The sequence below is a fragment of the Oryzias latipes genome, chromosome 18 (genome assembly GCF_053564925.1).
Source record: "Oryzias latipes strain Hd-rR chromosome 18, Olatipes_Hd-rR_3.1".
NCBI lineage: Eukaryota > Metazoa > Chordata > Actinopteri > Beloniformes > Adrianichthyidae > Oryzias > Oryzias latipes.
In genome coordinates this window covers 23,575,777-24,548,264 of record NC_136254.1, presented here as the reverse complement: position 1 = coordinate 24,548,264, position 972,488 = coordinate 23,575,777, and the positions used below count along the sequence as shown (strand labels likewise).

The 972,488-nt window shown below is 40.3% G+C and overlaps 26 protein-coding genes, 3 long non-coding RNA genes and 3 other non-coding genes across 85 annotated transcripts; 15 read left to right on the top strand and 17 right to left on the bottom strand.

Moving 5' to 3' along the window:
* Window positions 1-5,268: 5,268 nt before the first annotated feature.
* Window positions 5,269-23,351, bottom strand: ccdc149a (coiled-coil domain containing 149a). Of its 3 annotated transcripts, XM_004079751.5 has the most exons (13): window positions 23,130-23,306; window positions 21,859-22,020; window positions 18,854-18,892; window positions 18,560-18,667; window positions 18,357-18,473; window positions 17,486-17,658; window positions 15,633-15,705; window positions 15,420-15,504; window positions 14,770-14,914; window positions 14,534-14,610; window positions 12,864-12,896; window positions 8,098-8,196; window positions 5,269-6,378 (listed from the first exon to the last, which is right to left on the bottom strand). In XM_004079751.5, the coding sequence occupies exons 1-13, from the start codon at window positions 23,178-23,180 to the stop codon at window positions 5,873-5,875; spliced, it is 1,668 nt and encodes a 555-aa protein (XP_004079799.2). In that variant the 5' UTR covers window positions 23,181-23,306; the 3' UTR covers window positions 5,269-5,872. The 3 variants fall into 3 exon arrangements, with proteins under 3 accessions (XP_004079799.2, XP_011485677.1, XP_020567251.1); XM_011487375.4 differs by lacking the exon at window positions 12,864-12,896 and having other exon boundaries at window positions 23,130-23,351; XM_020711592.3 differs by lacking the exons at window positions 18,357-18,473; window positions 18,560-18,667.
* A 316-nt stretch (window positions 23,352-23,667) lies between these two features.
* Window positions 23,668-33,960, bottom strand: LOC111949269 (uncharacterized). The gene is made up of 7 exons (XM_023966123.2): window positions 33,820-33,960; window positions 26,846-28,794; window positions 26,440-26,603; window positions 26,141-26,361; window positions 25,921-26,050; window positions 25,747-25,847; window positions 23,668-25,649 (listed from the first exon to the last, which is right to left on the bottom strand). The coding sequence occupies exons 2-7, from the start codon at window positions 28,773-28,775 to the stop codon at window positions 25,412-25,414; spliced, it is 2,784 nt and encodes a 927-aa protein (XP_023821891.1). The 5' UTR covers window positions 28,776-28,794; window positions 33,820-33,960; the 3' UTR covers window positions 23,668-25,411.
* Window positions 33,961-34,846: 886 nt separating this feature from the next.
* lgi2a (leucine-rich repeat LGI family, member 2a) lies at window positions 34,847-41,569 on the bottom strand. The gene is made up of 8 exons (XM_004079671.5): window positions 41,252-41,569; window positions 41,046-41,117; window positions 40,429-40,500; window positions 39,665-39,736; window positions 39,504-39,575; window positions 39,226-39,395; window positions 38,943-39,107; window positions 34,847-36,853 (listed from the first exon to the last, which is right to left on the bottom strand). Exons 1-8 carry the CDS (start codon window positions 41,533-41,535, stop codon window positions 36,036-36,038), a joined length of 1,725 nt encoding a protein of 574 aa, XP_004079719.3. The 5' UTR covers window positions 41,536-41,569; the 3' UTR covers window positions 34,847-36,035.
* Window positions 41,570-42,458: 889 nt separating this feature from the next.
* On the bottom strand, window positions 42,459-56,767 carry sepsecs (Sep (O-phosphoserine) tRNA:Sec (selenocysteine) tRNA synthase). Of its 4 annotated transcripts, XM_023966254.2 has the most exons (13): window positions 55,092-55,251; window positions 54,247-54,293; window positions 54,028-54,143; window positions 53,790-53,944; window positions 52,366-52,484; window positions 51,194-51,352; window positions 50,914-51,067; window positions 50,710-50,812; window positions 50,477-50,606; window positions 47,835-47,926; window positions 45,107-45,200; window positions 44,922-45,012; window positions 42,459-43,668 (listed from the first exon to the last, which is right to left on the bottom strand). In XM_023966254.2, the coding sequence occupies exons 3-13, from the start codon at window positions 54,139-54,141 to the stop codon at window positions 43,440-43,442; spliced, it is 1,440 nt and encodes a 479-aa protein (XP_023822022.1). In that variant the 5' UTR covers window positions 54,142-54,143; window positions 54,247-54,293; window positions 55,092-55,251; the 3' UTR covers window positions 42,459-43,439. The 4 variants fall into 4 exon arrangements, with proteins under 4 accessions (XP_023822022.1, XP_023822023.1, XP_023822021.1 ...); XM_023966255.2 differs by lacking the exons at window positions 54,247-54,293; window positions 55,092-55,251 and adding an exon at window positions 56,656-56,767; XM_023966253.1 differs by lacking the exon at window positions 54,247-54,293 and having other exon boundaries at window positions 55,092-55,250.
* Window positions 56,711-56,818, bottom strand: mir31 (microRNA mir-31). Its single transcript, NR_107194.1, has one exon. It is a non-coding gene; the product is annotated as a microRNA mir-31 (primary transcript).
* Window positions 56,819-64,756: 7,938 nt separating this feature from the next.
* LOC101167489 (sodium/potassium/calcium exchanger 2) lies at window positions 64,757-143,958 on the bottom strand. Of its 14 annotated transcripts, none has more exons than XM_078936409.1 (12): window positions 143,808-143,958; window positions 129,910-130,972; window positions 99,768-99,816; window positions 97,975-98,083; window positions 94,611-94,625; window positions 86,051-86,101; window positions 81,337-81,435; window positions 77,471-77,553; window positions 71,021-71,155; window positions 70,844-70,933; window positions 70,470-70,636; window positions 64,757-68,124 (listed from the first exon to the last, which is right to left on the bottom strand). In XM_078936409.1, exons 2-12 carry the CDS (start codon window positions 130,812-130,814, stop codon window positions 67,875-67,877), a joined length of 1,953 nt encoding a protein of 650 aa, XP_078792535.1. In that variant the 5' UTR covers window positions 130,815-130,972; window positions 143,808-143,958; the 3' UTR covers window positions 64,757-67,874. The 14 variants fall into 14 exon arrangements, with proteins under 14 accessions (XP_078792535.1, XP_020567256.1, XP_078792533.1 ...); XM_020711597.3 differs by lacking the exon at window positions 143,808-143,958 and adding an exon at window positions 131,611-131,812 and having other exon boundaries at window positions 99,768-99,806; window positions 129,909-130,972; XM_078936407.1 differs by lacking the exon at window positions 143,808-143,958 and adding an exon at window positions 131,611-131,812.
* A 610-nt stretch (window positions 143,959-144,568) lies between these two features.
* rpl34 (ribosomal protein L34) lies at window positions 144,569-147,751 on the top strand. 2 transcript variants are annotated; one of them, XM_020711601.3, is made up of 5 exons: window positions 144,569-144,688; window positions 145,086-145,157; window positions 145,285-145,384; window positions 147,319-147,422; window positions 147,626-147,751. In XM_020711601.3, exons 2-5 carry the CDS (start codon window positions 145,093-145,095, stop codon window positions 147,708-147,710), a joined length of 354 nt encoding a protein of 117 aa, XP_020567260.1. In that variant the 5' UTR covers window positions 144,569-144,688; window positions 145,086-145,092; the 3' UTR covers window positions 147,711-147,751. The 2 variants fall into 2 exon arrangements, with proteins under 2 accessions (XP_020567260.1, XP_023821551.1); XM_023965783.1 differs by lacking the exon at window positions 144,569-144,688 and adding an exon at window positions 144,694-144,754.
* Window positions 147,752-148,891: 1,140 nt separating this feature from the next.
* On the top strand, window positions 148,892-151,134 carry ostc (oligosaccharyltransferase complex subunit). The gene is made up of 4 exons (XM_004079675.5): window positions 148,892-149,107; window positions 149,360-149,453; window positions 149,543-149,740; window positions 150,653-151,134. The coding sequence occupies exons 1-4, from the start codon at window positions 148,969-148,971 to the stop codon at window positions 150,669-150,671; spliced, it is 450 nt and encodes a 149-aa protein (XP_004079723.1). The 5' UTR covers window positions 148,892-148,968; the 3' UTR covers window positions 150,672-151,134.
* Window positions 151,135-152,527: 1,393 nt separating this feature from the next.
* etnppl (ethanolamine-phosphate phospho-lyase) lies at window positions 152,528-163,324 on the bottom strand. 2 transcript variants are annotated; one of them, XM_004079676.4, is made up of 13 exons: window positions 163,167-163,324; window positions 162,732-162,850; window positions 162,483-162,642; window positions 161,667-161,741; window positions 161,476-161,569; window positions 159,779-159,895; window positions 159,466-159,548; window positions 158,012-158,237; window positions 157,285-157,439; window positions 155,977-156,066; window positions 153,303-153,433; window positions 153,145-153,209; window positions 152,528-152,947 (listed from the first exon to the last, which is right to left on the bottom strand). In XM_004079676.4, exons 1-13 carry the CDS (start codon window positions 163,223-163,225, stop codon window positions 152,852-152,854), a joined length of 1,470 nt encoding a protein of 489 aa, XP_004079724.1. In that variant the 5' UTR covers window positions 163,226-163,324; the 3' UTR covers window positions 152,528-152,851. The 2 variants fall into 2 exon arrangements, with proteins under 2 accessions (XP_004079724.1, XP_011485682.1); XM_011487380.3 differs by having other exon boundaries at window positions 152,528-152,944.
* A 3,825-nt stretch (window positions 163,325-167,149) lies between these two features.
* col25a1 (collagen type XXV alpha 1 chain) lies at window positions 167,150-368,454 on the bottom strand. Its single transcript, XM_020711604.3, has 38 exons — window positions 367,788-368,454; window positions 367,618-367,687; window positions 267,923-267,967; window positions 262,302-262,309; window positions 244,681-244,707; window positions 239,616-239,642; window positions 230,553-230,624; window positions 229,857-229,973; window positions 226,537-226,572; window positions 217,992-218,018; window positions 215,732-215,776; window positions 212,403-212,438; window positions 210,981-211,007; window positions 206,203-206,247; window positions 198,521-198,553; window positions 197,181-197,216; window positions 195,731-195,775; window positions 193,509-193,571; window positions 192,099-192,167; window positions 191,398-191,442; window positions 190,611-190,655; window positions 187,923-188,000; window positions 187,465-187,488; window positions 186,280-186,324; window positions 186,084-186,128; window positions 184,604-184,684; window positions 184,466-184,528; window positions 184,303-184,353; window positions 182,908-182,934; window positions 181,757-181,837; window positions 181,410-181,445; window positions 180,222-180,275; window positions 180,050-180,103; window positions 178,503-178,529; window positions 178,182-178,235; window positions 174,652-174,729; window positions 171,904-171,942; window positions 167,150-170,690 (listed from the first exon to the last, which is right to left on the bottom strand). The coding sequence occupies exons 1-38, from the start codon at window positions 368,037-368,039 to the stop codon at window positions 170,664-170,666; spliced, it is 2,034 nt and encodes a 677-aa protein (XP_020567263.1). The 5' UTR covers window positions 368,040-368,454; the 3' UTR covers window positions 167,150-170,663.
* Window positions 368,455-375,159: 6,705 nt separating this feature from the next.
* Window positions 375,160-377,714, top strand: LOC101168076 (uncharacterized). The gene is made up of 4 exons (XM_023966272.2): window positions 375,160-375,449; window positions 376,727-376,795; window positions 376,905-377,026; window positions 377,110-377,714. Exons 1-4 carry the CDS (start codon window positions 375,385-375,387, stop codon window positions 377,676-377,678), a joined length of 825 nt encoding a protein of 274 aa, XP_023822040.1. The 5' UTR covers window positions 375,160-375,384; the 3' UTR covers window positions 377,679-377,714.
* Window positions 377,715-378,146: 432 nt separating this feature from the next.
* On the bottom strand, window positions 378,147-386,605 carry larp7 (La ribonucleoprotein 7, transcriptional regulator). The gene is made up of 13 exons (XM_023966270.2): window positions 386,461-386,605; window positions 385,853-386,061; window positions 385,673-385,773; window positions 384,508-384,591; window positions 384,249-384,413; window positions 384,083-384,167; window positions 381,749-382,045; window positions 381,457-381,598; window positions 381,241-381,362; window positions 380,434-380,534; window positions 380,145-380,304; window positions 379,971-380,062; window positions 378,147-378,489 (listed from the first exon to the last, which is right to left on the bottom strand). The coding sequence occupies exons 2-13, from the start codon at window positions 386,058-386,060 to the stop codon at window positions 378,412-378,414; spliced, it is 1,635 nt and encodes a 544-aa protein (XP_023822038.1). The 5' UTR covers window position 386,061; window positions 386,461-386,605; the 3' UTR covers window positions 378,147-378,411.
* Window positions 386,606-387,051: 446 nt separating this feature from the next.
* trnai-aau (transfer RNA isoleucine (anticodon AAU)) lies at window positions 387,052-387,125 on the top strand. The gene has a single exon. It is a non-coding gene; the product is annotated as a tRNA-Ile (tRNA).
* Window positions 387,126-390,738: 3,613 nt separating this feature from the next.
* Window positions 390,739-393,887, bottom strand: LOC105356403 (NACHT, LRR and PYD domains-containing protein 3-like). The gene is made up of 2 exons (XM_078936017.1): window positions 393,590-393,887; window positions 390,739-392,600 (listed from the first exon to the last, which is right to left on the bottom strand). The coding sequence occupies exons 1-2, from the start codon at window positions 393,885-393,887 to the stop codon at window positions 390,871-390,873; spliced, it is 2,028 nt and encodes a 675-aa protein (XP_078792143.1). The 3' UTR covers window positions 390,739-390,870.
* A 307-nt stretch (window positions 393,888-394,194) lies between these two features.
* adamtsl3 (ADAMTS-like 3) lies at window positions 394,195-520,941 on the bottom strand. Of its 6 annotated transcripts, none has more exons than XM_023965892.2 (26): window positions 520,557-520,941; window positions 473,614-473,721; window positions 435,203-435,330; window positions 428,519-428,564; window positions 427,981-428,217; window positions 426,408-426,534; window positions 422,892-422,966; window positions 421,703-421,860; window positions 419,874-419,985; window positions 418,628-418,766; window positions 418,486-418,536; window positions 418,175-418,379; window positions 417,540-417,687; window positions 417,373-417,457; window positions 412,382-412,692; window positions 409,757-409,886; window positions 406,403-406,613; window positions 406,149-406,328; window positions 402,750-402,903; window positions 401,689-402,676; window positions 401,483-401,610; window positions 400,118-400,238; window positions 399,833-400,028; window positions 399,468-399,577; window positions 399,158-399,378; window positions 394,195-396,377 (listed from the first exon to the last, which is right to left on the bottom strand). In XM_023965892.2, exons 1-26 carry the CDS (start codon window positions 520,611-520,613, stop codon window positions 396,268-396,270), a joined length of 4,536 nt encoding a protein of 1,511 aa, XP_023821660.1. In that variant the 5' UTR covers window positions 520,614-520,941; the 3' UTR covers window positions 394,195-396,267. The 6 variants fall into 6 exon arrangements, with proteins under 6 accessions (XP_023821660.1, XP_023821661.1, XP_023821662.1 ...); XM_023965893.2 differs by having other exon boundaries at window positions 394,195-396,374; XM_023965894.2 differs by lacking the exons at window positions 473,614-473,721; window positions 520,557-520,941 and adding an exon at window positions 439,720-439,884.
* LOC110017070 (uncharacterized) lies at window positions 480,617-483,488 on the top strand. Its single transcript, XR_002292382.3, has 2 exons — window positions 480,617-480,930; window positions 481,558-483,488. It is a non-coding gene; the product is annotated as an uncharacterized LOC110017070 (long non-coding RNA).
* Window positions 520,942-537,754: 16,813 nt separating the features above from the next.
* On the top strand, window positions 537,755-541,222 carry plin2 (perilipin 2). The gene is made up of 8 exons (XM_011487384.4): window positions 537,755-537,892; window positions 538,060-538,103; window positions 538,337-538,532; window positions 538,744-538,826; window positions 538,916-539,201; window positions 539,759-539,934; window positions 540,030-540,131; window positions 540,209-541,222. Exons 2-8 carry the CDS (start codon window positions 538,074-538,076, stop codon window positions 540,659-540,661), a joined length of 1,326 nt encoding a protein of 441 aa, XP_011485686.1. The 5' UTR covers window positions 537,755-537,892; window positions 538,060-538,073; the 3' UTR covers window positions 540,662-541,222.
* On the bottom strand, window positions 540,857-543,607 carry cdca9 (cell division cycle associated 9). The gene is made up of 10 exons (XM_004079677.5): window positions 543,388-543,607; window positions 543,169-543,300; window positions 543,056-543,096; window positions 542,932-542,983; window positions 542,321-542,385; window positions 542,184-542,245; window positions 542,018-542,113; window positions 541,869-541,950; window positions 541,107-541,193; window positions 540,857-541,011 (listed from the first exon to the last, which is right to left on the bottom strand). The coding sequence occupies exons 1-10, from the start codon at window positions 543,497-543,499 to the stop codon at window positions 540,967-540,969; spliced, it is 774 nt and encodes a 257-aa protein (XP_004079725.1). The 5' UTR covers window positions 543,500-543,607; the 3' UTR covers window positions 540,857-540,966.
* Window positions 543,608-545,533: 1,926 nt separating this feature from the next.
* On the bottom strand, window positions 545,534-593,878 carry dennd4c (DENN/MADD domain containing 4C). Of its 8 annotated transcripts, none has more exons than XM_078936370.1 (34): window positions 593,537-593,878; window positions 576,465-576,777; window positions 570,617-570,863; window positions 570,463-570,532; window positions 567,273-567,442; window positions 566,959-567,200; window positions 566,804-566,870; window positions 563,270-563,328; window positions 561,605-561,749; window positions 560,112-560,287; window positions 559,907-560,007; window positions 557,721-557,945; window positions 557,272-557,417; window positions 557,043-557,081; window positions 556,682-556,812; window positions 555,851-555,983; window positions 555,109-555,315; window positions 554,897-555,025; window positions 554,673-554,820; window positions 553,823-553,969; window positions 553,479-553,595; window positions 552,689-552,820; window positions 551,552-552,603; window positions 551,249-551,453; window positions 550,190-550,287; window positions 549,918-550,093; window positions 549,696-549,848; window positions 549,414-549,609; window positions 549,211-549,324; window positions 548,995-549,132; window positions 548,763-548,880; window positions 547,583-547,736; window positions 547,431-547,495; window positions 545,534-547,179 (listed from the first exon to the last, which is right to left on the bottom strand). In XM_078936370.1, exons 2-34 carry the CDS (start codon window positions 576,761-576,763, stop codon window positions 547,043-547,045), a joined length of 5,736 nt encoding a protein of 1,911 aa, XP_078792496.1. In that variant the 5' UTR covers window positions 576,764-576,777; window positions 593,537-593,878; the 3' UTR covers window positions 545,534-547,042. The 8 variants fall into 8 exon arrangements, with proteins under 8 accessions (XP_078792496.1, XP_020567266.1, XP_078792498.1 ...); XM_020711607.3 differs by having other exon boundaries at window positions 549,211-549,321; XM_078936372.1 differs by having other exon boundaries at window positions 551,261-551,453.
* LOC144987229 (uncharacterized) lies at window positions 593,783-598,675 on the top strand. Its single transcript, XR_013651105.1, has 3 exons — window positions 593,783-593,920; window positions 594,288-594,338; window positions 598,569-598,675. It is a non-coding gene; the product is annotated as an uncharacterized LOC144987229 (long non-coding RNA).
* On the bottom strand, window positions 596,096-606,665 carry haus6 (HAUS augmin-like complex, subunit 6). The gene is made up of 16 exons (XM_011487388.4): window positions 606,252-606,665; window positions 605,991-606,086; window positions 605,832-605,910; window positions 605,198-605,330; window positions 604,938-605,082; window positions 602,717-602,776; window positions 602,572-602,617; window positions 602,256-602,429; window positions 600,801-600,997; window positions 599,091-599,220; window positions 598,909-599,011; window positions 598,767-598,827; window positions 597,628-597,754; window positions 597,440-597,532; window positions 597,026-597,161; window positions 596,096-596,927 (listed from the first exon to the last, which is right to left on the bottom strand). Exons 1-16 carry the CDS (start codon window positions 606,386-606,388, stop codon window positions 596,254-596,256), a joined length of 2,391 nt encoding a protein of 796 aa, XP_011485690.1. The 5' UTR covers window positions 606,389-606,665; the 3' UTR covers window positions 596,096-596,253.
* Window positions 598,578-598,708, bottom strand: LOC111946363 (small Cajal body-specific RNA 8). Its single transcript, XR_002872043.1, has one exon.
* A 960-nt stretch (window positions 606,666-607,625) lies between the features above and the next one.
* Window positions 607,626-615,180, bottom strand: plaa (phospholipase A2-activating protein). Its single transcript, XM_004079678.5, has 14 exons — window positions 614,929-615,180; window positions 614,376-614,569; window positions 614,173-614,273; window positions 613,601-613,721; window positions 611,510-611,677; window positions 611,244-611,379; window positions 610,882-611,051; window positions 610,404-610,555; window positions 610,109-610,328; window positions 609,953-610,018; window positions 609,797-609,868; window positions 609,069-609,176; window positions 608,383-608,550; window positions 607,626-608,307 (listed from the first exon to the last, which is right to left on the bottom strand). Exons 1-14 carry the CDS (start codon window positions 615,075-615,077, stop codon window positions 607,739-607,741), a joined length of 2,394 nt encoding a protein of 797 aa, XP_004079726.1. The 5' UTR covers window positions 615,078-615,180; the 3' UTR covers window positions 607,626-607,738.
* Window positions 615,181-615,355: 175 nt separating this feature from the next.
* On the top strand, window positions 615,356-622,961 carry zdhhc21 (zDHHC palmitoyltransferase 21). The gene is made up of 8 exons (XM_004079760.5): window positions 615,356-615,582; window positions 617,994-618,159; window positions 618,282-618,380; window positions 618,487-618,598; window positions 619,676-619,814; window positions 620,093-620,209; window positions 620,800-620,843; window positions 621,110-622,961. Exons 2-8 carry the CDS (start codon window positions 618,006-618,008, stop codon window positions 621,240-621,242), a joined length of 798 nt encoding a protein of 265 aa, XP_004079808.1. The 5' UTR covers window positions 615,356-615,582; window positions 617,994-618,005; the 3' UTR covers window positions 621,243-622,961.
* A 12,496-nt stretch (window positions 622,962-635,457) lies between these two features.
* LOC101169147 (nuclear factor 1 B-type) lies at window positions 635,458-699,639 on the top strand. Of its 6 annotated transcripts, XM_078936367.1 has the most exons (13): window positions 635,473-635,619; window positions 635,761-635,868; window positions 639,087-639,618; window positions 673,019-673,075; window positions 676,217-676,285; window positions 680,033-680,153; window positions 681,486-681,607; window positions 685,170-685,295; window positions 685,710-685,894; window positions 688,278-688,416; window positions 689,812-689,894; window positions 693,474-693,562; window positions 697,912-699,460. In XM_078936367.1, the coding sequence occupies exons 2-13, from the start codon at window positions 635,851-635,853 to the stop codon at window positions 698,042-698,044; spliced, it is 1,674 nt and encodes a 557-aa protein (XP_078792493.1). In that variant the 5' UTR covers window positions 635,473-635,619; window positions 635,761-635,850; the 3' UTR covers window positions 698,045-699,460. The 6 variants fall into 6 exon arrangements, with proteins under 6 accessions (XP_011485692.2, XP_078792494.1, XP_078792493.1 ...); XM_011487390.4 differs by having other exon boundaries at window positions 635,458-635,868; XM_078936369.1 differs by lacking the exon at window positions 693,474-693,562 and having other exon boundaries at window positions 635,480-635,619; window positions 697,912-699,639.
* Window positions 699,640-707,234: 7,595 nt separating this feature from the next.
* On the top strand, window positions 707,235-888,654 carry LOC101169815 (protein phosphatase 3 catalytic subunit alpha). 10 transcript variants are annotated; one of them, XM_078936360.1, is made up of 17 exons: window positions 707,235-707,381; window positions 721,126-721,217; window positions 754,297-754,477; window positions 831,999-832,199; window positions 848,561-848,685; window positions 849,194-849,305; window positions 852,620-852,765; window positions 853,156-853,295; window positions 858,901-858,978; window positions 861,768-861,862; window positions 870,696-870,821; window positions 872,817-872,888; window positions 874,096-874,122; window positions 877,380-877,464; window positions 879,110-879,207; window positions 882,002-882,031; window positions 886,823-888,654. In XM_078936360.1, exons 3-17 carry the CDS (start codon window positions 754,297-754,299, stop codon window positions 887,032-887,034), a joined length of 1,728 nt encoding a protein of 575 aa, XP_078792486.1. In that variant the 5' UTR covers window positions 707,235-707,381; window positions 721,126-721,217; the 3' UTR covers window positions 887,035-888,654. The 10 variants fall into 10 exon arrangements, 9 of the variants coding, with proteins under 9 accessions (XP_078792486.1, XP_078792488.1, XP_078792489.1 ...); XM_078936362.1 differs by lacking the exon at window positions 874,096-874,122; XM_078936363.1 differs by lacking the exons at window positions 874,096-874,122; window positions 882,002-882,031.
* Window positions 751,500-773,940, bottom strand: LOC105356386 (B-cell scaffold protein with ankyrin repeats). Of its 3 annotated transcripts, none has more exons than XM_078936365.1 (15): window positions 773,885-773,940; window positions 773,410-773,805; window positions 770,424-770,566; window positions 770,190-770,328; window positions 769,963-770,105; window positions 766,716-766,830; window positions 765,377-765,576; window positions 758,525-758,588; window positions 758,179-758,370; window positions 755,661-755,729; window positions 754,449-754,528; window positions 752,199-752,256; window positions 752,065-752,094; window positions 751,873-751,946; window positions 751,500-751,766 (listed from the first exon to the last, which is right to left on the bottom strand). In XM_078936365.1, exons 1-14 carry the CDS (start codon window positions 773,895-773,897, stop codon window positions 751,897-751,899), a joined length of 1,692 nt encoding a protein of 563 aa, XP_078792491.1. In that variant the 5' UTR covers window positions 773,898-773,940; the 3' UTR covers window positions 751,500-751,766; window positions 751,873-751,896. The 3 variants fall into 3 exon arrangements, with proteins under 3 accessions (XP_078792491.1, XP_078792492.1, XP_023822149.1); XM_078936366.1 differs by having other exon boundaries at window positions 752,199-752,253; XM_023966381.2 differs by having other exon boundaries at window positions 765,377-765,573.
* On the top strand, window positions 773,625-775,218 carry LOC144987227 (uncharacterized). The gene is made up of 3 exons (XR_013651104.1): window positions 773,625-773,752; window positions 773,922-774,002; window positions 775,084-775,218. It is a non-coding gene; the product is annotated as an uncharacterized LOC144987227 (long non-coding RNA).
* A 3,628-nt stretch (window positions 888,655-892,282) lies between the features above and the next one.
* LOC101169814 (uncharacterized) lies at window positions 892,283-900,717 on the top strand. The gene is made up of 11 exons (XM_004079681.5): window positions 892,283-892,540; window positions 893,573-893,617; window positions 895,889-896,005; window positions 896,990-897,079; window positions 897,272-897,358; window positions 897,552-897,569; window positions 897,759-897,836; window positions 899,243-899,341; window positions 899,427-899,451; window positions 899,537-899,619; window positions 900,151-900,717. The coding sequence occupies exons 1-11, from the start codon at window positions 892,483-892,485 to the stop codon at window positions 900,162-900,164; spliced, it is 714 nt and encodes a 237-aa protein (XP_004079729.1). The 5' UTR covers window positions 892,283-892,482; the 3' UTR covers window positions 900,165-900,717.
* Window positions 900,718-907,830: 7,113 nt separating this feature from the next.
* Window positions 907,831-909,638, top strand: LOC101170054 (DNA damage-inducible transcript 4-like protein). 2 transcript variants are annotated; one of them, XM_004079682.5, is made up of 3 exons: window positions 907,831-907,969; window positions 908,146-908,290; window positions 908,583-909,638. In XM_004079682.5, the coding sequence occupies exons 2-3, from the start codon at window positions 908,200-908,202 to the stop codon at window positions 909,071-909,073; spliced, it is 582 nt and encodes a 193-aa protein (XP_004079730.1). In that variant the 5' UTR covers window positions 907,831-907,969; window positions 908,146-908,199; the 3' UTR covers window positions 909,074-909,638. The 2 variants fall into 2 exon arrangements, with proteins under 2 accessions (XP_004079730.1, XP_020567271.1); XM_020711612.3 differs by having other exon boundaries at window positions 907,842-907,969; window positions 908,150-908,290.
* A 10,768-nt stretch (window positions 909,639-920,406) lies between these two features.
* On the top strand, window positions 920,407-946,991 carry spag17 (sperm associated antigen 17). Of its 4 annotated transcripts, none has more exons than XM_020711617.3 (47): window positions 920,407-920,627; window positions 920,917-921,057; window positions 921,496-921,555; window positions 921,817-921,945; window positions 923,059-923,221; window positions 923,719-923,931; window positions 924,123-924,271; window positions 924,380-924,526; window positions 925,542-925,617; window positions 925,719-925,807; window positions 925,909-926,103; window positions 928,624-928,728; window positions 929,365-929,515; window positions 929,597-929,809; window positions 929,980-930,086; window positions 930,173-930,327; window positions 930,529-930,638; window positions 931,891-931,961; window positions 932,413-932,634; window positions 932,753-932,867; window positions 934,765-934,902; window positions 935,022-935,132; window positions 935,221-935,303; window positions 935,383-935,488; window positions 935,627-935,790; window positions 936,450-936,558; window positions 936,656-936,789; window positions 936,870-936,990; window positions 938,386-938,714; window positions 938,803-938,988; window positions 939,067-939,188; window positions 939,766-939,896; window positions 939,968-940,101; window positions 940,176-940,364; window positions 940,499-940,612; window positions 941,393-941,444; window positions 941,569-941,656; window positions 941,738-941,788; window positions 943,013-943,106; window positions 943,201-943,312; window positions 943,431-943,470; window positions 943,569-943,633; window positions 943,715-943,851; window positions 944,510-944,688; window positions 944,807-944,867; window positions 944,962-945,106; window positions 946,386-946,991. In XM_020711617.3, exons 1-47 carry the CDS (start codon window positions 920,529-920,531, stop codon window positions 946,478-946,480), a joined length of 6,000 nt encoding a protein of 1,999 aa, XP_020567276.1. In that variant the 5' UTR covers window positions 920,407-920,528; the 3' UTR covers window positions 946,481-946,991. The 4 variants fall into 4 exon arrangements, 2 of the variants coding, with proteins under 2 accessions (XP_020567276.1, XP_020567275.1); XM_020711616.3 differs by having other exon boundaries at window positions 936,450-936,573; XR_013650981.1 differs by lacking the exon at window positions 943,715-943,851 and having other exon boundaries at window positions 946,386-946,525.
* A 503-nt stretch (window positions 946,992-947,494) lies between these two features.
* LOC101170305 (transmembrane protein 151A) lies at window positions 947,495-971,691 on the top strand. Of its 2 annotated transcripts, none has more exons than XM_011487393.4 (6): window positions 947,495-947,936; window positions 963,536-963,874; window positions 965,261-965,395; window positions 965,476-965,615; window positions 965,701-965,740; window positions 967,015-971,691. In XM_011487393.4, exons 1-6 carry the CDS (start codon window positions 947,868-947,870, stop codon window positions 968,215-968,217), a joined length of 1,926 nt encoding a protein of 641 aa, XP_011485695.3. In that variant the 5' UTR covers window positions 947,495-947,867; the 3' UTR covers window positions 968,218-971,691. The 2 variants fall into 2 exon arrangements, with proteins under 2 accessions (XP_011485695.3, XP_023821659.1); XM_023965891.2 differs by lacking the exon at window positions 947,495-947,936 and adding an exon at window positions 962,264-962,403.
* The last annotated feature ends 797 nt before the right edge of the window (window positions 971,692-972,488 follow it).

Sequence of the window (972,488 nt, the reverse complement as noted above, 5' to 3'; positions counted from 1 at the left end):
TATATTAGAATTTAAGATTAAAACGGCATTTCTGAGTATTTCTGTATTCAAATTGTGGTAAATCAGGAGCAGATGTTTTTTGTTTTGAGGAGATATAGCCTATATATGTCATTTGTCTAAATAATTTTTCCTTGTTTTTATTTGTTTGAATGAATGAACACCTAATCTCTCCCTCAAACCCTTGTTCTAATCCAGTTTCAGCAGGCTATTCTAATTGTTCGAAGAACAATGCATAATGCAAATGCGTACAAATTATGGGAATTACCAGAAGCTTTTTTCAGAGTAAGTTTCCTTGTTTTACTCGGATGTCTTTGATGATTCTAAAAATTCTTCCTGCAGACTAGCAAATCTTTGATGCATTGGTGCAAAAAGACGATTATTATTGCTGAAACAATTATTTACCTAGAGAAATGCTTAAAATGTGTTGAGCTTCTCAGATGATAAAGGTATAAATAAAAAAACGAATGATCTTTTAGAGCAGTGTTTTTCAACCTTTTTTGAGCCACGGCACACTTTAACCTTGACAAAAATCCCGCGGCACACCAGCATCCCAAAAAAAAAAAAAAAAGCAGAAACTCATAGTCTGTTTTGATCTACAGCCCCCCCCCCCCCCCCCCCCCCCCCCGGCAATCTGACGTGCATTTTTGTGATAATTGTGGCAGAAAAAGCAGGAAGTTGCAGATGTTTTTCTAAAAGATGTAATAAAAGTTAAGTTACATACAAACTGTATGTTCGTTGTGTTTTCAAGACGCTGTCCCTTTAAGCCAATGCATCATGGGAGATGTAGTGTGAAAACTGCGAGAAAACGGCAGAAAGACTCGCATCTCTGAGCTTCATGGTTTTGTTCACTTGTTCCACGGTCTGATACCGGATTCTGTGGAAAGCTACACCGCTAAAGACGAGCTTTAGCTGGTGTTTTTGTCGGAACTGACTGAGTTATGAGCTAAATTGGAACAAGGAAGTGGAGACTTTAACCACTTCTTATTGGTCAGACTGATGACATGTGATTAAGCCTTCAAGAATGATTGGTGGAGTCGTGGAGACAGTAAAAGCTGCGGGACTTTTCCCTTACACAGTTATAGCTGCAGCTATTTCGCGTTACCGTCATTCTTATCAAAATGTCTTTAATAGAATCAAATAAACACAAAGAAAAAAGTATTTTATGATCGTTTATATTCCTAACTACTCAGTGTTTTATCAGGACCTGTTTGGATGAACAAAGAGCTGATTTCCTGATGGGAAATGTTTTTAGATCAGTGAATGAGGGCAATTCTCCACGGCACACTTGACCATCTCCCACGGCACACTAGTGTGCCGCGGCACACTGGTTGAAAAACACTGTTTTAGAGCACACAACAATTACTGTAATCACAGGTAATCACACCACACAGCCAAGACACTGATAACAACCTGCTCATAGCTGGTTAGTTGCTTATAGTTAGTTGAGATTTTCTGCCAGATTTTTTGGGATTTAGTAAAATCAGAAATTGCTTTTGGAATTGTTCTATTGTATTGCAGATTGGGGTAAAACTTAGAGTGAAGAATTAAAAGTCATATTAATGAAATGTTTAAAGATGTGTGACTTAACCCTAAAGAAACTCATAAAAATGTTCTCTTTTGTTGCTACAAGATATAAATGCAACGTGCAAGTCTTTCAGTCAAAAAACACACAAACGTCTGCATTACCTTTTTGCAGGTCACTTGTTTGCATTTAAATGGATCAAAATCCTGTTGATAGAGCGGTTTGAGCGAAATTAGGTACAAAAGGATGTTTTCACACCACATCTAGGCAAAGTCACTAGTTGCTTGTATCCCCAGTTTCATCAACCACGGCTAAATTTAATAAATGTTTATAAATTGTTGAGGAGACTGTGCTGGGGGGAATCTTAAAGAGTGACATGTTCTTCATTGTTTTCATTATTGAATAGAATTGTACCTTCAGGGTATTTCTTTATTTATTTTTTTTACTGTATCCTTCAGAATTCAAGTGGCTGTGTTTGACATAGTTTCGCTGGGGGTGCAACTTATATGCGATTAAAAAAAAACAGGGTCGTATCTTCATTATTTTCCCATTAAGAACCGTTAGAGGGCGCTGTAGGTGTGTGTGTATCAGAATTTGCTACTGGCAGCAATGCAGAAGAAGCGCCAGCCTCAGCAGAGTTCTCCAAAAGTGACGAATATTGAAAAATTCAACGGATTTATTGATTTAAAGTTATATAAAGAGTTTGACTTGTTTGCATAATGATATGGTTATCTAAATAATTGTTCCTATATTGTGTTAATAAGCTAGACACGTATTCAATTCCTCCTACGTATTCATAAGCTAAATAATCATCAATGCGGTGGAGAAGCGTGAATATTATCCATTACTGTTATTTATTTGGTTAATATAATTTGCTTTTCAAGATGAAATGTCCAGTCTTGGTCCCACATTTTGTTAAACAACTTTCCCCCAAAAGTGCGACTTATATTTGATTTTTTTTTCTTTATTATGCATTTTTTGGCTGTTATGATTTATAGTCCAGTACATGCATGAATTAAATAATTTATATTAATTAAACTATGGGGGAAAAACGTAAATTACATTTCATCAATGGTGAGTGTAGATAGTAAAAAGCAATACTTTTAAAAATAAACGCTATAACAGGCTTTTCTAAGAGTAAGTGCAAAAGATAATATTTAAGAACAACTACTAAAGGGAGTAACTTTAAAGGAGTTACTCAAAAGATTAGTATCTCAATGGCAGACTTGTCCAGTTCATCTCTGATTCCCCTGCTGGTTAAGGACTGTGGCATCTGCAGCTTGTTCTCCATCACTGATTATCACATCACAGAGTCCTGTCACCTCTTATCACGCTGGCCCACCATTCCTATCTAAATAGAGATCTGTCTATTTGGCATGGCTGTGCTGACCCCCAGAGTGGACTCTCTGCTTATCGGCTGTTCACAAGATCATGCTCCACCAGCATCCTGCACAAGTTAGCCTGCTCTGCTGTATACAGGACTTGGGAAGTCGTCACTGTTGGCGTCAGATTCAGTTTTGTGACAAAAAGCAATAAAAGCCATTGTGATTGTTTGCATTCAATACAGCATAACAGACTAAAAGCGGAGCTTCACACTTACATGAGATTTTCTAGATTATAACTGAGCCTGTTTAACATTTACTGTCGGGTTATCCATTTACTTACATATAAAAATGTCAGGCACTAACTTTAATGTTTGTTTTATTGGATTCTTGTAGTTTAACTCATTATCCAAGTGTTAGAGCTCAACTAAAAGCTGGTTTGCTCATAAAATAGAAAAAAATTGCATTGTTGCTAGTTGTGGTGTAAGGATTTTAGGGCAGACTGGCGACCTGTCCAGGATGTTCCCTGCCTTCGCCCACAAGTAGCCAGGATAGGCTCCAGCAGCCCCGTGACCCCGAAAGGGGAAAAAAAACGGTTTAGAAGATGAAAATGAAAAAAATAAAAAAAGATTTTAGGGCTTGTGATGCTGAGGGGGCAGTGTGAGACAGGTGGAGGGAAGTGAGGCCCATGACATTTGCAGTAGGATCATTTCAGATTTCTTTAGAATTTCTTTTTTTTCTTAACTGAGAGTCAACGTCTTTAAAGTTCATACCTAAAGTCAAAAACATGAAAAATCAAATGCTTGCTACAATTTGTCCAATCAGCTGCCTGGGATAGGACCAACATTAGGTCCCAAGCTTGATTTTTCATTTTTTTTTGGTCTTTCTCTTCCTCTCCTAGATTTTAAAATAGCATCTAGCCTTCTGCAGAATTAGCAGTGCGTGCATTTTGGCTTTGATGCTGTGCTTGCCGGGAGAGGCCAGCTGTCACCTGCATGTAGAAAGAGTGAACTGCACCAACAATTTCCAGCACGCACTAGGATTTGTGCGGAGCGCCGGGCTTGACATTAAAAAAATAGGATTCTAATTGAACATTTGTGGCCGCAAATTAGTATTTTTTTGTGCACAAATGAGCATTTTGTGTGAACCAATTAGCATTTTTGTTGCATTTTCTGTGCATGAATCAATACGTTGCCCCAAATGAGTATTTTGTAGATAGAATTGAGCATTTTGTGGGCAAAATTTAGTATATTGTGTGCACACATTACCATTTTACTAGCATTCTGTGGGCACAAGTTTGCATTTTGTGTGCAACAGTTAGCATTTAGTATTGGTTACAAATTAATATTTTTTGGAAAAAAGTTTGAAGTTCTTGTTTGCATAAATTCACATTTTATTGCCACAAATTAGCATTTTGTGGGCAAAAATTAATATTTTGTGGACAAAAATTTGCAATATGTGTGCATAAATCAGCATTTTATGGGCACTAATTAGCATATTGTAGGCAAAAATTAATATTTTATGGACAAAAATTAATATTTTGTGGACAAAATAATCATCTTGTGAGCCTAAATTAGCATTTTGTTGCAACAAATTAGCATTTTGTGGGCAAAAATAAGTATTTTGTGGACAAAAATTAGCAACTTGTGTGCATAAATGAGCAAATTAGTAGATACTGATGATACTAATTTGTGAGCATTACTTGCTAATTGGTTGACTTTAATTTGAGAGAACTTTTCATTTATAATTTAATATAAATACCAAGGTCCAATTTCAAACTCAGATAATAAATATTGTCTTAAATTCAATGTTCTGCTCCAGGAACAGCTTTAGAGTGCGTCTCATGTTCGATAAGGCAAAACAAAGAAAAGAACTGCACACATTGATCGACAAAAGGGTTCGATTTCAAATATCGGTGGATTCTAACCTTTTATCTAATCCACAAGAAATGCCTTGTCAGACAAGCACCTGGGCTCGTACTTTCACACCAGCTTCAAACGTTTCAATCAATAATAAACTGGATGCTGCCCAAAAATGTACAAAGGTTAGATTTGCTACAGCTGTCTCCCAAAAGGGAGGTAAAGTTCAGAAGACTGCATTTCTACACAGATATCATTACTTTGCTAGTTTATAACATGACAGTTTACCCAACCTTTTTATTCGTTGAAAGAACCAACAACTATGACGTCATCATCTGTCAGTATTTGGACTAAAGACGTAAATTAAACGTATTTCCAAAGTTAATGTCTTTTTCTTAAAAGTTTATACTTCTATATTTTATTTTAACCAAGCTTTCCAGAAAAAAAAAGGCTTTACGCCGAGATCGACACAAAAAAAAAAAATCAAATACCTTTGTGTGTGTATATCAAGCATGAATCAAATGATCAATATTATCTCTAAAAGAGAAATGAAGACCTGCAATGGTCAAGGTTTATGCATCTATATTTACACATAACATCAGATATTTGACATTTAAGGCACACGTAGTTGCATCCAAAACTAGAAAATATACATTTTTGACCAATTTTTAGGACCTAATCCTGTAAATGAACCGCCATTAATAGTCAAAAGAGAGATTTTTCATAAACAAATATGTACAACACATTCATTAAAGGATCTGGCACACCAATTTGAAATTCCTAATGGAGCCTCGCCAAAATAGATCATCACTACTCTGGTAGCCTTAAAGAACAAGAAGTAAGCAAACAATGGGGATTATTTTTTTCACAAGGGAAAGAAAAAGGAAACATAAGACGCAGAAGTTGATGATGCTGTTTTTCCAGCTAAATTCCTCCTCGAGGGCATGCGGTTTACAACTTCATTGATTTGAAGATGCTCTGCTCCCACACAGCAACAAGCCCACCTCAGTAAAAGGCATATTATTCCAGCTTTGGCTAAAAAAAAATGGGTTTTTTTTGACCGAAAAGAGACATAGCTGATATGAAAACGCAAAAGTTAGAGTGTTCAAGTGCAAGGTGGAAATGAAAATGTCAGCAGCTGTAGCTGCAATAAGGATCTATATACATTTTTACAATGTGACATTGCATTGTGCTAATGTGGCATCGTCATCATGCCCTGTTCTGCTCGACTCTTCCACAACGTCCCTCTTTGAAGTCAATGCGGAGACTTCTTGCACATCAGTCGACACATGGTGCAGGTTGGACGGGTGACTGTCTTTTGACTGTCGGATGGAGGCTTGTTCCATCGAAAGCCACTGAGGTTCAGACTCAGATGTTGGAGCGTCCAGCGCCTCCGCCGCTTCTTCTCCTTCCTCCACGGTTGAACACAGGTCTTCATCCTCCGACAGCTCCACCTCATGCCCCGCTTCTTCCACTGGACTCTGCCCATCCTCCAGCTCAGGACCCCCGGTCAGGGTCGCGGTTTCCTCCCTTCTCCCGTCAGTCGATTCCACCCCGGCGAGAGGATCCAGGATGTTCAGGAGCTCAGGTGCGTCTCCCCTGCTGACACCATCTGTGCTAAGCTCAGTGCCAGCGGCGAGGCATTCCCAAGAGGATTCACAGGAACTTCTATTATCTGACATCAGTATAAAGAAGAAAAAAAAGGGGCCTGTTTTAACAGTTTACTTTGTGGACAGTGGCCCCTTGCTATACAGCAGTCCACCTTTTGTAGTCTCACTTCTTCGCGGATTTTCACTGCAATATGTTCTTTTTTTTTTTTTTTTTACAAGGCGCTGTTTTCTGCATCCTTATTGGCTGTTGACTTAATCACTCAATCTCTGTGCCGTTTCTCCAATGTGTTTGCCAAATCTTCATAAATCTTCAACCCTGATCAGATCTTTGTTTTTTTATTTGAAAAAACTGGACTTATTTTCTATGAAGGTTTAAGAGTTTAAATGAGAAAAGTGAAACTGTTCAAGTCTGTCTTAGAAAAGTGTATATAAAGCGTGTAGTGAAGGGTTTTACAGCCTTATAACTTCTATAATCCTATGTGGCAGATTTCACTCATTGGGACTTCTTTTTAGAACATAACCCCCGTGATAACTGTAAATGGAAAACCTCATCAGAACACTAAAAAAACAAGTTTGGGACAGGAGCACATCCAAGGCAACAGGCTAAATATAAAGATGCACACACACGGCGTTTGATGTGCGTTCAAGAAAAACGCTAAAAGCTGGTTCTTGAATGCGCGTTGAGCCTAGGGGTAAACTTTGAGGGCTGCGTTCCGTCTTTCTCTCAAACATACCCTGGTGTGCAATCACCCAATTGGCCGGACACACCTGGTCCAGGTAACCAGGCATGGGTAGGGTACGGATATCTGGAAACCCACCCAGTTGCCCATCCCTGGTTTAGCCCGTGGTGTTCACACTGGACAAGCAGGGAGGGGCTTCTTCTTCTTTTTCTACTGTTTACTAGAGCATGCCCGCCACCTACAGCTGGAAGAGGCTTGGCGTGAAATGTCGAAGCGGGGGAAATCTAGTAAATCTTGCTCCTGACTGTCTTTCGCAGCTCGATTCCAATATATGAAACACTCGTTGTCATAATTCCAGCCGGGCACAAACAGCAATAGTAAATTTCAGCTCCATAATCAAATTTCAAATGGTTGGCACTTCCATGAATTAAATGGTCCACCATCAATACGTCACTACCAAATCCAAGTCTATAAGTGGTCAAAATTTGGCGCATTTTGCACGTAGAGCCCGAAATCAGTTGTAAAAACTGGCGTAGCCACGGATGAACGTGAGAGTTTGGAACACGGAGACCCAAAATGCACATTTATGCGCGTTCACATCAACTTTTCATTGAATTTCATTTAAAGTGGCCGCTGGAATAAACGTTGTCAAGGCCGGTGTGAGTGCAGCTTAAGAAGAACAGACATTCGTGATGGCCTTCATCTCATCACAGAAAAAGCCCAGCTCTACTCTCTCTCTCTCTCTCTGTGGGCTTACCGACTCACATTTGTGGAAGTGTCGGCAAAAGAAGGTTAAAAACTGCCAACATTAGCTCAAGTGGCATCCATATTTATGGCAACCCCCCACCCCCCCACCCCATTCACAGAACTAGTTTGTGAATGTCAGTGGGCCAGAATTTGCTTCACATTTCCAAAATGCCATGGCATTTGGACAGACTGCACCAGTGAGAAGCAGAGAGTAGTCGAGGCGGGAAGACGGAGGGGCTTGGGTTAAAAGTAAAGGGGACATTGAGAAGAGTGCTGTACACACAGTGGCTAATTGCGGTAATTATTACACACAAAAGTTTGGGAGTTTTCCACCCCCGCCCTCGCCTTCACACGCACCTTTGGGCATCTGCCCTTGAGCCTGGGCGTTTGGTTGGGACGGAGTCGGATGCAGCTCAAGTTGAAGGTTTTCGTTCAGCGTGATGCTGTCCCGTGTTCCTGTAAGTTCAAATGGAAAAAAACGACAAAACTTGATTTTTTTTTTACATCTTCACGTTTCACTTATGACAATAAAAGACAAATTGTATAAAAATGAGATGAAGGAAATGGATGAGGAGCACCTTGAGTGTTTCACACAGCATACAAAAGACACTCATGTATGCACTGCAGTGCTCACAGGAAGAGGATCCGGCCCCCTATCATCTGTCTTCATTAGCAATGGCTGTACGCCTCTCAGGCTGACGCCATATGCTACTCATACGAGACTGGTGCACCATAAACCAGACGCCACAAATATACGCACCACAGTAAATGCACATTGAAAAACACAGAGGCATGTAAATGAGCGGCACTTGCTTTCACAGAAACTCTGAATAGGCAGATTATTTCTCTGACTTTTCAAGCGTTTGGCACAAAAATAAATGGTAAATGGTGGTGGTGGTGGTGGGGGATGACTTGATGATATGATGCATGAAAATCATGAATGGGGAACAGAAGCCATCATGCTGTAAAAAGTCAGTGCATATCATAAAAGTTGCCCAACACATACTGTTGTACGGTTGTCTTTTCAGAGGCTGTAGAAACTCAGACTATGAAGAGTAAATAAATCCTTTACAAATAATCGTATTATGATTGGATCTTAAGTTTGAGGTTTTCTGCATTTTTTCTTTATTCTTAAACTGCCTCAGAATTGTTCATTATTTGCCTAAACTAGCCACCAGGCAAGCATTATGTTAATGTCTGCCTGGTGGTGAAGAAGAGGCTGGGATGGTAACAAGACATTTCAGGCAGTTCTGCACCTATGAAAGACAAACGGCATTGAAAACTTCATTTTCGTGTCAGTGTTGGGCTTTATTCTAACAGATATTTTACTCGATCGGTCCAAAAATGACTGTTCCTACAACAGCAAGTTGCTCCAATAACGAAGTTATCATGATAACATGTAATGTTGGCGCTTTCACTGCCCTAAACAAACACTAGCTTTTTTAAGGCTAACTTGCACACGTAACCCTTGTGCTATCCTAGGCACTTTAACGTTGGGAGTTGGGTCATCTAGACCCACTAGACAGTGCTCTGAACCTTGTTTCTTCAATGATTTGTGATCTTCACTGGTGTCCATGGATTACATGAAATCTTTCCACCTTTATCCACCTTTGTATTGGTAGGGACAACACGTCAATGTAAGGGTGGGGTCATCTAAGATAGCACAAGGGTTAAAATGTCACATGACAAAAAAACTTTAGTTCTCCAGCAAAAACTATCTGTAAAGTCAACAGAAACTCACCTCAAACACAGACTAGCACGAGCTCAGTGAAGTTCAGAACCTGCTTTAAAAACGGAAATTCGTTTATTTTTTTATCTTTTCTTTCATTGCAAAAGATTGAAGGGATTTGATGGCGGAGACTTTATATGACAGCTGGACCAAGGGAGCGGGACGTCATCCATCGAAAATGGCTCACTTCCTGCTCCGACCTAGTGAAGTAAATTCAGATGCCATTTTTTCACGATACAGATGCCGCCATGTTGGAACCAGACAAAGTTAGTAAGAAATGAGTCGGTCTGAGTCAACATTTCTACAGCAACCACTCTCACCAATCAGGAGTGAGAGTGTTGGAAGTCTACACCCCTACCAATTGAAGGGTGGGCTCGGGTGAATCTGTCAAATGTTTTGAACGTTCGACATGAGACCACGTGCTTAAATTGAAGCATGCGATTGGTCAGTTTATAACTAGAACAACTTTTCCTACAGTAAAAAAATAGCATGACAAAAATCTGGATTATTGAATCCAGATTTGACTTGTACAGTCAATGGTGGAGACACGAGACTAACAGGAAGATGCCCATGTTCAGATTTATTCTCTTCAAACTTCACTTCTTTTCAACATTCAGTAAATCTTTTGCCACTAAAGATGACTTTGTTAGGAATAGAACTGCAAAAGTGATTGGTGCAAACTCATCAACAGAATGCTGGAAAGACGTAAAGCAGGGATGTCAGAATCCAGGCCCTGAGGGCCGGTGTCCAACATGTTTTCCAACCAACCTGCTACTGAAGCTTCTTATTGGCTAAACACACCCCTGATCCATGTAATCAGCAGCAGAAAAGGCAGGATTTCTGAAAAAAACAGCAGGAGGCCAATCCTCGAGGCCTGGAGTTTGACACCCTTGACTTAAGCCTTACTGAGGCACTGAATCAAACAGATTAGATCGGGGTCTTCTGTGGCTTTCAAAGACATTAAAGTCTCACTCTGCATTTGCAATGTTGATTTCTGAAATAGTTATTTTTACATAATAATTTAAGTAATTCATCTTTGTCATGTGCTTTATTGATACTTTACGATTCTTAATTCTGTCTGATAAAAGTTATGAACCGGATATTGATAAATCATGTTATAAAATGGTTATCGTATAACGGGGTGGGATTATATAAGTTCGCTTCCTTCCACTCCCTTTCAAGCAATATTTATTAAGATGCCTAATTATCCTAAGTTTGATTAGTTACTGTATGAATGTATAACTGATGATTGTATTGCTTTTGTGTATCATTTCTATTTGATTGCTTGAAATAAACCATTTCAAATCAAATCAATAAGATCACTCCGATCATATTTTGATTTATTCTAAAAGCATTCCCAGTGGTCTTTTATTATGATTCTGCCTTTGTTTTTTTTCTATCAAAAACCTGTTTATACATTTACATGCTCTCTCACTAGCTTACAACGCCTCACACCCAAAACCTAACATTACAGATGCAACAAAAACGGTGAGCAATATCTGAGCCATCCAGCTGTTCAGTTTCGAGCCAGATGTCAGCTCAGACGAGGAAAACAAAGACACACACGGATCCATTTGTCTGCAAGTGAATGCATCAGAATGGAGCGGAGCAATGAGCTTTGTTGCCTGCCTGACCTATTTTTCTATCTGCTACAGCAATTTGAATAAAGAAATACTCAGAAATGCAAACTTAAGCTTAATTGTCCTCCATCATCTGAAAAGTCCCAGAAGGAAATATTATATATAACTAAAAACACAATTTTCATCTGAGTGGGTCTTAAAGTTCCAAGCCATCTTACTCTAAACTTATTGTAAAGCACTGAAAACATGATGTGACACCACAATACACCAGATCATTGACACCATCACAGCTATGTACATATGTGTCTAATATGTCAAACCCAAACATACACTGGAACGTGTTCCTGTTTAGCTTTAGGGCGAAAAGTCTTCTTCTGAACTGGGAAATGTCAGTCACTGGACCAGAATCCCACCCTCAGAGGCTGATGCACCCTGACAGCCTTTCAACTGCAAAGTCACATCACTCAGCATGGAGGTTAGAGGATCTTAAAGCTCAAAACAGTCGAATTTCTCTTAGATTATTGCTTTTCCTAGGCTCCTTAATACCCATAGACAATGCAGTCACCCCAGTTGTCAAGTCCTTCCATTCTGTTTCCCTTTTTATCTCCATCAGATCAACTGCCTATCACATCGGGGCTGCATGCTTAGATCTCTCCCTTTCTGTCCAACTGTGGTGGACAGCGTGGTCGTCAGGCACTCTGGGCCCCTCGCCTACAAATTCTCTAATAACGGCACATTCCCCTAAATGTGTTTGTAATGTGGGTAATCATTTTCAGTAATGGATGCTTGTCAGTTTTATGGCACAGAGAATGACGCTCTCGTGACAGGACACCTCCATCCAGCAGCACCCCCCTCTATTTTCCAGTAGGGTTCGTGCATGGCACATCGGCTCCCTCTAGTGGATAACAAATGTATTTATGGTTTAGATTTTTTTCTTTGTTGCCAGCTTTTAAGACTCACTCTAATCAAAACTGTGTCTTTGCTGTTTCTAACATGTTCTTGTGGCATCTTTCTGATGATGGAGGACATATACGAAGACAATTAGGCTCAAAATAGGATTTCTGTGCATCCTTTAGTCACGTTTTTGAAAAACAGCTCATTTGTGTCTTCGAAAATACGCTGAGCAGGTCACAAGCTCCGGGGTCGGGTGGGAATGCTCCACGCCATCAGTCCCACACATGCCCCATAACAAGTTTCTAATGAACTACCGCCACTCTGCAGAAAGTATGTCCCAGAAAACGCCAAAAAAAAATTATTTCGGCTACAAGCCGGATAATTATAAATAAAAGATCACTAGGAACGCTTTTAGGACAGCTCAAAAGATGATCGGAGAGGGTCTTTGAAAGGTTTCAAACAATAAGTCCTAATGTTTTAAATAAATCTATATGAAGCTTTTTTGGACAACTACAAGGAGACATTAGTTTTTAATATATAGGCAGGAACGTTTTTAAATCAAAAGCAGTTGTGCTTTCCACATCACTCATTTTAATTTTAAGAAAAACAACAAAACTTGTCAACAGCTGTCTATTATCTCACAAACATTCTGATTTAAATCCTGATTATTTTAAGAAATCTGTCAGAATATTTGTTGATTTTTTTTTGTTTTTAAACAGAAGCACTGGGATGGTGGTGAGCAGGCATGACGCTCTGATGGTATCATGAACAGACACATAAGCGGCTGGCTGGTCATGGAGTCGACACGCTGTAAAAGGTGGGCATGAGGTGGCCTGCGATCTGGGCTTCTGCCCAAATTTGTGTCTGCATAACATAGTGGAGGACATGGACGGGTGAAGTGGGGCAGAAGGCATACATACTCCCAATTCCCACAGATACGTGGTAGGTCAAGCCTGAGACGCAGTAAGAGAAAAGAAAGAGAGACACGTTTTTATAAATGAAAAAACAACTCTACTTAAAAAAAGACATCAGGGAATTCTTTAAATTAGAAATGAAATAACTTTTTTTTCACTGTAAAGACAATAAAACAAGAAATGTCCTTTCAAATGCATTTTGTGCATTTCATATTCAAGAGTTATTGTATACATGTGCACTCTCCAGACCAGGAACTCAATCCCATAATTCATTATGGGATTTGTAAACCTGTAATCTGAACTTCCATAGGATTCTGAACAGAGAAAAGGAAGTGGGGGAGGCTCATGGACCCACAATGACATTCAGAAAAAGGCCAATAGGGCAGGATGAAGTAACAAAAACAAAAATATGCCCCTAAATTTAAACTTTATTGAAATCAAAGGAACTGACAAAATCACGCCCACCCTCACACACACAGTTGTCATCAATAGTAACTTAAGCATTAAAAAGCTAAAAGGATGACCCTGACTGCAGAAGTTACAACTTTTTAACACTTTTTTTAACACCGGAGATGTCATCGGTGACACCTAAATACCATAACCCTAGCTCTTCGACAATTTATGCGTTCAACGTGAATCCGCCCATTCTGCCGTAGAGAAAAGCAACTTTTTATGTCGGCTTTGCAAAGCCTCTTCCGAATCCGCCGGAATAACATTGATTGTGTAAACGGTTGAAGAGTTATGGTTATGGTAGTCAAAATAATGCAAATACTGGAACCAAAATATCTGGTGTTAAAGAGTTAACTAATTTGAAAAAAAAATGAAAGAAAGTCAGCCTCTAGTGGTTAATTGAGGTACTGCACTCCTTTTGGTTTGTTTCATGTTTTGGAACAAAATGTGAAAACTTGATTTTGACCTTTATTGTTGCATCTTAAACATACACAGCAGAGCGGTTATGTGGTTGCTTGTAAAATACTGAAGCACGCTTCCTTGCACGCACTCAGAGCAGTGTTTACATACGGTGTGGCCCAGGCTACACTCTCACTCACTCTCACACTCTCTGTGGCTTTAAACAGCCATCTTGTTGAAAAATAAACTTACTTTAGATAAACAGGGAAAATGATTGGAGTAACTAATGTTAATGAAGGCTGAAGCTGTAAAACTAATCATTGTTTGCAACATTTGTACTGCAATAAGACTCAAAATCTGTACAGTGCTTGAAGATACGGAACACCAAAGCCGGATTTACTCTGGTCAGTCTGCAGTGCGTCTGCGGTGCGTCTCCATTACGTCGCGTGGGGAGTCCGTCTCATGACCGTCAGGTATTTTACATTGACTACGCTGCGTCTCCGGTCTGTGCCCACTCCCCCTGGCCACCTCCGTGTCACCGGCATCCAAAGCTTTGTCAATCAGGCCCTAATTATGTCAGGCTTCTTTCGTCATCCATTGATAGAAATCCTGTGTGAAGCTTGCATTGCGTTCCAGAGGGACGGACGTCAGACGCAGACATGACGGAGGAATCTAAACATTTTGACCGATTAATGAACCGATTTTTTTGTGTCGACGCAACAGAGCCGCACTACAGACGGACCGGTGGGAATCAGGCGTAATGGGAGATCATGTCAGGATAATGTTAAAGACAATTTAAAGTCCACATGCTTGGCCCATTGGCTCACCTGGAAGACTCCATAAACCGGAAACCTCTAAGGTTCTGAGCTTCCTTTCCAAATCCGACACTCTGTTACCCAGAATCCTGCAGACCAGTTTAAAGACATAAAGGTCAAACTTCTTTAAAAAAAACGGTGTAGTGGATGTTTGCCTTCAAGGAGGAGTTTTGTTTTTCCTCAACAAACATTGGAAGTAAGAGAAAACAGAGGCCGATAGAGGAGCCTCACCCCTCAGGACCGCCTACCTGTTCGTATGCCTTTGGTGCTGGATGACCAGGTTCTTCTCATGGATCGTCTCCAGCAGAGCCGTGGCCAAAGACTTGAGGTCTGAGATGGACTGAGGAGTGAGGGGTAAACTGCAGCCCTGCTCCTCCAGGAGCATCTCCTGGACTGAGAAGTGGAAAAGAAATTAATGCAAAGGATAATAAAAGGCAAGTTTTGACAAACCCCTGACATAAACGGAAAAGAAAATGAAAATGCAAACTGCAATAAAAAAGTCAAAAATAGATCCCAGAGAGAGCAACGTGATGTAGCCAACAATGGGGAGGAACAGCATGACGGAGACAAAGCACAGCTGGACTGTGAGGAACAGGCGTCTGCGAGTTGACGCTCCCCTAACTTTAACTCCAGAGCCTACTGTGCTGCTTCTGCAAGCAGCTGTCAGTCATGGTGGCGGGCTCATCTCGCTGCCCGTGGTGCTCTCTAGTACTCAGAATACAATTAAAAACCTGGCTGCTGTCCAGGTGATGACTCAAAGAGACAAGATTTGAAAGATCAAAAGGCATTTGTGAAGTAAAAACTGAAACGAAGGGCTCTTTCTCTGCAGCGTCTTGATAAGCGGTTCTGGATCAGAATTGGAAGACATTTTTAAAAAGAAGTGGGTTATTTTTTTCACCTTGTTTGGCTGAGAGCACACCAGTGAGGGGGGTGTTACTTGATCTTCCATGTGGGCTGGAGTTTTTTCTTCTCTCAAGGGCCGTCTGCAGGGAGAGAAATGAATTTAAAAAAAGGAGAATTTAACCCTGCAGAGTTAGGTGTATTAACACAAAAAAAAGCTTCTAGAAATCTTAAAACACAATGAAATAAAGCAGAAGAATTCAGTCTCTACCTTGTACTTCATAATGTTGGATTTCAACAGGGTGACCTCCTCCTGCAGCTGAGTGAAACGCTCATGCAGATACCTACAATATAACACGGAACAATAACACTTTGAGTGGAGTAGTGCCCTGTACCGGACCCTTCCTTTGCCCAACAGTGGATAGGCTCCAGCATCCCCCAAATGGCAGAACAGCGGGTTTGGAAAATGGATGGAATAGCAGCACAGATGACAAACTGCTAATTCACACATTTAGTTAACCATTTAACACCAAACATGTCACCAGGAACACCCGAGTAAAACGTGCTCTTTGACTTACTGCAAGTCTTTACACGGCCAACGTGAATCAGCTAATTCTGATGCAGAGAAAAGCGGTTTTTCATGTAAACTTTGCGCCGATATGCATCGTAACATAAATTGTTGCATAACAGCGCCACGCCCCTTTTTTCTGTAACAGACACAGCTGATCTGCGGTGCGAAAACTTCACTGTAAAGTGTTACATATCAGCATAAGGCTGCTTTTCTCTGCTTCAGAAGCCATTGAAATTTACGTTAATTGCGTAAACGCTTCAAGAGTTACGGAAGTTCAAAGAATGTTAACACTTGAGCTGAAGCTCCGGTATAAAAGGGTTGATTCAACCGAAGCTTCAAATTTGCACACTAAATTTCTATTTACTAACTTCTATCGGTGTAAAAGGAAAGAAGGATTTTTTTGGTTGGTTTTGTCTGAGATGCCTTCTTTTTGCACACTACAGGCTATGTAATGTAACTATCAAGTGTTTTGAGCATTTTAAACAAGCCGACAGTACGTACACTTTACTAACAATTTTAAAATGTTCTCAACTGTGGTAGGAAATCATAATAGATTTCTCCAAAAGTGATTTCATGTTGACAGTGTGATCAAAATGCTTGTTTGTTTTTTTTACATGAAAAGACTGAAGAAATCAATGTGGCTTAGCTAAACTGAAAGCAGGGCTTTATCTTTCGTTTTAGCGAGTTAACTCAGAGACTTTTCACAGTCTTGCAATCCTAATTTTATTTCACAGTATTATTTCTGTAATATGCTATTCAAGTTATGAAGTGACCAATCAGATGCCTTAATGAAAGAACGAGTCTCATGCCGAACATTCATAACAGCTGATTGACAGATTTTGTGTAGCCTGCTTTCAAGTGGAAGGGGTGTGGTCTTTCAACAGGCTCACTTCTGATTGGTGAGAGTGGTTGCCATAGAAACAGTGACTCAGACCGACTCAGACCAATCGCTGCTTACTGCCGTTGTCTGGTTCCAACATGGCTGTGTCTGTTTGGAAAAAAAATGGCAACTGAATTGACTTAATTCGGTTAAAGCCAGAAATAAACCGTTTTCTATGGAAGACGTCACGCTCTGTCCATCCAATTCCCTCAAACGATCAATGATTTGAACCCAAAACTCACTAAAAAAGTTTGCACTACGTGGGAACCGAAGGAGAGTTGATGAAGAAGCTTTTTTTTCTACAAACAATAAATAAAACCTCAACAAAACACAGAAAACAAAGAAACGATCCTATGATTTTGTGCCATAGGGTCTTAAAACTGAACTGAAAATTACAATAACTAAACTGCAGAACAGAACGGCTAAAAATGTACTTTGTTCAACTATCAGATCAAGCTGTCTGAAATCAAGTGGTCATTACCAGCAGAATAACAGTTTTAGTGGATACCCTAAATATAAAGAAATTAGGATTGATCTGCACGGGGAAACAAAAACAAACTGAACCTGAACATTTTCATGATTCAAACATGAGCTCAAAGACCAAATTCATGCTGAATGGGATAAAGATCAACACGTCCAGGTAGCTGAGCTGCACGGAGAACTGTCCATTTACCGGTTTTCCATGCAAAGAGCGTCCACGTCGATGATGCGCGACTCGTGGTTCCCCAGAATGTGGTTGAGTTCAACGTTTAGCCGGTCAGCCTTCTCCTTAAACACACTGCGTTCTGCCTTCACGTCCTGGAGCTCATCTGTCAAGGCCTTGATGGAGTTTTCCATTTCTTCCATCTAGGAACAAGAACAGAGAAAAGGTCAAATAAAGGGGAGGAAATAAGTATTTGATCCCTGATTTTGTAGGTTTGCCCACCTAAAAAGAAATAGACAATCTGTCATCTTAATGGTCGATTCATTGTGAGAATCGATGCACACTGGCTTTTTGCAGAGACTTAAGGAAATTTCTAGGGCTGTCGATTTTGGAATTGTAGATTCGGTCAGCTCTACATAATGGCAAAGGCCCTATATAGTGCACTATGTAGTGAGTAGTGAAGCCATTCGGACATGGCCTAAATTTATGGGTAGGGACAAGCCATAGGGGTAGGGTTAAGAAATCGTATGTGGCTCAAGATTCAAACTTCAGAGCTCTAAACAAGTCTCAAAAATGTTTTATTAGAGTAATCTTTTCTAAACCAAAGCAGCTTTTATTAGATTCAACATCATCTTAGAACCAACCAGGAGTGCAGCCGGTATGACATTTAAAGACCAACTTGGATGAAAATTGTGTGAGAGAGTTTAATCAAAGGCATGATGGGAAATGAGCGCAAGTTTACTTCCCACCCATAACTCCTGCCGCACTGCAGAAGCTATGTCCTAGAAAATGACACAGGGTTTTTGATTCTGACTAATAACAGCATAATCATCAACAAAAGACCACTTGGAATGATTTGAAATAGATCAAAAGACGATTGAAGTGATTGAAATCTGTTAACCTGCAGGCCAGCTCTCTCCAGCTGGCTAACCAGGTCTTCCCGCTCATGGGCAGGAAAGTGACGCACCCCAACTTCATCGTCCCCCAGCCTCTGTTTAGTAATAGTCATCCTCAGAAGCTGGATAAAGGGATAAAAATGTTAAACTCGCTACATAAATTGTTTTTACATGTTGTACATGTCTATGCTTGTGTTTCTGATTGCACCTTGTTGTCTCCTTGAGCCTCTGCAAGCCTCTGGGTGAGGTCCTTGACCTCCTCAGAGAGCTGCTTCACTCGCTCTCTGGAGTCCCTCAGCAGCTGAGCCAGGTTCACCTACGGAGGAGAAACAATCTACAGACCTCATGATCTGGATCCTTCATTCCTCCATCGGTTCAGCAACACACATGTAAAGGTTGTTATCCAACATTACGCCAAGCATGTTTCAGTTTCATCCTTTACGTTGTAATGTCTTTAAGGAAGCAGCGGCTGCTTATGTCATCACATGACGACATAACTTACTTGATTGCGTTTTTCTGGTGGCAGAGACGGGTCACCATCCTGAAAACAAATCAAATGACACATGCATGATAGAGCAACAGATTTAAACAGTAGCTTGTGCAGCATGGGTGAATTTTTCTTGTTTGTTTTTTTTACTCCCAAAAAAATATTATTATTGTTTCTCAATCTTTTTTTGAGCCAAGGTTTTCCTTGACAAAATTCACAAGGAACCAACAGCCAAAAGTGTAAAAACAGAGGTGGTGTTTATTAATGATAAACCAGTAATAGGAATGTTATAGTTCCGGTGCAAAAAGGTGTTTTTCTTAAAAGTTGTGATAGTTTTCAATAATAAATGTCCACTGAATGCTCTAGGGTCAAATTTTAAAGCAGTTGGTTTTCCCTCTGGTTTAGTAAAATGTAGTTTTATGTAACATGTATCATCATATGGAAGCCCAAAACGGACTGCCGTATTTCTTTATTTTATTACCGTTTTCTCATGATAAAAAGTTCTGCAGAATATATATACTGTAGTGTCACTCTCTCCCTTTTCTGCATGGACACATCAAGACTTTATCTGTTTTAAGTTTCTTTATTTTGTGGTCAACAAGACAGCAGAAGAAAACTCTCCCTGAAATTTTTTTTTTTTTTTACATAACAGTAGATTTACGCTCCTCAAACGTCTTCATTTCGTCTCATGCAGCAGCCCCCTCCCTCTATTTCCCTTGAACCCCCGACAAGATTTTTGAATGACAGAACCCAGGGCTGACGAGCGTCTCCTTGCGTGGTGCGTTCACTGAGCTCCGGACATAGGCGGACCCACACATCCCAACTCAGTCCTATACAACATACTTTTGTTATTTTGCTACAATCCGCAGCAAACCAAAGCAGTTTGTCAGAGAAAATGTCGAACACAATAAAATGTAATCAACTATAAGTTGATAAGTTTAACTAATAATGTTTCAGAGACGCCGGTGGATCTCGTTATGACGAGAAAACCTTCAACGAATAAAAAGTAGAAGAACGGCAGGCCAATTTACGGCTTCCATAAACAACACAAAAACAAGTTAAATATATATTCCTTTTTAGGAAGTAGTTTATTTTATTTTTTGTTTTTTGTCATATTTGTAAATAGCAACTGCAAAATTTGGATCAATTATGTAATTGCAGCAAATTTGATACATTTTACATGAAAAAAACAACCAACAATATATTAATTTTTTTAAGAGAAATTGTAAGGAAAGATGTGAACACATACAGATTTTACCAGTTGTTGTTTTTTTCTAAATGAAAAATTTTACTTAAAAAAGAAAACGTTTCATTTGTTTTTGGGGAAAACTAATTATTCAATTTAGTTTGAGTGAAATGTGGCCACTTGCCCTTAATTCTGTTTCTTTTATTTTGTTATTACTTCTAACTATTCAGTGTGAATCCTGGACCTGTTGGGATGAACACAGAACTTATGTCCTCATAATTCTTCTTTCTCTTTCGGCTTTTCCCATCAGGGGTCGCCACAGCGAATCATCCTTTTCCACCTCACTCTATCATGGACATCTTCTACCCTAACATTAGCCAACTTCATGTCCTCTGTTAAGACATCCATGTATCTCCTCTTTGGCCGTCCTCTTGCCCTCCTGCCAGGCAGCTCCATCTCCAACATCCTTCTACCAATATATCCACTATCCCTCCTCTGAACATGTCCAAACCATCTCAGTCTGGCTTCTCTGACTTTGTCGCTAACACAGGCAACATGAGCCGTCCCTCTGATGTACTCGTTCCTTATCCTGTCTAACCTGGTCACTCCTAAGGAGAACCTCAACATCTTCATCTCCGCTACCTCCATCTCAGCCTCTTGTCTCTGTCTCACTGCTACCGTCTCTAACCCATAGAGCAGAGCTGGTCTCACCACTGTCTTGTACACCTTTCCTTTGAGTCTTGCTGACACTCTTCTGTCACACAACACTCCTGACACTTTCCTCCACCCGCTCCAACCTGCCTGCACTCGCTTCTTCACCTCTTTTCCACACTCCCCATCACACTGAACTGTTGACCCCAAGTACTTAAACTCCTGCACCTTCTTCACCTCAGCCCCCTGTAACCTAACGCTTCTACCTTGATCCCTCTCGTTCAGACACATGTATTCTGTCTTACTACGACTGACCTTCATGCCTCTTCTTTCCAGAGCAAACCTCCACCTCTCTAGCTGTTCCTCCACCTGCTCTCTACTCTCACTGCAAGTTACAATGTCATCCGCAAACATCATTGTCCAGGGAGATTCCTGTCTTACCTCGTCTGTCAGCCTGTCCATCAGCATAGCAAACAAAAAAGGACTCAAAGCTGATCCTTGGTGTAGTCCCACCTCCACCTTGAACTCCTCTGTCTGACCTACAGCACATCTCACCACCGTCATACTTCTCTCATACATGTCCTGAACTACTCTGACATACTTCTCTGCCACTCCAGACGACCTCATACAGTACCACAGCTCCTCCCTCGGCACCCTGTCATACGCCTTCTCTAAATCTACGAACACACAATGCAGCTCCTTCTGACCTTCTCTGTACTTTTCCATCAACATTCTCAAAGCAAAAATGGCATCAGTGGTGCTCTTACGGGGCATGAAACCATACTGCTGCTCACAGATCTCCACCTTCTTCCTAAGCCTGGCTTCCACTACTCTTTCCCACAGCTTCATTGTGTGGCTCATCAACTTTATTCCTCTATAGTTGCTGCAGTTCTGCGTGTCACCCTTGTTCTTAAAGATCGGAACCAGAACGCTTCTCCTCCATTCTTCAGGCATCTTCTCACTCTCTAAAATCCTATTGAACAACCTTGTAGAAATTCCACTGCTGTCTCTCCTAGGCACTTCCATACCTCCACAGGTAGGTCATCAGGACCAACGGCCTTTCCGCTCTTCATCACTTTTCACTGAACTTATGTCCTCATAATGATAAATGTTTTTCAGACCAATTTGGTGAAATTGAGTGATCTCTCACGGCACACTTCTTATCGAAAGAACACTGACTTACAATGAGTTCCCTGTACTTCTTCTTGAGGCCTTGGTGGCGTTCCCGCAGCTGGTTGGCCATCAGCTTGTACTGGTCTCTCTCCTGCTGACAAGTGTCCAACTCCTTTGAGAGGATGAGCAGAGCTTCCTTCTTACTGTCCAACTTGCGCTTACACACCAGGAACTATGCCAAACAATAAACAGAGGACTAATTATAAAAGGAAAAGGCTCTTTGCTGATTATTTGTTATGTAGATTGCTGTACTAGAATTTCTTTTTGTTTGGCAGGTTAAATCCACCAACATATAAGACGGATAGCCAATGTGCATTTATGTACCAACAGAAAAACACAGCAGCAAGTCTTAAAAAATGCTTGTTCTTTACATACATTATGATTACATTCTTAATATACAAATTACGCCCTTTTATCACCTTATTTTTTATCAAAGAATGGGTCTTATTAAAAATGGCAGTTTTAGCCGCTACCGATAGGGGGAGAAAGTTGCTAAATAGCATTCAGTCCAAATACAAAATACAATGAAGAAGAAAGTTTTACAAAAAAAAATATTTTGTTTTTCCTCGTTTTTTAAAATTCAGTCATGACTAATTTGATCTTAAGTCACTTGCTAAAACCTCATAAAAATTAAAGAAAAACATTTCTAGACAAAAAAGAAAAAAAAATAATTTTGTTTTTATTATCTTGTCATGGACATTTTTTTCCAAACTAATTTCAATTTCTTATAAATGTCTTCCCAAATTAGTTGAATTTTTTTAAGTGTAGAAATAGCGAACCTAAAAGTGATTGGAAACTGTCGTGTTTTTTTTTTATTGTTACATTTTAAGAATATATCTTGGTATTTGTATTAACTTTTTAAAACACAGAATTCCTCAACGAATTGCTTAGGTCGGATAAAATAGAAACAAAAATATTTAATTTTTATTGGTGTACCTTGAAGTACACGGTTTTAATTAAAAGCTAAATTAAATTGTTATGATCCTAGTATTAATTGTCCTATAATAAGCAGGTTCATTTTGGGCCCACAGGTGGGTTATATCTCCACAGTAAAGCCACCAGGGTCGATCTAAGCGTGGGCAGATATGCGCCAATATATTGTCGGATGCTACATGATGTTTTAAAAAAACGACTCTATTTGCCATAAACTAAGGGGTCGCGGGGATGAGCAGCGCGGTTTAGTTTGAATAAACAGCTGCCAGAGCAGCAGCAAGCAGCACTCGGACGCTGGCGGCATATGGACCAGCAACGGTTCGGTCCGCGTCGTCTTCTTCCACTTACCTCACTGACGAGTCCCTGCCAGTCACTCTCACTCCTCTTGGAAGACTGCATGACTATAAAAAATAAACTAAATAATTATTTTTATATTTGGGGCACTACCTGAACGAGACTGCCTCGCCTTCTCTGTTTATCAAGCAACGTCACTTTGTATAGCCTCGACTGTCAAAATAAAACAACTTCCGGTAAACCAATAAAAAAACATTTCATATTAAAAGCACAAAATGTCCGTTTTCTTTTAGTGTTTCTGTTCGTCTGCTGATGTTAAATGTTACAGATCGAGTAGTGACGGACACTTCTACCTTGCAAAACAAGAAAGGTGAAGCGCGACATAGACAACTTCCGGGGAAACAGTGGCTAGTTCTAAAAAAAAAAAAACAATTTCACAGTAAAAGCACAAAATATCTGCTTTGGTTCAGTAACAAGAATCTAAAAAGTATTTTCTCTCTCTTGTCTTTCGCATAGTGCATGATATTTAATCTTTAAATAATATTATAGTACTTAGTTCAATTTAAATAAAAATGAGAGGCAACAAAGTGTATTCTTTTTTTTACTTTATTAAAAAAGGACAAAAAAATCCACTCTGTAATAACTTGCAGTGCTGCTTTCTTCCTTACAAGTTAATGAATTTTACAATTCCTTTATTCCTTTAAAATCTCACAATTGTAGTATTTCTTTCTAGGATGAATGTAAGAGTGACTTAAAACAGTGATATATTTTTAAAATCTAAAACTTTAAACAGGTATAACTAAAATTAAGCAAAAAAAAAAAAAAAACTTAGGTGACATTTTTTTCTGTGTTGTGCAAGTTTCCTTACAAAAATGCTTTCATGCACTGAATACTTTCAAAAATCTACTAACATTACATTCAGCTCAAATATTCCTGATGTGACAGTGCAACTTAACATTTTAAAGCACCTTTAGGCACCACATACAGGAGTTTTCTCCATCATATACTATAAATGATTTGTAAAGAGAAATTGATCTTAAAAAAGAAAAGTTTAGGAAGTAAACATTGGATGTATTTTTTGTTTTTTCTTAGAAAAGCTTGCTTCCTAAAAACAGTTTTAAAACCTGATATTTTACATTTTTTACAAGCTACTTTCTGTGCATAACAGCTTTTTCCACAAACCATCATTTATGGGGAAAAGCAAAAACTGCAGTAAACTGATTTATTTACCAAAATAAAAGAGGATTGCGGAGGAAGATTCACTTTAACAGTTTAAAAAAACAAAAACAAAAAACAAACGAAGGCACAAAGAAATCCCATAGACACCTGATAACTACCATTAACCTTTTAAGGCACTATTAATGTGCATCCTTGCTTGACGTCACAGTGAGTGCGATAAATAAAACAATTCCTAAAACAGTGTTCCCTCGTTTATCACGCAAAATAACGATAGTTGAAAACCTTAGAGGGATTATAGATGGTTAAAGACTGCAAAACCCCTCACTACACACTTTTCTCAGTATGCAGTGATCATTTTCACAATTTTCTCCTTTGTTAAGTCTCCAATTTAAAAGCTTCACAGAAAAATAAACCAGTATTACAGAATGAAAACAAAGATCTACTCGCAACCAAAGATTTAAGTAAATGTGAAAAACTGAACACATTCTGCAAAGTATAAGATACTTGGTTCAGGTTTAAGGATGTTATGTTAAAGTTCAGTAAAGGTTTACAAGTTAGACTGGCAATCACTGTCATTATTTTGTATTTTAGAAACAAAAAAGTTTATCTAAGTTCATATAAGTTCTTGTTTTAGATTTTATTAGGATTTGTTAAGATGGACTAGCTAGTACTCAGGGACTCATTTTGTTCTAAAATGAGTCATTTCCACTTTTGTGTCACTGTATTTAAAATTAATTACGATCAGATACATAAAAACGTGAAAAATAAACAATTTTTTTGGGTTGTATAACTTTCAATTTCTATTTAACAGTTAGCTTTTAAAACTTATTTTTCTCTTTTTGAATGCTTATGTGAAACTCCTAGTTTCTAGATTTTAACATTTTATAAGTTTTCCTGTTAAGTAAAAATGACTTGTTGTTCGGACAAATCCTTTTACTACTTTGTAGTGATTTTCTTCTTAAGATTAGTGTTTTTTTCCTACTTTTAGGCCAAAGGAGATACGGCACGGAGGACATCGACAATGGTCACAACAGCCAATCAGCACTCAGAACACAATGTGTTAAAAAAAACAAAAACAGGCAAAGTTGCACTGAAAAAACTGTGACAAAGCGAGTAAACATTGTTCTACATTTCTTTCCAATCAATCCTCAAGAGAATCAACTCTGAAGCTTTTTGTCCCTCAAGTCCTCTGGCTGAGACTCTTGAACGGGAACATTTGGATGGTCCTCAGGGCTTGTGGGCGGAGTCAAATAGGCAGATCTGGAGTCCTCTCTCTGAAACATCTGCTTTAAGGGAGTTTCTTCATTCCATCCTTGGGCTTTGGAGAACTTGTAAATACACCCGAACAGATCAGGAAACAGCGTCAGGACATCGATGTCAGCTGCATCCTCAGCACTGTTTAAAAAAAAGGGACATTTTTAGACATGTTCAACTGTTGCTATTTACAGAATATGCTATTTTTATTTCAAAGCAGTTAATCCATTTTTCTTACTAGTGCTCATGGAGGTTGCGTATGAAGCGCAGTAATCCAAGTGCAGTTTCTGGGTAAGCTTTGCCTTTGCCATCTATTTTTCCAACCAGATCCTCTGGAAACTGTTTGAAGGAAAGAAAGAATGGATCTAAACTTCTCAAAGAACAAAAAGTAAAGGTGTCATGTTGTGCTCACCTTCTGTTTCCATTGTGTGAAGGATCTGTTAGCGGCAAATCTTTCCAGGGAGTCGATCAGTTCCTGGTCTGCTTTCCGACAGTTTGAAGCCTCTTTCCTATTACCGATGCGCTTCAAGTATTCCAGTTTCCTTGAACAAATAATACTCATTAAAGTTACAGGTCACAGGATTTTTGATGTTGAATAACGTATTAATTTAGAATTTGGGTTGAATTCTTACATCCTAGATGACCAGAAAAAAGGATGACTCAGACACTTTTCCATATTTGGTCGTTTTGCTGGATCTTTATCTATCATCTGCTCAATGAGATCCTTAGCCAGCAGATCTTCAACATCATCCAAACTGTAGTTGCCCTTGTATATGTTGAACTCACATTCAAATGATTTGCCAAATGGATGGTGTCCACTTGAGAGGATGTAATAAATCAGCATCCCCGCCACCTTAAACAGACTCAAAGCAGTATTTATCCATGCATTCAGGAGTTTCCCCAAACCAGTTTATGGGTTAGAAATGCTCACCTGCACATCGGTGTTTGACTTGTAAGGGATTTCACATTCTTGTCCTAATGTCTCTGTGGCCATCCAGCACTTGGTTCCTGCGCTCACCGTCCGGAGAGTCGTTTCATCTTTACGCAGGCGTCTGCTGATGCCAAAGTCAGCCAGCCGCGCATTACCTTTGACATCTGCGGGAAGAAAAACTTAAAAGATTAACCTCAGAATGTTTAAAAAGTTGATATTTAGGATACACTTGCATTGTCTGAATACATATTCAAAATAACATTGCATTTGAAAAACTAATGAGAAAAAAAGACATTGAATAAAAGGAAGAAGTTAGAAGTACTACTCAGCTTTAGCTATTACAAATTTTTTTCAATAATTGGGCTCAGGTGCATAAAAGATAATAGATGTGAATAGAATTTCTTACCAATCAAAACATTCTGCGGTTTGAGATCTCTGTGAAGAACTTGAGGATTTTGACAGTGAAGAACTTTTAAACTGTGGAGAAAGTCACCAACAAGTTTCTCCTTCATCTGTAGACTGCTGACGTGGTCTCTGATGTATTCCTCCAGGGTGTACTCGCAAAGTTGGAGGGCGAGATAACCGAAGTTTTGGTCTTCCGCTGCGTCGATGTACCTCACAATTAATGGGTGATCGAGCTCTGGCAGCCGCAGGATTCCTTCCTCGTTCTTCAGCACTTCATAGTTACTCTTAGACATCCTCTTGATCGCAACCTCTGTCCCATCGTTTCTCAGCCCCAAGAAAACCTCGGTGCCGTCGCTCCCCTTAGAGATGCGGAATTCAGCCTTATTCACGTAAGTGATGCTCCCAATCCTGCAGACGTTGCTCTCCTCTGCGAGCCGTTTTAGTTTTTCATTCCACCTCTTACTGATGGGCAGCCATTTTTTGACCTGGGAAGGTTTGACATGCGTTTCCTGGACAGGTGGTCCAGTCAAACTTGTTTGCACCAGGGATGTTGTTACCTGATTAGCTAAAGACGCGTTGGTTTCATCGTTGGGGTCCTCTTGCTTCTCTGATTTTTTAGACTTGCTTTTCTTTTTCTTCTTTTTTTTCTTGTGTACAGCCGGACTGGCCAACTCTGCAGAGTTTGGCTCAAGAAAATTCTTCAGGCGTCTCAGCGCTTCTTTCAGTTTGTCGTTCAGTGTTATATCTGCAGATATCAGTATGTTTTCAGGCACGGAGGAAATCCCAACCGAGTGAAACATCTGAGCAGGGTTGTCCACTGAAAGCAAGTTTGCAAAAATGCCATAGGCATAAGCCCTGGTTGTGGAGGGGTGATGCTCTTTTAAAAATGGGGCAACCTTCTCACTCAGACTTTTCAAAAACGAAAAATCCCAAGAGCTGATGCCTTTGGATTTTTGCGTTACCACATACAGTGTTTGTAGGACTGTTTCAAAGTTTACAGGTATGTCTTGCATCTGCAGGCCAACTATCATGCCATCAGCTCTTCTTTTTGTGCAAAGTTCATCAAGCAGTTCAGGAATAATGGCCAAAGCTTCCTCATTTGGTATCTCATCCATTGTGCAGAAAACTGCATGCAAACTAGAAGTTGCCCTACATTTGTGTAAATGTGGGATTTTTCCAAAACGACTGACAGCACTTGTGATGTAGGCATTCAATTTTCTAGTTTCTTTCAACCATTTGATGCTTCCTTGGCTATATTTTTCCCGATCTCGCCCAGAAAGTGTGAAAAGAATTTCAATCATGGTCAAATGAGTCGTAGGATCCTCCCAAAACATGAAGGGATCAAAGTCTTTTATGACTGTTTCAGGAGAGTTTTGTTTGAGTGAAATCTCCAAATCCCAAAAGGGCTTTATTTGGGAGCACAGTTCGTGTCCTTGAGAGGCCAAGTCAGAAATCTTCTGAACAAACGTTTTTAAGTTATTACTGTCGATGAGCAACAAAGTTGCTTGTGCACCAGCTGAGAGGAGACATTTCATAACATCCTCCCTGTTGTTGACAGCAGCAAACTCCAGTGGTGTTGGGAGGCTCACGTTTGGATTTGCACCAACATCTAATAGTTCTTTCACAAAACAGAGAGGTGCATTAAATTTCGACACAAAGTGCAAAGCAGTAAAGCCTGAGGTGGAAGCTATATTTGGATTTGCTCCTTGACGTAGCAGATAAGAGAAAATATCCTTGTTATGTTTATAAGCTGCTGCAATCAGAGGAGTTACATAATCTTTAAGTTGTCTGCATGGATATATCCCATCCATATCGTTGTCCCTCAGTAACTTTTTGAGCTTTTTCAGATTGTTGCTCAGTATGCACTCAATGACAGGATGCGTCTCTGTCGGCGGTTGGACTGACAGTTGGACTTGTGTGAAGATATTCATGTTTCTGGGTTTAGATAACCTGAAGAGAGACAAAGTTTTGGGTCTTATAAACTATTTTAAATGTCAAACAAAAAGAAAGACAGCCACCAGATGTACAACTATTTAGCCTAAAGACGGCTTTAATCGTTATATTTGTAGTTTTAAATGTAAGGGCTAATGGCCGACAAAGCGTGCATTATCAGAAATTAACGCACAACGTGGAAGCCTAAACCGACATCAGCGAAGAGCGTTAATATCTGATAATTCACACTTCAAAGGCCATTAACCCGCTTATACCATGGTCACTAACAAAATAAATAAATATAAAATCAGTTTTTTGTACTTTGTTGTTATTTTTTCGGTTTGGATCGATTTTTCCACAAAAAGCAGACTATTTGTTAAATGGTGCAGCCGCAAAGGAAAGTGATATATATGCTGAACATCACCATATAAATAAAGCATCATTTCAGACAGAAAGTTCACCTCTTAAGGCTTGTTTTTGTCCAGATGATGAAGCAAAAGTTGGTTTCAAAGAAGCCAGCGCAGTGATACAGAAAATTTAAGCTATGTGACATGAGGCTGAAATTGGCTTCCTATTCACAGCTTCCGACTGGCGAGGGCACTAAAGGAACATTCCACTGCATTTTTCACACTAAAGGCCCGTACACATTGGGACGAATATTCGCCAGGCGTTATTCGCCAGCGTTTTTGGTGTTCACACCCAGGCGATTTTCGCTGACGATGAGCCGAGCGAACACGCAATTTCATTCCCTGACATTAGATGGCGCTTAATGTAAAACAGAAATACTCCTGTACACAAGGTGGCGCTGCGCAACTTTACGCTTCTTAAAGTCGCTTTTCACTCAGAAGAAGAGAGCAAGTATTTACGCGCTTGTCAGAATCATACAAAGAAAACATGAATATTTCAAGCACCAGTTGCTCCAAATGGTGCTTGGTTCGGGGATATTTTAGAATGTCCGTCATTATTTCTTCGCGGCTGTGTAGATGCAACTCCGCATCTATCTTCTTCGCTGGTATGTGTGCTCAGCAAGGCAGTTTTGTGTTTGAGCGCCCCCAAGTTGTATTTTACTGTATCTTCAGAGGCTCCAGACACGTGTGCAAAAGCGCCGGTCTCATTGGTCGAATAGATTTCGACGCGACGCGTCAAAAAAAAAAAAACGAACCCGAGGCGCTTTTTTTTTTGACGCGTGGCGTTTTTTCGCGTCGGTGTGCACACTCTCATTGGTGCCCTTTGTCTAGTCACGAGGCGTTAAACGTCGGCGAAAATCGAGCGCGAAATTCGTCCCGGTGTGTACGGGCCTTTAGACCACCTAGGACCTGGTCCTGGTCCAACATGTAATTATGCATTACATTGTAAAGAATACATTAAACACACTCTCTGATTTGTAAAACCTTTATCCAATTTGTGAAAATGTAAAATATCATTTTAATTTTATCGCATTTTACGCACCAAGTCCACCTAAGACCAGGTCCTGTTCAAAAACCGCTGGACCTGGACTGCTCAAACCAGGATAAAATCATAATTTAGATAGTAAAGTAGGGTTGGGCGATGTCCCGTAAATTGGCCGTTGACAATGTTTGCTGTCAACCATCGGGATGGACGATGACATTGTGGGGGGGGGGGGGGGGGGTATTTTTTTACATGTTTCGTTCTTATATAACTGCTATTCGTTTTTTTGCTTTTTTCATTTTATTTCCCAACTAATGACTAATCCGCGATGATCCAGTACAAACTGAGGGAAGTGACTTTAACAAAAAAAGTAACAAACAAAATAGAAAAGAAGTAGTCCGCTCCCGCACTTCACTAGTGAAGTGGACCGGCGGAGCGCGGACTTACAGCTTTGTGTTTGAGGGGAAGGGGGGGGGGGGGGTGCTTTGTTACATGAGCGCTATGTGTGGGAGATTTAAGACTGCGATCCGTCCCGCAGCTCTAGGGGTACAAGCAACCGAACTCAGAACCGGGTCTAAAAGTGTGTGTCTGAGCACAGCTCGGATCGTCAGCACACACAGCGGTTTGAGCTTCAAAGCAGAAATGTCGCTCAGTCCTTAGAAAACATTCAAACAATCACGCGGTTTTGTGTTTTCAGTCGTGTCCCGACTAAATAAAGGCTGATGTTATTCTTACATGTTTACGTGCAGCCAGCAAGCAGCACCACCCAAAGCTAATGTTGTTAGCCCGTGTTAGCATACTGCTAATCCTGGCTTCGTTCAGAAAAAGCACTGACCACACGGATTAAAATTCAAATGATGAGCGAACAGGTGTTTCATAATAACCGTAACATTATTAAAAGCACGTTTAGAAGATCATCTCGTATTTTACCGAGCTGACATGTCAATGTATATAGCCGCTCGGCGCTGTTTAACATTGTTTTGTATTGAATTGTTACATTCAATAAAGTTTGAAAAAAAAAGCCGCTCGGCGGAATTCATATCCTTCCGGTTTTCAAACCCTACTGCGCATGTGCGAATGATTTATTCCGACGGAAAGTGTGACCTTAGTGAACGTTTTTATATTCTGAAAACATTTTTCTGGGCCCATGTACACGGTTGGATTCTAATCCGACCATTGATCCCATCAAGATATTTTGTAAATGTAACCGCGGCTTATGGTGTCGACGCGCAACGTGGCGGGGGCATGGCATCACGATGGTGGTCTCTCCATCGGGATGTCAGTCACCCATCACGATGGACGATGATATCGTCAATCGGCACAACCCTATAGTAAAGAATACATTAAAATTTGATTTCTGAAACCTTTTTTTTCCCTGAAATTGAGGAAGGGAGATATGCGAACAAGGGAGGAGAGGAGAGGTACGGACAACAGAGAAAAGCGTGGGTGAAACTGAAAAAATAAGAGATAAACATTAAAATGTCAGGGTCCAAAAAGAGAATGGTAAAAGTTGGTTTGGTCACGTTTACTTTATGATAGGGTTATGTTTTTGTGGTTTTCCTGCTCGCAGCGCTTTGTGTTTTAAAATAAATATATGTTGTTTAGAACTCTGCTGCCTTTATTTTTGTGAATTTGCGTCGTCTGACTTCAATACAACTCACCCCACAACAATGGGCAGACTGATGCACAAAAAATAAACATACAGTGGTGGACAAAATTGTTGGTACCCCTCAGTTAAAGAAAGAAAGTCCACAATGCTCACTGAAACGACTTGAAACGTTCAAAAGTAACAATAAATTAAAATTTCTTGAAAATTAAATAATCAAAATCAGCCATTACTTTTGAGTTGTTGATTAACAGAATTATTTTAAAAAACAAGCTAATGAAATAGTGCTGGACAAAAATGATGGTACCTCCATAAAAGATTGAGAACTAATTGCCCAGGGGGTCATGATGAACCCAGGTATGTCCTTTAATTGACATCACAGCTGTTTTCAAACCCATAATCAGTCAGTCTGACTATTTAAAGGGAGACAAATAGTCATGTTGCTGTTTGGTGAAAAGGTGTGTACCACACTGAACATGGACAATAGAAAGTGAAGGAGAGAATTGCCCCAGGACATTAGAAACAAAATTATAGACAAACATCGTAAAGGTAAAGGCTATAAAACCATCTCTAAGCAGCTTGAAGTTCCTCTGACGACAGTGGCACATATTATTCAGAAGTTTAAGACCCACAGGACAGTAGCCAACCTCCCTGGATGTGGCCGGAAGAGGATAATTGATGACAAATTGAGGAGACGGATAGTTGGAACTGTATCTAAAGAGCCCAGAACAACCTCCAAAGACATTAAAGGTGATCTACTAGTTCAAGGTACATCAGTGTCAGATCGCATCATTCGTCCTTGTTTAAGCCAGAGTGGACTTCATGGGAGACGACCAAGGAGGACACCACTGTTGAAAGGAAATCATAAAAAAAAAGCCAGACTGGAATTTGCAAAAATGCATGTTGACAAGCCACAAAGTGGCCTGCTATGAGCCCAGATCTGAATCCCATTGAACATCTGTGGAAGGAGCTGAAACATGCCATTTGGAGAAGACACTCGTCAAACCTGAGACAACTGGAGCAGTTTGCTCATGAGGAGTGGGCCAAAATACCTGTGGACAGGTGCAGAAGGCTCATTGACAAATACAGAAACCGGTTAATTGTAGTGATTGCCTCAAAAGGTTGTGCAACAAAATATTAAGTTATGGGTACCATCATTATGTCCAGCCCTATTTCATTAGTTTTTTTTTAATATTTCTGTTAATCAACAACTCAAAAGTAATGGCTGATTTTGATTATTTAAATTTCAATACATTTTAATTTATTGTTACTTTTGAACGTTTCAAGTCATTTCAGTGAGCATTGTGGACTTTCTTTAGCTGAGGGGTAACAACAATTTTGTCCACCACTGTAATTTTAAATATATCAACTACGTTGAATCATCCTATTTGTAATTTTCACAAAACAGAAACTGTGTTTAATGTATTATTTACTATCTAAATCATGATTTGATCCTGGTTTGAGCAGTCCAGGTCCAGCGGTTTTTGAACAGGACCTGGTCTTAGGTGGACTTGGTGCGTAAAATGCAATAAAATTATCCTATTTTAAATTTTCACAAATCAGAGACTGTGTTTAATGTATTGTTTACTATCTAAATAATAATTTAATCCACATTTGAGCGGTCCAGGTCCTGTGGTTTTTGAACAGGACCCGGTGTTAGTGTGGAAAATGTAGTGGAATGGTATGAACGCTTCGCGTCGGACGGTTCAAGCTCCACGGCGTGCGATAAAAAGTGATAATGCACACTTCATAGGCCATTAACCCTTACTTTATGCACTCCCAGCAGCCAATCAGAATCGAGAATTTACCCGGACCATCCATGGTATAAGTAATATTAATATATGTTGTCCCTGTCTTAAACAAACAACTTAGCTTACATGTTTTCAGTCGATAACCCCAGCAGTTTTGGACAAAAACACAATTTATTTGAGCCCTAAATACGGGTGTGGTTCCTAAGCAGTAAAACTATGCGAAAAAATATCATCCAAAAACATACCAGCAAACTTAACTTTCTCTAAAATACAATTCAATGAACAATATGGACTCACCGTTGTAACTTAGCGTTCTTATTTTAATCATTTCTTGAAGAACAATTAAAACGCTACCTTTAGTTTCACTTTACAGCCGTTTACTGGGCGGCAAAAAAAAGTATCTTCTTCGAACCGATGTAGTTATGAAACAGTTGTGGGCGCTACTGCCATCTACAGGCTGGTGGTGTATGGACGCCGATAAATGATAGAACATTTCTACTAAATCTTCAAATACTTCTCATGGCTTTTTGCTCTCATACAAACACACGCACACACATCAAAAGGAAAACACATGTAGCCTGGTTTCGATTTCTTTTTCACAAAATATACACTGATACAAATCCTAAAAGTTATTTTGGATGGGTAGATGCCATTTAGTTTTTTAAATGAGTTTCTTTAACTATAGGAAAAGTGGGGTCTTTTAAAAATAGTTCTTAATTTGTTCCTAATTTTAATTAAGTTTTCATACATAACTATAGCAGTTTAATGTCGTTCTTATTAATTGATTGTTACAACATTAAATCGAACAATGGGATTTCTTGTTTTAATAATAACAGTAATTGTGGTGTCATGAGTTAATATAATAGTGCTCCTTTTTATTAAGTTCAAATCTCACATACTGTCAATTTTGTTGATTAGGTGAAAAAGTAAAGTATGTCAGAACCCCTTCACTACTCACTAATTTGTGACCCTGTGTGTATTGTTAGGCAGTCACTTTTGACCAGGAACACTAAAAGTGCCACAGCATTGATTAAAACACTCCAAATGCAATAAAAAAAAGGTGATCATCTCTTTTTTTGTTCAAGGATGTGGCGCCTATCATAATGCCTTGATGCAATCACACCTAAAACACAATATGTGTTAAGTTGTAAATCAGTCAGATTTGACCTGAACATGACCGTAGGGTCAAAAAATGTTTATCATCTTCAGTAATTTTGGAGCTACTTGTCAAGTAAAGTATTAGGATGTTCATGTCTACATTTAATCTCAAATCTAGAATGTTCCCCTCAAAAAGTTTTTTGTCTGTAAAACGAAAACAGCACAGTTGCATTTTTACTCCTTTATTTGAATATTCAACTGAATAAACTTACAGTAATTTTCAGAATAAGTGACATTCAATACCGAATTCATACAAAATCAGTTTAAAACTTGCATATTTTTCTAAATCCGCAATGCCATTCCTCTTGTTAATAAAGCACTAGAAGACATCAAGTTTCTCTAGAAATAGTTTTTTTGTTTTGTTTTAATGTCATGCCCTTGCAAGCTGCAGTAACTTTTTTTTTCATTTTGAAGTTAAGTGCAAAGATCTGTAGTGACATTGCCAAAAATCTTTTCAGAATTTTCTGTTCATTTTATGAGTCATCCAGATTCAGGTTTCTGAAAAAAAGCAGACGTGACAGATTTGTTTCCAGTGGATCTATTTACAGAGTTTCACACAAGGCCTCTGACGTCAATGGTGAAGGTTTATTTAAGAAAGAAAGACCAAAACTGGATACCCTTAGACGTCCCTGATCAACAACAATTTTACAGACTGCTGCAACATCAAGTTTCAAAGATGCAAAAGTTGTAAAACTAAAAATACTCACCTTCTGTAGGTTTGCATCGACTTAGTCTCTCCTAAAAAGAGCAAATTGTTGACTTTTTTTAATAAGCTGCATGTAACACAGCGTTTAGCACCTACACTTAATTCAACAGCTAAACAACTACAGTCAAGAAGAATTTTTTAAATAAAGGTTTGTGCTTTCAAACTTTTCTTCCTTGGAAGATTTGGGTGCGATGCTTCATCACGGCCAGAGGGAGGCACTGTTGAGCCATGAGAACACAGAGCTCCTGTGGGGCAAAGATCTGTACAGTAATTACCACAGGCTGTTAGGAGCATGGATGGACAAGCAAAGGGATTTTAGTTTTTTTCAGGTGGTTTCTATTTTTGGAGGGGAAGTGTCAATGTTTTTGCACGTAAAAGATGAACTAAAAAACAACCTTGAACAAAAACTGACTTCAAAATTCTTATTATCCATGCAATTTGGATTTCTTTCTTTTCTAGTTTTGTAAACTCTTAAAGTTTGGAAATTTACAAGAACAAAATGATAAAAAAAATTTGAAAAAGAAGTTAAGATGCTACCTGACCTAGCTCTTCTGTTAGCGTATGTATTTGTATTGGCTAGTTCATAATGGCTAGTCCCTTTTTTTGTGGAAGACATTTGATTCCAGAAGGGACAATAAGGCACGGCCCCTCACAAGCTCAGATCAATGGAGATGTGTTCAAAGATCTTTGTGTTTCCCTTGAAGCTGGAGGAAAAGACGAAGTCCCTGCGGTCGGTGGAAACCACCGTAAAGGAGCGCGGCGCTTGGATGTACACCTCCTTGAAGCGCTCAAAGAGTTTCTTGTCCTCGTCCCAAAGGTAAATCTGCGAAAAGGTGTAGTCGCTTCCCAGAGCCAGGTAGTACCGTTCTTTGAAGGAGAACGGCTGCAGCGTCATGGAACCTCGGGAAGGAACTGCCTGGATCTCGGCAAACTGTTTGGGGCTCCACCGCAGAACTTTGGAGTCGCCGATGTATCGCGTCAAAGCCAGGTACAGCTCCTCTTTGATCCGGAAGTGCTTGACAGCCACTACATCTTCCATGTTTGGAATTTCTCCCTGCTGGACGAACTTCTGGCTGCTCCGAATCCACTGGTAAATCACAGGAACCTGAGAGCGGCTCGCCAAAATCAGATGGGCCTTTCCATCCAAGTTTAGGAACTCTGCATCGGTGTCGCGGAACCACTCGTGAAGAGACTGATACGAGTAAAAGCCGTTGTCGTTCCACTTGTAGAGGGTGGACAGGCCGGCTTTGGAGCTGTCTGCAACCACAAAGAACCAATCGGTGCCAATCTGGAACACCTCAATGTCGTTGGGCTTGGAGATCTTAGTCACTTCAATGTCCTGGAACTTGTTGAAGCGGCTTTGATCATCGTCAAACTTGTAAATGTGAGAACCTCCGAAGAGCTGAGCCACGATGACAAACACCTCATCCTGGATGACAACCGACTTGCAGCTCACAATAGACTGACCTGAAAGGCACAGGAACCATTTCAAGAAGAGGGACACTCAACCAAAGCATCTTTGTAAATCAATCACCCAGCAGGGTGGTACTTAGGACGGAAGTGGGTTGAAATTGGGTAAAAACGTGGCTCCTAAGCATTAACTGTATCTAAGAACTGGGCTGAGTGATTCTGACATCATCCATAGAAAATAGTTCCAACAAAATGAAATCAATTCAGTCACCAGTTTTTCACAATATTGACGTCGCCATGTTGTAACTAGTAGTCGTCAATAAGCAGGGATTGGTTCGAGTCGGTCTGAGTAATTGTTTCTATGGAAACCACTCTCGCAAATCAGGGGTGAGCTTGTTGGAAATCTACACCCCTTCCACTGAAAGCAGGCTTTAGTGAATCTTTTAAACATTTCGAACATTCAACCATAGTTTTATTGAGGCATTCGATTGGTCATTTTTTAAGATGAGTAACTTGTAATCTAGAAAAAATATCATGACAAGTAACAGCTGTTTATTTCTCAATCAAAGTCTATGGGATTTTTGGCTTCTTGGAGCCAGCAGGTACTTCCTGTTCCAGTTCTTTTGTCCAGTTAATGGTCCTAAGTCACTTCCATAACATGGCCACCCTATGTGAGCAAAGAGTAGAAGACCCATTATTGGATATGAAAAGGTACAATGGCTACATGGACGGATGCAAGCACCCCAGCTGGGCTAAAACCCTAAATTACAGGAGATCAAATAGAGAACACACATGGGAATTTACAGGTAGGGAACCTGCAATCCCACCTACATGGGTCCTATTCCTTAAACGCACAGTTTAACTATTTGGGGCCCGTATTATAATGCCGACTGGGCAGTAGGGACAAAATACTAGTCCTTTATGGCATCTGTTTAGGCACAAACATAACACAACAGCAGCAACACAGGAAACAGACCTTTTTGGTTTGATGGTAGTAATGATAAACAAGAAAAAGTACCAAACCCTTAAAGTGGAGTCTTATATCCATCATCCGATAATAATGGTGTTTTTTTATTATTATTGTTATGTTCTTGTAGCATTTTTCTTTTGATAGAGGACAAATAAAAGAAATCTTAAATTTGAATTTCTGAGTATTTTATTTTTTATTAAAATCCTTAATATGGTTGGATAGCTACAATATTGCTCGCCCTTTTTTGTTGTACCACTAATGTTAGATTAGGGGTGTGAGGGGCTGTAAGCTAGCATGTAAACAGATGGATGACGCTGTAAGTACCATGTCCATTCGGCCTGAAACAACCATTTGGGTCCTTCAACTAATGCAGACGTCACATTATGTGTTTGGCCGTCCGTTGGTCCGATGACGTATCAGATAGTGATTGGTCTGGACAAGTGTTGATACTACCATAGAAGAAGAAATTATGCGGTCCGTTGTAAACAAACAGAGCTCCGACAAAGAGCGAGATTATCTTCTAAACGTGCTTTTATTTTGTTATGATTATTATTAAGTGCATTTGGAGCCAAACGCACTGCGAACCCTTCTCCGAACCGCACACCATAACAAAACACCTTCCGCGAACATGAAACTACGCGACTCCAGCTGCTCTAATCAGAGACACGGTTCACTTGTGTAGAGCAGCGGGTTCATTCTAACAGCCATGGATATTTTTACAAAGTGGGTGTTGGCAAAATCTCTCTATAAACACTACAAAGAATAATGTCAGACACAACTTATGAAGGAAAAGAACTTTGGGTTACAAAAGGAAACGTGACATGAAAATATGTAGAGCCCAAGCAGATCTCCACGCTACGTAATTTGTCCAAGTTGGGTCACCGTAGTGTGAAGTAATCCTCAATCGAAAGGACCCAGAGCGGTTATTGCAGGCCGAATGGTCATCGTGCCCACAACGGAAAGTAGGGGCGGGCTTACTCTTTGCCAACGATCCCGCCCATAACTCAGTGGCAAACTTCTAATGAACTACTGCTGCTCTGCTGAAACTATGTCCTAGAAAATGACCCAGGTTTTTAATTTTTGCCAATAATGACATAATCGTAATTAAAAGACCACTGGGAACACTTTGAAAATGGATCAAAAGATGATCGGAGTGGGGCTTTAAGTGGAGCTTACCTGTAATATTATCGTATGTCCTGAAGTTCATTTCAATGTGGTCCCACTGGAAAACCATACAACTCTCTGTGGTTGGAGCAGCAATGGTCACGTAGACGTCATTCTTGTAACTGAACGTGTCGACAGACAGAGACTCTGCATCCAAGGACTGATGGAGGACGAAATCTGTAAAACAAGTTCTGCTTTTTTACAAACAGCCAGAGGTGATCACGTCACAAGAGCCTCTCGCTGGGAGGATCTGAGGTGCAGCCAGATAGACTGGAGTCTGACATGAGTCTCTCACCCGTGGAAACGCACTCGTTGTGCAGGCTGTTCATGTCGTTAAGGCGCTTGTCCTTCAGGTCCTCCGGTGCGGCACAAAAGACATCGGATACGGTGGCGTTGGTGCTCTTCAGCCACGTCATGAGCCATTTTACCCGGCAGTCGCACTCAAAGGCATTACCTCGCAAGTCCCTGTGAAACAGAACGACTGTCTGTCACTGCAGAAAAGCGTGCTGAGAGGCTGCAACTTCAGAGTTCATAAAACAACAGACAGGGAAGGTTCTAACACGGAGAACTCACAGCTCTATTAGTGAGTCCAGGTCAGCAAAGAGGTCCCGAGGCAGAGCTTTAATGTTGTTGTTCGCCAAAGACCTGGAAGCAGCAAATGAAAAAGAAAATGGAATCAGGAAGTGTTTAAACGGGTTTCATAAACAACGTCTAGATCACAATTCTAAACATACAAGTGAGTCAAATCCCTGAGTCCTCTGAAGGAAAACCTGGACGTAGTCTCCAGCTTATTGCTCTCAATGAACCTGAGGGTTTAAAACAAAGGAAATGAGAAAATTACTTTTCTTTATGTGAAGTTTGCCAAAAGCAAAAACTCTACAAACATTTGGGCTTTTCAAAGTAAGAGAAATTCCTAATTTGTTGAAGTGATTTCATTTGAAATCATTATTATACTTTTATTAATCTTGTGTTTTTCTGTAGTTTGAACTAATATGATGATAGATATGGAGGTTAGAAAAACTGGATTAAAACGGGAAACCATTTAATTATACTTTCATCTTATGCTATGATGTAGTTTCATAATTGGAGTCAAACCAGGTACTGTAGGGCGAAGGCATTCACACACACATGTACATTCACACCTATGGACAATTTAGATTAAGTAACCTATGAAGCATGTTTTTGGAGAAAACACACGCATGCACAGGGAGAACATGCAAACTCCACACAATTTTTGGGGTCACAGTTTTATTTTTATATATGATTTGCTAAGAAGCAATGAAAAAACAACAACTTTCAATTGGCTCATTTTAAGCCTGCTGTATTGTAATCTAACAATATTAAAATTCCTGAGTTTAGCACAACTCATGTGTTTGACATTTTCAACGTAAACATAACAGTACGCAACACAAATGCAACGATTCACTTTCCCCACAATTCGGTTCAACGGTCAAATTTAAGTCATCATCAACCAAAGTTCTCCAAATATAACACTTACAGGTACTCCAGATGTGGTAGACCTGAGAAAGCATCATCCCGTATGGTTGTTAGAGAATTGGAATTCAGAAGTCTGCAACAAGAACAAAAAAGGCATAAAAGTTAGTATTAGTTTACTGTTTTACTTATTATAAACTCTACTGTTCTTTGTATCATCTAATAGCATATGTACATTCTGTAAAATCAGGGGCTGAATTGTTTAATATTTGTTAAGCTAAAACCGGAAACAGTTGAAAATGGAAGACTTATACTTTTGGGGGGGAACCCATTTACACATAATTTCAAAACAACATAGGTCAATTCCCTGTCTCTAACCCGGCTGGTTTTGCTGACACCAAAGCCGTCACATCAGTGGAGACAAATTATTAATGGACTCCAGTAAATACAGTATGGATCTGCGCTGAAAGCTCCTGATCACACTTAACTCGTTCATCTTCAGAAGACTAATCATTATTAAAAAAAGAGCCTCCTTTATTAAGTAACTTCTATAGGGATGACTGCATCCCTGATAGTTGCTGAGCATCCTTTTAGTGTGCACAGGCTGCATGATTTGTCCTTAAAGTTGGGATTTGCTGCAGAGCATCAGTGCAAAGAGAAGAAGAAAGCAGCTGTTCTCACAGCAGCTGGAGGGATGGCATGTGAGAAAACACCCCTTCCTTGAGCTCAGTGAAAGTCCCATTGACGATGCTCCTGAGAAACCAGAGAAAGAAAAAAAGAGGGGTTGAACTTAAACGATGGAAGAAAAAACAAGAATCCAGAACAGTTTAAGTGCGCAGCGTCTATTGCTGCGCATGTCTGTCACCAGAGATTTAGAACATACTCACAAGGACAGAATTTCGCTGGGAGAGCTTCTCAGGACATGGGAGGACCCGACGCAGATGATGGACTCCTTGGAGCAGCTGCATGTTGAGGGGCATCGGAAAGCCCGCTTTGGGTGAGCCGGTTCCGACAGGTTGCACAGCCACAAACACAGCAGGGTCCAAATCTTGAGAGCTGGCGGCATGATTCTAGGCGGGTTCGCATGTGTGATGATGAGGGTGAGGACGCGAGGAAGGCAGCGCGCGCGTGCGTTTCTACCCTGCGCCGCCGTGAAATGCTGCACTGACATCAGCAAATCAGCTGCAGCTCCTCTGTGGACGCCTTCGCCGTTTAGCAAGGCAGTTGCAGCAGCAAATGAAAACAGGGGATGCATCATTTTATTTTTCATCATTTGAGATGAATCCATAATTGGACTATTTTAGTAGCATTGAGGAAAATATAGTTTTTTGGCATTATTTTTGCTGTAATAATCAAATTATTAATAAAATTAATGCATAATCTATTTAACAGTATTAAGGAATATAGTTTAAAATAGTGTGTGTGTGTGTGTGGGGGGGGGGGGGGGGGGGGGGGGGGGGGGTTAAGGAAAACGTATGTTCACTGCATCGTTTTTATGGTAGTAAATTGAGATTAATTCATGATCTATTAAATTCGATTAAGGAAAACAGGCTAAAACTGGTTTACTTGCGTCATTTTATTATTCAGAACCTGAGATTGTACCAAAATCCAACTAATTGGAATACGAGAAAATGGGTTAAAGTATTTTTGCATCATTTTATTTTTTAATAATTTGAGATGAATCTATAATCTGACTATTTAAGGATAAGAGGTATAGGTTTCTGTATCTGAGAACTAGAATGAATGAGTTTCTCAATGAAAACAGGGGTTTTCACTTCATTTTTCATAGTTTCATTTTTCAGTTTTTAACATGGTTTTCAGTTTCAAACATTCAATTATTTAAAATCTGTGGGCAAACGCATCATAAGAAGGTTCTACTCAAATAGTATTTGAATGAAACTGTATAAGTCATATAAGGTTACACTGCACTTTTTTTGTATGGATTTCCCCTCCCTCTTAGGATCTAAACGGCGCATATCTGCAGCACCACGGACAGCGCCTCCGTGGCCACACACGAGATTTCTTTGACAATATTGCAGATTTACTGTTGGAAACATGCTGATCTTACATTAAAAAAATAGAAAAACACATTGATTGCGCTTATATACATATATTTTCCATTTCTGCACATAAAAACACAGATTTCAGATCATTAAAGCTCACATTCATTTTGACTGATCATCATTGACATGCATTGCTGCATAGTGACAGCAGCATCAGAGGCAGTAGGGTTTTTTCTCCCTCTCTTCTCTCAGTGCCTCAGTACAGCTCTGGAACAGTGGAATGTGCTGATACAACGGCATAACTATCAGAGAGCAGCCCCCCTTTCTGAAGGCTGCCGGCTGAGGCGGCTCTGCCGCTACACAGCATCTGTGACCTGCATTACTAATAGCAAGACGAAGAGCAACATCTGCACAGACGCGGCTGCTTCTGAGCACAGAGGAGACGTGGAATATCCCAACATGATCAGATTTTTTTTACCTGAGCCTCTTGCATACGGTGTTGATTCAAACTCTGAACATACGCACTTCCTTGTCTGGTCACAGATGATTCTTTGGTCTACTTAGCTGTTAATTCATTTAAAATGATTCGTTATATAACCTAAAAACATAACAGACAGTCCATTACAGAGTTCAGATGGAGTTAATGGATCAGCAATTAGATTGTTTGGTATATCAGTCAGAGAAGGGGGGCTAATTTATGCCAAAAAGAGAACATAAATTCATTATGCACCATCTGTCTGCCTAATGCTACGACAATATTACATGCTAAGACTCCCCGCTCAATTATGAGACGCTTTTAATTCAGAGAAATTGCTACATGAAGCTCAATCTTTTAATCTTCTTTTTTTAATAAAACATGATCTAAAAATGAAAAAAAAAAAACAGAAAACAGTTTGACAGTTTATTAAATTATAGCTATAGAGGCAAAAGGCCATTTTGCTCCTTAGAGATTTAAAGGCAGGTGTTGTGCAATCAAAGGCAGCGAACCTGTCCAGGTTTATTAATAAATATCTGAATTCCTATGCTTGAACAAACAAGCTGCTGATAGTTTCATCTCTGGATGTCACCACGTTCAGAGATTCTGTGAGGCTAATGGAGAAGGGCTCCTCGCTGCTTTTCCCTCCTTCTTCAGAGCCTTCAGGCTTTTATCCAGCCTTTTGATGCACAGCGCCACATCTTCCCGAGTGATGCCGATGGCCGAGGCCGCGTTGAGGTAGGGGCAGGGGTAGGACTCGGAGTGCGACATAAACCCACGAAATGTATATCCATTTATGGTCTGCTCCTTACCAAGTGGTATGACCCTAAAAAATGGAGGGGAGGGGGGGGGACAAGAAAGTAGTGCTGCAGTTTATTTAAAACAGAAACCAGGGATAAAACACAAATTAGGTGAAGAGAATCAGGAAATGTATCAAGTCAGCAGTAAATATGAATGAAAATGGTTAAAGACCCACTACAGTCATCTTCTGATACATTTTGAAAGTGTTCCCGGTGGTCTTTTAATACTTAAAAACCTCCTCTTTGGTCTTCATCTAGACCTCTTTCCTGGTAGGTTTCAACAAGTCCAAACCATCTGAATTCATCTCTACAACATCTAACATGAGCTGTTCCTCTGATGGATTCATCATGGACCCATCCTTGTGACTCTGAAACCTCCTCAGCTCTGTCTCCTGTGTCTTTCACACCCATGTACTCCTTGGTTCCACCAACAAGTCTCCTTATCTGCTTTCAAAAATCGAATGACACACCAAGTCCTCCCTGTATCCCCGATTACTTATCTGTTACAGAATTTTATCTGCGCTCCAATCGTATTTTGATCTATTTTAAAAGCATTCCCTATGGTTGTTGAATTATATTTATGCTGTTTTTAAAATTAAAATAAAAAAACTGTCATTTTCTAGAGAATAGTTTCTGCAGAGTGACAGGAGTTCATTCGAAATTCTCTTATAAGTTGTCGAAGGGACCCTTGAGGGAAATCAACCCCGCCCCCTTCCTCTCCTCTAAGCTGAGAGCTCTCTGTTTCCACGCTTTACCACTAGCTTACAGTCCCTCATATCCTCAACTTAAAACACAAATGGCCAGCAATTTTGGAGCTATCCAGCTGTTCAGTTTTGAGTCAGATGTCAGCTGGGATGAGGACAACCAAGATGTACATGTGTCTAGTTGGAGGAGGGAACCTATCATACTCTAGCAAACTTTCTACGTCACAACTACAATCTTTTTCAAACAGCATTTTTTCTTTTTTGTTCACTCCTAATTCACGATTTGAATTTAAAAAAAATGCAAATTTGGGCTTAATTTTCTTAACATATGTCCTCCATCATCAAAAATTAGTTCCACAAGAACATGTTAAAATCACCAAAAACACCATTTTTATTGGAATGGGTCTATAAGGGTCACGAGTAAAAGATACTTTACTTCCAAAAGGAAAACATGCTCTTAAATTAGTTTCCCTGACAGAACAGGCCGCCTAATATTCTTAAGTAGTTTCCCTCTCATCCATTTGCCTGATTACCAGCGTCCCCTGGCCGTCTTCATTTAAGGTGACCCTGCATACCTGGCTCCAGAAACTTGTCGGGTAAACAGCATGGAGCCCAGCTGAGTCACTGCTTTGTCGCTGGTGGCTTGAAGGCCATCTAGAGACATTGCTGGAGGAGGGACACACAGGTGCAAAGACTGGGTTAAAGAAAAAAGAAAAAAGTAAAGTTGACCTTCTGGTCAGTAATAACTCATTAAGCTCACCCAGAGAAATGGGGTTATGAGGCGTGTGCAGCAATCTTTCCCCGTGTGCAGACGCCAGTCTTTTCAATTCCTCAGCCAGAATGGAGTAGATCTCCTGTAGATCATGCAAACGTTCGTGAGAAAATACAAAGACAGAGGTAGAGGCCACAAGACAACACTGCAAGACTCTTAGCAGTCGGGTTTTTACTGCAAACCCAACAAATACTCCACCTGCCTGACGGTGGCGTTTTGTTTCTTTTCCTACTTCCTGTACTACCACTTCCCTTCCCCAGAATTTCTGAGGACGGCTACCTCTGAGATCAATTAGAGAAGCAGAGCATTATGCACGCTTTCTAACGGGGAACTGAACGGCTTTAAAAGACGCTGACGAGATGCTTAGCCCAAAACCTCCAGCCGTGTGTGACCGACGGAATCAGAACGACAAGACGCGAGATGTTCTGTGTGGCTGAGCGGGGAAGCTGTAACCCAACCAAAACGATGGCTTTTAGTGTTTTTCTGGTTCAGATTCCCCCTGTGAGGCATCACACATTAGAGGTTCCTGCACTCTGCAAAAGAAGGAGTGTGTCGGCAGACTCTGCTGACTCACACCCCCAACACACACACCCACACACACACACCACACCACTCCACACCACTGTTCTGAAAGCGTCGGGAATATTTTCTGTCAAGCGTCTTAAAGTGTCCCTTGTTCTTCGGCTACAAAGAGCAACTTTATCCCAGAGGAATGATGGCAGATGTTGGGGGAGAGTGCATGGTGACAACTGTGCAGACAATGCCTTTGTGTGTGTGTGTGTGTGTGTGTGTGTGTGTGTGTGTGTGTGTGCAAACACATTCTCATCAGCTATTGTTTGTTTTTGTAAATATGATCAACAACAGACTTTTTTAATGTCCTGCCGCGGTCCAGGACAGCTCGTTTTTGCAATTTTTCTTTCTGACTGCATGTTTCCCTTGCCACATACTCAAAAACTTACCAAAGTTTGCACGCACTTAATACCCGAAGAAAAGGAATTTTGGGCAAAATGAATACCCCCCCACCCCCCCCCCCCCACCCACCCACACACACACACACAAAAAAAAAGATATGATGACATCACAGCGGGCGCAACCGCCTAAAAAAAACAAACAAACCATGAATTGGGCCAAAATCTCTTATGGGGCTCAAACGCATTTCAAGATCCACTAACCCAAACAGACATGTCGAGGGCATCCGAGAGAAGTTTTATAATTATTATGGGATGGCCACAGAACCTACGGCTTGGCGGCCATTTTATGGCAAAGTGTGAAATTCTGGGATTTTCACATTTTCATATGAGAAAAGTCAACTTTAGTTCGAGGAATCTTCATGAATTTCACACACGTGCCGCCAGCTTAACTCAACAACATCTACTGAAGTTTTTATTGACCTTTGATCTCTGAAGGAGGCTGCCATCTTGAGTAAAAAAAACAAAACAAATTTAAACTTTTCCAAGGGATCAATCCATCGCCTCCCAACTCCCCGAGCGTCATTGGAAAGCTACTTAGGAAAAATTGTTGATATTAGAAGTTGCAGACTTAACCGTGTTAGAGTGGCGAGCTCGCAAAAGTGGCGTTCCTCTGTTGTTGGCACATTTTTTATTGCAAAAGTATAGTGCGTGAATCTTCGGCTCAAACTGAACAAAACAACATGACATATCATATAAACATAAAAGGAAGGTGGCTGTGGTGAACAAAAAACATCCGTTGCCAAGGAAATCCAAAAGTTTACTTTTGCCAAATCTTCTAAAATTTACGCGAACATGTTTATCACCCCCAGATAACAAAAACATTAAATAGTTGCTATGGAGATAAAACAGATAAAAGAACTGCCATTTACAAAAAAAAAAGAGGTTTTTCATGAATTTGCAGTTGTGACCAGGGTGGCAGGGGTGGAGGGTGGAGGGTGAGAGTGAAGGGCATATATCAACTGCTCAGTCAGTGGGGGCAGGTAAAAGGGGGGTAATGGGTTGGGGCAAGGGCGGGGAGCACCTGCAGGCCATAGAACACAGCATTCACTTTTGCAAAGGAGCCTCCGTGGTCGACGTCTAAATTATTTACAGCTGGTGACCTCAGGAGAGATGTGAACAACCCGCGTGGATCTGCAGACGCGATGGAAAAACAGATTCTGAACATTAATTATGCATATAGTGGACCAAAGGAAATCAATAGGGCTTTATGATGTCAGGTCATAAAAAAAAGGCCAGGTGAAATTCCTCCTGCAGAGAGGGGCTTTACACTAAAAGTATTGTGGGTAATTAATGGCTTCTCAGGTGTTTTTCTTTTTTGACAGATCTTTAGTAGGTGTAGAGTCAGTTTCATTTTTACTGTGTTTCACTAAAAACACGTCGTCGATGGAAAATCTGGGTTTGTGCTTTTTCTTTTTCTTCTAGAGAAGCGGATAAAGTTGTGATACAGGACGTCGACGCTACAGCAGTGGAGGTTTGCTGCAGAGGAAAATGCTGCATCGGCAGAAAATCTGCAATTTACAGCAAGGAACCACCAGGGGAGGTGTTTAAAAAACTTCTAGAGTGCCCCCCACCCCACCCTTCATTTTGCAAAATTCACTTTGGAGTCACAGCAAAGAGCACACAAACAGGAGTGAACTGATCGATTCATCCATGTTTTCTGCACGTCTACACACCCAGCTTGAGTTTAGGACGAGTTATTTTTAGCCTGTGAGAGCTGATCTGTGCATCTGCCCCCCATTCCTCACCTTCCTCTCTGACAGATACTTCTTGTAGCCGTTTGCTCCCGTGGTGAGGAGGGTGATGAGGACGTCCAGTGAAGGTGAAGCGGAGGCTCGACCTGGACGGAGAAAGACACTGTAGTTCAGCTGAAACAAGAAGGTGATTCAACATTTACACAAACAAATAAACAACTATTGGGCCTTTTAGATTTCATCGTAATACCTCTACATTAGGGATGTAAAATATACAGATACATCAAAAAAATCAGTAAGAAAAACAGCAGAATCCACACATGAATGAAATTATGCTGGTAAAAAAATATATAAAATCGATCAGGAAGTAAATGATCTATTTCTGGTATCGGTTTCTCTTCCTGTTGTGTCTCTACTGTCTGCCTTTTTATGTACATGTGATGCAAACAACGTCCAATCACAAGCTTGCTTTTATCAATTCCAATGGGCTGAAGGTCAACCATTTTTTAGGGATGTGTGTTGTCTTCACTAAACATATGATAAGCCTTTGTTTTCTTTACACCACTGCAAACCATAACTGAATAAAAAAAGAAAAGAAAAAAAAACGTCTGAAAGGACCCAAAATGTCAGGTTTTCATGTTTAAAGCTGTTGTGTCAAAGACATTTTGTTTCTGTTGCTTAAAAATAAAAAGTGCCACTAAAAAAAACAATAGTTTTGCTGTTAAAAGATGTTTATAATTTTAAATGCCAAATGAATAAATATATAGACTGCATCCATTTAGGTAAAAGAATTGGACTGTATCGACAAAGTTGGTTGAGTCTTTAAATAAATCGATTTGTGGACCATGTTTGAGGATCGTGTGAGAGGAAAGGATACACAGACCTGCGCTACATGCTTTTATTTTGATATCTGCAGTGATTATTAACAACACTGGGGCCCAGTAAGCCATGAAGAAAAACTTTTAAGGAGAAATATGAATTAAAAAAGCCTTAGAAGTGGAGGGATTAAAAGGATCCACCAGGTACCATCAAGTTATCAAGGCTACATTTACGTAACATTTTGAATAAAATATTGAAATAAACTGCAGCAACAAGTACAGTCAATAGGATGCAACACCAAAAATCAACATAACGCAGTATTTGTAATCAATAATTCTCACACAGAAGGGGAAGGGTCCACCCTTTGATTTATAAAAAGCCTAAAATATTTAGATCCATTCCAATGAAATGTGTTTTTTTTTTAACATGTTCTTGTTGATTTTTACTCATGATTGAGGACCATAAGTATAAAGAACATTCATCTTAAAATTCCATTTCTCCGTATTGCTTTATTTTCCAATTATTGTGAATCAGAAGAAAAAAGGCTGTTGGAAAAAGTTGTAGTTGTGACGTAGCTGCTACAGTCAGCGGGCCAAAAGCTCCCCGCTCCACCTCCATCTGATGCATCCACTTGCAGAAAAAACAAAAAGGACGTCTGAGTTTCCCTCATCTGAGCTGACATCTCGCTCAAAACTGTACGGCTGCATAGGTCCAATATTGCTCACTATTTTTGTTGAACCGCTAATGTTAGGGTGTGATGGGCTGTAAGCTAGTGGGAGAGAGTGTAAACAATGGGATGACTGGAAGTCAGGGAAGGCTTCCTTCACATTCACAACCCAAGAGGGGAATTTCTGATGAACTACTGCAGAAACCATGTCCTACAGAACGACACAGGTTTTTTATATTATTTAGGCTGAACATGGCTTCATCGTCACTAAAAGACCACTGGGAAAGCCTTAAAAATAGATCAAAAGATGAGAGATTGAGAGATTAATTTAAGAGCAAAACAAACAAAAAAAATACTGATTTTTGTTCAACAAACTTTGTCAGGTGGGAAAAAAAGAGAATCAAACCATCAGATTTGTACTACCATGTTTTCTGTCATAAACATAAAACAAAGTGATTCTATCATGTCAATAATATAGCCAAATCCAACACATTCTATGCAGAGTATAATATAATCCAGCCGAACTAATCAGAAAAATGCGTTAACATGGGATCGCTTTTTTAGAATAGATATGCATATTATCCTGCATGTAAACAGTCACTGCTAGAAAAATCCTTACAAATAAAATTCCTGTTTCTTCCTTTAGTGGGAAGTCCTTACAGCATGTGTTGCATCTGCATCTTATTGGTTCCTTCACTCTTTTACGTGCCAAATTACAAACCTCTCTTCTCTAAGTCTGTAGGTGGCGCTGTGAACTTATTAAGGTATAATCTTTTAGTAAAATCTAGACTTTGTTCATGACGCAAACAGAAAGAAAGAAAATATTGGATCTGTTAAATACTGGATTTTTTTCTCTAATCATGGGTGGTCTTTTAACCCTTGTGCTATCCTAGGCACTTTACCATTGGGAGTTGGGTCATCTAGACCCACTAGACAGTGTACTGAACCTTTTTTCTTCAATGATTTGTGATCTTCACTGGTGTCCATGGATTACATGAAATCCTCTTCACCTCTATCCACCTTTGTCATGGTAGGAAGAACACGTCAATGCAAGGGTGGGGTCATAGGATAGCACAAGGGTTAAAACAATTATTTAATTTTAAAAAGATTTTAGGAACAATACGTCCAAAAGACTCCACATCTGAAAAACCCCTGCAAAAATAAAAAAACATGCTTAGTTAAATATTAAAAATGCACATATACCACTCACCTGGATACATCTTGCTAATCTCCTCTATGAAAGCTGCATCAAAACCAGCAATTATGGCGCCACCTACTGGAACCATAAAGTTCTTGTCCAAACTCTGAACGAAGGCATCAATTCTTCCCACACGAGCCCCCTCATAGAAGAAAAATAGGAGTTAATTTTAACACATAAATCTTTAAACATTCAGTTCCTCTGAGTCCACCTGCAGGCGATGAAGATGGAGGAGTAGTAAATACCTGTTGTATCAGATGCATGCATTTGGACGACTGCACTCCGTATGCATTGTTGACGACGTGAGGAATGTTGTGTTTGGCACACATAGCAGCCAGCTCTTCCAGGCTACATGACAGTTAGGCAAACGAGAGGTTCAAATCGGGCCTCATTGATGCGTTTCAAGGAGAAACAGATGCCAATAAAGACACACCAGACCCCCTTATCACCTGTCAGGGACTCGCGGTGCAAAACAAGACGTTGTGGAGTGAACACACAGAATGTTCTCGGCGCCGAGCTCTTCCACTTTCCGCTCCACCGCCTCCAAGTCTGTTCGCAATTCGTCGCCATCGAGGACATTCTCCACGACGACGGGTTCAAAGCCTGATAAGACAGGGGGTGGGATTCTATGAGGTGGAAACATACCGGCGCCGCAAAAAGATTCAGGTCAATCGGTTCATTTCTGCTTGGAAGGATTCATTTACGAATCCAGACGGGAATCATCTTCACCTGCCGTGATCATCGACTTGAAACAGGACTTCTGGTCGATGCGAGGCCAAATGATGTAGCGTGCTTTGGGTCTCCTGTGACGAAGGGTGAGGAAGCAAAGAGCCAAGCTCATCCCTGTTGCCATGGGAACAACAAAGCAACTTGCCACACTCCGGACACCTAAATCACAAAGAAACTAAAGGTAAAACTTTCAAACTTTGAGATAACTATAATGATAAAACAACAGAATTTTACTCATTTACATCATAACCACTTTTTTTTTTTACTATTTTAATAATTCTCTTCCAATGTTTACTCTGCAAACTTGTATCCTAACTTGCAGTGAGGCTCAAATGTTGGAGTTTAATAGTAAAAAAAATACTGGACAGATGGAAAACTGTCAAGTTTTCACAATAAAAGCAGAAAAAAGAGGAAAGGTGCCATTTTTATTTAAAAAAACGACAAATTCAAAAACTAAAACCTAAAAAGTAAAGCAGTATTTTAATGAAACTACAACTAGCATTAAACTAGAAACTACTTTGAAGCAGAATCCATCAATTTATTTGTTAATCTTGAAATTTCTACGTGAAGGTTTAAATGAATAGATTACCAGATTTTTTTTAAAACCCAAACCTACATGAAAAAAAACATAGTTTAGGATATTCCCCCATAAAAAAAGAAAAGTAATTAAGTGATACATGTTTCTTCTTAGAATGGTGGAAGATTGGATGTCACCTCACTTTGCTTTTGTTTACAATAACTATTTGAAAACCTTCTTCAACTATTATAAGATTAAAAAGATATTACAAATTAATATAGCTTTAGGAGTTGTATGATGTTAAAAAATAACATTATTCAACCCTTTAAAACAAGTAAGGGTTCAAAAATAAAGTTCAGTTTAAAAAAATAAATGTATATTTTTTCTGTAAATATCAGTTTTTTACTATTTAAAACAATAATATCGTTTTAATTTCTTCAGCAGCCTCAAGTGTGATTCATACATTGATCGAAAAGGTGTCATCAGCAGATTTAATGCATACAGAATTGTGTTGACGATCTCTGTAGTTAAATTATGAAAGTTTTATCACTAATTCTACAAGAACACAACAAATGTTTCTCTGGCAGAAATGTACCAAAACATACAAGAAAAAAAGCGTTTTTTAAAACCGAAGGGGAAAAAAAAATTCACAAACCTGAAAGCTTTAAGATGTCAAGCACAACAGAATTGGTGAGTTTGTTGAGCAGGCTGGAGCCCGCAGCCTTAGGCTGAATAGCAGCAATGTCTCCTGAACGACCAATGCCATGGATTAACCTTTGTGGGAGAGGAGAAGATCAACCTTCCAAAACGTCTATACCGTTCATTTGCCTTGTTCGGCAGTTGGGACATGCATGGAAAATACCAAAAATAAAAAGACATTCCTAACATAAAGCAGAGAGCCAGGGGGTATTCCAGAAAGCACGTTTAAACTACCCTGACTTTAACCCAGAACTTGCTTACTCTGGGTATGTCGGTTCCAAAATCCGGATATGAGTTAGCATAATTACGCTCGACCCTGGGTTAATGCACGTGAACAGCAAGTACACAAAGACATTCTCAATGGATCGCACATTTCCGGAGTCACCATGGAAATGCATGGATAAAAAAAGAGAGCGTTATACTTCAGTGAGACGGAGTTGCAGATTTTAATGAGGGCATTTGAAGATTACAAGCCCATCAAAAAAGTAATACGGCTGCATCATCAAAAAGAAAGAGATTTTTGCTTGGAGAAAAATAACAGACAAAGTAAACGCACAAGTTTATGATCTTATTTCCAATTACATTGTGATGCATATATATACAACTTATAAAATTTAAATGAATTGATTCAATTGGTGACAAGTAATTGAGTTAAATGTATTCAACGTAATTTCTTATGTTTATCCAACTCAATAGTTGTTTATACAACTGAAATTTACATATATATCTAACTAAATGTCATATTACTCCAATTCATTTTTTCATTCATTTTCTATTCCGTTTTATCCCTTTCAGGGTCACGGGGCTTATCCCAGCTACTTATGGACGAAGGCAGGGGACAGCCTGGACAGGTCGCCAGTCTGTCGCAGGGTAGAATGTCCTCAATCACACATCCATCCACTCTCACACTCACACCTAGGGACAATTTAGAGTTGCCAATCAACCTATGAAGCATGTTTTGGACGGTGGGAGGAAGCCAGAGATGCCGGAGAAAACCCACGCATGCACGGGGAAAACGTGCAAACTCCACACAGAAAGGTCCCCCATTGATGTTCTGGGGGCCTTCTTGCTGTGAGGCAAGAGTGCTAACCACTGCGCAACCGTGCAGCCAACCTACAACTCAGAGGCGAATTTCTGATGAACTATTGCAGCTCTGCAGAAACTATGTCCTAGAAAGTGACACAGGCTTTTTTTTATTTAGACTAAAAACTGCAAATTTATGATTAAAAGACCTCTGGGAACAGGACTTTAAAGGTGTTTACCTAATGGGATTCCACAAAGCTCTATACTAGGATACATAAGAATTTGAATGTATAGAAAAATTGTAGGTGACTGTTGCTTTCTTTTTTACACACTGTTTTCCGCCTGACATGCTTGCACCTGTAATGTCGGCGTGCCACGAGGCCGGACGCCACCCTGCCCTCTCTCTCGCCTACGCCACAGTTCCCCAGGAAGTTGTTGCTGTCCATCACGGCCAGCTCGTTCAGGAAAAGCTCTACTGTGCTTTCGCTCCATCCCTCTTCGGGGCATTTACCCTAAAACAAGCAAAATGTGAATGAAGATATGGCAACACCTGCGGGGGGGAAAAAAAACCCCAATGAGGAGAAACGCTCCTTACCTGTTCCAATAATTGTCTGATGAGTTGCTCATGGCCACGTCGGGCCTGTGACCCCTGCCGAACATAGGAGGGCGACACTATTTTCTCACTCAGGAGGAAGTTTTCACTGTTCATTTCTGGAAAAACATAAGAGAGAGAGGGACACAAAAACAGTATAATTTTCTTAAATTTCCAATTCTCTTTGACCAGAAAATCGTTTATTGCTTTATTAGAGAATACCTTCATATATTTGCAATGCTGTACTGCCCTTTTTTGAGTATTTTATTCTGAAATACAACTTAACAGTTAGTATTACTTGATTTATATCCAATGTGCAATAAATCCACACTAAACAAAAAATTTAAATTGACAACAACTAACATCTGCTTGCAAAAGTCATGACTGCAGATGTGCAGCAAATCTTGGGGGGGGGGGAAAATAACACAATTTTCAAATATCAAAAGCAAAAGTTCCGGTACTACATCATTTTTTCCCCAAGTTTGTACTTATTTTGTTTCTCATTTCAACCGACTTTAGCATAATGTTGTTTTGCAATCTTTTATTGTTATTCTCAACACATTTGGACTCAAATACACTGGCAAATTTTGTAGATCCTTTCAACTTAAAAGCCCTTGGTTTGTCTTTCTGCTCAACAGGACTTTTCTTACCCAAATAAGCCTTTCTGGACTCAATTTAAAATGTTATTTATTTATAAATTTATAACATTAGGTTGTTCTGTCTTGCAGGACAAGGACAGCTGAGTAACTGAGAATATGAGCCGAGAATAACAATAAATAATCACAAAACTAGGACATTTTTGTATTTCCAAATAAAAGTAAGAGCAGCTAATTAACGGATATTTTGAATGAACCAAACAATAACGTTACTTAGTGCAAATTCCAGAACGAATAACAGTAGAAAAATACTGCCAGTCAGTGGAGATATGATAAGAAGAGGCTGCTGCAACTGCACACAGTCAACACATGTTGTTGCTATGCTAAGCTAGGCTAAGCTAAGGTTTTAGCCAGATTCGCTGACGTCTCTTTTTAAGCAAAAAGAAGTTTTTTTAAAAAACGTCTCCATACCCAGAACACCTTTGTCTCAAGTCTGTTTCGCATTTACCACTGAGGCAGATGAAGCAAAAGTGACAACTACTGTAGGGAGAACGAGGAAACGAGGAAAAGTGTCAGTCAGAAACAGAAGGACAACAGTTGCTGCTGTCACGTGACATTTTTAGATCACGTGATCAGCGCAGAGTTTTTAGTTCATTTTATAACATTTTGGAAAGGTATACCGAGGTATTCTTTCCAATACCAATAATATTTGTCCAAACTTAAATGTAAAAAAAGATTTTCAAAAAATTATAGATGGAGGATGAAGAAAACACTTAAAATTTATATTTGTGTGATAGAAAACTTTTAATGAAAAAGCGTTGGTTTGTCAGATATATAAATAAAGATTCTGCTTTATTTAGACAGTGCAGTATCGATTATTCAAGTCCCTTCATTGATTTTACTTCAAAACAAAAGATATAATAAGTAAAAGTTATAGATTAAACGTGTGTAAAAATCATAAAAATGTAGATTGTTGGGTAATTAATATCATTCCACCCAAAACCAGATCTGGTTTCTTATCCATCCAGACAAAAACGTGTTTTTGAGCTTAAAAAGCTTACAAGATTTACTCAAACATTTTGTTTTTTACAAACTAACCGGCTACCAAATAATATAAAAAAAAAATCCAAAAACCAAATCTTAGTTTCTTTAAAAGAATTCAATAATTTACTTCAAAAATATCACTTAGCAAAAGTAGTCTATTTAAGTGTACAAGTCTACTTGGTTTATAGTACAAAACGTGAGGCAGTGTACTTGAAGTTTACTTTTTAGATACCATCATAAACTTTAAATGTTCCTGCCATAGTATTAATAAGTTAAGTCACTTAAAATGTAAATAGAGGCCATAGATGTTGTCAGTGAAAACACTTTTCTTAAAGTTCCACTCTACTTCCTACAGTACATGTACATGATGCATTCATGGCCTCTGCACCCTTTACCAATAAAAGACCGATTTGGTCCAGTTTCTTATTGACCAAAACCCAACAAGAGCCACAAAGTCCCACCTCAACAATTAGAATTTGTGGCAATTAAGTCATTCGTTTACAACATGCAGCTTGTAAATATTACAAGAATTGTGTTATATTATTTTATTTTTAATCATTTTACCTTCCTTTACTTTTTGTCTGCAGCACATGCAAGTTCCTTTCAAAATAAAATACTTCATTAAAATTGTTAACACAGAAAACTCCTCATAATTCAATTCTAGAACATTTTTAAATGTTAGATTTGAGAAAATACATAGATTAATGGGTACAAAAACACAAATGAAATGTGTTTAGGCAATAGACTACTATTTGCTAAGGGATTATTACTATAAAGATTTTTATTTGTAGTAGTAAAGTCTGACATTTTCTTTTGATTTATTCTATCAGTCAGACAGTAAAGTTAAGAAAAATTATGTTTGATGTCCAAAAACAACAACTTCCTGCACAGTTTCCTCCTCTAAAAAACATAAAGCAGCACAAAATGAAAGCAAAGGGTAACAAGTTCACAAAAATATAGCCAGAAGTGTTGCTACTAAATTGCTGGTTACCTTTGAATAATTACAGAATCTAGGCGGGAAATGAAAGCAGAATCTCTCCGAGGCTTGGCTGCAACAGGGAAGTGAAGGATGGCAAGTCACTGGCATAGCAGAGCCTTCACTTCAACAGCTATGCCAACATCTTGCCCTCATTCAGGACCCAATATGAAAATCAGTGGTGATGCTTTCACGGTCCTCCCCCGTGTTCGGGTAAAAAGTTTCTTGTTTTCAGAGGCGAGCAAAGGAAAAAAAATCTGTTGAAAGTAAGAAAGTTTTAAACAACAATACGAATAACAAATAAAGAATAGAAAGAAAAACACACATCCACGTTGATCTAATTTAACCCCGATTTTAAAATACGTTTTTTCAGCTAACAAAAAGACACGCATCGTGAAAATATTTTCGTAAAAAGCAATAAAAATACATATATATCAATATAGCCTTTCTCCATCAGTGCAAAACATTATCTAAAAAAAACAGACGTTTTCCGTGAAGAGTTGGTTCAATAAATATTTATCCTTCCCGCTTGCATGGTGTTTCATCTTTGCAGCGCTTGGAAAATCTAAGAATTCCTACTTTTCCTTCGGCCTTGAACGTATCTTTTCTGAAACCCGTCCCTTGTCTATCGTGCAGAAAACCCAAAGAGAGTTTCTCCTTCACCTCTTTTAAATCCCAGAGGGGGGCAGATAGCGTCGGTGGGCGTGGTTTCTTGGGTGCTGGCAGGTCACTTCATTGGCTGAGAGGAATCGGAAAATCAAATCAGTTTCAACCTGTCTGGGTTGAAAAACTCTCCCATGCACACCTATGCATTGAATGAAAACTCAAAAAGAAAATAGTCCACCAGAACTGCAATTTTAATTCCTGGGAAATCTGGCGCAGAAAGTGCGCCACACCGCCGTTCAGGTTCTTACAAAGTCCTGACCCAGATTTTGATAAATGAAATTCATTAGTATTAGAATTCACCACAATCTATTGTGTTTGTTGCTTTTTCCCACTAAAATATCAAAAATTCCCAAAAGCAGAATTGCTATTTAACTTTGAAATAATTTGAGTTTTCTCTAAAAAGATCTTTATTTAGACATAAATATTACTCTGGCTTTCAATACAAATGCACACAAAAGGTTTGTTAGTTAAGTTAGTTTGGTCTTTAATTTTTAGATTTTTAAACGATGATGATCATACATGAGTGAAAAAATTTCATTTTTTATTTTAACCACTGCTGGGATTAAACTAAATCAAGAGGTAGCTTTAACATTCCTGCCAAATGCACATGTCAGACATCTAAGCAAAATGATAGTAAAAGGCTTAATCTGTTGTCACAGTGGTTTAGTATTAGAATAAGTTTGAATTTCTTATTTTATATATTGTTGCTTTTCAGAGACAACATGTTTAAATGGCAAATCAACAGCAGCCGGTGATCTTATTTGTCACAGGATGTATTTTATTCTGAAAGGAACTTATGTGTGCTGCTGTCAATAGTAACATAAAAGCAATCAAACACAAATTATAGTTTGATTTGATTTGATTTATTTATTTCAATCATTGTAGTCAAAGCAATAAAGAATTTTCACATATTTATCAAACTCATTACAGAAATGATGAAATGCATAGAAAAAAAAGACAGAAAACAAAGCAAAAAAGTCACTTACAGGCTCTGAGTAGGATGTAAACTGACTGAATACTACTTAAAGTGGAACATTTTAAGTTGACATAGATAGTATATTGAAAGTAAACTTCAGGTATACTGCCTCACTTTCAGTGTAAGTACTTGCAGTCCACCTAAATAGACAGATTTTTGCTGAGAGATCACATGTAATAAGACACTAGCATGAGTTTCACATTGACATTAGTATGTAAATCTTGTAGAATTTGCTTCCAGCGTTGCTCTTTCTCTCTCTTTTACCCTTCTTTCTGTAATTCATGCAGACTCTCTCTTTCCTGCAGGAACACAGCCTGAAGGCTGGGCCGTGTCTGATACTTCATTACCCGCCCTTGACATCCAGAACACGGGCTCCTCAGGGTTGCCAATCATTTCTTTTTTATGAACATTTTCAGTGTACGTTTGTCCCATCAACTCTGTAGGACAGGATTAACCCTTGTGCTATCCTACGCACTTGAACATTGGGAGTTGGGTCATATAGACCCACTAGACAGTGCTCTGAACCTTTTTTCTTCAATGATTTGTGATCTTCACTGGTGTCCATGGATTATATGAAATCTTTCCACCTTTATCCACCTTTGTCACGGTAGGAATAACACGTCAATGTAAGGGTGGGGTCATCTAAGATAGCACAAGGGTTAAAGATTGCCACTTATTAAAGTCCCGCTGTAATCTTTATTTGATCTATTTTCAAAGCAGTGATCTTTTCTTAAGCCATTTTTAGCCCATACAAAAAAAAAAACGTGTCGTTTTCCAGGACTTCGGTTCTGCAGAGCGGCAGTAGATCATAAGAAATCAGTGCTGAGAACCCGGTCTACACGCTCTCCTGCTAGTTTACACCCCCAGCTTAACATTAAATTAAAAATGGCGAGCAATACAGGAGCTATCCAGTTTGGAGCCAGATGCCAGCTTAGACTTACGTGGATCTAGTCGTCTACAAGTTGATGCATCAGAATGGAGGAGACCAGGAAGCTCATGACCCATCCAGTATATTTTCTGCATCACAAATACGAGCCTTTCTTTACTTCTGCTCCTGATTCAAAACAATTTGAATAAAGAAATACTTAGAAATGCAATTTTGAAAGGCATTTTTTAATATGTCCTCTGTCATCAGAAAAATACAGCAAAACATGTTAAAAACCCTACTTCTATTGGAGTGGTCTTATAAACAGCAACACTAAAACTGGCACCTGAGTTGACATTACAAAGGATTGGGGGTTATTCCAATAAGGCAAGTTCAATCCAGATTTCGGAAATGGGGATTTTTTTTTGTTTTGTTTAAAGTCTTTACCCAGAAGTCTCTATTTACATGTATTTAGTTAGTCATTTTCATTGGAGCGTCCATTACTTCAGAAAACATTTTCTCAATTACTTCCCCACAGAATCTAGGTTTCTGTTAGCTTTTCTTTTCGGGAAAGGAGACTGTATTCTCACCAATCCATCACTGTCTGTCAGCCAGAAGTGCAGCATGAAAGAGTAACTCTGAAATAATGTCGCTTTGATCAACTGCCAAAGGCTGAGGTGAGTTCTTTGAACACACCCTCTGCTGTTTTTGTACCTGGTGTTTGAGTCATATTCCAAACCGCTTCATGCCTGAATTTATTTCCAATAACATAAAAATAAAATAAAATCTTCAGTGTTTTTTTTCCGTTCAAGATGATGCTTTTATAGAGACCAACTAATGTTTTTGGTGTTTTTAACATGTTCTTGTTGCATTTTTCCTGATGATGAAAGATTTCTGTGAAGAAAATGTTGATAAAAATCGCATATCTGAATCAGACAAATTGTTGTGAATCAGACTAAAAGAAAATGCAGTTTGAAAAAGATTGTATTTGTGAAGTAGAAAATATACAGGGCTCCCTGCTCCACTCCATTCTGATGCATCCACTTGTAGACAAATAGATCCACGTACGTCTGTGTTTTCCTCGTCTGAGCTGGAATCTGGATCTAAACTGTACGGCTGGATAGCTCCGATATTGCTCGCCATTTTTGTTGCAGAGATAATGTTGTTGTTTTTTTTTTGAAGGGGGGGGGCTGTGCTATCCTATGTCCCCACCCTTACATTGACGTGTTCTCCCTACCATGACAAAGGTGGATAAAGGTGGAAAGATTTCATGTAATCCATGGACACCAGTGAAGATCACAAATCATTGAAGAAGAATGGTTCAGAGCACTGTCTAGTGGGTCTAGATGACCCAACTCCCAATGGTAAAGTGTCTAGGATAGCACAATGGATAAACAGAGAGCTCTCATCAACGGGGAGGTTAGGGGGCGGGGTTACTTCACGTCAACAGTGAACAACTGCCCCTCTGCAGAAACTATTTACTAGAAAACATTAAAACAAAAAAGAAGGCGTCATCATAATAGAAGACAACTGGGAACGCTTTTAGATTGGATCAAATGATTATTTTGGTGGGACTTTATTTAAGTGGAGTCCAGAATTTGACGGTAGGGGTTAGCATTTTACATTAATCATGTGGTGAGATACATCGACAGTCCTGTCCAGTGAAGGCCCTGCCCTGTGTGCCATCACACACCAAATAAGAGACTTCACAACTCCTCTCTCTAAACCCTTTCTGCACTTTTGAGTAACAAGTTCTTAAAATTCAGAAAAAACAAGGAGAATAAATTCAAAAATGTTGGGTCAAGCAGTTTTGTAACAGTTTATGTTCTTACAGAATGTTGAATAAATTGAGTTCCGTGGTCTCTGATGTTGAGTGTTTGATGATGAGGTCATCTGTGGAATAAATTCTGTCTCATCTCAGCAGATGTGGACTGTTTTCCTTTTTTTTCTTTTTAAAGGGTAAAGTTGAAAATCCTGAGTCAGAATGTCTTTTTATACCTCCCTTTCTGTGTTTTTGCCTCACTAAAGCCCTCTGTCAGATGTTTCTCATGCCGAATCATGAGCCCACATGTGTAAAAAACACATGATTCAAAGGAAGGCCGGCTCACTGGGGAATCATCAAGCGGCCTCATCATTGTTTTCAGGAAACCTGAAGCGAGCTTTTTTACGGTGTGTGACTTTAGGGAATTTTAGGATGATTTTGATTCGCTCCAGCTCCTCTGCTGCTGGAAAGAAAGCGAGGGCAAAATGTGGCCTGTGAGACTTCTGTGCTGAGTCAAAGAGCAGCTGGCAGCAGTTTGCAGATGAGGGCAAGAAACAAATATAGCAGTGGGGGGGTGGAAAAAGTACTTTGTGTCCTCCACCTTTTCTTCAGAAGCACATGGAGTTTTTTCATCACTGCTGAATGACAAAAAACAACAACAAATAAACTCAAAATCGACCAATAAGTAGCTTCTCAGTGATGCTCGAGGAGTTTGGAGGCGGTTAAATCTTGCGGCTGGCGCTAAAGGAGATTTTTTTTTTTAATTTAAGATGGGTGCCATTCTTTTTTTAGTTTTATTTTGACGGCTTCGACCCATTGCGATGTCGCCATTTTTTTCATGGGGTGGGGTCCTCGAAACTCCTTTTTTTTGTTACCAGGTACTAGGTAAATTTTGTTGAGTCTTTGAGTAAGTAGCGAGGTTGAAATTTTCCCTCAAAGGCAAAGTAATAAATAAGAATTGCAAAAAACGACACGGTCCATGATGGCTGCCGGCCATAAGAAAGTGCTGCTTCAAACGTCATTTGTCACATTCACTCTGAAAAAAACTAAGAATAATAAAGTTCAACTTAACCTTATAGGTTTTTCTCCCAACCCTTGCGGTCTTCCAACCTAATCCCTGTCCTCAGACCCTCCTTCTCGGTAAGGAAAAACTCTTAAAACAAAAAAAATAAAAAACGAATTCTGCAACAAAAAGAAGAAATCTGTCCACAGAGATCCTCCCCCCAGAGAAGAGCTAACTGATCTAACTCTACAACTACATCTCTCAATTCACGCCGTTGCTCTTCGTTTTTGGAACTCCCTCCCATTTTCGTTGCGTCAGATTGACTCCGTTGAATGTTTCAAACCTCAGGTTAAGACGTTTTTATTCAGGAGAGCTTTTAGTTGATTTTAGTCCTTTACCACGTTTTACTGGGTTTTGTTTTATTTTATTACTATTGTATTTTATCACCTCTCTGTGTTTTGATTTGAATTTATGCTCCTTTTGTACAGCGCTTTGTGATTCTTTCTGGGAAAAGTGCTGTATTAACAAAGATATTCTATTCTATTCTCCAAATGAAAACAAGTCTACATGATCCATCCTGCTGTGACAATGATTTTGTGTTTCTTTAAGAAGGGAAACCCCCATTTTTTTCCGTTTCCATCCTCTGTTCACAGCTCCTCTCATTCACTGCTGTTGTCTGAGACCCAGGAAACTGTTTCCAATGAAAAGTGCTGGGAAGATCTCATTGGTGTTACCAGGAAAAAAGAAAAAAAAAATCTGGGACTTCCTCCAAAAGGGAAGAAATAATCTTCTAGGGAAAGATCTGAGATCGGGGTTCTGGAAGGGTCCGACTTCATGTGAATTTCTAATTGTCTATTAGTTTAATAGTTCCTGAGGAATGAGATTTAATTTTGCTAGGCAGAAAAAAAAGAGGTTGTCCCAAGTCGGTTTGTGGAGACTAACATGCATGTCCTGTCAAGTTAGGAAACCAAAAGGCCAATTCCTTCCCATTTCCCACATGGAATCCAAGAAACCTGAATGTCATCCAATAAACTGACGTTACCAAAGTTTTTACGAAAAACTCCAAATATTTATAAAATCCGTCACATAGTTTTACTAAAAAAGAAGTTCAGATCCAGGCTGTAATGCTCGTCATGTAATACCTGAAGCAGGGGAAATACAATTAGTAATTTACTTGGAAACCCTCAAGACAGACGTTCTGTGGAAAAACAAAGGCGAAGGAAATTCTGCAGAAGGTTTCCAAAAAAGCTGGAAGACAGTTTGGAGTGGGTGGAAAGTTGGAAATAAAGGCAGGGTTGCGTCATCAAGTTGTAAAGACTGCAGTTTGAAAATCCGGCCACAAGAGGGCGACAAACACCATAAGTTCTCTTAAGAAAATCCTGCTGGACATTGACAGTCAGTGACTCACCGTTTTACCAAAAACTTTTTTGCAGACTTTAGAAGTATTTAGGAGTATTTTTTTTTTTGTTAAAAAAGATTTTAGCATCCAGTTTGAACCCACTATTTAGGGATGAATGACTGAGCTGAAGGTTATTATGTTATGTTATCTCGTTTTTCTGTTGTCGGGAGCAGAAAATGTAAAAATGTACTTTTTGGAAAGAAAAAAAACCAAGACAAGTTATTTAAAAATGCTTAAAGTATCAGAAAAACACTGCGAGCTGGAATATGGCATATTTTAATCTACATATTGTGCACAAGTAACTGTAACCCTTCACTTCAAAACTAGGCCCCTTAGAAATTAGTCACAAATTCCTGCTGGAAAATCAGCCAAAGGGGTCAATAAATAATGCACCTACCATGAATTCTTTTTTTCAGGAAATTCTTTTAGAAACATTTTCTCAAACTAGGATCATTATGCTATTAAAAATACTTATTGACACAATTATTTTTCTTGCAAGACAAAAAATAAAACATTTTTGCTTGAAACAGGGGTCTTTTATTTACTTAAGATTCAGTTTTTGCAGTATTAATTAAACAAAGTGAAAAAAGCTGAAAATTTCAATGAACTTAATAATTTTTTTTTTATTTAGCAATAAATCTACAATAGTTTTTAAAGTTGTTCAAAAATAATATAGCATTTTCAAAGTGACAACTTCTTGTTAAAGCTTACTTTCTTGTTTTGGGGAATTAAAAAGAGAAACAATATATTATTTATTTCTTTTTTACATCCGTACTGCTAGATAGCTAAATTGAAAAATATTCCGTTTCTTTTGCTTGTGTCAAACCTCAGACTTGAAATCTACTGAAAGGCAGAAAAAATGGGTTTAAACTCATGTAAATATATACAAGATATTTAATAAATCATGCAGGAAAATCAGTTGCTGCTCCGAAAGCATGTCATTAATAATTATTCGTTAGTAAATTGCAACATAAGAAGAAAAATAATGTTATTGTGAGGGTGTGTACAAAAATACACACTTATAGGGTTATTTATGGTGTGTATTTCCTGGAAAAATGAAGAATCAACACACAGTGAGCCAAAGTTATACATCTTATTTCTTCTATACAGACACAAAGTCTTTTTCATGTCAGGGTCAGAACATAAAGATTTTATAAATTGGGGGAAGGAGGGCAAAAGGGTGGAAAAATACCAGAGTGGAGGGCCATCAAAAAACAAAAGCATTGAAAATACCCCATTTCTAACAGCTTTATTATTATTGATTTTATTTTATATAAAAAAATATTGCTTTTGGTATTTTTGCAATCCTTAAAAAAGATTGTATTGATGATTTCTTCATCTTTTTCATTAATGATACCAATATTGACATAAAATTGTAGCTCCGCCCCTGTTTCATGTTATATTTCAGATTAAATGTCACCGATTAATTTGAATGAAATACTCACTTGTGTAGTTGATTTATCATCTTTATTTATTCATATTATATACTTTATGTTTTTACATAGAGACATATTTCTTTTAAACATATATAGATTATATATGGTTAATTTGTATCTGTATACAGCATATGTACATCTCAAATAAATCTTACATTAACACCAAGAAAAAAAAAGAACATTTACAGTGCAAGAATGTTCATCAGTGGTTCACTTTCACAGTCTCTTACCCTGGTAAAACTACGTTTTTGTGCCGCGCCCTTGTGCTGAAGCGACTTGATATTTTTTCTTTGCCCTCCTCTGCATTCCTGGTCTCACTCAAATAGAGAAATGGGAGGGGTTGGGAACCTGATGTTTGGACTAGAGCAGCTTTAGAAACAGGAAAAAATAAAAAGGTACAGAGAAGACATAGTTTGGGATTTTCTTTTTCTTTTTTACCCATTATCACATTCAAATTGTTGAAAATTAGGCTCATCTGCTTTGTGATGTAATGTGTGAATAAGTGAACAAAATATTGATGCCATATTACTCAGATCTGATACTAAATTTGACTTTTGGAGTTTTGTAAACAAAACGGCAACAAAAAAAAAAGCATTTCTGAAGCCCAAATTGCCCTTTTTGTCCTCATAAAACGTCACAGTATTCTTTGAAAGGAGGGGAGGGGAGATGAAACTGTGGGTGAGGTGGGATCACATTAGCCAGAATGTGTGGGCCTTACAGTACATGAGTCATCACAGAGACCATAAACTGACTCCTCGATACATGGAAACACACTTCTTTATAAGTTGCTGTATTATTTGGAGAATTGGTGAATCAGAAGGGGCAATATGGTATTTGAAGATCTCATGGTCCTAAAAAAACAAACGAAACAAAAAAAGGCTGGGGTTTTTTTTGGGGTAATGCGCGTGTCTAAAAACATTGATGATACTAAAGGGCCATCTGCATACAATACTAATGTCCCCCCCCCCATTTAATAGAGCAAAACAATGTTAATAAAAAGGCATAAAGAATACATGTGAAGCATTTAGACTGCAAAAGAAGAAAAGATAAACAGTGGGGTTTGTATTTACAACGGTAAAATAACCAACAAGTACTTGGCGTTTTTCTCTGAACGGATGCATAAAAAGTCAACATACAGTACGCGGTTGGTCTAAGCTCTGCTGTACAGTCTGTGGGTAACCAGCCCAGAATCCTCGCATGCATTTGACCTTACACATTCAGAGAACTCACTATTATTTTACAGAGAACTCCTATGAAGCTGCTGTACAGAGGCTGTGTTGAGGTAAAGCAGGTATTTCAGGCCAGCTCTAGGAGGAAAGGGTTATTTTTGAAGAACTGGCGCCCACTTTAAAATGTGGGACTTAAGACAAAGAGGACAGCTGGGGGTGGGAACAGACGACACATGTTATATTGCCGTAAAGTCTGTGATTTTCCACATTCTATGTAGCTTAAAGAGGTTGTGATTATGAATTGTATGCAGTATAAAACACAGATGTCTTCTTTGAAATTTATATGTATATAGATATATATATATATCTCTCTCTATATATATAGAGAGATAAATATATATATATCTATATAGACATATATATAGATATATATATATATATATATATATCTATATATATGTATAGAGAGAGAGAGAGAGAGAGAGAGAGAGAGAGAGAGAGAGAGAGATCAATCTGTCACATCTCTACTTATGGATAGGTTGAAGGAGCAGTTTTCATGTGGTGACTCCAAATGCCGATTGCACACATGCACACCAAAGCACCTTTGATTAGAAAAGAAATTGCACAAATTTTTATAGATATCATTGACCATACATGTTAACAGCTTCTACCTAGAGATCAAGCACTGTTTTGCATTAAGTAGTCATGAAACATTGTTGGAAAAGTTTACATTTTGGTATACGACTTCTTAAATGTAATTTGATAGGCTAATATTCACCTTCAAATGTCCTTTTATGTTTTTTTCCTCTTCATGCAGTTAACACCTGAACCTTCTACCTCCAGCAGCTTGACTAGCTGGTGATTTGAGCCAAGTTCTACAGTGAACAAAGCACTAAACATTGACTAATCTAAGTCAACCATGATGCCTAAACACTGTAAAGTTCTCTTCAGATGGATTTTTTTTACACTGATTTAACTATGGAGCACTAATGAGCCTAGTAGTACTCATGCATTTTTCCCCAACTAGCACAACACATTGTAGGCTAGCATATTTCAGAGAATCAAGAACTTTAATTTGGCTTTTTTTCTTTTTTTTAAATGTATCTTTATTTTTTTTTTAAATTAGTGCATGTGACGCGTGATCAGTTCTGTTAAATCAGAACGTGTGTGCTTAGTTAAAAACATAACAAACCAAAAAAACAGCAGATTGTCAAGATGGCTTCGTGTTAGCTAATACTGCTAATGCTACAGTATGCTATTGCTAGTAATGGTGAAGCCAAAATAGAAATTCACTTAAGGAAACATTCGATGGTGGCTGATAGGGGAAGATAGGAACTGAAGCGTAGATGTGCAAAAAACAAACAAAACAAGACACTAAAAGTAAGAAGTTCATGTATTTTCAGAGAAATCCAGAGAAAAAAAAATCAGCTCAATCAGGCGTTTAAAACAAAACACCCGTTCGTTATCCATGTATTCACCCACATCCCTGTGCTGCTGGTGAAGCCTCAGTGTGTGCTTTCACCTTCTCAGCTCAGTCACTACATTTGCAGATTGCAGGAGTTTTGCAGAATGCAGCTCCACATCACTGGTTGCAGTCTGGATTCTAGAGAACCTAATGGCATGCATAATACTTCTATATTTGGCATACGTCCCCCCATTTTACCTGCCAGTGGAATAGTAATAATAATAATAAACAAAATTCACTTTGTGAACTGGTCAAGACAAGCTTTTGTCTTTGTTGGTTTACCCACCTCCTGGTGCCACCTACAATAATCAATAAAAATGCAGGAAAATGTCACTTTTTAAAATATTTCTATGCTATTCTCATGTACGATTTGTATAATTGTTATTTTTTATATTATTCCTGGTACAAAGAGTTAGTTGGGAGCGACAGCAGACAAAACGGATGGTTGTTGGAGTGGTAGAGAAGGAGAGCGGGGTAGCTCCATGACAGGCGCTCAGATCGATACCGGGCAGGTGATCACCCTGTCCTCCAGCATGACGCTGACCACCAGGAAGACGAAGTACAACATGAACATGATGAAGCCCAGGAGCTTGCTCATGCGCCACTTGCAGGCGGCGATGGAGATGATGACAAAGAGGAGCATGAGGAAGAGGAGCACGATGGCACAAAACAGTCCGTTGGAGCTGACTTGTACCGGCTTCAGGCCGTTGAAGAAGGACCAGAAGAGCCAGGGGAACGGCAATCTGCAAACAAACAGACACAGCGTCCTGAAGGTCGTGGCGATTTGAGGAAAGTCATTGGTGGTTTTTCCTTCACTGTGCCATATTGACATTCAGACCTACTCCCATCACCGTTAGAGCTATTTTATAAGCCAAATCAACAAACCTATGTCATTTTCTAGGACATACCTTATTTTCCGCGCTAGAGAGCGCACAGGATTATAGGGTGCATTGTCAATAAATGGTCGATTTCTTAACTTATGTCACATATGAGGGGCAATAAGGGAGACAAAAGTCAGAAATAAGTTTGTCACTCAGTAAGACATTACTGCGTTGACAGACAGACAGACAGACAGACAGACAGACAGACAGACAGATAGATAAATGACTTTATTAATCCCACAATGGGGAAATTTCATTTATCTTTCATGATTATTATTATTATTATTATATGAATATTTAATTCATGATAACTAGTTTGTCTTAGCAATTGTTTGTAACACGTTAGCCACTTTACCGTTTTCACAATACCTGTAACTCCAAGCCTTGTTTGGAACACGTAAAATAAAATACTTCTTCTTTCACTTTCGGCTTGTCCCATCAGGGGTCGCCACAGCGTATCAGCCACTTTACAGCGGAAGATTTGCATGGTAATCTTGGCAATGTTTTATGCCAGATGCCCTTCCTGACGCAACCCTCTCAAATCAACCGGGCTTGGGACCGGCACAGGAGTAGAGAAGGGAACAGGGAGCAGCCCGGATTCGAACCCAGGTTTCATGGACGGAAGGCGCCGCAAACCAGCACGAGCTACGTAAAATAAAAGACTGATAACGCTAAAACAAATGTTATGTATGACTACGGACGCTGGGACACGCTAGTAAAGTTACCATATTAACAATACCTGTAACTCCCAGCCTTGTTTGGAACACGTAAAACAACAGACTGATACCACAACACAATTGTTACTATGACTATGCTAACTTACGACGTTGTTGATAACACGTAAAAAAAAAAACAGTTGGACGCCGCTACACGTTAGCCACTTTACCATATTAGGAATACCTGTGACTTCCACCCTTGTTTGCAACACGTAAAACAAAACGGACCGATACTGGTAAAACAAATGTTACTATGACTAGCTATGCTAACTTCTTATCATTGTTAGTAACACCTAAAAAAACCAGTCTGACGCCGCTGCACTTTAGCTTCGTTAGCATATTCACAATAACACCCAACTTAACTTTTTGACAGAGTGCCGTGTACCTCTCAGAATCGCGTCAACATCAGTTAACAGAACCAGAATTGTCTAAATAAACTGGGCTCCGGATTACAAGGTAAACTGATGCTTTTTGAAAAACATTAAGGCTTTTACTGACACACTTTAGTGGGGAAAATACAGCAGTTCCTGCAGTAGTTCATTAGAAATTCACCCCTGAGTTGTGGGCAGGACCATTGGCACTGAGCAACCCCCTTTGCCTCCCCACTGCTGAGAGCTCAGAGCAGGGATCATGTAGCCCATCCAGCATATTTTCTACATCATAAATACAATATTTTTCAAACTTCAATTTTTGTTAGAAACACCAACAACACATTTTTACTTTAGAGTGGCTCTGTAAGAACTCAACACAGGATTAAAACTGAACTGCATCTGAGACAGGTTGTAGTTGTCCTCCAGTTTTCCTGCTTGAAGTGATTGGCTAAAGTAAAAAACAGAGCAAATAAGGATTAAAAAGACAGGGGCCATCATTTCCTATTTTATTATGGAGTAAAAACAACTATAAAAACCACCTAAAACTAGATGAAGTGTGAAACACCAAAAAGTGCATTAATCTCACTTTATTTCCTTTACATTTTGACTCAAAACTGTCAAAAACAACATCTTATAGTCCTGTAATTACTAAACTGTGCTCATTTGGCGTCTTTTGAATGCACTTGAAACATCTGCCTTTCTTTTAATATTATTAAATAATTATGCACTCATAAAAACATATACAGAAAGCCTGATTAAATATAAATCCTACAGATTTAGAGTTGGACTAAAAATGATCTTAACATCCACGATAACCATAATAGTGGAGGAGAAGAGGCCTCATATTCTCTTTCTTTTTTTTCCTTTTTATGTAAGATGTTTCCCATTTGGTAGATTTGTATTGCAGTTTTAGGGCAGGAAACCAAACTTAAGAAGAAGACAGTCAGAATTAAATTAAATTAAAAACAGAATTAATAAGCTAACGTTTTTTTTTTCTAACCCTTTCTAGTGAGATACAGAATAAATCAAACAAGTTGCACTGATAACAGCAATAAAGGCTTTAACTTTGGAGGCAAAAACAGAGTTAGGATGTAAAGGGTGCTGATGTCGGATGACATACCCAACAGTGATGTCAAAGATGTTGGAGCCCACAGAGCTGGAAACAGCCATGTCACCCAAACCCTTGCGTGCCACAATGACGCTGGTGATTAAGTCTGGGATGGAGGTACCAGCTGCTAAAATAGTCAGACCCATGATCTCTTCCGTGATCCCAATAGTCTCTCCGACCTGCAATATGAAATAAAGAAAAAAAACATGTTTGTTGTGTTTCTCATATGATGACTGAGGTATGAATGCAGAGTTTTGTCTTGAGTGAGACGGCTGCTATTCTGTCTGAGTGAGAAATTGTCAGATTCTTTTGCATATTCCAGGTATAAAAGACACGATCAGATTTTTCTGTGTTATATAAACAAGTGAGATGTTTTGTTTGTGTACCTGGTGAGCCCACCAGACCATAAGGTAGGAGAATACTGCAATCCAGGTGATGGAACCCAAGAACGTGACTGGGAAGAACTTCTTGGATGACTGGAAGTTGAAAAGGATCATCAGGGGATTGTTGCACAATCATATCACGCTGATGAGATTTGGTTTTCAGAAACCAGCCCAACCCACCGTCTTTCTGACATCAGGCAATGTTATCCACAAAGGGAGGACTATAGGCATGATGAGGAGGTAAGTAAAGCGCTTGCGGTTGGATTCCGGCCATGACAGGCTCAGAGGCTGGTCCTCTTCCTCCTCATCTTCAGCCTGAAAACAAACAGTAGAGGGGTTCAAAAAGACAGACAGGAGAAGAACATAGGTTTTAAGTACCGGATTTTCTGCACTATATGGCACACTTAAAAGCCTTTGATTAAAAAAACAACAAAAGAAAAAAGAATAGTCTGGATTTATCTCTGTCTCTTTTGTCTAGCTCATTGCGCCTTATATTTTGATGCGCCTTATACATAAGTTTTGAAAATAGACCGTTCAATGAGGATGCGTCTTACTGTGTGCCCCTTAGTGCAAAAAATACGGTAATTCCAACAATGGAAGAGTCAGTGGCCTTTTTATTTTGCCATCTATTCAGGTACAGCAGAGTTCTAATTCCCATTGAACACGATTTGTGCGTCAAATTAGTGTCAGCCACCTCAGTTCTGACGCATGTCAGACTTGTCGGTCGGCTCCCGTCCAAAAATGCGTTCAGTGTCTTAACCGTCCTGCCGTGTGTGGGAGAAGTTACTGTTCATAGTTTTCCGCCTGATTGCTACATGATAGCATGGAGTGTATACTTGTTTATCTTAAATACAGTCAAAGCATTCACAGTCCCATTCACCCAAGCACACACACATTCACAGTCCCATTCACCCAGGCACACACACATTCACTGCTGCCTAACAGTGGTGCCAACCTTAAACCATCAGGAGCAATGTGGGGTTCAGGGTCTCCCCCAAGGGCACTTGGACACATGAACCTTACAATCTTCCAATCAGAGGTTGAATTTTCTACCTCTGCACCTTGGCTGCCATATAGCAGCCATGTAGCTACTATAAATGGTCTAAATAAGTTAATGACCACTTGTTGTTACACATAAATATCATTGAGAATTCCTCACAGCCACTCAGCTTTACCAATGGTCTCACTATGACCTTTCCATACTGACCAACCAGCAGGCAGGACTTCAAAGGGGATAACGCGGCACATAGAGGTCTGCAGAAGTGGGATGGCAGGGCCTGAAAGCGTGCGTGGCCTTTGCTCTGTGGTGACCTTAAGACAGACACGCAGGAGGACGGTTGTGGCTCCAGGCTTCAGAGGCTCAGCCTCACCAGTGGGGCTCCGGGGCTCATCACTGTAGACTGCTGATGTGAGCTGCACAGGCTGTGGTCTGACTCAACCTGCTATTGGAGTGGCTAAAGAGCCAGAGACTTTCAAAACCAGAGACTTTAAAAAAAAAAAAAACACTCTTCATGTTATGCAATATTCTAATAATCTTTAATGAATGTTTTACAAAGCACCAAAAATGTTTCAGAAGGGGTTTTTGATGAGTAAGGATCACTGACGGACATTCTTCTGCCGCAGGGGTTAGGGGGTGTTCTCCGTATTCTGTGGATGTTTCTGGTCCCTAACCTCCTCGAATACGGTTGGGAATACTGTATTTGGGCTTTGACATAGGCTTAAAGGTTACTACAGCAGGTCCCTCTGTGAGCAGAAATGTGCCCTGGTCCCTTTGAATCCAATTATTCGGGATGATAAGGACTCATGAGAGCCGGCAGAGAGCAGGCACATGCACGCATGTCTGAATAGACACATGGGTGACCCAGAATTAGTGTTTTGCCCTTGAGAGAAGGATGTTAGCATGGTGCAAAAAACAACAGGGAGGACGTACTGTAAAAAAAAAGCTGCTGAGAAGCGATGTTGCACCAGAACTGTCAGAACCTGTAACTCGATTCAATAAAACCTGTAAAGCAAACCCAGGAGAGAACCAGAAATCTTTAAAGATGGCCTCTGCACGAATCATAGATCATATGGAGCTTATCCTGCTGTGACAGCGGCTGCTGCTCAGCATTGCTGGTAACCTTGGTAATCAGAGCTGCCAAACAAAAGGCAGCGCGTGCATCACTTATGCTTAGCATTTGGATGTCTCCTCCTCTCCATATCCAGATGGCTGCATTGTTGTCTGTTAAAAGGGTTTGGTGAAAAACCAAAAAACACCAAAGCTTTGTGAAGATCAGTCCTGGGTTGAATTCAGTGCTTTTCTTTTTTTTGAAGATGTAAGGGGGATGGGGGGGGGGTTGTCATTAACATTTAGTACCCAAGGCAGAATCTTGCTCAAATGTGCTCTTAAATGAAGACAATAATACTGGAATTTGTCTTGAGGCTTCTTGGTGGACATTTTGCTGTACATTTTCAACAATCTACTGATTTGTGTCTCATGTGTCCCATGTGGCTAATGCTCCCCACACTGACGTGATTCCAAAATGCCAGCCCCCTGGGGGCCTTTCCTGCCCTGTGGTGCCTCAGTTGGTTGCATTGCCAACTCTGAGCTTAAAGGCACTGACTTTTATCAGACTCCACCGAGCTGCGAGGGGACCAACATGGCATTTGGCAATTTGTTTTCCTTCCGTGGGGGGAGTGTTTAGCCCTTGTTCTCAGTGATACTACAAGGGTTAAAAGGGGTGTGGGCCCAGGTTTAGATGCAAACAGTTTTCATCTGTAGAATTGGTTAATAAGGAAATCCTACCCTCTTTTTGTTGCAAACAAATAGTTATGCTCCAATTTAAAGTTGCACTGAAAGACAGTTATAAATGCTGCCATTTTAAGGCCGACCCCTAGTGGACGTTTGGGAAACTGCAATATGGGTTTGCATAAAATATCACCAGCAGTTCTAGAACCAAAATAAAACTATCAAACTGCATTTCAAAAATCCACAATGAGTCACATCGTCTCCCACTTTGAGTATTTCCTTAGTCAAATCAGTGTAACTGACTAGATCCATGTATCTGGCTCAAAACTATAAATGAAACTGTAAATAGCGCCAGTATTGTTCCCCTATTTTGTTGCACCACTAATGTTAGGTTGGGGGTGTGAGGGGCTGTAAGCTAGAGGTAGAGCGTGTAAACAGAGGGCTCTCAGCAACAGGGAGGGGGTGTGGCTTTAGGCCAATAGTTATGCCCACAACTCAGAAGTGAACTACAGCCGCTCTGCAGAATCTATGTCCTAGAAAATGATTTTTTTTTTATTTAGACTAAAAACGGCATAATCAAAATTAAAAGACTAGAGGTGTCAATTTATTGTGTCAATTGCAATTAATTCGTTACAGATAAATGAGTGCAATTTTCATTTTTAAAGCGTCAATCTCATGTATCACTACTGTCATGTTGTGAAATATAAAAAAAGGTTTCCCGGCATGAACGTTTTAGTTGAACTCGGCTCAAAATGCGTCTTACATTGCCCTTGGTGTCTCAAGCATCTGCCCCTCAGTGTTGTGATGTCATCAATGTGCGACTTTGTAGTTGTTAGCCGATTTAATCCAAAATGCCATAGCCCCCATCTTTTATCCATAATGTAAGGGAAAAAGCCTGACGGGATGTTTGTTATAGATTAATGAGGCACATAGAGACCTGATTGGATAAGACGGTAAACTGTGGAAGAAGGTAAGGAAAGATGTATTATGGCATTAATAAGAAGTTTGTGGTCAAGATTCTTAGGAGAAAAAAGCGCTTTTTTCTTTTTGAAGTGTTGAATTAGAGAGCCTGATGGTCCCCCCCCCCCGTAAAGTATGGCATTGAAAATAATCCCCCTTAGTCGTGTAAAATAAAAGTTGCTGGACTACTATAGGAAAACGTCATAAATCTTCTTTTTAAATTGTATTTTTGATCTTTTACTGCACCACATTGTCAGACATTTAAATGAAAATACCTCAAAATAAGGCTTTTCACGGCAATATTAGGTTAGATTCAAACTTGATCATATAGATTCATTAATTACAAGTAAAGATTAATTACATGCACACACAGTACTATCAAAGAACCACTGGGAACACTTTGAAAATGGATCAAAATATGATCAAAGTGGGATATAAAGGTTTGTGTTGCATCCTCTTACACCAAAAATATAAAATACACCAAATAGTTGTATTTTAGACCAAACCATTGATTTCTCCTTAAAAAAAAGAAAAAAAAATGGCAGTTTTTTTATTATTGTTTTGGAAATTGTACAAGAAGCGTGCTTTGGTTTTTCATTTGGATTTAAATAGCCCCCTTGCTGCCCGCTCATGGTTGCCAGGGCACCAAAAAATAGGTGGAGGGGGCTCAACAGTTACCATGATGGAGCCTCTGGTGGCATACGAAGGCGTAAGCTGTTTCCAGCAACTTCTTGGCTGACACAGACAGGTGCGCAGTTGGACACTTTTCTAAAAATAGCAGCCTATAGGAATTCGGCTTGTCAATAAGCATCCAGGCCTCTGAAAGTCAGCCAGCCTGAGAAAGCTGCTCCTTTGAGTGAATGTTCTCAGGTTTTCTGTTTTTTCAGTTTGAAAGAGTTGGTTTTGTTGAATTTTATTCAAAACCTGACCATATTGCAATATGGTTGATTGTTAAAGACATTTTCTTTACCCGTTTTTATGCATAACTAAATATGAAGGGAAGAATAACAATCCTTGAACAAGAAATGCCTTTTCCTGTTATGAAAAGAAAATCTTCCTGAACTTAGTGAAGTTTGTTAAATGCAAAGCTGCAGATTAATAAGTTTTTTGTGCATGAAATGATCATCCTGCAAAGATTTTTAGATTGTAATACTAGTCAGTGTCGGTAGTTTAGACTCAGGTAAATTGAACCAGATTAAAATGAGATGGATGATTGTGATAGTAGTTTACTGACAATAACAATGGACATTTTTGACATAAAATGTTCAAAGGATATGAATTTTTAATCAGGTTTTCCAGAATTTATAGCAAGCATTTATGCTTCTATAAATCTATCTGCTGTGTTTGAAAATCCTGCAAGACTTTAATGTTGTTGTTTTTTTTACAACATAAGCTTTTTCATGTTAAACTATATTTTCACAGATGGAAACAACAGCATTAAGGGAACACATTGGACAAATACATCCATATTTACATTAGTATTCAGTCATTTATTGTAATATCCCCACCCACCCCAGGGATTCAGTTGATGAAGTGCATTGTGGGAGTCCTTTCCGTCTGTCTTTACAGACAGGTGCTCTTAAGCAGTTTAAAGTCCCACTCCGATCATCTTTTGATCCATTTTTAAAGCGCTCCCAGTGGTCTTTTAATTATGATTATGCAACCCCGCCCCCACTTCCCCTCCCCGTTGCTGAGAGCTAAAAGCAGGTAGCTTGTGGCCTGCCCACCATATTTTGTACGTCACATAAATGTTTTGAAATGCCATTTCAAGCTAATTTTCTTAATCTATGTCCTCCATCATCAGGACAAAGACACGTTAAAAACACCAAAATTACACAATTTTCATCACAGTCTTGATACAGTTAGCCTAATTATGTTATGTTTAGGGGGGTTTTCCCCTTTGTTTCTGTTTCTTTTGTTATTTGATCATGTATTAAGCAATTTCCCATCAACCCCCATGCTAAAAAAGTCAGTATGCATAGTAAATAAACCTATTTACAGCCTGGGGTTAAAAACTCTGTTGATGTTAATTGCTAGATATTCATTTAACTTAGCCTTTTTCCAGTTCCTTATTTTGACTTTATTTAAGCTCATTTTCAACATTATTTTGTGTATTTTTGATTGACAGGTGAATGTTAAAGGAGCTGGAGAAAACTCCCATCAATACGCCCGTCTTACTTCAGGTTCTTTGGTGGAAATTGATGCTTGTATTTGTTTGCAGCTACGATTTAAAAAAATGTTACAAATATTTTTGCTTAATTGAGGTAATTTTGGAGCCTAAGTGGTTTGATGCATATTTGCCTCATTTGTTGTAAATTGTCAGAAATGCAATTATCCTACTTAAATATAAGAAACTCCAATAGTCTTTCATTAAAGCTGTGACTTTAAGGATTAGTTTGAAACATGATGTGAAGTGTGACATTCCAGCAGGACGAACGCCACAGCCAGCACATCCTGTGCCATCGCCTCCCCTCCCCTCCCTCCCTCCCTCGCTGTAACCACGCCCGTGCCAGGACCGTCTGGCAGGCCGCTGCGTCCCGCCGTTGCCGTTAATACCAGCACAGCTGCTGCAGGTGCCGCTCTAAGCCTCTCTGAGCGTGTCCGAACGTCAGCGGCAGAGTTCTGTGTGCGGGTGCTCGATTCAAGCACCCAGCGGTGGGCAGCAGCAGGTGAACGAGGAGTGTGATTACAGAACTCGCTGGGATTAGGCGGGTCTTTGGCAGGCCTGGCTGAAGACGGAGGAACTTGTCTGGGTGCATGCAGGGACGTGATTAGCAGTAGTGGCCTGAGCCACAGTCACACTCGCAGACGTTGATGAGGGCCATAAAATATTCATAAATGCCTCAAGAACCCGCAGATCAAGCTCAGATGTTGATCCAGTTGTAGAAAATGCAGACGGTTTCAGGAAATTTGACTTTGGTTAGCATGACAGGACGCCTTACCGCTTCCCCCTCCTGTCCAGCTGTCCCGTTCATGGGTGGTGGCACTTCTTCTTCCACGCTGGAGCTGTTTGGTAGATTCTTATCTGTGGGCGGCACGAAGACAATTTAATCAGGCAAAAGGTTCGCAATGTTACAATAAATGATAATTAACGACATTTTTTTCCCCTTTTCCTCATAACAAATAAGATCAACTTTTCTTCTGTAAGTAAACGCTGCAGAATCACAAAATCTCACCAAGTATTTTTGTCTAGTTTCAGTATCAGACAAAACTAACCAGTAACTTTTGAGTAAGATGTAATGACTTAAATCAATCAATCTGCAATATTTTCAGTCATTTGATCTTGAAACGTGCCTCACAGCAAGAAGGCCTGGTTCAAATCTGGGGGAGCTGAACCAGAACACCAATAGGGGACCTTTCTGTGTGGAGTTTGCATGTCCTCCCTGTGCATGCGTGGATTTTCTCTGGGTACCTCGGCTTCCTCCCACCATCCAAAAACATGCTTCACAGGCTAATTGGTTACTCTAAATTGTCCCCCTAGGTGTGACTGTGACTGGCCACCTGTCCAGGGTGTCTCCTGCCTTTGCCCACGAGTGGTCGGGATAGGCTCCAGCAGCCCCCGTGACCCCGAAAGGGACAAGATGGGTTTAGATGAATGAATGAATGATCTTGAAACACTTTTTTTTAAACATAATATTTAATATCAACCAGTGGGCTGCCAGTTACCACAGCTCTGTGTTAGCTTTTGTGTTTTTGTTTTTGCTGCTGCTTTTTTGGACTGTTTTTCCATCTCTTGTGGGTCTGAAGCGGTTTACAGTTGCCTCGTTTACACGATCAGCTGTTGCCGCTTGGCAAAAAAAAGAAAAAGAAAATGCCGCCGGAGATCGCAGGAGAGGAGAATGAGGTCATCTGAGTTTGCAGGACTCTGTTGAAGCCTTTTTATGATACATCTTTTGTTGCATCTGCCCTCTTCTACGGAACAGGATCAACAAACCGGTGTGGAGATCCAGCACCGTTCTGGGATGTCCTGTAGAGTCTGTGACTGTGGTGAGTGAGAGGAGGATGTCAGAGAAACTAAAATCTTCATCCTCTGCATGAGGTATACTTATCATCTATCTGCTATTTTAACAAGGTTATTTCCCTTTTGTGGGATCCATAAAGTTTTATTCTATTCTATTCTAATATTTTTGAGCCGAATTTTTTATTTGTGATGGTAGGTGTGTCTTGTTACAAGAAAGCTGGACAGAAGACCAATTTATCCAAAGATGTATAATTATAGTAAAGACATAATGATAGTTGGACTGTTGCTTAAAATTTAACATACTTGGGGGATAAAGTGTATACTGAAAGATATAAAACTATTTTTTTTAGGTTATAATAGCAATAGGTCTAAATATGAGTGTTAATAAATAGTTTTAGGATTTTATTTTGTCCTAAAAGTGCAGGACATAACTTGTTTTAAGAATTTTTACAAAGACAAATTCTACTAGTTTCATTGGTAGACATTTCCACGTATACTAAGGGGAAAAACATGCTGTATTCTATATTTTTAAACTTTTTTTAAGGACATTTTATCCAGTGAAGCAGATGACATAACACTAACAACGTACACAAAGGCACATTAAACAGAAACAGGATTCTAGTTACGAGTTGTTTAACCAAAGAAATGCTTATAAAAGGACAAAAATATTTATTTGACAGCATTTCTGGGGGAAAATAAAAAAATGAACGAACTTGTCTGCTTTTGGTAAACAAAATTATTTATTTTCCCCCCACAATGTTTTCACGTCTCCATTTCCACTGGTGTAAGTATTCCACGCAAAAGCACACAAGAGCACTGATGACCACTAGTCATGTGCTATGATGAAGAGGATAACACGTTAATGTGCCACCATTAGCATCATTTTGCCTTTCTGATCAACATCTCCGTCTTGCTTTGATTGTCCGACTCTGACAGCGCTGACGGCGGCCGTGAAAGCCGGTTAGTCTTTATTCTTGGCACTTTGAAGTGAGAAAAAAGAGGCGGCCGTAAATTACCCTCCGCAGATTGATTTAAACACCGCTACAAGACGACAGTCTCATTCAGATTGGTAACGCTTGCTTAGCATCAAATGGTGACCTTTAAATTCTTCTCTAAATTATAACAACAATTAATGTAATATAATGTAATATAATATAATTATTTGCTAGTTGATCAATAAAAAAGTTTGCAGATCTTTTAAGTTCCATGAATGGACAACAACACTGAAGATTTCAGATGTTTTCATAAAGTCTATTAAAAATTAAACAGATTAGTGATACAAAAAAAAGATGCACAGAAGCATGAAAACATATTTTATATTTATACATTGAGTTGTTGAGTTTTTGGAGCGCTTTCTAAGGTTGCAAGTCAGCTTTTCTTTGCAGAATGGTTGCAGCAGGACACCTTTGGAACTGTTTACTGCTGCTGTGCAAGGGTTTACACGGCTAAAACGCAGCTAAACGTGGACTCCCAGAACAACAGACCGAGAGCCTGTAGATGATTCAGAAGATAAGCGATTCACAAATTGAATCATCATTAATAAAGTTGCATTCTGTTTGTCTTTTAACTGGATGTAAAGAAATAAAATAGTATGTATTAAATTATCGTTTATACTTTTATTTAGAACAGGAGATCAGAATCAACAAAACTGATAAAAACACAAAGATTTAGATGTAAAAGAAATGATGTTTGTTACTTTAAACAAGATTTTTTTTCCTTCAACCTTCTGGTTCAGCAGTAACATAAAAAAATTAAAACATATTTATCACCGTTGTTTTGGATCATTTAAAAATAAATCCTGAAATGTTCCGTTCAGTTTTTTCATCATCAATGATCTGCAAGACTTTACGCTGTAAAACATTGCATATCAGTGCAAACCCGCTAAGAAAAGCTGCTTTTCTCTGCTGCAGAATCCGCTGGAATTACGTTAATTGTGTCATTGGATCACATGTTTACAGTTGATCACCTGTTTGCAGTGGATCACATGTCACTTTTGCCGCTGAATTTCTTTTATTTAATTTGAATATCATTTTTGATGTCCTTTTTGCAGTCATTTCTGAATGTACTTGCTGCTGCAGATGAGTGAATTTCCCCATCGTGGGAAAATAAAGTTTTCTAATCTAATTTATTTTGAAAATGGAGAGCTTCACCTACACTTTATTTTGAAGATCTGTTTACCTCCAGTGAAAGTAGCACTGCACATTCAGCTTTTTTTTAGTTTATAAACTTAAAATCCAACATTATTTTGCATTTCAGAGAAATAAATACATCGTTCCCGAATTGCGTTTTTACTACACTCTACTATATTTATAGTGATCACAAGTTAGTGATCTTGGACGTCGCAAATATTCGTACCCGGGAGCAGATTGCGGGTATCAGAGTACTCGGGCTTTGGCCAACGGGTCTTTATGTAAATTCAATTTTGAGCTGTACAAAAGTAGTTTATATGCAATTATTACGTCAATCTAACACAATTGTGCGTGATTTTTGTGAGATACATACGCAAATTTCTGGCTTTCCAAAACTGTTGCACTACTGTTCCAAAATACGCTTGCACTACCGATGTATGACTTTAATATCACATATACGGCGCACAAATCACGTTCAAATTACAAAAAACAGAACAATAATCAGGCATGTTCTACGCTGATTTACGAGTTCTTTGCGTGGTTTCTTCATACTTCTTCATACTTACCGTATATCTGTGAAAAGTTCATGTAAAACACCACAACCTTTCTCACTTTTCCTCACTTACATTCACGTATGACCAATTTTCATCCGTGCACTCTGTACGTAGTGGCTGTGTGACACGGTCTTTAGATGTGGAGATTTTGGAAGTCATTTTACCTGCGCGGCTTGAAACGCCATTGGCCTTCTCGCTGTCCTCCACTTGGCATTTCTTCTTAGCAATCTTGTGCAGAATCGAGGCCTTCTCTCGAAATTTACCTGCAGAGGGGAAAATATAAACAAAACAGAGGGAGCCGCGGCCGTTAATCGTCGACCCAAGCAATACCTCTGTTGACCTGTTTGACCCGTGATGGGTCACATTTCAACAGATCTTATCCTGATGAGCCTGTAATGTCCTGTTCAGTTGGCAAAAAAGTAAAATAAAACCTCTGCCAAAAACATCTGGAGCTCACATTCGGCCCCTCAGATTAGAAATGTGCTGCCAGATGTTAAAAGGTCACACGTCTAAATTTATAAATCATGGACTTGAAGGAGGTGTGATGCACCCATGAGCTAAATGCTTTAAAGACCCACTGCGGTCATCTTTTGATCAGTTTTAAACTCGGAGGTCTTTTAATTACGATTATCCCGTTTTTAGCCAACATCCTGTGTTGTTTGTAGGACGTAGTTTCTGCAGATCGGCAGGAGTTCATCAGAAATTCACCTCTTAGAGGAGCAGTGAAGTTATGAGCTGCCTAGCGTATTTTTCGACTCATTTTCAAACACCATTTTTCTCGTCTGCTCCTGATTCACAATGATTGGAATAAAGAAATACTCAGATATGCCATATTTCTTTATGTTTTCCAAAATGAGAAAAATGCCACAACAACATGTTAAAACCACTGTTTTCATCGAACTGAGTATTTAAGAGGAATTTTACTTTTTATTATTTTATTCACCGACAGCCTTTTTAGAGATCCTGTATATCCAGATGGTTTGGGGAGAGACTCTGAGGTTAATTATTGACCATCTTATCAGCACAAAATCAACTAAGAGTACAGAAATGGGAGGATGGCTAATTTCAGGTGCAAGAAAATTATGTTAGGCTGTCCTTTGTGCAAAGATTAAAAATCTCCTCTGCATATTAACTGCACATTTATTTATGTCCCAACTCCTGAAACACTTGTATATTATATGAGCTGTTATTTTCTTCAGCCTTTAAAAATCTGCATCTACTTTAAATACAATTTTTGCCTGCTTCTAATAACCAACTGGAATTGATGCAACTTTTCCACTTTGTCATTTTTTCCTCTCTAATTTCAAAAAGACTCTGCTTGAAGCAGTAGTCCGTCTAGATCTGCTCCACCCAGCCGTGTCGACACCGACTGTGACCTTCTGCGGAATCATTAACATTCCCAAGTCACGCTTTAGCCACCTCCCATCTCCAACTGCTTCTGCTTCTCCCCTAATCCATCCAATCTTTTCATCTTCTTTTTTTTTTTTTTTTTTCGTCTTGGCAGGACCCGAGATCTCCTCACCCACGTCATATTCCACGTTTTCCTACCCTCCCGGTAATTTCCCCACTCATGCAAACACACAAACAATCACGCTGCACATTTTCGCAGGAAAGGGCCACGTCTTCCAGCGGATCGGCGTCACTCGACAAGCGTTTGTTTGAGCACGTGTGGGATCATCTGAAGGTCTCCGCCTGGACGAACCTTTTTGCTCTGAGGGATCTGTGGCAAGTTTTTTCTATGCTGACGAAAGCCACGGTGGCATGGAGGGTGGATGGAGGGGGGAGGTTAGTGATTCTGAAAAGACTGGGACAAATTGTCTGGACAGATTATTAAAAAAGAGGACAGATGTTCTATCTTTTTTTAAGCTCAAAGTAATAAAAAAAAAAAGAAGAACAAGAAGAAGACGGGAAAAGAAGATAAAATATGTCACTTTTTAAAATCCGGATTTAATGTTACAGAAATATCCCTAAACAAAATAAAAGGCCAAAATAATGAGCAGAGTAGGTAAAAGATTCGGCCCCTCTTGTTTCATTATTAGCATTTAGTTATCTGTCTGACATTATTGTCATAAAGTGAAGTATTAAAACACTATAGGTTGTCACTTTTTCCATTTCTTTTTTTTTTAAATATTGTTAATGTTTATATCACGGTTTAGCTTTAGTCACTTTTGCAGATTTTCATTACTCTGAAGAATACTTCGAGAGTTAAATTTAAAAAAACAACAACTCATTTTTGACTTAGTGAGCGTAACAAACCAAGTTTATTATGGCTTAAAAACAACACCATTAAAGCTCCACCTCTGTGTCTTGTTGGATTGTTTTTCCCCCCGACTTTTTTGTGATATTTGTTGTATTTAGTTTTTTTTTTATCTCAATTGTTAAGTCAGATCCTTTCAACTAAAGTCACTTTTTTTTAACTTGTCCTGTCCAACAGCTGGGCAGACAGATCAGAGCTGAAAGCCTCTTGTGTTGGACATATTTTACTGTTACAACAGGGGGTTTTGGAACTTCTGACACACAAGGTGTTTATTTATATAAACCCCTTTTGTAATTTGGGCTAAACTTTATTCATATTGATAACATGGTCCACCAAAAAAAAAGGGTAAAAATTTCAAAAATGGTTAATTTTGTTTAGATTTTTATTTTTTAATAAGTTAGACTATTAGAGTTTGCTTTAGACCCTTAGACTTTTGGACATCTTTTAATCTGCTGTTTGGAGTCGTTTTTTTGTCTCTCTGTCTAAGTCCAAGAAGGGTTAGTTGGTTTTCACTTAATTTCAACAGCGGTTTTGGATGACTTTATAGTTGACCAGTGATCTCAAAATCCTTTAAGCTTTGAAAAAGCATCCCTAATTATCAAAGGAGAAATGGAAAAAATTAAGGATCAAGAGAGAAAAAAAAATTCTGGTTTCTATTCTGAGTTCTCGGTTGGTCTGAGGAGCTGAAAAAACACAAAAACACTAACAACTGAAGTGACAGCACTAACATTTCCTGCTATTGAGACATCTTAGCCTGAAAATAAAAAGATGATTATAAAGTGAACATAAAGTACAAATCACATCACAACAGCAACAAAAAAAGGCTCATGCTTAAAGCATTTACAACATTTATTGCCTGAATGATGTTCATTTGTGAAGTAATGGGGGGGGGCACAATTTGAGCTGCACAATTGATCAAAACCCCATCATTTGCGCCATAATGAAGCCAGTGTGTTTCTTTAGAGGATGGCACCGCCTCACGCAGTCTGCTCTGTTTCCCTGTCAGCTCTGCCTGTTACGTAAGCGCTGGGTGGATGAGTCACTCTGGTTTGCCAAATTCAGCAACGTACGTCTCAGGTGTGCGCACCCGCTGCTGGTGTAAGTGAGCACTGAGGTGTGGATGATGTATATTTCAGCACCACAGATGGGGAACCAGAATAAATAAAAGAGAGAGAATGGTGGAGAATAACCAAAAAAAAAAAAAGATTCTTTTTTTACACGCTCTGAATGTGGAGCACAGTTCATTCTTCAAAGAAATGTTGTACACTTGCATGATAAATATAAGGACGGGTAATATACAAAAGCAAAAAAAATAATATATAATAATGAACCACTACACACATTGGCACACCATGTTAAAAAAAATGTAAAATAAGATTTACAAAAGTAAATAAGTAAATACTTTCGTCTGAAGCTGCGTTCACACCGGCCTCGGCAACAGGCGTTTAAGGGACCACTTCCAATGAAAACTCTGTGTAAATGTGTGTATAAGTGTGTTACTGGCTTCAAAACTCTTGCATTCACACATAGCTACACAAAGTTTTATGACTGTTTTTAGGCTTCCACCGTCAAAATGTATGCGTTCACGCATAGCTACGCACATTTTTACGACTATTTTTAAGCTTTCGCGTGCACGCATAGCTGCACGAGATTTCACTACTTTTTTTGGACTTCTGTGTTCAAAAGTCACGCGTTCACACATAGCTATGCAAAATTTTACTACTGTTTTTGGGCTTCTGCGTTCAGAACACTCGCGTTGAAGCATAGCTAAGCAAGGCTTCCGTGTTCAAAACTCTTAAGTTCATGCATAGCTACACAAATTGTTATGACTGTTTCAGGCTTTCGTATTCGAGACTCATGTGTTTATGCATAGCTACGCAAATTTGTATGACTGTTATTGGGCGTGTCCATTTAAATCTCTCAAAATCTACAAAAGTTTTTACGAATGTCTTAGGACTTCTGTGTTTAAATCTCTCGCATGGATGCGTCACTACACAAGTTTTTACAACCATTTTCTGGCTCTACAAACAAAACGCGCAGCCATTGAACGCGTCTTGTAAGTTGAACAGGTCAACTTAAACCAACCAGGGACTCAAATACAATGGTGCCTTATGGATGATGACCCTTTTAATTCCAGGAATTACTACCCATTTGAAAATAGATCATGGAAGAGAAATTAATAATCGTTGTTTTCGCCCGGCCGTAGTTATATGACACAAAGTCTTTCATACGTTGGAATAAATCAGTGCAAAAAAAGTCTGGAGCATGATTTGCAACATTTACACGGCTTGGACATTTCGTACCAAGCTTCTTCCAATTGTAGGTGGCGGGAATTTGCTAATAAACAGTAGTAAAATAACGAATAGCCCCTCCCTGCTTGTCCAGTGTGAACACCATGGGCTATACTCACATTCAAAAATTGTGTGTTTAGCACAGTCTTGAACGCGCGTCACATACCTGATGTGTACGTAGCTTCAGAGGAACACTGAAACGTAAAAGTTTGTGCCACAAGCAAACAAAAAAGGGTCCAAAAATGAATATACCAAAAAAATAACTTAAAAATCAACAGGGATGGAAGAGGTCGCATCAAACAGTCAAGTAATGAAAACGTTGGCGCTTACCTTCCTCAGTCATTGAGTGATAATATTTTAGTTTCCCATAAGTTCCAAGCTCTACAACATCACAGCAAAAGACATGGGTAAGGCAACGGACACACAGAGAAAAGGGAAAGAGTGAACATGACAGAACAAGACACCTCTGCTGCTGAAATCACTGCATGAGGAGTGACATGTAGAAAGACTCTCGAGGTCAAAACTGAATGAAATCGTTGAAAATAAACGTCTCACAGCAAAGCTAATTGATGATAAGCCTGTAGATGGCAGAGGTTAAGAAAAAGGTTAAAAAAAATAAAGATTTGTTGATTAAAAAACAAACTAAACAGAGAGAAGAAAAACTGGGTCAAACATGCAACAAAAAAGATGAGTCCTCCTCTCCTCTGTTTTTTCAACCCTGTAAACTTTCTGATTCAGCATTCTCTTCCTCCACAATGAGACCCCAACAATTAATTTCATTCCCTTACTGAAGCAGTTCTTTGTGTTTGGGTAAATAGACAGTCAGCACATCTGCATGATAAATTAGCTGGGAAATCAAATCTGCAGCAACAGCTGAAAGTGAAGCAGCCGAACACACACTTCCGCCTCCCACACCACACTTGGCTTTAAAAAACAAAACTCACAACTTAAAGCCATTCTGCTATTTCAACACATATAAATGCATTTGTAAGGAAACAAAAAGGGTTTTTAGCTGACTTTTACATTGCAAAACTCTAAATCTTTTTATTTGTGTCAATTCTTTTTTATTGTATTAGCTCATCTTATGTAAGACACAATGACTTCAGAACTGAGATAGGATGACTAGCTTACAATCTGGAGCATCTTATATATGAATTAATGTGGGTTGGACTTATCGATGTCAAAGGGTTTTTGAGAGGTACACACACCATTTTAAAATGTAGTCGGTTCTTTTCAGGGATAGCTGACAAGGTTGGGTAATATTGTAAATATGCTAATATGATAACATTTAGCGTTGTTGAACTGTTTTTGTTTTAAATGTTACTAGCACGGTTGGTAGTTGGCGTAGTCACAGTAACATTTGTTTTAGTGCGATCAGTGTGTTTTTTCACGTGTCGCTAAAAAAGGTTGGTTGGTATTGTAAATAGGCTAATGAGGCTAACGTGTAGCGGCCTTGGACTGCGTCACTAGACTAGAATAGAATACCTTTATTTCTATAGAACTTTTCCCAGGACGAATCACAAAGTGCTTTACAAAAAGAGCATAAAATTATATCAAAACACAAAAAAGTAATAAAATACAATAATAATAAAACAAAACACAGTATAACGTAGTAAAACAAGGAATAAAACCAACTAAAAGCTTTCCTGAATAGAATGCTTAAAAGATTCTGGTTGGAAGACCTCAACGATCGGGCCGAGGAGTATGTAGTTAAAAAGTCAGATAAGTACGTCGGAGCTTGACCATGCAAGGCTCTAAAAACTACAAGAAGAATTTTAAAATCAATTTGAAATTTGACAGGTAACCAATGTAAAGCAGACAACAGAGGAGTGATGTGTGTCCGTTTACCGATTCCTGTTAAAAGCCTTGCTACCAATTTTTGGACAAGCTGAAGACGGTTTAGGGAAAGAAAGCAAATTGCAGTAATCTAAACAAGAAGAAATAAAGGCGTGGATAATTGTTTCCAGGTCAAATCGAACCAAAATACTTTTTAATTTCGCCACATTCCTCAGATGATAAAACGTATTTTACTATCTGTTTTGAGTGACCTTCCAGGGACATAGACCTGTCAAACAACACCCCAATCTTGGGGTGTTGCTAACTCCCGACTTTGCAAGGTCGAGAGTTCACAAAATCAAAGCAGTATTTGTTTTAGTGGTATTAATCTATTATTTTATGTGTCGGGTGTTATTGTAAATACTCTAACTTGGCTAAGGTGTAGCGTTGTCAGTCTGTGTGTTTGTTTATGCGCTACGAACAAGTTTGGGAGTTAGCATAGTAACGTTTGTTTTAGCAGAATCAGTCTGGGGGTTTTCTACGTGTTGCTAACAAAGTTGGATGTTATTGTTAATAACGGGGCTAACATGTAGCATTGTCCGACTGTTTTTTTTTTACATGTTACTTTAAGGTTGGGTGTTAGCGTAGTCACAGTTTTTTTTAGGGGTCTCAGTCTGTTTTTTTACATGTACATGTTGTACATGAGTATTAGCACGCTAACGTGGCTACTGTGTAGCAATGAGTAGCAATAAGTTCTTGAGTTACTGTTAATGCAGTTAAAAAGTCGGACTGACTGATGGATTTTTCTCTGACTGGTTTGAACGCCTAAGTTTTTCAATATTTAGGATAAATTTAGCAAAACCCAATGTACATTTCTAAGACATTGTGGGTTTTTTCCTGAAGAAAAATAAGTTTAAATGTAACTTTAAATAAGAAAAATATGCTTAAAAGATATCAAGTTTTTGCTGAGTATGTCTGTTGTCTAAAGACCGGCTAAGAGCAACACATTACAAGCAGGTTATTAGAACCAGCCTAATGCAGTGATAAGGGCCCATACTCAACAGTATAGCATGGTTAAAGTGAACTGACCTCAATGGCCACACACAGACAGACTAATATGTATCCTTGCGTCAAAGGCATTCCTGGAAACCTTGCTTTGCTCTGCAGTGAAATGCTTTCTGGTGGTCCAGACATAAGACCGCATCATCAAGGTCGATGGTCCGGTTGATGGAGTTCACTCCATCTTACTTCAAGGAAGCTGCTTTGTTCTTTAGAAGGACAACACTGTTTACAGACAGCTGCCAAAGAGCCCTGACGATGATCTCATTATAAAACTTTTAGGTGAATTAAACTTATGGAGGAGGAGGGAGAGGCCTTATTTATGGTTTTACATAAGGCCAGCTTGTTATTTTTGCCTGTTATTATTTCAAAGTCCTTTAACATTTGGAAACAAAGATATTAACGATTTAAGATTTTGTTTTACATCCGGGAATGGTTTTTACATGTTCTAAGATTACTGTTTAAAACCCTTTAATGTTTTGCATGGGCCTGCACAATAAATCGCAAATTTATCGTTATCTCGATATCAAGTTGAGAAAATATGTTTACCGTAAAAGTCGTCAAAAATTGCAATAAATGGTTATCTTAAAAATGCTACAACAATCCAATGGCAGCTTGAATTATTTAACAAATCAAATACATCTCTTTGTGGATGGAGACCTGTTTTTGTTAGATGTCCGCCTCCTGTATATAAAGTTGATTTATTTTTGGCCTTTTTTGGCATGCTCCTAGTGCAACAAAAGCAGCGAGCGATATTGGAGCTATCAAGCCGTTTGGTTTATATACGTCCTCCATCAGCAGAAAAATGCTACAAGAACATGATAAAACACCATTTTCATCAGAGTGGGTCTTATTATCTATTTAAAGAGAGTGTTTTAGATACATTTTCTCAAATATCCAAAATGTCCAGACTTCAACTTTAGTGCATTAAACGATTTAGAGCATTTAATGGTTTGATCGATTGTTACTTGAGCCATGGCTGCAGTCACTGATACAGAAAGCATTTCTTTAGAAGGATTCGTTAAATTATTTATTGAGCATTCAATTTGTGAAAAACAAGAAGAGTTGAATAAATTTGTTCCTTAATGCACATGAAAATTCCTAAACTTCCAAATAAAAGCATAAATTAAGTGGTCTAACTTATTATAAGTCAGACTTTTGGCCAGGAAATGATGTGGTAGAGATCGTAGGTTTGGCAGAAAAAAGCTGCATTTTAGCAGCTATCAGTTATATTATCGTGTGTATGAATAAAATATAGGAAAAAAAGATATCGAAGTTCTAAAATTGTAATCAACACTTTGCTTGTTGCAAAAATGCTGATAGGAGTGCAAACTCTACTTAGAGAAGGCCCAACTGAGAGACTTTTGAGCATCTCAGTCTTTGCTGTTCACATGGAGAAGGCTTACAGTAAACCCAGAAGCATCATCCTTCACGCTGGTATCTGACTCTGCCCGCCAGTCGTCGACCACTTTGGTCTGGCGCGCGCAGGATTACGGTACAAATCTCACACCAGATGCGAGACCTGGCAGCGCTGCGGACCCCGTCTAATGAGATGAAATGCATCTCATTGCAGAAAGCCGAACTCCTGTGCAGCGCCCTCAGACAAGGGCCTCAATCCAGCCTGATTAGGTGATTGAGATTTGAAGTGCAAAAACGGGCTGGAAGGTAAGCCTCCAACTCAGGTTTGTTTGAGGGCAATTATGCCAAGATGCAATCACTGCCTGCGTGCACTTTGGAGTTTGCCCCGTGCTGCTGCAGAGAAAGAGGCTTGTTGTTGTTTACCAGAGAACCTCTTGTCCTTGTGGAGTGACCTCGAAACCCTCTGGTGAGCCATGTGTAAGAGTTGCATGTGTGTGCATGCCTGCTCTGTCTGCTGGGGGTTGGGGAGTGTGCAAATTTGCAGCCTGTGCAAAAAAAAAAAAAAAAGGCTTTTAACATTGATTATTTCAATCAAGCCATGTGGGGTAGCACAGAGGGCGAGACAGGAGGTCTGGCGTGTGGGTGCGTCGGGAGTGTGTATTAGAGCATGATCCTGGTGCGGTTAGAGGGATGATGGACTGACAGATGCTTGTTGGCTGGTCACAGTTACATAACATACTGGAAAGGTGATTATCTATCCAAACAAAATTAAGGCGTGCAAAGCTTTAAGGGCTTATCTGCTTGATAGGAAAGGGTCAAAAAGCCCATTTAACCTGTAAAGAAAGATGTTTAGGGGAAACACGCTGATTTGCCGGGAACAGGACAAACCCAGGAAACAGCTGCCCGGGTAGCACCTCTGCCAAGGCGTTTCTATTTAATGAATACAGAACCATTTGTTCATCCAATTTGTAGTTAAGAGCATTTTTTGTTCCAATGGCAGCTTCAAACTGTGACCGACAGTTTTATATTTTACTTTGAAGGTATTTAACCCTTCAAATAAAACAAAAAAATGTCAAAATAAAATATTAATATAAAAAAAGAACATTTAAGTTTTTAATTTACACTTGGACTAGCGGTTTTGATCGTATAGGTTTTTTAGCAAGCAGTCTCTGGACCAAGCGATGGAGTACCAGTTGGGCAAAACAATTCCTTTCTTTGATATATCAAAGAAAATATATCAGAAACCCACTTTCCCATGTCCTCTCCCTTCTGGTTTATAATTAAATTGTGGGCTGTCTGTGTTTGCCAACTGATGAATCTGTTGTCATCTGGGGTTTAAATCTCCCGAACAGAGGATTTTTTTCGTCTGAAGCAGCAGTTGTGTTGATGTAGTGATGTGATTCAGCCAGTTAAAACGTCTGCTAGATTCATGCAGACGTCATTGAAATGTCAACGTGATTATCATTTGGGCTTTACGTCCTTATCGACTGGTCCAAAACAGGAAGGGGAATGCTATCGGCTGGAAAACCAGCTGAAGACTGGCTTGGGTAGACATCTCGAAATTGGACGTTTAACCCCCAGATGGACTCATCCTGGCTCTGTAGACTAGATCTGCACCAAAATGATAGCAAATTTCAAACTACTTCACATAAAATAAGTTCAGAACACACAAAAAAACTATTATATTATAACTATTATATTACTACTATTATAACTATTGATGAGAATTTTTGGCAAAAAAGTTAAACACAAGATGAAAGTAGGTTTCCATTAAAGGAAAATAAGGGACGACAATCTTGTAGTTACTGTTTTTTTTGCCGTCTTTGTGACCTTAAGTTACGTTTAATTGAATGCTTAATGCATCTAATGCAGTGCTACCCTTGTTAACTTTTAAGTTGGCTCACTACTTAACTTCTGGGACTCGTAAGGTGTTTTCACACTGCACCATAACCGTGAAGAAGACCTGTGTCCACAGTGCCTCTCTACATGCGTAGCAAACTTTTCAAAATCCATAAGGTCTTTCGAACCAAACGCCATAAGCCTTCAGCCAAGGTTTATTTCATATTTCATGCTGCGTTTACTGATGCCACTTCTCCATACAGCTTATTAATGACAGCCGCACATTTTTTACATTCTCCACCTGCACATGACTTACCGGTACTACTTTATGACAACAAATATTTTAACCTGTGAAATTGTGCCTGATAAAGGACATCTCTCCTCTGTGGACATATGACATATGGCAAAAAAGATGCTTGGTTAAATAAAAAAATAATCTGGAATGATCTGGATTTTGATCAGATACAACACAGCCATGATAGATGAACCTTTGCTAAAAAGTGTGAATTACACCAGCTACAGGACCAAGATACAATTGGACAACTTCTCAATAAAAATCGTCAAACACTGGAAAAAGATTTACTTTAGACAGCAAATGTGACATCCTCACAGAAAGTAATCTTATTTGGTATGTACTGCAGGTATGTAGACAAAATGTTGATGGAAATATTGATATTAAATTAGTTGGCAGGCTTTCAGCTTCAGTATATTTTTTATACCACTGTTAGCTTTAATTTGGAACATTGTGAGAACAGTTAACAATCCTCTACATAATGAAGTTAACATGGCCTGACTGTCAACAGCCTCTAAGGTTAAGCAAAAACTTGTCAATTAATTCAATTTCCAGAAAAGTAAAATATATTTCCATTTTCCAGCAGTCAATAACAGTGAGTACATTATTGAACTGTGGGATCAATGCATCTCTAGGTCACCATCCAGACAGGACTGTTACATCACAGTATGGCAAATTTCAAATACAGACGTAATGAAAAGAATTTTCATTCATGAAATGACCTCTTTTTTTGTCATGATTTTTCTTGCATAATTTCATTGGTAAATATACCAAAACTTTCTAAAAATGCTATGCCATAATTAGCACCCAAACGTTGTTTTGCTTATAGATACAGGCACATTAGAATTTATGTGCCTGGATGACCTCCTTTCGTTGCAGGATCAACATCAACTTCCATTTCCACACAGCAACGAGAGCCATTTCTGGAACAATCTTACTTCTTCACTCAAATACATAACTTAAACTGTAGAGGTGCCAAACACAAGATATTGTCAGATACTTGAAAGGAATAACAACTTAATCCACAATGCGGTCAACTACAAATGTGAATGGAGAACCAACCCAGCAGAGTTGGGTCTTTGAGAGTACAAATCTTCAGCCGTAGTCACACGCACCGGCATGGCGCTAACTTGTATGCCGGTTTTTGGATTGTTTGGAAGGTCGTAAAAGAGGTGTGCTTGCATTTTAAGGGGAGTGCAGGTGGGTCTTCCGGTTTTCCTTGTACGGCCGCCTTAAGGGACATCGTGAAAAAGGAACGTACGATTGTTGTGCGTGTGGCGAGTGTATTGTGACGTGTTTGTGAGGCTAATGTAAGTTGTACACATATGTGACACTGTTGTATGGTGTCTTGACCCTCTAGTCGTTGGTAAGGTGCAAGTACTGACAAAAGTCCAAAGCTTACTGATGAAAGCCTATGCATAAAAGCCGCACGCAAAAGTGTGCACGTGATACATGAGTGCCCCTAGGGTGTGCACACAAGCTAGCCTCTGATTGTTTCATTAACTAACAATCAGGCTGCAAGCAAGTAGCCTAGCAGCGCACACTTATCACATGAAAAGCACTAACGGGTGCCTTGCATAATCTGCGATATTTTAAAAATCTGCACAACACACCTGCGTGTCACCTACTCTCCCCTTACTTACGATACTTTATGCGGGCCACCTTGTACTAGTCTTTTTCTCACAGATAGCTTGTATCCACCCACAATGGTAGTTGTGACTAAGACTTTAATGTAGCACTCCAGCCAATGACACCAGGCCTCTAAAAGCAAAAAGAGCCCCGTCTGACCAGTTTCCTTCCAATCTCCCATCACAGCCTAATATTTGGATATGCCACCCCCTCGTGATCTTGTCTCTACCTTTCTTTCTCCCTCTGGCATGGACTGTTCCACATTTGTCATCACATTACCCCAGTTAAATAAAATAAAAAACAAACAAAACAACAGCTCGGGGTAATTTTTCAAAAAAACAAACAAAAAAAACCCTGCAAATTGACTCTCAAATTGAATCTCAATGGTGAACAAACAGTAAATTTAAGGAAAAGGCAAACACTTTAGTCAATAACACTTTGGTGCAAACAGCTAATTATAAAAGACCATTTCGTCAAGCCGTTATTGACTGCAAGTTCTTTCGAAGATAATTTAAATAGAGCTGGAGAAAAAACAGTTCATGAACCCAGTTCAAACTTTATCATTTGATAATCCTGACAAACCTGGAGTTAAGGAAAACCCAATCCCGATACATTTAGCTTGTTTTTTGTGAAAAAATAAGATTACAGTAACTCCAAAGAGGAGAGAAAGGATTAGAGACAATGAGGAAAATAATATAAAAAAAATAGTCACAGAGTGTTTTTCCAGGGAGAACACATCCATAGAAGAAGAAAATGGGATATTTTAAGGAAAGAGTCTGCAAGGATGGACAAGACAGAGCCGACACACAGCACGACAGCGCTCAGGAAATGTAGACAAAAGGGACACATTGGGTACAAGTTGCCTCCAGGCTGTTGCAATGAGAACAGATATATTTTGGGGGGAATTATGTGAAGGAAATTAGAGAAGTAACTCACCAGAATCTGCAAATTCTGAAGGGATAGTAATTGAAAGAGACATAAGAAGACAGAAACAGAGACAAGATAAATCCAAGGGAAAAATAGCGTGGCTGTGAACATTTCGGTATTGAAAGGAACTTCCAGAGATGAGAAACCAAAAAAAAATGTAATAAATAAATGAAATTCTCTTGCTTATAATTCACTTAAATGAACTAAAATTCACTTGCAGGCAAACATTTCATTCTAAAAACAGGTCAAAATGTGGGACGTTTGTGAGCTATCGGTCAACAAAGAACAAAAACTGAATTTGTTAGCTTAACTTAACCCGTCTTTGAGGGCAAAGTGCCTAATTATTCATCAAATGAACCCAATACTGCTTTGATTCTTCAAATACTCTTGGTCAAACACAAATAATATCCATTCTCACAGTTAAATACTGCTACATACGCTACACGCTCACACAAACAGAAACACAGGCTTAGCTAATGATAACAGTTGAAGTATTTTTATCCCAAAACAATTACAAAGTTTTATTCAACCGGCCGCAAAAATTTTTTAAATAAATAAAACAAAAATATGAATAAAAAGGGTCTTAAAGGTTTAGTGGATAGCCATACAACAATGAAAAAGGCTGATCAATTTATTCAAAAAGATGAAAATATGATTTTTTTTAAAAAGAGACATAACAAATATTCACTTATCCTATTCTGAAAGTCAAATAAATATGGCTTTCAAGTACATGCAAAACAACTCAGACCATCTCTCAGCATGGAGGAGCAGACAGCTTATTTTGAGAAACGCCTATAAAAAATGTATGGATTGAGTCTTGCAGGCTCCCTGCGGCCCTGACGAACTCCTCTTTAAGGCTGAGTGCGCACTAAAACAAACCGTCTCCATCCTTGAAGACTGAACCGTTTGTCTTTCTCTATGCTGTAAGCTCCCCAAACAAAACAAGCACCAACATTTACACATTAAAAAAAAATATATTCTTTTTACTTTTTCAAGCTAAAGAAAATGTAGCCATGAAGAAATCAGCAAAAACAAATGTGCCTAAGTGTGCGTTTTTTTCACCTCCTGTTTTAAAATGGTTGGGCTTGTTTGCAAGGTGTTGCATGTAAATCTTACAATAATATATTCAGAATAGCAAAGAAAAAACCCCCCCAAAAAACCAAACAACTGAAGTGTTGCTTTTGTTCTCAGCAGTAATGAATTCCGTCCTCACATTATGCCACACTGTACTTGTTGTTTCGGTGAATTCATTTCCAGTTTGTGGCTTGCTAAAGGATTCATGAGTCAAATGTGTCCCAACATCCTCACATTTGTTCCACAGTCACAATGAGTTTGTCCGTTTGGTCATTTCAATTCACATCAGTGATCAGGAAGGTAATATGGACTTTGAAGTCTTGCATAGGAAACAAAAAAGTTTGTTCTCATGGGTACATAAGGAAGTTGAAGAATTGCAATGTGTTGATTTGATCTGAATGACAGTTGCCATGCCCACAAGAATGCCCCCTCAGGCTATGATTTTAATACCAATACTGAACGACGAAGTATATTTAGAGGTGATTTAGGGTATTTTGATACATCTTAAAGCATAATCTAATGCCTTAGTCACAACTGCCCCTGTGGGTGAACATGGGTAAAAAATGGGCAAACCTTTAAGTGGCCACGCATGAAATATTAAGATCACAGACCACTTGGTGAGCCCGTTGGGCAAAGTTGTTCATGCACATTTTTTTCTACGGTCAAGTGCGTGCTTCATGGTTGTAGCCTGAGGCTACGCACACACAGAGCATTTGACACGCTATTGAAGTCACATTAAACCAATGGTGTGGTTAACACTGGACAAGCAGGGAGGGGATTCTATTTCTTACTTTTTACTGTTAGTTGATGTCCACCACCTACAGGTGGAAGAGGCTTGGAGCGAAAAGTTGAAGTGGTGCAAATCGAAACCAAACTGAAATGGTTCGGTTCATTGCTAGCATCCTTGCAATTGCGGATTTGCGTTACCATTATGTCAGGAGAGTGGCCTTGGTTTATCTATATTTGAAAAACAAACACAGACACCATCTGGCTCGTCTGTCTTGGTAAACTAAATCCATAAGTCACTACCCAATCAGAGTCCCTGATTGGTCAAAATTTTACCTGGTTTAACTGGCATTCAATGAGTACGCTTTTTGTATGTAAAGCCTGAAAAACGATCGTTTAAAACTTGCGTAGCTATGCATGAATGCAGAAGCCCACAATGCGCTTTTAAATAGACTTTTCATTGGAAGAGGCCACTTGAACGCGAGTTGCTGATTGCGATGTGAATCTAGCTCGACAGTAAGAAATGAGGAGATTAAATATCCTATGGGCGTCCTATAGGACTTACATATCACCTTCACACCCTCTGCGTGAAGGTGCATCACTGTTGCGTTGGGGCATCGTACGACAGTATCACCCGTACGTCATAAATGCGTGCAACTTGCATTATCCTTAAAAATACTTCACAATACCCTTAGTATGCGCACAACAATGGTACTTTTCATTCTCATGAGCTGGTCGCATGAGGAAAGGAACTGCAAAACTCGCCTGCGCTCGCTTTAAGATGCGGCCGCACCTGTTTACAACCCTCCAGGGGTCCGGACAACCCTCGTATGGGTTCATGTGACTAAGGCATAAGATTCATCTTGTTGCGACTTGTTAGTCACTCAGTCAGGGTTTTGGCTTTCTGAAAGGACAGTCATCACAGAAAAAACTGAAAAGAGTCTCACCACTCGGCAGACATCTGCTCATATAATTCAAGTCACCCAGTGCAGTGTTAAGGTTACAAATGACTCTAGGACTTTTGCCTCTTGGATCGCAGTGCTGACATTCATGCTTTTCATGAGTAACAACATGAACTGAGAAAGGGAAGTATAACATCCCATCAACATGGATGAAAAGTCGTTGCATTACAACCTGTGCTGCCTGTTTGTTCTCAGTGAACACAGATTTCTAATTCTCTATCACCTTTTTGTGCTGGGATGAGAATGAAATAACACTTCTTGGAAAATTAGCATATTCATTTTATCCACTAAGTGCTGAAGCTGCAGTTTTACATTTTTCTTTAGTTTAGCTAATAGGCCATCATCTTGGATTAGAGGGAAATAATCTGCTGTGTGCATCACATGGAGAATTCTTAAGAGGAGATGAATTGGTCTCAGCCCACAACAAAATATTTCTATATGTTAAGGGTCTTGTGTTGGATTTGTACATTATCTGTTTGGAGATAAACTTCAGTCTTGAAAAAACCCAAGGCTTTGTGCAACTTGACGTCATTTTTATTTTAAAAGACATTTATGACAATCAAAGTCAGTGAAGTCTGGAAATGTACTTTTCCTTATGCAATTGGTCTTACCTTCACTTAAAGGGTCTAGTGTATGAATCATCAGCTGGAAAATGCTGTTCCTCATCAAGCTGTTGTGGAGGGAGGCGGAACTACCCCCCCTTTGGAGGCGGGGCCTTGCCTGGAAGGGAAGAGTAAGAGTGTCGGTCAAATTATCCTCTGACAGAGATGGAAGCCTTCATGCTATGTACACCCCAGACAGATGTCAAGAAGGGCATTCATAAATGCGCTTTTAGCATACGGTGTTCACACTGGACGGTCGCTAACCAACATGTACCTAGAAGAAGCTTGGTGCAAAATATCCAATGCTCCATGCTCTTTTCTTTCACAGCTCTATTCCGATACATGAAAGACTTTGTGTTTGGTTTAATTCTGTCTGGGCACAATGGTTCTGTGTTTAGAAAAAAGGCGCCACCCATTCGTCATTACCTGATTAGTCAAAGTTCGACCTGTTTAACTAAACTCCAAAACGGTCTTAGAAACGTGCGTAGCAAAGTGTGAACGCGACGGTTTTGAAAGCGGAAGCCCGAAACATGCTGATACATAAGCTTTTTAGTGCGTTGCCAAGCCCGGTGTGAACATACGTTGAGTTGTGGGGGAGACTATTAGCATAGGCAACCCCGCTCCCCCTTCCCCTTCCTGGGCGACTTGCCAGCCTAGCGTATTTTCTTCGCCAGAAATAAACTTTTTTAAGCTTTAACATTCAATTTCGTATGTAGAGCCCATCTTAAAAATTTGTGTTGCGAGAAGTGAACACGACAGCTTGAATGCGGAAGCCCGCCGCGCATATACGTACGTATACATAGACTTCTACATAGAGTTTTCATTGAAAATGGTCGCTTGAACGAGTTTTTCTGACCCCGTTGTGAACGTAGCATTAAACATAGTATGTTATCTACAATTTAAAAGCTCAGTTATGCATAAGCTGCTTCTAAAAATCCTTTTCAACCAACAGCTGTGCTGTTAGTCTCCTTATTTTTTTTTACATTATAGGTAGTAAAAGGCTTTCTGTGCTTAATTTAAGCACAGAAATTAAAGTGTTACATTTAGAAAATGAACACAAGATGCTCTACAGCCTTCACTTTTGAAATATGACTCCCTAATCCTCTTTTTCATTAAACCCCAAAGCGGAAACCTGAAACCAAATCTTAAAAAAAAAAACAGTTAAGTATTCCAGCTTCTTAGAAAAATAAGCCCTGTTGGTTGAGGCAGGCGTGCTCAGTCAGGGTGACATTAGGGTTCAAAACAATCTTCTCCAAGGTCAGCCCAGCAGTTGACGGGGAAAGCAAGAGCTGTGGAAACAAAATCAGACACCGTCGCAGGTGACAGCTGCTGGGAGTGGATTCTCACAGGTGATGCGTAGGCACAGGAGGTGTCAGGTGCTAATTCACAAGCCCATATGGGTGTGAGCAGGAGGAAAGGAAGACACTCAGAATGGCAGAGCAGGTGCAATTTCTCCAAGACGTGGCTGCTCAGCAAGAAATTCAAAGAACTGCCTGTTAATTGCTTTTTCTTACAGTCAGGACGAAATCCTTTATTTTTTTTTGGTTTCATAAAAATGCAATATGAGGCTTATGTTTAGGCAAATACATACACTTTGTCTGGATTGGGTTTTCTATGCTGTGTGGAACAACTTTACCAAAGAAAGGACTTCAGAACGGATCCACTAATTAATGGTCAGAGAAAGAAGCGCACTTCTTATTTGCAGTAAAAGGAGGAGGAATCAGGGTTACACCAATACAGCTACACAGAAACAGGCAAAGACACAGAAACGTATGAAGAGGTGTCAATCAGACAAGACCTACCGACAATTTGCCATCATCCTCTGGCGCCCCGGGACTCGCCTTCTCATCCAACACAAAGAGAAGAAGAAGTAAAAGAGGGGAGAGAAAAACAGGACATAGATGTGAAGCATGCCTCACACAACCACACGGACAAGGTGAGGAGACAGTAGAGAAAGACGTTACAGTGACGGTGATGAATGTGATGCGAGCGGACAGGACATGAGAGACAGATTCCTTCCCACTGCTGTGCCTGCCTGCTGGGTCGGAGGACAGATTTGCAGGATTAAACTGCGTCTACTTGAATTTCCCTAACATTCCTTTAAAAATGTCACCATGATTTGTTATTTCCATCAAGGGTGTCGACTCAGATCAGAACTTCTAGCATTTTCTTGCTCCAGCTGTGGAAGTACAGTTATGATGAAGCCTTTCTGGGCTTGTGTTTCACACTCATATTGAAATGCACACAGCCAAAAATGCATGTTTCGCATTGAATTTGTCGAAGTGACTCTCCCATCATCTTTCAGTCTCTTGTAAAAGCATTCCCAGTGGTCTCTTATCTAGGATTATTCAATTTTTAGGCAACATCCAAAAACGTATGTTGTTTTTTTTTTTTTTTAGGACATCCAGTAGTTTCTGCAGAGCTACAGGAGTCTATTAGAAAATCACATCCAAGTTGTGGGCAGGACTGTTGGCATGGAGCACACCCCTCCCTTTCCCTTCCCGTTTCTGAGAGCTTTCCGTTTACACTCTCTCCCGCTAGCTTACAGCCCCTCACACCCTCAACTTAACAGCAACAAAAATGGTGAGCAAAATTGGACGAGAATAACGAAGATTGATTCACAACAGGGACGATGCATGTGGTAAACTGCAATGTCACTAAGTCATTTAAAGTCCCACTCCAACTATATTTTTCTATTGTAAAATCCTTCCCAGGGGTCTTTTAAGTGCAGTTTTTGGCTAAAATGAAAACGCCAGTGTTGTTTAGAAGATGTGTTTTCTGCAGAGCTGCAGTCGCTCCTTAGAAATACGCCTTTGGGTTGTGGGGGGACTTTTACAATTCAATTGAACTTTATTTATATAACCCAATAATACAACAATCGTCATCTCAATGGGCTTCATACTGGTAATAGTATACAAAGCCCATTGAGACGACTGTTATGATTTTGGGCTATAATAAATTAAATTGAATTGACTTAAATTGAATTTTATAAGAACAGGAGATCAGTCCTAAAATTCAATAGGTAATTGCTAAACTAAACAGACTATGCTAAACTGCCCTTAGACCCTCCTTCTATTAGCGCCAAAGGTAGCCTAGCTAATTTCCCAGCATGCATTTTGTTTAAGCTCGCCCCCCACTACCAACAAGCGCCTCACAAGCTCAAGCTAATGCAAAAAAAAGGTTATCTAGCCGCACAGTTTAAAACCTCAGAAGAGGAAAATGAAAACGTACACGGATACATTTGTCTACAAGATGGAGGATTTAAAATTGGAGCGGTAAAAGCGAGACTTTAGCTCGCACATGGCAGTAGCTGCATCATGAGTCAGCGCTTTTACAAACATTATGTTTTCATCTGCTCCTGATCCAACGCAATTTTAATAAAGTAATATTTAGAAAGGCAGTTTTAATATTAAAATATTCTATACATGTCTTCCATTATAAGAAGAAAATGAACAAGAACATGTTAAAACCAACAAAAAACACTATTTCCATCAAAGTGGGTCTTTAAAGAGCGACATTATAGTTTAAAGGGTGTATTTTTCTAGACACAGAGGCAGATAAAACATTTTTTGGTTAGGCTGGTTAACAAAATGTATGCCTTTGTTCGAGAGTTGTGCCAGTTTTTATTACTTTGTTTGTGTAAGAACGTTCTGGTTTCTTTTGGCGATCTCACCTGACTGAAAGTCAAAGAGTTAGTTATTGATCCTTCAAGTGTCAACACTTTTGTGTCTTATTGATTTAGTCAGATTACAGTCTTTTTTTGTCCACGATTTTACCATTTCAGCGACACTTTCAGAGCTGTACGACAACTCTGTAAAGGCACAAATCTGAAGAAGATGATCTCTGTGGGTCTGTGTTTGGCTCCCATGGGCAGAGTCTTCATTTTAATCAGAAAACATGCAAACTTCCTTAATTTACCAAACGGAATTGTGAATCATTAACTGACAGACCTTTTCATTTGATGCATTTAATGAGTTCCATAAAATGCATCCATTTAATGAGATTCAATGTTCTGAAAAAAAAGAAAGAAATCTTTTTAGAAAGGTTGGTATTCATGCTGCAATAAATCCATTGTGGGTTTATAGTGAAAAATAGGCTTTTCCCTCGATGCAATTACTAAATAAAATATTCAGATATATTTTTGTGTTTAATCAAACAGGACATTAATAAAAGCCCAGTAAGAGACAACACTCTGGAGGGGTTTTCCTTTGCAAATGAAACAAAAGATTTGCGCAGAAAGAGAGACAGATGTCTTCTGCTATGGAAAAGGGATCAGACTGAGGCAAAAGTTTACTTCCTGACGGGAAAATGGTCAAAAGCCAAGAAAAAAACGCTTCACAGCATTGCTGCAAAGACTTTCAAAAGGGTTGCCTTGTTTTTGATTGAACTGAACGTCGTTAAAGCTTTCGGTGTCACTTAAAGGCATGCAGAAATATCAAAAAAGCACTTTGAAAACAACATTTTGGGGGTAAATTAGAATAGATGAAAAACATTTAAAGCTCAATGACCCACTCCGATCAGCTTTTGATCCATTTTCAAAGCATTCCCAGTAGTCTTTCAATACCAATTATGCCATTTTGTTTTTGTTTTTTTTTGTTGCTAAAAATTGAAAAGCGTGTTGTTTTCTAGGACATATTTTCTGCAGAGCTGCAGTAGTTCATTCCAAATTTGCTAGTGGTGCAACAAAAATGGCGAGCAATATTCGCACTGCACCTGTCCATGCAAGCTCAAGCATGGAAAACAAAGACAAACATGGATCAGGTCCGGGGGTGTGCAAACTACGGCTATTTCATCCGGCCCGCCAAACTGGAATAAATGATATCAATAACCCTTATTAATGGTCTATTTTTTGGTGTACCCCCATAGGTAGTGCACCACAAATAAATTGAGCTTTGTTTAGGTGCAGAAAGTTATTTTGCATTCATGTGGTGTTGGAAGATATTTGTTTTTTTGTTTGTTTTTAACATTCATGTGTGTTTTTCCGAGTGGGACAGTCATTTTTCCGATCATTCCAACACCAACTGAAAGCAGCATTTCTCCAATCTGCAGTTTTTCCTGAAGAACATTAACCTATCCGTTTAATAGACACTGAAATGAGAACAAAAGCCACTGTTTTGGGTTAAACAACCCAAAATGTTCTGTTTTAAAAAATAAATATTACTTTTCAATCAAAATGAAAGAAAGTTTTTTGTCCAGATTCCATTCATTTTGGTTTGGGTGGATTACAAAAACACAATCTGCTCTTGGTGGCTCCCTTTTCCAACCCTCGAATCAAAAAGCTTCCTCACTCCTGATCTAGTCGTAGCAGGGAGCTAGATGCCCCCACCCACCCAGCGTACCTTCTACATCCCAACTACAACAGCATTTTTTGTCTGCTCCAGATTCACAATAATTTGAATATAGAAATACCCAGAAATGCAATTTTAAGCTTAATTTTCTTTATATTTGTCCTCCATAACCAGAAAAAAAAGACACAAGAGCATTATAAAAACTCCAAAAAAGACCATTTTCATCGTGTCCGAAGAGGCGACAGCTTGTGGCTCCGTCCAGAATTAAGAGAAGAAACAATTTCTCTCTGTTCTTCACACCTCTGAAGGTTTCCAACTCACATGTCAGGGATTGTTCAATTTGTACAACAAGTGAACCATTAAGTTGACAACTCAGCGAACCATTTCCTGGATAAAGCCTCATATTTACAGCTCAGACATGAGTGCAACATTCTGACTCCTTCATCCAGCTCTCAGCGTGATAGCAAATGAGAGCGTCGTGCCAGTGTCGGCGCGATAACTTTGTTGCAGAAAATGTGCCACATCATGCCAAAGACACTCTTGTCTTTTAACAATCAGTCAATTCCTTTCTTTTTTTCTTTCCTTTCCTTTTCCCTCCATCGTTCCCAGCAGGCCGGTTTGGCACGTATGATAGTGTAACAGTTTATTTTTGAAACAAAAGCCTTTCTCCAACCGCCTGACTGAAGTGTGCTCACTTCATCTCCAGAACAAGTGTGAAACAGCAGTCGCTCAAGGCCTCCGCTTCGAACCGCAGAAGAAAGGGGAGCAGGAAGGAAAAAAAAAAGAAATGAAAAAACACAACACAAAGCTTTTGTTCGGATCTCAGAATACCAAGGCTTTGTTTGACTGCCTACGCAGTTTCAAAGAGAAATGTGTAGAATGTGAAGGCACTGGTGTGCGCCGATAAGGCGCCCCAACGCCGAATGAACTCAGAAGCCGATCCGGTTGATCGTGCGAGTGTTTTCAGGGCAAAGGCAAACATTTTATGACGACGTCTGAAGGTTTGAGTGCATGGTAAACAACAGACTGGGGACGTGTGGAGTGAACCCAAGTTCACACGACAAAAGTTATCGCGTGTCACCAGACGAACGGTAGAAAGAAGCAACGTTTCATTTTAACGATTCATATCATCATTTGTGGTTGACGATGTGACTCCGAGTGGATATTGATTCAATTCAATCTGATGTAATGACACAAAAATGATCTTTGGCCCAAAGAAATACCTGGGTACTGAACAGTTCAGGTGAAGTTTTCCAGATTCCTGGGATTTCTTGCCAGATTGTCAAGTGTCAATAAATATGTGTACAAACAAGCAAACAAGTATTAATGGAAAATCCATTCACATTTCAGTTTCAAAAACTGAACCACTGCGGTTTTTCCACATGAAAATAATAAAAATTATTAGAACATTCGAGCACACTGTCTGGTCACATGTCTTTGCAAACTTCAAAGTGTTTCCACAATTTTTTGCTGTCATCACATGTGTGTTGTACACCCCCCCCCCCCCCCCCCCACGTTGAGAAGTTGATCCAAATTTTTCCTCGCTGAGTCCTTATGTCGTAAATTATGTCTTTGTACTTTCAAAATTAGACTTTCATCATCCGTGGCAAATACGGACGACAATCCATGGTGTTAACGTGCGTCATCACTTGGACACTAGGCATCCCCTTAAATATAAAACAATGTAAATTTTTTTTATTGTGAAAGTACAACAGAAGTTTTTAACTCGAAACCTGTTTCCTGTTTTTCCGACTTTTTGCAAAATCGATGAGTCGATGAACCAGAAATAGAACTTACATTGCGGAGGGACGAACATGAAACACTGACATGACAGAGACGATGTCAACATTCCGACTGATTATTGAATGCTTTTTTTTCATTTTTTATCAATGCAACAGAGATGGTTGTTTATACGCTATAGTAATATAAACCTACTGTGCCTCAGTCCAAATGGTATTTTCCAATCTTGATATAATCGGTTCATTTCATTTGGAAACGATTATTTAGTGGCATTGGTAGATTCCATTACATACTTTCCTCAGATCAATCTAGTTGGATCGTAGGAATAAAAACTGGTTCATGGATTAAGTAGATGTAGTCGTTACATCCCTGGTAGACAATGTTTCTCTGACTTCAAGTTTCCTCCAACTCCTTCCTGTATGAGGACTTTCGGCTCTGGACGTTAGCAACCACTGCTTCCCACTGTTTCTATTTCATTCAATTCAATTTTATTTGTATAGCCCAAATTCACAGCAACAGTCGTATCGATGGGCTTCGTATAGGTTATTGAAAAAGTTAAACATAAAATCAAAAGGATCATGAATACATAGAATTCAATGGGAAACTAAACTACTAAATTGAACTAACTAAACAGACTAAACTAAACTGGCATTCCTGCCCTTATTAGACCCCCCTTCACGGTAAGGAAAAACTCCTAAAAAAAAACTCGGGGGTGCCCACATGAAGGAGGGATCCTCCCCCAGGACGGACAGGCGATTTACCAGAACTCATAGAGAAGAATTAACTTATTTAACAGCCCATAATTTACCATGTATCCACTTGGTCTGGGTTAGTCTAAACTTTAATTACAGAAATGAAAGGCCAGCAATGCAGATCTGCCAGAAAAAATGGGCAGAACTTGAGCTAATCCCTGGATTTTAGGGTTTTGTTTTTCTTCTTACTGAGCTATTCCACCACGACCCTTCACGCTCCCAGTCCCCATCTGTAGGTCAATTCCCTGCACACTCGGGAATAATTATACGCTAACATCCAACACAAAGGCATGTCAGGAAGTTTGGCGTAAGGCAGGTGAATGTGCCGGATGGAGTTTATGCCATGAGTCTCTTATTAAGCCGGCATTAAATATTATGACTAATAATCACATAGGGAGATTAGCATGTTTTCTGAATTTTTTTCTTTTTTTTTTGCGTTTTCTAATACCAGCAGCTCTGCCATCTAAGTCTTACATAATGTCACGTCAGGACTTTTCTGGGAAGTGGATCAGCGGCGGGAGATGAGGAAATAAGCACACGCAACACTTCATGTTTTATGGAGACCTATTGATGAAGGGTGGAACATCAGGCAAAATTAGACCCAGTAATTTGCAGCTTTTTTTTTCTTTTTTGGAAGAATATGTATATAAGTTATCTCATATTTGCTTGTATGCATTACCTAGCTATATAGGTGATATAATCATGTTTGCAGAAGTGTTTGTGTCCAACTCTTTCACAGGAAGGTGGAGGTGAAACTCTCGGAGGGAAAACGACTATCTTAGCGTCTTCAGCATGAGAACTACGTCTTAGCTGTGTCTAAACCTGAAAGTGTTAGTTATCCGTGAGAAAAAGCTTTGCAGGTCCGAACATTGATGTGGGAAGACTGTAATAGATAGACATGTCGCAATTAATGTTTTCTGATCGCACTGCAGCTGTGCTTTTCTGTTTCTCCCTCCCTTTAGAGTTCACCGCATGTGTACTTTAGGGAAAATCCAACAAACTTAATAAAAGAGGAGGCGACAGAATATGCGCCAGAGCGGAGAGAGATTGTTGCTGGGTATTATCTCTGTCTGTTCTCCTCATAGAAGGGTACCTCTGGTCTGTTGCCTTTCTTTCCTTATTTTGTTATTCTGATGTTGCAGGTTGTTTTAACCCAACAGACACTGAGGAAAAGCTGGAAACCCTGGGTGTTGAATTACTGCGGCGGATTACGGGTCCTCACATTTGAAATTGGAAAACAACAAAACCAGTCTATTTGTAGAGAAATTAGTTGTGCATTTTTCGTTTGGTCTTCCATCTGGGCCACAATTATGCAGGAGAATGATGCTTTTAACATATTTTATACTTTGCAAAGGAAGATGTCTGGTTAAATCCATTGCAGCCTTGTTCATAAAAATATCGTTTTTGTCTTTTATCTAGTTTAGACTCCAATTGGACCATTTAAAAAAATAAAAAATCTTTCTCCAACAGAATAAACTACTAAATCTAATTAAATCTTGCAAAAATCTGTGAAGCAATTACTATTATGGGCCATCACGGGCTCTAATTTACAAGCTAATAAATGAAACCTCTAAACCTTAAATTACTTTTAATCATTTTGTTTTATAATTTTTATAATTGCTGGAATGAATTCATCTTTTTAGAAACTGAGTGAAGTTGCTGCTCACAATTTTTTTTTATGAGTCTGGGACAGAAACAGAGTTTTACTCATTCAAAAGAAAGATTCTTGGTCAATGCAAAGTCTGTTGTTGCTATAAGTCAGTCTCATTTTTAAATGAGACAATAAACAGAGAAATGTGATTTCTAAAATCCGATTTACAAACAAAAAGATTCCTGACCTGGTCACTTCACAGTCATTTCACAAAAGCTAAAGTACAGTTTTTGGGATTGATGACCTGTTTGCAGAAATGAAGTCAGCTGTTCCTTCCAAGCAGCATCACTCTGTTATTTGCCTTTAAATCAGGGTCTGGGTGAATACTCAAATCTGATTGGCCGCAGGGTTTCCATTAAAAATTGACAATGAAAAGGCCTAAAAAGATTCTTCTAAAGTTAGGGTTAGGTTAGGGTTTTCTAAAGTAGCCTAAGGTCTGTTTTATGCTTCAAAACAATTTGTAATCGCTCGGGTCGCATTGGTCGCAGGACCATCGGAGCGGAATCGTCCCGATTGCTGGGAAATGTGACACCTGCTCATGATGTCATCCGCAACTGGAATTTTTCACCCGTCACGCGTCATTTGACTAGAATTTATTTCGAGCGATTTGAAGCAAACTCTGTCCAGAAAAATGTCTTTTGAACACAGAAAATGATGACACCTTCACTGAAGAAGTTAGGAAATGCCTAACTTCCCCCCACCTTCACTCTGTATTATTATTGCCTGCCTCTGTTTAGTGGACGACCAATTCCTCCTCTGTCTCATCGTTTAGTTGCGCGTTTGCCAACGTGGCAAGTGTACGATTGAGACGTCCTCCACGTTAAAAATAAACGCTGGAGACAATCGGGTCACTTGAAAAGTCTCAACGCCCCTCAGAATTTCATTTCATTTTTCGCTGACATTCGCAAGCAAAACCAGCTTACAGTAGTATGAACCAGACTGCGCGTGATTCTGGACACAATTGATGCGATGGCTAATCGCTGGGAAGTATAAACCAGGCTTAGGCTATGTTCGGATTCCCTCCCTAGTCCCTAACTACAAAAAAAACTATACAGTGAGGGACTATCGAGAGCTCTGGATTTGTAAAGCAACACTACTTTTTTTCTTTTTTAAACGACAAATATGACCAACTTCCCCCACGTGAAAACCTATAAAGGTACAAAGATTATTTATGAATCCACTGTGTTCTGATGACTGGAGCTCCGTAACTTAGATGATTTATAAAAAGTACATTTTAATATATCATGTTTTAATATAAAAAAACATTCAAAAGCAATGCATTGTGGTCTATATTCCCCAATCGAGTGAGCATTGATACGCACTCGTTTTTCGCAGAGACCTCTGGGAAATTTCTAGTCACCAGATTCAGATAGCTCTACAAAATGACGATAGCACCATATAGTGAGTAGGTAAGGAATTCGGACTCAGTCGACATCTATGTTATCGCGCTGGTCTAAACGCCAGGTGGTAACCAGAAACTTGGCACAAAGGTGGACAGATATTATTCTACAGTTTATCACAGCGACAAGACGGTAGAAAAGATCTCTGACCATTAAATGTCTCTATGATGGACATACCAGTCTCTGAATCAAATCTGAACACTAGCGGTAACATTTCTTTTAGTAATACCACTCGTGAATTTGTTTCTTTGAAAAAAGCAAACTTTAGCTTCATTGTCTGGTCAAAAACAAGCAGTAAGAGGTGAACTTTCCTTCTTAAATGAGGTTTTGTATCACTTCTGACATTTAACATATATCCCACTATTCCCTCCGCTACAACAGAGTGAGGTCGGTGTGGGCTCAGTAGTATCACAGTGTGTAGCAAATAGTCTGCTTAGTGTGAAAAAACTATTTAAACAAAAAAACCAACAAGATTAAAGCAGGAATATTTGATTTAATATTCATTTCTTTTGTAAGTGACCATAGTTTAAGCGGGATAATGGCCTTTGTTGTGTCCATTATCAGAAACGAGTGGATCGACCGACACAAACGCCTCAGCTTTGTCAATTATTTTCTGATAATGGACATCTCATCAGGCATTATCCTTTACTCATCTCATAATCACAGTAACCTCAAATCAGCCACCAGTTGCAACCGTTTCAAACTTTTCTCAACGGGAAAAAGGAGCAAAATACGATCAAATGTGGAGAATGGACGGTGAAATCGGCTGCATCCCAACTCACGAAGCTCTGCAGCACTGTATTGTCAACCTCTGAGTTTACACAAAGATGCTGTGTGAAGATCTTGCGGTTTTCTTTTTACATTTATTTGAATGAATCTTATTTCTTTCGCCCCATTCACCTGCAGCAGTGAAGCAGCACAACGGCCCTGCTTCTAGGATGCTTCGAAAACAAGATGCCATCCTTCTATGATGCCACCACTTTCATCAAGTACAGTGAGTTTCAGTACCGCTTTCATCACGTGCTGCGATGACACCCGTTTGTCCGGCCTTTAAGGGGCCACGTCAGGCCTGAATGGCTCTAATGGCGGTGCTATTGATGGCTGTTTGCCCCCGCCAATCACTCATCCTCCTTGACAAGAGTCTAATTCTCTAATGAAATACATTAATCCAATAAATTATTCTCGGCCGTGATCCATTATGATGCTATTGACTAAATCCAGTCTTTTTGATGACTGAAACTCTGACAAATGTTCCATCATTAAATGGACATTAGACATGGCAGCCCAAGGGAGCGACTGACCTCATTTCAGATCGCCAAAGAACAGACGACTCGTGCATTAGTTACCTTTAGCGTTCAGTTGACCACTGACCTTACGATCATTTGCCTTTGATCGAGGCAGCACTGGTTTCTGGTGGCAATTCCAAGCCTTTTTTTAAAGTTATTTCAACCTATTAATGGCTCGTTCATGGTCAGATTGGAAGAAAATAGGCTGCAGGTTGTGTGGAAAAAAATAATAAAAAATCACCAAAGACTACGAGGTAAGTCTGCCGTTTTATGATTTCCAAACACGGCCGTCTGTGTCACGTTGGCCAACACATCATGCCATGCAACGTTGACATTGATTGGATACTCAAAGAACCAATCATGCTGAAAGGTTGCTGGCGGGTTTGGTGCTTTAGATCGAAAAACAAACGAGCGGTTTGACTGTACTGAAACTCCAAAGGGTAAGTGCAAACACCAACAAAAAGATTACACAATCACAACGTACATTTTGTAAATGTTCCTTGAATGAAATACTGGTCTTTCGTGATACATGCGTAATATACGTAAGCGTTTCTTCCGTTCGTCAATGTGCGTCGAGGATTTCGGTCGACGGGTCTTTACCTGAATTTGGTTTGGAGCTGTTTAAAATTTTGGATCGGTTGAGAATTACGCAATTTATGCGTATTGCGTAAATCTTGTGCAATTGGGCGTGATTTGAGTGAGATGCGTGCGCAAATTTGTGGCTTTCCTTGACTGTTCCACATACGGACTTTTCACGCATGTATCACCGATGTATAACTTTTACGGCACATATGTAAAAATTATCTAACCAACGCCAGATTTGGCTTTTAAGTTGATTTTCGTGTTCTTGGTGTGGTTTATTCATACTTGTTCGGTGGTTTTAACGTGGTTCATTCCTGATACATCTGTGAAAATTTCACGTAAAGACCACAACTTTTTTCATTTATTCCACGTATGACCACATTTATTCCGTGCTCAATGCACAAAACGTATGTAGTGGCTGTGTGACACGGCCTTTAACTCTTAATGTTAGAGGAGGATTATAACGTACTTCTTTCTTAGCACACCAATGCTAAAAAAGTTAAATCAAATGATTTTTGAAAGTATTTACAATTTGCAGCTGAAATATTTAACTATATTTTCCTTGAATTATTGCTTAAAGTCCCACCCCAATCGTCTTTTGAGCGATTTTAAAAGCAGTGGTCTTTTAATTTCATGCCTGTTCTTTTTGTGCTAAAATCGAAAAACTTTTCTAGGACAGTTTCGGCAGAGCACAGAGTAAGCCCGCCCACACTTCCCATCATCCATATCTTTACACATTGGAGACATCAGAATGGGGTGTAGCAGGGAGCTTGTGGGCTGCTGATTGTATTTATCACGTCACAAATAAGGTCCATTTCCTGATTCCCAACGATTTGAATAAAATAAAATAAAAATGCAATTTTGAGCTAAATTTTCATTAAGTCCTCCATCTTCAGAAAAATGCCACAAGAATATGTTAAAAACACCATTTTTATCTAAGTGGGTCTTTAATTCTGACTGAAAAAAACAGATATAACCATAATATAAATAAAGCATGTGGCTTCTCCAATTGTCCACATAGAGGTCCTTGAAAACTTTTGCTCTGCTTCACTTTAAGAAAACTTGAAGGGGGACATTTTTTTCACAGCTCTCGGCATTTGCCTGTACAAGCTTCCTGCAGCCAGCCTGTCAGTCTGTCTGCCTGTCAGAGCATGACAGAAAATCCTGTGAGATTTGTCCATTTTGATTCATCGTGCCCGAGCTAAACTGTCGAGCAGCACCACGGCGCGCCCTCCTCCCCGCCTCGCCCACTTTTGCCTGCAGACGATAATGATGATCATCAAGGAAAGAGGGGAAAAGATGTACAACAAGTCAAGAAGCCATCCACTCGCTAATTAGTAACCCCTTCATTTTTTTTTTAACAAGCAGAACTAATTACAGGAGCTGCCACGACACTGATTTCCCACAAGGCCTTGCCCACCCGAACTAAGCCAAAATTGCTTTCGCTTACTCATCCCTCCAATTAGCCAAGGAGCTATATCTTTTCAAATGAAATGCCGTCTATAAAAACAAATTAATAAATAAAGTTGTTTCATTTTTGCAAAATAAAAAAGACACATACCCCCTAAACTCTTCTTTTTGGTCATTTTCCTGAGAGTGCACTCAGCGCTTGTAAGTGTTTTGTAAAAGCAGTTCTGCGTTCCCCTAATACAGCACTTATTCAAAGTGGGGATGTCATACTTTAGTTAATAAACCAGAGGTAAAAACATACAATAAAAAATCTTTAGTGCTACGTATTTTTAGAGCCAAAAGAAGCTAAAAGAAAGATTTAAAGTTTGTATTTATCACATTACCCCTAATTTACTTCTGTTCATAGCAGTAATGTAACATTTCTGCGTAAAGAACATCCTTTATTGTTATTATGACACGCCTGTACTCCCTTCACGATGCCGCCGCTCCGGTCTATGACCCTGTGCGAGTCTGGACAACCCTAAAACCAGCATGGCGCTAAGGCCTCTGGGAACATAGCTGACACCTCATACTGTACTTTAAAACAAATGCATTTATGAATCGTGGTTTGGTCTACAGATGCCTTTATTCAAAGGAACCCACATAAATAATGGCTGCAAAAGTGTTCAAAACTATCCCACCTAAAAGAGTTTATGAGTTTCAAATGGTACATGGCGGGTTCTACCTTCCTCGAAGACCCAAACCGCCTTACAGTCACAAACCCATTCACACATTCACATGCTGGTGGCGGCTCCGCTGCCAAACACTGGCGCCAACCTTCCACCAGAGGCAAGGTGGGGTTCAGTGTCTTGCCTAAGGACACTTTGACGTATGGGCGGGCAAGGCGGGAATCGAACCTGCAACATGGGATAATGGGTCTTTAATCTTCAGATCAGAGGTCAACTGCCCTACCCCTGCGCCACGGCCGCCCAGTTTTAGTATTGCACTTGTTTTTCTGGAGAGCACCCATTCTGAAAGGCATCCAAGACACGCCTCAAGATGGCAAACTCTGAATCCTCCATCCATCCATTACTTATTCAGTTTTGGACTATTGTGAAAGCCGTCTTAGGGAGGATGCCCAGATATCTATCCCTCATCCAGCTCTTCTCGTAGCATGACGAAGCTCTCCCTGTCCCGCCGTGACACTGAATCTCTCCAGCATGCATGATGTGTGCCTCAGCACCTCCTCTAGGTTGAACAGCCTCCTGACCAGATAAAAGTTAAAGTCTCATTGTTGGCAGCCGTCCAAACCCCTCTAACATCTCTTGAAAAGGAGGAGTACAGGCTCGTTTAAGAGGTCTTCCCGGTTACTAAAGCTGTGTGCCTTTCCCATAAGGGAATTCTATTGAAGCCTACAAAGAAATGTAATTTTTGCCGCCGGCATTTGTGACCTCTACTGTTCACATCTACAGCGTATGGCTGTAGGTGAGGAATGGAGCAGAAACGGAGATCTTGGCTTTCTGACTCGTGCCTTTTCACAGCCAAGGACTAAAAATAAGAGTGGCTCATTCGTTTGTATCAATGTTCTTTCTAGCTTACAGAGTGGTGTGAAATGATTGTAAATCTGACCATTTCATGTCCCCAGAGTACCTCTTCAATGCCAACAATGTGCTAGTTTTTCTGATGTTCTTGGCTTGTTCACATCAAAAATGATCTCATAATCATAAACATGTATTTAAGTCCTGCTCTGATCCTCTTTTGATCTATGTTCAAAGCGTTCCTAGTGGTCTTTTATTTAGGGTTATGCTGGTTTTTTTTAGCCAAAATCAATGTCATTTTCTAGGACACAGTTTCTCCAGGGCGGCAAAAGTTCTTCAGAAATACACCTCTGAGTTGTGGGCGGGGCCATTGATGTGAAGCACCCCCTCCCCCCTTCCCTTACCCTCCCTGTTGCTGTTTATGCTGTCCTGTTAACTTGCAGCCCCTCACACCCCTAATGTAACATTACCGGTGCAAGATACATGGAGCGGAGTAGGAAGTGGCCCGCCCAGTTTATTTTAACATCACAAATACTAATTTTTATAACTGATTTTTTACGTCTGCTTCTGATTCAAGACAATTCGAATAAAAAAGATACCTATAATTGCAAGTTTGAGCTTATTTTATCCTAATATCTGTTCTTCATCATGAGAAAAGAAGTCACAAGATAGTGTTAAAAACACCATTTTGTTTGGAACGGATCTTTGAAACAACTAGGAAGTGCTAGTTTTTTTTTTACGTGTAATTTTCCCTTTCAGACTACACTTAGCTGCAGATTACAATAGTGGTGATATTACCGGCAAGACAGTGTGTTTGTGGGATTCAATTCAATTTTATTTCTGTAGCCCAATATTACAACAATAGTTGTCTCAGTGGGCTTTCTAATAAACATGAAATCATCAGTAAACTTGCGACATACAGAATGTGGTGAAATACTTGGAGCATTGTGCGTCCTTAATGCTTCTGGAATATTCCAACAGCAAGTGGCTAATGTTACTTCAGTACTTTGACTCCGTGCTGACCACGCCCTTTGTCTTTGTTACTCATCATCATTATCATCATCATCATCATCATCCACATGCAGCAGTTCTGACCATGGACTTCCTTTGTTGTCCCGTCAGCAGTCGATTCCTATTTAAGCCAAAGTGCTAATGCGAAATACAATTACCTTGCAGAGGAGAATGGAAGTATGAAGATTTAGTTTCATGTCGGTCTCTCGCTTTAAATGAGAGCAGACGATTGAATAAAAACAGAGGCCTTTAACCCTTGTGCTATCTTAGATGACTCCACCCTTACATTGACGTGTTCTCCCTACCATGACAAAGGTGGATAAAGGTGGAAAGATTTCATGTAATCCATGGACACCAGTGAAGATCACAAATCATTGAAGAAAAAAGGTTCAGAGCACTGTCTAGTGGGTATAGATGACCCAATTCCCAATGTTAAAGTGCCTAGGATAGCACAAGGGTTACCTTATACACCCTCACATCCCCAGCCTTACGTTGCATTTACTACGATTTGAATAGAGAAATACTCAGAAATGCAACTCTTGAGCTTAATTTTCCAACTATATGTCCTCCATATAATGGACATTACTTCAGCAAAGTAAAAACTTTCTGATTGTGACATTTTAGATATTTTAATTCGCATTTTTTCCCAGATTTTGAATGGGTAAATAAAGGGATAATTAAAATTAATTTGCATATTTACTCAGCAGACCAGCAGTAGAACATTTGAAACCACAGAGAGTTTCTTTTTCTCTTCCTCAGTAAGACCCTGAAGGTGAAAAACGGAGGCTTGCAAGAAACTGAAACCCTTATTGATCAAAGGCTATTTTTGAAACTGACATTGTAGCTGCACTGTAAGAGCATCATTTGAAGGGCACAGCGAACCCTGTCTTATCAAATGATAACGCAGAGCGTGGAAAAATGTGCTAATGGTTGGAGTTGACCAACAACTGGTGGGTCTTAAATGCTCAACTCATCCTTTTTCAGGAGGAATTTTTTTTTTGTGACCCTCATCATAAGGCACACTAATCTGCAGCAGCTGAGCATTAAATCAGCTCAGAGTTGGGGTAATAAAAGTTATTTCTGGACTCCTGGGAGCTGATGTCTGGATCATGCGGCATGCATATGTATAGATCCCAGAGATTGCTTGATGCTGCACAGACAACCTTTAGAAACTTAAAGCCTAATGTAAGATTGCAGACCCTCAGGAGGAAGAGCAGAGGTCAAATAGGTGACCTCAACCCTTGTGCTATCTTAGGCACTTTAACATTGGGAGTTGGGTCATGTAGACCCACTAGACAGTGCTCTGAACCTTTTTTCTTCAATGATTTGTGAACCTCACTGGTGTCCATGGATTCCATGAAATCCTCTCCACTTTTATACTCCACCACCTGGGGAGTGGGAAAGAGGGAGAGTACATGAGTGCCCTCCAGATCCCAGTTGGGTCATCCGTGCTCCTGTACCTGACCGTGTACCTCGTCTCTGCTCCTGCTCCTACACCTGGCTGTAGATCCTGTCTCCGGCTCGTCTTGCGCCCCCAGCCGTCCCCCAACTTCATCTGGATGAAGATCATTTGCTGGACTTTAAATATGTAGTTGTAGAGTTAGATAAGTCCCAAGTTAGACAAGTCTTCTCTATGAGTTCTGGTACATCGCCTGTCTGGCTGTCACGTCAAGCCACTCGGTCACGTTTTAAAAATCCATCCACTACTTTCATAAAATGGCAGCGCCGACCGCTAATTTGAAACATCCACACTAGCAAAGTTAACAAAAAAACAAACGCATTTGGAAAGTTTCTTTTCACAGAAAAGAGCCCATGAGAAAGCAGAAGAAGAGCCTTTGACTTCAAAATAAAATAAATCAGCATTAAACGGACAAAAAACCAGGAGTCTTTACTCCAAATATGGATTTATTGTGACTGTTGTTGATATAATAATAATACAGAATATTCAGCAACCAACTGTGTAACGTAATGAGGATGCTACTAATAAAGTCGCTCAAATGGTGGATTCACGTTTAATAATGTATTTAGAAAATACCAGTCTTTTTTTTATTTAACAGTCGCACCTTAAAGTTTGACGAGGCTGAAGCTGGCATCTGATTTTTTTAGCTTCCAGTTTGACAGCTATGGGTTAAGAGAAAGTTTACATCACATTTTCATGGTTCATACATAAAATCTAGTGAAGTTTAAAGTACGGTTGGGCGATGTCCCCATAAATTGGCAGTTGACGATGTTTGCATTCAACTATCGGGATGGACGATGATATCGTCGAGGGGGGGCTATTTTTAATTTTTCGTTCTTATATAATTGCTATTTGTCATTTTACTTTATTACTTTATTTGTTTTATTTCCCAAATAATGACTCATCTGCGATGATCCAGTCTAAACTGAGGGAAGTGACTTTAAAAAAAATCACATAAACAAAATAGAAAAGATGGTCTGGTCCTGCGTTTGATTAGACCGGTGGAGCGAGCGACCGTGTTTCTAGCAGAGCAGACGGACTTACAGTTTTGTGTTTTAGGGGAAGTAAGGATGCTTTGTTACGTGTGGGAGATTTAGGACTGTGATCCGTCCCGCAGCTCTACGTGAACGAGCAACCGGAATTTAGGAGAAGCAGGTCTCCCTGTAAAAGTGTGTCGGGGCAGAGCTCGGAGTGCTAGCTCACGCAGTGTGTAAGCTTCGAAGCAGAAAGGCCGCTCAGTCCTTAGAAACCATTCAAACAATCACGTGGATTTGTGTTTCCAGTCGTGTCCCGACAAAATAAAGGCTGATGTTATTCCCACATATTTACGTGCAGCCAAGATGCAGATTGCAGTGTTTCACGCATGGATTTATGTTCATGCTAATGTTGTTAGCCCGTGTTAGCATACTGCTAATCCTGGCTTCCGGCTCCGTTTTTCAACAGAAAAAGCACTGACCACACGGATTAAAATTAAAATGATGAGCGAACAGGCGCTTCATAATAACCGTAACATTAATGAAAGAATGTTTAGGAGATCATCATCTCTATAATACCGTGCTGACGTATCTGTATGTAGCCGCTCGGCGGAAGTAAGTTTCGCTTCCGGTTTTTAAAAACACTACTGTGCATGTGCGAATGATTTATTCCGACCGAAAGTGTGACCCATGTGAATGTCTTTTATAATCTGAAAAAGTTTTTCTGGGCCCATCTACATGGTTGGATTCTAATCCGAGCATTGATCCCATCAAGATATTTTGCACATGTAACCGCGGCTTACAGGGTCGACTCGCAGCGTGGCGGGGGCGTGGCATCACGATGGTGTCTCTCCATCGGAATGTCAGTCAACCATCACGATGGACGATGGTATCGGCACAACCCTAGTTTAAAGCAGCTGTAGATACTTTCCAGAGGGATTAAGATAAACCTTCCCCTAAAAAGTTAAGAGAAAATGGAAAGTTTTGTCTGGCAGTAATCCTTGTGCTATCCTAGGCACTTTGACATTGGGAGTTGGGTCATCTAGACCCACTAGACAGTGCTCTGAACCTTTTTTCTTCAATGATTTGTGATCTTCACTGGTGTCCATGGATTTCATGAAATCTTTCTACCTTTATCCACCTTTGTCATGGTAGGGAGAACACGTCAATGCAAGGGTGGGGTCATCTAAGATAGCACAAGGGTTAAATTGGTCGGTGGGCTAAAAAAAGGTCGGAGACCGCTGGGCTACAGTAACTTTGCGCTACAAACTAATATTTTAGCACACGCATCAACAAATGCCGAACAATAATTCTGGTTAACAGTGAATGATGTCCCATCAGAGTAGCAGGCTTTTCACATTTAAACCAGAAAAGACGGAGTCAGTGATGAGCGACTGTTGATAAAAATGTACAGAAGAGCAGTATTATAATTTAGAACAACATGCAAAGCAGCCATCAGCACCTGTGTTGCTAATGAGAACTTTCACAATTATCATCACTGAATGGAATTAAATTGAATTTGGATGAAAGCAGGGCGCCTGCAAGGAAGAGCAGACTGCTGGGAGAGAGCTGGCTGAATAATTGCAGACAATAAGAACAACGCAAGGAGAGAAGAAATTCAAATAGCTGTCGCATCTGCCCCCCCCCCACATACCGATGCTGCGTGTTTTGATCCGTCGTTATTTTCCTGTAACCTTTTCTCAACCGACTTGTCCAGGCTGAAAACAAGGTAAAGCCTCAAAGACAGAAAAGTTAATTATGAGCTTGACGGCACTGCTCATTCCTCTTCTCGTCCTCAGGCGAGGCGCCACAGCTGGAATGGATGATAAAATGGGTAGTTCTCATCGTCATGGTGAGATAAAAGTTCTAGGCTTTTGTTTTTTTTTTAAGTACCAGTATAGCAAAGCATTAAAACTGCTTTTGTTTCACATGATTTCAGAGCAGTCTGACTAGTATGCTTTAGCTGAATTACAAAATGCATTTTAACCCTTGGGCTATCCAGGCACTTTAACATTGGGAGTTGGGTCATCTAGACCCACTAGACAGTGCGCTGAACCTTTTTTCTTCAACGATTTGTGATCTTCACTGGTGTCCATGGATTACAGGAAATCTTTCCACTAAGGCTACACGATATGAGGAAAACTCACGATATGCGATATTGGTGATTAATAATGCGATAAAGACAGAATTTACGGTATATAAACATACAGCAAAACAACCAAAAACATAATTCCCATTTCATTGCAAAAGTTTAAAAATTATACTCCAAATGATCCTCGTTGTCATAGGACGCGAACATCTAACATAATAGGGCTCCATCTGATTGGTCAACAACGTGAAAGGGTCCATCCTAATGGTCAAATGCATAAAGGGATTTATTTGATTTGTTAAAAGCTTCAAGTTCACATAAGATTATTTTAGCATATTTAAGGTAACCATTTATTGCAATTTTCTCTGTCTTTTGCGATATGCATATTGATGTCGCAATAACGATAAATTTGCGGTATATTGTGCAGGCCTACTTTCCACCTTTATCCACCTTTGTCATGGTAGGAAGAACACGTCAGTGCAAGGGTGGGGTCATCTAAGACAGCACAAGGGTTAAACATGTTCTTCTTATTTTTTTGCCTGTATCTAATGATCAGTTGTAAAAGTGTTCCCAGGGGTCTTTAAATTAGGGTTATGCCGTTTTTAGCTAAAATCAAATGTTAGTTTTTAGCAGGAGTTAATCAGAAATTCACCTCGGAGTTATGGGCGAGACCGTTGGCGGAGAGTAAGCCTGCGCTCATTACCCATCATCCCTTCGTTTACACTCTCTCCAGGTAGCTTACAGCCTCTCAAAAGCCCAACCTAACACTAGCTGTGCAATAAAAATGGCGAGTAATATTGGAGCTATCCACCCAGACAGTTTTAAACCAGATGCCAGGTCAGACGAGGAAAAACAAAGACTTACGGGGGTCTATATGTCTGCAAGTGGATGCATCAGAATGGAGGGGAGCTTGTGGCTTGCAGTTGTACATTGGTCTTCGTCTAGGCCTCTTTCCAAGTAGTTTCAAGATCATCATCAGTTTACTGACATAAGTCTGAAAAAGTCCAAATCATTTTAATCCGGTAAATCTCGTGAATCTCGCTCCAGGCTTTTTTTCTTTCACAGTTCTATTCTGAAACACACACCTAGGTGTGTGAAATTTGTTCTCCGCATCCCCTGGGGGAGCGGTGAGCAGCAGACACAGCTGCGCTCGGGAACCATTTGGTGGATTAACCCCCCAATCTACCCCTTAATGCTGAGTGTCAAGCAGGGAGGCATTGGGTCCCATTTTTAGAGTCTTTGGTATGACTCGGTCTGGATTTGAACACCCGACCTTCCAGTCACAGGGCGGACACTCCACCACAAGGCCACTGAGCTGGTTGCTGGTTGATATTCTAGCTGGTTTTGGAATGAACTTTTTTGGTTCTGCTGAGGAGGCTGAGAGCCTGAGGGGTCTTTTAAACAAGTCCACATTCACACCACTTTAAGTAGAACCACAAATTGAACACAATACCTAAAGAAAATAACACAAATAGCTCCTAGAAGAAGTGTTCTGTAACCAGAACCAGCACAGAACCCTTTTAGTATACAAGTCCCACATGTGAAAGGGCGAGCTTTGAAAGCGTTGAAGCTTGAGCAATCTCTCAAAATTTTTCAATCTTACATCCTTGCATCTTAAAAGCTACCTGCCACAATCATGCAAATAAAAACATAAAATAGCTTGCAGATTTCAGGGAAGAAAAACAAAAACCTTAAATTACAGAAACAATGTATAGTGCTTTGGAGTCATCAAATCCAAAACAGCATATCTGCTGCCAAAGATGAGGATGAATATGAGGAAAAGAAACAATTTGAGTGATTAATAGGTGCATTTCTTGGATTTCAACAAAAAAAATATGTAATCGTGGATGAGAAAAAAAATCTACTTCAGTTTAAACACCTTTCACGTAGCTGCTTTAACCTTTGCTACGTTAACCAGAGGCATAAATTCAACATAAAGCTACCAAGGCCACTTCTACAACTTTCTTTTCAATAGTATCGTAAATGCTTTCACAGAATTGATGGTTTGAAACTGAAGGACAGTGGCATGCAGTGAAGAAATGTAGAAAAAATAAAGAAAAAGCAATTTATCTGAGTTTAATCACAAAAGTCATTTTGATTCATCTGAGTGAAATTGTGAAAATCCAAAGCTTTTCTGTAATTAAAAAGCCATTTTTAGAGCTGTGTTTACATGAAATTACCGCAACACCTGCTTTTATTACCCAAACAGATGTAGTTTATATTTTTGGTTCAGGCTGACAGAGCCCATCTGGACTTAGCCGAAAATTAGCCCGTCATTTGTCATAATGGAAAATAATCCGCCGCACACGTCACACACGACCAAGATAAACAGCCGGAGCCTTGTGCTGCAGTGGGCCGGGATGGACACTCATTTCCACGGACTGGATAAAAATGCTGGAAGGACAGTGTGTGAGAAAGCAAACAAGGCCTGTGTTTTAAGCAGGTAGCAGGTGAGGCATCATTGGCATGCACGGCACTGCTGCACCAATGTCCTAAATCTTCAGAGCAGAAACAGCCCCGCTCCCTGCGCAGAATCTGCTTTGTAGCCAATCTTTGAAGCACATCCTGATGGAAGATCTCGCCTCCATGACACTATTTATAGCTTGGTAATGCATCAGAGGTCGCGTCTTTCTATCTCAGCAGAACCAACATCTGCTTCCACACACGCCGGCTTATCAAAAACCGACGACAACAGGTATCCAATAGCACGGCTGGTTGCAGAATCCGTCTTCAATTTGCAGCAACGGATCGTTCCATATATAATTTCTGATGCTGTGCTTTTATAATCTCATGACACCGCCACACCTTGATGATATTTTCCTGCACATAATCAAAATGTAGGTATCATTACAGCATGTCCTCTTTAGCCCCTGGTGTTCACCCTGGCTTCTTCTTCTTCTTGTAAAAAGTTTGGTGTGAAATGAAAAGCAGTGCAGATCTTGCAAATCTTGCTCCAGGCTTTTTCTTTTACAGCTCTATTCCCATATATGACAGACTTGGTGTCATAGGATTCCAGCCGAGCACAAACTGCAAGTTTTAATTTCTCCCTTATGATCTATTTTCATACCGTTGGCATGTCCATGAATTTAAGGAGTCGCCATACGCACATCACTACCAAATCAGAGTCCTTAACTGGTCAAAGTTTAGCTGTTTGACATTCAAGTAGTAGAAAGTTAAGCTGGTTGGACTCTTAGCGTGTTCGATAATGCCCAGTTTGTACGTAATGCCAGAGACTGGACTTATGTGAAGGTTTTGAACATGGAAGCCTGAAACGCAAGTTTACGGGTGTTCATGTTGACCTTTCATTGCAATTGGCTGCTTGTCACGGATTAGTCAAAGTTTGACCTGGTTTGAACCATCAATTTGCGTACAATAGCCACAGGTTTTGGACGTAGAGCTTGAAAACCGTCTTAAAACGATTCTTAGAGGAGAGTTTTAAGCGTAGAAGCCCAAAATGTGCATTATTCAAGTTTAAATAGACTTCATTGAAAACTGACGATGTGTATGTAGCTTAAAAAATCCCCCTAGATCAAGGGTGCCCAATAAATCAATCGAAGGAAGTGTGGGTGGACTCTGGGCCATCAAAGATAAATGAAAATTTAAAAAACAACGACACATATATATTTATATATTGAAATAAATCGCCATCACCGTAAAGTACATCTCTTGATCGTCATCCTCTGACTCATGCGTCACCCCACATGCATTTTTAACTACACCACTGGCACATATAGAGTTTTTCTTCCTCCAACACTTCAGGAATGTGTGAGTTCAGCGTCAGACTCCCAACTGTGGATTCAGCAGCTAATGTGCCCTAACTGTGGGCAACACTTGCCTTAGATCGTACCATTGGCTTGTGACTCCATTATCCTTTGTAAAATCATCATGCACAATTTGAAAAGGGTTGGCTAATCTGATCTGACTGAGCCAGTATTTTTCAAAAGCATTCGGCCAGTCTATGAGAAAGAGGCCACAAGATAACAAGATAAACCTGGACCAGCTTAGGGATGTGCTTCTGAGGACGTACAGATGATGAAAGACCTTTCTTATGTCGTGTACAGGAAGATGGCACTGCCTCTGCTAATGAAGCCGACTCTATTCTGGGCCTAAACTAACCTCTTCAAAAAGGAGCTTGAAATGGCAAAAATCCCTATAATAGCCGCTGAAAGAAAAGCTGTAACGGATTGCCTCACTGGGCTGCTGCTTTTTTACGAAAGCAAATGAAAAGCGTCAGTGAAACGAATATTTCAGCAGGACATCGTCAGCATGCAAAGCTTGCACATGCTGTTGCACTTCCAGTGAAAAAAAAATGGCTGGAGCAGAGAAAGGCACGCATCCATCTTGCACGGGAATGATCATGGAATTCTCATCCAAGTTTGTGGGGCTACAGAAGGAGTCATACCTTTGGCTGTGACCTCGAACTGTCGCCGGAGTCTGCACACGGAAGATTTACTGTATGTATGAATGTGAGATGCATTCAGATGAGGCAGCATGAAATAAGTGACCTTCCTGGGCAATCTACTGCACATGATGAGTGTGATTGGACCTTTGTCCATGGGAACAAATTGTTTCATGTTACGTCACCGACCACAGCAAGGAGCTTACCAGTAAAAGAACATGCAACAGTCTGCAAAAAACGACGCAGTAAAATCCTGCTATTCTTCGACAATTAAATGCACAAAACAGCAAAGACCGATGAAATTGCAGGGAGCAAAAACTGATAACGTGTAGTGTCAAACTCGAATGCAAGCTATATATTCACAGCTTTGGAAGAAGCAGCGTTCTGTCTACCGACAGCTTACTGGCAGGCTTAGAAGGTCTTCACATCTGACATCATCCTGAATTCTGCTCTTTACAGTTGGGATTCATCCGAACATACATTCCCCATCATGGTATGGTTAAGATTGCTCCAAAACAACACTTCTCTTTTTTTTTTAAAGGCAGAGGCAGGTATAGCAAAGCCTCCTGACAGATGTGTGCATCAGATATTGCAGCTTCAAGAGGGAAAAATCTACAAGACTCACTCTGATGAAAATGGTATTTTTGGTGTTTTTAACATGTTGTTGTTGCATTTTTGTGATGATGGAGGATATATATTAAGAAAATTAAGCCTTAAACTTCTTATTTCTTTCTCGTATTTCTTTATTCAAATCATTGTGAATCAGGAGCAGACGGAAAAATGCTGTTTGTTAAGATCTTATTTATAACGTAGGAAATACGCCGGGCCACAAGCTAAATGTTCTGCTCCATTCCGATGGATCCACTTGAAGATGGCTAGATTGGGGGTGTGAGGGGCTGCAAGCTAACTAAACAACACGTAAACAACTTTCAGTTATGAATGACGGGAAGGGGGGATGGGGTTGCTCCACGCTCCAGTGGTTTCACCCCAAATTCAGAGGCAAACTTCTAATGAACTATTGCCGCTCTGCAGAAACTACTGTATGTCCTAGAAAACACTATAGACATTGTGACTGTGGCTAAAAATGGCATAATCAGAAACAAAAGACCACGGGGTACACTTGAAAAATTGATCGAAAGATGATCGGAGTGTTCTTTTAAAAATAAATTTGGGAAAAGAAAAGAGTAAGCGTTGATCCCATGTTTTCTCTACTTTCCTAATTTTGTTTTTGACCGCATTACTTCACTTTATCTTTTAGGAATTTAGCTTTTCACTATGATATACCAGCGCTAAATGTGCATTAGCATTCAGTAAAAGGCGTTAGCATCTTGCTAGTTGTGCATTAGCAGGATATAATATTGTTAAATATTGTTTAATTGTGAAAAAGCTTCATTGTCGCAAAATTAATGGCAGTCTAAACAAAAACCGGCAGATGTGCGTAGATGCGGGACCCTAACGTTATTTACAGAACACTAATACCATATGAACTCTTCTGTGTAAAATAAGCTTTCTTTTCCGATACTTTTTGAAGTATTTCAATATTTTGGATACATGTTTTATTCTATTATTCGTTTTTTTGTCCGCTGTAGACGAGGAACCAAATGCAGAAAATAGATCGGTATCCTGAAACAAAGGAAACTGCTTCAGATGTCTTTGCATTTAGCTCAACTGGGCATGCACCGATGGCCTTTTTTTCTCACTTTAGAACAAGCAGAGCTCATTTTCCAGCCCCAATTGATCGAGCCATTGACTATTGGCTATAGAAAACGTAGAGTGCATTTCTTTAGCTGCGATAAGCCTAATGAAGACCGAGTGTGAAAGAGTCCATATGTTGTCTTCTCCTCCAACAACTTCACCTTTCTGAAAACAGAATCCACGACTTTTAGCTTTTCTCTAGACTGTAGTTTACAGACTGCAGTGTAGCAGAAATTATTGTTGATTGATTGTGATGATAGCGCTGAGCTTGATGTAGCAGCTGCTGCAGGGAAGTGAGATCTGACAGTTCTGTTAGTGTTCTATTGATGATGCTAGACATCAGCCCTGAGGAGAAAAAGAAAAGAAAAAAAAAGAGAAAAAAAAGACATCCCTGATATGTTCAGTGATGGAAAAGTGCATCTCGCTTTTGCTATTGAACTTTCTGCCTGCGAGCCACATTATTCTGGAAAATAAAAGACACAAAGTAATCTATTTTTGTGATATGAGGATCAACACGCTGACAACAAACATGAAGAGTTAAAAAAAAAGGGGAAGAAAGAGAGAAAGCAACACAAGGGGTTTACGTAATGAGATTAAAGGCAGTACTCGTGGAGTTTGGAACGGACTAATGTGAAACATCACACGGCAGTCCATATTTACCTCTTAATCTGATTTTTTTCTGTAGCGAGCTGCAATAAACAGCATTTTTCCTGTTTTGCAGCATTCATACATGTAGCTGTCCCATCATTTCTTTTTAGGTCACTGCCTTCATTTCTGCCTTGTAAAACCGTGTGGGAGCATCCTAATATCTGGAAAGCACATTTTAATCATCGTTTTTGCTCAAGGGCATCATGTAAAACGACACCCTTGTGTCCTGACAGAGCAAGACTTCCCACCTGAGCTCCACTGGATGGGCAACAGAGAACACCCTTGAAATGATTAACTAACGCTGACTCACTTTTAAAAGTACCGTACTTTCACTGTAAGGTGCACATAAAAGCCCTAATGGTGTGCTTTATAATTCAGTGGACATTATGTATGGATTAATTCTGGTTGGGTTTACTAATGTTGAAGAGATTTTGAGGGGTACACAATTCTTTCTCAAAATGCCAGTCGGTTTTTAAAGGGCCTATATCACGCATAATCCATTTTTTGAGTTTTTAAGAATATTATAATGTTTATTCCTCACTATAAATGACCCCAAAGGGATATTTTGATCCGTTCACGCATCTGAGTATTCCTCTAAAAACCTGCGTTCTGAGCACCAGCCCCTCCCAACCCACGAAAACGAGCAAGTTCTCACATTGTGACATCACAAAGTGAAGAACAGCCCCTTCCAGGAAGAGCCTGCACTGCCAGCACCACCCCAGGCTAACACAAACACCCGTTTTCTCCGCAGAGCTAGCAGTGTTTGTCAAAAATGCTTTCATTTTATATGCACATTACAATCTATATTTACATAACTTTGGATGTCGTTTGCTTTCTAGGGCAAGACGCAGACCACGCACACAGAGCGAAAGGCGGTGCCTTAGAGATCATGTAGTCTTACTTCTGAGTTGGAAAAGAGCTCGGGTTTAATAACCAATACTACTTTTTAAAAACTGTTCTTTTGTGTGCCACAGGTAATATATTATTATATACATGGTTATTGTTTACTATAAATGGCTTAAAAATAGTATGATATAGGCCCTTTAAAAGATACAAAATAAGGGTGGGCGTTAGCCGTGCTACCGCAGCTAACATGTACGCAAGAACTTTTATTATCATTCAGTCATTCATTCATCTTCTTCCGTTTGTCCCTTTCGGGGTCATGGGGCTGCCGCAGCCTATCCCGGCCACTTACAGGCTTTTATTATGCATTACTAAAAAGGCAGTAGTAACGTTTGTTTTATTGGCATCAGTCTTTTTGTGTGTGTGTGTGTTAGAAGTCAAAGGCAGTATGCTAATGTGGCTAACGCTTCTAACATGGCTAGCATGTCGAACATCACAAACAAGTTCTAAAGTTACTGTTAACACGGTTAAGTAGGGGGTTAATGGCCGACGAAGTGTGCATTATCACTTTTTAACGCATGCTTCCACGAAGTGCGTTAGAAAGTGATAATGCAAGATTCAAAGGACCTTAACCCGCTCATACTATGGTCACTTACAAAAGCAATAAATATTAACCAGTTTTTAGTCCTTAATTCTTGTTTTCTTCCCGATAACAAAAAGCGGACTATTTGTTACATTATCATGACAAGGCAGTCAAGATTGAGCTATATAAAGCAATATATATATATATATATATATATATATATATATATATATATATATATATATGCTGATCGTCCCAATGGGTTGAATAAAGCATCAGTTCAGAGAGAAAGTTCATCTCTTGCAGCTTGTTTTTGTCCAGATGATGAAGCTAAAGGTTGTTTTAAAGAAGCCGGCGCAGTGATACAGAAGATTTGAGATGGGTGACCAGAACTTCTTTTTTGGGGGGTGCGGTTTTCACTTTTTAAACGCACACCTAGCAGCCAATCAGAATCGAGTATTCACCCGGACCATGGTATAGATATGAATTAATTCTGGTTAAATGATTACTGATTTTTAAGCAATTTTGAGAGGTAAAGAGCACTCTGTCTAAATGTCAGGCCGTTTTCTGCTAACAAGGTTGGGTGTTATCATAAATACGCTAACGCAGCAAGGTTGGGAGTTACTGTCAATATGCAAATGTGGCTAATGTGTGGCGATGTCGAACTGCATTTTATTTACGTGTCAATAACAAGGTTGGGAGTTACTGTCAATATGCTAATGTGGCTAATGTGTGGCGATGTCGAACAGCATTTTGTTTACTTGTCAATAACAAGGTTGGGAGTTAGCATAGTCACAGCAACGTTTAGTTTATTGTTATCAGTCTGGTTTTTTTTTATGTTGCAAACAAGGTTAGGAGTTACAGGTATTGTGAATATGCCAAAGCCAACGCTTCTAAAAGTAGCTTGCGTGTCTCAAACAAGTTTTAGGGTTACCGTGAACATAGTTCCTAAAGTCTGACTGACTGAGACTTATCGCTGATTATTTTATTTGGCTTAAACCAGCTTATTTATTACCTTAAAATGAGGTGCACCCTTTAGTGTGGAAAATACAGTAATTCAAAATACTAAAGAAAGAAAAAGGGGCATTTTACAAGTAACCTTAGTCATTTTTGTCCTTGCCATCCTATATTACACTCCATCACTACTGCATGAATTAACACACGCACACACCCGACTGGTGTTATAAATTAAATCTCAAAATAACACTTGCGTCTTGAAATACACGTCCCAGAAGTGTCAAACCTTGATTAAAACGGGTGTTTAGATGATTATGTTTTAATGATATCGCTTCTCTGTAGTTCTATTAACCCTGGAGATAGAAAAATAAAAGGTTGGCTGACTATAAACGTCAAGTAAATTCATATTTAAACAATTTCTTTTTCTCTAAATAATTTTTTTATTTATTTTTATACTTCAGCAGATGACGCTAAAAGAAGATGATTTGCTTTTTTCACAATCTAAATCAGTTGTGCACGATCCGAGATGAGGATTAATACCCAAGCTCGATCATTATGTGTGTCTTGTGCTATTTTTTTCAAGTTGTTTTTCAGCAGAAAATGATGGACATGAACGCCACTCTTGGCCAAAATACCCACAATCCATAGCAGCTAAAGGTCACCCTGGTCTTCTCTGGCTCTCAGCCAATGCACCTCTACTCCGAGTTAAAATATAGCACAAGTGTGGTTGAATCGTACAAAAAAGAGCTGCTTTGATGTTTAGATTTTTTGTTCCAAATATTGTGCAACCTGCTGTTTAAATACTCTTTAAGTACTTGAATGAAATCCAAATTTAATGAGAGCTTTAGAGTTCAACTTTGTGCGAATTTCATTTCCACCTCGTGTTACAAAGAGAGCTAAATCTGGCTGGATAATCTCTACACGGCTATCAAATTACACCGCAGTATCTTTTGCCCTCCGGTGTCATTGAGTGGGTCAGTGTCAGGTGAAAAAACACAAAGGGTTCCTACTAGTTCTGCTCCCTCTGTAGTCTCTCTGCGTGAGTAAATAGGGAAACACTGCAAAGGTTGACAGATAGGGAAAACAAAAACTGAAGTTGTTTCCTGAATGTGTCTGGATCGAGTTAATAACGTGGTCTTTCACAGGAAAGAGGGGGGAAAATAGTTCTTGAGATTTTCCAAGGGATTTGTTTCTCAGACTGGGACACAATTTGTAGAGCTTAACCCAGAATTACACATTTGTCTGTGTTTTATTAATCCCACTGAGGAATACAGTATGCCAGTTCTGCACAGCAGCGTAGAGTGAATCATATGAATGCAAAATGGTCAGTTTTAGTTGTTGACAGCTCTCTGTTCTTAAACGCCCACTGGGTTTTCTGTTATTTTTAAGAGTAATGAGGAATAAGCCAGTTCGGCATATGGTTGGCAGCTGCTGTCACATACTGAGTGATCCAAGACAGCAGAGATTTGAGACTCTTATTTGCAAATAGTGAAGATGATGAAGGGAGGGGATGTCATTTGGAGGATGTCTCCAGTGAAAAAAACTGATTCAAATCAGCCACAAGTGGTAGGAAAATATCAATGGACCTTCCTAGAAGAAGATCCATGAAATGTTTAAATGGGGATGAGAGTGGGCATGGGGTAAACATGATGAACTCACCTTGGGCTGCACCTCCACTTCCACCACCTGGTTCCTGTGCATGCAGCTTTTGACGAAGCCCTCCATTTTGCTGTTGAACTTCATGAAGATCACATAGGCGGCGTAGGCGGAGAGCAGTGTGACGCTTTCCCACACCAAGATGATGTTATCCAGGAAGAAGATGATGAGCATGATCAGATCCAGGATATAGAAGGATACGTCGCGAAAGAGCGGCCACCACGTCAAGTTTAGGATCTCCTTGGAGAAGATGGCGCACATCCCGATGACGAAGAGGATGTTGAAGACGGCCGAGCCCACGATGGTCCCAATGCCCACGTTGCTGTGCGAGATGAAGACGCCGATGATGGAGGTGAACAGCTCCGGGGCGGAGCCGCCTGCCGCCATGAAGGTGGCGCCTGCCACATCATCCGAGATGTTCAGTTTCTCTGTGATTACCGTCAAGGCTGGGACGAAGAACTCGTCGCACACAATGGCTAAGGCGATGAACATGTAGATCATGCCGAACATGTGCAGGACCACGGCTCCTTGACGTCTTTCACTGAGGGTGAAGAGGTCTGGCGGGTACTCGCCTTGGCTCTCATTGTCGCCCGCCGTGGACCTCATTGCTATGGGCATGTCAGCTGACACATTCGGGTCCCTCTGGTTTGGGGTGAAAAGTAGGGTCCTGTGAGGGGCCGTCTGGTGGTGCTCCTCCCTAGGAAGCGCTGGCTCACTAACCCCCCATGAGCTCCAGGTCAAGGCACTGACAGAGACAACACTTAAGGCCACCAAGCTGAAGACAAACCCCAAGATTCGAACAGGCCTTAGCTTTTTCCGCAGACACTTCTGGCCAAGCTGTGCTTTTTGATCCGGAGCCAGAATGGGTCTCCGCTCTAGGGAGTCCGTGCAGGGTTGGTCTGTGCCCATATTTGTGCCGCGTCTGGCTTCCTCACTCTTAAAGTCAGAACAGAAGGGAGCAAGTTCTACCGGCCGCGATGCATGATTCGGTCCACTTCAAATGAGTTCTGAAGAATTGGATTGCTTTCCAGGGTCTGGTTTGCCAGATGGTCTCCTCATAGTAGCCTCTGTTAGAAGAATAAAGAACCATTACATCAGACAGCAATCAAATAATCAAGTAAATCCTGAATTCTGGGTGCTTTGAAGATGGAAAGGAAAATGGAGACAAGGGAGAGCTAAACAATTAGTTTGACCTTTAAACAAACAAGTGCTAAATGAGTGTTGCCATGGAAGATTCAACCTGGATCCAGCCTTCCATAAAAACATGGCTTTCACGAGATCTGAGTGATGTCTACTGAACTTTATCCTTTTTAAAACAGCCTGTCATTTTCCGAAATCCACATTTAAAGGTTGAAGCACGTGATCAAACTTATCAAATCGGATTTCGATCGATCATTTTGCATCAGCCTTGAAGTCAGAGAAAGCTTTTTACCTGTGAAAAACGTGAAGGCCAGCTGTTTACGAGCAGCCGCTCTGGTACAAAGCAGAAGAACAACAAGCTGACATCCTTTGACTTTTCCCTGATGGTGCGTTTAAAGCCTGATCGCCTCCCTCTGTGACACCAGAGGGCAACTATCCTATCACGCACACTCCCACCCCGCGTCTGCCCTTCAATGACGCCCTTTCGGCACCATCACCAACACCATCATCACCAGTTTCTCCGCGAGCGCGCGCGGCGCTCCGGAGGCTGCAACCCGCGTCTTACCTTTGGCTGAGGCGAGAAAACAGGCGCGCGGCGCGGCGGCACGTTCAGATCAGGAAATCCTTTCCGGTGCGCTCCTGCTCTCATTGAGCGAAAATGTGACCGCTAACTGACGACAGAGGAGGAGCTTTTTAGTGGAGGGGGGTGGGGGGGGGGGGGGGGGACTGCACTCCCAAGTGCGCTCAGCCTCTCTCTCCCCCAGCAGGAGTAGCAGCATCCCTCCCGTCTCGGATGAGACACAGGGAGGAGGAGGATGGAGAGGCTGGATGGGTGTATATAAATCACCCAGTGAGAATCGCCTTGATAATGAGGCAGAATTTGGTGCTGGGGTGGGTTTACCGCGTGAACTGGGCGTTAATCGCAGGTGAGCAGCAATATGGCAAGCCAAAGAGATCATAAACCGCCAGGGACAAACGCTGTTTTTTTTTAAATGCACGCTGTTTTTTTTAAATGCACGTTTTAAAAGTAAAGCTTGCCATAACCTCGCCACATTCCTTCCCTGCTGGTCCCCCGTGGTGTTGCTTGTGTTTGTGTGTGTGTGTGTGTGTGTATGTGTGTTTAGGGGGGCTTTTGCGATGTTACAGTTGGAGGGAGGAGTTGCTGTGGTTACACAGCAATGGCTGAATGTCCACAGACCTCCTTGTTTTTGTTCCTTTTCCTGATGGCAGAACAGGTGGGAACGCTCCAACCTTGGGTCGTTTCAAGGTTACCACGAAGCAGCCCCGAACCCCCCTTCCCCAATCCCACCTAAATTAAATTATTAAAATGTTAACAGTTGGAATGTTTGTTTGCTTTCTTACTCTAACAGCTGCACATTTCCTCATCCCAGGCTGCTCAGAAACCTCACAGCATCAGTAACCTATCAGGATCTCTGCACTTGTTTCACAAGGAGTCAAGGTTGTGTTTTGTATATTCATGAACACCACTTCAGCTTTTAAATGTACGGTTTCTTCATGCAACTTTCCCATTTTTAAACTTTTTTTTTACATCCAAAAGAAAGTTTTCAAGCAATATTCAATGTTGACCCCCTCTCTTTCCATCGCCCATAGCTGAGCGCTCTGTTTACATGCTCTCCCGCTGGCTTACAGCCCTTCACAACCCAAATCCTAACATTACCGATTCAACAAAAATGGCGAGCAATATTGGAGCTATCCAGCCATACAGTTTGGAGCCATGTGCCAGGTCAGACAAGGAAAACAAAGACGTACATGGATCTAGTCGTCTACAATGGATGCATTGGACTGGAACGGAGCAGGGAGCTTGTGACCAGTTCAGCCTATTTTCTACATCACAGATAATCTTCTTTAAACTGCAATTTCTTTCGGCTGCTCCTGATTTACAATAATTTGAACAAAAAATTACCCACAAATGCAATGTTGAGCTTTTTTTTTTTGTTTCGATACGTCCTCAATCATGAGAAAAATGCTACAAAAATGTGTAAAAAAAACACCTAAGAAAAACCCACAGTTTTTATTGGAATGGGTCTTTACCATAAATCCTACTCACGCTAGATGTTTTGCTCCAATGCAGAAAGTTGATGCCTGATAATAATAATAAACTTTATTTATATAGCACTTTTCGAAATCCAGATTGCTAATCTCTTATTCTGGTTCCGGTTATGAGTCTGGCGGCAGCATTTTGGACTAACTGGAGTTGACACACACTCTGCTCTGAAAGGCATGTGTAGAGGGCGTTACAATAGTCCAAACGGGGAAAAAATAAAAGCATGAATCACCATCTCAAGACATTTTTTGATAGGAGAGGGGTTATCATGTATAACCTATGTAGGTACCAGAAACAAGATTTGACCACCGATTTAACATGCGTCTCCAAATTCAAATCGGTATCAAATATCACCCCCAGATTTCTGCAGCTTGAAGAAACATTGTTAAACAGAGACTCCAATTTCTGAGCGACACCATTTCGGGCCTCAACTGAACCAAAACTAATTACATCAGTTTTGTCCACATTCAACTGCAGAAACTTTTGGGCCATCCAGGTTTTAATATCAGCAATGCAGCTATTGAGATTCTTTAAAAGACCATGGTCACCAGGTTTAAAGGATAAGTTAAGTTGAGTATCATCGGCATAAAAATGAAAATTAAGGTTATGTCGGCGTATCATCTCCCCCAGTGGTAACATGTAAATTGAAAATAACAGAGGTCCCAGTACTGATCCCTGGGGTACGCCACATGTCAATTTCACCTTAGATGAGCAAGAATTGCAGATGAAAACATTAAAAAACCTGTCCGATAAATAAGAATAAAACCAGTTAAGAACTGTGCCAGAAAAACCAACCGTCGTTGGTTTATTAAAATAGAGTGGTCAACTGTATCAAATGCTGCACTGAGATCTAAAAGAACTAAAAAAAAAAAAAAAAAAAAAAAAAAAAAAAAAAAAAAAAATCGATATTTTTCCTGAGTCTGCAGCCATTAAAAGGTCATTCATTACTCTCAGCAAGGCAGTCTCTGTGCTGTGGTTGGCCTTAAAACCAGATTTAAGGGTCTCAAATAGTTTATTTTTATTTAAAAAGGAAATTACCTGCTCAGCCACTAGCGTTTCCTGGATCTTAGCCAAAAAGGGCAGTTTTGATAGATGCTTATCAGGACGAACGGACTATTTGGAGGTCCAATCTGAAAGCATCTCTGCACACAAACAAATTTGTGCTTTGGAATTCCAAAAATAAGGATGTAGTCCAACCATCATCAAAAAATAACTAATAGGACATCTTACATGTTGAAAGTGTTGCACACAAGTTTAGAAAATAGTCTTAGATAGTTTCTAGCAGTCTAAACGGAAACGTTGTCCTGACATGTCCCCTAATGTGGGTTGATTTGTTATTTGCTCCCAATTTTATGTCTTCCACACGTCCCATCATAGGACAATAGCAAACTTCCTTTTTATCCCAAACATGAAAATAAATTCAAATCAGAAGGATTACACAACGTTTTGGAGATCCTGGACATTTGGTAGGATTGGAGAGTGACTTTCTGCTGTTTTCAGCACACGACTTCAGTCAATCAGTGTTGCAGGATAGACTTTTTTTTAACTTAAATTTCATTGATTTAAAAAATAGAAATAAGTCCACAAAACAAAATAAGTCTTACAAACAAAGAAAAAAGAAAAGAATACATGACAGCAGCCATTCCTTAAGTTTAAACAGAAAGATAAGTTGGATCATGCAGTGACCAGAGAGTTCTTCCATACAATCCATTTGTCCCATTTTTTCTTGAAATTGCCTTCTTTCGATCTCAAAGTGAAAGTCATCTTTTCCATGATGTAGATCTCCTCTATTTCAGTCCAGTCTGTGACAGTTGGTGGTTCTGGCTTAACCCTTGTGCTATCTTAGATGACCCCACCCTTACTTTGACATGTTCTCCCTACCATGACAAAGGTGGATAAAGGTGGAAAGATTTCATGTAATCCATGGACACCAGTGAAGATCACAAATCATTGAAGAAAAAAGGTTCAGAGCACTGTCTAGTGGGTCTAGATGACCCAACTCCCAATGTTAAAGTGGCTAGGATAGCACAAGGGTTACGCCATCGTCTAGTTTTTGCCTTCCTTGCTGCAGTCAACAATATTTTCACCAGATACTGATCTTTGACCGTTTCAGAAATTGGGGATTGTGTAGCACAGATATTTGTTGAAACAAGATGGATGGAATGTCTAAATGACCCCATTTACTGTTTCACATTGTCTCCAGGATAAACATTTTCATTTGGAATATTCCTCATAAAAAGTCTATTATTGACTTTCACTATTCTTTTGAGGCATAAATTTACTCTGGACAATAGAAAACTCATCTTTTGTTGACATCAAATGCAAACCAATTCAAATATTGAACTTAAAGGATTTGGATTTGACCCCTTTTACCCATTTGTTATTAGAAAACGCACAAGTAGAACAATTAAAAAAAAAGACAACCTTTTGGACACCATCACATTCTTTTTTAAACGGTCCCTCAGCTCGTCATGTTTCACCCTCCTGTCGAATAATGATAAAACCCATGAAAACGCAGCTGCGAATGAATTCAATCTCGATGCACGAACAGAAATCTTTACGCAGTGTGAAATCCGTGTGACATTGATGGCCTGGATCTGTATATTACATCATGGGTCTGTGAACTCATTGATTGCCTCTTCTCTGCTGCTCTCCTCTGCATTAGGTTGTCTGACATCCAGCATGGAGACCAAAAGTGTTGCTTCACTTTGCATCGCGCTGATCGTGTATCTTTATCATCCATGTTTGCACTGGGATTTCAGGCTAAATTAAAACAGATCTTCAATTGTGCTGTATGCTCAGGCCGCTTTTGTCTTCTAATTAATAGTTACATTCTTTTTGTAGCAGACAGACATGACAGTGCTCTTGTTCATCTAGCTATCAGCGCTTTCCGAAGTTCACAAAATGTCAGTTTTTGTCTTGCTGCGAGATGCCCAAGCAAGTTCCTCAATAGCTGTCAAACTTTGAAGCCCAGAAGACTAATCCCCGTTTGGCTAAATAATTGAGTTTGATTGCTTCACTGCTCCTTCTGCACAGAGCATCGGTTTTCCTCCTGGAACCATCGCCGCCGGGCGTCCTCACCAGCTCCGACTGTCACCACCATTTTCTGTAAGAACAAACTGCTGCCTGAGCCGTCGAACGGATTCAAACTGGGGTTTGATTTCAGGACAACCGCATGAGAAAGAGGCAGCATCCATCACATGGTTGCAGATGATACAAGAGGGCTGTGTGCAAAGCTTTTTTGGGAACAAAATGAAGAATCAGGTTTTTGCACTCGTTTAGAGTGTTTTTATGCAACTATCAATTGGGTAAAATGTATTCTGGTGAACAAATGATCAAAGATTTACAATATTGGTACGTGAAGACATTTTAGAACAATGAGGTGCAGATTTATTGAGTCAGACACAAAAAAAATGGTAAAATAAAAAAAGTAGTTACTGCTTTGTCGTAAAAAGAGTGTCATGAATTGGTCAAACTTTATCATTATTAAATGTAGTGGCTACAACTTCTACTTCCTTCCATGAAAGATCTTTTCTTCAAACCACACATTTTTTCTGTTTTTCCTTTTTTAATTTTTAGGCAAAAAATTTAAATTACACTTTTTAATTGTACTTAATTGTATTGTTCATTGAAACGTGTTGGGATGAATGCAGGCTCATTCAAACAACTTTTAACGTGACACACATTGCTTTTCACTGTTTTTCCTAAAGTCTATATGTCATAAACACTCATCAGTGTCTCTTCTTAGCTGTCTTCTTGTTGGTAACCGCCCTGCAGCAGGCCTGTACCGGACCAAAGCAGCAGTAGAAAGTGTTGAGTTTGACGTTGATACAAACGTTTAGAATTGGTCTGCGAAATGTAAAGTCTGAATGGACTACACCAACAAGGACGGCAATTCTACCATAACTTCTGCCTCTAGTATCACAAAACAATAGCAACTGAAGAGACTTCAGTTGTCGGAACCAAAGTGAATTTTTTCTATGGGTGATATCACACTCACTCAATAATCTTGACCTGGAAAAGTGAAGAATTTGTACTTTAAAATATCAAATTCACACTTTCACCATGCAGGTCTGACACTTTAAAATAGCCAAAAATAAAGTTGTCAGTTACCCCTTTAAGAACATAACTCTTCAACAATTGTAATTCTAGTGGATTCTGAAGCAGAGATAAGCAGCTTTGTGCCGATATTCACTTTACAGTAGAGAAGTGGTTACGCAAACAACGTAAATCAGCTGGTTCTGTCGTGGAGAAAAGCTGCTTTGCAGCGATATCTACATAAAATCTGCTTATCCGGACGCAACAAATAGAAAAATTTGCTTTTTTTACCTCAGAAATCAGCCTGATCGCATGGATGGGCAAAGAGTTACAGTACGAGTTTGTTGCTTTGGTGTTGCCGCTGACATCTGCAGTGGTAAAGAGCTAACACAGAAAGCAAGAGTTTTGTTAGGTTAGCAACTATCCGACCCTAACCCAAAATGATCATCCACTACAAATGAATCGGTTAGTTCAAAAGGGGCCCAAGTCCACAATTTCTCAAATTAGAGATTATATGTTTATGGTCTTCAAGGGAAAAAAAATATCTGACTATGTGCAAAAAAGTCCCAAGTCTGTTGTAATGTATTGACTATGCTTGACATTTAAAATGCATTAACCCTTGTGCTATCCTAGGCACTTAGGGAGTTGGGTCATCTAGACCCACTAGACAGTGCACTGAACCTTTTTTCTTCAATGATTTGTGATCTTCACTGGTGTCCATGGATTACATGAAATCTTTCCACCTTTATCCACCTTTGTCATGGTAGGACGAAGACGTCAATGTAAGGGTGGGGTCATCTAAGATAGAACAAGGGTTAAGTGCAAAATTCCTGGACTTGGGCCTCTCTTGCATGGGTTTAGCTTTATCCCATAGATGGCAGCACTAGTTATTCAATATGGCAGCGCCCCTGTTTAATTCAAGAAGGGCCCAAGTCCAGAGACTTTAGTTTGCTAGTCCTCTGAAATAATCAAAGTGAGGTGCTTCATATTATAGCATTTGTAAGCTATGAACTGGTGGTAAATCTGGGTAAAGTATTAATCATTTTGTGTAGCCTCCCTTTAAGCTATGCGATTAAAATCATTCCCTGGATAAACAAACCTCTTGGACTTGGGCCCCTTTTGAACTAACCGATTCAATTTAGACAGCAGGGATGTCAGAATCCAACATATTTTCCAACCAGACTAACACTGAAGCTCCTTATTGGCTAAACACACCTGATCCAGGTAACCAGCAGCAGATAAGGAAGTTTTATCTAAAAAACAGCAGGAGGCCGGCTCTGGAGGTCTGAAGTTTGATGCCCCAGCTCTACAGAAACCTGCAAAGATGGACGCTGAGGTTAAATATGACTGTATTTGTTGATATTTAAACATTAATTTGATTTTATTTTTTAGTTCAGTGCACATCACCTTCCTAAAGCAGACCTCAGCTCTTCCAAATTAGACCTGCCAATACATTTGCCTATCAAAAGGAGATGGCACTCAGGAGGTCAGCTCTTTTTCTCCCCCAACAATGGTGGAACAGTGCACATGCATTCCATCGCATCACTAGCCGCTCTGGATCCGGCTGCATTTCCAGTAAAACTGATGACTGCTCACGGGGTGGCAAAAAAACAACAGAAATTTCAGTGTAGGCCAGGCCCACCCAGCCCTTCCTCGCTTTTGGCCCGGCAGCTAAATCCGAGCCTTTGTGCCCCACATAGTTGTATGGATTTGTCAATGAGGCACACACAATGAGGCAGGGGTGTGTGTGTGTGTGTGTGGGGGGGGGGGGGGGGGGTCGTGTGATGATGAGCTAAGCTAAGCGAATCATTTTCCGGTAAAGAGGAACAAACAAACGTCTAAAGTGTGAAATTATAACTGAAATGGGGTGACAGACATAAAGCTTTTTCGCTCTGTCAGAGGAAGAGGCCGGTCAAACTGGAAATCTGAGATTTTCTAGAAGTCTTGCTCAGGATTATGGGTTGTAAACCACTGCAAGTCTTTGCAAATGGGCTTGGATCAAACACTTTGTAAATGAACAAGTAAAAACTATTCCTGCAGTGTCCGTTTCTACTCTACTTCTGCTGTAACAGAAATCCAATCCAATAACAATACTAATACCAAAATGTGCAGTTCCTCAAAGGACCACTAGAGGCAGGCTGCAAAAGGGAGCAAATTCGAATTGACTTTCGTGAATGTTTATGCTAAAAATAAACATATTTACATATACAATAAATACACAGAAACACAGATACTCAGCTGCAGGCTGTAAAATTACCCAAAGATGCACTGCCATGCTGTGATCCAAACTGCAAAAATGCTCCTCAGTGCAATGAGTTGTGTGAGCTCTATGAAAATATAGTCAAAGCTGTAAAAAAATAAAAATAAATAATAATAATAAAAATAACAAAATTGTAGTCTCTGCCTACGAAGCAGGAGTCATAAAAGCTGGACTATTAACCCAGGCTGGAATGGCTTTGTAGCTGAACATCAAGCTGCAGCCAGGGATGCTTTCACACTCTGGCATGAAGCAGGGAAACCTCGACAAGGTGCATTGTTTGAGAGCAAGAAAGTGACTACTGCTAGATTTAGAAATACACTTCGCTTTATTAAAAGGCAAGAAAACATGATGAGAGCAGACTCTCAGGCCAGAGGTCTACAAAGTAATGGTTACCATAAATTCTGGAAGGAGGTTAATATCATGAATAATTGTAAAACTTCATTGCCATCCAACATTGAAGGCGTATGTGGTGCTGATAACATTGCTGATTTATGGTGTAAGCATCATTCTGACCTGCTTAATTCTGTAAAAACCCATGCAGTTTCTCAGAATCAGAAGCTTTTATTGTCATATGTACAGCTTTTACACAGACATGCGAAATTACATTCCAGTACAACCCAAACAAGATGAGATATGCAGCAGAGATGCACATATACAGCTCAAAGTTGACTGAGGAACAGCAGTGATGCACACCTTGCTTAGGGTGGGTGTAGATGGGTTACGAATGGGTGGGGGGGGGGGATGTTGGTGACTAAAAAAAAAACAAAGTCGTATCTCGACACCGTCTGATACAAGGTGTAGATACAAGAAAAAACCCACACCATTTAAACACACAAAAAAAAAAAAAAAATCACATTCACACGACAACACGGTACATGAGGTTCAGTGGGGGGGGGGGGGGGTCCCCCCTGTGGCACACTCCGAGCGCAGCTGCAGAGGAGCGCGTCTCCAGGCAGTGCTCACTGGGGGGGGGGGGGGGGTTGTAGGAATGCCGAGGTATCCACTATTGACAATGTGGATATCCCTGACACAGTGGTGATTCGTGCAAGTGAGATTTTTGATGCAATTTCTACGATAAAAGAAAACAAAGCATGTGGTCTAGACAACATCACAGTCGAGCATTTAAAATATTCAAGTTTTAAAGTACTGCCCCTGTTGGCAATGTGTTTCACTTTTTAATCCATGGAGTCCTACCTGATTCAGTTCTCTCGGTTGTATTGATTCCTGTCATTAAAGTCAAGGCTGCAAGTTTAAATAGTCTGTTGAAACACCGACCGATTGGCCTTGCCAGCAACATCTCAAAAATGTTAGAATAGGTTTTATTGACTAGACTCAAAGTGCATCTTTTAACAAGTGAAAATCAATTTTTTTTTCTTTATTTAAAAAAAAAAAAAAAGCCTTGGCACTGATATGTGTATTTACGCATTGCAGGAAATAGTTGGGAAACACCTGAATATGAATACATCTGTATTTTTGTGTTGATTGATGCCACTAAGGCATTTGACAGGGTGAACCACCACAAACTATTTCAAAAGCTAATTTATTGAGGTGTGCCGAAATATCTGGTACCATTCCTGGCTTTCTGATATGCCATTTAAACAATGGTTGTCAAATGGGGCAATGTTTTATCTCATCGGATCCTGTCTCCATTTTTATTCAATGTCTACATTGATGATCTATCTACCAAGTTAAATCTGTGCAAACCTGGGTGTGTTGTTGGATGTCAGATGTTTAACCATCTTATGTATGCTGATGACAGTGCTGGGATACAAACACTTTTAAAAGATTGCTCTGAGTATGGCAGAGACTTTGATATTAACTACAACCCTTCTAAAAGCAAAATAATGATCGTCAGGACCAAAGGCGACTAAAATGTAAACTTTCTGTTTTTAAACTTTGTGGAAAGCCTCTGGAACAAACCTCAATTATCAAATATCTTGGACATTTCATTACTGATGATTGGATCAGAGACAATACTGTAAACTCTATGCTTAGGCAAATATGCTGATGAGAAAATTCAGTGTGTGTTTTCTTCAAGTGAAGCTTACTGCACTCCTCTGTATACGGCTCCTCTGTGGTGGAATTATGGACGTGGGACATTCCGTAGATTTATAGTGGCCTATAACGATGCCTTTAGGCTTCTGCTACAGGTGCCCAGGTGGTTCAGAGCCAGTCAGCTGTTCGTGGATGCTCACAACCTGTGAAGCACTACAACATACAGCCTCATGGAACGCCTGGACAAGTCTAAAAATGTAATTATCATGTCTTTGACTGATCCCAAAAGTAGCTCATGCCGCTACACCTGTCCATACGGGGCCCATTTGCCCTGCTGGCTGTAAACCCCAAAAACAGGCCCCTTGGGAATTCTGACCCCTATTGCAGATTTTCTGTAATAGTAATGTCATCTATTAAAAGAAACACTGACTAACTCCCACCAAGTGAAGTCAATTCAGTCGCCAAAGGTACCATAGTAAAAATTATTACTCTGACAAATAGAATGACTAAGTAACAGCTGTTTATTTCTCTATAGAAGTCTATGGGATTTAGGCTTCCTGGGGTCGGCTGGTACTTCCTGTTTGAAACATGAAGGGGGAGGAGTCACTCACTCCAGTTCAGAATTAAAAAGGACGGAGATCACATCGAAAGCCAGGTTGCAGTGTGGAATCTCTTCTGAAAACACTATCATTTTAAATTAGCTTTCTGTAGTGAGGTTATGCTGAGTCAGCATCCAGGTTGGAGTTTCACTGAATCAGGCGTGTGCACGTTTACAATTTTCAGTGGGTTTCCTCAGTAGTGACAGCTGCTGATGTTTTCCGTCTGTTTGTGCTAAAACAACAACCAATGCTGACTATTAAAAATGGCCAAACGTACTGAATTTTCCCAGCATGCATTTAAACCCATGACTGCTAACTATTGGGTATCATTGGAAAGGTCACAAATAATCTTGTAGTACTTCCAGGATGCCTCTGAATGAGGGCAGCGTAGGATTTGCATTAATCAAATACCCCCTCCCCTTAAGAAAAATAACATTAATTCTCACAGATTAACCCTTAGAACTGGACTCTAAGGCTTAAAAGAATATGGACAAGTATATATTTTCTATTAGATAGTATACATTTTCCATTATATGAATCTGTTCACTGGAGTCATGGGAAAAGCTCAACTGTGGGATTCAGAGCGTGTCGACTTTATGCTATGTCCATACCGCGCTCTTAAATGCGCTTTTATCATGTGGTGTTCACACTGGACAGGGCAGGGAGGGGCTCCTTCTGACGTTTCCATTTCTACTGTTTTTGTAGTGCTTGTCTGCCGACCAGTGTCAAAGCCGTGTAGATCTGGCGCATCTCGCTCCAGGCTTTTTCTTTCCCAGCTCTATTCCAACAAATGAAAGACTTGGTGACACAAACGGCAATTATCAATCAACGGTTGGTCCTCGCTACCACATCCGAGTCCTGATTGGTCAAAGTTCAACCTGGTTTAACGTTGAACATACGTTTTCAATGGAAGCACGGTTTTTACGCAAGACCCCAAAAACGGTAACAGAAACGTGCAAATGTGAGAGTTTTAAATGAAAACCTAAAACATCCACTTAAATCGACTTTTCATCGGAAGCGGCTACTTGTTGCAGAGGGCGATGAGTACATAGCTTTACAGTTTAACTGGGTCTTGATTCAATCTGCCATTTTGGGGCATTTGGGGCAAATATTCGTGCTTCTATGGTGGGACTCTCCAGTGAAGGGGAGCAGCTCTGGTGTGGGATGTGATCTGATTTTATAAAACGTAATCCTCATGCAGCCAAGCCCCACAGATGGACTGTCCTGCTCCAGGGATGAGGTTTTTTTTTTTGGTGGGTGGGGTGGGGGGGTGGAGTGGACAATGAGATTCATCCTCGTCTGTCCGGTTAATAAGATAAAGAAAAAAATGAGTCTGGGCAAAAGAAAAAAACAATAAAAAAACAACAAACAGGAAGAAAAAAAACAAAGAGTGAAGTCTTTTGCGATGATGACATTGGGAAGGCAAAAGCAGAGCTGTAATCCTATTTTAATCGCAGTGGATTTATTAAACAGGAGCAGCAGGTTTAAATCTCAGCAGATTACACAGAAGGTCCAAGGAGACGTGGTGAGGGGACAGAAGGGGGGGACAGGTTGCATAATCAAGAGCACTCCAGGTGAGACCACTTCAGGTGATCCCTCAGCACAGAGTTGATGGTGTGGAGATGAGCAAAGCCCTTCATAATTATGCAAAACCATCAAGGGTTTATTGATATTTCCTTGGATTAACTTCTCAATTTAACACCAAGATGTGGCCTTTTAGAATAATTACTTTGGGCAAAAAAAGTAAGCCGGCCCGCAGATGTTCCTAATTATTGCGGTGTGTGTTTGGGTTGAATCTCATTTACCTTAGAAGGCGGCAACAAATCATCTTGGCACTCTCTGTGAAAGACTTTGATTTTCCAGGAGAATGAATTAATCCCAGGTCACCTCACATCTGGATTTAATCAGATCAGTCGGATGGTGTAGTTCATCCTTTTTACCCTCAAGGGTCAGCGTCTAGATTGGAAAAAAAAAAAAAAAAAAAAAAAAAAAAAGCACATTGATATGTTTCTCAATTTAGGACGGAAAAATTATTTTAATATGAGGATATGTCTCTGAAAAATATATAAATAAAGAAACGATTACACCGATCTTTTTTTTACCCTGTGCCTAAACTAAGATTTAGCTTATTTTTTTTAAAGAAAATAAATAAAAATAAAAATCACACTTTCAGTATTCTAAATGATTCAGGTGAAACACAAAAGACAAGGTCGCCCTCTGGTGGTCGATTTTGGTAAGTGAATGTGCATGAATGACGTGGAGTCATTTTGACTAATTGTCCTAATAAATATTCCATGTTTGGCGCTCATTCTCCTAAGTTATTAAAGTTTTACTATAAAATAAATCAAAATGACTTGACTTTTTAACCATTGTAAATTTTTAAAGGATGTTTTTTTTTACACCTTCAGCAAAGTTGTCTGCAAGAACTGGCCCACACGTAGAAATAAAGACCACTTGAAAAACCATTATTCACTCTATACAATCATCTCATGTCTTAGGATAATTAAAATGACAGTTTACACTCTAAATTATCCAAAATATTGTTTTCGATTCGGTGTAAATCACTCAAAGCATGTAATAAACGTTTGTGTCCAGCAGGGGGCAGCCGTTTAATTGAGCCGCACGTAGAGGCTGTAAACTTTGACATCGGGCTTCCTCCTTCCTTTTCCGGTTACGGCTAAAACAGGTATGGCGGCCCCTGCTTTCCTCAATACAATTATTTTATATCGACTGTAATCCTCTGTTTAAAGAGGTGATCTGCTCGATTTGACCAAAATACTCGATTTATAACACGTCAGAGAGTATATTATCGCTATAATTTCGAGTGTTATCTTGTTTGGAATACCATTTTTAGGCTTACTCCGAGTCACGATAAGGCCGCTTTAACTTTCCTTAATGGAGTCACGAAAAATGTTAAATGTTGTTAAACTGCTCTTGTAAGAATAGTAAATGCCATTAGTGTGTCGCAGAAGATTAATTTAGTTGCTGTTTTTGTATCAGCGTTTGTATTTACATGGAACATGACGCGGTCTAACGGTTAAACGGTGCTAGCATGCTAATGGTAGACTATTATTTTCTTGCAGCTCCAAGATGGTGCAGCGCCTGACATACCGCCGTAGGTTGTCCTACAACACCGCGTCTAACAAAACCAGACTGTAAGTCAGAATTATAACAAGTGTCTGTGCCATGTTTAAGGAAAAGTACTGGCAGCATCCTCAGTAAAGAAACCCACCTGACTTCCTACGACCATAACGTTGACCCCCCCCCCCCCCATGCCTGCAGCTCCCGAACACCTGGTAACCGCATCGTCTACCTGTATACTAAGAAGGTTGGCAAAGCCCCCAAGTCAGCGTGTGGCATCTGCCCAGGAAGACTGCGTGGGGTAAGAAGATCGATTGCAATCCTCATGGTGGTCCCCTTTGAAGCAGGAGTAGTGATCTTTTATTTTGAAAATCAAACGATTACACCGCAGTCCTGGCATTTAAAATGGCTTTAATTAGTTAATTGATTGGTGGTTATTGTGGTGAGTGGTTTCAAGCTCTTTCTCATGTGGATCTGTGGTGATCCAACTTTATTAATCATTCTACAATCCCACATTTAGTACTAATGTTTGAATGTGAGGTTGGAATAATAAAGAAATCTATTCTTAGCTGTTGCATTGATTAACTTTTAAAATACAGTGGTGGGTCACCCTGAGAGTCTCATTGAAGACCTGATAACAATAAACAAAAAGTGTTTTTAAATTGTTATATCAGTCTTTGTTTTATAAATCAAAGTCAGATGTTTGCAAGTAAAAACAACATTTTGCAATTTGAGACATTAAATGGAGAAATTGATTGAGAAACCTTAAGATTCTATTAAATTGTATATAAGTTTAAATACAGTTCTGACGGCAGAATAGAAGGCAATGATTTACAGGTCATTCCTAATAAATGGCTTCTTAACGTTTGTAGTTTTATTTTTTTGTAGAAATTCTGCCAAACTAAGATAATTGAATACATTTAAAATTTAATTTGGCTCTACGTATGTTTAGTCTTCAGCAAGATTTGCCTTTTTCTTTACCATTTTGACTGCTTTCATACATTCGTAAGTGATAATATTGGTTAAAAAAATAGTGAAAGATGTAACACTCGTAAGGTTTATCACTGATGGACAGTTCACTGGAATACTGTTCTATACATTGTAAATGTAATGTAATCCCTGAATGTCATCTTTCATTGAACTAAGTTTTAACATTTAAAAGCAGCAGATACACATCATTTGTTGCTCTTTGTAACAGTAAAAGTTTTACATAGTTTGCACTTTCTTTGTTTGTAAAATTAAAATCAAAACGTAGCTTGCACTTTAAATAATAAATACTACTAATACTGAGATTAGAGTTTGTTGCTCCGTTACTTCCTGGTATATTTGGGGGGCTTTAAATGAGAGTACCACCACATAAACAGGAGAGCAGATGCACAGCTGTTTTAGTTATTTAGTTATTTGTTTTTATTGTAGACTTGTCTCTTTTCTTGTTTCTATTGTAAGCATACATAATAAAGCCATTATTATGGGTTAAAACCTTTTTATATTACTAGTGATTTAAGGTGAACAGTAAGTAATGGGAACTTCAAATACAATTTAAGCACAAAGAAAATGGCAAATTGGTTTTATTTGTCAAAACACTTAAATGTCTTGAATTGATTTCTGTATTTCATGCAATAGAATTGCACTAAATAAAGCTTTTAGTGAGTCAGATTTTCTTTTTTTTTTTTTTTTGGGATTCTAGTAGAAAAATCTTTTGAACTGACTTGAAGAGTTTGTAATCCACTTTTTCATATCTACTCTGCATTATGTCTGCTGGAAGTGGGAGCTTATATTAAATCATTTGTGTGGTTAATCAGCTAATATTACATTTGCTTATACAGGTTTCCCTCGTTTATCAGGGTTAGGTTCTACCCATAACCCAGAATGAAATGTGTGAAACAGGATTTCAGATGTTTTAAGGCTGTGAATCTCCTCACTGCACACTTTCTACACTTTTCTCATGTTTGTCTTATTTCAACTCTCAAAGTTCAAATAAGTCCATTTTTCTAGAATGAAAACAGAAGATTTGTGTAAATGTGGCAAACTGAACATGACTGATGAGGTCTCCAGCCAATCAGGATGCAGAACAGACCACGCTGTTTAAAAATCAAAAATAGCAAGAGATTGCAAAAGGTTAAAAATTATGAGGGAACAATGGTCAGCATTTTGTTTAACAAGCTCATCGTGATGAAAAGCTAATTATTCATTTGCTTGTGTTAACATTGTTGTTATCTTCCTGTTGTGTTACAGATCCGGGCTGTTAGACCTCAGGTTCTGATGAGGCTCTCCAAGACCAAGAAGCACGTTAGCAGGGCTTATGGGGGATCCATGTGCGCCAAGTGTGTGCGTGACAGGTAAGAGGTGTCTGCAGCCGTCCCCTGTAAACTGAGGAGATTTAGCAAGAAATTAATGTGATTATTAGTCAATTGTGTGTGAAATGGGGAGGTTTTGTGCCGGCTTTTTTAGTTAGCCGTGTAAATGTGCTTTTTTGATGTGGTAAATCTCTATTGCTGAAAAAGACGGCATATTAATGAATGTGGGTTTGTTGTCTTGATAGGATCAAGCGTGCGTTCCTGATTGAAGAGCAGAAGATTGTCGTGAAGGTGCTGAAGGCACAGGCACAGAGCCAAAAGCTGAAATAAAGTGTATTTGTACTGCCACAATAAAACAACCTGAAATGAGATTCTCTGTGTGACTGATATGTTCATGTTTTTACTTCATGATGCGATACATCTGCTACTTAAAACAAGCATTTATCATTTTAAGATGTGGTACAATTGATTGTGTTTGAAGCTGAGTTTTATGTATTTATTCAGGATATTTATTCTAAAATGTTATCTTTGGAACAAAGTCATGTTTTAGCAGCAAAGACATTTCTATACAGAGGCTTTGTTCTTGAAAATGGTTATGAGAGAAATAAGAGGAAATGCAGGTGAGCAGACCTCTTAAAAAATGGTGACACTCATTTTAAACGGTGTTGAATGAGATGTCACAAAAAGATGTCTAGCTAATCTAAAGCTTAAGTAGACGTATTAGAAATCATGAGTGATTTAAATTGAGAAAAGGCTAAAGTACTGATCAGTAACCCTTGTGCTATCCTTGGCACTTTAACATTGGGAGTTGGGTCATCTAGACCCACTACACAGTGCGCTGAACCTTTTTTCTTCAATGATTTGTGATCTTCACTGGTGTCCATGGATTACATGAAATCTTTCCACCTTTATCCACCTTTGTCATGGTAGGGAGAACACGTCAATGTAAAGGTGGGGTCATCTAAGATAGCACAAGGATTAATACTGTATAATACAATTAAAGGTAGAATTCATCTTTTATACCAAATTAATGCTGTTTAAAGACATGCTCATTTAAAGTGAACACAAGAAGCTTGTGGGTTTCTTTGTTTTTTGCCACAAAGAAAAGGTACAGTATTATTTTTTTTAAATGTTTTATCATTCGATGTACACACAAAAAATTGGTCTGATTTGAAAATATTTATAATCACAAAATTGTAAATATTCCAAAATAACTTTTTGGATTTTTGATTACATGGTTTGTCCGAAAGGTTTTTTTTATTATTCGATTTTTGGGGGTGAAATCCATTTTTACAATTGTAAACGGTTTTGCCCATTGTATTGTATTAAGTTAGCAATAAAGTTTGCTGGAGGAGAAAAAAAGAGTAATAAATGTAGAATAAAATATCTAAAATATTTTTTATACTGACTTTTTGAAACAAAACCCCGACATAGTTTTAATTCTTAGCAATAATTAAAAATAAAAAAGTGAAAATAAACCTGTATAAAGTGTACTTCCGGGACACGTCAACTAAGTCATCGCGTAGATCGACGTCAGCGTACGTGTCCGTTTGCGCCGCTGTGGCAGGAAATTTCTTGTGAAAGTATTATGGAGACTTTATTCAGTGTTCCGTTTGCTGTGCTGGAGTGTCCGAACGTTAAGCTGAAGAAGCCGTCATGGCTGCACATGCCGTCGGCCATGACCGTGTACGCGGTGGTCATCGTGTCCTACTTTCTCATAACGGGAGGTTGGTGCTCTGTTTTTAAGCTAACGTCGAAGCTAAGCGGCTAACTCGTCTGTTTAGCGTGAACGCTCACTGTCGCTAAATTAAAGTAGTTTTGTTTTACTGCTCCGGTCCAGTTACAAATAAAAAGCACAAATGCAGATATTTTGACTGCGTTCTGTTCATTAAGAAAGTGTTAAATTATTTAGAGATTAATTCCATTTGCTTAATTCTTAATGACGTCTGTTTCTTAAATTTCTTCTTCTCATTCAACAGGAATAATCTATGACGTCATTGTAGAACCACCAAGTGTAGGTTCAATGACTGATGAACATGGACACCAGCGGCCAGTCGCCTTTTTGGCATACAGGTTTGATTTCTCCGAGTCCAGCCAAAAACATATGAGCGAGGGGAGTAGGCAGTGAAAAGCTAACTTATTGTTGTTGTTTTCGTTCTCAGAGTGAATGGGCAGTACATTATGGAAGGACTGGCTTCCAGTTTCCTCTTCACAATGGGAGGTCTGGGATTTATAATCCTGGATCGCTCCAACGCACCCAACATTCCCAAACTGAACCGCTTCCTGCTGCTCTTCATCGGGTTCGTCAGTGTCCTCCTCAGCTTCTTCATGGCCAGAGTGTTCATGCGCATGAAGCTGCCGTGAGTTTTTTCCTGTTGAATTTTGAAAGACCCACTCTGGTGAAAATCGTGTTTTGAAACGTGCCCTTGTGGCATTTTTGTGATGTGTAAAGAAAATTTAGCTCAAAACTGCATTTTTAAGAATTTCTTTACCTAAATCGCTGTGATTCAGGAGCAGACGGAAAAATGTCGTTTGTAGAAGAGCGTGTTTGTGATGTAAAGAATAGGGGCCGGCCACAAGCTGCTCCACTCCATTCTGATGCATCCACTGGTAGACAAATAGATCCATGTGGTTTTCCTCCACCGAGCTGGCATCTTGCAAATTCTGTAATGTTGCTCACCATTTTTGTTGTTGGGCTGTGAGGGGCTGTAAGCTAGCGGTAGTGAGCATAAACGAAGGGATGATGGGAATTGAAGGCAGGTTTACGCCATGCCGACAGTCCCGCCCACAACTCAGGTGAATTTCCAATGAACTACTGCTGCTCTCCAGAAACTCTGTTCTAGAAAAACCACACCGGTTTTTGATTTTTGGCTAAAAGCGGCATCATCAAAATGAAAAGAGCGCTGGGAACGCTTTGAAAATCCAGCTTGCTGTTGCTGGGAGCTCAGACCAGGCAGCTTGTGGCCCACCCAGCAAATACACTCTTCAAATGGCTTTTTTATTTTCGTCTGCTTCGGATTCACAACAATTTGGATAAGGAAATACTCAGATATGCAATTTAAAGCTTAATTTTTTTTTACACATGTCCTCCATCAGAAAAATTTCACAAAACAATTTAAAAACACCATTTTCATTGTAGTAGGTCTTTAGAGTTTTGCATTTATAAAATAAAAACATGTTGGAATTTGTAGTTTTTCTCTCCTGTCGACAGTTTAATTCTTCTGCTTTAATCAATCGCTCAAGTTTGATAAAGAAATGTTTTGTTTTTTCAGAGGATACCTCATGGGCTAAGACCACAAACAGAAGCGATGAAGAAGTTGGCGTCCTACATGTAACGTGTTTCCAAATCAGAAATAATGGAAGGAACCGCCAGCACTGAGCCCGGTCTAGAAACTGGACTGAACTACAGCGACCGCGCTGACTTCCTCTCTGTTAGTGTTGTTAGGCTGTGCAGAAATCTATAACCCTCACCGTTTGTTCATGCTGATTTGTGTTACCACTTGTCGTATGTTTTGACCAACCTAAAGCGTTAACTGCAAATGAAAAATGCAGAATAAGGAACGGAAAAGTAAGTTACATTAATTCTAAGGAGTCTTTAACGCAAAATGAGGCATCTACAGATCATCCAGATTCACATTTAGCAGTAAAGTTTAGGTCCACAGATTTTGTATGGAACAAATTGAGTTAACGGAGTCCTTGAACCTTTCGCAATTTGTTTTCTACTAGATTGTGAAATAAAATTCTTTTCACAAAATGTTTTTTTTGCAATAAGGTAATTCTCTGCATTACCTTATTACCTGCATTATCTTCACAGCAGTTACTGTTTCTAATTGAAAATAGGACATTACCGAACAAGGACTTTATTGCTTTAAGCGTTGTAATGATGTTTTATTTCCACAAGGTGGTGCTGTTGGTCTACAAAAGGAACTGATTCTGCACTTTAGAGTTTGAAAAGCAAATCAAATCTAATCGTTAACATCTTCCTCATGGATCCTGATTGAAGTATTGGGGCCACCATAAAAGAAAAAAAAAACGGTCAAAATTTTTCAGGAATAAAGTAACACAATAATGAGAAAATGTTGACATTTTTCTGAGAATGGGGTCAAGGTGATCATTGACGTGTTATTCCTACCATGACAAAGGTGGAAAGATTTCATGTAATCCATGGACACCAGTGAAGATCACAAATCATTGAAGAAAAAAGGTTCAGAGCACTGTCTAGTGGGTCTAGATGACCCAACTCCCAATGTTAAAGTGCCTGGGATAGCACAAGGGCTACTAGAAAAATTTACAATAAAATTAAAAAATAAAATTTCTTAATTTATGATTTATGAGTAAAGTTTTTGGAAAGTAAAGATGTAAGTTAATGAAAATAAAGTTGTAACATTTAGAGAGAAAAAACAGATTCAATGAATTTTCTAACATTACATAAAAAGCTAAATGTAACATTTTATTTTAGAAAAAGTATGAGTTTTATCTTGTGAAATTACAACTTTTTGAAGCATAAAGTGACAACTTTAGTCCCATAAATTCTTTAGTTTTCTTTTTTTTTTTCAAAGTTTTGGGCTACGACTTAATCCTCCTAATTCTCATGATTCTCTTGATGGTAACTTTTCTCATAATTCTGTCACTTTGTTCTTACTTTCCAGTGCTGGTTACTGCTGTAAACTGAGCATCTCTCTGGTCCCACTGGATGTTTTTTTTTTCCAACATGTTCCGACGTAATACAAAGTTCTAATATCCCTCCAAACTTCTTCACGATGAAAGCACTAGACCCTTGTGCTATCCTAGGCACTATTACCATTGGGAGTTGGGTCATCTAGACCCACTAGACAGTGCTCTGAACCTTTTTTCTTCAATGATTTGTGATCTTCACTGGTGTCCATGGATTACATGAAATCTTTCCACCTTTATCCACCTTTGTCATGGTAGGAAGAACACGTCAATGGTGATCTTGACCCCATAGGATAACTCAAGGGTTAAGTATGTTTACATTTCTTGAACATAAAATGCCATTATGTGGCATGATGTAACGCACAGAGAGCCAGCTTGAGTTTGCATGCAAAAAAAACAACCAGGAGTCATGAAGTGGTGAGTTTTCAGAGACATTTCAAGAACATTGTACGAAGTCAAAAACACCTCAGTGCTAACCTTGCATTATAACCCATTTTTATTCATAAAATCCTGTCAATTCTTGGATAATTTAAGTTCATCTCCAATTTGGGGACAACATTTGAGAAGAAATAAAATGCAAACATTTTTTCTTTGAAAAAGGGGGGTAAATCCATAACACTTTACTTGTTCATGTAGTAAAATACAAATATATGATCATAGTGTTTCAGGCTAATTATTGCATAATATTGCTGTAAACATAGTAATGTAGTTCAAAGTTTAAAGTGTCTGCAAAAGCCCCTTCTCTCCATGGGTTTTAAATGATTCATGTCATAATAGTTAGCATCTCTTCACAGGCATCAGTGTGTTTTGAGTCGTTTGCTGGGATGTGGAGTTCCTTGATTTGTTTTTATGACATCACTACGATGCTGACCGTTTTCATCAGCTGATACCTGCTGAAAGCAAGAAAAAGAAAAGAAAAAACCCAAAACATTTAACGGAATATTCAGCATCTGAGATGCAGCAAAGTTTGATTTGATTTGATTTTTGATTTATAATGGTTTATTTCAAGCAATCAAAACAGGAATAATGCACAAAACAATACAATCAGAGACATATCAAACTTAGGATACTTAGAGAAAGTCAAACCTACCTTTGGTTTTGGATTTCCTCCATTCACTGTGTTGTTTATCTTTAAACCCAATGCGTTTTCCAGCTCTGAAAGGCAAACACGCAACAAAACACAGAGCTCACAAGACGAAAACCAGAGCAACACAACCGCATCTGGAACCCACCGACACCGACTGATACCTGTCAGAATGAGGTCCATCTTCTCCACCACCAGGTCTGCGTCCTCGGTGGTGAAGCACAGGGGGGGCTTGAACTTTAACACGTTACGGTGCGGCCCGTCTGCACTGAGGAGGATGAACTGCTCCTTCAGCCTGAGACGGTAAAGGAACAAATAAAAGTTCAGAACTCGTGTTCCAAAATGAAGGACGAAAAATGCCCTTCTGGAGAAAAAAAGGGGGTTTTAACGTGTTCTTGTAGAATTTTTCTCATGATGAAGGACATCTATAAAATAAACTAAGCTCAAAAGTGCATTTCTTAGTATTTCTTTAAATCCTTGTCAATCAGGAGCAGATCAAAACATGCTGGAAGAAACATATTTTTATGGAACAGACTAAAGAATCATTTCCACTAGACTGGTCATCTGGGACGTCACTGGGTTTTGCACAGTAAAAAATAAAGTCTGTAGTCTATTGACCAGAGTTTACTTTGTTCAACTCAACAACATCCCTAAAGAGCAATTATGGGAGACAAAGTAATGCTACAAGCACTGTTGAACAACCACAAAGCAAAACAAGAGCCTAAACGTGGGCGGCTTTGAGCTCTAATCAAATCTAAAATTGCTGTTTAAAAAAACAAACAAACTCATCAGCGCCTTCAGAGTTTTCCTGAATTCCACAAGAACAGTGACAGATGTGAAAATGGTTCACAACCCAGAATGTATATCCATGATTTTAGGAGTTAAGTTGCACTTTTGACATTGCTTCCTTCTGCAACCTGCCTCCAGTAGTCTTTGCAGTAGTTTGTTAGTTTTTATTTATTTATGTGATGGTTTAATACTTCAAACATGTCCTTTTACCTTCTTAATGACACAGTGGCTTTTACTCTCTTATTTATTTATTTAAACTTAAATCTACATTTTTTACTAAAGTATCTTGTGCAAATAACTGACCTTTTTATTATGTATATATAGTTTTTTGCACTGACATTGTGAGAGCTTTTTATCTCTTTGTACGTGTGGAGAGTGACAATCATGGCATTCTATCCTATTCTATTCTATTCTAGAAGGTGTCATGCTGAAGATATTCCTTCAAACTTTAACGAAGTCAAAAGTTAGTCTTTACTTTAAGAACGACCTTTTTAATAAACAGAAAATTTGTTATTTCATATATAAGCCTCTAACAAAGAAAAATAAAGGAAAACTGTTTGTAGTAAGAAGACTTTTGGCGCACCTGGGGCCTGTTTCAGAAAGGAGGTTCAACCAACTCTGAGGTTAAACTTGAACTTAAACTTGAGAGATTAACAATTCTGAGTTTTCTGTTTCAGAGAAGCTGATCGGAGTTAGGTCAATCAATTCTGAGTGGACTGATTCGGAGTTAAGCGTGCGCACCGCGACTATAACAAGCCATTATCAATGGAGCGCAGATATTACGAGTCACCATGGCAACCGTGGAAAAAAAGGGGTCTGCATATTTTTCGCCAGCTGAACTTGACGTGCTGCTGCAGAGTTACAGTGAATATGAGCACATATTCCGGAAGAAAAGCAACACCGCTGCATCTGCAAAACAGAGACAGTTAGCGTGGGAAAACATAGCTGCTCAAGTTAATGCCTAAGTTTGCATTTAAATCATTGTCATAAAATATTGGCTGTAATAACTTTTTAAATAGCGTACGGTGTGAAATAAAAAATGGCGATATTTAGGTGTACTTTTGAAGTGTTTTTCCTGGTGTAATTGCATGAAATGCTGCACAGTGTGGGGGAAAACCTGGGGGAAAAATGCATTTAACGTCGGTAATGTTTAGAGGAATTTTTTGTTAACCTTCCCCTCTTGCAAACGTTGGTCAGTTTAATATTAATACATTCAATTGTGTTTTTAAAAGTGACCTTATGTCTACCCTTGTATTGATCAAGTGGTATATATGGGATTAAGAAAGTAAGCAGTGCTAGCAAATTGTGTTTCCAAAAAGTAATTGTTACATTAATCTAATTCAATGTCCCTGATTTCATTTTCATGTAGATGCAATAATCCTGCAGGAATTAAAAGAACATGGCAGCAGCTAAAAATGAAGTATAAAAACATAATTCAATCAGGTCAAATTTGAGCATGTCATGGAGGTAGGCTTTGTTGACAATATTTGACATATGAAACATCTACATAGCAATGCATATCTAATGTTGTTTTCATTGTATGTATGTAATTGACTGCAACGAAAAACGGTAACGCTCAAACAAAAACGTATGGGGAAATGCCAAAAAATCGAGTCTAGGTCTCAAAATCCTCGCACGACGTAAATGTAATTCTCTACGAATTAATGCAGCCTCCTCGTCTATTGGGTCCTCCAAAAAAGGACAAGCCATTCTTGTCACTTGTCTCTGTGCGACTGAAATTTGGGCAATGAAGGTTAAAGCGAAAAATACCGCTTCGTCTTTAAAAAGGGGAGGGGACCGGCAGAAACCTTGAGTTTAAAGAATAAAACCTGCTCCTGACCAGGTTAGGTTCACAGCATAAGTAACCATGGATACAGACTCCGAGTAGAAGTTACCTCTCTTTCAGAAACGGGTTTGACTTACTCTGCTTTCTCCGGTTTAACAAACCTCCCATTTTGAAACGGAAAACCCAGGGTTTCCCTGATTTCAGGGTTAACGCACTCAGAGTTTACACTTAACCTCCTTTCTGAAACAGGCCCCTGAACTCACCTGTAGATGACTTCCTGTGCCTCTGCTGTAGCTGGACTGAGCGTCAGCCTGTCCGTCACAAGCTCCACCCCAATGAAGAGACCATGCCCCCTGCAGAACAATGTTTAATCACTGTCACAAGCATTTCTAAACATTTCTAAACCATTATTTGTACCAACTCTATTTATATTCTTCTTCGTCATTTCTCAGGCAAACCTTGAAAAAAAACTAGAATTAGATTTTATTTTCTGTGTTTAAAAAGATGTTATCTAGGAATAACTTTGACGGTCAAAAATGCATCTTAATAATTTTCAGTTTAACAAAAAAATGATGTGCGAACATAAGTCATGTTGAGTGTATATAAACAATGTATGGTGATAGAGAGCGAGGGCTCCCTCTAGTGGACACAGAGGAGCAATTCACAAAAATGAGGCTTCTTAGCTACAGCAGCAAGCTCTGTATGCTGTGTTCTCTGCTGTTTTTTATTTATTTACCAGAAAACATCAAACCTTAAAGAGTGAAACTGCGTTTTTCTATTGTTGTCAGAAGAAAAACAAATCATTCCTGTAACTAAACATGCTTAAGTTACAAGAAATATTTTGTAAAATATTGATGCTAATTTTTAAGAAGAAACAGGAGTTTCAAAGAGTCACACTTTTATTTTTGGAAAATCCTTGGAATGATAAAAAAAAAACAATTTCAGACAGATTTAGACAGCATGGCACTAATTTAGACTGATTTCAAACTAATTTTAGACCAATTTTGTACGAATCCATGACATCAAATTAGACTGGTTTCAATCAGATCCATGACACAAATTTAGACCGATTTCAGACTAATTTTTAGACCAGTTTTAGAAAAATCCATGGCAAAAAATTGTATCTGACTCCAGACTGATTTTAGACTGGTTTCAGACAGATGCATGACATAAGTTTATACTGATTTTAGACTAATTCTTGACCAGTTTTAGCCAGTTTGTGGCATACATTTGGATTCAGATTGATTTTAGGTCAGATTTAAATAGAAGTGTGACAAATTTTGTCAGATTTTATGCCGTCTTCAGAATAGTTTTAGACGGATCCATGACAGAACTTTTGATCAGTTCGAAATCAGTCCAAATTTGTGTCATGGATCTGCCAAAAACAGGTCTAAAATCAGTCAAAAAACGTTTTTATTACAACGCTTACGTTCCAAACTTACAAATCACACAAAACAAAACGGATCATCTCCATGAAACCCACTGCAAATGCTTCCCTTTCATCACTCAGCTCCATGTAAATCTGCCTGGCCCTCAACAGTCTGGATGAAATGCTCGGTCCCTGTTCTTACCTGATATCCCCAATCAGTGGGTGCTCGTCTTTCAGCTTCCACAGCAGATTGCAGAGATACTGACCCACTCGAAGAGCTTTCTCCTGCAGATTCTCTTTTTCAATCACGTCCAGCACGGCCAGACCGATGGCGCAGGACACCGGGTTCCCGCCAAACTGAAAATAGCATTTTCAGCACACATGGGTGAGGACTCTTATTTTTTTAACCCTTGTGCTATCCTAGGCACTTTAACATTGGGGGTTGGGTCATCTAGACCCACTAGACAGTGCTCTGAACCTTTGTTCTTCAATGATTTGTGATCTTCACTGGTGTCCATGGATTACCTGAAATCTTTCCACCTTTATCCACCTTTGTCATGGTAGGGAGAACACGTCAAAGTAAGGGTGGGGTCATAGGATAGCTCAAGGGTTAACCCATCTCTGTGGCAAAGCCTTCTGCATTGAGGCTTGATTCATTATCTTAGTATCTCTTAACTCTCATGTAAATCTATTATTTGTTGTAAAAAAAATCTACAAAAAACAAAACTAAAATCATCTCCTAAAGATGTGAAAAACTGTTCTACAAATATAGACGACGACATTGTGTCTGGGATAAATTTAGGTTAAGTGACTTCAGGGGACGAGATGACACGCCTCCTGCAGGTTTCCATGGAAACATCCTTTTAATCTTAATAGCTATTACAAAATCTCTTTGTTTCATGTTTCTTACTCGAGAACCGCAGACTCACTGTATTGAAATACTCCATTCCAGAAGACATGAAGGCCTCCGCCACCGCTCTGGTTGTGACCACACACGACATGGGGTGCCCGTTGCCGATGGGCTTTCCCATGGTGACGATGTCTGGCACAAAGTCTTCTCCCTGAAGCTGGAAGGCCCAGAAGTGAGATCCGACGCGGCCAAAGCCCACCTGAACCTCATCGGCAATAAAAACGCCTCCCGCTTTGCGGACGTGCCTGTCGAAGGTAGATACGTGAGAATTCAGTCGCAAACACAAGAGGACTCTGGTGATGGCCCATAATCCTTGTGGTTTTCTTTCACACTGAGCTCTTGAGACTGGGACAAAAGACCCAAAGCATCCCATAGTTCCAGCTGCTCGGTAGGGTTTAAAAAAACCTCTAACCAGAAGAAGAGAAATATGAATCTTCTTGCTTTTGTATTATGGATTCATTCTGGCAGCTTTTTTTGTAACAAAATGAACTTTTTTCTTGATCTTCTAAATTTATTTTGACTTTTCAAGACAGAAAAATCAGTGTGAGAAGTTATGCTGTGCTTAGAGAAGATGCCTACAAAGGAAATTTGATCCTGTTTTTGTAGATTGATTTAAAGGTCAGTAAGACCAAACAGAACCAGTTAGCTGGTCTGCTAAGTGCAGCTACTCTCTGTTAAGGCACATCCATGAGCTGCTGTCATCATTCTGAGCAATTCAAAGGGGACCAACACATAGTTTTACACTCAAGTGACCAACAATTCACTGGTTTTCTCACTGCATAAAGGTCATGCTGGAGTCTTTACAGAGCAGTTGCTTTACAGCACTGTAAAAAAAGATGTTATTTAGTTTTGCAATTGATAAGTTAAAAGAAAAACACCCAAAAGCAAAACTGTCTGCCAAACCAAACAGTAGATCACATTTAGAAAAAAAATTAATAAAAAAAACATTGATACTTCCCCAATGCAATAAGAAGCAGGAAAAAAAACATTTTTAGTTTATTTAGTCTTGGATGGGATTGTTAAAGGGTAGTTTCTAATCCTGTGTACGGTGTTCCCTTGTTTAGCACAGGAGTTTTGTTCTGATAATAATCTGCGATAGGTGAAATCTGTGAAGTAGGATTACAGATTATTTAAGGCTGTAAAATTCCTCACAACACACTTTCTACACTTCTCTCAGACAAACATCAACATTTTCACATTTTTCTCTCTCGTTTAAAAGTTTGTAGAAATATAAGTCCAGTTTTATAGAACGAAGACAAAATTCTGATTGCGTTTGCAGATTTACGTAGATTTGGCCAACTGAACGCATTCTGGCACTGCCGGTCTACAGCCAATCAGGATGCAGAACACATTACACTGTTAGGAAAAAGGAAAATTCACGAGACAGTAAACGATGAACCACGACACAATGCGGACACGTTGCACTTCTGTTGTGATTTTCAGTGCTAGCAGCAGAGGATCTTGGGTACGTACTCGGCCACTTGCTGGAAGTAACCCACGGGGGGGATGACCTGACCCCCACAGCTCTGCAATGACTCAGCAATAAAAGCAGCAATCTGCACAACAGAACACACAACATCAGGTCAATGAATTGGAAACACAACAAATGTCACAGCAATTTTCCTCAACTACAAAAACCTTTCTTTTATTTAAAAATGTGTATTATAAATATGATAATAGTGCATGATTTTTAAGTCATTTGAATCCAGATGAATGTGTACCTAAACCTAATATTTTCATTTCTTTGTGATCATCACAAAGGACAGCAATCCCACACATTGTGTACCTTGCCTCCTTTCTTGTGGACTTGCTCTATAATGTCTTTGACTTCGTCTGCATACGCTCTGGCTGGGTCAGCGTGGTCTGCCCGGTATTTGCCCCTGTACACATCAGGGCTGGGGGCCTGCAGGGAATCCAAATCAACGATCAAAATCCAAATCATGTGAAAAAGAGAGATTATCACCTTTCTTTTACATTTCAGGAAAGAAAAAAAAACATTTGGTTGTTATACTTAAAAACAGAAGCACTTACATGTCTGTGATGAAATAACTTGTTTCACTCAACTATTTTACACAGGAAGATACATTTGAGAGGTTTTACTGCAGGGTCACACAGTGTGATGTGGGCTTGAATAAAACATCAGTAAATCTCAGACTCTATGGGCTTCAGGATGATCAAGTTCAGAACTTTTGAATCTTTAGTGAGACAAAGATTGAGGTTTGGATAGATGACCAGGTAAAATTGTTTGTCTAAAAACAACCAAAAGTTAATAAACTGTATCTGATCAAACCACAACATGTTCTTAAAGATCAACTTCCGATGGAAAATTGTGTTTTTACTGTTTTTAACATGTTCTTGAAGCATTTTTCTCACGACGGAGGAAATTTACAAAGAAAATTGAGCTCAAAGTTGCATTTCTCCGTATTTCTATTATTCAAGTCGATGAAAAACTGCAGTATTTGGGAGGCCGAAATATGGGCAGGTCACCAACTTCCTGCTCTGCTCCATTCTGATGCATCCACTTGCAGACAAATGATTCCATTTCAGTCTTTGTTCTCCCCGTTTGAATCTGGCTCAAAACTGTTCACTGTTTTTGCTGCACCAGTAATGTCAGTTTGGGGTTGTGAGGGGCTGTAAGCCAGCAGGAGAGAATGTAAACAGAGAGCTCTCAGTTACGGGTGACAAGTAGGGTGGGGGCAGGGTTGCTCCACGCCAACAGTCACGCCCACAATTGAAATGTGAATTTTTATTTTTTATTTTGGCTAAACAGGCCACAATAATAATTAAAGGACCTCTGGGAACACGTTTAAAATACATCAGAACATGATCAGAGTGGTAACTCATTCGTACAGACAAACATTAAATTTCAATTTACTTTTTATCTTTTTTTATACATCTACAGCGGAACCTTGAAAGTACTGTCAAAGTATTAGGGGATCCAATAACTTCAGTTTGGCAGCTGAAATTACAAGACAAAAATCCACCAAACTGCAACTAATTTGAAGAAAAGGCCAAATTGAGGAATATAAAAGCGATAAGCTGCTTAATTTCAGAGTCATCAACGTTTTTCTGTTTTGGTTAAGTGATTCTGCACTTAGATTAACATTTTATTGAAGCATTAAAATCAGGAACATTCAGTTTCACATAGTTACAAACCCATAAATGTTTCAAAATATAGATAATTATTGCTGTTCTATATACAGTAACATGCATTTAGCTGCTCTTTCAGTTTGGAATTTGTTTTTTGTTGGGAGATTTAGGAGCTTTATTGTCTCACGAACATTTAAATTTCTGTCTCTATTTTTCTTTTGTTCAGTTAATTAAAAAAGAAAAAAACAGGCATCATTCATTTCTCCATCTCTATTTGCTGTAGTCGTGTGCTGTTCACTCACCAACCTGCCTAAAACCCAGCAGAGCAAAGTTGAGTCATGGTGTTATGATAGTGTGCACACAGGTGGACTGGGGGAGAAAAAACACACTTACCACGTGGACAAATTGACTCTGCTCTGTGCCTGACAGCTGCTGGAACTTATAGGGACTGATGTTGATGAGGGACGATACGTGACCGTGGTATGCGCTGCCAACACAAAATTCCCCGATAACCTTTATGTAGCAAATTCAACATTGGAGCGACAGATTTTGCCGTATCAGTTTGTAAAGTCGTCATATCCTACTTTTCCAAAGTGATAATATCTTTGTGTCCTGTGTGCTGCCACGCCAGTCGGAGGGCCAGGTCATTGGCTTCGGAGCTGGAAGGGTAAGGGTTACCGCGAGTTACTCAGTCACCACAAAACACACATGTGAAGCCAAATCACTTGTACGTCAGACTTTGTTTTTTTTGTGCCAAAAAGACTTACTTATAATTCTTAAAAATATGCAGATGAAATTGACTGGTTACTTTATGAATGAGGAGTCCTCAGTTCCTTTGCACAGTGTGGTTTTAACAATCTCCTGGTGTACTTTTGCAAAAGATTTTTTTTGAGCTTTACAGAAACCAATCTTGATAATAACAGCATGGAGTAAAGTGTGTATGGATCCTTATCATAATTGCCCCGAACCGGGTAACTTCTGTTCAACTGCAATACTGTAACAAGTCAATAAGTAACTGGGTAAAAGGGACAGTAGGTAAATAGAGCTTTTAGGAAGCTGCTATTGCAAGTTTTTATCTGCAGGTTTTTACTCTACCCAGGAACTATGATCTACAATTAACTGTCAGTCAGTAAGTTTCCTGTATTTTGAGATTGATGGCTTGCCATAGTTTTGTACCAGATCACAATTGTTTTTTTTTGGTGGAAAGTTGTCTTCTAAGCTCCGTAAAAAGACACTGAGATTTATTAAGATGTGAAACTTTTACCTTTGGTACATATACACGTTATTCTTTTCTAAGATGCTTGCAAAAACAGACTGGTGTGAAATAAAAACAGGGAATATTTTCACGACCTGTTTTTCTAGTTTTCTAGTGAGAAGTGCTCAGTAAGTTGTCTTTGTACCCTGAATTGACGAAGTAGCAGACGGAGAGCTTGTCTGGCAGCGTCGCCTGCAGCTTTTTTGCATAAAGTACCAGGTTGTCATGTAAGAATCGCGTGTTGGTGTTAAGGAGTTCCATCTGCTGAGAAGCGGCTTTCACCACCTCTGGGTGACAGTGGCCCACTGAGGAATCCAAAGACAGACAAATCATGACACATTCTCTGTCCTTTATACCTTTAAATTTAGGAAAGTTCTTGCCTCCAAATACCTACCATGGGCGACATTGTTGATGCAGTCCAAATACCGCTGCCCTTTTTCATTAAACATGTATTGGCCTTTTGCTCGGACAATCTTAAGAGGGTCATGGCTGAAGAAAATCTTACAGGAAGGTCTGAGGAGAAATTGAATTAAAAATAAAACATTTCTTTTGTTGAATTGCCCACATTTAGCACTCTGTCATTGAAGACATAAAATGTGAATCCTAAACATGTTAAACTGTAATCTTAAGAAATTATTGTTTTTTTTTATACTGGGTCACAAATAAAACTGTAGCTAAATCAAGTGCATGTAAAGTTACACATAAAGTACAAAGTGTCAGAGTCAGTCTGAGGGAGAAGGTTGTGGATGCAATAATTAAGAAATAGTCACAAGAATTTGTGATCAGATTTAATTTGGATTAGACTCCAAGGCTTAATTTGTTTCCTTACCCAATGTGCTTCTTCCTCAGGTCGATGGTGCTGTTCTTGTCCAATTCTCCTGCAGACATGTTGTCTCACAGCTGAAAACTTTACCCCATCAGCTGCTGCAGCGCGAGTCTGACTTTATACGCGCGTGCGAGGGCGCGACAGGCGCGCGGCTCACCGGAGCTGTCACTTTGTATGGAAAGCCGGACATGCCCAAAAAAATAAAATAAAAGGATAATTACATAACAAAGAATAAAAACAAATAAACAAAATATATCTTAGACATACCCCGACCCCAAAAAAGTATGAATTAATCACAGGTATTAAAAAAAATCATAACATGCATATGAAACAAAATAAAAAAGAATATTTTACAATAAATGAATAAAAAAATAAAAATCTTTGTGCAGTAAAAAAAAGAAAGAACACATTTAAGATTTAAATGTAATAACATGTTAGCTATTGGTATATTATTGTGAAGGCAAAGTATTTCTATAATATCATAATATCATATTCTATTTAAAATCAAATCAAATATTTATAAACTGATTTTAATATATTTATAACACAAAGTGCTTTACATAATAAAACAAATACCCCCCCCCCCCCACTTAAGTACACTGTAAGTACTGTACTGTAAAAGAAAGCGTTACCATAAAAGGGTAAAACCCAACACACACTACATAATGAAACATAAATCATGCATGAAACGCAAAGTAGATTTCTGACTTCATACTGAAGTGGGGAAGCGATATTTTGGGGACCTGTCCACACCAGTCACCACCACACTCATGCTCACAGAGGGAACACCCCCCCCCCCCCCCCCCGATCAATTCAAGGAGTGAAAGATCCCACTGCAACAACCCTGTTTACTGGGGAGGCTTAATCACAGGTGTGGACAATATATCATGATCAATTTTAATTTGGATTAGACTCCAAGGCTTAATCCGTTTCCTTACCCAATGAGCTTCTTCTTCCTCAGGCCGACAGCGTTCTTGTCTAATTATCCTGCAGAGGATCCACATATATCAGAATTGATAGCTCAGTACTCAAATGCATTCATGAAAATCTGCTTTTTTTAGGTAAAATTGAAAATAATTAGCCTATAGTAGCACCTAGATCAGTGTTTTTCAACCAGTGTGCCGTGGGATATTACCCATTTTCACTGATCTAAAAACATTTACCATCTCCAGGATATCAAAGAGGCCCTGAAAAAACACTGAATTGTTAGGAATATGAAAGATCATAAAATACTTTTTTCTTTGTGTTTATTTGATTCTATTAAAGACATTTGATAAGAAAAGACAGTACAGCTACTTAGCTGCAGCTACAGCTGTTTTCTCAAAAGTTCCGCCCCTTTAACTGTCTTCACCAATCATTCTTGGAGGCTTAATCACACGTCATCAGTCTGACCAATCAGAGGTGGAAGTCTTAACTTCCTTGTTCTGATTCTACTACCGGTAATAAAGTCTCTCAGTTCCAACGAAAATACCAGCGAAAGCTCATCTGTAGTGGTGTAGCTTTCCACAGAATCCGGTGTCAGACCGTGGAAAAAGTGAACAAAACAATGAAGCTCAGAGACGCGAGTCTGTCTGCGATCGCGACAGTTTCGCACTACATCTCCCATGATGCATAAAGCTAAAGTGACAGCGTCTCAGCGTACAATGAGTCTTCCCTGTTAAACGTCTTGAAACCACAACGAACACACATCAAACAGTTTTTGACCCATAACTGTAGTTACTACCATATCTCTAACATGTAAAAATAAAAATGTAATAATATTTTTTTTTGTATTTGCCTCTGTATTTACCTTTGCAAAACCCAAGGATACTGTGCGGAATAAAAGTAAAACAAGCAGATAAAGCAAAAAGCATTGATAAACATTGGTTATACTATGGTCCGGGTGAATACTTGATTCTGATTGGCTGCTGGGTTTGCATTAAAAAAGGATAACACACAGGATAACCGCATGCCTAAAAAGATGTTTCAGCCACATAGCTTAATTGTTTTGTATCACTGCGCCGGCTTCTTTAAAACAACCTTTTGCCTCATCATGTGGACAAAAACAAACAGTAAGAGATTAACTTTCTCTCTGAACTGATGCTTTACTTAACCCATCGGAACGATCAGCATATATCGCTTTATATCGCTTCGCGTCGGATGGTTTAGGCTTCCACGTTATGCGTTAATTTCTGATAATGCACACTTGGTTGGCCTTTAACCCTTACTTAATTAAAATAGCAGAGCAGTAAAAGTTAATCATAATGAGACAACTGAAATCAGTTTTAATTTTTTTTTAGTTTTTTAAAATAAACAAAAATATACAATATCTTTTTTTTTATTAATACAAGTATAAAATATTACATAACTAAATCTTGAAACTGACCCTGCTCTTAACTGGGAACCAGTGGACTTCCTAAAGGATGGAGGTAATGTAATGCGTAGAAGAGGTTTTGGTTGTGATGTAAGCGCCTGACTCATGAACAAGTTGAAGCTTATTGAGGATTTTCTGAGGGAAACCTAAGAGTAGAAAATTACAATAATGGATGCAGAATGTGACAAAACTGTTGTCCAGAACAGAGGCAGTATGTGAGGTAAAGGACAGGTGGAGATGACCGATGTATATGATCATATAGAAATATGCAGACTGGTTGAGGTCACTGATGTGAAAGTAGAATCACGGACAGCTGTTCGGAATGACAGTCAGACTCATTACCATGGGGGAGGAAAGAACTATGGATAGTGAACTTTAAACAACTTTGTGGCTTATCATTTTTTATGAAATTTTGCATCATTTTTTATTTGTATTTTACAGCGCGTCTTGTTCTGCGACCTGATTGTCTGTACAGCATCGTCAATCAATCTTCTCCATGCCGTGTCGTGTTCAGCTTAAAAAATGAACATACATTTTCAATCACAAATTTTTCTTTTGATTCTATACGACTGGAGCTATGTTTCTACGAAGGTTTGAACCTTGATAGTTTAAACAAGAGAGAAATATGTTCATGCCGGTCTGAGAAGAGTGTAAAAAGTGTGTAGTGAGGAGTTTTTAGCCTTAAAACATCTGTATGTATTATTGTATAAAATAAAGATGACTACTGCACGGATTTCGCCGATCACAGGTTATTTCAAGAATGTAATCCCAGCACTACAGTAATGTATTTACAAAATAGGCCAAAGGCGAGGAAGTAAGTAATAAAGAATAAAGGTCCCAGGACAGACTCCTGAGGCACGCCTGGTGTGACAGGGCAGGTTTTTGGAATCAGAGGGGATGGAGCTCAGTGAACCGAGTGTGGCCTGTCAGAGCGAGTGTGTGATGTCAACAAAAAGACTTCCGAGCAGGTAAATGGGTGAGATTGTGTCAAAAGTGGTACTCAGAACGAGAAGGATGACGATGGTGAATAAATTGGAGTCTGCAACCATGAGGAGGTCATTGGGTTTTTCATTAAGTGTTTGTCGGCTTCTCCTCCTACAACCGTCACTAATTTAGCTGCTTTGTCTTCTTCCAATTTAGAGGAAGACTAGTTTTCACTATTGCTATTTGCTCAGAATAAGGATTATGGGGGAAACACTTCAATGTACTCTCTTGTTTATTGCTGTATTTTCCGCACGGTATGAATGGTTTACTCTCAAACTTACAGTATGTAAGTTTATTAAATGTATGTTATTTTTTGTAAAAAATTAAGGCTTTTAGTGTGGAAAATACCGTAATATAGACTAAAATTAAAATACAATCAAAACAAGCTTTTTTTGAAATACTGAAGATGGTTTACATGATAATCTCTGGATTTTGTGCTTCTCTTTTTTGTGTGGCACCTTGTGGACAACTTTGAATGGGCACTTAAAACTGGATTGAATAATTTTAAGTTTAACTTTCACTTTTTAACACAAAAAAAATAATTAAGTCATAATTCCTCCCAATTTGCAGCCGATAATTGTTATCTTAAAAATTCCTTTATTACACAAACTTAATTCTTGACAGTGAACAACATCAACACACAAAGTCAAATTCAAAGACTGTTTATTTGGCTCCAACTTTAGACAGAGTGTGAACCCAATGGTAGTAGGGGGCAGAACAAGAAATAAAACAAATGCACAGCAGAAAATAAATGAAAATCATGAACAAAAACTTAATTCTAAGAGATCAGAGAGAACATTTGTTAGGACAGGGGTTTTACAGAAAGTCTACAGCAAATCTCAGTCCTCTGATAACAGACCTGGGCCCTTCAATTTATGCAGAAAATTGTAGATTTGACCCTTTATTGGGACTAAACTTGTGCTTTTACTCGAATGCTTCTGTTACCTTAGAGAAACCCCCAGAACTTTCCTGTAACAGGGAAAAACTGACTGAGGACACACATCTCATTGCACCTTGCTGTGTGGCGCTTCAGCAGCACTTCCAACACCTTCATGGAAATCAAGAAACGGTCTCTACCTCCAGCTTCATTCACCTCTATTTGAACCTTAAACAAGTAAAAGATTAATGAAATACAAAAAAGTTCTATAAAAAAATAGCTGCACATGCTTAAGATACAGCACCGTGTGAAAACAAATACTGTAAGAAAGGCTGAAAATAAAAAAAAACACTTGCAAACACTAAACACTTGCAAAAACTTATCAGACTACATTTTACAAAGAAAACAAATAAACAAAAAAAAGATACTTGAGTCAGAGGTCCATGTTTACAATAAAAACCCTTTTTTTCCAGGTAGTGGTATAACGAGTAGCCTTACTGAACAAATGAAGCTGCAGAATTCACTTTAATGTGATACTTAAGCTGCATCTGATGCTACACGCATGAACCAAAGTATGAATTGCACTTTATGTCAAAAAAGCACACGTCAACAGTACATTAATAATCTACTTTACAAATATCAATCTACATTCAATGCAAAGAGGCGCAAAGAGCAAAGAGAAGAAACAAGGCTGATCTGTTTAACTGTAATTGCATCTGTCAGGAGTCGGGTTTCTGACAGACGTTTCAAAATAAAAGCATGGTAAGGTCTTGCAGATCAAAGGGGACGCACGGCGAGAGCGTGCTGGTCAACGGTTTGACCAACTGAAGCCTCAGCGTGACCCAAAGTTCTTCATTTCAACAAAAGCTGAAAGGAATGCTGCTCCGAACCAAAATGCCTTTACAACATAAAACAACGATAGAAAAATAAATAATGTACCACTTGAAGAAAAATACACAAAAAAAGACCATTAATTTGACAAATGCAAGATGGAGCACATCGACTGGGCTGTATTGTGAAAGAGCAGCATTACAGTCTGAACAGAAGTGCATCCACTAATTCAAACATGACTAACCAAACAGAAACCTCACTGACGGAAAACCTGCCAGATTCATCTGCGGCCGCTGCTGCATTACAGCAAAGCGATCCACGTTTACTCATATTAATGCCTTTCCAACAACTCAGTCATGCATGTTTGCAAAAAAGAAAAAGAAACTGCCTTTTATAGCAAACACCATGTCAAGATGCATTGTGAGTACTAGAAACATAAAACTGTGGTGGAACAATAGACTGTATAAGAGAACTGGACTGAGGGAGTGTGGATTCACCTGGCTCTAACCTAATCTGGTCAATTCAGACGCCATTTTTTGTGTGATACAAACGTCACCATGTTGGAACCAAAAATCATCAATAAGCATTGATTGGCCTGAGTCAGTTTGAGTCATCGTTTCTATGGCAATCGCTCCTGTCAATCAGGAGTGAACTTGGTGGAAGTCAGTTGAAAGTGGGCTTGACAGAATACGTCAAACGTTTCAAACAATTTATATAAAGCTACGTTAACAGCGCCCTTGACAACTTGCATTCAAGCAACCCCCCCCCCCAAAAAAAAAGTTTATTTATACACACACTTGTGGGAGTCTTGGGCTTCTGCATTCAAAACTATCCTGTTCATGTGTTGCTATGCAAGTTTCTAACCCTTACCCTAACCCAAATTTTTGGGCTCTCCATAAAAAATACATGGCTATTGAACGCACGTTAAAACTTAAACCAGGATGACCTTTGACCCTTAGGGACTTGGTGACGCATAGATGGCGTCCCTTTTAATTCACAGAAATACTAACCATTTAAAATGTCATCATGGAAGAGAATTTAATAATGATGATTTGGCCGGAATCCTATGACACCAAGTCTTTCATGTATCAAAATAGAGCTGTGATAGAAAAGCCTGGAGCGAGATTCACCAGATTTACACTGATTTGACATTTAGGCCCAACCCGAAACAAACAACGGTCCAGTGTGATCACTAAACACGTATCATGCTAAACACATGTTCAAGAACAACTTTAACATGCTTTGTGTGAATATAGCTTTAGACCACATCCTTTTATCGAGGCATCTGATTCATCAGATTATAGTTTGAATAACTGGCACTACAGACAAAATATCATGAAAAAAAATTGAATTAGAAAGAACACGGTAAAAAAAAAAAGTATCAGAGCAAGATTCTGACTAATAGAATGACTGATTAATAGCTGTTTATTTCTCTATTTTAGTCTATGGGATTTTGGCTTCTGGGAACCAGCAGGTACTTCCTGTTTGGAATGTGAGGGGGGAGGGGCCACTCCGTCCAGTTCTCATATACAGTCAACAGGTGAAACTGGAGTTGCACCGTTCCATCTAATATGGAATGTGACATGACTGGCCTTTAGTGATGAATTTATTGAGTTGAACCCTTTTTCATTTGCTTTAAGACCATCGATGATGCGTAAGAGAATAGACGGCATCGCTACGTCAATCTTAATTGGTTGTTGCATCTTCTTTTGAAACAGATTATCCTGAAACTGAAGTTCAAACACTTTTGACTAACACTACTTAAAAAAAACAGTAGAACTCTTGTTTTACCATTCTAAAATGTGCTAAACTGTGTTCATGCAGCAGTCTGGCTACACTTTATAAACAAACAGGTGGAGGATAAAAGCAGGGCATGTTTGCAACTGTTCAGGTTATTTCTTTTAACAAACTTTTTCTTTTCTTATGCAAGACATCAAAATGTGTGATCAAGCAAAGCTACTTTTGTGAAAACACTTCATAAAAAGTCTGTTCATCCCCTCCAAGTAAAAACACATTATTCAAATGGTTCAAAATCTCACAAAAGTTTGTACATTTTCAGTAAAGGAATGAATAAAAGCTCGAGGCACCAAAGGCTATTATACACAAAATACAAATGAATACGAATGAGAGTAAAAAACAAAACAGAAAAGTGAAAACAGAAAAGAACGTGTTTGCCTGCTGCCAACGCTCTCGCCATTAACCTCGCAAACGTTCCCGACTTTCCCGCTGAATCTCTCAGCATCGATTTCCCGCCTCGCTCGGATTTCGAGGCTCAAATCTCGTCCCGTCACCTGCAGAGCTCTCGTCCAGGGATGTGTGGCTCCCTAAGGCGCCACGACCACAAAACTGGGCTTCATGAGAGCAACAGTGAGTGAGAGCCGGCTGAGGCTGCAACGAGGCGCCACAATAAAGAAAATAAAAATAAAAAAATGATCACCGGTTTTTGCAGGGAGACTCAGGCCACCAGCCATGGCGTGACTCCCTTTGAAAAGATTGAGGGAAAAGAAAAACCAAAAAAATCATTTCTGAATTCTTCTTCCTGTCTTTTTGTTGTTAGTGTTTTGTAAGCCATGACACGAACCACACAACAGTCACACGTATGTACAGTACATTTAGATATAGTACAATACTCATGCTTTTTAAAGGAGCAAAGCTCACTCAGTCTTTTTTCCTTTTTTTGTTTTTGTTTTAGTCTTTGAGAAACACGGTGCCGCATGAACGAGCGATGAGTTTGTTGAGACGAAACGACACAGACACGAAGCGTTTGGAGGAAGCCGGTCCAGATCCCCTTTTCCTCCCCTCCCCGTGAATCTGGTCAGGCAGCGAAGCTCCAGCTTGAGCCATGCAAAGACTAAAAAAACCACAAGCTCTGCTGCTGCTGCTGGAGGATCTGAGCTCCGCCACACTGCAGCCGTGACACAGCGGACGCACGTCTGTTCTTTCCTCGCCGCGATGTGTGGAGCAGAAGCAGCATAGAACGGTCATCTGTCTTTTTCTTTTTTCTTGTTTTTTTTTTTTAGACATTGTACACGTATACTTTTATCTTTTTATATTTGCTTTGTTGCATTAAAAAACTATAAATACCGTAAAAGAAGCATTATTTACAAACTCCATGCGTTTGGGGTTAGAGAGATCACTGCAAAAGAACACAGAAGAGACACGGTTGGTTTCACACAGTTTCAGACGGTGCAGGATTGACAGGTTTATGCCTTAGTCACATGGGGGGGTTTGACCCGTACGGTTGGTGCGGGTCGTGCGTCCACTTTAAAGGACGCCATGAATATGGACCATATAATTGTGGGTGTGATTACGTAAAGTATTTGTAAGGATAATGCATTTACAGGTATGTCACCTGACTGCGTTCAAATGCTGCTAACATTAAGTGTGCTCATGATATGTAGGATGTCCTCACCTACTTGCATGTTATTGAAGTGTTACATACGACACTTAGCATGCCCGCACTATTTTCGCTCTTCAGGCTGACAATAAAAGGGCTACGATCTTAAAATTTCGTGTGTCCTGTTAGGACAGTTGTGACTAAGGCATGACCAAAGAACTTATCCATGATTACTGTTAACCCAAATAGTTCCATGCAGACTAACAACACCACTAAAGCTTTTAGTATTGTTTCTTATTTTAATCACTCGATGCAAAAACTTGTGTTTTCTGAGTACAAAGTCTGGCAGGATTCTTACCTTCTGCCAGCAGCCAGGCATCGGTAATCCATCCGGACCCTGTCCACAGAAGAGGGGGAAACTCAATCGACAACTCTAGGATCACTGTCAAAAGTGTTCTTACTAAAGATTAGGCTTATAAAACAAAAGTTAAGTTCATGAAGATAAACGTAAAGATACATCCAATCACAAAATTCCACATCAGATGCTCAGAAACTCTATTCTGGACAAATTAGGTTCAAGCAGCAAGTTTCAAACATGCTAATTAGTTTAGTTCTTCAAATAAGTTTTAAAACATATCTAAGCACACATCATGTATGACTGCATACACATCAGCAGGTTAGAGCTCATCTAGGAGCTTGACTTTAGGGAACTTTAAGCTAGCTGTGGATTATTTTGGCTAACACTGGACACTAGTGGAAAAAAAGTTTGAATTATAAAAGTCTTTACAAGGTGCTTGCATGGTTTTTTTTTTACAGCTCATGGTTCATACATGCTTTGGAGATCCTCTGGGTCAAAAATAACTCATCATGTTCCATATTGAGTTTTGAGATCAAATATTTTTATGTTATATTTTTTAGGCCAATTTACACGTTTTATCCACAAAAACCCACATCGGATTAAAAACTAATTAATTTGAATCTAAAATGGCATCAAATCCAATTTTCACCCAGGGGAGTAAAGAGTGGCCGTGGCTCCAATAGCATCAGTGTTTGTGACAACTCAAAAAGCAAAAATCACAAATGTAACAATTTTATTGGATTTGAGTTTTGAGTAGATGACAAATGTTAACCTACACAGAGTTGAAGAAATTGTTTTCTTATTATGCTCAAAGCTTCAAAACGAACTACCTTACATTTAAAAGTCTATGCTTTGCAGCTTTTTCTTTTTTTTACATTTTTATTGACTTTATCACATCTTTAGCAGCTTTTTTGATGACCTATAAGTCATTCTGAGTCTGAGATCTACTCTGTGGTTAAGCACACAAAAAAGCAATCCCAGCATGCAGCAGCATGCACTTACAACCCTTCGCTCTTTACCTCTTAGATCTTCCTAAAGACGAGTGTGAATATTTGACTCCAAGTAATAAAATCCTACATGATGCAATTTTATTTTCATTCTGGTCAACACGTTTCCACCACTAGAGTTTGGCTGTCTCCCTACATTCTATTTTTAACAAGTTCTTGTGGAATTTTTCTGATAACAGAGGACATATTTAAGGAAAATTAAAATTAAAATTAAAATTGCATTTCTGTTTCTTCTTTCAAATCACTGTGAATCAGGGGCAAACGAAAAGAATCCCGTTTAAAAAAGAAACCATTTGTTATGTAGAAAATTTTCTGGGCGAGCCACAAGCACGAACCACGTGCATCTTCGTTTTCTTCATCTAAACCGGCTCCAGACTGTACGGCTGGACAGCTCCAGTAATGCCTATTGCACTGCTAAACAAAGAGCTCTTAGTTATTGGTGAAGGGAAGAGGGGGCGTGTTTCACCGTGCCGACAGAGGCAAATTTCTAATAAACTGCTGCCGTTTTGCAAAAAATGACACAGGTTGTTTGATTTTGGCTAAAAACGGCATAATCATAATGAAAAGGGCACTGGGACCACTTTTAAAACAGATCAAAAGATGATCAGTGTGGGATTTAGACAGATGTTTGAAAACATATAACATGGCGTTTTGCTTCAACTTGTTGCAATTTTAACCTCTGAAAAGCCTATACATTTTTCTCATGTCAGTGGTTACCATTTTTTTGAACAGCAACTAGAGCTTTAAGAAAAAAATATTTTTGTGGCATTTCATAAAGTTTGTAAGAGTTCAGCAAATATTGTTGAAGTACTTATTTTAGCATCATAGTAACAAAATGTTAGAGTGATATATATTTTTTCTAAATCTCACTCAAATTTTCAGGAAATATAATCTTTGCAAAATACTTGACTCGACTCGACTCTAGATTATAACTTAAACTGTTTAACTCATAACTGTTATTCTAAAACAATGCATATTAAATATGATGACAAAGATGGAGAATGATCCTAAACATGCACAAATCACACAGGAAAACCTTAATCATGCACATTATGATGACATCACTGAATAAGTCTTCAGCTAGGATAAAACGTTGGATTTTACGTAGTTTTTTTATTTGAATCAAACGGGTTTTGTCCCGAGTTAAACTAAACAGTAAATCCCAATTGCATCTTGAATGAAGTCTAAGGAAAAACAAAAATCAACATTTCTGATCATAACAGTAATGACTATGCATCACACAAGTGTTTGATTAACAGAAACGATCATAAATGCTGTAGATCTGCTGTGTCACCCTTTCCTTTTCTAAACATGGTCTGGCCCAATTGGTACAAAAACAGGAAGGGAAAAGACAGTTAAGAGTTTGAGGAGGGGGGGTCCATGCTAATACAGCATGGTTAACTCTCCAGCACAGGGATCTGTTAGCATCCAGTTAAAAGGTAGCTGGTCCAACCAGGATCAGTAGGAAGGATGCGGGATTGAACTTTATTTTCCAGTTTTAATCAAGAGAATGACAGGATTCAGTTAAAGGGGAAAGGTAAGGATCAATGATCAATGTCCTCTACTTTGTAGGTGTTAGTGACATTTATACTTGTGCCTTTTTTTTTTATGAGCAGAAACGGTGATTGGAATAACAGGTGCTTCTCCAGTCTTTTAATTCATGCATAGGTTTGTTTTAGTGATGGCTAAAGGTGGAAAGCATGCATAGGTGAGAGGATTAGGAAAAAGAGAAATACTGTACCAATTGGCATGGGGCATCCAGCCCATCCAGACCTGGCTGCCCTGGTTCCCCCTTTTCACCCTTAAATCCCCGGAAACCCTGTTTGCAAAGATGACCTAGGAGTGTTACTGACAGGGCGGTGGACGCCTCTAAACCGTCTGCATCTGCCTCTCATGACAGACGCACAGGAAAGGAAGGAGCTCCCCGGTGAGGAAGCTGAATCCACGATCCAACCCAGAATTTTATTTTAGGGTTTTTTGTGTCTGAACATTTGGGTTTTTATAGAAGCGTATTGTATACAAGAAAAAAAAAGTGTTTTTGTGCAATTTTTTTCTCTGTATTCAGATAAAAAAAAATAAAAAAATGGTGTTTTCGTTTTTAATTTTTTTGTGTCTTTCTAGTCTTTTTTGTTACATTTTGCCCGTTACTTTCTTTTAATCAAATAAAGTACGCTTCCATAAGTTTTTATGAAAAATCAGGGATTAAATTTATTTTTTTCTTCATCGTTAGTCTTTCTGGGACAGGAAGTTGGGACTCAGTGTGGTCTTGGGGAGCTCCCCCTAGTGTGGGGTCGCTGCTTCACAGCCTTTACGAAACCTCCGGCTCACAGTTGAGACATACCAATGGGCAGGGTGCATCTAATCCTGGGGCACCCTGTTCTCCTTTCTCGCCCTTAGGCCCTTTTTTGCCTTTCTTTCCCTTCTCCCCCTGTGGATACAATCAAGTTTAATTCATTTTTTCCACAATGAGGACAACTACAAGGAGGGATTAAAGAATAGAGGCCATGGCCACAAAGAAGTCATGGTCAAAAAGGTTAGATAGGAGAGGGCACCAGGCAGTTTGGGGGGGTTTCTAAGCACAACCCTTGGGACAGGGAGAGGACAAAAATAGGGATAGCAATGTAGGAAGGAGTAGAAAACACTTCATTGCCAAGGTGGTGTCAAAGGGCACAAAGGAGGAGAAAGACTAGCAGGAAAAACTCTCCAGAAAAGCAAAGTCACATCCATTGAAAAATTCTTCATTTAAATCTTTTTATTATTCAAATCAAACAGGATTGAAGGAAATGAAAATAAGTTATGTCAAAAGATAAGTCATATAGTTAAAATATAGCATACACAATGAGAGTCAGATACAATCAGCTACAATGTTTTGTTGTAGCTGGAGCTTGTGTAGCTTGCTAATGTTAGAGACTAGAGTGCAAAAGCATTATATATGTAGTTCATCGTGATTTTTTAGAATGATTGAAACAAATGAATTGAACTAAACAGAACTCTAGGATTTCAATTAGGGATGTCCCGATCCGATCACGTGATCGGAAATCTGGCCCAATCAGGTAGTGTCAGAATCAATTCGATTTGGATGTTGCATCCTGATCAGGAATCGGATATAAGTTTATCCTTATTACGATCCGCGATATATATTTAAGCTTATTTTTACAGAATAACACTCTACTAGACGTCCGCACATTATTAACAGATTGCTAAATTTTATTGCCATTAAGCAGAATGCGGCACCAGTTTAAGCATGAGGCGCACAAAAACAGATCAGTAAATTCAAAGATTCGGACTTCCAGGCTGAAAAACTCTTAATATAACTGACAGCAAGTGTCTCTATTGGTTTGTCTTCATGCAAACGACCTTCAAAGGCATGTCAAAATGTATATGTTATTCTTTTCAATGAAAATTAAGAGAGAATAAGAGAGAAATGACTGCCAAGGGACCGTCTACAAAGTTCAAGCTTTGGAAAAAAATCATAAAAAAATGAAAAATCTCTCAAAAACAGTGCAAAACTACTAAAACGGTTACTCTGATTTAAGCTAGTTATGAATACTTTTATTCATGCTACAACAATAATTTGGGAAGAAAGTCATTGTTTCGTATTTTTAAGAGTTTTTAATGGAGATATGACTCACATATAATCAAAAATGTTCTGAAGATCCTAAAATTACAGTCACCAAACATTCTCACGTGACTAACTATCAACTATTTTACTACTAGGTATTAAATATTTTTTCTAGTTTCTGGCTAGTTGAATTATTACATACTAAATTGTGGAAGCTACTTCACAGAAGTGTTTAAGTGTTAAATGATAAAAGAAGGTCAATAATATAAAACGAGGGGAAAACGTGATTCTGTTTATTAATTGTTTTTGTTTTTTTGGTATTAAAAAGTATCGGATGAGGACTCAGTATCGGCATACACTCAAAATCAAATGAATTGAATCAAAACCAAGAAAAAGACAGATCGGGACATCCCTAATTTGAATCATTTCTTACTTGTATCTCATTGAAAGTACTTCAACTATGATTAATGCCGACTTAAAGGACAGATAAAGAAACTTTTTTTTAGATCAATCAGTTCCTCCATAGAAAACAAATTAATATTAAGGTTTATTATCCTTTTTTATAGTTGCACACCATTTTATTTGAATTTTTCCTTTTCTAGAAATACAGTGTTCCCCCTGTTTTCATGAGGGGTTAGGGACCAGAAACAGCTGCGAATCCTGGATTACAGAGAACCACTCGCCCCCGCGGCCCTAGAATGTCCGTCACAGATCCTTCTTCAAACCCTTCTGAAACATTTCTGAGTGATTATTGCAAAATATTCTTTAGCAGCCGGCAAGGAAGCCGACAGTCCGGCGTGCTCTTCATCTCTGCTCCCCTACTTTGCCACAGTACCTCCTTTGGACGTAAAAGTCTCACACAAGCGTCTTGAGTTGTCTGAGCTTTTGTGATAAACCGGAGGAGCCACATGACTAAATGAAAATCTGCGAACATGCATAATTCAAATTTGAATAAGCAGGGGAACACTGTACTACGTTATTTATAAAGGTAACAAGCCCACAACGAGTAGATGCCACCATTTTTTTCTAGTTGTAAATGCCTAATTGAGAAACTGTTTATGGGATTTGTTCTCTTTCACAGAAATATTGGTCGTCACAGATGAAAGTCTGGAGTGGAGGAATATGATTAATTCTTAAAGCCATTGATCTGCCCAGAAAATTCATAATACCTTCAACACAGTAAACATTAAAGACATAAAGCTTTTGTTAATATGAGCAAAAATCAGGTTAGCGACAGACTCGTGAACTGAGGGAGGAGAAATACATCAGGTTTGAGTTTGTGCATGGAAAACACAGAAAAACTACCAAGGAGGATGTTAAAAGCAACTGTTGTCAATGGACGTGTTTGGGCTAAAATGTTGAAATCGTTTTGGATGTCTCAAAATGGGACTGGACTTGAAAGAATGAGATGGTAAACCATTGATGGGTGGAGAACAAAAGCTGCTTTGGGAGACTTTGGAATGGCATTTAATGCAAAGTATGGATACCCTGGTGTGACACTTATGAATCGAGGATTCAATGAAGTTCCAAACACATCAAATTTTCAAAATAAAAGAACATCTCTAGGTTGGTAATGCCTAAAATAGGGTAAAATGTCTCTAGCTACTCTGTGATTTCCTACTAAAAGAAGATATCTCTGCTGTCCATTGACATCAGTCCTCTGCAGTGTTAGGGGAAGAAATAAGCCATCAAAGCACATCTACTTCTACCTTTTCTCCTCTATCCCCAACGTCGCCTTTCTCTCCCCTTAAGCCTGGCAACCCCTGCAAAAGCACAACTAAACTTTATTACTTGGGTTTCACTGCTCACACTCAGCAGCGCGTTTCCAGTTTTCTCAGAGCTAAACACATGAAAGGAAAGAAAACATGGAATGAAAGACGATGAAAGAAACTCATAAGTATTGGTGAAAAACAATCAGAGGAAGTGGTGGGCAATGTTGCGGCTTAAGCTAGGCTCATGGGTTCCTCATTTGTGAGGGATGCTTACACAGTGTTGACACACGGAAAATTAAAAGATGTTGCTGAACTCACATCCAATCCTGGTGTTCCAGCAGCTCCCTGAAAAAAAGGAAATGGTGTGGATTTAGTTAACGCTAACAACTAAATCTGCAACCCCAGTTTAAGTTTTGTTTTTGGTTCTTAAACACATGTAATACACTGACCAAGGTCACACAGTGGGACATACTGTCTGTTCCTTCTTAGAGACTCAAGCCTTAGAATTTGTCAAATTTGACAAAAAATTGTTGCTTTAGGCTACGTTCACACTGCAGGGCTTAATACTCAATTCTGATTTTTTTTGCAAGGCCGTTCACATTTCCATTTAAATGCGAATTTTTGTGATCTCCTGTGTGACCATGAAATAACCCAGAAGAATAACGCAGAAGAGTACTCAACGGTGAACGACGTCACTCGTTGTTTGCTGAAGTAGCTAACGTTAACAATGGATGTCAACAACAGTGTTGTCAACAGCTGAGCTCTTTTTGCATTATTAAATTTATTTTCACAAAGGAGCCAGCACAATTACAATCTTCTCATTTTAAGAAGGAATTGCAGCCGGGATCGTCTGTACCCTCTGTTGTGGAATGGGGATATGTGTGTGTTGGGGCCGCGCTTGCGCGTGTGTGTGTGTGTGTGTGTAAGAAAGAGGAGAGAGCATGTGCAGCGAGGTAGAGAATGAGGGGGGCAGTGGGGGCGCACATTCATGTTGTGTGTTAAGGAAGAAGGAGAACGATAAAAAAAGAAGGCTTCCCCCAGAATAAATGCTATGGACTCTTTATTAACCCGTTCTGGAGAATCTGAGGGTTTGAACGGGGAAGTGAACACCGAAGGAGGATCCACCTTCAGTCCCCCGCGCTTCTGACCACGGTCGGAAAGGGAGAGAAAAAAAAAGTAATTGCGGGAAATGTTCAACCCCACGTTCGGCCATTTCGCTGGAATTTTATTGAAAAACCGCCCGGTTGCGATAAGAGCCCTTGAGTTTAGCCTGAATAGAGCTGTCACCTCAAATATGAATCCAATCGGGGACCTTGCTTCTCTTCCACTGACTGGTCTCAGCAGCATTGCCCGCCATGGTTGGTGTTTATGTTTTAGTTCCCGCCTACTTCAACGCAGAATTATGAGGTTTGTGGCGTCTCAATGTCGTACGGGTGGATACATGTGGCCTGGCCGTTCAGACAGAGGTCACATTTGAAAAGATCGGATACGTATCGGATTCATGACCACATACCCAAGTGGCCTGGGTCGCATTTGAAAAGATAGGATCTGTGTCGTTCAGACTGTCATGAAAAGATCAGATACAGGTCGCATAGGGGCAAAAAAATCGGAATTGGGTAATTTCAGCCTGGATTGTGAACGTATAGCCTCAGTTTTCATTCTACAATACTGGACCCTTTTTTCCTACGACGGTCTGAACTTTAAGGTTTTAACAAACAAGAGAAAAGTGTGAAAAAGTTCATGTCTGTCTGAAAAAAGTATATAAACATCCGTAATCCTTCTTCACTGAGTTTATCTGTTGCAGGTTATTTTTAGAACATAACTTCCACAATAAACGAGAGAAAGCTGCAAATACTAAGACTTACTGGTAGACCGTAGGGTCCTCGAGGTCCTGGCTCACCTGGAGATCCTTTTTCACCCTAATGAACATCAACAAACCTCATTAACATGAGTTTTATCTTTGAAGCAGAACAAAAAAAATAGAACAAAGGTAACAACTTTGTTGGATTTAAGAAACTACCAAAACATCTGTCCTACCATGTCCCCCTTTGGTCCGGCTGGACCAGCAGGACCCGGAGGCCCGTCCGTGCCCTGCAAAAAAAATTGCATCCACCATGAATTTCCATTTTCCATTTTCCACACACCTCATCAAGTAAAGTTTCCCTCCTAATGCACAGAATCTGGCCTGAACTGCACCCGGCACACAGAGTAGTAGACGTACACTGGCCACAAAGGACATCTACACAGCACTGCTGACACAGTTAATGTATGCGTGCGTGTTAATGCTGAGTTAATGCAACACAGGACGGAACACGAGCCGTAAAACAACTTCTGCACGGTCATTGAACTCTGAGTGGCTCAAAAAATGTACAAGGATGTAAAACGGGCTCCTCGAAATCTCCCACTCTACTTGCTTTTCAGTTATCCTGGATAAAGACCCACTCCTGTTTTTGATGCATGACTGAGGACATACATTACAATCATTAAGCTCTAAATTGGATTATTGAGTATTTCTTTATTCAAATCATTGTGAATCATTAGCAGACAAAAAAATGCTGCAATTTTTGATGTACAATATAATATGGGTAAGCCACAAGCTCTCTGCTCCATCCAATTCTGATGTATCAACTTGTAGACGATTAGATCCATGAACGTCTTTGTTTTCCACGTCTGAGCTAACATCCGGCTCAAAACTGTACGGCTGGATTTTTGTTGCATTGGGAATGTTAGGTTAGAGAGGGGGAGGGGCTGTGCGGTAGCACAAGAGCCTGTAAACAGAGGGCTCTCAGCAACGAGGAGGAGAAGAGGGGGCGGGGTTATTCTGCACCAATTTCAAATGTACTACTGCTGCTCTGCAGAAACTATGTCCTAGAAAATGGCAAGTTTTTCTATTTTGGCTAAAATTAAAATAATCATAGCCAAAAGACAACTGGAAACACTTTTACAATAGATCAAAAGATGATCGGAGTGGGACTTTAACCTGATAAGGTAAATCGTGACTTGGAATCACCTGATCACCCTGGGAGACCAGAATACCTGAAAACAAACAGGGTTGTGGGATCCTGAGGACCAAAGTTGGGCAGCCATGCGATGTAAACAAAATGAGTGCTTCCTCTTTGAGCATCAATAAAGGATGAGGTGACATGGAATAAAGAAAAACTGAGCTAACAGGGAGAAGAAGACACCAGTTGGAGTGGTGAAGCCTCTTGGTCACATGACACTCACCCTAATTCCAGGCTTGCCGTCCAAGCCGGAGGCTCCCTGTGCGGTTATGGAGGTATGAGTGACATGAACAAGGCGGGATTAGTACCAGATGAACACTGTTATTAGGACAGCTTGATGGCAGCAACGTCAACTTAATTACACCATGTGTGTTACAAGGAGAGCCTGGCAAAGCAGTCCAAACGGGCAAATGAAAATGAAGACAGGAGGTGCAGCAGGTACTGTAGACACACGCACACACACATAAACATACACACACTCTTTATGCACACTTATGCAGGACAAGGAGTCTGGCAGCAGCTGGATGGCAGGGGTTTCTATGAATGATTATGGTTTGTTGGGCAACTTACAGGGAGACCCAGAGGTCCACGGTCCCCTTTGTGTCCCGGTTCTCCTCTCATGCCCTTCAAACCGTGCAAACCAGGATCCCCCTAAAACGATACAGGCAAAGGTGTAAAACTTTCTTTTAAGTTACTTTTACACCACCTTCGGCAGCGCATGTTCAAGCGACCACTTTAATGAGAAGCCCATGTGCGTAAATGCGCGTTTTGGGCTTTCAACTCTTGCGTTTACACGTCGCTACACAAGTTTCCACGACCATTTCTGGGCTCCAACTGAACACGTTAAAAGTTGATAAAAAGATTATCAAAACCTTAAAAAGTAACACAACTTAAGTAATGTTCTGAAATAAATAAACGAATGCTACATTCACAGTTTATCATTCATCTCTAAAAACAGCTATAAAACACATTTCTTGTGACTTATTAACCTTTTTTATAAATTAATTTAAAATATGTAAAATTTCTCACATTAAAATGGGTAACTTTTTATATAATACATTTCGGCAGGTACGGGACTGTGTTAAATAAATGCGTATAATGTGTTCACAGTTAGAATCAGAACTAATTGCAATATATATAAAAATGTAATTATGTTATTTAAATGCCCTTTTTATACTTTAAAGACCCTCTCCAAAAGTCTGTTGATCTATTCTAAAAGCATTCCTGGTGGTCTTTTAATTATGAATATGCCATTTTCAGACAAAACAAAAACAGAGTGTAGTTTTCTAGGACATTATTTCTGCAGAGTGGCAGGAAATTCCCCTCTGAGTTGTGGGCAGAACTGTTGAAGTGGAGTAAGGCCGCCCCTAATTCCCATCATCCATCCATTTACATGCTCCCCAATTAGCTTACAGCCCCTTACAACTCCAATATGGATCTAGTCGTCAACAGGTGGAAGCACCAGAATGGAGCAGAGCAGGGAGCTTGTGGCTCGCCGACTGTAGCTTCTATGTCACTGCTACAAGCTTTTGCCAACTGCATTTTTTGGCTGCTTCTGATTCAATTTCAATACAGCAATTCTCAGAGATGAAAACTCTTTTTCTTTTTGTATATATGTCCTCCATCATCAGAAAAATGCCACAAGAACACGTTAAAAACATGTTGATATTGGAGTGGGTCTTTGAACATAAATTATAGTTTACTTTCATGGTGACATTTACCTTTGGTCCAGGGAAGCCATGGGGTCCCTAAAATGTAAAACAAGAAGGATGAGTAGATTAGTATAGTTCAGGTTTACATCTGGGTTTTTTTTCTTTCTTTTTTTTAAAAAAAAGGGATTTTCTTTAAACAAACAAAACTACTCTATGAAAATGAAAAGAAGAGGTGAAAGGGTTTTCCAACTGTTCCAGGCTGCATTTTCCTTACATATGTGTTCTCGGCGTGACCTTAAACGAGTGAATTCATATCATGTGTAATAATGAAACTGCAACTGTTTGTGCTACATATGTAGTGATTAAGTGATTAGCACTTCAAACTTGTTGAAACATGACTCAAAACTCTTAACTGAGCAAATGTTGTTGCATTGTGTTACTGTGTCACAATGCTCTGGCGGCATAATAAAGCAGGTATGTACTCCTGCAAGGTATGCTGTGCCACGGCACACTTTAACCTTGACAAAAATCCTGCGGCACACCAGCATCCAAAAAAAAAAAAAAGCAGAAACTCATAGTCTGTATTGATCTGCAATCCCCCCCCCCCCCCCCCCCCCCCCCCGCAATCTCACATGCATTTTTGTGATAATTGTGGCAGAAAAAGCAGGAAGCTGCAGCTGTTTATTTCTAAAAGATGTAATAAAAGTTAAGTTAAAAAATTTAAAAACTGTTTGATGTGTGTTCGTTGTGGTTTCAAGACGTTTAAGCGGTCCCTTTAACTCATTGCATTATGGGAGATGTGTCAAAACTGCCGCGAAAGGGCAGAAAGATTAGCGTCTCTGAGCTTCATTGTTTTGTTCACTTTTTCCACGAATTGATACCGGATTCTGTGGAAAGCTACACCGCCAAAGACGAGCTTTAGCTGGTATTTTTGTTAGAACTGAGTGACTTTTGGAGCTAAATTGGAACAAGAAAGTTAAGACTTTAACCACTTCTGATTGGTCAGACTGCTGACATGTGATTAAGCCTTCAAGAATGATTGGCGGAGACAGTTAAAGGGGCGGGACTTTTCCGCAAACTGCTTTCTTTGCAGCTAAATCGCGGTACCATCATTCTTATCAAAATGTCTTTAATAGAATCAAATAAACACAAAGAAAAAATAATTTTATGATCTTTTATATTCCTAACTACTCAGTGTTTTATCAGGGCCTGTTTGGATGAACAAAGAGCTGATTTCCTGGAGATGGAAAATGTTTTTAGATCAGTTAATGAGGGTAATTTCCTACGGCACACTTGACCATCTCCCAAGGCACACTAGTGTGCCGCGGCACACTAGCACACTGGTTGAAAAACACTGGTCTATCTGACAAGTAATTACTGAAACTACCTGTCTAACATGGCAGAATTTATGGCTCCTTTCACGTTTAGAGACAGATTTTGAAATTATTTTCACTAAACACTTACCATAGGTCCCGGGGGCCCGTGGGGTCCTGGTGGCCCTGGAGGGCCACTGATCTAAAACACAAAAGTACATCATAAAATTAACAAGCATTGTTTTGTGACTGCATTAAAACTCCTTTGTTGTATATCTTGTTTTTTACAGCATGTTCAAATTGCTTTTCCTTACAGATGGACCCTGAGAACCAGGAAGTCCTGAGTCTCCTTTGTCTCCTTTTGCCCCATTGACACCCTGTTGATGAAAATCTTTATGAATGTAATTTCATTTAAGGTCAGATGAACTCCTCGGTTGGACCTCAATTCTTACAGGTAAGCCTGGCAAACCAGTTGCTCCTTTTTCCCCGGAGGCTCCTGGCATTCCCATGTCTCCTTTGGAACCTTTATAGCCCTAAATGAGTTGGATATAAAAATTAAAAATGGAAAATAAGTTATATAAGTCCATCCATCCATCCATCCATCCATCCATCCATCCATCCATCCATCCATCCATCCATCCATCCATCCATCCATCCATCCAATATCCATCCATCCATCCATCCATCCATCCATCCATCCAATATCCATCCATCCATCCATCCATCCATCCATCCATCCATCCATCCATCCATCCATCCATCCATCCATCCATCCATCCATCCTCTTCCGCTCATCTGGGACTGGGTTACAGGGGCAGCATTTTAAGCAAAGATGCCCAGACTTCCCTCTCCCCAGCCACTTCCTCCAGCTCCTCTGGGGGGACTGCCGAGACATTCCCAGCCTAGTCGAGAGACATAGTCTCTCCAGCGTGTCCTTAGTCTTCCTTTTAGTAGGACATGCCCGAAGCACCTCACCAAAAAGGTATCCAGGAGGCATCAGGACCAAATGCCTGAATCACCTCAACTGGCTCCTCCCGATGTGGAAAAGCAGTGGCTCTACTCTGAGCTGTCTTCGGGTGACCGAGCTTCACACCCTATCTCTATGGGAGCTCCCAGCCACCCTACGGAGGAGCTCATTACAGCTGCTTGTAGCCAGGAACTCATTCTTTCGGTTATCACCCAGACCTCATGACAATAGGCGAGTATTGGAATGAAGATCGACAGGTAAATTGAGAGCTTTGCTTTCTGACTCAGCTCTCTCTTCACCACCATGGACCGGTAGAACAAACCGCATAACAGAGGATGCTGCTCCGATCCGCCTGTCAATCTTACACTCCAATCTTCGCTCACTCGTGAACAAGAACTCAAGATATTTTAACACTCTGCCGCAAACCGCCCCAATGCACACTGGAGGTCTTGGCCCGATGAAGCCAACAGGACAACATCATCTGCAAAGAGCAGAAAAGAAATCCTGTGTTCCCCAAACTAGACCTGCAATGGCCCCTGGTTGTGCCTAGAAACCAAGCTTCTGCGCCGGTTATACAAACACCGGACAGCCCTCAGTAAGGCTTCCCGACCCCACACTCCCAGAGCACCCTCCACAGAGAGAGAGCTCGTCTGCTGTTCCATGACCAGGACGGAAACCACATCATTGTTCCTGGATCTGAGATTTAACTCTCCTCTCCAGTACCTTGGCAAAGACTTTTCCAGGGAGGCTGAAGAGTGTGATTCCCCGGTAGTTAGAAAAACATTCTCTGGTCCACCTTCTTAAAAAGTGGAACCATCACCCCTGTCTGCCACTCCAGTGGTACAGTGTCCGACTGCCACGTGATGCTGCAGAGACGTGTTAGCCAAGATACTCCCACAGCATCCAGAGACTTGGAGTCATCAAGTGATATAAGTCGCTTTTTGAAAAGCCATTGCTGAACTCACTCTTTCTCCATCAAGTCCAGGGAGACCAGGCATACCACGATCCCCCTAAGATCACATAATTACAAATGTAAAGAAAATGTGTTTTTAAAAGGATGGTGATCGTCATTAATATATTAATCAAATGAAGGGAAATTCCCCCAAACATGAACATTCTGTTTAAATTTTAACAGGGTTTGTGAAAAATAAATTATTTTACCTTCATGCCCGGTGGTCCAATTGGTCCAGCTGGGCCAGGAGGACCCTGAACAAAGACAGTGATGATAGATTTCAATCATAATTCAAATCAATTTAGAATGCACATTTCTTCCTAAATTGATTTATGGATTATGGCAATGAAATGAATAGCAAACAATCACTTTATGAGAACAAGATGCTCAACTAAAAGACACAATCTTATGGACACACGTATATATATTTTACCAACTGAATTTATCACAAACGAAACATCTTCAGTGTTCAGTTCACACCAAAAACCTCAAATACTACAATTGACTGTACATGAGAACTGGACTGAGTGACTTCATTCCTGGAAAACCATATTAAGTAAATTCAGTTGCCATTTTTTTGCAACGGAGATGCCGGCAATGTTGGAGCCAGAAGTCATCAGTGAGCAGCGATTGGTCCAAATCAGTCAGTCATTATTTCTATGGCAACTACTGTCACCAGTCAGGAGTGAGCTTGTTGGAAGGCCACACCCCTTCACTTGAAAGTGGGCTTGGGAGAACCCGTCAATCAAAAGATTCAAACTTTTAGCATAAGACCACATACTTTTATTGAGGCATCCAATTGGTGAGTTTATAACTTGAATAACTAGTCATAAAGGGAAAAAAAGTGTTTTCTAGGACATAGTTTCTGCAGGGAAGTTCCTGCAAAATTTGTACAGAGCAACTCACCCCCTTTCCCCCTTCCACTGCTGAGAGCTCTCTGTTTACAGGCACTCTCACTAGCTAACACCCTCTCACAACCGGAACCTAAGATTATCTGTACAACAAAAATGGCCAGAAATATCAGTGCTATCCAGCTGTACAGATTTGAGCCAAATGCCAGCTCAGACCAGGAAAACGAAGACGTACACAGATTTATTAAAAGCAGGGAGCTTGTGGCTTCTATGTCACAAATATGCTCTTTTTCGAACTGCATTTTTATGTGACTGTTCTTGATTCACAACAATTTGAATAACGAAACAATGCAATTTTGATCTTAATTATTTTTAATATATGTCCTCCATCATCAGAAAAAGAGCACGTTAAAACACCAAAAAACACAATAAACACAGCAAAACGCAAACAAAATGCAGGTGGACACCAGTTTGGGCGTCGGGTTTAGCTCATGCTGCCACCTCAGAAGATGAAACACAGAAGAACACACAAAACCAATTTACCGTGACTGTAATAGTGGTAATCTTCTGCAGAAGGCCAAAGGAGAGGAAATAAGGAATAAGATTGCAGAGGTCAGATAGGAGAAACCTTTGTGTGTGCAGTTTCTGCAGTTACATAAGGCATGCCTTTATCAGGACAAAAAGGCCTCATACTATAGAACATCAGATAATCTTTGACAGTTTAAACACAGATTCTCTGATGATGAGGTTAAACTAAATAAATCGTATTCTGAGCATTTGTTTTATTAAAAAGAACATTTGTCATTAATCCATTACCTAAAAGATTTTTTATTCTTTACTATGACATCAATTCCTCTTTTATCAAGATATGGATGAAAATCTTTATTAGTCTTAACGAACAGCGGCTACATCAAACAGAACCGATGCTGCGATTCTCTGACAGATATGAAAGCAGTAAAACTGTAAGGAAATGTGCTGAGTGAGAAAAGAGATCGTCCAACCTGTAAAGCCTCTTGAATGTTTCCATTGTAGTCGATGATTTCAGTCGTTCCCTGGTCACCTTTCTGTCCAGGAGGTCCCTAAATAACACAAGAAACACACAGAAAAAGGCTTTTATTTATTATACAAAAAGCATCATCCCCATAAAAAGGTGTGTTGAGGTTCAAACATTGACTGTGTGTGAGAAGGAAGTATCTGCTGGGTCCAAGAAGCCAAAATCCCAAAGACTGCTATTGAGTGATAAACAACTATTTGTCAGAATAACCATTCTTTTCTGATACCCCTCTTTAACACGTTGTTGCTAAATCTTATTTTGTGTTATTTTCATCTGTACAAGTCATTCAACTTGCCTCCAGTGTGGCTCCACTGGTGTGTGAATGTGCATGAATGATCCCGGTGGCGGTCAGAGGGGCCGTAGGCGCGAACTGGCAGCCACACCTCTGTCAGTCTGCCCCAGGGCAGCTGTGGCTACATCAGTAGCTTACCATCACCAAGTATGAGAGAGGAGTGAATGAATAATGGACACAATGTAAGCGCTTTGAGTGTCTTGAAAAGCGCAGATAAATCCAATCCATTATTATTATTATTATTATTAAGTTATAAACTGGCCAGTCAAATGCCTCAATAGAAGTAGGTGGTCTCACGTCAAACTTTCAAAATGTTGGATTGACAGATTGTCCTGAGCCCACTTTCAAGTGGTAGGGGTGTGAACTTCCATCAAGAATACTCCTGATTGGCGAGAGTGGTTGCTATAAAAATAGTGACTCACACCGATTTGGACTAATCACTGCTTACTGATAATTTGTAGTTCCAACACGGCGAAAAACGGCAGCTGAACTGACTTCATTTCATAGCAGGCCATTTTCTACGGTGGACGACACACACCAGGTTTAATTCTCAAAGGCCGAATCTGAATTGCTTCCCTACTCCTCTGGCTCCTCCCTATTGCTCCAGTTGAAGGGGCATTTGAAGCTGTTGTGATGTTTTTTTTTTATGAGGAGCTGTAGCGTTATGTGTTTTGTGTTATGTGTTTTCAGAGCGCTGGCAGCCACACGCTAACGTAGATGACTGGCAGCTGTTGATGATGTCATCAAGAGGTAGTAACGTCTGAATTTGAAGACTATTTTTTCCATATCTCTCCGTTTAGGGGGGTAAATGTAGGGGTATGGCGAAGCCATAGGGGTAGGGAAGCAATTAGGATTTAGCCAAACACAGTCAATGAGTGAATATGAAACCCATATTATTTGCTGATGACACAAATATATTCTATTCTACAGACAATCATAGGGAACTTATCAATGTGGTAAACACAGAGTTAAACAAAATAAAATTATGGATGGATTACAACAAATTATCTTTGAACCTAGATAAAACCAAAGTGATGTCTTTTGGAAACTACAACGCAAATAATGAGCTCTCAATTGAAATAAATAATGTCTTAATCGAAAGTGTTACAGAAATCAAATTCTTAGGGGTTTTCATCGATGACAAACTAAGTTGGAAGCCACACATCAGACACATACAAACTAAAGTCTCAAAAAGTATTTCAATCGTAAATAAATCTAAACATATATTAGGATACAACAGTAGATATTTAATGTACTGCTCCTTAATACTACCATATTTCATCTACTATATAGACATTTGGGGGAATAATTGTAAGAGCTCACTACATCCTCTCTTTTTACTTAAAAAACGAGACGTCAGAATTGTACATAAAGCCGGATATCACAGTTCTTAGAAAATAAAGGAGGCTACAAACTGAGGGGATGTAGAAAATTTAAGATCAAACTGATAAGAACCACAAAGAAAAGTTTCTGTGTGTCGGTGTGTGGCTCTAAACTTTGGACCGGTTTAAGTGATGTGCTCAAAAAATGTTCAAATATTCAAGAAAAGGTATAAAGAAACGCATATCTTAGGATATGAAGAAAAGAGGGTTTAAGGATCAACAGGTGTTTGAATAATTCCAAATACATGTGTGAACTTGATTGTGGTGAAATAATCAAAGCTCTTTTAATTACAACTAATGAGTATTTAATCGTAATGTGCATTAATGATTACTGAAAGGTTTGAATTACAACCAATAAGCTTTGATTTTGTTTACTTGATCTGCAATGTGTAGCAATAATTACTGCTTTAATGTGATCATGTGTTCTAATGATAATTATAATTACATATCGGTACCGTTACTGTTTACTGAAATCATGAATGAATGTTTTCTGAAGATCATCAATCATTACTAGGCACTGAATTTTGTTACTTGTAGATAATCTTATCTGATCAGAACCGGATTCAAAACACTGTAAAACTATCAAATGAATGAACTCAGCAGGGGTGGGATTATATAAACTTGCTTCTTCCCACTCCTTTTCAAGCAATAAATCAAGCTCTACTTATACTTTAGTTAATGATCACTGTATTTAATTAAGCAAATGTGATGTAAGTGACGTTTTTGTTTTGTTTTATATTCTGTCTTTTTAATCTATGCATTTCATCATTTCTGTAATGAGTTTGATAAATATGTGTAAATTCTTTATTGCTTTGACTACAATGCTTGAAATAAATCAATAAATAAAATCAAATAAATAAATCAAATCAATGAGTCCAACTGAGTCCAACCCAAATGAAATATCTTAAAAATATTAACTAAAATGCTTGTAAAGTCGTGAAAATGTCTTTCAGTCGCGTACCTTTGGGCCAGCTGACCCCAGCTCTCCTTTATCTCCAGTTTCTCCCTAAAGACAAAGCAAACAAAACTTTTATTAACATCCTGAGACCAGTTGGAAGGTAAGTTGGTCAGAATAGCATACGACCAATTTTTCAAGAAAATTTGGGTAAAAACATTTGACAAAGAGGGGATAAAATATATTTATATGTACTTGTACTTTTTACAGGTGTTGTTAAATTTTGGCTTAGAGAATACAGCAAAGTGCTTTTTAATGGAAAACAACTAAAGACCCATTAAAAAAATCTGTTTATGGTGTGTTAAGCACTTTTCTCATGATAGAAGACATTAGGAAAAGTAAGTTTAAAATGTTTTTTCTGAGTATTTCTTTATTCAAACTGTTTAATCAGGAGGAGAAAAAAACAACAACAACACACTATTTGACAAGACTATAAGACTAAAATGCCACACAGCAACAAGGGGAAGGGGGTGAGGTTGTTCAGCGCCAATAGTCCCGCCCACGACTCAGAGGTGAATTTCTAATGAACTCGCTGCCGCTTTCCATAAACTATGTCCTAGAAAATGACACGTTTTTGGGATTTGGGCAGAAAAATTGCATAATCATAATTAAAAGACTACTGGAAATGCTTTTAAACCGGATCAAAAGATGATTGGAAGGGGTCTTTCAGTAACTACAAAATGTGTAGTGGTAATCCAGGTTCATTGCAAACATCTATTTGGTCGGTATAACCAGACTTGAGCTCATTTCGTCAGTATTTGCTTAAATAAGGCAATATGAGAAGTATGCTCACCTTTGACCCTTTCAAGCCAGGTGTACCCGGCTCTCCCTGGGAACCCTGCATGAATCAGCAAAAAACAAAACAAAAAAACAAAACAGAAAAACTATAAAAAAGCTTGTCTACAGTACATGAGTGAGCATGGCATGAAAGAAATTTAAAAAATAACTCATAGCCTGCGTTTAATCCAATTTCATCATTTAACTTCAGCACATTTCCAATGCAGCGTAAAAACATCGACCTCCCACATGTGTTGATGCTCCAACGGGATCAAAACACGTGACGTAGAGCTGCCAGGCACTGGAGAAAGTGTTTATTTGAATTATGTCTCCAACAAAGGCAGGGTTTCCCTTGTGGAGCCTCTAATAGGATGTGAACCAGCTCTCCAAGTTTAGACTGGAGCTTAAGCTACCTGCAGGATCAGCAGCAGACATAAACACAGGCAATTTATTTTTATTTGGTTTACTTTACCCTGACTCTGGAGAAAACCTGGACCTCATTCCTGACTTTAATGATTTATCCAAGTTTCTATGGTCAACATGTAATGTGATTCATTTATCAAGGAATGCATTTTTCTTTCTCAAATCCATGATTCCACTGTGTGTATTTTAGGCTAATAAGCTCTAGATGGCAGCAAAACAATGTGGAGGAAGCTTTAAGACAAATTTAACTCAGGTTCTTATTGTAAAGCTTGGCCAGGTTTCAAATTCACTGACCTTTGGTCCAACAGGTCCCAGTTCTCCTCGTTCACCCTTTCCTGGAGGTCCATGGTCACCTCTCTCACCCTGCGCAGACAGAAGGAAAAACAAAAAGCAGTTCCATAACACAGATGACTTAGCGCTGCTGTCATGCAGCCTGCAGAAAACTGCTGATCAAGGCTTGTTTTTCGCTTTTCCGTCAGCATAAAAGTTGGAGTCCATCTTCAAAACATCAGGCAGAGCCTTCAGTTCTTTCAAGGATCTGTGATATGTACATGACAGAGGAGTAGGAAGTGTGCTGACTCAGCAGATTTACGTGGTGGACTGTAGGTATTCATAAAGAATCTGCACAGCGTGTCCTTGCTTTGATGGGTCCTTTAGGAAAGTTTAGGAATATTTCATACAAAACCTTTTGCTTCATTTTTTTTGTCAACAAAAAATTACTCAAGGTCAGAAATGTGTTAGAATTCTGTTTTTGTGTTGAGAGTAGTTACTGGATTTTACAAAAAACAGCTTTTACCAATGTGGTTTTAAGGGATTGTATTAAACATTTTACAAATTTTTTACTTTTTTCTAGTCATGTTCTCGACTGTGTGGGTCGGGCCTGGGTCGTAAATCTGTATAATCTGTTTTTATCTATTTTCTATGTAATCGCTTCATGCTCTTTCATCATGTATGTGATGTGTGAATGTTGAAGTATGTGGTAACAGTTTGCAGCTCTGTGGCCCAGAAAAAATTTCCTCTTTGAAGACAATAAAGTTTACCTTTACCTTTACCTTTTACCTTTAAGGGTCTATAAAATCAAAAATCAAAAAATCAAATCAACTTTTTGAGCTTTTAAGCGTACGATAATATTGATTCTTCACAAAAACCCCAAAGCGGTATTTTTGATCCATTCAGCATTACTCAATATTCCTCTAAAAACCTGCTCTCTGACCACCAGCCCCTCCGAACCGACAAAAACAAGCAGGTTCTCACATTGTGACATCACAAAGTGAGGAACAGCCGCTTCCAGGAATAGTCTGTGCTTCCAGCTCCGCCCCCAGACTAACATAAACACAAACTTTCTCCATGGAGCTAGCGGTGATTGGCTAAACATTTTCCTTCATATGCACATCCCTTTTTGTTGGGATGTTCCGAATTTCAGGTGTTGTCAGTTTTTGTGGTTGAAACGCAGACACAATGCAGAGGCCGACTCAAGATTGACGTCATGAAGCAAGAAGCAAAAACCAGTGCCTCAGAGATCGAGCCGTCTTACTTCCGGGTAGAAAAAACTGTTGTTAAATGAACTACTACTTCATTAAAACAATCGTTCCTTGGTGTGCCAAAGGTATTATCATATGTATGGATATAGATTACTCTGAAATACTCTCAAATATTTAAGAAAAGCACGACATAGGCCCTGTAAAGAGAGGCTAAAGAACTCACTTTAGTTCCTGGGAGTCCTGGAAGCCCTGGCTCTCCTTGGGGGCCGAGGAATCCAGGTTCCCCCTGAAAGAAGCAAAAAAAGTGAGGAGCTGTTACTTTTCCACTGGGTATCTCTGGCATAATGAGCACTAAATGCATTTACAAGATGCATGGCCAGATATAGTCATAGTGTCAGGCATGCACTCAACTGCTGGTACACTCTTACATGCACATGACCACACAGTGGGATGCATGCATACAGTTAAATCAAACACGCTAGCAGCAGTGTGTTGGTTTATCCCTTAGTTGTGTATGTTAACATCTTTCTCTCATGAGCCTTAATAGTCGACACAACAAACCTTATTAGAAAACTCCCCAGAAAAACCAAGGTGCATGCCACATGAGAAGAAGCTATGACATTTCTGGATTTCTTTCTTCCACTGATGAGGAGTGACCTTCCAGTTTATATGTTGGGTTGAAGCTGTCCGCCATTTGCATTACATCTGAGTGTGTTACCATCCGCAGCCACAGTTGCCTGCAGCAACACTGCAGGTGTGATGTACTTTTGATGTCGTAAACCTCTAAACTTGAAATCAGACTCACAGCAAACAATGCAAGAAAGAACAAAGAGCCAGCCAAGCTTGGGAGCAGGAAGTGCTACGTTAGCAAAAATGTTAGAATCCATACAGGCCTCTTAACTGAAAACAGGAGTGTATAAAGTGTATACAATTTAAAATAAAACGTTGTTTTTTTTACAAGGCCATGAAGTTTTCAGGAATGAGAAGCAAAAAAACAAATCAGTAACAAGCATCCACAACATGCCAGGTGGAACATTCTAGATTGATTAGTTATTTTCAAGCTTTTTGGTCCTAAAATATGTCATTCTGAATTCTTTCCATTATAAATATATGGCAGAATTGCTGCCAGAATCATTTTGCCTTATCAAGCTTTAGTAAAATTATTTTGTCATATTTCGCACTTGAGGTCGTGTCTGAATTCCCTCACTATATAGTGCATTTGAATCTACAATTCCTAAATCCAGTGCCCTCAAAATGACCAGAAGTCTGCCAAACAGATGCTAACTAGCTTTATCCATGTTTGGTGTTTTTTTTTAAACATCAAACATGACATTACCAATTTGCTGAAGTAAAAACCTAATAAAGATGAACATTTTACGAAGATTATTTATGAATCCACTGAGTTCTGATGATGAAAACTTAAAGGATTTATAAAAAATGAATTTAAATAATTTTTTTTCAAATACAAAATTGTTCAAATGCAGTGCATTGTAGTCTATATTTGCCAAGCTAGTACATCGATGCACACTAGTTTTTTGCAGAAGCTTCTGGGAAATTTCCAGGAATTGTAGATTCTGACACCCCGACAAAATGGTAAATGCTTAATATAGTCCCCTGAGTAGTGAGTGGTTGGGGACTTTGAACACCAAAATGCATTGTCTTTGAATGATTCGTCATGAGATAAAAGGTAAATACCGCATTTTCCGCACTATAAGGCGCTCTTTAAAGCATTGATAGTTTTGATGGCTTATGTAAGGATTAATTCTGGTTGTGTTTACTGATGTCGAGGCGATTTTGAGATTTAAATGGTGCTCTATCAAAATGTCTGTCTGTTTTTTAACGCCGCTAACGTGTGGTGAGTTACTGTAACACAGTTACTACAGTCTACCGACAGTGCAACTTATCTTTGTCGTAAAACCAAAAACAGAGCATTCATTGACGGTGTGCCTTATGCTGCGGAATACATTGAAAATTAATACTTTTAAAAATCATTCAAGTTTTCATCTTCAGAACACACTGGATTCATAAAAAGGCTTCTTAAATTTTCATATTTGTTAGGTTTTTACTTCGGCAAATGGGTTACGTCATATTTGGTGTCAAAAAAAAGGAGTGAGGACGTGTTTCTTACAATTCAGGGCACCGGATAGTCCTACACTAGATTTAGTCTTTTAGGGCTTAGGGACTAGTGAGGGACATCAGAGTCTCATTTTAGTGACATAACCTAGCTAAAGGTGTTTACAAAAGACAGCTGATCTTAATCTCAGAATACGTGGATCACCAAAGATACAGCTAAGCCCTGGCCCTTGCTTCAGATGGAAAGCGTGAGTAAGGTTATAAGGCCTTAAATGAGTCATGACAAATGTCAGCACTCGGATGGGCTGAAGCAAATGGACGGGGACAACACCGGGGGGGAACGACTGGGGACAACAACAACAAATCAGTTACCTTTATCCCTGGGAGTCCAGGCAGCCCTGGAAGTCCTGGCTCTCCCTACACAGAAGGAGTATGAAACGTTACAGCCAAGCCAGGCTAAGCTGAGTCGAGCCTCTTTCGGAGGCCGATCGGGGGGTATTTTCTGACTCTAAACGGCAGCCTTAGGTCTAAGGGGGGATTTTGTTGACTGCCATTTGTCGATGGTGAGCATTAGCAGAAGAGACTGCACATGCACGTTCATACCAACTCATGCAGCCATGGCTCAACAGCGTGATTAGTGCTGGTTATAACACCCAAGCCTCCGCAAAGAGCAATGAAGTTTTAGTTCGATGATTTCAACGGTTCAAGTAAGTGTACGGCCCTTATTTTGATGAAGCTACAATGGCACTGAGATCATTAGAGTTTGGCAACATTTGAAGTCCAACAGTCGTTGGACTACTTCACTGTTACCGAACACAGGACACTGTCAAGTTGAAAACTCCATGTTCCTATTACCATAAAAAGGTCAGGCCCTTCCTTAAAGTCTGTATGGGACCTCTAAAATAAAAATGACTTGGAATAATTTAATGCTCAATTAAGATGATTATATTTATGGCTTTTTAAAAAAAACTGATTTGTGCTGCACCAGTGTGATCAACTTTTACGGCACTCCGAGGATCAGAGAGGAGGCTGTAAATTTACGTTGTGGCTTTTGAGAGCATTGTAAAATAATGAACTAAAGTCTTTCTTGTGGGCTACGACTTTACCAACACTTATTGAACACGGTCCAAGGGTAAAATTTCTGACGAGGAACAACAAAATCTTGCAGGGCCCCAAGTCCCATCAGGACCAGAAAGACAATTTGGAAGCGTATCAGCATAAGCAGGATGGATGTGAAAAGAAAAAGTTGATTAAGCAGTCACAGAATTAGAGGCCACGTGTGTTTTCCTTGCAGCAAAGGCAGAAGGAGAAAAAACACATTTCCAAAAAAAATACAAAAATTAAAGCCTGTCTGAAACTGGTTCATCTGAATGGAGAAAAAGGAAGCCAAATTAATGAGGTGCAACACTATGGTCTGAAAATTGGACTGCAGCCTCTGCAAGACTCTGAGTAATTAATGGTGTTCACTTTGAGGAATAAAATCAGCTGCTGTGATTGTTTCAGGAGTTTGTACAGCAGGTTGTGGGATTGACCATATCTGCTGCGATGTAACGACACAGTCTAGTAGAATTTGATATTTATAAAATGGTCTATTATTAAAGAAAAGCAGCAGTTCGACGCCTAACCTTTGTGTAAAAACAGAGTTGGACAAAAAATGGTAAGTTGGTGTATGATGGCCAAGGAAAGTGTCAGATTCCACTGAGCTCTCCTCTCTGGCCACTTTGCTTCATTTGCCAACAGTGTTGTGTTTTTTTTAATCTTAGAACACACTCTTAGCTTCGTTATTTGGCTATTTTCCTTTATTGCTGAACGCAGCTATTACCTTCTGTCCACTTCTTCCAGGTTCTCCAGGTTCCCCCTGAAACACATGCGGAAGGATATTAAGCATCAGTTATTTTTAGTACTTTGCAATACTATTATTATTTCACATTAATTGTCTAGTTTTATTTCCTTCCAGTTTATTGTTGCTCGTTTGTTTTTCAACACCCTTTTTTGCATGGCATCCTTGTAATAAATAGCCTAAAATCTTCCTCCTGATTTATCCAAGACTTGACTATTTCAAGTTAGTTTATTTTGTTTCATATTACATAGTAGAGTTTTGACTTCCGGATTGAAGTCCTATTGAAAAGAAAAGTATTGTTTGCCAGGTGCAGTTCCCCCAGCGATCACTAGGGGCTAGTTGGTCCATGTTTACTTTAATAGAATAAAAAGGTTCAATTTAACAACATAAATAAGTGTTATCGGATTAAATCGACATTTTGGTTGCGATTTTTAAAATTTATTCTTTAAGGTTTATGAAAATTGGATCTTTATTTTGCAATTGCAAAAAAGTACAAGTTTCTGTCTTATGAATCCTTTGATGCTACATTCACTGTGGGCATGTGACCCACGTTCAAGACCGCGCATTTAGCCTATGCTGTTTACAATGGACAAACAGGGAGGGGCTTTTTCTTCTTCTTCTTTTGCTACTGTTTACCAGCACATCTCATCCATATACAGTTGGAAGAGGCTTGGTGCAAATCTCGTAAATCTTGCTCCACACTTTTTCTTTGACAGTTCTATTGGATAAATGAAAGAATTAGTGTTGTATATTTTTGACTGGGCACAAACCGCAATTATTAATTTCTCCTTCATGATACATTTTAAAAAGAGTTGGCACTTCTGTGAATTAAAAGGGACGCCATCCATATGTCACTACCAAATCAGAGTCCTTGATTAATCAAAGTTTAACCTGGTTTAACTTTGAACACCCGCTGTGCGTACACACAGTCAAAAGTGGTCTTGGCTACGCGTGAATGCGAGCGTTTTGAACGCACAAGCCTGAAACATGCATGAACGCAGGTTTGCCTAGAATTTTATTTGGAAGGACAAACCTTCCTATTTCTGAAAAGGGGAAAAAAAATGGGAGGACAAGGTAGTCTGATGAATTGTGCATCATTTTTTTAAACAACAATGACATACGTACATAAATATTTGTCATCACAAATTCAAAATCTTGCCACAGAAGTTTTTAAAACCAACCAGAAGCTTATTTCTGTTGGAACGTTTGACCATTTCACATTCGAAATGAATGAATAGGAACTGACATGTTTTACTGTATTCCCACCATCAGATCATTGACGGGGATCAAAAACTAACAAAACTGTGAAATTTAACACTCACCTTAATGCCTGCAGCAGAGGAGCCTGCGTCTCCCTAAGGTGGAAAAAAAACAATTAAAAAAACCCAATAAATGACAGACTTTAATTCAAAATCTACAAGGGCTTTCTGTAAAATTCAAACAGCAACGAACACGCCATGGCGCTTGAAGTTACAACATGAGTTCCAGAAAGAAGCCAATTTACTAAACACACTTTCACAAGAGAACTTTTGCATTTTTGTGGCTAAAGCTGAGGCAATGCGTTTAGAAAGGAGGTTTGTTTGCTATTCTAAACAGTGTGAACACTGAATGTACCTTCTCACCAGAGTCTGAGACCGCAGTGCTTGGAATCATTTGTTTTTACAGTGTCGGAGTGCAGCTGTGCAGCCGTGGTGACATGAGGAGTGAAATCTTACACTATAATAGAAGAAATCCAGGACAGTAAAGCAGCTAACATGCTTGATAGATGGACTGTAACCATTCAAAGTTTTTCTTCATCCCAACTGTTCAGGTAACTTATTGGCCTAGACGGAGACATGGCTACTTGTATCGAATTCTCAAGCGAAGCTATGCAGACATCAAGGCCCTCTGCGATGCATCGCATTACTAGTGCAGTGTACAGTAAAAACAGACATAAAACAAGAGGCCAATAAGTGTAATTATGGGCGGTTGGTGGGAAAAAGGAGCAGGGAGGAGGAGAGTGGGTCTTTTGCTCTGGTGTGGACTCTGTGGTTACACTACACATACGCCCCACGCTCAGAAGTCGCTCAAGGAATGCCTCTCGCCCTCAGCTTTTTATGGGAATCATTATGATGCATAGCACACAAGGCAATGCTTAATTGCACTTTTTTTTTTTTGTGGCACACAAACTAAGAGCCTGAGCTTCGTCGCAACACCCAAAGGTGCCTTTCACCTCATCTCCAAACATCCACATTTATAAGGGTATTTACTTTCACGAGTGATCGTATACTTTACTGAGCCTCCGTGATCTAAGTGGATGAACTTATGCAATTTGCTTCTCAAAGAGGCTGCTTACATTAGAGTTTATGAGGAACAAACAGCTTCCACATCATTTTTGAATGATGAAACTGAAATATTATGTCCAGATGTTCCGTAGATGCACTGCAGAATGCATCACAAAGATTAAACTTTATGGAGAGAACAATTTTCCTTTCTTTTTATGTACCAGTAAGTAGAAACATCCAAACAGAGCTTTTTGTACACCTGCGTTCTGGTACAGATGGGTCTATTAGAATGTCTCACATGTGGACTTCATTGTTACCTTAAGTGTGGAAAAAAAAAAAATCAGCCAGTTAAACTTGTGGCTAAACTCCAAGTAAACAGTAGTTGAGTTTTTTTCCATAGTTAAAGCTTTGGTCACATGCACCCGAACTGAAGGTTGGCCGCTGGTTTTTGGGTAGACCCGTGGAGGGTCACAGAGAGAAAGGACCCCATCTTAAGGCTTTTGCAGTTCCCTTGAGGCTCTCGTGACCTTAAGGAATGCCAAGAAAAATGGAACGTACATTTGCCACGCATGTGGTAAGTTTATCATGAAGAACTTGTAAGGAAAATGTAAGTTTTACTATCTTATACTCAAAATTAAGGGGCACACACACTGGCTCCTTACTGACCGCATGCAAATGCTGGACAGCACGGGGCAGCAAGTGCTCGTAGGAAGCCGTAATATGTAGGCACAAACTATATTTCCTAGTTTCTAACAGTCATAATGTGTTAACTAAAAAAATATAAATGAGTGAAGGTATGTATAAATATATAGTGAAAATTGGACAAGCAGTTGTCTTCTCTGTGTCTTCCTAGTAATATATTTTAGGGGTAGATAGTTACTGCTCCCTAATGAGCAGCTGAAGTAACTCTCCTAGCAATCTTGGTCTGCTCTCAAAATGGAAGCATTGTGCAAAAAAAGCCTAATTAATCAATTAGAGGAATTGTTGATTTTCTATAACCAAATCATGGTAAAATCTTTAAATTTAGGCGCAAGAACATGGGCATTATGAGCAGATAATATGCATTAACTCAAAGGTACTTCCTGATTGCTTGTATATAATTTAAATTTCTTTGTGTGCAATCAAACAACTGTCACACATTAAATATTCAATGCCAACTAATAATAAACAAATATGCCAAAAGTAGTAAACTGTTCTTATGCATCACAATGTAAAGTACATTATCAGACCAATGATTTATTAGCTCTTGAATCGTATTATTGTATAATTATTACATTTATTATTGGGTCTCCTATACAAAACAGACTAAAGACTCACTCCAATCATCTTTTTTTAAACTGTTCCTAGTGGTCATTATTATGATTTTTCGTCCAGAATCAAAAAGCTTGTGTCTTCTACAACACAGTTTCTCCAGAACAGCAGTAGTTCATTCGAAATTCACCTCTGAGTTGTGGGCGGGACATTTGGCGCAGAGCAAGCCCATCCCACTTTCCCAACAACCATCTATTCACACGGTCTCCCACTAGCTAACAGCCCCTTACAATCTCAACATAACATTAACAACAAAAACGGTGAGCGACATTGGAGCTATCCAGCCGTGCACTTTTGAGCCAGACGAAGTAAAATGACGCACATGGATCTATTTGTCTAAAAGTAGATGCATCAGAATGGAGCAGAGAGCTTATGGCCCGCCAATCGTATTTTCTGTGTCACAAATAAGCTCTTTCACAAACTGCCTTTTTTTGTCTGCTCCTGAGTCTCAAGAATTTAGAAAAGAAATACTCAAATGCTTGTTTAGTCTTAATTTTCTTTTTATATGTCATCCATGATGAGAAAAATGCGAAAAAAACTAAAACATCTGATTTCCATTGGAGTGGGTCTCTAATGAATTAATCAAACTGAGCAAGTATTTCTGTATCTCACGACAATTTACTAACTGTGTTTCCTTAAAAACAAGTTTTTGCACTGTTTTTATTAAAGATATGTCAGCAGAAACTGGAATGTGAGGCTGCAGCGAAGAAAATTAGCGTTTAACTGCCATGTGCCATAAGTGACAAACCCCACCGACGCCTTCTGTCTGACATGAGCGACACAGAGATCCAGGCCTGAGCCCGAGCTCTGACCATGGTTTAATCTCTTCCAAATGTAGACGTATGAAATGGAAAAGAGGTGGAGCTGGGAGGTGAGCTGAGGTGGGGCGGAGAGTACTGAAATGTCCCCATCTGGGCCAATCACCATGGTAATTGTGCAGACTGTGATTTAACCACAAAGCAGAGAGAGACGGAGAGCTGTCACCACAACTCCAATTCTCTGTAGGCGCCCAGACCTGTCGCTGCATATCGGTATTTAAGGATAATGGCCTGAAGCTCTTGTTATTTACGTCTGGTAAATCAGCCTGTTTCCCAGTTGTTTGCTTGGGAGTGGGATGTGCAAATAACACGGAGGGAATGAAGCTGGAGAACTGTGACGCCAGTGCAAGAGTTGAGACATGTGTCAGCGTTTAATACCAATGCAGCGTTCAAAATATGGCCCATATTCAACACTTTGGCCATTAGCAGAGGTGACCAAATTTAGAGGCGTCAGCTAAATATCGACCTTAGTCACCGAGTGAGAATATATGGCAAATCATGACTGGCCAACAGAGCAGAAAAGCTCTGCCAGCAGTTGAAATATATCCAATTCACATGAGTTTGGACCGGATCTCATAACTCAAAAATCATACCAACCGCTGCGCCTCACTGGCCTGAGCCAAAAACTGGAACTTCCCAAAACCAAAGTTTAATTGGTCTTTGATATAAATCTGTGAGTTTCAACTTTTTCAATAAGATGAGTCACAGTTAATTTCACACCTAGTTAAATGCTTAGGCAGTAAATGGTTCAGAACTAAAGCTTCAGCTGTGGGAATGACTTGTGTGAAAGGAGTCCAGTGACTGACATGAAGGCTCAGGTGGAAACAGCTCATCCACAGTTGATAATAACCTCAAAACACACTCAGCAGGTAATCGCAAACGCAAAAATGTAAACAAAATGAAATGATTAAAGATCGGATGCTTCTAAAACTATTTAAAAAAAATATCAAACTAAAACAAAACCTCATTCCAAAGACATTTCAGTAAACTTTATAGTGATTTGGGATGTGTGGATGAGGGTTTCTGACTGGCGACCTGTCCGGGGTGTACCCTACTTTTGCCCAACAGTAGTTTGGATAGGATCCAGGAACCTTATGACCCTAAAAGGGATTCAGCAGGTTCCGAAAAACTGTAAAATCCACTTTATTTCTGTTCAGGGTCTCAGGGTTGCTGCACATTGCCAACATCCTGTAAATCTATTCTTCTTTAAAGACCCACTCACATAAAAACTGTGTTTTTGGTGTTTTTACATTCTCTTTTTGTAATAAATGGAGGACATTTATAAATACACGTGTGCTCGAGAATTACATTTCTGAGTATTTATTTAATCAAATTGTTGTGAATCAGGAGCAGATGAAAAAATGCAGTTTGAAAAAGAGCGTATTTGTGACGTAGAAAATGCATTGGGCGGGACACAAGCACCCTGCTCCGCTCTATTCTGACGCATCCACTTGTAGACGTCTAGATCCATGTACGCCTTCATTTTCCTCGTCTGATCGGTGTGTGACTCAAAACTGGACGACTGGAAAGCTCCAATATTGCTCGCCATTTTTGTTGCATGTTAGGTTCGGGGTTGCAAGCTAGCAGGAGAGTGCCTGAACAGATGGACGATGGGAAATGGGGGTGGGCTTGCTTTGCAACAACGGTCCCACCCACAACACAGAGTGGAGTTTGCTGATAAACTACTGCCGCTCTGCAGAAACTATGTCCTAGAAAACCACAAAAGATTTTTTTTTTAGAAAAATTGCACGGTTATAATTAAGGCACCACTAGGAACACTTTGAAACAGGATGAAAAGATGATCGGAGTGGGACTTCAAGATTTCTTTTTACTTTTAAAACGTTTGTTTAATCAATTATGATTTATCGTTTTAATTTCTTAACAGAAACCTTTATGGATGGTGAGGGCACCTGTTTTCTTAAGTGACTTTTTTTTGGTAAAAAAAAACAACTGTGAACAGACTTCATCATGACCAACTGCTAAATCTGTTGTTCCTTTCCCTAGTCCAAAAGGACTCTGCCATTTTAAAAGCTTTCACTGCCGCGTCTCTCACCTCCACTTACCACATTTTCCCCAGGAATGCCTGCTGTTTATTGTTACCCCACCCCCAACTCACTTCACTCTCTTTTTTTTTCCACAAGGAAAACAATGAGATATAGAAGGATAGCTATTAACAAGACCCACAGCTCTGTGTTAAAGCACATTTTCCTCTCCAGCACTGAACAGCAAAGCGCTCTTGGTGTGTGAGTGTGCGAGACACATGTTAAACCCATCCCAAGGAGTCCTGATTGAAATTATTCCTTCCATATGCTGCTCTCCATGTTAAATTAAACACTAATTCTGAGCTGAAGCTGACAGTCTGAAGTAATCTTATTCATCTTGACTTAGAACACTGAGGACTCTTTACCTTCTGACTCTCTTCATTACTGAATGAATGAGTCTGCGCTTAAGCCGTGAAGTGATCACCCGGATTCCAGTCGCCCTTGGTCGTCTCACTCTCGCAGCTACATTCTATCCCCTTTTCTCTTTTATTGTATTAAGGTGGACTACATCAAAGCGCTGCTGGAGCCTGGAGTGTTCTATCTACGAACCCTGGACCAACGCTTCCACCTTTTGTTCGCTCATTTCTCACAGATGGTTTCTCGCATGTGTTTCCTTTGCATCGCCTTGGCTGCTGAGTCCGGCAGCCTTTTAAAAACCGCAACACCCATAAAGTGAGAGGTTATCAAAGTTGTTCTCCACTCAACTGCAATAAATCGGCTGTGGCATTTTGAGTACACCGCTTCCACGCAGCTCCTGGTCAATGAATTACTTTTTGTTTTCATTTCCAGCTCGGGATTGCTAACAAAACGAAACATCACTGCTGTAGAATGCATTGCAGGATTTTAGTTTGGCTGTCGGTTGTTGGCAATTGTGTTACCACAGTTGCCATGAACCTTCATGTTTTCCCAGAAGCGTGAGGATGGGTTAATTCGGACTCGACGGCTTGCTTTTGAACGCTTTCCGAGGGCTTTGAAGCGTGAAGATCTCCACTTTCTGTTGTGAGGTCACCAGGCTGGAGTCTATTTTCATGAATTAAAACAGCACAGCTTTGGATGGGAAGCACATTCATACAAAACAAACGGAACAGGAAAGAGGATCTGCTCTTTCAGAAAAAACAAATCCAACAAAGCACTAAGATGAATTTGAAATAGTCAGCCACCTGACAACCATCTCTTTTCGCCTCTAGCTGACATCATTTCTCTTTCATTTGCCTTACCATCTTAAATTTAAATGACATCCCCTTACTGGTATCCTCCTATCATACTTTCATTGCTTACTTTTTATGCTCTGTTTTTCCTGCTCTTCCCATCTGTTTATGCCTTACAATACTCCTTACAGCTTAGTCACATGCACCCGTACGGGGGGTTGACCCACACGGGTTTGTGCAGGTTTTTAGGTTGTCGGGGTCCGTGGAGGGTTGTAGAGAGGAGGGGGCTGCATTTGAAAAGAAGCACGCAGAAGCACAGGTCTGTCTTGCACGCAGTTCCTTTGAGGCTTGTACAGCCAGGTCAAGGGACATCAAGAAAATGGAACGTTCCATTCCCGTGCGTGAGGTAGGTGCATTGTGATGTATTAATGAAGCTATGTTCCCACCGGCTTCAGCAACACACACTCAAATGACCATCGGGTGACGTTTGTTGGGCTTCTAGGTTCAAAACTCTCGTGTTCACAAAGTTTCTACAAGTGTTTTCGGGCTCTACCTACAGAACGTGCAGCCATCAAACACACAATGAAAGTTAAACCAGGGACTCCGATTTGATGGTGGCGTACAGATGGCGCCCCTTTTAATTCATGGAATTCCCAATCAACGGGCACGCAAAGAGCACGCACTTATCAGTGGAAAAAAAAGAAAAATCTGCATTACGTGCCTACGTCTCTCCTGCTTCACTTTTACGTTTAGTTCAAGTCTTCACCACAACCCTAGGTCACATACTGCGACCTGTCGCATACCGGTTTACGAACTTAGAATTTCGTGCCCACAGGTTTGCCCATTAGTTCCTAACCCAACCTACTTCCCGAGCCTTTCAACTGTCCATTCTTCCTTTTTTGTAAAATATACTTATTTATTCATCTGTTTCTTTCTTCATTTCCATACAAACTTTAATCTTTCCACTTATCCTTTCTGCTTACTCTCACTTCACCGATTTCACCCCAAATTTCTCCAACTTGTACACTATCATCATCCATGGATTCCATAGTTCATCTCTCTCATTAAGGACTTTCTGGGGTATTTAGTCAGAGCACTTCCATAATGTTGCAACATACACCAAACCTTCGCTGGTTTCCCATTTATTGTTTACATCAGGAAAAAGTCTGCATGAAATCTTTCAACTCTTTAAACTATCGCTGTGGTGTGAATCCCTGCTGGTGACGCTAGGTTTATACAAGAAGCAAAAGGACACATCAAGTGCTAGAAATGTTTGACCCAACCTGTTTTCACCAGCACTCTCGTCTCACATGTTTAGCATTAACTTGTTAATGTTTTTCGGGCCTCTGCTGTTCCTGTGTGGAGCCTCCAAGACATAAACAAGAAGAGAAGATCCAAAAATACACCAAAAATGCACGTACCTTCTCCCCCATGTCACCTTTTGGTCCCTCCTCGCCCAGATCGCCCTACAAGGAGATCACACGTGGTTACATTCAGCCTGCAGGAATCAGTCAGAGCTGGAAGAAAAGCTGAGATAAGACTCCTGATTGTTTTAGCAGACAGCTCTCTCCCTGACTGTGAAACACATAAATGTGATGAATGCTTGCAGAAAAGGCTGAGCCAGAAATTAAGCAGCATTAATGCACAGTGTACATTTTCACGGATGGTTTTTCATCTTCATATCGGTCACCAAGTCATGACATTTGGTTCAAGTATGATTTCCAGTGACGGAATGCACTTTTGGGGTGTTGCAAAGGTCCTGAACTCCTTGCATCAACAATTGCAACACAACTGGAGTAAATACACTTCTTTTTTTTTTCTCCCCCTGAAAACTATTTCAACTATGAAATAGTTCACACTAAATGGTCAGGGCTCCTTCTGTCCATGATACCAGACTGGATTGATGACCAGCAGCTCTGTCATTTACCTGATCTTCCTTAGTTTCTAATCAGGAGGGGAATATTTTGAGGAATCGGATATTTGCTCGGCGGTTAGGAAGGACATTTTTGGAGAAGAATTTATGCTTCTCAATAGACTCATTTGATTGAATCTAGTGATTCCCTGAATTTTCTTTTATGGACACCATAAAGCTTCCATTTGTGGTGGAGACCACTGACAGCATGACTTTTGTAAAACTGCCCGTGTGCCTCAGAAATGAACTCTCTTTGAAAGTGCCTCTCACCCTGCATTCTACCAGATTTGCAGCAGGGGGCAACTGCATCATTTGAACTTCATTCTAAGAGGTTCCTTGTGAGTGTGCCCAATTTTTTATGTTTTGTGTATCATGTGCACGACAAACTATTTGATGCTTGCAAAGATTTCTAAACCTTTTTTTAGGCTTAATAAATAAAACAAACAAACATAGAGAGACTTGTTTTTTAAATACGAAAAGTGTACAACCTTTGACAGAGGTTTACTTCCTTCCTTTCAAAATAAAAGATGCTATGTACCGGTACAAATTAGAATCATCTCACTGCAGCAAACGTAGTGGTAGGTAGTGTGATGTCGGAAGTGATAAAAAAACAACAACTATACACTGTTTATTTTATTGTTGTTGGTGCATCTCAGCCAGAAATTCGGAAACTGTGTTGACAGACCTCAAATTGATTTGAATTGACGTAATAATTTGTCAAAATGTTTGACTTTGCTAAACTACTAATCTGCACCGCTTGATGGACTGTTGGAGCATTATGGGCACTATAGTCAGAAGCCTGGTTTAGTAAGAAGTACTGTTGGTGAACAGGTTGAATAAAGTTGGACTTTTCTGAATGTTTTTTTTACATGACGCGCTCCACAGTCTGCAGATCCCTGGGTTAGACTGATATTCATTGACATTATTTTGAAACAAAACTTTAGATTCATGTTCTAAAGATATGTGCTAGTTATTGATTTTATAAGGATTTATTAAGATGAACCAACTTGTACTAAGATAGTATCCTCAGTTTGTTCACATTGTTCTAAAATAAGTCATTTCCACTAATTACATTAGTTTTGTCACTATAAACTAAATGAACTAAAATTTGGTGCATAAAAATAAAAAAGTACAAACCATTTAATCAGAACTAGCACAAAAAAGATTATTGGAATGATTAAACAATTTTAAGTCATTCTATGTAACAGTTAGCTTTTTAAACGTATCTTTCCCTTTTTTAATGCTCGTATGGAACTCCTTGTTTCTAGATTTTCACATCTTATAAGATATTTTGTTGTGTAAAAATGACTTACTGCATTGACAGATCTTTTTACTACTTACTAGTGAATCACTTCTTAGGATTAGTGTTCTTTTCTTAGTTTTAGGTTCCCTCTTTTTGCAGTGTATGTGCTCTTTTTTCCCTAATCTATGGTCCATTCCAACCCAATCTCCAAGAAAACGGGTTGTGGGATTTGTTTTTATTTACTGTACAGATAGATTTTTTTGTGCGTATACTTTAGTATGCAGACAAACTGTAATAGAAAAAAACAGTATCACTACAAACAACTTTCAAGTTATGGATGTTTGGTGTACTTCACAAGATCTTGACTGAAGTCAGGAAGATACACATGAATGAAGAATAAAACTATGGTTACTGCTGAAGCAGAGAGATCCCTGAGCATAAAGAGAGGCCGACAGATGAAAAATAAATTATCCTGTTCAGACTTTGTGTGGGACCTGGTTATGAATTTTTTTGTGTCTTTACAAGTTCTGTTTATCATCCGCAGTGAGAAGGCAGAGCAACTTTAAGTCTAAATCTTTACAGTGCCAAGTTCAGCATTCTCCAAACTACGCTTTATCCAAAAGTCATTTGCTCGTCCTGCAATGCAGATTCAGATGGATCCAGTCTTCTATTTTTAATGGCTAGGTGGCTAGCTCTTAAAGAGACAGCACTGAAATGATACAGAATGTAACGGCCAATTTTAATTGTATGTGAGAACTGGACCCAGTGTCTTGCTTCTAGTTCCAATGTAATGAAATCAATTCAGTTGCCATCATTTTCCGATACGGATGTCGCCATGTTAGAGCCAGACAACAGCAGTAAGCAGCGATTGTTCGGAATAAGTCATCGTTTCTATGGCAACTCCACTCTCCACTCAGGAGTGAGCTTGTTGAAATTTTACACCCCTATCACTTGAAAGCAGACTCAGGAGAATCTATCAAACTTTTCAAACGTTTGACGTGAGACCACATACTTTTATCGAGGCATCTGATTGGCCAGTCTATAACTCGAATAACTTGCAATGTATAAAAAATGTCCAGCAAAAAATGAGGATTAACGAGAAACCTGTTAAAAAATGCGAGCAAGAATGGTTATTCTTGGAACCAGCGGGTACTCTCTAGGGAGTCACTCAATCCTGTTCTCATTTACAGTCATTGGTAACAGCGTACCACAACAGCAGAACATCAGCATAAAAAAACACCATGGTAGGACAAGTAGAAGTAACGTTTTTCTTTCATTTTTTGTCTGCTGGTTAAGTGGTTTTGAGTAAAACAAAGACATCTTTTATTTAGAGCTCCTCCTAAGGTAAAGTTTGTCAAACATGTGGACTTGTTCAGCAAAAAATTATGTTTAAATATTCAATAAAGCTACATATTGCAGAAACTGTACTGCAAAACACACAAAGATGACCAACCTTTGTATTCACCTAAAGAGAATTTGAGAAAAGTTTTTAACCCCGGAAAAATAAGATTATTGTACGAAAATGTTTTTTTACTTGTTATCAGTCTTTTTTTCCTCCATTAACCCTTTAACACCTGAGATGTCACTGTACACCTAAGTAACACACGCTCTTTGACTTACTGTAACTCTTCAACCATTTACGCGACCATCGTAAATCAGCCGATTCTGACATGGAGAAAAGTAGCTTTTTGCATCAATTTTGGCACTGTCATGTAACACATTACTAATCAAAAGTGTTGCATAACAGTGCAAGGCCGCTTTTCTCCACTTAAGAAAATTCTCTGGAATTACGTTTATTGCGATCAACGGTTGAAGAGTTATGTAGTCAAGAGAATCTCCAGACTGGAGTTCTTCCTCTTTCGGCTTCTCCCATCAGGGGTCGCCACAGCGAACAAGTCGCATGGTAAACTTGGCAATGTTTTTACGCCGGATGCCCTTCCTGACGCAACCTTCTCAAACCAGGCTTGGAACCGGCACAGGGGTAGAGAAGGGAACAGGGAGCAGCCTGGAGTCGAACCCTGGTTTCACGGACGGAAGGCGCCGCGAACCAGCACGAGCTAAACCGGCTCCAGACTGGAGTTAAAGGGTTAAATAAAGAAAGTTACACAGGCTAGCTATACAAAGTCAGCGTAAAAAACTTCTGCTTTCTTGAAGTTTCTTGCAGATCCTTTACCAGACAAGTCAAGCTATTAACGAAACATTGACCTCAACAATTCTGGCCATACCTTAGAGAGGAAATTCTCCAGCTTAGGTTTTGGGATCATTCAAGAGTGTCTGACAGTTAACCAAAATTACAATTTGATGGAATTTGACCCTCTGGTTGTTTCCCATTTATTGTATTCAATTTTTGCTTCATCTGACCTCCAAACGTTTGAACCAAAAAGTCTCAGTGAAAGCTGTATTCATGTTTTATATCATCCGCCTGTCATTAGAATTTCTAAAAAGTTGATTTTAATTTACAGCTTCCTAGAACTAATACATCACAGCATTGAAAGCACCTGCGAGCTGAGCTGATCGCATTGGGCTACTTGTCCGTCTGACTCCCACGGTGCTGCAAGAATGGCGATAAAGGAGGTTCTTTAGGGGGCAGTCTCATTAAAACAGACCACCAGGTATGTTGAGGAGAAAGCACACGCCCGATTCGACTGAAAATAACAGCCTCAACAGCAATTTTGTGGTCAGTGAAGCAGAATGAATCATCGCTTCCCTCCCCAGCTCTGACGGGTCGGTCAGTGCTCACACCTCCCATCCACTGCTCGTCAACAAGAAAAGGCACCGTTAGAATTAAGGTACGGAGCGAATACAAAGCTCTTCTGGGAGGTCAATGTATAAAAATAAAAAACAACTAATGAGACTTTATTTTCTGTCCTTTCTTCTGTGATTCATCTAATTGCTGACTAACCGATAGTCAGACCGACCTTTTTGAAATAATGAGGCACAGTTGCGGCACGCAAAAACCGAAAGTGCTGATTTTTCACAAGACATGCTCTAAAACGCGGTGGGATGCTTGGAATAATGTTTGGAGATCTGAATTAGCACTTTACCTTTTCACCTCGTTCTCCCATTTCACCCTGTTGAGAAAGAAAGCACAGTATTAAACACAGGACAGATCTGGGGCCAGGTTTCAAAATAACTGAAAGCCACCAAGGGTCAGATTATATCTCAGGTTAAATTTATGTTAGATTATGGGAATACGTTTGTTCAATGACGTTTTTTTAATTTCTCCTCTTAAATCAGACCCTTGATTGTAAGCTTTCTGCCCCTGCTTGATCACAAGTCATCCATAGTCCCAGTTGGATGTGACATCAAAATGATACCAATACAATAAACTCATGCTTGCAGATAAAAACAAAAGGCTAAACAACAAAACAAACACACAAGTGTCCCACAATATGTAAGTGAGGGGTGTTCAAACCTTTTACTCTGAATGCTACTTCTATCAAATTACTTAACTAACTAATGTTTATATATTGTTTTTGTCCTAATGAAGCAAATTATGCCTTTTTTGGGTAGATTTTGTAACCTCCACCGCATGGACCATTTTAGTGTTGGTGTCAAAGTTCAGATTTTAAAAGTTGGCGGAGAAAAATAAATAAATAAATTTTTGCCTTCCAAAATAACTGCAATAAAAAAATACAACTCTAATACACACCGTTAGTCACACTAGATACTGAGTGAGTTTAAATGTGTATACTTTCTCATTTTTATATATATATCTATTTCTTTGGTCAATTGTGAGAAAAGGCCACATACAAAACTGTCAAAGGAAAAGTGATACCATAAGTTTACGCAGAGCAAGTCCATCCTCACTTCCCATCATCCTTCTGTTTACAGTACCGCTAGCTTACAGCCCCTCACAGCCAAACCTAACATTACCGGTGCAACAAAAATATCGAGCAATATCAGAGCAATCCAGCCGTAGAGTTTGGAGCCAGATTCCAACTCCAACGAGGAAAAACAAAGACGTCCGTGGATCTATTCGTCTGCAAGTGGATGCATCAGAATGGAGCAGAGCAGATAGTTTCTACGTCACAAATAAGATCTTTTTTCCAAATGGCATTTTTTTTTATTTGTCTGTTCCTGATTTACAACAATTTAACTAAAGAAATACTCAGAGATGCAATTTTGAGTTTTTTTTTCTTACAAAATATGTTCATCAACAGACAAATGACCCAAGAACATGTTCAAAGCACAATTTTTTAGTGGTGTGGGTTCGTAAACCATACTTTGATTTATTTAAATGCTAAATAGAATCTCTGGCTTCAGTTGACCCTGAATACATAGTTTGGACACCCCTGATAAAAAGCAAATACAACACCTACTGATGGTAAAAATAAATAAATAAATAAAAGACAGTGAAGATGGGAGGAGAGGAAGGATCAAACAGGATTTTGGACAAGAATTACACAGTGACGGGCACACATATAAGAGAGCTACAGCACACAGAAAGAATGTGTGCACCAGACCTTGGCCCCTGGGATACCGTCCCGTCCAACATCCCCCTACAGACAGTACAACACACACACACACACACACAGTGGCTGCATTCAGTGTGATGCCAATCAAGCTAAAACTTCAAGTCGAAGATCCCAAAAAACTTGAAAAAGAATATAAACGTCGATCAGATCAGAAGCTGCTGTGGTTGATGTACAGGTGTTTAACATTTGGACGACAGTCGATAATGGAGCTGGAGACAGGAGATTGTGTATCTAACTCGCTGTGTGTGTTATTGCAGCCCTACTAATAAATTACACCCCAAAAAAAAATCTCCCAAAAAGCTCAGATGTATGAAATTGTTAAAACCACAAAACTAAATATGAAAGTAGAGAGGATAAACAAGCTGATTAAAAGCTTAATTTTGCTGCGTTGGTTCTGCAGAAGTGTGACACAGGAAAGCCAAGTCCATCTGGCGAGCGCCAGTTTGCTGTTGCTGTGAGGCTCCGTCTTTCTTCAGCTCGAAAAGAGAAACCAACCTCAGTCCCATCCGCTGCCAAAAACAATTAACCCCCTGACCTGCACAAACCTACCACATCATTACCCCTTTTAAAAGAAAAGGGGCTATTACTCATCCCATCCAGACATCTCTAACCAGATGAAGCTGATTAGTCTTGGTAAAGTGAAAAATACAACGATTAATTACTCTGATTAAAAAGTCTGTCCAAAAAGTAGATTTCTTTTTAGGATTCATTTATAGGAGGAAAAAAAAGGCATCACACTTTATGTCCCAGGTTTTGTTCCAGTATCGTCGTTTCTCTTCACGAAAACTTGTTGGGAAAATGATCCTCCAACCACACGAGTGATGAAACGTCATAAATGCTGGGACTTTGGATCATTCATCAGTTCACATATGGGAGTCATTGTCTGATGAAGGAGTCTGATTAAAAAAAAAGAATTCCCTTAAATTTGGCTAAGAAAGGTTTGCATTAGCAATCATCCCACACTTGGTGGATATCTGTGTCATGATCAATACAATGTCTGTTGGTCGAGCGACCACTGCAGCATTAACTCCTTCGCAGTCCAACTTTCTGCATGGATGGGACTTACATACCATACCAGGCTGCTTTATGATGAGATTGCACAGCAGTGGATTTATATTTCATAGGTGCTGGCAATCCCTTCTTTTTTGACAAGACTTCTGAATGGAATAAATCCATTTTACCACAGCTTCTGTTACAGTTACATGCCTCTGCCGACATGCAATCAGTTAATGATGGACAAGAATGAGAAAAGTGCCAGTCCTGGCTAACATTACGGTGGTTTATTCTTGTCACCTATATTATATTTCATTGTCTTTATCAGGAGTTTAATCCTTTATGTTTATGCAATTAACTTATTTCCAGCGGATTCTGAAGTGGAGAAAAGCAGCTTTGCACTGATATGCAACACTTTACAGTCGTGATGTGTTGCATATCGATTCAAAGTGGATCTGAAAAGCTGCGTTTCTTTGTGACAAAATCCGCTGATTTATGCTGGTGACATAAATTGACAAAGAGTTCCGGCTAAAGATTTATAACAGCGTTTTGAAAATAACGTCACTTGGATCAGCTGGATTGAGTGAGTGAGCCCAGGTTCTGACTGACTGAACACACCTGATCCAGGTGATCAGTAAATACGGAAGCAGGGTTAACTGCAAAACCAGCAGGGCAGCAGCCCCCGGTTACTTCTAGGGTTACTGTGAACACAGTTAAAGAGTCTGACTGACGGAATTATCTCTAACTCTTTGGTCTCGCTTTATGTGTCTAATAGCTCGGTGCGTCTTGAATTTGACAAAAGTTCAAAAATCGAGCATTCATTGAGGGTGTGCCTTATATAACGTGGTGCCGAAAATACGGTATTTTTTATAAATCATCCAAGTTGTCATCATTAGAACACAGTGGATTCATAAACAGCCTTTGCAAACTGCTCATATTCATTAGGTTTGTACTTGGGCAAATAGGTGACGTCCTAATGGGGGTTAAAAATAAAATAAAAAAGTCGTGAGCCTGTGTCTGAATTCCGTTTAAATCCAGAGCACTGGATAGTGAGTGAATCTAACCACTTTATTTGTTTTATCAGAGACATTTTTCTATCAGAAGTGAAGCTAGTGTCTGTTTTTCTAGGCACTGCAAGTCTGCAGCTGCAGTTTCGCCCCCCGTGTGTTTCCAGCGCATTCAAGGCAGAGACTGGAAAATGTACAGGAGGGGACCAACCTCCAGCATCTTCACACGGCAGAACATAACCGAGTCAGAGCAGATGATTCGTCCTCTGCGTCCAGTTTTGGAGTCCAGTGTAAACCTGACATGAATTGGAAGTGCATGCAAGCTGCTTCTGGCTGGTAGCAATTAAAGCCAATCTTTATGCAAAGAAGATGCACCGTTTTATTGACCTGGAAAATGAACAGCAAAAAATCCAAATGCAGGCCAGGATTTAGAAGAGAATCTACCTTTTTAAAGTTGATTGAAAACAAACTACATTCACTAAATTAAAAAAAGCGATTTAATTTATCGTTTCATTTAGAGTTCTTTCTCTCCCACAGCTTTACTTATTTGTCCTAAAGCATTCATTAAACTTACAAGCACGCTATTTCATTGAGACATTTTGGTGAGAGGATTAAGCACTCCAATTTTGAGCTGTGTTCTTTCCGCTTTATTATGGAAGTAAAACGAGTCCTTCATCTTTGTGCGTGCTGTCATTTATAGTTGTTAAAAAAACAAAAAGAACCAAAAATCTGTTGTAATGTGACAAAGCTTTGACATTTTCACAGATTCCTCTTCAGACTAACAGTTTAAATGCATATTTTTGCAGAAATAAAATATGTTCAATAAAATTCTTACAGTGCCCACAAAAAAGTTATAACGTTTGGGCAAAAAAGTGTTCAGGCACCTGTATGAATCAACTGTGAGCGTTTTGCTGAAATCAGCTCGGCGTGTGAAAAGATTCCCGAGCAGCCAAATGCATATTTGCGGTTAGGGTTCGAGGATCCAGCCTTTAGTGGTTTCTATTTAATGAAATATGATTTCAAACAGGGAAAAAAAAGCCTTTAGAAGTATTTCAATAAGAGAGGTGCCACACAGAGCCCGAGAGATCAAATGAAACTGATATTGGTATTTTAGGATCAAATGCTATCAGCTGTCCTTTAGAATATGATTTCCAAAATCTGTGTGCGTAAAAAGGGGAAGAAAACATTTTAAAGTATATATTTATGTTTTTTAAAAATGAAGGGTCGAAAGAAAGTCGGAAATAACTAGAAAACTAAAAAGGATCAGCAACTTCAAAAAGTGAATTCATTAATAAATCTTAAAAAATATGATCTTACCTTCTGTCCATCAACACCGGGAATTCCGGGAGGTCCTAAAGATCCCTGGGGAAAAAAATAAATGTGTTTATATATTGAACCAAACAAACATTTAGTTAAGGCTGGGAAGTTTTTACATGTTACTTTTCACTCATATAGTAACTTAAAGTGACCTCTCTATTTATTTATTAATGAAATGAATATGAAATTAAAACCGTGAGTGGTGTTGAAGGGCCCCCCTTTCACACGGCTTCACTGGCTGAGTGGCTGCTACAGACCCCTCACTCTCCCCCTGTGTCCCTGCCACCCTGGTCATAGCTGCATGATACATGTTCATGCAAAACAAAAAATATTTTTTTCAAAAAGGCAACTTTTCTGTTTGCTTTATTAACATATCGACCATTCTTTGTTTTGGTCATCTGGGGGGGTTATGGAGTTTAAATTTGGAGAAAGTACTAAAGGTGATTTTTTTTTTTTAACTCCAAGATGGCGGTGTATTCCCAAGTTCAAAGGTCAACAAAACATTGATTGTGGTTGTAGACCTAATCTTGTGGCATGTGTGTGATATTTCATGTTTTCATTGTGCGAAAATGGAAAAATCGGCAAATTTGATACTTTGCCACAAAATGTGGCCATCCCATAATAATTTCACATTTTCTTGGGATGTGTTTTGGTTACTTTGTTTTTAACCTTTAAGGAATTTTGACCCACACTCTGTGAGGTCATCATTAACTTGCAATGTGTGAACTTGAACACGAGAGTTTTGAACATGGAAGCCCATATACTGCACGCATGTTTCCATGGACTTTTCATTGAGAAAGGTCGCTTGAACGTTCGTTTCCAAAGCCCATTGTGAATGCAGCCGATTTATTTATTTACTCATTTTAGCATTCATTTATTGTTTATAGAATTTCAAATTTCTCTACACTATTTCTGTTTACAACATATCTGAGGACCCAAAACTGAAATTTGCTCAATTGTGGTGAAATTCTGCAAATTGCTGTCAATTAAAAATTCTGTCGCTGATGATTTCAAGTCTGTCTGAGGTAACAAAACAGTTAAACTTGCATAAATCTATACTGATCAAAGTAGTTTTACACTGACGTGAAAAAAAAGTTTATTCGTTTGGTTGGAGCAGCCAAGTCAGGCCTCAGATTTCAACCCAAGCTAGATGCTGACATGAAACTCAATCAATCCACTCGAGTGAGATAAAAACTTTGGACCATTTGTATGAAGAAGAGTTGTCCAAAATTCCTCAGAATTGTGTAAGACTCATCAGTGGTAACAGCACACCTCTCTTGGAGTTTCCAGTAAAGTTAAATGTCTTTTCCAAGCCTCTGCGTGTGAGTCGTTACTGAATTCATTTGAGCAAACTCTCAAAAGCTTTAACTGGGAGTCGTTTTGTTCGATTGCTTTGGACTGCGAATCACGGCTTCACATGCGCTTTAGCTTTCATTACTTCTGCTCTCATATTAGCGGTTTGCTTACGCTCGTCTGTGGGGTTTGGTTACATCCAGTGCAGATGTGTGAGAACGCGGCGCACAGTAGCAACAAAGAGGGTCCTCTATGTCTGAGTGTGAGCCTGTTTTGAAAAGACGGACTGATCAACGCTCTGTTCTTTATCACAAAACGGCAACCGATGAGTCACCGAGGTGATGAAACCTGAAGGGCTCCCGAAGTGGCCCCCCAGGGCCGAACCCAGCAGTCGACCAGCGGCAGATCTAATTGATCAGCCTCAGGGCCTGGTTTATGAGTCATTAACACTGCGGTATGTCATCGTTGACCCCTCCACATGCTCTCCCTTCCCTCACCCCGCCCCGCCTGCCGACAGATGACAGCAGACAGGAAATGTCTGATTGGGTTACGCTGAACAAACACTGGCAGCTACCTGACGGCTGGATATGGCTTACATCTGTTCTCCACATCAGCCCGCGTCGCAGCACTTAACTTGGGGTTCTCTGCTCTCCGTCTCCGGCCCTGTCGCTCCTTCGCTTTCCTCCCCGTGTTTATCTGCCCTGACTGTGGCTCTCCTTCTCTAATCTCCAGGTAAACACATTTAACACCCTAAATATTTTCACAACCACCTGCGTGACCCGACTCCGGTTCCCATCGAAGCCAAACAAATATCCAAATGCTAAGGACATTTCTGATTTGTATCAGAGCCCTAATTATTCAAAGAAAAAGAGGACTGGATTAAATAAATAAAAAAGGGATAAAGATGTTAACCAAAGCTGGGGAAGAGGTCATTTCATAGAAAAAAGTTTAGTTTTCTGTAACTCACCTTTGGCCCTTGTGGCCCCTGGGGTCCCTGTAAATTAGAGGGGAGAGAAAAGCAGAAAAATTTTATATCGCACGAAATAATATCACAGTCTCCAAAGCTGGGAAATGGGCAAAGCTGTGGAAGGATTTCACACAGCAAGTGAAGACCTTTCCAGGCAGGAATGAATCACAGTCATTCCTTTGTGTTTTTCTGCAGCAAACACTGGAAATCCTCCTTTTCTCTGAGCCGTAAACTCCCTGAACAGTACAGTTGTGCCTATTTTCTTTGGTTTGTTTTTAATTGCAGAGCACTGTGAGCTGGTCATAGCATGAAAGCACTTTTTTTTTTTAAATCAAAGTTTGATTCGATTTGAGAAGTGATTTAATTTCTCTGGGTAATCCTTACCTGTAAAAACGGGTCGGATTCGGTAAAAGGTATAACCTTAAAAGTGGTTAAAATTTGGGGAAAGTGTTTGTAGCCATAATGATTAGGATAAGGAAAAGAATATTCAAATCTTGATGAACACGACTTGGATCTAAGTTTATCCTCTTTGAGATGGATCCATCTATTACCCATCCTCACTTTCCTATGGAACCGAAGGATGGTTCCAAATTCTTTAAAAATCATTTTTCTTGTCTCTTTTCCTTTACCCTGTCATAAAATGTCAAAAGGAATCAGAATTCAATTACATATGTGACTAAGCTTTTCCGGCAGTAACATATAGTTAAGCGCATAAAGCTGGGCTACAACAAAATGCACTTACAACATCATTCAAAGCAGGTATAATCCCACAGAAACTGCAAAAAAGGTTTTTTTTTTTTTTTTTAAAAAAAGAGTTATTAAAGAGCCATTCTAATAAAAATGTTTTTGGTGTTAACATTTTCTTGTAGAATTTTCTAATAATGGAGTATATATGTAAAAAAAAATTTAGCTGAAAATTGCATTTCTGAGTTTTTCTATACTCAACTAAGAGACGCATTTCTAATGAACTCCTGCCACCCTGCAGATACTATGTTCTAGAAAACAATGCAGGTTTCTTTAATTTTGGCTTAAAATGGCATAATCGTAATTAAAAGACCACTGGAAACGCTTTTGAAATAAATTAAAAGATGATCAGAAAGGTCTTTGGAAAAAGGCAATAAAGCAATCTTTGGATTTTTTTTGCAAGTTTGCTAGATTTGAAATCTGTTCAATCCTATTAAGGTCATTTCCTTCATTACATAATCATTTTTTTCAAAAAAGATCTTTTAGTCTTTTGTAAAATCCAGGTTACATGCTGGACGTGTCACTGGTCCATCATGAGCTAAACTGAAATCCCTTCATTGACACCTTCACACTCCCTTTGGACTCAGGATCTTTAGGGAATCAAGCCATTTGGCTCCTCATTTGCATTTGAGTGGAGGCCAGGTGGACCTCATGCCCTTCAGGCCTTCTGCAACAGGAGCATCCAGGTTTAACTCATTCCAATGTAACTGTCAGAAAACACGAACCCTGTTGACTGTAAAAGCGTAAAAAAAATATCCTGGGGAGGAGGAATTAACGTTTAAAAATGTAGACAGTCAGCAGAAATTTCTCTGCACAAGCAGCAAAGTTTGGCCAACATATGACTTCATAACGATTTGTTGAATCAAATCATTCGTTTTTGAAACGAGGCAACCGCCCGATAATTCTAACTAAAAAAAAAACTTTCCTCTTTTTTTTGTTGTTGTTGTTTTTTTATTTCCCAAAGGCCTTTAAAAAATCCCCGCTGCAGATAGTTCTCACATTTACAAACATGGCCCACACAGTTGCAGCTCATTTATGGTGCATTCCTTCTGTGCTTCTAACAAAACCTCAAGGATGAACTTTCAGCATCCAACCAGCCAAAAGAAAAGGTTTCCTCCCGCTTGACTTTAAAAGCCTTTGTTAGCTCTCCTCAGTAGGGTTTGGTAAACATCTTTATAACCCATGAGGTATGTGCAAGCATGTGCCGCTCGCCTGAGTGCTAATTAACTTGGCTACATCTGAGAGCACTCAATAGCTACTTGCTGAAAAAGATTTAAAAAAAAAAAAATTCAAGAAGTCTTGAGGAAGTCTAAACTCTCTTGGACCATTTGTATGAAGAAGAGTGCCTAAAGGAGATTACAACTTGTATATTTGTTAATATCTGAATTCATCCAAGGCTTATTTTGACACAAAATATGTATTTCTAAGGGATATTTTAAAAACTTGGACTATCCCAGCGCCGGATGGGCTGCCCATCTGCACCTGGGGCTGGGATCGGCCCTTCCCTGGCTCTGGGACGGGACGGGACAACCCTCTCGGGGCCCCCGGTCGCTCTGGGTGTCACCCGCTTCGGCTGCGGGGTCTGGGGTGGGGTGGGGGGCTTGTCGGCCCTGTCCTGTGGGGGGGCGTTCTGGGGGGGAGGGGGGGCCCATTATTAGTACGGGTCGGGGGGGCTAGCGGGTCGGGGTCTCCGCTGAGGCAATCAGTGGTTGCCTCGGCCGGTTGGCCTCCTCGGTCCCGTCGAGGCCTGACCAGAGCTCTTCTAGGGCCGGCGTCTGGGGGTGGGGGCCTGGGCTTGCTCCGGGGGGGGGCGACGCTTTCTGGCTCCTCTCTCTCTGTGTGGGGTGGGTGGTGCCGGGCCTGGGGTGTCGGCGCCTCCGGGGGTGGGCCCCTGGGCTGGGTGGCCCTGGCCCCTTTGCTGGGGGTGGGCTGGGGGACGGCTGTTTGACCACCGGGGGACAGTCTACCAGCTGTCCCCAACTTACCCCCTTCCTTATATAACCTCATATTAGGGTGAGGGGGTGGGGGGTCTAGCCTGCGATGCGCCTTGGGGGGGGGGCTACTTGGGAGTGGCCCCCCTCCTATGGTTGCCGTATGGAGTGGGCCCCCCCTCTTTCGGTTTTATTTGCACCTTAGACATGTAGGGTCCTTGGTAGGGGGGGTGCTTGGACATCACTGCAAGCAAGCAGCAGATGTCCTCCTGGCACCCTACCCGCCAATTTTAACCGCACCTTAGACATTTAGGGCCCCTTGGTGTGGAGGGTGAGGGGACATCACTGTGAGTAATCAGGAGATGTCCCCTTAGTGCCCTACTCGCCAATTTTAACACACACACATGCACACAAACACCCTCTCAAACACCCATACACGCACACACATTTTACAAGGAAGGTGGGACCTGGGTCCATCTGTCCCCTACCCCTTCCCTGGTGGGGGGTGCGGGCCCCTTGGCGATGGCGGCTGTGTCCCTTGGGTGCCGGCTCCCTGGGCCCGGCGGTGCTCTCTCCGCACGGTGGGGGGGTTCATATTACACCTGAGCCGGGGGTGTTCGTGTCCCTGGGGGGTGGGTCCTGGTCCTTGCCCCTGGGCGCTGGGCCCCGCCAAACTTCCAACATGGCCGAGCCTGGTCGGGCCATATTTATAACATCCCTTGTGGGCCGCCCTTTTTTCCCCGGGGTTCCCCCCTCCTGGGCGGGGGCGGCGGGCCCCTGCTTTGCTCCTACCTGGACCAACCGTGGGCCGGGTGGGTGGCTGCCTGGAGTGCGGAGCGGGTCTCCCTTGGGGGGGTCCTGGCTCGTACCTGGGGTCGGGGCGGGGGGATGCCCGGAACTCCTGGGTGGTGGTGGGGTGCTCGTCTGGGGCTGTGGGCGTCCCTCTCCGGTGGGGCCCTGCGTTGGGCTCTTCCGGCGCGGCGGGGGGCTGCTTTCCTGGCTGGGCTGGGGCGGCGCTCTCTTTCCCTCTGCGCCTCCCTGCTCTCTGGGTCTGGGGGCCTCGCGGCGGTCCTGCTGGCCCTGGCCTGGGTGGCGGTCTTGGTCGCCCGGGGGGCGGTTGTTCCCTGCCTGTTCCCGTGTGGCGTTGGGGGGGCTCCGGCTGCCGCTGCTGCTGCGGCGGGGGTATGGGTGTGGGGGTGGCTGGGCGCTCCTCCTCCTTTTCACATTCCACCATCCATTTTAGAAGAACATAAACACTCACCTGAGCACAGGTGTTAGCTCACCTTTGCACTAATAGTTTGCATGATTGAATGAATGAAAGATATCACACTAGTTGGTTTAAAGGCATAGGTATGCGTTCGTGAACACTATCTGTTTTGTGTGCATGTTGACATGTGGACATTTTTGCGGCTAGCAGGTGTGTTGATAATATTTGAGTGTGTGTGAACAGGCCCCGCCCTTTTTGTACTACATTTGAACCGTACCGTAACGATAAACAACCAGTAAACCTGTCTGCTCTATGCTGCTTCATGGTCTTACCCCCCTTCCCCTCCTATTATCACCCTCCTACCCCCCCCTCTCTCTAACGTCCCTCTCTCTTCTTCCCCTCTTTCCTTTTCCGTCCGGTCCAACACCAAAGATTTTCAAACATGATTGAAATTAATAAATTTTGGCCTCAATTACAAAAGGGGTTTATTCAGACATACCTTTGGTTTGTCTGAAGATGAATAACCCCTCTTGTTAAAATAAAATATGTCCAACACAAGAGGCCCTCAGCTCTCATCTGTTTGCCTAGCTGTTGGACAGGACAAGTTAAAAAAAAAAAAAAAAAAAACTTGGACTATCCCATTGAAGAAATCACACAATCTAGAAATGTTCAGCTCAAATATATAAAATATACATAATATTCAAGCTGTAAATGCAGAAAAATGAAAGCTTCCTCTTCGTTTAGATGACTTGGAGATGCAAAACAATGCATTGATTGTCTGGTCAGTTCCCACACTCAGGCTACAGTCCTTCATTGAGAGCGTTTGGAGGACTTCCTTCAACAGAAAAGTGTGCAGCTCCTGCTCGGCATTTACCGGAAAACAAATTTGTGCTGATTGAAGCACACAAAAAGCTCAGAGTCTGAGCTTTCAGGGAGCCTTTTTAACCCCCAGATTAAGTTTCCCCTTAAAGCCTTTACGGTATTTTTCTTGTTTTTTGTCATGATTATTTCAAGTTTAGAAATAAATTCATCATTTTGACAGTCAATTTTTTTTATATTATAAAACAGCCATCTCAAGGTTAGCATAACAGTGTCCTGTAGGGACTGTCGGTGCATGTGGTTTGCCAGAATTGAGTGTCGTTTTTCAGACTTTTTTTTAAACAACGCTGGATTTATCGCTATTCCAATCACTAATAATGCTGACTAGCTATCAAGAAAAAGACACAACAGTCAGTAAATCATGTTTACAAAAAAAAAAGGTAGCTTAAAGAAAGTCCAGGTAAAGTACCTGCATGGAAGCTCAGAGTTCCTTTAAGCTGTGATGACAGAGACGAGTGAAACAGTATGCTAACCTACAGTCTGAGGGACCCACTTTTTGCTGATGATGGAGGACACATATTAAAAAAATTAGGCTTAAATATGCATTTCTGATCATTTCTTTATTCAAATTGTTGTGAATCAGGAGCAGACGAAAAAATGCTGTTAGAAAAATATCATATTTGTAACATATAAAATACAACAGGCTCCAACTGTTGCACTGTCATGTTGGGTTAGGGGTGTGAGGGCCTGTAAGCTACTGAGAGAGCATCTAAACAGAGAGCTCTCAGTTATGGGTGACGGGAAGAGGGGGTGAGGTTCCTCTGTGCCAACAATTCTGCCCAAAACTCAAGTGAATTTTTAATAAACTCCTGCTGCTCTGCAGAAACTTTATCCTAGAAAATGACACAGGTTTGTTGATTTTGGGTAAAAACAGTGTCATCATTATTGAAAGATCACTAGGAACGCTTTTACAATAGAACAAATGATGATCGTAGTGGGTATTAAAATACTTCTGATGCTACGTTCACACCACTCAATGCGCGTTTAAGCAACCTCTTCCAATCAAAAGTCTACGTAAAGGGGTAAATTGCTGAGGTTTTTACTACCGTTTTCTGGCTTTACGTACAAATCATGCGTATATTTAACGCACGCTGAAAGTTATGCCAGTTGGACTTTGACCACTCAAGATCTCAGAGTTGGTAGTCACATATGGATAGTGTCCCTTTTTAATCACTGAACTGCCAACTGTATGAACATTGATCTTGAAGGAGAAATAAATAATCGCAGTTTGTGCCCTGCCGGAATGATATGATGCTAAGTCGTTCATAAATCGGAAGGGAGCTGTGACAGAAAAAAGCCTGGAGCAAGATTTGCCCCACTTTATTTTGTCATGGGTAGCAACAATCAATCCAGTGTGAACACCATATGCTAAAATAGCTCAAGCGTGTTCTTGAACGCGCAACACATCCATAGTGTAGACGTAGCTTGAGAGTCAAACCTCAAATAATAGGATAAACTTTTAAACATTTATAAGCGATAACTTTCATGATTTTGAAAGAATTCGATTCCATTTTATTCTGAAAAACCCTATCTTAAATAGGTTTTTTTAAATTTCCTTAAAGGGAGGGTTTGTGTCAAGGACCGATTGTTTGAAGTTACTTAAAGAAAAAACAGAAATGCATTTATTCCCAGATATAACATGTACCAGAACATTGGTGGCGTCCTCCAGCATGCCCCTCACCGTTCGCTGCTGCTTGTGTTTTGGCTTCACATAACAGAAGAAAATATTGGCCAGGGACACGCAAATACTAATGCTTCACCCAATGTATGTTCTGATTAGATTTCTGCATGGCTGAGCTGCATTGTGGGTAACTTCAGAGCATGTCTCAGGACCTAAGAATAGCACTAAAAAAGGCTTTTCTCAGTCATGGATGGAACATATTTGGACTTATGAAGTCCTCCTTTGAGTCAATCATGTTGCAAATGAACACTGCGTGTTAGACTGCAAGCAGCCCCAAAGGAACCCTATGGCACTGATGATTTGGAGTCCCGAAAAATAGTTCCTTTTTCTTCCATGTCGTCTTTTCACAAGCTCCCCCTCCTCTTTGTTGCTCCACACGGGCTTAATCCTGCTAACCAGCACCACATGTCCTGGAAGGCTGCAGGAAAACTCTGGAATCGACTTCTACCTTGTTAACAATTGCAGTGACATCAAAAACACAAAGCTGTGTCAAGTGCTGCAGCAGCACCGCATAAGGAGGGGATAAATGTTGCTCAAGTTAAACGGTATCTTTTTAGTCCACCTTTGGAAAGGGGGTATTTGGGTATTCCTGCTTATTTTCTTTTCAGAGAGCGTGGACTGAAGGGGTGTTTTCTATTTGATGGCTTTTTTTGATCCTGGTTTTTGGAGGTCAAACAAGGATCTCTCTACTCCCAAATCTTGCATTGTTTAGAACCAAACATTTGAGTTTTGGTCAAAATGTTGGATTTTGGTTCATCAATGTTCTGAGCTGCTTTTATATCGCTCATGTTCATCTGTTTTAGCCACTTTTCAAGAAAAACTTCAAATTCAACTTTATCTATAAAGCGTTTTTCCTGTTGCAGAACACCTCAAAGAGTACATATATCATAATAAAAAAAAATAAACAGGGAGAAACAGTCCATAAAATCAAATTAAAACATGAGGCAAGGCGAGTTTATTTGTATAGCAGAAAAGGAGAAAATGTAAAGTGAAGATAAAAAAAAAAGTCCTTTATATATATTCAAAGCATTCCCAGTGTTCTTTTAATTATGATTATGCAGTTTTTTGTCAGAATCAAAAATCCTATAGTTTTCTAGGACATAGTTTCTGCTGAATGGCTGTAGTTCTTTAGAAATCCACCTCCTATCATCTATCTATGAGCCAAAAGCAGAATTACACCTGAGGATTCTGGGAGGATCATAAACTAAATGCAGTTCTAATTAAAATGAAGTTCCAATTCCATTGAGACATTTATAAACTAACAAAAAAGAAATATTTAAATCGATCCTAAAACTGATGTGCTCCTACTTTCTGATCCTTTTAGAGAAGCCTGCATGGGAGTCTTGAATTCAGGTCATTTAACTCAACTGAATAAACACCAACAATTTAGATTTTAATACAACAATTTCAGGAGGAAATTTTATGATCATAAACTTCACATTTACGCCAAAAAGAAGTTGGATGTGAACGCTCTCAGCTGCTAACTGAGTAGAAAGGGGATAAAAGCTGAGCATCCGACGACATAAAAGCAGGAACGTTTGACGGCAGACGTCACTGATCTAACAAAGGATTAGCAGCTTTAACGTCTTAGTTCATGCCGTTAATAAATGCTTAAGCCTAGTTTATTTTTAATGTCCATTTAGTCACAATCCACCCATTTTCTGCCCATCGTGGAAAAAAGGTCAAAAGGACCAGAGATAAAAGCACCTGAGTGCACTTCCTGTCATTACTCTGTTTGGTTCCACTGCAGTGGTGAGAAATGTGACCGCTTTTAAATCATGGCCTTCCTTCCTTCCTTTCCGTAATCATTTTGACCTTTTCAAAATCATGGCTCTTACTTGTATTTAATCAAACACACCAAATATTACCCACTTCCCATTGACAGGGACAAAAATCTTCAGATGAATGAAGAATTTATAAGAACAATTTTTAGATGTTCATCATGAAATTATTAAAAAATAAGAAAGCCAAATAAAAGATATTTTGAGCTTCTGGAAACACACAGGATTAAACTCTGAAAATATATTCTACCAAAATATGTTTTTTAACAAAAAATGATTACAATCTGATATTTCACGTAGAAAATTTTTGAAAAATTCTCACCATGGCTCCTGATTCTCCTGTGTTCCCTGGATCACCCTATAGGGCAAAAAAAATCTTTTTTAATGAAAGCTAAGCAGTGGTATGAAGACACAAATATGTATAATGCAGTAGGTACAACTCTAAATCACACAAAGGAGATCCAAAAACCAAAGTTATGCAAAGATCTGGATCAAAGACCCATGTGTTAATGTCATTAAAGAATCAGGAAGTAGGGCAACATAGCATACACTTTTGGAAATTCAGTTTTATCCAAGTCTCTATTCTCCCTTTTTAAATTTGACACAAACCCAAAGTGGCAAATGTTGCAGTTCCTCCAAAGACCACTAGAGACAGATTGCAGTCAGGAGCAGTTAACCAATGACTCACATGTTTAAAAATAAAAGTCCAACATTATGCGTAAAATGAACCAATGTGTTAATGTTTGTGAAGCTTTTAAATTATATATATTTGTATCATCCATCCATCCATCTTCCTCCGCTTATCCGGGACCGGGTCGCGGGGGCAGCAGACTGAGCAGAGATGCCCAGACTTCCCTCACCCCAGCCACTTCCTCCAGCTCCTCTGGGGGGACCCCGAGGCGTTCCCAGGCCAGCCGAGAGACGTAGTCTCTCCAGAGTGTCCTGGGTCTTCCCCGGGGCCTCCGCCCAGTGGGACATGCCCGGAAAACCTCTCCAGGGAGGCGTCCAGGGGGCATCCGGACTAGATGCCCGAGCCACCCCAGCTGGCTCCTTTCGATGTGGAGGAGAAGCGGTTCTACTCAGAGCTCCCAGCGCGTGACCGAGCTTCTCACCCTATCTCTAAGGGAGCGCCCAGCCACCTTACGGAGGAAGCTCATTTCAGCCGCTTGTATTCGGGTATTTGTATCATTTATGAGAATATATTTTTATTATCTGTTTTGATTTAGATGTCAGATTTACAGATTTTAGAGTCCTGTTTTCTTTTCTGTTGCAAATCAGAGTAGGATGCGATGGATGGAGTGATATTTCTGCCACAAAGTTACACACAAGACTTTCTAAGTTGCAAGTGAAAATATTAAACATTTGTTTTTCAATAATTTTTATTCTGCTTCGATATTGCTTTTTGCTTTCCAATTTTTTTGGCTTCCAAAAACGTTTTTTGCATTTGCAAAACAGATGTTTTTGCATGCGTTGTGTGTCATCTCACATTTTTCCCATCTTTGATTTTGCTGAGTTAACTTTCATTTTGACGTGACAAAGCTGCCATCAAACAGCTGCTGATCGGTCCAGATTCTCACCAATCAGGTGTTTCTGTCTCATATTGATGGTACTTGGAGGCAGACATGGACTTAGGACTTTGTGTCGGTTCTGTCTGAAAGGGATTCTGCCGTTTTCAACCATTCAGGCCCGTTTCTCTCATAGTTAAACCCAGAAGGAGCAGCAAAGCAGCTAAAACCCAAACAAGTTTTGTATTTATTCATGTCACAGTAGTGACCAACATGTTTAAAATGTCTGCAGCAGGAAAAAAATGTCAGAGCTCCGACTCCGTCCAGAAGTTAAACTTTTTAAGATTTGTATCTGAGCTATTTTATTTTTGAAAAAAACTGAGATGACACACAACGCATGCGAAAACATTTTTGGCGGTGGCAATAGCGGCAGTCATATCACGCTAAGTCGCGCTCAAACAGTGGTCAGCAAAGTCAAAGATAAGACAAAAGCGAGATTTGACACAACGCATGCTGAAACATGTGCTTTGCAAATGCAAAAAAGCAAAAAAACGTTTTTGAAAGCAAAAAAAGTTTTTTGAAAGCAAAAGAAAAATATCAAAGCACAATAAAAAATTATTGAAAAGCAAAGATTTAATATTTTCACATGCAACTTAGAAAGTTTTGTGTGCAATGTGGTGGCAGAAATATCACTGGAAGTGGCTGAAAGGCAAATAGGTAGAAGAATCTAAAATCTGAGATCAGAGATTATGTGTACAGTGTTTAACATGTCTTCAGTTTGAACAACTAACTTTATGAGATTGGTGAGTGAGGGTGACGTCACTCATAGGAAATAGTTTGTTTCCAGCATCAACCAAATAAAGTCAGCCTGTATTTTGCCACCATGTTGGAGCCAGAAATCATTTCCAAGCAGCAGTGATCAGTCCAAGTTGGTCTGAGTTATCATTTCTGTGGCAACCCCTCTAGCCAATCAGGTGTGAGCATGAAAACCTATCAATCAAACACGCCACCTACTTTTATTGACACATTTGATTGTTCAGTGTATAACTTGAATAACTCGCAATACAGAAAATATATTTTAAAAATTGAAATCTATGGGATTTTGGCTTCTTGGAGCCAGTGGATACTTCCTGTTTTGTTGAGGGGGAGGAGTCACCCAGTCCAGTTCTCTTATAAAGTCAATGCTTTAAACCAAAACATTCTTATCATCTTGGTCTATCTTAAAAGAAACAAATCTTTCTTTTTCATGTAATCAGAAAGTACAGAAAGTTTTTCTTTAATAAAAAAGACAAACATGAAATAAATGGAAAAGCAGATCATTCTTTCGTTTCCAGAAACTGCACTCGGAGTCCAACGACCCAAAAATTCTTTGTCAGTGTGCACAGCAGCCAGTAAAGCTCAGATTTGCAAGACATCCATCATGCCGTCCACCTGCAGCTTTGACTCCACACATCCAGCAGCTTCATTGTTGTCTCTGCTTTTGATTCAGGCTTGGCTCAGGCGTCCGTTCTTCACTAAGCCATAATTCTTGTCAAGCTCCAACCTCCACATTTCAGTGATGCTTGCAGGACTAAAATTCTCCTCTCTCCAAGTCATTCATGACAAAAACTATCAGATAAATAAAGCGACTTGAAAACAAGTGCAAAACTTTATGAAAAAAATAAAATAAATTCAACATTTGTGTCTTCAACTGCAAGAGCCGACAGGAATAATAATAAAATTCTTGGAATTAAGCACATAAACAACACTTAATGCATTTGCGCTACTCCTGCGATCTTTGCCAAGACAACACAGATGGAGCCCACAACTGGTTTTATGGCTGAACATAACTGACAAACTCTCTGTTCCTCTCTCCCAGCGTTCACATAAACTAGACAGAGAACAGTGACAGACTTAAAGATGTGGAAAATGCTTCAATAAAAATGATAAATATACATCCAAAAGTAAATCTATTCAGTTGAATGTTCCCCAGGGAGCCTTTAGTTTCAGTTTTTGATGTTTAAATGTTATGGTAATGAGCTGCAAAGTGACTTGCTGAGATTCTTTTTTCTTTTTAAAAGATGATATTAAACCTCAAAAGAAGAAATAAAAATGGATGTGACTTAAAAGGAAACTAAATAGGGTCCTAAACACTTACTGGTAGACCCGGCACGCCACGGGGTCCATCTTTTCCTGTGTCCCCTGGGGGCCCCCTTGGTCCGGGAGGACCCGGTGGCCCCGGTGGTCCAGGTGGTCCTGCTTGGCCTTGATCTCCCTGGATGTCAAAAGAACACATAGCGGGATTGGTACATTATGACATTACTGGATCCACGAAGGCTGCAGCCCCCACAGTTAAACAATGATAAAGAGGGGAGTGGAATGATCTCATGGGTGGCTTTGGCCTTCTTCCACTCATAACTACGGGTAGAGTTTTGTATTTTGAAGCCATTAATAATCCTTAAAAATGCATGCAAACCTAAATGGACTTTGTATTAGGCATGTAGTGAAAAAAAACCCCCACACATTTGTCAGTGAGGGGCTGCATTAATCAGTGAGGAAATGCTAATAATGTGTGGTCCATTATTGTACTGAATTACAAGAAATTCTAAGAAAATATGAAGAAATCTAACTTGCAGGGAAAATGTTTTGATTGGTGCCAGAAGTGTAATTCATTTTGTTTTAATAAAACATTTTGAGAGACATTTTCATTTTTTATTTCAACCATAACAGAATGGGAATATGAAAACAAATGGCGGGTCTATCTAAAGGCCTGCATGCACTGGCCAGAGAGATGTGATTTGGTGAGACGTGGACGCACGGTGGACAGAGAGGCGAGAAAAGACACACTCGCTACCTTAATGAGCCGTCGCTTTATGAGCTGCTGGTCAGCGGAAAGAAAGCCATGATTGATCTTAGGGAAGACCATCTGAAGCAGGTGTGTGAAGCCAAGAAGTCGGAGGTGACAGAAGGTTGAAGAAGGATGAGGTCCCAGAGGAAGAAGAAGGAGCAGGAGGAAGGCAAATGCAAAAAGAAACAGATTTTGTTAGAAAGGCGGATGTTCGTGGACGCCCCCGTCCAGCACCTTCATAGATGGGAATCCACACTTTTCTTAAAGCAAACCACTCAAAGTCTGTTTTTTTTTCATATTTTTGTTGGGAGTTGGGGCCCATAATTACCACCTCTGAGGTGCAAATGTACCACAGTGGGCCCACAGTCCCAAACCCCCCCAACCCCTAGAAAAATGTGGATTACTCTTCATCTGTGAAAGCCCTGTCATCATCATTGTGCCTGCTGCTAAGTCAGACCATGGGGGCTGCACACACTGAAACCAGCAAAGTTGACCTTGTTGAGGTTGATGAGTAACCTTCCTTATTTCCATGTATGTCAATCACAAAGCATACAATGGCTATATTTTCATTTGATAGGATATGTGGTGAACCATGGCTAGGACTGCAAAACCAAGATTCTGCCACTTGGTCTCCTTATGGAGAGATCAAAAAGAGAGTTTCTTTTTTATTTACTTAAAGACCCACTCCGATAAAAAGCACCTTTTTGGTGTTTTAAACATGTTCTTGTGTTGTCAAAATTGCCTTTTTGAAGTTTTTTTTAATCTGAATCATTGTGAATTAGGAGCAGATAAAACAATGTTGTTGGAAAAAGAGCTAATTTGTGCTATACAAAGTACGCTACGCGGTCCACTAGCTCACCTGCTTTCAGATCCATGTTCACTTCAGGTGGGGATTTAAGGAGCTGTGAGCTATCGCGTGTATATGTAAACAGAGAGCTCTCGGCACTGGGGAGGGGAAGGAGGGGGAGTTGCTCCATGCCAATAATGCCGCCCACAACTCAGAGGTGAATTTCTAATAAACTACCGCTGCTATGCAGAAACTATGTCCCAGAAATCCATATAGTTTTTTTTAAATTAATATTATTTTGACGAAAAACGGCAAAATCATAATTAAAAGACCACTAGGAACTCAATTAAAATAGTGCTGATCGGAGTGGGTCCAAGGACAAACGCCAAATCCAACCTCTAGTTGGCTATTACCAAGACTGAAAAGGTCATCTTTGGTAGAAGTAGATCAGAGTTAAACACTCGTAGTAGCAACAGGAAAAGAAATTGATCTGATAGGAGTTGGGGGTGAATACTCTGCCAACAGGGTTTAAAGAAAACCAGTTGACAGTGATTCATTAAGTCCCAGCATGTGCTGCGGAAAGGTCGGACTGAGCAGCGAGGCAGCATAACCACCAACAAACCTTGACAGTCAGGATCTGATTGCTGTGCAAAGCAGCCAGCGTAGGGAGACCAGGCAACCCCTAAAGGGACAAACAGCAGAACAAGGCACATCGCACACATGACGTTTACACACTGGCTGAACAACACAGTTGAAGGAGGAAGACGTAAAGCATCAGAGTTTGACTTTAGTTACTGTGGCGTTATTGATACCCCCCCAACCTTCATGATAGAGTCAGGGACCAGACATTTCAAATTAGTTCTGAACAAGAAAACGTTTAGATAATGAATATACTCTTAATATTTTGGTTTCAACCAAATGGTTATATTGGAAGATCAGTCGGTTTGAATTCTAATTTCTTTCTACAAACGACATTGTAAATCAGTCTGAAGAACGGAATCAAAGAGTTTACACAGTTTTCTCCTTGTCAATAGGTAACAGTGGTATACAGCTTCAATTGTTCTTTGATTTTTTGGTTTATATAAACCTCATTACAGAAATAACGATATGAATTGATTACAAAGACAGCTTCACCTTTACTTTGACCAGATCCAGGTCTACAGAATGTTAGTAAAGGGGGCACAGATATCACACATTTTCTTTTGATGTTTTTAATTGGATTTTTTTTAACTCCCCTAATACAAACTCCAACTTTACTCAAATCTTAAATGTAAAAAAAGATAACGTAAAAATGGCTAATTCACTAAATATCAATGAGATCTTATCAAATTGTGATGAACTGTCTGCATGGGAAAAAGTATGCAGCATGACTTTTTACTGAAAATTCCAATCAGGGTCTGTTTTGGAACTGTGAGCCGGAGAAATTGCCTTCATTTCTGGAGAAAAATTGCACTGGATAATTTTTGAGGCACAGTTGCTTGCGTTCCAAGGACATCTGCATCCAACAAATGAGTCTGAGTGCTGCTGCTGTAGCTGTACAGCAGTGAAGACTCTGAAAAAACAGCAGGGGCGAGAGGCAGAGCTGATAGGCTCATTATTTGGCTGCACTTGCCTCACTGAGGCTGAAGTAGTTGCAGTAGTTTCATTACTGCTTGTGCATTCTCTGCTCTCTCTCTCTCTCTCTCTTTTTTTAAAGCAAAGTTTAAAACCCGCCTGTTTCTGCAAAAGACTCCACTGTTTTCGTAAGCTAGGGGTGTCCAATTCCAGACCTCAAGAGTTGGTGACCTACACATTCTCAAACCAACCTGCCATTAAAGCTTCTTTTTGGCTTAACATGCCCGATCCAGGTGATAAGTAAGGCAAGGTTTCTGGAAAGCCAGCAGGAGGCAGACGCTTGAGGCCTGGAGTTGGAAACCCGTGATTTAATTACAGTAGTCGAAACAGTGTCAACATTGGGGCTAAAGGTCCTGTGTTAAAGGTTTAAACATGCTTCTATTTATCATAGCGAATCATATAGCAATGCTTGTATTAAAAAGGGTCCATGTAACGTTGGTTTGGGGAATTCACTGTCTTTTCTTGAGTAACAATCACTATTTTTTTATCCACTCAAACCGGAAAGTCAAGAAAATATTAAAAAAGAAAAACAGGCAAAAGCCAAACCTTAGTTGAAATTTTGTGCTAACTATGCTAGGAATTGTTAGCATACCTTGCTAACAGTTCTACAACACTTGGCTGTAGCGCATCATGTGATAAAATGACCTAAATAATAACTATATTCTGCAAAATTATTTGGCACATATAAGTAATGTTGTACACTAGCTAATTAGCATTGTTTAAGAGCTTGTGAAAAACGCATTGGTTATTGCAATGTCAGAAAATCCTTCAGCTAATTAAGCAAAGTAGTTGTAAATTATACTGGCCAGCTGTTTTAACTTTCATTTTCTGCTTATTTTTTATTAATTTTTTTCAAAAACAGCAAATTAAATTTTTTTCCCCCCCACTATATTCTATGAATCTTGAAATGAATGGAGATGTGTCTGCATAAGCTGCAAATCAAATAGTCATTTAAATGAATAATGAGTTGGATACAAAGTGTTTTGTCTTTTCACTCAATTTAAATCTACGATTTTAAATTGAGTGAAAATTTATCTAAATTTACTTGTTTGAAAATTAGACAAAATTATTTTGAAGAATGCCATAGTGTTGTAGTTTTTGTTTTGTTATATTACCGTAAATTCTGGACTACAAAGCGCACCCAATTACGAGCCGCACCCACCCATTTTCACGTGTTTCACTACTTTTAAACATACACAAGCCGCGTCGGAATAAGAGCCGCATGCCCTGTCCCAATTCACAGAATAGGTAAAGTTCATTACCATTCTGTGGGAGGAGTCGACATTGCCTCATGCTCGTGCATTTGAGTACGCCCACATCTGCCAAACCGCATGGACCTCTATTCTGTTCACAAGTTCCTCAGTTATGGTTTATTTATTTTTTTTTTATTTTTTTTTATTTTTTTTTACTTATTGACAATCTAGGTATCACACATAAAATTACAAACAGTAACCATAAAATCAACATGACATCCCTCAGTTATGATGAGGAAATTTACATCCACGATCCCCCATTTCCCATGAGTCTTAGGGGCTAAAGACGGGGCCAACGCCCGGCTCGCCACGCTGTTGTACGTGTTTAAGAATGAGCAAGTAGCAGCAGTGCGTGGAGGGGTGAAAAGGAACAGCTCTCCTTCCGCTTGTGTCGCAGCAGCATTATGGTACTAACAGGGCTGGTTAAAAAAAAAAAACACAGCAGTAAAATAAAGCCGCGCCGCGGCGCGTGCGTCAGAAGTTTCCTTCCACAACAAACACTCTTGGTCCGCGGACGCCTCTGCGCTCCGCGCTCAACCCGCGCGATCCCCTTCCTATCTTCTCCGACACATCTGGCGAGGGCGGCTCCAGGGAGGAGCAAATCGTGTCTGTGCAGAGCAATCGGACTTAATACTGTACGTTTTGTGGATGAGGGGCGGATGCGTTGTTACGTGTGGGAGCCATCAGACTGCCATCGGCCCCGCAGCTCTCTGTGAGCGAGCAGTAGCCAGGAGAACATGTCTCCAGGTCACACGGAGGCTGTGAGCTTTTCAAAGCAAAATTCCGGTCAGTCCTTAGGAACCGTTAAAACGACCACGTGGATTTGTGTTTCCAGTCGTGTCCCGACAAAATAAAGGCTGATGTTATTCCCACATGCGCTGTTCTCTCCGTCACGCAGCTGACCGGCTTTTCCAATCCCGTTGGTGATGGTGGATTTTTTTCACGCTGCTTTTAACTTGAAAGCTGCATCATATTGTAGCGGCGATCACGTGCACGTTGGGTCTAATGGCACCAAAGGATTCTGGGATGCGGCCGGGCATGCGTGTTTCTTTTTGTTGAACCATGACTGAAATGTCTAAGACCTGAAGTGACGTCCATGCTGTTTGGCTGCTTAGTTTGAAAAACAAATGACTGTTGCTTAGTGTTAGATAAAGAATAAAAACCATTAACTGAGTCCGAAAGTACGTACATGGCGGCCGCCAATTAAATCCATAAATTAGCCGCGTCACTGAATAAGCCGCAGGGCTGTGAGCGCAGGAAAAAAGTAGCGGCTTATAGTCTGGGAATTACGGTAATCAGGCTACATCAGTAATGTGCATCAAGTTCACCTGTAAAAAGTAAAATGGCTTGCCATATACAATGGAAATAAAATAAAGACGAACATCTCTCATCACAATACCAGTGTTTTTGTTCAAAAAGGATGTTTCGGTCAAAGAAAACTTTTGCATCCCACTTTCACTGCACCATGCTAAAGTGATTACATGTATTGTTTTTCTCCATCTGCATATTGGGCTCAACCTCAGATAACAAACCTGTGACTGAACCTCCAGTATAAGTTCAAAATGTCCTGTCGAAGATAAATCTTTAGGGTAAAATCCAGGATTAAATACAGTTTATCCAACCACGACTGTTTTGCCATCCCTCAGATTTTTTTTTTTAAAGATAATTCAAAAAACATGGGTCATTAGGAATATGGCTTCAAAACCAGGCTGTTTTGATTCAACTTTGCAGCTCAGTGGAGCTCTGAAATCACTTACACTGCAGACAATGGCCATACTATGTGCAGCTGGAATGGAAGAAAGCATTTCGTAAGTTATTTTCAACATGCAACATTTTAAAGAGTAAAGAAAAACAATATCTGGATTATGAACAGGGAAAGGGCACAATTATGTATGTTTCTGATGTGATAGGAAATCTGAGAAAAAGTAAATGTGTTTATTCCGCGTTTCACTTCTTTGCTGATGTCCATATGTGAAAATAACAATAACATGGTGGTTGACGGGCAATTATAATTCCTTTCAGGCTGCTTTCCTTGTCTTTTCTTCCAAAACGGATGTTAGTTATTTGGTTGGGAGTTCTATTGCTTTGTTTGTGCCTGCAGTAATGTGGTTTTATTTTCATTTCAAATAACAAACAGATATGAGGACAATCAGCAATGGACACAATGAGACGCTGGCCAAAGCCACTGTATCCTCAAATGCACCACCAACAGGAAAAAGCATCTAAACCAACTACTCGTTGGAGCATACTGAAATTTAACAATCTAGTAATGTACATTTTGGGTATAAAAAACATTTTATCAAAGAGAATTGTTCATTTTATTGCAGAATAATGTTAGGAATTCTCCATTATGTTTAAGACATCTTTGGGTTTGCTTATTTTACTAGGCCACGAGCAGTGTAAGACACATTTTCAGCAACTCTTAGTAATTATAGTGACAAATGTATGTAAAAGTTGGCCCGTTTTCCACTTGTTGCTTAATTCCCAAATTCTGTCTCAGTGATCGTATAGCTGGACTGAGTTAGTGTGATGCCACCCATAGAAAAAGGCTTACTTCCACCTACAGCAAAATTAAGTAAATTCTGTCGCCTTTTTTTGTTGTGTTTTTGCAACACAGACGTCGCCTTACGGGAACCAGACAGTAAGCATTCATTGGTCGGTTTGAGTCATCGTTTCTGTGGCAACTACTCTAGCCAATCAGGTGTGAGCTTGTTGGAAGTTCACACCCTTAACACTTGAAGATGATAACACAAAATCTGTTTAACGTTTCAAACGTTGGATGTGAGACCACATGCTTTTATTGGGACATCTGTCTGGTGAGTTTACCAAGAACATGTTAATAAAAGGCATCAGAGCAGGAATGGTTATTCTGACAAATATGATGACTGAGTTTATGGCTGTATATTTCTTAATAGTAGTCTATGGCATTTTTTGCTTCTTGTGTTCACTGTGGTTCAGTAAATCAAACCAGGGTTCACTTGCAGGTAAACATGAATCTTTGCTTTGGGTTGAGCAGGGTTGACCTGTTTGGTCCACATCAGAGTTCAGGTGAGCTTTCAGACCTACCAAGGGATAAAGATTATCCAAACTAAAGGAACTCTGGTCTACACCAAACAGACCTGAAGTCAATGCACCCAAATGGTGGGGTTTACCTGTTCTTCCATATGGCTGTAATCAACTCCACTTGCTCAGCAATTTGAAGCTTCATTTCCACCAAGGTAAACAGACTAAAGCGTCAGGCGCCACATTAGACCTTCATTTGTTAGAAGAAAAAATAACATCCTTAAACTGTTTCACTAAATCAATCTGTTAACATAATGTGCAAAGTCAATAAGCCAATGGGAAGAAAGGTAATGGGAAGGTGACCATTGTCATGGGAAAACTTGAAATTGTGTTTAAACATTCGTCTGCAATTTTGTATGTCAATTTCTACCCATTAGAGGTCTCTTCAGAGGTAAATTCGGTGTAAGTTAATGCTGTTTTGACGTGACCGCATGTTTTTTTTTTTTTTTACTAGGTATAATAATTAGTGCCTTGTTGACAATGTCCCCTCTGGTATAAATCACTCAAATGATATTAAAGGATCTTGTTAAAGAGCAGGGAACAAAATATTAACAGAAGAAAATCTATCTGAAATTGGACAGTGTTGGTTTGCAACTATCATAAAGCAAAAAAACAAAACACATTTCTGTCTGTTGTTCACAGTTAACCTTATATAACAATTCATATCATATTTGATACACACATTTATGTGACCCCCTAACTCATTAGCATGATCCAAACTTTTCTCACAAACCCATTGTATATAATTTGGCCCATGTTTTCTGCCTTGTAGATTATCATCATTCCACTAGAGGCAGTAGAAGGGCATTTCCTCCTAATTTTAAATTGGCTGCTTCCATGAAATTTTTAAAAACCCTTTTGGAGGATAAAGTTTGGATTATTTTCAAACCTTCATGGTGAGAATAACTCATCTATTGTTATTCATTTTTTAAATGACTACTTGCTGTATTAAAAGAATGCATAATTTAAAGAAAATGTATTCTTTATAATACAATTACACCATGTTAAAAATGTGTTTATCACATTTGACACATTGGGTAAATAAGGTCAGTATTTTTGGAGCTTAAACCAACATTGCTTTGAACAAAAACTTACCAAATCACCTAACATTTTATAATTGATACTACCTAAATATCATAAATAAATGACATTGTGTGCTTTGTGGATTTTAGAGTTTAAAAAACATCTTAATTCCAAAAACCTTGAATTTTCTGCCAATTAATTGATGAAGTGGGTTTTACAGGGTTAAAGGCCTCACAGAACAAATGTGTACATGAGTAGGAAATTACTTGAGAAAGTCAACCTCTGATGTTGGCTATAGATCAAAGCGAGCATGTGTGTAGTAAAACAAAAAGTGGTACTAAGAGACAACTAACTGAGTTTCACAGAAAGGCTTCCTTGTACTGACTTCAGAATCACGATAAAAATGGTGCGGCTAGCCTTGAGGAGGGCCGACAAATTTCGTCGGAAAAACACTGATGTGTGGGTGGGCAACAGCTCTGAACTGAAATCAGATCTGCCTGAGAGATGGCTCCTGTTCTACTGACAAGACAAACTGATTTGTGGAGGCATTTTTATTCTCGATTTCCAACCTTTACACCCTTAGGTCTCATAAAAATCCCTCGCAGACTTTTTCGAGCGACTTTGACTGTCATACAATGAACTCTTGATAAACACCAGCAGATACCGGTGTGTGTTTGCGAGCACACGTGTGGCCCCTCTTAATGCAGTCTACTTTAAACAAACCTGGGCTGTCTGTTTTCCAGAGTGGGCTCATTTTTTAACCATTATTCAAGAAAAGTGGGAGCCGTTGGAGCTGTTGAGCAGAGATGGACTAAGTCATTTCTGAGGCTGTCAAGCATGGAAAAGCACACACATTAGCACCATTTAGATCCTGAGCTTTTATAGAAATGTCAGACTACAGAGCTGGGAATGATTAAAGGAGTCAACACGCCATATCACACTGAAGACTGAAGTTAATCACAAGTAATTACAGAGGGAGAGCCTCATGGCTTTTGATTGTTGCTGAGATCTAGCAGAACCCTACTGCTGGTGTGAAAAAGATTTTCATACTTTTTTTTTTTTTAAAGTACACCCAATTCCGAGGTTTCCAAAGTATCACCCACATTTGTTATTCATTTTTGATGTAGAAAAAAGCAGCACTGCAATGCTTGTTGTGTTTGGCCACATTGAAAGAACACTATCCCAGGAATTTGATGCATTTGAAACCTTCTTTTTTTTTTGCCCACAATTCTGCTGGGGAAAGACAAAACACAGACACACACACAGATACACACACACACAGAGTCACATCACTCTTCCAATTGCAAAAAGTGTGAGTGAACGACATACCCGTGGGCCCTGGTCACCCTGATCCCCCTGCAGAAAAAAAGAGAGTTTGTCTTTAAATATGTAACATACTCTGATAAATGTAGGGTTCAGAATAAGACTCGCAAATTAAAACAACACAACAAAATACATAGAACCTCGAACATTCAGTGCTGTAAAAATCCCTTTGAATTCTCTGCATGACTTGGTTTGGGGAGAAAAAGAGTGAAAAGAGGAGCAGAGTGATACCTGGCGACTTAGAGGCATTGACTGTATATGAGAACTAGACCAACTGGCCTTTTTCCAGCTCCAACAAAACAAAGCATCACCATTTTAGAGCCCTGAAACCATCAGTAAGCAGTGATTGTTTAGTCTAAACTGTCATTTCTATGGCAACCAATCTTGCCAATCTGGAATGAGCTTGTTGGAAGTTCATACCCCTACCACTTGGAAGCGGATAAGGAGAATTTGTCAATCAAACGTTTCAAACATTCGACAAGAGACCACGTCCTTTTACCGAGGCATCTGAATGGTCATTTACAACCCAAATAACTTAAAGAAAATATATCATGAAAAAAAATTCAGATTATCAAGAAACTGTTAAAATAAGGTATCAGAGCAAGAATGGTTATTCTGACAAATAGGATGACTGAGTAATAGCTGTTTATTTCTCTATAGAAGTCTATGGGATGTGGAACATTAGGGGGGAGGAGTCACTCTGTCCAGTTCTTATACACATTTTTTTTCCTTTTATTTCTGATCTTCAAATATGAAATTCACTATAAGTTTGGTAAACTGTATTTAGATATATTTCTGTTCTATGTAAAGAAAAGAAAAATATCCCATTACAATCAACGTTTCATGAAATAGTTCATTTGCATTTAATCATTGCGCTATCCTAGGCACTTTATCATTGGGAGTTGGGTCATCTAGACCAGTGGTCCCCAACCACCGGGCCGCGGACCGGTACCGGGCCGCGGGAAATTTTGGCACCGGGACGCACAGAAAGAAAAAATAATTTCCATTTCATTGTTTTTTTCGCAAAAACATTTTATTTTGAAAATTGACGGATTCTCTCTGTTACATCCGTCACACTTAAAGCATGTCAAAGTCGCAACACCAAACATCACGTGATACACCCCGCTAAAATTAAACCCAAACAACCAAAATGAGCAAAAAACAACATTCTTCAGAAAGTTGCTTTGACAAGGGGAAACAGTCTAATGAAGGGACAGAAGAGGAACCTGCACCCGCTAAAAAAGGGAAATCTGCCTTTAACAGGCCGCGGCAAACGTGTCTTGCGTTGTACCGGTCCGCGGTGACAAAAAGGTTGGGGACCACTGATCTAGACCCACTAGACAGTGCTCTGAACCTCTTTTCTTCAATGATTTGTGATCTTCACTGGTGTCCATGGATTACATGAAATCTTACCACCTTTATCCACCTTTATCATGGCAGGGATAACACATCAATGTAAGGGTGGGGTCATCTAAGATAGCACAAGGGTTAAAGGTATAAGGAATGCCGGCCTGTTAGTTGGCCCTCAAACATTTTTTCTCACCAAATCTGGCCTTCTTTGCAAAAGGTTTGAACACCTCTGGTTTAGAGGTTAGGGGATAAGATGAACAAATTGTAAAGCCAGGCTAGGGTTTCTTTGCACCCCCGAGATCTTTAGTCTCCCACTTCTTGAGATTGGGTCTTTATGGATCTAAGTTGGGAAAAGAATGTTTTTACATTGGCTTTATTTAATTACTGTGGGCTTTAAACAAAAACACGCTTTAGTTTAGCAGAACAGAAGGAACACCAGATGGTAGAAAGTGAATTCTATCTAACCTTCATCTGCTCATCCTTGTTTTATGACTCTGCTCTCCTGTTTACTGGACGCCAGTTTGGACCAAAAGAAACTGGATCCGAGTTTTGTTCAAACAAATGTAATACTTTTGAAATTTCAATAAAACAGCTCTTGGAGTTTCTGGAAGTTTCCATTGGGCTGTTGTGCCATGAGGAAATTTAACAGGAGACCATTTGTAAATGGTCACATGAACGAAGGCTTTCTTCTTCCTGGGTGGGAAGACTGCATCCAGTGGTTTGTAATTTCATTTATTTGCAGATGAAGCAGTTCACCTCCGAGGCATGAGCATGAATCTAACAGCAAGATAGGCAGTTTACAGGACCATGTTGTTCCTGGCTTTCACTGAGGATATTTGATCACATTAATCTGGTTGTCTGAAAGTGAGTATTTTTTTTAAATTATATTTTCTGTTTAAAGCTGCAGTTTGTGGGGAAAAAAAAGATTTATGAACATTTTCAGCAACTAGAATCAGTTTTGTAAACACATTCTTCTTAAAAGATGATATATGTTTTTTTTTGTGTGAATTGTTTTAATGCAGCACAGTAGCTGTTAAAGTTTTCCCTTTGACCCTTTTTCACAACATGTAAATGAGAGACTTTATCATCCTTGGTGTTATTCCACAGGCATACCTTTTGTCCTGTGGTCCTTCAGGCCTGTAAAGAGGTAGTGTGGTTGCTTTGCATGCTCCGCTGCTGTTTTATGGAGGACTGCTCAGTGAGGCGTTTAAGGGTTTAGACCGGGGGCTGTGGCTTTTAACGCTCTGCGCCATCGATTTGTGAGTGGCAGAAGAATTCAAATATTCAGACGTAGCATTTGGAGGATTTTGATGCCATTTGAAGCAACAGGTGGCAAATTTGCCTTTTTATGGACAAATAAAATGTAAAAGAAATTAAAGAAAAATAAAAAAAAAATAAACTGCTTATTTGAGCAAGTAAAATTTTCCAAAGTTTGTGGTGCAAAACTTTTGGTTTATCACATAAAAAATCTAATCAAAAAGCATTTTTCCAGGATAAATTCAGCCTTTGAAATAACCATTTTTGAAAAATTTTAAGCTTATCTTTCAATTTTTTACTTTTCTATAAGTCAAGTGTTCACTTCTAAATAATGTAACACATGTACATAAAAATAATTTCTATTGTATCTTATGAACCACAAATCCAGCGTTGATCAACAAAATCGATAAGCATTCTTAATTTTGATGACATTTTCAGGGAAAAGGGATTCATTTCAGAGTCTAGATGGAGTAGAGCTGTGCAAATATTAAAAACAAATAAGGAGTACAAGAAGTTTAATGGAGTGGTTAACATTCCCACCTCTGATTACAGCTGCTGGGAGAACTGGTTTGCCTGTGAGCCGGTGTTTTTTTTAAATAATTCTCTGGCATGTGGAAGGAGTCTATGGCAGCACCCACTGTTGTCAGAATCTCTAAAAGTTTCCAATGAGAATAGTTGCTTAAGCTACAGCTAGTTGCCTTGCACAAGAAAATAGTCTAAAGGAATAGTCAAAATATCAGTGGACATAGCAACAATCTGGTCAATCTCTGTTAATGACGTATGAAAAACCAGAACGGTGACTGAAATGTTTATATCAAAGGCAATGTGCACTTACAGTGACAAAATTAGGCTTTGTGAAAGTTGAGCATTACAAATCCTTATTACTTGTTTATCACTTATTTATTTACTTGCTATTTGACATCCACATGCACATCACACACTATAAGGCGCACTCAAAACCCTTAGATTTGTTTTCCAAATAAAACAAAGCAGCTTGTAATCCGAATGCCTTAGATATAAATGAATGCATATGGTCAGGTGTTATCGTAAATATGCCAGTGTGGGTAAAGTGTGGTGGGTGTTTTGTGCTACCAGCAAGGTTGGAAGTTAGAGTAGTCCCAGTACAGTTTATTTTAGCGATAGTGGTTCGTTTTCATTTTTTTACATGTTACAAACGAGGTTGGGAGCTGTGCTACATTCACCGGCAGGCACCGGCTTTCGTTCATTGTGGGTCATGACGTCAATCTATAGGTAGCCTGTCTGTGTTTCGCCCACCTCTAAACCAACATCCAAACTTTTACAAAAATGGATGTACATATTGTGGAGCCTTACAAAAGCATTCAGCCGATCACCGCTAGCTCTGTGGAGAAAATGGGTGTTTGTGTTAGCCTGGGGGCGGAGCTGGCAGCACAGACTCTTCTTGGAAGGGGCTGTTCTCACTTATCTACGCCACAATGTGAGAACCCGCCTGTTTTTGTGGATTGGGGGAAAATGTGTGAATGGATCAAGATATCACCTTGGGGTGTTTTTTTTGAGGAATTATTAAATTAAACTTAAAAGCTCAAAAAAGTTGATTTTACATGACATAGGCCCTCTCTATGTGCATTCAATTGGCGCGCACTTTGTGCGTAGAGCCTGAAAACGACTGCGGAAATTTGTACAACGACACATGAACACAAACGTTTTCAATGCAGAAGCCCCAAACATGCATTTACATTGACTTTTCATTGAAAGTGGCCACTTGAATGCGCTTTGCAGAGTGTGGTGTACACGTAGCTGATGGTCTCTGACTCTTTTGTCTAACCTTAATGCGTTTTATAGTTCAGTGCATCGTATATATGACATACTTTCAAAAATATACCATTTAATGAGGGCACAACTTATAATCCAGTGGGGCCCTACAGTGCGGAAAATACAGTACGGTTGCTTGTTCAGCTGTCATTGCAGAACAAGCAACACTGAATCTTTCAGTTCCTCAGGACTGCTCTTTTCAAGTCAGTCCCACCAGAGCAGACTCCAGAGGGCTTGTCCATTTTTTCTCACTTTAAGCTTCAGGGTTTATGTGCCAAAGCATTTTAATGTCACAATGAATTTATTTCACATCTCCTGCTTTTCCTCCCAAATGACCCCTGACTTGTTTCTGCTAAAAAGCTGATGGGCATCACTCCACCTGCATCTGCTTCAGAGTTAATGGCAATAAATGTGTTTTTTTACAGTTCAGGCCTTTGTCTATTATAATACCAAACGTCATCATATAGTCTTACCTATCATCGTACATCAGAAACAGACTAGCATTTGGTCTTTTTTGCATAAAATTTGTCCTATTTTTAAATATTGCAGATGAATAGCTGACATCTTTTTAAGATTAAAATATAGCTAACCAGGTGTTACAACGCACAAAAAAAATGGTTTTAACGTCTCATAAAGTTTATTTTAGATCAAATATACCATAAAAATAACTCACCTTTTCACCCTTTGGACCTGGAGGACCCTATGAAAGGGGAAAAAAAGAAAGTTTTACATTTTTATAATGGATAAAAAAAGAAAAGAAAGGTTATACGGTTCATCTTAAATAATTCTAACTGGAGACGATTGTCGTGAAATATGAAAGGGATTGTAAATCAAGGTGCCACACAGAGTTAATGAAGAGGCCGCTAAATACAGCTTTAAACTAATGATCTAAGAGACGGGGATTTTGATTAAACTAGCCATGCATACTTTTAGACATCTCTCCAAGGATTTAATTAAAATTCTGTGTCACAGCCTGGCAAGCGGTACTTAATGTACTGTAGACAGCGGGGCTTATAAAAACACACAATTAAAACATAAAACAGTCCCAAATCAAGCCCACGTTTACTTAGAGGATCAAATCCAGAAATCCCTAACTAAGTATTGGCAGCACATAATAAAATGTTCCCAGAAAAGGAGGAATATTCCTTGCAGACAGCAGTTTCTGTGAGCCAGTTTGACTTCCAATATGTCAGTCAGCATGCAGCAGCTCTGGGGAGGCCTCGGAGTGAAATCAGGAGACAATGAGGTGCGCATCCATGTGGATTTCTGTTCAAAGCCTTCGCTTTTCAGCTGAAAGGTGAAGCTCGTGTTGGGGCTCTCTTCTTGCTCTGAGGTTTGACATTTGGGAGAACAACTGCTGGCTTTATGCGGGTGAAATGACAGCGAGGTAAGTTGCTGACAAGCAGCTTAGCAACCGTGTTCCTGACCGCCTGCAGAAACCGGGACACACTGCTGTGCCAACGCTTCTCTGAGTTTCCAATCAAATGCTATCCGATGGATCAATGGTTCTCAAACGGGGGGACTTGATGCCACCCCAGGTGTGTACTTTAAAATGTAATAAAAATACAGTCAAATAAAAACAGATTTCCCCAAAACATGTGAATAAATTGTTTCATTTTTAGTAGTTTGTGGACAAAAAGTCTAGAAATATACATCAGAAACAGACCAGAAATTTGCACAAGATCTGAAAATTTCTCCATAAACGTTTTGTGATAAAAACCCTTAAATATTTCTATTTGAAACTAAGCATTAAGGGATTAACAAAAAAATGTTTTACTTTAAAGAAAAAATGTAACAAAAAAACTTGTTGTAAAAATGCAACAAATCATTTTTGAAAAATGCTCAATTTTTTTAAATTTATTATTAATTTAAGGTGCCAAACAAAACAAGCCTCATTTGCTTGAATGAGTTCAGTTTTATTAAAAAACACTGGTTCACAACTGTTGTCTCAAAGCAAAAACAAATTAAAAAAACAACGTTGTGGAGTTACGAATTATTATTGCTATAATCTAATTCAGTCCAGATCATTTCATTTAATCCAGATTATGATGAATGTATACGAGTGCCCAATATAAGTGACCAATAGATTACATCAAAGGATTTTTGGTGTAATCCCATACGTGACAAGACGAATGTTGAACTTTTGTTTTGACACTCGCACAGGTCTCATCATCCTCTCCCCTTCCAACACTCAAGGTGCAAAAAAGAATTACTGTCCATAAAATGTAGCTTTCTATTTTTAGGAAGTCGAAGGCTCCTCTTCTGTCTCCTGGCTGGGCCTTTTCCCCTTGGCAAAGACGTTTGTTTTTCACTCATTTGGCTAGCTCCTGGGTTTTATTTCAGCGGTAACCTATCACGTGACAGAAAAGAGCGCCTTGGCCTGCATCAAGAGTGACATAGACGGATGGAACAGAGAATCTTTCAGATTCCGAAATAAATAAAACAGAAGTGATTTAAGTAATTTATTCTTTTTGTGCGGCCTGGTACCAAATGACCCGGGGGTTGGGGACAGCTGCTGTAGCGCATTGCTGACTGGATGACGATGTTTTAGTTTTTCCAATGCGTCTTCAACGTCTGCATACTTACCAAGGTTTTATGATTAGTACGGAGGATATCCTCTATTGCTTAACTTTTGGTTGAAATTATGCCTGCACAATATATCGCAAATTTATCGTTATCGAGATATCAAGCTGTGCAATACGCATATAGTAAAAGTCAGAGAAAACTGCGATAAATGCTAATCTTAAATGTGCTAAAACAACCTTATGGCAGCTTGAATTATTTAACATATCAAATAAATGCCTTTACATCATTGACCAATCGGATGGAGACATTTTACTTTAGATGCTCGAGGGTCATTTGGTGTATAATTAAAGGTATGTTGATACTTTTTTAAATTAAAATGTAATAGTGAAATGGAAATGATGTTTTTAGTTGTTTTGCTATTTGCTCATGTATCAGAAGTTATATCGTCTTTGCAATGTTGATCACTAATATTGCAAATCGCGAGTTTTCCTCATTTCATGCAGACCTACTTGAAATGGGCAAACGTCATCATCCGATACATCGTCGTCTTTAAAATTATAAGCTTTCTTGATGAGGAATTTTTCAAGTCAAAGACAAAGAAGCTGTCTGCCCTCCAAACTAAAACAGGGAGTTGACGCCACATAAGAGGAAGACGACAGCAGAAGGCTTTGGCCCCTCACTCGAGGAACACCTAGTGCACCTGCAGACTGAGAACCAAGTGCTTTTCTTGAAAAAACTACAAACTCTCTAAAAGAAGATTGAGCATTTCTGTTTGAAAAAAATCAAAGAAGAGAATATGAGCTCTTCTGACTATTTGCATTCAAATTTTTATTTTGTTGAGTGACTACTTGGCTTAAACAAAAATCTTTCACATTGTTGTAAAAAGGTTGAGATCTGCTAGGATCGAGGACATGAAAACACATCTGGAAGCTTATGAACACAAAATTAAAAACCTGTTCAGCTGCCACCAACACAATGAGAGCTCAACAGATACTAATCCGTAGATGGATGACATTAGCATAAGTCCTGCTTGGACGATGTTGCTTTGAGTCAATGAACGAGTGACCTACAACTGCAGGATTAAAGTACAATGTTGCACAGTCTGAGCTGAACGCTCTAGAGGCAGTCCAGCCGTTTCCTTTCAGTTTCCTGCAAACAGCTCTGACGGGGAGAGATTTGTAGCCCTGCTTTGCTGCCGGTGGACATTACTTTTGATGTGTAGCTTGCTATTTGTACCGTTTTGTTGGTGTTTTGCACCAAATAGGCTTCTTTGCGGATGTCTAGTTTGCCTAAATCGTGAACCTGCAAGATTGTGACGTACATATGTAAATTCAAACTTTAAAAAAAGAAAAATAGCCTGATATGAGCATGGGAAATGTAACTTTAACACGTCCAATAAGGCGAGCCACAGCACACTTGTAAACAGAAAATGTGTCATAATGAAAACAACGTTTCCGATTCTGGCTGCCCAGACAGAAATAAAGGCAATGTGTTGGGACATTTTTGGGATTTTATAGTGATGTATGGATAGGTTAAAAAAATAAATAAACATTTTCACCTAAAATGAAAGCTGCACAGGAGAATTGCATTGGGACAATTTAAGTGTATGAGCAGGCGGCCACTCCAGCTTTCTTCTTTTTTTTTTTTCTTTTGTACAAGCCTGCTTAATGCATTATGTTTGGCAATGAAAAGCACAGCTGGCACTCTAAGTTACAGGGCTAGATAAGTGGGCACCGAAAGCGCGGGTAAAAGAAAAGGCTGCATCCCAGTGATGTAGCCACAAAACAAATCCAGATTGTTTCATGATAAGTGCAGCAGAAAAATCTAACTTCATCAAATCCGCATTGACCTTCCATAAAACAGGGAGGGGGAAAAAAGCATTTTTATACATTTCAAGGGATATTTAAAAAATATTACAATGCTAATCGGTGGCTTTCCATCTTTTCTGTCAGATGTTGCTCCATGTGCCTGTCTGATTCACTCAAGTCCACCACTAAAGATGTGTTTTTGAAAGCAATAAATTCTTTGATAATCCAAACTTTGAAATTTCATTTATACAAATAAAAGGAGCGCAGCAGGTTTCCCTCTTCGTTTTGTTTGTCAGTGCGCGTATAAAGCATGTGGAAGTGATTTTTCTGCCCTGTGTGCGCATCTGCTAATTACACAGCCCATCATTTGCACATCACCAACAGAGACAACACCCACTGGAGCCTCTCCAAAAGGTTTAAGTGAGTTCACTGTGGGTCCTTCATAAAGACTATCAACCAGCTCCCTGGGAAACAGTATTTCACAAACTCAGGCGGTACCTCGGTGGAATTGGAGCCGATTCGTCAGTGTCTAACTGCCTCTGCTGCTTTGTAGATTCAGTCTGCCATGTCGACGATTTTCTAATTAGCATCTGTGTATTCTCGTTACATCTTTTAACCACTTCTGTTCTCGGCTTTCCTCCAGCAGGTGATCAGCGGTTCACAGGGCCAATTCTGTTTAATAAAGATGTCTTACTTTTTATCCTTAAATTGGTCATACACCCATTTAGTCCAAAGTAGAACTTAAAAGCTGATATACTTTTATTTTTGTTTTATTCATTATTTTTGGATTAAAGTACCAACTAAATTTTCTTTTTTTATCTGCACAGATTAAAATGTAGATTCTGAAAGTAACACAAAGAATTCAGGTGACAACTTCCATGCTGATTTATTTGAACAATTTACAATATAAATAATAACTTAGTTTTATTTCATAAAAAGAAGCATTATCCTTGACTTTTTTTTTCCCATTGCACCCGACATGCTGAAACAGTTTGGAATAAAACTTTGGTACCAAATAAAGGCCTGGCCGAGATCGCATATAACAGGTCTGAAGTTAATTTTCTCTGAGATTCTCTGTAAATGAAAAGATATTACCTTGAAAGGAATTTGCTATGCTACAACAGCTACAGTTACAACAAAAAGCACCACACTGCCATCTAGATTATAGGTGAAGCTTAAAAATATGAAAACTGCTAGCAAATACTTGAAGGTCCCCCCTGCTGAAAGATGGATTTTCTCTATAAAGAAGGACAGATGTGACTATGGAGGGAAATACGTATTGGAAACACATTACTCACCAATCTGTAATTATCTCTCACCTTAATGATTAGTGCCTTTTAGTTTTAATTTCCATTATCGGCTTTATTCTCTCACATTCATGTTGTGTTTTCAAAATGTTCCTTCATCTCAATAACTGTCACACAAGGTCCTCGGTGTATCCCAGTTCTTGTTTTTTGTTTAGCCAGTGTCAGGTCAGCTTCTTTAAATTGTCACAGTTTGATTTTGTCGGGTTTCAAGTGCAATCTTGTTTTCATGCCTCTTGCCTTGTGCATTTGGGTCTTCTAAACCACCTTGCAACCAAAATATAAGAGTGTAAAGCTGAGTTTTCTGATTGGTGGATGCTTAGGATATGGAGCTAATGCAATGAAAAACTTTAAGAGTTTTCAGATCTTTACATTTCTAACAATAAGATGCTGGAATAAACCCATTTAAAATAGGTTTTTGCATGTATGTTTTGTAAATCTAGCTATTGACACTTTACCGCCTTTAATAGCTGAGCTTTAGCTCTAGTGTTTACATTTTTTTGAGTAGCGTTACTCTTCAACCGTGTGTGCGATTAATGTAATTCCAGCAGATTGCGAAGCAGAAAAAGCAGCCTTGTGCTGATATGCAACACTTTACATTAGAAACGTGCTTAAGCTTAATCAGCTGATTCACGTTTATCCCATACTAGGGAGTTGCGTACATCAAAGACCGTGTTATTTAGGTGTTGCCTAGGACATCTCTAGTGTTAAAGGGTTAATGAGGATATAGCATCATGAATAAATCTCTTGAAATTTTGCATGATTACCTTGGATGTATTCTATTATCTAAAAAAAAATTGATCATTTGTTCTTTGTTTCAGCTACTCACTTCAAGGGTTATCGCAGCAAATCACACCATGGCTACATGTTTGGCTACAGCTTTACACCAAAAGTCCTTCCTCCCCCAACAATTTGCATTTACCTCGGCTCTGAAACACTAGAAAGTTCTGAGTGTTGTTGAAGAAATGTACAGCTCCTAGTGGTCCCATGCGGTATTCCGTCCAAGAACTGACCAGGCTTAACTCTACTTAGTGTAGCTTCTGAGATCAGGTTTGATAAGGTACCATAGCAGCACTAAAAAAAAGGATGTTTACAACTACTGCCATGCATGGAGAGATAGGAATCCCTAAAGTATGCATCACAATGAACACAAAACCATCCTCAAAGTTTAACTTCACAATGTGAGAGCCCCTTATACACATAAAGAGGAGCTGGTATGCCTTCAAACCCCAAATATTTGCATGAAAACCAAAGCCAGGAGAGCTCAAGATTCTAATCAGTAAACAAAATATAAACTGACCCAAAAATAATTCCACACAAGAGAGCCAAATTCAAAAGTCTACAACTTCTATTGTTCTCTGAAGTGGAAAATCAAATTTTCATGTTTATAATGGAGCTCTGAATCATGGTCAAGGTCTCCTTCTCCAGAGGTCACACAAAGATCACGGTCTCATCTCAGGGACCTTAGTGAGTTGTTTGTATGAAAAAAAAAAAGAAACCCTGCCACCTTTCAGCAAAGCCGGACAGAAATATGGAAAAGCTTTGTGGGAAAACATTAAAAGCCAAAGTAAAGAGGAGCCAACCCACAAAAGGCATAGAGAATACTGTGTTACAAATGCGACAATGTCACTGACATCATTTCAGATTAAAACGACCACATGAAACTTTCTTGTAGCCATTAAAGGAAGAAGATGATTTTATGGTCCATCCCTTCAATTATACTTCTCTGTTTTGTCTGATTTTAAGTTTGAAAGTCTTGTAATTGGATTATTTTAGTATGAATTCTTGTTTTATTTTGAAAATCCACAATTATTTATATTTGCAATCAGACCTCCAATAGGTTACACCTGGATCATTTAGCTGACTGTCCAAATTCTGCATTTTTTTTTCTTAAATCATAGTCCCATTGGTATAGGTTACAGATCAGTTTACCTTTACATTCATATTTGAATGATTAAAGTTATTTTTGTTACTAATGTAAAATACTGTCTTTTCTTTTCTTTCAAATAATAATTTTGCAAATTACTTCCACATTCTTTATTAAGCTGGTTTCATTCAACCCTCTTGAATTTATCAATGTTTGGCTAAAAAATGTTTTTTTATCACTTTACAAGTCACTCGGTACATGAACATGAAAGGGAACTCTCTTGTCTGAATTAACGTACTAAAGTATTTACATGTTTGGTGGGTTCGTGGGAGTTTTGGGATCCCAAATAATTAAATACTAATTTTACATAAATGAGGATTTGTTGGCAAAGTTTCTTTAATATTGTGGGATTATTGAAGCATGCACATCTGTAGGGAACACAGCATTTCTTCTTTGAGAGGATAGTAGATTTTGAAAATCTGTGATCAATTCGCGATGCTAACATAAAGCTTCAGTGGACTGCCAACTAGATTTGCTGTTTTGAACCACAAAAAGAGTTCTTTTGCTCTCATTATTCAATTCAATTCCATTTTATTAGTATAGCCCAAAATCACAACAACAGTCATCTCAATGGGCTTTGTTCCGGTAATTGTAAAGAAAAACTGAGCTTCCAGCTTTGAACGTAGCATTAGATTACACATTTGGGTTGAACGTAGCATTAAAACACGCATTCGGATTGAACGTAGCATTAAAACACGCATTCGGGTTGAACGTAGCACCAGAACACGCATTCGCTTTTAACGTAGCATTAGAACACGCATTCGGGTTGAACGTAGCATTAGAACACACATTCGGTTTGGAAGTAGCATTAGAACACGCACCAGTTTGAACGTAGCATTAGAACAGGCATCGGTTTGAACGTAGCATTAGAACACGTATACGCTTTAAATGTAGCATTAAAACACACACCGGTTTGAACGTAGCATTAGAACAGGCATCGGTTTGAACGTAGCATTAGAACACGCATTCCCTTTAAATGTAGCATTAGAACACGCATTCCGTTTGAACGTAGCATTAGAACACACATTCGCTTTAAATGTAGCATTAGAACACACATTCCGTTTGAGCGTAGCATTAGAACACGCATTCGCTTTAAATGTAGCATCAGAACACACATTCTGTTTGAACGTAGCATTAGAACACGCATTCGGGTTGAACGTAGCATTAGAACACGCATTCGCTTTAAATGTAGCATTAAAACACGTTCCGGTTTGAACGTAGCATTAGAACAGGCATCGGTTTGAACGTAGCATTAGAACACGCATTCCCTGTAAATGTAGCATTAGAACACGCATTCCGTTTGAACGTAGCATTAGAACACACATTCGCTTTAAATGTAGCATTAGAACACGCATTCCGTTTGAACGTAGCATTAGAACACACATTCGCTTTAAATGTAGCATTAGAACACGCATTCCGTTTGAACGTAGCATTAGAACACGCATTCGCTTTAAATGTAGCATTAGAACACGCATTCCGTTTGAACGTAGCATTAGAACACACATTCGCTTTAAATGTAGCATTAGAACACGCATTCCGTTTGAACGTAGCATTAGAACACGCATTCGCTTTAAATGTAGCATTAGAACACGCATTCCGTTATAACGTAGCATTAGAACACGCATTCGCTTTAAATGTAGCATTAGAACACGCATTCCGTTTGAACGTAGCATTAGAAACACACATTCGCTTTGAAAGTAGCATTAGAAAATGTATTTGTTGGCTTTTTATTTGAACATTTTTGATCTGATTTGAATACACAAATCGTGTTTTTTTAATCTTATTGGCCTTCACTGTCCTTCAATCAATACATGGTATAACCCTTGTGCTATCCTATGGGGCCCAGATGACCTGATCCTTAAATTGACATGTTCTCCCCACCATGACAAAGGTGGATAAAGGTGAAGAGGATTTCATGTAAACCATGGACACCAGTGAAGATCACAAATCATTGAAGAAAAAAGGTTCAGAGCACTGTCTTGTGGGGTCTAGATGACCCCACTCCCAATGGTAACGTGCCTAGGATAGCACAAGGGTTAACTTGAACAAATCAATGCAGCACTCACATCAAGCAAGAATTAAACGATTACTCTTACATTCAATTTTTTTCACACAGAGCTAGAGAGACCACACCATTCATATTCCTCTTTTTCCATGCTAAAAACAAATGGGTGAAAAATGTAAACTTGATCGCATGTTAAGACCCTGGTTCATGTCCACAGCTTTAGCTTTTGTTGACTCAGGGAGCCACTTTGGCTGTTTGGACAGTTTTGTGAAGCAGTCTACATAATTTCACAGAAAAAGGTTTCAGTGAATCTGGAAGTAACCTATGTCTGGACCCAGGCGTATACATTTTCATCACAATGACCAGTTAAGTTTAACAGGGTCCAGAAAAATCCATCCATCAAACGGAGCTCATATCCACTTCATAGCGGCCAGGCCAAATGAGCTGGCAACAGTTTCCACCGCTTGAACTGTTGGCCACATGGATCCCATCATCTCACCCTGAAGCCCTGGCATATGAGAGTGGGAGCCAGCAACTACCACTTTTACAAGCTCTTCTTTACAGGCACGGGGTTCTTTCACACAGCTACACAATAATAATAACTGTGTGTACAAAGCACGATAAACAAAGCAACGCTCCTGGCACCAAGTGTTGACTGAGAACGTGTAAGTGGAGAGGGGGCAGGTGAAGTGTGCAGCTCACCACCATGCGGGCAGAGAGCCAAAGTAAAGGCTTCGAACGCCCCGATCCTGACTGACACACATCAGAGCATTAACCCATGCACTGTGTTTGTCATGTCGTTAAACTAGAAGAAGGCCAAGCTCCCACAACAGTCTGACTTTATCTTGGCCAATGTTCTTGAAAGTGTACTGGGTCACCACGTCTACAATCACGTTATGTCTCATCTGTTCTTTTTTTTTTTAATTAGACAAGCATAAAAAAGCTAGAGCGCTATGAACTTTTACTTAAAAGGATGAACTTGACTTTATAGGATAGATTCAACATTATTTGCCAAATTGACCAAGTTAAATGTCGCACGCAGAGTTTTTTGAAATGGTAGTGTGTTTGGATGATCAAAGGGGACTCGATTATGTTGGCTTGTCTCCGTTTTCTAAATGATCTGCTTTGTTAATATGAATTTTCATCCTAAACACGATCCACCCTGCATATTAGAGGCCTTTTTGTTGTTTTTTTAGTCTTCTGACAAAACTTAGGTCTTGCAAAAGCTTCCCAGACACTGAATATTCTTGCACTTCTCGGGTAAGTGTGCACATGTGCATGTGTTCATTCAATTCAAAACTTTCTTAATGCCCTAAAAAGCTTGGCCAGTAAATTCCAAGACATCAGCATTCGTTTGTGTCATTCTTTTGTTGATTATTTTGAAACTGAATGTGTTTTTAATTTCGGGAGGAATTTTAGCCTTTGCAGTATAGCCAGAAACGAGTCAAAGGTGGCTTTTTATTTGAGCTATAGGATAAGAAAACTGTCAATAACAAAAGCATGGATAAAGACAAAGTTGCAACTTTGACAAATAAAAACTGACTACAACATTTTGTTTTAAGTTTAAGATGTCTGTTGTGAATGCGACTTTTCTTTTTCTTAACTACAAAGTTTCCCGTTATATTACTGTCAAAAGGTTACACGAGGTTACAGGCATATACGTATATTTAGAGTCATTGATTCATCAAAGTGAACAAACGTACTAAAGGCTCATTTATTGAACTCAAATGGAATTAACTCTATTAACTCCACAAAAGGCAATTTAACTTGTTACCATACAGTAAATGCTTGTTACCATAGATTTGTGATCATACAGTGTGGTAGAATGCTCTAATAATATTCTCTTTGGATTATTTTGATATGGAAAAACAACAGTGGGCTGAACTTTAAGAAGCTAAAATGTAATTGGATTAATTCTGGTTTACCTGTTTGTTTGTACACATAGTTAATTTACACTTGACTTAAAAACGAGGAATCTAGAAATCTTCATCGGCACTGTTCAGGACTCAGGTATTTATCTCTGAGCTACACTGGTGGAACTTTTGTCTAAAGATGTCCTGCACCAATGTTAGGTCAGTGAATCAGATCTTTCAAAATGAATCTGTATCGACAATGAATTGTATCATCAATCGCAAATTATGATATGAACGAAATCGCTGTTAAAATGAATCATTACACCCCTAATTGTTCATAATTTGCTATTTTTCTTAGACCTTTGTGACTTTAATTTGACAAACTGTGAATATTGAGTTTGGTTGCAAGCTAAAAGTGTTGCACTATGCAGAGACAGTAAAACATAGAAGGTATTGTTGTCTTGTTAAGTGCATTTTTCCTGGCTAATTTTTAAAGGGCCTATATCATACTATTCTTAAGCCTTATATAGTAAACCATATCCATGTACTATATATGATTATATATTACCTTTGGGACATAAAAGAACACATTTTATAAATCGCTACCCTCAGCACTCCAGTTGGAAGAGGCTCGGTGGGAAATGTTAAAGCGATGCAAAACTAGTGAATCTTGCTCAAGGCTTTTTTTTCACAGCTCTATTCTGATATAGGAAAGACTTGGTGTCATAGAATTGCACTCGGGCACTAAATGCAATTATTAAATTATTCTTCATAATGTGATTGTAGCATCAGACACAGGCTCTACCGAGAGCAATTTCACTGTTTAAGCATTTCTACTAAAATCCAAATGGAAAGACTTTGTGCAAACCTGAAATATTTATTCGTTAATGTGTGAAAAAGTAGCATTTGCTCCCTAACAAGCAGAGTTGGACCATTGTAATCAAAATATATTTTAATTTATATGCAAACACAAAGACTGAAAAAAGAAGACTGCAAAAGACAGCTAATAAAAGCACGTTTAGCCACAGAACCTACAACAGAGTGAGGGATATTCACATATCTATAAGAACACCTCCATCTGTTAGTTCTGCATGAGAACCCTCCATCATATTACTGCGGGCCCCGGGGGAACGTTTCATCAAGGCGGGAAACTAATGGAGGACAGGGATGTGAGCAATCAGTGCAGAATGAGCAGGAATGGATGACCACAAGTGGCTGGTGCTTGTAGAGGGAATCTGGACGCAGAGGTTAGGCAGGGATAGGAAAACCACACTGGAAAACTGACTTGGGAATGGCATCTGTTTCCCATATCCACAGTGTATCACAATTAGGCAGCATAAAATGGCTTTGGAGTGCGAGTGTGTCTGCTTGTTTTGTCTTCTTTTGGGAATCTGTGGACAGGCGAGGCAAAATGAAACTGAAAGTAGAACTGTTGTGTGCTGTGAAAATACTAAGGTAAACATTTAAATTCCTCTTGAAGAGGGGGGGGGTGGTATTGGGGATGCATTTCAACGCAAACCAGAGGGCAGAAAAATACAAACATTAAAGCCAAATTTCTCCCAGCGCGATGCATGTAAGCAAATTTCAGAGCCACAAGATTCTTGTTGTGGATTTGAAATGTTAAACAGCGGACAAAGCTCCAGTTGGGAAAGTATTTTGTTCACTTTTCCTGCTTATTCGATTACAACCACATGCTGGCTGCTCTACATTTTTCATCATTTCAAGCGAGCTGGAGGAAAATTCCTCTAAATCACAAAGCTGTCAAACCTTTCCCTTGAAAAGCGTCTCGCTCAAACCGTGATCGCTCCTGCCATGTTAAAGAAGTAATTCTCAATTGTCCCTGCAAGTGTTTGACTTGTTGAGTCGGCCAAATCCCATCCCTGACAGTGAAGTATCATCCCTTTATTCACCTACTTTTTGGTGTTTTTAACATGTTCTTGTGGCATTTTCTAAGGACGGAGGGCATTTGTAAAGATAAATAAATACAAAACTGCATTAAAGTATTTCTTTATTGAAATCGTGAATCAGGAGCAAACGACAAAAACGCAGTTTGAAAAAGATCGTATTTGTGACATAGAAAATATACGTGTGGACAACTAGATGCATGTGCATGTTAGGTTGGGGGTGTGAGGGGCTGTAAGCTAGCGGGAGAGCATAAACAGATGGATGATGGGAAAGGGGGTGGGGTTGCTCATTGCCAACAGTCCCACCCAAAACTCAGGTTCTATAGAACTCCTGCCATTCTGCAGAAACTGAGTCCTAAAAAACGACACAGGATTTTGTAATTTTGGCTAAAAAAAAAAAAAAAAAAGACATAATCATCATTAAAAAGACCATTGGGCACGATTTTAAAATTGATCAAAAGACGATCAGAGTGGGACTTTAAAAACATGATCTTCTAGAGGGCACAACTTGACTATAATAATCGGAAAATTCGAACTTTGAACGTCTTAATGCTCTGTTTGAGGCAATGTTAGCTGGACAAGCTCCCCAAAAAATGTGGTCACCAGAGATAAATCCACTATCAGCTCTCAGCAGAGAGTGTTCAACACCAACCTTTGTGTGTTTACCTCTGTGCTGGAGTTTTTATGGGACTCTCTGTTCCAAGACTGCAAGATGTGTAAATAAAAGCAGCTCGTGATCGTGCAGAGCTTCTTCAAACTTAGATTAACTGGCACTCATTCAGCTTCTGCAGGGCACTAACTGATCAAAGTCCAGCTCAAAAGTGTTTTATTATCGAGTGTGGAGCTGTGCTGCATATCAGATGAGGGATGAAGGGTTGAGGGCGCCTCGGCTCCTCTTCTGCAAACCCACACTCCTAATCGCTGTTTTGCAACTGCATAATTCATACGCTGTGACACCTCATCCACAACCTGCGTCGCAGGATCCTCGGAGAAAGAGGGGAGGTGGAGGCAACTTGTCACAAACAGATGTGGGCGCAAGCGGCTTTATTTACCTCATTACTGGCACGGTTAAACTCCTGCAAAAGCTCAAGCAAAGAGAACCCAGTGTGGAGCGGAGATGGTTTTAATGATGGTTCTCATTAGCGTGAAGCTCTCATGATATTCCGGCATTGCTCCGACTAGATTTTAATTTAATTTATTTTTTATTTTTACACAAAGCAGGTTTTCCCTGCCGTTTGTGTGATTTTCATTTTGCATGGGATCAAGTTTGTGCCAGAAATAAATAAACAAAGTGGTTAAAGTGGGCATTGGATGAGGGTTCATGCTTGATCGGTCCTAAATCGTCTGCGCTCACAGTGGCAGAGCTGATGTTTCGACATGCTTGGCTTTCACAATCCAAAGATGAGAAAGGAGGATTAAAAAAAACTTCTCCTTGTAACTTGTCCTGTCCAACAGCTGAGCAAACAGATGGGATATATTTTGTTTGAATATGAAGTTATGAATCTTCTGACACACAAGGTGTATATTTGAATAAACCCCTTTTGTAAATTAGACAACTTTATTTATATTAATTATGTTTGTAACAGCTTTTTTATTTGACTGGATGGAAAAGTAGAGGAGGGAAGAAGACAGAGGGATGTTGGGGGATGGGGGGTGGAAGGTGAATATAGAGGGGGGGGGCAAAATCATAAAGCATCATACAGCTACAAGTTGCTGGAAGTTTATAAGTTTATAGAATTAAGATAAAGCTGCATTTCTGAGTATTTCTTTATTTAAAAAAAAAAATTTTGTAACGAAGAAAATACGCAGGGCGGGCCACAACCCCTCTTCTCCGAGCTTTCAGCAACAACGAATGAAAAGGGGGCAGGGTTGCCAACACTACCACCCACAACTTCTTCGTAAATTTCTAAAACTATGTTAACACCGGCTTTGGCAACATGCCTTCAAGTGACCACTTCCAATGTAAAGTCTATGTAAACAGGTGTATCCGCGCATTTTGGGCTTTTGTGTTCGAATCTTTTGCGTTAACGCATCGCTATGCTAGTGTGTTTTCTGGCTCCAAGTACAAAACATGCAGCCATTGAGCACACATCAAAAGTTAAACCAGTTGAACTTTGACCAACTGGTAGTGACATAAGGGTACCGTTCATTATAATTCCCGGAGGTGCAAACTCTGTTTGAAAACTGCTCCTAAAGGAGAAACTAATAATTGTGGGGGTTTTCCGGACGGAACTATTTACACAAAGTCTTTCTTATATCGGAACAGAGCTGTCAAAGAAAAAGCCTCGAGCAAGACTTGCAAGTTTTGCTCCGCTTCAACATTTCGCACCAAGCCTCTTCCAACTGTAGGTCCATGTGCTAGTGTTGGGTGTTAAAGACGGCGTGTTAAAGAACCCAGGTTGGGCGCCTTCTTGAATGTGCATCACTTGCCTGGTGTGTGTTTAGCATCATGAACTCCTGCCATTGTGCAGAAACTATGTCCAAGAAAACCAAGTTTTTTGTTTTTTTTGAGAACGCTTTTAAAACAGCTTAAAAGATAAACATAGTGGGACTTTATAATGCATTTTTTAAATCCTACTTGTATTTCATACTTTCCTTCTATTTCTACATCTGCCTCTACTTTCATCTTTGAGGCAGCAATCAGCTGCAACCATCCGAAATGACGTCCTCTTCGGTGGTTGTTTCTTTTGGTCCAGAGGGCTGTGCACAATTTGCGCTGCATTCCCCAAATTTTAGCTGTTGAATATTCATAGCAATGTTCCCTCTGCCATTCCCTAGGTGGGCAAACCAAACAAAGAGCAACACATGTTTCTTATTGTACCGAGCTGTCTACTATTTAAAGCAAGATTTGGTGAGTTTAGGATGTGTCATTGCTAGGTTTCCTGTGTCTTTATAACCTTTTTTTATATATAAAATATATAAAAACAAAAGAAAAATTCAGATCTTTGAATCCTTTCAAATGTTTTGCAACATATTTTTCAGCCCATGACTTCATCAAAGAGTGACCCGTTTACACTGGATTTGCAGTCTCACCCCAAAGGGCTCAATTCCAACAGCCTAAACACACATACCTTTTAAATAGATGAGAAAATCCAATGTCGTCCAGCATATAAACACTTCAAAGACACCTTTTCAACTCCAGGCTGCTTTTGCGACCTCTCTCAGCATTTTATTTGTCAGCTATAAGGCCCGTTCAGGGAGACTTAGAAGCTGGACCACCTGCACTCACTTATACCCAAGAATCCCAGAAGCGAGTGGCTGAGAAGGCTCATAGGATTAACTTACAACTTTTACAACTCAGTCGGCGCATATTATTACAGCTTTTCAATCACACTTGCCTTTTGACGATAGAATTTTTTTTTTTTTTTAAGCAAACCCGGTCCCTTAAGGGTGGTTGCATGTGTTTCTCCTCGTCTGCAGAGAAACTTTCCATCTGAGGAATGGATGTGTGATTATCAGGCAGTTTTATTCAGGTATATTTAAGCAGACCACTAAGAAAAAAAAGACGAAGAAGCATTTCTATTGGACAGCAGCAGGGGCGGAGCTAGAACATTTTATATGGAGAGGCAGGAGAGCTTTGGGAGGGTGGCAAAACCATTACAGGGTGGAAGACCATTACAGTTGAAAGGATCAAAAATATGCATTTCTAACTGTTTTATTATTGTTCTTGTTTTTATTTCATTTAAAAATGTTGCTTTGGTTATTTTTGCAATGTTTAAAGAAGCGAGTATTGATAAAAAAATTAAGAAATTAGAATTTCTTAATCTTTGTTAATAATGACACTAAGATTTATTCAAAGATTGGGCGAGGAAGTGTGGGGCAAACTGTCCCTGCACACACACAAACCCTCCCCCCCATAGCTCGGCCAATGGGTGACAGCAACAAGAATTATAGAAAATGTTTATGATTGTTCACATTTTTTGTTTGTTTAAGAAAGAAATAAGTTGTTAAAAATATTTGTCCAAAATGTATGAAGGAAAAAGAAATGTGACCCCTTACTCCAAATTATCACACTAGTAAAGTTGAACAGATTTAATAAATTAAGCTCTAAAATGTAGCAAATAAAAATTAAATCTATAAAAGAAGACAGCCTAATACCACTACCTTCTGAAAAAAGATTCTCCAGACTCCGTTGACAGGAATGTTAGCAACGACAGTGTTAAATGCCCTGACTAGCTTAAAGACCCATTCCGATGAAAACTGTGTTTTTGGTGTTTTTAACATGTTCTTGTGGCATTTTTGGATGCTAGGGGATATATTTAAAAGAATTCAGCTCAAAATAGCATTTTTGAGGTTGTTTTTTTTTTTTTCATTCAAATCATTGTGAATCAGGAGCAGACGAAAAAGGGCTGTTAGAAAAAGAGCATATTTATGACATATGTATAAAAAAAAATTTTTTCATCATAGTTGGTCTTTAAAATTAGTCAGAAGAGGGTTTGTGATTAACAGCAAAGCTAACAGCTACCGGTAAACTATAACAAACGAGACTTTAATCAGAAACTCCCCAAACTAGACCACATCTGGAACAGCAATTTGACTTATTTATTGGTTTTTATAATCGGCTGAGACCAACTTTAAGTTTGCGAGAGTCCATGGAGAAGTTTTTCTTGACTCCCTGGAGTCAGAAAATATTTTTCATTCAGAGGTTGCCTCTCAACTTCACAATGAAAACAAGATTCAGAGCAACTTGACACACATTAAAGTTTCTAACAATCCTCTTGTCACGTTGTTAAAGTAAAAATGCGTCACTTTACTACAAATGTAAATGGGTTTTTTAAAAGTGAGAGTAAACTTTTTTCGAAGTCCAGTTGTTCTTGAGTCTAAAGTATGCCAAAGTTAATAGTCCAATACTGTGATTTGTTTGGTGTGTTTCTAAGTGTGTTTCTTGTACCATTTTGCTAAATATTTGATTGAATTTTACCTTTGAGGAAACATGGCTGATAAAAAAGGGAAGCAGGTGTACTTACAGGGGGTCCTGAAAAAAAGAAGACAAAACATAGATCAGTTTTCCATTGTCAACAGATACACTTATGACAATTAAATATGTTATAAAATGCATCTTGTAATGATGCATTCATTCACTTTAGCTGAGAAGAAGCACAAAAGCATTTTTGTCCATGGATTTCTATCTATATACCAGTTGGGCCAACAGGCCTGGCGGGCACATTTTACCTTTGTTCTTTTATTTTTGTGAGGTGACACTTCTGTTTCCCAATTACTGCTGCTGAAAAGACTATGAAACAAACTTCAGAGCTCCACAGAGCCTAACAAATCACTTTAGGTCTGTAGGTTTACATTATGACGTTAACCAGTCGCCATAAGAGGAGGGAGGCTTTCTTTTTTTCTTCCCATCTGCCCTTGAACCGGTCTCCTTCAGCAAAAGGTTTGTACAGCTGGTTCATTTAGGAAACAGCGGATTTGAGACTCAATCGTGTTTTACGAATGGTTGAGTTTAACTAGACCACTTGGGTTTGAATAAACATGATTTTAAAAGTTTTAAAAATGACTTCTTGAGAACTTGTACATCTATTTTGGCTGCAACTTGGTCATCCGAGGCAACTCCATGCCATCAAGAGAGTCGTGGTTAACACCATTTTTTGGCCCAAAAGTCACAGATGATAAACCCCAAGCAGCTCACATTACAGTTGAGCACCACTTGGGGGAATGTGTATGCATGACAAAGAAAAGTAACCAAGAAAGTCTTCCTGAGCTTGTTTGCAGTGTGACAGATTCAAATATGTTTTAGGCTAAATTTCTCAAGCTGGCCTGTTTGAGCTTCAAACCAGGGACCACAGTAACAAGTCCCCATTCTTCATGCGGAGCAAACACACTTGAGGAAACTTCTCAAACTTTCCAGATTGGACCACCTGCTAGAACATTTTAAGACTGTGGCTTTCCCTTCTGCAAAATCTTTTTTTCGTTCCATGCCACACTTTTCCTTTCCATATATCCCCCGGTAAGCAAACATGTTAGCCTAATGAAGTATCCCATTCATTTTTTTTAATGGGAAGATAAATATCCCTGTATCTCTTTCCTATTTGTTCCTTCGGTCACTTCCAGCCAGCTTCGGCTGAAAGCTTCCTCCTGGAGACGGGACGCCTCACCTTGATGTGTTGTGGAAAACTTTCAGTGGCTCGGTTCCTTTTTGGTTCGAGTGACTCATGAATTAAATATCCTTCCTTTTACCGTTGAAAATGTGTTAAAACTTTAAAAGAGGGAAATTGGATTTTTCAGGAGACTGCTGTGTCCATCAAGAACTGAGCTTTCAGAGGGATGCATAATGTCCCCATAAAGTCTCGTCACTTCTTTCCCTTTCAAATTTTACACACAGTTGAAAACCATGTAACCTAGCTGTCAAAGAGAAAAGTAGTTAAAAAAAAAGTTTAGAACAAATCCACCCATGTTTGTTAGCACCAGTTCTTGGGCCAAAATTACAAGTAGAGTTTTACCAAACAGTTACTTACTATCGGTTTTTCTCAGTATAAAAACTTTAGATTTTCCTCATTTCACCTATAAGCATTATCTCCTGTTGTATTCTAAATTGGTTTAATTTTCTGCATCCTGTTAGGCTGATAAAGGGCAGGAAAAAGGAAAACCGAAAGACAGTCTTCCAAAAATGTGTCAATGTTTTAAACCCTCCTATCTCCATAAGAAAGTCAGCTTTTAAACATGTTTTTTCAAGATCCACTTTAACAAACACCCAGGATAGGTGAAAGATAAACCAGGTATCTTGACACCTCTATTTGGCAGCTAAAATGAAGAGAAGGCAAGAGTCTGCTTCGTGAATAAGTCAGTAATCAGTCAGTCAACACTTTGTCTGCATGCCCTCAGTTTGGCTGTTGGTGTCGTCTTCCATCGTCCGTCTTTAACGTTGTCTGGCCCACCAGCCTGCACACTACTTGGTCTTCCATGTCACTATCTGGTTGATCTGTCACACTGGAAACTCCCCTATTCATGAAAATAGTTATGAGAAGTTTCAATGTTGCTTTTTACTCTGACATCAGTGCAATGAAAGTTATTCTTTGTGAGGGGTCTGGTCCCTTGCAGCTACACAGATTACAGTGAAGACTTGTCTGTGTGATCCGTTGTGCTCTTCATGCATTTGGGCTAGGGTCCTGTCTGAGTCCTGGTACTTTGCTCATAGTTAAGAGTCTCTTTTAACCTACCTCTAAGGTAAACCAGTTTATCTGTGTCTGCTGCTGGGATTGTGATTCATATCCTCGTATTCATCACATAATCAGGTCATCAGTTCTACTGAGTTTTCTTTGCACGGTACACAATCTTTGTTGTTTAGTCACTGCAGTAACCATCATCTCAAAGAAGCAGTTTTTTTTAGGTATGAGTATGAAAGAACTTATTGTTTACTTGTATCATGAACCTTCCCCCTAAGTTAACACCAGAACTTCCGCTGCAGTGTTGACATTCTTTTGACTACCGTAACTCTTCAACCATTTATGTAATTAACGAAAGTCCAGCAGATTCTGAAGCTGAGAAAAATAGCCATGCGCTGTTCTACAACACTTTAGAGTAGTGATGCTTTTACTCACTAGGCCGCACCCGATTATGAGGCGAACTGTCAATGAATGGTCCATTTTTGAAGTTATGTAATTTATTAGGTACACATAATCATAGTCATATTAAGCAAGACAATAGAACCTATGTATAACTCTAGAACTTACTTTATACACGTTAGGCACATTAGAAATGTTAGCCGCACTACCGTATTAACAAAAAAAAACTGATGTTGCTAAAACAAACATTACTGTGACTATGCTAACTGCCAATCTTGTTACTAAGATGTAAAAAAAAACACAGTCCTACACCGCTACACACTAGCTGTGTTAGCGTATTTACAATACCACCCAAACTTGTTTGCAACACGTAAACAAATACAGTCTGATAGCATTATATGGTAACCACATGCATAATACTTGTAACTCTCAACCTTATTACAACAAATAAAAAAAAACATTCTGAAACCACTAAAACAAACATTAGTGTGACTACGCTAACTCCCAACACCGCTACATATTAGTCGTGTTGGTGCATTAAGAATACCACCCAAACTTGTTTGCGACACGTAAAATAAAAAAAACAGTCGGATACAGCTAAAACAAACCTTACTGTGACTACGCTAACTGCCAACTTTGTTAGCAACACGTAAAAAAAAAAAAACACAGTCCGACACAGCTACATATTAGCTAAATTAGAAGCGTTGCCGTGTTAGCAATACGTATAACTCCCAACCTTGTTTACATCACGTAAAAAAACAGTCTGATACAGCTAAAAAAAAAAAAAACTGTGGCTAAACTAAGACGTAATAAAACACAGTTTGAAACCGCTACACGTTAGCCGTGCATATTCACAATATCACCCAAACATGTTTGAACTCGTAAAAAAACAAACTAACGGTATTCCTCTTAAAAACATTTCAAAATCAGTAAGCACAACCAGAATTTAATCCATACATAAGGATTAAAAGTCTCACGTTTGTTTTTTTAAATGACAGCTTTTTTAAATGACGGCCTCAAAGTTTGGAATATACGGTAGGTGTCACTGGCAACATCTCTGGTATTAAAGGGTTAAATCAGCCAAAAACGGTAAGTATTCTGTTCTCTTTATTTCACATGTGAAGCTAACAAAAAATCAAGAGTATGATGATCAGCGAATAAAAAACGCTGTACTATGCCTTCGGTAAACACTGAGGACAAAATTCCAGCTCTGTCAAAGGCTGTTTGCCCTTGACAGAGCTGTGTGTTTTCTTAGGCGAGACATCATGAGCAGCGATGGTTGTTTGCTTGTTTCTAATTCTCATGAGAAAGCTATCTGGACTCTCCACATTCACTCTGGCTAAACAGAGAGAAGAGGATATGTGTGCACAATAGTACCATTTAAAATATGCTGGCATGATGGACGTTTCCCAGTTAAGCTTCGCATAAACAAAGGCTGGCAGAATTTCAGATTCTCTGCCGGCCATAACAATGAAGTGTTGTGTGTCATTTGATTTCCCAACTTTTCTTATTTTCCAGCTTTCAGCTTGCTCGTTGGATCACTTCTGCAGTATGTGAGCACCAGAGTGGCAGTCCGGTGGACAAAAAAAAAGTGGTTTCTCTTTTGAAGTTTGAGAGATGGACTTCCTGGTTTGCCTCTGAATCCACTGGTGGGTGAATTTTCGGAAGAAAAATCAGTGTTTACAATTTATTCGGCGTCCTTCAAAAGCGGAAGCGCTTCTCTCCGGCGAATAACTCAAGACATCGCATTGCCCTGCCCTTCGTCCTAAAACGTTTTCTGTGCTCTGCTGCACTTTGAAGGATGACACACTCCAGAATCTGTTCCTTCTTTCCTTATCAGGTGAATGGAGTGCGGATGCAGCTCCTTGCCAAGTAGACGTCCCAGCAGTAAATTCCATTTGTGGCCTCACTCTTTGACAGTGCAAGTGTTGCTACAGATTTTGTTTGCTTATTTATTTATTTATCTTTCGACAGCTAACAGCCTCCATTTTTTTTTGTCCTAGTTTTTGTACTCAGCTTAACGAGAAAAAAACTGAGGGAGGATCAAGATATGCCTTATCCTAAATACATTTTAGCAGATTATTATAAAGTTTGAGCATTTAACAGGTTATTATATAGGCTAGAGTGAAAAAAACTATTATCTTAGATATAAAAAGTGTATACAGTATATCAGATTCTGCTTACATTTTTCCCACATATTACGCCAAAATCAGCAAAAACTGGACTTTTCTTGTTCAGTTAGAGACTCACTCCAATGAAAATTGTGTTTTTTTGGTGTTTTTAACAAGTTCTTGTAACATTTTCCTCATGATGGAGAACTTATAAAATAAAAATTCAGGTTAAGATTGCGTTTCTGAGTATTTCCTTATCCAAATTGTCGTGATTAAGGAGCAGATAATAAAATGCTGCATGAAAAAGCTTGTAGTTGTGACACACAAACTATGATTAGAAGGACACAAGCTCCCTGCTCTGCTCCATTCTGATTCATCTACTTCCAGACAAATAGATTCATTAAAGTCTTTGTTTTCCTCGTCTGAGCTGGCATTTGGCTCTAAATTGTACCGCTGGATAGCCCCAGAATGGCTCTCCACCTTTGGTGCGCCGGTGATGTTAGCCTGAGGCTATAAGAAGCTGTGAGCTAGTGGGAGAGAGTGTAAATAAAGGGATGATGGGAAATGAGTAGAAGCTTCCTCTCTGCCAACAGTCAGGCCTTCAACTCAGAGCTGAATTTCTGATAGACACCTGTCGCTCTGCCGAAAATTACACAGGTTTTTGGTATTGGCTAATTACTGCATATTTGTAATTAAAAGAGGAACCGGAAGACTTTTAGAGATAAATACAATTGGACTGGGACTTTAAACAGCAAAACCCAGTCTTTTCCACGGTTAAATGACAAAAAATGCACTCTAGAACCTCTTCACCAACAAACCACTTATCTACACATTTTTATGGCTCTAAAATAAGCACAGTGAACTTTTAAAAGATTTGTCAGCGTTAAATCAACTAAAGATCCCCTGATTTACGCTTGAAAGTTTCTCCACCAATACTGTTCTGATCCAAGAGAGAGTTTTACATACCAGTTTCTCCATCACGGCCTCTTCTTCCACGCTTACCCGGAGGTCCTGCAAAAAAGAAGAACAAGCCTTTTCAATCAAGTTGATCTCGCTAAATTTGTATGGTTTTTTTTGTATTCATTTACTAATTCTCTAACAATAATCAAATGAAGCAGTGCAGAAGTAATCTCAACAACTATTAGGTGTTTAGTAAAACATTAGCTCTTTGTGTGCAGGTTTTTTATTTCCACACGAATGCCTTCGTTTTTAATTTGTCTGCTTTTTGCTTTTTTTCCACTGACAACATCATTATGCGGCTAAAGCTCAGCTGGGGGAGTGAAACAATTACACGCTTTACCAGGTTTCCCATGTGGGAGAACTCACTGGGTGGTAGGTCTCAGACATAAAAAAAAGGTATAGAAAACAAGAGTCAAACTGAAAAAATGACTAAACTAGGTTCAGCGTTTTTAAATAAATGACAGTTAAAGACAACAAAACCCGTATAGCAACTAGGGTTGGGCGATGTCCATTAAATTGGCCGTTGACGATGTTTGCTGTCAACCATCGGGATGGACGATGATATCGTCCGGGGGGCTATTTTTAATATTTCGGTCTTATATAATTGCTATTCGTTGTTTTACTTTATTACTTCATTTATTTTATTTCCCAACTTATGACTCATCCGCGATTATCCAGTATAAACTGAGGGAAGTGACTTTAACAAAAAACGTAACAAACAAAATAGAAAAGAAATGGTCCGCTCCCGCACTTAACTAGTCAAGTGGACTGGCGGAGCGCGGACTTACAGCTTTGTGTTTGAGGGGAAGGGGGGGGTGCTTTGTTACGTGAGCGGTATGTGGGAGATTTAAAACTGCGATCCGTTCCGCAGCTCTAGGGGAAAAAGTGTGTGTCTGAGCAGAGGATCGTGAGCACACACACAGCGCTTTGGGGCGGTGTGAGCTTCAAAGCTGAAAGGCCGCTCAGTCCCTAGAAATCGTTCAAACAATCACATGGATTTGTGTTTCGAGTCGTGTCCCGACTAAATAAAGGCTGATGTTATTCCCACATATTTACATGCAGCCAAGATGCAGTTTGCAGCACAACCCAAAGCTAATGTTGTTAGCCCGTGTTAGCATACTGCTTATTCTGGCTTCTTTCCGGCTCCGTTTTTCAACAGAAAAAGCAATGACCACACGAATTAAAAATAAAACGATGAGCGAACAGGCGTTTCATAATAATCGTAACATTATTAAAAGCACGTTTAGAAGATCGTCTTGTATATTACCGAGCTGACATATCAATGTATATAGCCGCTCGGCAACATTGTTTTGTATTGAATTGTTACATTCAATAAAGTTTGAGAAAAAAACAACCGCTCGCGGAACTGATATTCGCTTCCAGTTTTTCAAACCCTACTGCGCATGTGCGAATGATTTATTCCGACCGAAAGTGTGACCCATGTGAACGTTTGTTATATTCTGAACATTTTTCTGGGCCCATGTACACGGTTGGATTCTAATCCGACCATTGATCCGGTCAAGATATGTTTCACATGTAACCGCGGCTTATGGTGTTGACTCGCAGCGTGGCGGGGGCGTGGCATCACGATGGTGTCTCTCCATCGGGATGTCACTCACCCATCACGATGGACGATGGTATCGTCCATCGGCACAACCCTAATAGCAACTTCCTGATTCTCACTTCTTTGGATTTGTGTTGTCACTGTTGCCAGATAGTCACAGCTTTCCAGCTTAAAAGTCATCTAAAAACTGTCCATTTGTTTTTTGTTTGTTTTTTTACCCTTTTTGCTTACTTCACATTTGTTTTACTTCTGTTACTTCTATTGGTTTATATGCATGTTTGCATTCAGACTGTAATAAACCTGGCCAGGGTTCATCTGCAAGTAAATGGATCCTGCCAAACAAAGTAGACTGCACAGTGTTCCCTCGTTTAAAAGTTGTCATCTTTATTTTTTTCAATTATTACAGATGTTTCAAGGCTTTAATAGCAAACTTTATACACTTTTCTCAGACAGACATGAACAGTTTTAGACTCTTTTTTTTCAAACTCTCAAAGTTTAAACCATAGAAAAATAAGTCCAGTATTATAAAATGAAAATATAAACCTGTTCACGATCCAAGATTTATGTTAATTTGGCAAAGTGAACACATTCTATACAGGAGACACAGCATAGAGGAGTTTGATTGACAAGGTCTACAGCAAACATAGCAAGAGATCACTGTATTTACAACTATAGCAACAATTTTGAGGAAATCATTTCAATATCAAATGAACTATGTTAAAGTGACTCAGCAGTTTTCAACTGAATCAAAAATGTTTCTTAACTTTGTAAGCATTGCAGAAAATAGACTACCTGTTTCAGGCAGCAATTATACAGCTATTATGCAAATGATTTTCACTGCACTTTGACCCCTCTCTATGTTGCCATCCAGTTGTCCTTTTCTGAATAATCAAAGCATGTAATCAGACAAGCTTCTGAACACAGCTTTAAATCAAATGGGTGGAAACCAGCAACAGATTTCTGAGAGTACAAAGTGTCTGTAAATACAAAGAATATGGTTACTCTTCGGTTGGCTGATTTATGGGAATTCAGATATGTTAGTAAGGTGCAAACTGTAGGATTGGATTGCAAAGTGCTTGTTTGATGCTCAGACCTGAATCCGATCCTCCTGTTTGGCTGGGCTCTCTGCTTCCAGCTCCTTTTGAGCCCTTTCCAAGATAATCTTGTATTCTGCCAGCAAAGGGTCCGGGCTAAGTTAATGTAACCACAGGTGGAGTTTGAGTCTCACTTTTCTATATTTCACATCAACCCTGCTTTCTCCATAAGCTGGATTTTGATGGTTTTAAAAGAAATTGAAGACGATTTACTACACTTGGCAGTCAGTCCATTATTACTCAGTCTGAAATGACACCTGACACCCCTGGCAGAAATAGTTTGTACAATGGCACAACATCTTTCTGATTTTGGTGGTACATTCTTGACAGCTGTTAAAAAAAATTGAAAAATGTTTTTAAAAAAAACAGCACATGTGATATAGTGGTCCAGACAAACTACTAACACTATAAAAGATATCATCATAGTTCACAATGTTCATACCAAGATTTTTATTCTAACTGTAAACTTTGAGGGCTAAATTCTCAGACGATACTGGTAACATGGAGAGACTTGGTAGGAACTTCTGTGTGCCAGTAAAAATATTTAACTTTATAAACACAAGTGAATCACTTAATGATATATAGATATATAAAGAGCAGTCAAAAAAGTTTTTAGGATGCATTTAACTCCACGATCCCTGGTCACAAATGAAGTTAGTCTTTCTACAAAAAAACAAAAAAAAAGTTTGGCTGACTCTTTTCCCACAGTTTCCCAGGAGCGGTTACGGAACAATGGGTTTGGAAAAAGAAAAAGAAAAACCCAAAACCCAACGCAGCACAGAATTCCATGATGAGGTTCAAAAACTATGAACAATCTGTTAAATCCCATTTTAACAACTTTTGAAGCTGAGAATGAAATAAATCAAAGTGAACTTAGCATTCATTCATATTTTTCAGTCCGATGGGGAGATTGATTCGGCCTGACAAGAAAATGTGGTTCGTTGGTGGGTATTATATGTAGTAGTTTTAGTATTTTCAAATAAAAAACGTGCAAAACGTTTTTTATAATACAGAACACAGAGATTAGTCATTATGAATCCATAGGTTGACTTAACCATTTGTGTAGTGCTGTCCAAATCTACAACTCCAAAATCGAGTGCCCTAGAAATCTCTGTAAAAAAACAGTGTGCATCAATGCTCACTAAATTGGCCGATATACACGATGTATTGCTTTCCAACAGTTTTGTGGCAAAAAAAATTAAAAGTATTTTAATGTATTTTTTAAATTATCTTTCATCATCAGAACAGAGTGGATTCATAAGTCTTAAGTAAAATGCTTGTATTTATTAGGTTTTTTTTTTTGCTAGGTCACCTCGTCGCATCAACCAATCAGGGACTCAGCTTTGAGCATGTGACATTTTCAGTGAATCGATCAGCGGGTAGAATAGACATTCATATTTGTCCATCTATTTCGTTAACCTGCCTGCGCAGCAGGGTTCCCGGGGCCCATCCCGGCTACTGTTGGGCAAAGGCGGGATAGATCCTGGACAGGTCGCCAGCCTATTGCAGCCGCGGCGGATCTCTGCGGGATTAAAGGCAGCTTGCTGGGGCCTCCTGAACTTAGCCATGTTTTTTTCTTATTTTTATAGAGACAATATTTTTAAAAAAAGTTCCCTAATTATTTTGTTTTGTTTTTCTTTTCCCCTCTTGGACATGCAGGACAGTGAGCCTTCAAACTGGGTCACAGAGACACCAAAAGACAGCGGAACCAGCTGTCACACAGACACAGCTCTCGGAGCGGGAATGAAGCCGCCGGTACCGGAAGAATCTTTGAATGATCACGTGAAACCAGACATGGAGACGTGATTACCGATGTTTTTGTAGAGCTCTGCATGATAAATAAGTCTGATCTCTCAACATCATCTCTGTCTTCCATGCCTTGTCTTCTTCTTCTTTCTCTTTCGGCTTTTCCCATCAGGGGTCGCCACAGCGAACTAGTCGCATGGTAAACTTGGCAATGTTTTACGCCGGATGCCCTTCCTGACGCAAACTTCTCAAAGCAACCGGGCTTGGGACCGGCACAGATGTAGAGAAGGGAACAGGGAGCAGCCCGTATTTGAACCCTGGTTTCACGGACGGAAGGCGCCGCAAACTAGCACGAGCTAAACCGGCTCCCCTCTGTCTTCCATGCCTTGTACAAGGCATAAACACAGCGTTCAGGCTAAAGACATTAGCTGGAAGCTCCACTCACACGCGGCGTTAAACTCGGGGAAAACATTTTTTTGGACAGGCAGCAAACAGAGACGTCACAGCGCACTGAAAGATTGGTGCCCGACGCAAATTTGCAGCGTGGATAGCGTTCGCTGTGAATGCAGTTTTACATGTTTTTTTATTTCACATAACTACAGCACAACTGTCTTCAGCTCTGGTCCTCATTAACACCACTTCACTGTTTCTCTTTTTCATCTACCAGTAATCCAATCTGCTGAAGGTGAACCAGACCTTGGACTTCTTTAGGCTACCAGCTTTATGTCACAGCTCATTGTGCATAATCAGACTACTTAAAAATAAAAGAACAAAGCTGTTCTTCCCAAAAAGAAAAGAAGTCCAACTCTGGCCAAAAAAAAAGCAATCCATTCAAAATAAACTGTTGGAAATAAAAATTGCCTTCATCACTGCAATTTATAACCATAAACATTTGAATTAACCCATTTGCTTGATTTTGTATCAGTGCAAACCTAGAATAAGAAATGTGCACTGCTGTTTTTTTTAAATCAAAAATGGCAACAATCTCTCTTAAAGCAGAAAAACAGCTAAAAACATTTTCAGAGAATGAAGCAGCATTTGTTGATGCCTGGCCCAACATGTGATCAAAGTAAACAAAAGATAGAACTTAAAAACTACAAATCAAACATCCATCCACCCATCAATCCATAACATACTCTAATAACCTGACGTGAAGCTGTTGCACTTGTAGAGGGTTAGAAAAAAATCTGTTCAATGTCTGAACACGCATTCCAAAGCATTAAAAAGATTTACTTAAAACAGACTTTAAAATACTTCATTTAATCCCACAACATGGATGGATGACTTTATTAAAACTGGAAACGCTCGGGCACCCAGGTCAACGGAAATAAAGCCGCTCAAAAGCTGTCCAGCACATTCACTTTTTCTTCATAAGTACATTTTTGTGGAAATGTGTGGCTTAAAAAGAGTTTGTCCAATCCAAAATCATTACTGCTCTGCATGGAAATGAATAAATCAAAGTGTAAAATGTTAATTCATAGACCACTAATGGCTTCTAAGGGAAACTATGGAAGTGAAACCAACATTTTTGGGTCAGTCTAGACCATGAATGCTACTGCTCCCTTGATCCTTTGACAGATGTCTTTTTTTTTTTTTTTTTTTTAGAGAAACAGAATGCAAAGACTAACAGTTACCACAGGGGTCCTCATCAGCTCTGGCAATATGTAAAACATTCCACCTTTAAGGATTAGACTCTCTTCAGGTGTGTGAAAGTAAACAGACATGAGTGGAAACAGTTTCTGTGTTGATGAGGTAACACAGAATCACTACAGCATCAGCACAATTCAGTATCTGAGGTAGTCAAGATAACATCCCAACCAGAGGAACCTGGACTGTCTCTTCACCACTTTCATACCCATCATGGTGTGATCAGTCATGACGATTGTTGAGAGACACACTCGAGTCTGTCTCCTCTTGTGGCCAAACTATCCTCGGAAGAGGAGTCTCTGGTCCTCCGACTGACACGGAATACTTTTCCTAATTCCAGAGAGTCCTCAAAAGCTTTTAATTTAGAAAAATGAATAAAAGATAAAGACGACCGCAACCCAACAGCCTAAAGGACATCTTTTTTTTATGGGTTGGGTTTATACCCTTTAACAAGCTCAAGTCTTGATGTTCTGCCGACTATTGTAACTCTTTAATGCAGTTAGCGTAATTCCAGCAAATTCTGAGTGGAGAAAAGCAGCTTTGCACTGATATGCAACACTTGACAGTAGTGAAGTCTTCCAGCAAATTGGATCTGATGATTGTGTTGCAGAGAATTCGACTTTGAGCCGTAAACGTGTAGTGTTGCATTTTGGTACAAAGCCGATATAAAAAAGTGTCTTTTCTTTGCATCAGAATCAGGTGATTCATGTTGATCCCGTATGGTCGAAGAGTTTTCTCTGATCTTAAAGGGTTAAAAACCTATTTAAATAGAATTCAAATAGATCTTTACTTAAAAAGGAAAGAAATCAATCATTCTTTAAAGATGTTTCTTTTAATTTTCAAGCAAAACCTTACTTTTCTGTTGGATTTATGATTTTATATTTTTCACTCAAACGTTTCAGCTTTTTTTCATATAGATCTAGTTGACATGGGATCACTACGGACCAGTGGCGGCTACTGGTCCGTCAGAGAGGGGAAGCTCATTTTCGGCCTACATCATAAAATTGTCTATTTAAAAATAAAAAATCAAGCAATTTCGCCAAGCAGATATCAAAGAAATAGGTTGCAGCAGTTTTCATTTCGACTGAACTTGAGAAATCTGCGATGGGTCTGAGCGTGAAAAGCTTCAGTGATTCCTTATAGTACAGAATCACTGTCAGTCAAAAGGGGATGCAGTCTTTCGACAGACCCTCCAATCATCACACAGAAGCTCTTGAGTCCCGGCCAGCCCACTCCTCATTCACCCCCAGAGACGCTGAGCGTCCGTGGGCGGGACATAATCACAGCGTTTATCCAATGACCGTCTAGTTTCGAAGTGCTGAAAAGAAACGTTCAAAGCAGCCCCATTGAAGTCAATGGACGCTGGGCTTCAATAGGGAAATGCACTGTGAGGCTGAGGGAATGTATGAGAAGGAAATCGAATTTCGAATTTAAGATCACTGTGATCTTAAATTCAATTCAGAATGGCCAGAGATAGAGGGAAGATATATTTATCTTGAACCTGATTTGTTTGATGAAGTTGTATCATAAAAATATGCACACATGTTCAGTACTCATTTGTTACAAATAGTACATTCAAAATGAAGTTGAAAACGTGATCAAAACCGTTAAAAATTCTGATATGTTGGGCCAGTTATTCAGAGTAAAACTGTATGAAATACTTGTGTATGTGTGTGTGTGTGTGTTTATATATATATATATACACATATACACTGACCAAAAATATAAACGCAACACTTTTGTTATTGCTCCTATTTTTTATGGTATGAACTGATACCATAAACTGGTTGTCTGGGTCCCCTGACCCCCTCAATGAAACAAAACTGAACATTTCAGAGTGGCCTTTTCTTGTGGCCACTCTAAGGCACACCTGTGCAATAATCATGCTGTCTAATCAGCATCTTGATATGGCACACCTGCGAGGTAGGATGGATTGTCTTGGCAAAGGAGAAGTGCTCACTATCACAGATTTAGACAGATTTTGAACAATATTTCAGAGAACTGGTTATTTTGTGTTGGTGGAAAATGTCTCAAACCTTTGAGTTCATACTTTAAAAAATGGGAGCAATAACAAAAGTGTTGCGTTTATATGTTTGGTCAGTGTAGATCTGTTGATATTAATGAATAGAGAATTCGCTTTTGATAGAGTGATCAATAACCTTTAAAATCTGGAATTAATCGAGTTTTTCATTGTTCGAATTTTACCAACCTCACATGAGGAGCAGGATCCAGATCGGGGATAATTTATGGGCTTTTTTTGTCCTCTTTGTTTAAAGGCAGTGGCTCTGCAGTTTATTTTGTATTGTCAACATTATATAAGAAACAATTATTATTTTTTATGAGAACTCAATAGCGTGCACGCCAATGGCCTAATCTAAATTCTAACCAGACCCAGAAAAACAATGTTCTTAAAGAATAATTAACATCATTTCCTAGCATATATTATCAAATATCCTCATTTCAAATTGCACTTTACCCCTGTGAAACAATTTCCCTGACAAATGTTATCATCAGAGCGATTTCCTAAATATTCATTTGCAATTATATTTAATTTGTACAAACATTTTTTTTCTTTTTGAATCATGAATCCTGCTATGGAACATATTTTAAGACTGCTTATCCAGTTTAGGCATCTACTACAATGTAAACAAGAAACCCATCCAGCTTCAAAAACCATAACCATAAACACATGAAGATCATCCTCCTTTCTCTTGGCACAAAAGTCCTTTAGACAGATCAGGACTCAAGATTTATACGAAATCCAAACAGAAAGACTGTGAAAACATGGTTTGTGATGTGCTGCCGTCACGCCAAAGTCAAACTCTGAGAAAGGAAAATTGTGCTTGTTATGGTCAAAAACTCCAAAGACCCCACCCTGTAGGAGTCTGACAGTGATTACACCAGACAGAGGGAGCAGGAACTGATTTCTTAGTTAAGCTAATGATGTGTGCTTCCTGCGAGCATCCCCACGTGCACCATGGGGAGTGGTCAGACAGCTTCAACAATCAACCTGCAATGAGTCCTCCTTCCCCCAGGAATCCAACAAATCTGTGCCTGTTAGGGAGTCTTAGTGAGGGCTGGCATCTGAGAGGGGATTGCACCAATACCACTCCACGGTTCATTAAACCAAAAGTCAATCCATTAGGAGGTGAGGAGCTGTCTGCAGCAGCAGGCTCTCTAAGCAGCCTGAGGCTGCTGTTCTAAATGCATCTCCTTATTAAAACACAATTGCCTTTATGGGTGGATATGGGTTGTCTGCATGTGAAAAATGGGCAGGTAGACTAATGAAACTTTACAACTTGGTAAAAATGTTTGTGCATTTTTTTTTTTACAGGAATGCAATGCGTAAGGGTAAGTAGTGGTGAAGTGGGTGAGACACAGGTACAAATTTTGCATTTACCGGTATTCCAACTCTGCAAATTGCGCACAGGCCCAGTTAGTGCTAATTAAGTGACAAGTAGAGCTGTGACGGTGCGGGATTTTTGATCACCGCGGTGATGAACCAGAAGGGGGCGTGGTGTCGTGGTTACCTGCACCCCGGCAGCTGCGTCGCAAACGAATACTAATACAACGCAGTATTCTTTATTAACAAATAACAGTAACAACTAACTACTACCTATCTAACTAATGAACTAACCATATAGGGGTTGAAGAATAACTATGTGTGTGTGTGTGTGTCAGCGTGCTGAGTGTGTAGGAGGAAGGAGCGCACACAAGCATGTTGGGGGTGCGTGTTGATTCTTCTGCAGCGGACCGCTCTGGAGCTGTACGTGAGCCTTCACCTGTGCTCTCTGGTACAGACATCTGCTCAGAATATTATATGCTGCCCAGTAATAAACAGACTAGGGACACCTTGTCACCTTTCCGGTAGCCGTGAAGCCTGACACCCAAGAAGAACACGGGGCAGGAGGCTCCGCCTTTATTTATACAGACACGTAACTTTGCGCTGCACATAATAGTTCCCAAACAAAACATGTAGTGATATTGATCGAAATCTAACAGTGCGCGTTCATGCTTGGTGTTACGGAGTGAAGGAGAACAGAAATTCACCCCCCCCCCTCCCCCAACACAAAATCCTCCGGCGGGCGGCCGTGTCGCGCAATCAAAAACGCACGCAGGTTTTAATGGAAATGAATACAATGTAAATGAATAATTACAACGCAGTAAATTTGTCGTATTTCCTCGCGAGATGGAAACTTCTGTTGTAGAATCGAGGATGTGTGTGTGCTTCTGAAACCGTGCACGTGTGTGTGTAAGTAGAGGGAGCCACGTGCAGCGTAGAGGTAAGGAAAGGCGCGGTGCAGGGAGTGAAGGAGAACAGTAATAAAAGGTTTGAAGCCCTTGCAGTCTGAACACAGGACTAGCAGAAAAAGTAAATTATCAGTAAAGATGAATGTGTTTAATGTACTTATTATAGTTCCAATCACGCACCACATGCAGAATTTTAAAACGAAAAACATTAAAAAAAAGTGTGGTGATGCGGCGATGCGGTTATCGTCACACTCCTAGTGAAAAATACACGCTTCTTAAGAGCCCAGTGTGCGCTCTTTGCTAGCAGTCTGGCTATTTGAAAACTGGAAATTAGACAATCAGAGTTGTTTGTGTTGGCGATCTACGCGAACTTATACGCATCTCCTGCACAGCCATGCATCCGCATTTGCATAGTAGGTTCACCTTACCAACAACTACAGCACGTCAAAAGTGTGTAACTAGCTTTAAAGTCCCATTATCTGCCACACACATAAGTGTGTGAAATTTGTTCTCCTCATTTGACCCATCCCCTGGGAGAGCAGTGAGCTGCAGACACAGCGGCGCTCCGGAACCATTTGGTGGATTAACCCCCCAATCTAACCGCATTGGGTCCCATTTTTAGAGCCTTTGGTATGACTCGGCCTGTATTTGAACTCACGACCTTCCAGTCACAGGGTGGACACTCTACCACAAGGCCACTGAGCTTTATGAATACTGCACGATACACTCACTGCACGCACGACAATTGTACGTTCAATTTTTATGACGTTGTTTAAGGTGTCCGCACGACACACCTGCGCTCAGTTTAAGACGCCGCCGCTCTTCGTTAAGAACTACGCCTGGACAATCTAAAAACCCACAGCACCCAGAAGGGCCAACCCCCCGTATGGGGCCTTGATTGTTGGCAAACAATAATAGCAGCCTTAACACACTTCCTGCAGTTTGTCTCCAGTCGTTCCAGTCCTTTTCTCAAACATGCAATATAGAAAAAAAGAAAAAAAAAGTCTGTTGGTCGGCACGCACGGTTCACCTCCATTTTTGCTCCGGTTCAATGTCAAGGCTTGAAGACTACCAAGGAGAAGAGAAAAAAAACGGACTTTCGAGAGAGCCTTTTCATCACCTTCAGAGATCAATGTGTTTTCCTCTGGCAGCAGCCTGACGGCCGGGATACTTGAGACCCACCCTGTTAGCTGCACACTACAATTATCCTCCTCGCAGTCCTGACTGCGGTCATTATGGAAGCAGAACTCACTCCCTGATGAGGGGAGGTCAGCAACGAGCCGATCAATCAGCCAAGTTCTGTCACTTCGCTTCGTGAGTTAAACTGGCACGGCCAGCCACCCTGACAGCTCTATCCAATCCGGAATACATCAGTAACATACACTCGCTAGGAAGGAGGGAAACGTTCGGATGGTTTTATAACCATCACCTATACAGTTTCACAATGACATGTCATCGAAATGGAAAAAAAGAAGAAACACAGAGGGACCAGACATGTAATCCACAATGGAAAATAAAATTTGCTTTTGAGAGTTAAACAATTTATATCTTGGCATGTCTTCACCTTGGAAGGTGTGAGTGATGAGATCTTGGATGCATGTTCAGTTGAGAACCAAGAAACTGCAGCTCTCCGTTCAGCTCATTCTTTTACCAACCACCTTCACCGCCAGGTACACGCACTCCACCAGAAGACTCTCAAAGTTCACCCTACTCCTTAAAAATCTGTTGCACATACTTACCCGTTTACCCTTTAACACTAGAGATGTCGCCGACATGAGACACGCACTTTGTTTACACGATCAACGCAAATCAGTCAATTTTGATGCGGAGAAAAGCCGCTTTTCATGTTGGCTTTGGACCAAAACGCAACACATTTATACTGCAAAGTGCTGCACAACGGAGCAAAAGCACTTTTCTCCGCTTTAGAATCCACTGAAATTACGTTAATAGTGTAAATAGTTGAAAAGTTACGGTAGTCAAAAGATTGGTGTCACTGGAGCTAAAGCTCCGTTGTTAAAAATGTTTAACTGTACTGATCTGAATGTAGCTCAAACAGCGTCATATCTTAGTAGAGCTGCTGGTCACACGCAGAGCAGTACATGCTGCCAAAATAGTTGCATTTCTGCAAAATGGTTGCACGATAACCATCAAACGAACGGTTTTCTAGATCAAGTTCAAATGACACACTTTATTGACATTCAAGACTTTTTGCGGTCGGTGGATGTGACATTCAAATCATGTGTAATCCTACGCTTCTAGCAGATGACATGTCTGCTGGCTGACTTTATCAACACCAGGGACGTGCGAGCCAGCATGCACAACGTGCATTATGGGTCTGTGGTGTGAGAGCAGGCGGGTTTAGGGATGCGGGGCGGTGCAGCGTGGACCACAGGCCCCCAGAACTGCTCAAGGACAGTCACTGCAAGTCCTCAGCACAGATGAAATCGCTGGACAACAACTGACTCCTCGAATTCGGAGAATGTGATTACAATCCTCTGCTATTTTAATGGGCTGGCACACGCTCTCCTCAGTCTAAACAACTTACAACACAGCCCGTGCAACATAACCAAACAAAAGCTCTTAGGGTTTTTATCTTTTGTGACACATCTGGTTTTCCTTTTGACGTTTGGCTTAACAAATCCAATCTTCTTTCATATTTCACGCAGACGTGAATTATGCATGTTGTCTTTACCTAACAATGTTAGTGCTCGCATGTAATTTGGAGATGGAACTGCGAAGCATTTTCTACAGAGATAACCCCTTTTGTTTGAAGCATCACATTACCTCTTCTTCTAGGCTTATTTAAACTGATAATACTTGACACTTTATTGGATCAGATACCCCCCCCCCCCCCCATTTATCTCAAGACTTGATGAAATTTGCAACTCAGCTCAAAATACATCAAAATGTAAATTTGTGAGGTTGTTTTTGGCCAAACTTTAGCAGCTATAACAAGGAAAGAGGATCCCAAGATTGTAATCAATGGCTGTTGGTGTGGCAACATGAGCTATCTGTTTCTGTAGAAAGTATGTAAAGAACGCATGTACTCCGATTACCACAATCTTCTGATATGACCTCACTGACCCTTGATCTTTCCAAAAAAAAAAAAAATGAGCAAAAAAGGTTGGTATTGGTGGCATTTTGCTCCTTAGAAAAAATACTTTATATTTTGGATTATACGTCAGAAGGAATAAGGAACGTTATAATTGAGTAACAAGCCCCTGGTGGTCACTTGTGAAACTACACCTTTTTTTGTTTTTGTTTGGTTTTCTTTTCAAACATTGCTCCAATTTGGATATCAAAACCTTGCACCTTGGTAAGAAAAAAAAGAGGCGGAAAAACAGGCTTATAAAACAGGACACTTTGGCCAACTCATAAGGGTGTGCTGGAACATTTTCCTAAAAAAACTGAAACATCTTTTAGGGCTGTAACGATTTATCAACATAATCAATTAATTTCTGTTCCTACAATCCAACCAGACTGATTTCTTTGAGGCAAATTGTTAATCAAATTGATCTATACTGCTATAAAATTGTTTCAAAAATAGATTACATTGGCGTTGGAACATCCCATTTGGATTGAGGCACGGTAGGTTTATTTTACTATACCGTAAAAACGATCATCACAGCGAACAACACACATGCGATGACAATTATTGTTTCAAAAGAAACTATTTATTGTTTTGTTGCATTATGGGAAAAGTACTTTCAAAGTTCACTTCCTAAAAATACAAAATAATGAAATGTTGATAAAAAATGTCAAAGTTTTTCCATTTCAATCTAAAGGCAATTACTTAACATTTATATCATAGCAATAGAAAAAAAGATGAAAAATGAATTCAATTCAGTTGAATTCATTAGTAAAATAATGTTTCTTCATGCACAATAGATTTCAGATTTCAAATTCAATGACATTCATTATTTTGGGCTTTGGCAGGGTGGGTCCTTTCTGACCCCTAGGACAAGGGGGAGTAAACCGAATGTTAGGATGTGTCCTAACCTTCACTCTGCTGTTTGTTTTACTTTGCACAGCTTGAGCTCTGAGGTTTTAGTGCAGAACACATCCTGTTCTGTGAGCGGTCACGGAAACTGTACAACATTCAGTTGGTGAGGGGCGTGTGCTGCCCTTTTCCGCCACTTACCGTATTAAAAAAATGAAAAGTCCAATTCCAAATGTGTCTGAGTTTGTCTGCAGAAGCCGTTGAATTCATTGTTCATGTAAAAGTCATTTGATGCTTCAGTGGTGACATGGGACATCGAACGGCATCTGAGACATCTTTTTATCGCCTCACAGGAAAGGCCGAGGGAGACGGAGGCAATTATAATTGGAATCTAGAATTTTTATCACTTTGGAAAATAAAAATTATTCTCACAGCTGCCCTCTGTAAAGCTCACTGCCAATTTGGCTCTCTGCTGGGCACAGACTGCAACAAGTGCCAACAATTATTTTTCCATTTGAACTCCATTTGAACTTTAATAATTTAAAAAATAACTAAAATGCAAGGTTGAGGATGTCAAATCAGCAGTGCTTTATTGCAAAGTTTAAAGGGCATCCTGCGGGGAAGCATCCCAGAGTTCACAGAGCTGATGAGCTGAATGAGGCGCCCCCACGTATGCACTTCACCAGAAATGTTCATGAATATGTCACCGATGACTGGAGAGGAAAGATCAAAACGACCACATTATGGAATTTCATTGCTTTCCTGACCGCCATGCGCAAACACAACTCTGCACAGATGAGCTCTGAGAGAGTGCTGAAAGTTTGAAGCATCTCCCAGTCCCCCGAATGCTCCTGAGTGGAAATAAAAATTAAGTGTCATCATTAAGGACTTCAGCCTCAGACTCAATGAAAGTCCGTTTCCCCCTCAAAAAAAAAATAAAAATAAAAAAATCCCCAGAGTTCAGCAACAAAAATCCCCCTCAAAACAATGACATGAAAATGAAAGACTGCTATTACAAATTATTACAGACCACTAAGTCTGCTAATCTTTCCTCTATGAGCCTCAAAATGATAGCTGGTGAGTGAAAACGCATAGAGGACGAGGCACGCAAATGACGTGCAGTGGCGAGTGGAAAATAACCGGTAGGAAAGTCGTGTTCCCTGCAAATAAACAAATCCCGCAGTTTTCCGACCTCTGTCAACATTTCCTATTTAAAAACCGGCATTACTCGTCATTAATGAGGGATTTTCTTCTTTCTTTCTTTTGCTTTTTTTATACGCAACCAACAGAAGCTTTCTGGGCAACTGTTGGCTTTACACGCAGGGCGAGCGCTTTTATTGAAGTGTAAAAGCAATTATGCTGCATAGAGTCAGGGGACTCTTATACGCTCGTATAAAAGTTAATTCCTTCTTCCTGACTTGTTTGAAGACTTGAGCAAAAATCCATTTAAAAAAAACCCACACCGATAAAAATAGTGTTTTTGTTGATTATGCCATGTTCTTGTGGCATTTTTCTGATGATGGAGGAAATATATTAAGAAAATTAAGCCAAAAATTGCAATTTCTGAGTATTTCTTTAATGTAAATCAGGAGCAGACAAAAAAAAAGGTTGAAAAAGATGTCGATGCACATCCGTGTTTTCCTCAAATGAGCCAGCTTGAAGAAAGCTCCAATATTGCTCTTGGTCTAAACTAGTGGGAGGGCATGTAAACAGATAGCTCTCAGCATTGGGGAGGGGAACAGGGGGTGGGGTTGCTCTGTGTCGACAGTCCCACCCACGATTCGGAGGGTAATTTTCTAAAAACTACTCCCGCTCTGCTGAAACTATGTCTCGACTTTGGCTAAAAACAACATCATCATAATTGAAAGACCACTAGAAACACTTTTACCATGGATCCAAAGATGATCAGAGAGGGTTTTTAAATTCAATCCCAGAAGGATTTTTTTATATTATATATGTATATGTATTTGCAATTTTAGTCCACCTCTTAGTTTCTGTATTTTTTATTTAAAAAAATATTAACAAACATTAGAAATATGTGTCAGAAAAGCTTTAACACCTACACTCTATAATTCATGTTTGAAGCTGAGCTGCATTTGTTGAAAATGCACACATCAGCAAGGGTCTCAGGGCCAAAAAGCTTCTCTCTGTCTCTCAACTGGGAGGGCAAAACTAAAATTCATGACAGCACAGGCCTGGCAGCGGGGTTATTATCATCCGCAGTAACTCCTGTCCCCTGTGCTGTCATTTGAAGACCTAGGCTTCCACCCTGTCTCCAGCCCTTTGCTTTCACCTCACTGAACATTGCATCTCCCAGAATATAAATAATATAAGGCATTTTGCTGAAAACAACAGCAGGACAGCATTCTTGAACTTTCTTGACAAGTAGGAAATATAAAAACACACACAAAAAATCCCCATTTCCTGGTGCTGATGAGAGAACAGCAGCCTTTTTCTTTCAGCTCTGTTCTCCCATCATGGAGGCGACTCGGTTCAGATGCAGTTCATTGGTTGAAGTATGGCAGCTCACAATGCTATGAGTTTGACTTCATCCAAGTAAATGGTTCGAATTAAGCCTGAATATGGTTAAAGTCAGAAGCGACGTTCAGAAACCTGGATCCTTCGACCGTTCTGGGTGTCCAGTTTGCGGACTCACTCAGAGAAACGGCGCCCTCCGATGATCCGGCTTTACACGGCTCAGCAATCGGAGGCAGCAGACTCACCGAAACCAGTGCAGACTCAGAGGATTAGTCACATTAGCTCACAAGCTCAAGTCAAGGACTCCCCGGAAATCATGCAGACCTCACAACATGGTTCATTTGCCGGGTGCGATTGTTGCGTCCCACTGCTCGGGGAGCAACCAACAAAGCATGCCTGGGCATGGATCTGATGTGATCATTAAACGCGCTGGGGCGCAGCTTTCCCGTGACGTCAACTTCACAAAATTCAACTGCAGTTCAACGAAATGGAAAATGTAGAGAAACATCTTGGGTTTCTTGTTAGAGAATCAGCACATACTTTCCGGCTTCTTGTGCTGCTAGCCCTCTTCATCTTTGAACCCTTTAACGCCGGCATTTAGGCTCCAGCGTTGACATTCTTTCCGCTAGCATAACTCTTCAACCATTTAAGCAATTAGGGTAAACAAAGACATTCATAAATTTATTTTGTAAGCAAGCTGATCCATAGGTATGGAGCGGAGCAGGAAGGTTGTGGCTCGCCTTGCGTATTTTCTACGTCACAAATTTATTCCTCTGCTCCTGATTCACAACAATTTGAATAAAAATCATCTTAATTTTCTTTATATATGTCCTCTACAATTAGAAAAATGGCCATGTTAAAAACACCATTTTCATCAGAGCCGGTCTTCAAGCAGTCAGATTTAAATAAATCAACATTTTGCCCTTTTTTAAATTCTAGCCCTAAGCATGTTCTCTATAACAACCAAGAATGAGATCCTTGATCTAGCAAAAGTCCTTCTTGAAATCCTTTCTCAGCCAACACCGTTAATCAGGTTTGTATTTAAACAATAAAAGCTTTCAGAAAACATGGCAGGAGTTTCTTCTGCCTCCTAGTTGTGACACTGACATCAGCGGAGACCTATAAGTGCTTTAAGTGAAACCAATGGCACGGACCGTGAAGCCTGGCTCCTCTCTGTTGTCATGCTCTGGAAAACCTCAAGCGCAGGGCGCACACCACCGTTCAAATGTAATAAAAACCCCTGGAATGCTGATGACAGGGAACACGTTCATGTCATTCTGATAAGTAAAATATTCAGCTTTGAATGTGGCCGTTAGACATTGAAGGGAAGATACTCGCGGGCAGAGAAACTTTTCTTTTTCTGAGATGATCCAAAGAAATGCCCGACACCGTGACATGAGGCCACATGAGAAATAACTGCAAGAGATTTTTTTTCTACAATCGCTTGAAATTCCTCTGAAAAGACAACAAAGAATGTTTTGAAAGTGGGCTGGTAAAGTCCCACTGCATCAGGTTTCCTCTCCAAGTGTCAGTCAAACTGACCAAGTCAAAGGTTACAGGAGGAGGAGGAGGAACGCTCGTCCTCCTGGGATAATTTGTAATCCGGACCTGTAGTTTCAGGTGCTACGAGAGCCACAGCAAAGCCGTCGTGAGGCCCGGCTCTTCATCAGAACACATTGTTCCTATTAAAGACTTGATCCAACAAGGTTTTAGTAAAATGGCAAACTCCCCAACTCACAGTTATGTCTCTGGCCGTCCTGGAGTAAACATCTTCCTCCCCAGTTGACATCAATTTAAAGTCAAAAAACGGTACATGAAGTGTTTATGGAAGCTTTTTAACGAAGAAAAAGAAGTTTTCTTAAGATTTTACAAGGTTTTTTTGGAACGGTGTTAAAATGCAGGCATTTAGCCAAGAGGCTGCAAGTATAAATCCCCAGATTTTCTGTGAAAACACAGTATGTGATGTGAACGTGAATGCAAAACACTATCTTCTTCTTCTCCGACTGATTTTAAAGTTCCCTTGAGCAAAGAACTATACCTCCAAATGCTCACCCAGCAGCCCGGTTAAGAAGCCAGCTTTTTCTGGGCCAGCTGGAGGGGGAGACTACAAAGCGGACTTCTGCTCGGTCCGTATCCCACTTTAAAACCCAAATAAGTGAGACTTCGTGCAAGAGTGACCAGCGGTGTCACTCATAGTACCTTGACAGTACAAACCCTAAGCTGAGCTGATATAAAAGGCAGCAGCTCTCATATGAGGCTCCAGCAGTTCAGCAAAAACTGGAAAAAGTGGATTTCCAAGAAATTCTATCTATTGCTTTGAGAGATTATTACAAATAAAAAGACTTTGTTTGACTGCCTCTGTTCTGCTTCTTAGAGGAGTTAAGCTCGACAAATGACTGCAGGCGAGTTGGAGGAGGACTCGTGTGAGAGCCGTCAATCTTCTGCCACGCCGGTAACAAGTGGAACATTCATTTTTCTCAAAAACACGGAGTGAACACACAAAAGCCGACTCTTAAGAGCCACTAATGTTAGTCGTGTAAACTCAAAATATCACAAAAATGGATTTCTATAAGCTGCAACCTCAAAGTAGACACAGCAGACGACATTTTGCCACTTTTTGTTTGATACATCTATGATACATTTCTCCATGAATTTGCACTTTCACACCAACGGCTTTGAGCTAAATGCATAAATAAGGTTAGTTCATTTTACAACCAGTTCATGGTCAGTTTCGTAGTGTGAAAGCTTCCATCATCTTAAACAACATGCAACAGATTTGACAGATTTTAGTCCTTCTAAAAAGATTTTAAGCCTTAAATGCCATCAAGGTCTGCAAAGACGTTTTTAAATCCAATGTAGACCAGGAAATGCAACATGTGCTTTTGTAGTAGTGGTATTGGCCGAAAAATGTTAAAAGTTTATAGAGTTGTCTTAATTTTAAGTATTAAAAGTGTTACCTAATCATGTGCTACTATGACATTTTCTTTTTAGTTAGGCCTGCACAATAAATTACAAATTTATCGTTATCGCGATATCAAGCCGTGCACATCGCAAAAGTCTGCAAAAATTGCAATAAATGGGAACCTTAAATTTGCTAAAACAACCTTATAATCTTTTTTCCTCAAGTGTTTAAGGAATCAAATAAATCCCTTTATGCATTTGACCAATAAGACTCCTTTACATCACTGACCAATCTGAAGGAGCCCCTTCAGGTTGATGACCAATCGGATGAAGACCTGGGGCATGTCATGTGACCCTCTAAAACAGGGGTGTCAAACTCATTTTCACTGACGGCCACATCAGCATAGTGGTTGTCCTTAAAGGGCCAGATATAACTTATACATGTAACTACATGTAATAAAAAATGAATGTAACTACTCCTAAATGTTAAATAACTCATTATTTATTTATTATAACTTTTTAAAGTGACAATTACAGTTGCATAGAAAACATATATTTGCTGGTTATTCTAGCATAAATCCTTTTAAATTTGATTCTGTCAAGGTTTGGTTATATTGACAGTGTTAAAGTCCTTATGTATAGTTGCCCAATCTGATATTTCAAGTCTGATTCCCCCTAGTTATGAATGAATACACCAATTTTTATTTTTTTATTTTAAGAAATTAAAAACTTTTATGCTCTCGGGGGCCACATAAAATGACATGGAGGGCCACATTCGGCCCCCGGGCCTTGAGTTTGACACGTGTGCTCTAAAAGATTTCAAACATTATACTCTTTAGCAGAACACAAGCAGTTTTGGAGCATGAACATTGAAAGGAAAAGGCAAAATCTACATTTATTTTGTCCAAATATTTAATGTTTATCTTGTTTGATAGAATTACTGACCATCCTTTTGTTCTTTTTTTTTTTTTTTTTTTTGATTTTGCTAAATTTTAAAGTAAAAAAGGCCTTACTGGAGCCAAAGACAATGGCACTAAAAGAAACTTTTTGGTCTTTTAAACCCATAGGGGAAGGATACTCTGAGTATCCAGTTGTAGCTTTAACGGTCTAATGAAAATGGGATTAGACGTCTTCTAACATAAGTATGCGCACTTATTTACAGCAGGAGACCGCTGGAACACCAGCCAGCCAGGCCACACAACTGACATAAACACTCGTGTTTACAGAAAGTGAAGCAGCATTTGTTTCAAAGATTTTGATTTAGTCGTGCACTGTCAGAGTTAGAGCCTGTAACAGAAATGGCAAAGGGCTTAGTTTTGCAAAAAGGACTAATTTTGCATCAGTTACCCCTGCACGTGGCAGCATGCTGTTTATATTATGGCTGCCACTTTGTGCCCTTAACTGCTTTAAATGCTCCATGAGAACTTGCAGGAAACAGATGACGCTTAAAGCTTTGATCACACCGCTGTTGGCAATGCACATTCAAGTGACCAAGTCACTGTGATGTAAACGCATGTATATGTGCTTTCTGGGCTTCCACGTTCAAAACGCTACCCAAGTTTCTACGACCACAGCCATTGAAATTCAAACTTTGACCTATCAGGGACTCGGATTCAGTAATGACGTATGGACGTATCTCTCTTCATTTACGGAAGTGCCAACCATCTGAAAATTGATCATAGAGGAGAAATTAATAATTGCAGTCTTTCATTTACCAGAATAGAGATGTGAAAATAAAAAAAAAAAACATGAAGCTAGATTCATGGGATTTGCACCGCTTGAACATTTTGCACCAAGTCATGTGCTGGCATCTGGTAGCGATAGCCCAGTGTGAACACCATGGGCCAAACGGGCGTTCCAAAATGAGCTTTTAGCATGCTGTAGAACTTGCGTGACATGCCTGATGTGACCCTAAGAGAAAGCAATTGTTGCGTTTTAAGACTGTGTGTGAGGATGGATGGAAGCAAACACACCACTAAGTCCTCCCCAACAACTCTCTGAACTCCTTCAGACTTTTAAACAGCGGGATGCTGCAGCCTCCCGGCGTCCAACGCCATCATGCGTATGTGCCGCTTGCTCTGTCGTCTGTGATTTCTGTCAGTATCACACCTCCTCTGGCAGTCTGCATTTTCCACAAGTCCCACTTTATCAATCATTACCAGGAAAGTGGCTGAACTCAGGCCCCTCAGCAGTAATTTCAGAGAATCGCTTTGATTTACGTAAACACTGAGCATTTGCAGATGTGCTTTATTCAAAACAGACAGAGATTTTCATCTAATTGAAATTGAGTTTTTCTGCCACAAAAATGATAATATGTGAAATATTTCAAAAGGCACTACATTTACTTTTCTTTTTTACAATTTGTTGCCAGTGTAAAATTGTGCTTTTAATTTGTAGTTTTTTTTTTAAATGTGCGCAAAATACTCTATACCTACGTCAATTGATTTTAAAAATGAGATCATTATTTGTTGTTTTAAACAACAAAAGAAGCGCCAAGAAGCTAAAATCCCTTACTCAGTCATTGTATTGGTCAGAACAGTTATTCTTATTTTACCTGTTTGTCATAGCATTAGCAAGCATGACATGTTCTCCCATGATTTCTTTTATAAAATAGCAATACATCGGCCTGAATCACTACCCAAAACTAATCCTTTCATCTGGTAAAAACCATTCAGAGAACTGGTTTAAATGCATACCCTCTTTAAGGAACATTTTTGGTTATAAACGGTCACATGGTTACTTTGAGATTGTTGTTATGGACAAATTACCAGTGCCCACTTATCAGATATTAGCACATGAATGTGGTGCTGAACTTGGTTTCTCAACACTGTTGATGCACCTCTCATAGTTTCAAACCTCTTTGCAGCTAGTTTCCACCACATTCAGGTTTTAACATTCCCTATAAAACTCAGGAAACATTGCTGTAATTACACAGTGGAAGCACAAGATTTTTCCCTTCAAACTCTGTTTACAAATGGTTACACCCCTTTGCTTTGAGACAACACTTTTCCAAGGAGGCCCCTTTGATAATGAGTCTTAAACAGCATTTACGCCTGCACAACAAAATTTCTAAAACAATTGTTTCCAAATAACTTAACTGAATACGCCTTTTATTTTGGCTGGACAATAAAGGGACCTCCTGAGGCATTTCTCAAGATTAACTTGTTGTAAATGATCTGTGAGACAAAGCACCCAGAATCTTTAAAATTACCAGAAGCAATTGCCTAAAAAACTGTAAACATTTGAATGCATGTTAGTTAGAATGGTTGCTAAAAATATATGCATTGCAAATTCTAGGACACCAGTTAGCTTAGAGTATATATATTTCAATTTGATCATATCTGATTCTCTTAGCAAAATTGACTTAAAGTATAAAAAAATTGTAACAACTCACTGACATTTTTGATTACATTCATAAATAACAACGTACCATTAATACATTTTAGAGTATAGGAAACTTACATGAAACCCTAATAAAGGGCATTGAATTAGCAATGTTGCTAGCATTAGCATTTCAGGAAGCATACTACTGAATCTTATGCACAGTAGCACATTTGGAGTTATACGGTGCTAAACCGGTACTTTTGAAACGGTTCCACTGCCTGAACGGTGCTTGACCCAAAAATGGGACCAAAACAGAGACAATTATTAAATGTCGGCAAAGAAAGTCCAAAGACAACTTGATATGCTAGCTTAATTTTGTAACCTAGCATGTTTCAGATCTCCAGTAATACATTTTGGCCTTACTGAGGTCTTTTTCATTTGTTTGTTTTTTGCATCTTAGGCAGAATTTTTTGTTTAATAATAATTAAAACACAGCCATCTGTGCGATGGCCAGTAGAAATGGTTGCCAAAACTGTAGTTATTGTGAGAGCAGATGAAGAAAAGTTGCAACAGGAAGTGTGGTTGTATGTGGTTTCACTCGCGTCTTTAATGCAGTCTCACTACATTTTTTTCAGTTTGATCTAGTGGCCCGCATGGACAGAATAATTGTCATCAACATGACTGCCAGACACTAGTATTGCTGCACTTGATGGGACTAAACTGCAGCACAGAATCTACACATCATGGACTTTTATGAGTGGACTTGGACTGTGGACAACACCTCTCACATGTCGTGACTACAGTATTGACTTGGGGCTCATTTTGCTAGAAGTTTACTTAGATTTATACTTTGAGGCTTAAAACTATCAGGAATTTTTAAATTCAAATGATCTGTATGATATCAAGAAACCTTTAGACCAATAGTACATAGTTAGAAAGCAGATGAATCAAAGTTTAGAATGGCCAAGTTTCTTCAGGCTCTATTTACTACCTCTATAAACATGCACAATATAGCTATGTACACAACAGGACCACAGAATGTAAATGCGCATTCTTGACTTGCACGTTTAGCCCATGGTGTTCACACTGGACAAGCAGGAAGGGGTGTCTTCTTTTTCTACCATTTATTAGTGCATGTCCGACACCTACAGTTATAAGAGGATTGGTCCGAAATGTTGAAGCCGCGTAAATCTTGTGAATTGGCCAGAAAATGGAAACGGTTCAGTTGATTGCTAGTGTCCTTGAAATGGTGGATATGGTTAACTATCATGTCAGGAAAGCTGCCGTGGTTTATCTCTATTTGAAAAAGGGACCCAGATGTCATCTGTTTCTGGGTTCACCAGATAAAGAAGCTACGCTCCAAGTTTAGTAAGTTTCACTGTCTCCCAAATCTGAGTCCCTGATTGGTCAAGGTTTGACCTGGTTTTAGCTGGCACGTAGAGCATGTGCATTAAGCGACAAATTAACAACTGATGCAACATAAACTGAGTAAAGAGTGAAACACGGCACGACGGGAAAAAGAAGCATGTGCAGGTTTTTCAGAGTACTTAGAAAATTGAGGTTTGAAAATTGATCTAAAATATTTTATCTACTTAGGATTTTGCAGCAACATTATTGGAATTGAAGGCACAAGAACCCACTGCTGCCCCTCTCTGCGCTGGTGCATGCATTCATTGGAGTTTCTATGGAAACATTTAATGGTGCGCACTTCATTCAATGCATCATCTAATCCATTAACAGCTTGTAGCACACTTAATTTTTGTATTTGTACGTTTAAGAAAACCTGCCTCGCACAAACAAATCCTAATTTAAAAGTGTACAAACCATATTCTCATTCTTTGCATCATTACTTAATGTCTGCATTCTTGTCATCATTTTTATACATAGTTTAGATATTTTCAGATAGTTATCCTACCAAAAACAGCAGTATTAAAATATATACTGACTAACTCCTTTAAGTCTATGGATTTTTGGTGCAGACAGACAGCTGGCTGAAACCTGAGTATTGGTCTGCTGCTCTGGAAAAGTCACGTCAAAGTACACACAATACTGCGACTGTTTACTTTCTGCGCCATCAGTCGTTATGCTGTCACACACAGAGCATGGCATAACCCGAGGACATATAACTTTACCACAGAGCGCCTTCACCCCACTCAGACGGAGTTACATCACAGGGTCTACTTTTTTGTAAAGATTCCAGGCATTCGATGTGAAGGGGGGAAAAAAAGAAAAGCAGGTGTGGGAATTTGAAGCTGTAAAGGAGTCTCCAGCCTCTACAACCTGTCTTTACTCACAGTTCATCCCCAGTGACTCTGAGCGGGGGTGGGGGGGGGGGGGGGGGGGGGGGTCAGTGTGGAGAGACGGAAGGACGGAAGGGGATGTGAGTGGATCTGTCTTTTATCACTGCTCCTCTGGAAGGTCGTCCTATGCTTTAAAAGGCACAGACAGGTATACATAACTGTCTAACGTCATCATAAAAGCTGAGACTGAAAGGTGCTTTCATTCTAAATATAACCCCATATTTTCTGGCCTTAAGAATATGACCCAACAATTAGTCATCAAGCCATCTAAGATAGTCATAAAAACAGATGTTGAGACAGCTGATGTTTCCCACTCCTTGTTCGCTCCTAATGTTCTTCTTCAAGTGTACTTAGTTCCCGTGTTTTAGACAGATAGGTCCAGTGAATGCCAAGCTCCTGGTCTACATTTAAAGACTCCTATAATCGCAGCTGGACAGTGACGGGGGCGATGTCATGGGCGTATTCGGAGTACTAGCAGAGACAGGTGCTTCCAGGAAAAAAAGAAAATATGGAAAAGGCAGGGCACAGGAGACCTGTATGAGTTTAGACTCTTCAGACAAGGTCGCAAGCTGTTTTGACTTCAATGGTCTGCTTTTCTGAGCTCTTGGGCAGGTGGTGACAGCTCAATGTAAGCAATGAGGTCTTTTTTTTCCCGTCGGATTTAAGTCTCCAAGTGACACAGGCTGTGTTTTCATCATGAGACGGTGATTGTCAGTCATGTTCAACCTTGTAAAAGTTCTTAAGTTTTATTCCACCTGACATATTTTACTTAGATATGTCCTGATCACTAGCATGATGGCTCTCGTTTCTCCCTGACTTTTTTTTCTACATCACCGGAACCGGGGCAAAATTAAATGTAATTGTTCAAAAGGACATTAGAGTAATTATAGCTGCACTGATCTAAAAAAAAAAAAAAAAAAGCTTTAGCTTTTTTGAAATTAATTAATCTCTGTTCAACTGGCCCTCTTTTATTCTCTGTACTTGCTTGACGTGTGTGATTGATGTGGCATTTTATCTGCTAAAAAGTACCACTATTATCCAGCGGTCCATTTTCAACCTGAACATAATAAGGCCCGGAGCATTGCATCTACTGGAAAATCTTTGTGAAAAAGAAACACAATGACTGCAACTTCAATGCATTACTTTACCAATTTTGTCAATTTGTTTGATGGACCGTTTGTATCACCGGATGTGTTGCGCTGACGCTTCTATCTTGCAGGTAAATGACTGTAGCCCAGCTCAGGCTTTTGCAAAGGAAAGAGACTGTCCTTCCAGCCTGGTAAAGGTCAAGAACCCTCTTTCCGCTCCAACATCGAATCATCCATCTGCTCCAACGCATCAATAAACCAAATATGTTCAAAGTCAAATTTACCAATGTAAATAAACAAACTCAATATTTAATAGATAATCCATAAAATTAATTTTTAATGTAGTTAATCTTGAGCATTTAAAGACAGAATTTGAGCAGAGAAAAGTCCTTTTTTCGTATCTCTTAAGCTACGTAAACACGTGATCGAGAATGCACTAAATGCAGGTTCCTGAACACGCATTTAGCACATGGAGTTCACACTGGACAAGCAGGGAGGGACTGCTTCTTTTTCGGTATATACTGTTTTCTAGCGCATGTCCGCCTTCTAAAGTTGGAAGACGCTTGGTGCAAAATGTCAAAGCAGTGTAAATCTTGTGACTCTTGCTCCAGGCTTATTCTTTCACATCTTTATTAAGACATATGAAAGACTCTGTGTCATACAATTTTGGTCGGCACAAACTGTAATTATTAATTTCTCCTCCATGAGCAATTTTCAAACATTTGGCACTTCCGTGAATTAAAAGAGGTTGACCAACTTCGATTGGTGAAAGCTTGACCTGATGTGGCTTACAACGCACGTTTGGTGACCGTGCATTTTGGACATAAAGCCTGAAACGGTAGTAGAAAGTTGCATAGCTGCGGGTGAATGTGAGGTTTGAATAGAATTTTCATTGGAAGTGGCCACTTCAATACGCGCTGCCAAAGGTCAGTGTGAACGTACCATCAGGGTTGGATTTTGGGGGATTTTTTTGATTACATTTATCTTCTAATCTGATGAATAAAATATATGTATTCTGCCGAGTACTGAAATGTTTATGTGACAATACATTTAACATGGTAAAAATAGAACCTAAACATGACATAAGCAATGATGCTAGCACACGTGTAGCAGGAAGTGCATCTCTTATGAGATATGAGATGAGATTTGCTGGATAGAAACTTTATTGAATCTGGGCATGAAATGCCCGTGGGTATTTATTTAAAAATGAATTGCTACAAAACAATAATACGGCACGGTGAGCGTCAAATTCGCGTCCTCTTTGTGACGCGCGTCAAACTTGTTTTTTATTTTTGTTTCTATAAATGAACAAAAATAAATCAAAGTTCAAGAGGAGAACAAACAGCTATGATCAAATTCTCCTCCATGTTAGTTTTGGACTCCACCCACGGATCACATTATGAACACGTTATGGGCCGAAGCTTAGTTCCTGATTGGTTGACGTCTCTAAAGATTAGATGTTTGAAGTCTGGGAACATTTGCAACACACCACCCAAAAGACTCTGCTTTCAGACCATTGCACCGCAACTGCTGTTCAAAACGTGCCCAAGACCTCTGATTGCATCTGTACATTGACTTAACAATGAAATGTCACGTCACACAAATTGCATTTGGTATGACCGTGGCTTAGGACTCTGATACCACAATACACTACAGCTAGGAGTTGAAAGCAGTATTTTTTTTCAAACCAACTAACAATTAACAGACTCACACACACACTTCACAAAATATTCCAGATTAAAGGAAAAATAAAGCAAAAGCTTGACTTATATTAAAAACACTGTTGGTCAAACCAAGTCTTAACTTTGGCTAAAGTTATAAAAATATTGGTCCAACTACTATGTGTACAATCAAACAATTTGCTTAAGCTCAATGCAGTTGGAGGTCCAATTCCTGCAGAAAGTAAAAAAACAAAAACAAAAAAAAAAACAATCAAAGCTTGGTCACATTAACAAAAAGGCTCTGCACAGTTTGTGTATGCACACTGCTGAAGAAGAAAATGTGGCCAGCAACAACAGAGATCTTCCCAGTGGGAAGGAGAACATCAAGATGTGGTAAAACAGAAAAAAAGGAATGGTATATTTAAGAAATGTACAGAGCCAATCAAAATCAACTGGAAAAAGGAGCGTGCCTTTACTTCTATCAATAAACTGATTTTGTGTCTCTGTTTGTAGTCTGGGGGATTATTTCATTGGCTCACTTAGGCGGTAACTGTTGCTCACATCAACTTTGGATGGAAACTGCTAAGACTCAAAGTTAGAGTCTAACCTGAACTGTGGGCTCACTGGAAAACGACCGAAGTTCCACAGACCCCTCAGCCAGAAATAATGTCATTGTCTTTCATAACGTTAGTTCTTGAGAAACGCTTTTATTTGTTTCCCCCCCAAACACACACGCATTTCTGTATTTAGTTACAATAATCAAGACTCAGGAACAACATTGGTTTCATTGATTGCAAAATTAAAATGGCAGCATTCACATTGGGCATGGAGCCTTTTCCAAACTCCAGAGAAGGATTGTGTTGTTGCATTGACCTTAAAGAACAACCAATGAACTCTAAGCAGAAAAAACTGCTATTAAATGCCGTCATAGTGCCAAAAGTGACTTGCGTAACAAATTACTCATTTGAGCTGAAAAGCTTCAAGTAAAACTACTGGCTACCTCCAAAGGTTTGAATGGATTTTTTTTTTTGTATACTGTCTCCATTGGAGCCGGTTTAGCTCGTGCTGGTTTGCGGCGCCTTCCATCCGTGAAACCAGGGTTCGACTCCGGGCTGCTCCCTGTTCCCTTCTCTACCTTTGTGCCGGTTCCAAGCCCGGTTTGAGAAGGTTGCGTCAGGAAGGGCATCCGGCGTAAAAAACATTGCCAAATATACCATGCGACTTGTTCGCTGTGGCGACCCCTGATGGGAGAAGCCGAAAGAGGAAGAAGAAGATACTGTCTCCATTGAATGAATTAACATAGTTTGTAAAATAAGGTAATTTCAATGGGATGTATTTATTGATCCTCAAGAAAACAATAATTAGTTTAGCTTTTAGCACTTAAAATAAGTTCATACAAATTGCACCAAAGTGAAATTCCCAATTGGGGTCTTTTTCACATTGAGATACAAAAGAGATAACTTAGCAACACAAATCAGTTTAGCCGAAATGTTTTCCATAGAATCTACAACATATTTATTCGACAAACCAAAAACTGGACTGAAGGAGCCCTGGCGTTCCAGACAGGAAATACCTGCTGGTTCTAAATAGCCAAAATCCTATACAGTAGACTTTTACAGTAAAATAAACAGCTTTCACTCAATCATTATATTCCTCACTTGCTCTGCTACCTTTTTTTAATTTGCTAATGCATTTTTGGTACATAACGTTTTTTTCAGTGCAAGGTATTCAAGTAAGAAACTGGCCAATCAGAACCATCACTGCCCACTGACGATTTTTGATTCCAACATGGCGACGCCTATCTTGCAAAAAAAATTGCGACTACGTTTCACTAGAGCAGGAAGTAAGCCATTTTCTATGGGTGACGTCACACCGACTCGGTCCAGTTCTCATTTACTGTCGATGGTATTTCCTTAAATGCAGAAGAGTAACTTGTATCAGCTGTTAATGTAGTAATATTAAAAACAGAACTCCTCTCCTATGTTGATAAAAAGGTCAGTAAATAAGCTAATTTTTAGTTTTCCTCTTCCTGTCGTAATAAATAGATAATAAAGGTTTATTTCCATCTTTTTTTAAATTGTCAGTATTAAATTCTTCTCGTTCAACAAAGACATTTCCTAAGATGCTGCCTAAAGGATGCAAGGAGTCGTTTTTATGTTAAACTTCCCCATTCTATGGCTGGTTTTTAACTCCTCGATGCCTATAGGTGCAAGTATGCATCAAACCACTTTGGCTCCAAAAGTTCCTTAATTTTGCATCTATTTAAAAGCAAAAACATTACTGATTTTTTTCATTGCTGGTAATAAATATGGTCATCTAGAGATTAAAAAAAAAGAAAAAAAATTAATTACATGAATTAATTATTTAATTCATTAATTAATTACTCTTTTTCACACAAAAAAATCTATATAGAGTCCATAAATCACTGAATTACTATTTTGATACAAGTTCCATCCTTACATAAGCGCTTACATTACGAATGATGTGTAATCAAGTGTTTTACAAGACCAAATAATAGTTCAATGATAAAATAAAATAATGACTTGATAATTAAAGGATCAATATATAAACTGAGTTGAATGGTGAACTAGTGAGATGTCATCAATAAGATTCAGTGTTTTAAATCCTAACCCGAAAGGACATTACCATTAAATAACTAACGCTTTCAACAGAGGGCATTGGTTCACTCCTTAATGTTATACCACCTAAAAGACCCCCAAAAATGGTTAAAAAAACGGACCTAACCCCATTATATAGTGAAAAAAATTTGCCCAATCAAAAAAGTTTAGGAATGTGTTTATTACAAGTGTTGTAGTTATTGTGCCAGAAATTTCAGCTAAATTGGAGGGTGTGTGGGAGCCACACATGAACGCATCCGACTGATGGTTGTTCGTTGATCTTTGGGGAAACTTTATGTTAGAATTCACTTCAAATCATCTGGCAAGTTTAGATTTGGCCAGCAAAGATGAAGGGTGCGCTGTTCTGTACAGGAAGCCAATTAGGGTTACTGTTTTAACGCAGATATTGGAAGCCTGATTAAAGCCAGACTTCTGTATTGATTACAGTGGGGGGGGGGCAGAGAACGTTTTCTCACATTCGGGGCAGCAGCGCCTGCCTTTCATCAAAATTTGACTGACTTTAGCTTGGATGATGGGGAAGCTGTTGCTGTTTAACAGAATAAAGTTGTCTTTGTTCTGTGCATGTGTTTTATATCAAAGCTATTATTTCTGTCTAATTCCAAAAAATAATCATTTTTTTATGAATCGTGTAGCTAAAAAAAAAAGAAAGAAATTAGCAAACTTCTTAACCACTGTTAGGCAAATGGCCTTTTATGCCGTAACTGTTTGTTTACTTGACAGAGGAGCTCCTGCCCTCTCTGAGTCTGCGACCCACAATAAACAGGACATGAGGGATTTAAAAGAAGAAGCTTGAGGAGGGTCACACAAAAAAACCATTACGAGCCTCCGGGGAGACGGGGAAGTGTAAACAAGAGGGTCAGACAGGAGATGCTGATTGGCAAGAGAGAACAACTGTGGTCTCCTGCATGGGGGGGCTTGAGAAAACATGTGGAATGAATGAGTCAAGGGGGAAGGAGCAGCTAAGAAAGAAGAACAAGTGCCAAGTTCTGTGCAACCTGCAGATGCAATGAAAAGAAACATCATTTTAATTATTAAAACGGAGCAGAACGAGGATCAAGTTTTAATTGAGCTGAAACAATGGAGCAATTTATTGCCGCGCGCCATGGTGATAACGCAAGCTAAAAAAAATGCTGCTGAATGGATTTGCTTAGAGCTGAGTAAAAAGGGATGAAAAGAGGAAGGAAAAGAAGCAGCGGGGCGATAAATCTGGCCACAGCACTACTGAGGAAGCATGCAGAGGAAGCAGGTCTGATAAAGCACCACACAATGACCATTTCCTTATGAAATGTTAACTAATTTGCTAATTAAAACCTTCTGTTGCTTCTTTTCCTGAAGCGCCGTTTCAGTGACTTCAGTCCTCTTTTATTTTATTTTTTTGGCAGACAGTAAAGAACCCCTTCAAAGAAATTTGTATTTCTAGTGTTTTTAACATGTTCTTGTAGCATTTTTCTCATGGAGGACGACATATATAAAAAAGTAAGTGTAAAATTGCCTTTCTGAGTATTTCTTTATTCAAATTGTTGTGAATCAGGAGCAGATTGAAAAATACTGGTCGGAAAAAGAGTTAATTTGTGATGTAGAAGCCACCACCTTTCTGCTCCAACTAGATCCACTTACGTCTTCATTTTCCTCGTCCGAGCTAACATCTGGATCAAAACTGTACAACTGGATAGCTCCAAAATTGCTCGCCATTTTTTTTGCACAGCCACTGTTAGGTTGGGATTTTGAGGTTGTAAGCTAGCTGAAGAGCACGTAAACAGATGGATACTGGGAAATGAGGAGGGCTAACCACGCGCCAACAGTCCTGCCCACAACTTAAAGGGGAATTTCTAAAGAACTAATGAATTTCTGGCTAAAATTGATCAAAAGATGATTGGAGTCGGATTTAATTAAAACGGCTGTTTGAATTTTGTTTGAATTTTGACAGACTATACAAAATTTGTTTAAGACATTTAAAAACTTTAAACCATAGGGGAACAAAAATGAACTACACTGGGGTTGTATCTAGTAACAAAGTAAGCAGAGATTTCTGGTTTTAATTTCTTCTTTTAACTGTCAGAAAGCCTAAAAAGTGGTCTAACAGACACCAAAAAAAAAGTTTAAAAAGGTACTTGTCCATCACAAAAAAACACCCAAATGTGCCAAGAGGCCTGAAGTGAGAATTTGTTGCAAAAAAAAGAAAAAAGAAAAACATGGGTAAAGTACTGTGGGGCTGTAACTACAGACGGCGAAGTGCGCTGGATAATTGTAGGGCCCACTTTCTCACACACCGAGACCATTCACGAAAATGTAGTAGTTAATTGGAGAGCAGATGTGTGTTTACTCTGCAAAGTGAGAAGAGGATTTGCTAATTATTGACAGCAGGTCAGCTGAAGTGCAGAGTGCCCTCAAGCACCAACCCGGCTGGTCCAAAAAGACCGCCACAGTCTGCTTAAAATTCCGGGTAATTTGCACATCATTAAGGTAGCAATCAAGTCGGCCGCCACGATTTGGAGAGAGAAAAGAGAAAACAGGGATATATCAAACTCTCCAAACATAACAGACAGTTCTGAGAAAATGTCATACTGTCGAAATCTCTAGAGAGAGGAAAAAATTATTTTATTTTTTGGAACTTACTCAACTTCAAAACACTATTGTTTACTAGTAATTTTAAATGAAATAGCAGTTAAACACAAAGTAATTCTGAAAGTGCTAGCTTTTGATGAAAGTGATGTTTTTGGTGTTTTTTAACATTTCAAATTTGATACATTTCAAATTTGAAAAAGATTGCATTTGTGACGTAGAAAATACACAGCTTCAACCGGTAGAGCAGGAAAAACAGAGAGCTCTCAGCAAAGGTAAGGCAAACGGGGGAGGGGAGGCTTTGTGCCGAAGGTTTTTTTTTATTTTTTTATTTTGGTTAGAAACTGCATAATCATATCTAAAAGCCACTGGGAACGTTTTACAATAGATCAGACACACACAGATATGGATTATTTTTTTAACAATGTTGCACTTTTAGCCTCACAGCTGGTCCCTTAAGTGTCAGAGTTATCAAACCAGCTCTTTAAAGCATATTGTTCTTCACAGCATCTGAGAAGAAATTATAGCTTAATAACTAGACTTTTAGGGGGTCACATAAAAAAACAACTGCCATTACTTGAACTCCAAGTACTTTTTACAGAATTGCATTTACTTTTATTCTGTATCCCGTAATTGTCAAACCAAACAGTTTAGAAGTTCCAAATCCCCTGCGGTTCTCAATTGTGTTGCTAATATGTTTCAGCATAAAGCCCAATTTTTTATGTGTGTTCATCAGGCAATTGTGCTTTTTTTTACCACAGTGTTCCAACCTCTTACAGATTGTGTATATGAACCGTGAATTAAGTATAAAATTTGACTATGAATTTTGTGACATAAATACCAATTATGTGATTCAACAAAAAGTGATGCAAAAGTATGCTTTATTTCCTACCACCAACACAAAAACATTTGTACATTTTTTAAGTCAATGCTCCTTCCACCACAAACACGATTCGCATATTAAATTTGCGTCCCCTGCCTCCCTTTCGATGCACGTCAAAGTCACTGCTTGAATCTGTTTGTAAACTCAACGCTTCAGATGGATGTGCGAGGAGCTGTTCGTAAATCTTTGTAGCCTCTTCGCTACAAGGAAGCATTGACTGCATATCTAATTTTCAACACTTGGAAGATGATGAAATGATGCTGAGTATTTATTTTGAAGTGCTCCACAAAAGCATTGGTAAACACCTCTCTATGTCTGGGTTCATGAGATCATTCAGAGACTCTCCCAGTATGATGAGCTTCACCATCTACTGCAGGAGCTGCATCTGAATAACTGCGCTTTCAAGCTGTACTTCCGTCTCTTTGTGACCCAGTTTGACGACTTGCTGTCCCGCATTAATCCGAGATAGGCAAAAATAAAAATATGATTCAAATTAGCGGAACTTTTTATCAGTGTCTCAATGCAAACGAGAAAAATATCCTTCAGTTCAGGAGGAGAACGATCAGAATCATCTCCATGTCGGTTTTGGACACCACTTGCTCATCAACACATCAAGGGCCAATGAGTCCCTAATTGGTTGAAGCAATGCGTCTTCTTTTCCAAATTTCAGAAATGTCAAACTCTGGATGTGCCGCGATACCCGAATAGACTGTTGCCCAACCACCCAACACTCACAACGTCCAACAGGACCTCTGACCACACGTGTGCATCACGTTAAGACTGGACGAAAACCGGACGCCCCTGATGAGCGAATCGCATTCAGAGCGAACGCGGCTTAAGGTTTTTGCCAAAATGTTTTAATTCAAATTCCAGCAGCATAAGGCAAAGGGCTGTAGTATACACAAGGATTAATAAAATCCTAGCAAATATTTCAAAACTTATGAACTGCTTTTTAAAAATTACTCATAATTTGTTGCTAGCCTTTACAAGCCAGTATTTAGTCAACAAATGCAGACAAATTGGGTTGAAAGTTGGGAAAAACTACTTGTTTTACCTTTCTATACCTTTCAGCACCAAGCTTTATCTTGCATTACCATAACCACTAGTGCCGTCAACTTACAGACTTTATATTTGGTGACTTCCAAACTCCCTTGCCGAATTATTTTTCTCGAAAGCGACTAGCAACAAATGTCAAGACTTTTTCTAGAGTCACTGGAAACTTTTTGGGTGTTTGGAGACAAAATAAAAGCATGTATTGTTCTGTCATTTCTGTTCTTACTGAGCAGGAAAAGGTGCTGCCGCAGGGCTATGTTCATCCCACTACAGTCTCCACGGTGAGACTGACAGTTGGCTCCTTTTACCAGCTGAAGTAGAGTGGAGAGAATTCTACGACCCGCCAAATTAAAAGTGAAAGGAATCGTACATAAGCGATGGTGCAGCAGAACCTGCCCAGTTTTTTATTTTTACAGTGTGAAATTTTAAAATAAAGTTCAGGTTCTTTTCTTCACATGCCAGAATAAATTACTGCACTTGACACACAAATGGTCACTCAGACTCAGTGACTTACCTTTTCCGTTGTGTGCTTCTGTCTGTGACTTATGAAGGAAAACAAAGTTGGAAAAAAAAAAACTTTTTAAGTTACTCTGGATCATTTTGCCAGTCCCAATCATGGTTGAAAGAGGAGGGTGTGTCTTGTATTTTATTGATCGTCTTACCATATTTTCCCAAAAAGGCTTCATTCTAATATTATGTTAATTATGTGATGACATCATTTTGCAACTTTTAGGTCAACCAGTAGCTTATGTTCTTATGGTACGTTCACCCTGGGCATGTACTGCGCATTCAAGAATACGCTAAACGTATTCTTGAACGAGCTTTTATAATACGGTGTTTGACACTGCTTGTCGCTGCCAAACACTGGCGCATGTACTTGTAGTGGTGATCAATTCCCAAACGGTTAGCATTTTCGTGTAATGAACAAGACGCAACCTATAAATCATTATAAAATCCCTGATTGGTCAAAGTTCAACTGATTTAACTTTTAATGTGCGTACAACGGTCGCGTGTTTGTACATAGAGCTGGAAAACAACAAACTAGCGAAGCGTAAACGCAGTTTTGAACGCAGAAGCCCAAAACGCGCATATACGTGTGTTTGCATAGCCTTTAAGGGAAGTGGTTGCTAGGACCACTGAGGAGTTGGCAACACTGATGACTACATCATGCACAAAATGTACTTGGGGGGTATTCCAAAAAGCAGGTTATTTGAGTTACCACGGTAAGTTTGAGGCTAAGGAAGCGTATAACCTCAGCTTTCAGTTCCAAAAACAGAGGGATGTTTCAGGGTATGCTTAGTTCCCATGGCAACTCATGCTCTGAGCATAACCTGGTCTGGAGCATGTTTAGTTGAAGGTTAGTTTGTTTTCAGAGAGGTGAAGGAGCATGGCGTGTCCATTTGAAGATGATTTAGTGGATGAAGAAGTTAAGATAATACTTTTTCCTCCGTGAGAGGGTGATAAGACCACATATGGATGTTGGAAAGAAACTTTTAAATTAATCTAACTTAATTATTTCCTTTAGTTAAGTTAAATAATTTTTTGAGTTCAGTCAACTTAAAAATAACACATAGTTAACAGACATTTATTTTACTTTCATTCAAATTAATTCAATTAAGTAGATGTAACGTTGGTGCTGCTGTTAGATCAGCAGTGCAAGGAATTGTGGGATACCATTCCCTTTACCTGTCTGGATGGATTTGGGTACAAGTGTAGGTTTTTGTCTAAATATGTTTAGTTGTAGCTGTTTTGCTGTGTTTTGCTGAGTTATTTTATCCTGTAAAGTTTAATTCTTTCTGCACCATGAGTGAGAGGGAGGGAGAGGATCATGAGTTTATTTAGCACCACTAGTGCAACAGTATGGGATAAGAACTGAAGTTACAGCCAGTCATGATAATTAAGAGCGTGGTATATATTGTAAATCCACACTGTATCATTTATTTAAATATTATAAAAATGAGAAAATCTGCAGCCTCTAACTTAGACATATGAGAGTTCAAGAAGTACAATAAATTATTATGGAAAAACATTTATTTGAATTGGAGTAATTTGACATTTAGTTTGATACATATGTGAATTTGAGTTGTATAAACAACTATTGAGTTGGATAGACATAAGAAATTAGGTTGAATAAATTTAACTCAATTACTTGTCACCAATTGAATCAATTCATTTAAGTTTTATACGTTGTATGTATATACATCACAATGTAATTGGAAATAAGATAATAAACTTGTGCGTTTTACTCTGTGTTATTTCTCTCCAAGCAGAAACTCTTTCTTTTGCTGATGCAGCAGTATTACTTTTTCGATGGGCGTATAATCTTCATATGCACTGATTAAAATCTGCGACTTCGTCTCACTGAAGTATAGCGCTCTCTTTTTTTCTCCACGCGTTTCCGTGGTGACTCGGGATATCGGCGATCTATTGAGAATGCCTTTATGTACTTGCTGTGCACGAGCATTAACCCAGGGTTACCAAGTTGAGCGTAATTCAATAACTCATATCCGGTCTTTTAGAACCGACATACCCAGAGTTAGCAAGTTCAGGCGGATTTCAGCCAGAGTTCAGGGTCAAAGTCAGGGTAGTTTAAACATGCTTTCTGGAATACCCCCTGGTGCAAAGCTCAGGTAAAATATTTTTTTTTTTAAAAAGAGTAAAAAAGAGTTAATAGAGCCAAAGGTACAACAAAGGGGAGTTGTTTCAAATGTAGATTAGCATTTAATACGTAAAATAAAATGTTTCAAACACCAAATTCCCTCTCAACTGGTGCTAGCTGCATCTAAAGTCAGTGTAGCTATTGTTAACTTATGCTAGTCTGTTTTTTTTAATTATTATTTTGTATTGATTTATGGCTTTATATTATTTAAAGGAAAACATTTTCAGGACACTAAGGTTTAAATACGAATGTTTTTGTGATTCCTTTAGTCCAAATTGATGGGTGATTATTTAACCTCATAATTATGGTTTAGTAAGGAATGAATACAATTACCAATCTCTTCAAATCTCTAAAATAATAAATATGAACTGATAATATCCATATACTTTTCATTACATTATTCAAAACTAATCACTCATCTGTAGAGTTTGACACCCACAAGTTTAAAAGTTTCCCTCTGAAATGTCCAAATAAGCGGACTATTGTTTTGCTGATTGACATTAGCAGCCAGGAGCCAGGAGGGGTTTATAACCCTTTAAGAACCCTGTGGTGACCCCCGTCACCCCCGGACATGCTGCAGCTATTATTCTAACGTTTAATCATTCAGATGTCGGGCAGTTCCAAAGCAAAAATTTTACAAGGTGTCCACTCAAGTGAGAGTTTTAACTGTCTTAAATGAATGTCACTGGAATATTTCTCCTGCTTTCCTATTCAGAAGCAGTGTGATGAAAATGTCTTTGAGGGAAAAAAAAGGGATGAATACTGAGCTGAATAAGACGCAGCAAAGATCAGAGGTTTTTGGGAGAAATGTGTTTGACCCCCCGAGGCGAACAAGCTTTGACCCTTTTTAACTTGGACTGTTTCTGTAGAAAAAATTAATTTAAAAAAAAGTCAGAGGCACCAGATTTCTAACTATTGGAATCATCTGATATGGTTTCTAAAGCCTGAAAACTTTTTACTTTAAAGACTGAAAAACTGTTTTCTATGGCAAACACTAAGTAACTAGCCCTCCCTGATGTTAAAAGGTTTTCAGATGACAGCCCCTAAACCTACTACTATAACTGCGCTTATGAAAAGTAATAAATCTACAAACATCTCTATGTTTGTACTGGGCACATTACACGCAATCATGAACACAATTTCACTATATAGTGTTCACACTGGACTGTTGCTACCCAATACTAGCCCAAGTCCTCACACTTGGAAGAACCTTGGTGTGAAATGTCGTAGTGGTGCAAATCTCATAAATCTTGCTCCAGGCTTTTGCTTTCACAGTTCTATTCCCATATATGAAAGACTTCGTGTTGTATAATTCCAGCCGGGCACAAACTGCATTTATTACTTTCTCCTCCATGATCAAATTTCAAACGGTTCCATGGTCTGAAGAGGACCCTTCCCACACGTCACTACCAAATCAGAGTATTTGATTGGTCAAACATCAAATGAGTTAACATTTGACACACGCTCAATCACCGCACGTTATGTACGTAGAACCCAAAAACAGACTTAAAGACTTGCGTAGCAATTCGTGAACACAATTTTAAACATGGAACCTTGAAAAACGCATATACATGTGTTTACATAGATTTTTCATTGAAAGCGGTTGCTTGAAAGCATGTTTCCTAACCCAGTGTGAATGTAACAAAAAAAAAAAGACGCAAAACCATTTCTCTTCAATACCCCACCCCCACATCACCGTTGACTGTAAATGAGAAGTGGACTGAGTGGTCCCTCCCCTTCGCGTTCCAAACAGGAAGTGCCTGCTGGTAACTATTCTTGCACTGCTACTTCCTTTACATATTCTGGCTAATCCAATTTCTCTTATTTGCAACTTATTCAAATTATAAACTGACCAATCAGAAGTCTCAATAAAAGGATGTGGTCTCATGTTGAACATTCGAAAAGTTTGACAGATTCTCCTGAGTATGCTTTCAAGTGGTAGGGGTGTGGATTTCCAACAAGCTCACTCCTGATTGCTGAGAGTAGTTGCCATAGAAACAATGACTCAGACTGATTCGGACCAATCATTGCTTGCTGACGGCATCTGGCTCCAACATGGCAGCGTCCATATCACCAAAAAATGGTGACTGAGTCGACTTCATTTCCTTGGAGCCGGAAGTAAGCATTTTACAATTGGTGATCTCACACTCACTTGGTCCAGTTCTCATATACCGTCACAACTAATCACTACAGACTCATTAGAACAAACTAACAGCTTAAACAGAAAGTGAGTTCAAGTATTACAACCTAACCCTGGCGCTGGGTCCCCTCTTGAGGTTGCTGACTCTTTCCAAAGATATTAGATATTGCTGACAAAAAAAAGAAAGCGGCAGATCCAAGTTTCCGTTGCCAACATGTCACTATCACTGGAATTTCCTGGACCTTGTGGGTAACTTCACTGTAATGACTCATAAAAGAATCGTTTTTTTATTTTATTTTAATTGGCGACTCTGGAGGAGCATGCTGAAACCTTCCTCCTAGCGACTGACAATTTTGTATTTTTAAAAGAGAAGTCATTAGGAGTCACTTTTAAAATCTCCTTAAACATTACCACTTAAGAAGCCTTAGCCAAGATTTATAAGCAAATTAATTTTGAGATGTGTAATGATGTTTGTGCTGGCCACAAAGAGGGAAATCATTGACAAGCTCCACATCTGGAGTATTTTTCTGAGTAGAGGGGTGGCTGTGCGCCTAGGTCTACCTCTGGCATTCAACCACTGACATCTGGGCTTGATTCATCAAGGTATTGTTTTGTCCCACTTGTAAAAGCTTGCAAACAACTATAATGAACAAAAGCACCCAAGAAAACGCTTTGCATGATCAACAGGCTACGCGATATAAATAAACAAGCCTTGTAACGATGCCAAAAGATGGTCCGGGACTCTTCTTTAAATCCAGATGCTTGTGGTTCTGACAAACCGAGACTTTAACGAGGTTCAATGACAAGAGACTGGACCAGTCATCTTTTTCACCAGAGCTTTGGCTTCTGTGACGCAGCGGAAGACATACAGAAGAGTCCAAGTTAAACTTTCTGAAGCTGTTTCTGATGGGCTTTTTGAATAGAAAAAAAGAGGATCAAAAATACTTGTTACACAAAAACTATTGTTTTACATCACATAAGGTTGACCATTCTTCCCAAAAATCTCAGGAGGCAGTCCTAAGGGAAATCACAAAAGGGAATAAACGGATACTTTTGGAAAAGAAAAAAAAAGTGTTCTGAGGGAAACCACACGATCCCTTAAGCACAGAGTCTCTAATCAAACTGTTGCTCACAATTTAAGGACTGCTGCTGCCGAAAACAGTCTCATCGTTCATGCATAATCAGCTCCACACAAAGGTGGCATGTTCATATGCCACACTTTGGTCGCGAACTCAGAGGAATCTCCTGAAAAGAAATGTATTTTTATATTCCTTCAGACATATCTAAAGAAAATGTTCAATTGTATTTTTATTTTTCTTACTTCACAGAACTGAACGAGCTCAGCTTCATGTCTCTACAGAAGGAAATGTGTTTCAGGACAAATCATTTATGGTCATCTAAAAAAAACAGCCTTTATTTGCTTGTAAGCAAACCATACTGTGGTTCACTTAAGTGTGAACACAGACAACCTATCCAACAAACCATAAACAGGAAGTAGACCAAATAAGGAAGTAGGGAAAAAAAATGTTTTAGGTGCAATCACTAATTCATGGTCAAATCACTACATTCTAAACCGTACTATCCTGGTTTTCTTCTTCCTCTTGCGTTCTCTTCTTCTGGTGAAAGCCTATTTTGGGACGAATCAACCAAAAACAGGCTGCTCTTGTTGTCCAGACTGTTGGCGTTTTTAAGTGTGACTATTAATGAAATCAAGTGAAGCTAAAGGAGATTTGACATTTTTAAACATTTCCCGCCCAAACAAACAGAATCAGTTGGACTCTACTGATCTGCGAGCACCTAGAATGACATCCCTGGAAGATTTTAGAAGCACACGCGTGACATCCCAGAGTACGTGACACAACAGCATCCAGTTCCTCTTAATGGAATTTGTGTTAAACAGACTGTTAGACGATTTTAACCCCATGGAGTCCAGCAGATGCCGTCTGCAGACTAGCAGGGCCGGCCCCCCCTCAGGCTAATTGCAAAATCTGAGTAAAATGCACCAGGGTATAATGTCTGGAGCTGACACTTAACACATGTGATGCCCGCCATGAGCACCAGAGCAGGCTCAAGAATGAACAGGCAGCCTGGCGTCAAGCTGCTCGCTGACAAACCAATGTTATTTAGCTGTTAACAGGTCCTCAGCTGGTGTCTGCTGTGTGTTGCATGTGACGTAGCATGCCACTGTTTGGGTCTGTGGATTTTCACGATCATGGACGTTGGCATGAAAGCATCGGAGGGGCCCCCCGAACACAAGCTGCCACCAGAGAAAAGAGAAAAGACACATTCCTGCTGTGTCTGCCACAGTAGGAATGTAGACCACAAGCTTTGGGGCTAGAGTGACAGCGAGCGCACGCTTGTGCACAAAAGGCACCAAGCAGGGATTGGGTTACGGCTAGATTAGAGTCCGGGTCCTTGTAGCAGCTTTTCTACATTGCTGGTGGGGATTTTGACTCCCATTCATTTCTAATAGTACATGAAAAGCAGGACCTGATCCCCGAATATAGAACCAATTACACAACTTTCACAGTCTAATTAGAAATATTAAAACAGATTGGTGGTTTATAGTACCTTTGAGTATCGATTTCTGTGGGAAGCTTTACTTTAAATCGGGATTACATCTGAATTTTAGCACATGGCAGCGAAAGGCACGAAAGCATGTCACTGGTAAGAGGACTTTCTCATAGGCTAGAGTGGGTGGTAGGACTACTGACGGTTTTGGTTTCTCTTCCCCAAACCGTGGTGGGTCACCAGTACCATCCAGTGAATCACTCGGTAGGGTTTAAGGAAGAGCAGATGGGTCCTTGATGGCACCCTACTGAAGTGGCTCCCCACTGGTGATCAAACACCACTCTGTATTCATGAGCCCCAAATGACAGGCTGTTAGCTCCTCATGATTCTTCCCATAACCACTTTACACTCTGCAGCTTTACCATCGACCGTCCTACCATCTTTACACTCTGTTATCATCTTTTAAGCTTTCTGTAATCAGTAACAACAGTATTAGGACTCACTTATTTGTTTGCAAAGTTAAAAGTTATAAACATTTTGCCCTTTTCCTCAAAAAGAAGCCGTAAAGCCTCCAGAGAAAGTGCTCTGCATATTAATCAATCTGGAAGGACAGTCCCTGAAACTATAAAAAGATGTGGGTTTTTTTGCCTGCACAACCATGACAACTGTTGCAAATTCATTCACACACACTGATGAAGTGACCACAAGAGTCGAGCGCAACTTACCACAAATTAAAAAGAATCTTCCTTGTGCACAAGTAGTACCTTCAAAGACATTTAAGAATTCCTTCAAAACCACACTTTTAACACCAATTTCTGTTAAGCGAATGGTTGGGAAGGGAAGAAGTCCTATACGAAACAGAAATAGATCAGTAGGCACATCTAAACTGTCCAAAAATTACATATAAAAACAACATCCAGAAACTTAAAGAGGCCATTTAAGGTTGCATTCACACTGGTTTGGTTTGCTTCCACACATGAGGCTATCTGAAGTGAACTACCCTACTGGAGTAGGGGGCAGTTTTGCCTGAACAAGACATGAAATAAAGCAAACTAATCAGTTAATCTACTTATTATCATGCACTAATACTGTAAGTCCCTGTGCATCCTCACAACCACCATGGTTGCACTTAAATTGATGGGGGGGTCACATCCAACTACAACATGAATACACCGTCTTTTATCCTTCATCCACCCATCTTTCAAACTCGCTGAATTCCTTTAAGGTACACAGTATTACTGGAGCCTATCCCTGCTACTGGGAGTGGTGAAGGCGTGGTAGACCCTGGACAGGTCCGTCTGACTGCCACAGGGCCACACAACCACACACTCACATGCACACCTAGGGCCAATTTAGAATCATTAGATAAGGCTTGTTTTTGGACTTAAGGAGGAATATCAATACAGAAAGAACCACTTTAAAACCCTTTGATTTACAAAGGAACCAATTATATATATATATATATATATATATATATATATATATATATATATATATATATATATATATATATATATATATATATATATATATATATATATATATATATATATATATATACACATATATATACACACAGATTTTTTCGGTAAAATATGTAGAGACTATCATCAAACCTTTAGGGAGTAGAGTTTGGATGCTGTAAATCCAACGTGCTATTTTTCTCTATTTTGTCAAAACTGTTAAAAAGTCAAGGATTTTGACAAAAAGTCTGAATCAGCAGGAAAACTGTCCCTCTCACAGGATTTACATAACAACAGAACACAGCTATTGTTGGCTTGGACTTCTATCTTTACCAGCAGGAACGCTCTGTGAAATCTAATTCATTAATTCTGACAATTCCACAGTCTTGCTGTACTCCCACCTCGCACGATGGGGCCATGGGCACGTTAGTAATGCTTAACAATTTTCCTTTGAAGAGGATTCAATGGGAACAAAGAAAGCGCAAAGCAGACGATCGACAGTGACTTCTCTCATCAGGATGAGCGTTCCGATCATCAGGAATTTTGGGCTTTCCGTCTGATCATCGCCGTGTCGATTAATGCGAGTGGACAAAGACCATCAGTTTGAACCTTTGCTCGTCTGCATGATTGCGTCTGTCTGGGAAACTGTGTTGCTGCTAATGAGTGAATTGAGGCCAAAAACCAACATGGAGCATATTTGAAGTTGTCAGAAAAAAACGGCTTGCATCTGTAACTGTACATGGTCCAAATGGATGGGTCGTTTTGCAGTTAAACTGTCCTGCATTTAAAGTTTTATGAATCATCTTAATAGAAAGAGAGATTTTAAAAAGTAGATTAATTTCTGTGTTCATAATAAAATTCCAGTGGAATGTAATTCTTTAAAAAGGCTGCTACGGCTGAAGATAGCTGCCAGAGGTCACCATTTTTGAATCAACTAGAAGGAAGGTTTCAAATCTTCATGAGGCTTCATCTGCCCATCGCTTATTTAGTTTTTTAGTTAAATGTATCCAGTCTTTACCTATAGTTGATCTTACTTTTCATGCTAACTAATGTCTCAATTTTGAAACTTTGTAAGCTACTTCCTGTACCAAGATAGATAGAGTCCCAACAGAATTGTCTTCAACTAGAAAATAATAAACATATGTTAGCCCTTAAATGCCAGAGTTTTGGCTCCAGTGTTGACTTTTTTTTACTAAGGCACCCTGGCACTGATGTGCAACACTTTTGCAGTGAAGTCTTTACCAAATTAACATAAATCAGTCGATTCTGTCACAGAGAAAAGAGACTTTGCGCTGTTATGCAGCACTTTACAAACATTAGTAATGTGTTGCAATTCAGTTCAAAGCCAATATGAAAATCTTATTTCTGCGTCAGAATCAGCTGATTTGTTATGATCGCATAAACGGTCAAAGTGTTCCAGTGTGTTATTTAGATGTCGCCGACCATATCTCCGGTGTTAAAGGACTGTGTAGGTTTTATAAAACAAGATTTCAAAATGCAGATTGACGCTCAACTTTTATCTTTTCAACTGTTTTTGATTTTTACTGTCAACTAACCATTACAACCTTGATATATTTACATAGAACTTTCTGCAAAAGAGATTATTGTCCTGCCTATGGAAAACCTAGTTTTCATCTAGTTGGTGAAAAGCGTTCAAAGGCTTTTAGATACCATGTCTAGGTGACTGAGATGGACTGGCCAGCTGTCAGTAGTATATCTTGTGGTCCACCAGGTTTTCTCTAGTGTGGTGAAATAAAGCTTCATCTTATCTTGACTTTGGGTGTTAAACTGAACAATAGCGTTGTGTTTTTAACACATTCAGAGGATAAACAACTGTTTCTCCCAAATGATTCCCTGTTCATGGTTGATGCCATTATCCTGCAGCTTGGGTTCCTTGTTAAACACTCACAGAGCCAGAATTAGTGGCTCCAGCTTCCCAGACATTGCCCTGTCGTATGTCAGGTGTAAGTAGTTTGAAACCCGAGGAAACTCTAATAAGAAATAAGAATGTGGCTTTTCGAATCCAGCAAGAGCGGGATTTTGATTAAATAGATTGGGCACAGGCAGCTGCAGTGTGTCTGGGTGCCACCTATCGCAACAGATTTGCTGTGCGAAACACAAAGACGAAGAAGGAGGCAGCTAGATTATTGCTCCTCTCTGGAGCTGTCACTTGTGTCTGTTGTTAGCTCATTTCTAATGCAGTGGGACAGAAGGCGCAACAGCCAGTCAAACCTTGTTGACTGGCTTGGGTGATGTGGTCTGGGGAGGAATATGAGGAGTTTTCAATGGGCTGTCACCCTTTCCTGGAATCTAATTAGGAGATTCCCCTGAACCAAAAAAAAACAAAAATACTTGGTCTGTATGTGTATTTTCATAATATATTCTAAATGTTCCTTTCTCTATGTGACGGCAGATATTCTTGTGACATTATTCTTGTGCAGATAAACTTAAAAACTTAAATTAAACCTATTCAACAGTAGTGTTTGATAAAGATAGTTCAATTTGCAATCCAAGAGTTTCAACAGTTTCAGCGCCAGGCTGCATTCAAAACTTTCGCGTTCATAGGTCGCAACGGACATTTTTAAAATAGTCTATGGGCACTTTACGTACAAAACGATCAGCCTTTGAACGCACGCAAGGGGTGATTATGCACTGCTAATGCCTCTTTGAAATTCAGATTTTATATCCTGCATCCTTCTTACACTTCTCTTTTGTCTTGGGACTGGTTTCTTTTCATTCTTGTAGCTTACGCTCTATTTTTATAAAGCTCACTCCCTTCTGCATCTTGTTAGCTTTTCCTTCCTGCTTTCACACCTTAGATCTGCCACACCTGCATTATGTTATATATTCTCCACTTTGGCATTAATAAGCTCAGTTTCCATTGTTCGGTACCGGCTCTTTTTTTCATTATTACAGTTAATACGGGGGGCTTTGCTTCAGCCATGTCAAGGCCCATTTCCTGTTCTTGTTTGTGTTTTCTGATAACCTGTCACAGCAAGGCCTCAAGGCAACATAACAAAATGATTTCAATCATTCTGCATCTGACTGCCTGCATACATTTGTGTCCTTTACACTTAAGCAATAATTTCTGAACATAAGTCTGTCCCTTTGTAACATTTGTTGGAGAAAAAAAACGGTACTTGTGTTCCTTGGGGTGAAAAAAATATAGAAATATGAATTTATTTTGCAACAACTAGCACTTTCACAGAGCCCTTAGAGAACTAGATATTGCTTTTTCAGTGCAGCGCTCTCATATAATTACAAAAATCACCCAATCAGCAGCTTAACATCCAACCAGCATGTGTTCAAAATAAAATACAGAAAATATTTTGTTCTTATACCAGGTACTGAGATCCTGTTTTCTCTTCAATGACCTCCTCTCGCCCTTTCCTTCTTTATTTTTTTATTTGCCTTTGTATGGAGAGACTGTGATGCTGACAGAGGGGTAAAGCTCATGAAACTTTGATGGAGATAAAGGTTAACTGGTCTTCTCTGAGGAGCTTTTGATGACTAATTGATTCGGCATTGGGTGAGTCCTTTAAAAAGCAAAAAAGAAGCATTTTTGCTCTTTACCGAGGTGTTGAACAGTAATTGGTTGATGATAAAAAGTTCCCCGGAGACTGAATGTCACAGGGCAGCTGTGACTTGGCCTCCGCCGCGTTTGCCAGCTGTCAGTTTATCTTCACCGAGAGGTGGAAGCTCATTAAACGGCGCCAATTTTAACCCTGCAGGGAAAGATTTTTCTGGCTGTTGTGTTAATTCACAAAACGCATGCTCATTTGCCGTTTAAACGTCAAGCAAAGCATGCGACCGTCACATAAATCCCTCCTTCACCATCTTAAAAATAACTTCTCCGATGAAGACACCTGACACGACAACTGTGTCTGGTGGCGGCCGCTGGCATGCAGGAAGCCGGTCCAGCATGCGAGATCGGCCGGGGCCACCTCTCATTTCAAAGCTAAAGGAGCCGATGGCCTGTAGTACTCACCGAGGCAATCTGAGAGAGTTAACCTCTGACTCTTATCACCCACACCCTGATCACATCCCGCTGTGCGTGCTTTCAAGTGCCTGACCTCGAACCCTTGCACCTCTGTCTTTTGCTTAAATATGTGGAACATGCATCAATTACCCCAAGCAGTCACTTTTTTCAAAGACGCAAAAGTGGCATTTTACGTGTATTTGTATAAAAGAAACTTCTATTCAGTTATCTTTTTATAGATCCTCTTTCACAGCACTCTGCAGCCAATCAGATGCCATTTAAGCGTGGCCTCATTGCTCCCACGTTCCTTCTTTCTGGCCTCAGCAGGATTTGTCACCGAGTGCCAGGCATAGCTTTTTGTGCCAATGGTATGACCTGCTTAGCCAGTAGCAGGCACCTTTATCGGCTGCAGTGACTTATTTACAGATCTGTAAGTGTAATGAAGGCCACAAGCCAACAGGTGGCATTATTTATGGTAATGTACATGAGGGAGTAATAAGGAAGAGAGACTGGGAGGGATAAAAATGAGGTGGAGAAGACTGTAGATGAAGGTATGGGAGGCAGTCATGAGCTGCTCTAAGCCCTCTGTGAGGCTAACATGCATGATTTGAACCCGCATTGCAGTGACTGCATAAAGCAGTTTAAAAACTATCAACAGCATAGTTCCCTAACCAGGTCAAGATCTCAGATTAGATGTATTTTGTACTCAATGAGTCAAAAGCTGTAAATGGTATAATCAGAATTATTGCATTTTCTGGAGTATGTGTTGTGTTATTTTGCTTTGTTTGTTTTTGCATAGTTTGGCCAGGGGTGCGACTTATACTCACAAGCAACTTACATGTGATTTTTTTAAACATAGAATATTCCTTATTTTTCCACCAACAACCAGTTTTGCTTTAGCCGTTTTTTCCCCGCTGACATCCACTAGAGGGCACTGTAGGTGTGAGTGTCTGCATCTAATGCCGACAGCAACAAAGAAGAAGGAGCGCAATCCAAAACAACAAAACAAACATAAGGGGGAATCGAATCATTCTCCTACTGAATTTAATTTTTTTTCTCATTTGCATCAAGAACATTTTTATTTTTGATTTTATTTGTTTTCCTTCCTCAGACTAATGCAGGAATGCAAGTCATCAAACTGGGTTACAGAGACATAGCAGTACCGCTGAAAGCACTGTTATTCAGATGCAGCTCTTGCAGTCAAAGGTAAAACTAGCCTTAAAAAAAAGACAAAATGATCACATGAACCGAGACATGAAGACATGTTTAGCAATGTTTTTGTTGAGCTCTTCAAAAGAAATGAACCTTAACGTCAGCTGTGTCTTCCATGCACTGCGATATACAGTCAATGCTTCCAAGTAGCAATGCTTCTCTTACATGCACAAGTACTGAGTATCAAATTTGAAATGTGTCAAAAGAGGCAGCGGACGCGAATTGAATGAATCGCGTTCAGTGCGAATGCTGCCTCGTACCGGGATTGGCAGATTTCTTCAAAAGTGTTACACTTTTCTCCCAAAAGTGCGGCTTATGATCCAGAGCCACTTTAACATGTGTTTTTTTCTGCTTTATTATGTTTTTTTGTTGTTGTTGTTGTTGCTCCTGGGACTTATACTCCAAACACACTTTTCCCTCTAGGATTGCCGATTTGCTACCGTGTCTGTAAGGCACACAAAAAACCTAAGAATTTGATCCATTGTTGCATATTTTAGCATCTTCACATGAAGAAAACAAGGTTGATTGGTGAAGGGGGTGCAAAACCGAGTTTAGTAGAGCCCTGCACTTTGTTTGCTCTCTGCTTGAAAAAGTGGGGTGCACCTTTGCCAGTTACACAACCAAGTTTTTTTTTGTAGTGTAAGAGTGTAAAAAAGTCAGACTTTTGTTTAATTTGAAATGAGATTAAAAACCCACTCTAAGGAAAATTTTGCTTTTTGGTGTTTTAACATGTTCTTCTGATATTTTTCTGTTAACTGATACATTTAGAAAATTCAGCTTACAATTGAGTTTCTGAGAATTTCTTGATTCAAATCGTTGTTAAACAGGAGCAAATGAAAAAATTGCAGTTTAATTGTGATGTAGAAAATATGTTGGGCAGGCCATAAGCTCCCTGCTCTGCTTCATCCTGACGCATCCACTTGTACACGACTGGATCCACTTACGTCTTTTTTTCCTTGTCTAAGCTGGTAACTGGCCCTAAACTGTACGGCTGGATAGCTCCAATATTGCTCGCCATTTTTGTTGCATCTGTAACGTTAGGTTGTGAGGGGCAGTAAGCTAGTGGGAAAGCCTTTAAACAGACAGGTCTAAGCAATGGGGAGGGAAAAGGGGGGCGGTGTTGCTCTGTGCTACCAATTCAGAGGTGAATTTGTAACAAGCTGCTTCTGCTCTGCAGAAACTATGTCCTGGAAAATGACACAGGATTTTAGATTTTAGCATAAAACAGCATAATCGTAAAGAAAAGACCCTGGAAACGCTGGATCTAAAGATAATCGGAGTGAGACTTTGATGTGTCAATCATTAACAGATCTGATTGTCATCAAATTAATTTTAATATTCTGGCTTTTTATACCCAGCCTTATATGCAAAAATGTCATGGTAAGAAAACAAAAAGTTGCAGTGACATACCTGAAGGTTTGCAAATCCAAGGGGGGCAGGTTTTCCAGAGGTGAGAAAAAAAGAGAAAAGGAGAAAAAGATCAATGTTGAAAATTGACAAGTTAAATTTGTATTTATAAAACACTGCAGAAAATTACAAAGCATTAAACAGTCTTAATAATAATAATTTTAACAGTTATTTTTTATAATTATTAATTTAACAATAATTTCATTTTTTTATTTCACAGCATTACCTTTATTATATAAAAATGCTTATTCAATTATTGAAAATGGTTACATTGATTTATTTTCTAATGATATTACTACTTTTGATACTTGATCAATTTTTGCTATGAAGATTTTTGAAACAGTGTTATGTCTATTTTCTTGATATGGTATTTTTTTAACCATATACATGATTTTTATAAGTAACATAATCTGCATACATCTTAGATAACTGATTTGCATTGCCAAGTTGATTTCTAAAATAGTTATATTTACATATTTATTTAAGTAATTCATCGTTGTTATGTGCTTTATTGATACCTAAGGATTCTTAATTCTGTCTGACATAAGTTAGGAACAGGATAATGATAAATCATGTAATAAAATCGTTACAGTAGAATAGGGGTGGGATTATAAAAGTTCACTTCCTTCCACTCCCTTTCAAGCAATATTTAATTTATGTTTAACTATCCTGTGTGATACGTCATTGTATGAATGTATAACTGATGATTGTATTGTTTTTGTGTATTATTCTTATTTGATTGCTTGAAATAAACCATTTCAAATCAAAATAAAAAAATGTCAAAACAAATTAAAAAACAAGAGAAACAAAATGCTCTAGAGTCAAGAAATCACCAAACTAATTGTAACATTTTCCCATTTTCATTAAATTGATCTAATTTCAGCCTTTTTCTATGCTGTTATGAAAGATTTGGACTGAAACTGCAAAGACACAGAAGCCAAACAGCTAAAGGTTGGAAGGGAAGCTGAGTCTAAGTCAGGACATGTAACCTGACTGAAAAACTACCCAGATGGATTTGTTGACACATTTTCTGAGCTTGCTGGTCAGGTGTCATAGGTGCTCTGTTGACAGCATCCATAAATTCACGAGGGAGTCGCTGAACACAGCCGTCCCACTAACTAACTAACATGAAAACTAAACGGAACAACACCATATTGAACAGTGGACTCTTCTGGGGAGCTGATGTAAACTGCTTACCTGTTGTAGATATAAAGCGACATATAGGTACACTTCTTCTCATAACTCATACTGCTCTTTTTTCACTAGATAAAACACCAATTCATCAAGTCCTTATTCCTCCATCAGTGTCATTTTGGCAACTATGGCAGTAAAAGAAAAACTCATTTGTTACATTTTTTTATCACTTTAATAATGACATTTATTTTTTTTCTTCACTTAATTGACATATATTTTTTAATTAAACTATATTGTATTTTGGAAACAAAAATGTAGGGATAATAACTGAATGGTAATTTAGTATAAAAAAGATCAAGCACATATGATGCACTCATGCTATATTTCAACCATATATACATGCACATTGAACTAAAAATGTATGACATCACAAATTTTATTCAGAAAGGCAAATATGAAGCCTGAACTAGGTCGACCATATTGCCTGAAGTTTATTCTTCCAACCAGCTGATCCAAAAACGGGAGTTTGGGAAGCCAAGGGTAAAGTGAAGGTCCTACTGTTGTTGTTGTTGTTTCTCTTTCGGCTTTAGAAGGCGCCGCAAACCAGCACGCGCTAAACCGGCTCCCTGAAGGTCCTACTGAATCCAATTTAAATTTCTACCAACTAAAACCAGCCTCTAGTGGTCATTTGCATAACTACAATATTTTGCTTCTGAGTATGCTTAACATTGGGGAATGGAATGTGGGAGTTTGGTAAATCAACATAATGGTAAATGGAGTTTATTTAAATTGCGCTTTAGTACCTTTTTTGAAGGCCCACAGCGCTTTACAGTCACAGTCCCATTCATACACAGTCACACACTGATGGCGGCTCCACTGTCAAACACTGGCGCCAACCTATACCCCCAAAAGCATTGTGGGGTTAATTGTCTTGCCCAATGATATTTTGACACATTTGTGGGCAGGGCAGGAACCAAACTTGCAATCTTCCCCCATAGCATCAGTTTACCTAATTTTCCAAACATGATTCTTTTACTTGTTTACCCAGAAAAATGAATTTATTGCAGGAATTATTGCTGCTTGGCTGGTATGTTTACTTTGAGCCACCTGAACCGAACTACTTTGTTCAGTGGAAACATGTCATTGTCTAAAATACAATGTTGCATTGGGACAAAAAAGTTCTGATTCATTTCCACAGAAAAAAATGTGGTCAAAACTTTAGTATGTGTGCTCGTCCATTACCTCCCAATGAGGTGTTTAATGCTGTTACGCTGCCAAACCAATTAGTGCTGCCTTTTAGCTACCATCAGTGTTTAACATAAGGAATGATTCTCTGTCAGGTAATTATGATAAAACTGCCTCCTAGACTGAAAATAATTGCTGTCAGCTTCCTTAGGATGATGACATTCAATGGTCTCTTGGAATCTTTTCTCTTTCCTGTCCACCTCTTTTCCCTAACTCACCAAAACTGCACTAATTATTTAAACCTATAAGAAATGGGTTCTCATCAGACTTTGCTCAAAAAGCCAACCATGTAAGAGCACAAGCAGGAGCTTTGGTGCATTGCTTTGGTTCACTTCATTAGGAACAGACCCTCTTCTGATGGGTTAAATTTGTGGGCGTTGAAAAGTTATCTGACTTGATCTGTTGCTGAACTCGTGTCAGTAGAGCATCCTCAGCGGTGGTTGGATGGTGCTTTGAAATCTGGTCTTTGGGAACTGGATCAGAAAGGGTCAGATAAACAAGAGGAGGGGTCTGGGTGTGAGTTTGGCGTACCACTTTGGTGGGCCTTTTGGTTGCCCTTTTGATATTTTCATAAATCAGTAACCAAGCAGGATGGATGGGACAGAAATAGGGAGAAAGCTCAAGTCAGGGGGTTTGGGAAACCCGGGAGGGGAACAGCTGTCTTGAAGATTGCTGCAATGTGTGAGCGCCAGGGAAAAAAAAGAAAGAGTCCTTTTGTTTCCATGCGGTTACCCGCTTCACCGCGGCCCTTTCATCTGTGTAGTGCACACAAAGGCCCCATGCATCTCAGATGAGGCAGAAACCTAAAGCAGCGCGTGCAAAAGGAGTAATGAGTGGAGTTGGAGAAAGCATAAACATATTTTAAAGAAGAAACAGTGTGCAGAGAGATAAAAAAGAAACATATCTGAGCTTACTGGAAAAAATCCATGTGTGCCACACTGCAAACAACAGCAACAGTAAGTCGCTCAGTTTTTAATTTGTGACTTCCGAACAAGACTGGAGAAGTTTTTTAACTGAACTTACTTTAGTCATTATTCTATTGTTGATTTACATTGCTGTAGAGCAGGGGTCACCCACCTTTTTGAGACTGAGGGCTATTTCATGGGCACTAAGTGGTATGAAGGGCGCCACAGGACCTGTTTGCTAAAAAATTCCTAGTCCCCCACACGCAGACTGTTATACACACAAACACAATTTGACGACATCCTTTTGTGTGCCCTATTTTTATTTGCTCATTTTACACAAAAAAATGCATGAATTTTCTAGACTTGTATTACAGGGGGGTCAAACTCAGTTGCAGAGGGGGCCTAAATCCAAAACACACTTTAGGTTGCGGGCCGAACAAGATAAACATTTACTGAACACACTAAAGCTAAACTTTGAAAACTTTAAACTTTAACTCAACTTTAACTTTTTAAACATAAATATGAATAAAAACAGACAGGATTATTGATCCAGAATAATAAATATATTCTGTCAAAATTATGCAAATAAGAACAAACAAAGCCAGGAAATATTAATTAGTAGAAATAAAAATTCAAATTATTCCATTTTCTTTGCTCTGTTGTCAGTTTTTAGAGCTGAACTCCTGACATTTTTAGCAATAAGTTAATTTCTGATTGATGTGTGATGTTCTGTGTGACTCTTAGGTTTTGTGTGTGTCTTTGGTCCTGTGTATGTATCTTTGGTCCTGTGTGTGTATCTTTGGTCCTGTGTGTGTATCTTTGGTCCTGTGTGTGTCTTTGGTCCTGGTGTGTGTCTTTGGTCCTGGTGTGTGTCTTTGGTCCTGGTGTGTGTCTTTGGTCCTGTGTGTGTGTCTGGTTCTGTGTGTGTGTCTTTGGTCCTGTGTGTGTATGTGTGGTCCTGTGTGTGTCTTTGGTCCTGTGTGTGTCTTTGTGAAACGCATCAGAGGGATTTGATTATTTAAAAACCTGTTATTGTGAAAATCACGTTTAGTTCTCATAAAACATTAAAAACTAAATTACAGAAGTCATCACTGGGATTACTCCAAACATATTTGGCATTTTCCTAATTTTGTGCAACACCCACAGTAACAATCCTCCAAAATCCTCAATACTTTCATAAACAAATGATCTATTGTTCATTTATGGTCTGAAAAAGTGCAGCTGTTTTCCAGCCTGCATTACCTGCTGTCTTTATTTATACGTTACTATCACCAACTAAACAACCGTAAAATAAATGTTTATATAAATACAGACAAGTCTTAAAAAAGTCCGCAAAAGTTAGTGAAGGATGAAATTATTAGAATGAGCTGAGTAATTGAAGCCACCCAATGATCAAGGTGTTGCGCAATGGTCACCGCGCACCGTTTTACCTCACAACCTGCACCCACTACCCCTCCCCTTCTCCTCCTCACACACACACCTGCCTCTTTCTCAAAGGCGGGAGAGCCGATTCGCAAGTTTCAGGCCGTTCCATACTCTGCCATATATTTCATGATAGCAGAACTAAAGTGCTAGAATTACTACTAGCAAGCACTGAATCGCCACCCTCTACTATCCAGGCAAGTACCGTTGCGCCCGAGTCTTAATTCACTGTCCTCTTACTTAGTAGCAGCTCCACTGGACATGTCCAAACCTGCTACCCGTGCCCCATGCAAAACACAATCCCGGTTTGTTCAGAACGACACTCACATAAGTTAGCGGACAATCATATCCGTCCGTTTATTTTGAACACACACACCACCAGCCAAACAGCATTAACCTCACTTTTGCTCACAGCTCCCTCACTTATGGTGAGCAATTTAACACCCCCGAGATTCCCCACTTCCCATGAGTCTTAAAAGCTGAAGGTGGGGCTAACCCCCAGATCGCCACAATATATTGATTTGCTATATGAGCAGTGCTAATTTTGGAGCATTCCCTGCAGGCGCCACAAGGGGTGCTTGGGGGGCGCATGGGCAATGTGTTTCTCCGCTGCGGCACAGTGCGACGCAGAAGGGTTTTGTATCCCTCTACCGCGAGGAATTCCCTTAAAAAAACAATTTCAGACACCCCTATCCCACCTAATGCCCTTACAATTGGAGGGATAGGAAGAAGCCTGAGTGGTAGGGGAAGAATTCGGATTCGGCCAACATTTCTGCCAGTCTGTGTGCTTAATGAAGCCAATTGGATGAATGGCGAAATATTTCAAAAAAGAAGATTTTAAGTCCAGGGGGTCGCTATGACCCAACTTCAAGGCTACAGTTGTTAGTGGGAATTTAAATACTTTTATCCACTTGTTTTTTCTCAAGCGTCCATTTTTTATTTGCACTACTCTAATCATTTTTGGACAATACTCTTTAGTACGTTTGGTAGAAATGACAGCACCCATTTGCTGAAGTAAAAACCTAATAAATATGAACATTTTACAAAGACTATTTATGACTACTATGTTCTGACGATGGAACTTGGATGATTTGTACTACATGCAATTTTTTCAAATGACAAATCAATTTAAGAAAATGCATTGTGGTCTATAGTAGTAGGTTTAGGGGTTGTCATCTGGACTTGGTTTTAAAGTTAGAAGACGTTTCACCTCTTATCCAAGAGGTGGTCTATATTCACTCTCATTCAATCTAGTAAGCACTGATGCACACTGTTTTTTCTGCGAGACTTCTGAGACATTTTCAGGCCTCTGGATTTTACAATTGTAGATTCAGATGCACCAACAACACAGTAAACGCTCCAGCGCACTATATAGGGAGGGAATTTGGTTAAGTACAGGACTGGCACATGGGAAATCAGGGTTCTGTTCCTAGGTGGTGCGATGAGCTTTATTAAGTGTGGGTCCTTGGGTAAGACCCTTCACGCTGCTGCCTAACTATGTAGCCACAAGGGTACCCAAGTCTGGGTCCCCCTTTGGCGGTGCCCAGCCCAGATAGAACACAGGGTTGTGCCAGGAAGGGCACCTGGGGTAAAATAAGACCACAAGTAGAGTACAGAATCCAGTAGAACCTTACTACAACTCAGAGCACCAAAACTAAGAGGTTATTGTGTCTTTTTGTAAACAATGACAATGGTTTATCATAAAGTTTGTCATTAAATATAATCCTGCTCCTCACCGTCATTGGGCAACCAGCACAGCTTCCAAAAAAGACAAATGGCTTGCTTTTGGCATTCATTGGCTCATATCGACGAATAAGAAATTTGTTACCAAATTGATGAATTATGAGATAATTTGTCAAAACATTTTTGTAAATTATTAAACAAAAAGTTCTAAAACATCTGTTTATAAATCCTGCACTTACTTAAGGTTGAGTCCTGGCATCTGGACTTGAAGTCATTTCTATGTCCAGAAGCAATCACTCAACTGACCAACGTCACTTGGAGATCAAAGACCCTTCATCAACATGTATATAAAATAGCCCAATGGTTAATTAATGGTATAAATGGAGGTTTTATACATTTGCAGTTTAAAAGTAAATTAAACTGTACTGTACTTCTTTAAAAGAAAACTGAAAATCATCAATTTCAACTGCAATTAGGCTAAAAACAGCAAACATGCATATGCTTTAAATTATTGTTATACCTTTAAAGTATGTACGCAGTGTAATATCGTCGTAAGCTTTTTGCTGAGAACATACTCTTAATAAATCTGTCCTTTCTGTTTCACTTGGGTGGCTCACATTGGTTTTTATACAGTAACATGATATCACAATTAATAAAAGGAGACAAGGCAGCAGGTTTTTTCCTGCAGAAAATCATTTTGTGAACTCCGGGCACTCAAGGACACACTTTGTTCATTCCAGTCTATGCTTTTTCCTTTTTTTAATTTTGTTTTTTTTGTTTTACGTGGTTGAAAAGCGCTGCAGTAAAAACAAAGAGAAGACAGCAAAAAAGACAAACATCCTAATGTTTCCTCAAGAATACTGAACCAAACCATAAACTTGTTATGCTTTGTAATGAATCGAGCAACATTACACAGTTCATAAAAAGGTAATGGCCTTTAAAGAAAGGTCTCAGTACCTAATAAGCAACATCAATCAAAGAAGTGATGAGTAACTGAGCTCCTTAAGATCTACTCTCCAGCTAAGATGCATGCCTACGTCACCTACGTTATCCAATTATATTTCTAAATAAATAAATAGCTGAGAAGTCTAAGCTCCAAACATTTTAGTTTCCTAATAAAATGAATTGAGGCCATGCTGTGCTTTGCAGTAAATAATGGTACAAGAAGAAACAGTGTGTTCTTTACAGGTGCTCAAGTAACATGCTTTATGGTGGAGGAAGTCCTTAAAAGTTGTTTACAACATTATAAAAAAAGTACAAATTTAAAAAAAAATCAAGAGAGAACAAATGGCACACTTTGCACCTATTAAAGAAAAATGGCTGAATATTAAATATTAGGTTAAAGCTCAAAATGAAACACCCCAGAGTTAAAGCTCTTGTTGCACTTGATTCAGTTTATGCAAATGCAATGAAAGTCCAACAACCTTTTATATATTTTCCCTACGGTTTGTGCACATCTGTTTAAAAAAAGACTAAAATTAAAAAAAGACTAAAATGATCATTATCAGACGTTAAGGCATATTTCCAGCCTCATTAGAATGACGGCTCTTGACTCCAAATATGGCTACGAGCCAAAACCAAACCTGAGAAACCTGGCTTAGACCAGGATATAAATAAGCATCTAAAATACAAACTGTAAATCCTCTAAGAAATTAACATATGTCACCAGCAGTTATTGCGTATCCCTTGCATACCTTGGAACATCCGAAACATTTTAATCCCAGATCTATATAAAAATAAAGAAAACCCTAAGAGAAAGATTTAAAATGACTGAAATGTGACTAAAATCAAAAAATGTTTTTTAGTTACAAATATAACATATACATTATTATATGCTTACACATATAATAATATGCTATAAAACAGGTCGACTGGAGAGTTGCTACATTACATTGAACATCCAAGTCCATCACTAGTAATGCAGAAAAAAACATAATTTAATATATAAAACCAATAAACGTATCACTTATTAAAAAAATTTCGGTCTACATTTAAAGTAGACATCTAGTCAGTTCCAACTTATGTATAGACAGTATTGGTATTTGTCCTTCAGGCAGTGGGATGAGCACACTATTTGTGGATTCACTGCGGTATGTTGTGTAATGGTGTTCGACACGGACAAGAATTTAAGATGGCACTAAATAACAGGTGTACTATGGCACTGAGTACTGGCTGAGTCAGCCTCCGAAGCATCTTCCCTTGATCCATTCCAATGATGCACCCTCTGATGTAGATCCAGCAGCAGCACTTGAAGAGTAAATACACGCTGCAAACATAGTCAGTGTAACAGAATCCTTTCGTCATAAATCAAGCCTTGTCATTCTCTTGAGTAGTCATTAGAGTCAGCAGTGGCAGTGATGAAAAAGATCAGGAGCCCATGCCAGGCAGTGTCATGCTCAGCTGACATGTTTGCGATCTGGACTCGGTTGTGACACTCATGAGTAATGGCTGTGTACCGTGGGTCTCGGTAACTGCTATGAATCTGGGAGAAGGAAGTTGAATTTAGTCAGGATGCAGGGGAAAGTTTCTTTTTTTTGGGGGGGGGGGGGTTTTGTGAAAGGGTTAAAGAAGAGACGGGATCTACTGAGACAACTTCTTGAAGACATCTCTCCACCACCACCTACCCCCCCAGCCCCGAGATGTGTAGGAGCAGCGGTTTGGGAAACAAAAGTGGGTTAGAAAATGTGGTAAGCAACTGGCAGTTGAGAACGGATGCTGACAGCTTTGAGGGGTCTGAAACTGAAAACCTTGTCAGTCAATCCTAAACTTGGCCTGAAGTGCATTGACGGGAAATGTCGCTGTTGGTATATTTTCTTTTTGAAAATCTGCCCTTTTTTGTATGATTTCACGGAACAAAAGAGGTGAAGGCTTTCTTCTGCCTGTAGCACTGCCCTGTCCCAACTTAACACATTTCACTCCCACCGCTCACATATGCGTTCTGACGCTTGGTCAGGAGGCCTTGCTGTCAAATTTGAACACACTTGGTAACTGGGCAGTATCGCTTTTCAAAGTGCAGGGTAGCACCATGCATAAGCACGCTGCTGTCTGAGGAAACAGAAAAAACAATAGAGTCAAAGGTTGAAGAAATGCATGAGTAGTAAAACAGAAGACTCACGTGTATAATGTTACTCATGAATTAATTGCACGAGGAAATATTCATGTGTTTTTGTCAAAGGGGGGGGGGGAGAAACTTCTTTAAAAAAACGTGTTATAGTTTACCACGGCAAAAATCTGCAGCGCTCTTCAACATATAACCTTGAACAAGGTATTTAAGGATGTAAGTATGTAAAAAGCAAATGCAATTTCATCTTACCTCTTTAATACTGGAGCTTTAACTCAAATAACATTTCTTTGACTACATTAACTCCTCTATCGTTCATGCAATTAACGTAATTCCAGCGGATTCTAAAGCTGAAAAAGAGCACCCTTGCGCTTTTCTTTACCAACGTAAATTGTTGCATATCAGTGTAAACCCATTATGCAAAGCCACTTTTCTCTGCGTCAGAACCAGCTAATTTACTTTGATAGCATATATGGTTGTAGAGTTTCAAGATCAAGAGTGTGCGGTATGTTATTTTCTAGAACACATGTTCTGCAGAGCGGCAGTAGTTCAGTTGGAAGTTCCCCTCTGAGTTGTGGGCAGGACCATTGGACTAAGCCTGCTCCCATTTCCCATGATGCCTTTGTTTACACACTCTCTCTCGGTAGCTTACGGCCCCTCACAACGCCAAGCTAACATTAAACGGGCAACAAAACTGGCGAGCAATATTGGAGCTATCCAGTCCTACAGTTTTGAGCCAGATATCAGCTGAGACGAGGAAAACAAAGACGTATATGGATCAAGTCAGGTATACAAGTTAATGCATCAAAATCCTAAGTCAAATCTACAAACCTTTTCCAACTGCACTTTTTGTCCGATCTAAATTCACAATGATTTGAGTTAAAAAATACTCAGTGATGCAGAGAGAAGCAGAAAGGGGCTACAATGGCAGATATTGACCTGTGTTTGCTGTTGCTTCAATTCAATGGCTGGACGTCTGAATAGCGGCTCAGCGCCAGTTATTCCAAACAGAGCGTAGAGTTACCAGCTGCTCTCATACCTCAATAGCCACCCCCCACACACACACACACCACCCCCCACCCACCCACACACGCACAAAGACACCCATCAAATCTCAACTTCCCTATTAAATCCACACACAAACACGCACAACATTTGATACTCCAGAGCTACAAAAGCAGGAGGTCAGGACAACACAAATAACTCCACCATATAGTTTCGCTGGATTCCAGTACACCCATAATTCCACAGTGGCCACTTGTTTGGACATCCAGATGACAGGATTTGAGACAGACTGGTCATGATGCCTCTATAAGCCTTGGCTCCTCTATCATTCTGACAATACGCATCCAAAAAAATTAATCTCCTCTTTAAATTCCATCTGCTTAGATTTCAGCACACTGTGATGCTAGCATAACAGGAAAAAGGATGTTGATTTCTATGTTGGAAATCCCCTGTATGTTGATAAATATCACAAAAATGAAGCTCGATTAACCCTTTAACACCAGAGCTCCAGTGTTGACGTTCCCTGCAACTCTTCAAACTTTTACGCAACTAATGTAATTCCAGCAGATTCCAAAGCGTAGGGAAGCAACCTTGCCCAACACTTTACAGTCGTGGAGTGCTTATGACATCAACACAAACCAGCTGATTCTATCACGAAGGGAAGTAACTGCGTCGGTACAAAACCATTGAGTAAAGCCTCTTTTCTCAGCGGCAGAATCAGCTGAAACAAGTTGACCATGCAAATGGTCAAAGAGTTATGGTAGGTCAAAGAAAAAGTATTATTTAGGTGTTGCCGGCGAAATCTCCAGTGTTAAAGATCTACAGCCAACCTGGGAACATTTAACTGTCTTTAGAGGTGTTTTAAACTAATCTCATGTTAGCAAAGAGCCAGTTAGCTTATCATGCTAAGAGTTTTTGAAAGCCAAAACCAAACAAATTAGCTGAGGCTAATGGGTGTTTTAACACCAGCATAAATGAAGTGAAACTATTTTTGTTACATTTGAGTCAAAAAGCTTTAGTTTCCTTAAAAAAATAAGACATTTAAATTAATTGCACACAAAAAAAGGTCGGAGGTTAAATGACATCTGCAGATTTTCAGTTTTAAACCTCAGCAGGGATGAAAGTCACAAAAAGCAAATAAAAAATTGAATAATAATAATAAAAAGTGAATACAATTTTGCACAGTGTCTTCCAAGTATTGCTCCATCTACAGTAATATACTGGGCTGATATTGCTGCAAACCACATTTCTGTTCAACCCTTCTTTTTTTATAAGTCTGGTATAGTTAGCAAATTTCCAATAATTTTAACTTGTTTTTTCACTCTTGAAACTTTCCTTAAATTATAGTTTTCTTTCTATTATCTTCTTCTTTCTCTTTTGGCTTTTCCCATCAAGGGTCGCCACAGTGAAACAACCTCTCTTTAGAGGATGAGACGCATGGTTAACTTGGCAATGCTTTACGCCGGATGCCCTTCCTGATGCGACCCTCTCAATTTATCCGGGCTTGGGACCGGCACAGAAGCAGAGAAGGGAATAGGGAGCAGCCCGGATTCGAACCCTGGATTAACAGACGGAAGGGGCCGCAAACCAGCACAAGCTAAACTGGCTCCCAGTTTTCTTTCTATTATGATAGGCAAATTTGTTCTCAATAGAAGATTTAATTGCATCAAACCATAGCTGTTTAGCATTGTACAATATTCCTTTACTTGATAATATATTTAATTTGTCTATATTACCTTTAATTCAATTACTTAATGGATGAAATCCCATGCTTTTTTTCATAAAATGTTTTATTTGTTTGTGAGACTTTTACGGCTCTTTCTACCTTCCTTGTCACCTGTTTTTATGTTTTTAAAGTCCCTTTGCTGTCATTTCTACTCATCCTTTCCAATGGACATCCTCTGTTGCCACAGGTTACCTTGACGTGAGTAAGAATTGAAAGTGTACAATCTGTTTTTTTATTTGAGCTCTGGAGCAGGGACACAACACAGCAATGAAACAACCTCATACTGGTGAGGAAAGGAAAGTCGATTGTTTCTGCATGCCTTGAATAACATTAAAGGATGCAATTGAAAAGGAAAGGATAACATTGACAACTGTTAACACTGTAAACATCTTGTAAACAACAGGCACCCAAAAGAGCTGGCAGAATAGTTTCAAATGTCACTTTTGTATTGGCTCATCATTCAGGATTACTCCACAGAGATACCGTGGGAGGCAGAGAAGCTGGAGCTGGAGCAAACAGCAGATTGTAGTGAAAGACCTTTTACAAAAGCCTCCCATCGTGAGTCAAACATGCTGTCTTATGAAGATGACAAGGCCCCCCATCAAACACGTCTTCGCACAAAGGGGATCTTTGGGATGCTCACAATGTTGGCCTTTCATGGAACGGGCATGGGCTTTCCAAAAGTTCACCCATTGCACAGCCCCACTGGACCACAAGCCTCAATGCATTTTCATGACTAAAAATAAACAAATGGAGCCATGTCCAAGAAGACAGCAATCAAGAGACCACTGAAAACCATTAAAGTAATGTTAAAAAGTTGGTCAATTTGCTTAAAGTTGGTGGGGTAAAGGCAAGTGGATCTAATTGGCGATATCGCACAGTGCATGAAGACAGGCTGCAATGTGAAAAGCAGAAAGAACTGAAAATACAAAAGGCTGTTTTATTTCAAGCTCTGTTAATTACAGTATAATAGAGGACTCAAGCAGGAATTTTGAAATAACAAAAGGTTTGTTGTTTGGGTCCATCAAGTTATTTCCCCCCAAGTTATTCGTTTTCCTCTAACTCGGGTCAACACGTGAGTTGGCAGTGTGTCTGCTTTACTTGGCAACTCCGTCATCTTCCATGAACAATAAAGCTCTCGACACATAACTCAGCTGCATGCACAGCAGCTACTGCGCTCTTCGGTGAGGCCCCAGCGCAACTAAGCAGCAAAAGAAGATCAACAAATCATTACATGCTGCGCAAAATGTAGTGCAGTGCACATTTTACCCCAAGTATCATTCGTCCTTTGAAGTGTCCTGTTCATTCACGGTAGATGTTTATTTTGGAGTACATGCATTTGACAGGACATGGTTTCCCATAGTAGCTTAGATTTGTGGCTTTTCTAACCTAGCCACAGCTCCAGTACTTAGCCCTTTCCTGTCACGGCTCGGGGTGCATCTGAACGTCTGTGCCAGAGACACAATACTCTCCTCAGGGCTTGGGCTTGAGCTCAGTGTTGGCAGGGATTTGAATTTGGACACTTTAACCTGCCAGCAAATCTGGGTGGGCAGCTGGTGGTAACCTGAGCTCCATCAGATCAATGCCAAGTTCTAACTCTGTGCTGTCCCCAGGGCCCTATTTCTAACCTTTCTAGCTTCGTGTTCAGCCTTATCATAACTGCATCAAGACTTTTAAACAGCACCCAGGGCCCTGAAGCTGAATTTACAAAAAAAATAACAATGTCTAGCATTTGATAGTCAGATAGACCAAAATATTTGAAGTTTAGCATAAGTAAACCCAATAGCTATGCATGTGTGGCTTGAACAAGCATAGCATGACTCTCCGTGACTGGCTTAAAGTCCCTTGACAATATATTAAGATAGACATGTTGCTCACACCATCCATCTTCAATGATTAAACTCTCTTTGCTTCTGCTGGATTTTCTTTCTTGGCCTAAAAGACGACTGGAACGGTGAGCGATGAAGCGTTGCTGTTGCAGCTCCAGTGGTTTAGTCATTACCACGCTCTCATTCATGCACCCTCAGGTTCTCTGTCAGGTGCAGAACACATACAGTGCGATGCAATATCTGAAGCCATTTTCCTCATGCTTAATTTAAAGTACCTTGCTGTGCACCAAAAAGCATCTTACAGATATGAAATTACAGTATTATATGCAACATTTGGTTCTTTTTTTGATTGGACTCTTGATGGCTTTGGTTTTTTTGGCTAGACCATTCCGGTAAAGACTACCAAAACAATATTTGGCATTTGTGAGATCTGTCACTTTGCTGATATCAGACTTGATTTGCCAAGACTAGAGTTTGACCAAACCATGTAGGAAGTCAGTAAATGGAGACTTTCAAGAGACTGGATGACTCATCTGTCATCACCGTTTTCTAATGTAATTTCTTGCAATGGCTTAGAAAATCTCTTAATGTTGTCAACAGGGTTTTCTGCACTGCCACAGCAAGCCATGTCTTGCTGTGGCAATGCATTTTTGCAAATTTGTCTGAAAAGCACAAAGAAACCAACAGACTAAATATGCTAAAAAAAAAAAAAAAAAATACCCCTGCATGGAGCTCAGGGCAGTATGAGGTAGTGCACTAAGAAAGGGTGGAGGTATTTAACGGTGACACGCAGTCACATACAGCAGGCACTTTTATCCAGTTGCCTTTGGTGTATACAAACTTGAATCCAAGCACAACATCAAATTGGTTCAAGACTCACAGAGTAGCTTTGTCCATGTTCTGTGCACCACTGTTCACAGACAAGACTGAGTAATTCCACTGGCGTGGATCTCATGTCATGATGACGAAAGGCAGAGGCTTTGTTGATACCAAACAGGCTGAGAAGTCTGGCTATGTTTACAATCTGCTTAGTGCTCTCTTTAGAAAGTCTGTAAAGCCCTTAATAAACCATAAATAATAAAACCCTTGAATAAAAATCTGAAGATCTTGGTGTATGTAACACTGGAATTGCAGGTTTGGATTAAAATACTCTGAAACATTCCTTTGTGGCGTATAGCTAGGTTTTTGTCCAGCACAAAGTGGCTGTAAACAAGCTTTTTAGGAGCTTTTTGGAGCTTAGATACACAATGATCAACAAACTAACTGAAAACAACCAAAAAGCAGGAATTTGACTCTGCTTTGGTGCAAAAGCATAAAAGAAAATGAACTCTGTTGTTTTTGAAATGCTAAAATTAACATTGAAGAATCAAAATTAACCAGTTAAACCTTTATGCTACATTCACACGGGGCTCGGAAACGTGTGTTTGAGCAACCTGTTCCAATGAAAAGTCTATGTAAATGCTCACATATGGGGGTTTGGGGATTCTGTGTTCAAAACTCTCATGTTCACGCGTCGCTGTACACGTTTCCAAGTCAATTTTCAGGTTCTACGTAGAAGATGCACAGCAATTAAACGTTTGCTTAAAGTTAAACCAGTTGAACCAATCAGCGACCCAGATTTGGTAGTGACGTTTGGTTAGCATCCTTTTCGAAACACGAAATTACAATTAATCATGAAGGAGACATTAATAATAGCCGTTTGCTTTAATGTGTTGTGTAATTTGTGAAATTGTACAACACCAAGTCTTTCATATATTGGAAGAAAAGTCTGGAGAAAGATTCATGAGATTTGCATTGCTTCTACATCTTGCACCAGTCCTCTTCCAACTGTGAGTACATCCGCTTTTAACGGGTATCAACAGTCCAGTGTGAATACCATCTGCTTAAAGCCCGTTCTTCAAACACACATAACATGCGGGATGTGAACGTAGCATAAGCTTTAAGACTCAAAATGCACTAAAACTAAGAAAAATGTTAAAAGTTAAGAGGAATAGTATTGCTGTCCTCTTGTTGGACATGCTATTCTAGATGTGTCCCAAGAAATGCAACAGGAAATGGAAAGAGTATGTAATCAAGTGACCATTTGAGTCTGTTTTGGGAGAAATTCAAGGCAGCTTTTTGGCTTTTGGGTTATAGCCATCTTGGCAGGATAAGTCATCAAACCCTAGTCTTTAATGATAATGTTCAAATTAACAGCCCAAGCAAGGTCCTGGTAGATATAAAGATTTTACCATTACCTGCCAACACAAAAAACACTTTAATGAACATTTTTAGCGTAAAAAAGAGCAGAAAACTTACCATTGTTGTGCTTGATATAAACCACAAAAGGTTTGAGTGTATTTCAAACCTAAAGTTATACGAATGCCCCCATGGTGTGTCAATTCCTTCTCATTTAAACCCAAAGGTCACAAGAAGTAAAGTGATTTCTCTTCTGTCCTGGAATTCCAATGCTTGTTACTTTGATTCCTTCCTGACCCCTCAATCTGGCAGCAACAGTCATCAACTAAAGAAGCTTTCCCAACACAACAGAAGTGGACCCCAAGACCACCACTTTGAAGAATGCAAGAGGGAGTCTGAACTGATTACAAAACCTCTACATTTACCAATCTGGGGAGTTTTCAAGAGATATCTGATCACATCTGTAGGAACAAAGCCCAAAGTATTCATACTAGACAACCCAGACAACCCCCAGACATTTTTTTTCATGACCTGACTGGTCAGACTTGTTTTGGCAGCAAAAAGAGGAGCTACTTTATACTAGGCAGATGTAATTAATGTTATTGTCTGGCCTCTGTAAAGTGTTAACACACGCACTATGAAAGTGATAGCTTGAAAAAGGAGGTTCGCTATAAAAAGCCAAAGTTGACTGCTAATGTTATGGTTCTCATGTTCATGAATGTCCACCCCTAGTTGGCAGACTTTCATATGCCCCCCTTCAAGAAAACAAAACAGCTTTTCTACACTTCTTTGGGGGTTTAGTGTACACACGCAACAAAGACCTAGAACTTGTTAACAGACATACTTGTAAATTTATAAGTTTATACTCTATTTCAGTGTTTTTCAACCAGTGTGCCGCGGCACACTAGTGTGCCGTGGGAGATGGTCAAGTGTGCCGTGGAAAATTGCCCTCATTCACTGATCTAAAAACATTTCCCATCTCCAGGAAATCAGCTCTTTGTTCATCCAAACAGGTCCTGATAAAACACTGAGTAGTTAGGAATATGAAAGATCATAAAATACTTTTTTCTTTCTGTTTATTTGATTCTATTAAAGACATTTTTATAAGAATGACGGTAACGCGATTTAGCTGCAGCTGTAACTGTTATCTGAAAAGTCCCGCAGCTTTTACTGTCTCCACGACTCCACCAATCATTCTTGAAGGCTTAATCACACGTCATCAGTCTGACCAATCAGAAGTGTTTAAAGTATTCACTTCCTTGTTCTAATTTAGCTCATAACTCACTCAGTTCCAACAAAAACACCAGCTAAAGCTCGTCTTTAGCGGTGTAGCTTTCCACAGAATCCGGTATCAGACCGTGGAACAAGTGAACAAAACCATGAAGCTCAGAGACGCGAGTCTGTCTGCCGTTTTCTGGCAGTATTCACACTACATCTTCCATGACAGGGATCCAGACTAACTTTTTTCACTAGGAGCACTGTGGCCCCTAACTGAAAATTTTAGGGGCACAACCAGAAAATTTAGGGGCGCATACCGTAAATCAACATGGTAACCAAATGTACTAATTTCCACTGTATTACTAATAAATACTTTAATAATAGATGCAGAAATTACAATGTGCTGTTTCTAATTCAGTGTCGCATTTTATTCTTCACTTTTGAAGACGCAACAACAGGTAAACTGACAGCACCATCGCTGTCATGACAGTACAAATAAGTAAAGAAAACGGATGGAAATTTATCTTTGTGACACCAAATAGGTGCAGCCAAGATGCACAACAAGCGTGTTTGAGATCACCCAGGTGGACTCAACGCTGCGCAGATCACCTGGTGGGTGACATATATTTTTGTTTTTGCTCCAACATCACCTGTCAATCATCACAAAAATATCGCGAGAAAGGGGCGGGAGCAAGGGGCAAACCTACCCGGACACAGCTGAAAACTGAACTGACTGAAAGCTGCCCTACAGACTACAAAACAATGCATTATGGGACATGTGTCCTGATGGTCTTTGTAGTTGAGTGATTAATTAAAATAATTTAAAATACCAATTCATTTAAAAAGGCTACATGCACTACAAAACATTAAAATAATCATAAAATAAATATATAATAACACAGATCATACTAAGGGGGAGAAGAATATTGAAACTAAATTGAATGTTAAGGACAACTCCAACATCCTGTTCTCCTTCAGTCTTCCTGCAGATTCGCCTTCATCTCACAGCCCCCCCGTCTGGTCTCCCCAATGATCCAGGCGAGGCGCTGGTTCATCTCAAACACGTCTATCGTTGCATTTTCCCCACGTATTTTCAGTGTGTCTGAAACTAATGTTGTTTTTGCTCGAGCGTGTTTAAAGTTCAAGCCCCGTTAGCTGTCACGCATGTAGGTGTGGGACATTTGTTCTCCTCAGCTGACCATCTCCCGCGGGAGCGGTGTGCTGCCGTAACGGCCGTGCATAAACCCTTTGATGCGCCGCCGTAACCGTAACCAAAACCTAAACCTTCCTCCGGGTCTGTGTGACCCAGAGAAAAGTTCAGCACGGACTGCATGTATTTAGAAAATTACGAGCGAATAAATACGTTCTAAAGGAAAGTAAGGAACTCCTTCATGTGGTCTTGGGAGAAAGGGGGGCTGTCAGGTGTCCTGCTTTCAAACCCTGTCATTGTCACGCCCCCACTGGGATTGGTTGGTCATCTCCGTGCACGACAATGAAAAAGTGTCATTCATTAAAACTGGCGGGCTGCAGTAACATTAAACCTTCATATTAAGGCGGGGGCCGCAAAATATCATCTTGGGGGCCGCAAATCGCCTGCGGGCCGCGAGTTTGAGACCCCTGCTGTACACTCTGGCACTGGTACACTAGCCGCAGGTCGGAAGAACGAATCAATAGTTCACTTACTCCTCAGTGTGCTCAGACGCACATATCAGGTTGTGATATTTGTCTCTGTTTCCTTCCCACAGATGTTTACGCGCGCGCGAATATCTCTAAGCCCCGCCCCCTCCACATATTTTAGCCACTTACAGTGACTTATTCTTCTCACACGCAGTGGACGCCTCACAGACGGGCATCACGCGAGTGTCTGTGCTCGCGTTTCATGAATATGTGCGCGAGTGTGTGTCTGCCTGCGTGTGTGCGCGCTCGCGTCTCATTGATTATTTCATTGACCATTGACGTGCCCCTTCCACATTTAATGTATAAAAAAATACGTAGGGTGGACGAGGCAAATTTACTGGTCGCACATGTGCGACTGGATGTAAAATTCAGTCGCACACTCTCAAATTTTGGTCGCAAAATGCGACCAATAGCTCGCAGTCTGGAGCCCTGCATGATGCATTGGCTTACAGGGACAGCGCCTCAGCGTACAATGAGTCGTCCTTGTTACACGTCTTGAAACCACAACGAACATACAGTTTGTATGTAACTTAAGTTTTATTACATCTTTTAGAAAAAACATCTGCAACTTCCTGCTTTTTCTGCCTCAATTATCACAAAAATGCACGTCAGATTGCCCGGGGGGGGGGGGCTGTAGATCAAAACAGACTATGAGTTTCTGCTTTTTTTTGGGGGGGGGGGGGGGATGCTGGTGTGCCGCGGGATTTTTGTCAAGGTTAAAGTGTGCCGTGGCTCAAAAAAGGTTGAAAAACACTGCTCTATTTAAAGTCCACCACACATTGTGGTGCTTTATAAAACTTACATTACATGTAATAGTACCTTCATAGTATCCCATACTAATGCTTAACCAAATTTAAAAGAATAAATGAGTACGTTTTCCCCTTGATAAAGCCTCAGTCACCGTAGGGGTCCTGCAGGTTTTTGGGTTGTCTGGGCCAGTGGATCGTCGAAGACAGGAGTGATTGCATCTTAAGGGGGAGTGCAGGTGTGTCTTGCAATACCCCTGAGACTCATGAGGGACGCTACGGAAATGTAAAGTATTCATTAGAATTATGACAGCAATGAAAATGTTACAGTAGAACAGGGGTGGGATTATATAAGTTCGCTTCCTTCCACTCCTTTTCAACCAAATTTGACTTAATGTCTAAGTATCCTAAGTTTGAGACGTGTCTGTACGAATGTATAACTGCTGATTGTATTGTTTTGTGCATTATCCTTGCTTTGATTGCTTTAAATAAACCATTTCAAATAAAATAATGTAATAAGCACGTACTTATGTCGCACGGGAGATGCTGTCATACTGTGCCTTTACGCCACATGCAAGTAGCACGCACCTTTCCACCTTTCACTTGAATAACACTAACGGGGAACCCCCCCCACACACACAAACAAAATGAAAAATCCATATTTTCCCCCCTTAGACAGCATCTATCTACCCGTAAGGGCAGTTGTGACTGAGGCCTAAGGCAAGGACCTCATAGGTGAGGGCATGCTTTTACATTTTCATCAAGTTGACTTCAAAGTAAATTCTAACCCTCAGGATAACAAATACGCTTTTCAATTATTTTGATTCAATATTCATAATTTAATTGTCAAATATTATGAAGATTTGCAAGGTTTTTGTTACATGATAATGCAAAGGTGGTAAAACGGTGAACTGATCTTCCTGAAGTTGTTGTGAGCTGTGGAGCGAGACTGAGAATGAACAGGTGCATGGCAATTTTTACCATGGAAGCCTGCTGGTCTGAAAACAGATGACAAGTAAAATACAACAAAAGGTGTATGGGAGACTAGTTTTAAGAAAGTGTGAGATAAACAGTGACACTGCAGGTGTTCAGTGTATCAATCATCTCTGCGCATTTGAACCTTGAGAGAAAAATGAGGAGTCAGCTGTTGGCCCTAATGTTGAGCCTAAAACTCCAATAGCAGGTGTCGCTGATTGACCTGATTGCATCCTGGGTTTTTGTAGGTCTTTACCACAAAACATGCCTGCGCATGTTGACGCGCGGAAACAAGCATGCGGTAAATTTACAGCTGTTGCAAATGCGGCGGACCTTTACAAAGACACTTGTGCTGTTTTTAGGGGACAAATGCAAATGTTCATTACGCAGCCATTCATTCGCACTAACCTCTCCAATTATCACTTGTATTCCCTGAAGGCATCAACTGCAAGAGATGGATTTGCATGAAATCTGCTATATGCTTTTAATAAACGCAGCGCTTACAGGCTGAGCTCTTAATAGGCAATGGCTTTCCGGTTTCTTAGTGCTAGAAACAAAGGCCTGATTCGTACATTCCAGCATTAGAGTTATGATCTCAATGTTGCGCTAGAGTTTGCCAGTAAGGTAATTTGCATGTTGTTTAAAGTCTAATAGTAAACTTCACTACAATAGATACACAAAGCAGCCGCCTCATTGCTAAACTCACCGCAGGCTGTCTAACAGAGACGCTCAAGACTTAGTGGTTTGAGTGTGTGGGCTTGGAAAACAAAAGCCGTATTGATTACGCCACACTAGGTTGTTTCTCTTCGAAGGTTGCTAATAGTTCCCACACTGTAAACATTTCACCACAAGCTTTCATTCAAAGAAATGCTTTCCAGAAGTAGGGGTAGCTATTGGCACCCATCAATCCCTATGGTACAGTCAGAAAGTGTGTCTATGCCTGCTCTTGCTGGTAACTAAAGAGCAGACAAAAAAAAATAATAATAACATAAAAAGATACTGGAATGGAACAAGAACAGGAATCCGTGTTCCTGCTGCTATGAAGCGCAGAGAGCATGAACCAGTTCCACAAGATTTACTAAATGGATTGTTGGCCAAATTCTGAACCACACACAAAAAATAGGCCCAAAGAAGGCAAAGGCTTTACTTTGGTTTCAGGCAACACAAAAGCCTAAATATCACCTCACACTATTTATAGGCAATGCCTATTGTGTGCATTGGCATGTCTTGATGGAGACCTTTCATGCAAGTTTGCTTGTGTAAGGGTTTTTAAAGAAATTACACGTGTGCACCGGCGAGGACGACTCAAAATGAGCGGCGTTGCTATAACCAAGTTTCAGAGGTACAAATTTGATGCGGTTGTTTATTAAAAAGAGTTATTATGGGGAAATTGACCGAGACTGGAGAGGAGTCTCTTCTTTCAAACACTCCACGGCTGCAATGCAGAGGTTGTATTTAGGTCTATTCCAGTTTCTTCATTCACCAGAGACAAAATCTACATCGTTCCCTGTTTAGTCATTCTCTATTAGGGGGTTAAGGAACTAAAGCCAAAGGTCTGATAAATTACTCTGCAGACACAACTTTTTCAGTGGGAATGACAATACAGATACTGCAAATAGTATTGTTAAGATTTCTTTCAGCACCATATCTATGGGATTTAGGGATCACAACAGATGGCAAGAAATCTCATATTTCCCTCCCCTTGCTATTCTCGTCTTGAGCGCTGTTCTGCTGCCTGCCTCGCCAATCTGATGACAGGTCAAAAGCTTTGTCCGATTCGGGGCTGACCAGACCATACATGAGCAGGCAGCCATTTCCCTCAACTTCCCCTTTGCTTTTCAGCAGCAGTCTGGTATCTGCGGCATCTCCGAAGAGCCTTAAAAGTTTGGAAAGGTGGCGAAGGATATATGAGCTCAGGGTGTCATCAAAAAATGGCCCAGCTGCCTGTCTCTGAGTCTTGTCTATGCCAGACAGTAGAGTCTGCCTGTCTGAACCCACCCGCCCGCCCGCCTGCACGTCCGGGATTTGGCAAAGCCCGCCAGTGCTGAGAGGCTGACCTAATGTCACAGTGTTGTAGGCAAGTGTGAGATGACTTATAGTCAGTTCCACCTGGGGCGAAGCCATCAGACCACACACTATTGAGTAATATATGCTGGATTTCCAGTAACACCATTCCTAAAGAAGAATAAATTATGATAAAACATTACATTGCACATGATTTACCATGTGAAGGAATGACTCAAATCACTGCATCATATTTGACATCCTGCAAACAATTTTCCAGATCCATCCACAAAGATATTTAGTAGACCTTTTTGTGCCTTACCAAGAGCTGACACGTCAGGTCAAGTAACTTCAAAGAGAGCATGCTTCTTATGCAAGTTTTCACTGCACAAATCTTTCCATAACAGGTTAGTGAAAGAAAAAAAGCCCCTGCAATGTTCATGAAATCAATGAAGAATGTCAAAGGATATGGAGCTTAAGGGCTTTTTATTATAGTTTGTGGGGCAACAAAAGTTGCAGTTTTATTTTTTTTTTATCCTTAAGAAAAGCAACCTTGCAAGGTTGGAGCATGCAACGGTTTTATTTGTGCAACAGTTAAAGGGGCAAAAGTCGTCGTCATTAGAATTGACTTTGGGGACAACTGCACAGCTTTAAAAGAAAGTCAGGAAGGTATTAAAGAGCACAGCAACAACTGTGTAACCCTTGTGCTATCCTAGGCACTTTAACATTGGGAGTTGGGTCATCTAGACCCACTAGACAGTGCTCTGAACCTTTTTTCTTCAATGATTTGTGATCTTCACTGGTGTCCATGGATTACACGAAATCTTTCCACCTTTATCCACCTTTTTCATGGTAGGAATAACACGACAATGTAAGGGTGGGGTCATCTAAGATAGCACACGGGTTAAGTAGGTTTGTCTGGATATTTATGCAGGACGGTCCAGGTATTAAATTCCTATTTGAGTTACTTTTACTTAGTTGTTTGAAACATTTAAGCCACAAAATTCTAACAGAGGGAAAGCAGACAAAGAAAAGTTTCTGTGCAACTTCTAAAAGACCTCCAAAAGATCTATTTTTGAAATACACTCATGCAGGTTTTGGCTGCATACTGAAGCCTGCTTTGACACCAACAGGGTTATGCCATTATCAGACTTTACAGCATGTAAAATTGAAGCCATAATGACCAAAAAAAAACAGGGAAAATGTAGCAATATGGATTATATCATGCACAATATGGTAGCTATATCCTATTGACACCCCTCAAGGGTAAAAACAGGCGCAGAACAGAAGGAAAAGACAAGCCAGCAATTCAGCCCCCCTCCTTCTTCTGTCATCTGTTTTTTGTTTCGCTGGCGCTGGTTTGGCTAAGTAGCAACAGACGGGACAGGCGCTGTGCACGGCTCCAACGCTTTCGCCTCCTCTAATCTCCCCAACACAGCCACCCGGAGGTGCAGCAGACATGCACCTGTTTTTCGGGACTAAGTATCATCTATGTTTGACCTATGAACTCGAGACCAATTTGTGTGTAATTTGACAAAGTGCATAAAGCAAACTCTTTTCGATAGGTGACAATAGCATTAAGTAACATTCCAACTGACAAATAACTTGTTTCCTCAATTTTCAAAAACTTTAAAACGCGAACGTTGCCTTCAAAATGCATTTTGATCAAAATATACAACTTTGGATTTAGCCCAGTGATGAGGTTTCATTTCTGAATCAACAGGCTTGTCAAAGTCCCACTTTGATCCTCTTTTTGATACATTTTAAAAGCATTCCCAGTGGTCTTTTAATTACAGTTAAGCTGTTTTTAGCTAAAAGCAAGAGTGGCAGTGGCTCATTAGGAATTTGTGCGAAGCCCCGTCCCCCCTTCCCATTGCTCAGAGCTCTGTGTTATTGTGCTCTCTAGCTAACTTACACCCCCTACATCAAAAATGGCAAGCAATATTGAAGCTATCCAGCCATACAGTTCTGAGCCAGATTCCAGCTCAGACGAGGAATACGAGGACGTACATGGATTGGCGTCTAGAGGTTGTGGCCCAGCCAGAATATTTTTTTACGTGTCACCTATCATCCAAGCATGAGTCAGCTAAATATAAATCTATTCCTAACACCAGACATTTTTTTTTTTTTTTTTTAAGGAAAAGGTGTTAAATCTCCATCGTGGCAGCCGTTAAATGAAATGTAGAACACCCGTTTCCACTGGGAGTGCTCAAATTCATGCTAAAACAATTAACTTTCTCAAAGGTAATGTGCCCCCTGATAAATTTCTTTAAATAAACACTAATACAATGATCAAGTTTAAACATCGTCAGAGAGTTCAATTACATTTCATAGCTTCATATTAAAGCTTGTCAGTCAGTTTCAAGATTTCCAGCTTGCTGCTAGAAAATAAAAATCAGTGAACCTCAGCAGGATTTCTTGTAACCATTAGCTCTGCTCTCTAGGTGACTTCTAGCTAACTAATATTTCTAAGTGTCATTTCTTCCCAGAACAGAGAGACTGTTGTTTTCTTTAACAAGCATGGTGCGCCATATTCACTTAATGAAACCTACTGACTTCCTTACTCCCCAGCGAGCCCAAACTGCCTCTCGGAAGATTGTGCGGTGTGGGGAGGAAGGAAGGAGGCTATAAAAGGACACTTGAAAAGACTGAGACAGAGGACAGTTGAGCAGGCAGAGACCTGCTTGGTTTGTTTACTGCTGGCTGCAGCTGAAGCGGTACCTTGAAGCTAATCTTGTCCAACATTTGCTCAAATCCTACTTTCAAGAGTTAAACAGGGATAGTCTCTCTGTGACTTATAGGCTTGTTCTCATTTCTATAATTGACTTAGAGAGTGTTTATTTTAGCGATGTGCAGAGCTGCTTCACTTTCTAATGTCCATACCCCCCCTCAAAAGTTTGTAAATCTTTCTAAATGGTTTCTCTGGACATATATGGACATATACTCTATAACTTATTTCTGCAGACTTTCTTTTTACGACAATATAGAAGGTACAACCTTGAGGGGAGAGAAAAAAGGAAATTTCCAATGAAAAAGTCAAGAAGCTGTCTTGTTTTGAAGCCTGGTAGGAGGACAGTTTTCAGCGAGCAGACAGGAGCCAAATAAACGGACCACATGAGAGAGTCTGTGACGGAAACCCCTCTGTACACACTGCAAATCAAAGCAAAGGACGCGCATGTCTTTTTCCACAAACTCCTTCAAGATACCAAGAAAACCAGTCGAGCCTGGTCTTCTTTGAATGTCTTTGAGTGAAAGTGTAATATGAAAAGTAGGAATTTTGAGGTTAAAGTGAGAGTTTTCGGCGTGTAATCTGTACTTGAGCCATTGGTTTCTGTTTAGGCACTTTAAAGCCTGTTTGTCCACTCAGTGGTTGATGCCATCTTGGTCAAACATGACTTAAATGAAGTGTAGCCTTTTCAAAACCATGTTGGTGACGGCACTCATTTATCTAGGTGATGTCTTGTGGTTCAGTCACGGCATCTAGACTAAAAAAAACCTTCTTTCTTGAAATGTCCGACAACTTATCCAAGTGGCTTCATCCATGCAAAAAAGCAGGATGTCCTTGAGTTGCTGAAACATCCCTACTAAAGACAGTTTCTAAGCTGATGGTCATCATCTATCACTCAAAAGACCACAGCCCCGGTCTGGAAACAATTTCAAGCAATCTGGTTATTAGCTACGGTGTTCCCTCAATCACAAGATATCCATTCCAAAATTAACCCACAATAAGCAAAATCCACAAACTGGGGTTACAGGATTTTTAAGGCTTTAAAACTCCTCACTTCACACTTTATACACTTTTCTTAAACAGAAATGAAAATGTTTTCTCTTGTTTAAACTCTAAAAGTTTAAACCTTTGTAGAAAAATAGGTCCAGTGTAAAAAAGTCCAGAGTAAAAAAAAAAAAATAAATTCCCCCGCGACCAAACTGAACTCTTTTTGCATTTAAGGAGACTAATTGAAAATAGCCAATCACAACACAGAACACAGTATGTCGTAGAAAGAAAGAAAAAAGCTACATTGCAGTAAAAAAAATCCACAAAACAGCGAGACTGTGAAAGACTAATAACTGTGATATGACAAGAGAACATTGTATAATGTTTCCAGGTTTCTCCAGGATATTTACATTAACGTTTATCATTAAATGTTTTAAAAGAAAGCTAAAACAACAGAAGCCCTTTTTTAGCCTACCAATAGTATTAGACAGTTTGTATTGGCACTGGAAACTTGATACAAGCTCCCATTTAGACATAATGCACACAGGAACAAAGTCAGATGAATTTTCACTAAGTTGGCAGACTTTACCATTAAAGGCTTGATATCTAACAGATACATGAACTGTGTGTGAAATTATCTAGTAAATAGCTGCTTTAACCAATTGTTAAGTTATTGGCAATTGGAGTTGAGCAAGAACTAAAACAGTACCAACTTCAATACTAATTAACTGTTAGGCGAGCACAAACAGTCCTAAAGTAAAAATGAATAACAACAATCTGGACACAATTATGAGTCTTCTTTCTCTTTCGGCTTTTCCCCTCTGGGGTCGCCACAGTGCAACAACCTCTCTTTCGAGGATGAGTCGCATGGTTAACTTGGCAAAGATTTACGCCGGATGCCCTTCCTGATGAAACCCTCTTAATCTATCCGGGCTTGGGACCAGCGCAGAAGCAGAGAAAGGAATAGGGAGCAGCCCGGATTCGAATCCTGGTCTCACGGATGGAAGGCGCCGCAAACCAGCACGAGCCAAACTGGCTCCCTGGACACAATTATGAGTATGCTGTTCAAACGTTTTATCTTAAACAAACAAAAAAGAAAGATGGTCTGGTCTGACTTGAACTTTGTTGAAAGTGACCTTAACCAAGCCAACAAAGCAGCTAGCATGCTAGCATGACACTAATTTAGAAAATATGAATGTTTCCTGACAGTGTTGCAGTGCAATGCAGCAAGACAAAAAACTTTTCTGCAACCTATTTTTTACTTCCTAAATAGTTTATCTGAGGAACACGCATCCAAGCAAACCCTCATTTATCGCCAGAGTTGTGTTTTGAAAATAACATGTGAGAGACAAAATCCTCGAGGTAAGAATTTCTTTAGTTTTTACAAAAATTACAGATGTTTTAAGTCTGTATACGACGGAGTATTAGGGCCACCAAAAAAAAAAATTTAGAGCCACCAAAAAAAAAAAAAAAAGTAAAATTACGAGATTTTATCTCGTAAATTTAGGAGATAAAAACTCGTAAATTTACAACTTTTTATCTCATAAATTTACGACTTTTTATCTCATAAATTTACGAGAAAAAAGTTGTAGATTAAGGAAAAAACACCGAAGTTGTCCGTTTATCGGAGCCTAGCTTGAAGATGAAGTATGTGGAGCCTTTTGTGAAGCCTTATTTCCGGATTATTATAGGTTTAAAACAAAGAGATTCTGAACCTTTTGGCGACTCAAAATCAGATTATTTTCCGTGTAGCAGTCTTTCCGGGGTTCAGTGTCAGTAAAACGGAGTTTAATATGTAAAATAAGGAGCTCAGTGACACGTTTGGGTGCAGATGATCGCTGCAGCCTTTATTCTCCTTTTCATTCACATATCCTGAAGTTCATTTGTCTCATTACGTCATCAACCTGTCATCCGATCACCAATGCGGAAGTAAACAGTGTTACAAACGCCCCCTCCTGCAGATGAAATGTCCCGTTTCAGCATAAAACAATAAAGAGGAATGAAAATAGTGTTTTATATTAGCTTTGGAACGTTGAAAATGCCAAAAAAAAAGTGCTCCTCCTTTTGTGTGACGGAAGCGTCACACAGACGTAGAGTCTTGTCTTTGGTGGAGGAAGAAAGGATTCAAGCGAACAGCTGCAGGGACACCGACGACGGCTTCATCGGGCTGCAGAGATCCTGCAAACCAACCATCAATAAATAAAACTTTAATGAATCGTAAATCAAACAAATGACCTTCCAGACATTTGGAATGTTATCAATAAACATTCAGCTAACCTGTTCAACAAAGTTTACTCGGTCTTCTCTGCGGCTGCACGGCGTTCACCTGCTGCTCTGCATGCTCACTTCCACTGTAATCTCCTAAAATTACGAGTTTTTTTCTCCTAAATTTACGAGTTTTTATCTCCTAAATTTACGAGATAAAATCTCGTAATTTTACTTTTTTTTTTTTTGGTGGCTCTAAATTTTTTTTTTTTTGGTGGCCCTAATACTCCGTCGTATCTGTAAAACCCGTCTCTACAGACTTTTACAATTTTTTTTACATTTTTTCTAAGATTAACCAACGTTTTCACACTTTTCTCTCTTGTTTAAATTCTCAAAGTTTAAATCATTCATAGAAAAATAAGTTCAATGATATAGAAGGAAATCAAGGATCTGCTAATGAGCGACTACTTATGTAGATTTGGCACAATGACAAAAAAAATTACAGCAAACAACGCAAAGGAGATCATCACCAATGGTCTACAGCCAATCAGGACGCAGAACACAGTGCGGTGTTTGAAAAAAAAAATCATGCAAAATGGACTTAATTTTTTTTTGTTAGATCAACAAAACAGCAAGACTGCAAAAGGTGAACTTCATTAAAGCGAGGGACCACTGTACTGCCGATCTGTCAAACGTTTTTTTCACATCTTACTCCCAAAAATTAGTTATCCTTGCTAGGATGTATAAACAGCAACATCTTACAAAATTTGTTTATATCATATATATTGTTTATTTTTTGCGAGACTACTAAATTGACTTAATAGTATTATTTATATTTAAGGAAGAAAAATGGAGTTTGTCTGCAAAAACAATTGACATTAGTTTAAAGAAAATGATATATAAAAAAAGATTTCGAAATTTCACGACATTAGCAACCATAGCAACCACATGTTGCCTCAATGTTCACAGGCAGCAAATTTATTTCCTAGAAAAAATTGTCTGCATAGAATACATCATAATTAGCAACGACAAGCATTAAGCTAGTGAACTGATGCTGGATTCAGTTACAAACCAGCTCTGTACAGCACAAGTTTTGCTCCCAAAACAGAACCGGCTTTGAGACGGACAGCAAATATTGACTTCTCCAGAATGGTTTCACCATGGCTGAAGTTTGAAAGGACTCAGACCTCCCCTTCCAGCTCACACCTGCCGTGGTTGAAGAAATTGTTTACAACACTGCTGGTTGGAAATTTCAATGTGGGGCGCATGGACGGCAAAGATGCAGAGAAACGTCCTTACATTCATCCCAGTTTCTGTTTTGTCTCCATCCTGGGATTTAGTAGATACTGACAGTGTCTGCTTTCTTGGTGTAAACTAGGATTCATGCCAGGCGACAGTCTAACATGACTTTCTGTGTATGTGTATACATTAAAACCAACCATGATACAAGACGCATGTGGCAAATCTCCTACTAAAAACTTGAATAATACTGTCTATTTGGTTCAAATCAAAGCACTAGGTTTCTAATGACAGTGGCGAGTGCAGCTAAATCCAACAAGACAATGTCGTGTCACCCGAAGGCCAACATTAAGTCACACTGATGTACTGTAATCCATAGCTGAGTGAAACACAAATAGAGAAAATTACATCGGATGAAACGTGTATGAGCCTCTGACATTTTCTTACAGCATATAGAACAGAACCCCATTTACTCTCATCAAAGCATGGCATACAGAGAAAGTGCAGTCATTTCTCATTGGCTTTGCTATTTTCATGAACCATTTAATGTGGCCTCCAAAGACATTTGTATAATTTATCATTCTGAAGCGTCTCAGTAATACCCTTTGAGAGGTGCATGCTAAAAACCTTGTTTGCACCAATTTCCAACCACTCTTTAATTTTATACTAAAAAACAAATAAATCTTTTTTTTTGAAAGCTTGCTTAAGGAGCAATACTTTAAACGAAACTTTCTCATGGGGGTCTGGATCCGCAACACACATGCACTGCTCAGATTAAAAAAACAAAATAAAATAAAATAGGATTCTTGCACATCAATTTGCTGTTCCTGTGTTTATGTTTGCTGTTTATTTTGAGTACATTTTGTTTCGTCTACCTGATTAATTTAGTCAATAACAGGAAACCACGAAAAGCTTAAAAAGGAAGAACACAAAGTAGAGGACACTGCAATAGAAAGGACTGGATGACTTTCTAAACACAGCTTTGCTTCTGGCTCAGTTCAAACGCATGCATTTGCTTTTTAAAAAACTATATTTCATGTTGAAGGATAGAACCCTTTTCTTTGGCACCAGCGCCAGTGGATTTAATGTTTAGAAAGGCAAAAGAAAATCTCGCCTGCTTGAGCTTCAACAGCAGCACAAAGAGCCGATTTGAGTGAACAAATATTAGGCCACACAGGCTTGACTGGTTTGTGAGCACATGGGAAATTTGTTAGCACATGGCAATTAAATACGGTTGGAAAGGGCCTTCTACATGACCCACTTCTGGGATCAAGAGGTGGCTAGATGTTTTAGTGACTTTTGTGAGACCAGTTATGTGCCTGCATTTATTAATTATTACTTTATAATTGTAGCCAGTACTGGGATTTTAAACCAAACACTAAATTTTTAGTTTGCCACAGACATACATGAAAGAACTTTATGCTCAAGGTTGTTTCATTGATATTTTTAGGCTACACTTGAGGCTGACATGGACATCTACATCTATTCACAGCAAAACTAAAGTTGGTTTTGAGGATTATTTTCTGCAAGACGTTTCCACGATGGATCCAAATGTATGCCTAGCAATCATAGGTTGTGTTTGTTGCAACTCACACCTTCCCCACTAGGTGTCCTGTCATCTGACAATCTTTTTCTATTTGTCAGTTTTTGTGCTCAAAGAAATCAAATTGACAAAGACTTGGGACAGGGTCAAGATGGTTATAAGACGCTCCACAACAGCTGCATGACACTGAGCTCAGTAGCATGACTTTTTTTTACAACTTTTTTTTTTCCTTTATCTATTGAAATAACAATAGGGCAACCGCCTGAAAAAAATGTCAGACATTTTAGACCCTTCTATCAGTGGTGGTCAACAACAAATCAAACATTTATAGTTGTCACAAGGTTCTCAAACCTGTTTAGTCCTGACCATCACTATAAAAGAAATGTTAATTAACATAAATATATAAATCAGGAGCAAATATATGACTTTCTAGTGGCTTAGCTGTGACCTGCAAAGGGACAATACAATGATCCCTCACTACATCGCGGTTCACTTTTCACGGTCTCGCTGTTTCACTGATTTTTCTTTTTGTTATACATTTTTTATGCTAATTTTCTCAGTCATTTTTCTCTGTCTGAGAAAAATCTATAAAGTGTGTAGTGAGAAGTTTTACAGCCTTAAGCTGTACAGTGCAGTGCAAAAGTGCAAATTCAAGTGACTCCCTTCAATGAAAAGTCTACATAAACTCAAAACCCTAACATTCATGTCTCGCTACGTACGTTTTTTAAGACAGTTTTTGGCTCAATGAATGTGCCATTGAACGTGCATAGCAAGTTAAACCAGGTTGAACTTTAAGCAATCAGGCACTTGGATTTGGTTGTGATGTATGGATGGCATCCTTTTTAATTAAAAAAAGTGCCAACCGTTTGAAAATAGATCATGAAGGAGAAATAAATCATTTTGGTTTGTGCCGGGACGGAATTATATGAAATCAAGTTTGTCGTTTATCGGAATAAAGCTGTGTAAGAAAAAGCCAGGGCAAGATTTGAAAGATATACACACCTTCGACCTTATGCACCAACACTATTCCGTCCTATTCTGTTTGTCCCTGTTTGTCCATAGTCTAAACATGCCCAGTGGGAACATAGCAGTGACGTGCAGTCAGGAGAGGCAGGTGAGGCTGTGCCTCACCTGTCATTATGGGAAGAAAAGAGAAAAAATAAATTCAATTATTATATTTAATCAGTAATTTGTGCTTTTCAGTCATTTTCCATTTAAATGCACCATTTTTGGATGTTTTTTCTTTTCAAAATCACTGAATTTCCGCATTTGCCGTTCAGATACTAAAAAGTGATGTTCGATGAGGCACCAGCCCGCTGTGCCTCACCTTGGATTGCGCAATACCTATGCAGTCAGACGGTACTGCTGTCTCTCTGTATGTCGGTTCAATCACTTGTACTATATGAGCTGAGTTTACATAATTTAGCAGATGTATATGATGTACAGTGTTTGTTTTTATAAATAACTGTATGTGAGGGACGTGTTTCTTGTGCTGAGCGCTAAACGTCGGCGAAAAAGCCGCTGGGTGAGGCCAGACATTCTCGTGCCTCATGTTAGGGGGCGCCGGTGAGCCCTGAGATTATGACGCTAAAAAACAATAGAATAAGTGATATCAAGCGGCAAGTCATTTTCTTCAGGAGCGGCGTATGGACTTTATTTACAAGTAAAGGTAAGACGATAATAACGTTGTGCTTTTTTCTATGCTGCAGTTTGTATATGAAAAAAAACATGTTGAAATGATATTTTAAACAAAAGACGTTAACTGTTGTCAATCAAATGGTGAATAAGTTACTCAGTATGGTTCATGTGTTTGTAAATCTGACTGATGACGTCAGTGCCTCACCAGCCATTAACCTCACCGCACGTCACTGGAACATAGCATTACACATCTGTAATCTTACTTCACCTATAATGGATTTTCGTTTTAGAATGTGATCCCAGTAATGAACGAGGAAACACTGCATAAACAAGATTCAAAAAAATTAAGTCAAGAAAAAAAAAAAAAATAAGAAAAATTTCCAACAACTACATGATAGAAAGTACTGGTACAAAATTGGGTATGAAAAGGGTCATATAGCTTTTCTAAATACCTAAATCTAAGGTAAAATAGGAACCACACTAATAATAACAGTTATGAATATCACATTGCATTTCTGTCAGCAGATCACCTTAAGTGCCACACTCCTTAATTTTAAAGCCAAATAATCAGTACATCCTTTCATCATATTTGCAAGACCAATGTTTGTTTGAACACATATTTTATTTCTAAAATTGACCTGCCTGACACCAGATCTAGTGAAGGATTAGCAACCTCGGTGCAAACAAGGGCAGCAGTTTCTGCGCCGACTTTCTTGTTGACTTTGGCTTGCAGACGCTAATGTGAGAACGGGCCAGAGGGGAGACGTTTACCTGGACCAGAGTGTCAGAAAATTCAGGCGAGCACTCAACATTGACTCTTGCACTTGCAAACCATCATTTTCTCTAACCCCGTGTACTTCCCTCGACGCAGTGCTCTTACAAGCCAACATGTAACCACAATTGAGGACTTTACCAACTGTACATAATCACCGAATGGCACGGGTTATGCCGAGTTCACGAGAGAACTTTATTCATGGAAAGCTGTGACCGTGGCACTATGTACCCTCGCCGCAAAGCAATTTTTCAACAAAAACAGAGCTGCTCCGACCTCTGTCAGTGCTACCTCATTTGGCACCTCTCAAAGTTAACTTCATATCCTTAACAATGATGTTTTTCTCGCTTCGCCACCTCCACAAAAAACTCCACTCGGGAGGGTTCAACCGCAGACGTCAATGAGCTCAATAACTTACGGCTTTGGGAAACTTTAAAAACAAGTGGCGCATTTTGGTCATATTGCTTTAATCAGTCCATTATTAAACACCAATGAAAGTTTGGCTAGATTGTCATTTTTACCTTTTAAACACACATCAGCAGAGGCTGATGTGGAGATTTAATTAATTTCCTTCAACTCAGCAGCATTTTCCAAAACTGTAACTAGATCTTTGGCTGGCAAAAACTAGATTTATGGCTATGACATTCACAAGCAAGAGGGCCTGTGCTCCCCAAGGAATCTATGTTCCTTTCTTCAAATCTTGAATTCCACCAAGTCATACCCTGAAACGTACACCCCCGTATTACTGGGCCATGACATTTGCTGTAATGCAGATTTTTTTTGCCAGCTCCTGTGAAATGACCTTCATCTAAAAAGTAGAAGCCAATTCATAGGTGGGATGTCCAATGGTGCATGAATAACTGCTTCAAGAAAAATAAGTTCTTGATCAAGTCTATGTTACACTGGGGGATCTGGCTCCAAAAGCCACACGTGTGCAAGACTTTCCCTCTCATTCATTATGTTACATGAAAGGGGAAAGGCCTGCTGGGGCTGACAGCAAACGTACGCTGGAGCTGAAACGCAATAGTCAATTTGGGCGTCGGTATGTTTATGAAGTGTTTTGTATCACTTACAATTGATTTTAGACCTTCATTTTGCTGTATATGGAGAAGATAAACTAATCTAGCCACCGTCTTAGTCTGTGTACCAAATATCCTGTGGCAAACTCAAACCACTTGCAATTATGTCACATTCAATCAGATGTAATGCATGTTGTGTTAAGTTCTTTTTTTTGTCTAGAGAATTTATCCTGTGGCTATCAAGCCTCTTGTGTTTAACGGCGGCTCCGCGAGCAGGGAGGTTGGAGAGAAGGTAATTTGTTTTGAAGGTCAAAGGCGCAGTAAAGGCTTCTTTTACCATTTTTGAAAAAAAGATTAAAAGCCCATCCAGTCAGTCATACCGGCACCCAGTATTGGCTGAGAAAGTAACACTTGTCTAATAGTAATGACCTTGGCAAAGCACTGCACTTCCCAGACATATATAAAAAGAAGAAAGTCAACTTTTTTTACATAGGTTTCATCAAAACTAAAATTAAATCACAAAAAACTAAAACTCTCACTTAACTGCTTGATGAACCGTGCATTGTTTTGCAGGTGTCCTTCGAATTTCAATTTTTTTTAAAATGCGTGTTATATCCAAATTACCTCGAATTTGCTCTGAAGGAGGTAAAAGTATCTGAAATGATTTTTCCACAAAGAGGCACTGTTGCTGAAAAGATGAGTTTGGATTCCATCAAAAGAAAAAGGTACCAGAACCTCATGAGACAGAAAACAGCTTGAGATAGCAGCACGCCTTATGGGAAGTGGCTCATTAACCTGGATTCCCACAAAGGCTTGCAGGATGTCCTGTAGATAGATAGATGGAGAAAAAAATAAAACGCTAGTGTATATGGTGCAAGTGACTATGCTTCCAAACTTGATGCAATGGCAGAACCCCTAGTGTGAGGTATAACTGTGTGCATTCAGCTCTGTTATTTAGTTAATAAAGTGAAAAACCCCTCCAAAGTAATAATGTGCACATGAACACATTTAGAGGGTCAAGACTACATTGTAAAAAAAATATATAATCTGCATTATTACAAGTATACTGTAATGCCATTCATTACCTAAAATATTGATGTAAATTCATGCATTTCTATAAAGATCAAAATATTTTGGGGAACTTTTGCCTTTAATTATATGGGGTAGAAAATGAACACTGTGTTCTTGTGTTTACAAGGCAGCTGCATAAAATATGCATTAAGTGTTCTGATTTACAGTCAATTACCATTCCTACTCAGTGGGGGTAATTCATTAACACAAATTACTACATGAATAAAGCGAATCGCACGAATCCAGATTAATGGCTTTTTTACAAGCGCACTTCTCTTAGGGTGTGTGTGGCAGCAGATGGGACATGTAAAGGATGACGGGATGCAGATAAATCTTATATATGCACCCCTAATCACCCCTTAGCATAGCAACATTTAGCTCTCTGTTGAGATCTCACAGAAGGCACCAATTTTGTGGGAAATCTGCAACTAAAATCAGAATTAAACATTCAAAGAAAGTGCAGCAACATTGTGATCTTGGTTTCCGGTTCCGGGTTACAGCACTGACGCTGTGGCTCCGGGCGGCTATACAATCTTCAACTGATCTGCATTTGCCATGTTAATTTCTAAAATAGTTATGTTTAGGCATAATAATTTAAGTAATTCATCTCTGTCATGAGCTTTATTGAACAGGGGTGGGATTATACAAGTTCGCTTCCTTCCAAGAAATATTTAATTTATGTTTAATTATCCGAAGCTTGATACGTCATTGTATGAATGTATAACTGATGATTGTAATGTTTTTGTTTATTATTCTTATTTGATTGCTTGAAATAAACCATTTCAAATCATATTCAAATCAAATCAAAAATCCAGAAAATCCTCTGCAGCCGACACAGAAAGACTGTGTTCTATTTAGTGTGATTGTCAGTGTTGGTGGTAACGGATCACAAAGTAACGAATACCTGTAATTTAATTACACGGAGTAACGTAACAAATGACGGTTCAAATTTTGGGAATAAACTACAATTACTGGACTGCAGAAACACTCGTTACCTCATTACTTCGTAGGCTCTGACATTTTCTCTCGGTTAAATCAAACGAAACAGAGATCAATAAAAAAAAAAACAACTACATAACTAGCGCAGGCATGCACGCTAATACAGATGAAGAAAGTACAGACACCTGCAGTCACATTACTTAAAATCCAAGTCCGATGGCTCAAAGATGAGACGGAGAGAGGCTAAACAGAGCAGAGCCCCGCTTCGTTCTTAGAGCCACTCTTTGATAAGAACGACACAAGCCGGAGCCGTTTTTTTCTTAATTCGTTCACCCTTTTTTCCTCTTTTCTCTCTTAGCAGCATGTCAATATGAGTTTGTGCTAAACTGTAGAGGCGGGGGATTCGCTACACTCGCAGCAGTGCAGAACTGTGCACGAGGGAGAGAGACAGGTGCAACAAGAAGAATCAACATCCACACAGAAATGTGAAGGAAATGAATGACAGCAGGAAAAGAAGCAACATCTGTATCATTTCACTTTTATGGAGAACACAAAGGCTGATTTTAGAGTCTGCAAAAAACAATTTCATCTAGAATCAGCTCCAGAACCAACCTGAGAACTGAGAGAATCTTCTGTCTACCATATCTTTTTTATCTGGTTCTGGCACCGTGCCTTGTCCAGTCAAAATGACTTTTTTGCATTTCAGGAGGAGAAAGAAGCTGCTGCAGGCATTTAACAGTTTGTGTTTTCAAAAGACTGCCTTGGTTTCAGATTAGATAAATATGAATCTAACTTCATTGATATTGGCGTGACAGTGTTTTTCAACATCTCACTTTCAGCAGTGGCATAGACCACATGCGTTGTAACTTATTTTGTGTCATTTCTTACATTGCTGTCTGAATTTGAATGAAGCCAGGTTATATGTAGAACATTGTTCCTAATTTGCATGAGGTTGATGGTTTAAAAATAAAGTTAAATGAAAGACAAGCAGATTTTGTTTGTGCTGTCTGTTTTTCCTTTAAAAAATTTGTATACGAGTGGAAAAAACGTAATGTAAAGTCACGAGTAGTGAATTACTTTTTCAAATAAGTTGTGAGTAAAGTCATTTTATTTACAATTTCACCCAGTAACTAAAATGATCAAATACTTTTCAAAAGTAATTTACCCAACACTGGTGATTGTTATGTTATAATATGAAAATACTATAAATACGTTTTGTGTTTTTTCACAGTGGCAGGGGGTGTTCCAATTGTTTTTTTTTTTACATGTTGCATTTTTGGTTTTCAAATTATAACCATAAATCTTTACCTGCGTATAGATAGGAAGTATGATTAGAAAAATGCGAAACAATTTAAAGCTAAAAGTAGCCATAAGTGATTGAACATGCAACCTTTCATGTTCTTAGTGCGTCTAACTCCAGTATTTTGTTCATCTATAATTTTTCTTTAAGCCACCAGAGACAGCATAAGTACTTTTTATGGAGCTGTCAAAAATGACAATTAAGCCTGCCCTTTTACCCATTGGACCATATCTGCCAATTCCAGTTCATAAATATTTTTTCAGAACTTAATTGAAGCTTTTACAGCCGTTTCTGCCTCCTCTTGGTAAAATACAAAGAGAGAAGACTCCTAAAAGGAAAAACTTTTTGAGCATGCCTTCCAAGCAAACCCTGCATATCAATTAATCCGCACAAACAATACTGCATTGTTCATGAATATTCATTGATGGTAAATTTGGAAAGTTGTGATTGTGCAAACCCCTTAATTGCACCCCCCCCCCCAAAGAAAATGGAAAGAACTTGTAAATATCAAAGCAAAAACCAAGATTTAAATAGAAGAGCAGATCCCCTGAGTTTTTAATATCTTAGCTTATTATAAAAAAATGACAATGAAAGGCTCAAATGTGTTTCTCTGCTTAATTTTATAAAATGAAATTAAATTGTCATTTCCAGTTTCTGGAAAGTTGTTTTGAACGTCTGCATGTATGCATCGGCATGACTGTGAGTCAGTTTATCCGTGCGTTTTCGTGATGAAGCAGTGTCCACGGGGTACGGCAGTCCGAGTTCACATGAGCTCAGATATTTGCCCTGCTTGTTTATTGGCCTCTCAGATCTACAGCTGGACTCATATTTCATGTCACATTTAGCACGGCTTTGGGAAGGAAGAGCTGGCTGGCAAAACACAGGTCCCCTGTTGAGCAGTGACGAGGAGGGGGCCGTCGAACATGCCAGCAAGACCTCAAGCACAACATTCTTGTGCGGAACATGGCAGAAGACGGTGAAAGAGAGAAAACTGGCTCTTTCCAAGGAAGTCTAGTGTGTGACACGGCAAATAAGAAACCTGCCAATGTCGTGGTTTTTCTTTATAGGGTCTTTGTGACACTCAAGGGGAATGCAGCAGCGTACATCATCAATGACATCTCTATCACTTTTTCCACTCAGGCCAAGCCTCTTTAAGACAGTCCGGTGGAATTCAAAGTCCCGTCATGGGGGTTGACCCGTTCGGGTGATGCGGATTTTGGAGGTTGTCCAGGCCAATGAAAGGTCGTAGACAGGAGGGGCCGCAGGTTAAGAGGAGCACCGGTGTGTCTTGCAGTTCCCTTGAGGTTCGTACGGCCACCTTACAGGTGGTCATATAATTGGAACGTACGATTGTTGTGTGTGTGGCAAGTGTATCGTGAAGTGCAATTGATTGCAACACACCTGTGTCTAGACATTTTTCTTTTATAGGCTCACCAAGTGGTCCACAACCTTGATATTTCGTAAGTGCCCTGTACAGATTGGCACTTTTTTTTTTCCAAACAACCCATATCCCCCCATGAGGGCAGTTATGACTAAGGCTTGAGTTGTCACACATCTTGGTGTATGAAATTAGTTGGTTTTTACATTTGACGTCTTCCCTGGGGAAGTGTTGAGCTGCAGAAGCAGCCATGCTTCCAAGCTATTTGGTGGTTTAACACCTCCATTCCAACCTTTAATACACAAAAAGCAAGAAATTGTGTCCTATTTTTATAGTTTTTTGGTATGACCCAACTGTAAATCTGGACCTATGATTTGATTTAATGAATGTTTGCAATTACAGTAAATACATGTTCATAATATAAAAGGATGACTTCAAATTAAGCTTTAGGTAAAAAAAAAAATGATAGGACTTGCTATTACTACAGAAGAATCAAAGGTCTAAGTTCTTCCCAAATGTGGTTTGGTCAGAGCTTTCCACACAGTTTAGACACCAATAGATACAAACACCTCATTGTTTCCCCTTTGCTTACCAAAATTAAGGTTGTGTATTGCAAAATCATTTTTAAAGTCAACAACTGCCAGTAAAGAAAACTAATGGTCAATGTAGCAGATAAATAAAAAACATTTTCATTGACGCAATTAATTAAAACAAATTTTCACTTCAAAAAGAATCATATGTAAATTATTGGCAAATGTGTTTTGTGTTTATAGTCAACTTGAGAGATAGAGTGACATCTGGTGGTAGAAATGTAAAAACCAGCCATTGTTTCAAGATCTGTACAGTGATCCCTCGCCATAACGCGGTTTACTTTTCACGGTTTCGCTTCTTCACGGATTTGCATCGTGCACTGTGTTCTGCATTTTGATTGGCTGAAAAGTCACTCCACTTCTTCCTGTGGGTCAATAACGTTGCAGTTTAATATGTACATTACGTACGTGCAAATCATCTTGCAATTTGGAGTTTCTCTAAAACCCATAGAAAAAAGAGCGACAACAACTGTCAATCACTATGTTCTTGTCCTGAACAAACACAGCTGCACCGCGGGCTTCAATAGAAGAAAACACTGCAGAGCGGAGTCAGGATGCAGCGGCTCAGTCTGTAGAGCAGTGAAATACAGCTGGGTCACTATTTGTCCAATTGTACTTTGTGTTTTTTTCATAATTGTTTTTTTAATTTTCTCCCGTTTAATCCAATACTCAGGTGGCGGTGGGCGGGGCTAATCTCATCGATTTGAAGCCTTCATATTGATGATTCAAATTATTATTTGACAGTACAGAAGTTATTTGTTGAAAAAAACGTTTCTAAAGTACTTTTATTTGTGAAACAAATGCTTGAGCCTGTAAAATGGTTTGTTCTTTCTTTTCAATGTATAAAGAGTATTTAATAGGATTATTATTGTAAAAAAAAATAGAGGTTTTTACTTCACGGATTTTGCCTATCATGGGTTCTTTTTGGAACGTAACCCCCGCGAAAAACAAGGGTTTACTGTACTGTACAAGAACCAACTGAGGATATATGTTGAAATCTAACATTAAAACACAAAATCCTCTAAAAAGGAGCCACATTTAAACTAGAGTTTGAATGCTTTAACATGTTCTTGCTTGTCCAAAAGCTATCCTATTTTCCAAGCTATAAGGTGCACTTAAAACCCGTATTTTAAAAAGAGACATTGCACCTTATAATCCAGAGCGCCTTAAATGTGGATTAATAACGGTTGTGGTTTTTGATGTCAAAGTAGTTTGGAAGGTACCCGGTGCTTTGTCAAAAGGTTGTCCTGGGATACTCTTATATGGCTAATGTGTAGCGCCGTCAGACTGTGGTCTTTTTACGTGTTACTAAAAAAGTTGGGAGTTAGCGTAGTCACAGTAACGCTTGTTTTAGCGGTATCAAGTCTGTTTTTTCACGTGCTGCAAACAAGGTTGGTTGATCCAAGTACTATAAATACGCTAATGTGACTAACATGAACCGTGTTGCAAACAAGTTCTAGAATTGCTGTGAACGCAGTTCATAAAGTCTGATGGACCAACTCATCTTTTCTTGCTTACTGCACCTTACTGTTCAATGTGCCTTATGACAGGTTAAAAAAATAGACCATTCTTTAACGGTGCGCCTTATAATCTGGTGTGCTCTACAGTGTGGAAAATATGCTATTATTTTTTTGTTGGTTGTGACTCCATGAAGTAATTGACAAATTATTTTTTCCTCACCATTTTGCCAATTTTACTGATGTTTGAACACAACGATGTACAGATTTGTTTGTTTTTTGTGGGTATGTGTGAGAATTAGACAACTATCAGTGAATACTAAAGTGTGGGAAGAGCTTGATTTCCATCCAGCCAAAGCAAAAATAATTCAAATTTAAACTTAACTAAAACATCTTTAGTTAAAGTAGACCCCTTTTGCCTAAACTCTAAAAAACATTTGGTGTAATTCCATCCTCACCTATAGTTAATGCACAAGTTACCAGTTTGCATTTAGTGAATGTTTACTGCACCAGTTCTGTGCGGGGCTACAACATCCTTTCCTCTCACTCCCTCCAAGGCCTGCCAAGCTGAGAGGCATGGGGGCACAAAACCACAGACGGTAAGCGAGCAGGGAAGCATATGGGCAGTGCATGAGGATTTCCTCCTTTTCCTTGCCTCCATGGGACCTAGTATTCCCATGACACGGCCACAAAGTCTTGCATCGGTGGCTTTCGCTGACATTAAGCTGATGACAGAAAAATTCCTTTTACTTTGAAAAATGGCATTTTTTTTAAACATAAAAGCATGTAGGCTGTGTTTCACAAGTGCAGTTACTGAGTTCCTTAAGTAAGTTAGGAACTTAAGGCTCTGCTACTTCCCAAGCAGTGCCGAGTCTCTTAAAAGTCACCATGTCACACAGTAGACGAGTTGTTCGGAGAGGGTGTCGCACACAAAAAAGGCTTCCCTTGTATGTTTGGTTCCCTCAGAATACCCGTGGGTCTCAGATGAGTATGTGGGGGGGATGACATGAAGGCGTCACAAAGGAGACTTCAGTGGTCCGTGCAACAAGGGCGACCAAAAGTGCTGTGATACCCAGCGGTACGAGGCGGAGAGTTTGGCTTTTTAGCAAAAAGAGGGACCAGCGGAGGTGATTTTAGTGGATTAAATAGAGGTGGAGAGGAGTTCATTTACTGTCAAGGAGGCATCATTTTACAAAGCAAACATTCAAGACCAGACGGTCATTAAATACCCACTCTGATAATCTTTTAAGCCCTTTTAAAAGCATTTCCGGTAGTCTTAATCATGATTATACAGTTTTTAGCCAGTGTCATTTTCTAAGACAACGTTTCTGCAGAGTAGGCAGTAGTACGTTAGAAATTCCCCTGAGTTGTGGGTGGGACCATTGGCATGGAAACCCCCCCCCCCCCCCCTTCCCCTCCCCGTTACTGGGAGCTCTCCTGCTAGCTTACAGCCCCCCACAGCCCCAACCTAACATTACAGGTACAACAATATTGGCGAGCAATATCTGAGTTATCCAGCCGTACAGTTTTGAGCCAGATGCCAGCTTAAACAAGGACAACAAAGGCGAACATGGATCTATTTGTCTGCAAGTGGATTCATCAGAATGGAGCGGAGCAGGGAACCTGTGGTTGTGTGGTCATTGCTTCTATGTAACAAATGCGATTTATTTTCAAACTGCATTTTTTCGTCTGCTCCTGATTTACAACTATTTCTATTTCGATAATGAAATACTCAGAAACATAGTTTTAAGCCTAATTTTCTTCATAAATGTCCTGCCTCCTCAGGAAAAACACCACAAGAACATGTTAAAAACACTATTTTCATCAGAGTGGGTCTTTGAGAAAAGGAAATTTCACATTACCATCTTATTTTTCTTCAAACATCATTGGAAACCAAAAATGAACTCCAATATATTTCCACAACTTGTGAGGCCTCATGTGATCTGAAAACTTAACAGAGCCTGGAACGCCATGAGGTGCCTTCTGGTTTAAAGTTCAAACACTGTGGGGACAAAAAAAAAAAATTTTTTTGGCTAAAATAAGATTTTGAAAGAACATGCACAGTTTGAAGCAGAAAACAATTCTTTTTTCCCCCCTGATTTTTGGGTGTGCCGAAGACGGAAACTCATTCATTTACCTCCAACTGTTGGAGCAGCCAAGACGGTATTGCCAAGCTTCCTGCTTTCTTTTTTCCCCCCAAATAGAATGAACACAGTGGATCACTGCCAGAAAATGTTCAAGCACATGAGATGAGGCATTAGGCTCGAACACCCTGACTTCTTCTCTTCTGACCCCACCTGAGGTAAACTCTTGTCTGCAGAACGACAAAGGAACCTTGCTCATTTAAAAAATCTGTGTCATCAACATTCCATCTGGAAGAGAGGCAAAACATCTTCAAATCAAAAATTTTGTCCAGGTGAATTTTTTTAGAACTTTCCATTTTATCATGACCTGGACGACTGAGAATCTACACCGACATTCCATCCGGTGTCCCTTCTGGTTAATGTATAGTTAAAAAAAAAGGAAAAGTGTTCCTCCTCTTCACGCTTTATAGTCTTTTTTTTTTTTTTGCTGGCCTCCTTTCCCTTGGTCTCTCGCAAAATCTGCCATGTCGAAGCGATAAAAAGGCCATCTGTGCCATTTCCAGCATCCTGCCATTCATAATGAACCTTGTGTGAGAATTGAAAATGAGAGTAAATGTACCACTTCTGATGATTCATCACGATAAATCAGGGCAAGCTCTTTTTTTTTTTTTTAAGCTTGTGTAATATCCGGCTCAGCCCTTTCTTTGGCCAAAATAACCCCAGAGATATGCATTTCTTGGGTCAGATTTATATGCAGATATGCTTTTGAGCCGTTTAGCAGCAATCAAAACAATAATAGCCTATTTGACGTCCGCCCCGGGCAAAAACCTACAACATTCCTTCATCATCTCCGGCCTCGCTCAGTCTGCCCAACCTGACTCACCTAACCAAAAGCAGCTGGACACAGCGGCTACCTGGAAGTCTGCTTAGCTTTACCTAGCACTTGGTAATTACATGGCTATTAAGGCACCTCCCGGCTCCAAACCACACAGAGGGCTTAATTCAAAAGCTGTCAGTGATTAATTACCAGTTGCTTTCTGCGGTGAGGATATCTGAAGAGATTGGCACAGCTGTAAAAGTATCAGGCCACTTGGATTACACACTTTGAGGGGGGGGGGGGGGGGGGGGCACATCCAGTTGAAAAGGAGTGATTGAGAACTTTTTGACACATGCGTGTCCAAACTCAAGTGGACGAGCAAGTCAAAGGAGAGCTGCAAATGCACATTTGGAAAACGGGGGGACATCCCTTCTATTTGACCCCCCTGCTCTTTGACGACTAAATGGCGGGAGGGGGGGGGGGGGGGGGGCAAAGTTTAAAGTAAGAACCATGGGGGTGGGACTAAACACAAGTTGTTGTTTTTTTTCAAACCATATATGCATTTTAGAAACTATCCATCAGGTAAAATTGAGAGCCGACAGGAAGTCAGCGTGAAAAATGCTGTCAAACTCCTCAATTATTTAGCAATAGACTAATATGGTGGACTCAGCAAAAAAGACGCCTAGAAGCAGCAAGAACAAAGCTAAATCCACATCAAGAGGAGAAACAATGCATATTTCATCACAAACCTTCCAGCTTGGAAACGATTAAAATCTTCAGTCTGAGAATGATTTTACTGGGATTTTTTTTTATCACACAACAAAACTTTTAACGAGTTAAACTTCAATCCTTGATGAAATGATGAACTGGAAAAAAAATTATTATAGCAGCTCTACAACTCAGAACCTTAAAGATTTGTAGTAATATCAAAATGATTTATTGGATTCAAGGCACATGAAAGGCCAATTCTTTGACTTCCAGATTGAAGCACGAATGAAAACAAGCAATGCAAGTCAAATCCTCAAGTAACCATCAGGAGCTTGGTTTCTAATTTTCCCTTAGGGAAATTTAATCGTAATTGTAATCTGATTTCAATTGAAAAAAACTAGTCCCCCTTTTTGGAAAAAGCATTGTCTATAACCATTGTCTCTACGGCAACCACTCTAGTTAGCTTGTTGGAAGTCCACATCCATACTACTTGAAAGGAAGCTGAGGAACTTCAGTCAAACATTTTGAACTTTCGACACGAGACGACATACTTTGATTGATGCATCTGATTGGCCATTTCTAACTTGAATAACTTCCACTACAGCAAAAATGTGAAAACCTTTTAGATTAGCAAGAACATGCTAAAAAATAAGGTATCAGAGCTAGAATGGTTATTCTGACCAATAGAATGACTGGGTAATAGTTTTTTTATTTCTCTATCGAAGCCTTTAGGATTTTGGCTTCTTGGAGCCAGCGGGTACTTCCTATTAGGAACGCGAGGGGGAGGGGTCACTCAGTCCAGTCCTCTTATAGAGAGTAATAGTTTGCTTTTGAGCTCTTTTTCCCCTTTTAATCAAATCTGATATCTTCAAATCATCCACTCTACTGGTCTTGTTCCAACAACTGTCAGGTTTTCAACCCATCTATTAATCCATTTTGGAAAGGTAAGACCTACTGCTGTCTGTGGGAGATGGTAAAGACCACAACGCCTAAGAAACTGCCCACAAATTAGATGGGTCATGTGACCTCACCTGTCAGCCGTTTTTAACAATAAAGAAAAAAAATGAAAGCCTGCTCTGATAGATCTGCAGGTTTTCTGCATATCCAGTCAGTTTGTGTTAATGCATATCTGTGCAGAGGACAACGCCTTGATTTCAAGAGCTGCATACTTTAGTTTACATCTTTACAGCCTTTAAAGTGCATTTTAAAAGTCTATGAGGAAGGGATTAAGAAAAAAAAAAGTCCACATCTCCCCTTTGATAGAAAATAATTTCTTTGAAGTCAGAGTGTGAAAAAGCTTTCACTTGCACGGACCCTCTCTGACAGCATGGCAGTTCCAATGACAAATGGCACCAGTGAAGAACATCACTTTATCAACCGCGAAGTACATTGTGAGTGAAATGTGCTTCACAACAGACCTTCTCTGATGAAAACAGCTCAAAGTTCCCGTGATTCGAAAATATCCCCAAGCCATGGACCATTGCACTGCCTATGCAAGCACTCCATCTTCTTTGACAGTAATAAAGTGAGGACTGGGAAAAGCACATTATGGTCCTCTCTCAGAGAAATAAAAAGCCACATCAGAGCCACAGGCTGTCTCCCAGACAGGAGGGAAGATGCTTATCGAGTCAACCTATTCAGAACTCTTGGAGTGTTAAGTTCTTTGCTTGAGAATGGGGGAATTAATAAAAAATGAAAAATAAGTCTTCGCGCGTGAGATTTTTCCCCCCAAAATGCTTGTAACTAAAGCAAAATTCTAAACGTTTCCAAACTAGATCTGAGGACATCAGCGATGCCGGCTTCCAGGAACTAGTCTGCCACTGGCTTGGGTTTTTAGCATCGTCACACATCATTTGAAGTGAGCTGTTCTCATTGTTTTATTTCTGCACGTTACAGAAATGCGGCGGGAGAAAATTAAGAGTGTGATTGGAAACAGGAAGCGATGTGATTGTGAGGGTTCTCGTTGATGTGAATACTTCCAGTACTGCTTGAGTCATTCTAGCACACAGAAGATGCCTCATTTGCAGCTGGCTTCAGCCACTCACGAAAGCCTTCGTTCAGCTCCAGCTCCTGCTTCATAATCCTGTCCGTCAGGATGAATACGAGAGCTCCTAGGTCACAGTGTCAGCAGCAGAGACAACCCCTTTCAGCTGAGTTTCTGCACAGTTTTGCCGAGCGAGTGCTTATTAGTGCCGTAATATCCCTTAAACGGGTTTCCAGGCAGCACCGTACCCTACGACTGATCTGAGAAGGTCATAACACCGTGTTCACGCTTCCTGTGCAACATGACCAGTGAAGTTGACAGAAGCTATGAAGCAGAAAACCTCTTTCAACACTCTGCACTCCGCTTAGAGTTCAGCCGAAGAGTTCTTTAGGGCCAGAAATGACCCAAATATTGTGATAGGGCTTCACTAAAATAGCCATAAATTCTTCTTTTCTTCGTCAAAAAGTTCTTTGCAACGTTCAAAATCAATTTTTTCTTTTCTATTCCTGAAGTAACACCTTTGCGTAACTAACTAGCGTTTTTGTTGCTTCTTGTTTTTCTCTTGAGCTGCTAAAGATGAAGGTTCCTGTTTAGTGTAGTGCAAAAAGGGTTGAAACAAAGGCAGTGTCCTTCCTGTCGAATCCGCTTAACTGATACAAAAAACACAATGCAAGCAGTTAAAGAAGAGTTGAACAAATCTGAGTCATTCAAATAGTTTGACCCATTCCCATTAGTAAACATTTCTTAACCTGACCTGGTTATGAGAAGCCTTCATTTCTCATGTTTTAATTCTCAAAGTTTTACTTATTTGTGACTTCTTAAAAAGTACAGGATGATAAAGAAGTATTATGTTGCACATTTTAGATTTAGAATGCTGAAGAAGCGTTTGAGGAAAGCCTGAAATGCTTAAATTTGCTTTTCCTATTTGGTAAGAGGGTTTTCTACGCAAATTCACCAGAAATGATGACTTAGACCAGGGCTGCCCAATCCTGGTACTCCAGATCTAGCACCCTGCCCAGTTGCTGCTGATTAGAGGACTCGGGTGACTCCTTATTGATTGACTGAACATACCTGATCCAGTTAATCAGCAGCAAGAAGAGCAGAAAGAGCTGGAAAACTGGCAGGGCACTGTAGACCTCGAGGATCAAAATTGGGCAGCTTTGATTCAAACTAAACCTCACTGCTCCAGGGAAATAGGAGTCTGCAGTCGCACTGTTGGAAATTGCATCAGGGTTCACTTGAAATCAAACCCTCGTGTGTAGGCAGACCGTGTGTGTTTTCAAACAAGGCAAAGTATACAGAGAAACACGTGGTGGAAACTAAACGATGCTGTTATATTCCAGCAGTTTAGCTTTGAACTGACTGTATTTCATAATGAAAAACTATTACACTAAGGGTCTTTATCACGTTTTTTTATAGTGCAGCCTCCAACATTCACTGTGGATCTTTCTTGAAAAAAAATGATATTGCTGTCTATCTAAAATACTAATAAGATTCTTTTTTTTTGTTTAAATATATTTTTTTTTAACGTTTTACCTGGAAAAAAAGGTGCTAAAACACAGAAAAAAAGGAAATATGGTCTGACAATGAGAGGTCAAAGCATTCGGTGAAACCAGAGTCTTCCAGTGTTGCACTAAGAATCAGGAGAATCATGGATTCACTGGAGGAATAAATGTTTCCATCTACTGGTGAGAAATGTGAATTTCAAAGTTTCTTTACGAGACAAGAACAGGCAACAACACAAGTCAAAGAGTCTCTCGGCACCTCTATGTATAGTTCTAGCAGTTTCTTCTGTTGAACTTAGAGGCTGCTCAGCTGTCTGCAGGCTTCACAGCAGACCTCCCCAATCCATCAACGCACAGTGGCATGTGTGGAAGGTTTCAAAGCAGCTCTCATTCATTCTTCCATCCACTCTCATGCAGTTGTTCTTACCTGGAGGGCAGTTGCACTCAGGTGATGTTTGTCTGGCAGTCCGGATCTTGATGAAATTTTCATATGTGCGCTAAAAAAAACATAAAAAATTAGACTAGGGACATCACGGTTTTGTTTTAGATCTTTTTAGTTGAAATCTGGTCTGTGAACTCGTGGAGAACAAGTGTTACCTGAGACAACAGCTCATCCACTCTTTGCTGAACCAGAGAATTGAGATCATCCACAGAGTAGCCGGAGCCGTGGATGAAGGGGTGCTCGCCCGTCCCGCTCTCCAAATCCACAACTCTGTTCTTGATGTCAGCCGTGTCGACGCTCAGATGGACGCACAAGGCGATGGACGCCACTGAGCACAAAGACGAGATCACGTTCAGCGCTGTTGCGCGGCAGCTCTGCCGCTTCAGACGCGCCGCTTCTTTCTCCATGTTTGCACGTAGAAAAAAAATATATATATGTGAATATATACTGCTCCTCTTGGTTTCTTGCTCTGCTACGAACTACACGCGCTGCTGGGAGCAAACCGCATCTGGCGTGGAGTCACGAATGTGTGGCACTGTGCCGCGCGCGTGTGAGAGAGCGCGCCTGCAGCGCAGCGCTCTGACAGGCGCGGGTGGGATGCTTGGAGCGTCGCTCCGCTCAGGATGCCAGTCTGTGGATTTGTTGGAGAATCCTGCAAACTTTTTTTTTTTTTTTTTTGGTTAATAAATTTTGCGCGACACTCTCCAGCAAAAGCAAAGTCTTGTCAGGTAAAAAGCGGCATATGAGGCTGCGTTTCCTCTCAGAGCTGATCCACAGCGCATGGGCACGCTCCCCACCTCGTTAAGGCAGCAACACGCCTCCAATCTGCCCTGACTGATTAGCATAATTTATTGGCCCTTCAGCGCTCAGCTGCGACGCTTTCGCTGCGTCATCGGGAGATTCCCAGTTGGACCGCCAGCGCTGCTGCGTAAAGAAGCTTTTAACGGATTACAAACTGCATTTTCTAAAACGCTGAAGGATTTAAAAACCTCTGCATCCTACATACTCCTATAAATAAACTATTTCAAGAATTATTGTGTGGATTTTTGTTGTCAGTGCTGGGTAAAAAGCTTTTTTTTTTCCCTGCAGGATATTTGTGCAAAGTGTTCACTCATCAGATGGTGATGTGGAGCCATCCCTGCAACAAACTGACAGACAGGCATCAGATTCAAATCTTCTTTGAGATTTTAAAACACAAGGATGCAACCATAGGAATCACTTAATAACAATAATAACCAAATTTTACTTCAGATTTAATTCCTATATGCACATCTCAAACTTGTGTTTTGTATAACCCACTCCGTTTGTGTTTAAATAGGACATTATATAATGAAGCTTTGGCTCCACCATCAGGATTACCAGAGTTTTCCATGTTGAAGTGAATTTTGCATTAAGATACTTCTACTTTATTGTTGCTGTTTTGCATCCAAAGCAGACTCTTAATTGAGATTCTTATCAAATTTGAATGTTAGTTCAGCATAGGCCTGCACAATATACCGCAAATTTATCGTTATCGCAATATCCAGCTCTGCAATATGCATATCGCAAAAGACGGCGAATATCGCAATAAATCGCAAACCCAAAATGTGTTAAAACAATCTTCTAGCAGCTTGAAGCATTTAACGAATCAAATAAATCCCTTTATGCTTTGACCAATCTGATGGACGCCTTCCCATTGTTGACCAATCAGATGGAGGCCTATTATGTTAACCCTGGTCCTGAAGAGCCTCAACCCTGCCTGTTTTCCAGCTCTCCTTAACCAGCTTGCTGTTGATTGGCTGACTCAAGTGATTTCACATCCTGATTGACTGAACACACCTGATTTTGGTTATCATTATCGAGCAGTCTAGGGAGAATTGGAAAACAGACAGGGTTGAGGCTCTTGAGGACCAGGGTTAGCCACCCTGACGTTTGTCCCCCATGTCGATGAGGGTCATTTGGAGTATAATTTTTAAACTGTTGCAATGAAATGGGAATGATGTTTTTGTTTATTTTTCTATTTGTTTATTTACCGCAAATTTATCGTTATCGCAATATTGATCACTAATATCGCATATCGCAAGTTTTCCTCATATCGTGCAGCCCTAGTTCAGCATTTTGATGTTTGTCTAAAACTTTTTCTTTTTTAAATTAAGATCAATATTTTATTATCTTTTGGCTAAATGGAAGTGCAAGCCCAGTCCAGAATTATTACTGTCTGTTTGATAGGCATCTAAATGATACAGATATGTACTGAAAAATCAATGTAGTATCAGTTGAAAACCACAGATACAAACAAGATCCTGTTGGTAAGAAGATATAAAATCAATCGGGAAGTAAAAAATCTGTGTCTGTCAACATTTTTCAGTTTCTCTCACTGTTGTGTCTCTACTGTTTTTGCCTTTGTGTGTACATGTGAGGCAAACAAAAAGACGTCCAATCACAAGCTCCATTCTACCAAGTCGGGTCAATAACAACAATAACCGCAGTGAGGGATGTGTTGTTGCACTAAATCCTTTTTTTCACTGCACTTTAAATAATAACTGAATAATTTAAAATTTCCTTTTTTTTAACAAAGAACAAAAGAGTCTAAAAGACCCAAAATGTCAGGTTTTAATATTTGACGCTGTTCGGTCCTTAAAACATTTTTTTTTGTTGTTACTTAAAAAGTGCTAGTAAGGAAAAAATGATTTTCTGTTGAAAGGCATTTTTATTTGTAGTTTTTACTGCCACATGATTAATCTAGAACTAGATTAGGTTTAAGGATTGAGAAGATGTTAGGCTTTTTACATAGTCAACCTCTTCACGATGCACAGACCAAAGTACTGTTGTTGAGATGATTGTAGACCTCTGCAATGTTGCAGTGACCTACAAGACCATCAACAAGCAGCTTGGAAGAAACACAAAATCAAACTCAATGGCTCCACGGAAGGTTTCAGCTCGTGATAGTAACAAGGGGGAGGAACCAACATGACTACACAAGAGAAAGTTGTGCATTTTTGTCAGTGCATTAGGATCAAAAATAAAAGGTTCAACTCCTGCAGCAACCGCAACCAAGGTCAACAAATCATGAATGATTTAGAGAAGATCAGACAAAACTGTAGGTGAGGTCAAAAACCATCTGGTAGGGTGAGAACCTCCTTTCCTCAGCCAAAGCGTTGAAATGGGTCAAGGATGCTTGCAAACACTTTATGTTGTACATAAGTGTACATTTTGCTGTAAACTTGGTACTTTCTTGCTTCCTTCTGCAACCTGCCCCCTGTGGTTTTTGGTGGAACTGCAACATCTATGGTATGTATCTATGGTATGCATCTATGGTATGGTTGTTGACATTTTGTCTCACTAAGTTTGTAATGAACCTAAAAAATGATAGGGATAATTTCTTAACGTGCAAACATGCTAAAAGCAGCAAATCAAACATCAGTTAAAGATCGCACATATGTTGAAGTGTCCTTGGGCACCTTAGACAATGAGCCCCACCTTGCCTCTGGTGGAAGGTTGGCGCCAGAGATAGGCAGTCGAGCCGCCAACAGTGTGTGAATGTGTGTGTGAATGGGACTGTGACTGTAAAGCGCTTTGGGCCTTCAAAAAAAGTAGAAAAGCACCAGATAAGTATATGCCATTTACCATTAGACAACGAAATGACAAAATTCTCTCTTTCTTGTAGTAAAAGTGTCCTCTCTTCTGTTGGTGTCCATAGAGACCAGCTTTGTTTGGCGTCCATTGAAGTGTCTTCTTTGAAGGGTTGGCAGCATCATTGTTCGTATTCCTCTGCGTTTTGACGAGCGGACCTTGAAAAATCAAGAGTCTGCAATAAAAAGAAGAAAAGAAAAACCCCACAAAGACAAAGTTTGTTCAGATAAATTTGAAATCCTTTAACGTATAAAGAAAGAAGCCTTTATGCACTAGGATAAGCCAGGTGGTAAAAAGTACAGGAAGATGAATGCATCATTGCAGCAAGGAAATGTTAATAGATTAAAAAAACATTAGATCATTTGTTTGTTAAAGTTCAGTTCCATTATAATTGGATAGTGTGTTGATGGCTCTGTCGGCTTTGTATTGGGCGGATTTTAGATATTTTGTGCTCTGTTGCTACTCTATACATAGATACACACAAGAGACAATTACTCAATGGATTCTACAAAAATCAAGCTTAAAGTTGGAAGGGAACCTGACATCAGTTTACTCCGCCCAACTAAACAGCATTTAGAAAACAGTATTTGGGTGGGACAAAGTTCAGTTTGAAACTCTGCTGAGTCCACTCACCTGTTAAACCAACCCAGCCCAAAGTGTGCAAATGTGAGATCTAATAAAATGGCTGGTTTGAAATAAAAAAAAAACATCACAGTTGCCATAAATAAGAAATAAATCCAAAAAAAGCGTTGAAACTGGTACATAAGGTGCACAACTGTATGTTTTGGTGTAAACTTGGGACTTTTTTGCTTCCTTCTGCAACCTGCCACCTTCCACCCTTTTGGAGGAACTGCAACATCTGTGGTACTTCCTGGTTTGTGACAGATCAGGGAACAGAGGATGGGGGCTTTGTGGTCACCTTTTTGGGCATGAACAGGGTCACATGAAACCCTTGACCATTCAGAAGTGGGTAAACTGGCGTTAAACACACTTTCAATAAAGCTGCGTCCACACTGAGGGCGGTTCTTGCATCAGGGCCGTGCAGTTTCAATGTCAAGTGTCAATGTGCAGATGTGATCTGAGGTCCTACACCAGGGTTTGAGCATGGGGCACTGTGGTCTGGCAGCAGTGCGTTTCAGGAGTCGCACCACGTTTTGACCGTCGCATTTTCAGAGTTCCAATATCTGAGCTTTGGCACAGAAGATGCATCTCGTCAATCAGTCAGGATCTTAGCTTTGGCCAGAGAACTGTTGATGAGGCGATCAAAACCAACATGGAGGAGCATCTGATTGCTCTCCTGCTGAACTTTATCATGCTTTTCTGATTTGCATTGAGACAATAAAAAGATTCTCTAATATTATTCTTGTTATTTTCTCCCTCCTCGATCTATTAATGAACCGCTAGTCGTCAAACTGGGTCACAGAGAGACAAAGGTAGCACTGAAAGCCGCCGTCACTCAGATGCAGCTCCAGCAGTAGATGGTAAAGCTCACCGTACCGAGAGATTCTCTGAATGATCTCATGAACCCAGACATGAAGATGTGTTTACTGATGCTTTTGTAGACCTCTTCAAAATAAATAAACCAGATCTCTCAACATCACCCGTGTCTTCCATGCATTCTAGATGAGATATCCAGTCAATGCTTCCATGCAGCGAAGAGGCTAAAAACACTGGACAGTAGCTCCTCCCACTTGCATCTGGAGCAGCAAACTAAACCGAGGCGGACGACACAGTTTTGATGTGCGAATCATGTTAGGTGTGAACGGCGAATGAGAAGTTTATTGAGAACCAAAACCTCTTTGTCAGGCAAAACAAAAGGCCTTGCTCTGTTTGTGTGTATTTTCAATAACAAAAGAAATTATAAAACGTCGACTTGGATTAAATATTCTGGATATTAAATCTATTCACATAGTAGTTAAAAAGTGTTGGAATAGGAGTTTTTATTTCTGCTGTATAATTTAGTTCTTTAAAACTAAGGGTGTGTTGGTCCGGATCGAGTCCTAAACCTTGCGTTTGGTCTGTATACAGACTGCCGTCAAGCGGCCTTTCTCGTTGCAAACCAAAGCTGGTAAACAAAACCACGTGAATATAAATCTCCTTACTACGAGGATTTACGAGGGCGGGGCAAAGCAACTACAGGCAGAAATTATGGAAGTCCTACAGCTTTCCACTCCTTGTTGAGGTTAGTTTAGTCAGACTTTATATTTTGCTGACCAATTTTAAACACGGTTACTGACAAGAGGACAGCTCAAAAGGTGCACTTGGTGATCTAGTAAATTTTTAAACCTGCTTCAAACAGGAAGTCAATAAAGCTGAAGAGGGCCAAATAAGTTGGTTTTTGAAAGCAGTGATCTTCAACCCTGCTCCTCAAAAAGTCCTGCTTGTTTTCCAAACCTTTTCCTCCTGCTACTTACCTGGATCAGGTCTGATTTATCTTTAGGTAACCTTGAATCACCAGGTCCAGCTAATCAGCGGCGATGACGGGGTTGTAGGTCTCCAGAAAGAGGTTGAAATCTGATGGTTGGAAGAAAAACTATTACAAAAAAAAAATCTGGAAGATGGTCTATTCTTTTGTTACTCCAAGTCAAACGTCTAAAGAGATCCAAGCAGTTTAAAAAATAACAATAATAATGATTACTACTTGATGTTCTGCAATTTGTTTTTATGAGGGAATATAATTTAGCATCCAAGGACAGAACCTAAACCACGGCACGGCAAAAAAGAGACAGATTTAATGATCCAGCTGGAGCTTCAGAGATTGCAAAATGCCCACAAATCTAAATGTGGGTTTGGAGCCAGAAGATGTTTTTTTTTTTACATCCCATTATCCCAAACCTCAGATGTTGATCAGGATGAATAATTGTAGTACAAAGGTGCACCTGCTTCCTCCTATGGATGTCACATCTGCTTCTGCACTCTAAAAAAAATGCATTCAGCATGTTGTAGAAAGACGTTTCTTTAAGCAATCAGAAAGCTTCAACAGGAAAGGGGGGAACAAAGTCAATTCTCTACAGATGTCTGGTCTGTCATTCATAGATTCCACTCATCTCTTTTGACATTTTCATTAATTTATATTCAAATTCAGTCGGGATGGAGAATAAAGCCTCAAATTCTCGTTGGGAAGAAAGAAAGAACAGAAAGAGAAACGGCTGAGGAGTTCTGCTCAAATCTCGATCAAAGAAAAAAAAAGTGTAAAAAAAGGAAAACAAACCTGAATGAATGAATGGATGGATAATTGATCAATATTTGAACTTTTAAAAGTGAATAACACTGAAAAAACAGAAAAATATTAGATTACATTTACTTTTGTATTTACCTTCTAAATGTATATGCTTACAGTGTTACTTTAAAACTTATTTCAATGTATTTTGCACATCATAATACTGATGGGGGGGGGGGGGGGGGCAATAAGGGGAAGATTGCCAAACTGTTAACTTTTCATTGAGAACATTTGTTTATTTGTATTATTATTATTATTCATACAAATCATTCATACAAATTTTAAACAAATAGCACAAGTTATGTACATTTGTAGTGTTTTTTTCAACAGATTTTTTTCTACTCCTACTTAAGTGGTATTTTAACCCTTGTGCTATCCTATGACCTCAACTTTACATTGATAGATTCTTCTTAAAAAAAACTGAATAAGAATTTAAAAGGGTTTGTGCGCCCTCTGGTGGAGTGACAAATCATAGCAAGGATCGAACATTAAACCAGTGTCCTAAACTGCATTTTTTTATTGGTCTCATGGGTTCAAGCCCTTACTATTTCATAACCATTAAAAGTGTGACACTCTTTTTATTGTTTTTTTCTAAAGGAGGGGGGAATTTAGTGCATGAAATAAACATAGTGACAGATGGTTCAGTCAGGTAGCCATAAAGGCAAGCCAAAATCCTCCTCCACGTGAAACGAGGTGATGCGTTTGAGCACACTCTCTGTGTTTCAAAAATGTCCTTTCTGCAGAAGCTCCGAGTAGGTTTAAACCCACTCGTGTCCACTGCGGGATTGTTTAAGTGCTTTGAAGTGGATCTCAAACGCCTTGGCAACGGTCCGCATCCACGTGCATCACCCGGCGTTGTTTATTTTTAGAACGGTAGAAACGTTTTTTTTTTTTCTTCTTTCATTTTTTTCGGTTTGTTCATGGCAGAGAAACCACAAACAGAAGACATGAACCCACCAGCAAACAGGGAATTCACGAGGAGAAGGTGAGCTGAAATAGATAGTTTTCCTGTTATGAACAAAAAAGGCGGTAAAAAAAAAAAGAAAAAGGAAAAAAAAAAGACCACGTTAGCTAAAAGAGTTGCGTTTTTTCTCTCTTGGCTTTTATTAACTCTATTATGCTTCTACTCAACTAAAAACTCATGTTTTGATCTAGTTTTGTTTTTTTTTATAATAAAAAACTATCACCACTAAAGTACTAAATAAAACCGTTGTTCGAATTAGTAATTCACTTTTTATTAAATTTTAATATGAATAAAGATCGGTTTTCAAAAAAGATAACATAATTTGTTCTCCATTTTTGTCAACATTTTAAAGTATTTTTCTGTGCATGTTCAGAGTTTTAGAAACCAAACAGTTTCAAATAAAACTTTATTTTTAAAACTGTCGTTTTAAAACATTGCCATGGTATAATATTCCGTTGCCATGGCATAATGTTCCGGTTAAAAACAAAACTGCCAAAGATTTCATTTTTACCTATAAAAGTTGAGTTTTTGAGTCAGTGTTGTTCATGAAGCGTTTGAAAATATACTTGCAAGCTTTTTTTTTTTTTAACATACTTGCAAGCTAGCTGCAAACGTTTATCGGAAGTTACCTTAAGGATATCCCAGAATGCAATACGGGCTCCATCCGGAGTTATGACATGTATGTAGGCAGATGTGGGTTTTTAAAATACAATTGAAGGACAGATGAAGACTGGATACAAAAAATTACCAACCAAGCTATGTAAAGATGAAAAAATACAAGAGAATTTAAAAGAAAAACGATACAATACTAAAAATTACAATATGAAATTTGAAGAAAAAAAAAAGTATAAACGAAAAAAAAATGTATACACATGGATAACATGTACAACCTTCAGGAATAACCGGCAAAACTGCAAAAAGCAATTATAATGAAAAGATCACTGGGATTGCTTTTAAAATATATCAAAAGATAATTGGACTGGGACTTGAAATTTATGTTTTCTATCCATTCATGCACTGAATCCATATGGTTTCACATCCTTACGCCTTTTATGCTGCATTTTAATGACTGCTTTGGCTTGTAAGACAAGAAAACCTCTCAGTGAGAAGCAGAAGTGGCCCCAAAAATGGCTTCTTCTGCAGGCAAAGGTGCTGCATGAGGGATATTCTTGCAGTTTTTATTTGATTATACATGCAACCCAACAATATCCTTATTTTTTTGGTTGTTGTTGTTGATAACGTTGAAAGTTTTCACCAAAAACATCTCATTAGGACTGTGATGTCATGTCTTTTCCCAGATCTATGTTCCTGATGGAGTATGAGACCCGCTTCCTCTCACCAAGCCTCGAAAAATACGCCTCACACAAGTAACTTTCCTTTTACTTTTCCATTTATTTTATTCTTCAGTTTTGACTTTTTTTTTTCCCCCCCTCCCACTCGTGTCTGGGTTACGTGTTATGTTCTTGTCTGTTTCAGAAAAGACAAGAAAAGAGACGCATCAATCCAAAAGGCTGCGCTGCCACCAGCAACACCTAAACGACACTCTGCACCTCAGGGGGAAAAGGACAACAAGGCCGTCCACACAACCACTTACACAGGCAAGAAAATTGCAATTTTTTCTCATAAACATCAACGGTTTTTAAATCTGACTTTTTGCAATAAATGTGTTCATTTTTTCCAGAGGATTTTAAAGCTTGGAAAGCCAAGAAACGTCACCCATGCAAGCTTGAGGACAACTTAGTAGCTTCCCATGGACTGGTTCCTGTGAGGGATTCTGGCAAAGAGAGCAGGAAGTGCCAACAGAAAGACGACCGGCTCCCAAAGGACGACGGACACTCTGAAAGGGTCACCAGCGGCAGGCTGGATTTTTCCGCCACTGTAGATGAGGCGCAGAAAAGCTGGAGGATGGCCTGGACCAGTGGAGGTCATCTCCCTCCGGCTGACGTCAGGGACTCTCTGAAGGTTTTGAAGCTCTACTCTCAGTTCAAGGAGGCTAATCCAGCAGCAGAGCACAAGCACCAGTCGCCAAAGGCAGAGTGTGAAGCCAGCGAGGATAAAGGCATCGAGTGGACCGGGCTGTCTGTGAAGCCCAGAGAGAGAGGCACGATGGCGATCCAGCCACCGCAAAAGGACGGCTGGGAATCTGCTATCCAGACAAACGAGGACGTCTCCAAACCAAACCAAAGCTGCAACAACCAGCCTCCTCAGGACTCTGTCTTGAATTACTTCATCAGCCTCCATCAAGACTAACAAGTCTTCTTAAAAGATTAAAACAAACCGACATGATATGTGTAAGCGTCTATGTTGATGAAACAGCCATCTTAAAGAGCCACTCCGATGATAATTATGTTTTTAACATGTTCCTTTTGACGATGGAAGACATGTATTTAGAAAAGTCTGAGTATGTCTGTATTCAAACCGCTGTGAATCAGGACCAGACGGAAAAAATGCAGATTAGAGAGTGTATTAGTGAGGATGACTCCCTATTGACTCTCAGCTATGGGTCGGGTTGCTCTGAACCACCAGTCCCGCCCACAACTCTGAGGTAACTACTGCCGCTCTGCAGAAACTATGTCCCACCAGACAACAGGCTTTTGATTTCGGCTAAAAACAGCAGATCATAGTGAAAAGACCACTGGGAAGGCTCTGAAAATGGATCAAAAATTAATGGAAGTGAGTCTTTAACAAGCACAGGAGTGTCTGAATTTAAAACAAACATTGTGATCGTGAAATTTCTGTTTTCTTTATTAGTAAAAAAACAATAAGATTTTCATTTGGAGTTCATTTATGTAGTATCTATACAGGATTGCTTTAAACACACAAGAACCTGGTAAAGAAAGCTCTGTCTTTATCAGCAGTACGTGGCATTTTTGGAACTCTAGTGCCAAAAAAACAACAAAAAAAAACCCCAAAAGGACAGAAACTACTTAAAACCATTCAAGTCCTCCTTCAAGACAGGAAACATCAGTTGAACGTGTGCAGCTCAGTCCTCCTCAAAGCGGATGTGCTTGTTCGCCTCCTTGGCTCTTGCCATGATGATTTTTTCAGCTTTAGATATGAGCTGAGGGGAGATGAGACAAGATTGGATGAGTTCCTTAAAAGCTTCTGCAAAAGAGTTTCTGTTCAATAATCATGTCTGCTTTAATGATCCAGCCAGTGGCAGAAATTTCGTTTTTGATCGACCAATGTGGAAATCTAAAGCAAATGATGACACTTTTTTACCCAGAAAACCCTCTGGTGTTTTCACTACATAATTAAAACAAAAGATAACAAGAACTTTAGTAACATTGGTAGATTTTTTTCACAGAAAACCAAAATTCAATGAAACAAAGTTGTTTTGTAGAAGTTGTTTCAGTTTTGTAAATAATGCAATTAAAACAAGCATTTTTTATTGTTAATTTATTGAACACCATTATAACACTGAGAACTAAAGCCAGTATCAGATCATCTTTCAGGACAAAAAGATTGATCATATTTTGTTTTTTCATAAATTCTGATTCATTGTGTTTTTTTAGGAACATTTTCTTTGATCAAGTTTCTTAACAGATGTCTGCATAATTCAGCCTTGCTGTAGGAAAATTCCTAAATCTCCTTTTTATAAGTTTCCACTAATCAGTAACTGAATTGAATCTTCATTCTCCGTAAAATGTTTTCAGCTGGTTAAACTTAAACTTTGTGATGAAGATTTTCCCTTTAACGTCAACGTGGATGCCAACAACTGGATGCTAACTTCAGCTTCAACGTTTAATGATGGATAAAGAAAGCAAAAATAATGACACAACTGTCTATAAAGTGGTATTTTATAAACATGATAATAAACATGAATCCACCGTGTCTACATCTTCATTACCTGCATATGTGTCAGTCGCTGCATATTGAAACATACTTTTTGTGCAATACTCACCAGGAACCACACCGTAACATATTGATATCACATTGATATTATATTATTTATTTATGTCTGAATGTAAACGGCTGGCCCGGGACCAGAGAGCCTAATTTCGTTTTATCATGTGATAAAATGACAATAAAGATTTCCTGATTCCTGATTAGGCAAAGCGAGCAGCTTCTGGTACGTGAAAACAATTGTCTCAATAAATCCGTATTTGGAGGAAAACTTCTAGTTCTGTCTGTAAATAGCAGCTTTATTTTCTTTGCAGCCAAAGACTCTTCTTTAGTTTCTTCACTGACTCTTCTCCCCAAAGAAACTTTCCAAATACGTTGAATTGTTTGGTTTTTGTTAGCTTTTAAGTGTTGAACTACTAACTTAGCGAACGAGCAGCTGCTTAAAGTCACGTGACGCGTCAAGACAGACGGATGTGGTGAACAGAATCTGGTAGTTTTCCAAAATAAAACTTCCTTTAGTATCAGAAAATAAACAAAACGGAAATAATCAAAGTTAGAGTTTGTATTTTTTTTTTGTCTGGCGAGCAGCCCTTTGACTGTTACTTACCAAACAGGAAACAAATACTTCAATTGACAACTGGCAAGTGTTAGTTTGAGAACCGAGATGCACCACAAGGACGTGCGACTGAACTTCACCTTCTCTTTGCCTCTCTTTTTTTCTCGGGGGCGATTCAGCTTCACCTGGCGGTCCACGAGGATCTTATGCCAATACCGCTGCTCTTGGTCTCCTTTAGGAAAAGTCAGAGAGCAAACCTGAGCTCAATGGGAAAAGATGACGTTCAAACACGGACTGGAGGAACCATGTCACACCTGTTAGAATCTCAACCTTCCAGCTGTGCTCCTTCTGCAGCTGTGCTTTGGCCTGGCAGACACCTTTGGCGCCCTCTGGTGTCAAAAAGCGCACATAACCCTCTGAATCTCCATCCAGGATGTCGACGTAAGCCACTTGAGACACTTCACACAGGATCTCCTGCACACAGCAGTGACACCTTATACAACCTGAACCACAACATTGCTCCCACGGACAAGAAATCCTGCATTTTCTATGACAAACTGCAGCTTCAAATCATAAAAAGAGAAGCCAGAAAGGATCCAGCACCTTGACGATCTTCCTTGCTGGTAGAGGTTTGCTGTCTGTGATCTTCACGATGACGCCACTGACAAACTGAGGACTCTGGTTGTTTTCTTTTTTGCTTTCAACTGCAAGTTAACAAAATAATGTTGCATTTCATTATGTATATCAGTTGCGAGGAACATGAGCATAGTTTACATCGTTTCTGCAGAGCAACAGTAGTTCATTAGAAATTCAATTCTGAGTTGTGGGCGGGGCTGTGGGCACGATGCAGCCTCACCCCCTCTGCCCGCCAATCCATGACTGAGAGCTAGCTTTCCAACCTAACATTAGTGATGCAACAAAAGTGGCGAGCAACGTTGGAGCCTCAGTTTTAAACTAGATGCCAGCTCAGACAAGGGAAACAAAGACGTACACGGATCTGCAAGTGGATGCATCAGAATGGAGCAGAGCAGGGAGCTTGTGGCCCACCCAGAGTATTTTCTACGTCACCAACATGATGTTTTTCCAACTTCATTTTTTCGTCTGCTCCGGATTCCAAATAATTTAAATAAAGAACTACTCAGAAGTGCAAATTTAAGCTTAATTGTTTTTATGCATGTCCTCCAACATCAGAAAAAAGCCAAAAGAACATGTTAAAACCACAACTACCACTAGAGTGGGGCTTTGAAGGTCAGACCGCAAGGTAAACAAGGCAAGTTTTAGACAAAAATCAAGAGAGAAATGACAACAGAGCCTGTCGGAAAACCCCCTCCCTGAGTCCCAAAACTGAACTCATGAGACGTCATTTACTAATCATGTGTCGTCAACGTGGAAGTGTTTGAGCAAACCCACCGCTCCTGTCTTCAGCGCTTCCCTGCTCTTTGCTTTCAATCTTGTTGAAGCACTTCTTCAAGGACGACATGCTGCTTTTCTGCAGAGCTAAATATTGCTGCTTCAGCTGGAGCCACTCTTTCCTGGAAAAAAAAAAAAAAAAAGGGGAGTAAATAAAAAGGATTCAACTGGAATTTAAGGCATTTTATAGCAAATCATCAAAAAGTTGCTGCTAACTTTGATAAAACTCGAAGTGGAATGACTTCTTCTCCAATTTTCAATTTTTCTTTGTGTTTCTTTTTCCGCTTCCTCTTCGCCTTCACGGCCGAGTCGTCGCCGTTCTCATTTCCCTTCTCGCCGTCGCCTTCGGTGGCTGAATCTACGGGGAAGGAGGGGGAATCACACCATGAGCTCAGCAGTCAGCTGGTTGGACAGCAGCTCTGCACCCACGTCTGTTAGCCAACTCGGGACACATGGAGATGAGTCTAAAAGAAAAGAGAATCTAAAAGTAGGGGAAGTCTGCGCTCACCACTCTTTTCTTTCTCTTTCTCCCCAGATTCACTGCAGCTCCTCTTTCTAATCTTAGACGGCACTTCACTCTCAGCGCCCTCCGCCGTCTGAGAGCGCCGTCGCTTTTTCTCTGACACTTTGCTCTGTTCCCTCTCCGGGTTTGCAGCTCTTTTCTCCGAGTCCTTCGCTGCCGAGTGTTTCTTCTTCGGCTGAAAGGCTTCGGTCTCCATCTCCTTGACTTCTCCTGCAGGCGTCTCAGCTGTTGAAGCGTCTTTCTTCTTCTTCTTTTTACGCTTTTTTTTCTCCTCTTCTTCACCTACAATGCATCAAACCATTGGAAGCATTGAAGTCATAAAATGAGAAGCAGGAAAACTTTATTAATCATCCAGAGATGTACAAGGTAGTACAATTTTTGGAGCTAATAGAAGATCTTGGCTTTGGGAGTAAAACAGAAGTCTAAAAAAACAAGAACCCATCAAAGCTGAGATGTACAATTAGGAACATTTTTTGACAAATTGCATCATTTGAAGACAAAAGTGTCTTTAAAGTCCCACTCCCATCGTACTCTGATCTATTTTTGAGGCTTTCCCAGTGGTTTTTAAAATGACGTTCTTGCAGTTTATATAAAAGAAAATCAAAAAACCTTTCACCTGTGAGTTGTGGGCGGGATCACTGGCGTGGAGCGACCCCGCCCCCCTTCCCCTCTCTGTTGTAGAGCGGAGCAGGGAGATTATGTATAATATATATAAATTGGGTTAAAATGAAATCCCTATAACCCCCAAAAAAGCAACCCAAAAATTTACCTCAACATGAAATAACCCAGGAGTGTGTGCTGGTACTGTGGTATTTATACAAAAAACACATTAACACAACACATAAATACCCAGATGGTACTATCTAAAAGCGCAGTATGTACAGCATCAACACAAGTAGGAAGCAATATAGTACCATATAAATACACAGCATGTACGCTTTAAGTACCCAGTAGGTACAACAAAAGCACCACAAAAGTATCACTTAAATATCCTGTTAGTGCTGTACTATAAAAGGAAGTGTTGCCCTCTTTTCTTTGTTAACCTTCTCTCACCAATGAGGACTGATTGTAATATATATGCAATATGCTGGTAGCTACAATCAATTCAATTTATTTTTCAAGTCAAAAATGCATATTTTTTTTTAAAACCTTCTTAGGTTCACTTAAAGCAGAAAATTCCCAATCTATCAAACAGCCAAACGGTTGTGGCCATGTTGCCACCCACTGCTGTAAAGCAGGAATTGATTTTTCAAAGAAAAGGCCATTTTAATTATACTTTCCTATGCCGCTGTAGGTGTCATAACCATTCGGCCTGCAACAACAGTTCGGGTCCTTCAACTAGTGCTGACGTCACGTTATGTGTTTGTCCGTCCGTTGGTGCGATGACGTGTCAGATAGTGATTGGTCTGGACAAATGACGATACTACCATAGAAGAAGAAATTATGCGGTTCCGTTGTAAACAAACAGAGCTCTGACACAGAGCGAGATTATCTTCTAAATGTGCTTTTATTATTGTTATGATTATTATTAAGTGCATTTGCAGCCGAACGGACTGCACACTATAACAAAGCACCTTCCCTGCCTGTGAACACGAAGCTACGAGACTCCAGCTGCTCTGCTCAGAGACATGGTTCACTTGTGTGGAGCAGCAGGTTTATTCTAACAGCTACAGATCTTTTTACAAAGTGGGGGTTGGCAAAATCTCTCTGTAAACACTACAAAGAATAATGTCAGACACAACTTACGAAAGAAAAGAACTTTGGGTTACAAAAGGAAACGTGACATGAAAATATGTAGAGCCCAAGCAGATCTCCACGCTACGTAATTTGTCCAGGTAGGGCACCCGTAGTGTGCCGTTATCCTCAGTCGAAAGGACCCCAAACGGTTATTGCAACGGTTATTGCAGTTATTGTGAACTGATAAATCAATGTTAGCCGACCTGCTAAACAACCAGGTCCCTACTTTAAATGTAAGAGTGGGGACGCCTGGAAAACCAAACTGAGGCTTAACCTGTTAAAAAGAGATGTCTAGCACAAATGCTTTTAAAAACAAAGAAGGCCCTCGAATGTTTAGGAGCTTCGTGTCAGCTTTCATACAGTTGCATTCGATACTTAAACATAAAACAATGTTTGCAGACACAGATTTAAATAAATGAGTTAGAAAACGGAGAGCAGACAGAGAAAAAGCAATGGTATTGGAATGAAGCAGTCAAGCTGAACCAACAAACACCTTCTTATTGTTATATACAGAGTCTGAATGAGCTGCTCAGGCCAACATACAGTGATGTGTGACATAGCACTGAACCAGCACTCTCTCACCTGTAACAGGAATCGGCTTCCTATTTAAAGTCTTGGGGAAAATCCCAGGCTTCCTGGGTGCATCTTCAGGAGGGTTGTTCAGCATCTGTTTTCAGAGATAAAATATACGTTAAGATGGAAAAAAAAAATGCTTTCCTTAAGAGGAAAAGTGACACGGATAGCTCACCTCTATTGCTTTCTGCGCTTGTTCTTCATTCTCAAATTCAACAAAGGCAAAACCCTTGGAGTCGCCCGTTGTCCTGTATCTGGGAATGCTCACATACGTCACATTCCCGCATTTGGAGAACACCCTTTCTATCCAGCTGTGGGAAACATCCTTGGGCAGAAGTTCCTTGGAAAATTTGAAAGAAAATCAGTAAATATGTGTAAGGCTTGAATTATGTTTTTAAGCCAAGCGAAGGCGACAACAGAAGACGTCGTTTTACCACGTAGACAGTGCAGCTGTCGCTGTTGATGGGTGGGTCACCAAGCGGCTGTTGACGTCTTACTTTGTTTCCCTCCAGGTTAACCTAACACGCAAAAGAAAAACGAAACCCAACTCATTCAAGGGGCCGAAGTGAAATCAAAGCTAGAACGAACTGCTAATAAGGCTGGGAGTGGGGTTAAACGGCCTACAGGCGCCAATCACACCCACCCTCGCTGTTCCCTTTTGACAGCCCTTACTGGGCGGTTGCTACATGCTTAAAATAAAAGCAGTTCATTTAAAAACAATTCCTTATATATCTATACAAAATCATATTTAAGAATTTGATTTATTGGAAGAGTATGGACACACCCTCGACGTTTAGCTTTTGAGAGAGTTACATTTATTGTTAAAAAAAAAGAAAAAACCTTCAAACTTTAGTGGAATCCTTATAGAGGTTTTTTCTCCTTTGTGTATATTTTTTATATATACATATTACTTTTAACGCCAGAATTGAAATGTTTTGTTGTGATGTTGTTTAAAGCTTTGAAAAAACAATGACAATAAAGATATAAAAAAAAGGAAGAATTAGATTTATTCAATATAACTTTGTGTAAAACTGATACTAAAACATCTTTTTTTATTATTGTAATTTGGTTAATATTTTTGGCAGGATTTAAATGATTAGCTTTCAAAAAACACAACAAAAAAGAAATACTTCATTTTTGCCTAATACTATTCCATTTGGATCTTTATACAAAGACAAACATATTTAATTCTAAGTTAATTATTAGATCATTTTAGGAATTTTATTTTTCATTAATGGTTGTTTTTTTAACTTCACCCCAATTTTTTGCTTTATAAAAAATACTTAAATCTAATCTTTAATTCCCTTTAAAAAGTAATAAAGCTATTAAACTCAGATGATGTATCTGTTTATTTGCCTTTTTTGCTTTTCATTATTTTTTTTAATCGCTGTTTTTATTATTAAATTGTATTCCTTTTTTTCTCTGAATTTTATTTTTACTGCATTTGGATGCTGATGTCTGCTGCTTGGTTTTTGTTCCAGTTTTGTATTTTTGGGAGGTTTTGGTTTCCATGGAGTTTGTGATTTTAACCTACTACGTCTTCTGTGACTTTGGATTAGTCAACAAAACACAGCCCTGCATCCAAGTAACAACATTTACCTCAACTAGAGTGGAATTTTTCAGCGCCCTGGCAATGAGCTTTGGATCCGTTGTCAGCTTCTTCATTCGATTGAAGCCCGTCAACACAGATATGTCAACATCTGAAAGGGGATTCACACGGAGGTTAGAGATCCTAACCCCTGGAAAAATCACACTATCCTCATCTTGACGGCTCCTTACATCCATCATCAGACTCCTCTATAATCTTTTTCAGGAAACGGTCCTTGTGGAGGTTTGCATCTCCAAACCAGAACTCCACCTGCTTCTTCACGTCTCCCAGCAGCTGTTTGACCCGGTACCTCTTCTTCTTCTCTGTCTCAAGTTTCAGCTTGTCGCTGGGTGCAGCGGCAGCACCGCCTCCACTTGCCTCCTTGTCTGTGTTAGTCATCCTAAAAAACAGAATCCCACACACTCATACAAAACCAAAATCCTGATTTTAAAAAATCTCCAAAAATAAAACTAAACCACATAATAGGAATTATCTTACTATGGTTTATTGTTTATTTGCTGCATTTGAGTCTTGGGGTTTACACACAAGACATTTTTGTAACCATAACACAATAAACAAATCTCATTCATATGTAAAGCAAAAAAAAAAAAAAATTGAAAAGCGAAAACAATAGAATTTCAGCAAAAACAGCTCTTAAGCCAAATCACGGCTGTACGTCCGACTTTTTAAAACATGTATTCAGTAGTATTGTTGTTGAAAATAGTTATAAAAGCGAGCAAAGTTCCGCTTAACTGTCAATAAATTACTTTTAAAAATGTAGTTATTTTTGCAAACTTACCTGAGTAAAAGATATTATAAACATCAATTTAATACTAACATAACAAAAAATACAAAAACACTGCGGCTAACGGACAAACATCACAGAATATTTCGAATGGAGACGTCGCACAATGATGTCGTCACAACTGTCCGCCAGGACGTTTATTCAACTTCCGGTAAGTTCTATTATATTGAGACGTACAAGAAAATTCAGCACCGATTAATGTGAAGAAAAAAAAATAACTTCATACTTTTAAGGAAAAAAGAAAAACTCAGCAACATTTTTAAAAATATATTTATTTAAATTTACGCAAAGTAGCAATAGAAAACATTCATTTCAAATGTAAACGAAATACAGGTAAAAAGATAGTTTCCAATCCAAGAAGTACACATTTATTTATTTCTGTTGTTTTTTTGTCCTCTTTTTTGTGTAAACTAAACTACCCATGTCTTTATGTGACATAAGTAACTAGTTTTGATAAGTGACATGGTCAATCTACCTATTAAGACGGTTAAAAAAAACAATAATAATAATAGTAAATAGTAACATGGATATGCCGAGATGTCGTCCTCGTAACAATTTTATTCTCTGTGTTTAAATAACGCGCACGGCCGGTTAGCTCAGTTGGTTAGAGCGTGGTGCTAATAACGCCAAGGTCGCGGGTTCGATCCCCGTACGGGCCAACATGTTTTGTATTAATGTCTGAGGTTATATGGTTTATATTTTTTATGACGTGATGTTTTCCTGGGCCCTGTTTCAGAAATGAGGTTAAGTGTAAACTCTGAGTGCGTTAACCCTGAAATCAGGGAAACCCTGGGTTTTCCGTTTCAAAATGGGAGGTTTGTTAAACCGGAGAAAGCAGAGTAAGTCAAACCCGTTTCTGAAAGATAGGTAACTTATACTCGGAGTCAGCGTCCATAGTTACTTACGCTGTGAACCTAACCTGGTCGGGAGCAGGTTTTATTCTTTAAACTCAAGGTTTCTGCCGGTCCCCTCCCCTTTTTAAAGACGAAGCGGTATTTTTCGCTTTAACCTTCATTGCCCAAATTTCAGTCACACAGAGACAAGTGACAAGAATGGCTTGTCCTTTTTTGGAGGACCCAATAGACGAGGAGGCTGCATTAATTCGTAGAGAATTACATTTACGTCGTGCGAGGATTTTGAGACCTAGACTCGATTTTTTGGCATTTCCCCATACGTTTTTGTTTGAGCGTTACCGTTTTTCGTTGCAGTCAATTACATATATACAATGAAAACAACATTAGATATGTATTGCTATGTAGATGTTTCATATGTCAAATATTGTCAACAAAGCCTACCTCCATGACATGCTCAAATTTGACCTGATTGAATTATGTTTTTATACTTCATTTTTAGCTGCTGCCATGTTCTTTTAATTCCTGCAGGATTATTGCATCTACATGAAAATGAAATCAGGGACATTGAATTAGATTAATGTAACAATTACTTTTTGGAAACACAATTTGCTAGCACTGCTTACTTTCTTAATCCCATATATACCACTTGATCAATACAAGGGTAGACATAAGGTCACTTTTAAAAACACAATTGCATGTATTAATATTAAACTGACCAACGTTTGCAAGAGGGGAAGGTTAACAAAAAATTCCTCTAAACATTACCGACGTTAAATGCATTTTTCCCCCAGGTTTTCCCCCACACTGTGCAGCATTTCATGCAATTACACCAGGAATAACACTTCAAAAGTACACCTAAATATCGCCATTTTTTATTTCACACCTTACGCTATTTAAAAAGTTATTACAGCCAATATTTTATAACAATGATTTAAATGCAAACTTACCTATTAACTTGAGCAGCTATGTTTTCAACGCTAACTGTCTCTGTTTTGCAGATGCAGCGGTGTTGCTTGTCTTCCTGAATATGTGCTCATATTCACTGTAACTCTGCAGCAGCACGTCAAGTTCAGCTGGCGAAAAATACGCAGACCTCTTTTTTTCCACGGTTGCCATGGTGACTCGTAATATCTGCGCTCCATTGATAATGGCTTCTTATAGTCGCGGTGCGCACGCTTAACTCCGAATCAGTCCACTCAGAATTGATCGACCTAACTCCGATCAGGTTCTCTGAAACAGAAAACTCTGAGTTGTTAATCTCTCGATTGACCAACTCAGAGTTCAAGTTTAACCTCAGAGTTGGTTGAACCTCCTTTCTGAAACAGGCCCCTGGAGTTATAGCAGCAATGTCTACTATATGATTAAGTGGAGCAAATCAAAGATACTTCAGGCCACCAAACTTTACCTCAAGAGCAATTGTCAATAAGATATTTAACCTGAAAATAAAGAACCCCTGTTGTGCATTGAGCATCCCCATTATTTCAAATATAACTTTTTAAAACTTTAAACAAACAGTAAACTAAAATATAAGCATATACAACATATAACACATCCCATTTGCACATCCTTACAGCTCTTTCCAATCAGATGAAAAGGCTGTCAAACTTTTTGAGTTTCTTGCACATGTCATCCTCAACGCAGCTTTCCATTCTGTTCTTGATGAGTTCTGACAGTTTCCTGTAGAAAGCCTTTGCCCACCGACATTCTAAGCATTGTGCTGATATGTTGCAAACTTTGTGGAGCACCGTAACTAACTTCTCATTGCCGCTGACCTCACAACGTTTAAGTACCCATTCTCCCCATGCCTCCCACATGTCATCATCTGTGAAATTCACTGTAATGCTTTCTTGGATATTTACAGACTCTGGATCTGTGTTATACAAATCATTCCATATGGCTCTGGAGGGAAAGGAGACCAAAAAAGATTAAAAAACACAAATTCAATAGACATTCACTGTATTTGTGCTGCTAAAATCCAAACACTTACACAACTGTTTTTAGAGGCTCTGGGGTCAAGTTTTTGAGTGACAGCAGACCTTCGTGGGTCACTCGATTTCCCTCCATCCTGTGCAAACAAGAGAGAAAATTCAAAAGTGAAATTTTAACATATTTAAAATGAATTCCACTGGGTGTTAAACAACTGTTTAGATCAGGCATGTCCAAAGTCCGGCTGGTGGGAAAAATGCAGCCCGCATTCATATATGCACCAGGCTCCTCTGATAAAATGAATAATAAGCGGCCTCCAGCATTTTTTCAAAAAACCGTGGGTTCGATTTCTTGATTGTTTTTGGCTAAATTACATTTTGAGCCGTTGTAAACCTGTGGCAACACCAAAACAGAGTCCTGTGACATTTCTAGTTTCTAAAATGGTTTCTAAAATGTCAACTGCAAAAAAAAAAAAAAACGAAAGTACACAATGACCAGGACAAGTGGAAACTGCCGTATGGTTTTTTTTGTGAAATATGAAAAAAACTGTCTTCCTAATGGACTGTAGGCTGAGGCTGTTTTTGAAGATTCCAATGTTTATCAAGAGAGACTCTAAGACAACACATGCTAACTACAACAAGCTAACTGGGAATGAACAGTGCAAAAGATTGACAAGTTGACAGTAATTTTGGAATTGAATGGCCGTGGTGGGGGGGTAGGGGAGTTGTCATCTGATCAGTACATTGCAGGTTCAATTCCCGCCTTGCCAGCCCATGTGTCAAAGTGTCCTTTGCCTCTGGAACCTCTGGGAGTTTGGTGTCAGTGAATGGGACTGTAACTGGTAAATTGCTTTGGGCCTTTCAGGAAGGCTCTATACAAGGGTCATTTACCATAAAATGTTCATTATATAATGAATTTTCATTTTATGGTATTTAAATAGTTCAAATAACTGCACCCCTGGTTTAGACCTTAACAGCTTCAAATATGTCAAAGACACTTTCTTACCACAGCTCTTTAAGTGTTTTCTTCACTTGTATGGCATTACAAAGCTCCTGTAGTTCTTCATCGCCTATTTCCGACCATCCAAGCCTTGACAAAGAATGGAAAACATAAAGCGTCATCTGAGACACAGCAGCTTTACTCTTTACCACCAGAGATGTTGCTGGCAACAATCAAATATCACACATTCTCTGACATACCATAACTCTTTGACCGTTTACGCGATCAACTTAAATTGTTGATTGCAATTGTTGATTGCGTAGGCACTTCTCTACTGTAAAGTGTTGCACATCAGCCCAAAGCTGCTTTTCTGTGCTTCAAAATCCGCTGGAATTACGTTCAATCCCTTAGTGGTTGAAGAGTTACGGTAGTCGGAAGAACGTCAACACTGGAGGTGAAGCTCTGGTGTTGACGGGTTAAACTTGAGAAGGTCTTCTGTATTTTGAACAAATCTTACCCAAGGTAGGTGATTGTGTCTGAAAGTTTCAGCACATCTGCAATGACCTGAACTGCACCCATGTCAAGGTTGTTTTCTCCTAGCCTTGAAGACAAAGCTGTGTAGTAAGCAGAGGAGCTCTAACCCTACAGGCTCATTAGAGGGTAAAAACAAAAATTTACCTGGAACTCACCAAAGGCTCTCACATCTAACCAAGAGTGGTTGAATATCTCTCAGTGCATCACAGCTGACTCCAGTTCCAGTGAGATCCAGCTCAGATATTTGGCCCTTTGTTAGATTTAGGAAGTACTTTAAGGCATTGTAATCCGTCTGAGAAAGCGTCTCATCGCTGACATTTATTTGTAGTTTCTCTGGCTGCACCGCCAGGGCTAATGAAGGGTCTTGTTGCTCAAAAAGACAGTGTAAAGAGTTAAGAATATGAGCTCCGTTTTCACAAAACCTTGTGAGATCTGAGACAATTTTTTGGCGGAAGGCTTCAGCTTTTTCTTTGCAGCAACACAATCCAACTTGCCTCCCTAGGACAGTCGCATTCCGGTTGGACAAGATTCCCGACAGGAAGCGATAAAACAGGTCCAAGTGGCCGTTTGTCGCCTCCCCAAGACTGGATTTGCTCAGAGGATCGACGGGTAAAGGTTGGTCCGTCACTGCACAGTAAAGTGCAGCAAAAAACTCTTGAATAGTGAGGTGGGCGAAGGAGAAAACGTCCTCTGTGTAGCCGGGCTTTTGTGCGACCATTTTGTCCAGGAAGGTGCTCAGAAAACCGCATCCCTCTAAAGCTGCGACTTCTTGGTCGCTGCCGTAGAACAGAGTTTGGTGCTCCATCAGCTTTCGGTAGGCAAGTTTACCCAATTTCAGCACAATGTCAGAAAACTGCTGGGCGGTTCCTTGGTGGTCTGTCCAAGCTCCCCTTTGTGTGTGAGAATGAATCATGGCGACGAGATAATGGACATAGATATCGGTCATGGTCTTTGGGCTTTCTCCAGAAAGATCTTTACTCTGTTTTAGGATGCAGCAAACAATGCAACAAAAGGCAGGTATGAAGCACAGGGTCAACAAAAGCTCATTGGCTGAGACTGCTGCAAACATGCTGCTAGCTAGTGCAGGATCTTGAAAGTATCGTGAAAAGAAATCACAAACTTCTGCCAGAGAAAAACCAGTGATGAGAACAAAGCGGTCAACGCAGCCCACTGGGATGTGGTTGGTAGCAGCGGGCCGACTCGTGAGTAAGACGGAAGCCCTCGGCAGCAGTTCACCGAACAACAAACTTCCCAAAATATCCGTTAGCGCTGCTTCCTCATCCGGCTCGTTCACAAACACGTCGGCATCGCAGTTCCTGTATTGTCTGAACTCGTCAAAACCGTCCAGGATGATCAGCAGTTTGTCATCACAGGCGAGGATGTTGTCCAGTACTTTAGAGAGGTGTTTGTTTTTGCGCAGAACTAAATCTCTGAAGTTTGTAGGTTCCTCAACAAGGTTCAAGTCTCGAAAGCTCATGTGAATAATGAAGTCAAACGCCAGGTAGTCCTCGCTTCCCCCAAAGTCGAAGAGGATTTTCTGCACCAGCATGGTTTTCCCGATCCCCGCCACTCCTGTCACCAGAACTTTCTTGACTGGACGCGCTCCATTTGCTCTGGAGAACAGTTCTGAGGGTGCGATTGTCCTCTGTGCCACCGACCTCTGCTGCAAACACAACCGCTTCTGTCCAAAAGTGAGGACCTCATGCTTTTTGATCTCCAACACCTGGTGTCCGTCAACAAGCAGGAGGTTGACGTATTGTTTCAGAAAAAGGATTTTCTCGCCATGTCGGCTGTTGTGAAAGAGCATGCTCTCACTCCTCCGCCTCAAAATGTCCTTGTGCTTTTGGCGAACTTTGTTGTACTCTGTAAAGCAAAAGCATATTCATTCTTTGCTTTAAAGACCCACTCTGATGAAACACAGTTTTTTTTTTTCATGTTCTTGTGTTATTTTTTTCCACGATGGAGACATTTATAAAGGAAATTAAGCACAAAATTGCATTTCTAAATATTTCTATTTTCAAATTGTGAATCAGGAGCAAAAAAAATGGGGTGTAAAAAAGATTGTCTAATTCGCGCTTTTACAGAAAAGACACTGGTTTATATTTTATTGTTATTATAAATAGAAAAGATTTTTTATGGCACAAACAGAACAAAGAAAATAGCCTTTCTTTTAAAATATGAAATATATTTTGACAGAGGTCACTTCCTTTCAAAATAAAAGACACCTTGTCTCATCATCAAATATAGAGCAAATTTAGCAGGTAGTGTAGGGATGGGGGGGGGGGGGGGCGCTACGGTTTATGGGGCATCTCAGCCAGAAATTTGTTAATCTAACTAACAAAAATTAAATCACACCCAATTAAGTGGCGCTTATCATATTGTACCGCATTGTATTATTGTATTTTTCAGACCTTAGGGCATCCTTGAATTTGATCAAAAATAGAAAATTTTCCCTATTATCCAGTGCGTCTTCAGGATATATTCTGGCTGTGCTTACTTACCTCAAACTGGTTTTCTGTGCTAAACTGTGCTCAAAAATCTGTCAAAATGTTTGGTCGAACTATGAAGTCGAACTGCTTGGTGGATCGTTGGGGCATTATGGCTACTATGGTCAGAAGCCTTGCAGGGTGATAAATTACTGTACATTTTTTAGTTTTCTTTAGTTTTTACTTTTACAGTTACTTTTTAAAATTAAAAACTTGTTTTTTAACCAGAGAGCCACAATAGAGGGGTAAAACAGCTGCATGTGGCTCCAGAGTCACAGGACGCAGAGCCCTGTTCTAGCATTAAGGGACGTTTTTACTAACAGCAACTCATGACTATAGGGGATCTTTAAAAGATACTGCATCTCTGCGTGTGGTGTCACATACCTAAACACTGCAGCCCTGCTGCTTTGGCTTCGTTAGAAACCTGATGATGACTTTTGATGGAGAGAAAAAGCTGCGCCGCCTCCTCGCCTTTGCACTCCAGAATGTCCAGCACCTTCCGGACTCTTCCTCGGCATCCCGGGTGTCCCAGCACATCCTCGCGGTCGTCTCGAGTGAACACCTCCTGAGTCACTAAAACCTCCAGCAGAGAGTCGATCTGCTCCTCCAGTTCATCCACAAGGGAAACTCTCAGCCTTCTTATTGCTGTCAAACTGGAGTTAGGAGCATCCTTTTCAAACATCTTTCATTTGAAATGACAGTGAAAGACAATCTGCTGCAATCGCAATGGGACTTGATCCTTCCTCTGCTTAGGGTTATCCAAGAGGTATTTCCCCTTTTCAGTTTGAAAAAACAGAATGCATTTAAACACAGAAAGAGGAAGTGATGAAACCTTTTATCTAATCATGGAAGAGGTCATCATGACGGTGCAAAGGAGAAAATTGGGTTTATAATCCAAGAACATCCCTTTATTGGCCTAATTTTAATATAATCTGGAAAAGAAAACTCATAAAAAATGTAAAAAGAAGACAAAACCAACAACCACAGTATAAAAAAAAGGAATGTGTTTATTTCTTAACAAACTGAGCATCAGCAGAGAGCAACACACTTCAAACACAGGGAGCTGCAGGGAAATAAATGCTTCAAACCCCATCCCAGCTATTATTTACACAGCTATGCACAAAGAAAAAAAATAAGAAAAATAAATAGAAACATAGAAAATATCTACACAAGTTTAAAAGCAAGTAAAAGTATCAACACCTCAAAGACAGACCCATCCATCTTTCCTGCTAAGGTACTCCAGATGTTACCCAGGACACGGTGAAGGTAAAAGTGCAAAACCTCGCTGGACAAAGCTGACTCATCCCTTTGTGTTCCCTTTGGTGTGAACCACCGTGTGAGCAGAGTGACAGGAGAGAAGGTTAGAAAAACAGAATAAACTGGGATTTGTTACATGTGTGGGGATCATTGGGCTACTTCAACACTAAGTGGTTAAACACACATTTAGAAACGTCTGTGTATATATATATATATATATATATATATATATATATATATATATACATATATATATATATATATATATATATATATATATATATATATATATATATATATGTATCGGATAATTATGAAAATAACCCCAGCAAGCTGTGTTTTTAACAAAGCTTTGATGAGTTCGAGTGCAAAAAAAGTATTTTTTCCCCCCACATACCTTTACCAGTAGTGCAACCCCATTCACACCTATCCTATTACATCTTTCAAAAGATGTAATTCTGCCCTTTTTTACTTCTAACCTGGTCTGAGATTTACTTTGTGTTCAATCTGAATATTTGGGTTTTCAATCCTTTCAGTTCTCTGATTTGTCTTGCTGAATTTTAGTGAAGTCCAGTGGTTTTCCCAAAATCGATTTCTTTTCACAGAACTCATGAATATGAGGTCAATTAGGTTATAAAAATGTCTCTTAAGTGACCAACCTATTAAGCTAAGTTCACACCGCCCTCGGGGATGCGCATTCAAGCAGCCACTTTTGAAGAAAGATCGCCGCAAATGCGCGTAAATGTGTGTTTCTTTCAACACTTTCGTGTTCATGTGAAGCTATATAACTTTTTACGACTATTTTCAGTCTCTAGGTACAAAAACGTGCAGCGGCTGAACGCATGTTGACGGTTAAATCAGGACCAATTTGACCAATCAGGCAGTTCGATTTTGTAGCTACGCATGGACGTCGTCCTTTTTAATTCACAGAAGCACCAAGCATCTAAAAAAAATGATCATGGAGAAATTCATAAATGCGGTTTGTGTCCAGAATTCGATGACGCCAAGCCTTTTAAATATCGGAGTTGAAGCTGAGAAGGAAAAAGCCTGGAGCAAGAGTCATGAGATTTGCGCTGCTTTAATATTTTGCATTCAGCCTCTTCCACCTGTAGATGGCAGACATGTGCTAGTAAACAGTAGAAAAAGAAGCCCCTCCCTGCTTGTCCAGTCTGAACTTAAGGCTTAAGTGCGTTCTTGAAAGGGTGTCACATGCCTGGTGTGAACATAGCTTGAAACTGATGGGGGAATTTCAATCCTTCGTGTCAGAATCGGAAAGTTTAGGAAGGGTGTAAAAACTAAATATTTTGCTGAGCCCCTACACATGAAGAGCAGCTGAAAAGTAAAAAATAAAAATAAAAAGATTGAGTAACCACAGTTTAAGGTGGTTTTCGGTTTACTTATTCACTGCTGCTCCAGAAAACCCCCCTAAGATTATCTGTGATATCATCCACGTTGGCGGGTCAGCTGTTGACATGTAACTTCCCCTTTCAGAAGTTTCTTTTGTTTGTTTTTTTAAGTTTCTTTTCGAAAGGGACATTTTTGAGGAGAAACAGTGAGGTTCTTCCTTTTTTGGCGCTCTCAATGAAGGAAACCCAGTTGTGCAGTTTTACACTGGCAAAAAAGGGGGAACGTCAAAACCACTTTGGTTATGAGAAAAACGAAAAACATTCAAACGTTCCTCTACAATCATCCATCCCACACCCGTCACTGAAGACAGGAGAGGGCGAAGCTTTGGAGTCTCTGCTGGGACCTTCCCCAAACATTCCAGGACTTGTGTGCACTCCCACGCCGCCACCGCCGCCACCTCAGGTGTTCCGGCACGACACACAGCAGCGCCTCTTAAACTGGGGCAGTGGGCAGAGCTCCAGCTGACGGACCTTCTCACAGTACCTGGTGCTGTCTTGACACTCTCCTGCTAGAATGACAGAGGAAAAATGACATTGTCTCCTTTCTGGGCCGAAACAGGAACATCCTGTAGTATTGATATGTCACCATTTACCGTCATAAATGTCAGAGTTTAATGAAGTTCTAATACAGGTAATTCCTTTTTAGGGGTTTTAGACACTTATTTACTAAGCCCGTGTCCTGACATGGAAAAAATATAATAGATCTCGTTCGCACAAATTAATATTCTGTTCCCACAAGAACATATTTCGTTCCCACGAAATACTATTTCGTTCCCTTAAAATAATTAATTGATGCGAATGAAATAATTATTCACGTCATAGGTCATTCGTAAACACGGATATGCTCTCCATCCAATATAAGATAAATATAATAAGATTTATGATACCTAAGCTTCCTGCTTCGCCATATGATTCACCGGACAAAGCTCCTAGCTCCGCCGCGGAGCTCTTTTGCATGTCATGCCGGCATTCGGGCAGCTAGCTGGCCGATAGACAGACAGCCGGCTGATATTGTAGTTTAGGGTCGAATAGGAATCATAATATTCAGGACTTGTCTTTTATTAACATACTCTTTAGCAGTCGCTTTACATCCGAACGCTAGTAGGCTACATGCTACCTAGCCCATCATTAACCTGTTATTCACGTCACAGGCAATAAACACGGATGTGAGCAATATCCTAAATCTTATGATATTTTTCCTATAGTTATTGAGACAAAAATACATTGATCATTCTTGTTTTTCATTTTCCTTTCTTGAACGAATCTGGGTCACAGAGACACGGAAGTTACCGCTGAAAGTGGCTTTTGCAGCCAGATGGAGAGCATATCGGTGTTTATGAATGACTTATGACGTGAATAATTATTTCGTTCGGACAAATTAATTTCATGGTTCTCACGAGTTAATTATTTCGAGGAAACAAATTAGTATTTCGTGGGAAGAAGATATTAATTTGTGGGAACGAGATTTATTATTTTATTTTTTTTCCATTCTGTTCTTACTCCTTATTCTCTTCTTTCACTTTCAGCTTCTCTCATCAGGGGTTGCCACAGCGAAACAACCCTCCCACGAGGATGTGTCGCATGGTTAGCTTGGCAATGTTTTACGCCGGATGCCCTTCCTGACGCAACCCTCTCAATCCAACCGGGCACAGCAGCAAAGAAGGGAATGAGAGAAACCTGGAATCGAACCCTGGTTTCACAGACGGAAGGCGCCGCAAACCAGCACGAGCTAAACCGGCGTTCTTACTCCTTCTTCTATCTTTACTTAACTCTGCATAACTAAATTATTATTTTTAATAATAGAAGTCAAATTTGGCAGGGGCTGTGACTTATATTGAGGTGCAACTTATATCTGTTTCTTTTTTTGTGTATCAGTATTTGCCAGTGACAGCAAGACAGTTGATAAAGCACCACAACCAAAAATATTTTTCTAATCTGTACCAGGAAGATAATATGAAGTTCCTCGAAATGTATTCTTGTATCAGATTTTTTTCTCCTCGGTCTATTGCGGGAAGCAAGTCGTCAAACAAAGACTTCTATTACAGTTTTTTTTTACAGTTTTTTTTTTTAAATAAAGATATTGCTATGAATGTAATACTTATTTTGATTAGTAATTTACCATTTTCTATTAAACAGTTGACTTTCAATGATGCATTATTTATCCCTTCCCTTCATGTTTTAAAATTACTTGATTTTATTTTGAAAAAGAATAATTCTTTTTTAACTTCATCAATCAAATGATTTTTTTAATCATCCAAGCACCTTAAAGGCCCGTACACACCGGGACGAATATTCGCCAGGTGTTATTCGCCAGCGTTTTTAGCCACGTTTTTTGTGTTCACACCCAGGCGATTTTCGCTGACGATGAGCCGAGCGAACATGCAATTTCATTCCCTGACATTAGATGGCGCTTAATGTAAAACAGAAATACTCCTGTACACAAGGTGGCGCTGTGCAACTTCACGCTTCTTAAAGTCGCTTTTCCCTCAGAAGAAGAGAGCAAGTATTTACGCGCTTGTCAGAATCATACAAAGAAAACATGAATATTTCAAGCACCAGTTGCTCCAACTGGTGCTTGGTTCGGGGATATTTTAGAATGTCCGTCATTATTTCTTCGCGGCTGTGTAGATGCAACTCGGCGTCTATCTTCTTCGCTGGTATGTGTGCTCAGCAAGGCAGTTTTGTGTTTGAGCGCCCCAAAGTTGTGTTTTACTGTAACTTCAGAGGCTCCAGACACGTGTGCAAAAGCGCCGTTCTCATTGGTCAAATAGATTTCGACGCGACGCGTCAAAAAAAAAAAAACGCCTCTGTTTCGTTTTTTTTTTTTGACGCGTGGCGTTTTTTCGCGTCGGTGTGCACACTCTCATTGGTGCCCTTTGTTTAGTCACGAGGCGTTAAACGTCGGCGAAAATAACACGCGAAATTCGTCCCGGTGTGTACGGGCCTTAAGATTGTCATGTAAAATAATTTATTTGATTAAAATATCTTCCAAAAAATGATATCTACATTTAGAGCAATGATCCCATACCTTTTTCAGGCCACGGACCACTTTAATTTCAGTCAATATTTTCGTGGTTCAGCCTGAAGTGGTCGACTGATTTCTATTATTTTTTTATCTTCCAGTTTCTCCAAATGTTTGTGGTGTAAACTTATCTTCAAAGGTTAAGGGAAACTGGAAAAACAGAAAAATCAGACGCCTCATGTAGGCCGGTCTGTGGAAATATTGTCTGACATCAAACGGGGTCCGTTGCCTGAAAAAGGTTAGGAACCTCTGCTTTAGCTCACTTACTTCTGCTGCATGACAGAATGTTGCAGCGCTGCCAGCTGGGAGGCCGAGGGCTCCACATGCAGTGGTGTTCCCGTGTGGCCTTGCCGGTGCGGTGGTGTTTGCAGGTCACCTGGCGCGATTGGAAACCGTGCCGGCCGCAGGTGGCAGTGCACTGTGTCCAGGCGCCGACGTGCCAACGGAGGGCGCACGCCTCTGTGGAGCAGTTCTTGACAGAGCTTGGCCTACGAACACACACAAGAGAGACTTTTTATCAAAGTAAACAAGCAAAAGCATTTTCGTAATTCATTGGAAAACATTCTTTTCTGCATACCTCCTGAATGCGCTGCACATCCGGGATGAGAGCTTGGTGCCGTTTGTGTCTTGGCAGTAAACATGTCGGTGCTGTGTCGCCAAACTGGGACCCACACACTGTCCATGACACTGAACAACAAATACGATTAGACTTTCTGTACTTTTTTAAGACCCACTCTGAGGAAAATTGTGTTTTTGGTGTTTGTAACATGAATAGAAGACATATAGAAATAAAATTAAGGTTAAATTAACGTTTCTAAGTATTTATTAATTCAAACTGTTGTGAAAAGAAAACAACTCAGAAGTGAATTTCTTTTAAAAGACTGCAACAGATAAAAAGATGATTAGAGTGGGACTTTAAATCTCAAGTGGAAGTGGACTCACTGGACCCCAGGAGGCGGTGACCCATCTGGCACAGGGACCCACGTTGCAAAGCCTCGTATTAGTGGGTCTCCTTCCCGCCAAAAGGCACTGCCGGATCTCCACCTCCCTGGAACGCCCCTTCAAGCAGCGAAGCCTCCTGGTTTGGGATCCACCTCCACAAGAGGCGGAGCAAGACGACCAAGCGTCCAGATGCCACCTGATCCGACCCCAAGCAGAGTCAGCAAACACAATGGGGTTATGACATGCACAGGCAAAGGAAAGGGTGGAGTAGTAGCAGCGATAGACCTGAGGTGGCAGCCTTGTCCTGCGCACAGCTCTGCGGCCTGGCTCCTGTTACTCCTCTCTGAACAAACAGACCCAGATCCTCCCGTCCTGTTGCTGTGGACACAGTTTTTTCCTTTTCCACCTGGAAATCAAACGGGCAACGTAGAATCCAGGATTAAAAAAAGAAAAACTAAAAAAAACAACCATTGCAAAGAAGATGCTGAAGTCAGTCGTTGATGTTTAGGTTGATCACAAACTAAACATTTAATTTAAATCTTTATATGCATGTGCCTGGATGTAAATATTGCTTAATTCCTACTTTTTCCCCCAGCTACATGTCTCTAAAATATTCAAGAACCCACAACTAATAGTAAATTGAACTGAAAACAAAAGAAATTACAGTACGGAAAATCCAGGCCTTTTCCGATTCTTTATCCTTTCCGTTTAGATTAGCTGAACTGAGCGCGCTCAGTTAATCTCCTTTGAAATGTTGCTTGGAGCCTCTAATTGTTGCCGTATGGGAAGGAAAAGTGCAACAGCATCAGGAAACCCAGGAGCGGCAGCGCTTTGATGGGAACACAGCAATCTGGTGAAGTATCACGCTTCGCAGAGGCGAAGGTCAGCGCCGCTCAGAGCTGTGACGGGCGCCGGACATTCCCCGTCACTGACTCCTTAGACCCGCGAAGGGGGGTCTAAGGACAGGGATGCTCAGTTTAGTTCAGTCTGTTTAGTTAGTTCAGTTTAGAATTTTCCTATTAAATTCTATGTATTCATGATCCCTTTGATTTTATGTCTACTTTACAATCACCGGTATGAAGCCCGTTGAGACGATTGTTGTGATTTTGGGCTGTGTAAATAAAATTTAATTTAATTTCTAGGACATAATTTCTGCAGAGCGGAATGAGTTCATTCGAAGCAACCCCAACCCCCTTATCCCCCCACCAATACCTGAGCTCTCTATTTACACTTTCTCCCGCTAGCTTACAGTCCCCTCACATCCCCCAAGCTAACATTATCGGTGCAACAAAAATAGCGAGCAATATCAGAGCTGTCCAGCTCTACAGTTTAGATCCAGATTCCAGCTCCGACAAAGAAAACAAAGATCTACACGGATCTATTTATCTACAAGTGGAAGCAACAGAATGGAGCAGATCAGGGAGCTTGTGGCCCGCTCATCGTATTTTCTACGTCACAAATATAGGATCATTTTTTGTCTGCTCTCGATTCACAATGATTTGAAAAAAGAAATACTCAGAAATGCAATTTTAATTTAATTATCCAATTATATGGCCTCCATCATCAGAAAAATGCCATAAGAACAAGTTAAAAACACCTTTTTTTTTATCATAGTGGGTCTTTAAGGAGGGAAAAGTTACAGCTCCTTACTTGTCATTTGCAGGTAGGATGAGAGAGACGCGCTTCCAAGATGGTTTCTGGCTGTGCAGGTATACAGACCCTCATCTCCTTTACTAGGGGACTGGATCCTCAGAGAGCTGCTGGGTAACAGCTCTACTCTGCCAACACAAAGACCCAAAAAAACTGTCAGCGAATCCATTATGGATTTGCTTTAGAAGTCAAACTGCAGTACCCACCTGCTGCTCAGCTGCACCTCTTTTCCGTTTTTGGTCCATGTCACGGATGGATGAGGATCCCCTAGAGCCTCGCACCTTAACTCCAAAGTAGCAGCAGCTTTCTGCAGCACGACCGGTGCTCCCACATAAATGACAGAGTCAGACGCGGGCGACACCCCAACCTTCTTTGGCCTCTGGATTATCACTGGGATTTTAGCTCTGGAGATGTGGGCTTTGATGTTGGGTTTGTAAACCATCGGGCCTTGCGTGGAAGACGTCGCTCTTTCCATAGGATGCAGGGTAGACTCGTTGGTCTCCCCTTGTGTCGTGATGAGCTCACTCAGCAGCTGAACAAGACGTTCAGCTTGAGCTCCTCTGAGGCCTTCAGAGAAGTCCTGCATCAGCTCATCCAGCCTCTGGCTATCGGCTGTGAGCAGCACTGGGATGGAAAACTCTGAGCTTCTTCCATCCTCCACCGTCGATCTGTTTATCTGACTCCAGTGGGGCTTGCTCACAAGGTATTTCTCATTTTGGGAAGAGCTTTTGAGTCCAAGCAGGAGCTCTACCAGGTTGTCATATCTATTTAGGGAGACCGGTGGCTCCTGAAGACCTCCTCTTGGTGACGCTGGACGCCGATTTTTACTACTTCCGAGCAGCAAAGACTCTGGAGCAAAAAGTTTTTGCTTGCTGCCGATTATAAGAAGAACGAAATGCTCCTGAGCCTGGCCGGTGACACACGTATACACCCCCGCATCAGACGGCTGAACCTGCTGAATCTTCATGTATCCCTGGGAAGTTACAGACAGATTCACCAAAGGCTTTCCATCCTTCAGCCACCGAATGTGACCTTTACGGAAGCTTCCCGATGGGCAGCGAAGGACTAAAGTTGTCCAAGGCAGAAGGTAAGCATAACCTCCAACCACCAGGTGCACCCTTTTGCCCTTCCTCCACTGGATGTAGACCTTCTTCAAGGGGAGCATGATGGGATCCGGCCTCAGTGAGTCTGCAACTACGTTTAACTATATTAGTTAAGCAAAGCCTTTTGCAGTAGGCATGACAAACATCAACAAAGCTTCCTTTACCTTCACAATTCCTGGGAAAACAGGGTCGGAATCGCGAGGGCTTGGTCAACTTGGAACAGTTTTTGAGGTCTACGGTCACGTACTGTCGGTTGGCTCCCAGTTTCCTACAGACAGCTTGTAGAGCCTGAATGCCATGTCCACAAGTCACTGAACACTGCACACACATGCAAACAAGTGGCATTCAGTTGGGTAAACTGAATGGCTAAGGCTCACTTTATCCTTGACAAAAATCCCGCGGCACACCAAAAATTAAAAAAGGAGAAACTCTATAGTCTGTATTTATGTACAGTCCCTCCACAATCTCACATGCATTTTTGTGATAATTGTGGCAGAAAAAGCTGGAAGTTGCAGCTGTTTTTTTCTAAAAGATGTAATAGTTTTCAGTAATAATTTTTAACTGAATTATTTGAAATTTTACCCTGCTAGTTGTTTTTCCCTTCAGTTTATTAACATGCAATTTTATGTAACCTCACCAAAAAAAACAAATATATTCTTTTTAAATAGTGATTCGTTTTTTTTATATTTATTTCAATGTTAGTGCGAAGGCAAATGTAATTTTTGAACAATATGATCACAATATGTTTGATAAATTTTACACAAAAAGACCAACATTATATTTATGTTTTCTGTAGCTACACCGAAAGTGAACATGTTGAAGTTTTATTAGTTTTTCTCTTGTCTTAATATAGGATGAAGTCTTTGAAAACTTTAACAAAAATGTTTTTTTTCTTTTTAGATTATTCAATTGTTTCAATTCAGTTTCATTGTGTCTGTTGGCCACTTCACCTTAATCCTGTTTATTAAATGTTATTACTTCTTCTTAGGTTTAACATATAAAATAATCCAAACCTTATTAGAAAAGTGTTTCAGTTAGAAAGATGACTTGGACCAAACTCTGGGATGTTTGGCTGTTAATAAACACAAACCTTAAAGGAGAACTAAAACTCAAAACTGTTTGATGTGTGTTCGTTGTGGTTTAAGATGTTTAACAGGGAAGACTCATTGTACGCTGAGACGCTGTCACTTTAACCCAGTGCTTCTCAATTATCTTTTGCCAGGCCCCCCATAGGAAAAAGAAAATGTTTGGCGCCCCCCCTAAAAGTATTTTATGATCTTTCATATTCCTAACTACTCAGTGTTTTATCAGGGCCTGTCTGGATGAACACAGAGCTGATATCCTGGAGATGGAAAATGTTTTTAGATCAGTAAAAATGGGCAATTTCCCATGGCACACTGGTTGAAAAACACTGATTTACACCGAACAAAAATAGAAACACTTTTTTACCACCATTTGTCATGACATGAACTCAAAGATCTGAAACATTTTCCACATAAATCAAATTACAATTTTTCTCAAATATGGTTCACAAAACTGTCCAAATTTGTGATAGTGATTATTTTTCCTTTGGTGAGAAAATCCATCCCACTTCACAGGTGTGCCATCTCAAGATGCTGATTCGACAGCATTACTATCGCTCAGGTGTACCTCAGGCTGGTCACAACAAAAGGCTGTTTTTTTTTGGAGGGGTCAGTGATCTTGTGTGACCACCATCTGCCTCAAGCAGTGCAACACATCACTTTGGCATAGAGTTGATCAGGTGTTGGATTTTGGGCTGTGGAACGTTGGTCCACTCCTCTTCCACGGCTGTGCAAAGTGTCTGGATATAGGCAGGAAGTGCAACACGCTGTCGTATCCGCTGATCCAAAGCAACCCAAACGTGTTTGCCGAGTATGCTGACCATGCAATCACTGGGATGTTTCCCAAGATCCTGTTATCATTGTTATCATACTGCAACATGAGGTGATGTTCTTGTATGGCGCAGGAATGAGCCTGAGGACCTCATCACACTATGTGTGCATATGAAAATGTCACCAATAAAATGCACCTGTGTTCTTTGTCCCTAACATACGCCTGCCCTTACCATAAGCCCACCGCCACCATGGGCATCTTAACAACCTGATCAACCCTATGTGAAGGAGATGTGTTGCACAGCATAAAGCAAATGGGGGTGACACCAGATACTGACGGGATATCAGAGTCCCCAGATCCCCCCCAATAAAACAAAATAGCCAGTTTCAGAGTGGTCTTTTATTGTGGCCAGTCTAAGGCACACCAGGGGGGTATTCCAGAAAGCATGCTTAAACTACCCTGACTTTAACCCTGAACTGTCCCTGAAGTCTGCCTGAACTTGCTTACTCTGGGTATATCGGTTCCAAAAGACCGGATATGAGTTAGCATAATTACGCTCGACTTGGTAACCCTGGGTTAATGACTAAATGTTTATAACTAAATGTCAAATTAGTCCAATTCAATTAAATGTTTTCCATAATAGTTTTTTGTACTTCTTGAACTCTCATATGTCTAGGTTAGAGGCTGCCGGTTTTTCTCATTTTTATAACATTTAAATAAATGACACAGTGTGGATTTTTCCAAGCATTTAATTATCATGACTCTGACCGTAGCTTCAGTTTTTATCCCATACTGTTGCACTAGTGGTGTTAAATAAACTCTTCTTCCTCTCCCTCCCTCTCACTCATGGTGCAGAAGAAATTAAACTTAACAGGATAAAATAACTTGGCAAAACACAGTAAAACAGCTAAACAACTAAACACATTTAGACAAAAACTTACACTTAAACCTAAATCCGACAGGCGAATGGTATCCCATAATTCTTTGCGCTGCGGATCTAACAGCAGCACCAAAGTTACACCCACTTAATTTAATTAAGTAAAATGAATGTCTTACGTGTTATTTTTAAGTTGACTGAACTAAGAAAAATGATTTATCTTAACTGAAGCAAATAATTAAGTTAAATCAAAGTAAAAAAGTTTATGTTTCCAACATCCATACATGGTCTTATCACCCTCTCAAGGTGGATTTTCTGAGCTTCTTCATCCACTAAATCATCTTCAAATGGACACGTCATGCTGCTTTACCTCTCTGAAAACAAACTAACCTTCAACTAAACCTGCTCCAGACCAGATAATGTTCAGAGCATGAGCTATGCCATGGGAACTAAGCATTCCCTGAAACATACTTCTATTTTTGGAACTGAAAACTGAGGTTATCCACTTCCTTAGCCTCAAACTTACCGTGGTAACTAGCATATCCTGCTTTTTGGATTACCCCCCTGTGCAATATATAGTTGTTTGCTTAGTATCTTTATATGGCTCACCTGTGAGGTAGGATGGATCTCAGGAGTGCTCACTAATGCAGATTTAGACACATTTGTGAACAATATTTGAGAGAAATGGTTATTTTGTAGAAAATGTTTCTGATCTCTGAGTTCATCTCATGACAAACAGGAGCCAAAACAAAATATATATTCAGATTTTTGTTTGGTGTATTTCTACAAGCTGAACAACAACACTATAGGAAGCAGATCTCAGAAGAACAACCTGAGACCAGTCAGTGGTGATCCATTGAGCTGGACAGTCCTGTTTTTCGCATTGCTGTTGGCTTGGAGGCCTCCTGGAGGGACAGAAGGAGTCGGGCAGCTCCATGACACTGCCGTCCGCCAGCCGCTGTTTGCACAGCACCCGCCTCCTCTGAACCCCACCGGCACAACTCTGAGAGCACTGCAGAGAACACAAGACGGAAAAAAGATGAAACATTTTGAAATACGGGGAACCTCCAACATGAGTCACTCCACCTGTCCCCAGGGGTGCAGGTCCCACAGAGGAGGACAATCAAAGCGATTGCAGGCTTGGACAGGACTGGGCTTGGGGAGGTGACAGTCCCCCTCCCCGAGAATCACCGTGCGGTTGCTGTCGGCAAACGGTCGATGAGTGCACGCCACAGCACGCGTCATCAGACCAACCCCACAGGTTGCAGAGCAGGAGCTCCACTCTCCGGTTTTCCACCTGTGGGAACCAGATGTTTCATTACAAGGCAGGAGGTTTGCTGGTTCAAGTTCCAAGATTAAACCTGGGTGGAGCTGATTCCCAAAAGTTACATTCTTACAGATCGGTAGGAAAAAAAAGGTTTAAGGCCGACTACTATTAATCATAAAGGAACGATTGGGCGGAACAAAGTACGGAAAAGGGAGACTTTAGTTGAGTCAATCTAAAAATTATTGAATGATTGAATAACCCTAAACAGGAGCTGATACATGTTCATCACATTCAGAGAGTTAGGATATGTGAATGAGGGCGTTATGTAGTTGCCAGTGGCAACAGCTCCGGCGTTACAGGGTTAAAACATCTAAGATCCCACTTTGCAGATTTCAAGCGACTACTGTATTCAGTAAAAAGAGGAACATTTTAAAATGGGAGACGTTATTCCTTCCTCCTGAAACCATTCCCTAGTGGCGATTTTTGGAACTGCAACATTAGAGAAAGAACAGCAAACACAATAAACAAACAAGCACAAATGGCAAAGCATGAATGAGCATAAGACTGGTTTCTTCTAAGTTATGGATGAAGATTATTTTTAGAGGGGATTTTTTTGTGATTAGTGGATAATTTCTCTGTTTTACCATCTAATCGTATTGTTGAAAAGCTTGCTTGTTTTTCTTTTAAATGGTGTAATGTAAGAAATCTGCATCTGTGGGAGGAGCAGCAGGTCAGAGTGTGTGCAGCACAAAAAAATGACCACATCTTCTCCACCAACACAAAACTTTTTTTTTTTTGCAGTTATTAACAATTTTATATAAGGAAATATTTTGGCAATGCTTTCATGGACACAGCCCACCTACTGAGCTCTGCTGCACTGCCCCCAAATCCATTCTTTTCTACAAACGTGGCGCCATTAAAAGAGGAACTGAGCTTTCCAGCTATATAAAATTGAGCACATTATTGATTATTTGAATCCCTGCTTTGATTAAATGAAAATGGATTTTGGTTAATTATCTCTAAACAGCACCTCTATGAGGCCTGTCAGACTCTAGGTTTTCCAGTGGACCTCCTCAGAGCTCACAGGTGTACTGAGCAGCTCCCAGTTTAATCACAGAAACGTGTAAGTATGAACAGGGTGTCTTTGATAAATAGAGACCCCCTTTCACGTTATTTCCCCTGCATAAACAAAATCCTCACCGACATATTTACATCCACAGCGGAGATCCCTCCAACATTTGGTTTGACACATTAAGCAATATTTCCAACCTGTTCATATTTACCTAAGGGTTCAGAGACTGGTAAATGAAGCCTGTTCAGGCACAGCTAAATGTTAGGGCTGCTTCCCTCCGGCGGAAATGGCGTCCAAAGAGAGAAGCTGAATATGAGAGAGTGAGGAGGCCTCGGGGAAGTAGCCAAGTGCCAAAGGAAACAAGGCCAGTACAGCACTTGTTGTGCGTGAAAACAGGAGCCGGCCTGGAAAAACAGCCGAGACCGAGCTGGGTTTGCTGACGAGAGCGAGTGGTCGAGCGCTGACAGTGCATGCGGCATAAACCGAAAATATGCGGCCGACCGCACAATCCATGCTAAACAACATCCTGGTTTTTTCCTGTTTAATCTTCCGGAGGATTTTGTCTGCTAAAAGCGCATTCGACTAAAAGTTCTAACAGCAAAGCTTGAAGGTTTACTTTAGTTGAATGACAGTTATTGAAGCCTTAGTTACTTCTGCCCTTACAGGTGTCTACAGGGTGTCTGCGGGTTAAAAATAGGTAAATCTGTATGGGGCTTGCACGAAATTTTAAGATCGTAGCCCGCTCAGTGACGGTGTCCACACTGGACTCTTGCTACCCAATACTAGCGCATGTTTACCACCTACAGTTAGACGAGGCTTAATGAGAAATGTCAAAGCGGTGCAAATCTAGTAAATCTGGCTCCAGACTTTTTCTTTCACAGCTCAATTCCGACATATGAAAGACTTATTGTGATAGAAATCCAGCAGGGCGCACACCGGAATTATTCATTTTTGTTCCATGATCAATGTTCAAACGGTCAGCACTTTCATGCCATCCATTTTCAATACCAAATAGGAGTCCCTGATGGCTCAAAGTTCAACTGGTTTAACTTTCGTACATAAAGCCCAAAAACGGCCTTAAAAACGTGTGTAGCTATACGTGAACGCGAGATTATTGAATTTGAAAGCCCGAAATGAGCATTTACAGACATTTACTTAGACTATTCATTAGAAGTGGTCATCAGAAATAAGGAAATTAGACAATCAGAGCATAGTTTGTGTGGGCATCCAATGCAATCAACGTAAATCAGCTAATTCTGACGCATGTATGTTATTGAATCCAAATTTATGTTCTTGTAAAGCAGGGGTGTCAAACTCATTTTCCCTGAGGGCCACATCAGCATCGTGGCTGTCCTCAAAGGGTCAGATATAACTATACATGTAACTAAATGCAATGAAAAATAAACGTAACTACTCCTGAATGTTAAATAACTCATAACTTTTTTAAGTGACAATTAAAGTTGCATAGAAAACATATGTTTGCTTGTTACTTTAGCATAAATCCTTTTACATTTGATTCTGTCAGGTTAGGTTATATGGACAGTGTTTACGTCCTAATGTATGGTTGCCCAATCCGATATTTCAAGTCCAATTCCCCCTAAATATTAATACATACACACTAATGTTTTTTTTTTTTTTTTTAAGAAATTAAAAACTTTTATGCTCTCGCAGGCCACATAAAATGACATGGAGGACCATATTTGGCCTGCGGGCCTTGAGTTTGACACATGTGTTGTAAAGTGTTGCAAATCAGCACAAAGCTGTGTTAGAATCCCTTTCAGATTATTTTAAAATTACGTTAATTTCGTAAACGGCTGAAGAGTTACGGTAGTCAAAAGAATGTAAATACTGCTACAATGTTAAATAAAGGATTAAGCAGCTGCATGTGTGAAACCTCTTCAGAATAGTTCATATAAGCTTTATTTTTTACATTTGCAAAACTGGATTTTAATTTTTTTTTTTAAATTTCCTTCTTAAATGCAGATTTCTTTCCCCCAAAAGTCAATTCTGACTCATTTGCTTTCCTGCATTCAGGCTTATTGATATTGCATTGATGGGTTTAGGCAGAGATAATAGCCGGGTTGAGGGTCTGCGGCTGTACCTGGGCGGGCAGGGCTGGGTCTGACAGTCCTGTAGGAGCTGTGGGGGCCGGCGGGAGCTCACACAAAGGCTGTGCTCTGCTGGTTCCCGGGTCTGCTTGTTCAGGCAGTTCACCACGGCTTCTTGCACCCCTGGTGATCAACAACACAGACTTTTGAGGAATTACTATTTCTGTCAAGCATGCCCTACTTGCGTGTCCTGATCAAAAGATGTGTGAGGAGAACCCTGGATAGACGCTGGTGCACAGCTGCTGCCGTGACATGAGTAATGCATTCATGACCTCTCTGAATGAGCGTTCTCTCCCAGGGACAAAGACCTGCACCTATATGCAGAGGTATCAAACAAATGAGCTCTTGTGCAGAGATCAGCACAAAGACACAGTCAGGGTTGGATGTGGGGGGCTGGGGGGGGGGGGGGGGGGGGGGGTAGGACCTCTGCATATGCAGACAGGGGAGTTCAGGGGAGCCGTCTCCGCCTGGCACAGCTTTCACTGCTACTGTCACGCAGCTTTAATCTGCCCTTCGTGTAAAGCTAATGGAGATAAACAGCAGGAGCAATACTAAACACTGTGGAGTAGCTTGACACAAAAAAAAAACAACCTGAAACCTTTATGTCAGATTCCTTTGAGAAAGTGTCCAAAAAACTATTCATTATAAATGTTTTAATGAAGATTTTGTGATTTAAAAGTCCCACTCCGATCATCTTTTGATCTACTGTAAAATAATTCCCAGTGGTCTTTCAATTATGAAGAGCGAGTCATTTTCTAGGACACAGTTACGGGACTGTCGGCATGCAGTAAGCCTTCCCATCATGCCTTTGTTTACCCTCTCTCCTGCTAGCTTACAGCCCCTCATACCCCAACTTAACATCAGCCGTGGAAAAGAATGGCAGAAAAGACGAGGAAAACAAAGACGTTAATGGATTTAGTTGTCTACAAGCCGATGCATCAGAATGGGGCAGAGCCTTCACATCGTATTTCCTACGTAACAAATACAATATTTTTCAAACTGCATTTTTACGTCTGCTCCTGATTTACAATGATTTGAATAAAGAAATACTCAGAAATGCCATTTTGAGGTTAATGTTCCTAATATATGCACTTCATCATCAAATAGTGCCACATAAACATGTTAAAAACACAAAAAACAGATTTATTTATTTTTTACAGGAGTGGGTCTTTAAATTTCACCTTTTATAGCACAATTTACATTATTACAGTTGTTTTGACATATATATTCAAACTTAACTCTCCATTCTAGCTGAAGTGTAAATATCCAAATTTTATCCTCTTTTTTTCTTCTAACTTTTCTTTTAACAGAATTTAGACTGCTAAGATATTTTAAACTTTTAACCCTGGAGAACATAAGACCTTTAAAAATAATTGGACCATTTTTCCCCCTCCATTTTTTCAGTTTTTGGGTAGCAGCAATTAACAAAAGCCAAAATTTTGAAAGGAAAACAGGAAAATATAAATAATACATAAATTATTAATGCATAAATTATTATCAATAAATAAAGACATTTTTAATAACAAATTACTTATATTAATAAATTAATATAATTTCAAATTCATATAGCAAACATGGATTCATATTTTCTGAAACAACTCTGATTCTTCTAGTATTTTAAATCTTCTTTGTAAATCTTAATAAATTAATATAATTAATTTAAACATAATTTGAATGAAAAAAAAGAAAAAAAACAGCATTCAAATTTGACCTGGTGGGTTCTTCAGAGTTAATTAGAAAAAAAAAACATTTTTTCTATTCTTTTGCTTTGATTTTAAACATATCAATATTTAAAGTGTTTTTTTTTATTTAGTTTCTTACATCTTACATGTTTAGATCATTAGTCAAATAAAAATGATGGCTAAAAAAGGTTGGCATGAAGATACTTTGTCAACTCCCTCAAATATTTTTGTTATCTTTATTTTCCTCAATCCCAAAAAATAATAAATCCCTCTTTAGGTATTTTACTAAACAGGAAGACTTTCAGGAAGTTGCCTGACACATTAAAAATAAAAATGTTTGACATCCACAAAGTAATAAGAAACCTCTACTAGAAGAAAAAACATTTACACAAAATTGATTTTTCAAGTTTGTTGGGTAATCTTTTTTTTTTTTAAAGGACCTTTTACAGGAAAAGTAGGAACTGAACTTTCAGAAAGTGTTCCTCATTTAAGTGCTAAACTATCGGCAGACTCTGTTTTTTATTTTTTTAAACTGCTGAGGCACCTGCACCAATACGACCTTCATGAAGGAGCCATCAGAAAAAGACACTTGCCGCATCCTGAGGAGAAAATCCGGCGAGAGAACAAACAAGCACCTCATTAGGTGGTGGAGTTAGCAGGTCTATTCTTGGCCGCAAACATTAGAGGGAAAATGTGTGAATGAATTAAGTGACAGGAGATGTCTTTGTCATTTCAGATGCCGAACCAATTGTGCTTTTCCAACATCAGGACATCTGTGTAAACCCATCACCCTTGAAAGACGACTGACCCAAAAATCTGGAAAAGCCTAAAAGTGTGAAAGTCTTTGATAAGAGGCCTAAAAGACTTTCCATAACTAGCATTCCCACTCCTGTTTGTGCTACTTTTCCACATTAAAGAGATCAGTTACATCCATACCTCCGCCACAGCTTTCGGAACACTCCGTAAATCCCTCATACTCCCAGTCGTGTAGTTCCTCCTTTTGTGGCGTCCTGTCCCCCCTCTTCTCTTCCTCCTCCTCCTCCTTTTCCTCCTCCTTGCTTTCACCTCCAGGGCAGGGAGTGCGGTAGCAAGGCTGGCTGGAAGTAGGTCTGGTTCCCTCGCATTCGTCATCGGGCAGATCAGCAACAGTCTGGGAGAAGGAGAGCAGCACCTGACACTTGACGGTTCGCTGCTGCGTCCCGGCGCCACAGGTCCGACTGCAGGGCTGCCAGGGACCCGGAATAAAGCTGCAGGGAGTCGACAAGAGGAATGAAGAGATTTATTTAAATGGTCTCATCCCAAAAAAGCCCTAACATCCATCTCTGTCAACTTCAGCTCCAAGTATTTTTCAAATGAAAGTTAAGAAAACTTTTTATTAAATGATCTCAGTCAAAGCCGTGGTCCTCAACACCCAGGTTGCAGACCGGTACCGGTCTGTGAAGAAGGAACTGGGTGCAGACAAGATGGCGCCTAACATCGTCTAGAACTCTAGAAAAACTTGTGTTACGGCTTAAAGCTAAAAAAGAAAAAAAAAACGTAATTGTTAGGGTCGCCAGTTAAAAGAAAGTTTTTTTCAAGCAACATGGGGGGAACTTCTGGTTCCATTCGAGGACTTCCAGTTCTGGACGTTGATGTCTGCAGCCAGGCCCTCTTGTGTCCGTGGGACAGTTGGTACCGGGCCACGGAGAAAAAAATAAAAAAACACACACCTGCAGTTCTTTTCCATTTTATTTATAATCCGATTCTAAAGGATGTTTTATTTTGAAAAACGACTGGATGCTCCACGCCACATCCAACTCATTTTGATGCATGTCAAGTTGCTCAGTCACATGTTGAAAATCCATTCGCTAAATCTTCCACACTACAAGCGATCTATCTACATATGCAGGAGCCAATCTGGTTCTAGGTTAGGATTAGACCTTGTTTTGGTTTTACTTTGTGTTTATTTCTGTTTTATTGAATTGTGGCCTATATATCACAAAAATAAAAGCTACAGGTGTGAGGGGCTCAGGTAGGTTTTTGGGTGACATGAGTTCACACAGTTTTTACTGCTTCATTTTGTTACATTTTGACTATAATATTTTTTGTTGTCATTATTTTCATAACTTCAATAATTTATAATCATCATAAGAGATTTTGAATAGAAAATCCAAGCGCATCATTGCCTCCACCTCTTCAAACGAAGACTCCCAACACATTTTTTATTTTTTTATAGATAAGATAAGATAAAGATACTTTATTGATCCCAGCTAAGGAAATTGGGTTGTTGCAGTGTCAGCGTTAGCCTCAAGATACAAAACACACAAACAATGGGTGACAACAGAGAACAGATCAATCAATCAGAAACAAAAACATCAGTAAAAAAAACAGTTGGTTTGCATGACAGCTCTGGAGAAAAGCAGACAGACCTTAAATGAGTTCATTTATTGCAAATGGATGACGAGTTCTAGAGCCCAATGGAGTGAGGTAGGAAGGATCTCCTGTGGCGGTTGGTGTGACAGCGAGGCTGCCTTAGCCTCTTGGAGAAGATGCTCTGCTGACCGTCAATAACAGGATGGAGAGGATGGATACGAGCTTATTTAAAGTCCTCCTCTCCATCACAGCTTCAACCGTGTCCATTTTACATCCCATTAAGGAGCCAGCTCTTCTAATCAGGGGGGATTTGAAGATGTGATTTTTGTAATACTTAACAATTTGGTCATTTTGTAAAAATATTTTATTCATGTTTTTGCAATGTTTTGTACGGACTGGTTTCCAATTAATGAGAATCTTAGACATTAATGTTCTTGCATGTTCAAAACTGAATAAATAGGTTTCTACGATAGCTTTGCTTTCTCAAAATAAGTTTAACCGTTTAAATCGTTAAACCACAGGAAATATTTGTGGTTTATATTTACTTCGAAAATGTTAGAGGTTGCAAGTAAATAGAACTTTCCCTCTGAGGTTTTCTTTATTAAATGTTAGGGCCAATTAAGGAAGTGTTTTAAAAAAATACTCTTTAATGTATATCTTTAAAAAGGTTTTACTTTATTTTACATCCCAAAGGCACCACTTATACAGCAGCCTTTAACCCACATGCAGCATTCCTCCTGGTTTGACTGCAACATAAAAGCGCCACACTGCTTTATAGGACGCCTCAATAAAAAGCTCATAATTGCAGTAAAGCCTGCTCTTTGTGAGTGCACAGGGGGTACGTGCAAAGCGAAGGGGGCTGCAGTGTCTGCCTCCTTGGCTTCTTGCTCAAAAAGGGTCTTTTTCTTAGTGGCTTTTCATTTATTTCATTTTTTTCTTTTTTTTTTTGCCCTGCTGTGGTCGTTTGTAAAAAAAGATTTTTGCGTTTTATGTAGAGGTTATTTATTTGTAGCTAAAATGGAGCGACAAGCGAGAATTCCAAGCATCTTTGAACTACTCACAGATTCACTGACTCTATAATGAGCAGCAGGTGTCTGGCAAGCAAAAAGGATCAAAATAACCCAGTAATTTCATCATGAAGAATAGCAGCAAGAATATCACGTCATTAGTCCTTGCAGCACAATGTATTTGTGTTTTTATGACATTCCAAATGTCTTTTTTCTTTAAAGGGTCTTTATCATCCCATCAACTTTTTTGAGCTTTTAAGTGTATTATAATGATAATTCCTCAAAAATAAAAAGCCCAAAGCAATATTTTGTTGAATTCCCGCATTCCTAAGCATCTCTCTAAAAACCTGCACCTGCGCCAACAGTCCCGCCCAAAACTCAGAGGAGGTTTTCTAATGAACTACTGTTGCTCTGCAAAAACTTTGTCCTAGAAAACTGTTGTTGTTGTTTTTCCATGTTTGCTGAAAACACAATAATCATAATTACCACTGGGAATGGTTTTACAAAAGATCAAAAGAGTGGGAATTTAAGGAAATATAGCGACCTGAGATCTATGAAAGTCTTAAAAAGGAAATGAATGAAAGGTAACATCAATTCCTAAACATTTGCTTTAGCATAAATCTGCTTAAGTTTTGTGAAAACAGTAAAAGGACATCCATTTCGAGCAGATCTTGCAGAGTCTCCGGTGGGAGGAGCCAGACAAAGTTAGTTACTACGGCCACAAATACAGCCGTCATCATCTCAAATCCCTCTTTGTTGAATTGCATCTGTTTTTTAACGGTGAGGCACATGTGAAAGGAAACAGTGAGGCAGTTTACAGTAATAAATTGTGTTACATAGATGTAGTTCACTGCAACTGGAAAATAGATTCAGTAATACTCTTTTTTTTTTTATTTATTCATGTATATTTGATCACCTGCTCCTTTTGAGAGCTTTGCCCGGGCCTGAAGGCTCAGGGACTCATTGTAATTTGAACAAACAAATGAATCACTGCTTAGTTAGGGCTTTGGAACTGAAACAACAAAGTCAACAAGCGAGACCGCAGAAATGTTTTTCTTCATGCGTGGTTAAAGTACATCTGTCAGTTCAAAAACAACCTCCGCTTTTATTCATGCCAGAAAACAAAATTTGTCTTTTTTTCCCCCCTGATATCCACTAAGGCACCATATTAATCGCGTCAATTAAACCTCCATCACTAAAAGTATTCTATTTACTCGAGTTTTTTCTTTTTCTTTTCGTCGTGGAGCATAAATGGGTCTAAAACTTGGAGCAGCTGCACAGCAAAGACTGTGGGAAGGCTTCACGGTAAAAAAGTCCAACATTAAAAACTCCTTTCTCGTATCCATAACCTGGCCACATGGGGGTGTGCAAATATTTTAGTTGGCTTGTCAAATCATACACTGATATTTATGTATTTCAGAGAAAAGAAACACAGAAAAAAAATCAAATGTTTTGGCATTTGTTTCTCTATCCCTCTTTTCCTCCAACGATAAATTGGATTAACAGATGTTTTGAGCTGGCTAACATGGTTGCTAACACAAGTCATGCATAGCGTCCAAATGTTGTCCACCTTTAGGGGACATGAGCCATTATTACTCAAGTGAAACTTGGTACAAGAACATCTGAGGTTTGTAGAGGAAATGCTGTAAAGCAGAAAAGGAACTGTTAGCATAAAGTATGTTTTTCTTCTTTACTTTTATATTACCCTTTTAACATAAAAATGTGAATGCGATTCACAACAAATTTGTGTCCTACTCTGTTTTGACTCACGTCAATCTTGCATCCTCTACCTTTGTTTTGATGAGTATCAGATTCGCCGCTCTTCCAGACATGCTGGTTTTCCAAAAACACGTTTATAAATTTGACACTCTTGCCGCGTGTGGGAGGAGCTACTGTCCAAAGTTTTTAGCCACATCGTTCCATGGGAGCTTTGACTATAAATCTATTTACAATGCATGGAAGACATGGATGATAACTTGATGTCCTGCATGAGTCCAAGGAGGGAAAAAAATCCAAATAAGAATAAAATTAGAGGAGCATTTACTTATGATCTTGATAGAAAGAAGACAAATTTAAGTTCAAGAGGACCACACCACGAGACCTCTGATCGCGTCTATACATTGACCTAACATTAAAACCGGTCACCCCTGCCACTCGAATCGTGTTAAGTGTGAACGTGGCTTGAGAACACCTGTGATAAACCAAAAATCACCACAAAAAAAAAAAAAAGATTCATATCCGAAAAATATCCAAAAAGTGTTCATTTTGATGTCGCTTTAAAGCAAATGGCTGCAGACAGCAATGATCCACTGCCTTAAAACTTCACCTCCATGTTATCCTGTCTGTGCAAGTGCTTCTTGAAACACTATACTGGGAATTGACATTTGCTTCCTAACCCCACCCGGAGGAGTGGTTGTATTTCTGCCAAGTGAGGCTTTTATTGTTTACATGTTTCTTCTATGTTCACCACAGAGCAGCTCTGAACTTCTAGTTTGGGGAAATCTGAGCAGTAATGCTTGAATTGTTGTGAATTCACGAGACATTGTGGATCGCACGATATGTACTCACGTTGGCTCCTCGCTCGCGGTCACCACCTCCTCCAGCTCTATTGCCTGCTTGTGCCATGCAGGTTTGGCCTCAACAGGAAGCGTATCTGAAGCCAAACGCGCAAACAGCGTGAACATATAGTGGGAGTGTTTCTGAATGGATGACAAGATGCCCCCCCCCACACCTACCTATAGACTTGTAGCAGGGCACTGTGACCAGACAGTCCTCCTTGATGTGGGGTTTGGTGGTGGGGTTGCATCCTCCAGCATGGACGCCGCGGTGATCGATGCATAAAACGACTCTGTAGCGCAGGCCCTGTCCGCACGTCACTGTGCACTGATGGTGACAAACAATGATGTACCTTAACTGACCTCTGGGGGTCTATTTTCACACATCACTTCAGCTACATATGTTACTATGAGTTAACACGTCTTAGCCTGTGTATCAAGGGAGGTAAAGAACAAGGGAGCTTTAATAAACCCCATTAACTCCCTCCTCAGGAGAACAAGTTTGCATATTTTTAGCCAAAACAAACATTTTAAAGAGAGAGGAAGAATGTGCAAAGCAAACAGCACCCCAGGTTTTCAGGGCGTCACAAATCTGATTCCCTGGGGTTTGGCTTGGCGTGCCCTTGTTCAGGTGAAAATCCTTCAGTAGAGAAGCAGGTTTGGACACTTACACAAAGGTGGGTGGAATGGTAGAATTCAACTTCGTTAAAAAAGCAGATTAGTTGTTAAATGAGGTAGCACAATCCAGAGACTCTACCAGCCATTAGGTTTATGGAAAGAACCACTTCTATACATCAGGTGCCAAAAAAACTTACAGGTGACCACTCTTGGGCAGTCCATGAGGGGCAATCAAACGTGTTGCATGGCTGCAGGATAGACGTCTTGGAGGAGTAGAGGCATTTCCACTCCTCTGTGAGGGTGATGGTTCCCTGCATGTCTTCCTCTACACATGATACTGAACGACTCTGGATCCCCCCACCGCAAGACATGGAGCAGGCTGTCCAGGGGCTACTCTCCCATCTAATACAAGACGATTACAGGAGGCACACCATGAAGATAAGACAGAAACTGTACCGTAGGTTTTATTTATTGCCACTCTTTTGTCTCAGAGATGTGAAGTACATACCGAGGGAGAGGGTGGTAGAGATCGTATGGCATGATTTCTTTGTAGCCATCGCTAAAAGAGGATTTAAAATAACCAGTTACACTTTGGCGAAATTGTTGAAATTAAGAAACGGTTCCTGTTAAAAAATGTTTTTGAGGCCAACCTGTCCAGGCAGGGCTCCATGTTGCATTCTTGTAACTTGGGTTTAGGCTTAACATTTTCAGGGTAGTAAAGGCAATACTGGTCGACAACCACACGGCCACTTCTGAGATCAAAGCACTCCGCAGATGTCAGCTGGTAGCCTACAACAAAATGAAATATCTGTAAGTTGGTGTTTTACAACATCACTAAATTTGTTGGCAATTTTTTTTAAATATAAAAAGCCTTTACTACTTTTTTTGTTTAACCTTACTAGTGCCAAATTACTCCCCTAATCAGGTAAAGCCTTAGTCTCATGCACCCATGCGGGGGTTGTTAACCCGGACAGGGGCTGCAGGTTTTTGGATTGTCCGGACCAGCGTCTGCATCTCAAGGTGTGTCTTGCTGTTCCCTTGAGGCTCGTACGGCCACCTCAAGGGACAACATGAAAATGGAACGTACGATTGAAATACGTGTGGTACGTGTATCCTAAAGTGTCTGTAAGGCTAATGTAAGATACACGGACATATCACATACGGTGCTGCTATCGTATGTTGACCTTACGCCCCACGCTAGTCGATCATAAGGTTAGTACGGGGTGTGCAGACGATACACAATCACCCAAAGGACACCTGTGTAAACTACAATCTGATTGTCTGATTTAATCATTACAAACATGGCCATTTACAGCGCAGCAGGCATTTACAGGCTCTTTGTGTGGTATGCAGTATTGAGGGAGAAGACGAAAGAACAATTTCTATAACAAATCTGCATCTAACCTACATCCTTAATTGCCCCTCACTTACCACACCTTTTGTGTCACATAAAAAGTCGTATTGACATATTGCCCAACATTTTTGCTCTACGGGTTCACCAAGTGGTCTACAGGTTTGCGCATTTTTCGCCAACAGACAACCCAAATCCACAGGTAAGGGCAGTTGTGACTAAAGCTTAAGCTAGTGTTTTTTGTTAAGATAAGAGTGAACTGTTAACACAAAGGCAGCATTTACTGAACAGTGACATGAAACTTGTTTTTCTTTAATCTACTGTTAGTAAGTCTCCAGAACTGTGGCCCTGATTTGTTTCTTAGCTGATAGGACTTGGGTTTTCAGCAGCCGTGTCTCGTTGATATCTGTCTACTTCTTTTAGACAACTGTTATTAAGTCCTTTTGATCCAGTCTGTTTAGACATTAAGGAACAGGGAACTAGTGCATTAAGCAAAAAAGGTCTGATGAACTTCATCGTTAAAACGTTTTTTTTTAACTCCTTACCTCCTCCACATGTGACAGAACAAGGAAAGAAGTCCGTTTCTCTCCAGCGGTGGATAATTGGCTGATAGTAGATGTACTGAACAACACTGTCTGCTCCATTGGATAACTGCACCTATTAAAATAAAAAGGCATAGTAAAAATATGACAATTTTTACAATAAAACAATAGGTCAAGTTAAAATAGCAATTTGAAACATGTGTGACATTGAATTTGTCAAACTCTACTATATGGCTCAAAAGCAAAAATTTCTAGCTAATTAATCGTCCTTTTAGCTTTGAACCGATGATCTTAAAGGGTAGAAGTGCAATTTTTAACAGAGACAATGTTGGAGACAAAATGTTAATATATATGAATACAATATTTTTTTCAGCTAAACCTGAAAAGAAAAAGCGGCTAGCAAGTCGTTTAGCATGACTTAGCATCAGTAATCGTTTTACAACACACATTTTTATACACAAAAGCATTTCACTCTTGTTTTATTTTATGACTACCTTTCCTTTTGAAATTTGATTTGTTTTCCTAAATTTTGCTTAGCGCTAATTTTTTTGTCCTTTAGAAGTATTTAAAAAAGGTACTCTGTACATTTAGAAAAATACTTTAACACACATTCCTTCAAATGAATGTAGCCATTATATTGCATAATAAAACGTGCCTTTTTTTTTTAAAGCTTTTTGGGTTCGAATTTTTGACTTAGACCTCTTTGATTCCACAAATGTGTTCTGCATTATCTATTCCTGGCATATTTCCAGCTGCAGCCTTTTATGATTAAATTAATTTAGTATATGAATAAAGCACTCTAAAGTTATGTGATATATAGATCCATCAAGCAGAGTTAAGGAGACACATTTTCAAGCCAAAACAACTACTGGGTTTGAAGCCATTTGTGATAAAATCAAATTCACGACACATCGCTTCAACACATGTTGTCCCTTGAGCAGGAAAACTAAACATAATACATGTTTGAATTTCACATTTAAGTGGCTCACACACACTCTGATATCTTCGAATCTAAACGTATGAAACCAGATCTGCTGTGCACTCTGCTTCACACAGAGCGGTTCAGTTAAACTTTACATCTAAACGCGTTATCTGAGCTTGGTTTGGACAAGCATTACAATTTTAAGTAATGAGATTTCAGAAGGAATCTGCGGAAACGGTCGGTTGTTCTGCAGCTAACTAAGTTGTATGCGCTGTCTGAGATGACATTACATCAAGTAGAAAACAAAAACTGAATTTTGGTGAATTTGACTATAGACAATAGTTGACAGGAAAGTGAAGAGGGTTTTGTTTAATAGTAGATTCCACTCAGAATTGTGATTCAGTCCAGTATTTACTCTCACTTGTGGCTCCACCTAATCTGACACACCATATAGGTAGTAAAGGTGGTAACGCCTTCTGTCTGGACTTGGCAACAAAGTGCAAACACCAATATGACTTAAAAATGGACTAAAACATCACACAATTAGAAATGTTATATGTTTTTATGGTTGTGTGCATCTTGTTCAGCCATGATGGAAGTGTAAGTCAAGACTTATGTTGATTTACACTATTAAATCAGTTGCAGTTGTTCAAAAAACCAGAAATTCCTCTTTTCCACAGTCACATAAATGCAGCATCAGTATAGGTAAATTCACAGATTTTTTTAAAATTGGCCTTAGAATCCGGTATGGCCTATAGAGCTGCAGCTAGTGAGCCATACAAACATATACCAAGCATTGGACTGTTTTTTGCATATATCCATAAAAAAAGACTTTTAAGGCAAGGCATTATTATGAATGAAAACACCCCACTCTTTTCAGCAATGAGTGCCCAGAGGATTGACTTCTTACTTTTACTGTAAAATCAGCTCCAAGTGGACCAGTCATTCTCAAGATCTCTTTATCCGAAAACCTCTGGTAGTCCAAGGTGGTGTTGTCCAGGAAGAACTGCCCCGATTTGTCCAGCATTAGTTCACTTGTTGCCCCCAGTAGAGTCTTACTCTCCAAATCTAAAGAAATGAAATAAAGCAATTGTGTACGGTCACCAATTTCTCCAAAACTCTCCATAAAACGTTGTTCAATTTTTACTAAATCCTTTACATTTCATCACAGAATGGTCCCTAAACCGTGTGTGTGTGTGTGTGTGTGTGTGTGTAGGTGAAGCTGCCTACAGTTATCATCGGCCGCACACAGACCTCCGGCTTTAAGACAGCTCCAGTTACACACACAAGGAGTGCTGTCTGGCTTTTGTGTTAGTGAATCGCTTTATCACTGTCAGGAAGCTCAGGAGCAGATCTCGGGGAGCAGGCCTGCGGTCCCTTGAGCCTACTCCCACTCTTGTTTGACCTGACCTCACCTCCTGACATGAACCCTAATAAGGTCTCCTGCCCTTCCCAGCGTGACTATTTCAAGGAAAACAAACGGAGAAGAAAACGGCAGCAGCCAACATTTGCAGTCAGACGGTTTAAATTCAGCAAAAAAAAGAGGGAAGTATTTAATAATTTAGTTAACTGTAATTCAAAAACACAGGAGCGAGGAATCTGCTCAGAGATAAAACCATTTGTTATCTCCTCCATCCTGTGGGGAGTTGGGATGACGGCACCTTGACGTCAGGGATATTTGTAGAAACCTTTGCTCCCTCTTTGAGCCAAACGGAGCAAGTGAATGGAAAAAACACATCCTTCTCCTTATTTTTCTCTTCTTTGAGACCAATGCCAAAAAATATTTTATCCTAAAATCAAGAGTAATTGGTTATTTACAGATCAGTATTAATGTGAGCTATATATTACAGAAGTCTGGTATGAAAATCTCATTAAACATTTTTTTTTATGTGCATACAAAATCATATTTGAAAAATTGCACTTGAAAGTCATTAAATCAAAGTACAGTCCAAAGAAAAGTCAGTTCTATGTTACACGTTCTTGTGTTGTGTTCAGCGTGCTTGACTTTGCAAAGAAAGAAAAAAGACAACTTAAACACCTCTAACAAATGAAATGAACTGATTTGCATCAAAGGGCACCCTGGACCTACCAGGACTTACACAAGTGATCCGGGCCTTTCAGGACCAGGCGAACGTGTCGACTTTTGAAGGGAATGTTGACCACTGTGTCCTCGGCTGAAGGAAGACAGACAAAGGCAACATCAAAGGGTGACTCAACTCAGCTCGAAAGTTGACAGTAAAAAAAAAGTACACATCAAATGGAATCAAAACAGCCATTATATTAATAGCGAGGACTGCAGCTGGCTCCAGTTCACTCTTTCAAAAGGTGAATACTTGGATGTTAACACACAGCAGATGCACCGCAGTGTGGGGTGAAGTGGTGGCACACACCTGTGACACCCAAATGGCTGTACTGGTCATTTTAATGACAACTATAGTGATAAATAACACTTGAAAAAAAAACTTGAGATAATGTTAAATAGTGCAATTATTTAAAAAAACCAGAGGTGAACATTTTCTGATTGAAGTGCAACACGGGAAAGGCTGCAAGATGGGCTATAATGTGAGTATTCAGGGGCCAATAGCACCACATCTGAACAGCTATTAAGATTATTTTATTTCTTTGTCATTCCAACTATTGAAGTCCCATTTATACCAACTGTATTTGACATCCTACCCCAAAATTACTGTAGCTTGTGTGAAATCTATTTCATAAACAGCCTCACACTGAATGTTGACAACAATGACAGCATCTCTGCACTATATGCACGGCTGACCTGCACCCACACAGTGCCTAACCTTCTGTTTCCACAAACGAGTGCCACTCTTTTAAACGCATGGAGGTAGTAGGTGCCCACATTGAATGGATGAAAAAAAGATTAAACCTCGAAGGTGTTTAAATAAGCAGGATGATTTTTTTGAATGTCTAAATATCTATCCATCCATTTTCAAGACCTGCTTAACCTCTTACGGGGTTGCTGGAGCCTATCCCAGCTACTGCTGGGCAAAGGCAGGGTACACCCTGAACAAGTCGCCAGTCTGTTGCAGGGCCACACACTAACACACACACACACACACACACACCAACACACACTAACATTCACACCTAAGGAAGTATCAAGAGATACCAATGCACCTATGAAGCATGGACTGTGGGAGGAAGGATAAGCATTAATTCAAAGATGGTGAGTGGGAATTTAAGATAAATAACAAGGTCCGTCTTTTTAAAGATTTGTTCTACTAAGACAGTAAAAACTTTGGGGTCAAATTCTTTCATAATGATCTAAAAATGTACAATTCATTGAAATTATTAGGGGTTTTCCCTGAGTGAGCTGCTAGTATCCTCAAGGAATCCTCAACTTGTCTGTTAGACCCAATTCCCACTAGGCTTTTTAAAGAAACTTTTCCCCTAATTAATGATTCCATATTAACAATGATAAATACCTCTCTGGAAACGGGTTACGTGCCACAGTCTTTTAAATATGCAGTTTTTAAACCTCTTCTGAAAAAGCCCAGTTGCCCCTACAGGACAACTGCCTCTTTGAAGACTTTCAGTCAGGGTTTAGACCCCACCACAGTACGGAAACTGCTCTAGTTAGAGTCACTAATGACTTGTTATTGGCATCAGAAAAGGGACTACTTTCTATTCTGGTCCTGTTAGACCTCAGTGCAGCCTTTGACACTATCAACCACGGTATTTTACTCCATAGATTAGAGCAGGACATAGGGATCAGAGGATCTGCTCTCCAGTGGTTTAAATCCTATCTGTCCGATAGATATCAGTTCGTTAACGTAAATGGACATTCCTCTCAGTGCACTCGTGTTAACTGTGGAGTTCCACAGGGCTCAGTTTTAGGACCCATCCTGTTTACGCTTTATATGCTACCCTTAGGAAACATAATCAGGAAACACAGCATTCATTTTCATTGTTATGCCGACGATACGCAGTTGTATTTATTCATGAAACCTGACCAGAATGACGATATAGAGAATCTGAATGCTTGCATCAGAGACATCAAGACCTGGATGACAATTAATTACCTCCTCTTGAACCCAGAAAAAACTGAGTTCATTATACTTGGTCCTAAAAACCTCAGAGATACTCTGTCTGCTCAGATAGTCTCCCTGGATGGCATAAGTATAGTCCCCAATTCCACAGTTAGAAACCTTGGGGTTTTACTTGACCAGGATTTATCATTTAAGGCTCACATATCTCTGGCGTGCAGAACTGCCTTTTTTCACCTGCGGAATATTGCTAAGATCAGAAATATACTTTCTAAGAGTGATGCTGAAAAACTCATCCATGCATTTGTTACGTCGAGGCTGGATTACTGTAACTCCTTGTTAGCAGCGTGTCCTAAGAGTTCCTTAAGAAGTCTCCAGCTTGTTCAGAACGCAGCAGCTAGATTGTTAGCAGGAACTAACAGAATAGAACACATCACTCTTGTGTTAGTTTCGCTCCATTGGCACCCAGTTGATTCTAGAATCAAGTTCAAGATTTTCCTGTTAACCTATAAAGCCTTACATGGAATGGCCCCGTCCTATATTAAGGACCTCATAGTCCCTTACCATCCAATAAGAACACTTCGCTCGCAAAATGCAGGACTGCTTGTGGTTCCTAGAATTAGTAAAAGTACGGTTGGAGGTAGAGCGTTAAGCCACCAAGCCCCTGTTTTATGGAATAAGCTCCCAGCTTATGTAAGAGAGGCCGATTCAGTTTCTACATTCAAAGTTAGACTGAAAACATTCCTCTTTGGACAGGCTTATTATCAGACTAGTTAGTATTCAGAGATTATTTAACTTAATGTTAATATGTTTAAATTAAACTTAATAACAATAACTATTTGTTTTAAAAGGCTGCTAGAAGTTGAAGCTGGGGTAACTATGGTGCACTGGGGTTCTGTCCTCTTTTCTCGTCTACTTCTACCCTCCTTTTCTCTATTCTTGATTATTATTCATCATTTAGTTCCCTCTGTTTTGTGCACTGCGATTCATGTACTCTCCCTCTTTCCCTCTCCACTCCTGGGGAGTGGGAGTGCTTCCAGATTCCAGTTGGCTTATCCGTGCTCTTGTTCCTGACCGTGTACCTCGTCTCTGGGTCGTCTCTGCTCCTGCTCCTACACCTGGCTGTGGATCCTGTCTACGGCTCGATTCGTGCCCCCGGCCGTCCCCCCCAACTTTGGCTGGACGAAGCTCGTCTGCTGGACATTAAATGTGTAGTTGTAGATTTAGATAAGTTAATTCTTCTCTAAGAGTTCTGGTAAATCGCCTGTCCGTCCTGGGGGAGGATCCCTCCTTCATGTGGGCACCCCTGAGGTTTCCTCGTTTTTTCCGGAATCTGTTTTTTTTAAGAGTTTTTCCTTACAGCGAAGGGGGGTCTAAGGGCAGGGATGCCAGCATAGCTTAGTCAGTTTGTTAGTTCATTTTAGTATTTTACTATTGAACTCTTTGTATTCATGATCCTTTTGATTTCATGTTTTACTTCGAAGTCCATCGAGACGACTGTTGTTGTGATTTTGGGCTATACAAATAAAAGTGAATTGAATTGAATTGAATAGTAAAATAGTGGGTATCACGCCATTTAGTTATAACAAAAATAGAGCAAAGAGATTTTACTTTTTCCAGAAGCATGCTGGGATTTGTAGTGCCCTCGCACAAGCCTGCATGATGTGCCGTCCCCGTTGCAGATGCCACAGTTGTCCTCCTTGGCTGTGCTCCCCAGCTCATGATCACAGCCTACAATCTGTAAGAAACAGTGGTTAGATGAATGGAAATCACCTGCAAAATATGTTCTATTCAGCGAGGTACAACTGAAATCACTGAGAATTTTCAGAGTTGTACAATAAAATGTTTGGACATGTACTTTGGTAAAGTGTTTTTCTTTTTTTGACACTCCATGGATAAACGTCCGTTTCAGTGGAATTCAAACTGATTTTTTTATTGTCATATGATAGATGGACATGGTCTTAGTTTCTGCCAGTGGGACAGAGGTTAACACCATGTTGTGATTTTGTTTCTTAAGTGCGGGCTCTTAAATACATGGACCAAAACACACGCGCTGCCTGGGGAAGTAACTCCACTCAACCACAAAAGATGTGCATTGTAAACCACTTCCTGCACATTCAGTCAAAACCACATCCCCAAATTTATTCTCGTTGGGTTTTATTTCTAAAGCAAATGCAAGGAGGTAGTCGGGCTTTCTGTGTGCTAGTCCTCATGGATTTACATACTTTGTATGTTTTTCTAAACTTGTAAACAGGTGTAAAGCTATAGACAGACAGATAAAGATAGGAATAGAGACAGAGAGACAGAGAGACAGAGAGACAGAGAGACAGAGACACAGACAGACAGACAGACAGACAGACAGACAGACAGACAGACAGACAGACAGACAGACAGACAGACAGACAGACAGACAGACAGACAGACAGATAGATAGATAGATAGATAGATAGATAGATAGATAGATAGATAGATAGATAGATAGATAGATAGATAGATAGATAGATAGATAGATAGATAGATAGATAGATAGATAGATAGATAGATAGATAGATAGATAGATAGATAGATAGATGACAAGCTTCTTCAGCTACAATAGGTTGTCCATTATTATTATTATTATTATTATTATTATTATTATTATTATCAAGTTATACATTTCAGACAGAACCCCTAATCAGCATACTACCACCCCCGTGTTTAACTGTTGGAAGGATGTGCTTCTTATGAAGTACCATTTTGGTTTTACTCCATATGTAACAGGATTCATGCAGATCAAATAGGTCAACTTTGTTTTATCTGTCAAAAAGGTATTTGCTCAAAATAAAACTGTGTTTTAAAAATAAGGTCATTTAAAGCCTTTTTTGTTTTTCCAATTGAATCAAGACTTTTAAAGGACCAGTGATGAGGGATAGTTGAAATTTTAGCTTTTGTGGTCAGCTGGTTGTTCTTGTGAAGCCCCAAAGTGGTTCTAAAACCCTTTCTAGAAATGCTTTTGGTTATTAAATCACTTTTTTTCTGATTGTTTAAATTAGTACAATCACAAATCTTTTCTTCGTCCCAAAGTTTTGAGTCCAATGAGATGTGCTTTAGGCTCTCAAAGAAAGAGAATAAGGACCAATTCAAATAAACTAATTAGAGTTCTTGCTGACCAAAAGCAAAAGTGGTCCAAGGCACTTTGTCCCACCTGGCAGACTCCACTGATACACATGTCCAGAGACTCTGTGTAACAGCGTGTTCCGTCTAGTACTTTGGGCGCCAACTCCACCATGTGGCCCGAGGCCTTGGCTCTGCACTTCAGTGAGCACGGGTTGTCCGGATCGTTGTACACAGGCAGCCACTCGTGGAACTGACCCTGGTATGGAACGTCCGCATGAGCTGAGCACTGCTGGGATCGGAAGTCACCGGCATCCGGAGGACAGTCCTGTGGCAAGCCATAGAAGAAATAATTCAGATTTTCTTGTTTGAAGAAGAGGAAGAATGTAAATGAAAATCACATTGGTGGCCAAGGCTATGATAGCTGCATGTAATTACCAGATTAAACAAAAACAGCTTCTCATTTTCTCTCCTTCACTGGATCCCAGATCACCGCTTGAGCGCAGAGCTTAGTATTGTTTTGAGTATTTCGATGCTCTATCCTTTTTCCCCCAGTTCTCTTTTCAGTCAAAATCCACTTGAAAGCTCAATTGACATCCATTACATAAAGATGAGTTTGCTGAACTTACCACATTACTGCATGTGCGATATTTGATATTCTGCCCCTCGCAGGTCCTGCAGAGGACAAAAACCAACATGTGGCTGAACTGGCTTTAGGAGAGAATGATAAAACAAACCAAAATGCTCCCCCAATCACCTCTGCCCGAGGCAACTGGCATTTTATCCACCGACTCCTGTTACCTTTTCTCATTGTTGAGCGGCGAAAGGGTCCACTGCGATCATTTAGCAACTCGAGACATGAGCCAGTGGTGCATTTGCAAAAATTTTAAAAGTATAACTAACTGAATTTTGATGTTATTTTTTGGTGTCAGGATGCAGAAACAACAAACCAAACGCAGAAGTGAGAACTTATTGAATTTTATTGTGGAATTAACCCATAAAGAAAACATACAAAGCATGAATATTTGTATTTCAAATAAAAAGAGTTTTGCTGCTTAAAGTTGCAAAGCCCCGAAAGACGTAGAGATCAACTTGTATTAGAAGCAGCTCAACTTTAGGATCCTGGATTCTTCAGGTATGTAAGACACAAGATGTCCTCAGTGAAGTTCAAAGTCAGTGAGAACATCCTTCATATGCTACAACTTTAACATTTTAGAAAGGCATTTTCAATGGGGCTAGCAGAATATATTACTCTGGTGAAACTTAGTTCAATTCTGAAATGTAAAAGGGCCTTTATCGTGCTTTTCTTAAGTCTTTTAGAGTAAACTATATCAATATATATGATAATATATTTCCGTTAGCACACTAAAGCACATTTTTTAATTAAATATTAGTTATTTTCACAGTTCGTTTTCCAACCCGCAGTAAGACAACTCGATCTCTGAGGCTCCGCCTTTCTCTCCTCGTGGGTGCCGTCCATTTCATGGCGACCTAGAGTTGTCCTCGGCAGCGTGTCTTTTACCCACAAAAACTAACAACATCCGACCTTTTGCAAAGATGGATGTGCATATTTTGCGTATAAAAGGAAAGTGTTTAGCCAATCACTGCTAGCTCCATGGAGAAAGTGGGTGTTTGTGTTAGCCTGGGGGCGGTGCTGGCAGTGCTGACTGTTCTTGGAAGGCAGATGTTCCTCACTTATCTATGTCTCAAAGTGAGAAGCCGCTCATTTTCGTGGATTGGGAGGGGCTGGTACTCAGAGAGCAGGTTTTTGGATGAAAACTCAGAAATGCATGAATGGATCAAAATACCACTTTAGGGTTGATTTTTGTAAGTAATTATACACTTAAAAACTCAAAAAAGTTCATTTTGCATGATAAAGGCCCCTTCACGTCTTCATTTGGTTTAAATTTGCCTTTAAAATGTCCTTATGAGAGTTAAGTTTAAGAGGAATTAAACTAAATAATCTAGAAACAATATCAACAGATGTTTGGTTGGGCGTAGTATTGCATTAATCAAATTCTCTCTATGCACTATAGTTTTTTGCAGGTACTCCATCTGCATCACACTTTCAGTAAATCCTACCAGGGTTCACTTACAACAAAGACCATCTTTTCTTGTGAACACAGGTTTGCTTGTTTGGCTTGTTACCAGAGTTTTATGGTTAAATTCCAGCTGGATTCATCAGTTTGGGATTTTTGGTGCTGAATAAAACAGGACTATCTGAGTGCTTCTATGATCTTCAAATAAAGTTTACTAAGAGAATAGAATTTTGTACAATCAAGATTTTTTTCTTTACATATTCAAATCTGGTACTATTTTTAGAGTTTGGGTAAGTTTTTCTGCCTTTTTTTTTAAACACGTGTCCTTTTAACAAATAATTTTTTCAGTTTCCACTGCAGGTTTTTAAAACCTTTTTCAACTTCTTTAAATATAGAAAGAAAACCAGTCAGCAGGAAAAATGTAGTTGTCACACATGGGTGTGACCAACACATCATTTGGTGGTTTAATCCTCCAATCCGACCCATTAATGCTTAGTGTCAATTAGAGAGGCAATGGGTCCCATTTTTAGAGTCTTTGGTATGACTTGAATGTAGATTCATGCGCCATTCATATCATGGCGCACACTCTTCCACTAGGCCACTGAGTTAATGAACTTCAAGTAATAGCAGATTGTAAGGAACATATGGTCTTTGCTAAACTTTGATGTTGTTAGAGGAATTTTGAACTCCCATTCTTGAGAAATTGCAATAACATCACTTGGCCACCAGATGTTCCTGTTATTTTTGTTGTTGTTTGTAATTAGTTTCTAAATTGAAGTCTTTAACCCCTAAAAACTGGTAATGTTACCAGTGACACCTATAAAACACACGCTTCTTGACATACTGTAACTCTTTGTCCGTTTACGCTATCAATGTGAATCAACGTGACTTCGATCATGAGAAAAGTGACTTTGCACCAATGTTCAAAACATTACTAATATAAAGTGTTGCATAACAGTGCAGAGTCGCTATTCTCTACAACAGAATAAGCTGAATTACACTGATTGCGTAAATGGTTGAAGAGTTACAGTAGTCGGAAGAATGTAAACACTGGAGCTAAAGGTACGGTGCTATGGGGTTAAGTATCAAATGAAGCTACAATTCATTTCCTGTTGTGTGTATTCCAGAAACAGTGCTATAGGTATCTCCAAAGAATAATAGAAAAGTCACAAATTTAATATATACAATGATCATGTATATCAATTTATTTGAATGAAATCCCTTAAATTCTGTTTTTTACAAATGTCTGTTGTTGATCATATTTAAAAGTAGTTGCCTGACACAGGATTTCTTGTTTTTTTGGAAACCAAAAGGTACTAAACAGATGTAAGTCAATTAAAACCCATTGGACAGCACTTCAGCAGTGGTCCAGATTGAGCAGACGCAGGGATTCATAAAGGGCTGAGTCTGTTGAAGACATTGGAACAGATCTGGATCCAGTCTGACCAGAACCATGACGCTCACAGCTTTTTAAAAAAAAGTGTTCCTTTGTGCTTTTCTGTGGAGGGATTTACAGCCATTGACAGTGACACTGGGTCCACCCCATTATCCGAGACCACAGTGGAAACTTATCAACTGATATTTAGAGTTCTGGAACTTCAGAGGAATTCCAGTGTCTCTGAGGCTCGGCTATTCTGGAATCAGGATGTCGCAGGGCTTGCACTCACACATGAGAAAGCCTTTAAGATTTTTTTTTTTCATGTATTATTTGAGAGAGTGCAAAGAGTGGATGTGGAGCGTGTGGCATGGCAGGAACATTAGAGCCTGTGACAGATCCAGACGGGCCCCCGTGCCAAGCCAAACAGCGGGTCATGGGGCCAGAACCCAAACGCGAGACTTTCAAAGACCGAGAGCCGAGAGACAGGTAGCAAAGAGCGGTGTTGAAATTCACACTGGGACCAATAATATATAAAGCTGACATAAAAAGAAGCGGACGAATAAAACAAATTTCCTTTTTCATTTCCGTCTTGCCGTTTTGGAAGTTCCAACACAGAGGCTGAGCAGCGGCGGGGCCAGTAGGCCGGGATTCATCATAGTGTCACCATAAGTTAGTGGAAAAACAATGAGGTTGAAATATCACAAGGTCTGGAGCACAGAACACATAGCTCACACTGTGACTGGGTTCTGCCAAATGACACAAAGAGACACACAACTACGCAGCGCACAAAAACAACAGCCTCACTTCTAAATGTAGCAACTTCTGAAATTATTATTATTAAATTCAACATTTCCCAGCAGAGAAAAAAAAACCTTTTATGCCATCCCCTGTAATCTTTGCTTGAATACTGACATTTACTATAAAAATAATTATGTTCTTTCTGAAAATATTTCCTTAAGACTTTTTTCAGGGGAAAGATTTGTTATTGATCAGATTTAAGAAAGTGCAAGCAAATCAGTTCTATAGAGCACAAAAAAAGACTTTACTGTAAACCCCGTTTGGACAAAAAAATGTTTATTTTAACATCAGAGCTGCTGTCGGCGACAGCAAAATAACACCCGCTCTATACCTACAGCGTAATTAACCTCACTCCAACGGATTCTAACGTAGATAAAAGCAGCTTTCGACCAACATGCAACACTCTACGATAGTAAAGTAACTTTACGTTAGTAAAACTGTTGCTTATGTAAACACTTCACTACTTTTTTCAGCTTCAGAATCTGTTGGAATTACGTTAATTGCATAAACTGAAGAGTTTCTTCGGTTCAAAGAAAGTCAACACTGGAGTTATGGTCCCACTCTGATCATCTTTTGTTCTGTTGTTAAAACCTTCCCCGTGGTTTTTTAATTTAGATTATGCTGCCCAAATCAAAGAACCTGTCGTTTTCTAGGACATAGTGTCTCCAGAGCGGCAGGAGTTCAATCGAAATTCCCCTCTTAGTTGTGGGCAGGACTGTTGCCGATGAGCAACCCCGCCCCCCGTTGCCCTCTTCGCTGCTGAGAGCTCTCTGTTTAAGCAGAGGAGTGGTATTTTCTACGCCACAAAGATACATTTTTTAAAACAGCTTTTTTTTTTGTCTTTATGATTTACACAATTTGAACAAAGAAATACACAGAAATTCCATATTAAGATTAATTTTCTTCAGAAGTTTTACTTCTGAGTTTATCTATTTATTTTTTCTCGTGGCAGGAGTTCCAATTAATCTGAACAAATCCGTCGTTTCGTGTTGATTTAAATGTGGCCTGAGATGGGTGTACAAGAGAAAAACAGCAGAGGAGGGAGTCTGTTCTCCGTCAGCCTCGCAGGCGGTGGTCCCCAGTTGGAGACAGAATCTTGGTGCCAGGCCCAAGCTAACTGGATGGGATGCCTTTGAGAAAATTGCCTTTGAATAGCTCAGCAGCTAAAAATAGACTTTGAAACCAAACTATCGCAGTTGCTTAATGTCACACCCTTAAATTTCAAGCCTTTAGATCATACAGAGAGTTTTTTTCACTTTTTATTATGATGAGAAGATTAACAAGTTTTTGTAATTTATCTTCTGCTTGACTTTACCCCAAAACATCAAAGTGAAGTTAGGCTAAACAACTATTAAAACTTAAAATTGTTCGAGGGGCAATTTTCTCGTAGTGACACCTAATCCATCTGTTCACATGTTGCTTCCAAGCCGGCAGTCTGCTGGCATTGTAATTGAGGCCGCTGTGCTGATGGGATAAATGAGGACCAGGTGATCCGTCTGCACATGCACCGTCGTGTATGTATGTCGGAGCGATAAGCTCTCTGTGTAACGTGTGTTTATAAAAAGTCATAGTTGGAGGGATGTGAGGTCTTTTTTGATGCCAAGACTTGTGTGGATTTTTTTTTTATGACAGTGTTTGATTTGCCACCAGACGTTGGGCCTAAGCTTCCCGTTCCCATGCTCCAGAGGAGCAGGTCAGGAGGATGGTTTTCTAAAACCCCCCTGGTCACTACAGCTGACGTCTAAGCCTGAATGAAGAGGTCTTTCTACACACTTTAACCTCAAAAACCTCTTGAATCATCAAGTGCTTTACCATCCAGTAGCCTGAGCTAAAAATATCCACACAGGCAAAAAGGAAGTGTTGATATGAAGTAAGCAGCCCAAAAAAAGCAACTGATGTCAGTTTTTACAGAGCGGGACAGAGGAGGTCTGGCACCTTTAGGTTTTGGACGGTCTACTGTTTCATGCAGTGACTGGTTTGTGATCCTTTTCTACTTTGATATGTGCCGTTTTTTCACTTTGCCTTTGCTCAAACGGGTTGTGTTTTGATCTTTCTATTCACTGGAGTCCCCCTCTGAAGCCCCCTCAGCGGTGACGGACCCGTGACTTCAGTAGCATACCTCACCGGCCACCTTTAGCCAAGTGAGCAATACGTTCTGGGAACAGTAAAAATGAAGGAATGCGGTGAAGTCAGCCTGCTGCTATTTCCCAGTCTATAAATGTGACAACGTTTGTATGGAAAACATACCCTCTCAGTCCTTTTTCTGCCTCACTTGCCCATCAAATCTAGTTGTAATTCGCCATTTTAGCCGCTCCACCGGCATGAATCCTAAAGATCACTTAGTTAGCCTGGAGCTCAGGCAAGCAGGTGTCTTTGCCGTGAAGCTGACGCGATCCTAATGTTTGCAGAGCCTCAAAGCCCTACCACGTCGTAGAACTCCTGAAAGGGACCAGAACCTGCTAGAACACACTGGTCTGATTCGTTAGAAAAAAACACGACAGGGAAATCGGGGAAAATGAACAATCATCGGGCCTTTCACTGACGGACTCGGAGTTTATGCTTGCTCCTTGGCCAACTTTGGCATGAGTTCTGAACGCTCCCATAAGGAATGGAACAAGTGGATTGTGGGGATTTACTCACTGTGTTAGAAATACGACCTGGAACTTTGAGAGTGGGGCGGCTTTTAAAAGGCAATCAATCCAGGCTCGGATCAGTCCAACAACAAGATTACCTCACACGGTGAATGAACTTGTGTTACCAAGCTGCCCAATGGAGGTTTCCATTTATGGAAAGGTCAGCGGGTTCTTACTTCGTTTTAAATCATATCCTCCTCTTTTGTAATCATTATTTAATGACTGAGATGCATTGGAGGGCAGCTCACTCTATGATATAAAAAAAACTGTTATTTTATGTCTAGGCTTCTTGTAAGAATAATTTCCTTGTCATTTTTCCCTATTATTGAGATCCTCTCGGGCCTCATTCAAACGCAGTCCACTTTGCAAAAAAAAAGGACAGAAGACCAGAACGTACCTCAGAAATGAAAGAATGCAGACGAGGATGAAAGATGGATCAGTCAACTGTGTGAGAGGCGTCCTTACTTGGAGCTGAGGCATCGTCTGAGGGAGTAGGAGGCTCCACCGCCGCAAGTCCTAGAGCACTCGCTCCATGACCCCCAGGCATCCCACAGCGTGTCCCTGTCCTCCTCTGACCGGGCCGTCCGGGAGCTCTACACACCAGAGGAGAGATCTTAGACAAACCTTTCAACTTCAAACCAATGCTTGTCTGTCTTCCCTCAATGGTCAAACATATTAAGCTACAAACACACCGGGCTAAATGCACATTCTTGAATATGTGTTTAGCCACTAGTGTTCACACTGGACAAACAGGGAAGGGCTTCTTTTTTAATTCTTCTGCTGTTTACTAGCACTTGTCCACCACCTCAAGTTGGTAGAGGTTTGGTGCATAATGTCAAAGTGGTGCAGATCTCATGAATCTCCGCGAATTAAAGGGGACGTCACCTATCCATCACTAACAAATCCGAGATCCCGATTGGTAAAAGTTTGACCTGGTTTAACTTGCGCATTCAATGTTGTGTGTGTAGAGCCCAAAAATGGTCATAGAAACGGCGCTGTGTGTGATCCTGAGAGTTTTTAACACGGAAGTCTGAAACGCTCATTTACATATACTTTTCATTAAAAGTGGTCCCTTGAACTCGCAATGTGAAGGTCACTTTAGACAAATCAGATACATTAACACTTCTGGTCCTTTTTTGCATTTTAAATATCTGTGTCATTTTTTAAATAAAGAAAAGTTTGTCCTCTCTCAAAGCTCTGTCCAAACTCTCATGCCTCCTTCCTTTAATTGCATGGTGCTGTGCTTGGCAGTAGAGTTAGGAATATAACTGCAGCACCCAAAACCAATATTATCTGAGGACAGCGTGCACCTCAGGTGTAGAGTGGCAGCCAAAAATCGAAGATTCTTCCTTCCTTCCTCTGCTTGTGCTCCAAATTGCCTCTCAAGATTCTTTTGGATTTTTAGAAGGCTTTACCTCAAACTCAAACTAAATGTAAAATGATTTGGATCCAGTAAAAGATTTGAATTACAGCAGTCAAACTCATCCGCTATAATTTAAGGCATAAAATCTTTTAACACTGTCAAACTGATTAAAACACTGCTTGCAATGACTATCTTAAAAAAAGATGGTCAAACCTGGTGAAACAGGCGTAAAAGAAAATATAATTCTCTTTCCGTAACCTGTTAAATGCATTGAAAAGCTGGAAAATAAATAAGAGAAGAAAAAAACATTGGCTCCAACAATGGGACAAATCATTCACTTCTATTGGCAGCAGGAATGTGGCTCTCTTGCATAGAGGTGTGAACACATTCAATCAAATAATCTGCCATTCAGCTGAAGTTTTAAGACTCTCGAAGGGAGCAGAGGAACACAAGAAAAATCGTTTTCCACGACGTAAACACTCAGAGAGTTTATTTTTATTTTAGTGCCGCTGAACGGTGGAGGAATATTTAAAGACGACACAAATGAAGCCATTGTGTGCTGCAGACAGCCTCCCATTGTGTGAACTTCACACCTTCAGATGGTGATGTAGTGTGAGAACTGTTTGGACATGGAAAGGAGTCATCCAACATCCTTTTACTTTCAACACCTTCAAAATGAAAGACTTATGAATGTACAGTATGACTAAAAAGAAAATAAAAGAGAATTAAGCATAGCATTACTAAAACCCGACATTTAATACTGTACATGTGTAAGCAGGCTGCGTTAAAATAGAAGCAATTGAAACATCGTATTTTCCGAACTAGAAGGCAATCTCGAAAGCCTTCATTTTTGTTCAAGAAACGACTTTTAGATAGATTAATTCTGGTTGTGTGTATTGATGTTGAAGCCATTTTGAGACGTATACTGCAAGTTGTCAAAATTGTATGTTGTGTTAATGTGAATAAGCTAATTTGCTAACGCATGCTGGCGTTGGACTGTTTTTTTGACGTGTTTCTAACAAGGTTGAGCGTTAGCGTAGTCACAATAACGCTTGTTTTAGTGGTATCAATAATTTTTTGGCCGTGTTGTAAACAAAGTTAGGAGTTACAGGTATTGCTAATATGCTAACGTTTCTAACGTGGCTAATGCTTCTGACGCGGCTAACGTGTAGCGTGTTACAAACAAGTTAAAAGAATTACTGTGAACAAACTTGATAAAGTCTGACTGACTGATGGATTAATCTCTGACTCTTGTCTCCCTTAGTGTCCTTACAGTATGATGAACCTTGTCTATGGCACAAGTTCGAAAATAGATCAATCACTGATGGCACGCCTTATCATCCTAATGGTATAATGGTATGGTAAATCAAGCTTCTCAAAGTATATGTACCATGTCTTCCCAAGCAGCTGTTTAACAGCCAAAAAAAGAAAAAGAGACCAATATATGGTTTCCATTCAGTCCAATGTAAAATACTCCAACCTTGGAGGAAAATGTACATCAAAACACAAAAGGTTGACTTCATTTGACTAGATTTAATCTTAATGGCAATTGTACTTAAGAGTTAAAGTTTATTAAAATGTTTTTATTTGTTTTTTTTTATTGTCTGGTAGCTTTTACCCTCCACAACTACTTTTCTGAGTGAATTGGCAACAGCCTCCAGCTGGCAGTCTCCTTTGTCCCACATATTTGACACTTTTATTTCAGAGTTCACTGCAAAGACAGTAATGACCACAGAGCTAAAATAAATAAATAAATAGAAGTAATACAAACCAATATGTCATATGTTCTGGCCTGCAGTTCTAGCTACGAAGCAGGCTGTTGTCATTGCAACTGATGAGGCTAAATTTGGGTGTGTCTCAGACCTTCACCGTATCAAATATCTCAAATTTGTTTCAAAGAAAAATGTCAACAAATTGTTTGAAGGGTAACTAACAAAAGTGTGACTAGACGATCAAATCATGTATCAAATAAATGGCATTACAAGCCCTTGTAAAAAGGCTGGTTAACATGTCTGTGACATTTTTTGGGTGAATTTAACACTACACTTTTTTTCTTTAATACATAAAAGATTAAAACGCTGGGTCTTCGCTGATCTGTGCACTTCTCGCATTTTTGACCCTGCTACTTGTAAATCTAAAATGCAAGCATTGGTAGCTAGACGGCAACACTGGCTTCTACAGAAATGTCTATTAGTAGTCAGTAGTCAAAAGAATGTCAACACTGAAGCTAAAGCTTTTGTGTTAAAGGGTTAACCCCCTTTTCCATAACAATTTTTATGAAAAAAAAGTTTAAAAAAAAAGGAAATCAATAAAGTTTTTGACACCAGGCATTCTTATTTTTGGAACATTTAACCTGGGAGTCAAAACCAGTATCCATTGGTGATTTAAGCAACTTTTTGGGCACTTCCTGTTTTTGGTCTTGGGTTCAGCTTTAAGTGCAGCTTGACTGGACCATGCAAACCATATGAGCTAATGAAACTTTGCACGCCAAGCGCTGACAAACGGAATGGTTATAAAGGAGCCGTCTTGAAGTGTCCTAACAGGAGTCATTTTGACCTCACTCAACCCAGCGGCACAGCAGTGGAGCTTCATCTAAAAAAGATGAATGGCTCCTGCAGAGGAGAGCACAAGGTAATAAAAGTCCTCTGATTATTTTCCTTGGGTCTTGGTAGCAAAAACAGCCCTCGTGGAGAGGGGCGGAGGCTCTACTATATTAGAAGTTCTTGGGGACTGATATAAATGTCTGTCAGCGCCGATGACGCCTGAGAAACAGCGGAGGCAAACAGAATAAGTGGAACGCGCAGTCAAACATTTCGGCAGTGGAGCGCAAGCCAGCTTACTTTGAGTGTTTGGATCCCAGTAAATAAACTCAAACCGTACTTTGAGCAGCCCGTTTGGGTGCCACTTTGGTTCCCCTTTGAAAAGCAATCAGTACATTTTGCACTCAATTACTACTAAGAGCTGATTGTTGCAAAGCCAAGGCGGCCGGGGGCAGAAAGAGGCCAGTGGGGAGAGAGGAAAGGAAGTCGGTGCATGATGGAGCGATGGGGATGAAGACGTTGCTTTGGCTGACTGTGCTGCGATTGTTCCCATGGAGGAGGCTCTTCGAGTTGGACGGATGTCCCTCTGTGATTTGGATCCGGTAATCAAAAGGTTCAGACATCAGCTCGGAGTCCTCCCAACTCAGGTTTTTCAACTGGACCACACGGTATCTTTGACGGAGCGGTTGGTGCAGCTCGCCATAACCTTGAGGAAACTCCCCAGGGTGGCACATGCCACAGTTTCACAGGAGGTGGTAAGAAACCACAAGATAGTAGATCTCCCTTCTACACTATAAATTCCTCAACGGGAGAAAAGAAACCCGACTCCGGTGCCCTCTCCTCAAGAAATGTGTCAAAACACACACAATAGCCGTTTTTTTAAAGTCAGAAAGACATTTGATAGTCACACATCTGCTCGATCCCTTTGCTTGAAAAGCCACTCAATGATAGCTTCTGAAGTTCAGACCATACAGATCTATTCAGAACTCATTGTTTTTTCTGCTCCAAAGACAGACATTTGAATGGACCTTAAAGACAGAAAAGGACATAGAGGAATGCCAGAGCAGTGGTGGTAGTACCAGAAGGAGAAGAGCTGTCACCAGAAGTCTGCTAGAAGAAAGCTGCAGCTCCATGCTTCTTCACAGTCTCCGGTTGTGTGTCCGATGCTCGTGGTCCTCCTCCACAGGTCCTTCCGCATGTCCTGCCTGCTCGCCCTTCGTCTCTGCTCTGAGTCACGGCCGCTCTTCCTCAGGAGTAGCATGTGCAGAGGGAGGGAGGGGAGGGAGGGAACGGAGGGGGCGTTTTTTTAAGTTTTTTTTTTAGTGTGTGATGGTGGGAAGTTGGGGGAAATAATCGGGAGAGGGGGGGACCCCGAGTGCCACGAGTCTTCAGGTCTGCCGCACCAGCCAATCAATAAACACGTCCCTTTCGAGCACGCTTATGCAAACAAGTACCCAAGCCAACTGCAGCACCGCAGACAGTAGGAAGAATGACTTGACAGACGCAGAAAAACACGTTTCTTTTCCTATCTTAGATCTTCGTCTGCTGTTTCTGCTTTTCCCTCATTTTCCCATTTTAACCCCTCATGCCAGTCGTCCTCTTTGGCCCCGGTGGTTTTCAAATCTACCAGATTTCCAGAGAGACTTCCAGAGGGGCCGCTGAACAGACCCTCATAAACAAGTTTACGTTTCCACGCATGAAGAGAAATGAGGTCGTACGTTTGGCACGACGTGGCCCTCTATGCAGCTCCAGCCAAAGATTGATTTTTTTTTTTCACAAAGAGAGGCCCATGTAAATGCTCTGAAGCTATCACGACAGGCCAGCGTGACTGCTTTTCTCTCTTGGTTTATGAGCTAAAGGTCTACTTCAATAGAGCCTTTCATAGCAGCCAGGGTTAACATTTACACCATGGAGGTGGGGAACGAGCCAGGTGTCCCCTGGAGGGACAAATCCCCATATTTCTTTTTTTAGAGAAGGCTTGTTAGGAGAGAGCACTCTTTGCACGGACAGACTTTCCGATGAAACTGTTGTTTCTATCAAGTTTTTGTAGCATTTTTCTGATCGTTGAGAACAGAAATAAAGAAAATTAAGCTAAAAATGGCATTTTGGAGTTTTTTTTTTAATTGAAAAAAAAAAACTCTTTCTTTTCCTCGTCTAAGCTGGCCTTCGGCTCGAAACTGTACGGATGGATAGCTCCAATTTTGCTCGCCATTTCTGTCGCACCTTTTAATGCTAGGTTTGGGTAGGTCTGCGCAATAAATCACAAATGTGTTGCAATATGGCAATATGCATAATAGCAAAAGACTGGACAAACCCCAATAAATGGTTACCTTAAATGTTACACATGCATTGGCAGAGAAACCATTGAGAAACCATTGTCCAAAAAGGCCCACTCTACCTACATTGTTCTTGATTTTTGTCTATATTAACTTTGGCCAGCATGACAAGAGAAGTAGAGAGACGTTCTGTGGTGTGTTTCCAAACATACAACATATAACTGACATACAAGTTTTCATCTGTCTCCTATTGAGATAACTTGCAGTATAAATTAAGCTACGTTCACTCTTATTTGAATAAAACTCTTCCAGTAAAATAGAGATGATGCTTTTTTTTCTTTGTTTGATATTTGTTTATATCAAATCACGCAGCCCTAGTTGGGGATGTGAGGGGCTGTAAGCTAGCAGGAGAGCGTGTAAACAGAGAGCTCTCAGCAACGAGGAGGGGAGGAGGGGGGGGGGGGGGGTTGCTCTGCACCAACTGTCCCGCCCACAACTCAAGAGGTAAATTTCTGCTTCTCTGCAGAAACTATGTCATAGATAATGACACAGATTTGTTGATTTTCTCTAAAAACTGCACAATTATATAATATGAAATCATCATAACTAAAAGAACACTGGGAAAACTTTGAAAATAGTTCAAAAATGATTGGAGTGGGTCTTGGAAGCTAGGAGGAGGGTTTCCCGGCTTGGTTTCGAACGTTTTTCTCAAGAGGCCCAGCAGGTTTACACTGGCCCTCAAAGACAATAAACTTCAAAACTGGTGTCTATTAAAGCCGTCAGGAATGTGCTGGACATCAGGCGGCGGTGGGGAAGGATGGTCACATCTTCAACAGGCCGCTGCTGAGGCTGCGCACCATTTAAGCCCTAATCCACAACCTTCTGATATTTGCTTTAAGGGGAAATCCATCCCACCTTTGTGAATGTGCGCCTACTGAAAATAAACGGAGGCCGCAGCGCCGAGGCCCCCAGTTCAAAAACCAAATACCCCAGGAGGAAATGAATGTCTCTGATTGACACCGGCTTACAGCCACGTCTCTTCATCACAGCACTCCTGGAAATGTCCTCAGACTGTTCAAGCATTAATTCACAAGGATAGAGAGGTGACACGCAGATGATTAAGGCAGTTGTTGAGTTATTGGAAAGTTTAAATGTGATGATCCATGAATCAGATCTTAAGTGGTTGTTTGGCGTAAATTCACCTTTTTCCATCTATATTTTCACATTTTAAAGAAACTACAAAAACGTGCATTCGTTACTCTCACCTGGAAACCAGTCTTCTAATAAACTCTGTAATGAGGTCAGAAGATGTGTGAAAAACAAACAATCCCAAATGAAAATGGCCTCGATTGAAATGACATTAACAGCTTTTGACAGGTCTTCTGTGTTTTCTTTAAATAAATGAAGCCACACTGCTGGTTTCGTGGCGTTAAGGTCCAGTCTGACTGCATGAAACAGTTTATGTGAGAAAAAAATACAAAATTGTGTCTTTTGGTAATGTATTGATTCATGAAATTAATAAAAATAAGTGTTACATTTTAAACATTTTAAAATGATAAAAAAATCTATAATAATTGCGTTACTACTGTTTTTTTTAGCATAATCCTATATTTAAAAGTTAATCGTTGTTTAAAAACTAATTTGAAATTCTTTAATGTTTTTTTTCTTTAAAATAAAATTTAAAAATTTCTTTTTCTTTTTTAAATAGATGTATTTCTTTTCCTTTTATTCTCCATGCAAACACAGATTGAATTTGAATTTTCTTTAAGTATATGTAAAAATCCTAAAAGAACATGTTAAAAACACCACTTTTATTGAAGTGGGTCTTTAAATACAAGACAATCCAGAGCAGAAATGAGAGAAAACCCACCTGTCTGCTTCCAAATACATCCCAAAAGTTTTCAAACAAGTGAAAACAGTAGTTTGTATCTTCATAAAGAGGGAGCCAAGCATTAGCAGAGAGGGCAGGGTGTGATCTCGCTTAAGCGTGTCCCTAAAACTCCACGTGGAGCCTGCGGCCCAAAGGAGGGACATGGCACGTTGTTAAGAATCAGCCCCTGACATTTACTGCTTCCTGAGGCTCGTACACGTTTTCCCATCAGGCAATGCTCCGGCGGCTTTCTGCGGAAGGGCTTTCCCCATCCACCTCCATTCCACACAGCCCCTTCCCTCACCCATCAAAGCAGCAGTGACATTTTAAAGAGGGTATGAAAGGTGGGATGGGCATAAATTAGCCGAGGAAAGCCACTGGAGTCGGTTAAAGCGGCCTGCCACGGTGGGCTGGGAGGAAAGGGAGCGTGGGACCAAAATCCAGATCAGGCTAGGACTGTGGCTTATTTATGGACCAGCCAGCATCAGGCTGATCCCCCCCCCTATGTGCCACAGAACACAGACTGTATAACTCCATCATCTGGAAATTATAGGTTCTCGCAAAAGTTTGCACATGGCTTTCTAAAACTGTACCAAACTTGAGGAAATCAGTAAAACCAGATGGCTTTAAAGTGGGTACGACCACTGTGTTTACATTAACAGATGAGTGCAGCAGTAAGATCAACCCAGGCGGGATTTAAGGTTGGAGTTTCAGGAGCTGGTTTGAGCATCCAGCTGCTCTCTGTTTGGATTTGGTCGAAAACAGATTTAAAATCATTGAACTTCAGACGCCAGAAGACCAATTCTGCGGGTAGCAAACTTTCTATTCACCTCTCAAAGGTAAGAAAAACACAACTCATTTTTAGGATTTTTTGTTGTCATTCATCTATGTTGCTAGTAAAATGCTGTCAAGATAAAGATTTACCCTCCACACATTATATATTGTGACTTCCTGTTTACAACTAAATGTCTTTAAATCATTTTGGAGTTAATCTTGTTAGCGCAGGCACTAGCATAAATGCCACGGTTCTGCAAAGTGTTGAGACAGAAAATGAGTACAACTAACTTTTCTAAGTATCAGAGTGATTTTCACAAACGTTCTGCTGCAAAGTTTTGTTAGATCAGCAAAATGCAGCGTTTCTCCGCTTCAGAATCCGCTGCAGTTACATTAATTGCATAAACGGATGAAGAGCTAGCCAAAAACATGTCAACGCTGGAGCTAAAACTCTACTGTTAAAAGGTTAAAAACCAGAAAAAAACAAGGATTTTATTTGGAATTTTATCAAAATTATTCAAACCAGCGACATCTGGTGGCTAACTGTAGCTATAGCAATTATTTAAGAAAACATCTGATCAAGTATAAATTTTAAAAAAGACAAATGTTTACATTCATACGTAGTAACTATGGAATAAATTAATCGAGAATTTCAAACCTAACATAAATAGAATACCATGCATGTTGAGATTTTAGAACCGGCATCAAAAGTAAAACAAAGTTATTTGTCAACAAAATGAAACACTTGTTAGAGAAAGTCACATCATGACACACTTGTTTCCCCTTAAAAAGCTATTCAACATTCATTTATTAAAACAAAAAAAAATGTAAAACGGCAATTCTATAAAAAGGTTTTAAAAATGATTGATCATATAATTGAATCTATTGCGTTTGAGCACTAAATCTGCTGCTTTTTGACATGTTACAGTTTTGTTTTTTTCACAAAAAAGAACTAGATACTGAAAATAACCAAAGTTAGTCTAAGCTGCACCCTTTGATTAGGGTCATTGCAGGGTATTATGTAAAAGTCCTTAAGGACACTTTGCAGTCCTTTATGACTTTGTATGGCGTTTGTGCAAAATTATTTTTTTATTCATTTTAAACTGCTGTTATCTTTGGTTTTCTCCATATGCTGTTTAATAAAGCGGCTATTTAAAGCGCTAAAATAATAAAGAACTGTTTTCTTGCTGCGTCATCAGTGGACTCAACTTGACTTGGATGTTTGGGTTGGGCTTATTTCTATGCTGAGTGACTCACAGGTCAACATTCGCTGACCTAACAAACAAAAAACACATTCCTCTGAAACTGGTCAGGTACTGTGCTGGACAGAACCTGCATGACCTAAAGACCATGTCAAGATTACCAGAATGTTTGGTAGGACAACAAAGAAGAGACAAATGGTAGTTTGGCCATTTTTAACAAAAAAATTAAGCATGAAATACATTTTAGAATCAAAGATTTTTTTTTTTTTTTACATTTTTGGATTTGGTTTTGTGAAAACTAAATGTCAAGATTTCCCTTCTCATGCCTTTAAGGTACAGCCTACACCTGAGACGGCACAGATGATCAGTAGTCTTCACACTGAAGGCTTCTCCTTTCATTATCGTGTAGGATGAGAGGACCTGGCGGGTGAAGACCGTCCACTCCTCCCCGATCCCACCTATATATTGTGGTGTGGGTGTGCTGCGGGTAAAATAGGAGGTCTCCAGTGGGGACATTTTAAAAAACTCTTAAATTTAATTCAAGACAGCATCTACCACAAAAAAAGAAAAAAGAAACAAACAAACAGAGTGTGCCATATCTCGATTTACACATGTGATTTAAATCCCTTGATCTCCATGGTGCCAAGTTTAAATGTCTTTCTGCAAACTGAGCAGTTGGCTTCTTCAAGATTTCCATACATACGAGCCATTTCTCCTTTTATTTGCACGTCGCCATTTTCCCGCGTCAACAACCATGAACTAGCTGAGGTCATATGATTTACGACAAGTTCACGACCTTATGACAGCGTATCCTAGAAATGTTTTTCTAGTGACAAGAAGTCACATGGGGATGATGAGAAAAAAATAAGACCCATTGACCAAAATGTAAGACAATTCAAGGCTTCTTCAGTCCTTATCTAAGTAAAATGTACATTTTCAGGCCTTCTAAGACTTTTTGAGGATTCGCCAAAGGAGGGGCGTCAGCTCAGGCGATTTAAAAACGATACAAATCAACTTTACAATTGCTTACATTCCACACAGTCAGAGAGCCTTTAATTCATAAGGTTCAAGTTTTCCTAAATGAAAATTATGTTTAACAGTCAAATCTGTTTGTTTGTTTGTTTGTTTTATTCATTCATTTTGACATTATGGTAAACAAGAAAAAAGGAATTTAAAGAGTAGAGTTAAACTGAGTTGTTGTTTCTCTTTTGGCTTTTTCCCATCAGGGGTCGCCACAGTGAATGAGTTGCATGGTAAACTTGGCAATGTTTTATGCTGTATGCCCTTCCTGATGCAACCCTCTCAAAGCAACCAGGCTTGGGACCGCCACAGAAGTAGAGAAGGGAACAGGGAGCAGCCCGGAGTCGAACCCAGGTTTCATGGATGGAAGGCACCGCAAACCAGCATGAGCTAAACCGGCCCCCTAGAGTAAAGCTGACTGATATTCAAAAAAAGAGGATGAAAACATAAAACATTGAAGGACTTTTGTTTTCTCAGTTGTTCGGTATTTAACAGGCAAAATTGACCTAAAGTGTCCACAAGAGCAGACGGTCTCTGTACTAGCTGAACAACACGTGGCTGCTCTGACTGCAACATCCTCTGGCTTTTGGTCCCCTGAAACTAAACAGAAGACATGGCTGCTCCATTGGGGGTTGCTCACATTTGACATGCATCCTGTCCGTCTCATCCATCTTCTGTGCAAAGTCCTTCCTGTCTGAGGGGCTCGTTTGTTTCCGTCTCTTTTTGCATTTCAAAATAAATGCAGCTTTCAAAGTTTCATGGTGAGCAAAGAAAACAGGAAGCCCTAATGTGGTGAGATAAATCTTCAAAATATGAGTTTTTGACCAAAAGAAAAAAGCTTTTCCCATGATACAAGGCACACTTGTAGTTATTCTAAGGTCTTTAGAGACGATCTCAGAGACTCCTATAGGCTTTCGCTTCTTCAAGTGCCAGAAAAAGTGTATTTTAAAGTTGTTTCCAGCAATTAACACTGTAACACAAGCTCTCTGGCTGCATCGGACTTCGTCGGGACCACAGAAAAACCATATGACTCGTGAGATCAAGCCACAGCAATTTGGAAGGAACAACCCAGAGGATGATAGGAGGAAGTGCAAAAGAAAGCATCACACGTACAATGGAAAAATGACTCAGTAAGAGCTAACCTGAGAGAGAAGACCAACAGACAAATGGAGCCAAAACCAAGACTAATTAGTGACATCATGGGACTCCAACACTCAAAAAAAAAAAAGGCAAATCTCCAATCTGCCAAGCAGGCCTTTCTTCTTGGACTGCAGACATGAACCAGGCTCTGAAGGAAAACTCTCTCAGAGCTGCAAAGCTAGACACAATTCAGCTGCAGATATAGGGAGCACCTCCAAAGGAAAAGGCGGCTGGTTTGTCTCAGAAGCTCATTGTTCACGATGCGCAAGTGCTTCCATGCGGCCGCAGAAGACACGTCCGTTCCCCTGCATGCACTTCACCCAGCTGAGGTTTCTCTTTCTAACCCTAAAATTAAAAAGTTGCTATGAGGAACATCTGCTTTTCTTTGTTTAAAATCCATCCAATGTTGTTTTTGGCCCCCGAGTAGATCGGAGGGAGTGATGGTAACACGATAAAAGGTGGTCAGAGGACGCTTAGCGCCACAAAGCGGGCTCTAAAACACTGTTAAACTATGCTGCAATTATCGTGAAAACAGGCCGGCAGATAGGGAAGCAATAAAAGATGAACTCTTCTTATTTTCAACAGTAACATCCATTGAATTTATTGTGTGCTGTTCCTTTAATTCTGAAGTCTTTTGGGGTTTTTGTTTACATTACACACATTGTAGAAAGCTAACACACCCGACTTTAATTGCTGCCATTTTCCTTGATTAAGACAGACTTCTGTTTATATGGTAAAGTAAACTGATAAGGCTTATGTCTACTAAATAGCTACAATTGTGTCATTGCTACTTTTGTGTCCCAATAAACCCGAGAAAGTGGTGGTGAAAATCCTGACAGGAACTCAGAGCTTTCATTTGAGGGAGTTTGGTGACAAAAGCACCCAGCAAAACCCCCAAAAAAGAGGTTTGTGTTCATTTAATAGTCAAATGTTGCCAGTGTAGCCGCAAAACTTCAGATTTCCCCACTGACTTCCACACTGAAGCCCATTTAAAAACAAAAGTAAATGGAGCCTAGTGAAATGAAGCAAGTCCTCTGTCTAAAGGATCCAACTTTACCACTGAAACACAAAGCTCATATTGAATATTCATTCATTCATTCATTCATTCATTCATTCATTTTCTATGCCGTTTTTCCCTTTCGGGGTCACGGGGCTGCCGGAGCCTATCCCGGCCACATGTGGGCGAAGGCAGGGGATATATTGAATATTAATATTTTTTATTCTACTAATTAATGGATAAACTGTCACAAAAAAGGAAGTAGTGTTCGCTCTGACCAAGAGTCTGCTGAAAAAACGTGTTAAACTGAGTTTAAGACAGTGTTCATACAGTTTTGTGAGTACTTAAAGTGTGAAACTCAAACTTTGAGATTTGGACTACAAACAACAATTTATTACCAAAAAAAACATACATAAGTTCTTCATTAAAAGAAAAGAAAAATATAATTTGTAAATTTAATATTCACAAAACATTGGGAATCTATATTATATATACCAAGGGTGTGGAACAGAACCAGTTTACACTTAAAACAGTGTCCAAACATAAAAGAGTTTAATATATATATAAATAAAACATAAATAAACTGAACCATCTATAAAATATTTGCAAATATAAATTGAATTGTGTGGGGATGCCTGTGTGTGGGGCTAAGATTTAAATGAAACCAAAGAAGTGTATACAAGGCAAATGTGTGTCTGTGTATATTTATCTAAATGTGTAGTTAAATGTGCTTAATAGGTATGTGAAACTAAACGTGTGCTCAGTAGAGAGGGAACAGGATTAGGATAGATAGTAGGTGCCGTGGGTGTGGTATTAAAATGTGTCTTGGATATGGTGTGAGATTTACGAAGATTTTACTTTCTCTTGCTCCTATTTGGCTAATTGTAGTATTTGATTTGATTTGATTTTGTCTTATATTTCCTTTTAAAGTACATTTGTCAGAAATAAAATATTATCATCATCATAGTCAGGAAAATACATGAATTTTAATCAACACTTTCCAACAACTGTGAATCCCCAAAAAACAGCTAATTTCATAATGTTGCATAGAAATAGATCAATTCATAGTCCTGTGAATTCTTCATCCACACGGACATAAGACTGAGTCCTGACTTTGAGCAGCAAATCAAAAGCCTCCCTGTACAAACTAGAAGGTGTGGTTGCAGTCGAGTTCATATAAAAACTCAGTGTGGGCAGGTCTTCACCTAAACTTGGTCGTAATAAAAGAGGGAGATGCAAGAGGAGCAAAAGAACCAGGTTACAAAATATTAAATATATCTTTGAAACAACAAGGAAATTATTAGAAGCATGAAACTATCAAGACCAAAACTGGATATCCTTTATGATTTAGCTCATTCTTTCAATGTACCTCTTTCTATGGCTGGACTAGGTTTCAAACAGGCAAGAGTGAAAGCCACGGTGTATAGTAACATTAGGAGCAGAAATGCTTTGTTCTGCCCTGGACTCTGTATCGTATCACAGAGAGTTTGAAGATAAAGCCTGGCAGCTGCTTCTAGAGCTAAAGTTCACTCAGACTTGTGTGAAACAAAGATCCTCAGCTCACCACCTCAGTAAGCCAACAAAGGATCGGCGCCGGCTTTGGGTGTTACACACTGGATAAGCCAGGGCTCCAAAACCCCTAAATATTCTTAAAGTCCCACTCCGATCATCTTTTGATATTGTAAAAGCGTTCCCAATAGTCTTTTAATTAAGATTATGCAGTTTTGAGCCAAAAATAAAAAAAAACCCAAAAAATGTATGTTGTTTTCTAGGACATTGTTTCTGCAGAGCGGCGGGTGTTAATTAGAAAATCCCCTCTAAATTGTGGGTGGGACAGCGAAGTAAGCCCACCCCACTTGCCATCATCCATTAGTTTACACTTTCTCCCACTAGCTAATAGACCCTCTCAATCCCAACCTAACATTAACATGGTGCAACAAAAATGGCGAGCAATATCTAAGCTATCCAGCTGTACAGTTTTGATCCTGATGTCAGCTCAGATGAGAAGATGTTGTTTGAAGATGTTCCACAGATCATGCTTTAAAAATACAATCAATTTAGGACCCAAACATGACCCTTGTGGGACGCCACAAGTTAGGTTTAAACTGTTGGGAAAAAGTTTTATTGAAAAAATGTGTTAATGACAATAGAGCAACTTTATGTATTTTTATTATCAAGGATCCTATTTTTACGGAACGCCTCACTAAAAATCTAAATTCACGCTTGTCACAGAGTACATGTATCCTAAATCCATAAAAAAACGGAACGTGGTTAAAACGTCTGGCAACCTACAGAGCACAAAATGAAAATGAAAACCTCACAGTTCTGGTACAAAAATATTAGTCAATATTTATTCAACATTGGTGTAAATATCTAAGGAATACTAGTCTGAACTAATTGAGTACCTGAAATGTTTGTATACAATATTTTCTATCATTCCAAGTTTTTTTCTTCCAACTGTTTTGGAAGTTGCAGAACAGTTTTCTCACAAGTTGCAAAGCTGTAATAAATATGAAGGTTTAATTGAGTAAATATGAGTTAAAAACCAAAGTGAGATGTCTGCACGTGTTTCTTTTGATCGTTTGCAGGCCCTGAGCTATCAAACTTTCAAAAAGAACACAGATTGTCCAGTTTTGCTGCTACGCCCACACCTTTCCTTTCAGTGCTGGAACAGGGAACCTGCCTGCATTGAGTCATTCCCTTCACAGTTTACATAGCAAAATCACCAGGCGTACCCTCATGAAAGAGAGCTCAAGTGTCCTTCTTAATGGCTGGTGTGGAGCTTTTCCTGGTGATTGTGGGAGGGGAAAAAAAAGACACATTTGGAAATTTAACTGAAGACTTACAGCACAGGAAGGAACTGCAGTGAATGAGCTTTCATTTTATCCTCCATACAAATAAGAAAAAAAAGACTCTTCCCCAGGAGCTTTTGGGCCTACAGCTGTCTAAATATGCTACTGTAGTGAATTCCTAACCAGAGAAGTGATAGAACCGTTGTGCAGGGAAGCGGCTCAGGAAGTGAATGTGAGCGGCAGGAGAGAGTATGACTGAAGGCCAAAAGCCATTACTCTAAATTTTATACTGTCTAAAAACATAACTCTTATTTTATTGTATGCTCTTAAAGATAAAAGAAAGATCAGAATCTTAAAAAAGCGTTCTAACGAGTAGCATTGAAGTTCACACAGAGGCGTGACAGCTTGCATTCAAAGTCAAAGATTTTTTCTTGCGACTTGAAATATTCCACATTTTTCACTTTTTCTCCGTTGCTCCTGAATTTCAGCTGGATCACCAAATATGAACGAGTTATCTTTTACTGTTCACGCTCCAAGTGTAACTGTAACTCAAGCTATTGTCCTGCCTGCTAACCAGCATGAGTTGCTGCTGATTTCCAGGCTGACCAATTAGACAAGGATCTGTGCTGAAGTGGACTCAGAAAAGCTTCAAATGCTAAAAAAACAAAAACAAAACAGCTATTGATTTAATCCTTGATGCCAGACGTTTAGCGAGACACCTCTCTTCTGAAACAATTGATGATGCAGCCTTTGAAGCTCGACAGCAGCATCTTGTGTTTATGGGACAAAACTACAAGTCCCTTTCCACAACATCTCCTGAAACCCAAGTATCTGTTTCCATTGCTGTTGATGGATTTGATGGATGGAAAACTGTCTTTCTGTGGTGGTTTTAGGCCTCTGGACAGTGACAAAGGTTTATAAAAACTCATAACTTCCGAGACTATCACAAGCTGTCCTGATTCTCTGTCCCTACCCACATGGTCATATCCCTGCAGGTTTTTCCATAAGCACATATGCGCAAAAGACCAGAGAAGAAGAGCAGCCTCCTGTGCTTGAATGTAAGCCAAACACAAGCCGCCGCCCCATAAACGCTCGCCCTGCGCCTCCCTTTTTTTTTTACTTCCCTCTCTACCGTACAATTGAGGGCAAACCGTTACCACAGCTTCCCTTCACTCCATCATCCTGATGGAGGATGAAGCCCATCCACTCCCATCATTATCCCCGGTGAGGTCATTCTAGAAAGCTGATTGGATATGTCCAGCTCATTTGTTTGTTGTTCAATCTGTTAAAAAAAAAAATCCCCAGAACTCCCAGCAGTGCACTCAGCTCAGCGGACTAAAGCCCACTGTAAAGGTCAGCAGGAAGCCAAGGACAGTTCTGTTGAGCTCTTTTGGTAAAATATTGATGATTTCTTCAGCGATTTGATGATTAATGGCTTTTCATTGGCTCAACAGTGATGTAAAGATTAACATCATAAATCATGCACAGGCTATCTTCGCGGACACAGAGCAACAAGACAATGCAGGCGTTTCCTCCAGGGACAGTGCTATAACAGAGCAAATACTGGTTTTAAGTCAACTAACACCCTGGCTCCCAGCCCGACACCTCCGGACAATGTTTTCATTACAGAACCTTCATCCTTCACCGCCGGCCTCGTAAATCTGGAAGCTTCAATGCTCTACTGGGTCACTTTTCATCGTGATTTGGTTCAGGATCGAGTGAAACGAAACGCTTGGGGAGAGAAATCCAGGAAGCCAGCATGTCTGCTGTGGGAGGATGTTCATCCCCCGGAGCACCTGGGGCTTTTATGGCAGAGCAGGATTTGGGGTTGAGTGAGGTTTAACTTGAAGTTTGCAACATCATGAGGGTCATTCACTTTTTTTTTTAAAATTTTTATTGCTACGGTACATAACTTTTTTTTTTTTGCAAAATCCTGATGCTGGAAAAAAAAAAGGTTCTGACAGGACAACTTGTTCAGAAATAAATATGAAAAACAAATCTGTCGGATAATGTCTCGCCTCATGAGGCTTGAGCGTGTGTTGCAATGTGTTCTAAAAGCAGAAGAGTGTCCTGCCTCTGGGCTTTTGGAAGCTGGGACGAGCTCCATCCAGGACGGTTAAAATGGTTAATGGCATCTAGTTATACAACGCACGTCTACCTTTTTTAAGACCAGAAGCGATTTACAGTCACGGTCCTGTTCACACTCAAACGACGGCAGAGGGTTTCCGAGTCTCATGCTATGTTCACACCAGTCATGTGATGCGTGTTCTTAAGACACGCGTTTAGCATGTTCTTGAACATGCATTTAGCATAAGGTGTTCACACTGGACTATCGCGACCCAATACTAGCGGATGTCCACAACCTACAGTTGGACAAGACTTGGTGCAAATTGTCAAAGCGGAGGAAATTTCGCAAATCTTGCTCCAGGCTTTTTCTTTCACATCTTTATTCCAACAAATGAAAGACTTGATGTCATATTATTTTGCTTGGAAACAAACATTTTTTAAAACAGTTTTCAGACGGTTTTCACTTCCGTGAATAGAAAAAGGAATGTTATCCGTGCGTCACTCCCAAATCTGAGTCCCTAATTGGTCAAACATTGACCTAGTTTAACTTTCAACACTTGTTGAAATTTGTACTTAGAGCCTGAAAACGACCTTCAAAAGTGCGTAGCAATACATGATCGCGAGAGGTTTGAACATAGAAACCCAAAACATGCTTATACACATGATTACATAGACTTATCATTGAACGTGTGTTGAAAGTGTGAGGTGGCTAAGAGCAGTCGACCTCTGATCATGAGGTTGGAGGTTCAGTTCCAGCTTTACCTACCCATGCATCAAAGTGTCTCTGGACAAAACACTGAACCCCAAATTGCTCCTGGTGTTTACAGGTTGGTGCCTTGCATGAGAGCAGAGCTGCGATTGGTGTGTAAATGTGGGTGTGGGTGACTGTGAAGAACTTTAAGCCTTAATCTAGCTAGAAAAGCATTATATACGTATACACCACTATACCATTTACCGAAGGACACTTGGGTGGGGCAGAGTGGGAACCCTACCTGACAAGAACCTTTCCTCTGAATATCTCAAACCAAATGTGTACTTCCTCCCTTTAAAATAGCTTTTGAAGTCATATGTTAGTAAGAATTTACTTAAAATTTAGACTTTTCTCTCAATTTAAGATCACCTACAGTAGATATACCAAATGTTGTAGTTCCCTAAATGACCACTGGAGGCTGGTTATAGTGGTCACTTGTTCCAAACCTATAATTTTGGAAAAAAATCCAACTTTACACCCAAAATATCTAGTGCTGATCACAATAATGACATTAAAATAATAATTAAAAAAAACTTGTTGGAATTCCTTAAGTCGACAATTTTATTTTTCGGTTTGTGACAACTGTGCATATTGTGGGAGGGGCTTCTTTTCGACTGGTTAACTTGTTAAGCTCAACTAGGTGGATCTAGAAAAGCTTGTGTTTTACTCCATCCTACCCACATGTCCATTTTTCAAGAAGGAAGATTTAAGCAGATTTGCACAAGTCTTTGTCTTCATCTACATGTCCTGATCATGTCTAAACTAGCTTACCCGTCAGTTCAGGTCTGCATGCTGGACATGATGAGCTGACATTTCTTTTTCATTTTTTTTAAGGGTAAAACTAAGGCTGAACAGCAACAAGAATAACAAATACCACTTGTTTTCGCAGAGCTTTGTGCAAATCAGACTTTAGAGCCACAACAACAAAATCTCATTCATACATCTTTTAAAGTCAGTGCATAACTGCACATGTGCTGCATCTGCCTTTGCTATGCTCAGCACATGAGCTTGGTAAATGCAGCGTGCACAGCTTTTGGAAAGCTGGAATTCAGACCACACTTGTGCATGACTGCAAGTTTCTGTGCATCTTGTATTCATCTGGTGTTCAGGGGGCTACACAATCCAAAGTCCCAGCAAATGCAAGACACGTGTCTTATTGTGTTTGCCTTTGGCTTGTTGTAAAAACAGATCACCCTTAGATACACAGATCTAAATGAGGATCTGAACTTTCTTCATTTAAATGCAGGCTCCACTTTCATCTCTACCTTAGGTTATTTATGTGTCAGCACAAGAGCAACTGCAGGAAAAGCTCATTTCAGGTGTAAAAGGTCGCTCCAACTTTGCTCATTCTTTTTTTTTGTTTTGTTGGAAGATTGTTCCGATCAATTCTAAAGTTTGTGGTTTGTAAGTAGATTACATTCTCGCCCTGTGAGTTCGTTCAGGCGCTGGAGGCTTTAATGCAATAAAAGCATTTGATGGTTAGTCATGATTTTCAACATGAATTCAGGTGCATTCATTTTCTTCATTCACAAGGACCATAAAGTGTTTGATCTGTATCTGGTATAAACCTGGAAAAAACCACCAGAATCAACAGCTTTACCTGTTCACAGTCATTAAGTTCTGAGCAAACAAAGGTTTACAAAAGAAAGGCCTGAAAATTTTGCATCATTTGCTCTGTATTTACTACCCCAAATTTGACAAATGTAATGCATTTATTCTCGTGCGCTGTTGTTCTATTGCTTTCTAGGTGTTATTTTCATAAATTGTTACATGTTTTGAGCTCTAGTGGTGAAAAGCTATGTTTTCCATATTTTTTATCCTTTAACACCAGAGCTGACATTCTGTCAACAATTATAACTCCTCAAGCATTTATGCAATGAACATAATTCCAGTGAATTCTAAAGCATAGAAAAGCAGCCTTGTGCTGAAATGCGAGTATTTACAGTAGTAATGTGTGAATATCAATGCAAAAGCTGATGTGAAAAGCCACTTTTCTGCGTATCAGAATCAGCTGATTCCCATTGACCAGGTAAAAAGGTCAAAGAGTTACGGCATGTCACAGATTGTGTGTTATTTAAGTAAAGTCTTCTTCGTTAACGCGTTAAAGGAGTCAAGTTAATAATAATAACAATAATGGATTGGATTTATCTGCGCTTTTCAAGACACCCAAAGCGCTTACATTGTGTCCATTATTCATTCACTCCTCATTCATACTTGGTGATGGTAGCTACTGTTGTAGCCACAGCTGCCCTGGGGCAGACTGACAGAGGCGTGGCTGCCAGTTCGCGCCTACGGCCCCTCTGACCATCACCGGGATCATTCATGCACATGCACACACCAGTGGAGCCACACTGGAGGCAAGGGGGGTGAAGTGTCTTGCCCAAGGACACAACGACATTTTGGCTGGTGGGAGCGGGGATCGAACCGCCAACCCTTCGATCACTGGACGACCCGCTCAACCACCTGAGCCACTGTCGCCCTACTTCAGAAATTCACCTCTAAGTTGTGAGCAGGACCGTTGGCGTGGAGCAACCCTGCCCCCCTACCCCAATACTAACATTGGCCTATAAAAGTGAATACAATTCTGTAAAGAAGACAATCTCTTTGCTGTACAAAAAGAACTAAAACTATGACATAAGATAAAGACTATACAGATAGATTTTTAATGAATTGCTTTAAAATAATCTTTACTTAGTAATTTTGAGCATCATCTAATGAAATCTAAGAATACATTTCCCTTAAAAGCAGCTTCCTGTAAGGTTGTGTCTGAATTCCTGCACTATATAGTGCACTATAGTACATTTGCCATTTTATAGTTCTGTCCGAATCTACAATTCCAAAATCCAGTACCCAAGAAATTTCCCAGAAGTCTCTGCAAAAAACCAGTGTGCATCGATGCTCATTAGGTTGGCGAATATAGACCACAATGCATTGCGTCTGAAATGTTTTTGCTGAAAAATAAATGTATTTGAATGTATTTTTTTAATAAACCATGAACGTTTTTGTTTTCAGAAGACAGTGGATTCATACATGATTGTTGCAAAATGCTCATTTTAATTAGATTTTAACTTTCTGAAATCGATGATGTCATATTCGCCGTTGAAAAAAAAAAAAAAGTAGTGAGCATGGTGTACGAATTGCTTTTAAAATCTAGGGTACTACATTGTCCCGCACTATATAGTTTTATAGTAGGGTGGAAATTTCTGACACATCTTAAGTTTTTGGCAAAAATTGCATTTTTTTTTATTGATGGATTTCTGAATTTTGTTAATAGAAGTTAATTTTTAAATGGTAAATTGTAAAAACTCTTTAGGAAATCAATTTCTTCTGAAATGGAAATTAGAAAAATAGATCAATATTTAGACATATTCAATTGATTCGTAAATCAATTCAATAATTTGGCAGTGACACCCATCCCCTTACTCAAAAAAGTACATTTGAAAGTTTTATTGTGAAGGTGTTTTTCACTTCTCCTTGGCTGAATGAATTGATCGGTCTAACCAAGTGCAGGGATAATAAAACTGCCCCCTGAATCTGTTTGGTGATCCACTGACCTGCGAATGTGCAGAGCACATCAGAGCAAGATCTTCTTTGAATTGCTCGACTGCAGCTCTGGCCTCCATTGATGGCAGCCGTCTTTCAGCAGCCGGTAATTAGCGCTGTAACATCTGTTATCAGTGCCACCTCTATAAACCAAGCATGCCATAGGAAAATGATTCAGCAGCTACTTCAAGCATCAAAGTTTGATACTGCCTCCCGAAACCCACAACGTGTAAAAGGATGTTTTGTTTGGAGAAAACGCAGTTTTTATGTGCTTAAAACCCAGCTAAAAAGGTCTCAAATCAAATTTAAACCTTAAGGCCCGTACACACCGGGACGAATATTCGCCAGGCGTTATTCGCCAGCGTTTTTCGCCACGTTTTTTGTGTTCACACCCAGGCGATTTTCGCTGACGATGAGTGGAGTGAACATGCAATTTCATTCCCTGACATTAGATGGCGCTTAATGTAAAACAGAAATACTCCTGTACACAAGGTGGCGCTGCGCAACTTTACGCTTCTTAAAGTCGCTTTTCACTCAGAAGAAGAGAGCAAGTATTTATGCGCTCGTCAGAATCATACAAAGAAAACATGAATATTTCAAGCACCAGTAGCTCCAACTGGTGCTTGGTTCGGGGATGTTTTAGAATGTCCGTCATTATTGCTTCACGGCTGTGTAGACGCTACTTGGCGTCTATCTTCTTCGCTCGTATGTGTGCTCAGCAAGGCAGTTTTGTGTTTGAGCGCCCCCAAGTTGTGTTTTACTGTAACTTCAGAAGCTCCAGACACGTGAGCATAAACGCCGTTCTCATTGGTCGAGTAGATTTCGACGCAACGCCTCGAAAAAAAAAAACGAACCCGAGGCGTTTTTTTTTTTTGACGCTTTAACGCCTGGCGTTTTTTCGCGTCGGTGTGCACACTCTCGTTGGTGCCCTTTGTTTAGTCACGAGGCGTTAAACGTCGGCGAAAATCGCCGGCGAAATTCGTCCCGGTGTGAACAGGCCTTTATACATCTGGGGTTTTTTTTAGGTTTCTGGTTTAGTTCTCCAGATTAAATTGTTAATTTTCATCCCAAGGACCTAATCTGACCAGAATTTAACAGCATTTATTACAAATCTCCTGTATTGCCTCTTTTTCAAACACAGAAACCCTCATTTAAAAGAGTTGGAAGTCCTAATTATAACATTCATCTCCATTTGGAGGCAATTTAGGAATTCTGGGCCACATCTCCAAGCCGAGGCGTTTTGGCTCCGTCCCCTGCCGCGTCAGCGTGTTTCTGTCCGTGCATGCCAGTGAAAGTGGAGAAGAACACAAACATCTGCGAGCTGAAATGTAAACAATTAAAAATCAATCACTTGCCCGGGAATTGTGTGCGTGCCTTCACATGCTGAGGAGCAGATACATTGCGGAGGGTGAGGAGAAGGATGGGGGGGTAATTAAAGAAAAAAACAAAAATCAAAGACGCCAATTCATGCAAGGTGTTAGGTTACTGGGTTGGATGCTGTAGGTTGAGAAATCACAAACACGTGAAATTTGTAATAACACAGCACTGCATGAGCACATGTCAGCAGGCAAACACAAACAACACTGGGCTTGCTTCACAGGAAAGAATGTGCATCACCACAGATGGGGGTCGGGCATGCAGCAGCGGCCTAGCAGACACTGCTGGAGCAGTGAAGCCACACGCCCACATTTGTTAGGAGGGAGTTGTGGTGAGGCCTCGTCTCTGGGTTGCGTTACCTCAGCAGGCCCATTCAAGTGCCTCCAGCAGACCGCAGTGAGGGCTAGGAGATATTCGCTGTGGCCAAGTGTTGGGCCAACCATTGACTGAACACACATGCCTTCCAAAGCCACGTGGCTTTGCACCACATTCACCAACACTCAGCACTTTCTGCAAGAGCAACTATACTAACGAAGCGCAAAAACGAGGCAGACAGAGTCCTCTCTTTGATCCCCCGATTCTTATATTATTTTTAAGGATTTGAAAATGTGTTTCCCATTTAATGGTTTGGTCCTGATTAATGTCATCTCCAGCAAAAAGAACAACATTTTTTTTGTGTGTGAATTGAAATTAAACTGATATTTGCATTTGAAGTTAAAAACATAAAATGTGAACTCTTGGTTTATGAATGGTAATGGCGTATACTTATATAGCGCTTTTATGCCTTGCTATAAAGACCCACTTCGATGATGAAAAGGGTGTTTTTGGTGTTTTCAACATGTTCTTGTGACATATTTTTTTCATGTGGCTCGAAAGAAAATTTAGCTCAAAATAGCATTTTGGAATATTTCTTCATTCAAATCGTTGGAAATTAGGAGCAGAAGAAAACAATGCTATTGTAAAATGATTGCCTTTCTGCAGAAACTATGACCTAGAAAATGACACAGCTTCCTTGATTTTGGCTAAAAATGGGAACACTTTTACTTTACTTTTACTTTTAATAGATCAAAAGATAATCTGAGTGGGACTTTAAGGCCCAAAGGGGTTTACAGTCACAGTCCCAATTACTCATGAGCACAAATATTAACATACTGATGGCCTCACACTGGCACCAACCTGCAATCCTCTAATCAGAGGTCAACCACCCTACCTTTGCACCACGGCGGATCTTGCAGCTGAAATGTTTAACCAGTCCACGTCCGGAAGGAGATTTCCTTAGCTCTTAATAAGCTCTTAGTAGCTGAGTTACTAAAGTGCAGATGGCAGCAACAGTTCTCTGGGTTTAACTATTGACTGGCCTCCAAATACTGGAGAACAAGTAGAAGATCGTGGAGGGCTTGCTTTTTTTGTGAAAGTTCTCCTTACAGAGCTTCTGCAGGCACTGACACAGCAGTTTGTTTCCATTGTTTCTTTGTGTGACTTCTGCCTCTACCTTTGTCATTTCATTCTAGATATTGGCTTTGAGAATCCAAACTCTATGGATGTATTCAGGCTGGAAAAGTCATTTGCTCTGGACAGAGTCTGCTTAATTTGGTCCGGACTGAGTCCTGAACCTTGTGTTTGGTCTGTATTTGGTCTGTATTCAGGTCTGTAAAGCTTTACAAGCTTTCCGAAGCCTGTAAACAAAATACATGACTAAAGATCGCTTCACTCATTGACCAGCAATTACGAGGGCAGGGCAAAGCAACTTTTGGAAATCCTGCGCTTTACAATCCTTGTTGGGATAGTTCACCGATTCAATCTTTATATTTTGCTGACCAATTTCAAACGCCTGCCTCCGCATCAGGTACAACACTTTTTATTGCAACTTTGGTATGGAGGAGGTTACTGGCAAGAAGACGTCTAAGAAGGTCCACTGATGAGTGTTGCTGACATATAGATTGTCGGGAAAACAGTGAGAAGCAATGTGTATCACTTTAAAAGTTGTTTTACTAGGCCTGCATTCAACAGACCACAATTGTATAAGTCGCTGTGTCTCATCGTTATGACATTGTTTTTAACCCTTGTGCTATCTTGTGGGGTCAAAATGACCCCACCCTAACATTGATGGGTGGATAACAGTGAAGAGGATTTCATGTAATCCATGGACACTAGTGAAGATCACAAATCATTGAAGAAAAAAGGTTCAGGGCACTATCTTATGTGGTCCAGATGACCCCACTCCCAACATTAAAGTGCCTAGGATAGCACAAGGGTTAAGAGAAAAATAAATGTTCTAACAAATAAACAGTTGGACTCTTTGTTTCTGTTTGATAACAGGACAATCATCGCTTTACATGTGTCTGCAGCTCATGTGTTGTGCTATCCTACTCTGTTTGCATCACGTGACCACAGGCTATGGTGGTCGTTTTGGTCCATTTGTTTTGCTCCTAAGGCGGATTGTATTCATGCTAAGGAATCTCATAGACAGAGAACCGAAGCTCAATCCGATTGGAAATGAACCAAGAGCACCTTAAAAGATGGGTCTGGGACCAGGGTTTGCATGGTTTAAAGGTACTGGACCTACATTGAAATCATCCTTTCTTCTCATTGAGACATCAGTACCTTCCATCTCTTCCACACCCACTTCTGGGACTTTGACTAGAGTTGCAACAGTGCTCACAACCTGGATTATCTTCTTCCAGATTAAGTTGATCTTTCTGACTCTAAGTGGGTCCTTTAGATGGCTACTGTATTGTAAGTGAAGCACAAGATAGAAAACCCAGTGAAACTCTGACTTGGGAGTGTTAGGTTCAATTCAGTGTTTGGATGAGGTGGATGATGGCACACAGCAACAGCACAGGAAACACCCACACAATCGAGTTTTCCGGCAACTGAGGATAGCTGAGACAAAGGGAGACTTTCCAGTGAGCACTTTGAGATCTCGCGAAAATAAACTTGGACTGACACGAGTATGACTGACATCTGCTGGAAGGAAAAACGTAAAAGTTTAAAGCTTAAAGTCTATTACTCCCTGTGTGCCCAGGAGGGGGCAAGAGAAAGCAGCTGAAGCAGTGTTAGGGGAGAAAAAGAATCTGTGATCTGGAAATGAGTTTGGAGTGCATCTCGAAATTACGGTTTTTTGCACTTTGCGGCTGTGGTGTTTTTTCCGGAAAGGGAGAGATGGGCCGTAGAGACACACAGCAAACAATCCACAGGAATATCCTAGAATGTAATCCAAAAAGCAACCCACGTCATAGAACAATAGTCTGATGAAGAAGAAGAAAACCCCCCTGGCTAGAATCCCAGCTGGGACCTTTTTGTGGAATTTGCATGTTCTCTGTGCATGTGTGAGATTTCTCTGGGCACTCCGGCTCCCTCCCAAAGTCCAAAAACATGCTTCATTAGTGTTTCTAAATTGTGAAAATGTGTGTGATTGCGTGGGTCTGGGATGGACTGGTGACCTATCCAGGGTGTAACCTACCTTTACTCAACAGTTGCTGGGATAGGTTCCAGCAGTTCCGTAACCCCAAAAGGGATTCAGCAAGTCTAGAGGATGGATGGATGGATGGATGGATGGATGGATGGATGGATGGATGGATGGACTTGTATAGAGCAGGAAACAGATCAAATCATTGACCTGACGATTCACACTAAATCCCTACATATTGACCATGCCTGGCTACATCATCTGGCGCTATCCAAAAATAAAATAAAATAGGGATGACTGAAATTGACTTACAGTCAATCGCTTAACCCACTGCCTCTATATGAGAACTGGACAGAGTGAGAGTGATGTCACCCATAGAAAATGACGTATTTCTGGCTCCAACAAAATGAAGTAAATTCAGTCGCCATTTTTTTAGGCCGACATTGTTGGAGCCAAAAATCGTCAGTAAGCAGTGATTGGTCCAAATGGCAACCACCATTGCCAATCAGGAGTAAGCTTGTTGGAAGTCCACAGCCCTATCACCAAAAGCAATCTTTGGAGAATAAAAGAAAGTATTTGCACCTGTGCTGTATGTGCTGATATGATGTTTTACTGAGCTGATATCCAAGCTGAGGTGACTGGTGATGCTCTACTTCAGAACCAACATCTTCTCCCCCCTCCTGGAGATGATCCAGCTGTAAGAACAGGATCTCTCCTGGGTTCACATCAACATTAAGGGAAATCTGAGCCGCCAGCCTGAAGAGTTGTCCTCAACAGTTTGCCTAAAGTCTTGGCAGCACCTTGAAAGCATCCTTTTGACGCTCTCAAAAGCTTTCTACTGCTTTGTGTGGCAGGCATTGAGTCTGTTGTTGAAACTAATCAAGGCAGGGAGTAAATTAATCTGTCAGACTTCAAAACCCCCACAAAAGTCATTCTGTCAACCTCAGAATGAGCATTTTTACATCTCTGGTGTTGCCTCACGTTCCCTTAAAGCTTATTATCAGTAACTTTTCATAAAAATTGTACTAAAGTACGGAGTATTAGAGCTGCCACAAAAATCGTATGTATACATTTACAAAAAATAAGGTTGTAAAATTCTAAGAAAAAATGAGTAATTTTATAAGAATAAACTTGTATAATTATGAAAAAAGTTGTAAATTAAAAAGGAAAAAGCCATGCTTTTTTGAAAATATAGTTTAAAACTAAGTCCATCAATAAAGCTATTATTTATAATGACATTATAAAATAATACCTTTATTATCTAAATATTAAATCTTTTACTCAAACCGTTGTGAGTCTATTCTCATAAAATTATGACTTTTTCTTAAAAATGTAATACTTTATTCTCCTAAAGATTTGACTTCTCATAAATGTTCTATATTTTTTAACTTAAAATTATGACTTTTTTCTAATAATTTTATTACTTTAGCCTCATATATTAATTTGTTTTTCTATTTTTTATGATGACCCTAATACTTTGTTGTACTCTAGGGTAATTTTACACCACCAAAATCTTTACTTTTTCTTGAGGTGAAGGATGTAACTGCAGAACTTTTATTCAGCTACACATGGCTGTAACTAGTTACTTTTGTCTCTGTAAAATTGGTTTATTTTCAGGCTGATGTTAACCTTTGTGCTATCCTAGGCATTTTAACGTTGGGAGTTGGGTCATCTAGACCCACTAGACAGTGCGCTGAACCTTTTCTCTTCAATGATTTGTGATCTTCACTGGTGTCCATGGATTACATGAAATCTTTCCACCTTTATCCACCTTTGTCATGGTAGGGAGAACACGTCAATGGAAGGGTGGGGTCATCTAAGCACAAGGGTTAATCACACATATTTCCGTGCGACCAGCACAAAAAATGATGAAAATTCCTGCTGGGCACGCGTAATATGTGCAGCAAAGATAAACATGGGCAGAATATTCTAAAAATGAAAAATAATAAAACATGCAGTTACACTCAAAAAAAGGAAATTACCAGCCAATTAAGTTAACGAAAAAGTAACTTGTCATTTCAACCAGAAAATGTTATGTTTGTAAATCTTACGTGAATGAATCATGTCGATTGTACATAAAAATAATCCATTTAAAAGTTACTTATTTCAATCATGTTGATCCAACGTGATACCATTAAATTGGATGCATTAGTAATCGCAAGGAATTGTGGGATACCATTTTCTTTGTCTATCTGGGCAGATTGGGGTTTAAGTGTGAGTTTTTGTCCCTGGGTTTTATTGTCTAGCTGTTTTACTCTGTTTTAACTAGTGATTTAAACTGTTATGTTTATTTTTTTTTTGCACCATGAGTTAAAGTTTGGTAGAGGATGATGACCAACCCCCTTGTGTGGTAAAATGTTAATGTTCCAATACTTAACACAGAGTTCGTGGTAATTGAGCTCCTGTCTTGTGATGTGGGACTTTGCTGGGTAATTCATGTCTTTGATGTGAAAATTAAAAGACCCATTGGTTGTAACATTGGAACAATGTACCAATTACAGATGTGTAAATAAAATTAAAGAAAAAAATAGAAATTTAAGTTAAATACACTTAATTTTCTTATGTGTGACCAATTGAAGTGATTCAATTAAATTGGATCAACTTTTTTCTTTTTAGAGTGAGCAACAATATCAATTTAAAGTTGGGTGCAACTGCTCTATTTAAATTGAATCAACTTAAATTTATTAGTTTGAACCTAAATATATTAAGTTGAGCCAACCTAAATACATTAAGTAGGACCAACATGATTCATTTTTGTTAAAGTAACGCAATCTAATCATGTGGAAATCCTTTCCATAATTTTTTTATGTTCATTCAAAGTGAACGTTTTTTGAGTGTACACTGAAAAAAAACAAACTGCGAAACAGCAAGACCGTAAAACGTGAACTGCAATATAGAAAGGGACCACTGTATTCCAAAGTGTGACGCGAAACTCCTTCCTGAATGAGTGCAGTTCCAACAGTTCCTGGATCTTTACATATTCAACATTTAGATTAACCAGCCTCAGAGCATTAGTCATCATGGTGTCAACAGTTTTTTTTGAAATGTGGCCTTTTGGCATTTGTCAATCTTTGGCATTAAAAAGAATCTATTTAAATTCTGTTACATTGTGGATTCCTGGAATCAGGTTTTTCAATTAGGACTTTTTCCTTACCCAAAAGTAAGGGCAGGGATCTCCAGTTTATAGTCTGTTTAGTTTAGCAATCAGCTATTGCATTTTATAACTGATTTTATGTTTAGTACAGTTAGTGAAGCCTGTTGAGACAATTGTGTTTTAATATTGAGCTATATAAATAAAACTGAATTGAACTGAATTCTAAATTGAAAAAGAAAACAGGTTATATATATGTATAGAAAGTCATGTCAGTCAGGACGTTCCCTGTACTGGCATGAACCATCTTAAAAAGTCTCAGAAAATGGTTTAATTTTAGTAATTCAGCTTAACATAAGTCACCTTGCTTTGGTTTACTGTGATGCTGCAAGATTAAATACCTGCGTGCCAAATATCTTAACAATTCTGTACTTAAATACTAAACAGTACTACTTGTTATACATATAGAAAAATAGATAGGTATTTCATAGACTACTAAGTGTCCAGGTCAAAAGTTAGCTTTTATTTAGATTTTCTTTAGCTGGTTTTCATCACAAGTCTTTGTTGGTTAAACATGCAGTTTAAACCTTTGACTTCTTCCTCCTGATTGACATCTACACAAATTTCTCCAAGGTTTAGATCAAAGACCCACACATGTCTTTTGTCAGAGTACACTGTAATATGTAGGAGGCAATCACCCCACAAGATATTCACAGCATGAATAAGAAAGACAAATGAACTTTAACTTAGTGTCCAAGAGTTATCTATAGAGATGATGGACAAAAGGTAAAATATATTATTACGGTATTTTCTAATGTTTAACTTTTATTTTTTTAATTTAACATGCCTGGAAGGAGTCCATTCCAATTTAGAGATGTTACATCCTATGTCAGGATGATTATATCTGTGTTTTTCTTTGTGTCTGGACTTAGTTTTTGATTGGCTGTCAGCTTTAAAAGGACAGTATAACTGTGAAGCAGCTGGGGAGATGAGAGAAGCTCCTTCTCCACAGCATTAGATGAAGGCAGATAGTGCCTGCTGGGTTGGTGGTGTGAGGCTATGGACGATGGGGCTTCAGTAGATTTCACGTAATCTTCTTTCTGTATAGGTGCTCGGGGTGCCAACATTCTTGCTTTAAAATACAAACGTTATGTTACACCATTGAACTGAATTGTGGGGAAAGTGAAGTCTTGCATCTCTACTGCATACAAGTATGTTTATGGTGACAGTGTCAAACACTTGTGTAATAAGGATTTATTATTTCATGTTTTATTACATTACACTAGACTTAGTATAAACCAACTAAAGGGGTTTTATTCATTGTTTCTTGCTTAGAAGCAAGTTTAAAAACAAAGCTATTATTCTGAATTTTTGAGTGTTTTGTTGCTTCATAACACACAAATAGTTTTTCAAAAAACCGTAACCAAAAAATTGAGGGTTTAAAACCAATTGTGGGGAAAGTGAATCATTGCATCCTTAAAAGATACACAATTTAGTTTAGTTGGTTTCACTCTTTGACTGCTTTTTGTTTAGCTTTTTGTTCCAGAGGCTAAGTAGCACTTAGGTCAGGTTTTGTTTGACCATTTTCATTGTTTTGGCTCAGCCATTACCTTCCTTCCTCCCCACCATCAGGCTCTATTCCTTACACAATAAACATCTTTTATAGGTCTGATTTCAGGAGTGTGTTTTGATTTTACTGTCCATGATCCCTTGGGTTAAAACCTTGGGGATGTAACGAGATATATTGATGTGTAAATGTGGTAGACTGTAAAAAGAATTCAGTTTGGTGAACAATGGTCCCTCGTTAGATCGCGGTTCACCTTTTGTGGTCTTGCAGTTTGCTGACATTTTGCATGTACTTTTTTATACAGTGCCTGTGTTCTACGTTGTGATTGGCTTGTCAGTCAATCTTCTTTGTGCCGTTTGCATCTCCTGTCCATGATACATTTAGCTTTCCTCCAATTGCAAGCAGATCTTTCTTTTCATTTTACAATGGGATTCTGGGATTATAATTTCTGTTTTTATAAAAGTTTAAACAGGAGAAAACGGTGTGAAAAGGTTCCCTTCTAAGAAAAGTGTTTAAAGTGTGTAGTGGGGGGTTTTACAGCCTTACAACATCTACAATCCTACTTCCTTAGAACTCAGGGAGCACTGCACTCATAAAGGGCAAATTTATTAATAAAACACAAAAAGCAAGATAAAACAAATTAAACCAGAATTCCAAGACTGCTCTGATGTAATTAACCCCAGATCACCTTAATTAGGCCAAATTGTCTTTATTGTACTTTAATAACAGCCTTTATAAATGACCATTGGTTTACATGGAAGAGTTTTTATTGTAATTGCAAGTGTTTGTGTGTGAAAAAAGAACGTAAGAATGAAATCTGACAGGATTCTGTTTGTAGTCAGGTCACCAAGGTCACCAAATACCCTTTTTTAGGAAGACCCACCGCTCCACTATCATCAGTCTGCTTAGTTGGACAAAGTGTTAATTAAACCAGCAAAAACCCTACTGGATATGTTACGGGGGGAAAAGGGAAGTACCCAGGCGCAGAGAGGAGAGGAGGCAGGAGGATGCAGGGATTAGGGTTTAATAACAAAACTAAAGACAAAAACAAGACCACTGCATACGGCAGGCAAAACTCGAAACACTAGAAATGTACTAAGCTCAGAAACCGGGGAAGAATACAATATGGACCAGCACAGGAGGAAGGGAAAGACAGCACTTAAATACATACAAGGCAACAAGACACAGGTGGAAACACTCAGGACTGATGGGGCAAGGTAAAACTCGAAACTACAACGAAACAGGAAATACTACAAAATAAAACAGGAAATCAAGGAACAAAACACAAAGTGACTGAAACCGTAACAGGATATTTTTACAATATGGCCAGATTGTCTCTTTTTTCTAAATCTACCCAGCAGCCATTTATAAAAATCAATTTAATTTGCAAGTGTAATTTATTACACGTGTACGGAAATGTTACTGTTCAATTACTCTGAAAGAAAAAAAAACAAATGTTTTCAACGAAAGTTAGAAAAAAAAATCTTTAAAATGGGACGCTCCAACATATTTGCAGATTTGGACGCTTTACCTAACGAGCACTTAACGGTGCTAAACTAATCTTTAGTCTAAATATTCTGTCTGCCAAAGCTAACATGTCCATCTTTTTTAATAAAGACAAATGATGTGCATAATTGCACACAAGCTTTGCCCTTTTCCCCTGGCGCTAGATCCAAAACACAGCTGCAAGGTCAGCATGGAGCTGAGCAATGCGCCCCTCTGTCTTCCAGCTGCTGCCATGACGACGGAGTGCTCCCTATTCTTGTCACCCCAGCAGTCCTTTAGCCCTACTAGCGCAACCACAATTACTCCCAGCCTTGACGCCCCGCCAGCGGGCTGAACGCCCTTGCTCCCTTTACCCCTGAAGCTCCAACAGAAGACAAAGAAAGGTCTTGACAGTTGCTGCTTGAGGTGCAATTGAGCTTGTAAAGATATTAAACCTCGGCTACTTGGCATGTTTCTGTGAGAGGGCCGAGAAGGGTAAATGTTCAGACAAAAAAAAGAAGTAAAAACACGGCGATGTCTCTTAAACTGAATGCAAAAAAAAAAAAAATCCTAACCACCAATCTCTCAAACACGCACAGACTAGCTAAGCGTAACGGCCTCCGTCACTACAAAGAGCCTCTAATGACTGTTATTAACAACCCTTTAGCCACACAACCCATAATATCATGGTTGTTTTGGGTGTTTTTTAGCACAACATTTGGCCTGAAGCAGCAAAGGCAGCAACCTGGGTCACAAGGAAGGTTTTAAAGACGGGATAACTAATCAAGCCTTTACAGAACGAAAAAATCTCAAAAATGTTTGGGATATATAATGTTTCTGATGTATTTTATAATTAAAATATATCACAAACTGTACATTTTACACTACTGTTGATTTTTGCAAAGAAGCTATTGGGATATTAGCTGATTGTGTCCACGCTGTGTTTGTCCTGTAAACACATTTTACTACATTTACAACAAACTTAACTCAAGCGGAAAAAAATGGCTTTTACTAAACTGTCTACAATTTCCACACCTCATGCAGATCAACAGCCTACAGGATTTATAAGTGGAGCTGCAACTTATGATTAGCACATTTTTTAGACAATAAGGTCTACTTAAAACCTCTTAATTTTCTCAAAAAGTCGACAGTCCCTTCCTAAACGGTCACTTTAAGGGTGTATTCAGACTGGGAAAAACGTTTGTTCCAGACCCAGTCTGCTTAATTTGTTCTGGATTGAATCCTGAACATTGCGTTTGGGCTGTATTCAGACAATTGACTGTAAAAACAATGGACAGCTCAACCCCTCCCTTCTTGTGTTCCCAAGTAGGAAGTACTACTGCTTCTTGATACGGGCGCCGCCATGTTGAAACCAGTCCACAGTGATTGGCCCAAGTCAGTCTGAGCCATCGTATCTATGGCAACTACCGTCGCCAATATTCATAGATACAATGACTCAAAGTGACTCGGACCAATCACTGTTGACTGGTTTCAACATGGCCGTGCCCGCATCAGGAAGGGATTTTGCCTCATTTCCCGAGAGCTGGAGGTAAGGCTCAGATGCTGCTACATTCTTACTGTGTTTACTTTACATGACCACCGGCTATGGTGGCCATTTTAGTCCATTTGTACCGCTCCAAGGACGGATTGTATTCGGACTCCGGAATCTCAGAGCAAACCAAAGCTCGGTCCAAATGGAAACTAAGCGGTCAGAGGGCAGTTCCTGGTCCTGGACCAGGGTTTGCTTGGGTGCATTCAGACTGAAAATTTGTCGGGGTAAACAAACTCTGGTTCACTTTAAGCAAACCCAATATGTCCAGTCAGAATACACCCTTAAAACAAGTTTTCTTCTCTTTATGTCTTGTTTTCTAATATTCTTTCACTCAGGCTGTAAAATCTCGGAAAAAGGGTAAATTTAAAAGATCAGTTTATTGCTGGCTATTAAATATGTGGCATGTTTGTAAAATCCTGGAATAAGACTTAAGAAAATTGTGGTAACAACCAAAGTTTGACTGATTTACGAGACTCATTTGTGGTCATCTTTTTGGGGTGGGTGGGAGGGAGGCTCAATTTCGAGGCATCAGACCTCCCTCATACTTAATAGTAGGAACTTCTGTCCTAAAATATACTTCCTTTACGTCTGTTTATGGGTGCTGACATTATCGGGGCTCTTTAGAACACGTTTGCCTTCACATGGGGAACACGAGACAAATTACAAAGACAGCTCAGTAATGTGGAAGTAGCTTCAACTGGGGCTGCCAGGAAAAACACTTTACTTTATAGAGAACAAATCATCTGGGGCTCCTCTTGGGAGATAAGGTGAAAGGTACAGAAGAAGTCGGTCTTATGGCGTGAAAATGGCCCATGTAAACGAGAAACCCGGTTCTCAGATGGGTTTTAGTTCCTCCGTTCAGATTAAAGAGCGTTTCTTCACTACCAAAACACCTGCGTGTTCATGGCAGATATTTTTTGCAACCAAAGTTGTTGCATTGAAACCCATAAAGAGCATTTTAGGCTGAACAAAGACGCTGAGGCGGGAAATAAATCTTTTACATGATGCTGGTTTGAGGGGGAAAAAAAAAAGGACTACAAACTGGATGATGCCAACTTTAAGATTTGTTTGAGGTCAGTGCGCCATAAATCACACTGCTGCTTGACTGCAAATATGAAATCCAAATGCTGCAGAGACAGCCGTTTGTGGTTTCTAACTACAGCCCTGTAACCATGTACCACAGAGCTTAAAGTATTGACTCCTAATAGAGTTTGTAATGATTTTTCCATGCTCCCTACATAAAAAAAAGAATAAAAAACACACGTATGCAGACAGAGACCGTCAGGAAGCAACCTAAAATGACTTTGACGAGCTTGATTTTATGTTGAGGTCTAATAATGGCCTATTAAAGACCAGAGGCACGTCATTAAGCACTTTACATTTAAAAGATTTTTGCATTTTAAAGCACTGCTGCATTAGATCTGCGGTAACACAATCAAATCGCAGTAATGACATGCAGTGCTGCAAGAGACGTAGTAAAAAAAAAAACTACACTGCCCTATGCAAGAAGGCAATTGCCCATAAACCTAATGACTGCTTGAACCAGCTGACACAACTGCAATCAAGTGCTGTGACTGCCTCCTCAGTCTACGAGAGGCTGAAAAGGAAATTGGAGACATTTCTTTGGGTATTTTGGCATAAATTTGGTTTGTTCCTCTACATTAACAAGAGCGTGCTTCACACTACAAGCCATGGTCCACCATAAAAATCATCAAGCAGCTCCAAGACTACTATTGCAAAATGTTACCATGATATTTCTTTACAATTTACTTAACAAATTACACCTTCAAAACACCTTTTTTCTCATTTGTCTGAAAATGTTTAGAACATCCACCGAATCAGAAGCAAACAGTCTTTCTTTGTGGATTTTGTGTCTCCACTCGTTTCTACTCTTGATTTTAAAGATTCTTTTTAACCCTTGTGCTATCCTATGACCCCACCCTTACATTGACGTGTTCTTCCTACCATGACAAAGGTGGATAAAGGTGGAAAGATTTCATGTAATCCATGGACACCAGTGACGATCACAAATCATTGAAGAAAAAAGGTTCAGAGCACTGTCTAGTGGGTCTAGATGACCCAACTCCCAATGGTAAAGTGCCTAGGATAGCACAAGGGTTACAAAGGGCTGCTGAATTTATTTATTTTTACATTCTGGCTAATTTAAACCTTTCTAATTTAGTCGTTTTGAGTTTGAGTTAAAAACCTTTTGGTTGACCAACCAATCCTAGGAAGGTTCACCACCTTTTTAGCTTCCGCCTAATCCACAACTTTCATTTTATTTTGACGCATGAATTCATTTGAAAACTCTGCTGACAGAACTAACTGGCTTAAATACACACAAAAAAGATGATACAACCCAGCTTTCTTTCATACAAATATACATATGCTAGCTTTACATTTTTGAGTTGTTGTCTAAGCATGTGAATGTGTTAAAAAAAAGATTAAAAAAGGAAACAGTTCCAAAGTTTCCACCTAATTAAATTCCATTGCAAGACAGTGGTCCCTTTATATATGTGGTCTATTTTTAGTGCAGTTTTGCTTTTTATTTTTACAGTGCATTGTTTCTGCATCCTGATTGGCTGTTGATCTTGTCAATCACTCTTTTGCATGCTGTGTGTTTCTTCTACACAAAATGCGTTCAGCTTTTCTCAGAACACAATCAGATCTTTGTTTTTATTCTATGGATCTATTTTTCTCTGAGAGTTTGAACTTTGAGAGTTTAAACAAGAGAGAAAAGTGTAAAAAGGCTCATATCTGAGGGCAGAAAGTGTGTAGTGAGGAGTTTTACAGCCTTACTTTGCAGATTTCACCTATCATGGGTTATTTTTAGAATGTGACTTCTGCAAAAAACAATACCTTGTTCTCTTGTTTTTTGCAGAAAAAGTGGCTATTTGAATCATCATAGACTTTTATACCTTGTTAACGATCAAGAAAAAGTTGTGTAAATGATTAACCCCCCCTTATTTATTAATGAGGCACTTTTTCATTATTTCTATTGAGAAGAAAAAAGGTGTGCGACTTAAAAACAAACACACAGGAAACAAATTTAAAATCTATCTCCAGCCTTTTATTCACTGTCTCCATTTTTAATCTTAAATATTGTGACTTAAAAAAACAAACTACAATGTTGTTGTTTTTTATTCATCGACATTGTTGATAATGAAAACCAATAGTTGCAGTTCTACTGTATTTTTACTTTTTTTATTACTTTGATGATTAGAAACCTATAAAGACCCACTGATGAAAAAAAATAAAGTTTTTGGTGTTTTTAACATTTGAACATGTTCTTGTGACGTTTTCTGAAGCTCTTTTCTTGGAAAAGATAAAGGGAAGGGGGGATGGGGTCACTTTGTCCCAACAATCCTGCCCGCAACTTGGAGGTGAATTTCTAATGAACTCCTGCTGCTCCGCAGAAATTATGTCCTAGAAAACGACAGTGTTTTTTTAAATTTTGGGTAAAAATGGTATAATCATCACTAAAAGACTAAGTGGGAATGCTTTGACAAAGGTTAAAAGATGATTGAGACTTTACATTTGCAAAGAATGTGCAGAAAAAACAGATTTGTTTTATCACTGCATTAAGACGAAACACAACCAAACGTCTGGATGAGACATTGGCCTAAAGATAGACTTCTACCTCATCGATGGTCGGGGCAAGGTTTAAGCTATGCAATGAGGGAAAAAAAGGCGCCCTCAGTTAAAGTGAGTGTTAAACGAGGCTGTTTGCATGAACTGCCCTGTTTCGCATCACGCCGCGTCAGCCTGCAGTCACATCACACCTCATCTCCCACAATCGTTTATCACTCGCATTCATTACCGAGGTGTGACACAGACACTTTTCTGCTGCGCTGAGCTACATAAACACACTGCAAGAGATTTATAGGCTGATCGAGACATTTTCCGACGCATCAATCTATTTTCTGTACAATTGCTTTTAAAGGAGAAAGGAAATGAAGGTGGTGGAGTACGTTCATGTTGAAAAACAGAGGCAGGAAAAACTTAAAAATAGCATAACAGGGTATGGAGAGTTTCTTTTAGGGTTTTTCTGGGACATTACCGGGTCTTCTTGCTTGTGGCCATCATGGAGTCCCTCTTCAGGATCTCTCCGAATCAATGTGAACTCTCTGATAAACACGGCGTCACTGTCGGTGGCCCACACGGCGACCTGAGAAACCACAATACAGGAAACCCTCAGCAACTTTGACTTTCAGAATAAAACAAGTTTAAAAACAAAAGAATTATCATGTATCCATTCTTTCTTTGCATTTAAGCAAAAAAAAAACTACACTCCAACCATGCAGTCACGGCTCATTGAGAAAAAAAAACAGGTCTGGGGGGGCGGGCTCGCTCCTGTTCATGTTGATGATTTTCTTGCTGGTCACGGCTCGTTTATGGCAACACAACTCCCAGCAGCGGCAGCAGCTTCAAATCCAGTGTGACGTCTTTACTTGGGCATTAACTGCTCAAATAAACGACTTTGCTGGACTAGTTTACGGCGCATTTCCATTAGCGCAGACTCAATGCAATTTAAGGCATTTTCACTGGGTGGAGTGCAGTGGATAATTTTTAGTACCTCCATCCGTTCCAACAGAGGTGTGTCAGGGAGAGGAAAGTCTTCTTTTTTTTTAACCATTTATTATTATTTCTTTATTAGTATTTTGTATTTTCTATTCTATGTATAGGCAGCATTTGAGAACTGGGCCGAGTGAGTGTGATGTCACCCATGGTTGGAGCCGGTAATAAGTCATTTTCCATTGGTGATGTCACACTAACTTAGTCCAGATCTATGGTTACAAGTATTGGAGGAACCCAGTATCAAAAAATGTGATTTTCCAATGTAAGCTGCCTGTGTTTTTTCTCTGTGTATGTGCTTTGCATCATCAGCAATTTCCTGCAAACCCAAAAGTGCTGAAAGTTGCAGCACAGGATCCTTCAGCTGTTCCCGTGCACAGCCCGTCCTGATCCGCCTGTCTCACAAGCGCATGCTGAACTAGAGCAGGGGATGTGGATTTGGAGAACCCGATGTCTCTGTAACTGCAGGGGCTGAAAAACAAAGTATTGGTTAGCAGGTAAAGCAAAAAACCTGCACCAGCTCCATGTGCAAAACCGTCAGGTTCCCTTTGAGAAGACAGATCCAATCCGGTCCAAATCTTTGTAATCAACCCTGCCACACTCGCTTACATCTCTGAGGGTTTATGCAACGACAGGCACTCTAATTAATGTTTCGTTGAGTAGCGCAGATCTAGCAGAAGGGTCTGTTTAAGGTGAGCAAATGTTGGACCATTTATACAATTTTCCTGATTCTGACAATTTTCTGCAAAATCGGAATTGATTGAAACTGAAGACGTTTCAAATGTTTCTGAGAAAGTAGTCAAATGCACTCCAGGCCACCTAATGCCAAAAAGTGATATACACAAGTGGATTCACTGCATGAAATAAAGGAAACACAACGAACGAAACAGGAAGCCTCCAACAAAAAATAACTGGCGAATCCAAAAAAAAGAATCCCTATAGACTTGATTAACTTAGCAGTGAAGCGCATCCCCGCTGCCACAGATGCTGAAAATGAACACACTACGCAAACGGCGGCCAAATAGAAGTCAAGCGTGTGACAATTAAGAGAACCCTTGTCAGCTGAGATGTTCGGGAAAACAAGTCCAGCGACCAGATGTCTTCGCTCAAGCTTGAATCGAGGCCGATGAATGTGCCGGCCACGTCCTCCCTAGAGAGGTTTGTCCACCCCCTCCACAGAAATGAACGGTTTTCTCACACACTGTTGGGGTTCTACAGTCACACAATATGGCTCTCTGTGACTTTTGAATGTGCATTCATTGTTTTGAATAATTATACTGAAACTGGAATAAGCTACAACTTCACGCTGCGTGGTAGAGTGGGAGAACAAAATGAGAAAACAAGCAGCTTTTTGGTGCAAGAGTACAAAATCCTGAATGCCTAAAAGCACAAAAGAAACCTGGGGAAAAGGTTTCTGCATGCTACTAATAGATCTAAATCTTGCTATTGATTTTTATTGTCAATAACTCGATTTTGACTCACAGTTTTGGTAAATCTCGATTTATTTGTCAAATTTTCATTTTAAAAGCAATTTTTGTGGTTGTGAAAACCCCTTTTCACACGACTAGAAACATATCTGCTAACACATGAGTTAGTGGTAAGCTTACTAAGCTGAGGTGAGGTTTGGGAAAAGTTAAAATTCTGCTGGATGCAGAAATTCAGGAGGTGTGAAAACGTTTTGGGCTTTGCACCTCTTGAGCGCAGAGATAGGAAACTCTGGAAAAAAGCAGGTTCAAGCTTTTGCTGTTGGGGTAATGTGCAAGTAAAGGAGAAATAAAAGGCTTTAAAACCAGAAATACTCAAAGGAAGTACTGAATTTATATTGATAATAAAGTTTAGTCTAAACACAATAATATCTCTCTTACCTCTCTTCTTGTATGTCACGTGTTTTGACCACCAAGGGTCTCATTGGTATTACCCATTTGAGGTGTAAGGGTCTTTGGCATTACAATAACGAGATGTCTACTAATAGTAAATTAAACATTTGTCAACTGATCTGTGCTATAAATGCAACCTTTGCACCATTGTAATTATTTTAAATAGAAGGAGCTGCATTTCCAGAAGAAAAAATGGGGTTGAATGCAATGTTGCTGAATTAAAATGAAACTTAAAAGGGCAATAATTGGCAAAAACATAAATAAAGAAAAGATTAAAGTTGTCCATAAATAAAGAGAAAACAGCACAATAACATAACAGATATTTTTGTGAAAAATGTGAGCACCAGGTATTGAACCAACGAAGTTGTGAACCACAGCTCACAGGTTATGCCATGACGCCACCAACCAGGTAAAGTAGAAAAGACATATAACAGCTGTTTCTTCTTAGTGCAATTTTGTGTTGCAGCAAAATAAAGAGAAACAGGAAAACAATGGGATGAATGCTTTATAACAATCAACCCATTAATTAGAGGAATTAGGTAGTTAGGTCAGCTCTGCCTCGCCTGTCTTTTGTTATTCTATTGCATAAAATTTTATAAAAACGTTTTCATATAGACATTTGTATGTCGCCCTCTTTTTGCATGTAAGAGATTATGTATTTTATATTTGGACACACTAAAAAGACAGAAGGTGAAGCAGGACTCAATGTAAAAGACGCACATGAGCTCACATTTCTTCCTTGACGGTTGCTAATGAAGTTCAATAGGACTTCGTTATTCTGTGTTTTTCTCTGACCAACTGCAAAAATGGCATGTGTAATAAATATCTCAGTCATTTATCAAAACGTTTCAATCAAAATTGAAGTAATAAATAACAGATGAACACCAATGGAGCTTAAGAACTGTAAGCTTCAAAATTAAAAGTTTTAAAATGGTTCTAAAACTTCTCTGCCAAAGCCACAGAGACTTTAGTGCCAAAGGAAAGACGTTTGGACTCCATTTGCAAGTAAAGGTAAGAACAGTGTGTGAATTCTGTGCGTTTTGTGTCTGTAGGTATCATTGTTGGTGTTTTTTGGAGTCACACAGAACGGCCAAATTTTACATTCTTCCTTGGTCCAATATGAACCTTTTTTATTTATAAAAAAGAATGCTGATATGATATATGAAACATATTTGGTAATTGGAAAATAGAATGGGAGCATATTTTTTTAAATGGGAAGCATAATGGTAGGGGTTCGCCTTCCAGCAAGAAGAATTTGATTCAAATCCAAGACCTTCCTGTGTGGCGTTTGCATGTTCTCCTTGAGCATTTCTCCGGGCACTCTGGTTTTCTCCCATAGTCCAAAAACATGCTTCATAGGATAAATGTTGGTGTCTCTAAATTGTCCCTCAATGTGACTATGTGAGAGTGTGTGGCCCCCCAATAGATTGGTGACCACTTTAGGGTGTACCCCACCTTCACCCAACAGTAACTGTGATAGGCTCCAGCCGCCCAGTGACCCCGGAACGGATTCAGCAGGTCAAATAAATGGATAGATAAATATTTGTATGTCTGACTCTAAAAGAGTCATAAACCTCACCGCACCTCACTGGTCTTTACGACATTACACCTTGAGACATTGCCTTAAGTGCACTCACACGTTTAATAGCAAATTGCTTTACGTTGTAAATTGTATCTTTTTCTTTCCTTTTACTTATTCTATTTTATTTTATACATATACTTTTTTATTTTTCTTCTCCTGAACAGACACGAGAGAGCAAGAAACGGAATTTCGATTCATTGTATGTGATGCACATGTGAAGAATTGACAATAAAGTTGACTTTGACCTACGGAGTAGGGGCGGAATTACGACGAAGTTCCGATGTCCCTTTCTTGCACAATGCCTGCATGAATGTGCAAGGTCACATGCTTTGAAAAAACTGCTGCATTTGATAAGCTCCAGCATGTGGGAGTGGTCTGGGAGTGTGTGTAGTTCAACAGGACACCAGGATGGGGTTCATTCTAATAGGCTGTGATATTGTGATATTTCAAAGATCACTCCATATCAAGGGAAAGAAACAAGACAAAAAATCCGGGGCAAGTCAGTTCGTCCAAATAGATCATCAAAAAAACAAAAACGATATCAGAATTGTGCTTGTCCTAGATGTGGTGACAGCTTTCACAATGCAGGTAAAAATAAAAGTCAGAAAACAGCTAATTCTGCTATGCCACACCACTCAAAAATCACTGCTGTATTCCAATGTTGGCTGCTGTTTCAGTGAAACCTCAGGGTTAGAATAATGTTAATCCACTTTCACTGAACACATTTGGACGAAAACATACTTACTCATCAATGTACTTTCACGTCATCGTGCCAGCAATCCTTTTCTTTATACATTTACTATGAAGAACAAAATGTGATCGACTATTATGTCAGCTTAAACATTAACTCATTTGGAGTACTTTAGAAGTAAGGAACTGATGACATGTCCCAGACAACACCTTAGGGTTTTTTTAAGATAAGAGAGAAGCAATTCCCACAAGAAAAAAAAAACGAAAAAAAAAACTCAGACTTCGATCTTGTTCTCCTATTTTGGTTGGATTATTCTTTATGGCAGACTTTTAAGCAAAACCATGTCTCCAATTTTCCCTGCCAAATTTCCATCAGCTTAATGTACTACTCTGACTCCCGAGGGCGGTCTGTCCCGCAAACCAGTAGACAAGAGTGGCAAGTATAGTTTAGCTCAGCTACATTGCCAAAGACTCCAACTCCCACCATGAAGAATAGGCATGAAAATAAGAAACCCAAAGAAAGTAGAAAAATAAATTACAAATTTTCTTTGGAGTTAGATGTATCTTCTAGTGAAAAGAGATTATTCCCAAACATTATGTTGACAGCAAGTTCTTCTAGTCAAAAAGCACAGAAACTGTTATCCCACAAATAAATTAATTTTTGAGGCTATGGATGCCAACATAATCTCAGATTACTTAAAGGTTGATAGGTTATTTAAGGTTGAATTTATTACCTGCAAAGACTAGTAGAGTGACTTTGGAACAGAGAAGGCGCAATCAACCTTTGACTGAAAGGTTGCATGTTCAAGTCCGCCTTTCTTGCTCATGTGTCAAAGTGTCCTCTGGACGAACATTAGTTCTCCCACCATCCAAGAGTAAATGTGTGTGAATCAACTGGTGTATGTGCATGGGTGAATCAGCAGAAAAGATGTGTAAAAGGTAGAAAAGCTTTATAGGTATTAGGAGTGTAACGGTGCACGTAGTTGGACCGAACCTTCTCGGCAAAGCAATTTCGGTTCAGATTACTTTTGTACCGTTTCGGTTTTTCTGTTTTTTTGTTTGTGTATTTTCCCCCCCCCAAATGTATTAACTTTGCGCCAAGGCGGAACTAATGTTCACCGCGAGTTTCCGCCAAGAAGCTCCATTGCGTCCGCGCTCGCGCGTTAAGGAAGGAGGTCGCATCGCAAGACTCTCGCCTGGATCTCGAGTACCCTGTCTCTCCTCTGATGATCTCACGTCTGTAGATTTCAGCTACGTCAGCTATGTGACAATAGTGCTAACAGGTACTAGCACATTAACACAGAATGTCACCCGTGACCTCTTAGGTTAGTGCTAGCTAAATATGTGCTTCTTGTGTAGCAAAACTTGAGTAAATAATCTAGTAAAAGAAAATGCTTACGTTTATGGTAATAATATTGTTTTCTTTTCAGTTTTTGACAACAAACGGCTTGGATTAAGAGAAAACATTGTATTTTAGCCCAATTCAGTGCTGAACAGGTTGGCACACTTAAATAAATATACATGCAAATCATTTTTTTGTTTAAAGATACTACCATTCTTCTGTAAAGAGAAGACAGTAAAAAACTTTTAGCAACAAAGACACCAAGACATGTTCTTATGCTAATTTAATGTGTGGTATTACAAAAAGATAAAATTCAGATATCTTAAAATAGATTTTTCTTTTAGAGGATTTCTTTTCTTTTTTATTACAGGTGTGGCCAAGAAACTACTACTAAAAAATAAAACCCCTTAATTCAACCCTATCACACACAGAATTAATCAAACATAGAAATTGATCAACACAATTTTCGTTAATATCCAATAAACAGGAGTTTTAGGTATCGGTTTATCCCAGTGTCATAAAAAAAACAAGCAGAATGAATGAAATTGTTATAATATTCAACGGCAAATACATTTATAAGAGTATGTTACAAAATGTTCAATTTGGATAAAAATTCCCTCATGGCTGTTTTCAAGTAGACAGTTTAACCAGTATGCGTCAACCCTGATCTTAATTTCAAACATATATATGCACGAAGGTACTAATACGTAACCTCCAAGCAAGGACTAAAGGAATCTCTTATTTGTGGTCCCTGGATTGCAAAATGTGCAGTCAAGTGCTTGCAAACTTCCTGCTGCTTTTTTATGGTGGGTAATAAATCAAAGGTCACTGTTTTTTTTCCAAGCCTTGTATATGGAATGCTGATTGAAACCATGTAAGGCTATGTCCGACAAAAACAGAGCGCCATAAGGACGTCAGAGATAACGGGAGAGGAAGGAATGTCATTGGAACCTGGCGTACACCTATGCTATAAATGTACGGAGGAGTCAATAAACACAGAGTTTTGACCGGTATCTGCAAGATATGCAGCATTTATCACCGTCACCTCGCCTCAGTTCCTCCATTCTATGCAGTCTAGCTCAAACACCAGACCAGGATCTGTGAAAAGCTTGAAGTCATGGCAGTGGGTTTGGACACGTTATCCTTTCGTGACAGCTTGGAGATCGTGCAACTCCGACCTAACGTAATACGCCAAAAGTATTGCAGAAAGAGGAGCTCCAAAGATTTTTTCCATCCACTGATGAACTACGAGCAGCAGATGGAGCTTCAAATGAGGAATAATGGGAGCAAAAATGGACTTCCAGCAAACAGGTGAGAGTTAAAGTTATTGTTTTTAAAAATGACAAACATGAAAGGCAGAAAAGTTCCAACTTGCCTCATGTTATTGTCTTACTTAAAAGTATAAAGTTAAATTACATTTTCCTATCTCACCAAATCAGTGGCCTTATGATAGGGTGTCTGCCCCGAGACTGGAAGGTCAGGGGTTCAAATCCACAGTTGATTCATGCCAAAGACTTAAAATTGGTACCAATGCCTCCCAGCATAAATCAGCATTAAGGGGTTGAATCGAGGAGGTAAACTACCAAATGGTTCCCAAGCACGACAGTGTCTGCAGCTCACTGCTCCCAAATACACTTAGGTGTGTGAAAACTAACATGACTTTAACTCTAATTGAGGTTTTTCTTTCAAATCTAGCATCTGGCAGAGATGTAGTGCCACATAGACATCATTATCAGTGCAGACATACGCAAGTTTTGCAGGGACTTTAACAACAGCGTCTGCCAGCACTGAAAACCTGAAAAATGTCTCTAGAAATGGAAACAGTGACTCACGGCTGAACTTGAACTTTAAAATGCACATCTCAAAGTGCAAACAAAAAGCTGAACTGCTGCATGTTTACGTGCCGACGGATGATGTCTTCCTCTTGTCTTCTTCAAGGTATCCCTTTCATCCTCTCGTGTGGACGATCAGCAGGACATCCAGCGCTCTCAAGTGTTGCCATCTGTCAACGTGACTGTTGGTCATGCTCCTGCCTGTGGAGATTCAAATCCACCTCCTTTCCACCTTTTCTCCATAACAACAATGGTCACCCCATCTCAAATCCAGCTCTGCAAGATGGTCATTCGCTGGCAGATCACTCTTGAATGTCCTCAGTTTGCCTCTCAAGAGACAGATATCCAAGTCACCTCAACAGGTGTCTTTTACTGCATTGCAACAGCTGTTCAAACATTTCTGGAGGAATCCCCTACTCATCCAGAATGCAAAGCTCTCAAAAAGATGTAAATATTAAAAAAAAAAAGACTGCACTTCTAAGATTTATAGATATGTACATTATATTTTATTTCAGTCAGACAACTCTTGCAGAAGAATATTTATTTCACAACATCTTTAGGTTAACATTCACAATTTGATTCACAACTTCGTTTTGGCATAAGGCTCCGTTCAATTCCTTGAGACACTTATTTTTTCTATACACTTTCGGGTAACAACCCCCGTAACGGAGCCCACAGGTGGAAGCCGGGGAGGAGGGAGGGGAAAAGAATGAGCGCTGAAGGTAAGAGAGAATGAACAATTGTACACCTGACTTAAATAGGACGCTAAGCAGGTGGGTTAATTAACTGACCCGCCCTAGGGGAGTAACCTGCAATTCTGCCGAGTGTCTGCCCGAAATGCGACGAGTCGCTATTATATTCAAAAAACACTTTGGAGAATACTTGTAAATTCTTTGCACATAATGATGAAATTAAATAAGCTATTTCTTTTACCTTGCATTGTTCTTCCTCTGTGTTGTCTGTATGAGACTATTTTGTCCTTTTCTCCTGATGATCAGCAATGCAATTTTATACCTAAAGTTGAATAACTCCCAGCCACTGCATTCTACTGAATTAACTATTTTTAGTACCTACAGAGGACATTTGGGACATTTCATTGATACCAAATGTGAAGGGATGAGATTCTGGGAACTGTAGTTTTTGGTGGACTAAAAACGTTTTTTTTGACTGAACAAAACTTTTCTCTCTCCAGTAGTCAGGAGGATATTTATTTTTCCGTGTTACAAACCCAAAAATGTAAGGAAAATAATGTCCAGCACCGTATTTCGGTAAAGTGTTTGTAACATTGACTGTATATGAGAACTGGAGTGAGTGACCTGTCTCCCCTTGTGTCCTAAAAAGGAAGTATCTATTGCCTTAAAGAGGCCAAAATCCCATAGACTTCTATGGTGAAATAAACAGCAAATACTCAGTCATTCAATTTGTAAGAATAACCATTCTTATTCTACAACCTTTTTAACATGTTCTTGCAAATCCTAATTTTTTCATATGTTTTCTATAGTGCAAATTATTTAGGTTCTAAACTGCCCAATCAGATGCCTCAATAAAAATATGTGGTCTCACATTGAATGTTTTAAAAAGTTTGATGACAGATTCTCCAAGCCCGCTTTCAAACGGAAGGGGTGTGGACTTCCAACAGTCACTCAAAGCAATTTGGACCATTCACTGCTTAGTAACGATTTCTAGTTTCAACATGGCGGCGTCCATATCACCAAAAATAATTGGGGACAAAAAGCAACTACCTTTCTTTGGGCATTTTTCACCACAGACTTTCTTTAAAGATCTTTCGAAGTCCCGTCCTCTTTGTTATGACTAATCAATGCTCATCAAGAGAATGCCAAGAGTGTGCAAAGCAGTAATCAAAGCAAGAGGTGGCTACTTTGAAGAACATAAAATATGACATATTTTCTGGTGTTTTTTTTACACTTTTTTGTTAAGTATATAATTCCACATGTGTTAATTCCCAGTTTTGATGCCTTCAGTGGGAATCTACAATTTTCATAGTCGTGAAAATAAAAAAAACTCTTTGAATGAAAAGGTGTGTCCAAACTTTTGGTCTGAACCGTGTGTATGTGTGTATCGATCGATAGATAGATATATGTCTAATTCCTTTGTCTTGATCTTGTTTTTATAGGATTCTAAATCATGTTATTTAAGTGAAACTGCTTTTTTTTGTGTTTTGATTTTTCCTTCCCACCGTGAAGCATGAAGGAGGAGGTGTGATGGTGTGGAGGTGCTTTGCTTGTGACACTGTTGGATTTATTCCAAATTGAAGGCATACTGAACCAGCATGGCTACCACAGCATCTAGCAGCGGAATGCAATTCCATACGGTTTGCGTTTGGTTGGACCATCATTTATTTTTCAACAGGACAATGACCCCAAACACACCTCCAGACTGTGTAAAGGCTATTTGACCAAGAAGGAGAGTGATGGGGTGCTGCGCCAGATGACCTGGCCTCCACAGTCACCGGACCTGAACCCAATCGAGATGGTTCGGGGTGAGCTGAGAGTGATGGCAAAAGGGCCAACAAGTGCTAAACATCTCTGGGAACTCCTTCAAGACTGTTGGAAGACTGTTGGAAGATTTCAGATGACTACCACTTGAAACTCATCAAGAGAACGCCAAGAGTGTGCAAAGCAGTAATCAAAGCAAAAGGTGGTTGCACTCTCTGCCTCCTGCGCCCCCCTGCTCTCTGGCTCTGGCCCTGCCCAGGGTGGCAGATGTGGTTGCCCGGCAGGCAGTCTTTCTCTATCTGCTGTACTGTGCGGGTGTTGGGGGGATCCCTGCTGCCGCTGCTGCTGCGGTGGGGGGGGGGGGGGGTTCTTTGGTGGGGGGGCGGCTGGGTTCTCTCCCTCTTTTTACATTCCATCATCCACCCCAGAAGAACATAAACACTCACTCAAGCACAGGTGCTATCTCACCTTTGCACTAACAGTTTGCGTGACTGAATGAGATGTTTCACATGTGTTAGTCTGAATGCATAAGTATGCGTGTGTGAATATTAGTGGTACTATGTCCATGTACACTTATGTGTGAACACTTTTGAAGCAAACAGGTGTGTTTGTAACCTTTGAGTGTGTGTGTGTGTGTGTGTGTGTGTGTGGGTGTGTGTGTGTGTGTGTGTGTGGACAGGCCCCGTCCATTTTAGATTTTTCATGCATCTTATCCTGTCAGTTGTGATTATAAAGCTCCAGCAACTTGTTGCTTTCTGACGCTTCATGATCTTACCCTCGCTACTATAATCCCCTCCCCCCCTTATCTGTCATCCCTCTCTCTTCTTTCCTCCTTTTCTTTTCCATCTGGTCCAACAAAAAATATTAACAAATATAATTAACATGAATAAAGTTCAGCTGAAATTACAAAAGGGGTTTATTTAAATATACATCTGGCGTATCATAAGATTCATAACCCCTGTTGTAAAAGTAAAATATGTCCAACACAAAAGGCTTTCAGCTCTCATCTGTTTGCTCAGCTGTTGGACAGGACAAGTTAAAAAAATAAAAAAATAAAAAAAAGGTGGCTACTATGAAGAACATAAAATATGACATATTTCCAGTTGTTTCACACTTTTTTGTTATGTATATAATTCCACGTGTTGATTCTTAGTTTTGATGCCTTCAGTGTGACTCTACAATTTTCATGGTTATGAAAGTAAAAAAAACTCTTTGATTGAGAAGGCAAACTTTTGGTCTGTACTGTATGTGTATATATATATATATATATATATATATATATATATATATATGTTTATAGGTAGATCTTCAAGACATTGTCGTCTCAAAAGTAACTCACGTGCCAAAAGAGTGTGGGCACCCCTGGGTTAAGGCTACTGCTGTTGCAGTAGGAAAAATAAACTTTTTTATAAAATCTAAATAAGTAGTAAACCAAAATAGAATCGCCAAATGCTGCTGTTTCTGAAGAAAGTACCAGTTAAAGATTTGAAATTGGACCTGAATCTCTCACAAAAATGCCCATTTGAGCTTAAAAACTGCATCTGCACAAATCCTTAATCATTTTCAGAAGGTTTTTCAGCAGCAAATGGAGACCTGGGAGACCATATCTCTAGAGGAAAAACTTTTTTATTATGTATTTAAAAAAGTTTTTTTTTAGATGCAATTTGATTTTTTTTAGGGTTTTGTTAATTTCTTGATTTTCTTGATGTCACTTTGGCACTAACTTTAAAACAGCCACACTTATGTACCCATCTACCTTTTTACATATAAAGTCTAAAGAAAAGAAAATTTAAAAAGTGCTGGCCCCAGTCCCTCCACCACCTGAAACTTTTTACATCTGGTGTGTAACACCAAACACAAAATATTCATAGCTGGACCATAAAAATAGTAAAAAGGCTTGGTTTTAATAACATTTAAGGAAAAAGTCAATACAAAGTAAAAATTATTTTGTAACTGTAAACACACTGGAGTAGAATAGGACAAACGGTGGGTCTATTTCAGCAACCAGTGCTTGTAGACCAATAACAATGTGTGCCTAACGTCAGAGTCTCAAAAAGTCTCTAAACATAAAGTAAAATTACTAGATGCGCCATTCGTTTTTTTTTTAAACCCGGAATGCTGTAAGAAATACTTGAAATTAGCTTTGACTGACCATCAAATCTTTCCAGATTTTCAAAAGAAAGTACTCAAGCATGTCAGAAATGGTCAGAAATGGTGGAAACAAAACAGGAGACCACACTTGTGGACCCTTTGTAAAACATAAAATGATGAAAAAGCAGAACTGGCATTAAAATGATACGATATAAAATCCTAATCATGCTGTGACAAATGGTGTATACTTTTATAGCATTTTTCTGAAGGTCCAAAGCGCTTTACAGTCACAGCTAGGGGTGTGGCGATAACTGCATCACCTCGGTGACTTTTTTTTTGGAAAGTTTTTTTTTAAAGTTTTCCATATGGTGCGTGATTGGAACTATAATAAACACATTAAACACTTTCATCTTTGCTGATAATTCACCTTTTCTGCTAGTCCTGTGTTCAGACTTCAAGGGTTTCTGGGGGAAACCTTTTATCACTATTCTCCTTTACTCCCTGCGCCCCGCCTCTCACCTCTTGCGCGGCTCGCTCTTCTCACACACACACTTGTGCGGTTTCAGCAGCACACACACATCCTCATTGATTCTACAACAGAAATTTCCGTCTCGCGAGGAAATATGACAAATTTACTGCGTTCTAACTATTCATTTCCATTGTATTCATTTCCATTACAAGCTGCGTGCGTTCCGGATGATTTTGTGTTGTGGGGGGGCTACTGTTCTCCTTCAGTTTGTAACGCCAAACATGAACACGAACTGTTAGATTTCGATGAATATCACTACATGTTTTGCTTAGGAACTATTTTGTGCAGCGCAAAGTTACGTGTCGGTATAAACAAAGGCGGAGCCTCCTGTACCGTGTTCTTCATGGGTGTCAGCCTTAATGGCTACTGGAAAGGTGACAACACAACGCAACGCACTTGTGTGCGCTCCTTCCTCCTACACACGCAGCGCGCTGACACACATACACGTAGTCATTCTACAACACCTACATAGTAGTTCATTAGTTAGATGGGTAGTAGCTAGTTGTCACTGTTATTTTTTAATAAAGAATACTGCATTGTACTTGCATTAATTTCCGACGCGGCCGCCGAGGAATTTTGTGCTTCTTTTTTTGGGGGTGTGGGGGGGGGGGGGGGGTGCTGCGGTTAACCGCGACACCACGTCCTCTGCTGGTTCATCACTGCGGTGATCAAAAATCCCACACCGTCACAGCTCTAGTCACAGCCCCATCCACTCACGCACATTCACACACTGACTGCGGGTCCGCCGCTTGACATTGGTGCCAACCTATAACCACCAGGTGCAATGTGGGGTTCAGTGTCTTGCCCAAGGACACTTTGATACATGAGTCGGCAAGGCGGGAACCAAGCTTGTGACTCTCTGATCAGAGGTCTGTCGCTCTATCTCTGCACCACAACGTCCACCAATTAAAAGAAAAAGCTGTGACAACTGGAAACTTAAACCTGCTTGTCCATGACTGAAAGGAAGGGGAAAAAAATCTGGAGAAAAAAAAATAAACACAAAACTACTATTCATTTACCTTAAACGTTCCATTGATTTATAACGTTTTTTACCACAGTGGTCGCTGGAAAGAGATACTTGTTCCATCCACAGCTGATTTTTTTTTAAAAAGACAGAAAAACATTCTACTGTTTATATTGCATTAAAAACAAAACACGATATGGTTTAAACTGAGTGAGCAATAACTTTGCGACTGATATACCTCAAAGTATCTGGGGCGTTAAGCAGCTGTGATGGTGTATTTTACCATTAATAAGGGCCGAAAGCATAAAAACAAGGGCAATCTGGGAAGCAGTGGACACACATCTCCCAGCATCTGTTCTCCTTCATCATATCAGCTCGTAGAAGGATTAGAGGAGACAGCTGGGTGGCACAATTACAGCAAACCGTTCCACGCATTGCCGGCCAGCAAGTTCACCATTTAGTAAATGTGTTTCTGCTGCAAGACTGATTTAAACACCAGGGCAATTTCACACCCAAAGGTGACTGTCTGGAGATGATTGATGACAAAGGTTCAAATGGCTTGCTGCATTAGTGCTTAGAACAGCTTATGTTTAGCTCAATGACTTTGGCTCCCAGCAAAGAAAAGTCTTCCATCACACAAAAGGAGAAGTCAAACGTTTTGCCTTAAAGAAATATGTTCTTTGAGGAGACACAATTTACTCTAAGAAATGTAGGAACTTTATTTGATTGACACAGACGGGCTGTGTCAGTCTTTTACAGTTTTCTTGTGTTGTTCCACTCTGAAAGGGTTTTAAGTAGCAGCTGTGGCAACACTGGGGAAATATTTGGGGACATAGGACCAGTGACCAACTGGGTACCAAGCACAAATTTATTTTTAATCTTTGTTCTGATCACAAAATGAAAACTTCAGTCCCCCAACTTTGGAGTAGATATTCATCCATAAGGACACTAAAACTGTCTAAACCACATTTCAATTGCCATTCAATTGCACGCGCTGTGCATGGGATGTGCGTTCAAGAATGCGGCTCTCGATACTAGAGCACGTACTCACAGATGGAAATGGCTTGGTGCAAAATGTCGAAGCGGTGCAAATCTCGCTGCAGGCTTTTCTGTCACAGCTGTATTCTGATATATGAAAGACTTGGTGTCATATAATTCTGGCCGGGCACAAACCAGTTATTAATTTCTCCTTAATGATTACTTTTCAAATTGTTGGCATTCCGTGAATACAAGAGAAAGCTACCCATATGTCACTACCGGATTTCCTCTAATCTAGACCAAATCCGAATCTCTGATTGGTCAAAGTACAACTGGTTTAACAATAAACGCACGTTCAATGGCAGGGCAGTTTCTATGTAGAGCCCAACAATAGGCTTAAAAACTTGCGTAGCGATGCTTGAATGCGAGAGTTTTGAATGGGGACACCTGAAACACGCATATATGTGCGTTTATATAGATTTTTTAATGGAAGCGGTCAATCTAAAGGCCTGTTCACACCGGGACGAATTTCGCCGGCGATTTTCGCCGACGTTTAACGCCTCGTGACTAAACAAAGGGCACCAACGAGAGTGTGCACACCGACGCGAAAAAACGCCAGGCGTTAAAGCGTCAAAAAAAAAAAACGCCTCGGGTTCGTTTTTTTTTTTCGACGCGTCGCGTCGAAATCTACTCGACCAATGAGAATGGCGCTTTTGCTCACGTGTCTGGAGCTTCTGAAGTTACAGTAAAACACAACTTGGGGGCGCTCAAACACAAAACTGCCTTGCTGAGCACACATACCAGCGAAGAAGATAGACGCCAAGTAGCGTCTACACAGCCGCGAAGCAATAATGACGGACATTCTAAAACATCCCCGAACCAAGCACCAGTTGGAGCTACTGGTGCTTGAAATATTCATGTTTTCTTTGTTTGATTCTGACAAGCGTGTAAATACTTGCTCTCTTCTTCTGAGTGAAAAGCGACTTTAAGAAGCGTAAAGTTGCGCAGCGCCACCTTGTGTACAGGAGTATTTCTGTTTTACATTAAGCGCCATCTAATGTCAGGGAATGAAATTGCATGTTCACTCCACTCATCGTCAGCGAAAATCGCCTGGGTGTGAACACAAAAAACGTGGCGAAAAACGCTGGCGAATAACGCCTGGCGAATATTCGTCCCGGTGTGTACGGGCCTTAACGCGCGCTGCCGAGACTGGTGTGAACGTAGCATCAAGCAGCTGTGGACAACTTTATTCCTTAAAGGCAGGATCTAATGTTCCCAACACCTGGTTCAAGGGTCTAAGGGCAAGGTTATCTGGAAAACAAAAAGGACAGTGGCCCCCAAGGGTTTATGGATTGCTCATCGTTGGTGTAAAGCAGGAGTGTCAAACTCATTTTCACTGAGGGCCACATCAGCATGGTGGCTGTCCTCAAAGGGCCAAATAAAACTTATTCATGAAACTAAATGTAATGAAAAACAAATTTAACTACTCCTTAATGTTAAATAACTATTTATATACTATAACTTTTTAAAGTAACAATTACAGTTGCATACAAGACATATGTTTGCTTTGTTACTCTAGCACAAATCCTTTTAAATATTTCCCGCTTTTTAAAACCCACATAACTCCATTATTGAAGGATCAAATTGTTCAAGTGAATAAAGAGAAAAATAACATAAAACTGAGCTACAGAACATGTATTACATGTTAGCGCTGTACGGGCAATATATCAAATTTTAAGAAAGAAGAACTTGAAAAACAGATTTTTGGAAAATATTTCTCAATTTATTTTTATGTTTTTAAACAATGATAATGAACAACTTGTGTCCTACGTGATGTTATGAATAACAGACCTCTGTGTAACATTGCTGAAATCAGTAATACTCTGTCTTTGACAAACGATGACAATTTTCATTTGGAAATATCTGTAAAATTCGGTTTAAACACTAGTGAACATGAACAGCAGCCATTATTTTGTAAAAAAAAATGGTTGTAAACAGGATAAAAAATGAATAAGTCAAGTAGCTGCCATTGATATTAACTTTTGAAAAACAAAGCCATAGCTCTCACATTATTTAAAAGAAATAGCTGTAAATCAGATAATAATTCTGCGAACAAATTATAGTGTCTTTGTTAAAAAATAAATAACACCATTTAGTGCAAATGTGGTGTAAACAAAAATAAAATTCTCCCAGAAAAATAAAATCAAGTAGCTAGGACTTTTCTTTGAACTTATTTAAGATATAAACTGCTTTCAAAATAAATAACCAGGGGAAAAATACATGAACATAAAGTGCATCTAAAAGTAAACATCTTTGTAAACAAAAGGTTTGGGGAAAAGCTGCATGTGATTTATGTTTATATATTCATGTTTTTCTTGAGAACCACAGGCTTTTTAGCATCAAGACGCTGCTCGTCTACCGCTGCTTTGAGGGGAAGGGGGTCTAAGGGCAGGGATGCCTCTCTTTCTGCTGTTTCCATCTCAACCATAGCTCTGGTCTGGGTGTACAGTGCAGGGATCATTTTTTCAGCTTTCAGAGAGGGAACGTCAAAGCGTGGCTCTAATGCATTCAATAAAAACTGAAATCCCTCGTTCTCCACGTCGCTGCAGGGACAGAGCCACATTTGGAATCCCGCTTGTTGTTGCCTCTGCTCTCGCAAAAGACGGTGGTACATTCGCCTGGAAAAAGGTATCCACGCCGGGCTGTGTCGGCTTCAGGCCAGCAACAGCCACGGCTTTCTCACACAACTCCGGGTGATGCAGCTTCAATGCTGCCGGCGCGTCTTTTAACTTGCTGCTCTCGATATTTTCCTTGTTTTTCCCCTCCACCATCTTTGTTTGAATGTGTATTCTTCTTCGCCTGCCCGCTATAGCCAATCTCGCAACAAGCGCACCCCATCGACCCTCCAAAGAATAGTCTTACCAAAGGATGATTAATATAAAGTTTTAGAGGGTCTTCAAACGTAAATAAAAGGTTGATACTTGATGAAAACGCATCGAGAATCAATCATGGGACTAAATATCGCGATATATCACCATATCGATATTTTGGCACACCCCTCTTACACGTGTAATATTTTGTCTGCATAAAGACATAAGACCTGCAAACATTGAATAATTACAGCAACTACACATAAATAATATGTAGTCAACTAAAGAAAATTTTTATTTTCAGGAAATTAAAAACTTTTATGCTCTCGTAGGCCATATCAAATCACATTTGGCCCCCGGGCCTTAAGTTTGACACATGTGTTGTAAAGTAATGACCAAAGACCTCCACTACCAGTGTGTATTAAAGCAAAGCCATACTTACACTAGGCTCTAGGCAAGTGATTGCTCGGTTGTATGCTGGCCATAGTTCAGCTTACTCTCTCAGATGGGCCAGAGTTTGGCGGTTTCAAACCCTCTATTTCACAGGCTCAAAGAGACACACTATCACTTAAGTCACTGAGCAAATTCACAATACATCACTATTTCTAATTGTTGGTAGATTGTTAACAAACGATTAAGCCTTTAACATTGGAGCTTTCGCTCGAGTATTGACGATCTTTGAACTACTGTAACTCTTAAATGGTTTCCGCAATTAATAACAGGTTCTGAAGCACAAAAAAGCGCCAATATGTACACTTTACAGAAGTGAAGTGGTTACACAATCAGAGTCAGAATCCATTGGAATCACGTTAATCACATAAATGGTCGAAGACTTATGCTAGTTCAAAGAACTTGTTATTTTGCCGTCCCTGGGCAACAGCTACAGTGTTAAAGGATTCGAGTCCAACCAGGTTGGGCAAAATTTGTTTTCCACATTTGACCCACCTCTTGGAGGAGTCGTGAGCTGCATTTGGTGGTTTAACCCCATAATCCCATTTTAGAATATTTAAAATGATTTGAAAACCACCACTGCCCAGTTTGACAGTTTGAGGGTGGACACTTTACAACTAAGCCACTGAGCTGCTTTGTAAAAAAATACATACCTACCAAACTGTACAGTGTGGAACAATGATGAACATATGATTGATCAGTGCCAAACAGTGCAAATAATCACTCTACAACAGGTTTCAAGGCCTGATGTAAGTACGCCTTAAGTCTCGACTGCAATGTTTTCTTACGGGACAAACTTCAGTCAAACATATGTTTTCTTATTTCATTTTTTAAAAAGTAGACGTCTTGACAAATGTTGGCTATCAAGTTGCCAAAAATATCAAATAAGGTGTTTTATTTCTCACAATGTGTTCTTCCCTCTAAAGTCATCCAATCAAATAATAGTGGCTTGGCTCCCTGTTAGAAGGAAACAGACCCCACACTGCCTCGAAAGAGTCCGTCCAGATAATGGAGGCAGAGTGCTGCATTGTGTTTGCAAAGTCTTTTGGGGAACTAGATAGAAGTTTCTTAATCAGAGTTGGAGCTGAACAAATTTTACCTGCTTAAAATAATTAAATCAAGATAACATGCCACTGTAAGCCTCTGTAAACTGTTAATGGGCAAAGCCCCAAATATGGAGGGATCCATGCGATGCACGCACACTGTTCATGTCTGACCTCCCAGAAGACCAATCCAGCAATGGCTGTTTTCATTGTAACATTTGTAGAACAATTCTGGCAAGCTCTTGACCTGAATCGTGACCACACATAAGTGAGGGCCGAACAAATGAAAGCTCTGGCGTGATTAGCCAGGTGCTGCGGGAGTGTTTGTGTTTCAGTCAAAAGCATGGAAGAAGTCTCCATCTGTGAGGATCCGATCGTCACTCAAAAGTGAAGGTCGGCGGAGTTGTTCCACAGAGTTTCGCAAACTGTTTTCACCGACATGAATGTGCTCTGTGAGAGCCCTGGCCTTTTCCAAAGTGCCGTCTGCGGTTGTTAGCAAATTGCTGTTGCATTCCTGTCCCCGTATTAGGGCCCTAATTTGTGGACATGCCTGACCACTTAACATTCTTAATTTCCATATTATGCAGCATTCTCATGCCCTGATCTCATCTAGCTGGCAATGAGGTAGAAAATGAAAAGCTAACACGCCTGTAGCGGGGCATCCTTCAGTATTCAACCCCACACTCCCATCCTTTCATTGTGTGCGGCATTTTAGGGAGCCAACTGCACAGTGGACATCAAGTGAAAAAAGATCTGGACTTTTAGAGTAACCTGAGCCTTCTGGCCATTACACAGCAACCTAACATATTTTCTTTTTATTTTCCCTTTTCTGGCTACATCAAAAGGTGGATATAGCAACAATTGGCTTATTCAATTGTAGCGCACCAACTACTTATGATTGGAACCCATTCAAATTTTCTGACAAAGTCAGTTTGGAAATCCAAAATCTAAATGTCTTTCAACAGTCAATAGAATGACTGCAGGTCTTTCATGACTGTATGACTTACAGCAGAAAAACATTCAGGCTCCTTTCCCTTTTATGCTCTTTTCATATTGTATAATGTTTAACCAGAAAAACTGACATTCTGTCATAAATCAGCATCTTAATCTCAGAAAATCCATCATATCCTTAAATCCAAATATTATTAGGTCCGCAATTGTTCGATCAAAATTGGATGTTATATCCCAATCAGGGATCAGATATTTATTGAATCGCTTTGATCATCGCTATATGATTAAAAGTTTATTATTTTAAATAAATGCTCTAGCAGAAGTCTACATATTATGAACAGATCGGGACTTTCTATTGACCTAAAGCGCAGCACTAGTGAAGTGGAGACTTGGAGTGGAGACTTGAAGTGGAGACACAGCAAAAGAGTTTGGTAAAGTTAGCAAGATATTCCCAGATTCTGACTTCTGGTCTTAATAACTCTTTAATTAGCATTTTAAATTGACAGCAAGTGTCTCCATTGGTTTGCCTTAAACAGAGAGACGACAGTGAGATAAATAATATTAATAATGGATTAGATTTATCTGCGATTTTCCAGACGTTCAAAGCGCTTACAATGTGTCCATCATTCATTCACTCCTCTTGGTGATGACAGAGGCGTGGCTGCCAGTTCTCGCCTACGGTCCCTCCGACCATCAGCGGGACATTCGTACGTGTTCACACACCAGTGGAGCCACACTGGAGGCAGGGAGGGTGAAGTGTCTTGCCCAAGGACGCAACAACATTATACTGGGTGGGGCGAGGATCGAACCACTGACCCTGTGAACGTTGGACAACCTGCTCAACCTCCTGAGCCACTGCATCTACAAAGTGAAAACTCCGGGAAATTGTGATCCAAAAAAAAACTCTTCTAAAAATAGGAATTTTCATGTAAACAAGCATTTGGATATTCAAGTCCTTTAGTTCCTCAGATCAATTTATCTGAAGTTCTCTTCAATAGTTTTAATTATTACTGTTTGTTTTTATTCCTGTTTTAAAAAAAAGTTTTTTTCAAACTAAATTCAATCCTGTTTTCTTTAAAATCGGATTGTATAACGCAATTTGCATTTAACTACAGTTTCATGCACAAAAGTAAAGATTATAATTTCCACATATGTCAAAGAATTTAGAGCAAAGGAGAAACAAACCACCTGTTCTTTAAGGAAAATATTATTCCCACATTTTAATCCTGTTTTATGCACCTGACCTCAGACATTAGAAGACAGAAAGGGTTAAATCCAAATCTATGTAATCCTACTCATAGCTTCTGACAGATATCTGTGTGCATCTGGCAGAACTTCAGAACAAGGTTTCATCACCTTCACTTATTCTTCCGTGATCGAAAAAGGAACTTTTGACTGAGAAGACAAACTTAATTCTAAAGAAAACCTGTTTTTATATTTAGCCTTATTTTCTGTTACAAAAGATGCATACTATAATGCCAGAAGTATTCACTCAACATCCAGATTAGATGTAAAAAATGCACTGAGGAATATAGACTACAGTTCTACAAATGTTTGTGAAAGAACGAGACTCTCTCAGGAGATCAATGAATTACAGTGTGGTACTGTGATAGGACCCCATTTGTGTAACAACTCCTTAATATTCCAGTCATCCCTCAGCGGTAATTATAACGAAGTACAATTTACTCAGCCACAAAGTGTTGGGCCGTGTAAACGGACAGATCAAGGTCAGCATATTAAGCAGTGCGCAGACGTCGCCAACTTTCTGTTGAGCCTACAGACCTGCTTCCTGTGGCGCTTCTTGGAATGTGTTTTCATGGCCGAAGCAGTGGCAGGCAAACCATACATCATCAAGTAAAATGCAAAGCGGGGGATGTAGTGGCGTAAAGCACGTCCGACTGGAGTCCACTGCAAATTCTTTTTTTTTTAACGCATTGTGGAATTCTAGACTTCTGGGGATCTGTTGATTACCAGAAGCATGGTCCTTGCACTGTGCCCAGTGTGGAGTTTGGTGGAGGGGGTATCATGATGTGGGGTTGTCTTTCTTGGGCATTTAGAAACGGCGTTTAGTTCTTGAAAAGTATACTAACTTTGTGTCCACATCCAGAGTTAACTTTTCATCATCCATGGTGCAACATTCACCAAAAATCTTGGTGCTTTCAGAAAACCTTTATTTAAACTCTGACACTTCTGGAAGAACAAACATTTCCATAAAAACACCTTTAACTTTGTGGAAAGCTTTTCCAAGAGAGCCAAAGCTATTAAAACCGTCCTGTGAGTTTCGGTAACCTCACATTGAACCCCAATGATTATAAATTTAAATTGGGTGGGGAGGGTAGTGCAGCGGTCGACCTCTGATCAAAAGATTCTAGGTTCAGTTCCTGCCTTGCCCGGCCATTTATCAAAGTGTCTTTGAGCAAGACACTTAACCCCACAATGCACCTGGTGGTTATAAGTTGGCGCCAGTGTTAAACAATTCAGCCGCCATCAGTGTGTGGATGTATGTGTGCGTGCGTTGGTGAATGAGACTGTGACCGTAAAGGTGGGCGGCCGTGGTGCAGCGCTAGGGCGGTCGACCCATGATCGTAAGATTGCAGGTTCCATTCCCGCCTTGCACGCCCATGTATCGAAGTGTCCTTGGGCAAGACACTGAACCCCATCCTGCCTCAAGTGGGAGGTTGGTGCCATTGGTGTGTGAATGTGTGTGTGTGCATGAGTGAATGGATCTGTGACTGTAAAAAGCTTTATGCCTTTGAAAGAGGGTAGAAAGCGCTACATAAGTATACGCCATTTACCAAAAGCACTATGCAAGTATGCACCATTTTCCATTTGAATTGAATTCATTTAAGAGAAAAACTTAATTCCAAAGGGGAACTCAAACATTAAATGGGAAGTCGCTTCTATTCATATTTGTTTAAAAACAGAGAATTTGTCAATTGTAAAATCAAACTTGATAAAAGTTTTGTCCAACAGAAATGTGTGTTTTTTTTGGTATCTTTTTAATTTTATTTATCAATTTTGATTTAATTTTTCAATATCTAATCCAACAAAACGTATTGTTTATTTTGATCCTTCACAATTCTTGCTTGTTTGTTTTGTCAAATACACAAAGATTTGTTGTATACAGTAAGTACCACGATGAACAATATACTTTCTATGCCAAAGTTATCATCTTGCAGTCAACCCCAGAGTCTTGACTCAGCCGTCTCCAGCGGCAGAATAAACCACAACACTGCGGTCGTCCTGACAAATGATGACCTAAGGAAACTGTGTGATTTGTATGGGGGCCTCTAAATTTGACCATCAAGCCCAGAGTCTGTGTCTGAGCCAGGGAGCCGACCGCAAAAGAACATTCCCCGTCGGTCTGTGACGGCGCACTAGGCTTGACGTGACAGCTTAATCCCGGTCCATTTATTCTGTTGTCAAAATGCTAAAATTCCAGGTTGCAATTATCTCTGCAGAGCGACAGACAATTGAACTGCGAAGACGGGAAAGAAAACGTCAACATGCCATCAGAAATACCTCTGAGAGATTACGCTTTTAGAAAATGCAATTCAGAGAGAAAGATAGTGGAAAATGAGAGTATACAGATAGTCCATGGTTGATGGCCTTAATGGAGGATGATTGCAGAGAATTGTGACAAATGGAGCACGTCAAGAAAAAGACGACTCAAACATCCCTGTCATCCTTGTGTAAATGACGGCGAAAGGAAGAAGTTTGATGAATGATGTGCATGACATAAGGGGTGCAGTCAAAGTGGCGTCCTGAGTGGATTTGGGGGGGGGGGGGGGGCATGGTCAATTTGGTCTCCCTTTGTGTTAAAAAGACAGAGACATCCTCTGAACTCCTAGATGTGCCATTTGAGATCTTAAATCATGCACGAAGAGGCCCACTTAAAAAAAAAGTAAAGTTCAAGTAAATGGTTGCATAACTTCAAGTGTATCCATTAAATTCTTGCTTTAGCTAATTTTTCTGCAAGCATGTGTGCAGTTTTCTCTATTAGTAGAAATTTTCAACCGTATGTCCTCTCTCTTGGTGGAGGACAAATGTTCCCTCTTCTGTCGCTTCCTGCTGTCAGCATCGGAAATGGAACAATGCCATCAACTGGGTGTTACTGCACTGACCTCACCCAAAACGTTTGAAGAAATTCTTCCCCAAACAGCCTATTTTCAGTCGAGATAACAGCTTTAATGTTCCAACAACATGGAGCTAAGAGCTGCCCTTCTGTGTTCAAGTGCAATTGTCTGACTCATTTTAGCATCAAGCCAGTTTTCTATTTCTGCTCCTATGTATATGTTCATTTTCTGTTTCAAAATGTGGGTGGAGGTAGGGGGCCGGTTAGTTGTGGGCATTGTGTGTGTGATTTTAAAATGTAAAGGTCTTTGTTTTGGTTTTTAAGTTTAAAAGTTATTTTTATTCTGTAAAACACCATGCTACACTTGTATGAAAAGTGCTGTATAAATAAAGTTTGATTTAATTTTACTCTTAGCATAAAACCTTGAATGTGCATTGGTCGCATTGAGTAAAACCTTCTGCCAACTTACAAAATTGTGATTTTACGAGCAACCTAAACTACAGCTGCATGCTTGTGTTAATAGTCTCCGACATTTAGGAGAAAAGAAAGTGGGTTTGGCAAAGAGTCAAGGCTGAAGTCATAAAGAGAAAAACAGTTCAGCTCACATCTGCAGCAAGAACTCTGTTGATCAAAGTGATGGCAACTTGATAGGTCACACTTTTCTTCACGTTTTTAAAGGGAGAGAAAAAAAACACCAAATATGTTTGATGTAAAAAGTTTCCAGGTGGATACATGAAGGATAAAGATGTCCTGACAAATCTGCCAGGAATTGGATATTCATGTGGTCACTACTGAGCAGCACCACATATTTCCAATTCAAAAAAGACATGATTCTCCTCTTTTGGAAGTATTTTTATCAATCATTTGTAAACTGGTGACATAGCTTTCTCGTCTTGTTGCAGCTGTGAAAACAAATGCAATCTGAGAATCTCTTGTGTAGAAGAGATTCGTTGTTTCAACAAAGCTTATGTTACGTACTCCTAAAACAAAAAGGGGTATATCTGTATGAACTTCTTTGAGGCTACACTTCTTTTAGTTTTGGAACCATTGACATTTAATATGCTGAACTGATCATCTCTACCTTCACCCTTGGATTCTGCACAGCCAAATCCAAACTTAAACTAGATGGCCACATTGATCAGTTTGCTAATTCAACAATGTTCCAAAACGGCAATCGGGTGGAACAAAGTAAAGTCTGAAGTTCAAATTAGCTCTGCTGTTTTCCAAGAAGTCACGCCATAAAAACGATCAAATTAAAACTGGAAAGAAATTAACGAGGCTAATTTAAAAATGACACTCAACTGCTCTATTATTGCGGGGTTCACTTCCTGAAAATGCCCCACGATAAATGAAATCCGCTAAGTAGGATTATAGATGTTTTAGAGCTGTTAAACCCCTCACTGCACTTTTATCAGACAGGCACTGATATTTTCACACTTATCTTAAGTTTACCTTAGTAGAATAATAAGTTTGGTATAACTGAATGAAAATAGGATCTGTTCACAATCAAAGGTTTATGTAGTTTTAGAAAGCCCAACACATTCTGTACTGAAGATACGGCACCAGGGGATTTATTGACAAAATCAACAGCCAATCAGCGTGCAGAATAGCAGAACACAATGTGTCCTGTTGAAAAGAAAAAGCATGAAAAAATCCACAAAAAAGCAATACTACAAAAGGTGAACAACGATACACAAAGGGAACACTGTAATCAAAAATGATAAATATTGAAATAATCACAAAACCTACAGAAATCATAATGTACATGTACGTTTGTAGTAGGTGTGAAGTTGCACTATGGAGAATTGTTCGCTTTTGCAACCTCCTTCAAGTGGTCATTGGAAGAACTGAAACATTTGGTACTTCCTGGTTTGGGTCAAATTTGGAAAACAGAGGTTTGGGGGTTGCTTGGACCAGCTAACTCTTAGAAGTGTTCGGAAAGTCAATTTTGTGGGTGGAGGCAAAAACTAAATAAAAAAAAACTGCATTAGCCACGAAAATAGTTGACTGTGCAAAAACAAAAAGATATTTATATGATACAAAACTAAGATTCAAAGCTGCCAATTTGCTGACTTTGTTGCTATAATTTTTTAAACTAACAACTCTTTGTAAAAAAAAAAGTGAAACAAAAATCTGGAGCTATTCTGACATTTTAAAGGGTTTTAGTAAATGTATTTTGGAGAAGCAGCAATGGGTTCTGCAGCAGGCTCCTCCCACACTTGCAGGATCATAAGCCCACAAGAGCACATGCTCAATGTCACTGAAAATCATTGCCAGTTTGACTTAAATTTTATTGAAAGTGACTAAGACTCTATTTGCCGCACTATAATGTTGAGGTTACAGGTATTGTGAATATGCTCACTCGGCTAACGGGTCTAACTTGGCTAACATGTAACATGCCACAATCAAGTTCTAGAGTTACTGTGAATGCAGTAGAGTCTGAATGACTGACTTTTCTCTGGCTCTTTTGTCTCAATGCGCCTTGTGATCCGGTGCGCCCTATAGTGTGGACAATATGATAGATGTACAACTTATTAGTTAGACTTATGAGGGACCACGTAAACACAATTTGCAAAACGTTGTGTCAGCAGATGACACAACGGCGTCACAACCAAAACAGCATTTGTTATAGATTTGGGTGGGGAGGTCACCACCAAATGGCTCCCAAGTGGGGCGGTGACGACAGGTCAAACAAATTTGCCCACTCAGCCTAATGTGATAATTAAATTGATTTTCTAAACAAACTAAACTAATTTCGGTATACGTTTTCTTTACATTTGTGCAATATTTGTAAGCAAAAACCTGGGGGTATTTGATTTCATCCGAAGAAAAGTTTCCACATAGGAAACTGCTGACATTAAATGAGTACGTTTCTAAGATCAGGAAATGTACTTAGGGAGGCTCATGGTTGACACATTAGTCAGCTTTGTGCAGCACCCAAGAACTACTGTCCTCTGCTGAAGCAAGAAAAAAGAAGTTCAAGTCAAAGAAAACCATTGGACTTGGCTCAGCCTGAAGGTGAGCATGTACTCAGCAGTGTTTGCACAGCTGAAAGAGAGTTCTCTCAGCAGGGAGCAGGGCTGGGCACGACCATGGTACAAGCCCGCTTACGAACGCCGCTTCCTGCCACTTCCTGTTCAGAGAAGCACGAGCCAAACTCTGAGTCTAGAAACAAAACTGCCCTTCAGATACGCCCGACACATTTAACTCCCCTGTTGAAACTCTGGGGCAGTCTGACCTGGCTGCTGCCCGGTTCCGCTATCACAAGAATGCATAAAAAGGATTTTTGGTTTGATCATATTATAACATGATACTAAGCTGTCTAAGCCACACTGATTGGGCTGTATTTGAATTAATTTGGTTGAAAAGCAACCTGTCAAAAGCGATGACCAACAAAAAAAAATACTGACAGTCCATAAAATCTTAAAACTGCATTTGCATTTTATTGAACAGCTGCCTTCCCAAAGAGAGTCTCCTGTTCCAGCCTAAATAGGATCAATTTGACGGGATAGCTGAAAAAGGAAGGTTCGTTTCGTCCTCTGGGATGCGGCTCTGTCTCTTAAAGCTAGCACACTTTAGTTAGTGCAAGAAATATTTGTCTTTGAGAATGATGAACAAAGCTCTGGTTCCATAAAACTTGAGTAGGCCCAGGTGGTTACAGGAGGTCAGATCCACGGAGGCTCAATGAATGAATAATGGCTGCCTGTCAGGAGGAAGAGGAATATGACATGAGCTGTTGTAGATACAGTCGTGCAGGGAGATACACAAAGAGCGCATACTCACTAAGGGCTGGGAGACAGGACACAGCACGGGTTCATATCTGGTAGGTTGAAGTTACCAACCCCCCCAACCCAAAAGAGGTGAATAATTAGAGAGTCCATTGGCCTTTTGGACAGGAGCGCCCTTTGAATGAATGGAATAGCATTACCCTGATCTAAAAACTCATACGGGAACTAATACTTACTTAATTATCAAGCATACTTAAGGCGCCTGAATACCTGAGTAACTTTTTTATGGAAGACCTCAAGGATAAAGACATCAGAGACTTTAAAATTTCATCCTGGACACGAAAGGGTATCTCTTTTTTTGATGTATTGATAGTGGCTCCAAAAAGACGCCCAGCTCTAAGTAACCCCCGACAGAACTGACTGGCTTTAGCATCTTAAGTTTCAATCTGATTGTCTCTGCAACCAAAACCTTCAATACATGACATGTAAAAGAGATTCACTGGGTTTCATATTTGGCAGCAGATATCCTGGCCGACACAAAGAGGTTCTGGAGTTTTATCTGAAGTCAAGAGGCTTTAATGAAACCTCTGAGCTCACTTAAAAGGTACCAAACACTCCTGTGAACAAGGAGACATGACCCTACAAAACTTCGACTGGCACAAATCAGTACACAGAACTCTCTTTTTGGGTATTTCTCTTTGTTTGTCATAAAGTTTTAAAGCTAGTCTTGGTGATGCTCAGACCTGAATAGGTCCCATTTGGAACAATAGACGCCAATTCTGATGTATGTGCCCTCCCGGTGCAAAAGATAGACGAATAAAAAAGTGGATCTCCTTGGAAAGTGAACATCCTGACCTTGGCCCGGCACACAGTTTCTGTTTCCAAGGATTAGAAACCAACTGGACCCTTGAAATTCCTCTGATGCCCATAAATGGGATTCCCTGAGCAGGTGGACAGGTAGTGCGCACTTCGTTAATCTCTAGGAGGGCAGGAAGAAGGGAATTATGGGTCGCAGAGAGGACAGAGAAGTGAGGACATGCATTAGGCTGGAAGGGAATGTGGACGATGACGGAAAACACACTTTGTTTCTGATCGTGTTTGCAGTCTGAAACTGTTTTTAATCCTTTATAAAGGTAAAACTGTGTACGACCTGTTTATAACATAACTCCAACTGTAACAAAATCCAGCATAAGAGGCTCTTAGTTTTCATAATAGACGCTGTTTGGCATTTTCAGAAAAGGGGGAGCCACTAAATTGTGCAACTTGTTGTACAGATTTTATTTTTTATATTTTCTCAAACCATTGTTTCCTGAGGCCTTTAAATATTTAAAACCTGAAAAGTGTATTATCTTAGGATGAACCATCTTTTCTACTTCCTGTTTAGAAGGTCAGGAAAGGTAGACTGAAACAGGGAAACAACATTAAAACCCATTAAATAGCAACCGGCAAAGAGTGACACATTATAGTCACCATCAAACCAGACTTATGCAGAAACATCCTAAAAAACTGCTGGGTGAGCTTGACAATAATGAGACAGAGTGGTGGCTCTGCCCTGTTGCACTTGCGTCATCCAGATAATGGGGGCATGCAAGTTCACTGAGGGTCCTTGAGCCACGCTGGCTGCTGGTGTCCAGTGGCCCTGCTGGAGCCAACCGTGTAGCTGAAAACAAGGCAATCACTGATGAGCACTCGAGTCCTCCTACCTACAGGGGAGTTTTGCTGTCCAGTGCATGAGTGTGTGTGATTAGAGGCTTCATTTGTTCTGTTAAACTTGGAAACAGAGCGGCTGAGCCTCTGCAGCGGGCTGGATTAGTCCAGCAGAAAGAAAAACAATCCATCTTTTGTCAAAGAAGGGAAATGTCATTCAAACGTTATCTCCGCTGTTGGAAATGTCCCACACTGACATATTAGTGGTCCAACAACAAGTCCATTCCCTAAAGATGGAAAAGTTCAAAAGAGATATTGCTCCAACTTTCTGGATGAAAAGTAGATTCGAGAGGACGATATCATCTAATCCACTCCTGTACTACTACACTGCAGTAAATATTCGTGCATGAATTGTTCATCTGTCACTATGTTTTTCTTTTTACACACGCAGAGTTTGACCTATGAGGAGCAGGAAGCCTGGGAGCAGAAAAAGGTTGCTGTCAGGAAATGGGAAAGGCTGTGAATGAGCCCCTTCAAAAGCAGGAGCAGAACTCGACCAAGGCAAGAGATGTGATGGAAAGCTTCACATGAAGTGTTACAAAAATGAACAAGAACAGACGTTAGGAAGGATGAGAAGTTGTTGATGTACCAGGTCTTAAATTCTGATAAGCTCAAATAGTGGGAAAACAAATGTAACCCAAACAAAACTTTGGTCTGCATTTTTTGAATGATTGTGTTGAGATAGAAAGCTAAAACAACACTCACAATGGGTAATAAACAAATAACTGAGCATTTAAACCCTTTACTAATTGTCAGGCATGGTGGTGGAGCGGTAATAATTTGAGTTGTCTTCTCTAGTTGCAGTTATAGCAATCCTAAAACTGTTGGGTTCAATGCCAATGCTTGTTTTTATGCCTAATAAAAATATGTTAAGTTCTTTTACCAGTACAACTTATTCTCTACTAATCCTTTTAACACCTGAGCTTTAGCTCCACTGTTTAAATTCTTTTGATTACCATAACTTTTACGCAATTAACGTAATTACCGCTGATTCTGAAGTGGAGAAAAGCGACTTTGCACCGACTAAAACACCAAAATACAAGACTTTGCCAAAAGAGAGCACAGTTTTTTCAAATTCTTTTAAGAGTTGTGTTTTTTCTAATTGTTTTGTAACCTATATAGGAACACAATAAACCATTTAAGATTTAAAGTTATAAAATTACCAATATTCCTGTAAAACCACTCCTGTATTATGGAACAAAGCATTCAAAAGAAGAAAAAAACTAAACACTAAGCCTGTTTTTTGAGTTTATCAAATTAACTTGCTTTAAACGTGTTTGCAGATGTTCAGTAATTGAAAATAATGATTTAATACTCCATCTTTTATTTTAAAAACTTCTTAAATTCTAAAATCCCATATTTTTAGGCATGCATGTTAATGGCAAATTTCTCCTGACACCGGCCTCAGGAGAGGAACTGCAAATGTATTTTTCCTAGTTTGCGGCAAATTGAAGAATGTAAGTTTTTCTTTTTACCTGCTGTTAAACGTTTTTCTTCAGAACACCTAAAAACAAGTCAAACTAAATATAAATATATGTATAAGTTAATATATGTATAAATATTTTGCCATTTGTCACATAGCCCAGTCAAGTCTCCCAGACGATGTATTTATTTGAGAAACTGGTAAACAGAAAAACAAAAAACTAAAAAACATGTTACGACTCTAAGAAAACCAGATAACCCGCAAAGGAATGACTGCTAAAACTAAAATAAAATAGTTTCTGCTGTAAAGCAAGTAAAAGTTGCGAAGGAAGGAAACTTCAAATGAAAATGTCAAATTTCCCAAATTGAAGGACTTGTTTAGGTTGACCCCCCCCCCCCCCCCCCCCAAGTATTTTCGCTTCTCAATGGCTAATATAAAAAGGAAAAAAAAGTACTGAACACCATAAGAAGCAGAAAGCTATGTTGACATGATTCCCTTTCACCGTGACAAAGATAACCACATGTTGGAGCAAGAGTCCCCTCAGGTTTCATTACCGGCACACGTGCTTACACCACTAAAAAGTTAAAAGCGACAGCCGATGCAGTTTTTGGCACATTCTTGAACACGAATCCATCGCCTGAGCTCAACCCTGCACACCTGCACGCAACTGTAACTGCAGCTACCTCACTGATGCAAACCTCGAAGCCGCGCAGCAGCGAGCACGCCTCCAGTCATCAATGTTTTTACATTTTATTTGAAGTGGAGCAGCTTCGGCGCAGCATGTTGCATAACTTAGTTGGCTGTCTTTAGGTATTACCGCGGTCCGTGAAGCTAAATGTTTTGGTAGTGTTGCCTAATTCCACATCTGCTGTATAAATCTGTGGTCTGCAAGCTCAGTCTGGCTTAAGGAAAATATCCTTCTGCAAAAATATTTGTTGCTAGCACAGATTAAATCAATGCCTGAGCAACCGCACGCCATAATATTAACTGCGACAGAGTTGCATTAAAAAGGAAAGGAAAAGGTGACATTTTTGTGAGTGTTCATCACCAGCTATAAATTCCAAAATCAATACGCATGAAGCTGGTGGCCAATAATATTTAGGGGAAGCTTTAAACAGTTGCTGTTGCGTGCAGTCCTTCCAGATGATTTAAAAAAAAAAACAATTATTTTCTTATAAGAAAAATGTCTGAACTTACTTTTAAAATGTGGTGCTTTAAAAAAAGAAACACATATATCAAAATTTGATAGAAAAGATAAAAAGAGTCGGCCAGCATTCCCTTAAACAGACTGCAGATCTGGTAGAAGTCTAGAATTTTCTTGTGGCACAAAACTTCCTTCTTTGCATAGATCTTTTAAAAACAGAAGTTGCATCTTCTCTGTCTTTTCAGGTACCAAAACAAAGAAAACACCATGTGAGAGACTCCTATTTTTATGGCAACCAAAGCTTTAAAACCACCAACAGTTATAAAATCTGAACCAACATCTGAAGCTTTGGGGATACATTAAACTTGTCATCAGTCCATCAACTTCAATGTAGTAAACTTCACGCCATTATCAGCGAAAGTTCTTAATGTTAACAATGCTTGTGAGATGTAAAGAAAGGCCTTAGTCACAACTTTCCTTACGGGTAAATAAAGGTTGTCTTTGGGCAAAAAATGGGCAAATCTATATAGGGGATATAGGTATATAGGTGGTCCACAGGAACTATCAAGGTCACACATCACTTGGTGAGCCCGTAGTGTAACATTTCTTTTCTATGGGCGACAGATCAGTCTCAAATACCACGCAAGGGTAAGTAAGAGTGAAGGAGGTGAGACGCAGGCATGTCCTACTGATTTTTCCTTTTTTTCCAACAACCCCAAACCCCGTTAGTGCTGTTCACTTGGTGTGAACAGTCCCATGAGGACTTTATACAACCAGAGTGTAGTTTGTGTGGGCAGTTGTGTGTCACATTCACACCCTGTGCGTCCAGCATTTGCACACAATCACTAAGGAGCCCAGTACGCGCACCTTACTAATTACTAGCCTGTGACGAAAGGACACTGTTCGACTGCATCAATAGGTGCGTGCAACTTGCATTTGTATTACAAATACTTCACGATACACTTACCGCACCAGGACAATCGTACGTTCCATTTTCATGACGTCCCTGAAGGTGGCCACACGAGCCTTTTAGAAAATTGCAAGACACACCTGCGCTCCCAGTAAGATGCAGCCACTTCTGTCTATGATCCTCCACATCCCCAGACAACCTAAAAAGCCCAGCACCTGTACGGGCCAACCCCTGTTCAGGTGCTTGAAAGGATACAGAGAGAGGAGCTGTAGTTTTTTTATGAGGAAGCTTGGAGGGGCTAAGAAGTAACTTGGAGTTGCTCAGTTGTGTGTTTCTATAGTTTGTATGTTTGGCCATTAGTTAAAAAAATAATTACAGATGACTACAAACAAAGTGGTACCCAATAATTTCACATGTCTATATTGATGGTTAGTTTTGCAATCCATCCAAAGTTGCTGGTAATCAATTAACTCCATGTTGGACAGTTTTTGTTTAAATAGTACATCCCCTACTGTTTATGGAGAACAATGGAAACACTTGAACAAACTTCTGATATGGTACAATAAAAAAATGACTCCAAACTCACCCAAACTTTAATCTTACTGGTCTTCATTTTCTGGTTTCACCAAATTTAGCCTGTAAGTCATCCTCCTATGTTTGCATTGCAGTCATTTCCTCAATTTCTGATCATCTCACAGTGACCCCTCCATACCCCTGAAAGTATCTTAGCCATATTAGGCCCAGACTCCTTCCCTCCAATCATGTAGTGATTTGCCCCTGATGACTGTGTTTTCAGGCGCCGACGGAACGGTTTGTACCTGCAGATCAGCAGCCAGCCACATTCCTGCTGCACCATCCTGCCAATCAACATTACATCACACATTTGCTTCTCACTGACACACACCTTTCACCAGGAGAGTCTGCAGGAAACCGTTTTAGACAACCTTTTGGAAGAGTAGTCCTGTACACCAGTGGTCCCCAACAAGAACTGCATTTTTGCTATTTTATTAATAGTCTAAGGCTAAAGAAAGTTTTATTTTGAAAAACTTGTGACTTCTCCCCATTACATCGGACTAATTTCTGACACGTGTCAAATCACACAGTCTTGTGTCAAAAATCCATCTGCCACTACTACAGACCGGCAAGATAAAACCCCAAAGATAGCAAAGTAAACAAACAAGTTTCTTTTTGCAGAAAGGAGTCAGAAGGGAAACAGAAGAGCCTTGGACTTCAAAATAAAATAAATCTGCATTTAACAGACACAAACAAGAAGTCTCCAAAGATGAATTTATTGAAACAGTTTTTCCCACACACCATAATAATAATACATAATATTCAGCAACCATCTGTATAATGTGATCAGGATGCTGCTAATAAAGTTCCTCGAACAGTGGATTCACACGTATTATTATATTTAAAAAAATAAAACTTTTTCTTTCTTTTTTATGTATTTATCCTTTACACTTTAAAAGTTGGATGAGGCTGAAGTTGGAATTTTTTTTTTTAGCTTCCACTTTGACAGTTATGGGTAATGTGTCACATTTTAATGATTTCGATAAAATCTAGCGTACAAATAACGTTTTGAACAGCTGCAGATATTTTACAGAGGATGAAGTTAAACTTTACCCTCAAAAGTTTAGAGAAATTGGAAGCTAAAAAAATAGGATGCCAAACTCATCCTCGTATAGGCCAGTCCGTGAAAATATTGTAAAAATTGGGGACCAATGCTGTCTGCTACTAGTAATAATACTTTGGAAAGTGTTTTATAGTCAGTCTCTTTATGCAGGCCCTTGCAATAGACTTTCATTAACTATCTACTTTGCTGTTGGTCTGTCCGGTCATCTGTCATCCCACGGCTTTCAGCTTAAATGATCAGCCCTAACAGGCTTTGATAGGCATCCCTCATCTGTCATTCCTAACTTAACAGGCCATCTACTCATCACCATGCCAAATATTCCAGCTATGACACCACACATGATGCGATGAGAGATTTACCTCCACTGATAACATAAAAGACTTTGTTTTATTTTTATTTTGAGTGCAAAAAAAAGTCAAATCTGCACTTTCACAGGTGGTATCTTCATCTTTAAATGGTAGAATTACAAGGGAAACTGGAGTGATAAAACGACTTGAATGACGTAGGTTTCCCGACATGCCTGTCACACGTGGGAATGCATTTTTTTCCCTTCTTTTTTTGTATATAAAGACCACCTGCTGCAGATGATGTCACTGTTATGCAGGAACTCCGGGAACAAATTCCACAGTGACATTTCAAATTCAACACCCGCACGAGCGATAAGCCAGAACAACGGTGACCCAAGGGTGCATTTTTGTCATAACAGAAATTACTTTTAGGGGTCAAACATCAATCCTGGAAAAACACACAAACAGCAAGACTGCACAGGTTTTCTAAAGGCAACAAGACTTTGTAAAGGTTATCTGGAGTTTGCCATCAATCTTGGTTTCGCTTAAGAAAACTGGAATTCCAGCCTGTGGAGCTAACAGAGATGAATGCGGCTTCTATAGGTCCCGCTAATCATACCAATTAAGACATTTGAAAATCTTATTTCTATTATTTTTTTTAGTTGTAATCTGAAGTTTTACCAGTAGTCATCACTAAATCCAACAAATTTGTACCCTTGCTACACCGGTCAAACACGTTCACGACTCTTCCGTTCACGCGTCGCTACATATAAAACGAGTGGCAATCGAACATGCGTTGAAAATTAAACGAGCTGAACTTTGACTAATTACGGACTCAATTTTGTAGTGACGTATAGATGGCGTCTCTTTTGATTCACGGATGTAGTTAATGCCTGAAAATTGATCACGGAGGAGAAATTAATAATTGAGGTTTGGGAATTGGGAAAGTCTTTCATATTTCGTAATAAACTGTGAAAGAAAGAGCCTGGAGCAAGATTCATGAGATTTTCACCGCTTTGACATTTCCCACCGACCCTCTTCCAACTGCAGATCCATGCACTAGTTTCAAGTAGTGACAGTCAAGTGAATACCATATACTCAAAGCGCATTCAAGAATGCGTGTTTAGCACGTTCTTTAATGCACAACACATGCCCAGTGTGAACTTAGCATTCAATTTTTTTTATTTAGCCCTTTTATTCATTCCTTCATCATTTATTTTTGCGCTACCAACTCAAATATTTCTGCTTAACATGTCTAAACTTCTATGACTTTCAACTTATCCACTCTCATGACTTACCATTTCAGCATCTCACACTTCAGAACCAAATAAAATCAACAGAGGTGACGAAAGACCACACAGATTTTCTAGGCAGGGGTTCTCCTCAGAAGGGAAGATCTGGCCACTAAATCTTTCTTCGGCCATTACATCTGTGCTGCTTCACTGGCCAATTCTGTGCGAGTCTGTGTATGTGTTAAATTGTATGTAATCCCTGCCTGGGAATTTAAATGGACCTTTGGGTCCCATGTTCATGCCACACACGCAGAAAAGTCACAAGACTACACACACCCATGAAATGTACAGGAGGACTATAGTTGACATTAATAACTTAAAAAAAAGACACTTTTGTTCACACGTTTGACATAAAATTTTAGGTTTATAACATACTTGTAATTTAATCCTAATCTAAACATTCAAATGGATTTGGCCTAACAATTGTGCACCATTGACAACAGGCCACAGCTATATTATAATAGTTCTGAACCTTGTCATCAGAGGATTTATGCATTTTTATAACTGATTGATGAATAGTCGGATATCCCCTAACCAGGGGTTTGCAACCTGAGCTTCTGGAGCCACATGACTCTTTTTATCCTTCCATTGTGGCTTTTATAGAAAAGGGATAAAAATGTTTACTTTTGATTCATTTGTTTTTCTGAATTTTTTTATATTTCTGTTTAAATTTTTTAACATGTCAGATAACAAAATGATGGTAACAGGGATATTCTAATGTCATAGTGGATCATCAGTAGAATAAGATACAAGAACATACAGATTTTTATTTTTTATTTTTTACAAAAAATGGTTTTCATGTTCATATTTGATAGGAAAAAGAGAAAAAAAAAAAGATGGCTCGCCAAAGTCGTAATGATGTTTGACTTGGCTTTCTTTGCATTTTTAATTCAAGCATAATGATCCTATTTAATACAGAGTGTATTTTATTTTGAAAGGAACTGCTGCTGTCAAAAGTAAAAAAAAAAAAAAAGTCAAAATTGTTATAAAAGATCTGTACTCTTTCATCATTCACTTACAGTAAATATTTAAAGCTACATTTTATAAATGAATGGACTAATGGTCACAAAAACCTAAATAAAGTTTATTTTTATAAATGGTAAATTGGGACTTTGCATCTGCACTGGATTTGGTACAAAAAAAAAAAAAAAGAAAATAGGCCAACTTTTAGCGGCAAAGGTTGCAGACCCCATGGACTTAACCAATCTAAAACACTACATTTATAAAAAAAATAAAACAAAAGACCTCTACAGATAAATAATGAACCAATTCAGTCTTTCTGGTTCATTCATCAAAGGTTCCAGCAATGCTAACCAGTGGTTGTTTCATCCTGGGCCTGGGGCAGTTAATCAGTTTGTCGTTGATTTATGGTAGCACAGAGGTATCTCTCTGAGGTCACATCTTCCCACAAAGAGTGAAACATTTTGGGTTTCTGGCCAATGTTGATGAATGTGCAAGCAGTCCTATAAAAATGTTAAAAGGTCAGAATACAGTTATCCACAGCTAAAGCAGCTATGAGTGTATATAGCATGCTTATTATTCTATGTTTTATTTTCGCACATTTAAAAAAATTAAAGGGAATTATAATAGCCAACAAAAAACTAAAAATAGATCAGGAGATGTTCACACTTGTGAAAATACCTCCAAGTAAAGGAGTAGAAGACTTCTTTAAGGGACTTTACTGTTAAAGTTTGACTTCTTCTGCGTCTAATCTAATAAAAGCCTTCACAAAAGATTTTGACTTTTATCTATAACATCTTTGCTTTATTTTTGTTGAACAGTAATGGTGTCAACACCTTGTAATACCCCTGTTTTTTTGGAGTGGGTAATGCTAATTCTAATGTAGTCGACTACAAGGATTTTTTTGTTTATCGCCATTTTTGAGAAACATTAACTTCAGGCCTGTTGACTGTACAGTGACCCCACATAGGCAAGAAGATTTTTGCAAATGTGTGCAAAAATTGGACCCCTATTTAAGATTTGTATTTAACAGCCTAAACAGTTAGCATGTAGCTCAGTAGTGGCTGTGACTATCAAACAAAGGAAACAACAGTGTCATTTCTTTTTTGTCATAAAATATGGTTGATGGTAGACTCAAATGCCAAAAAATAGGGTTAAACTTAAGAGAATGTAAATACTTTAATAAATAAACTTAAATACAGAAATATAAATGAAAAAACAATCAAAGTATATTATAAAAACTAAAATGTAAAAACAAGACGGATCCAGTGTGTAGTGATTTTGACAACAGAGCTAAATAGTTGTTCCCCGCTATACTGCCTTCCGTCTTCTGTGGTCTCGCAGATTTGTTTTGTGCAATTTTGCAGGTCATTGTGTTTTGTTTCATAGTGTCACGCCAGAGGGTGTCAAAATTGTTCTTCACTTCTATTTTAAATCCCCATCATTAATAAAAAGAAGAAGAAAAAAAATGGCCCCTAAAGTCTACTCACAATACCTCATATTGATCGCAAGAGGGAAAAAACGTAAGAATCATCGCTAAAATAAAAGAACTAAGCAAGAAGAAATAGTCACAGATGACTCCATCCATTGTTCCATGCAAGCTTCTAATGCATAGCTATTTAAAGCTACATTAAAAACATCAGTAATAAAATAAAAAATGAATTACCATTGGATACAGCTGGATGGCTGCCAATCTGTATTACTCTGGGTTTATTTTTGAGCAATAGAGATTTTCATGGAAAAAAGATCTTTACATTTTCTGAAAGATTACCATATTTCTGAAGAAGCACAGAAATCCTGTAAGCCCCCCTCCCAAATTTCTATCTGCTGTTTCGACATGGCCGCCCTGTTTTTACCCGGAGCACATGTGGTCACTGGGGGGAACAGATGTAAAAGCCCCGGGAAGCATCATTAGCTTTACAAACATTCGCCATGGAGACCCTGTCAGCAAGCGGCCCTCAGTCACTCGTCTTTCCACCGGTTTAGCTATCCAGCCATTCTTCTCCTCTCAACCCCTAACTGTTCTCACACTCGTACACAACCTCTATCTTCCCCAGAGAGTGAGGTCAGCAAGTGAGATAACTTGCCTTTTATTTGTTTGTCATGCCTGTCAACCAGTGAGTGGATCTGGAGTTATTGGTTTCCATTTTGTCCAAAAAGATACACTTTGATATTTATGTTTTCCTTTCATGCTTTTTATTAATGACCCTGGTTGGTCGGCATTCTCCCAGCCCGCTTCATTGAACTTTTCATCTCTCACTTCTTTAATAATGCTATCTTTATCCTTTTATGCTTTCTGTATTCATTCCTTCCCTAATTTCTACCATAATCTGCATCATTATCACTCCATTAATAAACCTCTCCTTTGAATCTTGTAATGCAGTAGTCATCCTCCTCTTTTAGGAGGGACTATGTCCTTGTCTTGTTGTGTAACTACGCTGATTTTTTTTTTAAAGATCTGAAGCCTTAGTCATATGCACCTGGATGTGGGGTTGACCTGTTCAGGTGCTGCAGGTTTGTGGGTTGCCCAGGCCCATGGAGGTGTTTTAGAGAGGCTTGTGCAGCCACCTCAAGGGACGTCATAAAAATGGAACGTCCCATTGTCATGTGAGTGGCAAGTGTATCTTAAAGTATTTGTGGGGATAATGTAAGTTGCATGTACCTATGACGTACGGTTGATGCTTTCGTACAGAGCCCTTCTGCCGCACTATTATCATTAGTAAGGTGTGCATGCTGGCTCTTGGCTAATCGAGCACAAATGCTGCACGCTTGGGGTGTGCAGGTAAGTACTTGTTGAAGAGTCGTGCCCACAAGTACCCGAATTAGCTTCAACAGTGATAATGATGCCCTCTTTGCGCTTTGATTGTCTAATTTCTGATGCTACATTTAAACCGGGCATGTGACATACAAGTACGTACTAAACATCATTTATTGAATGCATATGGCGATTACACTGGACGAGTAGGGAGAGGCGTCTTATTTTTCCTTTTACACTATTTTCTAGCGCATGTCTGCCATCTACAGTTGAAAGAGATTTGTTGCGATTTTGTAAATCTTGCTTCAGGCTTTTTCTTTCATTCCAATATAAGAAAGACTTGATGTCATAGAATTCCGGCTGGGCACAAACTGCAATTATTATTGGCTCCTTCAAGATCACTTTTCAAACAGTTGGCACTTCCATGAATTAAAAGGAAAACCATCCATTCGTCAATAACAAATCAGAGTCCCTGATTAGTCCCTGATCTGTGTGGAGTTTGCATGTTCTCCCCGTGCATGCGTGGGTTCTCTCCGGGATCTCCGGCTTCCTCCCACCATCCAAAAACATGCTTCATAGGTTGATTGGCAACTCTAAATTGACCATAGGTATGACTGTGAGAGTGAATGGGTGTGTGTTTGTGGACATTCTACCCTGCGACAGACTGGCGACCTGTCCAGGGCATCCCCTGCCTTTGCCCATAAGTGGCCGGGATAGGCTCCGGCAGCCCCATGACCCCGAAAGGGAAAAACAGTACAGAAAATGAATGAATGAGTCCCTGATCAGTCAAAGATCAACCTGATTTAACTTTTAACCCTTGTGCTATCTTAGATGACCCCACCCTTGCATTAACGTGTTATTCCTACCATGACAAAGGTGGATAAAGGTGGAAAGATTTCATGTAATCCATGGACACCAGTGAAGATCACAAATCATTGAAGAAAAAAGGTTCAGCACACTGTCTAGTGGGTCTAGATGACCCAACTCCTAATGTTAAAGTGCCTAGGATAGCACAAGGGTTAAACGCGCGTTCAGTGACCGAGCTTTTTGTATGTACAACCAAAAAACAGTTGTAGACAGTTGCATGGAGGCACGTGAACTCAAGAGTTTTGACCACAGAAGTTGGAACACGAGTTGCCGAGGGTGGAGGGAACGTAGCTCAACAGTCAGGCCTCGCGCCAGGAACTTAAACTTATCATTTGATCAGCAATAACAGGCCCCTTGCACACAGTGCACACGATTTGGGGGTATTGAAAACAAAAAAAAGAAAAATCCATCCTAAGTGCCTGAACGTATGATTTAAGTTTTCGTTGTGACCTGTCGCTCGCAGCATGCCCATAGAAAAAATTTGTACAGGTTTACAAAGCGGTAAATGACCTTGATTTTCTACAAATTAATGCAGGTTTTTCCCTCATTGCTCCTCTTTCTTTCCTTGGCTGTCTATTTCTCTTCTGTTCATCCTCTTTCCCCTCCCTTTGTGGTGTCAGTCTGACTTCTATATCTCCGTTGAACGTTCTTCTCAACCAACAGGCAAACATAAAAACCTCCTACCTGCAACTCCCCTCTAATTAAGCATCATAAGAAGGGCCAGAGTGCTGAGTCTCCCCTCTGGTTAGCGCCCTTGCTGCAATCTCATACTGGGATGGGTCAAGGCCAGGGCACGAACAGGACAGACAGATGCATGTGCTCAAGCCAAGGCAGAGCTGCTAATCTGCACGCGTTCCGCAGCTTTGTAAAAGTAGCTGAAAAATGTGCATGCCAGATGAAGTGCGAGTTCCTGCAGATTGAAGCTCACGCTGGCATTCGGGAACGCACAACAGGATAAAACAACAACACTCAATCATGCTGATGGAGGGGACTAGGACTCACTGCAGATGGAGCCCAAAATGTTTCATCCGGGGGGCCAAAATACCAGAGGCTCCGATTTCAAACTCAGTAATTACAAATAAACCTTGTGATGAAGGAACAAATACATTCACAGCGGGTTCTGGAAGGAACAGAGCAGGAATAGAAAAAAAAAAGTTACCTGCAAAATTACTGATGGGGCAGGGGTGGGATCCCTACTAAGAACAAGGTCCTTTTACTGTAATGGCGCCATCTACTGGCAGCACTTCTGCAAAATAAGCCACAACCAGGCAAAACTACAAAACCTCTTGCTGCTTTTTAGGTAGCTTTTCTGATTGACTTCTTGGAAAATCAACACCCCGTAACTCCAGCAAGTTCTCCTATTTATTGGCACAAGCAAAACCACAGACTCAGACACACTGTTATCCGAATAGAGCATTGAGTCATAGAAGCATAAACAATTTCAAGTTCTGCAAGATTTTGGAGGTGAATCAGTGAATGTCTGATACTGCTTTCGACATCTGTTCAGTTTTCACAAAGAACTCATTATTTATCCACTCTAAATGTGAAAGAAATTCTGTAATGTTTTGGGATTAATCTGTCACTTACTAAAAAGAAGGATTACATTGTTTTCGTAAGATCATTTTAAACCGTTGGCATTCTCAGGGGTGTGTCCAAAAGGTGACAGGGTGTGGTGCCCGCCTGCCCTCCAGGTCCCCCCCTTTAAAACCTCTGCTTTACACACAATCAGCACTACTTTCCACTGTTTTTTTTTTTTTTAATTGGTCCAAAAAATACCAACCAAATCTAATGAAATTTACATTATTTAGTCTTCCTTCATTTATTGCGTGAGTTCTAAAAAATAACCTGCAATAGGCAAAATCTGCAAAGTCAACTTTACTTTTTACAATTTCTATGGATGTTTTAAGATGACAGAATTTTACACAATTTATACACTTTTCTCAGACAGACGTGAACATTTTCACACTTTTCTCTCTTATTTAAACTCTCAATGTTCAAACCTTTGTAGATAAATTTGGCGAGTCCAGTTTTATAAAATAAAAACAAGGAGCAACTAGCCATCGAAGATGTATTTAAATTTTGCAAACTAAATTTATTCTGTACTTGAAACATGGAACAAAGGAAATTGATTGGCAATGGCTGCCAATCAGACCACAGAACACAATGCATTGTAAAAAAAAAAACTTAAAAAAAAAGCATAAAAGAATGCAAAACAGTATTTAAAAAAATCTGCAAAATGTTAACTATAAAGTAACAAAACAGGTTATACTCTAAACATGCCTTTACAGTAAAACTTTTAACATTTCAACATTTTTACATCTTAGTAATTCGGGATCTTCAAAGATTAGGGTTGGTGGCACTAGACAACTCATGTGTTTTGTTTCCTTTATTCAAACTGTCCAACTGGAAGTTAAATATTATAAGAAATTTATATTTTTTAAATAATATAAAATATCTTTTTTAAATAATATTTTATCATTTAAACTTAAACTCTGGAGATGAAATTAAAGGATCAAACTCTTTGTGTCTTTAAAACAAGTATAAATCTTTAATATTTAATTAATTGGGATAGTAAAAAATCTGAATAAAATTTTCTAATTATAATAGTTTGTAACCAACATAGGAAAAGATGTGTAATGAAAGCATTAGTGCTCTGAACATTGAACCCTGAGGAACACCACAGAATGGTTCAGGGATATATAATGTTTTAAAAGCTAAGTTCTCTTCTTTTCCACAAATTCTTTTTTAGACCACCAAAACTATATTTTCTTATGGTTAAAACTCAAAATAAAACACAGCATCAATAAAAATGCTACAAACAATTATCCTGATTAGTTTTATAAACAATTTAAAACAAAAGTTTTGAATTGGGGAATAGGGGAATTAAGATAAAGCCGTCTCTCCCCATCTGTTCTTTTCCTATTGGTTATAAATACACTTTTTTCCATCTACAATAAAAAAAATCTTTTTCTGAATTTATTTAACATTTTTTGTTCAAATAAGCAGGATCTTGCTATTTAAAATGACATCAAAGAAAAGTCAAGCCAATGGTCTCTAGCAAATGAAGCCGACACTGAACATTTCCTTAGAAGTCAACATTGACCAGATGCTGCCATCTCTTGTTCTCTTCTACAGGACTTTTCCGTCATTAGCCCACTGAGGACTCTGGGAAACGATCTGTTATTGGCTTAGCAGTACACTGTAGAAACATACCAGGAAGCAGTGAAACTGAGCCAGGAAGTCCAGCATCAAAAGTGAAACATTTTGAATGTAGCTCTGCATTTCAAGTCCCCGTGACTTTTGTCCTTGGCCTTCATGTACGGTAATAAGGAAAGCCTCGAACCCTCTCCACGGATTAAGCCCAGATGGGAACAATGAGATGAGTATGAAGGCTTTACTGACTAACTGAAAACACTCACCCTTGTTAACGCACTCCAAAAACTTTCTCCATCCATCACTGGCCAGATGTTCATTAAGTTTTTTTTTTCCCCCTGATTCTCAAGTGAGACCAACCCCTCAAAAAAAATTGAATTCACTGCCCATTCCACTCCACAACAAAGCCACTTGAGTAAACTAATTGGGTAGTTTGTGGTCTTTATGATCAAGAGATCGGGCCAAAGAGTGCGTTTCGGAGAACAAGAAATGCTGTTGTTGTTGACGGACGCTCGCTCGGGACCACTTGCACAGCGTGACCCCACTTAATCCCACCATTAGACTCCAAAGCTTCCCAATCCTGCAGACTTCAATACATGTGTTCATTGCGTTAAGACGCTGAGAGGGACCATTTCCTTGAATAAACATTAAAATCTGTTGCTTTTGCGGCTAATTTCCTTCTGTATTCCAGCTGAGTTATTAAAGAGGAGGCATGTGCTGAAGTGCGCGTGGCAGCCCTCTGCTGTGATAAAGTCTGATTTACATCCATCACATGTGGAAAGCTATTCACCATGCGAGTCCCCGACTCCTCTAAGAGGTTCTACGATTTATTTTATGTTTGGTTAATCAAAAGAAACTGATGCAATATGTCTTTTTTTTTAATCAAGGAACTGGGGCTGAAATAGAAACACTAAAGAAAGAAAACCTACTGAATAGTAGCAACTCCAGCTTGGCTAGCAGACTTGGCCAAAGACTGAAAGATGAATTAGTCACAAACCTGAAGGGCCAGATTAGTTATAGACGCATTCCAATGATAAAAGTATTTTTAACATGTGTTTTGAACATGTTCTTGTGGCATTAACCTGATGATGGAGGACATATATAAAGAAAACTAAGATTAAAATTGCATTTCTGTGTATTTCTTTATTCAAATCATTGTGAATCAAGAAAAAAATGCTGTTGTATTAGGAGTGTAGTTGGCATCTGCCTTAAAACTGGACGGCTGGATGGCTTCGATAATGTGCGCCATTTTTGTTGCACCGGTAATGTTTAGTTGGGGATGTGAGGGCCTCCAAGCCAGCGGGTGAGTGTGTAAGCAGGAAGCTCTCAGTTTTAGGTGACGGGAAGGGGTGCGGGGTTGCTCCACTCCCTGCCCACAACTCAGAGGTGAATTTGTAAGGAACTACTGCTGCTCTGCAGAAACTATGTCCTAGAAAACGACACACATTTTTAAAAATTAGACCGAACAATGGTTTAATCATAATTAAAAAACCCACTGGGAACGCTTTAAAAGATGATCGAAGTGGGACTTTACAAGCATCATACACAAATCCTGAGATTTGTCACTTAAAGTCCAAAATAAGACATGTAAGCCATTTCAAACACAAGATAGATCTCCTTTGCTCCACAGCAAGGACAGGTGCCAAATTACTGGATATTCTTGCTTCTCACAGAAATGCCTAGGAGTATTTGGAGGGCACAGCCTCCTACACACTCTGCCAACAACAAATCTCCATTAAGCGAAAAGGAAAAAACATTTCTTGAAGCTTCTAGGAGGCAAATCAGGGGATTGGAGTGTGAGCAACAAGAGCCTCCAAGAATTGTTGGAGCTATGCAATTATGTCACCCTCAAAGTGAGGCCTGTTCTATTTAGGGTTGGAGCCACAGGCTATTTGGCCCCCCCACACAATCAAATCACACCCGCATAACCAAACTCCAATATAGTTTTATTTATTTGCCAAGTAATGCAAGAACCAAGATTTTTTTTTTTTAAAGTAGGGACCTTCTGTGACTTGGCGATTCTGCTCACAAACAGATACATGTCCTGTGCTGACTCATGCTTCATGAATGGGGAAGGGCTTGTATCTGCTGAACACCTGATTTTGAACATTTTCTCTTTTGTTCTTTGCTCTTTCTTCTGGTAAAGGGGTTGAAAAGTCCCACTCCAGTCATCTTTTGATGTATTGTAAAAGGGTTCCCAGGGAAAATAAATAAATAAAAAACATGTTGTTTTGTAGGACATGGTTTCTGCAGAGCAGCAGAAGTTGATAAGAAATACGCCTCTAAGTTATGGGCGAGGCTGTTGGCACGGAGTGAGCCTGCCCTCATTTCCCATCATCTCTTTGTTTACACTCTCTAAGCTTGCATTTTTCTTTGGCGCATGTATATACAAACACACACACACACACACACACACACACACATATATATATACTCTCCATCATGAGAAAATGCTACAAGAACTTGTTAAAAACACAAGTTTCCTCTTTCTAATTACAGTATCCTATGGATTTTTTGGTGTTTTAAAAGTCCAAACAACCTTGAAAGAAGAAGAAGCACCTGTCAATCATTGACACCCCGAACCCTCTGTTTAAGCCCTAAAAATCAATAAACAGCTTGTGCTCCACTACAAAGTATGGTTCTCCTCTTTTATTTGTTTATTTTTATTTTAACAAACATGGACCTTCACTTCAGCATCGCGCAGGATAACCAGGCGCACCAGTAAAACGCAGCACTCTGCTGTTTTGTCCCGGGGAAATGTTGGGGAAACAACAGGTGGTTCCTCTATTTGTTCAGAAAAGGAGGGATAGAGAGAGAGAGGGGGAAAAAGGCTCACCTTCAAGTACACAGCGAGGAGAAGCAGCACGCACGTCCAGCTGCAGCTTTCAGTCATCTCGGGCAAGTTCAACGTAATTTCAAAGCGCTGACAGAGGCGCGCGCGCGCGCTCCGAGCAGAAAGTAGGAGAAGGAGGGTCCCGCGCGGCTGCTTCCCCCAGCGTCCACGCGGAGGAAAACGGCTCAGAGTCGGCCGAAAGCGCACATGACACCTCACGGCCGCTTCCAGATATTTAGTTCCCGCTGCAAACACGTTGCTGCTAAATTTATGTTTGCATACCGAGCAGCGCGTCGGGACACGGGGGCTCTCCCACCTTACTTTCTTAAAGACACAGGCGAGCTAAAGCGTCACGGTCGCTTCTCCTCTTTAATGGATGCCTGCAGTGACTGACAGGCGCGTTCCTACATAGAGAGAGAGAGCTCTGTTTATTCCTCCCCTCACCTCCAAAGGTGTCCGCATTCACAGCATTTAAAGCCTCGTTTCATCAGCTGACTAGTTAGAACAGGACTAAAGACATTTGCAAACCTCTGAACTTCAACCATTAAAAGATTCTATTATTCATCCTTAATGGGTCGTAGAAGCCGTTTCACAAAAACGGTTGAAATGAGTTAGTCAATCTAAGTCTGAAATCACTCCAGAGAAAGTAATCTATTTAAGTTTCCCACAAGTAGTCTATGCTAAAAGTGAGGTAGTAGACTAGAAATTTACATTTTCTATACAATACGGTAAATTCATTCATTTTTTCATTCATGAATGAATGGTAAATTCAAAAAGTTTCAGTTTAGTCTGAAGAAGTTAGTATTAGTATACAGTATTTCCTTTTCATCACGTACATGGTCTACTTATACTCAAGTGTTCTTCATCAAGTTGACTTCAGGTGTACTACTTTTTGTTAAGGAATCTGAAGAGTTTTGAGCCTGGTGGAAAAAGCATGTTCATATGAGGTTCCTCATATGTTCACTATATGAGTTTGAATTGTTTTTGTCATTATTAAGACCAGGATTATAAAAATCCCTTTTCACAGATTTATATCGCGGTGCTCGGGCTTCTCCAGCCTCTAACTGCTCTAATACATATGAGTTCTTATTTTTAAAATCCTTTTAGAAGCAAGTATGTATACTTAAATATACGTGTTTTCTTGTGTGTGTGTTTGTGCATGTCTGTTTATGTTGTGCGTTTGTTTGTGTGTATATTTGTGTGCGCTTGCATGTGATCATTTGCTTGTGTCTATTTTTGTGTGTTTGGATGTGTATGTTCCTGTTATGTGTGTGCATTTGTGTAGCTTCATGTGTGTTTTTATGTTATGTATATGTGTTTGTTTGTATATTGCTGTGTGCTTGCATGTGTGTGTTTGTGTCTGTGCATGTGTGTATGATTTGTATGTGAATGTGATTTTGTGTGTATATTTTTGTAGGTTAGTGTTTTTGCTTGTACGTTTAAGTGTGCGTTTGCGTTTGTACATGTGTTTGTGTTGTGAGCATTTTTTTGTAAATGTTTGAGTGTGTTTGTGTTGTGTGACTTTACATGTGCCTGTTTGTATATTTGTGTGCATGCTTGCAAAAGTGTGCGTGTTTGTGTTTTGTGGTTCGTGTTTTTTAGCTGTTTGCGTGTTACTTTTTTGTCAGCAACACTTAAAGAATAAAATTAATAAATGTAAAGTTATTTTTTATAATACTTCTATAATTTCTTGAAATTTGATGTGAAATCAAAAATGTAGTCTTTAAAGTAACATAAACTCACATTTACAACAATTCTCCAGCCTAAAATACACATTTCAAACATTTTTTTTTTGTAATTTACACCTTTAGGAGCCTGAATGTTCACTTTACCAGATTTTGTGTTTCATTGTTATTTTAAAAAGTTTTGCTGAGAAAAATGTTAGAAATCTAATGTTTTTCCTATTACACCCATAAATATGATATAGGTATATCAACATCATATCATCACACTACTCTTATAATAAAAGTCTTTAGATGAAACCACCTTTAGATAAAAAAATAAGATGATAATAGACAATTTCATTCTCTTGTATTTAAAGTCCTTCCTTAAAAAAATAAAACAGGTGACTCAGTCTAAAAAGATGGAATTTTAATTTGAAATAAACTCATTCTTGTCAGAAATATATGGATTTGGTGTAAAAAAATATCAAAACTTGAATCTTTATCAACCACATGTCATTGACACAGATCCACTGTAAACAGTGAATAAACTTCAAAAGAAATAAAAACTAAAAAACTATGTGTATGTCAAGATATTTTTGATCAAAATTAAATGTTAGGACATGTATGGTATTAAGACATTTGTGGTAGTTTTTCCATAAGACATTTTCAGGATCAAGTGTGTTGCTTTTAATCCAGTTTAAAGAGCTGAGCAGGTGTACTCTCAAACTTTTGCTAAATTCTATACAAATGAAAGTTGAAATTTTAATTGTTTGAATAATAAAAATGAAGCTAAAACTAGCTAGAACTGTTCCTAGGACCTTCAAGTTAATTTTACTCAAATGTGCTCACATGTAAGATTGGAAAACAGTTGATCCAAGATCAGAAATAACTCGTAACCTTGACCAAATTTAACGTCATGATTGTTCCACTGTAATTGAGCGGCTCCGGCTGCAAATCCGGCTCCTCCTGGCGACAGATGAACATAAGGTGTGTTGTCAGTTAAAGTTTCAACCCTTCAAAGTGTTCAGCCAGTGCTGCCAACCAAAAGCATCATCTGAGTCTTGCTCAGACTTTTGTCAGACTTAGTGTACTACAGCATGTAGGGCGTTCAACATTTGGGTTGTAGAAAAATGTGCAATTCCAAAACCCAGTGCCCTGAGAATTTCCATATTCTTGTGGCATTTTTCTGTGATGGAGGATGTATATTAGGAAAATTAAGGATTTTGGAGTATTTCTGTATTCAAATCACTGTAAATCAGCAGACGTTTAAATGCAGTTTAAAAAAAGGGCTTACATGTGATGTCGAAAACACACTGGATAGTCTGATGTTGCTGGTCATTTTTGTTGCATCCATGAGGTTGAGGATGTGAGGGACTGTAAGCTAGTGGGAGAGCAAATGAACAGAGAGTTTGATGGATGGATCCGAGTTTGGTCAACATCCTCCCCTCACCCACCTCCTCCACAGAGTCTAGCGAGCATCCCAGGACAGAGCTGGCCTGCCCAGTCTGTTTTTGTAGGTGCTGCTCGCTCCCCAGCAGACAACAGAGAGCAGAGGCGACCACAGAGTCGTAAAAAGTCTTTAGCAGACATCTGCACACTCCAAAGGGCTTCAATCTCCTCAGAAGATTGAGGTGACTTTGGCTCTTCCCTCACTACTGTCGGGAGTAGTGAGGGAATTATGGTCTGTCAGTTTCACCCCAAACATTTTTATCAATCTAAGAACTATTTTAGTCTTTGAAAAGTTGCCCACTAAGGGCAAGACATTAAAAGTGGCTTTGTTGACTCTGCTGGGGTCACTGTAATAAAAATGTTTCTCTGCCATCTGTCCTCAACCAGCAAGAGCCAGTGGGGGAGTCCAAATCAAATACAGATATGTGAGGTATGAGGCTGACGCCGGAGTTCAGTGTTTGGCAGGTTGGGCTGCCAAACACGACAATGAAAATATGTTTTGACCAGAAAAGGAGGAAATTGTTTCATCAAAATTTATTTTTTCTGATTAAAACAAAACAAAAAAAAAAAACGGCAAAGGACTCCTTCTCCTTGAAATTTAAAACCAATCCACTCATGCCAGTTATGATGAAAAGTTCAGTGTCTTTGAGGGGCAAACCCCCGCCCGGAAGGCTCTTGCTGAACTGTGACCACTCACAGCCCTCCCCAAGCCCGAGCACCGTGATTGTAAAGCAACAAGACATGAATAGTTTGCATTCACCGTGACTGGCAGTGCATAGCTAAGCTGCATCATCATGTTACAAATGTTTCTCTCATTGACGGACGGGCTTTGTGGGATCGCTTGCTCAAAGACTCCCGCCTGCAGAAACCCTTTGTCCGTTAGTACAGATGTACATTAAGCATCTGTTCGGTCTTTTTTTCTTTGAGTCTGTGAGGACAAATAAGAGGCTAAAGCAGCAGGTAATGACAGTCTTTAAGCTAGGATATTTTGTTCTACCACACTAATGGGTCGGATGTTTTTAAACACTTCTTTTATCTTTCGTCTTCCTCTTGGCATCAAGCTTTGTGAGTTTCAGATTTATTTTGTATTAACTTAGTCCATTGCATACTAGCAAAGTACTCAAAAAACAAAATCACTAATCCCAACCATGATCAGACTCCTGCCATCCAGTATAATTGTTGTTACTACAATTTAGCTTTTTTTGTTCTTCTTTTTCCAAATGTTATAGCAAAAGATGTGTTTTGTTCAAATCATGCTGCGCAGTAAAAAACAAACAAAAAACCCTTCCTGCTCTGGCGCAGAAACCTTAACTGTCACTGCTCTTGAAACATGGCAGTTAAAGCCTTAATGTAAACTGCCTTTGCAGCTAGATATGAGCTGTCTTGCAGGTGAAAAATTGGGCGAACCGGTACGGGGCACACAGGTCGCCCGCATGAAATATCAAGGTTGAACCCTTAGAGCGTAATTGTTTATGCACATTTTCTTTTACAGGCCTGCTGCATGCGACAGGTCGTAGCGAACACTTAAACAACCAAAAAGAGTAGGTACAGGTAAGGTAGGTGAAACGCATTGTAGCTAGTATGCACTTTAATTCATATAATGGTTTCTTTGTCAATGTATGTGTGTAAACATTTGAGATTACCGTAATTTCCGGACTACAAGCCGCTACTTTTTTCCTGCTCTCATAGCCCTGCGGCTTATTCAGTGACGCGGCTAATTTATGGATTTAATTAGCGGCCGACATGTACGTACTTTCGAACTCAGTGAATAGTTTGAATTCTTTATCTAACACCAACACATGCGCGGCTTGTACTCTGTCGCGGCTTGTGTATGTATAAAACTAATTAAACACGTGAAAATGGGTGGGTGCGGCTTGTAATCGAGTGCGCTTTGTAGTCCAGAATTTACTTTGTAGTCCAGAATTTACGGTACCATTTATTGCAGTTTAAGCTGGTTTTTTTGGGATACGATTGGGAATAATGACATATTTGCGGTTTATTGTGCAGGGCTTGTCTTTCCACACACGACAATCGAATGTTCCAGTTTCCTGACGTCTCTCAAGGTGACTGCACGAGCCTCAAGGAAACTGCAAAACACCTGTGCTCCCCTTACGATGCTGCCGCCCCTCTCTAAGGCCCTCCACAGAACTCAAAAACCTGCAGCACCCGTACTGGTTCATGTGACTAAAGCTTCAGAGTTTGTGATTCAGGAAACTAAAAGACTTCAGAGGAAGTCAACCATCAAAAACAGTTTGGATAAAGGTCAGAGAAACACCCTCTTGCCTTTTCTAAGGACAATTGGGTATAAGTCTAAAAGTAAAAAAAAGAAGAAAGTTGATATTTTCCCTCCATCTAGCGGAAATGGTGCCTAATACTTGGCGAGCTCTGAGTAGCTTTTTAGCACAAACATACAAGAATGAAAATATGGCTTCACAAGTGCAAAAACAGGTCTACGGTATGTACAGTACATATGTTGGTTTCCTATCTAAACATACCGAGAGCAGGTCAACACCCCCCACACACACATGAGTACCATAGTTGTCCCCGTTAAGCTGACACCAAACATAGCTGTTTGATCAGTGATAGTGGGCCTCAGACTGAAAGAGCTGCTTGTCACATGTGTTCAAAAAGAGAGGGCAAGAATTCACCAGATACCGTTAAGAGAAAATCCATTCCGCCTGGTCTGCTATTGAATCCAACAGGGCATCAAACACGTTTTAACAAGCCGTTTTCTCTAAAGACAAATTCAGAACCCGCAAGTTGATGGAGTCTATGTGCAGCTGTCTATAGGCTGTCTATAGATGATAAGATGCCCATTTTCATGAGTCGTACTCTTAATCAGCAAATAATTTCTCTCATTCCTTACAGGCAGTTTCTAGGTTCTTTAGCCTGATCAATAAAAGGCGCAATAAGAGAAACAAAAGAGTCCAAGATAAATCCATCAGTCAGACTTTATTAGCTGGGTTTACAGTAACTCTAGAACTTGTTTGTAGCACGCTCCACGTTACAACTGTTAGCCGCGTTAGCCTCGTTTGCAACACGTCAAAAATCACACTGATACTACTAAAACAAAGTTTACTGTAACTACGGTAACTCCCAACCTTGTTAGTATTGTCAGAAGTCAGAAATCTGTCTCCCCCTCTGGTCACCGGCGGGAACCATCTCCAGAGTACTGAAAGCACTTCACTCCCAGCACACCCAGTGTGCACTTCCTGTTTGCCAGACACCTGACTCTCATTCACTCAAATCAACCACAGCATTCATAAGCACTGCACTGAGCTGAGTGCGAAGTATTGTTTGTGCCACTTTGCCTTCATTACTGAGCGTTATAGCTGGACCTGATCTTCTGTCCCTGATTCTGTTTGCCTGCCAACTGCCCAGACCCTCGCCAGTACTTTGACCATTCTGTCTCTCCTCTGATGAACTTATGCCTGTTATCGAGTCCTGCCTCCCTGACCCTGATTTAGCTTTGTGAACGTTTAACTGAGCTAACAAACCTGCTGCACTTAAATCTAGCCATCTGCCTGTTCTTGTGACGAGTATCACATAAAAAAAACACAATCCAACACTGCTACACATTAGCAACGTTAGAAGCATTAGCCACATTAGCCTATTCACAATACCTGTAACTCCCAACTTTGTTTGCAACACATTAAAAAAAGACTAAAACTGCGGAAACAAAGGTTACTGTAACTACACTAACTCCCAACTTTTTTAATAGCTAATGTAATGCTACACATTAGCCTTGCTAGCTTTTGACAATAACACCCAGCCTTGGTTGCAGCATGTAAAAAAAATAAAAAAACTGACATTTTGACAAAACGCTGTGTAACTGTCAAAAACACTTCAACAAATACTCCGACATATAGTGCTCTGGATTATAAGGCACATTGTCCTCTTTTAAATCAAGGCTTTTAAGTGGAAATTATAGTTCAGAAAGTACCAACATTTATCGTCATAAGATGATTCTGCAATTTCAAATAAGTAATTTTTCAATATTCTTGTATTCCTGCAACAGAAAGCCCCTAGACTATAGCACCTAGTCACAGCTTGCAGTGCCTCCCTGCTGGCAGCCCAGAGCCACTTGCAAGCCTTCCTCGTCTGTCCTGATTGCCTTTATGGCTCTGTGGAATTTGGCAGGCTATCTGTATGTGTGTTTGTACGTGAGTCTGCTCATGCTTAAGGCTCCAAGGGGAAATGAAAACTCCTGCCATCTCTTGGCGTCCGTGTCGCGAGATGCCAAGCTTGCTAAGAGCGCAGTAACTTGCGCTGTCTGTCAGCGCAGATCTGTTTTCAGCTGCAGGCATTGACTTACTTCACATCAGTCATATCAGTTTCTCGATGTCGGGGGGCATTGTGCCACAAATGCTGACATTAAGACAGGAAAACACACTTTAGTACTGCTGCCAGTAATCAGTCAGCTTGTTGCTTTGCCCTTTTCTTCTTCAGAGAACTATGAAATGAAACAAAAAAAGGCTGGCTCACAGCTAAAGCCAATAAGCCTCTACATTAATATGTACCCATTTTACTCTGCCAAACAGACATTGGGTTTTGTGTAACACGCACAGAATCCATATTTAGGATCAAATGTACGCCTTGCATCTGATAAGAGACAGAACGTGTCCTTTGCCAGACATTTTTTTTCCGTTTTTCAAGCTACCCTGGGTTTAAGCTGGTTCTTACTTTCATTGTATCAGCTCACAAAAAGGACTGCTTTCAATTACAGGTCATTGCTTACAGATTATCAGTGGGTTCACTCTTGATGCTGTTTTAATAATTTTTTCACCCCCTTTTGACAAAGTCAAAACGTTCAGACCATATTTGCTCTTTTTTCCCCCCATTTTTATCTTCTTGTATCAATCACATATTTGGTTTTATCATGTTGTAATTGCAATACCTAAAAATTATTTTCTGGTAAATGAATCAAGTCTTTAAAAAGATCTATGGCAGCTTGATCTTTTTGCTATACTCTACAAGGGACATATTTTACTTTTTTGAATTACCGGTATATTGCAAAGAAACTCGTAAAGTGAAATTATTTTAACAGCATGAAAAACTGAAAAAAAAACTAAATTGGTGCTTATGGTTTTTCGAGGAAAAGTCTAAATTAGTCTGAAACAAAGCTGCAAACCTTTAGCTAAAAGTTTAAAAAAAACGCTAAATAAGCTAAATGTTTTTTTTTTAAATTGAGCTAAAATTTGCATTAAAACTAAAATAAAGGCTGACAGTGGTTACCAAAGTACCATCAGAAAGTCCAAGTTGGCTAAATTATGATGAACAGTGCTAAAGAATAGTAAAATACTGGCTATACGGTATGCTAAATGCGTTTAGCTAAATATAAAAAAGCCAAATAAGCTAAACGATATAGGTTGTATTGTAAAGGGTAAGCTGCAATAAAAGCTAACTTAGGGGCTAAAATACTTTAAATAAAATCACATCACAATGTTCAAATTAGCCACATTTTCTTGAACAGTGCTAAGGAATACTGAAGAGCTTGCTAGATGCTAAATAAGTTGAACTGAGTAGGCTGCAGAAAGCTATATTAGCAGAAAAAAGTTAAACAATTGAAACCTAAATGCCTACATAATTTATTAATTCTATGGAAGCCAAGAAAAGGCAAATTATAATATGTTGAACAGATGACAAAAGTATTTGCAATACTGTTTTAGCAGTTTAAAGAAAAGCATTAAAAATAGGTTCATGCTAAATTAAATAAACAGAATTTTAAGAAAAGCAAAAATTTTTTAAATAGGCTCGATTTATTGCTAAATGCCACATCAATTGTTTGTTTAAATAAAAAAAAAAGAATCAAAACATTTTTAAAATTAAAAAAATAAGAAAATAAATTAAAAAAAATAAATAATAATAAAAACTATTAAAAAAAAAATAAATAAATAAACTGATATGCCACATTAATTGAACAATTTTAATCAATGAAAACATAAAAGCTATAACCTACTGGAATGCCTATATTACTTCAGATAAGTGCAGGAAAACCTGATTAGGATCAAGTTGAACAGTGTTATTGTAAAGGCTAAATGTTAACATAGTTGAACAAAATGTAGGAAACTCAGCATTACTTAACACTGCTATTATAACCCCTGAAGGCCATATCAGGTGACCTAAGCGTAAGATATCTCAAATTGCCTGTTGATCCATTCTAATTAGTTTGTGGACATGGCAAGCACTGGGTTCATGGATCATTCCTGCAGACAAAACCTTCACTGTGGTGCTTGTTCCTGCCAGCTTAGTGCAGAACTGCTCATGGAGACCACCTGAGCTGAAATCTGTTTGGGTGCATGATTCACACTGACCGTCTGGAGTATTTTAACAGGGAAGAAAATGACCGACAGTTTGGCCAGTCTCTCATTACCATTTCTCTAATTAATGTCTGTTCTTCTGCTTTTTTTCTACAGTGCGCACATCTCAGGTGCTCTTTTGGAAGCCGGCGGACCAAAGAAAAGGCAAAGCAAAAGCCAGGAGAGAAAGCAGAAATGGAGCAAGGCCCCGTTTTCCCACGTTGTTCTTGGCTCCTGCATCCCCCAGTAGACTTAAGCAAACACTTCCAAGACAAAGAGATTGTCTGTCTAGGTGCCCAAATAGCCAACCCACGCGTGTAAGCACACTTACACAAAGACAGAGACACAGTCACACAAAATGTTTTTCTAATTCAATTTAAGTGACTATTTAAACAGATGTTTTCTGTAAACACATGCTTCAGATAGCACAGCTCAGACGTTTGGTTTCAGATGGTTCTCAACTATGTTAGAACTAGCAGGAACCTGCTGTGGTCGACAGGATCGGTCACCCTGAAGTATAACTGTGAATTGCTGCTGCTTTGCCAGCACAAACAGCCGGCCTGCTAATCCCAGCAGGGCTCTGTGAAAAGGCTCTCTTGTGGGGTGCTGTTGAAAAAGCCTGTAGTCATGTGGGAGGGTACTGAGCTAACTTTGACCCAATACGATTGACCAGATCAGGAAAATATGTCCTTTTAATCAAAAGATTTGTGAACTCCGTCATACAAGACTATGTTGTTCCACTTTGGGAAAATCCTTACAGAAATGTATCGACAAACTCGGGATTTAAAACCCAGGAATGTCAAGAATCTTTGCTTCTGAAGCGAAAACTTTTTTTTTAAATGTTCAACTGTTTGTTTGTATGTGAATGTTGGTGTTTAATCCCCACGGTGAGGAACCCAGAGGGGTCGCCTTAAGCTCAGAGGCCGATCATTATTGCTCATTATTCAAGGATTACACCAAACAGGTGCACAGAGCCCGGTTTTGCTTACATTGCTGCCATAAATCTGTCATCGCTGTCCTGCTAAAAGCACGTTGTCTACGGGTCGTTAATAGTTATTTCCAGAGAGGTGGCATAATCTTTTTTAACAAGTCATTCATTTCTGCACACATAACCCCCTAGCAACCCCCAGGGCTGGACTGGACGCTCTGAAGAATAACAGAGCCAAACATAGCAGCGCGGACACAAAAGGCTTATGCAAATGTTTTTGCCTGAGATGTTGAACACATCCATGTCAATAATACAAAATCCAGCCATTCCAGAGAGAACTGCAATGATATTTTAACAACACCAGATGTTTTTGTATTATTCTTTTCTTTATTACTCACCCGTCAACTACCAGATTGAAGCGTGTTTGAATATACACGTGTCTAGACAAAGGTGCAGTTCATCCAAATAACCACTAGAGGGCGGACACAAGCTTTGACTGTGTATGAGAACTGGACTGAGTGAGTGTGACGTCACTCGTGGAGAATGGCTCTCCTCTCTGGCTCCGACCAAATGAAGAAAATGTAGACACCATTTTTTTTTTAACACAGATGTCGGAACTACAAATCCTCAATAAGCAGGGATTGGTCTGAGTCGAGAAAACAATCAAATGTTTTGAATGATCCACATGAGACCTCACGTACAGTGAGGCATCTGATTAGCCAGTTTATAACTTAAATGACTTACACTACAGAAAAAAATATTTAAAAAAATAGGATTAGCAAGAAAGTGTAAAAAAAATTATCAGTAAGAATGGTTGTTCTGACAAACAATGACTGAGTAATAACTGTTAATTTCTCAATAGAAGTCTATGGAAGCTGGCAGGTACTTCATGTCTGGGGTCACTCAGTCCAGTTATTTTATACAGTCAATGGTTGAAAGCAGACCAGCTCCAGGTCACTGCAGTGTAAAAAGGGGTAAACTGTATTACAGAATCAAACAGACTTACTGTATTGTTTCCATTCTGTTTCTGCTTAAAATATCCTACATCACCTAGCTGTGTCCCTTAGTTTATCTGTGAAATGCCTTTGGGCTTTTTTTTCAATTATTATTATTATAGTTATTATTAAATAATAAGACATCTCAGCTCAGTGTAAGTTATATTATTTGACAAACATCACTATTTATCGATTTAGCAAATGTAAGCCACTAGTAAATCTCTCTTAGTTTTTTTTTAAGAAATCCATTTGCATGTTGTAAACTTTGTGAAGATTGATTCTGTGTTTGCCTGCTGGTTTTAAAGGTAAAACCAAGACATGTTCTTTCCTTTACCCTTTTTTTTTTATCTTAAAGCTTGAAAAGAAATCGCCACTTTCCCACTTTGGTCCTTTGGTTTCTGACTCTTTTTGATCCAGAAAGGTATGACAGTTTCCAAGTAGCCCACAGGTATCGGTTAACAGGCTGGGAGCTGTGGCACGCCGCCTGCGGGTCTACCCGTCTCTGAGGGTACAATGGATAGAGAGGGGTCTTCAGTCTCTTCCTGACAGGCTCTGTACCCTCAATGCCAGCTGCACTCCAGCAAAGCCCCCGGCGGGGGCAGCCACCTCTCCTTTCATCTCAAACAGACAAAAGCAGGGGTCTCATCGGAGATGATGAGATGAAAACATAAATGTGTGGAAAGATTTTCTACACATTTATGTGCAGTTTTGATTAATTCCGTGAAAATTGACACATTTTAAGAGATGGAGAAAGACATTCTGGGTCCTACTTTTGCCTCACTACAACATTTTGGGATATTTAAATGTCACCAGATATGCACAGATGAATTCATACATGTGATCTGAACATATTCTGACACAAGATGCAACTCAAAAAAAGAAAGACAAAAACCTAAACTGACTATAAATGGACCAACAATAGTGCCATCTAGTGGGCAGCATTTGTAAATGCAATGGAAAAGGGTCTTATGCACTTTAGCATAAGAAATGTCAATTCTGAATCAATTCCAGTATTTAAATCAAATTAATTGGGCACACTGCATCATGTGTCGTATTTGAAATGGTCTAAGAAAAAATTGGGTTACTGCTTCTCCGTAATGGTGTCTGCCAATAAAATAAAAATCATAAGAGACCTCATTGAGCATAAAAAGCATAAAAGATGCTCCAAGAAAATACATTCTAAGAAGATTCCAAGAATTTAAAATGTTTTCATAACATGTTCTCTTTGTGGATGAACTAATCTTGCTGAATTTAGAAGGAACTTATGAAACATTTTAGTCTCTGAAAGAGCCCCAAAGATAAAAAAAAAAAAATGATAAGAGCACAGAGTGACTTCTAAGAAACTGGAGATCAGTGAATGTTGAGGGGCAGGTTTTGAACCAAATATGTCACATTCAAACAATGATGTCATCCTGAAACACTGAAGTGTTCAGCAACTGGAAAACATTTTCCCATCGGTCTCAAATATGTTAAAAGTAATACATGTAAATGATTATGTGTCCTACAATCACAAGGAAAGCGTTTGTTATTGATCCCTCACAAACGGCGCATCATCCATAACAAAGCGGTAATCTACTATTTTCCTCATTGAGTGTTGAGTTTACTAACAATCTTTCTGTTCCATCTTGGGCTTCTGAATGTGACAGGAACTTTTAGGGGACGGTTGTGAACGTTGCTGACAGTCTTTCCTCTGCTGGTTATGCAGGATTAGGCTGTAGGACTCCAAGATCAACGCTCGTTTCGATGGACGCACCAGCAGAACCCGGGTTTTAAAACCGTCAGAGCTTTTAATAAACCTGTAAATACAGAAAACTGGTCTAAATGTCTGTAAGAAAATAGGTTTTACATGAAAATGTTTACTGCTGTAAAATATCAGAAAAATACATTTAAAATGATGTCATGTTAATGTAGAACTTTAACTTGGTTTGCAAGTCTGGTTAATAACTGTTACTTAGCATTGATTTATTAAAACTGATGGAACAGAACAGAATAGAACTTTATTGATCCCATAAAGGCAAAGATAACGTGTTACTATAACTCCATTAAACAATAAAAATACACTTTCAAGAATTAACAACAGCAATAAATGTTGTCCAATGTCTACGAGGCGTTGTAGATTGTTGAATTAGGTTAAGAGATTCAAACTGTAACATTTTTTATTTTACGTTTGTTAAAAGTTTTCAGTTACTTTTGGTTTCTGAACTAAACCCGTCATCACAGAGGAGGACTTGCTTTTCACCTGACTTTACTAAATCTGTAATGGGAAAATAAAAATGGCCACACTTGCATATAATGACTGGTAAACTGTTGACTATATGTAAGAAAATCAACAGGGAAAAAAATGTTTAAAGGTAATTTGACTTTTTTGGTTCGTCCATTTTGAGTAGCAGCGAGTAACCCTTGTGCTAACCTAGGCACTTTAACGTTGGGTCATCTAGACCAGCGTTCCCCAACCTTGATTGCGCCACGGACCAGTTTAAAGTCTGCCAAAATTCTCACGGGCTGGTATGTTATATGTGGCGGACACACGCTGCAGCAACGCTGCAATAAAGGCAGAGACACATGATAAGACGTACTCTGTACTTTTATTTTGACACGCTTAAACATTGTACATCGCACAGGTGTCATCATCCTCTCCCCTTCCCACACTCATGGTGCTAAAAAGAAGTAAACACAGCAGGAAGAAATGACTAAGGGGGAAACAACATAATTGCCAGATGAAAGGACCCGTAGGCAAAAAGAAACACCCGTGCTCAACCCTATTTTGACCAAAGCAGCCAAAGGGGATTGATTTAATGCCCTGTGATGCCAGCTCCCACAGTAACCCCTGCAGCCTGTGGAATGTGACCGACACTACAGTACAACAAAATAATATGACTTGCATGAAAACTGTGGTATTTTCTAAACAATAAACACAAATTATGACATGAGCAACGTCCTCTTTGCCCGCAACACTCTGGTCACTATTGTTATAACATTTAAACATGCCTTCAAAATAAGTGCATGGAAAATCCAACTTACCACAATCCTGAATGGTGCTTGGGAATCTCCCATTGGTAAATCCGTATTTTAAGTAGGACTCCTGATACTGTCTATTAAATGTAGCTTTATTTTTATTTTTTGGAAGTGGAAGGCTCCTCTTCTGTCTCCTGGCTGGGCCTTTTCCCCTTGGCAACGAAACTTTCCAAAGACGTTTGTTTTTGTTATTAATTTTGCAAGCTCCTGGGTTTTGTTTTAGCGGTATCGTATCACGTGACCAAGAATAGTGAATTGGCCTACGTCAAGAGTAACATAGACTGATGAAACAGAGAATCTGGTAATTTTTCAAAAGGAAACATCTTTCAGATTTCAAAATAAATAAAACGGAAGTAATGCAAGTTATTTTATTTTTTCTGTGCGGCCCGGTACCAAATGACCCACGGACCGGTACCGGACTGCGGCTCGGGGGTTGGGGACCACTGATCTAGACCCACTAGACAGTGCTCTGAACCTTTTTTCTTCAATGATTCGTGATCTTCACTGGTGTCCATGGATTACATGAAATCTTTCCACCTTTATCCACCTTTGTCATGGTAGGGAGAACACGTCAATGTAAGGGTGGGGTCATCTAAGATAGCACAAGGGTTAATCCAGCAAGAATCCAGGAAGAATGAAAATAAAAATAAATCAATACAATTTTAATAACAAAAATAACAAGCAAAGAAACAAAAATCTGATCCAGTGGTGTCTCCAGGGTTAAAAAGAAATAGCCACAAGAACGAAGATGAGTTTGAGGTGTAAAGAAAATCTGAAACAACTGCTTAGCAATCAGATTTGAACCAAAAACTGAACTTAAAGGAGACGTCTGGGTGTACTTTAGCCATGACTTTAGTGGACATAAAAAGCTTGAATGTCTTGGCTGCAGCTTGTTAAAGCAACCTTTGAAGATTTCAGGGCAGACAATGAATATCAACAACTAAATCTGTAATAATCTGACAGAAAAAACGGGACGCACAGTTCAGATCCAGGATCTAAATTGGTTTTCCATGAAAAATCTTAAATTCGAATTCCTGCTGTTGAAAAATCAAAGTAAAATTATTTGAACTAGCATAATTTGTAAAATATTTTTTCCTGGTACTTTATTGAAATACTGCTAAACCTTTGACTTGGTTTCACTTCGTTCAAGACTTTATCAAGTGATCTTTATGAGGTATGACTCAGAAGGATGCGTCTTGTCATCCAGCTGCTCTTTGATTCACATCAACCTGATCAAAGCGGTTAACAGAACGTGACGTGTACAATAAAACTTCATCTGATCAATGTCCAGGACAACGTGGAGATCCAGAGTGGACCTTAATCAGAACCAGCTGAAAACTTAGTCTTTGTTCTAACAGAACCTCAGCATCTGTGCTTTACTGCTCTCAGCATTTTCATAAGAGGCTGATCAGGGTCACATAAACATTGATGGATCGGGCCACGGAAAGTTCCAGAAACCTAATGTGTCAGCCCGTTAGAAAAGCTCATCTAAAGCCCACGTTTCCTCAGACGACCTTATAATGCGGAGCACAAAAAGAAGCTGGATTAGCACTTCATTCACAATTTCCAAAAACAGCTACTAAAACCAAACAAAAAGAGAAAAAAACAGGCGCTGACACACAAAAACAATAAAGGCTTGAAGATTAGAACCAGAGGCCAACTTCTGGCAAGCCCAGGCTTGCTTTTCTGAAGCAGCGTGGAGCAGCTGAGGCTTTTAAAACAGCATGTCTGTTTTAGGATTTGGAAATTTAGCATGTGGACAGGATTTCCTTTAAAAGCAGAACTTACTATAAACTTGGTTTGCTGTCTATCATAGGCCAAAGTTACATTTAAAAGGACCAAATGCAATGTTTTCCATGTTTTTTTTGTCCGTTTTCAAGACATTTCGGGTGATGTTATACAGCAAAACAACTTTAATGGATTTACCATACGTGTTTGAAGCAGTTTTGGATTAAGAATTTGTAAAGTTAAAATCCGCAATTATTTAAATGTTTAATTAGAACAAGCACACCTTGATGGTAAAAGTTGTTTAGGGTACTTTCCATTTAGAATCCGATGGAAAATTAAGACTTCCGGCCTCCAAAACTCATTATTTTACAAGCCTCTCTTTACTTGCAGCTAATTACACAAGAATTTTAGGACTTGAGGTGTTAAGACAGTTCAGTGCCAAACCCTCCTGATGTCCAAGTTCAGATATTCTCTAATTATTCAAGGCTGTGTGCAGAAATGTGTAAATAAGTCCAAATCTAAGTCCAACTTAATGATAATTATGTAAAAATGGGGGGAAAAAGCGAAGGGGTAAGATTATATAAATTCATTTCCTCCCACTCCTTTTCAAAGAATTAATCTCCTTTTGACAAAAATGGGTTTGTGAATCTATAAATGCTAACATGTTTATTTATGATTCAAAATAATTATAATTAAATGATTTATGTATATGTGGATTTAAGTGAATGTTTATGCATTTTCCAATCAACTCATGACAATGTATCCTACTTTTTGTATACTTTTATATATCTTGTACATATAGATGTCTATTTCTTTTGTTCGTCTTCTTAAGCATTTTGTTTTGATTGCTTGAAATAGACCAGTTCTAAACATTTGCACTTTAATCCATTAGTTTTCTTATAAAATATGTCTATTTTACAAGAAATATAAAAAGTCGACCAAGTAATAATATCACTATGTTAATGTTGTTACATTTTAACAACCTGTTTAATGAAAATATCGCGTATTGTCTCAAGAAAAGTTTCGAAAAATCTGTTAAATCATTTTTCTGATGTAAACCTTTACTTCGCGGAAAACCCCCGGATGAACTTTTGTTCCGCTCACCTTTGCACCAGATAAGTTGGTGAGGCTGACATCATGTCGCTGCTCAAATCTCGCGAGATTTAACGTGTATATAAACAGCTGCCGACACCCTCATATTTTATCAGTTCGCGGAGTTAAAAACTCATTTTAGTTTTGATTTTACGCTTTTACCTCTTTGGTAAGATTTCTTTTTTTTACTCATAACCTCGTTAACGTGTTTTTGAAACAGCTTAAACTTTTACTTTGGTCTCTATTATTGACAGACGTTCGCATTACGAAACTACTAGCGTCACTTTTCTCACTGCTTTTTTTTGTTTTTAAAACTTATATTTCGTTCTTTTCAAGGTTTTTGAGCAGAAATGGTGAACGCTGAAGTTATTCCAAACCAGGTGAGCATAGTTTTTTCCTAACTTATGTTTTGATAACCTGTTAAAGTTAAAAGGACAGTATTTCACCACTACCACTCCATTTTTTTTAAATACAAAATTATGTGATTTAGTTCTTTATTCTAGAATATTCCAATATGTTTTCATTAAAATTCTATTCCACCTATGATTCTATGGATGCTCTTAAAAGGTGGATATTAACAAAGCAGGTGTAACTCTTGTGTTTCTGTGTGCAGAGTGTGGTGGAGAGGGTGAGCAGCCTCCCTCTGGTCACTTCCACCTACAGGCTGGTGTTCAGCGTGTATTCCAGCACCAAAGACAACCACCCTTACATCCGGACAGTGTGTGAGGCCGCGGAGCAGGGAGTCCGCACCATCACCTCTGTGGCCCTCACAACCGCCTCGCCCATCATGGACAAGCTGGAGCCCCAGCGTGAGCAAATTTGACCTTTTCGTAATCCTATGCTCGCATGCTTTCAGAGCTTACGATGGTTACACTTAAATAGGGGGGTAATTCACATAGTAGGCATCTTGAAAGTTAAGGAGAAACTGTTAGCTCTTACTCATATGGATCTTTCACCTAGTTATGACTAATGAGCAAATGTTGCACAAGTATGTCTCAGTGTAATTGTTTCCATCTACAGTCACCATTGCCAATGACCTGGCGTGTAAAGGTCTGGACCGAATTGAAAAAACCCTGCCAATTCTTCGCCAGCCTTCTGAGCAAGTACGAGCCAATTTGCACAACACTGTGAACTGTGTTCAGTCTTACACAACGGCCTAAAACCCCTCCTCATTATTGCTGCAATCATTCAGGTTGTTTCCAGTGCCAAGGGTGTGGTAACCTCTGCTAAAGATGCCGTGACCGGTAGAGTGTCGGGCGCCAAGGACTCGGTCTCCGGGACTCTGAGCGGCGTCGTGCAGAAGACTCGGGGCGCTGTGCAGGACAGCGTGGAGAAGACCAAGGCGGTCGTCAGTGGCGGCGTGAATACGATGCTGGAGAGCAGAGTGATGCAGCTGGTCAGCAGCGGAGTGGACACCGCCCTCAGCACATCCGAGAATCTGGTGGAGCATTATCTGCCTGTCACTGAAGAAGAAATAGGTGAGAGCCACAAAAAAAACTTCAGTTTTTGCTTTATTTTTCCCCCTAAAACCAAAAATGTTAAGGGTGGTGAGCTCATTTGCTTCTAGATGTTACAAGAAACAAGCCGCCTGTTTATATATTTTGCTCAGCTTTCCAAAAAAAACCATAATCTAGAATATTATAAGATATCGCCTTATTTCTGTCACACATACAGCTTTCTAGAAGCAGTTATTAGTGTGATCATAGAATTCTGCACAACACATATTTGAAGATTGAATTATATACTTAAAAGCTTCAAGCTACACCAAAAAAACCCTTCCACTTCTTTAATCTTGTGGGTTTTACGATCGAAAAAAATTCTGAGTCCGATTTTAAAGACCCACTCTGATGAAAGTCATTGAATCAGGTGCAGACAATAATTTCAGTTTGAAAAAGGGCATATTTGTGCCATCGAAAATACGCTGGGAAAATTTAACGCCTACGGTTTTTTTTTAAATACATGTCCTCCAACAAAAAAACAAAAAATCTTCATCTTAGTGAGTCTTTAAGATAGCTGCTTTCCTGCCTTTTGACAGAGCTGGAGGCAACAGCTGTTGGCTCTGATGGTGACAAGCGAAGCTACTACGTCCGCCTGGGCTGCCTCTCTACCAAGCTCCGGAAGCGAGCGTACACACGAGCGGTCGCCAGAATTCAGCACGGCAGGCAGAAGAGCATGAGGTTCATTTCTGAGCTCAACTCCACTGCTGACCTGGTGAGTCTGGATGAAGAGCATCTCTTTTTGGTGAAACCATTTCAGCCTCTAACCTCACACTTCGGTGCTGAAAGTCCTCCTGGTTTCTGTTTTAGATTAAACTCAGCAGAACGAACATCGACGGAGCAAACAAGCTAAACTCTTTGATGCCGTGGAAGGCGCGCGAGTCGGTCCAGGAGAACGGTCACCAGGCGGAGGTAAGAGGCAAACGGAGAAGCAAGGGTTCATTTAGTCATAGCACAACTCCAAAACCATGTTTGTCGTCTCCTACTAGATGATCGAGTCCCGCACTTTGGCTCTGGCACGCTCCCTCACCCAACAGCTTCAGACCACATGCCTGGTCATCGTTTCCAGCATGCAGGGTCTCCCCAACCACATCCAGCAGGAGGCGCTGTCCCTCACCCACTCAGCTGCGCAGGTCTACAACAGCTTCAGCAAAGCAGCAGCGCTGGGAGACCTGCCGGACACCGTGTTAGCCAGCAGCAAAGTCCAGATGAGCCGAATGAAAGATTCCCTCGATGGCATCATGGATTACCTGGTCAACAACACGCCGCTCAACTGGTTGGTCGGGCCCTTCTACCCTCGCTTGGCCCCGTCACCCAGCCGGTTTGAAGCCTCTGCTGGAAGGAGCAGCCCGCCTGCGTCGCCAAAGCCTGCACTTACTCGGCCCCCCCTGGAGATGCAGCCTCTCCTTCAGCAGCAGCCCTCTCCTCCTGCTTCAGAGTAACAGCCGACAGACAACACTGGCACTTTTGATTATATAAAAGCACCTGATTTGAACATTTGTAAGCTTCATTCCTGCCCAAACATCAACGTGCAGCTCACATTAAAAAACAAGACATTGGATCTGGACTTGGAAAACAAAAAAAAATAAACCAGATCACACAAGTTTATATCAGACAAGAATTGAGACAAAGCACAACACATTTCAAAGTTTTATTAAGTAATTTGACACATTAAAACACAAATAACTACAACTGACAAATACAACCGTCAATGAAACAGATCAGTGGATGCTCAGATCGGCTCCGCTTATCGCTGACAGCCATTTTGCTGTGAGAGATACTCCATCAGACCCTAAAAACAGATTTTAAAAAGGAAACCTAATGCACTGAACAAGCATATACATTTTCTTTTTTTAAATTGTGAATGAAAAATTAGCTTTTTGTTACCGCAAGTTTCTGAATCTGACACCATGCAACGTCGTCCAGCAGGTCCCAGTTAATTTTATCCTTCGTCTCTTCAGAAAAGCTGACAGTCTACAAACAAAATAAAAAAGCTGAGATCATCCAGTGTGACTTGTCTTCCTTTCTAAAAAAATAGAGCCAATTTAGCAGAGATCTTCTTAGACTGGTCAGTTTAAGTCTGAAATGTCATTTTCTACTCTGTTTAACCAGGGTTAAAAATAAATAAAAAAGCTCATTGACATTAAAATCTTTTGCAATGAGTTGTAGGCTAGAGATGCTGTCCTGGTTTGTTTCTTTTCCTAGGCATGCGTAAAGTCAACGGGTCATCCTCCAAAAACCAAAACATCGGTGGTCCTGCTAGAAAACATGGAAATAGTGCAAAGTCTAATGCTACCATTGACTTGGAATAGACTACAAGATCAGCCTAAATGTTCACTATTCTGACAGCTAACTCACTCAGTTTCAGTCTCAAATTTTGCCTTTGGGGTTTTGGTGGGGCTGTTGCCATGGAGCAACACCGCCCCCTTTCCCCTCATTGTAGCGTGTTTTCTATGTCACAAATAACGTCTTTCTTCAAATGTCATGTTCCTGTCAGCTCCAATTTATGAAATGCAAATTTTAGCTTAATTTCCTTAATGCACATCTTAAATCAGAAAAAATGCCACGAGAACATGTTAAAACAGAATTTTCATCAGAGTGGGACTTTAAAACAAAAACAAAAGGTGCCATTTATTTTATCTCTGATACCTCTCCTCGTCCTGTTGTCACAGTGACGTGTGCAGCAGATCTTGACATTGAACAGGGCAGCTCACCAGCGGACATGACAGACCTATGACGACACGTCTTCATCAGCTTCAAGTAAGCCGTAAATGCGTCTGCACAGCAGCTCCACACACCTGAGCTTATACACATTCTGGTTTGGAATCGGCAGATCCGTCATCTTGCGACACCTTGAGCGGGCTTGGCCTCTTTTGGCTGCTGTAGCGGACCTCCTTTGAAATTTAAACGAAAAGAAAGTGTGTAAAACAATTGTTCACTCACAATTTTATTTTAGTTTCTTACACAAGGTTTCCAGTGCTGCTACTGCCAACAAGTGTCCTGCTCCTCGCTGGCACGTCAGCTACCTGAAAGGCAAGAAAATGGGAATACGTCACCTGTATACCGAACTGCTCAAAAGTTAGACTTCAGTTTTCTGATACCTTTGGGGTTTTTAAAGATAAATTCTGGGCTGATGTTGCTGCAACAGGGGAATTGGTTGCCCCAACTATAAATAAATAAAAAAAAACATATATAATAATAGGTAACAAACAAAGTGAGTTTAAGGTTATAAATATGTCTTAAGTTGTGGCCGAATTCCTACCCTAACCCCTAAAACTAAAACTATAGTGTGGCACTATATAGTACCCTGAATTTTAAAAGCATTTCAGAAACCATACTCAATTTAAAATTGATTTCACAAAGTTAAAATCTAGTTAATATGAGTGTTTTGCGAGAATTGTTTATGAGTCCACTGTTTTCTAAAGATGAAAACGATTGTTATATTACAAAGATTCATTTAAATACATCTTTAGGGGCTAAATTTGTTGAGACGCAATGCATTGTGGTCTATATTTGCCGATCTAGTGAGCATCCATGCACACTGGTTTTTCACAGACTTCTGGGAAATTTCTAGGGCACTTAATTTGGGAATAGTAGATTCAGACAGAACTACAAAATGGCGAACACGCTATATAGTGCACTCTAGGGGTTAAGGTAGGAATTCGGACATAGCCTTAAACTTTAGCAGAGTTTAGATGTAGCCAAAGGAAACCTCTTCTACTGGGGATTCTCCTGAGAGTTTGGGACATCTCCCGGGACTCGCTCTGTAAATGCAAACGTTTAAAGATTAGAAGAAAAGAAAAAAAGAAAAGTTAAGGGCTAATATAGAAACTCACCTTCATAGCTATAGACACTTCACTAGCGGAAACTTCACTCTCTACCACAAAAGAGCACAAAAAATGTTTTATTTTCTTTAAATATTAATTGTCATAAAACTTTAAGTTCTTACCATTCAAAATGTCGCCCATTAAAGTATTCTTGAGAGAAGGAGGCATCTTCATCAGTTCCACCTTAAAAACCTTGTCCACTGTAGTTAGCAAGTTCTCCATTTTAGCCTCGAGGTCCTTTAGCCGTTCCTGTGCTGTTAGTAGGCAAATGTGCCATTTTAAAACTTGCCTTTACGCCGAATACCGTACTTAATATTTTTTTTCCAAACGCGCCTACCGACCTTCTTTCTCAAACTGCTGAATAAAAAGGGCGAGTCTGTTCCGACGAATCTCCCGCCCCAGCACCTCTTTGTTGTGGAAGCTAGCAGCAGCCTTCGTCCGTTTTGGCGGCATCTCTTCCTCCTGGCTCTTTTGATGATGTAACTCCACACTGCTTCCTCGTGCGTTTTTTTTTTTTTTTTTACTAAGCTAATGCGACAGGCAGAGGGGCACTTAATTAAGATCACCTGTACACACCGGCTGCTTCATCAGCAGCAGAGAGCTGATAAAAGCCCTTCCCTCCTCGCTGTCACTTCAGCACATAAACAGATGGGTGACAGGAAAGGGGGCGGGGTTGCTCTGCACCAATGGTCCCGGCCAATGGCAAATTTCCGACGAACTCCTGCCGCTCTGCAGAAACAGTCCTTGACAATGACAGGTTTTTGATTTTGGCTAAAAACGGCATCATAATTATAGGACCGCCGGGCTTTTAAAATATATCAAAAATGGTCAGAGTGGGTCTTTAAAGTTTTAGTTTTGTGGTTTTTATAATTCTGTTATCTTTAAATTCAGTGCTATCCACACTAAACTAACTTGCATGCTTTTTAGTGGGCATTTACCCTAGCATTCAGTACCTCAATTTAGATCATTTAAAGTGATTTCTTCATAGTTCTAAGTTATACTATAAGACAATTACAACTAGTTTGTTGAATTTCACATTTTTTTAAGAACAGTGATGAAAGTCAGGCAAGGAAAAAATCCCTGAACTTTTCTTTGAGCGATATGGCGGCGCAGAGAGAAATTTTTGAAAAATACATAGTCTTAGATGCATTCTGGTGCATTCTGGCAGCTCGTTATTCACTTCTTAATCAAGAAACTAAGACTAATTGGAGCATCATGATTTGTCATTCAAACCCCTAGTTTGACTTAACATTAAGGACTTGCTGGTCCTAAAAAAGAATTTGGATCATTGCTCAAAGTATAACAATCCTACAATCTAAGCTTTTCCTAAAATCTGCAAAAGATACAATTGCTAAAATATAGTAACATCAAAGCCCCAAATGGCAAAAAGAACACCAGTAACTATGATATTCTATGAAAATACCTCAGTTATTTATACATTATTTCTGCTTTAGAAATGACTGATGTACAACATCCACTTGCACTGTTTTCTCAAACTATAATTACATCAAAATATGGGATCTGCTTTAAACTATAATTCTATAACATAATACATCAATTCTTTAACACCAATACTAAATAATCTGGGAAATATCAAAACAAACATACAAACTAAATTAAACATTGTAAACATTATTTTTTAAGGGAGTGCGGGTCCAAACCATCAAATACTTATAATTAATGTCAACTATACTGAACTAAATCATGGTAATTAGGAAATACAAATAAATTAGATAGAGAAATGTATTCAAAATAAAAACTGAAACTCAAAAATAAAACTGAAATTATTTCTGAATTTGGTTTTGAGATTATTTTACACAAAAAAGTATTTGACCTACACTACCTTAAAAATATTTTTCTTCCAGCCAAGACCACTTCAATTTGTTTTTTATCGTCTTCTCACAACTGAGGTCGTGACCACGCTCAATAATGACGATGCCTGCCATTATTTTAACACAAATTTGATCGCAAACTCTTCAGATTTGTTTGTGAAAATTTAGCGTGGGTCAGCCAGTTTTGGTCTCTAGGGAAGCAAGTCACGCTGACCACGTGGTGCAGACAGAGCCAATCAGACCCGTCGACGCATCCGAAAGCAACTAAAACGTCCCGTCATTGGTCAATTAGGCCGGGAAGACGAGAGATGGCCACGACCATAGAGGAAGCGATCCGCGGAGAAATATAGAAAATAAAGCTAAAATTCGCCGATTTCAGACCATTTTTTCATCTGGAAAGCGATTTGTCCGTAAAGATCAGGTCTTTATTTCCCGGAAAGTACGTTCGGTTTGCTCAAAAACCCGGATTTCCGGGAATTCCCGGAAGACTTTCATCAATGTAAGAACTATAGAAACTGTAATAATAATTGCATTGTTTCAACTATAACTCAATGAAACACAAAAAGTATGATTTTCTATGATGTAATAAACTATTCAAACAGTCTTGTCTGCAATAAAACCTCAGTTTTACCTATGAAATGAAAAAGAAAAACACTTTTTTAAATCAGTTTACAAACTTTTATTGCAGAACACTTCAGTAATGACATTCATTTCCTTTCCACAGGACGGCAAGAGATTATTTCATCTATTCTTTAAAAAAAAAAAAAGTCTTCTGTACAACTGAGATCAAATTTACAAAGTCAGTACAGGATGGAATCCCCTAAGACAGAATAAAAGGGGAAAATTGGGACATTAGCCATTAAAATTCCACGTTAGTACAACATTTGCAATCCAAATTCAATAATACAAAAATAAATAATTGTAATTCTTTTTTTGTTTTGGAGGAGAAAAAAAAGTTTGTTAATGATCAGATGTGGTGTCATCCTCACCTCTCTGTGAAGTTTTTTTTTTTTTAAATCAATGCAGTGCAAAAGGTATTTTATACATCATCTCATCTGTACAAGACACATTCCCAAATCTACAAAAACTATTTCTATCCAAGTCCCAAAAGTTCTCCACAGCATTTTCTGAGTCTGAACGCTCGAGCATTCAGTGGAATGTCACGTCAAGAGTTATGCTTTCTTCACAGTAGAACTGAACAAAGCCCTTAGCACTGAAAAGCTCTAGTTTCTAGCATTAGCATCCAAAGACACACAGTTAACCTCAAAAAAGTCTACGTGTTGTAGTTCTACTTTAAAACACCTCAATGGTATTTCCAATGCTAGGAGAAAGCATAGCCCAAGTACATGTTTTATCCATAAGGCGTGTTAGCTTATAGTATTTTACTATTAAAATGCACACTGTGGACTGATGACTGCACGAGTTATTAGGCCCTTCACCCAGTTTTGTTTCTTTTTTAAACACATATTTTCAGTAGTGTGGCACTAACAATGATTTCTTTTAAAGGTTTTACTTCTTGCTGCAGACTTTTTAGCTTTAGCTGCTTCGACCTTAGGTAATCTGGAATGTTTTGAGTCCAGTTTTACTGATAACGCACAAGAGGACCACCTATATTTACACTTTGATTAGGTCAAAAATTTACTATACAGTTAATTCACTCTGTCTTTAAAAAAAAAAAAAAGTCAGCCCTGGGTTTTACATTTCCTACTTGTTGAAGGTTAGTATAGTCTATTGTTATTTTTTTTTTCCTATTGTCATGAAATTGGGTCATTTCTCGTTGGGACGATTAAATTAAACTTTTATTTGACTCTGGAACCACAGCTGGGTTTGTGCTCTCAACAGTTTGCAAAACAGGAAGCAAAAGCAAAAGCTACAAGCTAACCCAGTGGCTACGCACATTCAAATACACAAACAAACCAAGGGAGGTCCATACATTCTCTTCTGGGATTCTATCTGTACACAAACTTTTCAAAATAAGCAGCTCAACTCATCAGATAATATTAACCAAGTCCCCGCTGAAGGCGGCTACCTGAACACCTCAAAACCAAAAAAAAAAAGGAAAAACAATTAGAGAAACAGAGTAGAAAAGAAGTCACTTCAAAGACACAAGTACCGTTTTATTTTCAAATCTCTTCTCTTGACTGGTGGGTTATCACCTCTGCGTTCAGATAAAGGGGGCGCCAAAACATTTGAGGCACCATTGGACGCTGGGGTTAGGCGGCTGATCGATGGTCTTCAAAGATTTGAGCTGCTCTGGGCTCAGTTGCTCATAGGCCTGCCGGTACTCCCGGTCAAACGCCTCTGAAAGTGATGAGAAGAATGGCAGACATCAGGAAAATATGCCTTCATGTACAGTCATGGTGACTGGACTTCAATTCTTCTTCCTTGAAACGTTCGAAACGTTTCAAGGAAGAAGAGTTTAAGTCCTGTCACCATGACCCAACTTCAAGATGTCACCTGGATGAAAGAGAACCTTCACCAACATCAGGAAAATACCTATACATATAACTTTGAACACTAAACAACAAGTAAAACAAACTATGTATCCTCACCTATGTCAATGTTCTCGCGTCCCAAGGCCACCAGTGAAAGAAACATTATTTCTCTGTAGATGCTCCTGAAGATAATTTCAAAGCAGACAAACAAAGTGAATGCCAATGCCTGAAGAAAGAACAAAGAGGAACTGAGGAAGAGGAGGGCAGACCTCTGCCGTTTGACATCTGGACGCCGCTTTTTCTCTCTGATCAGCAGGTTGATTGGCCCGTAGACATCGTTGGTCTGGATGTTGCGAACAATGGTGTTGAGAAGAGTGCGGATCTCCTGGTGGTCTGTTGGAGCCAGAGTCCCCTTTTTCTCCACTGCAAGTAATCAGCAGGAAAGCAGATCAGCTTCAGTGAAACATTCTTTCAGAGAGCAGGGAGTGATCCTGACAAGGGATGGGTCTCTAAACTTTATGTCGTCGTATTCGATACCACGGGTACTGCTTAAGAATGGGTGTGGCTGCCAAAAGTTAAAATGCCTAAGTCGGTGAAAGTTTGTCTTTACTTCACAGCAAAAAAAATCTAAATCAGCAACGTGGTGTATCAGAGTGACGTGTACAATGCTCAGAAAAAAAAAACACGATTGTTGTGGCTATGAGCAATAAAATACATCTTTGCTTCAGTGCTTGTGAAAACGGAGACGCAGTGCAGACAGTCAGAAAGAATGAAATAAAGCATCTTATGCTACGTTCACACTCGGCATGTATCGCGCATTCAAGAAAGTGCTGATTGCGAGTTCTTGAACACGCTTTTAGCATATGGTGTTCACACCGGACTGTCGCTACCCAATACTAGCACATCTACCAACAGGTGGAAGAGGCTTGGTGCAAAATGTCAACCTGATGCAAATCTAGCTGCAGGCTTTTCCTTTCACAGTTCTATTCCAATAAACAAAAGACTTGGTGTCATATAACTCTGACCAGGCACAAACCGCAATTATTAATTACTCCTCCATGACCAATTTTCAAACAATTGGCACTTTCATGAATGACAAGGATGCCACCCATTCGTCACAACTAAATCCAAATCCCTGAATTTTCAACTGCTTTAACTTTTTAGCATGCGTTCAGTGGATGTACATTTTGTGCTTTATTTGAACACTAGAGTTTTAAACGCAGAAGTCAGAAACAAGCATACACGTGGTTTTACAGAGACTTTTTGTTTGAAGTACCGTATTTTCACGACCATAAGGCGCACCTAAAAGTCTTAAATTTTTCTCCAAAATGTAGGGGGCGCCCTGTGAGGCGGTGCGCCTAATGTGTTGTTGTGGAACGTAGAAGAACCAAATAAAATCCAGACGGAACCCATTCCTTCTCCTGACACAATTTATCCAAAAACACTCACAGAAGGTCCTCCAGAGCAGGTAGAGGGGGTCTTCCGGTTCCTGATGCAGGTTAATGTTGTCCCACAGAAGCTGTACGAATACCTGCTTACTGTCCTGAGACAGTGAGGTCAGAGGCAGCTGCAAGGATTACAGTCATTTTATTGTTCAATGGGGTTCAATGGAGAGTTTCAATGGGGAAAGGGGGCTTTGTAGGAAAACTGAGCATATTTATGAATTCCTAATAAACAGTACCTGCACCCCGTTGTTGCAGTGTTCAGAGTTCAGGATGAGGCCGGGCAGGTGAGTGGGCAGCTCCAGGCGGCGGAAATACCACACCAGGTTCCAGAAAATAATGGGATGCTGGCTGAGGAACTTGTGTGTGTAGATCACCTGACAGAGGCATTTCAAAATAAACGTCTGAAGGATCTTAACTATTTTCTGGAAAGCAGACTGGGTCGAAGTGTTCACCTGGTCGCCCTCGTTTTCCAAAAGCGTCTCCAGCTCCTTGCGGAGGACCAAGGGACTGAGGTACGGCACAGATACAGGTTTGGGGTTTGGTCGCTTTGTTCCAATGCCATCCTGCTTAACCAAAAAGTTCCGCCAATCACTTTCAGGGTATTCCAGGACGAATAAAAGCTATTTCTAGTCATGTCAGAGCAAAGGAAACTGACCGACGCCTCCTGGAGGCTGCAGGGCAGGCTGGTGGTGGACACGCCATGCCCAGTTCTCAGAGAGTTGTCGAGGCTCTGCAGCGGACCTCCAACACTGTTGCTGCGCGTCAGTGAGGTCCCGCTGCTTCTCTGCAGTTTCCCTGCCTGGTGCTCCAGCAGACCCAGAGGGTCTGACTGCACAGGCTCTGGAACCAAACTGAGAAGTCCAGAAGAAAAAGGATGAAAAAAAAGAAAGAAAGAGGATATGTCTTTGCTGCAATCAGCCTGCTTTTGACCGTTTACCCCTTCTGAGTTCCAGAATGACCGCCAGGAGTCTCCGGTGGCGCCTCCTCAGGGAAGGAGATGAGGTCCGGTGTCTTGATGTCAGAGGAGCTGCTGGGGGTGGGATGGGTGGAGTGGAGACTGTCTCCTGAAGTACTTTGATTCATGTAGAACCTGCCAGAGTGGCATTTAATTGAGATTCTCCAGTAAATCTGAACATTACATCTAAAGTCAGATTCATACCCGGGCACTGTGCGCAAGTCGTGAAACTCAACGTTCAGTAAGGGCAGGAAGGCTGTGCGGCAGAAGGGGCAGTTGGTGTTGAGGTTGGAGTCGTCGGCTGTCCAGCCCGCCATGATCTCCTCATCATAAACGAGGGCTTCACAGGAGCGGCACTGAGAGCAGCTGGACATCAATACCTGTCAGTGAGAAAGGGGAGGGGGTCAGTCCGATTTGTTTTGCTTTGTTTGGAGAGAAGAACGGCGGTGTCATGGAGGCCTCTCGGTTTGTCTGACCTCCAGCGCACAGTTCTGGTAGATGCTGGAGGAGGAAGCGTGATGTGAGGAGCTTTGCTCGGAGTCGAGGCCTCTGCCTGCTCGTCCTGGAGTCAGATCTGCAGACGGACACAGTCAGAACGACCCCAAAACCTCCTTAAAGACCCACTCCAATCATTGTTTGATCTTTTGTTCCAAAACGTTCCCAGTGGCCAAAATTTAAAAAAACTATGGTTTCCTAGAACAATGTTTTTGCAGAGTGGCAGTAGTTCTCTAAAAACTTCCTTATGAGTTGTGGACGGGCTTGTTGTCATAGAGGAACCCCGCCCCCCCCCCCAACCTATTGCTAAGAGCTTTCTGCTTGAACGGACCAGGGAACATATATTCACAGCATATTTTCTCGTTTTCCAACTGCTTTTTTTTGGCTGCTCTGATTTAAGATTTAAATAAAGTAATACTCAGAAATGCAATTTAAAGCTTACTTTTTGATATACCATATTGGTCGCTCCGGAGTATGAGTCGCAGCAGCCAAAAAACTCCATAATAAAGAAGAAGGAGGAGCTACTGTCCAGAGCTTTTAATCCTCACTGCTACATGGAAGCACTGACTGTAAATCTCATTTTAAAATAAATAGCAGGCAGATGATGTTGAGTAATCAGGTTTATTTATTGAATGTCCTTCTGTCGATGAGACCCAGTTCGATGACTTGCTCTACAGCAGTAGTCCCAGGCAATAAAAATTAAAAACAGAAAAACTAATGGAGGTGGAGAACGATCAGATTCTCCTCCATGTTGGTTTTGGACTCTACCTGCTGATCAGACTGAGCGGCACTTTTTCATCTGCATTGCTGTGAGTAACAAATACAGATACACACACCTACCCTCTATATGAGCCTTCCCCCCCCTCCAAAATCACATATAAGTTGGACCCCCGGCCAAACTATGCAAAAATACTACTTTTACCCTACTGAATATGGTGTATGTTCTCCATCATCAGAAAATGCCACAAGAACATGTTAAAAAGACGATTTTTATCAAAGTGGGTCTTAGAGTGCGCCGTCGGCCCCCTTTGCATGCGTACTCGGGTGCTTACGTGTCTGCTGGGTCCCTCTGCCTGTGTCGCTGCTGCCACTGCTGCTTCCCAGGCTGGTGGAGCTTCGGTTGAGACCGTTAGCCACCAATCCTGGGATGGACTTTCTGTCTGGACTCTCACTCAAGTCATGAGTGGACAGCATGTGTTCATCCAAGTGAGCCGGGAAGCCTCCGCCTTTCTGATCTGGTTCTTCCTGAAGAGGAGGAATTCACAAGAATTCAGTTGAAAAAGTTCCACTAACATTCACAGAGAAATTGAATTGATCATAATTCCAGCAAAAAAGTTAAATACCTCGTCATCCGAGTAAGAATAGGCCGTGGCGACAGCCACCAACACTTTGCTGGCCACATTTGCCGCCTGCTTCATTCCAGATTTAAGAACGTCAATTTTCGGTCCAGACAGCAGAGAGTCTATTTTGATGGCTGAAAAGGAGTTAAAGACGGAGCCCAGGGACCCCCCCTGCGAGGACTTGACCAGAGCCGTCAGCGAGGATGACCTTGGACTTGCAGCAGCACTCGCCTTCGTCTTTACTGCAAAGGTCCTGGAGCGAGATAGAGTGTTGGGGGAGCGTTTGGGCGTGTCGCCTGGTGAGTTGGATGGAGTTTTGATGGGGGGCGCGGGGAGGCTGGACCTCCTTTCCAGAGACTGGTTGAGCTGGGTGACATCGGTGGAGTTCGCCTGCGGCGGCTGCGGCGGCTGCAGCTCCATGCTGGAGGATTTCGGGCCCATGGGGCTTCTCAGGTTCATGTACATTTCGATTTCCTCTGCTAGATTACGAGATACCACAGCAGGAACGGGGCGCGGGGGGTCCTGACTGCTAACAGAAGCTGATTCCTCGCTCTCCGACACCAACAGGGATAGAGGATCTGCCCCCGTCTGTACGTCTTCCCTCTCCAAGATGGCTCCTTTGGCTCCAGACTCGTCCTCCAGCGTTTCTGTGTGCTTCCTCTGCCGTTGTTCCTTCTTGACCCCAGATTGCCCACCGCCTTCACCGTCCCCTGGACCTCTGGAGTTCTCCTTTTCTGGCTGCTTCTTGGCTTTGTCGTCTTCGGGCTCTTCCTCCAGGTCTTCAAAAAGAGCTTTGGAAACACTCTTTGAGGGCTGAGCTTGAGCTCCCGAAAAAGCTGCGGCCAGAATTCGAGCATCTGCGCCCATCTGGCTGGCCATGTGGTCCACTCCCTTCTCCTGGAGCATCCCGGCACGCGTTTCAGCGCTGAAGCTGCAGCTGCGCTCAGAGAAGGCCTTCTGCCGCTGCTGCTGGTTGGTCGCATTTCCAGGCAGCGAGGAATCCTCGTCAGACAGCGACACGCTGTCCTTCTTAATGTGTTTTCTGAAGAGCTTTCCTGTTCCAAGAGAAATTGACGAAAAGGTCACTTCAAATCTAACTTGAAGTTTCATATAGGTGATCTGAAAAGAGTTCTTCCTCACCCACTTCCCGGCCCTCATCCAAACTTCCTGTGGACAGCTTTACGATGCTGGGGCCTTGTGAGGACACATCCACGGGGCTGGGGGGCTCTGAAACAGCTACCGCTTTGTCCAGCGAGCCGGCAATGTCGCCTTCTGCTCACAGATACAAGAGATATGCACCACATAAAGACTCAGGAAGTTAACATCAAAGATGTTGCCAGCGACACCTAAAAAACACACACTCTTTGACAAACCGTAACTCTTTGACCATTAACGTGAATCAGGGATTCTGGCGCAGAAGAAGTGGCTTTTTCTACTGGCTTTGCGCCTTTATGCAACACTTTGCGTTACGCAAAGCCTATAGGAAAAGCCGCTTTTCTGCATCAGAATCAGGTGATTTACATTCAATAGACATGCAACATACAATGTTGCATTTCTGTGCAAAGCTACCTTTTTTCCCTTAATTACGGTTGAAGAGTTGCAGTAGTAAAAAGATTGACAAGTGTTTACAAAGATAAAGAGTAAACACAAAGGATTCCTGGACATATTTAAGAGAAAGGGATGAGTTTTTTTTTTCTTTTTTCAAAAAATGTTGCTCTTTAAAAAAAAGAAAAAAACCTGACCTTGGGAATGAAAGAAAACCGCCTTTTTACTTCAGTCTGTATAAACATAGTTCATTAGATAAGATCTGTGAACATTTTTACTCCCTGAAAACCTTAATATGTTCAGTTTTAATTTAATTTCCCAAAAATTGCAGTAGGGGATTTGGATTAACTTAAGTCTCTTAAAAAAGATTTTTTGTTTTTTTTACCTTTATGTTTTGCTTCATCGTCGTTTCTCTGGTTGTCTGAAATCATAGACGTTTGAGACTCTGCCGGCTCCTGGTGCAACTCGTCCTTCGAGCCGTAACCTTGATCTGACTGTCTTCCTGCAGATCACCAATTCACACCAAAATTGTCAAAAACGCCATTATTTTATAAATTTTTTCATAGCCAACATGTAAATATTTTATATATATAATTGGAACTGATATGACAACAGCTTTTAATTTCATTGTACATGTGGGAAGTGACAATAAAGACATAGCCTGCTTCCATTTTCATTGCTGCAGTTCTGACTGCAGCAGCTGAGGGATTCAGAGAGGAGAACGTTTACCTGCACTGCTGTGGCCATCTGCCGTGTCGTCCTTTTTGTGGCTGGGGGCGAACAGATTATGTTTGCCGTTGACCTCACAGGAGCTGTCAACACTCCCGTGACTCAAGTTGTCGACATCGGTCACCTCTGACCCTCCTACTGATCCGGCTACACCAAGAACAGGAGGAAGATATTGAAGAGAGAAGCAAAGTGTGTAACCGTGCTTTTACATCAGTAATCAAGCTTTGATCAAGCAGTTTATTACTATTTTAATTAAGCCAACAGTTAAAAAATAAGAAGTTGGTGCTCAAATTTTAAATAAATCTTTTATTGTAAAAGATAATTAACATCCCTGCTTTACCAGCTTTTATTTTAGATTTTGATTTTACATGGTAAAGTCAATTGTTTGTTTCAACAGTTTATTAACTTGTTTTTCAGCCACTTAAAGGTAAAGTTGGCATTTTCCCCATGTCTTTGGCTCCAAAGCTGGGATAGAATTCTCCAAATTATACAACCACGAGGTTGGGCAATGAGTTCACACTAACCAGCTCAAAGCAATGGTTTCATGTGCTGAATGCTGCATGTTTACATTGAAAATCTAAAGCTGGTGGATCAAAATGTTTGAGCATAAAAGTATTTTTCTCTCCTAGATTAGTTAAAAAAAAAAACACATCAGGGATAGTTTGAACCTTTTTTTTTAAACATTTGTTAATTTTTGAACGATCTGTATTGGCAAATACTCCAAATCAAATGACTTGGAATCGGATGGGGGCCAAAAAGAATCTCTTTGTACATCCCTTTAAGTGAATGCCACTCCACGGCATTTTTGCACAATCATGGCTGTATGCCCTGCAGTCATGCTGAATCCCACCTGTTGGTGTTCCTGGGGATTCTTTGTTGGAAGGCGTGCGGTTCAGAGAGTGCTTGAACTGGACCACTCCTCGGAGCACGTTGCGCACCTTCGTCCACATGAAGAGGCCGCTGCGGTTCCGGCTCGGCCACGGGCTTTCCAAGACGGCCTAAAGAAAACAGGAGCAGGAATGAGGACAAACCAGCTGAGAGATAGCAAAATAAGCTGCCGCTGTAGCCTAAAACCTTGTTGTAGTATCCATAAGTAATGGCATTGGGGTGGACTCCAGCTTTCTTCATCTCTACTAGGACTCGCACGGCCATAACAGGAAGTCCCCACACGCCACACAGCTGCATCACCACCCTGTAACACACCTGACAGGCAACCAAAGAGTTTCACTCATGCACTGACAACATGGCCCAAAGCAGCACCACTGCACCAAATCACAGGGCTCTACCTCATCCAGCACCTCCACCTCAGTGGACCTCATCTTCAGCAGCACGTTGTACGCCTGCTGCATTGCGCGGGGTTTGGACTTGGCCAGCCGCACGGCCGCTGGGAGGCAGATGAACCACAGGCTGTAACAGTGGCTGAACAAACAGCGGCCCCACAGCGTCGGGTTGGAGTAATAACGCTTCGCCACCTTGAACGCCAGCTTGATCTCCTGTTGAATCAAAGTGGCTCTTTTTTAAAGCCTGCACTTCAGTCATTAGTTGTGGTAACTCACCACTTAATCCTAAACGTAATTGAGTTAGTAACTGATATAATTAAGTAACTTGTAACCAGGACAAGTAACTATTTGTGTTCCTGTAAAAAGCAGTAGCAGCATGTCAGACTTGGATCTTTTTCTCTCATCTGTTTTTTCCAAGTCAATAGAAATGAGTAAAATAGACATGTAGCTCCATATAACTGTCAGAACGGTTTCACTCGTTTATCACAGATGCAAGATGTAGAATTACAGACATTTTAAGGTTGTAGAACTCCCCACAACACAGTTTAAACACTTTTCTCAGACGTGTTCACACTTTCTCATCTAATCTCTCAAAGTTCTAACCTCCAAAGAAAAATAAGACCAGTTTTATGGACTGAAAAAATCTGATCGCAATCCAAGTTTTATGTAGATTTAGTAAACTGAACGCATTCTGGACTGGAGACGCGGCACAAAGGAGATCAATAAGGATGCAGAACCTCGTGTTTACCTGCTTTGTCCTTTTAGCCAGCAGCGCCGGGCTGTTGCTCAGGGTGGCCCTGGTGGTTCTGCTGTTCGGAGACGGTCGTGGCTCTCGGGGACAGTCAAACAGACTCAGCTGCAGGTTGGGGAAACTTTTATAGCTGGTGGGAAACAAAAGAGCCGTGAGATCACATGAGCATAACAAAAACACCTAAAAGTCTCACTCTGATCATCTTTTGATTTATTGTAAAAGTGTTCCCAGTGGGTCTTTCAATTATGATTACTGCATTTTTTGCCTAAATCAAAAAAATACTTGTCCTCCAGGATATAGTTTCTGCAGAGCAGCAGCAGTTCATTAATAATTGTCCTCTGAGTTGTGGGCTGAATCATGATGCGGAGCAAACCCGCCCCCCACTTCCCCTCCCCCGTTAATGAGAGCTCTCAGTTTATAATCATTCATGCTAGCTTACATTCCCTCACAGCCCAAATCTAACATAACCAGCACAACATAAATGGCGGGCAATATTGGGGCTATTCGGCCCTAAAGTTTTGAGCCAGATGCCAGCTCAGAGAGAGGAAACCAAAGACGTACGTGGATCTATTTGTCTGCAAGTGGATGCATCGGGGGGGGGGCTTATGGCCCACCCAGAGTATTTTCTACGTCACATATGTGCTCTTTTTTCCAATTACATTTTTTTGTTGGCTCTTAATTCAAAACAAGTTGAATAAATAAATACTCAGAACGCAATTTTGTCCTCCATCATGAAAAAATTCCACTAGAACAAGTTTAAAACACCAGAAATGCAATTTTCTTCAGTGTGAGTCTTTGAAAAAACCGACTGCAATTAAGAAGATTTACTTGTAGCGGGGAGGCGGTTCGGGTCCGTCGTCAGGCGGGGCTTCAGGCGGCATGACGAAGACGGTGTGCTCGCTCCTTTGAGACTCATCCAGCTCCAGCAGTTTGGTGTCCTCAGATGACTCGCCTTCGGCCTGCAGAGCCAAAGATGTGAGGTGGTGAGATAGGAAACGCCTCATTTCCTTCAAATAATGTGGACACTTCACTATCTGAAGCAGCGGTCACCAAAAGACGAACATTACAGGATTGAAGAGAAAAAGCAGGAAATGTCCGTGCCTGCGCTGGTTTTTATTATCTTAATCCTACATCACAAACATAAAACAAGACCCTGCGAAATAATTTTACTACAAGTGGTCGCAATTACCTTAGTACCCTTGTCGGTGATTTTATCTGAGGGAAAAAGCTGCAAGAAAAGGAAAGAGACCAAAGGCAACAGAATGAATCAGAGGAAATTTCGGCTTCCTAAGCCTTTCCCAGCGTGTTAATGTTGATTTGTAATAAACTTCTGGAATACAATAGATTTTCCCTGGAAGCAAACCAAAGCCGGAAGACAGAAACAAAACAACGAGGGTCTGACATCGGCGGCTAATCACCTTCTCCACGCAGTCATCAAAAAAAGCCAGACCCGTGTCTTTGTCACTGACGAAGGTGCACTCCTCGATGAAGCGGATGAAGATCTGAGTCTTTGTCAGCGTGGAGTAGAACTTTTGATGGGCACGGTCTCTGCTTTTGAGAAACCCTGCAGGACACATTTCAGCTTGAGGAACAATTTCAGAGATTTGACAAGAAGCAATGATAATGAGCAGGCTGGGGAGGAGCGACTCCACTTCATCCAGCTGTGATCGATCCGAGAGATTAATGTTTGAAATATGGAATTCTTGGCAACAATACAGAAACGCTCAATCAAAGTGTTGAGATGACTGATCGATTTCTTTAATGGCTGAAGCAAAGGCAGGAGCGCATCAAGGAATCAATAGTGGTACACCGTGCAGGAAATGACAAACCCTTCCAGCCATGTTGATTGGAGGCGTCATCTGCTCACCTTGCAGGTCGTAGAGGGAATCTGCAGCCGTGGCCTTTTTGGAGGGCGCCTGGGTGATGGGTTTGAGGTAGGAGCGGTAGCCCTTCAGGATGGAGGCCATGAAACGCAGGAAGGCCTCTTGGATCTCCATCTCCAAGGCCATCTTCTTCTTGTGCCACGTGAAGTCTGCCTCGATCGGGGGCAGGTCCAAAGTGGAGTCTTCCTGGGGTGTGGCACGCATGGAAACTGAAACACAGATCAGGGGAAGTTAGAAACTTGTGATTTATTAAGCACTTAAGTTTCAAAAGAACAATTAAAATTCCTAAAGTCACTGAGGCGGTTGATAAGAATGTACTTCACTAATTCTTAGGCCTTTTATAGTAAACAATATCCATGTATTTGATAATATATTACCTTTGGCACACAAAAGAACACATTTTTTATTAAACATTAGTTATTTTCTTGAATTCTTTTCCAAATCGGCAGTAAGTTGACTATATCTCTAAGGCAGTGTTTTTCAACCTTTTTTGAGCCACGGCACACTTTAACCTTGACAAAAATCCCGCGGCACACCAGCATCCCAAAAAAAAAAAAAAAAGCAGAAACTCATAGTCTGTTTTGATCTACAGCCCACCCCCCCCCCACCCCCCGCCAATCTGACGTGCATTTTTGTGATAATTGTGGCAGAAAAAGCAGGAAGTTGCAGATGTTTTTCTAAAAGATGTAATAAAAGTTAAGTTACATACAAACTGTATGTTCGTTGTGTTTTCAAGACGCTGTCCCTTTAAGCCAATGCATCATGGGAGATGTAGTGTGAAAACTGCGAGAAAACGGCAGAAAGACTCGCGTCTCTGAGCTTCATGGTTTTGTTCACTTGTTCCACGGTCTGATACCAGATTCTGTGGAAAGTTACACCGCTAAAGACGAGCTTTAGCTGGTGTTTTTGTCGGAACTGACTGAGTTATGAGCTAAATTGGAACAAGGAAGTGGAGACTTTAACCACTTCTGATTGGTCAGACTGATGACATGTGATTAAGCCTTCAAGAATGATTGGTGGAGTCGTGGAGACAGTAAAAGCTGCGGGACTTTTCCTTACACAGTTATAGCTGCAGCTATTTCGCGTTACCGTCATTCTTATCAAAATGTCTTTAATAGAATCAAATAAACACAACGAAAAAAGTATTTTATGATCGTTTATATTCCTAACTACTCAGTGTTTTATCAGGACCTGTTTGGATGAACAAAGAGCTGATTTCCTGGAGATGGTTAATGTTTTTAGATCAGTGAATGAGGGCAATTTTCCACGGCACACTTGACCATCTCCCACGGCACACTAGTGTGCAAATATGAAGGTGCAGATGGTTTCCCCCAGGAAGTCTCATATGTCCCAGGAATGGGTGGACCAAAGACCATGTTTCCAGTATCATTTTTTTTTATCTTTCAGGAATTTTTTGTTCTCAAATTCCAGTAATAAAATAATAAAAGAAAACCCCTCTAATTTATCATGTGTTGTCATGTTTTAATCCATTTTATATGATAAGTACTTTTTGTTGGGTATATTATATCGGGTAAAAATCATCCGTCAAAAGTGATGGTGTAACTTTTTATAGCGAAAGTGTTCTAGGGTTAAAAAAAATTATCTTGGAGGAAAAAGTTTTTAAATAGCAAAAATAATCTTTAAGAAAATATGTCTTATTGTCTGTTTTTGTAATGAACACTTATACAAAGGGGAAAAAAGTACATATGGCTTTTTTATGCTCTTTTTACTTGTATGGTGCATTTACTCAAACATTCCCTATAATCATTTTATTCTCTTATATTTAAGAGTATTTTTGAGGACAAAAACGTCAAATATATTAAATCTGAAATGACTGTGAAATTAGCTTGAAGTTTAAATTAGTTCTTATAAATCTGTTTGTATAGTTAGTGTTGATTTATTGCTGTTTTGGAATATTTTACATCATAAAGCACTTTTGAAATCATGTGACGAGACACAGCTGATGCTGTGCTTTGAATTCATTTGAAGTTCTAAATCACGCATTTTTGCTTAAGTTTGAACCCTGCTTTAAATACATGTATACTAATTCTGTTGTGTTTTTATATACAGAGCCTTTGCTTTGTATTTGTGATTTTTAAGTATTATTTTTAGTCTTTGTAGCCCGTCTGTTAAGTTTTCTTTTTCTGGGAAAGGGAGTTGCTGTTTGTACCTTTGAGTAGCTGGTGGTGCAAGTTGCTCAGGGAGTTGATAAGACACTTGCATGGCTTCTTTGGGAGGTTTTTCCAGTTGCCGTGTCTCTTCTCATCAGACCTGTCATGTTCAGCACCGTGAAGTTAGTCAGCAGGAGGACAGCATAAACAAACACTTGAAGCCCTATAGCATTTGCTATAAGGCAGAACCATAGCAACGCATACAGGTAGATTGTGTTTGTGTCCAGATCCACACAGATGACATCCGGCGGGGGGTCGTACAGGTCGAAGTAACGGGAATCCACGCCCACTATAAATGGACAGGGGGCGTTCAGGACCCCTGCTAAAGACAGCGGACACAGAGGGATGTAGGGACACTGCCACTGGAAGGGGAAGATCATCTGCAAAGAGGCGACACAACAACCGGGGGTCGTTACCGAATCCAGGCAAGATCACATGCTTTATCTCAGGAAATACACTCATGCTGCCATCTGACACAGTCCTAGAGAAAATTGATATTTTTATTTTTAATTACAGTTATGAAGTTTTTAACCAAAATTAAGAAAGCCATGTCAAATTATTGGACATAGTTGTTACTGCAGAGCGGCTTTAGCTCAATAGAAATTTGCCTTGAGTGGTGAGTGGGATTGTTGACACAGAGCAACCCTGTCCCCCCATCCCTGCCACATTGCTGAGAGCTCTTTATTTACATGCTCTTCTGCTAGCATGCAGCTCCTGAAACTCCCAACCTAAACAATCCCGGTGGAACTACAATGGTAAGCAATATTGGCTATCCAGCCGTACAGTTTTGATCCAGATGGCAGCTCAGAGACGTACACGGATCTAGTTCTCTATAAGTGGATGCATCAGAATGGAGCGGAGCAGGGAGCTTTCTACTTAACAAATAAGATCTTTTTAAAAAGGCTTTTTTTTTTTTCATTTGCTTCTGATTTACAATGACTCGAATAAACAAATACTCAAAAAGGCAATTTTTTGAGCTGAATTTTCTTTATAGAATAGAACAAAATAACAGCTTCACTCATTTTAGTTCCTTGTTTGTGGTACCGTTCATAGAGATTTAGAAAAACACCTAAGTGGTAGTCAGTGTAAGATTGAGAACCGGAGCGCAATGAATTATTCTGATTTTCTGATTTTAACTTTGGTTGATGGTCTCTCTAGAGAGAGAACACAAATACAAAAGTTCCAGTTCTGACACAATGAAAACATTCATGGCTATCTTTTTTTTTTCTCCTTACATAAATGGACTTGTTCTGTATTTGGGGAGTCAGATCAGTCTAAAACAACAGTTAGAGGTTTTTGGCATCAAAGAGATTTTCCAGGATTGCGACATTGTGTGTTCAGACACCTGCAAACCCTGATAAAAGCAGTGAAAGTTCACAGATAAAAGAATATTGGGTCAGATTGTTTACCACTGATAATATAGCTGTTGCAGAAAATAACATTAATGAAACAGTTCTCTTTCCTAGAGTCTCTAGCGTTTTCAATTAAAAAATAATAATCATTCGTGGCTGATTTATAAATTGGGATTTTAGTCTGAACAGTAACAGATGCAGGTGTGAAAACACGCCTGGTGTCAGTGCTTGAGACCAGCAGGATCATCAAAAGTACAGTTAAAATCTGGCTGAGCCGTTGTACGTTTAAAATGGAGGACTTTTTTGTTTTTCTTTTTCAGGGGTTGCAAACTAAAGCATACTCACAGCCACAACAGCCTCTGCCACTCCGGTCAGCACCGCGGGCCGCAGCGAGTGCAGCAGGATCTTGCTCTCCAGCAGCACGAAGTGCAGCAGCGTGGCACAGTTCTCCGACCCCAGATTCATCAGCAGCGTGCTGTGGTCGGCCCCGCTGACGGTGGGGAGGGGAGAGGGCAGAACAGAGGAATGAGCTCAGGCAGAGAAAGAAAACAAAAAACGGAAAGAAGAGGAAAAGGGAAAATCGGGATGAAAGGAAAGGGGGAGAAAGAGACTAAGGCTGGAAAAATGGTTTTTATCTAGACAGAGAGGTGTTGTTGAAACAAAGTAAGAACTGTGAGCAGAAACGCAGACACACCTAGCTTAAACTAGTCAAAGCAGCAGCGATACCATCAAGACATCACGAAAATAAATTCAATTCCATCTGATAAAGGATTAAAACTGTGCTGAGGCTCAGATGACTAATATTCTTGTTCATTTCTGTTGTTGAGATCTTCAGAGTCTAAAGAAAGCCCAGACACCGTTGAAATATTGAACTGTTAACATCAGATGAGGAGAAGTGAATTATCTAGCAATAAATGTGAAACTTCAAGAGGTTTGAACCATTGACTCTATGTGAGAACTGGACTGAGAGATCCCTCCCCCTTGGCGTTCCAAATAGGAAATACGAGAAGCCTCCAAAAAACCAGAATCACAAAGAATTCTATAGAGAAACAAACCGCTATTACTCAGTCATCACATTTGTCACAATAACCATTCTTGATCTGCTACCTTTTTTAATAATGCTAATTCTTTTCATGATAATGCGAGTTATTCAGGTTATGGACGGAGCAATCAGATAATAAAAAAAAAAATTCAAATTCAACTTTATTTAGCTTTTCATGCCACAGAGCACCTCAAAGTGCTTCCAAGAGACAAAAAATAAACATATAAAATAAGATAAAAAAATTTACAAATTGGTCTCACGTCAAACGTTAAAAATGTAGACTCAGACCAACTCGGACCAATCCCTGCTCACTGACGGCTTTTGGCCCCGAATTGATTGAATTTCGCTAAAGTTGAGGGTTCTATGGATAAAGTCACACTCACTCAGTCCAGTTCTCTTATACAGTCAATGGTTTGAGCCTACTGCTAACGCACACATCATTTTTGGAGCAAATTCCTTTAATTTATTTCAAAATAAAAGTAACAAAATAAATATTTTTCCTTTTACCGTATTTTCTTCAGTATATAGTGATCATTATAGGCTCTTTAATAGACAAGAATTGCATTCAAGATTTACAAATAATTTAAAGGTTTTGCCAAAAGTGTGTTGCAGTATAAGGCCAGCTGCTTTTAAGTCCATCGTACAATGGTCCCTCACTATATCGCAGTTTCGCTGAGTTTTTTAGTGCACTTTTGCATGCTTTTTATTTTTATTATGTTCTGCTTCCTGATTGGTTGTATACCTTGTCAATCAATCTTTGTGTTGTGCCTGCTTGACGATTTTCACCTATAGCAGGGTGTTATTAGAACGCAACTCCTGCGATAAATGAGGGAACACTTGTTATTTTATCATTTACAATTGAAATAAGTGCACGAAAATCATTTAAACGTTTTTCTCAAGAATGTGATACAAAAGGTGTGTATAAAGTTATTTTTGAGCAGCACTTCAGAAGAAATGTAAAGAGGTACCTGAGGGGTAAGGGTGTGCACACAGGCTGCGAGAGAGTCAAAGTGTCGTGTACTGAGAGCTGCAAAACCAGAATCAACAAAAGGCTGTTAAAAAACAACAACAAACACATACAGGGGAATGAAAAACAAGATTCTGTCTTTTTTCACACTGTCTAACCACATGTAGCATGAAAACAGAAAAAAAGAGACAAAAACGTCAGCCAATAAACATTGAAGCATAAAGCACAATTGTGCATTATTCTGATAACAATTAACATTCTAAAAAAAAAATACAGAGTTAATTAAACTAAAAAAATAATGATTGACAGAATTGTTTCTATCAACAGGTTCTTCCTTTTAAGAAATAATCTCTAAACTGAATTTATGCTTAGAATCAGATGAGCTACTGAGGTTACTGGGATGCAAACCAGCGGATCTGTTGCTAAGCAGCTTGTTGTTTCAGTAAAACAATCTGGGGTTTGAAGTCACCAAAATTAAACATTTATTTGCTTTGGTCATTGAAAAATGTACTTGTGTCTTAATGTGACTTTAAAAAAAAGCTAGATAAATGGTTTGTTGGTATACAGTAATCCCCCCATATTCGCGGGGGGGTTACGTTCCTCACCCCCCCGCGAATAACGAAAATGCGCGAATAATTGACGCCGGAGCCTCTGAGTCAGAATCCTTTTTCTGCCGTTTGGGTTCATTTCCAGAAGCTGGAGATGATGTAGGGCATTTGGATGGCATCTTAAACGCGTAAACAATACTTTACAGTAAAGTACAGAGTAAATCGTTTTTCAAAATTCGCGGAATGAGCGTTGTTCTGCGTCTCACGCTTGTGACGTCACGTCATATGCGGCCACCCGCGAATGGGCGGGACGCGAATATTACACCGCAAATGGGCGGGGGATTACTGTATTTTTATTTCTAGTGACTAGACCCATCCTCTCCTCAAGCCTTAGTCACAACTGCCCTTACGGGAGGATATGGGCTGCCCGCAGACAAAAAAAATGGGCCAACTTGTAAGAGCCATGCAGGTGTGTTATATGGATTTTTTATTTTTGTACCCCACAAAATCCTTGCCACTGCGCTGGGAGCCAATTAGTATTGTTCAAGAGATAAGTGTCTGCAGTGTCACTGTTAGGATTTGAGAAATTGGACAGAGCGTAGTTTATGTGGATAACCTTTTACGCGATCTTAGGACCGTGCCTGCAGCATTTAGGGGTGGCCAGTCAGGAACCAGTACACACACCTTCCCAATGACTAGATTGTGGCGTAAAAGCACCATCCGACAGCATCAACCGAACATCTTAAGCGTGCACGAATAAGCTGTTTTATTTTAAACAAACTGCATTTTTTGGCTGCTCCTGATTTATGTTTAAGCATAAATGTCTTTATATTTATCCTCCATAATAAAAAACAGCATTTTCATTTGAGTGGGTCTTGAAAGCGATCCCCAACAACCTGAAATAACGTTTTTAAGACAAAATTGTGGTTTTGTAGGGCAAAGGATCTTAATGGACATCAATGCCGCCCTCTTTGTGCAGCAGAGAAAAAAAAAGCAGCTTCGCCAATTTTTGTTCCTTGTATGCAAGTCCCGTTCATGTTGACAGATTTAGGAAGAAAGAAAAAAAAAACAGTGGGAATTCAATAAATCAATTCAGCACATAAGTGGGAGTGAGTGTAAGATGGAGAACCGGAGCGCTGAGAATCCTTCTTAGTTTCTCATTTAAACTCTGGTTTATGGGGGCGGCTGTGGGGCAGTGGTAGAGCGGTAGACCTCCGATCGGAAGTTTGCGGGTTCGATCCCGACTTTTGCCAGCCGTACCTAAAGTGTCAAGACACTGAACCCCACCTTGCCAGTTCTCGGCAGCGGAGCCCCCACCAGTGTGTGAAAACACTTTATAAGCACACGCCATTTACCATTTGGTCTTTTTTGAGAGAGAACACAAATACTAAAGGTCCAATACTGATGCGACGACTGAAGCGTAGACACAAGTCAGTATAAAACATTCATGTCCATCTTTTTTTTTCCTTAAATACATGGACTTGTTCTGTATCTAAGGAGTCACATTTGTCCAAAACAACAGTAACAGATTTTTGTCATCAGATTGGTTTTCCAGGATTGTAACATCGTGCAACTTATACTACCCTAACAAATACTTCACGATACATAACACACAATGTTGCGCTCCATTTTCATGACCTCCTTTGAGGTGAAGCCTCAAGAGAATATAAGGCACACCTGTACCTCCCTTAAAATGCGGCCCCTTCTCTTTCTGATCCTTCACAGGCATGGAAACCCAAAAACCTGTGACAACCCCCCGTAAAGATAGATGTCACTAAGGCAACAAGTAACCAGATGTACCTCAAATTATCACTGGAGTTGGTGGAAACAAAAGTGTTTACTTTCTCATTCCAGTTTGTGAAGTTCTACTGTTTGAAATACAGCCCAACCAACTCTCTGATGCAGAATCTAAATGCAGGAACATGGTTGGAGAGAAACAAGACAGCAGGTGTTCTGCACTGATTACAGTCTCAACATGAAGAACGTGGAGTGAGCACCAAGCAGTTTGTTTTGTTCGAGAGCTTTCCGGAGATGACCAAGGGAAAGCATGGCAGAGGCTCGTTCCTACCATAACTGCCGGATTTTTTAATGACATTAAATATTTAGACTGGATGAGAAGCTTTCGTCAAAACGGATTTCCACTGGTCCCTCTGCGGTGCGTCAGTGTTTCGTTGACACAGAAGAAAATAGTGTTCATTAATCATTTGGAATGATTACATTGCCTTCATCATGTCTGCATCTGACATCCCTTCCTCCGCAACGCAAGGCAAGCTTTCCTCAGGAGTTCTGTTTCCAGTCCATTAACGCGTCGATTTTGCTGCAAAAAGCAGCAGAAACTGAAAACAGGTCCAGAATTCCAGAATCAAATCTTCCATTGTGCTTTCAAACTATGCACATTTAACGTAATGTGCATATGAGAAAAAGCATCTTAACACTGCGGATGACGCTGGCGTCCATTTTCAACATGAACGACAAAAGTGTCATTTAGAAAAAGATGAGTTCATTTTAACACAAACCATGCGTTTTACAAAAACTCGGTGAGGAACGTGAGGGCATGGGGCCTGACTGTCAAAGATCTCGATGAAATACTCGACACGGACAAACCACTCCTCCTGGAGTGGAGGGGGAACAGATCGGAGACACAATCGAGACGATGTAAACTAACGGAAAGTCGTGAGACGGACTCCCCGTGTCAGCGTCACTCTCCCAGACTAATTTTGGGAGGAGGGGATCAGAATTCTCCCAAATGACATGACCTCACAGCAACTACACAAAGTCAAGAGCCTGAACACAAAAGGATGTTAATCCACAGGATAGTAAGATAACTCCTCCAACAGGATTCATTTCTTGATCAACTAGATTCTTGAAAAATGAGGGACCAAGTAAACTAAGTAGAGCAAGAACCTTCTTCTTCTTTTGGGTAAAAGTATTTAGACACTAAATTGATAAAAAAGGTCGAATGAGTTACGATGGTGCCGAGTACTGACCTGGACCAGAATTCTGGGTCTTTGAGGGGAAGGAAAAGACACATTGTGCATAAAGTGTGAAATGTGCCTGTGGAAGAAATTAAACAAAGGTTTTATTAAAAATAGTAGATGAACTTAAATGTGAGAAGATAAAAAAGCAGCTTCTATCGTCTTACTTTTCAATAGGCAGAGGATGCGGGCCAGAGACCGAAAGCTTGTAGATGAACCAGAGGAACTTGCGGAAGGATTCAAAGAAAGGCCAGTGGGAGAGCAGGCAGATGCATTTGTTGGTATTTACAGGACGGTTTGGGATCATCTTCTTCTCCACTGTAGTGAGGAGGCCCAGCTGGATCTTCTGCTTTTCACTCAAAAGGTCCACTGGGTACGGCTCGTAGAACTGGATAGCCGATCCATAAATCTGGAGTAAAGGAATTTATTTAGGTGCCTTCAAAACATCCAGTTATAGTTGTGCTTTTAAACTTAATCTTGCCTTTTCCCCAGAAGAGATGGTTAAGACAAACGTGGAGAAGATCGGCAGAGGGTCTTTGGTATTGGGCGCCCAGCACTCGATCTTGGCTCCCATGGGCAAGCAGAAGAGAGGAACGGACTCTGACAGAGGAAAGGATTCGTAGTCTTCTTCCGGGTAGCGAAAAATCAGACCTGCAGGATGAAAAACATACATAACACAAAATAAAAAATAAAAAATAAAACAATATTACTTAGAAAAACATAAGCAGGTTAAAGACTTTTTAAAAAACGAACAGACAAATGAAGAAAAACAAATTAGACATTTATGTGTGTAACAGGGCTTTTTGTTTATTTTTATTTTTGAGGAAGTCCAGTCTAATTTTAGATGTCTTTTTGACTAAGAGGCACAAGTTTTTGCATCATTGTTCGTGTACACAAACAAACCTGCAGACACACAGAATAGTGACAGGAAGTGTAGCTGTCTTAGATGAATAAACAGCAGCCTCAAAAGGAAAAAGGCTGGCTAACAAGATAAAGCCAGTCCGTATGGCTCTGTGTGTGTGTGTGTCTGTGTGTGTGGGTGTGCGTGTGTATCGGCACTCATAAAACACGTATTGCACAATTACATGTTCTAAAGACCAAACTATTATGAAAACACACAGGCAGTGAAAATGTCACAAGTTGAAAATACCATCTGTGACGAGCAACTAGCATTTGCTGCAAGATCAGGAATAAACGGTGGAAAAAGCGGCTTATTTCATAGCAACACGGTGAGACACCATTTATACACTAACTATAGTTGTAATTAGCTTTTTGGAGACGTGCAATGTAGAGGAACTTACGACGGAGTTTTAGGGCCACGGTGAGGAAAAAAAATTCTGGCCAACGTGGCGAGATTAAAGTCGTCGACTTTAATCTCGTCATGACGAGAGAAAAACTCGACACAAAGTTTCGAGAAAAAACTCGTCGTGTCGAGATAAAAGTCGAAATAAAGTTTCGAGATTAAAGTCGCAATGTTGCGCGCGAGAGAAAAAAACTCGTAAATTTACGAGATTATTGTGGAAGTGAGCATGCAGAGCAGCAGGTGAATGCCGTGCAGCAGCAGAGCAGACCGACTAAACTTTGTTGAACAGGTGAGCTGAATGTTAATTGATAACGTTCCAAATGTCTGGAGGCTCATTTGTTTGATTTACGATTCATTAAGGTTTTATTTATTGATGGTTGGTTTGCAGGATCTCTGCAGCCCGATGATGAAGCCATCGGGTGTCCCTGCAGCTGTCCACTTGAATCCTTTCTTCCTAAAAAGACCAGATCTCTACGTTTGTGTGATGCTTCCGTCTGAGGAGGAGAAGCACTTTTTGCCTTTTTCAACGTTGTAATGCTAATATAACAGACTATTTTCATTCATCTTTGTTTTTTAATGATCAAACAGGTCGCTTCATCTGCAGGAGGGGGCGTATGTAACACTGTTTACTTCCGCATTGGTGATCGGATGACAGGTTCATGACGTAATGTGACAGATGAACTTCAGGTTATGTGAATGAAAAGGAGAATAAAGGCTGCAGCGGTCCTCTACACCCAAACGTGTCTCTGAGCTCCTTATTTTACATATGAAAGTCCGCTTTACGGACACTGAACCCCGGAAAGACTACTACACGGAAAATAATCTGATTTTGAGTCGCCAAAAGGCTCAGAATCTTTTTCTTTTAAACCTATAATCCGGAAATAAAAGCTTCACAAAAGGCTCCACATATTTCATCTTCAAGCTAGGCTCTGATAAACGGACAACTTCGGTGTTTTCTCCTTGTTAATCTATGAACTTTTTCCCGTAAATTTACGAGTTTTTATCTCCTAATAAAATTACTTTTTTTTGGTGGCCATAAAACTCTGTCGTAAACTCTGAAGTACAAAGCCACTAGCTCACTAACATTAGCCATAACACTGAATACTCCTGAAAGACTCAGCTTCACTGCTCTCGCGCAACATTGCGACTTTAATCTCGAAACTTTATTTCGACTTTTATCTCGACACTACGAGTTTTTTCTCGAAACTTTGTGTCGAGTTTTTTCTCGTCATGACGAGATTAAAGTCGACATGACGACTTTAATCTCGTCAGGTTGGCCAGAATTTTTTTTTCCTCACAGTGGCCCTAAAACTCCGTCGTAGGAACTAGCTGACTGAAACAATGTTACATTTTTTCATAAGCAATTAAAACACTACACGTCTCTAAAAAACAAAAGTGTAAAAGGAATTTTTGCAATTCTCAAATTGTATATCGAAAACACAGTTTCACTGAAAGTATATTTAAATATCGTAAGGAGGATAAATCTGCAAAATGTTTGCTTTTTTGCAAAAAGTTACAAAAAATTGAAAAAACTTAGGACAGACTGTTGATTAAAATTATTTTATTAATTTGACAATAAATTATTATACTAATATAATTAGTTAGAAACAAAAACTCCTGTATTATGCTACATAATATTTATAATCCTGTATTACTACTAAAACTGCATGTTTAACTATCAAATACCAGATTGGTTTAAAAAATATTTTAAAATGCCCAGATATGCTAAAAGAAAAACCATGTTGTGTTCAAAATGAGAATAAATAGCTTTTTAATCCTAAAAGTAGCTAAAATTTGCATTTAAACTGCTGTCACCCAATCTCCCACCTTCCAAATTAAAGTTGATCCAAACTAGGATGCAGTTCCCCAAATGGACACTGGAGGCTGGTGTCAGAACGGAGCAATTCCCCCATTAACTACCATGTAAAAAGGTCAGATTTTACACCAAAATAATTGTATGTTGGTTTTTCCTCAATTTATGATAATTAGGGGAGCAGGGGGTGTTTTTTCTTCAATCAATTCTTTTGATTTTGCTTGAGTTAAAATTTAGAAGCTTAGTTTTAGGCAGGTGGGTGGACCCGTGGCTGAGCCTAAAAGAGCTGTTGCCCACAGAAAAGTGTTGTTAATGTGCATTTCGCAGTTTAGCCTGGTTTTTTCTCATGCAGAATCCAATTGTATCCAATTATTATCTGTCCCTTGTGTATATATAGTGTATGTCTAGGCATTTAAATGCTAAATGCTTAATTAGCTGAAGAGTTTCTAAATGAAATTAAGCTTAAACCTGCTGAAAATTCTTATTAACTGCTTATACGCCAGAGATAAATGCTAAAAGCCAATGTATTTAAAGAAAGTTCAAGATTTCACTTACCTGCTTTATAACTTATCGAATTTGAAGCAGATACCGATTTCTTGTAACACAGGTAAACACTGGAGCCCCACTGAAAGATCAATCATAAAATTGGTCTCATAAATTCCTTTTTCGGTATTAATGAAATAAAATAAAATAAAAATTCCAGGCTGACCATGCCGCAGTTGAGGTTCTTGTCCACTTTACAGAAGGTGTGTGGTGCTGTCTCGCCTTTGTTAGAGATAATAATGCAAATATCCGTGACTGCCAGGGAGTTCTGAGGCTGGACTGGGGATGCTCTGCGCAAAGTGATGAAGATGCGCTGTGCGGTGCTGTTGTTCACGTTGGCACAGCGGCCATACGGTGTAGCCTGGATGACCTCACAGCCCTGGATCAGACGCTCCTTCCCCTCATACAGCACCCTGTGATGTAAAATGTAAAAGTGAAACGTCTTAATCTTTCATATACAGGTGCAACGCAGAAAATGCCGTCAAGAAGTTCATTTTTGCTACTTTTAAGTTAGACAAGTCAAACTTGTGTACATATATTGCACAGACTTATATATTTCTAGATATACAAGATAAACACTTTTTTTTTTTGCTTAAAACATGTAAATATTGCACAAGAGACCTACAGCAAGTAAAAATTTGATTTTGACTTTTTTGGCAGCTCTAACCAATAACGGTTATACTGGCGAAGCAGTGTTATAATGCAAAGAGTACGTCTTTATAGGTGGATACTGGCTATCTGGGAGCAAAGACGGGCAACTCTTACAAGGTGCACAGGAGGCCGACACAAGGTGGTAGACTGACGGTGAGCCTGTAGATCAAAATTCTTCATGCACATTTTTTTCCTACGGGCAAGCTGCAAGAAAAAGGGCCTAGCAAACAATTACACAACATGCAGGGTAAAGTAAGGGTGAGGTAGGTGAGGTGCAGGCACTTCCAACAGATTTTTTTTCATTTTTTTCAACTCCCTCCAAATCCTGGGCACTCTGCAAGGAGCCTGTTAGTGCCCACACCTTGTGTGCAGCCTGATCTTTGGAAGTTAGGGAAATTAAGACAGTCAATGTAGTTTGTGTCGGCATCCTTCGGGCGTCTTACGAGCACTTGTGTATTCCATACACACCCTGTGCCTGCAGCAGTTGCATGCGGTCAGTGGGGCCAGTACTCGCACTTTACTAATGACTAGAGTGTGGTGCAGGGACACCGTATGACAGAATCACCCGTACGTCATAAGTACGTATACTTCCCGATAAACTCACCACACGCACAACAATGGTAGTTTCCTTTTTCATGACATCCCTTGAGATGGCCGTACAAGCTTCAGGGACACCTGCGCTCCCCTTAAGATGCAACCGCTCCTCTCTACGACCCTCCACGGGTCCGGACAACCCAAAAATATGCAGCACTCATATGGGCCAACACGTTCCATGCATTGCTATAACTAAACATGTTTACAGCTGTGGTCTGGGTTTGCGACAGGCTGATAGCAGCACTGCTAAGCACAACAAAAAGAAAAATCCAAGCAACAGCTGTTCACAACTTATGACACCAATAAAGCAACAAAAATAGATAAACTGGGAAAAAAACAAAGACAGACAGCACATCTTGTGCAGTACACAACATTCTTTAATCTGTTAAAACACCACAAGCCGGGCTTTTCATTTTCATTGTGTTCTACCAGCATGTTTTATTCTGACGTTTGCAGCAGCGCTGGTGGTCTTTAATCTTTTATCCCTAAACAGCACAAACATGCAATATAAAAAAGATGCTGGTGACTCAGAGTTACCTTTAGAAAATTTCTTTAAAAAATTAATAATAATAATAAAAAAGATTGGGGGGGAAAAAGAAGCTTTATCCTGACACTCTACAAGATCTTAGATTTTGCACAAAAGATAAAAGTGGGCTTGTTTTTCTGCTTTGTGTCCTCCAGAGGTTTTAACTTATTAGAAGGTATGATGTAATCATTTTGAATCCAGACATTTTGGATTTGATAGATTCTTAACTAATGTAATAAAGCCTTCGGCTGATGAGTCTTAGAAAAGTTGTGGGCTAAATTTAATCTCTGGATGCTCAGGGCGGATCAGTTTGGAGTCTTTTCTCCTGCAGATGGTTTCCTTTAGTAATACATGTCTGAAATGGCAGTTGCGATTCTGCTCCAATGGCCTGTTCAAATCCATTTTCCATCCATTTTCAAAACCTGCTGAATCCCCTTCAGGGTCGCAGGGTTGCTGGAGCCAAACAGGCTACTGTTGTGTGAAGGTGACCCTGAACAGGTCACCAGTCTGTTGCAGGATCTCAAACATTCACATGGAGACATAATTTAACCTATGGAGCATGTTTTTGGACTGTGGGAGGAAGCCAGTGTGCTCAGAGAAAGCCCACGCATGCGCAAACAGAACATGCAAACTCCACAGAGACAAATCCCAGCCGGGATTTGAACCAGGGCCTTCTCGCTGTGAGGAGAGAGTGCTAAACCCTAAACCGCTATGTGGCTTCGTTCAAATCCCAGACTTAAAAAAAAAAAAAAATCGGAAACAAACCAAACATGTCTGTACCTCTCCTGGTTTCACCACTCTTTCAGTGGATTATCACACATCGACAAGATGCCGCCAGGAAAGTAATCAGCTACCCACTGTGTTAGACTTTTTGCATGACTGCTTTATGTTTTTCCATCTGGACTTCCCCAAACAGGCGGCCAAAGATCTGAGAAGCGTTATCTCCAGACGCAGACTAAATATGCTTTTGTTAAATTTGAGATGATGTTGCTTTGGCAAACTTTTACAGAACCCAACATCTATGTGGATCTGTTGAAATGTACGTTTTTACTCGCCCTGTTATGCCTCTCATTAAATAGTAACGACAGTGTCATGAATTTTAAAATCAAGAGTCTCTGGCAAGTTGCCTGAAGCAATATAGAGAAGGCACTTCTGGTGGGAAAATGTAGCACTCGGCTTCATACAATCTCAGTGATTCAGTTTATTCACAGAAAGAAAGAATCCACACAGTATTCAGATTAGCTCCTGCTCTTTCCACCACCTACATCTGTTTGCATGATAACAGGATTGCTCAATATGTAAAAGAAATGATGACATTCAGAACTGTGTTTAAACCTGCTGCACCCACAGCTGCAGTGTTTTCAGAGGGTTTTATGGTGCTCTATTTCAATTTCTATTGCTTGCATTAACCGCTAACAGAAAGTTTTAAGAAATAAATAGTAGAAATACATAGTGGCTTTGACGTATTTATGACTTTATTTGATTTTTAGCCTAATCTAAGCTGTTTAAGAGTTTGAGCAGAGCTCTGTTTCTTAACTGCACCAGAGAAGGAAAGGATGTTTTTGATCAAATATAGTTCTTCAACAGACCACTGCTCTGACTAAAATTGACTTCTTAATGACTCAAAAAAAAAAATCATTAATCATTACTCAATAATGAAGCTATCCTGCCCTACAACCTTAAACTAAATTTTCTTTATACTTTAGTGCTGGGCAATATGACAATATTTATCGTGAGTCTCTATCGTGCCATTGCTCTTCCATTGTTTCTCACCTAATTCACTCAATTATTACAGCAAATACATCATTAAATAGCAACTTGCAGACGTGTTGCCTTGTCAGTATGCATACTCAAAATTGAGTTAAAATAAACACAAATTAAAAAGAGATTCTTCCCAAAGAAAGTCTGTCTGATGGTACAGCTGCTTTACGTTCTTAAATTTAAACTCTTGCGGGTTTTACAACATGCTTTATGTAACTTAAAGCATGAATGCAGAACGATGGACGTCCAGCAGCTTGAAGTTGAATCTCAGCAGTCGTAACAGACAGATACAAAAGAGGGGGTGCGTCTGGATTTGGCTGCATTTTGAATTTAAGAAATCCGACAGAGCAGAAAACAGCAATGTGCAAACTATGTAAGAAGGATATTCCTGCGCCCGATGCTAGAACACAACAAACCTCTTCTATGGCTTAAGAAAGGTGCACAAAAATGAATATATAAGATTACAAAACATTAGAGATAAACCAAGTTGTGGAACAGCGGCGGCAAGTTGTGAAAGGAAAAACTACAGCCAGCTTAAAGTGGCAGTCTTTTGCACGAGGCACGCCATTTGAGCAAACGTCCCACTAAAAGAACGTTTTTTGTGTTTATTTTTTAGGCTGATGTTGTTCGCAGTTATTTAGATGCGACCAACACAAAAAGTGACGGAAGTTCATGTTGGCTGCGCCTAACATTTGCAGCCAAGATGCACATTGCTGCATTGCCTCCATGTATTTTTTTGAGTCCGTTCACAGCTGAATTTTGTTGTTGGTCGCACAAATTTTATGTCAAACTTAAAGTTGAAGTCCGATTAGTTGTCACGCTCCTAGGTTTGTGAAATGTGTTCTCCGCATTTGATCCATCCCCTGGGGGGCGCTGTGAGCCGCAGAAACAGCCACACTCGGGAACCGTTTGGTGGTCTAACGCAAACTGTAACCATAATCTTCCTAACCATAACCCTTCCTAAAGAGACTCTTATTTTTTTATTGCTGAACTTCTGTGCAAAAATGTGTCCTTTTACACAGGAACGTGAAACTGTTGTGCACTTTGAAAAGTTATTTTGCTAATTCAGTTGAAATAACTTAAACGTTTGAAACAAATGTAAAGGCAACTCCACGACAGGCATATCTGCTCTCATTTGACTTATTTCGCTGCACTAAAATGCATTTTTCTCATTTGTGACTATTCAGTTTCATGTCACTTAAAAGAATTCAGAGAGAAGTATGCAATGAAAATGTTTTCAACTTTTTTTCAGAGAACTGAAAATATACTTTATTGTGGTATATTGTGATATACCTCGTTATTGTGATTTAAATTAATTATATCGGTATATACGTTTTTTTTCCCATATTGGCCAGCACTACATATCATGAGAAAAATGCTAAAAGAATATGCTAAAAACACCAAAAACATCTTTTTTATTGCAGTGGAATTTTAAAATAAAACTTGGTTTTCGGCAAAGCTTTTTTTATTTATTTTTTTAAACACCACATCTGACTTCAAATAAACTCCCGCCTCATACCGACGGACCAGGACAGTAAACAGCACAGTCAGTCATCTGTTCTGGTAAACAGCGTTTTCCAGGCAGCGTTGCCTCAGCCCCTCTCTGCTTGTGACGCAACAAGAGACACAAGATCAGCTCTGTGTGAAGCTGCATCATCCCAAGCTGATCTGAGAGCTACACTGGTTGGAAACACAAACCATTGAACATTGATGTTTTTTTTTTACTTGTCCCGGGCAAACAAATAAGAGCTGAAGGCCTCTTGTGTTGGACAGATTTTAATGTTACAATAGGGTGTTATTAATCTGCAGACACCCGAGGCGTATATTTCTTTAAACCGCTTTTGTATTTGAGGCTAAACTTATTTAGATTAATTATGTGTTTTTTTAATCATTATTTCACTTAGATGAAGTACACTGTCATTTGGTTCAGAAATAAATCCAGTTTCTGAAACAACCGGTTTGGTAAATAATCAAGTCATGTCTGAAATGTCTGTATATGTTGCTTAATAGACTTCCAGAACTCCAGAAAAGCAATATGTTTCCTGATAAATTGAACACAATCCATAGACTGCAGCTGGAACAGGTTCTCTCCGTTTTCCGAACAAAATCAAACTTTAAAAACAAAATCTGCAGGGGGGGAACCCTATTCTAGAAACCTGCTGCTCAGTGCAACCCATTTCTAATCTGTAGAAGAGGGGAAGCTTTGAAGAGAGATTTGTTTTTTTTAAAAAGCTAAACAACTTGATCAGTTAAAAAAATATCTGTTAAGGTTACGCAGAAAGATGACAGATTATTTACAGGAAAGCTGTGACTCAACATCAATTTGCCAAGCATAAAAAAAATTCTTAGAAGCTTCATTGCTCCTACCGCTTCTGAACGGCCTATCCAAAAGTAGGAAAAGACAGTTTTTGCTTTTAAATCACACCAATCCCAGAAATCCCTTTTAAATGATGTCAAAAAAAGAAGTGAATTACAGACTCACCCAATATCAGTGAGTGGAGACTTCCCCCTGCCTCTTTTATAGCACAGGAAGAGCTCAGGGCTCTTAAGGCTGCCATGGTTCAGATTGGCTGGCTGGCCGGTGTAGGTGGTTTCAATACAAGTGAATCCCTCTGGGACTGTTTCCCCTGCTGTCTTGTTGATGACAGCCAAGTCCGTGATCGGGGCTTTCGGCCCACTTGACTTGGCCTCTGACAGGTCCTGTTCCAAAGGGGTAGACTTGTCTGTCAGACCGGCCACCACAAAGTAGTCCGTCACACGGTGGCCCTTGTCCTCAATCATGGCTGGTGGGGAACCTGAAAGGAAAGGGCAGGTGTACATGTCATTTCAAAGCATCAATGCTGCCTTTTAACCAATGAAATACTTCACTATGGTCTTAGTCACATGCACCCATATAGAGGGTTGAGCCGTACCAGTGTTGCTGGGTGTTTTGGGTTGCACTTCCAGTGAGGCTCATATGGCCACCCCAAGGGACATGATGAAAATGGAACATACTACTGTCGTGCGTGCGGTAAGTATCAGGGGTTGACATAGCCCAGAAATTTGCACTGGCCCACAGGGCCAGTAGTTTTTGAAACTTACTGGCCCTGCCTGAAAGTTACTGGCCCGACACCGCGCATAGCGGGACCCGCCGCTCCGCAGGTGCTTGCAACTTTAGGGGGGTCCGGGGGCATGCCCCCCCGGAAACTTTTAATATGGTGCAATTTGGTGCATTCTGGTGACATCACTTATTTCTACACTTTTCAATGACTGAAAATAGACCATATCAAACTTAAATCTGCTCTAGTCTGTTTCAGATGTTTTGAAGAGAGCACTGCAGTGTAGTAGGAAACACTAGTTCAGAAGTTTTCATGGTGCTTCTAACGGCAAATATCGCAATAAATCATAAACCTTAAATGTGTTAAAACAATCTAATGGCAGCTTGAACCATTTAACGAATCAAATAAATCCCTTAATGCATTTGACCAATCGGATGGACGCCTTCACATTGTTGACCAATCAGATGGAGCCCTATTATGTTAGATGTTTGTAACCTATGTCAACGTGGGTCATTTGGAGTATAATTTTTAAACTGGGAATGGTTATTTGGTTATTTTGCTGTTTGTTTATATACCGCAAATTATATCGTTATCGCAATTTTAATCTCTGATATCGCATATCGCGAGTTTTCCTCATATTGTGCAGGTCTAACTGAGATCATTCAGCTAACTAGAAATACTTACTGCTTACAGTGTTGTAAAGAAAAACAAAATTAAGTAGTTTAACATTCTACTGCATTTGAGTCTGAGATTCAGGTATTTGGAGTTGCCTTTAATTCTTTGACATTCAGCTTAAAGCTTAGTGCATACAGTTTCATCTTCAATGCATTCATTAAATATCTTGCTGTCCATACTACTAGTTATACCCACTACTCCATCCAACATATTCCTTTCTATTCCTGCCATGTCTTCCACATCTCTGACATGCTTCAGTCTCTCTTCAGTGACTGTGTCGGATTTATAATCAAATGTAATAATAACCCACTGGCTTGTGCCTTCGTTGTTGCTGTTTAACATTGTTTTGTATTGAATTGTTACATTCAATAAAGTTTGAAAAAAAATTGAGTGAGCGCGTGCCGCGTGGTGCTCGGCAGTGAAAGCCGCGCGGCAGGCGGGAGAGAAGGAGAAGTGATCAAAGGTTTCCCATAGAAACCCTTGAAGTCTGAACACAGGACTAGCAGAAAAACTAAATTATGAAGACGAGGTAAATTTACACGTTTTCGCAAAATTTACTTTATTGAAAAAGGTGAAGAATATATAAACCGTTAGATATTTTAGTGGCCCGAGCGGACAAGTGAAAAGTAAAGTCTTGTGGTCCGCACTGCTCGAAAAACAGGACCGGGCCAGCGGACAAATGGCTATGTCGAGCCCTGAGTATATTGTGAAGTATTTGTGTGGATAATGAAAGTTGAATGCATTTATAACATACAGGTGATCCTGTTGGTTGAGATTACTGGCTCCTCACTGTTCCACTTGTGCAAGTGATCCACAAGTGCGTGAAAAACTTTCTTTTTCCTTTTTCCACACAAAATTATAGGGTTGTAGCCAACTCAGTGAGCCTGCAGACCAAAAATCTTCATGCACATATTTTTAACGTGCATGCTGCAGGTAACTGGTTATAGTGAACATTTAAACCACACATAAGGGTAAGTATGGGTGAAGTAAGTGAGGTGCAGAAAAACTTTTTCCGATTATAACAAACGTTCACATGGGTCTCACTTTCGGTCGGAATAAATCATTCGCACATGAGCAGTAGTGTTTACCAGAAGAGGAAATGAGTTCCGTTGAGAGGCTACATACACAGATATCTGGCAGCTCCGTAATATACGAGACGAAACGTGCTTTTATTAATGTTACGGTTATTATGAAGCCCCTGTTTGCTCATCATTTTAATTTTAATCCGTGTGGTCAGTGCTTTTTCTGTTGAAGAACGGAGTCGGAAGAAGCCAGGGCTAGGAGAGGCTAACACTCACTAACAACATTTAGCCTTTGATGAACATAAAATCCATGCGGGAAATGCTGCAATCTGCAGCTTGGCTGAACGTAAATATGTAGGAATAACATCAGCCTTTATTTTGTCGGGACACGACTGGAAACACAAATCCACGTGATTGTTTGAACGGTTTTTAAGGACTGAGCCGCTGTATGAGCTGATGGTCCGAGCTCTGCCCGGACACACACTTTTACTGGAAGACCCGGTTCTCCTGAGTTCGGTAGCTCGTTCACATAGAACTGCGGGACGGATGGCAGTCCAAAGTCTCCCAATCATAGCGCACACGTAACAAAGCATCCTCCCTTCCCCTCAAACACAAAGTCCGTCTGCTCTGCTCAGAGACACTGTCGCTCGGTCCACCGGTCCCCCTGACTAATCAAGTGCAGGAGCGGACTACTTCTTTTTATTTTGTTTATTTATTTTTTATTTTTTTGGTTAAAGTCACTTCCTTCAGTTTATACTGGATCATCGCAGATGAGTCATTAGTTGGAAAATAAAATGAATGAAGTAATACAGTAAAATAACGAATTATAATTATATAATAACGAAAAATGTATAATAGCCCGCCGACGATATCATCGTCCACCCCAATGGTTTACTGCAAACATCGTCAACTGCCAATGTAAGGGACTTCTCCCAATCCTAGTAAAGATAGATAGTACAGAACCCCCATTTTACTCCCAAAGCGTGGGATGGACCTTGCATTCAAGTATACACAGAATACTAAAGAACAGTGTGGTCAAGGCAGTTAAAGAATTTTCTAAGACCCCACAAAACACAAAACGGGGGGAAAACAAACTGGGACGAGGGGACTCTCGTCACTGTAGATCACATCCTTGCTCGTAACACGATGAGAGCAAAGGCTCTGGTGGAAGAAAAGCACCAAGGGAGAGCCATCGACTCTGAAGGAATGCTCGGAAATGCCATTGGGAGGCTAAACCAAGCTGACAACAATGCTCTGAAATGTGGCTTAAACTGAAAATATTATTGTTTGTAATGCATCTTTTTGTAATTAAGAACATGTGACTGAACTTCAAACAGATGTTCCTTTCTTCTGCTTTTTCTTTAGATTTACATCGCATTGCATGACAATCAATGCCAGACCAAAAACCTAAGATTCAATAAACAAACATGATGACACATAGCAAAAAATGCTTCAGTTTAAAAGTAGCCATTAAAAGTTTCTGGTTCTTGGATATTTCCCATTCATACATAAAAACTAAAGCTGTCTGGCCATTTTTACAGGAGAAGAAAAGAATGAAACAACTAAAACATGAAGGCAAAAAGTCAGAGGATGCGGTTGACCAGGACTCCAAAGAAAATGAAAAGTCATCTTAAAAAGAGCTTTTAGCAGCAACACAGGAAGCTCAGTTTTTCCAGCAGTGAGTCAGCTGTGGCAGCTGGACCAAAAGAAAAGAAAAGGCTTTGTACCGTTGATGCAAGCAGACAGCCAGAGGCTTCAGAAAGCACTTTCCTGCAGCGCATTGTAGCGGCTCTGTTTGTGCACTTTGCCTTTGAATAAGAAAGCTGAAGGAAACAGGTTTTTCCCGTGTGACCTACACCTCTTCATGCAGGGCAACGGCCACCGTAGAGGTGACTTTAGGTGCTGAGGTGGCAGACCGACTTGGTTCATAGGAAAATTATTCATCCATCGCAAGGAAGAGGGAAAACAGCTGGGAAACGACCCAACAGCAACTTTGAGCTGGCTAATAATCACAGACAAACTGTGATAAATATTTCAAAAAGTAATATGTCATCCTTTAACACCACAATATCAAACTATTCCAAATACTGTTTTTGATTAAATGATGCAGCTAAGTACCATATGACAAAGATAAAGCCAATTTTTTTTCGATATGGTATTAGTAACACATTTAGCGACAGCAAATATTGAGAATAACTGTCAAATAAAATAGAAAGCAGCAAAAGCAAAGAAGTTGAATGTCACATCCACTCAAAAAATGTGCGTCAGTGAGTTTCAGCTAGAAAGGAAAGGTCTTTCACAAAAACAAGTCTATAATCCCGTTTGCATTTTATCTCTGTTTTTTTTATTAGACACCCTTTTTCAATTTCTGAAAGCTCCGTGTTTGTTTATCAAAATGTTTCCAGATGTGTTTCTATTTCCACGACAAACGGCAGACTATCATTTGACTGGATTCAGCTCATTTCAAGTTCATGCACAACTGCAATTTAGAGACCAACCAAGACTGAAGAGAATTTACTGCCTCGTGTCCATAGCAACCGCTCACTAGTCGACCCTTGCCAGTTATACAACAGTGTCTATAAATCTGTTTGAGGTCCTCAAACTAAAAACTGGAAAAGGATTTTCTGAGGACAAAACAGGGACTGTATTGCTGTTTTTATTGTATTTGAGAGTTTAAAAAATGTTTTGCTACACATATAACTCCAACAAGGTGACTGCATGCATCAGCCTATTTTCACATGATGGCTTCAGCCTCATTTATATTAAATAAATCAAAAACAGAATCTCCCAGTTATGCAACATATAACTGGGTAAAAGGTGTCACAGCAGGAGACAGACCCATTCATGGTGTTCCAGACAGCCAGTAGATAAATGTGTGTTGAAATGATGCCCTACAACTGTTCAACGGGACAAAACCAAGCTGCATTCTCTAGGAATAATAACACCATTGCTTCAAAATTCCACAAATCATTTCCAGTAAAATATGAAATTTGACTTTTTTTATACAAAAAAAAATATTTTAAAATAATTAAAATGTTATTTCTTCAATTTGAGTTGATTAGCAGTAGGGAAAGGCAAGGCAGAATACTCAACTAAAAACATTTCTATTCACAAGTTTATGATTTAATTAAATATGCAGTCATTATTTGAACTTCCATTACAAATCCAATTTGACTTGATCAGACATTAACAAACTTGTAGTTTCACCTTACATTTTAAATATTTAAAATGTACATAATTTAAACCTAAATAAATTTAAATGTTCCTGTCATGAAGATGTGTGTACTTACATTTTGTATTGATTATGTTAATGTAACTTGGTACTCTAAATGACAGGAACACATAAAAAGAACAAAGAACAAACTTCATGCAGGCAATCTCACAATAAAAACAAGGAATTCTTACATTAAGGAAAATAAAGACAGCGTCTGCCTAAATATAAATACAAGAAATATATTTAAAGGAACCGAGTCATTGATTTAAGCGATTAAACATATATACTTATTTATAAACAGTTGGGAGTGATAAAATCTTTTGAATGTCTTGAAATACAGTCAATAAATTTTGTGCGACATCTGTTGTGGTGTGCAAATCGCCACACAGCAAAACCCTCAGGAATTTCAGGAACGAGCCCTCTTTGACAAAAAGCTAAAGGTTCAAGCTGCTGCATCTCATTCATTTATGAAAAGAAACATACGAATTTCAGAAAAGTCACTTCCTGCTCTCAGTGAACAGGAAATTGTGCTCAATAGAATACAAAGATATTGGGGCAACGGTGGATTTTCGCATGGAATAAAAAGGTGAAAAGGAACATGAGGAGATGTATGACGTCTGCTGCTCTCCTCTGGTTAGATAATATCTACCTTTGGTGTATAACGCAGCCTTTGACTGACAATGACTCAGGACTTAAACTATTTTTTTTAAAGAGAATTTCCCATCTCCAGCATTGGACCTCAAACTTATCCCCAGAAGAGTTTTTAAGGCGAGGTAATTGCCTTCCCAGACGATCTGTGTGCATGTGGTGCAGACATGATCCTCCAGAGGACATTTCCGTCTGGACATTATTTGATTTTCCACATTCATATTGCCATAATAAAACAACCAGCACTGACTCAGAGGTTTTCCATATGCAAGTTTAGTTTACATGTTTGGTCTTGAAATGAATTAAACAACATGAATACAGATTCTTTTTTTTTTCTTGTGTGTGTTGTGACATACAAGGAGGAAATTTAACAAGTACAGCGTACAGCCATGACCTGAAGAAAAGCTTTTCTGTGGAAGTAATAAGTCACTCATTGTTGAGGAATTTCAGCCCTACCCTTTTTCAGTTTTTTTCCCCCTTCAGTTCATTGAGGTTAGCTAGCATTTGTTTATGCCCTGCTCTCTCAAACATCCACTTCAATCACGTTGATGTGTGGAGTCTGACTAGAACATTACAACACCCTTCTTTTTCTGTCGATTGAGAAAGTCCCACTCCGATCATCTTGTGATCTATTATAAAAGCGTTCCCGATTGTCTTTTCATTATAATTTTGCAATTTTAAGGCAAATTTTTGAAAAAAACTTTATTGTTTTCTAGGACTTAGTTTCTATAAAGTGGCAGTAGTTCATTAAAAATCCATCTTTGAGTTGCGTGTGGGACCCTGCATTTCCCATCATCCCTTTACTTCCACTCTCTCCCGCTAACAGCCCCTCAAAACCCCAACCTACCTGTTCCTCTTATGGATTAATTTCTGACTTTATCCATCTTCATCACTCATAAAGAGAACCTCAACCCTTTCAGCTTCTCTACCTCCAGCTCTGCCTCTGGTCTCTTTCACAACGAGTCTCTAAACCCACAACATGGCCGCTTTGACCACAGTCTTATACAGACTCCACTTCATTCTTGTCAATACTCTTTAGTCACGCATCACACCTGAAAACTTTATCTACCCATTCCAACCTGCTTGCACAAGTCTCTTCACCTCTTTCTCTTGACTGATCGCTCTAAGTTGCTGAAGTCTTCCACCTTCTTCTACAGGCAACACATAAATAACACACGCCTACCTACCGTAAATCTTCGACCGTTTACGCCAGGGGTGCCTGCAGTGCATACAAACCCTGCCTTATCTGCTGCTGATTACCAGGTGTGTTTAGCCAATATAGAGCTTCAATGTTCGGTTGGTTGGAGAACATGTAGCACACCGGCCCTCGAGGCCTGGATTTGGTCACCGCTGGTAAATGCGATCAACAGGAATCAGCTGATTCTGACACAGAGGAAAGATGCTTTTCATAACCAATATGCAACACTTTACATGAGTAACGTTGATTGCTTCAGCACTGCACTACTGTAAAGTTTTGCATATCAGTGCAAGTCTGCTTTTATCCACTTTAGAATCCCCTGGAGTTACGTTAATTGCGTCAACGGTTGAAAAGCAACGGTTTAAATCTACAGTAAAAAGAAAAAACAATCAGGACATTTTTAGAGCACACTGGATGAAATGTTAAATAGTATGACTCGCACACATTTGAAAGATTTCCACCACACTAACCTCTGTGTTGTAACACGAGCCTCTCCTCTAAAGCCTGCGCTCTGCCCTTTGCTTGCAATTTGAAAACCTGTTCCTCTGTGACTCCTGAGCCCTGATGATCGAATGTCACACGCTTTGTCTGAGGGTTGCACTACTGTCTATCTTGTGGGACACAAAAAAAAAGCGACTTCTCTGGTACCGATAGCAGAACCGTTGAGGTCAGATCTTACGGATGCTGCGGTCTTGAAGAATGTTGCCCCAGGGCTCGTTCAATACCGGGGCTCGGTACCCATCCCTAGCAAAGGGGCACGGTGGACAACAATCACCGAAGTGGTCGCTTTGCATATATAGCCAAGACATGGTACCCATATAAATATCGTGGAGAAGACGGGGTTTATTAATTTAATTAAAACCTTAGCCGTGTTGTTAATCCTTTAGAAAATGGTGATACTCTAAAGGTGAATGTTTGTCTCCTTTTAGTCTAGACTACAAAGTGTGACTTAGAACACAGCTGGGACTTTGATTCCAAGAGTGGGTTCATTTATTTCTTATTCATCCCAGAAATGGGGGTTACATTTGTCTTGCGTTTGATAAAATAAAAGCAAAATCTGCTTTAAGTTGTCTGCCGTTTGTACTTATTGCTTTCCTTAAGGGGGGGGAGAGAGATTGAATTACAAAAAATAGAATCTGAGATTTTATTTTTAGGCCATATCGCCCAGCCCTAGCTTGTAGCATTTTTGTCATGATATATAACAAAATGTAAGAATAAAACAGCGTTTCTGAGTATTTCTTTATTCGTGTCAGAGCAAATTAAAGCATGCCGTCTGAAAAAGCTCAAATTTGTGAAAGCAAGAGAAATGGGTGGACAACAGTCTCCCTGCTCTGCCTCATCCTGATGCATACCCCCTTGCAGACAAATTGATCCATGTACGTCTCTATCAAAACTGTATGGCTGGAGGGCTCCAATATTGCTCGCCATGTTTGTTGCACCGGTAATGTTAGGTTGGGATTGTGAGGAGCTTAAGCTAGCAGGAGAGAGTGTAAACAAAGATTTTTATGAGACACAGAGCAGACTGTTACTCACATGCAAAAATTGTTGCCCACAACTCAGAGATAATGAACTGCGGCTCTGCAGAAACTTTGTCCAAGAAAACGACACAGCTGTTCTTTTAATTTGGCTAAAAACAGCCTAATCGTGATTTAAAGACCACTGGGAACAACAACGATAAAAATATAGTTGGAGTGGGACTTTAAATTTCTTAACGGAGCTAAAATTTAAGGTAAAAAAAGAAAAATCTTATAAAAGTTTGTGATTAGTACAGAGAATCTCCAGAATCTCTTCATAGGTATGTACTGAATTAAAATTTTCTTTGACAGCAGCAACTATATTTGTGTCTACAGTAACTTTAATGTCTTTGGTTTGAGGCGCTTCATCCCAAATAACTCTCTGTTAAAATGATGGACAAACTACATCATCAAAATCTCAACCTATTTAAACACCAGATAAAGAGTTGGGACGCAGAACTTAATGTTCAACAATGACAACTTCCAGTAAAATGGGTTGTCCTTTAGGAAACGAATGCTTTGTTCACATTTTTCCACTATTGTCTCTCTCATGAAAACATTGTCCACATTTCAAACTGTCCCTGATTCTTGACAATAGGTGTTCCTGAAAGTTTGGTTTCTTGGTGCTTGCACATGTCTTGACTTGCTTGTTTGAAGGTTAGCTGTGTGACGCTTAACAACCACTGAGGTCAAAAGAAACTCAACTTGCCATAAATTAAAACTGAACTAACGCCTCTCATTGTGACAGAGACATTCCTGCACTTTTTGTCTCCAGGTTAACCAAATCATAAAGGACAGAAGTAGAGAAATACACACGGCAGTTCTATCTATTGGGGTCTCTAGAGTGTGCCTCCTTACTCCATCCCTTGATGGTCTAACCCGTTATGATCTCAGCCCCTAAACACAAAAGAGGCACAGGAGGCATAGGTGAAAAAGCCTGCGGCTGTTTGTGAGAGCACATCAGACAGAGCTGCGTCCATCTTGGTCATCTCTGCAGGAAAGCTTTGAACTCAGTGAACTTTGAACTTCTGAGCAGCCTGAAGTCGACACACCAAATCCTGAACAATTCTGAACGGGTAAAATTGGAGTCTATAATTTGAAACAGTGGCACATACTGATCAATTAGCGCCTATGGTGTAGGTAAATACAGTAAATGGAAGTTCTTGTGCAAGTGCTCCCTATTCGTTATGACTCAGAATCGCCACTTCCTGAAAACATGGAGTGTAAAAATGTCAAAAGCACAATACTGAGTTGTTTCTCAGCGGTAAAAGCTTCTAACACAGCAGCCTTTCAAGATGAACAGCAGCACAGATGCCTGCTTCAAGTGCCACTCTTTAGCTCTGAACTCTAGAGGATCTGAAGCACAAAGTGGCCCCACAACCACCTGTCATCACAGCGCGTTGTCAGACGAAGGGCAAGCTACTGACGAGGTGACGAAACCTCCATTTTTCATGAACAGCCACGGAAAAGGACTCACACTGTCAGAGTTTTAAATATGCAAGTTAAGAGAGAAAAATCAAGTGGTTTTATTTTTATTTTATTACTTGGCAGAACATTAACAGTACAAAAGACCTGCAGTAAACTTGTCTGTCAGGTTTTTAGTCCCAGCAGCAATAATTGAAAAATAATAGGGATAAGGACAAACTTCTCAATTTTTTTTTCTTTTTTGCCAAACTACATTGACAACCAAGTACTGTAAAAAGTTTGGATCTTTGCCAACAATCCATTTGACTTGTGAATCTTCGAGCACAAATTAGTCAGACGGCTCAAACCTTCAGAATATGTCCGTGTTTTAGCAGTTTTAAACAATGAAATAAACATCTTTGCTGTCATACTATTCCTCTTAAAAGACCCACTCTGGTGGAAATTGTGTTTTTAACATGTTCTTGTGGTATTTTTCTAATGATGGAGGACATGTTTTAGGAAAATTTAGGTATTTCTTTATTCAAATTGATTTTAATTAGGAGCCGATGAAAAAAAAGCAGTTTTAAAACGAGCCACAAGCTCCCTGCTCTGCTCCATTCTGATACATTCACTTATAGACAAATAGATCCCCGTACACTTTTGTTTTCCTCGTCTGCACTCAGGGCTCCAGACTGCGAGCAATTTGAGAGTGTGCGACTGAATTTTACATCCAGTCGCACATGCGCGACCAGTAAATTTGCCTCCCCCACCCTTTGTATTTTTTTATACATCAAACGTTGAAGGGGCACGTCAATGATCAATGAAATAATCAATGAGACGCGAGCGCACACGCACGCAGGCAGACACACACAATCGCGCACATATTCATTAAACACGAGCACACACTCGCGTGATGCCCGTCTGTGAGGCGGCCACTGCGTGTGAGAAGAATAGGGAAAGCCACTGTGAGTGGCTAAATGCGTGGAGGGGGCGGGGCCTAGAGATAATCGAGCGCGCGTAAACATCTGTGGGAAGGAATCATCACAACCTGATATGTGTGTGTCTGAGCTATGAATAAGCGAACTATTGATTCGTTCTTCCCACCTGCGGCTAGTGTATGCAGTCGGTGCTGAACTTTTCTCTGGGCCGCACAGTCCCGGAGGAAGGTTTAGGTTTTGGTGACGGTTACGGCGGCGCATCAAACGGGTTACGGCAGCACACCGCTCCCGTCCCGCGGGAGTCGGGTCAGCTGAGGAGATTAAATATCCCACACCTACATGCGTGACAGCTACTTGACGGGGCTTGAACTTTAAACACGCTCGAGCAAAAACAACATTCGTTTTAGACACACTGAAAATACGTGGGGAAAATGCAACGATAGACGTGTTTGAGATGAACCGGCGGCTCGCCTGGATCGTTTGGGCGGGGGTGGGGTGGGGGTGGGGGGGCTGTGAGATGAAGGCGAATCTGCAGCGAGACTAAAGGAGGACAGGAAGATGGAGTTGTCCTTAACATTCAATTTAGTTTTAATATTCTTCTCCCCCTTAGTATGTATTCTAATGTTTTGATGTATGTAGCCTTTTTTAATGAATTGGTATTTCAAATTATTTTAATTAATCACTCCACTACAAAAACCATCAGGACACATGTCCCATAATGCATTGTTTTGTAGTCTGTAGGGCAGCTTTCAGTCAGTTCAGTTTCCAGCTGTGTCCGGGTAGATTTGCCCCTTGCTCCCACCCCTTTCTCCCGATATTTTTGTGATGATTGACAGGTGATGTTGGAGCAAAAACAAAAATATATGTCACCCACCAGGTGATCTGCGCAGCGTTGAGTCCACCTGGGTGATCTCAAACACGCTTGTTGTGCATCCTGGCTGCACCTATTTGGTGTCACAAAGATAAATTTCCATCCGTTTTCTTTACTTATTTGTACTGTCATGACAGCGATGCTTTTGTCAGTTTACCTGCATCTTCAAAAGTGCAGAATAAAATGTGACACTGAATTTGAAACATCACATTTTAATTTCTGCATCTATTATTAAAGTATTTATTCATAATACAGTGGAAATTAGTAGATTTGGTTAGCATGTTGATTTACGGTATGCGCCCCTAAATTTTCTGGTTGTGCCCCTAAAATTTTCAGTTAGGGGCCACTGTGCTCCTAGTGAAAAAAGTTAGTCTGGAGCCCTGGCACTGGAATCTCGCTACAAACTGAACGGCTGCATAGCTCCAACATTACTCACAATTGGGGTTGTAAGCTAGTGGGAGAGCCTGTAAACGGCAGGGAAAATGGGGATGGGGGTCACGCACATCTAAGAGGTAAATTTTCCGCTCTGCTGAAACTATGTACTAGAGAATGAAATAGATTTTTTTATTTTCGGCAATGAACCGGCATAATGATAGTTAAAGACCATTGGGAGTGCTTTTACAATAGATCAAAAGATGATCGGACTTTAAAAGTCTTACATGCTAATCTTTCTGATCCTGACAGAAGGTTCGCTTTTTGTGTTAAGAAGTTTGTGTGTTTAATAATATGAAAGAAAGGCATTTTTTTATTATTATTGGGTCAAAATAAAGATAATAGAAAAAAAATATTTTACTTCTTATTACAACAAGTGTTTAAAATGTGCTCAGTTTTGGAAGAAAAGACGAGTCTTTTAGGTGGTGAAAGAACTTGTCTGGATCAGAGAATAACCAGCAGCTCAAACCAGTGAAGCTCAGCTCTGCAGGAATCACAAGACTTTCTCCTTCATGAGGCATAACAGCCTCCTAGACATGAAACGCTTTCTCCAATATAGAAAAAAAAAAAATAGGTAACACTAGCAACTCGGACCTTAACCTACTTAACCTACTATATTATAAGAGGCAAAAAAAAAAGTGTTCACTTGATGGAATTTTCAGCCAAATCACAAGACTAATTTGTTGATCTTTGCCTAGACTTGAGTGTCTAGTTAATGTGTCTCACAACAGGCAAACCTTCAGTTTAGCAAAAAACCAACTGCAGTGTGTCGGATACACACTGGAAAGACTCATCAAGTGAGCAGACTGCAAGAAGCTCAGCTGATGAATAAAAAGAAAGGTATGAGAAGTATGATCTGAAAGAAATGTGAAGGCTCCTAAAGCTTTCTTCCAGTGAAACAGCACACCCCTGCACAGTGCACACTGTCAAGTTACTGACGGCGTGTGAAGTGAATGTAGACCAACTAAAACTTAAACATTTTAATTTAACAAAGCTTTATTACCGCCTCTGGAGATAAGCTCAACAAGATAAAAAAATAAAAAAAATATCCAAAAATGGTTCATTAAACTACCCGACGACATTTAGATTAATTTTTTTACCACTGAATAAAAGGACTGTGGGTTTGCCGAGTATGGTACTTCTCTATATATACAAGCATTTTTTTGGATGTACGACATCCCTTGTCATAAAAGAGAAAAGTTTTACTCATAGTTGTAACTGTTTACCTTTTTTGGAGGCAAATATTTCTTTAAATTGATATTTTTCAAGATTGTAGTAGCTTCTTATAAGACAGCTAGTTTTGAAGAGGGTATTGCCAGTACGCTTAATTCTAAAAAAAAAATGTTACCACCTATCATCCTCCTGGAAGAATATTTTAAACAGTATTTCGAAGTTGGGACTTTTACCAAAAGCCTGCTATCCTTCAAAATAAAAGTGTGGGGCTGTGCCCCGAGTTGTATGAAAGAGCTGTAAATATGCAAAACCAATATCTGAGTGTCTGCAACTGCATTACCATTAATGACCACTTGGGGTACAAAACACTGAAAAAGTGCCTAATCTTTTTTGAATAAGTCGATATGTCCCTGTAGTCCGTAGCAGCACGGCTTATGTGGTTTAGCCACTTCATTGGGGTTGGGTTTAAATCAATTTAATTAATTGATCTTCACTTAAAAGATATTGATTCAAGAAATCCACAAATTAAAATTTTTAAAGCCATTTTTTGACTTTTTTGTTTAAAAAAAAAAGTAAAAAATAAATTATAAACCTGTGTTTTGGAATGTACATTTGACCAATAACTTGTATTTTACTATACAGATCATGTTCAATTTTAGCATGTAAATTGAACCCTGAATCCTTAGGCATTCTGAAAATAATGCCTGTCTTAAAATGAGATGAAGCCTTAAATAAACGTAAAGGTTGTTGACTAAAAATCCCAGAAATACTGACGGTGTTTTTCTAGTAAACAAATGCTCTGAAATTTAAAACTAAAAATAGAAATCTTTTTTTCCTTTCTTTTTTTTTTTACCTTGTCATGAAGTCAAGGTTGGACAATTGTTAACACAAAAGCTGATTGTGTTCCAAATTCCTCATAACATCACTTCATCTTTATTTCCCTTGATTCTTTTTCTAATCCACCACAAAGAATTTTTAGAGGTTTATGCATTAGTTGGGACATTTTCACTGTCCTTTTGAAAGTCCCCTTCCTCCACTTATGACATAATCATACATAATACATAATAAATAGATTTGCAATAGAATTTTGTAAGAACGGGCAGATCTGAGAACATTTGAGTCAAGAAAGTTGTAAGTCCCTCTCTGCTCTCTAAGCCCATCTACTTTATCTCCTTGGTCACCTGACAAAGCCGGTAGGCATACATTGGTAGTGACAAAGTGCAATCTACACAAAACCTTACAGTAGTCATGTTCTATTTCTGCATGCAGCCTGTAGCGGTAGGCAGGAGGAAACCTTTACTCTCCTTTTCTAACTCCATGCAAATAAAAAACAGCTAAACGAAAGTTTTTATGGCAGGTCGGTGACCTCCACCAAAGCAATATCCTTGCTTTCTTTTTCCTAACAGTTATCGATTTTAATCACCCAGCTATTATGCATGTTTAAAAAAAGAACCAGAGCAGACTTTGCTTGGTTGCAGTTTTCCTCTAAAAGCAGAACAGCAAAAACACAACGAATAACAAACACAAAGTGGGGAGTTCTCTAGTGTGGTTAAGAGTACTGCTGCTGTCTGACAGCCAGTGCGCTGCTGAACAATGGATATGTGGGAACTACATTTATTAGCATTTGCCCTCATTACACGCCATAAATAAAAGGCACACTGCAAAAATGCAAAATATTTTTTGATAAAACATGAAGATTTAGCAACACAAAAAACAAAGACTACGTCATTTTGTATTTCACTGCAACAGTTTTATGTTAATAAAAGTCAACACAACGTCAAATATACTTCCAAACGACCTTCGTCTACATAGGAGGCGGTCATCCAACATAAAAGGGGTCCATCTGATTGGTCAAAGCCTGGGCTCTATTTATTTTGTTCAATATTTCAAGCAACCATAAGGTTGTCTTATTATGTGTGTAAACATTTAAGGTAACCATTTATGGCAATTTACCCTGTCTTTTGGAAAACAAATTTCCAATTTATTGTGCACACCTAGTAAGTATATATGTATATAACTAAATATACATACTGTAACAGATGTGAAACTTTTGTTTTAAGAGTACACGCATAATATTTCCAATAATCAGAGCAATATACCAGAGTATGGGTGTTTATTGCTAATTTCAAGATTAAATTATTTCTTAAAAGAGCAGGACAACACAACTCTACTAATTCTATCGGCAGATTTTCCCACTGAACATCTCGTCTTCTATACATTTTACAGTCTCACTCCAATTGATCTATTTTAAAAGCGTTTCCAGTGTTGTTTTTTTAGCCAAAAATCTAAAAAACCTGTGTCATTTTCGAGATACAGTTTCTGCGGGGCAACAGGAGTGGGTGCGCACTGCCCTCATTTCCCTTCATCTCTTTATTTACCGTCTTGCCCGTTAGCTTACAGCTCCTCACAACCCCAACCTAACATTACCGGTGCAGCAAACATGGTGAGCAGTATCAGAGCTCTGCAGCCGTACAGTTTGGAGCCAGATGCCAAGTCGGAAAAGAAAAACAAAGACGTATTTGGATCCATTTGTCTGCAAGTGGATGAATCAGAATGAACCAGAGCAAGGAGCTTGTTCCAAGCTTGATTTTTCATCTGTTCCTGATTCACACCAATTGAAATAAAGAAATATTCTAAAATGCAATTTTAAGCTTAGTTTTTTCTCAATAGATGTCTTCCATCATGAGAAGGAGATTTATTCCAGTGCACATCCTCTATAACCAGATTTGTCAACCTTGTTTCTTGCGGTTCACTTTAGCATTTAATTACAGACAACAGTCTAAGCCTGTACTGAAATATAATTTACTTAATTGTATGCTTTTAGAGGACATGGAAGGCGAACAGAACAATGAAGCTGGAAAAAAAGGAGGCAAAGAAAAAGGAAGTTATAATAACAGTTCCCTTTTGAATACAAATCTTAGCTGCATAAAGAGTATAGGACAGGTGTAATGAATGGAAAGCAGGGAGATTATCTTGGAATTATAACCTGAGAGGGTTAGAGACCCTGCAGGAGACCCGAGTCCGGTTCTATGGCGTCAATAAAGGCCCGGGGAGGAAGAGGAGAAGGAGGAGGAGCAGATGGGAGAGAGGTGTTGTATTTCCAACTGTTGCATCCGACTCAGAACTAGGTCAACTTCGATTAGGGGAATACTACTGAACTGTGGCTATAACCATGGACGTGTCCGACGGTTATCAACACGGGAGGACGATACGTCACTCCGCGTATTTGCTGGTTCAACTAGTAAAAAACGGCAACAAAATAAAAGTGTCGTAAAGCAGCAACACTGACTAAATATAGCTGTGTAAGCTGCTAGCTTTACTTAACTGCAGGTAAAGCCATGCTAACGCACTTCAAACAGTCCTTAACTTTAACTAACAAACTGGTAAGGCCCAACTGTGCCTTTAGAAAGACAACGTGAGTACTTACCAGCTGTTTACACAGCGGAGAGAGGCGCCGTTGACATGTAAGCAACTTGCCGTATTTGCCGCCCAATATATTCCGTATTCGTGCGTCGCAGGTTAAACCCCGCGCGGGGAGAGGCGCGAGCGACCGGGAAAGACTCCGCACAAACTTCGCAGGTCACTTCCCCCGCCACTCATCTGAAGTTGTCGGCAGAGGTAGGCGCCATGTTTGTGTCTACGATGGGAGTTTTCTTCCTAAACGTTCCCCCCTCCCCTTCCCTGCTCAGACTGGAACCGCCCAGAGAAGAGAAGCGAGTAGTCAGTTGGTGTTCAACCGACCATCCTGACGAGCAGAGAATGTACGAGTGATAGCTTCCGGAAGATCCTTTCAAATTAAGACCGTTGATGGGTCAGTAAAACAAAGTGTTTTCACCACATACATCTTTTTACTCATATTATTAAGTCATGTCAAATTTTGAAATTTGAATTACAACACACTTTTTCTTATTTGTTTATTTATTTATTTATGGGGGGGAGGGGTTAGATAAGAGGAGACACCCAGCAATGTAATTAAATGCATTATTGTAAATTTTGAATACAAATAAATATTTTGTAGGGTTGTTTCCCCCTAAGGCAAAATGAATAAATAAATATCCTTCGAAAAGTGTTTTAGAAATCCACGATAGTAATTAAATACAAGAAAAAATGCTTTTAAAAATGGAAGTGATACTATACTTTTGGTTTTTTGTAACAGTGGTTTTCATGCTTTTTTTAAGGTTTACCTCACTGTTAAAGTTTTTAAACCTTTCCAATCAAGGAAATTAAAGGTAAGGACCTTTCTTTTATTAAGAAAGAGACAAAGCTTTAGCTGCATTAAATATGACACTTAAAAAAACATAGCTTAGCTAATAAATTATATAAACATAATAAAAAAATGTTATCTAAAAATGTACGTTTTATGTATAAAAAAATGGAAGGTAGCCTTTGCAGTGCTGTTAAATATTAACATAATCCACATTGTGTTAAAAAAAATTGGAAAGTATGGTTCTTTTCAAAAGTAATTTACGACGCAACTGCGGAATTATTTTGAAGGTAAGGCACTCCAACTTCCTGTTGTCACTGCCAACTTTCCTCATAATGTTCTGCTATGGTTTTCAGTTTTTGAAACCCTTCACATATTGAAGTGAATGCTTTAAAAAAGTAAACAAGTGTCAGGAAATCCCAGAAACCGCAAGAAGCCTTAAATTCACTTTCAGGGTCTATCAGGCATGAAATCCAATTACACAAGTACAGCAAGTCATTAGTGATTGATACACACCACAAATTCTGTTTTTGTATAAGGTTTTATGAATTTTGAACAGAAATATTTGCAATTTAGAACAAAGCCCTGGACATGACATAAAAATATAATAAATTAGCCTTTTTTGGCCACAAATTAGGACTATTGGGTTTTGCAGGCACTAAATTTGGCATTTTATTAGCATTTTGTGGAAATAAATTAGCATTTTGTGGCCATGAACATGCATTTATTAGCCTTTTGTGGGCTTATTTAGGATTTTGTGGACACAAATGAGCCTTCATTAGTATTTTTTGGGCCAAAGGGACAAATTAGCACTCTATTAGTATTTTGAGAGCACAAATTAGTATTATTTTGGTCACAAATTAGCCCTTAATTTGTATTTTTTAGGAAAAGGTTAGGATTTTGTGGGCACAATTAGCACTTTGCATTGTGCAGGCACAAGTTAGACTTTTCTGGGTACAAATTGGTTCTTCGTGGCTGCCATTGAGCATTATATTTGCCTTTTGTTGACACAAAGTAATAATTAACACAAAATACCATTAAAATTATAATTTGTGGCCACAAAATATTAAATTGTTAACATAAAATGCAAATTTGTCCATGTACATAATACTAATTCATGGCCATTATTTAAAAGAACACTTGGTTTTGTGTTTTTGTCAGTCATGTCCAAGGCCCTGTAAATTGGTGCCAGTAAAATGATCATTTGTGGCCAACAAATACTAAATTTTGACCACAAAATGCTAATTCCTTCGCACTAAATACTAATCGATAGCCGAGAGTTAATGATCTGAGAGAACAATGTGGCTTTTTTTTTAATGTTAGATTCGGGGCTCTGTAGTTTAGAACTGTGGACCAGTTTTCTTCAATGACCCATTCCGATGAAAATCGTGTTTTTGTTGTTTTTTGATGGAGGACATGTATAAAGAAACATAAGGTTGAAATTGTATTTTTGAGTATTTCTTTATTCAAATTGGTTTGAATGAAGAACGGACAAAAAAACTGACGTTTCAAACACCGTATTGTGACAAAGGCAGGCTGTAAGCTCCCTGCTCTTAGCTCTCAGCAGCAGGGAAAGGGTAAGGGGGGCGGGGTTCCTACACACCAAGTCCTGTCCAGAACTCAGAGGCAAATTTTTACTGAATTGCTACCAAATAATCATAATTTAAGACCAGTGGGAACGCCTTTAGAATAGACTAAAATGAGCTCAGTGGGACTTAAAGTCCATTTATTTCCATTTTCTTCACCTGCATAATCTACACAAACAAAACACCCAAATCATAATTTGAAAGAATTCTTAGTTTTATTAATCGTTTTAAACTCTAAAATCAATGTTAAAACTTAAGAGTAAAATGGATGTAATTTATTTTACAACTTTGTACAAATTTATTTCACATATTAAAATCAAAGTAAGAGATGAGGAATCCTTTCTGTGGGCTCAGTCAAAAGTTCATGTCATTTATTGGAGAGAATGAAATGAGCTTGGGAAGGTCGTACTCCTTTGCGGGTGAAGGAGTCTCCAATGAATCTAAATCCAGAGAAAAAACTTTGGGTTTCTCCTCTGATGGATCGGCTCCCATCAGCCAGTCTCTGTCCAAACTGAAGTCTCCCATGAGGCACTCTGTCGTCTTTGCCCCCTCGCTGTTGGCACGTTGACTCTGATCCAGGGGACGTGAAATAAAAGGCTTTGATCCAATCTGTGGTAAAGTGATGAGCGGCTCTTCATCCTCCTCACATTTCAAATCTACACCATCGTAATCCTCGTCAAGACCCAGACTGTCCAAACTCGGTATTTCGGGCAGGGTTTCGTGCTCGAGGCTGAACTGGACGGCGCTGCTGCCTGTGCCGCTGGGGCTGTCAAGGGCCTCTGCGATTGTGTCCCATGACACGTTGCCCTGAAATGAGACTCCCTGTTGGCAGACAGAGGGAGCGTCCCGGATCTCCATGGAGGGGCCAGCATTGGAGGTCACAGTCTGAGGGGGAGACTTGGTGCTGCGCGTGTCACCCGGGGGACCGACTCCCCCGACCGGGCTGTCGTTCAGCTTCGCAGCTGGACAATTCTTCTTCGCGTTGTCTTCTTGAACCGCCCTTCTCCAGGAGCTTTTCACATCGTTAACTTTAAAAAAGGGGGAAAAAAGAAAAAGATAATTTAACTTCTAAAAACCATGAAGGTTTGCCTACATTTACAAACTATTGATTTGAAAAATTCCTCACTCAGGCTCTCTGGTGTCCGTGGAAGCTGCTTTTTGGTGGCGAAAGGATCCTTGGAAAGAGCTTTCAGAAGTGCTTCAAAGTCCAAGCCCTTCTCCCTGCCCTCTGAAGGCCCAGAGGAAGCTACAGCATCTGCAAGCTAAATCCCAGACATTACATGGCGTTTCTATGGCAACACCAGAGACGACGCCAGCGACGCATAAACAACACACACTTTTTGACATACAGCAACTCTTCTTAACATGAATCAGCTGATTGACATAGATTGCGTGAACACTTCAGTGTAAGGATGCTTTCCTCTGCTTCAGAACCCGCTGGAATTTCCTCAATTACGTTAATGCATGAAGAGTTACGGTAGTCAAATAGCAAAATTCAGGTGTGGAAGGGTTAAACATCAAAAACTGCACTCAGAAATACCTGATCAGCAAGGTTATCGCACTCCAAGTCTAAAATCTGAGTCTGGGTCTTTACAGGAGCAGCTTTCGGAAGAGCGGTCTTTTTCACACTGGCCTGAATAACAATGAAAGGTTTGGAAAAATGAGGATTCAGAGTCAAAATAGTCATAAAAGTAAGGAACCTGGGATGCTGACAACAAAAGTTCTCACAATAGGTGGTGAGGCAGCCTTTTGAGGGGGAGATGGGGGAGTGTCGACGAGCCAATCCAAAGAGGTTTTTCTCCGTGGAGGCCTGGGGGACGGGCTTTCAGATGACTCCGCTGTCCCATTGCTGGTGCTGTTTCAAGAAGCACGGTTAGGGATTCAATCCTCTCAAAACAAACTGCCATCGAACAGGCAGGACGGGTTCAAACATTCACACACTGCAAAATATTGGATCATTGTACAGATTTCAAACCTTGTTTTTGGGACTTTCATGATATATTCCCACTTAAGCTGTTCAACTTCTCTTTGCTCGACACCTTTGCAAGCTGTTCTCTAAATTATTATAGTGGAGAATGTTGGGTCTAATTAAGAGCCAGAAATAGAAAAATTATTAAAGTCAATTTTGCTCAATTCTTTTGACAATAGAAAAAACAGCTTAAAACAACACTTTTGGTTTAACATAGTGTTTTAAAATTCAGTAAATGTTGACAAGTTCATTGTCATTATTTCTGGAAACAAAAAAATTTGATTTGCCAGTACGTTCAAAGCATAAGTGCTACTTTTAGATTTTATGATGATTTATTAAGATGGACCAACTTATACTAAGACCATTTTCTCATTTTGTAAATATTTTAATATAAAATGAGACTTTTCCACACTCGTTTTTGTAAGTCATTTAAAAAATAAACAACAATTAGGTACAAGAAAACTCAAAAATACAAACCATTTGCTTAGAAATAGCAATAAACATATGTATTTTTGGGCTGTATATCATTCAATTTTAAGTTTTTAAGCTTGATTTTTTGAACGCTTGTGTGGAACTCATTGTTTCTAGATTTTGATCTCTTATGAGATTTCTTGTTAGGTAAAAATGACTTGCTGCATGGACTGAGAGTTTTCCTACTTTCTAATGAGTTTCTTCTTAAGATCAGTGTTCTTTTTTTAAGCTTCTGCTACAGTGTCTGCTCCGTATCTGTCCGTGGCGATTTCTCTCAATTCGCCGCGGTCATCAGAGAGCAAGGATTCTCTAGGGAGGACCAGTGACAGACAGCGCACACTTCTGGACTGTCCAGGTATCTGCCTCCCATCACAGACAAACTCAGCCTTATAACGAAACGACGAAGCTGGTTCAAAGGTGACTTTACCTGATGGGAGTATAAACGCCAGGGTTAACAGGCTCTTGGGATTCCCTCTCTGGAGGCTTGTCTAAAAGCAAAAAATGAAAATAAATAAATCAGTCATGCTGATGCTCCTCAAACAGACTAAACGTAACCCGGCTATGCTCACCAACAAGCTTTGCAGGAAACTGGGAGAAGACACTGCTGCTGTAAGCAGACTCAGCGGCAGGTTCGAAAGACAGGGGGGCCATAGGAGACAGGAAACCAAGAGTCTGAGGACAAATGGAGGAGTAAAACAATCATTTAAGAGAAAGAGATTCAGATTAAGCTCAGTGTGAAGAGGTGACTCACAGGATCGTTATTAAGAAAAGACATGAGGGGGGTCCCTTCCAGAGTATCCATCCACCGTCTGTCCCAGTCAGCCTCCAACTCTTTGATGGCAAACCTGAGCTGTGGAATTTCTTCTTTGGAAATCTTCTGCCTATAGATGAAGCAATCATTAATTTCCAAATATACAGAAGAAGAAAAAAAATTCAAGATTCACTCCAATGACAAAAATATTGCTTCAGGTGTTTAACATGTTCTTGTGGCATTTTTCTGCTGGAGGACATGTGTAAAGAAAATTAAGCTCACAAATTGCATTTCTGAATATTTCAGAAAAAAAAAAAAGGAAAAATAAATGCGGTTCAAAAAACATCTTAATGGTGATGTAGAAAACGCGCTGGGCTGCTACCGTGACTCTGCAGAAACTAGGTCCTAGAACAGTGGTCCCCAACCCCCAGGCTGTGGACCAGTACCGGTCCGCTTGGTACTGGGCAGCAAACAGAAAAAAATACCTACGCTAACTTTGATCATTTCCGTTTTGTTTATTTTCTGATACTAAAGGAAGTTTCATTTTGGAAAACTACCGGATTCTGTTCACCACATCCGTCTGTCTTGACGCGTCACGTGACTTTAAGCAGCTGCTCGGACCGCTAAGTTAGTAGTTCAACACTTAAAAGCCAACAAAACCCAAACAATTCAACGTATTTGGAAAGTTTCCTTGGAGAGAAAAGAGTCAGTGAGGAAACTAAAGAAGAGTCTTTGGCTGCAAAGAAAAATAAAGCTGCTATTTACAGACAGAACTAGAAGTTTTCCTCCAAATGCGGATTTTTATTAAGAAAATTGTTTTCACGTATGTCCTACTCCAAATGCAGCAACTGACTTTCAAATGTTTTACAAACACAGATAATGAAAATGCAGACACAGTGGATTCATGTTTATTATCATATTTATAAAATACCAGTTTTACGACGGTAGTGTCATTATTTCTGCTTTCTTTTTTCATCATTAAAAGTTAGACCCGGCTGAAGTTAGCATCCAGTTGTTAGCATCCACGTTGACGTCAGAGCTGTGACGGTGTGGTATTTTTGATCACCGCGGTAATGAACCAGCAGGGGGCGCCGTGTCGCGGTTAACCGGAGAATGAAGATTCAATTCAGTTACTGATTAGTGGAAACTTATAAAAAGGAAATTTAGGAATTTTCCTACAGCAAGGCTGAATTAAGCAGACATCTGTTAAGAGACTTGAGCAAAGAAAATGTTCCTAAAAAGAAACACAATGAATCAGAATTTATGTAAAAACAAAATATGATCTATCGTTTTGTCCTGAAAGATGATCTGATACTGGGTTTAGTTCTCAGTGTTATAATGGTGTTCAATTAATTAAAAAAATGCTTGTTTTAATTGCATTATTTACAAAACTGAAACAAATCAAAATTTTTGTTTCATTGGATCTTTGTTATCTGAAAAAAATGTAATGTTTTCAGGGATTTTTTTTATTTAAACTTAATTTTTTTTCGTAGTATTTTCATTTGAAAAATTGGTTTTCAGAACCAGGAAGCTTAAAAATATTAAACTTGAACTTCGGCCCTGTTTAGACCAGTCAGTGAAGAATCATCTCACATTAAACCGTTCCGCGCCCTGAAAAAGGCTGGACACCACTGTCCTAGAACATTTTGATTAGAATTAAATAAACCCAAATGATTAAAAGATTTCTCAAAAAGTAAAGACTTTAAATACCTGATAAGGCAGAGGTCCTGCAGCACATGGGTCATATGGCGACACTTTTCCTGCAGTTGCTGAGCACTGATCTGTGGCTTGGAGGCTGCGGAGACCTGACACCGCTCCTCTCTCAGGGACCTCAAAGCATGGTTCATCAGCTCCACGACGCAGAGCAGGTTTAGTTTCCCGCCTTCATACACATTCCCTGAAGTCATCTGAGAAACATGCACACATCAGCAAACTTTGAATAATGTTAGACGTTTCTAGTGCTGCAGTTTATATACCGTCATAATTAGTATCACTGATCTAGAACAATTAATGCATCTTGGAAGCTAAAACAGCATCTGACTGAGCACGCGATTGCTTCCAAAATATATTAAAACTTTATTTTTGGTTGATGACTGCAATAAGACTAATTTTGCAGAGTGGAAATCTACGGCTTCTCCCTACTTTACAGTGTGGCTCACTGACATGCCATCTCTCATCCACATGGAAAACATTCGCCATGGCAGGACTGCCTCAGTCAATCTTCACAATAAACTCTGGACACCATTTCTAAATCACTTTCAGAAAGTTCAAATTATTTAGCTCTGTATTGAGACTGCATTTTTCTTTCTTCTCTTTATGTCCCATTTGGACGGCCTGTAAATAAATATTTAATAGATTGTAACTGGCAATTATTTATGTACTTGTATTTCTTTTCCAATTCTGTTTTGTAATGATCTAAAGAGCACCTGAACTGTTTGCTTTGCTTGTCTGTGATTTGGTATATTTGAAAACGAAAACAAAATATTGAAGAAGAAAAAACAAAAAAACTTTATTTTTCACAAAAGGATATATTTTATTTTCAATTTCCAAAACTTTTCTGGGTTTTTCATGACCGTACAAACCCTGTGGACACATTGTGACGGTAGTTCCCACAGACCATAATAATAATGCAGAATATTCAGCCACCAGCTCTCTAATGTTATGAGGATGCTCCAAATAAAGGTTTTCAAACAGCAGATTAACATTTAATATTAATAAATTACCAGTTTAATAATTTCGTCGCACCTTAAAAGATGGACAAGGCTGAAGAAGTAGGTGTCTATTTAATGGAGAGAATATATATATATATATATATATATATATATATATATATATATATATATATATATATATATATATATATATATATATATATATATATATATATATATATATAAAAATCTATATCACATTTGGTTCCTACACTAAGTCAAGTGAACAGGTAAAGTTTAAAGCAGCTGCAGATGTTTTACAGTAGATGAAGATAAACTTTACCCTCAAAAGTTAAGGGAAATTGGAGGCTTAAAAAAAAGAAATCCCACTTCAGCCTCTAACAGCAGCATCAGAAGAGAATGTCATGTCAAACAGATTTAAGAAAAGATTAGTACTAAAATGTGGTTTGTTGTGCATAAATCTCCAGTCTGAGACCTGTTGTGTCATTTTTACCTGTTGTGGGAGCTTCTCAACTTTTTCCAGAAGGCAGCGAGGAATTCTGAGGGTTTGGTTTGTTCCGTCCAGGACATGTCGATCCACGTCGCCATTCAAAACACTTTCAACTGCACTCTGCTCTTCTTTAATGGTTAACAGCATCCCTTCGATGTCTGACCACAAGGACCGCACCTTCAAAATTAAGAATTTATCAGATTTTTCTCAGAGTCTCCTATTTCTGTTATCAAACAGCAGTAAACAGATTAATTTAGAAAAAACAAATCATAAAAAGTGTTATTTTAGGAAGAAGGTAGAATAATAAATAAAAACATACCTTTCTAGTCTTCTCAGCTAGAACAGCTTCATCATGTGTAGAATCACTGTTGTGGCGTCAAAAAGCAGATACTTGCTTTTTTTAAATAACATTTTATCATATTTTTGGAAACCTTTGATTAAAAGGACAGAAAAATTCTACATACTGTGGTTCATAGTACGTGGCCCCTTCTGCTTTGATCTCCTTTATAGATTTCACAATAACCCTAAAGAAACATGGAAGACGAAGAACTGAAATTCTTCTAAACAATGAATATACTTTCTGCAAACAAAAACACAATATATCATGAATGAAAATCCAGTTTTCCAACTAAATGTCATTTAAAAGAACTGATTGTTTTCCCATAGATACATTTCAGGATGTATATAGCAGTTGTTTCATTGACCACCATGAAAGACAAAAAAGAAATTAGCAACCCCTTTAGCAGCTGTCACATGACTATCAGCAAATTAGAGAATGAGCAACAGGTGAGAGGTTAAAGACACGCTAATGAAAATCTTGTTTTTGGTGTTTCTAACAGGTTCTTGTGACATTTTCTGATGATGGAGGACATATATTAAGAAAATTGAGCTTAAAATTGCATTTCTGAGACAAAAAGAATGTTGGAATAAGATTGTATGTGACGTAGAAATTACACTTAGCGGGATACAAGTCCCCTGCTCCGCTCCACTTTGGCCGCATTTACACTGCATGGTTCAAGTGACCCAATTCCGATTTTTTCCTCTTCACACCAGTGAACGTGTAAGCAGGGCAAAAACGCATGGATTCCGATTTTCTCAGATTGGATTCAGGCCCCACTCATATGTGGAAATAAATCGGATACGTGCATTTGCATGTGCCACGTAAGCAGACAAATCGGATATTCCCCAGTAAATGCGAGTCGTACGTCAGTGACGTCAACTCAGGACACCACCAACTGAGATCACATGACTTATTAAGTTGCTCTTGTGCGCTGATTTTACTGTTTGTTTCAGGACAGCTGGAGCCCCATCAGCATGTTACCTTTCAGCCTCAGGCTTCAGACCGAAGTCGGAAACCGCTGTTATTTCCGGTCCAGTCCAGAAATCTAGGAATCCCAAGGCTAGAAGCCGTTTATTTCTTTGCTTGGATCAAACTGTTAGTACAACACAACGTCTGCAAACACTTCCTCGTTCAAAACTCAGTGAGAGCACATCAGCCGGCCGAGCAGCCCTTCTTTTTCCTCTCCCGCGCATCCCCTCTCGCCTCATCCTGGAGCGCCCAACGCAACGCCTCCTTTCGTCGCTGCGTTGCCTCCATGACAACCGCAGTCACACACAAAAAATACAACAAAGGGGGGGGGGGGGGGGGGGGGGGCAAATTTGCTTGTTTCTTTTTCCCCATGCTAAACGTTTGTCGTTTGGACCAACACACATCTTCTAAATGTGCTTTTATTACTGTTATGATTATTATTAAGGGCCTGCTCGCTGATAATTTTTTAAATCCATGCGGTCAGTTCTCAGGTCCGGGAGTCCGGAAAATGCTGCCACGTAGTCCTCAGAACGTGTACGTTTGATAGTTTCAGCACTGTATAGTGTAAATGCAAAAAACGGATACGGGTCACTTTTAAAAGATGTGACCTGTGATATTTTGGATACTTCATTGCCATGTTAATTTCTAAAAGTTAATTTTTACAAAATAATTTAAGTAATTCATCTTTGTCATGTGCTTCATTGATACTTCAAGATTCTTAACTCCATCTGATAAAAGCTAGGAACCAGATAATGATAAATCATATAATAAAATGGTTACAGTAGAACAGGGGTGGGATTATATAAGTTCGCTTCCTTCCACTCTCTTTCAAGCAATATTTAATTTTATGTCTTACTCTAAGTTTGATTAGTTATTGTATGAATGTATAACTGATGATTGTATTGTTTTGTGTATTATTCCTATTTGATTGCTTGAAATAAACCATTTCAAATAAAATGTAAGCGGGTCTTCAAAAAAATCGGATATAGTCAGAAAATCGGATATGGGCATCAAGACCTGCAGTGTAAAAGCAGCCGTGATGCTTCCGCTTGCAGACAATTAGATCCATCTATATCTTTATTGACTTCTGGCTCAAAACTGTACGGCTGGATAGCTCCAACATTGCTTGCCATTTTTGATGCAGCTGTAATGTTAGGTTGGGGCGTGAGGGGCTGTAAACTCGCAGGAGAGCCTGTCAACAGAGAGTTCTCAGTAAAGGTTGACGGAAAGGGGGTGGGTGAATGGATCAACACCAACAACGCTGAGGCGAATTTCTAATGAACTACTGCCACTCTGCAGAAACTATGTCCTAATAATTGTGAGAGAGAAAAATACTGGTACTAATAATTTGTCATTACTAAATAAATGTTACTTACTGGGCTTGTTTCTGGTAATCGTGGAGAAAACGGTCTTGATCGACTGCAGCTTTGATAAAGTGTCTGCGGATCAGGCAGAACCTTTTTACTGCTGTGTCCAAACTGGTGGCTGGAGCTGCTGCAGCCTCGGGAACCCAACAGTCATCTGCCAATAATAAAATTTAAAGTCATTTAGTGAGCCTGCTATTAGATCTAAACGCAGACAAGTTTAATCTAAGATGCCAGAATTGACACAAAAACTATGGTCTATCAAGGAATACCTGTGGTGAATGCTTTCATTTCCTGCAGCATGACGTGATGGGCCAAGTGAAGCATCAAGTTGGTAAACTTGGGGCCTCCGGGCGACAGAAACAGCGATGCCACAACTTTGGATCCAGCATTTGCTGTTTCATCCTACAATTGATTAAAAACAAGAATGCTAGCATATCAAAATGTACTATAAATTGCATGTAAAGTTAAATCAAAGCAAAACAAAAAGTTAAAATAACAATAATAATAAAAAAACAATGCACAAAAAGATCTATATATTGCGAGAACACCATTTTTTAAAACACACTTCACAGATTGAGTTTTAAAATAAAAGTAGGGTTTTCTGAGATTTTACTTTGAAACAATTAGACACAGTCACCTATTTACTGAATATTTCTTAAAATTCTCAATACAGATTCTCACACTGTGGCACATAACTCACAAAATGTATTTTTTTTTCTTTTTTGCAGTTTTTTTTAAAAGAGGTATTTAAATAATGATAAGATTCCTGACAACTGCATTGAATGACAGTCGGTATCATGTTTAATGCAGAAGGGAGAAAAAAATACACAAAATAATGTGAATTCATATAATAAAGTAAAAAAAAAATCATCTAATCGAATAATGAGAAGTAACCAGACTTACCCAGATTTCTCTTAACCAGCCACAGGTAATTTTCCGGAACTCAGCATCAGCTTTTTGGTTTAAAACAGGCCAGCAATGCCTGGATCACAGTAAAAAGTTGAATAAGAGTAGGAATGTTAACAACTGTGGCAAAGGTACCTGATCGAACGATAACTTTACCTATAGGCGTCATGAAATCGAGTCGGGTTTAGTTTCTCCAGAAGGAAATGAGTCACAATGTAGAAAGCCTCCTTGTTAGGTGTTTTGAACATATTTCTAATAAACGCAAAGAATATACAAATTTAAATAAATAAATTAATCAATCAATAAAGACGAGAACCACAAATATCGAAATTTTTAGGTAATCCTGTGCAAAAACAAGACTAGTCACTGCGGTACTCCAGATTATATTACCACACACACAGAAAAAAACAAACTCACGGTCCCATGTTGAGATGTTTAACGTTGGCTTTTCCTGCGACAAACGAAGCCGCACTTTCTGGCTGAAATCCCAATCCAAGAAGAGAAAACCACAGAAGTTGTCCATTCTTCTTTTGCATCAATGCAGCATTCGCCATTATTAAGAGTTAGCTTTTTTTTTTTAGCTAACAGTAATGTTCACCCTTTGCCAACGACTTGCCTTTATGAAAGAAACCATTAATCCAAAAATAAAGTATAAATAAACGCTAAAAAGTTATGTTAAATCAAAAAGGTTTGCATGAACACATAATCTACTTTTAGATTGAATGTAAAAAGGAATTTCGCTGGAAAAGGACAAATAACACCAATGCGCGTAGCCAACCGCCAATTTTCTAAACGCGACCCGGATGTCGTCGAAAACATCTTCCGGTGGAAACAAACTGCTCAGTGGATTTTCAAAATAAATATGTCCATGAATACTTTTTAAAAAAATGTTATCTCTGAAATGCGATTTTTTTTTTTGTTTATTAACACGTACAGGTCTCTTGAAAGTTATCATCCCACTTATACCATGGTCACTTACAAAAAGAAATAGTTAATCAATTTTTGGTACTTCTATTTAGTTATTTTTTAGGATTTTAATCGTTTTTCACAAAAAGCTGACTTTTTGATAGGTGGTGAGGTGCGTTGTCGTGGTTACAGCAACAGAACTTGCACCGACTGACCTCACACTGGATCAGCTGGTTTTCAGAAGTTAAGCAAAGTATCATTTCAGAGAGAAAGTCCCCCCCTTTTTGCTTGTTTTTTGTCCATATGATGAAGTAAAGGTTAGTTTCAAAGAAACAAAATCCAAAGTCTAAAAAGTTCAATTCATCCATTGTTACCTCCTTGTGTCCCATCTCCTCCTTTTTATTCTTTTCTCGTTCTCATCAGTAATATTTTTTAAAAACAGTTTACGGGGTATCTTGGCCAGAAATTTGTAAAATACACGTAAAAATTTAAATCAATTAAGTGGCCCCTACCATGTATTTTAAACCATGAGGTTACTTAAAAATCTTTAATTTGTCAAAAAAACATAGAAAATCTGCCTATTAATTCAGTGTTCCTTAAATCTGGTTGTTATTAATGACTTTCTGTGGTGCACAAAAATCTGTCCAAATATTTGACTTGTCAGATGTGCTGTCCTTCAACGGTTACTGAATGAGTTTACGTAAGTTTACTTTTTAAATCTAAAAGCTTTTTATTTTTCTTTAACCGGAGAGCCACAATGTAGGGGTAAAGCCACAGGTTGGACTAAACCATTTTTTGCCCCAGGGTTGTTAATTTTCTAACAATACTGACCTAAGGAGCTGTAGAAGTATTTTATTAAAATGAAAACACAGACCATAAAAAAAGTTATCATTCATCCTTTTTTTTTTTATTGCAGATCATATTTAAGTTTTTCATTCCTCACAACAAGTGATTATGCAAAACAGAGCGGTAGAAACAAACATTTCTTGTGTTTCTTATCATTGCAGTTCTTTTAAAACCAGCTGGCAGCATTCGCCCACTTTGGAGGGATCAGAAACTGAAGAGAATTTGGAAATCTGAGAGTTGACGCCCAAAGAGCGTGCTAAGTCCCGGGCTGTCTGATCTGAGAACACAGTGGTTCCTAAGGCCACCAGCAGCCTGAAAATAGCCTCCTTGTCTTGCACCGTCTCCAGCGCCCTGCTGGCCACAGACAGGCACTGCGCCTTGGCCTCCAGATCGGGCTGACTGTGCAGGCAGCCGGCGTAGTTGAGCACCAAAGTGGCCAGGGCGACGTGGATGTTCTTATTGCAGACGGCGGCCAAGTCGGCAGCGCGCGACAGCACCGTCTCCCGCTGGGCCATGAGGAGAGCGCGGCCGTGCCTTCCGCTGAAGCAGTTGCACAGAGTCCGCAGAGCTAGCATCTGGTTGGCAGGACGGCCCTCGGGCCTCATTAGGCTCAGCAGGTGGTTGCACAGTTGGACTCCCTCTGCTTCTCCACAGAGATTCTCATTAACCTGCGGATGGCGCACCGCCAGCCTCATAATATCCAGGACGGGGAAGACTATGTCTGCAACATGGAAGAGGATTAATTTGGTTAGACAGAATTTAAGGGAACGGAACCCAAAGGTGACCGTTACTGTACCTTCAGGCAAGTGTGAAGCCTTCCACAGCAGGTTGATGTCCTGAATAGTGAGTGGAAATTCAGAAGAGTTGGCTCCACACGCTAGCAGCAGTCTCTCCAGGCTTTCTACAGTTTCCTCAGAGAGCTTGTGTTCTGGAGGGGCTCCTCCATTCAGCTCCTTCAACTTGGCTGGTTAAGAAATGAAGAAAGATATATGACAAGAAGTGCAAAACAAGATTTACTCTCCAAACTTCTCCATTCTCAGAATATCTTCACCACTAATAATGTAACAGTAAGGGAAAAAAAACAAAAACAACCTGTATTTGGGTGTAATTTAGGAATAATTGTTCTATTATGGTAATAAAAAAATGGCATCATAATTCATTATTTTTTTAAGATGATGCCACATCTAATTAGTGACGACTCAGTAATTATAATGGGTCTTTAAATACTCAATACTTCTCAGGACTTTGAGAAGTTTTTAAGAAGAGGCTCGAGATCCACCTTTTTAACATGGCTTATCCAATCCGTTGTTCATTTAAAAAAATATATTTATATTTTTGTAATTTTTACTGGTCATAATTTCAATCTAAGTTAAATTTCCATTGATGTCGATAGACATCCCCTAAAAGTAACTCGCAGTTTGCAACACCATTACAAATATAACAAATCTCAGACTTTAGTGTGCTTGAAGTCAAAGTGCTTACAGATGATCTGGGAGGCATTGGCCTGGTCAAACGTCACGCCATCCGTCTTGGGGAAGTAGATGTTGGTGGACGTTTGTCTCAGAGCTGCTGAAGAGTAAGCTCCTCCTCCTTATCACAAACATCAAAGACGTAAAAGTTTCGTTTTCTTTCAAACACCACGTCAGTTTTCATCAATTCTCAGACATATTGCTGTGAACCAACTTCACACTCATTTTCTAAAACCCGACACCAATATTTATGTTAAATAGGCTGCTTTAACCATGTTCAGTGAAATAATTAGGGCTTTCTAATAAGGTCTCTCAATTAACTGTATTTTTTAGAGTATAAGTCGCAAAAAATAAAAAATAAAAAACTCAGGTGCGACTTGTATGAAAAAATGTATAAAAAATGTTATTTTCCCAATAACAGCCACTAGAGGGCACTGTAGGTGGGTGTATCAGTATTTGCTACTGACAGCAACGCAGAAGCGCTGCTCACACCCGGCTTGGACAAGTTTTACAAAAGTGACATAGTAAGAAGAACTCAACAACGTTAAAAGTGATTTAAAAAGTGTAGTTGATTTGTTATTTATGTTATCGGAATAATTGTTTGTAGGTTGCGCTAATATCCAAGATTTCTCCTATGTTTCATGAAGCTGCTGCAACTTAAACTCTGGAGTAACTTATAGTGAAGACAATAAGGTAATTGTGGACCTTTAGGGATGTTTTATGGTTTGGTCTGCAGCTTACCAGTGAATGGGTCAGCCACACCAACAGGAGCACTTGTGTTGGTGCCCGACCCTGGGATGTACCGACCCGCCCCTTTGAGAGAAGGAAAACCGATTAAATGTGCTTTACAAGTGTTTTTTTAACATGATAAGGGGAAAAAAAACAAAGATTTCGTACCCGTGAAGGGATCTGCTCCAGCGCTGTCTCTGTCATTAGACGAGCCGGGAATATATCGAGCTCCTCCTATGGCGGAGCAAAAATGTCAACACTGTCATGAAAGGATGAAATGAGCGGTTGCTGGTTCTTTATAAAAAGAATAGCTGGTGGTCTCACCAGTGAATGGGTCGCCACCGGCAGGCGGAGCTGGTCCCACCACGTGGCCTTTGGTGTTTTCAATGATAAAGTTAGCCACCTGGTCGAGGAACATGGGGCTGAGGTCGTTCTTCTGTAGAAAGTTGTGCGCCGTCAGCCAGGGGTCCTCGGTCACGTTGTAAGGAAGCTTAAAGGACGGCCCACCCTCGTTCACGTCGATGGTGAAAACGTAGTCGTACTCCTGCAGACACACGTCGTCTATTAATGGCTGCTGTCCTACAGAATTTCTTTCCCTTACACAAACGAGAGGCTTTACCTTTCCTTCATACGTCACATTCTTGGATGTTTGCTGGTTTGAGCCTCCGACTACGTCTCCGATTTTCATCCAGCGGCCGTCGCTGACACTCCACTGATACGCTTCCACCTTCTGTCCGTCTTTGATCAACCTCGTCTGTCCGTCGCGATTCCCTGAATAAAATGGAACCACTTTTTAAATACGCTTATATATAACCCTTTTAGACTGGAGATGCCGCCAGCGACACCTAAGTAACACGTGCTCTGTGACATACCATAAAACATTTTTATAAAACTGCGATCAGCGCGATTCTGATGCAGAGAAAAGCAGCTTTTCATAGCGACTTTGCACCAAAATGCAACACATTACTGACATTAAGTGCTGCACATCAGCGCAAAGTCGCTTTTTCCCCCACTTCCGAACCTGCCGGAATGATGTTGTTTAACGGCTGAAGAGTGCCTGTAAACACTGGCGTTAAAGCGTGGGACTATTTGGTTACCACGCTCATTGAGGTGTTCCCTTCCAGGCAGGTCCTCCATTTTGATGTCCCCAAGGTCTCCTGTTTTGGGGTCAATAGTGGTTTTGGAGAGCTCGTCCTCAAAGGCCTGCAGGTCCTCTGCGCTCGCCATGCGGTCCTCAGCGTGCGTGAAAACCCGAATAATGCCGTCGCTGCGGAAGAGGAGCGTCAGCGTTAGCCTCAGCTGTATTGGCGCTTCAAAGACCCTTTATTGGGTTCCTTCAAATGCAGAAGTAATGCCAAATTCAAACGTATTACATGTATATGTTTAAATATTTATGGTGAAACCTGATCACAGAGATTATTTTTGTGGACTGACTGGGTGCAAATGCAACTTTTATTACCTCGCACCGACTGCTATGTCCCCATTAGGAAGAATGCAGCAGCACCAGACAGACTGCGCAGGCAGACGAATAGTCTGACAGCACTCTCCTTGCTTCCATATCCGTAAAGTCCGGTCTTCCCCTGTGCTTATAAAATCTAGGCAAAAAAAGAACAAGTCAACATGAACCCTTGAGATCTTCAAAAATGGTTTAACAAATGTCTGCACAGCAGCGTGGGTATGAAATGTCGTGTGAGACGTCTTTCAACCTCGTCGCAATTAACCAACCTTGGCTATTAGGGAAGACGGCTAAGCTGTAGATGTAGTTGGTGTGACTGTAGTAGACCTGCACACATTCGCCCGTCACCAGCCACCTCCTGATACTTGTGTCGTTGCTGCAGGAGAAGAACTCTGTGCTGCTGATCACTGCTAGTCCCCTAACGCAGTCCTCATGACCTTAAATAATAAAACAAAAGAAACAAGAGCGAACATGTGAGAATGTTGACATTCACCTTTCGGCTTATCCCTTCAGGGGGTCGCCACAGTGAATCAGCTATCACTGATTTTTACTTTTACTCCGGATGCCTTTCCTGACACCACCCTGTATTTTGAACCCTTGTGACCACATAGTTAGGCAGAAGCGTGAAGGGTCTTGCCTAAGGATGAGGCCCATCGTGCCCACTTGTTTCCCATGCGCCAATCCTACACCCAGTCAACTGAGCCATCCAGCAGCTTGGACTTGTCCCATATAAATAAATGTTAAAATAAATGAATAAACTATGATTTCTTACTTTTCTGTTGTCAGTGCTGCATTATTCTGTCAAAAGCCAAAACCTAAGCTTTTGCAATCACTTCTTACTTTTCTTAATTTAAGCAAAATATCAAATAATCCCCGCAATTTAAGGAACAGGCTGAGTAATAAAGCAGTAACTAATATTTTATAAATCAAACTAATAAACCACTAGTGAACTACTCCGTAAGTTTCCTTTCATGAATCTGATACAGTTTATTTCACAACTTGGTGCTTTGGGATCAGTAGCAGCTGTAGTTGTATGAAAAGGAGGCAAAAAAACACCTTTCCTTTCTTCTGTAGTTTGGTTTTTAGGGAATAATAGTTTGCAGTCTGCGTTTTGGTACAATGTAGGCCAGGGGTGTCAAACTCATTCTCACCTAGGGCCACATCAGCATAGTGGTTGTCCTCAAAAGGGCCAGATGTAACTTATACATGTAACTAAATGTAATGAAAAATAAATGTAACTACTCCTTAATGTTAAATAACTCATTGTTTTATTTATTATAACTTTTTAAAGTGAAAATTACAGTTGCATAGAAAACATGTTTGCTTGTTACTCTAGCATAAATCCTTTAAATTTTGTCCGCTTATTAAAATCCACGATCAAACTGGGCTAGAAAGAACACGTCTTACACGTGTAACATTTTACAAATAAAGGCTGCACACAGCCTTGCATCCAACTGATGGTTTGATGACAACAATTTGTCTGCATACAGACCTGCAAACATTGAATAATTACAACTGCAGCTACACCTAAATAATATGTAATCAACTAAAAAAATATATTTATTTTAAGAAATTAACAACTTTCACGTTCCCGCAGGCCAAATTAAATGACAAGGCGGGCAACATTTGGCCCCCGGGCCTTGAGTTTGACACATGTTGATGTAGGCGATATGTTACCTCGTTACATTGTGGTTCACCTCTCGCTTTTCTGCTGAATTTCTCAGTGGAATTTTGCATGCTTCGTTTATTTAGTTATGTGTTTTAACAGCGCATTTATTCTGCATCCTGATTGACTATTAATGAAGTGCTGTGTCTCCTGTACAGACTGTGTTCCGTTTTCCAAATCTACATACATCTATGGCGAGCGGATCTTCGTTTTCATTCACTGGACTTATTTTTCTACGACAGTTAGAACTTTGAGTTAAAAACAAAAGAGAGCAGAATATGAAAATGTTCATGTTGGTCTGCGAAAGAATTCATTCTACTTCACAGATTACACCTATTAAGGGTTATTTTTTACAACGCAGCTGTTGTTTATTACTATGTTAGTAATAAACAAGGGAACTTGATACGCTCAGTGGGCTATTAGGTCTTTGCACAGTCATCTACAATGAGGCACACCCAGTAAAACAGGAGAATAAAGTTGAAAACATAAATTGAAATTATTCTTCTATTATTATTCTTCTTTAAATTTGACCAAATTGTTTTGTTTAACACAAAGGTCATTTCCATCGTTTATTTTTGTTTTTTTTTAAAGGTAAATATAGTTCAGATCTGATTCTATATTTAATGACATGATTACAGGGATGGGAAGCAGTGTTCCCTTCAAAAGAAGTAGATAGAAGAAAATGGAAACTCACCTGTAAATGTCCGCTCACATCTGCCAGCCTTCCAAAGCTTTATGGTCTTATCTGCTGATCCAGAAAGCATGAGGCCTTGCTCGGGTAAGATCAACACTGCCCACACGGCTGCAGTGTGTCCCTGAAAAAGCAGAAGGCAAAGTCAGTGATCACACTTTTACAACAATAACATGAGAAAACTAGGGGTGTAACGATTCAGTTCAATAACACTTCAATTCGTATCAGAATCTGTAGTTGAAAACACAGTTCATAGTCGAAATTGGTTCGTTTTGAACGATCCGGAGAGCTGATTAAAACTTTCTACCACACTGTATGGTCGTAAAATTCAAAGTGTTTCCACACATTGGACTATAATGATTTCTTTTCTGCCATCACGTATGTGTTGTCCACTGTGATGTCCCTTAGTAATTTTTGTGCTTTAGTAAAATAAATCTACTATGTCCAAGTGGGATTTTCCAAGATCGATAAATTGATTTATTTTATTTTGATATAGGAGTATAAAACCCTTCATCTGTTAATCGTTACACCCCTAATGAAAGCTGTTTGTTTTGTATAATTAAGCTTCAGCTTACTTGCAAAGTCATCATGCACTTTTCATTAAGCCACACTTTAGCCGTGGTGTCCCATGAACCACTCAGAAGTGTCCCGAACTTCCCAGAGGACAGAGTGCAAACTGCAAAAGGGAATAATAATAAAAAAATTAAATATGAATACATCAGACTGTGTGTTTAATCTTAATAATAATAATAAATAATTGTATGAACGAGCAACTCGCCTGTATTTTTGTGACCCTGGAGAGTATATAGAGGCTGTGGTCGGTCCAGTGAGAAAATACAAATGATATTATCGTTTCCACCAGTGGCAATCAGTCCACGGGGATATGTTTCACTGGGGGCAATGATGCACACGCACGATACAAAGTTTGAATGGCCAGCCATACATAGCATCTCAGAGAAACCTCTATCTGGGCTGGAGAAGAGAAACCAGAGACACCCTAAATGAGAGGAAGCTCAATAAAATGGTATAACACGAATTGAATCACAAAGTTGATACAAATAAGGCCCCAATATATGGTTCTGGCTAAACACTTTAGTGGAATTATGACAAAGCTAATTTGAGCCACCGTTACGTTAGCAACCTAGCTAGCCAACTCAGCAATTGTCAAAGTCTTTACGTCTTTATTACAATGTTGTGACAGTACAAAGTTGATGGTGGATGTTGTTGCTGACTACAGTTTTCACGTAAATAACCCTCTTTACCGGTCACTACAACGGTAAGTGTGTGAAAGAAAGTTATTAAGCAGAGAGGCTAATGCTAATGCTAGCTACCTTGAGTTCGGGACCCAGACTCTTCCGGTTCGGTCTCTGGACACAGACACGAAGGCTCCATCCGGAAAAGCAGCTGGTGCGACTCCTCTTACGTCCATCTCGTGTCCCGGGATGGAACATCTCAGTTTATATATGTTAGTGGAACTCATTTTGTGTCAACATTAAAATGAAATGAAACTACTTTTGTAGTGTAAAGCTAGCTAGCGTTGTCACCGAGCTGCTACAAGTATTAGCGGAAGTTAAAATTACGTCACGTCAGAGATGTCTTTTAAAATATTTTCTAGACACAAAAATATTTATTCTATCAAAAAATAAAATAAAATAAATGCATAAAAAATAGCCCTTGGGAGACAGAGCCTTTTAAAAATTGATTTGATTGATTTAAAATTATTTTTTAAAAATAAACATCTTCAAATTGACGTTTCTTTTTCTGTTTGCTAGCTATGATAGCATTAATTTACTAAAAATAGAAGAAAAACATGTTTTTGAAATGTGAAAATAATATTATAGGTAAAACCGGAAGTAAATTTTGTCTTAACATTATTATTAAAGGTGTGTTGGGGGGGGCAGAGACTCCGCCCAGTTCACGTACGGAGGCTCGGATGAGGAAGTAGCAGCAACGTCGATTCATTTTCAAGACGACCACCATAGAAAGTAAGGATTTTTAAACTTTAATATAATATGTCATGGTATAATTTCATTCTAGACGTATGGTGTTTCAATAAATGGGGTTGGATTTGTTCTCGCCGAGTAAAGCTGTGGAGCTAAGGCCAGCACGGCTGTCAGAATGAGTGATGATGATGCCGGAGCAGGCGAGGCTCCACAACAAGCCTCTAATGTGACAGGAAGATAAAAAGGCGAATTTATGGTGTTTACCTGTCACTGATAAATATTTATAAAACGCATTGTTTTTATTTGTTCTTATTCCTAAACACCTGATATATTAATTCCATTGACAATAATTTAAAATACACACTCTAATTCTAGCCATTTTTAAATAGATGGTGTTGATCATTTAGATGATGAAGTGGATTAATCATTTAAAAGCTAAAATAACAGTATTTAGTTATGTTATCCTAAAATTGGGTTCAGTTTTTTGTCATTTCTTAGTGCAGCACGTGTTACAACCAAGTGGATTTCTAAGTTTCAAATCATTGCAACACAAGGAGTCTTTTGCAACTGTGCTGTTACACATTTCTTAGCAAATCTGACTTTTTGTTTTGATTTTTTTAGTTAAATTACACAACTCTTTGTTTTGTCCACTGTCTGATGATCAGCTGGATGAATAGATATGTGTCACTTTCTGCACTTGTCTTGTTTTTCCTATAACTTAAAAACCTGTTTCCGTTTCTTTTTTTATCAGGGATGTTCAAGACTTTTGCCATCACTTGTCGATTTCATTGTTGTTTAAATTAAAAAAAAGCTTATATTATTGAAGCTATGACTCAATACCTCTTGGTTTTTTTATTTCTTTTATGTTTATGTGAACAATGATTATATGTTTAATGCATAATAAATAGAAAAATTGAGGTGGAAATTCAGATTTTCTTCTACCAACTCCTTTTTCAAACACTTAGTCACTCTTTGTTCTTTATGTTTAGCGATTTTTTTTTTTCAAATTTATTTTATTTTGTGTATGGAAATAAAAGGATATCAATCAATCAAAAACCATGAAGTAACTTTATGTAAACATATTCGATGGAATGATTTAACTTCCAATCTTAAAAAAAAAAACATTTAGAAAGAAAGTGATTCATTCCTAAAGTCTGTTTTCTTTAATAATTTAAATTTGACGTTTAGTTTCTACAGAAGCTGAAATATACTCTGAAATTTTAAATAAACTTCTTTTTGGGGTTTAGTCGGGTCGGCTAAGGATATACATAAAACGAAATCTTAACATCAAGTTGACAAATATGCCACAAACATCAAATCAAAATACTATTTACATATTTATACACGAACATACACAGATGTTACCAATAAATAAATACATTCTAGTAGTATCAAACAAATATTTAACAGTTTAACCGTAACTTAAATTTCTTTTACAGAATTAACTAGTTTCAGATATTTATCCAAATATTCCAAAGTTTAGTTGCCGAAGCAGAAGTGCATCTCCAGTTGATTCACATTTTATTTTTGCTTCACAGCTTTCAAACATAACAAATATTATGTTCTTCCCTTTTAAAGTAAAAGAACTCTCAAGGGAAACTTCTTTTTAAGGCACAAAACAACATTTTCAACATTCTCACAGGCACGATGGCCACAAATGTTTATGTTTTGGACTTTTTTAAATATTGCATTTGTAGATTCACAACTTTATTCATGACTCCAATTGGTCTTTTTTGTTGTTTAGTTGTTTAAGTGATGTTTTGTAGACATTTTCCCCAATTTTCACCGGAAGTATAGTAGACTAAATGTTGAGTATAGAAAATGCAAACATTTTTTTACTCAGTGTTCTTTTGGTTTTGTGGATTATACCTGATTTCTTTGGTTTTCCTTTGTCTTTTTTTTTTTAGTTAGAGGACAAAAATGTCATTTTACATCATTCACAATCGCACAGCTTTGGTCCCAGAATGTGACATTTTGATGCTTTTCTCATCAGCAGAAACTCACAGACATGAGGGCAAACTTAAAAAACAAAACTAAAAAATAAAAGCAGGGAGTGGCAGGAAAATATAGGAAAAAAGGGAATGCAATGTTTCCGCGGTCAAACCTGCTTTGATTCAGGATTTACAGGAAAAGTTATTTGTAGTTCTAAAGGATGAATGAACTACAGCATCGGGTTCATAGCCTGCTGTAGATTTCTGCTATTGGGTCACTTCCCAGCAAGATAAGCAATTCAAAGAATGAAAGAGCCTGTTGAGGTTCAACTGGAAAAACCTTTCACCAGGGGTGGGGGGCCTTCCACACAAAGCAACCTTGACTTCCCTCCTCCGCTGGTTTCGCAACCCTTCCCAGGAGCTCTGTGAACACCAGCTTTAAAAGGTGGAGACTGGGATTTGCTTCAGACCTCTCTGTGAGGTCAGGTACGCAGATTCTCTGAAACTTTTCTTTTCCGACAGTCTTCTGGAGCCATGAAGCTTCGCCTGCACTTTGTGGTGGACCCAATGGGCTGGTTGTGTATCAGTCTTGTGTTTGGGATCTGGTTTTACAACACTTTGTTCGTTCCCAAGTTGGTTCTGCTCCCTCACTATGATGAAGGACATATTCCGTGGGCCTTAGTTGTTTGTGAGTACTCTTTTTTTTTTTTTTTTTTTCCTCCACCTGGATGTTTTTATTTCTAAATCCTCGGTGGACGTTTCCGCGCTTCAATTTGGGTTAACCGCAGCGATTTTTGCGTGTTTGTGAAGGTTACTACATAGCATCAGCGCTCTGCTTGATGGCGTTGGTCAGAGCTTCCACTGCAGACCCCGGCCGGCTTCCCGTGGACCCGCACATACCTCACTCCGGTAGAGACAACTCAAAAAAAAAACCTCACCTTGAACTGTTTGTTATCACTCTAGAAGGAAAAAATGAACTGTCTCTAATTTGAAACTTTGCTTTCCCCTTTAACAGAGAGGGAGCAGTGGGAGCTGTGCAATAAGTGCAACCTCATGAGACCCAAAAGGTCGCATCACTGCAGTCGATGTGGTCACTGTGTGCGCAGGATGGACCATCACTGTCCCTGGTAAATGAAAAAAATTCAAAAGCCACACGCTCTCAGCCTGATTTTTAGGTTTATAGTGCAAATACTACATTTAAGGAAAAATATTTTTGGCAAAATTGTTGATCATTCTAGAAAAAAAAGTAAAAATTCTACAATAAATATGAAGTTTTGAAAATGCTTTAAAAAAACTACTATTCTAAAACCTTCTAGAAATAAACATTTCAGAGAAAAGCATGGGTTTAGTACACATAACATAAAGTTTAAAAATAAATTATAAAAAGAAAGAAAATCCTGAAAAATGTTCTTTATTGAAGACAATCAACGATATTTAAGCTTTATGTAGAATTATAAACACAGGTATTTAGACAAAGCATTTGTTTTATGAAAGGATTCAATTTTAAGATTAAAATAAAAACAAAAAATAAAGAGAAAAATTAGGTTCCAAGAATTGATCTTAGATGAAAAAAGTAAAGAATCTAAGCTGCATGAAAAATTCTATATAAAAACAAGAAAAAATAATTTAAAGGGCCTTTTCTTAAGCCTTTTTAGAGCAAACTTTATCTATACTGTATATATGACAGTATGTTAGGTTTGGCAAACTAAAGAATATTTTTTCCAAAGAAAATGAGTTATTTTCACAGCAAATTTCCTTTTTCACAATTAACATCATACTGCACTTAAAAGCTCAAAAAGTAATATTCCAAATATTTAAAGTAAACATTTTAAGAAAACTATCTTTCCAAATAAAAGCTTGAATTATTAGATTTAAAAAAGACAACAAATAGAACAAAAGTGAAATGAAAACAGCCGAAGTTCAGACATAAAATATGAAATTTTAAGATAATGTAAAAACAAAAAATAAAAATAGTAAGGCCGTATTGTGAGCTTAAAAACATTCCCCGAACTCTTTGCTTTGTTTTTTTAGGGAACAGTCACAACGAAAGAGATGAAAAGTTTTGTAGATGAAAATGAGACATGAGCTGTGTATGTTTTCTATGTAAAGCCCAGTTCTGCTCACACATCTGCAGAAAAGCTTGTGTAGAAGCTTCAATAAAAACAGAACAAATCCATGCTTGCGTGCTCTGAACTGGGTTGCAGGATTAACAACTGTGTGGGAGAAGACAACCACTGGCTCTTCCTGCAGCTGTGCTTCTACGCTCAGGTCCTCAGTTTCTTCACTCTAGTGCTGGATTTCTGCCAGTACTACTATTTCCAGCCGCTGACCCGGCTCGACCAGGTATTTCAACATTTTTGCAATAGTCTTATGAATTTTAGAGACCCACTCTGAGGAAAATTGTGTTTTTAACATGTTCTTGTGGCCTTTTTTGGATTAAATAAGGAAAATTAAAATGACATTTCTGAGTATTTCTTTAGTGTAATTGTTGTAAATCAGGAGCAGATAAAAAAAGATGTCCTACAAAAGAACATAATGGTCATAATTGTCATTAAAAGACCACTGGGAACACATTTATTTAAACTACTGACGTGTTTCTGTTGTGCTTAACATAACCCCAGGAAAAGTTTACCACGCAACACGAGCTGGCGCTGCTCAGAGTCTCCGCCCTCATGGGCGTGGTCATGCTTGCCGGCATGTCCAGCTTGTTTTACACTCAGATGGCAGGGATCCTCTCAGTGAGTATGACCCACACTTTCTGCATCAACTTCTGCCATCTATGTGCTTCTGCAGAAAGTATCAGAAAACTGTTGTACTATAGCGAAGTCAGCTAGGAAAAGAGTCGTCGTTTTTGGCTACTTACGGGACACGACAGCGCCCTCTGGTTAGAAAAACCCAGCAGCCTGCTGTAGCTCGATGACATGATGCACAAGCTAAAAACTGAAATCCTGTCAGTATTAAAGTAAAAATGAGAAAGTACAAAAAAAAAGTTTCAGGTGTCTGATATGAGGGATATCTATTGGTGGTACCTTGTTTAAATAAAGGACATATTCTTTTTTTAATTGGTTTTATCCAATCTATTGAAACTGATCATAAATAGCCTTCATTTCAAAGTTTTCACTCGGTCCTGTTCTCATATACAGTCAGTGGCAACAGGGTTCAATATATAAAATAATGGGCGTTGTTAATTCTAATTGTATATATTTACAGATGCACAGTTGAAAAAAAAATCTACAAAAAAATATACACCTTTTATTATACACACCTTTAAAATATATATGTCTTTTTTTTATTGTTCCAAATACTTGTTTCTTTTTCACCTTTCTAGGATATGACCACCATTGAAAAAATGTCTCACTTCTCCAATGAAACGTAAGTCTCCCTCTAGTGGTAGTAAGTGTAATGACCGCAGTTGAACTCAAGTGAACAGTAATTACATATATATATATATATATATCAATAATCTGATACAAAAAACAGAAAATGGACATTTAAAACAGAAAATGTAATTATTCATTAAATAATGTAGTTTTTTAGAAAAACAGCATGTGCATTAGTGGTTGTAGCTGCACATGTTGTGCACAAACACTGTTTTGCATGTAAATGCTCTGTAAAGGTTTGCGGCCTCCTCTGTGCAGGTTTGGCACGAAGCGGTCCTGGCAGTGGGCTCTGGCTGAAGTTTGCGGCACGCGCTGGAAGCTGCTGTGGCTCCTCCCGCTCCGAAGCAGAAAGCCGCTTCTTGCCAGCCACGCTTCCCGGTCCCTCTTGTAACTCCACGGTGTCCATCGCCTGCACAGGTGATGGATGGTGGTAGCTGCTGCGGCGAAACACGACACACTCCCTCCACAGTGTTTCATGCTGGTTTTTAGCGGACAGTTCGACCTTCTCTTTAGTTTTTTTGTTTGTTTGTTTTATTTTTGCTCAGACCAGCTGTAATCAGGGTCTTTCAAACGATTGCTTTGAATGTTTTCCTCACTGTGACGCCTGATCTCCACACTGAAAGCCTCTCCAACAGCTGTTTGCTCCAGAAGAACAAAAATCTTCACCTGACAGCAGCGGATCACTCTCAGGTTATGAAGAGTCTACAGACCTTTACTCCCCTCCTGACTTACAAGGGTACCATTTCTTTTTATTGTGCCTTGTTTCTTTTAATCTTTTTTTATTTTATTTATGTAGCATATTTTTAAACTGTTTTTTAGCCTTTTCTGCGGTTGGGTTTACTTAATTTCTAAAGGGAAGGAATGTTTTTTAAGCTGATTGTGCTGATTTTAAGATCAGAAGAAACGGCTGTGCACTGGCCTTTTCCAAAAATCAAGGGCGGATCTAAGTGTTTTTAGACTTTGGGACATAGGTTATCAGCTTAATCAAATGTCAAATTGTGTCTTTAATCGCAAGTGTAATCTGTCTGTTGTGGTATTTGAGTTTCCTCACATTTGCTGCTTTTGATAGGGCAGCAACCATTGTATTTTCCTCAAATCTATCAACCATAGCACTTAAAATCACTATATCTTGAATATATGTCATTTTTATTTTTTATTAGCGGTTGTTATTGCCTCATCGTATGACTTAATAAACCCACCTTTTTGTCCAAACACTGGCAGAAAAGTTCAAACACTGTTTTACTAGAAACTTTTGAGAGTTAGCTGATGTATTTTAGGAGTTATTTAAGGTAGAGCTGATATTAATTCTTCATAGAAGAGCGCGATTATTGCCTAAAAGTCTAGGTTGTCCGTCTCTACGTCCAAGTAGTTTTGAAGTGCCTGTCTTGAGTCGCAGTGAAAGGGACGTCATCTCTCCGTTTCAGCCAAAGACCTGGGAAATGTTGCAATAGTCAGAAACTTGTGCATGTTGCATCAAATTTCTAAAGGTAGAGATTCAAAGTTATGCACTGAAGTTTTCTGTTTTACTGTGCTGTTTTTTTTATGTGTTCATGTTCTGTTTGCATGGATTGCTTTGTATATCTCACAACTGATTCTTTGATGTACATGAACTTTTTACGTATAGGTATTTTGTTTGCTTTTTTTTTTTAGGGTTTTAATGTGCAAGATGGGCATTAAAAGGTGGCAAAATGTTTAATTTAGCAATCTTTTTGAGAAGCAATAAGCATTGTGTGTCGGTAAAGCCATCCTCGCTGTTGCAGCCAAGCTCTGAACAGCCCCTTCAGCCTAAAACCTGTCAGAAAATCCAGTCACACCTGCCGGGATTAACGCTGCATATCACCACAAATTCCGACAGTACCTCCCACACCTGTTTCCTGGCTTCCGCCAACTCCCGCTTGTATTTTGTCTTTGTTATTTTTTTTTTCTTGTTTTAGTTTACAGGAATGTGCCGTTAAGATTAGTTGAATTCTGACCTCAAACACTTGAGATTTTTGTGAAGGTGTTTCACTTTTTGTTTCTTTTTTTTTCAAATGTCCACAAACTCGGATATATGTCGCCTGTTTTACTGTGTTGCAAAGTTTTGCAGGTACAATAAATATATCTGTATTTATGCTCGAGTTTTTTACTGAATGGGCTGGAACTGTCCTCCCTGAGGAGTCTGGGGGTTATGTCACCAACAATCAATTTGCTGTGAGAAGTCATCGCAGCTATTTGAACTACACCACTCGTAAAATGTTCGGGATGCTTTTTAAGTCGTAAACACGGTCTTTGCTTCACGTCACAGATCATCCGGCTAGGTAGGCAGTTAAAATAATGGAGTGTTCAGTGTGTCTTACTTATTGGTAACAAAAACCCCAAAATTCTTAAAGAAAAACCCTTTCAATATGGCATCAGTGTCAACCTTCCAGTGGTGTAAAAAGCTGATTTTTGCCTCCACATCATTCCAAGTTCATCATCCAAAGCCATGAAAACCCGACATTGCTTAACGGACGAGCGACCCCACCTGGCCATAGAGCGCCTTCAGGTTGGACAGATGTTGCAGGTGAACTTGGTGTGTCTCTCAACAAGTCATCAGAAGACTTGCGAGTCAAGTGAGGAACGAGACGTCGCCGTCAAGCTGTCATTGTGGCAAATGGTAGAAATACCTGCCCTTGACGTGGTCAATTTCTGTTATTTTGGGCTAACTTTATTATTGTCTTAATTTCGGGGTAATAAATGTAAAAAGAATTACCAGTAATATCAAAGGAAACTCTTACATATAGTATTTCATCTAAAGACCAAATAGGAGAAGCACTCATCTCAATAACAAAACATTGACTTATATTGAATAGTATAAGCCAAGTTAAAAAAAAATCAAATTTACCTCAAGACTGCCCAAAAGAAATGTTAAAAAGCTCAAAGAAATACATCTAAACACCTAAAATCTAAAGTGTAATAACAAGAACAAGCATTACAATTGATTTATCACCACAAATAATGCTATTCTACATTTTCTGGTGACCGTTTTGTGTGTTTTATTTCCTTCTCCACAAATGTTTAAGCTACATTCAGGTCACTGTCAGTTCACAGTTCAACTTTTCATGAGCTTTAATTAATTAAAAGGCCTTTTAGGCATTAATTTAGCCACCTCCAATCAAGCGAGGCAGCCCTTAAGTCTCTGTGCGGCGTGCCTAACATGATCCATAATCCATGGGTTTGGAAGGGGCTGCATGGCTGAAAGGCCCAGTGAGCCAAAGGTCCCTCCAACCGCGCCGATTAATTACTCAGGGTCATGACATCACCGCGTTGGAGGAGAATGAAGATGACAAGTGGGTTCTTCGTTCACTCTGACTCCAATTCACTCCCATTTTATTTTTATTTAAAAACAAACCCCAAAAAAAATCAATGTTTTATCATTTTCTTATGGGAAAGTGGGTTCATTTTGCATTTTTTTCCCCCCTAAAACCTTAAAATTGGTCAATTTTGAGAGTAAAACCAGCTCCGCTGAAAAAATAGTGCTCCTAATCTGCAGCTACGTTTGGTCGGCTGGACTAATTGAATAAGCGACCACCTGCTCTTTGGGTGATCTAAGACATCTGGCTGAACAAAAGAAATAATTAGCCTCATGCTTGATAAACAAGTATCCACATAAGAGTTTATTCTACCACGCATAGATGGATGTTTACCTGTCTAGGATTGGAGTTAGTGGCTTGGCGTGCTCTCTTGCAATTTTGCCAAGCCCAGACACGGATTAAACCTGTGCTCGGAGGCCCAGTTTGTTACTGGATCACTGATCTCAAGTCTTATGATTATGTTTAGATTTCTATCCATATGGGTCCTATTTAATGCAATGGTTAGGGTCTGCTGTCCAGCACTAGTTGGTGGCTTTCTGGTGAAGGTCTTTGTAGGGAAGTTTCCTGTCCTCATAATAACACTATTTAAACTCTCCCCAACTCCCTAATTTGACAAAAAACAAATTTATTCATGTTTTAAATGTCTATTTTCATACAGATCTTAATTAGATTTGTCAGACCTCAGCAGGCCGCGTTCATAAAACAGTCGCTTCTTCCACGTTTTTGTCCCCCTGGCTCAACTTCCTGAACATGGAGGTATTGATTTGTCTATTGATTTTCATGCTGTCCTTCTCCGTCGAAAGTAGAAATCCAATTAAAAGTGGAAAATAAAACAGTTAATCCAATCAAGACGATAAAATGCATCGATTTCGACCTCAAAATCAATACGCTGAGCGCCGTGCTCACACACGAGCGCCAGGCGTTTTCCTTTCAGCTTTTTCGAGGCTTTTCATTTTTTTTCTCCAGCTAAGATTCACTTTTGTTGTGTTTGTTTGACACAAACTCTTCAAGCTGTTGGTCGTTTAGTCTTGTCCTGGAGAAAGAATCTTGTTTCAAACACGTAATTCTAGTTTTCCTGGAAACCCAAAGCTGAAAATGAAAAAGACAAACAGCTTGTTTTTAGAAAAACAAGGAAGAAGTCAAGGAACTTCTGATAAAGAAACAAGACAAAGATCCGAATGATAAAAAAAAAAAGCATATCATAACCAATTTATTAATTTGAAAATTAAGGTTTCTCTAAAAACCCACAAATAAGTTTCCTTTATGGAAACAGATATCTTGAATGGAAAACAAAGGTTTATAACGTTTCTTTTTTGTTTTAAAAGTTTCTAATTTTAGATTATTAATCATGTAAAGCCCAGTTTATTGAAGAATTTACAGAAAATATTTTTTTTTTTTGGAATTTAGGATATTTTTAACCTTTGTTGAAATCAACAAAAACAAATCTGTAATATCAGCTTTTTTATGAGACATAAATAGCATCAGTTATGATCCGTTGAGTGATGTTTGACACAATGTAAGACACAACCCCAAAAACTTTTATATTGTTTCTGCAATGTTTAATATTATGGCCTGCAGCAGCAGTCGATTACATCACAGCTGGCAAAACCGTAAAAAAATGAACGACCACAGTGGTTTCACTGACCTTTTGACCTTGAGAGTGACCGCCATCTTGAATTTTCAAAAGAAGCACCTTTAGTTACAGATACAAACAAAAAACTCTTCCTTGGGAGTCTTATCGATCGTTTCATAGATTTTCGGGCATCGATTACAAGCTATTTTTAAGAAAGATGTTGGAATGAGAAGTTGTGCGGGCGAAATCGCAACTGCTCAGCTTGCTCGCACATTTTTTATTGGAATGTTGTAAAAATTCCATATGCAATTCCCGACCCAAGCTGAACAAAATGATGCGACATGTGAGATGAAAATGTTAAAATTTTGGCGTGGAAAACAGAAAATCTTTTCAAAAAATGTGCTGCCTTAGCTAAAACAAAAAAATTCTGAAATTTTCTTTTGGAATCCACTAACAAAACCAATACACCTTTGTCGGAGATATCCAAAAGATGTCTTGAAATCACTATGGGATGGCCACACGACTACAGATTTGGCTGTCATTCTCTGCCAATGTTAGCTATTTTCGCATTTTTCCACAATACGGGTACAGTAAATACGTTTTTTTTCCCAAGCGATTTTCATGAAATTTCATATAAGGAATGTGGGCGTGGTCAGCAAGAAACCTTAGTTGCTAAGGATATCCAAAAGTTTACTTTTGATGATTCTTCTGAAACTCACTTTTTTCTGTTCGTGATCCCCAGGCCAACAAAACAGAAAATGGTTGCCATGGAGATGAATCCAACAGAAAAGCTGCCATTTAAAAAAAAAAGGGGATTTTACATCAATAAGTCACATACAGCTTTGAGAAGCCATGGTCAAAGGTGGGCGGCGAGGGTGTAGAGTCAGTAAGCGAGAGTAAGCGAGGGGTGCGGTGACCCGTAGAGGCGGACGGTGACAAAACACCAGACGGCTTTAATTATTAACACATTTTGAATTATTTAAATATAGCAAAAGTCATTAAAAAAGCACAATAGATTTTCACCATAAAGTTTTTAAAATGGGCTAAACTTTTCCCGCCAAAAGTGTTTTGGAGATTTCATGGTGGCAGTCATTTTGAAATGAGCAGGAAAAGCCCTTCTACTGCCCCTAGTGGAACGATGATCAACTACAGGGCAGAAAAACATGGACAGAGTTATGTACGATTAGGGAAACTCTTATCATGCTAATGTGATAGTGGTCTCAAGCTACGTTCACACCGTCCTCGGCAAGGCCTTCAAGTGACCACTTCCAAAGAAAAGTCCACGTAAACGCATGTGATTATGAGTTTTGGGCTTCCACGTTCAAAAGTCTTGCGTTCATGCATAGTTACACACGTTTCTGCGACTGTTTTTGTGCTCTACGTAAATTCAAAGTGAATTGAAAGTTTAACTTTGACCAATCAGGGACTTGATTTTGGTAGTGACGTATAGATAGCGTGCCTTTGAATTCACGGAAGCCCCAACTGTTTGAAAATTGATCATGGAGGAAAACGAAATAATTGTGGTTTGGGAAAATGGTGACATCAAGTCTTTCATGTATCAGAATAGAGCTGTGAAATAAAAAGCCTGGCGAAAGATTAGCAAGATTGCACCGCTTTCAAATTTCCCAGAAAGCCTCTTCCAACTGTAGGCATTGGTCATGTGCTGATAGAAAGTTGAAAACAAAAGAAGCCCCTCCCTGCTTGTACAGTGTGAACATCATGGGCTAAATGTGCGTTCAAGAACCCAGGTCAGCTCCAGGTTCCAAAAGTCTTCAGCAACATCTGATTCCAAAAATAAGTCTTATTTCTTTTCTTGTATTTATTCCATATTTATAAAGTTTAAACTTTGACCTCGTGTTTTTTTAAAAGTCTTCTCCCTGAGAAGGACGTTTGCGCCCCTTTGTCTCTGTGAGGAGCTGACATTTTCTTTTCCGCTGACTCGTTCGGTGTCTCTTTGTTCTCCCACTTAAAGAGCTCGCTCCATTAACCAGCAGTTAATTATGGCCTTCTGTTAGTCGCCTGTGTGGAAAAGGTCAACCTCAGAACGCACGTTCTGGAAGGACGGCGCACAAAAACCGTTTCCAGGTGACCCTAACAACATTTGTGTGTTGAAAGATGCGGTTAAAGCATAATCTACTGGACGGCTCTCTTCAAATTTCTGCAGCTGAGGCAGAGTTGTGGCGGTCGGGCTCACCCACGGCTTCTGCGGGGAAGTCCAGCTGCGCCTGGAATGTGGCGGGAGAGAAAAGGTCTTTTCAGTCGACACTCAGATAGCATTTACATGAACATGCCCAGAGCCAGAATTCATGGATCAAAAAGAGAAAAAGTCATCTGTCCTAAGAAAAACAAAGTCTCATGGGAGCTTGGATGCATCTGAAGCAGCATCTGATGAGCACTGAAGCCACAAAAGTTACAAACATTTCTTTTAAATTAAAAACTGAGGCTTTTTTTTCTAAACAATTAAACTCCTAGGATAACCAATGTAAAGGGAGCTAATGAAGCACAAACCCATCCCCTTGGGGAAGAGGAGGTCAGTGGAGGAGGGACAGGGTTCAGAGTAATTACCTCCGTCAGGTTCAAGGCACTGGTCAAGCTGTTGCTGATTTTTTTATTTCCCATCATGCAACATTGTTAAGGACGGGCCTACATGTGGCACAGCATGCCTCCACTGACGTCCCCCCTTGATTAGCTGTCTTGTCCTCCACACGGCCGAGCGGACCGCAAAGATGGCAGGGAAGCTGATGGAGAGGACCGTCAAATGGCAGCTTTGTTACGACGTCTCAGCCAGGACCTGGTGGATGGTAGGTGCAGCTCTTTGTCCCGTCTGCTTGATCTCAACTGTCAGCATCCCACAGGTGTGTTTTATGTGACCGCACGTGTGGAAATGATCCAAAACTGAGGAGAAGTGTCTTTTAATCCGAGATTTGAAGTTTTTAGGAATGAGAAAACAAGAGAGAATGTTTGATTTTTTTCTTTTTTTTTCTTTTTCACAAGACTTGGAGCTAACGATGACCTTCAGCCTTGCTCTTTAGCCTGCGAGCGCTCCTCAAGTGTACCTCTGCGGTGTTAGAGTCAAACAAAGAGTCCTTGTCCAGCCCGCGCCTTTCCCATGCTGAAGAAGCAGCCCAGTCTGACGTTTCCCTCTGAATATTTGTTTACTTGTCCAGACAAAATTTCTTTAAAGACCAAAGAAAACCTTAGTTTTAGGTGTTTTTGACATGTTCTTGTGGCATTTATTGTCATGATGGAGGACATATATTTATAAAATTCAGCTCAAATTTGAATCTCTGAGTCATTCTTGAAATCGTTATGAATCAGGAGCAGATGAAAAAAATGCGGTTGGAAAAAGCTTGCAGTTGTGACGTGGAAAATATGATGGGCGGGGCCACAAGCTCTTCTGATGCATCCGTTTGCAGACAAATAGATCCACGTCCATCTTTGCTTTCCCCGTTCTGCGCTGGTATCTGGACGTAAAACTCAGTTTTCATTTGTCTTGTCGCAAATGTATCATTATGGCAATATCCATGCTGGACAATCCGCATATCGCAAAAGTCGACGAAAATATGTGATAAATAGTTACCTTTAATGTGCAAAAAAAAATCTTATGGCAGCATCAAATAAATCACTTTGTGTATTTGGTCAATATGATGGACCCCTTTGATGTCAGATGTTCACCTCCTATGTAGCCGAGGGTCATTTGAAAGATAATTTAAGTTATTTACGGTTGCAGTGAAATGGAAATGAGGTATTTAGTTGTTTTGCTATTTGTTCATTTATCGCGAGTTATATTGTCATTGTGATATCGATCACTAATATCACAAATTGCAAGTTTCTCTCATATCGTGCAGCCCTCCTTGTCATCCTTCAAAGCCAACAGAATTTGTTATGTTTACGGTTTTTGTGTGTTCTCTATTAGAAACAAGGGTCCACATGTGTTTGTCTGGCTGAAAATCAGCAATTTTTAGAAACTCCAAAGGCATTTTTTAGGTAAAAACTTCATCAACACAAGGTTTTCTGTGCTAAATGTGAGATTTGAATGTTTCCGGATCATATTTGCTCCTAATTGATTGGGGATCAGTGTTCAGAAAAGTTGTGTTGGAGCCATGTTGAGCACACAGCCTTGAATCCATTTTCCATCTTTAGCTCCCAGATTCGTCAGTAGTTTCAAACTTTGTGGACTTTTGGAAAATGAAATGATGACATCCGTCTCATTTATGGCTTAAATGGCCGGTTGTTCGTTGTTCCCAAAGAGAAATTCTAATTTTCCACAGAAAACTGAAGGGATCCGTTCCTAACAATTCCTTTAATTGGACTTGGTTTAGGTTTGAAAACCTTTTGAAATGTTTTAACCCTTTAACTGCCTTGCTCAATAAAAAGTAGAACAGATTTAGACACTAATTACTCCCTAAAGGCTTTAAGCAGCAGGAAAAAACAACTTTTTTTGGGATTACTTTTGTCATGGTTGTTATGAAAATCCACCTAAAACACCAGGATCTCATTGCTTTATTATTTTTGAACAGTTCATAATGAACGGGAGAGCAGGAAATAAAATGAAAAAGTGTAAACTTTTACCAAATAAACAGTAGGTTGACCTTAAAAATGATCATAAACTAGTCCAACAGTTGACATTAAAATGATAGAAAATTCATTTTTTACCAGCCTGTATAGCCTGCTGCATCTTGTCTTTTTATTTTGAAATAAGATGAATGGAGATTTTTTTAGAGATGGAAAATTGACTTAATATCCATCTAATTTTGGGATAAAACATTATTTATGGAGTTTTGAAACTTTAAAGAATGTTGTTTACATTTTTTGTTAAAGGCTAATGACTTGTGGCTACACAAAATTCTTCCAAACGTCAAATCAAACAAAAAAAAAAGCACTGATTTTGAGTTTTAGATCTTCAAATCTGAAACGACTTGTGTATTTTTTCAGCTTAAATCCACGTTTTGACATCTTGAAGACATATACATGGAGTGCTTTTAATGCGCTAATTCTGACCCCTTTTTTTCTTACATGTTAAATCCGATTAACTCTGCTGCCATCACTCCTAAACCCTTCCATACCTCCACAGGTAATATTGTCAGGACCACCTGCCTTTCCACTCTTCATCCCTACTGATCTCCGTTGCTTCTTGCTCCATAGTAGCTGCCTCCTCTGCTCTGTGCTCATCCAAGTTCTCCTTCCATCTTTTCATCACACTTGGAGAACTTGTCGCCACAACTCCACGCCTATCCTTAAAGACCCACTCCCACTCTTTTAACATCTTATGGTATTTTTCTGATGATGGATGACGTAAAGAAAGAAAATGATGCCTTAAATGGCATTTTTATTTATTTATTTATTCAAATGGTTGTGAATCAGGAGCAGACGAAAACATGCTGATGAAAAAAGATAGTGGAAAATGTGCTGGGCGAGCCACAAGAGGGAGAGCACGTGAACAGAGATCCCTCAGCGACGGAGTAAGGGGAGGAGGACGGGGTTGCTCCGTGCTAAAAGGTGTCCCGCCCACAATGCCGGGAGACATTTCTAAAGAACTACTGCTGTTCTGTAAAAACTATGACACCGTTTTTTTAAACTTCGGCTAAAATTGGCATAATCAACATGGGGAATGCTTTTACAATAGATCAGAAGATGATCAGAGTGGGACTTTAACCACCCTAACCTGCTGCACATCCTTTCATCTCTGTTTTTCAAGCACCTTTTGCATCAGTGAGCAAATCTGAGCAGCATAGCCAAGCATGAAAAGCAAACAGGAAAAGCCGCCTTCGAGGTCACGATCATCTAAAGTTAGAACTTCATCGTCTGCTTATAGACAAATAACATTGGGTAATGTGGTTTCTAGTCTTTCCTGTACATTTCAAGCACAAATTTGTGTTTTATTTCATTTTCAGATGTTAAACTGTGTGCATTTTTTCTCTATCAGTTCATGGCTAAAGTTCTGGCTATATGTTTGGAATTTACTCAGTTGTGTTCATTTTACTATATAATGCTGTATTTACTTTATCATAGACAGAGTTTAACATTTCATGCTTTTAGCTTCAAATCAGATAATGAAGACCCCTTGTCTTTCTTTATGTGCACAGAAGACATGAATACATTTTATGTTTCTACCTTCTACCATTTTTTAATTTTTTTCCAACTTTCTTTATTGAACATTTTGTAATAACAGACATTCCAGGGAAAAACATTTACAATTTTGAATGAGAAAAACAATCAAAGAATGTCATCCTCCCCAAACCCTTCAACCTTTTCCCCTCCCACTCTATCATCCCAATCCCACCCCACATACCCCAGCCAGCCCCCCCCCCTCCATTTCTTGACCAAACAAAAAATATATATGATAAAAATATAATTAAAAAAATAATTAAAAATAATAAATAAAAAGAATGTAATTTGAGTACAATTATGAATTTAGGGGGGAAAATGAGTAGAAAACATGAATATAGTTCAGTTTTAATCAGAAGGTAAGAACATGGTACTGACAAACTGTAGAAAGGGATTCCAGCTGGCCTGAAAGGATTTAATTGAGCCTCTAAGTGAGAACCGAAGTTTCTCAAGTTCAAGGTTGTAAATCGTGTCGCAGAGCCAGTGGACATTCGAAGGGGGACGGGGATCTTTCCAGCTCAGTAAGAGCAAACGACGGGCCAGCCGAGTGGTAAAAGCCAAAGCCAGTTTCATCGTGCCTGGTACAGCATCATCAGGAGTGACTCCAAGTGTTGCGGTGATTGGATTAGGTGTAATGTGGTAGGTATAGGCTCCCGATAGCACATTAAACACATAGAGCCAGAACTGTTGCAGCTCAGGACACGACCAAAACATGTGAACGACTTTCGACATCTGCAACAGGCATCGTCAATAGAACGATACATTATGGCAAGTCTAGAATTGGTGTAATGAACCCTGTACACAACTTTACACTGGAGTTAATCTATGGCGAGCACAAATAGATGAAGAGTGGACGAGGGACAGCACAGATGTCCAGAGTTGTTCTGTTAACTGGAGATTAAGACTTTCCTCCCAGGCAGTCTTAACAGCGTTGGTTGATGTTGAAGTGGAAAGCCAAATGATTTTGTATAAAACTCATAAACAACAACCTTTACCTACAGGGTCAACAGAGAGAAGTGAATCTAACAGTGTTTCTGGGGGACGGTTTGGAAAGTGAGGGAACCGGTTTTTTTACAAAGTTACAAACCTGAAAGAAGTGAAAAAGATGATTCTTTGGAAAGTCATATTTAAGTGAAAGCTGGTCAAATGATGAAAAGATGCCATTCATGTAGAGATCAGCTACAGATTTGATTACTTTTGTGTACCAGATTTTAAATTTGGTGTTAGATGGTTTAAATACACCATTTTTAAAAACAGATGTCAGGACAGTACTACTAACAAGGCCTAACTGCTTCCTGAACTGATTCCAAATCTTCACAGAGGTGGAAACCATTGGATTGTTAGAAAAGTGCAAAAGAGGAAGTTGTGAGCACAAAACAGAACGCAACGAGACTTGTGTAGACCTTTTTTCAAACTTAACCCAACTCGGCATTAATAAGTCATCCTTGTCAGTCATCCAAATAAAACTTACTGTTGATTGGCTGCCCAGTAATAGTACCTAAAGACAGGAAGAGCCAGTCTCTGTCTTTTGGGGATTGGAAAACAGACTTATGATGGCGAAAGGTTGAAATAAGTCTGTCCAGTCTAGCAAAAATTGATTTATTCAGAAGAATTGGGAGGTGTTGGAATAAATATAAAAACTTTGTGAGGACAAGCATCTTTACCAGGCTCATGCGACCAGCAAGCGAGAGGGGAAGTGTTGACCAGTGGGAAAAATCACCTTCAATTTGTTCAGTCAGGGGGGTGAAATTTTTACTCTTCTACCATTTTTTCTAATAACAAAAGCAATATGAGCAATAGAATAATTCACAATGGCTGTTTTGAATTTTCACAGTATCTCTGGTTATACTTAATGATTTAAAAAAATTTGAATTATTTTATGACTTGTTTTTTCAACACAGACTTTAAAAGGGTTTTAGTTTATTTGTGTACTTTCTAATTGTGTGATCAAAAGCACATTTTGCATATATTTTTCTATTTCTAAATAGAAAACAATAAATGCCCAAATGCCTCCACTTTTTTATAAATTAAAACAATTTTCAGACCTAGACAGTTTTAGAAGGTGACATGCATTTCTTTGTGTGACCACACGGTGGTGGTATAACCCTATTTAGAACAGCGACCCGCGTGCGATGCGTCACACAAGGCAGGAGATATGTAATTCCATAGTAGTAAAGGAAGCGGAGAGTAGGAGGGCAAAATATGATTATTCAGCCTCTCACACACTCACAACTGATTAGTAAAGTTAAATTAAAACATTAAAAATATGTTTGAAAACATATTTAGTATATTTATGGAATATAATTCAGATTAAACCTAAAATGCATCCACAAAATCTACTTAAAAAGCCCTCTTTTGACTGTAATTAATGTTTATACGTTTAATTAATAAATATAAAGGAAAACTCTTTCATGGAGTGACACTAAATATAACATATTTTACAAACCAAAATATTTCAGAATAAAAATTTAAAGAAATATAATGAAACCTGGAGCGTTTGCTCGTGCGGCAGTGTGGTGCACTCAGTCATCGGTGACCTGACAGCATGTCAGTGAGGGGCCCAGGGAATCGGAGTCCCGGGGCCACTGCTGCTGGCCAATCAAAGGCCAGAATTCAGACCCCATTGCTAAACGGGGCTTCTTCAACCTGTGGCAAACTGGTAAGAGTTACAGCGGAAACAAAGGTTCTTCATTTCAAAATAAAAGACGTTTTTTTTGTGGAACTGCTCTTTGGACTAAATTCGTGATCAAAACAAATGATAACATGATCAAAATCACATCGGGTTATAGTTGTATGTGTTTTTTGTGTGTAAACGACTTTGTTTAACGTTCAGTTTTTAAGATTTGATTATTTAAAATGATCTATGGAATTACTGAAATGTGTTGTCAGTGGTGTAAACACCTTAAAATAACATTAAGATGTTCAGTTGCACAAAAATAACAATCTAGCTATTCTAAAAACTTTTTTTAGTTTAATAAATCTATTCCAAAAAATATATTAAAAACAGATTTGATTATTGTGTAAAATAAAATTTGAAAATGTAGTTGGCAAAAAGAAAAGCACATCCCAACCTGAAATTCTTTTGTTTTTTTTAGCTGGAAATAAGTTTAATATATACGGTTGTATTTAATTATAAACAAACAAATCCCTTCTAAATAAGAAAATACATTTTGATCTGTCATTACTGCAGACCAAGATGTCACAAAGACAATCAATTTGGGTTTTAAGGGAGAATGTATTTGCCACTAAGAGCAATGCTATGGGCACACCTCTGGGGTCTTAGAATTTAGAAGAAAAATAATCAACTAAACACATTTTTATTATTTTTGAGAAATAATGTTTTGGGAGAAAAAACTAAAATATAAAAATAACAAAAACTATACATTTAAATTAGTACTTCCTAATGTGCCCCCAGAGGTACATTACGTTTAAGAACCACTGGACTCTTGTGAATTGAAATTAAAATAATACTAGTTTATCTAAGTATTAACTCAAAGAATAATTAGCTTTACTGCTGGGTTAGTGACATTTGAGATCCATTTTGACTGTCGAATGGTAGTTTTATTGTGGCGAAAGCGCACCGGAAGTTGTTCAGTGTCGCTCCCGTTCCGGTTGACCGTTTGTGGTGAGAGCCGGAGGGCGGTAGTCTGTCAGGCAGTGAAAGAGAAGGCGGAGACCAACTCAGAGCCGAAAACTCAGCCTCTTCTGGATCACGTTCAACTCCGCTGAACGACCCCACAATACGATCCAAAAAAGTAAGACTGGAAGAGGAAGGAAGACAAGAAAAAAAAGTGCAAAAAAAGAGAAAAAAACAAAACCCCGCAACCAACTTCTTCTAAGTCGCCAAGAATTGTCTTCCGGTGTTAATTTTTTTGGTGCTTGTTTTTCTTCGCAAGAGAAACCCCTCCAAAAGCACAAGGTTTGAGCGTGAGAAATGTGAAGCTACCGGTGTTTGAAGCAGGCTCCAGGAGACTCCTTGTTAATCCATGCAGTACAGTGCAATGGTACGTGGGTCATTCCTATTGTTTTTTTTTCTTTTCTTCCGAATACTGTGATAAACGCTCTTTGTGTTGAAGCGGTCAGACTTGAGACGGCGTGTCCTGTCCTCGCGGGGAGGCGCGCGCGCTCGGAGGGAGGAGGAGAAAAAAAAAAAGCAAGCGAACTTGGCGGCAGGTTGACCGTTTTGTTTAACCTTTTAACTGACAAATGAACTGTTTACAGTGCGCCTGTTAGCAGCTACTCTTTTTAAATATAAAAAAAAAAATCCACAAAAAAGTTGCACAAAAATTAAAAACACAAAGTTTACTTTAACGAATGCTAATTTCACCTGTTAGCTAGCTAGTTTCTTAAGGCAAATTTGATACTTTATTAAAAAGTAAAAACACCGTTCTATTTATTATTAAATGTTACAGACTAACTAACTAAACGTGTGGTTTTAAAGTAAATTTCTAAATATGTGTATAATTATTTAAACTAAAAAAAATAGGTAAAATAGAGATTGCCCCCTCTTTTCCCGCTTTTTGTGACCGATGGTTTGGTCCAAAGTCACTTAAACTCGTAAAAATATAATCCTGCAGAAGTGAGGAGGGGAGTAAATGAATTGTATGTGGCGTGAAGGAGGAAGGGAGTGGATATGACTGCTGTGTTTGGAGGAGGAGGAGGAGGAGGAGGAGTGTGACTGTGTAATTACGTGGGTGAAAAAAAAAGGAAAGGAAAAAAGTTGATTTGCTGCTGTCGCGCAGGAGCGAAGGTGCAGCGGTCGATTTCATATGAAGTTTGGCTAAAGCAGGGGGTTGATCATCACACGCTCCTGTGAAGCTCTCCCCGTAATGCTTTTACGGCGCGACGCTCAAAGAGCCCCGAGCGGATAGCAGGCGGACGCAGCGGCGACCTGCTCGCCTTTTATATATATATATATTTTCATTTTCTTTTTACACCCCCACTGCAACTTAAATTCCAATCTCCTACTGAAGATTTCCCCCTTTGTGATCCTCCGGATCTGAAGAAATCCATGGATGTTGTCGGATAATTCCCGCTTCCTTTTCGGTTGATTTTTTTGTTTTGTTTTACGCGGATCTCCACGCGCTCTGCGCGGTGCGCATCGGTCCAGGAATGGCGCGATGAAGTGAGCGCAGGAATTAGCCCAAGTTCAGTGACTTTTGTGCGCCTGCCGTCTCACCATCATGTACTCCCCGATCTGTCTAACTCAGGTGTGTGTGTTTCTGTTCTACCTGTCACCGCGCGCGCCGCTGGTGTTGGAAAGTCGCAGCGGAGGAGGATCGAAAGTTCCTCCACGCGCTCACGGGGGATAATATACTTTCATTTATTCCTAAAAGTCAAGCAGACATTGCTTCTCATTTACTCAGATGCACATTTTTTAGCGCTGCAGCTGCTGTGATTTGAACTAAATCTTAATTATTAAACCTGCGCTGGAATCCCTGATCTTTACGCATTCTGTCTGTGCATAAAAGGATCTTAAACATATCTTATTCCTGGATAATAATGACCTCATGGCAACCATTCCCCCCCTAACTGTTTTAGCTACCTATGCATTAATGATAATATTATTATTCTATAAAGTATATTTTTTATTCTTAGTGGAGCAAAAAGCTTCTGAAGGCAGCGAGGCCAGGAAAAGATAAAGCCACTTTCACTGTTGGAAGATCAAACACTGATAAGGTTGATTCAGGGCTTTGGACCGAGTAGCTGCCTGTTTTGGCTGACTCAGTTTTACTGTTTATATTTTACTTGGCATAAGTAAGTGATTGACTGAGATGTGGTTTATTTTGTGCTTAAGAGGATTGTGCTTTTATGGCTGGAGCTGAAGTGCAGCATGCAGGCCAAGTCATTTATCTTTATAGTCTGTTTTTTTTCTCCCCCGCCCGCTTTAAAAATGATAGTTTGGAGAGAGAGAGAGAAAAAAAACAGAATTTTTTAAAAAGTGTTTTTTAAAATTAATTCTTAATGGATGAGATTCCAGAAACAGCTGAATGATTTGCTTTAAAGAAAATGCTTTTTAATTAAAATAAGCTTTGATACTATGTATTCATTTACGCTTTGCATTGAGAATTTCAGTCTGTGGAGTTTTATCCAAACTTTTCCCGCCTCTCCGATAAGTAGAGTGGTTTTCCTGCGTTTGTGGCCCCTTGCAGTGCGGAGCAGAAACGTGGCTGCTCAGAGGTGCAGAGCGCAGCGGCAGGCGCACATAGGGAGTGGATTTCTGTGGTTTCCTATTGCCCGCTTTGCCTGGCTGCTTTCAAAAAAGAACAATGTGTGGTTTTAACTCTTCAAAAGCCCTGTTTAAAGCAAGGCTGCTTACACTTATTAAATGTGACATTTTAATGACCCGAAAAAGAAGATAATTTCCACTTTTTACCTTGAGGGAACTGCAATTTGTGGGGATTCTCAAAGCCTTTTACCTCGTCTTGTGCAGAGCAAGATTTAGTGAATAAATCCGCTTTTTTGGGGGGGAAAATGACAAAGTAGCTTTCCTGTAATCCAACAAAGTTGCAAAAAGGATTTTAAAGCATATTTCACTTTTGAAATTGAATGAGAATTTAGATTTTACGGCAGAATTAAAGTAGAAATATTGCATTTGTATTTAAAATAAACTATTTATTAATTTAAAAAAAACCAATTTCTTAGAATTACTTGGATCAATAAAATGCTTATTATGGTAGTTAATTGAGTCAGTTTCTGTTGCAAAACGTTGCCCTGCTGTCCAGAAATGTGACGGCAGAATAACCACATTTTTAACAATAATTGAAAGATTTTGTTGTTTGGAACATGCTGAGTATAAAATCCATTCCAAAGGGGAGTAATTCCGGGAGGGTTGCAGTCTGCTCGGCCTTTTCCACTTTCTGTGTACTCTAGGAAAATGTGGTATGAGTTAACAGCCGAATGTTTAGGTAGGAAAAACGCGGGAGGCGAGGGGCTGCAGCAGCTACACTCACAGCGAGCGGGGAAAGTAACAGCAGAGCCGTGGGTACGCTCCTCACAGTCCTGGCAGGTGACACATACTGTGAAATCTCCTTGTCGTACGCGCTTTAAGCTTTTATTGTGAAAGAAGACGGAAAAAAATGTTCAGTTTGCAGCTTGATGCCGATCACTCCGAGAAGGATTCGATGATTTTTGTTCTGCCTCAGATTAACTGTTGAACAAACTGGCTTTTTAAGCGCCACATGTTTCTGATTACATTTCCGCCTTCTTCTCCCCGCTCCAGGATGAATTTCATCCCTTCATCGAGGCACTTCTTCCTCACGTCCGTGCCATCGCCTACACCTGGTTCAACCTCCAGGCCAGGAAACGCAAGTACTTCAAGAAGCACGAGAAGCGAATGTCCAAGGATGAGGAGCGCGCGGTGAAGGACGAGCTTCTGAGTGAGAAGCCCGAGGTGAAACAGAAATGGGCGTCCAGGCTGCTAGCCAAGCTGCGGAAGGACATCCGGCAGGAGTACCGGGAGGACTTCGTCCTCAGTGTGACGGGCAAGAAGCCCCCGTGCTGCGTGTTGTCCAACCCGGACCAGAAGGGCAAGATCCGCCGGATTGACTGTTTGCGGCAGGCCGACAAAGTTTGGCGCCTGGACCTGGTGATGGTCATCCTCTTCAAAGGCATCCCCCTGGAAAGTACGGACGGCGAGCGCCTCGTCAAGTCTCCGCATTGCACCAACCCAGCACTTTGTGTCCAGCCTCACCACATAACAGTATCGGTCAAGGAGCTGGACTTGTTTCTAGCATACTATGTCCAGGATCAAGGTAAGTTCAGAGTGCGTGAGCTACATGCAGGAACGGGGGGTTTGGCAAAGCCAGGGGTCACATGTGTTGCTTTTTGGCAGGCGTGCTCAGACTGGCTGAAGTCACCACTGTGTTTGCCAGACAAATAAACATTAGGAACGTGAGCACCAGCACTGGATAAACACACTCCCTTTTTTTTCTGTATTTCCAAGGAAGGCTCATTACTTTACAAACAAAAATGTGTTTCCAATCTGAAACTTTTTTTTTCTACTGTGCCCCTGCTCAGCCGAACTCGTGTTGAAAAATTATTCAGTGTCTACAGCCTTCGCAGAGTGTGTATTCATACACTTAGGTCTAGAAATTAAATGCAGACATTTTTGGATCACTTAGTTCATCTCAAATAAACTCTAAATTACTTCTTCTGTAAAAAATATTTGATTTACATTCTTAACTTATTCTAGTTAATTTAAAAATAATTTATTTCCACTGTTATAAATTGGCAATGTTACTACACAGAATTTTTGTTTTTAATTAACACCACACATTTGTTTCAGTAAATAAATTATTCAACTTATAAAAAAACATTTTTAAACACATTTAATACATTGGTTTGACATTTCTGTGCATCTTTGTTAACCAAATGAGTGTTTCTGAATAAAAAACACGTTATTCTTATTTCTTCAAAGTTTCTTGAAAAAAAGTAGCTTTGTTTATGGTAAAGGATTTTTGTATATTTATTTTTATTTTCTTATATTTACAGTTAATCAGATAATTAAATAAACCAGAGAAAGCGTATCTTATGGCCATTTCATGCGCTTTTCTTGTTTTTAATATGTTGGCTTTTTAAAATTGATATAAGATCGATAAATAAATATATAAATATATGTATATATAAGGTTTGCAACACAAAATCTTGATAAAGCGCAAATTTTTTGCCCCTGTTAAAGGCAAAGCAGTGGTCTAAGCTAGCTCCTTATCATTAAACTCGAGCGCCATTTTGTGTCTGATAAGTGCCAGGGAAAGCAGAAGGCACAGCGCAGAGACAATAATGGTTGCCACTGGCACCGAGGTTGGCATCAGACCCTCTTTTGTGCCTTTTGTGGGATGCCGCTGCTTCTCCACTTTGCATCTGCTGCATTTTTGTCAGCCACCCAGTGCCAACTTCAGACCTGCTCTTCGGTGCCCCTTTTCCTTTGAAATTTCCCCAACAATATACTATTTAAATGATGAGTAAGTGCTTGCACTGCAAATAATGTGCGCTGTGTGATTCGAAGAGGGAAAATTTAAATGGTTGATTCACAAATATTTAGCCCCATCATCAAAATATCACCTTATCGAAACTTGGGCAAAGTTTCAACAGAATTATTTTGTGGGAATCGCAGAAAATCGTTTATTTTATTTTTTTTAAATTATCAAGTGGATCCTGAAACCCAGACATTGCAGCCATGTCGTGGTGGCGTGCGGCAAGGCGCCATTTTGTCTTGCACCGTGCCAGCGGAGGCAGGCAAATCACCAGCGATGGTTGTTGGAGGTTCGGAGGTTGGCACCAAACTCTCTTTGTCTGCTTTGCAGCATGCCTTTGATTCGTTGGTTGGCATCCGCAATGCAGTGGGCACATTGGAAACTTTTTTTTTTTTTTTCGCCAATTGAAAGCCACTGCTTTTGTTCTGCGGCGACTGCACGAAACAAACCAACACAATCAAACACAAAGAAACTAGAAATCTGCTTGAAACAGTATCCCGTTTTTGTCCTAACTGCTAGACAGTGGCAGCTTAGAGGAAATGCTTTTTTTGATGTGTTTTTTTTTTTTTGCTGTCTAATATAACTTTATTTTGTCTTGTGGTATGTTTGTGACTCAAATTCCGGTTCATTTGCTTTTGCGGCCCGCGTGGGTATCTGTCTGAGAAAGTTTCGACAGCCCTCAGCCCCCTTGTTCTGGGGCATAGGCGCGTTTATCCAAGCTGTAACACCCATGTGCACGGCCAGATGAATGCCCGCTGGGAAGTAGGCTGAAGGCGGTGGCTGGGAATGGGGGTCGTGGCATCTATTGTGCCAACTGGCAGGCTATGTTCAATCCAGGGCCCTGGCTTTTCACAAACGCCCTCTCCCACATACACACACACAGGGTTTTAACTTCATTCAAATTGTTTCTTTCCCCCGTTTGAATCACCGCCTCTTCACACCTGCACTCGTATTCTTTTTTTTGCACATCCAGTTCGACACTTCGATGGAATAGTTTCAACAAGGCATGTAGATAGCTGTCATGTTGGGGCATGTCATAATACAGTAAGCCTCGTTTTGTATTTGCGTCTTTGTTCAGCAGCTCATCACTGTTTGTGCGGTTGGTGGGACGAGTTTTTAATTAAACCTGTTTGTTTGAATTCATTTAGAGAAAGATCTACAGGACGTTAAGGATTTTTGATTGAGCTTTTACATCCTAATTTATTACAAAATAAGAGAGTTTTTTATTAAAAAAAAATCCCTTGGTCTTGGTTGAGTTAGACCTGCAGGAGGCTAGAAAAGTCAGGGTCAAGCAGCTTTCCCATTACTCTGAGGCTGAAAGTTAAAACGGCCATAAAACATCATTACCTTGACTTTTTTTTGCCCCCGTCAGTAATACGACTTCACTTTTCACGCCGTCATGATAGTTTGAGGAAATGGATGGATTACCTCTGAACACAAGCTGACATGTTAATGGAGGCCTTGTTTTACAATCGGCAGACTTAACCTCTGCCCCCCGGGGTCAGGACCTTTGCAAAGGGATGTGGCGGGGGGTCTTCTGAAGTTTAATTGAGCAAAACAGATCGGTGCTAACACGCTGTCGCAGGCTTGGGGCACGTGGAGGAGGAAGTTTTTTTTTTGTGTCTGGCGGTGGTGGTCAGGGGGAATTGATGGTGGTTGTGTGGGCGGATCGCAAGCCCCCCCTCCCTCATTGACCTCCTCAATCAGGGTCAAACCACAGCGGTCGAGAGATCACTGGTGGTCCTTTGGCAACTGTTTGTCTCTGCTTCCCCGCCTTTGCCTCTGATCTAGCTTGTGGCCGCTTGGTTGACTGGCCTAAGTGTGGAGGAGTAGCCCACCCCAAGCTATTCTAGTCCTTCAGGATGGGCTGGTACCTTCATCGCCGACCATGACTCTCTTGTTGTGCCACATGGGGTTTGGGCTTGGATCCCGTTGTCTGCTTGGCTGCCTCAGAGACTCCGGTCAGCTGGTCGGTGTGGCGGTCTGACCTTCTGGATCACAGTGGAAGTCTGTGACTAAGCACAACCAGCTAACTCTCCCTCCATGCGTCCCGTTTTCCTCCTCCCCCATCAGGAATCACCCCTGCGGCATGCAGGGCGGCCAGATGACACTCTCACTCTCCTCTTTTCCCAGTTTCTTCCTCTTTTTTTTTTGGCTTTTCCTAAAACTTTAGACTGTGACCCATGACAGCCGTCCAAGGCCCAGGCAATCGGCCAGAGAAACAGTGGCTGGGTTTATGCCAGAAGTGTGAAACACTTTAAAGACACAGCAGTTTGAGTTTTTTTCATCCAATCAGCTTCTATTTAACATCTTTTCCACTGCTGATACGACAAACAAGCTAACATCGACTTTTGTTACGTCAAGATTTATTTTTTTAAGTGGTCGTTTAGTTGAAAAAAAAAAGAAAAAAAGGAAAAATAAAGAAACACTGCAAGGCCATAAACTGCTAAATCCGGAAGAGCCATATAGAAAAGCCTTTGGAGTGAACTGTACAACCCCGTTCTTAGCTTTTATTCTGTCTTCCTTATTAGTATGCAATAGAGCCTGCGGTGTCTAGCTACCTCTCTCTCAGAGCCATAACCTATTGAACACATTCTCTCAATCTAATCCACTTAGAACTCCCTCCCAGCTTCACCGCTTGCCTTATTGATTTCCGCTTCCTACTAAATGTCTTGCCGATGCTTTTTGTCTTAACCCGAGAGCTATTTATGTTTTGCTGTGCAGTTCTTCCTTCTTTCGTGCTTTCCTTCTTTCTATTTCTCTCTTTTTTTTTGCATAGTTTCTCACTCGCTTAATGTCTTCACCTGCTCGACAATCGTTTTTTGCGATCTCCTCATGACTCCCCCCTGCTCCGTCTCAAACGCCAACCTGGATGCAGTGCAGCCAGGTTGCCCGGCTCAGTGTGGGGCTTGTGTTATTAACAGCGGGGCTTTGCTCGAGCAAATACCTCAAGGCTTAAACAGGCCGTGTTACCTCCTTAGCCCTCTTTTGTGCGCCATGTGTACATAAATCTCCATGGAAACAAGGCAACTCGGAGCAGAGGCCACTGAGAAATGTGGATGCTTTTTCCCCCCCCCTCTTTTTTTGGCTAAATTTACAACTCCCTCTCCTGCTCTGCTACAGTGTGCTTAATTTGCCAGGGTCACTGTTTGAGCAGTTGCATCTGTCTAAAAGTGGGACAAGGCCGCTCTGGCATTGTAAGCCACAGACATTGTGTCAAAAAGATTTTCTTTTGTGTATTTTAGCAAGGGACTCAATTTTGTGAAACATGGATCCTCTTGGTGAAGGACCCGGGTTTGTGTCATTAGTCCACAGTTAAGATCTCAGCCTCCCCACACTTTCCCAGGCTTTTGGGGAGGACCCCAAATGCATTTCAAATCCCCCCGAGGCCACTTGACTGGAGGACCGGCACCTCCCACTCCCCCCCTGGATAAATTTCCCACCCCCCACCCTGTCTGCCAGACCTACCAAATGAAGACAAATGGGCACATTCACCCCCTCTATCCCGATGACTACACCGTACCTCACTGTCCTTCATTACAGAGCAGCTCTTCCTGTTCCCTGAGCCTCTCGTACCCAATGAGTGGCCTCTCTTGTTTCCCACAGCACGGGGATAACTGCTAGAAAAACCCGGTGGTGTGTCCCATCTGCCTGCAAGACCAGTCATGTAAGACAGCAGGATCTGTAGTGAAAAGAAGGATAAGAAGGTTCAGACAGTAGACAAAAAAAGGTCCTAGATGGAGGATTCTTATGAAGATGCCCCCCCCCCCCCCCCCCCCCCCCCCCGCATTTTACAAGTCAGTAAGAAGAAAAGCACTCTCAAGTGTCAGAATGAGACTTTTATGCAAAAGCCAGTCCCTCCTTCACCCAGGATGGAAGCTTGTGAACAACTAATGAAGGGGAGAGAAAATAGAAAGGAGTAGGAAGGTGGGGTGATACGGGGGGAACTTTTGGGGAAGGACAGACAATCACTGTGGTTTCCCAGGAGACACTGACTTCTCTGTGCAACACCCCGCCGCCACCACCCTTCTTTGCCCCATCAAAGTCTTTTCATGGCAGACAAGGCCGACCAGTAGCCCAGAGTGATGGTTGTCTCTTCCTTTGTGTGCCGGTACAGTACGGCCCGTCACCGTGACAGCCCGACAAGACCTGAGCGAGACAGAAAAAGAAAGGCCCCGCCATCCCACTGCTGCGCAAAATGTACTTTTGGGTGGGCATGTTGTTGTTTTGTCTGAAGCGGAGGGGTGCGAATCCCTCGAGGATCTTATTCTAATGTGGATGAAGCAGGTCGGGGGTGGGGGGGTAGTGTCTGGGGCTTGGGAATGGCCTGGTTGGGACGGATTCATCAGGACCCCATTGAGTTGTCAAAGAAGTCAAAAGAGTTGCACTCCTCCCTCGCATATGCCGTGTTGACTTTTTCAAAAGTTCCCGTATTTGAGAATCCACCTTTGGGCAGCTTTGCATTTTCTGTATTCAGCTAAGAAAATTACACAACACCTAAAGAAAATGAGCGAGTCGTATTGATCCATTCAGTTCAGTAGAAAAAAAACAAAAACAAACTTGCATAGCTGGAAAAAAGCCAAGGAAATACTTACATAAACATGAAAGATTGAATCTTTGAGCACTGGAGCTGCATGTGATTAAGATAAGCCACACTGAGGGAATGACAGTAGGAAATAAATGCCTGATTTTTTTTAGTACCAGCATAAAAAACACATTCCTCAAGAACACCTAACGCACAGATGTTGCTTTATTTTCCTTACAGAACAAAAGCAAAGCTTCTTGCCAATTTCCCGTAACTGAACTGAATTTCAGCTTGGAACGAACCCAACATTCACCACCAAAAACAAAGCAAAGCCAATCCATTTTGATTAAGAGTTAGCATTCGTCTTGCGCATTATTATTTGTAAACTTTGTTTCACTGGCGTGGATATTTGTTTAACTTAAAAATCCAGCAAAGAATCTTTGTTTAATTTCGAGAGACTTTTCAGACTTGCTACTAATGTGTTCAAGTGTCAGATGGAAGAATCTCAGTTTGTCGTTAAGTTGCATCGATATGCAGAAAACCTTCAGAAAATATAAATGAGGAGAAGCATGTTAACAGTCATCAACCTCCCAACCATCAGATTATCACTTGCTTACATTTTAGTACATAAGACGTTGTTTATATGAAGTCAGAATTGACTCCTCCGCACTACAACATCTGTCGGGCAAACATTGAAAGTGAGAGTCTTTTAAAAGCTCATTCCGGATTTACCAAGTCTAGATTGTAATTAGGCCTCCAACATCTGTGCGTACCTACAACCAACAATTACACTGTGGATTCCTACCAAAAAAATAACACCACCCCTCCACCTCTTATAATGAGACTAAACCAAAGAAATCTGGAGAGTGCTTGATCATCAAAGTAGGTATTTTCCCACTCTTGCTGTCTAAAAAAAACAGACCTAATTTTACTTGAGCTGTACCCAACAACCAAATAGCTAATCCAACAGCTTCAGCAGGACGCAACCTGTGGTGCTCACATGTTCAGTTTTTTGAGTCTTTATGATGGTAACCCTAGCCGACCTACAGTTGGCCAGAAGTTAACCCCTCTCTATGGGATCCCAGCTAAGTATTACTCTGGGTTTCCTAAGAACATCTTTCTCTGGTTCTAAAAAACTCTTCCCCCGACATTTTTATTCCCCCAAAACTTCTGGCTGTGACTTGGAGTTGCCATGTGTGTCTTGTTAGAGGCAGTTATGACAAATGGCAGCAGCTGTACAAACTAATCTCTCTGTAGCTTTCACACATGGCGCCCAATTAACAATGGACCTCTGTGAGGGCCTTAATCCGTGGTGCAGCTATCCTCTGGCCTCGTTTGCTGAAGGTGCAGGAGAGTCCTCTCTTCTGGTGTCCCTCTAACCAGCCTCGAACTCTATTCATAAGTGATCTGGTGATCACTGAGGATTCAGTAGCCATTTTATTTGCCTCTTTGTTGGGAAACGTGGTTTCTAAAGCTTAGGTTGTTGAGTTTTAGATGTATATGATTGCTTCAGTCCAGAGAAAGCATGTCCTCTACAGTTTATCAGAATGATTGAATGCAGAGTTATGATGTATGGAGTATGGGTGAAATTCAAATTAAGAAAATAATCTCCAAAGATGTTGCCTGGACATGTTTCTTTTTTTTTGGTATAATGTAGCTTTTATTGTTACAGTTGTTGCATGATGACAAACGATTGTTAGACTTTAGGTTTCGAGAGTGTGTTGTAAAACGTGTAGTTATTACTTTAGCACATTTCTGGGATGATGTACTTTATAAAAAGGTAGCCTGCAGTTGTCACAGTTCTTTTAAACTTTGGAACTATCCCAAGATTGCAGCTCACACACATTAATCTACTTTCCCAGCAAAAGTTTCAATTTGTTTATTCATCCTTCTTATCCAAGAGGATGTCATCTGTGTCCTACATGCTTCTGCTTAAGGAACTTCACTTCAGATGCAGATCACAATTAATAATCCCTAAATGAAACACATTTAGCGAGACGGTGATGCTTGAATGAAAACCAGTAACGTCAAACTCAAAACCAAGTCACAAGCAGGAGTAGGAAAGTAAAAAAAAATATTAAAATGGTGCCAAAGAGTTGACAGTAATCCGGGAAATGATGCGGGCCTCTGCCAAATCCATGACATGAATGAAACAAGTGGATGAGGGAAATTGAAAATGTTTGGGGTGTGATCTCTTAAAGTCCTGCCAATTGTTATGAATGGGAAAACTGTTGTTTTTAGTCCAATAGTAATTAACCATCAACAAGCTGCTTAAACAATAAAAATTATAAAAAAAAATATTCCTGTCAAGTTGGGTACTAAATTAATCTGTTCTACCCCATAAAAAACACATATACCAGTACCTAAACGTTTTGGCTGCCTCTAGATGTAAATTTGTGGATTTATCTACAGCAGACCTCTCTCATGGCAGCAGGATGACATGATGGAAAGAGCAGAATGGGAGGCAGATGTAAGTTTATATATAGGTCTGGAGAAGGGTTGAGGCCATGACACTGAAGCAGAGGCGTTGCGTGTCGCATGCACCCTATCACGTACACCACAGCACATGACGATAAGGACCGTAGTATACGCACTACGTATATGCAGAGAAGAGACAAGAACAACTGTTATTGATGCATGACCAATAGGGCTTTGGGAACAAAGGACAGTGCAAAAATGGACCTAAACGTAAAACAAGGCTAGTTTCGTTTCTCATACTTTTTTTTTCACGGCCCACATGCTTTTTATTCAAATCCATTTTAGTGGCCTGAACAAGAACAGCAATATTGTATTTGTTTTACCTTCAAGCCTCGTCTGAATTGGCATTTTGTTCGGCACCCGACCGCTGACAAAGCGCGGCCTGTTTGGAGGCGAAATGCTCAAAACAAAAAAGTGGTTTCCCCCACTTTGTGACAATCAAAGCAACCTTATCAGCGATCGGCAAATTCACACTGGCAGACAGAGAGGAGAAGAATGCCCCATTGACTGATGCTGCCTGCCAGGCCGTTGGGGCTGATCTCCTGAAGAAAAGCCCTCTGTCGCTGGTGGACCCCACACTCCCTCTCTTTGCCTTCTTCCTGCTATATATGTCTCAATACTTCTTAAGAAAGGCAGGAGTGTGTGTGTGTGTGTGTGTGGGTGTGGGTGTGGGTGTGGGGGGGGGGGGGCATTGTGGATGTGCTGCCTGGGGGGCTCTGTCTCAGGCTGGTGGTGGGGTGTGTGGGGGCTGAAAAGACGAAGCCGTCACCTGCCAGACTGCTGGAATGTTAATGCCGTGGCTCTGATAATTGGATTTTGTACACACCGTCTGTGAGGAACGTCCAGCAACTTTCCCCCCTCTTATTGTCCCACCCGGCCCCGGACCCTCAATAGGGTTTGTCTCTGTTTATACAAGCACTCACGTCTCAATAAAGACTGTTTACAATGTGTGTGTGCGTGTGCGTACGGTGGCAGACTTCAGGCTCAGAGTAATTGCATGTGGCAGGGACACAGAGAAGCAAAAGACTCGAGTGTCAGATTATCAAAAGTTGGCAAATGTTTAAGATATTAAGAGATTTGTCAGGACTTAAAATGGGATTTTTTTTCTAGATTTCTGCTTACTTGCTAAAGGATTTTAGAGCTCTTGGAGTTAGGTTTTTTTTTTTTTTTTTAACAATGGGAGTTTAAACGCCATTTTTTTCCGACCCCCCCCTCCACTACATTAAGAAAACATGCCTACATGTTCTGAGCTTCACGCAGAGCCCAAAGCAGGCACACCCACCCACTTTGAGGTCAAAGGCCGAGAGGAAGCGCTCGCTATTGGTGGAACATGTGCGAGGCGTACACTGTACATGATCCCAGATCATTAGGGAAGTTATGGCTCTTGTTTGTGCTGTTGGGGAGGGGGGCTGGAATCAGGCCTGGAGTTGTGACGCGTCCGTTTCCCTCTCCCTGGCCTCCCGTGCTATTTCCACCCAGGCTGCAGTGGCTTGATCTGGTTAAACGTCTCGGCTGCGCTGACCTGAATTCCTCATATTCACCTCAGAGGACCCTCGGATTGGCCAGCCAGCAAACATTTCCTGTCCTTATAATGTTACAACGTACTAAGGATCGCATGCATTTAATGCGTTTGTGCACCAAAATCACTGAAGTTGCTGCTCTGTAAATAATGTAGGACAGCAACTTATTTTGGGGCCTATGATGAAATACAAAGTCTGTAATTATTTTTTTAATTTGTGTTAAAGTTCAGCTTCTGAAACAATTATTTTGGCTTGTTCCCCAAACAGCTGTGTCCCAATCCCTTTTTCTGAATTGTTTAAAGCCCCACTATAACGGAAACTGTGTTTTTGGTGTTTATAACACGTTCTTGTGGCATTTTTCTCATGATGGAGGGCATATTTGAAGAAAATTAAGCTTAAAAAGGCATATTTGAGTTTTTTTTTATTTTGGCTTAAAATGGCAAAATCATAATTAAAAGATCATTAGGAAGGCTTTTACAATAGATCAGAAGATGGATCAGAGTGGGACTTTATGCATGACTGCAGGTGAATGTGGTACTTCTCTGTAAAAACAGATAAAAACAAATCTATTGGGATAGTTGCGATTAAAGTGAACAGTTTGCAGATAGAGGAGCAGGTAGGAGCCTTCTCTGTTTCTCTACTGTCTTGCTGTTTCCCCTTTAACCTGCCAGTAGTATGCCTTGTATAAACAATAGTCTGAGAAGCCACCTTTGGGCTATTGTAGCCTTCCACGAGGCAGAACTCTGGCCAAGTGGATGTTGTTGCAGGAGTCCGCCCCGCAGCCGAACACACAAGCCAACCAGAGCTGTCCAATCCTGGAGGCGAGCACTCTGTGGATGACACCAGAGGAAATGAGCGTACTGCAGAAACGTGACTTTTAACATTTTAACAGAGGAAAATCATCTCTTGGCAACATTAAAAAAAAAAAAAAAAACGTCAAACAACACACGAAGCTCAGAGTTGCTCTTAAGACGTGTGCGTGTGTGAATTGACATGCTGCTTGTGTTTAGTATTCATAATGAAGTGTTGCAAAATGCACGCTCCCTGCATATCTTGCTCAGCTCACCCACCACCTGTATAAACAAAAGCGCTGTTGCAAAATGGTTCCAAGAAAAAGGCTCTTCCCGGGCAGCTTGTCAGAATGAGGTCAGCTAACAGTGCTCTTTTCTCCCTAACACACTAGTTTCCCTCCTTTTCCGTGCCTCTCTAACCTCACACATTTAGTCATACTTTGACCTTTTACAGCTTTAGAGGATTAAGGTCAACGGAGTCTCCTGGACGTATCCGTCTACACAGTGTGACTCAATGTTTTAGCTCCAAAAATCATTTTTTCAATCGTCTAAATTGATTCACATTTGATTAAAAAAAGGGATTAAAAAAATCAACAGGTAAACCGATCCTAACAGTGATGTTATTGTTATTGCTGAGATGATAAGGAGTCCTGACATGCTCAGTCCCCTTGTATGTTATTATTTTTTTGGTTAGTAATGTGGAATTCCTACAGAGTGACATCATCCGAGCCCCTCGGCGATCGTTTTACTCCATCGCGCCACAAACGCACGCTACAGGACCCAAAAGGAGTTCACGTGTAGCATATGGTCCAAGTGGAGGACACGGCAGTTCTCACCAATGAGCGCAATGCTCCCAGAGGCGCTGGTGCTGGAGCGCATCGTGTCTGCTTTACTGTAACGGGATCTCCCGAGAGGAGCACAAAATGGGCGCTTTGTGTCCAAGATTTGTACAGACAAAGCCAGATAAGGAGAGCCAACAAGGGTGAGCGAGGGGCTGCCCCTGTGACTTTAGCCAATAACCTTTAATCTGGGTCATGGATTGAGGGTCAAGCAAAAGAAGTGGTGCTCTTAAACCCAAAGGCTGATAATGAGAAATCGTCTTACAACAGATCATTTAAATCAAATATTTGAAATAAATTCATCTTATCTTAAATGACTTAAACTGCCATCTGCTGCAATAAACTTTATAGGGGTCAAAAAGTTTGACAATCAGTTTAATATATGAATTTCTAACTCAATATGTCTTACTAGCCCCCATTTAAATGAATTCAATTTCCAAAATAAAAAAAAACTGTCCTTTTCTAGAACATAGTTTCTGCCGAGCAACAGGAGTTCATTAGAAATTTATCTTTTTAGCTGTGGGTAGGACCATTGGTGCTGAGCAACCTCACCCAACTTTCCCCTCTCCTTTGCTGAGAGCTGTACTTATTCATGCTCTCCTGCTATTCAGCCCCTCACAACCCCAACTTAACATTACCAGTACAACAAAATCGGTGAGCAGAATTGGAGCTGTCCAGCCATACAGTTTTGAGCCAGATTCCAGCTCAGGCAAAGAAAACCAAGACGTTCATGGATCTATTTGTCTACAAGTGTCTTGGAATGGGCCGCAGCAAGAAGCTTGTGGCTCGCCCAGCTTATTTTCTTTGTCACAAGTATGCTTTTTTCATTTTTTTCATCTGCTCCTTATTCATAACGATTTAAATAAAGAAATACTCAGAAATTCAATTTTAAGCTTAATTATGTCCTCCATCATCAGAGAAATGCCTTAATAACATGTTAAAAACACCAAAAATACCATTTTAATTGGAGTGGGTCTTCGGGAATAAACATACATATTTGATTGCTTTAGAATTTATATTAAGGATCCTAGGTTAACCTGCTTAGGTTACTCCGCTGTCTGCTGTGACAGCAGAGTAACAAAAACTCTTCGTACTAGCATAATTTTTTGACCGTTTACGTAATTAACGTAATTCCAATTAACAGTTTACTCCGCCGTAGAATAGGTTGGTTTACATTGAGTAAAAACGTCACCATTGTAAAGTGTTGCAAACCAGCTCCAAGCTACTTTTCTCAGCTTTCCGTTGGAATTGCGTTCATCGCGTAAATGGTCGTAGAGTAACAGTAATTCAAAGAACGTCAACTCTAGAGCCAAAGCTCCAGTGTTAAACGGTTAAACAGTTGGTTTTTCAGTGGGAGGTAGGAGCATGTTAGGTTGAGAGGAAACATGCAGAAACTTTCCCAGAGACTGAACAGATTCATGTTCAACAGTAAGTTTTAATTTGAAGGAGGAGGAGTTCATTGCATCGTCTCATTGTCGTAGCGCTCCAACTCTCCTGGCAGTCATAACAAGCCCCGTGCTCGTCCGCCTGTCACTGCGACCAGCCCCTCGGGCTGTGTCTGCTTCCCTCTGCCCACATCTCTCTGCATGTCCCATAGCGATCAATGGGGGGGGCAGAGTCGGTTACTTACATGGACCACATGTGTCTGCAGACCACAAAACGCTGAAGCCATTACTTGGCCTGCTCCTGCAAAATTGAAAGCAGGAGCCAATAACAGCAGCACAAGTAGCCGGTTTTGGCTGACGGTTCTGTGGCAGAGCCAGGAAAAGCCCCGTCAGATGGTAGCGTTCACGCTGACTTATCGGCTGTAGACAGATGATGTGTTGTTGTCATGTTGCCTGTCACGACCTCCCTATGACTCCTATACTTTGCTAACGTGTCCACATACGTTTATGAACTTATACCGTTTTTTTTTTGTGTCCCTCATACACCCCATGTCGCTGCAAAGTCCCAACAGCAAAACACATGTTCAGGCGACAGGCTCCCGAATCCTTATTAAATTAATAATGAAACATGCATTCAGCAGCCCCAGCCATTGTTTTCTGCAACCCTACTCTTGCTGGTGGCATCTTGAAAAGTAAGAACAGTATCCTCTTGGCATTTGTCAGCCGACCTCTGCGTCCAGCTTCCCTTCAACCTCTCTCACCCCGTTTGTCTTGAAGGAACCACAAGCATCCTTTGCGTTAGTTCAGGCTTTTGTTTGACCTCATGGTGCATTGAATAGAGACGCTATTTTTACAGAGTGTTTTTAACTTTTTGTAGAAGAATCTGCAGTGATTCCTTAGTTTATCGCGGGAGTTGCGTACTAAAAATAATATGGGAATATAACATTTTCAGACAAACATTAACCCTTTTACACCCAAGCTTTAGCTCCCGTGATGACACTCTTTTGACTATTGTAACTCCTCAACCGTTTATGGGATTAACGTAATACGCGGAGAAAAGCAGCCTTGGGCTGATCTGCAATACTTTACGCAATCAACATGAATCAGCTGATCCTTTGGCAGAGGAAAGCGATTTTGTTTGCGCCATTATCGGTGCAAAGTCGAGATGAAATGATGCTTAGCTGATTCACGTTGATCGTGTAAACGGTTAAAGAGTTACGGTATATCAAAGAGTGTGTGTTATATAACAACATCTCCGGCGTTAAAGAGTTAACATTTTCACACTTCTCTTTTGTTTAAACTCTCAATGTTCAAACCTTCGTAGATAAAAAAAAATATCCCCAAATTGTAGAATGAAAAGAAAGATCTGAAGATCTGATCGCAAATGAAGACTTATGTAAATTTGTCAAGCTGAACCCAAATAGTACAGGAGAAATGGCGTGGAGGAGATTGATTGACAAGGTCTAAGCTAATTAGGACGCAGAACTCAATTTGCCATTAAAAAAGGATGCTAAACTGCACAGAAAAGAATCAGCAGCAAGATCGCAAAAGGTGAACTGCAACTTTCAGAGGAACCACTGCACTGTGAAAAACGGCCTACTTACTCACTGGTTTAACTAGTAATGTTGCTCTTGTGCTTGTGGTGATTCACCAACTCATGTAGTCTAACTAGTCAGCCCAAACTTGTTATTCAATGAGGTTTTTTGGTTGTAAATGGCAGTATTCGCATCCCTCCCCACCAATGTGTCCAATGTGGGGTTTAGCTCCGTCGTTTGGCTCACAGTATAATTATTTATTTCTTTATTTGCTCAGGCGGTGGGTGTTCCGAGGATAAGGACCCATAGAGAAGACTTATCTCCATGCGTTCGTCTGTCATCTGCTGCTGCAGACAGAGTGCTCTTTCATTCTTCCCCGTTAAAAAGAAAAACTGAAAAAAAGGGGGTTCACAGAGATTTAAGGGCCAGCATTGTTTGTGCTCCGCGATGCTTAATCACTTTTGATCAGACGCCATATGGAAACTCGGGCTCTGGGTGGGAAAAGAAGCTCTCCGTCTAAGACAAGTGCCCGTCCTTGACGGAGAGGAGCTGCGACGTCTCACAGGGTAACGGAGACAAAGACTGGATCAGATTAGGCCCTAAACGGACCCAATGTTAGCTGCAAACAGTTCTTTGGATGTAGGGATTTCTATTTTTAATATCATTCCTTCTTCTAACCTTTGGAACAGCTAATAGGGTTACAGATGCACTGTGGCTTTACCTGCAGTCTTTTCTTTTAGTTTAATGAGTAAGACGGGGGCTTTTTCCAGAAGTGCTTTACTTTCCCACACCCCCCCACTCTTCCTACCACTTACACTTTGTTTCACTGCAGCACTGATTACGCACAGTGTTTACATATTCCATAGAGCACTGTGACAGAGATAAACCTCTCCTGATGCTTATCCCTTGGCCACAATGTGGAAACCACAAAGATATAATGTAAACCAAGCGTCGCAGCTGCCCTTTCATGTCTCAAGTGCCAGTTCTGCACGCTGAGCGAGAATTCTCTGAGCTCGGCTTTAAGTGGCAACGGTTAAACTGAAACCAAATCCATCGCACTTTCTTCTCGCGCTTAATAATGTCAGCGGGCCGCCTTCAGAAGTATTTTTCACATGACGGCCCAGAGACGACGGTGTGCAGGTGGTTCGCTTCAAATACTTCATTGACGGATCTTTAACACACACAGACGGTGGTCTGAAAGTTTCTTTATTTAATTTGTTTTTTGGTTAGGGATCTGAAATGTGATTAATTATGAGTGCAATAAAAAAAGAAGGGGGGCATTCCGTTAAAAGTAGGTTGTGGGATTATACCCAGGGCCGCACTCGGAGGACTTCTAGGCATTAATTAGCCTGGCTCTCTTGTGTCTCCGAGTATTGCTGCCTCTCTTCTCAGCAAACAGAGCATGCTATCGCTCTTGAGGTCCTTCCCAGGAAAATATGTCACAGGCAAATGGCGTCGGCCTAAAAATAACCTTGCTCATCTCAAGTTTTTTTGCGCTGTGCCACACCAATCGGTTGTCCAAATTGCAAAGCTGCGCTCTTAAAACCAGCTTTGTAAGTACCGCATCTCTCTGCACTGTATAGGTTGAGTCTTCGGTGCATTGCCAACTATGAGGCTGCGCATCCTACCATGCAGTTGAGTTTGCGGAACAGATTCTTTAAAGAGCTTTGTACACTAGAAGGAATCTGTCCAGTTGAGCCGCATTGTTGTGCACCTGACTCACCTGGGTTTCCTGCAGCGGCTCCACGTTTCATCTGTTTCACAACCCGACACTTGTTTTGGTTGTTTTAACCGCAGAGTTGCCGTGGACGGCTTTCACAGTCCTGTTTTCTCTTTTGGCTCCAAGTCATCGCCATGAATCTAAAACTAATCCACCAAGTGGGAGCTCATCCCTCTTAATTTGTTTGCCCGTTTTACATCCATGGAGATGTTCTCTACAGCGGCATCTAAGCCATCACGTTGACAACCCCAAGTGGCGTCTAATACTCCGCCTGATTTCCTTCTATAGTCGCTTTCATGCTCCCTTTATTTTGTTGGATGGGGGGATTTTTATTTTTTTTTCTTCTCCTCATCCTCTTGTTTACAAAAGAGGCTCAGATAAGGCCCTGAGTGCACCGAGCCTCACCCGCAGACTGCTGCTTGGCCACTTGGGCAAAGCTGAGGCCCGTTTTAATCAAGGCGAGAGAATGGCCCCACTTCATCTTTGACTAATTTATCTCTTTGGAAAGTCAACCAGAAATGGTTTCAGTCCCTTTTATAGACTGATATCAAAGTTAAATATGTGCGCTGGAGCAGGCAACCCTGGAGCCACGTTTCTTTCGATTCGCCTCAGCAGTGAATCAGTGTTTGTACAAAAGCAGGGCCGAGCCGCTGTAAAGCAGAGATGTGGCTCTTTAACGAGGTGCTAATGGACTGCTAATTCACAGGGAAAGGCAAAGTGACCAATTCGCTTCGTCTTGTGTTTACTACCTGCTGCCCTTTGACCCGTCTGCCGTCAGAGGTGAAGCCAAATTGTTTCGGCGAAAGCATCATGTTTATCCCATTTCCCTTTTACGGTTCAAGATTCTGTTCAGCCTCACTCCTGCTATTTAAGAAGATCCGATCGGTTTCACAAAACGATGTTCGCACACATTGCAGTATCGCCAGATCTGGGGACACACATAAAAAGGGCCAACAACAAACAATTGCAGAGTCAGGACAAAAGGCCACCTGATGATTTAAGCTGCTCTCTTAAATTTTGTGCTCTTAAATGTTCAGTTTAGAGCAGTAGTTGGGCTGGAACCTGTTTTTGCGGTTTTAAAGTCACTTGTGCAAGAAGGTAATATTCCTGCAGACGCAGTCTTTTGAGGACAGAAGTAAATCTTTAAAATGTCACAGACAATACCCAAACAAAACATGCTCTTTGACGTAACGTAAATCTTTGAATGTTTATGCGATTGATGTGAATCAAATAATTCTGACGCATTTATTAACGCAAATTGCTGCATAACTGCACAATGCTGCTTTTCTTCGCAGCAGTATCAGCTGATTTACGTTAATTACATCAACAGTTGAGGAGTTATGACGGAATGGCAAAACTGGAGTTAGAGCAGCAATAATTTTTTTTTGTGGATAAAGGTTTTTTTTTTTTAATGAGAACCTAAAAATCCCCCCTTTTTCCCGCAGTTTTTGGTGGTCATAGAAGTTCTGCTCAGTCTTGAAGGACCCAACCAGATCTTCGGTTCTGCTCATGCACAGACACTCATGGTTGTCATTTCCATTGTTTTTGGTAGAGTTAGCAATATTATCAGGATGTCAGATATTTTTTTTTTAATCACATGTTAATAGAAACTATTCAACATGTGTTTGACACGGTTTGCGCGATTAAAAAAAGTTCATGTTTACTTAGGGATTTGTTGTGAACGTGTCATCCTTAGTGTTGTCGCCATTCTGCGCGATTCAATTAGCTCACAGCCGCTCATCTTTCCTCGGCTGTTTTACAAGGCCTTGTTATCTTAATGATCTTCCAGCGCTAAAATGTTTGCAAATACAGTACGCGGCGGATGAAACGCGAGGTGATTTAGTGGGAACGGCGCAGTGCGACGGGCTCCGCTTCCTACTTTTGTGCGGCTGAGGGCTCAGGGGTGCGGCAGCGGATACATGTTCTCTGTCCCGGCTGCCTCTGTGGAGGGAAGGAAGCTGGGAGTCAGAGGTGAACGCATGCTGCCTGCTGCAGCCAAGCAACAGGCTTTAAGACTCAGGAACACGGCTAAACGTACGGAAAAAAATGAAGTGTTATGTCACGTGTCGATAGCTATTACACGTTTTAGCTGGACGAAGAGTCTAAAAAAAGTGAAGTTTTCCTCCAAAAAGGAAGGAGGGTCTGGCGAAGACTGCGGCCGCGTGCTTTCATTCTCCACACAACCCTCTCCTGTAACCTTGAGAGAAGCCTGCGCAGGCCCCCAAGTTCAACGAGTGCATGAGGCATATTTTCACTGAGCGTGCTCGGACCGCCCCCACTAAAGCCCTCGACCCCACCCCCTCTCCTCACCATACATACAGCCTTTTTTTTTTCTTTCTCTCCCTCCCGTCCGCCTAAAGAGGAGTCCCTGTAGGCCCTGTCTTTCACAGCGCCTGCAAAGGAAATACATTATGTGTAAAAAGAATTCCATATGGTGTCATAGGATCTGTGTAATTCCCTCTCCGTTGATTAAAAAAAGTCACCTTGCAGGAACAAGTCAGTCCTTTGTGGTCGGTGCTGCAGCCTCTGGTTTGTGGGTTTCACTTTTTATTCAGCTCGATCTGTTTATGCATTAAACTTGCTGCTCCGCAAACGCTCTCCTTACAACCTCACCCTCGCCACAACGCGGCGCTTTACTAGAACTCCTAAACGAGCTGTTGGACCAGCTCGACTGGAAAACACTGAGGAAACCTAGCAAACTTCCTTGTTCCTCGGTAATTACCTGCAACTGAGCTGCAGCCGCTCTCCTGGAGGAGTGGCTGACATCAGCTGTTGCAGTTGACAGCAAAGGCCTGCATTGGCTGTGGGTTTGGAGTGTGTGGCAGTCCTCTGGGTAGGCTGTTCCAGGTCCTCCCTGCCAAGTTCAAGTGGCTTTGACTGAGCTCTGCACCACAAACGGGAAGTGTTTCTGCGAGGCGTTCCAACCTTTCAGGGGCTGTGACTGCTCCAAGCACGGCGTGCACGTCAGTGTCAGCGACCAGATAGGGTTCCCTGCGTGCATGTTCAGCAGACCATCAGGAGAAAAGAAAAAAAAATGTTGGCAAGGATGCGTGTATATATGTAGATGCTTGCCAGGAGGGGATTACAGAGCGTGCTCCAGTGGTGGCTCTTTGATGTTCCTTCCAGCTCCCATGATGCAACACTGTGGCTAGTAACGGGAGATTATTTTTATGACCTTTAAACAGTTTGCACACCAAATTTGGTACAATTAGTTTGAAAAAAAGTCAAAAAGTTGGAGTTTTTTTTAAATATTGAATATTTTCAGTCTGCAAGGACTGGATAGTTCAGCAGTCACTGTTGAAGAGAGTGAAGAACATCAACATTAAACAACAACAACCTTATCGGGGTTCATGTGGTGTCCTACATTTTTGCAAAGACGGGCAGATTTGGTAAGGTAAAAATGTTCGAGGGCCAACGATTTGGCCTTAACTATTTTAAAAACATTAAATGCAAATGAACTATTTAACTAAATGTATTTGTTTTTCATTACTGACATAGAAATCAAATACGTTATATGTTTTGACTAAAATTACTGTCTATTTATCAGTTTTTGCCCCATTCATTCCCATTTAGCTCGTCGTAGATAGCATTATTGGTGTGATGGTTCCTCAGACACAGTTGTCTTATATTTCGCTGAAATAATATGTCAATTTCCACGTGTCCTGGAAGCGGTGTCCCTCACTGTTAACTTTTCGTTTTTATTTAAAACTGACATTTTAGAAATGAGCTAGATGGGTCAATGTGGCTAAAAAGTAATTTAGTCAATCACAATTAAGAAATCGTACAGTTTTTAGAAAATGTTTGGATTATCATCAAAGGAGCCAATAGAAATTTGAACGAGGGCTGCATTTGGCCCACCAGCCAGACTTTGGTCATGCCTGATGTAATGTAAACCTTCGAGAGATAGCTTGTCCACTACAGTAGTCAGGACAGCCCTGAAAACACAAACGAGACCTCTTTTCAGGAGTTTGCATCTTGCGACTTGTAGATGATCCTCTCATAAACAGAAGTGTCATGTTGGCCGCATTCCTCAGCTGAAGCAAGGCAGAGCAAGAAGTGTTTTAGCTCTGCTGCAGCAGCCTTCATGGCCGTCCCTCCACGGATACCCTAAAATGAACTTTTGACATCTTAGGTTGGGTGGAAACATCATTCTTAGATGATTGGAAATCAAGGATTATTAAAGTTCCTTCGTGAGGAGTGATGGTCCAGTGCTACAACCCTGGGTGCGAGAATATTTTACAGACCAAGGAAGTGGAGGAAGGAGTGCTGGGAGGCTTATGAGGGCCGGCGGGAGGCATGCAGGAGGAGAAAAAACAGCCGCAAAAAAGGGGAATTCCTGTTCCCGAGCTGGGAAGTGATGGAAAAAGTGACCGCTCGATCTCGCTCCGTGTCAAAACAGCCAAGCTCCGCCGTCATCTGTGCAAATATTTCAAGAGATTATGGTTCGCGAGCCTCGTGGGAAAGCCAGCGAAGACAACAAGACTTGAAGCTGCTTCCACAGAACCCCTTCCTTCTTATGGAAACCCAGACAGAACAAAAACACCAGAATTTTCAACGTACCTGCAAATAGAAATGGCTCTGTGAGGTTCCATAGAGACAGGTCTTTGTTCTATATGCAAAAACTTGGCAAAAAACCCAGAGATAAAGTCAAAACAAAGGCCTGTACGTTTTTGACCTAAATAGTGTGCATACTATACAGTCAAACAATAACACCAGTTTAACAAGATAATTTTCCTTTACATACTTTTTATTTGATATTCAAAGACGTTTGCACCATTAAGATTAAAACATCTTTGTTTTGATTTATGTTTGATTAATTATGTGTTATTAGCAGAGCTTTTGCTGGCAACTGGATATAACAAACGCTTAAAACTCCAGTAACTTTTCTACTGTTTATGCAGTTATTTTTAATTCCAACGAATCAGTTACCTTAATTGTAAAGACATTGCAACTGTAAAGTGTTGTAGTTTAGAAAAGGAGAAAAGGGTTTTTAAAAAAAGCAACATTTTCATTGTCATTTTTATTGACTTCTAATTCCAAAACGCTCAAATTATGGTAAAAAATTAGCTTCCAGACAATAATTTCTGTGCCATTTCATTCAATCCCTGCGCGATGAGATGATGAACTACTGATCCGATGCCTTCTAATTGCAACCAAACACCACTTCTGTGGACGCAGAGCCTTGGCAGTAACATGGTTTATGACTCTCAAACAGCAGAATCTGAAATTAATTTAGCGCCTCTCCTCTTCCCACTGTAAACTGGCGCTGTGCAGCCAAACCACATGTTGTTATTGCTGCAGTGGCAGAGGGGGCTGCCCCAGCAGGCCTGAGTAGCTGAGAACAGATTTGCTGTCGGTTTTTTTGCCAAGAATGTGGAATTAAGTTCTCTCCCTTTCTTTCCCTCGTTCTGTGTGGCTGAGAACATCTCGCTTAGTGTGCAAGTTTTTTTCCCCCTTCTTAAATCACACACCTGTGGTGCGTCAACCATAGATTGGATTTGCATAAAGATTTCCCCGTGAGACCAAGACGCTTTGCTGTGATCTTGTCTTGCCTCTTTTGTGTGTGCATGCTTCTCGCTCAAGTTGGCTGGATATTGCTATATGGTTGGAAGGTCCACAAGGGGTGAAGGAGATCGACTATCTTATGATTATATTTCTGTTCTTTTCCCCCATTGGGTTGAAAAGCTTTACTCCAGGGGTCATGTGCCAGTGGAGGTACCCAGACCCCACTCCCCCAGGGAACCCTCCTGCCCCCAAGCCTCCATCCGCTCCGTCCCTTCAGATGCTTTGATTTGGGCAAGCTCTGATTTTGGAGGGGAAAGGGGGGGGATGTCTCTGAAAGCCCTGTCTCCAGGCACATTACCAGGAACGGAGGGGTTTTACTGGCCATGCGGCTTGCACCCGGCTTTTTTAAAGCACCAACAAGCTCCTCAGTGGGCCTGCTACATCCGAGCAGCCTCCACCCCGAAGACCTGAAACATCTTTCTGTCATTACCACGCTTCTAAGAAACGGTGGTTCAAAAGAATGTGGACGATAGCCCAAAGGCTTTGCAAGGTTTGCTAGAGTGAATAAAACTTTGGTGCCCATTAAAACAAGGAATTTTAATTTTAATAGGAATATTCTCATGAAAAGTAAACCTGAAGTTCTTGGTTGCAGTGTGTGGTTTTGCTTGATTATGATCTGTTCTTAGGAAATAGCCTGTTTAAAGTAACCTTGTGGTCATTTTCAATTTGGACTTTCTAGTGCACATCAAAGTTTGCGTCCTTTGTTAGTTTGCTATGCTTCGCAATTGGGAAAACTCATCTGAATTCTGGAGCGGTGTAATTTTACCTGGAAACACAAGGAGCTCCATATGCATACAGTTGAACGCTGATGTGGTTTTGCGACAGTAGAAACGCTGATGAGATAGTTGGGCGTTAAAGAACCAGAGGAAAATGAAGAAAAAAGTGATATTTGTAACGTCCAATTGAAAATGAAACTTAAGTGATTCTAGTAGCATTGAATGTACGTATATGAGAACTAGAAGGAGTGACCCCCCGCCTTCCGAATGGGAAGTACTCGCTTGTTTTAAGGAGCCTAAATCCCATAGACTTCTATTGAGAAATAAACAGCTATTACTCAGTCATTCTATTTTTTGCTCTTAATATTCAATAATTTTTTATCTGTGGTAAAAATTATTCAAGTTATGAACTGGCCAATCAGATTCCTCAATAAAAGTTTGTGGTCTCATGTCGTAGAGTCAACACGTTTTACAGATTCTTCCAAGCCCGCTTGTGAGTGGTAGGGGTGTGGACTTTCAACAAGCTCATTCTTGGTTGGCAAAAGTGGTTGCCATAGAAATGATGACTCAGACTGATATGGACCAATCACCGCTTACTGACATTTTATGGTTCCAACATGGTGGCGTCCATATTGCGAAAAGATGGCAACTGAATTGACCTTCATTTTGTTGGAGCCAGAAGTAAACCATTTTTCAACGGGTGACGTCACACTCACTCTCTGTCCAGTTCTCAAAATCAAGTAATGATAATACTATCCATTTGAGAAAATATATGTTGGAGTGTTGGAGTGCTTTAAAATGAAATCCTCAAGCTTTGAATCACAATTATATTGAATAAGCACTGTGGCAGTGATATCTAGGACTTTTTCTGCCTTTCACGTCTGTACCTCCTCATTTTATTGACCTACAAAACAGTCACCAAATTCTTGTGATTAAGAATTATTTAGCTTTATGCTTTGGGTTGTTTTTTCTTCGATAATTGTAATGCACGTTGTTGATGGACTAACTTTAGTTCACTTTCACTCTTTGGCCCTTGGAAAGTTTATCTACTTTAACACTGAAGTCAACCCCACCATAGTTCATCAACAAGTGGATGGAGACCCTTGTCCTAAACCACACCCTTAAAAAATAAGTTGCGCTATCCAACTTGCCTAATAAAGTACCATATTTTTCATACTATCGGGTTACCGGATTTTAAGGCATACCTTGAATGAGTGGTCTATTTTTAAACGTATGCCATATAAAGGGTGCACTGAACTATAGCTGAGACAAAAAAGTCAGAGATAAGTCTTTTGAGTCTTTTAAGTGCACCTTGTAGTGTAGGAAATACGGGAGACTACGCAAGAAAACCAACCCTCATACAGATCAAACCTGCAGGCGCATTAGTGCTTTAGATAAAATGTTGACGTACTAAAACAGTAGAAGAGATGAAAGGAGAAGTTATAATTTGCACCTGCTCCTCCACTCTCTACTAAAGGGGCCAACAGAATGTGGCTCAACATCTCCTGGCAATGCCAGTAGTCTATGTTTATGCTTGTAATGACACATTAAACTCTGTGGTTGATCCTCCCTCTCCTTTCCCAGCCCATGCTCCATTCCAGGGAAGCGGTGCCAACAAAACGCTCTGAATGAGTGCACACTTTGTTTTTCTATTGTCCGTTTTGGGCCAAGATGTGGTCTTGGATTTGATGGCGTTCTATGATCAGATCATTCCTTCCATGTCCCCCCACTTGAAGGTGCGTGTGTGGGCGTGTGTGTTTGGTCGCATTTTACTGCCACTCGCTTGGCACCTCGCTGCGAGTGCAAACAGTGGCGCTGGATGGCAGGGATCCTCGGTGGCCTCTGGCCCAGCTGGAGAGGAGCCATTCCCGCCCTGCGAGGGAACACCCAGTCGCGGCCCGCAGCTCTCGCCAGTGGGAAGTCCTCTTGGCTGAGGCCCGACGCCATAGCAAGCGCCGACAGTCACTGACACATCATTGGCAGAGGCTTTGCACACAACATTGCACAAGCTTTAGAGGCTATTAATTGGCCTCGAATTTAAAAGAAGTTTCCCAAAGAGAAATGCGTTTCATCTGCTCATATCCAGCAAACCCTAATGACGTCCTCGTGCTTTCACTGTAATATTGCCACAAAACATTCTTCTACTAATTTTTCTATAAAAAAAACACGTTGATTTTTCATGTAATTTCAAGTCTAAATCAGCTGCATTTGCTTCAAGCTTTAAGGGTTTGGTGGTTGGTATTAGATAAACATTAAGGTAGAATTGCCTTAGTGATAACTGCCCTTGCTGATGGATACGTTCTGTCTAGGGGTGGATCGGGAAAACCTGTACACGAATATTTAAGATCGTAGACCGCTCAGTGAGCCCGTAGAGCAAAAATGTTCATGCACATTTTTTACTGTGGGGATGTTACAGGCGACAGGACTAAAGCATTATCAGTGTGGACCCGAGCAGCATCTCTCAGTTGTTGAACTTCTTTCTCACTCTACCAGATGTGAGTTACAAATATAGAAGGGTTTTCCCAAACTTTCCTTTTTTTTTTAAATGGTTGAAGAGTCCGATGTTTTTTTCAAGCTGGTTCATGCCTGAAATCAGCTGCGTCAGGATCGCAGCTCGTCTGTCCCTGAACTCTGATCTGTGGACCAACTTTCCTCTCTCTGGGGAGAGCAGGGAATTTCCCAGACCCCTAAATACCCCGCCATCCCTCATCCCCTCTGTCCCCCTCCTCCCCCGAGACCAGTCGAGACGTGCATGTTTGAACCCTCTCTCTGTGTTCCTGGCCTCCAATGCCCATTGCCACTCAAGCAGCGGGGGTCCGGGGGCATTTGTCTCATAATTATCCGACTGGATAAGGGGGTTCTGAAGATGAAAGAGGCGAATCACAGAGCTTCTCTGTCAAAGGTCTGTCTGCTTGACTGGGGGGGAGCAGATCCATCTCCCCCGTCCCCTCTCGTTCGCCACATCCACTACCCAACCTTTGGTCCATCTCTCACACACATTCAGACGACGTCTTTCCCCCTTAATCGCCCACAGTGAACGCTCGTGCACCCCCCCCTCCCTCTTTACCAGCCACCCCACTGATTCATTCACAACTACAAAACTCCAGGAATACCCCCCACCTTCACATCCTGAAAGACTTCAGACTTGCTCCCCCCTTTTTTTTCTTTGCTCCCCCTCACAAATCACGCCCACCATCAGCTAGCTGCCCACCTCACCCATTTTGCCCCCCCCCCCCTCATCTGCCCCCCTCCTGTTTCCTTCCCACCCTCCCCGCCGCCACCTTTCTTCTTCTTCTGCTCTTAACTACTGGCTAGGAGTTAATGGACTGTTTTGGCCAGTCTCCAGACGGTGAGTGTCACCTCATTAGCCTATAGCAGCTCGCTCCCAGACTGCTTCTTGTGTGTTTTTTCTTCTGTGTGTGCGTGGGAGGAGGACTACAACAACGGAATGTCATTGGTCTGTCCCCCCCCCCAACAAACCGTTCAACTATACACCCCTTACCCTCTCTGTGTCTCCTTCCCAGCGCTACAATGAATGAGAAAACACGCATGCATAATTAAATCTATAGTCTCGTCCCTCCTTCCTCCACAGACGGGCATTACAAATAAAAAAAGAAATGCTCCTGCTTGGAAGTTTGCCACCATGGTGGGAAAAAAAACACAAGAGATGTGACCAACCCTGCGCCACTCTCACACGGACCTCTTCTTTCTTATCCTGGCTCACCGAATGGCAGGGTGGCAATAGCGGGCGAATGTAAATACCACCCGGTCCTGCCAGTCAATTACACCACAAAAAAGCTAATTGTGCGTGGGGGCGCGCACCTCAGAGATGTGAGGCTGCCTGTCGATGCGGCCCATTGTTTCAACGCAGATGCAGAAGTTTGTCTTTTTTCTCACACTCCAGACCTGATGCCAGTTAACGGAGTGAAAGATGAGACTGCGCTGGAGGCAAGCCCCCCCCCCCCCCCCCCCCCCCCCCCATTCTATACCAGGACACACAGTTCTGCCCACCTGAAAATCATCCAAAATGTAGATATATTAGTCAGACCGCATCGTAGAAAGTTTTGAATCAAAATGAATCTTCTGTCACATAATGGGACGATTCCATCTTGTCTTTTAGTTGAATTTATTGTGTTTGTCTCAAACTACCAGCCTTTCATTTTTTTTTTAATCCAAACAAGTAAGAGAAGTTTTAGGAGATAAAAATGTGTTTTGTTTTAAAAAACAAACCAAATGCATACAAAAAAATTGGCATATGAAATTAAGTAAAAATATGACATTAAAAAGTTGTTTTCAGTTTGCTTTTTGAGTCAGATTGAGTATATTAGCACTGTTGTTAGAAAAAAAATCTACTTTTTTGGGTCACAACCGCCAATGTGTATTCTGAAATTGTAAATTATTTAACCTCTTCACACCATGTGGCGCTAAATTATAACGTACCATTTAATCCGGCAAATTACAATCACCTTGAATGGAAATAATCTGTAACAAAAGTCAGGCATGAAGTGGTTAATATTTTACATAAACTATTTGAACATTTAAAATTAAAATATATAGTCTAATAATTTGGGTAGTATAGATATAACTGAGACTTTCAAACTGAATTTAATGCTTTAAAAAGAGAGGGATAAAAATGTGGGAAGGACAGGCTGAACAGGATGAGAGCGGGAGGAGGTGGGACCGTGGCGTGCCGCCTGCTCATTTTTCAGCGGACAGATGAGCCTCTGTGTTGCGTTTGTCTGCCTCAGCTCGCTGACTGCGCCGCACAGCACAGACCAGCTCGCTGTGGGACGCTGGGTGCGCGCCTCTTATTTGTGCACACGTGTTCGCTGCGCGTGTGTGTGTACATTTAATGCGCAAATGTAGCATGACTTACATGAATGAAAGCTATTTTTTGAGTGACCCCCCCCCCTTCCCACCCCGTCCCCTTCTTACATTTCTGCACAGTAAACACATGCAATGTGTACATCTGTTCAGAGGTGGGTAAACTTTATCTCACAAATTAAAAGGTGGGGAAGTTTAATTTGGATGGATTAACCCTCATCTGCACCCTTGGTTTTCAGCCTGTGTGTCCCTTTTGTGCTCCGCCAGGTTCTCCCCTCTCCTCTCCCCGGCCGGTGCAGCTAATGATCCATCAGGCCTTTCAGAGCCTCGTTCAAGGCCCACTCACCATAGAATGCTCTTCCCCTCCCCGTCCAACACTGTTTGGTGACCTCAATGAGGGGGCCTGTTGTCCTGCCAGCTCAGTTAAAACGCTCTCCTCTTTTCACCGCCGTGAGAGTTTACGGAGGAGCGGGCACAGAGCTGGGGGTTTTTTTTCGGCGAGAAAAAAAAGAGTGCCTGCTCTCCAGTGGCATTAGCATGCAAGCGTCGCAAACAAACATGCAGAAGTTCTGCGCATATGCAGCCCAGGAGATGCACACGCAGGGATACTTTTGCCACCGCTTCTCAGCGTTCCCACCAGGACTTGATTCCAGAAGTCTCAAAAACCTGTCCTGTATGTGTGTGTGTGTGCGTGGGTGTGCGTGTGTCCTCCTATTGAACAAGTGTGTAGTGTCTGTCTCAGAGAAAAGAAGGCAACATTTCATTGTTCCTATAGACGTTTCACTTTCTCACAGCTTTTTTCACGCCCTCGTCTCGGGCCGTCTGCGTGCGTCTTTACGGTACCTGATCGCCCGTCAAAGGCGGGGTCGCCTAAGAAGTGAGCATGGAATATTCCTGCAAACTAAACAGACTTCCATCCATCCCCTCGTTGTCTTTATGAGCCACCATCTGTTGTCATAGATGAAGTACACCAACAGGGACTGCAGATCCTTAGAAACCCTTAAAAGGTTTTAATTTTAATTAAACCTAAATAAGGCCTTAGTAAAGCATGACATTCTCTTAACTCCTGGTGAATGGGTCTTAACTTTTTTGACTTCTTGTCTCCAAAAAAGAAAAAAAACATCTTGTGTCATTAGGTCGCAAACCTATTGTTAATCGTTTAACCTCGGTAGCCAATTAGCTCATGCTTGTCGGTGCAGAAAAACAGGAAATTTATGGGGAAATGGCTTGTAAACAGGAATTACTGGTGATGGTTAAACCTGGTTAGTGGAACTCCTTAAGAAAACTAACTACAGTTTGCAGAAAGACATTTAAACTTGGCACAATGGGGATCAAGGTGATCCAATTGCATGTGTAGTGCAAGTAACAGCAGACTTCTGCTGTTTGTTTCATTTTCGGTATTAAATCAGATTTTAAGGGTTCTTAAAAAGGTAATAAAAGTCCTTAAATGTAACTTTTGTAAATCTGTAGACACCCGGGTGACATCAACTTTTTTGTCACTGTGATCTGAAAGTGGTAACGTCCAGCATTTTCGCCTATCAAAGCCAGCAGCTTTTTTTTTGCCTTTTTTTAATGTTCTTATATAAAACGTCTCCGGGAGACCCATCCTTTAAAGACGATGCTGCCCCAAAATGGCGCTCATCTTGGTGCACCATTTGTCGTAGCCCCTAAATTCTGAGAGTCATCACCCCTTCCCCTTCAGCCGGGTCAGGTGGCAGCCCTTTGCCGAATGCCACCCATGACTCCTAATGGGGAGAAAGAGGGGCCCCCATGCCAAAATTTGGGAAATGTGTGTGTGTGTGTTGGGGGAGTGGTCTATGGTGGTGGTGGTGGGGGGGGGGGGGGGGAGGCATCACCAGTTGGCAAGCTGGCACACAAAGGCTGGCATGATAAGATCCTCCCTTTTCTGTGGGCAGATTTTCTCGCCCGTATCTTTTGTTTGGCTTGTTTGGGTTGCGGCTCGTCCTGATAAAAGCCACTTTGTTTAGACAACAAGGCGCAAAGGGAGGGAGAAAAGACAGATATAAAGACGAAGAGTCGTGGGGGGGGGGCGTTTAATTTAGGCGACAAATGGAAAGAGAGCTCTAACACAGATGGAATCGTTAAAAAAAGAACAGTTTATGGGGCAAAAAACAAAGAAAATTGAGAAAGGCAAAATGTAGACGGGAGCCTTTCACCCGAGAAGATACACCGCCGAAAAATACCCAAAGAGGCGGGTATGAAAAGACACAATGGAGGAAGGATACTGTTGCAGGCACAGGAACGGCGATAGACAGATAGTGTGGAGAAGAAACGGAGATCGGGCAAAAGAGAGCGGGTTCTGCAGGCGGTTGGACGCCAGCCCGAAGAGTGTGAGGTCATCCGCAAAGCTGTGAATGATAGAAACCAGGAGCACAGGAGGACACAGTGCACACACACACACACACACACAAACACGCATGCGTTACATACCAGCACATGCACAGCCTTTTGCGCACTGTCAAGAGCTGCGTGACCCTGCCACACACACACATATATGACACACACACATGATTGTGTCTTTCCGGACTCTTTGGAAGCAGAGAAAAGCAGGAGAAAGTCTGCTTGGCCACATCAAATATTTACTCAGGAGCAGCTGTATTGTTGAAACATTACGCATCGGAGCCGCTCCGTAATTAGGTCGATCCTTGTTGTTTTTTCTTTTCTCTTCTCCTTCCCTCTCTATGTTTCCTGACTTCTCCTGGAGTCCACCTCTCCTCACCGCGCTCCCCCTCCCCTCGCCTCCCCGGGCTGCTGAAATGCATCTTGGCTCGGGACCCATGCCTCTGGCAGCCAGAGTGCTATACATGTGCACAGAACCCCGCTCGGCATAAAATGGCTGCCAGACAGGCTTCTCCTCCTGAAATGTCGACAGTGGTATGCATCTGCAGGGCGTGCGTGACGCCCCCGTGCACGCGCGCACGTTTTTCTAGTACTTTTTTTTTCGTGTAGGGTATCTGTACGTGTCTGCAAGCGTTTGCGGGCTACAAACGTGCGTCGTCAAGGAGGGAGAGAGGGGGGGGGTTTCCTAAACTATGCGGCTAATTTAATCCAAACTGTGTGTATGTGCATATGCACCCCCCCCACCTTGGATTTAGTTGGAGAAAAATGGGTAGGGTGCCAAAAAATGGAGGGGTGAGTGTGTTTTAGTGATTATAAAATCCAGGCGAGCGACACACTGGGGTGTGGAAAAACCTCACAAGCACTTCTAAACTTTTCTTGCCGAGCCAGATTTTTGTTGCCATTACCACTAATTGCCTCAGCCGTTACAGTGGTATGATAAGTATCCAACCGGACAAGAAGGTGTAGGAACTTTCGGACGAATCCAAAACAGCCCCCACCCCCTTCTTTTGCTCTTTTTATGCTGAGTAACCGCAGATAGTCCAATTCCTGCACAGGACTGTTTTTTCCAGTCCTCCATGAACCCGTTTGTTTATTTAAACAAGTGGCAGGGATGGAGGGTGCCAAGAAATGTTGTTTTTGGAAAAGGGCCTGGTGTGTACGTGCATGTTTATGCGTGTGTGTGTGTGAGTGTGTGGCGTCTGGCCCTGCGATCCAGCCCTGCCAAGCTCCCAGGGCAAAACCGAGCCTCCTCGACCGCAACTGTTTATTTACAGGTTACACTGGTGTTTATTTGAAGACTATCAGATTGGCCGGGGCTTCTGCACAGGACACCTTATAGACAGACACCGAGACTGCTGCTCAGAACGTGGTCCTGCTCTCCCATTTCTGATTTTACAATTCCTCTTTTATGTCCTGCTTGTCAGATCAGGGAGACACCAGTTTAAGTTTTATTTTGGCGAGTAGGAATTCAAGCAATGGCTCTGGGGGGAGGGGCCTCAGGTTGGCTGTCATTTGCGGGTCAGACTCTTTAGTGTGTATGAGAACTGGACTGGAGTGTGATGTCACTCATAGAGAACAGCTTAAATCCGGCTCCAACTAAAAAAAGTCAATTTAGTTGCTGTTTTTTTCACGGTACGAACATCACCAGACGCTTACTGACAGCGTCTGGAACCAGATGCCGTCAGTAGGCAGGGATTGGTCCAAGTCGGTCAGAATAAAAATTTCTATGGCAACCACTCTAGCTAATCAGGACTGAGCTGGTTGGAAGTCCACGCCCCCTCTCCCCTGAAATCAGGCTAGAGGAAATCTGTCAAACATTTTGAATGTTTGATGTGAGACCACATGCTTTTATTGAGTCATCTGATTAGTCAGTTTATTACGTGAATAACTTGGAATAAATAAAAAAAAGGATTAACACAATATGTTTTAAAACAGTGGTATCAGAGCAAGAATTCTGACCAATAGTAACAGCTTCTTAATAGAAGTCTATGGGATTTTGGGTTCTTGGAACTAGCAGGTACTTCCTATTTGGATTGAAAGGGAGGGGGTCTCTCAGTCCAGTTCTCACATACAGGCAATGGGTCAGAGGTAAAATGTAATGCAAAAAGGGGAGGTGATTCCAGCACCGGCGCAGACCCAGCAGATGTGCCATATGCTTGCATCCCACCTTGAGTCGTCCAGGTGGTCTCTGCCGGTGCTACAGTGGGGCCTCATGCTGGAAGATGCTGCCTGGGATCTCTAATTGCGACGACCATCTGCTCTTTTTTTTTTCTTTTTGTCATGGCCACCTCTTCTGCTCTCCAAAAGGGCTGATGCGAAAAAAGAAAAAAGGGAAAACAAAAGAGCAAAAGCATTAAACTTTGATCCGACCTAACTCAACCAGAGCGCCTCGCTCACGTTCTCACAGCTTTTTTATTTTTTTCCTTCGTTTACTTCAGAGCCCCCCCCATCCACCCTTCCACCTCCCATCCGTCTGAGTCTGTGCCTCTCTGAGCAGCTCCTGGGGAGCAGGCATGAAGTTGGCAGTCATAACGAGACTGACAGATGACTCTGAAAAGTGGGAAGGAGGGCGGGCGCCACGCCGAACGCCTTTATGGACATGTGCTGTGGCAAATCCATGTGAACTTCAGGCATCTTCAGGCAGTTCTTCTGGAGTATTGGCGTTATGAAATTCAGCAGTTTTAGTGAAGATTTTCCCAAATTTTGAATAATGGGGGCTTAAATGGGTTTATAAGGACTTGCACTTTTGTGCTTGTATAACAGGAAAATGTCCTTTTAGTTTTACAAAGATCCTTTTGGGTTCATGTAATTTAAATAACGATTTTTTCTTTCTTTCTGCTTAACGTATGGTTGTTTTCCCCCCTCCCTTCTTTGTCTTTGTTGAGCTTTAGCCAAGAACATTCTGTTTTTGCAGCACTGTTTAATAGTCAAATTTAGGAGTTGGGGAACAAGACAGAGCTGGAGAGCGACACAGAGAAGAAGCAAGACAGGAATAAATCTTTCAACCCCCCCCCTACACACACATTCATTCCCTCCCCCTTGCTTTTTCCCTCTCGCTTATGAAAGCTGGGGCAGGAAAAAGTGTGTTGTTGCACGACGAGGGTATCTAAGTTCACCGTCTCTCCGGCTTCTTGCCTCTCATGCTCAGGCTGTCACATGTTCAAGGTGTAGATGATAATCTCCCTGCTGGTTCTCATTGCGCCCCCTTTTTTCCCCGTCTCGGGGTATGTGTGGTCCCTCGAAGTCATTACGAGGGGGTCCGCTATTAACCGCCCTCTCCTTCTCCACGTAGGCTGTTCCTTTCAAAAGCCAGATTGCGATCGGACGGTGATTTATGCGGGCTAATTTTGACGTTTCACAACTTTGGCGCGCTGCATAACTTCACAGGGGGAAAGAGCTGCCCCCCCCCGTGCCTGTCAGTGATCAGCCGCAGCCCGCCGATGCATTCCCGTCCTCAGCGAGGTGCAGCGATGTCAGTCTGGCCGCCTCCACCGCCGCGCCGAAGCCGGTGGAAAGAATTCCACTCATGTTTCCTCGTGTTCCCCTCCCGCCTCCCGCCTGTCCTCTTTCCTTCTCCCCCCCTACATGTTTTGTTCTGTGCTTGTACCTTGCACAGCAGGACTGAAGCCCCCCCCCCCAACTTCCCATTAGAAAAACGGTAAAAAACTTTAGTCGGTCCCACGTCAGAGATCTGCACTCTCCCCCTAAAAGAATGATAGCACAGTTCAAACAAAGCTGTCTTGTTTGATCTACTGCTAGGGGGGGGGTCAAAAGATAAGAGCAGACTTTAAGCTGCCACAAAAGCCCCCCCCCGCTGATATCTTTTACATTATTTCCTCAAGAGATTTACGAAAACTATCAAATCATGATGGTATGTTTCTATACTAACCCCCCCCCCTTTTGTGTGTGTGTGTTCACAGACTCGCAGCAGTCAGGAAGTCCAAGTAACAATGAGCCAGGCAAAAACCCTCTTCCAGGTATGTACAGTGGCAGTTCCCTCCTGTCATCACTCCCGTGCTGCCGGCCCGCCCCACAGGGGCTGATGGGACATCGCGCTTAGGTCAAATCGCAGACAGACATCCGAGAGGGGGGAACTTTTGCTGTCCAATCTAGCCATGGGGATCTTTGTTAACCCTTTACGATTGGAGATGTCGCAGACGACACCTTTCACACACTGTAACTCCACAACCGTTTACGCCATCAACGTGAATCGGTTGATTCTGACGCTGAGAAGAGCAGCTTTGGGAGAAAAGGGGCTCTTCTCCACTTCAGAATCCACTGGAAATACGTGAATTGCTTAAACAGTTGAAAAACAACAACAGTCGTAAACACTGAAGATAAGGCTCCAGTGTTAAAGGGTTATTATTTTTACTAGAGTTCTAACAAGTTTCTGAATACTCAAATATCTGCGTTATGCTCCAGAAAATCTAAACATTTGTGACGTCCAAGATCATGGATTTGCGATCTTTATATAAAAAGTAAAGTTTAATAAAAATACACCTAAGGAAATCTAATTGTGGCTTCAAGATTGCAGAATAATGTTGGATTTTAAATATAAAAGCAAAATAAAACGTATATGCTACTATCACTGTAAGTAAATAAATAAAGAAAACGTTAAGGTTCTCATTTCAAAGTAAAGTGTTTTTCATAGATGTAAAAAAAAATAGATGTAATTTGCGTAGATGTGAAAATTAGACGTCCAGTTTATACTATAAAATTCAGAAGAAAACAGTTTTGTTTTAAATAAAGTTGACAATTTGAATAAAAATATGATCAAAATGAACTAAAAGAAATATCACGAATATCTTGTGATCAATCATGTGTTGTCATGTGACTGTCTGGAATAAGGTGGAGATGCCGTACCAGAAATGTAAAATGTTGATCGAAAGTGTGAGTTTTTCTGGTATTTCCACTAGGGTTGTGTACTTTTGGATATGCATGGCGTAACATGTATATAAAACATTCAACAGGCGATACAATACAGTCCAATTCTTCAGCCTAAATGGATGCAATCTAGATATTTATTTCTAATTAGATATTTACTTTGGCCCTGTTCAGAGCGGTTCGTGAAAATATTGTCTGATAAGTTTATAAAACATATCTGTTGGAAATACTTTAGATTAAAGGACTGTGAGTCTTTTTTAGTGATTACATTTTTAGGTGGAACTGCAAAACTATGAGGTTAGAAAAACTGTAGAGAACATTTTCAGGATATTCTAAAATGATCCAAAGCAACAATGATTTTGTTTACTGCTCAAGTTAACCAGAAAGTTGATAGAAAAACTGGCAAGTGTAACATTGTTTAAATATTATTTGTTGTTATATTTTGTTAATTCAGATTTTCTGTTCTAAATAAAAGTATAAATGCTCGTGTTGGAATACAAGTAATTTTAATTTTTATACATTCATTAAAAGAAACACACATATAGCAACTATTCAAAAATCAGTTGAATTAAATAGTGGTTTAATCTGTGAATTGCTGATTTTGATTTTTAAATTAAATCACCTAAGTAATGACCCACAGCACTAGTTTTTACCAAATGGGTGGAGAAATCGTCACACGATTGGGTTTAATGTCCACAAGTGATGTTCGGCACTTCAGTTTATCCCCACTCTTGGAAAATGAGCCGAGCTAAACCGCTGTGTGGTCACAACGCTGGGACAAAAAAAAAGAAGAAGTTTGAGAAATACGATGAGCCCTCTACCTCCAGAGCAGGTTCTGCTGAGGCCGCTGCCAAGGAAAACATGTCAGCGGGCCAGCGACTCGGCCTCGGAGGCCCCTCCGCAGTGCCATGCCTCCTTGAAAAGCGCTGCTGCCGCAGGAGGAGCCGCGTAGATACCTGTCTGTCCCTTCTCCTGGCTCGGCCCGCGCGGTCTCGGCCGGGAATCAAAGCTAAGCATCATCGGGGTGCCAATAACATGTCTGGCATTGACAGCTTCTCCCCCCATCTCGATTAGTGTTGTTAAGTCCATGCAGGCCACACAAACCTGAGAAATGCAGCCTAATGCATGAGTCAGCATGCGTGAAACTATAAGGAAATGTTTGGCTGTTTTTTTCTGAGACATTACTTTGCAGTGGTTTTTGTCACCGTGTCAACTTAACATATTCTGAAGGTTTACTGTTGCTATTTTTAATAAACAAGCCGTGCCAGCAGGCCCCTTGGCTGGGGGTTTGTTCGGTGTGTCCCCCCCCGCAGCACGAGCGTGCTCGTCAATCTCACCTCTTCTTCCTCTTCTCTGCACACCTGTCCCGTCGCTCCACTCACTTTTACAGCGTCCAATGAAAAACAAATGCAGCTCCAGATCCCAGAACCGCAATGTCATGGAAAAAGAATCCTGCTGTTAAAGAAATGGGGGGGGGGGGGGGGGGATAGTTAGTGGGTTTTTTAAAGACCACCTTCAATGAAAATCGTGTTTTTGGTGTATTTTACGTGCATTTTTCTCCTGATGAAAGACATATAAAGAAAAATAAAATTGCATTTCTGAGTATTTATTTATTCAAATTCAAATCTCAGAGGCGAATTTCTGATGAACTACTGCAGCTCTGCAGAAACTATGTCCTAGAAATGAAGAGTTTTTTTGATTTGGCCTAAAAACGGCAAAAACACAATTAAAAACACTGGGAATGCTTTGAAAATAGATGAAAAGGTTGATCAGAGTGGGACTTTAAATGCAGATGTGTTTTAAAAAGCTTAGTTGATCATGTTATCACACACATGCACCATCATAATATTTCTTTTTATGAGAGTATATAGGATTTTATACAATGTTTCTGACAGAGATAGGGAAAAATCCAAATTGACTCAATTTGTTTCATGAAATAAACAGATTATTGAATATAAAACTAATTAAAATTGATCTAAATCTTCTTGTACTACTTCAGAGTATTTTAAATCCAGGCAAAGTTCTGTTTATCTGTTTGCAGCAGCAGATTTTATTAAACAAACAGGAATGATTGATGGATCTATGCTAGTTTATCTTTATTACATAATATAATAACAAGCACTGAACCAACTTGGTGTCATTTTGAAGCTCAGAGCTTTATCGCTGCATCAAGCTTTTCATACGTCTTTAGCTAACAACCATTAACCGTTACACAATCGCTTCTGTGTCTGCAGTTTACTTGGAAGACAGTTTCATCAAATCAGGAGTCTTCAGCGTTGCCGAGTTGGTGCGAGTGTCCCGAAGTGAGTACCCTGCCTCCATGTTTCGCACTTTAACACCCGTGCCCCACATGTTTTTGGAGGTTTTTTTGTTTTTTTTTGGGGGGGGGGGGGGGTGAAGTGAAGCTCACAGGGAGAAACTGGAGCGTCTTTCTGCTGCAGGAGTAACAGGTGCAGCTAAGGGTGGAGCTCTCTGTGTGTGCAGACTCACATGAAATTTCCACGTCTGTGTATTTACATATAAACATGGTCAACTAATCTCAATTTGGAGAAAACGGGGCGACCCCAAATCTTTAAGCAGCATATAAAGAAACCTTGCTTTTACTTGTGATCTGTGTGCAAACTCCAGCCCCCGCTTGCCACACAGCTGTGGTGCGGTAAATCCCGTTTGGCCGGTTCGCAGTAAGATAACACAGCCAGCGCGCAGCTGTCGGCGTGAGCCGGCGCTCATCTGCACAGACTTGTCTTCTTCCCCTGCAAAGCCGTTGACGGTTGTTCCCCCAGGACTCCTCGCATGGCCCCGGGCACGTCAAGGCACCGCTCACCTGTGTTGCCCCTCGCGCCGAGGCTGCAACTGTAGTGAACGTGCCCGAAGAGCACAAAGAGTCCAGTCAACCGCACACACACATACATACACACACGAACAAACACACCCCCTGAAACCCTCCACAGGCTGCGGTTGAAAGGAGCATACAGATGCTGTGTTGGCTGTGTGTCGCAGCATGCTCCAGCCAGTTTCCCTCTAATAGTTCCACTCAGAGGGGCGTGTTATTGCTGTTCGGACCCGGAATATTCTAGTTAATGCAGCACATCTGAATACTTTGGAAAATCTCCAAAATTATACTTTTGTATAAGTTTAGCCCAGGGGTCTGCAACCTGAGGGTCTGGGGCTATGTGTGACTCTTTGACCCACCTCTAAATGCCACTCTGGTTGTGTGAAAAAAATATGTTTTGAATTGTAAAAGCATTAAGCAAAACCAAACTTTGGAAAAGTCCAACTTCATTTAACTTGTTCAGTTTAAGCAAAGCACGTAGCAAAGCTCCAACAACAACTATAGCGGTCCAGCTTTGTAGCTTACCAAAATCAAACAATTGGACAGATTTTTGAGCGCCGCGTACCTCGTACCGTAGCATTTTTTTGTTGCATTTTTCTCATGATCATTGAGAACCAGGAGCAGAAGAAAAAATGCAGTTTGAAAAAGAACTTACATGTGGCGTAGAAAATACGCTGAGTGGGGGACAAGCTCCCTGCTCTGCTGCATTCTGATGCTGACGACTAGATCCATGCACGTCTTTGTTTTCCTCGTCTGAGCTGGTATCTGGCTCCAAACTGTACGGCTGGATAGCTCCAATATTGCTTACTATTTTGTGTTTCACTAGTATTGTTAGGCTGGGGGTGTGAGGGGCTGTAGGCTAGTGGGAGAGCATGTAAACAGAGAGCTCTCAGTTATGGATGATGGGAAGGGCGGAGTTGTCGCTCTGCAGAAACTTTGTCTTAGATAAAAACCACAAAGGTTTTTGGATTTTGGCTAAAAACGTTGTGATCATACGTGACGGTTAGGCAAACAGGTTGAAACACATTGCCAAAATAGTCCCAAAACATTTAATGATCGCAGAAGGGCAGGCCAAGACACACCAGAGCAGAACACAGAGAGACCCCTCCTTAAATCAAAAAACACTAAAGTAGCGATTGCAGGCAGGAAGAAGTCACAGCTAACCTGCAGGAACAAAGCATCAAAATAAAAAATAAATAAAACATGCCAAAACCAAACCAAGAGGCAATTCATGACATCATAATTGAAAGACCACTGGGAAGTCCGAATTTAAGTTTGGACACTTGATTAGCTCTGATTTAATTTTTTTTTTAATTAAGATTTATACCTTTTGGCTGGGATGCCCCACCAACAGTAAAATAAACGGTGTTGAGTTTTTTTAAATCATGGCTGACATTACCTTCTGCTACATTTGCTGCATTGAGATGATCCTATGTGGTACAGGGAGTCTTTTATTTTGAAAGAAAATCATGTTAACCTCTTTCAAAAGTTATTAACTATTTAATATTTAAAATTTTTTATATCTTTATGTTTTATTTCTGCAAAAAGAAACAATAATATATTTATATTTATCATAATATCAACAAAACATGAATGCAAATTAGAGTCTTATTTTTCTACAGGGGGAAGTAAAACTTTGTGGCTCCTAAAAGTGAGACATTGACCAGAATGACTCTTTAAGTGTTGAAGATTACAGATCTCTGGTTAAGCCACAAATGTAAAATTGACTTTACTTTGGTTTACATTTTTACATGAAATAATTTTTGCAATTAAGTCATGAATTCCCCCAAAGCAACTCAAGGAAATGGATCACGTGTTGCATAAATACAGAATGTCACAAAGTCCTTAGTGGTGACCTTTTCATTAATTCAATACATCCCCTTAAAAAAACACAAAAAAACCACAAAAAAAACTGTGACTTTGTCATAAATCTCCAGTTACGTGCTCCGAAAGACAAAACGTATTGTTTCCAAGATCAGGGACTAAATATCTCTTTAAATAAATTTTTTTTGTGGTTTAATTTGTTCCCGGTCCAGATGGCCTCAGAGCTGCCATGTTTGCTCTCGTGTGACAGAGGCCAGTTTCGCTCAAGCCGACTGAAGTCAAGCTGGAATTTTAAAAAGGTCGCCTGCGCGCGCACAGGAATTGTCACTCACTCAGACGGTCGCTCCCTGGGAAGACATCCGAGCAGCCGCTCATCCATCATCACGCTGCTTTCCCAACTCTCCGAGCTGTTGAGACATTCTTTGAAGTCCATCAAAGGGAGTTCAAGGCCGACGTGGCGGCCTGGCGTTTCCACAAAGCCCCTCATTAATGCAACAGGAGCCGCCGCTTTGGGATGTTTTGTCAACAAAACGTGTGGAAGCACGCAAGACGTGTGAAGTTACAGCTCCAAACTTTTGTCACAGTAAATAAAATGTTTACTCTGTTTGGCGGAAATCTCAAAGTGTTATTAAATTAGCGGATTGGCGGCGTGGCCAAGTTGCATCACAAAAACAGCGGCGAGCCAAGAAGAGAGACAGACTATTAAAGAGAGACCATCTCATTGAGGGGAGGTTAGTGAGATCCATAGTCCTGAATGGAATAAAAAAACACACACACATTAATCTGGCATTTGGCGTGCTCCTGGGTTCGGAGGCATTCCTGCACCATGCAGCTCAGGGCGGGCAGCGGCGGGTAGGGGCCTCTGCCAGGGCGGAGGCTGGCGGAGGGACTGTGGCAGTGGTGAACCTCAGACCACAACAGACGGCGCCGCACACTCCATCCCCTCATCCGCTCCAAACCAGCCAGCCACTGGAGCCGCCGGCGGCCCGGCCGACCACACTCTAGAGCGAAGGCGGGACACGGGGGCAGAGAGTGAGGATGGGCGCTGAACCCCCTCTTGTTCTGTAAACAGAGCCGACCTCCCGTGAAACAATATCCCTCACCTTGACCGCAGTGGGAAAAGCAGCACCTTCCGCAGCGTAAATATTTGGGAAATCTGAAAAGTTTAGACAAACACTTCAAAGGTTGTTTTTTTCTGTTTTTTTCCTTTTGCTTAGACCTCATAAATAATAAATCTGGTTAAAACATTTACTGCAGCACGTCTGTGCAAATGGTAATAGATTGACACGTTTAGGAAGCACTGATTTACTTTGAAAAGATTGCAGTTGTTTCATTTTCTGCACAGATGCAATCACACGCAAAGACAACCCTAACCCCTCTGTGCCCCTCGCAGTGCCCATCACCCACGGCGCAGCGGTACCTTTCTCCATGGCGGACATGCCCGGCCAACACTACTACCATGACCTGAACTCCAGTGTGGGACTGCACCGCTCCCTGTCCTCCCCTCCTGGCAGGTCAGTGAAAGTTGCAGCAACAACAAAAGATCATAAGTCTTTCTGTTTTTTTGAAAACCACAAATTAAAGTCCTATTTATGAATAATACTGAATAATGAACCATAACTTGTTTTATAGCCTATTAGATTTAGAAGTGTTTTTTTGTTTTTTCAATGAAGTGAATAACAATTTAAGCTTGCCTATTTGTGTCCCAAAAAAATTTGAAAAAGGGATGACTCTACCTTATATCTGTTTCATTTAGGATTTTTCTTTTTTTTTTAGCTTTGTGCCTAGCTTGGCTAATGTCCATCAGCTTTATAGTTAGCACACAAAGATTTAGTTAATTTAAAAAAAGGCTGAAAATTATTCTGTATTTTAGTTGTAATGTAGTTATGTTTAACTCTTTTTTTTCTCCTTCGATACAGTTTTTTTTAGCTTTGTACCTAGCTAGGCTAAGTTCCATTAGTCTTCAGCGTTAATTTAAACAATGTTTAACTAGTCAAGTTATAAAAGGAAAGTTTTTTTTGTATTTTAGATGTAACGTAGTTAATTTCAATTAAAAAAATATTGAAAAATACGAAAAATGTTGTTCTTTACAATACAATTTAACTTTTTTGTATTTTTAGATTTGTGCCAAGCTAGGGTAACCTTCATCTTCTTGTTGGCAGACAAAAATTTAGTTTGTAGAATTAAAAAACTAAAAACTACTAAAAACTTGTATTTCAGATTTTGGTAATTGTTTTCCATTTTAAAAAGACAGCTTGATTGTGGACACATGTGGCTACAGCTTTTGTTCAGGAATTCTTTAAGGGTATAAAATCAGAAATGTTTTTTTTAGACAAAACTTTTTTACTAAAAATCACAACATGGAAAGTATTCATTTTTTATCTGTTTTAATTGAAGCACATGAAAATGTAAATTTCTTGGTAGAGTCCAGTGATTTGTGCAACATCCGCATGCCCTCTGTTCACATCGGCCTACGATATAAATTAAGACACTCAGACTCATTTAGAATATAGCTATTATACTTCACTTGCTGTCTTGCAAAAATTGCAAATATGGATCATGCAGCCACTCTATGGGTCACATTAGCTGGGATGTCTGGATGAAGCTGCCAAGAGCATTAATATAAAAGGACCAAACGCCATCACTTTACTGGACCAATACGGCCATTAATGTTAATGTCTCCTAACTGAGAACAGTTTAAGGACATTTTCCCAAATTACGTAAATCCTTGCCAAACATCTTCCCCAGCTGACAACAACTAAGCGCTGATACATCCTGACATCGTGTCCGTTATGTTACCCAAAGTGACCATCTCGCTGAAGCCGTAAACTCCTCCTTATTTGCAGTAAAAGGCCTAAAACGGTCAACATGGAGGAGAACATGGACACCAGCCCGACTGGACCAGACTTCTACTCGTCACCAAGCTCACCAGCCAGCAGCCGGGCAAACTGGCACGACAGAGACGGAGGTAATTTGTTTGGTTTTTGGTGGATGAATGAGACCTTGATGCCAACACTGAACCTACGTTCACACTGGACATGTAGTGCATGTTCAAGAATGCACTTAACATGCATTCATTTAGCCCATAGTGTTCACACTGGACAAGCAGGGAGGGGCTTCTTCTTCTTTTCCTTCTTCTACTGTTTACCAGCCCATGTCCGCCACCTGGTTTGGTGCGAAATGTCAAAGCGGTGCGAATCTCGCAAATCTTGTTCCGGACCTTTTTTTCACAGCTCTATTCCAATAAATGAAAGACTTGTCATATAATTCCGGCCAGGCACGAGCAGTAATTATTAATTTCTTCTTCATAATCGATTTTCTAATGGTTGGCACTTCTGTGAATGAAAAAGGAGGCCATCTACCAAATCCGAATCCCCGATTGGCCTGGTTTAACTTTCAACGCGTCTTCAATGGCCGTTTTTCACGTAGAGATCTGAAATGGTCGTAGAAACTTGAGAGTTATGAACACAGAAGCCTGAAATGCGCATTTGCAGAGTCTTGTCATTAGAAGTGGCTGCCTAAACTTGGGTTGCTGAGGGCGGAGCATACGTAGCTTTGCAGTTTGGATGTTTACGACATTTAAACATAATTCATAATTCTCAAAAAATGCATTTGAGAACGATTGATGTTTTCACGACGTCATGACGTTCTCATCATCGTTTGATAAAAAAAGGTTTTTATTGGCATTTTTGCAGCTTTTAACTTTTTAATTGTTGTTGTAATACTATTGTCTTTGTCAAGTTTAGTGTATTTTCAAAAGAAGAAATGTATTCTAAATAAAATCAATGAGCCACATGTCTAAAGCTTCGCGGAAATCCAACATCTGAAAAGCCTCAGGAAGGTTTTAAGTGAATTTAATCTGTTCCTTAAATGTCACGTCTGTTGTCCTTTAACTGTTTTATTTACACTCAGGCGGGATAAAGATTGCGCAATGAGGTTTGCAGTGTATTTACACCACTAATAAAGCTCACAGTGTGAGCTTTTACTTTCATGCAGGTGTCAGCTGTGAGCTCCAACATGATGGATTTTCTTTTTCTTTTGTTTTTTGTCTCCTTAAATTGTAGCTGAATCACCTAAACGCTGAATGTTGCACGGCAGGTGTCAATAAAAGCTGTTTGTTTGCCATACTGGAGAGAGAGGAGCAGAATGTATAATCAGATTACCTGTAATAAGGTGAAACAAGGGGCTTAATGGATCAGAGCGAGGATAGAGATGTGTTTCGGCGCAAAAGGGGAAAGCGGGATCCTCGCAGGACAGATCCAGCGTCTCATTATGTCGTCTCCTGCCACAGAGCAGCGGTCGCCGCCCCTTTTAATTAAAGCCTCACCGTCCCATGATTCCCGATCCTCCTCGCTCCCTGCCGACTTCCATCAACGCTCCGATACCCACGCCGCATCTGTTTTCAACCACCAGGGGTGGCGGAAATATTAGAAAACACGTCGAGTGTGACAGACAAAATCGTTGGGAAGCCACCAGGCAGGCGCACAGTGGTTTCAGCTGAAGTTAAGGCCACCACTGTTTTATTTTATGTATTTTATTGTGAAACATCCGAGAGGAAAACTCCAGATGATCCACAAGAGATGTGGGGACGGTGGGATTTTGCCACAGACCCAGTGCGGCTGCATGAAATGTCAGCGTGCTCTGGGAGTATCGCTGTGCGTAAAACACAGACACAGACCCAGGAAACGCTCCGCAGACAGCTATTATTCTGTCAATGGCGAGTAAATGAGAAGCGGGGTTGATATTAAACCCATATGAGACTCCCAAAGTGCCAAGCAGACATTTTTCCCACATGGTTTTCACTCACCGCGAGTTGGAAGAAAAGTTTCCCCCCTCGCGTTCTGCTCTAAGAAGCTAAGTTAGACCTAGTACACTGTTAAAAACCATTTGTTGTAAGACTTTTCATTTTTTGTTTTAAGTTAAAGTTAATTACAGGTTAAGAAAAGTCAAACTTTAAAAATCTGTGGTGCAGAGGTAGAGCGGCCGACCTCCGATTGCAAACTCTCACAAGATTAGACAGTACATTAGCGACATCATTACCGCCATCGTTTTCAGTCGTATCACATGGTGCCACCAAACTCCAGTTTACCATCTTTACCACAGTTTATTACCAGATTTTCTCTTTTTGTGTGTGTGTCAGAATTCCTTGGATAGGCAGTCGACCTCTGATTAGAAAATCTCAGGCTCGGTTCCCGCCTTTCCTCTCCCTCCGTCAAAGTGTCCTTGGGCAAACCCCCATTGCTCCTGGTGGTTATTGGTTGGTCATGGTGGAAAGCTACATACACTGCACAGGAAGGGATGGTTTCTTCTTTTTCTTTTTCTACTATTTGCTAGCGCATGTCCGCTACTTACAGTTGAAAAAAAAATGTTGAAGCCGTACAAATCTCAGGAATGATGCTCCAGGCCTTTTTTTTTAGTCACAGCTTTATTCTGATACGTAAAAGACTGAATGTCTTCTTATACCAGTCGGGGCACAAACCGCAATGATGAATTTCTTGTTTTTAACTCGTTTTGTACAAAATCGTAAAAACACGAGAGATTTGAACGCAGGAGCCCGACACGTCTTTACATAGCCCTTTCATGTGAATACGCGAGTTGTTGAGGGCAACGTAAATGTAGCTGAAGGCAGTCGAGCCGCCATCGGTGTGTGAATGTGGCTGAATGGGAGTGAGACTGTGAATCACTTTTGGCCTTTATGGAAGGTAAAAACGTGCTCTTTAAGTATATGTCATTTACCAGTTTTCTTTATTTGACAAAAGACAGTAAAAAAAAAAAAGGATTTTCACAGTTGGAAATCCCCCTAAATTCCTGCTGCTTCCTCCACAGATGAAGGTTGTTTTTTTCTTCCCTGTCAGTCAGGTGGATCTCTGAGACGGTGCCGCTCATTTCTCAGCTCAAACAGCTCATTTTGAGGGGAAGAGAGGTCAGACGATGTGAAAGTTTTCCCCCCTATGACTCCGGATGAACGCTCGCTTACAGAGGAAGCAGAACTTAAGGCGGCGCCGCCGCTGCCGCTCCTCGCATCTATTTGTTATCGCGCTCCCTTCAGACTGCGCTTCTCACCATGGAAAATTGAAAACTGCGCAGCCGTGACAGCGCGGCAAGAGCGCCAAGCCCCCAATAATGAGCCGCTCATACCTTGTGCACGCTCTCGCAGCTCGCAGGACTACATGTATTTGACTAAACAAACGCCTTCAGCTGATCCTGCAGGATTATTCATGGGGAATTACAGTAGCTACAGAGGCAGATGCATAGCTGTAACATTCTATTTGGGATTAGGTTAGGGTCTTGACGTTTGTAAATCCTATTTAGGTGACCAGCTGCTTTGCAACAACGTGTTAGTGGGTTCAATCGTCTGCTCAGACATGACAAAATTGTTTTTTTTTTTTATTGATTACACGTGATTTACACCCATAAGAGGTCATAAATCTTTTTTTTTTGTGTATTTGAAGTCATATTTCACTGATATTTCTCCTAAATCGCTAATGTCTTGAAAGGTACTGAAGAGTTTGCTCCTTCCCCACCCGCAGACATGTCTTCTCCCACCATGAAGAAGCCAGAGAAGCCGCTGTTCAGCCCCACCTCCCCGCAGGACTCCTCGCCACGACTCAGCACTTTCTCTCAGCCGCATCACCTATCAAGTGGGGGACACAGTGGTAAGCTCCTTCCCAGCTTTTTGAAACAAAAAACAAACATTTAATCAATTTTCAGAGGTTTTTTTGTTAAGATAGGCATGTGAAAATTTTAATTTAGAAGTTTACAATGAGCATTTATTAGTGAATGATGTAATATTTCAGGTGAACTCAGATTTAATGTTGATTTTTTTTTTATCTGAAAGATTTATTTCTGGTCTTCAAATCTTAAATTCCCAGTGATTTTTCTGAAAATATATTTACATGCATTATGCAAAGAAATAGGAAGTATCCCATTGCAGGAACATTTAATTAAACAGTAAATTTAATGTTTTGTAAGTGTTCAAAGAATGTCGGGCCCTCACACCAAATCTGGCCCTCTTTGCAAAAGTTCAGACAGCTCTTTTCTTTCAAGTTCACAACTCATTTCTTCCACAGTTATATCAACAAGGACCCCCCCACCCCACTCGCCACTGCAGTTTTCCACCTCCACCATCCTGCCCCCGGCGCCCGCGTCCTATTTCTCGCACCCCACCATCCGCTACCCGCCACACCTCAACCCTGCCGACCCCCTCAAGAGCTACGTGCAGTCGTACGACCCGTCCAGCCCGCAGAGCAGCCAGGTGGGTGTTGCCGCCATCGTTTTCAGTCCCATCACTTTGTGGTGACAGTTCCAGCATAAACCGTGCCACAAAGCTCCAGTTTACCATCTTAACCACAGTTTATTACCAGATGTTCTTGGTTTTTTGTGTCAGAATTCCTTCGATATGAAACATAATTGAAAGAAACAATCAAACTAAGAAGGTTTGACTTTCTGAAACACTTTGTGTGACGAAAAAGTCCAAACGCCAAAGACCGCAAGCCCTCATCTGGATGTTTTCCAAACCCCCCCCCCCCCCACCCCCAACCCCCCACCCCCATATAAAGAAGACCGAATCCAAACATGCAAACTCGGTGGTTTTGCACTTTCAAAGAACCCACAATGGCCGCCGCGCACAGCCAGCAGCGAGCGTCTCTGCAGACGAGAGAGCCGGCTGATATTTATGCGAGTTTGATTTCCCCGCTGCTGTCACTGTAAACAAAGGCCTCGTAGTGGGCTCCATCTCCAGAGCAGGGGCCGCGTCAGACGTGGCGGGGTAGGGGGACTGTTACTCCAGAGACAAACCACGGGGAACGATAAAGGTTGTAAATATTTGCCGTTGCCGGGGCCAGGCTCTTGTGCAGAATTAACCGGCCCTCTGCTGGGGTGCTGGAAAAAGACGGGAGACAGGCGGATGACGGGGGGGAGGAAGGGTCAGCAGGGAAGAGGGGGAGGATTGTAAGGAAAAGGGGGGGGGGGCGTTTCAGCAAATAACACATTGGTTATAATCCCATGGACGAGTGCCAGAATGTTTTTATGCTTGCTTTAACGCAGATTATATTACACTCTAATTAAACATTCTATTCAGCGCAGAGGGAACCCCACCGGCACCATTCTTCCCCAAAAAGGACTGTTTGAGTTTTGAACTCCGGGGCCGCCCTGAAATGAAGGGCCCAGACAGTCTCCAGCCGTCCCAGGGAGCAGCTCCCTTTATTTCTCTCCTCCCTATATATAGCGTTTTTCTGCCCGGCACCGCTCGCCAGCGCCGCATTCACGCCTTTATAAGCACGGCGCTCTACGGCTTTTCACGCCCTCCTAAATTCACTTTATGAGCACCATTAAAATCATTGTGTGGAATCATGTAGGAAATCTTATTGTTGGTGATTGAAGATCTATTGTCCTTTGGGCACCCCCCCCCACACACACACACACACACACTCTTACACACCACCACCCCACCTAACTAGTTTCAGTAACAACTGTGACAGAACAGCAGCTGAAAGTGTTTTTCCCCCTGTGATCCGTTTGGTTTTTAGCTTCAGAAAGAACGAAGCATTGCTCAACCCTGCAGCTCTTTGCATGGTTGTCTTGGTTTATTGAGATTTGCCCCACTGCACATTTACAAGCCAGTCAGAGCTTGTAAACATAAGTCACCAGTCGTACCGTCCTAATGAAAGACTGGTTGCCAACTATTTTTTTTATCTTTTCAAACTTGTCCCGTCCAGCACCAGAGAAAACAGAAGAGAGCTGGAGGCCTCTTGTGTTGGACACATTTTACTGATACAAATAGGGTGGGGTTACATTTTGGACACAGGAGTTGTATATGTGTATAAACTTCTTTTGTATTGGAGCTTAAACTTTGTTTGCATAAGTTTCTTGTTGGACCAGACAGCAAAGAGAGTGGGATATTAGAGATATAGGGAAAATTCACAATAAAAGAGGAAACAATTTGAAGGAGGGAGGATAAAAAATAAAGATAAAGAATAGAAGGGGGTAGGGTAACAAGAAGAGGCAACAAGTTGCTAGCGGTTTATCATTATTACCGTATAAGTTGCTGTTTTTTTGCATAGTTTGGCCGATGGTACGACTTATTCTCGGGTGCGATTTACTAGTGATTAAAAAAAAGTGACAACTACTAGAGGGCTCTGTAGGTGTCAGTATCAGTATTTGCTACTAACAGCAAACAGAAGAAGCAGCGCCGGCCTCGGCAGAGATCTTCAAAAAGAGACATAAACGATAAAGAATTCAATGGATTTAGTGATTTGAAGTGATATAAAGAGTTTATTGATTTGTTAAAATGTTCCTTAGGCTATGGTTTGCTCATATGTTGCTCTAATAGACTCCTCCTATGTTTCATGAAGCTAAATATGGTTACAGTAGTGAAGCATGCAGATATTCAGTATTGTTTTTGTTAATTCAGATATATGATTTGCCTTCCAAGATGAAATGTCTGTTCTTGTTCCTGTACATTGATAAATACATTTCTCCCAAAATTGCAACTTATATGTCATTTTTTTCTTCTTTATTATGCTTTTTTTTTGGGCTGCTGCAACCTATAGTGCGGAAAATACAATATCGTCAAATGTAGATTTTAATCAAGAGATGATGGAATACACTCATCCACGCAGTCTTTGCTCCATCTGCAGACGAACAGCAGCGGCCAGGGGGTCGGAAAGGTCCCAGGCCACTTCACCCCCGTCTTGGCTCCTTCTCCCCACCCTGGCACTGTGCGACCCGTCTCCCTTTCCATGCCCGACACCAAGCCCATCACGACATCAACAGAAGGTGAGCAGGTGACCCTCACCACCCGTCACTTTCCACCATCGTTTTCAATAAAATCAGAAATGATCCCGTTAATTTGTCACACGACGTAATAAAACATGTTATGCTAGCTGCTTGATTTTGTTTTTGACAGCAAATATTTAATTAAAGCACAATTTGATTGAATAAGTCTGTTTTCAACATCAAAACCCACCTGAGTAATGGTTTTCCTAAAAAATCCATCAGTAAATCTAGGCTTTTGACAGTTTTTTTCATCTTTATTTCTTTATTTCTCCCAGCATACAACTGAAAATCAAATAAATATATTAAAAAACTACTGGTTAAATTTTATGACAGTTTGACAAATAGACTAATTGTCAATGATACATGTACTCTCCCTCATTATAACGATTGTTTTTCCACTTGTGGAGTCTCTTTTGATAAAATATAATAAGCGTCAATGAATTATTTTTACACTGTAAAAACTTTAAGACATGAAATATTTTACGGAAGGTTACACTCCTTTGACCCTTTAACATCGAACATCAACTACTGCAGCTCTTTGACCGCTTACACACAGTTACGATAAGAGCTGTATGATGGTATATATATTCTCCACATCAGAATCAGTTGGTTTACGTTAATTGGGTAAAGATTTTTACTGCTGCAAAGTGGCGTTTATAAGAGCTAAGCTGCTTTTCTCAGAATCTCTTGGAATTATGTTAATTGGTTGAAGAGCTGCGGTAATTCAAAAAACGTCAAAGAATGTTCACTACTTTAGAGTGTTGCATAAATACTGCTTTTCTTCACTTCAGAATCCGCTGGAACTACATTAATTGTGTAAACGGTTGAAGAGTTATGGTATTTTAAAGAACGTCATCATTGGAGCTAACTCCAGATAAGTTACTGACGACACCCAAAAAGAGCTCATTGATAATAATACTCATAATTAATTATTCATTGAGCTACAGTAACTCCTCAACTGTGTACACAATTAACATATTTCCAAAAGCCAGTTTTGCACTAGTTTGCAACTATTTATGTCAGTAAAGATTTCGTAAAGATTCATGTTAATCGCATAAGCACTTCACTACTGTCAAATGTTGCATAACAGCGCAAAGCTACTTTTCTCTGCTTCAGCATCCATTGAAAGTCCATTTATTGTTTAAAAGTCTAAGAGTTACTGTAGTCCAAAGAATGTAAACATTGGAGCTAAAGCTCTGGTGTTAGAGGGTTAAAAGTGAATGGGCCCAAGAATACACCTTGTGGAACTCCACATTGAGACACTTAACCTCCATTAAGTTTGTTTTAAAAATAAATCATCTTTAATAACACAAAATACATAGCAAGAGGTTTCTTTTTGCCTGTATTTTAACGCAGTCCATGTTTTTGTGCTTCGTGTGACCGCGTGTCACCCAGGCTACTCCACTCCCGGCACCCCCACGGCTAACCGTTTTGTAGGCCTGAGCCCCAGAGATCCCGCGTTCCTGCACCAGCAGCAGGTGAGCTCTTTTGTCATTGGATTACTCAACTTCACCTGCTCCTCATATTTTCTTTACATTTTCTACCCCCCCACTTCTCCTCCTTTTACACACCAGTGACACCCCCCCCCCCCCCCTAGTGACTTAGTTTGTAGACAGGGACAGAGGGACTTCTGAGATTTTTTATTTATTTATTTTAGCTAGATGTCTGAATTTGAACTTGAACTTGAGTCGATTGAAGAGATCAAACCTTTATTTTCTGGATTGGTTTGTCAGGCAGACATAAAGGTGAGGAGTCACCATTGTTGTGTTGCTTTTGGGGTGTCGAGGCTTTTGTGTTTTCTCTCACATTACCTGATAAGTCACGTGACTCTAAGGCAGTCAATGCGATCCTTTACAAGCCAGAGCCGCAGCGCAGGCATCGCCCTGCTGCAGGATGTCCTCGGTCAGAAGAGGTAGCCTCTGTATGTGTGTGTGTGTGTGTGTATGTGTGGGTGTGTGTGTGAGTGAGTTTGTGGTCGTCATCTGAGAGAGAAAGAGTGCTCTCCCCCACTCCGTCTTATTGAAAGTGCTGGTCTGAGGCCAAGGCTTTTCCAACCACAACTAATTGAATGCATCTGCACGCAGCTACATAATGATCGCTGGGTTTTCTCCTCAGCTCACTTTTTTTTTGTGTGTGTTTAGTTAGAAAAAATGACAAAGCTAGCCTCTGTTTCCTCTCTCCTCCTTCTGTCTGTCTCTTTTCTTCAGAATTTCCTAAAATCAGTGATGTAAAAAAAGGAGAGGTGAGGGTGGTGTTTGTCATATTGTCAGCTGTGGGATGCTTTAATTCCTCTCTGGAGGAGAAGGAGGAGCAAAGGGAGGATTCACTCGGCTGAGTTTGTTTGTGCACATTTTCTAGTAGCTGTGTTAGTTCTTTCAGTGAAGCACGAAGCGACGGCGCAGCTTCAGTCCCCGACGTTTTCCCGTAGAGCGCACCTCCAAAAGTCAATCGAAAGGGACCGTACGAAAATGGCTGATTTCACAGAAAGTACTCATGTGAAGGGTCTCATCAAATAAAGGGTGTCTTGGGCTCAAAGAAGCGTCCGGCGCTGATTTATCTCAGTCCGGGATGTGACAGTTGTTTTTGTTTTCTGTAGTGTGATTTAACGGCCTGGGATTTGGCCTCGCTGAGCGATAAAGAGACTCCCGCGGGACTAAAACACTTTCACAGAATATTCTGTCATCCACTGGCCTTTATATGTTCAGTGTCTGGCCTTTACGAGGTTTCCTTTCCTTTTTTATACTTTCTTCAACACTTTTAGTAGTGGACATTTCAATATGTGACAGGAGAAAGAAACCAGGATTGGACCGTGTTTGGAGATACAACATGGCAGCTTTATTTGTGCAGAATTAAAGCATTACAAGCAGGTGAAAAATTACAAACGATGACAGTGCTGCATTTACACAGAAGCACCAAAGAAAACCCTCTGCGATTGGACACTTGGTGCAGACCCGAAGTTGTTAGAAAGCTAAAAGCTGTAGATATCATAAAACAATAATGCCAATATTAACTTTTTGGTGTTGCAGCTCTTTTTAGTTCTAGCGATCTTTGTTGGGACACAAACAAAACAAATTTAGATCAGAAGCAATTGTATAACTTGTAGTGGGCCTATAGTTTAACCTTGTGGAACTCCACAATTAAATGGTTGCTTAAAAAACTTTTTCTTTAAGTATTATTATTAAAGAAAACTGTTTATAGTATTAACTAATGCTGGTAGAAGATCAGTACCTTTTTGAGTAATTAAAAGTAATATTACTAAAGTAGAAGTAATATTTACTCTTTCAAAAACTGACAAAAGTAAACATAAAAAAACAACTTGTGATAAAAACGTACTTGAGTGCTGATTAATATTTTAAATGAAACATAGTTAATTGATTAAACTGATGGTATGAAATTGACACAAAGAAAAAGTAACTAAGTAGTTTAATATCATTATAAAATCATTTAATTTAACTATACTAAGGCTTTCACTTATATCTAGAATTACCTGTACTAATACAAATAAAATAAGATTAACAATATTTTTTCCCCAAGTCTGCTTAAATAAAAGTAAGAAAATTATATAAGTAAATGTAACTTTTTTTTATACCTCTAAGTACTTTAAATTTTAAAGAGAAGAGTCATAGAGCAGCAAATTTATTTGGCTTAATTGGACAGAATTGTCACTGTTTGGATAGTCTTCATCTAATTTAGTATTCTTGGACTTTAAATGAGTGGAGAAGTCCCAGTAAAACATTCACACGCTCACAGCAGGCTTTGAAAATGCAAAAAAAAAGGAAACCACGCTCCCACACCTGCTCTACGGATCCCAGGCAGCGAACGTGTGAAAGCCCTCCATTCATCTCTCGCCCTGGTTAACCCCCTCCAGGGAATGCCACCATCCAGCATTCCGCTGGGAAAGATCGGTGATCAGATGTCATTTGGTATTATCTAAGGAAGGATCCTAATCCACAGTCTGCCCGCATCTGTTTGCTAACGTTCCTCGGCTCCGCCCCCCCCCTCCTCCCCCGGTGCCTGCTGCCCGCGCCGCTCTGATGTGCCAGTGCCAGCGGACAGATGGCGAGCCCCTCAAGGAGCGTGGCACCGAGCGTCTGGCCTGGCCCCGCGCGTTTCTTCTCCGAGCTATTCTCAGGCTGCAGAGTGTGGGAGCGGGTCCCAACCTTCCCCAGAAAACGCTTTCTGTTCTGGATCAGAAACACTAGGGATGACAACGTTTTTTAAGAGAGAGAAAGAAAGACACTCCAATCCACCTTTAGCGGCGGCGTCATCATAGATCCGTGCAGGTGCTGGGAGGAAGGGGAGCACTTTTCTTGACCCGCCGCAAATGGCTTTGAATATTCAGCATGGGGCTGATTAAATGTCTCTTAAGAGCTTCTGCAGGAGCGCTGCACGCGGAGTGCTAACGGTGCAGTTTCATCCCGGCGCATTACTAAATGAATGCGTTGACCACAGGGCAAGGTTAGGGTGGTATTGGCAGAGATGGCTCTCAGCTGGATTGCCCACACGTGCTCTTGCATAATGCATGCAAAGGAGTCTTTTTTTTTTTTAAGGAGTAATTTGTAATCTATGCATCAGTGAGCGTGTTAGTGTGCAAGCTTTAACTCCATTGCATTGTGACCCCCCCCCTTCACCCCAAAACAAATCAATAAAAACAGTTAGCTAATGAAAACAAAAGCAATGCATGCTGGGGAACATCAGAGAGCACATGCATCCAGACGGTTGCATTGCTCCACTTCCAACCAACTAACTGCATCTCTTTTATTTGTATTATTTTATAAACATTAGCTTTTTCCAAAATGTGACTGCATGCTCTTCCTTTATGTCTGCTCTTACTGTAAACACCCCCCCCCCCCCCCCGTCTTAAAGCAAACCCCCTACTCCATTTCCGCTCTCTTTTGTCTGTAACAACCCACACTTCTTTTTTTTTTTCTTCACTCCTGCTGTTCCTGCCGTAGGCTCTCCTGCATGCATGTGTGTCCACAGTGTTGAGTTGTGGTGTAATCTGAAGTGGAAGTTGTCTTGGCCCAGTGATCTGACTGCTAGGTTTCAATTGACAGCTGAGGAAGTGTGACTGGAGCGTGACTCAAAACGGCAGGCATTATGGCCCCAGTGCCACTGACGACACTTTGGGGATTACTTGGCAAAGGTAACACTTTTTTTTCTCTCATGCCATCTCTCTGTCTCTGTCTGAACACAACCTTGACCCCCATGATTTCCTTCTTTTGCAGCTCTTTACATTCAGAATTGTTGGTTTGATTTATTCACGGTCAGGAGCTTGTTGGGTTTTCTTTTTCCTCTGAACTTTTATGGATGTGCAGGTCCTTCAAATGGGGACAATAACTAATGCAACATTTATTCCTATTAGAAAAACATGTCTTCATATTTTATTGTCCCTTCTTCCAGCTGTTTTCTCTTCCTTTCAAAACTGTGGAAACTTCTTCTGTTTTTAGATTTAAAGAAGTCATTTATTTATTTATTTTTTTGTTGATTTTCCAGAAACAGAAGGTTTTAAATGTACCCTTTTATCCTCAATTATTTAGTAAAATATTTCAACACAAAGGCTTGAAGTCCCACTCGGATCACCTTTTAAACTATTGCAAAAGCGTTCCCAGTGGCCTTTTGATTAGGATTATGCTGTTTTAGGGCTAAATCAAAAACCCTGTGTCGTTTTCTGGGACACAGTTTCAGACTTTAAGAACTGCGTCTCCAGTAATTCTAGGACTTGTTTGTAACATGCTACACATTCACATTACCTGTTACTCCTAAATTTGTGTGGAACACGTAAAAAAAACCACCAGAACTGCTAGCCGCTTTGGCGTATTTTACAATAACACCCAACCAAACAATTTAACAGAGATTTAACACTTCCTCTCAAAATGGCTTCCACATCAGTAAGGACGACCAAAATGAATCCATATATGGTATAGAAGGTGCTCCAAGTCGTTTTTTTCTTTTTAATCAGGACTGTGAAGAACACCTTATAGTCAGAAATGCAGTTTTGAGCTAAACTTTCCTAATATACAGAATGTCCATCATTGGAAAAATGTTTTTTGTTAAAAACAACTCAAACCGTATTTTCATTAGACTGGCTCTAAACATTTCTTCTTTGGTCAATGTTTTTCTTCTTCTTAATTTATGGGGGTAAAAATCCCATTTGAATCAAAATACTTCACACTTTAACTTGAATTGGTGTCAAAACATTCAGTTTGTTTCCATCCTTATGTGACTTTGTGGTGCAGTCGTGCTCTACTCTCTTTAAATTACAGGACCCCCCCCCCCCATACTTTAACTCTCCATTTCTCTCTGGGGCAAAAACCTAAAACCTTTTCAGCCTGGTGGAGCGAGCAAGCTGAGCTAAGCTGTTTCCTGTCCTCCTTCCTTCCCTGGATGTGAGCGCAGGTTCTGAACAAACGCAGGAGAACCCCCCCCCCCCCCCCCCCCCAAACAGGCGAGCCCCCACAGCAGCCTGAGGTCTTTCTCTCCCCTCAGCACCCCAAACTTTGCTCCGGTCCCCCAACCGAGACAGAGAAGGTTTATTTTCCTGCAGAGACCTGGATGCTTCTCCCCGCCAAACGTCTTTGATGGATTATTTTGCTGCTCCAAGGTTTACATTGAAACCGTCGGGTCATTCTCTCTCTCTCTCTATTTTCTTTGGTTGTCCTTTCACGTCTCCTGAACCGGCCTCCAAATTTAAAAAGCCGCCCGACTCACATGTTGCCATTGTGCAGGAAATGGGTCAGCAATCCATTAAGATGCCATTAGATAATCTAATTTAGCCGGCTAATCCTTAAACGAAGCCCGCTGGATGTGCTCGCAGGGAGCAGGGAGGTTTGGGGCGCAGGACAGGGCAGTGGGAGGCCATCTTTAGGTTACTTCAGGGAAGCCAGGTTGTCATCCACAATCAGAGGAAACGTGATTTCCTATAAAATAAAGACCTTTCCATGAAGGCAGGAGGGCATCAGTAAGACATAATTACATTCCTTGACACATGTCCCAACATTTCTGGGCTGGAAGGGGAGCCATAAAACCAGCAGATTTGTGAATATTCCCCCGTTTTTGCACACAAACACGGCAGCTTTAGGTTGTGCGATGCAGACACGGCCTGACAGCCGTCGATTCTAACCAAGTTAAAACCGAGCGGGCCCTCCCCAAGGCTGAGCGGTTCCCACAGTGTGAGCCGTTTACCTGAAAGGACGTTCACAGGGAAAGAAGAGGCAGAGGTGGTGGAAGGGAGAGGGATGAAAAACAGAGCAAGAACAGGAGAACTCTGGCCGCTCTGTGCGCCTCTTTGTTCAGCAAGGTAGGAAAAACTTAATCCCTCGTTTCCTGTCCGACGATTTCTGGCAGGAAAAGAGAAAAGGAGGGAGTGAAGAAAGCAGGAGAGGGAAGGGGGGAAAAAACTGTTAGAGGATTAGACTTGAATCTTTTGCTTTTTGCACTCTGGAACCAACAAACTTAATGTTTGCTTTTGTTTGCGAATGCATCTCCGCCGCTTTGTTTGCTTTCAGCCTTCAGTTGGAGAGCCGGGCCGCTCCAGGGCGCAGGGTGAATGGAATTTGCACTTGCATTGTTTTTAAGAGTACGGGGATTTGTATAAAATGCAGACTGCTGGACGAGCTGCTTTCACTGCGCACAGACACCGTTGTTCGAGGTGGGGGCTTCAGAGAGCTCTCCTCTTTTTGGCCAGGTTCTAGATGGTCCGATGAGTCCACGGAGCAGGTATTCTGACCGGAGAGGTGGGAGGACGTTAAATGAGAACACACTAGGGGCCTGTGAGGAAGAAAAGCAGAGTAGTTGGTGGAGGGGGGGCTAATTATCTAACATGTACGTAGCGCAGCACCCCTCGGGAACAACATGCCGCTTGTTCCCGTTTGCGTTTTCAGTTAGCACCGTTGCTCCCCAGGAACAATCGGCGTGTTGTTTTGCCGTTAGCGTGAGATGAATAGGGATGGCACAGCTTTGTAAAGTCCCCACCTCCACCCCCTACCCCCCTCACTTCTTTCTCCATTCCTTCATCGCCACTCTTCCTCTCATGCTCCTCGATGCGGAGGAGTTCACCCAAACCGGTTTCTAATGTCGGAAAAGGTTTGGGGGCAGCGCAGCTTCAAACACTTGTTTTAGTTCGGCAATTAGAGCAGGTTTAACTGCCCAATGTTAGCAATCTTTCTACTATCATAACCCTTAAATCGTTTACATAATTACCCTAATTTCCAGCTGACTCTAAATGTGTTATAATTGTATGGAGACAATCTATCGGTTAATTTAAAAACGGGAAAAAATATTTACTTTTTATGTTATGCTTCTTTAGGGCCCCTGGACTTAAAAAAGGGGCATAACAGCAACACGTTACGTTAGTAAATCGATGCAAAGCCGATATGAAACGCCGCTTTTCTCCAAGTCAGAATCAGCTGATTTATGCCGATCGCATAAGTGGTCAAAGCTGTATGCTACGTCAAAGAGCATTTGGTGTTTAAGTGTCGCCGGTGACATCTCCGGCGTTAAAGGGTTGTGTTTCTGACGCCGGCCCACTTTAAAGTCCATTTGCATTTCCTCTTGACTTTAAGGCCCTGGCCCTTTTGGCCAGCACCACCTTTCTAGCCCTCTAAAGCTACATACACACCGGGCATTTGACACACATTTAAGAACGCAAATTTAGCCCATAATGTTCACACTGGACAAGAAGGGAGGGGCTTCTTCTCTTTTTCTTTGTTTACCAGCCATATCCGCCGCCTACAGGAAGAAGGCGCATGGTGCGAAATGTCAAAGCGGTGTAAATGGGAATGAAATGGAAACGGTTCCGTTTATTGCTAGCATCCTTGGAATGGTGGATATAGTTAACCATGATGTCAGGAGTGTGGCTTTGGTTCTTCTTTATTTGAAATACAAACGCAAACGTGTCAGGCTCGTTGCCACGCCTGGGTTCACTAGATAAACCAGCTACATTTATTTTTGGTGAGTTTCCCAGTCCCTGATTAGTCAAAGTTCGACTTGGTTTAGCAACACGCGTTTCTGGCCACGGGTTTTGTACATTGAGCCCGAAAACAGTCGTAGTTACGCGCGTTTACATCCACTTTTCATTAGAAGTGGGCGCTTGAAGGCGCATTACCGAGGGCGGTGTGTACGTAGCATCATAGTTTTCCTTACTTGAAAAAGGTCCACCTGATAAAGGGTGTGTCCGTTCTGTCCAAGTGTACCCTGACCCGGTTCACTGTAGTGTAAACATAGTAGAAAGCAGTATGTAGAAAGATAAAAGGAGCTTGACTGGTGAAAAGGTCTCATCAGTCAAAACCATGACAGAGTCCGCTCAGCATGAAAGCAAACCCCAAGAAAAGAAGCTTTTATCCAAAAGTAAAAGCAGTAAAGGAGGCCAACAACCCAGGCAATCCCAGGATGAACAGCCGCCCCGACTTTTGACAAAGTTTGCTAAGTGTGCCTTCATCTGTGTCATGTGACTGATCTCTGCATCTCTGTGTGTTTGTTCTCCCCCCTCTGCAGTCCTGGTACCTGGGCGAGCTTAGTTCCATTCCAAGTGTCGAACGGGACTCCGATTCTGCCAACAAATGTCCACCAGAACTACAGCATAAACATCATTGGTGAACCCCTGGTCCCCGCTGAGACGGGGAACTGAGCAGGCCCCATCCCCGACCCACCCTCCCCCTACTTTTGGGGGTAGGCGCGGGAGCGTTTTTGGCGGCGCGGAAACGAGCACTACAGGCGTGGACGAAACCAGCAAAGCAGCCGGCGCCGCATGGCATCCCCCTCCCTCCTGCTCACCTCAACTCTACCACACACACCCCCTCCCCCCTCCGCTCCTGTACCTCCTCCTGATGACGGACGCCGGTCCTGAAGTGAAGACGAGGGACGGCTCAGAGAGGAGGACGCTTCAGGTCTGCCGTCTCCCGGCGCACACCCACCAGTCAGCTGTCGTGTTTGCAGAACTGTCGGATTCATTCAGATACTGTGATGTATAGATGCCTTAATGTTTGATTGCATGACACTCTAGACTCTTAGCAGCGATTCCTACTATTTTTCCACAATGGAGGCAGATTTAAGGTTTAAAAAAAGAACAACACATAATCCAGGGTGGAGTTGGGAGGGGCGGGTCTTGCGTTTTGACACCTGCCCGGTTGGATGGCAGGTGAGACTCACTGTGTACAACCATAGGAACAAAAACAAAATTGTGAATTTAGAGTGTTTCTTCTTCCGTTTGATTTCAGTTTACTGTGACTCGATAAAAAAAAAAAATTTTTTTTGTTTGTTTGTTTATTGCTACTTATTTCAAGAATTAATGCAAACACTTATGGCAAGAGTTGAAAACTCTTCACGCAGTTTTGAAAAAACACTAAATGCTTGAGATTGGACCCTTCCTGAAGAGAATTTGCAACTCCTTTTCAAAAGGATCATTTTATTTTGGAAAAATAAAAAAAAGAAGAAGAAGACGACGAAAAATAGCGACAGAGGCAAGTGCAATTGAATTTTTGTTGTTGTTTTTGTTTCGAAGGGAAGCTATCAGTCTCTCAGCCCTAAGACTCTAAAGGAAGGGTGATAAAGAATGAAAAAAAAAATGTTCCAGGAATCATTCGGTCACATATCCGTCTCTTCGCTTGAGGGAAAAAAAAAAAAAAAAACATTGTTAAAGGCAGTCGTTAGCAAAGCATTAAGCTACCTGTGCAGAGCAAAACCAGCACTTACCTTGAGCCCTCCCCATTATAACGGGGAGATTCTTTTTTTTAATTTATTTTTTGGGGTCAAAAATAAAAAATAAAAACACCTGAAATGAATCATGAAATGAAACACACACAGTGTGTGACAGACGTTTTATTTTTGAAATGTTGAGCGCATTTGGCCATCAGCTTGTAAAGCTTGTGTTTACAGGGAGAAAACAAGAAAGAAAGAAATCATGGAGTGTTAATGAATGAAAATTTATGAATATTGTAAATGTACTGTAGACTTCACGAGTAACGCTTGTGTAAGGTTTTACTCTTAACGGTTGGAAAATTCAAATCCAGGTTATGGCAAATCCCTGAAATCTCGAAAAAAGAAAGGGGGGGGCGGGGTCTCTACCAAGCCGCCGCCCCCTCCATTCCAGAAAAGAAAGCAACTCTCCAGTTCTCTTAATTTGCACGATAACATAAAGTCCACATGACGTGCCTTGCCTTTGAAAATAGAGACATCACTACACTTGTTTTTGCTGCATTTATCATTATAGAAAAAAGAAAGAAATTAACATTTTTATGATAATTGTTTTGTTTTGTACTCTGAATGAAATTGTTGATTTTTAACTTCATGTACTACTCTTTCTCACAGTTACATCGCATATCAAAGCTGTGTATAGTTGCAGTTTGAAAGTTTGTAATCAACCAGCTTTTGTGTTTTTGTTTTCCTCAGTATTTTTTGGTGTTTTTTTTTCTTCTAATCTTGTCATCTTTTTTTTCCCTCTCTTTTCTTTAACGCGTTCATCTTCCAGTTACTATTGCGGGAGGGTGGAGTTTGGAATTATGAAAATTATGCAATACCAAGTTTTGCCTATGTAGGTAGTGCTTATAGATGCGTTAATTATTAGAGGCTAGTTCAGAGGTAGATGATATCGTAATGCATTTATTTAGTTGATATTGTTGTTTGTCGTCGGTGTTGTTGTTGATGTTGCTGTTGTTGTTGCTGTTGTTGTTGTTGTGGGTGTTCTTCCTCTTTTTTTTGTTTTTTTCGTTTAATCGACCAAAGTGGGGACTGCTTTCTATGCAGCGTGAGACAAGGTCTGTTTTTTTACTTTTCATTCTCTCTTCAACAAACAAAAAGGAGCCATGGCGACATGATGACTTTATGTATTTGGAGCTTTTATTTTCGGCGATTACTGGAAAAAAACAACAACAAAAGGTTGCAAAGTCCCTGATTGGTGCCAACCATTGACTGTAGAACAGAACTGGACTGAAAAAAAGGGCTTACTTGCAGATCCAACAAAATAAAGTTGCAATTTTTTTGTAATGCCAACGCCGCAATGTTGGAGCCAGATGACATCCGTAAGCACGAGGTGGTTTAAGTTATTGTTTCTATGGCAGCCAATCAGGAGTGAGTTTGTTGGAAGTCCACACCCCTTCCACATGAAACTAGGCTACATCTGTTAATGAGTAATAGCTATTTATTTCTCTATAGACGTTTATGGGAATTTGGCTTCTAATAGCCAGCGGGTACTTCCTGTTTGGAATGTGAGGGGGGAGGGGTCACTCAGTCCAGTTCTCATATACAGGCAATTGTGCCAACACCTCCAATTTCTTTTTTTTCTTTTTTTTTCTTTGTGGGAGAGACTGCTTGACTTGAGCTGGACAATCGTTTTTTTGCGTCGGGGATCTCTGGGATCCCCTTTAGGGCCGCGGCTAAGGACGGACACGCTTGTAAAAGATGTCGCCAGATGCAAAATCCCGAGTAGATGCCTTAAAACCCATCAGCAAAGTGGCCTGTGACCTGCGCAACAATCACACACCGACGTATGCTAGCGAGACCTGTCCAAAATCAAGCTCCCGGCAGGCTCAAGCAAGCCTTTAGAAAGTATTTTATAGATTTGTATAAATGTAAATAATTACTACGCACATTGAAACTAGCGGAACCAGTCGTCCAGCAAACCGGTAGAATCTTATTAGAACCCACCCGGAGGAAAATAGAGCACTTAAATAGCACATAGGCAATCATCCTGTCCCTTCAGTCAGTGCTCAGAAGTCACTCGAAACCTCTCAGGCGTATCCCAGGGCATTATTTGTGTCAATCATTGTCTTCTGAAGTAGGAAGTAGAATATAATAAAAAAAAAGTAAACTCTTGGCAGAGAAGTAGCGCCTCCGGTGCTGCCATGACACTTTTTTGCACTCTTTCCCTACAATCGTGAAAGACGCGCTCGCAGAGAGGGCTACGGAGCAGAAATCATGAAATGATCCTCAAGTCAAGCTCGATCTCTCCACTTTTACACGTATAATTAGAAAAAACAACAACAAAGACAGTCATGCTGTTGTATGTGCAGTTTCTTCATCTTCTTTTTTTTTTTTTTAAAGAAAACTGTAAGTACTTTGCAGCCTTTGGAGACCCCGCTGAGGTGCGTTGACTGTGCGTGGATGTGTTAAAATTAAACCAGACTGTACATAGCGGTTTATGTCCCGGTCGGTGGCGTTGAACTTTCAGTGCGAACACGTGAATGTCTGAGCGGGATCGCACAGCCAGAGGAGATGATGAGGGACAAATGAAAGCCTGCCGAAGGACAGGATTGTGTACACTGTAAACTCTTCTGGGGAGTTGTATGTAAATCTTTATTTTTTGAGGGAAGAAGGTCCATTTTTAGGAATATTTTTGATTGATTTTAGAGTTAGAGCTCCCCCCATTTCCCTGATTGGTAGAATACAAAGTGTTTTTATCAGGAGTTACTATGTAAAAACAAAATAAAAGCGGTGTTAGGGCAGGACATTTGAAAAAGAACAACAGTGAAGGCTTTTGCTTTTAATTGTTTCTGTTAATGTTATTTCTAGTTTGGTGTTTCTATTGGGGGGGGGGACCTGACGTAAATATTTGAATTGTTCTCCTAGTGAGCCCATAGCCAGTGGATTGTGGGTAATCACGTTTTGTGGGTGTGAGTTGGTGTCGCAGAAGGTTTTGGCGTGTTTCTCGTAGCAGCTGGGAAGTGATGTCAGTTAAAAAAAAGATTATTTTTTTTAATTCCCCCCCAGATTGCACCTAACCTTAAGTGAGAGGCCGGGTAACAACAGACAACAACAAAACACACTGCTGCAGCGACTAACATCCATATTTTTCTGTCTTATTTATGTTTCCTTGTGGTTCTGGTGCAAAAGAATCGGTGCTACGTCGGCCATCTTCTCTAGAATTTGAAAAACCTTCGTTATGATACATTTCCCATCAACCCCAGGTGCTTCGCTAAAAGGTACTTGATTTTAGTGTTGGAATGTAGCACGTTTGAATCAGTGTTTAGCCCATTTTAGAAAGTATTACCACTCTGATCGCAAGGGAAGGGGAGGTTTTGTATGCAAGGAGGACCTGTGGCCCTCAAGCAATACGCGGGACTTTTAGTTTTTTTCTTGTTTTTCGTGAAAACGCCGTAGAATCCGCCGGGCCCATAAGGCATTTTCACAGGAGCGGAAACACTCGCCTTTGCCCCACATAAGCAATACTCACCTTTTTCCGTATTCAGGCTAGCTGCTAGCCACTCGGCATCAGGTTGCTGTTAAAACCGAAACATGACGAAACCAGCATTTTTACCAGATTTGAACCCCTCACCTAAAGGAGATCAGACGATAGCAATGCAGTGCCTGTTCAAGCTGTGTCTGTTGTGTACATACATATGATGTAAAATGTGATAGACTTCCTGCTTGATGAGATCAAAAACAGCAGCTACTCAGAGGAAAAGTGCGGCATCTCTTTTGTGACGTATTCCTGCCCACTTCAGATTTTATTTTGAAAGGACGTGCTTCCCCCTTTTTTCTTTCTCTTTCCTGGAAGTGGACGAAATAAGTCTTGGGAAGAGTCACCCCTCTCTGTTTGTTTTTTTTTCTCCCCCCCACAGCTGATATCTTGTTTTCTTTTTGGGGGGTGGGGCGGGGGTCTTGTGGCACTTTTACTTCCCTCTACGCGCCGTTTCAAGGAAACACGGTGGAGTCAGGAACAACAACAACAACACCAACAAGTGAGCAGTCTCCAGTAGTGATCGTAGTTCCACTGCGAGTGTGTGCAACGGTCTATGTATGTATCTGAATGTACGTTTTAGAGGACTTCTTTTTTGTTTGTTTGTTTGTTTTTTTGTTCTAATTTGCAGTTTAGGAGCCACAGGTGTCCATTGTGAATAGCGAAGGCCTTGATATCCCTTCTTTTACTTTTTTCCTTTGTTTTTTGTTTTTGTTTTTGTTTTTTAGAGACACCAAGCAGTAGGCAATGCCTTCGAGCTGGTTACATTTGATGCAGGGGCTAAAATTGCCACAAGATTAAAAATCAGTGTAAATAAAGGCTCAACTTTTTGTGATTGTTACTGTTATATCCAGCCTATACTGCTAGCAGCTGTTTTTACTGCAGTCAATTACTGGAAGTGGATATATTTCCTATGCAAAACTGTTTAAACAATAAAAATGAGCTATGCTACAAAAATAATTTCAAAACAATGACTCTTTTTTTTTTTTTGGTGTGTTTTCTTGCTCTTAATCTTCGTAGATTTTGAAAAGCTGTGTCACTCCTCTCAGATGAAAATCATTTTTTTTTTGAATTTTTGACATGGGTTTATCTATATACAAAGAGAACAAATGTCATAAGAAATCCTTTCATTTTTGCATTTCTTAGTATTTATCGTTTTAAACCGCTGTCAATCCAACTGTGGCAAAGATGCTCGCTTTGAATCAAAGCTAATGAGCTTTTGTGATGTCACAAAGCATTGCACAAGCTCAGGTGTGGGAGAACAGAAGATGCTATTTTAAGTCCCTCCAAGGCTGGATTTTGTTGTATTTAAAATCGAAGTCCCAGATGTATTTTCCACATTTTTTTTCTCGCCCTGACCGAGTTTGAAGGCTTGCTGTCCCGCATTAACCAGAAAGAGTAAAAAAGAGCAGGCCGGCTCCCCATTCCACAGCAGGCCTCTCTCTGGCTGCCGGCTCGCATCCTGGGAGCCGGCGTCGTGATTGCAATCGCTCCGGCTCCATCGGCCCTGCAACAGACGGTCCAGGATGTACTCACCTACCCCCAACTGTAGCCGGGACGGGGATTGGTTCAGACGATAAGCAGTGATCGGTCTGAATCGCTCTGAGTTGTTTTTCCCAACCACACTCACTCACCAATCAGGAGTGACACCCCCTACCACTTGAAAGCATGCTACACTCAATCTGTCAATCAAATGTTTCAAATATTTAATGTGAGCCCACCTTATTTTATTGATTGGTCTGTTTAGAACTTGCAATAAAGAAAAAAAATCAATAAAAAATTTTGAATTAGCAAGAACATGTAACGAGAAAAAAAAAGGTATCAGAGCAAGAACGGTTATTCTGAAAAATCAAATGACTGTTTACCAGCGGGTTCCTGTTTGGAACGCAATGTGGGAGGGGCCACTCATTCCAGCTCTCATATACAGTCAGTGGTGGAAAATAAAGTCAGAACGGCGATGAGGGCGACCCTAAGGGGTGGAAAAATGGCCACGTCACAACAGAGGAAAGATTGAAGTATTACACTAATTGGATCTCTGTTGATTCCTAGAAGTGAGTCTGCGACAGTTACCCGTCAAAGCCAACACTAGCTGCCGTGTCCCAGAATGACCCCGCCGGGGACAATACTCTCTCCTAATCTACAGTAATGCTGCAATCCCCAAGCTTACCGAAACGACGAACGCAGTCGACTCGAACCTGGACGGGGGGCTCGAGGCGGCGCCCACGCGAGTCACTTGGTCAAGTGCGTGAATCTGTGGTCGGCTAAGCCTCTTCTGAAGGGATTGGGGCCATCGAAGGAGACAAAAGTCGGGCTAAAGCACCAATTAAACCTCATTAGCAAGCCGTGTGACGGGCTCAGGGCTCAGCTGGACAGTTGGTGACGACAACAGGAACCATCCGCAGAGCCTGCGGGGCCAGGTGCCCCTCGCCCCCCCAATGGGTGATTAAGGCCCTGCGTGTTGTGCGCAGCACAAGAAAAGCTCACCTGGCCTCAGCCACAAACCATTTCATTTGGCTATCATTAAAGGGCCAACAATGTGGCACGCTGATATAAAATTACTCAATCTATAATGGTAATCATTATACCATTTATGAAAATTGGCCGGTTGAATCAACATCTGGCTTCAATAGGGGGGGCTCTTGTCGGTGAAGGTCTTGGCAGCGTCTTGTGGCCGACATATTTTCCACTCGCTTTTATCAAGGCCTGCTGTCAGTGATTTGACGAAGCTAAATAGATGATGATTTGGCCCTATTATGTTTCTCAAAGCTCAAGCAAAGGGGATTTGTTGATTGCCTTTGTGTTTGTCCGGTCGTCCCCCCCCCTCCCTTCTACACGTATGCAACGGCGCCTTGTGGTCGTCCGACGGGCTTCAGGCTGAGAGGATGCAGAGGTTGAGAGGGGTGGTGGGTGGGTGGGGGAGCGTGAAAAGCACAGCCAGTACTCTCACACAAACCTGCGAGTGCCGGGGCTGGACGGCCGCTTGGACATGGGCCAGTGCCAGCACAAAGAACTCTGTCACATCCCCAAGTTTTATGGGATGGAATATAAAATTCATCTTGCGTGCTGCTGGAGTGGTGCAATGAATTAATCTGATCGTGTCCTCTTCTGGCTTCAAAGCAATGCGCTTCATCCTGCAGGAAATAATTTGTGAACATTTATGGTAGTTGGAGCACAGTATGGAACTTATGATTTGAAATTTATACGGGGGAAGGGGGGTGGGGGAAGGGGGGCATTTTTATAAGATTTCCACGCTTTTTATTTGCCCTTGAACTAACCGCAATGTCAGCTTTTATTGATTTGGTAAAGCGAACGTGTTAGCTAGGTATCAGCCTAGCTGAGCAAAAAGACATATTTAGTGTATATGTATGCCTTAAACTGCTTCGTAAATCAAATTATAATACATTACATACTTTTGTTCAAAAGTAATACATTGCCGTACAAAATTACTCTCAGAATTGTAATCTATTCTATAAGTCCTACTTTCTTTGTGAAGTTCTCCAGGTACAGTGGCTCACTAATTGAAGTCAAAATACATTTTAAAAAGCATGAAGTGTCTTACAACAAGCAGAAAAGGGATTTGATATACATTATTTTCCTCCTTATGATCTCTTTTCTTTGCACAGTGACATTTTAGTGGCCAATACTTAAATATTAAATGAAAGTGATTACTAAAAGTGCCATAGCACACAACATTGCCACATTAAAAATGAAAATTTTACTATGACACATTACTTATGTAGTAAGTTACTCCGAACACTTATACCTTAAAACAGTAAAAAAAAAAAAAGGCAAATTCAGCCGTTATCTGTTATATGTCATGATCTGGGGTGTCTCCCAGTCTCTTCCTGGTGTGCCTAATCACTGTCACTCATCCCACCTGTGAGCCACAGTGCTTAGGACTGACAGTTCCTCACACTCTTTGCCAGCTCAACGTCCAAAATGTCCCAGTTTTTATCATTTTTGCTTGTCTGTTGTTTGATCCATTTTCTGTCCCTCCCTGGCTAAGATGAAGTCTGCCCCTTTGGCGCATTGATCTGTCTTTGGTTCTCCAGTGGGATCTCCATCTTTGTTACTGAGATGTTCCAGCGCTCCTCTGTGCAACTGTTGGTGCATTTAACCCTAGTAGATCTCCAAATAAAATAATATTTATTCTTATGTGTGCGCTTTTAGTTTAGGTAGTCTTCAGAACAAAATGTCAATTTATTTTACAAAAAAATTAAAAAGTCAAGTTTGATTCATTGACTGTATATAAAAACTGGACAGACTCACTCCTCCCCAAAAATAGGAAGTACTTGCTGGTTCCAATAAGCCAAAATCCCACAGTTAATCAGTCATTCTATTAGTAAGAATAGCCATTCTTTCTCTGCTACCTTATTTTAACATTTAACAGTTGTGTGTGTATATATATATATATATATATATATATATATATATATATATATATATATATATATATATATATATATATATATATATATATACACTTTTTTTAGTGCAAGTTTGTGAAGTCATAACCTGACCAATAAAATGCCTCAATAATAGCATGTGGCCTCATTTAAGACGTTCGAAATGTTTGACAGATTCACCCCTTTAAGTGATAGTAGGGGTGTGGGCAACCAACAAGTTCTGATTGGCAAGAGTGGTTACCATAGAAACAATGACTCGGACTGACTAAAGATCAATCGCCGCTTATTGATGATTTCTGGCACCAACATGGTGGCGACCACATCACAAAAAGAAAAACAAAGCAGCGACTGAATTGAATCACTGAATCATTTCGCTGAAGGCAGAAGTAAGTCATTCTCTTCAACTGCTGTCACGCTCATTCTGTTTCTCATATAGTCAATGGTTTGATCAAACGAGGTGTAGCTAACCGTTAATTTAGCTTCAGTGCTAAGTGACAAAAATGTATTAATCCTGAATTCATCTACTTCAATATTTTATTTTAATGGATATGTGATTTATTTTCTTCCTTTCTTAAATTTGTGCAGTTTTACCAAACACATTTTTTTTGTGCCCATTCAGGGAGTTGTTGATGAATGTTAGCTATGCTAAGCTAACTGGTTATGTTTTAAATAAAACTTCTGCTACTTTTATAATTAAATATTCCTTTACCTCAAGTTTCTTAAACTGTCTGAAACTCAAAGTTTTTCTAGTTAGTTCAAGTAAAGTTAGTGGCTAACTTTTAGCTTGGCTAGGCTAAACTAAGCTAAGCTAAACCCCAGAGGCTTGTTTTTTTTTTAATAAAACATTTGGGGTTCAATTGTTTCTCCTCTAATTTGATTTTAAAAATAAAAAAAATACTAGACATTTTAATTATAATTTCTTAATTCAAATTAGTGGCTGACTATTAGCTAAACTAAGATAAAACAAGCTAAACCAAGTGATTGAGGATTCTTTCGGAAAAAAAAAACTTGTGGTTTTAAACCCTCTCCACTAATTTAAGAATGAAAAGCGTTAATAACACAGAAACTTTGGACATTTTCATTTATTAAAATTTGACATGTTAAAGCTAGTGTCTAACTGTTAGCTAAACTAAGATAGAATGAGCTAGCTAAGAGCTTGAGGGCTGTTTTTGAACAAAAAGAAAGTTTAATGGCCTCTCCTCTAATTTAATTAAAAAGGAAATGGGTCTATATAACATTTAAACATTTTTATTATATTTTTGGAGAACTGTAAATAACATAATATATACGATTTTAGTCAACTCTTAGTGTAGTAGTTGTGGCCATATCTTTAACGGGGACCACTTAAGCTTTATTTAATTTTTCTGCCAAAAAATAAATTACCACAAATAAAATAAAAATGGATTTTAATAGGTTGTAAAAATATATAGGTACTGTCCACCATCTTTTTTTAAAAAACAGTTCAACTTAGTTCATTTGAAATTTAACACAATAAAACTGATACTGACAATAAAACTGATAGTAAAATGTTTCAATATAGTTCTGAAGTAGTCATTTGCATTGTATTCATCACACAGGAGGCTAACTGTTGTGTTTTTGTGTTTATTCTTTATTTATCACAAAGTAGAAGCGTCATCTTTGTATAAAAATGATTTGGAGATTTCTAGTTCAAACGCTAAAATCTCTAAAGGTTGAAGTTCCACCACTTAGGATTTTCAACCAGACTCTTTATTTGTCTTCAGAACTGTAGTTGGGGAGAAAAAAGCTGTCTAAAAAAAAAAAAAACCAATAGCTCTGAGCATTCCCACGCAAATTAGCATAAATTTCATAGTCTAAGTCATGGACCGTGGCTGGAGCGTGTTATTAGTCTATCTTTAGGTGGTAGTACAGGCCGATCACGCTGAGGCTTGTTGTTATCTCATTGAAAGCACCCTGGTATTACACCCTGCGGACCGACAGTGGGTCTTAAGATCGTGGGATTTGTTCACATATTAATTCATGTCTGTTTGGATGCGCCCAAAAGAAACAGGTGTGGGGTGTTTATGTGTGTCACTGGGAGAGGAGTTGTGTACGCGCCTTTGTGTTCCCCTTGTGATGTTTGTTTGAGGGAGCGACGAGGGCATGCTGTTCAAGGGTGTTTGTGCGCATGTGTTTGTTTGTGTGTGTGTGTACGACTTGACAGAGGGGTGGTGGTGGTGGTGGGAGGGGGGTGTTTTGTTGAAAAGTGCTCCCCTGTTCAACATGCTGGATTAGGACCAGCAGTTTCCCATGGAGCCGTCCCTCCCAGCCTGCCCCCCCCCCCCCCCCCCCCCTCAGTCCCTGCCCATTTGCATAAGGCGCAGACAGGCGGAGATGTGACAAACAAACCTGGCACACACTGGGCTGGCTGCCTCCTTTTACATGAACTCACTCCTTCTTTCTCGCCGGGACAAGAAAGGCTCCCAGGACAAAGCTCGAGCGAACCCACCTGCACCCCGTCTGACCATAAGAGACCTGCTGCGGAGCATCCTTCACCTCCCTGCTGGTGATTCACCACTGCAGGAATGCAAGCGAGGCCAACTGAGGTGAAAAAGGGTTTTCACTGCTCTGTCATTTGCTCAAGAAAAAAAAAAAAAAAACTCCCTAGAATTGAGGAAACCTCCCACTCATTTTTTTTCTCTCTTCCACAAAGATGGTAATGTTCACCTTAAAACATCTTTACTGTACTGTAGCTGCACGGCTCTCCGAGCTGCTGTCCTCCCGCCAAGTTCCTATCAGGCGGCTGATTTATGGCGCTTGATGCATTCCTTGGCCCTGCCGAGGAGGCAGTTTTAGCTGAAATATGAGAGGAGATGCAGAGAGCACGCTCAAAGTGAATTTCACTCTGCGCGGCCTTGAAAGACCCACTCCAATGAAAACTGTTTTTTTTAGGTGTTTTTAACATGTTCTTGTAGCCTTTTTCTCAAGATAGAGCACAAATATAAAGAGAATGTAGACTAAAATTGTATTTCTGGGTATTTTTTCATTCAAATGAGTGGGAATCAGAAGCAGACTAAAAGAATGCTTGTAGTTGTAGCGTACAATCGGCTAACCTCAAGCTCCCTGCTCCACTCCATTCTGAAGCATCCACTTGCAGACAAATAGATCCATGAACGTCTTTTGTTTTCCTCGTCTGAGCTGGGATCTGGCTCTAAACTTCAATATTGTTCGCCATTTTTGTTGCACCGGTAATGTTAGGTTGGAGTTGTGAGGAGCTGTGAGCTAGCAGGAGAGGAGGCAAAACAAAAGGTTGATGGGATGTGGGGACGGGCTTTCCCCTAACAGAACTCCTGTCGCTCTGCAGAAACTATGTCGTAGAAAACAACACAGGGTCTTTGATTTTCACTAAAAATGGCATCATCCCAATTAAAATACCACTGAAAACGAATTGAAAAAATCGTGATCGGAGTGGAACTTTTAAAAAAAAAAGTTCTCTTGGAGCAAAAGTCTCGAGACAACCGGAGGGGATTTCATGCTAGCATTTTAGCCCGGCGATAACAGAAAAGTGGTCCAGTCCGGCTGTCATAAAGCTCACAAAACCCCCCTTTGTTTGCCGGTGCAGCTCGTCGTCTCTGATATTAAAAACTACAACTCTTTCCTCCTTCCTGTCCACTTACACGGAGAAAATTGCATGCAGGTGGACGCAGGAAAAGAGGCCGACACCTTTTAAGTAGAGCTTTTTGGGTTAATGGCTTTCTTGCTTGTGCAGCAGAAACCTGTAATCAATCATTACAACTCTTCAAGGTTTCATGTAAAATTGCTGATAATCTTAAAGGAGACACGTTATGCCCTTTGTGCACAATTTGACATGATTTCCTGAGGTGTTAATTAAACGGGTCGGACACGCTTTGGTCAAGAAAAAAAAACACCCCAAGAAAAAAAACAAAAAAACAAGAAAGGCACATGAAAGCCCCCGACTCAACCAGGGCCTTAAAGCCAGGCTCTGCAGGGGGGATTGAATTTTCACAATCTGCTCTCATAGTTGCAAACAGGGATGGAGAACGCAGCTTTATGGGTTTTTTTCTTTTCCTTTCAGCAAATATCCGTCAGGCTAAACTGTTTGCTTATTAGTTTAATGGGGGGGGTAAAGTTTAAGCAGTTTTCCTCCTTTGTCCCTTCAATACATGATTTTGGGGGCCAAAGGAAAATAATCTGTACCTCCATGATAAAAATAATAAAAATGTTCGATTTACATAAAGATATAATGTCTCTCTGTCTGTCTGTCTGGCGCAAGTGAAAAAAAACCTAACTTTTTATGCCTTAATACCTTCATTTATGGTTATTTGCATCCCATAAATATCTGTTTCAATCAGTGCACTAAACCTAAACAAACATATTAGGAAAAAAAAGTGAAGCAAGCAATAAAAAGGTGTCAAAAGTGCAGAAAAAAGCCAATGAAGCGCGATTTCGTTGAGGTTGTGTTATCGCATGTGAGCTGGAGAACCTGGACGACTGTACTTTCAGACTCCACTTTATGTGTTTGGCTGTAGTTGTTTTTTCATGCGTCACACATCCAAACACAATCCCTCTGACACTGACTCTAAAACAACCCAGCATTGCAGAATTTCTTTCAACAGGTGTTTTCAAAGACCATCTCCCATCATCTTTTGATCTATTTCAAAGGCGTTCCCAGTGGTCTTTTCATTATGATAATGTCGTTTGTTTTCTAAAAACCTGTTTCATTTTAAGGACATAATATCTGCAGAGCAGCAGGAGTTCTTTAGAAATAACCCCGCCCCTCTTCCCCTCCCATTGCTGATGCCACAAGAACATGTTAAAAACACTGCTTTCAGTTGAGTGGATCGTTGCTGCATCACTCCCAGCTTACGGCGCACTTATCATAGGCTTTATTTAGTGCTGAAGTGCTCTCTGAGCAAGAGCAGACGCCCGCTCTGTCACTGCGTCTGGGTCCGAGTGCCTGTGGTCAGTGTCTCCGCCCGCCCGGCGAGATGCTGAGGTTCACTGTAACTCACAAAATCAGCACCAAACTTGACAACCTATTTGACTGAACAAATGAACACCCCAACAGTCTGCAGAGCACTCATCAAGGATCATCCATCATACGTGGGATTATTGTAGAACCTGTGAGGATTTTCCCTTTTGATTAGTTTGTTGTGTGTTGGTTTTTGTCACGTTCTAAGTGTCAGAGTTTCAAAGTTTTATCTTACTTTTAGTTTATTGACTAAATTTTTAATTCCTGCCTTCTCCTGCATGTTCACCACCGGTTCCTGGCAGAACCACAAACAGAACCGGATTGGACTGAAAGTACCGGGAGATGGCAGTGATGGATGCTGTGGTGGTTGAGTGTCGATGGTCGGTTGCAGAGCCAGGCACTCTGGTAAATCTACAGCAAACAGCCTCCAAGGATCCGCTAACCAATGTTTGGTCAAACATTCTGAGGTTCTTGTCTCCGGGTTTTCCTTCGGGAGATCATAACGGAAACCAGTGAAGTAGATGAAAGAAGAACCACATGGTAACCACGGAAACGGACCTGTGGGTTTGTAGTGTTGGGATGAAGTGATCGAAAGGAGGAAGGAAGTCAGATGGCAAGTCATCATTCAAGTTTCTCAAAGTTGAATAAAGACTTTAAAGTTAGATCGGGAAACATCAGTTCATCAATAGAAAACAAAATGATGGAAAAATCGATTCATAAACAGATGCTAATAATTATAAAAATGAGTCTGCGACAAATAATGTTACTGAAAAGGAAGATTTGAGTGTCAAAATGCTGTTTTGTAAACCCTATGTCTTAATTAACTATTTTTTTCTTCTCAGCATTCAGATACAATTTACACAGTAAAAGGCGAGTTCGCATAGCAATAAAAATGTACGAAAAACAAACGAGAGCTAACATTTCCAAAGAATGATATCATTTTATAGGAAAATAAATAAATGATTAGATAAAGTCACTCTAAACCCGAAAAGTTTCAATTTGAGATGCCAAAAAAAGAAAAAAGAAAAAAAGTGGAAAATTTCGCTTAATAAAAAACAAGGCCATCTGGTGGCCAACTAAAGCAATAGCAGCTACTTCAAAAACCTCCATGTTTAGTTTCTATTTACTTCTTGGCCATAAAACTTAAAAAAACACAGATGGATATAAGAAATTGTCCATGTTTTTGTGTTATTTATGTTATTTATGCTATTACTTAATAGACATATGTAACACTAAATCACACAATAAAAAGAATACAATAGAATAGAATGGGTCTTTAATAATCCCCGAGGAAATAAAAAGGTGAAGTTTTAAGTTAAGGTTCAACTAAAAATGGTTCAAATTATGTCAAAAGCTGAAACAGATGCTACCAAAATATTTCTGACCAAAAAATAAATTCAAATTTCAATTTATGTATTTATTTAAAAAAGCAACAGCTTCCACGTCTTCTTATTGATATTCTGATTCTGGAAACATCTGATGATAAATAAATAGTATGTTTCCATTTCTTTGAGTCATCTCCCTCCACCTGTGCGTCTGTCCTGACTTCCATAGACGCCTGAAGTTCTTCCTTTGTCTTTGATACTGACAGAAATGCTCTACAACCCTGTTTTCATCTCTCAAAAAGCTTCCAGGAAGTAACATGTGTGAATCCTTGAAATGGGGGAGTTTTCCCTCTAAAGTCTCATCTGTGTGCTGCAGGCGGCTGAAACCCACACCGTTCACCGCATTAATTAATCAGCGCACATCTGTAAAAGTGTGTTTGCCCATTTCAGAGCCCGCTGTGTTTGTTGACTCGTGTGTGTTACAATGGTGTGTTGGCACTTTGGCACCTGCGCTGCATTACAAAGCTAAAGGCTGGGATAATAAGCTGCAGGTGCACTGCTGGCAAGCGGCAAAGAAGGGGTGGTGGTGGAGGTGCGATGGGGGGGCGGATCATGAGTGTTTGTGTTTGTCGGAGGGAGGAAGAAGGAGGAGGAAGAGGGAGGTCACCTGCTGCTGTAAATGCATGGCGAAGGCTCCGCAGGACATTTTCGCGGCAACTTCTTCAGAGAAAACGCGCTTTGTTGGCGGGCAGCAGGAGATGGAGGCGGTCCTTTACACGTGGTCACAGGCGCACAAGTGGAGTGGCACTTCCCTTTTTTCTGTGATAAATGTTGTGCATAGCCTGGAGCAGAGTTCTAGCTCAACTCAGGAAAATTCAGTTTAAATTCTGTATATATTTCTGTTTTGTTTATATTTGACCTAACAAACGGCTGAGTGTCTTTTCCAAGAGGCTGTTTCACTGCCACACCGACTGCTACAGGAGATCCCTGTCACTCTATTGGACTGTGTTACTTGCCATCCTGGACTTAAGCCACAGATAAGCCGTGCTTAGAATGATGTTCTTTTTTTTTCCCCCTGATTTTGTTTGTTGTATGTTGAGTCTGAGCCGCTGCTACAACAACCACATTTCCCGTCAATTGGCCGTCAATAAAGTATATTTGCCGGCTGGGTAGCTCGGTTGGTAGGGTAGAAGGCTGCCACCCGGGAATCCAGGGTTTGATTCCCGAAGGGGAGTAAACAATGGTACTGGGGGCAGTTACCATATCATTGGCGAGAAATTAACATCACCCAGTGAGGGCCTTTGGGCAAGACCCTTTAACGCTACTGCCTACCAGCATGAATGATCCCGGTGATGGTCAGAGTGATCATAGGTGCGAAATGGCAGCCACGTCTCTACCATCGCCAAGTATGAATGAAGAGTGAATGAATAATGGACACAATGGAAGCACGGGAAAAGCGCAGATAAATCCAATCCATTACTATCTTTATCTTGTCAGAGAAAAATAGCGTCTTTGATTTTGATCATTTACCTTGATTGTAACATCCCTGACATCACTTTTGTCTTTCCTCTGATTCTTCCATGTCTCGCCTTGGTAAAGCTAGACACAGTGGGCGTGTGACGTGCATTCAACGCGAGTTCTTGAACGCGCATTTAACCGATGGTGTTCACACTGCACATGCAGGGAGGGGCTTCTTCTTTGTCGTATTTTGCTGCTGTTTACCTGTTTGTTCCTGCCACCTACAGTTGGAAGAGGCTTGATGCAGATTGTCGAAGAGATGCAAAACTTTCCCCGGGCTTTTTCCCTCATGACTCTATTCCAATGTACAAAAAGACTTGGTGTCAAAGTGTCTCAGGCAGACGGCTGTTTCCAAATGCAGCAGGTTTACTAAAAGTCCATGAAGCTAAATCAGGGACAGAAAACAAAGGTCAATAACAAGCATGAGAGCATCAGAGAAGAGACAGTGGTCAGTATGGCGTTTCATGGCTCCCATTAATTGAACGCGCAAGTCACGCACTCCTGTACGCCCGGTCGCTCAGTTTTAGGATTGCAATCGTGCTGTTGTAAAATGTGGGGTCGCTCAGTTAGCATTGCGCTCACGCAGTTATTAAGTCCGCTCACTGAGTTCCTGAATACACTCGCTCAGTTATCTTTGCGCTCGTCCAATTAATCCACAAAACGCCATGAGTCAGGATCCAGGCGAGAGTCGGGGCAGGCGGCAGGCAAACCGAGTCAGACACGGAGTCTGGAAACAGAAGTCCAGATAGAACGCTCGGTTAGGAAGGCAGAGTGGCACAAACAATCTGTCACACTGAGTGAGGCTCAGTACAGTGCTTCAGTGTGCTGTGAGTGATGGCACACTAGAGATGAAGTGCATTCAGTACTCTGAAGACGGTTCCCACTGGAGACCAGAGGGCAAAACAGAGCTCTGACTTCTGACACATAGAATTCCGCAGTTATGCATTTCTCCTCCAAGATCAATTTTTAAACGGTCGACACTTTCGTGACCTAAATACTCCACTGGTCTAACCACGAACGACCTGGTTAAACTCGGTTTGGATGTAGAGTCTGAAAGCGGTGGTGGAAACTGGTGTAGCTATGTGCCAACGCAAACGTTTAGAAGCCCGAAACGTGAGTTTACATACGTTTACGCAGACTTTTCATTAGAAGTGGTCACTTGAACGTCGCCAACTGTCTCATGCCCTCCAGGCCTCATCTTGCTGCGATTTGATCCAAAATGTGAGTTTTCTTTTGACTTCACGCAGCGTGGTTTAGCTCCTGAGACATCCTCAGTTTTTGAGGTGAGTAGAAGCAGGATGCAACATATGGTGCTCAAACTTGCCGGCAAGCTGAACAATAAAGATTTCCCCGACATGAGAGGAGAGAAGAAAAAAACCCGCTGGTTTTTAAAAAGGGCTGTCATTAAGAGGCCTGCAAGTGTAACCTTCGCTTTCATGAACCCAGGGGAGTCAGCCAGGCAGGAGCGGGAGCTTTATGTTTTCTTGGAGGGAGATTGAACACGCGTTTAACTCTTCTCATCCGCACGTTTCCATATGGCGCACGGATCTGGGAGCAGATTGAAGGATGAAACAAGGCAAAAAAAGAGGAAAAAGAGAGAGCCCCATATGTGTGTTTTTTTTCTTCATTAGCTCCAAGAAAAACAAGAAGAAGCTCCAAGGTGAGCTTGATTGAAATTAATGTTGGGAAAATGTCAGAAACCGGGCGCAGCTCATTTACGGGAGGAGCTGACATCTGGACTTTACCTCGAGAAATCGGGTGACGTCTTTGAAAGATTCACCGCCGTATCGCCTGATCCTGACATCACAGTTTGTTAAATGAGGAAGGACCTTTCACCCCCACCTGCGTCCTCTTAATGATTGCCAAAGAAAGCAGATTGGAGCTCGGAGGAGATCGGCACGCCAAGTTTACCTGACATGACCTCAAAGATCCAGACACTTTTCGCCAGAGCGATCCATTTTCTTGAAAATGACGTCAAATTTGACCCCCTGATCCTGAGCCCACTCTAGGAAAAAAAAGTAATTTAAAATTCAGGATTTATTGAAAAACCCTCAAGTTTTAGAATGTATAATCCACCCACCGCATGATGACATCACAGCTTAAAATCTTCACATAATTTTGGGGGACAATATTGTTCTCAGTCATCTAGGTCAACAGTCCCCAACTTTTTTTGCGCCACGGATTGGTTCGACGTCAGACAAACTTTTCACAGACCAGCCTTTAAGATGTGGCGGACATTTACTGAAGCCACGCTACGATGAAGGAAGCAGAGAAACTTGATGAGACAAACTCTGAGCTTTTATTTTGACACCCATGACATTGTTCATCGCACAGGTGTCATCCTCTCCCCTTCCCACGCTCAGGTGCAAAAATGAGGTACTGTCTGTTAAACGTAGCTTTCTTTTTTTGGAAGTCGAATGCTCCTCTTCTGTCTCCTGGCTGGGTGTTTTCCCCTTGGCAAAGAAACTTTCCAAAGACGTTTGTTTTTTATTCATTTTGCTAGCTCCTGGGTTTCTTTTAGCGGTATACTATCACGTGACCGAGAAGAGCGCCATAGACGGAGATGGAACAGAGAATCTGGCAATTTTTCAAAATAAAACATCTTTCAGATTCCGAACTAAATAAAACGGAAATAATGTTAGTTATTTGTTCTTTCTGTGCGGCCCGGTACCAAATGACCCGGGGTTGGGGAATGCTGATCTAGGTGACATCTTGAAGCTGCATCATGGCAACCTTTTTTGCTTAAAACGTTTCGCTTAAGACAAAATGTCACAAAATCATAAGAAAATGGTGCACTTCTTCTTCTTCTTATTATTATTATTCCAAAGTGTTGCCTTATTCAGTTTCAGTTTTTTAATGTTTAGCATCACAAGGTCACAAACTGACCTTTTAAGACAGACACTGAACACTTTTAATGCTGCCACAGTTTTTGCTTCCAGTTCGTTCTGACAGTTTTCCTTTAGGCAAAATTCAAAAGCCTGTGTTTTTTCTAGAACACAGATTCTGCAGAGCGGCAGGAGTTCATTAGAAATGCACCTCTGAGCTATGGGCGGGACCATTGGTGTGTAGCAACCCCACCGCCCTTCCAGTCACCCATAACTGAGAACCCACTGTTTACACCAGGGGGGTCAAACTCATTTTCACCAAGAGCCACATCAGCACAGTGGTTGTCCCCAAAGGGCCAAATAAAACTTATATATGTAACCAAATGTAATGAAAAATAAATGTAACTACTACTTAATGTTAATTATACTATGGCCCGGGTGAATGCTCAATTCTGATTGGCTGCTGGGTGTGCGTTAAAAAGTGATAACCGCACGCCGCAAAAAGAAGTTCCCGTCACCTATCTCAAATCTTCTGTATCACTGCGCCGGCTTCTTTAAAACAACCTTTAGCTTCATCATCTGGACAAAACCAAGCGGTAAGAGGAGAACTTTCTCTCTGAACTGATGCTTTATTAAACCCATCGGGACGATCAGCATATAGATATCTCTTTATATCGCCGAATCTTGACTGCAGCGGTGGTGTGGCGCCATGTGACGTGCCGCACCATGTAACAAACAATCCGCTTTTCGGGAAAAAAGCGATCCAAATTGGAAAAAAACAAGAATTAAGAACTAAAAACTGGTTAATATTTATTGCTTTTATAAGTGACCATGGTATAAGCGGGTTAATGGCCAACGAAGTGTCCATTATCACTTTCTAATGCACTTTGCGTTTGAAAGTGATAATGCACACTTCGTCTGCCATTAACCCTTACATAACTCATCATTTCTTTATTATAACTTTTTAAAGTGACAATAGCAGTTGCATAAAAAACATATGTTTGCTTGTTACTCTAGCATAAATCCTTTTAAATTTGATTCTGTCAGATTAGGTTATATGGACAGTGTTTAAGTCCTAAAGTATAGTTGCCCAATCCAATATTTCAAGTCCGATTCCCCCTAGATATGAATAAATACACACCAATTTTAAGAAATTAAAAACTTTATGCCTTCGCAGGCCATATAAAATGACATGGAGGGCCAAATTTGGCCCCTGGGCTTTGAGTTGTCCCACTAGCTTACAATCCCCTCACCCAACCTAACATTTGCGGTGCAACAAAATATTGGAGCTATCCAACCGTGCAGTTTGGAGCCAGATACCAGCTCAGGAAAACGACAACGTACATGACTTTTCCCAGTTTTGCCAGTCTGAATAGATCCTGAAAGAAAAATACTTTATGGGATGAGAAACATCACACAGTCAAGCCTTCAAAATAAAAGTTGAAAACCACCACTCATAAAAGGAGAAAAAGCTCAATTGGTTATTTAACTCTTCTGATTTGTTGTTTCATAAATCTGTTTCCGTCCTCAGAGTTCATTCGGACTTTTAAAGCATAAGTAAGCCCAGATCATCCGGACATCTAAACCAAGAACTTACAGTAGAGTCAGTCTGATGCAAAGCTGCTGTTTGGTAGATCATCAAACCTGTAGCCGCATCGTTGTTCCCCGCAGCCCTTGAGCACATTTTCAGGAAGTCTGAGTGAAATGATTCCTCTGTGGTTTGGAGGAAAGAAGCCCTAAAACTTCAAGATTACATGAACTTCTAAACCAACTACTTATGTTTAATCCATTAATGCCCCAGCTCGACTCTCACCACCGAGAAGCACCCCCCCACCCCGTCTGTAAGTGCAAACAAAGTCGCGATTGTGCCAGTGCCCTCATTCCTCCTGCACTGTTCTTACCCTTTAAAGAAGTTCCCAGTGCTAATCGGAGCTTTGGAATGAGTCATGTACTCCTAATCTGGAACTATGTCAGATGTATTTTATGTTGTGGGGAGTTGATGACACCTAAAACGGTTCTAACGTTTTTCTGTAATTGTTCCCGAAAGTTAGCTTTTATATTGAAAAAAGTTTGAAATTAGATGTGGGGTCTTTTCGACCCACTCAAGGAAGAATCCATTAGCACGTGGCCGCTCGGTGACACTCTCCTCCATGCCTCTAGGGGGGCATAAATCCAGCCTGGCCTCAGAGAAGGTGTCATCGCCGGCTTTGGAGCCTCCATCAGCTCGCTGGTCGCCGAGGCTTTGTCTATAACCTGCACGCCCAACGATGTGTCTAGCGTATCTAGTGGCTTTTTGTTTTACATGGGTGAAACAGAATAATATAACCCCCCCTTCACTACCTCCGCCCTTGGCTGGAGGTGGCGAAGTTGATAAGATGATGTGTCTAACATGTCGTATGGCTATTTTTTACACATGTGAAATGTAAGAAATATAACCCCCCCTTGGATGACCCCCCCTTGGATGACATATTATTCGATGTTGTGTCTAACGTATCAAGTGGCTCTTTTTACTTGGGTCAAATGGAAGAATATATACCCCCCACCCCCTTTCCCCACCACCACCAACTCCAACCAAGGGTGGAGGTTATGGTTGTAGTGGGTGTCTTTAGTATTCGATGGTGCGTCTAACGTATCAAGTGGCTCTTTTTTACATGGGGGAAACAGAAGAATATGTACCCCCCCCTCCTTCATTGCCACCCCCAACTCAAATCAAGGGTGGAGGTGATAGGTGTAGTTGGGGGGTATATATTATTTTAACATGTCAGTTGGCTCTTTTAACTTGGGTGAACATGAAGAATATGTATATACACCCCCCCTACCATTAACACCACCACTCAACAGGGTGGAGGTGGTATTGGAAGCGCGGGGGGTGGGGGGGTGGGGTGGGTGGGGTATATTCTCTGGTCCCATGGAAACTTGTGCCGGGAGGATCTAGGTGAAGGAGCGCTCCTGCGCGGGATCCGTGCTCCGGGGCGTCTTGTAGATGGAAGGGAAGCAGCAGAAGGGGGCAAATGTTTTCTCCCTGCTACCACCACCCCCCCCACACACACCTCCCAGCCACCCTCCTCCAACTGCCATCTGATGTGAGGTAACATGTGAGGGCGAGCTTCCATCTGTCCGCGGTGTATGCTAGCAGAAGGTGCAGCTAATGAGGCTTGATTTGCTGCTGCACCTGCCTCCAATCTGGGGTGTGGGCGTGGGGGGGGGGGTGATATTAGTGGTTGGTTGAGTGTGAGGTGGTGTGTCTGTGTGCCCCCCCCCCCCCCCCCCAAAAGGTGTAATCATTGGTTAGCTGGTATGGGAGCGCCCGCAGGTTGATGGACCCTGGGAATTCATTAGGAAGGAGGTGAGGCCTTGGGTTGAAAGGGCCTTTTGACCTCCCTCCAAACAGCCTAGGAGCAGAGGAGGAGGGGGAGGGGGAGGAGGAAGAGGAGTCATTCACGCTAAGACTTTTCAAACCGCACATCGATTACCTTTTTCCTCTCAAACTTGTGTGATCTTTTACCTCCAGATGGTGTTTTGTCCACATGTTGACTGCTTCACCTCCACCGTCCTCCTTCTCCATCCCAGATACTGTCTGACACAGGAGCTCTTCAGGGGCCGGTAAGCTCTCCTCTTCCTCGTTGTGATTCGTCGCGTCCTCGCTTCACCTAGACCTGACAGCAGTTATGCGTTATTAGCCACAAATATGATCCCCGCCCCCCCACGGGCAGAAATATTTCCCCCTTGTGGTGCACCTTTGTGTCTGAACTTCCTGGAGGTTTACTGTGAGAATGTTTCAGCGAGGGGAAAAAACGATGTGAGGGGGGGTAAAGGAACTAAAACGAGCTGTTTGCCCCGAGGCCACCCTTTCTTTTTTAAGAGCTGTGTGAATAATCTGCAGGGTGATGTCATGGCAGATTGATAGAAGCAAAGTGCCAATCCAGATTATTTCTAAATTAGCTCCTCCATTCAGCAAAGACTCATTCTAAAGCTGGCTTTGGATGGCAGACCTCGTATAAAAATTGATTTAATCTGGATTCTGGTAAAAAATGTAATCCAGTAGAATAAAGTTGTTTGGCTATAATGTTCACATTTGTGTTTTTTGTTTTTTTTTCCTCATCAAAAAGTGTCAGATCTAAAAAACAAAACAAAAAAAAGCTGCTGTGAATCAGGGCTTTGTCACCCAAAAAGGGTGAGGGGAGGGATGCACAAATCCAAACGCCGTGCAGAAACTATTCTCCCTGGGAAAAAAAAAAAAAGTTAATGCTGTGAATCTGAGAACGCTGATCATCCCATCGGGCTCGTTTGTTTACTTTTAAATTCCCTCTTTTGTGGATTTGGAATTAGAGTTGTGTTTGTGCTTGTTTTAGCCAACTGGGGGTTGGGTGGGTGGTGGGGGGTAGTTTGTGATTAAAAGAACGAACACTGCCCTCTGCTGGTGGGAGCTGCAATCTCCATGTAAGGGCAGGAATCAGCAGAACTGTCTGGTTTAGATCTTAATTTAAGTCGTGAAAATCCGACATCACTGCTTGACCTTTTGTGACCTTTTTTATGCGAGAAAGAAGCTGACCCTAGACGCAAAGATGGGAGCTTTATGCTTTCGTCAGGTAACCGTCCAAAACTTTGAGTGACCGCTGCCGATTCTTCATTAAAGCGGTGAATAAATCCCATATGCTGCCTCTGCCGCCTCCCCTGTGCGTAACAGCGCTCCAGTCTTACGGCTGACGCCCGTCACATCTTCGGGCAGGTGGCTGAGAAATGGAGGCAGATGGGCCGAGTACACGCCACCGCCGAATCTGTGAAGTCCTCTCTTCAGTTTTAAGCAGCACCGATGGGCCCTTGAGTTATTGCCGGGGCCCCCCATTCATAATTAGCCGGGGTTTGGTGGGGACCAAAGCCCCACTAATGACGCCTTTGTTGCCACTGATCTGCGCTGCACAATCAACAAGAGAGGAACGTACGACTGGGAGAGAAGCAGGCTCACATGGAGCGATAACATGCCTTCAGGGCAAGCCTCTCTAAAACAATCACGCCTGGTTCCAGCTCTGCCATCGCTAAAGATGAGTGCTGGTGAGGGCAGTGAGACAAAGTGTGAGTGTGTGGAGGTCTGCGGATATGCTGGTTCCCACAGGCGATAGACAGCCGTATGACGCGCCTGTTTTTGACGCACAAGTCGAAGCTTTAAAACTTCCATTTGAATTGATCTCAGTCACGTTGGCAGAAAAAATAACGGTTTAAGGTCATCATAAATTCACGTCATACTCTAAAAGCACGTAAAAAAGAAAAACTAAAATACTGATTACTGATGTGATCGTTAAAGTTTTCAGTTTTAAAACTGAAGTTTTAAGGTCCCACCAAAAAGAGGACTCTTCACTTCCGTATTGAAGCCCATTAAAATTCCAAAATTAGATTTTATTCACTAAATAACTGAGGTAGGATGTGACACAAGCTAAGCACTTATACCTTTAACTTTAAATATATAAAAAAAACGTTTTAAATAGTTGACGATCTTCTAAAAACCTAAAAAATTGTCAAATCAAAACTTTAGGATAGAAAATAAAAGAAAACTTAAATTTGGCCAACCAAAATTAAACAAACAGAAAACAAAAAATTCAAATGAACTTCAGAAGCCAAGAAGAAAATTGTTCTTGGGTTCTCCAGGGTTGATGATGGACTGTCAAACTAAAAGAACGTGTTATGATTATTTATGTGTTTTTGCTGTGACGCAAAAAAGGAGAAACTCATAGTCTGTATTGATCTACAGTCCCTCTGCAATCTCTCATGCATTTTTGTGATAATTGTGGCAGAAAAAGCTGGAAGTTGCAGCTGTTTTTTCTATAAGATGTAATAAAAGTTAAGTTAGAAGATTGAAAAACTGTTTCATGTGTGTTCGTTGTGGTTTCAAGACATCAAAGGAAGACTCATTGTGCGCTAAGACGCTGTCACTTTAATCCAATGCATCATGGGAGATGTAGTGCAAACAGCCGCCGAACGCAGACACACTCGCGTCTCTGAGCTTCATTGTTTTGTTCACTATTTCCACGGTCTGATACCAGATTCTATGGAAAGCTACACCGCTAAAGACGAGCTTTAGCTGGTATTTTTGTTAGAACTGAGCGACTCTATGAGCAGAATCAGAACAAGGAAGTGAAGACTTTAACCACGTCTGATTGGTCAGACTGATGATGTGTGATTAAGCCTCCAAGAATGATTGGTGGAAACAGTTAAAGAGGCGGGACTTTTCTGAAAGCAGTTATAGCTGCGGCTAAATCGCGGTACCGTCATTCTTATCAAAATGTCTTTAATAGATTCAAATAAACACAAAGAAATAAGTATTTTATGATCTTTCATATTCCTAACTACTCAGTGTTTTATCAGGGCCTGTTTGGATAAACACAGAGCTGATATCCTGGAGATGGAAAATGTTTTTAGATCAGTTAATGAGGGTAATTTCCCACGGCACACCTAACCATCTCCCACGGCACACTAGTGTGTCGCGTCACACTGGTTGAAAAACACTGGTCTAAAGGAAGCTCATTTGTTCCTTTCATGCAGAATATCTACATTAAATTCACATAGTCAATACACAGCATACGTCCTCACCTTTATGGCTGGAAAGGAGCACTGTGAAGAATGGATTTCTTAGTTTATTACTGCCCCTAAACCACATCTTAAAGGAAAAAAAAGAGACAATTGACTCCAAAACATCATGTTTAGCTAAAAGTTGAACTCAAGTAAAGCTCCAAGGAAGCCAAAGGGTCGTGTGGCGCCCCCCACTGTCCAGCAAACCTTCCAACCCCCAAATTTCATCCGCACTTTTAGTGCTCTCTGACGCACACTTACGTTTCCCCACACGTGACTGGAAAAATTATGATTGAATCAGCCCTAATCATTACCCTTTCACCTCTGTGTTTGACAGTTTCACAAACATTTAGCCAAAATGCAATAAAAGGTATCAAACTTTGTTTTTATTTCATCTAAATTTGCAGAGTTTCCTACCTTTTTTCCTGCACAGATTTTGTGCAGAAATTGCTGGAAGATCCCCTCTCGAGCAGATAGCTTAAGTTTTTTTCAGCAATCCTTGTGTCGGTGTAGGAACTTCAGTTTGCTGAAGAAATTGTGTCAAAACCCTTTTTGCAGATGATGTGCTGCATTGATCACATCCCTACCGTCCTTTCTTCTGTTATTTCCCCTTAATATTGCACCGACACACACATGAATGCTGTCAAAGCCTCTGCTTTTCAGGAGACACTGACAGTCGTTGATCAGTTAACCAAGGGCTTTTGATGAGCAGCACCTGGATGTTAATTACCCTCCTAATACCTGAATAATAAGGTTGAACCCCTTCTTTGTTTGTTCACACACTTACTGTGGTTCAGGTTTTGTTCGGTAACAACAATGTGGGATTGTGTCGTCACAATTTAAAATCAGGAAAATACGTCTTCATTTTTTATTTTGATGGTCAAAGGCTGAAAAATATCCAATTGAAATGATCAATAAAATGCTACTTTAAAGATCTTTTCAAAATAAAAGCTTTTTCTTTAATCAATTTATTATTTTATCATTACCATAATATAGTATATAATGAGTCACTCCTGAGTATAAGTCCTCCACACCTCCAGCCAAACTATGCAAAAAAAACTTGTATTCTTAAAAAACGTGGTATCTATTCTTTTATCAATTTTTTGAACCTTTTTCCCCTTTTTTAAATTTTAAAATCTTTTATTTTGAAAATCCCATCAGGAACACCTTGTTCTAAATATATATAATCCTCAAAATGTTGACCATATGCTCAACCAAAAGGTAGACATTTGGAAAAAAACAGTTATGAAAAACATTGTGTGTAATTCTTACCTAAAACAATAAACAATAAATATCTATCTATCGATCGATCGATAGATGTGTATATGTATGTATTTAATTTTTCTTTGTTGTGTCGTTAATTTTCTATTACATTTTTAGATGCTTATATATTTTATGTGCTCCACTGTACACTTAAAAATGTTTGAAAAAAATAAAAAATATAAATACATAAAGTGTAAGTGAAGAAAAGGCTTTTTAAAGATTCATTTTATCAGTGCAGTTTTGCAGATTTGAGCTTTTAGTTTTTACTAAAGGCAATCTAAAGCATGTGTGTGACGTGAGAGTCAAACAGGAATCAGTCAAACTTGTTTTTTTAAACTGATGAGTTCAGCATGTCGGCCATCTTTCCAGTCCAACTCCAGCATCATAGTTGGCAGCATCTCTTCTCCGGAGTGAAAGGAAAAAAAAAATCAAAGATGAGACGGCAGCGAAAAATGTTTTCATTTTCACAACAGCTTAAACTGACAAGTTAAATAAACCTAATGACTCATAAGAGCCAATGTGCAGCTTTTCTTTTTTTTTTTTTACTGCTTGTTTAAAGTAGCTGCACGCTGATTTTTCAGAATAAAACTCTTCCATCTTACTCCACAAACGTCAAACATGATTCTGCGGCAGACACATTCAAAGAAAACTGTTTTCTAATAATAAATAGACAAGCAAAGCATTCGTGTAAAATGATCACTTGGACCCAATCTGGCATCCTTAAAATGTTTAAGTCTTAGGAATATGAAAAATACTGTAGGGTTTTTGAAAATGTGCTTTTTAAATTAAAGGTAACCACTTTATTATATTTTAGACAAGTATTTTAATTCCTGTAATAAATAGAGCTTTAGCTATTTTTGGACATCCTTCATATATTATGACGTCATTTACATTTTTTGTATAATTCAATGAAACTATCTATAGAAATAAATCAACATTCAATAATTCTCCCTACAAAAAAGGAAAATAATTACATTTATTGACCTTGCAGCAGCTTAAGCATATTTGTATATTTCTGCGTTTTATTTTAATAATTGTACATTTGATTTGACATTTCTGTGCAGAGGATATTTACTTGTTTTTTTTTTGAGATAGTACAACAAAAAGTAGGATTTCTGTTTCTCTGCATGCGTGTCAACAGGACAAACAGAATCTGTCTGCCTCCATCTGCCGCCTTTTCACCCGTCCTATTGAAAACACACAAAAACAACCCACTCCCACGGTGGCTGCAGCAGGGAGGAGGGGGTCACATGTAGGTCTCAAATCTTTTTTTTTTTTTTTTTACTGTCCTCCTCCTGGTCATGACAGCTCCTTTACCTGGAAGAAAGGTGTTGAGAAGGAAATAAATCTGACTTTTTTTCTCTTTCTTCCTTGTGAAATCGACAGATATTAAAAGAAAAACGCAAGACAAATGTTGTTTTCTTGAGTGTCTGCCTTCACAATTGACAGCTAACAAGCGCTCCACTAATTGAAGCTAGCTGACGGCTAGCGTTGCTTTTTTGTTTAACACAAAAGTAAAACTTGCAAACTTCTAATGATTTCTTTTCCACACTGCAGTATATTTGGAGGAAATGACTTGCAGGTACAAGTGCCATTGAGATTTAAATCATCACCAGGCCCTCCTTAGATGTTGCTCTTTGTCAAATCAAGGCTCCTTGTGTCGAGGACTTTTTATTAGTGTCATGTTCTTCAAGATCTAATAATTACGCCTTTGGCAGCCGCTGATGTGAAAGTGATTGTTAAGATGTTGCTACAGTTGTGTGAACCTTGTAAATGAACGTCGTCTGAGGAGCACAGCTCACTGATTGAACAGAAGATGCAGGAAGTGAGCTGTGAAGAAGCCCATGTTGTTTGTGCCTTTTTTTTTTTTTTGGCATGTTGGTGAGCCAATTGTTCCTAACCCCATCAAAGATGCAGTGATGCAAAAAACGATTGAAGAGGCGTCATTCTTGTTTTTTTTCCAAAGAAAACAAATTTTGGGTTTTTTTTGGGCTGATTTGATTTATTTTTTAATAATTTGAGTACAAACTGTTTTTACAGAAGTTTACTTTTCTCCCGATACTAGTGCACAGTAAAATAAAAATCTGAAATGAGCATCTATGATTCAAAACCTAATTTTATCCCGTTTCGGGACAGACTTTTGGGTAGCTAGCCACCACTGTACCTTGCAGATTAGACTCTTTCCTGTTTCATTCCATCCAGGTGCGTACTGGGAAGGCTGCCATTTCTGTCCCCCGGTGCACAACAGTACAGCGCAGCTGTGCAAGCCACCTAAATTTGATTCCTCTCGTCGTAGCCTAGCAACGGCGGGTATTAGCGTTCGCAAGCTGGATGGGTGCAGTTCTGGTGCCAGAGGCGGGATGGGCGCCTGGTTGCAGCTCATTGGCAGATGACATTGAGTGAAAGCTGGCATTCTGAGATTAGGGGATCAGATGCTCACAGGGCTCGGTGCAGGAAGTGGTATAAGATGTAGAATCGGTGCCAGGAGGGCTTGACAGGTCCTTTACACTTGATGTGCAGATGTACACAAATGCACCACACAAGATGTTGCTACACAGCCCGTAAACGCACACTACATCAACTCGAGTTTAACGTTTCGTTTGTTGCAATTTGCTTCTTGGAAGATTCTAACGTCCTCAACAGAAATGAAATAATTGCAAAAGTTTCTCAAAGCCAAACACATTTAAAAAGATAAGAAAATACTGGCATCACTCCAGTTCATTCAGACGTCCACTCTGGGCATTCACAGTTTTTAAATAAACTGTTCGCATGATGCCGCAGACACACCGGGCATGTGTGGCGCGTTCAAAAACACGCATCCGCGAACGCGCTTTTAGCACACATGGTGTTCACGCAGGTCTGTTGCTACCTGGACCTAGCGCGTGTACTCACAGTTGGAAGAGGCTTGCTGTGAGTCTCGACACTCCCTCCAGACTTTTTCTTTCACTCTAGTCTGACAAATGAAATACTTGATGTCAGAGAATTCCAGCAATTATTCATTTCTCCTTCATGACCGATTTTCAACCAGTTGGCTCTTCCGTGAATTAAAGTGGACGCCATCCATTCGTCACAACCAAATCCAAGTCCCCGATTGGTGAAAGTTCTACTGATTTAACGTTCAACACACGTTAAATTACCCCGCGTTTTGTACGTAGAGCCTGAAAACGGACTAAAAAACATGCCTACCTTTTAACGTGGAGGCCTGAAACATGCATATACGTGCATTTACATAGCTATAGGAAGGGGTCGCTCAAACACTGGTTTCCAAACTCGGTGTTAACTTAGCATCAGAGGAGCGCTGTGGTAGCTCTACTGACTCAAAACCCGTAAACTTCCTGGTCCAGATCCAGCGAGTGCCACTGGAAATTCGCAGGAATTCCAACACCCCCACGTCCCTCAAAAATCACCCCAAGACAATGAAGCCAAACTGAAAGAAGCCCCTCCTTGTGTGGGTTGAAAACACAAGCCGGTCGGATCTTCTCTGGCTGGAGGCCGCTTGAGGCAGGCAGGCGGGGGTGGGGGTGGGCAGCATTGGCAGCCGTGCTAGCTTCTGTTTGCTAGAATACCAGATGCATCACGCCACATGCTTCAACTTTGATATCGTCTCTGTGCAGTTGTTGATCAGATCTGTCTCTGTTTGACACGACCTGCCTCCCGTCTCCCTCGCAACTTTCATCTTTTTCTGCGGCGGGCAGGCGGGCAGCCGCCGCTGTCTTGAGATGTCACACGGTGACACGCGGTGTCCATCTGGTCCGCGTCGTAATGGGCCTGGATGAATGAATGGCCAGCCACTCCACTGCTTCCTTTATGGCGCTCAGCGGTGCTGCTGTCCAACTTTGATTCGCGAGTTATTAGGGAATTGAATTCCCCGCTGCGGCGACGCCCAGAGGAGAGGAAGAGAAAGAGATGCACAAAAGGAGTGTGAAATCCGTGGCGGGCCCACAGAACCCACTGCTCAGCTCCACCACTGCTCTCTTCCTGGAGCTTCTTCTGTCTTTGTGTGTGTCTGTCATCACTTCAACACTACCACTGAAAAGCGGTTTTTAAGTCCGCAAGAGAATAAAGTCTAATGAGTCGGAGCTCCAACTGGGGTGGTTAAGTGAATCGTGACTTTAATGTGGCCTCAAGAGCAGAAATCACTTTAAAAATCAGGTAATGAAGCAAGACACAAGGTGGATAAAACCAGAAGGAGGTTCCTTCATCTGCAAAGCCATTGACCACTTCCCTCCAAATGGAAAGGGCTGCTCCTGGATCCCATCACAAGGGGATTAAAAAGGGAAAGGTCAACTGGGATCTCTTGGAGAGCGGACCTCTTTTCCACTTCAGCCACACTGAGGCGGGGATGAAGTGGAGGCGCAGAGGGAAGGGAAAAGCATCGTTTTGGACTCCCAACGCGCGTCTGGGGAGGCCCATGTGAAGCCAGATGGCTCAGGCCTGCCGGTCTTTGGGAATCGCAGCATACGGCGACGGGATGCGCGGCAGAAGGTAGCGGGAAACGGCGCCGGGGTCAGCTCTTGATGTTGGCCGCTCCCTGGAGCTGTTCCTTTCCATCCCTTTGAACAAGAGAGCATCTCCACACAACTGCGCCGCTTCCCTGCTTAATGCGGCGATTGACTTCAAACACGGCGCTATTTCCCCCCCACACACCCTGCCCAAAAGCCTCCTGAGTTCCAAACATATGCTATCAGACCTGATGGAAACACGGTGCCAATAACACGCCACGGAGCGCCACGCGCGGACATATGTGGGCTGTTTCTGCTGCAACTTTCATCTCGACAGTCTGTTTCATACGCCAGGCCCACGCGTGGAAACTGCGTCACACGGAGCAGCTTCTCATGTGTGTCAGCCGCTACAGCACGCTGGAAACCAATTACAGCACCTCTCCGAGACAGATGTCCAAAATAACCTGGTTAAAACTAATAGGCAGATTTTTAAACCGCCGTAATTATTCATCGTTCACACACCAGCGAAAGAGACGGCCCGCTAATGTCTGACGCTGAACGCGCGTGACAGGTGTTGCCGCCAAATCCTCCTCCGTGTCACGCGGCAGCCTCCTGCACGCAAACATCCCAAAACAAAGCGCCGTTCGTGTTTCTACATCTTCAACACACACCCTTCAACTCTCGCAACGCTCACCGATGATCTTTTTCTGTTTTTGTCTAAATAAATGTAAGCTTTCTGAAAGCCAGGCGTGGTGTTGTGCTTGTTGTTGCATCCGTGTACCGACTAAGATCGCTTCGCCGTTCTCATTAATGGTCCATCTGTCTTTTTGGCAGAAGCCCACTGGTTATAGAGTTAGCTATGATTAACATTTAATCTATATGATTTTCTAATGAAAGCAGAGGTACGGTGCGCTCAGTAATGATTGATTTGTTTCATGTTTTTTAAGAATTGCTGGAGTTGTTGAAAAGGATGTTTAAAGGCATTTCATCCATTTCAAGTGTCACTTATCAGAAAGTTGAAGTAGATTTTAGCAGCTTTTGATTAGGCCTGCTCGTCATTTGACATTTTATTTGATCAATCTAGCATTTGATCTTTATGATATAAAGTTTTCTTTAAATATTATGTTGAAGATTTTTTTTTGAAGACTATCCCACATGAGATGTTTTAAAAAATCCTTGAAACAAACAAAAAAGATGCACAAAGGGGCAAAAAACAGAAAATAGGTCAAATCCTAATTTAGACTCCTAAACATGCTTGGATCTCTAAAAAAAGAAAGAGCCCTAACTTGTCTTGGAGATTTCCAAAGAGCTCAAGTCCTGGTCTTTACGAGTATAGATCTGTAACCTTCCTGAGATTCGCGGAGACATCTGCTGTGCATGGCAACAAGAACAGAGCAGTTGGCTTGGGTTCAAACCTTTGAGAGTGCCTTTTGTCGGTGAACGGTCCATTGTGGAAAGATGGTGTTTATGGTCGCCTCTACCTCTGCAGCCCCCAAAAGGAGGATAATGAGATACAGTTGTTATCAGTGACAACCGAGGGCCACAAGGAGTTGTATCTGCCGGGCGCCTCCACTCTGATCCTCCTAGTGTGGGAGATGAGATTGGGATGATGCTAATGTTCATCTGAAAGCCCTTTTAATTGCTTCTTGGTGCAAACGGACAGTCTCGAACTGTATTTTGTGGGCTTGTTTACGGTTTGAGGTGCGACATGAGTTTGGTTGCATTGGTTGCAAGAATCAAATCTCTGCTATAATCTATCTTGATGAGGTGACTTTCTCCATTTTACCCCTCTCAGAGAACATTTTTGGTGGATTCCACTTTAAGGTTAGCGTCTTAGCAAAGATTATCTCTCAAAAGTTGGTGACTTTGGCGACTAGCCTATGACTGATCATCATATTAAGTCCCAAACTTCTCACAGTTCTGGTACCCAACTCTTTCTGGCTGAATCCATTCAAGAACCCTGGTTTTATTTTATTTTATTTGATTTGAAATGGTTTATTTTGAAGCAATCAAATAAATAATACACAAAATACAATCATCAGTTATACATTCATACGAAGATGTATCAAATGTAGGACAATTAAACATAAAACCAAAGATTGCTTGAAAGGGAATGGAAGGAAGTGAACTTTTATTATCCCACCCCTGTTCTACCGTAACCATTTTATTACATGATTTATCATTATCCGGTTCCTAACTTATGTCAAACAGAATCAAGAATCCTTTCATCTCCAGTTACTGTAAAAATCAGTAATTTAGGTAATTTTTATATAATAGAGTCATAAACAACCTTGGCTTCAATTGGATTTGTACATTGGAATTTTCATATAAACGAAATTTGTTTTGAAAGTCTGTCAGGTATTTTTAAAATGAACAAACCACGGATTCATAATATACTGCAAAACATGTAATTTTTTTAACAAAAACGTTATTTTACGCCAACAGGCTGACAAACATGAATTATACTTGGATTATAAAATGTCATCCAAAATGTGTGCTGTACAGAACTGTAATCTCCTTGAATGGGAACAAATTTTGTAAATGAAGCCCCTTAACCTCCTGTGATATATGAATGATGGATATTAGTGGATTTCTCATAATAATCCAGCACCATCATCAGCTTTCATAAAGATCTATTAAGATTGAAATCTCTTTTACAAGGTGGACTGGGTCATGAGGTCAGAGTATATGTCATAAATTGATACCTAAGATTTAAAAGCTGCATAACCTAAGGAATTATTGCTTCTCCTGGTTCCAGAACTGAACTTTTTTTTTCTTTTTTGTGTGCAGTGAAACATGAGGCTGCTTCTTCCAGCCCTCACCCGAACATCACTTATTCTTATCTCAGGGCTCAAAGCAAACATAAAAGCAAATCTCCACCTTCAAACCCAATTTCCCTCCAGACGGGGCACAATTGATGTGTTTCAAAGCCAGATGCGATGACTTAAGACAATGTGCAGGACTGTGTACGACCATAGACCAAGTGCAGTTTCAACTTTAAAGAGTATCCAGGAGTTTTGTGGGAGATTCGCAGACAAACTGCATTGTTTATGGAATTTCGGGTCGAAGCTGAGACCCTTACGGATGATTTATGTATTCAGCCGGGGATGGGGGGAGGATGAAGGGGCAAATTTCATCTGGCTATAGAAAGCTCTGGCCCAGCGGGCCTAGAGAAGGCTTAAACACAAACAGGATGGGTGCGTGCCAGGTCCTCTCCTCGGCCATTGTGCTTTAATTAACCTACATAGTAGCTGCCTGCTGAAATGTGCAGTGATAGATAAGGCCTCCTTGGATGATTGATTTATTTACTGCGTATATGTCTGTAATTTCCATAACATTACTACGAGCCATATGTCACGATGCATCTAAGGTCCTGGATTTACCTGTAAACTGAGATTGAAGCGGAGATCAGTTCAAGAAGGAAGAAAGCTTTAAATGGGAGGGAAACTTTTGAGGTGCAATTATGACAAAAAGTTGCAATAAATGATGGAAGTAGATGGATCCTTTTTTTTTTCTTTGCTTTATTTCTGCCGTAATAAAGCACCTCAAGTCTGATTTTTGTCAAGTGAAGTCTGGCAAGGGCCCAGCTCCAAGTCTGAGGCGGTGATTGCATCTGAACATCTCCATCAGAGAACGCTAGAAGGTAACGGTGGGATTAAAATGGGCACTGCTGGCACATACAGGCGGGCAGGGCGCTTCTTTTTTTTTTTTTTTTTAACGCCAGGCCATTGTTCCATATGTGCTCCACCTGCGCCTCTCAGAGCCTCGCGCCAAGCGCACGGCCAGCAGGCTCTGCCATACTTACTGATTGGAAGTTGCCATGGCGACGCTGGAAGCCAGTGCTGAGAGAAAAAAAAAAACAGGGAATGGGGGTGGGTGGGGGTGTGCTGTAAATCTCAACATGCAATTTTTTTAATTTAGAAAATTGGCAAAGGAAGTGTGGTAAATGAATCGTCGTTAATAATAATTCACATATGGGACAAAACACAATTAGGCTGTTTTTGGCTACAGGCAAAGAAAACGCAGCTCCCTCGAAAACGTGATCTCATCTCATCAAAGGCACTTCAGCTTTCCCAGTCGTCCCGAGTAAAGAGATGGAATTGCTCTGACTCATAATGATGTTTATGGAAATAATATCACTCAGAATTATCATTGGCTGCAAAGAGCAGCGAGATGGAGACATCAATCATGTGATGATGACCCATAAGTCGTTTTCTTATCAGCTCATCCAGATGGATGGTGGCACTGATTCAGTGCTTTGTTTATCAGAAAAATAACAGCAAAAAAAAAGTCCCTTTCCCTCCTCTGGGAAGCTACTACCCCAAGCTGCATTGTTTCAAAAGCCCCCCCCCAAATTTTATATTTTTTTATTTATTTTTTTTCCATAAATTGTTTGGAGTGCAGCGCAGCAAAGCTCACCCGTAGCTTTTAATAACGCCGTGGCCACCATCCAGATCCGGGCGAGAGCGGGGATTGGCTGATCTCTTCACACCCTGGCACCTGGAGCCGCTCAAAGCACATGTGTGCGCGCGCACACACACGTGTTCCAGGCTGTTTTTGGAGGCGTGACACGACGAGAGTCAAAAGCCCTCACCTGCAACCGAGTGCAAAAAAATAAAATCATTAAACGGGTTTCAGGCCAAAAAGCCCTCCCCGTCGCATAAAATCCAGAAACGTTTCGTAGGAAATAGTTGGCTGGAGTTTGGGTTTCTGCAGGCGGAGTGGGGAAAGCAAACTTCAGAAGAATAATAAATGTGTAGTGCAGGGGTCGGGAACCTTTCTGGCCAAGAGAGCCATAAACGCCACATATTTTGAAATGTAATTTCGAAAGAGCCATACAATAATGTAGTGTCCCTTTCCCACACTGAGGCACGGAGACTTAACCTCTTTTAAGGTTCTTTATTCGGGTTACTGCAGACCACAACAAACGCCGAACAATTAATTCAGCAGCTCCTGAATCTCTCCCGCCGAGACGAGACGAGAGCGCGTCTCCCAACTTTATATTCCCCTGCTCCCGCTGCAGCCCTCCCCTTTCCCTTATTCGGCCCATAGCTGAACCCCATTGGTCCAAACTACCTAACAACAGGCTGAGCGACAGAACTGAGGGCCAATCAGATCTCTGCATGATCGATGCGTTCCATGAACTCCAGAACTTTTAACGCGGCCCAACAGCCATCCAACTCAGTCCGCGACAATATGTTTAAAACTAAAATACAAGTGAATGTGTGCATTTGATGTAATTTCAACATTTTTAAAGTACAATAAGTCTGTGGATTCTTTTTAATAACATTGTTATGCTGTTTCTAATAAATGATGAGTATTTCTCGTGGTAGTTTTGCTGATGGTCTAGTCTGGTTTACGTGGTGAGTTTCTGCTTCATGCAGGCGTTGAGACTTTAAACGTGATCTTAGGTTGGTATGAATGTTTTGTAGATGTGAGACAGACTGCTCACATGCGGACCTGGAGCCAAACACACATTCACACGCTGCAGTGAGTGACAGGCAGTGGGTTTTACCTATTTACAATCGCTGCGCGATTCACCTGCTGCCGGTCCCCACAACACCTCAGCCCCACCCTCTGCTTTCTCCCTCACACATCCCGTCCCCGCAACTGCGCGCTCTTTCTCAGAGACGGGAGCGCGCAGTTTTAGGCACGGCAATTCACAGGTTTCCGGGTGGTACAAACTCTGTGAATTAATAGACAATTTTAAACTTATACTAGTGCTGGCGCAGATTTGTCTCTCTAAGCACCGCTACTACTGCGCGCCTCTGCCATCGCATCGCGCACGAGAAGGACTGGTCTAATGAAGAAAAACAATTTGAATTAAAGATTTGTCTGCGAGCCACATGTGACCATCAAAAGAGCCATATATGGCTCGCGAGCCATAGGTTCCCGACCCCTGGTGTAGTGCCATGTTTTTGAGACCCACGTATTTGCACGCGATTAGTCCCTTGTTCTGCAAACGGCTGTGCAAATATGATATGTAGATTTGCGTGCTTGTTGCCACCGATTTTTTTTCTGCATTAATCCAGAAGTCAAACGGAACCGGTGGCAGGCGGCGTGGCGTGGCTCCGCCTTGTGATTGCTCAGCTGTAGTCGCGGGATCATCCAGCGGGTCAAGATTATAAAAATAAAAAAAAGAGGGTTTTTTCTCTGCTCTCCTGGTTTTGGTTGCAGCGTGGCGGCTCGTGGTGCTTTCTAGCCTGGATGTGACCTTTCCAAGTCATTGAAAATGCAGAGCAGCAACAGACACACTGACCTGCAGAGGAATTATCCGCCTCTCTTTTCGTCAAACCCAACAGCTTGAACACGCCTGGGCGCTGCCCCACAAAGGCACTCCATGGAGGAGGCCTATTAATCTTCCCAAAGCCGAAAAAAAAAAAAAAGCAAAGAGGCTAGTGTGGGGCCCCCGAGTCTGATGCCCGGGGCCGGCAGACGGGGGGTTCTTGGCAGGAAGTGCTGGGTCAGTCTTGGCTTCCTTTCAAATAGGCGGGGGCGAGACAAGGGCGCGCAGGATGGTGTACCTGTGCCCTTTCGCAGATGCCAGGCTGGGACCGGCTCCGAGGAGACCAGAGGTGAGAGGATCAGTGCCGGAGCTGCCGGCCTTCACAACATCAATCAGGATGGAGCCAATTCATTAAAGAGGAGAGAGGTGGGAAGCCGCCCGAACAGGAAACGCTTCAGGGGCCAGTTTTGGCTTCAAGTTGATCTGATTCCACCACGAGTTTTATCATTAATAAATGCACTTTTGAAGCTATTTAGCAAACATTCAGGGATTTATTTTTCACAGATGACCAGTTTGTGTCTAAAAGTGCCTCCCACTTCGTTGTACTGACCATTAAATTTGAAGTGCACTTTGTTTTTTTTAAGCAGATCAGCATCTAGAATATGTCTGTGAATGATGAAGGATTCATTTATATTTCAGTTGTTATCTGTACCTGCAGGTGACAGACCAACTGTCACAATAACTGCAGGTTATTTTTTGATTAGTCAATTAGAATTATTTCTAGAAGCATCTATTTCTGTTTTCATCCACTGACATCAACAGCAGAAATTATGTCTGAGTCGCTTTGGACTTCTGTGATTTAGATTTGTGGTACATCTGCTCGACGTTTTGGCGGATCTAGAGGTTTTGTTTACTTTCACACTGCACTGTCAAGAACAGACTAAGTCGCCTGGGAATTTCACATGGTTGGAGCAGCTGCTTGTCAGTGGAAGCTACCGTCTGTAATGAGCACTAACCAGGAAGGGAATCCAATATAAAATAACCACAACAATAAAAAAGATGTTTTTAACATGTTCTTGTGGCATTTTTGTGTTGATGGAGGACATATATGAAGCTTAAAATTGTATTTCTGAGTATTTCTTGATTCAAATTGTTGTGAATCAGGAGTAGGTGGAAGTTACACATTTTTTTGTACATTTCTTTTTATTTTGGCTAAAAACGACACAATCATTATTTAAAGATGCTTGGAGTGGGACTCTTCTGTCAACTTCCTTTCTGTTTGGGGTGTTTTTTTGCCTCCTTTCTTTGTGTGTTTTGTCAGGATCTGTTGGTGTTGGTCGTTTCATATTTCCAGGTGGACTGAAACTCATAAACAGAAGTGGCTATACTATAACTGTATCCATTGACCTGAGTCAACGATGGTGGGACAACATGACTTTGGAGGCTTCGTGTGCTACACTCGTCGGAATAGTTATTGTCCTGTTAGTTTTTTGAAAATCTTTATGAATTATTCAAAACACACTGTCCTGTCGCTCCAGTTTTTTCAAATTCTCTGACCGTTATTGCAATTCCCGTAATTCCTCATTCAGGGAATCTGAATTTAGAATCTAGTTCTGAAGCAGAGAAGAGCGGCTTTGTGCTGATATGCAACGGTTTACGTTAGCAGTGTGTTGCATATCGAAGATTTACAGAACGTCAAAGAACTTTGTTATCTAGACGTTGCTGATGACAGCTTTGTTTGTGCCAAAGACGAAGCTAACAGTTGGGGTTGAGCTGGATCGGAGCCAGTTCACGTTCACACTGTAGGCGAACCGTACTTTAGGTCATGGCAGAGCATCATAACCGCCTCTACATACAGGTAGAAGAAACACGCCGAGTTTGAACTAAACCAAAAGAATTAGCGCTTTATCCAAACCATTGGCTGTTTATGACAACTCCAATCCAATTAACCCTTGTGCCATCTTAGATGACCCCACCCTTATATTGACGTGTTCTCCCTACCATGACAAAGGTGGATAAAGGTGGAAAGATTTCATGTAATCTATGGACACCAGTGAAGATCACAAATCATTGAAGAAAAAAGGTTCAGAGCACTGTCTAGTGGGTCTAGATGACCCAATTCCCAATGTTAAAGTGCCTAGGATAGCACAAGGGTTATGTCGATTCAGTCACCACTTTTCTGAGATACAGACGCCACTATAATGGAGCCAGATGACGTCAGTAAGCAGTGATTGGTCCGAAACTGTCTGAGTCTACGTTTCTATGGCAGCCACTCTGATGAGTCAGGAGGAAACTTGTTGGTAGGCCACACCCCCACCACTTGAAAGCAACCTACTCTCCTTTTGTTGAAGCACCAGATTGGTCAGTTTATAATTTCAGCAACTTGAACTATAGAAAAAAATGTTATTAAAATAAAATTAAAGTGATCAAGAACATTTTTTAAAACGTTATCAGCGCAATGACTGAGTAATAGCTGTATGTTTCTCAATAGAAGTCTTTGCGATTTTTGCTTATTGGAACCAGCAGGTACTTCCGGTTTGGGATTCAAGGGGGAGAGGAGTCAATCAATCCAGTTTATATACAGTCAATGATATACACCCTAAAAACACCATCTGTGTTCTTTTATTTTCAGTCTGTTTTTCTTTATTTGTATTTGATTTCTGTTATTAATGAATGCATAAACTTCTCTAAAAATGACATTCAGACCGTTTCTTTTCCCCATTGCCATTTTTGTCTCATTGTCCTTTTGCCTTTGCTTTGAAATCAATTTGTTTCATCTTGTTCGTGAAATGATCCAAAGACTCCCATGATCCCAAGGACTACATTTTCTGAGGCGGCGTGCATCAACGTTTCCTGCGAGTCTTAACTTGAAAACTCAAACCAATTTAGAAAATGACAAAATCTGTGGAGATTTGCAGAGTACAAAGATTTGTTTTTCAAAACGACACACTATACATTGGTCTAGAAGTAACGCCAAAAAACTCAAAGCTCTGATTATTCTCCAGCTGTGGTATGGATGAGCGTTTTCATGAAGCGGCAGTCCCAGCGGTGTGTTTTTCAAGTCCAGCCTTCGTCAAGGAGATTAAGTAAACCAGAATAATATAACAAAGTAAAAAAAAATATATATATATCCATTTAAAAGTCGTATACATGGAAAGAGCTCATTTGTAAAACAGGCGAGGTGCTGCCCTCCTAATGGGAATCTTTTAAGATCATCATTAATCAAAATTAAAGGAGAGCAAAAGGGTGAAACTATGTACTTTCACCTAATTTATCAGCAGTTGAAACTTATTTTTTTGCTTGTATTAAAGTCACAACCCGATTTAAAGTGTGTTTCTGGTGTTTTTAACATGTTCTTATGGCGTTTTTCTGATGGAAGACATATTTAAAGAAAATGAATTTTTGAGTAGTTTTTTATTCATATCGTAAATCCAAGCTCTCAGCAACGGGGGGAAGTGGGGGCGGGGTTGCTCTGTGCCAACACACAAAACTCAGAAGTTAATTTCCATTGATCTCCAGCTGTTCTGCATAAACTATGTCCTAGAAAATATATACATTTTTAGGTAAAAATGTATAATTATGATTAGCAGACCACTCGCAATGCTTTTACAATTGATCAAAAAATGATTTGAGTTGGACTTTAAGTATGTTTTACGTGATTTTTCTCTTTGTCGCCCTATAGCGTGTTAAGATTTTGTATTTTTGCTTCATAAAAGTGGAGAAAAAAGGGTTTTGAAATAAAAAAAAGCAGCTTGACTTGACTTTTTTGATGTGTGGAATCACCAAACAAATGGTTTGGATTTTAGACTTCAACTGTATGTAAGTTTTGGTGTTTGAGCTGGGTTTGCTGCCTCCTAAACACACAGCGCTTCAGGCTTCTCGGGGTTTGTATGGACTTGTCAGAATGGACGTTCCCCGCCGCGGTCGCTGCTCTTCTCACCCCCTCCCGTTGGAGTACGAGGACCGAACAGAGCTCCTCTGTGCCTCTTCGGACATTGAAATTCCCCCGACATTTGTACAGTGAATTCCATTTCCTCGCCTTTTGATTCATACCCCCCTCCCCCCTTCTCCCTCCACTCTTCTTTTCCTGTTAAGTACCTTTTTGTCCCCTGTTTGAACTTGGGTGAATAATTGCTCTGCAAATGGATGTTAGGGTCAGACGTAACGGGTGAAACGGATGACTTCAGACAGGGTGAACACGGTGAAGAATCGTGCAATGAAGAACATTAAATAGAGTCTGAACGCGGCGGCCTCTTGCCATGCACAAGTGGGAGGAATTTGTGTGAAGCGGTTTAAAAGTTTGGAAGTCTACAGGGGAGGTTAGCCTGGAAAGCTGCATTTAATTCACCAAAAAATGTATGTTTTATTTTAAACTTAATAACTCTTTTATTTTGTGCACACACAACTGATGACAACTATGGTACATAAATACCATTTACTGTATATGAGAACTGGAACAAGTGACTGTGACGTCAACCATACAAGATTAAGTCAATTCCGCCATGTTGGAATCAGAAACGTTAGTAGGCAGTGTCCTTTCGTCTAACACCGATAAGCATCCCTGGTAGCATTTGGCAACAGTTTTGCCTCCTTTATGACTGTCTGAGACATTTAAACAATGGAGACCTTTATGTTTGCACGATTGTATGTTTTCTTCAACAACAGAGAACTTCCCTCAACTAAACTGACTGCTTCAGTCCAACAATCTTATATTGTTGTTGTTTCAGACAATGGGCTTCTGCTGCTTTTTAACATCCAAAATAGCAGTTAATAACTTTGAACTGAATTAATAGTGTCCATTGAGAGGTGGGATCCTCATGCATTGGGGAGTAAACTGCTAATAAATAAGAAAAAAAATTGTACATGATTGGTATGGATTGGGTAGACCAGTGCACATGCTATAAGGAGTGCACAGTCCTGATCTGTGAGTTTTTTATTCTTTTTGGTCGAGGTAAAAAAAAACTTTTAATTATTGTTAACATTTCAAGAGATACTCTAACTGGTAAATGCCATAAAATGCTATGAGTGGAAGTAGACGCATTTTCGTGCATGTGTGGTACCCATCACATTTATCAGAAACTTGTTATGAAATGGTATCAAAGCAATAATAATTATTCTGACTAAGGCTACGCTCACACTGCAGGCTGAAACGAACCAATTCCGATTTTTTTTCCCCCATATGCGACCTATCTGATCTTTTCATGACAGTCTGAACGACACAGATCCGATCATTTCAAATGCGACCCAGGTCACTATGGTGTGTGGCCAAGAATCAAATACGTATCCGATCTTTTGAAATGCGCCCTCCGTCTGAACGGCCAGGCCACATGTATCCGACCCGTACGTCATTAATACACTACAAACATCATAATTCTGCGTTGAAGTAGGCGGAACGAGAACATGAACATCAACCATGGCGGACGATGCTGCTGAGACCAGTCAGTGGAAAGGAAGCAATGTCACAGATTTGATTCATGTTTGGGGTGACAGCTCTATTCAGGCTAAACTCGAGGGCTCTTATCGCAACCGGGCGGTTTTTGGAAAAATTTCCAGCGATGTGGCCGAGCGTGGGTACAGACGATCCTGGCTCCTCACATCAGTATCCCACCACTCCTGGCTGCAACTCTGCACCCACACCTTTCTCTGTACCGACAGTGCTACACAAAACGCCATGGCCAAAAACCTTGCTATCCTCCTTTTTTATTTTTTTCTTAGAATGCGAAGATTGTAATTGTGCTGGTTCCTTTATGAAAATAAATTCAATACTGCAAATAAAGCTCCGTTGTTGACAACACTGTTGTTGACATCCATGTTAACGTTAGCTACTTCCGCAAACAACTAGTGACGTTGTTCACCGTTGATACTCTTCTGCGCATGCGGGTCACTTCTGGGTCATTTCACGGTCACACAGGAGATCACAAAAGTTCACATTTAATTGGAAATGTAAACAGCCTTGCAAATAAATGGGATTTTTTTCAAAAAAATTGGAATTGAGCATTAAGCCCTGCAGTGTGAACATAGCCAAAGAGAATGACTGAGTAATAGCAATTTCTCTACTGAAGTCTATGGGATTTTGGAATTGGATTTGGGATTTTCTTGTAACCATTGGACACTTCCTGTTTGGAACACGAGGGGGGAGGGTTCATTCTGTCCAGTTCTCATATACAGTCAATGATCTAGGCTGTAATGTTTTTTGTTGTTGTTATTTTTAACTTAAAGTCATCTCCTAAGGTGGCTGTCATCACCGCCAGCTTCTCCTCTAACTGTACGCCACCCGTGGATTAGGGGATGAAAGAATGCCACCGACTGTGAAATTACCTGATGTCTATCGGGGATGTTAGGGAGCAGCTGTGTGCAATCCTCCGCCCTAATCTGACGGCTGGAGAGAGGACCGGGCCATTGAGGTGGGAGCATCCCACGAGCCTTAATGTATTCACCCAAATCTGTATGTTTCTGCTGAGGCAGGCCTCTCCAGTGGACTAGCAGGGGCCTCTGCAAATGACCAATGGACCAAACTGCCATGTTTCATTTGATAAAAGACGTCGGCAGTTAGGAGCTGTGACCGAATATTGTGACTAATGCATTCACCATATAAAAGCCTGGTGCCCTCACCATGGCTGACAGGAAAACAGGGTGAAAGGAAGTGAAACTGAACAAGAATTTGATGTTACGTTTACTCCATAACGTCTTCTTTAGGCGGTTCCAGCTGGACTAAAGGTTAGAGCCCTCATTCATGAAGGATGGTACAAAAAAGATGCAAAAAACTTTTTTTTCACCCAGCTGAACTACTGAATTTACAGATTTAGACATTTTGATTGCAAAGAATGTGAAATAAACCAGATGTACTAATGGTTGCAGTTCATCAAATGACCACTAGTAGGAGGTTTTAAAAAGGAGCTATTTCTAAAACCTTGTTCTTTTTTTGGTATGATTGACAGGTGCGTGGTCTCAACATTACATTTTTTTGTTCGCCCATTGCCACAGTTTTAGAACATAGATGGGGGGGCAAACACCTGATGACCTACTCACTGTTCAGTGGTATGGAAGCATGTTTGTCCACTTGAAAAAAATTCCAAAATGTCAAAATTTGGATTTAACTTGTTTAATTTAAAAAAAGGAAGTCTAAATCATGAGACAGATCAGTCATAATTTTTATTTATTGCAATTTTTTTAAGTGGCTAAAACAGGCTTCCATACAGTACTTTGTTATTCTTGTATTTTTATGGTTCATTCCTTTATGTTTATATCTATCAATTGTCTGTCCTGCTGCCTATTCCAGCTACATAAAGTTTTATTCAAACTTCTACCTTCAAGAGACACCACATTGTGCTAACCTACACTGCCCCTGAATTAATTGTAGAAAAAAAATAAAAATAATTTGAGTTTTTTAATTTTTTATATGGAAAATAAAATGATTAATTGATTTAAATACATTTTGCAACTCCTGAAATAATCCAGTCAAAATAAATATCAGAAAATCAATTGATTTTTTTTTCTTTTTGTTCTCAGTGGAGATGCACCGCAGGCTTTTGAAACACGACACAGTCGGTCTCTCATCTTCCCCCTTTGATGCCCACAGATCCAGGCGTGTTTGGTGTGGGCGATGCGTGCCGCTGAATCCTCCTCATTGTCTTGCTGCGACTGGGGAATGGTTTGGTTCGGCGGCGCAGAGACATTTACATACGTGACGACTCAAAGCTTTTTCTCCGACTTGTGTGCTGAAATGAAACTCTGCAGGTGACAGACAAGCATATGCTCAAAATGCCATGGGGTCCTGAAGCCGGATCATCTCCAAAGGCAAACTGGCAGGTCAAAGTGGGAGAGGCATTAATATATAGTATTCACAAAGAGCATGATTGAACAGAAAAATGTGCCCGGCGTGTACCCAGCTGCTCTGTTGGCTCACAGCTCTGCCTCTTCAGGACCGAGCACGGCTTTAGCCGTGCATTCACTGAATTCCCCATGCAGTTCAGAGTCATTCATTCACCAGCCAACAAACTGGTGTCAGTTTGCGTGAGAAAAAAACGCCACCATAGCTTCCTAAGTGATGGAAAAACCTTTTTTTTTTCCTCCAGAAAATGTTCAAAAAGCTCAGTTTTTATGAATTAGTCTGTGTATATCCTAGATTTTCAACATTTTTATCAAGCTATTAGCATATTTATTGGCATGTTTCAAGACACGTTACCTTATGTGTTGCGGTTTTTTCCAATTTTCCAATGTAAATAATTAAACAACACATTTTTGGACATTTTATCGTGAAAAGGTACATAAATGAAAAGCTAGGAGTAGTTAGCAAGCGCATAGCTAAAAGCTGACATTTAGGCAATGTCCCAATTCCCTCCCTCCACAGTGCAGGACTGTCTAGTATCCTGGATTTTTAAGGCAATTTGGACTTCATGCTCACTACTTTTAAACATCAAAAAAGACGTCACAGATTTCCTGAAACAAAAAAATCGAATCAATATAAACATTTTACGAAGATTATTTATGAATCCACCGTGTTCTCATTATGGTCTATATTCATCAATCTAGAGAGCATCAATGCGCAGTGTTTTTGCAGAGACTTCTGGGAAATTTCTAAGGCACTGGATTTTGGAATTGTAGATTCAGACAGCTGTAATGGCAAACGCATTATATAGTGCGGTAAGTAGAGTGAGGAGTGAAGGAATTCGTACACAACCTTAGTTTTGGCTCAGCCAGCATCACATTTGATTGTTTTTGCTCTTTCTCCTGTGAGTGTTTCTCTGCTGCTGTTCTACACTCAGTTGGTTGGGGTTCAACTCCCCTGCTCTAAAGTCTTTTTGTCGGGCAGGACATCTGAAACCCACATTGCCCCAAGAGTAAAAAAAAACTACTAAGTTAGTCCTTTTGTGAGCCGCTGCACCCTTTTATGTTTTCTGGTACTTTAGTTGTCTTTCTTTCTTAAAGTATTCCTTGCTCCATTTATGTTCTGTTTTCCGGTTCCGTCAGTCTCACCTCTTTTTGTTTGCAAATTATCCACACGGTTATGTTATTCAGGGACCTTCAGTCTGTTTAAAGACCCACTCTGATTACAAATTGTGGTTTTAATACGTTCTCGTGGCGTTTTGTCTGACACATTTAGAAAAAATTAATCTCAATACACATTTCAGAGAATTTCTTTATTCAAATCGTTGTGAATCCGGAGCAGCCAGAAAAAAATGCAAATTGAAAAAGAGCTTATTTGTGATGTAGAAAATACACTGGGTGGACCACAAGATCCGAGCTGGCATCTAGTTTTAAACTGTACGGCCGGATAGCTCCAATATTTTTGTTGGGGGGGTAAGGGGGTGTAAGCTAGCGAGAGAGATTGTAAACAGAGAGCTCTCAGTTACAGTCCACAATTCAAAGGTGGATTTCCTGACCTCTACAGAAACTACGACCTAGAAGGTTTTTGGATTTTGGCTAAAAACGACAATCATAATTGAAAGACCACTGGGAACACTTTTACATCAGAGTGGGTCTTTAAGAGTCTGGTTTTCCATTTCTCCTTGTTAGGTCGTCCATTAGCATCCTTTTTTTTCCCCTTCCTTGTTTCATAACTTTTCACAGCTTAACTGTTTATGTTTATCAGTTAAAATGTTATCATTCATGACAGCGTATGATAAATCCATCTGATTTAAAGACAATAATGATTGATTAACGTCTGCTGCTGCCTGTAGCAACAGTACTGATGTGTTATGCTGCAGATGTTGTACCAATCTGGAGTTTATGACTAGGAACCCGAGTCGGAAGGTGAAGCTCTCAGTTCACCAGCCAGTTCTTATCAGGGTTGCTTTCATCATCAAACAAATCCCACCATTTAGAATCTTAAAGATCTTTAAGAGTCTCTTTTTTATGGAAACCCGTTTCCACCACTTTATATATATAAAATCCAATTAAAAGAATAAAAGAAAAACAAGATTGTATGTAGAACTACTAAGTATGGTATGGAAGCCTACGGTATTTGGGTGACTCTAAAAAAAAAAAATCCAATAAATCAAAATTAGGATTAAACTACCCCCTCTCTTTTTTTTAAAAAGGACATCTAAATTCTGAGTTAGAAAAGTCTTATTATTTATATACTCTAATTGAGTATATATTTACTCAATTTCTTTTAGTGGCCTAAACAGGCTTCCATACCATACATTGCTGTTCAATGTCCAATCATTTTCCCATCAAAACAAATAGGTGAAGGTCAATTCATCAGTCTCTTCATGTTCTTATCAGAGTGGGAAAGAGGGGTGGGGGTCATTTTTTGGGACTCCACACTATGGTTGTCTTTTACCAAGTATTACCTCAAAGTTTGGACTTGAAAAACATTTTAAAAAGGCTAACATAGTAAAATCCAAACCAGAGGAAAACTATAAATAATTTGTATTTTTAAATGTATAATTATATATATATTCCAGCTCTTCAATTTGAAAGGAGATTGAATCTTGAAAAGTGTGGGCACCCGTGATCTCAAGTCTTTTTTTTATTTCCACCCATGAGTCCATCCACCTGCCAATAAAAGAGACTCCACCCCCAGACCAGTTGATTAGTAAGCAGTCATTCTCCTTCATGGTTGTCATGAATAAAGGATAAGTGATAAAAATTAACAACATTTTGGTGTAAAGTCTGACTTTTTTAATAACTTGGGGAGTAAATATGAAATTTGCCCCCTAATTGTAACAGAAGCCTCTAGTGGTCATGGGAAGAACTGCAACTTTTTGCTGTTATTTTACTTCAAATTAAGAAGGGAAAAGTGGGACCCTGGCTTAGAACAAACTTTGGAAAACTTTTAGAAATTGATTGGTGAATAAAACACTTTATTCTGATCAAAAATATTGATAAAGTATGTCAGGATTTTACTGACGTGTTATTATGAACAATGGTGCTGGTTGCAGTGTGGCAGCTGAACACAAAGAGCAACAGCCTCTGACCTTTAATTCTGTGCCCGCTTGCTCTGACTGTACCCCTCTGTGAATGCTTCCATTCATCTATGTGCGTTTTTCATTTTCCTCCTCTTTATTCACACGTTCATTTTGACACATCCTTGGCTTGTGCTGAAATGAACACATGCTTCCTGTTTGCAGGCGGGCACAGCCAGAGGCACTCCATTGATGTTCTCGCCCTCCACATGAGTGTTTTTGAACTCGCTGTTTACATTCATAAACATGTATGGATGCATTTTCCATAGTTTGCTTCCTGGCCAACAGGACGTCAGCAGGTGCCTCGCCGCTCACCAGATGGTTTTGTTGCTCCAGACTCTAAAAAAAATAAATAGCTGTGGTGCCCTCTAGAGGGAAGTCTTCAAGCCAACAAGGAATGATTATTTTGTGACATTAAAACATTAAAAGATTTGTTTTTATTTTATTTGTTGAAAAATGATTTTTATGTATATTTTTACATTATCATGTTTTATACAAATGAATAACATAAATACACTACATCTGCTTCTTAAAGAAATCCCATAAATTCAAAAGTCAACCATGAAAACAGAATATGAGTTTTATGGCTCAGATACTTTTTTGGTAACACTTTATATTAAGATTCCTTAACAAGCTTTGTTAACACATTAACATGCATCATAAATGAATTTATAGGGTGTTAGTGAGACATTTATTAGTACATAAGTCTAATAAGGTTTATTAAATTACTTAACACATTTACAAGCATTATTATTAGGATGTTTTTAAGATGCTAATGATGCATGTATTGACATTATAGGTGCCTAACAAATGTGTCAGTGTTAATAAGCTTAATAAGATTTATTAACAACCTTTGTTAACAAATTAACAAGTATTATTATTGTTTGGGGTTCTAGTAAGATATTTATTAGCATTATAGATGCCTCACACAAGCTTAAGTGTTCTTAAGCTTAATAAGTTTTATTGACTAACTTAACAAATTAATAGGCTTAATTAATGTGTCAGATGCTAGTAAGATGTTTATTAGCATTATAGATGTCTTGCAAATACCTGAAAGTGTTAATAAGATTTATTAATATCTAAAGTCAGACCATTGTCTTCTAAATCAATATTACTAAACTGCTTATAAGATTAACAAATGTATTGATTAACTTTGTTAACAGTTTATTAATTGTTTTGGAGCACCTCAACTAAAGTGAGGATGGGTTTTACCACATAAGGAAATAAAACAGAATAAACACACACAAATCTTTCTGTAAAAGAAATATAATAATATAATTCAGACAAACTTTCAAAAACAATTTAAATATCTAACTGAGCGATGGGGGATACTCGCTGAACTTGCCACGCCCCCCTGGTCTCTAGGATAACCAGGAGGGACACACCTCTCCCAAAATAAAAGACCCAAGAAGTTGGTTACAGAGGCTTAGTATTTAGCGGCTAACATGAGAGCTTTAGCATTTAGCGGCTGACATGAGAGCTTTAGCATTTAGCGATTAATGTGGGAGCCAATGAGTTATATCACTAGAGGAGTCACGCCCGCTTTAGAAGCCTGGCCGACGGTGGCGGAGCGTGACGCCATCTTGGTGAGGTCGACGACGCCCACATGACAATGATTTCTATTGCTTTTAGTGGTGTCTAAGTAGCTTTTATATACTATATATGTTTTTACAATTTATATATATTTATACATATAATGTATAATATTTATACATATAATGTATAATACATGTAAATATATTATATTTATATATATAATATATATATAGATACATAATTTGTTGTTGTTAAAGAAGAGAAACAGTCAGCCTTAAAAGCTCAAACTTTAATGAAAATGCATTGTTGCAGGACTTCTTACAAATAAAAAAATTATTACAAAGAATTTAAAAAAAATATTTGTAAACATTTAGGAGTTTTAGACCTCTTTGACATGTAATTTAAATTATTTAGAAAAACCCAACAATAAGTCAATAATAATAATAATAATAATAATAATAAATCAATAGTAAGTCAATACAAACAATAAATAATAGCAATACATACATAAGTCAATAAATAATAAAATATAAGTCTATTAATATTATTATTATTATTATTATTATTAATAATAATAATAATAATAATACTAATAATAATAATACTAATAATACTAATAATAATAATAATAATAATTAAATATTCAAAAGAAGTCCAAAAGTGAACAATAGATTTACCCTAAAATAACAACAACAAAGAAAAATAATAGATTTATACTGATTCATGTGAGTGATCAATTTGTGTAACACAGATGTTATGGTGTCGGGTTTCAAGCAAACAGTTTGGCCTCTCATCAAAATGTGTTTCCACAAAATGTTTTGAACAGTCAGACTGTATTACTAGTTGGTACCACAGTGATCCATCTGGGTTAGCTCTTTTTATTGCTAAGATCCACTTTTTCCTTAAGTCTGAATAGTGAAAAGTTCAGTCACTGAGTCAGAAATTTATAAATCTATATTACTATAATAGCCTAGTATGCTGTATACAGGTTTAGCAAAATAAAATGTACATTTATGTTGACAGCAAATTCTCCGTACATCATGCAGCATGTTGATAATAGCCCTGCAGCATCATGCATGTCAACATGTGTTCTATTAATAAAGCCCCTGCAGCATTAAAAGAAAAAAATTATAATACTTATCTGTGAAATGATATACTTCCTCCTTCATGGACTCAGTTCTCTGATTTTGGCAGTTGAAACACAAACAATGAACTGGTATTATGCAAAAAATGTGTTCAAATGCATTCACTGCAGCAGTAACTTGACCTCACCAAGATGGCGGTGCTCTCCTCCCATGAGGAACCACGTGATGTCTCCTCTAGTGATATAACTCATTGGTGGGAGCTTTAGCATTTAGCGGTTTATGTTGGAGGCTTAGCATTTAGCGGCTAACATGAGAGCTTTAGCATTTAGCGGCTGACATGAGAGCTTTAGTAGTCAGTGGTTAACATGAGAGATTTAGCGGTTAACATGAGAGCTTTAGCATTTAGCGGCTAACATGAGAGCTTTAGCATTTAGCGATTAACATGAGAGCTTTAGCATTTAGCGGTTAACATGAGAGCTTTGGCATTTAGCGGTTAACATGAGAGCTTTAGCATTTAGCGGTCAACATGAGAGCTTTAGCATTTAGCGGTCAACATGAGAGCTCTAGCATTTAGCGGTCAACATGAGAGCTTTAGCATTTAGCGGTCAACATGAGAGCTTTAGCATTTAGCGGTCAACATGAGAGCTTCAGAATTTAGTGGTTGACATAATAGCTTTAGTATTTAGTGGTTAACATGGGAGATTTAGCGGTTAACATGAGAGCTTTAGCATTTAGCGGTTAACATGAGAGCTTTAGCATTTAGCGGTTAACATGAGAGCTTTAGCATTTAGCGGTTAACATGAGAGCTTAAGCATTTAGCGGTTAACATGAGAGCTTTAGCATTTAGCAGTTAACATGAGAGCTTTAGCATTTAGCGGTCAACATGGGAGCTTTAGCATTTAGCGGTCAACATGAGAGCTTTAGCATTTAGCGGTCAACATGAGAGCTTTAGCATTTAGCGGTCAACATGAGAGCTTCAGAATTTAGTGGTTGACATAATAGCTTTAGTATTTAGTGGTTAACATGGGAGATTTAGCGGTTAACATGAGAGCTTTAGCATTTAGCGGTTAACATGAGAGCTTTAGCATTTAGCGGTTAACATGAGAGCTTTAGCATTTAGCGGTTAACATGAGAGCTTTAGCATTTAGCGGTCAACATGAGAGCTTTAGCATTTAGCGGTCAACATGAGAGCTTTAGCATTTAGCGGTCAACATGAGAGCTTCAGAATTTAGTGGTTGACATAATAGCTTTAGTATTTAGTGGTTAACATGAGAGCTTTAGCGGTTAACATGAGAGCTTTAGCATTTAGCGGTTAACATGAGAGCTTTAGCATTTAGCGGTTAACATGAGAGCTTTAGCATTTAGCGGTTAACATGAGAGCTTTAGCATTTAGCAGTTAACATGAGAGCTTTAGCATTTAGCGGTCAACATGGGAGCTTTAGCATGTAGCTGTTAACAAGAGAGCCTCAGCATTTATTGGTTAACATAATAGTGTAGCGACCTGGGGGTTTGCCCCGCCTTCAGCCCCTAAGGCTCATGGGAAGTGGGGAGTTTGGGGGTGAAAACCATGAGTGAGAGGACTGGCAACAGAAGTGACGTCCATGCTGTTCGGGCTGGATGTGTGCTAGAAGAAATGGGCTTGGTGCTGTAAAGGCTATTTGACTTCTCTGCCTGTTTCTTCCAACCCTCGTGCAGTATATGGGGCTTGGACAGCTCTCCAATGAATCCATTACATTAGTAGCTTGGCTTTTGCTTCCCCACTAAAGTGATGTATCGGCTGGGTCATTACAATAGCTTTAGTATTCAGTGGTTAACATGAGAGTTTTAGCATGTAGTAGTTAATGTAACAATTTCAGCCATGAGCAGGTAGTTTAGCATTTATTTAAGACTTTCTTAAATTCATGCTGTAAAAGTTATCAGTGATAATTCAGCATCTTCAGTAAACAGTGTAAGTTAACATTTACACACAAAATTACATTTTAATTGATACAATTTGTATTATTTTACCAATTTAAAGTATATTTATATCTAAATCAATTTTGTTGTTGAAGAAAAAGTCAAAATTATGACTTTCATCACAGACTATTTGCAGACAGATATTTGCCATTTGTCATTATGGGAGATCTCTGCAAAAAAAAAAAAGACATTAGAGAAGTGGGTTAAATTTGTGTATTAATATCATAGGTTTGCAGTAACCGAAAGTATTTTCTTTAGTATTTTTGTTAAACTTACATCTTGTCCTTTAAGTGACTGGCTTTAGAAATCAGAAACAAACTTGTTTCTTCTCTTTCTTTCTCTTTCCATCACTTGTGAAAGGAGAGAGGTTAAATGTTATAAATAGTTGACAGAAACTAATTTAAATCCAAACATGAGAAACTATAGATGTACCAGCACAGGCTGCCTTTTTGCTTAACTCTGACTCACCTGGCTTGGGTGGAGTAATTTGGATTCTATCTGTAGGAAGAGAAGATTTATTTTTTTAGAGTTTAGTAATTTACTAAGCGGTGAAAAATCCTATGAGATGACAGTAACGCTCTGTTTTCATGCTGAATGCTTACCATAGACGCTGTCATCGTATTCCCTGCTGCTGACGCTGGCAGCGATGGGACTCTTCTGCTGCAACAACACACATCAGTTACTTTTGAACTTTTAATATTCTACTTCAACATTTTAGTAAAAAAAAAAAAAAAGCAATGCTAGGTTCTTTTTAGCTTAGTGTGACTGCTCTCATTCAGTTGCTGAGTCTTCTTTCAGTGTTTGTCCTACACTCACTGAGTACAAATTAGCCTTTATATAAGAGCTCCGGGGTAACAGAGTTTTAGTGTTCAGGAAAAGGCGTCACACACTCTAATTACTTTAAAGACCCACTCTAACAAAGTGGGTTAGAGTTCTTGTGGCCTTTTTCTGATGATAAAGGACATATAGAAAGATATTTAAGATTAAAATTGTTCAAATCATTGTGAATCAGGAGCAGAGAAAAAATGCATTTTGGAAAAGATCGCATTTGTAAAACTTCTTTGTTTTCCTCGTCAGAGCTGGATCGCCCCAATATTGCTCGCCATTTTTGTTGCACCGCTAATGTTAGATTGGGGGTAAGCTAGCAGGAGAGCGTGTAAATAGATGGATGACGGGAAGTGGGGGAGCTTACTCCGCACCGCCGGTCTCGCCCACAACTCAGAGGTGTATTTCTGACGAACTCCTGCCGCTCTGTAGAAACTATGTCTTGGCTAACGACACATTTTTGAAATTGGCATCATCATAGTCGAAAGACCACTGGGAATGCTTTCCCAACAGATCAAAAGATGATCAGATTGGGTTTTTATTAGGAGAAGTCTGTGTGATTGCCAGTAAAAGAAGAACTTCTTCTGATAGGTATGATTATCTCAAAAGACACATAGACCTCGAGGTGACATGATACAACCACAAAGACTGAAATCCATCTGACAGTAAACTATTTTATAATAAGAACTATAATCTTTTAAAAATGCATTGCAATATTTTTATTAATTTATGGTCTTGTGTTTTTTGTGTTTTAATACAAATATATAGGCTGTGTCCGAATTCCCACCCTAACCCTTAACTACTAAAAAAACTACATAGTGTGGCACTATATAGTGCCCTGGATTTTAAAAGCAATTTGGACACCATGTTCACTACTTTTATTTATTTATTTTTTTAAACGGATATGACATAATCAATTTTATGAAGTTAAAATCTAATTAATATGAGCGTTTTGCGACGAACATTTATGCGTCCGCTGTCTTCTGAAGATAAAAACGTTGATGGTTTATTAAAAAAAATACATTTTAATTCCTTTATTTTTGGCAAAATTTGTACAGAAGCAATGCATTGTGGTCTATATTTGCTAAGCTAATGAGCATTAATACACACTGGTTTTTCGCAAAGACTTCTGGGAAATTTCTCGGGCACTCAATTTTGGAATTGTAGATTTGGACAGCACTTCAAAAATGCCAAATGCACTATGCAGTGAGTAATGAAGGAATTCGAACACAACCCATAGAAATTTTTTTAACTGAAGATATAAAGGAATTTTGAACTTCCAGCCTGCAATCCAATTGTATTACATTTTATTGGTTTTTCTTCTTATGGTGTTTTTAAGAGGTTCTGGATGGCAAAAGGAAGAAAAATATAGATTTTTACTATAAAGGACAAAGCTTTGAAAAGAGGTCAAAACTGCATCTTCAAGTTTCTGTTGGTGTAAGACACGTCTTTGACCACTAGATGGCAGAAGTCCTTCATCTCTTGCACCTCAGAAGCCAAAGCAGACTCTTAGAAAATGAACTTTTGGCTTCTGAGGTGCAGAGACTGAATGCTGTCTATTTTTTTTCTGTTTTAAACTTTTTTTTAAACCTAAATATTTCTGATTTAGAACCACAATGGTGTCAATATCTGAGGAAGAATAAAAAGTAGAAAGTCTAAATAAGCAAAGGAAACCATATTGATGTTTGATTGATGGGTAAATTAAAGAAAAATCTCTTAAAAACGTTCAGATTTGAGCATTTCCTGTAATGTTTTACAGTTTTCCTACTAAAAGAAATAAAACAACATTTTCATCACTGTATGGTCAAATGAATTTCCATAAATTTTTTCTCATTTTAATATTAATTTACTATAATCTGTCTGTGATTAATGCAGATGGAGCCTGTTCAATCATCTCCATCAGCAGCTTTGCACGTGTGCTGCATGACCTTCTGCACATCTCAGGCATGCATGATTGCACAACTCCTCCTCCTCCATCTGTGCCCCACTGACTGTGCCGCCGGCAGCTTTACCCGAGGTCGCCTCACCTTCTCCTGGAGCTTCATGGTCGTCCCAGGTCTGTTTATCACGAAAGAGTCGTAGGTAGGGGGGACACCGCCTTCTTGCACTGGAAGGAAATGGCATTTTGTTAAGTATGAAGACATTTGGAGCGACAAGGAGCCTAAAAATGACAGAAAGTCAAATCGCTAAAAAGGTAAAAACGAGATTTTTACTGATGTGACGATAAAGTCACAGTAAAGTCCACCACTTAAAAGAAATCACAGAAAATTCACATTTTATGAACTTTACATGTTTTTTAAAACTCTTGTTTTCAATTTCACAAAAAGGTTTACAATATCAGTAATATTTTATTTGTTTTTTTCCCCCTTTTTTGTTGCTTGTTTTCTCCTGTTTTTTGAGACAACAGTTGGGAAAAAATATAAATTTCTAACATTTTAACAAGTGTATATGGCAAAAACACAATTATTTTAACAGATAGCATCAATTATGATCCATGGATTCAGTAACTTTTTGCTCAAAATGATATTACGGTTGCTTAAGATGCAAAAATACTGACACAAGTTCTCAGGAAACAAGCAACTTATTTACCTACTGTTTCAAATTTGATGCACACATTTTAAACATAGTGTTACATTTTTATAAAAAAAGAAAAAAGAATTATTGAGAAATTTTGCAGGTTTTTAATACAGCAATGGTCATTTAAAATAATGAATAAAAAAAGATGAGTTATGTACACTATAAAGTTTAAAAAGATTAACTAAAATGTTTCCCACCAAAAGTGTTGTTATTTTATTTTGAAATGAGCAGGAAAAGCTCTTATACTGCCCCTAGTGGTCTCAGAAATGCACAAATCTAATATAATATGGTTATGTGGGGTTAACAAAACAGAACTCCACTAAATATTCTTTAAAAAAATATTTCTAATGCTAGATCATTAAAAATTGAAAGGAGCTTTTGCTGCAGTCCAAATGAGATGACTTAACTATGTTAATTAATAAAAAAAATCAACAAATAGAAAGAATTAATATTACCCATAAAGCAATGCAGCAGAAAGTTATATTTGTGTTATGAGACCAATGTAAAGCCTAAAAATATACAAAATTGTGCTTCTTCTTGGAAAGTTTGGACTTTGGGTTACTTTTCTTCATCTTTCCTTTATATCTAAGTTGTAACTTCAAACCGTATGAGGAAAAAAAGCGGTAAAATATCCTGAGAGAAAAATCAGGAAGAGTTTTAACCTTGCTTGGTGGGGAGTGAATAGAGATCCCCGTCCACCGGGGGAGTCTTCTTCTTCTTCTTCTGAAACACTGAGCAAACAAGAGATGCATGTGAGATTATAACAAAAACATCCTCAAATTAATAACCCTTGCGCTGTCCTGTGACCCCACCCTTACTTTGACGTGTTCTCCCTACCATGACAAAGGTGGATAAAGGTGGAAAGATTTCATGTAATCCATGGACACCAGTGAAGATCACAAATCATTGAAGAAAAAGGGTTCAGAACACTGTCTAGTGGGTCTAGATGACCCAACTCCCAACGTTAAAGTGCCTAGGATAGCACAAGGTTTAAAATGTTTTACAGATGCAGTTTGTCTGAATTTCCACAAGATGGCGCCACAATCCCAAAAACCTAATTTTGCCAAGGAAAACCTGTTCTCTCTAAAAGTTTTAGTAATAAAAATAATGTTTTTCTGAAGGATTTTGGTCGCGAGTGCTCAAAATGACAAACTGGATTCGTTCCCTGAGAGGGGATTAGGATTAAAATCCATGAAAATCCATTTATCCCGCCTCTCTCAGAAGAAAAGGTGAATTTTGCAGTCTCGATTCATCTGAAACCCACTCTCCTCTGCGTCTCCTGGAGCTGCATGCATCACTGCTCCAGATTCCCCTCATTCACTAGGCGGCGAGAAAACCAGGAGCAAAATGTGATCCTCGTGTGATCCGAAGCTCTGCGGTGTCCACAGATGGAAAGCTCTCCTCTTTCTGGTGGACTCCGGGGACAGGGACGATGGAAAACGCCTGTAATGACTTTTTTCTGGCTGGCTAGGCCTCGCCGTGGCCAAGATTAGTTGCAGATGGGGGCAGCTCCGACCCCTCTTCTCTAACGCAGACGGCTCTGGGAACTGGAGGGAGCTTTCAGTTCCTCTCATTTGGCTGCAGAGGGCCCGTTAGGAAAAGGACGGGCAAACTCCAGCAAAAGCTGCTCAACAAGGACAGAGTCACACCGGACTGTGGACCGAGTCACGCCAGCTGCTTTGAGGGGTCCGAGCTCCAAGTGATAGACAGATACAAGCACTGTATTATCAGAGGAACAATTCATCCTGGATGCATGTGTTCAGCATGAATATTGGTTCAATCATTTATGAGCTTTAATAACTTTTGAATCAATCATGAAATATTCACAGAGTGAAACTAAACAGCTAGAACCTCACTGTGTTTGAGTCAAAATGATTAAATGGTGGTTGAAAACAAAGATTGTTTTTCATTTTTTGTAATTAACAACCATTTGATTAATCCAGATTATTTTTAGGGGCATTTTATTTCCATTTTTCTTCTATAAGACAAGCACAAACGTGTTTATCCACACTGCTTCGGGTTTTTTTCTGCAACAAAAGTGACTTCAAGACATTCTAGCAATAACAGCAAATACTTTCCCGGCATTAAATACATTTTTCATGTTATCTGGAACACTATAAAACAAAGGTTTTCTTTAGTTCTTTACACAAAAGAAATAGAATGGATTTTAAATGTCATTTAACAGCAACTGATTTCAATATATGATATTGGTTTGTACCTCCTTTAATTAAGTTGTAGCTCATTTCAAGAACTGAATTATTTTTTCTAGACTTTTATTCTGAACAGGTTTCTTCAGGTGGGTTTTTGGGTTGTATTGGCGTTAGTTGCCCACTAGATGTCACTCTTCCTAGTCAAACTCATGAACCTTTTAAACATTTTATCTTAAATTTGCCCCCAAATAGTTTTCATTTAAATTAATTCGAATTTTTTAATGTTCTCTTCCTATTCCATTTTCAGCACAGTTTCTTTCCATCTGTTTTTACGCCACTGCAGAAAAATGTAGGAATTGTTCTTCCTGTAGCATGTATGCTAGCTAAACTGCTCTGCTAACAATATTTAAAAGAAATTCTTCCAATATGTCAACATTTTTATTCATTTTAAAGAATTGAATCACATTAAATTGACATTAAGTTAAAAAAAAAAAATTTGTATGTCATTCCCGAAATTGCTTTACGAATTTCTTCAAATTGAAATTTAGAAAATCATCTATGAGTAATACTTGACACATTCTATGATCCGTAAATATCCTCTAATAAAGTTTTGTAGCTTTTTTTTTGTACCTTTTCTGTATGGACAACAAGACAAAAAAAAAAAAAAAGAATGTTTCCCAATTTTGGATTGACCCCTGAAAGGTTTTGAAGGAAAACATGAAATTATCACTTTAGTTCAAGTTATTCAAGGCATAAACCAGCCAATCCGGTGCCTCCATAAAAGTATGTGGTCTCACAGATTCACCCCAGCCCGTTTTCACGTGGTAGGGGTGTGGCCTTCCAACAAGCTCACTCCTGATTGGCCATAGAAATTATGACTCATACAGACTCAGCCCAATCACTGCTTATTGATGTCTGGTCCCAACATGGTGCGTCCGTATAGCAAAAAATTTGGTTGGAGCTGGATGTTAGTCCTTTTCTATGGATGATGTTGCTCAGTCCAGTTCTCTCATACAGTCATTGTGTTTACCTTGAGCTATGAAAGGTACGTTGCTGTCCTTCATCTGCGTGCTCTCCGGTCTTGGCGCGGGTGCCGGCGGGCGATTGGCAATGACCACGGCGTTCTCAGAGATGGTGTCGTCATTGGCCTCCAGCGGTGTGTAAAGATCATCTTCCTCCTCCTCAGCCTCACTTCCCTCGCCTCGCTCCTGTGTCTGTACATCTGTGATGGAAAGAGCTGCTTCGTCAACAAGAGGACACTTCAGTGGCTCGGAAAGAAACGGAAAATCTGCGTCATGTTATGCTGGCAGGGAGGAAAAAAAACACACCAAACCAACTGTTCCATTCGCAGATTTCAGTGTCCACTCATTACTCACCTGCATTGCCCATCATCTCATACACGTCATGATCTGCGTTGGCCTCGCCGGGATTCAACATCTTCTGTAACCAGAGAACAAGAAACCGTCTGCTTCCAAAAAACTACAGCTTCAAAGTCCCACTTTTTGTCTGTTATAAAATCATTCCCGGTGGTCTTTTATTATGATTACACAGTTTTTAGCCGAAATCAAACACTTGCTGTCGTTTTTTAAAATATTTTTTTGCACATCAGCTGTAGCTCATGAAAAATTTCTGTGCAGACAGAGACATGGCCTAACATGGGCGGGGTTAAACGTTGAGCTCCGCCCACGTTGAGCTGCACCCACTGTGTGTGATTATTCTTCGTCAGCGCGATTGCCTTCTTCTTCTTCACATTTCACAAGTTTTTGTGTGCAATACTGCCACCTACTGGATTAGGGAGTCAATTAAATCTCGGCTCGACAACTTTGGAGGTTAGTTATTTAGATATTAGGATAGAAAGTGACTATTCGGACGTCATTTTGTAAATACATGTTGCCAATGCTTGGGCGGAGCTCAACCTGGGTGTCCTATGTTGAGCCACGCCCCGTTCTGCACACTGCAGTCAGGGGCTGTGTCCAAAATCCTTCTCTACTCACTACGTGGTGCCGCACTATATAGTTTTTAGTAGTTAGGGGTTAGGGTGGGCATTCGTGCACAGCTAGGGGCTTCTCCTGGAGTTAGCCTCGGCCAATTTCCCAATCAACACCTTGTTTAAACCCTCTCTTGCTAGCTTTTAGCACCTCACAAGTGCAAGCTAATGATAGCGTAGCAAAAAAAAACAGAGAACAAGAAATATCTGAGCTGTCCAGCAGTTTTAAGCCAGATGCAAGTGGACGCATCAGAAAGAGCGATTTTGACCCACCAGTGGCAGTCACAGCGTCACAAACCAGAGCTTTTGAAAACCACAGGCTTTTATATTTATTATCTTAAATGCTTCAAATGCCTATTAAAAACACCAAAAAACACAATTTTTATTGGAGAGAGTCTTTAAAGAGAAACTTTTTTCATGGACCAGGGCCGCTTAGGTTGATATACCCAACAGATCGTGCATTTAGTCGCATCCGAATTTACTGTTGATATATTGACTATATGAAAATCACGTTTGACGGCCATTTTTAAAGAGGGCAGCCGTTTAATCAGTTATTACAAACGTCTTTGTCTTCTATTTGCACCAGTCTACATAACTTAGGCTTTTAATGCACAAAATGCAGTATTTTAACTGGAAATTTTACAAACAGAATACTATATACATTTTCAGAAATTTTTCTCATGGAAAATTGTGAAAGAAAAACCCATCTATGGCAAACTTGGTGCATGATTATGTTAATCATGTGAGAGATGGCATGAAAAGCAAGGACGGCTCAAAAACAGTTTTCCCTTCTTGTGAGAAAAGTCTAGAAGCTGAGGTGGAGTCCAGATCTCTGTCTGCAGCTCAGAGCAGGCTTTGCTGTGACTGTCAAACTGCTGCTTCCTATTTGCTAATTGCACGCTTGGAGACAGGGACATGATCAGGGTAATTATGAAATCAGAAAATCTTCCCCCTTTTTCCCTCCTAACGTATCATTTAGCAAGCGACTCCGGACCTGTGGCTCCGTGTCAGACGGCATCCCAATAATTAGTGGGATCAACTCACCGTTTCAGCTGCAGATAAACACAATAAAAACAATTTATTGCCAGATTTCACAACAAACATGTTCTGTGCCTCCAAATGAACTTTTTTTTTATTGCAACAAAAGGTTTTGATAACAAGCCAGCATGTGATTAAATGAAAAACTCCATCACCCTGAGATTATGTAGGCTTAATTCAATAACAAAAGCCTACGTAAAGCTGCGGATTGATGAGAAATACAGTAGCTCCGTTGAATTGAGCAGCCTCCCCCCTCCCCGTTGCTGCTCTACCCCGTCTGCCGTATCCAAGCAACACAGCCAATCATGACTCAATTACAATATTGTGCTGTTCCTAGAACTGCAAATCAGGTATCGGCTGCAGCGAATGCATTAACCCACGAACGAGAGACATTCTTAGCGGCCGCAACAGGTAGATGGGGGAGGGATTCGCCCGCTTTAACCATCAGAGGCTGAGCTTCACCCTGTGGTCATTTTTGTGGTACAGTCTGGATGAGCAACTGGTATTTATTTAGCAAGAAGGAGTGCGTATAAATTCCATGCTTCGACGTGGAGCTTTGGAAAAATGAAAAAGACTCCTCGATTACTCTGATGGAATAAAAAGTCCGCCTTCAGCTGCTGATGTGGAGAATCAAAAGCAGAAGGCAGTGTTTGTGTCACGAGAACGGGCAGACGGCAAATGCAGCAGGTCTATTAGCTCAGCTAAATGTCCACAAAGCTAAATCAGGGTCAGGCAGGCAGGAGTGGATAACAGGCATGAGATCATCTGAGGAGAGACGGGGTAGTCCGGATCCAGGCGAGGGTCGCGGCAGGCAAATGGAGTCAGAAACAGAAGATCAGGTCCAAACAGAACGCTCAGTAAGGAAGGCAGAGTGGCACAAACAATGCAGTGCAGAGTGACTAAAGATGCGACCAAAGATCTCTTCAGTCAATGGCCAGGATTTACAGGGGGGAGCAAAACCACAACAGAGATAACAATGGAAGTCTGGGATTACATCCTGTAATCCCAGACTACGGTGGGCGTTTTGGTCCATTTGTTCTGCTCCAAGCACAGAGCATATTCAGACTGAGGAAACCCGGAGCGAACAGATTATATACAAACCCAGACCACCTTGAAAGATGGGTCTGAGAATAGTTCCTGGTCCTGGAGCAGGGTCCGCTTGGGTGCATTCAGACTGAAAATTCTCTGGTTCACTTTAAGCGAACCAAATGTGTCCAGTCTGAATACACCCTACATAAATGCACGTTTCGGGCTTCCGTGTTCAAAACGTTTTCTAGATGAATCCATCAGAGGAACGGCTCATGCTCCATGTTTTGGAAATAAATGCAGGGAAGTAAATTAAGTTGGTTTGGAAACATTCACACGATGATGTTGGATAAAAGGAGGCTGAGGAAAGTGGCCAAAGAGGGAGGTTCATGGATGTGTTGAAGCAGGACATGAAGGTGGTTGGCATGAGCGAAGATGATGTGGACGAAGGCAGATGATTCGCTGTTGCGACCCCTAAAGGGAGGAGCTTAAAGATAGCAGTTTTTGCTGATCAAACCAAACAAATAGCTGTTTTATAGTTGTGAGTCTGCTAACTAGCACGGAGACAAGTTAGTAGAAGACTCATAGAGTCTGGGTCAATGCAGTACTGGGACTGATGCCTGATTCAGTCCCGGTTCTTTGCCAGCGACCTCTGCATGAAACCGCACACACATTTTCTTATCATCCTCCCGACCTGCATCAGGTTTTACTTTATTATTCTTACAGGACCATCAATTAAAAAAAAAAAAACAATAATAAAAAACTTCAATTTTACCATCTTGCTGGGGCAAGTAATTTCTGCAGACTTCATAAATGTCTGAACTAGCACACTGGACACCTCATAATCTAGTTCTCTTCAGTGCAGCAAGCAGGGTACATTCATGTCCATATATTTATATATATATATATGGCTTTCTGCAGTCTTTTGAGGCCTCACAGTTGCGAGCTAATTTATATCTGTCAAGGTCTGCTCCACATCTGAGCATGCTCAGTTTTTTTACAGCTTCTGCAAAACTCTGATGGTGTCGAAATATGTTTAAAAAAAGACCTTGTGTGTTTATGTTGGTAATGAACCATTCTCAATATCGTAGTGCAAAGGCTATGGCAGATATGAGCTGAACGTTTTCTTTCTTTGTGTTCAAGTTATTTTGCCTGAATAATTCAGTTTTCCCCGCTGGAGCCGTTCACGGCTAATTAACAAAGAAGTGTGATGCCAGGGCTGACGAGTGGATCTGACGCAGGTCTTGTAAGTGATTCAGCCTCTGTGAGAAGCAGGGGACTTATCCGTCTTGGATTTATTGACAGAGTGCTGCCGGACCAGCGTCCAAATCACTGATGCATCACGGTTGATTAATTGTGAGGAAGCGGAGTTTACAGATTGGTAAATGGAAGTCCAGGAGCCTGTGGAGTTTCTCCAACAAGCTTCACATAGCTTCACCCAGAGGTTTAAAGACCCCCTCCTGTGAAAATTGTGTTTTTTGGGTTTTTAACATGTTCTTGTTGCATTTTCTGATGATAGAGGGCATATAGACAGCAAATTAAGATTAAATGTACATTTCGGAGTATTTCTTTATTAAAATCTTTGTATAAAAATACTTTGGGCGGGATTTAATCTCCCTGCTGATGCATCCACTTGTAGACGACTAAATCCACGCACGTCTTTGTTTTCCTCAACTGAGCTGACGTATGGCTCAAAACTGGACGGCTGCATAGCTCTGATATTCCCATGGGGGCTGTAAGCTAGCGGGAAAGAGTGTAAACGGACTGCTCAATTAATGGGGAGCAGGGGGCGGGGTTGCTCTGTGCCATGATCGATTTTCACTTCCATGACTTAAGGAGGATGTCATCCATTCGTCACTACATAAATCTGAGTCCTGATTGGTCAACTGGTCTAACTTTCAAGTCGTGTTCAATGGCCCTGTGTGCAAAAACAGTTGGAAAAACTTGCTTAGCTACACGTGAACAGGAGAGGTTTTAACCCAGTAGTCTGAAGTGCACACTGTCGTGCATTTACATACTAGACTGTTCAATGGAAGTGGCCGCTTTGAATGTAGCTTTCCATGATTGGAGGGGGTCTTTAAGACATTCATATCATCTTAATTAGACGAGAACTGCAAGGCAGGTGCTCACACGTGTGGAATCATTCTGCTGTGAAGCCTCAACATGGCTCCCTCACTGCCTCGTTTTTAGCTTTACAACAGCCACCAATACAAGTGTTGTGACCAAACATCCTTGGTCTGCAGCAATTCTCAAACACCCACGTTGCCATGAAGATAAGAGCTCAGGAACAGCTGCAGGAGCGTCGCCATTTCCCTCAAGGCCAGACATGCCGTATGTCGGCCTGAAGCCGTTGTTAAAAAAAAAAAAAGAATTTTAAAAATAAAAAGCTGTTGTCTTCGTATTTCATTGTTGAAGATTCGACAATAGGGATCAAATATTATGTTAAACATAGAAATGCTGGTTTACTTGACATCAGTGACGTTTATTGACACAGATTCTGTTTCTGTTTTCTGCTGCCTGACTTTTATTCTCTATAATTTTTTTACACTTTTGGAAATGACACAGTTACCTGATGTCCAAAATGTTATATTAATATAAAATAATATGATGATATTGACATTTTTTCTGCCAAATAATCTCTTTAGTTTTAGAATAATTCTTGTCTCCCTGGGGAGGTGTTTGTGGGTATGTGCGGAGGCCCTGGGGGGAAACCGAGGACACGCTGGAAAGACCTTGTCTCTAGGCGGGTCTGGGAAGGCCTCAGGGTCCCCCCCTGGAGGGGTTGAAGGAAGGGGCCGGGGAGAGGGGAGTCTGGGCACCTTTGCTCAGACCAGGGGCGTCACAGATCAGGCCTGGAGAGCCGGCCTCCTGCTGGTTTTCCAGAAATCCTGCATTATCTGCTGCTGATTACCTGGATCAGGTGTGTTAAGCCAATAAGGAGCTTCAATGGCAGATTAAGTAGAAAGCAAGTAGGACACCGGCACTGGCGGCCTGGACACCCCTGGCTTACACTTCTACCACCCATGATCCTATCCTGGACGAGTCGAAGAAAATGGATGAAAAGTCCAAATCTAAATAGTTTTTTTCTGAATATAACTTTGCAAACATTTGTTTTTTCTTAGTACCTAAATTGAAATCAGTTTTTCGATTGTCCTCTTGACAACCTTAGATGTCAGGCAGACTGTGACGAGCGTAGGAGGCCACAGCATGGGTACAGCGGTACAGCATTGCATACAAACGTTGGGTCTCACCTTACTAAATGTAACCTCCGTCTGTGCTGATTAGGAGCAGTGTTAAGCTTTAGTCACAGCTGGGTGGACACGGGCTGTCTGCAGGCAAAAAAACTAGATAAGCCTGTACGGGAAACGCAGGCGACCCATGGAGAAAAGCAGGACCGGGGACCACTAGATGAGCTTGTAAAGTGAAAATGTTCATCTGCATTTTTCATTTTTTGAGCATGCTGGTCGTAGCGAACACTCATCCAACATGCAAGGGTGAGTAAGGGGGAGGTTGTTGAGATGCAGGCGTGTATAATTAACATATACTTAAAAACTAAAAAAAAAGTTGATTTTGCATAATATAGGCACTTTCAATTAAAAGTTGTCATATCTGTCATATAGTTAATTATTGACCAACGCTCTTATGTCAGATTTGATTAGAAAATAACATTCAGATCTTTCATTTCTGCTTAAATAGATTAGTAGGTTTTTCTATTTTTTTTTTCTCCTCATAAACATGTTATAATAGAGTTCCAGATTAATCGGACGTGGGGATGCTTTTGCATGCAGAAACAATTACATTTGGACGGTCTCTCATTAGTGAGGCTGAGCAGGAACCTTCAGAAACCTGCAGCCGTCATGCAAAGAAATGTGTGCATTAACCGATAATTATCTGAGTGTATTCAGAAAAAACTAGGCTGTGTTCACACATAGACAGTGTGCTGAGAGGGCCAAACCTATTAGAGAATAAGAGGAGAGATGGACTGTAGTCTATTCTCAAGATGAGCTTTGAATTGGTGTTAAAGGCACTAATGAAATGGCTGTAAGCAGGAATTCTCTGTTTTGGCCTTTATTGACAAGTCCGTTCTGCAGAGTGTTCCTACCTCAATGAATCCAAAACAGTAAAATGCTGAACAACAGAGAGACTCAGTGAGAGCAGCATACGTGGAAACAATTACCAGTGTCTCTCTGAATAAGACGTGGAGCTCCGTGTGGCCGTGACTCTTGGCGATCTCGGTGGGGATTTGTCCGTTCCGATCCGCTGTCTGCAGCGCCTGTCCAGCACCTGGACACTGCAGAAGCAGTCCGGAGACGCCTCTGAAGCCGTAGCGGGCGGCAAAGTGGAGAAGCGAGGGCACTTTGGCGTGGTGGGCCTCTGCTGGGGACAATTTTTGGATTTAGCTCTGTGGAAGGATTTCTGAGCAGTACACTGACTCGCACGACATTTCTCAGCAAGCTCTCTGTTATTTTCTGTCTGCGGTGACGTGAAGGGGTGCAGACAATGTAACGCACTCAGGAGTCAAAGAAAAGTAGTTATTGACCTGATCGTCAAGGCAACGTCTCCTCCTGCCCTTTTCTCAGACTTAAGGATCAATCTCAGGAGCTGATAAAGCCATGAGTCTGACAGGTAATGAGCCAAGGCTTAACGCTAACCTGTCTTTTTCCACTGTGGATGTTGTTCATCATGTAAAGGTCGTGTCACACAGCCGTTATGTACATTTTGAGCATTTACCACGTATAAAAATTAGCGTGATAAACGTAATTCATACCTTTTCCTTGCATTCGTCAATCGCCAATGATTTCCGTCGGTGGTTTGGGCCGACGGATCTCTGTTCATAATTTTTGGTCAGTTGAGAATTACCTAATTTATACATATTTTACATAGTTTATGCGCAATTATTACGCAAGTTGCAATAGTGCATGATTTTTGCGAGATGCATACGAACATTTGTGGCTTTGCACGACCGTTCCACGTATGTCTAACAGACTTTTCACGCATGTTCCACCGATGTATAACTTTTCTATCACGTATACGGCACATATATCACATTAAAATTACGTAATTGACGCATGTGTCACTAATGAATTGCATAATCACACACGGTTCATGTTCTACGTCAATTTGCATGTTCTTTGCGTGGTTTATTTGTACTTTGTCCGTGGTTTTGACGTGGTTCATTCGTGATACATCTGGGAAAAATTCACGTAAACTTTTCTCACTTTTTCCACACATATTCACGTATGACCAATTTTTATCATGCGTAATGTGCAAAATGTAAGTAGTGGCTGTGTGACATGACCTTAAAAGGAATGCATTCCAGCTGTGCGTTACATGTTTAGCTCTCTTCATTGCACAGACAGAGAGAAGGATTGATCCAAATGGACGTACTGGTAGCTTCATGTACCATCCTGTACAGTACTGTTTTTCGTGTCTTTTTGAGCTTACGTGTTCATTTTGAGCAGAAAAGAAGCTTACAGGAGGTCAAGTCCACAGGAAAATCAGCGTACTCTCAGCACCTTGTTTGTGTGTGTTTCCAGTCCTCAGGGCCTCAAAGCCTCCCGTTGGCATTCCCTCAAGCAGCATTGACAACAGCTTCTTATCCACCATGTCTGCAGAGGAAACCTGAAATGCCTAAAGTACAGAAAGAAAAACTGACATATTTAGGCACAAAATGTACAAACTTCCTTACTAATGAAGCAAACTGCTAAATTATTTGAAAACTAGCAGCAGAGTTTGCATTTATATCGACTGGGTAAATAGAGTTGGAAGAGATGCCAAATTCAATTTGAGCACACGCACATCAAATGTCCGTCTCTTTGGTTTTTGGACATTTTCTTTACTTTCTTGGCTCTGGTTTGCTTCTCCAGCAAAACCAACGTAATGAAATCAAATCTGTCTAAGTGAAATCGTCTGAAACAGGCTGTTCTTGCAATTTGATAGAAAGAACGGAGCCTTCCCATAAATGCCTCAGTCACTGGAAGTCTGTCCTGGCTGTTGAATTTCATTTGATTTTCAGTTTATTTTTATTTCTTTCATGAAAGCACCGTATACACAGATACACAATACATTCAATACATTTTCCAAAGCTGCACAAATTCCAAAGATACCCAAAAGGCATTTAATCCTCAGTACTGAACTCACCGATGACTTTGCCAATCCTATCAGCTGTTAACAATAACTTAGAAATGAAACTGACCCCCCCAATAGTATAATTTTTCTTCAAAATTCAAAATTTAAGATAAAGGTTTTAAAAGGTTTTTAGTTTTCAAATTTTTGGTTTAAGAGTAACATGAAGAGTTATGACGTAATTGTGATTTTAGAATAAAACCGTAGAACTTTGATTGGAGCTTCACATAGTCCATTTTTATATTGTTTTGACCTTTGCTTTGTTTGTGGATTTTAACATTTTTATTTTGTCTCCACATGTTAGATGTTTTGTTAAAAAACATGAAAACGGTTTGATCTAGATTTTTGTGACTTTTGCAGTGAAAATTTTTTGTTTCATTGTGGAATTATTCTGTAATATGATCAAAACAATATCTGTAAAATAAAGAAGTTGGAAAAAAATGGAAATCAAGTATTGGTACAAAAAAATGCTTTAAAGCCAAATTAATAAAGAAAATTGTAAAGTGGAAAAAAAAAGCTCAAAAAGGTCCCAAACTACAAAGGGTGAGAATAAATTTAAAAAGCAACACGTTTGGAGAGGGAAAACAGAACATGTTTTTTTATTTTACTTTTTCATGTAATCCTTTTTTTTTCTTCTTAACTTGTTCTGTCCAACAGCTGAGCAAACAGAGGAGAGCTGAAGGCATTTTGTGTTGGACAGGTTTTACTTTTACAGTAAGGGGTTATGAATCTTTGGATAACCAGGGTGTATATTTGTATAAACCCCTTCCGTTTTTTTTGTATTATTTTTTTATTTATCAAGTACATTTTATGTTTTAAATATGAATTTTCTCATTTTACAGAGGGGAGAGAGAGGGGAAAAGTGTGAAAAAGAAAGAAAAGGTGGGGGTAAAGAAAAAAAAGAGAGAGGGGGAGAAAGTGAGGGGATACTTTTGCGGTGGTGCTAATTTGAGTAGGTTATGAATATAAGATTCACAACGTTTCTGTTAGATCTACTGGAACGACAAATGTTACATCCAAGAGTGAAAACTGACTCTAAGATAACGGAAGGTGTCTGTTTCGTCCACCAATACACTGTGGGTTAGGAGCGAGAGGAAAAGCAAACAGGGAGCAATGAGACAGCGTGCACGTGGGGGTGGAGATTCAAGCACGCTGCCGAAGTGTATTTTTCATGTACCGGTAATCCTAATTTGAAAAAAATAAAGTAATGTTTAAAAAAAAAAGGTTTTTAGATGGACTTTCCTACAGCAAGTTTACTCCAAATGTCAGTAAATTAACTGTATTGAGAAAGGGACAACGCATATTAATGGAATTTAAAACCAATGTAGATTAAAGCCGCGGATTAATTTCCAGTCTTAGTTCAATCCTAGTAGACGAGAGGTATGGCAAAATTACTATTTCAATTTTTGTTTAAAAGTTTTCAAGAGAATCTATTTTCAGTTACTGTGTTATGGACATTTTTACAAATAAAAAAATGAATTCATGAATTCATTTCAATTATGAGCTGCATCACAACACAGTAAACAGTAGTGTTTGTATCCCAAAACAGTGGTTTACAAAGAAACAAAGACGAGTTCTAGCTTACCGGTAGTTAATATTTACCTACACTTATTTGACTGAAATACAGCATAGCCTCTGTAAAGAAAACGTTGACTGTAAAATGTAAATTAATGACGCGCTCAAAAGGTCTTTTGTCAAACAAAAAAATGTAACAAAGATTCCAGATATGCTGAAATGGAATCAATCCTTAATCATTTGTGTTACAGGGTTTTCATTTAATGAAAGGTTTCATATATATAGGAACTGAATTCAATTCAATTTTATTTATATAGCCCAATATCACCACACAGTTGTCTCAACGGGTTTCACACCGATAATTTTACAAAAACATAGAATCAGTCATAAACTATGAACAGTAGCTAATTGCTAAACTAAACTAGACAGACCCCTTAGACACTAGGAGGCCTTAGACCCTCCTAGTGTCCTAGTAGATGTAGTTTGACACAGAAGCATAACTAGGATGTATTGGATGCTAGCTTAGCTTAGTTTAACATGTTTGATTTTTATTTTTAATGTCCCAAATGGTAAGCATTTAAAATTAGCCACAAAAAAAAGAAAAAATGACATTCCTGGTGTGTAATGTCCCAGTTTCCACTGGGCCACTTCCAAAGATGAACGCACAAAGTTTATATCTCAGCTTCAAAAGAACAATTATGTGGAACAAACATTCACACCTGCTTTTTCCTTCACTTCTTTCAGTGACTAACATTGTAGCCAGACTAGTCAAAAACACCAGCTGCTTACGAGTTAAAGGCTCCGACGGGCAGCTGTGGTGCAGAGTCGTCAACATCTGACTGGAGAACTGCAGGTTCGATTCCTGCCCTGCCCACCTATGTGTCGGAGTGTCCTTGGGCAAGACACTGAAGCCCACATTGCTCCTGGTGGTTGTAGGCTGGCGCCATGCGTGTTTGAATGTGTGTGTGTGAAGGGGTGTGTGGGCGGCAGTGACTGACTGTAAAGCACATGTGGTCCTAAATTCAAGTAAAAAATGACCCTAAAATATTGCGCTAGCTACAATAAACAATAACATTTGAGGAATTCCCCTAAATCTGAGAACACATTAAATCTTTTCCTTACCTGACACATAAAGTCCACAGGGTCAGCTACTTTGGACAGAAGGCAGGTGAGTTCTTCCATGTTTGTGTAGTACTGCAGCTGTGCAGTGCAAAGTGACTTTCGACCACTGTACACAGTCACAGACACAGTCCCTGCTGGAAAATCTGCAGCAGAAAGTGTGCATCCATAAGCAGGACGACGGCGTTTCATCCTGCCAGACCTCCACGCCGTGTTATTGTTCTGCTCACCTGGAGCGCCGACGCACAGGATCCTCTCGTTCCAGCAAACGGGCCGAACTCTCATGCTCTGATCCCCGTTGCTGAACTCCAACTCACAGTCAGAGCCCACGGTTTGACTTCTCAGAAGAACGAACAGATCCACAGAGCTCTGCCACACAGACCATACAGGGCAGTTTTGTTGTTAAAGTCGTGGCAGCTTTGCAAAACAAACCCAATTTTTATGACCAGTGGAGCGCTGCTCACCCCGCAAGGAACTCTTGAGGGAAGAATGACGAGGTTTGATCTGACCCTGCTGGCTTCGCTGGACAGCAGCTGCTTGGCCCGCTGCTGCGATCCAGATGGTTTCTGTGTCACTGGACTGACATTTGCTGATGTGGCCGATGCACCTGGAAAGGACAGAGGTTAAATTTCTTCTGCACCACATCCACAAAAAGTTGCCTTTACCAAACCAAAGAAGGTTGGGACTCTCAAAATACCGTGCTTTTTTTTTTTTTTTTTTTTGCAATCCAACAAGAAAACTATTGAAGATTCCTTTGTCCTTGGTGTATGTCCATCCATCCTCCATTCATCATCTGCTAATTTAAGTCTAAGTAGCAAGAAAACCAATTGCCCCACCTCTTACTTGTTTTTGAGTGGATAGTCAAAAGGTAAAATTTGGGGTTTGGCTTTCTCTTGGTAGGACTCTTCCATTATCTCTCACCAGCATTATTTAAGGTTCTTAAAATATGTCCACCTCAGTTGACTCCTGCTATTGGGAAGAAGTGGGACATTCACTCCAAATCTACTGGTGCTCCGAGCTCCTTTGAGAATGCCCTTACATTTAACACATCAGAGAGACTCATTTCCAACTTGCACAGAACGTACCACCTTTTTCCAAAACCTCCTGCAATTCTATGGTCCTTTTTTCCCCTTTATTGAATCCAACCACGCTGTGGGTTGCATGGTGGTGCAGTGGTTCTTTCTGTGTGGAGTTTGCATGTGTTGTTTTTTTTCCAACTCTCTCCCATAGTCCAAAAACATGATTTGTAAGTTAATTGGTGTCTCTAAATTGTGTCTAGGTGTGCATATCAGAGCGATTGTGTGGCCCTGCAACAGACTGGCGACCTGTTTAGGGTTTTCCCTGCCTTTGGCCAATAGGAGCTGGGTTCAGTAACCCCATGAACTGAAAATGGAAAAATGCAAACCAACCAAACACCTGCTTCACTGTTTTAAGGCCCCCACAACAGAGCTGTTTTCCGTTTAGTGTGTGCAGGTGTAGCTCATCTAGTGTGAACCCAGCTAGTTAAATCTGGTCCAGCAAAAAGTGGAAGTGGATTAAACAGAGGAAGTCATGCAAATTGTGTTTTCTTTTTCATTTTGTTTTTCCGCCTGTTTGTTTTAGACAGTAATCGTCCCAAGACCAGCTTTTTTAAAATTATTTATAACCAAGGGACACTTTGGTCCACTCTCAAAAGTGCAATGTGAAAAGAATCCGGATTTAAACTTTTTTACCCTAATGAAAGTCTGTGTAATGCACTAACCTCGTCTGGAATCCCTTTAAAGTCTTTCCTGGCTTAAAAGATCCACTCTGATGAAAATCATGGTTGTGGCATTTTTCTCATGATGGAGGACATGTAGTGTTCACAAAGCAAATTACATTTTTGTGCATTTCATTGTTCAAATCATTTTGAATCAGTAGTATCTGAAACAACCTTCTTCTTTTCCTTTTGGTTTTTCCCTTCAGGGGCCGCCACAGCGAATCAGCTTCCTCCATCTAACCCTGTCTTCTGCATTTTCTGCTCTAACACCACCTACCTCAGTGTAACCACGAGGGGGCTCAAGCAGGGTCTCGTTGTGCCAGCCCGGATAAATACAGTGTCGTGAAGGGCATCCGATGTAAAATCTTTGCCAAACCAAATATGCAAATAAGACAAAAATATCCCATTGAACTTATGACCCCCTGCTGTTCTCAATTCTGATCATCTACTTGCAGACAAATAGATCCGTGTACGTCTTTGTTTTCCTCGCCTGAGCTGGAATCTGGATCTAAACTGTACGACTGCATGGCTCCGATACTGCTCGCCATTTTCTTTGCACCGGTAATGTTAGGTTGGGGTTGTGAGGGGGATGTAAGCTAAGCTAGCACGTACACAGAGAGCTCTTAGTTATAGCTGACGGGAAGGGGGGGCGGGGTTGCTCCATTCCAACGGTCCCGCCCACAACTCTGAGGTGAATTTCAAATGATCCCCTGTAGCTTTGCAGAAACTATCTCCTAGAAAACAGCAGGTTGCTTTCATTTTGGCTAAAAACAGCATAATCATAATAATCATGGGAAAATTTTACAATAGATCAAAAGAGGATTGAAGTGGGACTTTAATTGTTTTTAACAGCAATGAAGTTCTTGTTAGCTTAATTTTGTACTCTATAAAGTCCTGTTGTGTTCTCTAGCAGCTGGTTCCTCTGCTTGTGTTTGATCACTTTTATCATCAGTTTAATGCATTTTAAGTGGGTGTTGCAGATAAATTCCAGCCAAATGCAAACTTGTCAATATTTAAAAGCAGCCTTTTTCCATGTATGAGGCATCTGGTTTCATCACTGCAGATGCAGAAAGCACTCCTCCTGAAACCCTCCAAACAGCTTCCTATTATATTTATGGACAAATACTAAACAGCACAAACCTGTCTGAAGAGGTGAAGCTGTTGTGCGTTTAAATTGAACTGCTTGTGAGCTCCCAGTTTGAACCGAGGCACTGTATCAATGCGGTGGAGTGTTGCAGAGTGCTTTTGAATTTGCATGGCTCGCAATGAGTAATCAGTGGCGGCTGCATTTGCATAAAATTTTCCTCCTGCTCATGCACCTGTTTAAACACAAGCCCACTTCCTCCGCATTTGGATCTTTTGCAACACGTACAGTTAGAAACACAAAGACGGAGGCGGTGGACAACTGGCCCTGCTGGAAAAGAAAAGAAGCAGAACAGAGGGTTTCTGCTGAATTCAACTGTAACCCGGTTCTGGAAGGCCGCGGCTTTTCCACTGGAAAAGTTAGCAAACAGGTTTCTGAGCTGGAAGTGAGTCTCATGCAAAGCGGGATTTGTTTCCTCCTCAATTTTTAGGACGGCGAGAGGTTTCCAGAGAAAATACCAAAAAAAGTTTGAAAACTACAATTATGTGTTCAAACAAGAGGGAGATTTCATTCAAAACAAAACCGAAAAACCCCAAACATTTAAAAACAAGAAATCCTTCAGATTGACCTTTTCTTATGATGTCGGTGACAGCAGACAGATACTCAGGAGCATCTTGATCGCTGGAGATCTGCAGGAACTGCCTCCCATCCAAGGGCACCAGCTCCAGCAGCGGGGTCACGCTGTCCACGCCACAAAGCAGCACCACCACCTGCGACGCAGGGGCCAACACGCGGCCCAGGAAGGCGCAGTGCAGCTGACTAAGACTCTCCAGCATTCCTTTGGAGAGGATGAGCAGCTTGCAGGTGTACCGGGACAACCGGAGGAAGTCGTCCTGCTGGTGGGAGACTGTGGAAATGTCGTAGCAGCAGATCGCAGCCTCCGAGATGGGACCGGTGAAAACTGACAGCAGGTAGCTGGCCCATTGGTTTGCCTCAGCCTCATAGATGATCAGCAGATCTTTAGCTGCAAGTTTAGAAAATAAAATCTTTTGTGGCACTTTAGGGCAGTAATAATCAGCGAAAACGAGAGAAGGGCTCCTTACCTGCCTGGTTCATTTCTGCAGTGCTGTTTGTTGACAGGTCTCACCTCAGAGTATCATGTAAATCAGCTGCACATTTGTCAGGATGAGACCAGATAAGAGTGTTTCCTGCTTCATTACAGTAAGTGTTTGTTTTTTTCTCCCCCCATTAGTATAGCCTTATGGATGAAGCTATGGCCCTTAACCATCTAAAACAAACAGTTAACTTAAATATGGTCAAAAAATGTGTTGTTAAGGTGTTGAAATTCTGAGATAGTAAACCTAACAATTTACATCGATAACTTTTAGAGTGCAGTGACAAAAAAGAGCCACTCCAATCCTCTGTTATATATATTAAGTGGTCTGTTTTACCTCAAATAAAAAAAACTAATTGGCTAGTTTCCCCTAAGGCTAATATAGATATTAATAAATGATTATTGAAATTCTTGAAATTTTTTTAACAAGAATGTGATTTACATTTAATATCACACATTTACTGTATGTTCTCAAAACCCGCTTTATAAATAAGCAATAAGTAATGAGGAAACCAAACCAGCAACATGGCAGTTTTTTTTATTTTATTAGATCTAAACAAAAACGAGTCAAAAAAGTAAAGTTCTTCTCAAAATGATATTTATTAGCGCGCATCAAATCACCAAATACAAACTGCATTTGTCCATCATTAAAAGCCATAATCACAGACTTTGCATGAGTGACGTTTGATTGATTTTAAAGTCAGAGCAGCAATGGTTAATTAGAAATTCACCTCTGAGTTGTGGGCAGGTCCTTTGATGTGGAACAACCCCGCCCCCCCTTCCCCTAATCTTTGCAGAGAGCTCCCTGTTAACACTCACATTCCCAATTGAGTTCTCTACAAGTGGATGTATCAGAATGGAGCGGAGTAGGGAGCTAGCGCCCCGCCCAGTGTATTTTCTACATCACAAACACCTGATTCACAACAGTTTGAATATTGAAATACTCAGATATACATTTTTCTATTTAATTGTCTTTACATATGTCCTCCATTGTGACAAAAATGCCAAAAGAACATATCAAAAACACCAAAAATTGCATTTTCATTCGCGTGGGTCTTTAAATAGAAACATTTTAAAGCTTAAAAAGTAACTTTTAAAAAGGAAAGATTACCAATTTTATGTTATTTATATAAAAAAAATTCTGGCCCAAAACCTTGTATTAGCCATAAACAGATTTTTCTTTTACAGAATTTCATAATAAGACTAAGTGGATGGGACAACCAGAGAAACAAAAAGGCATAACCGACAACAGGTGAAATGGAAACAGCAGAACCAGAGTTGAGCGAAGTTTAATTAAGTCTTGGCTGTGAAGGAAAGCACTAGAACGTGAGGCGTGTTAACACTAATGATGTGGTGTGAACGCGGCCGGCTCCGGCGCAGATGAAAGCATGTCCTGACCTGCCACACTCACAGCCCCTCACCGGGAGACATCTTCAACTCCAGGCTTCATTAACGGGCTTCACCTGCTGCACGGCTGACCCGGACCAAGCCCGCGTCCCCCTAATAGCAGTTTAGCACCAGTCATTGCTACCGAGACCGGTCAAACGCACAAATGTGGAGCAAAAAGGAAGGAAACAGAACAAGACATTTTCTACGCAAATTGGTGCATCCCATGAGTCACCAGCGACAGATTATCCTGTTTTTCTTAAACTCCACATTTTCAGCATGATGCAAGGTCAACCGGTAACGCCTAAAACAAACAGACTACAGGGTTAAACTCAGGGAAACTTTGCCTGCATTAGCATGAGTGGACAAACATGAGAGACTTTAAATCCTGTCCTCAGGGTGGAGCCACTGCAGAGAACATGGAGCGAGCGGCTCAGTGGTTCATCTTCAGCTGACCATCATTTGTCTTTTTTTTTTTTTTACCATTTAGCCAAGAGACACTGTACCCAGTGTTACTGATCAGAGTCCTCCCTTAACATATTCAAATCCCAGCTGTGACCTTTCTGTGTTCTCCTCAAACACAATGGAGCCTTCATAAGTGATTCTAAATTGCCCACCAGTCACTGAGATAGGCTCCAGCAACTCCTTGATCCTGAAGAGGATTTAGGAAGTTCTGAAAATGGACAGTAAAGTTTTAGACCTCAAAACCAATGAGATCAGGCTTGTGTGACCATATCTATATGAATGAATTGATATAATATTTGGAGGGAAAGATGCTACAATTTACTGCTTAGAGTTCTGCTTGAGTTATTGAGATCACATAGATGCACAAAATGTATCTACATAGAAACTTTTAACAGTCTGTTGAAGTAAAATATGATTTTTATATCAAACTCTATCCTTATCACACACACGTGCATATATTAGAGCTGTCAATTCACACTTTTTTCTTTTTTGGTCAGATTCTTAAAACCTTTATATTTAGTATGCAATTAGCCTCAAATTAATTATCAGTTTATTTATTCAAATTTGTAATGCTAGAGTCGTATGGAGCAATAACACAAATGCTGTTTTCTTTTAATGAATTGGCAATAAATCGTATTTTTTTTTGTTTTCTTTTTTTCCTTGAAAACTATTTTCCTTCAGACTTTTGCTCTTAGGACAAATAGGATTTTGCTGTATCGTTTTATTGTCATATAGGAGGAAAAATAACCCAAATTTTGAGATCTCAAAAGAATTTAACTCCTGGAAAATGTATTTCAAGAAAGTTGGAGTATAGCTGTAAAAGTCCCCCTCTGATCATCGTTTAATCCATTTTAAAAGCGTTCCCAGGGGTCTTTAAGATATGATTATGAAGTTTTTAGCCAACATGTGGGCTGGACCGTTGACGTGGAGCCCCAGTCTCCGCTGTTTACACGCTCTCCTGCTAGCTTACAGCCCCTCGCATCCTTAACCCAACGGTACTGGAGCATCAAAAATAGCGACCAATTTTGGAGCTGGCCAGCGATTTGAGCCAGATGCAAGCTCGGTAGAGGAAAACAAAGACGTTTATGGACCTAGTCGTCTATGGAGTGGAGCAAGGGAGCTTTCTACTTCACCTGCAAGCTTTTTCCAACAGCAATTTTTTCATCTGCTCCTGCTTTACAAAAATTTGAACGAAGAAATACTCAATGCTTTAAAGCTTGATTTTCTTAATGTTTGTCCTCCATTATCAGAAAAATGCCACAAGAACATGTTAAAAACAACATAAACTCGTTTTGGTTGGAGTGGGACTTTAAAGAAAAGTCAAAAAAACTTCTGATATGCTCTTAGACAAACTCAACAAGTACTAACATCGTAAAGTTTGAGTTATAATTTTGCACTAAAACTCAGATTGATTTGGGATAAGTCCAACACACGGCTGTTCAGTTTTTCTCTTTGTCAATAAAATCATAATAACCAATAAAATTAATTCTAATTTATAATTTCTTGTCTGTAAAGTCTTAATATTACTATGCAAACATACTTAAACCAATGACTTGGCAAGCAATTAACATCACCCAGTGGGGGTCCTTGGGCAGGACCCTTAACGCTACTGCTTCCTGAGCACGGTTCAGCTGCAGCTCACCGCTTCACCAGGGGATGGGTCAAATGCGGAGAAGAATTTCCCCATTGTGGGATAAATAAAGTATCAATTATTATTATTATAACTTCGATCTCACTGTTTTTTTCCTGTTTTTGTCATTGAATGTATTCTTTAACATAAGCAATTATTATGATAGATCTTTTTTGCCATTGTCACAAGAACAAACAAAAGGCGCTACCTGGTCCATTCAACATTGATACATTACAACAAACCGTGATAAAAACTTACGACCAAAGATGATAAATGATACATGCAGTGGGGCAAAAAAGTGTTTATTCAGCCACCAATTGTTCAAATTCTCCAACTTAAAAAATGAGAGAGGCGTGTAATTTTCATCATAGGTATACCTCATCTATGACAAAATGAGAAAAAATATGCAGAAAATCACATTGTCTGGTTTTTTAAAGAATTTATTTGCAAAAACTGGTGGAATATAAGTGTTTGGTGACCTACAAATGAGCAAGATTTTTGGCTCTCACAGACCTGTTACGTCTTCTGTAAGAGGATCCTGTGTCCTCCACTTGTTTCCTGTATTAATGGCACCTGTTTGAACTGGTCATCTATTTAAAAGACACCTGTCCACAACCTCAAACATTCACACTCCAAACTCCACTTTGGTCAAGACCAAAGAGCTGTCTAAGGACACCAGAAACCAAATTGTTGACCTGCGCCAGGCTGGGAAGACTGAATCTGCAATACTTGAACAGCCTGATGTGAAGAAATCAACTGTGGGAGTAATTATTAGGAAATGGAAGACATACAAGACCACTGATAATCTACCTCCATCTGGGAAATCCTGCAAGATCTCACCCAATGAGTTAAAATGATCACAAGAACGGTGAGCAAAAATCCCAGAAGCACACAGGGGGAACTAATGAATGACCTGCAGAGAGCTGGTACCAAAGTAACAAAGGCTACCATCAGTAACACACTACAACGCCAGGGACTCAAACCCTGCAGTGCCAGACGTGTCCCCCTGCTAAAGCCAGGACATGTGAAGGCCCGTCTAAAGTTTGCTAGAGAGGATTTGGATGATCCAGAAGAGGATTGGGAGACTGTCCAGACTGGTCAGATGAAACCAAAATAGAACTGTTTGGTAAGAACTCTACTCGTTGTGTTTGGAGGACAAAGAATGGTGAGTTGTGTCTAAAGAACACCAAACCTTTGGGGCTTTGGGGCTGTTTTTCACCAAAGGGACTAGGACGACTAGGAAAAGTAGGGCCATTCATCATCAGATTTTGAATTAATAACTCCTTCCATCACCAAAGATATTGAAGATGAAACATGGCTGAGTCTTTCAGCATGACAAGGATCACAAACACGCTGCTCGGCTTATTGAAGGAGTGGCTACATAAGAAGCATTTCAAGGTTCTGGAGTGGCCTAGCCAGTCTCCAGATCTCAACCCTATAGAAAATCTTTGGAGGGAGTTGAAAGTCTGTGTTGCCAAGCGACAGTCCCAAAACATCACTGCTGTAGAGGAGATCTGCATGGAGAAATGGGCCAAAATCCCAGCAACAGTTTGTGAAAACCTTGTGAAGACTTACAGAAAACGTTTGACTGCTGTCATTGCCAACAAAGGATATATAACAAAGTACTGAGTCGAATTTTTGTGATTGAACAAATACTTATTTTCAACCTTAATTTACAAAAACATTCTTTAAAAATCAGACAATATGATTTTGTGGATTTTTTTCCTCATTTTGTCTCTCATAGTAGAGGTTTTACCTATGATAACAATAACAATTACAGACCTCTCTCATTTCTTTAAGTGGCAGAACTTGCACAATTGGTGGATGACTAAATATTTTTTTTGCCCCACTGAAAAAAGAGCATTATTATGTAACCTAAAACAGGAATTTAAAAGGAATTTGTTTCCAAATAAAAGTGCATTTGTCATAAAAAAACAGGATACACAATAAGTGTTTTTTTAAACCAGAAAAAAAATGTTAATAATGAAGGAATTCAAGGACTCTAATGGAAGAAGTCTGGGATACATTTTAATGGTCCCTAGCCATGTTTGAATTCTATTCCAGTCTATTCCTTATCTAGATGATGTCATAGTTAGATGACCAATTTGAGTAAAAAAATATAATTTAACTCTAAAAAATTGTTAATTATCCTTTCCTTTATTTTAATTTTTTTATTTATCTTTAGCAATTGTTCATAAATTAATAATATTTTGGTTTTTAATATCCATTTGTCCATCCCTTAGTCCATGGTTTAAGTGTTTTTTGTCCAAAGTTGAACGTTTTATTGCTTCAGCCATTTCCACCCCCTGAATGCTTTTTTAAATCAATAAATCGAAAAATTACTACTTTTTTATCCAAAATTCCTCGCTACATATTATTTTACGAGTTTATTACGGGTTATTCACGCCCATTCGTTTCAGGCTGACATAGAAACGGTCCTTTGAAAAAAAAAAAGAAAGTAGTGAGTGTGCTGTGCTGGGCGAGCCGCGGCTTTCCACCAATAGGAAGATCGCTCTGGCGCCGGTGGGGCGGGGCCCCGCGTGGCATCAAGTTTGTGTGCGCCGCTCTCGCGGAGAGTAACAGTAAATCAGACAGAGCAGCTCGTTCAGCTCCAGCGGTGAAACTGTAGCCCTGTCGCAAGTATTTTTGGCTTCTGATAGGACCGAGTGAGATCACTGCGGTCTCTCTGCTCGGTTGAGAGTTTTTTTTTCGGCTGGAGCAACGCCGGGACCGCTTTTCTGATCTATCTTAATTTTTGTTTTTTAAATATACATAAATATCACTGGAAATGTCCGAAAACAAGCCGAATGATGAGCCGACGTTATCTACGACGGACAGGGTCGTTAAATGTAAGTATTTTTTTTTTCTTAATTAAGAAAAAATAAAACCACCGCTACAGGCTTCTGTGTGAGTCCGCCTCGCGGAGGATTTTTTTAAGCCCGCCGCAGCGGCAGATGTGTAGCCTGAAAACAGTACGCAGGCGGCGGAGGAAGACGGGTGGCGTTCGCCGCGCGCGCTGACAGCAGCTGTGAAGTAGGAAGTGAGGGCAACTCCAGCCCCGCGGACCACAGCCGCAGCTCCGTCCGCCGTTCACGTGAAGCGTCACGGTCTCCACAGACGCTGCACGGGCATCGAGCATGCACTCTGCAGCAAAAAGCCCACTTTACCCCCCGTTTTATTGAATGCACCAAACTGTTTACTTCTGTTATTTTTTTTTTAATATCATTGTGCAACACCACTCCATGACGTTTATTTTGAAATTAGGGTGATTTCTTTTGTGCTCTTCCTGCCTTCTGTGTTTACAGGTCTGACATTCCACCTTTGCAGTCTACCATAAAAAAGCAATAAAGATCATAATCGAGTCGACCTACCCTTGAATAGGGAGCAATGTGGTCCATTTAGGTTATCTCACACATGCATTTGAGTCCTCAAATACAATTTAAATTTATTGTAATTATTATTTATTTTATTTTGATGCAACACTAGTTTGCAGGGAATATCCTGCCTGCAGCACCATCCCAACAGAGCCGCCTGCAGCAGAGGTTTAGTCAGGTTGGCTCTTTCATTCAAGCAATTGGATTATCCAATATCGTTAGGCGGGATCTTTTTTTTTATAAAGAAATCAAAGCAGACGCTGATCCAGTTCTCAATAGGCCATAACTGGAATAATTGACTCAAAGCCGGAGCTCCTGCCCACTTTGGCTCCATCCCTGATTTATTTATTTGCTGGTTTCATTTCAAACGGCTCGACAAGATAAAAGCTGCGAGGATTTCCTTAAGAAGAACTGACTGCTTTTTTTTTTTATTTTCTTGACAAATGGGTGGGGGTTTTTAATAAATATTTCAGAGGATCATACCCCTACAGTCTTCACTAGCTTTGAAGCCCGATGAAAAATGGATACAGGAAGGTTTTAGGCTCTAAAGAGAAGTAAGAACGTCGCTGCTCCTGCACAGGAAGTGCACGTGTCGTGGTTTCAAAAGCCCCTAATGAGACGGAAAGGCATCAATTGGGCATAACGGAGGGGCGTCAGGCGACAGAAACTACTATATATATATATATATTTTTTTTAAATAGCTTCACCTGGATGTTGGAATAGTGGGAACAATGGCTCATATTTCATTCATGTGTGGAGGAGCCCTTGTTTTTCGGCGAAGCGTCCGTATTGTGACAACACAGACGCTGGCTGTGTACAAAGCACCTCTCCCCGTCCTGACTGCAGGGCGACAGGCCTGAGATCATTTGTTTTTCTTTTCTTTTTTTTTTTTTTTTTTTTTTTGCAGTGCGACCAGGTGTCGGGCTGGCTTATCAGGAGTGCTTTGCATCCACCTGTACCCCAAACGCATGCTGGTAGATGCTCCTGAAAGAGTCATTTATTTTTGAGACTCTGATCGGACCTGTCAAACATGTGAGCGTGTCATTCCGCTGCACCTTCTGACTTCAGCGCTGGAGGATGTTTTTAAAGAAAACCTTCCGATGGTCCGATCATCATCTCCCAACAGCTCCGTCAGATTATGCAGCAGCCGATTGAGGATTATCTCCTGATTTATCCTAATCCCGATCGTTTCGTCTGAAGCTGTTGCCATCATTTTTGCTGAAATGATTAGCTACATGGCTCCAATCTGGACATTTATGTTGCTTTTAGCAAAAAAAATCTTTCAGCTACATCATTCAGGTTCAGGTGAATACTCAATTCTGATTGGCTGCTGGGTGTGCATTAAAAAAAATTCAAGCCTAAAAAAGAAGTTCCGGTCACATAGCTTAAATATTCTATATCACTGCGCTGGCTTCTTGAAAACAAACTAGCTTATTTTTCTCTTTGTGAAAAAAGGCAATCTAAATTGAACAGATAAAATTAAAGTACTAAAAACTCTTTGAATATTGATCTTTTTTGTAAATGACCATAGTATAAGCAGGTAATAGCCTAGGAAGTGTGCATAATCAGAATTTAACGTACTTTGCAAAGTACGTTAAATTCTGATATTGCACACTTCGAAGGCCTTTTCACCCTTACATAATTGACTGTATATCTTTGCGCTTCACTGCCATAACTGTATTAAGCTTTATGAAACATTGGAGGAATCTAGTGTATTAGCAACATATGAACAATTATTATAATAACCGTAGCAGAAAGAACAAGCTAACAAGTCAAGTCATTATAGCATTTCACATGACTACATCCGTTCAATTTTTCGGTATCTATGTCGGTTTGGAACAATTCTGCCAAACCCAGCATAGGCCAAGTGGTGCTGCTTCTTCTGCGTTGCCCTCAGTAGCAAATACTGATACACACACCTACAGCGCCCTCTAGAGGCTGAGTTTAAGTCAGACCCCCCCAGACAAACGATGCAAAAGTAATTGCAAATATTATCGGCAGGGCCATTGGCGCGGCGCAATCCCGTCCACCTTCCCCTCCACCTTCCCCTCCTTGTTGCTAAGGGCTCTGTTTACACTATCTCCCGCTAGCTTACAGCCCCTCACACCCCCAACGGAACAGAACCGGTGCAATAAAAATGGCGAGCAATATTGGAGCTATCCAGTTGTACAGTTTAGATCCAGATTCCAGCTCACACAAGGAAAACAAAGACGTTCACGGATCTATTTGTCTACAAGTGGAAGCATACGAATGGAGCGGAGCAGGAAGCTGGTGTCCCGCCCAGCGTATTTTCTATCCAACAAATACAATGTAATTTCCCGTATATATTTATACAAAACATGAGGCCACGTGGTGGCCCGCCCCACTGGCGCCAGACATATTTTTTTTCTATATGTCCTCCATCAGAAAAATGCCGCAAGAACATGTTAAAAACACCAAAGACAGCATTTTCGTCAGAGTGGGTCTTAAAATGTACACCACCTGTCACTGCTCCTACCCTGATCAGTTTATTTACAAGTTTTAAATTATTATGTTGTTGAAGTTATTTATTATTTACTATGAATCAGTAAAGATTATTCTGCCTCCTGATCAGAGCTGATAACAATCATAAATAATCTTAGGTTTGCTCATATTTTTTCTGCTTTGTTTTTTTTTTATGCAGAACCTTGAGGCAGACTTGCTTGTAAGTCTGTGCTTCATACATAAGTTAATGTAAGAAATGATGATGCAATGTTAGCCTCAGATACGCTCTGTAATGTATCTGGCAATAATTTTGTTTTTAGGCCCACGTCTTTGTGAATTCACAGATTGCCTTATTTGAAGCAGAAGTTTTTCCTTCATGTGCGGTTGTGTTGCAGCCACTTTTTTGTGAGACAAAACGGGGAGTAATTTGGGTTGTCATGGTGACAGAGGCAGCTCTCAAACTCAGCAATGGTGGTTTTTGTTTCTCCATCGCCAGCTGAGAAGCGGGGCCTCCGTGCCCCTGGATGGCGGGGATGGATAACATGTGACATTTGACTTTTGAGAGGAGCCCGCGGCGCTCAGACGTGCGTGGGCTGGGCAGGTCGAGGCGGCGACAGAGGCGCAGTGCCAGCCACTGATCCTAGCTGGACGGCTGAGTCATTTATAGCAACGGGACATTAAGGGACGCCGCTCGGTCGTCCTGGGACGTGAACATGATCACCTGTGTGCAGTGTTGATAAAGTGCTGTGCATGTCACATAGTGCGCCGCACAGATTGAATTGTAAGGAATGTCCCCTGAGGATATTGCAATATTGTTTAGTCATTAGCATTCGCAATCCTCGTCATTGGGATTATTTGCATAAACTGCAGGAATGCAGGAAACTACTTCCATTTGCGAAAGTGAAAGATTGGACGATTGCAACGCTGTTGCTGATGTCAAACCTACACAAACAAATCAGGGATTTAATTTTCTTTTTTCCCCACCTTGCAGTCAAGAAGCAACAATGATGCACGCTTGCTGTGTGGCGGCGGCGGCGGTGGGATTGATGCAGCAAATCAAATAACCTTTCTGTTCTGGGAGGTGGCTTTAAAGTTACTCATGCAAAGTCTCTAAATGTGGCTTCTAATGACAAAGAAATGAGACAGAGAGTAGTTTATGTAGTCATCGGGACACTTGTGACTCACCTGCACATCCCCTTGTGTTCACATTTGGGGGCGGTCAGTAAGGAGCCAGTATCTCCCTGACGACTAGAGAATGGCGTTAGGGCGCCGTGCGACAGCGTCTCTCGTATGCCACAAGTCTTTGTAACTTGCCTTATTCTTAGAAAAACGATGCTACGTTCCATTTTTATGACGTCCCTTAAGTTGGTCGCACAAGGCTCAAGGGAACTGCAAGACACATCTGCTCTCCCTTCTCCATGACCCTCCAAGGGCCCGGAAAACCCAAAAACCTGCAGCACCCCTACACATGTGACTAAGGCTTAAGGTTGTTGAATTGCTGCTTGCTAATATTTATCATTTTAAGATGAACTTTTTTGATTCACTTTTCTGAAAAATTCAGCCAAAAAAAGAAAACAACCTTTTGGCTGTTTGGTTTCCTCATTTCATTGAACAGTTTTTGCCAAAAATGTTTGTGTGCTGTTTAAAAACATCCTGCGCGTTTAAGTTCTGCTTATTGCATTTTTGCTTATTGTATTTAAAATTTAGAAAACATTTCAGAATCGTTTGTGGATCATAATTGATGCATCTAACAATCAACCCCCCCTAGTTGTGGCTTACTTAGTCATAGCAGTAGGTTGACCAGCTTTTCCAGCATCTGCCTTGGTGTCTGTGTCTAATCCGCCTGCTGAGTCCATAGATGCTCTTGAAACTCCTTTATCCTGGTTGAATCATTTTCACCTCCTTGATCTACACGACGAGGAGAAACAAGTTAGCTTTTCCCCCATTTTCATGGTGGGTTTCACCGTTTACTATCCGCCTACTTTTGGTCGTTTCTGAACATTTCCATCATTTTTTTAATTCAATGTTTAAAAAAAAATTAAAAAGAAGAAAAATGGTTTAAGGATTTGTACAGCAGGGCTGCAGTAGGCTCCATCAACCTAAACGAGTTGACGGAATGACAGCTACCTTGTCCTCATCTGTTGCTACAGCAACAGGAGACACATCGCCTGGTGTCCCTCGCACACAGTTGCCCTGCATCAGTGGCCGTCGAGCTGTCGCTCGATGCAAGCACTCAGGTGTGTTCGGCTTTTTGGCTCATATTGGACGTCTGTGAATAAAAAAGCTTCTTACAAATTATAAAGCAACATGGTGACAGTTTCTATACATTATCCGCGGTTTGAAGCCACACTGTGATGTATTAAAGAGCAGCACCAGGCGGCTTCTGTTCCAGCCTTTTGGTTGTTTCTGTCAGATTCCTTTGTTACTTTTTTTTTATTCTAAAATTAACATAAATGAATAAAAAATGCATAAACTCCACATGAAAATCTGTACATTTATGCTCTGTTGGCTGAATTATTTGGCAGCCAAGTTTGTTTAACTGTCAATAAAAGACTTGAGTTGAATATTAAACAGAATTTATTTTAAAGCACAGTATATTTTGTTTCTTTCTTAGCATATCAACATGTTCACACTCGTCGTTTTGGACTTCTGCGTTCAAAACTCTTGAGGTCTTGCGTCGCTACACAAGTTTTTAAGTATGGTTATAGGCTCCACTGACCAGATTGCGTCTCTGCGCATCATCCTGGAGCAATCCATGGAGTGGAACTCGCCCATCTATTATGAAAAGTTGTTTGACAATGTCAAAAGGCAGACCCAATGGAGGTTACTGAGGCACTATGTAGTACCAGAAAAGCTGACCTCAATCATCATGGACGGAAACTCACGGATGCCTGAAGAACAGTGTCCAGTGGACTCTCGCCCAAGACCGGTCTGCCCGGAGAGTTCTTGAATGCGGCCTGTGTCCCAACCGTGGGTAACAGGCGAAAGAAGAAGATAGGCTGCACGTACAAAACATGCGGCAATTCTACCCATTGTTTAAAGTGAAACCAGTTGAACTGACGTGTGGCGAGGGTCCTTTTCAAAACGGAAGTGCCAACTGGTTCAAATCGATCATGAATGAGAAACCTGTGTCCTTTTCTAGGACATAGTTACTGCAGGGCGGCAGGAGTGTATTGGAAATATGCCCCAGAGTTGTGGACGGGACTGTCTGGGCAGAGCAACCCTCGTCCCCTTTTCCCCTCCCCATTGCTGAGAGCTCAGAGCAGGGAGTTTGTGGCCCGCGCAGTATATTTTCTACGTCTCAATTTTTTTCATCTGCTCCTAATTCCCCATGATTTAAATAAAGAAATTCTCAAAGCACAGTTTTTCTTTATATATGTCCCCCATTATCAGAATACGCAACAAGAACATGTTTAAAAACAGCGAATTTCTTTTTTACCAGGGTTGGTCTTTAAATATCAAGATCTTGGCCTTTGGTGTCAACGACTTCTACATTAATATTGAGACAAGCCCACCTTTAGCACTTATTAGATTAAATAGGAATTACGCTCTGTTGTGGATTCAGGGGCACAGGAAAGCTCTGGATTTGAACAGATTACGCTCCATGTAGAGGGATAAAAGGCAGCTCTGCTCAGAGGCTGTAATCTGACTCCATGCATTAGCTTCTACTAGTTGCCGTGAACAAATTTATTTTGGGGTTTTGTAAGGAAAGTGTTGAACAGAACCGCTTATTGAGTCAAATCCTGCCTATATCTCCGGGATTGTGAGGGTTTTGGAAGGTAAACTTTTGATCGGTTTGATCCAGAACACCCCTGCAAGCAGTTTTCTTGTGCTTGTCTCCCGAGTGCTGTACGCACCGCATCCGTCTTTCACCAGGGCCAAACTGAGAAATTCTGTGCCCACACCGACCACGGCTGAGGCATGAATCATGACATTGTCCTAGTGTGATCCACAACTGTAGAGGCCGCGTCCAAACAAGGGGAACAGAAGCCATTTGCATCAGGAGCTGCGTGGCATCAGATAGACTCTCTGCGCTGCAAATTCACAAATCAATCGATGCGGTTTCTGAAACACATGCTGTTGCCCAGTGTGTGTGTGTGTGTGTGCATGTGTGTTTATGTGGGGTTGACCCAGTGACCTGGGAGAGGAGCGGTTGCTAGGTTAGACTGCAGGCCAGCGGTACGATCAGTTTTACTGCCTGTCAGAGCAAGGCAGAGCAGCAGCAGGCTGCATAGGCGCTCTGTCGGAGAGGCTTCTGCACATGTGCACGCCGCTGCTGCACAGCTCATGCCCGCCTTAGTTTGAGAGATTTCCTGAGGTGTCGTTAAAACAGAAATTTGAAGGTTTTGTGATCATCGCTTCCCTTCGTTCATCTGAAAAGGTTCAGAGAACTCCAAATGATTTTAGTAATAATCCTACAGCCATTTCAGAGGGTTCTTATATTGTTAATAGAGTAGAAAGAAACTGTAAAAAGTCATTCTTGATATTACCTAAGGAAAAAAAAGATTGTAGCGATTATTACTGCTGCAGATTTCAGCAAGCTTAAAACTGTCGTTTTTATCTACAATAGATAAATCTGTAAATTAATCTTGAAATTTAGACCTTTTTTTAATATACTTTATTAAGACATTAATTATTCAAATTTACTCACAGTAAAGACATAATGATTGAAGAGGGGCCACATTTAGACTTGTTGGAATTGGATTCAAAGATAAAATATACAGTTTTTTCCTATTATCAGTTGAAAATTGATGGATTTTCCTATAAAATCGTGTCATTCTGCAGAGAAAAAGCACTTGGTATGTACTTGTTTTATTTTTTTTAACCCATTAACAGCTTAAGCTTTAGCTCCAGTGTTGTCTTTAAATGACAGTAACTCTTTAACTGTTACAAAATTGGCGAAGTTCCAGGGGATTCTGAAGCGGAGAAAAACCCTTTCGCCACACCTAATAACAGTTACACCTAGTAACAGCGGTTTATTTCTCCAAAGAACTCTATGGGATTTTGGCTTCTTGGAACCAGCAGGCACTTCCTGTTTGGAACGCAAGGGGGGAGCGGTCTCTTCATCCAGTTCTCATGTGCAGTCAATAGTCAACACTAATTGATATCCAGAGGTATGTCCTTCGTATCCATAAGATTAGACGTTAGTAATGGTAGTTAACTTGTTCAGTTAGAATTGTTACAGAAGGTTGTTGAATTTAGAATTGTGTCTTTTTATTTTTTAGCTTCTGTTGTTTATGATTGGCAAACCTACAGGCTTTTATATCGGACTTTCATGAAAAGTTTTGGCAGCACCTTTTTCTGGCGACCCCACTATAACAGGAGGGTCCTTGTGGTTAGAACATTCCAGCACCCTGCAGACCTTGTTTCTCGGCTTTGTAGATTAGAGGCAAGCCCACGCAAACATGGACACACTCCTGTCCTGTGCTGGGAGGCTGTTTGGATTTCAATGTGGACAAAATAAGTAAAGCTTCTTGCGGCTTTGCCTATAAATGGCCGATCTGTTCCCAGGGAAGGCCACCGCACTTTGGGAGAGCGTATAAATCTTCTGTCGGCTCACCAGTTTAATTTATGTGGAACAAGTACATCACAGGGCTGCGCAGTATTTATTGGTGGTTGTTTTGACACCGGCTGACTAAAGTTTGTAATGTCTTTTTTTTTTTTTTCGTCACAGAAAATTGACAGCTTGTTTTCTGCTTTATAGCCTTAAAAGTGATGGCACCAAATCTGCACATGGATGCATACAACATGGAAGCTATATTTTTTTGAAAAATGAATCAACGTGAACGCATCATTTCTTGGTATTTGTTGTTGGGAGCTATAGTCAGAGGATTCCCGCTTTGCCGCAGGGCTCGGCATTCCACTGCCGGTTGGTTTTGTTGGAGTTGGCAGATCAGTGAACTGTCAGCTGCAGGAGCATCATCATCATCATCATCATCATCATCATCATCATCATCAGGGGCATCAGCTCTGTGCATTAAGATATGCTTCCTGAATTGGTCGTTTGCCAGCGATGGGCTTTAGCCCCCAAAGTGCACTTTGACATTTTCCAGGGCGTGATTTATAGCTTCTGACTCCCTACTATACTGTAAAGAGGGGAGCTGGAGTAAATCATCTTTTGTGCTACTTCCATTTTCTTAGTAAGCATATACAGAGCTCTAATGACTAGGGTGTTATGTAAATGTACATGTGTTCCAGCTCCTGCCTTTAGTATTTGACTCTTTCCGTCTGTATAGCCGTCAGATAAACTTTGTTATAGTCCGATGTCCTACGCTGCTCTCCGTAGCAGTTGGGCAGCCGGCTGTCAAGCGCATTTTGGTTTTGGTTTTGGGATAATGGAAGGCGTCTAAATTAATTTGTGTGCACAAGTGCAGCAAAGGATGTCACAATACCCGAAATTTTGCAGGCGGTGCCAATACAATCAGTGCCATAATTGTCAATAGTGTATCAAACACATTGCCCTATGGGCAGAACGGAAAACCTAACATGGCTCTGAAAACACAGCTGTCATGTAAATTTAATTTAAATTTAACAACAGTGTTTGAATTTAAAGTGTGGGTGACATGGCCTATTTTAATAAGCCAAAATATAGTAAATAGTCTCTATTTCATGTTGCGATTGTTTTTAATATTTTTCGAAAAAGAATAAATAGCGAAAAACGCGATATAAACAACGAGGACGGCCGCCGGCTTCACGCATTCCGCCGACTTCGCGCCGCCATGTTTGTGACGTAACGAAAGGCAGACAACATGGCTAGCACCGATAGCGAAGCACAGAGTGATGCTACCGTCTCTATTAGCGATTTATCATCAGATGAACAGAAAGATGAAGAGGAAAGTTGCGGAGATTATCATGATGATGAGTCACTTTTGCAACCGTATCGATTCGAACCCTTTTGCGAAAGTGAGGAGGATATAGCAGAAAGTAGTAGGTCTAGTGATGCCGATGACGATAGCCAGCATGAAGATTCGGCTAGACTCCAGAACACGGCATGGTTAGTTGCCTTTCGTGATTTTATAATATAGCATAGGGAAATTTTTATATCAATATATATACCGTATATATATTAAACGTTAAACTCACTCTCTTTTGTAATAAATAAATTTGTAATAAACGTTAAACTCACTCTCTTTTGTGCCAGCTTTTCGGTCACAGATTTTCTCTTTTTGTACTGGCTGCTGCCAGTTCTGGTACTGGGCGTTTCTGTTTCGGACGTTCCCAATAGCGATCTCTTGAAAATGGTGGGGATTGCGTTCGGTTTCAATACTTTTTTATATCTGACATGCATTCCCATATCTTTCATGAGCTGTGGTGTTTCTTCAAAACAGTCTGCCTCAAAATGTTCGCTGCATAAAGTTGACGAAGCAGTTGGCACCCAATTCGCCCTCGTTCGCTGCACTTGTTTTGTCCATTGTTTTCAGCAGCGTTTCTTGTTTTGGGAATTTATACACAGATACACTTTCACTAGATGTATTGCTACATCCAGCTGCCACACAACGACTTGGCATGTTGATGATTAACAGATTTAAACACGAGAGAAACGAAGACTACCTGTTTTGTTTACATGCTGTCCGAAGCGGAACTGCGAAAGTCAATGCCTTTCGTGACGTCACAGGTCATATCGAGTTCACTTCCAGCCTGCGCTCTTAGCGGCAAATTCAAATCTCTGATTCCTTCGAAAGATGTCTATTATTCATATGCTTCGGATTTTTTTCGACTCTAACTATTGGTATCAATAGAATCAGCGTTTAAAAGGCTTTTTTATTTGACAAAGTTGTTCAAAGCATGGCATCCACACTTTAAATAGATTTATTCTCCGTCATTGTTTATGTACCCTTACTTTAGTCTGTTTTAGGTTCAGTTAGTGACCCTTATGGGTTTTTCTTACATCGATAGGCGCTACTTTGTACATACATTTACTTTTATGAATACTATGGTTCCTCGCCATATCGCAGCTCACCTTTTGCGGTCTCGCTTTTTTACAGATTTTTAAGTGAAATGTTTTTTCCCGCACAGTGGATTGGGTTCTATGTCCTGATGGGCCGTGGACCATTGTCACACACACACCCTCCCCCGTGGTGCTTTGTCTCCTGTACAGAATGTGTTCAGATTTCCACATTTTCATACATTTTTTGATCGCTGGCAGATCTTTGTTTTCATTCTTTATTATTGGACATTAAAGTTTCTACGGGTGGAAATTTAAAAGTATAATAAGGAGAGAAAAGTGTGAAAATATTTGTGCCGCTCTTAGAAAAGTAGATAAAGTGTGTAGTGAGGGGGATATAAAGCCTTAAAAGATCTATAATTATTGGAAAAAAAAAAGATTTTGACTAATTCTCAGATATCGAATTAGGGTTATTTTTAGAACTTAACTCCTGCAATAAACAACATTGGCAAAAGTTGTTAAATTTGCTGTTTTCTGAGGAATAATCTGCATACTGAAGGTGTTTTAACGATGACTCCTTTGGTCCACGCTAGAGCTGGTTTCCCCGAAGTGATGTTTAATTTGGTAGGGGTCAAAGGTCATGTAAAGTTATGAAATAAACATTACTGGAAAAAATAATTCTAATCAAGCATGGTAGCCTTGGAAACACCCCACTGGTTAAAAAGGAACAAGGAGGAAGTGAAGGAACTCAGAAAACCAGCTGAACTTATGTGTTCCTTCTTGGTCTGACACCATGGTTGGTAACACTGCTCCCCAAACAAGGGTAAACCAAACAGAGGTGTGAAATGTTGAGTTAACTGTCCGACCGAGGGCTGCATGGTGGTGTAGTGGTTAGCACTCTTACACCACAGCGAGAATGTCCTGGTTCAGATCACAACCTCGGTTCTTTCACTGTAGAGTTCTTCTGGTGCACGCGTGGGTTTCCTCTGGGACTCCGGCTTCCTCTCACAGTCCAAAAACATGCTTTATCGATGAATTGATAACTGTAAATTGTCCCTGAGGGTGTTAAAGTGAGTGTGGAAGTGAGTGAGGAAGATGAATGATTCTTAATTAACCCGCTCTGGAGGCTCTGAGGGTCCGAATGGGGAAGTGAACAACCAAAGGAATATCCGCCTTCGGCAGAGAGGATCTCCCCTGCATTGTCCGACCACCGTCAGAAAGAAAAAAAGTAATTGCAGGAAAAGTTCAACACATGATATATTTACAAAGAAAGACACAGAAAGAGTTTTCAAAGTCTTAATACTATACCTGGGCTTTTCTTTCCAAACAGTACCTTTGACGCAGCAGTAACACAGCAGCAATATGGTGATAACGGCACTAACAGGGCTGGCTAAAAAAAACATACCGGTAAAAGTCACTGAGAGCAGCAGTAACTGCGCTATGCGCAGAGGTAAGCGCTGCACAGCGCGTGTGCCGAAAGTCTTCTTCCATAACTGTGACACACCGTAACACAGCAGTAACAGGGCTGGTTTAAATAAATGAACGTAAAAGTCACTGAGAGCTTTCTTCATCTTCCTCCTGTGCACTGACACCATGGAAGTCTTCCTCCTCAGTGTCGGATTGGAATAGCGTCAGAAATTCTTCGCCACACACTCTCTGTCTCTCCTTCGTTGTCGCTGTCAGTGTTACTCTCATCCTGAGATAAATTCACTCCTGAGCTTGCGCTGTCCCCTCCGTCACGCAGCAGACCGGCTTTTCCAAACCCGTTGGTGGTGATGGTGGATTTTTTTGCACTGCTTTAACGATTACTTTTAACTTTAAAGCTGCGTCATATGCATTTCTTCTTGCATTTTCCATCATGAGGGTCTGTGCGTGCTATTCATTCACAAAGCAGGAATTTACATTAAACTTGCGTCTTCCTCGACACATAAACCGTATTCCCCCTGTCTCACCCTTACCCTTTCTGCTCGAGCGCCCCTAGCTGCCGTTAGAAAGAATGCATTAAAAAAAAAGAAAAATGCATAAATTAGCTGCATCATTGAATAAGCCGCAGGGTTGAAAGCGTTCGACAAAAGTAGCGGTTAATAATCTGGAAATTACGGTATATTACCACTGAGGTTAATTCAGCTTAACTGGGGCCCTGTGATTACACGTGTAGAGAGTTGGCTCAAATGTAAGGGGGCAGAACTAAATTGACCAAAAGGTCAAGCTTTACCTATGACCTCACAGCCAATAGGAAATACTCTAGACAACAAAACAGGAAATAAACTGCATTACTCTCAAGAAACAGTGTTTCAGTATGTGTGAAGTGTGGCTGACTTAACTCTCTTCACACTTTCTGCTCGATGTATTTAATCAGACAGCAGAGCAGGGTTTTCTTTTAGTTAACAGACCAATCAGCACTCTTGTTGAAGTGTCATTGATGAAGATTGTTAACCCCGGGTACCAGAACAGGAGCGCTCTATGTTCTAGATAACACTACTTAGCTTCTCAGAGTTATGTCGCACAGATATATTCTCACACTCTGCTGAGATGAGGAGAAGCTTTTTATAGGATCTACATGGAGTTGTTTTTAATAGTTTAACCGTAAGAATAAAAGAGAGCCTTAATAGCAGGTGGGTAAATAAAACAGTTCTATGCTGTTTTTCTCTGTCTATTCTCAGTCGACAGTTCTGCACGAAACAGCCATTTGGAGAGTCTTTTCTTTCAGGTGTCGTCAGCTCGTTGGGTGAAAAACGCTGTATGGGGACAGGAGAAAAACTCCAGCTATACAAATACAGCTGGAGGTGAGCTGAGGCCCCAAGGTTTATTTGCACACACCTTTCACGTGTGTTAATTATAGACCACCTGGCTGAAAATTAGCTCAGTTTTCCATGCCATGGTAAATTTGGCGTGTGCTTATCTTGGCCTGTCTAAATGAAAAGAGGCAAAAAAAAAAAATCTTTTCATGAGCTGTCGTTGACCTGACAGGGTGTCATCTTACTGGATGGGTCTTTGTCTGATTAGACGTGGCAGCACTTCCAACCTTTCGTCCACGTATGTATTTTTATCGACACGCGGCTATTTTAACGTGAGGTTTGTTTTAGGCCGGTGGTAAAAGCAGACAGGCAAATAGGTGTTATGTTTGCCCCACAGCTGATGATAGCAAGTCACTTGCTGGCTCCCTCCCCCTCGGCCCTCCTGACACGGAACGGCGAAGGGAGGAGGACCGCTGCTCGGCCCACTCACTCAAAATGCCCTCTTGTGAGTCGTGACTGTGGTACGAGTGCGTTGGTGGGCAGGTTTGGGGGATGACCAACTGTAGAGCTGGCACCCTGCTCCTCTTATTTTTCCATCTAATTAATCTCCAAGTTCATCTAAAAAAATTACATATCAAGGAATTTCCTCATTAAAAACCACTTTCATCTTGCAGGTAGGTTAAATGGCAAAGTTAGGTCTGATTTAATTTCTAATTTCCTGTTTTTCTTCTACCCATAGGGCTTAACTTGCTCACAATATTGATCTTTGACCTCCACAGTTACCACAGCCAATCGTTCGCAATCATCACACAAACTGATATCTCATCAATCTGAACTCCCACTGTGGCCCCGTTAGCATGATTGGAGAGGTGTATGGTCCCGTAGCGCCTATTGATTTAGTCCTTGTCCAAAGAATGCTGGAAAGTCGTACATTATACTGGACGACCATTTTCCCCACTCCCTGTTAGAGCAGAACCCAGCGACGGCTGTGTTTCTGATAGCAGATTGGGAACAGATTGGCATGCGTGTTCTTACTGCTCTTTAATGGGTTTTCATTAGAGCTGCCAACCTGATGGCATTTTGAAAACAATTGACTTAATTAGTCCATAATGTCCACATAATGGGGCGGCAGTGGCTGAGGCGGTTGAGCAGGGCATCCAATGATCGAAGGGTCGGCGGTTCAATCCTTTCTCCCTCTCCATCAACTGTCGTTGTGCCCTTGGGCAAGACACTTCACCCTCCCTACCTCCAGTACAGCTCCACTGGTGTGTGAATGTGCATGAATGTCCCGGTGATGGTCAGAGCTCATTCATCACCAAGTATGAATGATGAGTGAATGATATACCAGGTTAGGAAATGTCGTTAGAGCAACAAATATTTACATTGTTTTTTTAGGTAAACAAGACTCATACACCTTGTTTAACCCATAGTTAAACAAGGTAATGTTCTTTCACCAACTCTTTTTTTCTATCTATGTCAACGATTTAGCTCAAGAAATTAAGAAAACTAACTTGGGTATTGATATCAATAATTGGAACTTGAGCATATTACTTTATGCTGATGATATTATTTTGATAGAGGATGAGGAAATAAAATTACAAGGAATGTTAAATACAATGAATGACTGGTGTAACAAATGGAGACTCACTATCAATAGTGATAAAACACAAATCGTTCATTTTAGAAAGCCTTTAGTACCTCAAAGTAATTTTCTGTTTTATTTTGGTAAAACTACTCTCATGTTTACTGATACCTATAAATATCTTGGTTTTGTTTTTCATAAAAATATGATGTTCTCAGAAGGAAAGCAGCTGTTATCAGATTCTGCTGGGAGGGCACTTGGTGCAGTGATAAATAAGATGAAGGTCTGTCCTGATTTGAGTTTTGACACGTTTAGTAAATTGTACGATGCCATGGTGGGATCTGTGTTATTTTATTCTGCAGGAGTCTGGGGTTATGAAGACGCTCCTGAGTGTGATAAGGTTCAATACAGGGCAATGAGATATTTTCTGGGTGTACACAGGTTCACCACTAAAACCGCCATTGAGGGGGATATGGGGTGGGAACCTTGTGTGATCAAACAAAGAGCAGAAGTTCTCAGATTTTGGAACCGGCTGGTGACTTTACCTGCAGAGAGACTTGCATGTAAAATATTTGATTGGGATAGAGCTCATAAACACCTTATAAATCAATAATTTAAACAGTAAACAATTTGCATGCCTGTGGGATCAAACACATTAAAAATCTCTTGAAATAATCCCGGCTGATCATGGCCATGTGTGTTTATAGTATTGAACTATCAAACTACGAACTAATAAAGACAAAAAAGTACCAGTTCCATCTGGCACCATTTCATAGTAATGGATCGGCACTGGCACCGGAATTCCCTAAATACGTATTACTTTTTAGACCGATAAAATGTGTAACCATAGCCACTACCTGACACAAAATGTTCAAAAATGTTCACTGCATAGTCTGCTGGCATCTGTAGGGTGTCGCCCCCAAGTTTGACCGTGGCGATCCACTGTTTTTTCTTTAGTATCAACCAGCAGCAACGCATGTGGACCACAATGAGGTTTGGTGGTTATTTTTATTCACCAAAGTCGCAGATTTTACCTGTTGGATGTATGAAAACATTGTGTGCTCGATTCATAAAATGGCGGACAGAGGCAGGCGTTACAGTATTGCAAGGATTTTATAGTCGAGTATAACCCTTTAGCATGAGCAGGTTCAAAAACCTGTCTGACCTTAGGCACAGTATGAACAAGTGAACTCTGGTCCTTGTGAAAACAATTGTCTTCCTTCCTTTTAAAGTGAATCCTGGTACACTTCACTAAAGTGTGACTGCAGACCGACTCTATTGTGGACCAAAGAGGAAAAATAGGTTGATTAGGAGGTGTGCATTTTAGATGGCATAATCAGTTGTAAAATATTTTTGTTAGACATCTATCAACAATAGCAGCAAGGTTTTTTTTTTAGTAATAATTGTTTGTTTAAGATGTTTATTGATCATTTCAGCTAATATTTTGTCTTACAAACGTTAAAAGAACGCAATTTTATTAATAATTCAAGTCTAAACTATATGTTTTTTCAGAACTATTAAGTGTTCGTCACACTCTCCAAAATAAAAAAATAAAAAAGCTGAAGTAGGATAAATGCTACACCCTGTCAAAGGTGTAATCCACTTTATTGCTAGAAGACAGCTGACATTTGGAACCAGCAGGGGTGTAACCCTGATGTGGACGCTGGAGGTTGGATGGATGGCGTTGGCCTTGCTATTGCAGTGAGCGCCGTTTGTGTTTCTGTTAGCCTCACTGATAACATCCATCGTCGGTGGTAGAAGGTAGTTATCTGAGACTCCCAGTTCTAGAGTTTTGAACTCTTACATCATTGTAATTTGCATGTTTTTCTTGACACACAGTTTGTAACCAACAGCCATGACCAAAAATGGACATGTATTGTTTAGGGGTGTAATGATTGATTGACTCAATCAATGAATCGATTTTTATTCCTACGATCCACCCAGATCAATCTGTTATTTCTTATTATATTTCTTCCATTATAAAATCATTTCAAAATGAAATAAATCGGTTATATCGATCTTGGAAAATACCATTTGGATTGAGGCAACACCAATTATGACATTAATCGGATTGTTAAAATGAATCGTTACACCCCAAGGATTCTTATTCAATCACAGAACTTGTTGTCCTCTTTCCAAATGTTTCAAAAACTCCAAAAAATGTAGATCAGCAGTTTGGGAGGTTCCTCTGTGAGGTTCAGCTGGCCCCCACCGGAGAACATTCAAACAAATAAAATATGTGCAAAATGTGAATGTCAGAAATATTTTTTCTTTGAGAGTAACGACGACCCGGAACATTTGATACATCTCTACTGCCGGGTCTGGGATCTACCATTTTTGACATCCCAGCCTCACACCCACACTTACGCTCCTGCTAGCTGTCATGTTGTTGGCAGCTTGTTTGTTTCTTCTCTATATCATGCAAAGTTTTAACAGTGGCATGCCCACTCAGAAACTGACAAGCTTTTTGAGTGACACGCCGAGCAGTTACTGCTGTGAGTACAGGTTTGTCTGTGTGTCACACAGTGGGAAGAACACTCAGAAAGTGCTGTTTCTTTCAGCATTTCTAGCACGACTCCTACTCCAGCCAGCGTGAGTGTTTTTTTTCTTCATCTTGTAAAAGACATACTGTACTCGGCCCATTATTATTTTTTTCCGCTGGTTCAAGTGTTTTTTTAAATTTTTTTATCAGCCATGAATTCCATAAGAATTTCATTCGTTTTTTTTTCTTTAATAATTCCTAGCTGCTGCTCCTTTTGTGCTTTTTGACCACAAATGCTGTGGTGCGCATTTCTTCTCTTTCAACCTGGCTTTCTTTGGCCCGCATCATAAGACCGAGACACCCAGAATGCTTGTGGCCTGTCGCCCCGTATAGAAAGTAATTTGATCCCTGGGGGGGAAATGTGGTAACCATCGGGGACGGCCAAATCGAGGTACAAATCCGCCGACCGGATCTCCAAGTGATTTTTGTTTTGTCTTTTTTTTCTTTTTTCTTTTTTAATACCAAATCTTCTCGATGTTTATCCCTTCGTTGGAAGAAATTCATGGTTCCATTTAATCTAAAACACTCCAGCCGGACAGTGACGTCAAACAATGGTTGTAAGCTGTATGAAACATTTGTTTAAGGCTGCCTGTTTTGCAGGCAGTTTAAAGGGCAGCAGCTTCTTTGCAGCCGAACAGATGGCATATGCAACACAGAGCGACGCAGATCCACAGTGCTGAGCTGCTACACTGCATGTGATGTCTTTAAAAAGACTGTTTACTTTAGATGAAAGTAAATAAAGCATGTGTTTGACAGCTTATTAACTTAAAAACCACCCGAAGGAAATTGGAGGGCGTGTTTGTGTTTTTCTTTTTGCTGTTTTCTTAAATGCAGTTTGAAAATAAAATGGTGTTTTGCGTTTTTGGTCTCGCTTTAAAGAGCATTTTTTTCAACATTAAAATTTGGATTAGAATTGTATTTCTGAATACTTTTTTTGGATTTAAATCATAAATCAGGAGCAAAAAAAATGCAGTTTAAAAAAGATTGTACATCTTATGTTGAAAATATGTTGGACAGGCAATTTTTGTTGCACTCGTAATGCAACCAGTGAGGGGCTGTAAGCTAGCAGCAGATCATGTAAACAAAGAGCTCTCAGTACCAGGAACAGTCTTGCCCACAACTCAGAGGCAAATTTTATAATAAACTACTGCTGCCGTGCAAAAGCTATGCGCTAGATTTTTTTAGTCTGACTAAAAAAAGGCAAAGTCATCATTAAAAAAACCACCAGGAATGTTTCAAAAATAGATCAAAAGATGATCGTAGCGAGACTTGAAGGTTCCTCCATGTATCTAGAACAGGGGGGGCTCCTCTGTCTAACACATCTAGCAGGAATGCCTTTGGAGAGCGTGCAGAGCGGACCTGGAAAAACTGACTCGACCTCTCTGGGCTGCAAGACTTGCACGGTCAGCTTGTGAAATGCAGTGGAACAGAGCGAAGACTCCCCTCGGGCGGTCAAGCTGTCAAGTGAATGGAGCTCACTCACTGACCTGTCCTCTGCAGCCCCCCCTCAGGGCTAAGGGCGTGCCCTCGGCAGCTCCTGACCCACCTTGCCTCCACAGTGCCCAGAGGATCATAAAGGCGCCCGGCCTTTTCTCCATCTCTTGTAGCTGATTGAAGCTTTTCAAAATGTGATGTTTTAATCTCACAACTGCTAGTAAAGCCTGGGCAGATGGCGCCTTAAGCATAATACTCTGCTAGTGAATTTTTTGCGAGCGCTTTCTCTGCAATATGGAGGTCAGGCTGGCAGCAGAGACGGATGATTTACTTAACAGTCACTCCTAGCCCAGAGAGGTTGCATAATAGGAGCATCGGGGGGCTCCCTCGCCTTCTCCTGTTGTGCAGAGCTCCTCTGGAGGGTTGGCGAGACGAGATATATGTGCGTAGCTGGCATGGACTAATACGACGTGCTGACTCAGAGCTTCTTTTGGGCCTGCAAAGAAGCAATTCCTTTGTTGCCCACCCTACCTGCAGTCCCGGCTTTCTGCTGCCGAGGCTCCTTCATTTCTTTCTTGGCAGTCAGCTGCCCTCGCTGGCGTGAGAGGCCACCACGCCTCCGCAGTCATGGCCTACAAACAAGACTCGCTCTTGAGTGGTGGGTGTGATTAACAGGGGAGGGGAAAGGAATTGATGGAGGAGAACTCTTGGGGAGGTGGGGGACTGTTGTCCTGGCAAGATGTAGGAGGAGGTGTCTGGCTGCGCCATCCTGTTGCCTCACCACCTGTCCCCCAAAACGCCACCACCGGTCTGCCAGAGAGGAAAACTCGACCTCGAAACACCCAATGCCTCCGAAGTCTTTGTCGCAACATTAGACAGGGTTTATTCCACTTTGATATTTTAGCCGTGTTTATATGTGCATTCATTTGGAAGACAGGTAATAATATGCGAGCGGCTTTTGACCCGGCCTTGTTAAAGAATGCCATTTCATGCATGTGATGTGGCTATTCTTGTATAACGGGGAGGGTTTGCCCCAGTCCACACATCAGTGTGAAAGTTGGCAGTGCTGTATTCCCTGGTAAGCTCACCAGCTTAGAGGAGTGGGAGTGGACCGCAATTAAGAACGCAGTGTTATCTACAGTTCAGTCGGTGTTTTACTTAAGCTTTTATTCTGAAACTGCTTTGTCAGACTTTCTACTTTTCTTCATTGCTTTATGAACTCTGACAATAGTGATTTGGAAACCACTTTTTTTTGCTCCACTCTAAGGTCTATTAAAATGGTACACCTGTGGCTGCACTTTTACTAAAAGAAACCAACTATAATTATGATTTGGTATTAGATTTTCAATATTTTACTGATTGGTTGCAGCTCAAATAGAAAATAAAGGTGAAAAATAGGGGCTGACCCCATTAGTCTGTAAAATAATGAGATACTCAGTTACTACACCACTAACACATGAATAGATCTAACGTTTAAATTCATAGGTGGCATGTTTTTGGCCATTAAATTATTGAAATTAGTCTGCAGTGAGATAGGATATTGCTGAAAAGGATTTCAATGATCTTACAATGTACTGTGTGGACCCTTTTCATTGAATGTGTAAGTCACAGTTGTCAAACTCCAGGCCCCAAGGGCAAGTTTCCATCATGTTTTCTAACAAACCTGCCATTGTTGCTTCGAATTGGCAAAACACACCTGGTTCAGGTAATCGACAGCAGTTAGGGCCGGGTTTCCTGAAAACCAGCAGCATTGTGGCCCTCCAGGCTTTTTACGTTGGGCATCCCTGGTCAAAGGTCGGAGGTATTTGACTCCACAGATCCTACTGTCTTAAACGAAGTTATAGTTCATTTGTGGGACGGCCGTGGTGCAGCGGTAGGGCGGTCGACCCATGATCGTACAGACTTGCAGACTAATGAGGTCGAAGTTTCCTTGGGCAAGACACTGAACTCCACCTTGCCTCTCGTGGTAGGTTGGCGCCAGAGTTCGGCAGCAAAACCGCCGCCATTGTGTGAATGTGTGTGACTGGGTGAATGGGTCTGTGACTGTAAAGCGCTTTGGGCCTTGTAGGTAGAAAAGCGCTATATAAGAATATGCCATTTATAGTCAAAATGAGTTCTTTAAGTCAAGCTATCACTTGGTTGTTGACTATCAAATAGATTCCATTTTAGACATAAAAGCCAGTTTCAATTCTCTCATTCCCTAGATATCCAGAGGAGTGCCACTGGGCTCATTTTTAGGAGCACTGCTATTTTCAATTTTTATTAGCAATTTGTCCAGAGTTTTGTTCACGGAATCGTCCCCTTTGTCTGGGGGAAGTCATTAAAGCTCATCTAAAGTCTGGTGTGGACCAAACAAGCAAACCAATGTCAATCTGTAAGACTCTTCCGAAGCAACTCTGATGCAGTTTATAATAATGTAAACACAGGCAAAATATTAAGCTAACCAGTATGAATAAGGGATACAGCTGTGTGCATTTTGAAGGGAAAAAAAAGCTTACAGTAAGAATTCAAAGAAATGCAAAAAATGTCTATAGGTAAATGTTGATGACTGCCAAGGAGCAGATACTTTGATATGTGGTCAAATCATAGTAGCACTTAGCCTGTTTTTTTTTTCTCATGTCTTCCTGGTCAGTACTAATTATGTCAACATAGTATCCAAATAAGCTGTTGTTGGTGCAGTAGTTTATTATTTCAGAAAAATAAAATTGTGAAAGGAAATCAAACCTAATGTTTTTGTTGTTTTCCGCTCAATCCTTGTGAGTTCAAAAGACCAATCCAGTTTAAACGTGTCTTTTTTGGTCAGCAACCATTTATATTTTGTTTATTTAAATACAATTAAAGGAATACCGTACTTGGATAAAAGACTTGTTATCACTGCCAAAATATTAGATCCAAAAAATACTCCTTGGAATTTTGAATTCAATCTTTTAGTTTGAATGAACATGGATTTATTATTCACATTTCCATTTGGAAGCAAATCATTTGGTTATAAAAAAAAACACTTTAATACACAGCTAGTTATGTAAGCTGAACATAAATGTCTTTTTTGTTAATAAATTTATGAATTATTGCAATGAAATAATTTAGGTATCCGACGTAACTGCAAAAAAAATAGTAATTTAAAGAAAAAATACATTTATTTGTTCAATAAATTGATTTGGTTTATTGTTTTTGTGAGTTAGGTTTTCCATTTTTTGAAACCAACCCTATTAAAAATATACACATTTGAAAAAGGTGAGATAATTTAGAACAAAGGCTCTATAGTTATTATTTATCAGATTATATTTTTTTCTTGCATAATACTTAAAAGTATCAGCTTAATACATTTAGGTTAAAACTGTGCTATGACAAAATTGGTGTTAACGTTTTATTTGATGTTGTTTGAAAACCATACCGTGCAAATGTACAGCCTGTAGTGCTATAAAGACAAATGTTATTTTTGAGTTCTAAGCTACTTTTGCATTCCCTCAGTAAAAGTCAGAGCCACCGCGTTTATTGTGAAAAGGCGTGGCCAGGTCTCTTTTATGGTCCTCGCTCAGGAGGTGTTGCTACACGCACTGACCACTTTATTTCACAATCTAACCAGCTTCAGAGCAGGACAGGGTTTCCAGGTTTGGTGATTCACTCCAGCGGTGAGCCAGTTCGGCAGTGTTGGAAAGTGAGGGTTGGACCTGGCAGGTCACTAATCAGGCTTCTCCGTAAACGCCCCAATTCTAGTTTGGTCCGTTTACCAAGTGCTAGCGCAAATATAGACTGGCCTCAACCCCTCTGTATGTTTCTAGTAATTGCATTCTAGAAATGCCAACATTGTGGCTGCCAACCAGCCCTCCTTGGGAGGTGCGATCACGCCTGTTGAGGCATATTATCTCAGAGGCAAGCTGTGAATGACTGCCGAAAACACTGAAGTCAATTTGAGTTCCTGTAGCATAAAGGACCTTTTTTTCCTCTTCTAATTTACATTTCCCATTTTAGCCTATTGTGTTTAGTTAGTGTTTGAGGAAGCATATGGTTAACTTATATTAATAAGGGAATTATGTTACCATGGAACTACACGACATGCAGAGCATAAATGATGTGGTAGTTGCCAGTAAAAGAAGTTTTCTGTTCTTCTATCTAAGGATTGTTCCATAGTCTCTTGACTTTAAGTGAAAGTTTTCACACTTAGGGAGGGGGGATAAAAGGTTTTGTCTTCAGTTTGCCTGGTGGATGTTATTTTAAGTAGGTAGAAATGTAGATTTGATTTATAGTTCAGTGTGCAGTGAATGTACTGCACGTGTTTAACATTCCCAAACACCTCTGCAGATGTTCTGCATGTAGGCTCCTTTAGGACTCTGACTTATATTTTACTTGCTTGACAAGTTATAATTATAGTATTGCATTTCGCAGGCCTAGTAAAGCTCATGATGTCAGACCTCAGGTTCTTTGACAACAACTGCAACCTCAGCTGAACTGCTCGCATGCAGATCTGTGTCATGTCCGGCAGCCACTCGTCTACATGTCACTGCACGCCCCTGGAGCAAGCCACCGACCAGAGTCTTTTGTAAAGTGGTTTGCCGGTATTCTGGCAGAGCTCTCCAGGGTTAGTGGGGACATATGCTCTGGAAAGAGCCCTGTCGTCAGCCCATCCCGTTGTAATCTCTAGTTGACAGCATGATGGAGAGAGCAAGCAGGCGCGCTAAGGTGGTTCAATCAAATATTGAGCTAGTTTTGTGTTTGTACAGTAAGGAATAGTGACTGGGGTCCCACCCACAACGTCTCACGTTTTTGTTTGCCCTCAGAGGTAAATGTTAAGCCTACAGTCTAGCACTAAAACATAGATTTTATGATTGACATTGTTATATTTGATCGAAGAATGGGGCTTGTAACTTACAACCAGAGGTCTTTGTACGCTGATAAAATATCGACGGTTAGATTCTGCTAAAGAAAAACCGACCAAAGCAACGATGACTGCCAAAGACCACCGCTACTGGAAAACCACAAAACCAGTGAGGCTAGCTTCCATACGAGTTTTCAAAGTTAACCCCTTAACACCGGAAATGTCACAGGTGACAACAAATAACACACGATTGTTGAACTTTCGCTAATTTTTGACCGTTTACACAATTAATATAATTGCAGTAAATTCCGATGTGGAGAAAGGCCTCTTTCCTCCACGCCAGATTTAGTTGTTTTACATCAATTGTGTAAATTAATTGTATATATCACTGTTAGGGTGTCTGTTATATGAAAGTTGAAATTACGTTAATTGTGTTAACGGTTGAAGAGTTGTTCTAATTCAAAGAAAGTCAACAGTAGATGCTAAAGCTCTGGTGTTGAAGGATTAACCAAGGATTAGCCAATAGAAACCCTGAAGGGATAAATTCTCAGAGGGAGTCAACTATCAATTAACAATGTTAAAAGACGGAAACAGAATCAAATTTGTTTTTAAAATTTCTCCTATATCATTTGACTGAAGTGAAAGGGAAGATTCAATGTAATTATGTAAAGTTAATATTTATTTTCTCAAAGCAGAGACAGACTTTGGTGCACTCTGCTTTTGCTTTTCTTCAGGATGCGATTGACTCTTTCTGCAGAAAATACTCATTAAAGTGCACAGAGGCAAAAAAAAAAAAAGTAGCGGTTATATTGGTCCATGTAATTCACCAGATAAAGTTGTCTTGTAATATCAATGTAGTGCCAGAAAGAAGCAACTTCAGATATTATCTTCTGCAGAAACAGATTAAGGTTCCAGAAAAAAATTTGGCCTATTAGCATTAACATCAGCTTCATCTCCGTCTTAGAGGAAAGAGCACCTGACATGTGAGTACACAGATAAGCCAAGGTGACACTATCTGCTCCTCTATGCCACAGGTTACCATTGTAGAGAAGCCTTGCATGCATCCGAACATGCACCCAAAGGACCCCGTCTTCCAGAGCCTTTCAGGGTCCTCCATTGTTCAGTCTCTGCTATGCTCCAAAGCTGATTACAGCGTCTTCTTTTATGAAAGCTAATCCTGTGTCACGGCATTGTGGAGAAGGAGGAGGACAGGGGGTGGGGGGCATCGGCTTGGCAAAGAGAATGTCTTCTTCAAGGCCTGTCGGAGCGGCTTTAACAGAATACCAGAGTGGTTATGTCTTCACAAAATTGGAAGTGTGTGAGCTGTTTCAGCATTGAACTTTTTTCCGTGTTGGCACTCAGCGCCACACAAGACACATCGTTGAAGCTTGTAACGCACTGTAACGGTTCAGCCTCTTCATTCCAGCCAACATGTCGTGTTGTCCAACACGTTTATCAAGGGTACCGTCTTTTCTAAGGGCGTACAAAACGTAGCTGTTAAAGCCAAGCAAACACCACTTCTGTGACTATTTCCTAGATAAATATGTCCTAACCACCAGTTAGATTTATGTAGTTGCGCCTTAAAAGAATCATTTTAATCACCCTACAAACAGCTGGTGAAGCTATCCTTTTTTTTTTACATCTCTCTTCAGAGATGCCTTTTCCACCAATGCTGATTTCATGGACTTCATTGACAGTAGCTGATAACAGGCAACCCATGACAACATTATTATTAGAAAAATGGTTGAGTCACATCTGATAGCGGATGGGTGTAATTAGACGAATATCGGAATGGAATGCAGCTTATTGCACCTATGTCAGTAAAGCTGGTCATCATTTATGCTTTGACCAGGAATTCTTCTAGTTTCCACCTTGATCAACAGTCGTGTTAAAGAATGTCAAACATGTGTATCGTGTATGTAAAAAACCTCACCTTTTGGCTTTAACCCTCTGAGATGGCATGATGACATTCCAGCTACATTATTTAAGGTCAAAAGCAGGAGAAGCTTATTCAAAAACATGCCTGAAGATTTTTCTACAGGTACTAGCTACCTCTCATTTATTATCAATGAGCATTTTATCTTCTTCAGCAAGTAAAAGTTAGAGGGTTAGTCGCCACATGGCGAGTCAACGTCTTTTGTCCTCTCCTCCTCTGTTTGCACGAGAGTAAAACAAATAATCGCATGAAATTCGTCCACCCCTTTGGTCACTTCACCTGTGTAGCGATTAGTTTAAACTGATAATAGTGTTGATTTGGAGACAGTACTGTTGTTTAAAGCTAATGCTATGATGCTAATGGTGCTATGCTAATGAGCTGTTCTGTGTGTCACCTATGTTTAAACATGGACCAGTTTAAAGTGGGACAGTATTTTAACGGACCTGCCTTCAAGACGTGGCAGATAAATAAAACAAAATAAATTTATAGGACATTAATAAAAAAAGTATTTTCTATATAATAGCAGAATTGAAGCCACTGTGTTTTAGCCCTTCCTTTGGGAGAGCTGAAGCTTTAATGTTAACAATTATTAATAAAATTATACTGTTTAATGCGGTTTTATTAAGATTTAATATAAATTGTAATCACCTGGAGGCAGAATTAAATCTGTTCTTGTTTTCTTAGCTTGTTTAAATTTGAGCTTTTTAGTTAGATGACAATAAAGACGTTTTCATACCATTTATAAATGAATTTTATGACATTTCATTTTCTCAAAAAAATTCAGAAGTTGGAAGGTATTTCCGTGTAAAATAGTGTTATATTTGGCCGGTAGTTCCTAGCTTATTCACTGGATGTTGACAAAAATGTTTGTGAATTTTAAGTTTGTTCTGTAAAACTTGAAAACATTAGAATGTATTTGTAGAATCAATGTTTTGTTTTTAAATGGAACTGATCAAACAGTTTAGCATTCTGTTTTATTTATGTTCTCTTTTGAAACGTTAAAGCTTTTGCTTTAATAATGCCCCCTCAGTGCATCTGTTCTGTTTAAAGTACGATAGGAAATAAATATTTAAATCTAAACAAGCTGCTGATGGTTACACATTTCTCCTATGAGCAACAGAGTGTTCAAATTTGACAAATATAGTTATTTGGATTATATTGCGATGTATTTCGTTATTGCCTGACATGGAAAAAAACCCAACTATATGGTGTTATAAAAACTTATATATCGCCCATCCCAAATCAGACGTATTATGTTTGAAGGATTGAAAAATCTGTGACAAATACTCAGAAATCCTAACAAAGAACTGATGGAGGGCATCTATAGTTCAAAATTACAATGTTGGTCTATCTACTTTATGAACCTGTCCAATGTTTCCACTATTTAGGTAAAAACGCCAGAGAAAGTGTGTAGCTGTAAAAGTTCCAGTTTGTTTAAAACCTCTGTGTCTTTGTAAAGGTCATTTTGACACTCTGAAGTGGCTGACGATTGATTCTGTTTGTTTTCCTCTTCTGAATAACGGCCGGATCCCATCTATGTGTCACCCAGCGAGATGCATTCGCGCAATGCTCTCATCTATCTGTCACCAAGTGGCTGCGGCTCAGTGGCCCGAGCTCGCCGAGCAGACAACCAGTCGGTTAGTAGGGAGCTGGAGCAAACCAAACAAAGGTGTGACGTCCCCTCGCTTTATCCAACACAAGTCTTCTGGACTGTCCTTGTGTTGAAGCAAGCGAGAAATTGGTGTTCAGATAAGCAGTGATTGCTATTCCAAAAGCTGTGTTCAGAAAGACATGATGGAAAGAGCAACTATTGAGACAGGGCTGACATGGGCTGGTTTAAAAAAGGAATTTAACAAATCTATCCTCACTTTGATAGTACAATTCACCTAATCCATGGATCAATGTTCTTGTAAAGAAACTTATTGTAAATCTTTAAACAAGAAAAAAACTTCTGCATTCATTTTTTGTGCAAAAATTCTAAATGTAATGGATACAAATTCCACCTTATTCCAGTTTACATCATTACTTTTATGAAACAGATTTTTACAGTAAAACAAAATTGGTTTGAGAGTTAAAATTGGGAAAATAAGCCAGTATTAATAAATTAATGGCCTGTCCAGGATGTAACCCGCCTTCGCCCAACAGTACTTTGGATTTGCAAGAATTCACAATTTATTCAATATAATTTCCCCCTTTTTGCAGTTTAAACTACTAGTTATGTAAAAGCTATGTTTGCCCAGGATGTACCCCACCTTTGCCCAACAGTATCTGGGATAGGCTCCAGCAATCCCGTCACCCCGAAAGGGTTGAGTGGGTTTTGAAAATAGATGAATGGAAAATAAATTAGACAACCACATCCATTTAGTTGTCTGCATGGTGGTATAGTGGTTAGTGTCTCACGGCAAAATCGGGGTCTTTTCTGTGGAGTTAGCATGTTTTCCTTGTGCATACTTGGGTTTTCTTCTGGAACTCCTCTGGAACTCCAACATGCAGCAAAACTTAATTGAGTCTAAATTGTCCTTAGATGTGCATGTGTGTGTGAGTGTGGGGTTCTGCTATGGACAGGCAACCTGTCCACCCAAAAATTCAATTCAATTCAATTTTATTCAATTTTTGCATAGACCAAAATCACAACAACAGTCGTCTCTATGGGCTTTGTTGAGACGACTGTATCCCAGTCAACAGTGCCTGGGATAGGCTCCAGCAGCCCCATGACCCTAAAGGGGATTCAGCAGGTTTGGGAGATTGGTGGATCAAATTTAGCTCCATAAATAATTAAAGCAAACTTAATGTAAAAAACTAAAACCAGTGTCTTCTATATCTTAATTCTTAGCCACTATTGTGGCTACAAGAACCAAGACATTTTTCAGGGGTCGTGGGATAATGGTGGTAGTTCCGTTAACACTGATATGTGAAATATATAAGCTGTTTTGGCACATAAAATGGGGAAACCCCCATTTTCTAATCCACATTCTAGTTTCTTTGAATCCCATGAAGCTGGTTTCGCTTCCTAAGATAAATAAAAATGCAAAAATAACATTTATTTTAAATGAAATATATGTTTTATCTATTTTTTTCCTCAAATAGTGTAAAAAGAACTACCCTTAATCCTGCAAACGTTGCCTTAGAGAAAGACTAATTGCTTTGGCTTTTCAGACACTGAGCTGACAGGACGGTTTGTCATTAGGGCAGGATGCATAATCATATTCTGTAGACTAAGTGGTAATCATGAAAATTGGTAGAGATGTCCTATAAGTTAACAGTGGGTCCGGATTCAATTGAAACCTTGCTTTTTTTTAAACTTTTTTTCTGTTTCGGGTGTTTAATGTCACAATTTGATCTTTCTCTTTTCTTGAGCCAAGTGTATTGATTGGATGCATTAATGCCTCAAAACATAGCCAAAACTTTGGAAAAACCCTCATTCATCTTGAACCTACTCTCTTCCATCCATCCATGCACCACATAAAAAACACACGCTGTCAGACATGAAATAATAGTAAACTTTTCCTGTTTTGGATCAATTGCATTAAAATCATTTTTATTTTCTAAAGGTCAGAATGAGACTAGGGTTTTTTTTTAGACAAGTTTTTATTACTTTTATCAAAGTCATAAGTTTACATAAGCTAAGATCACTGTTCCAACAAATTTTGGAAACCCCAGATGAGGATGTCATCTTTGTGGAAGCTTCTGATACGTTTATTGACTGAATCTTTAAGGAACTATTGTCATGTGTGTGATAATTGTATCTGGAAATAATGGAAAGGCGAATGGAAGCTGCACACACTTATGATGTTCAGGATATGCTGTTGTATTGTGCCCTTACACAACATGCTAGTCCCCTAGTTTAGGGGATATGCAAGTGCCTAGAAGACGCTCAGAGGATGCCCAAACAAATTACGCTCGAATTTCCTAATTTCTAAAGCTACGCACATATTGCCCTCGTCAACATGCGTTCAGGTGACCACTTCCAATGAAAAATCCATGTAAAGAAACGTTTTGGGCTTCCATGTTAAAAACTTTCACTTTCAAGCGTAGCTGGACAAATTTCTACGACCGTTTTCAGGCTCTACATACAAAACGTGTGGCTATTGAATACACATTGAAGGTTAAACCAGATCGGACTTTGACTAATCAGGGAACCGCCCTCTGTGGTGACGTATGGATGGTTTCCCTTTTAATTCACACAAGTGCCAACCGTTTGAAAGTTGATCATAGAGAAGGAAATTTTAATGCTGGCTGGAATTCTATAAATCACCAAGTTTTTCATATATCGGAATAGAGCTGTGAGAGAAAAAAGGCCTGGAGCAAGATTTGTGAGATTTGGACCACTTTGACATTTTGCACCAAACCTCTACCAACTGTAGGTCAAAGACAGGCAGTGGTAAAACTTTAGAAAAAGAATAAAAAGAAGTTCAGTATGAAGATGTGCGGTCTTGAACGCACATTAAATTCCCGTTGTGTACATAGCTTCACAGTCGGGTTAACACAAGGGTTGTGCACTTGAACATGACCCACAGATCGCAGTTGGTGAACAGGATTTGGTCGGGTTGGAAAAAAATGAAAATCCTTTCAACGTGCCTGTGTCTCTGTACTTCACTCCGACTTCCCCCTTACGTGTGGTACAAGTATTTTTTTCAATCTGTCGCCGGCAGCTTACCAAAAGAAAAATATCTGCATGAACATTTTCACCCTACTGAGCACTGTACAACCTTGTTTTTTTCCTGTGGGCCACCTGTGTGCCCCATACAGTTTTGCCCATTTTTCGCCCATAGACAGCCCGTATCCTGTCGTGAAGGCAGTTGTGACTAAGACTTTTACCTTATCTATCTATCTCATTACAATTAACTCCTGCTTCAAAAATGTCCATCTTTTCTCCTCTAGAACCTGTCGAGGCAAAAGCAGGATTCACATTTGCTTGTCACTCTCTTTGGCGGTGCTGTCGCCTGCCTCTCTCAAACACCACCTCCTGCAGGGTACGCGCTGTCAGAACTCGCCGGTCTTTGATAACCCTAAAAGCCACGACAGGATAGATCCAGGTCTCGGATTTACTATTGGCTCATTCAGTGCACGGCCTGTCTTTCTTAATAACAGTCGTCCTTGAGTAACTGTCACTTTTCCTCCCTGTGGTGAGCCACATGTTACTTCTTTGTCCTTACTATAGCACTGTAGCATATTTAGTACAAAATTTTTAAGTGTGCATTTGCTTCGTTTACCAGCATCAAATCCAGGACACCCAAACTGTACAATGCTGCTGGCAAACTTATTTTTAAGTCAGTGTTTTGACGGATGAAGGATTAAGACTCTACAGCACTGTTTCCTTGGCAACCCCTTTACTCACTCTTATCAAACAGCTCTCCTGTTTGCCGATGCTGTGCTAAAGCTTAAATTCCTGTCGCACATCACAGTCAGTAGCTCTTTTAAGTCCAGCACTATCCCTCTGATAGTTTTTAGCTAGAGCTATCTGACAGTAATCAGGCTTATTTTTCTTCTTCTTGTTCTTCCTTCTTTTATTTTTAATTTTAAAGAAAATTAGCTTTAGTGGTATGACATTCAGGGTGCTCAATCCTACATCTAACCTTCATGGTTTTCTGTAATATTATCATCCACCAAGTTCTATTTAAATTTAATCAGTTATAGCAAGCCTCATTTTTTCCTTTATTACATCATGCTCTCTTTGGGTTAGTTTCATTAGAATAAATGTAGCTAAATAAAAAAAAACCTGTACATTGGCTTTGTTCATTGTGCAATATGAACATTTTTTGTGCACTTTTAAATATGGGCAGTGTATTATTCAAGGGGAGTTTGTAATGTATAAGTTAAGCTTGCAAGACTCATCTTTGTTTTTTTTACTTAGTTCTTGTGACTTTTTAATTATTAGTTCTGCTTGGACTTTTTTATTTATTTAATTTAATATAAAGTGAGGTTCTTTTCTATGAATAATATGAATCTTCTACCTCTGACACTATTCCAAGTGCTGAGATTGCATCATTACGCTTCTGCTCAAGGCGTTACCTGCTAATATTTCATTCAGGACGGGCTCCAAAACTGATGCTTGGTAACAACTTTCAGAGGTTTTTTATGACTTTTTCGCAATTAACATAAAAAAGAATGTTAAGATATATATATATTTTAAACAATTCATGAGCTCTGATGTTTGCTATATGCCTTTTAGTTTTACTTGTAGGGGTGGGATTATATAAATTTGCTTCTTCCCACTCCTTTTCATGCAATAAATCAAACTCTACTTGACTTTAGTTAATTATCTCTAATTAATCTAATGTGGCCTAAGTGTTTATTGTATGCATAGCAACAAGAATATCTATTTGATTATGAGAGACAATTAACTTTTTTTAAGATTTATTTATGCATTTTACTAGTTCTGTAATGAGTTTGGTATCTGAGTGATTTTGTTGTGTTGTGTATAATCAATGCTTGTAATAATCCAATATATCAAATCAAATCAAACCAATAACACCTAAGTGATCTAGTAGATTGATTTTCATGAGCTTTTATAACAATAAAAGTACTGATGTGTGTATTTGCAGTTAATTGTTTCAGGAAAATGAACGTTTTCCAAAGTAACAATTCCAGGGTGGAAGTGAATCCTTAAAAAGTCTTGCATTGAATTAAACTAAAATAAAGCTGTAGAAAACATTAAATACCACAAAGGCCAAACAAAACGTGCCTCTGACATCCAAACAATTTATGGCTCCACACTGACAGTCAAGCCGGAGGTGATCTGGGTGCCACAATGATTCAATTCAATTCAATTTTATTTATATAACCCAATGTTTACAACAATAGAGATTTCAATTGGCTTCATACCGGTAATTGTATAATAAACATGAATCTTAAAGAACACAAAGTCATAGAATTCAATAGCTGATTGCTAAACTAAACTAAACAGGCTAAACTAACCTGGGCATTGCCCCTTAGACCCTCCTTCGTCAACTGTGGTTTGTTAGGATCCTCTATTGTTGCTTCCTACGTTGGGGTGTAAACGATAACTGCATCACCGCGGTGATGCAATTATCATCACCGCAGGTTTTTTTGTTTTTTAAATTTCGTATTTTTCACGTTTTTTTTTTTAAGGTTCTGCATGTGGTGCTTGATTGGAACTATAATAAACACATTAAACACATTCATCTTTGCTGATAATTTACTTTTTCTTCTAGTCCTGTGTTGAGACTTCAAAGGTTTCTGGGAGAAACCATTTATTACTGTTCTTCACTCCCTACAGCCGCGCCTCTCACTCCCTCTTGCGCTGCACACGCTTCTTCTTCTTACACACACGCGCGTCGTTTCAGCAGCACATACACATCCTCATTCTACAACAGAGGTTTCCGTCTCGCGAGGAAATACGGCAAATTTACTGCATTCTAATTATTCGTGCGGTTTACTGCGTCACCGCGCCCCCTGCTGGTTCATCACAGCGGTGATCAAAAATCCCACACCGTCACAGCTATACTCCTAGGTTTTGGATACGTCTTGGATTCTGTTAGATTTTTGGATTTGTGTTTTTAGTGGTTTAAAATAATTTTCTGGAGTACATAACATAAAATGCTCTGACTATTTTATTAATGATAAATGATGAGAACAACAATGATATTTGAAAAATGCCTCACTTTAGTTTATTTATTATTTTTGGCACGTTCATGCACTATTTAGTGCTTGTATTTGTGTTTGCTAAACTAGACACGATGCTTATTTTCTTGGTACATACAGTCGTTTCCATTTATAAAACCCAGGGCTCGACATAGCCATTTGTCCGCTGGCCCGGTCCTGTTTTTCGAGCAGTGCGGACCACAAGACTTTACTTTTCACTTGTCCGCTCGGGCCACTAAAATATCTAACGGTTTATATATTCTTCACCTTTTTCAATAAAGTAAATTTTGCGAAAACGTGTAGATTTACCTCGTCTTCATAATTTAGTTTTTCTGCTAGTCCTGTGATCAGACTCCAAGGGTTTCTATGGGAAACCTTTGATCACTTCTCCTTCTCTCCCGCCTGCGCGCGCGCGGCTTTCACTGCCGAGCACCACGCGGCACGCGCTCACTACTTTTTTTTTTCAAACTTTATTGAATGTCACAATTCAATACAAAACAATGTTAAACTGCAACAACGAAGGCATAAGCCAGTGGGTTATTATTACATTTGATTATAAATCCGACACCGTCACTGAAGAGAGACTGAAGCATGTCAGAGATGTGGAAGACATGGCAGGAATAGATAGGAATATGTTGGATGGAGTAGTGGGTATAATTAGTAGTATGGACAGCAAGATATTTAATGAATGCATTGAAGATGAAACTGTATCCACTAAGCTTTAAGCTGAATGTCAAAGAATCAAAGACAACTCCAAATACCTGAATCTCAGACTCAAATGCAGTAGAATGTTAAACTACTTAATTTTGTTTTTCTTTACAACACTGTAAGCAGTAAGTATTTCTAGTTACCTGAATGATCTCAGTTAGACCTGCACAATATGAGGAAAACTCGCGATATGCGATATCAGAGATTAAAATTGCGATAACGATATAATTTGCGGTATATAAACAAACAGCAAAATAACCAAATAACCATTCCCAGTTTAAAAATTATACTCCAAATGACCCACGTTGACATAGGTTACAAACATCTAACATAACAGGGCTCCATCTGATTGGCCAACAATGTGAATGCGTCCATCCGATTGGTCAAATGCATTAAGGGATTTATTTGATTCGTTAAATGGTTCAAGCTGCCATTAGATTGTTTTAACACATTTAAGGTTTATGATTTATTGCGATATTTGCCGTTAGAAGCACCATGAAAACTTCTGAACTAGTGTTACCTACTACACTTCAAAACATCTGAAACAGACTAGAGCAGATTTAAGTTTGATATGGTCTATTTTCAGTCATTGAAAAGTGTAGAAATAAGTGATGTCACCAGAATGCACCAAATTGCACCATATTAAAAGTTTCCGGGGGGGCATGCCCCCGGACCCCCCTAAAGTTGCAAGCACCTGCGGAGCGGCGGGTCCCGCTATGCGCGGTGTCGGGCCAGTAACTTTCAGGCAGGTCCAGTAAGTTTCAAAAACTACTGGCCCTGTGGGCCAGTGCAAATTTCTGGGCTATGTCAACCCCTGAAACCAAAAAAACAACAACAATATAACTTTGCAATTATTAGTTTGTCACTTAAATTCAGCCTTAAATTGATGGAATATTTTGAGTTCTAATAGTTTGGCTTTATTTTGTTATAAATATTGTCAATTTTAGGTAAAATAAAAAAGCTAAATCTTATAAGAAATAAAACTTAAAGAGATGTACTGTTCAGAGAAACTTTAAATTATAGTTTGTCATTTTGTTAAAAAAAAAGACACAAATTTGTCGTTTTTTGTGCAGTTGTTAGTTTGAAACTTTGGTAAGGACCAGAATTGGGTGCTAACCCAACTGCACACACTGTCAAATACTGACTATTTTGTTAAATGGAGATGAATTACAGTCAGTTGATTTTTGCAAGTAAAGATGTCTTTTTTTGTCCAATCAAGAGTCTTTCTTTTTTTTTTTGCAATGTATTTTACAAATTGTGGAAATCAATGCAGAGAAAGCAACACGGCTGATCTGATCATTTAGTTTGCTTGGACAGCAATTCGTGTGGGAGGAGTTGTACAGAGAGAGCGGCACTATCTAAGAACTGGTACATGATAGAAAAACCCTCAATATCCTAGTCTCAAAGTGCATACTGACAATTTTTTTAAAGTAGGTATTTCCTCCAATTCTCAATGAGTGTAGATCTTTGTAACAGGTTATCGTTTGTACTTTCTCTTTTATTCTGCAACTGTAATCAGTGTCTAAAGGCTTTCCAGGAATGCTAAATTATTAAAACAATGACTCAGCATTAAAGAGTTTTATGTGGGTTGAATCAGAAAAGAGACCAAGGGGGGAAAAAAATCCAAATATTTTGGGGTAGATTTGCTAACATGATATTCTGCCCCTAAGGGTGGCCATATAGTAAAATGATCTGGCTCCAATGTAAATTTTAATTGTTGCATGTGCCAACTTTTATCCCGCCATGATATCGATCTTTGGCCTCAGGGCAGATGGGTAATCAGTTTCCCCTGGGGACCAAATGGTGAATAAATGAAGGACTTAACAGCTCTGCTGTATGATGGTTAAAGTTGATATCATTTGCAGTGAACACTATGTTCTTGTGTTTGAGCTACCTACGGAGCCTCATGCATTCTGCTAATCTTCCTCTAATTCTATGCCTATATGCAATTTAATTCACTGAATATCATTGGAGAGAGTTGCAGCCTCCCTAAGCCTTATTCAACGCTCAGTTTGTGTTTGTGGTACACAAGGAGATTGATGTTGGTGGTTCTGAACAGTAAAAAACAGGCATTTTTCCATTTCTTTATTGTAAATTTGATCTTTGTATTTTTCCCTCTCTGGTTGTGGTTTCAAACAAAACACTTAAGCTGTGCCGACTCACCAGAACTGGTATTTTTATAATTTGATGGGGAGTTTTCATTTGTTTGGGCGTGCTGTTACTCATGCTGCAGGCCACTTGCCTCTCGCTGTGATAAAGAGCATGGCCTTGCTATCCAAAATAAGAATAATAAAAAAAAAGGCAAATGGATCAGACGAACGGTGACTGCTGCTTTGTGTGACTGAGGAAGCAGAGCTGCAGAGTGGTATCACAGGCAGGATCAGAAGCCAAGTTGCGTTTGCATAATAACTTCTGTTCGCACATTCAAATCATCTCTGGTAATTTATAGTTTGTATGGTATGACCTTTGCTGCAAACATTGGGTCAAAGTATTATGCTACTGTAAGCCTTTAAACTTTTCTGATGTGTAGATTAGAGCAGTCTACTGACTTGATTTAACTCGTTAACACCGGAAATGTATTAGTTTCCTCGGACTAGGTGGTTAGCAGTGTGCCAGACCCCCTACCTGGAGGGCAAGTGGACTGCTCTTAGTCTGGCCTCTACCCTTCAATCTGTCTGGCATGGGAGACCCTACCAGGAGCACAAAGCTCCAGCCAGCAAAGCTATCCGGGTCATCGAGACCCGCAAGCCCCCCAAACCTGAAAAGGTGGCAGTCCACAGGCACCCATTATGATGTGGCTTCATAGAGACGACTGTCAGAAATGGAAAAATGTTGTTGCTTCCCTAAGCGTCTCAAGGCGTAAAGGGCAGGTAGAAGAAGACCTACCGCAACTCTTTGAATGTTTACACAATTAAAGTAAATCTATCAGATTCTGACATGCAGAAAAGTGCATTTGCACTATATATGTATTTATATATTGCATATTGGCTTTGTGTAACGTAAAGTGCTGCATAACACAGCAAAGCTTTTTTTCTCCACGACAAAATCAGCTAATATACATCGATTGCGTTAGCACTTCACTACTGTAAAGTAGCATAAAGCAGCACAAAGCTGCTTTTCTCTGCTTCCGAATCCGCTGGAATTACAATTGCGGTAGTCGAAAGAATATCAACACTCGTGTTAAATAGTTAGCTTAGATTTTAAGAAATTTATTTCCATAAATTGGTTTGATCCAACAACAGACTAAACCATAACATTGACCTATTTTGGGATGGTGGGTGACCTAGATGAAAAAGAAAAAGAGGAGAAAATTCTGGTCATTCTGACTCCTTGCTTTAAATCTGCATCAAGGTTTTCTTGCAAGTAAATTTTGTGTTTTAGCACTGGAGTTCGCTTTCTTTTTTTCACAAGATCCTTGAATGAAGCAAAATATCTTTGAAAACAAATGTAATGATGTTGGGGCTTTTTGGGTTAAATCCAATCCAGGCTGAAATGACCCAATTCCGATTTTTTTTTTGCCCCTATGTGACCTGTATCTGATCTTTTCATGACAGTCTGAATGACACAGATCCGATCTTTTCAAATGCGACCCAGGCCACTTTGGTATGTGGTCCTGAATCCGATACGTATCCGATCTTTTCAAATGCCACCTCTGTCTGAACGGTCAGGCCACATGAATCCGACCCGTACGTCATTGATGCGCTACATACATCATAATTCTGCGTTGAAGTAGGCGGGAACTAAAACATAAACACCAACCATGGCGGACGATGCTGCTGAGACCAGTCAGTGGAAGGGAAGCGAGGTCACAGATTTGATTCATATTTGGGGTGACAGCTCTATTCAGGCAAAACTCAAGGGCTCTTATCACAACCGGGCGGTTTTTGAAAAAAATTTCCAGCGAAATGGCCGAGCATGGTGTTGAACCTTTCCACGATGACTTTTTTTCCTTTCCGATCGCGGTCAGAAGCGCGGGGGAGACCTTCTCCACAGCCGAAGGTGGATCCTCCTCCGGGGTTCACTTCCCCGTTCGGACCCTCAGATACTCCAGACCGGGTTAATAAAGAGTCAATAGCATTTATTCTGGGGGAAGCCTTCTTTTGTTATCGTTCTCCTTCCTCCTTAACACACAACATGAATGCGCGCCCCCACTGCCCCTCTCAATCCCTACCTCGCTGCACGCGCTCTCTCCTCTCTCTTACACAGACATTGTAAAAATGTATGGATCTCACCATTTAAATGGATGTTAAGTATATCAGCTCCGCCTACGAATATGTGAAGCAACTTTGCTGCTTCAAAGTGGGAGTCTTTACTTTTGGTGATGCATAGAATGCAAATCAGTGTAATTTACGGCTTGTGTTGTCAAAAGTCAGACATCATTTATTCAGGCTGTGCGGCAAAAACAAGCGAGAGCCGCTAATTGGGACAGGAGTGTTTGTTGTGATAGTGCATAATTAACTCTATGAAAACCTCTGCCTCTGAAAATCCCATTTAATAAATAATGGCTTTGTCTGTCGTCAGATGTGTAAGTGACGGTATTCAGAGTAACTGTTAGTATTCAGTACAAAACAAAACCAAAGGACAGCACATCTCTTTTTGAGTTGTGATTGAACAATGGCTAGTTGTATCCGGGTCAATTCACCAGGTTACCACTAGATGGCTTGTAGCCTAGAATTTAATTTGTTTTTTCGACCAAAAGACACACCGGACCATAAGGCAGATTAAGAATCAAAACAGCCGTGTCCGAATTTTATGATGACTTCAAATGAATTCACTATTTTTTGAAGATAGAAACTTAGATGATTTATTAAAAAAAAACAAAAACTTTTTCTCGCATGAAAAACTGTCGAAATGCAATGCATTGTGGTCTGTATTCGCCAATCTAGTGAGTTTGGATGCACACCAGTTGTTTGCAGGGACTTGTGTGAAATTTCTAGGGCACTAGATTTTGGAATTGTAGATTCGGGCACACTAAAAAAAATGGCTAACGCACACTATAGTGCACTAAGTCAGAAGTAGTGATGGAGATCAGACACAACCCATGTCTAATCTGCAATAATCAGTCGCGGCACAGTGTTTTACACTACAGATAAATCAAACTTTATTGACAATAACTCTCTACATTGTTAAGTTTTTACCCATAAAATACAAAACATTACGCTCACTTTTTCAGTACATTATGTTGAAAAAGTACATATCACTCTGCCAGGGTCCTGACTTGGCTACCCTTAATGATCCGACAATCCATCTAGTGGTGCAGCTTTGAAGTTTACCACAGTTGGATAGATTTTTGAGCATCATGTACTACAGAAAATCAGAGGTCTGTAAAACCAACCAAAATTCATGATTAAGGCATACTGTTGATTTTTGAGAAATTGAAGGAGTTTAAATAAACCTTATGGTTTGAAAACCATGGCCAATTTTGCTCTAAAACTCCTTTGTTTCCTTCTGTTGTACTGATATTCATTTCCTGATAACCTAATTTCTTAAATTGGGTCGAGGCCGTTTAATTGAAACTTGTCTATATAATTGGCTGTCCTTTTTACAAGTTTGGGAAAAGGCTGGGATTTAATTATGCTATTTTTAGCCAAGATGAAAACGACCACCGTGTGGAAAAATTGGCTTTAAATCGTCAGAATAAAAATCAGTGAGCCCTGGCCAACAATGTCATTAGTCTGAGTATGAAGAAGTGGTTTTCAGTCGCACTTAATAACTGAAACTCCATCTATATTACTATTTCCAACTATTTATTGGAAAAGGGTCTCATGTAAATGGTCCGTTCCAATTTTTATCTAAATTAGATCAAACTTGATGCTGTCACTATATGTACAAAAACCAATGTACTAATTTTTTTTTTTTTTTTTTTTTTCTCTTTTTTTAACTTGTCCTGTCCAACAAGTGGGCAGTCAGATGAGAGCTGAGGGCCTCTTGGGTTGGACATATTTTACTTTAACAAGAGGGGTTATTAATCTTCAGACAAACCAAAGGTATGCCTGAATAAACCCCTTTTGTAATTGAGGCCAACCTTTATTAATTTCAAACATGTCTGAAAATCTTTGGTGTTGGACCGGACGGAAAAGGAAAGAGGGGAAGAAGAGAGAGGGACGTTAGAGAGAGGGGGGTAGGGGGTGATAATAGGAGGGGAAGGGGGGTAAGACCATGAAGCAGCATAAAGCAACAAGTTTACTGGTTGTTAATCATTACGGTAAGGTTCAAATGTAGTACAAAAAGGGCGGAGCCTGTCCACACACACACTCAAATGTTATAAACACACCTGTTAGTTGCAAAAATGTCCACCTGTCGACATGTACACAAAACAGATAGTGTTCACACGCATACTTATGCCTTAAATCCAACTAATGTGAGATATTTCAGTCATTCAGTCATGCAAACTGTTAGTACAAAGGTGAGCTAACACCTGTGCCCAGGTGAGTGTTTATGTTCTTCTAAAATGGATGGTGGAACGTGAAAAAAAGGAGGGAGAGTGCCCAGCCATCCCCACCCCAAGACCCCCACCGCACCAGCAGCGGCAGCCGGAATCCCCCCAACGCCACACGGGAACCAACAGGGAACAACCGCCGCCCGGGCGACCAAGCCCGCCACCCAGGGCAGGGCCAGCAGGGCCGCCGCAAGGCCCCCAGAGCCAGAGAGCAGGGAGGCACGGAGGGAAAGAGAGCGCCGCCCCAGCCCGACCAGGAGAGCAGCCCCCCCGCCGCGCCGGGAGAACCCAACGCAGGGCCCCACCGGAGAAGGACGCCCACAGCCCCAGACGAGCACCCCACCACCACCCAGGAGTTCCGGGCATCCCCCCGCCCCAACCCCAGGTACGAGCCAGGACCCCCCAAGGGAGACCCGCTCCGCACTCCAGGCAGCCACCCGCCCGGCCCACGGTTGGTCCAGGGAAGAGCGAGGCAGGGGGCCCGCCGCCCCCGCCCAGGAGGGGGGAACCCCGGGGAAAAAAGAGGGCCCACAAGGGGTGTTGTAAATATGGCCCGACCAGGCTCGGCCACAGTTGGAAATTTGGCGGGGCCCAGCACTCAGGAGCAAGGACCAGAACCCACCCCCCAGGGACATGAACACCCCCGGCTCAGATGTAATGTGAACCCCCCCCACCGCGCGGAGAGAGCACCGCCGGGCCCAGGAAGCCGGCAACCCGGGGACACGGCCGCCGTTGCAAAGGGGCCCGTACCCCCCACCAGGGAAGAGGCAGGGGACAGAGGGTCCTAGGTCCCACCTTCCTTGCAAAATGTGTGTGCGTGTATGTGTGTTTGAGAGTACCAATGTACTAACTTTGCTGTTCAAGGGAAAAAAAAACCTTTTGGTTCCTTTCTGGGTTCTAGTTTTTACTAAATAGAATAAAGAAGGTTGACCTCAAAGGTGTTTATGTTGGGATTGAACATCTTACAAAAAAGTGGCAACTTGAGAAAAAAAATAGGAATCACAGACGCATGAACTCTCAGATTTGGTCAAAATCGCTTTTGCACTTCATGTTCTTCGCTAAATGAAGCCAGGAGCTGGTCAGCTCCAAGACAGCATATTTTACTTCAATTCTCCAATTAAACCCATCTGTCCAGAAACATCTGACATACACCTCCTGCTGTCTGATTCTTTTCTAAAGCTGCTCCAATTTCTGCTGCTCAGGCTGCTCATTTTCCCTCTGCTTCTTGACACTTTTAAAAGCCTGTGGGGAAGATAGAACTAAATTCCCACCTGTATGCCTGCTTTATCCCAAACACATGAGGCTGAGAACATAAAGCATTCAAAACCTTAAACGGATCCAATCTTTAAATGTTGTTATGGTAATGTTGTTATATTTAAAACAAATTTATCACACTTTCCAGTCATTCAGAAGATTTCTTGGTCTCAAAAGGGCTTAAACTGGATTGATGGTAGATGGCTTTGATCTGTAGCCAAGAAATAACAATGCTAATTTAAGACAAATTACCATGGAAACTTAAATCAGTTGTCCCTGACCCTCTCTTACTGTCGTGTCATTTCTTTCTCTAGTTAGATTTAAAGCTGCATTGCAGTTCTCAGTCGCATGAAAAAAAAATGAAAGCATTGTAACAATAATGGAAGCACAAAAGAAACCCACTAATGGAGAACTTATGTGAGCCACATGGAAGTTTCATTCCTACTTTCGCTTTTGTTTGCATGAAATGGTGAATCCATTTAACGCTGTCTGGTGGTGGTTTTGGAAACTTTTCCTTTTCAGTGGTAATTCTGTTTACACTTTAAACGTTCATGCAATTATCGGTCAAAATATTGGCTTTGCACTGATGTGTATATAAAGCCGTTTTTTGTCCGCTTCGGTATCCGTTGGAATTACTGAAATTGCGTAAGCACTTCACGACTGTTGCATACCAGCGCAAAGCTGCTTTTTTCTCACCTTCAAAATCAACTGGATTTACGAAAATTGCATAAACTGTTGAAGATTTCTGGTAGTAGAAACACCATCAGCACTTGAGTTAAAGTTCAGATGTTAAACACTCACTTTTATGATGAAATGGTGTTTTTGGTGTTTTGAAAATCTTCTTGTGTTTATTTTTCTTATGATGGAGAACATATATAAAAAAATTCAGCTTAAAATGGCACTCTGAGTATTTAATTATTCAAATCGTGTTTAATCGGGAGCAGATGAAAAAATACTTGTAGATGTGACGTAGAAGCTACTACGGCAAGCCACAAGCTCCCTGCTCCACTCCATTCTGATGCGTCCACTTGTAGACGACTAGAAACTTGTACATCTTCGTCTTTTTCTTTCCTCGTCTGAGCTGAAAGCTTGCTTAAAACTGTACGATTGGATTGCTTCAAAATTGCTCGCCATTTGTTGTTGCTAGGTTGGGGTTGAGAGGGGTTGTAAGATGGGAGGAGAGTGAAAACAAATGGGTTATGGGAAATGGCTGCAGGCTTGCTCCACACTAATGGTCATGCCCACAACTTCAGTGTGGGACTTTAAAAGGTTAACTTCATAGTGACCGAAACATCTGCTTTCTTTACTGAATCACCTAAAACGTGTTGGAATATTTTTTGTTCCTGGACTTTTTTGTTTAATTAACCCCAAGTTTAACATTTGTGTTGTGGGAGTATCCCTTCTTACTATTTAAATGCTTTGGCAGTAAAGGCATTACTCTGTAAAAAATCAGCCCCAGAAAAGCGTTCAGCGATTCCATTTTCAACTCTGCAGGAAACAGCAGTTGTTTGTTGCAAAGTTGTCAATTTTTTAACAACAAAAGAACCTTTCCAAGTTATTTGTGGAAAGTTATTTCTTAATTAGTTCAACTTGAGTGCGTGTCATTTCTTTGGCAGCTTGCAGAAACAGATGTAGCTCCTTACAGTCATCTGCATGAACTGAATGAACGACTGCAGACTTTTTATAGTCTATCTCTAGCTGTAGTCTATCTCTAGCTGTAGTCTATCTCTAGCTGTATTCTATCTCTAGCTGTAGTCTATCTCTAGCTCTAGTCTATCTCTAGCTGTAGTCTATCTCTAGCTGTAGTCTATCTCTAGTCGTAGTCTATCTCTAGCTGTAGTCTATCTCTAGCTGTATTCTATCTCTAGCTGTATTCTATCTTTAGCTGTATTCTATCTCTAGCTGTAGTCTATCTCTAGTCGTAGTCTATCTCTAGCTGTAGTCTATCTCGAGTCGTAGTCTATCTCTAGCTGTATTCTATCTCTAGCTGTAGTCTATCTCGAGTCGTAATCTATCTCTAGTTGTGATTGCATGCTATCGCAGGCGGATTTCTGAAGTGTTGCTTCTGCAAAAACCAAAAAGATGTTAGTTTTTTTTACCAGTCATCAAATTCTTCTGTTTCTGCATTGTAACAAATGACAGCACATACATCAAAACATTCTAGTTAGCAAAGAAAGTCTTTTTAAAAAAAAAGGTTTTAAATAAGTTTGATCTCATGATTTTCTGCATTTAATCCCAAATAATCACATAGTTTCTATTATTGATTACAATTAATCACATGATTTTTTTAAACAGTCCCATGGTTTTGTATAGTTAATCAAAATTTATTGCATGTTTTGAATAATTAATTATTAATCGTAGGATTTGTATTCATACATCCTATGATTTATGTATAGTCATGATTAAGCGTATAATTTTTAATGATTTTTGTTGTTAACCCTTTGACATATCCCTTCAGGGTTATTAAAAACATATTTCCAATGATTGACCATGATACATCCTGTAGTTTTTTTTGTAAGTAATCACAAAATGCACAATAGTCTGTAAATGAACGCGATTAGCCATGTGCAACCTCATCACACAAGCCCCTGATTTCTGATTAAATCTCTTCGTACTTCCTTCCACTCTTCCTCGTCAACAGCTGCTTTGATTGGATGCCATCACCCCCGTACTATTTTCGCCTAATTTTTTTGTTTGGTGATGAACGCGTTACTAAATACATTTTGTTAATCCTTTTGTCCCGGAGCGATAGTTTATTTTAAGTTATTGTTTCTTTTTCGTCAGAGAAAACATTTCGTTGATAAAGTCTGACCAAAATTCAGAGGCAGCGAGTGAAAGACTTTAAAATAAGATTTAAACAAAAATACAACGTAAAATAATTATTTTATCTTGTACATCTTAAAATAATCATTTATACATCCCTGTGCCAGTTCCCAGCCCGGATAACATACAGGGTTGTGTCAGGAAGGCCATCTGGCATATTTTTATAGGTTTATCTAGACCAGTGTTTTTCAAATGTTTTTGAGCCACGGCACACTTTAAACTTGTCAAAAATCCCGCGGCACACCAGCATCCAAAAATTATATTGTATTGATCTACAGCCCCTCTGCAATCTCACATGCATTTTTGTGATAATGATGGCAGAAAAAGCTGGAAGTTGTAGCAGTTTTTTCTAAAAGATGTAATAAAAGTTAAGTTAGAAGAAACTGTTTGATGTGTGTTCGTTGTGGTTTCAAGACGTCAAAGGAAGACTCAGTGTGCGCTGAGACGCTGTCACTTTAACCCAATGCATCATGGGAAATGTAGTGCAAACAGCTGCCGAACGCAAACAGACTAGCGTCTCTGGCTACGTTCACACTGCAAGGCTTAATGCTCAATTCCGATTTTTTGAAAAAAATCCGATTTTTTTTTGCAAGGCCGTTCACATTTCCAATGAAATGCGATTTTTTGTGATCTCCTGTGTGACCGTGAAATGACCCAGAAGTGACCCGCATGCGCAGAGTACTCAACGGTGAACGACGTCAGTTTAGAGCTGTCACCCCAAATATTAATCCAATCGGTGACCTCGCTTTCCTTCCACTGACTGGTTTCAGCAGCATCGTCCACCATGGTTGATGTTTATGTTCTTGTTCCCGCCTACTTCAACGCAGACGTATCAGATTCAGGACCACATACAGCCGGTCTGCTGTGTGATGGAGGCAAGCTCAGGAGGGAATTTGCCTCAGGATGAGAATGACAAACTGACAGCGACAACCAAGGAGAGACTGAGAGAGTGTGTGGCGAAGACTATCTGACGCTTTTCCAATCCGACACTGAGGAGGAAGACTTCCATTGTTTCAGTTCTCTTTCACTCTGTATAATAAACATAAACACACACCCCAACTGACTTTAGCTCCTCTTGCTCTCACTCCCTCTTGCGCTGCACGCATGCTCTCCCCTCCTTCTTACACATGCGCGCGCGGTTTCAGCACATTCACATCCTCAATCTACAACACAGTGTGGCGACATGGGGGTTAGCCCCGCCTTCAGCCCCTAAGACTCATGGGAAGTGGGGAATTGTGGGTCTAAATTTCCTCACCATTACTAAGGTGGCTGTGAGCAGAAGTGACCTCCATGCTGTTTGGCTGTTGGTGGGTGTGTTCAAATAAACATGCTATAAAACTGGAAAGGAGAATATGCAACCTGTGTTTGTTTCTACCTCTCCATCTCTGAAGCTGTTGGAGATGTGCAAAATGCGTGCCTTTAAATGTGGGCCTATGCAGCTAATATATAGGTGCGGCTTGTGTGTGTATAAAATAGTTTACCCTTTAAAAATGTAAAGGGTGCGACTTGTAATCAGTTGCACTCTATAGCCCGGAATTTATGGTAATTGAATTAAAAATGTGGATATTCCAACACACTACCGTAGTTCAAATGTAGTGTGTTGGAACTCCTCAGTCATCTGTACCAGTCAAAAGCATCTCTATTAATAAGATGTAAATGACTAACGTTATTGAGTGACAGCAGGATCTGTTAAGACAGTTGTTTGGCTTGTGTTCTTGGCACTGTTTCAGGGAGGTGATTTTCTTTTGCCTGCAGAACAAGAATTCCTTCATTGTTTGTAAATATGGCCCCGAGATCAGAGAATGTAATCAAAGGGATCTTCCAAATGTTTTTTTTTTTTTTTGGAGTTAATGTTATGCTAGCCTCAGGATTTGGCAAACACGCCGCTGTGTTGTCACCACTTTGAACAAAAACTTCTGGTTTCTACGTGCCGCTATCTTCATATGAACTTCAATTGTTTATTGACAACAGTTTATGTCTTTCCCGGTATAACAAACACAGATCACGGTTTCCATGGTATAACCAAAACTAATGCATGACATGGTGGTGGGAACCTTCATGAACCTTGGTTTCATAAAGTCCATTAATTTCTGAAAATTGACACCTCAAAGGGCATTACTCTCCTAATGCCATGGTTACTTACAAAAGAGGTCAATTTTAGATCAATTATTAGTACTTAAATCTTGATATTTTTAAGGTTAAAACCTGTTAAAAGAGGATTAATTCTCTGTTGTTCCACTGGTGTGTATATTTAATATTTTCTAGCTTTGGGTTTCTGAAAAAAATATTTTTCAAATTCAAATGCTACAACAAGAAATGTAGTTTAAAAAACCTTTGAAAACATTAGTAGATTTCTTTCACAGATGACAAAAATGCAATAAAACAAGTTGATGATTTGTATCAGTTGGTTCTTATTTTTTAAAATTCGATAAAATCAACATCAGTTTTTCCCCCCAGTAGAATACCATTATGACACTGAGAAGTTAACCCAGTATCAGATCGTCTTTCAGGGCAAAAGGTTTTATCATATTTTGTTTTCACACAAATCCTGATCGTATTTTATAACGCAGAGGAACATTTTCCTTTTTATTAAAAGATTTCTGCATAATTCACCCATGCTGTTGGAAAATTCATAAATGTCCTTTTTACAAGTTTCCAAAAATCAGAAACATTTTTATTTGATTGAATCTTCATTTTCTGTCAAATGTTAATGTAAACTTAAACTTTGTGATGAAGATTTTCCCTTTAATGTCAAAATGGATAACAACCGGACCACTGAGATAGAAAACTCAGGCTATGTGATCTGAACTTCTTTTTAGGAGTCCACTATCACTTAATAATAAAACTTTACTTATGTTACGAAGTTAACATAAGTAAACAGTTAAAGTGCGTTTAACTTTTTTTGCAAAGGAAACTAAATTCCAACAAACTGATACAGCTGGGCAAGAAAACAACCTGTACTTTGATAACAACAATAGTAAACAACAAAATAACAAAGTGTGTTTGTCTGTGTAGTCAAAATGTAATAAACCCAACTTTCAATCTCAGAAACTGGTTTGATAAACAGTTAAATAAATAAAATGTTTTGACAGGAACTGTATCTAATGAAATACGTCAAACTCTCTTAACATGAGACGATAGTATGGAAATAATTCTTATATCTTATATCTCCACCTAAAAAATGTTTTTCTTTTTGTCTGGCTGCCCTGGACTCTGTTGCCATACATGACGCCGACCTATGACCACCAGGAGCAATAGGGGGTTCAGTGTCTTGCCCAAGGACATGGGCAGGCAAAGCAGAAACTGAACCTTCAATTCTCTGATCAGAGGTTGACCGCTCTACCTCTGCCAGGTGTGGGACATACTTGCTTGTCAAGCTGTGTTCTCATGGGCTTCCGTGTTCAGAACACTCGTGTTCACAGATTGCTACGCAAGTTTTTAAGTCTGGTTGTGGGTTCTAAGTACAGTACGGGAATTCATTGGTTGCACACTGGATGTTCAATTGGTTGAACTTTCTTTGCTGCTATAACGTGACCAATCAGGGACTCTGATTTGGCAGTGACATGTAGGTCGCGTTCTTTTCAAAACACGGAACATGATCAAGGAGGTGAAATTACAGACTGACATTTATAGAACCGGAGATGTAAAAGAAAGACTGGAGCAAGATTTGTGGGATTTACACCGCTTTAACATTTCACACCAAGCCTCTTCCAAATGTAGCTGGCGGACATGCGCTAGTAAGCAGTAGAAAAACAAAAGTAGAAGAAGCCCCTCCCCCCTGTGTCCAGTGTGAACACCACCGGCTGAATGAACGTTCATGTAACTGCGTATGGCACGTTTTTAAATTTCACGCTGCATCAAACGTTTGCTCCAATTGGTTACCATGAAACACTGCACTGCCCTTAGGCAATCATAATTGTTCATCTTGGTGATTGTTTTTTTGGCTCACCATCTTCCAGTGAAGCGTTAGCGATTAGCATCGAGTTACAATAACAGCATTATTTTAATTAAAGTTACAAACACTCATTATGACAAACCAAACATCCTATCTCAATTTAGAGACTGATTTTTTTTATCTGGATGACGTCTGTCCTTATAGCTGAAGTCTTGTCTCTTCAGTTGAGAACGCTTCACACGGCCCTACCATCGTCATGTTTTACTGCTTTGGCGCTCTGCTTCATACATGTGCCTCCAGGCCGAATGACACTTTCAGGAATTTTCACTCTTCTCCTTCTTGGCTTAATGTGCAATAATCTTGGAAAATTACCAGAAAGACCACGCAAATAGGTTTTCTTGGCCAAAAGAAAATGGAATTAAAACTAATCAGTGCCAGATCTTTTGAAAGAAAGGATTTTTTGGCATTTATCCATCATTGTATTCATGTTCAGCTGGCACCGTCTTGCTTTTGCGTTGAGGATGATTTGTCACATTTGTTGATATTGAATCATAACCTTTGATAGTTTCCCTCCAAAACCCAGTTATGGAAAACAGTGGTGTCATCTCTAAAGATTTCAAAAAGTCATTAATAAAAATGTTTCATATCAAAACTAACAAAAAAGCTTTTTTTTTTTGCCTTAAAAGGTAAAGAAAATATTTAAAAGGGAAAGCAATATTACTGTTTGAAGTAGAGCCTTCAAACTAGGTTTTTTTGTTTAAATCCATTCCAAAGACAAAACAAATTCATGTGCTAGTCCTTAACAAAGTAAAGGTCGACTTTAATTAATCAGAAACACTAAACTAACTGTACCCAAAAGCCTTTAAATGGCCGTCTGAACAGCCAACCACGCTTTACGCCGTCATCATAATGATGATGATGTGCTGCATTTTACTGCTTCATCTGTTCTTTCTTTTCTTGTTTCTGACTTGTTTCAAAGATTTTTTTGTGAACAAACCTCTGGGCCGTCTTTAATCAGCATCTGCCCCGTAGATAATCCTGACCTACATTGAGAGAATCTCTTCGTTCAGGTAGAAAAAAACCAGCCCTGCAGGTTCATGTCCACTCACACAAATGCTCGCACTACATGTCCTCAGCATCCCGGAGGGGAGGCGCCAATGCTGTGCGGTTTGTTCGCCACTGTGGGGTTCAAAGCCCCAAGCCCTTGGCCTGGGCTTGAGCTGCGCAACAGGTGCTCAGGCGAGGCCGGCCTTGGGTAATTCTATCTTAGATGGGGGGGGGGGCTTTAGATAACAAGAGTGCGTTCTTGAGTCTGTGATTGTTAAAAACAGTTTAGAGCTAATGTTTACATGCATTTGAATTGACTTAAATAATGTTATTAACATCCATCTGGGGTTTTTATTTTGGACACTGGACCTTTACAAATTAAAGTAAACAAATCTTAGGTTTTTGTTCATATTTCTGCAGAAAAACTCTGGGAAATGAAGTATGTAAGTTATGGTTGACCGCTTAAGCCTATGGTGTTTCTGGTTGGTAAGCATAGTAAGTGCAAAAATAGTCAGGGTTCAACTATGCAGGTCCATTATATCTATCATTTGAACTTCCACCTGCTTGCAGCTTTGATCCCAGAGACTGTCTGTCAGCATGCAGACGGATAAATGGTGTAAATGGATGATATTATTCCAGTGGATTAAACACGCTTTTGTGGCTTTTTTAAATTTAAAATCTCCTCTACATTTCGGTTTCTAGAACCCACTTCCATGAAAACTGTGTTTTTAACCTGTTCCTGTGGTATTCTTCTGATAATGGAGTACACACATTAAGGAAAGTAAGCTCAAACTTGCATTTCTGAAGTTTTTTTAATTTAAATTGTTGTAAATCAGGTGTAGATGATAAAATTTCGTCTGAAAAAGATCCTATTTGTTACTTAGAAATTACGCTCGGCGGGCCAAAAGCTCCCTGCTTCATTCTGATGCATCCACTTGCAGACGACTACATCCATGTACGTCTTTGTTTTTCTAGGTTGGGGCTGTGAGGGGCTGTAAGCTAGCGGAAGAGGATGTAAACAGAGAGCTCTCAGTTATGGGAGATGTGAAGGGAGGCGGGGTTGCTTCCAGAAATCAGAGGTGAATTTTTTTTTAACAACTACTGCCGCTCTGTGGATACTATGTCCTAGAAAACCACACAAGTTTTTTGCACAATCCTAAAAGAAAGACCCCTGGGAACGCTCTGAAAATAAATCAAAAGATGTTTGGAGTAAGGTAAAATTCAAACATTTTCTTGTAGCAGTTTGAGCTGTCTGGAGGCTCCCTGTGATTCACTTTTGTTTTTTTTCACCAAATGCAAGAAAAAACAGCAGACTAATCCAATTCGTCATGCAGTAATTAGATTAGAGAGCACTCAGCTTTAAATTAGGATGCCCGCAAACAGCCGTTTGAATGCATCAGCTGTCTTAAGGAAAAACCTGCTCTTGTTCACTGAATAGATGCGGAAAGCCGTTCCTGCGAGCCACTTATTACTCACAGTGACAGGTTTGCTGCAGAGTTGGTTATTCTAATTTCCACAATAGTTTCAGTGCATTCATGACTAAATGCAAATTAACTCTTTAAATCAACTGCCACTGAAAAATAAGTAAATGCGTGTCAGACTGAGAGGAATTTCTGTGTTCTGCTGTTTCAACACATAAAAAGGTTTTTTTTTTTCTTCTTCTTGAAATACACGGATGGTTGAATATTAAACTCGACTTATTTTCCCGACTGCTCCACGGAAAGTAAAAGACTTTTCGGTACATTATCATTCGCCAGCTGAAAGTGTGCGGTGCAGCTCTGACTACTGAGAATGAAATGAGTCACAGATCACAGTAGCAATCTGGTAAATTGTCTCAGGGGGTGGGCTGAAAGCATAGGAGTGAACTCCCTGTCCTGCAGGGGGGAGAGCGACCCCCTGGAAAGTGCAAAGAACCTTAATTAAACAGCTTGAATGCGTTTTCTCAGCGATGCAGACTTTGACGTGCGTCCCGTTTTGTCATTTGTCGAAGAAAGAATATTCGATTATCAGCACGTCATAGAGGGGTAACGGTTGTATTTACTACTTCTTAATTCTTTGTTTTTTGTTTTTATCCTCTCAAGCTGTCCCCTTCCCCCCCAGCCACCGGTTGACGGCTAAAGAGGTGTTTGACAGTGACGGGAAGCCCAAAGTGGATGTGCTGAAAGCTCACCTCACCAAGGAGGGCCGTGTGGAGGAATCTGTGGCCCTCAGGCTCATAGGAGAAGGAGCCGCTATCCTGCGTTCAGAAAAGAATCTGCTGGACATCGAGGCCCCCGTGACAGGTCAGAAATCAACACACTCAATAGAAAGTCTACACTGCTTTTTTTCTGATGTCTGGACTTACTTGGAAGTCTAGATTTGACTAAACGGTCCGGGTGTCATGGGTCACACCATTTAGTTCCTCCACAATAAGACTTCACGGTGCGCTATTATGTGGCCTTTTGTGCTTTTATTTTCCATTAAAAGCTTTTTTCTTGTACGCCTTGTCATCAGCCCATTTGAATGCATTATTTCCCCAGAGGTGAAGATTTCGTAATCTTTAAAACACTATGAAAATCAGAATTTCCAAACACACCTGTCTTTATTATAAGGAACTGTGCAAAAAAAAAAAAACATGCATGAAGTTGATCATTTGCCGTGTTTTCCACACTATGAGAAACACCTAAAAACAGGATTTTTTTCCCCCCCTTATAATCCGGAGCACCTTACATATGGAATAATTGAGGTTTTGCTAATTAATGTTTAAGCAATTTTAGGAAATACACAGCGCTCTGTCAAAATGTCAGTCTGTTTTTTAAGAATTCCAAACAGGTTTTGATGATATTGTAAATACACTAACATGTAGTGGTGTGGAGCTGTGATTTTTTTTCACGTGTTTCTAGCTAGACTTGGAGTTAGCATATTCACTGTAACTTATTTTTTTAATTATATCAGTCTTTTGTGTGTGTTATTAGTAACAAGGTAGGAAGTTAACATAGTCACAGTAACTTTTGTTAGCGGTATCAGTCTTTTTTTTACAAAAAAAACATGCCCATAATCAGGTATCAATCTAAAGAACGCCTGTATTGATACAAATTAGTTTTATTTCTTGTAAAGTTGTGCTGCTAGTGGTGAACTGACTTGGTTGGGTTCAGGTTTTTTTTTTTTTTTTCAAAACCATCTTCAAACAAGAATTAATCTATGATTTAACTAGTGCTGGTCAGTGTCAGCAGTTACTGCCCATTAAAAAACACTTGAAGATCAGGTTTACAACATTTTTAGAAATAAGAAAAAGATGCTCACTTTTTTTCCCACTTTTTTCCCCCAATGCAGCACGTGTTTGAAATGTGAAAACAAAAAAAAAATTTGGTGTTACAATAGTTTCACGTGTTCGACTTAACAAAAAAAGTTGTAAAGTTAAAGCAAGAGAGGCAGAAAAGGGCATCAGGTTTTCCAGCAACACTCGACATTGAATCATTGGAAAATTCTTCCCGATGAGCTCTGTCGGGCTCCAGGCTGAGTCATCTTCCCGAAAAGTCATGTCTTTGGTAAAAAAAAACAAAAAACCATTCTCATCCACATTCACAACCATTTCCCATGGTTTTGAAGTTTCTTTGTAATAGAAAACCCAGTTTTAGTAATCAGTTTGCATTAACTCTTTAGTTTTATGACCAAAACATATTTCCCTAGGTTAAAAAAAAAACAAGCTTTCAAATATATTTATTTATTGAGATTCTTAAATCTTATATTATCATGTATTGTCATTTATTTGAACATGACCTTTTGACCATGATGATAAAATAATTTAAAAACAAAATAAAAAAATAAAAAAATCAACATTAATAATTGGACATTAAATTTCCCACTGAAATGGAAACTTTGCCTTGAGACACATCTTCAAGTCGCACTAAAGTCTCACAGGCAGAGACTTGATGTGGAAATTTGGGAAAAATATTTATTTCTTAACAAAGGTTGTGCATTAGAAAAGAAGACGAGAGACTTCAAATTACAGCGATAGACTTGAGACTTTCCATGAGCCTGCGATGCACCTTGGGGGGAGGAGCTACTTGGCAGTGTTCCCCCTCCCATGATTGCCATATGGAATAGGCCCCCCCCTCTCGAATTTAATTGCACCTTAGACATGTAGGACCCTTGGTAGGGAGGGTGCTTGGACATCACTGTGAGTAATCAGGAGAGGTCCCCTCAGTGCCCTACCCACCAATTTTAACTGCACCCCCTTAGTACACACCCTTTACCCCTCAAAATATACATCACTCCATCACTCCATCACAAACACACATACATGCACACAAACACCCTCACAAACACACACATGCATTTCACAAGGAAGGTGGGACCTGTGGTGTGGGTTTTGGTCCTTGCCCCTGAGCGCTGGGCCTTGCCAAATTTCCAACTGTGGGTGAGCCTGGTCGGGCCATGTCTGCAACACTTCTTGTGGACCCCCTCTTCCCCTGTCCTCCTCCTGCCTGGCTCTCTCCTAGACCAACCGTTGACCAGGTGGGTGGCTGCCTGGAGCGTGGGGTGGGTCTCCCTTGGGGGCTCTTGACTCGTACCTGGGGTTGGGGTGGGGGGGGATGCCCAGAACTCCTGGGTAGTGGTAAGGTGCTCGTTTGGGGCTGTGGGCGCTCTTCTGGGGCTGGGTCCCTCGTTGGGCCCTCCCGGCGAGGCAGAGGGGCTGTTGTCCTGGTTGGGCTGGAGCTTGGACTCTCTGTACCCCAATGCCTCCCTGCTCTCTGGCTTTGTGGGCCTCCGTGGTGGTCCTGCTGACCCTGGCCTGGGTGGCGCATATGATTGCCCAGGGGGCAGTTGTTCTCTATCTGCTGTCCTGCGGGTGTTGGGGGGGTTCTGGCTGCTGCTGCAACGGGGGTCTTGGTGTGGGGATGACTGGGAACTCTCCCTCCTTTTTTCTACTTTCCATCATCCATTTTAGAAGAACATAAACACGCACTTAAGAACAGGTTTTAGCTTACCTTTACACAAATAGTTTGTGGGATTGAATCAAATGTTTCACACTAGTTGGTTTGAATCGATAGGGATGCGTGTGTGAACAGTATTTGTATTGTGTACATGTTGACATGTAAACACTTTTGGAGCCAACAGGTATGTTGATAACATTTGTGTGTGTGTGTGGATAGGCCCCGCCCTAATAGACTTGTAGTACATCTGAACCTCACTGTAATGATTATAACCATCCAGAAACTTGTTGCTTTATGCTGCTTCATGGTCCCCCCCCTTCTATAATCACCCTCCTCTCCCCCCTCTAACATCCCTCTCTCTTCTTCCCTCCTTTTCTTTTCCATTCGGTCAAACACAAAAGATTTTAAAAATGATTAAAATGAATAAAGGTTGGCCTCGATTACAAAGGGGGTTTATTCAGACATACCTCTGGTGTGTCAGAAGATTCATAACCCCTGTTGTTAAAGTAATATATGTCCAACACAAGAGGCCTTCAGCTCTCATGTGTTTGCCCAGCTGTCGGACAGGACAAGTAAATAGATAAATAAATTATATGTAAGGACTTGAGAAAAAACGTAAGAATTTACTTAAAACTACCGCTACATTGAGACTTGATTTGGACTTGCAAAACAGGACCTATAAAAATCTCTGGTTTCTAAAAATCACTTTAACCGAAATTAATATCTCTAAAAATAAAAAAAAAACTTGCACAATAATATGTATTTTACCTCACAGATATGGTTTTCCAAGCAGTTTACCTAATAAAAAAAAGGCCTTTGGCTCACATTTCCACAGATTTAAAGTGTTTCTAAATTGCGTTTTTTAAATGTTACACTGTTGAATATTTATCCTCAGCACTTAGCATGTGAAGTTGATCTCATTCAAGGCTGCCTGTGAGTGAACACGCTGCATACGCACACGTCCAGAGCATCTATTGTCTCTCTTCCTGGTCAAGTGCGCTCCTCCTCCATTAGACTTTCTGATGAGCCCTCTTTGATGTTAGCGCAATCAGAACCTACTCAAGGGATCTATGGCAACCCATCATCCCAACCCCCAACAAGAAAGTCCAGGCTTATACCCATGAGCACGGCTTGTAGGCTCAGATCTCTGCAGAACGTATCACCTTCTCTTCTGAATGCTATCACACGGGCTGCTTTGGTTAAAGTGGGAACACGTCCTAAAGGGGGTTTTGACTCTTCCTATAGTGGCTGTATTATCTTGCACTTAATGTTCGCTAGCGTTCCTGAAAGATGGAAGTTCAGACAACTGTTGTCACGATGGCTAGATTATTTTTAGCTGCCACCACGTGTGTTGTCCGCTGAAATTTTTTAACGTTATAATAAAATAAACCTACCGTGCCTCAATCCAAATGGTATTTCCCAATCAATTGTGATGAATTTATTTCATTTAGAAACACTTTTATAATGATATAGCTCGATTTGATCAACAACTTGCCTCAGGCTAATCAATCTGGTTAGATTGTAAGAATAAAAAAGTCCATTAATGGTTACACCCAATAATCGACCCATTAGTCGATACTTACATTAATCAAAAAAATGTAAGTATCGGCAAAACAACAGTTGAAGTCGTTTGCATTTAGGATCTGTTTCGGCCTTCCGTTGTGGTCAGACTACCTCAGATGGCGAGAAGGCGACGCAGCGCGTTGCAGCAGATGTTGCAGCCGTTCAAGCGGCGGATACAGCGTTGAGCCCCGCCTCCTTTGTTGTGCTGCGTTCTGGGCCCCAGACAGCCCCTGTTCTGCGTGCGAGCTGTGGATCCCGAGGAGCGGGGCGTGCGTTCCTGTTCACCCACTTGTGTGTACGAGTGCAGCAACAAAGCACTTCTTTCCCTCCCACTCAACACCCCTGTCTCAACCCTTCTCCCACTCACCAGTCTTTTTAAACAAGGACCTCTCTATGGCGTGTGATCATTCCCCTGCCGTGCTTGCCTCTCCTGGACGCTCCGACAAAACGCCCTGTCTATTATTCTCTTGCGCTTAAACAGCCTTACATTTTTATTTAGTGGCTTTTATCCAAAGCATGTGTTTTTAAGGGCCCCCTCTGAGGGACACAGGATGGTCAAAATAAGGGTTCGAACCCCAGATTGATTCAGTTTCTCAACCCACGCAAGGGTTGGGCTGAGTCGTCTTCCTAAAGGGGTCCAGAAAACCGATGGAGGTTTTTAGGATGAGGCTGGTGAAACAAAGGAAGCTGCCACTGAAGCGGCTCTGACGGCTTTCACTCAACTTCCTCTTAATTTATCGTTAAAGCTTCCGTCAGCGTATCACCAGGCAACAGCCATCTCTCGCACTCCTCTGCGGCTCCGCTTCCAAGGTTGTGTCCAAACACAGGAAAACATATTTTTCTAGTAAAGTTCTCTTTTATTAGATGTTGAGACAACATTTATGAGGAGGAGCCGAAGCCTCTTCCAAGTTGTCCGAGCCGTTATTGTTTCATAACAGATCGTGTGTTTTTCTTCCTGAATATGTCGTACATTTAGAAAATAAATGAAGACTGCTAGGCTGAGATGAAGATGGCAGCTTTATGAGTGTAAGTTAGAGTGTGTTTGCTCATTGGAGCCTTTCAAGGCTGGTAAATCTTCAGCCTTCAAATGTGAAATGCACATGTGCATGTGGACAGAAGAGCTCCAAAGAGGCATCACTAAGGCCAATTAGGCTTGTAGTTTCCTATGGATATGCTCATTAACCTTACGTTTTGTTTAACGGGGCGGCTTGAATTGTCTTTTTTAGCTTCGAAATGTAAAATATGTAATAATAATAATAATATACATTTGGATTAAAGAGTTTCTTTCGTTTTAATTTCCTAGAACACCAATTTAGATGATGTTTCACCTGCTTTACTATTAAAAATACTTTTTTACTACTGCTGATAGAACATCTGCTTGTTGTTACATACGACCAAGGAAGCTAGGATAATGTTTTCTAGTCCTCTGTTAAAAGAAAATTCTACTTTCATCACCAAAAATTGCTGAAATTGATACCATGGACATAAAGACACGTTTTCTTTTGATTAAACAACAACTTTTAATTAGTTATATTTATACAAGTAAACTATCTTTTTTATATTTACAGAAAAATTATAAAACATCTTTACAGTAACTGCGATATAGTGAGGCAATAAATACGCTCTTCGATATACAATAGTTTGAAGATTAAAGGTTTTCTTCTTTATTTTTATTTTTTCTTTTTGGTTGGACCTCGTTTTGGGGCAACACTGCCCCCAAATGAGCAGCTGTTGACACTGCATCTCTTTTTGTGAATTAATTTTTTGTCTTTAACACCAACCTTACAAAGATCAGAAGAAATACATGATCTATTTGCGTAAAAACGACTACCTTAACACTTTTACACTGGAGTTGTCGCACCAGGATTGACGCCCTTTGAATGGAAACTCTCTGGCCTCTTGCGTAAATGCAACGGATTCTGAAAACGGCACGGAAAAGCAACACTTTATTTCTGTGACATGTTGTATATCAGCGCAAAGCTGCTTGTCTCAGCTTGCAGAATTCATTTGAATTTTGTTAATTACGCAAACGTTCAGAGTCACAGTAGTTCTTCAAAGACTGAAGAACTTTTTCTTGTCGCTAGGGACGGCTTTGGGGTTAAATGGTTAGTAACATGCCTAAAAAATAATGTATTTTTTAAGTAAAAATGTGAATAAAGTTTTTTAGTTAATCCTATTCATCAGAAATAATGTTTTTTTAATTAAACTAAAGATCCTCATGGCCTCGGAACATAAATAAAAAATTGTCAGCATCATTTTGATAGATTGCAGGTCTTTGGTTACCTCTGTATTAGCAATATTGGAGCTTGTTGCTGGCATGAAATTGAGCATGCAACAGCATTGAAAAAATATGTCCATTTATCCTTCATTCTTTGTGGAGAAATGAGGCTCACTACTATTTTTCATCTATTAACCTTGTATTTTGCTTTCAGTCAAATGAAAAAGTTCAAAATGTTTGCAGATGATGCATCGGGCAGAGTTCCAACTTTCCCTTGCCCCGCTGCTCTTCAATCCTAGCTTCTTCAGTGTTCTCCAGCACATGGATGTGTGCAGTACACTCTACAGGAGGCCAAAGAGCCATCATCAATGCTGTGAGCTGCTATTAGTCAAACCAAAACAAAGCAGGACAGTCTGCAGCACAGTGGATTTCATCCACTCATTGAGCTAGCCTTTGTTCTGGCCCTGTGTAGGTTCTGGAACCAGGTTGTGTAATGCCCACAGCCCACTCGATATGCTGCTACTCAGGGGGATCACTTTAGCTCACAAGCCAGAGATGGCCAGAACCAATTGTTTCTCACTCCAGATAATGTACTCCCACCTGCTCTTCGTATGTGGGCTTTGGCTCTCACCTCGTTTTGCTGCGATGTGTGACAAGAGGAATGGAGGCAAAGCGCGCCTGGAGGTGTAGCGGAGCCGAGCCGAGCGATGGGTGGACGGCGTGTTCTCTGTGATCAAGCTGAGCGAGCCCGTCCTTTCTGTGTCTACCGGCGTCGCTCGCATCCACGCAGCGGCTGACACTGACTGAGCTGTTGGCATCGCCGCGCCATCCTACCTGTACCGATAAGCATTTAATGAATAGAGAAAGGTTTTGAGCTTATCACTTGCCTCAACAGGGCTTTATAATTGAGTAAAAATATAAAACAAATGCGAATGCACATGCTCTATTAGTGAGGGTCAGAGCAGCACGCTCGCTTTTAGAGGCATTTGTGTCGCGTTGTTGCTAGTGGTGATGCTCATTCAGGTCCTTTATCAGGTCAGCAGCAGCCTAAGTTTTTGTTTTCTCTCTTTGGTGATATCAACCACTGCTGTTGGAAGGATTTATTGCCACTGGGATGTTTCCATGGTGATGCCTTCACTGGATAAAGTCAGATGAGATTGTCCAATTTCTGTTGTTCTCTCCTCTTATTCAATATAGTAAAGGTAGGATCTGTGTGTGTGTGTGTGGGGGGGGCATAAACGGCACATTTTCAATAAATTAATTAATAAATATATTACTCATAAAAACCGTAATGTAAAAGCCACACAAAGATTTTACATATAGCACATGAGGAGTTTCAAAATAAAAGCATGCCTTTTTCATGCAAATGTAGTATGATTCTAAGGCTTTGCAGATGGATTGGAAAGATGCGCTCCGACTACCAGGGTTAGGAAACGGTGCATTGAAAAATTCACTTCAGAAAAACCCAAACCGCTTTCCCCGTCATCCATTACTGAGAGCTATCTGTTTACACGCTCTCCCGCTAACTTACAGCCGATATACGCCCACGCTAACATTACCGCTAATATAAAAATGGTGAGCTATGTTAGAGCTAAGCAGCTGTACAGTTTCAGATGTCTGCTCAGACGAGGAAAATGAAGTCGTAATGTGGATCTGTTTGTCTACAAACGGATGCATCAGAATGGAGCGGAGCAGGGAGCTTGAGGCCCACACAGTGCTGTTTTCATCTGCTCCTGATTCACAATGATGTGAAATACTCAGAAATGCAATTTTGAGCTGAATTTTCTTTATAAATGTCCTTCATCATCAAAGAATTGCGACAAGAACATGTTAAAAACAACAAATTACAATTTTCATCGGAGTGGGTCGTTAAACCGACAGAATGTAAAAGCAGGAATAAGAGGTTGCTGTTGTTTTCAAAGCCCTTTTAAAGTGTTTATTTCTCTTCTAATAAAATAATTTCCCTGGGATTTTAGATTCATTTTAGAACCCAACCCCATTCTGCTTTTGTTGTAAACTTATTTTAGTCGCAGGAGACAACCTGGATGTTTTTGAAAATCAGAGGCAAATAACAAGCTTTTCTCTTTGAAGCCGGTCTCCTCTGCGGCTTTGAACAGTTACATAATGTGGGTTTAATAAAAGACAAATGCTAAAGCGAAGGTTTACAATACAGTCAAGGAGAGCAAATTCTCAGAGCTGTCTCGTGTGGCTCATAAATCGAGATAATTGCTCTCCAACGCTGTCCTCCAGCTTCCACTAATTGGATATCATTGCGTCAGACGTTTGTTATAATTTCTCTTTTGTAAGGTTATTTCTTGATCCTTGATGCAACTTAAGCAGCTGGAAGGGAAGGATCCAACCTGCCACTCTTATCAAAGTGGCTCTAAAAGTCTTCCCCCTTTGGTTAATGACTCAATGGCCAGATTACCGGCAGACTAGACGAACGACAGCCATGATGGCGGCCTTATCACCGATGTCACTGCGCTTCAGTAAACAATTCCGGCTGTTATCTTGTTTGTAGAGAAAATGAGTCCCCTAACAGGTTTAGTGGACTCAGAGAACTTTGATTCAGATAAGAAACTGTTTGAGTCGATCAATCTAGCGATTAAAACATTTAATTAGACCTTGCATCAATGTGCCACCAAAGGCCGATTCGCTCACGTTTTTTGCAGACCTTCCTTTCACTGGGATTTGAACTTTTCCACTAGGAGAAACTCTCCAAACATGTAGATTTGTGAGGAAGCAACAGGTTTCATTTCAACAAACGAAATAAAGGCTAAAAGAAGTGAACCTGAGTTTACATCGCACACAAAACCCTCACTTTTGGTTGATTTTCACCACGGGATGTGTAAACGGGCAGTAAAACCAACAGCTGCAGGAGTGGAAAAGTTGCTGTGGAGCCAGGATTTGACCTTGAAGCGTACGCTGTTGCGTAAGACTGCTTCATCCAACCCGTCTATTCTCCCCTTACCGGGTTGAAGCAAAATTAAAACCAGGAAACCTCTCGCTGTGACACAACGCTTCCAAACAAACCACCTCATAATTCAGTCCGGCTCGGTTACACACAGTTTTACTCCGAGGTTTGAGTTGTTTGTCGTTGTTTTTTTTTTGTTGGTTTTTGGAGCCTGTGCTGGAGTTTCTGTGGATGATACAGAGTTCATGAAGCTGTGGGGGCGGTACCATCTGTTGCATGATTTTGTTTGATGATACGGCAGGAGATGGTTCATGATGTCTCAGGCTGCACGTTCAGGGTCAGGTGGTGCTGCAGAACTGAACCCATCAACACATCTGGAGTGTGTTGTGTCAGTAATGAATGATATGGATAGAAGTATGAATTGAACAGCAGCTAACTGCTTTTTAAAGATTCAGATGCTTTTATTATTACTGTCACCACTTTACATAACCTAGACTTTTTTATTTTTGTTGGTTGTTTTTAAAAAAATTGGTTGGTTGTGTAACCCTTTGTAGTCCAGACCCTTTTTGAGCATTTTTGACTACTTTACTGTTAACTTTTTTTTGTGTGTGCCTGATATCCAGCTATTTTAGTAAAACCCCAACTTCTGTATTTTTGATTATATTACACAATAATTCCACAATGAACCTGAAACTGTCCAAAAAACTCAATTCCAAGTGGTAAATTTTGTCATTTTTTAAAGCTAAAATTACAAACAAAAATTTTGATCAAACAATTTTTAATACAAAAGATCGAAAATATGAAAAGACAAAATAAAAATGCTCAAATCCACTAACAAAGCAAAGACAAACTCAAAACAATATTAACACTGACTAAAAAACTAGGCGAAGCTCCACTCAAAGTTCCAAGGATTTATTCCAAGGGGTTAGTAAGCAATAATTAATCCAAGTGGGTCTGAGTCAACGCTTCTATGGCAACTACTCTCGCCAATCAGGGGGGAGTGAGCTTGTTGGAAGTCCACACCCCTACCACGTGAAAGTGAACTTTTTTTTTAAGAGTTGTTAAAGCAGTGTGTGTCAGTGTTTGTCTATATCCCTTTTAAAATTACAAATAAACAATAAAAAAAATCTAATTTTTGCAAAAAATAAACGTGCACTGAAGAGAACAAGAAAACAGTTTATTTCTACACTACATTTGTTCACACTCAAAGGTTAAAGTTTATTTCAGTTCATGAAGCAAAACAAAAAGCAAATGGAAACAAAGATTTTGTGTGTGAGTGTTTTGTCTTTTTTGTCCTCAAATCTTTTTATTGTCTAATATTTTGGTCAAATAAACTCCTGGCTTTTCTGCGCTTGGCAACTATTATTAAAAGCTGGCCTATGAAACTGCTGAGAAGATTAAAGCGGTTGAGGTAGAAAACCTGGAGCGGAGATGGGGTTCAGAGGTTTTCTTGCATAAGGATATTCTCTTTATTCTGTAGTAGGAGACAAACCACCTTGCTGGGTTAGTTTTTTAATCATTGAGTTGTGTGTTCTGATGCTGTCTGTGAAGATTCTCCATCATGCAGGTCAGGTTATCAGAGAACTCTGTTCTTCAGAGCAACCAGACTTTGATCATTTAACACCAGAACTTTAGCTTCAGTATAACACCTTTTGAATTACCGTAAGTCTTTGACCGTCTACGCAAATAATGTAATGGCAACAAATTCGGAAGGAGATCGCGCTGATGTGCAACTTTTTACAGTAGGAAAGTATTTATGCAATAACGTAGTTTAGTTGATTCTGATATGAAGATAAGTAGCTTTGCTACGAAATGCGACATCTGACAGTAGTGAACTTCTTACGCAATAAACGTAAATTACCTGATTCTAACACAGAGTATAGCAGCTTTCCGCTTCAAACTCGCAGGTAAACATAACGTCCGCCACATCAAAGTTTGTTCCAGCAGCCTCGAAAGCGTTCTCCATCATCATGGCCATTCATTGTAATCAAAGCAAATTCATGGGTTTATTTAGACTTATTTTTAATTAAGTCATACAAGAAACTACAGATTTGTCAGAAATTGTTATGAATATGTTTCCCTATGAATGTTTTTTAGCCAGAATTTGAGGCTCAATTCTTTTTTCTATTACTAACCTTTTTCTTTTATAGAATTCTTTATAAAAAGACTTTAAAAAAACAAAATCTTTTGAATCATTCTGCCTCTCTGTTACCACGTGCTACCTGTGGGGCTGAGGTAAAGCGATCGACCTCTGATCTGAGGATTGGTGGTTTGGTTCTCGTCTTTCCCAGATTGAGACTGTAAAGCACTCTGGTAAATGGTAAAATGGTAAATGGCGTATACTTGTATTTTCTACCAACAAGGACAAAGCGCTTTTACAGTCACAGACCCAGTCACCCAGTCACACACACACACATTCACACACACATTCACACACTGGTGGCCCCTCTGCTGCCAAACACAGGCGCCCGCCTACCACCAGAGGCAAGTGGGGTTCAGTGTCTTGCCCGAGGACATTTCGACTCATGGACGTGCAAGGCTGGAATCAAACCTGCAATCTTACGATCATGGGTCGACCGCCCTACCGCTGCACCATGGCTGCCCCAGATTGAGACTGTTAAGCACCTTGGGCCCTATACAAGACAGAAAACCATAAATATGTGCCATTTAGACTAGACTGCTGTGCAGATCTTCTAGTTGCATGTATGCTAATTTGCTCGATTTGCTTATTTAGCATGTTTTTATATTTGTATATGTATAAAACATAGGTACGACGGGTTTAGGTGTATTCAACACATTTTTGTATTGTAAGATTTCATCTGTAAAATTCAGTTTCAGCAGCTGTTTTAACAACATGATGAAAAATGTTGGCAGGTGGCTGCAGCTTCGTCTGTCATTCCAAATGTCGCGTTGTCTAATTTCTTTACATTTGTAAAGTAGCTCCAGTCACCAAACCGCTTTCTCCAATTCAATCTCCCATCATGCCACTAGGTTCAGTAGACTAATTAGTTTCAGATTGATAAAGTGATTTTCACCTGACTTTGTCTTCCTACAGCCACACAGACTTATGTAGAAAAATGGTTATGTAAGCTGTAATGAATGTTACTGTGTCCTTTCAGCTGAGCAGAATTTAAACATAACACCATTGTTTTGAATTTGATGAGAGCTGGAACAACCTCGAATCATCTCAAACACTCATTTTTACTCCCATTTAAGCAAAATGTAGTCATTCCCCGTGGAACACTGGTAAAGAAAGCTCATTATAAGGGAATCACTTCACTTTCTCTGCAAAAAAACAACAACCCAAAAAACAGCTGTCTCCATAGACAAAACACTGCTGAGTTAATGACCACAGCCATTCAACTAACAATGGCGATAGAAAATTGTAGGATTGACACTGACTATGTGACAAGTGATGATCTAGAGACTTCTTGGAAGATCAACAACACTTCCCCACCTGGGAATTTATTGGAAGCCGCCCTCCCTCTGTCCATCGGGAACTATGCAGTCGACACAAAAAGCTGATTTTGATACCTAGACTTTTCAAATTTTGACCAACTATTCCAAAAATAAAAAGAGAATCATCCCTAATGCCAAATTTGATTTGACAACAAGAGCCAAGACAAGCAAATCTATTACTATTTACTACAATGTAAACGGGAGAAAGCTAGTTTGTCTTTTCCTGTGGGTGTAGTGCTCCTGCCCCAGGTGGAGGAGTTTCAGTGGCTTGGGGTCTTGTTCACAAGTGAGGGAAGATCAGAGATTGACAGGCGCATACTCGCTGTTATGCGGTTTGTGGTACCGGTCTGTTGTGGTGAGGAGAGAACTGAGTCAGAAACCAAAACTCTCAATTTACCAGTTTATCTTCCAATACTCACCTATGGTCTTGAGCTCTGGGTCATCACCATAAGAACGAGCTCGCGAATACAAACGGCTGTAAGGAGCTCCTCCATAGGGTGGCTTGGTGCTCCCTTAGAGATAGCATGAGAAGCTCTGTCACCCAGAGAAAGCTCGGAGTAGAACCGGTCCACATCGAGAGGTCGAGGTGACTCAGGCATCTTGTCCAGATGCCCCAAGGAGGTGTTTCGGGCATGTCCCTCTGGGCGGAGACCCCGGGTAAGACTGCTGGCCTAGAAACTAACCTGGAGAATCCAGAGGAGCTGGAGGAAGGAACAAAGGAGAGGAAAGTCTGGGCATCTTGTCTTAGACTACTGCCCCCGAGACTCAGTCCTGAATAAGTGGAAGACGATGGAAGGATCTACGATTTAAACTGAGTAATTTCTCTTCCTTTTTTTTTAATTTAAGGTCAGTGTTGGTTCAAATCTGATGGTGATTAAGGGGAGAACCTGCCTTCAAGCTAGATCCATCATCAGATACCATCCATCTGTAAACACCATTGAAACCAATCCTGTTTAGTGATGTATTTTAAGACCACATGATAGGAACTTTGCACTAACTTCTATTGCATGTGGATAAAAAAAAATTGTGGGATTATTGTTTGTTCTTTACTTAAAATGCAATTAACCCCTTAATGTGTGACATTCTTCCGACTACCATAATTTTTTAACCGCAATTACCATTGATTCCAGCAAATTCTTAGACGAAGAAAAGCAGCTTTGCGCTGATATGCAAGATTATGCAAGGCTATGCAGTTGTCAAGTGTTTACGGAATCAACGTAAATCAGCTGATTTTGTCGTGGGGAAAAGCAGCTTTGCGTTATAACGTGTGGCGGTGAAACAAAAGCCGCTTATTTAAACGGTTGAAGAGTTAACGTGTGTCCGAGTGTGGTATTTAGGTGTTGCCAGCGACATCTTTGGTGTTAAAAGTTTAAAGCCAGATTTGTCAAATCTTATTCAAATAAAATAAATAAAGATTAGCCAAAACTTTAAAATTGAATCATAAACCGGAGTTTTTGAGGGGTGGAGGGGATCCTTACTATTACATTTAAAGATCGATATTTTTAATAAAGTAAAAGGATATCTTTTTTGTTAAACATCAGATACCTAGGATTTTTGGGAGCTGAAGAAAAAGGACAAACCGAGTTTGGCCCCGATTCTTTTTGTCCCTCTTGGGGGGAGTGTTAGAGTTTGGATTCTCACAGGACGATGTGAAACCCAACCTAGGCTGAACCGTTTGCAGCTCAAGTCTGACGTTTGCGTCCCAAAACACTCCCCTGCCGCCATTTAGGAGCTGCCTCCTCTGCTGTTAACGAAGACTATAGTTGACATCAGTGGGAGCAGGGAGCTGAGCGGATCTGCTGCCACGCACGACAGACTTTAGCGCTAATATGAGGTGAAGAGGTGATTATCTGCTGGTAGATGCTTTGACGACCTATATTTGTCATCGCGTGGAACAGCTGACGGCTCTTTGGAGCGGCGTTGGACAACAACGTGTGTTCATCTTGTAAGGCCGCTTGAAGGAGACTGTGGTGGGGGTAAAAATGAACTGGGGATGGATGAATATTTAATGTATGAATGTCATTCTGCAGAGAAAATGCTGGAGGAGCCTGTTCTTGTCTGTTTTATGTGAGGTAAAGCTGTCAAATGCTCATAATTACAATCCAAGCCTTTTATGTAAATGAGCACATTTAATGGACTTGTCTCAGGTGCCACTGTTCTGCTCTCAGTAAAGTGGGTTAAAAGTTAGTAATAAATATTTCATATTCCCCAGTAAGCAAGTCACGTTAAGGTAAAAATGGATAATACTGTCATCATTGGTTTACATCACAGACTGCATACAAGTACAGGACTGAGCGAGTGTGACGCCACCCATCGAATATGTTTTACCTCTGGCTCCAACCAAATTAGGTCAACTCAGTTGTCATCTTTTTGCCATATGGATATTGTCAGTAGGCAGGTCCAAGTCAGTCTAAGCCATCGTTTCTACGGCAACCAATCAGGAGTGGCCGTGTTGGAAGGCAGTACCCCTACCACTTAAAAGCAGGCTACAGGAAATATGTCAATTGAATGTTCGACGTGAAACCACTTACTTATATCAAGAAATCAGATTTGCAAGTATATGACTTAGATAACTTGCACTACAGGAAAAAAATATACAAATGCAAGTCATTGGGAGAAAAACTGCAACGATAGTGACAAATTTACAGATGTCGGTGCAATACGCTGCATTCCATTTCGGTATACATCTAATACACTCATATACTACTACTACTACTATAAACTATATAAACTCAGTCTAATGCTGTCAACGGTTTGCATTGCATTATGGGTAATGGGGAGCTCAGTCCTGCTATAATTTTACCTATATTACCCTTTGAGACCAATGGGTGTATTTTCTTTTCTTTTTTTTTCTTTTAGTAGAATAAAATAGCAAACACAGAAAAACAATATGTGAGCTTCATACTTTTCAAAAGGCCTGGTTGAGGTTTTTTTCCTAGTCTATGTTTGGTGTCAGGAAATACACCTAGCCCGTTCATCTCACTAGCTTGATGCTACATTTGCATATTGCTGCATTTCAACAATTTAATTAGCCTACAAATGTATTAATGCATTCTGCAGCTTTGGAAATAGCATTATAGCTATATTTGTTATTGAGTGGTTGATAAATGTTTCTTTTTTTGTGTGTTTTCTTTCCTATATATGCTCATTGGGAAATAAACAGTGTCCATTATCCTTTCAGCCTGATCCACCATCTGCATATCGCCACATGCTAATCATTTAACTAGCATACGATTGTATTAATTACATTATTAATACATTCCACAACATTTAAAAATAGCATTTTAGTTTAATTAAAAGCATTATTTTCATGCTTTTATCTGATTTTTTTTTATTTTTTTATATAATAATGCATATCAAATGTTTTTTATCCGTGTTAATGTATCTCAGTTTTACGCGCCCTTTTTCTCACGTCACAATGTTTATTGAAAGCATTGAAAGAAGACCTAAGGTGTATCCAACAAGATGTAGTGGTGTGGCCATGTTTTTTGGAAACACTTAAATATCTTTTTATAAAAATGCTGTCGCCATCTTGCCTTTTTCGCCCATGGTTTCTCATCTCTTCTGTTCCAGTGTGCGGAGACATCCACGGGCAGTTCTTCGACCTGATGAAGCTGTTTGAAGTGGGAGGATCCCCGGCGTCCACGCGCTACCTTTTCTTGGGAGACTATGTTGACAGAGGGTATTTCAGTATTGAAGTGAGTCTTTGTGATCGTCGTAGTCGTACACGGCCGATTCCGAGCGGGACGCTCAGCGGCACCGCTCCACAGTGCCTGGCTTTATTAATAGGCGTCTCTGAGCCTGGATCAAATCAGGCTGCAAATATTGCATGGGGGTGAGGGGGGGTGATAGACTTTTATGATCAGTTGAAGTGTAGCCCCAGTCGCAAATGTCAGAGCAGAGCTAGGGGTTCTGCAGCGCTAGATTTTTAATATCAACTAAAACTCGTGTATTTAATATCCAGACTTATATTTCTTCTCCCCCACCCCACCGAAACATTATCCTTTCATTAATAAATAATATCTTAATGGAATGGGCTGTGCCTGCCTGCAGATGATTTCTTTTGAAGGTTTGTCACCCCTTTCCATCTTGAAATGTTCCATAAAACGGGCCTCATGAATGTTTCAGGTGATGATCTGCCTGCAATTATTGGTAGAAAGGAGGAAGTGACTGTTCGTGCTTTCTGCCTGTGTTCTTTTGTTTCAGTGTGTGCTTTACCTGTGGGCCTTAAAGATCCTTTACCCCAAAACACTGTTTTTGCTGCGTGGGAATCATGAATGTCGACATTTAACAGAGTATTTCACATTTAAGCAGGAATGTAAGTAAACTTGGTTGTCTTTTTTTATTGAAGCCGCTTTATTTTTTAAATGACTTTATAACAGCTATTGCACAACCAAAGAGCTTTCTATGTTATACATGTTAGAATTGATAGATACTTAATTTATCATTATCACTGGTACCATGACATTTTAAAAAGTCTCATATTAAATCATGTTTTTGGTGTTTTTAACATGCTCTTGTGGCTTAATTCAAGAGAATTAAGCTCAAAAGAAGAAGCTCTTGTTAAATATTCAGTCAGCCTCACAGTTTTTGTTGTTATAAGTTATGCACTACCTACTGAACCTTACTGGTTAAAATTTATTCTTTCTATGTTTTTTTTAATCTTATACTGAAAAATATTTTGTTTTGTACGTCGGACAATGTTGATTGATCCCTTCAAGAACAAATATATACCAAAGTAAAAGCACTATGAATTTGCTTGGGTAAAAGAAACTTATGTATGAGAGACGGTTTCAGTGCTTAACGTTGTGATCATTACATAAAATGAATGTTACCAATTTATTACAAAGAAAGACATATTAATATTCAGGTAGAAGTTTTTCTTAGTGATAATCTTTAAAAAATACTGAAAAATGGCTCCAGTACAGACGTGGGATGTATCATGATACCTATCGTACCATTCGACACGTATCGTGATATGTATTATTGCATCGCTGGACACTCGCCAATGCACACTCCTACTCCAAAGTGTACAGCTGGATAGCTCCATTTTTGTTGCACTGCTACTGTTTGGATGGTTTGTCAAGGGCTGTAAGCTAGTAGGAGAGTGTAAACAGAAAACTCTCAGCGACTGGGAGGGGAAGGATAGTTGCTCTACGTCAATGGTGTACCCACAACTCAGAGGTGACTTTCTAATTAACTACTGCCGCTCTGCAGAAACTATGTCCTAGAACCACGCAGGTATGTTGGATTTTGGCTAAGATTCATTAAAGTTATAATTAAAAGACCACTGGGAACGCTTTTAAAATAGATCAAAGGATGATCGAAGTGGGTTTTTGAGTCTATACTGAAGGAATCCAATTATTACCTGCAGACGTAAACTGTAGTTTTACTCCCAGCAAGAGATTATAAGTCCACACAAAAACACATTGTTGTTTAAAACATCCTGTAATTCAGGATGAATACTAACTGATTTAAATTATGATTTGTCAGATTTTTTCTTATGATTTAGTCATTACTAATAAAGAAGGAATGGTAAACACAAGCGTGTTACAACTGATTTAAATCAGAAAAAATTTGCTAAAAAATATAAAAGAAAAAAATCACTTGACCACAGTTTTTAAAATTTGCTGTATTGTGACCATTTCATGTTTTATTTAATATTTATTACTATTTTGTTTAGGTTTAAAAAAACACCTATTAATTGTCTATCCTTATCTTCTAATGATTGATGTAATTTTATCTAGAGACAAATGAAATTATTATAATTTCCTGTTCTGATTGAATGATTCACTTTTTGTCTATTGTTTATGATTTATTTGGTCATAAATTGTATTATGGTAAATTATTGTTTTGATGCCCCACTCTGATCATCTTTTGATCTATATTAAAAGCGTTCCTAGTGGTCTATTAATTATAATTATGCGTTTTTAGCCAAAATAAAAAACCTGTGTCATTTTTTAGGACATAGATTCAAACAAAGAAATACTCAGAAATGCAATTTTCTTCATAAATGTCTTCCAGTATCCGGAAAATGTCACAAGAGCATGTTAAAAATGGCCAAAAAACATTTTTATCAAACAGGGTCTTATAAAATGTCTCTGAATCAAAGAAACATACATTTGTTTATGAAATTCAGCTTAAACAAGCTGCCACTGATTCTTTCTGGAAACAAACACTGGACTAGGGTTGGGCGATGTCCCTTAAATTGGCCGTTGACGATGTTTGCTGTCAACCATCGGGATGGACGATGACATCGTCGGGGGGGGGGGGGGGGGGGGTATTTACACATTTTTCGTTCTTATATAACTGCTATTCGTTTTTTTGCTTTTTTCATTTTATTTCCCAACTAATGACTAATCCGCGATGATCCAGTATAAACTGAGGGAAGTGACTTTAACAAAAAAGTAACAAACAAAATAGAAAAGAAGTAGTCCGCTCCCGCACTTCACTAGTGAAGTGGACCGGCGGAGCGCGGACTTACAGCTTTGTGTTTTAGGGGAAGGGGGGGGGGGTACATGAGCGGTATGTGTGGGAGATTTAAGACTGCGATCCGTCCCGCAGCTCTAGGGGTACAAGCATCCGAACTCAGAACCGGGTCTAAAAGTGTGTGTCTGAGCACAGCTCGGATCGTCGGCACACACAGCGGTTTGAGCTTCAAAGCAGAAATGTCGCTCAGTCCTTAGAAAACATTCAAACAATCACGCGGATTTGTGTTTCCAGTCGTGTCCCGACTAAATAAAGGCTGATGTTATTCTTACATGTTTACGTGCAGCCAGCATGCAGCGCCACCCAAAGCTAATGTTGTTAGCCCGTGTTAGCATACTGCTAATCCTGGCTTCGTTCAGAAAAAGCACTGACCACACGGATTAAAATTCAAATGATGAGCGAACAGGTGTTTCATAATAACCGTAACATTATTAAAAGCAGGTTTAGAAGATCGTCTCGTATATTACCGAGCTGGCATGTCAATGTATATAGCCGCTCGGCGCTGTTTAACAATGTTTTGTATTGAATTGTTACATACAATAAAGTTTGAAAAAAAAAAAAGCCGCTCGGCGGAGTTTATATCCTTCCGTTTTTCAAACCCTACTGCGCATGTGCGAATGATTTATTCCGACCGAAAGTGTGACCTTAGTGAACGTTTTTATATTCTGAAAACATTTTTTCTGGGCCCATGTACACGGTTGGATTCTAATCTGACCATTGATCCCATCAAGATATTTTGTACATGTAACCGCGGCTTATGGTGTCGACGCGCAACGTGGCGGGGGCGTGGCATCACGATGGTGGTCTCTCCATCGGGATGTCAGTCACCCATCACGATGGACGATGATATCGTCCATCGGTACAACCCTACACTGGACTGTGTGTCCTGTTTCAACGCTGACCTCAAACGATCACGTCCAAGTCTTCCCAGGATCTAGTTCTAATTGTGTCTTTGGTAGTTAGACATGTCAAAACTGTTTCTGTTGGACTGAGAAGCAGAACATTGCGGTGTTTTTTAATCTCAAAGGAAGTCTTTTGGCAGCTTTTAAAAACCTTTCCATCCTTGTCTCAGACACACGACCCCCTAGCATCCGAGTGGAGCTTTGTTTGACTTGGCGTGCTCTCTCTCTCCCTCCGTGACAGGTAAAATTAAGTATTCAGAGAGGGTGTATGACGCATGTATGGACGCCTTCGACTGCCTTCCTCTGGCTGCACTAATGAACCAGCAGTTCCTGTGCGTACATGGGGGACTCTCTCCAGAAATTACAAATCTCGACGACATCAGGAAAGTATGTGTCTGGTGTGACATCTCCGCCGTAGCATGAAACTGCAGTTTGCTTTTGTTTCAGCTTCGCTCGTAGAGACGAGGTTTTTGCAGCCTCTCGTGGAAGCGAACTGAGTCAGATGTGTCTTCGGGGTTTGGAGCAGCAAGAAGGTCCGGCATCTGGTTAGAAAATGTTGAGGAGTCAGATCCGGCTTACAATCTAATTCAACAACTCCACATGGACTATGAGGCTGCAATCAGGACGCGGATAATAGAATCCGCTGCAGTGGAGACGCTCTCGGTCACTCATATGCTTCAGCTTGACACCGAAAGCAAAGTCAATTTTTTTCCCCAGTTTTGACCGGTCTTGTGGTTCTGTTGCAACTGACGGCCGTCTTTATGTTTGCTTTCGCAGCTAGACAGATTCAAAGAGCCTCCAGCCTACGGACCGATGTGCGACCTGCTGTGGTCCGACCCGCTGGAGGACTTTGGAAACGAGAAGAGCCAGGAGCACTTCACACACAACACAGTGCGAGGCTGTTCCTATTTCTATAGGTGGGTGTCCGCTGAAACGCCCGGTTCCAAGACGAGCTGCCTACAATCAGAAATCAGGATAGATAACAATCCTCAGCACTAATCCACAAAAGAGGTATCCTAAAAAGAGGGGGGGAAATAATTTTACACACCAAGTAAGTACAGGTTGAAAATGAAAAATGAATGTGATCCCATCCTCCACCAAAAAAAAAAAATGTTAATTTTATATTAGTGTCCTTATTTCTAGATTTTAGCTCTAACAAAAGATGCCAAAAAATCCTGGAGTGTGTTGATTTTGAGAAAACCTTGGAAAGAGAAGTTAAAACAACTTCAAACTTGGTGAAACATCTTGAATGTCTAAAAACAAAGTTTTATGAGTATCAAACAGTTTGCAGTGTGGTCAGCACAGGGCTTCCATTCCATGCTGCTTTCTGTGGCGTTTGTGCAGCCATCGATTGAGCTGAGTAGCAAGAGGAGCAGAGGAAGCGCTGGAGGCCAGCGGCTTGCGCTGTCACACAGGGTAATGAACTGGCACAGTACCACAAGGCACTGCTCCGTCTCTAAATGCAATCCCTGGGCTCATTACGGCCCCGAGCGACGCTCGCGTGGACCTGGCGCACCGTGGAGAAGCCCGCAGTCCACAGATATGTCTTGTTGTTTCTGCGCGTGCCGCACAAACACAGATCTAATAGTGTTTTAGGCTTTTCCTGTAAAATGAACTCTTTATGGCTTAAGGTTTGTGGGATTGTGCCCCTTTAAAGTGCACAAAAATAGGCGTCAAACTGCAGAGCCACAAGTGGTTCTGCCTTTAAGGGTGTTGCTTTTTATCAAGCAAACTTGGAGCTTAGAGGATTGTTTGGAATGCAGATTTTTCAACCGCCAACAGCTCGTCCCAACGTCTGAGATTTGCGTTTTACCCTTCCGCTTAACCCTCCTCTGTCATTTTGTCCAAATTCCTACCGAGGCCTGTTTTCATCAACGTTCAACGCCACCTCTGCCAGGCAACGGTCGCTAATTGGCTTCACACTGGCTTTAAGGATTTACGAGCCACTTTTCAGGCAGACGCAGGGAAAGAGAGCGACACCCCTCCTTTTGGTGTCATTAAAGCTCCGATACTTCCTTTGCTCATGACACTATAAAACGTCTTTTTGTGCTTTTCAATCCAACGGATTTTGCAACATGGGATTGCTTTCCATCTAACATTTGCACCTGATTGCCGCACAGTGCATCCACAGTGCGAGTTGAAACTCACTTCATCTTCCAAACGTCAGCAAACGGCACGTCTCCCAATGTCGCCCCTTTCAGCTCATCCTCCCAGTTTCCCTCCAGGAGAATCCCATTTCCCTTCTGAAGCAGATGTTAGTCCTCCCTCTAGCCATGTCCACTTCCAATCGCTTCCAAAGAATACCCTTAGCCGGAAGGTATTAGGGGAGGGGGTTCATTCCTACAGGCTTTCTTTCTAATCAGATGTCCTTGAAGGACTGTGCAAAAAGAAATGCAATAAAGCTGCATAATAGTACACTTGTATCACACTTGCCCAGAACTCCACAAGTCCTTTTGAAACCTTAGCTGTGTGTTGATTAAAGAGGAGGAATTGTGTTGAAAAGGCTAATTTTAAATCAGTGGGCGTTGTTGTGCGGCAGAAAAACGTATAGTTTCACTTTGATTTCACAATGTGGGGGTTGTTTGTGTCCATGTTCTGATCTTGCAGGAGTTTGTTTTTTGAATAAACCTTCATCGGGTTTCTAGTTTGTTGACCAACCCCATATCCTTTTATTTGACTGAAACCTAAAAGTTTGTGTCTGCAACATCACTGCAGTGAAAAACATCACACTTAAACGCATAAACGTGTTTTGTTTTTGTTTTTTTACTTAAAGGGTTTTACTATCACGTCCTTATAAAAACTCTAGAGAGAGACTCAAATTTTGAGGGGTTTTGCATTGAAATAGAGTGGAGCAAATGCGTCACAATTGAAATGTTTATTAATCTTCTCCTGATTCACAATGATTTGATTAAAAAAAAGTCAAAAATGCATTTGTAAGCTTAAATTTCTTTGTTCTCCATCATCAGAAAATGCTACAAGAACATGTTAAAAACACCAAAGACACAGGAGTGGATGTCCCTCACACCTATTCATGAGTAATATATAGAACGGATGGGTTTCAAGAGCTGTAAGGACACAGAAAAGTCATTACAAATGTAGTGTTGTGGCTTTTTTCACTTGTAGCTGAATATTCTGCTAAACAGACCTTAACTCGTGTTTCTCGCGATTTCTCTGCTTTTGCTCTCGCTTCCTCACACAAGACGACAACAACACGATGGATTTATTCATATAGACACAGTGATAGAAAATCTGTTCATCTCTCGGCCTATTGTGTTGAAAAAAATTGTGCTGACTTTAGATGAACCCAGATTGAATTCATTCTTGAGGTCATTTATTTTATTTTTTCAAGATACTATTTAAAAACACACATCCCAGCGGAGACAGTGTGGTCCTTTCACGAGGATCCCTGCACCACCCAGGACCTGAAATTGCTGCCTACCATGAGAAACGGTGGTGTTGATGCAGAGAAAGTGTATAAAAACAGCAGAAGCCAAGAAATAAAGAAAGCAGTCTTCAGTAAATCAGATGTAACGATGGAAAAGAGCACAACCCTACAGAAAGTGAGGCAATCGCCAGTCTGTAGAACACCGTGTTCTTGGACTCCTGTCGATACCAGACCTACAAGTACCGAACAGAATATTTGCTCTCAATAAACACAAACCGGCTGCAGCAGCATTTGACTTCCTCCAGGTTAGAAGGAAATATTGAACAACCTGGCTGCTTCACACAGTCCACTCCTACCCACAAGCCCTAGCAGGGTTTTTTTAACTCCCCAGCTTTGGGAGTGCTATCCCACAAATACTGCAGAATGACTTTTTTGTGTGATGAGTTTCCCTGCATTAAGGACCGGGAACATTTAGTGGCAAGCCAAAACCTTTAAATCTCACAGGATGACAGATACAATAGAAACAAGTGTAGCATGAATGTGATTTAGGACTTAAGCCTTAGTCACAACTGCCCTTACAAGTGGATATGGGCTATCTGGGGATGAAAAATGGTCAAACTCACACAGGAAGTGGCTCGTACAAAGTATCAAGGTCGTAGACTGCTTAGTGAGCCCGTAAATGGAAAATGTTCATTCACATTATTTTCTACGGGCATGCTGTTGTCAACAGGTCGTAGAGAACACTTATACAACAAGTCATGGTAAATAAAGTGTGCAGTAGCTACGACGCAGGTTTGTCGTACAGATTTCAAATTATTGCAACGCCACAAGCTCAAGGAACCTATTAGGGCTGTTCAAGTGATGAATGCACACCCTTTACATGCGCCCTGACTGTTACAAATGAGGAAATTAGACAATCAGTGCAAAGTTTGTACAAGTTTGTACATATTAGGCATGTCTTTGCGTGCGGTCAGCACGCGCACCCTACTAACGACTATAGGGTGTAAGGGCACCGTACGACAGCATCACAACTACGTCAAAAGCACAAGTAGTTTACATTTGTCTTATAGATATTTAGCAATGCACCTACCGGGCCACAACATTGTAAGTTCCACTTTGATGACATCCCTTAAGGTGGCTGTACGAACTGCAAGGGACCTGCCAGACACACCTGCGCTCCCTTTGAAGTTACGTTCACACCCGTGTTCGGGAATGTGCTAACGTGGGTTCGTGTACGCTGGTTCGTCTTTTTCTACTGTTAACTAGTGCACGTCTGCCACCTACGGTTGAAAAAGGTTTGGCTCCAATGTCAAAAAGAGGGGAAATCTAGCAAATCTCGCTCCAAGCTTTTTCTTTTTACAGCTCCATTCAGATATATAAAAGACTTGGTGTTATATAATTCCGGCCTGATACAAGCCACAGTCATTATTTTCTCCCCTGAGAACAATTTTCAAACCGTTGGTACTTCTGTGAATTAAAGAGGACGCCAACCATACGTCACTACCAAATCCAAGTCCCCAATTGGACAAAGTCTCACCTGGTTTAACTTTCAACGCGCGTTCAGTGGCTGCACGTTTTGTATGTAGAGCCGAGAAACAGTTGTAGAAAACGTGCATAGGGTCCCATTAATGCAAATGTTTTTAATGTGGAAGCCCAAAAGGCACCTGTACATAGACTTAGTTAAACGCAGGTTGCCGAGGGCAGTGTGAAGGTAGCTAAAGATGTAAGCACTCCTGTCTTTGACTCCATGGCCAACCCAACACTTGCAGAACCTACCGGCGAAGGCTTTAATGAAATAATGATTATTGTGGTAAAGCTAAGAAATCATATTTATATTAAAGATGAAGTCTTATCATTATTTCTCTGCTGGTAAAAGTGGGCAACTTTTAACAGTGAGGAACTGTTTTTTGGAATTTCAGTGTGATGGAATTTGAGTTTCAGTTAGTGTTTCATTGTCCTCTACATTCAGATAAAAGGAAAGCTTTGTTTCTGCATCTGATTTCTTCTATTTAATTTATCAGTAAATTAATCCAAATTAATCATCCGATTTGGAAATACGAGCTGGATTTGTAAAGATGAGGGTTTTTTGGGGACAGAAGATAAAGAAAAAAATTCCCAATTTGATACATTTATTGCAGTTTTCTTTAAGTCTTTCTGTAAATGTATATTTCTATGTGGTTATGAATCTATAATCTCCACAGAAATCATGTCGAGATGTAGAGGTCCAGGTGGTGAAGACTCACCTGGAAGACATGGATCAACTCCACATTCATCTTTTTAGTTTTCTTTGGAAAGTGTGGCCAAAGACACTAGAAAAGCTTCCAAACGTAACCAACATTTTTTTCCAAACACCCTCTTCGTTTGGACCTCAGCCTCAACAACCATACAAACATCTCCAAATCTATTCCAGTTGCCACATTTTGGTGTCATTAAAGCGTATAACTGACAACATGTTGACATTAAACTGCCCCGTCTGCTTTTCATACAAGGCTGTGAAGCACCTACACACTCCTCGAATAATTAATGTAATTAGCCGAAAAACTATCAGAGTGAAATGACATAAATAACAGTACTTGAACTGTTATTTAGGACAGCAATGACCTCTATGTGTTTTGGTCTGCCAGTCTGTTTTAAGGGAGCACTGTTCAGTGTGGTTTAAAAGTCACATTTTCCACGCATCAGGACTTTCCCTTAAAGAGTAGACGTCTTTCAGAAACTTTCGATTCGACTATGACGACATTTTTTGAGTGGAGAAAACCTCGGCGCTCCCTGCTTAGATTACTGACAACCAGGGGAAGGCTGAACAGATCGGTGTGAGCGTGAAACTTGTACCAAAGCTCCCTGCTGGCAGCAGCTTCTCGTCATGAAGAAGCCATTTTAAAACCAAACATGTCCTATTTGACATTCTTTGGTTGAAAAAAATGTACAGTTTGCCGAAAATCCCACCAGCTCCAGAAAGTATTTTATTAAATTTTCTACGAATTCTCATGAAGATGTTCAAATCTGGTTTAAACTCTGTGATGGACACCCAGATCAATCAATAATACCAATGGTTTCATTGGTTATTGTCACTGATTATGGATTGTTTACAGTTTTTCTTGCCATATTAGTGAACCAAATGTCTTTTTATTCCACAGCTACCCTGCAGTCTGTGACTTTCTACAACACAATAACTTATTATCAATCATCCGGGCCCATGAAGCACAGGATGCTGGGTAAGTGTCGGGGTTTATTTGTCTATTTAATAGGATCCTCCATTAGTTTTCACTTAAGTGGAGACTGTTCTTCCTGAGGTCCATTTCATAAACTTAAAACATACAGCAAGAATATTGATGTTGACATCTTGAATGAGAAATCATAATACAAAGTTCACTTTGGGTGCCAAAGCCTGTTAGCACACAAGCTAAAAAGGACAAAAAAGTTAGAAAAACATTAATTAGAAGAAAAACTCAGTTTTTCTATTTGATTGCCCTTTAAGAGGCTGTAATGTTTGAATTTTGCTTATATTTCTTGCAGCTTTGCACTGATACACAACACATTTAACGTAAGTCAGCTGATTCTGTTGCGGAAAAAAAGCGATTTGGCACTGTGATTATATCTTTAATGTGTTGCATATCAGTGCAAAGCTGATATAAGAGGCGTTTTTTCTACATCAGAATCCGCCGATGCAACTACAAAAACTGTCAGGACACGTTTTCCACAATTCATTGTTTTGTAGTCAGTGGGCAGCTTGCGGTCAGCACAGTACTAAATTTCCAGCTGCATTCAGTTGGCGCCTTGCTCCCGCCCCTTTCTTCTGATATTTTTTTGATGATTGACAGGTGATGTTGGAGCAAAAACAAAAAGATACGTCATACACCAGGTGGTCTCCGCAGCGTTGTGTCCACCTGCGTAATCTCAAACGCACTTATTGTGCATCTTGGCTGCAGCTATTTGGTGTCGCCAACATGAATTTCCATCCGTTTTTTAGCCTTTCTCTGATCTCAGGTATCTGTAACGATTGTTCTGATCTCTAGTGAACAGCGCCCGTTCTTTTATGAACCACAGTTTGAATTCAACTATGAAAATATAGGAGTGGCTGACCGGCTGTTCTGCAATAATCTATGGCCAGGGTTTAAATATGCAACAAGTCATAAGAAAGAAAATCCAAAAATGGTTACTGAATTTTGTTTCTCCTTTACTGATTTGTGGTTTAAAGAGTAAACATAAGAAAAAAACATTCAACACAGACTCAAATTGGGAGCACATACTCTGAGTTCTCCACCTTAAATTTCAATAAGTCCAAGTACAGTCCAGACTTACTGACAATCATCTTTAAGCCACACTGAGGGTCTCAGCAGTTTGGGAGGAAGTGCTGCCAAGTGTCCAGCAGTAAGAAGAAGACAAGAGAAGCCGTGTTCAGAAGAACCATTGATGGAGGTTACAGAACTGTAGAATTGGAGTTTTCTTTTGGGTTTAATAGTAATAATTCAACAGTGTTAACTGAACTGTGTTAATAAGGATGTTTAAATCAGAAAACAGATGTAGAAGGCTAAATAAACAGAAATGTATAACTGATTTATTTACTTATTGATTTTTTTTATTTGGGTATTTCATTTTATTTGAATGAGAGTTTTATAAGTACATTTTGTACAGAAAACAGTTAATAATAGAGTATAATAATAGTATAATTTATGTTCCATACAAATTTACTGACTCTCAGACACTCACAAGTTGCGTGTGTGCGCTGAGGTCGCGGCCCCGCCTGAGCTAGACCCTGCTTTCAGGGCCCCCAGGTAAATTAAGTTTGAGACCCCTGATTCAGAAGGTTAATACATAGTATCTGTGTAATGATAATTAACATAAATTCACTTTCATTTAATTTAGAATCATATTATTGTCATTGACCAATTTGATAAGTCTTTCTCCTTTTCCAGAACTCTTGAATGCCTCAAGTTGAGTAAACATATTTAAGTGACCAACCTATATAGTAACTGAAAATTAGTGTAAAGGTACTCTGAGAAAAGTAGATGGGCAAGGGAGGTGCCCTGAGGTATGCCGCATTGGATCTGACAACTCCATCACAAATTGTCAAATAGTTTTTGATCTAAAACAAAATCTTCATTGATCGTCCATAACATTTTTGTTTAGCTATCAGAAGAGTGTGCTTCATCAAATCAAATGATGCATTAAAGTCAAGCAAAAACAACCCAATGTTATCTTTTTTGTCATTTTGGGATTGGAATTACTTTAGAGTTTCCACTTGTATCTTAGTACTTTGCTATCACACTGACATAAAGCAGAGGGATTCAGATGAGTGATTGAATGAAGATCTCTCTAATATCTGGGTTTTTTCATCACTACTAGTAGGTTAGGTGAGCTTTGGGAAAGATTGTGTTAAATCAAGAAATGGAACTGAACTCTTATCTGTGAAACAAAGACAACAGAGGGTGCAGAGATGTTTTAGTCACCAGATCAAGAGGAAGCAGAGGGCAACCATTTTGTTTCTTTCTTCGTTTTTTTGTTTGGCTAAAGTGGTTTAATCTGTCGGACATATTTAGTTCTGATTGAGGTTGAGTCCATGGGAGGCACAAACTCCCAGTTGATTACCCGAGCACTCCCACAGCGCACTCACATGGGGCACCTCAACACATCTCTGATGAGATTTTTGCCCCAAGACACCTCGGACTGCACATGTGCATGACACTGCTCTTTTGAGCAAACAAACCCCCAAAGCAGGTTGTGAAGTTGCAGGTTCAAACAGCAACACCTAAATACCACACATTCTTTGACCTAGTGTCCCTCTTTGAACGTTTACGCGATAAACATTGCAGCTCAGCTCTGGTGTTAGTTATGGTCGTTCGTGGGCTCGTTCCACCGGGAACACAGGATCAACTGTCCTGAGGGAGTCTTTAATGCCTACACATTAGCTTCAGGCAAACACACACCTTAAGTGAAAACAAGTATTCTCCTGGCTGAACTGTTTTTGTATTAACCGATTCATCACCTTTTAACATCTCATCAGGTATCGCATGTACCGAAAGAGTCAGACTACCGGCTTCCCGTCCCTGATCACCATCTTTTCAGCACCTAACTACCTAGATGTCTACAATAATAAAGGTAAGATGCAGACATATGTTGTGTGCTTTGATTATTGTGTTACCACCTTCATGATCTGCCTCATCGTGTATAGAGTAATTATGTAGCAAATCAATGGTCAGTTTAGGTTGCCTGAAGAGGCTATTTCGACATAGCTTCTGGAAAAATAAAGCTCCAATAAATAACAAAAATGAATTTCCATTATGCACGGCTCATAGGCGCCCAGCATTACAGCAAAATAAGTCACTTTGGAGGACAATACCTACAAAAGCCAAATACAGTTTTGTTAATTTAAACCAACATTTTTGATTCTTTCATTAATGCTCTTGATGCCCTAACCTACAGTAAGACTTCAGGTGATATATGTATAGATTTGAGTCGCTATGCTCTGTTTCTTTCTTGAAAGTTCATTGAGAACTCTTGTATTTACATCAAGATCTCTTAGTTCATTAACAATATAGTTTGCGTACAAATAAATTGACTCTTTTCTAATCCTAATATGTTAGATTACAAGCATTACTGTACATATATATTATTATGTTATACAGTACACAGTGGGGCAAAAAATATTTAGTCAGCCACCAACTGTGCAAGTTCTCCCACTTAAAAAGATGAGAGGTGCGTAATTTTCATCATAGGTATACCTCAACTATGAGAGACAAAATGAGAAAAAAATATATCCTTTGTTGGCAATGACAGCAGTCAAACGGTTTCTGTAAGTCTTCACAAGTTTTTCACAAACTGTTGCTGGTATTTTGGCCCATTCCCCCGTGCAGATCTGCTCTAGAGTAGTTGACTTTCACAGCTATGCTGATGATACACAGCTTTACATCGCCGTGTCTCCTGATGACCTTGAACCTGTCAACACTCTTTTAAACTGCATTTTAGATATAAAGCTGTGGATGGCAGAAAACTTCTTGCAGCTCAACCAGGACAAGACTGAAGTTTTAATCATTGGTCCTGAAGACAAGAGAGAGATGATTTTACCCAAACTTAGGAATTTTAAGTCTTCTCAGTGTGTGAGAAACCTGGGCGTTCTTTTTGACTCTGAGCTGAATTTTACTCCTCACATCAGAAACGTTGTGAAAATAGGATTTTACCATCTCAAAAACATTGCCAGAGTCCGCCCGTTCCTCTCTCTTGCCAGCACAGAGGTGCTAATGCATGCTTTTATTTTTAGTCGTTTAGATTACTGTAATGCCCTGCTCTCTGGTTTACCCAAAAAGTCGATCTCAAATCTACAACTTCTACAGAACTCAGCGGCGCGAGTTCTGACGAGAACCAGAGGGCGGGAACATATTACACCGGTTTTAAGATCGCTGCATTGGCTCCCTGTGCGTTTCAGGATTGATTTTAAAGTTCTTTTAATGGTTTACAAATGTTTTTATGGTCTTGGGCCCTCTTATTTAAATGATATTATTTTAAAATACGAACCCTCGCGGACCCTGAGGTCCTCTGGCACTGGCCTCTTAGTTGTCCCTAAGGTAAGGACCAAGACACATGGTGAGGCTTCATTCTGCCATTATGGTCCTCGCCTGTGGAACGGCCTGCCGGAGAACCTCAGGGCCGCAGAGACTGTAGAGGTTTTTAAGAAGAGGCTCAAGACCCACCTTTTTAGTCTGGCTTTTATATGACTTTGATCATTCCTTATGTCTTTTATTATTCATCTATTTATTAATTGAGGTATTTATTTACATATTTATTTGTTTATTTATTTATCTATTTATTTTCTTGTAAGGACTATTATTATCTTTGTTTCTAATATGCAAATCTTTTTATTGTTATTTTACCAATGATACTTAGGTTATGTTTTAATCACTGACGTTTTTTATTTTTTAATTACTAACATTCTTATATCTTATTTTATTTTTTATCTTTTTCTATTTTTATTGTTGTTATTTTATGATCATTTTTATTTTTTATTCTGATGTTTTTTACTCCAGTGTTTCCTCTGGGGGATCCATCGTTCTTGGGCACCACCAGCTTGACCTGTAGGGCATGCCGTTGCTGTGGTGCCCGTTCTGGTTGGGCGGGCTGGGGTCCCACTCTGTGGTCTAATAGCCATGGATGGGGCCCTGGGCTGCCCTGTGTTGGGCGGGCGCTGCGGTAATGGCCCCTGTGGTCGGGCTGGGCCTTGGAATGAATGGATCCCCATGATATCGTTTCCTCACAGCAGTACCAAGCCAGACCTTCTTCAACTGCAGTTATTTGTTTCTGTTCACTGTTCTACTGGGGTAACTGGGTGGGTGGGGATGGGGGCGGGGGGTGGTGAGGGAGGGGTACCTTCTTTGTGGGATTGTCCTTTGTTTTCTGTTTTGAACAACTTTCATTTTTTATGACTGTTTTATCTGTTTTTATGTTAAGCGCTTTGTGTTTTTAACCAAAATGAAAGGCGCTATATAAATAAATAAAGTTTGAGTTTGAGTTTGAGTTTAGTGATGTTTGGGGCTGTCACTGGGCATCACTGACTTTCAACTCCCTCCAAAGATTTTTCTATGGGGTTGGGATCTGGAGACTGGCTAGGCCACTCCGGGACCTTGAAATCCTTCTTACAAAGCCACTCCTTCGTTACACGGGCAGTGGGTTTGGGATCGTTGTCATGTCTTGAAAGACTCAGCCATGTTTCATCTTCAATGTACTTGCTGATGGAAGGAGGTATTCATTCAAAATCTGACGATCCATGGTCCCATTCATTCTTTCCTTTACACGGATCAGTCGTTTTGGTCCCTTTGCTAAAAAAACAGATTCAGTCTTCCCAGCCTGGCGCAGATCCACAATTTGGTTTCTGGTGTTCTTAGACAGCTCTAAGTTGGAGTGGGACTGTTTGAGGTTGTGGACAGCTGTCTTTAATAACCAGTTCAAACAGGTGCCATTATTACTGGTAATGAGTGGAGGACAGAGGATCTTCTTATAGAAGAAGTTACAGGTCGTTTGTTATTGACCAAATACTTAATTTCCACCATTATTTGCAAAGTTCTCTGGATTTTTTTCCTCATTCTGTTTCTTATAGTTGAGGTATACATATGATGAAAATTACGGGCTTCCCTCATATTTTAAGTAGGAGAACTAGCACAATTAGAATATACAGTGCCCCACTGTATATTCTCATATTCTAATAAATTGTGCCCCTGTTACGCATCACTAAAGACATTAAGTTTATAAATATTTGGAATATTTACAGGTTCACTGTGGGGGAGTTTTTCAGCAGACTCCTGGCCATTCAAAGCAATCCCTGATTATTAAATCTAAAATGTAGCAAATGTTGGTTTCGACCATGTTCAAAACCCATATTTTACATGGCAGCAAAGATATAGAAATAAAATCTGTCGTTTTTCAGATTAAAGATTAGATTACAGAGATCAACTACGATAAATATTGTGGGTGACCAGATGAGGCACTGATTTACACCCTTTATGTTTTTTTACAGACCTTACGTTACAGTTTTCCAAAGCATTCGCATACTGATTCAGATCTACTGGAGGAAGGGCAGTAGATAATGGCTTGGTGCCGGTTGTCTTGGCACCTGATGGAGCCCAATGCTCTGCCGCTGTGCCAATGCACCAAGACAGGCCTGCCTTTGTGCTGTGAGTCAGCACTTTCCCCTGCAGAACAGACAGCATCTCCTGTAGCTTTGGGGGCAAATTTGGAAGGAAGATGACAACGGACAAAACATAGGAAATGGGAGGGGAACTGGTGATGGTGTAGAGCGTGCTGTTCTGCTATTTATCTGGTGATGAAATGCCATAAGACTGCAGGGTGTTCTGCTAGCATAAGGATGCAGGATCTGGGACTGTCCCTTCTTGTTTTTTTTTCCTCCAAGCTTTGCTTACATGTGTTTACGCTCTTTCTCTAAAACCCCTCTGGGATTTCTTCATTTCTGGTTGAAATGGCGATTTGCTCCTGTTTGGACAGTTGTTTCACAATCCGTCCATGGCTCACACACAACAAAATAAAAGTATTTCGTTTGGGCCTTAAAGACTTGTAAATCTCTGGTTTATAGGAAAAATCCAAAATATGCATCTTTTTGTCCAAACATTTCCTTAATTATAATAAATAATTTCACAATTAAACCCTAAAAATGAGTGAATCACGTTTTTTTAATACTCAATTTACTTTACTGGATGGATATTTCAATTCCCACGGCTACAACATTACATTTAGTAGCCACAACTAAGCAGCACGGTACTGTCCGGGGTTGTGATGCTCCCCTCATCAGTCATGTGGGTGGGGTTTGCTGGCGTAATGAATCGAACGGCTCCTACCTTCGTGCTGCAGCTATAAGCACCACCCAGTGATTGATGGCAAGCCGGGTGGGGGGCATACATCTTGTAGGGGAGAGAGAAGACATCAGCAGTTCCCATCAATCCTGGCCCGGGAGTGTTGGCCCTGTCGCCCAATGGGGCATCTTCACGTGGGAGGGGGGGAGGAAAAAAAAGCATCAAGAGCTGCGGCTTCTATCAGCGGGCAGACGGAGGGGGTGGAAGTAAATGGAGGTCGGAAGGAAGGATGTGGGTGACGTGCTTGACGGTGCCACCGGTCCCCTCAACCCCTCCCTTAAAAAAGTCAAACCGTTGGTCTTTGCAGACTTCGTCAGAAATTGACCGGCTGTCAGCCTCCAGCCTGACCTCTGTGAAAACACGAAGAATCGGCACTGGCGGTCTGGGAAGGGAGGCTGGGTTTGAATGAAAATGCAGATGTGATTCTGCACTTTTCCAATGCAAGATTACAGTTGTGGCTTTCCATTAAATCCATGTTTCGTCCTGCATCATTATTGATCAGTCCAGAAAGCCCACAATGAAGAAATATGAACACACTCTCCGTACAAACCTCCTTGTTCAAGTTGCTCTAAAGGACGTGAGTGTATTTATGGGATGGAAACATGGACGGAGTGGAATCTCGAATGAAGAGAAGGGAACTTCCTGTCGTTTTGTTTAAACGGTTGGGGTTTGTCTTTGGAATTGCCCACATATTGTTTCTCTGGTTCTGATGAAGCGGGAAGATTGGCTTCAGGGAATACAACCGCAGCACTCAGCACTCTGGATGGAAGCTCTGCCAGCAAATTCATTTTCTTGTTCTTCGTCACTTGATTCAGAGAGAGGAGCATCCCTGACTGCAGACGCTCGCCCATCTGTTATCACTCTTGCCATTCCTGGGCCTCCCTTTTAGCTTTCTGTAAACATGCTCTGTTGCAAAACATTAAAAAGGAAATCCATAAAGTCCTGCAGGACAGGTGATCTTTAGCGCTGGCTGCTCAATGCAAGTTCTTGGAGTTCGGAGTTTTTGATTGCAGAAAACCGGAATGCAATAATTAGAGGCCATGAGAACGTGTGGTAACGCAGCAGAGGAAGGAAAATCTCGCTGCATGTTTGCAAGAAAAGAAGCAGCTTCTATGGGTTCATTCGGCTGCATGAACCCTCATTCTAAACCCAAATGTAAATGTCTTCCATGGATGGAAAAAAAAGAAGAGGTGGATTTGCTTTATTTGCCAGCTTTGTATGTTTTTTTTTAAAGGCACAAATGTCCCGAAAATGAACTGAAAAACGATTCACAAATAGTTTCTGCATAAATGGACGGCATCCAGTGCCTCTCATCCACACATCTGCCATCACTTACAAGTCGAGTACTGAATGTAATGAAGCAAGAAGGTCTAAATAGCTGCCTTGGAATACTAACCATGTGGAACTTTATACCAGAGGCATTAGAGGCAGCTATGCAGTCAGCAGTAAGTGCTGGGGAAAGACAGTGGGAATCTCCCCCTGGTCTCAAAGCAGATTTAATAGTCCTTGTTACCTGGGAAACCAGCTGGAGGCACTCCCTTATAAATTATTAATGAGCGGCTGTCTTGCAATATCTGTGTTAGCGTTGCTGCAGCTTAGCTGGCGAGGGGAGCTCCCTCAGATCGGCAGAGACCTCTAGTGGCGGCCATGCGAGGAAGCTGTGAACTCAACTCTGGAGCAACGAGCAAAGTGGGTTGAAGTCACCCTCATCTGCATGCGGAGCTCTCTGAAAAGGCAGAAGGCCTTGATCTCCTCGCCGCCGCAGCTCAGCCAGCGTTTGTGCCGCACAGGGGGGGGGGTTGGGTCGTCTCTGTTCCTTTAAAGGGAATCTGATTTGAAGGAGCGACAGCAGGGGAGCTGACCTTCTCCCCCGCTCTGCCTTTTTCCCTCTGGGCTTCCATGGCTGCGTTCAATCAAGTGCCTCCACCGTGTTTATGCAGAATGTGATGTTTATCCAGTGGCTGCCCACGTGTGCGATTGCTTTCACGCACGCCAACGCGCATGGATAAACACCCACAGCCCAGCGCTGAGTGAAGGTTGTCGGAGTAATGCCATGTTTTGCTGATCTTGATAATAATGCCCTATTAATTATGCAAGTGCTTTGATGTTCCTGTCAGGAGAGCTGGGGTTTGTGTTGGAGGACGTGCGCACGCAGGGCCGAGGGGGTGACCGCGGAGGAATGCGCCGCTCCAGGCAGCACTCTGCTTGGACGGTTACCACTTAGGATGCTTGAAAAGGCCAAAAGAAAAAAGTTTAGGAAGGACGTTTCCTCATCACTTGTGATGCTTTTGTAAAGCAGATCCAGAAAAAAAAAATGTCACATAAGATTTTGTCACGTTGGTCTGAGCTCTCAGCATCTCAGATCATAGAATAAAAAGCCCTGCAGAGTTGTAATCTTCTTCTTTTTTTAACACAAAACCACCGCAAAAAATGAGAACTGTGTCAAAACCAGTTAAATTCATCCATATAAACATCTGAAGTTAGTTGAACATTTAGGGTTTATTTATGACAATAAACGTATTTGATAATTTTGTACGAGACTTATTCATCTTTCTTGTGTTTCGTAAGTTGACATGTAGCGCATATTTGTAGTTTTTTTTCCACACAAACTCCGATCAAAATATCAAAGACATAACTTAAATGAAGCCAAAAAACAAACGTACAAATCTTTTTTTTTTTGTCACAATGCAAATTTTTACACTCGCTGAATTTCGAAAGTCGACATAAAAAATTTGTGGCGTTTATAGCAAATAAAGGGAAATATTGCAAACCAGGTGAAACTCTTCAACTTCTAGGTTGAAGCTCGTTTCAAAAACAAAAGTGGCTATAGCTGGTTGCAGTTCACTAAGTAACCAGTAGGGGGCCGAAAACAGAACTGAATAAACTCACTTTCTGGTTCCCAAAGGTGTCTGGAGTTTGTTCTAATGTTTGTTTACCGAGGCTGAATCCTCACAACACCAGCATGTTTTCTTTGGACTGTTCTCACAAATCCGACTTTACAGCCAACGTCTAGTTCTTGTCAGGTTTGTTTATTCTGCCATGTGGCCTGTTTTTATTGACATATCTGCTCTAGAAATTAATGACGAGGAATCTGCCAAAACACATTTTTCTCATGAAATGTATTTATGATGGATTTTCCTATCAGAATACATGAACAATCTTTGATTATTAGCTTCTGACTGGAAATTGGGGGCCTTTATATAACCCTGTTTACATTTGCTAATACAATTGTTTTTATCTTGACATTTTAGCGCATCTTTACCGAAGATTTCTGCTTTGGTTCTGAAGCATCAGGCAGAAAAGTCTTTGGCACTTGAATATGTTGATGCTGAAGGACTAACATGCGTGTTAGAAATGTTGGCGTCCATGTAGTTTCACTTGCTTTTGCATCCTAATATTGCTCAGGCGGGGGCAGGAAAGTCCCCTGTGGTGACCCAGCCACGGTGTCTGCTTTCTTCGCTCTGTCCCTGTGCGTTAGAGGAGCTGAGCCTTCTAAATAGAGCGCAGATATATTTATGTCCAGTCGCTCTCATGTTTGCCTCTGCGCCCACGTTTGGGCTGCACCCCAATCATGAGTGAGGTCATGTGGCATGAAGGTTTGTGCGTGCGAGGACGCCTCGTTATAACCGCACACACTAAAGCTTCAGAATCAGAGTAAACTTTTAATTGAACCTACAACGTTAAAAAAAAATAAAAAAATAACTGCTTTTACTTTGAAAATCTTTTTAGCCACAATTTATTATAAGGTATTAGTCATTTAAAGCTGATCTTTTTTGGTCTCAAATGCCAGCAATCGAGCTCAATGATGTTTTTTTCTGACTTATTGTAATTTTTTAGAACAAGCAAAAAAGGAAGGGAAGGTTAATAAATATTTCCCAAATGTCTTAATTCCTTCTTTTAAAAGTGAAAAGCACATAAATACACAAATCATGTGGCTGAAATACTCATTTCCTTTGATACTCATTTGTTTATTGGAAGCATAATTAAAAATCGGGCTCCAACAGGAATCGTTATGCCCAGATATTCGCCGTCTGGTCCCGAATTTTCAAGTCTGATTATTTATGATGTCTGACATCGCTGATTAAAATACACTTCAGGCAAAATAATTATCGATCTAAACTTTCATAAATACGTTGGATGTTAATTGCATAAACTGAACAAATCGATTGCGCTACTGTCCCGGGAAAGGCTTTTCAAAGTAAAGTGTTGGTGAAGATTTTCAAAGTAAAACTATCAAGTATTTTCATAGTTAAAAAATGACAATGAAGTTCACTTTACTGAAATAAGCTCTAAACACCACAACATTATGAATAAATAATTATGATGTATTGGAAATTATAAATATTGCAAAAACCTCATGATGGATCATGTGACGTCATGTCTGCTAATAGGAAGTCGTTCTGGAGAGAGTCTGCTTTAAGTTTTTTGTATTTTCAGTAAAGTTTGTTTATAAAACGTCTGTGTTCAAAACATTGTGGTCAGTTTAGACGTGAATCAAATCGTTACCAAAATAACAACATTTAATAAAAGGAACACTTTTAAACATTTCCTGGATTTTCTTTTTTTTTTGTCCACAGCGGCAGTTCTGAAGTACGAGAACAACGTGATGAACATCCGGCAGTTCAACTGCTCACCTCACCCTTACTGGCTGCCCAATTTCATGGACGTCTTCACCTGGTCCCTGCCCTTTGTGGGGGAGAAAGGTGAGTGAGAAACATGGGAGCCAAACAAAAGCAGCAGATCCCATTAACTTCCCTTTTTACTGGATGGAGTTGAGCTCAGAGATTCCTAGTTATAGCTTGAAAAAACAAAAATGTTTGATGAATGGACGTGAATATTAAAGGCCCGTGCTTCTCGGTCATCAAAGGTGCTCCATCACCACGAGCGTTAGTGTTCCTGTTATTAAATATGCAAAAACTCCATTATCAGAAACAGAAAGGACACATTTTTTTACTGCATGAGTCCGTTTAGACTGAAGCTTCAAACAATCCTCAGCTAACAAACTGCTTTTGGACAAGTTTATTAATAACTTTCATATCATCGGGATTTAAAAAACCAAAAAAAACAGGAAGAAAAAGTCCTTCAACAGATATCTTGATTAAAAACTGTAAATTGAAGCTAAACAATAATCTTCAGATCAGTTTGGGTTCATGTCTTCTGACGGAATCAGCTTTCCTGCAGGAAAAACCACAGCTTTCATATTTCAAACTATCAGAAGATGAACGCTTTGTTTTGTTTTGGGGGCAGTTTTTTAATGAAGTGTGATCATTAAAATGAGAATTGGAAACTCAGAAAAACACACGATGGCTACAAAGACCTTTACCTGACCTTTATGAAAGTGTGAAGCCAAGGCAGCAAAAAGAAAAAGAAATAAAAAAAGTATCAGCCTCATGTGTTGGTAGCAGATGTGGCCTCTAGATCTCCTTGAAAAAAAAAAGACTTTATGATTTGAATGTGTTCTGATGATCTCACCTTTAAAATGCCTGAAAGAGGGAGAGCTTCTGTTTAAATGTGTGACTGTACTTCAGCAGCAAACATGTCTACTGGGAGAATCTGCTTTTGGCAGGACGGCAATATGATTCTATCACATAGTCAGGAGGTTTAAAGAGAACTGCACGTTCACATGTAATGCCTTAGTCACAACTGCTGGATGCGGGCTGTGTGCATAATTCATTAGTGTGTGTAACTTACATTATCCATACAAATACTTCATGATACACCTGCCACAAGTACAACAATCAGATTCAGTCAGGACCCACAAGACACTCCTGCGCTCCCACAAGATGAGCCACACCTCTAAATGACCCTCCACGGGTCTAGACAACCCAAACACCCGATTGGTTGGAGCACGTTTAATTAAACACTGTCCATGAAGGTAAGATGGAAAACCTGCAACCTTCATTATTAAGGATTATTTACCAAGACTTTTTTCTCTCCTGAATCTCAGGGTTTTTGTTGTATCCAAATTTCTTCTCTTCTCACTGCTTAGTGCATTTGCCATTTTGGAGTGCTGTCCGAATCTTCAATTCCTAAATCGAGGGCCATAGAAATTTCCCAGAAGTCTCTGAAAAAAGCAGTGTGCATAGATGCTCACTAGATCGGCGAATATAGACCACAATGAATTGCCTTGGAACGATTTTTGCCAAAATAAATGTATCCAAATGTATTTTTTTAATAAACCATCACTGTTTTAATCTTTAAAAGACAGTAGATTCTTGAATGGTCGCCGCAAAATGTTCATATTAATTAGATTTTAACTTCGTGAAATTGATGACGTCATATCCGCCAGTAAAAAAAAAAATAAATAAAAAAAATAGTGAGCATGGTGTCCAAATTGCTTATAAAATTCCGGGCACTACATAGTCCCGGTCTATATAGTTTTTTAGTAGTTAGCGATTAGGGTGGGAATTCGGACGCAGCCTTAATTTGAAAAACGAGGCTCCTCAAACAGAAAACATGTACAGAGATCTAAACTAGGACAACTGTTTTACCTTACGAAGTGTCCTCTTTTTGGACTGAACACGCACATGCCTCAAAAGGTTTGTTCCTGACAGCTGCATGGGACCGAAATGTTCAATCAGTTTGATAACTTGTTACTGCATTTACCCGCCCAAAACCTTTCAGGGTGAAAGTACAGAATCCCCAACATTTGTTTGTATGTCTGTGGTAAATGTATTCTTTTATTTTTCTCCACATAGTCACTGAGATGCTGGTGAACGTGTTGAGCATCTGTTCCAACGATGAGCTGACGACTGACGAGGAGCTGGATGGTAAGCTCGCCCTTTTGTGGGTTCACTGCAGTTTGTCTTATGTCCACTAGGGGGAGACCTACTTTTATTCATTCATATTTAGCAGGATGTGTACACAGAAACTGTTTTTAATTCAATATTTGTTATAAATTTGAGTCAAAACTTCTCAATCCTTATGTTGTTGTTTGGAAAAGTTCTTTTTTTAGAGTGAACTTTTGTTTTGTTCTGTCTTTAATTGCATTTAACCCGTTTGTCAAACATAATTTGTTGATCCTTTTTACTGAAACCATTAAAGATCCTGTTTAATCGACGGCTGTAGCAGGTCACAACCTTAGGTTAGAGTTTATCTGAAGTAAGATGGCCCGTTTTCCTCTGCCTCCCCTCGCCATTATGTGTGGTCAAACAGGAAATGATCTCACCGGTCCCCCCCCCCACCCCCTCCCCTCCTTACACAGTTTGGGTGGGCGTCAGGATGTTGCCAGAAAGTGAGCTCGTTTTGAAAATGTTCTCTAGAGAGAACTGACTTTACTTTATAGTCATTAAATAAAGTTTCATTTGGCTGCCTTTTGGTTTTAGGATTTTCAAAATAAAATATAACTTGTGAACATTTCAAATTCTTTTTAAAACTTAATTTCTTTCCCATTCTGAGCTTTTCTCACATTTCTTCCGTTTCTTTTGTCAAAGCTTTTATTGTGTGCTCTCCTGTCTCTGCTTTCCTCATTTGCCTCCTCAGTTGTTGAGCCATTTCCACATTTATTATTCTGTATCAGTTGTCGATGTTGACATTTGAAGTACTCAATCATTTCTTTCTAACTCATGACCTCTCTTCCAGCACCCTCAAAATCCCCGGTTGTCCTTTTTTCTTGCCCTGCTCTTTACCTGCTATTGTTTCCATGGTTTCCAGTCGCCATCACATTGATCTGTCCGCCTTTTTCACGCCTCCCTCTGACATTTCCACCTCCTTTCTCTCCGTTTTTTCTCTCTGTCTCATGTTATATAATGTCACTCTTTTGGTTCTGCTCATCTAATCTTTGATTTGATCTATATTTTTTTATGTTTTCCAGAGTTTTTGTGCTCAAGGCATCGCTTTCCTTTACACTCGTTGTGCTTCCTCACTTCCTATTTCGCTCATCTTCTCTTCTTCCATGTCGCCTGTCATTCAGCAGCCATTCCTCTGACCTCTTATCATTTCTCTTGTCTTCTCTTCTGGGGGGTGTTTCATGAGAAGGACAGCTAATATATGCCCCCAAAAAAGGTACAAACATTTGGCTGCAGCCGTGCGCGCAGCCGTGCCGGGACATTTGCTTGCTGTCTGTGAACTAACATCCCTGTTTCAGGCTTTTTCTAACTCTTCTGCTGAATCCTTACAAAGTTTAGTTTAGTTGGAATGACAGTTAAAGTCCCACTCCCATCATCTACTGTAAAACTGTTCCCAGTGGTCTTTTAATCATGATTAGGCTGTTCTTCTGCTGCGTAGAAATTCACCTCTGAGTTATAGACGGGGCAACCCCGACCCCCCTTCCCCTCCCCATTAGTGAGAGCTCAGGTCAAAGACCTTGTATTTTTCTACGCCACAAAACCGCTTTTCTGCTCCTGATCCACAAGGATTTGAATAAAGAAATACTCAGAAAAGCAGTTTTCATCCTAATGTTCTTTATCGTTGTCCTCCATCATCAGAAAAGTGCCACAAGAACACGTTAGAAACACATTTTTCCTCAGAGTGGGTCTTTAAAACGTTCAACTTTATCTTGGATTTTAGTTTGAAACGCTATCTAACGAAAAACACTGAGGGGAAAACTATGGAGTCATCACAAACACATTTACTTCTAAAAAAAGATTTAAATAAATTTAGAAATACTTCAAATGAAACTGGAAAATTAGGGAAAAAGCCGCTCAGAGGAGCTTTGACATCAGGAGCCACAGGAACCATGGAGTTCATTTAACTTTTTTTTAGAAAGCAAATTCAAATTCATCACTTTAAATTTTACCAGAAAGAATTTGATCTTTTACGCTGTTGATGCATAATGCGAAAGACGGTGACATCTAGTGGCCAACTGATGTCAGAGCGACGTGAAGGGTTCCACAGAGGCTGTTTTTAAATTTTATGTCGACCATAAAAGTTCACAATATACAGAAATTTGAAAGACATTGCAATTGGCTGTTGTTGTCTTTTATTGTAATTATTATGATTATTATTATTAATTATGAGCTTTTTTTTAAATGAAGTAACTTGTGGAAAATGAGACACATTAAAAACCTGGGTCAGATTATAAAAAAAAAAAAAACTAAGCTTGATTTTAGAATTCACAAACTGTATTTTTTTATACTAACTTAAAAAAACTTTATTGAAAGCTTCAATGAAAACTTTAGACTAGACCAGGGGTGTCAAACTTCCGGCCTCTTCCTGGATTTCCAGAAATCCTGCCTTTTCTGGTGCTGATTACCTGGATCAGGTGTGTTTAGCCAATAGGGAGCTGAAAGCATAGGACACCGGCCCTCGAGGCCTGGGGTTTTGACTCCTCTGGACTAAATGCAGAAGTTAAGCTACTTTTATACCAAAATAAAAGCTCCAAAAAATGTCAGACTTATCAACAAAATACATTTTATTTGCTGCTTCTATGGTTGTAGTTACTCTAAAACAATAAATCCCCATTTTCAGTGCAGTTTTGATTTTGCACGAAAACAAAAAGTCAGTTTCTCTTACCTTAAAGGCCTTAACAATCCTTTCTTTGGGAGTTTAGCAAATGCTTCAGGACAGGCATCCCATTAGAAAACAGTCAAAGCACAAACACAAATGTACGTTCAATTCTTTCCAACTTTATTTAAAAAGCCCAAAAATGATTCACAAAGAGCTCCAAACCCTGATTAAAATGGAAAAGTACTCACCACATGCTAGAGAAGAAACTTTGTTAAAGATGGGAGAAGTCTTTCTCAGGAGATCAGTTCTTAGACCTGCTCAGTTCTGATCCTCTGATTCTTAACGGAGCTCGCTTTGCAGAACAGTCAGCTTTGATTTTAGATCCCTCTTTTAAAAAGTTTCCATTTTACATCACCGTGCTGGTGTTTTCCAGCCTTTTTTATCTGCTTCTTCTCCATAGTAATGAAATGAATCGTTATGGAGGTTTGAATGTTGGAAAATCATTTATTTTACTGAATGACAATAATCCAAAATAAAAAGCTGCAAAACTCTTTTTATTCACAAGGAAATCTGCTTAGTAACCCCAAAAACAACACTGGAAATGTTACAAACCAAACTTTACATCACATTTGCAGAAGGACAGTACATCAAAGCTGCTGAAAAACTAAATAAGAGTCTACACACCAGTTGATTGAAGGCAACATTTCACAGATCTGTGTTCATTTTAGCGCTCATCACGCAGCAAGACTCATAAAATATTCAGTGTAATTATAGAGAAGCGTGATGCAACTCTCTGTAACCAACTGCTTTGTGTTCCTATCCAATGATTTATTCCTAAATATAAAAAGGTTTGCTCAGTCAAAACCTTAAAATAATGTTCTTAACCCCAAAAAAATGATTCAGAGACATGAAATAATATATTTTTGAGGATTTGCCCTTACAAGAAATAGACCTTCTGTTTTAAAGACCCCCTCTGACCATCTTTTGATTTATTTTCAAAGGATCCCCAGTGGTCTTTTAATACCGAGTATGCCGTTTCTAGCAAAAATCCAAAAACCTGTGTCGTTTTCTAGAACATTTCTGCAGAGCAGCAGTAATTCATCGGATATTTGCCTCTGATTTGTGGGCGTGACCCTTAGCACGGAGCAACCCTACATGTTTGAGCGTAATTTTCTTCATATATGTTCCCTATCATCAGAAAAATGATGTTAAAAACACCAAAAGCACAGTTTTTATAAGAGTGGGTCGTTAAGGTAAAGGGGAAACAACATAAAACTACCGAAAAACTACCTACCAACATGTTGCCTACAGTTGACACCAAATCTAACTTATATGAAGGTAACAGTAGAGGTTTGGTTTTAAAAAGCACTCTGCATCCATTTCCCTCCATTGTCTTGACTGAATCCTTGCAAAAGAAAGAACAGGGAAGCGTGTGCTACATCACGGAAAAGGCCAAACAGACATGTTTGGATAAGGAACAGTCTGTTCATACATGATGTGCACTAACACGGTGTTAAATTGGGTTTAAAACGGTTTGAAGAGACCTGTGGTGTACATAACAGACATGCACTGAATGCTGGGATGTGTTCATGGATTCAAACCCACTTTCATGATTGGATTTTAAGACTTGAATAACACAACTGTGTGTTCTTAACTAATAGCCCAATATCTCTGTGTCGGCACAGACTCTCTACAAAATGTCCTTTTTATTCAGCAGTTTTTCTTAAGCTTTTAGGTCTTATTTTTTTACAAAAATCTGGCATTTAGAGAAGCGCTTCCATGTTGAATCAAGACAGTGAACCATAGAGTAGCTTCGACTCGCCTGATAATCGATGGGTTCTTGTAACCGGCCGTCTCACCTTTGGTTCCTCCAGGTGCCACAGCTTCCGCTCGCAAGGAGGTCATTCGCAACAAGATCCGTGCCATTGGAAAGATGGCCAGAGTATTCTCTGTGCTCAGGTAGGAACCCAACACAAGCTGCTGGTGAATCTATTTGTGATGAAACATTTGTTGTTGTAATAGTTGGGTGTGTGATAAACGCTTCAAGGGGCTGGTGGTCCCCCAACGGCCAAACGGTGAGAAAACTGCAAAAAGCTGTTTGTAACTTCATTTTTTATCCTGTCACCTGTCAAGACCACGTCTGGATTTTATGACCACGAAAGAGATTGATGTCCGTCCGGTCCTGTGAGCTGTGGGTCAGCCACGAACTGACATTGATGAAGTTCAGACTTTCTGAAAATTGGACAATAAACCAGGAGCTGTCAGATGTTAGCGCACATCCAGTAAGGTGGTTCCAGAATGAAAAACGTCAAAATATGATGAATTGTGCTCATGAAAATACAAAACCGCTGCATCTATCCGGAATATTCCTGCCTATTCACTGAAATCACGCAGATGTGAGTCAGTTGACTATGCAGTCATATCACAAGCTGGTTGTTCCCAAGGATTTAACAGAGGATTTTAAGATTTAGGGGAGAATGTTGAGTGCAAACAGGAGCTCGCTCAGACCTTTACTTTTCCTCTAGTGTCTATTTCTTGTTACTACATCTTTTTTTTTTTTAATGAGGTATCACATCGACAGCCACCACACACATAGACACAAAGACACACACTAGACATGGACTACAAATGTTTGTTTCAAGCCACTTCTGAACTTGAGATGGTACCGAGAAGGTTGTACCGGGGCTACAGATGAAATGAACCGGATTGTTGCTTAACGATCCAAAGTTCTCTTTTCAGAGTAAGTCAATTCCACATTTTGTTTGAAAATGGAGGTTCTGGAGTCGGCAGGAAGGGTGTAGAGACACAGAATCGATGCTGCATTGAATAATTAAAAGCTGTACAGAGATGCTGATTTGGTTTTCCAGCAGCACTTGATTCCTTCGCTAACACACTGTCAAAGGGACCAGAAAGATTACAGCGAAGTCTTTACAGCAAATCTCCAATCACCTGATGCCTAGAGGATGTTAGACAGCAGACCTGAAGGCAGCAACTTGGACTTCCATAACACACCGATACAGAGCTACAGTCTAACTGCCTCCAAGCAAAAATGCACATGGTTCTCAGAAGCCTGACTTTGGTGCTTTTGATGGTCTGGTGTGATATTTTTAGTTTTAAATTTCCATTATTCCATCAAAATTACAAGTCAAAAAGGACTGAAATATTTCAGGCTGTTATTATTTTATAGATTATACAAGTTTCATGACAAAAAAAAACAAGAACTTACTCTAATTTTTTCAGCTGTTCCTGTACTTTAGCTTTTTGAATGTGCCTCAACCTGGAAGTTCAAAGGTTTGCAAGAACCAAAAGTCTTTTTCCATCCATCCATTGTTGGGATTCTGGATTCTATTCCAGGGTACCTTCCTCAACATCCACGGATCCACGTACAGAGACCAACAACCCCATTCACCACCAAAGACACTTTTAGATGAAACACTAAACTTCTGACTCATGTCGAAAAGACGAGAAGAAACGGATGCAGCCGTCCCAACTGCAATGTTTGTAGCTGTCAATCTACAAAAATGATGTGTGGAAGATGAAAAGGACGCTGGAAAAGGAAGAGATGCTCAACGGGTAACTGTGAAAATGTTCCTGTCTGCTTCAGAGAGGAGAGTGAGAGTGTGCTGACGCTGAAGGGACTGACCCCGACAGGCATGCTGCCCAGCGGCGTTCTGTCCGGCGGCAAAGAAAAGCTCCAGAACGGTAAGATCACTCACCAAAACATTCCCTTTTTATGCTTTTTGCATGGCTTCGTTCCAACTTCAGCACAGTTGTGTGTTGTTTTTTCTGGAGAACTGCAGTGTAAAGTTAGACGGTCATTTCTTCCACAATACTTTCATCCGCATTTGAAAGATTTTTTTTTCTTCTTTTCGTCTCCTTGAGCTCTCTTAGCATCTGACATTAAAACTGTTCTCCGCTCACTGTTTCCTGTATTCCACTGGTTCTGTCTCAGATATCGCTTGTGTCTTTTTTTCTTTCTTTTCTTCTCCCTAGAAACCGCAGGTATAATCGGTTGCGCAAGTACGGTACACGGTTGGGTTGTTCTTTTTCACTTCTGTCAGATGAGTTCACCCTCTCAGTTCCAAACATTCCTTCAACCACTTTTTAAGCTGGAATCGCCTTTACAGTCACTGTAGACCTCATGGGGGGGGAGAGAAAAAATAATCTCCCTAGATAGGAATATTTGATCGATCCCGACAGGTCAGGTCAGACTTAACCCAAAGGTCGAGCTGGGATCAACCAGACGTGCTGATCTTTAATCACCATCATGCATGGTAGTATGTAATAATACTTTAAAGTATGGCTGCACAGAGTATCCAACGTATTCTGAAAACACTGTTCATGTCTATGAATGCAGGGAACTGCAACTATCAGGAGATGAGGAAGCGTTGATGACATGGGAAGTCCTGCTAATGTGGTGCAGCCCTACTTTAAAGTGAATGTTTGGAGTTCAAGTTTCTTATTTCACCATTTTATTTCATCCAAACATGTTAGTTTGACATCAACATAAGTTTTTGGAAGCTTAGAGATGATGTCAGACAATCTTGAGATTGAATTAAATTACTAGTATGTCTGTAATGCGTGACCATGTTTTCTTGTTCTGCAGGTGGTATCAGTAAACAGTCCTCCATGCGTCTGAGCTGACAGACCAGTGGGGAAAAAAATACCTTCAAATTTAAAGAGCAACAGGACTTTCTAGCCCTTGTGCTATCTTGTGGGGTCAAAATGACCCCACAAGATAGCATTGCCATGTTATCCCTAGCATGACAAAGGTGGATAAAGGTGGAGAATATTTCATGTAATCCATGGACACTAGTAAATATTACATATAATTGAAGAAAAAAGGTTCAGCGCACTGTCTAGTGGGTCTAGATGACCCAACTCCCAACGTTAAAGTGCCTTAGATAGCACAAGGGCTAGATCATTAAAAATGTTAAATTTAGGAGAAAATGTCCTAATAGTTGCAACGCTATCACCACGGTAACCTTTGCATGATTTTTGATGGAAGAATTTAACTCAAAGGTTGAGAAATAAACCAATTCTGGTCGACTTTCTACATAACCTTTTCTGCTTCAGATGATTTTATTTAGTTTTCCAATAAAACCGTTTTTCCAATTAGCGTAATTCCAGCGGAGACAGAAAAAGTAGCCGTGTGTAGAAATGCAAGACTTTACAGTAGTAAAGGGTGCAGATCTTGGTGGTAGTAGCAAGTATTCACTTTACTACTTTACTACTTATTTTACACACTCTACTAATCCATTCGACTTACGTTAATCGCATAAATAGTCCAATAGTTACGGTGTGAAAAAGTAAATGAATTTTGATCAAGTAGAAAATTCGTTTTGGGATCTTTTTATTTTCATTTTTTTTATAAATCTTTCAATGGATCAGCCGTTATACTGCGTGTACACACTGAACACAATTCACACGTCTGATTTCAAAGAAGCCGTGGACAATTTTTCGATGCATTTTCATATGACGTTCATTTCATACGGCGTGCTGAGTGTGAACATCTGAACCTGAGGGGTTGTTTAGGAGCCACCAGGGAACTTTAGTCAGCTAGTTTGGGTGTTCCATTGGAGCCCAACACCTAGTGGTGGTCAGTGGTATTACACTTTTTTTTAAACCTAAATTGAATCTTTGTTTTTTATTCCTTCAAAACCATTTGATCTTCATCTGAGCTAACTGATAACACCTGCAGAACGTAAACATTAGAGGGTCATAGAGCAGAAAATCATTTGAAGGGCTGGATGGCCGGAGCCTCCCTGCAGGTAAAGTCAGTGTAGCTCCTCCTTCTTTTAAAGGCAAACACCAGTGTGCTTCTGTTGTGTCGTTGGCCTCATCTTCCATGTAGTTCTTCATCCTCCTGTTGTGAAGCTGTCCTCGTCTGAAGCTGACTTGATGAAGCTTTTTTCTTTGACATGTTATCAGTTTCAGGATGAGCGGGTAAGTAGCTGAAACACCCGTTGTTTCTGCCCAGCTGAAGTAAGCCGGCGCTTTTGATGGTTTGTTTTCCATCAAAAGCTGCTTACGCAGACGCTGCCGTTCGTGTCTCCCAACTGCACCGCAGTGACCGTGTGAACAGTCCGACCCGACATTAACCAACAAGCTGCAGCCATAAGATCCATGTGCAGCTTAACCCCATCCCCGCTTCTGTCATCGGTCAGCAAAAGGCCCACTGATGTGTTGCTGTTTTGTTTGTTTTTTTGTGTGGTTTGATCTGATTTTAACTGAAATGTTTTTGCTTATTCAAAAGGACAGTCCTCTCACAAACACTCGCCAGCCCTCTTTTCACAGCCCAGGAGCTCATCCCACTCTTCTTCCTCCTCCTCCTTTCGTTCACCTCTTTTTTCTCATGAAATGTGGAGATGACCTCTGTTGTTGGCATGTTGCTGTCTTTTGCTGCTTACTGGGACAAAATGAACTCCTCTGCTCACCTCTCTCATTCATTTTGCACCCCCACCCCCCCACCCCCACACCCTCGTCTTCTCTTCAGCTACTATTGAAGCCATTGAGGCTGACGAAGGTAAATGGGTCTGGCCGCCCTCTGCTGTTGCTTCCCGTGGCAATAGACAGGGGGCTCCGCTGGGTTTTTCTATCCATTCTTGCTGGTGCTTGAATAGCGTGTGTTTGGGTGTGGGGGTGGGTGGGGGGCGAAAACTGTTGTCTGAGGAACAGTAAGTACCTTAGGAAACTCCAGTGGCGTGTTTTAAAGGGGAACGCTTTTCATAGCACAGATTTCATGATGGCGGTGGGGGTTTTTGAGTGAGTGCAGATTTATCTTTTCCTTCTTTTTTTGGTCGTTTAAACGGCGAGGCTTTCGCATGCACACTAACAAGTGTTCACACATTCACACCAACACAAGGTGGGAGGTGGAAACAGGAGGATCATCAGGTTTTCTGGCAGCTGAACACTAAAGATGGAGCCGTCCTTAAAGCCCCTGAAAACCTGACTCTATTCTTTTTAATCAAAACATCAGTGGGAGGCTGTGAAATCACCTTATTTTGAGTTCCTCGACATGAATCTCAATAAAAAAAAATATGAAAACAATATTTATTGTATATGTTAAAAACATAAAGTTTTCATGGCCTTTAAGGTGTTTTTTTTTTACCTTTTATACACTATTTTTCTTAAGTTACAGAGAAGGATAGACTTGAGCGACACTCACGCAAAACTATGAGGTCTGGCTATGAAAGCCCGCGCCCGACCTTCCCCTTTGAAACACTTTGAAGCAGTTGTGTTTTGTTGTTGCTTTTGCTCAAACCTCCACGGAGCTAATTGTGCGACTCCATCCAAATTGGATTCTCCCCTAAAAAAGGGGATCTTCTCTCCCCCTCCCCCCTCCTCTCTCCCCTACGGCACAAGAACAACCTCAACTGCCCGCTAAATAGTGGTCTGTCAGCTGCTATTTACGTTCAAATGTGTCCAGTATTGAGTCTCCGGCCCTGTGCGGGACGGCCCGCCGCGGCGTCCGCGCTGTCCTCTGCTTCTCTCTCCATGTGGATCCTCTGTGGCCCCGCTGTGTCGTGTTTTTTTGTTCCCCCGCCCCGCCTCCCCCGTGAGCTGCTAATAACCTGTGTCTGACCTGTGCTATGCAGCAACACAACTTCCCATCATGCCCCTCTCTGCACTTCCCTCCAAAACGGCCCAAAAAAATGATTCCCTTGTTTTTCTGGAAACGGATCTTGTGTTTTTTTTTTGATTTTCAGAAACTTAAAGACCCACTCCGATCGCCGAAAGTGTTTTTAACATATTCTTGTAGCATTTTTCTGAAGATGGAGGACATGTATAAAGAATTTAAGATGAAAATTGCCTTTCGTAGTATTTCTTTAAATTGTTGTGAATCAGGAGCTGAGGAAAAAGATGCAGTTTGAAAAAGACTATTTGTGACGATTTGTGAGGGGCTGTAAGCTAGCAGGAGAGAGTGTAAAAACGAAAGCTTTAACAACTTTTAGAGGTGAATTTTTAATTAACTCCTGCCGCTTTATAGAAACTATGTCCTAAAAACAGAAGCTTTTTAAATTTTGGTCTAAAATCCTAATTAACAGACGACTGGGGTCGCTTTAAAAGAGAGGAAAAGATGTTCGTGGAGGGACTTTAAGTGTTTCTGTCCATCAGTTCTTCAAGGTTTTTTGTTCGTTTTTGTTAATGGGAGGTGGAAAACTCATGACCCCCCCTCACCCTCATACCTCCCCCGTGCCCCTAAATTTGCTGCATGCTCCAAGCAGACGAAACAAGTGGTTAGCACCCCAAACGTGTGTAGTGTCTCTGTCCGTGCGGTCGGTCTTAGCGTGGTTTCGACTTCTGTGACGGTGAATGTCTCAGTGAGCTCCACGTTCTGTTCCATCCCCTCTTCCTGTTCTGTTTTGTTCTGGTTCCCTTGATCATTTTTCTGCTCATCTTCGTCATTTGGAAGCTGTGATGTGAAGGGGCGACCTGCAGGTTCAGGGTCCTCAGGTCCTCGGTCAGATTTCTCGATTGGGCGGGGTGCTACGTTTCCCCTGATTGTTCTGGTCACCAAAGCAGATGAAAGTGGAAACCTGTTGACCCTGGCACCTGCAGCCACCTTATAGACCTAGAAGATCATTTAATCCTTCTGTCTGTGTGCTGCCCTCTTTAAACTCACATAAATGGTCTTCAAAAAACACTTTTTTAAGGTTTTCTTTTCATTTTAAAGTGGGGATGTTGAAAATGTTAAGTGGTGCTAACGTATGTTGACGATCCAACAGTTTTTATCAGTGGTTGGCTGTTCATCTTCCCTGTATAATAGTTCAACCTTTTGAGAATCATTGCAGTTTTCTGGGTGAAGTTTCATGAGAAGTTTCGATGCCTGAGCCTCAAAGTTTGGGTCTCGGTTTCAAGGACCTCAGATCTTCAAAGAGCAGCAGGTGTTTGAAGTCAGGGCCTTCCTTTGAACTCCATCAGAACGGCCTCAAAAAACGAAAAAAAAAACAACAACTATTGATTGGAAAGGTTCAACTTGTTTCCCTTGATCTGACCCACATTCTAATGCATCTGAATAGACACGGGTCAGTCTGACCCGATACTGTCCACTCCTCTGACATTAGACTATATACATTTTATGATAAATTCCCATTTTAGTTTTTTTGATTTTTTTTAGGAAGAGTAGCATAACTTTAAGCCAAGGAAAAGCTCAATTTACTGCAGTTAATTATGAAAATGGATCAAATTTGACCCAAACATTTTGTTAGAGTCAAAGTGTTCTTGTTTAGAGATGAAACAACAGCAATTTTTCTCATCTAGATTGCTCATCATTCATAGATTCTTTAGCAACCCAATGTGGTTGCTATGGAAACAGACAAAATGCCCCTTCGCCTTTCAGTTCAGCAGGTCCCAGTGGATGAGTTATTGTTGCTTTTTATCAGACTGTTAGAAAAGTATCTTGAAACGTACTAATCTGGAATCATTTTTGTTCGAGGCAGAACAAACGGAACAATTGAATCTAAATCCTTCTTTATTGCGTCTCAGTTTCACGTAAGTCTTCACGTCTGGAGACACGGAGAACTCATATGGCTTTCATTGAACTTCTCATGTCACTTTCTTAAAGAACTTTCCAAGGTTTTGAACTTTTCTTCTAAAGAAATGGGCCTCATTTACACATTTGTTCCCAGTGGCTTTCCTAAATTTGTCTTCAGACTTCATTTAAAAAAAAAAAGTTAATGTTTTGTTTTTTTTTGTGGACATTTGTAGAGTTGATAAGTTCCAACTCAATGATTCACATATGTCATCATGTGACTATTATAGCAAATGTTAACAGAGGAGCCACTGCAATTTCCAAAAATGTCAGCCTGGAGCTAAATTCTAAAGCCTATTTGCTGTAAATCCCTGGTAAGACGATGGTAGAGGCCACAAACTCAACAGAAATACTTTGATTAAAAGCTTGTGACCTCAAGGTAGCCCTAAATATTAAACATGTAGAAGATTAAGAGCTTTAGTTAGCCAGTTTGACCAACCTATATCCTCAATCTGGAGTCGGAATTGTGCAGTTAAACAGGGACATTTATATCCTTATTCATTGTTTCTACATTTATGGATTTATTTAAACTTTCCTTTATTTATTTAATGATTTAAACATTTTGTTTTATTGTTAGCACCTGTTTATTTAAACATACATTCAAATAAAATTACCTCAGATTTTATTTTTAGATCATAACAACCATTATGTTGTCATAATATCAGTTGTTTAAAAGAAACAGCAATAGTTATTAATTTTTATAAGTGTTTATAATTAAAAGATCTTCATAAAAACTTGTATCAATTGACACAAATTTAAACTTTTTTCCCCAACTTTCTTTCATCTGAAAAAAGTTGTCCAAACACTGCAACGTTGGTCAGCTCTTATTTTGAAAACCCGTCAAACTTTCTCCACCGATCAATTTAGCGTCTCAAATATTTACACCATCAGCTTAAACAATCAACTGCGACTAAAAAAAAAAAGAATGTTGGAGATGCGAGTCTGTTCAACATCAACGCTTTTATAATTTCTCACTACATCTCCCAAGATTCATTGGGTGAAAGCGACAGCATCTCTCACTGCGCTGCTATAACTTCATGACACAACAGGAGCAACATTAAACAACATTAAACAACCATTCTGTGGAGATGGACAGTTCTGCTCTGCGACTATTAACGAGAACTTTTCAACCATGAAACATCTGCGGACAATGACTAAAAGTTGTGTTTAAAGTAAATTCACAATGCATAAGGTTGCATTAAACTCCACTTTAATAAGCTGTTTTAAAATATAAATGCGTTGGTTGAAAACTGTTAAATCAAATATTGCAACTTTTAGGAAAAACTGCAGCAACAATCACAAAAAAAATAAAAATCTGCAAGGGACAGTTTCAGAAATAGAATTGCTGTGGAAGAACAGCTGGTGGATGAGGTCCATGGTCTTCAGAGATTAGAAACCATGTGAAGTGTGAAAAGAGGATCAGTGATCGCTTCTCCTGGACAAACTAAAGTTACAACGAACCAAAGAACAGCCAGATTTGGTGTCAGCAGTGGGATCTTCTGTATTCCTGGGCGACCTGACTCTGGTCCTCGTGATCTTCCACCGTACTTTTTTTCCAGCTTTCATTGGCAAACCCCCTGCTGGATCTGGTGATCCCAAAATCCTGCTTGATGACCACACCTGATCCCGCAGGTGGGAAGGCAGGGGTAACTGGAAAACGAGCCACAGAAGATCTCAAAGATCAGAGTTGGGCAGCTCTGTTTCTACACCCCACTCTTCTGCGACCCCCATCGCTGAGTTTCTTTTTTTTTCTTTCTCTTCCACTTTCCTGCATCTCAACAGCCATCAAAGGCTTCTCGCCTCAGCACAAGATCACCAGCTTCGAGGAAGCCAAGGGTTTGGACCGCATCAACGAGAGGATGCCACCACGGCGAGACGCCCTGCCCTCCGACGCCAGCCTGAACTCACTGAACAAGGCTCTGTCCTCAGAGACCAACGGCACAGACGCCAAGGGGAGCACCAGCGGCGGCGGCGGCGGCGGCAGCATTCAGTGAAGGCTGGAAGAGGCCGGCGCCACTTCGTCCAGGGCCCCCCCAGCCACCGCAGGAAGAAAAAAAAAGGGAGGGGGGGTTATGACTGAAATGTGTGTGTGTGTGGGGGGGCATCTTACTTGCTCGTCTTTGAAATGCCATCGTAACTTTAGCTCATCGTCAAATCACGTTAACGCCGGATTACTTTTCCGGAGGGAGGAGCCAAAACCGGCTCTCATCCGCACCGGTTTTTTCAGGAAAAACGCAGACCTGGGAGGGGGTGGGGGGGGAGGGGGTCGGCCGTCCGCTTTAGTTTAGGTTATCCTCGAAGACCCATCGTTCATTCACACCGGAAGTAACTTCTTACTAAAAAGACGTACGTTTACAGAAAAAAAACAGCACTAAAATGGACGGAACATGAGCTCACGTTTTTAACGTATAAGGGTGTACAAACTACATAAGGACTATTTATTGATTTTATGTTTTTGGGTTTGTTTGTTTTTTTGGTTTTTTTTGCTACTCTTACGAAATAGCTGATAAATGAATTAGGCAGTCTTAATAAGAATGTTGCAATGTTGTGGAAATGCCAAATAACTGAACGTTTTATGGTTTTGTACATATTACGCTTACCTCAGGTTCTTTTGGTGTGTGCTTTGACCTGATTTTTTTCTGTACAATGGCTAAATGATAATGAATACCTATTTTTCATGAGTTTCATAACTGGAATTTACACTTCCCTATCTATCATTTGCAAATATTTGTTTTTTTTTTCTTTTAAAAAGGGGCGGGGCGGGTAGATTTATTGTGGCTTGCTGGAACTGAGTGTTAGTTTTTATTTTTTTCCTCTTTTTAAGTATTGCGAACAAAGTACAAAAAAGATAAAAACAGAGAACCTATATTGTGTACGGAAAAAAACAAACAAAAAAAAAGTACAATAAAGTGTCTGCCTATGCATGTTTTATAAAAATCAACCAACGGAAACGGAAGGCGGGAATCCGTGTGCCGTGGAGGGCCTGTTTTTTGAGATATATTGCGCTTTAGTGAACATATACTGGAAAACGTATACCTGCATACTTTCAATTAACACCATGAAGCTCTATGCCTTGAACTCCTTTTTTTATTTTGTAGTTAAAGCGTTTGATGATCCGAGATGGACGAGAAACGATATTTTTAACTCGCGCTTGTAAGTGCACACAGTCCAATTACGCATGTTTGACAATTCTTGTGAGGTGTGTGGTTACATGTGGAAACTCTCCCAAACTGCATGATTAGCTGTTGGTGTCATATTACAGGTGAAACGGTTTGGTTTTTTTGTAAATGTGCCACAGAAAAATGTGTCATTTGATTCCTATTACCCTATTATTTGGAACTCTGCTTTGTATATCAGTTACAGGTTTGATACTGTTCAATACTTTAAGATGAAAACAGGGGAAAGTAAAAAAAAAAAAAAAGATCTTTTTTTTTTTTAAAAAGGAGGAGAAAAAAACAGCTTTAAGTGCCCAAGTAATTCACTACACGACATGAAGCCTTGCTTTTTGTAATTTAACTTCAGAACTCGTTGGCAGATGAGGCATGCACTTGCAACTATGGGAAGTATTTTATATAACTGTTCAATAAAAACGTGCATGAATTTCAACCTGACAATGTGCTTCCTGTTTGTGTCTGGAGAAAAAGCCCCGCCCCCTCTTTTCCAGCAGGTTGGCAGGAAGCGACCCTCTTCTGTAACTCAAATAAAAGTAAACGAAAAGACATCTGCAGCGAGCGAGGGGCACGTTCACAGAAAGGAGCTCCTGAAAGGGTCATCATTTTAGATCTTTGGAAAAAAAAAGGAATTAACTGAGGTGTGTGTTCTTCCTTTTTCTTGCATCCCCACCAAAAATCTCCACAATCTCCAAATTTTTTTTGAAAAGGAAGTTCTTTGGCAGCTAATCAGCAATGGTGTTTCCTATTTATTAACCTTTCACACTTTTTCTGATTACGCTGACGCTCCGAAGCCAAGAAACAGAGCACCAGAGATCTTCACGTGTTCAGAAGGCAACAAACTCCCAAGTTTGACTTTGAAAGATGTCGGAAACATCCATGCGTAAAGGAAATCGTGGAAGTAAAAATATTTTAGTGGAAACGAGCCATGGAGGAAAAAACTTCGTCCACCAGTCCAAAGACACGCTTCATAGGCTCATTGATGATTCTAAATGGTGATTTACATTGAGTGTTGCTCTGCAACAGGCTGGCAGCCTGTTCAGGGTTTTCCTCACCTTCACCCAGCAAAAGCTGGATAAGGCTCTCACAACCCCTAAAGGGATTTAGAAACCTTTTTGTTTTTGCTCCCTTTAGCCACGAAATGAACTCAGATGTGAAACATGTTCTACAAAATGACCGCATCTCACAAATCTTGTTTTCAGATGTTTTTCCTTTGCTGGGATAATCAATTCCATTCCACCTCACAGGCGTGCCACGTCAAGATGATGATTAGACAGCATGGTTGTTGCACAGGTGTGCCTTAAGCACTTTAAAATGTGCCTCTTTGCTTGATTGGCGGTCTGGGGACTCAGAAAGCCGGTCAGTGACTGGTGTGACCCCCGTTTGCCTCATAAAGTGCAGCACAGCTCCTTGGCATTGATTTTCACACAGGTGTCTCATAAGATTTCTCAATTTTTAAATTTCTGTTTCAATTTGTGGTTTAAAGTTTTTTTTTTTTGTTGTTGGAGGAGAAATTGCATCCTTCTAAAACTGCCTTCTAGTGGTCGTTTTATGTACTGCAACCTTTGATGAATTTGCGTTAACCCTTGTGCTATCTTGTGGGATCCAATGACCCCACCCTTACATTTACATGTTGACAAAGGTGGATAAAGGTGGAGAGGATTTCGTGTAATCTATGGACACCAGTGAAGATTACAAATCTTTGGGGAAAAAAAGGTTCAGCGCACACACTGTCTTGTGGGGTCTAGAGGACCCCACTCAACGTTAACGTGCCTTGGAGGCACGTTAACGTTGAGTGGGGTCCTCTAAACCCCACAAGACAGCACAAGGGTTAAATGTGGGAACAGAAAAAGGGCAAATTGTTTGCAGCAAATGAACATTTTAGACGTTAATTTGTTTACTCCAACCCTCGATGAGCCATAACATGATAAACATTTAAAAGGTTGTTGCACCAATTTAAACTTTTTCCATTTATTATTTTAATTTTTTTAAAACCAGCAAAACTTTTTGATGGTAAAGAAAGAGCTACTTTAGCTCAAATCAAAGGTCTGTTGTTCTGTTACGTTTGTTCCAAGCAGCTTCTTCTTCCTACCAGAACTCCACCTCTATATTTTTGTTGCTGCGCCTTGATTCTCTTATTGCAAACCTACTTAGTGACAAATAACTGGCTCCACATTTTCCCCTCAAAAACAGAGTTTTAGGTTGATTTAAACTTGAGCTGCCAACAAGCTCAGATCAGCATCCCTCTACCGCTGTGCTTACCAGCAAAATGAAGTAGTTTCAGGTAACAATACACGGCAAAAACAGGCCCTCTAGAAACAAGTTAAACATTCTTGCCCCATTGGCAGATTTTCTTTAAATAAGCTAAATAAATCTGCCAGTGGGGTAAGAAAAATGGTCTTACCAAGATTCCCTACTTTAAAAAAAATCCAAGTGGCCAATACATGTCTTCTCAATATTTTTCTTGCAAGATAGAAAATAAACCATTTTTTGAATTAAAATCAAAGATAAAAATAGTGAATTTGCTCTTTCAAGGGGGGGTGAAAGTTTAGTTATTTACATCACTGAGTATAGAAACGATCATTGTCAACGGTTGCCTGATGATTTCGTGTCCTTCGGCTCCCAAACTGTCTTCCATGGATTTCTTCAGCTGCGATCAAAAACAATAGTCCAATCAAAGGAAGTAAACTGTGACATCCTGTGTTTTTGGGAGGACCTAAAAACAGGAGCGAGGCTTTGGCAGCGCCGGCCCAAGAATGTGCCGACCAGGAGACTTTGCTTATGTGATGTGAGATCAGAATTCAACACATGAATCAATTTTCTCGATCATATGAAGTCTTGAAAAACTATTTTGTGGTAAAATCCAATAGATCAGTTCTAAAAGTTCAGAAAGATTTCAATCTTTCTTAATCTTATTTAAACTAAACCACAGACAAAAGTTAACAGACATGCTAACAGTGGAGATGCTAAAACCATATCCTTCCATTTTATCTGATTTTGTCAACAACTAAAGTCCTCACAGGGCCCCTACCCATTAGATTTAACTGCACCACACATTCCCCCCACCTCACAACAATACACACACACATTACACAAAGAAGGCAGGGCCTCTCATCTTCTGTCCCCATCCCTGGTGGAGGATCCAGGCCCTCAGCAGCCATGCCCCTTGGGTGCTGGCTTCTCTTGGAGAAGTTACACTCTTCATCATTTACCATCATCCACCGCAGTAGAACACAATGACTCAACTGAGCACAGGTGTCAGCTCACCTTTGCACTAAAAGTATGTGTAAAGGAATGAAATGCTTGACACGTGTTGGATTGTGTACATGTTGACATGCTTGTATATGAAGATCTTTGGGGCCAACAGGTATGTTTGTATCATTTAAGTGGACTCTGTGGACTTCCTCCAACTTCTATAACCGATTTTTTCCCCCTTATGCCCCCTCTCTAACATCCCACCCTCTCCTTTCAAAAAAGTATAAAAACACAGTTAATATAAATAAAGTTTAGCCTCAAATATAAAAAGGGGTTTATTCAAATATACTCCTCGTGTGTCAGAAGATCCATAACCCCCTATTATAACAGTAAAATCTGTCCAACACAAGAGGTGTGATCAGGTCTGATCTGTTTGCTCAGCTGTTGGACAGGACAAGGAAAAAAAAAATGTTTGGACACCACCATCCAGAAGAAGGCTGGGTCATTGCACACTCCATCCAAACAGTCACTCTAGAAGCAGAGCTCTCATCCATCCACCCATTATTCCATCTATTGCTTTATCCATCCATCCATCCATCCATATTCCTTCATCCATTTTCTGAACTCTGAATCCCTTTCTTCTATCTTGTGAATAAATCTTTCAACCTTGTGGTTCATCTTCCATCTTGTTTATCTTCTGAAAAGCAGTGATCAGGACAGAGTGTTAGTCATCAAATCCCTTAGTTGATCTGTTTTTGTCCTCATCCCTTTTGTCATTTCATAAAAGTGTAAAGCTTAGAGATTGCTGTTTTCCTCTGCTGAGTCTCCTCCCAGCTGGCAGGAAAAAATAAACCATGGGAGTTGCCTCCAAAACATTTACTTCAAGCTGATGTGATTGTTACAGGGACTCTGGTCTGCACCCAGAGGTAGGCGCACATTAGTCCACCCACCTTACATCAGCAAGGGAAGCCGGTGCGTTTCCTCCCCTTCTTTCTCTAAAGGAAGCGCAAAAATAAGCATCGGCGGCCGAGCGCCCCAGCACGGACACGCTGTTGTGCTAGTTGGAGGAGACCAACCATGAGGGCCACCAGGGTTCTTGTCCTGCTGCTCGCCACTGTCCGTGTCTTCAGTCCAGGTAAGGTGGCCTTTGGCTGCAGAATGCAGCGCTCTTCTTCCTTCCCATCATTGATGTAAACATCAGAGAGCTGTTTGTGCACTGGTTGCCATGACGAAACGTTTAAACCTCTTTCAGCTGTTTGGATAACAGGCTTATCTTTTTTCCTCCTGGAGTAATTTTGACTACTTTCATGTACTTTAAGATGAAGATCTCTGTGATGGACTTCTGTTAAACCCTATGGGAACCAGCCATTTGTACTGCAATTATGCACAAATATCATTTTTCCATTTGAAGGAAATGAGAGAAACTCTTTAGCGCTGCAGGAAGACCCCCGAAAACACTGGATCTGTTTGTTCTCCATGTGGAGCCCGAAAATGTTGTAACTTCCCTCCAACAGCCGATAGGCAGTGAGAACCTGGCTGCCCCCTGCTCCCACAGGGACAGCAGATTAGCGTCCCAGAGTTGAAAGCTCCCAGCTGACGCTCTGCTGTGAACATCTGGAGGAAACGCTGCTGTTTAAGTCGGCCGCTGAGCAGTTCCGACCTTGTAAAAGTCGACCCCGCACTGCCACCGCGGTAAATCTCTCCTCGCTGTCGGGGCCTCGAACGTCAGCGTCGACTGAAACCAAAGCTACTCCGTTTTTTCTGAAGCCGCAGTTCAGAGGACAACAATTCTGTGACAGCGACAGGATGCAGCTTCACACTTGGAGCCGGGGACGTGCCGCAACCTCCACGTCTGCCTTGTCTGACACTTGGAGGTCTTTGTTTTGAGAATTTCCTTTAAAGTCAAGCCGAGCAGATTTCCTGTAGTCCCACAAGCACAAAAAAAAAACCTAAAATAGTCAGTCTGCGGAAATGTGTCTGACATTTGTGTTTGAACCCCATTAGGGCTAACCTTTGCCCTCCTGACCTCCACCTTGGATGGTGAGGATGTGGAGCAAACAAAGCTACCAGCTGTTGTTTGACTAATTCTCTGCATGAAACCCTTATGTTGTCCATGCAATATGAATGTGTTTCTCATAAACGCTTCCTTTTTCTGTTTGCTTTCCAGTTTCGTCATCAGACCCACTGAATGACCAACAAAACAGCACAGCATGTAGGTACTGAACCACTGAAGCCTCGTTTTAAAGGTTTGGTGTTTGGTGTTTGTCCAGCTTGAATGATTTTGATCAGCAAAGCAGTTTGGATGCATAATTTGGCCCCATTCATTCATTTTGACGGTTTCGCCTGTAATGTCATCATATTTTGGGGGTCTTCACAATCCTCAAAATCCATTTAAATCAGGTACTAGGTGTTTGCAAATTTTGGCGAGTGTTTGAGTATGTGGCGGGGCAAAATATTCTCTCAAACGTGCCGCAAGAAAGACTTGTGAAGAATTGTGAAACCAATATGAAACCTGGAGCCCAGGAAGGACTCCTGCGGGACAGAATAAAATCGATTTAATAGATAAACTTAAGTTCACAAACTGTGAATTTTTGTTGCATTAATGTTGAATAAGTAAGGTGGAGACAAGCCAGAAAACATCCAATGCTGCAGTACCTTTAAAGGCCACTAGAGGCAGGTTGCGAATCAATTTCCCATTAACCCCAATGTTAATAAGACAGTAAGCAGAAATAAACGTGAATACCGGCAGGGAACAACCGCCCGGGCGGCGGTTGTTCCCTGCCGGTTCCCGTGTGGCGTTGGGGGGATTCCGGCTGCTGCTGCGGTGGGGGTCTTGGGGTGGGGATGGCTGGGCACTCTCCCTCCTTCTTTTCACGTTCCACCATCCATTTTAGAAGAACATAAACACTCACCTGAGCACAGGTGTTAGCTCACCTTTGCACTAACAGTTTGCATGATTGAATGACAGAAATATTTCACACTAGTTGGTTTTAAGGCATAAGTATGCGTGTGAACACTATTTGTTTTGTGTACATGTCGACATGTGGACATTTTTGCAGCTAGCAGGTGTGTTTATAACATTTGAGTGTGTGTGTGGACAGGCCCCGCCCTTTTTGTACTACATTTGAACCTTACCATAATGATAAACATCCAGTAAACCTGTCTGCTTTATGCTGCTTCATGGTCTTATCCCCCTTCCCCTCCTATTATCACCCTCCTACCCCCCCCCCCCTCTCTAACGTCCCTCTCTCTTCTTCCCCTCTTTCCTTTTCCGTCCAGTCCAACACCAAAGATTTTCAAACATGATTGAAATTAATAAAGTTTGGCCTCAATTACAAAAGGGGTTTATTCAGACATACCTTTGGTTTGTATGAAGATTAATAACCCCTATTGTTAAAGTAAAATATGTCCAACACAAGAGGCCCTCAGCTCTCATCTGTCTGCCCAGCTGTTGGACAGGACAAGTTAAAAAAAAAAAATAAAAAAAAAATAAATAAATAAAAAAAAAAATTAAAAAACAATTAAAAAATAAAATAAACGTGAATACAATCTGGTAAAAAAAAAAAAAGTATATTTGATGCTTTTTGATTTTTTACATTTTTCATGAAAACATAAAATGGTAAAAGGATCAATGTCTGGCCCAAGGACACGTCAACACATGTGTGGGCAAGGCAGGAGCCCAACCACGCCCTCTCCTCTAAGTTTTCTGTTTTTTCAGTGTAGAGTTTCTTTTAGCTTTGCTGGTAGTATTTGCCTTCTGATTGGTAGGTGGGTGTACTTAACTAAACTCCTACTTTGCTTTGCCCCACCCAGTTGCCCTATTTTTAGAACTCCAGTCAATATTGCCGACCCTCTGGGTTGGGATCCTCTGTCCACTGCTTTTATTTCTAGAAAATGAACTTCTCACAAGATTTCAAAGAAATGTGGCCACTGATCCCAAAAGTGTCTCAAATCACTCCCAATTTCAAATTGACACCAATTAGAGAACAGTTTGGGACAAGACAATCTGGTGTAAAGCACTTTGTGTTACATTCTATATATAAAAAGTGCTATATAAATAAAAATAGCTTTGATTTGATTTGATTTGAATCATAAGACAGTCACTGTTTTGAGACGTTTTTCAAAAGTTTTTTGACAGATGCTGGGACTTTAGTTCTTCCGCAACCCCCATTTTGGGGTATTTTAGCCAAAAGTGAGAGAAACTGAGAGAAACAGCCTAAACTAAACGTTTAATCCACACTTTCTTACAACAAACACAAAAAAAGATACCATGTTTCCTAACCAAATGTATCCTCCAACTTTCGGCAGTTTCGTGTTTCTGGAACACGCAGGCTACACGTTAGCATGCTAGCTAGTATAATTTAGAGTGAATATGAAATATTGGTATTTGCAGCCATGCAGAATTCACATCTGCATACCAAAGGATTTTATTTCACATTTAACATTTTTATTGAATAATAGTATTGTTTTCCTTGTTTCACAGCCATAACCACAAAGCCGCTATCAACAGATGGACCGCCCACGACGGCGTCATCAATGGCTGCAGCTCCAACAAACTCCTCTGCTTCCCAAAACACCAACATGACAATCCCAGACAACGGTAAATTAGCCCTTATTTGGTTTCCAAACATACTGGAAAACAGTCAGGCTCCAGTTTGTAATTAGATTTGATTATTTAAAGGGGGACAATGCATTTTTTATAGAACACATGATAAAGATGAGTTTTAAAAATGGCAGAAAAGGTGTTTTTTTCAGGTGGGGGTCCCCTGGAAGTAAAAAAAAAAAAAAGTATAAATAGGATGACACATACAGACAGTTAGATGAAAACACAAATTCTTGACACAAAACCAACAGAACAACAACTGACAAACATTGTCAATGTCAAGAGCCACAAGTGCAACAGAGGAATATACACAAAGACACAAAAGCGAACAACACAACAGGTGCAGGTTTGGTGTTGGCAGGTGGAGGTGTGGATGAGCCATTGTTTTATATGTTTAGTGAAAGCTTGGTAGCTGTTTAAAGACCCACAAAGTTGTGGGTGGGACTGTTGCCCCACCCCCATTCCCCTCCCCATTGTTGAGAGCTCTCTGTTTGCATTCACTACTGCTGGCTTACAGCCCCTCACACCCCCAAGCTCACATCGCCGATGCAACAACAAATGGCGAGCAATATTGGAGCTGATCAGCCAGACAATTTTGAGCTAGATACGAGCTCAGATGAGGAAAACAAAGACGCATACGGACCCATTTGTCTACAAATGGATGCATCAGAATGGAGCAGAGCAGGGAGTTGCATATTTAGCATATTTTCTTATTTGTAGGCTAGAAAAAGAATTTTAAGCTTACTTTTATATATATATATATATCCTCCATTATGAGAAAAATGCCACAAGAAGATGTTGAAACACCAAAAACACAAGTGGGTCTTTAAAATGCTCTATTAAGTACCCCTCTCTGTAAAGGTAAAATTACAAAAATTGGCTGTTATTGAATCAAAGTATCTAATTTTCCAAGTTTTTTTAAAGAATAACTATAGTAGAGCAAATGTTAAATATTTCCATTATTTTCTTTCTTCTTTATAGTATACCCCGTCCATCCAGCAGTCACTGACAATACTTCTTTATCGATGACCAACGTTACTGAAGAACCTAGTTTATCCACCAAATCACCAGGTAACCCAAACCTTTGACTTCCCTTTAACCTTTTAGAATTGACTTTGTGAAAATTTGGAGCTCAACTCTCAACTTCATTTGACTTTAGTATTTATTTGTTTTACAGAATATTATTCTTTAAAATGCTATTGCTGCATATCTGTAGGGCTCATAATTTTTATCCAAAACATTCCACTATTATTTTTTTTTCAGTTTTGACCAATGGAACTGCTGAGCCTGGAGGTGTTTCCTCACCAAACCCAACCACCATGACTGTTAATGAGACCAGAGATGCTCAAGGTGAGACACCGTTGGACGCAACATGCTTAGCAATTCCAAACTATTTCACTAGCTGAGTAGAAAACCAAAACTGTAACTACACTGCCTGCATTATTTAAAATTATTTCCAAACTTAACTAAAAATCACACAAAGCAAGTCTTTTAATCAGGAGATTTTGTCAGATTTTAATACTGTGATATTTGTTGTTCACAGGTGTAACCCACTCTGCAGGTATTTTTCCTTTTTCATTGTTTAAATGTTCATAGTTATATTTATTACAGTGTTTGGTCGTAAAATAAGCTTTGACATATTTAAATGTTGATTATTAAGGTCAATGCCTTAACATTTGTCTATTTAAAACTAAAAACGGTGTTTTCTTATCATTTCTTTTTAATGAAATCTCAAATTTTGTGTTTATAGTGACAGTAAAAACACATTCCACAGAGAAGCCACATGACATCGGGGTGAAGGAGAAGAAAACTGCTGAGGGAGGTGCCGGTAAGTTCCACAGGGTATCACCAGCAAATGTTTCTCCTAAAAAATAGGGAAGGTTGGTGGTTTTCTGAGTCCATTTGCTTTCATTTGTTTTAAAAGAAAAAACTTTTATCATGAACCGAAGACTCAATTGACTGTATATGAGAACTGGACTGAGTGACCCCAAACAGGAAATACCCGCTGGCTCCAAGAAGTCAAAACCCTATAGACTTCTATAGAGAAACAAACGCCTATTACTCAGTCATTCTATTGGTCAAAATAACCATTCTGACCATGTGGCGAAAAAATGGCGACTTTAGTGACTTAATTTGGTTGGAGCCAGAAGTAAACTATTTTCTATGGCTGACATCACACTCACTTGGTCCAGTTCTCAAATACAGTCAATGGCGATAACACGACCTGATTGACTAAAAATATTTGACTTTGCTAATTTGACAAACGTGATTGTTCTGTCTTATGTTTGACATTTCAGTGGTCACAGGCAATAAGCATGGGCTGAAACTACATAAAGATGGCTAACCATTTAGCTAACAACAACAATGTTAGCTAACTGTTAGCACTGTTTTTTTCATTAGGCATAGCTAACATTAAAGAGATTCTTTGCAAGGTAGCCTGTTAGCAATTATTATTACATCCATTTTATTATTATCCATTTCAAGACCCACTCTGATTTAAAAAAAAGGTGTTATCTACGTGTTCTGGGGACATTTTTGCCATAATGGAGGACATTTATGAAGAAAATTAAGCTCAAAATTGTGTTTGAGTATTTATTTGAATTATTGTCAATCAGGAGCAGATATTGCTCGCCATTTTTGTTGCCCTATTAATGTTAGGTTGGGGTTGTGAGGGGCTGTAAGCTAGAGGGAGATGGTGTAAACCAGGGCTGCTCATAGTTACTGTTTTCCAGATCTCCAAGCCCTGCTAGCTCCTTTAGACTTCTCCACATACTGAATGAATGAACATACCTGTTCCAGGTAATCAGCAGCAAGCAGCATGGTAGATCTCGAGGACTAGAATTGAGCAGTCCCGGTATAAACAGAGAGCTCTCGACAACAGGGAGAAGGGAAGATGGGTGAGATTGGTCCATGCCAATGGTCCCGCCCACAACTCGGGGGCAAATTTCCAATAAACTACTGTCGGAAAAAAGGACATAATTGGCTAAAAACAACATAATTATAATTAAAAGACCACAGGGAACGCTTTTACAGTAGATCGGAAGATGATTGGAGTAGGTCTTTAATGAACTTTGTAGTCCTGACAGTCTGTAATACAAAAACGTGGGAAAATAATTGAGTGAAACAGACAAATAATAGCTAGTTTTCTCCCAATTTGGGTCTTACTGGGATTCAGAATTATTAGTTGATAAATTTGTCACTAACAACACGATGGTAACTGTTCTGTACCTGCAGACCGAAGGCTTTGGTGGCTTGTTCTGCCTGCTGTTGTGATCGTAGGAGCTGCTGGAATCTTCTTCAAATTTAAAAGCAAGAAAGTCCACCACCACACAGGTAAGCAGGAAACCCTTGTGTTTTACGTTCTTTAATCAGAGCTGGAACACTCTGTGACGATGTTTCCTCCTTTTCTGCCCTACAGAGACCATTGACACTGGAACTGAGAAGTAGGCTTGATACCTGAAGGTGTGCATGGCTTTTTTTTTGTATTCACACAAACACGCAAATCGTTTGTGTCTCTGTTTCCTGCAGCGCATCTTTCCAGAGCAGACCGGAAAGCAGCAAAGATGGCGTCATGCTCCTCGGGGTGAAGTCATCAGGCGGCGAGGAACACGGTTAGCTGCATTATTCCTGTTTCCTGTCAGAGTTCCTCCTCTTCGTACATTCTTCTATCCCTTTAGCGAGGCTTTTCCTCCGACTTACAATCATTCAAGGGAAGCGACAGGCTTTCAGTCTCACATTGTACTGTACAGGCTTCTGGGCAGCAGAAGGTGTTTCCTGTGATTTTGTGCCCCCCACCCTAAAACAAGCTGCAGGGCTTGAAAGATAGGGACTTCCTAAGAAAAACACAGATTATTTTGGACGGGGGCTATTGTGTGCTCGGTAAATGTCAGTGTGGTACTAAGCGCTGTGTGTGTTTATTTGTGCACACAAAAAACCCAAAATGTTTACTTTTGGCATGAAGTGCCTTCCTTCCTTCAGTCAGTTCCTTCTGCGTCACATAAGGAAAAGCATTTTGAAGGGTTTCTGATAAGACAAAGTTTTGGGTTTCCTCACTCTACAGGTTGTAACTAAAATATCCCCCCTCGTCTGCGTAAATCAATCATTTTTTTCCCATCTTCATCACTCATTCTCTTCTTTTTCAGCTGCTGCCAGATAAAAACAGAGCAAGCAGTGGAAGAGTCGCGGGCGTTGCCTTCTCTGGGGGATCAGTTAAGGGATGACTTCATCTTTTTGGCTTTTTTTTGTAAATTAGGTACACGTTTAGTCAATCGGGAGAAATTTTATGCCATCTTCCTGTGAACTGAGGACACACGTTTAGGGGAAATAATACTCCAAACAGGAAAACGGCAGCAAATTTGTTGTATATGTGGATCCACAAGCCTGATTCCTGATTCCTCACTGTTAGAAACCACAGCTCATCTCAAAACACTCGTCATCCTTTGGGTTTGTTGTCCTGTTTGTTACTCAGGATGGATTTTCTTTTCAACTTCTTTTTAAACACATTTGAAACGGAGTCCGTTTGTTCCCTCTGTACTGATGTTGGGGTTTTGTTTGCTGTAAGAACATTTTCTGTATAAAAAACACAGCAATGCAGTGGCTCAGATTCAGATCAATGTTTTCACTGTAAAACCTTGAAATTGCTTTGTGTTTAAAGGTTTAAAAAACACTACTGCCAGTCTGAGTTTCCATAATAAACTGCTGGAGAAATACTGTATTGTGGAGCTTAATTTGTCATTAAATGTTAAAATGTTTTTCATCAATAAATTGCTATTTTATCTAAATGAAAATCTATTGCATACATGTAAAGAAATCCAATAACTAATTAAAAAATGTCAATTTTTATATGTTTTCTGCAATCCTTCAATTTACCACCAGAGGGAGTAGAGTAAACAGAAAACAACCTGATTCCTCTGCCTCCATATGATGTTTGTTGACAGATGAGTGAGATATCGGCTCTCACCGTGTGATCCTCACACCACACAGAAGTGCTAGAGAAGAACACAACAAGTATATCGGTTTTTTATTACCTCGCTTTTTAACAGCACATTAAGATTATTTATGGACTTTATTAGAGAAGACTGGCTAACTGTTCTGACTGCAGGCACATTTTCATCAAGGACATGCTATCAAATATAACCATGGTATAAAGCCATCAATTGTAACCTTTTGCCCTGCCAGCACACTCTTCTTCTCAACAAGGTGCATGTCCACAGCAAAACATTGAATTTGGAACCCCTTGAGTAACTATATAAAATATTTTCCGGTTTACAGAAATCCTCAGAGAGAGAGAGAGAGAGAATTTGACTTTGATCTCTGCTCATTTTATGATGACTCCATTTGAAGATGCAGGTAACCCTAAACATTATTGCACCTCCATAACGTTTTATTTGCTTTCACATTAATATTCTGGAAGTGTCCAGCAGTCCCAACAGCTGCTCCTTATTGCCAAAATGAACACAGGCAAAATAAACAAACATAAACACTTGTTACACCTTTCAGATGTCCTGTTACATCTTACAGATGAGCTCTTTTACCTTTCAGATCACCTGTTGCGACTTACAGGTAACCTGTTACATCTTACAGATGACCCTTTACACCTAACAGATGACCTGTTGCAATTTACAGGTAACCTGTTACATCTTACAGATGACCTGTTACCACGAACAGATGACCTGTTACACCTAACAGATGACCTGTTACACCTAACAAATGACCTGTTACACCTAACAAAAGACCTGTTACACCTGACAGATGACCTGCTACACCTAACAAAAGACATTTTACACCTGACAGATGATCTGTTACACCTAACAAAAGACCTGTTACTCCTAACAGATGACCTGTTACACCTCACAAAAGCCCTTTTACACTTAATAAAAGACCTGTTACACCTAACAGATGACCTGTTACACCTAACAGATGACCTGTTACACCTTACAAATGACCTGTTACACTTTACAGGTTACCTGTTACACCTTAAGAATGACCTGTTACACCTTACTGGTTACCTGTTACACCTTGCGAATGACCTGTTACACCTTACAGATGACCTGTTACACCTAACAAATGACCTGTTACACCTAACAAAAGACCTGTTACACCTGACAGATGACCTGCTACACCTAACAAAAGACATTTTACACCTGACAGATGATCTGTTACACCTAACAAAAGACCTGTTACTCCTAACAGATGACCTGTTACACCTCACAAAAGCCCTTTTACACTTAATAAAAGACCTGTTACACCTAACAGATGACCTGTTACACCTAACAGATGACCTGTTACACCTTACAAATGACCTGTTACACTTTACAGGTTACCTGTTACACCTTAAGAATGACCTGTTACACCTTACTGGTTACCTGTTACACCTTGCGAATGACCTGTTACACCTTACAGATGTCATGTTAAACCTCTAAGAATTTATATGTAACACCTGTTCAAATTGAGCAGAAAATCCAATTGAAATAAAAATGGTATGGTCCAAACATCTCAGCAAATCAACGAGTACCAGATAACATTATAGTCCTTTTACAAGTTTATTGATTTACATGGATGGATTGCCAGAGTCATACTGCAAAGTATTAGATTTTTGCATTTTAAAAGGTAAACTAGTAAATGGCATTATGTTATAAAACCCTTTTTCTACTTTGATTAAGGCTGTAATCACTTTACAGTCCCATTCCCTCATGCACACACAGATTCACACACTGGTGACAGCTACAATGCCATACATGGTGCTAACCTGTAACCACTAGAAGCAGTGTGGGGTGCAGTGTCTTGCCCAAGGACACTTTGACCCATGGGTGGGCTTGCCAGGAACCAAACTAGCTCCCCCTCTGTGTCTTTGCAACATCAAATTAACAGTTCTATTCATTGATTTGTGGGTGTTTTTATTGTTTTTGAAGTAGAAGTCCTTCCAAACACCCAATTAAACCAAAACTTTTTTTTAAAAAAGTTTGACTTGTCCAGCTTTGAATTGCTGGTATTTGTGTGATAACATTATTTGTTCGTGTTTTAACAGCAGTCCAGTTCCGTTTGGTTTTGAAGCTTTCTGGTAGGCTGTTGATCAAATGCTTTATAATGAAACATTATAAAGAACATTCTGATCAGTTTCATTAATTCAACCAAGAAGCCTTTTCTGCTTGCTGTCTAACTGCTGCCGATAATAAAAGACACACAGGCTTCATCTGGATTTGCGGCATGTGTTGGGGGTATTTTGTCTTGAAGAATTTTGTAATGCACACTAGCAGTTGTGTGCATGTGTGAGGCTGACAGCAATATGATCATGTCCACATGCAGCCAACGCCACATGTGCACATGATATCCCATCATGCAGGAGGGAAGTGCAAGTCAGCAAAAATGGCTTAACTAGCAGCACGTTTCACTGAAAGCAGCTGCCAGATGGCCTGACATGCCGTTATTTCACAAAGGTAAAAGGAGAAGGTTCTGATTCCTGATAGATAAGCAACACGAAACTCGTATTTGTGATAATCTGCAGACCAGATACAGATATGGTCGGAATATTTTGTCCTCCAAAGAGAGAAACAAACACAATAGACTTTCATGGAAGGATAAGGAAATAAAATAGTGTCTTTTATTCAACTCCCGAGGACAAACGCAAGCTTTTCTTGAGGTTTTACCAAGATATTTGGTAAATGTGCTGTATGAGGGAGATGCGGGAATCCTTTCTCATTGTGTAGATGTCTCTAACCCTTGTGCTATCTTAGATGACCCCACCCCTTGCATTGCCGTGTTCTCCCTACCATGACAAAGGTGGATAAAGGTGGAAAGATTTCATGTAATCCATGGACACCAGTGAAGATCACAAATCATTGAAGAAAAAAGGTTCAGTGCACTGTCTAGTGGGTCTAGATGACCCAACTCCCAATGTTACAGTGCCTAGGATAGCACAAGGGTTACACATGGGTGCAGTTTAGCAGACTTGTGTTGTTTTTGTGTTTCTGTAATTCTTCTGTCCTTCTGAGCTCAATCTTCCTTTGAGGTCATGGAAGCTTGCCTTATGATCATGGTGGTGTTAATAAGGATCGTACAGTCCTGATCCATGACTTCTTTCTTTTTTTTCTTTTTTGTCAACATTAAAATAAACTTTCCAATTACTGTAAGCAGTTCATGATTTACTTATTATTGCCAACATCTCAAAAGATTCTCTGTGTTGTAAATTCCCACCTTTATTCAACACTCTGACCAGTAAGTGCCGTAACATGCTTCAGTGGAAGTAGACTCGTTTTAGGCATGTGTGGTACCAGCTGGAGAGCGACGTGCATTCAGCCCAGTTGGGTCGTACCAAGTCAAAGGATGGGGGAGATGTTTCTACGTGGGTTCTCTTGTTTTGATTTATTTGTTTACAATTTAAAATGATGAACGGATGGGGATGTTTTTGTTTTTTGTTATAGGTCATTTCTTTTGTGCGCTTCTGCTCAACTATGTAGTCACAAGGGGGCCCAAGTCTGGGTCCCCCTGTGCTGGTCCCCAACCCCGAATATAATGCAGGGTTGTGTCAGGGAGGGCATCCGGCTTAAAAATCTCTGCCAAACCACCAGTGCGAATTAGTGAAAGCTGATTCGCTGTGGAGTCCCCTAAAGGGATATTTCTTAAAAGTGAACAATATGTCTTTTCGTGTGTGACAATGTTGCTAGTTATTTTCTACTGATAGTAAATGTTCGTTCTCTCATCCCTTTTGATTAATGGTTTTTCTGATACTATATGCTCCATCTGAACAGAGATGGATGTGACTACTCACTGCTTGTAATGTACTCTGTAATCTTGGTGATGGACCCATAAACCACAACTCCAATAATTAGAGCTCTTCAAATACACCAGCTGGTGTGAGTTTTTTGTCCTTGTGTTTGTACAATAATTATTGCCATCATTGCTTTGTGGAACCGGCCCCTTGTGGTTATTTGGTGAACTGCAACTGGCTTCAATTACAAACTTTTTACAATAGGATTGATGTGTGAAACATCAAGTCTTAATGAGTTTAAATCAGTATTGCTTTGTTAACATTAAATAGTTTTTCACTCTCAATAAAATGTGTTTTTCAGACCTAAATTACTTTGACTTCTAATGCTCTTACTAAAGTTCTTACTAAACAGTCTTAATTTTGTTTTATGTAACCGTAGGTCCTTCTCCCAATCCTCTTCTGGATCATCCAAATCCTCTCTAGCAAACTTTAGACGGGCCTTCACATGTCCTGGCTTTAGCAGGGGGACACGTCTGGCACTGCAGGGTTTGAGTCCCTGGCGTTGTAGTGTGTTACTGATGGTAGCCTTTGTTACTTTGGTACCAGCTCTCTGCAGGTCATTCATTAGTTCCCCCTGTGTGCTTCTGGGATTTTTGTTCACCGTTCTTGTGATCATTTTAACTCATTGGGTGAGATCTTGCAGGATTTCCCAGATGGAGGTAGATTGTCAGTGGTCTTGTATGTCTTCCATTTCCCAATAATTACTCCCACAGTTGATTTCTTCACATCAGGCTGCTCAAGTATTGCAGATTCAGTCTTCCCAGCCTGGTGCAGGTCAACAATTTGGTTTCTGGTGTCCTTAGACAGCTCTTTGGTCTTGACCAAAGTGGAGTTTGAGGTGTGACTGTTTGAGGTTGTGGACAGGTGTCTTTTAAATAAATAACCAGTTCAAACAGGTGGCATTAATAAAGGAGACAAGTGGAGGACAGAGGATCCTCTTACAAAAGATGTAACAGGTCTGTGAGAGCCAAAAATCTTGCTTGTTTATAGGTCACCAAACACTTATATTCCACCAGTATTTCCAGCTAAATTCTTTAAAAATCAGACAATGTGATTTTCTGAATATTGTACTTTCTCATTTTGACTCTCATATTTGAGGTATACCTATGATGAAACTTCAACTTTCTCTCAACTTTTTAAGTTACATCGTTTAGTTGCAATCAGATCTTCAGTCCCTTGTTCCATTATCGTTCAGGTCTCTGTCAGCTCACCATTTGTTCATGTTTTGCTTTTAATTATTTTACATTTATTCATATAAAACTCAGTTAGTTGCTTGACTCTTGTGTTCAGGGCCTACATGTCTCAACAGGAAACATTTGAATTTCAACTGGTTTCTTTTTAACTGAAGCCACTGCGGCTGTTGCTGGAGATAAAAATGGCCCTAAAGTATCTCCTTCCATGTGTAAAGGTTTTATTTTACAGGTTTACAAATGAATGACTGAGCCTGACTGCAAGTCACTGACCCAAATATAGGTCAAATCTTCAATTAGGGCTCTTTTGCCCCTGACGCTGGGCATTTTTAAGCTGAAACAAGCTGAGCCAAAAGAAACATTTTCTGTCTGCGTTATGAAGGCAATCATTATCTAAGCCATTACTTGCTACTTTTTTTTTTGTCATTTCAGAAAAAGCTAATCAGATGGACTGTTGGTTTTGTGTTTTCTTTACTAAATTATGATTGATTTTCACCATACACCATTGAGTAGCCTTTGGGGAACTTATTGAACATATATCTGCTTCCACAAAGGTTGCTACACCAGCTAAAATGTGACGTTTTTTCCCTCTCTTGAGAGATATCCAGCTCTCTCCATGTGACTGGGAAAAGCAGTCCAGTGCGCCCACTGGATTCCATTACACTGTAGCCAGCAGAGCTGCTAGGGACAGCAGAGCTGTGTCCAATTACAGCAAGAAAATCTCTGTTGAGGCGGCGATGAGAGGTCAACTGCTGATGAGCTGAACAACTGTGGAAACTAGCTGCCAAATATTCACACTCACTGGAGCTCAGAAAGATGAGACTGTCTGGCTCTGTGGTACCATTCCGAAAAGCTCTCCTCCACATGACACATTTGCAGATTTAGGGGTAAAAAAAGGTACATTTATTCTTTCAAAGTAAAGGATCATACTTAAAGTCCCACTTCAATCATCTTTTGATATATCTTAGAGCATTCCCAGTGGTAATGAAGCGGGTTTTAGTAAATTAAATAAATAAATAAAAACCAGTGTTGTTTTCTAGGACATAGTTTCTGCAGAGCAAAAGGAGTTTATTAGAAATTCCCCTCTGAGTTGTGGATGGGATGGTTGGCACGGAGCAAGCCTTCCCCCCTTCCCAATGTTAAGAGCTCTTTCTTTACACTCTCTCCTGCTAGCTTACAGCCCCTCACACAACCTGGCATTACTGGTGCAACAAAAATGGCGATCAATATTGGAGCTATCCAGGGGTACGGTTTTGAGCCAGATGTCGGACGAGGGAAACAAAGACATACATAGATCTATTTGTTTGCAGGTGGATACATCAGAATGGAGCAGAGCAGGGACCTTGTGGCTTGCTTCTTCGTCACTACTACAAGCTTTTTCCATGGTCTTTTTTTGTTTGGCCCTGATTCACAACAATTTTTATAAAAACAAACTCACAAAGGCTGTTTTAATCCTAATTGTATTTATATCTGTCCTCCAAGATTTAGAAACATTCTGCAAGATCATGTTAAACTAAAAATGCGTTTTTCAATGCTAAAAAACAAATTTAAGTCTTTCATTTTACGGTTTTATAATTAATTATAAAATGTAAATTGTAATTGCATTTCAAATTGTCACTGATATACAAAAAACAAACGAAAATTATTTTATTATTTGCCACTTTTTACTGAAAATACCCTCTTAGACTGAAGTTGGCAGGTTGTGGCGCCTTCATGGCAACCCAAATCTTTCTCCGAACACAATTGGTTAACAATATAATTCAACCTCCTTTTTCCACCCTATCAAGGAAGAGTTACACGACTACGTCAGAGGCTGTGCTCTGATTGGTCAAGCCCTCCAGTCAGCTGAGCAGCGGAAGGTATAAATGTTCCTGGGAATTTTTATCGGTGCAGTGAGTTTTGTCACCGTGTGCGTGAGAAAGAAGGAAGCGTGTGCGAGCAAGAATGGTTATTTGTTAAAAGAAAAGTATAAACTAACTTATTTTGCACTTTATAATTTTTGAGGTGAGTTATTTTTAACGTCTGGTGTAAACATTTGTTTACTAGTTGCGTATCTCTTTCTTTGTGAGGCGTTTAGCATCAAATATTGATTTTTGGGGAGCAATAATTGGGTTTTAAAGAGACTTTTTGGAGCATGATGGGAGTTTTATGTAAGCTAACGGATATGTACGGTTTTCCAGGCAGCTTTGAGAAGCAAACTCAAACACTCCGGGAGAAAAATTCCAACTGTCACTATGGTTGCCACCAGCACGTTAAAGACCAAAAACAGTGATTGTGTGTCGGAGTTGGTTGAACGAAGATATGACCAGGTTTGCATTGAAAAAGGTGGGTTCACAGTTGTTTTTTTCCTCGTTTGTTTTTCATTCTTTGTATGGGACCTAGTTGCTGGAGCGTTCCAGTTGTACGCTCGATTCTTTGTGTGGGGCAGCGCTGCAGCAGTCAGGAGGGCGGGGACACTGTCTGTACAGCAGCTGTCAGGGTTTATTTATGCTTAAAAAAGGCATTAAAAGTAAATGTAAAAGGTTTTTTTATTTTCATTTGGGGTAATGCAAGATTATGTATAGTCAGATTTTTGTTGATGTTAATGAGTTGTGTTGATGTCACACTTGCCAAATAGAGCTGGATTTCTGGGATCACTGCCTGGCTGAGCCACAGAGGACGGCGGATGTCGCAGAGGACGGAACCTGTCACCAGCTGGCCAAAATGTTTGAAAGCTGCCTGTCCCGTGCCAAGAAAACAACGCTGCACTGCTCCTTCGTCCTGGTTCCAGAGAAGCTGACGCGTAGGATAGCCCGCGAGGTGCTGCGCCTGGCTTCCTGCGAGCCCTGCGGCCTGCGCGGCTGCGTCCTCTACGTCCACCTGGAGGTGGAGAAAGGCTGCAAGCAGCTGGAGAGGATCGCCTACGATGCCACGGTGGTGCCCACCTTTGAGCTGACGCTGGTGTTCAAGCAGGACGGCACGGCTTGGCCCAGCTTGAGGGACTTCCTCTTCATGGGGTCGTGCTTCGCCCCGACTTTCAGACACGTGCTTAAGCTGAGCTCGGGCTTCCGGCTCGTCAAGAAGAAGCTGTACTCCTCCTCGGCTGGTACCGTGATTGAGGAGTGCTGAACTTTCGGGGCCAGTGCACCTCTGCCCCTGATGGGGGTGATACCCCGCCTCCACCGGCGGTGCCACCTTTCTTAGTGTTTTTGTAAAACAATTTCAGTTATTAGCCAGTTAGCTTGATTTAAAGTCTAAATGTTTCGTTTTATTTGAACATTTATTGTTCAAGCACCTTTTATTTGCAAATGAATGTTACCTGTTCACATCAACATGTTGGAGGGGGGGGGCGTACTTTGGGAACACTTTTTGCTAACGACACTAGCCACTTTGTTAATGCATCTGCGCGTTTCCAGATGCATGGAATGTTCAGAAGCGCGGGCTGGCACGTGCGCCGCGTTCGTCTATGCGGGCTGCGCGTGACGCTGCTTTAGGGGCTGCAGATGGTTTTTAAGCTTCATGGATGCTGCTGTCGTGGTGTGGGCTGCTCACACTCGCCTTAAATATCCTGGACGGTCACTTGGAATGCAGCCACTTTGTGTGAATGTTTTACTGCGTTTTATACCACCTCCTCCCCAGAAACCTTTACAGTGCAAAGACCTTTATTTATAATTAAAAGTCTGGTTCAAGCAAACCTGAAGGCTGAGTGTTTATTTTTTTTATTAAAGAGTTGTTCAGTTCCAAATGTAAATCTGTGGAAACTCCACCAAAAAAAAAAAAAAATCAGAACTTTATTCTACACTGGGAATGTCAATTTATGGCCTGCCTGTCCCATTTTCCACTTCAAACTCTTTCAAAGGGTCCCCCCCCCCCCCCCCATCTGCTCCTGATTCACAATTTAAATTAAAAAAATGAAACTTTGCAATTTGAGGTTTTATTTTTCTTTTTCCATCAGAAAAATGTCACAAGCATTAAAATCATAAAAAATGCCATTTTCATTGGAGTTGGTCTTTTAAAGAGATGCAATTTTGAGACTGTTAGCTCTGCCAACTCAGACAAAAACCAATGCGTTTCTCAAATCCCTGACAGTCTCTAACCTTGACTAAACTGCATTAATATGGTTAAAGTTTAATGAAAAGTTGACCCATTTCTTTAACCCTTTAACAATAAAGTATTTCCTCCAATGTCTACATTCTTCTGACTGCTGTAACTCTTTAACTGTTTACACAATTCATGTATTTCCAGCAGATTCAGAAGCGGAGAAAAGCAGCTTTGTGCTGCTGTACAACACTTCAATGTGTTGCAAATCAGTCTCCGGGTCAGACTCTGCTGATTAACGTTGATCTCAAAGAGCTACAGTAGGTCAAAGAGCGTTTGTTATTTAGACGTCACCGGCGACATCTCCGGTGTTAAAGGGTCAAACAAAACGTCAGGATGATTTTTGTTTATAGTTTAGAGGATTAAATGCTGATCTGCATTAAACCTGTATGATGGGAAACTAACTTAAAAAACATCTTAGCTACTGTATTGTTTAACCCTTGTGCTATCTTAGATGACCCCACCCTTACATTGACGTGTTCTCCCTACCATGACAAAGGTGGATAAAGGTGGAAAGATTTCATGTAATCCATGGACACCAGTGAAGATGACAAATCATTGAAGAAAAAAGGTTCAGAGCACTGTCTATTGGGTCTAGATGACCCAACTCCCAATGTTAAAGTGCCTAGGATAGCTCAATTCAATTTTATTTGTATAGCCCAAATTCACAACAGTCGTCTCAATGGGCTTTCGTATAGGTCATTGAAAAGTTAAACATGAAATCAAAAGGATCATGAATACATAGAATTCAATAGGAAAATATTAAAATGAACTAACAAACTGACTAAGCTATGCTGGCATCCCTGCCCTCAGACCCCCCTTCACGGTAAGGAAAAACTCCTACAAACAACGGATTCCGGAAAAAACGAAGAAACCTCAGGGGTGCCCACATGAAGGAGGGATCCTCCCCCAGGACGGACAGGCGATTTACCAGAACTCTTAGAGAAGAATTAACTTATCTAAATCTACAACTACACATTTAATGTCCAGCAGACGAGCTTCGTCCAGCCAAAGTTGGGGGGGACGGCCGGGGGCACGAATCGAGCCGTAGACAGGATCCACAGCCAGGTGTAGGAGCAGGAGCAGAGACGACCCAGAGACGAGGTACACGGTCAGGAACAAGAGCACGGATAAGCCAACTGGAATCTGGAAGCACTCCCACTCCCCAGGAGTGGAGAGGGAAAGAGGGAGAGTACATGAATCGCAGTGCACAAAACAGAGGGAACTAAATGATGAATAATAATCAAGAATAGAGAAAAGGAGGGTAGAAGTAGACGAGAAAAGAGGACAGAACCCCAGTGCACCATAGTTACCCCAGCTTCAACTTCTAGCAGCCTTTTAAAACAAATAGTTATTGTTATTAAGTTTAATTTAAACATATTAACATTAAGTTAAATAATCTCTGAATACTAACTAGTCTGATAATAAGCCTGTCCAAAGAGGAATGTTTTCAGTCTAACTTTGAATGTAGAAACTGAATCGGCCTCTCTTACATGAGCTGGGAGCTTATTCCATAAAACAGGGGCTTGGTGGCTAAACGCTCTACATCCAACCGTACTTTTACTAATTCTAGGAACCACAAGCAGTCCTGCATTTTGCGAGCAAAGTGTTCTGTTTGGGTGGTAAGGGACTATGAGGTCCTTAATGTAGGACGGGGCCATTCTATGTAAGGCCTTATAGGTTAACAGGAGGATCTTGAACTCGATTCTAGAATCAAGGGTTCAGAACAAGGGTTACAGCTGCTGCTTTTAATTTTGGTAAAACTTTGAGGCTTTCAGCTTCAATGTAGTTCAGACATCACAGCGATCTACATCCTTGTGCGCTTACGTTTTTTGCTTTTGTCTGACCTGGTTAGCACTGCTGTCTCACTGTAAGAAGGCTTTGGTTTGAATCCCAACCAGGACCCTTCTGTCTGGAGTTTGCATGTTTTCTCCTCTACATGTGTGGGTTTTCTCTGGGACCTCCCAGGTAAAACATGCTTCATAGGTTCATTTGTATCTCTAAATTGTCCCTAGGGGTGCATGTGACTGTGTGGCTCTGCAACAAACCCGCACACTGTTCAGGGTGTACCCCGCCTTCAGCCAACAGTAGCGTGGATAGGCTCCAGCAACCCCGTGACCCCAAAAGAGATTCCGCTGGTTCAGAAGACGGATGACCTTCAGTGACACACTTGTAATTTAGAATGTATCCATGCAGGTGACAGGAGAGGATCAGAGCTGAAACTTGCCAACTTGAAGTGATTTTAAATGATATCAAATTCAAACAGGTTTCTTGGTTCAGTTATCGTCCACATCTTGGGAGGATTTGTCCTCATTAAAACTCCATCCATCCATCCATCCATCCAACCATCCATCCATCCATCCATCCATCCATCCATCCATCCATCCATCCATCCAACCATCCATCCATTCATCCATCCATCCATCCATCCATCCATCCATCCATCCATCCATCCATCCATCCATCCATCCATCCAACCATCCATCCATTCATCCATCCATCCATCCATCCATCCAACCATCCATCCATCCATCCATCCATCCATCCATCCAACCATCCATCCATCCATCCATCCATCCATCCATCCATCCATCCATCCATCCAACCATCCATCCATTCATCCATCCATCCATCCATCCATCCATCCATCCATCCATCCATCCATCCATCCATCCATCCATCCATCCATCCATTCATCCATCCATCCATCCATCCATCCATCCATCCATCCAACCATCCATCCATCCATCCATCCATCCATCCATCCATCCAACCATCCATCCATCCATCCATCCATCCATCCATCCATCCATCCATCCATCCATCCATCCATCCATCCATCCAACCATCCATCCATTCATCCATCCATCCATCCATCCATCCATCCATCCATCCATCCATCCATCCATCCATCCATCCATCCATCCATCCATCCATCCATCCATTCATCCATCCATCCATCCATCCATCCATCCATCCATCCAACCATCCATCCATCCATCCAACCATCCATCCATCTATTCATCCATCCATCCTCTCAGCAGTCTAAGCAAAGTTGCTTCCCTCTCATCAGACACTTCCTCCATCTCCTCTGGGGACCAGCCGAGTGACATAGTCTCTCGTCCTGATTGGTGACAGTGGTTGCCATAGAAACATGGAATCAGACCAACTTGGACCAATCACTATTTGCTTATGGTTTCTGGTTCCAACATGCGTTATCAAGAAAAATTGCGACTGAATTGACTTCATTTGGCTGTTGATGCCACCCTTTTTCTATGGTCCAGTTCGGTCCAGGTCTCATGTACAGTCAATAGGAAAAAACTCACCTGCTTGAAAGAATGAATGAAATGGTGGATGATTAGAAAGCTTGCAAACATGGACAGCAGAAATGTGAGTCTTAATAAAAAAAATTAACCTGATGATTGCAAAAAATGAAAAAAATCTGTGCAGAAAGTATATTTATCTTTGAACTGGATCGGGGTTTGGAAAGGATTGATTTCAAGCAGTCAAAACGTGATAATAAAAGTCAGTAGTTAAAAACGTGAACATATTTTAAAACATGACAAAAGGAAAGAGGATCTTAAATGTCAGCAGGTGTCTGATAATTTTGTCTCTGTTTAGCCTCTGAAAGATTCCACTCATCTTCTAACAGGCTGTTGTGATTCGGTTTCATGAGACGAAACTGATTTTAACACCACTGTGGAAAATTCTCTGTTTTCTTTTGTCCAGATTAGATTTTAAGAACCTGCTTTCTTGTAACTAAAATTGGCGGCGTTCAGGCACAAACGAGACTGCAGAGCTGCAGCAGGTTCATGAAAGCGTCACATGATGTTTTGCAGGACTGTCAGGACAAAGCAGCTCTGATCGTCTCCTCCGAGTCCAACACAGCGACCTCTCATGCCTCCCCGTGCCAACTGTGGCTCAGCAGCACAAACCTGTATTGTTGGGTCTGTGAACACAAACAGACTGGAGGAACACACGGCTTTGAGTGAAACTCAGCCAGAGGACGACCCACCTCAGGGGGTTCCGGCTTCTGCTTGACCACTGTTTCACAACTAAAAAGGAAAAACAAAAACGCTCTGGACTCACTTTCTGTTTCTGCTGCCTGCTTTCCCTTTAGGACGGTTCTCTAGCTCTGTTTTTTAGGAAATGCTGAAGAGTTTTGCATTTGTTTTTTATTTAAGCCTTTTTGTCCATTCTGAACAGCAAATCAAGCTACACTAAGACATCCTGCAGTGACACCAGCTGCTCTCTTAGGGGTGATATTCCCTAAACGAACCTTGAATATCCCTTTAACACCAGAGATCTCACAGGAGTTGCCTAAATAACACGCTCTTTGACCATTTACGCAGTCAACGTGAATCAGCTGATTCTGACACGGAGAAAAGCAGCTTTTCATAGCGGCTTTGCATCGATGTCACAAAACGAATCAGAATCGAAATCAGCGCTTTTCTCTGCCTCCAAATCTGCTGGAATTACATGAAGTGCATAAACGAGTTATGATAGTCGAAAGAATATCAAGACTGGAGCTAAAGTTCTGGTGTTAAAGGGTTAAAAAACAGAACTGATGATCCTTTGACTAAATGATTACACTTCCCCATTACGACATGCATTTCGATGAAATCTTTCCCAAACTGTAGTGGTGGGTGAGTGAAACTTCACGAAGCACTGAAGCTTTTCCTGTGTTGCAAAAGATTCAAAGCTTCAAGACTTCAATAACGGTGATGCCTGGTGGACAACTAAAGCCATAGGAACCTGTAAAGAGCACGGTGGGGTCCGTTCTAATCCCATGACAGCAATAAAGTTCAGAAAAGTCAGTGTGGTCATTCAGACTGTCTCCCCCATCCTCTATCAAATGAACTCAATGGATACATGATTGAAACCTAATTATTCACAAAAGCTAACTTTATTTTATTTTGAAAATACTCTTGCTCTCTACATCACTATCTCCTCTCACTCCCGTTGTGATGCTAAACGATGCATTTTATGTAGCTGGAATGTCACCAAACCACTCAAATCTGTCAATCTGTCATTGACTCGGAATGCTTTGAAACCCCATGAGCCAATGACACACACGACAGACGGGGAGCCAATGAACAGCCTTGTACGCACTGAAGCTTTAAAGCTTTAAAGGTCATTTGTAATGTGACGCCGTTGTTTTGATACAAGCCCCAAGCTTGGAATGTGTCTGCTTCACGAAGTTCCAAAGCTTTTTGTCCATCACTACCAAACTGTTGCATTGGATTTGTTTTTCCAGGCCACAATTTGCAGCATTTATGACACTCTGTTCTGCTTCTTGGTTCTCTGAATGGACCTCCAGCCTTCAGCTTCTGACCCAGACAAACGTTTGCTCACTTTGATGTTGTGCTGAAAGAACTGCTGAACAGGTGAGCTCAAACTAAGAGAATGCATGATGGACCTTAAAGGGGAGGGAACCACAGAAGAAAAGCACTGATGACTAAAAGGTCGGTAAAAATCCAGGTTGGTCAGTGAATGTAGTCAGGAGATGAACGTTAGAGAACTGTCAGGACTAACTGCTTACTCCTTCATGCTGGTTTTCTGCTATTGCTTTGGGCAATGTCGCCCCCATTGGCCAGCTGCTGTAACTGCACCATGTTTCAGTGCAGTTTGCTTGGTTCTCAAAAGTTTAGTGTGAAGGCAAAACACTTTTAAAGTTTTTTTTGTGGTGGCCCTGAAGTGCAAATCACACTCAATGCAAAAACATACTAAATAATGATGTGCTAATGATGATATCCATTATTGCTTCATGCCAAATAACCCTTGGTTGAAATGACGGACAAACATACTCGAGTAAGTAACGTCACACAGTACCTACCTTTTCCGGTTTGTTTTGTGTTTCATGTTTGTGTTTCATGTTTTAATATTTCATTTATAAGTCTTTTTATTGATTTTGTTTTTTGGAAACAGTACAAAACATACAACATGAAAGAACATAAAACAACATCCCCCCCCCCCCCTCCCTCCCACTCTCATTGTACCATTCAGTCTTACAGAAGCTTAGACACCTGGCGGGACACAATAAAGAAAAGAAAAAAAACATCTATTCACATTACAAGACCACAGACATTTTTTGGCAACCATGACATCCAAGTTTCTCAGATGCTCCAATATAGGATTCCATGTTAGATAGAACCTCTGCACCGATCCCTTCATAGAGGATCGAATTTTCTCCTGCACCAAAAAGTGCAGAAGGTCTTTCAGCCACATGTTGAAGGTTGGAGGGTATTTTTCTTTCCATTTGAGCAGTATGAGTCTCCTGGCAATCAGTGTCCCAAAGGAGATGATAGTTTGTGCTCCATGGTCCAGGTTTATGGGTAAAACACCAAATAATGCAGAAAAAACAGAGGGTTGTGAGGCGTACGCAGCACATCAGAGAAAAAAGTGAATACAGATTCCCAGAAGTGATCTAACTTGGAACAGGACCAGAACATATGGGACAGGGTGGCCACAGAACAGCTACATTGGTCACATGTGAGATATTTGTTTTGCTTTTTTAACCGTCATTGTGATCTTTAGTGTGTTTTTGCATCGAATGTGATTTGAACTTCAGGGCCACCGTAGTTTTTTATCCGAGCAAACCAAATCCCCAACAGTATGAGAGTAAAAAGGACCTTCTGGGTCCTCTGAGACGTGAAGCTAAACTTCTGAATTTTGCTCAAATTCCCTCTGATTCTGATGTTTCTAGTATTTACATGTCTGTTTTACAGCACTGTAACTGGCCATGACATCACAAAAAAAACCTTTAACCCCCTTGACGCAGTAATTTATTTCCAGCTATGAAAACAAGAAGTCATTTATGTTTTTGCTTTCATGTGATGCTAAATTTATGAAATTTTGGAGCCAAAGTTGTTTGACGCATATTTGTATCAATAGGCGTCTTCTGCTTCATTCATTTATCTTCTAATCCGTTTTGTCCCTTTCAGGGTCACGGTGCTGCTGGAGCCTATCCTGTGCACTCGTGGGCGAAGGCAGGGGACATCCTGGACAGGTCGCCAGTCTGTCACAGGGCCACAATCACACACCTGTGCACACTCACATGCACACCTATGGACAATTTAGCCCTTGTGCTATGTTAGATGACCCCACCCTTACTTTGATGTGTTCTCCCTACCATGACAAAGGTGAATAAAGGTGGAAAGATTTAATGTAATCCATGGACACCAGTGAAAATCACAAATCATTGAAGAAAAAAGGTTTAGCGCACTGTCTAGTGGGTCTAGATGACCCAACTCCCAATGGTAAAGTGCCTAGGATAGCACAAGGGTCACATTCATTAACCGATGAAGCATGTTTATGGATGGTGGGAGGAAGCCGGAGTCCCCGGAGAGAAAACCCATGCACGCACAGGGAGAACATGCAAACTCCACACAGAGCTGTCCCCCATTGATGTTTTGGTTCAGGTCCACTTCAACCGGGGGCCTTCTTGCTGTGAGGCAATAGCGCTAACCACTGCTACCGTGCAGCCATTCAGAAATGTCTGAATCCTCTGGTAGTTTTCAGAAGGCTCTGCTGGTGGTCTGTTTCTGAGTGGCGGGTCTGCCAGGCTGGACCTCCACATTTCCTCCCATTTAACAGCTTCTCCTTTTGGAAGAAGGAAATCTGATGAAGCCGGCTGAAGAGCGCGTGCCGGTCACGCTGGACGTCAGAGGGTCCCAACATGTTTATCTGACAACTCGTGACGGGAAAATATAGCATGTAAACAATCTTTTTTTAATGTTTACTCATTCATGTTTTACCTGTTTCTCATCAAATCTTTACATTTGTGTTTTTTGTGCAAAATATAAAAATAAAATAAGTTGTTGTAGTTTTTTTTGTAAACAAAGAAAAGTCTTATTACTAATTAGTCAGACACAGATTTCATATATTGGATTTATTTCCAAAAAATCTGTCTTTCACTCGGAAAATTTGCTTGATAAAACTTGATCTCTTTAGCTCATTTTCCACTCGGTATTACAGAACCTCTACTGTTTAGAGTTTCTTTATTTTGATGCACCCAAACCAAACCCAGAACATCTAGAGGACGTAACTGAACTGTTTACCTGGATTTCCTCCCACTCAAGAGCGGTTTATTATGTGGGCTGGACTGGAGGCTGTTGCCACAGAACAGGACGTTCCTCCTGAAAACGTTCAGCTTGATCTTTCCCTTACAAAAGGGTTTTTATACCTCAACGTCAGCGTCATCGTTGACGCTCAGCCTGATCCCCTTTGGTTGGAGTCCTCACTCTGCGCTGTGAAGACAAGCATCACAACCACAGCTAAGTGAAATAAATATCTTGTTGAAGCACATGATGCGTGGAACTGCAATGCATCCCCACAAAAATAGGGATATTCTGAGACGTTGCTGCTCTATTTGCAGCGGCGTAGTTGTTGCACAACACCGACCCTGAAAGGTTTGAAGCTAGGGATCCGCCCCTGCAACTAATAAGCTGTTAGCATGAATGTGGTCATCTGAGACATCTGACAGGCGGGTGTTGTCTCAGTTTTTTGGGAGGGGGGGGGGGGGGCTGCTAGAAGTAGGTCACTACGTAGGATACAGGTAAAACATTGTTTGCATTAGTAATGTTTCTTTGAAAGGCTACTTTGGTGCAAAGGAAAAGCACACAAAACTGTTTAGATAGGAAAACTGAGGAAAAAATCTCTTCTTTTAAAATTAAAAATATATGAACATATGTCAAAACAAGACGTTATGAAATTAGCTGGTGCTTCTTGAGCACTAGAAAATGCAGACTTTATAACACATTTTGAGCTTTAAAAGGAAAATTTCCCCATAAAATGCTTTAAATTACATTTTTAGTCTGTATTTTAATACAAAAACACTTTAGTTTTACACGTTGTGCATGTGAATTACATCACATCCATGCTGGAGCACTTTTAGCTGAATACGTAATGAGAAAAATGATCACTTCTCATCCTCACATGACCTACTGCAGTAAAGATGTAGAGAATTTGTGCAAAAAAAATTCAGACTTTTCAATTAGTTTTATTTACAGATTTATTCTAGTTTTTTTGTTTTTTTTGTTTTTTGCAGGAGGTGAAAATATTGGCCATGACAAAAACCGTGGAAAATGTTGCAATGTTTTGGAAGAATCACAAAATAAAATACAAAGGATTGTTGTCAAGAAGGGCTGTGGTTCATCTATTACTATCCTCTCCTCGTTTGACTTTGTGTCCTTGCATCCTTTGTTTCATTCATGGATCACCATGTTTCTAATCGATGCAAGTTATGAGCATTTTTGCTTTAATAGTACAGAAGTTTGGCACCTACAATCTATCCATTTTTGCCTAAAACTGCACAATACTAAACCCCTTAGCTCCGTTTTGTATTCTGGACTGTTTTAAAGGATATTAACCCTTGTGCTATCCTATGAACCCACCCTTACATTGACATGTTCTCCCTACCATGACAAAGGTGGATAAAGGTGGAAAGATTTCATGTAATCCATGGACACCAGTGAAGATCACAAATCATTGAAGAAAAAAGGTTCAGAGCACTGTCTAGTGGGTCTAGATGACCCAACTCCCAATGTTACAGTGCCTAGGATGGCACAAGGGTTACAGCACAGACTCCTGTCATTTGTCACATTTCTTGACCCATAAGTCAATTATTAAGTGCCGCTATATTTTTCTTCTTGACTCAACAATTAAATAAGTTAATGAATCACGACACTGAGCACAGCTTTGTTTTGTTGAGGTGCCGTCATCAGTTCCAGGTGAGAGCAGGGACGTCACTGTTAAAATAACAACTGGAGGCAACTAATAAAGTACGGTTTTTATTATTTTAGGCCTATATCTATCTATCTATCTATCTATCTATCTATCTATCTATCTATCTATCTATCTATCTATCTATCTATCTATCTATCTATCTATCTATCTATCTATCTATCTATCTATCTATCTATCTATCTATCTATCTATCTATCTATCTATCTATCTATCTATCTATCTATCTATCTATCTATCTATCTATCTATCTATCTATCTATCTATCTATCTATCTATCGAGTGTTTGTGTGTGTGTGTGTGTGTGTGTGTGTGTGTGTGTGTGTGTGTGTGTGTGTGTGTGTGTGTGTGTGTGTGTGTGTGTGTGTAAGAAGATGTGTTGTTCAGTTGAACTGCTGTAAAGTGTAAAACTTTGGGGCACCATGTTCTTTGCTGCCATCTAGTGGACATTTTTGAAAACTGGCAGAACTTTGACAAAAAAAAAGTTTAGTTTAGTCCCAACATTGAAGTCTCTGTAGCTCTTTATTTGTTTTAATTTTATATTAATTTTAAAACACTTTGATTCGCTTTCCTCCATGATTGTTTTTCTTAAAATGTCACGTTCAAAATCGTGCTGGCCCACCCGGGCGGTTACCAGGGGCAACGCAAACATCACAGGTCACAACTCAACGGTGGACACACTTTAGACTTTAGGCTCGTGTGATTATTTGGTTTTGTTTTGGGGGACATTTTTCCTCTTAACATGCCACCCAAGAAGACCCCAGTGAAAAAGCCAAACGTCGCTACAGCCGACAAGGACACGGGAGAAGAGGCCAGTCTCCTCGGAGCACAGCTTGATGAGGTTTCCAGCCACTTAACCCGTGTCAAATTACAGTGTCACATTTATTGTCTTGTGACCCATTAGCGTTGCACAGCTCATTATTACTATGCTAGCAGATAATTCAAATTAATTTAGCTTTACAAATGTATAAAAAGTTAATTATGCTAAAGTGACCGGAAAAGCTTTTATTTTTTGAAAGTTCCAGACCGGAAAGGGTGAACTACAATTGTGACGTAATTGAATCTTTTTGGTCGCAGATGAACTATTTATTTATTTGTATGTTTGTTTGTCCCCCCCTCTTCCTTTCCAGGACTCATGGCGGTCCTGCGTGTCTTTAGTGGTTGAGAAAAGTCCGGCGGACGAAGACCTCATCCAGGCGTTAGCTTCGGCTGTGCAGCGGCCACAGCGCAAACTTTTCACTTTGCTAACCCGAAACAGCATCGTTACGAAGGTACCAAATTATGGTGAATTTTTAATGATAAAGTCACATGAAAAAAACAAAAAAACGACATTATTTTTCAACTGTTAACTTAAGTTTATAATAATCTACCTAATAATTTTTATAATAATATATTTAGTCATTTATTACACTAGTAAACGTCCTTTAAATTACAAAGTTTATAACAACACATCAAAGTACCCAATTTAAATTTACTGTATTTGTGACTTAAATTCTTTAATTTAATTTTTGTACAATGTTTTTGCCTGTAATGCAGCGGTACTATTTTTCATGGATAAATGCATCCTTTTAAAGTTTTACATTCAAAGTGTTAATAAATCTTTTTTTTTTGCATGGGTTTTACTAGCAATGATCTTAAACTTACTAAAGCACTAAAATTCATTTCTCATTTTTTTACATTTTTAAAAAAAATGTTCTCTTTCCCTGCAGATTTCTGAGCTGGGAAATACGAAAGGAAAAAAACCGGAATATGTTACCGTGTTTATCGAGGTAATTTTAGGACATTTGAAGGAATAGAAAAAAAAACATCCATCTATCTGTCTTCCAAACTCCCATAATCCCTTTCAGGGGTGGGGGTTGCTGGAGCCTATCCCAGCACCTGTTTAAGGTGGGGTACATATTGCCAGTGTAAAGCAGGGCAAAAAAAATTATATAACAACCTCTGTAACATGAATTTATAATGATATAAAATGGAAAATAATTTGTGTTTTTGTGTGTGATTCTAGCTTGTTTTTGTCGTGTTTCCTACAGCTTTTGCAGTCTGCCAGGGTGTGGCTGGATGCAGGAGAAGACATCCCCGTTGACCTGATGGCAAAAATACTAAAGCTGCAGCTGCTGCAGGTTAAAAGCAGTGATCAACATAGACGAGAAGCTGAACAGGTGAGCTGCTCTTTGTTTGTCACAAACGTTGATGTTTAAAGCAGACGGAGACTAGCGTGACTAAGTGAGGGCCTGTGAGTACCCGGGATGGAAATCCTCCTTTTTTTTTGGTCCTGGAGGAGCGATGGAACTATTGTGTTTTGTCCTGAGGATCAGTCAATGTTGTAGGAGCTGGTGGGAGTTGAAATGGGGGTGTGAATAGGTGCCTGATGGGTGTTTGACTGGTCTGACCTCCGTCTAAAGCGACGTTCGCACCGCCCTCGGCAACAGGCGTTCCAGCAGGAATTTACATTGAAAAGTCTGTATAAATGTTTGTTTGAGGCTTCCGGATTCAAAATTCAGCCATTTTTACAACCGTTTCCTTGCTCTACTTACAAAACACGCGTGCATTGAATGAGCGCTGCAAGTTAAACCAGATCAAACTTTGACCAATCAGGGACATGGATTTGGCAGTAACACGGTAAAACTCACCAAACTCAGCTGGTTTATCTTGTGAATCCGAACATGGCGATGAGCCCGATGACGATTGTTTTTAAATAAAGACAAAGCGAGGCGACTCTCCTGACATGATGGTAGTCCGTAGCTGCCGTTGCAACAATGCTAGAAATGAGCTGAACCCTTTCGTGCCCGAATCGCAAGATTTGCACCTCTTCAAAGCCTCTTCCAACTGTAGGTGGCAGACATGCGCTAGTAAGCAGTAGAGAAAAAAAAATAAGAAGAAGCCCCTCCCTGCTTGTCCAGTGTGAACACCTAACAGGTTCAAGAATGAGCATTCAGCCCATTCTTGAACACACATCAAATGCCTGGAGTATACATCCATACTATTACGCTTGTGTTTATGTTGACTATATGGTTACGCTTTACAGATATTTATGCATGTCTGGATATCTAGGTGTGTTTTTGTATCTTTGTGTTCCTTTTTATGTTTTTGTTGGTGTTTGAGTGTGGGCTTTTGTAATTAGTTGTTTTAATTTTTTCCTGATATCCTGTCTTCCGTCTCTGCTCAATTTTTTTAAATCTATGTCCTTAACCCACCCCGACCCACATCCCTTTCTTTTTTCCGTCTGTTATTGCTATATATTTACCACATATGTTTTTGAATTTTAACTGAAGATTGAGGCAGAAAAAGCAAAGGGCGACCCTCCCCCTGACATCGCAGATAAAACCAGAGCCTCTGACAAAAGGGCAAAGACTCCCTCCAAACCCGTGACATCCGTCATGGAGAAGAAAACCAAACTTCTGCGTAGGGGGGAAGTTGAACCGCCCACATATATAGGTAATAAAACAATGAACTGAAGCCGTGCAAGCTTGAGTTTGATGTTCCTGACATATGCTTTGCTTGGAAGGCGTTCCCTCGTTTATCACGCGAGTTACGATCTACAAATAACCTGGAATAGACAGAATCCGCAAAGACGTCATCTTTATTTTTATAATTCGAGATGTTTTCAAGCTGTAAACTCCTCACTACACATTTTATAGACTTGATTTCCAGACAGACATGAATACTTAACTCTTTTCTCTCTTGTTTAAACTCTCAAAGTTCAGAACTTTGGAGAAAAATGCGTCCAGTCTTATAGAATAAAACACAGATCTGATCACGATTGAAGATTTATGTAGATTGGGGAACGCATTCTGTACAGGAGACATGGCAGAGAGGAGATTAATCGACAAGGTCAACAGCCAATCAGGACGCAGAACGCAGTGTACTGTTAAAAAACCATGCAGGATGAAGTGATTCAGTTTTGAAATCTCTTGATTTTTTTCTCTACAAAGACGATGAGCCAGACTGGGGTCCTCAGCACTACGTTCTCCTGGTGGGCTTCTACCAGCCCCTCCTGATCGCTGCTCTCGACGGCATCGGTGTCCATGTTGCAAATGTCATCAAACTTTGCTGCGATCGCACACAAATCCGCAGGAAGGAGCAGGAACAACAGAGCTGTGATGACAGTGAACCGAGCCAAGCAGCGTCTGCGATCTCAGAAGCAGGTTAGACCGCTGAATCCGTCATACGCAACATCCCTGCAGATGTTCAGACATTTCCTGCAGTTAGATCAGATTTCAATATGTCATAGATATCACGCAGAGAACAAGGTTTCCCTAGAATCCAGGAAAAAGCAGAAGAAATCAGCTGTGGGAGTTGTGACTGTTGTGACACTAGAAGTTCTTCTGCGCTTTAGAGTTGGCTGTTCAAGCCACGAAGCTGGATCTGTTCTGGTCAGGAATGAGAGCAGTCTTGGACAGCGGGCTGCCCCATTCCAGGCTACATGATGTGGTTCCACTCAGCTACATTGTCCAAGACTTTCACACCCAGGACCCCAACGACAGGGTGAGTTTACATTTAACTGTGTTTTTTTTTCGTTTCTATTGTGAATTTGTTGATTTTCAAGTCCATAAAATCAATTAAATTCAAACCGTACTGACTTTTGGATTTCAGATGGAGCTCGGGAGCCGGATTTTTGAGGGCGTGGCCAATCTGATCTATGACTGTCTGCAGTGGCGCAGAGAGCATCAGCACTACCGCAACAAACTGCAACTTTTACATGTTCCTAGCATTTCAGGTTCGGGTTACAAACCTGCCGAGGTAAATTTACAGAGGAGCAATTAAAACAGTGATGATTAACGATTGTTATTTTAAAGATTTAAACAGCAAGAGACTGGCTGTAATCAAACACCTCCTAAAAAGGGACAGTCTAGACAAGACACAAATAAACAACCACAGGGCAAAACCGTTTTTTAAAGCAAGATAGTTGACAAAGCTGTTTTCTGTCAGTTCCATTAATTTTTAATAAGAAACAACTGGTGTGATGTATGTGGAAATATGTAGATGCTAGTTTTTTTGGATCTTAGTGCTGCATTTCATACAGTTGACCACACTATATTACTCTAACGACTAGACAACTGGGTGGGTCTCACTGGGCCAGAACTAAACTGGTTCATAACATACTTGGAAAACAGGAAGCGTCAATTAGTAACTTCATATTAGAGCCAACAGAAATTACATTTAGAGTTCCGCAAGGCTCTATCCTGGGGCCACTTCTATTTACTAGCTACATGCTCCCACTGGTGCAGGTTATAAAGAACAACATTAATTGCCATTTCTATGCAGATGACACACACATATAAATTACAATGACACCAAGGCCCTGTACAGACTCTTTGGTGTAGTGATGGACACAGACTTAAATTTTGATAAACACATTAAGGCAGCCACAAAATCAGCCTTCTATCACCTTAAGAATATTTCATAGATTACAGATCTGATGTCTACGCAGGACCTGGACTAACTAGTTCCTGCATCAACGAGTACTGTAAAGACGTTTTATGTTTTCTGTTATCAGGAAACTGCAGCTCATTCAGAACTCTGCTGCTCAGGTTCTAACAAGGACCGAAAAAAGTAGACCACATCATTCCTTTAATATTTCTTTGGAACGTTTCTTTTGTTTTATGTAAAGGACTTTGAAATATCTTTGTACACAAAATTTGCTATAAAAAAACTTGCCATGCCTTGCAATTCTTCTCAAATGCATGAGAATATCCGATTAGTTTCATTTCATAAGTGTTTATTTAACCTTTACTTTGTGATTTTACTGCTATAGGATGCACCAACAAGCCCCTTTCAAAGCCCAATCAACACAAAGAAACCAGTTTGTGAGGAATCTCAAAGAAACCAAGGTGGAAAGTCTTTTATTTGTTGAAAAAATGTTGTCAGCTTCATCATTCTTTATACAGAAAAAGTCACTTCTTGGTTTTTCTTTGCTTTTTGTCTGCATAAGTGGACATGTGTTACTATAACTCCCTGCTGGACCTCATTCCTCCTGAAGCCTGCTCTGTGCCCTTGATGCTGCACTGCATGCTGGAGCAGGTGTGTGTGCCGAATGTTTGTGTCTCATGACATTGGTGCAGTCTGTGATGCGTTACACCTTCGTCCCCCCCCCCCCCCCACACACACACACACGTCTCCAGGTGGTGATTTCCACAGAGCAGCTCGCCGTGCCCCATCACTCAGGGGAGCCTGAAGCTGACGAGAACATGTGGTTAGACGGGCAGCTGGTCAGATACATGCTCCAGAGCTTCCTGCCTCAAATACCCACAGAAGAGGAAAAACGCCACCTAATAAGTGACCTTCTCACTGCTGTCCAGGAGGATGAGGATAAGAAGGTACAGTAGAAAACACAAATGTTCATGGCTTGTGGAAACAACAAAATGTTGTAGGGACATCCAGGGTTATTAGAATTCTCGTTTGCCACACAGGGTCAGTTACAAATGCCTGCAACCACCTGACAGCCAATCAAATTGCGGAGGCTGTGGCGCTCTCCAAGGTGCTGAACGACACTGTTCTCCTTTCCAATTTCAATCTGGACATTTGCAAAATAAGCTTGAATGGCGGTTTGATCCTCGACTGTTGTCGATTTAATTTTTTTTTGTTGTAATTAGTTTTTATATTTGATATGACATGATTACATGTATTTAAATAAATATGAAAACAGTACAATTTAAGGGAAATAATTAAAAAATGTGCTGAGCCATAGGTTGTAATGTGCTTACTATCTAGTCATTGTTTAGTTGAGTGTGATGTCATGGGAGATCCGGGTTCGAATCCAGGCTAATTCAATTTTCTTTTTATCTTTCAGGGGTAAATTCATATGTGTTTCCATAGTTAACAAGAAAAAGCATTTTTATTTTGGTCATTTTTTGATTTTTTGATTAGCTTTGTCAGTCTGTCTGTCATGGTGGGAGAAGGAGCTTAACAATTTTTCAGTCTACATTTTATCTTTGAAAAAACAGAATAAAAAAACTTTTACTAAATATCTGCTTATATTTAAAAATATGTTGGCATTAAACATCAAACCTGCTGCTATATATTAAATCTTAGTGAAGTTTATATGTATGTTGTTTGTTTGTATAAATGACTTGATCAAAGTTTTATAGTGCTGTCGAGATCCTTGCAAGATCTAAAATATAACCCTTTTTAACGGTGTAGTAGTACTATTACAGTAGTTTGTATTATAGTAATGTACTACTACAGTAGTACTACTGTCTTACTACGTGCACCTCTGCACAGTAGTAAGGAGCCATTTGGTCCAGTTTCTGACAGAACAAAACCCATCAAAAGCCAATAAAGTCTCACTACACTGTTTATAAAAATACACTTAACTTTTTTGAAGTCATTAAGCTATTTTTTTTTCATAAAATGTAGTATTTAGATATTCACAATTATTGAATTATAGTAATAAATAAATATAGTGATTAAGTAATCTCCCTGCGCCTTGAAAATACAGGGTTGTGTCAGGAAAGGCATCTGGCATTAAAACTCTGCCATACCACCTAAAAGCTGCTTAACGTGAAAGGTAACCAAAAACAGTGATGAAGGAATGTCTTTTTTTAACCCTTGTGCTATCTTAGATGACCCCACCCTTACATTGACGTGTTCTCCCTACCATGACAAAGGTGGATAAAGGCGGAAAGATTTCATGTGATGCATGGACACCAGTGAAGATCACAAATCATTGAAAAAAAAAAAGGTTCAGCACTCTGTCTAGTGGGTCTAGATGACCCAACTTCCAACGTTAAAGTACCTAGGATAGCACAAGGGTTAATGCATTTAAAGATTTAACTTTTTACAGCAGCACATCGAGTTCCTTTCAAAATAAAATACACCCTGTGCCAACTAAGACACAGCTGTGCCGCAGCAGATTTACAGATTCATGTTTACCGATTTACTTGAAAGTCCAGTCAAACATGACATTTTCTATCATTATGACCATGATGCACCTTCATCGTTTTTCTCCTTCAAGTATGGTAACAGTGGTGCAGAATCACATTTTTTTATCTATAAATAAATCCAGGTAGTTTGCTCTTCTTCCAGCTCTTCTGGGCATCTTTGCCTAGATCCCGTCCCGGATGAACGGAAGAAGATGGATGGATGGATAAATAAATCCAATTATACACTTTAATTACATTAGAACAACAATTAGACATTCTTGCGTATCAGAAAATAAGAAAATGTGGTTTATGTCCATCAATATGTGGATCAGTATGTGCATCATGTTATCTGACTTCATGTTAAAAATCAAAGCAAACCTGAAAAAAACAAAACCAAAAATAATCTGTTATTCATTCAAATGGTTAAATTTTTTCTTCAAAGCCAAAGAGCCACAATGGAAGGATGAAAGAGCAAGATATGGCTCCGGAGCCTCACAGGTTGCAGACCCTTGTACTAAAGGGCGGCATGTGTGTAGAAAAAAATATAAATATATATTTTTTTCTTCATATTTTATGTAAATTACACAAATCTTTGCAGTTAGTAACTGCATAGAACATAAATTAAATCAATAACAATACACTTCCAGAAGATGGAGCTATGATCAAAGTGTGTGTAAGTCATACAGATATACATGAATCACACATTTGTGATCTACTTACACCCCAGGATATTCTGTTGGTTATGACGAAAGGACCAAAGCTGCTATTCTTTCTTTAATCTTAATCTGTGCATCAGAAGAAGCTTCTGGTTCTCACAGCTCCCTCTTTGAGGTGATTGCTGGTGTTATTAAAAGCACAGTGACATCTACATTCTGTTTTTACAGAAGATTTGACTCATTTGTTCTTTTTCTAGACGGTGGAGAACACACCAACCTGTCTTCTCATGTTTCTGGCTTTACGTTCTGTTGTTTTTAGAGGCTGATGGAGGAGTTTGGTGGAGAGGAAGCTCAGAAGAAAACTGGGCAGCCTTTGGTCATCAAACATCTGGATGAGAGGGCGTTACGGCTGAGGGACGTCTCTGTGAGTTTGTTCTAACAAACGAATCCCTTTGAAGCTACGTTCACGCCGCCATTGGCAACGCGTGTTCAAGTGATCACACCTCCAATAAAAAGTATATGTAGATGCACGCTTTAGGCTTCTTGCGTTCACTCATAGCTACCCAAGCTTTTACAACCGTTTTTGGGCTTTATATACAAAAGATGCGTCCATTGAATGCGTGTGGAAAGTTAAACCAGGTGAATTTTACCAATCAGGGACATTGGATTTGTTAGTGATTTATGGATGGTGCCCTTTTTAATTCCCAGAAATGCCGACCGTTTGAAAACTGATTGTGGAGTGGAAATGAATAATTATGGTTTGTGTCCAGACGGAATCATATGACACCAAGTCTTTCAAACATTGCAATAGAGCTGTGAAAGAAAAAGCTTGGAGAGAGAGAGAGACACAGGATTCACACCTAATCCACATTTTGCACCAAGCGTCTTCCAGGTGTAAGTGGTGCACATACGCTAGTAGAAAAAGGAAGAAGAAGCCCCTCCCTGCTTGTCCATTGTGAACACCTTGGGCGTTTAAGAAACCACGTGGCATGCCCAGTGTGTGCGTGGCTTAACAGTTTAGAAGTAAAGCAGGTGTGATTTTAACACGTGGACCTTACAGGTGGGGCACGGTTTTAATCCGGCAGAGGTGGAGGCATCCATGATGAGGCTGTCTCCCGTCTTGCAAGAGATCCAGTCTTTAGAGAGGAGGAGAAAGGGCACCTCGAGGTGGACGTCAGTCCGACAGCAGCTGCAGCACTTCTGCACAGACGGTCAGAGACTCGCACACACCTGCTGCTGTGGAGTTCTGAAGAGCAGTGCTGCAGCTTTCATGCTCAACTACAACCCCACAGAGACGGTCACTTGGGCAGATGTGGAGCTCCTCTTTCATCTGAGCGTGTTTGAGGCGATGGCGTTGACCACCGTGGATGAGCGCGGCATGTTGCGCGATGCCGTCAGACCTGTGGGACGGTTGGAAGCGACTCAGCAGCAGAGTCAAACCTTCATTCCCTGGGATGATCCTGAAGCCTTCGCCAAACAGCAGCTTCTCAACCTGAAGAGCAAAGGTCTGTGGCTTGCATGTACGTCTGAATAAACAGACAACTTTACCAGATTAAGTCATTTCTGGAAATAAAAATGGCCCGTCTTCACGTTACTTAGCTATAGGTGAGATGTTTCCCCCTGAAGATCTGAGAAACAAAGAGGTTTTCAAGTATTTTAATGCCCTTTTTTGTAGAAGGCAGCAGTCAGCTGGATTTATCTTCTGACCTGCAGAGATGTCGACGGAGATCTCTGAATGACCGGCACTACACTGAGCATCACAGTGCCGATGTCCTCCAGCAGGTGAACGCTTGACTTTTTTCATTTCTATTCTTTTTTTATCTATGTTTTAAATTAGGGTCCCTAATTGAACTCTTCTAAACATCCAGGTCCTTCTTTTGGCTTCAGAGGAATACTGCTGCCTGGACGCTTTTGGTGGAACACACAATGACACCCTATATATTTTTTGCCACAATCCCATGAATCCGGATCGGCAGTGTCAGGAATTTTGGAATGTTGCACTTCACACAGATGTCAAATTCAGGTCAGAGTTGTCTCTTTCTTTTTTTTTTAGATTAAAATGTTTTGGACTTCTGTGGTAATTGAAAGAGAGGAAGCCAGTGTTGCCATAGCAACCACTGCCCTTACATTTTGGATGAATTATTGAGGACAAATGAGCTGTTCTAACACAGCTGAGGAGTATTTACACAGAAGATCTTAACAAAAGGAGCCTTTTCTGTGACAGGAAGTACTTGGAGCATGTGGCCGATACCATTACAGACTGGACGAGAGAGGAGGAATCAAAAAAGGCGGCCCTGGTCTTTAGGAATAAGAGCCTTTCTAAGACTCCAGAAGGTGATGCATCATAAATGTTGACTTAAATCTCAGATAAATAACTAACTGTCCATTAACCTAAATGTGTCTGCTGTGCAGTAATTATGTCCTGCAGCAGGACTGGACTGCAAAGGACCCGATAGTTTTGGTGGGAGTGAACGACCCCCTCCCCCGCCGCCACCCCCACCACAGAAAAAGAAGAGAAACGTCAAAATTTGAATGGGGCCAAAATCTCTAGTGTAGCTCAAAACAATGTTTAAAATCAAGTAACAAAAGCAAAACACGCATGTTGGGGATATCTTAAGCCCGTTTTAAAATCGTTATGGGATGGGTACAGGAACTGTGGCTATTTAGTAGCAAAGAGGGAAATGTGGCGTTTATCACATTTTTGTACAATATGGGAAAAGGAAACTTTTTTTTCAGCGATCTTCACTAAACGTCACATGTACGCCACAAGGATAAGTCTATAACCACCACTGAAGACCTTTCACGTCGGGAAGAGGCTAATGTCTTTAATTTCCAAAAACAAATCCTCTTTGCTGCTGTCTACAAATGTAAACTACTCGTAGGGATTTCAATCTATCGTCTCCTGACTCCTCGAGTGCATTGCGGAGCTACGTGGGAAAAAATGTTGGTTTTTTAAGTTTGTAGATTTTGAACAGTGTCCGAGTGGTGAGTTCACAAATGTGGCGTTCCCCTGTTGCTGACACAGTTTTAACAGGAAGATTGTGAAAATGTAATACAAAAATCCCTGGCTCAAGCTGAAATAAACATGAAGACATTATGACATGAACATATCAGGATTCTGGGTGGGGTTTATAAAAACCTCTGTTGTCAAAGAAATCTAAAAATGATCTTTTACTGATTTTTCTAAAAGTTACATCAACCTGTTTGTCAACCTCAGCCGACCAAAAAAAATATGGTCGCTATGGAGATAAAACCAAACAAAGGCCGCGATTTAAGGAAAAGTGTTATTTTAAATTAATTTGAAGCATACAGCTCTGACCATGATGACAGGGGAGGAAGGGAAGAGTGGGGGCACGTGGCAGCCGCTCAGCCAGTGAAGGGTTAAAAGGGGGAGGCGGGAATGGGTACCGCCTTCAGGCCATACAACGCAGCTCGTGGCTTTAACTGTATTTGTTCCCAGGTGCAAAAAATGCTGCTCAAATGTGTAATAAAAAAAAGAGAAATCCAAATCAATCAAAATGTGATGGGGGTAACTCGCAGCTTGTGCTGTACTGAGTGTCGTTAACATAGCGCTTTCTTCTTGTAGAGGACGGGGTCGATGAGTTTGTGAAGGAAGAAGACACTCTGGAAGCGGTCATCAGAAAAGGCTCCTTAAAAGTCAGTTCCATCTAACCTTTAACAGGAAAGACACACATTCAAAGTAGAAGTTAGTTACTTTACGGCAAATTGTCTTTTTAAAGCCTTGATTTTATTTAAAATATTAAAATTGAATCTAAAACAGTGACTTAGTTGCAGATTATGTTAGTGCTTAACTTTTGTGCTGTAGCTCTGATTCTGCTTGATACATTTTCAGCAAACTAATAGTAGAAACCAAGTGATGCTTATAGAAGTATAAATGTTTCTTTGGCATAACTTTGTCTCCATGAATGAAGAAAAACATTAAATCAGAATGATTTGTCCAAGTGTCATGTCATTTGGATTTTTTTGTTGGGTTTTATCAGTCTTAAAATCATTTCTTTTCATTGGTAAAAGTAGAAGACGTATTAAGAATGTCAGTAGTGTGCATCCCTTCTTGCATTTGATATTTATTAAACGTGTGCTGTTTCAGGCCTGGAAAGCAGAGCAAGAGCAGCTGCAGGAAGAGGAAATGGCCAAAAGGCTAAAGACGCCAAAGTCTAAAGGCAAGCAGCAGAAGGAGGCACAGGCTTCAGCTGAGAAGGACAAAGATTTGTCTGGTGGGAAGAAAAGCCGACCAAATACAGCAGGACTCCAAAGGGAAGCTCCCAAAGAGCCCATAGTCACAACAGAGCCGACAGAGGAGCCATCAAAGGTGAGGACACTATTTTGAAAACAAGCAGATTTGGATCCTTTGGCTCTAGAGCTCACACGAAGCCCTGTTACCTGAGAGAGATTGCTCTCATAAGAACACCAGATGTTTGCGTTTCCAGAGTTTCCGGGGCTACAGGATGGACGGTCAGCTGATCCACCTGTCGGGTCACGTCCAGAACTTGTTCCCTTCAGACGGAGGACAAATCACAGTGGAAAATTTCAACTTTGTTGAAGGTAAAGTCAGTACATCCAGACTTTAGGTCACTTCCCTTAGCAAAGAGGAGTAGACTTTATGTTTTCTTTATTAAATATACTTGAGTAGAAGTACAGCAAGTGTTCTATAGAGTGTGTATGTGTAATGTAGGAAGTATACTAACTGAATACTTCTTCAGACTACATTGGAACATTTTAGGTTTACAAAATACCAGTACAGATGGAAAATAAAAAGAAACTTCAAGTATACTGCCTTACTTAAGTTGCAAAATTTATAATTTGTTTTATTTAAAATTGTTCAAAAACATCAAGTTTGAAATAAACCAATCCCTCACATTCTCTCATCACACTTCCCACAAATGTGTTCCAATGAACACAAATGATACATCACTGTAGGAACTCCAGAAAGCATATTTATACTTATGTGGTAACCCTAGTGATATCCTAGGCACTTTAACATTGGGAGTGACCCACCAGAGTTAAACCTTTTTTCTTCAATGATTCTTTATCTTCACTGGTGTGAAATCCTCTTCACCTTTATCCACCTTTGTCATGGTAGGAATAACACATCAATGTAAGGGTGGGGTCATCTAAGATAGCACAAGGGTTAAATACTAGCTCAATGCTAAAACTAAAGAATAAAAAGAAAAAAATATATACAGTAGTAAAATAATTTTGTTTGCTATTGAGGTGTTTCTTTTTTTCTTTGTTACAGTGAGAAATGCTGCTGTTGGTGTCTGTGTAAAAAACACTACTTTGTAGATAATTGCAAATTTGTCTGTTTTGTGCTGACTAGCGGTCTCCAGTTGCACTTCGAACTTAAAAATTGTTTGCTGACAATAAATGTATAGCATTAATATAGATTAACGTCAGTTATATTCAATATCATTACAGTGTTCCCTTGTTTATTGCAGGTGTTCCATTCTAAAAACAACCCACAATCATAATAATTCCTAATAGTTCTAGATGTTACAGGCATGATCATTTTCACACTTTTCTCTCTTGTTTAAACTCTGAAAGTTCAAACTTTCGTAGAAAAACAAGTCCTGTGTTATAGAAGGAAAGCAAAGATCTGCTCGCAATTGAAGATTTATGTAAACTGGACGCATTCTGCACAGAAGACACAGAGGAGATTGACTGACAAAAGGTCAAAGCCAATCAGGACGCAGAACACAGTACACTGTAAAAAAAAGAAAAGCATGCAAAGCTGCACAAATAAAAATGCAAAAAATGTGAGACTGTGAAAGGTGAACAGAAATATAAGAAGGTAACAGTTTACACATAAAAACTGTTGTTACAAACAGGCTAAGCCACTCCCCTTTAGACAGACTCAGTTTGTTTTTAAATTAGATGTCTAGTCATTTAAAACTCTCAGTTAAAAAAACAGTCTTGTGAGAAATTCAGCTTTATATTGAGATTTATTTTCAAATTCATGCTAATATGAAGAAGAACAAAGGTTCTGCAGTCTTAGTTCTGTCTTGGAAAAATAAACTGCATCCACTGCTACCCGTTGCAAAAATACAGTTTGAAAGAAGGAATGACTAAACATCCTGGTTAAGCCAGGTAATCTTCATGTCCCTCCTCCCAGCAGCATTGTGAAGCCACTTTAAAGATTAGGCTGAACCTTCAGCTGCGGTGGCGCCACCCTGTGGTCTGTTTCGCTTAACACACTTCCGTCCATCGGGATCAATTGTTCTCCAGATTAAGTATTTCAGACTGAAATGAGGTCCTTGCAAGACATGAAAGAAAAGCAGCTGTTGCAAAATCCAGAACATGAAGGAACGTAAAGTTTGACTTAAACACCATGTTTGTTGAAAAAAAAACCACAACAACAACTATGTTTTGGTGAGATATTTAGTTTCAAACATAAAACTGATCATGTAACTCATAATTCACCAACATAAACTCCCTGATATAGGTTCCAGTCTGATGAAAGTGGCTGTGAAGAAGGATGGACATCATTTCTACACACACATCAATCGAGTTGTTATTGAGTCTATAAAAGCTGAGGGGCCACAAGACGATACACCTACAAGCCTAACGGAGACCCCTAAAGGTAAACATGCAGGCCAATTCATGCTTACCAAAGCCTGAGGCCGCTCTGTAATCCAGATCTCCTTTGGATCTGTAAAATGATGAGTCAAGGTCATGATTGCGTGTCTGTGTCCTTTTCAGTGTCTGAGGTTGTGGAGAGGAAAATTGTGAAGCAGGGCTCGTTCACAGCAGAGCTGGATAATAAAATCCACCTTTCGTACAGTTTTTACGGTCCCACGGGAGAATGCTCAGGTGTTTGCAGAAATACTGAAATGAATACAAAAGAAATACAAAGTGTGCTTTCCACAGAAGCGGGATTTTATAGATTCTTTTGTTCTAGGAAATTCCCCAGAAAAAAAAGGAGAAACCCCAAAAGCCTCCACCTTGGAGCCAACTGTTCCCTCCTCCACCTGCTATTCCAAAGTATGTCATGATTACACGCATAGACGGAGAAAAATAAACCTCCCATCTAAGAAGAAGAGTTTGTGATTGTTCCTTTTAGGGGTGTGAAAACCAATCAGATGGACCCCCTCCAGGTCTTCTCAGTGGATTTAATGTTTCCGTTCCAAGTGGTCTGTTGCTGCAGTTTCAGCCTGAGGATGCACAAGGTTTGAAAACAGGGGAAATTGCTTTAGCAACGCAACACTTCACACATCTGTACAAGGGCACCAACATCCTTTCATTTATTTCTACCCAGTATGGAATGATGTAACTCCAAAGTCTTGACTGTTTGTGTCTGTTTTCAGGAACGTCACCTCATGAAAATGGTATTTCAGTGAGACAGAGCTTCCCGCTTCATATCAGGAAAGGAGCGCAGCATCTCCCAGACAAATCCCTCTCTAATGAACTGTCCCGCATCATCACTGGTCAGGGAGATGTAGTTCGATTCCTGAAAGATGGCTCCACAGAGGTGTGCAAGAAGAATTCATCTTCAGTTTTTTGCAGTTTAGTGGCAGTTGTTTTTCTAAAACAGTGGGGTAGAGGGTCTGAAAAATCTGGATATTTTATCTAAATAATCTCCAGATCAAACATCTTAACATCGTAGCGTTGACATCCCTTTGACTACCGTAACTCTTTAACCCTATATGCTCTTAATGTAATTCCAGCGGATTCTGAAGTGGTGAAAAGCAGTTTTAAGCCATTAGGCCACTCTTGACGTTAGTAATGTGTTGTATGTCGGTTAAAAGCCGCTTTTTTTCATTGTTAGAATCAGCCGATTCATCTTCATCACGTAAACGTCTGAAGAGTTGCTGTGTGTCAAAGAGTGTATGTTTTTTAGGTGTCGCCTGTGATATCTCTAGTGTTAAAGGGTTCATCTATGAGCTGTCAGTGTTTTTAAATATTCTAGATTCACGTCCACATTTCCAGATCACCTTCTATAACAGAGACAGAGAGTGATACAAAATCAGTGAAAAGGAGTAAATATTTCATATAAATTCCACTATTTACAGAACAGTTGTATTCATAGCTCTGCAGCATAGTGCAGTTAGTGTGGGGAGGTAAACATTCACACACACCATCTTCACGAATGTGCATAAATCAGGCTAACTGCTTCTCTGTTTGCTGAAGGTGCTGTTTGCAGACGGCTCTGTCAGTGTTCGCCATGATGCCGGTACAGTGTGGGAGTCCGACGGCGAAGCTCAAAACTCGCATCAACAAGTTGAGAATCCCAAGAAAAGTGAGACTGCAGCAGGTCCACACGCTGAACCGGGATTTCTGATTCTGAGGGAGGATTTGACTGAAGGATGTGTCCTCAAACTGTTTGGTCTACACAGGTAAGACGGAGGCTCTCAAAGGATGTTGGCATACTACAACCCCAACTGGAAGTCGCATCTGCACTGTTGGAACCACAAATGTCCCCACTAGCCCACTTCTGACCCATAAGGCCACAGACCCCATCACCAATCAGGTAAAACTGATTTTAACTCTGCCCAGAAACAAATTCTGTGGTTGAAAAAGTAACCACTCCTTAGAGTGAACTTGTTTCAGGTGATGCTGAGTCGCGAGGATCTGGTTGTTTCTGTGGAGAATCCGGATGGATCTCGAGTTGTAGAGCACGCAGATGGAACCAGAATCACCAGCTTTGTGCAAATCCTGCAGCCACTAAATGGTACAGATTGATGGAAGCTTTGCACACAGAACTCCACAGATCAGGCTCAGAAAAACCACATGGGCTTGGTATTAAGACGAGGTTTTGATCCACCTGCAAATCTTACTCGGCAAGAAGTTCAGGAATTCTAAACACGGCTTTGTTGGCAGGAAAAACACACATTGGGGGACATTTTATTTTGAAAATTAACTATTTTTTAAGTCTTTCTTCTTCCTCTCTACAAAAAAATTCCTGTTTGTTCATTTTTATTGATGCAAACGGCTGTGATTCCACTCCTGCAGCGCAGCAAATGAGCCGATCCGTCCCTAACGCTGCAGACAGTGGTTGTTTTGTCTGGGCTTTCTCACAAACACAGCAGTACGAGTCCAGCATGACTACACCCCCTGGTTAGATTCAGTCTGATCCACAGCTGTTTACACTACACCCTGCTGTGGTGTGTGTCAAAGAGTGTATCAGACATTGATGCACTGGTTGACACCTTAACATTCTTAGTCAATACTTGGATCTGATTGGCTGCAGAATGTCAATTTCAAAAGTGATAATGGAGAGGTAAAAAAGTAGTTCCTGGTCTCATAGCCTGAGAGGTCCATATTATTGCTCTCGTAACCGGAGTAACAGACACTTGAAACATAGCTGGATAAATATCACAACAGCAAGACAGTGGAAAAGTTCTCTGTCCTTTAAATGGTTCTATGATGGGCATGCCAGTATCTCTATCAATTTTTTACCGTCATCGATGGATGTTGCCTTTAATTTTAAATAGTTTGTTGCCTGTCTTTGTGTCTTATTTACCTTATTTAATTAAAGAAATTGTTTTTTTGTTAACACTCATTTAAAGATCAGAGTTATTATTTCTGCAGCATATTTCTTGCTTTAAAAGTGATCTAGGAAACTACCTTTGGACTTTGTTTTTCTTTAAAAATATAACTTTTGCTTCCTCACCTGAACAAAAACCTGCAGAAATTAGGAGAACTTTCCCTCTAAAATGATGATTTGTATCACTCATCATGACGTATACCTGTTGTACCACTGTGCTCCACTGGTTAGTCTTTATACACCAGCTGCAGAGTGAGATCTGTGCAGCTCTGTAGCCGTTACCATGACAACGTGTTACACCGCAGATCAAACGGTCCAATTCTTGTGAAAGATAATATGAAGCTAATAAATAACAAGATTAAAGTACTGATAATTGATTTAATATTTATTTCTTTTGTTGGTAGCCATGGTGGATAATGCCTGATGAAGTGTCCATCACCGGAACGACGCAACGGTTTAAAACGTCTGATAATGGACGGGATAATGGACGCTTTGTCAGACACCATACCTTTACCTCAACACAAAATGTCTAGTATAAACACGCACAATCCAGTAAGTTGTTCTCTTTTACTTTAAAAGGCCAGAAGCCAGAAGTGATCCCTTTGAAGTGGTCTCGTCGGAGTGGCTGCAAATACGAAAAGGAGGCTGTGACGAGCAGAAACAGTGCAGGAAACTCTTCCACACATGCCTTTTCACATAACGAGCAGGTCATGTCCTTTCACGACATTGTGACTGATGATAAAGGAGCATATGGGATGGATGACAGAGGAGCGTCCAACAAAGAGCAGGTAGTTATGGTGGAGAAAGAAGGCCAAGCCACAGTAGTGATGCACCCTCAACGCCACACAGCTCAGGCATTTTTAGCAGATGGCACGGTCGTCACTGGCAACAACCAAGGAGAGTATGAGGTAGTTCATAATATGACAGAGTCTGCTTATTGACTCGACTGAAATGTTGTCACATCCATTTATTCTTGTTTGTCCATTTATTCCTTAGGTGTTCCCATCCAGCGCCGGGTTCCTGCAGATCCAGCGTGATGGAAAGTGCATCTACTCCTCTGATCACCAAGTGTCTCCTAACCAAAAGGCTTTCATCCTCACTAACGAAGCAGGAACATACACCATGAGTCACACAGACACGGTGGCTTGTTACATCACAGATGACGATGGGAACCACTTCCAGGTCCATTTCTGCTTAGAAAAGCCGCCGTGTTTTTACAGGTTCTTATAAATAGCTGACTGTCAAAAATCTGTGTTTCAGGTAATGGAAGACGGACAGATTTCAGTGTTAAAACTGAGTTCTGCTTCAAGCTCACAGGAAAAGTTTGAGGAGGAAGAGGGCGGGGCAACAAGTAGATTCAAACACAAACATCACTGTCCCAGGTAAGCTAACATCTCCTTCATTAAAGTCAGGTTTCCTTTGCTATTCGGCTCTTGAATATAAGCAGTTCTTCACCAGCTCTTTTTGGGAGACGACTGAAACAGGGAACTGCTGTGCGTTTTTGCCGTACGGTGTTCACACTGGACTGTCGCTACCCGATGCTAACGCATAAACTCACAGCTGGAAGAGGCTTTGCGTGAAATGTCGAAGCAGAGCAAATCTCGTGAAGCTGCAGTGGCTCCGTGTTTTTTCTTTCACAGCTCTATTCTGATATAAGAAAGATTTGATGTCATAGAATTCCAGCCTGTCACTCCCTTGAGTTAATAGTGACGTCACTTATACGTCACTACAAAAGCCAAGTCTCTGATTGGTCAAAGTTTAACTAGTTTTATTTTAACTCACTTTCAATGTTTTGTATTTAAAACTGACTCAATAACATGCATGGCGACTCATTATTTGATGGTGGAAGCCCGAAACGCACATATATGCCCATTTACAGACTTTTCATCAGTGGTTGCTTTGACACGCATTCCTTGTGTTAATGAAGCATTACACTCACTTGTGTGTTTGATCTTCCAGGTTGTTTTTGCTGCACGCCGATGGCTCAGGCACTGAATTTCTGAGTTCTCACTGTGTGGAGAAGTGGCTGGACGAAGCCTACTCTGATCCCACTGTAGCGCTGCTGAAGGAGCCGCTGCCAAACCAACCAGGTTTTCATTCAAAAACGTGCGATTTTGACATTGGAATCTTAGCTCTTTTCATGTGATTTTGTTGATTGCAGATGCGTTTGGCATCACCATCTTAAAGCCCAGCCCCCAGAGTGTGTGGTCCCAGTGGTTGCTAGGGAAACAGGTCCCTGATGTCACTCCTCCAAACCTTAAAAACCGCAGCTGGCATGACTTTCCAGGAATGGAGGTGTAGATCTTCTCATAAAGGGGTTTTAAAGTCCCACCAATGTCAAATTTACCCTGAATTTGTGGTGTTTTTAGAAGAGGAGCCCAGGTCCCTCTTTTGGGACCAACATCGGGGTCAGCCTGACCCTGAGAGAGAAGAAGGCGGGTCCTGGAGCCCTACTTCAACCTATGAGGAGCTGCCCTAAGGTTTTAGAGATGAGGGAGCTGCGTGAGCACAGAGCATTCACCAAACCACTCAGAGACGCGGTCGACTCAAGACTGAAGGTTCTCTGAATTGTTACAGAAACCTTTACGCCGTCCACCTATTAGAATTGAGCTGTTTATTAAATAGTTTTTGCTGGTTACATTTCTAAAACTGTCACTTTTGATGGTGACAACTTGCTAAAATGTGGCTGCAGAAATTCATCGAGAGTTTGATGGAGGGAGAGCAGCTGTCAGAGGAGAGGAAAGTGAAAGACCCTCGTACTGAGGAGGAGCAGGAGCGCTCCAGAGATCTCTACAGACTCATCCTGGTAAACACACACACAACCAGGAAGGTAACGTCCATCCAATTGACTGTATATGAGAACTGGACTGTTTGAGTGAGATGTCACCCATTGAAAATGGTTACAACCAAATGAAGTCCCTTCAGTTGCTATTTTCTTTGCGATGCGATGGTCAAAATGTTGTACCAGAAATCGTCAATAAGCAGTGATTTTGTCTGAGTCAGGCTGAGTCATTGTTTCCATGGTAACAGCTCTTGTTAATCAAGAGTTCGCTTGTTGGAAGTCCACACAGCTGCCACTTAAGAGCAGGCCACACGAAATCTGTCGATCAAATGTTTCAAACGTTTGAAGTGAGACCACATGCTTTTATCGGGGCCTCTGATTAGCCAGTTCATTACTTGAAAAACTTGACCTAAAAAACTGAAAAAATATCATGATTAAAAAATAGGATGAGGAAGAATATGTTAGGTAGCAGAGCAAGAATGGTTATTCTGACAAATAGAATGACTGAGCTGTGTATTGGGACCGGGGATGTGGGGGGTTCTGGTTTACAGTCGATGGTCCATTTACATCACAGCCCTAAAACTAACTAGAAAGCCAGAATTTCCATTTCTGCCTCATTAGTACCAGTTAAAAGTCCTAACAAAGCCTAAAGGTTCACATAAGTGAAAAAATGTGACAGAAAAATCTCTAAAAACAAACAGCAACAAACAGTTCAGCCAACAGAGAAGAGTAGGCTGTTGAGCTCATTTTTCCCCCTTCAGCGCAGTGCAGTATGAAAAACATGATCAATAATGCCGTTTGTAGTGTGTTCCAGGGGAAGATGAGCCAAGCACTCCTGTAGATAGCAGCCAGTCAGGTGGGTAAGGTCTCTGTGGTTGAAAACAAATGTGTTTTTTTTTTTATATTTTTAAAAACAGGATATCTAATAAATGTATTTTTGAAGAGGTGTTCAGGGATCAAAAAAGTGTGTTTGTTTACAGTGGGCAACATGTACTGTCGGGGAGTGGGAGCGTCTATGGGGGGTGTTCCAGAAGACTCTGAGAAACAGGCTGGACTCAGTTCTGAATTGTAAGTGAGGTTTAAAAAAATCAAAACGTCATTCACATTTTAAGGAATTTCAATGTCATTTTAACATTTTTCTTATTTCAGTTTAATCAGGGGTGTTGATTCAAAATGGGCTGAAATGCTTTCAAAACACAGGTAGGGATTTCATCTTAACTTACACAACTGAAAACATTCAATCTCAGTGGGTGTGCCAAAATTTGAGGGCTGCATCTTTTAATGGCTGCAGCCTTCCCAGGCGACGTTGGCCAGGTCCTTCGTCGATCGAGTAATTACACATAATTACAAAAAGGTAAATTATTTCCAACCTCAGGTCCCGCTTCACAGTCCGCCATTGTTGTCAGAAGCTCTCCGGGTTTGGCTGCAATGCATCTTGGGATATGGACAGCATTGAAGGATACACTAGACCAATCCTTGAAATCAGGAAAAGAAGGACGTATTCGTTGGCATTTGAAGGAGTCATTGAATTTGGACAGCACCTGTCGCTGTGCTGTGACATAAGTGCCTACAAATGCATGTGATAATGCAGGAAGAACGCAGCCCTCAAATTTGGACACAGCCAGTATTCACTGTGATGCTTGTTTGGGGTATTTTGGCCCCCGTCGTATTTTCTGGACATCTGCAAACACAGTTTGTTAGTAAACTGAACTACAGTACAGGGGTCCTTCACTAAAATGCAGTTCACGTTTCATGGCCTTGCAGTGTTACAGACTTAATTAACCCTTGTGCTATCTTAGATGACCCCGCCCTTACATTGATGTGTTCTCCCTACCATGACAAAGGTGGATAAAGGTGGAAAGATTTCATGTAATCCATGGACACCAGTGAAGATCACAAATCATTGAAGAAAAAAGGTTCAGCGCACTGTCTAGTGGGTCTAGATGACCCAACTCCCAATGTTAAAGTGCCTAGGATAGCAGAAGGGTTACGTAAAATTTTAGTGGAATGCATTGTAGTCTGCGTCCTGATTGGCTGTTATCAATCTCCTCTGTGCCGCATCTCTTCTACAGAGTGTGTTCAGTTAATTCTTCAATTGCACTTTGAGAGTTTAATCACCAAAGAAAAGTGTGAAAATGTTTCCCCTTTAACACCGGAGATGCCGCCTTTTATTACATAAACGGTTGAAGAGTTACGGCAGCTGAAAGAGCGTGTGTTATTTCCTGTCGCTGTAGACAGGCCCGGTGTTAAACGTTTATCTAAGAAAGATGTATAAAGTGTGTAGTGAGGGGGTTCATAACCTTAAAAGATCTATATAACCTTTAGAAAATAAAGCTGATTACTTTGTGGATTTCATCTATGGTGGGTTACTTTACTATTTAATACTTTGCTACTTTACTATTTTTCTCTTTACTGTGATTTTAGATGTGAGCTGGACGAGGAGAAGACACACAGGGAGGCTTTGAGGAAGAAAAGCATTGTTCCTTACTTTCATCCGGAAAACTTTTCATTATATCAAGTACTGTCTCATTGGATCTGTTGTGTGAGAGTGTTGGACGCTCAGGTTGTACACGGTTCACTAAAAGACAGAACTCTGTCGCTTGCATGTCCAGAGTTTGCTGCAGAACCAGGCGTCCGTCATGGGGGGGCGCTCCGACAATCGTCCACTGATCTTCAAGACCAAAAGGGACGAGGCTTTCATGAACCATGCTTTTCCAGAGCACAGTGCGTTGTTTTAAAACAGCATTTGTAAAATGTTTGCATTTGCGACTGATCTATTATCGAAACTTTAACGTTGTGATGACAGGCCGAACATTTTGTGTGTGTGTGTTTGTCACTGCAGCACTACGACCCTTAAATCCAACTCCATCTCAGTCTGAAAGGTAATAATAGATATTGTTACTTTTTATTTTGCAGATATTTTTCAGAGTTGTAGAACATTTCCTATGTGAAGGTGATTTATGCTTCTTTTTTTTTATAGTCATGTAGCAGAAACGGAGGAGCTGCCTGATAGCAGGCCGCCCAACCCGACGCCACACACAGCCGGTGAGTCGCATTTCATAGTGTCTGATTTGACGGGGAAACAGGACCCTGTTGTAAATGGATGTGTTGGTGGTTGGTGTCCAGGTGACGGCAGTCTGAGGGGCTCCACCAGGCGATGCAAGTCTGTTCAGCTGGATGTGACCGGGAAGCTCAGGAAGAGCAGAGTCAGGCTACCAAACTGCATCATGAGCTCTAAAGCTCGCAGAGTGCCCAACCAAAATGTAAACATGCACCATAACAGAGAAAACTCCAAATATTCTGGGCTCTAATCTGTGCCTCAAAACATTTTTACACATATTTCAAATCTTTGTTTTTATTAAAAACAGGGATTTTTCTTTAAAAACCTGCTCCAGTCATCGTTCGATCTGTCGTAAAATTGATCCCAGTGGTCTTTTAATTATGATTATTTCCCGTTTTTTTTTTAGACAAAATCAAGAAACCTGTGTTGTTTTCTAGGACATAATTTCTGCAGAGCAGCAGATGCTCATTAGAAATTAACCTCTGAGGTGTGTGTGTGGCTGGATTGTTGGTGCAGAGCAACCCCGCCCCTCTTCCCCTTCCCGTTGCTGAGAGCTCGGAGCAGGGAGCTTATGGCCCCTCCATGTCACAAATACGATCTTTCATGTACTCTTGATTCACAACGATGTGAATAAAGAGATACTCAGAAATGTAATTTTAAGCTTTTATTTCTTTAAACATATCCTCCATTGTTAGATAAATGCGACAAGAACATGTTAAAAACACCAAAAACACATTTTTTATCAGAGTGGGTTTTTAAAAGGCCTTCAAAGCACAAACATTTCTACCTTCTCTGCTTTTTATGCACAGCAGAGTTTTGAAGTTGCTTTTCCGAACACATTTCTGTGTCCTCTTGTCCAGTTCTTGACAGTCGAGGAACCGGTGAGGAGGAAGTGTCGGACTGCGTCTCTTGCTGACCCTCGAGCCATAATAAGAGGCTTTCAGCTCCTGCCGTGGAGCGTGGACTTCGGCGTGGTGCAGGCGGGGACCCTCTCCACCGCTGCAGTGCTCATGAAGAATGTGGGCGTTGACACATGCAGGTACAGCTCCAGACCCCCTGGGAAATTTTAGTTCAAAAGTTAAAGCAAAGCTGTTTTATTTTGGGTTTAAAAATGTAAACGTTTGTGATTTATAGTTTGTGTCGATCTCTATGTCCAGGTTTCATGTGAAGCAGCCCCCTCTCGCCACAGGTCTCCGAGTCCTCTACAACTCCAGACCCGTAAGTTGACATTTTATTTGGAAAAGTCCAACAATCCACCAAAGCTGAATGTCCTTTTGCTGTAACTACACTGGGGATGTATGGTCTGTTTCAGGTAGCTGCAGGCCTGCAGACTGAACTGAAGGTTCAACTGTTTGCCATGAGTTCACTCCTAGCAGAAACAGAGTCAAAGAAGTACATCTCCCAGGATATCATCATCCTCACTGAGACAGACATCTTCTATCTGCCTGTGACCGCTAATATCCTTTAAACCTTTGGCTTTCTTTACATTCAGCTGTACTAATTTAGAGTAATTTAAAGACCTACGCTGATCCTCTTTGGAGCGATTTAAAAAGCGTTCTCAGTGGTCTATCACTGTATTTTTCAAAGTATATATTGCATCAAAAATGCATAATTAAAAAGGGGAGTAAAGTGCGATGTTTCTGAACAATTCCACCAAGCCTGGCAAAATGCTGCATTCACACTGAATGCGATTCATGCGTCCAATCCACGTCTGCTGTTTGTTTTGGACTCCACCCGCTGATCAGACCGAGCTGCGCTTCTTCTTTTGCGTCGCTATCATTAGCAAATACTGATACACACTCGCAGTGCCCTCTAGCGGTTCTTAATGGGAGGATAAGGAATATATGAGAATATTTATTTCAAAACAAACAAACGTATAAGTCGCACCTGGATATAAGCCACAGCCCCAACCAAATTATGCAAAAAATGCAGTAAGTATGATTTGGTCGTTTTAAGCCAAATTAAAAAAACCTGTCGTTTTTTTGGACATAGTTTCTGCAGAGCTGCGGTAGTTCCTTAAAAATTGTGAAAAGCCCCCCCTTTCCCCTCCTCGCTAGTGAGAGTTCTCTGTTTTAGCTTACAGCCCCTCACATCCCCAACCTACCATTAGCAGTGCAACCAAAATGACGAGTACTATTGGAGCTATCCAGCTAGCCGTACAGTTTTGAGCCAGATGTCAGCTCCGACCAGGAAAGCGAAGACGTACAAGCACATGGATCTAGTCGTCTACCAATGGATGCATCATGATGGAGCGGAGCAGGGAGCTTGTGGCCCGCCCAGCGTATTTTCTACGTTACAAATATGCTCTTCTTCAAAAGTCTTTTTTTTTCGTGTGCTCCTGATTCACAACAATTTGAATAGAGTAATAGCTTAATTTTCTTTATGTCCATCAGAAAAATGCCACAAGAACATTTTAACCCTTGTGATATCTTAGATGACCCCACCCTTGCATTGACGTGTTCTCCCTACCATGACAAAAGTGGATAAAAGTGGAAAGATTTCATGTAATCCATGGACACCAGTGAAGATCACAAATCATTGAAGACAAAAGGTTCAGAGCACTGTCTAGTGGGTCTAGATGACCCAACTCCCAATGGTAAAGTGCCTAGGATAGAAAAAGGCTTACAAATAATTTTCATCAGAGTGAGTCTTTAAAGTTTTGATTGACAGACAATTTATCAATGTTATCGGGTATGTTAAGGAGATGCAAAGATGTTGGTCCTTACATAGTTTCACTCGTTGTTCCTGAGCAGCTCATGGATGAAGAAAACACCGAAGCACAGAAGAAGAGAGACTCAACAAGCAAAAATGCTCCTCAGGCTTGTTTGTGAACTCAAGTTACTATCCTACAATAATAAAAATGACCTCAGATGCCATTAGAGAGCAATCCTTACTTATATTTGTTATGAAATACTTTGAGATTACTTGATTTTCATTAGAATATTCCTACTCATTCAACAAGGACAACCAACTGACATTATGTTATGTTACATTATTACATTATGTTCTTGCAGTGTTCAGCTTTTTTAGAAATGTTGTGCAGATGAGCTTCATGAGGTTTTTTAAGGTTAAAAATGTCTGTCCAGTAACACAAAATATTTATGAACTAGTTATTTTTTAGGGATTTTCAAGAAATGTTGCATTGTAGAAGCTAAGGATGTAACTGAGGAACTTCCCTCTTTGTGTGGATGAACTTCATTAATAAGTGTGTTGAAGCCCCACGTGTCTAATGAGACTGTCTTGCACTTTCTGTACTCAATTTTGAACTTTCCTTTAGGTTTAGTTTTTGTTATGTTATTAGATTTTATTTGCTAAAAATAAACACCTTCAGTTCAGAAAAAATCGTGCTCAAGCTAAATTTCAAAACGTGATATGAAAACAAATCACAAATGACTACATTGTTTCACATCTCAACCGCATGCGCTCTGAGTGGAGGTCATTATGTAACAGCCATATTTATACACGCACGGCAGTGCAGGGTAATGTCTGATGCGATGATTTCATCGTATTTTAGAAGCATTTTTAGACATTTGAGTATAATTATATATAGATGTATGTATTGGCTGCAGGTCAGCATCACGCCAGAGGCTAATCACAGGTGAACAGATGGGGGCGGGGTTATTGGTGTATGACGTCAGTGGGGACCCAGCGGAAGCTGCGGTAAATCTGTACAAAAGTTAAGATTAGTGACTGAAGTCTGGCCCGGTGGTATTGGTGTCGTGTCCAAGTTTTTAGCTTTTACTTTTTTATTTTTAGAAAATCAAAATACATTTTCAATCTTAGAGAATTTGCTTCCACGCAGCCGAAAAATTGATTGTGTCGTTATCGGTCACGCGCTCTCACGTGCACACAGCCTCGCGCGCTTCCCGCTCCAGGACCCAGGCGCTGAAAACGCTCCACGCGGACCAGCTTTTGAGGGTGGGCGCCCGCTGCCTCCAGCTTCTCTGTCCCCGGAGACGCGCGGGGATGGATCGGCGGCAGGGGAACCAGTGAGCGGGTCAGCGGGACGACGGAGGGGGGGTGGAAAGCCGCCAAGTCCGGAGCGGATGATGCTCGTTTGCCGCAGGCCCCGCGGTCGAGAAATTGGACATCGACTTTCGGCATATGGGGTGACCCGGCTGCGTGCTCCGCCGGGGAGGTCCCTGCCTTCGGACGGTACCGGGGAGGGAGCCGCCTGTGCACGAATGTAAGGTGAAGGAAGGAGCGGCAAGTGGGAAAATGCAGACGGAGGAGGAGACGGCCACCGCACGAGAGCCCATTTTGGAGGAAGGGTCGGGACGAGAGCAGGTACGAAAGGACATGCTTGTTTTTTCTTTTCTGCCCTCGCGCGTGTGTTTACGCTAAAATGGGAGCCCCCTCTCCTCCCTCCCCAACCGGTCTGCCTCCACCTTCACGGTCCACTTAGTGTTTGTGTCACAGCTGGAGGTTCCCGAACATAATAATTCACCGCGTGAAGCATCGACACGCGCCCACCCCTCTCTACGAATCTCCTCTAACTGTCCAGACGAGCAAGGGCACGCGCCAGGACCTTGGTTTTAGTATGAATGAAAATGAGCATGTCGTGTAGATAGATTCAAAGAGAGGGGGCTGGCAGCCTCCTTAAAATGTAAATAAACCCCAGGCCCCCGTGTGGTGTTCTTTGATTTTTACCCTTGTGTATCAAGTCTTTTTAGTGTATGATGTCACGTGGTAGCTGTCACCTCTGAAAAACCCTACAAGATTACATCACTGCATCCAGCCCCCCCACATTGACACAAACAGCATGTGATGGAGCAGACACCTCCCCAGGTTCATGCTTCAGGCGGCGTTCTCACTGTTTGGAGGGTGTGCAAGCACTGCAGCTTTGTTAACACTCCTGAATGTCTCATTCCATGCACGTTGTTGTCATTTTGAACGCCCTGACCGGACGCCAGGAGCTTCCACCAGCTGGGAGACGTCTCTGCTGGTTTAGGGAGTCAGTATGTCTATGACCTCAGCCAAAGAAGATTGCAGGTTTCACAATCGATACTAGCCCGGAGTGAGACGGATGCGTACTCGGGCCTTTCAGACCCACTAGTTTGTAGTTCCCGGCTGAATGGTCTTCTGTCGGTTATTTGGTTGGTTATGACACAGGCTGAGAGTGGAGGAGAAAGTCACTTTTAACTGTACCTGTTTTACATAAGCTCTCATTTTTATTCACTTTATGTTTTTAATGTTGACATTTTTTATTGTAAATGTGATTTATTGTTTCCCCCTAGCCAGAAAAAGAGATTCTTAAACTCAATGGGACAATTCCTGTGTAAATAAAGGTTAAATAAAAAATAGGCACGTTAACATTGGGAGTGGGGTCATCTGGACCCCACATGATAGCACAAGGGTTATTATAGTCCTCTGGTTGGTCCCTGCATGGTTTGGGATCTATCTTAGGTGTGGATCAACTCGTTAAAGACCCACTCTGAGGAAAATAGTGTTTTTGACATGTTCTTGAGGCATTTTTCTGATGATGGAGGACATATAAAAAGAAATTTAGGCGTACAATTGCATTTCTGAGTATTTCTTTATTCACGTCATTGTGAATCAGGAGCAGATGAAAAGAATGCAGTTTAAAAAAGCTTGTAGCAGTGACGTAGGTGCTACAGCCCGCTCCCTGCTCCGCTCCATTCTGTTGCATTGACTTAAAGACAAATAGATCCATGATGTTTTGCTCGTCTGAGCTGGAATATGCCTCAGCAAAACCTTTGTCCTGGAAAACAACACAGGTTTCTTAATGTAGCCAAAAAATACATAATCATGATTTGAAGACCACTGGGAACGCTTTCAGAATGGATCAAAAGATGATCGTAGTGGGACTTTAGTTGACACTTTGGACTGAATTTGGTATAAAAGATTGATTCTTGATAACTAACTTGTTCAAAAATGTATAAAAACAAATCTCAGATCCTATTAATGGTTTCCTTTTAAAGGAGAGCGGGTAGACCTTCAGGATTCTTTGAACAATTGCATTATGTAGGATTTGGAAGTGAGCATCTTTATATGCAATGCTATGTTGACACCAGGCATGTGATGCACACTCTTGAATGTGCATTTAGCCCTTGTTTTTCACAATGAACATGCAGGGAGGGTCTCTTCTTCTTCTTTTAGGAGTGTTTATTACTTCAAGTCCACCGCCTACAGTTGGAAGACGCTTTGTGCAAAATGTCATGAATTTTTCTCTAGGCTTCTTCTTTCACAGCTCCATTCATATGTATGGAAGACCTGGTGTCATAGAATTCCAGCCGTGTACAAACTGCAATTAGTCATTTCTCCCCCATGATACATTTTCAAACAGTTGGCACTGCCGTGAATTAAAAGAAACGCCATCCATACGTCACTACAACATCAGAGTCCGTGATCGGTTGAAGTTTGACCCGGTTTAACTTATAACACGCGTTCAATGGTTGCATGTTCTGTACGTAGAGCCCAAAACGGTCTCAGAAACGTTCATAGTAGCACATGATCACAAGAGTTTTGAACGTGGAAGCCCAGAATGCACCTTACATATACCTTTTATTAGAAGTGGTCTCTTGAATGTAGCAAAAAAATTATGTGTTGGAGGACTTAACACCCACTCTGTCTTGACTTCTTACTGGCAAACCTCTTGTTATCTTCAGAATACCCCTCGCTATCACACTTCTGCACCAATTGCCCCACAAATTAAAACCATCAATACAATTCTTTGATGTGAAATATCCAAAATTCTTACAAAGAAGTGAAACAAACTAGGCCTGCAGAATAAATCTCAAATGTATCGCGATACCAAGCTATGCAATACGCATATCACATAAGTCGGCGAATATTGCGATAACATTTGAATTTGCTGAAACAATCTTATGGCAGCTGGAAGTATTTAGCCAGTCAAATAAATCCCTTTATGCATTTGACCAAACCGATGGAGCCCTTTGATGTTAGCTGCTCGCCTCCTATGTAGACGAGGCTCATTTGGAGTATTTTAAAGTTATGTTGACTCTTATTTAAATTAAACTGGTGCAGTAACATGGAAATGATGTATTTAGTTGTTTTACTATTTGTTCATGTATCACAGGATATATTGTCATCCTAATATTGATCACCAATATCCCGCATTGCTATTTTTCCTCATATCGTGCAGCCCTAAACAAACCAATAAAAAAGCTGGTGTTTTGTTGCCGTAGTCAGGGGGGCTTTAGCTGGTTTAAGGTCGTCAGTTTGTCCAGTGACTTTTTGAAACCCAACACTCATCTAACCAAGTGAAGGAGACAGTAGAAGTGATAATTTACAGACTTTCTGCTGATAGTTGTTGCTAAGCCTGTTAAATGATGTGCTTCACTTTATTCCACCACTTTGCTCTGCTTGTATGGTGTCTGCACTGTAGACCATAATGCAATGATTTCAGCCTGCAGCTGTTCTCTGGCTCTATTACTTTCTCTCATCTGCCCCTCCTTATCTCCTTCCTGTTTTAGATTTTCCTCGTGGAGATTTACAGCCTCCCTTCTCCTCTCCACTCAAACTCCCTCAAGCATCTGAACGCTCGTATCTCCCTCAACTCTACACGCTCCTGTTCTCACAGGAGGTCGAGCCCACTCAGGCAGGGCCGCATATTCATAAGTAGAGCAGCATGACTGTTGTAAAAACTCCAATTTTAAGCCACTCATTTATCAGTCAAACACAAGATTATTTGACATTTTTTATGGTATTAACTTCTGTGAGTTGAATCAAGCTTTTTCTGTGAGATTCAGCAACAAAAAAGTTCAAATTTCCTATAAATACTCTGCATCAACGTAAATCTGGGGACTGAAGGGTTTTGTGGGACTTCTTCTGTGATGGTAGCTGACGTCGTTGTCACTGGCGACATCTAAATGACACACGTTCTATGACATACTGTAATTCTTTGATCAGCGCGAATGAGTTGATTCGGATGCAGAGAAAAGCTGCATGTTCACAATTAGCAAATGGACAAAGGTGGTTTTCTGGCAAGATATTTAAAAAAAGTTTTTTGTAAAGAAGGATAAAAAGTACAAAACGGAGTATTTCCCAACTGAAAAATAACTAAATGAAACATGTGGGGCTAAACTGAACAGGCCTGACCAGACTCACCCCCAGCATTAAGACACTAGGGAAGCTTTATAGACGGGGGCAAAACCCTACTGGACACATGATGGAGGGGGAAACAAACTAATCAAACATTCCAACTAATTAATCTATGACTGCAAAACAGGACAACAGCAAACTAACAACATTTAAATAATGAAAAAGTATTCTTAAAAAAATGAACTAAATAGTTTCCAAAAATAAAAGTTCATGAGGAGAGTTGGCAACCCCTGCAGTTCCCCAGTGGAATGTTCCATTCTCCTCTGCTCATTACCACGGATGGGCTCACCTGAGATGGAAACTCGGCAACAAACAAAAGTGAATGTGTACACCCATTGTTAATTTATTTTAAGAAAACAAGGTAAAAGTGAACGTTTTAATTCAAAGAAAAATTAAAGGAATGCTAACACTTATGTGGTGGTTTGAGGTTCAACCACCACATTAGCTGACTAATGGGAGGAGTTCCATATCAGCGTAAAGCTGCTTTTCTTCACTTCAGAATCTGCTGGAATAGCGTTGATTGCGTAAACGGTTAGAGAGTTGAACTGTGTTCACAATAAACGTGAGTCGCACAGCAGAGGCGTCTACTTTTAATGTTAGGGGTGATCTGAGGTCCTGTGCCGTGAATCAAGCGTCAGACGCAGTGGTCAGGCGACAGCGTGTTTCGCTGTGAATATTAAGCCGCACAAGTTCAAATGTCTGAACTTTGGCGAAGAATTAGTGTCGCGTCAACCAATTAGGAACTCAACTTTGGCCCATGATGAGTTAAGTCAGTGGGTGGAGTCCAAAACCAACATGGAGGAGAATCTGAACATTAAATTTTTCTTAGTTGTTTTCAGTGAATATTTTTAAAAAAATCCTTTAATTTTATTCTTATTTTTTATGTACTTGGACATGCGGGACAGCAAATCGTCAAACTGGGTCACAGAGAGACAGAAGTACCGCTGGAAGCGGCCGTCATTCAGATGCAGCTCCTGCAGTAGATGGTGAAGCTCACTATAGTAGGAGAGTCTCTGAATGATCTCAGGAACCAAAAAGTGCTTACTAAAGGCCCGTACACACCGGGACGAATATTCGCCAGGCGTTATTCGCCAGCGTTTTTGCCACGTTTTTTGTGTTCACACCCAGGCGATTTTCGCTGACGATGAGCTGAGCGAACATGCAATTTCATTCCCTGACATTAGATGGCGCTTAATGTAAACAGAAATACTCCTGTACACAAGGTGGCACTTCGCAACTTTACGCTTCTTAAAGTCGCTTTTCTCTCAGAAGAAGAGAGCAAGTATTTACGCGCTTGTCAGAATCATACAAAGAAAACATGAATATTTGGTGCTTGGTTCGGGGATATTTTAGAATGTCCGTCATTATTTCTTTGCGGCAGTGTAGACGCTACTTGGCGTATATCTTCTTCGCTGGTATGTGTGCTCAGAAAGGCAGTTTTGTGTTTGAGCGCCCCAAAGTTGTGTTTTACTGTAACTTCAGAAGCTCCAGACACGTGTACAAAAGCGCCATTCTCATTGGTCGAATAGATTTCGACGCCGCGCGTCAAACCAAAAAAACGAACCCGAGGCGTTTTTTAAAAAGTGATGCTTTGACGCGTGGCGTTTTTTCGCGACGGTGTGCACACTCACATTGGTGCCCTTTGTTTAGTCACGAGGCGTTAAACGTCGGCAAAATTCGTCCCGTGGTGAACAGGCCTTAATGCTTTGGTAGAGTTCTCCAAAATACAGTACAGAACAAACGTTTGGACACACCTTCTCATTCAAATGAATGGGAAGGTGTGTCAAAACGTTTGGTCTGTACTGTAAGTCAATCTGATTTCTCAACGTCAGTCATGTCGCAAAATCAACTTTTTGAGCTTTTAAGTGTATTTTAATGTACATTCCTCACAAAAAGAAACATCAACATAATATTTTGATCCGTTCACACATTTCTGAGTTGGGGTGGGTATTGGCAAGAGTCTGATGATACAATACATATCCCTATGCGCTTCCTGCGATGCGGTAGATATCGGAACACATTTTCTTTTTTTCTTAAGACTTAGAAAAAAACTCTACCTGAATATTAATACGCCTTTCATTGTAATACAATGGTAAAATTTATTTCACTTAATTATCACAACGTTAGACTCTGCAGTTGTATCTCATATACTAGTTGCATTTACCCAAGCTAATTCATAGTCCTTTAATTTTGGTAACTTAAAATATATTTGTTCTTAAAGGGAACAGGCAACATTGCTTGATTTCAGTATAAGAAAAGAAAAACTTAGAATGAATGTGCCTTAATCAATAAGGTTCTAAAAGCATTATTGAGGAAATAAAGTGCTGTTTATTTTCAACATTGCTTTATGTAGCGTCTTCAGTACTTTGAAACAGTTCAGGAGCCTGAATGTTGCTAAAAAAATAAAGAAAATAAACACCAATTGTGATGATGAGGCAGCATGACAGGGTGAAGGAGTGCTTTTTAATGCTTTATTTACATGACAGTCTGCACTGCAGCTGCAGCTCCACTTTCTCATACGCCGTAGTAAACACGTATTTCAGAGCTCATCGCCACGACGTTGACGTTTTTTTCACAGCGTTGAACACATCACTCTGATCCATCGGGCCACAAAACTATAATCTATTGCTGTGAGTTTTGCAGAACTTTGGCCGGCTTTGCTGACAGCATTTTGGCTGGTGATCCATTCATGACCCACTGAGCAGCGGCACTGCTTCACTCGTTCTTATCTGAGCAGAATTTTATACACATTTGATTGTAACTTTAGTAGGTTACCCTGCCCTAAAATAAATCCAGATTTAGGAGAACATGACCCATCCATCGATCTCTTTTCACAAGGAAATCCTGTTTTTCAATAAAATTTAATAAAACAAAGAAAATCCTCCTAATAGCACTTTTTATGAAGCTCCAAAGAATCAAGAAAATTCCCCTTCGAGGAGTTTCAGTTCTGAAGTGGATTCTATCAATATAATTGTGACAAATTACAAGTTAATAATTGATAGTTTTTGATAGTTTTAAGGTCAACCTGCCAAAAATAGTTAAGCAAATGCCGTATTGGCTTCGATGGGGTTTGTAGCAATGGTCCTGAGCTCCAGAGTTTGGCGTTTTTGTGAAATATTTCAGAGGCTAAACGTCTTCTAGCAGATTCCAACCTGCTCTTGGAGCCCACTTCCTCCCTGAACTCATTCCACAATAATAAAAGATATGTGAATGGAGAGCGACGCGCTGCTGCAGGTGCTTGTGCCGTGTTGCGCTCACGCAGCACTACCAGCCCTGAGCCCCCCCCCCCAATGACTCAATCAGGTCCCTTTTGATAGGAAAAAATCTTAACGCTTCTCAGCAGGCATCAGCAGCACTTTTTTCCCTCCTTTCCTCGCCTCATTCCCACCCACGTGGAGGGACAGCTAATTATAGCCGCTCCAGTCACACCTAACCAGCTGAATCAGAGCTGAGACGGGGTGAGGAAGCTGTCTGAGCGCTGCACAAAAATACAGTTTCCCACTCGTCTTTTTTTATGTTATTTTTGTGCCGTTGGTGGAGAAGTGATTTGAAGTGCTCTCTGCTTTAACAAATTTAGAATAAAACAAGGATAAAAGCCTGTCTGGTAGAGATGAGGCAGCAAAAACAATGTTCACTTTTACAGTCAGTTACTATGAAAGATGTCTTTTTTTTTGCTAGTTAGGTCACTGTGGCGGCTGGAGAATAATCAAGTCCTGGGTGTGTTTTATACGTGCGTGTAGTGATTGTTGCGTCTCTTTAATGAAACTAGACCGCTGCACTTCTCTTCAAGAGCTTGAAAGGAGATCCATCCGAACTTCTGCTTGGAAATAGCAAAACCTCTGAGAGACAGGGCCATATAGATTCTTTTATGCAATGATGCCGCTGAGACTGAGGTTTGTTTCTGATCTCTGCAAACTGCACACCGGAGGTTCTCCAGCAGAAACCGAGTCGTCCCAAAAGCTGTGGAATTCACAGCTGGAAGTATTTTCATACAAACCTCATAATACCCTTCCAATTAAGCATGTGCCGCAGTATGCACGTTTAATACCTTCTAGGGAGAAAATAAAAGTAGGCTTTGCATAAAGTATGGATTGTACATTACAGAAATAATGCCTTTTACAAGCTAGAAATGTGGAGAAAAATACTTGAAAGATGATTTGTTTTGAGCTAACTTAAAGCTAGTTTCTTTAAATTCCGTGGTCGTTGTCTTTTTGTTTTTTGTGTGTGAAAGATTTGACATCACTAATCCTGTGCTTATTTTTTTTTTTTTTAAAGTACCATTACGTGGTGCTGCACTGTGGTGTAATGGTTTCTACTCTCCCCTGACTGGACGGAAGGTTTTTGGTTCGAATCCTAGCTGAGCCTTTTCTGTGTGGAGTTTGCATGTTCTCCTCATGCACGCCTGTGTTTTCTTCAGTGACTCCATTTTCCTCCCACAGTCCAAAAACATGCTTCATATGTTGGTGCTTATAATATTTATAAAACATAAACATTATAAAACATGCTTATGATCTCAAATATTTAAAAACTTGGTAAGTGTGGCTCGGTACACGGAAAATATAACTAGAAAAATAGGGGAGATTGAACCTAACCACAAAAGTAAACAGATGGTTGTTTGATTATGTCATGTAGTTGGAGTAATTCACGCTAGCAGAGACGGAATTACTTGTTCAATGTTTTTCTTTAAATCTCTTTAAGGGGTTTATATAGACTGCCATCAGCGTTTTCTCGACAAATGACTACCATCTATCCTTTCGTCCAGCTCTCTCAGGTTGGGCCGGGTAGTAACATGGGGGTAACTGTACCTCTGGGATAGCTTAACGTTGAATGTTGGGTTCTCCAACAGCCCGCTAAGCGTTTAAATCACTGCTAGAGGCGTATATTTACTGTAGCTGGTCATACAAAGGGACGATTTATTTTTGACTGGCCTCCTCTTTGTTTCTTCGGTTTTTTTTTCACCTATACTTTTATTTTTATTTCTTATTCTCTTAATCTCTTCTTAATTTATAGTCTTTATTGTGTTGTTTCCAGAGTGTACACACTTGTTTTTATCTAATTTCTGTTTGGTTGATCATTGAAGAATTTCCAGCTTCTTAAGCAGACAGTTTGAGATAAATGGGATGAACAAGTCTGCAATATACTCTGTTAATGAGGCTGATCTTAAATATTCCAGTCATCCCGTTGGCTACAGGCTGTTCTTTAACAATCAGAACAAATTCTGTCCAATAACGTTGTTTTCTTTATACTGTAAAAAAAAAGATTTTCCCTTTTTGTAACTCATGGCAGTGATTGACGTCTGTTTTGGGGCTTTACAATCAAATGCTTTTTTGTGATTTAAATGACTACATTTATTATAAAATTACTTTTCTTCAATGCACATTCTTGTATAACATTAAAAAACAAAAGAAGGTTAAAGTGACGTCATCCCGTATCTTCTGTAATATTTTTTGTTGTTGCTTTGAGGATTAGGACTTTCTAGTGGGATTTGTAGTTTTATGGAGAGTTTTGCTTCGAAATCTCTGCACTTTTCTGAAGAAATGAGCTGAAAGCTGCAAATATGTTGGTTTAATCTCAGACCCGCACATCCATGCGGTGCTTGGTATCCTGAACGTCGATCTTTATACTTTAAGCGGCCATCAGGGGTGAAGCGTGGACTCGGGAGGCCTGCTGCTGTGCGTTTGTGAGTTATCTCTGTTACTCAGTGACAGCATCCTTTTGTCTTCCTCAAGGAGAAACATTCACTTTTGGCACAGGACCTGCACACTGGAATAATTTGACCCCCGTCTAATTTTCCTTGCACCAACAACTGCGCTGCAGAAAGCTGATGGAAATGCTGGCCCAAGCCCTTTTCAGGTGTGCCTGTTATTGCTAGACTAGCTTCCCTTTTTTCTCTTTTGGCATAATATGTTTGCAAAAAGGAAAACTCTTGGGACTTGTTTTGTCAGGAACAGAGGGGGTGCAGAAAAAGAAGGTTAACGTCCCACTCTGATCACCTTTTGAGCAATCTTAAAAGGGTTTCCCGGGGTCTTTTAATTATGATTATGCCTTTTTCAGCCAAAGTTAAAAAAAACCTGTGTCGTTTTATAGGGGGGCATAGTTTCTGCCCTCTGAGTTGTGGGTGGGACTGTTCGCAGATAGTAAGCCCACCCTCCCTTCCCGTCATCCATCTGTCTATGCGCTCTCCAGGGGCCTCATTTATAAAGGTTGCGTACGCACAAAAGAAGGCGTACGCCACTCTCTACGCAATAGTTGAGATTTATAAAAAGCAAACTTGACGGGAAAATGTGCGGTCCTTCACGCAAGCTCTGACCCAGGCATACGCACAAAACAGGTGAAATGAGAAACGGCGACACCGTCGGCAGATGAAAGAAACACGTGAAAGTGAAAATGACAATACTGCCTCTCAGAAATAACATGAAGACTTCACAAAGCAAGTCTTACAATTAACAGCCTACACGAACACCCGTTTGATCGATCAGCAGTGAAACAAACAAAAAAAAATCAAACGAAAATTACAACAGAAATTCAAATGAACACTTATTTGGAAAAAGAAAAGTGAAATATGTTCTGCAATATTGGCATGTTGTGCAATTCATCCTCATAAATAATATAGTTAACAGAACGAAATAATGTACACAACTGATATTCCCGTCATTGTGTCCGTCTGGCGGAGCAGATATAGGTGCAATTAGACAGACAGATGGATAGATAGAGAGATGAGAGAGAGATGCATTAATTGTCCACTGGGGAAAGTTGTTTTCATAGTAAAACATTTCTTCATAAGGTACGGAATTATGGTATTCATGCATATGCCTTTAGTTTGTTTTATTTTTGATAAAACAACGTATGTCTCGACCATTCAGAAAGCAACAAGAAATTACATTTGCGCTGAACAATTTCCCATTTCCACGTCGATTATTCCCGACATCTGCAGCTTGTCAGATGTAATTAAATGGAGGGAAATAGAATGCCCCATCACAATGCGTAATGACGCACAATCGCTGATCTTGCGCTCTCAGAAGATGTGGCAAATGGAAGAATTCGGTGTCCGGTGTCCCCCCCCCCCCCCTCCCGTGGCAGACACGGGTGTGTGTGTGGGGGGGGGGGGGGGCAGCGCTAGACGTTTTTTTGCCTTGACTTTGATGTCCGACCTTTTCTTTTTTATTTCGGCCACGGTCCGAGGTTGTGAGGCTACAGCATTTAAGGCGTCTGCCACCGTCTGCCACTCACGTGCCTTTTAGGCATTAGTAATGCCCACACTGTGCCCTCCAAACAACATTATTCTCCTCTTTTCCACCTCGCCAACGATAACTTTTACTTCACATTGAGAGAAGTTACGTTTTTTTGATTTTCTCTCCGTGTTTGCCATGGTTTCGCAATCAATGAATATTCATTTGTGGGCGTTTCACGGACTATTTATGGGCAACTATAGGCGTGTCATGAGACCGCTAAAGCTGCGCAGCATTTAGAATTGGTTGTGATTTATTAAGAGAAAGATGCGTAGGATGTGCGTGCGCACGGTTTTATAACTCCGAATATTTCTGTGCGTACGCACATCCTATGTTTCATCCGTACGCCACTTCTGACGCAAATCCTACGCAAAGTTTTATAAATGAGGCCCCAGATCTCTCTCTTTAAATCTCTTACAGCCCCTAACAACCCCAACCTAACATTATCTGTGATGCATAAACGGCGAGAACCATTGGGGCTATCCAGCCGTAAAATTTTGAGCCAGATGCCAGCCTAAACAAGGAAAACAAAGACGTACATGGATCTTTTTTCTGCAAGTGGATGCATCAGAATGGAGTGCTCTTTGCTCTTTATATCAATTAATAGGATCTTTTTTTTTGTCTGCTACTGATTCAGTGAGGAAAAAAAAGCAGAAATGCAATTTTAAGCATACTTTTTTTTATATATGTCTGCAATCATCAGAGAAATACCACAAGAAGATGTTAAAAACACCAAAAACATGATAGTCATCAGACTGGGTCTTTAAAGGGTTTTTGCACAAAGACTTCCTGGGGCATCGCACAATCTTTTGCTTCCTGTCTTTTTGCAATCAGGAGAAGTTCCTAGCGAGTTCAGAGTGGGTCCTCCTCACCTCCTGGCTCTGTGCTGTGCACCACACTTTTAGCCCGATCAATCCACTTAGACAGGATGTAACCGAGTAAACATGAGAACGGAGGAGCTGCAGGGGGGATGCAGGATGCATAAGATGAAGGAGCATTTAGCCGATCCATCTGATCGTTCCCGGGGTTCCTCTTTAAGAACCTAACCTATTTTGGGATCTATAAATTCTGCAGCTGGATGGTTTTTAGGTCCTGCTGGAGGCTTCCTTCCTCTGCCTTTCACTGCTCACTCTGTGGAGTTTTATCAAAATGTTGCGTTGCAGACACTCAAACACGCCTGCAGAAGTCATGTGGAGGCTTTTGGCTGGGTGAGGAGAAGAAGATGAAAGAGGTAGAGGAGGGGTGAATGATGAAGAGGGAGCTAGGGGGGTTGAGCAGACAGGATTTGCAGACTTGGCTCCAAGGAGGGGAAGGACAGTGGAGTCATCCTGTCTGTTTACTGTTGTTCCTCTCGAGGATCTTCTCACAGAGACCTGATGGCCGTGAAGCGAACCATCAGCTGCAGCTACGACAGAAGAAATGCATTTTGACACAAACGGTCCCCCCGTCCCTCTTCGTATCGTGCCGTTCTGCCGCTGATGCTGGGCTAAAGAACAGTCTAGAAGCACAGTTCTGGTCTAAATTATTCACACTCACTCTGCCGGCTGCATTACAATGCTGGGAATGTGCGTGAGGGAGGGATGGCAGCAGTAGGAGAAGCGTATCTGCCCGCATCCCGTGAGTGCGTTTGAGTGCGCCGTAATGTGATGTCTTCACAGTGAGAGTGAGGCTGTGTGCACTCACACAGCAGCACTTATCTCATGATTTGGGGGGCTGGGAGGCTTTGATCAGGACGTCAGACGGGCTCGCTCAGAAATGCGACGCCGTTTACCCAACAGGCAGCTTGTTAAACCCGACTGAGGGGAATCTGAAGAGCAGCTTTGACACGAGCCGTGGCCGAAATCTAACCTTCGACTTACTGACCAAACATTTTTTTTATTGGTTTAACATATTTCTTATCGGCCAAATCATTTCATACAGGTATTTTATTTTATAAAATATTATTATGTTGAATGTAAACAGAGAGGAACTCAAAACATCATTAAAACACATGATAATTTTGTTTATTCTTTAAAAAAAATTCATCTTAGTAACTCCTTTTATCCATTTCTAATCAGAATATTTTCTTTCTCTTCTTGTTGTTGTCACACGTCCATGAAGTGTTTTATTTTCTATCACAAATGAGTCGTTTCTGTTTCCTTTAGTACAGCAGCACAACGCTGTGATAAAAAAAGCCCCCCCCCCTGAAAAGAGCTCTGTCAGAGAATCATCTGTTGCCTGAGGCAGCTAAAAAATAAAAAAAACTTTGTATAAGAAAACGAAATTGCATAAACAGTATTAACATGTTTATAGTGACATCTACCTGTAAACTCAAATAAAAACATGCTGACAAAATAAGGACAGATTTACTAGAGGCAAGGGAGGGGGGTGTATTGCCAGAAAAAGCCCTCTTTTTTTTCTCCTAATTCCTCCTCCAGATGATTCATTTTTTATGAAATTAAAACAAAAACAGCCTAAAAACATGATGTTTTGGATTCTTGCCTTGACATCAAAGATGCAGCGCCATAACGGGGGGGGGGGGGGGGGGCTTTTTTCAACACAGCACCGGATCTGTTATGTTATGAAAACATTGCTAATAAAGTTGCATACACAGTGAATTAAGCTCTGTTGTTATATCTAAAGAAATTACAGTTTTTTTATGAATGTCCCAAAACCGTTTTTTTTTTGGCTTTAGTAGACTAAGGCCGCCTTTACACTTCCGGTCTTGATGCTCATATCCGATTTTCTGACTATATCCGATTTTTCTGACGACCCGCTTACATCATCTTCTAAAAGTGACCCGTATCTGATGTTTGCATTTACACTATACAATGCTGAAACTATCAAACGTAGACGTTCTGAGGACTACGTGGCAGTATTTCTGCATTCCGCGGACCTCCTTCAGACTTTTGTGATTGCGGTTGTCATGGAGGCAAGGCGGCGACGGAAGGAGGGGATGCATGGGGGAGTAAAAGGAGGGCTGCTCGGCTCTCTCTGAGTTTTGAATGAGGAAGTGTTTGCAGACGTGCTGTAACTAACAGTTTGATCCAAGTGTTGAACCTTTCCTGCGCGATGACTTCTCTTTTCTGACCGTGGTCAGAAACACACGGGAGATTTCCTCGGGGTTCACTTTTCCGTTCTGAACCCTCAGCCTCCAGAGTGGGCTAAGAGAAACTCCAAAACTTTTGGGGGAGACACCTTATTTTTAATTTACGGTTCTCCGACACTCCCCCGCTCCGCGCTCACACCCCCTCTCTCTACTTACACACACACGCAAGCACGCGCGCGCTCACACACACACGGTCCCCATCATACACGCCCCCCAAAGAAATAACCGCTTCTAGCCTTTTCCATAGCAACGGTGTCCCGCTTCATTAGTTACCGTTTGCGTCCCAACCGGGACGGGACGGGACCGGACATAAAGCGGTTTCCGACTACGGTCTGAAGCCTGAGGCAGAAAGGTAACACGCTGACAGCAAAATCAGCACAAAAGCACCTTAATAAGTCATGTGATCTCAGTGGGTGGTGTCCTGAGTTGACGTCACTGAGGTACGACTCGCATTTACTGGGGAATATCCGATTTGTCTGCTTACATGGCACACGCAAATGCAGGTATCCGATTCTTTTCCGATTTATTTCCACATATGAGTGAGGCCTGTATCCGATCTGAGAAAAACGGAATCCATGCGCTTTTGTCCTGCTTACACATTCACCGATCATATCCGATCTTTGCCAAATGAGAGGACAAAATCGGAATTGGGTCACTTGATCCATGCAGTGTAAAGGCGGCCTTAGACTTTAGCCAAAAGAGGCATAATAAAGAAGAGAAAATCACATACAAGTCACTCTTTTGGGAGAAGTTTATTTAACAAAAAAACAGACAAGATCAGACATTTCATCTTGAAAGGCAAATTATAAAAGCATAAATGATGACGGTAATAGACTGAATATGTGCACACTGTACATTGATGCTTATTTGGCTTCATTAAGGTAACTGTAGCATAAGGAACATGCAAGCAAGTCAACTAAACTCTTTATATCACTTCAAAACACTAAATCTGTTGAATCCTCCATCTTCTGTGTCGCTTCTGAACCTTTTAGCTAAACCCGGCATAAGACAAAGCAGTGCCTTTTCTTCTGCGTTGCTGTCAGTACCAAATACTGAGACACATGCAGTGTCCTCTAGCAGTTTTTAATTTTTTTTTAAATTAAAATAAATCGCACCTGGGTAGACATCGCAGCCCCAACCAAACATACCCTTTAATTAATCATCAGCCAAACGCTATAGTTAACAGAGGGGACGTAGAGGATGGCGTTCTAGCGTCGTGTACGCTTATGTACCTTTTGGTGCAGAGAGCAGAGACGTATTAAATAAAAACAAATCACCATAAGGTGGACTGATGAGCATGACTTATTTGATGCAAACATTTACACGCCGTGTGGCGAGTAGCCCTCTAGCTCATCAGACGGAAAAAAATGCTAATAATTGGCAACTGGCGAGTCCTGATTTCCGACTTTGGACACGAGTTCATGTAGGTGCACTGATGCTACTTGTCTTAACGCCTGTCTCCTCCCTCTGTTTTGTCTTCACAGCAAAGGCCGGTCCAACAGTCTCTGGCCTCCTCCCTGTGCAGGGAGTCCCACTGGAAGTGCCTCCTGCTGACCCTCCTCATGTACGGCTGTTTTGCCACGCTGGCCTGGTGCGCCCTCTGTCGCGTGCCGGTCCTCGGCTCCTCCTCCATCCCCCTCGGCTCCGACAGCGACGCCACTTCGGCGGCGTATTACAACGACATCTTGCACCTGGAGAGCCCGTGCTCCAGCGGCTACGTCTACATCCCGCTGGCCTTCCTGGCGATGCTCTATGTGGTTTACCTGGTGGAGTGCTGGCACTGCTTCTCCAAGACGGCTCTGCTGGCTCACGCCGAGTTCCAGGTACCCGATCATCAGCTTTAGCAAGAACGTCCCACGGGAAAAAGAAATGAAGTTCAAAACCTCTTTGAAAGGCGTAGAGAAATGCTGCAGTCTCTCAAACAAAGCCTCTTTTCAGGCCGTTTGCTCTGAGCTCCATTACATTTCTTGATGAAACATCATTTTACAGTTTCCTGTGAGACTGTGGGAATCCTGCCCCAATCACAAGGTGTCTAGTAAACTCAAGCAAATTTGCCCTTTTTTTGTCCTAATAACAAAATCTATGTCCCTGTGAAATGAAACGATGAAACGGCAAAGTTTGCTTTGCACCAGATTACACAGAGTTATTTTTCTATCTGTCTTTCTTTCAAACCCAAATGAAAAAATCAACACTGTGGTTTTAGAGACATAAGACAATACAGTGTGTTTGAAAAGGAGTGGGTTGAAGAGGAATCTTGGATGATCCCACTCCTTTTTACAACACCCAATGATGCGCATAATTCAATTTACAGACATGTACAAAACGTTCACAGTACTATTTTTGCATGGCGATTGTGCAAAGTGACATTTTTGTTTATTTTAATCGTTTCTGGCCTCATAAAGATCTATTAGTGACTTCTTGTAGGTTTATTTTGAATATTTGTAAACCTTCATCCAATCCGTTCAATAAATCCACACCACAATTTGATAAACTCTTTTTTGTAGTACGAATGCACTGCTTTTTGAAATTCAGTTGTTTTCTTAGATTGTGACTCCCGTCTATGTCTTTGAACATTTGCTGTAAGTTTATTGGAAGTAAGTTGTATCTCTTTATTCATGATGAGACTCGTCTTCAGTTTATAACCCAACAACACAGCCTTATTTCCTCTCCTTTTAATAAATAGATGTTTGTCCTTTGTTCAAAGTAAAAAAGATCTACCGATAGAAGTAGTAAAAATTGTCTTGGTAAGTTTTCATTTTTTCAATTTGTGTATAAAATTAATATGTAAAAAAAAAAGATACCCCCCCCCCCCAATATCCTTTTTAAAGTGCTACAACAGTCAAACTAATCCTGTTTCTAGACCATAATCATCCTAAAGTAAGAGTAGAATGACACATTTTAAGATAAATTGGTCCTAAAAATTATATGTTAATGCACGAGTCAAATAAATCAAGCATCATCACAAATGGAACTTCTGCTTTAACATAATATTTAAACTTTTGCTGGATATATAACTCAAAAGAAGATGTTTTTTTAAATTAATCAAGATATTCAAGATTTATTGATTTAAGTCGTTACATCTTTCTGAAGTTACTTGTAAGTCAGTTTTGACTTGTATCAAGAGTAATAAGATATTGAAAATAGATAATACTGAGATTTTGTGTTTTTACAGTGAGCAGTAATGTGTTTTTTCTTCTTCTGTGGTGTAGGAAGTGTTTGAGCGCGTGCAGAGGCTTCAGCAGGCCACTCCCTGTATTTGGTGGAAGGCCATCAGCTATCATTACGTGAGGAGAACCAGGCAGGTGACTCGATACCGCAATGGAGACGCATACACGACCACACAGGTGGGAGAAACCTCCTTTCTGACGGTTTCCACTCTTCTGGTACTACTAATAAAGAAAAAATGTTCCTTCTGCCTCGCCAGGTCTACCACGAGCGAGTCAACACTCACGCCTCGAGTTCGGAGTTCGACTACGCTCGCTACGGCGTCAAAGATGTGTCAAAAGAGCTGCTGGACCTGCAGCTGCATCCTGCTGTTCGCCTTCGCTTCACTAAGTGTTTCAGGTACCCGAGAAACAACCCCCAGCTGAGTGGATCTTCAAAGTGAGCGTTGACTCGATGTCTAAATATTGTCTGTGTCTTTTTTTAGCTTCTCCAGTGCTAGAGCTGAAGCAGCCTACCTCACCCAGGTAGGTATTCAGCAAGGTGTCCCTTCAAAATAAAACTCTGAAATGAGGTTAGATTGACTGGAAAATGTGTCTCATCTTCAGCTGTTATTTGTGTCTTAAACCAGACAAAACATTCAAGTTTGCAGCATGTTTTCAAGAAGTTTCATGTTTTGTTTTAGATTTCATCTAAGAGCCTACGTGATTTTAAAAATTGAAAATATTTTTTCTTATTTTGAGATATATAAAAAAAACGCGTTTTGCTTATCGTTGTTGTTTTTAGGAAACAAGAAGTTAACTTATTTTCTCCAAACAAGGTGTTCTTACTAGGGATGGATACCAAAAGTCAAGTTGGTGCCGGATTTTCGTAGGGATGCAACGATTCACTTTCACCAATGATTTGATTCAAACTTTAATTTTTTTGGTCATATCTTCAATTTGATACGAGATTTGTTTATTACAAAATGACAAATCCTTTTACAATAAAGTAATAAGAACCTAACAATGAAAAGAAAACCTTTCAGTTGATTCAATCTAAGTCTGGTGTAATGAAAGAAAAAAATAAATAAAATGCGGGTTTTGGTTCTTTGGTTGTGTCAATCACTTGTATTCTATCCTTTTTTGGCTGTACAATTCTAGCCAATCATTTTACCTTTCCAGCGATTGGGTGTGGCCGTCACGGTGGGCGGGGCTTCAGTCAAAATCCTGATGGTGATTTGAGCCACAGTTCTGCTGTACTTCACATTATTAGATTTGTATTCAGCAACCCGATGAATAAAAGTGACATGCACAATGCTTCGAAAGAAGGCCGTCGTCGTGGCGATGAGCTGTGAAATGCATGTTTACCTCAGTGTGTATGAAAACGGAGATGGAGGGCAGACTGTCAGAATGAAATGATGCATCTTGGGTACATTCAACTGCTCTCATCAATCTGTCACTCTCCTTCATCAGACCTGAGTGTTTTGGGGGGTAAAACTGACGTTTTGATTTATTTATTTTTCTTTTTTTGAAGCTCTGTTTAAGCACCATTCAGACACCAGGACCGTTTCAAAGGCACTAGCCCTAGTTTCTCTTTATTAAATCTTTTTTTTTTTAATAATTTAGAGTTTTTGAAAGATTTTGCTTCTTTATTTTATTTTTTAGAAAACTTTTTTAGAGTACGCGGTTTTTTCTACTGTCAAAGAATTTTCTAAAACGACTTCATGTTTATCATCGTCTTCCGGGTATTTACCGCTAAACGTTCTCCACGCCGGATAGATCTGTGGCTCTGACTGCAGCTCCTGTTTGTTTCTCTGCAGCGGGCTCGCTTTTTCGGGGAGAACGAAGGACTGGACGACTACATGGAGGCCAGGGAAGGCATGCACCTGAAGAACGTGGACTTCCGAGAGCACATCCTGGCGTTCCCGGACCCGGCCCGCCCGCCATGGTTCTCCCGCCACAGGGTGTTCTGGCTGGCCTCGGTTTGCCTCCTGTCGTGGCCGCTGCGGGTGGTGTCAGAGTATCGCACGGCATACGTCCACTACCACGTGGAGAAGCTGTTTGGGGAGGATGAGGACTCTGGTGGAGGAGGGGTGCTGGGTGGGGGGGGGAGAGGCGATGGGGTTGAGGGTGGGACGGAGAACGGAGGCCCCCCTGGAGGAATCAGCATTGGCCTGAATGGGACGAGCTACAGAGCCATCTCCCGGGTCAATACCGTGGACATGACGGAGCTGGAGTGGCACATTCGCTGCAACCAGCAGATGGTCCCCAGTTACTCGGAGGCCCTCCTTATGGACATGGAGACAAGCGGGGGGACAAACCCCACAGCTTCCACCCCCATCTCTGGACCCCCTGGCATCACCCCCACCCAGACCACCAACCCGCCTTCTTTGGCTCTGCCTGTGATGTTCAACTCGGCGTACCTCCTGCAGACCTGCCCCAGATGCCGCAGGACCACATCCAGCGCTAGCCTCCCATCCCGGCTGAGGGCCCCAATGGGAACTACGGCCCTCCTGAACGCCACGGTGGCGGGGATCAGGGCTGGGGGGTCCGCAGGCGGGTCCGGAGGCGGGTCCATCGGGGGACGACTGGTGCTCAGTCGGAGCGGGTTCTCATTAGGGAGACTCGGAGGCGGGCGCCAGAACAGCCTGTTTCATTCCAGGAGCATGGGAGGAGGTTTGGCAGGAAGCAGGGAGGATGGAGGAGGAAGCGGTGGAGGTGGGAGTAGTGGAGGGGGAGGAAGCGGTGGCGGGGGATTCCTGGGGTTGGGCTCCAGACAGAACAACGAGGAAACCAGGGGAGTACTAGAAGGAGAAGTGGATGAGGAGGAAGAGGAGGAAGAAGTGAGGAGGAGAGTAGACGGGGGGAGACAGAGGGACGTAGAGGCGGAGCAGGAGAATGGAGTGGGAGGAGAGGGGAGGGAGGGGGAGAGAGATCGACCTCCATCCTACCAGGACGCCTTCTTCTTCCCTGTGCTCATCATTCACGGAGAGGAGAGCTGCCATGCAGGCGATGACATGTGATGAAAAAAAAAGACACTCCTCGGGTTAGGGGGGACTGACGAAGAGAGGACAGGGAGGAGGAGGAACGAATGGAGGGGGGAGGGGCATCGACGGAAACAGCAGGAAGGAAAGGAAGAGGGAGGGGCAGAAAAAGGGAAAAAGACGCCGAGAGAATCCGACTCATGCTGTCAGTTGGAGTCGACCTGATGAAGGGCAAACTTTGAAAAAAGGACGTTTTTTTTTTTTTTATCCTGGCAGCTTTCAGTGCATTTAGATGTAACTGGAAATGTGAGGGGGGGGGGGGGGGGGTCTAAAGACAGCAGCTTGGAGATGCTAGAACCTGAAGCTTTCCTTAAAGAGTTTCTCTATCTTTCCCAGGGTTGACAACAAAGATGGAATGATAAAAAAACCCATTTAGACAGCAGATGAACATTTAAAGTTTGAGTAGGTTTTTAAAGTTGTAAAGAAAACTTTTTTGTCAAAGTCCTCGAAATAGAAATGACAAAATGATCAATCAGACGGCCGCGTTAAAAAGGGCAAACATGGACTCGTCCTTTTTCTTGCACCATCGGCCAATCCATCCATTGATCAGAATGACAGAAAACTGCTTCCTCTGCTCTTTTTTCCTTCCACTCAATCTCATTCTAAGAAACACATTTGTTGATTCTCCTAACAACTAGTTAAACTAGTTCATTTTTCCTTTTAACAACAATTGGATCCATCTGATAAGTTGTGGTTGCCGATCAGATCAGTCAATATTGATTCATTTGGAGCGAGCGGATTCCCTGACCTAAAATAAATCCAGGACATCTTTAGCCAAAAATTCAACCAGAGGGACTGGGACAGAGGGACAGAGATAAATACCTGGGCAACGAACAGTGGAAGTTCTTGCAAGATACCAAAGTCTAAATTAAATATGTGTCCAAACGAGCAAGTAACGTCACAACATACTAGTAAATAAAAAAAGGTAGTTTTTTTGTCATTCTGCAAAATAAAATGTTGGTGGATTTGGTCATTTTGTGCAGATTTTTACCACAGGATGGACACACTAAAGTCCTTCTGTCTGATACAAACATAATGAGTATTGGCGTCAAGTGTTAACCCCTCGATGCTTGAATTTTATTTCCAGCTATGAAAAAAACAAACACTTTCATGTGATGCTCAATGATGGTCATTTTGGCATCAAGGGGTTAAGACGATTAAAATCTGTTCATCTGGTCTGCATGGGCTAGAACACCTACACTATTATCCAAAATGAATCCATTTGAGTTACAACTGCTTATTTCTTACCAAAACTTGCCCTCCTTGTCTAACTGAAAACATTTGTCCGGCTGTGCCGGGCTGCTGCCCCCCCTCCTTCCCCGTAGAAGCATCTGCAGCCAAAAAAACTGCTCGATTCAAGGTTGACCAAGAGTTGCCCTTGTAGGAATGCATGAAAATAATTAGTTTTTCTAGAGCAGCGACTGCTGCAGCGGTGTTCCATGTAGGCGGGGGTTCAGCGGCGTGTACGGCTTCTGTCTTCGCCTTAAAAAGCTTCCTTTTCTGGGAAATCTGACGAGAGAAGGCAGCTGGCACAGAAAAGAACCTGCGCTTTGGTTTGTACTTCACGAAGCACAGGTTAGCTGCCGACGGAGCGCTCGGATCTCCTCCGCCTCTGTTGGGGCGAAGCACACTGGAAATACAGACGGGTCTCTTCCTGGAAGGAGGGACCTGATTGATGGGCGTATATCCAACCTGAGGAGGAGGACGCTTTTTCTGCCAACTTCTGGGAAAGTGGAGCAGTGACTGCTGACCCGGTTCAACCTGACACGCACACCCTGACACACATTCACATGCTCTAAATCTGATCTTCTGTAGCTTATGGAGACATCAGACCCAAGTGGGCACATAGAAACCAGGGTGGGGGGGAATAAAACAGTCTGTGGGTAAACAAAGACCTGGAAAAACTGAAATGTAAGATGAGAAGACTTTTTTTTTTGTGTGCGTGTCAAAATTTCTGAGGTTTCTTGGTTTGTGGATAGTCGTATCTTCGTCTACATGACCAAACAAAACCAAAATCACTGAAAAGCTCTATTTGTTTAGAGTTTGTCCCACTTTAATGGTTTAATTTCAATCTGGATTTCCAATCCACCCAAAAATGTTGCTGCTTTGCAATCATCTGCACACTTCCACAGTGTTTGTTTTCTTTCTTTTTGCACATGAACTTCTCGCTCTGACTTGAGGGTGGACTTCCAAACAGTCTGAACTGTTTTTGTCGTCTCGTTCTGCACATTTTTATTTCCGCGTGTCCGTTTGTGAGCCAAGTGTACAACAGCCGATGTAACGGGGTATTTATATGCTGTTTTAATATTTCTGTCAAACGTGTGCCAGCCGCTTCAGGTGTGCCAAGAAAACCCATGCCCATGATGTCTTACACACGCGTGCAGACCTGCTCACTTGCATGTTTACTCGGAGCAGTATAGCGGCCATTATAGCGGCTCGTGTTAGGGGTCATCTGTCAGACGTGCACAAACACAGTGGCATGGTTCCAAAACGCTGCCTTTCTAACCCGTGTTGCCGACTTCTTTGCTTTGGATTTCAGTTGATGCTGCATCTTTAAACAACCAGGCGACTCAAAAGTGCTAACACGAATACACACCCTTCATTAACTTTGTGATTGTTTTACATTTGTTTTTGTCGCAAGTTTGAGGGTTCAAATCCCCCTAAAGAATGTTGGAAGACGTTGGGATGTTTGGTCGAACCTGCCACCCTGTATTTGTCCACTAGGTGGCAGCGAAGCCTTAACTTTTGAGCCGACACAGACATGTCTTATCTGTCAAGAGGACACAGCAGCTGGTTTGGCCTTTGTGGGTCGACACAGCAACATGTCACAGGTGTGTACCGGTACTCGTACACATCACAACAGTTCTTTTAAACACACTGCAGCACGACAAGATTGTGCGTTTTGTCTCATCCTTCTTCTCTAACTGTGAATGTGGCGCAGAGCACTGTTCCTCCTATTCCCGCATTCTGGCCGGACTTGGGTTAGTTGCTAAGCAGCTTTTCTGATGTCTTCATCACAAGCAGCGGGAGCAACAATGGTTGACATGTCAGCTCCGCCGGATAAGGAACGCTTCACACTTTGTGACTGAGCCTTCATCTTCTGGGCATAACCCGTCGTCAGGCTGCTTTATTTGACTTGGATGGAAAAAAAACGTCTGTTCATGCACAGAATTTTTAAAACTGCTCTTTCCGCCATCACTTGATTGTAACATGAGGCGCTTGAACGAAAAATGATCGATGTATTGCTGTCAGTAGCTTGTCAGACTGTTTCTCCCCTGGCCACAGAGTTAAATGACTTTTTAGCACGTTCAAAAATGACTCCTGAAATTGGTTTTGTTTTTAACAAACTGCCAGGCAAAAGAAAAAGGAATCTGTTGATCAAATTGAATTCTTTCCAAACTGAAAATCTATAGATTTCTCTTTCATTAAATGAAATAAAGCACATAAAATAAAGATGCTTGGTTACTTTGTTGCAACTTTGCTCTTTGCCTTTTAGATGTATTTAGTCTATTTCCCTACAAAGTGGGCCAATATTTGTGAAATGGATCCATAATACAATGCAAGTTCTCTTTACCAATCCCTGGCTTTTGCCTTTCCCTCTTGTTTGAAGTAGCTCCAGTTGTTGCTGTTACAAACCCAAACAGAGCCTGAGCTTTAGGAGAACCTCAAGATTTAGCATGGCACGTCCAAATTGAGTGAACATTCTGTAGAATAAAGGAAAACTTCCATGGAGTCTGGCTGCAAAGTAGGACGACGGTACTTGGATACCAAAGGTCATCTTATACAGATTCGAAATCAATGTTTCTGGTACAATAGATCTGCTATGATGGCCATTCTCCAACCTCATTGGGTTGCCGGGACATACAATCTGTCCTGTTGTGTGTTAGAGACACGCAGCCGAAAGGAGGAGCGATCTTTAAGACAGTTGGACCACAGATGCTACGTCTTGGATCAGCTTGTGCAGGTTGTGACCAACGTTGGTAGACTTGAGACAAAAGCTGGTGGAAACGTGGGATGACATCCCACAGCCGGGTCTGACCAGACTTATTCGTTTTAGGAGGAGGTGCCAGGCTGCTGTGGCTGTGGACAGTACTCCCACACACCACTGAGGCTTCTGTTTTCTACCAAATGAGACGAAGGGCAGAAAAGGCAGTTTGGTGTTAGCAGAGATGATTTAAATGTCATTTTTTACGGGTGAAACTCACAGCTGGAGCTATTCTGCAATATAAGAATCATTGCAAAGAACTGTT

Coding starts and splice junctions, on each gene's coding strand:
- ccdc149a (XM_004079751.5), bottom strand. CDS start 23,180: ATGCAGTCTTCCAAGAGGAGTGAGAGTGACTGGCAGGGACTCGTCAGT. Junction 15,706..17,485: donor GCTCTTTGCATGGAAAACCG/GTAAATGGACAG, acceptor GTTATATTGTAG/GTATCTGCATGAGCGTTTCA. Junction 6,379..8,097: donor TCAAGGGCAGATGCCCAAAG/GTGCGTGTGAAG, acceptor TACTGATGTCAG/ATAATAGAAGTTCCTGTGAA.
- LOC111949269 (XM_023966123.2), bottom strand. CDS start 28,775: ATGAATATCTTCACACAAGTCCAACTGTCAGTCCAACCGCCGACAGAG. Junction 26,362..26,439: donor AGTCAAACACCGATGTGCAG/GTGAGCATTTCT, acceptor AGTCTGTTTAAG/GTGGCGGGGATGCTGATTTA. Junction 26,051..26,140: donor TTTTTCTGGTCATCTAGGAT/GTAAGAATTCAA, acceptor TATTTGTTCAAG/GAAACTGGAATACTTGAAGC.
- lgi2a (XM_004079671.5), bottom strand. CDS start 41,535: ATGTCAGTGCAGCATTTCACGGCGGCGCAGGGTAGAAACGCACGCGCG. Junction 40,501..41,045: donor ATGCCATCCCTCCAGCTGCT/GTGAGAACAGCT, acceptor TTCTTGTTGCAG/ACTTCTGAATTCCAATTCTC. Junction 39,396..39,503: donor CTGGACTCACTAATAGAGCT/GTGAGTTCTCCG, acceptor TCTGTTTCACAG/GGACTTGCGAGGTAATGCCT.
- sepsecs (XM_023966255.2), bottom strand. CDS start 54,141: ATGAACAGTGAAAACTTCCTCCTGAGTGAGAAAATAGTGTCGCCCTCC. Junction 52,485..53,789: donor GTGGCACGCCGACATTACAG/GTGCAAGCATGT, acceptor TCTCCCACAAAG/GTTAATCCATGGCATTGGTC. Junction 51,353..52,365: donor TGACATCTTAAAGCTTTCAG/GTTTGTGAATTT, acceptor TTTGTGATTTAG/GTGTCCGGAGTGTGGCAAGT.
- LOC101167489 (XM_078936409.1), bottom strand. CDS start 130,814: ATGGGCACAGACCAACCCTGCACGGACTCCCTAGAGCGGAGACCCATT. Junction 77,554..81,336: donor TGGCGTTTCAAGCCGCGCAG/GTAAAATGACTT, acceptor TGCCGCCCACAG/ATAAGAATCTACCAAACAGC. Junction 70,934..71,020: donor TGCCTGATGTCAGAAAGACG/GTGGGTTGGGCT, acceptor TTCAACTTCCAG/TCATCCAAGAAGTTCTTCCC.
- rpl34 (XM_020711601.3), top strand. CDS start 145,093: ATGGTGCAGCGCCTGACATACCGCCGTAGGTTGTCCTACAACACCGCG. Junction 145,158..145,284: donor GCGTCTAACAAAACCAGACT/GTAAGTCAGAAT, acceptor CCATGCCTGCAG/CTCCCGAACACCTGGTAACC. Junction 145,385..147,318: donor GCCCAGGAAGACTGCGTGGG/GTAAGAAGATCG, acceptor GTTGTGTTACAG/ATCCGGGCTGTTAGACCTCA.
- ostc (XM_004079675.5), top strand. CDS start 148,969: ATGGAGACTTTATTCAGTGTTCCGTTTGCTGTGCTGGAGTGTCCGAAC. Junction 149,108..149,359: donor CTACTTTCTCATAACGGGAG/GTTGGTGCTCTG, acceptor CTCATTCAACAG/GAATAATCTATGACGTCATT. Junction 149,454..149,542: donor GTCGCCTTTTTGGCATACAG/GTTTGATTTCTC, acceptor TTTCGTTCTCAG/AGTGAATGGGCAGTACATTA.
- etnppl (XM_004079676.4), bottom strand. CDS start 163,225: ATGTCTGCAGGAGAATTGGACAAGAACAGCACCATCGACCTGAGGAAG. Junction 159,896..161,475: donor AGAGTCAATTTGTCCACGTG/GTAAGTGTGTTT, acceptor GATTCCCTGCAG/GCCCCCAGCCCTGATGTGTA. Junction 157,440..158,011: donor GAATGGAGTATTTCAATACA/GTGAGTCTGCGG, acceptor TGCTATTTTCAG/TTTGGCGGGAACCCGGTGTC.
- col25a1 (XM_020711604.3), bottom strand. CDS start 368,039: ATGGAGAAAGAAGCGGCGCGTCTGAAGCGGCAGAGCTGCCGCGCAACA. Junction 192,168..193,508: donor CAGGACTCCCAGGAACTAAA/GTGAGTTCTTTA, acceptor CTGTCTGCGCAG/GGTGAGAGAGGTGACCATGG. Junction 184,529..184,603: donor CTGGTTTGCCAGGCTTACCT/GTAAGAATTGAG, acceptor TTTCATCAACAG/GGTGTCAATGGGGCAAAAGG.
- LOC101168076 (XM_023966272.2), top strand. CDS start 375,385: ATGGCAGAGAAACCACAAACAGAAGACATGAACCCACCAGCAAACAGG. Junction 375,450..376,726: donor AGGGAATTCACGAGGAGAAG/GTGAGCTGAAAT, acceptor GTCTTTTCCCAG/ATCTATGTTCCTGATGGAGT. Junction 377,027..377,109: donor CCACACAACCACTTACACAG/GCAAGAAAATTG, acceptor CATTTTTTCCAG/AGGATTTTAAAGCTTGGAAA.
- larp7 (XM_023966270.2), bottom strand. CDS start 386,060: ATGACTAACACAGACAAGGAGGCAAGTGGAGGCGGTGCTGCCGCTGCA. Junction 384,168..384,248: donor AAGCGCAGAAAGCAATAGAG/GTGAGCTATCCG, acceptor CTCTGAAAACAG/ATGCTGAACAACCCTCCTGA. Junction 380,063..380,144: donor GAAGGTTGAGATTCTAACAG/GTGTGACATGGT, acceptor CTTTTCCTAAAG/GAGACCAAGAGCAGCGGTAT.
- LOC105356403 (XM_078936017.1), bottom strand. CDS start 393,887: ATGTTTGAAAAGGATGCTCCTAACTCCAGTTTGACAGCAATAAGAAGG. Junction 392,601..393,589: donor AGCAGGGCTGCAGTGTTTAG/GTATGTGACACC, acceptor GCAAAGAATGAA/TATGCTTTTGCTTTACAGAG.
- adamtsl3 (XM_023965892.2), bottom strand. CDS start 520,613: ATGACTGAAAGCTGCAGCTGGACGTGCGTGCTGCTTCTCCTCGCTGTG. Junction 428,218..428,518: donor ATCGCACATGCAGTAATGTG/GTAAGTTCAGCA, acceptor GGCTTGCCACAG/GACTGTCCTCCGGATGCCGG. Junction 417,688..418,174: donor CTGCCCAAGAGTGGTCACCT/GTAAGTTTTTTT, acceptor TGTCACCATCAG/TGCACAGTGACGTGCGGACA.
- plin2 (XM_011487384.4), top strand. CDS start 538,074: ATGGTGAACGCTGAAGTTATTCCAAACCAG. Junction 538,104..538,336: donor CTGAAGTTATTCCAAACCAG/GTGAGCATAGTT, acceptor TTCTGTGTGCAG/AGTGTGGTGGAGAGGGTGAG. Junction 538,533..538,743: donor GGACAAGCTGGAGCCCCAGC/GTGAGCAAATTT, acceptor TTCCATCTACAG/TCACCATTGCCAATGACCTG.
- cdca9 (XM_004079677.5), bottom strand. CDS start 543,499: ATGCCGCCAAAACGGACGAAGGCTGCTGCTAGCTTCCACAACAAAGAG. Junction 543,301..543,387: donor TCAGCAGTTTGAGAAAGAAG/GTCGGTAGGCGC, acceptor GCCTACTAACAG/CACAGGAACGGCTAAAGGAC. Junction 542,984..543,055: donor AAGTGTCTATAGCTATGAAG/GTGAGTTTCTAT, acceptor TTGCATTTACAG/AGCGAGTCCCGGGAGATGTC.
- dennd4c (XM_078936370.1), bottom strand. CDS start 576,763: ATGATTGAGGACAAGGGCCACCGTGTGACGGACTACTTTGTGGTGGCC. Junction 570,864..576,464: donor TCTCCACTCACTGATATTGG/GTGAGTCTGTAA, acceptor TTTACATCACAG/GGTGCTGTATGAGGGGAAGG. Junction 555,026..555,108: donor AGGTGGAGGTGCTGGATGAG/GTAGAGCCCTGT, acceptor GTTGCCTGTCAG/GTGTGTTACAGGGTGGTGAT.
- haus6 (XM_011487388.4), bottom strand. CDS start 606,388: ATGGCGAATGCTGCATTGATGCAAAAGAAGAATGGACAACTTCTGTGG. Junction 606,087..606,251: donor AAACATCTCAACATGGGACC/GTGAGTTTGTTT, acceptor TGCGTTTATTAG/AAATATGTTCAAAACACCTA. Junction 596,928..597,025: donor ACGGACACCAGAGAGCCTGA/GTGAGGAATTTT, acceptor CCTTTTTTAAAG/TTAACGATGTGAAAAGCTCC.
- plaa (XM_004079678.5), bottom strand. CDS start 615,077: ATGAGTTCCACTAACATATATAAACTGAGATGTTCCATCCCGGGACAC. Junction 614,570..614,928: donor GTCTGGGTCCCGAACTCAAG/GTAGCTAGCATT, acceptor TCTCTTCTCCAG/CCCAGATAGAGGTTTCTCTG. Junction 613,722..614,172: donor AGTGCATGATGACTTTGCAA/GTAAGCTGAAGC, acceptor CTGCTTTTTCAG/GGACACACTGCAGCCGTGTG.
- zdhhc21 (XM_004079760.5), top strand. CDS start 618,006: ATGAAGCTTCGCCTGCACTTTGTGGTGGACCCAATGGGCTGGTTGTGT. Junction 618,160..618,281: donor TCCGTGGGCCTTAGTTGTTT/GTGAGTACTCTT, acceptor GTGTTTGTGAAG/GTTACTACATAGCATCAGCG. Junction 619,815..620,092: donor CGCTGACCCGGCTCGACCAG/GTATTTCAACAT, acceptor ACATAACCCCAG/GAAAAGTTTACCACGCAACA.
- LOC101169147 (XM_004079679.5), top strand. CDS start 637,048: ATGTACTCCCCGATCTGTCTAACTCAG. Junction 639,619..673,018: donor ATACTATGTCCAGGATCAAG/GTAAGTTCAGAG, acceptor GTGTGTTCACAG/ACTCGCAGCAGTCAGGAAGT. Junction 693,563..697,911: donor TTGGGGATTACTTGGCAAAG/GTAACACTTTTT, acceptor CCCCCTCTGCAG/TCCTGGTACCTGGGCGAGCT.
- LOC101169815 (XM_078936360.1), top strand. CDS start 754,297: ATGGAGCCTGTTCAATCATCTCCATCAGCAGCTTTGCACGTGTGCTGC. Junction 849,306..852,619: donor TTTCACATTTAAGCAGGAAT/GTAAGTAAACTT, acceptor CCTCCGTGACAG/GTAAAATTAAGTATTCAGAG. Junction 882,032..886,822: donor AGCCATTGAGGCTGACGAAG/GTAAATGGGTCT, acceptor GCATCTCAACAG/CCATCAAAGGCTTCTCGCCT.
- LOC105356386 (XM_078936365.1), bottom strand. Junction 754,529..755,660: donor TTCACTCCCCACCAAGCAAG/GTTAAAACTCTT, acceptor ATTTCCTTCCAG/TGCAAGAAGGCGGTGTCCCC. Junction 752,095..752,198: donor ATACGATGACAGCGTCTATG/GTAAGCATTCAG, acceptor CTCTTCCTACAG/ATAGAATCCAAATTACTCCA.
- LOC101169814 (XM_004079681.5), top strand. CDS start 892,483: ATGAGGGCCACCAGGGTTCTTGTCCTGCTGCTCGCCACTGTCCGTGTC. Junction 896,006..896,989: donor CATGACAATCCCAGACAACG/GTAAATTAGCCC, acceptor TCTTCTTTATAG/TATACCCCGTCCATCCAGCA. Junction 899,452..899,536: donor ATTGACACTGGAACTGAGAA/GTAGGCTTGATA, acceptor TGTTTCCTGCAG/CGCATCTTTCCAGAGCAGAC.
- LOC101170054 (XM_004079682.5), top strand. CDS start 908,200: ATGGTTGCCACCAGCACGTTAAAGACCAAAAACAGTGATTGTGTGTCG. Junction 908,291..908,582: donor CCAGGTTTGCATTGAAAAAG/GTGGGTTCACAG, acceptor CTTGCCAAATAG/AGCTGGATTTCTGGGATCAC.
- spag17 (XM_020711616.3), top strand. CDS start 920,529: ATGCCACCCAAGAAGACCCCAGTGAAAAAGCCAAACGTCGCTACAGCC. Junction 936,991..938,385: donor AATCCTGCAGCCACTAAATG/GTACAGATTGAT, acceptor TTACTTTAAAAG/GCCAGAAGCCAGAAGTGATC. Junction 943,852..944,509: donor GCAGAGTGCCCAACCAAAAT/GTAAACATGCAC, acceptor CCTCTTGTCCAG/TTCTTGACAGTCGAGGAACC.
- LOC101170305 (XM_011487393.4), top strand. CDS start 947,868: ATGCAGACGGAGGAGGAGACGGCCACCGCACGAGAGCCCATTTTGGAG. Junction 947,937..963,535: donor AAGGGTCGGGACGAGAGCAG/GTACGAAAGGAC, acceptor TTGTCTTCACAG/CAAAGGCCGGTCCAACAGTC. Junction 965,616..965,700: donor CGCTTCACTAAGTGTTTCAG/GTACCCGAGAAA, acceptor GTCTTTTTTTAG/CTTCTCCAGTGCTAGAGCTG.